At 39.8% G+C, this 1,153,433-nt stretch overlaps 10 protein-coding genes, 2 long non-coding RNA genes, 4 other non-coding genes and 5 pseudogenes across 50 annotated transcripts in view; 12 read left to right on the forward strand and 9 right to left on the reverse strand.

Annotated features, from left to right (window-relative positions):
* Positions 1-2,333: 2,333 nt before the first annotated feature.
* On the reverse strand, positions 2,334-19,004 carry LOC117084080. The gene is made up of 5 exons (XR_004437309.1): positions 18,782-19,004; positions 12,411-12,474; positions 8,710-8,933; positions 6,445-6,623; positions 2,334-3,468 (listed from the first exon to the last, which is right to left on the reverse strand). It is a non-coding gene; the product is annotated as an uncharacterized LOC117084080 (long non-coding RNA).
* A 39,092-nt stretch (positions 19,005-58,096) lies between these two features.
* On the forward strand, positions 58,097-132,117 carry PCOLCE2 (procollagen C-endopeptidase enhancer 2). Its single transcript, XM_033212410.1, has 9 exons — positions 58,097-58,494; positions 59,505-59,613; positions 99,713-99,968; positions 105,835-105,959; positions 110,299-110,435; positions 120,032-120,186; positions 126,247-126,330; positions 128,807-128,974; positions 131,519-132,117. Exons 1-9 carry the CDS (start codon positions 58,412-58,414, stop codon positions 131,647-131,649), a joined length of 1,248 nt encoding a protein of 415 aa, XP_033068301.1. The 5' UTR covers positions 58,097-58,411; the 3' UTR covers positions 131,650-132,117.
* On the forward strand, positions 122,468-123,092 carry LOC117084082 (annotated as a pseudogene).
* A 12,175-nt stretch (positions 132,118-144,292) lies between the features above and the next one.
* Positions 144,293-233,713, reverse strand: TRPC1 (transient receptor potential cation channel subfamily C member 1). Of its 3 annotated transcripts, XM_033212411.1 has the most exons (13): positions 233,491-233,713; positions 221,415-221,569; positions 214,371-214,472; positions 209,547-209,749; positions 175,325-175,456; positions 172,023-172,218; positions 167,873-168,209; positions 161,174-161,313; positions 159,390-159,533; positions 149,592-149,767; positions 147,945-148,146; positions 147,492-147,686; positions 144,293-146,123 (listed from the first exon to the last, which is right to left on the reverse strand). In XM_033212411.1, the coding sequence occupies exons 1-13, from the start codon at positions 233,660-233,662 to the stop codon at positions 145,896-145,898; spliced, it is 2,382 nt and encodes a 793-aa protein (XP_033068302.1). In that variant the 5' UTR covers positions 233,663-233,713; the 3' UTR covers positions 144,293-145,895. The 3 variants fall into 3 exon arrangements, with proteins under 3 accessions (XP_033068302.1, XP_033068303.1, XP_033068304.1); XM_033212412.1 differs by lacking the exon at positions 214,371-214,472; XM_033212413.1 differs by lacking the exons at positions 214,371-214,472; positions 221,415-221,569 and having other exon boundaries at positions 233,491-233,667.
* On the reverse strand, positions 150,666-150,727 carry LOC117084658. The gene has a single exon (XR_004437570.1). It is a non-coding gene; the product is annotated as a U7 small nuclear RNA (small nuclear RNA).
* A 16,771-nt stretch (positions 233,714-250,484) lies between the features above and the next one.
* Positions 250,485-383,863, reverse strand: PLS1 (plastin 1). Of its 3 annotated transcripts, none has more exons than XM_033212415.1 (17): positions 383,595-383,863; positions 301,892-302,005; positions 301,105-301,210; positions 294,541-294,704; positions 292,983-293,112; positions 287,438-287,570; positions 285,630-285,711; positions 281,100-281,265; positions 280,877-281,019; positions 278,950-279,042; positions 275,495-275,690; positions 270,387-270,465; positions 266,922-267,036; positions 260,364-260,497; positions 259,785-259,908; positions 252,524-252,648; positions 250,485-252,277 (listed from the first exon to the last, which is right to left on the reverse strand). In XM_033212415.1, the coding sequence occupies exons 3-17, from the start codon at positions 301,172-301,174 to the stop codon at positions 252,142-252,144; spliced, it is 1,890 nt and encodes a 629-aa protein (XP_033068306.1). In that variant the 5' UTR covers positions 301,175-301,210; positions 301,892-302,005; positions 383,595-383,863; the 3' UTR covers positions 250,485-252,141. The 3 variants fall into 3 exon arrangements, with proteins under 3 accessions (XP_033068306.1, XP_033068305.1, XP_033068307.1); XM_033212414.1 differs by lacking the exon at positions 383,595-383,863 and adding an exon at positions 365,684-365,784; XM_033212416.1 differs by lacking the exons at positions 301,892-302,005; positions 383,595-383,863 and adding an exon at positions 365,684-365,806.
* On the forward strand, positions 344,744-345,213 carry LOC117084086 (ATP synthase subunit f, mitochondrial-like). Its single transcript, XM_033212417.1, has one exon. It carries the CDS (start codon positions 344,790-344,792, stop codon positions 345,054-345,056), a length of 267 nt encoding a protein of 88 aa, XP_033068308.1. The 5' UTR covers positions 344,744-344,789; the 3' UTR covers positions 345,057-345,213.
* Positions 383,864-383,996: 133 nt separating the features above from the next.
* ATR (ATR serine/threonine kinase) lies at positions 383,997-505,655 on the forward strand. 3 transcript variants are annotated; one of them, XR_004437311.1, is made up of 48 exons: positions 383,997-384,194; positions 394,732-394,823; positions 396,408-396,548; positions 399,528-400,405; positions 401,221-401,399; positions 401,883-402,074; positions 402,940-403,130; positions 403,609-403,761; positions 405,851-406,043; positions 406,287-406,549; positions 408,399-408,589; positions 408,673-408,773; positions 409,016-409,187; positions 412,133-412,303; positions 413,912-414,106; positions 415,704-415,889; positions 421,067-421,159; positions 422,795-422,925; positions 425,459-425,602; positions 428,510-428,603; positions 429,489-429,614; positions 435,320-435,526; positions 436,691-436,804; positions 439,759-439,874; positions 443,986-444,106; positions 445,869-446,006; positions 447,033-447,243; positions 451,531-451,709; positions 454,348-454,512; positions 456,226-456,317; positions 459,954-460,045; positions 461,566-461,743; positions 463,159-463,338; positions 463,831-463,990; positions 466,982-467,161; positions 475,813-475,955; positions 485,038-485,135; positions 485,653-485,885; positions 487,441-487,575; positions 488,979-489,188; positions 490,269-490,412; positions 493,352-493,502; positions 496,081-496,237; positions 496,354-496,507; positions 497,704-497,855; positions 501,434-501,539; positions 503,645-503,973; positions 505,290-505,414. XR_004437311.1 is itself a non-coding variant. In XM_033212418.1 (47 exons), exons 1-47 carry the CDS (start codon positions 384,136-384,138, stop codon positions 505,461-505,463), a joined length of 7,935 nt encoding a protein of 2,644 aa, XP_033068309.1. In that variant the 5' UTR covers positions 383,998-384,135; the 3' UTR covers positions 505,464-505,653. The 3 variants fall into 3 exon arrangements, 2 of the variants coding, with proteins under 2 accessions (XP_033068309.1, XP_033068310.1); XM_033212418.1 differs by lacking the exon at positions 503,645-503,973 and having other exon boundaries at positions 383,998-384,194; positions 505,290-505,653; XM_033212419.1 differs by lacking the exons at positions 383,997-384,194; positions 503,645-503,973 and adding an exon at positions 395,731-395,827 and having other exon boundaries at positions 505,290-505,655.
* A 1,167-nt stretch (positions 505,656-506,822) lies between these two features.
* XRN1 (5'-3' exoribonuclease 1) lies at positions 506,823-665,561 on the forward strand. 8 transcript variants are annotated; one of them, XM_033212426.1, is made up of 44 exons: positions 506,823-507,018; positions 515,934-516,166; positions 520,264-520,361; positions 522,188-522,297; positions 522,389-522,499; positions 524,065-524,147; positions 524,786-524,873; positions 524,958-525,126; positions 526,153-526,220; positions 526,543-526,680; positions 528,796-528,862; positions 529,060-529,165; positions 530,434-530,523; positions 533,348-533,504; positions 534,963-535,082; positions 538,956-539,125; positions 540,671-540,791; positions 540,888-540,986; positions 545,023-545,126; positions 547,924-548,055; positions 562,449-562,611; positions 563,371-563,484; positions 566,614-566,712; positions 568,841-568,956; positions 569,494-569,640; positions 574,128-574,217; positions 575,192-575,327; positions 580,987-581,043; positions 581,177-581,309; positions 592,625-592,694; positions 595,391-595,598; positions 597,626-597,721; positions 606,153-606,261; positions 618,426-618,487; positions 621,840-621,962; positions 622,391-622,550; positions 625,289-625,470; positions 636,465-636,578; positions 636,674-636,776; positions 643,518-643,556; positions 643,941-644,101; positions 644,886-644,996; positions 664,157-664,467; positions 665,511-665,561. In XM_033212426.1, exons 1-43 carry the CDS (start codon positions 506,944-506,946, stop codon positions 664,175-664,177), a joined length of 4,953 nt encoding a protein of 1,650 aa, XP_033068317.1. In that variant the 5' UTR covers positions 506,823-506,943; the 3' UTR covers positions 664,178-664,467; positions 665,511-665,561. The 8 variants fall into 8 exon arrangements, with proteins under 8 accessions (XP_033068317.1, XP_033068312.1, XP_033068313.1 ...); XM_033212421.1 differs by lacking the exons at positions 664,157-664,467; positions 665,511-665,561 and having other exon boundaries at positions 644,886-646,552; XM_033212422.1 differs by lacking the exons at positions 664,157-664,467; positions 665,511-665,561 and having other exon boundaries at positions 622,394-622,550; positions 644,886-645,188.
* On the forward strand, positions 527,312-527,473 carry LOC117084758. Its single transcript, XR_004437655.1, has one exon. It is a non-coding gene; the product is annotated as a U1 spliceosomal RNA (small nuclear RNA).
* Positions 665,562-698,061: 32,500 nt separating the features above from the next.
* Positions 698,062-700,004, reverse strand: LOC117077542 (annotated as a pseudogene).
* A 37,713-nt stretch (positions 700,005-737,717) lies between these two features.
* GK5 (glycerol kinase 5) lies at positions 737,718-806,597 on the forward strand. 3 transcript variants are annotated; one of them, XM_033212431.1, is made up of 16 exons: positions 737,718-737,856; positions 748,967-749,060; positions 751,069-751,144; positions 759,408-759,501; positions 770,885-771,016; positions 782,645-782,720; positions 783,920-783,981; positions 784,161-784,234; positions 784,426-784,486; positions 787,043-787,169; positions 788,021-788,125; positions 792,334-792,428; positions 797,755-797,858; positions 799,050-799,109; positions 800,074-800,207; positions 804,735-806,536. In XM_033212431.1, exons 3-16 carry the CDS (start codon positions 751,083-751,085, stop codon positions 804,881-804,883), a joined length of 1,335 nt encoding a protein of 444 aa, XP_033068322.1. In that variant the 5' UTR covers positions 737,718-737,856; positions 748,967-749,060; positions 751,069-751,082; the 3' UTR covers positions 804,884-806,536. The 3 variants fall into 3 exon arrangements, with proteins under 3 accessions (XP_033068322.1, XP_033068320.1, XP_033068323.1); XM_033212429.1 differs by having other exon boundaries at positions 737,719-738,033; positions 804,735-806,597; XM_033212432.1 differs by lacking the exon at positions 737,718-737,856 and adding an exon at positions 738,043-738,349.
* Positions 788,078-821,100, reverse strand: LOC117084090. 2 transcript variants are annotated; one of them, XR_004437312.1, is made up of 3 exons: positions 821,007-821,100; positions 796,117-796,256; positions 788,078-788,161 (listed from the first exon to the last, which is right to left on the reverse strand). It is a non-coding gene; the product is annotated as an uncharacterized LOC117084090 (long non-coding RNA). The 2 variants fall into 2 exon arrangements; XR_004437313.1 differs by lacking the exon at positions 821,007-821,100 and adding an exon at positions 815,844-815,915.
* A 1,517-nt stretch (positions 821,101-822,617) lies between these two features.
* TFDP2 (transcription factor Dp-2) lies at positions 822,618-1,040,540 on the forward strand. Of its 18 annotated transcripts, XM_033212442.1 has the most exons (15): positions 822,618-822,997; positions 871,885-871,997; positions 880,317-880,383; positions 932,141-932,175; positions 979,069-979,172; positions 990,098-990,219; positions 991,650-991,697; positions 1,007,618-1,007,662; positions 1,009,990-1,010,152; positions 1,012,646-1,012,792; positions 1,016,707-1,016,775; positions 1,021,903-1,022,054; positions 1,026,340-1,026,506; positions 1,031,924-1,032,029; positions 1,032,246-1,033,414. In XM_033212442.1, the coding sequence occupies exons 5-15, from the start codon at positions 979,170-979,172 to the stop codon at positions 1,032,427-1,032,429; spliced, it is 1,206 nt and encodes a 401-aa protein (XP_033068333.1). In that variant the 5' UTR covers positions 822,618-822,997; positions 871,885-871,997; positions 880,317-880,383; positions 932,141-932,175; positions 979,069-979,169; the 3' UTR covers positions 1,032,430-1,033,414. The 18 variants fall into 18 exon arrangements, with proteins under 18 accessions (XP_033068333.1, XP_033068325.1, XP_033068324.1 ...); XM_033212434.1 differs by lacking the exon at positions 932,141-932,175 and having other exon boundaries at positions 1,012,649-1,012,792; positions 1,032,246-1,040,540; XM_033212433.1 differs by lacking the exon at positions 932,141-932,175.
* On the reverse strand, positions 826,636-826,737 carry LOC117084615. Its single transcript, XR_004437543.1, has one exon. It is a non-coding gene; the product is annotated as a U6 spliceosomal RNA (small nuclear RNA).
* On the forward strand, positions 905,660-906,307 carry LOC117084093 (annotated as a pseudogene).
* Positions 941,006-941,931, forward strand: LOC117084092 (annotated as a pseudogene).
* Positions 1,040,541-1,059,249: 18,709 nt separating the features above from the next.
* ATP1B3 (ATPase Na+/K+ transporting subunit beta 3) lies at positions 1,059,250-1,110,752 on the reverse strand. Of its 2 annotated transcripts, XM_033212454.1 has the most exons (8): positions 1,110,422-1,110,752; positions 1,083,695-1,083,786; positions 1,082,203-1,082,331; positions 1,079,574-1,079,681; positions 1,073,253-1,073,437; positions 1,071,071-1,071,121; positions 1,064,530-1,064,616; positions 1,059,486-1,059,919 (listed from the first exon to the last, which is right to left on the reverse strand). In XM_033212454.1, the coding sequence occupies exons 2-8, from the start codon at positions 1,083,759-1,083,761 to the stop codon at positions 1,059,749-1,059,751; spliced, it is 798 nt and encodes a 265-aa protein (XP_033068345.1). In that variant the 5' UTR covers positions 1,083,762-1,083,786; positions 1,110,422-1,110,752; the 3' UTR covers positions 1,059,486-1,059,748. The 2 variants fall into 2 exon arrangements, with proteins under 2 accessions (XP_033068344.1, XP_033068345.1); XM_033212453.1 differs by lacking the exon at positions 1,083,695-1,083,786 and having other exon boundaries at positions 1,059,250-1,059,919.
* On the forward strand, positions 1,082,918-1,083,024 carry LOC117084587. The gene has a single exon (XR_004437519.1). It is a non-coding gene; the product is annotated as a U6 spliceosomal RNA (small nuclear RNA).
* Positions 1,110,753-1,121,662: 10,910 nt separating the features above from the next.
* Positions 1,121,663-1,122,477, forward strand: LOC117077553 (annotated as a pseudogene).
* A 28,955-nt stretch (positions 1,122,478-1,151,432) lies between these two features.
* The window catches only part of LOC117084095 (nucleolar GTP-binding protein 1-like), a 2,263-nt gene continuing 262 nt past the window's right edge, over positions 1,151,433-1,153,433 (reverse strand). The window contains 3 exon segments of the mRNA XM_033212456.1: positions 1,151,433-1,151,868; positions 1,151,871-1,152,629; positions 1,152,632-1,153,433. The exon segment at positions 1,152,632-1,153,433 is cut by the window's right edge and continues 262 nt beyond it. Of these exon segments, the coding sequence (XP_033068347.1) occupies positions 1,151,771-1,151,868; positions 1,151,871-1,152,629; positions 1,152,632-1,153,433 (1,659 nt within the window). The 3' untranslated portion in view covers positions 1,151,433-1,151,770.

Raw genomic sequence — 1,153,433 nt, forward strand, 5'->3', positions numbered from 1 at the left:
TCATGCCCACATACACATACATTCACCTAGCTTCACCATGTTTTACTTTCTACACACCATATATCACCATGTGAAATTCCCTTGTTTATTGTTTCCCTCTCCTCATTAGAACCTAAGTTCTCAGGCTGCAGAGTTAGATCCTCAAAACCCAGCACAGTATGTGGCACATTATAGGCACTTACTTAATATTTGCATGAATTAATGAATGAGCAAATGAATAAATTATTAGATGTGGGAGTCCTTGTTGGAGGAAACAAGTTTGATATAATATTGTCCTGGTTTCTAAAAATGAAACCTCCAAACAATGGAAAAAGCAGCTTCATTTTCTATTTATGTCAATACTGCCCCAGTAACAGTTAAAATCAATGCGTCAGGAAGTATGCTTCACTTTCTGTTTGTACTTCTGAGTCAGGAAAATAAGTAGTTTTGCCTTCCGATAGGTGAACAAAATTAGAAGAATTGATATTTGCATGTTTTCTGGGATATGAAATTCTCAAGTCCTTATTTTAAAAAGGTAATTTGAAAAAGTTGGGACAGGTTTTTCTCAACCCTTAAAATGAAACTTTCGGTTGACACTAGAGCTTTATAGCTGGCAATGACAAGGCATTTGTTTACTAAAAGTAACCCTGTTTCATATTTATCTTGCCAAAAATAGATACTACCTACTCTATAGACAGAACTACTCAATTTTGACCAAGAAGATATCTCAGTATCATGGGAATAATATTAAATTTGAACAATACAAAGGTTGTAGAATACTCACGGGGATATGAAAAGAGTCTTCTATACATTTGATGATTAATCAGGCAATAACAAACGTCTCAACTGCTACCTTTATGTCTAGGTTTATAAGCTTGACTCTCCCAACTGTGGTAACATAAGTGTCAGATGTTCTTCAACAGTCATTTATTTGCTTTATAGATTGTCTGAATTATATGCCAACTCAAAAATTTAAGATTTTAAAAAATCACCAATAGTTTTTAAAATAAAATTTAATACATAAAAATATTAAACTGAGCCCAGATGGTGAAGAGCCAGCTTATATATGTGTTGACTCTTACTAAAAAGAAAGGGGATAGATGGCCTAGCATAAGGTATCTATATATTCTGTGTTGAGGTCATTGAACAATAGAGTATTCTTGATAAGTAAACATTTGGGCTATGGGTCAATAACAACAGTTAAAACCTGTTTCTGGGTAAGCAACACAATTAAGGCAATAAGTGTGTTGGGATACCAGTTCAAATGAATTTGTTTGATGTTACTGGTTGCCAAGCCTGGGTTCACAGTACAATTACCTAGGGAGCTTTACAAGACAGCTGATTGCCAGTTTCCATCCTCAGAGATTCTAATTCAGGCAGCCTGTTGGGGCTTTGGAACCTGTAGTTAGAAAAGCTCTCTTGGTGACTCCAATGATCAGCCAGTTCAGGGAACCCTTGCAGCAGAATTGTCCAAGTGTTACTAGAAGTAGATTCACCAGGATGCCAAAAAGGCTCAATTTTCAGGGCCTCTCATTTGCATGGGTCTTTTCTAAAGCACCGTATCTAATTTTATATTTGTAATTTTGTATTCCTTTTTTTTTTTTTTTTTTTTTTGAGATGGAAGTCTCGCTCTGTCACCCAGGCTGGAGTGCAGTGGCTGGATCTCAGCTCACTGCAAGCTCCGCCTCCCGGGTTTACGCCATTCTCCTGCCTCAGCCTCCCGAGTAGCTTGGACTACAAGCGCCCGCCACCTCACCTGGCTAGTTTTTGTATTTTTTAGTAGAGACGGGGTTTCACCGTGTTAGCCAGGATGGTCTCAATCTCCTGACCTCGTGATCCGCCCGTCTCGGCCTCCCAAAGTGCTGGGATTACAGGCTCGAGCCACCGCGCCCCTCCTTGTATTCCTTTTCTTAAAGAGGGCCCCCTAATTGTAAAGAGCTCAGTTCTCACAAAACCTGAATCTGCTCCTGGCCATAAACTATACTGTAGTCAGAAAACTATAACTCCCAGGTAAATCTGGCCCTCTGCCAGCTTTTGTACAGCCCACACACTAAGAATAATTTTTACATTTTTAAATGGTAAAAAAAAAGAGTAATACTTTATGACACATGAAAATTACTTGACATTCAAATTCCAGCATTCATAAATAAAGTTATATTGGCTCACAGCCATGCTCACTCATTTATGTATTGTCTATAGTTGCTTTAGTGCTACAATGGCAGAACTGAGTAGTTGCAACAGAGACTGGATGGCCTGAAAAGCTTAAAATATTTACTATCTAGGTCTTAACAGAAAAAGTTTGTAGACCCTTGACCCATGCCATGAAATAATAACATCATAGACATGACAGAAAATTGATTTGAAGGGGTTGCTTTATTTAAGTGAAAAGCATGATAGAGGAACTGTTTAAGATAAACAACTTACAAATACTCCCAATTGTAGAAGTGAAAGATTGATTCTATGAAAATCTACAAGTGATTGATTAAATTTAGACATGAATATCAAAGACTTTATAGAGTCATAGCATCTTATCAAAGATCATTTAGCCGAAGTTATGCTTAGTCTGTAGGTTAGAAGCAATGATTAGAGACAGATTGGTTTGTGGGATGACTCAGGATAGGATGATTATCAGTAAAAAACCTTCCCAGGTAGAAATTACAAGAAAAAGAATAGAGGATAGTTGCAAAAGATTTATGGAATTAGATTAACCACTAAGCATAAAATAGTACTGCTCTGGGTTGTGAAAAAATATAGTAAAATGTTGCTAAAGTTATATTTCAAAGTGTAGCTCCCAGAGATGGAACCAGTTAAAGCAATTCTACAAACAAAGCTAAAAAACATTTTAACAATAATGATTGGGTGTATTAGGCAAGAACTGTGACAGATCATCGAATTCTGGCAGCAAAGCACATTAAAAATATTGATTTAGCTGTCTCTCTTGACAGAAGTATGATGGAAACTTAGGCAGTGCTGTGAGGGTCACTCTGAAGGTCTGGGACCTCAGACAGGCAGCAAGGAGGAAAGTCCATCGAAAGACAGTCAGTGTAGCACTGGGGTTGGTGGGAATGCTAACTGGTCATGTTCTGTAGCAGATTTCTCAATCAGGCAAACAGTAGAGGAACATTATATCCAAAAGACAAATTGACTAGGAAGTTGGCCAGTGAACATATTATTAGGATTGGGAGGTCAATGATGAAGGCAGAAGCTCTTAGTTCACTTCACAGCTCTCATGATAGGATTGTACAAAAGAGAAGAAACGATCTTCCTTAACTGACTCAGGGCCAGGTACTTCGAAGATCCAAGTAGTCTGCTACCCCGGCTTCTGCTGGAATCTTGGCTGTTTGGAGGCAATTTGTTCTGTGTCTTTTGGAGAAATCCCCTGTGTTCCAAAGAACACCTGGGAATAATATCTCAACTGTAGTTCAACTTTTCCATTTTCACAAGAGAAGGGACTTGAGAGCTGGACGGTAAGAGAGTCATTGAGTCCATCTGAAGGATGGGTGATTTACCAGGCAAACATAAGGGAAAGACGAAGGAAAGCATCATTTTGAAGCATCTACTATGAACTAGACACTCTGCATATGTTACTTCATTATTTCACATCTCCTCAATGTAATTATTATTGATTCCACTTAACATCTTGGGAAGCAGGGAGCATAAGCTTCACGCTCACACTCATCCAGCCTCTAACTGAACTACTGAACTACTGAATTCATGAACGTGAATGCTGAAACGTGAATGTACACCCGTCTGGCTGCCTGGCCCCAAGTTCTTACTCCTTTCAACTTATCTAGCTGCTCCAGGCAGGCTCTCCAAGCAGATAAAGCAGCAAGTAGAAAAATATGGCATCGTAAATATGTTTTCTACTTTTAAGGACCACAAAGACATTTCTTAAATTTATTGGAGTTATAAAAACAAAACTAAATGAATACCCTTCATTAATGAATAATACTATCTCTAAGGTGGACGGTCACATTACCTATTGCAGTCTTCCTTAAAGTGTCAAATTTGGAATCTAGTAAATGTCCTGTATTAGGTCCCTTTGAGACTTTACACAATTTACCCCAATCTCACTGTAAAAAATGGTCTCTTTATATGTAAAGTTAAAGTTTTGCCAACTACAGATTGCTCAGGACAGGCAAGCAGCCCTCCTGGCCCCTAGTTTCAGCTATCACTAGTTTCTTTTTCACCACAGTCCAGTTAGAAATGAGGTTATAGTTGTAAGTCTTCCTTCCCTGAGTTTGTTTGTTTGTTTTTTTTTAATGCAGGCCGTTATAGTAACGAGTCACATGGTCTTCCCTTAGGTGATGGTCAGTGGTTAAAAACAGCCAGTAGATCTTCAGGGGAATTATTACAAGGTCAAAAAAAAAATCATTTAAAGAACATATGCCACCATTTTGAAGTTCCCTAGTAAATTATTTGATCAATTTACCTTCTATTTCCTCCAAAACTGTGTCCTCACATTTTTCAGAGCTTAAAATAGTCACTTTTTTATCCCTTAATCACAAACCACTCAGAAGAGGCTATAAGAAGAAAATACCATCAAGCAATGCTGCCTTCAGGAATTCTGTTTACTCTAAATTTAGTAGATTTCTTTTGTAAACCTAGGCCTAATCTCAGATTAAACAAAATAAATGGTAGCTAAATAGATGGCCTCTTCAAATCTGTTTGCTTTACCACAGACAAACAAGTCAAGGCCTTCCTAATTTGCAGTTCAGAAAGCTCTCTGCCCAATCTAGAAGAGGGAAAAAGAAGACCAAGCACCAATCTAAACAGACATTCCGTAATTATAGGATTTTAGGTTTGGAGGCACTTCACTTAATCTTTGCATGACCCAGAATTCAACTCAGAAGATTAAAAGAACAGCATTTTCAGTTCTATTCATGAAAATTAAGGACTTGGCTGGAGTTAATAAAGCTGAGGAAAAAGTATAAGCTGTTAGTCAAAGCAACGTAATCCTTATTGCAATGCAAAGTGGAAAAAAATGTAGTTGTATGTTATTTCCATTACAATAAGTAATACATTTGTTTACATATTTGGAAAAGAGGACATAATATTCCGAAGGTGAATTTTTCTATGTGGGAGAACCATATTAAGATTCCACTGTTGGAGCAACTCCAGAAGCTTATCAGATCTAAATAAAAGATTGATGATGATTCTGAGTTTAAAATTTAATGTCTAAGCTACCTGCTAAATTTTACATTACAAGAACGTTGACTGTAGTGTAAATCAATAAAATCAATTATGCTCTCTTATGGAATGGATGTTATAAGATAAAAATTATTTACATATTACTGTGCCTTTTCAGGGTGTGTTGTTTACTTCTTTCACTCACCATCATTTGTCAAAATTTTCATTTTGAAGGATTTAATGGATAATATTTAATACACAGTACATTAAAAATGCTTTTCTGCTAGAATACCTTTTTTCTATAAATTACACAAAGACATGATCATTTCTACCTATAAACATGGATTTACAAAAACAAAATCTAATAATCTGATATACCCAAATTTAAGGAAATAATTTCCAACTTTTAATTATATTGAAACTGATCCTTTTTCTGTTAAAAGGAACTTCAAGGCAGCTATTATGTGCTATGAATAAATGTTCATACAATAATCATAGTTATGAGATCTGTAAGTAAATGGTTAGCACCTGTTTATCCAACACCTTAGTTACTGTGTAAGTCTTTCCCCAAAGCCAGACTATCAATTCACATGGGCTTTATCTTTGTCTAAGCCCATCTCTCAAGTGAATTAAAGGCTTGTGAGAGAAGGCAAATGACCTTTTATGGGTTTGGAATATACTGTGAGGTTAAGACTGCGAAATGCCACTCCAAGGCAAGAGTTGGCAGTGTGTGTTTTCCCCTGCACTCTGTCACCAGTGTTCCCATTAATCTCATTCCCCAGCCTCCAGCAGGGGAAAAGCCCATCTTACTAAATAATGCAAATGTAAATATTGTACACCTATGTATCTAAATTATGTTTTCATAAAATTATGAGATAAAGATTTTTTTATCATTTAAGCAGTTCAGACACTTGGTTACATTCATAATCAAGAAACGAAAGATGTATCCAGGAAAAAAGTGTCCAACGTTGTAAAAAGTAATCATTTAAAACATATTGCAAAACAGATTGTGATAAGACCTTATAATTTGTTTTTTAACTCAGAATTAGAATTTGATAAAGACAAATTTCCAGGTCCATGAAATAACTTAATACTTTGCTTTCTTTCTTTTTTGGAGGGGGGGGGGACGGAGTTTTGCTCTTTGCCCAGGCTGGAGTGCAATGGCACAGTCTCGGCTGACTGCAACCTCTGCCTCCGGAGTTCAAGCGATTCTCCTGCCTAGGCCTCTCGAGTAGCTGGAATTACAGGCACCCAGCACCATGCTCGGCTGGTTTTGTATTTTTAGTAGAGATGGCGTTTCACCATATTGGACAGGCTGGTCTTGGTGATCCTGACCTCAGGTGATCCGCTGGCCTTGGCCTCCCAAAGTGCTGGGATTACAGGCGTGAGCCACCACGCCTGGCCAATACTTTGTTTTCTTAATATGAATGGGGATATACTTGAATCATTCAGGAAAGCCCCCTGTACCTTATTCCCAAGTCTATTGGATTAATGTCATATGTACATCAGGTTAGCTAGAAAAAAGGACATTTTAAAGGGCATTAATCATTTATATTCAAAGGTAAGATATTAAGAGCAATATAAATTATAGCTAATTTCTGAAATCAAGAATTTACTCAGAAAATCTTTTCTAGTTTTTCATCAGCTAACAATTATGATTACTTTGTTCAAAATTTTTTCTAGTTTCAAATTTAAGCTCCCCTCACTGTCCCCGGGTCACTTACATCATTCTCTTCTTTATAAAATCTTATATTTGGAAAAACACAAAGTATATGCAATAGTCATTTAAAATTTTGTAGGATTTAAACAATTACAAAAGATACAAGCACTTGCAGGTCAAACATTGCATAGGTGACAAAGGAAAAAAAAAATATATATATATGTATATATTTTTTTGAGATGAAGTTTTGCTGTTGTTGCCCAGGCTGGAGTGCAATGGTGCGATCTCAGCTCACTGCAACCTCCGCCTCCCAGGTTCAAGTGATTCTCCTGTCTCAGCCTCCCGAGCAGCTGGGATTATGGGCGCCTGCCACTGCATCCAGCTAATTTTTGTATGTTTTGGTAGAGACGGGGTTTCTCCATGTTGGTCAGGCTGGTCTCGAACTCCCGACCTCAGGTGATCCGCCCACCTCCACCTTCAAAATGCTGGGATTACAGGTGTGAGCCACTGCATCCTGCCAGAAAAATTTATTAATGTCTCCTTCATCCCTTCCAACTCATCCTCCGCAGAAGCCTGATGTTAACATTTCAGTGTACATCCTCCATCCAAAACAAATATTTACACATGCATTTATCCAAGCATAATGTATAATTGTAAAAGTTCTTTTTTATAAAGTCAGAATAAAAATCAGAATAAAAAATATTCACATTATTCTATGTATTAATCAGAACTATTTTGGTTGTAAGTAATGGAAACAGAAAATAGTTTAAGTAAAAAAAGTATTTAAGTATTATTGGTTTGTGTAACTGAGAAGGCTTCAAGAATAGCTGGATCTAGGGAATTAAATCAGCAGTTAGCCTTGGTTTGTCTTAGCTCTGTTTTTCTCTATGTTGGTTCATTCTTGGGCAAAACTTTTCTTGTAGTGGCAGGATGGGTGTTTTCGATATTGGATATATCACATACAAAATACAAAATACTATGTTTAACAATTTTAGAGAAATATCGAACAACCTTGAAAATATAGGCAGGGAATGAGAAATTATCTTAAAATGTCAAAGAGATTTAAAGAACCAATTAAATGAAGAATTAAATAAGAATGAAAAATAAGAATGATGAAATTTAAAAAACAATAGAAGATTGCCATTTCTGACAATATGGCAACCAAGATATTTTGGACCATTCTCCCACTGAAAATAACAAAAGATGTGGCTAAATCAGAAAAAACAACAACAACGGCTGGGCGCAGTGGCTCATACCTGTAATCCCAACACTTTGGGAGGCCGAAGCAGGCGGATCACCTGAGGTCAGGAGTTCGAGACCAGCCTGGCCAAGATGATGAAACCCTGTCTCTACTAAAAATACAAAAATTAGTCTGGCATGGTTGTGGGCACCTGTGATCCCAGCTACTTGGGAGGCTGAGGCAGGAGAATCACTTGAACCCGGGAGGCAGAGGTTGCAGTGAGCTGAGATTGTGACACTGCACTCCAGCCTGGGTGACAGAGCGAGACTCTGTCTCAAAAAAAAAAGAAAAAAAGAAAAGAAAACAACAATATCAAAAATAAACACAAAACTAGAGGCATCAAAAAGCTAACAAGACAGTAACAAATCAATAATAATTACATTGAGGAGATGTGAAATAATGAAGTAACATATGCAGAGTGCCTAGTTCATAGTAGATGCTTCAAAATGATGCTTTCCTTCGTCTTTCCCTTATGTTTGCCTGGTAAATCACCCATCCTTCAGATGGACTCAACGACTCTCTTACCGTCCAGCTCTCAAGTCCCTTCTCTTGTGAAAATGGAAAAGTTGAACTACAGTTGAGATATTATTCCCAGGTGTTCTTTGGAAGCCAAAATATGAGAGCAAGTAGAAACAGAGAAATAAGCATAGTGATAAAGCCAGTATTATTCATTCAAGAGAATTTCTAAATGTACTCTTACCTTGTGTGGTGATTCTGCCTCATATCCTCCTGTCTTGATGACCTTATGAACAAAGCCGCAACCCCAAATGATTGTCCCTGTGCCCTGGGGATACTCAGCAAGTAAATTAGTCTGGATAAGGGCCAGTTGGGAGCACACTTTCCTGAGCATCTCAGAATCAAATATGTTCCTTGACAGTCTAGACCACAGACAGCTGGACTTGCACAAGTGTGGGTTTGTGAAGCCTTAGGTGACAATATTGAAGTAGGATTGGGTCGGGTATGGAGAGCACACAACAGTTAGAAAGGGTAAGGCAATCTGTCATTCTTCCTACCTGCCTTATCCACAACAAAGAGGGAGATGGAGCCGGCATGATGCTCACCCTCAGCTCCTGGAGAAGCCAGGCTACTAAGTTCAGATCTGCCCTGCAGTCCTCTCTGTTACTGAAGCCACCACGTGCCTATTTCCTGCTACCATCTCCTTGCCAGTGGATGCACTGAGATCAATTCAACTGTGCACCCACCCTGCACAACAATCTTTAATCACTCAGTGCACTGAAAACACTTACTGCCCATACTCTTACCTCAGTTAGGGCAGTTGTCCCAACCTTTTTGGCACCAGGGACTGGTTTCATGGAAGACAATTTTTCCATGGACAGGATAAGGGTGGGGGATAGTTTGGGGATGATTCAAGCACATCATATTTACTGTGCACTTTATTCCTATTATTATTACATTGTAATATACAATGAAATAATTATACAACTCACCATAATGTAGAATCAGTGGGAGCCCTGAGCTTGTTTTCCTGCAACAAGACAGTCCCATCTGTGGGTGATGGGAGACAGTGACAGATCATCAGGCATTGATTCTCATGAGGAGCACACAACCTAGATCCTTCACATGCACAGTTCACAATAGGGTTCCCACTCCTATGAGAATGTAATGCCACTGCTGATCTGAAGGAAGCAGAGCTCAGGCGATGATGCAAGCGATGGGAAGTGACTATAAATACAGATGAAGCCTCCCCTGCTTGCCAGCCCACTGTTCACCTCCTGCTGTGTGGCCTGGGAGTTGAGGACCCCGAGTTAGGGAGCTTCTGTCTTCAAGTGACAGAAAGTTCAGCTCAAATGGACTTAGACAATAAAAGGGGACATTGTGGCTAGTAGTTCTACTGGGGGTTCTCAGTTTACACACTAAAAGTTGATTCTGACTGATTTAGGAAATGACAAATTTGTTGAAAGGATATTAGGTAGCCCAAAGGCTAGATCGGAAGAACCGCTTCCAAAATTAGGTCCTAGTACCAGTCTGGTAAAGGCAGTGCTGCTGGTGGTCTTACATTCTGTCTTTGGAGGCAGGATACCAACTGCTACTCCTGAAACTGTTGCCATAAGCGCTACTGTTGCCACTACAGCTGCGCCCACCAGTGAATTCTCCACTGTCTTGGTGACTTCATTTCTCCAGCTTGGGATTCACAGGTTGGTCTGATGGTCAAATAGAGAAGAAATGCCTGCGCTTTAGCTGTGAAGCTGCCTGGGGCTGTGACTATACGGTCCTGGCTGTTTCTACACTGGAAGGCATCTCTGCCCCTCAGTGGTATGCATGTGGTGGGATAATCCCAAACCTAGGAAGGTGTTCAGATAAGGTCCTTGCTCATGTGGCATTTACAGTCTTACAGTGAGGGAGACAGACAATAAGCAAGTAAACCAATAAAAAAAGATGATAATTCCAGGTAGTGATTAGCATTATGAAGACTATAAGGACCTCCACAAATTCCAACCCTGATGTTGCCCAAGAAGCAAGAGAGGGGTGTACCGATCTACAAGTCGATGTAAATCTAGGTAAAAACCATAAGAAACCCCTGGGCAGAGAGAAAGGGTGGCTGTGACCTGCTGTGGGTAAACCATAGGCTGAGCAGAGAAAGTCACTGTTAGGACATGGTGCAGGCAGAGTTGCAGGCTGTTTCCTCTCTCCAACCACTGTCCCTGGCAGATAATCGCCTGGCCTGGCACCACCTTGAGACAAAATATCTGCTACACGGAGGTGATGGAATAATATCAGGGCAGTGCTACAGCCTGGCCAGGGTGAGGAACAGATAACAATGGCAGCATCTGGACTCTGAGTAATTCTACCCCCTGTCAGAAGAAGGTTACTTACAGAGGAGTTGTTTATGGAATTTGGGAGCTGACTGTATCCAGAGCAGGGATGAATGCACACTGCAGGATACCAAGGATCAGTTAGAAGCAATGAACCAAGTGTGCATACATATATAACAGATACAGATGGGTCTTTAGAACACACTAGTGAATACAAAACATGATACCTACAACAAGGTCTATTGCACAATACTATTAGTGAAACATATAATATGCCAAATAATAACTTACATTTGACAATATTACATTTTTAGACAAGGATATACATGTAATGCCTCATAGTGAATGAATATATGAAAGGAGAGGTAATGGAAATGGAAACCAGGGATTTATGGGGAAAATATCCATGAAAGAAATGTAACAGGCCGGGCGCGGTGGCTCAAGCCTGTAATCCCAGCACTTTGGGAGGCCGAGACGGGCGGATCACGAGGTCAGGAGATCGAGACCATCCTGGCTAACACGGTGAAACCCCGTCTCTACTAAAAAATACAAAAAACTAGCCGGGCGAGGTGGCGGGCGCCTGTAGTCCCAGCTACTCGGAGGCTGAGGCAGGAGAATGGCGTAAACCCGACAGGCGGAGCTTGCAGTGAGCTGAGATCCAGCCACTGCACTCCAGCCTGGGCGACAGAGCGAGACTCCGTCTCAAAAAAAAAAAAAAAAAAGAAAAAAAAAAAAGAAATGTAACAATAGTATACCATGAACTGAAGTATGTGATTGACTTGATACTTTTCACATGAGGCATAAAAATTAAAGAAAGAATGGAGGAGTAGGAGGGAATTTATTAGCTGGCATCTGGGCTGCAGGCGGAGTGATCAATATTAAATAGGGTGGTCAGAGAAGGCTTCTATAAAGAGGTGACATCTAGGCTAAAGTCTGAGCAATGTGGCCAGTCGTGTGATGGTCTGGGGCTGCGCACTCCAGGCAGAAGGAATAGCATATGCTAAGACCCTGTAACAGAAACATGACATCGTTGAGGAACAAGAAAAAAGACAGGTGTGGTTGGAGCACAGCGAGTACATCAAAGTTGAGGTTTAATTTTAAAAGATGATCTGGCAAAGTCTTTCTTCGTTGATAAGTCTATACATACAGTTTGGAGTAATCAGTTTCACAGAATTGATAATTGCTAAGGAGAAGTGAAGTCCTCTCTGGTTTTATGACGACCCGGCTTGACAGGGAAGTGAGGCGTGAGCACCAGGCAATCAGATAGTGGCAGAACCAAATTTGCTCTTATAAGTGCGGAAGGAGCCGATTCTCACCACTGCGAAGACAGAAATTTTAGCAGGTGCAGGCCTGCCATGCTGAGACCCCCATGCTGAAGGCTGGACAGCCCATGTGAAGGACTGACTCGGCAGGGCTTCTGACACTAGCTGTCTCCACTGCAATCCTGCTTACAGCTTGTGCCCTCAACATTTCCGGGGCAATAGCTCCTAACTACGACCACTTTCCACATCTTTGCTCTCTGGTGCTTGGACTCTGGTCTCCTTCTGTCCTCTTTCCATATCTTGTCAGAAACTTGACATTTTTTGGTTTCCTTCAAAAGAGCACTTTGTGTATCAAAAATACAAACCTTAGGTTTTCACTCTGTCCTGGGGTGTTGACCTCTTGTCTCCCTGCCAAGTGCTCAACTGCTCCTTTTGCAAAAGAAAACAAACGAAGAACAATAATAAGCTGTTTCTCATGAACAGAAAATCCTTGAGGACAGGGACCTACTCTACCTTGACTTCCATCTAACTTTGTGCCTAGAAAAATTGTTGGGCCCAAGGTAGGTGCTCCATAAAATGGATTGAATGAGTTCACACGCACACACACACACACACACACCCCACATTCTTAAAATGATGAAAAAATCACATCCTGCTTTCTATTGCAAAAGTTCCAACTAGAATTCATCTTTCCCAAGATAACTTGCATTAATATAGCTTTGCTCAACACCAATTATTGCTCACAAAGAATTAGTTTTCCTCACTGGAACTATTATGGGTCATAATAATAATGTTTATTGAGCACTGTGGGCCACATACTAAATTATCTCACTTAAAACCTATAATAACCCTATGACTTATGTACTATCCCATCTTTATCTAAAAGAGGAGAAAAACTGAAGCTTAAAGAGACTTGGTAACTTCTACGTGATGGCTACAGCTGGGCTTTTCATCCCAGGTCAACCTGACTCCAGAACTCTTAGCCGACCTTCTGAAACTCAAGCCAATTTTATATAATGACATATATTAAAGTTATGTCTGAAACAACTACTACTTTTCTGAATATTACTTTTTCTTTTGTAGACTAATCATTGGCATCCATATATTTAAGCACTTCTTAAGGAGCTCAATTTTTTCAGAATATTGTACATCTAAAATATAATGTGTACACGACAGCTTGAAAATAAGCAACAGAGAAAGAATAGAAGTGAACTCTATTCTTTGCACTGAGCCTGTGTTTGCTTTAATTCTAGTTTCTGGTTTTGAAAATACTTTTTTGTCTACTTTTTCTTCTTTTACTTTGTACTGATGGTTTAATTACTTATTTTGTGATCATAAAACAATGATCATTGTGACAATTTTACTGCAGTAAACATTCTTTGTCTGAGTCTAGGTTTCCTAGAAATTATAGGCTGAGGCAAAATTTACATTCTAAAGCTTCACTAGAGGGGTGCAAACCCAAGGGAGCAGGAGTGAATGGGGGCAGGCCAGTGACACAGGAAGGCAGGAAAGCAAAGAGAAGATTATTGGGCTGACCTTGCTTCACTAGGAAGCACTATTGGTTGCTCTGTCACCTGGAAGTTTCCAGAGAGGCCCACAGGGAAACATTTCTCAGAAGAATCCTTTGGAAGAGAAGAAGAGGAAGAATTTGTTTATGGGTTATTGCCTATCATCTGCCTCTTAGTACTTAAAATTTGCTTCACTGGGGCTTTTTTAAGTACTTCACTTAGTACTTAAAATTTGCTTCGCGGTGGCTTACGCCTGTAAGCCCAGCACTTTGGGAGGCCAAGGTGGGCAGATCACTTGAGGCCAGGAGTTCGAGATCAGCCTGGCCAACATGGCAAAACCCCATCTCTACTAAAAATACAAAAATTAGCTGGGCGTGATGGTGGCGCCTGTAATTCCAGCTGCTTGGGATGCCGAGGCACAAGAATCTGAACCTGGGAGGCAGAGTTTGCAGTGAGCCGAGATCCTGCCTCCACACTCCAGACTGGGTGACAGAGTGAGATTCTGTCTCAAAAAAAAAAAAAATTTTTTTTGTTTCACTGGGCATCAGCTTCTAGCATTGTTACCTGGCCCCTTATATGAGTCTCAGAACACAAGTCAGCGAGCAGGCACAAGCCAGGGACACTTCCTTTCTGCCCGCAGCCTGGGGTCTCCAGGCCCTATCAAGCCAGTGCGCCCCCAGTGGTCCTGTTGTGTCTTGCACCTGGTGACAAGGAGGGCCCAGGGTAGGAGGGAGGAGGCTGGTGGTGTCAGGCAGGAGGTAGTGTGATCCTGAGCTGTGCCATGGAAGACCTGGGACACCTGGAGCAGCGGGCAGTAGGCCCAGCTGGCTAAGCAGGAGGAACACTACAACAGCATGGTTTCTGCAGTGAGAGAGTTACAAGAGCTTCTCCACAGTAATGACCAAAACCACCTCTCTGCACTCAAAAGAAGGTGGTCTTTTTGGAGGGTCATTAGTAGCATTGAGCAGAAAACCATAGCTGAGGATCAATAACCTCAAACTGTCAGAACATTTTCATAACATGTCTCCTGGTGCACACACAGGAGATTTTTCTTCAGTGAATATCTGTACATACAGTTTCTGTAAGTGAATACTTCTAAATAATAGCTTTAAATGGTTGCTTGTCACTAAGTTTGGTTCTTTTCTTTTCTTATACATATGTCCAAAACTCATCTATCGATCCATAAATTCATCCTGGGGGAAAGTACCATTGAGTATCCCTATCACAATTGCCTCCTTGTTGAACTGGTAATAGACATCTCAGCAAACTCACAGGGAAACTAACAGTAAGAACTAAATGCTTTGAGGTATTTTAAACTTGGAGAGGCTATTTAAATCCATGTTACTTTTAAACCCAAAATTTCCTATTGTTTCCAGGAGAGGGCACAAATTCATCTTATGCTTATTCTTAGTGCTTTTTACCACCTTTCTTGACTTTACCCCATGTGTACACATGCACACTCCCACACATAAACATGTGCACCCTAACTCTTATTTTATAAAATGACTGGTTATCTATTAACCAGCTTATGCAGCCATTTCAGAACCTATGCAAAGCAACTTTGAACAGACTCTTCACCCTGTTGCAAGATCCGGAGTGTCAACTGGGGCTTCATGAGGTTCCCATGTAGAGCTGGTTCCACTATAGCTAAATACATATGGCTTTAATTTACAGTCCAGTCCCTATATCATTGTTTCCAATTGCCGATGACATTGGTAGACCAACAGTGGTAATAGGAGTAGTCTCAGGCAATAAGGAGACACATTTTCTATAGAGAATTTTAAAACAATAATTAAATGGACTAAAAGCTGATTTGCTTTTACTATATTCACACATTGGCGATTCTACACAGTGGCCAAATGCTGTCCCCCTCCCCGCTAAATCTTTTGTTGGTCTGCAGTCTAAAAAGTTTCTGTGGTTATTATTCAATTTCATAATAAATAAAATCAGGAATGCTACTGCTTATCTCTTAGGAAACACATTTTCTCCTTTAGTAATAACTCCTACGTGGGAGTTAACTCAGAGAAGACTTGACATAAATGGACTTATCTACACGCTCTTGTTTGAGAGTTAAGTTCTGGATGGTTCAGAATCATTCACATTTGTGCTTGCTTTGGGTACACTTCATGCTCCAACCAATGTGGGACTATCTGCTTCTGCATTTAAACACTCGATTTGGAATAAACATTGGCAGTACGGCGATTGTGACGGAACTTGGGCTACCTCAATGCTCTCTCATCCAATTTAGTGCTCTCATGAAAACTCACTTGGAGTTTTTATATATAATTAAAATTTAAAATAATAAAGCAGTGTAAACCACAAGGTGTAATTCTTTTGGTAACTGCAAGTTTATTTCACATGTGCAGTATTTCACACTTTGAATAATATCTTTAAAAATTGAAGTTGATGTCTTTTTTATTGTTCTTTTTCTTATATAATTACTATTGTACAATAATGTTACTCATTTTTATGGCAGTCTAGTATGTAGGTGTATGTATTCTCTCTTTTGTTTGAAAAACATTAATGTAATCAAAAATATTACTCCACTACTTTCCCCTTTTTTGATACTATAAAATGTATTTTATTATTTTATTTTTCATTTTTATTGGAATGATTACATATACAAAGTTCAATAAAATAAAAATCTCACCATGTTTCTTTTCAGTCCATTTTTCTTTTTATTCATTTCATTATTATTATCAAAAATAATGCTGTAAGGAGTAGTGGGGTGTTAAAAAATGATCTGCTGGATAACACCAGTCACACAAGGCACACTCTGCTTCCTTGCAGAGCCTCTGGAGAGCTGCCCTGCCTGAGAACACTGTCCCCTGCTGCTCGGTGTGAATTCACCCTTGAGGCTTATAAACAGAGAATTAACCCTCACTCCACCTTAAACTTACTCTTTTATTCAGAGAGATATATCTAACTACAGTGTCAACTTTGTCTTGGTTCACACAGATCCCCAGGAACAGAGTGAGCAATCAACACATTTTTGTTGAGTGAAAGAAGGAATGTGATGTTACTTTGCACATATTGGAGAGTGCATGCGCATGTGTTAATATGCCTGAGTATTGTGCGCAAGTGTGGGTGTTCACAGCACAAAATCGGTTTGTCAAGAATGAACATCATATATTTTACTTTTCTTGCACCCACGCACCCCACCTCCCCCACCACTTCCCAGCCGTGCCAGAGACACTACAGTTGCAGACTAACAAATTGACTTAGAAGGTCAGGACCCAAAATGCTATTCCAAAAATATTAAGAATGGCTAAGAAGTTAAAATCCAATCAAATAAAATTCCGTTTTTTAATTATTTTATAAGCACACTAGTTTTTTGTATGGGGGAGGAGAGGTTACTCATTAGTAAATAAAATTCTCAATTTATCACAAGATACTACAACTGATACTAATCTTTGCCAACTGTTAATAATTTCTTTCTCATTCTTGTAACTGATACCCAGGGATGCATCTAATATATATTATAATTCCAACACATTTTAATTACCATTATATTTAAAGTAAGAAAGGGGGGGAAATGAAAAGTAGCTTTTAAAGACTCTGAGCAGCTCACCTAAGATGACCTTTCAAAGATAAGTGATATAAAACATTAAAGAACCTAAAACTTACATAGTCCAGCCTTGGTGTGTAAATAAACGAGGCAGAGAGTATAGACTTGTCCAGAGTGTCACAGTGTGAGGGCATAGCCAGGACCAGAAGCCTGCAATCCCTACTTCCACCCCAGTCTCTCATTCAACACAGCACAGCTTCCAATACAGAAGAAAATGACTCTATTTTTGTTTGTTGTATCAAATTGTTTAAAGTATTTAAGATACGAGCTTCAGATATCATTACACTGTCAGATAACAATATACAGAGTAATAAGAATTTGAAGATAACTTTGAGAATCACCTATTATAACACATACATTAACAAGAGAGAATGAATAAATATTTACTAAGTATCTACCATGTCCACGGCACGTGGCTCTTCCCTATAGAAACTACTGAATGAATAAATGATAGCATGAACCTACATAACACTTACCATAAGCCAGTCTGGTCTAAGTGCTTTACATTTATTAAGGCATTTAATCTTCACAACAACTCTGTGAATATCTGTTATTATCACCATCCCCAGTTTACAGATAAGGAAATTGAGGCACAGAGAACTTCACCAAAGATCAGGCAGCCAGCAAACAGAACTTTACTACTTTGGTCATCCGACTCCATGGGTCATGCAAACTATGATCTACCTCTCATCTTAAGGAACAGAAACATAGGAAAAGGTTAATGGTAAGGCAGATTTAAATAACAGTTAATGATGACTATAATGGACAAAAGGCAATATCCAAGAGGCAAGTGAATAGTATAAGTCAGAGCTCTCTGTGAGTGCAAGCAACAGAAACTAAATATGAAATCGCTTAAATTATCTCAAAAGCTATTTATTTGCCGGCAATAGTAGAAGGCATTATAGACTGAATTTTGTCTCCCCAAAATTCATGTGTTGAAGTCCTAACTCCCAGTACCTCCAAATATAACCATATTTGACATAGGATCTTTAAAGAGCTAATTAAAGTAAATTGAGGCCATTCGGATGGATCCCAATCTAATCTAACTGGTGTCCCTATAAGAAAGTGAGATTAGGACAAACACACGCAGAGGGAAGGCCATGTGAAGATGCAGAGAGGAGGGCTATGTGCAAGCAAGAAGAGAGTTCCCAGAGTGCAACCAACCCCCATAACACCTGGATCTCAGATTTCTAGTCTCCAAAGTCACAAGGAATTAAATTCCCATTTTCAGCCACCCAATCTGTGATACTTTGTTAATGCAGCCCAAGCAGAGAAAAATAGAAGAATACTGGGCATTTCATAGAATTAAAGAGTTACAGGAAACAGTTGCAGCCAGGAATCTCAAGGACTAGAACAAGGACCTGAACAACTGCAGGATACACACACTATCCTCCCCACACTTCCAGCTTCAGAATTTAAAAATGTCGCATTCCCAACCCTAAGCCAATCACTTAATTCTCCTATTTCAGTGAGACATCTCTACCATCCTTGGCTGGTCTGTGTCCCCAGATCCTCTTGTGGTTCGGTTTCCCAAGAGAGTAAACCTGGTTTCTGCCAGGACAGGAGAGAGGCTGCTAAGAGATGAGGAAGGAATCCAGAGGTCTGAGTACTTTCTCCAAAGACTTTCCATAAACCTCCCATTTTCGGCTCCACCTCTTACCTTCTCTTTCAGAAGAATCTGGTGCCTCCAATTCTGGGGACTTTCTGCTGTGCTTTACCATGAACTAACTTCCTTCTTAAGCTCCCCATCTGCTGATACTGCAGTTTCAGCCCCTGTCCATGTCCATCTCCAAAAATGAGATGACATGGACTTTTCACCTATTCTTTCTGTCTTGTGGACTTGGGCCTTTTTGGCTTCTTTGCTGTCATTTTAGTAGCATTTTGAAAGAGATCAAAGAAAAACACAGGTTTTTAAACTGCAATGTTTAACCAGAAGTCTATTTTGGGGACTTTCAAATAATCCCCTGTGAGGTGCCACAGTGGCTTCCTTCTGGCTTGGGAAGGTGGCAGTAGCACAGAGGACAGACAATAGCACAGAGAACAGACTAGGAAAAGAAGAGTAGGCAGGCTCTGGCCTCCACCCCTACATCAATCAGAAAATCTCTGCTTTTTATGTTTTATATATTGGCCTTCTAAGATTTCATTTGAAGAAAGAGACTTTAACTAAAAATAGAGACTCTTAAAACCACTGTGCAATATCAGGCTGCCTCCTACATATTTTAAAGAGTTTAAATCATGGTGTACATACATGTATTCTGGGTTTTTTTTTTTTTCATTAAATTGTGTTATAAACATGTATCCGTATTTCTGTGGCTTTTTTGTAATCAGTTTCTTAACCTAGTGCCTGGCACGTGATAGGCCCTTAGTAAATAGTGATTGATTGAGTGAATTAATTATATTTAACAGCTGCTTCTAATTTATTTGTAATTATAGAGAATAACGTGTTTCATTCATTCATTTATTCACCCAACACATATTTATTCAATACCTATTATATGCCAGGCATTGATGGATGATGCTGAGAATACAGGAATGAATAAGGTAGACCGTCCTTTCCACACAGAGCCAACAGTCTGAGGGGTGAATCTGACAGGTGAATTGACAATCACAATACGTAAGTATAAAAGCTATGGGAAACAAAAAGCATCTACAGGAGCACATCATAGGGGTCCCTAATGCAGACCTGAAAGTTGGGGAAGGCTCCCTGGAGGAAAAGACTTAAGGTGAATCCTAAAAGACTAACAAAACAGTTTCTGGTTCAGCATGTAAGAAATTTGGAAGTTGCCACTCTTTCCTAACAAGTAAAAACCTGAACAAACTGAAAAATCAAATTAGCCAGGCATGGTGGTGCACACCTGTGGTCCCAGCTACTTGGGAGGCTGAGGCATGAGAATCGCTTGAGCCTGGGAGGTGGAGGTTGTAGTGAGCCGAGATCGCACCATTGCACTCCAGCCTGGGTGACAGAGTGAGACTCTTGTTCTCAAAAAAAAAAAACAAAAACAAAAACAAAAAAACACATAGTGAAAAATCAACAACCCTTCTTAGTTCTATAAGAGAAGTGATGGCACAGGGCAAATTGCTTCCCCCAGAATTGGGGAGACCAACAGGCAAATACAGAGAATCACAACTTTCAGAGCAGAAACCTCCATGGGAACCAGTGGAGCCAGTTCTGAGACAAGTATGAACAAGTCTGAGAGATAAAAACTCCAGGGGAACTGACTCATAGGGAGGTCCCCACACTTTTGTGAGTTTTACCTCCAGGAGCATTAGCAGGTCTCACAGTGAGTATTAGGGAAAAAATCCCCTCCTGCTTCCAGCAGAGGGAGGGGAAGAGGAGCCATTCTGAAATATGCTAGAGCATTATGTTCTTAACAAGGTCTATCCTCAGGAGAAACCACGTAACCAGAGCCTGACCTGCTAGGGTTTCATCAGAGCATAACTGACATAAGGAAGGGAAAAATTCAACTCAAGTCCATTCCGGCCATCCTGTCCCACCTAAGGTGAGGTGGGGGAAGGGACGTAGAGGCACGTGAAGTTCACAATCCAGAGTAACGGGCTCACTGAAAGACTGAGGAGAACACTTCCCGTCCCAGCACATCTTACCACCACAGTACTAAAGGCCTATTGACAGCAGTTCCTTTTACCCAGGACACCTATGATATCCTGTTATCCAAAAAAAAAAAAACAGAAAAACAAAAAATACAAGACATACAAAAAAGCAAAAACCCCCACAGTTTGAAGAGACAGAACAAGTATCAGAACCAGACTCAGATATGACAGAGATGTTGAAATTATCAAACCAGAAACTTAAAACCAGTATGATTAATGTACTCAGGCTTTAATGCATAAAGAGGACAACACGCAAGAACAGATGGGCAAGGTAAGCACAGAAATGGAAATTCTAAGAAAGAACCAAAAAGAAATGCTACAGATCAAAAACATTGCAATAGAAATGAAAAATGTAGGCTGGGCATGGTGGCTCATGCCTGTAATCCCAGCACTTTGGGAGGCCAAAGCAGGCAGATCACATGAGTCCAGGAGTTCAAGACCAGTTTGGACAACATGGCAAAACCTCATCTCTACAAAAAATACAAAAATTAGCAGGGCATGGTGGCATGCCTGTAGTCTGAGCTAGTTGAGAGGCTAAGGCAGGAGGATCACTTGAAACTGGGAAGTCGAGGTTGCAGTGAGCCATGTTTGCCCCACTGCACTCTAGCCTGGTTGACAAAGCGAGACCCTGTCTCAAACAACAATAATAATAATAAAGAAAAGAAAAATGCCTTTGATGGGCTTATTAGTAGAATGAACCTGGCTGAGAAAAGAATCTCTGAGCATAAGGATATCTCAGTAAAAACCTCCCAAACTGATAAGCACAGAGAAAAAAAGACTTAAAAAAAAAAAAAAAAGGCCAGGCGCGGTGGCTCAAGCCTGTAATCCCAGCACCTTGGGAGGCCGAGACGGGCGGATCACGAGGTCAGGAGATCGAGACCATCCTGGCTAATGCGGTGAAACCCCGTTTCTACTAAAAATACGAAGAAAAACTAGCCGGGCGAGGTGGCGGACGCCTGTAGTCCCAGCTACACGGGAGGCTGAGGCAGGAGAATGGCGTAAACCCGGGAGGCGGAGCTTGCAGTGAGCTGAGATCCGGTCACTGCACTCCAGCCTGGGTGACAGAGCAAGACTCCGTCTCAAAAAAAAAAAAAAAAAAAAAGCCCAGAATCTCTAAAAACTCTGAAACAATTACAAATGGTGTAACATATGTGTAATGGGGCTATCAGAAGGAAAAGAAAGAGAGAAAGGAACAGAAGAAATATTTGATATGATAAGGACTAAGAATTTCCCAAAATTAATGTCAGACACCAAACCACAAATCCAGGCATCTTAGAGAACACTAAGCATGATAAATGCCAGAAAAACTACACCTAGGTATACCACTTTCAAAGTACAGAAAATCAATATAAGGAGAAAACTCTACAAGAAGCCAGAGCAAAAAACACCTTTCCTATAGAAAAGCAAAGATAAGAATTACATCTGACTTCTCCTCAGAAATCATGTAAGTAAGAAGAAAGTGGAATTAAATATATAAATTGTTGAGAGAAAAAAAATGCACCAACCTAGCGTTCTGTACTATGCAAAATTATCCTCCAAAAATAAGGAGAAACAAACACTTTCTCAGACAAACATTGAGGAAATTTGTTGCCAAAGAAGTTCTTGAGAGGGAAAGAAAATGATATAGTCAGAAACTCAAATCTACACAAAGAAAGGAAGAACATTAAAGGAGGAATTAGTAAAGGTAAAACTTTTATTTTCTGTATTTTTAATTGATCTAACAAATAATGGTTTACTCAAAATAATAATAGCCACACTGTATTCGATTATGTATGCTTACATATGCATATATTTTTATATATTTTTCTTATATATACTTATATATAACTGAAATGAATAACAACAATGATACAAGGCATATGAGGGAAGAATTGGGGTTATTTTGTTATAAGTTATCATACCATCTGTGCAGCAGTATAGTACTGTTTGTAAGTAGACTTGCATTATTTATAAATGGGTATTGCAAACTCTAGGACAACCACTAAAAGAGGTTTTTAAAAGTACAACTGATTTGCTAGGGAGAAAAAAATGAAATCATAAAATTCTCAATTAAGCCACAAGAGTCAGAATAAGAGTGGAAAACAAACATAGGAACAAAGAACAAGGGCAACAAATGAAAAAAAAACTAACATCATAGATATTAATCTAACTATATCAATAATCACTTTGAACATCAATGGCCTAATGGTACCATTTAAAAGACAGAGAGGAAGGGCATAGTGGCTCATGCCTAGAATCCAAGAACTTTGGGAGGCTGAGGCAGGAGGATTGCTTGAGGCCAAGAGTTTGAGATCAGCCTAGACAACATAGTGAGATCCCATCTGTACAATTTTTTTTTTTTTAATTAGCCAAGCATCATGGTACATGCCTGTAGTCCTAGTTATTCAGGAGACTGAAGCAGAAGGATCACTTGAGCTCAGGTGTTTGAGGATGCAGTGAGCTGTAATTGTGCCAATGCAACCCAAACTGGGCAACGGAATGAGGCCCTATCTCTTAAATAACTACATAAATTTAAAAATAAAAATAAAAACAGACATTGTCAGAATGAACCAAAAAAACAAGACCAAACTATATGTTATCTACAATAAACCCACTTTAAATAAAATACACATATAGATTAAAAGTAAATAGATGGAGAATAATGTATTATCTAATCAAAAGAAAGCAGAAGCAGCTATATTAATTTTAGACAAAGCAGACTTCTGAGCAAGGTAAGTTGTCAGGGATAAAGAGAGGCATTACAGACCAGGCACGGTGGCTCACACCTGTAATCCCAGCACTTTGGGAGGCTAAAGTGAGTGGATCACTTGAGCTCAGGAGTAAGAGACCAGCCTGGGCAACATGGTGAAACCCGATCTCTACTAAAAAATACAAAAAAATTAGCTGGGCATGGTGGTGTGCGCCTGTGGTCACAGCCATTCAGGAGGCTGAGGTGGGAGGATCACTTGAGCCTGAGGGGGCAGAGGTTGCAGTGAGCTGTGATCATGCCACTGTACTCCAGCCTGGATGACAGAGCAAGACCCTGTCTCAAAAAAAAAAAAAAAAAAAAAAAAAGGGAGAGAGAGAGAGAGACATTACATAATGATAAAGGGGTCAATTCTCCAAGAAGATACAATAATCTTTCATGTATATACACCTAACAACAGAGCATTAAAATCCATGAGGCAAAAACTGATAGAACTTCAAGGAGTAATAGGTGAATCCATTATTATAATTGGAGACTTTAACACCCTTTTATAGGAAATGGGCAGATCCAGGAGACAGCACATCAGTACAGACATAATTGAACTCAACAACACTATCAATGAACTAGATATAATGAGCATTTAGAGACTACTTCATCCAGCAATAGCAGAACACACAATCTTCTCAAGCTCCCATGGAACATTCAGATGAATAGGCCACATTCTGCGCCATAAAACACACCACAACAAATTTAAAAGAATAGAAATCATAAGGCTGGGCACGGTGGCTCAAGCCTGTAATTGCAACACTTTGGGAGGCCGAGGGGGGCAGATCACTTGAGGTCAGGAGTTCGAGACAAGCCTGGCCAACATGGTGAAACCCCGTCTCTACTGAAAATACAAAAGGAGCTGGGCGTGGTGGCAGGCACTTATGGTCCCAGTTATTCGGGAGACTGAGGCAGGAGAATCGCTTGAACCCAGGAGGTAGAGGTTGCAGTGAACCGAGATCGCGCCACTGCACTCCAGCCCCTGGGCAACCAAGTGAGACTCTGTCTCAAAAAAAAAAAAAAAAGAATAGAAATCATACAATGTCTGCTCTCAGATCACCACAGAATTAACCTGGAAATCAGAATTAACCTGGAAAACAGAATTAACCTGGAAATCAGAATTAACCTGGAAATCAGAATTAACCTGGAAATCAGAATTAACCTGGAAAACAGAAAGATAGCTGTAAAGTCCCAAAATACTTGGGAGATTAAACAACATATTTGTAAATAACACATGAATTAAAAAAAGAATTCTTGGGCTGGGCGCAGTGGCTCATGCCTGTAATACCGGCACTTTGGGAAACCAAAGCAGGTGGATCAACTGAAGTCAGGAATTTGAGACCAGCATGGCCAACGTGGCAAAACCTCATCTCTACTAAAAATACAAAAATTAGCCAGGCTTGGTAGCGCACGCCTGTAATCCCAGCTACTCGGGAGGTTGAGGCAGGAGAACCACTTGAACCCAGGAGGGCTTTGTGCCATTGCACCCCAGCCTGGATGACAAGAGTGAAAAAAAAAAGAAAAAGAAATCTCATGAGACATTTTAAAATATTTTGAAATAAATGAAAATGAAAATAGAATTTATCAAAATCAAAATTTGTGAGAAGTTGCAAAGGCAGTGCCTGAGAGAACTTTATTGCATTGGATACTTACATTAGAAAAGAAGAAAGACTTGAAAGCAATCATCTTAGCTTCTACCTTAGGGAATTATAAAGGGGGAATAAATAAAATCCAAAATAAGCAGAAGAAAAAGAATAATAAAAACTAGAGAAGAACAGGGCGCAGTGGCTCATGCCTATAATCCCAGGACTTTGGGAGGCTGAGGCGGGCAGATCACGAGGTCAGGAGATTGAGACCATCCTGGCTAACATGGTGAAACCCCATCTCTACTAAAAATACAAAAAAATTGCCGGGCGTGGTGGCAGGCGCCTGTAGTCCCAGCTACTCAGGAGGCTGAGGCAGGAGAATGCCGTGAACCCGGGAGGCAGAGCTTACAGTGAGCCGAGATCGTGCCACTGCGCCTCAGCCTTGGCTACAGAGCGAGACTCCGTCTCAAAAAAAAAAAAAAAAAAAAAAAAAAAAAAAATTAGAGAAGAAATCAGTGAAATTGAAAGTAGGAAATCAGTAGAGAAAATCAACGAAACTAAAGCCAGTTCTATGCAAAGATCAATAAAATTGTTAAGTCTCTAGCCAGGCTAAGAGAAAGAGAAAGAAGACACAAATTACTAATGTCAGAAATTAAAAGGGGGCATCACTACGGCTTCCATGGACATTAGAAGAATTTAAAAATATACTATGAACAACTCTATGTTTATAAATTTGATAACCTAGATGAGATGAACCAATTCCTTGAAAGACACAATATGCCAAAAGTCACACAAGAAGAAATACACAATCTGAATAGAACTATATCTATTAAGAAATTAAAGCAAAAATTAGTAAAATTCCAAAACCATCAGGAAAACTTCCAGAAACCATCAGGCCTAGATGGGTTTACTGGTGAATTCTATCAAACACTTAAGGAACAAATCACACTAATTCTTTTACATTTCTTTCAGGAGACAGAGCAGAGGGAATCTTCTGAACTTATTCTATGAGGCCAACATTATTCTAATACCAAAACCAGACAACGGTATCATAAGAAATGAAAACTATAGGACGGGCACGGTGGCTCATGCCTGTAATTCCAGCACTTTGGGAGGCCGAGGCAGGTGGATCACCTGAGGTCAGGAGTTCGAGACCAGCCTGGCCAACATGGAGAAACCCCATCTCCACTAAAAATACAAAAATTAGCTGGGCATGGTAGCGTGCACCTATAATCCCAGCTACTCGGGAGGCTGAGAGGAGAATCGCTTGAACCTGGGAGGCAGAGGTTGCAGTGAGCCGGGATCGTGCCAGTGCACTCCAGTCTGGGTGACAGAGGACAGAGCAAGACTCCATCTCAAAAAGAAAAAAAAAAAAGAAAACTGTAGACCAATATCTCTCATAAACATAGTTGCAAAAAATCCTCAACAAAATATTAGCAAATTGAATCCAACAACATATAAAAAGACTTATACACCACAACCAAGTGAAATTTATCCAGGTAGGCAAGGCTGGTTCAACATTTGAAAATCAATTAACCCATTTATACCTGAGGTTACAATTTTTTAAATTTTGCAATCAGACCTTGGAGATGACCTTGAGCAGTAAGATACAAATAACTCCCAAATGCTTAATGTTCCAATAATGGAACACTAAGGCATAAATGAGATTGTAATCCATCACATCAACAGGCCAAATTTAGAAATTACAAAATCATATACATTGATACATAAAAGCATTTAACAAAATCTAACACTCACTTATGGTAAAGGCTTTCAGCAAACTAGGACTAGAAAGGGAATTTCCTCAACTTAATAAAGATTGTCTACCAAAACCACACAGCTAACATCATACTTAATTGTGAGGAACTTGATACATTCCTACTAAGTTCAGGAAGTAGGCAAGAATATCCCCTCTCATGTCTGTGCTTAACATTAAACTGGAAAGTCCTAGCTAATGCAGTAAGATAAGAATATGATATAAAATGTATACAGATTAGGAAGGAGGAAATAAAACTGTGACAAATGACATGATTGCCTGTGTAGAAAGTTCAAAAGAACTGACAAAGAAAACCCTCCTAGAACTAGTAAGGGATTATAGAAAGGTTTTAGGGTACAAAGTTAATATACAAAAGTCAATCACTTTCCTATGTAAACAACGAACAAGTAAAATTTGAAATTGAAAACACAATGCCATTTACATTAGTGCCCCCAAATATGAAATACTTAGGTATAAATCTAACAAAATGAGAAACACTACAAAAGAAGTAAAACAACTAAATAAATGGAGAGATATTTCATGTTTATGAATGGAACGACTCAATATTGTCAAGATATCAGTTCTTCCCAATTTGATTTATAGACTTAACGCAATGACAATCAAAATTCCAGCAAAGTATTTTGTGGATATCAACAAACTGATTCTAAAGGCAAAAGACACAAAATAGCCAACCCAGTATTAAAGGAAAAGAATAAAATTGGAGGACTGACCCTATTCAACTTTAAGACTTACTATAAAGCTACAGTAATCAAGACAATGTGTGTTGGTGAAAGAACAGACAAATAGACCAGTGGAGTAGAATAGACAGCCCATAAATTGACTCACATAAGTATAGTCAACTGATCTTTGACAAAGGAGCAAAGGCAATACAATAGACAAAGATAGTCTTTTCAAGAAATGTTGCTGGAACAACTGGACATTAACATGCCAGAAAGTGAATCTAGACACAGAGCTTATACACTTCATGAAAATAAACTCAAAATGGATCACAGATCTAAATGTAAAACACAAAGCTTTAAAACTCCCAGAATAAAATGTAAGAGAAAATTTGGATGACCTTGGGTTTGGCACTGACTTTTTAGATGTGAAACAAAAGGCAACATCTATGAGAGAAACAACTGATAAGCTGGACTTCATTAAAATAAAATTTTCCTGCTCTCCAAAAGACAACGACAAGAGAATAAGACAAGTGACACACTGGAAGAAAATATTTCCAAAAGACATCTCTGATAAAGGACTGTTATCCAAAATGTACAAAAAGCTTTTAAAACTCAACAATAAGAAAATTAAAAGCCCAGTTAAAAAAATGAACCAAAGACCTTAACATATGCCTCACCAAAGAAGTCATGTGGATGCCACGTAAGAATACAAAAAGATACTCCACATCATATGTCATCAAGGAAATGAAAATCAAAACCATGGACACCACCACACACCTGTTAGAATAGCCAAAATCCAAACACTCACAACATCAAATGCTGGAAAGGATGTGAGGCAACAGGAACTCTCACTCATTGCTAGTGGGAATAAAATTGGAAGGCAATTTGTCAGTTTCTTACAAAGCTAACCATGCCCTTTGATCCAGCCATAAACACTCCTTGGTATTTACCCAAAGGAGTTGAAAACTTATGTCCCCATAAAACCTGTACGTGAAGATTTATGGGAGCTTTATTCATAATTGCCAAAACTTGGAAGCTCCAAGATGACCTTCAGTAAGTGAATGGATAGGTAAACTGTGGTACTTCCAGATAACAAAACATTATTTAGCACCAAAAAGAAATGAGCTATCAAACCATGAAAATACACGAAGGAAACTTAAATGAATATTACTAAGTGATAAAAGTCAATCTGGGCCGGGCGCGGTGGCTCAAGCCTGTAATCCCAGCACTTTGGGAGGCCGAGACGGGCGGATCACGAGGTCAGGAGATCGAGACCATCCTGGCTAACACGGTGAAACCCCATCTCTACTAAAAATACAAAAACTAGCTGGGCGAGGTGGCGGGCGCCTGTAGTCCCAGCTACTCGGGAGGCTGAGGCAGGAGAATGGCGTAAACCCGGGGGGCGGAGCTTGCAGTGAGCTGAGATCTGGCCACTGCACTCCAGTCCGGGCGACAGAGCGAGACTCTGCCTCAAAAAAAAAAAAAAAAAAAGTCAATCTGAAAAGGCTGCTCTGGCCGGACGTGGTGGCTCATGCCTGTAATCCTAGCACTTTGGAGGTTGAGGCAGGTGGATCATCTGAGGTCCGGAGTTTGAGACTAGCCTGGCCAACATGGTGGAACCCCATCTCTACTAAAACATACAAAAGTTAGCTAGGCGCGGTGGCAGGCGCCTGTAATCCCAGCTACTCGGGAGGCTGAGGCAGAAAAATCGCTTGAACCTGGGAGGCGGAGGTTGCAGTGAGCCAAGACTGGGCCATTGCACTCCAGCCTGGGAGACAGAGTAAGACGCCATCTCAAAATAATTAAATTAAATTAAATGTGTAAATAAACAGGACATATCAGTTGTGGAAGGGAAGACAAATGCCCCATACAGAGGGAGCAGAGGGAGTAGCATGTGCATGGCCTGTGGACAGAGGAGGCTGTGTGGCACATTTGAGGACCTGGAAGAGATTCAGGCTGACTAGAGGGCAGAGTGCACATGGGTGAGAATCCAGATGTGAACTGGATAAGCATTCCAGGCAGGAGCCAGGGAATGAAAGGTCTTGTGAGCCCCTATGTTTGGCCTCCATCCTGAGGGAATAGGAAACCGCTAAGCAATCTTAGGATAAAACTTGCTTGTCATTTCAGGGCTGGATCCTGTCGAGCCTGTAAGTCATGATGGGTCTGCAACTCACCCCTATGAGTAATGGGGACTACTGAAGGTTTTAAGTAAGGAGATGATACAACCATATTTGCATTTAAAAACAACAACAGTGGCTGGGTAACAGTGTAAGAATAGATGGAGAGGAAAAGGCAAGACTTCCTGTAAGGAAGACCACTTAGGGTTAGCAGAGAATATAAGACAGTGACAATGAGGATGAAGAAAGGTAGATGATTTCAAGAAACAGACACAGGCAATAAGCCTTGGTGGCTGGGAATGAGCGAGAATAGAAGCTTGAATGACATTTGATTTCTGGCTTAGACAATGGCTGGCAATTTATTAAGATAGAGACCACAGGATGGGGGCCCACAATGAGTTCAGTTGTACACATCAGGGTTCAGGTGCCTAGGGACATCCAAGCAGAGGTGGAAATATGGCTCAGAAGCCCAGGAGAGAGGACAGGGCCACAGATGAGGATCTGGGTGTCCTCAGCACAGAAGTGGTGATATAGAGCTGAAGAGGAGCCCCTAGATCCCTCAGGGAGAGATGAGGAGAAGGGAGGAGGAATGTGGTTAGATCCCCAAGGCATGTTGATAGTTAAGGATGGGCAGAGGAAGACAAGCCTGCCAAGGAGTGAGAAAGAGCAGCCAGAGATGTTGGATGAAATAAGGAGAGAGGGTCAATGTGTCAACATGGTACGGGCTACAAAGTGGCTGTAAGATCATTGGTGGGCTTGATGAGCCAGTTCCAAGTAGAATGATGGAACGGAAGCCAGGTTGCTGTGGATGTAGAAGCATCTGAATTTCAGAAAAAACATTTAGGTAAGATTTTCAACAAGTATAGCTGAAAGGAGAAGAGAAAGGTAGAAGCAGCTGGGGGGAGCAGGCAGCAGGCAAAAGAGACATGAGACCATTTGGATGCTACCAGTGACTCCATAGCACCACGTATATAAAAACAAAGCAGGCCAGGTGATATGGTTTGGCTGTGTCCCCACCCAAATCTCATCTTGAATTGTAATCCCCATAATCCCTTCGTGTCGTAGGAGGGACCTGGTGGGAGGTAATTGAATCATGGGGGCGGTTTCCCCCATGCTGGTCTTGTGATAGTGAGTGAGTTCTCATGAGAGCTGATGGTTTCATAAGCGTCTGGCATTTCCCCTGCTGGCGCTCATTTTCTCTCCTGCCGCCCTATGAAGAGGTGCCTTCCTCCAAGATTGTAAGTTTCCTGAGGCCTCCCCAACTATGCGTAACTGTGAGTCAATTAAACCTCTTTTCTTTATAAATTATCCAGTCTCGGGTATTTCTTCATAGCAGCATGAGAACGGACTAATACACAAGGCATGGTGACTCACACCTATAATATCAGTACTTTGGGAGGTCAAAGCAGGTGGATCATTTGAGCCCAGGAAGACCAGCCTGGGCAACATGATGAAACTGCATGTCTACAAAAAAATATGAAAAATTAGCCAGATGTAGTGGTGCCTGCCTGTAGTCCCAGTTAATTGGGAGGCAGAGGTGGGAGGATCACTTGAGACGAGGAGGTTGAGGCTGCAGTGAGCTGTGATTCCACCACTGCCCTTCAGCCTGGGCAACTGAGTGAGACCTTGTCTCAAAAATAAAAATTAAAAACAAACACAAACCCAAAAAAAGCAAAAGCAAAGCCAACAAAACTCTCCAGTCTATTGCTATTCAAGGCCCTCCAAAGTTTAAGTCTAACCAGCTTCATTTCCGCCTTTGTCTGAATGTTTGTGTTCCCCCCAAAATTCCCATGTTGAAATCCTAATCCCCAAAATGGTAATATTAGGACATAGGGTCTTTGGAAAGTAATTAGGTCATGAGGGTACAGCCCACATGAATGGGATTAGTGCCCTTATAAAGGAAGTCCCTTTTGCCCCTTCCACTCTGTGAGGACACAGTGAGAAAACATCTGTGAACCAGTATGTGGGTCCTCACCAGACACTGAGCCTTCCAGCACCTTGATGCTGAACTTCCCAGCCTCCAGAACTGGCAGAAATCAATTTCTGTTGTTTATGGTCTATCCAGTCTGTGGTATTTTGTTACAGCAGTCCAAATGAACTAAGACAATTTCCTTCTGTTCTCCACTCCCCTGGCCTCATGCTTCAGCCAAACAGGTTAATCACTGTTCCCCACATAAACTACAGACTTAACTATTTCCATTTCTGGGTTGATGCTATTTCCTTCACCTGAAATGGCCATTGCTAAGCCCTAGTATAACCCTCCCACCTGTACTGATCTTCTCTGGCTTTAGGAACCTCACAACTCTCCATACTAAGAACCTCTAGCACTCATTGTTTGTCTCACTCTAATGTCCCTCCTTATCTTCTGTATCTAAGATATTTGGATCTTCCTCACATGCCCTTATTTCACTTTAAATTTCTTGGGGATGTGGGTTGTAGCTTACCTAACATTTTGTAAGCTTTTCTTATGTAGTAAGGGATCAATAAATGTGAATAAATAAGTGAATGAACGAAAGTGTCAATTTAAAAAGTCAATATTTAGGGTATAATAAAACCTATTTTTTAAAAAATTCAAATACACAGAGATACAAGGGAGGGCTAAGGGTTGAGGGAGGAGGCAATTGGGGATTTCTATCCTTTGATCTAGGTCAAAGGATAGAAAGTAGCAGATATGTAGGCTGAACAAGTCTGGGGATGTAATATGCAAGTGAGGCCTATAGTTAATAATATTGTATTGTATTTAAAATTTTTGCTAAAAGAGCAAATGTAGTTGATCTTGCCACACACATAAAAATGGTTAATTACGTGAGATGATGGATGTGTTTATATTCTTGACTATAGTAACAATTTCATGATGTATATGCATAACAAAACATCACGTAGTACACCTTAAATAAATACAATAAAAATTTTAAAGTATCACTTATCATGGATCATGGGTGTGTTTCTTTATCATACACAGTAGATGCCTTAGCAAGAGATAACCCTCACTCCAATCCTGTTCTGGGCCCCTGCATTCTTATTAAATAGTAACTCCCCCATGGAATGACACACACATACTGTGTACCAAGTAGATAATTTGATTTACTCTTCAGTCCAATGAGGTGGCTACTTTCATTACCCCATTTTATAGATGAGGAAATTAAGGCTCAGAGAAGTTAAGTAATCTCCCCAAGGTCATGCAGCTAGTGAGTGGTTGAACCAAGTTTCCAAACACACATATGTGGGCCATTGAAGACTGTGATCTTATCCAGGACCCCACACTGCCATGGCTTCCATCGCTGACTTGAAGAATGAAAAAATAAATAATAATTTTAGGAAATACTCTAACAGTGCTCTTAGTAATAGTCATACAAAAGCTTGTAAAATATGCTACTTTAGGAAGCTGTCAGATGGGCAGAAAAATCAGTGGATTCTGTCATTTTTCTTTCTTTACATTCAGTAATGAGTAAACAGCATAAACAACAGGAACGTCCTAGAAATAGCCAGGTAGAATATAGTCGATGAAAACATGAAATGTTGGAATACTAGAGAGAAGCAGCTAGATAGGGGAAACATTTACCTTTCTTGACTTTTACTTGGCAACACTTAATATTTAATAAATTCTGAATGTTCAAGTCTCTGGCATTATTCTGAGAATCTATTTCTTACAAAAATTATATTTATAAGTGATTTTCCTAGGAACATTCTTTCTTGATAACACAAAATTAGTTCTTCAAATGTATAAAAATGACTTTTTTTTAACTTTATTTTGTTTTTCCCAGCAGAAAAATATCAAGCATTGCAACTTATCAAGCCTGGAATGAGAACTCTGCCCTCATTCCTAGGTAATGATCCAGGACTTGGACTGTATTTTCTGTTTTCATAAACAGAACGGCCTTTTTCCATTTGTCTAATAACATTACTCATTATTTCTAGACAATGATTATTTGACAACTCACTTGTTTTTCTTTGGGATACTATTTCTAATTAAGTTAAATTAAAATATAAATCAATTTCTGTTAATGGACTGTGGTGCTCTTCATATTAGAAAAAAATTATATCTCTATGGCTTTATAAAGACATTCGGTTCCAGGAATATTCCGAACAAAGTCAGAAACATCCAGTAATAGTTCCTGCTTTGGCCAGATTCCCAGTAATGTCATTGTGCCTTTCCCCAACTAGTCTGTTAGAATGCCGGCTTCTCGTCTTTAAAAGATGAGTAGTCCATCCTTGCTTGATATGAAAGATTTCTCTTCTGGCCTGACTCCCTTTCTTCTCTCTGACCACCTGTCTTCCATCAGAAAGTACTCCATGAAACTTCTTTTAAAATAAAAGTGAAGTCAAAATAGCAGTGTTTTGAGGGTTTTTCTTCTCTTCACAGAATTCTGGGTCAGGACTAGGGAATCTGTTTCTGTCAAGATAATTTTATAACCCTTAGTGAATTCTCTTCGATTCACTAGCATCTGAGAGTTTCATAACTGATTCATGATTAATTCCTTTTTACTTAATGAACATTTCAAAAGTTGGTTAGAATCATTTTCTTCAATAGAGGATCTTAGAGAGGAAGCTGTCTTCAGAGGCAGGGGCATTCAATGCCACATTTTCAACCATGCAGCAGCTGTGCTTCATCCGTAGTTCCAGGCCCAGGGTAGAGGGTGGAGAACATCCTCACCTATTCCACTGGGTGAGGCCAAAGAAGGAATGAAAAAGTGACAGTGTCCTGGAGCGAGAGCAACATGGCTTATCTCAGCTGTGTTCTACAGTATAAAAGGCCCCAGTTCTGGCATCAGATAGACCTCCATTCAAATCCTAAAGAGCTCCCTACCAACTCTGTGACCCTGGGGAATTCATTAACCAACATGAGCCTTTGTTTCCTCATTCATAAAATACAAAAACTATGCTATATTCATCAGAGTCCCATCAGGAGACAGAAGCCACACCAGTTGTTCACTAGGTAACTGAAAAGATAATAAGAGAAATAGCTACCATTCCTAAAGATGGGGGAAGCGGGAACAAGCTGAAAGAGCGACATAGGACATTTGGGGCACAACAGGTTAGAGCTGACATTTCTAGGGGTTGTGGTGGGGGCTGGGGGTGGTGTGCAATGAGACTGGTCCCGCAAGTGAGGGAAAAACTGCAAACTGGATCCAGATGCTGCTAATGTGATGCTCATGGGAATAGGAAGTAGCTACACGTCCACTGGGAAGAGCAAGTCCCCTTCCCTTCCTCCAGCCTCACAGCCTCCCTCTGGTTTCCCTATTAACAAAGCCCGACAGGGAACAGCTGGTAAAATAGAATGGGATCTGCAGAATCCCAGTTCACAAAGCTTAGAAGGGTGGGCTTGGAACTAAGAAACCAAAGTCTGGTAACTGGCACAAATGCCACTTATGGCACATTCACCCCATGCTGGGCACAATGCCAAGGGTGCATTTTTTGTCTGCATTCCCTTACTGAATTATCCTAACCAATTAACGAAGCATCCCCGCTTCATAGACGATGGAGAAAAGAAGCCAGGTTCATCAAGTTGATGAGAAGATGTTGTCTGAGACTTGTCTCTGTAAACACATGTGGTCTCTTCCTACACCTCTCCTCCTCCCTGGCTTCAACAAATTCAATACTATTTGCAGAGCTTGGTGGTTCTTAGAGAGAGTTAAGGGGAGTGGAGAGTCAGGAAAATTTATAAAGGAGCAGAGGGGAGGAAGTAGACCCATTCTGTGGTTCACAAGTATACAGAATGTGGCCCGACAACAGGCAGATGGGAAGAGAGAACAAGAGAGCTCTGAGGAAATTCACCTCGCAGGTAGGCAAAGACTGAACCAACGGCAAGGGTGCCATTACTTCACTGGGGGAACACCGGTACTGGTCACTGAAGCCTTGGCCACTGGCAAGGCCTGAGAGTGTTGCTGGCGGAGGGCATATAGAAGTGCCACAAAGCAGGGGTGGAGCTCCTGAGAAAGTTCCAAGGGAGAGAAGCATCATTCTGTGTGTCTTGACCTATCGCTGTGGCCTAGGCAGGGATCTGCACCGGGGCATGATGGCAAGAGCCATTCCCAGCTGCAGGGCTGAACAAGGAGTCCAGCTTTAGTGAAAACAGCAGGGATGAGATGGCATCTTCTTGAACTTCCTGGTCAGAGAGGACAGCATAGGTTCTCACAACAGTGTATTTGGGAGCAAGCAGCTGCCATGTTGCCTTAAACGGCTTCAGAGAAAGAGCCAGTCTATAGAGAGCATTGAGGTGGGAGCCACAAGGCTGTGTGAATAACACATTCCAACTGCCTTGGGTCAGTTTCCCTGGAAACAGACTCTGACATGGAGACTCATGGGCAAGTAGTTCATAGACGGGTGTAGTCAGTAATGACACCCATAAAGAAGTGACGGAAGCAGGGCCAGGCAGAGAGAGAGGCTGAACTGCCATGCAGATGCAACAGATGCCTCTACTGATGATTCCATCCTCAGCTGGAACTGGAGTGGCCTTTTCAGTCCTCCAAAATTGGGACGTGTCCTTTATCTCCAGCATAGATCAGTCATTGGGTGTTGTCCTTGAAAGGGTTGTAAACTTGTTCTGTAGGAAATTCCTGGACAGATGCCAGGTAAGAGCCTTTGGCAGCTGAGAAAATGAGTGCCTTGGTCCCGAATGCAAGATCAGGGAGGCCCACCACAGGACCCACTCAACCTTCCATCAATTCAATAAACATTTACTGAATAACTGCTATAAGTTAGGCACTGAGGTCAGGTGTGGTGGTTCATGCCTATAATCCCAGCACTCTGGGAGGCTGAGATGAAAGGATGGGTTGAGGCCAGGAGTTCAAGACCACCCTGGGCAACAGGGTGAGATTCTGTCTCTGTAAAATAAAATACAATAACATATAAAAAGTCAGGCACTAAAAATACATCAGTGTTGAGCACTGGAAATATATCAGTGATTGAGACAGACAAATATCTGACAAGGTATAGTGACATTCACTAAACCTTTCTTTGCTTCAGTGACCTCATCTCTAAACTATGGCTAATAATAGCTCCTAACTCACAGTAAAGAGAGAATGAGACAATACATGTATAATCCTTAAAATTCTGCCTGCCACATAGCAAGCTCTCAGTTGGTATTAGCATTTATAACGTCCATTCTTCAGTGTTTGAAAACTGCCTGAAGGATCAGCAGGGTGGTCAGCTTCACTGCTACCACCCTTCCCAGGCATGTATTTCCATGAAGAAGAAAGGAGCCCCCGGGAAATACCCACCTAGGGGAGAAAGAGTTGGGACACTGGGCCTGGTCCAAGGACAATAAAAGCTAGCACTGAAGGTCTATCACGTTCTCAGTAGTCTATCACGTTGACTCGTGGCTAGCTCAGCCTCTGGAACTCATAGTGTAAGAGGGCAGCAAGAAAAAGTAGGTAACAACTCACAGACCTGTTTTTAACTAAAATCTCTGTGGCCAAGTAAATAAGCATAGACCCTCTTGGAATACCAGCCTATACCAGGAGCTGTGGGAGAGAAGCTGTGTGATACTAATCAGGCAATCAACTCAAGCTCAAGTCCATCTCTCCAGCTTGGTGCTCCTCAAACATCTGCTCCCCTCATTCACTCCCTGTACTTGGGCTCTGAGCTGGGGTTTGAGTAGGGCACTACATCCAGGAATTGCCCTTGGCTCTACGGCTCCATATCCTTGATTTTACAATCACAAATAATGGTCTCCTAGCCCCATCTCTTGGCTTACCCGTTGGGTGGGCACACAACTCCTGGCCCCCATCTATCAAGTAGGAGGGAGTGGGTGACAGAAATGAGAGTGAGGGTACTGTCCTCAAGGCACTTGGAGAAGTGGGAAGAGACACCATTTTTTGAAGGGTTTGTTCCTTTCAACAGTATATACAGTGTCTCTGCTGCTTCTGGAACATTTAGACAGCAGCAGCAGCACCGGTACTGTGAGCATTTTGGTCTTGGCAGCCACAGAAACATCGCAGGAGACCACAGCAAAGGAAGAGAGAGGTTACAGGTGCTGAGTGTTATCCCAAAGAACTATTTTATAAGTGCACATGAAACTCCTCGTTAGGAGAGCCTCTGGGAACACCCAGGACAATTTGGGAGGAAGCTGAGGGGCTGGGGTTTCCACACGGCAGGTGGGGATAAAGCCAGAAGAATTCTAGTTTGTATGCTCTTGTAAACCTGTTTGTCCCTCCCATCTGCCTCCTGCCACTACCACCACCCCCTTGGGGCCTGAGGTATTAGGAGCTGCATCTGGGTAATGGGCATCTGTTGTCACTCAGCCTCCATTCGTCCACGTGGTAACTATAGCATGATTCTCCTCAGGAGGATCAGAAGCTCTACCTGTCTCAGTTCATACAATCATGGTGCGGTTGACTCCACCCTTGACTTGATGTATGACATGTGATACAAACCTAGCGAATTAGAAAGAGTATCTTTTTGTTTGGTCAAGGATGGGTACACGATCCATACAAAGCCAATAAAACTCAACGTGGTTTTGCTGGGAATTCTAGGGAAAGGATAATTACTTCCTTGATAATAGATTCAAATGAGGTCTGCTGCTGCTGCAGGCATCTTGTAATCTTGTGGGGCAGTAATGTTTGCAAATTGAGCCAGCATGGAGAACAGAGGTGAGAGAGAGAGTGGCTGGATTCCAGTGATACCATTTGAGTGTAGATCTGCCTTTAGATTTTTCAGTTATGAGAGCCAATGCATCTTGTATTATTTTTCTCTGTCACTCTCAACCAAGAATATCCTGACAGATGCAATCTATGAAACAAGCAGAAAAATTCTGGGAATGTGAAGGCATGCAAGCTGAGATGTAAGTAGGGGCGATGGTTTCATTGTCTCACTGAAGAGGTGCTAAAATTGTAACCTTGTTATGTTGAATGACTTGCCCAGTCCTCTAGCTAACAGATGATAGAGCTTGGAGTTGGTCACCTTCAAATTTGGGAAACAGGGAAAGCCAACAAGATCAGTGAGGCAGGAGAATAGGGTCTGGAGGCAGGGAACCTAAGGCTGATTCACCTTGACTTCCTAGAACTAAATCGAAAGGAAAACCCCAACTTTCCACATCTAAGTACCGAAAAGACCAGCGGCGACTCCCTTTGCAAAACCCCACCTTTCCTGGCAGCAGATGGAAAATTGAAAACGTTTGCATAGGAGTGTAATTTTTTTTTTTTTTTTTTTTTTTGAGACGGAGTCTCGCTCTGTTGCTCAGGCTGGAGTGCAATGGTGCGATCTCGGCTCACCACAACCTCCACCTCCTGGGTTCAAGCGATTCTCCTGCCTCAGCCTCCCCAGTAGCTGGGATTACAGGCATGCACCACCACGCCTGGCCAATTTTTTCATATTTTTAGTAGAGATGGGGTTTCTCCATGTCAGTCAGGCTAGTCTCGAACTCCCAACTTCAGGTGATCCGCCTGCCTCGGCCTCCCAAAGTGCTGGGATTACAGGCGTGAGCCACCATGCCTGGCCAGGAGTGTAACTTTGGAACTTCACTTCAGCCTCTAATTGGTTACTGTCCAATCAGACTGATTGCGGGTCAAGTCTTGGTTTGCACAGAAGTGCAACTTTGTAGCTTCACTTTAGCCTCTGATTGGTTGCTTTCCAGAATGATTGGGGGCTACGAATTCATTTACATGAGGTGAACACCAAGCGGCCAATGGAAAACCTCTAGAGGGTATTTGGACCCCAGAAGATTCTGTATCCGGGGCCCTTGAGCTGCTTCTCAGGCCCACTCCCACAGTGTGGAGTATACTTTCATTTGCAATAACTCTCTGCTTTCGTTGCCTCATTGTTTCCTTGCTTTGCTGTGCATTTTGTCCAATTCTTTCCTCAAAACACCAAAAACCTGGACAATTTGCAGTCAAGAGCTCTACGAGTAACATCAGTACACCAAAACATGACAGTTAAGAAGACCTATTTACAAGGATTGTCTTAAAGATAATTTTAGAAAATTATGTGATGCTTCAAACATTTTCTGTCTACATCTATTAATCTAATTTTATTCAGGCAGCAAATCTCTCTCTGTACAGGTCTACAGCAACCTCAATTCTTGCCTCCTTAGAAGAAAGAATTCGGCCGGGCGCGGTGGCTCAAGCCTGTAATCCCAGCACTTTGGGAGGCCGAGACGGGCGGATCACGAGGTCAGGAGATCGAGACCATCCTGGCTAACACGGTGAAACCCCGTCTCTACTAAAAATACAAAAACTAGCCGGGCGAGGTGGCGGGCGCCTGTAGTCCCAGCTACTCGGGAGGCTGAGGCAGGAGAATGGCGTAAACCCGGGAGGCGGAGCTTGCAGTGAGCTGAGATCTGGCCACTGCACTCCAGTCCGGGCGACAGAGCGAGACTCCGCCTCAAAAAAAAAAAAAAAAAGAAAGAATTCGACCGAGGGGCATAAGGTGGAAGGAGAGACAGAGGCAAGTTTTAGAGCAGGAGTGAAAGTTTATTAAAATGCTTTAGAGCAGGAATGAAAGGAAGAAAAAGTACACTTGGAAGAGGCCAAGCGGGCAACTTGAGAGATCAAGTGCACAGTTTGACTTTTCGATTTGGGGTTTCATATGTCGGCATACTTCTGGGGTCTTGCCTTACTTCTCCCGAGTCTTCCCTTGGGGTGGGCAGCCCGCATGCTTGGGAGGGGCCACACGCAGTGTGTTTACTGGAGTTATATGCATGCTTACTTGAGAAGCTCTCCCCTTAACAGTCTAGCATTCCTAGAAGAAGGTCATATGCCAGTTAAACTTTGCCATTTTGCCTCCTAATGCGCATGCCTGAGCCCCCTCGCTCCACTCCTGAGATCTCATCCGGAAGCTGCTAATCACCAGTTTCAGGTGTTTTCTCTTAGGAGCCTGCCTTCTCCTGGCACTGGCTGTGACCAATTATTATTTTAGAGAGACAGTTAACAAAACTGCCTGCCTATCACCTGGTGGTCACCTGACATTCCTGGTGTGTGTGTGGGGGGAACCCTCTCCTGCCCTGCTCACGCCTGACCAGCTGTCTGCTGTTAACACTATTGGTCATATTTACAACCCCACAAAGTTTCTCATATTAATGGAGAGAAAAAAATGCCTACAAGAAACAAATTCAAATGATCAAAAAGAATGTATTAAATGTTTAGAAACTGCTTCATCAGCTCCCATTTCATTTCCTCAGTTCTATGCCTCTGGTTCTCCAGAGCTGCCCACTGAACTCCCCACCTGGGAGCAGTTTGGCAATAGTTGCTACAAAAATCAGTGCTGGGTACAGGTAGCATTTAAACAGCTCTGAACTTTCTGCTCCTAAGCGTGAGTCATTCTCCTGGCCTGGAAGTCCCATTGTTAAGTGATGCCGAAGGACATTGAGACATACCAACTGACAAGTAGATTAGTTCCTTCCATTATCCATTCCAAGTTCTTCAAGGCCTCACTGTGTCTACCTGCTGAGATGTGAATATCTTTTATTTAAAAAAACTTAGAGGCAGGTTCTTGCCTCATTCATTCATCATTCATGCAACAAATGCTAGTCATAAACCTACCATGTGTCAGACACTGGGCTAGACTCTGAAGACACAAAAGCCCACAAATAGCCCCTACCTTCAACAGATTTACGACCTTATAGAGAGGGACCCATACCCTTAGAAACAAGGAGTTTCAAATAATTTAGGTGCTATGATAAAAGTGTGTACAGAGTACAATGGGGGAATATAAAGGAGGAATCAGTTCCACGAGAGGCAGCGGAAAGGAAAGGCATACAGGTGGTCAGTGCTTAACGTGAGTCTTGAAAGAGATGAAGGTCTTTGCCAGTAGATGGGGATGTGACCACATAGGGGAATTCCAGATAAAGGCAGTAACAGGAACTTGCCAACTTCAGCCTCATGTAACAGAAAACCGGACCCCACCCAGTGGGTTTAAGCAAGAAATAAAATTGTTGGGGAACTGAGTGAGGAAAAAAAAAAAAAAAACGCCCAAGAGTAGACCTGTCAGGCATGGCTGGATCAAGGGCTCATGCACTGTCTTCAATACTTGATTTCTCTCTGACTCTCATTCATTTCCTCTGAGGTGGCTCCAGTACTCTCAAGATGGTGACAGCAGATTTGACCCTATATTGTCTCAGGTCTTGACTTTAGAGGAAAGAATACTACCACATGCCACTGTTTCTGAAAATGTCTCACAGAATCCCAGTGGCTCTGGGGAGGTGGCAGTCATATGCCCCTGAGGAAATCCCTGTGGCTAGGCAAGGTGAAGCTCTGATTAACTGTGGCCTGAGTCATCGCTCCCACGTAGAGACGGGTGGAGCTGTCCTCATCAGGACAACTTGCTCTAAGAGTCCAAAAGGACAATCTGGGCACTGTTCTTACAAGAAGGAAGCGTTGACAACAAACCTGACCAGTCTTGCTGTCACCAGGAATCTGGAGCAGCTCAACACCATAGGGCTCCATGTGATCAGCACCAAGTCAGATGCTCCAGAAGGACCGATTTCTATCATCTCACTTGTAAGCAGCCATCTTCTCTGGAGTCCACACTTTGGGAACATTTTCACTTCCTTCCCACTGAAAAGCCTCGGCCTCTGAAGGAAGCCAGCAAGTGCTGCAGTCTTGAGAGGTTCCCTGACTCTCAGGGAGCCCTGGCTTACCCACAGACCCAGACATAGTCCCTGCCTCCTTTTCTCCTCTCCTGTTCTACCGCCAACTCACCGCTCTGTCCCAGTGTTTACCAAGGCCAGGCCACAGGTAGGGCCACCTCAGTTATATATGTGTGTGTGTGTGTGTATATATATGTTTGCTTGTTGTTGTTGTTGTTTTTAAGTTGGGGATCCTGCTCTGTTGCCCAGGCTTGAGTACAGTGGCATGATCTCAGCTCGCTGCAACATCTGCCTCCCGGGTTCAAGCAATTCTCCTGCCTCAGCTTCCCAAGCAGCTGGGATTACAGGTGCAGCCACCACGTCTGGCTAATTTTTGTATTTTCACTTGAGATGGGGTTTCACCATGTTGGCAAGGTTGGTCTCAAACTCCCAGCCTCAAGTGATCCACCAGCCTCGGACTCCCAAAGTGCTGGGATTACAGGCGTGAGCCACCTAGCCCAGCCAGCGTAATGTTTTCCATTGTATACATATACCACAGCTTGTTTATCTATTCTATTGATAAACACCTGGGCTATTTCAGCTTTTAGCTGTTATGAATAAAGCTACAATCAGTATTTGTGTACAAGTCTTTGTGTGGACATATGTTTTTATTTATCTTGGGCAAATACCTAGGAGTGGGATCTCCAAGTCAAAAGTATATGTTTAACTTTGTAAGAAAGTAGGCAGATGCATATTTACTAGAATAACAGAATATTCATGTATGTCGATACACTGGGCCATGGGTTCCTCATTAGTAAAATAGGAATACGGCAATATTTACCCTGTCTAATTCTTGCCACCTTTGTGATGATCAGAATGGATAATGTACATCAACACATCATAAGGTGCTAAATTGTGCAGTGTGAAGAAAGAGCTATAGAGATTCTGAGGGAAGAGAGATAAATGAGGGCTGAAGAAATCACAGAAGACTGACTGGAAAAGGAGCCCACCTTTGGATGCTCAATTAAATCTGCCCAACAGGTGGATGAACGGACAGATGGACGAATGGAATGGATAGATGACACATCCTCAAGGAATAAAAAATTTTTAAGAATAGAAAGAATACGGCCGGGCGTGGTGGCTCAGACCTGTAATCCCAGCGCTTTGGGAGGCCGAGGCAGGCAGATCACGAGGTCAGGAGATTGAGACCATCCTGGCTAACACGGTGAAACCCCGTCTCTACTAAAAAATACAAAAAATTAGCCGGGTGTGATGGTGGGTGCCTGTAGTCCCAGCTACTCGGGAGGCTGAGGCAGGAGAATGGCGTGAACCCGGGAGGTGGAACTTGCAGTGAGCGGAGATAGCGCCACTGCACTCCAGCCTGGGCGACAAAGTGAGATTCCGTCTCAAAAAAAAAAAAAAAAGATAATATAAAGAATACATTAGTTCATTCATTTGTGACACATGTTTCTAAAAATCACATTAACATAAAGGAGGTCCCAAGCAACTCTGTGATATGTGTTGTCTTTTTAGGTGCTCAATTGAGGCAAGAAAGACAATGCTCCCGTCAAAGAAAAAGGGTCCTTTTGTGTCTTTCTTCAAATTATGCTATTATCAAGCTCTATTTAGACTTTCCTACTACCCTTTTTATTTTCTACTAAAAACCAAAAATAAGCAAGGTGAGGAATGGAAAATAAAAGCTAAGAAATGCACAAGTTTATCAAAGAGTTTTTATTTTTGTATAATATAACTCTAAGATAATGTTGAATTTTTTTTTCCTAGAATTTCCTAGTTTCCCAGGTCCCTGTTTTATTGAGGCAGCCTCATGCTTTGCTCAGGGTCAGGGAGGAGGGGCAGCGTCCCTTTTGCTAGTGGTTGGAGACCTTGCAAGCCTTCAGAAGCCTTCAGAAACCTTTTACAAACCAAGCTCTTTCTCACGGTCGACTTGAGTCTTTTTGCTTGCTGTTCCCTTCACCTGAAGGGCTCTTTTCCCTTTCTAATTCTTTTATTGTTCAGTTCTCAGTCTAAATACTACCACAGTAAGGACTCCCTGCTCACCCAGGCCTCTTTATCACACCACATTGTTTTAATTCTCTACAGAGTTTTTATCACTGAAGATATTTTTCATGTATTTGTTTGCTTCCTTATTGTCCATCTTCCCATTGGAACATATGCTCCTCAAGAGTAAGAATTTTTCTTCTTCACTTCTATACCCCCCACTACTATAGTTCCTGGTGCGTAAGAGGAGCTCAATAAATATTTGATGAATGAATAAATGAGATTGCCCCTTGGAGAAGGGGAAGAGAAGGGAAGTGTACCAACCCAGGATATGACTGAATTGCCTGAGTTATTATCCAAAATAAACTGAGAAGAATCTGGAAATGATTCAGTTTAGAGTCAATTGGCAAGAATAAGTTTTCTGCTATCTGGGGCTTGAGAGATGGTTTAGTTTCAGTTATAGAGGAATAAAGAAAGTTCCCTTTCTGAGACATCTTGAACTATAATTGTTAAGATTCACACATGCTGCACAATCGATAAACTGAATGAATTTTTTTTTTTTTTTAAGACAGAGTCTTGCTCTGTCGCCCAGGCTGGAGTGCAGTGGGGCGATCTCTGCTCACTGCAACCTCTATCTCCTGGGTTCACACCATTCTCCTGCCTCAGCCTCCCAAGTAGCTGGGACTACAGGCTCCCGCCACCACATCCGGCTAATTTTTTGTATTTTTAGTAGAGACAGGGTTTCACCGTGTTAGCCAGGATGATCTCGATCTCCTGACCTCGTGATCTGCCCACCTCAGCCTCCCAAAGTGCTGGGATTACAGGTGTGAGCCACCACACCCGGCCATGAATGAGTGTTTTTACTCATGTGAAGATTACTTGATTAAAATTAGTATTTGGTGTGATGGGTAAAATTATATTACTATGCATCAGTGTCACTAGTATATATGACATTTGATCATACTAAATATAAAAATATTTCTGACATCTTTAAAATGATCTTTTTTTTACATATTGTAAAATTTTAGGAATACGTCTTTAGGAAAAAGTAATTTTTTTTTTTGTTATGTTTTGTTTTTGAGACGGTGTCTCGCTCTGTTGCCAGGCTGCAGTGCAATGGCATGATCTCGGCTCACTGCGATCTCTGCCTCCCAGATTCAAGTGATTCAAGTGCCTCAGCCTCCTGAGTAGCTGGAACTCCTCTGAAAATATAATTAAAGCTATTTTTCTTAACTTTCAAATATATTTTTCATGTTTTATAACTCTAAGGTCTTTTTTTTACTTGGATAAATAAAATATAGAATTAAGATAATATGATCTTGTTTAATTCTAAAGCATTAGATTTAACCCAAGTGAAAGCTCATTTCCAAGAGGAACAGTATGGATCCCCTGCTGATTACTATTTCTTTTTCTTTTGTCTTTTGTCTTTTGTCTTTTTTTTTTTTTTTTTTGAGACAAAGTCTAGCTCTGTCGCCCAGGCTGGAGTGCAGTGGCACATTCTCAGCTCACTGCAAGCTCCGACTCCCGGGCTCAAGTGATTCTTGTGTCTCAGCTTCCCAAGTAGCTGGGATTACAGGTGCCTGCCACCATGCCCAGATAATTTGTGTATTTTTATTAGAGACAAGGTTTCGCCATGTTGGCCAGGCTGGTCTCGAACTCCTGGCCTCAAACAATCCACCTGCCTCAGCCTCCCAAAGTGCTGGGACTACAGATATGAGCCACCATGCCCGGCCACCATCTTGAAATTCTAACTGATCTGTCTTTTCCTTTGGGCTTTAAAGCCCAAATGTGGGAGGGGAAGGCTAATCCTGTTGTGAATGTTTAGGAGTTTTGTTGTTTTCTCACCAGACAACAAAAGAATAAACCAAAAAAGGGAAGGAAGGACCAAGGGAAAAAGGAAAGGGGGAAAGAGTTCTCATAGCAAAGAGAGAAGTTAAAAGCATTTGCTAAGGTCAAACTCATTGTTTAACCATTTATAAGTGAGAAGCTGTTTGACTCTCCAGCATACCAGCTAATTTAGCTTAAAAATCCAATCCTTCATCTGGACCAGCATTGTCTAGGACCTGTGGCTCCTGGGACATTTGAAATGTGACTAGTACAACTGAGGAACTAATTTTTTAAAAACCTTATTTTAATTAATGTAAGTTTAAATCGAATAGCCACTTGCAGCTAAGAAACAGTAAATTCCAACACTTAGTATAACACAGCTAATTATCTAGATGCTGTAGCTACTGTATTGGACAGCATCTAGATAATTAGCTGTGTTATACTTAAGTGTTGGAATTTACTGTTTCTTAGAACAATATTAAAGTAATCATCATTATGTTTCAAAATGAACGTAATGGAGCTAGTATTTTGGATAAGTGGAGATTTGACTTCAAGAAAAAAAACAATTTAGGAAGATCTGATCATCTTCTTGGCTACTTATTGTGTCTAATGTTCTCATAGTTCCTTTTTGGAAGCCAAGAAAAAAGTTTATTTTGTTACTGTAGTGCTTTTTTGCAGAGATTAAAAAAAAAAAGTCCAACTACCAGATCTTTATCTGAAATACTGCCCACCTGAACATTTACTGATTCCTTTATTTTCCTTATGCCCTGCAAAGTTCAGTTAATTGTTGGTTTTGCTATTACAAAATTTGTTTGCTGCTAATAATTTGGAAGGTAGAGAGTTATTTACCTGGTATGTTTCTGGTTAAGATATTTTGAACTACTTAAGTTTTCAGATCTGCAAGAGCTATCTTTGATGAGATGACAACTTGGAGAAGGGTTCAGTCAAGTGCAGTTGGGTAATTACTCTGGAGATAATCACATGGTTTTGTAGTTTCTCTTTTTAAATTCGTTTTGCCTGCTTGGTGCTGAGGTCTGAATGTTTATGTCTACCCAAAATTCACATGTGAAAATCCTAATCCTCAGAGTAAGAGGAGGTGGGTCCTGTAGGTGATTAGGGAATGAGGGTGGAGCCCTCATGAATAGAATTAGTGTCCTTATAAAAGAAGCCCCAGGCCAGGCGCAATGACTCTTGCCTGTAATTCCAGAACTTTGGGAAGCCAAGACAGGGGATCACTTTAGCTCAGGAGTTTGAGACCAGCGTGGGCAACATGACAAAACCCTGTCTCTACAAAAAATACAAAAAAAAAAAAAAAATTGCCAGGAGTAGTGGTGTGTGCCTGTAGTTCTAGCTAACTACTTGTGGGGCTGTGGTGGGAGGATTGCTTGGGCCTGAGAGGTTAAGGCTGCAGTGAGCAGTGTTCACAACACTATACTCCAGGCTGGGTGACAAAGTGAGACCCTGTCTCAAAAACATAATAATAAATAGGGGCCCCAGAGAGCTGCCTTGCCTCCACTATGTGCAGACTCGGTGAGAAAGGGCGGTCTATGAGAAACAGGCCCTCACCAAACATAGAATTTGCCAGTACCTTGATCTGGAACTTCCCAGCTTCTATGAGAAAGAGATGTGTATTGTTTCTAAGACACTCAGTATATGGTATTTTTGTTATAGCAGCCCAAACAGACTAAGACAACTTGATCTTTATTTTCCTCTGCTACAAGTCTTTTGTTGTTAATCATATTGTAAGGGGTTTTGTTTTGCTTTAAGAGAAGGAGAAATGCAGTCCAAAGATATCCCTAGATTTGTGATACCAGGAAGGACCATGACATCCAACATATACTTTCAATATAGTATTGAAAAAACCAAACGTAGTGACCTCCCTCATAAAACCGAGAAGCACTCAAGTATAAACTTGTGTGAGTGTCACAAAGTTCAATTCTTGATAGCTGTAGTCTTTACATGGGGGCAGGACTCCCACTCTACTTCCATCTATACCGAGAACTTGAAAATAAAGTTGCCTCTGAGAATAAAACCTAAAATCCACCCATGTGACTGCCATGGGAGTGTACCACATATATCTCCTCCAAGACAGAATCTGCCAAAGGACTGTCATTAGCTGGCAGCTTCCACCTCCCACACTCTTGGGACATGCTGCATCACACATGCCAAGCCATACTGCAGCCAGGCTGCCCAGCCAACGACTGAACAAGGCAGGGGTACCAGAGCCAGGTGGCTCCTCCCCAACACAGGTCTCCTCTAGCAGGCCATCTTTGCTAGAGCTTCTCATTGCCCTGGCCAGTATTTTACTCAGGCCTGCACTATGATCTGAAGCACTTCCAGCTCAAACCCCCTTCTCTCCCTAACTCCTCTCACAGGTGTCAGACCTGCATTGCAGTTCGAGGCTCCCCACCTACTCATAGTCCTTCTTCCCTTTGTCCTCCATAGACCTTTCCCATGATACCTCTCTTGCACATTGATCTCTTGCAGAATCGAATTCTCTAATGGTGTCTGCTTCTCAGAAGACCCAAACAAACACAATACAAAATGAATGAGACTAATTGAAGAAATAACCTTAAAGAGCATTCTCAACAGTAAGGGTAAGAACCAGGTCTCTTCTATCCAACACTGTTATCTACAGTGCCTAGTGCAGCACTTGGCATAGAGTAGGCTCTTGATAACTTGTGGAAGGAAGGGAGGGAGGGAGTAACAGAGGGAGGGAGGGAAAAGGAATGATTTTTGGATTAGCTGGGACTTAAAAATCTAATGAAGCCTTAGTGAATGTTAAAAAAAAAAAAAAGCCATAGCATTAGAAAGAAAATATGTAGGGAGAAAAGGGTGGTCAGTCTGGAATTTAGAGATAGGAGCTTCAAAGAGTGAAAATTTGTGTGTGTCTCCAGCATTGTCTCACAGATGCACACACAGATGCATACACACATTTACACATGTTTCCATATCTAATATGCATAAGTGCTAATACATGGGAAGTAATGTGTATGTGTATATTATACATATATTTATATACCTGTTATTTTGCTCAGAATACCCAGTACATATAAATAATACCTAAATGTACCTCCAAGGTAAAAGGAAAATGAAACAAACAAAAAATTCTCTAGATACTGCCAATGGAAACATTACCAATTGAGAAAACAGAGACAACTGCCAGCTCCAGGCAGAGACAGTGCTTCTGTTGCTCCAACTTCCCATTTGTACAATTAGTCCTATACAGTGGGCCAGGATACTCCTGTCATTAGCATCTGGCAAATATATCCCTGTTAAGAAGCATCAATTCCAGTGTCCCTGAGAAAAAGCTCTAGTCTCAATGAAGAGCTATAATCCTATCAAATTCAATCAAATGGGTAAGTCTCTTGCTGTTTTTAAAAATTAAGAACCATTTAATACCCACAATAAATATAATTTGATATTCAAGCATTTTGACTTCACTTAGGATTTACTTAGAATGATCCTTTCCCATATAGATCTTTTGCAATTATCTTAGCAGGAAAAAAAATACATATTCAGGGTTCTACTTATTTCTTAGGAAAATAAAGCTTATGTTGGGATTATTTTTAAAGCATTTATAGGACTTAAAATGTTTTCAGAATTCTGAGGATAAGACTCAAGGCACATACATTAAACTAGTTTTATTAATATAATGGTTTTAGGACTGTGTTCATAGCCATGATTATGTGTATACATGTGCGTATATACACACACATGTAAATATACACACGTGTGTGTGTATGTGCACATATGTTAATTTTGCAGTTAGTTCTCTGTTACGCTCACAACTTTAAAGAATCTGTAAATTACACAATCTCATAGTTCTAAAGACTTTGTTTGTATGTAACATTTATTTGGATAATGCCTTTTAGGTAGTTAGCTTCCTTTTTCAGAAGTACAACCTTTAAGCAATCTTGTAACCCATAACCAACGTGGGAAATACAGACTCTTTGTGAGTAATGAATGTAAACCTTTTCCTTGAGGAACAAATAAACAGCAATTTGAATTGAGGTAGATTGTTATCTCTGCCTGTGATTAGAATGGTGTTCTCCAAATGGCAGTTTAGAAGACAGTGAGTAAACAGGAAGTTATTTGTGAATGGAGCTAAGATAGAAAAAGATCCACTATCATTCCTCTCATTCTAAGCCACTCTCTTATTAGGGTAATGCTGACACTAAAATCATTATCATTGATTTTTTTAATTGGTGGCTTTTCCAAAAGCAAAGACCCAGAAGAACTTGGAACTAAAACAAACTCTTCAAATCCCTGGATAATACTTTTATCATAGAAGAGACATTGGAAAGAAAGGGGACTGCAGTGGCACTAATATTGTCTTTGGGTAGCAAAGTTAAGGGTCATTTTCTAATTTCTCTTTTTTAAATAGTTTCCAGATTTTATATAAGGAGCAGGTATTTCCTTATACTTGAGGAAATTTTTACTTGAAAACAAAAAGAAGAAGAGATGTTTAATGACGATGGAAGACCATAGAGCAAAACTGGAGAGAGCTTCAGTTTCATTTCTTGGCGTGGGTTAGGGTTCAGGCATTGATGCCAAGTTCTTGCCCCAAGCTTTGAGAATCAGTGAGTGAGGAGAGCACAGGGACTCCAAGATAGTCTGGGAAAAAGGGGATCTGGGCTGATATCCTGTGGTGTTTTTGGTATTTCTTGCTCCAGAGTCCTGGCCCCTTGTTAGCAGCCAGTCTTGGTGACATTCTCCTCATTTGTAATGTCCCAGCACTTCCCTAATGGCCCTATAGCATTGCCTGCGTTGCAGACAACTACCATCTTAGCTTAACTCATGATTATGAGTAACACTGAGTCCTGGTGAGAAAGTCAGATGAATTAGCTACAAAAGCATCCAACTGGCTAAAGGGGTCAATCTGTTGGATGAGGTTCTTTAAATATGATGAGTACACCTAACAAAAAGATATCTATTACCTACAGTTGATACAAATCACTTTTATAGGCAAAGGTTCATCCCCAAAAGTCAACATAATAAAACATTCCAAGAAGTTTGGTTTGATTTGGTATTGTTGTTAGTAGTACTTTTTTTTTTTTTTTTTTTTGAGATGGAGTCTCACCTGTGGCCCAGGCTGGAGTGCAGTGGCGCTATCTCGGCTCACTACAAGCTCTGCCTCCCGGGTTCACGCCATTCTCCTGCCTCAGCCTCCCGAGTAACTGGGACTACAGACGCCTGCCACCACGCCCAGCTAATGTACTAAAAAATACAGACGGGGTTTCACTGTGTTAGCCAGTATGGTCTCAATCTCCTGACCTCGTGATCCACCTGCCTCGGCCTCCCAAAGTGCTGGGATTACAGGCATGAGCCACCGTGCCCCACCTGTTGTTAGTAGTAATTCTTACTCCATGGTCCTTATTACCATCAATGGCCACACGTTGAGTTTTCTTTTTTTTTTTTTTAGTGTCAAGGTTATAGATATATATTTTTCCTTTCCTTTTCTTTTTTTTTTTTTGAGAAGGAGTCTTGCTCTGTCGCCCAGGCTGGAGTGCAGTGGCCGGATCTCAGCTCACTGCAAGCTCCACCTCCCGGGTTTACGCCATTCTCCTGCCTCAGCCTCCCGAGTAGCTGGGACCACAGGCGCCCGCCACCTCGCCCGGCTAGTTTTTTGTATTTTTTAGTAGAGACAGGGTTTCACCGTGTTAGCCAGGATGGTCTCGATCTCCTGACCTTGTGATCCACCCGTCTCGGCCTCCCAAAGTGCTGGGATTACAGGCTTGAGCCACCGCGTCCGGCCTCCTTTTCTTTTCTTTCTTTCTTTTTTTTTTTTTTTGAGACGGAGTTTCGCTCTTGTTGCCCAGGCTGGAGTGCAATGGTGCGATCTCAGCTCATGGCAACCTCTGCCTCCTGGGTTGAAGCGATTCTCCTGCCTCAACCTCCTGAGTAGCTGGGATTACAGGCATGCACAGCCATGCCCGGCTAATTTTGTATTTTTAGTAGAGATGGGGTTTCTCCATGTTGGGTCAGGCTGGTCTCGAACCCCTGACCTCAGGAGACCTGCTGTCCTCGGCCTGCCAAAGTGCTGGGATTACAGGCCTGAGCCACCACGCCCAGCCAAGGTAATATTTTAAAGCACTTGTCCTTACAGTTCTTCTCACACTCAAGTTGTCTCCGTATGACATGGTAGAACCCTGGGTTCTCTCAACAGTCTTTTCCAAATTCTTGAAGGCTTATTGCCACGTGGAAGTGGGGTGACCTGTTGTTCTGAAGCAGTCACCTCAGGCTTGGTCCTGCTTTCCCAGGAAAATATTTGCTTACATGCTGCTTCCAGAAGAAAGAAAAGGTAAGAACCTCTTAGGCAGCATCTCCAGAGTAGTAGGAAGAGCTCTCTGATTGGACAACCCTTGGTCGCATGTCCCACTGGGGCTGGAGAAGCAGTGAATGGAATCAGTGCTCACAGAAGCACACGGCATAGGGAAGGGTGGCATCCCAAGGAAGGGATCCTGAGTAGATAAACAGCATAGGTCTGTTCATACTGTCTCCATGTGTACTGAGCATTCCTGAATTCCCAGAAAGGCTCTGATGGATTTGCATGCAGTACTGATGAAAACCTTGAGTTTTCCAGTTAGCCTGGGTTCAGATCCCAGCTTTTCTTTTTCTTTTTTTGAGATAGGATCTTGCTCTGTCACTCAGGCTGAGTTGCAGTGGCAGGATTGTAATTCACTGCAGCCTTGACCTCCTGGGCTCAGGTGATCTTCCCATCTCAGCCTCCCAAGTATCTGGGACTACAGGTGCACACCACCATGCCCTGCTAATTACAAATTTTTTTTTTTTTTAGTAGAGACAGGGTGTCACTGTGTTGCCCAGGCTGGCATTGAACTCCTAGGCTCAAGTGATCCTTCCACCTCTGCCTCCCAAAGTGATGGGATTGCAGGCGTAAGCCACTGTGCCCAACTCCCAGCTTTTTTCCCCCCAGCTTTTTATTTATATATTGTAGGTCTTAAGACCAGACATGTTGGCTCACACTTGTAATCCCAGCACTTTCAGAAGCCGAGTCAGGAGGATCAATTGAGCCCAGGAGTTCAAGACCAGCCTGGGCAACATAGTGAGACTCTGTCTCTACAAAAATCATCATAATAAAAAAAATTAGCCCAGGCTGGGCACTGTGGCTCATGCCCGTCATCCCAGCACTTTGGGAGGCCGAGGCAGGTGGATTACTTGCGGTTAGGAGTTTGAGACCAGCCTGGCCAACTTGGTGAAACCCCATCTCTACTGAAAATACAAAAATTAGCTGGTCATGGTGGCAGGTGCCTGTAATCTTAGCTACTCAGGAGGCTGAGGCAGGAGAATCATTTGAACCTGGGAGGTAGAGGTTGCAGTGAGCTGAGATTACGCCATTGCACTCCAGCCTGGGCGACAGAGACTCCCTGTCAAGAAAAGAAAAAAAAAAAAATTAGCCTGGTGTGGTGGCACATGCCTGTAGTCCCAGCTACTCAGGAGGCTGAGGTAGGAGGATTGCTTGAGCCCAGGAGGTCACAGCTGCAGTGAGCCATGATCACACCAGTGCACTCCAGCCTGGGCGATAGAGCAAGATCCTGTCTCAAAAGAAAAAAAAAAAGATTTTGGGTTATAAATCTCAGAATGTTCACCTGTAAAATGATGATGCTTGTTCCTACCCCGTAAGTTTGTTAAGAGAATTATACAAAATATTGTTTGCAAAGCACTTAGCACAGTTCCAGGTGTATAATAAATGCTCAGTAAAAGTCTGAGATAATGATGATAATGACAGTTCACTATGGAGGGACTCCACTAAACAAAGTTTCATTCCACACCAACAAGAAGCAGCTGATTCCCTTGTGTTCCGCTTGGCCGGCTTTCACGTGGTTGCCTTTGACTCAAACAAAATGCCTGACCCAGTCCCAGGTGGATAGGTGAGTGGAACTAGTTTCATTCAACACATCCTATTAACTCTGCAACTTCATATATCAAGACTTCCTTGGGGCTGCTTTCTTCAGCAGGGAGACAGGCTAATTGAACTTTGTAGATCCTATCATGGACATTAATCATACTTGTGCCTGCCCATTTTGTTTTAGTAGCCTTTTAATATTTGGAGGTATTTCTACATTATGTAACCTCACCTCCTAATAGTGTTGAATTTCCAGCCTCCTTTGTGGCTGAGACACTGCAAGTCATGTCACATGGACAGTACCAATCATATCGGCTTGCATGAGAGTTTGATCAAGAAATCACTGAGCAAAGAGGTTCTGTGATTCTCTTATTCTGTAGGAGGCAACAGGCTGTCTGGTCTTTGGGGCAGGAGTGTGGCAAGGTTGAATTTCCCAAGGCAGAAATGTATCTGAAGTGCTCACAACAGTGGCGACTGCATTCAGTTCAAGTACCTGCATTTAGTGCTTAGTCTTGGTGGCAATAATGGCAATAGAGTTCTCACTGGCCATTTCTGAGGCGAGGTTTTGGCTATTATTCCAGGAAAATGAGCTTTAAGACTGTTTCTATGATTCTCTTGATGGTAATGTGAACTTTCTGCTTTTACTGCTTGAACCAGAAGAGGGGACTCATTCTGAGTGGACTCAGTTGTTTGTAGCTAAGAAATCTGACCAGTACAATTCCTCTCTAATATCTTATTCTTGGCAGAGAGGTGTGTTGGGGTGGGCCAGGGGAAAGAGGAAGGTCTACATTTGTTCCTAATGTATGTTTACAGACATCAAAAAACACTGAACTTTTTTTTTTTAGACGGAATCCCGCTCTGTCGCCCAGGCTGGAGTACAGTGCTGTGATCTCGGCTCACTGCAACCTCTGCCTCCCGGGTTCAAGCGATTCTTGTGCCTCAGCCTCCCGAATAGCTGGGATTACAGATGCCCATCACCACACCCAATTAATGTTTGTATTTTTGGTAGAGACAGGGTTTCATCATGTTGGCCAGGTTGGTCTTGAACTCCTGGGCTCAAGTGACCCGTCCACCTCTGCCTCCCAAAGTGCTGGGATTACAGGCTTGAGCCACTGTAGCCAGTGTGAACTAACTTATGAAAATTCTGGAATTTTTACAAGATGAGTACCACACTATGGAATGAATGTGCACTGGATTTACACGACATTTTCAGATGTTTACAAGGTTGATGAGTGAATCAGAGATTAACTGACAATGATGTTGACATATTGGGCCCAGCTAGATGCTAGTATTATGTAGCAAGGAATGTTTGAGTGGGGCCTAATTTTATAAGTGGTCAGTTCATTGGTGAATATTTTCATTTTCCTATGATGTTGATGCTCTGTGCAACCTAGTAACTGCAGAGTCTGGATAATAAGGATCAGTTCACCCAGCACTCCACTTTTTGTTTAAAAGAATCTACCCACAGGGCTTTTGTTCTTTCTCTCTCTTCACTTTTCTACTGCCTGTGTGGGTAGCTCCCTGTCCATTATACTAATTGTTATCACAAATGTCCAGAAACTGGTCTTACAGAGATGGACCTCACAAATACCTTCAAAGTGCACTTGAGTCTTGATATGGTTTGGCTCTGTGTCCCCACCCAAATCTCACCTTGAATTGTAATAATCCCCAGGTGTCAAGGGTGGGACCAGGTGGAGATAACTGAATCATGGGAGTGATTTCCCCCATGCTGTTCTCCTGATCGTGAGTGCTCATGAGAGCTGATAGTTTTATAAGGGGCTTTCTGCCTTCTCCTATCACCCCATGAGGAGGTGCCTTCTGCCATGATTATAAGTTTCCTGAGGACTCCCCAGCCATGTGGAACTGTGAGTCAATTAAACTTCTTTTCTTTATAAATTACCCAGTCTTGGGTATTTCTTCATAGCGGCGTGAGAACAAACTAATACAAGTCTCTCTCAATTTTAACACATCAACTTCTCAGGACATTTAAGGTTTATAATTTTGGTCAGAACTGTAGTTCCAAGTCAAATATGTGTTTTTAAGAGCAAATAATATGGGTCTTAGTAAATTCTAAAATCACATGGTAAAATCAATGTCTTTCTTATGAGTGTCAACAACAACAAAATGATTGGTGTTAAAATCCTAACTCTTTAGTAAGCATATGAACACAGCCATTAATCTATAAATTAAGAAATGGTTGTGTATTTTAGTTCAAATAGTTTCCTATCTATTGAGGCACATTTAATACTTTGTTTTTTATTTTAAATTTTGAAAGCTTAGCTTAGTCCTGAATGAAGTGTTTTCTGGCTTACAAGGACTGCAAATCATTACCAGAAAGTGAATTGAGCAATATTTTCACTTTATAATGTAAAACTATGACTTTCAAATAAACAATCATGTAAAAACACTTATGCTATTAGATATCATATTCTTGAAATGCATGCAAAATAAACCATTTATTCTCCTCTTCGCTGTTTTAAAGACATTTTTATTGGGTTGAGGGTGTTTCAGGATATAAAGCAGTTTGCCAAATTCTGCAATTTTTTTTTTTTTATGTCATAAAGGGTGTGGTGCCTGTAGAGAATTTTTAAATTTGTACTTTATGATGTTTTTGCCTTCACTTTTTAAAAAAATGGTAAGACAATCTAAGTCCTGTCGGTATATTCTGGTTCCTAGTATAGGCTTCAGGGTTCCCTCACTATGAAAAGTCAGAATATGGCCGGGCGCGGTGGCTCAAGCCTGTAATCCCAGCACTTTGGGAGGCCCAGACGGGCGGATCACGAGGTCAGGAGATCGAGACCATCCTGGCTAACATGGTGAAACCCCGTCTCTACTAAAAATACAAAAAACTAGCCGGGCGAGGTGGCGGGCGCCTGTGGTCCCAGCTACTCGGGAGGCTGAGGCAGGAGAATGGCGTAAACCCGGGAGGCGGAGCTTGCAGTGAGCTGAGATCCGGCCACTGCACTCCAGACCGGGCGACAGAGCAAGACTCCGTCTCAAAAAAAAAAAAAAAAAAAAAAGAAAAGTCAGAATATTTCCTGTAGTCAGTTTTACTTACTTCCTTGCCAGGAGTGTTTTCTTTTTTTTTCTTTTGTGAGACGGAGTCTCACACTGTCGCCCGGGGTTGGAGTGCAATGGCATGATCTCGGCTCACTGCAACCTCCATCTCCTGGGTTCACGCGATTCTCCTGCCTCAGTCTCCCGAGTAGCTGAGATTATAGACGCACACCACAACACCCGGCTAATTTTTTGTATTTTTAGTCGAGGCGGGGTTTTACCATGTTGGCCAGACTGGTTTCGAACTCCTGACCTCGTGATCTGCCTGCCTGGGCCTCCAAAAGTGCTAGGATTATAGGCTTGAGCCATCGCGCCCACCCGTGTTTAGATTCTTAACAGCTCATTATTAGAAATAAAGTTTTGATAAGAACTACTTTAATACTTAATTGTCTTGCTTAGACAGGTGAAAACAATTTAAAAGTAACAACACGAGGCACCAAAGTTAAGTTGTATCTACCACGGCTGGTGATAATTGAAAATCTCAATGAATCTAGTCTGTTCTGTTATTCTTTTATTAATCCCTGGTTATTGGGAAGCTCTTAAAATGTTTAAAATTATATTTCTGTAATTAAGTAAAAGAGAGTATTGATTCCACAAGGCTAGAATTGTTCATCTAAGAAAAACAAATTCTCCATAAATTTTAACCCGTTAATACCACAGAAAGATGTTGGAAAGGTCTAAGAACAGAGATATGCCAGCAGAGAAACACCATTTTCAGAACATGACATGAGATGGTGAGATTTGCTGATTTGGTTCCGTCCTCATTATTTGACATTTAATGACAGTTCACACAGAAATCGCTCGTCTGAGAACCCGTTTAAATCCCCGCACAGAGACTATCTTCCTTGTCATTGTCACACCAGTAAAAGGAAAAGAACCTAGAGAGAGAGAGAATAAGCACAAAAGTTAAAATATGATAAAATCTCTCTCCTTTTCCCTTTCTTTCCTTGGATCTGGGTTTTGAAGGAGACAAAGAAGGACCCCCAGGCTTTCCAGCATCCAGCAAGCACTACTACTTTTTATTTAAAAGCAACAGGGAGAAACATTCCCCAAAGCAAAACCCGAAGCCCTCCCTGAGAATCGTCTGTGGGCGTCCGGGCCCGGGCCGCTGGGGTGCCACTCCGCAAGGGGTTCCTCTTCTCCCCGGGGTCCCTGAGGGCTGGACGCGAGAGGACCCGTCGATCCCGGGGTGCCGGGAGGAGACGCCCGCCCTCCCCACGAGAGGGGGCGGCTCTGGCCTTGGAGCCGCCCCTCCTGCCGCCAGAGAACAAACGGGATATTCAGCAGTGGCCTGTGGCTGCCAGAGCAGCTCCTCAGGGGAAATTAAGCGTCGAGTCAGACGGCACCGTAATCGCCTTTAAAAGCGCCTCCGCCCCGCCGGCCGCGCAACCCCCGGCTACCTGGGCCGCCCCACGGCGGTGCGCGAGTGAGAGGGAGCGCGCGGGCCGCCGAGCGCCGGTGTGAGCCAGCACTGCTGCCAGTGTGAGCGCGGTGGGTGCGGAGGGGCGTGTGTGCCGGCGCGCGCGCCGTGGGGTGCAGACCCCGAGCGTCTACGCTGCCATGAGGGGCGCGAACGCCTGGGCGCCACTCTGCCTGCTGCTGGCCGCCGCCACCCAGCTCTCGCGGCAGCAGTCCCCAGAGAGGTAACGCGACCCCCGCCCGGGCTCCCTCTCTCTCCCCTCCCTTCCTCCACCTCTGCAACCTCGCCGGCTGCTTTACTCAACCCGCTTCGGCGCGCCTGGGTGACCCAGCGCTCCCCGAGCGGTGCAGGCGTCCGCCACCCCCGCGTGCGCTGAGCCCCAGACCTGGGGACCCATCCCTGCTCGCGGGGCTCCCTCCTGGGTCTCCGGCCCGGCCTGCCTGATGGCCCTGCAGCTGGCTTGGCCACCACGTGGCGGGGCTTAATCTGACTTGTGTCTCCCCTCTCCTCGTGTCTATGGGGGCGGAGGGAAGCACTGGGGCCCAAATATGTGGATTTTGGTTTACCGCTGTTTTTTTTTTTCTTCCCGGAGAGGCTTTGCCCAGAGACGTAAACTAGGGAACAACCCTAGCGGCGCGGCGCCTAGGGAGCCGCTCTGGAAAGTTAACTCTTCGCCAACCTCGAGACGGCCCCAGGAGCTGGGCTGTGGGACCTGCCCGGTGGCCAACGTTGGCATCGCCTCTTCAGCCTCCGTCAATATCAGCCTCCCTTTCGATGGGAAGCTCTGCCAATGGCCAGTAATTTTCAGAAAGGGGGAGGAGAACTGGGCATCTCTCCAAATATGGGAACGGCAAACTTTTTTATATTAACCAACTGCTTGCCTTTCTTTAAAACCGTGTTCTTCATTCAGCCTGGCTCTTACCTTCTCCCAGTTAAATTGATGTATTTACCATTTTCCTACAAGACTTTGCCACAATGCCGAGGACTTGATTATATATATAAAATCTTGTGTTATTATGATGGAGACAGATGGCAGCTGGACAGAATGCTTTATCAGGCTGTAATTTAAATATTCTAAGAGCTAGCAAGCTTTCGGATCCCATTATGGTGCAAGAATTGATTAATCAACATTAACTTTTATTTATATTAATAGGCTACACCTTTCTGAAGGTAACATCAGATTGTTAGACCATGTTTCAGATTACATTATCTTTTCTTCTTTTATGTTCCCAGACCTGTTTTCACATGTGGTGGCATTCTTACTGGAGAGTCTGGATTTATTGGCAGTGAAGGTTTTCCTGGAGTGTACCCTCCAAATAGCAAATGTACTTGGAAAATCACAGTAAGCATTTTTTAAAAAGGTATTCTCCTGGAAGTGGGTGTTGGAAACAGTGGGAGGCTGCTGCCTTTTTCCTCTGGTGGTAGGATTTCAGTAAGAGGCAAATGCCTGAAATAGTGAAATGTTGGATTTACCCCAACTATTGGGAAGATTTGTATTCATATAATAGATCTAGTCGTGTCTTGCATTAGTGATTACAGAGGGCACAAGGTAATGCTTGAAGGAATAAATTCTCAAAGCAGATGTGTTTCTGAAAGCCCAGTGTAACTCAGTTGAGTTTTATAGATTCATAATTAAAGCTGTTTTCAGTCAAAGGCCTGTTGTAATGACCTTTAGAGGTTTTTTGTTGCTCGTGCCTTCATAAATTCCCAGTGGGAAATAGAAGATCAAAGATAGTGCTTTGACTACTCTATGCCCATTAGGAAAGGAAAAAGAAAAAAATTTTAAAAGCCCACTTAATGTTCCTGGGTTGAAACCACCTCTAAAGGCAGTGTAAGAATAGAGAATTAATGGGGGGGGGGGGGTGGGAATCTAAATAGCAGCCAAGGGCCAATAGAAAGTCCATGCTGATTAGTAATAACATAGATGATGCTGAGTCAAGATAAGCTGGATTTAGAGACAGCCATTTTTTTTTTAAAACTGATTTAGAGTCAACTAGAGTGAATCATCTTTGCAGTCAGCTTAGCATTGACTGTTATCTTCTTCACGTTTTGCGTTGTTGGGAAGTTGTTTAGTAATTGAATACATTGGTTCACTGAGAACTTCTTTCAGTCAGGTTGTGCCACTGGAGGACTTACGTGCGATTTTTTAAAAAGTAACTCCCGCTGACTGTGTAAACCAGCAGTTACTGTGTGCAGGCATTTACCGTGCCAAGTAGTTAACAAGTATAATCACCCAGAATCCTCAAAACAACTCTATGAGAAAGTATCTATTATCATCCCCATTTTAGAGATGGGGAAGCTGAGGCCTGAAACAATTACAGAAATTGACTTAATCAGACAGTTGGTAAGCCCAACTTTATGTAAAGTAAAACCTACTCCCACTGAGGTCATTTTGCAGGCAGATATGAGAGATCCCCTTCCATAATATAAAACTCAGCTCTTACATGCCTTGACAACCTCTTGTAAAATACCAACCATGTCACAAACTGGTACAGATTTCATTATGTTATAGCACATATGGCCAGGAGAGAAGTCATAGAAAATAAGTTTGAAATAACATAAATGTGAAATAAGGCTCTGAAACAAAAATAAAAGCAGCTTGATTTTCATATCGTAATTGTGTTTTAAATGTAATTAAATGGCTGTAAGTTTTAAACGACCCTAGAAAATCAATGGCTCAGAGGCATCATGTGCCCAAGAAGAAATTCATGGTTGGCCATGTGTTCTGAATATTGTGGACAGTGTTGATGTGACAGTAAACTTTGACTGAAGCTGGGGGACACGTCCAGTGAAAGCTTTCCTTGATAAAGGAACGGTTTACCTCAGGAGAGGCATGATTTCCTGTGTAGGAGTGAGGAAGTTAAATGGACGCTCCATCTTAATGTCTTGTGAAGGGAGAGCCTGTGAGCTCAGCAGTCACTTCCCTGGATTCAAATTCCAGTTTCACTGTCATAAACTCTGTGTCTGGGATTTACCTCCTTTAAACCTCAGGATTACTGTGAAGACAAAATGAGATAGTGCAAAACGCTTCAACTCAGCGCCTGAGTGGGGAAGAAGCTTGATTTGTCGGAAGAACAAATCAAGGAGGTCGGAGTGGCTGGAATGGAATGAGCAAGGGGACAGTGGGAAGAGAAGCGAAGGTGAACAGGACTCTGTAGGCCATGGTGGGGAGTTTGAACTTTGTTTTGAGTAGGAGTCACTGGAAGATCTTAAGCAGAGGAATGAGCTTATCTGGCGTCTGTGTGGAAGATGAACTGTAGGGAGTTAGGAGTAGAAGCAGACCAATTAGGAAGCTGTTGTGGTATCCGGGAGAGGGAAGATGGTGGAGTAGACAAGGTGGTAACAGAGAAGATGAAGAAATGCGGAGTCTTCTGCCTACAGTGTTTTGTCAGCAGCTCTGCCTGCAATTAGGGTATAGTGGCACCAGCTAGGAGGATACGCACCAGGCTCTGTCTCCCTGCTTAGCCATTCCAGACAGGACTGTGCTCTACTATGGCCTTGTCCAAGGCCATCTATTAAAGGTGTTTCCAAAGCTGGTTGGTCCAGCCCATTTTTCTGTTCCTGCAGTCAGTAAACCAAGAATAGTGATCCCTTTGGGTGATTCAGTATCACTTTTATTAAAATATCACAGAGACCAATGGACATGGGAAAGCCTCAGAGTGGTCTTTAAACTGTAGTTCCTGTAGCTGGGGGGAAATATCTTGCTTTCACTCGCCTCCCATTCTGTTCGTCCAGACTGGAGATGTGTCCCAGCATGGTGGCTTTCATCACTAAATGGTTTTCATTAAACTCTATCTTATCAATGGAAGAATGGGAAATGTCTGATTTTAACTTTTGCTTTAAGAAAGGTGAATCCTAGTTGTTACCACCAAACTTCCAGTCCTTTGTATTGGACTTTCTGATATGGAAGTACAGCCTGCAGATTGGATATTTAGATTTGTCCTTACATTATAGTACTTTAAAATTTTTATAGCAATTTCTTAGACAGCTGTACTATTCCAACACACTATATTGGCTATTAAATGTAAATTAAGTTAAAAATTTAGTTTCTTAGTCATACTAGCACATTCAAGTGCTCAATAACCATATGTGGATAGTGGCTGCCTTACTGGACGATACGTAATATGGGTATTTCTGTCATCACAATTTTTCTTGTGGACAGTGCTGTGCTATTAATAGAAAAATTTTATGCTTAATTTTTCACGTAAGGATATGTTGAAGACAGAGGTGCTCTGTGCTGCTTAGTTGTACTTCTGCTTTGCAACTAGGGAAGCTTTGCAAATAGGGAAGCTGCACTGGTTCTTTGTAGTTGTTGCAGCTGTAACTGGAACTCAAGACTCTTGACTCAGCTTTATCACCAAGAGTTGATGGCCTTAACTAGTCTTAGGTTTTTTACTTTTACTGTATGTCTTCTCAAAAAATCTATGCTTAGAGACTAAATTAGAGAATTTGAGTGTTAAGAAACAGTTGAATATTTTGTAATCCATGATGGAGTTGAGAGATTCTTAGTTTCCTGTAGGAGTTGATTCTGGGGACTATAACCTAAAAGGCATCTGCATAAAATCCCCTAATTCTCATATACGGGGATGTGGGCATGAGTGAAATGTGATTTGACAGCTAAGGTATATATAATCCTTTGGAAAGTAGTGACTGGTCCTCTAAGCAGGCTTGGAAGAACAATAGGATTGGGGTGAGGCATAAGTCACCCTAATTTATTTAAGAATAAGAATCAGTAACTCCACCTGTATTAAGCCCTGCAGCAAGAAATGAAACTCCAAAAGTTGACATCCCACCACGTGGACGCCTCTATTACGGTGATTTTTCTGCAGTTTGAGATTGTGTGCAGGAGACAACAGTAAGAAATCTCCGACATCCATAAAGGAAGTAGGGGAGAGTGGACCATTGTGGAAAAAAAACACAGCTGGTGTGATGTATTTCACTGCAACATAGGCAGGACACATTTAGAAGAGCCCACAAGGCATGGTGCTGGGTGCTAGAGACACACAGGTGAATTTGGAGGGGATAAGCACATGGGGAGCTACCTGCTAGGATGTGTTCCCAAGGCCCTAAGTGGGAAGTGAGAGAAAGCCTACCAGGCATCTTATATTCTGTGCTCCACAGGCACCCCTGGCATAAAGATCACCATTCCATTAATAGCTTCATTATAAATTTATTGCAAACTCAGCAAATCATCAATACTTCTGTTCCTTGATATTTTCATTCATAACTTGTTCATTTTATAATTCCCATAATAGAATTAGAGATACATATTGATGATTTGACACAAATATGCATTTTGTTGTTTTTTTTTTTTAAAGAAAAATAGACATACGTTGAGAGGCTGAGGCGGGTGGATCACCTGAGGTAAGGAGTTCAACACCAGCCTAGCCAATGTGGTGAAACGCCATCTCCTAAAAATACAAAAATGAGCTGGGTGCGGTGGCAGGCGCCTGTAATCCCAGCTACTCAGGAGGCTGAGGCAGGAGAATCACTTGAGCCTGGGAGGCAGAGGTTGCAGTGAGCTGAGATCCCGCCATTGCACTCCAGCCTAGGCAATAAGAGTGAGACTCCATCTCAAAAAAAAAAAAACAGAAAAAGATAGACATTAATAGCAAAAATTAGACCTTGTGAAAGCAACTCTATTTAGAGTTTGACTTTGGATGCATGTGGTATGGGTGGCTGAGTGAAACCAGCTGAAGCTTTGTTTATAGTAACTGTAAAGCAGAGGAAACTTAAAGCCTAGAACCTTCTGGGAATTCTCCTTAAACAGGTATATAGGAATTTTTGTTTAAAATTGGTTCCCAAACTTAAAACTAAAGATCACATCTGAATGTGTAATGCAATTGCTGTTACATTATCTAATTGAAACAGCAATTGTTATGCAGAGATCGCTGGAATTGATTCTGTTCTTAGATTTAAAACTGGGCATAATTTACAAATCTGTTTTAAAAGGTGATGATCTGGCCAGGTGCAGTGGCTTACACCTGTAATCCCAGCACTTTGGAAGGCAGAGGCTGAAGGATCGCTTGAGCCCAGGAGTTCAAGGCTCCTGGAGTTAGCTGTGATCACACCACTGTACTCCAGGCTGGGCGACAGAGTGAGACCCCTTCTCTAAAGTATAATAATAATGATAAACATAAAATAAGGCAATCCATGTATGTGGTCCTGTTGTTAAGCCCTCATTAGGTTTTTATTATTTATAATTTAAAAGTACTGAAATTGGCCAGTTATTTAAGGTTTCAGTCATTTCATTCTCAGCATAAATCTAACCTAAGAAAAATCAGCAAACATTGAGCAAAGATTTAGTCTTGGGGTCCACCTAGAATAGAACTTTTTATCCCTTTATGAAGAAAATATGGGAGAGGCCAGGCATGGTGGCTCACACCTGTAATCCCAACACTTTAGGAGGCCGAGGAGGATTGCTTGCAGCAAGGTGTTCAAGATCAGCCTTGAACGTAGTCTGCTTTGCAACTAGGGAAGCTGCACTGGTTCTTTGTAGTTGTTGCAGCTGTAACTGGAACTCAAGACTCTTGACTCAGCTTTATCACCAAGAGTTGATGGCCTTAACTAGTCTTAGGTTTTTTACTGTATGTGTTCTCAAAAAATCTATGCTTAGAGACTAAATTAGAGAATTTAAGTGTTAAGAAACAGTTGTTTGAGTGTTAAGAAACAGTTGACAACGTAAAGAGACCCTGTCTCTGCAAATTTTTTTATTTTTTTATTTTTTATTTTATTTTTTAATTTTATTTATTTTATTTTTTATTTTTTATTTTTTTTAGCCAGGAGTGGTGGTGTGCACCTGTAGTCCTCACTACTTAGGTGGCTGAGATTAGAGGCTTTCTTGAGCTCAGGAGTCAGAGGGTATAGTGAGCTATGATTGTGCCACTGCACTCCAGCCTGGGTGACAGAGCAAGATCCTGATGATGATGATGATGATGTGGGAGGGTCAGAGAGTCAAAGACCTTTGACGGAAATGGGAGGAGAATGTGGCAATGGGTAGAGGCAGTCCCATTAAAGCAAAAAATATGTGGCAAAATTTTCCTTACTTAGCTACTTCATGAAGAAAAAAGCGTTAAGTTGTCTTACATAGAAAAATCTTCAGATTCCCCAGGTAATTCAAGTATTATCATGTTTATAATTACATATATTTTTCTGTTCAGTTAGAGTGAAATACAGTCACACATCCCATAACAATGTTTCAGTCAATGACCACCACATACATGACAGTGGTGCCATAAGATAATATTGCCGTGTTTTTTTGTATCTTTTCTATGTTTAGATACGCATGTATTTACCATTGTTTTACACTTGCCTGCAGCGTTCAGTACAGGAACATGCTGTACAGTGTCGTAGCCTGAGAGCAATAGGCTATACTATATAGCTTAGGTGTGTGGTGGGTTATACCATCTAGATTTGTGTAAATGCACTCTGTGATATTTGGACAACAGAGTCACCTAGTGATGCGTTTCTCAGAATGTACCTCCATCATTAAACAACACCTGACTGTATACTTGTGATAGAAATCATGGAACTAAAAATAATAATAGTATTTATAGTTTTTAGCATACCTTCAAATGTATTGAATCATTTTATTTTATTTGCATCCGATTCTCTGGGATTGGGGTGACAGACCTTAGTATGACCATTTCATAAGTGGGGAAATTGAAGTCTAAAGAACTTGTATCTTAACTAATGTCATACTTGTAAATGGTATGAAAACGTCAGCACATAACGTTCTGACTCAGGATACCATTATACTCTCACGCACTTATTTATCAAATATTCACCAAGATTTTTTGAGCACCTCCTATGTAGTGGGCATTGCATTGGACCGTGGGCGTAGAAAGACAAGGCATAATTTCTTTCCTCAGGGAGTTTATAATCTTGTGGGGAGCAGTTAGATGAGAGAATCGGTAACGGTTATGTGTGTGAATTATTATAATGCCCACTGTAAGCAGTTTTAAGTGTTAATAATTTGTAATAAAGCTTATTTTCACTTTTAAAAATTATTGAAGATCTTAAGATTAGTTAAGGTGAAAATAATTATTGCTTCGTGCAAAGAGTATGACCTGTTTTACATGTGTGCTACTCTAAGACTGGATAAGTTGTTACTGTATCCTTTGTAAGGATCCGTTTGACTTCCCAGGATTATTTTACATGTGCCTTGATATTTCCAAAGATGCCTAATAAACAATTATGTGAAGGCATTCCTGTAACATTGCCTTGAGGGCAATTTTATAACTTACATATGTTAAAGTCATCATACTTAATCCATCCTCCAGATACCGGATTAATTTTAAATGGCATTCCTATTTAGTTGAAGGAACTAGTAGATTAAAAATGTGATTGGGGGCCGGGCGCGGTGGCTCACGCCTGTAATCCCAGCACTTTGGGAGGCCGAGACCGGCGGATCACGAGGTCAGGAGATCGAGACCATCCTGGCTAACACAGTGAAACCCCATCCCTACTAAAAATACAAAAAAAAATTAGCTGGGCGCGGTGGCGGGCACCTGTAGTCCCAGCTACTCGGGAGGCTGAGGCAGGAGAATGGCGTGAACCCGGGAGGCGGAGCTTGCAGTGAGCCGAGATCGCGCCACTGCGCTCCAGTCTGGGTGATAGAGCGAGACTCTGTCTCAAAAAATACAAATGTGACTGGGATTTATGTCTTCCCAATAACTTTTGTATGGCTTCATGAGAAGAAAGAGTCAGCAGTGGTGAGCAAAGGGTTTGCAAAAATTGAGACATAGTGATAGTCTAGTAAGATCAGTACTAGGTGTATAATTTGAGAAAACAAATAGTGAATTTAGGCAGGAACTCAACTTTTAAGTCACTTAATTATACCTAAGGGTTTAGCAAGGGGTTCTAAAATTGCTGTAACTGTTATTTGCCTGGTATAACCACAGCAGGACAGATAGGGGAATGGAATTTTGACTTTAAACACATATTTCCTGACTTTAAACTGCACATAGGATTTAGAATTACATAGAGACTTAAATTCCAATCTTAACTATGGGCTTTTTAAAGAAAATATATATGTATACATTGGTTGCACTAGGCTTATTATTTCAGTTGCCTGAATAGTAATTTAATCCAATGCTTGAGCTAGTATTCTTTATATTTACGAATAGTAAAAATGAGTATAACTAACAAAGTGTTTGCATATCCAGACTATATGAATGGGATAAGAGCACTATAGCTTGTTTTTTTTGGGGGGGGTGGGTGGGATGGGATTGTTTATTTTTATTTATTTATTTATTATTATTGTATGTTAAGTTCTAGGGTATATGTGCATAACGTGCAGGTTTGTTAGATATGTATACTTGTGCCATGTTGGTGTGCTGCATGGGGTTATTTTTTAATCCAGAAAGTATAATTTGGAAACTTTACAAATCTTTTTTTTTTTTTTTTTGAGACGAAGTCTCGCTTTATCGCCTAGGCTGGAGTGCAGTGGCGTGATCTTGGCTCACTGCAAGCTCCGCCTCCTGGGTTCACGCCATTCTCCTGCCTCAGCCTCCCCAGTAGCTGAGACTACAGGCGCCCGCCACCACGCCTGGCTTTTTTTTTTGTATTTTTTAGTAGAGACGGGGTTTCACCGTGTTAGCCAGGATGGCTCAATCTTCTGACCTCGTGATCCTCCCGCCTTGGCCTCCCAAAGTGCTGGGATTACAGGCGTGAGCTACCGCGCACGGACAAAACTTTACAATTCTTATGGCACATAAGCTGTTCAATTAGATTTCAGTTGAAAAGATAGCAGAAAAATTTAAAAGTTTTCATTATTGCCTTAAATTTTTCTGGGAAGCATGGCAATTATAAATCCTAAATAATTAAGCAAGCACTGTAGGTGACATTTTCCCACTGGGGCCTCAGTCCAATTTTTCTAACTTTGTTTAGCTTTCTGCCTGCTTTTGACGGCTTCTGTTGCTTTTGTTTTCTTTTTCTTTGCTCTTTCACATGGAAATCAAGTCTGTTTTTATTGATTGAAAACTTGATGTTTTATAAATAACTTGTTTGTACTGCTTGCATTTTTAGTGCTGTGTTCAATGCCTTAGAAGAGGTTTAATGAGTAGAAAAGAAAATGAGAAAACATGAAAATGAAGTCTTCATGTATATTTTTTTTTCTGAAAGAGATTCTCTTTGATAACATATTCATACCAAACAAAAATCATTCTTTCCTGAAACATCACTATAAAAATAGAACATAAAGATAACACATTTTTTAAAAGTAGTATAAATCAAGAAGGCATTTAGTATAATTAAAACACTCAGAAAGGATTTTTAAGAATATATTATTTAAAAGACAGATTAAATTATTTTTATATCCCTTGACCACCTCCGGAGTTAAATTTATGATGTGAAATTATGGGCAAATAAGAATTGTACCATAAATTTGAAAATGCATTAAAATCTCTCAGATTTTGACAGTAAAAAAGGGAAGGGTCTCATTTATTGGTTGCTTAATGCTGGAGACCAGAGAAACATTTAGAGAGCTCCTAATTCTAAGTTCTTTCGGGTTTTTTTTGAGACAAAGTCTCACTTTGTCACCCACTTTGGAGTGCAGTGGCGTGATCTTGGCTCACTGCAGCCTCCGCTTTCTGGGTTCAAGAGATTCTCCTGCCTTAGCCTCCCAGTAGCTGGGACTAGAGGCACCCACCACCACGCTCGGCTAATTTTTGTATTTTTTAGTAGAGACAGGGTTTTGCCATGTTGACTGGTCTCAAACTCCTGACCTCAAGTCAATCCGCCCACGTTGGTCTCCCAGAGTGGGATTTCTTTTCCCACATTGCTCTACTTAGAGTCAGGAGAGTGCTTTTGTGTGCTGTCACTTTTCCGTGTTTCTTGTACAGAGAAATGTTACATGTATGGATTGCTCCTGAATCCTATGAAAACTGTAATAACCACTGTCAACTTAGACAATTGCAACTTATGAGTTCACAGCTTTATCAAGGGTGGCAATAGCACTTTGGGGGACTTTTGAATTTCTTACTCTAGGAACTTGGGAGAAAATAAGTGTTTTCCTCAGATACATTATTTGGTTGATCATGAGAGTCAGTATGGCAAGTCTTTAGGAAACAAATATAAACATCCCCAAATAAATGGAACACCCACAGAGAAGTGGGGAGTTGGAATTATAACTGCCCAAAGCACAAGCCCTGCCACTAAATATCACCTCTCTCTTACCACCTCACCCCCAAGCCGCTCCTGAGTACTGCATATAATAAAATAGTGTTTTCAAAAATATGAAGGGAGGGAGAGACCATTTAATCAAAGATGGGCTGTTACATGGACCAGACTGACAAGAAGAAAAGCACAGGGAACCCAGGGGCAATTTTACTCCTGCTAAATGCTCCTAGAAATGAATAAGGGTTTGATTGCTAGACACGACCTTCTAAAATCCCTGGGCTACAGTTGAGCGCCTCCAAATAAATTGTAATTTGTTAATTCATTAAAATTCTAAAGTACCCACCAGAGATCAGGTGCTGGATTGGGCACAGAAACTGCAATAATTGAAAAATCACATTCCTGAATGGGGCTGGGTGAGGTAAGGAGGCTCTTACTAGTTGGAGTGATGTTCCAGAAACAATGAACAGTGGCACAGGGTGACAGGGATCATGGTACAGAGTTATACGTGTGATATTGCTCAGTTACTAGAAGAATGGGCATTGGAGAGTTATACTGACATGGGTTCAAATTCCTGTTCAGCCATTTAATTTACTAGGTATGTGATTAAGTTTCTGGAACTTTCTGAAGTTAGTATCCTGGATGTAATGGTCAAACCTGCCTTGTAAGGTTGATCTGAAGACTGAAGGAGGCAGTAGATGAAAGGCGCTTGGCACAAGCAGGCACTCAATAAATGGTAGTGTTGCTTTATTTATTTTTTAACCTCTCTTCCAGGTCTGTAATAAGGAATAGAAGTGTGCTGTTTGTGTAGAACTTGTCTACAAGCCAACTTGTTTCAAGCTGGATGGTAATCCCTTTGGGGCATGGCGAGTTCCCACTGGAAATACCCATTCCTACTCACTATGCCCTTTCTTCATTTAAAATATGAGCTTTCATAAGATCTGGACTTTGTCCACAGAAGCGCTTCCAAACCCTCCCTACTTCAACCAGCCACCGCTACCCCATCACCAACCAAGGGCATTCCTTAACTGTTAACTTTCCAAAGTAGAGAAAAGATTGTCAGTTAAAAATTGCAAATAATTTTCTCTGTTTACAGATGGAGATTTTATTTTACCTTTGGAGTCCCAAATCATCAGAATAGGCCTCACTAATTATATAAATTAAGTAAAGACTGTATTCACTTATTCCTAATAGAGACGCAACATGATATGGTGGTTACAAGTGTATTTTCTAACAGTGTAGTTTCTGGAGCCAGGCAACCTGGTTCAAATACCAGCTCCACTATTGAGCTGGTGAGTCTCCAAAGATGACCTCCCCAATCACCACACCTCCTGGTATTCATGCCTTTTTCTGGTATCCACCAGCATTGAATCTGGGCTTGCCCTTGGAACAAATCGGATGGAGCATAGGTGACATTGTATGACTTCTGGGGCAAGAACATGAGAAGCTGCCATATAAGGACCACCATGCTGTGAGAATGCCCAACATAGCCATGTAGAGAGGCTTTGTGGAGAGACAGAGAGGCCTAGAAGGTCCCTAATAGTTCCAGTCTTCTCAGCTGAGGTGCCAGACATGTGAATGAAGTCATTTTGAAGGCCTAGCCCAGTGAGCCTTCAGATGACTCAGGCCCAAGCTCCTAACTGATAGTAAATGCATGAGAGAATTCAAGCCAGAAGCATCCAGCTGAGACCAGTGACCCACAGAACCATAACAAATAATAATACATTATTGTTTTAAGCCACTGACTTTGGGGGTTGTTTGTTGTGCAGCAGGAGATTACTGTAATAGTTACGAGCTGTATGACTTTGGGCTTGCTACTTAACCTCCCCGTGCCTCAGTTTCCTCATCTATAAAATGTGGATGATAATACTCCCTACCTCATAGGATTGCTTTGGGACTGAAATTAGTTATTATGTGTACGGCTTTAAGAACAGTGCCCAGCACATGGTAAATACTCAAAAAATGTTATTTCTTCATGAAATATTAAATTTATTGAACACTATGTGCCATGGGCTGTTTCGTATCCTGGGCACACAGCAAGAAGGTCTCTGCACTAATGGTGCTTGCATTCTAGAAGCAGGAGAGAAACCATAAAATAGATAGGATGGTGATGTTAAGAGTGACACTGATGAGGTGACATTTGAGTGGAAACCTAGATGATGCAAAGAGTCTACCCACTGATGGTTCTTGGAGAAACTGTGAGGTCACCACTCCTTTGGGTGCAGTGATTTATTATGTGGCAGCAGACAGTATCTCTGAGGCTTCTTGCCCATCATAAGTAAAGCACAAAATGTCTCCTAGATGTTTATAAATGGAAAGGCCTTGCTCATGGATTAAGGTTAGCTCCTGTGGTGAGGGTGGTAGGTTTGGATTGCTTCTTTATGTTTGGTTTCTTTGGTTTTTGACTTTTGAGAGATGCTTTGGGGATGTGACACGGGGAGGAGGGAGCTGAAGGGTCTGTTTTTATGAGTAATGTTGCCTTGGGTTCTGGGTGCCAGAACTTTGCACTGTGGTGCAGAGTTGGGAGGAAGCTGTTTTCATCGTCTCCATTCACAACTCTCTGCAACCTTTGTTGGGGGGGGGAATCTTAAGAACATCAAGAAAGAGCGCCCTTGGAACAGATAGAGATTTCCTCTTCATGGGTCTGTTCAGGGTACTTCTATCAGCAGGGACATTTCATTTATACATTCATCTGTTGATTGACACTTGGGTGTGCTTCTCCCTTTTGGCTATTTTGAGTATTTTGAACCGTGCAGTGCTTTCACTTCCTTTGCATATGTAGTCAGGAGTGGAACTGCTGGATCATGTGATAATTTAGGTTTTGAGGAATAGCCAAACTGTTTTCTAGAAGTGAAAGAGAAAAAACCTGGTGAACACTGATACCAGGAAGCCAGACTGCTTTGTAGGCCAATGTAGATGTCCCCTGGAGTTGCTCCCAAACAACTGGCATTTTGAATAGAATGCTGGCACAGTCATCAGCTGCTACAAACTTGAACCATTGTGCTTTAGTGGTTACAACTTATGCATTGTTCAAAGATACATATATTTGTGGTTGAAAAAAATTTTTTTTTTTTTTTTCTGAGACGGAGTCTCGCTCTGTCACCCAGGCTGGAGTGCAGTGGCGCGATCTCCACTCACTGCAAGCTCCGCCTCCCAGGTTCAAGCCATTCTCCTGCCTCAGCCTCCCGTGTAGCTGGGACTACAGGCGCCTGCCACTGCGCCCGGCTAGTTTTTGTATTTTTTTAGTAGAGACGGGGTTTCACCGTGTTAGCCAGGATGGTCTCAATCTCCTGACCTTGTGATCCGCCCGTCTCGGCCTCCCAAAGTGCTGGGATTACAGGCTTGAGCCACCGCGGCCGGCCGAAAAAATTTTTTTAAGCAAGAGGACCATCAGGAGCCAGGCAGCTACTCCAGGATATGCCCAATATGCTTGTTTTCATTATAATACTATAATTTTAATGAACTTATTATTTCCCCATAAATCTTAGATATATGAAAATTTGTTCTTATAAATCTTAGCTATGCATATACTATTTTATTATTCCTTATCAATCTCAGCTGTATACATCTGCAAATAATAAAACTATATTTCTTAGAATAGAAATAACAGAATTATGAAGTCAGAAGGGAATTATCAGACAGTCTTCCTAACTACCTCTGTGTACCCTAGTACACACCGGATGTCCACTTCCTCTGTGTTCCCATAGCATTCAGGGACATCTTTATTATAGCACTGATCACCCTGTATTATAATCATGTTTATTAATCTGCCTTCCCTACTAAACTATAAAGCTCTTGAGGACAAGGCCCTTGTTTTAGTTGTCTATTTTCCTGGTAGCTAACATAGTGGTTGACACATACAGTAGTAGGTAAGTGAAAGAATGAATTGATTAATCAATCAATTCATAGCTCCATCCACCTGCTTCTGGGCAGAACAGCACAGAAATGATAAATCTCTGAAGAAAAGTATCAATTCGTTTCCAAAGATATCTGAAGAAAGGAGATGTATTAGTCCATTTTCACAGTGCTATAAAAAACTACCTGAGACTGGGTAATTTATAAAGAAAAGGTTTAATTGACTCACAGTTCTGCCTGGCTGCGAAGGCCTCAGGAAACTTAACAATCACCATGGAAAGTGAAGGGGAAGCAAGGCACGTCTTATATCATGGCAGAGAGTAAAGGGGGAGTGCCACATTTCAAACCATCAGCTCAGCAGGGCACAGTGGCTCATACCCTTAATCCCAACACTTTGGGAGGCCAAGGCAGGCGGATCACGAGGTCAGAAGATCAAGACCATCCTGGCCAACATGGTGAAACCCCATCTCTACTGAAAATACAAAAACTAGCTGGGTGTGGTGGTGCGCACCTGTAGTCCCAGCTGCTCGGGAGGCTGAGGCAGGAGAATTTCTTGAACCCTGAGGCGGAGGTTGCAGTGAGCCAAGATTGCACCACTGCACTCCAGCCTGGCAACACAGCAAGACTCTGTCTAAAATAAAATAAAATAAAATAAAATAAAATAACCATCAGCTCTCACGAGAATGGCATGGGGGAACTGCCCCCATGATCCAGTCACCTCCCACCAGGCTCCTCCTGTAACATGTGAGGATTACAATTTGAGATGAGATTTGGGTGGGTACCCAGAGCCAGACCATATCAGGAGACTTCTAAGTTTTTGTACTCTGTAGAATTCTACATTGAGAAAGATGTTCTCTTCCTGTGTCCTCCCCTGCTGTGTGTCTAGTTGCATTCCACCCCCCCAAGTGTGTCATTTTCTGTCACCATATGATTGTATTGAATGACCGTCAGTCAGTGTACCAACACTGGTGACATGAACAAAGCAGCCGGCCATTTGGACTTATTGTTGGTTTCTGAATACTCACTTTCTGGTATAGGTGAACATTCCAGATACATCATTAACTGAAGCTCCTATGTGCTTTCTCTATTTACATTCCACTAGTCAGTTAAAATATAAATATGTATTATGCTTCTTGTAGATGCAAGAGTATATTGCTACAATTTTAATGTTAACTTTGTTAATTATATGTGTAAACCATTTTGTGTTGAACTTTCCAATCATCAAATAAGGAAATAGGTTAACAGTTAATATGAATTAAGAAAGTATATTATATAGGTAGTTAACTTTAAAAAAAAAATTTTTTTTTTTTTTTTTGAGATGGAGTTTTGCTCTAGTTGCCCAGGCTGGAGTATGATGGTGTGATCTTGGCTCACTGCAACCTCCGCCTCCCGGGTTCAAGTGATTCTCCTGCCTCAGCCTCCTGAATAGCTGGGATTACAGGCGCCTGCCACCACACTTGGCTAATTTTTGTATTTTTAGTAGAGATGGGGTTTCACCGTGTTGGCCAGGCTGGTCTTGAACTCCCGACCTCAGGGTGATCCCCCTGCCTCAGCCTCCCAAAGTGCTGGGATAACAGGTGTGAGCCACCATGCCTGGCCAGTGTTTTCTTTGAGTCAACAAGTGCTTATGAAAATGTAAGTAATATAAGGTTGAATGATATAGATGAGGTTTTATCATAGTTCTAACATTTATAAAATTGAATATTGAACTAACGTTTATAACATTAAATAAAATCACCTTCAGTATGTATTTAAGTTTTCAGTATTTCTTTCCATTTGGACCATAAGTCTTTTGGGGGAAAATAAAAGCACTTTTTGGGGGGAATTCTTTATATCTTCTCAGGATGAATTAATAGTAAATCTTATCCTTTTGATGATGATACTTGGCTCTAGCTAAACTGTGATTTTCACACTTGCCCAAGAGATGTATTCAGTGATCCTGGAGTAAATATATGAGGGAAACGGGCATTGTGGCTTTGTGATGTGGAGCCATGTAACAGGAGAGAAGATTTTTTTCCCTTAGTGGTTTTTTGGTGAGCCATATGAAGACAGAAAGTTGAACACCTGCTATGGATGCAACAAGGAAGGATGTTGGAATGGGGATCAATGAAATTATTTTATTTGATTCATACAACAAATATTTACTTAGCTTGGACTGTTCTAGGCACATGGGATATATCAGTGAGCCAAACAGAGACTCTTGCCCTTGAGAAGCTTTACATGCCTGGGATGTTCTAGGAGCAGCAAAGAGGCCTATGGGGTGAACAGGCAGAAGGTTGTAGAAGCTGAGGTTGTTGAGAAGGGAGTGGGGTAGATCCTGAAGAGCCCAGTGGGCCATTGTGAGTGAAATGAAAAGCCTAGCAATAAGGGCTCCCGTAGAAAATAGCACAGTCAAAATACAGTGATTCAAGGGGGATTGTTTACAAAGGGACGATCCAGAAAGAGTAGGTAGGCTACAAAGGATAGTACAGTAACACAGAAAGTGGCAGACAGGCTGTCACCACTTCTAGTCCCCAAAGGAGGTATGGAGGGTGTTGGTACTAGAAGCCAGGAGGCAGCACAAAGTGACCTCACAGAGAAAGATACAGGAAAGTAAATGCCCTGACCTGACTCTCCTCCCTGTTTTCAGTATCCTGTTGGGGCTTTGGCCAAAAGCAACTGAAAGACAGTTGTTGATGCATTCATTTAGGTCAACCACCCAAGAAGAGCAGGGTGAAGATGGGAGGAGAGTGGATCTGGAGGGGCAAATGGACAATGTTTGGCACAGGGAGTCTGTATCAGGGTTCTCCAGAAGTAGAACCAATAGGAGATGTAGATATATAAATGTATATGTATATAAAAATGTGTATGTCTATATTAATGCAAGTACATATGTATATTGAATATACACACACACACACATATACACACATATAAAGAGCTTTATTTCAAGGAATTCGTTTATGTGATTGTGGGATTAGGGAATAGTCAGTCTGAAATTTGCAGTGCAAGTCAGCAGACTGAAAACTCCCAGTGAGAGGATACTGCTGCAGTCTTGAGACAATTTCTTCTTCCTTAGGGAAACCTCAGTTTTGTTCTTAAGGTCTTCCAACTGATTGGATGAGGGGCACCCATATTATCGAGGATAATCTCTTAAGGTGAACTGATTGTAGATGTTAACTGCATCTACAAAACACCTTCATGGCAATACCTAGATTATTGTTGATTGAATAACCACTTACTATGTATAGTCTAGCCAAGTTGACCTAGAAAACTAAACCATCTCAGAGCCACAGCCACTCAAACCCACTGCAGGGTTTTAAGCAGAGGAGTGCCATAATGTGGCTTGTGATTTAAAAGGATCACCCTGAATACTGTGCTGAGAACAGATCATGGGGTGCAGGAATGGAAGAAGGGAGAGCAGGTGGGAGCCTTTTGCTGTAATTCATATGAGATAATGAGGGCTTGGGCTAGCATGGGAACCATGGAGGTGGTGAGGGGATGGTCAGTTTTCTGGATATATTTTAAAATAGAGCCAATAAAAATTATTAATGGACAAGATGAAGAGTATAAGAGAAAAAAAGGAGTCAAGAATGACCTCAGAGCAAACTGGAAGGATGAAGATGCAATCAGCTGTACAGGGAAGACAGAGGTGGAGCAGCTTTGGCAGGGGAGGCCGGGGGTCTGTCTTCGACATGTTAAGCTCAGCTGTACATTAGACATCATGATGTCACAGCAGATAGCTGTTCCAAATATGATTTTATCATCAGGGAGAACAGGGAGCAGGTAACAGTTTGCTTCCTGTTCTTGGACCAGTACTTCAGGATGTAACAAAAATTGGAAACATGATAAATGGCAGCTGGTGAGTCTGTGTCTTTAAAGCATGCAGTTCAGGGAACTGGGTGGCTGTATCCAACTATGTGTAGGTGTGCTGGCTGCTGAAGATAAAGCTGCTCTTGACTTAGGTTTTGAGAAGAACAGTATATAGTAAAAAAAAAAAAAAAAAAAAAAAAAAAAGCCTCATTCACTGATAATGGCAATAAAGACACTTCTGTTTCAAATGGCTTGCTCTAGTGTATCACAGGAATAAATCCTATTTCTTGCCTAACCTGAGTCTGTTATTCTGAACCAAAATGTCACCATTTTACATTGAAAGTAAGACATCAGGATTTTTTGAGGTTGAACTGTGGTCAAAGGGCTTGGTTGTTGAGAGTTTGGAGTCTTCCTAATGCTCGATGTTTTTCTTCACTCTTCAGAGAAATCAGTAATTTATTATTGCACAAAACCCTACCCAGATGCTGCAGCAAAACATGAAAAATACTTTCTAGAGCTAAATGCTGTCAGAGATAGAATCAGGGACACGTTCACTGCTATTGTCCAAATTTAAACAGTCCGCTTTTTAGATCTTGAGTGTGATCTATCCATCAACCTAACACATTTTACATAATACTGAAGTTTGTAATGAAGAATCATTCTGTTACTTCTGGGTCCTAATTTGATTTGACTATCCAGAACCATCTGATGAAGCTAGCAAGCACTTTGCCACCGTTGACAGCCTGTTATTTTGAGTTAGGATCTTCTAACTTATAGAGACAGAGAACAAAAAAGTGACTGCTTTTGCGATAATTACCTAACAGACTGACATATGTTAAAATTATCCCTCTCATTCATGTGAAAGTAGTATTAATTTTAAGATAGGATGGTTAATTTTTATTTTTAAAAAACAGGCCTACTATTGATGGTGTTGACAAAAAGAGAAAATCTCTGTAAAATATTTGAAGAGATTTATTCTGAACCAAATAGGACCATGACCCATGCCACAGCCCCAGGAGGCCCTGAGAACATGTGCCCCGGGTGATTGGGCCACAGCTTGGTTTTATGCATTTAGGGAGACAGAAGGCATCAATCATTACATGTAAGGTGTACATTGGTTTGGTCTGGAAGGGCGGGACAACTTGAAGTGGGGGGGCTTCTAGGTCATCTGGATTCAAATATTTTTCTGATTGGCAGTTGGTTGAAAGAGTTAAATTACTATCTTTAGACCTGGAATCAATAGAAGTAAATGTCTGATTAAGATAAAGGGTTGTGGAGACCAAGGTTTTTATCATGCAGATGAAACCTCCAGATAAGAGGCTTCAGAGAGAATAGACTGTTAAGTGTTTCTTATCAGATTTCAAAAGGTGCCAGACTCTTAGTTGGTTCTCTCCTGGATTAGGGAGAAGATCTGGAAAGGGAAGGAAATTCTCTACATAATGTAGATTTTCCCCCAACAGACAGCTTTGCAAGGCCATTTCAAAATATGTGGAAGAAATATATTCTGGGGTAAAATACTTGGAATTCTTTCAGGGCCTGCTATCTCTCATGTTGATATCTTATTGCTACAAAGAGTATTTTGTCAGTCTTAAAGGCTCTCTGTTTTAATATTAATGCTGGTCACCTGTGCCTGGATTCCAAAGGGAGGAGTGTATAATGAGTCATGTCCGACCCTCCTGTTATAAAGTTTCGGTGCTGCAAAAGAAATAGCACTCGAATACAAAATTTTCTTTTAATTCTCAGCAAGGCAAGTTACTTCTGTAGAACAGTGTGCCCTTACAGATGGAGCAGTGGTGAGCACACACTTGGACAAGGGAGGGGAAGGGGTTCATATCCCTGAAGCGTGTGGCACCTGCTGCTGTGTCGTTCCCCTATTGGCTAGGGTTAGACTGCACAGGCTAAACTAATTCTGATCGGCTAATTTAAAGAGAGTGATGATGTGAGTGCTTTGGCAGGAGAAAAAATGGTTGTACAAGGTGGAGAATGAGTCAGGGTGGAACAGGTAGCAGGTAGTCTGAATAAGTTAGGGTGGAGCAGGTGATTGAAAAAGGTTGCTTTACCCGGAAGGTGAGTTTAAAAGTAGAAGGCAAGGAAGTGAACATACTGACATATTGATTCTTTGAAGAGAAATTTAGAACTTATATCTAACACCCTTTCCCATCATGGCTGAACTAGTTTTTCAGATTAGCTTTGGAATGCCCTTGGCCAAGAGGAGGGGTCCATTCAGTTGGTTGGGGGGCTTAGAATTTTATATTTGGTTTGCAATGAACTGTGTATATTACCAGTATCTATTAAGTGGTCCTTGGCGGCCAAAAGTTTGAGAAACACTATCCTAGACAGTGCTGTCCTTGAGAGCAGAAGCCACAATTACCTTTGTCCTTTCCTTAGAGTCCTGCACCTGACCTGACACATAGTAGGTATTTAATAAATATTTGATTAATTTATTTTAAACATTGTATGGCCTTTATGGGAGAAACAAAAGAATGTCATTGTTTCCTCCTGTTCCTTGCCTTCTCCTCAAGTAACTTATATTAATTTGGGAAGAGTTTATAACCATTTCTTTTCTGAGTTTTACATTGTGCTTCAGTTTTCTCAGACATCTCAGGTACTTTTCTGAGCTGAAACCAAAATGGAGTCACCACCCTCCACAATCGGGAAGCTACCAAACTAACCACTGATATTTATAATTTATTTGTACATGTAGGTATATGCTTTACTTCATGAGAAACTACCAGACCAGTTTCCAAAGGGGTTGACCATTTTGCACTCCTATTGGCAATGGTTAGAAGTTCTGTTTGCCCCACATTCTGATATTTGGTATCATCAGTCTTTCTAGTTTTAGCTATTCTACTGGGCAAAATTCTAGTCATATCACATTGTGATTTTCGTTGGCATTTCCCTGATGGCTAATAAGGTTGAACTCTTTTTTCATGTGCATATTGGTCTTTGTGAAGTGTACGCTAAGTCTTATGTCCGTGTTTTTTATTGGATTGTCTTTTATCAGGAAGTTGTAATTCTTCATTCTGAATACAAGTTTGTCAGATATATGTATTGCAAATTTTTTTCCCATCTGTAGTTTATCTACTCATTAACAGTTACTTTTGATGAGCAGAAATTAAAACACTGTTGAAATCCAATTTAGTAGTTTTTAACTCTTGCAGTTACTACCTTCTTTTTTTTTTTTTTTTTTTTTTGAGACGGAGTCTTGCCCTGCCACCCAGGCTGGAGTGCAGTGGCCGGATCTCAGCTCACTGCAAGCTCCGCCTCCCGGGTTTACGCCATTCTCCTGCCTCAGCCTCCCGAGTAGCTGGGACTACAGGCGCCCGCCTCGTCGCCCGGCTAGTTTTTTGTATTTTTAAGTAGAGACGGCGTTTCACCGTATTAGCCAGGATGGTCTCGATCTCCTGACCTCGTGATCCGCCCGTCTGGGCCTCCCAAAGTGCTGGGATTACAGGCTTGAGCCACCGCGCCCGGCCCACAGTTACTACTTTCTTGCTACCCAAGATTGCAAATATATTCTTCTGATATGGCTCTGTTGTCTGGGGAAACACCCAGGGTCCTTTATCTCGCACTGAGAAAATTAGCGACATGGACACACTTGTGGAGTGGATTAAGGAGCAGAAAGTTGAATGGGCAAGAAAGAAGAGAACAGCTCCCCCAACAGAGGGAGGACTTAACCCCGGTGTGTGGCAGAAAACAGTCAGTTATACTGGGAGGCTTGAGGAGGTGGTGTCTGATTTGCATAGGGCCCAGGGGATTGGTTTGATCAGGTGCATCATTCACACAGCCCTCGAAAAGAGTGGCCCTCCCACCCTAACCTTTTATTATGCAAATATGGCTTCTACTTGGCGGGTTGCCATGATGCCTGTACTTGTGGCTTCTACCTGGCTGGCCACCATGATACCTGCACACGTGGCAACAAGGAAAAGGGAGTGGGAACTGCCCTGTTGGGTGGACCTGGTTCTTAGCCACCTGCATTTACATATGCAGGCCTGTGGCTTGCATATCAATGCTTGCAGGTCTGGTTTTTCAGGCCATTTTCTGTTAGAAAAGAAATGTTTTCTAGAACATAAAGTATAATAAAAAAATAAAATTGTGGAAAAAAAAAAAAGAAAAGAAATGTTTTGGGGGCTGCTTTTTTTTTTTTTTTAAAGTAAAAGCCTTACCAAAGACTGTTTTACCCTTTCTAGCTGCCTAAAATAATTTCTTAATAACTCCTATAATATGTCTATGTTTTTTCTAGAAGCTTATAATTTTAGCTTTTACATTTATGTCTGTGATTAATCTCAAATTAATTTATGTGTGGTGTGAGATGGGGTTATGATTCATATTTTTCAACATTTTTTGTTGAAAAGACTGTTCTTTTACCCATTATATTAGTCAAGATTCTCCAGAGAAAGAGTCAAAAGATTTTATTTATTATTGATTGATTGATTATGGGAATTGGCTTGTGTAATTATAGAGGCTGAGAAGTCCCACCATCTGCTTTCTGCAAGCTGGTGAACCAGGAAAACTGGTGGTGTAATTCAGTCCAAGTTCAGAGACCTGAGAACCAGGAGGGCCTCTGGTGTAAATCCTGGAGTCTCAAGGCCTGAGAACCAGGAGCTCTGATAATCCGAGGGCAGGAGAAAAGGGATGTCCCAGCTCAAGGAAGAAGAGAGAGAGAATTTGCCCTTCCTCTACCTTTTTGTTCTACTTGGGTCCTCAACAGATTGGAGGACCTGCACCTACACTGTTGAGAATGGATCTGCTTTACTCAGTCTGCTGATTCAAAAGGTAGTCTCTTCCAGGCAAACCCTCATATACACTCCCAGAAATAATGTTTTATCAGCTACCTGGACATTCCTTAGCCCCGTAAGTTGACACTTACAAATCAACCATCACACTTACTGAAGAACATTGACACCTTTGGCAAAAATTGATTGACCATTATATGTGTGGGTCTATTTCTGAACTCTTTTCTATTCCATTGATCTGTTTGCCTATCCTGACTATTTTTCTCTTGCTAACAGGGAGTCTTTTTAGACATCGTTATTATGTTGATACTTAACAACATATTAAGCGAACTACTTTTTTTTAAAAAGAGAAAAATAAGCCTTAGATTGAAAGACTATATCTACATTTCCTTTCTTCCTATCCAGTCACACAAATTATTCCAAGTTCTCCATACATTGATTTTGTTGACATATTTATATAATGAGCATGTTGACTACATAATACCTGTATTTGTAGTTATTTCTAAAACTTCACCATGTGTTTTAATTTTTGCTCTTTCATATTATCCTCTAAAAAGCAGTAAGAGGCCCTCCATCCTTCACAGGATGTTGTTTATTTTTATATTCTGTAGAAATTATGGCTGATCCAGAAATTAAAGTGAGAAACCAGTGTTCCTAGCCAATGCATTCTTTAAGAGATGTTGTTGTCAACTCACTTATTTTGTATAGGGTAACTTCATTAAACAAGCTTGTAAGGGGTTCCTTGCCTCTCACTCTTGGCATAAAATGGATGTATGAAACCAGATTTTGCAGTGTGACTCAGATGTTCATCTTTATCACAAGTTAAATGTTGATGCTTTTCTATTTGTATTTTAAAAGTGCTTTAGGGTTGACAATTTTAAAAAAACAGGCAAAAGATTTGAATAGAAATTTCACCAGAGAAGATATATAAATGGCCAATAAGCACATGAAGAGATGCTCAACATCATTAGTCATTAGAGAAATGCAATTAAAACCACAATAAACTATTACTTCATACCCATTAGGATGACTTGAACAAAAAAAAAACCACAGAGAATAAGAAGTGTTGGTGAGGATGTTAAGAAGTTGGAACTCTCATACTCTGCTGGTAGGAATGTAAAATGGTACGACCATTTTGGAAAACAGTTTCTTTTAAAGTTAAACATATACCATATGACCCAGCAGTTGTACTTTTAGGTGCAGGAGAAATGAAAATACATCCACATAAAGACTTGTACAAAGATGTTTATGGAAGCATTATTAATAATAGCCAAAAGGAGATACATTTCAAATACCCATCAACAGGGTAAATGGATAAAAATATATGGCATATTCATACAATGGAATATTATTCAGCCATAAAATGTATGCAGTACTAATTCATGCTACCACATGGACCTCAGAGACACTATGCTAAGTGAAAGAAGCCAGATGCAATAGACCACATACTGTTTGATTCCATTCATATGAATGTCCAGAAAAGGCAAGTCTGTAGAGACAGGAAGTAGATTAGTGCTTGCTTGAGGCTGTGGGTGGGAATGAGCAGTGACTGCAGATGGGCATGAGAAATCTTTTTGGAGTGATGGAAATGTTCTGAAATTGGATTGTAGTGGTGGTTGCACAACTCCATACATTTTCTAAGAATCATTGAAATGTACACTTTAAAATGAATGGGTTAGTATGGTTTGTAAATCATACCTCTATAAAGTTGTGTGTGTGTGTGTGTGTTTTAAGGAAGAAAGTGTTTTATGATTAAAAAACTCTGACCTGAATTGGGTCTGAAATATCAAGGAAAAACACCAGGACCCTGCCTGAAACTTGTGGCCAAGTGGGGAAGGATAAAAGCAAAACTGCTCTATATGGCATTCTAGGACTCTCAGTTTTAAGAATCAGCTTCTCCTTGAATTGAAAAACCACAGCATCAGTGCTTCTCACCAACATCAGCCATCTCTTCAGACAGTTGAGGGCTTTGAGGAAAAGGTGCTTGATGAAACTTGGGTGTTCGCATTTTATGAATAACCCTAAGCTTTGCAATTGTACCAGGTCACCATGCAGGAAGTACCAGGCATGTTTGAACGTAATTACCCCCAGCCTGCCATAACTTTCAAGCCATCTGTGCCAGTTTCACGCATCCTGGACTAGTAAGTTCTTTCTGAGATGCTCCCCAGTCTTATTTTCCTGTCTACTAGTGTCTTCTTTTTATGATTTTTTTTTTCTTAAATGTGTTGTTGTCACAGAACATTTAATTTAAATGCCACACCATCTGAGCAAAATGATTCACTGTCTTTTCTTCTGCTGACTAAACTCTCCTCCGGGAATCATGAGGTTTTTCTTAAATAGCATGCTAGTTTATCCACTTTTGTTTTTAATTTCATTTACATTTTTTAAAAAGCTTTGTGTTTGGAGGAGTCTGAGTAGAAAATTATTTATTTAGCTAGCTTGAAAAGAATTTATAAGCAAAGTTAGCTAGGTTGTTGGGAGGCTTGGGCAGACGGGTGTGGAAATAATGAAGGTGCCTCCTCTGTTGATGCTCCTAACCACCATCCCAAGGATGTGCCCTCGGGTTGTTGCTTCTGGCACCTCTTAGCCCTTCCCACACCCTCTTCCTCTCTTACTCGCTATTTGAGGCTACACATTTGTGAGCCATCTGGCTAGAATAAGACAGTCGTCTGTGGCCTCAGACGTTGTTTTCTCTTGTAAAAGTTTTTCCATGTCCCATCTATCTGATCAAATGTCCTCTTTCCTGAGAGAACTGGACCTTTTGAAATGTTTTTCCCCATCATTCTAACTGCCTTATGATGTTGCAGCATTCAGCTCAAATATCTTAACCTGACATGTTCAAAAGCAAACTTTATGACACCCTCTGTCCCTCTGCCCTACTTCTCTCTAAAGCAAAACAACATAAAACCTTTCTCACCTTCTTACTGCCTTTGTATTGTGGATGGTACCTGCAGGGCTTGAAACCCTGAAGCTATCTTCAATGTTTTTTTTTTTAACCTGCCGTCAGACATCCGGCCTCTGCCACATTAAGTGAACCAAGCTTTCCCATTCAAATGCTCACTGTGAAATTAAAACAGCAATGCTGTCTTCTTTTTTTTTTGCCTGCTGGATTGATAAGTATTGATAGGCATCCAGTGTAGGAGAGGGTGTGAAAAATGGGAATTAATACAACTCTTCTTGGGGGATATTCTGTAATCATCTAAAATGCCCCACTCCTTGATTTAGCAAGTCCATTTCTAGGAATTTATCCTATAAAAATATTCCCTTAAGCACAAGAATATTTTTTTTTATTTTTTTAATTTTTTATTTTTTTGAGGCGGAGTCTCGCTCTGTCTCCCAGGCTGGAGTGCAGTGGCCGGATCTCAGCTCACTGCAAGCTCCGCCTCCCGGGTTCATGCCATTCTCCTGCCTCAGCCTCCGGAGTAGCTGGGACTACAGGCGCCCGCCACCTCGCCCGGCTAGTTTTTTGTATTTTTTAGTGGAGACGGGGTTTCACCGTGTTAGCCAGGATGGTCTCGATCTCCTGACCTCATGATCCGCCCGTCTCGGCCTCCCAAAGTGCTGGGATTACAGGCTTGAGCCACCGCGCCCGGCCGAATATTTTTATAATTATGTTTATAATAGCATTATTTATATTAATGAAAATTTGGAAACATGCTAAATTTAGAAAAACTTGAGATTTCTTGCATAAATTATGGTACAAGTGTACATTAGAATAGTATAAAGCCATTACAGATGGTAGTATAGCTGTCTTTCAGTCTTTTGGAGGAGTTATCTGGATATTTGATAGGTGCTTAACAGATCTGGCTTCCATTTTAAAAATATACTCATATATTATTTTATAATGTTATACATGACATTTTCTTCTAGATAACCTACAACTACAGCATCTATCATTCTTATTATATCCTAATAAAAATCACCTCAGTGACTTCTGGTCAAACATGATGAATTAAGCATTTATTTACATATTTAAGCATTTATTTAAGTATTTCTCTTCCCACCAAAATTGCAGTAAGGGAATTGAGAAGTTTAAACTCACAGGACAAATAGAATTGGAACAGAATTAATAGTACATGAGAGATACCAACAAGATTTTGGAAGGTAAGAAAGCAGATGGTCAGTGGTGACTGAATTAACAGAAGAGAGAGAACGAACACTCCCCTGCCAGAGGGGAAGGAAGGTGTCAGTAGGAAACAAGCCCATTTGTGCCACAGAATTCTAGAAAGGCTCTGGAGCTGGAGGCACCTGGTTTCTTGGAAGGCAGGAGGGCAGATGAGGTTAGAAATTTTAGTTCTGTTTGAAGGCCTCTATAAGAGCGGTCAACCCTACAGGTTCCCTCCTCTACCTTAAGCAGCAAGAGTGCTGTCTCTCTTCCACCTCCCCACCTTCTCCCTCCAGCCTGGCAGGGAGTATGCTCTGGGAACCACAGGGGTTCTGGGCTTCAGAACTGCAAGGCTAGCAGAAGAGGTCAGGCCCAGGTGTGGCACTGAAAACAGGGTAATTACAGTCTGCGTGCGTACTAGAATGATGAGACCCCAGGCCCCACCTCTCCTCCTGCTCCCACGAAAGCTGCAGCAAGGTCTTTACCCCTCAGGCGAGGCATTGAACAATCTTAGAGAAAATGAACAGCCCTTGAGAAAGGACCTCGGTTCAAATACTGACGTTGGGAGGCCCAAGGAAAAAGCCAGCTTGTCCCCATCACACTGGTGACAAGCCCTGCCACAGAGCTTCCAGTCAGCCTCACCTCAGTTCTGAATATGAACAGGCAGTTGAGGATTATTAGACATTTGAGGAAAGCCTCTTACATGAAAAGGCAGAGCCCAAACCGAGGGAAACAAAAACTCCAAGGAAACAGAGACAAGGCAGAGCAGAAGAAAATGTCAAAATAATGATCATTATCATCCTTAGGGAGATGCGAAAAGACACTGTGCACATAAAATCAAAGCAGGATACTAAAAGGAAACAAGGAAAACACTGTTGGAAATTAAAAGCTTGATAATAGAAATGTAAAAAATTATTGTTAGGGCTGAGAGATAAACTTGAAGACACTCAGCAGGTAGAACAAAATAAGAGGTAAAATATTGAAGAGAAAAGATAGGAATATTAGAGAATCCTGTTAGGGAAGTCCAAGTCTGACTAATGAGAGTTCTAGAAAGAAAGAACAGGGAATTTGGAGAGGAGGGAATTATCAAAGAAATAACACTCGGCACAAATGAGTGAAGGAAGATAAACACCAAGGTGCATCTTTGTTAAATTTACACACAAAAATCCTACAAGTCTCTGCAGGGGAGGACAATCACATAGAAGGGGGAAAAACAGCATCAGCCTATTGCTGGAAGCTAGAAGGCAGTGGAGCAAAGCCTTTAGAGTTCTGAGAAAACAATTTAAAGCTGCAATTCTGTACCTTGCCAAACTGGCAGACAAGTGCCGAGTAGAGAATAAAGACATTTTCGGAGGTGTACTATCTTACACTTTTAATCTCTGTACACCCTTTGTAAGAAACCTAAAGGAGGATGATCTCCAGAAAAATGAAGTCATAAAACAAGCAAGGAGAATGACATAGAATCCCTGGGAACGGGGGTTCCTGAATTGGTGAAGAAGCGAAGTCTCAGCCCACAGCTGTGCTGCAGGCCTTGAGAGTGGCCAGTCCAGACTGGATAGAGGGTGGGCAGGAGGAAGGAGAGCTCCAGAATGGGTGTTTCCAAGAAGAGAATGGAATTGATAGAATACTGGTGCCTGGCCAGTATTGAGACAGGTTTTAGTGATAGGCACATAGAAAACTAAGCTAACCCAAAGAACAAGGCATGGGCCGGGCATGGTGGCTCACGCCTATAATCCCAGCACTTTGGGAGGCCGAGACAGGCAGATCAGTTGAGGTCAGGAGTTTGAGACCAGCCTGACCAACATGGTGAAACCTTGTCTCTACTAAAAATACAAAATTAGCTGGGCGTGGTGGTGGGCACCTGTAATCCCAGCTACTTGGGGGGCTGAGGCAAGAGAATAGATTGAGCCTGGGAGGCGGAGGTTGCAGTGAGCCGAGATTGTGCCATTGCGCTCCAGCCTGGGCAACAAGGGCGAAACTCCATCTCAAACAAAACAACAACAACAACAAAAAGGCAATTATTAGCTTTAGGAAAAATGAAAAAAAAAATTAGCCGAGCAGTGAAAAATTTAATCTTCATGTAGGCGTAGTCATGAAAATCTTGAATATGGATTTAACCAGAACTTTTGACAGAGGAATGGGGGGAATAACAGAAAGTAAAGAGGTAAAGTTTAAAAGGGCTAAATCAAGAAGTAGCAGCATAAGCATATAATATATGAAGCAACAAGGAAATAAATTTCAGGCAAAATGTCTGAAAGAATTACACTGGTTGCTTCTGAGGAGTGGCTGTCAGGGGCAGGAAAAGGGCAAGGACTTATTTCCCATTGCTGTTATAAACTATGGACATACTTTTATATTGTAAGCTATGGACATACTTTTTAATATAAGAACTGGATGTGAAAACAATTTTAGTTCTCTCTTGTAGCAATTTAATGCTACCATTTAAAGCCTGTCTTTTACTCATTTAAGAGAACATTCGATACTCACATATACATCTGTTCTGTTTTAAATGTGCTTGCTTCTTTACTCTGATTTCTCTTATTCTAGAAGGGAAGGGCTTTTTGTTTCATTCCTAATAAAATATTAGTATAGCTGGGTGCAGTGGCTCATGCCTGTAATCCCAGCACTTTGGGAGGCCAAGACGGGTGGATCAGAGCACCCTGGCCAACATGGTGAAACCCTGTTTCCACTAAAAATACAAAAACTTAGCTGGGCGTGGTGGCGCGTGCGTGTAGTCCCAGCTACTTAAGAGGCTGAGGCAGGGGAATCGCTTGAATCCGGGAGGCAGAAGTTGCAGTGAGCTGATATCACGCCACTGCACTCCACTCCAGCCTGAATGACACAGAAAGACTCCGTCTCAAAAAAAAAAAAAGAAAGAAGAAAAAATTAGTATAATTTTGTGTTCCTGACCAATAAAAGATTTATCAGATGAAATTCCAGTTTATGGAGATATTTTCTTGAAAATATTTCAGATTTGTTTCTTAGATTATTGCATAGAAGTCAGTTCTGTCCTATAAACATTTTTGAAAAAATATATATATTCATGTGTCATTGAGAAGAAAACATGGGCCAAGTATGGTGGCTCATGCCTGTAATCCCAGCACTTTGTGAGACTGAGGCAAGGGGGTGGGAAATCACCTGCGGTCAGGAGTTCAAGACCAGCCTGACCAATATGGTGAAACCCCGTTTCCAATAAAAATACAAAAGTTAGCTGGTCGTGATAGTGGGTGCCTGTAGGTAGTCCCAGCTACTTGGGAGGCTGAGGCAGGAGAATCACTTGAACCTGGGAGGAGGAGGTTGCAGTGAGCTGAGATCATGCCACTGCGCTCCAGCCTGGGCAACAGAGCCAGACTGTCTCAAAAAAAAAAAAAAAAAATAGGTGTTGTATGACAAAAAGGCTCCTAGCTATAATGGCAAAAGTCTCCCCCAGCTTTTATGTCTGTTACCTTTAAGAATATCTGCCAGACAATATGTACTAGTGGTTTAGCCTACGGATGCTTTTTCTCCAGGAATCTCCACCTGTCATGTCTGTCTTCTGGATTAATTTATGTTGACAACTTCTGGAGAATTGAAAGAATGCCCTAAAATGGCTTAAGTACTTTGTTTCAGTTTTCAAAGGTATAAAGAAATTGGCTGGGTGATGGAGCAAGACCCTGTCTGTGTCTCTCACACATACACACACACACACACAATCCTTTATACATGGGTTGAGGGAATATAACAAAGCAGACTGCTTAGAACGGGCATATGAACAAACTGTTGGTGCCATCTCTCACATGTCTTAGTGGGACCCCCCACTTCCCCCAGGGAGACACTGCCAGGTTCTGGGTCACATGAACCCTTGGAGTTTATGTTTTATCCTAGTTTGATACACACACACACACATGCACGCACATATATATGTATGTGTGTGTGTATATGTTGCTGTGCCAGCAGCTGGTATTTGATGAATACTTGTTGATTTGCAAAACAAATAGCAAAGAAAATCCCAAAACTATTCACAGATCTGAGACCAAAATATATGAAGATAGGAAACTTTTCTCTATCTCCATCTTTACCTTCATTGTGCTTTTGGGATGCCAGCTGCCAGGGCGTATGGGTTCAATTACTCAGACACAGATGACTAGAACATTCCTGTCTGTGCAAGGTTCACAGTCCGCTGCAGGACCAGATGCACACCGCAGACACCTGCGAGACCTGTGAATGCTGAGGAGGTACTGAAGGGGGAGAGAGAACAGTGGACTCTGTCTCTGGGAGGTGAAAGAGAGAAGATAACATCCCCCCAGGTCTAGGAATTGGGTGGGAGAGGATGAGTTCCTGGAGAAGGTGTATTTGGCCCCAACTTTGAAATTGGAGCGGAAGTTAATAGTCTGAGAAGGGAAGAAAGAATATTCCATGCAGGGAATTTACATACGACCTCACAGAGGTGGGAAAGGAAAGGGGCCAGGTGTGTTTGAGGATGGACAGAATGATCCCAAGACAAAGGGCTGGGGGGTAGATGAGGCCAGAATGTCAGCCTGGGGTGGGCCTCGTACCCTATGATTCTAAGGAGTTTGGACTTCATTCTGCAGGTAATAGGAAGCCCCTCTGTTGTTCTTTCATTCTTTTATTCATTCAGCAGCTATTCATTCATTCAACCTGTGGTTGTTGGGAATTCAATGGGGCAGCTTCAAACATTAGAGGAGAGGCCTAGAGGTTCTAAGGCCAGGGTGGCCCTGTGTCCACATTTGTCCTGGACAGTTCTGAAGTGTACTTGTCATCCAGGGCATCTCATATGATTTACCATTTGTCACGGATTTTTCATTGTTTTAAAATAAGTATTACCTTTTTTCCCTTTTTTATAGTCATTTTAAGGACTTTAGAAATATTACTCTTAATAGTTGCTTTAAAATAATCTAGGATGGGTTTGGTAGAGCCTCACTTAGTACTTGCACCTTTTACCGTGGTCTTGTCTAGAAGTGTTTCACACACATATGCAGTGCCCAGAGTTCTCCTTCAACATGGCAAATGCGAAAGACAACCAGTGATAACCTGTCTCTCCTTTCCCAGCACAACTAACACCTTTCAAGGACAGCAGACGGGGCGCACACTAATCACATGAAACAGCTTGGGCTTTAGCCACTAGATACTGCTACTCCTTCCGGTCTCGGGTTGTGGAGGGCTGAGCATTTGCTGCTGCTGCTCCTTGCAGCCATGGGAGGTGCCAGTGCTGTGATTGATGCCAGGCCTGGTAAGGTGCCCGAAGCACCAGGCTCGCACCAGCTGATTCAGTGGGAAGCATGGGAAAGTACGGGTTCACTGCACATGTACGATAGATTGGGAAATGGGGACTCTTACTACAGAGTACATAGAATATCCTGGATGCTCTTGCCTAGAGTATTTTTGAAATTTATTGCTTGGTGTGTATCTACAGCTTTTTATCTTATCATTTGGTAATGCTTTTAAAAAGTTTTTTTGCTGTAAACCCTTTCAGGAGCAAATGGCTAAAAAAAAAAGCTCCTGTTTAGAGAAAAACTGAGTAGTGAATTTCCAGTTTTCTCAAGAACATGGGTGAGGAATGTATAACTTACTAGAAGATTTGCTGCCACTAATGTCCACAGTAGGATCTCAGGATATCATTGGCCAAAGGAAAACTGCAAGACAAATGTATGTGAAAAGGAATACTCTTCTTTTTCAACGTTGTCTCTTTCCCAACTAAAACCTAAGGCGGCAGCTCTTGGCACGATTGCCTGTCTCCTCATCCTGCTGCATCTGCCTTAGCCTTCCTGCTTCTCTGGGTTCTGCTTTGTTGTTCCTTCACGTTTTTCCCATTTGCCTTTCCACTTGGCAGACTTGAGTCTGAACACCCTCCCAGTGCCGAAGGGCAGGGCCTGGCCCAGCCACAATCTTTCTGACTTCTTCATGCTTAGGCAGCATTTGCATAAGAAGCATAACCTGAAGTCCTGTCTCTTGTTTGTTTTGTAGCCAAGTCTTCATTCAGCTCAAGAAGTACTAGTGGCTGCTGATTGCCTGTCACCCCAGCTGACCAGCCACAGATAAAGGACTCAGGGGTGATAACTCAAAGGTGATAACAGGGGCTAGTTACACTTTTGCAGCGGCCATGGAAATTATAGCATATGCCTCGATGATTCTGAATTTTCTCACCTTTGTGGTTGCTCCAGATCATCTGCGTCTACTCAAAAGTGAGGTGCTTTGACCTGAATTCAGCCCATGGTACTCCAAGCAGTCTACAGTTAGGCAAAGCTGGTACCTCTCTTACTATTCACACAGCCTGTGTGGGCTTCCTTGGTGGCCACGTCACCCTGTTGATTCCTAGGGAGCCTATAGGCACCCCAAACAACAAGGGTGTCTATACAGTTACCGGCCACAGAGGTGCTGGGTAAGGACACCTGGTGAATGTCACTATCCATTTGTTAATCAGGGTAATTAACACAAAGTGCAAAACGGCTCTAACAAACAACCTCCCAGTCTCAGTGGCCTAACCCAACAAATGGCTGTTTCTTGCTCCCTTCACAGTCCAGTGCAGTGGGAGAGCTGTTCTGGGCAGCTCTCTTTTAAGCACTGACTCCTTCTTGGGTGGCTCTGTTGCCTTCTAGCACCTCCATGTTTCTTCTACTGAATCCCCTCCTTAGAGCAAAAAGAGAAATCCAGAAGGATTGCACGGGGTGTATTATGGCTAGGGCTGGAGGGAATGGGTACATCACTTCCATCCACATTCCATTGACCAGGACCCAGACTCATGGCGCCAACTTAACTGCAAGGGAGGCTGGGAAATGTCGACTCCATGTGTGACCTGAGAAGAAACAAGGCTTGGGAGCATCTCCTCAGCCTCTGCCACAGTCAGGTCATGGAAAAACACAGCAAGGTGGAAGTCAGGTGACCTGAGTTCTGCCATTGACTTTCTGGGTGGCCTTAGGCAAGTCATCATAACCGCTCTCAGCCATTTCTTCTTCCCCATAAGGATCTTAATGATGCTTGCCCTGTGCTTGTTGAGTTTACATTGTTATATAAAGGTATGTGCTAGTAAGAGGAGTCATGGCCTGCACTGTTTTTTTTTTTATAAGATTATAAGGATCCCAGTCATTTATTCAGTGAATATTTTCTGAGCACCTATGGTAGCCAAGCATTGGACAAACTGTAGACCCACAGACGAACTGTTCTCTGTAGCTTACATTCTGATGATGAGACAGATGATAAATAATCTGTGAAGAAGTAAGAGGGCTGTGTGATCTAAGTGACTAGGGGTGCTCAGGATAGGCTTCTCTGAAACGGTGACTCTTGAGCTGACCTAGATGATGAGGTGGAGTCAGATCCGTGAATATCAGGAAGAAGGCTGTGCCAGGCAGAGGACCAGGCTGTGCAAAGGCCCTTAGGTAGAAACCAGCTCGGAGGGCTCCTTGAACAGAAAAGTGGCATGACAGCCAAGTTGTTGCTTGAAGGAGAAAGATGAGAGATAAGGGGATATATCATGCAGTGTTTTAAACTCTCTGTGCCTCAGTTTCCTCACCTGTAAACTGTAAAGTTGGGCTAATAATAATATCAACTTCATAGGGTTGCTGTAAGGGATTAAATGAAATGATACGTATATAGTGCATAGAAAAATACCTGGCACCTGATATTCACTAACAGTGTGAACTATAATCAAGGTGAAGATTTTTTTTTTTTTTTTTTTGAGACGGAGTCTCGCCCTGTCGCCCAGGCTGGAGTCCAGTGGCCGGATCTCAGCTCACTGCAAGCTCCGCCTCCCGGGTTCACGCCATTCTCCTGCCTCAGCTTCCCGAATAGCTGGGACTACAGGCGCCCGCCACCTCGCCCGGCTAGTTTTTTGTATTTTTTAGTAGAGACGGGGTTTCACCGTGTTAGCCAGGATGGTCTCGATCTCCTGACCTCGTGATCCGCCCGTCTAGGCCTCCCAAAGTGCTGGGATTACAGGCTTGAGCCACCGCGCCCGGCCCGAGGTGAAGATTTTATTCTAAAGTACAGCGGGAAAGTTTTGGGTGGTTTTCAGCGGATATCTCCACTGGTGTCTTCATGCTGGGCTCAAGGTGGATGGGAGTTTCCACGCTCCTTCTAGACATCTGGGGTAAAGTTTTTTTGGTGAAATCTCCAAAAACAAAAGAAAATGTTCAAAACATCACGTTATTTCTGCTAATCAAAATATGTTTTATTTTTTAAACGTGTATGAGATTTACCTTTAAAAAAGTAGTATTGAAATATACCTAGAATATAGATGAATAAGATCTTGTAAGCTTCTGATTTATCCCCCTCTAGAAAGACCGCCAAATATTTGTACATAACTTGTCTATAGATCTTTCTGGAATACCTTTGGAGGTACATGAGAGAGGTGACACTGAGTGGCTGTGCCTTGAGCTTTACGTAGATAAACTGTGGTTTGCATTTTAGAATGCACGTTCCCAAAGGTTTGTTTGTGGAAGAGGGAAATTGTAGAAGATTAGAATGATGGCTTAAAAAAAAATCACATGTGCTGCAAACACAGTTCTTTGTGATCCAAGTAGTAAATGATGTGTTTGGGGAGGAAAAGCTGCAGACACGAAGGAGCGTTCCCATTCCTGCAGAAACGCACTCCTCCACACAGAAGAAGCTGGCCTCCTGTTTTCATTTCGCTCGTAGTGTCCTAAAAATGCAAACCATCAGCTTAAAATGCAGTTCCTCTGTCCTCTGGCAGGAGCCCCGGCATCGAGACCCTTGGCATGTTTGCCTGTGACAGTGAGGACATCCCAGGAGCTGTGGGGTGAGTTGAGGTCACTGTGGAAGCTCTAGGTTTTGGCCCACACAGGACTTTGCTGTTGATAGGAAAAAACACAAACATCAAATTGTTTTTCTGCAGGCAGATAATGAATACCCAAGTCAATATAATCTCACAAAACAGTAGCTTCATCTAATTGCCACCAAAAAAGCACATTGAGTTTCTGCATTAAGTGTTAGCATTTACAGGAGATTTGAAATATAAAGTTTCCAAAAAGATATTCATCTTCTTTTTGCAAAGAATGGCTTAGAAAAGAGGGTGGCCTTTTGGAGCTCCGCTCCCAGGCAAGGTAGGATATATTAGAATGAAAGAGGTAGAGCCAGCAGTAGGTATATTGTCTGTGATTTGTGCAAGGAAGCCAGTGATTCATTGAGTACCTAATGGGTTATTCATTTAACAAATATTTTTAATGTTAAGCTTCAACTTGGGGCCATGTCAGATCCTGGTGATGCAACAGTGAACAAGGCAGGAAGGATCCTTGCCTTCTCGAGGTTGAGCTTTATAACATACAGTGAGTGAGTGGGCTGAGCCTTCCTGTGCTCACAGACCTGAGGGGTGCACTGCTAATTGGACAGAGCCCACCTTGGGGTTTGGGGGTGTCTAGGCATGTCTCCAGGAGGAAGTGACCTTGAAACTGAGACCCTAAGCATGAGTGAGAGAAAGGCAGAAGTGGGAACATGTTCCAGGTGGAAGGAATAGCTTGTGAAGGTCCTATGTATTTTTATTTTTCCTTCTTTTCTTCCTCAGCCAGAAAATTCAAGGATGCCCAGGTTGTGGAGTTATATGTACAACATTATTCCATTTTCTTTTTTTTTTTTTTTTTTTTAAACAGGGTCTCTCTGTCCTCTAGGCTAGAGTGCAGTGGTGTGATCATGGCTCACTGCAGCTTTGATGTCCCAGGCTCAAGTACTCCTCACACTTCAGCCTCCTAAGTAGCTGGGACTACAGGCATGCACCACCACATCCAGCTAAATTTTTAAATTTTTGGTAGAGACACGATGTCCCTACGTTGCCCACACTGGTCTTGAACTCTTGGACTCAAGCGATCCTCCTGCCTTGGCCTCCCAAAGTATTAAGATTACAAGCATGTATACATAATGTATGCATAAATATTTATGTGTATAGATACACATATTTATGTGTGTGTGTATATATATACTCATACATATATATATAAAAATACACACACACAAATATTTTGATCAGCATGGAAGGAAACCCACTAAATTTGTAACAGTGGTTGCTTCTGAGGAAGGAGGAGGAAATGGGGCCTGGGATGAAGACAAAGGAAATCTTACTTTTATCTGAAATGTTTTATTTACTTCATTAAAGGAGACTTTAAAAATATATTAACAAAATGTTAACAAAAGTCAATTTCGTGTTTGGTATCCAGGTGTTACATTATTCTGTGTATCTTTCTGGTTTTTTTTTTGTTTTTTTTTGTTTTTTTTTTTTGCTATTCTTAACAAAGAAAATTCAAGGATACGAACTGTAGATTCTCCAAGTGGAAAGGCCATCTTCAGAGAATATTCTTTCTAAAGTCCTTTAGAATGACAATCAGGAGCTCTTATCAAAGCTTGCTTCAGAGGGCATCAGACAATCTTGATCACTCATATAAAAATGAAGAACAGATGTTGTGTTATACTGAAAAGGCTCACAGCAGTATGCATCTCATTTGCAGTAGAATTTCTCTCTGGCCTTCAGTGCAAGATGACATTTGTCTCTGGTTATAGGAGACAGATTACCTCTGCATCCTTCTTTCAAAAGAAACTTTGCCGGGGTTGTTCGGGTCAGTGTGTGTTCAAAATTGCATTGATGTAATATCTGTGTCTCATTCTCAAATTTTCATTGCCATGGGAACAGGTACAAAACTTTTCGGAACAAATAATTTATTTTATTGAGAATGAGCATCCAAGTCCTGTAGTTAATTTCAACACCTGTCTACAGGAGAAAGTCGACAGAATTGTCTAAATAGTGTCAGAGGACTAAGAACCTACCAATGAAACATGATTATATCTCCCTGTTCCTCTCCTCGTTGAAATCGTCTAAAGCCTCCAGGACAGTCTTCCTCACTTCCTGCAAATTTTAACTCCTGGTTCACTGTCACTGTCTTCAGCACTCTTCCTTGTCCTAAGCCACTATAATTTCAGTATCTATATGGGTGATCTTCTCAGGTCTTTAACGTCCTCTCTGCCAAAGAACGTATCCTCCATAATTCCTCAGCCTCCCACCTCCTTATTTTGTCCTTACTCCACCACAGTCTTGGTTGTTACTGTCCTCACCCCACTGGGTCCTGATTTCCATCCTAACCCAGTTTGGATTGCATGACACGTCATTAGGGTCACTCTCTTGCCTATGTCTTCAACTCCCTTGTCCCTCTCTCCCGCCATATCCTCACTTGGCAAAGCTCACCACTCTCTCCTACTGCTTATATCGAACTCTCCACCTGCCCTGTACCTCCGCCCATGGAGCTGAATGTGGCTGGGGAAGAAGACCACGAACAAACAAAAACTAATACCTCCACCTTGCAGAGAGGTCTTAATTTTAATTCATTTACTTGAAGTGGGCCCCCAGCAGTCCTGGTACTCCTGCTGCATTTCCTTAATCCATTTCCTCACTTTCTCTTCTGTTATCAGATTCCCAGTAGCTCCTCTCTCTTCCACATTTGCTGCTGGTGACCTTATTTTCTATTTCACTAAGAAAGCAATCCAGAAAAAAAATTCTATATGCTTTCACCACCTCATTTACTGACCTACCTACATCTGCCTTCCCTCCTCTCACTGGGCAAAACTGTCCTATTAAGACCAACTCCACAGCTGTTCCTTCTATAGATCAGATCCCTCTTTGCCTGCTCAAGGACATCTCTTAAGCAATCCTCCCTCTCTTTTGCTTCATCAGTTTTGCCCTCTCTACAGAATCCTTCCCATCAGCATGCAAACATGCCTTAGGAAGCACCCATTGCAAAAACCCTGCCTAGACCCCATATCCCCTTCCAGCTATCCCCATATTACTCTGTTCATCTTTATAGCAAAACTCCTTCAAAAGCTTGTCTATATTTATTGTCACCATTTCCTCTCACCCCATTTTCTCATGATTCTTCTCTTACACAGTTGTCTCCCCATGGTGCCACCAAAACAGCTTTGTCAGCGTTACCAGTGACTTCTGGTTGATAAACTTCTGTGTTGCTCAATCTGCTGGTCTTTCTCAGCAGCAGTGCTTAACTCAGTTGCCCATTCATTCCTCCTTGACGTACTCTCTTCGCCTGGCTTCCAGACGCCACACACTTTGGTTGCCTTCTACTTGCTGACTCAGTCTCTATTGTGGTTTGACCTCTTCACAGAGTTGATGACATTGGAGTGTTCCAGGCCTCTATACTTAGACCTCTTCCTTTTTTTCTATCCACATTCACTCTGGGGGTGACTTCACCAAGTTTCATAGCTTTGAGTTACTTAACCCCCTATACATTTACACAAATAGTCACTGTGCATGCAAGAAAAAAACAAATTAGTTTGAGATTCTTTTCATGGCTAGGACTTTTTCAGTGATTCATAGAGAGCCTGCTTATATTTAAGATTACAGATGTGGCATCATATTTTGATAACTTTCTGATCATTGTACAAATAGAGGTTGTACACAAAACAATAAAGCAAAAGACAGGAAGTTCTACAAGAGATATCTTGGTGATAGTGTTTAAAATTTAAATTGTTCTTTATGCTATTAGCTTCTTAAGCTGTTGTACGTTCTTTGGAACTCTGATATTCACACCACTGAGATAAGCTTCTAGGAATTAGAATGCAACCATGGCAAAGCCAAACATATCCCTTTTGGGGACTACGCCATTACAGTGTCTACCATGAGGTGTGTAGATGTGTTTGACACAAAAATTAAATAGCACTGAAAACACTTAATCTTACCGTAGGAAAATAAAATGTATGGCACTGTACTTACCAACATGGGGAAGCCGCATTGATGTCAAAGCATCTATTGACCCTTGAGTCTGAAATAGTTAATTAAGATGAATATAAACCAACCACTTTTGATTGTGTGTGTTTGGATTTTTCAGTTTGGTTTTTTTAATCACTGAGTTTTGTTATATGTAAGTTTTTACAGAATGGAATTCTCCACTATTAAGTGGAGACCTCATCTGATTAAAGGAGTAAAACAATTATGATCAAGACTTTATGACTGAACAACTTGAATGAAAATATTAACAGGTGGTGTGAACCGGGAAAGAAATGGGGCTTTTGTAATCTGAGAATCCTACCAAATGCTTTTTTAGCCATTTTTTTCTACCTACTCAGGGAATAAGGAAGGAACCATCATTAAGAATTTTATGGGGAAATTATGATGAATAAAATATGAGAAAATGAAAGCTTATCTTTTTCTTCATTAGTGCCTTGTGTTTCAAGGCTTCCTGACATATAAAGTCTTCACCTGGAAAACAAGTGAACACAAAACTCAGTGACATTCAGAAGAGATGATTCAGCAATTACTCAGTTCGTTTATTCAGTATAGTTAGTTCATCTGGATGTTTCAGGACCCAAAGTGAATTACCTGTAAATTAACTACACAATTGCCAAATAAATTCTTTATTTTGAACTTCATAGAAACATTCTATACACAGACACTGAGTGTGTTCTACTGTATTATTTGTAAGAAATGATATTTTAAAATGTTTCTTTGCTAAGCAATATCTCTAAGTGCCATGGTGTTTTAGAATATGCAGATATATGCTAAGGTCCAGTCAGGACTGGTATTCTTTCTATGCAATGACTCATCCATTAATAAGACTGATCTAATATTTTGCAACTTTGTTGAGGTAAGTTCTTAAGGAATAAGATTGTGAATCCTGGAGAATTGTGGAATTTGTCAAAAGAAAATAAGTACTTAAATTTTTTAGGAATGCAATATGCTAGAAAACTTCCCTTGGGTTGGTTCAGATGTGAGAGAGGAAAAAGCGTTATCTTGGATATTATACTTTAATCTACACACTGAAGTAAGTGACTAGATGTCAAAGCCTCAGACATTGTTTTCATGACAGTTTTCTAATTGGCCCTTTTCTTGGCAGGTTCCCGAAGGAAAAGTAGTCGTTCTTAATTTCCGATTCATAGACCTTGAGAGTGACAACCTGTGCCGCTATGACTTTGTGGATGTGTACAATGGCCACGCCAATGGCCAGCGCATTGGCCGCTTCTGTGGCACTTTCCGGCCTGGAGCCCTTGTGTCCAGTAGCAACAAGATGATGGTGCAGATGATTTCTGACGCCAACACTGCTGGCAATGGCTTCATGGCCATGTTCTCCGCTGCTGAACCAAACGAAAGAGGTACTGTTTCCACATAATGGCAATAACAACAGTAATGTTGGTTCACTGTTCTTGGCACTTGATATTTATTTACTCCTTTAAAGCTTAAGAGTAGTTCTCAAAGAGCTAGTGAATGCCATCAAACCATGACAAGACCAATAAAAAAAGAAATCAGCCTTTTAAGTCCACATGCATTCTTGTAAAAAATCAAATATAGAAATTCATAGAGTAAAAATGTGGAGCTTGCATACATAAGCACACATGCAAATATACAAACACACCCCTACACCACTCCATAGTCCCTTCTCCAGAAACAGCCATGGCCAGTGGTTCCCATACCTTTCTATGTGTGCTTACTTTTATTTCAGTGCTTATACAATAGCTTTTAAAAAATAAAAGTGGAGGCCAGGTGTGGTGACTCACGTCTGTAATCCCAACACTGGGGGACCAAGGGCAGATGGGTCTCTTGGGCTCAGGAGTTCAAGACCAGCCTGGGCAAAATGGTGAAACCTCATCTCTACAAAAAATACAAAAATTATCTGGGTGTGGTAGCACACACCTGTTGTCCCAGCTACTCGGGAGGCTGAGGTAGGAGAATCACCTGAGCCCAGGGACGTCACAGCTGCAGTGAGCCGTGATCGTGCCACTGTGCTGCAGCCTGGTTGGCAGAGTGAGACCCTGTCTCAACAACAAATATGTATATATATATATATACACATACACATATGCTTATTTATATGGAGACATACATTCATATTATTTTACAGCCTTTTCTTTTTACTTAACGCTAGGTCTTAGGATATTTTCATGTTAGTACATGTCTCCTAAGGGTAGAAATCTCTACTTTTGAAAGATCACTGCAGTGGGCAATATTTGTATGTTTTCAGCCAGAGAGCAGTCCATAATCTGCTTTTGGATTGGACTGTAGTGCCGCATTTTTCTTGAAAGGTCAGAGGACAGAATCTGGGGCTGAAAGAGTAGCCAGAATGTTGGGGAAGAAATCCAGGCAGGGTGCTACAGAATTGAGGCGCAAAATATTCATATAAAATCGACTGAAATCTTTGACAGCTAAACTCTACATGTGTGGAGGAGAGCCCAGTTGGCCTGGCACAAAAGCATCAGCTGAAAAATGAAAGAACTGAAGAGAGATTACAGCTGCTGCCTGCTGCCAGGGAAACAGATTTTAAGTTTGAGTCTAGCCAAGTTAAATGCCTGCTAAAACAAAATCATTTTTATCAGAACACAACAGAATCTAGAGTATAATGTATCATGCATAATGTCCAGTCTATAGTTATGTAATGAAACAGGAAACGTGTGTCCCTATTCAAGGACAAACGCAGTCAATAAGAGCTGATCCCAGGGTAACTCAGATGTTGCAGTTAGCAAACAAGTACTTTAAAGCTGCGATTACAAGTTTGTTTCAGGATTTATAAAGGGAAATATGTGCATAATAAATAAATTGAGAACCTCAGAAGAGAAACAGGAACTATTAAAAAATGAAGTAATTCGGCCGGGCGCAGTGGCTCAAGCCTGTAATCCCAGCACTTTGGGAGGCCGAGACGGGCGGATCACGAGGTCAGGAGATCGAGACCATCCTGGCTAATACGGTGAAACCCCGTCTCTACTAAAAAATACAAAAAACTAGCCGGGCGACGAGGCAGGCGCCTGTAGTCCCAGCTACTCGGGAGGCTGAGACAGGAGAATGGCGTGAACCCGGGAGGCGGAGCTTGCAGTGAGCTGAGATCCGGCCACTGCACTCCAGCCTGGGTGGCAGAGCAAGACTCTGTCTCAAAAAAAAAAAAAAAAAAAAGAAGTAATTCTAGAGATAAAGGAAACAGGATCTGAAATTTTAAAATGTACCTGTTGTGCTCACAAGTAGATTGGAGATGGCAGAAAAAAAGAATCAGTGAACTTAAATACAAATCACTCAATCTAAAGAAAAAGGAAAAAGATTGAAGAAAAAGAGCTCGAGAAACCAGTGAGACAATATCAAGTGGTCTAACATCTGTAATTTTTGTCCCAGAAGAAGAAAGTGATAATAAAGTAAAAAAAAATTAAAGATATAATGACTTGACTCTGCTCAAATACAGTGGAGAACATCAACTTACAGAGTCACGAGGGGCTGGGCACGGTGGCTCATGTCTGTAATCCCAGCACTTTGGGAAGCCAAGGCAGGCAGAACACCTGAGATCAGGAGTTCAAGACCAGCCTGGCCAACATGGTGAAACCCCGTCTCTGCTAAAAAATACTAAAAAAATAGCCAGGCATGGTCGCGTGCTCCTGTAATCCCAGCTACTTGGGAGGCCGAGGCAGGAGAATCGCTTGAACCCGGGAGGCAGAGGTTGCAGGGAGCCAAGACTGCGCCACTGCACTCCAGCCCAGGCAACAGAGCAAGAATCCGTCTAAAAAATAAATAAATAAAATAAAAAAAACAGAGTCAAGAGCGTCAACACACTCCACAGGACAAATAAAAATAAAGCACCACCTATGCACCTATGCACATTATAATTAAATTACAGAAACTTAAAGACAAAAGAGAAAATCTTGAAATCAATCAGATGAAACTAAATTACATACAGAAGAACAGTGATAAGAATGATGGCTTCCATTTCATCAGAAACATTGGAAGCCAGAAGGCAGTGTCATAGTGTCTTTTGCTTTTTTTTTGAGACTGAGTTTCACTATTGTTGCCCAGGATAGAGTACAGTGGTGTGATCTCAGCTCACTGCAACCTCCACCTCCCAGGTTCAAGTGATTCTTGTGCTGCAGTCTCTCAAGCAGCTGGGATTACAGGCATGTGCCACCACGGCTGGCTAATTTTTCTATTTTTGTTAGAGACGGGGTTTCACCATGTTGGCCAGGCTGGTTTCGAACTCCTGACCTCAGGTGATCTGCCCACCTCGGCCTCCCAAAGTGTTAGGATTACAGGTGTGAGCCACTGCCCCTGGCCTGTCATAGTATTTTTAAAGTGCTGGAATAAAATTGTCAACCACTATTCTATAGCCAGCCTTCAAGAATGTAAGTAAAATAAAGACATTTTCAGATTAACACTACAAATCTCTGAAAGACATTTTTGTACTTGCACTGGTAGAAATATTGAAGAGAATTCCTTAGGTTGAGGGAAATGACCTTGTAGGGTAAAATGAAAGTAACAGAAGGAATGAAGGTCATTGGAAATAGTAAATATAAAAGGGCATATGTTTTTTCTTCTCTTAATTTCTTTACGTGTATCTGTTCAAGACAAAAAAACCTTAGCACTGTGGTGTGGAATATATAGTGTGTGATATGATATGTTTGACAACCAAAGAATGGACACATAAATGTAATTACACTGTTGCAACACATGGAGAAGTATAATATTAACTGAGTAAATTTTGATAAGTTAAACATTCATATTATAATCCCTACAGAACCCATTAAAAATGCAGGAGTTATCACTAAAAGCGAAAAGATTAAAATAGAATACTAAAATTATCCAACTAACCCAAAGAAGGCTGGAAGGAAAAATAGATGGAATAAAAGAAAGGTAAAACAAATAGAAAAAAATAGTAAATCGCACATTAAATCCAAGAAGATCAATAAATATATTAAATGTAAATTACTAAATACTCTGATTAGAAGACAGTTATTGTTAGAATGTGTTGAAAAGTCGGACCCAGCTTTGTGTTGTCTATAAGAAAGCACTTGAAATACAAAAACCAAGTTGGTTGAAAGTAAAAGGAAAAATATGAAACTTCATTAAAATTAAAACTAATGTTCATAAAAAGACATGGTTACAAATACGAATAGGCAACCTACGGAATGGGAGAAAATATTCACAGAAATATCTGGTGAAGAACTTGTGTTCAGAATATACAAAGAACTCATACAACTCTATGATAAAAAGATACAGATTCTAGTAAGTATAAAAATTGGCAAAACTTGGACACTTCACAAAGGAAGATATGAATGGCCAATAAGTGCATGCAAAACTACTCAGTATCTCTCATTAGTCATCAGGGAAATGCAAATTAAAATTACAGTGAGATGCCATTACTTACCCACCATGTTGGCTAAAAAAAACTGACAACATCAAGTGGTAGCAAGGATGTAAAGCAACCAAAGTGTTCCTACTCAGAGAGGTGTAAAATGATACAGCCACTTGGAGAAAAGTTACAGTAGTTTTTCATGAAATTAAATATTTACATCTACTCTTGGCCCAGCAGTTGCAGTCCTGGGTATTTATATAAGAGAAATGAAGATACACATACAAAAAATGTGTACAAAACTGTTCATAGCAGCTTCATTCACAATAGTCCAGACTAGAAACAACCCATGAGCAGGAGAATGGGTGAACACATTTACATGGAGCTGTAAAATTAAACTCATCTGATGCAGCGGGAAACCATCATTCTCAGCAAACTATTGCAAGAACAGAAAACCAAATACCGCATGTTCTCACTCATAGGTGGGAATTGAACAATGAGATCACTTGGACACAGGAAGGGGAACATCACACCCCGGGTCCTATTGTGGGGGGGAGGGGGGAAGGATAGCATTAGGAGATATACCTAATGTAAATGATGAGTTAATGGGTGCAGTACACCAACATGGCACATATATACATATGTAACCTGCACGTTGTGCACATGTACCCTAGAACTTAAAGTATAATAATTAAAAAAAAAATGAAACTCATCTACGGGGAAGTTTTTCAGAAAAGTAGTATAGAGAACTGGCAGGATGGGGAAGGATGCACAAATTTAGTGGGAAATGGATTCTGTATCATCATAGGAGTGTGGTTTACACAGGTATATCCATTTTTCAAATTTGTACAGCTAAGATTTGTGCATTTCAGAGTATGTGAATTTATCTCCCAAAAACCTATAAAATAATAATAAAAACAATGAAGCTGGTGGTGGGGAGTGGGTAACAATATAGATAGAATAATATAATGATAACAATTATTATAACTGGGTAATGGATATGTAGGAGGATGTTATATTATTCTACTTACTTTGTATATACTTGAAATTTTTCATTAAATGGAGATTTAGAAATTATTCCAACCTCCATTTTTATAATACATTTTCTTAAATTTAGAAGTTTAAGAATGATTATACTCTGTGTCAAAGAAATATTCCATTAAATTATAATTATTTTAGTTTCAGTTCAGTTTTTGTTATTTACATTCAAGTAAAATTAAATTTAGAACTTCATATTAAAATAATTCTTACATTATTTCTGCCAACCTATAGGTACATGTGCAACCTATGAGAACAGATGCCTGAAATGTTATTTGTCACCTATTAAATGTGATTAGTTTTTGGTGGCTGAAACTAGAGATTTGGGGGTAGATTTTTACTTTCTTCCTTATGCCTTCCTGTACTGCTGAAAATTTATAAATGTATTATTTTTACAAACCAAATTTATTCTTAAAACTTATTAAAAAAATTTATATTTATATATAATTTACATGTTATATAAAGTTTTCTAGTAATGAGAGCTGTCTATATCAACTAATTCAAATTTTGTCCCTGGGTATTTACTAAATACCAGTGCCTTGAGGAACCCTCACATCTCTATGATTATTTGAGCCTACAAGCTTTCTGAATGAGTGCAAATTCAAATGTTTTGTCTTCCTTGTCTAAGAAAAAAAAAAGAAAAGAAAAGAGGCCCTGAGTCCACTTCTCCCCTCTCTTGTGTTGATATGCTATGTCAGGTAACGGATTTGTGTGTTGGGGGGTTATATATGTAACCATATTTTTAAGAGAAAATGTAAGTGCTTCTGCCATTGCCTTTATTTACTGTACTCTCACTAAAGATCCCACATTCCTAATCTTCACATGATTGTATTGCTGTAACCTACATAAACTTGTGGGCTTTTTTCCTTGTTTAATACTTGAAGGGGATCAGTATTGTGGAGGACGCCTTGACAGACCTTCCGGCTCTTTTAAAACCCCCAACTGGCCAGACCGGGATTACCCTGCAGGAGTCACTTGTGTGTGGCACATTGTAGCCCCAAAGAATCAGGTGAGATTCCCTGGAAGTGTAAAGAAAGCATGCATGTGTGAATTGCCCAGACAGTGGGAGGGGCCCACAAACTCTCAAGAGCCTCCGGTTGTGGGGTCTATTCGAGAGCTAAGGGATACAAGAAGAGGAAGGCCCCTGGACACAGGTATTTCTTCATGCGAAAACCCCAGATTGATTGATTGATTGATTGATTGAGACAGAGTTTCGCTCTTGGTGCCCAGGCTGGAGTGCAATGGTGCGATCTCAGCTCACCGCAACCTCCGTCTCCTGGGTTCAAGCAATTCTCCCACTTCAGCCTCATGAGTAGCTGGGATTACGGGCATGTGCCACCACGCCCGGCTAATTTTGTATTTTTTTAGTAGAGACGGGGGTTTCTCCATGTTGGTCAGGCTGGTCTTGAACTCCCGACCTCAGGTGATCCGCCTGCCTTGGCGTCCCAAAGTGCTGGGATTACAGATGTGAGCCACCGCTCCTGGCCTAGCCTTTGCATTTTTTGACTTGCAAAGTCATGGATTTAATTTCCTGCTATATAATGACAATTTTCAAAACAGTTTTAAAAATACAAATGGTAAGCAAATGCCACATAGGATTGTTTAACCCTGCAGTGGATATTATAAGCAGCAGTAACTAACTGTGGGAGGATAAAAATCCCTGGGTCCATGGACATTTCAGGTTACCATTTGCTCACATCACAAACCCATCATGTCCTGGTAATAGTTATCCTAGTCACTAAATCAAAAAGTGTGGATGCTTTTCCTTAACAAAGCCAGCAAAAGCAAGCCACATTATCTCTTCAAAGAAACAAGCTGGTCTGCTTTAGGGTGTTTTTGGTTGTCATTTAAAATAAAATATGTGCAGATTCCCCACCAAAAGCTTTATTCATTGTTCTAAAATAATCCACAGAGAGGGTCAACTTTTCTAGTATTTATTAATTTGTGGTTACATACACAATTTTTACCCTTTCTGGGAACCACTTTCACATATTAATTGCAGGAAAGAGCTTAGCATAGAAACAGATGAAATCTACTTTGTGGACCATTAAAGATAACTTTATAAAAATTATTACTATTAGAAACACTATAGACTTTAATCCAAACACTATGAGGTAAACATTATGATAGTGTTTTTAAAAAACTTTTCTAAATTGACCTTTCATATGGCTTGCACAGATACCATTTGTCATATATTTCTTTTTTTATAGAAAATTATTTAAGCTAATATACCATGCAAGTTAGTGATTTGAACTTATACACAGACATAAACACTGATCATAATCCCAAAACTTGGTTTTATTTTTAAGAAGAAATATATGACCATTTATTTAATAATGGGAGATTTTATAAGTCTGTTGAATGTTTTATAGTTTAAAGTAACTTTAAAAATTGTGTTTCTGAAACATTTAAACCTTTATATATTTCTTGAAATTGTATTGATCATTTTCTCTGTCACATTTGTAAATATATTTGACCAAATAATTCCAACTTAATTATACTTGCAGATTATGGTTAAGCATCTCTTTCCCATTGTTCTTCCCTTTGATCGTTTATATTTTAAGTTTGATTTTTATTTTATTCATGTGATTTTTGGCTTCAGTCAATTGAGTTCTTAATCATTGTGTTTGAAATCACTGGCAGTTTCTCAAAGGAGAGAAATATAATGGGAAAATTAAGTCCTAAATAGTTTCTATGCAAGGGAATTATTCTACTGAAGGAATTTTATTGGAATTTTCTTCTATTAAAGAATTGCCTTACCTTCATTTGTTACCACAGTTCTTTTCTTTATCTTCTTTACTTTTTAAAATCTTCTCTGCAAAAACTTTTGTGACTTATTTATTTATTTATTTTGAGACAGAGTCTCGCTCTGTCGCCCAGGCTGGAGTACAGTGGCGCGATCTTGGCTCACTGCAAGCTCCGCTTCCCGGGTTCATGCCATTCTCCTGCCTCAGCCTCCTGAGTAGCGGGGACTACAGGCACCCACCACCACGCCCGGCTAATTTTTTGTATTTTTACTGGAGATGGGGTTTTACCGTGTTGGCCAGGATGGTCTTGATCTTCTCACCTCGTTATCCGCCCACCTCAGCCTCCCAAAGTGCTGGGATTACAGGCATGAGCCACCACGCCCAGCCTTTGTGACTAATTTCTAAGTAGAAAAAGTTCGCCAATTTTTTTAATAACCTGGAAAGCATTTTTTTAGTAAGTGGTGAGAAATCACTGGACTCAAAGAGGAAATATTTTAATACAATTTAAAGCCGCGTTAAGTATGAATAAGCATTATTCACCTATCACTGGCACTGACTTTTTAAAAGGTAGTTCAGTATGAAGATATGCGGCAATTATGTTCAAAGCCAAAATTACCTTTGTGTCCATCTGTGATGCTGTTGCTATTATCATCTTCAGCTGGAGTACTGTGTGTGAGTCTTCTTTAGCTAATAGGAATTAATGCCCTTTATCTTCCCTGAAGTAGCAAGGAGGGTTCTTGCTCATTTGCTGCCCAGCTGTCGTAGGTAATAATAAATCCAGTGAGATTTCCTTTCATTCACATGTTGGAAATGTTCTTTTAAACATCTGCTTGTATGGGGAATGATTGATTGCCTATTTAATCAGAATTTCCTATTCACTTGAATAATTTAGGACACTATTATTGGTACTAGTGCAAAAAATTGAGAAATACTAAAAACCTAACACTGACTTTGTAGATCAGTGCTCCTATGTAACTTCTTCAAAAATAACCACACTCTGATTAGGCTGTGCACGGTTATCACACATTTCAAACATACTTCATGAAGACACTGCTGTCAATTCCATTTCCCTTAATAATTGGTCCTGAAAATTTGACTCCTTTACATTGGATAGAAATGTCAGTCTCCTTCCCTCAAAAGAGCAATAACTCTATCCACTCAGCTCACCCTCCTACACATATATGCACACACACTACTACTCCCTGACATAGACTAATATAAGGAGCATCTTAGATAATACTTTTTATTTCTATTAGCTTCTATTAGGGTATATAGACTCTTTTCCCACTACAACACACATCCAATTATCCAATTACAGTCTTGTTTTTCTCTTTTTCTTTTTTTCTGCAACTTTATTGAGTATAGTTGACAAGTGAAATTATATATATTTACTGTGTGCAGCATTGTATTTTGATATATGTATACATTGTGAAATGATTACCACAATCAAAGTAATTAACACATCCACCTCAAATAGTTATTCTTTTGTTTGTGTGTGGAGGGTGGTGGTAACATTTAAGATTTACTCTTGGTTGGGCATGGTGGCTCATGCCTGTAATCCCAGCACTTTGGGAGGCTGAGGCAGGCAGATTACTTGAGGTCAGGAGTTCGAGACCAGACTGGCCAACATGGTGAAATCCTGTCTCTATTAAAAATATAAAAACTAGCCGAGTGTGGTGGCGGGCACCTGTAATCCCAGCTACTCAGGAGGCTGAGGCAGGATAATTGCTTGAAGCTGGAGACAGAGGTTGCAGTGAGCTGAGATCATACCACTGCACTCCAGCCTGGGCAATAAGAGTGAAACTCTGTCTCCAAAAAAAAAAAAAACAAACAAACAAAAAAACAACAAAAAAATGTACTCTCAGCAATTTTTAAGTTTATTATACATTATTATTGACTATAGTTACCATGCTGTACAATAGATCTCCAAAACCAATTATAGTCTTAAAGTAGGTTGCTAGCATTACATAATGTTCCCATACTTTTGTAGCTGTAAGTGAACAGAATTCTTTTTTTTTTTTTTTTTTTTTTTTTTTTTGAGACGGAGTCTGGCTCTGTCACCCAGGCTGGAGTGCAGTGGCCGGATCTCAGCTCACTGCAAGCTCCGCCTCCCAGGTTTACGCCATTCTCCTGCCTCCGCCTCCCAAGTAGCTGGGACTACAGGCGCCCGCCTTGTCGCCTGGCTAGTTTTTTGTATTCTTTTGTAGAGACGGGGTTTCACCGTATTAGCCAGGGTGGTCTCGATCTCCTGACCTTGTGATCCGCCCGTCTCGGCCTCCCAAAGTGCTGGGATTATAGGCTTGGGCCACCGAGCCCGGCCGTGAACAGAATTCTTAACTTTAATATCCTAACTAGAGTTGATCTGAGTTTGAGATGATCTTTTGGAAAGATTACAATTAAAAGCAAAAGAATACCACAGTTTTTTTTTTTTTTTTTTTTTAACTAAAGAAATATGCAACAAAAAGCACTTAAACATAATGCATACTTTTTTTACAAAGGAAAATTGTAGTATCCTCCAAATCTGGGGAGAGGAAGAATTCCATTTGAGGTTATTCAACAATGCTATTAATATTTGACACTTCTATTGTGCTTTCTCTAAAGCTTGTAGAATTAAAGTTTGAGAAGTTTGATGTGGAGCGAGATAACTACTGCCGATATGATTATGTGGCTGTGTTTAATGGCGGAGAAATCAATGATGCTGAAAGAATTGGAAAGTATTGTGGTGATAGTCCACCTGCGTAAGTAGCACCTGTTTATGTCATTAATAGTTTTATGGCTCTAAACTGGTTTCTTGTTGTTTCCCAATCACATTTATTTTCTGGAAAATTTTATGTTGTTGTTGTTTTGTTAAATTATTGGGTCCTCTATTAATCAGTTCTTGCACTGCTATAAAGAAATACCTGAGACTGGGTTATTTATGTATAAAAGAAGAGGTTTAATTGGCTCAGGGTTCTGTACGCTGTACAGGAAGCATGAGGCTTCTGCTTCTGGGGAGGCCTCAGGAAGCGCACAATCATGGTGGAAGGGAAAGAGGGAAAACACACATCACATGGCCTGAGTAGGAGCAAGGTCGGGGGGAGGTGCCACATGCTTTTAAATGACCAGAGAGCAGAGAGCTCACTATCGCAATGACAGCATCAAGGGGGATGGTGTTAAGCCAGAGAAACCGCCCTCATGATCCAGTCATCTCCCAGCACACACGCCCCTCCTCAACATTGGGGATTACATTACATTTGGGCAGGGACACAGATCCAAACCACTACAAGTCTCATAACCATGGAGTCAGCACCACCAACAAAGAATAGCCATCCCAGACCCTGAGACAACATTAACAGAAGTGTCAACAGCCAAACAGAAGCAAGTAGAGCTGGTGATACCCCAGGGTAAGATGCAGAGCCAGGTACCTGGATACATCACTGCCCTGTAAGAATGAGATCAAGCATCAGAGTGGAATGGGAAAATGCTGAAAACAAGATAAAACAAAAACAACCAGGGGGCTGAATACCGGGGATCCAGACAAGGAAACCCAGAAGTTTACAACAAACCCAAATGATTTTACCTTATCAGAGATCTGTCCTGGACTGTTTGAGGCCTTATGCCTCCCCCTCACATTGCTATCCAAATTTTTGCTAAGTGGACCTTGAAGGTACCATGTATTTATTCAACAAACATTTATGGAGCCAAGAGTTCTGCCACTTAATAACTGTGTGACACTGAGCAAGTTACTTAACTCTGCTGTATTCTGGTCCGATATATAACTGTATTTTGGTGCAAGATATTTCACAACTTCACTGACAATATTAGTAAAAGCAACAGCTGAAATTACTGCAGCTTGCCTTCAAGTCACCATTATGCCAATTTAAATACCCTTTTCTATCTGTTGCTTAAACATAATTAGATTATATGCATCACTTGATTTTATATGCATTACTATGATTTTTCATTGACATATTTGAGTTAAAGGAGGGTATTTTTCTATTGCAATTCATTTACATTTACATTGATAATATTAAGAATGTTTTAATACATACAAGATAGTAGTTATAATTTAAGCATAACCATACCCAAATTTGGTTTACAGATGAATATATTGGAGAAGGGCCTATTTCTAAGCTCCTAGATAATTATTTTCCCATTGCTGCTGTAACGAATTGCCACACATGCAGCGACTTAAAACAGCACAAATGTATTCTCTTACAGTTCTGGAAGCCAGAAGTCTGAAGTCAGTTTCACTGTGCTAAAGTCAAGGTGTCGGCAGGGCTGTTTCCTTCTGAAAGCTCTGAGAGAGAATCTGTTTCCTTGGCTTTTTCCGCTTCTAGAGTCTGCCTGCATGCCTTGGCTTGTAGCCCTCTTCCTTCATTGGCAAAGTGTGTCACTTCAGTCACTGCTTCTGTCTCCTCTTCTTAGTCAAATCGCCCTCTTATAAGGACACTAGTTACATTCAGGGCCTACCTAGGTAATAAAGGACACTCTCCCCTTCTGGAGAGTCTTACTCACATCTGCAAAGCCCCTTTGCCATATAAAGAAACATTTACAGAGTCCAGGGATTAGGATGTGGACATTTTTGGGGACCACCACACCCTATTGAAAGCCAACACATTCATCTATGTCTTCCTTTGGACCGCCTCCTTTTTTCCCTTGAAACTTTCCTCCGTTAATTAATCCTCCTCTTTTTCTTCATGTTTATCCTCTACCTCCCTTTTTATTCTTTCCCCATAGCCTATAAACCTGAGTTCTCCCAAATTAAAAAAAAAAAGTTATAAATTCTGTTGACTCTGTCCTGCTCTAGCTTTTCTTCCATGTCTCTCCTCTTCGTATCCAAATACCTTTAAAAAGTAATTTCAAGTTGCATTTTCTAGCAATATGTAAGATAAGATATCCTTAAAAACTTTTCATAAACACTAAGCAGTGTTCCTTAAAGTTTAAGAAAAAATTCTGAAAGCATTGCTGAGTTGGCAACAAGAGAATTCATCAGAGGTCAAAAGTCGAAGGAAGCCCAAAGCCAGAGAGAGAAGCACATGCTGAAGGTGGCAGCTCCCCCAGGGCATGTGCCAGTTCCTGGAGGCCTAGCACTTCATTCTAGCAGACCGTGCTTGCGGACAAGAGACAAAGCTCGGGATCCAGGCAAGGGGAGTTCGGAACAAAGACCACAGCATGTATAGAAAAGGGACCCAGAGAAGGTGACACCAATATAAGTAAGCTAACTTTCTCTCTTCCTTAAGGGAGATAAGGAAAACTGGCTGTTTTTGCTTTGGCTTTTGGTGAAGGAAAGGATAGTCTCCGATGAGAATTTCTAACCAAAAACCAGCCAACATTTGGGGTTAGATTTACACTACCTGACTGTCCCCCAAAAAACAGGTCAAGAATTGAGTTTAAAGCTTCCAAGTTGATAATGCCCACAGGAGCTGACAGATGAAAACACAAGTCTCTGGAAGAATGCATCTGAACTTAAGCTTCAGAATCCTTATAAAGTTTCAAGGAATGTAAACTCCCAATCAAAAAATCACAAAACTGAATGGAAAGCCAAGATAAACAGAGTCAGTAGAAACAAACAGTATAATCAGACCCACAGAGATTATATATCTTAAAATTATTAGATACAGAATGTAAAATCATTGTGCTTAAAGAAAATCAATAGCCTACAAAGTACAGGCCATTGAAAGTATGACTAAGAGACAAGAATCTTTAAGAAATGATCAAACAGATTTAACAAGGAACCAAATAGAATTCCCAGAACAGAGACGTAATAATTTAAAACAAGAAACTTAGTACTTGCGTCAAATAGCTGATAAGACAGTTGCAGAAAGAATTAGGGAACTGAGAAATATGTCTTGAATGAATTCAGTCTAGAGATTCTGAAGGAAATTTGATAAAATACCAGCAGGCCCTCACTGCATCCTCGTACTGGACGCAGAAAGATAATGATCACAGAATAAAGGACTGACATGCAAAAGGAAGCATTCCAAAGACAATTTGAGCATAGGGTGAAGATATTAACTTTATAATATGCCAAAGAAAATGTGGATGTGAAATTTGGAATGACCTCTGAGAAAAGTAGAAATACGGTCTTTAACTTGCAAAACAGTGGAGGGAAACATGAAGTGACAAAAAATTCAGTGCAAAAGAAAGTAAGAAAAGAAAAAATGAGAAATATTTTCAAAAGCATGACAAAACAGGCGTGGTGGCTCAAGCCTATAATCCCAGCACCTTGAGAGCCTGTGGTTGGAGGATCAGTTGAGCCCAGGAATTTGACACCAGCCTGGGCAACATGGTAAGATGCCATCTGTACAATTTTTTTTTTTAATTAACTGGGAATGGTGGCATGTACCTGTAGTCCCAGCTACTCAGGAGGCTGAGGTGGAGGATCACTTGAGCCCTAGAGATTGAGGCTGCACTGAGCTATAATCGTGCCACTACACTCCAGCCTGGGTGACAGAGCAAGACCCTATCTCAAAAGACAAAAAGCACAAAATAAGATGGTAGAAATGTATCTACCATCTAGATAGATATACAGGTATATCTATAAATATACCTGTAATCGATATAAATACAAATGGACCAAATAATTAATAGAAAACAGTGTTATACTAAATAACAAAACAAAGTCCAATTATATGTTGTTTACAAGACACATCCCCCAAAATAAAAACAGAGTTTGAAAATAAAAGGATATAAAAACGATTAGAAGCAAACACTAATTGAAGGAAAATTGGCATAGCTTCATTGATATCAGGAAAAAATCAATTTTAGGCAGAAAGCATTACCAGAAATAGTTGCTATATAAATGATAAAAGATCCAGTTTATCAGGCAGGTGTAATAATTGTAAAATTGTAAACTTGTAAACTTGTACATAAGATTATATGAAGCAAAAAAATTTAAAAAATTAAGAAAGGCAGACCTACAAAGTTTATTATTATAGTTGATATTTTTAACACATCTCTTTCAATAATTAACAGATTAACTGTTAATGAGAGAAAGATGGGAAATTAGGAGGTAGAAGATTTGAAAAACAATGAACAGGCTTGGTCTAATAGACAAATAGAGAACACTACATCCAGCAACTGGAGAAACTAGTTTTTTCAAGCAAAAATGGACACAGGAGAAAGAAAAAGCCGTATTTGCCAAATGATCACTAAAGAAATTTATTCAGTAGTTAAAGGTTTTTCTGTCAAGGAAGGAAAAGTTCTGACAGATATTTGAGATACAGACATTTCTAATACTGCACAGAATCTTCCAGAGAAAAATAGTGATTGTTCCACCTCTAATTTTATAAAGCTAGTATGAACCTGACACCAAAAACAAGGTAAGGACAGTACAAGAAAAGAATATTAGAGACCAGTTTCATTTATCAGTATGATATAAAAGAAATCTTGAAACAAAATCTTGGCAAGCCAAATTTAGCAATGTATGAAAAAATACTCTGTGACTAGGAATTCAAGGTTGGTTTGAATTTAGAAACTTGATTAATTTAACTTTGTACCTTACCAGATTAAAGTGTGACTTGTGGACTTATAATGGAAACATCATTTTATTCACAAATATTTTTTCTTAAATAGCTTGAACTTAAAAGTTTATATATTTTAAACATATATTATTTTAAAAGCACTAAAAATGTTGCTCAGGAATAAGTATAAAAATGTGCCTTAATAGGGAAAATTATGAAACCTTGCTAAAATATATTTTAAAAGACCGAAATAAATGGAGCTATATACAATGCTCATGAATAGGAAGACTCAATATCATTTAAAAATATTAAAAATGGTTTTCCATTAAGCCTAGCAATCTAATTCTAAAATGTGCATGGGATTGCAAGGGGATAGGAAGAAGGGGGCAAAAGTAAGACAGTTCTGAAGGAGAAGAACCTGGCAGGAAGACTTGCTTTACCATGTATGGAACCTTATCAGAAAGATGTTGTAGTTAAGACAGTGTGGTTTTAAAAGAGTGATGGGCAGACTGGCTAATTAAACAACAAGGAGATGCCAGAAACATATCCACATATATCTGTGGATTGGGCCTGTCACAGAGAACCATCAGTCAGCAGGAAAAGGATGGCCTCATTGAAAAATGGGGCCTAGACTATTTTTATTCATATGGAAAAATGAAATTATATTCATAGCTAATATCACACAAAAAAATCAATGACAGATGGATTAGAAACTTAAATGAGAAACTTAGATGAGAATTTCTGTTCATCAGAATATACCTGAAAGAGAGGGAGAAGAAAAGGCACAGATGGAAACATATTTATAACATACATTTGACAAAGGCCTAGGTTCCAGAATGTATTAAGAAATTCTAAAAATTAATAAGGAAAAGATGACCACCCAGTAGGAAAAAAAAAAAAGGGGGTAAAAGACATGAAAAGGCATTCCCAAAAGAAGAAAGCTGCGTAGTGAATAAACCTTTGAAAGGTGTGTAAATTGATATAACCACTTTTGCACCGCAAGACATATACACGAATGTTCTCAGCAATAAGGTTTGTAATGAGGGTGGGAGAGAGTAAATAGCCCAATGTTTATCAACAAGAGAATTTTTAAATTGTGTTATAGTGCACACTATATAGCAATGAAAACAGTGAATGAATCTCATAATGTTGAATTTTTTTTAATATGTTATAAAAAACAGTTATAATGTTGAATGAGCTTTTTTTTTTTAATTAAAAAAAGGCTGAGCATTGTGGCTCATGCCTGCAATCCCAGCACTTTGGGAGGCCGAGGTGGGTGGATCATTGAGCTCAGGAGTTCAAGACCAGCCTGGGCAACATGATAAAACCCTGTCTCTAAAAATACAAAGCAATTAATGTCACCTGGTAGTGCATGTCTGCCTGTAATCCCTGCTACTTGGGAGGCTGAGGTGGGAGGATCCATTGAACCTGGAAGACGGAAGTTGCAGTAAGCCAAGACCACGCCACTACACTCCAGCCTGGGCGACAGAGTGAGACCTTGTCTCAAAAACACAAAACAAAAACAAAAAGAAAAGAAAAATGCACCCCATACCCTTTCATTTATGACGTTTAAAAACGTGCAGACCTATACAACATATTGCATAGTGATGCATATGTGTGTGATAAATCTATAGCTAAAAACAAGAAAATGAGAAGCACAAAATTCAGGGTAGTGGCTGCCTCCACGAGGGCGGAGGAGGGGCGGCACCGGCAGCCACTGTTGAGCGTCACTCATTTACCAGGGGTTTGACTGGAAGAGCTTGGCTGCCAGCTCACCGACTAACACTTTTATCCAGAGGAATATTTTTCACAGTTAGAATACTTCTGGGTTAGAGCAGTGCAGAAAATGAGAAAACCTGTTTGGGGAGCTTTTCCCTGTTAAAATATGAACAGGAGGAGCACTGGGGATAGGTAGACGGCACCCCATCATACTTGGTTTGATTCAATGTAGATCAACGCCATTAAGAATTCTGTTCAGAAATATTGATTACTCCCCAGCTATGTGCTGGGCACCTGGAATACAAAGATAAATTAAAACTGCAAAGAGAAGTACTGGGAGGGAACAAAACAAAGCAGATAAGTGAATTGGCTAATGAATGTCCTGAGTGGGTTTCTCAGTTCTTTGGCCCAGTCTGGACAAGTGATTAGGGAAAGCTTTTGAAAGGAGACTGTGCCTCTCAAAGATGAGTCTTGAAGGAAGAGTTGGAGTTAGAGAGAGCAGGGAGGACAGGCTCATCTCAAGCAGAGGTAAATCCATTAATAAAGATACACAGGAGAGATGTATGTTATTTCTGCAGACAAAACCTTGAGTTGGGGCCTCTATAGAGATGAGGCAGGAGGGTTGAGTTGGCTTCTGTGTGCTGCAGAGATGGTAACGCTCAACTGAATTTAGGCCAGGCGTGACAGGACCAGAGACTCTAGAACCCCCGTCCTAGACAAGGTGAGCAGGGAGGCTAGTTTGGAGGCTGTTGCAATGGTTCAGGTAAAGTTGAGGAGGTGGAGAAGGGTGGTAGAGATGAAGAGGAGGATGTGGATCAAGAAATATTTGGGAGGCAAAATTGGCAGGACATGGTGTTTGGTGGGCTGTAATGACTGAAGGACAGGATGGCTATGGAATGATAACTGAGCCAGCTAACAGTAACTGTCTCTATACGACATGAAACAGCATCTTAGTCCGTTCTTGGAATTTCCCAATGTAGTGATCTAAGTGAAATTTCCTCTTGTCTGCCTAGTGATTTATAACAATTTGCAGATGTAACATGGCCCCCAGTACATTTGTGGCACTGTGGTTCTGTCACATTTATCCTAAAGCTCAGTTGCAACAGAACAAAAATATGTCTTTGTTTCTAAAATACTCTTCCTTGAGAAAATTCAGTTTCCAATATAGCACCCCCAAAGTTAATTCATAGAAAAGGCAGTGAATGATCATATAATTATAACATCATGTCTAGAAGGCTGACCTGATTGAGTCTCTCCTTTGCTGCTTATAAGTGCTTTTTTTGTAATTTTATTTAAACAAAATTAACATGTTTTATTTGTAATTGTAGGTGAGAATTGTGTTTAGTGCATTGTTTTTATTTATTTAATGGAAGTGTTTTTCAAAAGCATGATAGAATATTTTCATGAAAGGCTTGAATCTCAGAAGCATTATTTAAATAACCTGATCACTTTTGTGGCTGGAACTGTCTTTGTCCATTTTGTGTTGCCTATAACAGAATACCTGAAACTGAGTAATTTATAAAGAAAAATAATTTCTTTATTGTAGTTATGGAGGTTGAGAAGTCCAAGGTCAAGGGACCACATTTGGGGAGAGCCTTCTTGCTGGTGGGGACCCTCTGCAAAGTCCCCATGTGGCACAGGGCATCCCATGGCAAGGGGGGCAGAGAGTGCTCACTCAGGTCTCTCATCTTATAAAGCCATCAGCCCCACTCCCGTGATTACCCATTAATCCATTAACCCACTTACCCATTAATCTATGAATGGATGAATCCATTCTTGAGGGCAGAGCCCTCATGACCCAGTCACCTCTTAAAGGTTCCATTTCTCAATACTGCTCCACTGGGCATTACATTTCAACATGAGTTTTGGAGGGGAGAAATAGTCAATCCATAGTAAGCTATAAATGTAGATCACAAAGCTCACTTTTTGATTCATCCCATCCCCTGGATCAGAAGGTTATATTCAGGATGGACAAGATCATGCAGTGTTTCTAACTGGTTGGGTCAGGTAGATCTACCCCCTCTGCCACCCAACCCCACTCAGCATAGCTGACAGTAGGAAAAAAAAACAAAAGAGGTGCCTTATTATTTGCTGTCCACGATGCGTAAGAAGTGATTGGCTGAGAAGATGTCTCAAAAAGGTGTTCAGTCAAACCACTGGGTAATTCATTTAAATAACTTGTTAACTTTTTTCTACTTCTGAATTAGTTTTTAAACAGAATTCATCAGACAGCATTTTTTTTTTAACCATTGTGTAAATAACAATAGCAAACCTTCAATGAAAGTATCTTGTGTAATATAGTAATCCCCTAAGATTTAAGAGAGCTTTCGAGCCTCAGTTATCATTTCCACTTAATCTTTAGTGCCAGCTAACCGGGAAGCTCCTAAAATTAGAGCTCTTAATCAGTGATGCCGTTCATGAACACCAAAACAGATTCATCACTTTCTTTTTTTTCCTTTCCAGCATTTTGCTAATGGAGATTATAATAGAAATGTTTCCATTTCGGGCATACCTAAGAACTGCCATTGAAAATGAAATGGTAGTCCTTTGCATGGCTTTCTTAGCCCAGAGTGGATAGAAAAGATAATCAGCCCACTGAGTTAATCCCTCGGCTGTGTCCTTACAGGGTGTGGGAATTTGTTCACCAGATTTGTCTCTTTTATGCTCTGTAGCCAACATATGGCAAACCCAGGCCAGCTTGAACGCAAGAGTCTTAGTTCAAGGAGACTGCCTTTTCCCAATCAGGCAAATCATGAGGTGCTTTTTGAAAACCAGCCATGTCCCAGTGTCTGCCACAGTCTCTGTGGCAGGAGTTATCTCGTCCTGGGTTCAAGTTCTCACTCTCCCAACATACTAGCTGTAGGGCCTTGAATAAATCACTTGAACTCTCTGAACTTCAGTTGCCTATTCCATGAAAAAGAGATAAAAATAGGGTTGCTGTGAAGGTGGAATGTGACAATTCACATAAAGCACAGTGCCTAGCTGAGCAAACACTCAGTAAATGTTAGCTATTAGAATTGGTATTTTTAAGCGTTTTAACTTTTAAGTTGAAACAACTGGTAATTCTATTGTCAGAAGTGAATGGAAAACTAGAACATTTTACATTTTCAGAGCGGCACCACTTTTAAGTATTTATATATATGTTTAAAAACACATTTTTCTTTTTTTAGACCAATTGTATCTGAGAGAAATGAACTTCTTATTCAGTTTTTATCAGACTTAAGTTTAACTGCGGATGGGTTTATTGGTCACTACAAATTCAGGCCAAAAAAACTGCCGGCAACTACAGCACAGCCTGTCACCACCACATTCCCTGTAACCACGGGTAAGTTTTTCTGTTTGTAAGTTTGTGGCAAAAACTTTAGAAGTATAAGAATAATTCTTTTAAAGTAGAAAAAAAATAAGAGAAAGATACTTGAAATTAAAGTTAAATAGGATGAAAGCTTTGGTAAGAGAATAATATGACTTCATTAATGAAAGAAAGGTGTAGGGGGTAAGAATGCTTATAAGCTAATAGTTTTTAAATATCCGGTAAGAAAATTATGACCATTGAACAATGACTAGGAAGCCTATTATAAGCACAGATCATTCTGAGCCTAAGTTTCCGTTTCCGGAACTGACAAAATTGTCGTTTGCTTTTTATTACATAGAATTGTGATATTTTAGGTTGAAGTTTTAGGGCCTTGCTGTTTTTCATATTCTGCCAATGTTTGTTTTTGGTTTTTTGTTTTTTGTTTTTGTTTGCTTCTCAGCGAAATGTCATATAAAATGTTATTTATTATTTATTTATTTATTTTCAGATCGGAGTAAATTAAACAACAATATTCAGTGAAGTACAGAGGCTGGTTGGGAAACTGGCCTGGGTGCTGAGGCATGATGTAGGGAGGCAGGGTCTCTGTAGCTAGTACCTGGCCTATCAGTTCCACCCCCTGGGATTTCAGGCCTCAGATCTAAAAATCCAAATCTAGGGAGGAGGGGGAAAAGCAAGAAGGAAAGACTGAAGGTTAAGATATAAAATAGGCTGAAATTAGCCCAGCTTTATTGCCCCCATTTTCCATGTACACCCAGACTGAGGCTGAGTACAGGCAGGCACCTCTGGGTCCAACGTTTCCTCTCACTCCGCAAGTGCGCCACCGTGTGGTCTGGATGTGTACTGCCTCATTGTAACTGCTGTATTTCTCCAGCTCAGCTCAATAAGCCTTGGTGTCCATGTTCTTTCCAGTGAATTATCTGGTCACACCCATTGAGCTAGTGGTTCCCCTGCTTTTATCTCCATCCTGAACTTTCTCTGAAATCGCAAGCATGGATTTGTAATTCTCTCCTGGACACAATGTGACTGTAGCTGTTTAAATGAAAGCATATACAAACTTGTTTTTGTCACTATTTTATGCCTCAAACCTACTTCTCCACTTATTTTCCCAAGCATGTCCACAGCATCAGTAGCCTCACTCAGGGTCATCTTTGATACCCTCTGTCTTTTCTCCCGACCTCATGCCCCACCCCGCTCCCATCACACCAAGTAGACCATGTTGTTCTTCCATTAAATGTATAGTCTACAGCTATGCTATCCAATATGGCAGCCACTGTGAGCACTTAAAATGTGGCTATGATATTGGGGAACTGAATTTTTAATTTAATTTTCATGAATTTAAAATTGAAAAGCCTCATGTGACTAGTGACTACCAGATTGGACCACATGGGAGCCCAAACCCCTTCCCGTGGTATGTCAGACCCTTCACACTTTGTCCCCAGCCTCTCTTTCTAGTTTCATCTTCAGGCCTTGCCAACTCTCTCCTATGCTCTAAGTATTTTTGTTTTCATCCTATGTGTGGGGGAAGCTGTTGATGGGTTTAAGCAAAGTTCAGGATTAGTTTCACATTTTACAAAGATCACTATGGCCACTGCCAGGTGAATGAATCGTAGAAGTCCAGCGGGTCATCAGAATCTCATGCTGATCCAGGTGAACTGTGCTACGGCACAAATTCAAAGAGAATTCAAGAGATGAGAGGGAGACAGTGACAGGCCTTGGTGATTCATTGGACTAGGGAGGTCAGGGAGGTGTCAGGAATACCTCCCAGGTCCTGGGCTTGCACAGCTGGGGTGATACTGCCACTGTTCACTGAGGTAGAGAACTGGATTTGGAGGTGGATTTATAAATTAGGCAGTGGCTTTGTTGGGTTTGAGGTGTCTGTGAGATTTTCCAGTGGATATGCTATGCATAGGGATACATGGGTCTCCAGACCAAAAGAAAGATTTTTTTTTGTTTTGTTTTTGAGACGGAGTTTCACTCTTGTTGCCCAGGCTGGAGTGCAGTGGCACGATCTCGGCTCACCGCAACCTCCACCTCCCAGGTTCAAGTGATTCTCCTGCCTCAGCCTCCTGAGTAGCTGGGATTACAGGCATGTGCCACCAAGCCCGGCTAATTTTGTATTTTTAGTTGAGATGGGGTTTCTCCATGTTGGTCAGGCTGGTCTTGAACTCCTGACCTCAGCTGATGCACCCTCCTCGACCTCCCAAAGTGCTGGGATTACAGGCCTGAGCCACCACGCCCGGCCATCCAAAAGAAAGATTTAAGCCAGATTTAAATTTAAGAGTGACCCATCACCCACAACCCGGGCCACAACGCACGCCTCGCCAAGGTGGTCTTCCGGGATCCGTACCGGTTTAAGAAGTGGGTGGAGCTGTTCATTGCTGCCGAGGGCATTCACACGGACCAGTTTGTGTATTGCGGCAAGAAGGCCCAACTCAACATTGGCAGTGTGCTCCCTGTGGGCACCATGCCTGAGGGTATGATCGTGTGCTGCCCGGAGGAGAAGCCTGGAGGCCGTAGCAAGCTGTCCTGGGCATCTGGGAACTATGCCACCATTATCTCCCACAACGCTGAGACCAAGAAGACCCGTGTGAAGCTGCCCTCTGGCTCCAAGAAGGTTATCTTCTCAGCCAACAGAGCTGTGGTTGATGTGGTGGCTGGAGGTTGCTGAATTGACAAACCTATCTTGAAGGCTGGCTGAGCCTACCACAAATATAAAAAAGGGGAACTGCTGGCCACGAGTATGGGATGTGGCCGTGAACCCTATGGAGCATCCTTTTGGAGGCGGCAACCACCAGCTCATCGGCAAGCCCTCCACCGTCTGCAGAGATGACCCTGCTGGCTGCAAAGTGGGTCTCATTGCTGCCCGCCTGACTGGACGTCTCTGGGGAACCAAGACCGTGCAGGAGAAAGAGAACTAGTGCTGAGGGGCCCAATAAAGTTTGTCTTTATGCCAAAAAAAAAAAAATTAGGAGTCATCAATACATAGATAGTTGAAACAATGATCAAGAACGAGATGACCTAGAGAGTGATTGAGGGCAGGAGGAGGAGAGGAGCTGAGATTAACCCTCTAGAAACTTCCAGCTTTTAAAAGAGAAGGTTACACTGGCAAAGGAGATTGGAAAGGAGTTGCGAGGGAGAAGGGAGGAGAATTGGAAGATGTGTTGTGAAAGCTGAAAGCCGTGGAAGGGAATGTTTCAAAAGGGAGTGATCAGTGAGTCAAGCATTGGTGAGACTTCCAGTAAGGGAGGACTACAATGTTTCCATTTGGTTTCATGACATGGAGGCTACTGGAGACGCCAGCACAATCTATGTATGTGGCGTTGTGCTGGCAGAACCCAGACAGTGAGTGCTGAGGGGAGTGTGGAACACGGCAAATTGAAATAGGAAATTCAGTAGCTCATTCTGCAAGTTCGGCCTTAAAGAAGAAGGAGAGGCTTTGAGAGTCTTAAAGCCGCTTATGTTGATGGGAGTAACTAGCAAAGAAGAAGAAGGCAATGGCAGACAGTAGCAATAAACTGAGAAGGAAAGTTTTGACAAAGGTGTGAGGGGCTGGCTCCAGAGGACTCACAGAAGGCACGACTCCAGGTCGGAGGAGGTGTCCCCTCTCTCGGAGGAGGAAAAGAAGAGAGATGGTATAAAGATGACTTGGAGGTTTGGTGGGGATCTTGAGGACATTTTCTGCTATGCTTCTCTTCTTCCTGGAAAATAGGCAGGGTCACCTCTGAGAGGGAGAAGGGGGTGGCAGCACGGGAGGTTAGGAGAATGAGAAAGAATCTGAAAAACTGCTGTGGAAATCGGAGAGTAGGCTGATCTCCAGCCTGTCACTCTGCTGAAGGCCCATTTGTGTAATCAGTTGTCTGAGGGCAGGCACAGGAAAAACAGATTTCTCTGCAGATTCATACAGGGCTAAAGGACAGAGGGGAAGGACCTTAAGGCATTGTGTAGAAAATGATTGAAATAATAGACCATGGAGGTGAAATAGAATTGCTAAGGAAGTAAAGACAGGCCAGGGTTGATGGGTTGGAAAAAATGAGAGCAGCCAATGTGTTGAACCATCAAAGATGGAAGAAAACGTAGTCATAGAGTAATTAAATAAATAAGCTTGAAGGGGAGAACGCTGGATGCCAGCAGGTCTAAATTTGACAGACTGACAATGAACAGCCACAGCATGAAGACATCCGAGGCCAGAACTGAGTATCTAAGAAAGTCCCTGGCGTAGATGAGGCCACGGGACTGCGGGATCAGGCATGGGAGGGTGAACCCACAGAAACAATCTCGGGAACACAGCCAGGGAGGGCCGAGAACCAGGGACCAGCTTTGTGAGTGAAGGGCAAGGAGACAGGTGACAGTTAAAATGAGGAGGGAAGGAGAGAGCCAGTGACTCGCAGGCCAGACAGCAGGCCCCACCAAAGCGGGAGAAGGGCATGTGGGACGCCCACCCCACTTCCAGACTGACCTTCCGAGGCTGAGAAGCAGCGGGTTCCCAATGGGCGCGGGGAAGGGCTCGCCATCAGAGACACCACAACTTTTTGACTCGGTTAATTGAGGAAATTTAATTCTGTAAATTTACAGCTGAAGTGAGTTTCCCAACTTCTGGAACAGTGGTGTGACTCTTCCCTTCCAAACACCTTCTGAGCTCTTTCTGTGTCTCTCTCTTTTTAAAAATGCATATTTAAGCTATTATATGTATTTTAACATTAAATTACATATGTTTTAATATTGCTATGTGCTTCAGATTCTTTTTGGAGTTAAGTAGGGGGTACAGGCTGGGCGCTGTGGCTTACGCCTGTAATCCCAGCACTTTAGGAGGCCAAGGCAGGCAAATCACCTGAGGTCAGGAGTTCAAGACCAGCCTGGCCAACATGGCGAACCCGAGTCTCTACTAAAAATACAAAAGTTGACCACGTGTGGTGGTGCACACCTGTATTCCCAGCTACTCTGGAGGCTGAGGCAGGAGAATCGCTTGAACCCGGGAGGCAGAGCTTGCAGTGAGCTAAGATCACACCACTCCCAGAGCGAGACTCCGTCTCAAAACAAACAAATAAATAATAAATTAACAGAGGAGTTGGTGGGGTCTGTTGGAAGAGCAATATTACAATTGCGGATATTCACCCAACAAGGGCAATTCTGTTATCGCGGTTCTGTTTAGTTTTTCCTAGCATATTGTCACACAGAAAGAAACAATTAGCAACTATTTTTGAAATATTTTTAAGGTGATTATGAGGATGAACTATTTTCACGTTGTTAACCCAGGGTTTCTCAGCCTTGGCACTGTTTATATTTTGGGCCAGATCCTTCTGTGTTGCCAGGAGTGTCCTTTTCTCTGTGGGATGTCAGCAGCGTCTCTGGCACCCACTAGATGCTAGCAGCACCCTCTAGTTGTGATCACCAGAAATGTTTCTAGATATTGCCAGATGTCTACTGGGGGCAGCATCACCCGTACTTACTTGTACTTAAGAACTTCTGTGTTTTGTCTGTTTGGTTTACTTTTAAATTTGTCTGCTTCTTAGTTCTTAAGACCCTTATAGCCAGTGCCAGGCTCAAAATAAATATTTAGTGATTGGTTGCATCTAATTACAGATGTAACACACTTTACACATGAACAGTATTTCTAAAAACCTATACTACTCATGTTGAGGCAATTGCATATTTTAAGGACGTCCTCAGGGGAACACCCTGGGATTCCTTTAGTAAAGTGAGGGATTAAGCTACGTTCTGTGAGTTCCAATTTGTTGTTCTGGGTTTTTCTAAACAGGGCACACACTCAGAGTATGTCTATATTTTCTTATAGCATTAGTTTTATACAAAGGAAGAAGAGAACAGGGCTACATTTGTGCTATCTTTGATCTCAGGTTTAAAATTCAGTAGAGGGTATTGAGTTGCCCTGGTGAAATTAGAGCAGTAGTTGGTAGCATGGATAATTTATTTTGCATGGTTTTAAATTTTCTCTTCGCAGTGATAGATTGGTGGCTCAGGGAAATAAATGATAAGTTGAAATGGGTGGATTCAGAACTAAAGACCAGTTATGCTTGAATTCACTTTTCCTGAAGCTTATGTCTTCTTTGAATTAAGGTTTAAAGCCCACTGTGGTCCTGTGTCAACAAAAGTGTAGACGGACGGGGACTCTGGAGGGCAACTATTGTTCAAGTGACTTTGGTAAGAAAGAAAAGCCAGTCTTTTTCTCTTTAACCAGAAACTTGAGGCTGCATGCTTCATCTCAAAGGAATTCCTATGAATTTATGGCAAAGGGTCAGTAACACCACTCGTTTATCCAAGAAAATACTTGCCTGTACACGAGAATGGTCAAATTGTTAGATTTCACAACTGAGAAAAATATGGATTTAGAAAATATAATTTTTTTCATATAAGTTTAATAATTTGGGTCTTGTTACATGGTACTGCCACACTGTGTATTCTGGCTGACTATTCCCGCAAAAAACCTATATACTTTTTTCCTTACATATTTTTCATATGCAGAGTATTTTTTCACACATCTGTACTTCAACTTAAGTAAATTAGAAACATACCCAAACTTATATGCAGAAGCTGGCCTCTCTCAGAAGAAATTCAAGTATTTCCCCTGTACTGCCTTTCCAAAGTACTGAAGCAAAAGTTGGAAATCTGGAGTCCATTTGGAAACTCTTACAAACTGGAACCTGAGGAGGTATTCTTTAATGATTTAGAATTTTTAGAGTTTTTTCCAATGGAAAAATTGTACCATCTATGGAAGCTACTGAAGAGCGAAAGATACAAAATTTAATTATCTCAGTTATTTTTTAAGTGGCTTAAAAGGAACATTTAAGACAAATCTTGTCAGGAAGAGCAAGTTGCTATGGCCTAAATAGGTTTCCCCAAACCAAACTTGCCCAGAGAGGCTTTGCTTGCTTTTTCTGTGCCTTGGAGTGACGTCTGTAGTCCAGACGAGCTGTATCATAGTGAAGGTGTGAAGACACTGAAGACTCTGGGGCCCTAAACCTTACTAGAGTTCACATGCTGAAATTCAAATAACTGGCAGAAAAGTGAAAGCAACACCACCTGTAATTGCTACCACGTCCGGTGTACTCTTCTGTAGGAGGTGCTTCAAGGAGTCTCCCTCCCTGTGTCTTGGGAGCCACTGATTCCACCTGACTCTACACTGAATTTTGCAGTCAACACTCATCACACAGGATCAAAGTAAAGCATCATAGGAATTCTGATTTTATGAACATTGCACACTGCCTGAGCAGTGAGTGTTCACTTTATTCTGAAGGAGTGAGATTAACCCAGTCCAAAACTTGATTTATTCCATTAATGTGACCACTTACATGGCAAAATGACCAAATCTATCACCAGCCACTGGTTCTCAACCAGGGCTGGTAATGGTTCCCTGTGGAGTGGTAGACATGTTAGATTACTGCGTTTTTTTGGTTGTCACAATAACTAGGAACTGCTACTGATTTTTCTAGGAAGGACAAGGCTGGTAAAAAATGCATTCAGGCCAGGTGAGGTGGCTCACACCTGTAATCCCAGCACTTTGGGAGGCTGAGGCAGGCGGATCATTTGAGGTCGGGAGTTCAAGACCAGCCTGACCAACATGGAGAAACCCTGTCTCTACTAAAAATGCAAAATTAGCTGGGTGTGGTGGCACATGCCTGTAATCCCAGCTACTTGGGAGGCTGAGGCAGGAGAATTGCTTGAACCCGGGAGGCGGAGGTTGTGGTGAGCTGAGATCACACCATTGCACTCCAGCCCAGGCAACAAGAGTGAAACTCTGTCTCAGAACAAACAAACAAACAAACAAACAAAACCATATTCAGTGCAAGTCCTACACCACGAGGAACTGTCCTCACTCAAGCCCCCAGAATGCCAGAAGCACCTCCGTGAGAAAGACAGCATCTTTCCTACTGTGGCACTAAAGAGAGACTTTTCTCAGAGTGTCTGATGGAAAAAACAGGGGATTATGTAATGAAAATCAACTGAATTTTACTAGAGTTTTTTTAAGAAAAATGTTTAAGTTAATACCTCAGTTCTATACTTCAGCTTGTTAAATGAAATAAACAAGAGTGGATAAGAAAGAGAATAGACCACAGAAGACAGAGTTTTTTACTGATAATTAGACAGAGGTGAGGACCCAGGGAATGAACAAAAGTTCGGGAAGAAAGGACAGCTGCAGAGAAGGGTGAGGAGAACACAGAAAGGTGGCTACACACCCACACCGACTCAAAGACTCACACCTTAGTGGCCCAAACCCCCATTGCGCAATCTCTTAGCCATGGTGTTGGCTCTACAGATACAAGGTCTTTTTGAGTATTCACAGGTAGAGCCTCATAAGCCAGACTATCCCCTGTCTGACAATCAACCACATGTTGGATAAAACATTTTAAAGAGTTTCAGCCTTGGCAACGGACCGCAGTGTGGCAAGTATTTAGGCTTCTCTTCTAGTTATCAGTCCCCAACAAGCAGGGTAACATGACAGCTCCAACCTGCATTTTGGTGACAAATGTACAGAAGCAAATGTGAAACCTCTATGAGGGCCTTTTCTTTAACATTAAAATATTTCGTATCTGAAACTTAGAAGAATGTAAACTTGTTTTTCAGTTCTGCTTGCATTTGTCTTCACTGTCACATCATTTCAAAATGTTTTCTTCTGCAGTATTAGCCGGCACTGTCATCACAACCGTCACTCGTGGTGGGAGTTTGCACGCCACAGTCTCGATCATCAACATCTACAAAGAGGGAAATTTGGCGATTCAGCAGGCGGGCAAGAACATGAGTGCCAGGCTCACTGTGGTCTGCAAGCAGTGCCCTCTCCTCAGAAGAGGTGAGTAGGGAGAAAACTGGGTCTCTCTGAGCAAGCCATGGATTTTCCATGCCATGGTTGGTCTAGGGAAGTAAAATCAGAGCGAATATGTTGCCCACTTCTTTCAGAGCAGGAAGGCCTTTGGAGTCAGGAAGAAATGGGGTCTCATCCGGGTCCTTGTAACTTGTGGCAGAAGAAGGGGTAGTGGACATGATGAACAAGTGAAAGAAGTGTTTGAAGTTGAGTCAAGAAGCAACAGACACACAGAGCAGTGCAGGGTGGAGAGATTTTAGATGATTGCACTTAAGGTGCCAGTACTGTCTAGGTTTAAAGAAAATATCCAGCAGCCAACAGGAAATGCAGACCCGACGTTCAGAAGAGGGAGGTATATCTGGGCTAGACTCAAAGATCTGGGAATCATTTGCAGAGATAGGACTATTAAGTCCATGGATGGGAATGAGTTTATTGAAAGAAATTACGAAAAACAGACAGTTACTTTAGAGCTAGAGGCACATGACTTTTTAGGAATATATATTTAACAACTTATAAAAGTAACATGTTTCATGGTTTTTAAAAAGTTGAAATAAGTAGGTAAGAGTATTAAAAGTGAAACCCTTTTCCGTTCCCTAGAAGTACTCTGAAAAGTTCCTTCCAGCCAGACATGGTAGCTCATGCCTGTAATCCCAGCATTTTGGGAGGCCAAGGTGGGAGGATTCTTGAGCCCAGAAGTTCGAGACCAGACTGGGTGATGTAGTGAGACCCTATTTCAAAAAAAAAAAATTAAGTTCCTTCCAGAAAGTTTCTATCCGTATAAAGCATGGGCATATACACTTATGGAATCATACTACACACAAGTTCTGCAATTTTTCCCCTACATAAGCTCTAGACATCTTTCCATAACAACACACAGAGACAGATCTCTTTCTTTGGAATGGTGTCATGCCTGGTATTCCACCACGTGATATACCATGATTTCTCAGTTCAACCTCAGCTCTTTCCTTTCCTCAGTCTTGTTACGAACATCTCCGACAAGAAACCAAACCAAACCACACACACATACACACTCACACACAATGAGAGAGAGAGAGAGACAGAATATCCACTTCAAGAAAGCTTTACCGTCCCAGCAATTTAGGAGGCTGAGATGGGAGGATTAGTTCAGCCCAAGAATTAGAGACCAGCCTGGGCAACATAGTGACACCTCCTCTCTACTAAAAATCAAAAAATGTATCCGGATGTGGTGGTGTGCACCTGTGGTCCCAGCTACTTGTGAGGCTGAGGCAGGAGGATGCCTTGAACCTAGTAGGTCGAGGCTGCAGTGAGTCATGATCACACCACTGCACTCCAGCCTGGGTGACAGAGCAAGGCTGTCTAAAAAAAGAAAAAATTTAAAAATAAAGCAACCTTTACTGTGAATTCAGATTGTTCAGAAAAGTCAGGAGGCTAGTAGCTTCATGTTGACTCTCCAGAGAGAATCACAAAAGCTCTGTAAAAGAGAAACATTTCTTTCCAGAACTGCCAGAACAGCAGATATTGTATCTCAAGATCCTATAAGGTCTCATAATGCTGCTAGCACTTCAGCCTTGAGGCAGTATTGCTTGCCTAGACTCTCACAGGCCACTGTGATGACAAGGTCAACCCACACAGGAAAATACAAGAGAAAAAGAACACATTTTCTCTATGACACACCAGGGGAAAGGGAAATTAAAGGAGGAATAACACATACCTTTTTTTCTGATTTATTTCTGAGGTAATATAAATATTCAGAGTTACCCAACACCTCAGGCCCCAGTCTAGGCCTAACTTAGCCAGTCACACCAATATATAAAAACATAGTATAACCAATATAAGTACTCTTGACATTGATGTTTTGCAAGAAACTGTACAAATGCAAGTAGTATATGATCCATCTGTGCCCTCAAGAAGCTTACATAGCATACATGTTTGAGGTGTTGATTAAAGTTCAAGACAACAGCAACATAAGGGAGTGGATCATTGGTTGCCAAATGCCAGGGAAATCCAGACACATGATGGGATTGAGAAGCCACCTGAGGATGGCCCATCATGGAGCCCTGGAGGCCCCTCAAGGAAGGAGAGTCTTTCACATTAATGTGGTACAATCTTCATATCAGGCATTGGAACCACAACAGACCAACAGCACTGAAGAGCGGGACATGGCTGGATCTAACCACTCAGTCCAGTTTCCTGGCGTGAGCGTAGCCGAAATACCTTACTAGTTGAATTTGGCTTTTTCCTGATGAGAGTCTTAAACCAGATTTTATCATCCAGGCACAGTGGCGTGTGCCTGTAGTCCCAACTACTTTGGAGTCTGAGGCAGGAGAATTGCTTAAGCTCAGTAGTTGAAGACCAGCCTAGGGAATATGGCAAGACCCCCATCTCTAAAAAGCAAAAACAAGAAAACTCAGATTTTTATCCTAGATGGAATACATGTATAATCTTATCATTTGCAGAAGAGAACATTTATCTAGAGGTAACTTACAGTCTGAGTTGTTTCATACATCATACATAGAGAAAAAGATTAATTTCTTAATTTTCTTTCTTTAGGTCTAAATTACATTATTATGGGCCAAGTAGGTGAAGATGGGCGAGGCAAAATCATGCCAAACAGCTTTATCATGATGTTCAAGACCAAGAATCAGAAGCTTCTGAATGCCTTAAAAGACAAGCAGTGTTAACAGTGAACTGTGTCCGTTTAAGCTGTATTCTGCCATTGCCTTTGAAAGATCTATTTTCTCTCAGTAGAAAAAAAAAATACTTATAAAATTACATATTCTGAAAGAGCATTCCGAAAGATGGGACTGATTGACATCTTCACATGATGGAGGTATGAGGCCTCCGAGATAGCTGAGGGAAGTTCTTTGCCTGCTGTCAGAGGAGCAGCTATCTGATGGGAAACCTGCTGACTTAGTGTGGTGATAGGAAGTCAAAAGTGTCAAGCGTTGACAGCTTGGAAGCAGTTTATTATACATCTCTGTAAAACGATATTTTAGGATTGAGTTGTGTGAAGATGTCAAAAAGAGATTTTAGAAGTGCAATATTTATAGTGATATTTGTTTCACCTTCAAGCCTTTGCCCTGAGGTGTTACAATCTTGTCTTGCGTTTTCTAAATCAATGCTTAATAAAATATTTTTAAAGGATTACAGAACAGCCACTAAACTTCTTTTTATAGATAGTGGGACATTGTAGAAAGAATATTCCCTTTTAGCAATAAGAATAGTGTTATTTATGCATAAGATTCCCTTTGTATCAATTTATGCTTTGCTAAAAGAGCATTCCAAGAATTTCAGGGACTAAATGGATTCAGTAATGTCAGTAGACTATCATTGTTCTATCTGCAGAAACAGAGAATGTTAGTGGTAGAATAACATCTCTCAGGGATCTAGTCCACACTCTTTCATTTTGTAATTGAAACGGAAGCTCAGGTATGTTTAGTGACTTGCCAGAGCACATGTCTCCTAAGAGACAAAACGATCAAACTAAAGAGTCCTAATTCCAAACCCTTTGCCCTGTCACTAGAATAGCCTTCCCTACCCCCAGAAGAAAGCCCTCTTATCCTGATTTGAAGAGTGAAGTACTAAATACTAATACTTAGGCTAGTAAATACTAGCCTATATAATTGGTCATTTTACAGAACTTGAAATTAGAAGTAAGCTTGACACTCCTGGCCTGTTCATCCCCAGTTAACTGAATCAGGCTGTATCAGCTAAGAGCCTTTGAGAAATCTATTTTCACTCATTAGTGGAAGAACAGCAAAAGGACCATCATTCACACAGAGCTGCTTAAGGCACAACTGTATGAGTGCAGCAACCAGCCCTGTAGAAGGTTACCAGCCAGGGGCTGTGGGAGAGCGGAAAACCATCCCTATCCAAAGAAGGCTGAAAGAACATTAGGGATGAACAAAGATGTGGGTCACAAACTCTTCCACAGTAGAAGCAAAGTTGTGGTAATAAGGGAAAATACTCTTTTAGATGAAAACAATAATTTCCAGTCCTAGGATGACCAGACATTTAAAGGGTGGCAAAATAGAAGTTCAAAAGGAATATTCCCTCTGTTACAGCAGCTGGGTGAGCATAAGGAAGCTACAAAATTGGGCTGGCAGGCAGGTCAGAAACTGCTCCTGTACTTTCCCACTGAGGAGCCATCAGCACCAGGGAATTCTGCAGCTGAGGAAGTACATGAACTAGAAGACCCTGATGACTGGGTGACTGGCTTCCCTGGCCAGTGGCAGCTTTTAGAAAGTTCTCTTAGCCAGCTGAACTTCACAGACCAGCTGCGCCCAGCCAGGATGTGACTATGGACTCCTTATTGATTCCAGCCTTCTCAAAGCAAGTTGCTTCCCTTCAAGAATACATGTCCTGGGACTTAGGAGGGAATCCTAAAGATTTCAGTATTTCCTTCCTTCCGAATAGAATCTCCTATTGGTGAATTATAAGCAGCATGCTGGCGGGTATCAACCTTCTTCTGCATGACCAGCGGAAAGACTTCTTTAGGTGAGTGGGGGCTTGCATCATAGTGGGGTAAAAACTGAGAAGAGTAATCTAAACTACTCATACTATTGACATCTCTGACACAATATTTTACAACTGTTTAGGGGATTCACGGTTAACAGTGTGTGGCACTGGTTTGTCTTTTACTTCAATTATTCAAAACACAGATAATCAAGATGAATCGTGAAGCTGCTCTTTCTGGAATAACATCCACTTTGTAACTTCTTTCCTTTTTATAAAATCATTTTTCTATAGTTTGAATGTATCCTCCAAAGTTTATGTGTTGGAAAGTAAATCCTCAATGCAACAGTGTTGAGAGATGGGCTCTTTTATGAGGCAAAGCCCTCACGAATGGATTAATGACATTATCACGAGAGTGGGTTAGTTATGGTGAGAATGGGTCCTTGGTAAAAGGATGAATTTGGCCCCCTGCATTCCCCATTCCATCCGTCTCTTTCTCTTTTGGGTATGCACATGTGTTGATGTGTTCATGTGCTCTCTTGCCTTTCCGCCTTCTGCCATGGGATGACGCTGTGAGAAGGCTGTCAGCAGATGTGGGCCCTTGGCTCTGGACTTCCCAGCCTCCAGAACTGTAAGAAATAAATATCTGTTCTTTATAAATTACCCAGTCTCAGATATTCTGTTATAGCAGCACAGAATGGACTAAGACACCTTTATTTTGACTGAGGTTTAGTTTCCTTAGTTATAATTTGAGGGAGTTAGACTACATAACTTTTGGGATCCCATACTATTTTCTCTTTTAGGAATTGCTTATTTTTCAAGAAAGTTGATGAGGTTTTTGTTTTTGTTTGTTTGTTTGTTTGTTTGTTTTTTAGTAGAGACGGGGTTTCACCGTGTTAGCCAGGATGGTCTCCATCTCCTGACCTCATGATCCGCCCGTCTCGGCCTCCCAAAGTGCTGGGATTACAGGCTTGAGCGACCGCGCCCGGCCGAGGTTTTTGTTTTTAATAAGTATTTATACTTGAGGTTTTTGTTTTTAATAAGTATTTATACTTGGGGAATCAAATACACATGAAGAATGAATAGGTGACCGTACTAACATATCACAAAACATTTCAAAATTCTAAATAAATCTCACTGTTTCAGTGCATCTTGCTAGCTTGATTTTCATCCTTTGAATTCCCGTAAATGAACATTTAAGAATTTTGCCAAGTTCCAAAGTCTTAAATTCCGTTATTTATTTACTTGCAAGTTAACCTTAATTGGAAGACATTTACCTTCTTTTCTTTCATGTGTTAATAGACCACTGCTACCAGGCTCCCATTTACTTCTGGACTATTTAAATAGTATCAACTAATGACAAAAAAAATCTCCCTTAAAGAAAAGCCCTATAATTAAACAGCCACTAATCAGAAAGTTCTAACGTGAGTTAGGTAATGTTAATCAGAGACACCTTTTGCTTGAGTTCATGGATTTAAGCAAACAAATTTATATATTTTTATATAAATGGAAACAAAAAATCTGCAATTAAATTCAATTAGCAAGCAAACGTTTTTTAAAAAGGTTTGACCTAAGTATTTTAAAGACCTCATATTGAGAGAGAGAAAGATAAAAATATTAACTTAGGACTTTGATAACTTAAGTATTTCCATCAATTTATGTAGGGTAATATAATAATAATATAAATAGAGCATAAATAATATAAATAAAGCATCAACATTTAAAACCAGCAGAGGAAAAAAAAAGTTAAAGAAAGTGAAACCAGGAAAAATACAAAATAAGGTAAAAATACAAACATATCAATACTTTCAATAAATACCTAAACTAAATACTGAAACTTATATGTCAAAATGGTCAGACTGGCTTAGAAAAAGAAATACAACTATGTGCTGTTTGAAAGAGACATCTAAAACATGAGGACCCAGAAAAGTTGAAAGGGATAGAAAAAGATAAATATGGTATACCAGGCAAACATTAACCAAAACAAAATGGTATGGTTTTATTAATACTAGAAAAAAAATACTTAAAGGCATTACTCAAGATGAAGAGAGTTACCAGGAGATACAACAATTCTAAATTTGCACACAGCTAATAAAATCCTTCAAAATATATAACTAAATCTGATATAGTGTAAATAGAAATGGACAAGTTCACCATCATAACAGGAGGTTTTAACATGTTTCTCTCAGTAACTGACAGATTTAAAAGAGAAAACATTAAAAATATAGTGTTGAACCACACAATTAGCTACATTTACCTAACACACATATATAGAACAGAACCAAGGGTGCATTACTTTTGAGCTCATATGGAACAATTTCAGAACTTGCCATGTACCATGGAGCAAATTCCAACAAATTCCAAACAAGTAGTATCAGATAGCCTTCTCTAACAACAGTAAACAACTAGAAATTAATTTTAAAAAGTAAACAACAAAAAACATAAGAAAATAATTGGAAATTAAGAAATGTACTTTCAACTCACGATAAAAAGGAAACCATAATGGAAAACAGAATATTAAAAACTGAACAATAGAAAAACTGCATTTTAAAATGTATGAAATGCAGCTTAACACTTTAAAATTTATAATCTTATGTGTTTACATTATAAAAGAAAGGGTGGAAATTTGTGAATGATACAAATTGGGAACTTAGTAAAAGGAAAACAGCATAAACTTTTAAAAGGTAGGAGAAAATAGCATAGAGCAGAAATTGAATAAAATTGTCATCTTAAATAATAGAAAAAAGGAAAGCCAAATGTTCTTTAAAATGACTACTGTAATTGACAAAACTCGGACCAGATTAAGCAAGAAAAGAAGTAAAAACAGATAAATAAACCAATTTTGTATTGAAAGAGGACTTTACTGCAGATTTTTCAGAATCTTAAAAGGTAATAAGATACTATGAATCACTTTATGCTCATAGATTTGAAAACTTAGGTAAAGTGGACAAATTCCGAGGGGGAAGGTGAAGCTGGGTATTGAGAACTTAACACAGAGTCAAGTAGAAATAGAATACCTAAATAGTCCTATGATCATTAAAGAAATTTAAACTGTAGTTTAAAATATTTCCTCAAATAAAACTTGGGGCCTAGTTTTACCTGGAAGGCCTACCAAACATTTAAGTGATAAATACTATAAATCTAACATAAACTATTCCAGAGTATACATAAAGAAGGAACACTCAGCAATTCTTTTTATGAGATTAATATAATCTTACTACCAAAATTTAGAGACAGTAGGAACCAGGAAAATCTCCAATCCACTTGCTTCCACCTATGAACATAGGTGCGAATACTCTAAACAAAACATTGTCAAACAAAATTCAGCAAACAAAACAGATCATGATCAAGTTGGGTTTATCCCAGGTATGCATGGTTGATTTAACATTAGAAAATCAGTGAACGTAATGGGTGCAGCACAGCAACATGGCACATGTATACATATGTAACAAATCTGCACGTTGTGCATATGTATCCTAGAACTTAAAGTATAATAATAATAAAAAAAGAAAAGAAAATCAATGAACATACTTTACAGAATAAATAGATCTGCAATACTAACTAGGGGGACTGAGGTGCAACGAAACCTTCAGGCTCTTAAAAGCACCACAGATCTTTCTTGGTACCAATGTCTTCAGAAGAATATAGCACAGGGATGAGAGTTTAACAGAAGGACAGTGTCAGAATTTCTTTTTCTGTGAGAATCCTTGTAGCATTCTGGCAGAAGTTTACACAGCCAAACATTAGCTGTTTTCTTTTGCCTCCCTAGATGATGTCTCAGAATCAAGGAGAAAAAAAAGATTCAGTCAGGTGAACACAAGTGGGTGTAGACACACCAGCTGAAAGGTCACATCTCAATAGAAGCCAGTATCTCTTAAAACTCCATAGCACAGCTTCCTGACTTCTCATAGATGACGTGCCTAGTTGTAAGAGTTACACATTCAGGAAAGCGCAGCCAATGTCCCTCCATCAGATACTCGCAGTTCAAGGATTGTTCTTCCCAATCCAGATGCAGTTTACCTATCGGCTCATTTTTACCATAAGCAAGTATGCCTAGCAACATAGCTGACCTACTGTATTATCAGATTACTAGGTAACCTAAACTATAGTTAAACAAAGGTCAAATTCTTAATGGAATGGGGAAAGGGACTTTTAAGCCCTATTCACAATAGATGGAGAACATTCATTTGATTTTAATAATGCAGAAAAAGCATTTAATCTAATTCAACATTTATTCCTGACAAAAAATTAACCCTGGGAAAACTGTCAATAGAAAGAAATGTCCTTAAGTTGACAAGAAAATCTGTAGCAAAGTTCATACTTAATGGTGAAATATTGAAAGCATTTATGTTAAGATCAGTGGTAAGACATGAATGCCTGAAATCGTCATATCTATTAGAAATTGTACTGAGGGATCTAGATAGTTTGGTAAGGCAAGACAATGAAATATGTGATATAGGGATTGGAAAGGGAGAAACAAGACTATTATAGTAGAGAGATGTTATGCTTATTCAGATAGAAAAACCCAAGGTAACCTGCAGGTGATTCAAATAGAAAATTTCCCATGCTTATTATCTCTTAGGTGTGTAAATAAGCCCTAGCCTAAGGACAAAATATTGATTTTTTTTTTTTTTTTACCTTTTATAATTAAGAGCCTTGAATTCAGGAACCTTTGCACAAAAAGCCTCTTTTTCTCCCCCCCGCCTTGGAGACGAAATTTCCCTCTTTTGCCCAGGGTGGAGTGAAGTGGCACAATCTTGGCTCACTGCAACCTCTGCCCCCTGGGTTCAAGCAATTCTTCTGCCTCAGCCTCCCGAGTAGCTGGGATTACAGGTGCCCGCCACCACACCCAGCTAATTTTTGTATTTTTTTTAGTAGAGATGAGGTTTCACCATGTTGGCCAGGCTGGTCTTGAACTCCTGACCTCAGGTGATCCTCCGCCTTGGCCTCCCGAAGTGCTGGGATCATAGGCGTGAGCCACCGCACTGGGCCACGAATAGCCTCTTTTTGACAGAGGCTCTCTGGATATACAAGTGTGGGATTGCCCATGGATGCACGGAATCGGGTGTTCTGGGTGAGTAGCTCTGGAATATACATAAAAATTTGTTCTGAGGTACTCTAAAGTTATTATTAAAAATCTTGGTTTTGATTTTTTTGTCATTTGCTTCTCCCTGTTAAAAACTAAGTCAACAATTGAGTTTAAAAGGCTAAAATTTGATTAGATATAAATGAAACATCTTTGCCTGAAGGATGTTCTTGTAGCATTCTAATACTAAGATTGGGTTAGATTTCAACAATGAGATGAAGCTTTTAAGTATAGAAACCTATTAAAATTTACAAGCTGAAAGCAAGACTTCATACATCTGATTAATTCATCTCATAAAAAAACTGATATTAATAGTAACATAATGCAGGTAAGAGCCTCCTGAGTGAAAAGGGAAAAGACTTGGATTCTCATTCACAGTGTGGCAATGGAATAACTTTAGTTTCCTTATCTGTAACATGAAGTTGAATTGGATCCTTTCTGAGATCCCTTATGGTCTTAAATGGTTTCTGCATCTTTGAATATTCAAAATTTTTTTCTTTTTTTTTGAGATGGCGTTTCACTCTGCTGACCAGGCTGGAGTGCAATGGCGTGATCTCGGCTCACTGCATCCTCTGCCTCCCAGGTTCAAACTATTCTTCTCCTCAGCCTCCCTAGTAGCTGGGATTACAGCCGCACGCCACCACGCCCAGCTGATGTTTCACTATGTTGGCCAGGCTGATCTCGAACTCCTGACCTCAGGTGATCCACCCCCCCCCATCCTCCTAAAGTGCTGAGATTACAGGTGTGAGCCACCACGCCTGGCTGAATATTCAAATTGATAAGGAAAGAAAGTGGCACAGAAATGAAATTCACCAGTCTGTCTGCTCTAAACACTCTGGTCCCTTCTGGTCTGGTTGTTACTTTCTGAGGCTAACTCCCCCTTTCCTGCGATGTTCACTACCTACCTGTCTATCTTCTTCATCCAACTCTTGTTCATCTTGCTGTCTCTGCTTGACACTTGTCATAAAAGTTTTTAACAAATTTGTCATTTAGAAAAGTAGGGACTTAAGCTCTGTTTGTGGACCAAGATGAACCTACAATGAGAAGCTAATTCAAAAATGGAAAGCTTTTGGGTATGTATTGACTGACTGGAAAAATAAATTGAATTCAGTATCTCAAGTCAGTCAGTATATAAACTTGGACAAATTACTCAAAATATTAGTTTTCCTGTGTATTAAATTAGAAGGTTGAAGTAGGGAATCTGGGTTTTCTTTTAATCCAGTTTGAGAAAATAGGATCTGGAACACACAATTGTTAAGAGTATTTAATAAACTAGATGTCATTCCTATAATATTTACACTAATGGATAATGGCTAAATTTTCATTTAATAACTTTGTGCCATTCAACATTAATACCATACTTAAAGTGAGGATACAGAAGAGAATGAGAGAACTGTTCCTTCCTGTGCCTGGTCTTGTTTTACAGCTTTTCAAAAGAAAGAGGCTGGGTGTAGTAGCACACTCCTGTGGTCCCAGCTACTTGGGAGGCTGAGGTAGGAGGTTCTCTTTAGCCCAGAAGTTGGAGGCTGTAGTGCGCTCTGATGGCCCCTGTGAATAGCCATTGTACTTCCAGCCTGGCAAATATTGTGAGACTCTGTCACTGGGGTCAGAGGGGGTGGGTGGGAGAAGAAGACATCTGCATTCAAGCAAACACAGAAAATATTGTGATTGCTTTTTCTGTTGAAATAAAAATGGAGGAAATGAATTTTAAAATGAGAAGCTGAATTACCTCACAGAATTAATTCGATTTCTGAATGAGTTACTGAGGCAGCTTGTGTATTTACCTCCTTAAAATTCTTAAAACAGCACTCAATCGTTTTATCTTTCTTTCTTTTTTCTTTTTTTTTTTTTGAGACAGAGTTTCACTCTTGTTGCCCAGGCTGGAGTGCAATGGCGCAGTCTCGGCTCACTGCAACCTCTGCCTCCCGGGTTCAAATGATTCTCCTGCCTCAGCCTCCTGAGTAGCTGGGATTACAGGCATGCGCCACCACGCCCGGCTAATTTTGTATTTTTAGTAGAGACAGGGTTTCTCCATGTTGGTCATGCTGGTCTCAAACTTCGACCTCAGGTGATCCACCTGCTTTGGCCTCCCAAAGTGCTGGGATTACAGGCGTGAGCCACCACGCCCGGCCCATTTTATCTTTCAGTAAGAATAAATTTACCTAAAATTGAAGGATGGATTAAATAACCTTTCTAATGGGGAGAGAGGGAGAGATAATTTTCCAGATTGCTGGTAGCAGGATGAAAAAAAAGGAACTTACATATCACATATTGGACTGGCTGGGATAGTCATTTTTTTTTTTTAAATACATTTACCTCCTACACAAACCTGCTGTTTTGCCTCTTTTATTACTATAATTTAATTTATATCAGAAAGAATGTCTCTTAAAGATTTTTGTTTTTGTTTTTTAGAGATGGAGTCTTGCTCTGTTGCCCAGGCTGGAGTGCAGTGGCACGATCTCCGCTCACTGCAAGCTCTGCCTCCCAGGTTCATGCCATTCTCCTGCCTCAGCCTCCTGAGTAGCTGGGACTACAGGTGCCTGCCACCACACTCGGCTAATTTTTGTATCTTTAGTAGAGACAGGGTTTCACTGTGTTAGCCAGAATGGTCTTGATCTCCTGACCTTTTGATCCACTCGCCTCAGCCTCCCGAAGTGCTGGGATTACAGAAGATGGTTATTTTTAAAGCATCAAGTAGCATATAAAATTTTTCCTAATTTATGTGTTGCATATCTGAAGTATTTATTTCAGTCTGTGGGTAGGGAGAGCAGAATAGGAAAACAATATGAAATTGTCAAATGAAGAGAAGCACTGTAATGGGAAATTCTTCTAAGTATATCCTTCAGAAACACAGCTTGTTTATGAATGGGGCTGTGATGCCAGAAAACTAATAAATTAACTTACAAGTGAGAAATTCAGAGCAGTGATTATCCCTGATACTATTACTAGTTTCTTAGTGTAATCTGAATAACTAGACCCAGTTGGTTTACTCCCAGGACCTATACCCTCAATTTATTTTTTTATACATGTATTTTCTGAGGAAAACAAAAATTTTGAAGTCTAAGGAATCAAAGTTTTCTTTATCAGGTAGAAAAGAGATAATAAGTATTTATTAATAAGATTAAGAGCACTTCCATTTTTATCATTTTAAGAAAGACTGTCAATGATTAGCAGTTGGTTTGCATCCCTCAAACAATTAATAATAACAACCTCTAGTTACTTTAAGGAAAGATGTTAAGCTTTGAAATCTGAACACATAACTAAATGATAAGCAACCTCGTCTTCATTGGGATTTCATGTGAGTAGAATCTCATTCTATTTTTTTTAGTTATTAATATACAATGCTATTAGATTTCAATGCTAAAAACTATAAAACATTGCTAAGGGAAATTAAGGAAGACTTAAATAAATGAGAAGCTACATCATGTTGATAGTTTAGACAATACTGTTAAGATGTCAATTCTTCCCAAAGTGGTCTCTAGTTTCAAAGCAATTCCAATAAAAATCCCAAGTTTTTTTTTTTTTTAGAAATTGATAGTTTCCAAAATTTAAATGAACAATCATAGAACCCAAATAGCAAAAATAAATTTGAAAAAGTAATACAAAGTTATTCACCTTGGCATTTATTACTGTACCCCATTGTGCTGTGTGAGTGATGGGCTACCAACTTGCATATGCAAGCACCGCTTTCTTTGGCAGTGGTAACGAATTGGAAGATTCCACTGCTATTTTCTTATTTATTTTAGTATGTTGTAGCATTTTATTTTAGATTTTTTGTCTGGTTTGTTAAGGCATAATTTCTATACATTAAAATTTACTCTTTTTAAGCATACAGTTTGATGAGCTGTGCAGTCAGTCGTCTCCTAGACCACTAGACCCTGGTACTCAGTGATCTGATTTCAGTTCCTATAGTTTTGTCTTTTCTAGAATGTCATCTAAATGGAACCATGCAGTATCGTAGCCTTTTGTGACTGGCTTCTTTCACTTACTTTAAAAATTCATCCATGCTATTGCATATGTCAGCAGTTTGTTCCTGCGGTGGCTTTATAATATATCAACTTGGCTAGGCCTAATTATATTTCCCAAAATTCCCTTCCTTGTATTTTTCCAGTTACAGGAGACATTTTAGCGCGAGACTGGACAGCAGAAGTGAAGCAGCAGCCATTCTGTTCTTGATGCGGGCATTTCTGCAGCTCACACGTGCTGTAACTTATCTGCTGGTTCACTTTGCTAATATGGGGCAGCAGCAAGGCCTACAGCTGACCCACCTTTCCTTGGATCCTCCTTCAGCTTCTCTGATTCCTGGGCCAAGTGAGTATTTAGCAACATACTTGCAAAAGCCAGTGGCAAAGGGCAACACTCCTCCAACAGGGTACCACATCATAAAATTGGAGATGTGAGGAGTCACATGGGACTTGGTCTGTCTTCATGGGTTCCAGCTTGTCCCTGATCTCTCCCACTTGACATCCATCTTTTCTTCCCACCTGCCTACCCTGTGGACTTCCAGCTTTGCTCCAGCATTAGATAAAAAAACAGAGACTTACAGAGACTGCTTACCAACTCCAGCAATTGTGTAATGTCAGATCCCTGTAAACAAATCACTATACACACACATACATGTGTGTCTGCAAATATCCTAGTAGCTCTGTTTCTCTGATTGTGACTGATACAATTCCTTTTTACTGCTGCATAAATTGTCATTGTATGGATGTACAATTTGCTGATCCAGTCACTAGTTAATGGACATTTGGTTGTTTTCAGTTTGACAGCATGAATACAGCTTCTAGAAATGTTCACATACAGGTCTTTGTTTTGGCAGATTATTTCAAAACATGGCACAGTAGTCGCCCCTTATCCACAGGGGATATGTTCCAAGACCCCAGTGGATGCCTGAAACCACAGATACTTCTGAGCCCAACTGCTGTTAACTGGAACACGCTTCTGTTCATACCATCTACCCACAGATTTAATGCCTTTTCCATCTTAACTAATCACTTCCCACACTGTGGCTGTAACTTTTGCAGTTTCAGGTGTAACAGCAAAATAAACATAGATTTTTTTTCTTTTTCACAATTTCCCAGGCAAAAGATTCGTTCTTACTGTAGATGTTACCATATGTACATTTTTTCTCTTTCCTGAAGTTCCTTAAGTCAAGAGCTTTCACCTTTTCACTTAAAGGAAGCAGGCTACAGCTTCTCGTTGGCGTATTCAAATTGCCTGCATCACAACTCTTGCACTTTGGGGCCATTATAAAGTAAAATTAGGGTTACACATAAAGCAAGGGTTACACAAGCAGTGGGATGCCATGACAGTCGATCTGGTAACAGAGAATGATGCTAAGTGATAAAGTGGTGGATAGTATATACTGTGTGAATATGCTGAACAAAGGGATGATTCATGCACAGGCAGGATGGCATGAGATTTCATCATATGACTCAGAACAGTGAACAACTTAGAACTTACGAATTATCTGAGCATGGAGGCTCACACTTGTAATCCCAGCAATTTGGGAGGCTGAGGCAGGAGGATTGCTTGAGCCCAAGAGTTCGAGGCTGCAGTGAGCTATCATCATGCCACTGCACAGAGAGTATGGGCAAAGAGAGACCCTGTCTCTAAGAAATAAACAAAACCTCAAGACATTTCTGGAATTTTTCATTCAATATTTTTGGACTATGATTGACTGTGGGTAACTGAAACCATGGAAAGTGAAACTGCTGATAAAGGGGGACTACTGTATATCTCAACTTTTAAAAATTGGTAATACAATGGACAGACTCTATCCATTTATCATCTAATGTCAAATTTTATTCACCTTTTTTCTTATAAGATGCTGTCATTCAAAATGTACCTCATAGGCAACTCAACTCATGCATACAGTAGGCACTCTATAAATGTTTTAATAATTAGGTATTTTTTAGAATGACTAAAAATCCAGATGTAAACTCCCAATTGGGAAGTGCATAATCCCATTGTAGACAAAATATATAACTTTACAATAAACATTTTTATAAGAATTTGCCCCAAAGAGGGAACACTTAAAATTTAGAAATTAAACAATAAAAATGCAAAAGCAAGATGAAACACAATACTAACCTATTTAGACAATGATCCCTGGATCGGTGGTGCTTACAGACCAAGAGTTACCTGCACCCCGTGGCGTAAGACCATCTGACATTCAGTTAAGAAGAGAATTATATACCTAATACCCGCTTAACTGGAAATGCTGCGAGAACATATAATAGCCTATGAAAACATTTTAGCTACATTCCTTTATGTGAACACACAAAAAATTTAAATATATATTTTATTCTCTAATTTTAAAAAACCAATGATTTTCATCTTAAGCAGCAAGAATGATCCACAAATAAGTATGAAGTCACTTTTATAGAAGCTATGTTAAATTCTGGAAAGTACCTTGGGAGATAAGCTCAAGAACCTTAGTCCAAATATAAAACAAATCATTCCATTAAACAGACTTCCTATGTTTTACAAAAACAAAACAGGTTGTGACTACATGTGATAAAGTGTCTACTATCTTAAAACTATAAACATTCACTCCAACTTAAAAAAAAAAATAGGACTATTATGATACGAAAAAATTAAAACCAACCAAATGTCGACAAGTAGCTACGCAAACTTATAAACATAATTGAATGCTCTAGCTAAAAAATAAAACACCTACTGACTATATTTTTCAAAAACTATATAATTCTATAAAAATTTAAATATGTGGACTAACTACATCAATACATGGAAACGTATATATAAAATATTAAGTGAAAAAAACGTTAAAAATATAAAGTGATTATAACCATGTAAAGGTAAGTATATTACAATAACAAAAACTGAAGTGAATTTAAATTGAAAGACATAAATAGATTCAAATATTAGGGTTTTTTCTTTGTTGCTTAAGATTATAACAAAATACAAAAGAAAAAAAATAGACTATTATTTTAGATAAAATTATACTCCTAAACTTAATACTGAACCATACGTGAACTCCTAAAACAGATATTTAAAACGTAACTTCTATATTTCAAGTGTATCCTATGAAGGAGATCAGCCCACATTTGCCGATCATTTTATAACTGCCCCTCTAAAACATAAAAACATTTTAATGCACTAAGTGAGAAAACCAAGCAGCATGCTAACAAAATCTACTTAATCTGTTTTGCTTCTGCAAAAAGCCACTAACAGAAGGTTTTAAAAAACTAATTCAATATACATACTTTACATAACATATATTTATGCTATAAATATTTTAAAGAATGGCTTTTACATAATTCTTTATTTCAATATATATCTCATTAATTTCATTGCAAGTTATGCAATATAGTCTTTTCGATCTGTTATTGAAAATTATTCTCTTCATGATTTAGAAAATGGTTAATTTCTTGGATAAAACATAGCATATTTAGAAGTCCGAAAGCCAAGTAAATCTCTTATTTCATTTCGGAATTTTGACAGATCTTGACGCAGTTCATTTAGATTTTCCACAGTTGCTTGATCTGTACTTTGCATCTTCTGTCTCATGGAAGTCAAGTAACGATGCACTAGGCAGCACATCACTTTTTGATAGTTTTCATCTCTCTTCTGTTTTAAATTTCTCCATTCCTTCAAAACAACAATATGATACTAAGGATATGCAGAAATAATATTTAAATGAGGTGGAGTTCAAAAATACATTCACAGACACAAACACATCTTTAAATGCTTTATTAGACTACAGTTTTGCTACTACATGGTATAATATTCAACACTTGTTTAAAACAAATATAGCCTGCATATTAGTTTAATGCATTTAATTTTATGCTTATCTTGATTGAAAAAAAATTAGTCTTAGGAATCCTTAGTTTATAGCAGGGATTGGCAAACTACAACCCACAGGCCAAATATGGTCCATCTCCTGACTTTACAGCCTGTGAGCTAAGAATAGATTTTACAGATGAACATTTATCATCAACTGATAATAACATTAATTTTAAACTCTAGTTAAGTGAAAATTTATCCCCTCCCAAAAGGAATTCCATTCTTTTCACTAGTAGACCTGTATTTAAAAAATTATTACTGTTATTGTTATATTTTGAATTTTATCCATAAAAGTTTTGTGAAAATTTGTTTTCTCTCTTATTGTATCACTGCTTACACAATATCTCTGATTTTGTCTCAGCCTGAAAAGTGTAAACTATTTACTATCTGGACCTTTACAGAAAAAATGTCCCAACCCCTGGTTTATAGTAACATATATTGAATTATTGATGTATTGAATGGCTTTCAAGAAGAATCAGAAAAATATGAGCTGATTCTAGTAGTCATTCTTTAGCTACATTGACAGAATAGGTATTTCGAATATTTCCCATGTTTTAAAACTATGAGATGAAATTTTATATATTGGAGGAATCTGAAAAGTAAAAAAAAATCTCAGTACTGTCTCTCATTCTTAATAATTATATGTATGTGTATGTACACACACACACACACATACACACACACATATATTTGTTTTGAGGTGGAGTCTCGCTCTGTCACCCAGGCTGGAGTGCAGTAGCGTGATCCTGGCTCACTGCAACCTCCACCTCCTGGGTTCAAGCGATCCTACTGTCTCAGCCTCCTGAGTAGCTGGGACAACAGGCATGCACCACCACACCCAGCTAATTTTTGTGTTTTTAGTAGAGATGGGGTTTCATCATGTTGGCCAGGCTGGTCTCGAACTCCTGACCTCAAGTGATGTGCTTGCCTAAGCCTCCCAAAGTGCTGGGATTACAAGCGTGAGCTACCGTGCCCAGCCCTCTCACTCTCAATAGTATTTATTGAATCCTTACTTTATGTTGGATGCAATGCCATACATTAGGGAATATAGCAGTGAAAAAAGTCAGACAGTCACAGCCCTTAGGGAACTTGCATACTTATGTTTTAAGAAATTATCTGAGATTAGGAATTGTTAAAACTTTTATGTTGCCATTCAAGCTTCTAATTTCTTACCTTTAAACTGTTTTGCCGTTTGACCTTGCCTTTTGATGTATGAGAGCAAATCCACTTACTGAGGCTACTAATCATATAGCAGATAGTCTTTGGTGAAGGAATGATGTTGAAAGGTGGAGGTAATGTACATTTATCATCAAAGTAGCTAAGCCATAACTTCGCTCGAGCAAACTTCCATTCTTTGTCTTCATGATTCTATATAAAAGGCAAATTAAAAAGCAAAGTAGAATATGAATACACACACAAATATGGGGGATATTTCCACACCTTGTAGAAAAAGTTTTGTTCAACATTTGCAATTATTATACATTACTTACATTTTAAAAATCTACAGTTAATTTTAAAATACTATTTTTCAATTCTTATAATCTTACAATCTTTGGCTCTCTTATCTATTGTATGCACTTAGTATGGTCTGAGGAGAATATAAAGTTTTTAAAAGAATGAACTTACTGCTATCAACTGAAAACTTTTATGAAGCATTGCCACCAGCAGTTTGGTAAGCACAATCACAACCACCACATTGTATGTACCAACAATGACAGCTCCCACAAAGGACTGCAGTTCTTCTCCATAGCTAAATCTTGTGACAAAGATTGCCACATGCGCTAAGGAGAAAATATACCAGAACAAAGCAAAGCAGGTGCCAATGAACCTGTAAAGACAATTGCATTTCTGTTTAAAAGGCAATTAAAGAAATTAGCAAAAACGAATAATTTGTTTATATCAAAATTATTTAAATAAAATATTGATAATCCATGAACAATTCTTCATTTAAAAATGACGTTGATTTCCACAGTACAGATATGTCTTACTTTAAATAAAGAGGCCCTAAGAAGATAAATTATTCATAACTGTTTAACCCCTTGCTGCCTTTCTGTCCTCAACAAGGCAGCCTATATGATTTGTTAATATCTAATTAGATTTTGTCACACCTCTGCTCAAAACCTTCAAATAACTCTCAATTTCAATAACTCAAAATCCTTACAAGGGCAAAAAGGTCCTACATGATCCCCATTACCTTTCTGACTTCATTTCCTACAACTCCCCCTCCAGTTCAACACATTGCATCCACACTGCCTGCCTGGCATTTTCTTGAACATGCCAGTCATGCTCCTACCTCTGGACACTGGCCTTTGCTGTTCTCTCTCTCTGTAAATGCTCTTCCCCCAGAAATCTTCATGGCTTGCTCCTTTACCAGCTTTAGATCCTCACATGAATGTTATCTCTTCTGGGGCACTCCCTAGCTCTTTAGCTAAAACTGAACTCTGACACACAGATGCTCTTTAGCTCATGCTTTATTTGTCTTTGTAGCCCCGACCACTGTGTAACATAATAAGTATTCTACTCCTCTTTTTATTGCCTGTATCACCTCCCTAGAATGTTAAGCTTCATCAGGGTAGTTTTGTTTACTAATGCTTCATTTGCTCACCACTTAGAGCATTGTCTGGTATATAGTAAATGCTACACTGACACTCATTAATCTTACTCTTTACATAAGATGACACACAAAATAACTAAAGAATAGTTGACACATAATAGGAACATGACAAATGTGTCCTTCCACACCCTTTCTCTCCATTGTTTTATTTAAAAATGAGGGGAGGTATTTTGTTTACTCAAAACAGGGTGTTCAAATCCTTATGATACATTAGAGAAAAAAATGTTCATGAAGTTCTAATGATTCTCAATTCTAATGACCTCTTAAAAAGTGTTGAAGCTGTGAGTGTTTCTGGCTGTAACAATGACTGAGAGTTGCTACTGACGTTTAATACCTGAAGGACAGAGATGCTGAACATCTTGCAATATATGGGACTGACAAAGAATTGCTCAAAATGCTAAGAACACACAAGATGCCAATAATTCCTCTGTTAAGATAGACTGCAGTAGGGAAGACAAGGTAATAACTTGGACCCACTGTTTAAGATTCTGTATGTAAAGATGACTATAGTGACTCATGAAAAATAAGTATTAAAGTTTATGAACATTAATAAGGAATTTCTTAAAGAAAATTTGAAGTTCCATTTCTATAGATACTAATTCATATAGAAGATGGTTAAAAGACAAATATATTTACTAAAACATTTAAAAGACACTCACGAATGGAAGGTATCATTGCTTTGCTGTTCACAGAATATGCCTACACAGTCTTTCTGCTCCTTTGAAGTATATCCTTTATCATACAGTTGTGTCAGTCCAATTGTGAAAGAAAACAAAACAAGAAGAAACATCCCAAGAAATTTTCCAAAATCTTGTAACATCTGTCCCATTGAAATCTGTGGAATATATTACACAAGCCTTCATTATCAGAAAAACAAAATATTAAATATAAATGACCCAGCAACAAAAGGAAGACAAATACATAATCCACAGGCCACCCCTTCTATTGCATCTGGTTGAGACAGACCAGCATTTTAAAAACATTGAAAATCCAGCTGCCTAACAAAAAGTCATTTTAAGCATACCAACACTATCATTGTTAGATGGCACGTTCTTGAACCTGGATCAGGTTTTCAGAGGACATTGTTGCTATGGAGATAGAGGCAGAGATATGGAGATTTAAGAAAAGGCTGAATTTGCAAGGGATAAAAGGAAAATACCCTGATCAAACTTAAAGAGAAATAAATGCTTATATTTACATAGCTTCTTAAATTTTACAAATATAAAATCATTATGGGGCAAAGTATTTCACCTGATTTTTGAAACCAATTCTAAACCAATTCCTAAAATCAGCATTTCCTCCTACGGGACTGCCCTAATTTCTTTTGCTGAGGTGACAGACTTTCTTTCACTTTGGGTCCATTTTAAGAAAATACTATGTGTGCAAGCCAAATGAGGGTGTCCAGTATTAGTAGTGAGTATATTTTGTAGTTTAGACATGTATAGTGCACATGGAAGCTTTAATCCTATTTTTATTCTCCTTCAAAATTTAGATTAGGTACTTTTCATAAATTCTTAGTTTTTAAATTGGCATATAAATTTGGGGAATAATGTGATAGTACTTTTTTGACCCAGCAATTCTATCCCTAGAAATTTAACCAATCGATAGAAGTACACAAAGATGCATGTATATACAAGGATTTACACTGCAGCATTGTTAGAGGTAGCAAAAAAATTTTAGAAAATCCTCAATATTGTTTTTAGTTTTTATTTTTTAATATTTTTTTGGGGGGGGGGGACTTTCCCGCAAAAACTGGAAAGCCTGCCAGACAAATTCTAAAAGAGCTGTAACATTACTCAACATTGTTTTTAAAAAGAATGAAGAACATCTACATGTGCTAGCATACAAAGATGGCTATAAGACAGTAAGTCCAAAAAGCAGGGTATAAAACTGTATGTATAATGTGGAACGGCTCCCATTTCTATTTTGTTAAAGGATAGACAAGATACATATTTTAATATAAATATGATTTAATATGCATAGGAAATTTCTGGAAGTTTACACAAGAAATTGTTAACCATGTTTATGGAAGTATATATAGCTAAGGGTATAGAAGGCAGACTTTTTTTTTTTTTTTTTTTAAAACAGAGACTCTTGCCCAGGCTTGAATGCAGTGGCGCGATCTTGACTTATTACAAACCACCGCCTCCTGGGTTCAAGCGATTCTCCTGCCTCAGCCTCCCAAGTAGCTGGGATTACAGATGCCTACCACCATGGCCGGCTAAGTTTTTGTATTTTTAGTAGAGATGGGGTTTCACTATGTTGGCCAGAATGGTCTCGAATGCCTGGCCTTAAGTGGTCTGCCCACCTCAGCTTCCCAAAGTGTCGGGATTACAGGTGTGAGCCACCATGCCTGGCCTCATTATTTTTAATATACAAAAATTAGTGTTTTGAAACAACCCTTCCTCATATTTAACAGGTCAAATTTATATAATTAATTACATCAAACTTCAAATAAAATTCCTAATTGGCCCAAGTCTGCCAGCATAGCACATCCCGCTTTCAGTGATACAAAATGGTAGCCACAGGCAATTGGCCAGATGCTTCCAGCCCACTAAAGTGGAACAGCTACTTAAGTAGAAGAGGTGAGTTTAAATTCTTAGGCCCGCCACAAGCTAGTAACCCAGACTCTGCCATAGTGGAGAGATCCAATATGCCTGACTTGTGCTTATGACTAGACCATGCGGTACTTTTCAAGGGCTATGCTTCCCTTACTTGGCCCCCTTATAAAATTCTGACACAAGAAGCGGGGGACACTTAGAATCAGAAAACTCAAAATATGTAAGAAGGAGAAGAAATGCATTTTCCTCTTAATTAATGACAGCTTTATTGGATCACCTTGAGAAAGAAAAGCATCCATTCAGATTGTGGTTGCTTAGAATAAAGCTATACCATCTCAGTAGAGAACTCAATCCCTTAGGACAGTAAGAATACAGTAACTGCTTTTGATAACTACAGAAAAGATCACCTTGAGGAAAGTCTGGACACTGTAAGCTTACAGGTAAATCGGGTTTTCCAATAGTGGCCATGTATGATATAATTTTAATTTTAAAACATGTAGTCAAAGTAGCTTTAATTTAACGTTTTAAATAAATGTAATCGAGTTCAATATCAAGGTAAAATTCTGAATGAGAACACCACAAACTTCATGACTTGCTTAAATTTTAAATTTAAAAAGAAATTTTTAAGAGACAGAGTTTTACTCTGTTGCCCAGGCTGGATATGGTGGTGCAATCACGACTCACTATAGCCTTGACCTCCTAGGCTTGAGCAGTCCTCCCCACTCAAGCCTCATGAGAAACTAGGTGCATACCACCATGCCCAGCTAATTTTTAAAATTTTTTTGTAGACAAGGTCTTGCTATTTTGCCCAGGCTGGTCTTGAACTCCTGGCCTCAAGCTATCCTGCCTCAGCCTCCCAAAGTGCTGCAATTAGAAGTGTGTTCCACCATGCCCGGCCTGACTTGTTGTTTAATAGCATGATATTAGTTCTTATACAAGAAGAACTAAAAGTAGAACAGTGGATGTCACTTAGGTGAATACTGGCTTGAAGATACTAACCAAATATTCATGTGAAAGGCAAATATTAAAAACAGTAAATTTATTTTATACCAAGAGATTATAAGGTTTATGTATTTGTAAAAGTAATACTAATGCTTTCTCAAATATTTTTAAAAACTATTTGGCAGTTTAACTTGAGAAATATGAAAACTTGTGAAATGGAAAGAGAAAGGTAATTAAAATATTAATACAGAAATTAACATAGGAGTTAATACAAGTACACACAGAGGAAAAAACCCTTGCTAATCAGAAAAAGGGAAATTAAAGCAAACCACTAAATTAGCATAACTTAAAAAAAGCACCAAATGCTATTAATGTAGTGAAACTATTTTTATACTGCTTGTGTTGCAGAAAATTAACACTCTACTGTAAAAAAATAAAAATACTGAGGTGTCACGTGGATCATATCTTTTGATCTGTTAATACTATTTTTGGAGACTTATCCTTAGAAATAAGAGGCAAAAAGCCTCATACACACGAGTACTATGCAGAACAACAAAAACAACCTAAATCCCTGATAAGGGAAAGGTTGCTATCATTAGGCTCATTAAATTACAAAAGTTGCTAACAAAAATAAGCAATAATAATGACAACTTCTAGTCATTGTCTTTCCAAATCTCCCTCCAGAATAAAGCCGTAATTATCTGTCCAAAAGTTCTATCTAAGCAAGCCACCCAGGCTCAAAAACCTCCTTTGCACATGTGGTATTAAAATTCCTGGCAAAGAGACCTTCAGTCTCTTCAGTGTTCAGCCCAGCCTGTCTTTTTTAGCCTCATTTCCCCAACTCCAATCCACAGTCCAACTATAAAGGATAGGCTGTCTTCTCCAAGCACATTGTGCTTTATGACTCCACACTTCTGCATGTTATCTCCCTCTTTGTCCTTTGCCAGGCAGGCTTCTCATCCCTTCAAGGCTCAGATCAAATGCCACCTCCTCTAAGGAGCCTTCCTGACTCTCTCCAGCTACTTCCTCAGTCACGATTCCAAAGTAACTGCTATTGCTAAAACAGTCTTTTTGACTTCATACTAGTATTTATGTTATGTTTGTCTCCTCTAGCAGTCTTTAAGAGCAGGCACCATGTCTTAGTAAGTTCCAGAGCCCGGTGCATTAATTAAAATGTTGAATGATTCTTAACATTTTCCTAGTTTCTTAATTAACTTAGCTAATTATCACCAAGTCCTGGTTCTAACACTGTGTGAGCTGGGCCTTAGTTTCCTGATCTATACAAGGGATACAGTCAAATGCTGCATCTGCATGTAATTTTCCAGCTTTAACCCAATCAATTTAACCAGTATCTCTGAGGGTAGGACTTGAGAATCTAGGTTGAACATGCTCCCCAGGTGATTCTGCAGCCCCACCAGTTTGGGAACCTCTGGACTACATGACTCCTCAGTTTCTCTAACTATAATATACACCAAAAATGCAAAACACCTGAAATAGCTGTTTACTCATTAGAAGCAGCACCAACATGCCACTCATATTATACAGGCTACTAAATAAAACCTGATAATTATCCAGTAAAACCAAACAATTCACTAGAAATAAAATACACACTCATGTCTCAAGTACTAAGCTTTCCAAGTTTTCCTGTATTATTTTTCAGGTCTGCCATAGTTAACTAACTATAAAAGGAATGGACAAAATGGACCTAAACATTTATATAAAGCCCACCATGTGTCAAGTACTCTGGTATGCATCTTACATACACTGACCCATTTAATCCTCACAACAACGGATTAAGAAACTGAGGCTCACAGACACTATAAACAGTAAGTGATGGAGCAAGATTTTGAACCAACCTGTCAGAATCCAAAGGGATGTTCATTCATTTGTAATAGTAGTTCTAATAATCAGACCAAACAGAAAAGCAAGACATTTAGATACAAGCACTTTCAAGTACCATAAATGTTAAGGCCTAGGAATGCATGCATAGACCCTCAAGAGCTCCCTCCTTTGGTCTGATTTGCTCATCACCACCACTCCAGAACTAATCCTTGCCAGAGACTTCTGCTTTGGGGCTCCTCCTCAGGAGAAACCTAAACAATGTAAGTGCTGCCTTTAAACTGTCTAGAATCACATGATGTGGCAGATTTCCCTAGGAAACATTTCAACCTCTGGGAAAGAAATGCACCTCCTATCCTAAATGAAGTAGGAAGGGGAGGAACTTTAGGGAAGAAAAGGGATTAATATTTGAGAAAATTCCCAAATAACATATTCCCCTCCAAAAAAAACACCAGTATTTTTTCCACTTAGTTTCTCTAGATGTGAGGCCTGAAAGCATGAGGTCAAAAACAAGCCGAAGTGGGAGACTTGTTTCTTTTGTAAGGACTTGTTAGCATAGCACCAAAGAAAAGGTGGTGATGTTTTACAGTGGGAAGGGGAAGAAAGAAAGAGGAAGGGCAAACAGGTCCACTCGACTTTATGTCTGGGTCTTATCAAATATGACAATCATAATAAACCTTAGCTTTCTCTGGATTGATTTTGGATTTGACAGTCCCTTGGACAGCAGGAGTAAAACTCCTTGAAGGGTTGCTTTCTCTGAAGGCCTTGCCTCTTTCTCTTCTATCCTCCTCAACCCACTCCACCCTACACTTTAAATGTCAGATTCAGTTAGAACCCTCTCACTACTTAGTACCACTAACTGCCCTCAAAATATAAGCATACCTCATTTCATTACACTTCACTTTGTGGTGCTCCACAGATACTGTGTTGTTTGTGGCAACCCTGTTTTGAGTAAGTCTATGTGTGCCAACAGTATGTGCTACAGATGGGTAAGAATCAGGGACCCACGCAGCAGAGTCTTGGAGCAGGAGGAACTGTTAATAAACACATCTTTTGTACTAAGCTACAAGAATAAAGACAGGAAGCGTGTGGGATCTGAGAGAGGGCCCCACCCTGGGACCAGGTAAGGAAAAAAGGAAATAAGGAAATAAGGAAAAAAGGGTAGAGTGCTGTGTGGTCATGGGTTGTTCTGTCTATATTATCCAACTGTCAGTGTAAAAGGTTGTTTAATTCATTTGAAACATGTGACTTGAATAATTTTTTAAAAATCTGTAAATTATTAAAGCCTGTCCACAGAAGTTACTATACAATAAGAGTTAATGAGGGAATCATATTATTCTGTAATATTATACAACCTGCGGGGTGATTTAGTATAGTGATTAAGACCACTGGCTCTGGAGCCAAACCACCTAGGCTGGAATCCCAGTTCTGCTACTTACCAACCATGTGACCTTGCGCAAGTTACTTAATGTCTCTATGCCTCAGATTCTTCCTCTGTAAAATGGAAATAAAAGAGTCTGCCTCTTAGAATGGTTGTGAGGATTAAATGAGGTAATAAATGTGAATAAAGACTTTAGAACAGTATCTGGCACATAGTAAGGGCTCAATAAATGTCTGCTGTTATTACTACTGTTACCACAATTATGTACAGATTCTATCTTCATGTCTTTTTTTCTTTAAAATATAAAGCATTACTGATTCATGCCCAATCATGTTTCTTGTGTCTGCTGAAGTGGATTAGCTGGCATCCTTCATAAAAGCAAGAGAAGAAACAACAAAAAAATGCCTATTTATTTAGCTTTGTAGTTACCATTCCCTTTGGGTATATTTGTATTTTGTTCATTCTTCTGTTTAGATCCATATTCCCCTATGTTATTGTAGTCCTTCCACCTGAAGGACTTCTATTAATGTTCCTTGTAGTGCTGGTCTCCAGTGATGTATTCTTTTAGCTTTTGTGTGTCCGGAAAAGTCTACATTTTACCTTCATTTTTGAATGATACTTTGTGAGGTAGAGAATTCCAGGTTGACAGTTGTTTTTTTTTTCTTTCAGTGCTTTACAAATGTCACTCCACTGCCTCCTTGCTTGCATTGTTTCTGACAAGAAATCTATTGTCATCCTTACCTTTCTTTTTCTGTATATGATGACCTGTTATTCTCTGTTTGCTTTGAAGATTTTTTCTTTATCACTCATTTTCAGCAGTGATATACTGAATATGATGTCCCTTGGTGTGATTTTCCTCATGTTTCTTGTGTTTGGAGGTTTATTGAACTTCTTGGATCTGTGGGTTTGTAGTTTTCTTCAAATTTGGAAAATGTCTGCTATTATTTTTTCAAAAATTTTTTCGGTCTCTCATTTTTTCAGGAATTCCAGTTACATTAGTATTAATATTAGGCTGCCTGAAGTTGTCCCAGAGTTCACAGATACTCTTTTCATTTTTAAAAATTCTTTCTTCTCCATTTTATTTTGAATAGTTTCTATTGTTACCTATTCAAGTTTACTAATGTGTTTTTCTACAATGTCTAATCTGTCATTAATCACACCCAGTGCATGTTTCATGTCACAGTGAAATTTTCATCTCTGAATGTTTGTTTGTTTCTTTAACATCTTCCATGTCTCTACTAAACTTTAAACTTTTTGTATGTATGGAACACAATAATAACTGTTGAAGAATCCTTATCTGATAATTCTAACATCCGTGTTGCTTTTGGATAGGTTTTGATGAACACATTTAAGTTACTTGGAAAAAATTTAATCCTTTCACATCTTGCTTTTAATATTTGTTTGCTGAAACCAGAGCAGTGTGTAGGCTGGAGATAACTATTGAAGCAAGACCCTTCTGAGTACTCTACCCAATGATCAGTGTATTAAACAGGCACTCTCCTCTACGTGAGCTCTAAGTACTGTTTCCACTAATTCTGTCGGAGGAGATGGTTCTTTCCCTGCCCCAGGTAGTGAGTGTCCTCACATGCATATGCTAATCAGTACTCTGCTGAATACTCAAGGGAGACAACTGCAGATCTCCAGAATTTTCTTTCTGTGCTGCTGTGTCCTCTCCAGTACCTTTCCCACAAACTCTAGTCTTTTGGGTCTCACTGGCCTCTCATATCGGTCTCCTAAATCCAGAATTCTGCCAGGCTCTGACTGCACTGACCCACTCTGCACAATAGCCTAAAAATTCTCACAAAGCAGTAAGCTGGAGTAATCTTTGTTTCTTGTTTCTTAGAGATCACTGTTGTTTATTGCCTTCTTTTTTTTTTTTTTTTTTTTTTTGAGGCAGAGTCTCGCTCTGTCGCCCGGACTGGAGTGTAGTGGCCGGATCTCAGCTCACTGCAAGCTCCGCCTCCTGGGTTTACGCCATTCTCCTGCCTCAGCCTCCCGAGTAGCTGGGACTACAGGCGCCCGCCACCTCACCCGGCTAGTTTTTGTATTTTTAGTAGAGACGGAGTTTCGCCGTGTTAGCCAGGATGGTCTCGTTCTCCTGACCTCATGATCCGCCCGTCTCGGCCTCCCAAAGTGCTGGGATTACAGGCTTGAGCCACCGCGCCCGGCCTGTTTATTGCCTTCTGTCTAGTTTCTTATAAGCTGTTGTTTCATATATTTTGTTCTTTTTTCCTTTTTGATTGCTTTAGGTAGAAGGGTAAATCCAATCCTTATTACTCCGTGTCGGCTGGAAACAGAAGTCAGAAATTGACTCTTCATTCCTAAACAATATTATACTTTCTCCTTTTTAACCCTTTAGAGGGGTCCATAAAGAAATCTGTAGTATAGAAACCTAGTTCTGTCATCCATTTTCAGTTAAAAAAAAGAAAAAAAATCAATGTGCATGTAAAAACACTGTAGACTCTTGATTAAAGCATTCATAGATGATATTAGTGACAAAAATAAATCAAAAGAACAGATAGTTTAAGCCAGTGTTTCTATGGCTTACTATGTTTTGGAAAAATACAGAGACTTGCACATATTTCATGAAAAACAGGTATGAGGTTAAACGACTTTAGATAATGATGATTTGAATAAGGCTAAACAAATTTCTTTCTTTCTCAGAAGCTTTAATGTGATAACATGCACTGTCAATTCCCAAAAGAGGTATACAGTATGCAGTGTATCCCAAACTTACTTAATTCAGAGCATCTCACAGGACTTGGTTAAGAAAGAGCCACACTTCAGGAAACACTGTTGCTGGATGACAGCACAAGCCTAATCAAATCAGGTTTTTCCTATATATTTTATTTTCATATCCCTGTTTGGAGAAGGTAATTGCCTTTTATTTAAAATATCACCTTTAAAAATATGAGACAATCTAAATTGTTAGTAAATTTTGAATTAAGGAAAAATGAATATCGTTCAGATTTTCAGAACTAATTAAGCTATAGTATTACATAGAGCTAGCAGAGTTGACCCCACCTTCTGAAAACAACCAGTTACTGAACTCTGTGGGGGTAAATGCAACCAATTGTGAGTCTTTTCTTTGGTGCAAAGTGACTGAAAATTTAGTCTTGAATTCTCGTACATAATAATCATACTACTTTGGACAAATCAAATCCCATCTCAAAAGCTCAATTTCTTTAACTATAAAGTATTATAAAATATAAAGCTGAACTACATAGCCTCTATAAATTTTTTAGCTGTAAGTATGCTACTTTCCAACTTATTACATTTAATATTTATTAAACAAAAGTGAAGGTATTCTTTTAAATATAGCTTATTCAAAATCATCAAATATGATTATTTTTGTTTGCACAGGTCCTCCTTTATACTTATAACCTAAAATATTTAAAACTTTAAATGTGAGATGCATTTTAATAAAAAGCAGATTTTTATGTTACTCTACTGTCTGAAGTGTAATTATATTTTAAACATACCTATGTCTATGGAGTGGGGGGAGGAGGCTAATGGATCACAGCGTAATAAACTTGGAATACCTGAAAGCAAAGGATTATCACTGAGCCAGAAGCAAAGCAGATAAACATGCTGTGTCCTTCTAATTGCTACTTATTCTCAAAAGCGAAGTTTAGCTTTAATATCATGAGAGAACAGTATTCCAGTGGACAAGTAGAAAGATGTAACAATAATGACATCTAACAAATGTTCTTTAAGGAATTTTAATTATTTACCTGTAATGGACCCAAGATAGAGCTGGTTGTATACATAAAAAAGAGACGAAGATAACTTAGAACATTTGCAAATGCAAAAAGCCCTTCTGCCACCAGTGTCGGATGGAATGCATCCCAATCCTTCCGATCAGCAAAATCATGAAACTAAGGTTAGGAAGAAAAAGCCAAAGGTAAATAAGCTCTCTCAATTTAGGAAAATAAAAGCAAGTATTCTGACTGTTGAAAGAAAGCCATTTTAATTTTGTCTTCTTATAGGGGGATCTCCACTTATACTTTATAGGGTTCTTCTTTTTAAATATAAATAATATTTTAATAAAATAAAAGATTATTATGTATGTGAGGCATTATCACTCTACATGAAGAGGTTTTTCCATAAACTCTTAAATTTTAGAAAATTAAATAATTTTTAAATGATCATTAAACTTTTTATCAATGAAATGTTGGCTAGTTTTCTTAAATTCCACAACACAAACGTTAAGTACATGTGCTGTCAATTAATTCCCTATCATATTACATTAACCTACTCCTTTGACTTGGAATTAGAGTTTTTCCCCCCTTTTAAATACAAAATAAAAAAGAGGGCATTATTGTACCTAGACATAGTGGTCAAATGTCCCCATTGCCTGGGATAGTTTAAGATGCTGTACCAGTTGTCCTGGCATAATTATTAATAGTGCCCCCTTTCACTCTCAAAATGTCCTGATTTGGATAATAAATTATATGGGTACTCCACTTATAGAACTAAAGAGATCAATCTGAAAAAGCAATGTCTCTCAATCCCATTATCGAACAATTTATCTATATATGACCAATTTTTATTTTCTTAGTAATTTCACACTCTAGAAACTGAACATACCTAACATATTCCATAGTACTGATCGATTAAATAGAATTTTTAATAAAGTAAAATGATATAAAATAATGAGTTTGCCTTTTCAATAATCTATAAACTAATAAAAAAACAGAGAATATTGTATATTTTAGTTCCTTGAATGTGACACCCCAGAAAAATTCTAAACTCAGGGTTTAAACAAAGTTACTTAACATAAAATTTATTACCCTTTCTAGGCTTGGGGGAGCTTAAATTTTGATGAAAGTAAAATTATAAGTTATCTATAAGGGTAGATTTTTGTCAATTTCAAATAAAATATATAGTTATTAGAAAAATAACATTTACATCACTTTTAAAGCTGATAATAATGATTTGAAATGTGTAAAATATTACATAATGGAATGGAATGGAAACTCTTTTTCCGGCAGATATAAAGATATCTAAAACTAACCATTTTAAGTTACTTTGTTCTCATTTTAAGTATATACAGGTTAATAAGCTAAAAGAACCTAGGGTCAGATATAAGGAATTGGCATGTAGTAGAAAGAATATGCCTAGACAGAGCAGGATTTAAATCCAGTCTTGGTTTCTTACTGTGTGGTTTGGACAAGTTGTTTAATATTTTTAGGCTTCATTTTTCTTATTTGCAAAATGGGAATAAGGAAATAAGGACTTCAGTCTCAAAGAATCCCAGGGTAGATAAGAAGAGATAAAGTATACCAAATGTCAACTATGGTCCCTGTTATATAATACATAACCATCATGTAAAGGTAAGTAACACCCTGTAAACTACTGGTAAAATAGGAAAGTATGTGCACACAGATAGGCTTAGAATGAAAACACACCAGACACTGATCTGGCTCAATGTAACTCTGAGTTACATAGCTAAATATCTTAGTTATTTCCAAAATAAACTTAATTTGTGCCTTCAATTGACATAGTAAATAGTCACCTTGTTGTGAGCAACCACTTTGAGGGCAAAGGTTGCCAAATAAAGAGAATTCATGACAAAACTGAGTTGATTACGAGATTCTTCTAAAAAGTCTTCCAACCCTTCATACCAGAGTCTTTTAATGTCTGACCAAATCATCCCTAAGAAAAGGAAGAAAAAAATCAGATAACACTTTCTTAATTCAGTAATAAACTAAATAATACTTTAAGACTCAAAATATTAAATAAATAATCCTTGGGCCACCTATAGCCTTATTCAAAAGAAAAGTAACAAAAACAAAAACATTTTAGTGAAAAGTTCTTAAAATCTGAAAGAAAATAACCTTAACTTTCATATGACTTGAAGAAAATAACCTTAAGTTTCATCTTTGGATGTGGAACAAACATAAGAAAACAAATAAATTGATGCCAAACACACATGGACACACACACAGGGATACATACATACACGGAGACACACACGGATACACACACACGGACACATACGCACACATGGATGTGCATGCACAAACATACACACACCCCCGCCCAGTGGGGCTCAGTCCCTGATCCTTTTCTTTTCTCTACCTATACTTACTACTTTAATGATCTCACCCAATCTAATGGCTTTAAATATCATCTATATGGCAAAGGCTCTCAGGTTTATATATTTAAGTTCAAATCTTTTACTTCTACAAATTTAAGTAAACCTAGTACCAGGTTTCAGCCCATTTTGTTCTGTGAGTGCAAATGTCAAAAAAAAAAAACAAAACCACTGCTGCTGATTGTGCATAGCGGGCATTGCACCCTCCCTTAAATCCCATTTTACTCAGAATCAAAACCAGTCTTTACAATGGCCTGCAAGGCTCCATATTACCTATCCTCTCTGACCTCATCTCCTACTAATCTTTCCTTGTGCTATTCTAGTCACGCTGGCCTCCTTGCTTCCTTGCTGTTCTTTGAACATGTGACTCCTGCCTTTAGGGCCTTTATACTGGCTGCTCCTTCTGGCTGGACCCTCCTCACCCAGAGATCCATTTGCCTAACTACTTCACTTTTTCTTGTCTTTGCTCATCACCCTCCCTGACTACCCTATTTAAAATTGCAAACTCTTTGCAACTTTAAAATTGTCCCCCACTCCCAATTTTCCTAACTCTGCTTTTACCTTTCTTTTGTAGTACTTACCTCTTTTCTAACACTGAATATAATTTACTTATTAGGTATATTATTAATTGACTATCTTTCCCCCACTTTGGGTAAGCTCTTCAAGGGTAAGAATCTTTGTTTTATTTACCAATGTTTCCAAATGTCCTGAAAAGTACCTGATACAAACAAGGTGCTAAAAATATTGCTAAATGAATAAATATACAAAAATAAAAACCAAAGCAAACAAACAGAAAAACTTTCCCTTTTTTGGCCAGAAGCTCCTCTATAACTATATATTTTTAGGAGTACCAGACTTCAGTAACATAATTCAGGATCATTTTATGGTACATTCCTTCATTAAGTCATTTTCAGGAAGAATATAGAGTAACAAAAGAATAGAGTGCTGTAGCATCACACATGGGTGGAGATCAAATTAGTCCAATCAGAATCATTCTCTGGCTTATCAGTAGGCAAAATAATTCCCCTGGGAAACACAAGAAACATCCTTGAAAATCTCTGTTCAAAACATCATAATTATGCAGTACCCATATTTTATACAGAAAAAAAGTTTTTAAAACATTTGCAGATCTGACTGAAAAACATTTTTAACAATTCCACCTCAGTATGTTTTTACTCCAAATGAATAGATGAAAACTGTCTAAAAATGTTAAATGAAATAGTCTAGCAGGTAACATTTTATTAACTCAAATACTGTTTTATTTGGGGAAGGAGTAGGGATGAAAGCTTTCTGATATTTCTCATGTTCAATCTTCACCTACTACTCAGAGCTGTGGAGCAGAAACATATTAAACAAATCCTCTAGGACCATACTTTCTTGAAGACTCAAAATTATTGTCTAATCCTAGATCCTGATGTGTGCAAATCCTTATTTATGAAACATCTTCAAACAAAAACCCTTATATTTAAACTTTAAATACACTCCTGTTAATATTAAACATCAAACTAAGAAAGATGCTTACAGAAATGTATTTCTGTGAAATGCAATATTTCACCTAAAAGAAACTCTTAACAAAAACTTACAACATGAATTGGAGAAAACTTGATCAAAAAAGACAGACATGAAAGTACAGTGAAGATCAGTTGGTTAGTTTCCCAGCTCCTCTGCAATACCCCCACAAAAATGAAGCTAATACACTTGATGTATTCCATGTTTCCAAGCTGGATCAAAAAGAACAAAGTAAGTTTAAACTAATCCAAACAATGCAAACACTACATAACCAACATTCTATATTTTAGGGTCTTTTTTTTTTTTTTTTTTTAGAATTAATGTTAATAACAACATTAGAAAGCAGCAATCCCAGCCATCTTGGGATTTCTCAAGGGTTTGATCTTAGGTCCTCTCTTTTTCTCAATTTATTCTTTCTCCTTGTGTCTCACCTATGCCTATAGTTTCATATACCACCTATTTTCAGATATTCATACCTTTCTAACTCAAGCTCCAGACCAACTGCGTGCTTGCCATCCCTTTCAAATATCTCAAAGGCTTTTCAAACTCAACATATCCAAAACTGTATTCAGGATCTACCCCCCCAACACACAAATCCCCAAACCTACTACTTTTCCAAAAGACCAATATTGCTTAATAATCTCCCTGTCCTTCACCTCTCATATACTATGTATTTCCATGTCCTACTGGCCTTACATTATAAATATCTCTCAAGTCTGTTCCCCTCTCTCTTTATCACAATCACCCTAAGTCCAAGGTACCATCAGCTCTCAACTGGATTAGTGCAACAGCATCGATATTGGTCTCCATCTACTCCTGCCACAGCACTATCCTCCCAGCCCATCCTCCACACTGTAGACAGAATGATCTTTTCGAAAGGCAAAACTGATCATGTCAGTCGCCTACTTCAGGTAGGCAATAGTTTCCCCTTGTTCTTAGCATAAAGTCAAAATTACTTAACCTGACCCACAAGGCCATGCATGGTCTGGTACAATATGTTTCTACAGCGTCATCTTGAATCAAGCTCTTCTGATTCTCCCTGCTCCAGTAATGTTAGCCTTTACTCAGATCATTCTTTGTACCATTCTCTCTTGCCACTGGGCTTCTGAATGTGCTTTTATCTCATCCTAGAGTAGCTTCCTCTCCCAGTTCCCTCAGTTGACATCTATTTATGTTTTAGATCTTAGCTCAATTATTACTTCCTCAAAGTGTTTTTCCCAACCTCCCTGACTAGGGCAAATGCCCCTATAATATGCTTGCTCTCCTAACACTATGACCTTTAATCAATAGCACTTAATCTATTTTTGATTTTTCATTTATCTGTATGATTTTCAAGTCAAGTTTTTGATGGTTTTATTTGGCTTTTATTAGATCATAAGCTCCATGAGTGTAAGGGCCATATCTGCTTTTGCCTGTGCTTAGACAAAGTAGGTACATGACATTAAAAAAATACATTTTTCTAATAGCCATTCTATTATGTTTAATAGCAAAAATTAAGTAAAAGGATACCACTAATATTTTGTGCATTCCTCAACAAATTATTCTCTTTTTACGTACCTTCCTTTTTATAACCTAACCCTACTTTTTTTCTGAAAAGCTAATGAAAGCAAACAAAACAAATATACAAAAATTGGTCATGATGAATTAAAAAGTCACTGTGTTCATTGTTTGAAATAATAAGTTGAACTAAGCAATGACTTTAGGCAAGCAAGCAAAATACTCCTCCATGCTCACTTAGAGCAGGTTTGGATCTATATACTGAAAAAAAGCCCAGATAAAAGGCTTAAGAAGACTTCCTTGGCAAGGCTTATTGAGATCAAACTGTTTCAAAGCAGAAGCTGTGCTGAGGAAAGTAAAATAATTCTAGGAATTTTACTGGCTTAATGCACATGCATTCTTCTAGTGAGGCAGAATATGGTTAGAAAATTAATCATATTATGTGTGTAAGGAGGTACATGTTTATATACATGTAATATCATTGAAAACAGCATCATCTGGCCGGGAGCGGTGGCTCAAGCCTGTAATCCCAGCACTTTGGGAGGCCGAGACGGGCGGATCACGAGGTCAGGAGATCGAGATCATCCTGGCTAAGACGGTGAAACCCCGTCTGTACTAAAAAATACAAAAACTAGCCGGGCGAGGTGGCGGGCGCCTGTAGTCCCAGCTACTCGGGAGGCTGAGGCAGGAGAATGGCATAAACCCGGGAGGCAGAGCTTGCAGTGAGCTGAGATCCGGCCACTGCACTCCAGCCTGGGCGACAGAGCGAGACTCTGTCTCAAAAAAAAAAAAAAAGAAAAGAAAACAGCATCATCATTCTTAAAAGGGAAGAACCATAGTTTTACCATTATTATGAAAATCGGGGACAGTAGTAATATTTATGTTATTCAAAGAGTGGTATGACTTAGTTCGGTGAATTTTTACTCATTGCTAAGACATACAAACTTTAATTTGATTCTTATACAGACTTGGGTAAGCTGAATACAACAAAACACAGAAAATATTCTTTCTTACTACTACTTAAGCAATAGGTTATAGAGATAAATGTTATAAAATTTCATCTGTTTAAGACTAAGGAATATATAACAATCAAATAGTTTAAATGAATATAGGGAAAGTGCTTCTTAGCAATTCTCTTCAAACTAATGTGTAAAATACTTCCAGGAATTTTTTAACTACTCAAATAGCAATACAAACATATTTCACATTGAAAAGAGTCCCACAATCCAATATAAAACCATATATGATAAAGTTTAAATTATTTCCTAAATTAAAATATTACATTTTAGATAAGAGCAAAACTACAGAAAATAAAAATATTAACAAGAAGGAATTATTTAATTCTCTTTAACCTAGAGTTTAGATGTATATTATTTTTACTTTACCTAATTTTAAACATTAATGCATCATGGATTGAATACTGTTAAAAGCAAAACTCTAATTACAATCAAGTTACCTGAAAGTAACTGATTTTCAAATAAACATTCTAAAATATAAAAAGTATTTGTATAGCTAAAGAAGAACTAAGGGGTCCGGGTGCGGTGGCTCAAGCCTGTAGTCCCAGCACTTTGGGAGGCCGAAACGGGTGGATCACGAGGTCAGGAGATCGAGACCATCCTGGCTAACACGGTGAAACCCCGTCTCTACTAAAAAATACAAAAAACTAGCCGGGCGAGGTGGCAGGCGCCTGTAGTCCCAGCTACTCGGGAGGCTGAGGCAGGAGAATGGCATGAACCCGGGAGGCGGAGCTTGCAATGAGCTGAGATCCGGCCACTGCACTCCAGCCTGGGCCACAGAGCGAGACTCCATCTCAAAAAAAAAAAAAAAAAAAAAGAAGAAGAACTAAAATTGACCATTGTGAAATAACTTATCAAAGTACTAAATAATTCAATCAGGAATGTATTAATCAAAAGATAAATACGATCAATACTTTGTGCCACAGATAAGACTAAATTTTAATACCCTTTTACTCTATAGCAAATAGTAGATGGACAGATGGGAAGTGCTGAGGTTAAAAACAAGGTAGAAGATACAGATGGAAATAAAGAAAGTGTCTTTAAAATACCATAAACAGATAATGTGATTCTACCTCAACTCTCCACATGCACCCCGACACACAGAGGGCAAGATGAGTAAAAACTGTAGAAAGTGATTTAAGATATTTATTATATAGTGTAATACTTATAAAAATATTTTCAGAAATAAAATGTCTTATACTTTTTAAAAAACTATCATTTCTGAAGAGATCTGGCTATCACTACAAAGAAATGATTTATGGAATGAGTCACCAGGGACTCCTTTAAATCTAAATTAAATAATGTTTCCAAAATAGAGATAAAGCAAGATGTATCTGCAAAAGTTCATAGGTTCTAGGCTGGGCATGGTGGCTCATGCCTGTAATCTCAGCATTTTGGGAGGCTGAGGTGGGGGGAGCACAAGGTCAGGAGTTCGAGACCAGGCTGGCCAACGTAGTGACGCCCCATCTCTACTAAAAATACAAAAATTAGCCAGGTGTGGTGGCAAGCACCTGTAATCCCAGCTACTCAGGAGGCTAAGGCAGGAGAATTGTTTGAACCTGGGAGGCGGAGGTTGCAGTGAGCCAAGACCTTGACATTGCACTCCAGCCTGGGTGACAGAGTGAGACTATCTCAAACAAAACAAAACAAACACCAAAAAGATCATAGTTCTTAAAAGGAAAACTAATATTATAAATGAAATAGAATAGTTAACTTTTAAAACGCAGAACAGTATAAAATAGTTTCAAAATACCTAAGAAAACTTCATATTCTTACACCAAAAAAGCATTCACGTGTTAAAGCTGTTTTTCTGTTTTACAATCATAAATAACTGTAGGGTCTGAGAATAAATAATTTTAAAATTCCATGTATTTGAGAAATATTAAATAAGAGATATGCTTCCTTATCAAGTTCAGGAACATTTATCTTTAAAGACGTGTTAGTTAAGTCTTCAGTGATCATGGAAGTATTCAAATTCTTGTGGAGTGAACACTGTGAAACTGTAAATTGAACTCAATATTCACAATGCCATCAAGCAAGAAAGAATTAGTGGGCTAAATAAAGACAAAACTTTTCAAACTAACTTGATACTTACCAATAATCCACAGTATAAGAAGATAGTCTATTCTTTCAAGGGCTGGCCCCATTGTATTTTTCTTATCCTCATTGTAGACAAGAGAGTACAGATTAAGCAACAGCAGGAATGTGAAATATGATGCTCCATGAATGATAAATTTCATAAAAGGTGTGTGAATGATTCTGCCAAACTGAGATTTGGGAGCTATCAAATAACAAAGTGACAAAACTGGCCAAAAGATGCCTACTGTCAAAACAGTCATTATCTTCTTACAGGTGGGCTTGCGTCGGTAACCTGACATCTGTCCAAACCAAACAGTGTTCAGGAACTGTTGGCAGTTAGACTGGGAGACAAACTGAAAAGGACATACACACACATTAAAAAGAAAAAAAGTAAAAGGAAACCTTTAAATACTGATTGGTTGATACTCAAAGTTTACTGAATAAGAGTTTACAAATCAGTTCTATACATTGAACATAGTTTTGTTGTTTCCCTTTTTCTAACAAGTAATAAAAGCATGTAGAAGTTAGGAAGACAGACTATGGAGCCAGATTACCTAGATTCAAATCTGGGCTCTGCTACTTGGTAAATGACCTTTACCAAGTTTTTAAATTTCTTTAAGCCTCAACTTCCCCATCTGTAAAATGGGAATAATAATAGTATCTACTCATAAAGTTGTGAAGATTAAAGGTAAAGCCCTTAGAATAGTGCCTGGTTCATAGCATGCACTCTTTAAGTATTAACTATTATTATTAGCCTACTTAGCCATTTTGTCATGTTTAATATATAAAAACTCTTATAATAATATTTATGAAATTTCAAAGTTAGCACGCACAATCCATAGAAAAAGATACCACTAACTAATGTTGGACATCTTCAGTGTAAAGAAACTATTGAGTTTAGTTACAAGAAGCCAAGATGTCAAGATAGCAAAAACAATAAAAAGCTAAATATTAGACCTATTCTTGCTCCAAGAAAACACTGCGGATTTTTAAAAAGGTATTAAAGACACTCTTAAGCCTGCTTAAAACTGAATTTCATGTGAGAAGAAAAGGAAAAAATATTCCCAAATATGAGAAAAATCTTAGTTCAGGTATAGAAACTAATTTACCAAAGTTTAAAAATCCTCTTAGTTGACAAATTTCATAGGCAATATTCTTCCAATATAATGCTCATGTTGTGAAGTGTAACTTAAGGGTCCTGATAATTCTTTTTTTTTTTTTTGAGGCGGAGTCTTGCTCTGTCGCCCAGGCTGGAGTGCAGTGGCGGGATCTCAGCTCACTGCAAGCTCCGCCTCCCGGGTTCCCGCCATTCTCCTGCCTCAGCCTCCCAAGGGTCCTGATAATTCTATATATAATCATGTGATCAGGTTTGAAATTATTATAAAATGATATTATTCAGGTAATCCACAATAATATTTGGTCAACCTTCTGTTTTAAAATGATTTATCCCAAAATAGAATATAATTTGTAAAATTAACACTATAGTGAAAAAAAGAATTGGACAGAGTTTTGTTGTTTATTGTGCTTTCGAGAAAATTTCTAATATACTATACAGTTGGCCCTCTGAATCTGTGGGTCCTACATCTGTGGCTTAAACCAACCATGGATCAACAACATTTGGAAGAAAAAATCCATAAAGTTCCAAATAGGCAAAACTTGAATATTCTTCACAGCAAGTACTATGTTGAATCAAGTACATGAATGAAATGAGGTGTAGGCACTGTATTAGGTGTTATAAGTAATTGAAAGACACTTTAAAGTATATGGGAAGATTTGTGTATGTTATATGCAAATGATTTTGGCAATTAAGTCTTACTTCATTCTTTACTCTTCTGCTCAGATTCCAATGTTCTTGGGAAATCTTAATCTGTCCCTCAAGGTGAAATGCTGGGAGAGAAACAGATTTTCCTCTCACCAATGACCAGGTTTAGTAACATCTCAAATTTAGTAGTTTCACCTTTCCTCCAAATATCAAAGCAATCTCAGGACTGATTACTGTCCTTGCTATGCCTCTATACAATGATGATTTAATTCACAGTAATGTTAACTATGTATTTGGAATAAAAAGTTTAACTAGAAATGTTCTAAGTCTGCAGTAAAAGATGGACACACTTTCTTCCCATCATCAAGAGGTGGGGAAGGGGGAGGTCAAAATTTCCTACTCTTCAATTCAACAGGCCTGTGATTGATTTAACTAGTAGATTCTAACAGAGGTGATGCTATGTGACTTCTGAAGGTAGGTCCTAAAAAGCCATGCATCTTCCACCTTGCTCACTGGAACACCTGCTCTTGGAGCCATGAACTGCCATGTAAAAAGCCACTTTGAAGCCATTATGCTGTAAGGAAGCCCAGGCTACATATAGAGGTCACATGTATGCACCCCAGTCAGCCTGCAGAGGCTTCTCAGATCACATCCTCAAAGTCTGCCCACTGTGATGGCCATGCCTCTCCTTGGTTCCTGCTGTGAGTTCTGAGGAGCCCCACCTTCTGTGGACTCACCCATCTGAGCACCCAGACCACTCAGAGCTCCCTGTTCCTGAGGCCTCAGCTGCTGCTCAGGCACCAGACACGTGAGCGGAGAAGCCTCCAGCTGATGATAGCCCCGTCATTTATCTCCAGCTGAATTCTCAGACACGGAGAAACAGAGACAAATCATGATTGCCATGCCCTTTCCTAATTCCTGACCTAAGAATCCACAAGCAGAATAAAACGATTATGAAATTATTATAAAATAACTATGAAGTGTTTTATGCCACTAAGTTTCAGGGTAGTTTGCTATTCAAGATTGATAACCTAGACAAAGCTTACCAACTGTTTGAGAAAATATCTTCCCAATTGATCATATTTAGAAATCTAGTTTTAAAAATTACTTTACATTTTCATTCATCTTTAAAATAGCAAAATATCTTCCTTTCAACTCACAAATATTACTGTTACTTCCTGTCTTTTCTTTCATCTTCTTTAAAATGGTACATCTGGTTCTATTTTGACTCCACTCTGTGAGTCCTTTAGGGATATAGCTATCACTAGAAAACTGCCTCTTAGATTTTTTTCCCTAACCAGGATAATTTTAGTTCTTTACACCTTTCTATGAGATTCTTTTTTTAAAATCACTTTAATTGATTTTATACCTTGTAATCCCCTTATTCTAACATTTTCTAGTACTTCATGTCCCTTTTAGGTTGTGGAACACAGAAGCAAATATATTAACCAATAAACATCCTCCATCAATTTCCTAATAGCTTTGTGAGGCTCAAATTTTTAACCAAGATAAGAAAAAATTCTGCCCTTAGCACCAAAGGTCCTGTATCTGGCCTTCTATCATTATATATTTCAGGCCTCATTTTTGTAATAATATAAATTTGATAAGCAAGTTTTATTTAAACATCTATATTAATAATGAAAATAGTCTTAGAATACCTAATAAATACCATTTACCAACATCCCATACTATCAATTGTGTATTATTATCTACATATGAATCTCACTGTTTAGTTAATTATCTCAAAAATGAAATTTAAAATGCTTATCTTCCTGATTCAAGTTCCTGGATCATGTGTATATGTATGCATGGGGAGTAGAAATGGGCATTTCTCTTAACAGAAAGGGATGATGCCAGAAAAGTCAGATTTAACTTAGTTATCATATCATGTACCTCTCCACTTTTGAGTTTCACAATGAATTATAAATAAGAAGAATCAGGAAGTATAATATCTGATACTTTATTTTTAAATAGAAATCACTATTACTAAGAAGGGGCTGTTTATAACCAGATCAATGAAAACAAACCTATGACAGACAAAACACAAGATGGAAACTTCCCTATAAAGTTTGTACCTACTACAAAGGATCTTACCTGTGTAGCAATTATTTAGCAAAAACATTAAATCAACATCCATGTTATAATCAATATTACTAAAAATAATAAAAACTACCATTTATTGCATACTTGCTTAATGCTAATACTGTGCTAAACCCTTTTAGTATATATTCTTAATTAATTATTAAAACAAAAGCTCAGACAGATTCAATAACTATCCCAAGACACAATTTTTAGGAAGCAGAACTAGGATCTCAACCCAGATGAGTTGCTCCAAAGCCTTTGCTCTGAGCCACTAGACTACTGTAGAGAAAATAATTTAAATATGTTACAGAAAGCCTCATACCTCTTTTTGGTTATATTTGATAGCAAGTTTTAGACGACTTAAATTCATTCTTTCTTCTAATAATCCCCGTTTGTCAAGAGGCTCGTCACTAGACGTATGGTTTAGAATAACTTCCAATTCACGGGAATTCCGGGCTTGCGCAAGTAAATCCTTAGCAAACATTTTACATTGCCGGGCTAGTTCCTCATAATCATTCCTACAAAATGCAGCATTCTATTATCAGAAATGTCATTTCCATCTTTTAATTAAGCTACATTCACTAAAAACGTTTTTACTCAGCAACATTTTAATTCTGACAGTGTTATACACAATCTGAAGTCATTTTCTGTGGATAATCAAAAGGAAACTACTGGTGCACAAATTTTCCACAGCTTTGGGGAAAACCATAACACAATTATGTTCCTTGTGTTCATACTAATAGTCTTTGATGAGCACAGTTTTCATTTATATATACTGATGTTATTCCTAAAAATTCTAATAATGTTTGTCAACCAGTTCTTCAATTAACTGATTTTCCCTGATTCTCTGTAAGCTTGGCTAAAACTTCCTTTTATATTACTCACCTTAATGATAAACATAGCATCTTAATGCTATCCAATCACTATCATAAAATTTTTAACTAGAGCTTTTTCAATAATAGTCATCTACAATATGTTTATGTTACTTCTAATATTAAAGTAGCATTTTGATTCATAAAGTTCTCATTTGAGTGAAATTCAAATTAGAAAGAAAGATATTAAAATGCACCTAACAGAAAACTCTCTTTCAGAATCCCTATTCCTTGAATCTTGGGTTTGAACTGCTTATTAAAGGCAGGCCTGAACTAATTTGTGGGAAATGAAGAAGTTTTAGTATATAATTCTTTTAAAAAATATCAATTACAGCTGGGTGTGTTGGCTCATGCCTGTAATGCCAGCATTTTGGGAGGCCAAGGCGGGTGGGTCACCTGAGGTCAGGAGTTCAAGACCAGCCTAGTCAACATGGCAAAACCCTGTCTCTACTAAAAAATACAAAAATTAGGCATGGTGGCAGGCACCTGTAATCCCAGCTACTCAGGAGGCTGAGGCTGGGAGAATTGCTTGAACCCAGGAGGGGGAGGTTGCAGTGAGCCAAAATGGTGCCACTGCACTCCAGCCTGGGTCTCAAAAAAAGAAAGAAAAAAAATCAATTACATTAACTTTATGTCTAAGCTTAATAATAACTTAGGAATGAAGTCAGAAATAAATAATTATGAGTCATGGTCTTGAGGTTGGGCTTCAGAAAATAATGTTTTTATTCAGTTTTTTCCCAAACAGAAAGGAAGGGGAAACAGGAAGATTTCCCACTGATTAGTCTTTCTATATAATGGGGTTTTCCATGAACTGGCTATATAAAAATTGTAACTTAAGAATAAAAACTTCTTTGCCTTAACTTCTCTCATCATTCTTTATACTTTCTATGTAGTCAAAACTCCTGAGAATAAATAATTGGATTTATTTAACAAATGCGGCACTCCCTGCTTCTTGATTTAGGAATCTAACTGCAGATGGGAACGTTTATCAAAAGTATATATTATTACAAAAATATTCCATCTTTGGATAAACATTTGATGGACTATGAGATTCAAAAGTGAAACTTATACATCTTATTAATCTAATCCATTTCTAATAGATTACTGAAGACAAATAAGTGGCTGTATAGTTTAGATGGAAATACAGAAAACCAGAAGCAAGGATTCCTATATTCTAGTTATAACTTTGCTCCTACTTTCAGTTTTAACTCTATTCCTAATTAGATGCTGCTATTAGTAAAAATCTAGCCTTTATAAATCTCTTCCACTGTCTATAAAACACTGGATTGAAGTAAATGGGTTCTATGATCACTTCCAAATCTAACTTTATTATGTTATGATTACATAATCACAGCAGTTTCTTCAAATTCTGTTTGAAAGGAGTTGAATAAGTTTTATTTTATATAACTCAGACTCAAATTATGAGGTTATAATAGGAAGTTCTTCATATTTACACAGAATAATTTAACAGTCCTTCTTCATATTTAAACAGAAAAATTTAACAGCCTCGTGCTAATAAAGTTAAAAGTAGCAACAAGTTACATTTGAACCATGTTTTGTGTGTTCATCAAAGTAAAGTACATACTTTATGTCATATCAAGTTTAAACAAAATTTAAATTATCCAAGTTACAAGACAGTAGTTCCAAACTTGAAAACACAAGCAGGTCTTTTTTCAGTTTCTGGAACTCAGGTCTATGAAGAACACATTAAGTGCTGCTGTTAAAGCTAAAGAAAACTCCACGTTTCTTACTGTCCTTCCAGGAAGTAGAAGTTTGAACTTTCCCAATTTTGTCAAGTCACTGAAAGTGTCATACAACACATGGGGCTCTAATAGCAGCTGTATAGGAAAGAAAAGGTAGGAATAGCTATAGATCCCCAGTAGAAACCCTGCAACAGGGGCTGGTAAAAAACTGAATCAATTCCTCCTTCTTTAGAGGGCAACAGGGATACTTTTCCATAAAGAAAAATCTCAACGCTTTCTCTCAACTCCACTATTAATAAAAGTAGTTTTCTAAGGATTTTTTTAAAAAAATGTTTAAATTAGTCGTTTCATAGGCTGCTATTACAAAGTCTTTTTTTTTTTCTTCAACTTACCCCCCAAAAGGAAAATAATAGGAGTGCTTCCTTGGTATGCCAAGTGCCAAAATTACATTTAATCTTCATTTCAGAAGACAACTCAGACTGGGTGTTTATCCCTCTTAATTAGTTGTATTTTATTTTTATGTTTACATGTATTACATTACATATATATTTATCTTACCAGAAAATCTGAGCAAATAGTGAAAAGGGACTATGTCTGTGTGTGGAATGCCCTTGACATACAGAAAGCATTCCATGTGCTTTTGAAAGATCTGAAGGATCATTACTCAAAGATGATTATAGAATTGGAGAATGAGGAGATGTGTGAGAGAGAGAGCAACTACGAATAAATTTGCTCCTGCTTTAGGCTATAACTCCTACTGTATTTCACACTGCTCTACAATGCCTTCAGTTAGGTTGAAAAGTGGGGAAGAGAGTAAGGGTGGTTATAACGTGGCAGAGGGCAGATGGGGAAGGAATGACTTAAGTAGCACCAGGGTCTGTTCCTTTGAGGGAGAGCAGGGGTCTGTTACCAAGTAAGTGGCAACAAGGTGTAGTGTTCTTGGATCAAATGTAAATATATACAAATCATAATTTGGGTAATGAAGAAACTGAGGTTGAAGATTTGAAACAAAAGACATTATATAATTTACAATTTGCATTCATTCCCACCTGAATTCCACCTCCACAAGACTTAGTTCTTTTAAATCAGCACTAAGTTCAAATGCTCTCAGAATTGGATCCTCCTCTGTTAACATTATTAGAGCCGGACTGGCCAAACATCGATATATATCGAGACGAAACCTGTGATAAAATTGGATTCCATAATGTAAAATAAACTTATACACACATAATTAGTATCCTAATCTATAATTTTCATAAATGCATACTTAAAATATAAAATTAAAAGAAAAACTACAGATTTATTTATTACAAGATAACCTCCATAAAAAGACTTAAAACAAATATTTTGAGATATAAATATTGAAAAACCTTGCTATCTATTGTGTTTTAGAAAATTGTTTTACTGTCTCTTTTCATAGATTCAAAATGCCTTTGGTATAATATAAATATTTTTGTTTAATCCAATTTAATTAAATTCATATTTCTGGACCAACTTTTGTTTTATTTAAAAGACAGGGTCTCGCTCTGTCACCCAGGCCAGAGTGCAGTGGAGTGATCACAGCGTGCTGTAGCCTCGAACACCTGGGTCAAGGGATCCTTCCACTTCAGCCTTATGATTACAGGTGCATGCCACTACACCAGGCTAATGTTTAAAAATTTTATAGCGACAGGGTCATGCTATGTTGCCCAGGCTAGGCTCAAGCTCCTGGCCTCAAGTAATCCTCCCATCTTGGGCTACCAAAGTGCTGGGATTACAGGTGTGAGCCACTGTGCCTTGTTTGAACCCAATATAACTTTAAATAAAATATGCTAATAACAATTTTTTTAATACGATGTGGATTTGATGACTAATAAATTTTTTCTTTCTCAGTAATAAAAATACTTTTTTTTTTTTTTTGAGATGGAGTCTCACTCCAGTCATCAGACTGGAGTGCAATGGCACGATCTCGGCTCACTGCAACCTCAGACTCCCTGGTCCAAGCGATTCTCCTGCCTTAGCCTCCCAAGTAGCTGGGATTACAGGCATGCACCACCATACCCAGCTAGTTTTTGTAGTTTTAGTAGAGATGAGGTTTCACCATGTTGGCCAGGATGGTCTCGATCTCCTGACCTCGTGATCCACCCACCTCAGCCTCCCAAAGTGCTGGGATTACAGGTGTAAGCCGCCGCGCCCAGACCATAAAAATACTTTAATATGCTCAATCTATATAATACATTGTTCATTCATTCAGGTTATGAGTTTGAAAGATGTTTCAAATCTTAAGAGTGAAATCATTTCCTTATGCAGTCTCTAATGTAAAAAGCACTCCCTTTGCCATCTATAAATATTCATATTTCCATACCTAAATAGAAAACAAACCAGAAAAAATTTGCTATAGTTCATTTATAAATATAATTCTTAATTTACAAATTTGGTAGATATTATATAATGCATATTTTTCTTTTAATATAAATACATGCTTATTATAAAACATGAGGTAAGCAATGTGGAAACATGATACTCCCTAATCCTTGTCCTCCCATCACCTCCCAACTGCAATCCTCAAAACTAGTCATTTTACATAGAATTGTGCATGTCCTTCTTGATAGTTTCTATTTACACACGAACATAATCAGACACAATAAAGGAACAGGTTGCTTTTTAAAAAATGTAACATATAATGAACCTCTTTCTATGTCACCACATACAGATTCATCTCATACAACTGGACAGAGGTCTATAAGCTCTCCATTAATGAACATTTAGGTTGCTTCTACATTTTTTCTGCTATAAAAAATGCAGCAATGAATATGCTTCAGTTTGCATATCTTTTGTGAACTTTCAATTTCTGGGGAATATGGCATTTGTATTTTAAATTCTGATAGATGTTTCCAAAGCAGTAATAACAAGGAGAGCTCATTTTCTCCAACAGCTTCATTAATACTGCGTATTACTATTTCAATCTAACAGAAAATAGAATTTTTATAGGTGGTTTAAAATGAATTTATTTAGATGCCTGAGCATCTTTTCATGTTTAATATTCATTTCTACTTCTTCCTCTGTAACTTGCCTGTTCATATTCTTTGGCCCATTTTTTGTAATGATTATTTATCTTTCTTTTAGTCAATTTGTAAGGTCTCTTCATTATCAAAGAAATTAGCCCACTGTCCAATCAAAAGTGATTCAAATACTTTTCTTTCTTTCTTTCTTTCTTTTTTTTTTTTTTGAGACAGACTCTCACTCAGTTACCCAGGCTGGAGTGCAGCGGCGCAATCTTTGCTCACTGCAACCTCTGCTTCCTGGGTTCAAGCAATTCTCCTGCCTCAGCCTCCTGAGTAGCTGGGATTACAGGTGTGTACCACCATGCCTGGCTAAGTTTTGTGTTTTTAGTAGAGATGGAGTTTCGCCATATTGCCCAGGCTGATCTCGAACTCCTAGGCTCACGTGGCCTCCCAAAGTGCTGGGATTACAGGTGACTTAAATACTTTTAATCCAGTTTATTGTTTATCTTTCTACTTTGTTGTACTGAATTTTTCTATATGGAAATTCCAAATCTTCATTTAAACAAATTTATTGATATATTCCTTATTTAGCTTATAGGTTTAATGTCTTACTTAGATACAAAAGTAATCCCGTATAATACATTTTTAAGAAAACAATATTTATGAAATTCAGTTATGATCTACTTATTCAATTAATAAGTATATTAAGTAAGGATTTCTGAAGAGGTATTTGCCTATACTATACTGTCAAAAAACTGAGAAAAAAATACGTAATTATGCAACTTATCCTTCTGTTTCCAACAATATGTCTACATTAATTAATTTTATCACACTGTTTCAAAAACAGACTTTTGTATTAACCTACTTTATCATGTCTCAAGATATAGTAAGGATTAATCACAGCAAGAGTAACTTCCAATAATGGTGGAATGAAAAGATTGGTAATCATTTGTTTCACACTATAATGAAGCACCATTGTGTGGGAAGCATTTAGATATAATCTGACAAATAATGAAGCCACTTCTTTCATAAGATCTGTCAATTTTGGTACTCAAAACATCATTAAGATAATAACAGTATGAAGAGGTAATTACCCTCCACAAAAAAAAATACATAAAACTGAACAAAATTATCCAAAAAGATTAACCACTTCAGGCCACTGGAAGCTGTTTATTGAGAATTGTTGATTGTTGAAAAACTGCCAGTGCTTCAGGCAGGAATGGCCTTGCCTAGAACTGCCTCCATCACCCCTGCCCCCAGTTCAGTCAGTAAGGTTTGTAGTTTTGCCAGCTTTTAGCTGGTATACTTGTAGTTTTATGCCAGGGTGACAAAATCAATTCAATGAGAGGCAAAAGCCTACAAACCTACTGGCTGAAAGTAATGAACTTGGTGGACATGGACAGAGAAAACCTGCAGTTTTGCAAGACTGAGGCTGCAAACCAAGTTGAGGCAACCAGAAACTTAACAGGGAGAACCTGGAAATAAGAAAGCCATAAATGGATTCACATAAGGTCTCCACAAATTCCTGGCTGACTAGAAAATTACATATGTGTGGAGAACATCAGAGAGTTGGTAAAAAGAAAAGACCAAGGAAAAATTAATAAATGCCCACAACTTCAAATGATTCCCTAACTAACCCACAGATTGATCAGCAGACAGTAGAAACTTTATGGGCCCAAGGTGCATTATTAGCACAACCTCAGCTCAATTATTTGGCTGACATATGTAGACACTAAAAGAGTCCTTAGGAATCAAACCTAAAAAATGAAAATGAGAATAAAACACAAAGCACAGACATCAATAAATGTACACCACAAGGAGACAAATTCTGTAGGCTAGGCAAGTAATGTAAAAAATATAAAAAACAGGCCAGGCCAGGGGCAGTGGCTCACGCCTGTAATCCCAGCACTTTGGGAGGACGAGGCGGGCGGATCACGAGGTCAGGAGATCAAGACCACAGTGAAACCCCGTCTTTACTAAAAATACAAAAAAAAAAAAAAAATCAGCTGGGTGCAGTGGCAGGCGCCTGTAGTCCCAGCTACTCAGGAGGCTGAAGCAGGAGAATGGTGTGAACCCACGAGGCAGAGCATGCAGTGAGCTGAGATCGTGCCACTGCACTCCAGCCTGGGTGACAGAGAGAGACTCTGTCAAAAAAAAAAAAAAAAAAAAATATATATATATATATATATATAAACAACAAAACAGGAAAAAAGTATGCAGAGTTGCTGTCATACATATTCAACTGTCCAGTTTTCAAACAAAGAAATACTAGATGTTCAAGGAAAAGGTGCCTCCCTGAGGAGCAACATTAGAGGTTTACCACTATGGGGGAGATGGGGGCAGGGACAGACTTCATTAAAATAATCCAATCCATCACTAAAAAACTAAACAAGTAAATAATAATAACAAGCCCCAGGAAAGAGGGTGGGTGGGAACTAGCACACAGAGCTGCTGCCATATTATCTAGAATGCCCAGTTTCCAACAAAAAAATTAAGGGACATGCAAAGAAATGGGAAAAGTATGACCCATACCCCAGGAAGGAAAAAAAAAAAAAAAGCTGCCTGCAGAGTAACCAGATGTCAGGATGCTGGGATACAGGCATGAACCACTGCACCTGGCCTGTATTCCTTTTCATTATTTCTCCCTTTATGGATATTCTCTATTTGATGTGACATTGTCCTCTTACCCTGCTTTACTTCCACAATCATGCTGTCTTTTTAGTACTGTGAGCATATTTATAATGGCTAGTTTGAAATCTTTTTCTCTTAAATCTGACATCTGGTTACTCTGCAGGCAGATTTTTTTTTTTCCCCGGGGCAGAAGAATTGCTTGAACCTGGGAGGTGAAGGTTGCCGTGAGCTGAGATTGCGCCACCACACTCCAGCATGGGCGACAGAGCGAGACTCTATCTCAAAAAAAAAAAGAAAAAAAAAAAAAGAATATAATGGAAATTATGGAATTAAAAAGTACAATGACTGAAATTAGAAATTCACTAGAGAGGCTTGCTATGGGTTGAATTGTACCCCTCCAAATTTCATCTGCTGAAGTTCTATCTACTAGTACATCAAAATATAACTTTATTTGGAGATGGAGTCTTTAAAAAGGAAATTAAGATACAATGAGAACATCAAGGTGGGTCTAAATCTAATATGACTAGTGTCTTTATAAAAGAGGGAAATGTGGAGACAGGCACACAAACAGGAAGAATGTCATGTGAACATGAAGACAGCCAACTACAACAAAGGAGAGAGGCCTAGAACAGATCCTTCCTTCATAACCCTCATAAGATCAACCTTGCCAATATCTTCATTTCTGACTTCTAGGTTCCCAAACTGTAAAACAAAAGAAAACAAAATTTGTCTTTTTTTTTTTGAGATGGAGTCTCTGTCACCCAGGCTGGAGTACAGTGGCACGATCTCAGCTCACTGCAGCCTCCACCTCCTGGGTTCAAGCGATTCTCCTGCCTCAGCCTCTTGAGTAGCTGGGACTACAGGTATATGCCACCATGCCCGGCTAACTTTTTTGTACTTTTAGTTTCACCATATTGACCAGGCTGGTCTCGAACTCCTGAACTCAGATGATTCACCCGCCTTAGCCTCCAGAAGCGCTGGGATTACAAGAGTGAGCCACAGCACCCAGCCACAAAATTTGCTTTTTTTTTTTTTTTTTTTTTTTAGTAGAGACGGGGTTTCACCGTGTTAGCCAGGATGGTCTCGATCTCCTGACCTCGTGATCCGCCCGTCTCGGCCTCCTTGCTTTTTAAGCTACTTTGTGGTACCTCATTATGGGAGCCCCAGAAAACTAACACAGGGCTCAACAGTAGCTGTGAACTGGCAGAAGAAAGAATTAGCAAACTTGAAGATATATCAATACAGATTATGCAAGCTGAAGAACAAAGAGAAGAAATAATTAAGAAAAATGAACAGAGCCTAAGAGAGATGCGGAATACCATTAAGCATACCAACATACTCATAATGGAAGTACCATACGAAGAAAAGAAAAAGGAAAAGAAAAATATTCAAAGAAATAATAGCTAACAACTTCCCAAATATCTTGAAAAACAATCAACACATCCAGGAAGCTCAAAAAACTCCAAGTAGGATAAATGCAAAGAGACCCACAAACAGAAACATCATAGTAAAAATGCTGAAAGTCAAAGACAAAATCTTGGAAGCAACAAGAGAAAAATATCAGGTCACTTACAAGGGAACCCAAATAATATTAACAGCTGACTTCTCAGTAGAAACAGATGCCAGAAGGCAGTGAAATAACATATTCAAAGTACTCAAAGAAATTTAAAAATTGTTAATCATAAATCCTAAATCCAGCAAAGTGAATACTCAAAAATAAAGGAAAAATAAAAACTTTACTAGATAAACAAAAACTCACAAGATATATTGCTACCAGAACTGCCTTACAATAAATATAAAAGCAAGTTAATCAGGCTGAAAGCAAGTGATTTAAAAAGAAATTATATAGAATAATATTTATAGAACAGAAAGCAATGTTTGGCCTATAACATACAGAAATGTAATATATTTCTATTTACATTTGGTGTAAATATTTTCCAATAACAGCATATAGTAGGAAGGTGGGGCCAAAGTTGTAATGAGCTAAAAAAATGATGAGATGGTAAAGTAATCAATTATAACAATGTTTTCTTGGGTTAGTAATATTAATAGATATAGTATATACAACAAAAATATCATGAGAAAGGAAAGAAAATACAGATGTATAGGAGTAACATTTTTATATGTTATTGGTATTAAGCTAGTATAAAACTGAAGCTGCTGGGCACAGTGGCTCACACCTGTAATCCTAGCACTTTGGAAGGCTGGTGGGTGGACTGCTTGAGTCCAGGAGTTTGAGACCAGCCTGGACAGCATGGGAAAACCCCATCTCTACCAAAAAAAAAAAAAAAATCTCACACTGACTTTGACAAGTTACAATGTATATGACAAGCCCTAGAGAAACCAGTTTGAAAAAGAAAGCTCAAAAAATTCAGTGAAAAAATCATTAATAAAAATGCTGCATGATATAGTTTGGTTATCTGTTCCCTCCAAACCTCATGTTGAAATTTGATCCTCAATGTTGGAGGTGGGGCTTTGTTGGAGATATTTGGGTCATGGAGGTGGATCCCTCATGATCAGCTTGGTGCCATCCTTGCAGTAATAAGTAAGTTCTCGCTGTATTCATTCCCACAATATCTGATTTTTAAAAAGAGCCTGGCACCACCTTCTCTCTCTCTTGCTCTTTTTCTCTTGCTCTGTGACATGCATGCTCTCCCTTAGCCTTCTATCATGATTGGAGGCTTCCTAAGGTCCTTAATAGAAGCAGATGCTGGCACTATGCTTCTTGTACAACCTGCAGAACCATGAGCCAAATAAATCTCTTTTCTTTATAAACTACCTAGCCTCAGATATGCTTTTATAACAATGCAAACAGTCTAATAAATCACATTAGAAAATATACTCAATGCAAAAGACAGCACTAATGAAGAAACAGGAACAAAAAAAGACATGAAACACGTAACAAACAAAAAGTAGACACAGAAAACAACAAGTAAAATGGAAGGCATAAATCCAACTATCAATAACATTAAATGTGAACAGCTTAAACAATCCAATCAAAAGGCAACAGCTGTCAGACTAGATTTTTTAAAAATCCAATTATATGTTGTCTACAGAGACAGACTTTAGATTCAAGGACACAAATAGATTAAAACTAAAAGCTGGAAAAAGATGTATAATGCAAACAGCAACAACAGGAAAACTTTAGTGGCTATGGTAATATGAGACTTTATATAAAAAAAGTTACTACAGATAAAGAGGGACACCTTATAAGAATAACAGGGTCAATCAATCAGGAAGATATAACATCTATAGGTTGGGCACAGTGGCTCATGTCTGTAATCCCAGCAATTTGGGAGGCTGAGGCGGGCAGATCACTTGAGGTCAGGAGTTCAAGACCAGCCTGGCTAACATTGTGAAACTCCATCTCTACTAAAAAGACAAAAATTAGCCAGACATGGTGGTGCATGCCTGTAGTCCCAGTGACTCAGGAGGCTGAGGCAAAAGGAACCCAGTAGCCAAGACTGCACCACTGCATTCCAGCCTGGGTGACAGAGTGAGACTCTGTCACAAAAAAAAAAAAAAAAGAAAAGAAAAGAATATACAACATCTATAAATATATATATAACTAACAACAGAGCACCATAATACATTAAGGAAAAACAGACAGAAATGGACAAACAGATAACTGAACAACAACAGTTGGAGACTTTAATATCCCACCTTCAATGATGGAGAGAACAATGAGGCAAAAGATCAATAAGGAAATGGAAGACTTAGACAACATTATAAATGAACTAGATGTAACAGACATCTACAGAACACTCTATCAAACAAAGGCAGATTATATACTCTTCTCAAGTCTACATAAAACATTCTCCAGATTAGACCATATGCTACACCATAAGGGGAAAAAAAAAAACTTCAATAAATTTAAAAGGACAGAAACAACACAAAGTATGTTCTCCAACCACAATGGAATAAATTAGAAATCAGTAACAAGAAAATTATTTTAAAAACCCACAATATGTGGAAATTAACAACACACTCTTAAATAATTAATGGGTTTAATATAGAAGGAAAATAAAAAACTGAGATGAAATAAAATGAAGACACACCATATAACAAATTATGGGGTTCAGCTAAAGCAGTGCTTAGAGGAAAATACCTATATTGAGAAAGAGGAGGCCAGACACAGTGGCTCATGGCTATAATCCCAATACTTTCAGAGGCTAAGGTGGGAAGACTGCTTGAGGCCAGTAGTTCAAGACCAGCCTGCGCAACATTGAAAGACCCCATCTCAAAAATAAAAATGTTTTAAAAATAGAAAGAAGATCTCAAATCAGTAACATGACCTTCTACCTTAAAACAGTGACAAAAAAAGAGCAAAGGGTATGAGGGTTCTTTATAAGGTGTAAAAATGTTCTAAAATTGACTGTGGTGATAATTTTACATACCTATAGATATATGAAAAAACATTAAATTATATATTTTAAATGGGTGAATTGTATTAGGTATGTGCATTTTATCTCAATAAAGCTCAAAAAGTGAAGGTGAAATAAAAATTTTTCCACATAAATACTAACAGAATTTTCAGATAGTAGACTTGCCATACTGAGAATGCTAAAGCTGAAAGGAAATGGTAACTGGAATCCACAAGAAAAAATGAAGAGGAACAGAAATAGTAGTAATGTGGATAAATATAGAAGACTCTATACATGAATTTTTTTTCTTGCATTTCTAAGAGTGTAAGATTGTTTAAAGGAATAATTATAATACTGCATTATTGTGTTTATAACATATTTAGATGTAATATATGTGAAAATAATAGCACAAAGAAAATGGGCAGCAAAGTTGTCACATTTTAAGTCGATACCAAGTTGAAATAGATTGTAATACACTAAAGATATATACTATTATCTCTAAAAGAAAAAATTCTTAAATAGCTTAAAAAAAAGAGGAAATAAAAAGGTATACTTTTTTTTAACACAAAGAAAACACCAAAGGAGGAACAGAGGAACAACAAAAATACATGAGAAATATAGAAAGCAAATGGCAAAATAAAAAAAAAAAACAAATCTGTCATACCAAAAATTACATTACATGTGAGTGAACTAAACAATCAAAAGTCAAAAACTGTCAAAGTAGATAAAAAGCAATATCCAATAGTACACTCTCCAAAAAAGACTATTTAAATTAAGAAAAACAAACATACTGAAAATAAAGGGTTGGAAAAAGTGCCATGTAATCAGTAACCATGAGAGAGGTAGAATGGATAAATTAATAGCAGAAGGAATATATAGCAAGTATAAATGTGTAGATACCTAAAATCTGAAAATATACAAAGCAAAAACTGACACAGAAAAAGATACTGGAGCAATTGTAGTTAGAATTTTTAATACTCTTTTCCCAGAAATTGAGAGAAAACTGGTAGGGATATGTAATATTTAAACAACACTATGAAACAATATGACCAAACTGAAATTTATAGAACATTTCCCTAAAACAGCAGAATGTATATTATTTCAAGAGTACATAGAACATTTCCATTTTAGACTATATGCTGAGCCATGGACCTACTCTTAACACATTAAAAAGGCATAAAATCATACAAAGTACATTCTCCAAATTAAGCAATGGCTTCTTAGCTATGACACCAATATGCAAATGACCAAAAGAAGAAAAAAGAAGATCAACTGGACTCCATCAAAATTTAAAACTTGGGGCGGAGCAAGATGGCCGAATAGGAACAGCTCCAGTCTCCAACTCCCAGCGCGAGCGACACAGAAGACCGGTGATTTCTGCATTTTCAACTGAGATATTGGGGTCATCTCTCTAGGGAGTGCCGGACAATCGGTGCGGGTCAGCTGCTGCAGCCTGACCAGCGTGAGCTGAAGCAGGGCGAGGCATCGCCTCACCTGGAAGCGCAAGGGGGAAGGAAATCCCTTTTCCTAGCCAGGGGAACTGAGACACACAACACCTGGAAAATCGGGTAACTCCCACCCCAATACTGCGCTTTAAGGAAACAGGCACACCAGGAGAATATATCCCACACCTGGCCGGGAGGGTCCCACGCCCACGGAGCCTCCCTCACTGCTAACACAGCAGTCTGCAGCGATCTATCAGCAAGGCAGCAGCGAGGCTGGGGGAGGGGCGCCCACCATTGCTGAGGCTTAAGTAGGTAAACAAAGCCACTGGGAAGCTGGAACTGGGTGGAGCTCACAGCAGCTCAAGGAAGCCTGCCTGTCTCTGTAGACTCTACCTCTGCGGACAGCGCACAGCTGCAGTCCAATAGGGGAAGCAGCGGGGGCCGGTGCAGACGCGAACGACTCTGTCTGACAGCTTTGGGGAGAGCCGTGGATCTCCCAACGCGGAGGTTGAGATCTGAGAACGGACAGACTGCCTGCTCAGGTGGGTCCCTGACCCCTGAGTAGCCTAGCTGGGAGACATCCCCCACTAGGGGCAGTCTGACACCCCACACCTCACAGGGTGGAGTCACCCCTGAGAGAAAACTTCCAAAGGAAGAATCAGACAGGTACACTCGCTGTTCAGCAATATTCTAACTTCGACAACCTCTGCTGCTGATACCCAGGCAAACAGGGTCTGGAGTGGACCTCAAGCAATCTCCAACAGACCAACAGACAGTCCTTCTGACTGTCAGACAGAAAACTATCAAACAGGAAGGACACCTATACCAAAACCCCATCAGTACGTCACCATCATCAAAGACCAGAGACAGATAAAACCACAAAGATGGGGAAGAAGCAGGGCAGAAAAGCTGGAAATTCAAAAAATAAGAGCGCATCTCCCCCTGCAAAGGAGCGCAGCCCATCGCCAGCAACGGATCAAAGCTGGTCAGGGAATGACTTTGACGTGATGAGAGAAGAAGGCTTCAGTCCATCAAACTTCTCAGAGCTAAAGGAGGAATTACGTACCCAGCGCAAAGAAACTAAAAATCTTGAAAAAAGAGTGGAAGAATTGACTGCTAGACTAATTAATGCAGAGAAGATCATAAACGAAATGACAGAGATGAAAACCATGACACGAGAAATACGTGACAAATGCACAAGCTTCAGTAACCGACTCGATCAACTGGAAGAAAGAGTATCAGCGATTGAGGATCAAATGAATGAAATGAAGCGAGAAGAGAAACCAAAAGAAAAAAGAAGAAAAAGAAATGAACAAAGCCTGCAAGAAGTATGGGATTATGTAAAAAGACCAAATCTACGTCTGATTGGGGTGCCTGAAAGTGAGGGGGAAAATGGAACCAAGTTGGAAAACACTCTTCAGGATATCATCCAGGAGAACTTCCCCAACCTAGTAGGGCAGGCCAACATTCAAATTCAGGAAATACAGAGAACGCCACAAAGATACTCCTCCAGAAGAGCAACTCCAAGACACATAATTGCCAGATTCACCAAAGTTGAAATGAAGGAAAAAATCTTAAGGGCAGCCAGAGAGAAAGGTCGGGTTACCCACAAAGGGAAGCCCATCAGACTAACAGCAGATCTCTCGGCAGAAACTCTACAAGCCAGAAGAGAGTGGGGGCCAATATTCAACGTTCTTAAAGAAAAGAATTTTCAACCCAGAATTTCATATCCAGCCAAACTAAGTTTCATCAGTGAAGGAGAAATAAAATCCTTTACAGATAAGCAAATGCTTAGAGATTTTGTCACCACCAGGCCTGCCTTACAAGAGACCCTGAAGGAAGCCCTAAACATGGAAAGGAACAACCGGTACCAGCCATTGCAAAAACATGCCAAAATGTAAAGACCATCGAGGCTAGGAAGAAACTGCATCAACTAACGAGCAAAATAACCAGTTAATATCCTAATGACAGGATCAAGTTCACACATAACAATATTAACCTTAAATGTCAATGGACTAAATGCTCCAATTAAAAGACACAGACTGGCAAACTGGATAAAGAGTCAAGACCCATCAGTCTGCTGTATTCAGGAGACCCATCTCACATGCAGAGACATACATAGGCTCAAAATAAAGGGATGGAGGAAGATCTACCAAGCAAATGGAGAACAAAAAAAAGCAGGGGTTGCAATCCTAGTCTCTGATAAAACAGACTTTAAACCATCAAAGATCAAAAGAGACAAAGAAGGCCATTACATCATGGTAAAGGGATCAATTCAACAGGAAGAGCTAACTCTCCTAAATATATATGCACCCAATACAGGAGCACCCAGATTCATAAAGCAAGTCCTTAGAGACCTACAAAGAGACTTAGACTCCCATACAATAATAATGGGAGACTTCAACACTCCACTGTCAACATTAGACAGATCAACGAGACAGAAAGTTAACAAGGATATCCAGGAATTGAACTCATCTCTGCACCAAGCAGACCTAATAGACATCTATAGAACTCTCCACCCCAAATCAACAGAATATACATTCTTCTCAGCACCACATCGCACTTATTCCAAAATTGAGCACATAATTGGAAGTAAAGCACTCCTCAGCAAATGTCAAAGAACAGAAATTATAACAAACTGTCTCTCAGACCACAGTGCAATCAAACTAGAACTCAGGACTAAGAAACTCAAACAAAACCGCTCAACTACATGGAAACTGAACAACCTGCTCCTGAATGACTACTGGGTACATAACGAAATGAAAGCAGAAATAAAGATGTTCTTTGAAACCAATGAGAACAAAGATACAACATACCAGAATCTCTGGGACACATTTAAAGCAGTGTGTAGAGGGAAATTTATAGCACTAAATGCCCACAAGAGAAAGCAGGAGAGATCTAAAATTGACACTCTAACATCACAATTAAAAGAACTAGAGAGGCAAGAGCAAACACATTCAAAAGCTAGCAGAAGGCAAGAAATAACTAAGATCAGAGCAGAACTGAAGGAGATAGAGACACAAAAAACCCTCCAAAAAATCAATGAATCCAGGAGTTGGTTTTTTGAAAAGATCAACAAAATTGACAGACTGCTAGCAAGACTAATAAAGAAGAAAAGAGAGAGGAATCAAATAGATGCAATAAAAAATGATAAAGGGGATATCACCACTGACCCCACAGAAATACAAACAACCATTAGAGAATACTATAAACGCCTCTACGCAAATCAACTAGAAAATCTAGAAGAAACGGATAATTTCCTGGACACTTACATTCTCCCAAGACTAAACCAGGAAGAAGTTGAATCCCTGAATAGACCAATAGCAGGCTCTGAAATTGAGGCAACAATTAATAGCCTACCCACCAAAAAAAGTCCAGGACCAGATGGATTCACAGCTGAATTCTACCAGAGGTACAAGGAGGAGCTGGTACCATTCCTTCTGAAACTATTCCAATCAATAGAAAAAGAGGGAATCCTCCCTAACTCATTTTATGAGGCCAACATCATCCTGATACCAAAGCCTGGCAGAGACACAACAAAAAAGAGAATTTTAGACCAATATCCCTGATGAACATCGATGCAAAAATTCTCAATAAAATACTGGCAAACCGGATTCAGCAGCACATCAAAAAGCTTATCCACCATGATCAAGTGGGCTTCATCCCTGGGATGCAAGGCTGGTTCAACATTCGCAAATCAATAAACGTAATCCAGCATATACACAGAACCAAAGACAAGAACCACATGATTATCTCAATAGATGCAGAAAAGGCTTCTGACAAAATTCAACAGCCCTTCATGCTAAAAACGCTCAATAAATTCGGTATTGATGGAACGTACCTCAAAATAATAAGAGCTATTTATGACAAACCCACAGCTAATATCATACTGAATGAGCAAAAACTGGAAAAATTCCCTTTGAAAACTGGCACAAGACAGGGATGCCCTCTCTCACCACTCCTATTCAACATAGTGTTGGAAGTTCTGGCTAGGGCAATCAGGCAAGAGAAAGAAATCAAGGGTATCTAGTTAGGAAAAGAAGAAGTCAAATTGTCCCTGTTTGCAGAAGACATGATTGTATATTTAGAAAACCCCATCGTCTCAGCCCAAAATCTCCTTAAGCTGATAAGCAACTTCAGCAAAGTCTCAGGATACAAAATTAATGTGCAAAAATCACAAGCATTCTTATACACCAGTAACAGGCAAGCAGAGAGCCAAATCAGGAATGAACTTCCATTCACAATTGCTTCAAAAGAGAATAAAATACCTAGGAATCCAGCTTACAAGGGATGTAAAGGACCTCTTCAAGGAGAACTACAAACTACTGCTCAGTGAAATCAAAGAGGACACAAACAAATGGAAGAACATACCATGCTCATGGATAGGAAGAATCAATATCGTGAAAATGGCCATACTGCCCAAGGTTATTTATAGATTCAATGCCATTCCCATCAAGCTACCAATGAGTTTCTTCACAGAATTGGAAAAAACTGCTTTAAAGTTCATATGGAACGAAAAAAGAGCCCGAATTGCCAAGACAATCCTAAGTCAAAAGGACAAAGCTGGAGGCATCACGCTACCTGACTTCAAACTATACTACGAGGCTACAGTAACCAAAACAGCATGGTACTGGTACCAAAACAGAGATATAGACCAATGGAACAGAACAGAGTCCTCAGAAATAATACCACACATCTACAGCCATCTGATCTTTGACAAACCTGAGAGAAACAAGAAATGGGGAAAGGATTCCCTATTCAATAAATGGTGCTGGGAAAATTGGCTAGCCATAAGTAGAAAGCTGAAACTGGATCCTTTCCTTACCCCTTATACGAAGATTAATTCAAGATGGATTAGAGACTTAAATGTTAGACCTAATACCATAAAAACCCTAGAAGAAAATCTAGGTAGTACCATTCAGGACATAGGCATGGGCAAGGACTTCATGTCTAAAACACCAAAAGCAATGGCAGCAAAAGCCAAAATTGACAAATGGGATCTCATTAAACTAAAGAGCTTTTGCACAGCAAAAGAAACTACCATCAGAGTGAACAGGCAACCTACAGAATGGGAGAAAATTTTTGCAACCTACTCATCTGACAAAGGGCTAATATCCAGAATCTACAAAGAACTCAAACAAATATATAAGAAAAAAACAAACAACCCCATCGAAAAGTGGGGAAAGGATATGAACAGACATTTCTCAAAAGAAGACATTCATACAGCCAACAGACACATGAAAAAATGCTCATCATCACTCGCCATCAGAGAAATGCAAATCAAAACCACAATGAGATACCATCTCACACCAGTTAGAATGGCAATCATTAAGAAGTCAGGAAACAACAGGTGTTGGAGAGGATGTGGAGAAATAGGAACACTTTTACACTGTTGGTGGGATTGTAAACTAGTTCAACCATTATGGAAAACAGTATGGCAATTCCTCAAGGATCTAGAACTAGATGTACCAGCCATCCCACTACTGGGTATATACCCAAAGGATTATAAATTATTCTACTACAAAGACACATGCACACGTATGTTTATTGCGGCACTATTCACAATAGCAAAGACTTGGAATCAACCCAAATGTCCATCTGTGACAGACTGGATGAAGAAAATGTGGCACATATACACCATGGAATACTATGCAGCCATCAAAAAGGATGAGTTTGCGTCCTTTGTAGGGACATGGATGCAGCTGGAAACCATCATTCTTAGCAAACTATCACAAGAAGAGAAAACCAAACACCGCATGTTCTCACTCATAGGTGGGAACTGAACAATGAGATCACTTGGACTCGGGAAGGGGAACATCACACACTGGGGCCTATCATGGGGAGGGGGGAGGAGGGAGGGATTGCATTGGGGAGGTATACATGATATAAATGATGAATTGATGGGTGCTGACGAGTTGATGGGTGCAGCACACCAACATGGCATAAGTATACATATGTAACAAACCTGCACGTTATGCACATGTACCCTAGAACTTAAAGTATAATAAAAAATAAATAAATAAATAAAATAAATAAAATAAAATAAAATGGGAAAGATCTAAACAGATATTTTTAAGTTAGCTTTAAACTTTTAAAGTTAGCTATGAACAGTGAAAATAAAATTAAGAAAATAATTATTGTATAATAGTATCAAAAAGTATAAAATACTTAGGAATAAGTAGTAAAAATAAAGAAGCACAAGACCTGTACACTGGGAACTACAAAATATTGCTGAGAGAAATTAAATGAAACCTATTAAATGGAGAGATACACCATGTTCAATGCTTGGATAATTCAGTATTTTTAAGATGGCATTTCTGCCTAAATGATTCAACACAATCTCTCTCAAAAATCTAAGCAGATGTTTTTGTAAAAATTGACAATTGATTTCAAACCTTATTTGGAAATTTAAAGGACACAGAATGTATGAAATTTTCAAGAAAAAGATTTTAAAATGGAGTACCTACAGTGTGTATTAGGGTTCTCTAGAGGGACAGAACTAATGGAATAGATATATAAAGGAGAGTTTATTAAGTATTACCTCACAGGACCACAAGGTCCCACAATAGGCCGTCTGCAGGCTGAGGAGCAAGGAGAGCCAGTCTGAGTTCCGAAACTGAAGAACTTGGAGTCCAATGTTTGAGGGCATCCAGCATGGGGAAAAATGTAGGCTGGGGCCAGGTGTGGTGGCTCACACCTGTGATCCCAGCACTTTGGGAGGCCAAGGGGGGTGAATCACCTGAGATCAGGAGTTTGAGACCAGCCTGGCCATACTAAAAATACAAAAATTAGCCAGGTGTGGTGGTACATGCCTGTAGTCCTATCTACCCAGGAGGATGAGGCAGAAAGATGGCTTGAACCCAAGATGTGGAAGTTGCAGTGAGCTGAGATCGCAACACTGTACTCCAGTCTGGGTGACACAGTGAGACTCCATTTCAAAAAAAAAAAAAAAAGATGTAAGCTGGGATGCTAGGCCAGTCTCTCTTTTCAGATTTTTCTGCCTGCTTATATTCTAGCCATACTGGCAGCTGATTAGATTGTGCCCACCCAGATTAAGGGTGGGTCTGCCTTTCCTAGTCCACTGACTCAAATGTTAATCCCCTTTGGCAACACCCTCACAGACACACCCAGGATCAATACTTTGTATCCTTCAATCCAATTGAGTTGACATTCAGTATTAACCATCACACAGTAATTGATTTTCAAACTTATATAAAGCTATAGTAATCATTACAGGGTTATACTGATGTAAATATAGACATATAAGCGTTCCTTTTTCTCCATAACCTTGCCAGCATCTGTTATTTTTTTACTTTTTAATAGACATTCTGACTGGTATGAGATGGTATCTCATTGTAGATTTGATTTGCATTTCCCTAATGATCAGTGATATTGAGCCTTTTTTGCATATGCTCCTTGGCTACATGTATGTCTTCTTTTGAAAAGTGTTCATGTCCTTTGCCCACTTTTTTTTTTTTTTTTTTTTTTTTTTTTGAGACAGAGTCTCGCTCTGTCGCCCAGGCTGGAGTGCAGTGGCCAGATCTCAGCTCACTGCAAGCTCCGCCCCCCGGGTTTACTCCATTCTCCTGCCTCAGCCTCCCAAGTAGCTGGGACTACAGGCGCCTGCCACCTCGCCCGGCTAGTTTTTTGTATTTTTTAGTAGAGACGGGGTTTCACCGTGTTAGCCAGGATGGTCTCGATCTCCTGACCTCGTGATCCGCCCGTCTCGGCCTCCCAAAGTGCTGGGATTACAGGCTTGAGCCACCGCGCCCTGCCCCTTTGCCCACTTTTTAATGGGGTTATTTGTTTTAAGTTCTTTATAGGTTGTGGATATTAGGTCTTTGTCAGATACATACTTTGCAAATATTTTCTCTCATTCTATAGGTCATCTGTTTATTCCCTTGATAGTTTCTTTTGTTGTGCAGAAGCTCTTCAGTTTAATTAGGTTCCACTTGTCAATTTTTGTTTTTGTTGAAATTACGTTTGAGGACTTTAATCCACCTTAATTTTTTTATATGGTGATAGGTCGTTTCATTTTCTGCATATGGATAGCCAGTTATTCCAAGCACTATTTATTGAATAGGAAGCCTTTTGCCTCATTGCTTATTTTTGTTTACTTTGTCAAACATCACATGGTGGGGGTGCAGCTTTATTTCTGGATTCTCTATTCTGTTCCATTGGTCTATGTGTCTGTTTTTGTGCTGTACCATGTTGTTTTGGTTACAGTAGCCTTATGGTATAGTTTGAAGTCAGGTAATGTGATGACTCCGACTTTGTTGTTTTTGCTTAAGATTGCTTTAACTTTTCAGTTCTTTTTTGGTTCCATATAAACTTTAAAATAGTTTTTTCCTAAGTCTGTGAAAAATGATGTTGGTAGTTTGACAAGAATAGCATCGAATCTGTAAATTGCTTTGGGTAGCATGGCCATTTTAACACTATTAATTCTTCCTATCCATGAGCATGGAATGTTTTTCCATTTGTTTGTGTTGTCTCTGATTTTTTTCAGTAATGTTTTGTAGTTTTCATTGTAGAGACTTTTTTTAACCTTCTGAGTTAGCTGTATTCTTATATATTTTATTCTTTTTGCAGCTATTATAAATGGGACTGCATTCTTGATTTGGCCCTCAGCTTGAACAATGTTGATGTATAGAAATTCTGCTTGAAGATCAGTTGTTTGAAAATACACAGTCAGTGGAGAAAAAAGACAAAAGAACAAAAGGGAACAAAGACTGCCTATAAGATATAGAAGAGTACCTCAAAAGATCAAACGTAAGAATTCCTGTGTTTAAGAGGGAGCAGATCAAGAACAAGGGATAAATAACTTATTCAAAGAAATAACAACAGAAAACTTCCCAATACTTGAGAAAGATATAAATATCCATGTACAGGAAGGTCTTAGACCACCAAACAGATTCAATCCATATATGACATATAATAATCAAACTCACAAAGGTCAATGACAAAGAGAATACCCTAAAATCAGCTACAGAAAAGAAGCAAATAACATATAAAGAGGCCCCAATTCATCTGGAAACAGACTTCTCAATGAAACCATGCAGGCAGGAGGGAGTGGAATGGCATTTTCAAAGTGCCCAAAGGGAAAAAAAGCCCTGCCATCCAAGTATTTTGTATCCAGAAAAAAACTGTTGTTTAAATAAGAAGTAGAGATAAAGTCTTTCCCAGACAAATGAAAGCTGAGACAATTCACCACCACCAGACCCACCTTGCAAAAAATGCTAAAGGGAGTTCTTCAATCTGGAAGAAAATACAAAACACTGGTGTGCAAAAGAAAAAATGTTCAAGGTATAAAAACCATTGGTAAAATTAAGTATACAGACAAACACAGAATAATCTATTACTGTATTTATGGTATATAATCCATTCACATCTCTAGTATGAAGCCTCCAAGACAAGTTTATCAAAAACAATAATAGCTACAGCAACCTGTTAAGAAATAGGTAATATAAAAATATATCAGTTGACAACTAAAAGTGAAAATGTTGGGAGATGAAGTTAAAGTGTAGAACTATTTTTGCCTTTGTTTCCATTCTTTTGTCTGTGATCTAAGATAAGTGTCATCTCTTTAAATTAATCTGTTTTTTATATATATATATATATGAGACGGAGTCTCACTCTATTGCCCAGGCTGGAGTGCAATAATTTGTTATATTTATAAGATGTTTTTTGCAAGAATCATGGTAATGATAGTATGAAACCTATAATATATTCATTAAAAATAAACATCAATAAATTAAAATATACTACCAGAGATAATCACTTAACTACAAAGGAAGACAATAAGAAACAAAGAAAGGATAAGAGAAGTCTCAAAACAAGGAGAAAACAAGCAATAAAATGGTAGCATTAAGTCCATACTTATTTATAATCACACTGAATATAAATGGTCTCAATTGTCCAATTAAAAGGCATAGTGTGGCTTAATGGATAAAGAAATAAGACCCAACTATATGCTGCCTTCAAGGAATCCGTTTCACTTATAAAGATACACATAGACCGACACTGAAAGTGAAAGATATTCCATGTAACTGAAAACTAAAAAAGATCAGGAGTATCTATACTTATATCAGATAAAATAGACTACAAATCAAAGACTAAAAAAAGACCAAGAGGGTCACTATATAATGATAAAGGTGGCAATTCAGCAAGAAGATATAACAATTTTGAATACCTATGAACCCAACACTGGAGCCCCCAAGTATATAAAGTTAGCGCTTGCTTTATATACATGGGGGGGGGGTCCAGTGTTGGGTTCATAGATAAACTACAATACAATAATAGTAGGGGACTTTAACATGCCACTCTAGTAATAGACAAATCATCTAGACAGAAAATCAACAAAGAGTAAAATTAAACTACGTACTAGATCTAATAGGCCTAACTGACAGTTACAGAACATTTCACCCTATTGCTACAGAATATACATTACTTTCACCAGCACATGAAACATTTTCCAAAACAGACCATATCTTAGGCTACAAAACAAGTCTAAACAAATTCAGAAAAATACAAATCACATCAAGTATCTTTTCTGACCATATGGAATAAAACTAGAAATCAATAACAAAAGAAATTTGGAAAATACACAAATACATAGAAATTAAATAACATGCTCTTCAATCACCAATGGGTCAATGAAGAAATTAAGAAGAAAATTTAAAAATTTATTGAAACAAATGAACGTGGGAATACAACATACCAAAATCTATGAGACAGAGCAAAAGCAGTACTGAGAGGGAAGGTTACAGCAATAAATTCCCATTCTAGAAAAGTAGAAAGAGTTCAAATAATCTAATGATTCACCTTGAGGAACTAGAAAATCAAGAACAGTCTGGGCACGGTGGCTCACGCCTGTAATCCCAGCACTTTGGGAGGCCAGGATGGGTGGATCACTTGAGGTCAGGAGTTCAAGAGCAGTCTGGCCAACATGGTGAAACCCCATTTCTACTAAAAATACAAAAATTAGCCAGCGTGGTGGCACACACCTGTAGTCCCAGCTACTCGGGAGGCTGAGGTGGGAGAATTGCTTCAACCCAGGAGGTGGAGGTTGCAGTGAGCCAAAATCATGCCATTGCACTCCAGCCTGGGTGACAGAGTGAGACTCTGTCAAAAAAAAAAAAAAAAAAAAATCAAGAATAAACCAAACCCAAAATTAGCAGAAGAAGAGAAATAAAGATCAAAGCAGAAATAAATGAAATTGAAATTTTAAAAACTACAGAAGAGGCCAGGCATGGTGGCTCATACCTGTAATCCTAGCACTTTGGGAGGCCAAGGCAGGCAGATCACTTGAGTCCAGGAGTTCAAGACCACCCTGGCCAACATGGTGAAACCCCATCTGTACAAAAAATGCAATAATTAGACAGATGTGGTGGCACGTGCCTATAGTCCCAGCTACTTGAAGGGCTGACGTGGGAGTATCACTTGAGCATAGGAGGTCAAGGCTGCAGTGAGCTGTGATCACGCCACTGTACTCTAGACTGCGTGACAGAGCGAGACCCTGTCTCAAAAAAACGAAAACAAAAACCACAGAAGATCAATGAAGTGAAAAACTGATTTTTTGAAAAGATAAACAAAATCAACAAACCTTTAGCTAGACTAAGAGAGATCCAAATAAAAATTAGAAATGAAAAAGGAGATATAACAACTGAAACCTTAGAAATACAAAGAATCATTAAATAATATTATATACTACTATATACAAAACAAATACGAAAACCTAGAAAAAATGGTTAGATTCCTGGACACATACAACCTACCATGATTGAACCATGAAGAAATAGAAGACCTCAACAAACCAGTAAAGAATAACAAGATCAAAGCCATAGTAAAAAGTTTCCCATCAAAGAAGTGCCCAAGACCTGATGGATTCACTGCTGTATACTACCAAAAATTTAAAGAAAACTAATACCAATCCTACTCAAACTCTTTAAAAACATTGAAAAGGAGGGAATGCTTCTAAACTCATTCAAAGAGGCCAGCATTACCCTGATACCAAAACCATATAAGGAACCAACAAAAAAAGAAAACTACAGGCCAATATACTTTGATTTATTGATATAATAAATTCAGCAACACATTAAAAAGATCACCTGTCATGATCTAGTGGGATTCATCCCAGGGATGAAAAGATGTATCAATAAACATGATACATCACATTAACAGAATCAAGAACAAAAACCATATAATTATTTCAATAGATGCCAGAAAAGCATTGAATAAGATTCAACATCCTTTATAACAACAACAACAACAAAAAACCCTCATCAAAACAGGTATAGGAGGAACATACTGCAAAATAATAAAAGCCAACAGGGAAAAACTGAAGGCCTTTCCTCTAAAGACTGGAACAAGACGAGGATGCCCACTTTCCCACTATTATTCAACATAATACTGGAAGTCCTGGCCATAGCAATTAAGCAAGAGAAAGAAAGAGTATCCAAATTGGAAAGGAAGAAGTCATATTATTCTTGTTCTCAGATGACATGATCTTACATCAAAAAAAAACCCTAAATACACCACTAAAAAACTATTAGAAGTGATAAAAAAAATTCAGTAAAGTTGCAGGATACAAAAATCAACATACAATGTCAATAACATTTATATACGTCAAATAACAATCTGAAAAAGAAATCAAAAAAGCAATCCCATTTACATTGGTTACAAAAAAATAAAACCAAAAAAACTAGGAATCAATCTAACCAAAGAAGTGAAAGATCTAGGCAAGGAAGACCATAAAACTCTGATGAAAAAAAATAGAAGAGGTCACCAAAAAATGGCAAGGTATTCCATGCTCACGTACTGGAAGAATATTGTTAAAATGACAATACTACCCAAAGTAATTTTGAGATTCAATGCAATCCTTATCAAAATACCAATGACATTCACAGAGAAACAGAAAAAATAATACTAAACTTTATATGAAACTACAAAAGATTCCAAATAGCAAACTAATCCTAAGCAAAAAGAACAAAGCTGGAAGGATCACATTACCTGACTTCAAAATATACCACACAGCTATAGGAACCCAAACAGCATGGTACTGGCATCAATACAGATACACAGACCAATGGAACACACCCAGATATAAGTCCATGTATTACGACCAACTCATCTTTGACAAAGGTGCCAAGAACATATTTTGGGGAAAGGACAGTCTTTTTAATAAATGGTGCTGGGAAAGCTGGATATGTGGAAGAATGAAACTAGACCCCAATCTCTCACAATACACAAAAATCAAATCAAAACGGATTAAAAACTTAAGTATAGGCCGGGCGCGGTGGCTCAAGCCTGTAATCCCAGCACTTTGGGAGGCCGAGACGGGTGGATCACGAGGTCAGGAGATCGAGACCATCCTGGCTAACATGGTGAAACCCCGTCTCTACTAAAAATACAAAAAACTAGCCGGGCGAGGTGGCGGGCGCCTGTAGTCCCAGCTACTCGGGAGGCTGAGGCAGGAGAATGGCGTGAACCGGGAGGCGGAGCTTGCAGTGAGCCGAGATTGCGCCACTGCATTCCAGCCCGGGCCACAGAGCGAGACTCTGCCTCAAAAAAAAAAAAAAAAAAAAAAAAAAAAAACTTAAGTATAAGACCTCAAATTAAACATTGGGGAAACTCTTCAGGACACTGGTCTGGGAAAGATTTTTTGTGTGTAAGACCTCAAAAGCACGACAAGGCCAGGCATGGTGGCTCACGCCTGTAATCCCAACACTTTGGGAGGCCGAGGCGGGTGGATCATGAGGTCAGGAGATCAAGACTATCCTGGCTAACACAGTGAAACTCCGTCTCTACTAAAAACACAAAAAATTAGCCGGTGTGGTGGCAGGCGCCTGTAGTCCCAGCTACTTGGGAGGCTGGGGCAGGAGAATGGCATGAACCCAGAAGGTGGAGCTTCTGGAGTGCAGTGAGCCAAGATGGCGCCACTGCACTCCAGCCTGGGCGACAGAGCGAGACTCCCTTCCTTACACCTTATACAAAAATTAATTCAAGATGGATAAAAAACTTAAATGTTAGACCTAAAATCATAAAAACCCTAGAAGAAAACCTAGGCAATACCATTCAGGACATAGGCATGGACAAGGACTTCATGACTAAAATACCAAAAGCAATGGCAACAAAAGCCAAAATTGACAAATGGGATCTAATTAAACTAAAGAGCTTCTGCACAGCAAAAGAAACTACCCTGAGTGAATAGGCAACCTACAGAATGGGAGAAAATTTTTACAATCTACCCATCTGATAAAAGGCTAATATCTAGAATCTACAAAGAACTTAAATTTACAAGAAAAAATCAAACAATCCCATCAAAAAGTGGGCAAAGGATATGAACAGACACTTCTCAAAATAAGACATTTATGCAGCCAGCAGACACATGAAAAAATGCTCATCATCACTGGTCATCAGATAAATGCAAATCGAAACCACAGTGAGATAGCATCTCATATCAGTTAGAATGATGATCATTAAAAGGTTAGGAAACCACAGATGCTGGAGAGGATATTGAGAAACAGGAATGCTTTTACGCTGTTGGTGGGAGTGTAAACTAGTTCAACCATTGTGGAAGACAGTGTGGCAATTCCTCAGGGATCTAGAACTAGAAATACCGTTTGACCCAGTGATCCCATTACTGGATATATACCCAAAGGAATATAAATCATGCTACTATAAAGACACATGCACATATATGTTTATTGCAGCACTATTCAGAATAGCAAAGACTTGGAACCAACCCAAATGTCCATCAGTGATAGACTGGATGAAGAAAATGTGGCAAGAATACACCATGGAATACTATGCAGCCATAAAAAAGGATGAGTTCATGCCCTTTGCAGGGACACAGATGAAGCTGGAAACCATCATTCTGAGCAAATATCACAAGGACAGAAAACCAAACACCACATGTTCTCACTCATAGGTGGGAACTGAACAATGAGAACACTTGCACACAGGGTGGGGAACATCACACACCGGGGCCTGTCATGGGGTGGGGAGAGGGGCTGGGATAGCATTAGGAGATATACCTAATGTAAATGACGAGTTAATGGGTGCGGCACACCAACATGGCACATGTAACAAACCTGCATGTTGTGCACATGTACCCTAGAACTTAAAGTATAATTTTAAAAAAAGGAAAAAAAAAAAAGTACAGACAACCAAAGCAAAAATAGACAACTGAGATTACATTAAGCTAAAACACTTCCACAAAGCAAAGAAAACAAAAGTGAAGAGCTAACTCATAGAATGGGAGACTATATTTGCAAACTATCCATCTGACAAGAGATTAATAACCAGAATATGTCAGGAGCTCAAACAACTCAATAGCAAAAAACCAAAAATAAATAATCTGATTTTACAATGGGCAAGATCTGAATGGATATTTCTTAAAAGAAAACATATGAATGACCAACAAGTACATGAAAAAATGCTCAACATCACAAATCACCAGAGAAATGCAAATCAAAATCACAGTGCAGTATCATCTCACTCCAGTTAAAATAGTTGGTATCAGAATGGCATGCAATAACAAATGCAAGCAAAGATGTGGACAAAGGGGAACTCTCACACACTGCTGGTGGAAATGTAAATAATTATAGCCACTACGGAGAACAGTATGGAGGTTCTTAAAAAACTAAAAATAGAACTACCATATGAGGGTAGTGGGGGTGTTAAGAGAAGGTGGGTGGTTAATGGGTACAAAAAAATTTAGCAAGAAAAAGACCTAGTATTTGATAGCACAATAAGGTGACTATAGTCCATAATTTAATTCTACATTTACTACTGTACATGATAAAAGAGTATAATTGGATTGTTTGCAACACAAAGGATAAATGCTTGAGGGGGTGGATACCCCATTTTCCATGACATGATTATTACACATTGCATGCCAGTATCAAAAATCCCATGTACCCAATAAATACATATATGTACTATATACCCACAAAACTTTTAAAAAAATTATTATACTTTAAGTTCTGGGCTACATGTGCAGAATGTGCATGATTATTACATAGGTATACATGTGCTATGGTGGTTTGCTGCACCAATCAACCTGTCATCTAGGTTTTAAGCCCCACATGCATTAGGTATTTGCCCTAATGCTATCCCTCCCCTTGCCCCCATCCCCCAATAGACCCCAGTGTGTGATGTTCCTCTGTGTCCATGTGTTCTTATTGTTCAACTCCCACTTATGAGTGAGGACATGCAGTGTTTGGTTTTCTGTTCCTGTGTTAGTTTGCTGAGAATGCTGGTTTCCAGCTTCATTCATGTCCCTGCAAAGGACATGAACTCATTCTTTTTTATGACTGCATAGTATTTCATGGTGTATATGTGCCACATTTTCTTTATCCAGTCTATCACTGATGGGCATTTGGGTTGGGTCCTGGTCTTTGCTATTGTGAATAGTGCCGCAATAAGCATACGTGTGAATGTAAGGTCTTTATAGAAGAATGCTTTATAATCCTTTGGGATTATTTTAAACATTTTTTTTTTAAAAAAAAGAACTACCATATGATCCAGCAATTCCACTATTAGATATATATGTACAAAAGAAAGGAAATCAATATATCCAAGAAACATCTGCATTCCCATGTTTATTGCAACATTGTACCCAATAGTCAAGATATGGACTCAACCTAAGTACCCATCAATGGATGAATGGATTTTAAAAACATGGTTTATATACATAATGGAATATTATTCAGCCATGGAAAAGAATGAAATCCTGTAATTTGCAGCAACATGGATGGAACCTGAGGCCATTATGCTAAGTGAAATAAGCCAAGCACAGAAAGACAAATTTCACATGTTCTCACTTATATTTTGGAGCTAAAAACAGTAGATCTCATGAAGATAGAGAGTAGACTGGTGGTTACCAGAGGCCAGGAAGGAATGGGATGGATGAAGGGGAAAGAAAATAATATTCATGTATTTATTACCACTGAACTATACACTTAAAAATGGTAAAGATGGTAAATTATAGATATATATTTTACCTCAACAAGAAACAAATAAAAAATTTTTTAAAAACACAGTAAGAAACCACTACACTTCTGCTAAAATGACTAAGATAAAAAAGACTAACAATATCAAGTTTCAATGAGTATGTGGCGGAATTAGAACCATCATACTTTACCAGTAAAAATGTAAAACTGTTTCCAACCACTTTGGGGAACAGTTTGACAACTACTTAAAAAGTTAAACGCACCCAGAAATTCCATTCCTGGGGTCTACCCAACAAAAATAAAAACATGTCCACACAAAGACTTGTAAGTGAATGTTCACTGCCAAAAACTGGAAACAACTCAAATGTTGAGCAACTAGTGAACAGATAAATAAAAGGTGGTACTATATCCACACAATGGAATACTACTCAACAATTTTTAAAATGAATTACTGACATATGAAACAATATGGATGGACCTCAACAATATTATGAAAAGTAAAAGCCAGAGACATAAGTCAAGATATTTTATGATTCCATTTATATGAAATTTCTAGTAAAGAAAAGACTACAGAAATAGAAAAATCAGTGGTTGCATGGAGTTTGGGATGGAAGCAAGGATTGACCATGAATGAACAGGCAAGAGAGAACTTTTTCCAATAATAGAAATGTTAGAATATTAGATTATGGTAATAGTTACACACTTCAAACATACTGCAAATTATCCATTTCCACACCATTAAAAAAAAAGCCTTTTTTGAGGCCCTATGGAGTCAGGTGATTATGTTCTGTGTAACTTTCTGGGGTTTTGGTTTCATCGACACCAATATAAAAATACGGAAATATGTAATTCCCTATGTCTAAAGAGCTTTTAAAACATGAATTTCATATGGTTCAACCTAAATATTTGGCCAACTATAAAAAGAACTGTAGTAAATGAGGCAAGATTAGTAATAGGCAGGCAAACTTAATAAAAAAAGGAAAGGAAACATGAATGGAATTCTGTATAGGCAGAAACTGGGAGAGGGGATTTCTAACATGTAACTAAGCCACTGATGAGACTAGTTGCCAATCTAACACCGTAGCGAAGAGTCACATTTCTTTCTTTCTTTTTTAGATGGAGTTTCCCTCTTGTTGCCCAGGCTGGAGTGCCATGGTGCAATCTTGGCTCACTGCAACCTCTGCCTCCCAGGTTTAAGTTATTCTCCTGCCTCAGCCTCCCAAGTAGCTGGGATTACAGGTGCCCACCATCACACCCAGCTAATTTTTTTGTATTTATAGTACTGATGGGTTTTCACCATGTTGGCCAAGTTGGTCTTGAACTCCTGACCTCAGGTGATCCACCTGCCTCAGCCTCCTAAAGTGCTGGGATTACAGGCATGAGCTACTGCGCCCAGCAAGACTCAACATTTCTAACCAATGGCAATATTAACCATTAAGGAACATGTATAGAATACCAAACTAGTAACAGTGGTTAGCTCTAGAAATGAAAAGAAAAATTGAGATTGAACAATACTTCCCTTTAGAGATTCTGGCAATATGGAAGCATAATGTCATAATACCTGAATCTTACTGGCTATATTATTCATTCATTCTCATATCAAAATCACTCTTTTTGGAGATTCATTCCATTCAGTTATTCCAATACTCCTTCATCATCATCACTGTCATTTCCTACCTCCGTGTCACTCTTGTATATTCATTGAGGACTGTGGCACTAAGCAGTCTCTCTGCCAAGCCATTTTCTCCCACTATGCCAGAAGAATTCCATATTCCTAAGATGACCCCAGCCAACATCCTACTCTCTTGGTAGATACTAAGCCAAGTTTTACAAATTCATGTGCCTTCAGGAGTGATGTTGGTAATAATATGAATAAAGCTGAGTGTACATAGGGCTTACTGGCATTCAAATTCAAAATTATAAAAAACACTATGCAAGTTAAACAAAGCTCTTCTGCAAATTAAATTTAACTGGCAATTCATTTCTTTGCTATCTTTCCCAATTCCGGTGTTTCTCAAGTTGTTTAAAATTTTTGTCTTCCACTAATAGATAACAAATAAAGACTCCTTCTTTAAAGTTATTTGAAATTTCAAAATACATCAAATATTGAGACTAAAACCAAATCACAGCTATTATATCACTGAAAATGTTTTTCTAAACTACAATGGTTCACTACCCTTCCCTGGCCCATTAGGAAATACTACCCTGAAACTACACCATCTCTAAAATATAAAAACCAATTGCCTTTTTTTTTTTTTTTTGAGACGGAGTCTCGCTCTGTCACTTAGGCTAGGCTAGAGTGCAGTGGTGCAATCACAGCTTACTGCAGCTAGAATATGGTGGTGCAATCACAGCTTACTGCAGCCTCAACCTCCTGGGCACAGGCAATCCTCCCACCTCAGCCTCCTGCATAGCTGGGACCACAGGTGCAAGCCACCTCATCTGGCTATTTTTGTAAAGACAAGGTCTAGCCATGTGGCCCAGGATGGTCTGGAATTCCTGGACTCAGTGATTCACCCGCCTCGGCCTCCCAAAATGCTAGGATTATAGGCATGAGCCACCATGTCCAGCCATCTCACTTTCTTATTGCCAATATATTGGCTCTTCAAATTCTGAGAAACCTTGCTATTTCTCTTTTTACTATTTTTTTTTTTTTTGAGACAGAGTCTCACTCTGTCGCCCACGCTTTAGTGCAACGGCACAATCTCAGCTCACTGTGACCTCCACCTCCCAGGTTCAAGCGATTCTCCTGCCTCAGCCTCCCGAGTAGCTGGGACTACAGATGCATGCTACCACGCCCAGCTAATTTTTGTACTTTTAGTAGAGACGAGGTTTCTCCAAGTTGGCCAGGCTGGTCTCGAACTCTTGACCTCAGGTGATCGGCCTGCCTCAGCCTCCCAAAGTGCTGGGATTACAAGTGTGAACCACCATGCCCCCAAAGTGCTGGGATTACAGGTGTGAACCACCATGCCTGGTCTCTTTTTACTAATTTTGTTAACCTCCTTTTCTTCTGCAGTTCTACTTAGCAATTCCCAGAAATCACTTAAGTCAGGGGTCCTTGCCATTTCATACAAATGTTTTCTCAAAGATCATTAACAAACTCTCTCAAACTCTACTGTTAATGTTCCAGTCATTTGCAGTTTCTAAATAAACAAATCACATGCTTTACTTTCTGCCTAAAATATCTTTCAATTTTTAACTCTTACTCATACTAAAAGATCCATGTCAAGTCATAGCTCCCCTAAAAGCCTTCAAACAAGTTTGTCCCCCAACCTCAAACCAAGTCAGGTAAAGTGTTTTCTCTAGCTTCAACCTCTAAGCCCCCGCTGCTTCAACTACACACTTATTTAACAAGCATATAATTTGGAAAATATTTACACTTAATACTAATAAAGGATTTTAAAACTGGAAAAAGCCTTAAAGATAATTTCTGCTTGTCATTTTATAAACTAGTCATTTTAAAACTAAAAAGTTAAGTCATGTAGCCATAGCTATCAACCAGATCTTATCAAAGAGAAACATAAATCTCTTTGTAAAATAGACTCGAAAACAGAAAAAATTTCCAGGTAAACCTCTGCAAATAAACATCAAATTGATTCCCAGGAGACTTTCCCAAATTAGAGATTTGTCACTATCTCAAATCCATCAAAGGTTTGTTCTTCAACAATAGGGATATATTCTGAGAAATGTGTTGTTAGACAACTTCATCATTTTGCCAACATCATTAACTGAATTTACACAAACCTAGTTGACATAGCCTATTAAATACCTAGGCTATATGGTATAGCCTACTGCTCCTAGGTTACAAAACTGTATAGCATGTTACTGTACTAAATACTGTAGGTAACTGTAACACAATAGTAAGTATTTGTGTATCTAAATATAGAAAAGGTACAGGAAAAATACAGCATAAAATATTTAAAAATGGTACACCTGTACAGGGCATTTACCATCAATGAGCTTGCAGAATTGGAAGCAGTCCTGGGTGAGGTAGTGAGTGAGTGGTAGGTGAATGCGAAGGCCTAGAACATTACTGTACTACTACAGGCTTTATAAAAAGTATACACTTAGGCTACCCTAAATTTATATTTTTAAAGTTTCTTTCTTTAACACTAAATTAACCCTAGCTCACTGTTAACTTTTTTATTTTGTAAACCTTAAATTTTAACTTTTTTTACCATTTTGTAGTAACAGCTTAAAACACAAACACATACAGCTATACAAAATATTGTTTCTTCATATCTTTATTCTATAAGTTTTTTACTGTTGTTAATTTTTAAATATTATACTTTTAAGTTCTGGGATACATGTGCGGAATGTGCAGGTTTATTACATAGGAATGCATGTGCCATGGTGGTTTGCTGCACCCATCAATCTGTCATCTACATTAGGTATTTCTCCTAACGTTATCCCTCCCCTAGCCCCCGCCCCCAAACAGGCCCCAGTGTATAATGTTCCCCTCCCTGTGTCTGTGTTTTCACTGTTCAACTCCCACTTATGAGTGAGAACATAGTGTTTGGTTTTCCATTCCTGTGTTAGTTTGCTGAGAATGATCGTTTCCAGTTTCATCCATGTCCCTGCAAAGGACATGAACTCATCCTTTTTTTAATGGCTGCATAGTATTTCATGGTGCATATGTGCCACATTTTCTTTATCCAGTCTATCACTGGCGGGCATTTGGGTTGGTTCCTAGTCTTTGCTATTGTGAATAGTCCTGCAATAAACATACGTGTGCATGTGTCTTCATAGCAGAACAATTTATAATCCTTTGGTATATACCCATTAATTGGATTGCTGGGTCAAATGGTATTTCTGGTTCTAAATCCTTGAGGAATCACCACACTGTCTTCCACAATGGTTGAACTAATTTGCACTCCCACCAACAGTGTAAAAACATTTCTATTTCTCCACATCCTCTCCAGAATCTGCTGTTTCCTGACTTTTTAGTGATCACCATTCTAACTGGCATGAGATGGTATCTCACTGTGGTTTTGATTTGGATTTCTCTAATGACCAGTGATTATGAGCTTTTTTCATATGTTTGTTGGCCACATAAATGTCTTCTTTTGAGAAGTGTCTGTTCATATGCTTCACCCACTTTTTGATGGGGTTGTTTTTTCTTGTAAATTTGTTTAAGTTCCTTATAGATTCTGGATATTAGCCCTCTGTCAGATGGATCGCAAAAATTTTCTTGCATTCTGTAGGTTGCCTGTTCACTCTGATGATAGTTTCTTTTGCTGTGTGGAAGCTCTTTAGTTTAATTAGATTCCATTTGTCAATTTCTGCTTTTGTTGCCAATGCTTTTGGTGTTTTAGTCATGAAGTCTTTGCCCATGCCTATGTCCTGAATGGTATTGCCTAGGTTTTCTTCTAGGGTTTTCACGGTTTTAGGTCTTATGTTTAAGTCTTTAATCCATCTTGAGTTAATTTTTGTATAAGGTGTAAGAAAGGGGTCCAGTTTCAGTTTTCTGCATATGGCTAGCCAGTTTTCCCAACATATTTATTAAATAGGAATCCTTTCCCCATTGCTTGCTTTTGTCAGGTTTGTCAAAGATCAGATGGTTGTAGATGTGTGGCATTATTTCTGAGGCCTCTGTTCTGTTCCATTGGTCTATATATCTGTTTTGGTAACATTACCATGCTGTTTTGGTTACTGTAGCCTTGTAGTATAGTTTGAAGTCAGGTAGCGTGATGCCTCCAGCTTTGTCCTTTGTAAAATTTTTTATTAACTTTTTTCTTTTCAGACTATTAAAAATTAAGAGACAAACATACATATTAGTTTAGGCCTAGGATCATCAATATCGCTGTCTTCCACTTCCATATCCTCTCCCACTGGAACGTCTTCAGGGGTAATAACATGTATGGAGCTGTCATCTATGACAACAATGCCTTCTTTTGGAATACTTCCTGAAGGACCTGCCTGAGGCTGTTTTAGTTAACTATTTTTTATAAGTAGAAGGAATACACACTAAAGTAATAATAAAAATATATCATAGTAAATATATAAACCAGTAACATAGTCATTTATTATCATTATCAAGTATTATATACTGTACAAAATTGTATGTGCTCTACTTTTTTTAAATGACTGGCAGTGCAGTAGGGTTTGTTTACACCAGCATCACCACAAACATGTGAGTAATGTGTTGCACTCTGATGTGACCACAGCAATGACATCAGTAGGTGATAAGAATTTTTCAGCTCCATTTTAATCTTACAGGACCAATGTCATATATGTGAACTGTTTTTGAACCAAAATGTCATTATGTAGCACATGACTGTATGTATAAATGTTTCTGCTGAAAATCAGATTCTCAGTTCTAGCCCAGAACCATGTATCTTATACAGAATGCCCATGTGAAATCGTGCTCAACCTATGACAGGGTATTTTCTTGGTCAATCAATTCTCAGTTGTTCTTAACATTTTTAATTGGGGAAACAGGAAGAGATGATCAATAAGAAAGAGAAAAAGACTTGAACATTGTGTGAGAGGTGAAGATAGAGGCATAAAAAGTCAATATTTAGTTAGAAAATAGTTTTGATTTCTTTATAAATGAGATAGGAGGTGGTATCTCCACTTCTTCCATGTCTTGGAACATCTCTTGGATTAATAAACTCTGCCTCTAAAAAGCAAATAGTGCCCCTGCCAGCAGGTATGAGATAACTTCATTCATAATTTGAAGGATTTTTGCAATTATTCAGCATTTGGTGAACATTTCTTAAAAATGCAGAATGCATTATATAAAGCAAAGGAGCTACAAGTTTGGCTTTCATAAGTCACCCCAGCATAACATTTCTTAAAAGCTGCACAGAAAGAATACCAATTTTAAAAACCAGCATTGTTGATATATACTATATCACACATCTATTTATCAAAAGTTTAATGTTCTAACCTGGAATGTCGGAGGCTGTCCTTTTTGTTTTTTGCAGAACACAATGTGCATTCACAGCCAACTGCATGAGGCTTGGGTAGAGATACATCCTGTTTTAAGAGCATTGTAAGAATTTCATAGTTGTTACGATGAGCAGCTAAAATGACAGGCGCAACATCCATAGTCGTTGAATACTCAGGATTCTGAATTCGTTCCATTAGTTTCTGAAAAATATTTATATAAATGTCCAAAGTTATCATTTGTGACTTCAAAAAATATATTTATCTGAAGAATGAAATGAAAAAACAGGAAGGCACAAAGAACTTAAGAATTATTTAAGGAATATGTTAAACATCTTGCTTGGACTAAATTTTTCTTTGAAACCTCAAAACTTAACTCTAATTAATAAATGCAATGTAATCGTAACAGACAAAATCTTCAATAGGTAACATTCATATAACTAGAGATTTGTTTTTTTCCAACAAAGAAGTGAGAATATCTACAGAAATATCTTAGGGAAAAGTGTTTAATTTTCACAAGATTATAGAACCATGTCTGACAAAAATAAAGAACAAGAATGTTAGAAAACTATATTAGAAAAACAAAAATGCTAAAAAAAATAGGGAGAATATTAACGTGGTCGAAAAACTACAAGAATTTCACCTCTATGGCAAACCTTATCACACTGACAGCAATGCAGCTACTTGAAAAGGGTAATAGGAAGCACTCTTCATTTTGTATACTTTTCTATACATTTTCAATCATTACATATACTACTTCCTACTATAAATGCCAACAAATTTACAATAATGCTAATATTTAATGAGTTCTGGAACTGTTAGGCACTTTACATTTATCATCTCATTTAATTGCCACAGTAGCCTGCAAAACCTAGCATTATAATCCCCATGAAGAAACTGAGGCTCAGAGAAGTTAATGTGCCTGAGCCACAAACAGGGTGGCTGGGTACTGATCAGAATCCAGGTTTGTATTACTCTGGAGCTGGAGCTCCTTCTACTACAGGAGCCCATGGGTGTGGTAAGAGCATGAAATGAGGAATGTAACATTAGTAATTAAAGAACCAGGCTTAAATAAAAAGGTTGACTACTTTATAACTATCATATTTTCTTTCAAATACTTCTTTCTTTTTCGCAATATTGTAAAAGTAGTATATATACTTATTATAAAATATCTGAAAATACAGAAAATCAGAAAGAATTTTTAAAATACCCATATTCCTACTACCCAAAGAACATGTTCCAGTATAGTATTTCATTCTAATCCTTTTTCTACTATACCCCCCACCCTCTGACATTTAAGGACATCTTTGGCATAAACAGTAGGAATCCTAAGAACCAATGATTAAACAGTGGTCCTCAATGTCTCCAAGATCAGGGACCCTTTTAATAATCCATAAAGCAGGATCTTTACATAACCCAGAATCTTCAGAAAAAAATAATTCATGCACAGAATTTTGTATGCAATTTGAGGAAGTTCATAGATTCTGTGTTCAAGTATTTTATTTTGCTAATTTACCATAAACATCTTTATGAAAAGAGCGTTTTCCAAATTTAGGATTATCTCATCAACATAAAAGCCCAGAAGTGGAATTATGGGTCTAAAGGCCATGAACAGTTTTGAAGCTCTTGAAACATATTGTTAAAGTCCTTTTAATAGTTTATATTACCAATAATATACGAAGGTACCCATTTCCCACTAAAGTTTCACTTGCCAGCCTTAGGCATGATCACTCCCAATTTATAGTGAAAAATACTATCATGAAATTGTAATTTAATTTCCTGTCATCACTGGTAAGTTTTAATATTTTCTGATATACTTATCTGATTTTCCTCCTCTTTTATGACTAATTTGTTTATATGCTTCTTATTTATTGATTGAGGACTTCAAATTAATGGATTTATTTTAAAATTACAGAGAAACCTAAAACTAGTCCTTTTCCATCTTATCATTGCATTACAGGTTATAAAGAAGAAAAAAATATGTATTTAATCCCTTAAGAGAAAAGTGGTCCTCATGTTTCCTATGAAACATACATAACTGTATGAAAAACACCACTAGATATGCATAAGATTAAAGTTCATAATTCCATTGTTCATAATATAATCTGTATACTATTAAATAAAAAACCTAAATTTGAAAGTCAATTGCCAAAAAGACAATCTGGCAAGCCAAGAATAGAGAATGAATTCATTGAAATGCTAAAAGAATATTACCATTATTGAAATGCTAAAAGAAACAATATTTTTCTTCTGCTTATAGCCAGTTTATATTCCCAGTAGTTATTTAAAATATATAAAAATATTGAATATTGCCTCTCTAGAAGTAAAAGGGCTATCAAGATATGATGTTGGCTGGGCCTGTAATCCCAGCACTTTGGGAGGCCGAGAAGGGTATATCACCTAAGGTCAAGAGTTCCAGACCAGCCTGGCCAACATGGTGAAACCCCATCTCTACTAAAAATACAAAATTAGCTGGGCATGGTGGCACGCACCTGTAATCCCAGCTACTGGGGAGGCTGAAGCAGGAGAATCACTTGAACCTGGGAGGTGGAGGTTGCAGTGATCTGAGCTCACGCCATTGCACTACAGCCTGGGCAACAAAACAAGAGTGAAACTACGTCTCAAAAAAAAAAAAAAAAAAAAAAAGAAGATATGATCTTGCTGTCATTGGGTGTATTTAAATAAAAGCTGAATAGAGGAATAGAGTAAAGACAGAGTAGAAAGTGTTTTTTTTGTGTGTGTGTGTTTTTTTTTTGAGACAGAGTTTTGCTCTGTCACCCCGGCTGCAGTGCAGTGGCTCGATCTCAGCTCACTGCAACCTCCACCTCCTAGGCTCAAGCAATTTTCCTGCCTCAGCCTCCCAAGTAACTGGGATGACAGGTGCACAGCACCACGCCTGGCTAATTTTTCTATTTTTAGGAGAGGCGGGGTTTCTCCATATTGGTCAGGCTGGTCGCAAACTCCCGACCTCAGATGTTCCACCCGTCTCAGCCTCCCAAAGGTTCTTTTCCTAAGTAGGTGAGGGCTGCCAACACTAAGATTTAATCAGTAGTGATAATGGTGATTAATAAACCAGTTAATGGTTCCAGTACTCAAGCACACTACACCCTACCCTTCCCCCACAGGAAAGGAAATGGACTAAAAGGCTAGAAGATGGGACAGGTGTACCAAAATATAATAATAACTGCAAGATAAATGGCAGAAAATTGAATGGTATTTTAGATATTTCTGATCCTTTGGATAGGGACTATATTCTTAGCCCTTTGTTCCTTATTCCTGTTGGTTTCTTACCATCGCTTAAACTAGATGGTACTATCCTCCAGAGAAAGTCACATTTTTGTAACAGGCTGAATGAGAGTAAGATTTTTCAGTTAATATATAAAATAAAGTATGCAATTTAGCAGAGCCTCTCACAGTTCTCAAACATAGCAGAGAGTCAACAACCAATTTATAATTCTTTTTTAAAACAGTATTTTTCTTCTGCTTATAGCTAGCCTATATATCCAGCAGTTATTTAAACTGCTTGTTTCACTATATCGTCACCAATAATGTTATCATGTTTAAAATTTGATTAAAAAACAATAAAATTAGCATTTATGTAGTAGTGACTATCCTCCTAATTACAAAAGCAATAAAGAAAAATAAAAAGAGTACAAAAAAATTTGTAATTTGATTATTCAATGAGAGATGATGACTGTTAGGTAACATTTTGTTGCATTTCCACACAGTCTCTTTTCTATGCATATTTTTAAGCTTGGATCAAATTATATGTACAATCTATTTTATTTTTCTTATTCCACTTACTATATTTTCCATGTTCCTAACTATTCTTTTAAAAATACTGTTTTAATGACGGCATAATATTCCATCGTACATATATGTAATCATTTATATTTCCTATCTTCTATTTTGGAATATTTAGATTATGTCACATGGGCTTTTAAAAATTACTACAAATAAGATCACAACCAACATTTTTGTCCACATTTCTGCCCATTTCCTTGATAGGTTCCCAGAGGAGAAAGCACTAAGTTAAAGCATATGAACATCTTTCTTATGACAGATCCTGCCAAAACATTTTCCAAAATACCTGCCTCACTAGTTGCATATGAGACTGTAATACTCCCTTGCTAGCAATGATTTTTTTAAAATTTTCAACTTTAATAAGTAAACTTGGTAAGTTTAAAATTAGTATCTTAACTGTATTTAATTGTCATTAAGATTTAACATTTTGTATTTTCTGCGATTTTTACGTCCTTTTCTGTTTTTCACCAATTTGTCCAATATTAAGATTATTAATTTTTGATACATGCTGCAAATATCTTTTGCCAGTTATTCATCTGCTTTCTAAATTTTGTCTGATGTTTGGATTCCAAAAACTTAACTTTTTTAATAGCAAAAACTGTGCCACTGTGATTTCTGTCCATTGCTTTTATGCACATAAAGTCTTTCCATTCCCAATCAGTTAAATATTCACCTACATTTTCTTCCAGTTTATTGGTTTCATTGTTTACATTTAATTCCTATCTATCTACAAACTAATCTATATTTTCAACATTACCTGCAGAATATTTCAAACAATAAATACTGGTCCACAGTGACAAAATTATGGAAATATCAACTAAATTAAAAAAGCTTTCCTCAAAGAAATACTAATTATTCCTGCAAGTGTCTACTTACTTTAAAGTAATATTTTACAGAGTGAGAAAAAAGATCTATTTTTTGAAAAAAGAAAATAAATTTGAGGGAAGGAAAAAATGGCAATGGGGCAGGAGATCTATTCTGGTTTAAAAATCCAAATTAATAAATATTTAAGAGTACTAACTACTATAGTTGGTCTTGATGATCGTTTTGGTCGATGATTAAGTAGTATATCAACAGCTCCCACTACTTCAGAGTCGATTGCCACCAAAAGTGCATCTGCAGACTTTAAAAAAAAAAAAAGTTAAAAATGAAAATGGAAGATAAAAAGGTAAACTACTTCTTTTTACTAATCCATAAATAAAACTTTTTAAAAATTTTAAACTGTATTATATACAGTAATACTAACTTTTCAAAAATGTTGACTGTACAAATAGTAGTACATTTGCTTGCCTTAGGAGTACTTCTGTGTACCACAATACACACGTTTCTGTCCTGGTTTCAATGCATGAGTTGGTAAAATAATGCATGTTTCACTAAAGGGATTATTAGCGTAACAGTGCTGATTCATGCAGCAGTTAAAGTTGAAAAATTTTTTTCAAGATCTTTACTCTTGAACTGTGGACCAAAAGAATCTTAACAATCCAAATCTATAAAAGAAACTGTCAAGAACTTATTACTACACGTAAAGGATTGTTTTGAGTCTAATGAAACAATCATCATCAATGCAAACAGGAATATGGGGAGAATATCTAAAGGGAAGAGCCTTCTGTTCCCATTTTTAAAACACATGGCTGACTAAAATGCTACAAATTTGACATTTATGAGCAATTTTATCAAGTATAATCCACAAACAGGCTACCAAAGCTCATAAGAGACAGGAGGGAGAAGTGACTTTATCATTCTACTCCCAATCTATAACTCACTGTGAAGATCCGACTTTAACAAGAGGAAAAAGTAAGGAGACTCTGAGGAAATGGGGACTTTTCAACTCTGTAACAAAGCCTATAGTCCTATTGGTAACTATAACATCAGGTTTTTTGATTTTTAGGGAAAACTATAAAGGAAGAAGGAAAACATAGGGATAATGATTCAATTTAAGAAAATGCCCTGATTATTTTCAATCTGTACATTTTAACTGCTATAATATTTAATAACTATTTAAATCAATGTTCTTGCTCTTGGGAACAAAACTATATCAGATCTTTAATATTCTTTGTAGCTGAAAAGAGTAAAGTTTATATCCACTTTATCTGGATGTAAAAAATAGGACTAAAAGTAGCAGGCTTTACTTGAATATCTAAAAATAGGACTATGCATCTCAAAAAAAAAGGGCTGGAGTCCTCATAGGAATCATCTATGTTTTCCCACAGAAAAACACCCCACCCAGATGGGAAATTTAACCCATTGTACTATCCCTTAAAACTTTCAGGGTTCATTGAGCTGTGGCCTATGCTTTAAAGTCCTAGCATTATTATTCTGCTTTGCAAACATTTCTCTTCAGATTTTAGCATATTTAGTCAGTTGAAGGAAATGAACAAAAAGAATGCTATATCTATTACTACTAAATATTTCATTTATGATTTTTAATTTTTTTTTTTTTTTTTTTTTTTTTTGAGACGGAGTCTTGCTGTCGCCCAGGCTGGAGTGCAGTGGCGCAATCTTGGCTCACTGCAACCTCCGCCTTCCAGGTTCAAGGGATTCTCCTGCCTCAGCCTTCTGAGTACCTGGGACTACGGGTGCATGCCACCACACCCGGCTAATTTTTGTATTTTTAGTAGAGACAGGGTTTCACCATGTTGGCTGGGCTGGTCTCTAACTCCCAACCTCAAGAGATCCGCCCACCTCAGCCTCCCAAAGTGCTGGGATTACAGGCGTGAGCCACTGCGCCTGGCGTATGATTTTTAATATTAACCAATAAAGCTAACTACAGTAATGCCATCGCTTGCAAAGTCAAACACCAGGCAACTTCAACAATCTGAAAAATAGCCATGGATTTAAAAACAGCAACATATTGAGCTGTCACAAACAAACTCCATGGGTATTATTTCCCAAAAGAAACAGACCCAATCATTCTGATTTAAAATTGTTTATAAATGATGAATATCTGTCTTTCCCAAGTATCCTCTGGATCATTACTGAATAAAAGAATAGCTAGATTAAAACCAATAGCGTAGAGGGAAAGGAAGAAAGAATTACTAAAAGTTGACTACTGAAAAGATTAAATACCAGTACAGCAAAATCACTATCCATGCACAGCAGTCTAAAGCCACTTAATGTAAGGACAGACATGTTCAGACCATATGAAGCAAAGTAAAATAATTACATTCTCCATTATTCCAACTAAGGATGGTAAAGTTAAATTATATTCAGCTACATTAGTTAGTAAAGAATAAAGATTTACATTAAATCTTTCAATGCTTAAAAGGATAAGCTTCAGCTATAAAAATATTCATTTACATTAAAATGTCTTGTAAGTAAGGAGTTACCATTTACTTATTCTACACAAATAGTATGTTATTTGATAAATCAATGGCAGTTATGAGGGAAACAAATGTTTTACATTATTTTAAAAATACACAGTTATACAAAAAATCCTCACTAGTTTTGCTTTCCAATTTCTCAGATATTTGACAATTCTTTATTAAAAGCTCTTCAATACATATACTTATTACATATTTATGAGATCATTATCTTCCTTCCTACCTTAGAATTTGTCTTTTCAACAATTCCCATACTCTTTCCTTTAAGCTCAGAGTAAAAAAGTTACTTATTTTCTTTCCAAAGCTACATTTTCCACCTTAGTCTTCTATTTGATGCTCTCCAATCTTTAGAACCCTGGTCCTTCATTTGCAGAAATACCAGTCTCATCTCCCACCTCCCAGAACTTTAAATCCTTCCTCACTCTTTGCTAACTTGCTTACTAGCTCTTTGCTAACTTGACTTAACTCCATCTTTCTCTTAACCACTCAAGTTTTCTTCTTCCTTTCACTGTGTCAAACTTTGCAAATCAAAGTGTATCATTTCTCCAATTCTACTGATTCCATAGTTTCAAAATCCAATTACTTTTTCTACCTTCTAATTTTTCTTAATCTCTAAGCAATATGTTAAAAACTATTTTTTTGGCTTTCACAATGCTGTACTATCCTAACTGCCTCTGATATCTTCAACAATTCATTTGGTCTTTAATGAAACACTTTCCATGTAATGCTCTTTATAAAATGTAGATGTTTCCTTAAGAATGAATCTGCACCAGCCCTTTGCTCTTCTCCATGATTTCACCTACTCTCACAATGATGATGGGCATTCCCATGGCCATGACTGCTTACTGTATCTCTTTAGCCTGATCTCTCCCTAGAAATAAAATGTTCATCTGTGTTTGTCTGATGAGGACTGCCTGACATCCGCCAAATCAACAAGGATAAAACTGGAATTCACATTCCCTTGCCCCGAGCTTTACTTAGCTTCTGAACTTAATGTTTTCCTTTCTTCCTTCTCCTAGTCACCCATGTTTAAGATTTCCAAATCATCCTGGACTCCTTCTCTATTTCCCCCTCCAAATCAAAATATTCACTAAGATTTGTCAATTCCTCACAGCAGTCTCCAACCTTTTTGGCACCAGGGACTGGTTTCATAGAGCAGGTAGGGAGATGGTTTTGGATGAAACTGTTCCACCTCAGATCATCAGGCATTGGTTAGATTCTCATAAGGAGCATGCAACCTAGATCCCTTGCATGTGCAGTTCACAATAGGGTTCGTACTCCTATGAGGATCTAATACCATCGCTGACTTGATAGGAGGCAGAGCTCAGGCGGTAATGATCGCTCTACTGCTTACCTCCTGCTGTGTAGCCCAGTTCCTAACAGGCCACGGAACCATATAGGCCATGGACTCATATCTGCCTTTTTCCCCCTCTTCTTATAGCCACTGTTTTTCTTACAGCACTGTTCTGGTTCAAGCCTTAACCTCTTCATATCTAGATTACTACAAAAACTGTTCACGTAGGCTATAGCCTTTCCCACTTTCCATTTCCCAATCTATACTAAATTCAGCCACTAATCTTTCTAAAATACCACTGGACACATGACATCCTTTCTCGAAAATCACGTAATGATATCCCCTATCTACTATATAAAACCCAAATTCCTTATGGTATCCAAGGCCCTTTGTATCCGTTTTGTTTTAATTATTTTTCCTAATTCCCACTACTCCCCAACCCAACTGTTTTGTTCAAAAACGCTAAATCAATTCACTGTCTCAAAGATATACATTGCACATGCCTTTGTTTATATCCTTCTCTACATCCCCTGTTCCCTGTCTTTACATGTTTGAGAGTAGATTAGCATAATAGGTAAGAGCATGGATTCTGGAGCCAGAACCTAAGTTCAAATTCCAGGTCTGCCATTTACAGTGTGACTTTAGGCAAGTTACTTAATCTTTTTTACCTCAGTTTCTTCCTCTCTAAAATGGGGATAATAATAATATCTAGGTCGGGCGCGGTGGCTCACACCTGTAATCTCAGCACTTTGGGAAGCCGAGGCGGGTGGATCACCTGAGGTCAGGAGTTCCAGACCAGCCTGATCAACACGGAGAAACCCCATCTCTACTAAAAATACAAAATTAGCCGGGCGTGGTGGTGCATGTCTATAATCCCAGCTACTCAGGAGGCTGAGGCAGGAGAATTGCTTGAATCCAGGAGGCAGAGGTTGTAGTGAGCTGAGATCACGCCACTGCACTCCAGCCTGGGCAATGAGAGCAAAACTCCATCTCAAAAAATAATAATAATAAAATAATATCTAACTCATCCCTATGTTGTGAGGATTAAGTAAGTGAACATATTTAAGGTTCCTGGCAGAGAGAAGTATTATATAAATGTTAGCAATTATTAATATTTCAAGGCTGAGTCAACTGATAACTTTTCCAATGAAATCTTTCTTGATAGCCCCAACCTATTCTATATTTCTAAATAATGTATATTAAACCACAAAAGTTTAAACATAAAATAGGGTTTCTTAATAGCAGCACTACTGAAATTTTGGGCCAAATAATTTTTTGTTGTGGAGACTGTCTTGGTTATTGTAGGATGTTCAGCAATATTCCTAGCCTCTACCTACTAGATAACAGTAGTAACCTGCCCTCCAATTGTGAAACCAAAGTATCTTCAGACATTGCCAAACGTCCCCTTATGGTGACAAAATCATTTGGTTGAGAACCACCAATATAACACAAGATATGTGAAAGCTCTTGTAAATGCAAAGCAATATAAAATGGTCAAGTACTATTAGCATTCAACACTTACCAAATACACCTTTGTATTACTTGACTTGTAATTCATACATACTTTAACTGGCCAATTTGTCTTAAAGATCCTATCATGCAGAACCCATGTTTTACTTATTCATTTCCATTCATGCCCAACCAAAGGCCTTGGGCATTTGTGGATTGATAAGACACAGGTAACCTGGACAGAACACAGTGAACTAGAAAGAGCATGGGATTTGCAATTAGAAGATTAAATTCAAATCGTAGTCTTGTCCTTACTAATTTTAGAACTTTGGGAAATTCATTAAAGTCTATGAGCCTCAGTTTTCTAATCTATAAAATGTAACATCGATATAGCTTGATTGTGATGTCCAAATGTGATCAAGTATATGAAAGCACCAGGTATAATGCAAAACTATTACATGTATATAACCATGTGTAAAAAGACAAAATTATAATACCACAGTAATTCTTTTATCCAGAATCAGTGTGTGAATTTTTTTCCACCCTTATTTTCTAGGCAACTGAAGCTTATGCCTTTAAGTGTTTAATTTTAAAATTTGAACTATTTTGATGGAAGTCTTCTGCTTTCGTGTCTTGTAGACACACAAACACACATATATACAGTCTTTCTTCTAAAACAATAGGTACTGAATATAATTTAACTCTTCCTTATTGACTCTGAGCCATTGTTATAAGCCTTAATTATCATCCTAACCTACAGCTGCCTCAGAGAAGGTCAGATATGTAATGCTGTTGACCTCTGTTAAATAGTGTCAGAGGTACCACGCCTCATTTTGTTCCACTGCAGCTCTCATGCCCCTTCCATTGTCCCTCAGATTCTCTATGGATTAGAAATTAATCATGTTAAAATGGAACCTAAAATGAGAAAAAATAGACTCTGATGGCGGACTCCTATAACTAAAGTTCATAAATTTAATTTGTAAACTTCATGGCAGCAAACCACTGGCTGCTCAGAGGTTATTTTTTACTTACTTTCCGCTTCTCAACTGTGGTCTGGATAGCTGAAGTTGCTGGGTAAGCAATTCTTTTTTTTACTCCAAACATATACATGGAGACAGTACCACATGTTGCTTTATACATACATACATATATATATATATATATATATATATATAAAATAGCAATGTACATAGAATTACCCTACTTATATTCAGAAAATCTGCTGCAAATGTCTCCAGATGACACTGAAAAAAAAGTGCCTCATTAAAAAAAAAAACAGAGGTACAATTAATGTGCCAAGTCCCATCATAAGCAAACCAAAAAGGAAAGGAAAGTAATAATACCAAATTTCCTTCAGAATCTCTAGATGAATTTTCAAGACTTACACACATGCCTTTTTTCTACCCAAAACTGATATGAAGATAAGTAGGAAGGTCTGTATTTTATAGATGAATAAAAATCATTCATCTTTAGATAAAAACAAACATTAAGCTTCAAACAAAAAAATAAAATGTAATAAAACTTAGGAGAAAACCAAAGTCAAACTGAAAACTGTTTTGAGTCAGGAACATTTTGTCGATGTCTGTAACTAATAGGGGTCAGAAAAAAAACTATTCCTCTGACACTTGCAGAGTGTTTGTACTATTTTAGATATATAATATAAATATTGTTAACATAGGTAATGACAACCAAGTCATCTTTAATAAGCCATGGATAATTTACCTCTATCAGACAGATGTGGGGAAAATGACACTTGGGAGGAAAAAGATAAATCAATTCAAAATATTATACTTTTCAAAAAGGTTTTTTGGTTTGTTTTTAAAACTTTTAGTGGTTCAAAACCAAATAAAAGATGAAAGAAAGAAAGAAGGAGAGTAAGAGAGATAAAGAAAAAGAAAGGAAGAAAAGGAGGAAAAAGAAGAAAGAAAACAAGAAGGGAAGAAAGCATGGCATATCTAACAGCACTTAGAAGTTAACTGGATTAAATTATCTAGCCTTGTACCTGACAACCGTAGTCCAAAAGAAGCTGCAGTATATCCAAGTTTTCGTTTTCAATAGTTATGGTAACAGCATTTCTCCCAAGCACATCTACGCAATTTATGTTCAAGTCACCTGAACTGTTTTCCTCCAAAATCTTTTTAACCATATAATAGTCACCTAAATAACAACATACAAACATAATTTAATATCCATGACATATCAAGTAAGGATGACTGTAAAGAAAAACTTAGCTTGTTGAATTAAAAGATTAAAAGCCTAAACTCATTTTTGTATATGAAAATGTACACAGAAAATGTGAACATTTCCTTGATGAAAATTTATACCTTAATAAAATAATATGTATATCAGCAGCAGACATAAAAAGTAGAAAAATTTTAAATGTACAGAATGAAATAAAAATCATTAGTTTAAAATTAATAACTGAATGATCATAAAAGGAGAAACTTTTGGAAGATATTTAAAGCAATTTAATAAAGGATGCCCAAAGGCACAGACTGGAAGCTAGAAAAATGAGATGGAAAAAGCTTAAAGAATTAAGTTTTATATCTCAAATATACACAGACATTTACTTACACAACAGAGTTAAAAATGAGATCTAGTAATAATAAGTGGAGGATATTATAAAGAGGTTTTACAGGAATAAACATACTTTGGAAAAGCAATATACATACATATATATTTAAGGATATGTATAGTAAAGGGAAGGATGTCTGAAAATCCTCTTCCCTACTCCCCACTCTCCCAACACACACACCACACCACACACACACACACACACACACACACCCCATCTCATTAATTAAGTTGATTAGATTAAATGACCAGGGAATATTCAGTTCACAGAATTCTTAAGGCAGGACTAGGATTAGTGCCTGACCTGTTAGGAGCAGGCAAATTGCCTTCTTTGTGACTGTAGCCCACAACAAAACAGTTGTCCCATGAGAGGAAATGACAACAATTACAGCAGTAATTATTTTCAGCAAGGCCCCACCGTATTTGTCTGCTGACCAGATGGTACAGGAATATGGGGAATAAATCAAAAGAGAAATGCTAATTAAATAGAGACAAAAAAGCAAGGGGGGTTTTGCCTGTTTTGTTTGACTTGTTAAATATTAGACAAATTAGCTATTTTAAGTGATGTGCAAATATAGTTGCTCCTTAGAAGTCTATAAATAAACAGGGAAAGAACAATCAGCATAGAAAATAGAAAAAGAAATGATTTCATTATACAGAAAAAGAAAATACTGAAACTGGGCTAAATAAGTGAGTAAGAAAGACAGGTAACATTTTATTTGTTAAATTTTCAAATAAATTTGCTACTATTTTTAATCTATGGCTTTAAACTCCCTGCCTCACACATACAACTTCTTTTGAAGGAAGGTGGGTGATAGTTTTCTTGACAACGTATTTCCTAAGGTCCCTCAAGAAGCAAACTAGTCACAAAAAGAAATAGTTTCCCCATAGTACTAGTAGTTAATAGTTAGACACAAATGCTCCCTGGGAGAACCTTATCAGACAGACACTTCACAAAGTGATGTTCTAAGTCACAAGTTGAACCAATAGTGACCAAAGATAGACCAGTGAAAATTTATCGCTATTACTGGAAGGTGACATTTAAAACCCTATTTCAGGTGAACCTATTTCAACATCTTAGTAGTAGAATGCTACACATAAAAATTCTGCTATATTTTCTTTGTTACCATGATGCGTCTAGGTGAGGAGTAATTTTTTATTTATCCCGCTTAGGACTCATTAGGCTTTCTAAATTTGTTTTTATTCTTTTTTAATTTTTATAGAGATGAGGTCTCGCTATGTTGCCCAGGTTTGTCTCAAATTCCTGGCCTCAAGCAATCCTCTCGCCTCGGCCTCCAAAAGTGCTGGGATTATAGGCGTGAGTCACCACATCGGGCCTAAGCTTTCTAAATCTAAGGATTTCTACCCTTCATTAATTCTTCAGTATTTTCAGCCATTATCTCTTCAAATATTGCTTCATCTCCATATTACTTTTTCTCCTGTCAACTTCTATTAGGCAGTAAGTTAGACCTTCCCATTTCAACATCTGTGTCTCTCAAGATTTCCTGTTTTTCCTTTTTTTCCTCTCTCTTTCCTGCATTCTGGGTAATTTCTTCACACATTTCTTCCAGTCACTTATTTCTTCTTCAGCTTCCAGTCACATTCCTCCTTTAATCCATTCACTGACTTCTTAAAAATTTAATGACTGTATTTTTTTATTTGTATAAGTTTTACCGGATTTCTTTCCAACTCTTTTATTTTCTTATGTTTTCATTTCCTTATTTTAACTTTTTCATCATTTTAAACGTAATTATTTTATGGTCTCTGTATGATAGTTTAATTATCTGAAAGGAGTATTAATGTGAACCCCAAGACAACAAGAGGCAGGATCATGGTTATGTATTCTTAAAGGAGTCTTATTTTTACCCTTATTCAGAGGCCACAATAACACAAACAAGCTTCTCTGAAGTCTCCATGTGCTGGTAGATTGGTTTTTCTCCTCATCTATCTCTTTGCTGAAGGTACAGTCCTTTAAGGATCCTGGTTTTATGCTTAGATGCTGAATCCAACTCCTCACTTTGTACAGTCTCCAGGCCTTGTAACCTGTTCCCATATGGGCATTAAGACTCAAATCTATGCAATGTCCGGAACAGTAACTCTTATCCCCACCCATGGAGCAGCCATAGTGTCAGCTCACAAACTCCTGGTTTTCTTCACTTTTGTATCTTGGTTGTTTCCCTTACTTTCTTGAAAGCTCGGCTGTTTATTTAACTGGATGATCATTATATTTCAGCTATCATTTCTAAGTGATTTGAAGAAGAAAGGTTTTCAGATTATCTAATCAACCATATTGCTAGAGACAGAAAAGTAGGAAGAACTACATAAATAAAACCTTATGACATTTTATAAATTTCAGGTATAGCAAATAGACAAAAATAATTGCTACGTTTATAAGTTTAGATTGTTGTTAAAAAGGAAAGCGCATTACAAATATCACATATTCCAGCTTTAAAGGTTTTTTTGTTTTTAAGACAAGAGTCTTGCTCTGTCACCCAGGCTAGAGTACAGTGGCAAAATTCGGCTCACTGCAACCTCTCCCTCCTGGGTTCAAGCGATTCTCCTGCCTCAGCCTCCTAAGTAACTGGGATTACAGGCACCTGCCACCACGCCCGACTAATTTTTGTATTTTTAGTAGAGATGGGGTTTCACCATGTTGGTTAGCCTGGTCTCGAACTCCTGACCTCAAGTAATCTGCCAGCCTTGGCCTCCCAAAGTTCTGAGATTACAGACATGAGCCACTGTGCTCAGTCCTAAAGTTTTAAAGGGTATTTCTATTGTAGTCAAGGAGCTATACAAGAAAGAAAAAAAATCCCTAAAAATCAAAACCAAATACTTTTCATCCCTAAAAATAAAAAGTTCCACCCTGCTATAGCTAACACAGTCGTGCAAATGAAAAATCATGTTACAGTCACAGAACCTATAGGAAACCTAGAGTTGTTGCTAAGCATTTCAGAGAAGTTTGTATTTGCAATTCATTTAAAACAAGTACTATGTCAAAAAAAAAAAAAAAAGACCAGAACAGTCTTAATTTTTAGGATGAGCATATATGTAAAAAGAGGTTAGAAAACTTAAACAGCAAGAGGTTATAGAACAAGAATTACAATTCAAAATGCCTGTGTATGACAGACAAATATATAAATGCCATTCATTTTATACTGAAGTTGCTTTCAAGAGTTACATCTTTTGTCTTTTAAAATACAACACATAGAAGGAAGTGCAACATGATCTGTTTACTTTTTTGGCTAGATGGTAGACTTTTTCAGTGAAGGAAAAAGAAACGATTTTCAATCAATTCCACAGGGAGTATACCAATTCAACAGCACGTCTTCTTAGCTCCGTCTCCAAAATATCTCCCATAATCATCTACTTGTCTCCATGTATACTGCTACCCGCAGTCCAAACCCCCACCATCTTCCTCCTGGACTCTGCAATAGCCTCTTAACTAACACAGCTGCTGACCAAGATTCTCTCCTTGACCAAACTCTAGTCAGGCTTTTCTGAGCCCTTCACAAGGCCTCCACCTTGGCCCATATAAGCTTGAACAAACCACTAATGTTTCTAACAGCTGAAGGCCAGATCCCTAGGATGACCCTAGCCCCTCTTAAAATGCCTGCCCGAGAAAACTCAAAGCCAACATAAAAATTTACTTTTGTTCCAGCCAACACCTGAAGACAGGGCCCCTATCTCCCAGCCTCCAGAGAGGGTAGGAGCCTAACTCCTTAAGTGCCATTAACAAACTCAGATGGGTTTCACGTGGACCAACTCCCAAGCCCTGTATTTTGTAATTTTTCACTTCCCTGCACTGAGCCCACACTCCCTTCCTTGTTTACTCTTTTCCTTATTGCAACTTATATTACTTATTAATACTTTATACTGTAGCACAGGGTTCAATAAAGTTTTCTGAAAAACAGTTAGATAGTAAATAGTTTAGGCTTTGTGGGCCATGCACTCTTAGTCACAACTACTCAATCTCTGCCCTTTCAACACAAAAGCAGCCATAGACCATATGTAAACAAATGATAGTGGATGTATTCTAAGAAAATTCTGTTTATGGACACTGAAATCTGAATTTTATAGACTTTTCATGTGTTATGAAATATTATTTTTTAACCATTTGAAATATAAAATGTAAAAAACTAGTTTTAGCTCCAAGACCTCACAAAACAGGCAGATATGGTCTGTGGCCCATAGTTTGCTCACTCCTGCTCTAGCCCCACCCCTTCAATCCACTCTCCACTCTAGAGTTATTTAAAAATTCAAAACACAGGCCAGGCACAGTGGCTCATGCCTGTAATCCCACTTTGGGAGGCTGAGACGGGAAGATCACAAGGTCAGGAGATTGAGACCATATTGGCTAACACAGTGAAACCCCGTCTCTACTAAAAATACAAAAAATTAGCTGGGCGTGGTGGCGGGCACCTGTAGTCCCAGCTACTCGGGAGGCTGAGGCAGGAGAATAGCGTGAACCCAGGAGGTGGAGCTTGCAGTGAGCCAAGATTGCTCCACTGCACTCCAGCCTGGGCGACAGAGAGCTGGCCACTGCACTCCAGCCTGGGCGGCAGAGCAAGACTCCGTCTCAAAAAAAAAAAAAGAAAAAAAAATTAAAAACATATCAAGCTTACAACCTTCGTGATTTTCTAAATAAAGGCCAAATTTTTACTGTGGCCTACAAAGCCCTATAGGACCGGTGGTTAGACCTTGTTACCATTCCGAATTCATCTTATGCCTCTCTACGGCTCAGCCAATGATCATTCCAAACCAGTTTTCCAAACTGCAGGTTGCAAACCATTAACAATCATGAAATCAATTTAGTGAGTCCTAACCAACAATTAAAAAAACATGAACTAGTATACAAAATACCAGAGTGATCCCACAGATCCTCAGCAACAAATTTACTCTCGCCAACTGTAATAAATCCTTGAGAAATACAATGGAGAAATGTTATAATACTGATAGAACAGGTGATTCCACCTCTTCCTCATTAGCATTTTGTTTGATTTCATAGCAAAGAGAGCATTAATGTTGTTCAGTTTAATTTTTTTTTTTTTTTTTTTTTTTTTTTTTTTTTTTTTGAGACGGAGTCTCGCTCTGCCGCCCAGGCTGGAGTGCAGTGGCCGGGTCTCAGCTCACTGCAAGCTCCGCCTCCTGGGTTTACACCATTCTCCTGCCTCAGCCTCCCAAGCAGCTGGGACTACAGGCGCCCGCCATGTCGCCCGGCTAGTTTTTTTTGTATTTTTTAGTAGAGACGGGGTTTCACCATGTTAGCCAGGATGGTCTCGATCTCCTGACCTCGTGATCCGCCCGTCTCGGCCTCCCAAAGTGCTGGGATTACAGGCTTGAGCCACCGCGCCCGGCCTGTTCAGTTTAATTTTATATTAACCACATTTGAAGTTAGTTGTGAAGTGTGAGAGAATTTAATGCCAAAACATTTGTAAAGCTTTCCAAACCAAGTTTCTGTAACAAACTTGAGTGTGGCAATTGCAACATTCTAACTGAAATATTACAAATGATGCTAAAAACAGAAAATTTTATTAAGAGGGAAAAGAATGATGATGTAAAAAAATACAAAGACATGATCAACTTCAGTTGCTGGATCTGGAAATATAAATGACAATACTAATAAAAATGTTAACTTGACATCCAACTTCAAATTAGTTTGAATCAAATTCTAAAAAGGAAAAAAAAAAACCATGCAGACTTTTTACAGTGAAAATGATTTAAAATGTAGCTTTATCAAATGCGCAAAACTCTGTATTACAGACCCCCAATGTATTTATAACCATATTGTTGCAAATGAAACCTTCAAAATTAAAGATACTAAAAAACATGGTAGCTAAACTGTTTATAACACTTCAAATATTTTTGAAAAAAGACAATTATTACCACAATTTCTTAGTTGCTTATGAATCCTAGTGAGGACTATTAATAATAACGAATATCATTTAGCAAAAGAGCAAAGATTCACACTGCTGCCAGAAAAAATTATACTATAGCACAGAAGGTAATGCTGATTCTTTCATAGTAAATCAGTTGATAAAAATTATAAACAGCATATTTTTAACTCTATTAGAAGAATAGTCAAAAGCAATGTTTATTTTGTGGTTAAGAGTCTGACAAATGACTTGAGATCACATTCACAATGCTGCTGTGAGTTGTTTAAAACTTTTAGTTTATATCAGGTTTATATCAGGTTGTTGCAACACAGTCTCAGAAAGGATTTATTGTGTTGCTTAAATTTAATCTCATATACATTTGAATTATACATATTTATAAAACTAGAAAAATATATTACTGGCCAATATGTTAATCTAGAAAAACATTTTTAAAAATTAACAGACGCTATTAATAAAAGTGCCAGTCACCCCCACTTTATACATACAAAGTTTTGGCATCCAAATAAATCTACTGAGTCTCATGACTATATTGATACAGTGCTGGAATTCTTTTAGTCCTTATCATTCATCTAGGCTCCTAAAAGTCATTACTTAATCACCTCTTAGTGATAACTTTTGAAATCCTCATTACTTATTCAACTACTGATCTTAAATCTTAAATTTCTCAGTATCATTAAATTAGGAAGAGTTAGCAATAAAGAAGATATTTAGAGCACTGGCAGTAAGGTAGAAGAGGAATTATTAGGTTACAATAATACCTATATAACAAAATTCAATCTTTTCACACTCTTCCTCCAAGTCTGTATACAAGCTATAGCTAGGAGTCTGGCTTGGGTTACATTTTTTTTTTAACTGCCCAGATAAAAGATTGACTCTGTACAAGTAATATCCCATCCTCCAAATCACGTATAGGCCATTTAAGTTAATTTGAGCACTTGCTTCTTCCCTTCAGACAGATATATTTCATACAAACATACTTTTGTTTCCTTACTTCTCACTACAGCACAAGAGAGCATCTCCATTACGGAATATTCTCCTAAAAGATAGGGATGTTCTCACTACTTTCTTGATAAAGTACTTTTGCAGCACCTTAACACAATTAAGAGCCTGGTAAGTATAGGTTGATGGTGACTTACAGAAAAAGAGCAGGAAAGTTGTGTGATCACTATAAAGAATTACCAGTATCATAGAACTACCAGGCAGCTAGCTGCTGAATTACTGTCTGTTAGAGATAAATTATCCACTAAGATTTTCGCAATTTGAGTCTTTTGTTGCTGTTGTTAAAAAGTATCCCTGAACCATTCCCTATGGCAATATTTTTCAACTAGTACATTCTAAAACTTTGGTTATTTGAAAAGCTTTCCTATATAAAGTACATAAATGCTATGCCTATGATGATTCGTGAAGTGTTCATAGAATGTTGCCTACAATACCCTCTTTACCTCCTATTTCTGCAAAGTTTTTTTCCTCACAGCACATACCTCCTTACATTAGGTGCCCTGTTGTTAACATAACACTTCACACCAATACTCAGTACTCAGCACTTTTTGTTTCTTCCCACCACCATCCTCTAACACCAGATTTCAAAATCTCTTCTCAAATAGGTAAAAAATTTTTAAAGGCCCATTATATATAAATAAGGTGTTCAAAAAACAGCAGCTTAATATTACTTCTCTCAGAAATGTTGCACTTTTTTCTTCTGACTCTGGCTTCTCTCTAGAGTTGTTGCACATTTTTAAAGCACCCTTAGCCCAAAGGTACACAAAGCTTATGTAGAAAGTCAGTCATCAGGCCAGGCACGGTGGGTCATGCCTATAATCCCAGCACTTTGGGAAGCCAATGTGGGTGGATCACCTGAGGTCGGGAGTTCAAGACCAGTCTGGCCAACATGGTGAAACCCTGTCTCTACTAAAAATACAAAAAAATTAGCCAGGCGTGGTGGCGGGCACCTGTAATCCCAGCTAGTCAGGAGGCTGAGGCAGGAGAATCACTTGAACCCAGGAGGTGGAGGTTGCACTGCACTCCAGCATGTACAACAAGAGAATCTCCATCTCAAAAAAAAAAAAAAAAAAAGAAAGAAAGAAAAAGTTAAAGAAATACAGTCATCATTGAGACTAGGCTGAGCCCAGTGATAAAGGTGAAAATCTGCCCTCTCCATCCCTCTCCCTAACTCCATGCTGAAATTTCAAGAAGGGACTTCTGACTCATTAACTGCACATTAGATTTCCTGAAAATATTCTCCATGGAGAGTTGGCAGGGACTGAATCATTTCATACTTTCTTTCCTGCACATGAACTGATTACTGATCATCAGCAAATCGAACAGTTTATGCAGGTTTTTATTTCCAAATATATACTAAAAGCTATCAACTACTCAATAGGCTATTTTTTTAAGAGGAAAATTAACATGAACTACACTTAGTTTAGGTGTTTTCTAAATAAACTTATTTACCCCTCCTCCTGTCAACAGACCTGAGGGACACCATAGATGCCTACAAATAAAAGAGGCTTATGATGACACTAATTCTCAATGAGGGAGGACAAAGGCATGGCTGTAAGAATCACTATTTAAATTTTTCATAAAACAACATATTTTTAGTCAGCTCTTGTTTCAATTAAGTTTTACCTCTGAATTACAGCTTTCTATTTCTAGAAAGAACATGAGTGTACTTTCTGAGAATTTAATCTGGGGGGGCCTAGACTTCACTTTATATATCGCTGGCACAAGAACTTTCAGTTAAGGTTTTCCTTTACAAAGAAAGGATTCAATGTTACCTCTGAGATGATCCTCACCCTCTGTGAAGATCAGTAACTAAGGGGCCACTACCTGGATCAGCAGTTGCCTAAATCTATTGAACTTATTTACAGAAAAGCCAGTTATCACAAACTATAAATCTTTTCCTTTTCTCTTTCCTACATTTTTTTGTGTACTCTTTAATCTGTACACATCTTTCAAAGGGCCACTCATTCATTAACATACACATATCCATCTCATCTCCACAATTTTTGCTTTAGGAATTCCTCAATTTTCCCTAAGAGAATATGTTATGAACATTTTGCATATGTAGAACAAGAATGCTACATGAAAAGAATGAGACACTCTAGAACACCACAGAAACCCTAGAGTTGATTTACTCTGGTTCTACTAAAGTACCATGCTTGCTTTTTACCCTTCTTTATTGAACAAATGTAATACACAGAAATCAAGGTTTATAAAGCATCCATACAAAGAAAATTTAAACTAGTAAGTCTAAATATGGATGTGTCTTTTCTGACACTAATGATGTTCACTCATTCATCTACAACCAGATCTACATAACATAGCGGTTAAGAGTGCAGGCTCAAGATAAATGCCAGTTCTACTACTTTCTAACCAATGTAACCTTTGGCAAAGTAATTTTAAAATTTTGCTAAGCCTCATTTTCCTCATCTACAAATTGAGGACAACAACAGATCTGGCTCACGGGGTTGTGGGGTTTAAATGAAATCCTCTATGAAAAGCATGAACACTCCACCCCAATAGCTGCTTTAGTGAATGTTTAACATTTGGTCTGAGGAAGGCTCCAATGCAATGGTGAAAGCCATAGCTACTTCGGGAAATTGTTCACTTTTAGATTGGTTTAGGTAACATTTTAAAAAGTTTGACAATATTAGTGAATACAAACATATAATCAAAAGAATATTCCCATAACTCAGTTACTTTTTAAATGTAAATGTACCCCATAAGTATGTGTAAGAATTATGCTATTTTTCCAAATCGAACTCAAGAAGTTGTTTCAACATACCTGAAACAGAAAATTCCTATTTTAGCTCACTTGTTTTTAAAATTTCTAACTTATATATCGGGAAAATATGCATATTTAGTTTCCACCCTATCCCCCAAAGCCAACTCTCTCATCTCAATTATGCTATAAAATAAAAAAAAAAAGACAAAGAATATCAAGGTATTTCAGCTGGTACTACTAAATAAGCTATACAACTATCATAAATTAAAACTCTCTTTTGTTTGAGATATGTCATGCAATAATCCTAAATATACACAATGCACAAATACTTGCTCAACCATATTCCATTGATATTTCTCTGTCCTCAGTTTGACAGGAATATCAAATTTCCTTTCTTGACATACTTTCTGTTTGCTTTAAAATAACCATTGCACAGTGAGCTGGAATACATGGAGCCAGCACTTACTCATTTTAGTACAACACAATCTTTTCCCCTTCCTCTCTCAGAACTTTTGAGGGAAGAGAACTCAGGCAAGCCACTCCAGCAACACTAAATAATTTTACATAATCCGCAGACCCTATTTTTGTGACGTTGTAAATACATATTGTTTCTTTACATCTCAAAGACTGCTCAAAGTTGTGTCCATGGTGGACTTTAACAGTATTATTAACATTGCTTTCATAATATTATTTAATACTATTACATAAGAACATAAAAGTGGCTCAACCATAGGTGGACTTAGTTTATATGTCAATTGTTTTTTTAAAAAAATCGTGTAAATAAAATCCTATTTCAAAAGCAGTAGGAGAGGTTAGTAAGGCTATCATTTATTAATTACACATTCACACATACAAGCAAACAAAAATCCTCTGCAGTTAGTCTTTTCATAGTGTAAACTGCCCTTTGGGTTTGTTCCAGAAGTTTGCATGGGTCTAACAGAGTTTTCCTAAGTGTACAGCCATATAAATTTGGAAACAGAAAAATTTTAGTGTTTTCATGTAGGAAATAAAAGCAGTCTTAGGGCAATTTCCTATTCCTTTTGTTATATGCATCACTACAAAGGACGATTGCGTGACATGGCGTTAATATGGCCATAAAAATGATTAACTTCTAGACTAAAAAAAGGAAAACGCGCTAAATATATTCCACATATTTTTGCCCTGTAATTCCTGTAATTATTTTTCATTATCTTTATCTCCCAAAGATCGGGGAGCAATAAATCGTTCTCTCCAATAAAAAGCACGAACAATCAAAGGCGTTCCGTAAATCTGGAGAAAGTTTTGGCAACTAAGGCAGAATTTCTTCCGTCCCGTCCTTCATGTATTTCCACCTAGGATATTCCGATATTAATGCCAGTCAACAGTCACTGGCTAAAGCACTGGGCAGGTGAAGCTAAATAATAGAGGGTCTGGTTTTGTTTTTAAGAAAAACAAAAACCAGGTGATGAGAACCCTCCATACGAGGTATCCTAAGGTAAGGAACTTTCGGACTGGAGGGTCGGAAACTAGCCTCTCGACTCCCGGAAGGAATGAACCGCGAGCCAGAGAGATTAGACCAGGTCATTCATGCGTTCAGTAGCAAGGGCAGCGCTAAAACGCTGGGGTCTGGGCTCCCAAGGCGCTACCTAAACCCCGGACCCCAAGGCCACAGCCGTCCCGCACGGTGCCGCGCTCCGAGGGCGCAGCCCCAGCTCCACTCGCCCGCCAGCTCCACACTCACAGGGCAGAGGCGGTGAGGAAAAGCCCGCCTGAGGCAGCAGGCGAGACGGGAAGACACTCGGCGCCTAAGACAGAGGGAATGCCCCGAGTAAGTTGACGCGGGGAAGACAACGAAAGGTCTGGAGGGCAGCGGGGTCCAGAGGAGGAGAAAGGGGCCTAACTCTCACCCTTGTCGCACGCCAGCAAGAAAAGCTTCTCATTCAGCGTATTCTCCTCCTTCACCTCCCGCACATCCTTCAGCGCCATCACCTCATTCGGCGACGAAGAGGATGGAGAGGAAGGCAGGGAGGAGGAGGAGGCGCCCGAGAGGTCCGTGCTCGGGTACAGGGCCGCCATCATCGCGGCCCATGAAGGAGGCAGGCCAGGAGACGGGGGCGGGGCCCCCACCGGCCCCGACCCCGACCCCAGCCACGCCCCAGGGCTGGAAAAAGGGTGAGTCGTTCCCACTGCTGCCTCGGCTTGCGGCCCGTTGGCCCCGAAGGGCGTCGCCTCCCCTGCGAACCAGCACTCGCCCTCCACTGACAGCCCCAGGTTGGTGGCGGCGCATGCGCGACCCCTGGGCCAGCGACCCCTCCCCAGCCGTCGGCGCCCCGGCCGAGCCTGTCCGCGCCCGTCCGGGGACGACAGTGTGGCGCGCGCCAGGGCGGCAGCCGAGCACGGGGCCGTGCCAGGAGTCGCAGGGGCCGCGCCTGGGGCGGCCTAACCCAGGAAGAGGACGAGAGATCTGTGGGAGAGGAGCTCCGAGAGGCGCTTCTGCGCACGTTGGGCTCCAGGGCTGTGGGAACCGCTGGCCCAGCTGCGCTCCGAGATGTTCGCGACTCTGTCCTCACGTCATTCTCTGCTCCACTGAAGCGACGACACTAGGGCGGAGCCTGCGGCGAGGGCGGGCATGGGTGGGCGGGGCCTGCGGCAAGGGCGGGCTTGGGTGGGCGGGGCCTGCGGTGGGGACGCGCTGGGCTCCTGGAGCCCTCCGCAGCTTCCTTCGCTCAGCTGAGGTGAACCAGCTACAGTCTTCCCTTTCCACACCGAGCGTACTGGGTTTGAGGTAATTAAGCAAATATGGAGCAGTATGCTAATTGAGTCTCTGACGACTTAATGTTTAGTGGAAACCCTTTGTGGAATTGTCCAGCTATTTCATATTCTGGTGCACTATGCTTAAAGCACAATGGAGAGCCCCGCCACGCCGCCAGACTCGTGGGTTTGTATGTTGTACTCATTTTAGCCTGGAAATGAACTCTCATTTATAAAGGCTGTATATATAATTATATTATGTTTAAATAATTTATACAAATATATAAATTTTTATTTCCATATTATTTCCATAGGTTTTTGGGGAACAGGTGGTGTTTGTAAGTTCTTTAGTGATGATTTGTGAGATTTTGGTGTACCCATCACCGAGCAGTATACACTGAACCTAATTTGTACTCTTTTATCCCTTACTCCCTCCCCAACCTTTCCCCCTGAGTCCCGAAAGTCCATTGTGTCATTACTATGCCTTTGCATCCTCAAAGCTTGGCTCCCACTTATGAGTGAGAACATACGATGTTTGGTTTACCATTCTTGAGTTACTTCATTTAGAATAATAGTCTTCAATCCCATCCAGGTTGCTGCGAATGCCATTTATTCATTCCTTTTTATGGCTGAGTAGTATTCCATCGTATTTTATATCTATATATCTATATATATCTATATATCTCACAGTTTCTTTGTCACTCATTGATCAATGGGCATCTGGATTGGTTCCACATTTTTGCAATTGCAAATTGTGCTGCTATAAACATGAATGGGCAAGTATCTTTTTCGTGTAATGACTTCTTTTCCTCTGGGTAGATACCCAGTACTGGGATTACTGAATCAAATGGTAGTTCTACTTTCAGTTCTTTAAGGAATCTCCCCCCACTGTTTTCCATAGTGGTTGTACTAGTTTACAGTCCCACCAGCAGTGTGGAAATGTTCCCTTTTCACCGCATCAACACCAACATGTATTTTTTTTAATTTTTTGATTATAGCCATTCTTGTGGGAGTAGGGTGGTATGGCATTGTAGTTTTGACTTGCAATTTCCTTATCATTAGTATTGTTGAGCATTTTTTCATGTTTGTTGGCCATTTCTGTATCTTCTTTTGAGAATTATCTATTCATGTTTTTTTGTTTTTTTGTTTTTTCTTGAGACAGAGTTTCGCTTGTGTTGCCCAGGCTGGAGTGCAATGGCGCAATCTCGGCTCACTGCAACTTCCGCCTCCCGGGTTCAAGCGATTCTCCTGCCTCAGCCTTCCGAGTAGCTGATATTACAGGCATGCACCACCACACCAGGCTAATTTTGTGTTTTTAGTAGAGACGGGGTTTCTCCATGTTGGTCAGGCTGGTCTCAAACTCCCGACCTCAGGTGATCTCCCTGCTTCGGCCTCCCAAAGTGCTGGGACTACAAGCATGAGCCCCCGCCCCCAGCTCTTTTCATGTTTTTAGCCCAGTTTTTGTTAGGATTGTTTGGTTTTTTTCTTCATGATTTGTTTGAGTTCGTTGTAGATTCTGGAAGGTAGTCCTTTGTCGGATGTATAGATTATGAAGATTTTCTCCCACTCTGTGGGTTGTCTGTTTACTCTGCTAACTGTTCCCTTTGCTGTGCAAAAGCTCTTTCATTTGATTAAGTCGCAGCTATTTATCTTTCTTTTCATTGCATTTGCTTTTGGGTTCTTGGTCATGAAATCCTTGCCTAAGTCAATGTCTACAGAGGGGTTTTCCAATGTTATCTTCTAGAATTTTTATGGTTTCAGGTCTTAGATTTAAGTTCTAGATCCATCTTGAGTTTATTTTTGTATAAGGTGAGAGATGCAGATCCAGTTTTATTCTCCTACATGTGGGTTGCCAATTATCCCAGCACCATTTTTTGAATAGGGTGTCCTTTCCCCCACTGTATGTTTTTGTTTGCTTTGTCGAAAATCAGTTGGTTGTAAGTATTTGGATTTGTTTCTGGGTTCTCTATTCTGTTCCATTGGTCTATATGCCTATTTTTATGCCAGTACCATGCTGTTTTGTTGACAGTAGCCTTATAGTATAGCTTGAAGTCGGGTAATGTGATGTCTCTAGATTTGTTCTTTTTGATTCATCTTGCATTGGCTATGCAGGCTCTTTTTTGGTTCCATATGAATTTTAGGATTGTTTTTTCTAGTTCTCTGAAGAATGATGGTGGTATTTTGATGGGAATTGCATTGAATTTGTAGATTGCCTTTGGCAGTATGGTCATTTTCACAATATTGATTCTACCCATCCATGAGCATGGGATGTGTTTCCATTTGTTTGTGTCGTCTGTGATTTCTTTCAGCAGTGTTTTGTAGTTTTCCTTGTAGAGGTATTTCACCTTCTTTGTTAGGTATGTTCCTTTTTTTTTTTTTTTTTTTTTTTGCAGCTATTGTAAAAGGAATTGAGTTCTTTGTTTGATTCTCAGCTTGGTTGCTGTTGATGTATAGGCAGGCTACTGATGTGTGTACATTAATTTTGTATCCTGAAACTTTGCTGAATTCTTTTATCAGTTCTAGGAGCATTTTGGAGAAGTCTTTAGGGTTTTCTAGATATACAATCATATCATCAGCAAACAGCAACAGTTTGACTGCCTCTTTACTGACTTGGATGCCCTTTGTTTCTTTCTCTTGTCTGATTGCTCTGCCTGGGACTTCCAGTACTATGTTGAAGAGGAGTGGTGAGAGTGGGCATCCTTGTCTTGTTCCAGTTGTCAGAGGGAATGCTTTCAACTTTTCCCCCATTCAGTATTGTGTTGACTGTGAGTTTGTCATAGATGGCTTTTATTACGTTGTGATATGCCCCTTGTATGCCAGTTTTGCTGAGGGTTTTAATCATAAAAGGATGCTGGATTTTGTCAAATGCTTTTTCTGCATCTGTTAAGATGATCATGTGATTTTTGTTTTTAATTATCTTTATGTGATATATCACATTTATTGACATGCATGCGTTAAACCATCCCTGCAATACCTGGTATGAAACCCACTTGATCATGGTGGATTATCTTTTTGATATGTTGTTGGATTCAGTTAGCTAGTATTTTGGTTAAGGATTTTTACATCTGTGTTCATCTGGAATATTGGTCTGTAGTTTTCTCTTTTGGTTATGTTCTTTCCTGGTTTTGGTATTAGGGTGATACTGGCTTCATAGAATGATTTAGGGAGGATTCCCTCTTCTCTATCTTGTGGAATGGTGACATTCTTCTTTAAATGTCTGGTAGAATTCAGCTGTGAATCTGGTCCTGGACTTTTTTTGTTGGTAATTTTTTTTTTTTTTCATTGATTTTTTTTTTTTTTTTTTAATTATACTTTAAGTTCTAGGGTACATGTGCATGACGTTTATATCATGTATAACTCCCCCATGCAATCCCTCCCTCCTCCCCCCTCCCCATGATAGGCCCCAGTGTGTGATGTTCCCCTTCCCGAGTCCAAGTGATCTCATTGTTCAGTTCCCACCTATGAGTGAGAACATGCGGTGTTTGGTTTTCTCTTCTTGTGATAGTTTGCTAAGAATGATGGTTTCCAGCTGCATCCATGTCCCTACAAAGGATGCAAACTCATCCTTTTTTATGGCTGCATAGTATTCCATGGTGTATATGTGCCACATTTTCTTAATCCAGTCTGTCACAGATGGACATTTGGGTTGATTCCAAGTCTTTGCTATTGTGAATAGTGCCGCAATAAACATACGTGTGCATGTGTCTTTGTAGTAGAGTAATTATAATCCTTTGGGTATATACCCAGTAGTGGGATGGCTGGGTCATATGGTACATCTAGTTCTAGATCCTTGAGGAATCGCCATACTGTTTTCCATAATGGTTGAACTAGTTTACAATCCCACCAACAGTGTAAAAGTGTTCCTATTTCTCCACATCCTCTCCAACACCTGTTGTTTCCTGACTTCTTAATGATTGCCATTCTAACTGGTGTGAGATGGTATCTCATTGTAGTTTTGATTTGCATTTCTCTGATGGCGAGTGATGACGAGCATTTTTTCATGTGTCTGTTGGCTGTATGGATGTCTTCTTTTGAGAAATGTCTGTTCATATCCTTTCCCCACTTTTTGATGGGGTTGTTTGTTTTTTTCTTGTATATTTGTTTGAGTTCTTTGTAGATTCTGGATATTAGCCCTTTGTCAGATGAGTAGGTTGCAAAAATTTTTTCCCATTCTGTAGGTTGCCTGTTCACTCTGATGGTAGTTTCTTTTGCTGTGCAAAAGCTCTTTAGTTTAATTAGATCCCATGTGTCAATTTTTGCTTTTGCTGCCGTTGCTTTTGGTGTTTTAGACATGAAGTCCTTGCCCATGCCTATGTCCTGAATGGTACTACCTAGATTTTCTTCTAGGGTTTTTATGGTATTAGGTCTAACATTTAAGTCTCTAATCCATCTTGAATTAATTTTCGTATAAGGGGTAAGGAAAGGATCCAGTTTCAGCTTTCTACTTATGGCTAGCCAATTTTCCCAGCACCATTTATTAAATAGGGAATCCTTTCCCCATTTCTTGTTTCTCTCAGGTTTGTCAAAGATCAGATGGCTGTAGATGTGTGGTATTATTTCTGAGGACTCTGTTCTGTTCCATTGGTCTATATCTCTGTTGTGGTACCAGTACCATGCTGTTTTGGTTACTGTAGCCTTGTAGTATAGTTTGAAGTCAGGTAGCGTGACGCCTCCAGCTTTGTCCTTTTGACTTAGGATTGTCTTGGCAATGCGGGCCCTTTTTTGGTTCCATATGAACTTTAAAGCAGTTTTTTCCAATTCTGTGAAGAAAGTCATTGGTAGCTTGATGGGGATGGCATTAAATCTATAAATAACCTTGGGCAGTATGGCCATTTTCACGATATTGATTCTTCCTATCCATGAGCATGGTATGTTCTTCCATTTGTTTGTGTCCTCTTTGATTTCACTGAGCAGTGGTTTGTAGTTCTCCTTGAAGAGGTCCTTTACATCCCTTGTAAGCTGGATTCCTAGGTATTTTATTCTCTTTGAAGCAATTGTGAATGGAAGTTCATTCCTGATTTGGCTCTCTGCTTGTCTGTTACTGGTGTATAAGAATGCTTGTGATTTTTGCACATTAATTTTGTATCCTGAGACTTTGCTGAAGTTGCTTATCAGCTTAAGGAGATTTTGGGCTGAGACGATGGGGTTTTCTAAATATACAATCATGTCATCTGCAAACAGGGACAATTTGACTTCTTCTTTTCCTAACTGGATACCCTTGATTTCTTTCTCTTGCCTGATTGCCCTAGCCAGAACTTCCAACACTATGTTGAATAGGAGTGGTGAGAGAGGGCATCCCTGTCTTGTGCCAGTTTTCAAAGGGACTTTTTCCAGTTTTTGCCCATTCAGTATGATATTAGCTGTGGGTTTGTCATAAATAGCTCTTATTATTTTGAGGTACGTTCCATCAATACCAAATTTATTGAGCGTTTTTAGCATAAAGGGCTGTTGAATTTTGTCAAAAGCCTTTTCTGCATCTATTGAGATAATTATGTGGTTCTTGTCTTTGGTTCTGTTTATATGCTGGATTACGTTTATTGATTTGCGAATGTTGAACCAGCCTTGCATCCCAGGGATGAAGCCCACTTGATCATGGTGGATAAGCTTTTTGATGTGCTGCTGAATCCGGTTTGCCAGTATTTTATTGAGGATTTTTGCATCGATGTTCATCAGGGATATTGGTCTAAAATTCTCTTTTTTTGTTGTGTCTCTGCCAGGCTTTGGTATCAGGATGATATTGGCCTCATAAAAGAGTTAGGGAGGATTCCCTCTTTTTCTATTGATTGAAATAGTTTCAGAAGGAATGGTACCAGCTCCTCCTTGTACCTCTGGTAGAATTCAGCTGTGAATCCATCTGGTCCTGGACTTTTTTTGGTGGGTAGGCTATTAATTGTTGCCTCAATTTCAGAGCCTGCTATTGGTCTATTCAGGGATTCAACTTCTTCCTGGTTTAGTCTTGGAAGAGTGTAAGTGTCCAGGAAATTATCCATTTCTTCTAGATTTTCTAGTTGATTTGCGTAGAGGCATTATAGTATTCTCTGATGGTTGTTTGTATTCTGTGGGGTCGGTGGTGATATCCCCTTTATCATTTTTTATTGCGTCTATTTGATTCTTCTCTCTTTTCTTCTTTATTAGTCTAGCTAGCGGTCTGTCAATTTTGTTGATCTTTTCAAAAAACCAACTCCTGGATTCATTGATTTTTTGGAGGGTTTTTTGTGTCTCTATCTCCTTCAGTTCTGCTCTGATCTTAGTTATTTCTTGCCTTCTGCTAGCTTTTGAATGTGTTTGCTCTTGCCTCTCTAGTTCTTTTAATTGTGATGTTAGAGTGTCAATTTTAGATCTCTCCTGCTTTCTCTTGTGGGCATTTAGTGCTATAAATTTCCCTCTACACACTGCTTTAAATGTGTCCCAGAGATTCTGGTATGTTGTATCTTTGTTCTCATTGGTTTCAAAGAACATCTTTATTTCTGCTTTCATTTCGTTATGTACCCAGTAGTCATTCAGGAGCAGGTTGTTCAGTTTCCATGTAGTTGAGCGGTTTTGATTGAGTTTCTTAGTCCTGAGTTCTAGTTTGATTGCACTGTGGTCTGAGAGACAGTTTGTTATAATTTCAGTTCTTGTACATTTGCTGAGGAGTGCTTTACTTCCAATTATGTGGTCAATTTTGGAATAAGTGCGATGTGGTGCTGAGAAGAATGTATATTCTGTTGATTTGGGGTGGAGAGTTCTATAGATGTCTATTAGGTCCGCTTGGTGCAGAGATGAGTTCAATTCCTGGATATCCTTGTTAACTTTCTGTCTGGTTGATCTGTCTAATGTTGACAGTGGAGTGTTGAAGTCTCCCATTATTATTGTATGGGAGTTTAAGTCTCTTTGTAGGTCTCTAAGGACTTGCTTTATGAATCTGGGTGCTCCTGTATTGGGTGCATATATATTTAGGAGAGTTAGCTCTTCCTGTTGAATTGATCCCTTTACCATTATGTAATGGCCTTCTTTGTCTCTTTTGATCTTTGATGGTTTAAAGTCTGTTTTATCAGAGACTAGGATTGCAACCCCTGCTTTTTTTTGTTCTCCATTTGCTTGGTAGATCTTCCTCCATCCCTTTATTTTGAGCCTATGTGTGTCTCTGCATGTGAGATGGTCTCCTGAATACAGCAGACTGATGGGTCTTGACTCTTTATCCAGTTTGCCAGTCTGTGTCTTTTAATTGGAGCATTTAGTCCATTGACATTTAAGGTTAATATTGTTATGTGTGAACTTGATCCTGTCATTATGATATTAACTGGTTATTTTGCTCGTTAGTTGATGCAGTTTCTTCCTAGCCTCGATGGTCTTTACATTTTGGCATGTTTTTGCAATGGCTGGTACCGGTTGTTCCTTTCCATGTTTAGGGCTTCCTTCAGGGTCTCTTGTAAGGCAGGCCTGGTGGTGACAAAATCTCTAAGCATTTGCTTATCTGTAAAGGATTTTATTTCTCCTTCACTGATGAAGCTTAGTTTGGCTGGATATGAAATTCTGGGTTTAAAATTCTTTTCTTTAAGAACGTTGAATATTGGCCCCCACTCTCTTCTGGCTTGTAGAGTTTCTGCCAGAAACTTGTAGAGGTCTGCTGTTATTCTGATGGGCTTCCCTTTGTGGGTAACCCGACCTTTCTCTCTGGCTGCCCTTAAGATTTTTTCCTTCATTTCAACTTTGGTGAATCTGGCAATTATGTGTCTTGGAGTTGCTCTTCTGGAGGAGTATCTTTGTGGCGTTCTCTGTATTTCCTGAATTTGAATGTTGGCCTGCCCTACTAGGTTGGGGAAGTTCTCCTGGATGATATCCTGAAGAGTGTTTTCCAACTTGGTTCCATTTTCCCCCTCACTTTCAGGCACCCCAATCAGACGTAGATTTGGTCTTTTTACATAATCCCATACTTCTTGCAGGCTTTGTTCATTTCTTTTTCTTCTTTTTTCTTTTGGTTTCTCTTCTCGCTTCATTTCATTCATTTGATCCTCAATCGCTGATACTCTTTCCTCCAGTTGATCGAGTCGGTTACCGAAGCTTGTGCATTTGTCACGTATTTCTCGTGTCATGGTTTTCATCTCTGTCATTTCGTTTATGATCTTCTCTGCATTAATTAGTCTAGCTGTCAATTCTTCCACTTTTTTTTCAAGATTTTTAGTTTCTTTGCGCTGGGTACGTAATTCCTCCTTTAGCTCTGAGAGGTTTGATGGACTGAAGCCTTCTTCTCTCATCTCGTCAAAGTCATTCTCTGACCAGCTTTGATCCGTTGCTGGCGATGGGCTGCGCTCCTTTGCAGGGGGAGATGCGCTCTTATTTTTTGAATTTCCAGCTTTTCTGCCCTGCTTCTTCCCCATCTTTGTGGTTTTATCTGTCTCTGGACTTTGATGATGGTGACGTACTGATGGGGTTTTGGTATAGGTGTCCTTCCTGTTTGATAGTTTTCCGTCTGACAGTCAGAAGGACTGTCTGTTGGTCTGTTAGAGATTGCTTGAGGTCCACTCCAGACCCTGTTTGCCTGGGTATCAGCAGCAGAGGTTGCCGAAGATAGAATATTGCTGAACAGCGAGTGTACCTGTCTGATTCTTTCTTTGGAAGTTTCCTCTCAGGGGTGACTCCACCCTGTGAGGTGTGGGGTATCAGACTGCCCCTAGTGGGGGATGTCTCCCAGCTAGGCTACTCAGGGGTCAGGGACCCACCTGAGCAGGCAGTCTGTCCGTTCTCAGATCTCAACCTCCGCGTTAGGAGATCCACGGCTCTCCCCAAAGCTGTCAGACAGAGTCGTTCGGGTCTGCAGCGGCCCCGCTCTTTCCCCTAATGGACTGCAGCTGTGCGCTGTCCGCAGCGGTAGAGTCTACAGAGACAGGCAGGCTTCCTTGAGCTGCTGTGAGCTCCACCCAGTTCGAGCTTCCCAGCGGCTTTGTTTACCTACTTAAGCCTCGGCAATGGCGGGCGCCCCTCCCCCAGCCTCGCTGCTGCCTTGCTGATAGATCGCCGCAGACGGCTGTGTTAGCAGTGAGGGAGGCTCCGTGGGCGTGGGACCCTCCCGGCCAGGTGTGGGATATATTCTCCTGGTGTGCCTGTTTCCTTAAAGCGCAGTATTGGGGTGGGAGTTACCCGATTTTCCAGGTGTTGTGTGTCTCAGTTCCCCTGGCTAGGAAAAGGGATTTCCTTCCCCCTTGCGCTTCCAGGTGAGGCGATGCCTCGCCCTGCTTCAGCTCACGCTGGTCAGGCTGCAGCAGCTGACCCGCACCGATTGTCCGGCACTCCCTAGAGAGATGACCCCAGTACCTCAGTTGAAAATGCAGAAATCACCGGTCTTCTGTGTCGCTCGCGCTGGGAGTTGGAGACTGGAGCTGTTCCTATTCCAATTTTTTTTTTTTATTACTGTTTCAATCTTGCTGCTTGTTACTGGTCTGTTCAGAGTATCTCATTCTTCCTGATTCAAGCTAGGTGGGTTGTATCTTTCCAGGAATTTATCCATCTCCTCTAGGTTTTCTAGTTTATGTGTGTAAAGGTGTTCATAGTAGCCTTGAGTGATCTTTTGTGGTTCTGTGGTGTCAATTGTAATATCTCCCATTTCATTTCTAATTGCTTATTTGGATTTCTCTCTTCTAGATTAATATTTGTAATGGTCTATCAATTTTATTTATTTTTTCAAAGAACCAGCTTTTTGTTTCATTTGTCTTTTTTTTTCTTTTTTTTTGAGACGGAGTCTCACTCTGTTGCCTAAGATAGAGTGTAGTGGTGCACTCGGCTCACTGCAAGCTCCGCCTCCTGGGTTCACGCCATTCTCCTGCCTCAGCCTCCCGAGTAGCTGGGATTACAGGCGCCTGCCACCACACCCGGCTAATTTTTTGTATTTTTTTTAGTAGAGATGGGGTTTCACTGTGTTAGCCAGGATGGTCTTGATCTCCTGACCTCATGATCTGCCCACCTTGGCCTCCCAAAGTGCTAGGATTAAAGGCATGAGCCTCCGTGCCCGGCCTGTTTCATTTGTCTTTTGTATTTTTGTTTTTTCAGTTGCAATTCCATTTAGTTCTGCTCTGATCTTATTTCCTTTATTCTGCTGGGTTTGAGTTTGATTTGTTCTTGTTTCTCTAGTTTATTGAGGTATGACATTAGATTGTCTATTTGTGCTCTTTCAGACTTTTTGATGTAGGCATTTAGGGCTATGAGCTTTCCTCTTAGCATCACCTTTGCTGTATCCCAGAGGTTTTGATAGGTCATGTCACTATTGTTGTTCAGTTTGAATAATTTTTTAATTTCCATCTTGATTTTAAATTTGACCCAATCGTCATTCAGAAGCAGGTTATTTAATTTCCATGTATTTACATGGTTTTGAAGGTTCCTTTTGGAGTTGATTTTCAGTTTTATTCCACTGTGGTCTGAGAGACTGCTTGATATAATTTTAATTTTCTTAAATTTATTGAGGTTTGTTTTGTGGCCTATCATATGGTCTATCTTGGAGAAAGTTCCACGTGCTGATGAATAGAATGAATATTCTGCAGTTTTGGGGTAGAATGTTATGTAAACATCTGTTAAGTCCATTTGTTCCAGGGTATAGTTTAAATCCATTGTTTCTTTGTTGACTTTCTGTCTTGATGACCTGTCTAGTGCTGTAAGTGGAGTATTGAAATCCCCCACTATTAATTGTGCTGTTGTCTATCTCATTTCTTAGGTCTGGTAGTAATTGTCATATAAACTTGGGAGCTCCAGTGTTAAGTGCATATATATTTAGGATTGTGATATTTTCCTATTGGACAAGGCCTTTTGTCATTATGTAATATCCCTCTTTGTCTTTTTAAACTATAGTTAAAGTTTGTTTTGTCTGATATAAAAATAGCTATTCCTCCTTGCTTTTGGTGTCCATTTGCATGGAATGTCTTTTTCCACCCCTTTACCTTAAGTTTATGTGAATCCTTATGTGTTAGGTGGGTCTCTTGCAGGCAGCAAATAGTTTGTTGATGGATTCTTATCCATTCTGCAATTCTGCATCTTTTAAGTGGAGCATTTAGACTATTTACATTCAATGTTAGTATTGAGATATGAGGTACTGTTCCATTCATTGTGCTATTTGTTGCCTGTATACCTTGGGTTTTTTTTTTTAATTGTATTTTTATTGTATAGGTCCTGTGAGACTGATGCTTTAAAGAGGATCTGTTTTGATGTGCTTCCAGGATGTTTTCAAGATTTAGAGCTCCTTTTAGCAGTTCTTATAGTGCTGGCTTGGTAGTGGTGAATTCACTCAACATTTGTCTGAAAAAAACCATATCTTTCTTTCATTTGTGAAGCTTAGTTTCGCCAGATACAAAATTTTTGGGTGATAATTGTTTTGTTTAAGAAGACTGAAGATAAGGCCCCAGTCCCTTCTAACTTGTAGGGTTTCTTCTGAGAAATCTGCTGTTAATCTGATAGATTTTCCTTTGCAGGTTACCTGGTGCTTTTGCCTCATAGCTCTTAAGATTCTTTCCTTCATTTTAACTTTTGATAACCTGATGACAGTGTGCCTAGGCGATGATCTTTTTGCGATGAATTTCCCAGGTGTTCTTTGAGCTTCTTGTATTTGGATGTCTAGGTCTTTAGCAAGGCTGGGGAAGTTTTCCTCAATTATTCCCCCAAATATGTTTTCCAAACTCTTAGATTTCTCTTATTCCACAAGAATGCCAATTATTCTTAGGTTTGGTTGTTTAACATAGTCCCAGACTTCTTGGAGGCTTTGTTCATTTTTTCCTTATTCTTTTTTCTTTATGTTTGTTGGACTGGATGAATTTGAAAACCTTGTCTTCGAGCTCTAAAGTTCTTTCTTCTGCTTGTTCGATTCTATTGCTGAGACTTTCCAGAGCATTTTGTATTTCTCTAAGTGCATCCATTGTTTCCTGAAGTTTTGATTGTTTTTTATTTATGCTATCTATTTCACTGAAGGTTTCTCCCTTCATTTTTGTTGTTGTTGTTGTTTCTTTGTTTGTTTGGTTTTTCTTTTTTTTTAGTAGAGGTGGGGTTTCACCATGTTGCTCAGGCTGGCCTTGAACTCCTGGCCTCAAGTGATCCACCCACCTCAGCCTCCCAAAGTGCTAGGATTACAGGTATGAGCCACCATTCCTGGCCTCCCTTCATTTCCTCTATCATTTTTTTGATTTCTTTAAATTGGGCTTCACCTTTCTCTGGTGCCTCTTTGATTAGCTTAATAACTGACCTTCTGAATTCTTTTTCAGGTAAATCAGGGATTTCATCTTGGTTTGGATCCATTGCTGGTGAGCTAGTGTGATTTTTTGGTGGGGGCGATTAAAGAGCCTTGTTTTGTCATATTACCGGAATTGTTTTTCTGGTTCCTTCTCATTTGGGTAGGCTATGTCTGAGGGAAGATCTAGGGCTCAAGGCTGCTGTTCAGGTTCATTTGTCCCATGGGGTGTTCCCTTAATGTTGTACTCTCCCCCTTTTCCTAGGGATGTGGCTTCCTGCGAGCCAAGCTATAGTGACTGTTACCTCTCTTCTGGATCTAGCCACCCAGCAAGTCTATCAGGCTCTGGGCTGGTACTGGGGGTTGTCTGCACTGAGTCCTATGATGTGAACCATCTGCAGGTCTCTCAAGGCTGTGTGTGTGTGTGTGTGTGTAAAAAAGATATATATATATATTTTTTGTTTGTGTTTTGAGATGGAGTCTTCCTGTGTCGCCAGGCTGGAGTGCAGTGGTACGATCTTGGCTCACTGCAACATCTGCCTCCTGGGTTCAAGTGATTCTCCTGCCTCAGCCTCCTGAGTAGCTGGGATTACAGGCATGTACCACTACGCCCAGCTAATTTTTTTATTTTTAGTAGAGACGGGGTTTCACTGTGTTGTCCAGGATGGTCTCAATCTCTTGACCTCGCGATCTGCCCGTCTTGGCCTTCTAAAGTGCTGGGATTACAGGTGTGAGCCACTGCGCCCAGCCTCTTTTTCTTTTTTTTTTTTTTGAGATGGAGTCTCGCACCATTGTTCTGGCTGGAATGCAATGGCGCAATCTCGGCTCACTGCAAACTCTGCCTCCCGGGTTCAAGTGATTCTCCTGCCTCAGCCTCCTGAGTAGCTGGGATTATAGGCGCCCGCCACCATGCCCAGCTAATTTTCTGTATTTTTAGTAGAGACGGGGTTTCACCATGTTGATCAAGCTGGTCTTGAACTCCTGACCTCGTGATCTGCCTGCCTCAGCCTCCCAAAGTGCTGGGATTAGAGGCATGGGCCACCATACCCGGCCGAGGCTGTATATTTTTTTAACAACCGGTTTGTGATTTGAAATTGGCATAAGATTCCTGTTGTCACACATGCAATTAATTCAAAGGTACGGACATGTAACTATTGGATAAGTTTGTTGTCACGTTTATTAATCTGATTTTAAAAGATAGATCTGTTATTTGGGCAAGAATGGAATGAAGCTCAATAAGTGCTCCTTCCTTCCTGTCTTCTTCCCAGAGGGTCTTGCTGTGTGGCCCAGGCTAGAGTGCAGTGGCACGATCATAGCTCATTGCAGCCTCAACTTTCTGGGCTCCAGCAATCCTCCCACCTCAATTTTCTGAGTAGCTGGAACCAGAAGCGCAGGCCACCACACCTGGCTAACTTTTTAGTTTTTTTGTAGACAAGGGGTCGCACTGTGTTGCCCAGTTTGGCCTTGAACTCCCGGATTCAAGTGCCCCCCGACACCTTGACCTCCCAAAGTGCTAGAATTAGAGGCCTGAGTCATCGTACCCTGCCAAATAATTTATTTTTAACCAAACTTTTAAATTATTATTACCATTATAGAGTTGCTATTGTCTTCCACTTTTAAAAGGTAATGGAGGAGAAACTGGAAATTATGCCTCTTGATTAATTCCTATTGCTTCCCATAATCATATAGAAAAATCTAAATTGTGCCTTTAAAGTTTTAGGTTTTTAAGAGAATACATAAATTTGCTTCAGAGTACCTTATATTTGGGGGAAATACTCCCTATCCTGTTCAGGCTGGTATGTTCCATCCCTGTCTCAGCCAACACTTTAACTCCTGAAATTTCCTAAATAAAACTTTCTCATAATTCAAAGTCTTTGTTAGATCTTCTCTAAGAGGCCTTAGCAGACTGTCTTTTCAAACATTTTCATGTATTTACTTCAAAACAGTTGAAAATCTATTGCGTTTGTTTTCTGTCTTATCTCTAGTAGATGGTAAATCTTCCTCATTTTGTAATCTTTAATACAGTTCCAAGTTTGTTTATTTGGTGGAATGTCAAGATTGTTCATTGTAAATTTGTGGCCAGTGAACAGTGGCACATATTTGTATTTATGCGTGTGTACTTACACTATCTGTAGTGCAGCACAATTTTTAGTTAGTAGCAGAAAAACACTAACCCTGATGTACCCAAAATTTCGTGTTTGAGGGAAAAAGTTTAGATGGCTCAGAACTATGTCGCACATGTGATAGAGCAGGAAAGCAAGCGAGATAGAGCGCCATGGAGATACAGCTTCACTTTAATCCGAGACATTTGCGAGTTGCTGGACTTAGGTGATTCTTCATCCAGAGGACTCCCGTAGGGGCTGGATTCATTTCTAAGACTGGGAATCCCAACCTACTTTAGTAGATAATCCTAGGAGGCCTTTCAAAGTGCTGGGGGTTGGGGGACTGTTCCTACTTCAAACTAAGCCAATGTGGCAACTGCACCCTGTTCTTCAGAAGTCTTTTTGGATCATCTCAGATGCAGAAATCCTCTCTTACCTCTCTGATACACTTTTGGTTGTTTTTAAGAGACAGCATCTTGCTGTGTCACCCAGTCCTCCCACCTTAGCCTCCCAAGTAGCTAGGAGTACAGGTGCACACCACCACACCCATCTAATTAAAAAAAAAAATTGAGGGCTGGACCCAGTGGCTCATGCCTATAATCCCAGCACCTTGGGAGGCCAAGGTGGGCAGATTGTTTGAGGTCAGGAGTTTGAGACCAGCCTGGCCAACATGGTGAAACCCTGTCTCTACTAAAAACACACAAAAAAGCTAGCCAGGCGTGGTGACACAAACCTGTCATCCCAGCTACTCAGGAGGCTGAGGCATGAGAATCACTTGAACCCGGGAGGCAGAGGTTGCGGTGAGCCGAGATCGTGCAACTACACTCCAGCCTGGGAGACAGAGTGAGACTCCGTCTCAAAAGAAAATTAAAATTTTGTAGCAAGAGTCTATGTTGCCCAGGCTGATCTCAAACTCCTGGCCTCAAGCAGTCCTCCCACCTTGGCCTCCCAAGGTGCTGAGATTATAGGCATGAGCCACTGTGCCTGGCCTGGTACACTCTTTATCCAGCATAAATTGGGGTATTTTAACATCATCTATGCAGTCTATCAGTTTTTTTCTACACAGGCGATACAGAGACCAGTGGTAGAGTTATGATGAACAATAGCATCCAAGATTCAGAAGCAGCATATTACTTCAAGCAGCTTACCCAAACCACATATACAAAAGAGCAGTCATGACTTCAGTCAGAGAAGAAAAAAAAAATCCAGATTTAGATTTAGTCCTACAATAACCTAGACCCCATCTCCAGCTCTAGACTCTGCCTCTCCCTCAGTACTCTCAGGTCACATTTGCCTGTTTGTCTTCTAGGATGCCTACAGGACTGCCTGCCTCGAGTTCTTTACATTTGTTCTCTCTGCTGAACACTCATAGCACAAATATCCTTAGAGAGACCTTCCATGTCCACCCCAATACAAATAATCTCCACCCCATTTCCCAAGTCAGTCTATATCACGTTACCCTATGTTATTTCTTCTACTGCATTATCACTATCTAAAATTCCTATTTACAAATTGTCTCTCTACTAGGATATGATACATGAGGTCAGGGGACTTCATCTGTATTTTTCTCAGCTGAATCCCCGGTGTATAGCATAGTATCTGGATCAAAATAGATGATAAATTTGTGAATGGATTGATTCACCTGAATTATTTCAGCACAAACTAAATTGTAGTAATCACACAGTTGGTTTTTAATAATTATTCATATTTAAGAACACACCCTCATCTTCAAAGAAATTATCAAATACAAATTTTTTTGTTGTTTTACTAACTCATTTAGGAACTGTTTTCTGGAAAATAAGTTTATGCTAGATTAATTTTCAAGGCTGAATATTTTTCTTCAAATGAAATAAATACAAACACATTTCTATATACACAGCATTTTTATTAAATATACTCTGTGAGAAAAAGAACACCCTAAAAGTGCCAGATTTCATGTAAATCCAATAACTTAGTAAATACAATGGTGAAAAAAAAATTAGAGGGAAACATAATTTAAATAATCGTATAAAAGAGCAAGAACATATCTTAATCGTCATATAAGAAAACAATCATCAAAATATAAAAGGGAAAGAAATCTCTTTTGTAGAAGAATATATTTCAAAATTCCACCTGATCATTTCATTTAAAAAATTCTATTCTAAACACATGGGCAGTCTCACTCTTACCAACATATATGTTTAAATCAATGGTAGAAGGGGAATTTAGAATACTCATTCACACTGGAATAAAGTGACATTTTTGTTGCACAACAGAATTGCTCACTGCACTAAGAGTGGAAGATGGAGGAAGTAGATTTCTGGCTTCAATTGTTAGCGGCAGAAATGGATTAATGCTAAAAATTTAGGAAAAAAATAGGGCCAAGTTGTAGCGATTTCCAAGTAACACAAACATTAACCAAACATTGCCAATTTGTAATGGGCTACGAAAAAACAAATGAAAATACTCTACATTAATATAGCTTTCTGTTACTTTCTATTAAAGATATTCAGTGGGCATATTCTAAATTATATAGGGCTTCTATAGAGACCTAAACTAGCCAAGTATAATATGAAGCTAGCAGGATAGTGTCAACATATCTTGGGATGTTCTAGCCAATGTTTGGCTACAAGTATTTGGAAGGAGTCAAATAACTATATGCACATTCAAAATGAATACTTATAAAAAGAAATCTTAATGTATCCAATATCCACAAATTGAAAAGTGTTACACATGTTGTGGGGGAAAAACACTGATGGTTGGCTGAATGACCAATTATACATACCACTTATGAAAAGCTGGGTGATACAGGTGCAAAAAAAGATATATGCACACATGTATCTCTAATAACATCCTATCAACATATATATGTTGCATGACATAGTTAAAGCTGTATTACCAAACTAGGATATGTAAGGTATCAATGTAGTTAAAATTAAATTTTAATTAAAAAGCTGCTGCTACTTAAACAAGAGAGTGAACTTTGGGGCTTATTCAATAATTAGTTCTCATATATAAAAAGTTTGATATTAATAAACAATTCTTGTCACCAGAACATTTTAGACAGTATAGAAACTTACAGAAAAGTGTTTTTGGACCACTTTAAATAGTTGGAGGAAGCAAATAAAAAGATTAAACTGGATTATGAGTATGAATGCATTTATGATCAAAATTAACACACAAAAAAATCAAAACACATTTCACAGCAGAACCTGCAAAAACTTTTGTATTCATCTTTTCTGAACCATAAAAAAGAATTAGTCTTAATATGACTTTTAAGCAACAAAAATAATTTAATCATGAAGTATCAGCTTGATTATGAATATATTTTATTATCTTTAGCAGTTGGTAAATTAACTGTGTTATCCAAAAAGGCTGACCAGCTCTAACTAGTATGAACAGGATATTGAATTCATTAATGAATATATAACTATTTTGAACATACAAATAATCTCTGGTTTTACACACCCACTACATTTCAGTATCCTGTAAACTGTGAGGCATACAATATGTTTAATGTGGCAGAAAATCATATGAAATGATTATTTTATTCTGTTCAGTCCTTTTCCCATTAAGCATGCAAACACCGTCATAACCATCTTTGGTTTTACTTCTACAAGGTCATCAGGTAATGCATATATCCGGGCACCGATCTTCCGAGCAACTGAAATGGCATATCTTGAAGAGACAAGAAAAATATCTTGGTGTTATCCACTGTGTTTTCACTTAACATATTTTAACAAAAGAGTGAAATATTGTGACAAGATTAGTTTTACGAAAAGGTTAAGTTTGTGAGTCTTAAATCATATTCCCCATACAAGTTATATTTAAAAATATGAATTTTAAGGGCATAGTAACCTTTCCTATAAGGATTTTGGAGAATTAAAGGGCCACTGTGTTCTAATATAAACCATAAAGGCTTACTTAGCATTGTTCAGCTTGTCCTCATCAGATAAGTTTTCTCTCCTGATCATTTCTTGACGAACTGCATTTGGTGCAATGGCATCTATTAAATCTAGAACAGGTAAACTTGTGCTTATAGATTTATCCTAGAAAACAAAGCATAGATGAACATTCATAAATTTCTGACCTTTAATTTTCATTATTTTCAGACTCTTCTGATCATATAACTGAAGGCAATCTATAAATTCTTTGTACCTAACCTAACGTTCAGCTTTTCTGCAACCAGCACACATAAATAAACTATTTAAAATATACTTTTCCTTAAATCTTTACATAGAGTTGTCAGCATACCTGAATAAGGTTTGTGGACATGATAGCTCCTAAGTATGCTAACTATAGTTTCTATTCTGTAAAAAATACACATCTTTTGAAAGGGAGTAGATGAATTTTTAATTAACAATTTTTAAATTCTACTCATATATTTCTTAGACCATAAATCCCAAGGCCTTCCCTTAATATTTTTCAGAAAGAAAAATGAAATAGCGAAAGGGAACATTTACAAAGACATTGTTCTTGTTGTTTTACATGTTTTAGTTTATTTAATCCACCTTTTAAACCCTAGCATATTGATAGTAAAGGAATTCTTTTTTTAAAAAAAGATGAAGTTCCTAAGATAGCTCAAATGACTTGTTTACACAACCAGTAAATACAGAACTAGTATTTGAACCCATGACAGTCTGACTCTAAAATGCCCAACAGTCTCTCCATTTTGAAGTTACCAGCAAGGCAAGCTAAAAATGGACAACTAAATTGTAGTGAATAGTGCATTGCAGATGAAATCAGACATCCTGGTCTGAACTGATTTTTACCACTTATTAGTACTTGAACAAATTATTTGTTCTCTCTCTCAGCCTGAGTAGTGGCCACCACTGCTTGCCTACCCGGAATCGACCCACTCTTTACTTCTTCTATACAAATAGAACCCATATGTTTGCTCTATATCCATACCTCCTTCACATAGACATAAGCTTCAAGGAAAGCTGACATTCACAGTTCCAGGAGTGAATCTAAATTAACCTAGGTCAAGCATTCTCAATGCAGGCAGAGTGGTAACCTTTTTTATGTATAAAGCATACAGTGCATGAACAGGTATACAGTGTATCTCTGCATTAAAATTTCATGGGAGAGAGACAAAAAGGGAAAAAATGTCTAAAAATATTCCTTAGAGGATAATTTTCTTTTAAGGTTTCAAAACACTGGTCTAAGCCAAATAGAGGAATCCTATTCTATTACCACAGTGATTTAATTTGGGCCTATGTTATGGAAAGCCAGCAACCCCTCCTCCTGGATGTGAATGGCAGATGAAACCTCTGTCACAAGCAGCAACTATCCTATGATCAAAAGGAAAACCAGCTTTAGGGTGAAGCTGGCACATTAGATGGCAAAGCAGAGATGGGAAAAAAAAATCGAGTTCTGAATGACATTCTTCAATTATTGGTTCAACCAATCCAGAAGTCTACCCTACCTCTGGATTACTGTTATTGTGGTCAATACCTTTCCTTTCAGTTTAAACCACTTGAAATTGGGTTTCTGTTGCTTGAAGCCAGAGCACCCTTTCCTAATCTCTAAAGTAGAATGTCATAGGATTCTTAGGAATACTGAGGTGGTATAGGTGAAAGCATCTAGTATAGGCTCTAGCCAAATGCCAGTTCTTAATCAATATCTAATAAAACAATTTGAAGCCATGTGAAGAAGAGTAACCAGCTTCTTTGAACCACGATCAGCCACTTCATTTATTACTTTTTTTTTTTTTTTTTGACACGGAGTCTCACTCTGTTGCCCGGGCTGGAGTGCAGTGGCGTGATTTTGGCTCACTACAAGCTCTGCCTCCCGGGTTCTGGCCATTCTCCTGCCTCAGCCTCCTGAGTAGCTGGGACTACAGGCGCCCGCCACCATGCCTGGCTAATTTTTTTTGTATTTTTAGTAGAGACGGGGTTTCACCATGTTAGCCAGGATGGTCTCAATCTCCTGACCTCGTGATCCACCTACCTTGGTCTCCCAAAGTGCTGGGATTACAGACGTGAGGCACCGTGCCCGGCTTCATTTATTAATTTTACAAAAATGTATATTCTTACTAGGAATGTTCATTTTATGATACAGATCTTTGGGCAGGGGTAATATTCTTATTAGGAATATACATTTTATGATACCGATCTTTGGGCAGGGGTAGGGGTAAAAATAATTAGGTCCTTTAAGTCTATCTGATGCTGGTAATCTGGATCTGCTTTTCGTATCTTCTCTGTTTCTGAGAAATTATCATACCTGTTTGCTCAGTATTATAGTCTGCAGACCACCTACATGAAAATTATGTAGGGTACTTGTTAAAAGTGCAAATCTAGCTCCACTCAAACTAATGTCAGGTTATCTATGAATGAGGCTGGGAATCTACATTTTTAATAAGCTCTCTAGATGACTCTAAATGTGTACTGTATACTTTCTAAAAATAATATTTATTTCATTCTAGAATAAATTTTAATTTCTATGGGCTTATCTTTCATATACTTAATTTTTTAAAAGACAAGTGACTTAATTGTGCTATAATTTGATTCCTTATTTATATATTTGTGTTATTTTAAATATTTCATTTAGATTTAGGAAACAAGTATTTTTCCCACCCATTTTCTTATGAGTTACTTTGGGTAAAGCTTCCACTGAGTTGAATGAAAAATTTAAGTTTCTAAAGATTGTATCAGCTCTCTTATCTTCTTGTTTTTGATAAAATAGCCCTGTCTTCCAAATCCTCTAATTCATACATTATCAGCGAAAGATGTTTTACTTTTGCAAAGGGAAAGGGGTTACAGTGAAAACCCTTAGGTTAGTATATAAATACATTTCCATTATTTTTCCTTTTATTTCCTTAATCATAAAGAAGTGGCCTCAGCAAAAAGAATTTCATTATCTTAATCTATAATTTTCTAGAGCTTGATTTTCAAGATAATGATTTTTCCTTTTATTTGATACATATTAGAACATTTCATTCCACTGCTGTTTCTGTCATTTTATTTATTTATTTTTTTTGAGACGGAGTCTTGCTCTGTCGTCCAGGCTGGAGTGCAGTGGCCGGATCTCAGCTCACTGCAAGCTCCGCCTCCCGGGTTCACGCCATTCTCCGGCCTCAGCCTCCGGAGTAGCTGGGACTACAGGCGCCCGCCACCTCGCCCGGCTAGTTTTTTGTATTTTTTAGTAGAGACAGGGTTTCACCGTGTTAGCCAGGATGGTCTCGATCTCCTGACCTCGTGATCCACCCGTCTCGGCCTCCCAAAGTACTGGGATTACAGGCTTGAGCCACCGTGCCCGGCCCCTCTGTCATTTTAAAAAATAAAAGTGGAAAGGCCGGGCATGGTGGTTCACACCTGTAATCCCAACACTTTGGGGGAGGCCAAGGCAGGCAGATCATGAGGTAAGGAGATTGAGACCATTCTGGCTAACACAGTGAAACCCCATCTCTACTAAAAATACAAAAAATTAGTTGGGCGTGGTGGCAGGTGCCTGTAGTCCCAGCTACTCAGGAGGCTGACCCTGGGAGGCGGAGGTTGAAGTGAGCTGAGATTGCGCCACTGCACTCCAGCCTGGGCAACAGAGCAAGACTCCATCTCAAAAAAATTAAATAAATAAATAAATAAATGTAGAAGAACAGTGATGTGGCCACCAGACTCCCCTGCCCCGCCACATATGATGCCCTTTATATATTAGCAATGCCAACAGTGTGGTATTTATGTGCCCTTAAAATATGCTAGGTACTGTTAAGCTCTTTACATTTTGTTATGTAGTTTAACAACAATCTTAGTAGATAGGGATTATTAATTTCCCCATTTTAGATATGGGGAAACTGAAGAATAGAGAAATTAATAACTTGCCCATGGTCACACAGATACTAAATGCTGAGCCAGTAGTGTATTCATCAGTAGATGTAGCCCTGCTGTTAGTATAAACTGCTAAGGTTTCTGTAAAACAGATGCCCTTCTCATGTGGTCCCACACTCCCCACTAAGCTAATTTATATAGTATTGCTGACACCCCATACTGTGATTCTTGTTTTCTTATTTGCCACCTTCCCTGAATAGTGAGCTCTTTGAGGGCACTATGTAGCCACAGCTACTAGCAAGGCAGCTGACACAGGGCAAGCTTTGAATATTTACGTAATAAATGAGCAGTATGTTACACAGCTAATCAGTAGCTCAGCCAAGAGTCAACCCAGGACCATAAAACTCCAAAGCTTGGCTTTCCACTTGTGCGTAGACAGACCTGGATATGAAACCCAGCTGTTCTGCTTAAAAGTTGTATGACAGTAGACAGTTGCTTAACTTCTCTAATGCTCACTTTTTGCTCAGTGTTTAATTAAAAGAAACAATGTGTAAAGTGCTTAACACAGTGACATAAAGGACTCAATAAGTGGTAATTATGATTATTATTTGCTGATATATCACCTTCTCTATCTTCTTAGCAAGGAAAATTTATTTTGTGGCTAAAAAGGGTAAATTTGTCTTTTCTGAAATTCCTAGTTATAGTGCTACCTTGATTATAATTAAAATGTTTTTTCTGCTAGTAACCACTTAATATAGCCTTCAAACATAATGCCTTCTGTAGTTGGAAAAAAGCCTCCCTCACCTCAACTATGTTTTAGTATTCACTGCCTCATTTCTTCACTATTTGCACTCTCTTTAAAGATTTTATCATTAAGCATATGCAAAATGCCAAGCACTTTTGCGATGTTTCTGCCACCTCAGTTCTAAGTAGAGCCAAACTCTCAAGTCGGCTGTTCTCTATGGTTGCTCTCCCTTAAAAGGTTTATGCACTCCCATTTCTCAACTCTTTTATTCAACTGATCACCAAGTCTGTCTTTCCAGTTTTAATATCTCCTTTCACCACCCCCATTTTCCTAAAATTACCTCAAATTCAAGCCTAAAACTGAATTCATCACCTTTTCCAGGAAGCAGCTGTACCTCATGACATCCCCATTTCTATTAGTGTTATCTGTTTTCCAGTTACCCCGTACCCAAAACATCAAGAGTTTTGGCTCTTCCCTCCCCTCTTCTTCCCCAAATCAGGAAGCCAAATCCTAGTTCTTCTTTTGCAATAACTTATAGCTTTCTAATCTTACCATTTCCATTCCCAGCCCCAACCCCCTTATTACTTCACACCTTGAGTACTGCCTTGGATTCTTCTGCACTGTCCTTGCAGTTACACTATTCTCCCTCCCCTGTTCACCACATTCAGATTAGTATTCCTAAAATAATTGCCTTTCTTATTACCCCCTTTACTCAATATCCTTTATTTAGGCCAAAATCCTCCACAATCTTGACCCAATTTATGTCTTGCACAGCATCCCTTAGGAACCATCCTATTTCTCCTAACTTTCTGAGACATGCCTTTATTCAAGACGGACCCTTCTAAGTTTGTTATCCCCCTTTCTCTCCACCAATTCAAATCCTCCCGCCATCTATGATGTTCAAATCCAGCAGTCTTTATCGGCTCTTCACTGACCATTCAATTGGAAATGATCACACTTTTCATCCACAATATTAGTTGTATTACTTGAATTTTGTCATTTACTGTATAGTATTGTTACCCTCTCAGTTATACAATCTTTGTCTTTAAAATAAATGGTGAACACTCTGAGGGCCAAATTAATTTCCTATACTTTATACCCTTTTCTTTACTTAGAAAAGTTACTTAATAGGAGCTCAATAAATATTAATTTGCTCCTAAATATATTCTATTGTATTAGCTATATACATGCTTAATATTTTCTATAAATTAATGTGCAAATGCATATAATTTCAACATAACAATTTTAAAGAATAACTGCCAATTAGAGAATTTTATGATACAATGCCCATTGCTATTTTATATTTTTGTGTTCTATGTCTAAAACACAGAGAGACAAATCATGGATTCAAAATTACTTCAAAAAAAAAAAATAAGAAGTAACAAAAACTCAGTGTCATTAGTTTCTTCCAAGATAAAAAAGGAAAAAGAAAAAAAAAAAAAGCTATTGAACTAGGACTCAGGCAACATCTCTGCCAGTATCCAGCTGTCCTGTTAAAACTGCCTTGGGCCTCAGTTTTTGGGAAACATGAGAAGATTGAATTGATAAATTTCTGACATTTCTTTCACTTTGTAATGTTGTTAAGTTAAGCATATAGAGCAAAGGCAAAGAGAGAAATAAAAATGGGTAGATATCTCTTAGGATAGCTAAGTGTTTCATCTCTTTGTACTTTATTTCAGTAAAAAAACAAATTGATTGCAGTTTTTCATACATAATAAAATCACAAACACAAGGCTCACTGAATGAACATGTACAAGCAGACATGCTTGTTTGTAGCTAACATCAGCTTGCATGCAAAAGCAAAACACAATGGAAATGCATGAAAATTAGTAGGTACGTATGTACAGATTACATTTTGAGTGCTTTATGAATCATCCACAAATGCTCGGAAGTGAGTGTTAAGTGCCATTATGAAGCCAGATGACAAGATTTTTTTTCCTACCAGTTTTCTCAATTCCCACTTGAATCGGTTTGGCTGGCTCTGTTATGCCTTGGAAATGATGTCAATACAATTCTGAGACTGCTGCTAGGGAGCACAAAACATTATAGGTCCTATATAAACAATGGCTTCTTATCTTTTTCATTTGATAACTGGATTTTTTTTGGCTCTATTCTATTTTTTAAGATTAGATTACCAGAGTCAGATAATATTAACCTGCATTTATACTTAACTGGACAACCAATCAAAAATTTAGTAATTCAAACTGAATATTTCAAGTTTACACATGCCAAATAATTAGTATGCCTAAACTCATAAATCATGTTTCTGACATACAACATTAATATAATTCTAAGCCAAACCAATGTAATTTCCAATAAAAATTCGTTTCTGGCCAGGCGCGGTGGCTCACGCCTGTAATCCCAGCACTTTGGGAAGCCGAGGTGGGCAGATCAGAAGGTCAGGAGATCGAGACCATCCTGGCTAACACGGTGAAACCCTGTCTCTACTAAAAACACACACAAAAAAATTAACCGGGCGTGATGGCGGGCGCCTGTAGTCCCAGCTACTTGGGAGGCTGAGGCAGAATGATGTGACCCGGGAGGCAGAGCTTGCAGTGAGCTGAGATCGTGCCACTGCACTCCAGCCTGGGTGACAGAGCAAGACTCCGTCTCAAAACAGAAAAAAATTCCTTCCTATACCAATGAAAAAAAAAAATTTAAGACTCTTGCTTACCTTGAAGCTGGAAATAGAAGTCTTTTTGTTTGCACTTTTAAGAGTCTGATTGACCCATTTAATAATAATTTCATCATTTACTTTTTCACCCTCTCCAAGATCTGATAACACATTCAATGTGTACCTGCAACAGAAAAGATATATATTTGAGACTGAAAAGGGTAAAATTTGCTTTAATTTATATCAATGCTTAGATAAATACTTAAGGAATAGTTCAGTTCTAATAAATATTTCTAATTTTAGTCTGGCATTTGCACCCAGTTACATTCCAAAGTTACAAACCTCATTAATCAGAAACAAAAACTACTACATGGTAGTTTTAAAACTTAAAGCAATTCCTTATGAAGCCATTTTTAAGAGGCATTAATAAAAGTGATAGTGTTTCTGGATATTGACCCATTTTTAAATAAAATATAATTTAAAAAAAACCATAATCAACAGTAAATCCTTTAAAAATTAAAATATTTTACATTGTATATTTCTTCTGTGTTCATTATTGTTCAAACATAGCTAAAAGTTTAGTTCAGATTACTTGTTGGAGGAAACAGGCAGTGTTGGTACCAACATATCAGCCTTTACCTTCTCATCAGCTGCCATACCAATGCCAGGGTAAGTGTTGAATTCCCTTCATTTAGGTCCTGCCCAGCAATGCCAACCAAGGAGAATTTGGCCTTGTTCTTCCCAAGTTCCACTGCATAGTTACAGTTTTCAATCTATAAATAAGTAAAAGTTTGGGTATAAAACAGATTTTTAAAAACATATCTCCTAAATACGCCAGCCTAGTTCAGCCATCTGAAAAACAGTTATGATGACATCTTAAATTTATATGACCAATTTCATAATAATAACCCAGGGAAAGCAAGGACATAATTATTTCCATTTTATAGTTGAAGATATTAAAGCACTGAGTGGGTTAACCTAAATAAAGGAAAAACTGGCTGGAAAGTTTTAAGATCCCCTCCTATTCTAAAAGTCTCGACTATCCAGGCCGGGCATGGTCGCTCATGCCTGTAATCCTAGCACTTTGGGAGGCCGAGGCAAGTGGATCACCTGAGGTCACGAGTTCGAGACCAGCCTGGCCAACATGAAACCTCATCTCTTTTTTTTTTTTTTTTTTTTTTTTTGAGACGGAGTCTCGCTCTGTCGCCCAGGCTGGAGTGCAGTGGCCGGATCTCAGCTCACTGCAAGCTCCGCCTCCCGGGTTTAAGCCATTCTCCTGCCTCAGCCTCCCGAGTAGCTGGGGCTACAGGCACCCGCCACCTCACCCGGCTAGTTTTTTTTTGTATTTTTTAGTAGAGACGGGGTTTCACCGTGTTAGCCAGGAGGGTCTCGATCTCCTGACCTCGTGATCCGCCCGCCTCGGCCTCCCAAAGTGCTGGGATTACAGGCTTGAGCCACCGCGCCCGGCCAGAAACCTCATCTCTACTAAAAATACAAAAATTAGCCAGGCGTGGTGGTGGGTGCCTGTAATTCCAGCTACTCAGGAGGCTGAGGCAGGAGAATCACTTGAACCTGGGAGGTGGTGGTTGCAGTGAGCCAAGATCGCGCCATTGCCTTCCAGCCTGGGCAACAGAGCAAAAACTCTGTCTCAAAAAAAAAAAAAAAAAAAAAATTCTTGACTATCCAAGACGAAATAGCTTATTAGTGGTACATCTGTGACTAAAAACCAAGGTTTCCTGCTTTCCTTTAATAGAAGTAATAGATGATGTTTTGTTCAGATTTAAATTTTTAAAAAAGAGAAGAAAGTAACTGTTTTATTAAGAATCTAACTTCATCTTCAATATTCTTTACCCAGATCTTACTCATCCTCTGAAATTCAGCTTTTGGTCCCTTTCTTCAATAAAGGCTTAACCTTAACTGTACCAGCTAATAATGATCTATCCTTTGCTTGAACTCCTAAGAATGCTTATTTTGTAATGCTTATGCACCACCTTCTACTTATACTTAGCCTTTTATGTGTTTCCTTTCAACAACTATAGTATAAGCTTGTTCTAAAGGACAAAATTTTTTTCATGCACCAATCTATCCACTTCCAGCACAATGCCCTGCCTAAAGTAAGAATCTGTGACATAAACACCTAATAAATTGTTTACCCTCCCCAACCACACACACATACTTCTTTCCAGTGATATAAGTCCAGCTGGGTCCTTTCTCTAATACTTTTTTTGTCTATCCTGGAGTCAATAGGGTTTTTTATCTCCATCATCTAGTGCTGTGTTTCTTACATCAGAACTTATAAATTCTTATGTATCTGAGTCTTTTTGCTCCAGTGAAATTATAAGCTCTCATAATCTTATCACCAGTAGGAACAAAAGTGCTTACATTAAGTACTTTTTGGAATAAACATTTAAAAGGAGAACACTATTTTTCTTTTTTTTTCTCTCTTTTTTTTTTTTTTGAGACAGAGTCTCGCTCTGTCGCCCAGGCTGAAGTGCAGTGGCCGGATCTCAGCTCACTGCAAGCTCCGCCTCCCGGGTTTACGCCATTCTCCTGCCTCAGCCTCCCGAGTAGCTGGGACTACAGGCGCCCGCCACCTCGCCCGGCTAGTTTTTTTTTTTTTGTATTTTTTAGTAGCGCCCGCCACCTTGCCCGGCTAGTTTTTTTTTTTTTTTTTGTATTTTTTAGTAGAGACGGGGTTTCACCGTGTTAGCCAGGATGGTCTCGATCTCCTGACCTTGTGATCCGCCTGTCTCGGCCTCCCTAAGTGCTGGGATTACAGGCTTGAGCCGTAATTTTCTTCCAAAAGTTAGTTAAGGCACCATTACAAAACAGTCTAACCTGAGGTACATAGATACATTTTTCCCAATAGTAAGAAAATACTTCCAGGAAATGTGAGACAGCTAATGAAAGAATTTGTACAAATATATGGTTATTGTTCTTTAAAAAAGAGAATCCAAATTTCCAAAGTTCAATTTACTACAAATAAAAATGGAAGATCTTTGAGCCTGCTATAACATCTGCCTGGCTCACTTCACAAATTAAATAAAATGTTTGATATGTATTCATTTTTTTAAAATCCAAGGAGAAGCTGGGTGTGGTGGCATGCCAGTAGTCCCAGCTACTTAGGTTGAGGCAGGAGGATCACTTAAAGGCAGGAGTTCAAGGCTGCAGTGTGCTATAATCACGCCTGTGAATAGCATGCACTCTAGCCTGGGCACCATAGTGAAACCCTATTTCTAAAAAAATTTTTAAAGAGTTTTTTAATGCAGAGATAATATTCCAAAAAGTTGTTTGGAATCATATTAAATTATAGGCTTAGACTGCTCAAAAGAAATATATGCTATAAGAATGTCGATTTTAAAAAACGGAATAGATTCCTAATTTATGGAAAATAACATTAACACTGGAATTACTTAACACTGTGTACAGAAGAGTAAAAAGCCAGCATATTTACCATGGACACCCATTTCAGTGGGAGAATTTTATAGCAAACTGCAGTAATCACATGTGTTTCAATGAAGAGCCATCTGCTTTACAGTTATACCAAAGTTCCTAAGGGAAATGATGGCGAGAAAGGAGTTCAGGTTGCTAGTATAGAGGCCTAAGAACATATTGATATGGCCAGCATTGAAAGAGAAACTGGAAACAGGTGCTAACATAAGGGAAAGCATATATTCTATTTATTGGCAATAGTTGGTTCCAAATTTGGCAGAACACTTCTAAGAGATCTAGAGAGGTACCAAACTAGAGAAAGAATAAGAAATTAGGTTCTTAGAGGTAATCCATGTGTATGGTAGTACAGGTTGAGTATCCCTAATCTGAAAATCCAAAAATCCAAAATACTCCAAACTCTAATACTTTTTGAGCACCAACACAATACTCAAAAGAAAAGCTCATAGGAGCATTTCAGATTTTCAGCTTAAGGATGTTCAACCAGTATACTGCAAATATTCCAATATCTGAAATACATCTGGTCCCAGGTATTTTGGATAAGGGATGCTCAGCCTGTACTTAAAACCCTAAAAACAGATCTGCTCCCTGAGGATGTAAATATAGAAGTTAAGACCTTTGGGCCAAGAACCAGGCCTTGGAAATACTGAGTTGTCAGGCTAAAAGATGAAGAACCTATGAAAGGTAAGAATGAGCACAAAGAAAGCAAGAAAAACTTGGAGTGCAGTCTCACAGGGTTAACGGAAGAAATGATTACTATATTAGTTCTGTTTTCACGCTGCTGATAAAAGACATATCCAAGACTGGGAAGAAAAAGAGGTTTAATTGGACTTACAGTTCCACATGGCTGGGAAGGCCTCAGAATCATGGTGGGAAGCAAAAGGCTCTATTTACATGGTGGCAGCAAGAGAAAATGAGGAAGATGCAAAAGCAGAGACCCCTGATAAAACCATCAGATCTCCTAATTCGTATTCACTACCATGAGAACAGTATGGGGGAACTGCCCCCATGATTCAGATTGTCTCCCACTGGGTCCCTCCCACAACACATGGAAATATGGGAGTACAATTCAAGATGAGATTTGGGTGGGGACACAGCCAAACCATATCAACTACCAAGTACTTTAAATGCTTTGGACAAAAATGAAGCTTAGATCATTTGGACAATGAGAAGAGTTACATAATGGGACACAAGGGTTCAAGTGAAAATAAATACTTAAAAAAGAAGGCCGGGCGTGGTGGCTCATGCCTGTAATCCCAGCACTTTGGGAGGCTGAGGCAGGTAGATCACGAGGTCAGGAGATCAAGACCATCCTGGCTAACACGGTGAAACCTCGTCTCTACTAAAAATACAAAAAAATTAGCCGGCATGGTGTCGGGCGCCTGTAGTCCCAGCTACTGGAGGCTGAGGCAGGAGAATGGCATGAACCTGGGAGGTGGAGCTTGCAGTTAGCTGAGATCACGCCACTGCATTCCAGCCTGGGCAACAGAGCAAGACTCTGTCTCAAAAATAATAATAATAATGAAGAAAGCCTATTTTAATGGTGCAGCTTTAAGAACTTTGTAACCGAAGGAAAGTGACATCTATTGATTATTGTCCAAATTCCATAAAATAATTCCATAAAGTAATTCCCTGTGATACTGTGTCATGAAAGTACTGCTTCTTCATTTTTTAAACATCTTGAATTTACTTCAGGCTTTATGTTTCATTCTATACTTGTGGAAAAGTATTGTGCATATGATTCATTTGTGATATATGTATTTATTTGTAGTTCACATTAAAATTCCAGGTATAATGAATGGTTAATTTCTGTTTTCCTGTTACATTTTGCATTCAGAATTTTGGAGAAAAAAACTTACATGAAATTAGTCAATAAAATTTTCTGAATTCTACTCCCATTAAAAGAATTATATGCAAATCAAATGAAATTAAAAATGCAGGCAGTCCAATGACTAGAAATGCTGAAAAATATAACTCTTTATAATTATACCAACATTTAACTACTTTTAATATTATGATATATTTCCCTTTAAAGGTCTTTTTAAATTTTTTTCTTTAAAAATTACAGTGTCTATAAATACATTTTCATTCTATAGATGTGAAAAACCCAAAGTCCCTTTTGAATGCATCTCTGTGTGCGTTATGTATTTTAAACAAATTAGATTCATATTATGTATATATATAATTTTGTGTCCTGCTCATTTCCATACCACTATTACTAAAACACTATTTTTTCTTTGTTTGATTATACTTTAAGTATACCAGTATACACGTGCAGAACACGCAGGATTGTTACATAGGTATACATATGCCATGGTGGTTTGCTGCACCCATCAACCCGTCATCTAGGTTTTTTTTTTTTTCTCGAGATGGAGTTTCGCTCTGTTACCCAGGCTGGAGTGCAATGGCACATCTCGGTTCACTGCAGCCTCTGCCAGTTCAAGCCATTCTCCTGCCTCAGCCTCCCAAGTAGCTGGGATTCCAGGTGCCTGCCACTATGCCCAGCTAATTTTTTGTATTTTTAGTAGAGACGGGCTTTCACTATGTTGGCCAGGCTGGCCTCGAACTCCTGACCTCGTGATCCACCTGCCTCAGCCTCCCAAAATGATGGGATTACAGGTGTGAGCCACTGCGTCCGGCCCCCATCATCTAGGTTTTAAGCCCCGCATGCATTAGGTATTTGTCCTAATGCTCTCCCTCCCCTTTCCCCTCACCCCCGACAGGCCTGGGTGTGTGATGTTCCGCTACCTGTGTCCCTGTGTCCTGACTGTTCAACACCCATTTATGAGTGAGAACACGCAGTGTTTGGTTTTCTGTTCCTGTCAAACACTATTTTTAATGGCACATTTTACTTCATCTTATGGGTGTGTCAATTATATTAACCCTTTATTGAACAACTGGGTTGTTTTCTTTGTGCTGTATAAACACTGCTATGATTAGCATTTTGCCACACAACTTTGTGTCTTTCTGATTTTTTCATCAGGATAGGTGGAAAAAGGTGAAATTAGGTCAAATAATTTTTTGGAAGATTCATATGTATTGCCAAACTGGTTTTAGAAAGATTATACAAATGAATACTTCCTCTAACATTGGATGCAGTTCAATAGTTTCTTGTTTTAAATTGCATTTCTTTATTCTGGGTGAAAAGCTTTTCGTATGTTTACTATTCATCATTATTTTTCTATGAATTGTTCACTTATGTGTCGTTCCCATTTTGCTATTACTATTTCAGTAGCTCTTCAGCTTTCTTCCCTAGAAATCATAATATTCACTTTTGTTTACCATGTACCATATTGTAGTTGTTTGCACACATATTTCCCTAATTTATTTAGGCTTTCCTGAGGACCAACTCCATGCTTTATACTTTTTGTTATATCCTGCATAACACTGTACAGGTATTAGGTAATTGATAAATATCTGTTGAATAAATGAGTGGATAACCAATAAAAATTCAGCAAGTTATACCAATTGTAAAATAAGAATACATTTACAGTACATCTCAAAGAACACTAAGTACTACGACTTGATAAAGATGAAAACAGTTATATAAAGTGTCTGACTACATGGATTGCCTTCATCTTTGCATTTATTAAAGCAAACTTGTAAAAAGGCTATTAAGCTTAACACATTTTGGTCTGAATCAGAATTGTGGGGACAGAGCACACTTCATTCAACTTCATGAAACTCTAAATTCTTTGTTTTATATCAGAACCATAACAATATATACATGGCTATTATTTCATTCACCTTCTTCATGTTCCCTCCAAGGGCAGGATAAGGAGGTTTGTTGACATGGCTCCAGTTGACTGGCACTCGGATCATCTCATAGAGCTGAAAGATCACTAAAGCATCTGTGAGATCACTAAAACAGGAAGGAAAAGCAGATAAGGAGGAGGAAATGTTGGGTACTACCTAATTGTATTAAGTACATTGCAGACAGACTTGTATCTTTAAGAACATAAGTCATTTAATCCTTAAAGAATGACAGGACATATCATTTGACCCAGAACTTCCAGTCTAAGAATCTGTCTAAAATGTTTACATAAATATTTACAGAGGTATATATCCAAGGACATTCATTGCCACAGTTTTTATAAATTTGGAAACAACTTAACTGCCTGGCAATAGGGAGCTGTTGAGTAAACTATACTATAAACTCCTTGGCCACCATTAGACATGAGGTAGATCTCTATGTATTGATATGAAAAGCTTTGCAAGACATATCAAACTTTAAAAAACAAATGGCAGAACACTTCATACAATTTGACCTCATTTATTTAAAAAAATTTAGAGTCAAATGTGTTTATATACCTATACATGCTAAGGACAGTTAATAGCAATTACCTCTATTAGGTAAAGAAAGAGGTCAGGAAAAGGGGAGTACAAGAGAGTAAGGGTGGAATGTTTTATTTTATTCTATATACTTACATACATTCTGGAACTTGTCCAGTAAGAATAAGTTCATGTATTATTTATACATTATTTTTTAACTTAAAAATAATTATAGGAAAATCACAATAGCTACTCAGTAGGCAGCTGTTTGTGTTCAGGAATGAGGGTTAAGAAGAAGGAACTTATGAACAAGTAGGAATTCTCATAGTAAAAATATTAACTACTTTGGACTCAGAAAAATATGTTCTCCTGAGAGGGTTAATGTATGCCTGTTTAGTCTATTTTTAATGCAGTATGCTAAGGACATAAAGCAATAGCAACTGATTTTTTTAATTGCTACCTTTGTGATGTATTACATGACTTTTCTCCTCCAACAGCTTGTCCAATGAGTTATGTTTCGCTAAGGTTCATATTAAATTACTTTGCATTCTCTGAGCACACACCACATGGCAGTGAAGGCAGCTGGGCCCAGTACTAGGTGCTAGAGGGAGAAAGTCTGATATGAAGGTAATTAAGATCTGAGTAGATTACCTTTAGGCACATGAAACATTCTGTATTAAAAAAAGAATCACTAAAGTATTTCTACAGGTTCTGGAATCTTCTTATCTGTTTCATGTATTTTTCTTCTTTACTTTAAGTGAATTCATTCTCATTCCTGTCTAGTATGGTATTATTATTATTTTGCAAATAGAACTGAAGCCCAGAGAGTTTAAATGATTTCCAGAGACTTCAAGATGAGTTCTAGAACCAACTGGTCATAGAAAAACTCTAGGACTAATAGTTCTTGAAATATATTTATAACATTTTAGAGAAGAGAATTTTCAGGGAAAATCTAGCTGTTTTGGTTTGGGCTGGCTATACTATAGGCAGGAACCTAAAAATTCTTGGGGGTGGGTTTAGGAATATGATGCAGACACAATTCTATGGACACATGGTTCCAGTGTCAACTAGATGTCCACCTATTGTTCTTTTGCATCTGATGGTTCTCTAAGATTATGTTAAAGAATTTTCTGAAAGGAACAGTTCTTTTCCCAAGAAAAAATACTGTATGCTCAGAAGCCCTATGCTGGTATTTCTTGAATAAAGATATTCTTCAGATATCTTTAGCTAAAAGATTTGGTCAATTCTCTTCTCCACTGTCAATGATAGAATCTAGTGTTCCTGATATTTATGAAATAATTACATGAGTATCAACAAATCTTAATCTGCTATTTTTAAGCTTACTCTTTAATTATAGAAAAATACATGTTCATGGTTCAAAAAAAATACAATCATGTCTAAGTTACTAAGATTAAAAGTCTTGGGCGCGGTGGCCCACGCCTGTAATCCCAGCCCTTTGGGAGGCCAAGGCAGGCAGATCACCTGAGGTCAGGAGTTCGCCACCAGCCTGACCAACATGGAAAAACCCCATCTCTACTAAAAATACAAAATTAGCTGGGCGTGGTGGCACATCCCTGTAATCCCAGCTACTTGGGAGGCTGAGGCAGGAGAATCACTTGAACCCGGGAGGCGGAGGTTGTGGTGAGCCGAGATCATGCCATTGCACTCCAGCCTGGGCAACAAGAGCAAAACTCCATCTCAAATAAATAAATAAAATAATAATAATAATAATAAAAGTCTCCTTACTGTTCTCTACTCCTACTACCCAGGCTACATACAGTTTGCTGTGTACCTCTCTAGATTTTCTTTTAAAATTCGAATACAAATATCTACACACTCAAATTATAAACAAAATGGGATCATACTAGACCTTGTTATTCTTTTCTCTTGACTATGTATTAGAGACATTCTTTCAAATCAGTCCATAAAAAGTGAACCCCTCCTCGCCTTCAATATTTGTGTTTTAACTTCCCTGCTACTGTAACAGGAGCTCTGGTCTAATTGACGTATATCTCCTCTCATCTAGCTGAAATTTACACACTCTTCAAGAGCTTTACAAATATGGGTCTATCACAATCAAAGCCAGTTACCATAATAAGGTAACACTGGTTTTCAATTTTAAAGAACATTGTGAATAAACACCAAGCAGCAGAAATTACAGCATCATAAATCCTCAGTGAGCCAGTGAACTTGGCCTGTTGTGACATTAATCTTCTTTAAGGAGTTAATCTTAGTTAATCTTCTTTAAGGAGTTTCTTGGGTATGTAAATTATTAATACATTTAGTTAATTAGAACTTTTTTCTAAAAAAAAAAATACAACTAGCTGAAGTTGGCTTCTTTTGCGTTTTATTAAGGCAGGCTGGTAGACTGTATAATAAAGAGAGAAGAACAGTTTCCTCTCATCCACACTTAGAAAGACGCGTCGTTAGCCCAGGAATTGATTTAGTGAAATATTTTCTTAGCCCTACTAATGCCAATAATGTGTTATCATTTTTAAACAAGAAAGAATGAGATAAGCTACAACAATTATTCAAGGAAAACAAGTTACTTTTACAAATTAGAAAAAATATACACATAAATTATGGAATAATTGAGGTTTTGGCAAAAATAAATGAAAAATGACAATGAAAAACATAATTTATCAGTTATTACTGTTACTCTGTTAAAGTTGAAATTATTTTTATGATCAATAACTATAACAGGGTAAGGATTATCTTTACTGATTTATGTATATCATCAAAAACATAACTATTATTCCTTTTTTGAATAGTAACTTTCTTTTAAAATCCATTGTATTGCCAATTCCCAGCATCCTGAAACTCTAAAATTTGGCTAAAATTCTTGCGACTTGAGAAAATGTTCCATTTAAACATACCTACAGTTTGAAACTTGAAAAGTTTGACCCTGACAGTACAGCTGAAGCACAATAAAATATTTACCTGTACAAATGATTAATGTACGGGTTGACTCCCAAGGAATTCATCCAGTTCCGAAATGTTCTCTCTTCTTTGCTCTCTCCTAGAGTAGACACAAGCTCACACTGATGACTCAGGACAAAAGGAACCAGGAACTATATGTTAAACCATTCTAGCAGGTACAAACTGGTCATGGTTTGGTTCTTTAGATACTACAGTTTCTTTAAAGGGAGAAAAAAAGTCTCTTAATGCCAAAGTCTCTTCTTTCCTACTATCTAGGAAGCCTCCATTTGCTCTAAATCTCTTCTTCTAGATTCCCTTTGATGTCTGTGAACTAGTACTGAGACATGGGTTTCTCTGCCTAGAAATAACAGATACACTTCTGTGGTCTATAATTATGATTAGATGCAAAAGGGATTCACTAAACATTAATAAAAATAAAATTTTTTAGCAGTCAGGATAACATTAGCACATTAAACACAAACAGAAAAGTTATACCTTTCTCGATTCAGTGTTTCTAAATTTGTACAAATTATGGTTTTACACAGGAAAGTTTCCCAGCACACAAACTACACTTTACACCACACAATGAAGGGCAGAGGGGATTACAGGTAAATATAAAAACACACAATGAAGGGAATATAACTATTTTACAGGCTTCCTGAGTTAGTTTAGATTGTCATTACTGAAAATACATAAGGAACACAGACCCAATACAGATTGATAAGAGAAAGACATATTTCGTCATAGTAAGTTCCTGGACCTCAAAGATCCACTCAAGGAGATAACTCCTTCAGGTGCTGTTATTTAACCCTACCTCTCTGAGCATTCCCTTCATAACAGTGCTTACATAATCTATAAGGAAAATGTGGGTTATTCCTGCTCACCACAAAGTGAGCAGGAATGTGGGCTGGTTCTACCACTGTCTGCCTTCTAGTCATCTCCTGATGGCTAATAGTCCTAAGTAACTATCATGATTATTTGTTCTTCAGCAAAGGTAGTGGAGAGTGGAATGGCCTAATTTATATCTTATCACCAGACTCCTGAAAAACTGAAACATTTATACCTCTCATCAATTCTAAGTTATAGACAAGTTCAAGTCACTCTAGATTTTGGCCCATGTGACAATTTGGCACATAAATCTATAATCATCTGCGTCCCAGGGGCTTGTTCGTATAGAGCCATTGCAACAGTCATCTTCACATTGAGTGCCAAAGACAGTATAAACCTGCACACCCAGGACAGGAACTCAAGCCTTGTCAGAGCTAAAGAATTCTGTTATTTGTGCCAGCTGTTCAGGAAATAATCTACTCACTGTAGTTTCATGTGGTTTCAATGCCATTATCTAACAGCTTTCCCAGAATCTGCTTTAATTATTGCTCTATTATATAGCCCTATAATTTCTTGCTTAAATTTTGTTCCCTCTGGTCTGCATAAAAGGTAACTAATCAGTCTGTTGTATCTGCTACCACCACTTTATAATAAACAGTCTACATGAGAATCTTTTTTTTAAGAAGAACCAAGCTAAACTAAATATTTCCAGAATCCATGCCAGCTTTATTTGTAGGAATTATTAAACAGGTACAAATTAAATCTATGAACTATCCCCAAAGTGACATAAATATAAACCTACTATGATCAACAACTTGATGCCTTTGATTTGGATTTACCTCTCAGTTGTTTCTCTATTACTATCTATCATGAAGATATATATATATATATTTTCTAATAGTTACAGAAGTTTTACATTATTTCCATCTAGGAAAATCTAAATGTCTTAAAATTATGAAGATTAACAGTGCCTTATTGGTTTAATTTTTAATTAAAATATCCAAATTCTGTTGAACCTAATGATGCAGTAAGTAATATTTTAAAATAACTAAACTTGCATTTTGATAGAGTTCTGAAACTATCTTCAGGGGTTCATATTTCTTCCTATTGTTCTCAACTGATTATATAATTATTTTAATTTTTGATACCTGAAAAGTAAAATAGATTTTATAAATGAGCATTTATTTACCTAATAACATTTCAAAATGTCTTGGTACGTAAATGCTCAAAGCTAGAGGCACTATGCATTTGTGCAAGAGCCATGGTAAAGCATTACAAAAATATATGTATTCCAGATTGGAAAATGTCTGGATTACAGACAGCTAAAGCAATCTTCGAGGTAAAATCTTTTTTCCCCCTAGATCTGATATACAATTTCAAGAAGTAAAATCTTAATTGCTGATATACAAGACTGAAAGAACTATAAAACATTCTTTTCATTTGCAGGCTCAATTTGACATCTACAAATAAAAAAAATAGCAATAAAAGTAACAACTATCTTAGAAGTAGGCTACTAGGAGGGAAAAAAGGAATTAACATATATTTAACACTCAATAAATGTGCTGTGACACATGAAGTGCTTTCCTCCTCCCTCCCTGACCATTAATAAACACATACTGTATTCTTTCATTCATGATCACATTTAGCTTGCTCTGTAACTCTTCAAATTAAGTTTATTAGTCTTGTTTTATATATGAAAAAAACCAAGGCTAACAGAGGTTATTCAGATTAAATAGTGGAACTAAGATTTGAACGAAGTCTGATAGTTTGTGGCCTATGTACCCTCTGTAACCATAAATGAATTCTGAGATGGTCTTTCTATACAGAGCCCATATATCTGGCTCAATTTGATGTGAGGGTTTAATATTTAATTGTGTTTTCTTTAATTCTCTAGAGAGAAAATTCTCTGCCAATGGGGACATACTAACATATGAATTTGGGATGTGATAAGATCAAGCTTCAAATTTCATAAGGATATATTAAAACTCAAATTTACAGAGGAAAATAATCCAATGACAGTCAAAGTCAAATACATTTTTGACAGATGTATGAGGACATACATATGTTCCAAATAAAGATGACTGATAAATATTTCCCATGTTATCTTAATAGAGAGTAAATAATAATGGAAATATTTAGCAATCCTATTCACACTGAAAAATTCCAAAAGCATGCTGAACACTAGCAAAAGAATTCAAACATGAAAAATAAGAGAGCGAGCAAGTTGGAAAAGATATCTAGCAAGAATTCAGTGACTATAAAAAGCAGATCATTTTTAATATGCCACTCTAAACAATGCCTTCTACTGACAGAGGGATTTTGAAATTTTCCAGACTGATAAAACCTAGCAGTGTTCCTTTTGCTTATTTTTTTTCAAGTTCTAATCTCTTACGCTAAATTTCTCTTTGATGAAAAAATCTACATTTTTTGTCTACTTTCCCTCTCAGTTACATATCTACATAGAAAATATAATCTTTTCTTTGGGAGGCCGAGACGGGCGGATCATGAGGTCAGGAGATGGAGACCATCCTGGCTAACACAGTGAAACCCCGTCTCTACTAAAAAATACAAAAAAAAACTAGCCGGGCGAGGTGGCGGGCGCCTGTAGTCCCAGATACTCTGGAGGCTGAGGCAGGAGAATGGCATAAACCCGGGAGGCGGAGCCTGCAGTAAGCTGAGATCCGGCCACTGCATTCCAGCCGGGGCGACAGAGCGAGACTCCGTCTAAAAAAAAAAAAAGTATGTACATATATATATATATATATATATATATACACACACACACATACATATATATATATATATATATATACACACACACACACACACACACACACTATTTTATTTTATGGGACCTTCAAGAAGAATGAATTACTCATATTCTTCGATTAATGTATTTGTTAAATCTGAAGCATCTTTCATTAATCACAAAACTGTAATTATGAGGTGACAAGGACACTGGAACTTTGGTTATGGCAGTCAAGCAGAAAAAGACCATGAAATTGATTTCTCATTCTGTCTCACTGGGGAAGAAGGGAGTAAGTGTGAATTATGTGAGAGGATGAACACTAAGATCATGAATACTGCACATCAGATTCTCCCTACGAAGAAGAATCCCCGCTTTCTCCAAACCAGGGCAACTAGCAAGACAAATCTTAAGATTGGTGCCTTCCTCTGACAACTGCCTCTCCCTTCAACAACTGCCATTACCACTGCCACTGTTTTTACTTTAAGTTCTGATAGTAATGTGGGTGTTGGAATGTGTGAGAGTGGGAGAAAAAAGAAAGGCTGGGAAACAAAAAATGAGTAAGAACTGGGTATTAAGAATGTTTTGTCATTATGATTCCTATATTGTAAGCTTCAGTGAGGTTCAGTAAATATAACATAGCTAATTGATACAAAATAATATGTTATAGAACCTAAATTAATCCTTTCAAAGATTACTTGTGATAAAAGATACATTTTATCACAGGAGAGGGATAAAGGTTTTACATCAAATCATGAAGTCTACTTCTCAAAATTGAGTTCTAATGTGTTTACAACTACAATATCCCATCATTATAGAAGGCAAATTAGGTAGAAATTTTATAAAATCAAAGCTTTGTTCTGCTATTCTAATTAAGTTTTATTTGTGTTTCATTCTATGGGCATATTAAGAGAGAAATAACACAGCATGAACAATGCAAAAAATAAAATATCAACCCAGATGGAAAGAATAAATGGTACTAAAAGAACATTCAGAATGAATATATTTATAGAGTATAGAAAAGTACTAAATACAGTACCTACATTAGGAGGGGTCAAATCTGCATTTCATGAAGCAAAACAGGAAAGTATTATATATTATGAGACAGATAACGATAGACCACACAAAAGACAAATAACGAACACTAATTTTTTCATGTACACTAAAAACATTAAAAAGAGAACAATACTAGAGTCAAACTGGAGCTTTCAAAGGAGAAAAACACTTACAAATAATTATTTTATTCTAATAGATAATTCATTGTCCATATTGGTGGTAGAGCTGTTATGTGATCATTTATGAGAATATTTTAAATGTATGATAGTTTTCACTAACCTCTTATGGAGAAATGAAAGATAAGATTTACCCCAGCATTCTCTTTTAACCAAAACCAGCAACCACCTTCCATAATTTGAATTTTTCATTAGATACACACACCTACTACACACACTAAATTGCATTTCCCACCACAGCCCCGTCTCTGACAGTGAAGTAAGACAACACTATAAGAAGATAAATATAGTAAGTCAATTAAAGAAAGGCAGAAAGAACACACCTTCCAGTAAATTCATATCGATGTCATTATTATTCGGCTTGTGCAGGCATGGGTATGTGTTAAACAAATTAGCTACAAAAGCTAAATTAAGTTTAGGATTGCCTGAAACCACATCTGCAGGAGTAACAAACTGCTTGCAGCCCAGTTTATCTGCTTCTTGAAGCATGAGTCCAGCACGCTTCAGGTCATTTGTCTCCTAAACAATAAAACAAAAATGGTTACAACTGAAGTTTTAACTGGCATAATTTTTATTGGTATATGTATTTATAAGCAATTACTTTTCCACAAATATATCAAATAATAACTCAAAATAAGATCAAAATGTGTAGTAATTCCAAGTGAACTTACCCATTCCTTTATTTATTTATTTTATTAATTAATTAATTTATTTATTCAGAGACAGAGTCTTGCTCTGTTCCCCAGGCTGGAGTGCAGTGGCGTGATCTTGGCTCACTGCAACCTCTGCCTCTTGGGTTCAAGCGATTCTCCTCCCTCAGCCCCTGAGTAGCTGGGATTATAGATATATATACCACTATGCCCAGCTAATTTTTGTATTTTTAGTAGAGACAGGGTTTTGCCATGTTGGCCAGGCTGGTTTCGAACTCCTGATCCAACCACCTCGGCCTCCCAAAGTGCTGGGATTATAGCCATGAGCCACTACACCTGGCCTCCATGCCTTTTAAGTTAAAAGGAAAAAAGTCTCTGAGTTTCCTTGCTGGGATAACTGAGTTATATTTTACCCTTTTTGCTAAAATACTCAGCAAAATCCTCAAATATTGTATCAGTAAGCTCACAGTGGTCGCACTATACATAACTTATTCAAGGCCAGCTAGTAGAGTGCCCTCTGGATAACAGGCATAGTTATCATACCCACTGTACACTGAGTGAAATTTCCAGAAGGCTCTTCTTGATGAAAAACAAGTTGAAATACATGTTTTAAAAATTAAAATCATAGCAAAAAGCACCTTTCACAATTGCAAAACCCTGAAAACAAATGAAACAACCCAAATACCTATGAACAGGAGAGTAGATGAATGAATTTGTATATTCACACAATGACATCCAATATGGGTAACTCTTAGAGATACAAATTCAAAAAGAAGTACTAGAAATTTAAGTATAACATGATAAATTTTAAAGGAAGTTAAAAAGTAAAATGAATTTAATTTTGTAAGGGATACATTTGGATGAAGGGAAACTACATAAAAAGAAAAGCAAAACAACAGTGAACACAAAATTCAAGACTGTGGTTACCACACTGAGCTAAAACAGAGATGGAATAGGGAATAACTGGACAGAAAATGTAATGTCAAGGTCTTAGTTTTCCTGTTAGATTGAGAGTTCATGAGGCTTGTTACAATTTCAAAACAACCACACACAAAAATAAATTTTAAAATGGGTATGCACAGACCCATATGAGTATATCATGACCAAAGATAACCTACCTAATTCTGTGTACCACAGTTGCAAAATAATTAATCATGTAAATGAAATCTGAGAAAGCAACAGATTATTAAATTAAACAACGATGAAAAGTTACCAATGTAGACATCAAAAAATGACAATATGTGGCCAGACGTGGTGGCTCATGCCTGTAATCCCAGCACTTTGGGAGGCTGAGGTGGGCAGATCACTTGAGGTTAGGAGTTTGAAACCAGCCTAGCCAACATGGTGAAACTCCATCTCTACTAAAAATAAAAAAACTAACCAGGCGTGGTGGTGTGCACCTGTAATCCCAGCTACTCAGGAAGCAGAGGTAGGAGAATCACTTGAGCCCAGGAGGCGGAAGTTGCAGTGAGCCAAGATTGTGTCACTGCACTCCAGCCCTGGTGACAGAGCAAGACTCCATCTAAAAAAATATCCAACCAAACAAATAAAGACAATATGTGGACCTTATTTTAGGTCTTAATTCAAATAAACTATGAAAAAAATGGCATTTATGAGGCAAGTGGAAATGTCAACATTGACTAGATATTTTGATGATGTTACAGATTGTTGTAATTTTTTAAGGTATGATAAGGTATTGTGGTTTTACTTTAAAAGTGTCTTTATCTTTTAGAAATACATATTGAAATATTTATCCATGAAGTAATGTCTAAGATTTGCTTCAAAATAATACAGAAGAGGAGGGAAATAGGGAATAAATGAGATAAGATTGACCGTGAATTGGCAGATGTTGAAACTGAGGGATGAGTACCTGACAGTTTAGTATACTAAGTCTGTTCTCTTTTGAATATAGTCAAAATTTTCCATAAGTTTAAGTTCCTAATTTTTAAAATTAAAATGATTTGCAAATTTTACAGAGCGTTGCAGTACTGTTTCTGAAATATGTCATTATAATAATGTGAGATATAATTAATTAGTAATGACTCAAGTTGCCTTTAAAACCAAATGTTATGGGTACTGCACTTTAAGTACATGACATATTTTCATACAGTCTATTATCTGACCAAATTTTAATGTTTAGAATTCAAGCTTGTCCAACCCACGGGTGGTGGGTCACATGTAACCCAGGACAGCTTTGAATGTGGCCCAACACAAATTTGTAAACTTTCTTAAAACACTATTAGATTTTGTTGCAACTTCTTTTTTTTTAGCTCATCAACTATTATTAGTGTTAGTGTATTTTATGTGTGACCCAAGACGATTCTTCTTTGAATGTGGCCCAGGGAAGCCAAAAGACTGGACATCCTGATTTAGATAGAACCATCCCTGGTATTTATAACTTATGCTAAAAGAATGAGATTCCTAGGAAGTGTGTTTGGTAGGTCAGAATCTGTTATCAGTCCTTCCTAGGAACACCATAAATACTAGGAATATCTATTTTTATTTTGCATATTTCTAAATATAAGCTGCTAAAACTGATAATTGATTGCTTAAAAATCTAACAACAGGTTGTTGCTTCCTTTCCTGGCATATGTTGACAGTCACAAGAGCATCCTGGTGAGTTCCAATTGCCTTGCACCAGGGAAACGTGAATGTAGGACTGATTCCACAAATATTCAGGGTCACAATTATGCAGTTCCCTTTCTTCTGTCATGACTGCCAGTTGGCTTGACATGGAGGTTTGGAGTCTGGGGCATGGAAAAAACTTCCATAGAGCAAAGCACCAAACTTTAATGGAGAGCTGAGGGCTCTACCGGGGAATGCTGCCCGTAGAGAACTGTACTCTAAATTTGACTGTACCTCCTACTCAAATTCAAATTCATAGTCAGAAAGTAGAACAGTGGTTACCAGGGCCTGGGGGAAGGGGAAAATGAGGAGTTTTTGTTTAATGAGTACAGAATTTCCCTACAGGATGATGAAAAGTTTGCAGAGATGAATAATGGTGATAGCTGCACAACAATGCAAATGTACTGAATGCCACTGAACTGAACACTGAAAATGATAAAAATGGTAAATTTCCTATGTCTATTTTACCAAAATATATTTTAAAAGTTAAAAATTGCACTCACATTAATTCCTGAAAGGTCAATGGCAATGGCGGGTCCATCTTCCCCACCTTTAGGGGCAATCTGATTAAGCAGATGAAAATAGGCTCTCGAGTCCTTCAAGGAAAGATACGAAATAGCATTTTTAAAATGAATAAAATCATCATTGAATTTAGGGAAAACAAGTGCTCAAACTGAAGAAATTGCCTCTATCTCAAAGAATGGAATAACTTTAATAATACAGAATTACTTGTAGGTTCCTGAATGTACCATGCTGTTTCACACTTCAGAGCTTCAAAGCAATCCTGTTTCACACCTCAAAGTTTATAGCAATGCTGTTTCCTGCACCTGGATACCCTCCCTTACTTTTCCATCTGTTTACACACCCAAGCATCAACATCAGTTAAGATTCAGGTCAAGTATTATCTCCTGGAAGCTTCCCTGGATTCTCTAGGATGAACTAAGAACACTTCTCTGTAGTGCATAGCACCCCCTTCCTACCTCAATAAGTGAACGGTGATCACACTATTAAATCATCCAATGTCATTGTCTCCAAAGATGGATATCATAGTTCTTCCCCATACACACATTAACTCTTCCCATCAAAAGGCAGAAGCTATTTCCTGTCCTCTTTAATTTGAACGGGCCTTATGATTCACTTTGACTAGGAGAATGCTGTGAACGTGATGTTCTGGGGCTTCCAAGCCCAAATCTTAAGAGCTTCTGCTTCCTCTGTCTTAAAGTTAACCTCTACATAAGAAGTCCAACTATCTGAGACTATCATGCTATGAGGAAGCCTGAGCTCACCATGTAGAGAGGCCTTGTGGAGGAGCACTGAGGCACCAGACATGTGATTGAGGCCTTTGTGTACTTTCCAGATGAGCCCAACTGACAGCTGAATGTAACTAAGTTAGTAATCCCAGCCAAAACCGTGTGAAGCGGAAGAACCACCTAGCCAAGATGCATCAACCCGCAAAATGATGAGAAATAATCATTATAAGCAGATTTTGCATAGTTTGCTATATAGCAATAGATAACTGAAATATCCTTCTGGTACATGTTTGTCTCTGAGTAGAATTGGCAAGCTTCTCAAGAGCTGAGTCTTTGCATCCCCTGGGCATAATGCCCTTTAGGAAGAGCTGAATAAATGTTTGATTAGCTGAATTTTAAGAGATTTCATAATGAAAGCAGAGAAATAAAATGTCACTTCAAATTGAGAGACTGTCCTCTAGGCCATTATGGAAAAAGATAGCCTGACTGAAGGTTATCTAGCTAAAGAGGGAACATGAATTAGAGCCAGCACTGATTACTCTGGGGGCAGGGGGCAGGGCAGGGGAGCACATAAAGAAACAGAAGAAAGTCACAGCACCCTGGCTTGGCAGTGCCCATCCAGGCAGTAAGCAAGGGAAAGTTGTCGTTAGACAGAAATGCCTGTTACAGTCTCCTTGACAAGATTCTCCCAGTAGAGAGGGAAGTGTTTTAAGCTACCCTGGTTAAGGCACATACCTTAAGATCCCTTTGTTTACTGATTCCCTGTGCCCTCAGATAATCTGATTTCCTGTTAGCTGGTTATTGACAAAGTGGGAGTAAGAGTGTTAAACCAGTAAACAGATATAATTATTAGTCCAAATGAACAGACTGACATCCTCATTATAATCTAGCAGATCTATGGCATATAAAATGAGAAAGTGTGTTTTAATCTGTTGAGGTTAACATCTCTTTCCTCTCATAGCCAGTTGTAGTTCTTATTAAAAGCCAATGTATCTGGTTTTTAGAAAATATGTCTTTTGTGAATGTAATTGGGGGATCTACTTCACACAGTAATGCAAATTTTCATTTTCTATACCAAGTGTTCTTGTGAACTGAATTCAAATTTAAGTCTGAACCCCTTTTATTTTTACACTCCACATCCTTTATTTCATGTCACAAATTTGAACATTTAAGTATAAACCTTAATGTCTTGGCTGAAGTTGCTGATGGTATGCCATCCTGCGTTGGTCAGATGGTAGTTCACCCATCGCAGCAGTAATTCCTCAGGAGAAAGCTTCATCAGCTCCTCTAGTTCCTCACCTTCATTTAACAATGCAATCAGAGCTGAGGGCAAAACAGCGAAATGTAAATTCTTCCCATAGCGAGTATATGGAATGAACAGCAAATATTTCTAATGATCTTACCTTCATTCCTGGAAATCTCAATATCAGCAAAAAGGCCAACTTTGATTATCTGCCAGAGAAGTCCCAAGACCAAGTGAGGTTTTCCTTCTTTGAGATCTGATGCACCAATATTGACCACTGTACAACCAATGGCCGAGGCAGAATTCAGAGCTAGGTTTAAATTTTCCTGAATTGCCAAAAAAAAAAAAAAAAAAAGGTACACATGAGGAAGTACTTTCTAAGGTCTTATCTATAAAAATTATCTATAAGAAACAATGAACTGCCAAATTTCAGATTTATAAACAATATTTATACAATGAAAATACCACTACTCGAAAAAAATCACATGGTTTTAACTGTTACTTTATATGCCAATGACTTTCAAATCCCTATTTCCACCCAGACCTACTCTGAATCCCCACTCTAAGCTCTGTATCTATATATGTACTTGGTTATGTCTACCTGGATGTTCTGCCAATACCTCAAACTCAACATGATATTTCTGTAAAGTGCTCATTTGGAAGTATTTCTTTAAAAAATTATGTACAATTAGGTTTTAAGAGAATTTTAAAGTAACTCTTAAGATGGATTTTACAAATGAGGAAACCACAGCACTGACAGGTTCCACAGTGGAAAGGCTGGAGTCTGATCCCAGTGGTCTCCAGAGCCCATCCTCTTTTTTTTTTTTTTTTAGACAGAGTCTCGCTCTGTCACGCAGGCTGGAGTGCAGTGGCGCTATCATGGCTCACCGCAAGCTGCACCTCCCGGGTTCACGCCATTCTCCTGCCTCAGCCTCCCGAGTAGTTGGGACTACAGGTGACCACCACCACACCCAGCTAATTTTTTGTGTTTTTAGTAGAGACGGGGTTTCACCATGTTAGCCAGGATGATCTCCTGACCTCGTGATCTGCCTGCCTCGGCCTCCCAAAGTGTTGGGATTACAGGCGTGAGCCACCGCGCCCGGCCCAGAGCCCATCCTCTTAATCGCCATGCATTACTGCCATTCTCATATTGTAGCAGTAATAGCAACAATTTAATGTGCTGGTTACAACAGCAGCAAAGCACAGAGGTTCTCAAAGCATAGAGAATATTTCAGTGGCTTCCTCCTATAGTGTGCTGAAGTGATTTATTGAGCTCCAAGTAAATAAATGGCTGTATCTTTGGGGGATCATCTGGGGTGATTGAAATAAGCGTTTTGAATTATTTTTGTAGTAGTATTAAGCAATGTTCATTTAAATATAGTTCTCCCGAAAGAAGCAGAACCGGAGAAACCTTCAATATTTTTATAACCTCATAATTCATTACAAATAAACATAAACATGGAAACATTAACAGCAAATTGCAAATACTTTGTGGAAATCTAAGATTTTTAATAACTTCAGGTGTTTTTAATTAACATTCCTGCTTCAGATGTTTTTTAAGTTACCATAAATCAAATCTATGCAACTTTCAAGAGACAACTGCTGCTGACTTAGGCATGACCACTAATATTATTCTCTTTGCTTCCAAGAGCATAAATGATGTTTGCTCCAGTTGTGATTCCCCAGCATGCATCAGCAGGGGAAAGAACTGGACTGAAAATGTAGCCAATAATAGTGTTAATCTCGCAATAACCCATTTCATATGCAATTGACAGCATGTACTGTGGGCCAAAAGAAGTGTATAATTTCGCTAAATTGACTGCAATACTAGTAAGAACCAAAACCTACTACTACTCTCAGCCTGGACAATAACAAACAAAACCATGTGTTACTGCCTACATTAATATGACCTTGTGTGCTATCCTCTTGTCTTCACTGGCATGACTTTATTCTCTGTCTTCATTAGCATGATCTTATTCTTCCAGGAGTCTTGAACCTAGGCAAAAATTTTTCACTGCAGGCACTACCTAAAAGACCCATTAACTCTTCAATGAAAACATCAGTGACAGTTTATACTCTAAGAATCTTTGACCTCTTCACCTTAAAATCCTCCCCTTGCTATTTCCACCAATCTTGGGCTGGTGCATTGAGAACCTTGCCCAATCTGGATCAGAGCCCTCTCACCCTCTCTCATATTGAAAGACCTGCCCTAAACCACAATTCCAATTCTCAGATGCTACCCTCACTTTCCCAGCACCAAGACGATAACAAAGCTTTGCAAATATTTTATCTTACTTCATTAAACAGTTAACTCAGCTTTGTCTTATCAACAGGTTGTGTTGGTCATATAGGAGAAAAACTGCTTTTGATGTTAATTTTATTCAAAGATGTTTGCTTTATAAGCATATCAAATGTCTTACAAGTAATTTGGCTTTAAAAAATAGGTAGAAAATAAGGAGTTGCAACATGTTTCTTTCAAGTAAATGGTAGTTTCTACTTGATAAATACAACATTATTGCCCTACCAGTTAGTAGGGAATGGAGTGGCCACACTAAGCTACTTCTAAACATCTTAAGAACAAGAAGTAACAGGAGAACCCCATGGAGAAGTTGCTATACAATTCTTACCATGGACAACTGCTCTGAATGCCCAGCCTTCCTGAAGAATTGTGTTGACGCGGAAAGATAGAGACAGTAGGGAACCACAAACAATTGGGACACAAGAGAGGTGGCCCCACCTTCTATAGGGCAGTGGTACATGGTTAGGCTTGGACTGTCTAACAGGTTCCCTCATTTCCTGTTATCTTTGAGAAGTACAGAATTGGATGTTGACTACATGGCTTTCTTGTTCCCTGCTTGCTAACAGGTCAGTAATGTTGCATATCACTAATAGAAATTACCATTCTTGAAGAAGCCTATTTCCAGTTGCAATTGCCAGATTATTTTTCACATGTTGTACTGGAATCTTCATTTAATATCCATGACTATTGAAAATATTCACATGGCCAGGCGCGGTGGCTCAAGCCTGTAATCCCAGCACTTTGGGAGGCCGAGACGGGCGAATCACGAGGTCAGGAGATCAAAACCATCCTGGCTAACATGGTGAAACCCCGTCTCTACTAAAAATACAAAAAAATTAGCCGGGCGAGGTGGCGGGCGCCTGTAGTCCCAGCTACTCAGGAGGCTGAGGCAGGAGAATGGCGTGAACCCAGGAGGCGGAGCTTGCAGTGAGCTGAGATCCGGCCACTGCACTCCAGCCTGGGGGCAGAGCGAGACTCTGTCTCAAAAAAAAAAAAAGAAAATATTCACATCTATCTTATTTATAGGATATATACATGACCCTTTTTTTTTGCCACTGAATCTGAAATACGGCATTTCTTACTATTGTATACATTTATTGCTTGGTTTTACTTTTAATATTTATATTTAGTGCATTAAAGAAAATAAAGAAAAAATATTCTGTAAGTATTTTGTGGTAGCCACAGAGTGGATATGAGGGGCTATCATGCAGTTTTATTTTTAGAGATAGCATATTTCCAATATATACAGGGGGTAATAGTCTATAGAAGACTAGCTTTCTATAGAAGACTCAATAATTTTAGCGAAATCAAGGATTGCATTTGCCAGATGAAGGACACAGATTAGCAGTAGCCTAATTTTAATAGCTACTATTGTGACCACACCTTAAATAGTTGCTATTACTACCACCACATGAGAATGGCAGTATAACACAGTGATTAAGAAATGAGCTCTGGCACTAGACCACTGGCATCATATCCTGGCTCTGCCTCTGTATAACCTGTCAGTGCCTCAGTTTCCTCTACAAAATAATACAAAAATCTACAAAATAATAGTATATACCTTATTATAAAGTTGCTGGGAGGATAATTTACATAGTGTGTTTAGATCAGCGACTGATACCCAGTAAACACTCAGTAAATATTAATATCCACTCATTGTTCTAGAGATTTTGAGGGAGAAAGTGTGGGATGTATAAATCCCTGGACTTTTACAAGATCTGTATGGAGAAGCCAACTACAGAACAATTTAGTACAAAAAGAATAATTTAAAATTTTGTGAAATGATAAACCTGCAGTGTTATTTTTTAACCACCCAATAAGGGCACTGGCATCAAGCAAGTGCTCATTAATAAATAACTCAATAATTACAATAATATAAACTGAATACTACAGCTTAAGTGCATCCAAAGTACCCTGAATCTTCATTTCATTCATTACAAAATCCAACTGAATTTTTATTTAATAAAAATCCAGTTTTGGCCAGGCATGGTGGCTCATGCCTATAATTCCAGCACTTTGGGAGGCTGAAGTGGGAGGATCACTTGAGGCCACGAGTTCAACACCAGACTGAGCAACATAGCAAGACCCCACCTCCACAAAAACTTTAAAAAATTAGCATGGCATAGTGGTACATGCTTATAGCCCTAACAACTCAAGAAGCTGAGGTTGGAGGATCACTTGCTCCCAGGAGTTTGAGGTTACAGTTTGAGGTTACTGGGGGGTATAGCAAGACCCTCGTCTCTTAAAAACAAAACAAAACAAAAAACAGTTTTTATAGGAGAACAACATTACATTAAATCAAAGGTTTTATCTGGGTCCAAGCATTCATTAATAAAGGCCTTACATTTCTCAGCATAGTAACATGATTATAAGCAAAGGGCAAATACTTACAGAAACAGTGAATGGCGTGAGCTTTTTCTTATTGATGGCTCTTTCATCAATTGTATCTGGTTCAGATAAGTTGATCATTTTGCTAAAGAGAAAATGAGAATAATTTAATACTCAAAGAAATTTTTTAGTTTATTATTGCAAACGGCCAAAATAGATAAATTTTGAAAATAACAATTCATTACCTTAAAATATTAAACAGTAAAGCCAGGCATGGTGGCACGTGCATATAATCTCAGCTACTTGGGAGGCTGAGCCCAAGAGTTTGAGGCCAGCCTGTGCAAAACAGAGAGACCTCATCTCAAGAAATAATAATAATAATTAAACTGTAATTCATGCCAGAAACTTAATTCTTAAAATCCAAGAAATATTCCCATTCCTAAAATAAATCCATCACTCACTGCAAGAGTAATCTTAGCATTTCTCCTAATTTTTTAATCACCCTGAATTTTCTTTCTTTCTTTTTTATTTTTTGAGATGTAGTCTACCTCTGTCACCCAGGCTGGAGTGCAGTGGTGCGATCTCAGCTCACTGCAACCTCCACCTCCTGGGTTCAAGTGATACTCCTGCCTCAGCCTCCCAAGTAGCTGGGATTACAGGTGTGTGCCATCTCTCAGAGCTAATTTTTGTATTTTTAGTAGAGATGGGGTTTCACCATGTTAGCCAGGCTGGTCTCAAATTCCTGACCTCAAATGATCCTCCTGCCTCAGCCTCCCAAAGTGCTAAGATTACAGGCGTAAGCCACCATGCCCAGCCATCACCCTGAATTTTCTTTATGTTAGTTTTGTCTTTATTTCACTTAATGGTCATCAGCATTCAACAGCCTAAAACACAAAGAAATTCTCCAAGAAGCCAAGTTTCATAAAGTAGTATCAACACTGTTAAAATTACTGTTGTTGCAGAAAGATACGAAGCCAGAGATTTCATCTAAGACCAATAATTTAGACATTTTCAGAGAAATTAATATAAATTTTGTCTCTATATTTTAGAATTTTACCTTTTAAAACAATATTAGGAAAATACCCATTCAGTTCATAATAGGAATTTCTCTGAGAGTCAAAGAAACATAAGAACTGCAGGTGGAGGTCAAGGTATATTTTATACTTAATGTCCTAAAATCTAATATCCTGTACTTACGGGTAAGGTTTTGTTTTCCTTTTTAAGTAAAAACATCCAAAAAACAGACTGAAGGAAATGTGTTAGAACGTTAGTAAGTCATTTATGGATGGTAAGGATATTTGTGATGGTTATTTTCTACTTTGTAAATCTTCTGTACTTTTTATAAACTAAAGAAAAGATCTCTGCTTTGTCCAAAGGAGTATGCTGGGACTGTGGTACACACAACGACGACAAAGACATTCCCTCAGAGAGTTTACAATATAGGGAAAGAGCCAAGGATAACACACGGCTGAATCAAAACATTATTTTCATTTAGGTACGAATAAGGAATATCTTCCCTTTGCATCTCCTCATGTTCCTGTTCCAGTCAATAATCAATACTCTCTTACTGGAAAAAGAAAAGAGAAACCCTGTGAATATTTAAAACTGCATCAGACAAATAAAAGATTCCTGGCAATTATTATAGTGATATACGTAAAAGACAACATAAAAACAAGGGATTATATTTGAAAGAAAGTTTTGGAAATTTTCCCAAGATACACAGTAGTTCATTTTCTATGCAATATAAATTCTCCAGGACCTAAGTAGCTACTGATTCCAAAAGACAATGGACGGCTGAATCGTAGTTTTCATGGAATGCTTATCAATGTAATGAGAAGAACACAGCTTCCTTAACCAGAAGATGAACTCACCAAAGAAGGATGCCATCTGCAAGTGATTTGAAAAGACTATCATCATTGGGATTCATGGGTATGAGATGCTTACAGTCAGGGTCATTCTCCAGGGCTTTGTTTATCCAGTTAACAAAAGCCACTTTTTCTTCCTCTGAAAGGAGAAAATCTTCGTAGGCAAATCTCATTTCAAACTTTATTGCACTACAAAAACATACTTGTTAATTTCTGCTCAAAGATAATAATCGACCATTATTAAAAATCTACTAAAACACAAAAGGGTTTAAGAAAAGATGAAAGGGGGCTGGATGTGGTGGCTCAGGCCTGTAATCCCAGCACTTCCCAAAGTAATTCCGAGGTGGGCGGATCACTTGAGGTCAGGAACTGGAGACCAGCCTGAGCAACATGGAGAAATCCCGTCTCCATTGAAAATACAAAAATTAGCCAGGCATAATGGCACATGCCCGTAGTCCCAGCTACTCGGGAGGCTGAGGCTTCAGAATATCTTGAACCAGGAGGTGGAGGTTGCAGTGAGCGGAGATCATGCCACTGCACTCCAGCCTAAGCCACAAAGAGAGACCCTTCCAAAAGAAAAAAAAGGTGGGCGGGAGGGGCGCGATGGCTCATGCCTGTAATCCCAGCACTCTGGGAGGCCAAGACGGGCAGATCACAAGGTGAAGAGATCAAGACCATCCTGGCCAACATGGTGAAACCCCATCTCTACTAAATATACAAAAATAAATTAGCTGGGCATGGTGACGTGCACCTGTAATCCCAGCTACTTGGGAGGCTGAGGCAGCAGAATGACGTGAACCTGGGAGGCGGAGCTTGCAGTGAGCCAAGATCGTGCCACTGCACTCTCCAACCTGGCGACTGACCAAGGCTCTAAAAAAAAAAAAAAGAAATGACAGGACAGGGGAGGGGAATTCATTCCACATTTCCACCTGATATATTAGAAGAGATGAAGGTATATATCTTAAATGAGCACAATATATATTTGGTTTGATTCAAAAATATTTCCAAATATGTATTGCTTCTGAAAGCTAATGAATCAGAAGCAGACCATCAGAGGTCAAATATGTATAGGTAATTAAATAAGGAAAAAAATACAAGAAACAAAGACCATGGCAATAAAACCCATCCTCCCCAAAAAGATTTAGAGAGCTGTGATTTTTAGCTTACAACAGAAATATTGAATTCTGTCAAGAGTTATTCAAATGAATAAAACAGCTCAATTTCCATGGAACTTTTACTATTAAAAAATTGACACCGATTGGCTGGGTGCAGTGGCTCATGCCTGTAATCCCCACACTTTGGGAGGCTGAGGCGGGCGGATCACCTGAGGTCAGGAGTTTGAGACCAGCCTGGCCAACATGCCAAAACCCCATCTCTACTAAAAAATACAAAAATTAGCCAGGTGTGGTGGCAGGCACCTGCAATCCCAGCTACTCTGGAAGCAGAGGCAGGGAGAATTGCTTGAACCTGGGAGATGGAAGTTGTAGTGAGCCGAAATCACACCACTGCACTCCAGCTTAGGCAACAGAGCGAGACTCTCTCTCAAAAAAAACAAAACAAAACAAAAAACAAACAAAAAAATTGACACAAATCTAGACACCAGCACTATCCTTGGCCATCTTCATCCACCAACTTCTCAACACATGGCTTCTAGTATGGGTACATTGATCTTAAGTAGAAAATTTTGTTGGGTTATGCAGTAGGGAAAATAGGAAGGAACTTAAAGTAAAAACATTGTACAGCTTTATTATTATTCTGTAGATATAAAACTCATTTAAGAGTATAAATCCTTAAAGTAAATAATCCCCATTTCCATCAGAGGGTAGCACATAATGAGTTGGCCTTCTCCATTGTTGCCCCAGTTCCTAGAATTAGGTAATTTTCCCAAGGGAATATTTTGCAGGTACCCCCAAAATTTAATCCATACATACACACACAAGCCAACAAAAACACGAATATGTACTAATATTTCCTCTTTGTATATATAATAATCTGCCTTATCTTCTTGCCTCTTCATACATACCTCCTTAAAAGGATTTGGAGTCTAGGTATTCAGAGATCACTAAAATACTGTACCTGCCATTGAGGAATTTTTTAGTGTAATTATAAAACAAATATACAAAGAAATGTGATATAAGGGAAATACACACACCACCAGAAATATATATGCAATGTTTTCAGAATTAAAAAAAAAAAAAGCAATCACTTTTAGTTAGGGTGATCAAGAAAAGGCTTTATGGAGAAGGTACTATTTGAAATATAGGTTTTCAATAGGTGAATATAGGCAAGGAAAGAAAGGATGTTTCAGGTATAGGAACCAGGAATGAGATACTACATCACAACCACTAGGATGGCTGTAATTTTTTAAATGGGCAAAAACAAGTGTTGGTGAGAAAGTGAAGAAACTGGAGCCCTCATACATTGCTGGTGGGAATGTAAGATGGTACAGCCACTTTGGACCTTGAGAGCTTGTTTGGAGGTTCTAGCAGGGGAGTGCAACTACTCGTATACCTTTAACCAAAGACCAGTCAACCTCTATTGGGGATGGTCGTCCTCTTCGACTGAGCACACAGCTTCGGGAGGGACTTACATGGAGCAGTGAGGGAGGAAGGGGACCCTGCCTAGCCAGCCAGATCAGCCAAATCAACCCTGGCAATCAATGGGGTGACAAATGTCACAGCCAGATCGCCCTCACGAGTGTAGCCACTTTGGAAAACAATTTGACAGTTCTTTAAAAATGTTAAACATAGAATTAACAAAAATTTGAGCAATTCTACTCCTAAGTATATGCCTACGAGAATTCAAAATATATGTCCATATAGAAATGCATTCATGATGTTCATACAGCATTCTTTATAATAGCCAAAAACTGGAAACAACCCAAATGTCCATCACCTGATGAAAGGATAAACAAAATGTGGTATTGGCCATAGAATAGAATATTCAGCAATAAAAAGGGATGAAGGGGCCAGGTACCATGGCTCACACCTGTAATCCCAGTACTTTGGGAGGCCAAGACAGGCAGATCGCTCGAACCCAGGAGTTCAAGATGAACCTGGGTGACATAGCAAAACTCCATCTCTACAAAAGATAGAAAAATTAGCTGGGCATGGTGGTGCACATTTGGGAGGCATGGTTGTGCACTTGGGAGGCTGAGGTGGGAGGATCCCTTGAACTCTGGAGGTCGAGGCTGCAGTCAGAATAAAAGGAATGAAGTATGATATAAGTGACAACACGGATGAGCCTTGAAAATATTACGCCAGTGAAGAAGCCTATCAAATGAAAGGCTACTACAGTATGATTCCATTTCTATAAAATTTCCAGAAAAGGGAAGTTTATAGAAATAGAAAGTAGTTTAATGGTTGCCGAGCCTTTGGGAAGAAGGAAATGGGGAGTGACTGATAACGAGTATGGTGTTTTTTCTTTGGTGTAATGAAAGTGTTCTGAAATTAAATAGTGATGACAATTGCACAACTATGAATATGCTAAAAACTATTGAACTGTATACTTTAAAAATGAATTTTGTGGTATGTCATTTATATCTCAATAAAGCTGCTATTTTTTTTTTATAAAAGCCATTAGATGTTCCATATATTTTTCTAGAGAATAGTTATATAGGTGTACTCATAGGTTAAAGAAATCATCAAGCCATATACTTAAGAATAGCACACTTTGGCTGGGTGCAGTGGCTCACACCTGTAATCCCAGCACTTTGGGAGGCCGAGGTAGGCAGATCACGAGATCAGGAGATCAAGATCATCCTGGCTAACATGGTGAAACCCCAACTCTACTAAAAATACAAAAAAAAAAAAAAAAAAAAAAAAAAGCTGGGCGTGGTGGCAGACGCCTGTAGTCCCAGCTACTCAGGAAGCTGAGACAGAAGAATGATGTGAACCTGGAAGATGGAGCTTGCAGTGAGCCTAGATTGCACCACTGCACTCCAGCCTGGCAACAGAGCTTGTCTCAAAAAAAAAAACTTTTTTTTAATAAAAAAAAAAGAATAGTACACGTCACACACTTTACTACATGTATCTTATACCTCAATAAACAAATAAACAAAAATTTATGGTGACAAACATCAGAAAAGAGGTAACCTCTAGAGAAGAATAGTTACTACTAGGGGAATGGGGGAGTCTTCAGGTGATGAAACGATTCCATATCTTGTTCTGGTTGGCAGCTACATGAATATATACACATGGAAAAATTCATTGAGCCGTATACTTAAGATTACAGCACTTTGCTGAATGTGTATTATACCTCAATAATTTGGTTTTTTTGTCTTTAAAAAGAAGCCACTTCAGTAGAAATGACAGGCAGAAACTGGGTTAAGGGGTGAATACCTTTCAAAAAGTGAAGGTAACAGTTATGTACCTCTGCCTTCATGGCTGCTTCCCTAATGGGAAAAAGTTAGGAAAAACGTACAATAAATGAGAGAAATTTGAGTGTATCACTAGAGGAAAATCCCATTAGGAAGGGACAGAATCAAGAAGATAATTAACAGATTCAGGTCTGGCCGGGCGCGGTGGCTCAAGCCTGTAATCCCAGCACTTTGGGAGGCCGAGACGGGCGGATCACGAGGTCAGGAGATCGAGACCATCCTGGCTAACACGGTGAAACCCCGTCTCTACTAAAAATACAAAAAACTAGCTGGGCGAGGTGGCGGGCGCCTGTAGTCCCAGCTACTCGGGAGGCTGAGGCTGGAGAATGGCGTAAACCCGGGAGGCGGAGCTTGCAGTGAGCTGAGATCCGGCCACTGCACTCAGCCCGGGCAACAGAGCGAGACTCCGTCTCAAAAAAAAAAAAAAAAAAAAAAAAAAAAAAAAAAAAACAGATTCAGGTCTGAAATGAAGAAAGAGGGGAAAAGGTTACAGGTAATTTTGTCAAAAGGCCAAAAAGCATAGTTCTAATTATGTTCGTATGAATAAAAAGAACTTGGCCAAAGGTTCTTAGACATCTTAGATAGCTTAATATGGGGAAGATACCTCATCTTAAAAGTTAATATGCTTCTGCATTTCCCACGGGGCAATGGTCCAGTGGTTTAATGAGATCAAGCAAATCAGGTGCTATGCTCTCTAGTCACTTGGTTATTAGATAAAAGGTGAATCAGGTATCTCAGATCTCAGAAAATGGAAGAGAAAAATCCTTGCAATATAAGCCTCTCCACCATTCCTAGCTCAGGTCTAAAAGTAAAGCCATCTCATCAGTCAGGATGAAAAGTCATTCAAAATCCACTTTTAAATACATCTAATGCTGGAGTACAAACAACTTCCACTTTGTTGTTTATAATCTTTTTTCTGTAGACTGAGCCTGATCCATAGTAGCAACTCATTTATTTCAATGATTCTAGGATTTTGCATTTTGACATCTCTGAAACTGACATGTATTTCAAATTCAATGGCATGTTATACTGTGCTCTGCACTATTTTTTTCTCCTCAATGGCACATAAAATAATGGTATGAATCACAATGAGTGGCATCTTAGAACTGATTAAATATGTCACTTAATGAATGAATCAGTGACTAAAAGATCAGATTTGGAGGAGTCAGTTACCTGAATAAGAATGCTGTGTGCCCTCACTGGAAATAGATGAAGTTCCTCCAATAGCAGTAATCCCTTCCCTCTTGTTAATTATTTTTCGGAATGTTTTGCTGATATCTTTGCTTTTTAATTCTTGCATTAGCTGGAATGGAACATAAGTAAAATTGAGAATCAGATAACAAAAACCTGACAAGATGAAGGATATTTATTTATATTTCTTTATTTAATAAGAAATAATACCAAATTAAATACTAGTCAGTTGTACTTATTGCTTGTATTCAGAGATAACTTTCATCATTTTACCAATAACACAAAATAGACAAATACTTGAACCCCAAACAGTGAAATAAATTTTTTATAACTAAGCTTAAATTGAACACACTGAAATTATTCTTCTTGGGTTGCCATAATCTTTTGTACTGAAAACCTAAGAAATAACTAACTACATGCTAAAAATAAAAGAATGCCTTAATGAAGATATTTTCCTGGCTGAACATCTCAAATGTATTCATGTTAAAATAAGTCAGCTCTTAAAGGAAATAACATAGGCTTACAGAAACTCCCTTTCCCAATCACTTTCTCACTGGACTCACCAGAGATTGGCAAGACTGAATTCAATCAGTTTTGCATGCAGCAAAGTGATTGGGTTTTTTTAAAATGCAAATCTGATCTTGTCACTTCACATTCTATTCTTCTCACTTCATTGGCTTCCTATTGCTTTTAGGACAAAAACAAAAATTCGACATGGCCCTGTGTGACCTGATTCTGACTTACTTCCCCAGCTACATTCCTTACCCTTACCATCTCAGCTCCAGCCACACAAACATTCTTTCAGTTGCTTGAGGATATTCACCATCTCTAAAGCCACAGGGCCTCTACACATGCTGTCATGTCTACCTGTCTCCCACATTATTCATTTTCCCGCAACTCACTTTTAAAATCTTTCTTCAGAACACATCACAGTCTTCACGCTGTAGGGATACCTTCCCTGAGTCCCTGCATTATCCAGCCTCGCCTCCAAATTCAATTCCTTCTACCACAAACTCTCACAGGACCTGTGCCACTCTGTCATAACAATTCTCATAGTTATCTTCTATCAATTTGTGCAATGCAGTCTCCCCAACACATATAAACCCCATGAAGGCAGGAATCACGTTTCTTTTTACTCATCAAATTACTCACAGTGCCTAGCAAAGTTTCGAGGAAGAGAAGAGCTAAAATACCTGCTTAACCAATAAAGAATGCAAAGTCAGACAATTTATATTTCATAAATATTCAATTATATTAATGGACAGTAAGCACTGAACTCACCTAGTTATTCTAGGGAATGAACTACTGTTATCTAAACCTGATTTCCATTCCAACAATTTGAGAATAATTTTTTTCCTTTGTTTTATGAATTAGTTGTGGAAATTATTTCAATAATAATAGTTATTGTCATTATCATCATCATTTTAAAGCAGTCCTTTTTCTGGCCTCTGAAGCTGGATTTAACCAAAGCTAGTGATGACATTTTACAATTCTGCTTTAACCAAGATTATCAGTAGCCCAAAAGGATTAGATTACTTACTGACACAAACTCTTCAAAACTGATTTTGCCATCTTTGTTGCTGTCAGCAACTGATATAATTTTCTCCACAATCTCTCGCACCTTGTAGCCAGGCAGAGGAAGGCTTGCTTCCTTAAACAGGTCTTGAAGTTCATAGTCACTGACATACCCACTATTGTCAATATCTGTAAAGATATATCATCAAATATATTTTGTAATCTTTGTTGAAGACGTACACTAAGAAGGCTTTTTGGGAGGACTCACAGACATGCAGACAGAGCCTTCCACATTTGTTTCACAGGTGGCAGTAACCTTTTATCCTGTACCTGAACTGTACAGAATATGCTATATGCTTTATTTTAAAAACTCATATTTAAGTCAGGCTTGGTAGTTCCAGCTATTTGGGAGGCTAAGGTGAGGGGATCACCTGAGCCCAGGAGTTCAAGGCTGTTTTGAGCTATGATTACACCACTGCCCTTCAACTTAGGCAACAGAGTGAGACCCCATCTCTTAAACAAAAACAAAAACAAAACAAAACCCTTGTATATATTTAAATGGAGTTTATTCCTGTTGCGGGAAGTCGGGGACCCCGAACAGAGGGACCAGCTGAAGCCATGGCAGAAGAACATAAATTGTGAAGGTTTCATAGACATTTATTAGTTCCCCAAATTAATACTTTTATAATTTCTTACGCCTGTCTTTACTGCAGTCTCTGAACGTAAATTGCGAAGATTTCATGGACACTTATCACTTCCCGAGTCAATACTATTGTGATTTCCTATGCCTGTCTTTACTTTAATCTCTTAATCCCATCATCTTCGTAAGCTGAGGATGTATGTTGCCTCACGACCCTGTGATGATTGCATTAACTGCACAAAAATTGTAGAGCACGTGTGTTTGAACAATATGAAATCTGGGCACCTTAAGAACAGGATAACAGCGATTTTCAGGGAACAAGAGAGATAACCTTAAAGTCTTGGCTGCCTGAGAGCCAGGCAGAACAGAGCCATATTTCTCTTCTTTCAAAAGCAAATAGGAGAACTATCTCGGAATTCTTTTTCTCAGCAAGGAACTTCCCTAAGAAAGAGAATGTGATCCTAGGGGGCGGTCTCTAAAATGGCCGCTCTAGGGACGTCTGTCTTTTACGGTTGCAGATAGGGATGAAATAAGCCCCGGGCTTATTAAGCCCATAGCGCTCCCAGGCCTATTAGGATGAGGAAATTCCTACCTAATAAATTTTGGTCAGACCAGTTGTCTGCTCTCAAACCCTGTCTCCTGATAAGATGTTATCAATGACAATGCATGCCTGAAACTTCATTAACAATTTTAATTTCGCCCCGGTCCTGTGATATCACCCTGCCTCAATTTGCCTCGTAATATTTTATTACCTTGTGAAACATGTGATCTCTGTGACCCATACCCTATTCGTACACTCCCTCCCCTTTTGAAAATCACTAATAAAAACTTGCTGGTTTTGTGGCTTGGGGGGCATCACGGAACCTGCTGACATGTGATGTCTACCCCAGACATCCAGCTTTAAAATTTCTCTTTTGTACTCTTCCCTTTATTTCTCAGACTGGCCGACACTTAGGGAAGATAGAAAAGAACCCACAAAGAATTATCGGGGTGGGTTTCCCTGCTATATCCCCATAGATTTGGGGCCACCATATATATTTTAAGGGTACTGTTACTCTGATAGAAAACTCAGTTTTAGCACATGACTAAGCATCAAAGAAATAAGCATTGGGGGGCAGGGAGGCCAGACACAGTGGCTCAAGCCTATAATCCCAGCACTTTGGGAGGCCGAGGTGGACAGATCACCTGAGGTCAGGAGTTTGAGATCAGCCTGGCCAACATGGCAAAACCCTGTCTCTACTAAAAATACAAAAATTAGCTGGGTCTGGTGGTGGGCACCTGTAATCAAAGCTACTCAGGAGGCTGAGGTAGGAGAATCACTTGAACCTGGGAGGCAGAGGTTGCAGTGAGCCAAGATTGCACCACTGTACTCTACCCTGGGCAACAGAGTGAGACTCCATCTCAAAAAAAAAAAGAGGACTAAGCATGAGGAAGTCACAGGTAGCTAAAAAGGGAGCACCCACTCAGACTTTAACTTCTTGAGGGAATTTAGAAAATGTATCTGCTGACCCCACATTCCACATAAAATACGTGTGCTGTGTAAAATACACATAAGATATTTCTGTTCTACATTTCACTTGGTGGCAATTCTGTTTAATCTGTCAATAATTCATTGCTGCTTCATTATGTATTCATGATACCATTATGTATGCTGAATCATTTGATGTCATTTGAGATTAGGTGTTCCAGAAATTCACAACTGTATTTGGACTTTGGGAAACAGGTTTCCAGGTGTTTTCATGTCATCATTGAGAGAGGCCCTTCCCTAGGTTTTCCCTAGAGACTGGGTATCACTTCTTGACTCAGAACAAAGGTGACACAAAACACTTCTGCCCAGAGTTGACAGCAGAGCTCTGCATTGTTTTGTTGCCTGGATCTGCCTTGGATAGGCTCTCTTTGCTCATCTGGTAATAGCTGCTTTGTTTCCTGTATTTCTTGTTATTCTTAATAAAAGAGCTGCCATACTCACGGAGTTAATGGTTAGGAGAGAAACTTTTCTTTGAAATGCTCATATGAAAGTTTTAGAATTAATACTGTTCAGAATGATAGAATATTTCTAAACTAGAACCACTGATAACCAAAATATTGGTATAATTGCAAAAGTCAGCTAGGAAGCTAAGTTGCTTGATATTGCAATAATATTGCTTTCTTTGAATTTAGAGAAAAATCTCATTACATTACCAGTTCAGAACTGTTTCCCATAATTCTGAAATATGCACATAGATTAGGCTGGCTTATTTCTAAACCAGCATAATAGTAGGAAATATTTTAAAATAAACAAGACTGAGGAAGTTATTTGCCTAATAACTATCGTGTTAAGCTAAAAAGATTAGTTAAGAGCTAGGATTCTGAAGACAGATATGGGGACTTAAGCTCCCACCTCCATCCCTAGGCCCTCTGTGGTTTTGGTGTGACATGACAAGAACTAATAGAAACCACTTAATGAACATATATGCTTAGCCAAGTGACTTGTTAAGAACTTGACTTACCTCATGAAATTATTTTTTTCTTTTTTTCTTTGAGACAGACTCTCGCTCTGTTGCCAGGCTGGAGTGCAGTGGTGCAATCTCAGTTCACTGCAACCTCTGCCTCTGGGGTTCGAGTGATTCTCCTGCCTCAGCCTCCTGAGTAGCTGGGACTACAGGTGCACGCCACTACACCCAGCTAACTTTTGTATTTTTAGTAGAGATGGGGTTTCACCATGTTGGCCAGGATGGTCTTAATCTCTTGACCTCGTGATCTGCCCGCCCCAGCCTCCAAAATGCTGGGATTACAGGCATAAGCCACTGCGCCTGGCCATCTCACGAAATTCTTACAACAACTTTGAGGTGGTTACTAATGTCATCCCCATTTTAAAGGTGAGAAAATAAAGGCTTAGATTAAATAACTATAAAGGTCACAGTTTGAAAAGAAAACAAGACTTTCTTACAACTCGACAACAACAACAAAACAAAACAACTTGATTCAAAAATAGGAAAAGGGCTTGAAACGACATTTCTCCAGAGAAGATATACAATCAGCCAATAAGCACATACAGATGCTAAACATCACTAGTCATAAGGAAAATGCAAATAAAATAAGACACTACTTCACACCCAGGAGAATGCTTATTATCAAAAAAAAAAACAGAAAACAAATGTTGGAGAGGATGTGAAAAAAATGGAATCCTGGTACACCACTGGTAGGAATGTAAAATGGTGCTTCCACTATGGAAAACAGTATGGTAGTTCCCCCACAAAATTACATATGGAATCACCATATGATGTAGCAATTCCGCTATTATGTTTATACTCAAAATAATTGAAAGCAGGGACTTGAACAGGTATTTGTATACCCATGTTCATAGCATTGTTCACAATAGCCAAAAGGTGGAAGCAACCCACATGGCCATCACTGGATGAGTGGATAAGCAAAATGTGGCATATACATACAATAAAATATTATTCAACCTTAAAAAGGGAGGAAATTCTGACACATGCTACAACATGGATGAACCTTGAGGACATTGTACTAAGTGAAATAAGTCGGTCACAAGAAGACAAATATTATGTGATTCCACCTATATGAGGTACCTAGAGTAGTCACATTCATACAGAAAGTAGGATGATGGTTACCTGCGGCTGGGGGAGCAGGAAGTGGGAGTTATTGTTTAACGGATATGGAGTTTCAGTTTGGGAAAGGGATGGTGGTGATGAATGTAGAACAATGTGAATGTACTAAATGCTAATGAACTATACACTTAAAAATGGTTAAAATGGTAAATTCTGTTATGTATATTTAACCACAATTTCAAAAAGAAACACTACTGAGAAATATTTTAACTTCCCCCTTCTCTCCAGTGGCCCCAAAATACTCCCTCTAATAACATTGGATGGCCATGTCCCACTGTCCCTGAGAAAAGTGTGCCAGAAATTAGCAGAGGTTTCTGAGTTCACAGAGTAGCAGTTTGTCTTGTAAATAAAGTCAGCAAGTACATATTCTGCTAGTGTTACTGCTTTGCTCAAACAGAACAAATTATCTTGCTGTCAAAATTGTTCTATCAAGGACCTGCTTCTGGGTCGGGATTTTGTACATAGCAGAGCAGCTCCCTCACTACCATCTATTGAAAGGCAGCCCTCAATACAAGCTTTTGTTTAAAAAAAGAATTGTTCCATCAGTGAATTGTTTATTCAATATGTCATTAAATAAATATTGCAATATTATATTAATATGTTCATGAGTCATAAAGATTACAGTTGGTGTGCTAAACAAAGTAAATATATTACTCATTCATTTATTTTACCAAGACCTAGGTAGAACTTTTATTCAAGCTACCAAACTGCATCTATAAAATAACAGAAATATCAAACTATGAGATATATTTTTATTACTTCCTCTGTTTCAATGCTCAAAATGAGCAGAACATTTCAACAATTGCCCAGTTTTTGTCTTGAAAAGATTCTGGACACTACATATAATTCTCTATAAAATGTATGACTGTTTTCTGAAAATCGTACCATAGTCATACAATGCTCTAATGACAAATATGCCATTCCCAGGGAGACATGGAAAAGCCCAGAGATCGGTAGAATTTACTTTATTTCACAGTAATGATTTGTAAAACATGAGCTTCCTGAGTTTTACAGTTTTTTGGTTGTTTTTTTTTTTTTGGAGTGCTTTATTTTTTAAACTTATATCTTTTTTTCTTTGTATTGGTCAATAAAACTCATGCTGCATGATATTTTACTCACATTAAGTTTAGTCATTATTAGGTTTGTGAGAAATCTAAGCACAAGACCAGTGGTGATCATTTTCTCCTCCCTGATCTACCATATGACTGTTTCTCATGGAGGGCTCTATTACACTAGAGAAGGAGCTTGATGAGTAAGGGGCAAACATGGTGGTGTCACTGTCCCAATGTCTATTCACTGCGCTCACCTTTCACTGGGTTCACCTTTCACTTGCATGCATTTGCAAACTAAAGCAAAAAAAAAAAAAAAAACAAAGGTATTTGCATTCTCCTTGTTTACCATGGGTTTCCTAAGAGCAAACTGCAGAAGAATTGAGATCCAACAGAGTATGAGGAACATTTTTTGGAAGAAAAATACAAAACTGTCAAAATGATAATGTCATAAGACAAAACACTAAAAGGCTATAAAAAGTGAAAGAAGAGGCCGGGCGCGGTGGCTCAAGCCAGCACTTTGGGAGGCCGAGACGGGCGGATCACGAGGTCAGGAGATCGAGACCATGCTGGCTAACACGGTGAAACCCCGTCTCTACTAAAAAATACCAAAAACTAGCTGGGTGAGGTGGCGGGCGCCTGTAGTCCCAGCTACTTGGGAGGCTGAGGCAGGAGAATGGCGTGAACCCGGGAGGCAGAGCTTGTAGTGAGCTGAGATCCGGCCACTGCACTCCAGCCTGGGCGACAGAGCGAGACTCCGTCTCAAAAAAAAAAAAAAGTGAAAGAAGAAAAATAAGGCATACGGCCTTTAAAAACAATACTAAGACTTTCTAAATTATGCGTGTGGGAGAAGCAAAATAAGATATATGGCATTTAAAAACAATACTGAGATTTTAAAAATATTCTGCATGAAGTCAGAAAGTGTTATAGTTAGTGACAAAGATGTGAAGGCCAGAGTTCAGTTTATACACAAGGAAGTATTTTTATATTTTTTCTCTCTGTAATAAGGATACCGTGTTAAGTGTATTCAGTTACACTGTCATTCATTAACCTGGATTATCCTCTGCAAAGAAATGATCAAAGAATTCAAAGTCCAATTCACCTAGAAATTCAAGCCAGTCTTAGCTTATCTTTCAGAAAGAAAGAATCCAGTGAAACTTAGATAGAAAAAAAGGAATAAATCTGGAGGTAATTGGGTGGTGGTAGATGAAATAAAAGGTATTGTTCCATTCCTGGAGTCTGACATCAAGCAGACCAGTAATATTGTATTTACTTTTTCTCAAGCATACCTATTTTATTAAATGCTTCTTGTAGTTCTTCAAGCTCCTCCCGAGAAATGGTAGTAGTACTGTTTTCCATCTTTGGACAGAAAAGACTATCTTCAGGTCTTTATATCTAGAAAAAGCAATATTATAAAAAGAGCATGAAACCTTTGGAAACATTTATCTAAGCAATATAAGGTACAGAGGAAGTACATTCTCTAGGAGAAATTATCTATGAGATATGGCTGACAAAGAACAAATAGGAGTAGGTCCCCTGGTAACAATCTCTCAGCATAGGCCAGCCAAACTATAACTGAGACTCAATAAGGGGAAGAAACACCTGTTTTTCTTACCTCGTGCTTTTACATAGCTATTTCTCAACAGCCTAATGAATTAATATTAATTTCTATTTGCATTTTGCCCCACAATTTCAAGAAAATAAGCAATGCATTTCAAGTTTGAGAAAAGTAGAGCATTTATAAATGTACAGCATAAGGTCAGAAAGTAAAATTTTTTAAGACACGAATAATGTCCACAAAAAAGGTAAATTCAGAATCTGCTTATCTTATAACGGGATGTGTGGTTTTAACATTCAGCTTCACAATATTCAACCACTGCCACATTCTTTCTCCTTCCCCCGTGAAGTCTCTGAGGGTCTGTGGGTCTCTTCTTTTACATGGCATGATCGTGGCTCACTGCAGTCCCAAACTCCTAGGCTTAAGTGATCCTCCCACCTCAGCCTCCTGAATAGGCAGGACTATAGGCATGTGCCACTGCACCCAGCTAAAAGTTTTTTGTAGAGACAGGATCTCACTGTGTGGTCCAGGCTGGTCTTGAACTCCTAGCTTCAAGCAGTCCTCCTGTCTCAACTTTGAAAGTTGAGCGGTGAGGGGGTGGGGGGCTTCGTATTCTGAGCAGGTAAGACAAACTAAAAAGGAAAAAATTACGTAAAACTGGGCTATAGGAAAAGTCACAAGGTGGTATGTGTTCATTACAGAAAATAATTGATAACGAATGTCCCAAACAGAAAATTAACATTACTCATAATCCTACTATCCAGAAGTATCGACAAATATCATTTCGTTGTCTTTATCCTTCTGACCCACTTTCTTTTTTTATTTTATTTTTTATTTATTTATTTTTTTTATTATTTATTTATTTATTTATTTTTTTGAGACAGAGTCTTGCTCTGTCGCCCGGGCTGGAGTGCAGTGGCCGGATCTCAGCTCACTGCAAGCTCCGCCTCCCGGGTTTACGCCATTCTCCTGCCTCAGCCTCCGGAGTAGTTGGGACTACAGGCGCCCGCCACCTCGCCCGGCTAGTTTTCGGTATTTTTTAGTAGAGACGGGGTTTCACCATGTTAGCCAGGATGGTCTTGATCTCCTGACCTCGTGATCCGCCCGTCTCGGCCTCCCAAAGTGCTGGGATTACAGGCTTGAGCCACCGCGCCCGGCCCTTTTTTTATTTTTTTTGAGACAGAGTCTCGCTTCTTCACCCAGGCTGGAGTGCAATGGTGCAATATCAGCTCACTGCAACCTCCGCGTCCCAAGTTAAAGCGATTCTCCTGCCTCAGCCTCCCCAGTAGCTGGGATTACAGGCATGTGGCACTATGCCCAGCTAATTTTTGTATTTTTAGTAGAGATGTGGTTTCACCATGTTGGCCAGGCTGGTCTCGAACTCCTGACCTCAAGTGATCTACCCGCCTCAGCCTCCCAAAGTGCTGGGATAACAGATGTTAATCCACGGCGCCTGGCCCCCTTCTGACCTACTTTCAAAACACATGTGTACCTTTTGGGGGTGAGAACAATGTGACCATACTATATTACAACCTTTTTGTTGGTAATAACACATTGTCACTATGTTTTCATGCTGGTTCATCAACATAATATTTAATGACTACATATTACTATCTCATAATTTATTTGGTAAATCCCCTCTTTCAGAGTATTTGCACTGCTTTTAATTTTTCATTACAAATAATGCTTCAATGAACATCCCTGCAGATAAATCTTTATTCTTCTCCATGTTAATTCTGTGTGATAAATATCTAAAAGTAGAATTATTTACATTTTTAAGACTTCTAATATCTAGCAATGCAACTCTTATTTATTTTTATTATACTTTAAGTTCATGTGCAGAACATGCAGGTTTGTTACATAAGTATACATGTGCCATGGTGGTTTGCTGCACCCATCAACCCATCATCTACATTACGTATTTCTCCTAATGCTATCCCTCCCCTAGTCCCCACCCCTCAACAGGCCCCAGTGTGTGATGTTCCCCTCCCTGTGTCCATGTCTTCTCCTTGTTCAACTCCTACTTATGAGTGAGAACATACAGTGTTTGGTTTTCTGTTCTTGTGTTAGTTTGCTGAGAATGATGGTTTCCAGCTTCATCCATGTCCCCGCAAAGGATATGAACTCATCCTTCTTTATGGCTGCATAGTATTCCATAGTGTATATGTGCGACATTTTCTTTATCCAGTCTATCATTGATGGGCATTTGGACTGGTTCCAAGTCTTTGCTATTGTGAATAATGCTGCACTAAACATACGTGTGCATGTGTCTTTATAGCAGCATGATTTATAATCCTTTGGGTATATACCCAGTAACAGGATTGCTGGGTCAAATGGTATTTCTGGTTTTAGATCCTTGAGGAATCGCCACACTGTTTTCCACAACGGTTGAACTAATTTACGCTCCCACCAACAGTGTAAGAGCTGTCCTATTTTTTTTTTTAAGTGAAAGTAAGTTTATTAAGAAAGTAAAGGAATAAAAGAATGGCTACTCCACAGAGTAGCCACAACTCTTATTTTTAAAATGACTTAGTGGCTTGTCTATTCACTGTACAGCTAAAGATGAATACAAATTATATTGTATTCCTCATAAACACTTAGTTCTATCAGACAGTTAATATATGCCTCAGAAAATAAGTGACAAGTGCTTTATAAAACAATAGGAATTGAAGCTAAGTGGAAAATCCTCTTTTTATACACTTTTATAGACTTGTATTTATATAGAAGGTTCAATATCATCCCTAATTTTTCAGTGAAGCACATCAATTTTCAAAATAATTTATCCACTGAAATTTCATTCATCATTGAAAAATTATATTAAATTGTGTGAAGCCCTCTAAGAGTATGGCTCATTTGTGATCTGTACACAAATTTATTCAGAAATTGTGGTGTTCTTTAGAAATCACAAATTTCTATCTCTTACAATTTTTCTGGAGCCTGGTTCTAATTAAATGTGCAATTAAATCGTTTGGTCTTGTTTTAAATATACTACTGTCTGCTATTTAATTCTATACTGTTTTTAAAAAAATTCTAAAGAGCTCAAGTCAGTAGAAAAAGGAGTAAATAGAAGTCATCTTACTCCCCAGATGCAGGTTCTTACATGTTAGCATTAAATATTCATTTCATTGGATTCTCACCTTTAGAAAGCTTTCGTATATTTAAAACTATTTACAGGCATACTTATTTTGTGTTCAAATAGATTAAATCGTTTTTTTAAGGATTGTTAAGCATAATTCCCTGGGTCTGCAAAATGCTAGTTGTGTTGTGGCTGGCTTTGAATCTCTGTGGTTTCAGTCATCCTGTATATCCTTTCCTGTATTCAAAATGCTATCCCTTGCCTCAAGTTTTAAAAATAGTGGCCCAATTTTAGCATTTGCACTCCACAGAAAGACTGCAAATTAACAGTGTTTGTGTTGACCTTGCATTTGAAACGATAAAAATAAACCTGGGGTTATATTCTTTGCTCATGCCTATTCAAATTTATATAATTTGTTAATTACATAAAATATTTTTAGTCTCCTATAATCAGACAAAAGCAACATGTAAACTTCTCAAAAAAGCAAAACCCATACAACGCTGTTTCCTATTTTTAAAGCTTTGTTTTTATAGCTAATAAGTGTAAAGATGTTGCTTTGAATCCTTTGACATTAAAATGAAACAAATAGAAAAATATAAAAGGATCTTCTAGATACACAGACAGCTCCTAACTTACGATGATTTGACTTAGAATTTTTCAACTTCGGCCGGGCGCGGTGGCTCAAACCTGTAATCCCAGCACTTTGGGAGGCCCAGACGGGCGGATCACGAGGTCAGGAGATCGAGACCATCCTGGCTAATACGGTGAAACCCCGTCTCTACTAAAAAATACAAAAAACTAGGCGGGCGACGAGGCGGGTGCCTGTAGTCCCAGCTACTCGGGAGGCTAAGACAGGAGAATGGCGTGAACCCAGGAGGTGGAGCTTGCAGTGAGCTGAGAGCCGGCCACTGCACTCCAGCCTGGGCGGCAGAGCAAGACTCCGTCTCAAAAAAAAAAAAAAAAAAAGAATTTTTCAACTTCACAATGGTGCGGAAGTTATACACAGTCAGCAGAGAACGGTATGATACTCTCATCATGCTGGGCAGAGGTGGTGAGCCACGGTCAGCCACGCAATCGCAAGGGTGAACAACTAATACTCTACATTTACCACGTTGTCAGAAAGTTTTCCCAACTTTAGGCTACTGTAAGCATTCTAAGCACATTTAAGGTAGGCAAGGCTAAGCTATGAGGCTCAGTAGATTAGGTGTACAAAATGCACTTTTTACTTACGATGGGTTTATTGGAATGGGACTCCTCTGTAAGTTAAGGAGCATCTGTACTCTCAAAAAACAAAACAAGATGCAGAAAAGTAAGTGTGGCAGGGAAAGGAGAGTGATGGTATCAGCTGTATGTTTATAAAACATTTTCTGGAAGGGTACAAAAGAATGGTAACAGTTGTGATTTTTACATTGTCAGTCTCAAGGCAATTCAGGGTTGTTTCTACTGCCTTTTTTTCCTGAAACTGTTCTAAGAAGGGTTTTAGATTCTGCCAGTCATAAAGAACTGCTCTAACTTTGGTAAACTTAAAAGGCTCAAGGAAGAAATTTGAGGGAGGAGAAAAGATCAAATCCAATTTTATCTAAATTTTCAAAAGTCTCTTTTAGAATGTGCTTAACTTTCTAAATATATATTTGGTTGTGTCACGGTACACTTGAGGATTAGGCAAGGAAAAAAGAGGCTTTAATTGGTGAAAGAAGGTTCCATTTAAAATGATTTGTGCTTAAAGAAAAGTGGAAGTAAATTAGTAGGGCATGGTGGTGCACACCTGTAATCCCAGCTACTCAGGAGGCTGAGGCAGGAGAATCGCTTGAACCCAGGAGGCAGAGGTTGCAGTGAGCCGCAATCGCACCGTTGCATTCCAGTCTGGGCAACAAAAGCGAAACTCTATGTCTCAAAAAATAAAACAAAACAACAACAACAGCAACAAAAAAAAGAAAGAAACAAAGAAAAGAAGAAAAGAAAGTGGAAGAGGAACTGATCCTCTAGGAGGATTCCCATGCATTGGCAATTTGGGACTGGCCTTCAGTGGCTGTTAGACTTACCACCAAGAGTTTTCTACTATTTACTTAAAAGTCCCAACATGTGGCCCCTAGTAAGGGAGTTTAAATTCATTCATTCATGTATTCAACAAATACATCCTATTTGGCTTGGCTCAGTGAAGATAAAAAGATGAGTAAGAATCAGTTTCTCCTAAAACTGTACTCATACAACATAGCGCTTATCAGGTTCAACTGTAAATGCATGAAAAGTTTAATTTAAACGGATTTTTTGTAAATAGTACAATCTTACGATTATTGCTCTTTGATGAACAAATTAGAATCATCTTCTAATTCACTTTCTGTTTAAATCTGGATATAAAGGAGTCTCTTTTATACTATATACCACGTATTATAGGAGTTATTCAGCATATATCATATATGGCCTTAAGTTAGAAGTCTCTGAACTAAGGCCAGGCGTTGTGGCTTACATGTGTAATCCCAGCACTTTGGGACATGGAGGTGGGCAGATCGCTTGAGCTCAGGAGATGGAAACCAGCTTCGGCAACGTGGCAAAACCCCATCTCTACTAAAAAAAATATATAAAAATTAGCCAGCCATGGTGGCTTGAGCCTGTAGTCCCAGCCATTCTGGAGGCTGAGGTGGGAGGATCACTTGAGCACAGGAGGTGTGGGCTGCAGTGAGCCGAGATCACACCACTGCACTCCAGCCTGAGCAACACAGCCAGACCATCTCAAAAAAAAAAAAAAAAAAAAGTTTCTGAACTAATTGTAACCAAGGCAATTGTATTACATGGAATGGTGATGTGAGAAGAAGGCTAAAAGGGGTGGGTGAGACTATGCATGTGTACACACACACTCACATGCATGAGTTTAAGAGAAAACAAGAATAAGAGAAAGACAAAGACCAAAGACTTGAAGAAAACAGAAACAAGCTCTTGGAAAAGCATTTGATATGAGAAAGATTCACACTGCAGCAAAATTATCCCTTTCTTCATTAAAGCTAAGTGCAAGTCAGGGGCAGCAGTTACCAGAATAACAATGTAAAAACATGCAATGAGTCAGCAAGTATTTGGTGAAGAAAAATACGGATGCGGACCCAAAAACTGGCTGTACAGAAGGGCTTAGAGGAAATAACTTTCCCAAGGAAAGACAACATATTGAAATGAAAGCTGCTGGCACCTCAGCTCTGACTTTACTTTTTAATACATGGGATTTGATCACTTAAGCACAAAGGTTCAAATGTTATTTGACTTGTGAAACTGAATGAGTGTGCAGAGTTAGAGTTGCTTACTGAATGGCTAAATCAGCATGCCAAAAACAAACAAAAACCAACAACAACGTAGTCTCTTCTCACAAGGCCTTTATCTCAGAGTTCTACCATTATCCATGGCTAACACCAAACAGGCGCTATTCAGTTTTGAAACCCAAACACTTCAAGTGATCAGTGAGGAAGTACATATTGAAGGGTGGCCTAGGCAAAGAGGGACAATGTGAAACGTATGACTCAACTTGGTCCCCCGGCCTCCTACTCTGTGCCCTCAGCTCCACTCAGATAGATGCGCTAATGGATTTGCCACACCTCCGAGGACTCAGGCACTGCTCCCTCACTGCAGCCTGTTCAAGGGGCACAAAAATCTTTGCCTCTGCTGGCAGAGCCAAGGTTAGTAAGTTTTCTTAGCTGAAAAATAGGAAACTAGATTAAAAGTATATATAAATGGTGCAAAGTAGGATTTACTGGCGAACGCACAATAAAAAGTATCAATAGGAGACTGACTGGAACTATTTGTAGGGGAGAAAGAAAGGGAATGACTTAGTCCCCAGTACCTTCCTAAAGCCTTAAGTCCTCTCTAAATCCAACACTGGGTGATAGATAACTTGTAAGCTGAGGAAATTAGAATCCACACAGTGGGAATCAGTTCTTCTGAGGACCCGCTGAACAATGATGCCTCATGGCCACAAGCTCAGCAACACTTCCTATCTACAGCCATGAATATTCTTCCTAGTTCCTGAAATCCTGGATGAAGAAAGAGGCCCCTCCCCATTTGACTCCCAACCTTTACCCCTTCCTTAATGTGTCCATAATGCTTGTCTCCTGGAAATCCCATCCACATCTCTAAGCCTACAAGGGCCAGGCAGGGAAAGTCAGAAGTATGATTCAGACCTGGTAGGGGATGGGAAGGGCTCTGAAAAGGAGCAGCCACTGCTGAGCTCCAGTGGACAGTTGCCAAGAGGAATGAGGCCCAGGGTTGCTAGATCTTCTGATTTTTCAAGGGAAGTCACAGATCCATATTTTTAGGTGAAATTTGATTTTTAAGCTTTGGCAAACAATTTGAATTACTATAAAGCACTGTGTGTGCCAGATGAGTCCTTCAGTCTATTAAGTTTGGTTCCTCACCTTCTCAATTCTGTTCATTCATTGGCCTCCCAGGGGGCCTGGATGGAAATGCTGTGTGTTTCTTTAGAAACACTCCCATTGGCTGGGCATAGTAGCTTGTGCCTGTAGTCCCAGCTACTCAAAAGGCTGAGGTGGGAGGATTGCTTAAAGCTAGGAGTTTGAATCCAGCCTAAGCAAGACAGTGAGACCCCCTGTCTCCATCTCTTTTTGTTTTTTAGGGTTTTGTTTGTTTGTTTGAGGCAGAGTTCCATTCCTGTCATCCAGGGTGGAGTGCAATGGCACGATTTTGGCTCACTACAACCTCTGCCTCCTGGGTTCAAGTGATTCTCCTGCCTCAGTCTCCAAAGAAGCTGAGATTACAGGTGCCCATCACCATGCCCAGTTAATTTTTGTATATTTTTAGTAGAGACGGGGTTTCATCATGTTGGCCAGGCTGGTCTCGAACTCCTGACCTCAGGTGATCCAGCCGCCTTGGCCTCCCAAATGCTGGGATTACACACGTGAGCCACTGTGCCTGGCCCTGTCTCCATCTCTTAAAAGTAAAGAAAAGAGAAAAGAAAAAAGAAAAAGAAACACTCCCATCAAATAGCTCACTGAGGGCCAGAAGAAAATATTTTGTCTCTAAATTTGTCAAAACCCAACCTCACACCACTCATCACATCCCTGAACCCAATAAGAGGCATTTCCAATTGTCACCTCCTCTGAAAGATGAGGAGCCAGCAGGTCACAAGCCTATTAACCACAGAGACTTTCCCAGCTCAGGCAGCTGGGCCTACCCGGCATCCCAGGATCTTTTCCTTCTCATTTAGTATTTATATCCCATCTACTGTCCCCTACCCCTTCTCCCACTTTAGGCCTTCACTGGCTCTCTGGGAAAATTCAACACATGAGTATTACCCAAGTCCCCATCATTATAATGTCTATAACACTTTGAGTATAATTTCCTCAACATGTTTTGTTTTCTCCTTCAGCAACTATTTTCCTTCTTCTGGCAACAGTCCTAACTTTAGTTCTGATGTTCCACCTGTAATGATACATCCATGCCATTTTTGGCTAAGGTTCCAGGTCCAAGCCATGCAGCACATCATATTCCCTGGCCACAGTGATTTTGCTTTAGGAATAGGCATAAAATCCAGCTGGAGTCAACAAGACATAACAAGGCTTTTGTAAAACATTTTATAATGAGAGTCCCCACATGATCCCCTGAATCAAAGAGGAAGTAGAGGTCACAGCAGCTGTAGCCATCATGCCTCCAACAAAGAGAGAACACAAGGCTAAGACAAAGCTAAAACCAGACAAAAATTAGCTGGGCATGGGGGTGGGCACCTGTAGTCCCAACTACTCAGGAGGCTGAGGCACAAGAATCACTTGAACCCAAGAGGTAGAGGTTGCAGTAAGCTGAGATCACACCACTGCACTCCAGTTTGGGCGACAGAGCAAGACTCAGTCAAAGAAGAAGAAAGAAGAAGGAAGAAGAAAGAAGAAGAAGAAGAAAGAAGAAAGAAGAAGAGGAAGAAGAGGAAGAGGAAGAGGAGGAAGAGGAAGAAGAAGAGGAAGAGGAAGAAGAGGAGGAAAAAGAAGAAGAGGAAGAAGAAGAAAGAAGAGGAAGAGGAAGAGGAAGAAGACAGAAGAAGAAGAAAGAAGAAAAAGAAGAAAGAAGCAGAAGCAGCAGCAAGCAGCCACCGCCAAAACCAACACTGCAGATGACAAACAGTAAAGACAAGACACATTCTGGCAGAGTTGTCAGGAATTCAGAGTCCTGAATTCCACTGTGGTTTTTCTTTTTCTTTTTTTTTTTTTTTTTTGGTGGTTACTCGAAAAAATTTATTAAAAGCCATTTAAACTGGGTTTTTTTTTTTTTTTTTGAGACGGAGTCTTGCTCTGCCGCCCAGGCTGGAGTGCAGTGGCCGGGTCTCAGTTCACTGCAAGCTCCGCCTCCTGGGTTTACGCCATTCTCCTGCCTCAGCCTCCCAAGCAGCTGGGACTACAGGCGCCCGCCATGTCGCCCGGCTAGTTTTTTGTATTTTTTTTTAGTAGAGACGGGGGTTTCACCATGTTAGCCAGGATGGTCTCGATCTCCTGACCTCGTGATCCGCCCGTCTCGGCCTCCCAAAGTGCTGGGATTACAGGCTTGAGCCACCGCGCCCGGCCTTAAACTGGGTTTCTATTGCTTTCAGCAACAAGTGTCTAAACGAATACAGAGAGAGCAAAAACAATCTACATGAAGAAAATGGGAGGCAAGTCACTTCCTCAAAGGATGGAGAATATTTGGGCATTCTGAATTGGGGAAGAAAATTACCTATATTTTCCAAATAAGTTTACATCTAGATTATAAGCATTACGTTGGTCATAATTTGTATTTTACCATGACCTCACCTAATCCCAGAAACTCAGTGCATCAGTGAACCACAGAAGTCAGTTTATATTTGCTCCCACACTGATCAGTAGTATTGTATTAAAGATTATATTCATAACCTAAAGGTCTCTAGACCTATGACTGCTTTGTACCTTTTCTTCCCTTTCCCTTCATTCAGAAAAATTCTTCCTATTCTCTTTTTGTTTTTGTTTTTTTTTTTTTTTTGAGATAGAGTCTTGCTCTGTCGCCAAGGCTGGAGTTCAGTGGCGCGATCACAGCTCATTGCAAGCTCCATCTCCTGGATTCAAGCAATTCTCCTGCCACAGCCTCCCTAGTAGCTGGGATTTCAGGCATGAGCCACCATCCCTGGCTAATTTTTTGTATTTTTAGTAGAGATGGGGTTTCATCATATTGGTCATGGCTGGTCTCCAACTCCTGACCTCAGGTGATCCACCCACCTCAGCCTCCCAAAGTGCTGGGATTACAGGCGTGAGCCACCACGCCCGGCTTTTTTTTTTCTTTTTTTCTTTTTTTTTTTTAACATAGGGTCTCACTCTGTTACCCAAACTGGAGTGCGGTATCATGATCATGGTTCACTGCAGCCTGGAACTCTAGGGCTCAGGTGATCCACCTCAGCCTCCTGAGTGTCTGGGACTACAGGCGTGTACCACCAAGCCCGGCTCCTATTAACTTTTAATTCACCTTCAGCTAAAGATGACAAAGTGAGTAGTAATATATTATGAGAAATGGGCAGGTCTTTCTGGCATGAGGCAGGGCAGGGCAATCTAGCTGCAATGACATACAAAGTCAATAATCATTAAAATCAGGAAACTTCTAAAGTATTGCATGTAGAGAGAAAAAAGCAATTTACTTAGTATCTGAGAGTAAAAAATATTTATGCCCAAGATGTTTGCAGATTTATCCAACATCCTACCAAAAACAGGTACTCTGAGTGGCAAGTCCCTTTAAGTTAGTTAGATTTCCAAAGTGGTGCCTGACCCAGATCTCAGTAAGACCCACACTATAATTTGCTGTGTGGCATGATAATGTGCTTTCAAAGCACAAAGGGAACAAGAAGGACGCATGGCAGACAATTCAGGAGCTAATGAAGCTGAAAAAATTCAAAACTCTCCATTCATTTTTGTACAGGCATTTTTATATATGGTCAGATATAAAATTGGCCTGAAATAAACCTTATGTAGGAACATTAGAAATGAGAGCTTCTTTATCAAATCTATTTGTTGCTTTTATTATTGTTTTGAAGTTCCAGTTGACAATAATAATGTCACTACATTGCTACTCATAATCACACAAGCTGCCCAATTCTCTATTTTCAAATCCTGGAGGAGGAAAATGTTCCAAAAACTGATGCCTCCCACAACTGAATTTTCTCTTGTCTTTTTTAGTTTGTTCCATTAAACTATACTTCAAACAATTTCCTTCATGAGATCACAGCCTCAACAATTTTAGTTAAACCTTTACCTATAGACTCCAAACCTTTCCTTTTAACAATCTTGATTTCCCACTACATCCTGAAAAAGGCCTCCTCTTTCTCCTGAGGCCCCTTCCATATTGTTCTACAACTTTCCTTCATGCCATTTCCTGTCCCTAGAAACTCTGTTCTCCCACAGCCAAATCTTTACCCCCACTCAAAGCAAAGCTCAAATTCCACCATGATTTTTTTCCTTCATTGCCCTCATTTCATTTGAGCACAGATTTATTGAGAACACCTAAGGCGCTAGGTGTTGTGCCAAGTGTTGGAGGCAATCAAATGGTGACTCACACACAGACCTGACTCTCAAAGAGTTTACAATTTAGTAAGCAAGTCAATGAACCAAAGATGACAGCAATGGCAAACACATGACTCCCTTATCCACTGCAGACATCCCTCACCAATTGCAGTTCTTTCTCACTGAGCCTCACAGTCCTCCACACAGCCCCTACTAGAGAGTCAGCTCTCAAAATGAACTAGAACCCCTGTACAGGCTAGAATTAAGTAAGTTCCAGGAAAGAAAGAATCATCTGACTAGAAGATTCAAGGAAGGATTTCTAGAGTAGGTACCAATTGGCTGAAAAATGAATTGAAAAATGAACAAGCATGAGGTCAGGATTTCAAGACCAGTCTGGTCAACATAATGAAACCCTGTCTCTACTAAAAATACAAAAAATTAGCTGGGTATGGTGGTGTGCACCTGTAATCCCAGATAATCAGGAGCCTGAGGCAGAAGAATCGCGTGAACCCAAGAGGCAGACGTTGCAGTGAGCCAAGATTGTGCCATTGTACTCCAGCCCGGGCAACAGCGAGAGACTCTGTCTCAAAAAAAAAAAAAAGAAAGAAAGAAAAGAAAAAGAAAAAGAAAAATGAACAGGCAGACTGAAAAAAGATGCAAACCCCAGCTAAGGGAGAAAAACCTTACTGGTCTTCCCCACAGACCACTCATAATCTGACAAATGGAGTTCTTGACTATTTATATTGTATTATAGCATCTTATCACCTTGTAATTTTTAAGTATAGAAGAAATATAGATACACCATTATCCTTAAGAAACTCCTAAGGTGATAAGATGATGCAATACAATATAGATTTCAGTTAACAACATCACTTTTAATTTCTCAGTGGCAATGATGGTGATGATTCTATTCAAAAAATGTCACTTCTTTGAAAGCCTTTAATTTTCTGTTAGTCTTTTTGCCTATTGGTAATTTGTATCTCCGGCACATGAAAAATCACCACTCCCATCTCCAAACACACCTACATGCTGCACCTTGTATTTAGAGCAGCCCAATATTGGCCAACTTAAGGACTCTCCCTTTTTCTACCCAAATAGGTCAAAATTGCATTTCTTCTTATGTACCTCAGAAAAGAAGGGATATTCTCACTCCCTCCAAACCATGCTTTCTAAGAAGGAATTTTCTATGACTTCCAGGACTCTTAGCTTCAACTGTGTCCCCTTATCTACTGACAATGGAAATATTTAATCTTCCTACTTGCTATTTGTGCCAGTTAAGGTATTTTCACTATAAGCAACAAACAAACCTGATTCTGGCAACATTTGTCAAAAAAGGAATGCACTAGATTCAGGGCATTGACTCAAAGAATCAAGAGAGGGCTGAAGAAATGGACTCCCAAAGAACAGGTGACAGACAACTCCACGGAGCTCCACAGTAAGAACTATGATGTGCTGCTTTACAGCACTGTCTCCAGATGCTTCTGCTGCTATCTGAGGATGACAGTCTAGTTCCCAGGATGTTGTGTGATTGGCAGAGCTTCCGCGACATGCCCATGCCTGTAGTAAAGGGGTATCAGGAAGACAAGACCTAAAGCTATGGAGAAACTTTTTCCTATACTCATTTGCCTTCTGTAGTCTTTTTATTTGCATGAAGCAAAGATGAAGTTTTAAATCTGAATCCGAGACAAATGCAAGCACGCCATCTTAGAATCTTCTCCTGACCTGAACTCATTGCATCCAATCAAAAACACATGAAGGTTGTATAAACATGGTTCATAAAATCTCCCCTTAACTCCCTACCCAAAAAACACAAAACACAGAACTCATGCCTCATACACAGTGGCAGTCCAAACACAGCAAGTAAGACTTCCCTTACAGCCTTAATAATAGGCATTCATGGGCGTTCACTATAGGCCAAGCACTGTTCTAAGTACTACATGTATTGACTCATTGAATCCTCACAGCAACTCTATGAGGTTGATATTATTACAGTTCGCACTTTAGAATTAAAGAAATTGAGACCAAAAGCTTCACGTAAGTAGCAGAGCTGGGCTCTGAACCCAAGGAGTCTGCTAAGTCCAGACCCTTAATTATACAATGCCTTCATATTGGTGGTCTCCATCAAGCCCCTTCCATGCCTACATCTTCTGTTGTACCCCTTAGGACCTTCTCCTGTTGGAAGCTGCCCTAGAACCTGACTTGTTGGTACAGAACTGCCAGGGTGAAGTGTCAGCAGAATGTGACCTGTCTTATGATACTCAGGGAATGGATCAAAAGATTGAAATGAGCTTTGTGAAAATGACACCTTTTTTTTACATCACATTAGTTTTCCTCTATGACACAATTTTTTACATCACATTTCTTTCCTCTGAAAACGTACCTTGTTCCTATTTTCTACGTATTATTTAGTAACAGGAAATTATACATTAGAGATAATGCTCAGACTGTAACTCCCTATAATGCCAAATAGCTCATTCAGAATGAATGCCTCAAGACCAACACTGAAGAACTGTCAGAGAGCAGGAAGCTGTGAGTCATTTCCAAGTGCTCTGGAATAATCCAGGTATTACCGCCTGGTTTATAATCCTCTTTCCTCCAGCTGTAGCTGAGAATTTCAGTGTAAATGATTCACAGCAACACAAGAGAGATTCTGATCCAACTTGCATCTGAGTAAGCAGAAGAGTCCTACCCAGGGTGCTTCCAAGTCAGAGTTTAAACTTTAACCTCTAAAACACACATTGTTTAAAACTTGAAGTTTTTCATTCTTTGCAGAGACTTCAAGCAGTGCTTTTCAGAGTTGTAAGTCTGAGGTACTGCATTTTGCAACCTACATAATCCAACTCTGGCCTTCCCTATTAAAAGACAAAAGAAAGAATTGTCTTATACATGTATTCTTTTTCAAGGATTCATAGAAGTATTTCCTAAAATCCTAAGTTTTGATAGGTTATGGATTTGAAAAGGTACTGAAAAATATCAATCACAAAGAATGCCATAATAACAAAGAATTAACAACTATCAAATTATTAACACAATTTACTTAAAGAATACAACTAATTAACAAATCTGTGTTTTATAATTCTTTTAATAGTCTGAATGCCACCACTGAAGGATTCTATCAAACGGGTTAGAGTTTTTCCTATTCGCAAAACATGGATGCCCCTTAGGGAAACCAGATATTTGCCAGAGAACTATGAAGTAATTATACCTTTTGCTTTTGGAGGAGGAAGGTGGTGCCCACTACCAACTCTGGAAATTGTCTCTCACTAGAATCTTGGCATTAGAAAAATTGATAACTGCACTTGATCAAGCATTTTATACTTTTCAAAGCAGTTCCACATCCATTACCTCATTATTAGACAAAGTTACCCTCATAAATGAATCACGACACTCAAGTTTAATGATTTATAACAGTTATAAAGTCCTGTCCACACTCCTCACTCCACAATTAAGAAAAACAGCATATAGAGTGAGGGGTAAAATGATATGCTTCACGTTCCAGAACAAGTCATTGACAATGCTGAGTAAGAGTATGCACATCAAAAGAGGACTTTAAGTAAAAAACTACTAAAGAAGTCAGGTCACGCTGTGGCTCACGCCTATAATCCCAGCACTTTGGGAAGCCAAGGCAGGAGGATCACTTGAGCCCAGGAGTTTGAGACAAGCCTGGACAACATAGAGAGACCCCTTCTCTATGAAAAATAAAAATAAATTAGCCAGGCGTGGTGACACACACCTGTGGTCTTAGTTACTCAGGAGGCTGAGGTAGGAGAATCCCTTGAGCCTGGGAAGTCAAGGCTGGAATGAGCCATCATCATATCACTGCACTCCAGCTTGGGTGACAGAGTGAGACCCTGTCTCAAAAACAAAACAAAACAAACCAAAAACAAAAAAATAAATGACCAAAGAAAGCCACTGTCATTTTATATGCCTAAGAGGCTCAAGCCAAAATTAAAACACAATAGACATTAATGTTTAAATGCCATGGGTTGTATAGCTTTAGAAATAAAAGAAGAGGTCAGGCGTGGTGGCTCACACCTGTAATCCCAACACTTTGGGAGACTGAGGCAGGAGGATCACCTAAGGTCAGGAGTTCGAGACCAGCCTGGCCAACATGGTGAAATCCCGTCTCTACTAGAAATACAAAATTAGCTGGGCATGGTGGTGCATGCCTGTAATCCCAGCAACTTGGGAGCCTGAGGCAGGAGAATCACTTGAACCCGGGAGGTGGAGGTTGCAGTGAGCCAAGATCATGCCACTGCACTCCAGTCTGGGTGACAAGAGCAAAATACCATCTCAAAAAAAAAAGAAAAAAAAAAAGCAATGAAGAAATTAACAAGAGCAGAACTACTGTAGGAGATCTTAGCTGTTGGTAGTTTAATCAAGAACAAATGAAGATAAAGAGAATTTGACTAATATATTCTATAACTCTCAAATTATGTTCCTTATTTTCCTAAACTAAATCAAAGTTAGCTCTAAGCATACTCAGTATTAGAAGGCCAATGCTAGTTGTTATGTAGATCCCTCTCCATTCTTTGATATATACCAGGACCCCAGAACTTATATAAGAGGAAAAACTGGACTCCTTTTGTCATCAGTGAGCAGAGCCTTGCTTCAGTACTCTGATGTCTTAACCAGGGCTACTTCAGGAGGTTCATTGCTGCTTGACCTCTCTCCATCCAGTATTTGGCTCTTACCTTGTGCCCATCATAGGCCATAACCACAGCTTCAATGTATTCCTATCAAATACAGCCAACCTCACAATGCATTTAACGAGAAATATCTTACGACTTTGTGGACAAATCAAGAAGAAAAATTTACTTTACACACCACTGGGCAAAACTGCAAAATTTCCTTTAACTGTTCTTTCTCCAAAGCTCTTCTCTGCAAGAGAGCCACCTCCTCTCTGATCACTCTAAAACTCTCTACCCTGACACAACTCCTGGCCCTTCCTTTCTGGGCTCCAGTCTCCCCTTCACCAAGGCCTTTTCCCCTCAACCTCCATCTCAATAGCTTTTCTTATGTTGAGCAATTTAATTTTTTCCTCAGCTTCTACAATTTGCAAGCTCTCTCACCCATCATTGCCCTTAACAAATACAACTTCCACCTAAAGATCCAACTCTTTTGGGAGGCAATAGGAAGCCAGCAAATAACAAAAGAAGGCTGGGAACAGGCTCATGCCTATAATCCTGGGTGGGAAATGAACTGGGTGAAGGATGGTGGTGGGGTGGGCAGATCGCTTGAGTCCAGGAGTTCAAGACCAGCCTGGGCAACCTGGCAAAACCCTGTTTCTACAAAAAATAGAAAACTTAGCCCAGTATGGTGGTACATCTCTGTAGCTTCAGCTACTTGGAGGGGTGAGGTGGATTACTTGAGCTCCAGGAAGTTGAGGCTACAAAGCTGAAAATACCACAGATCTATTCAAATTATGTTTTTAAAAGGCCATTAAGCTAAATGAAAATTAAAATAACAATTAAATATTAATACCATTGTTTTGCTCAGAAAATTAACCATACTTTTAAAAGGATAATAATCGGATAATATGTTCTGGGAAACAGAGACCCCGCTATATGGGGCACAAACTGACAGACCACACTCATAAGGTGAAAACTGGAACAAACATTGTAGCACAATTTAGCAGCAATGGATTCAAAAGCCTCAAATTAACAAGGCTTTCTTCAAAAATGTTGATGAAACAATTCCATTTGTAGGATTTATTCTACAGAAGTATTCCAAAGTGAGTGGAAAGATTTTGGTATAGATCTTTACTTCATTTTTACTTAAAATAATGGAAAATAAAAACAACCTAAACTTCTAAAAAATAGAGAATTTATTTAATAATATATGGTAAATCTCCCAATAAAAGGAAAATCAGATAGTAATTAAAAATCATGTTCTCGAAGAACATGGAAAAAAATTCACCATATACTATTCAGGTTTCCAAAAAGGAGATTATCAGTATGTATAGTATATTCCCAACTTTGTTTAAAGTATACACCTGTGCAAAGAAAAAAAGACGAGTTAGACAGAGGTGATAGGGAAACATGTAGACATGTTTAATAAAATACACATCTTTAAATTTTTTCAATAGATACATGATCTAGAGAAAGCAAAAGAAATCTCCAGAGCCAGATATGAAGTGGGAAGCTGCATAAGAGCAGGGCAACATTCACAGCTCAAAGGAATGAGACCTCGGATCCTGAACACAGCAGAAAGTTAGAAGTGGAACAGAAAGCCCAAACCTGGGAAGAGGCAGTCCTGTCTGTAAAGAGGTATACTTAACACATACTACAGACAGAAAAGAAAAAGGCACCCAGGAGAAATCTGAACCCCAGAACTGCCCTAGGTGTGAGGGGGAGCCTGAATTCACACCATTTCCCCTAAAGAAACCCATTAACCCAAGAAACCAAGGAAACCATAAGGATCTCACAAAGGCGAAAGCAGAAGTGCTCGGGAGGAAGACTGGCACCACCCAGAGTACACGCTGGACTCCAGCTGAAGATAGTGCTCTGAAGACAAAACTCACACAGACAAAACTTACGCACCGTGAGAATCCATCAGCATGAAAGGAAGACACTTCCAAACTGGGAATCACAAAACAGACTTTGTAATAAATATGTCTAAATTTTTCAGAGATTAAAAAAAAAGGAATTCATTCTTAAGAACAGAAAATATTTAAAAAGAAAAAGTACATATCTTTTTAAAAGAATAGGATATATATATTCATATATATACAAAAATGATAATAGGAGCTATTTTGGGGGTGAGGGTGGTGAGATTATGAATGCCTTAAATTTTTTCTATATAGTTGTGTATTTCCAACAATGACCAAATATTACTTTAAAAAATATATATTATATATGTATATATATTATATATATAATATATACATATTATATATATACATATAACCACTCTGGGTCTCGCTCTGTCACCCAGGCTGGAGTACAGTGTGCAATCATAGCTCATTGCAACTTCAAACACCTGGGCCCAAGGCATTCTTCCACTCCAGCCTCTCAAAGCTAGGACTATAGGCATGCACTACCATACCTGGCTAAAAGTTTTTTTTGTTTTTGTTTTTTGTAGAGACCAGGTCTCACTCTTTTAACCAGGCTGGTCTCTGTAGGAATGGGCCACCACCAGGTCCGGCTCAAATATTACTTTTATAACAGACAAGAGAGGAAGAAAAAAGGTGAAGATTCACACTTAACTATTCCCATGTGATGGCTAAAAAGAATTTTTGAGAAATGACGGGCATAAACCTCGATAAACTACTACAATAAATCCAAACTGGCCTCTAATGAATGCCCCTACAACCTAGCCAAACCCGTATCAGACACCACCCAACCACACACTCCATACCACATGCTGCAATCAAACTGAGCACATCAGCAGATCCTGTACATGTTATTTTAAAATATTAACCCTCTATACATGCCCTTTTCCTGAAATTCTCTTCATCCTTTCTTCACCCTTTAAAGTGTTGCTAATCATTCCAGATCCAATGAAATACTGTTTTTCTTGTGTAGTCTTCCTCAAATCCTTCAGCCTGAATAAGCAATCATATCACTCAGTGATGTCAAAGGAACTCACTGAGCCTTCTGATTAATGCCATTTTGCACACAGTATTTTCTGTTCATCCTGCCTTCATCAAGGACTACGCATTCTTGGAAATAAGAGACATCTTTTTTCAGGTTATCTCTGAAAACTGTCGAAAGCATTATTTACCCATAGTTGGTGCTCGATAAAAATTTGTTGTATGAACCCAAGTACAGAAAGTCACTAAAACCCTACCAAAAGATAAACTCAAGAAAATCATCTTCTTAGTCCATTTTTTCTCCCGTACCTTCAGAGAAGTGAAGTAGATTCATCTGCCCACTGTTTGCTTATGTCCACTTAAACAATACACATTTCAAATAATATCAACAGGATTTTACATTTTTCTGGTCTTGTATTGTTTCCTGTCTCTGGCATGCCATATATGTAATCCACACTTATCTCCTCTATTGTATTCAATTCTCCCAGTCAATTTTAATCAATAGCTTAAAATATTTTCCAATGATCAGTCTGTAGCAGACATGGTTTTTCAAGGCTTCGTTAGACACTAGAAATACATGTAGAACTAGTAATATAAAATGGCCCTCAATTCAGTTGAATTAAGTAAATAGTTTATGACTGCTTAGTGTTTAACACTTCATCAAACATCATCGGGGATATAGAAAGAAATATTAGATTTATTCTCTATACTCAAAAAGTTTAAATTCATTCATTTATTCATCCAGCCAACACTTACTAAGAACTGCCTGTGCACTCAGTCCTATGCTAAGCACTGTGAAGGACATCAAGAAGTTTAATTTCTGGTCTAGGGATTCAAGGAGCTTTCAAACTAGTTGGGGGATGTAAGAAAAATTAGTAAGCTAAATAGCAATGTTAGTATAAGTGTAATCAATAAAATTCACCATCTGGTACAGTCTAGACACAGAGAATTAAGGAAGTGCGAGGAAGAAGAGGTGTCCATATGTTCAAATGATACAGAAAGTATTCAAGGGAGTAGTAGGAATTAGAGAAAAGCAATGTTATCTCAAGTGTAGCGGTGTAAAAGTGCTAAATAATAACTTACTCTTTGACAATCCCAACCCATTCCCTCTACCATTCCACTACTAAAACCAAGTGGACTGGATTCAGGGTCTTAACAAAGGGGCGCCACATGGTCCTCATTACTACAGACTAAGGGGAAATTCAGACACTTCAGATGTCAGCAGGGAGGGACAACCACACCCAGGGACTACACAAAGTCTCAGCAGAAGCTGGTTTAAGGGAAATGACAGGCCCTGAACCCCTCACCCTCCTATCCATGCTATGACATGACGAAGTTTCTGAAAACTTACTGCTATCACCCAGGGACGACACCTGAGCTCAGCCTTAAATGACTGAGTTTTACCCTGTATGTTTTACCCTAAGGAAGTCTTCTATTACATAAGTACTGATGATAGAAATTATGTTGTAATAAATATAAAGACAGGCCGGGCGCCGTGCTCACACCTGTAATCCCAGCACTTTGGGAAGCTGAGGAAGCTGAGGAGGTCGGGAGTTGGAGACCAGCCTGATCAACATGGAGAAACCCTGTCTCTACAAAAATACAAAATTAGCAGACCATGGTGGCAGATGCCTATAATCCCAGCTACTCGGGAGGCTAAGGCAGGAGAATTGCTTGAACCTGGGAGATGGGGGTTGCAGTGAGCTGAGATCACGCCATTGCACTCCAACCTGGGCAACAAGAGCGAAACTCCGTCTCAAAAAAATAATAAAATGTTTCTCACACACCTAAATTTTGAGGCCTGGGAATTCATCCTTGCTACAGAGTCGTTGTTTTTTTTTTAAATCAAATATAATACAAGCTAGTACATCATTACATTCCAAAATGAATATTGAGAAAATGTGCCTCAGAGAAGCAAATAGTATGGCTAGAAAGAGTTTAAAGACACATGCTAAACACCACTCCCAGGCATCCTTTTTAGAGCACTCAAAAGCAGGCATGTTTCTGCCCACCCTGAAGTGTCACTGTTGTCCCTGTGTTCAGAGACTGCTCACAGACCAACTAAGAGGGCCACAGTTATTACAGGTGTCAACCCTTCATGACAGCACTTCTGCCTTCTCGACACCCTATGCTTTCTTGCCTTCCACTGAGCTTTGAAACGTGGCAGATCCAGAAGGCCATGCTGGCTTTACCTTTTACCAGCTGTGCAATCTGGGGTATCTGACCTCTCTGGATCTCACTTTTTAGACTGGAAGAAATACCTATCTCATACCATTGTCAGAATCAAATAAGAAAGACATGTGAAAGTCCAGGTACTATTTTATTGCCTCTTTCAGGAGATAGTATGCTTAAAATGACTTTCTTAATTATAGAATAAAGAGCTTTATTCTCTAGAAATTTCAGAATCTCGGGTTAAGTGAGCAGACGGACAGGTATGTTGGGGAAAAGGGATCCCCTGGCGCCCTGTATTCACATCTCACACACGAATTGCAGCTATCACCTTTTGTGATGGCACTGGCTAGCTTCTTCGAGAGTAGTGACAGCAGGAGGGTGAGTAGAAGAATAAAGAATGGAGAAAGAGTTCTTGGCCATTAAAGAAGCTCCAAATCTTATATTTATATATATGTTTATATATATATACACACACATACAGACACACACACACATATATATACACACACATATATATATATGGAGAGAGAGAGAGAGGGAGGGGCCTGGCATGTTGTTTACCTACAGATAAAAAGTATTAATCAGGATGACAGGATCTGCGATAACTTTTAACTGTCTACTTTCTTTTCCATGTTTAATTACATATCCTGAATATACATACACATATACACAGGGGAAAACTACACTCAATTTTTTGGACTATTCCTTCATAGGCTTTTCACAGGCTTTTTCTTAAAACATAATTTATACAAAACTATTTATCCACCTTTGAATATTACATGGTATTTTCCCACGATGTTAAGCTTTTCATGAACATTTTTCTAAACTATAAATTGATTTTTATCAGCTTTAAGCTATAATTCGCATACACTAAGCTGCACATACTTAACATATGAAATGTGAAGTTTTTACATATGACAACATATTTGAAACTGTCACTATTATTAAGAAAGTGAACACGTCTATGATTCCTATAATATTCCTCATGCTCCTTGGTAATCCCTCCTTCCTATCCTCCTCTGTTTCCAGACAACCACTGATGTGTTTAATATCACTATAGTTTGCATTTTCTAGGGTTTTATATAAACAGAATCATGTGTACATACTCTTTTATTCTGGCTTCTTTCAGTCAGCATAAATATTTTGAGATTTATCTATGTTGTGTGTTTTAATAGTTCATTCCTTTATATTTCTGAGTAGTGTTCTTTTGAATGGATAAATCATGAAGACACCTAGGTTGTTCACAGATTTTGGTTATTACAAATAAGCTGCTATGAACTATTGTGTGCAAGTCTGTGTGTGGACAAACACATTCATTTTTCTTCAGTAAATGCCTATAGTAGAATGGCTGGAAATCGTGGTAGATGTATATTTGGCTTTTTAAGATGCTATCAAGTTGTTTTCCAAAATAATTATACCATTTTGTAGTCCCATCAACAGTGTATGAGATTTCTGGTTCCTCCACATATTCGCCAACACTTGGTATGATCAATCTTTCTAATTTTGGCCATTCAAATTGTGCTATCTCACTATGGTATGTTATTTACACTTCTCTGATGACTAATGATGATGAGCATCTTTTCATGAGCTTATCTACGCATCCATATATCTTCTTTGGTTAAGTGTCCAACTCTTTCACTCATTATTTTACTGTGTGTTTTGTTTTCTTAGTGAGTTGAGGGTTGTTGCATATTATGGATATAAGCGCTTTATTAGATATATACTTTGCACATGTTTTCTCCCAGTCTGAGAATTGTCATTTCATTCTCTTAATAGTTTCTTTGAAATGCTAGAACATTTTGATGAAGTCTGACTTATCAACCCTTTCTATAATAGACCATGCTTTTGGTGTTGTATCTTTGAAATTTTTATCAAACCCAAGGTCACAATGTTTTTTCTTTCAGAAGTTTTGTATTTTCTAGGACTGATATTCGGGTCTACAGTCTATTTTGGGTTTGTTTATAATACAAGGTATGAATCAATGTTCTTTTTTTTTGCATCGGGGTATCCAATTTTTCCAGCACCATTTGTGGGTGATTATTGTTTCTCCACCGAATTGCATTTGCATCTTTGTTGAAATTCAGTTGTCCATATGTGTGAGCCTATTTATGGACTTTTTATTCTGTTCCATTCATGTGTCTATCTTTATGCAAATACAACACTGTTAATTACTGTAACTTTATAAAATGTCTTGAGGGGCTGGGTGTGGTGGCTCACACCTACAATCGCAACACTTTGGGTAGCTGAAGTGGGAGGACAGCTTGAAGCCAGGAGTTTGGGACCAACTTTGGCAACATAGTAAGAACTCTGTCGCCACAGGGAAAAGAAAAAAAAATTAGCCAGGCATGATGGCATGCTTCTGTTATCCTAGCTACTTGAAAAGCTGAGGCAAAAGGATCTCTCGAGCCCAGGAGTTCAAGGCTGAGTGAGCTATGATGGTGCCACTGCACTTTAGCCTGGGCACCAGAACAAATCCCTGTCTCTTAAAAACAAACAAAAAACACACACACAAACAAATAAAAAACACACACAAACAAAAAGCTCTAGAAATCAGGTAGCACTCGTTCTCCAATTCTGTTATTTTTGTCTAAAATAGTTTGGGCCCTTCTAGGTCATTCACATTTCCATATGAATTTCAGAATCAGGATGTCCATTTCTACCAAAATAGTCTTCTGTGATTTAGCCTGGAATTCCACTAAATGTAAGGATTGATTTTGGGGAACTAACATCTGAACAATACCGAGAGTTCATCACTATGTTATATTTCTTTATTCAAACCTTTTTTCTTTTGAGACAAAGTCTCGCTCTGTCACCCAGGCTGGAGTGTAGTGGCATGAACTCAGCTCACTGCAACCTTTGCCTCCCAGTTTCAAGCAATTCTTCTGCCTCAGCCTCCTGAGTAGCTGGGACCGCAGACTCGTGTCACCACACCCAGATTTTATTTTTTTTTATTTTTTATTTTTTTTTGATTTTCAGTAGAGATAGGACTTCACCATGTTGGCCAGTGAATCTCTAACGTTTTAATTGTGATATGTAGACAATTAATCTTTAATGTGATTATTGATAAGGTTAAGTTTTTCCTCCTGCGATTTGTTTTCTATTTGTCCTATTTGTTCTTTGTTTTCTTTTTTCCTTTTTTCTTCTTTTGGATTACCCAAATATTATTTATAATTCCATTTTATCATCTTTCTTGTCTTATTAGTTATAATTCTTCGTCATTTTAGTGATTGCTTTAGGATTTATAGCATACACATTTTTAACTTACTACAGCTTATCTTCAAGCACTACTATACCGTTTCAAATCTAGCATAAGAATATTACAGGGTGGTGGTATGTGCCTGAAGTTCCAGCTACTTAGGAGGCTAAGGTTGGGAGGATTGCATGAGCCCAGGAGTTCGGAGGCTACAGTGAGCCATGACTGCACCATTGCACTCCAACCTAAGTGACAGAGTGAGACCCTGTCTCTAAAAGAAAAAAAAAAAAAAGCTCCAATGGTATGCTTCCATTTTTCCCCTCAAGCCCCATATATTTTATTATTTTTATTTAAAACAACTGTCTTTTAAAATGATTTAAACAATAAGAAATCTTATCTGTTTACTCATGTAGCACCATTTCTGATGCTCTTCTTTGTATAGACCCGTATTTCCTTCTGCCTTGAGGACTTCCTTTAACATTTGTCAGGCAAGGCTGCTGGTGATGAATTCTTTCAGTTTTCACATGTCTAAAAAGTCCTTATTTCATTTTTTTTTTTTTGAAGTATATTTTTGTTGGGTATAGAATTCTAGGTTGACTGTTTTTCTTTTATTACCTTAATGATGTTCCTCCACTATCTTATCTATACTACACCATCTTGGGCAAAACTTAAACAGCACTGCAGTGAGAAATAGATAAATCCACAAGCATAGTTGAAGACTTCAACTGAATACAAGCAAAAGACATCTACATCATCTTTACCTTTCTTCCTATGTAATGTGTCTTTTTTCTTTGGGTTCTTTTAGATTTTTATCCTTATCAGTGGATTTGAAACAAAACAATTATGCTTTGATGTAGTTTTCCTCATGTAGCTTTTGTTTGGGGTTCATTGAGCATTTTGGATCTTTGGGTTTAAAGGTTTCATCAAATTTGGAAAATTTTTTCAGCCATGATCTCTTCAAGTATTTCTTCTGTTCCTCCCTCCTCCTTCAGGGAACTTAAGTATACAAATATTAGACCACTTAAAGTTATCATGCAGATTACTGCTATTTTAAGTACTTTTGTAGTTCTTTCCTTTTTGTTGCATTTTAGACAGCTGCCATTGTTATGTCTCCAAGGTCTCTAATCTTTTCTGCAATGTCTAATCTGCCCTTAATCCTGTCCAGTGTATTTTCATCTCAGATGCTGTGTTTTTATCTCTAGACGTTTGATTTGGGTATCTTAAAATATTTTCTATGTCTCCACTTAACTCTCTTAAGCATAAGTAATATAGCACTAATTACATTTTAATTTCATTGTCTGACAAGTCTAATAACTGTATTAGTTCTGGGTCAGTTTTGATTCATAGATTTTCCCTTCTAGTTATGGGTAACATTTTCCTGCTTCATTGCATGTCTGGTAATTTTTTACTGGATAAAAGACACTGTAAAGTTTACTTTGTTGGGTAACAGTTTTGTATTCCCATAACTTTTTTTATTGTGGTAAAAAACACATAACATTAATTTTACCATCTTAACCTTGTTTTTGTTTTGTTTTGTTTGTTTGTTTTGAGACGGAGTTTCACTCTTGTCGCCCAGGCTGGAGTGCAATGGTGCAATCTCAGCTTACTGCAACCTCCGCCTCCCAGGTTTGAGTGATTCTCCTGCCATAGCCTCCCGAGTAGCTGGGATTACAGGTGTAGCCACTACGCCCAGCTAATTTTTGTATTTTTAGTAGAGAGAGTTGCACCATGTTGGCCAGGCTGGTATTGAACTCCTGACCTCAGGTGATCCATCCATCTCAGCCTCCCAAAGTGCTGAGATTACAGGTGTGAGCTACTGCTCCCAGCCTTCTTAGCCATTTTTAAGTATATATTTCATTAATGTTGATTATACTGCATTGTCATACAACAGTTCTCTATAACTTTGTCATCTTGCAAATCTGAAACTCTATACCCATTAAACACTAATTTCCCTTCTCTCCTCTCCCCAGCCCTTGGCAATCCCTTCTAATTTGTTTCTGTGTTTGACTACTCTACATGCTTCATATGAGTGGAATCATATAGTCTTTGTACTTTTGTGACTGGCTTATTTTGCTTAGCAAAATGAGGCCTTGAGGTTCATCCATGTTATAGGATATGACAAGATTTCTTTCTTTTTAAAGGCTGCATGATATTCCATTGTATCTCTATACCACATTTCCTTTATCTAGTCACCTGCAAGTGGGCATGTGGTTTGCTTCCACGTCTTAGATGTTGTGACTAATGATGCAGTGAACATGTGTCTGCAAATATCTCTTTAAGATCCTGCTCTAGGCTGGGCATAGTGGCTCATGCCTGTAATCCCAGCATTTTGGAAGGCCAAGGCAGGTGGATCATCTGAGGTCAGGAGTTGGAGACCAGCCTGGCCAACATGGTGAAACCTGTTTCTACTAAAAATATAAAAATTAGCCAGGCGTGGTGGCGTGTACCTGCAATCCCAGCTACTCAGGAGGCTGAGACAGGAGAATTGCTGGAACTCAGGAGGTGGAGGTTGCAGTGAGCTGAAATCATACCACGGCACTCCAGCCTGCGGAACAGAACAGGACTCCGTCTCAGAAAAAGAAAAAGAAAAAAAAAAAGATCCTGCTCTAAATTTTTTCAAATATATACCCAGAGGTGGAATTGCTGGATCATATGTTAATTCTATTTTTAATTTTTTGAGGGCCCTCCATACTGCTTTCTATAATGGCTACACTATTTTACATTCCCAAAAGGGGTTCAATTACTCTGCATCCCCTCAGCAACACTTTTTAAATTTTCTGTTTGTTTGCTATTGGTCATCCTAATGGGCATAAGGTGATACCTCATTACAATTTTGATGCACATTTGTTTTCTCTTATGAATACAGATATTCAACTTATAGTGATGTTATATCCTGATGATGAAAGTGCATAGAAAACTCACTTTTGACTTATATTTTCAACTTGTGATGGGGTTATTAGTACACTACCCCATTGTAAGTGGAGCAGTGTACTGAATGCCTATCATTTTTGCATTATCATACAGTTAAAAAATAGTAAGTCTAACCACTGTAAGTCAAGGACCATTTGTAGTGATATTGAACATCTTCTTATATGCTTATGGACCATTTGTATGTCATCTTTGGAATGTCATCTACTCCAATCCTTTGCCCACTTTTTAATTAGGTTGTTTTTAGTTAATGAATTATAGATCTCTTTATATATTCTGGATATTATCCCCTTATCAGTCATATGATTTACTAGTATCTTCTTCCACACCTAAGGTTGCCTTTTCACTCTACTGATTGCTTCCTTTGATGTGCAGAAGTTTTTTAGTTTGATGAAGTCCCATTTGTCTATTTGTGCTTTTGTTGCCTGCGTTTTTGATGCCACATCCAAGAAATCATTGCCAAATTCAGTGTCCTGAAGCTTTCACCCAATGTTTTCTTCTAAGAGTTTTAGGTTTTACATTTAGGTCTTTAATCCATTTTGAGTTAATTTTTGCATATGGTATAAGGTTCAACTTCGTCTTTTTTTTTTTTTTTTTTCTTGAGACAGGGTCTCACTCTGTTGTCCAGGCTGGACTGCAGTGGCATGATCTTGGTGCACTGCATCCTCGACCTCCCAGGCTCTAGCAATTCTCCCACCTCAGTCTCCTGAGTAGCTGGGACCACAGGCACACGCCACCATGCCAGTTTTGGAATTTTTTGATTGTTTTTGTTTTTTGAGATGGAGTCTCAATCTGTCACCCAGGCTGGAGTGCAGTGGCATGATCTTGGCTCACCGCAACCTCCACCTCCCAGTTTCGAACGATTCTCCTACCTCAGCCTCCCAAGTTGCTGGCTAATTTTTGTATTTTTAGCAGAAATGGGGTTTCACCATGTTGACCAGACTGGTCTCCAACTCCTGACCTCAAGTGATCCACCCACCGTGACCCCCCAAAGTGCTGGGATTACAGGCCTGAGCCACCATGCCAACCTTTTTTTTTTTTTTTGTATTTTTTATAGAGACAGGATTTTGCCATGTTGCCAAGGCTGGTCTCAAACTACTGAGCCCAGGTGATCCACCTGCCTTGGCTTCCCAAAGCGCTGCGATTACAGGCATGAGCCACCATGCCTGGCCTCAATTTCATTCTTTTGTATATGGATATCCAATTTTCCAACACCATCTGTTGAACAGACTGTCTCTGCCCCATCACAGGGCAGAGATCTGCCCCAAAGATCAGACAAAGATCTTTGGGACCTTTGTCAAAGATCATTTGATATTCTCTTCTCTCTCCATATATATATATATATGTGTCTGTGTGTGTGTGTGTGTGTGTGTGCGCGCGCGTTTATTACATGCTCTCTATTCTGTTCCATTGGTCTCTATATATGTCTTTATGCCAGTACTATACCATCTTGATATTAGACTGCTGCTTTGTAGTATATTTTGAAAGCAGGAAGTATACACTCTGCAACTTTATTTTTTTCAAGATTGCTTTGGACATTCGAGGTCCATTGGGATTTTTTTTTTTCTTTTTTGAGACCGAGTTTCACTGTTGTTGCCCAGGCTGGAGAGCAATGGTATGATCTCGGTTCACTGCAACCTCCGCCTTCTGGTTTCAAGCAATTCTCCTGCCTCAGCCTCCCGAGTAGCTGGGATTACAGGCACTCGCCACCATGCCTGGCTAATTTTTGTATTTTTAGTAGAGGTGGAGTTTCACCATGTTGGCCAGGCTGGTCTCAAACTCTTGACCTCGTGATCTGTCCACCTCAGTCTCCCAAAGTGCTAGGATTACAGGCATGAGCCACTGCACCCAGCCAAAATTTTATATTTTAGAGTTTTTTTTTTTTTTTTTTTTTGAGGCAGGGTCTCACTCTGTTGCCCAGGCTGGAGTACAGTGGTGCAATCTCAGCTTACTTACTTACTTACAACCTCTGCCTCCTGGGCTCAAGCAATCCTCCCGCCTCAGCCTCCTGAGCAGCTAGGATTACAGGCATCTGCCACCGTGACTGGATAGTTTTTGTCTTTTTATAGAGATGGGGTTTCACCATGAGACTGGGCTGGTCTCAAAATCCTGGCCTCAAGTGATCCACCTGCCTCGGCCTCCCAAAATGCTGGGATTACAGGTACAAGCCACCTTGCCAGGGCAAAATTTTAAATATTTTTTTCTGTTTTTGTAGGTGGGGGGAAGCCCTATAACCATTCTTGATCTTTATTCTTGGATGCAGTTAAATTACTTGGAAAGAGTTTGACCCTTAGGTCTTGCTTTTAAGCTTCATTAGGCAGGACCAGCGCAGAAGTGAGTTTAGGGCTCTGATTCTCAACAGGAGATGACTATGCTCCCCAGAGGACATCTGGCAATGTCTGGAGATATTTTTTACTTTCACAAGAGGAGGCATCACTTGCATCTAGTGTGTTGAGGCCAGGAATGTTACTAAACATCATATAATACACAGGAGATCCCCTTAAAACAAAGAATTATCAAGTCTAACATTCCTATAGTGCTGAGGTTGAGAAACCACACTGTCTGTGGGCTAATTATTCCCCATGATTGAGGCAAGAGGGCTGAGTACCCAATAACCTGTACATTACTACATGGTTTTTTACCGTGTGGCTGGTAAGAATTGGCACTATTCCTGGTCTGTGTGAGTGCTAAGCACTATTCCTTCTAATCCTTCCTGACAGTTCTTTCCCAGGTCTCCAGTGAGTTTCCTCATACACACGTGTGCTAATCAGAATTCTGATGAATACGTGCCAGGAACTTTATATAAATTATTTCTAATCCAGCCAGGCACAGTGGCTCACGCCTATAATCCCAGCACTTTGGGAGGCCAAAGCGGGCGGATCACAAGGTTAGGAGTTTGAGACCAGCCTGGCCAACATGGTGAAACTCCATCCTATTAAAAATACAAAAATTAGCCGGTCATGGTGATGCACACCTGTACTCCCAGCTACTCGGGAGGCTGAGGCACGAGAATTGCTTGAACCTGGGAGGCAGAGGTTGCAGTAAGCCAAGATTGTGCCATTGCACTCCAGCCTGGGTGACAGAGCGAGACTACATCTCAAAAAAAAAAAAAAAAAATTATTTCCAATCCTTAAAACAGCCCCCCAAAGTAGTAGTTGTTGTATCTATTTTTACTGATAAAAGCAAGCTCACAACGGTTAACTAACTTGCCCAATACCACTTAGTTAGTAGGCACACATTAATATCAAAACAACTAGAGTCATACTGAAACAAACTTGAAACAAGCGTGTGAAAGTCCACGTGATCACTATTTAATATAAAGATGGGTCCAGGGAGCTTCCCCTCTGGACCTGCCATAAGAGAATTTAGTCATTCTGCTTACAGAGTTAGTCTGACTCTATACAACTCTTGAAATCTTAGAACATTTTACTTTAGTTAACTTCATTCTTTAAAATAGCATTAATCGGCTGACCCAGTGTTTTTTGTCTGTTTCAAAGTGATGGGTTTTTAATTAAGTCATAAGGTAGTATGAATGTCTCAGTACAAATTCACTAGAGATTTTATTCTCAGCTAATAACAATGACAAATGTTGTGAAAAAAAGAAATAAGTTTGAAAGTGATTCTTCATGGTGGCCTAAAACCAAAGACTAAGGAAGACCACCATCATATTATAAGTAACAGGTGCCATTATCAAGGTAAATTACATTTCAGATTTAAATGTTTTCTAATTTATAAAGCACTTTCAGATGTATTATCACATCTGATTTTCACATCAGCCCAGTGAGCTAAGGAACAGGACTGAATATTACATATTACAGAATTATTAGCTATTTCCTCACATGTAAAATGGGAATAAAAATAATATTACACTACATAAATTTATACACATACACGTGTACATGCACACATGCACACTGCACACATGTGCGCGCACATACACACTATATTTTCAGTTCTGGGACCCATCTTTATTCCCATTTCTACACATAAGGAAACAGGTTCAGAGGGATCAAGCTAAACAGCCTAGGTCATCCACTAGTAAGTGTCAAAGCTGGTAGTATTTCCAGTGTGCCCAAGTCCCAGTTCCATGTTCCCTTCAATAAACCACAACGACTCTTGAATGGCCAAAAGCAATGATGTCATGAATCAGGTTCTCAAGGGAACCAAGGTATCATCTTTCTACATGATATTCAAGAAAGAGATCTGAGCTTCTTTTATGTAGACATTGAAATTAGATGACTCAATATAGAGGATTACAAAACAATTCTTTCTGTACATGGTTCTTTTTACTATCTCAATTCTAACTGAACTCCAAATCCTCATTTTTTTCTAAAAATTTAAAATATGATTAGCCCAGCATGGTGGCTCACATCTGTAATTGCAGCACTTTGGGAGGCCAAGGCGGGTGGATTGCTTGAGGCCAGGAATTCAAGACCAGCCTGGGCAACACAGGGAGGCTCTGTCTCTAAAAGAAAAAAAAAAAAAAAGTCTTAAAAAAATTAACTGGACATGGTGGTACATGCCTGTGGTCCCAGCTCTTCAGGAGGATCTCTTGAGCCTGGGAGGTCAAGGCTACAGTGAGCTCTGATAGCAACACTGCACTCTAGCCTGGGTGACAGAGTGAGACACTGTCTCAAAAACCAAACAAATAAACAGCTGTGCCTCACAGAAAGCAAACACATACACATACAACCATAATTCAAGTCTACTGATGAATGTACAAGCAGAATTCTATAGAAGAAAAAAAAACAGATAGCAGATACTTCAAACATGGGTCTGACAAAAATTTTCCTGAGAGGATAGGGTTTAAACTGGATGGGCCTTGAAGAGTAAGAAAGCTTTTCAAGTTCCATTTTGGGTGTAACAGATATTTCCAAAATCTTGACTTAAAAAGCAAACCTTAATATGTCACTCCTGTTTCTGAACATTATTCCTTACAGAAACTTCCAACCAGTGAGTGTTACTTAGAAGGATGAGTTAATAGGCATATGTCAGTACAAAAAAGTAGGTACAAAACTAAATGTGGTTAAAAAAAATCCCTTCCCCAAACACCTAAAAAGTCATCTAGTCCAACTCCCTGCTTAACAGATGAGAAAACTGAGGTCACAACCTTGTCTACTCAGAAAACAAGAGTCACCAAGAACAATGATCTCTACCAGAGTGTAGGAAGTAAATATAAGAAAAATGTATATTTTTAAAACTAAAAACAAGGAAACAAAATTAGCTTTACAAATATTTAACGTGTATATTTTCAGTAGAATCCTAACTTGGTCCTTATGACCAGATCCCATGATGCAAACAGTTCAAGGGCTATTCCAAGAGAGGAGTAGACATTCCACAAAGAAGAGCCTGGACAGTGACTGTCATTCCTTTTTCACTTCCAGCATTTGTGATGTTCTACCATTTGTGCATGCCTGGTTGAGTGGATTAACAGATTATATAACCCAGTTGATACCAAAGCTACACTCACTAAATAAGCTTTAAAAATATGTCTGCAAAGCAATTGGAGACTGTAAAAAATACAAATCATATAAGCATAAGAAAACAATAGAACACACACCTCTAATCTTAGTAGGAGTCTTCATCAGCTACATCAGAAAACAAAAGAGGAGCAGTGTGATCGCATGTTGGGCAACAAAGTCAAAATTATCGAGATTATATAAAATACAACTTTATACTCATTAATAAACAGTATCTTGTGTATATATTGTATTATGATATATTAATGATATGATAAAGTCTTTCCAATTAACAATAGATTTTAAAAATCATCTTATGTTTTTCTTTTTCTTTTTTTTTTTTGAGACGGAGTCTCGCTCTGTCGCCCGGGCTGGAGTGCAGTGGCCGGATCTCAGCTCACTGCAAGCTCCGCCTCCCGGGTTTACGCCATTCTCCTGCCTCAGCCTCCCAAGTAGCTGGGACTACAGGCACCCGCCCCCTCGCCCGGCTAGTTTTTTGTATTTTTTTTTAGTAGAGACGGGGTTTCACCATGTTAGCCAGGATGGTCTCGATCTCCTGACCTCGTGATCTGCCCGTCTCAGCCTCCCAAAGTGCTGGGATTACAGGCTTGAGCCACCGCGCCCGGCCTTATGTTTTTATTTTTCATTTAACCCCTGTCTGCCTTAGTTTCCTCATCTTAAACCCTACTTTATGATTGGCTGCCAGGATGAAATGATAATGTACAAAAAACACCCAGCACAATGTTAGTGATGTAGAGGGCACTCAAACAGCAGCAGCGAGGGCGTTTGCTCTAGACTCCTCCCCGCCATCCCCCCTAACAAAACAAATCCATGTCTCATTGCTTATTAACATGTTGTGTTTGCTAAGATGCCCTCTTCCTGATTTTCCATCATCCCCACTCTTCTTGTTGCTAAAACTATGTCCCATGCCTTATTTACTCCTGATCTGTCTGTGCTATACTTGGGAGGAAGTAGCAGTCCCCTAGCAAAAGAGGAGTCCGCCACAATCTCTATGAGCTCCCCTTCTTATCCTTCTAAGTTTAGTTTTAGTGGCTCATACCTGTAATCCCAACATAGCAAGACATAGCCTCCTGAGTAGCATGCATGCATGCATGCATTCATTTATTCATTCATTCATTCATTCATTTTGTGAGACAGGGTCTTGTTCTGTTGTCCAGGCTGGAGTGCAGTGGCACAGTCACAGCTGACTACAGCCTCGAACTCCTGGGCTCAATTAATCTTCCTGCCTCGGCCTCCAAAGTAGCTGGGACTACAGGCGCATGCCACCACACCCAGCTAATTTTTGTATTTTCAGTAGAGATGGGGTTTTGCCGTGTTGCCCAGGATGGTTTTGAACTCCTGGGCTCAAGCAATCCACCTGCGTCAGTTCCCAAAGTGTTGGGATTACAGGAATGAGCCACCACATCCAGCAGCATTTATCTTCATATATATACCCTAGTATATATAACCTACACATTAAGTAGAACATGTATAACATATACATTTAATATATAAAAATTAAAAATATAGACCTTGCAAGTAGTATATGCACAACATGTTGTTACTGATGAGCTAAAAATTCCAGAAGCCTGGGAACCACTGCTCCAACATGTGAAAAGGAGAAGCATCTCGACCTCCCATCTCAGCTGGAGTAGGTAGGTGTAGGGATAAGCATTTAGTAGCTTCTGACAACACTGTTTTTCCTGTAATGCCAATAACTGAGTTGGAAACATTTGGAAGGAAAGAGAAACAGGGAACCCTAGAAACCTCAGTTCTAATAGAAGAACATAGTCAGAAATGGTAGCTACACTTTTATAATTCTTAAAGCAATTGAGGCCCAGACCCGGGAAGCTTTACAGATTAAAATCAGCACTTAGAAGAAAAAGTAGGCAGTCAGGCACTCAGTGGCATATTCAGGAGTTTAAGAGGTTTGTTTCTGCAGTTTATCCCTAACTCCAAAGTGCTGCTCTATTCTCTTTGGGCTCATATTTCCAGGGTTCCAAGCAATAGTGCCTTTTACAGCACTGACTGTTAAGTCATCACAGAGGCAGACTTTTTTTTAAATGGCTAGAAAAGGCCACACCATTAGTAACATTTGTAGCTACGCAAAGAAACATAATAAGGGTAATCAAATATCATGCTTTGGGTGGTAAACTGATCTAAACTGGGGATCATAAAGGAATGTTATCCCCCTCCTCCACAAGAATACAATTGAGCAATTGGTTGATTCATTATAAAAGGACTGGCACAAAGGCATAGCCTTTGTTGGACTCCAGGTATAATATAGGAAAGGCAATTCCAGTTCCTAAGAAAGCCATGTGTTTTGTTTTAACTATGTAAAATTTTCCCATGGCACTCACTTTCCATGGTTAATTGGTCACAATGTGTTCACTTCTCTAACAAAAGCCACAGAATATTCTATGGTGCATACAAATAAGTTGACTGCCTCACAAAGCTGAGCAAGTCTTAACTCTCCACTTAGGTTTAAGAGCTCAGGTCACTGTGAAAAGAAAACATAACTTTTTAAAAGCTGGCCTCTTTTAAGAAAACTCCAGAGTCTTTAATTCTTTGGCACTGGGGCCTATATAAATTGCCAGCAGTATCAGTATCCAAGTTTCCTCGACATGCATCATTCAAGATCTTCTCAGCTTTACACAGGGTGGGAACTGCTCATTTTCTGCTTTACTAAGAAAAGAACTTAAGGTAAGGCTGCTACAGCTTCTAGGGCTGCGTAGGGTAAAGACAGAGAGTTTTTTGGCCAGCCTCAGAAACCATTAAAAATGTTCACGAAAGAGCAACTTGCTTATTTGTACACTATAAGAAAATCATCTTTCTGAAACCTTTCAGGCCCTTCCCAAATTCAATGAAACAGTGAAAAGGTTTTAAGCAAAGTTGTTATCCTCAAGTACATTTTGGTACTTGGAAATGCTGAAGAACAAATATAATGATAAAGAATTTATTTCCATTTAGATATTTTCTTCAGACTCCAGTTGCTTAGATAGAATCTTATTACATTCCCAGTACTGGAGATACCCTCTATTACTATGTCTTATAATCTGTGAAATTTCTCTGGAAAAAAGCGGAGTTTTGCTTATCCACAATTAAACTATAGACTGGAAGAGCTGTTTCCATCAGACTGAAAACATCAAGTTTCTAAGCAATAATACACACACATTCTAGGTGGCACAGAAAGAGTACATTCAGTCACTTCAGCATTCTCCTAACAACTTATATCCATTTCTGAAAGGAAAATCAAGGCCCAACCGAGAATTATGAGTCTAATTTTTTTTTTTTTTTTTTTGAGACGGAGTCTTGCTCTGTCGCTGGGGCTGGAGTGCAGTGGCCGGATCTCAGCTCACTGCAAGCTCCGCCTCCCGGGTTCACGCCATTCTCCTGCCTCAGCCTCCCGAGTAGCTGGGACTACAGACGCCCGCCACCTCGCCCGGCTAGTTTTTTTGTATTTTTTAGTAGAGACGGGGTTTCACAGTGTTCGCCAGGATGGTCTCGATCTCCTGACCTCGTGATCCGCCCGTCTCGGCCTCCCAAAGTGGAGTCTAATATTTTTATCCAACCCCGAATAAACCAAAACAGTCCTTTCTTCTCTAACCAGTGGTGCTTACAGAAGAAAGTTTTCAAACAGAAAAATGAAGAGAGAATTAAGAATTGTATCTTCACACCAAGGTTCCTATTTACATTGATTATACAAAGCCATCTAGAGTCCCAAAGCAAGAATGCATTTAAAAAAGAAATACTATGAGGGTGTTTTTCTCAATCTAACAATTACATGAAAAAGCAGCCTGGAATCCGAGGCTGTCTTATTGCTATTGACAGAGAGAAATTTTTGTATACCTGCTTCTGCTGGTCTTATCACTTGAGATTTGGAAGTCCAGAAAAACAATTCAGAAGACTTAAAATTCAGTCTTCCTAAGCTGTGTCTATCCTCTGCCAAAGCTGGTGTTTGACCAAAGAAAAGAAGCAATTCCACACAGAAGTGTTCTGCCTATTACTACAGATTTTAATCTCGACGGAACTTACTCTCAGTGGAAAGGCCAACCTGCAACATGGGTGTGGTTTAGAACCATAAAAAAAATCAAGAGACAAAAATGTGGAAGTCATAATCATTTCTATTTGATTATAGCTGGGGAGCTGAAAATATATTGTGGTATTCACCTTACCCCTTAGATTTTACCCACGCAGATTTTCTTCCTAGGGAATGGGACTACCTATGAGCTTCCATATTCTTTTTATAAATGTTCCTCTGTCACTTTAATTTAAAAATGGCAATGTTAAGCTGGGCACAGTGGTATATGCTTATAATCCCAGCTACTTGGGAGGCTGAGGCAGGAGAACCACCTGAGTCCAGGAGAACAAGGATGTAGTGTGCTATGATAACTCCTGTGAATAGCCACTGCACTCCAGTCTGGGCAATATAGCAAGACCCTATCTCTTAAAACAGAAAAGAAAATACCAATATTGTTTTCACCATGTAAAAAATCATGAAAAATTAACTCCCAGAAACAATTAGGAAACTGTAAAACCAAAAACAAACAAACCCTAACATCTTACTGAATTTCAATTAGAGTCACTGGACTAATTTCAAGCAAATATCCAAAATTATCTTTGAATAGTAACTGAAAACATGTTATAGTATTATACAGTGTTAAAACCAGAAGATGCCCCAAGGGTTACAGTCCAATACAACCATTTAAGTGAGGCAAGAACAGTTTCACTTACAAAATGTATAATGTATTTTCACTGTCTGGTTAATTATCATTATCTGAAGGGAAAGTCTAAAACATCTTTTATGATGGCTCCATAAAGGTAAAGAATGGATGTTATAAAACTGTTTCATAAAGTGAAAGGAAAAGTTAAGGACTTTTATAAGCCAGTTTTTTTTTTTTTAAAGTACATACAGTACTGCATGATCCCATTTACGGAAATTCTAGAAAATACAAACTAACCTATGGTGACAGCAGAACAAATGTTGCTTAGAACAGGGTGAAAGGAGGGATGGAAAGCAAAATACATGAGGCGGCTTTGGAGGAAAAGAAGTGTTCTATATCTTGACTGTGGTGGTGATTTGGTGGCTGTATATACCTGTCTAAACACAGCTGGTTGTCCACTTTAAATGGGCACAGTCTAGCATACCTAAATTATACCTCAATGAATGTTAAAAATACACACTTATATTTAAATATTTTAAAGGACATCTGTATTGAAGAAGGCTTCTTCTTGCTCTTTATGGCCACAAGCTGGTAGAATGAGAACCACTGGCAGAAATACCAGGAGACAAATTCTGCACCAGTGTAAGGAAATATTCTGTCCACGTGGTCCAGAGACAACCTGGACTGGAACAGTGAGGTTCTACACCCGGAACACTGGACCTGTGTGTCCAAAAGCTCAGAGTCAATTTTGGAGGTGCACAGGCTATTGTCTTTGGGAATCCCTACATAGAAAGTTGGATGAGGTGACATTAATGTTTTTTGCACTGAAAATTCCATTATTTCAAGGAGACCACCTATGGATGGCTGTAGTCCTGCTGCTGTTGCATGGAGTTCTGCTAACCTCTTGACTAATCACGTATTTGCTCTGTCTGATTTCCCCTAGGACTTCACTTCACGGGAAAAACCAATTATCTGCCCTATGTGTCCTTTTATAAAAATGGATCCTGTGTAGTTATTTTCTGATTGTTGAAAAGCAATATGCAGAATTAAAAGTATTTGGAAAATAATAAAACCTAAATTGTTCTCAAGCATACCATTCAGAAATAACTAAGGCCAAAATGTTATAAATTTTCAATCTTTCTTCTATGTACATGTGTTTGAATATACAATTTTCCAAACAAAATTGGTATTTGCTATATATAGTTTTACTTAATACTAAAGTTTTCAGTTTTTGAAAGTATGCCTTTCATGCTTCATAACAGTCCATGTTGTGACTATACCATGATTTATTTAAGCATTCAGGTTGCTAACTAAGGTGGTTTCCTATGTTTTACTTTTAGAAATAATGCTTCAGCAAACATCCTTGAACACAGAGGGTAGATGGGGAATGAGGGACATTACAGCTGTGAATCCAATTGCTCTAAGAGTTTACCCATTCCATTCTGTTACAAGCCATTTCAATTTCCCTTGTTGGTAAATGTCACAGTAGACAGTAAAAATGTACAGTATGGAGACTGCCACTTTTGCTGACAATATATTCTTCTTCAATATCCACTATGAGCCTAAACCAAACTTCCAGAAAAAAAATACGGAAGAATTTTCTAATTTGATCTCAATAACAACTATGTAGAAAATGATATGGTGCCAAGTCACTGATCAGGGCCAAGGATATGGCACAGTTCTTGTTTGTTCTTTTATCTTATTTTTTTGAGACAGAGTCTCACTCTGTTGCCCAGGCTAGAGTGCAGGGGCACAATCTTGGCTCACTGCAACCTCTGCCCCTCCCAGGTTTAAGCATTTTTCTGCCTCAGCCTCCCGAGTAGCTGTGATTACAGGAACCCACCACCGCATTGAGCTAATTTTTGTATTTTTAGTAGAGACAGAGTTTTACCATGTTGGCCAGGCTGGTCTCAAACTCCCGACCTCAAGTGACCTGCCCACCTTGTCCTCCCAAAGTGCTGCGATTACAGGTGTGAGCTACTGCATACGACCTGTATGATGCAGTTTTAACAGCCTATGAATATTTTGAACCATCACAAGTACTCAATAAATACTGGAGAATAATAAACTGAGTCAAAGTTGTATCTGTAATTCAAATTATTTGATAAAGCAAGAACATTTAGAATTTACTGTTCCATGTTTAAATGCACCTTCAAGGCAAGAGTCACATTTTAAAAAATCTCTATAAACCCATAAACATTTGCTTAGAGATTTGTTTCTAAGATTGTCATATCATCTGTGAGAATATCTTTTTGTATCTTAAAAATAGTCTACTTCTCAGGCTTGGCACGGTGGCTCACGCCTGTAATCCCAACACTTTGGGAGGCTGAGGTGGGTGGATCACCTGAGGTCAGGAGTTTGAGACCAGCCTGGCCAACATGGTGAAACTCCATCTCTACTACAAATACCAAAAAATTAGCCGGGCATGGTGGCAGCACCTGCAATCCCAGCTACTTGGGAGGCTGAGGCAGAAGAATGACTTGAATCTGGGAGGCAGAGATTGCAGTAAGCCGAGATCGTGCCACTGCACTTCAGCCTGGGCGACAGAGCAAGACTCTGCCTCAAAAAAAAAAAAAAAGAAAAAAGTCTACTTCTTAAACTTCTGAAGCATCAGGGTAGTGATGACCCCTGAGAATGACAGCAACTGGAAAGCAGTCAGAGAGTTTCTGGGGAGCCAGGAGTAAATCTGGTTTCTCGATAGGGTGCTGACTGTGGGAGTAGTCATTTGTGAAAATTCACCAATCTATACACATAATTTTTATGTCTTTCTGCATATATACTATACATCACATTTAAAAATAGAAGAAAAAAGTCCACTCCCTTGCCCATTATACCTCTGAGTAATCTGATAGAACATGAATTAACATATTTAGTAAAAGATGAATTGGAAACCTCACCTCTAACAATCCCAGTTTTACTTGCTTATATGAAACACTCTTAGCAATGTTCTTTTGTTTAGAATATTCTAAGGACACAATACATACATACATCTTGCAGACTTTTGGTATAAAGATAATATAATCAATTACTTAAATTTAGTACTTCAAATCAGTTAAATAGTTACTAAGTACTTACTATAGCCAAGATGCTGCAGGGGTTTCTTTAATGCCGAACACATTTATGGAGGAAAATATCATAGAGAAGAACTCAAAAACAGCCTTTGGAAATCTGGCAGATGACATGGATTATTTTTAGCATTTTACTTCAGTTTTTGGGGAAAATAAGTAGATGTCATACTTTTAGCATCTTGGAAAATGTTGCCTAGAATAAGTAGGTGTCAAAACTTGTCATAAATATGTATCATAGATAAATTGGTAGACACAGGGGACACCAAGCAGCTGAAAGTGCATGAACAAAGGTGTGGAAGCAAGGGAGCATATGGTAGGCAATGAGTCACAAAAAGCAAATATTCTGGCTGAATGGGTGTGCCTATTTCATATCAGAATTTTTTTCTGAATCCAAGCTACCAGAGAAGCAGGCTCAACGTGAATTACCTTCCTTTCCTACTCACAGAGACAAATGTTGTGGCAGCTCTGCTTGACTACACAAAAGCCCTGAAACATCCTTTTCAAAACTATTTGTTTTGCAATCTGGCCCTGAAATGTTTTCTATTTAGAAAGATATCCTGTTAAGTCACATTTTCTCATGTACATCAATATGAATGCTTGGAGCCCAGCTCCTGCTGGTAGTGATAACCACTGCTATCTTATTTGTCAACAAAGGCAGACAATGCATCTGTGGCAGGCAGGATAATACCCCGTCCCCCAAAGATGCCTGCATCCTAATCCCCAGAACCTATGAATATGGTACCTTACATGGGAAAACAGATTTTGCAGATGTTCATTAAGGGTATGGGCCTTGAGATGAGGCAGATTGTCTTAGATTATTTGGGCAGGCCCAATCTAATCACATGGGTCTTTAAAAGCAGAGAACCAAAGTGTAAGAGGGGCTTGACCCACTGTCACTGGCTATGAAGACAAAGGAAAGGAACCATGGGCCAAGGGATGCAGCTGGCCTCTACAAGCTGGGGATGGCCTTCCCTTTACATCCGGGAAGAAAACGGAGATCTCAGGCCTACCACCAAAAGAAACTAAATTCTGCCAGCAACCCAATGAGCCATGAAAATGATTCTCCCCTAGAACTTCCAGAAAGGAATGCAGTCCTGCTATGTTGACTTTAGCCTGGTGAGATCTGTGTCAAACTTCTGACCTACAGAACTGTAAGATAATAAATTTGTACTGTTTAAGTTGCTAAACTTGTGGAAGTTTGTTATGGGAGCACTAGAAAGCTAATACAGGCTCGGATAGTTTTATTCAGAATGGGATGTTCTTATGACCTTGGCCTTGGATTATCCACGAGAGAACAGCTATCATTTGGGAGATGCAGCAGGGCAGGGGGTAGGCAGAGTTTGTTTGAGGGGAGAGATCAACGTGGATTTTACAGTTCTCCTTAAATACATTTTCCCTCCAATAACATATACATATTAGATGTTAGTCAAATATTTAGTGTAGGAGCTTAAAAAGAAAAACACTACAAAAATAAAAATACTCAAGATTCTGCCAATGATGATGAGCAGGCATACCTCTGTCTTAACCCTTCCTGAGAGACTGGGCCCCACAGATTACTGAAATAGACATGAAATGATGCCTAGCAATTAGGTGCAGTGAATCGTCTTTTCTTTTTTGAGACAGAGTCTTGCTCTGTTGCCCAGGTTGGAGTGCAGTGGTACAATTTTGGCTCACTGCAATCTCTGCCTCCTGGGTTTAAGCAATTCTCCTGCCTCAGCTTCCTGAGTAGCTGGGATTACAGGCGCATGCCACCAAGCCCGGCTAATTTTTGTATTTTTAGTAGAGATGGGGTTTCACCATATTGAATATGCTTGTCTTGAACTCCTGACCTCAAGTGATCCACCTGCCTCAGCCTCCCAAAGTGCTAGGATTACAGGACTGAGCCACTGCACCCGGCCAGGTGTAGCAGGTTTTCATTAGTCATAAAATCAACATGTGGACTTTATTCTAAATGCAGATTCCTGGGTCTCAACCCAATGAGTCTCATTCAGAAGTTTTAGGATGGGGCCTAGGAATCTGAATGAGATCTAAAATAAGTATTTCTGAACTTTTTCCTCAAACAAATGGTTAATATTGCTGAAGCACTCCCCATTTTTCCCACCAACTACCTGAGACCTCTGCTATGCTGATCAAGGCCCCACGTGCAAATCTTGTCAGGAGTTAGCCCATCTAGCAGACTAGATGATTAAGGACATAGCTTTGATATGAGCAGACTTGGATTTGAGTCGGCTCCTGTTTCTCAAGCACAGATGGGGTGCTTTGGGCAAGTCAGTTCTCTGTGCCTCAGTTTCCTCATCTGTATAAAAGGAATGAAAGACCTACCTGCCCACAGAGTTATGACAGATTAAGCACAGTTCTTGGAACATGGTAACCATTCAGTTACTGTGATGATCACTACCACCATAATTCCATTTTCATAAGAAATCAGAGGCAGCTTCAATTCTTTAGCATTTTTCATTCCTGTAACAGTATCTGGAAAGACTAAACACTTAATGGAAACAAGCTTCCATTCTGGACTGCAAGGAATTGAGCGTGTTTACAAGAGATTGGCATCCATGTCTAGTTAAGGCTACATGTACCCAAGGGGGCATAATTTTATTCCAAACCTCTAAAAAGTTGGCTAAAGCAAAAAACAACAACAACAACAACAACTTCCTAATCACAACATTTTGGAAATGTTTCCATTTTTTAACCTTAAAATATGAAATGCCAACTATATGGATTATTGTGACAAGAGCCTGCCATCACAGGCTATTTTAGTGGCTAACTGGGCTAGGGTCCATTGTGATTTGAAGACTGTTGAAACTGCAATTAAAGGCACAGCGGACACCAGGACTCCAAGATGGCGTCAGTCGTACCAGTGAAGGACAAGAAACTTCTAGAGGTCAAACTGGGGGAGCTGCCAAGCTGGATCTTGATGCGGGACTTCAGCCCTAGTGGCATTCTCGGAGCATTTCAAAGAGGTTACTACCGGTACTACAACAAGTACATTAACGTGAGGAAAGGGAGCATCTCAGGGATTACCATGGTGCTGGCATGCTACGTGCTCTTCAACTACTGCATTTCCTACAAGCATCTCAAGCACGAGCGGCTCCGCAAATACCACTGAAGAGGACCGCTCTGCACCACCCCCCGACCCCATGACCTTGGCCTGAGCCCCTCCGTGAGGAACACAATCTCGATCGTTGCTGAATCCTTTCATGTCCTAATGGGAATTAACCTCCAAATAAAAGATGACTGGTACGTGAAAAAAAAAAAAAAAAAAAGAAACTGCAATTAAATGACCTACTCAAGGTTACAAAGCAATTTAAATAATCTCAACTCCAGGTGAATATGAAGGACATAAATAATTGTGTCACTGGCCAGGTGCGGTGGCTCATGCCTGTAATCCTAGCACTTTGGGAGGTCTGGGCTTACAATCACCTGAGGTCAAGGTTTCAAGAACAGCCTGACCAACATGGTGAAAACCCATCTCTACTAAAATACAAAAATTAGCCGGGCATGATGGTAGGTGCCTGTAATCCCAGCTACTTGGGAGGCTGAGACAGGAGAATCGCTTGAACCTGGGAGACGGTAGTTGCAGTGAGCTGAGATCACGCCACTGTACTCCAGTCTGGGTGGCTGAGCGAGACTCCATCAATAATAATAATAATAATACAACAATAATAATTGTGTCACTAAACAGTACACACAATTCAACATGAAAATGAATAGATACAAAAAGTAAATAGCACTGCAGCTCATGCTGACATGATCACAGTCAAATGGCCTGCTGTTGGGGTCTCCACTAGAAAAACAAATTAGAGGCCAGGCGCGGTGGCTCAAGCCTGTAATCCCAGCACTTTGGGAGGCAGAGATGGGCGGATCATGAGGTCAGGAGATCGAGACCATCCTGGCTAACACGGTGAAACCCCGTCTCTACTAAAAAATACAAAAAACTAGCCGGGTGAGGTGGCGGGCGCCTGTAGTCCCAGCTACTCGGGAGGCTGAGGCAGGAGAATGGCGTGAACCCGGGAGGCGGAGCTTGCAGTGAGCTGAGATCCGGCCACTGCACTCCAGCCTGGGCGACACAGCGAGACTCCGTCTCAAAAAAAAAAAAAAAAAGAAGAAAAACAAATCAGAGACTAAAATTTTGTTTTTTTTATTATACTTTAAGTTCTAGGGTACATGTGCACAACGTGCAGGTTTGTTACATATGTATACATGTGCCATGTTGGTGTTCTGCACCCATTAACTTGTCATTTATATTAGGTATATCTCCTAATGCTATCCCTCCCCCCTCCCTCACCCCACAACAGGCCCCGGTGTGTGATGTTCCCCTTCCTATGTCCAAGTGATCTCATTGTTCCATTCCCACCTATGAGTGAGAACATGCGGTGTTTGGTTTTCTGTTCCTGCGATAGAGACTAAAAATTTAATTAATGATATAGAAAAGTAAGTGATTAATTGTAAAGGAAGAAATATAATACCTATTATTTTCTATATCATTTAGTGTTCTTTCTCTTCCTGCTAGTGTGTCTTCCTCCATCATTGTTTTTTCTCTACCTTATCCTTTATAGAAAAGGTAGAAAACATTAATAAGAAAAGGGGCATCTGAAGAAAGTCTTCATGTTTGCTCTTGCTATTTTTTCTCAAACTATCATCTTCCAGACTACAGGGCAGGATTATCTGTTGGGGAAAACCCTTATCTTTATGTTTCCATGAGGACCTATTGTCAAAGCAGTACCTCTGGCCTCTTTGCACTTCTTTCTCTCTCCATAAAATGGGAACTGATTTACCTCACTGGAGAGACAGTAAATGTCTCGGGCCCACTGAACCTCATTCCTCTACTGCAATAGTTCTCAGACTTTAAATGCAATAGAATCACCAAAAGGGCTTGTTAAAACGTAGACTCCTGGGTCCATCCTCCAGAATCTTTGATTCAGTTTGTCTGGAATGGAGACCAAAAGTCTGCATGTCTAGTCAGCTTCACGGGAATGCTAATGCTGCTTGTCTGGGGGCCACACTTTTAAAACCACTGCTATACTAAATGGAGCTAAAGTGGTTTTTACCCGAGCGGTGTGGGGTAAAGTGCTAAACATCATTGTCCTTACATGGTTTGCCCCTTCCCTCTTTAGCACCTGCTTGTCCTCAGGTCACAAGCTCTCCTCTTCCTTCACATGGTAAAAGACCCAGAGGCAACTGTTACTAGGTTTCCTGGGGATGTGGTGAGTAGACGTTAAGCTTCTGGAAAGAACAATATTAGGAAGGACATTTGGCCACAGGCCCAGGCTGCAATCCTGGTCCCGCTCCACCAAGAATAAAGTTGACATTTCAAACTCTATTTGAGAGACCTATATCTATTTCTCAATTGGTTCAAAAAATAAAAGGAAGAAGAGTCTAAATTATCAGGCCCTCAAGAGTATCTATCATGATGATGATTGTGGGATGATCGGGAAGATAACTAGGAATTCCAAAGTCTGTGACCTCACTCTGGAAGCACAGTGACCCTGCCTTGTCTCAGCCATAATGCTGAAGCCAGATGATATCATCTGTATACAATGAATAATGTTCTTGCTCCTGTGGAACATGCTTTTACCACCAAAGTAGTATAAATGGAGAGAAGATATAGGGTCTTCAAGAAATTCAGCCTACATCACTTCTCTAGGTCAATCATCAACAACTAACTTGTCCAGACCACGTTGTCTGCCTCAACAGCTTCCTTCCCACCCACAACTAAACCTACCCTGGGGCTATTCTTCAATGCCTTGGGCACCTCTTAACTATTCCCACTCTACCCTCATTTTCCATCCTTGGGTCTGGAAGCTCTGTTTCTGTTCTGTGTTCTCTCACCCTACCCACATCCTGCAGATGGATGCTTCTCTGTCTGTTCAATTTTCAAATGACACCCTGCCTTGAAACCCGTAGTTTAGCCAGGCTTGCCTCACCACTGCCCAGCCTCACCCAGCTCTTGAAGTCCCCAACAGCATTCAACACTTCCAACCCCTCTTTCTCCAGGAAGGAAATCTAGAGAGCAAAAGAGTTTCCTTAAGCAGAATTAAAACACACCCTCCTCCACAAAACAGAAAAAGTAGCAGGTGGAGCCCGGCCAGGTCTCACACTCTATAGCCGCCATACTCCTGGGGCACCCATCACAGGCTCTTATGACTCCTCCTTCACCAAACTAAGAGCCTCTCCTGGCTGCCAAAGGGACAAAATGGCACCCATGGGCCAAACACTGCCTGGACACATGTCCTCTGTGGCTCATTGAGTGTTGGATTTCCTTTTTTTTTAATTTTGGAGCAAATATATAAAAATTAGGAGATTAGCATAAAGTTCAGATTTCTATTTTTTCATTTAAAACCAGAATGTCCGGCAATACTGCACCCACATTCCAATATGGTAACACTGGGCTAAGCCAGGGTTGCTGTGCCCTCTAGATAACATGTGAACCTTGAAGTCTGGCACAGGCCTTGTGATTCCCTGCCATCCTCATTCTTTCACTGCCTTCTTCCACAGAGCATACCTGAACGACCACCCCCTTCCACACACCCTTTCTACCCTTGGTAGTTAAGTGTAAGCTCTACTGCCTGCCGCTGCTAATTTCCTGAGCTATCCCTGAGTTGAAATTATATGATATGGTGCTGTTGAGAGAAAGAACATATGTATTCTTTTTACTCCTTAGATGGTGGTTGCTTCCATTCTCAGTCATGAAGCTGTAATTGTACAGATCATGAACAAAAGGCAAATCCCAAAGTGGCCTGACTCACAGAGGGTGAGAAGAGAGATGGTCAAGGGACTCAAAATAAAAAGGCAATCCTCTTTTTAACATTTCTAGTTCCTTAAAAGATCTGGACTAATGAAGCAAAAAGTAGCCATATCCTGTATTATTACAGGACAGAAATTCCATAATCAGAGAGTACCAAATATAGAATTTTATGGTGCACCTAATTTTTAATTATACATAAAGCAAATAAAAGTATGTTGTTTTTGAAAAGACCCTGTCACCTGCTAGTCCTCTTCATTTAGCAATAAGCTCTACTACAGAGTAGCTTAGAGAAGAATTTTTATGGAACAGGAAATAATCACAGTGCAATAAAAGTGTACAAAGATCTTTTCCTGTCTTGAATCATCTGTTATTTGCATGTACAATGAACTGGTTGAAGATACTACTATGCCATCCTATGACCTCAGTGTTACAGCAAGAGATACGCCCCAGGGTGGTACAAGTGTGGGTATCTTTTGAATTGGTCTTTGCTCACAAGAGTACATCAGTGAGTTAGCGTCAAGGTAAATAATATCTTCTTTTCAAAATCCTTCCTTCTCCTTCATACCTCTTTCCTTCTAAGACCAGAACTTATCTTTTTTCTTTTCTTTTTTTAAGTTGAAAACTTTGTTTTTCTTTTGAGACAGAGTCTTGCTCTATCACCCAGGCTGTAGTACAACGGCATGATCTCAGTTCACTGCAACCTCCGCCTCCCAGGTTCAAGTTTTCCTGCCTCAGCCTCCTGAGTAGCTGGGGTTACAGACTTGAGCCACCACATCTGGCTAATTTTTGTATTTTTTGGTAGAGACGGGGTTCCATCATGTTGGCCAGGCTGGTCTTGAACTTCTGGCCTCAAGTGATCTGCCCGCCTTGGCATCCCGAAGTGCTGGGATTACAGGCGTGAACCATGGTGCCCAGCCCTAAGACTAGAACTTAAATGGGAAAATAAACTGTATCTGATCCTACTTCTCTTTCTTCTCAGACTTCCCAGGATGAGAACAGATTCTTTAGTCCTTTTCTCCTGGTTCAACATAAAACAGACTCAAAATTGGCCGGGCATGGTGGCTCACGCCTATAATCCCAGCACTTTGGGAGGCTGCAGTGGGTGGATCACTTGAGGTTGGGAGTTCAAGACCAGACTGGCCAACACGGGTGAAATCCTGTCTCTACTAAAAATACAAAAATTAGTTGGGTGTGGTGGTGCATGCCTGTAATCCCAACTACTCAGGAGGCTGAGGCAGGAGAACTGCTTGAACCCAGGAGGCAGAAGTTGGAGTGAGCCAAGATCGTGCCACCACACTCCAGCCTGGGCGACAGACTGAGACTCTGTCTCAAAAAAAAAAAAAATTTTTTTTTTAAATAAAACAGGCTCAAAATTAAATAAGGGATTATTTTTTCTTTTCTTTTCTTTTTTTTTTTTGAGACAGGGTCTTGCTGTGTTGACCAGGCTGGACTCCAGCTCCTGGGCTCCAACTGATCCTCCCACCTCAGCCTCTGGAGTAGCTAGGATTATAGGTGCACAACACCACAACTGGCTGGTGACGGGAAATTTTAAATAGTCCACTAGGAATCTTTCAGTTATCTTTACTTGAGATCTAACCTTTTCTACTGATCCAGCTAAAGCAACAATGAAGGTAGGACTAAGGCTCTATCTACAGTGGAATGAGCCACCAGGATGATGAACAATGATCCCTTTGGAATATGATTTGCAGGTCACGAAGCACTTTCACATAACTTATCACATACAACAGAGCATTCTGTAAACCTTATATACAAATACAATGTATCTGTATTACGATTTTGGCACTGGACATGATATATCACTATGCTGTAAATCCAGCCCGGCCCTGATTATCAATGTTAATTCAGTTCCGAAAAGGGAAAGGTCCCAGCATGCTGTTTATCCTGAGTTGGAGTTGATTGTCCTTTCTCATGGACAGAAACTAGTTAAAATTAAACCAGTGAGAACTATTCAAGCACTTATTTGCTAAATTCCTCTTTCAATGACATACTTGTTTCTTAGGAAAAATAATTTTTTAATCTTTACTTGTGTTTTCTTACATTGTAATAAAAAATGGCCTAATGACTTTTGCACATATATTTCAGTACCTAGAGAGGCATAATATGTCATTGAGAGCACTGGCTTTAGAGTTAGAATTCTTGAGAATGTCTGCTTCTTACTAACTATATCACCTTAAAGAAGTCATTTAACCTTTCTGAGTCTTGGTTTCATAGCTAAAAAGTTAAGAGGATAATAATACCAACTTCATACAGTTTCAGGGAGGCTTAATTAAAACAAATAGCAAAAGGCTTTAAAAAAAGCCTAATATATGTAATAGTAAATGCCCAATAGATATTGGCTATTATTTTCAATATTGGTGATTCATGGTTATCATAAAATCAATGGTCCTCAAAAGCAATATGTGTATGCACTTATGTATATAGTATGTACATACTATATTATACTACATACATACTATATATAGTACTATATACATACTATTTTTAAAAAATTTTTGGGAGACAAGGTCTTGCTCTGTTGCCAAGGTTGCAGTACAGTGGTACAATCATAGCTAACTGCAGCCTCAAACTCCTGGGCTCAAGTGACCTTCCTGCCTCAGCCTCCCGAGTAGCTAAGACTACAGGCACATGCCACAATATCTGGCTAATTTTGTAGAGACAAGGTCTCACTACGTTGCCCAGGCTGGTCTTGAATTCTTGGCCTCAGACGATCCTCCCACCTCGGCCTCTCAAGGTGTTGAGATTACAGACATGAGTCACCATGCTCGACCAATTTAAGTAATTATTAAGGCAGTTCAGTATGTATTTGTGAGAATAAAACAACACAGAGCTCATTCTAGACCAGGGGGTTGACAAATTCAGCTTGAAGGCCAAATCTGGTCCACTGCCTGCTTGCATGTAACCTGTGAACTAAAAACAATTTTTACATTCTTAAACACCTAAGAGAGAAAAATCAAAAGAATAATAGTTTGTGACAAGGGAAGATTATAAGAAATTGACATTTCAGTGCGCACAAAGAAAGTTTATTGGAAGACAGCTATGCTTATTCATGAACATATTGTCTATGGTAGCCTTCATGCTACAAGGGCAGAGTTAGGTAGCAGAGACAGAGACCATATGAAACACAAAGCCTAAAATATTTATTACTTGGCCCCTTACAGAAAAAGTTTGCCAACTTCTGGTCTAGACTGTTAGCTCTATGATGGTAGAGACAGATGAGGCCTAGCTCAGTGCCTGGGCCCAAAATTGTGTTCAGCTTTTTGATGAATAAATGTGGAATCAACATGAAAAGCCTGAGATGGGGCTCCTCATATGTGGTAAAGATAGTTGTTTTCAAACAACCAAGAGCCTTTTTGAAAACTGAGTGAGAGAGGACTGCCCCAGTCTGCATGGCCCAGCGAGGATCTTTGTCATCCTATCATTCTAATGGTGGAATCTGAGGCCACACTGAAGAGAGTAGGGAAAGAGGACATCAAAAGGACAAACCAACAAGAGAATTCTGCGTTCATCAAATATATCCATTTTAAGACAATATGAGAATCACAAAAACACAGAATTCATTTGGGAAAAAATTATATTAAAAAAACATCCTATGGGCTTAGCTTACCTCAAGCTTATTTTCAGATATGGCTGCTTAAAAGGTTTACAAAGTCTTAAGCTGCTAAATTTAAGTATGATCCGAATCACAGTAAATGTTAGATCTCTGTGCTAGTTAGACAATATCCCGAGTGTCACATTCAACCTACGGAGCCTTATTTTTAAGGTAATTTAGTGACAACCTGGTTTCTAGAGGGGAGCTATCTGCACAGTGATGGGTCTAGCACCATTCAAACAAGGCAAGTTGATGGAACTGGAGAATATTTACCATAGAGATGAAATTGCAGTCCCCATCTAAATTAACATAATTCATATAAAACATTTAGAGTACCTGGCACATAGGAGATACTTAATAAATACAAGCTTTGTGGGAGGCCGAGGCAGATGGATCAACTGAGGTCAGGAGTTCGAGATCAGCTTGGCCAACATGGTGAAACCCCAATTCTACTAAAAATACAAAATTAGCTGGGTATGGAGGCCCGTGCCTGTAATCCCAGCTACTCGGGAAGCTGAGGCAGGAGAACTGCTTGAACCAGGGAGGTGAAGATTGCAGTGAGACAAGATGGCACCCCTGCACTCCAGCCTGGGTGAAAGAGCAAAACTCCATCTCAAAATAAATACATACATACAAGCTTTGATCATCAGCACCATCAGCTGAGTATTATAATGCAAAAGAAGCTAACTTTACTGTCATACCCTTAGAAGGTATAACCATATTCACAAATGGAAATCAGGTTGCTAAATCAGCCATATATAAATTATTGCAAATGTTAATAGTTTATGGCAAAATTCACTTACAATTTTTTATCAAGTAATTATCACTAAATATTCAGTCCATTTTTCTATCTCTACTGAAGAGACTTTGGCAAACGATTTAACTACTTCTATTGCTCTAAAATCAGGGATGCAAAAGACATTTATTGTTCACTGAATACCCATGTGCTCCCTCTCACTTCTAGGCCCTTGCTATTAAGCAGGGTGATGAGCTTAGTTCTAGCCAATCGGCTGTGAATCAAAGTGGTTTTTGTCACTCGAGGCCAAAGCATTTCAGAGCTGGTACGTGATTATCCAGTTCCCCTTCCTCCGGTGGGACCACTTGAAAGCTCCATGTTAAGAAAGCAAATTCACAAAAATGACAGCAGCCTGGATTTCTGAGTCATTGCATATAGGTGAGCTGCCCTGGAGAACAGCCAATAAACACAGACATTTACATGAGCAAGACAGCAATGGAGATTTCATGGTTAATTTGTTACTGCAGCACAAACTACTCTATCCTGACTAATACATAAAGTCTGATATTTTGGTAGCATAGAAAGAAACTTTGTATTAATCTGTGATCAGTCATCTTGGGCACTTTACAAAAATTAGCTGAATAAGCAGGGAAATTTTCCAAACCTTTCTCAGACAGCTATCTATGCAACTTTATTATTTCATTTCAAGTACATTCACACATTATTACCACATCTACTCCAATTTAAAGATAAATATTTAAAATCAAATCCTCTCTGACAGACACTTATTGAAAAAACTTGAGAGGTAACTAAGACATACATTGAGCAATGTAACCGCTGGCAAACATACTCAGCTAATGTTGTTCTCTCACATAGTTGGTTGCCTGCTTTATGACCCTTGGGCTTCATTTTCAGAAGACATGTGGCAGGAATTAGTGCCCCAGGCAAAGCTGGCTTAGTTTCTCTTTGTTAGCAGTCAACAGGTACGCTGTTAATCGGACCAACCAATTTCAGTGGGGCCTTAAACACAGAGAGATGCTATCTCCTTTGGCTGGCAGTAAAAATATCCAGTAAGATAAGGACTCAAGCCTGTGTCCTTTGATACATTCATGATTTAAAACCACTGGAAACTCTGGAGTCTGGCAGGCAGCAGGGTATAGGCTTCCACAGCCCTGAGTTCAAATCTCAGCTCTTCTACTGACAAGCTGTGTGAGTCTCAGGCCAAATGACACAGCCTCTTTGAGTCTCAGTTCCTACTCCCTTCACAAAGCATTTTGAGAATTACTGGGATTGATGTAGGTGGAAGTACTTAATATACATTGGATGCTGCCATAGTGCTATGGAATTCTAAAAGTCAATCTGAATTTCTATTAACTTTATGTTTTATTACAAGCAAAACAACATTCTCTGCTACATTTAAAGCAGTGAAAAATGTATCTTTGGCTTTACCCTTAGGTTAGATGCTGTCTCATAATAGTCATGAAGATAAATTCCACTACCTAATCTGATCATCTTCCAATGTGATCAGGCTCTTGTTAGGAAAACATATCTTGAGTTAAATTTCTGCTCATCTTCTAGAGGCAACCGACTTTTTAAAATTCCTAAGAATTTTCCAGCCAGGCATAGTGCCTATAATCCCAGCCCTCTGGGAGGCCAAAGCGGGAGAATTGCCTGAGCCCAGGAGTTTGAGACCAGCGTGGACAACATGGCAGATCCTGTCTCTAAAAATAAATAAAATAAGATAAATTTTAAAAATAAAAATAAAGTAAAATAATTTCCCACCAACCACATTCTGCTGATTTCCAATTCTGATCATGTATTTTTATAATCCAAGTAAGTTGCCCTCATACTAAAAATCAATGTCACCACAGGCTAATGATAAAAAAAAAAAAAAAAAAAAAATTTCAGACAAATTCCAACATGGAGGCATTCTACAATGTACTTGATTGCTATTCCTCAAAACTCTCAAGATCATCAAGAAACAAGGAAAGTCTGAGAAACTGTCACAGCCAAGAAGAGACTAAGGAGACACAGCAACTAAATGTCATGTAATATCCTGGATGGGATCCTGGAACAGAAAAGGGATTTTGGCTAAAAACAAAGGAAATATGAATAACCGACGGACTTCAGTTAATAATAATATAACAAGATCAGTTCATTAATTATAACAAACATGTCATACTAATTAATGTAAGATGTTAATAATACGGCCTGGAGTGGTGGCTCACGCCTGTAATTCCAGCGCTCTGAGAGGCCGAGGCGGGTGGATCATGAGGTCCAGAGATCAAGACCATCCTTGCTAACACGGTGAAACGTCGTTCCTACTAAAAATACAAAAATTAGCTGGGCATGGTGGCACACACCTGTAGTACCAGCCACTCAGGAGGCTGAGGCAGGAGAATCACTTGAACCCAGGAGGCAGAGGTTGCAGTGAGCCGAGATCATACCACTGCACTCCAACCTGGTGACAAAGCGAGACTCCCATCTCAAAAAAAAAAAAAAAAAGTTAATAATAGGGTAACAGTATATCATTGTGGGAGTATATGGGAGCACTGTTTCATCTGCTTTATTTCTTTGTAAATTTGAAACAGTTCTAAAAGATAAAGTCTATTCGGTTTTTTTTAAGTCACTACAATGTGATACTTACTTCACATGTATTAAAATGGCCATAATTTAAAAGACAGATAATTAAGTGCTGGTGAGGATGTGGAGAAACAGGAACTTCCATCCATTGCTGGTAGGAATGTAAAATGGTGCAGCTGCTCCAGAAAACAGTTTGGCAGTTCCTCAAAATGCTAGGTGACATGACCCAGCAATTTCACTTCTAGGTATATGCCCAAGAGAAATGAAAATAAATGTCCCTAATAAACCAGTTCACAAAGGTTCACAGTAACAATATTCATAATAGCTCAAAACAGGAAACAACTCCAATGTCTATGAACTGAAGGATGAATACATAAAATGTGGTATGTCCACAAAATGGTATATTATGCACACCCATGAAAAGAAGTCTCGATATGTGCTACAACATTAATGAACCTTGACAGCATTGTGCTAAGTGAAATAAGCCAGACGCAGAAGGCCACATATTACATGATTCCATTTATTTGAAATTTCAAGAATAGGCAAATCTATAGACAAAAAGTAGATTTGGCATTGCCTGGGATAGGGGCAGTTGGGGAGGAGGTAGTAGAAGATGAGGAAAATGCTAATGAATACAGGGTAATGAAAATACTGTAAAACTGACTATACACTTTAAATGGGCAAATTGTATGGTATTAGGGAAAGTCTGAGAAACTGTCACAGCCAAGAGTAATAAAACTGTTATTTCAAAAACAATGTCATATTTGCCAAGAATACTGATGAAACATCACTTAATCCTATTCAAAGTGAAGATTTTGACAATGTGTGGTTGATATGAAACCTTTAATTTCTCTGAGAAGTCCTGCTGCTTGCTTTAGTAATACCCTTAATGCCTTAGGGCATAACATAGTCAAAAAAACTGTGCATAAAGAAGTTCTAAATGAACCTTGGTATCCTTTCTAGATTAAATGAGCAACATGTACATCACAAGGTCTTCCTTAAGTGTGCCTGAGATGTGAAATAGCATGCAGAATATTCCCACTGATATTTAACGATACATTAACATGCAAAAATGGGTATCACTGTGTAGCCTTTTGTACAATGCTTCAGGATTCAGTCATTTCCTCTGAATTACTAGAAAATTACAATGTTTTGGGCTCTCCCATTATTTATTGTCCTAGTGCTATGAGAAATGCTTATAGTAACCTTGCAGAAATACTTCGATTAAGGCTTAGTCTCCCACAGAACAATATATATCACATAGGGAGAATATAACTTTGTAGAATATTTAGAAAGTTTAATCTTTTATCCTACACATGCCAGATGTACATTAGCAGGAAGTATAAGTTTTAAAACAAAACTACTTTGTTCAAGATGAAAGAGATGGATATTTTCCCATGTTAATCAACTCTTATTTCAATAACTCATTTTACTGTTAACATTAGAGAAACCGTAATGCTACACAGTTGAGGGTTAGTCATAAAATACATTTAGACTTTTATAAAAATTGCATATAAATTTCATAGAGAAATTATTTTATTTGGTAACAGAAGAAAATATGAATTGACTGGAAGAGCACTAGATTTGGAGCTAGAGTGACGTCCCATGACGTCAGGAGTTTAAGATCAGCCTGGTCAACATAGAGAAACCATGTCTCTACTAGAAATACAAAAACTAGCTGGGCGTGGTGGTGCACACCTGTAATCCCAGCTACCGGGGAGGATGAAGCAGAAGAATCACTTGAACTCGGGAAGCGAAAGGTTGCAGTAAGCCAAGATCGTGCCCCTGCACTCCAGGCTGAGCAACAGAGCAAGACTCTGTCTCAAAAAAATAAATAAACCCTGACATTTTTTCAAATGTTGAAATTATAAGACACAGTTATGAGTTTAATTTCTGCCACTTTCAAATCAGGCAACCTCCAGGAGGCAAGTCATTCCCTAAGTCTTAGTCACTTATCAGTGAAAGGAAGCAAAATCAGAAAGCTTTTTTAAACATCAATAAATGCCTTACCTCTTTATCTTGTAGTTGACTAGTTACTTTCACATTCACTATCTTGTTTAATCATCAAACCTACAGCTGAAGAGAAGGCCTTCCTTCTCATGGGGTCAGAAACACAATCACAGACTTTGACTTCTCATTCTTGGTTCTTATGGCCAACTGGTTTCAGGTATCTAAACTTTAAATTGTCCTAAGGCTCATTTTAATTGACCACTAAACATTCAGAGATTTTCAGATTACCTTTTTCCACTGATAATAATCTTGAATTATTTTATTTATTTATTTATTTATTTTGAGACGGAGTCTCCATCTGCCACCAAGGCTAGAGGTGCAGGGGAGTGATCTCGGCTCACTGCAAGCTCCGCCTCCCAGGTTCATGCCATTCTCCTGCCTCAGCCTCCTGAGTAGCTGGGACTACAGGCACCTGCCACTACGCCCAGCTAATTTTTAGTATTTTTTAGTAGAGACGGGTTTCACCATGTTAGCCAGGATGGTCTCGATTTCCTGACCTCGTGATCCGCCCTCCCCAGCCGCCCAAAGTGCTGGGATTACAGGCGTGAGCTACCGCACCCGACCAATAATCTTGAATTTAATTTGGCTGTTTGAGGATAAGAAAGGGATCAAGCAAATTGCTATTATTGTTTTTTCCAAAATTAACTCACTTCCATGACAACTTCTGATAAAAAAACATCATTGGGTTTTTGTGAGCTGTGTTTCACACCTGGCACCTCACTGACCTGATTAACACTTAAAATTGCAATAACTGGGTCATTCTTAGAAACATTTCCTTGCCCAAAAGGATGTCCAAATGATCTTAAACCTGGGGAGAGGGGAAGGAAAAGAGAGACCGCCAGGAAAGAATTCTGAGAGTTCTCCAGGAAAAGAGAGCAGGAGTCTTTGAGAGGTTTTGGTTTATTCACAAAGGTTACAAATACTAACTTGATATCAACCTAGAGATTCTACTTGTCTAAACCTTTCCCCCTCTTTTATTCATTACAAGCAGCCCTTGGTCCAAGGTGTAATTAACAAGACCGATCCTTTCACAGCCATTTGTCAGGGTCTTAAACTCAAATCCAAATTGCATTTTGGCTGTACTGCTAAAATCTCTTATTTCTTAGTTCTCAAAAAAATTGAAGGAGCTTTTGTCTTTTTTTTTTTTTTATAAAAACATCTTATTTCTTGAAACTGGATCTATAAACAATTTAATGTATTGTGTTCCTCAGTAATAGAGTAAATCTGATTCCTGCTAATATTTTGGGTCGACACCCCAAAACCTTTTGCTTTTTATCATGAAGAAGCCCCTCAGACACCTTGTACCTTACTAATGTCTCCATCCAATTTACTATCAAGAAAAAACAGCTTCTCTTCTTTTTTTTTTTTTTTTTGTGGTTAGCTTGGATCTTTTGAAGGAGGCATGTCTGTGTGCAGTGAGTTATTACCCAGATATTCTTGTAAGTGGTTTTTTTTTTTAATTGAGGCAGTGTCTCACTTTGTCACCCAGGCTAAAGTGCAGTGGCACAATCTCAGGTCACTGCAGCCTCAACCTCCTGGGCTCAAAATGATCCTCCCACCTCAGCCTAAGTAACTGGGACTAGAGGCACATGCCACCATGCCCAGATAATTTTTTTGTAGAGATGACGTTTTGCCATGTTGCCCAGGCTGGTGTCGAACTCTTGAGCTCAAGCGATCCATCTGCCTCAGCCTCTCAAAGTGCTGGGATTACAGGTGTGAGCCACCATGCCCAGTCTCATAGTTTTATAGCTGTGAATTGCTCACAAAAGTCAATCATAAAATTTAGTTTATCATAAAGTCTGAAGTCCCTTCACCACTGGACTTTATGACCAAAGCCACGTCTAACTCTGCTAGGAAATATTTTCTGATGAAACAAGTGTTTTAAGTAAGAAAAAAACTCTCCCAATCATCTAACTCCTCACCCTTTCTGTGCCTACAATATTACTATAATAAAAAGCAATATGCCTTTACAGAAGCCATGCTACATACGTCTCACCGAAAACGGCACGTAGGCCCTTTCAGATGAAGTGCTGAAAAGAAATTAGATGATCAAAGTTGAACAACCTCACATCTCATGTGACCTTACATGTCAGCAAAGTTTCCAACAATCAAAATTGTATAACCATTTTATAACCAATAAACCCATATGCAGCACAAATGCCTCTTTCTCTTTCTCCCTGATGTTCATCATCAGTCAGAGTAAAATGTTAATTCGAAACTGGATGAAGTGACAAGCTTTTGAATGTTGAGAGAAATAATGAGGGCCAGATGCGGTGGCCTCAGCCTCAACACTTTGGGAGGCCGAGGCGGGCGAGTCACTTGAGGTCAGGAGTTGGCGACCAGCCTGGCCAACATGGTGAAACTCCGACTCTACTAAAAATACAAAAACTAGCCCGGCGAAGCCAGAAGCTTCTGGCCCTGCCTTTCATATCCAGAGAAAAGGCACTGGGAATACAGAACCACTCAGGGGAAGGTAAAGCAAAACCAGGAAATGGAAAGAGAGCTCAGGCAGCAAGGGAGGGAAGCACGCTCTCAGCTGGGTTCCATTTTGAGACTCCCAGGAGTGAGTAAGTTCTCTATGTAATTAGGTTCATCAAGAGGAGGGAGAGGAGCACATTTTCTCACAGGTCTAAGCTGGGGCCTACAAGTGGGGTCTTTAAATTATTTGTCTTTGACCTGGGGCCTTTTCTGAGGTATCCACACCCACCTCCAATTAGTCCACAGGGACTTCACAACTCCCCAATCTTAAAAATTGGGGGAGAATGTGTTCACACCTGGATTCTTCCTGGGGGTTTACGGCCATAGTCCAAAGGCCTGAGATTAGAGTCATGACCCATAGATATTCCAGGAGCTTCCAGCAGTGGATCCTGACACCCCAGGGAAAAAAATCCTTACACCTGGTCACTCCAAAGTTCTTAGGCTTCTACACAAGGTGAGTTTCCCAGTTTCCCATTGCCAACTCCACAGACACCCCCTGGATGACCACCAACTCACTACCCCACCACAGCTCCCCCCCCCAAAAGAGGGTGGGAGCAGATTGAAGTGGCTTTAATGGTGTACCCAGAGAAAAAGCTGCTGTCTCTTTCTCCAGGACCGCTTCAAGAGAAAAGGAGATAAAGACTAAGTGGAATGAAAAAAACAAAAACAAAAACAAAAAGAACGATTTATCACTGTTGTTTTGGTGTTTTTAAATGTGGCTCAGAGAATGTTGGTGGTTCTACCAGCTGAAACCTGTGGCTATTCTAAGCATCTGTTAGAGTTACCTCAGAAAGAGCTTTGCATTTTTGTTAAGATATTTGATTAAGTTATTTGAGTGCTCAGTGTGTAAAGTCAGATAGACCTGGGGTCAAATCTCAGCTCAGCCACTTGTAAACTGTGTGATCTCAGATAAATGCTTTTATCTATCTCCCTAAGCCTCAATTTTCTCATCTAGAAAATGAAAGTAGGCCAGGTGCAGTGGCTCATGCCTATAATCTCAGGGCTTTGGGAGGCTGAGGTGAGAGGATTGCTTGAGGCTAAAAGTTTGTGATCAGCCTAGACAATATAGCAAGACCTCATTACTACAAAATAAATTTTTTTTAATAAGCCGGGCATGGTGGTGCACACCTGGGAGCCTGAGGCGGGAGGACTGCTTGAGCCCACGAGTTCAAGGTTACAGTGAGTTATGATCATTCCACTCCAGATTGAGTGACAGACTGAAACCTTGTTTTCAAAAAATAAAAATTAAAAATAAATGGGTAATTATTGCACCTCATAGGATGGTTTATAAAAATGAAATGATATATTACTTATAAAGTATTTAGTATAGTGCCTGGTTCATGGAAGATATTCTGTAATACTAGTTATTAATATTACTATTATTTTAAGAAAGATATTTGTCATTTTACAAAGGGCCATGGTAAATGCTACGATTTAATATTTGGACATTTCCGTGTATGAGACATTAACTTCAACATACTACCTGATTTTGCATTTGCCTCATCAATTTTCACTAATGTCATCATAAAAAACATAAATATATATAAAATATATAAAACCAGGCCAACCTTTCCGTTCCCCCCGCTAGCCATTTCTCAAGCTCATTTGTTCTGTCTCTCCTCTCAACTGCTCTCTCTCTCCTTGACATTTTTAATGGACCATCATTGCCTGTGGAAATACGAAGATGGTGGTCAACCACAGGGTGCAAGTCAATGGCAAGGATGTGGCATCCAACAGCTCCCTCATCGCTGAGTGCAGCTCAATGGAAAGGCTGTGTTTTGATTTGCAAAATGGTTATGATTTGCAAAATGCAATGTTTGTTCCAAGTAAACAAATATTCCAAACCACCTCTTGAACTGGAATTTTGGATTCAGCAACACTGCTTTCTGTCTTGTTTCTCCAGGTAGAATCTGATCACAATTGTCTATCAGCCTTACCTCAGCCCCATGTTCTTGGGCCATAAACACCAACCTTGGGTGCCACCCTCCTGGCCTACCCTCTCCAAAGCCACTGCTCACCACCTCCTGGTAGTGTAGAATGTCTTTAAGAAATAGACTCTCAGTCCCAAGGACTTTGGGCCAACCCATTTGTGTCCACCTCTGACAAGCTAAGCTACCATGACCTTTCCAGAATTCAACTCCCCAGTGTGAAGATTCCTAGGACCCCAGCCTCACTCTCTCCTTACTGTGTACACTCAACCTTGGACTGGCCAGCAGCCTTGTGTTTCACCTCTTCCAATGACACACGCATTCTCTCCTTTAGATTTCCCCTTTAGATTGGTTTCTGAGGGCTTTCAATCCACAAAACGTCTTGAACTGGAATGTCCTGCTACCAACTCAAATTAATCTTGGGAGGCTGAGCATGGTGGCCCAGGCCTGTAATCCTAGCACATTGGGAGGTTGAGGCAGGCCAACGGATTCAAGACCAGCCTGGGCAAAACAGTGAGACCCCATCTCTAAACATAAAAAATACAAAATTAGCCAGGCATGGTGGCACGTGCCTGTGGTCACAGCTACTCGGGAGGCTGAGGTGGGAAGGATCACTTGAGCCCGGGGAGGTCAAGGCTGCAGTGAGCAGTGATCATGCCACTGCACTCCAGCCTGGGTGACAGAGTGGGGCCCTGTCTCAAACATAAATAAATAAATAAAAATAATTGTGGGGCCAACCTCAAAAATAGATAAAGAGCTGGGGTCTAGTAATGAGGAAGTTTGAACAGAACTTCTGGTTACCCCGCTAACTAGCTCTAGCTTAGTTAAGAATATCTGAGTCCCTCCTCTATACAATTAGGGGATAGTCTGGATAAAGTGCTACCATATAGCTCTAAGATTCTAAATGCCCACCCTCCCCATGGCAAAATGCACTTATTTATTTATTTATTTGTTTTTTCATTCATGTAATAACTATTGAGTGTCTGATATTGCAAAGCAATGTGCCAGGTATTATGAGGGGTTAAAGATCATCCTTCAGAGAGGTTATCATCTAGAATGGGAAATAAGACAATCACATCACTAACTATAAGAAACAGAGACAATGTCACAATTCAAGGTACCTTTTTTTTTTTTGAGATGGAGTCTTGCACTGTTGCCCAGGCTGGAGTGCAGTGGCGTGATCTTGGCTCACTGCAAGCTCTGCCTCCCGGGTTCATGCCATTCTCCTGCCTCAGCCTCCCGAGTAGCTGTGACTACAGGCGCCCACCACCATGCCCGCCCGGCTAATTTTTTGTATTTTTAGTAGATATGGGATTTTGCCGTGTTAGCCAAGATGGTCTCGGTCTCCTGACCTCGTGATCCACCTGCCTCGGCCTCCCAAGTGCTGGGATTACAGGTATGAGCCACCGCACCCAGCCAATTGGAGGTACTTTTAAGATAAAAAGAATATTATAAACCCATTACTAACACCCCAACCCTGAAATTCATTTTCAACATGTCTTTCCTTCTCTGCACCTAGTCTTAAACCACATGCTTCTTCCTTTACATTTCTTAATTCTGTGCCCTCCTTTCTCCACTTTGAGTCACAGGCTTAATCCAGGGCCTGGACCAACCGCCCCCTGTTATGTTTTTACACCTGTCTCCCGTACTCACCCTAACTAATCTGTGATCTGTTAACAAAATATGAGGAATCAGAAATGAACTTGGCTGCTGTCTTGATACAGCTCTAAGACGGCCTTCCCCATATTATAGAACACACATGAAATCCCTTTACAAAACTATCCATACTGCACTTCCTTCCCCGACTCCCTCCCACAAACAGGAGCTAAGAATATACTTTGTGCTTAGTGCTGGGTGGGATGTTTAAGTCGTAGGCTTTAACCTCCAAGAGCGTACACAACCTGTCAACTTCCTGGTCGGGAAGTTGGGAGGTGCTAAAATACTCAGGATACTATATACAATGGGGATACTAACAGCACAAACAACAGTAGTAAGTGCTATAGAGTTCAGAAGAGAGAGAGCTACTTCATGCTAAGGCAATCAAGGAAGGCTTCCAAAAAGAGGTCACACCTGAGCTACACCTTGCAGCATGGGCAGGACTTCAATACGGAAAGAGGGAGGCAAACAGGCATTTTGGGCCAAGGGCCCAAGTGACTGAGGGAAGGAAGGAGGGTGGTTTCAGGACCAGCAAATTGTTAGGTGGGGCTTCAGTGAAAGGGCACTTTTTGAAAAGAGTTTGCAAGGCACCAGCAAGCTTAGTAAGAGAAACAACTAATTTTCTTTCTACTTAAGTCAGACTTCATGGTATGAGAAGATAGAAGAGAAAAAGGAAGTTTAATAATCGAGGCAAAGAAGAGTATCAGCAGGGAGTGGTAAAAAGACCCCAGAAAATGAGAAAACCTGGATCCCAGGCCTAGCTTTGCTAATGAGGGGCTTGGGTGGCCACAGCAAGTCATCTAACCTCGCTGGTCTCAGTTTTCTCATTTGTAAACTGAAGCAGCTGAACTGGCTGACCTCAAAGGTCTCTACAGCCCAAACTAGATCAACTGTATATTATTTCTGCCATTAAAACATTTATCATGGGAGGAATGAAGGGGGGCAGGATACCTGTATTCCCTTTCCATATAGGTTTCTCTTCCTGAACTTAAAATTTCCTCTTCCTAAACTTACTACCTCTCTCTCTCTCTCTCTATATATATATATATGCTTCCACATTACAAATTTAACAGTTTACTATAGAATTTCATTACATAATTCAATTTAAAGGAGAGCTGATTACAAAGGTGGGGGGGGGTGTAAAAGAACTTGCTTCAAGTTCTGTGTGTGTCCCCTGGCCTGAAATTTTGCTTCTGGCTCACAGGTTCTTCAAGAAATTTATGCAGCACAGCTTAAGCCTCATACCAGTATATCCAACACCGTAGCTGGAGGGAAAAATATCACGGTATAAGCCATAAAATGTGACACAATAAGGGGAAAAGGTGAGAACTCTGTTACTCATCTGAACGACGGCTTCCTTTTAATAATGCCAAATGAAGCCCGAAATACAGTAATAATTGAAAAGTTAGGGGGAAATCTTAAATTTTGTAAATTCTCCACTTGAAAACGCAGCTGAAACACGGAAAGTTTTTTGGCAGTGAAATTCGCTGAAAACTGACATTTTTATGCCGCATCCAGAGGTGCCTATGCTCCAGGAAAGGTACCAAAAACAGAAAGCACGGATGGGATTTCACTACAGCCCTATTGATCCTATGCACCGAAAGGCCAAAGGCAAATAAAACAGTCTCAGAATTAAAACAAAACAGACTGGATCAGAAAGCCTCACCGGCAGCCACCCAAAGTTGAAAACAGAAAACTTAATGAAATACCTTACTTCAATGCAGGGAATCACAATTCAGTTAACAGGCTTATTGTTTAGGCAGTATAAATACGCGATTTAACACCTGCGGGCATTGCCTGCCCGGACCGGGCAGAAGCGCGCCCGGAGGATGGCGGGCGCCGCACTGCACAGCCGGGAGACGAGAGGCGAGCGAGGGGACCCGGAGAGACTGCCCCCGAGCCGCCGCGCGCCCCCAAAGGAGTAACGCTTCGCTTTCCATCTGTCTCTCCGGCCTTCCTTTTGGGCCCTAGCCCCACCCCAGCGTACCTGCCGCCGCCGCCGTCCTGCCCTCTAGAGCACAGCTCCCACTGGAGATCCAAGTACCTGCAAGTCTACTCTGCGGCTACCTCTCCGCGCCCGCGCAGCCGCTGCGCTCGCGCCACTGCGCATGCTCGGCCGGCACCCGGGCCCGCAAACTCTGAATCCACTTGCCACGTTTCGCCTGCGGCTCCTAGGGGGAAGGAAAGGGAAGCCCAGAGCCTGGGTTCAGGCTAAGGGTAAAAGACGAGTTGCAGGCGCTGGGAGCGTGGATGGGGAGAGGTGGATTGGCGCTGCGGCAACGTTATCTCTACCCGCTACAGTTACCCAAGTCTAAAGATGACCACCTACACCCTGGGAATGAGTTTAGCACAGCGGTTCGCAAACTTGAGCGTGGATCAGAATCACCTGGAGAGCTTTTTAAACTCACAGATCCCAAACCCAGAGTTTCCGATTCAGTTAGGTCTGGAGCGTAGCGCGACAGTTCCCATTTCTAACATGTCCTCAGCGAAAACTGGTGCTACTAGTCTGGGTACCACACTTTGGGACCTGCAGGTCAAAAGGGAGGGTATACGTTACTAAAGGAAGACTTGCTTCTCTTCCCCTACTCACTCACTCTCTCTCTTTTTTTTCCGTTTGTTTCACGTATTGTTTGCTTGTCATTTAACAGCCACACCTGATTAAAATAAATATATAACGAAAGCCCACACAAACAAAGGTGGGATATTTTCTCTCGCATGTGAGTCAAGTAAGTAGAATGCTGCCTCAAGAGTTCTCACATACTTTGCCTGAAGCATAATCCGTAGTTGTGGTCTGTCCAACTCAGTCCAGAGAACAGAACAAGGTTTTCCTGCCCCTTTAACTCAAAGTCCCACGTGCCCCTTCTGCGCCTAGCACAATATTCAATACGGAATAGGCACCCAACCAACCCTGAGATGGTAACAATAGAAAAAAAAAAAAAAAGAGGGAAATTGAAATTATTTTAAGAACCCGGCCGGGCGCGGTGGCTCAAGCCTGTAATCCCAGCACTTTGGGAGGCCGAGACGGGCGGATCACGAGGTCAGGAGATCGAGACCATCCTGGCTAACACGGTGAAACCCCGTCTCTACTAAAAAATACAAAAAACTAGCCGGGCGACGTGGCGGGCTCCTGTAGTCCCAGCTACTTGGGAGGCTGAGGCAGGAGAATGGCGTAAACCCAGGAGGCGGAGCTTGCAGTGAGCCGAGATCGCGCCACTGCACTCCAGCCTGGGCGACAGAGCTAGACTCCGTCTCAAAAAAAAAAAAAAAAAAAAAAAGAACCCAAAGAATTTGGACGAGCAATGAACTATGCAAGTAGGTGGGCCATGGAGAGGGAAGATAAGGAATTTTTCCCACCTGCCACCTATAGAATCAGGTAAATTTAGTATTCTTATCTGATTTTTCCCACCTGCCACCTAGAGAATCTGGTAAATTTAGTATCCTTACCTCATACTTATCTAGATATGCAGGGGGAGTTAAGTAAGTTCTCACAAAATAAAGCAAAATAGTTATTTAAAAAGTAAACATGCATCTAACATACGACCCAGCCATTTCATTCCTAGACGTTATCCAAGAGAAAGTAAAACATATGCTTACACAAAAACTTGAACAGGAATGCTCATAGCAGCTATTTTTCACAAAAGCCCCAAACCAGAAGTAACCCAACTGTCCATCAACATGTAAATGAAAAAACAAATTGTGGTATATTTATACAATGCAATACTACTCAACAATAAAAAAGAAGAAATATTCTCTCACTCAGGACTCAATATGGATAACTCTCAAAATCGGTATGCTGAGTTGAAGAAACTAGAGACAAAATATACTGAATAATCCCACTTATATGAAGTACAAACTAACCTTTAATGACAAAAACCAGATTAGTAATTGCCTGGAGCCAGGAGTGGAGGGAAGGATAAACTGCAAATGAGCAGAAAAAATATTTTTGGAGGGGGACGATGGAAATGTTCTCTGTTTTGATGATAGTGACAATTTCACAGGTGTATACAACTATCATCGCTAAATTTTACACTTTAAACATGAAAAATGTGTGTAAATTATTCACCAATAAGTTTGATAAGAAAACACTTTTTCATTAAATACTCTTATGATCTGTTTATTTCATGGTAATATTGACCAGGGCAAGTTCATGAGGAAATGTAGATTCTAAATATGGTATAACCTGATTTGGGGGAGGTAAAATAAAAAGTCATCCTCTGTAAACGGAGCAAAAAATAATCCATATAAAATGTCTGTAACAACCCTCTGTAAAAGCAGCCAACCCTAAGATATGATTTATAAATATACCATTGATAAAACTGTTTCCCAAAAGTGTTTCTAAGTGTAAAATACTAATTAGAGTATATCGTTAGAAATGCACAACCAGGGCCTGGCACAGTGGCTCATGCCTGTAATCCCAACACTTTGGGAAGCCAAAGTGGGCAGATCACCTACGGTCAGGAGTTCGAGACCAGCCTGAGCAACATGATGAAACCTCGTCTCTTCTAAAGATACAAAAATTAGCCGGGTGTGGTGGTGGGCGCCCGTAATCCCAGCTACTCAGGAGGTTGAGACAGGAGAATCGCTTGAACCCAGGAGGCAGAGGTTGCAGTGAGCCGAGATCAAGCCACTACACTCTAGCCTGGGCAACAGAGCAAGACTCCGTCTCAAAAAAAAGAAAGAAAAAAGAAATGCACAACCAGTGTGTAATAATTATATAAAGAAAATTGTTATCTGCTTAACTGATTGTATCACTATCAATGAGAAATCAGGTATTCAAACTGTATTTCCAGGAACCCTGGGTTTCATGGAGAGAAAAATACACAGGGCTCTGGATCAAGGACCCTAACCCAGACTGCTTACATATTGTAGTATCTTGTGAAATCTTATTTGATAAAAGGGTTTCACTGATAATTTTTTTTTTTTTTTTTGAGACTAAGTCTTGCTCTGTTGCCCAGGCTGGAGTTCAGTGGCACGACCTCAGCTCACTGCAACCTCTGCCTCCCAGATTCAAGAGATGCTCCTGCCTCAGCCTCCCGAGTAGCTGGGATTACAGGTGCACACCACTATACCTAGTTAATTTTTTTGTTTTTAGTAGAGATGGAGTTTCTTTATGTTGGCCAGTCTGGTCTCAAACTCCTAACCTCAGGTGATCCACCTGCCTCGGCCTCTCACAGTGCTGAGATTACAGGTGTGAGCCACCGTACCTGGCTGTCATTGATAATTAAAAGAGCAATCGTTTGAAAACAATTGAAGTAATAGCATCAGGTAGTAAGAATTCACAAAGAGATGGTATACTTGGTGGACCTAAGTATTCTGGTAATCAAAAGTGTACACTGTTCTTTGGATTGCAGAGCAATGAGAAAAAATATATACAAAGATTTTTAAACTAGTTTAAAATGTACACTGTAGTTATAATAACCATATGTTCCAATTTTTCTAGAATAGTCTTAATTTAAATATTTATTTATCACATAAATTATATCTAATCATGTATTCCAACTGTCGGTTGAAAAAAGCATCTTTTAAACTGGGGGGTGTTTTTCAAAATAATAATATAAAAAATCACCAACTAAAAATAAAACAAGGATAAAGCAGGGCATGGTGGCACATGCCTGTAATGCCAGCATTTTGGGAGGCCAAGGTGGAAAGGGCACTTGAGCTCAGGAGTTCAAGACCAGCCTAGACAACATGGCAAAACCCCATCTCCATAAAAAAAACAAAAACAAAAAAATCTAAAATTAGCCAGGTGTGGTGGCATGTGCCTGTGGTCCCAGTTTCTCTGGAGGTTGAGATGGGAGGATCTCTTGAGCCCAGGAGTCTGAGGCTACGGTGAGCCGTGTTCACTACACTGTACTCCAGCCTGGGCAACAAAGCAAGACCCTATCTGAAAAAAAAAAAATTGAACTGCTACTGGGTAGTCACCATTTTAAACATTCACAGTATTTACTCATTGAATGTCCATGCCAACCCTATGAAATTATCCTCAATTTATAGGTGAGAAAACTGAAGTACAAAATGTTGTTTTTCCCATGATAACACAACTAAAGACTAAATAACTAATTACAACTACATTTTAAAAATATATTTTGTATAAAGACAATCTTTGCTAATTTCACAGTTTCCAAGGATCCATGTGAACTATTAATTTATTTTTCCAGGCTCATTGATACTGAGAGGGCTACCAAAAAAGTAGAGCTCTAGTGATTACTGCCATTATCATCTTCATTATCATTGCTAATATTTATTCCATGTCTTCTATGTACTAGCTACTGTGCCAAGAAGTTCACATTGTTTATTTCATTTAATATTCATGAAGACAAAAGTGCAGATTCAGTAATAATAGGTAACAAAGAAAGCGAATGGCGGAACCAGGATTCCAACTCAAGAGGGAATGGTGGGCCGGGCACGCTGGCTCATCCCAACACTTTGGGAGGCCGAGGCAGGTGGATCACTTGAGGTTAGGAGTTCAAGAACAGCCTGGCCAACATGGTGAAACCTCATCTCTACCAAAAAGTACAAAAATTAGCTGGGTGTGGTGGCATGTGCCTGTAGTCCCAGCTACTTGAGAGACTGAGGCAGGAGAATCTCTTGAAGCAGGGAGGCGGAGGTTGCAGTGAGCTGAGATCGCGCAACTGCACTTCAGCCTGGGTGACAGAGTAAGACCTTGTCTCAAAACAAACAAACAAACAAACAAACAAAAACAGCAAATGGAAGAACCAGGATTCAACTCCAGTTTTCTGCTATTTACAATACTGGTCCCTGTAAAGTTATAATATATCCTGTATTCTAAGGGAAAAATATTGGCATTCTGGATTATTCACAGAGACATTCAGTCTCTATGAATGTGGCTAATATTAGTTCATTCCCCAGAGCCTGATGGTTTCTAATATGCTTATAACCACAACACCCCACTGCCACCCAGCCCTGATCAGCATCCTGAAAGCAACTACTATATAGGCACCACTTTTACAATCAATTTTAGAAAAAGTAGGTGCATTCTGAATGATACCAGCAAGTGTGATGTGACCATATTTATTTTATTTGCCTGGTTTTATGTTTTCCAGAACAAAGAGAGTAGAGGAAAAAAACATATGTGAGAAAGACTAAGATTCAATATTCAGTCTGTGGCCATACCACCCTGAACACTCTTGATCTCGTGTGATCTCGGAAGCCAAGCAGGGTCAGACCTGGTTCGTACTTGGATGGGAGATTCAGTATTCATTTCGACTCTGAATTTATGATAAATCATTTAGAGAAGAAAACAATAATATGAGAAATAAGTCCAAAAAAACAGGGCAAAACTCTCTCTCTCTCATGCATACACACACACACAATTTAACACACACACACTGTTTTGATCTAACACAGATAAGATCAAAATAGCCAACAGAGCACACACACCTACACCCACCTACCACCTAAAATCTCATGAAATGATAAAGGGGATTATTTTATTTGTTTATTTTAATTATTATTTATTTTTGAGACACAGGATCTCACTTTGTTACCCAGGCTGGAGTGCAGTGGCAGGAACATGGTTCACTGCAGCCTCCACCTCCGGGGCTCAATTGATCTTCCTGCCTCAGCCTCCTGAGTAGCTGGAACTACAGGCATGCACCACTATGCTCCACTAATTTTTGTATTTTTTGTACAGAGTTTTACCATGTTGCCCCGTCTGGTCTGGAACTCCCGAGCTCAAGTGATCCGCCTGCCTCGGCCTCCCAAAGTGCTGGGATTACAGGCGTGAGCCACAGAGCCCAGCCAGGAGATACTTTTTTAAAAAGTAAAGGCTGGGTGTGGTGGCTCACACCTATAATCCCAGCACTTTGGGAGGCCGAGGCAGGCGGATCACCTGAGGTTGGGAGTTCGAGGCCAATCTGACCAACATGGAGAAACCCCGTCTCTACTAAAAATACAAAATTAGCCAGGCGTGGTGGCACATGCCTGTAATCCCAGCTCCTCAGGAGACTGAGGCAGGACAATGGCTTGAACCCAGGAGGCAGAGGTTGCGTTGAGCCAAGATCACGCCGTTGCACTCCAGCCTGGGCAACAAGAACAAATCTCCGTCTCAGAAAAAAAAAAAAAGAAAAAGTAAAAGAAGGCTGGGCGTGGTGGCTCACGCCTGTAATCCCAGCACTTTGGGAGGTCAAAGCGGGTGGATCAACCTAAGCTCAGGAGTTTGAGACCAGCCTGGTCAACATGGTGAAATCCTAGAAACAAAAAAAAAATTGCCATCAACAAACAGAAATGTTGAGAAAAGACGGAATACAGACAGATTAAATCTCAGAAAAACAAAATGGAAGGAAAATGCAGCTCAAATCATATGGAGGAATCTGCTAAAGGCAAAAGTAGGAGTAGTTGGAGAGAGGGTGTACAAACTCACAGTTAACAGATCAAGATTTAGGGAGGAAGGTACTGAGACAATGGTCAGGGAGCGTAATTAGAATAACAGATTTAGAGTAGCTAGGCTGGTCAACCACTTCCTCCTCTCCAGCTGGTTCTAAATTGTGGCCCAGAAAGCAATAGACCACCAAGAAGAACACCAGTCTTCCACACTTTGAAGATGAGCTACCACACACCCTTGTCTTTTAAGTGCTGTTCCCTACACAAAATTGGCAAAGAACAGCTACTGTAAATAAAAAGGCAAAAGGAAGAGAGATTCTAAAATACAAAATTGAACAGATAGCTAACACATTATCACACATTTGAAAAAAAGTCACCATGAGAGAGGCAACATTTTTACAATTATCATTAGAGAAAACAAAGCTAGAGAACAATCAGAAGAAGACATTTGAAATGTATAATTAATATCTTCAGAGAAACATGAGAAGATGCCCTATGTACAAAAACTTTGACTATATATTTGGAAATTTAAAATTTTGATAACTGAGGGTGGGTATGGTGGCTCACGCCTGTAATTCCAGCACTTTGGGAGGCCGAGGCAGGCAGATCACTTGAGTTTAGGAGCTTGAGGCCAGCCTGGGGCAACGTAGTTAAACCCTCATCACTACAAAAATACAAAAATTAGCTAGGAAGCCAGGCACGGAGGCTAACGCCTATAATCCCAGCACTTTGGGAGGCCGAGGCAGGTGGATCACTTGAGGTCAGGGGTTTGAGACCAGCCTGGCCAACATGGTGAAACACTGTGTCTACTAAAAATACAAAAATTAGCCAGTCATGGTGGTACATGCCTGTAATCCCAGCTATTCAGGAGGCTGAGGCAGGAGAATCACTTGAACCCGGGAGGTGGAGGTTGCAGTGAGCAGAGATCATGCCATTGCACTCCAGCCTGGGCGACAGAGCAAGACTCCATCTCAAAAATAAAAAAAAAAATTACCTAGGCATGGTGGCACACATCTGTAGTCCCAGCCAGCTACTTGGGAGGCTGAGGTGGGACGATCACTTGAGCCCAGGACATTGAGGTTACAGTGAGCCATAATTGCACCATTGCACTCCAGCCTGGGTGACAGAGACCCTGTTAGAAAAAAAAATATATATATATATGAGATATATGATACATATGATATATGAGATATATATGATATATATTATATGATAGCTGAAATTAAAAAATGAAATAAATGCTCTGGGTTTCAGAATAGACATAGATTAGTAACTGGAAACTCAAGCTGGCCAATTATCCCCAAATGATGTCACCCCAACAAGCAGTGGCAGAAAAAAATGGCTTTAGGGCCTATAAGGGTACCCTGAGGCAATTTTCTACATTCTCCACCCTCCCCCTACACCTTGCCCTTCCTCATTTGGAAAAAAATAAGATCTTATACCACATTAACTGAAACAGATGGTAAATTATAAAAGAGCTATGGGGTGTAGCAAAGGCTGCTGATTGTCCCCAAATATCTTTTCATTAAATATATCTATGATGTATTTACAAAAATAACGGCATTTCAAAATACAGGAAAATGATGGACTAGTCAGTGACACAGTAACAGATACCATGCATGAATTAACCAAGTCTCTTCTTGGATTTCTTCCTGGAAAGCCAAAACCAGTATTTCCCACATTCACTTGTAGCTAGGGTTCCAAGCTAAGTAAGACTGATTCAAGTTTGTATTACATGAAGAGAGGAAAGGCATGAACCCCTTTGGGCAGATTCCTAATTCTGCAGCATCCTGATCCTTTCAGAGTTAGCAGCTGCCTTGACGAGTAATTCGGGGAGTTCTTGAATACTCATGATGAAGTCTGTTTTTCTCAAAGATTCTGTATATCATCTAGATCCCTTAACAAATCCCTTTATTCTAAAAGTGGCAGAAGGGACTTCAATACCAACATATGAACTATCTGTCTGGGAAATGAGTTGTCTGATCTTGTTTCAAAAATGATCTGTAGATAAACGGGAAAATGAATACTAGGAAACTGAAGTATAAAAATATTAGGGAAAAGTATAAAGGAACATTTTAAATCTTGTGGTTAGCCTTCCTAAGCAAGATGAAAATCCAGAAGGCATAAAGGAAACGATGGGTAGATTTGATATAATAAAAATTAAAATTCCTACGTAAGAGCCAAGTGACAGACTAAGATATAATATTCTCAGATATAAATCAGAAAAGGTTTAATTCATAATATGTTAAAATGTTTGTATACATCAATAAAGACACAACCAAATTAAAACTGATAAAGTTATAAACAGGTAATTTACCAAAAAAAGGTAATCCAAATAATTAATAGACATGAGTAGATGCTTAAACTTGTTGGTAAGTAGAAAAATGCATATACATACATGTAAGTGCCTTAACTCAAACCAATCAAATCAGAATCTCTGGGAGTCCCCAGATACTTTAAAAAAATCTTCCCATCCACATAATTTCAATGTGTAGCCAAAGTTAAGAACCACTACCCCAAAACAGTGCTAACTCAAAGTTTGGGCAGTGGACCAGCAGCGATAGCACCTAGCAGCTTGTTAAAAATGCAAATTGTTGAATTTCCTCAATATTCTGATTGAGTCAGAATTTCTCCAGGTGATTCCGATGCATGTTCAATTTTGAGAACTCTGAAACTTCTCTGCATTTTACTTACAGAGCTACTTGGAGGATAATAGCAGGTGAAAGTATTTTCAGAAAAGTAATAATAGTAATAGCAAATACTAATAAACATACTATTCCAATATATTTTACATAGTCTTAGGGTCATACTCAGGACCTAGCAATGAAAATGACAATAATTCATTACTGAAATAGAAATCTCTTGGAAACATAAAGAAGTACTCCATGTCCTTATTTCTGAATTGTCTCCAAACACAGTGGAATGTTAGTTCTATAACACAGTCTTAGTAGATGTGAAACTGCCACAGGGATAGGAAACCAAATGGCTTACTTTTAAGTTTCTTAAAAGTAAAAAATAAAAATATTTTGTTACTTTATAACCGCTTTTTTTTTTTTTGTAATGGGTTTTTGCAGTGTTTCTACTCAATGGGACAGTGTGGCTGTACTGGATCATTTATTCTGCACTATTAGGTTTCAGAATATTGGCTTGTGGTTATGTTGTCTATTATTTGAGGCTTTACCCAAAGAAAACTAACAGACATGTGCCCCCTTTTACCCTCAATCTATGTCTGACAATATTCTATACATAGCCAAGCTATTAAAGAAGGGAAATGGCATGGTCTTTGGGTTTTAAAAAGGTTGCCGGGCGCGCTGGCTCACGCCTGTAATCCCAGCACTTTGGGAGGCCGAGGCGGGCGGATCACGAGGTCAGGAGATCCAGACCACGGTGAAACCCCATCTGTACTAAAAATACAAAAAATTAGCCAGGCGCGGTGGCGGACGCCTGTAGTCCCAGCTACTCGAGAGGCTGAGGCAGTAGAATGGCGTGAATCCGGTAGGCGGAGCTTGCAGTGAGCGGAGATCACGCCACCGCACTCCAGCCTGGGCGACAGAGCCAGACTCTGTCTCAAAAAAAAAGAAAAGGTTGCTCTGACTACTGTGCAGAACAACTCCAAACAACATCAGCATCATCTAGAAGCTTGTTAACAATGCGTATTATTGAATGTGTGTGTGCCAAGAGGTGTCCACTGAAGTTCATTCAGATGTAGAAAGGAACTTGTAAAACTGGTGCATTATGTTGGAACTTGCATAGCTAACCAACCAGGATGGACTAAGAACCAAGTCCATCTTAGTCTCAACTGGATTGTAGTACCACCTGGTGGTCATTTTCTACACTCGAGTTTAATCATGAATGGGGACAATTCTATACATATGGCTGACTGGAATTCCAGAACATTGACTGATGTCCCTTTGTCAACTTGATCTGGCACACTGGGCTTAGGAAATACCAGGGACACTGGGACCCATCCACACCAACCACTCTGCTTCCTGCCTCACCCTCTCCTCCACACTTCCTTTCCGCAAATGATAAAAAGAGGGCTGAGAGGAACGCAGGAATCAATTGACAGTTGTATTATGTTCAAATTTACATTATCATGAATTTCATGTACATTAGGATGTAGAACTAAATATATATGGTTAATAAAAATGTGCACATATTAGGATATACATTTTAAAATTTTCAACAGTACTACTGAATAATTTTTAAAAAGTTGGATAACAAATGCTGGCAAGGATGTGGAGAAAAGGGAATCCTTGTACACTGTTGGTGAGAATGTTAATTAGTACAACCACTATGGAGAACAGCATGGAGGTGCCTCAAAAAACTAAAACTAGAACTACCATATGATCCCGCAATCCCACTGCTAGGTATATACCCAAAAGAAAGGAAATTGGTTTATCGAAGAGATAACTGCACTCCCATGTTTATTGCAGCACTATTCACAATAACCAAGATTTGGAAGCAACCTAAGTGTTCATCAATAGATGAATGGATAAAGAAAATGTGGTACATGTACACAACGGAGTAGTATTCAGCCATAAAAAAAGAACGAGATCCTGTTATTTGCAACCACATGGATGAAACTGGAGGTCATTATGTTAAGTGAATTAAGCCAGGCACAGAAAGACAAACTTCACATGTTCTCACTTATTTGTGGGAGCCAAAAATAAAAACAATTTAACTCATGGAGATAGGGAGTGAAATGACGGCTACCAGAGGCTGGGAAGGGTAGTGGGGGTGACGGGTGTGAGGTAGCGATGGTTAATGGGTACAAAATATAGTTAGATAGAATAAGATCTAGTATTTGAGCCTGTAATCCTAGCACTTCAGGAGGCCAAAGCAGGCTGATCACTTGAGCCCAGGAGTTCAAGACCAGCCTAGGCAACATGGCAAAACCCCCGTCTCTACAAAAAGCACAAAAATTAGCCAGGTGTGGTGGTGTGCGCTTGTAGTCTCAGCTACTTAGGAGGCTGAGGTGGGAGAATCACTTGAGCCTGGAAGCCCAAGGCTGCAGTGTACCAAGATCATGCCACTGCAGTCCAGCCTGGACAACAGATGAGACTTTGAAAAAAGAAAAAACATCTAGTATTTGATTGCAGAACAGGGTGACTACAGTCAAGCATTTATTGTACATTTTTAAATGAGTATAATTGGATTGTTTGTAACACAAAGGATAAATGCTTGAGGTGATGGATATCCCATTTACCCTGATGTGACTATTACACATTGTGTGCCTGTATCAAAATAGCTTATGTACCCCATAAAATATATACACCTACTATATACCCACAAAAATTAAGAATTGGCTGGATATGGTGGCTCCTGCCTGTAATCCCAGCACTTTGGGAGGCCAAGGCAGCAGATCACATGAGGCCAGGAGCTGCCGACCAGCTTGGCCAACATGGCGAAACCTGTATCTACTGAAGATACAAAAATTAGCCAGGTGTGGTGGCACACACTGGGATTATAGTAGCTGTAATCCCAGCTAGTCAGAGGCTGAGGCACAAAAATGGCTTGAATCCCTGAGGTGGAGGTTGCAGTGAGCCGAGATTGTGCCACTGCACTCCAGCAAGTGAGACTCTATCTTTTAAAAAAAAAAAAAAAAAAAAAAGTTGGGAGATTGCCAGGCACAGTGGCTTACTCCTATAGTCCCAGCATTCCAGCACTTGGGAGGCCAAGGTGGGCGGGTCACTTGAGGTCAGGCATTCAAGACCAGCCTGGTCAATATGGTAAAACCCCATCTCTACAAAAAATGCAAAAATTAGCTGGGCATAGTGGCACGCACCTGTCATCCCAGCTACCTGAGAAGCTGAGGTGGGAGGATGGCTTGAATCCGGGAGGCAGAGGGTGCAGTGAACCGAGATCAAGTGATTGCAATCCAGCCTGGGTGACAGAGTGAGATTCATTTCAGGAAAAAGAAAAGGTCTGGGAGACTCCCTCCCCCTCAACTATGGAGAATGGGTTAGAGAAAAACAAGCCCAAAGGTAGATAGGCAAGCGAGAAGCCTGTTGAAGTAATTTAGGCAAGAGGTGATAATGGCCTAAAACTAGAACGGTGGTAAGAGAATTTGGGGGAAAGTAGATGGGTTTGATATTTAGGAGACAGAATCTAGTCCTTATCTTTTAAAGACATAAACTTAAGTATCCGCAGATGAATTGATATAATGTCTAGACTTTTCTTTAATCCAACTGAGGAGAGAGAAAATGAGAAAGGTGGTTATAGATGAAACAAAGACTAACCATATGCTGATAATCATTGATTGGGTGATGGGCATAAAGGAGTTCCTTATTGTATCTACTTTTATATCTATTTGAAAGTCCCCATAACAAAAAGTTAAACAAAATAAAGTGCCTGGGAAATGCAGAAGGGAAAATATTCAGTAGGGAAATAGACATAGGAAATACAAATCTTGAAAAGAGATAAGGGAAGAGCAATGAATTTTGAGTGAACAGCAGACGGAAAGTTAACTGAAGCCTTGAGTATGAATGAAATAATAAAAAAGAGAAAAGAACCTAAGTCAGAATTCTGAGGAATACCAACAGTAAAGGGAATGGCAAAGAAGTGTTGTTAACAAGAAAGAGTCATGGAGTCCAAAGAAAGCTTTCCGAGAAAGCAAGAGTGGTCTACATTAGGGGTCTCCAACCCCTGGGCCACAGTACTGGCTGTTAGGAACTGGACCACGCAGCAGGAGGTGAGTGGAGGGCAAGCAAGTGAAGCTTCATCTCTATTCACAGCAGCTCCCCATCACTGGCATTACCGCCTGAGCTCAGCCTCCTGTCAGATCAGCAGGGCATTACATTCTTTTAGAAGTGCAAACCCTATTGTGAACTGCACATGCGACAGATGTAGGTTGCACGCTCTTTATGATAATCTAATGCCTGATGATCTCTCATTGTCTCCCATTACCCCAGATGGGACCGTCTAGTTGCAGAAAAACAAACTCAGGGCTCCCACTGATTCTACATTATGGTGAGTTATTATATATTACAATGTAATAATAAAAAGTGCAAAATAAATGTAATGTGTTTGAATCATCCCGAAAACATCCCTCCACCTTCCTGTCCATGGAAAAACTATCTTCCACAAACCTGGTCCTTGGTGCCACAAAGGTTGGGGACTGCTGGTCTCTATTGTCAAATGCTGCTAAAATGTCAAATGCAAGAACTGGCCAACAGACATATGAAAGTCATGGGTGACTCTGGTGAGAGGCACTTAAGGGGTGGGAGGGCAAACAGGACAGAGAGTATAGTATATGTAGGTTTAGGGCTGAGTAGAAGGTGTAGAAATGGAACCAGCCTGGATAATAGATGAGTTACTAGAGGGAGGATGTCTACTTGGAATGCTGACTTCTTGAATCAACACTCATTTGTTAAAATACTGTTACAGATATTTGATTTCTCTAAATGACCTGCTACTCTCCTTTTATTCTGTCCTACACCCTCCTGCCAGATTCAAGTGTAGCTTTGACCATCACTCTTTATATAAAATATCCCAGAGCCTCTCCACCACTTACTGAAGTCTGTACAAATGTCTCAGACTACTCTAAATGTCCCCTCATACCAGCCGAAGGGGACCGTGTTCCTCCCTCATTATGCTTTTTGCTCATACTGCTGCCTCTGGTTAGAATATATGCCTTTTCCCCAATTTTTGTCTCTTGAATTCCTCCTCATCCTTCAAGTCCAATCTCAGATATGGTGACACCTTCTCCTTGAGCTCCTTCCTGATCCACCTCTTCTTTCCACTGGAGTAGATTGTGTCCTCTATTTTTCCAATACCTGCTGTTTATATCCCTCTCCTAGCATTCACTGGATTTCCCTTTGCTCTTGTCTATGTTCTCATTACATCCTTTCTGTATCCACAAATTGTACATTACCTGAAATTAACTTTTTTTTTCCTCTGAGACAGGATTTGGCTCTGTTGCTCAGGCTGGAATGTAGTGGCGAGATCGTGGCTTACTGCAACCCTGGCTTCCTTGGCTCAAGCCATTCTCCTACCTCAGCCTCCCAAGTAGCTGGGACTATAGGTGTGAGCCACCATGCCCGGCTGAAATTAACTTCATCTTCCTCATCTTTCTACATGCCACAGAAGTACCTAACCCAATATCTTGCACAAAATGACTTTTTGAATTAAATGGGATTTCCAAGGCTCTACTATTTATAAGGTTTGCAGGTTTATACTGCTTTTTAGAATTACCATGCTATTCAGCTATTGCCTTCCAGATAGCATTCTCATTTTTATAATCTTTCTTCATATGTTCTAAAAATAGCTAAAATTTGATATTATTAAACTATTTTTCAGATGTGCTATTTAAGTTTAAAAGTATACTTATTTTAGTTTTTAAATGCATCAGTTATTTAATTAGGTTCTTGGTAAGAAATTTAGAATACCAAATTGCTAGGATAAACTCCATTCATCAGGACAAACACAGATTGCAAATAGCCCTGGAGCTGAGGAATAGCTTTGATTTTTGGTAACATTTACAAGTCCACAGCTTTCTAATTTTTTTTTTTTTTTTTTTTTTGGGACGGAGTCTTGCTCTGTCACCCAGGCTGGAGTGCAGTGGTGCAATCTCCACTCACTGCAAACTCTGCTTCCCAGGATCAAGTGGTTCTCCTGCCTCAGCCTCCCCAGCAGCTGGGATTACAGGTGCCCGCCACCACGCCAGGCTAATTTTTGTATTTTTAGTAGAGATGGGTTTTCACCATGTTGGCAGGCTGGTCTTGAACTCCTGGCCTCAAGTGATCCACCCGCCTCAGCCTCCCGAAGTGCTGTGGTAACAGGTGTGAGCTAGCACGCCTGGCCACGAGTCCACAGCTTTCTGATCAACCTTCCATTGCTCCGTAATCTTCTATTACTCTCTTTCCATGTTGACAATGTCACTTTGTCTGTATTTGGGCTTCCATAGCACCATCTTCTTGAAGCAAGCATTGGTAAGATGTTTTGGAATTTTCACATTGCTGATTTCAATTTTGTGATGACCTCTGGTATATTCTCCACAGAACCTGAATAAGGACCAGAGGTCCAGTCACCATTAATAAGCCACTCCTCGGCTGCTCCAGTAAAACCAGCCTCTTGCCTCTGTGGTGCCCAGTAAGCATTAGCAGAATGATCCCAGGAGAGAAGCTAGTTTGCAGTTTTCTCTGTGTTGAGTTGTTTCTGTTTGTTTTTCCTGTGGTTCAACAGCAGCTTTCGAGGTACATCTTTGGAAGGATCTAGGCGTTTTCTGAAGTTTACTTCGCAAAAAGTATCACCATTCTTGTTGCCACCAACTGGGTTTGTAGCAATGGCAAGAAACTTTTCCTTTTTCAATCCTGGACTTTCTTCTTTTTCTTTTCAATTCTGGATTTAGTAGCTGAGTACTTCCTCTCATACCTGGACTTTTTGACATAGCAGACTGGGAATATCTGCCAATTCCTCTGATGAGAACAGGATTTCGGCTGCAGTGGGGCTTCCCTTTCTTTGGCTTTTTAGCCTTGAGGTTCCCTTTTTTTTTTTTTTTTTTTTTTGAGACGGAGTTTCACTCTTATTGCCCAAGCTGGAGTGCAATGGTGCAATCTCAGCTCACTGCAACCTCCGCCCCTGGGTTCAAGTGATTCTCCTGCCTCAGCCTTCCGAATAGCTGTGATTACAGGCGCCCACCATCACACCCAACTAATTTTTTATATTTTTGGTAGAAATGAGGTTTCACCATGTTAGCCAGGCTGGTCTCGAATTCCTGACCTCAGGTGATCTGCCTGCCTCAGCCTCCCAAAGTGCTGGGATTACAGGTGTGAGCCACCGCACCCAGTTGAGGTTACCCTTTTTAACCTTGCCACTACCATCAGCCTTCTTGGCTTCAGGTTTCTTCTCCTTGGTATCTAGCTTCTCAACTTTTCCCCCCACCATCTTGCAAGACAGGAAGGAGCTATTTTTTTTAATACATGTTGGAATATCCTAGCTATGCAGATACAAATAGTAATATAACATCCACCCAAATATAACATTAAATTTTGATTCAATAATAATTAATTAAAATTCTACCAAAAAAAACCCTTAGTGATATGTTGAAGCTTCATCATTTCATTCCCTTCTCTCCCTTCCACAGGTGCAACTATCCTGAAGTTGATATCTATCTTTGTCAACCATGTTTTCATACTTTTGTCATACATATTTGTATACATAACAAACACAAAGCATTGTATTGTGGTTTTAAGATTATATATATATAAATGATATGACACCGTTTTGTATACCTTTGAATTTGCTTTTTCAATCAACATAGTTGTCAGGATTCATCGTTGACAAATGTAGTATAATTTATTCATTTTAACTAAGAAATTATATACCACTTTATGACTTTACCACCTCTTATTTAATCTTTGCTGTAGTCTTGTGAGGTAGACATTATTAATCACATTTTACAGATGAAAAAATGGAAGTACTAAGAGATTAAGTAACTTTACTGAGGTCATACAGTTTCTAGCAGATGGAATGACAACTTGTGTAGGGACTGTAACTTCCAATCCCATGTCCTTTCTACTAAAACATTCAGTGATTCATTCAACAAATGTTTACTGAATACCACCTATGGGCCAAACACTGTTTTAGGTCCTGGGTATCTGATGGTTAACAAAATAGACAAGACCTTGCTCTCCAGGAGCTTACATTGTAACTGAAGAGAAACAATAACATAGTATGTCCGAGTGTGGTGGCTCTCACCTCTAATCCTAGTACTTCGGGAGGCCACGGTGGGAGGATCGCATGAGGCAAAAAGTTTGAGACCAGCCTGGGCAACATAGCAAAACCTTGTTTCTACAAAAAATAATTAGCCAGGCGTGGTGGCATGTTTGTAGTCCCAGCTACTCAGGAGGCTGAGGCAGGAGGATCAATTGAGCCCAGGCTGAAGTGAGAGAATCGCTTGAGCCTGGGAGGTTTAGGCTGCAGTGCGCTATGATTGCAACATTCATTGCACTAGAACCTGGACAACAGAGTAAGACAACGTCTCTAATTAAAAAAAGAGGGCGAGAGAGAGTGTGTATATGTGTTAGTCTATATGAAGCTCTTTGGTGTTATTTTGGCAAACACCTGAAGGAAAAGGGACAATGACAGAATGGCATTCAAGGCAGAGAGTACAGCAAATGGAAAATTCCTGAGGCAAGAGCATATTTGGCTGTCATTACATCACTTTTTTAAAAGATACTATATCAGTTAACTATCCTCATGTACCAAAGAACAAATGTAAACATACTGCATGACTTTGAGTGATTAACTACCTAAATTCGATATGTCAACAATCTCTTATAGTGATCATCTTTCCAATAAATTGAGTTGAGCTAGAAAATGTGTATTGCCAAAATCCATTGCTTTACTTTAAAAATTAAATCACAGGTTGTGGATGCCCGTAATGGTGGCATTTCCACACATAGTACTGCTGCTGATTTGATGAGACACAAATATAAACCAACCCCATTCTTAAATATTAAAGGTTGGTAGGGTCCTCAAAGAAACCTAAGAGTGACTGACTTCAAGTTGAAAAAAAATGCTTAAAAGGAAAAAAAACAGGGAGAGCCCACCTTTTGGCCTGTATCTCTCAGAAAGAGGGACAAGAGCGGTGGGAAAGTGAGGAACTTTTAAAATGTCAGAGCGTTACTCTGGGGAAACCTGGAGTCTACTCTTGACCTTTACTCGCTGTCATCGTTCTTACATTTGTGAAGCGAGAGTCTGCGCTGGCGGTCCTCAAGCCCTATCCTCCCCCGATCTGGAGGTGTTGCTTCGCTGTGCCTCCCAGGCTTGAGAACAGTAGAGTCTGGCCACTCAAAACGAAAGCTTCACGAACATTGCTCGACCGGTGCAGAGACCTAAAGCTGAAGCTACCCGGGAAATTCGACAGACGCGCGCCAGCCCGCTCGCCCCGCCCGCTAACGGCTTCCCGGCTTCCCCCGGGTCCTAGGCAGAAAATATTCAGGGCCTAGCAAACGGGGCCAGTAGCGGCTTCCGGGAGGAGTTTTGGCTTCCGCAAGGCTCCGTCGGGCGCTGCGCTCTTCCGACAGCGGTAGCTTTGGAGACAACGGGAACCCGAGTCGGCGTAGTTGACGAGTGCCGCGCAGCCCCAGCATGGGGGAACATGGTGTGGAGCTGGCTTCCATGATCCCCGCCTTGCGGGAGCTGGGCAGGTAGGGGTAGGCCCAGCCTGGGTCCTGCATCCTCCTCCGCCGGTCCCGGCTGGGGTTTCACATGCTCTCCCCTCCCCTGCCGCGCCATGGCTGGCATCCCCTAAGTCCCCGCTGTGGCCCTTGTGGAGATGCTCCGTGGCTGATTTGGGCGCTTCTCCCTCAGAGTGCCCGTTGATAGGACATGGGGCGGTCGCCACAAACCTGCGGGAAGCCGGTCCGTGGGGGAGAGAGGCGTCTGCTGGCCCTGGTTTACCACAGCAGCCCGCGGGTGTTAGCCCTGACCCGAGAATTAGCCCCGACCCGAGAGTTTGCTTCCTGCAGCTGGAGGGAAGAGTGCCTGATAATCGCTTTCTGGTCACTTTTCTACACTCATTTCCTTCTCGAAAATCTTTTTCCTTAGACGAGGAACTTGACCCATCAATTTCTGTTCTTCGTGATCACTCGTGGAGGAATTGGTTTTTAGCCTTACATTTTGTCCCCAAACTGCCCTTGGAAGAAAATCACCGCTTCTTATTTTCTGGAAATAAGGCATCACTTGCTGGAACAGGCAGTTTTTTTCTTTGAATTGAAGTCGTAGGACGTACTGAAGATGTGACCTCCTTCGTATTGATCGTCCAGTTCCCAATCCGTTATTTTAGTCAGAAATTGGAGAGATAGACCTCAGGGTCCACAAAATCTCAGCGTGCACAGAGTGTTGCCAAAATTTGGAGACAATTTAATATTTCGTTTGCAAATGCTTGTTGTCTGTAAACCTCGTGAAAACCAGTATCTTACCAAAAGAAGGAGGGAGAGGTGTTGATGGCTGCCACACCCCTTCAATACACAGGCAGGCTTCCCTGAACCAGGCCTAAAGACTCGGTAGGGCTTGTTTTGTTTTGTTTAATTCTAACCTGTGAACAAGAAATAAATGAGCTCGTAGTGCTACCGCAGTTAAATTATCAGTTGGAATAACTGCTTCCCAGTTTCTTAAACTGTTTGAAAACTTTCCACACAAAGTCAAAGCTGACATTAAGCCAATGGGATAGCTACTTCTCTTTCTTTTTGCAGCGCAGTTGTGTTCATTTCCACTGGTTGGCCATCCAAATAATCTAGTTTCAATATATGAATAAGAGGATAAATGAAGGGATCATTCTTGTCCTAACTGCATCACTATTTTGAGTGTATGAATTTTTTTCCACTTTTTATCTGCGGCAAATATACTTTGTGTTTAGTTTACAAAATAACTTCTACATCTCTAAAAGAAGATGAAGAAAAGTGATCATTGTAGGAAGGTGGTTTACAAATTTCATCTTCCAGGCTCACTGTGAAGCTCAGTATGTTTTTCTCACTTTGCTTTAAAGTAGAATTAGCTGGTTAATACTTCTCTTCCCTCTTGCGTCTTCCTCCGTGAGTCCTGTTAATAAAAATAATTGGTTCTTGGATTATATATAGTCTGTTGATCAGTAGAGCTTATGTTACCTTTCATTTATTTGTAGCTATTCCAAGAGAAAGAATAGAAAAACTGACCCATAGAGAGAGTTGTCTAATAGTTTTTAATTGTCATGGCTTTTTCATTAAAACTACTTGAATCAAAAAAGCTGATCCATTTTCATAGTATGTCCATGACATAGAATGGAACAAGTGTTACCACTGTTTAAGAAAAAGGGTCAGAGAAGTTGAAGAACTAAAGGCACAGCTAGCAGATACCAGAGCCAAGTTTCAGATTCAAGCTATCAAGGCCTTTTCTTCCAAAATGTTTCCCTTTAATTGACTATGGCAATTAGACTACTGAAAAAAAATGAGATACTAATGTTCTAATTTATGGGCTGCTCTTCTTCAGTCCCTCAGATAAATTTTGTCCTATTGTTTTTTTGCTGTTAGCACTCTGCTCTGCATAGTCTTGCCAAATGACCTTTCCACTCTCCTGCCTTCAACCATAATCTGCTATTTGATAACTCCTAATATGTTTTTCCAAATCATGTCTCCTATAGAATTATATATTTACTGTATACTGGCAGTTTCACTGAGTGTCCTATGTGTAGTTAAGATTCAGCATATCCAACACAAATTCTCCACATGTCCTAACCTTCATAAGCTTTCTTTTTTAAATTTAAAAAAAAATTTTTTTTCGTCTTATTCATTGAAGTAGAGCTATCTCAGTAAATGGCACCATATTCACTTATTTCTCCAAAACAGAAATCTAGAAGTCATTCTTGACTGTTCTCCCACGTACTTTCAGACTATGTCCTTGGCCCTCTTTTAATCTGTGCTCTCTTCCCAAGTAATCTTACCTAATCTCATGACTTTAAATGTCATCCATATGCTGATAACTCCCAAATTTATATTTCTAGATCAGAGATATATATCAGGTCGCTTACTCAACACCCACACTGGGAAGTGAAAATTAACATATCCAAAACAGAACGCCTGATTTACTGCCCTTGAATTTGTTCCTTCTCCCATGTTATTGTAAATATACCAACCAAAAGCCTAGGAGTCATCCTTGGTTTTTTTCCCTTGTCCCTTAATAATCCATGTTAGTTCTGACAACCATATGTTTAAGATACATCTAGAATCTAACACTTTTCACTGTCTCCACTGCTACCACCAGAATTTCTTACCTAAACTATTACAGTAAACTTAGTTGATCTCTCCATTTCTACTTTTACCTACTTACAATAGATTTTCCACTCAGTAAAGTGATTTTTCATCTATTAGTCATATTGTAAGTTTCTCCTGCACAAAACCGTCCTTTAACTTTCCAGCACATTTAAAATCAGTATCAAATCCAAACTCCTTTGGATCCAAGGCCTCTAAGGTCCTACATAATCTGTCTCAGCCTGCCTCTGACCTCATCACCTTCTATCCCTCTTTTGCTTACTTTAGTGATACTGACCTTGTTTCTCCAGGACACCAAGGCTGTTCCTGCCTTTAATCGTTTGCTGTTCCTTCTATCTGAACACTGGATGGTTTCATTTAGATGTCATTCAGAATCACCTTCTCTGATTTTCCTACTTTAGATTGCTTTGCAGTTGTAAGACATTTTCAAATGTGGTATTTGCTATTAAAATGTTAAATGGAACAGTGGGATATGGATGAGCTTCTGAGGAGCAGCAGCATTAGCCACTAGAGATTTGGATGGTGTAAAGAAGCTAGTCATGTGAATCTGAGATTAAATAGGAAGTACAAAGGCCCGTAAGTGGGAATGAGCCTGCTTTTTTTTTTTTTTTGAGACAGAGTCTTGTCTCTGCTCACTGCAACATCTGCCTCCCAGGTTCAAGCGATTTTCCTGTCTCAGCCTCCCTTTCCTGTAGCTGGGACTACAGGCTTGCACCACCCAGCTAATTTTTGTATTGTTGGTGAAGATGGGGTTTTACCATGTTGCTCAGGTTGTCTCCAACCCTGACCTCAAGTGATCCACCCGCCTCAGCCTCCCGGAAGTGCTGGGATTACTGGCGTAAGCCACCGTGCTGAGCCTGAATGAGCCTACTTTTAAAAGAATAGTAAGAAGGCTGGAGCACAGGGTGCAAAGAGGGGAGTGGTATGAGTTAAACAGGGAGGGGTAGGCAAGGGCCACATCCTTCAGCACCTTAGAGGCCAGAAAAAGGAGTGAGATTTTATTGTGTGATGGGAAACCATTGGAATCTTTTAAACAGGGAAATAACAATTGAGTTCATGTTTTTTAAAACTTGCTTAATTTTTACTCCCTTAAAGTCCTTCAGTGCTTACACATTGCCTTCAGTGTAAAATCCAAACTCCTTAGCCAGTCCTTTGAGATTTGACCTTATCTTCCCTCTTCAGCTGCATCTCTAAAGGCTTTAGCCATATAGAGCCTCTTATAGTTTCTAGTGCTTGGACTACCCCCTCTCTTACCCTTATTTTACCTGCCTTGTCCCTTAGGGATTCAGTTTTGTATCACCTCCTTAAGGAAGCCATGACTGATAGGGCCCTGCTCAGGACTGAGTGTCTCTCTTGTGTTCTTTCTTGGGCCTATCAGTTCTTAACCATAATTACCTCTTGTTTGTCCTTTAATCTGCAAATTATTTTAGGGTAGGTGCATTCTATCTTGGTTATCCTGGTATTTGATGCTTACCTCAGAGGAGGTGCTTAAGCTTTATATAATACTTACATTAATACTCAAATTTTATAGTATACTTTTGAAAAGTTACACCCTCTTAGCTCAGTTCCAAGGTAGAAGTCACAAAATAAGAAATGCTCACTCCTGTGAGTTTTCTTTCTTTTTTCTTTTTTTTTAAACTGGCTCACCTGTTGCTCAGACTAGAGTTGAACAGTGTGAACACACCTCACTGCAACTTCTGCCTCCCGGGGTCAAGCGATCCTCCCACCTCAGCCTCCCAAGTAGCTGGGACTACAGGTGTGCACCACCATGCCTGGCTAATTTTTGTATTTTTTGTAGATGGGGTTTCACCATGTTGCCCAGGCTGATCTCAAACTTTTGGGCTCAAGCGATCCACCCACCTCAGCCTCCCAGAGTGCTGGGATTACAGACATAAGCCACCACGCCCGGCCAAGTTTCTTTCTTCTGTTAGTATATCTAATGAATGGTAATCTATTTACTTTTTTTCTAAAACTCATTTTTAAAAATTACACAAATAATACGTGAGTACATAATCTTTACAAAATGAAATTTTGTAAGAAACTCTGACCACTACCCACAATCCTGGCTCCTCTTCCCACATTCCTCTTTGTTCACATTTTTAAATGATACTTGTGAAATTACCCTTGGCTTGTCACAGTGTCTCCTGACTTTGTCTAAAACAATTCATGTTACCTTGTAATTACAGATTTTGAATTTTTTGTTAAATTTGTGGTGTCCTATACTATGGTAGCCACTAGCCAAATGTGGCCATTGACCACCTCACATGTGGCTAGTCTAAATTGAGATGTGCTGTAAATATAAGATACACAGTGGGTTTCAAAGACTTAGTACCAGAAAAAAGAATGTAAAAGATCTTATGAATAATTTTTATATTGATTACACAGTCAATTAATATTTCAGATACATTGTTAGGATCAATTTTTTTTTTTTTTTTGGCCTATCTCTTTTCTTAATGTGGCTACCAGAAAATACAGAATTGTGGCTTACATTATATTTCTATTGGCCAGCGCTGATTTAAATAAGATATATAGCACTAAGTTGTTTTGCTTTCATATGCAAATGTAACTACTTGTTCTTTGATTCTTTTTTTTTTTAAGGATTTTATTTAGTAGCATATACAAACTTGCTTTTTTTTTTTTTTTTTTTTTTTTTTTGGGGATGAAGTCTCACTCTCATCCAGGCTGGAGTGCAGTGGTGCGATCTCGGCTCACTGCAACCTCTGCCTGCAGGTCCCAGCGATTCTCCTGCCTCAGCGCCACAGCCTCCCGTGTAACTAGGATTACAGGCGCCTGCCACCACGCCCAGCTAATTTTTGTATCTTTTAGTAGAGAAAGGGTTTCACCACCTTGGGCAGCCTGATCTGGAACTCCTGACCTCATGATCCGTCAGTCTCGGCCTCCCAAAATGCTGTGATTACAGGCATGAGCGGCGACGCCTGGCCCTTTGATTCTTTGTGTCTAGAGTTTATATTACTTAAAAACATTTGTTAATTTCAGTAAGTTTTTCTGTTAAGCAAGTTCTAGGTGATGTAGCGGAGGCAAAAAGAAATAAAATGCATTTTCTCTCCTATAAGAGCTTACGGTCTAATGGCACTTCAGAAGATACAGAGAAAAATAAAGCACAGTCTGCCACCTGTAGGAGCTTATAGTCTAGTGGCAGAGAATAGGTAAATACTCCACAGGTCCAGAAGGCTATACATTAGGAATGAAGAAACCACAAAATTCAAGAAGGTTCTTACGAACCATTCATTCATTGAACAGTTTTTGTTTTTTTTTAAATGTCTACTATATACCAGGACCAGGGACGAGTTCTTTTTTTTTTTCCTATTTTTTGGAGACAGGGGTCTGGCTCTGTCACCCAGGCTGGAGTGCAGTGACACAGTCTCGGCTTACTGTAGCCTCCACCTCCCAGGCTCAAGTGATCCTCCCACTTCAGCCTCCTGAGTAGCTGGGACTACAGGTGTGTGCCTCTGTACCTGCTCATTTTTCTATTTCTTTTGTAGAGACAGGGTTTCACCATGTTTCTCAGGCTGGTCTCAAACTCCTGAGCTCAAGCAGTCTGTGCACCTTGGACTCCCAAAGCACTGGGATTATAGGCATGAGCTACCATGCCCAATCAGGATCAGTTCTTTTATGGCATTTATTAGCTGTAAATGCCATTGGTCCTATACATAATCAATTAGGATTGGACTTTGTGGTTTGAATAATAAAAAAAAATCAGGATGGCTCATGCCTGTAATCCCAGCACTTTGGGAGGCCGAGGCGGACGGATCATGAGGTCAGTAGATTGAAACCATCCTTGCTAACACAGTGAAACCCCATCTCTACTAAAAATACAAAAAATTAGCCAGGCGTGGTGGCACGTGCTTGTAGACCCAGCTACTCGGGAGGCTGAGGCAGGAGAATCACTTGAACCTGTGAGGCGGAGGTTGCAGTGAGCCGAGATCGCGCCTCTGTGCTCCAGCCTGGGCGACCGAGTGAGACACCATCTCAAAAGAAAAAAAAAACGGCCAGGCGCGGTGGTTCATGCCTGTAATCCCAGCACTTTGGGAGGCTGAGGCGGGCAGATTACCTGAGGTCAGGAGTTTGAGCCAGCCTGGCCAACATGGTGAAACCCCGCCTCCACTAAAAATACAAAACTTAGCTGGGTGTGGTGGCACACGCCTGTAATCCCAGCTACTTGGGAGGCTGAGGCAGGAGAATTGCTTGAGCCTGGGAGTCGGAGGTTGCAGTGAGCCAAGATCATGCCACTAACTACTGCACTCCAGCCTGGCCGACAGAGTGAGACTCTGTCTCAGAAAAAGAAAAAAAAAAAAATCACTTTTTCTTTTACCACTATTTGAGATAATAAGTGGGGAAAATGTATGAACATTTTACAGTGCTATATAGAAATAAATTGTGACATATATGAAATATATACTATTATTTATAAGTAACCGTCTTAACTATACCCTAAGTTGTTTTGTCAGAAGTGATGGACTTTGCTAATCACTCACATACAACCTTCTGTGAATCCTCTAGGTAGAGTTAATCATTCCCTGCTTTGGGTGTATATGATACTTGCTTTTAATTATTTATTTATTTTTTTGAGACTGAGTCTCGCTCTGTCGCCCAGGCTGGAGTGCAGTGGGGCGATCTCGGCTCACTGCAACCTCCGCCTCCCAGATTCAAGCGATTCTCCTGCCTCAGTCCCTGAGCAGCTGGGACTACAGGCGCGTGCTACCACACCCAGCTAATTTTTGTGTTTTTAGTAAAGATAGGGTTTCAACCATGTTAGCTGGGATGGTTTAGATCTGCTGACCGCATGATCCGCTTGCCTCAGCCTCCGAAAGTGCTGGGATTACAGGCGTGAGCCACCATGCCCGGCCGCTTTTGATTATTTAAGTGCATTCCTCTCCTCTCCCCAGCAACTATTCTGAGTTCTTTGAAGCAGAGGATCTTGTTTTACTTGCCTTTTGAATTTATTAAATTATTTGCATCTGTACCCATCCTTTCTTTCTATGTTTATGAAAGAGTTACCCTCCTGTCCAAGAATTATCTTTTTACTTGTATCTGGTTCCAAGAAGAGGAGTCAAATCTCAAGAATCGGTTGCTCTAAGGGAGAAACAAAACAAAGCCCTCTTGATCTCATGCAGTTCTTTAGTTATCACCAACTCTGCTTCTCTTCATTTCATGATCAAGCTTTGGAAAGAACCGTCTATTCTCAGTAGTCACATTTCATTAGCTTTTCAGCTCCTTGCAATCTGGCTCCTGTCTTTACCTCTACAGGAAAACTTTAAAAGTCCAAAAGACATACAAAAGTGAACTCAAAATGGATCAAATACCTAAACATAAGAAATAAAACTGTGAAACGCTTAGAAGGGAACATAGAGGGGGCCAGGTGTGGTGGCTCACACCTGTAATCCCAGCACTTTGGGAGGCCGAGACGGGTGGATCCCCTGAGGTCAGGAGTTCCAGACCAGCCTGACCAACATGGAGAATCCCCATCTCTACTAAAAATATACAAAATTAGCCAGACGTGGTAGCACTTGCTGATAATCCTAGCTACTCAGGAGGATGAGGCAGGAGAATTGCTTGAACCTAGGAGGCAGAGGTTGCAGTGAGCCGAGATCATGCCATTGCACTCCAGCCTGGGCAACAAGAGCAAAATTCTGTCTCAAAAAAAAAAAAAAAAGAAGGAAACATAGAGGGAAAGCATTATGACATTGGATTTGGCAGTGATTTCTTTGATGACACAAAGCACAGGCAGCAAAATAAAAAAAGAGATAAATTGAAATTCATCAAAATTAAAAACTTTGTGCATCAAAGGGCAATATCAATAGAGTGAAAAGACAACCCATGGAATTGGAGAAAATATTTGCAAATCATATGTCTGATAAGGAGTTTAATATCTAGAATATATTAAGAACTCCTACAGCTCAACAACAAATATAACCTGATGAAAAATAGAAAAAGAACTTGAATAGACATTTCTGCAAAGATGATGTACAAATGGACAAATAAGCACATGAGAAGATGCTCACAATTACTAATCATTAGGGAGATGCAAATCAAAACCACAAGATACTGTTTCACACCGATTATGATAGCTATTAATAAAAAACAGTTGGGGCCGGGCTCGTTGGCTCACACCTGTAATCCCGGCACTTTGGGAGGCTGAGGCGGACAGATCACGAGGTCAGGAGATTGAGATGAGATCATCCTGGCCAACATGGTAAAACCCCATATCTACTAAAATACAAAAAATTAGCCAGGCATGGTGGTGCGTGCCTGTAGTACCAACTACTTGAGAGGCTGAGGCAGGAGAATTGCTTGAACCCAGGAGATGGAGGTTGCAGTGAGCTGAGATCACACCACCGCACTCCAGCTTGGTGACAGAGCAAGACTCCATCTCAAAACAAACAAACAAAAAAACAAACAAAACCCACAAGAAAACACAGTTGGGCATGGTGACTCATGCACTTTGGGAGGCATAGTGGCTCCCAGCACTTTGGGAGGTCAAGGCAGGCAGATCGCTTGAGCCAAGGAGATTGAGACCAGCCTGGGCAAAGTGGTGAAACCCCATCTGTACAAAAAATACAAAAAATTAGCTGGGTGTGGTGACATGCACCTGTGGTCCCAGCTAGTCAGGAGGCTGAGATGGGAGGATCTCTTGAGGCCGGGAGGTTGAGGCTGCAGTGAGTTATGGTTACACCACTGCACTGTAACCTGGGCAACAGAGTTAGACCCTGTCATCAAACGGGGGAAAAAAAGTTTAAAAACCACCCAGAAAATAACGTGTGTTGGTGAGGATGTGGAGAAATTGGAACCCTTGTGCAGTGCAGGTGGGAGTGTACAATGGTACAGCCACTGTGGAAAAGGGTATTAGAGTTCCACCAGAAATTTAGTTTTTATGTGCTTCAGAAGGGAGGAAGTGAATGCTGATTGGTCCATGGACAGTCATGGGTGGGCTTGGAAAAAGCACCGTAAGTTCTCACTGTGGTCCATGTGACCGGCAGCCAGGCCCCCAGGTTTCAAGCCGTTCCTGGCTTAAAGGTGGGTCTTCACTGGGGGCCCACCCCTTTCTGCCCAGGAGCCTGTCTACTTCTGCTGCCATCAACCTGCCGCCCACTACACCCAGGCCGTTCGTGCCGAGGGGCGCCTACAGGCCCATACTGAGCTGCCCTCAGCCCACCGCTTGGCCTACTCGTAGGCGCCCGAAGTCCTGAGGGTGCTGAGGCAGCAGGGGGCTGTTGTGTCAGTGGCGTCCTGAGCACTTGCACACCCGGCCTGGTCGTGATAACACCTGGGCTCCGCCACAACTTTGCTCCGAAATTAGTGTGGGCGCCGGGAGCGGGGAGAGGCCAGGCGGCGGGAGCAGGCACTTCCAAGTCTGTGAGGGCAGGGGGCCTTCCCGGCCCTGGAGAGAGCAGGGATGCCTGGGTTTGCAGCCATGGTTGGACGGCTGCAGCTGCGCCCAGGATGGCTGGGCTCCCGACCCTGCAACTCGGAAGGGGATTGGGGCTTCCACCTCTCTTGCAACTCAGAACGGAGCGGGGCTTCTGCTCACTGGCTCCATGGAGGGGGCAGCCCCAGCCCCACCTTCCTTATTGCAGCGGGCATCATGGCAGTGGCCGCTCCATCTGGGCTGCCACTGCCATTAATAGCATATTTCAATTTGTACTAATCACATTTCAAGTGCTTAGTAGTTACTTGTAGCTAGTAGCCACCATATTCAGGTCTAGGCTTTGCTGATTGGATCTCTTTACTATTACTTAGCATATTTTTTTTTCTTGTAAGTTGGTAACATTCAGATTTTCTTTTCAATTTTTAAACAGAAGAATACTGTGAATATCGACATTGATGCTAAACACATTTGATAAGTTGTACTTTAGAGAATTTTTTTTTGCAAATGAAACTGAGTCACTTTAAGAATAAAAGCTTTTAATTTGTATTTTAGTGCCACACCAGAGGAATATAATGCAGTTGTACAGAAGCCAAGACAAATTCTATGTCAATTCATTGACCGGATACTTACAGATGTAAATGTTGGTAAGAAACCAATTATTTCTTATATAAACTTTATAAATTGGACTGTTTTCTTTTCCATGTATACATTATAGTAGCATTTTCTCCATGTAGTTTTAGATATAGAGTATTTGTGATAGTTACTATTTTCAAGCAAGTTATTTGTTAATATTGCTTACTACTTGTTACAAAATTTGAATTAGGCTTTTAAAATAATTCTCTCTTCCTATTTGTTATCTAGATTTTCTACTGCTTGCTATGAGTTATTTGATACTGGATATTATACGTTAAAGTATTTGGCCAGTACCAATCACGTGGACCCTATTTTGGTTAGCTCTTATGCCAGTGGTAGACTAATAGCAAATGCCACCCAAGAAAACCTCTTTAATTAAGTTACTCTTTAAGTAAGTTCATGCCTGTGCCTGTAGGAGATTATAGGATTATGTGAGTTACTGAATCAGTTATTGCCTGTTCATGCCAATCTGATAGACAGAATATTACCTACCTGGCAAAATGGTGTCACATTTGTCATATCTGTTGAAACTGCATGGAAGGGATAATATAAAATGGCATTAGGCTCATGGTTTATAATTTGAATTCCAAATTTGGCACAGATTTGATGACTTAGACTAGCCATTAAGCCTTTCTTTTTCAACCAGTAAAAATGATGGGTTGCTGAAAAATAATAAAGGACTGCTGAATACTTGCAAGATGTGTTTTTGTATCGTATTGGTATTCCCTCTGTTTAGACTACTTGCCCTTCCCCTCTCTGACCAACTCCTCATCTAGGAATCATTTCCTTCACAGTGTCTTCCCAGATACCTGTTTCTCCTTATTCTGGATTAGTGCAGTTACCATATTGTATTGTAATTATTAGTTTATTTGTTTGACTCCCCATCAGATTGTGAGAACTTTTGTTTTTAATCCTTAGATTTTAGCACTGCCTGACATGTTATTCCTGAAGTACATGTTTGATAAATGGATGTATGGTGGAGGAATGCATGTGATTTTTAAACATTTAAAATTAGGTAAGACTAGCGTTGGCTGGGCATGGTGGCTCACGCCTGTAATCCCAGCACTATGGGAGACCGAAACGGGTGGATCACCTGAGGTCAGGAGTTTGAGACCAGCCTGGCCAACATGACGAAACCCTGTCTCTAATAAAAATACCAAAATTAGCTGCACTGGATATAATTCTGGTCACCAAAGTCTGGTCCCCCCACCCTTTTTTTTTTTTTAATTTGAAGAGACAGAGTCTTGCTTTGTTCCAGGCTGGAGTGCAATAGTGTGATCATAGCTCACTACCGCCTTGAACTTCTGGGCTAAAGGGAATCCTCCTGCCTCAGCCCCCCGAGTAGCTGGGACTATAGGTACACACTACCACTCCCAGCTAATTTTAAGAAAAATTTTTTTTGTAGAGATAGGATCTTGACATCTTATCCAGGCTGGTCTTGAGTTCCTGGGCTCAGGTGATCCTCCCACTTTAGCTTCCCAAAGTACAGGGATTGCAGGCGTGAGGCACCTTGCCCGGCCCACAGTTTGGTTTCTTAACAAAAGGACCATTGTTTAATTTGTCATGACTCTTTAAAATGAATCTTGTTGTTTTAGTTGCTGTAGAACTTGTAAAGAAAACTGACTCTCAGCCAACCTCCGTAATGTTGCTTGATTTCATCCAGCATATCATGAAATCCTCCCCACTTATGTTTGTAAATGTGAATGGAAGCCATGAGGCCAAAGGCAGTTGTATTGGTAAGTGCTGTTATTCGTGCATTCACTTGCCATCTGTTTTATGAAATCCTCCTTTTACTGCTCTTGTGAAATATTACAGGTACAGAATTATACTTTTTTGGGTCAGCTTCGCTATAAATTGAAGGAGCAAAATGGTAATGGTTAGTTTCCCTTCACATATCCTTATTGTTTTCTTTTTAGTATTGTATACTAGGTACTTAGAAATAATCAAATTTGTCATTTTGAACACTTTGGCATAGTTTTCTTTTGTCTGTTTTTGGTAATCTCTTCTAGATCAGAGATTGGCAAGCTTTAGTCCACAGTGTGGCTGCCTGTTTTTGTGACCTAAGTTTTTGTGTTTTGTTTTGTTTTCTTTTTTTCTTTTTTTTTTTTTTTGAAGAACAGGGTCTTGCTATATTGCCCAGGCTGGTGGTCTTGAACTGCTAGACTCAAGGGATCCTTCTGCCTCAGCTTCCTGCATACCTGGGATTATAGGCACATGCTACTGTACCTGGCTTCATTTTTTGTAAATGAAGTTTTATTAGAACACAGCCGTGCTCCTTCTTTTACTTATTGTCTGTGACTACTACAGAGGCACCTTGGGCACTCAAGCCAAAAATAATACTATCTGATCCTTTAAAAAAAGTTTGCTGACTGCTCTTCTGTATATTGAAGCTTTTCTCTAGGCTTATTCCTTATTGCACCTACCACTTTGGTCCCTTCATTGGTGTCTTCATAAAGAGATGCAAAATAAACATTTTTTTTGTATAATGGATAAAGTATTTAAAAATTTTTTGCTCGAACTTTAACTCAACTTTGATAGCATGTCCTCCAAGAAGTTTTTTTCTGAGCACTACTTCTAACTGCTTAGAACTGGCTTGGTTACTCCTTTATTCTCTCTTAGTACTAAGTGTTCTGCATTTCATCTATCGTAGAGGCTTTTAAACTGTACTCTAATCATTGGTTTGTCTATATTCTTTCCTACAGTAGTTTTTAAACTACAAGTCATAACCCACTAGTGGGTTATGACATTAGGCAATTACCAGCATTTAAAACAAGATGAAATAAACTAGAAAATATCATAGGCTGGGCGTGGTGGCTCATGCCTGTAATCACAACACTTTGGGAGTTCGAGACTAGCCTAGTCTACATGGCAAAACCCTGTCTCTACCAAAACCAAACCAAACCAAAACAAAACAAAAACATTAGCTGAACATGTTGGCACATGCCTATGGTACCAGCTACTTAGAAGGCTGAGGCACACAAATTGCTTTAGCCTGGGAGGCAGAGATTGCAGTGAGCTAAGACCGTGCCACTGCACTCCAGCCTGGGTGACAGAGTGAGAACCTGTCTCAAGAAAAAAAAAAAAGAAAATATTAGAGTACATTGTATGTAATAAGAATAAGTACTATTTCATGAACCTTTTATTTTAAATATTTAAATAAAATGCATGTATATATACTGGGTCATGATATAAAATGTTATTTCTTTGTTGCAGTCAAAAAGCTGAAACTGTACTGTGCGATTCATGAGGACAGGACTATGACTGATTTATTCTTGTGTACGTGAGACAGAGTCACCACTCAAATTTTAATTGAAGGAATGACAATAGCTACCCTTTATTGGACATTTATTTTACTTTGGAACTGTGCTGAGTATTTCATGTACATTGTCTTATTTAGTCCTCACAGTAACCCATAACATAGATAGCATTATTCTCCTTTCATGCATGAAATTACAAAGGTTCAGAGAAATGAAAAGTTTATACAATTAGTAAGTGGAAAGCTAGGACCTTGTCTGTCTGACTCCAAAGTTGGTACAGGCATACCTCAGAAATATTGTGGGTTCAGTTCCAGGCCACCACAATAAAGTGAATATTGCAATGAAATAAGTCACGTGAATTTTTTGGTTTTCCAGTACATATAAGTTATGTTTACATTGTACATTAAGTGTGGAATAGCGTTATGTCTAAAAAACAATTAAAAATACTTTATTGCTAAAAAATGCTAACGATTATATGATCCTTCAGCAAGTTGTAATATTTGTGCTGGTGGAGGGTCTTGCCTTGGTGTTGAGGGCCTTTCTCCGGATTAGGCTTTGACTTAAGGGAATGTTGTGGCTGATTTGATCTTCTTTTTTTCCTACTGGAAATTTCCTCATCTTTTAATGATTTGATCTTCTATTCAGACTACTAAAACTTTCTCCATACCAGCAATAAGACTGTTTCACTTTCTCATCAATGGTGTGTTTGGTGGAGTAGCACTTTTAATTTCTTCCAAAAACTTTTTCTTTGTTTTAACAAGTTGGTTGTTTGGTGGAAGAGGCCTAGCTTTCAACCTGTCTTGGCTTTCAACATGCCTTCCTCAGTAGGCTTAATCATTTCTAGCTTTTGATTTGAAGTGAGAGATGTGCAACTCTTTCTTTTATTTGAACACTTAGAGGCCATTATAAGGGTTATTAATTGACCTAATTTCAATACTGTGTCTCAGGGAATAGGGAGACACAAGGAGAGGGAGAGATATGGGGAACTGCTGGTCGGTGGGGCAGTCAGAACACATACATTTATCCATTAAGTTTGCCACATTATGTTGATGTGGTTCATGACAGCTCCAAACAATTACAATAGTAACATCAAACATCACTGATCACAGATCACCATAACAGATATGATAATAATGAAAATGTTTGAAATATTGTGAGAATTACCAAAATGGGATACAGAGACATGAAGTGACCACATGCTGTTGGAAAAATGGCACTGATACACTTGATGCAGTGTTACCACAACCTTCAATTTGTGACAAATGCAGCATCTGCAACATGCAATAAAACTGGGTATGCCTGCGTTCTAAACTATTATGTTTCCACTGTGAAAGGAATGTTTTACACTCTTTTGTTAGTGAAGTTTATTCTTTAAAAGTCAATCATCAAGGATTTAGCAAATGAATTAGCACTTCAGATATACTTGTTTATTTAATATATTTTTTGTTTATTTCAAAGAATTCAGTAATTGGATCATAACAAGACTTCTGCGGATTGCAGCAACTCCCTCCTGTCATTTGTTACATAAGAAAACCTGTGAAGTCATCTGTTCCTTATTATTTCTTTTTAAAAGCAAGAGTCCTGCTATTTTTGGGGTGCTCACGAAAGAATTATTACAACTTTTTGAAGACTTGGTTTACCTCCATAGAAGAAATGTGATGGGTCATGCTGTGGAATGGCCAGTGGTCATTAGCCGATTTTTAAGTCAGTTAGATGAACACATGGGATATTTACAATCAGCTCCTTTGCAGTTGATGAGTATGCAAAATTTAGAATTTATTGAAGTCACTTTATTAACGGTTCTTACTCGTATTATTGCACTTGTGTTTTTTAGAAGGCAAGAACTCATACTTTGGCAGATAGGTTGTGTACTGCTAGAGTATGGTAGTCCAAAAATTAAATCACTAGCAATTAGCTTTTTAACTGAACTTTTTCAGCTTGGAGGACTACCAGCACAACCAGCTAGCACTTTTTTCACCTCATTTTTGGAATTATTAAAACACCTTGTAGAAATGGATACTGACCAATTGAAACTCTATGAAGAGCCATTATCAAAGCTGATAAAGACACTATTTCCCTTTGAAGCAGAAGCTTATAGAAATATTGAACCTGTCTATTTAAATATGCTGCTGGAAAAACTCTGTGTCATGTTTGAAGATGGTGTGCTCATGCGGCTTAAGTCTGATTTGCTAAAAGCAGCTTTGTGCCATTTACTGCAGTATTTTCTTAAATTTGTGCCAGCTGGGTATGAATCTGCTTTACAAGTCAGGAAGGTCTATGTGAGAAATATTTGTAAAGCTCTTTTGGATGTGCTTGGAATTCAGGTAGATGCAGAGGTAAGTAATTTTTCAGATTACTTGTTAAGTATGTATTTTGTTCATCATTTAATTGTATACATATGTGCAAAATGTAATAATAAGAAAATGTAATATCTTTAATAGTAGTTTATATTTGGAGCATAATGATTTTCATAGTGTAGTCTGGCTCACTATTATGGACTTTTACTTTGATTTCAGAAGGATTTGTTGTTTAAGTTGGTAGTGAACTGCCAATGGAGTAGGATGTTTCTAAGTAGAATCTGTGATGTGTATATGTATTTGTTGCATTATTAATTAAAAGGGGGCAGTTATCAACTTTATTGCAGAAGCTTTGATCACTCAAATAGATTTTGTGTCTGACAAGTTATAATCAATCACTTAGAAAACCTATGAATGATTAATCATGCCAAATTATGTGCTTTTTTCTGTTTGGACTATGGGAGTCAGGTAATACAATAAAATCATCAGAGATGCCGTAACTTGATTAAATATTTTAATTTATTAATCCTGCTGGATTTGTTACATGAAAAAAGTTGGTAATTCCCTTACAACATTTTTTATAAGGGAATTAAAATTTATAGCATTTTGGTAAGAGGAAAAACAGGATGTAGAGAGAAAGATTTGTCTTAAACCTTCTGAGACTATAGAACCATAGTCTATATATAGACTTAAATAATATAGATCAATTTAGATGTTTGTTTTGCTTTATGAGACCCTAAAAGTAGTTTCACTAGAAAACATCTGACTAACATCTAATACATTCTTGCTACCTATGAATAATATAAATATATTTTCTAAGGAATATTTCTGGAAATTATTTTTTATTTTCTTAGTACTTGTTGGGCCCACTTTATGCGGCTTTGAAAATGGAAAGTATGGAAATCATTGAGGAGATTCAATGCCAAACTCAACAGGAAAACCTCAGCAGTAATAGTGATGGAATATCACCCAAAAGGCGTCGCCTCAGCTCGTCTCTAAACCCTTCTAAAAGAGCACCAAAACAGACTGAGGAGTATGATGACCTTCATTCAGTTTGTATTTAGCCATTAAATAAAACTTTGTTCACTTTTAAAAATCAACTTATTAGTTAAGTGCTTTGATTTAAATACACAAAGAACATCTTTCTAAATGTAGCCAAGGGAGTGCTTAAAATATTTTAATAATTCTTGTAGACTGTCAGTAGTATAAAACATTTCATGGTTAAATATAGTTTGTTTGCATGTTTTTACATGCTTATCTAATTTAACTTTTTAATAGGTGAAAAATCTTTGAGACTGTGCATCTATTAGCAATTTTTAACATGTTAACAAACTATTTTTTAATGAGTAGCTAAAGAATTGCCATATTTCAGTTAGTTCTGAACATTGTTTTGTTTCAAATCTTAATATGAATTTCAATAGTTGATATTACATAGTATGTTTTATTCTAAATGTTTCATGTTTTAACCAAATTCATATTGCATAAGGATATCTCTCTACTGTATTCATAATTATAGAATTAAACATGTGAACATGAACCAAAAGAGCATATTATGGAGTGCACTGAAACAGAAAGCTGAATCCCTTCAGATTTCCCTTGAATACAGTGGCCTAAAGAATCCTGTTACTGAGATGTTAGAAGGAATCGCTGTTGTCTTACAACTGACTGCTCTGTGTACTGTTCATTGTTCTCATCAAAACATGAACTGGTAAAACAAACTTCTTGTTTCTTGGGGTTGGGTTTCCTGCAATGAACTTGGATTTACTGTTTACTCATTATTTACTTGAATCATGTGACCTTAGAACACAAACTTTTCACTGAAGTAATTAAGAAATTAAGAAAAAGTAGTAATTAAGAAAAGAAGTAATTAAGAAAAAATTAAGAAATTTGTTTTCTATTGAGTCAAATGCTAGGCACAGTGCTAAGCACTGTATATATCTTAGTTAATATTTACAGTAGTCCTCTAAGGTAAATGCTGTTATGCCCATTTTAAAAATTAGAAATTGACACTCAGAGAAACTGAGGCTCTTTTTTGTCTGAAGCCAAAACTGACTTTCCTGGGGACACATGGTTAGAAAGTACCAGAACACATTTGTGTACAACTCAAAAACCCAGTGTTTGGCTTTTGGAGACAGGGTCTCGCTTTGTCTCCCAGGCTGGTGTACAGTGGCATGATCATGGCTCACTACAGCCTTGATCTCCGTACGGGGCTCAAGTGAGCCTCCGAAGTAGCTGGGACTATAGGCGTGTGCCACCATACCCTAATTTAAAAAAATTTTTTTGTAGAGATGGGTTTCCCTATATTGTCCTGGCTGTTCTCAAACTCCTGGGCTCAAGTGATCCTCCCACGTCAGCCTCCCAAAGTAATTTTAGTTCCCAAATCCTAAGGGTGATTTAAGCTGACATAAATAGATTAAATTTAAAATAATGATTACTTGATTTGCATATTTAAATTGTTATAAATTTTGTACTCACAATTTCTTTTGGCTTTAGTACAATTTGACTAAAAAACGTTTGACTATAAAAAAATTCGTCTTAATTCCAATGTCTTTAATAAAATGTACTTACTGCAGCCATACTTTCAAGGACTGTCAACACAAATCCAAGAAGAAACCTTCTGTAGTGATAACTTGGATGTCATTGGATTTTTACACAAAAGTGCTTAAGAGCTGTAGAAGTTTGTTAGAAACTGTTCAGAAACCAGACCTGGAGGCAACCATTGATAAGGTGGTGAAAATTTATGATGCTTTGATTTATATGCAAGGTGAGTACAAATAAGCAATAGATCAGAATAACCTTCAAAGATAATCAGTATAGAAATATGCTTTCTTTTTTGCCTGAAGCCTAAGTGCATGGAATACCCAGAAGTTTGTTCTTGATTTCAGTTCTATTAAATTTGTCAGTTTCTGAGTTGCCAGTTTATGTGCGTAATATTTTGATTCCTTAGTCAATAGAAATTATTTATAACTTTAAAGTTTTTTGAATTGGAGGTTTGAGGAATGCTGTGGTTCTTCTTTAAAAAAGGCATAAAAGGCATACATACATGTTTTTATAAAGTCACATTTAATTTCTTTGGGTTTACAGACCTCAGACCATCATTTATGGATCTCTGTGTTAAGAATTTTCTTCTTATCGAATGATCATTATAACAGCGTTTGGTATTTCAAATGTCTTTATTTTTATTTAAAAGAGATATGATTAAGGAAAAGTTAGAATTAATGACTTATTTTGTGCTTCTGTAGTAAACAGTTCATTTGAAGATCATATCCTGGAAGATTTATGTGGAATGCTGTCACTTCCATGGATTTATTCCCATTCTGATGATGGCTGTTTAAAGTTGACCACATTTGCCACTAATCTTCTAACATTAAGCCGTAGGATTTCAGATAGCTATTGTAAGTGCTCACAAGAATATGTTTGTGTGTGGTTTGTTTTATTTATTTATTTATTTATTTTTGAGACAGAGTCTTACTCTGTCGTCCATGCTGGAGTGCAGTGGCGCAATCTTGGCTTGCTGCAAATTTTCCTACCTCAACCTCCTGAGTAGCTGGGATCACAGGTGTGCGCCACTACACTCAGATAATTTTTGTATTTTTAGTAGAGATGGGGTTTCACCGTGTTGGCCAGGCTGGTCTCAAACTCCTGACCTCAAGTGATCCACTTGCCTCAGCCTTCTAAAGTGCTAGGATTACAGGCGTGAGCCACCATGCCCGGCTTTGTGTAGTTTGTTTTACTCACCTCTATATAGGACTTCTAAGACTTATTTAAATTGTTTTCAATAATTAAAAGAGCAGGTATATTTTTAATAGAAAGGGGTTAGATACATAAAAATAATCCTGCCCCACATATCCCATTTCCTTTCTTTTTGTAAAACATTTGTAATGTATCCTTACATGTCATTATCTTCATTTAATAAAATTAAGAAGTATTAGAGAAATATTTTAAAAAGAAGAACAATATACCAGAAATTCTTATACCAACTTCTCAGTTTAAGAAATTAAAAACGTTAGGCCAGGCACGGTGGCTCACGCCTGTAATCCCAGCACTTTGGGAGGCCAAGGCATGCGGATCACTTGAGGTCAGGAGCTTGAGACCAGCCTGGCCAACATGGCAAAACCTCATCTCTTCTAAAAATACAAAAATTAGCCAGGCATGGTGGCTCGTGCCTGTAGTCCCAGCTACTAGGGAGGCTGAGATACAAGAATCTCTTGAATCCAGGAGGCAGAGGTTTCAGTGAGCCAAGATTGCGCCATTGCACTCCAGCCTGGGCAACAGAGTGAGACTGTCTCAAAAAAAAGAAAAAAGAAATAAAAACACCATAGCCCTTTGAAGTCAGTTTCTCTTCACCCTTCCCTCTCTTCATGAAATTTTTTTTAAAAAGGAAATAAAAATATTAGAGATATGATGGAAGCCCTTTGTTCCTCTATGATTTCATTCCCCTAATTTTTTTCCCCCAGAGATTACTACTGTTTTGAATTTGGTGTTGATTGTTCTGTTGAATGTTCTATTACTTTTACTATATATGTATTTATTTGTAAATAATACAAGAAATTGTTTTGCTTCTTACAGCTTACATTTTGTTGGTCAACATTATCTTTATGAGACTTATCCTTGGTGATATGGGTAACTCTAGTTTTTATTTAAACTTCTAAATAGTAGCCAAATGTATGGATAGACACTATCAGACCTCCTATTGGTGGACAATCACGTTGTTTCCAACTTTTCACAATTACAAGCAACATTTAAATGAATATTTTTATAAATGATTCTTTAGTTTGTTTAAGGCCTTGCTGTTTGAAAAGTATGGTCCACAGACCAGTAGCATCTAGCATCGCCACCATTTAGGGACTTGTTAGAAATGGAGCATCTTTGATTCTGCTGAGAGAGCACATTTAAAATAAAAATAAAATAAAATAAAGAAATGGAGAATCTTATGCTCCACCCAGACCTACTGAATCAGAATCTGCATTTTAACAAGATAGTTGATTCATATCCATATTAAAGTTTGAGAAGCACTTTTTAACGTTTTTACCTATCTAAGAGTAGTATTGTTGGGTTATAGAGTTTGCACATCTTCACCTCTATTCTGCTGTATTGTTCTCCAAAGATATGCCAGTTTACACTCCTGTTAGCAGAGTATGAGTTCCACATCCTCACTGACACTTAGCTGACTTTTAAATTTTTGCTATCTAGAAAATAAAAAATGTCATGGAGTTAACTATCTTAACTTTTTTCTTTTTCCTATCTGGTAGGTATGATTTTCAATTTGCATTTCCTTGATTATTTAGTAAGGTTGTGTATAGACCTTTTTCAGTGCACTTTATTTTCTGAAAAGGAGCTTTTAATTAAATTAGGTATTAAATGTATTTTAAATGTTACTTGACTTTTTATATATATATACACAAAAGTTACTTATATATGTATATGTGTATACATAAAATTAACATTAGTAGAAATCGTGTTTAACAGACTTCATTTTTTCAGCACCACAGGCACAGTCACGATGTGTGTTTCTTCTGACTCTGTTTCCAAGAAGAATATTCCTTGAATGGAGAACAGCAGTTTACAACTGGGCCCTGCAGAGCTCCCATGAAGTAATCCGGGCTAGTTGTGTTAGTGGATTTTTTATCTTATTGCAGCAGCAGAATTCTTGTAACAGAGTTCCCAAGATTCTTATGTATGTATTAAGATTTTAATTTGAATATATCACTCTATTGGAAAGATCATAATTCTCTGGCTATATATGCAGGGTTATGTTTATTGTTGAATATGTAAAGCAAATGTTGCTTTTAGCTTTAGAATTTAACATTTTTTCCTTCTAGGCTTTGTTTTACCAGTACTTTTGTCCCAAATTAAGCAAGACTATTTCGACCACAAAATTAGGCAAGAAAGTTTAGTACTTTTCCTTTTTTTTCCCCAGAGATAAAGTCAAAGATGATTCTGACATTATCAAGAAAGAATTTGCTTCTATACTTGGACAACTTGTCTGTACTCTTCATGGCATGTTTTATCTGACAAGTTCTTTAACAGAACCTTTCTCTGAACATGGATATGTGGACCTCTTCTGTAGGAACTTGAAAGCCACTTCTCAACATGAATGTTCATCTTCTCAACTAAAAGCTTCTGTTTGCAAGCCATTCCTTTTCCTACTGAAAAAAAAAACACCTAGTGCAGTAAAACTTGGTGAGTGATTATGACTTATTTAATATTTTAAAACCTATTTAAACTCTGCTTTTCAAATCAGTAAAAGAATTAGGCTGAAGCCTTGAAAAATTGCAGGAAGTTGCTTGCTTTATAGAGTCAGTGCTCAGTATTGATTAGTTATAAATGGGATAAATGGTATTAGATCACATCACAGAACCGACAGGAGAGGTGAGTTTGGGATTTTTTCGAATACTCTTGTGATTTGACAGCCTAAATGGGGCATAGCTGATGGTTGTTTCAATATTGTAAGATTCAATATTCTATATCTTCTTTAGTGATACCAGAGACCTTCTTAATGTGTCCCCTGTTGGACACATTGGACCTTGAAAACTTCAAATAGTTAGATTACTTTGCCCAGCTGAGGACTATAGAGTGTATCTTCTTGGCCACTTTCAGTGATAATGGAGTATAAGTTTTTACGAAGCATGAGATTTATACAAATACTTAGAAGATCCGTTTGTTTAGGTAGTAAGTTGAAACTTGTTCTCAAGTTTTCAAAGCAATAGAAAGTACTCCCTAAATCTTGTAATGTAAGGTTAACAATCAAGCTAAGATCCCCCTTAGAAATGTGCTTTTCTTTTCTTTTCTTTTTCTAAGACAGAGTTTTACTCTTGTTGCCCAGGTTGGAGTACAATGGCGCGATCTTGGCTCACTGCAACCTCCACCTCCTGGGTTCAGGCGATTCTCCTGCCTCAGCCTCTGGAGTAGCTGGGATTACAGGCGCGTACCACCATGCCAGGCAAATTTTTGCATTTTTAGTAGAGATGGGGTTTCACCATGTTGGTCAGGCTGGTCTCCAACTCCTTACCTCAGGTGATCCACCTGCCCTGGCCTCCCAAAGTGCTGGGATTACAGGCATGAGCCACCATGCCTGGCCTTTCTTTCTTTCTTTCTTTTTTTTTTTTTAAGAGACAGGGTCTTGCTTTGTCACCCAGGCTGGAGTGCAGTGGCGTGATCACGGCTCACTGCAGCCTGCAGCCTTGACCTCCCAGGCTCAAGTGATCCTCCCACCTCAGCCTCTTGAGTAGCTGGGACCATAGTATGTGCCACTACACCCAGCTAATTTTTAAATTTTTTGTAGAGAGGGATCTCACTTTGTTGCCCAGGCTGGTCTTGAACTCCTAGCTTCAAGTGATCCTCCCACTTTGGCTTCCCAAAGTGTTTGGATTACAGGTATGAGCCATCACTCCTGGCCTGCAATGTGTTTTTAAGCCTATCTTGGTAACATATAATGGTCTACAAAATCTGAAAGAGACTTGTTATTTTGTAACAATTCTGGAAATTATTTTAGATTTAAATTATTTACAGGCTGAGTGCAGTGGTTCGCTCTTTTAACCCCAGCACTTCAGGAGGCCAAAACAGGTGGATTGCCTGAGCTCAGGTGTTCAAGACCAGTCTGGGCAACATGATGAAGCCCTATCTCTACAAAAAAATACAAAAATTAGCCAGGCGTGGTGGTGCATACCTGTGGTCCCAGCTACTTGGGAGGCTGAAGTGGGAGGATCCCTTGAACCTGGGAGGTCAGGGCTGCACACTGCAGTGAGCTGTGATCATGCCACTGCACTCCAGCCTGGGTGACAGAGCAAGACTCTGTCTCAAAAAAAAAAAAAATCGTATGTGACATTTATTAAATATAAAGTAAATTTTGATTTCTAAGTATCCATTTTAATTTCCTAAGATTCTGTGTGCTATACATACTTAAATATGAAACATTAACATTATAAGAGAACTTAGGATTCTTTGTGGCATATTATTCATTGGCAATATTTTTACAGTACAACCTTGACATTTAATGTTAAATTAGGTATTGTATACTCTTGTTTTTCAGCTTTCATAGATAATCTACATCATCTTTGTAAGCATCTTGATTTTAGAGAAGATGAAACAGATGTAAAAGCAGTTCTTGGAACTTTATTAAATTTAATGGAAGATCCAGACAAAGATGTTAGAGTGGCTTTTAGTGGAAATATCAAGCATATATTGGAATCTTTGGACTCTGAAGATGGATTTATAAAGGAGGTTGATAATTTTTGTTCTTAACATTTGGATTACATCAGCCTAGCTCTAACAATTTCTTTAACCAGTTAATTTTATTGTTCTAGCTTTTTGTCTTAAGAATGAAAGAAGCATATACACATGCCCAAATATCAAGAAATTATGAGCTGAAGGATACCTTGATTCTTACAACAGGGGATATTGGAAGGTATACTTGGCAGCATTTGTATTCTTCCTTATTTATTGTGGCCATTCTCGTTTTTTATTTGCTTGCTGTTAAAAATGGTGATATGATATTTGTGAAATTATAGACAAAATGTGAGTCAACATGAATTTTTTTCTTAGATTTCCATTTGTTTCTGGGATATTGGAGATATGTGTGTGTGTGTGTGTGTGTGTGTGTGTGTGTGTGTGTTTGTGTATTCATATGTATGTTGTTTTTAATTTTAGGGCCGCAAAAGGAGATTTGGTACCTTTTGCACTCTTGCACTTATTGCATTGTTTGTTATCCAAGTCAGCATCTGTCTCTGGAGCAGCATACACAGAAATTAGAGCTCTGGTTGCAGCTAAAAGTGTTAAACTGCAAAATTTTTTCAGCCAGTATAAGAAACCCATTTGTCAGGTAAGAGTGAGCATTTGTCTTGACTATAGGCAACAGCAGTACTTTTTAAGAGTTACAAAAAAGAAGAATATTTATACATGTTTTATTTTGCTTGCTTTTCTTTTTTCTTCACTTTTATTTTAAGTTCAGGGGTATATTACGTGTGTACAGATTTGCTACATAGGTAAACATGTGCCGTGGAGGTTTGCTGCACAGGTCATCTCATCACCTAGGTATAAGCCCAGCATCCATTAGCTATTATTTCTGGTACTCTCCCTTCCTCCACCCCGCCCCCCGACAGGCCCCAGTGTGTGTTGTTCCCTCAGTGTGTCCATGTGTTCTCATCATTCAGCTCCTACTTATAAGTGAGAATGTGTGGTGTTTGGTTTTCTGTTCCTGTGTTAGTTTGCTGAGGATAATGGCTTCCAATTCCGTTAATGTCCCTGCAAAGGACATGATCTTGTTCCTTTTTGTGGCTGTATAGTATTCCATGGTATATATGTACCACATTTTCTTTATCCAGTCTATCATTGATGGGCATTTAGGTTAACTCTATGATTTTCCTTTTTTTTTTTTTTTTTTTTTTTCTGAGATGGAATTTTGCTCTGTTGTCCAGGCTGGAGTGCAATGATGTGATCTCAGTTCAATGCAACCTTCACCTCCCAGGTTCAAGGGATTCTCTTGCCTCAGCCTCCCTAGTAACTGGTATTATAGGTGCCTGCCACCGTGCCTGGCTAATTTTTGTATTTTTAGTAGAGATGAGGTTTCACCATATTGGCCAGGTTGGTCTCGAGCTCCTAACCTCAAGCGATCCACCCGTCTCAGCCTCCCAAAGTGCTAGGATTACAGGCATGCGCCACTGCACCTGGCCAACTTTACTATTGTAAATGGTGCTGCAGTGAACCTACATATGCATGTATCTTTATTACAGAATGATTTATGTTCCTTTGGGTATATACCCAGCAACGGGATTCCTGGGTCAAATGGTATTTCTGCCTCTGGGTCTTTGAGGAATTGCCACACTGTCTTCCACAATGGTTTAACTAATTTACACTCCCGCCAACAGTATAAAAGCATTCCTTTTTCTCTGAAACCTTGCCAGTATCTGTTTTTTGACTTTTTAATAATAGCCATACTGACTGGCGTTAGATGTTATCTCATTGTGGTTTTGACCAGTGATGTTGAGCTGTTTTTCATGTTCGTTGGCTGGCTGCATGTATGTCTTCTTTGGAGAAGAGTCTGTTTATGTCCTTTGCCCACTTTTTAATGGGGTTTTTTTTTCTTGTACATTTGTTTAAGTTCTTTGTAGACTCTGGATATTAGACCTCTGTCAGATGAATAGATTGCAGAAATTTTCTCCCATTCTGTAAGTTATCTGTCCACTCTGATGATAGTTTATTTTACTGTGCAGAAGCTCTTGAGTTTAAATAGATCCTATTTGTCAATTTTTGCTTTTATTGAAATTGCTTTTGGCATTTTTGTGATGAAATCTTTGTCTGTACCTATATCCTGAGGTATTGCCTAGATTTTCTTCTAGGGTTTTTATAGTTTTGAGTTTCACATTTAAGTCTTTAATCCATCTTGAGTTAATTTTTGTATATGGTGTGAGGAAGCGGTCCAGTTTCAATTTTCTGCATATGGCTAGTCAGTTCTCCAAACCATTTATTAAATAGAGAATCCTTTCCCCGTTGCTTGTTTTCGTCAGGTTAGTCAAAGATTGGATGGTTGTAGATGTGTCATCGAATTTCTGAGTTATCTAATCTGTTCCATTTGCTTTTTAAAAGTTTTATTTTCTTTTTTATTTTCAATATTTCTTAGAGACCAAGTTTTACTCTGTTGTCCAGGCAACATACAGTGATCATGGAGTGGTGTGATCATAACTCATTGAAGCCTCTAACTCCTGGGCTTAGAGATCTTCCCACTTTAGCCTCTTAAGTAGCTGGGTCTACAGGTGTGCACCACCACACCTAGCTATTTATTTATTTATTTATTTATTTATTTATTTATTTTTAGAGATGGGGTTTTAGAGAGAGCAGTCCTATTTTGCCCAAGCTGCTCTTTAACTCCTGGCCTCAAATGATCCTCCCACCTCTGCCTCTGAAAGTGCTGGGATTACTGTCATGAGCCACTGTGCCTGGTTTTAAAAAGAAAGCATTGTGCTTGCTTTAAAAAATTGTTGTTAAGACTGGACGTGGTGACTCATTGCCTGAATTCTCAGCACTTTGGGAGGCCAAGGCGGGCAAATCACCTGAGGTCAGGAGTTTGAGACCAGCCTGGCTAACATGGTGAAACCCCATCTCTACTAAAAATACAAAAATTAACCAGGCATGGGGACGAGCACCTATAATCCCAGGTACTCAGGAGGCTGAGGCAGAAGAATCGCCTGAACCCAGGAGGTGGCGGTTACAGTGAGCCGAGATCACACCACTGCACTCCAGCCTGGGTGACAGAGCAAGACTCTGTCTAAAAACAAACAAAAAAAATTATTGTTAAAAAGGATGTATTTAGTTTATTTAATAGAACTGAAATCTTGCCATTTTTATATTTTAGGATATTGGTCTGAAGATATAGGTTATAAATGGGGGAGGAAGAAAATCATCTTATAATGATGTATAGCCTTTTTAGTGATAGTAAACTCTTTTACGCCTTGATACTATGTTATATGACACTTTGTTTTAAATATATTTAATTAATGGCTGAAAAGTTAGGTTATGCTAAAATACTGAATTTATTTGTGGTATAATCCTTAGCATGATACTCAAGTTTTTTAACTAAGCCTGATTATGTTGTCTGTAAAAGGCAGATTGTGACATACTCTGCCTCATTAAGGTTGTTATAAAAATTGAATGAACCAATTCAGATAATGTAGAATACTATTTGATACTGCCCTTTATGGTAGCTTAAAAAGTATTAGTTAAAATTTCTTCTTTGTGTGAAAACTGACAATAAAATGGTTTTTGCTCTAGTTTTTGGTAGAATCCCTTCACTCTAGTCAGATGACAGCACTTCCGAGTACTCCATACCAGAATGCTGACATGCGAAAACAAGATGTGGCTCACCAAAGAGAAATGGCTTTAAATACCTTGTCTGAAATTGCCAACGTTTTCGACTTTCCTGATCTTAATCGTTTTCTTACTGTAAGTTGCAACATACAGTTTACTTGAGGTTTGCAATTCAGTATTTTGTTCGTGCCTTTCTAGATTTTGACTTTGATATGAGATTATTGCTTACGCTGTAAAACTTAAGTTTAAGTGGATTTGAGTCATTGTTCTTTATGGTTAGCCGTCCTGAAAAGTTAATACTAATTGAATAATGCTAATCAATTCAGTTAGCTATTTGAGCCCTTATGTCTTTGGTGCTATGATTTTTTCCATTGGCAATTCAAAGTCTAATATGATCATTTCTACTCCTAAGGCATTGGAATAATAAAGTATAAAATTATAGTGGTATAAATGATCTACTATGACATATTTTATAGTATAGAATGTTTAGGAAGCCTTTGAAAAGTCATTGGGTTCAGAAAAAAAATGTTCTACCACTTGTGTTTAGAAAAAAAAAAAAGAAGAGAAAAGAAATTGGTGCTGAGGTTTAAAAATGATAAAATAGATTATCTTTTAACCTTTTCACAAAGGCAAAGTTTTACTCTTAATTAATAAATTATAATAGCAATTCATGCAGAATATTTCCCTACAGCATTACTATAATTTAGCAAACATAAATTGCTTATAAATTGGTCAAATACTGGAAGGAAATACATTAGTATGTGGGAAGGACTACAAAGACATTCGTACATTTTCATTCACTCATTCTACTCTGGAAATCAAAAAGCAAAGATATTTATTATAACATTATCCAAGTAGCAAAATAAAACAAAAGCAAAACTCTGAGTAGAAACTAAATGTCTTAATTTTAGGTAGGTAGATATTATGTAACCATTAACATCATAAATTATTATAACGTTGAGGAAACTACCTTATAATATTACAACAATCTTATAATGTTAATATTAAGTTGAAAGGTAAAATAGAAGTACCATATAAGTGTCTCTGAGGGCAGAACCTGGGTCTTGTTCACTATCACATCTCCAGTGCTTAGGATAGTAACTGATATGTGTGCTTAGGATAGTAACTGACATGTAATAAGTACGTGTAGAATGAATAAATGCAAGTCCATTCCTCTTATCTTTGGATTTTCTATATATATTATTAAAAACATCTTAAAGGAATAGACAAAAATGAATTGTTGCAGTATTGGGATGGTGTGTGTGTTAAAAGATTTTTTTATATATGTTACAACATCAACTCTTAAATTTAAAAAATGTCTTTGAAAATTGCATTTATGGTTACTCTTGCTTATTCTTTAAATACAAGTTCAAGTAATACATTAGACTTGTAATTTCTACCTCAGAGCATAAGTATATTTTAACACATACTCCTGAAAAATTATCTTTTTTACTTTTCCATTTGCTTATTTATTGTCTGTTTCTCTACCTTTTTACAATGTAAGATCTGTGCCATCAGGTACCTTGCCTATTTCGTTTACTGCTATGTGCAGTGCCTGAATCATAGTAAATTGCCCAGTAAATATCATTTGAGTGAATAAATGGTAAATCCGAATTCAAACACAAGTCCTACATGGACTCCAAATATGTGTGGAATTTAAAAATATTTTTGTAAATAGCTTATGTGAATATTTTTTTCAGCCAGACAAATGTACTTTTTGGTAATTGTTGCATTCTTTTTCAGAGGACATTACAAGTTCTGCTACCCGATCTTGCTGCGAAAGCAAGCCCTGCAGCTTCTGCTCTCATTCGAACTTTAGGAAAACAATTAAATGTCAATCGTAGAGAGATTTTAATAAACAACTTCAAATATATTTTTTCTCATTTGGTCTGTTCTTGTTCCAAAGATGAATTAGAACGTGCCCTTCATTATCTGAAGGTAATTGAATATTTCTATATATTTTACTTTTTTATATAAATTAGCATTATAGGAAAGATATAACATTCTTCTAGGAAGGAGGGTGAGTAAATTATAGCCTATCCTAGAAGAATGTAAGTTTAAGTGTTGTTAAATAATCTTTGTCCTGAGACTATATTAAATAGAATTCTCCTTTTGTTTTCTTTGATCATTTCACCATAATGGGATATTATAGACATCCTTTTATAGGAGAGGTTCTCAGCCTATTTCATTATAGTACTTTTCAGTTGATTGGAGTTATAAGTTGACTGATGATACACAATTATATACATAGGAAGAGGCAATCACCTTCAAATGCAGTATAATGTCTGTGTTTAGTTTAGTTACTTGGTGTTCTGATTACAATTTGGTCCAGTTTTTTGGTAGGTTTTACATTTAAAAATTATAACCTGTGCTGCTTTTTTTGGTGTCATATTAACAAAATATCTCTCAGGCATAGGAAACTACATGGGAACAGGAAAACTATGAGAAATATGCATATAACGTTACTGTTTTCTCTGATGTTAATTTACTTCATTTGTTTCATAATATATGCCAACAGCACATCTCTTTCCACATGAGAGTTAGTGAATATCAAATATATTTATTCATCTTGAGAAAGTATAATACAACTGTATATTGCAGAGATAGAATGATAATAATAAGTATTTATGGAGTATTTACTACATGTCAGAAATTGAGCTAAACAATTGATATGGATCATTTCATGTAATCCTCACAGTTACCCAATGAGATAAAGGTCCTATTCATATTTTATTCATTTATTTTGTGATGGAGTTTTGCTCTGTAGCCCAGGCTAGAGTACAGTGGCGCGATCTCAGCTCACTGCAACCTCCACCTCCTGGGTTCAAGCGATTCTCCTGCCTCAGCCTCTTGAGTAGCTGGGATTACAGTTGTCTGCCACGAGGCCTAGCTAATTTTTGTATTTTTAGTAGAGGTCTAGCTAATTTTTGTATTTTTAGTAGAGGTGGGGTTTTACCATGTTGGCCAGGCTGATCTCCAACTCCTGGCCACAGGTGATCCACCTGCCTTGGCCTTCCAAAGTGCTAGAATTACAGGTGTGAACCAACGCACCCAGCCAAAGGTATTTTTTTTTGGTTTTGTTTCATGGATAAGGAACTAAGGCAGAGAGAGGTTAGATTAGGTAACTTATCCAAGTCAGCATATCTGATAAATGACAGCTAGAATTTAAACTAAAACAATCTGAACAGAAAGACTGCTATAAGCCACTATACTACATTTCCCCCCAGGGTTATGTGTCCCCAGTAATGAATTGATGATACTATAAGACCTTAGAGAAAACTAGGACTTGCTTTTTAATATTTTATTTCTATATAAAGTTAGATCACTTCACTTCATTACATATAATCCATGGGAGACCTACCAGGATAGAATAAGATTAGAATCTTTTCCAATGCCTTTTCTTAATACCATTAGTAAATCCTGTCATCTGGTCTAGAGCTCCTGATGTACTAATAGCATGTTAAAATCAGTATACTTATTTCCAGGATGTTAGTATGAAGAAAAAACCTTTTTTTAAAACATGTCTTTGGGTTAGAATGAAACAGAAATTGAACTGGGGAGCCTGTTGAGACAAGATTTCCAGGGATTGCATAATGAATTATTGCTGCGTATTGGAGAACACTATCAACAGGTTTTCAATGGTTTGTCAATACTTGCCTCATTTGCATCCAGTGATGATCCGTATCAGGGCCCAAGAGATATCATATCACCTGAACTGATGGTAAGGAATATGTTCTATGAGGTTTTTTTGTTTGTTTTTCTTCCTTTTGCAGCTTAATTATGAAATTGAAGAAACCATATTTTTGGTCATTTTCTGGCTGCTAGCAATTTGTTTACATTTTAAGTTGGTATTTTTATTTTGAAAAGGTTGAAATTGCATGGTCACATGCACAAGATCATGAACACAAGATCATGTTTATTACAGCATTATCACAACTTTGTTTACATATTTACATGTTTAGGCTATTCACAACATATATTAGCGTTGAAAAATGTGGACTTTTAAGTGTTTTGAGTAGATTTTATTTTTTCACGGAATAAAAATGTTGAAGTTTATTTTTCTTTACTACTTTTAAATTACGTGTATGTTAGAATATGTTCGTAGCTCTCCTCTCACCCTGCCCCTCCAACTACTCTTTCCTTAGCTCAACAAATGAAACTTTTCAATTCTAACTGTAGTTTAATCCATTGTTGGATAGAAGGGAAGTTAGAAAATACGTTCTCGGCCGGGCGCGGTGGCTCAAGCCTGTAATCCCAGCACTTTGGGAGGCCGAGATGGGCGGATCACGAGGTCAGGAGATCGAGACCATCCTGGCTAACACGGTGAAACCCCCTCTCTACTAAAAAAATACAAAAAACTAGCCGGGCGAGGTGGCGGGCGCCTGTAGTCCCAGCTACTGGGGAGGCTGAGGCAGGAGAATGGCGTAAACCTCGGAGGCGGAGCTTGCAGTGAGCCAAGATCTGGCCACTGCACTCCAGCCTGGGCGACAGAGCAAGACTCCGTCTCAAAAAAAAAAAGGAAATACGTTCTCTATTTTAAATCTTTCTCTACCATAAATTTGTATTTGAAATCACTTTACTGTTTATCTTAACAAATATATAAATCCTCAGAATTGAATTATTATTTTTTCTTTCAACTGCCCTCATTCCTGTAAGAGACTTAAAGGACTTTTGGCAAAATATTTTAACCCATTTATGCCAGAGGTTGCAAATTTTTTGTGTGTGAAAAATCAGACCTTGAGCAGTAGGATATAAATAACTTCCACAAGCTTACCGTTCCAATAATGGAATGCTAGGCATCAGTTCATTAAGAGAGATTTTTATCTCTGGTTTCTTATTTCCCATTCTAGTCTAGCTCTTTTCTCACTATTCTATGAAATTCCTTTTTTCAGGATCACCAACAGTCTTCTTGGCTATTAAATCTCATAGTCCCTTCTCTGTCCTATCTTATTCAACCTTTCAGTATCATTCAATACAATTGGCCATCCTTTCCTACGTGGCATCTGTGATACCACATTGTCTTGATTTTTCTTTTTTGCTTCACTGTTCACTCATGTTTAGGCTTCTTTACTGCCTTTTTCCCTGTAAATTATCTACTTTATCCTCTAAATGTTAGAATAACTCAGGACTATGTAACTGGCTGTTTTTCCTCAGTCATCATTATCTCCTTTAATGATCTTCTTTGATCTTTTTCTTTAATATGAGTTATATTTTGAGAATTTTTAGTTGAAATTTCAGTCCAGACTGCCCCTGAGCTTGGTTTATATAGGTTAGGTTCTGGGAGGATACAGATGGCATACACACAAACGTTTACACAGAAATAGTTTAACAAAGGGGCTACTTTTAGTGACATGGCAAAGTTAAGGGAACCAGCAAGAAATGTTAAGGAACCCAGGTACTACAAACAGCAGAAAACTTAATCCCTCCGCTTAGTTCTGGGAAAGGGGAAGAAATAGTGTTACTAGAACCTGACTGAGAGCCAGAACCATGAGGGGAGTCCTCTCATTGTAGAGGAATGTAGCCACTGCCAGAATTACCTCAAACCACAGAGCAGGAAATATGAATACCATACTCTGTTCTATTTGAAAACTACCCTCTGTTCTAGTGGTATTTCCTGCTGACTGAATTCAGTGGAAAGCCAGAGGGCAAGGGATCCTAAGTAATGCAGTCTGGTCAGCGTCCCAGGTACGGAGAAGGGCAGAAGGTGGCAAAGAATAGACCTGAGGATGAGAGAGGATGGCAAACAGATATTCACCTTTTCGTCATCTCTACTGTCATGTCTTATAGGCATCTCAAACAGTTCCAAATATAATATGTTCATTAGAAATCTTTATTTTCCCTTTCTAACCTGTTTTTCTCCCAGTCTTTCCCATCTCAGTAATGGTACCATCTACCCAGTTGCATGAGTCAAAACCTGAGAAGCATTTGTGAGCCCTCCATTTCCTTTATCCTTTTATAATCAAACAATGGGCAAATCCTATCAAGTCTCTCCAAAATATATCTTTTTCATTTCTGTCGCCACCACCCTTACACAAATAACCATCATCTTTCTTGGGACAACTGTGAACGCCTCCTAATGATTCTGTCCTTTCATTCTTCCCTCTCTACAATTAATTATTTACACAACCTTTGGAGTGCTCTTTTTACAAACTCATATCATTCCCCTGATTAAATTCCTTCTATGATTTTCATTGCCTTTAACATAAAATAAAATCTGTAAGGCCATACATGATCTGCCTACCTTTCTACTCTCACATGGTACAACCCATTTCTTCCTTTCTCCCTGTATTTCAACATAATTTCCTTTGTGTTTCTTAAACGTGCCAAAGTTTTTCCTGCTTTGAGACCTAGGCCCTGGATGGTCTGTCTACTTGGAATAATATCCTGGATCTTTCTCATTCTTTAGATTTCAAGAGTTTCCCAAATACCTTGTCTCAACTCCCTTACCACATTTCTTGTCTATCACAGGATCATGTTTATTTTCTTATAGCATTATCACAACTTTGTTTACATACTTACTTATTTAGTGTCTTCCATTCATACTAGTCTACCATATAAGCTAATGAGAGAGAATGACTTTGCTTATCTTGTACACCTGTACCCAGCACAGGATTCTAGGCCATATGTAATAAGTATTTGGTGATAGATAATATATTGGTAGATAAAGTCAAATAATTGTTTGTCTGAGTGCAAGAACTTTAATATTGGAATGTTGACATAGATTGTGTGATCCTTATCTGCTTTTTATTTAAGCAATATAGGCTGGAACCATACAATTAGTGAATTGTGGCTTACCATGCCAAAGTTGACTCTCAATCTAAATCAGAAGTTTGCAGAACAAAATGCAATTTTAGGCATTAAACACCAGATGACTTCTGGTGCTAGGAAAGATAAAGATTTATCCTGACATCTAATCTGGAGAGACTTGTAGGATACCTCACTCCTCTCTATTATATGGTAGCACACACCCTCCTACCCTTTTCTTGGTAATGCATGGAACCTGAAGATACCTAAATCAGATGCCTCAACGTCAAGCAGTGCAACTTTCTTATAGAGTTCAACATGCTTTAGTTGCTACTCGTTCCCAGCTCTTTTTTTTTTTTTTCTCCTTTCTTCTGTCTGTACATAAAGACATGAAACAGAAGAATATTCTTTACAGAGCGGTCACATTCTCAGTTTGTAATAATATGAACAAATTGATTTAATACTTAGCCATATACTAAGTCCTTAGTGAATGGTATCGTTTTTTTTTTGGAAGCAGGGTTTTGCTTTGCCACCCAGGCTGGACTGTACTGGCACAATCTCAGCTCACTGCAACCTCTGCCTCTGGTACTTAAGCGATCTTCCCACCTCAGCCTCCTGAGTAGCTGGGACCACAGGTGTGTGCCACCATGCCTGGCTAATTTTTTTGTAGAAACAGGGTTTTGCCATGTTACCCAGGCTGATCTCAAACTCCTGAGCTCATGTAATCCACTTGCCTCAGCCTCCCAAATTGCTGGGATTATAGGGGTGAGCCACCGCACCTGGTCAATAAATGGTATCTTATTTAGCCTTTACAGCAGCTCTATGCAGTAGGTGGTTTTATTGTTCACATTTTACAGACTTGGAAGAATTAAGTAACTTATAGAAGATCACCCATTAGGAAGTGTCAAAATTAAGATTCAAACCTAGATTTGGCTGACTTAAAGCCCATGCCCTCTCCTCCAGGACCGTCTCTTAAGAAAGTATTAACTCAGTTGAGCACAGTGGCTTACACCTGTAATCCCAGCACTCTGGGAGGCCAAAGCAGGAAGATTGCTTGAGCCCAGGAGTTTGAGACCAGCCTGGGCAACATGGCGAAACCCCGTATCTACAAAAAATACAAAAAATTAGCTGGGCATGGTGGTGCATGCCTGTAGTCACAGGGACTCAGGAGGCTGAGCTGGGAGGATTGCTTGAGTCTAGGAGGTTGAGGCTGCAGTGAGTTGTGATTGTGCCACTGCGCTTCAGCCTGTCGAGAGAGAGGGAGATCGAGAGAGGAAGAAAAGAAGAGAAGAGAAACGAAAAAAAGAGAAAGGAGGAAAGAAAGAAATAGGAAGGAAGGAAGGAACTCTTAAGAAAAAAGAAAAAGGAGGAAAGAAAGAAAAAGAAAGAAGGAGGGAGGGAGGAAGGAAAGAACCCTGTTTAAGAAAAAGAGGAAGAAAGAAGAAAGAGGGAGGAAGGAAGCAAATGAAGGAGGAATGGAAGAGAAGGAGGGAGGGAGGAAGGAAAGGAGGGAGAAAGGAAGGGACGGACGGAGGGAGGGAGAGAGGGAAGGAGGGAAGGAAGGTAGGAAGGAAGGAACGAACTAAGGAAGGAACTCTGTTTACTTCAGGAAACCTAAAATGTCATGGATGATGATATCTAGCCTGCAACTTTTGATGCCCATGGTCTTGTGCCTCTTTTCCCCTATTACCTCTGGGGATATTATCCCCTATGTCAGATCATTTTTCTGGTGGGATACCCTTTCCTTAATCGTACTTTTCTACCTTAGCTCTAAATGTCATAGACTAAGGACAGTCCCTTTCCTTTCTCTATTATTTTCTTTCTTCTTTTCCTCTCCACTCCACATCCTGAAATGAATCAGATCCTGAGGATCCCACCCCAGCTCACTCCGTGATTAAAAAACTTATCATTTTCTCTTTGTACTGTACATTTAATCGTATTTTTTCATGGTGACTATAAATCATTTCATTAGTTTCTTTAAATACTATGTGTGAAGATATATGTTTTTGGAGAAACTTAATTCACCAAGTCTTTATTTCCAATATGCTAGTCTAGTTAGGTAAAATATAAATGACATTAATTAAATAATTAAAATGTCAACTTAAGAAATTCAATCTGTATAAAGCTTACATATTATCTATTTTTATTTCTTAGGCTGATTATTTACAGCCCAAATTGTTGGGCATTTTGGCTTTTTTTAACATGCAGTTACTGAGCTCTAGTGTTGGCATTGAAGATAAGAAAATGGTAAGTGGTGATAGTTGAGTTCCAAAGTGCTAAGATAAAATTCATATAGAATATAGATAAATTCTGCATCTAGCTACAAACATTCAAAGATGAGAAATAACCAAACATGACATTCTCTATTGCTGAAGAACTTATATAAGCTTTTTGGGAGTCTAAAAATTGGAATTATATTCGTTTCATTTCTTTAGTTTAGGAGGGATAGAACACTAACCTAAAGTGACTAAAAGGAATTTGTGGCTGTGTTACTAAAAGTGTAAGGATAATGTAGCTTTGGGCATAACTTGATTTTGGACTCAAAAAAGTTCTCAGAGTCAGTCTTTTGGCTCAGATTCACCTGGGTTGGCTCTGTACTTAAGAGCCAGGTAATGACCTCAATGGCTTCAAGCTCACGTCATCACAACATCTAGTCCAGCATTGAAGAGACTAGCAATCACTGAAAGTACAAACAAAAGTTGCATCATTGAGTCTCCTTGGTTTAGATTGGTCTGGTGTGGGTCATGGCCCATGGTGTTTTTGAACCCCAGAAATCTTAGGTTATTATAATGTAAAGCAACTTTATGTTTAAATACTTGTGCCACAATGAAGTTTCATTATGACTGCTGCAATAGTTGGCCACCATTGGAAATTTTTGTCCTATAGATTGGAGTAAAATTTTAGATATTGATAAAATTTCTCTTTCTGTTGCTTTCCACCTCTGCAGTTAACAATAAAAACAAACAAACAAAAAACACCTATGAATGGAAGCTTTTATTTCAGTGTATACTACTCCCCCCCTTTTTTACATAATCTTAAGGAGTCAAGAAAGACATATGATACCATATTTAACTCTGCAAATTTTAGCAACCAATGCCTCTTCTTTTGGTGTCAACTAGTAAATGTAATCCCCCAACCAGCTACTATTTCATCTACATGGCTTCTTTCTTATTGTTTCTCCAATTGCTATCCTAAGTGAGAGAATCACCTTGAATCTAAGAAAACTAGAGTTTGTCTTGTAAACCATAAAGAGCTTCCATGTTTTGGCATATAAAGTCAACCAGAGAGTTTCTTTACCCCTTCATTATAAACTGGAGCTGCTGATAACAGGTCTGGTTCTGTGTTTTTCATGTGTTTCATTTTCTGAGTATATCATTAATTATTTATTTTACTAAATTCAGGACATCTTGAATTTAATATCATTAGGACAAAAATTTCCTTAACTATTGATCACTATGAAGTATTCCATTTACTTCAAAAATTTTTATATGGTCTCAAATTCAAATGATTTTAATTGAGCTTGTTTTATGTATGCATATGGCAGTTTGGGATAGATATGAAAGAAATTAAACAATATGCATTATACCTTTAATACATTAGAAATTTTACCGTTCTAGATGAATATTGGGCCAAAATAACAAATCACTTTCAAGGGAAAAAACAAAACAAAAAAGAACTCAACTTGTATTTTTCACATTTATAATTCCCACATAAGACATAAGCAATTGGACGAAACAAACTGGCCAACATTGATTCGATCTTTTGTGTTATCTGAGAATAGATGACCCCTGATATTGGGTGGGAAGCACTTGTCCTTAGGGCTCATCTGCTTCTGGCAGCATGTTTGTAAGCTTTGCTCTGAAGCGCTACTTAACTCTATAGGCCTTGAACAGTTTGATGTCTTTGATGAAGTTAATGGGACCCAAACATGTCAGTTCTGTGAGGGTGAAGATGATGACCACACTGAGAACTGGCCTTCGATTCAAGGATGATTTTCCTGAATTGTGTTGCAGGTAAATGACTGCCTGAGTTTATTATTATTATTATTATTTTGCATTTTCCAGTAGCACTAACTTGAATTCTTATCTCTTTGAAGGAAATTGGGTTCAAGTAATAAATAAATAAGGGAGAAAGACTATTTGTATTGAAAACAGAACGTATTTACTTCTTTTAAAATATTTTACCATGAAAGTCTTTTAACATACTGGGAAATAGAAGAATTATCAGTGAACCTTCATACCTATTTCCCAGCCTTGGCAGTTATCAACATTGCTGGTTTTTTCTAATCCACTTCTACCTTTTTAATTGTTAGTTGGGGTATATTACAGAAGATCCCAGAATCATATCATTGTACTTGTAAATACTTTAGATGTATCTAATGGATGAGGGCATCTAAAAAATAACCTTCATGAATTATTATACTTAGCAGGATTAATAGAAATATCTAATCTAAAACTCAGTCCTTATTCACATTTCCTCCAGTTGTCTCAAAGGTATTTTTCCCAAAGATATTGTATATATCATGTTGTAGATGCCATTTCCCAGAGATGTTTGTATGTATCATTGTTTCTTGAGTTAGACATAAATGAAGTTAACATACATGTATTTGGTTGCCTGGCTCCTTAAGTGCCTCTTGTAAACAACCTCATCCCTTAAATTCCCTACCCACACATTTTACTTATTTTAGGCTGTTAAGATTTTAGGATGTGGGATTGGAGAATAGCTAATTTAACTTTTCCCTCTATCTTTTCTTTCATCCCTGTTTTTTCTATAAATGGGTACCTAGATATGGATGCTGGATTAGATTTAGGTTCAATTTATTATTATAACATGCCTCATAGGTGAGGCTTTGTGCTTCTCTTGTGGCACAGTATGAGCCACATAATAATATCTAGTTGTCCACTTTTAGTAATGGTAAGATTAGACAGTAGGTTTTATCAACCTGAATCCCTTTATTATAAAATTCCTCATTAATCTTTCATCTGATGATTTTAGCGTTAATTAATGATCATTGCCTAAGTCCATTATTTCATGACAGTTGATAAAATAGTGATTTTCTAATTTTATTATTCCTTCTGTATTTACTAGGTGGGATTATTCTTAAAATTCCTCATAAAATTTGCCTAGCCGGGCATGATTGTACATATCTGTAGTCCCAGCTGCTTAGGAAGGTGAGGCAGAAGGATCACTTGAGTTTGAGTCTAGCTTGGGCAACATAGCAGGACCTTGTCTTTAAAAACAAAACAACCATAGTTCATGTAGGAAAAGCAGTTCATAATTACTTGAATATTTCCTTTTAGTTAATCAATTTAGGAATATAGGTTTGTGCTGTAGCAACCTCCAGTGAAGTTTTTCTTCTTTTATAATATTTTGATTACATAGATTTTTATAAGTTTGATTAATTTTATCCATTAAAATCACTAGCCTTTTTTATTGCTGAAATTGTCCCATCTTAAGCAAGTAGAAATCCTTTCAAGTTGGCATCTATGAGTTTTGATATAACCTCCATTAATCTCTTATAGATTTTCTGCTTTCGGGCATGACAAGATGACTCGGGCTTATCTTGAACATTTCCTGCCCCTGACTCAAAATTAGCGATTTCTTCAAGGAACCCTGGCTCTGGTTGCTTTGAGCCCAGATTAATTCCCAGTATAGGCACTCATTGGGCCTACCGTCATTGCTTCTAAGTCTTAAGTGAATATAGCTACTAGAAAATTTTTATAAAGAGAAAAAGATTTTGAGTTTATATGTATATATATATGTATATTTCCAATACAATAAAGATCACATAGTTTTGACTTAACTCTTTGGTTTTACATTATATTTCTTTCCAGTTATTCTGTCTTTGTTCCTAATGACTTATATTATACATTTACGTAATTTTTCTTTCTGTATACATATATATGTCTTTAAAGTGACAATTTCAATATTACTACCAACAGTAAGACTGCTGAGTGCAGTTTAAGCTTCTTGGAGGCTCTTTTTGTCAATAAAATATATCCTGTTAGAGATACATAGTCAGAATATGTTTTAAAATCATGTGAAGTAATTATTTTCTGTGTGCATGTGCTACCAACTTAATATTTAGTTAGGTTCACTTGTTGCAGTTTGTTTAAAATTTTTAAGAGTTGCTTTTCCCCTATATTTTATTTAATTTAAAAATTATATAAAACATTTGCATAGTCCCAAATTCAAATCTGTGTAACAAATTATAGTCAGAAATCTAGATTCCAGTTTTGACCTCTACAGATACCTATTTTTTATTAATTTTTGTGTATCTACTCTTTGTAAAAGAATAAGCAAATGCACACACACACTTTTTTTTTTTATTAATTCTGCCCCAAACACTGTTTTTCCCCTTGCTTTTTTGACTTCATATAATTTGGACATCACTTTATTTGAATATATAGCACTGATCTTTGCTTTAAAGCTGCCTTTTAATCTATTGTTTTTATATATCATGTGTCTTCAACTAATAACTAATTGATAGAGCTTTACAAATAATAAAACTAATTGGATTTCATTTCTATTTGTTTTTTCACATAGAGCTTGGGACTGCTTTGTTCGTTGCCTGGATCATGCTTGTCTGGGCTCCCTTCTCAGTCATGTAATAGTAGCTTTGTTACCTCTTATACACATCCAGCCTAAAGAAACTGCAGCTATCTTTCACTACCTCATAATTGAAAACAGGTATTGTAACTGAAATTAAAGTAAAATAATAACTTTTTAAACTGTATTTTTATGTCTCAAGGTATTAAAATTACTGATGGTAATGTGGAACTTTCACTTTTTTGAATTTCAGGGTTCATCAGTAACAAAAGTAACTGGCATGTAATTACATATTGACATGATGCTATTTCAGTTGTGGCATTGCTTCTATTATAATTATTTCTAAAACTCACTAATCAATAGGTCAGCAGTTAAAAATTATTTTTCATTAATTCTGTAAATGTGAAACCTAATTTACCTTTGTTTTCACAGTCAAAAGGCAGATAGTTGAATAGCATGAGAAAGGTTAGGAGAAATATCTGCTTTCTGCAGCTTACCTTTCTTGAAACCTTTATTACTTCATTGCATTACGCTTTGAACTAGCCTCTGTTCTTTTAAGCTTTTATCACTTTTCTTGATATTGTTACTAGAACTGTGTTTTAAAAATATCTCTTTATTGGTGTCATTCCAGTATACAAAGGCATTCTGAGATTCTCCATTTCCTAATTGACAAATTCCAAGTTGCTTAGCCTGATATTGAAGGCTTTCTAAAAATCTGGCCACAGACTATTTCTTACTATCTTCCCCCATAATTTTTCAAAACAGGCATTAGGCTATAGCCAATGTGGACTATTATTGACAGAACATACATCATTCTTTCCCATTTGTATGTTTGATTCAGGCTGCTTTTTAGACTGGGATGTCTTTCTATATATTTAATTTTTTTTCTGTGATTTTACTTAACGTTATATATAATCATTCCTTTGCTTGTGAAAAGTTGGGGTTGAAGTACTCCTTATTTACCTACTCACCCATAGGCTATTGCTGGTCCCTTTAGTCAGTTGCAGTAACTAATTAGGGAGAAGTCATAGAAGAAGGAAAAGTTAATGTGTTTTTATTTAATTAAGATACTTTTGTTTTTGATATTTTGTGCATGATAAAACAACAAAATCACTAATTTAGATTTTGGGACTACTTTTCAAGTACCTTTAAAATTTGTTTTGTACATAGTCGTATCTTTGCTGTTTATTACAGAAGTATCATTTCTCTACCTTTTTCATAATCATAAGAAAAATCCCGACCAGGCATGGTGGCTCATGCCAACAATACCAACACTTTGGGAGGACAAGGCAGGAGGATTGCTTGAGGCCAGGAGCCTGGGCAACATAGTGAGAACCCCACGTCTACAAAAAATACAGAAACATTAAAAAAAAAAAAAAAAAACCCTTTGGGAGGCTGGGGCAGGCGGATCACGAGGTCAGGAGATCAAGACCATCCTGGCTAACATGGTGAAACCCTGTCTCTACTAAAAATACAAGAAGTTAGCCACGTGTGGTGGCGGGTGCCTGTAGTCCCACCTACTTTGGAGGCTGAGGTAGGAGAATGGTGTGAATTCGGGAGGTGGAGCTTGCAGTGACAGAGATTGCACTACTGTACTCCAGCCTGGGCGATGGAGCCAGACTCTGTCAAAAAAAAAAAAAAAAAAAAAAAGCATGTAATCCTAGCTACTGCAGGCTGAGGCAGGAAGATTTCTTGAGCCCAGAAGTTTGAGGCTGCCCTGAGTTATGATCATGACACTGCAAGATAGAAGACCTTAAGGTTGCTGAATGAAGGCACTACTTTGGCTTTGTTTATTGTTCCATCCCCAGTGACTAGCAGAGTGCTTAGCATGTAATAGCACATAGTAGTTATTTAATATATATTTATTACATGAGTTAACAAAGACTAGAATTTAGAAACACTTATATTTGGACCCAGAAAGATTAGAGCATTTATTATATTAGAAGGAAATTAAAAATTATAGCCCTGATAAGGATTACTTATATATATATTTTTATAATTCTTCATGATAATTTGTGTATTGGGGTAGTCTTTGGCTGTCTATTGCTACATTCCAAATCACTCCCAAACCTAGTGTCTTAAAACAATGAGCATTTTTATTTGCTCATAATTTTGCAATCTGGACTGTGCTAAGCTGGTCAGTTCTACTGGTCTTACAAGTGGTCCCTGGTGTGGCCACATTCAGCTGGCAGGTGGACTGGGCTGGGCCTCTCTCTCATTCTGTGTAGTCTCAGAGTCTGTCTCTCTGTACCGTGGTCTGTCCATGTTGGTGGCCACACTTCTTACATAGTGACTCAGGGCTCTCCAGAACACACAAATGGAAACTTGCGGGCATTTTTTTTTTTTTTATACTTTAAGTTCTAGGGTACATGTGCACAACATGCAGGTTTGTTACATATGTATACATGTGCCATGTTGGTGTGCTGCACCCATTAACTCGTCATTTACATTAGGTATGTCTCCTAATGCGATCCCTCCCCCTCCCCCCCACCCCACAACAGGCCCCGGTGTGTGATGTTCCTCACCCTGTGTCCACGTGTTCTCATTGTTCAGTTCCCACCTATGAGTGAGAACACTTGTGCGGTGTTTGGTTTTCTGTCCTTGCGATAGTTTGCTCAGGAAGATGGTTTCCAGCTTCATCCATGTCCCTACAAAGGACATGAACTCATCCTTTTTTATGGTGAAACTTGCAGGCATTTTTAATACCTAGGTCCCAAACTGGCACAACATATCTTCTGCCACCGTCTATTTGCTAAAGCAAGTTGCACACTCAGCCCAGCTTGAAGAGGAAGGGACTGTATATATGGGTTTGTATGCTGAGAAGCATGGTTGATTTTAGCACTATTATAGAGTGATTTTCATAGTTTTGGTCATTTTCCACTAATAATTTAGCTGAGCGTCTTAGACATAGTTAGAAAATACTTTGCAGCTCAGTAATCAACTAGCACTTTTAATTATGAATTAAATTGGCCTTAGTTTGATCTTTTGCTTTACATTTTTTTAGTATTCATATTCTTGGCAAATAATTCTTTTTATTCCGACTATTAGGGATGCTGTGCAAGATTTTCTTCATGAAATATATTTTTTACCTGATCATGCAGAATTAAAAAAGATAAAAGCCATTCTCCAGGAATACAGAAAGGTATTTAATTTTTAATTTGTGGTTTAGGAGATCATTAATACAGAATTGTTCCCAAATTCCAATACATTGAATAAAGATCCTTTAGGATCATATCTAGGGATAATATAGTCCTATTCTAATGGCTAATTCCTGGTGAGTAGATAATGCTACCATGAATCCATGACTTTTGGAAGGAAGTTTTAGCATTTAGATTAAAGATGTAACAGCGTTAGATAGAACAGAGAGCAAAAAATACAGTTCTTATGCCTTTACTGCCCAGACCAAAGTGTCCTTATTGTCCCAAAAAGAAGAGCTACCACAGCGGCATGCCCTAAGAGAAGAAAGGAAAGCTGTGGGACGATTCTAGTTTTGTTGTGCTACAAACCATGACATAGAAATGTCAGATGTGAATGATTCCTGAGATTTAGAAGGGGAGTAATGTAAAATTCCAGCATTTTAAATCTTAGTGAGCTCTCTAAAATTACGAAGATGTTAGTGGTGATTTCATAGCACTTCTGGGTAGAAAGTGGAATATCTGACCTTGGGTATCACCTTGGGTAGTGAAAGGAAGTGAATTACTTATATAATCCATAGACCTGGTTCAAAGCTATTATGTAACCCTCTGTAAATTAAGAGAAACTTATACTTCCTGTCAAGAAGTACTTATTTTAGATAAGTAAATTCTTACTTAGTTGGGATAAAATTTTTCTCCACGTCTAAAAATTTTACAATGAACTCCCTTTCCCTTAGAATTACTAAAAATGACTTATGCTATACAAAGGAAGGAATGGAAACTTTATTACTTTAAAAAATTGGTTTGGTAACTATATAGGGAATTTAGGCCTTTGGAAATGGTTGTTAAAATAGTCGATTAATAAGGTCTGTCTCTCTGTGCTTTGTGTGTAGGAGACCTCTGAGAGCACGGATCTTCAAACAACTCTTCAGCTCTCTATGAAGGCCATTCAACATGAAAATGTCGATGTTCGTATTCATGCTCTTACAAGCTTAAAGGAAACCTTGTATAAAAATCAGGTATACTAAGATGATATAATTAAAAATGTATAACAAAGAAAGATTGGAGGCTTAAAGAAAAGATGACAGAATGACATTTTTGTTTGTGATTTAGTGAAAGAAGAAATTTTTATTTTACCTGAATTATCAGATCTGACTGAGAATTAGGAATCCATGAGATGCCCTTTGAGGTTGAATCCCAGGGTTTTGCAGTTTTTTGTTGTTTTTGAAGGATCATGATTTGATGGTTATATTTTAGGTTACTGCATCTTCCTAAGTAAAGGTGTATATAATTATATAATACAGCAGCAGTTTATGTAAGTCTTCTCACATATTTCCTATGGATATATGTCATATGAAATGTCAGCAGCTTTACTATTGTACATTTTGACTGAATTAATGTTAGTTTTAATGAAGCTAAATCTTTAAGTTTACTTTTTCAAGGGACAAGTAAACTTTATTGTTTTCTTTGGCAACATAATGTAGATTATCCCTAAACTTGATGATAGTGAGAACTGGTGTTTAAAATACCAGATCACTGTATATGAATAAATTGGAAAAAATTTAACTGAATTACTCATTTTTGCCTATCTAGAACCCATATAGTAAGATGTGAGAACCTAAGACCCTCATGAATTTTGCAATTACCATTCTATAATGGAAGGGTTGTATTTCCTTCCATTAATAGAAGTAAACACTTACTTAGGACAAAAGATATACGTGATGGTAATGAGCACGTGTTTCTGGGGCAGTGAGTTTGTATAACCAGTGTGGGTAGCAGCCAGTGTGGAGATGATCCCAACAGAGGGGAGGAGCCTTGAATCTCCTCTAGGTTAAGTATTATGCCTTCCTGACTATAGAGGTTCATTATCAATGTTACAGCCTCTATTCCTGCTCTAAACTACAATGAAACTACCCTTTGCTTGCTCCTAGCCCCATACCTTTACCTGATTTTCAGGTAACTCAAAGGATGTTTAGCCTTTTAATTTAATACAGAGATTTATGAATCACAAAGGTTTTCTCCTCTTTGCATAGAAGTTTTCTAGTTTAGGTTATTTCCAAGCAGATGGCACAGTCATGGTCTAATGTAAGGAAACTTCACCTCGATCGTCACTTCCTAGATACAAATAACTAAATCTGAGAATTCAAGGAGATTTCTTACAGTCTTAAGGAAAGCTGCAGCTGCCCCACTTCGCCTCCTGGATCACAAGAGATAAATCATATCTGGCAACTCCCTTATAGGATTCCTTCAATGTAAAGCCTGGATGCTAATAGATTATCTAGACAGAGTAAGAAGAGAAGTGTACTTGCAGGAGTCTTGAGTAGTCTGATTAAGATATAATAGCCATATATTATTATGGGATTTTTTAAAAGTCAGGATTTAATGTAGTTTAACATCTATACCTGGATAAATTTGTGGCAGGCTGGTAAGAAAAAACTAAAGGCAAAGAAGATTGGAGGATCCATGGGGAGGTAAAAAAAGAATAAAGATCCAGAAGCACAGGTCTTCCTAACCATACTCCAGTGATACTGGCCCAAAACACCTGGGAATAAAGAGAGAAGGAAATGGGTTCTTTCCCAACTGTGGCAAGAAGATTAAATTTGAAGTTGAAGACAATTGAATTAAGATTTCGAATAGTACTGTCCAAAGGACCTTTCTGTGAGGATGAAAATATTCTATATCTGTACTCTTCAGCAGTAGCCACTAGCCACATGCGGCTCTCTCGAGCACTTGAAATATATGCTCAAACATTATGTTCTGAGGAACAGAATTTTTAATTCTGTTTAATTTTGCTAATTTAAATTTATTTATTTATTTATATTTAGAGGCACGGTCTCTCCAGTACAGGGGTGTGATGATAGCTCCCTGCAGCCTCAAACTCCTGTGCTCAAGCAATTCTTCCACTTCAGCCTCCTGAGTAGCTAAGATTACAGGTGTGTGCCACCATGCTCACCTAATTTTTTTTTTAAGAGATGGGGTCTTGCTATGTTGCCCAGGCTGGTCTTGAACTCCTGACCTCACACAATCCTCTTGCCAGGGCCTCCCAAAGTACTGGTATTACAGGTGTGAGCCACTCTACCTGGCCTAATCTAAATTTAAATAGCCACATGTGGATAGTAGCTATTGTGTTGGACAGTGCAACTCTACAAGTTGGTTGAACCTATAGAAATACCACCAGAGCATGAAACTGGCATAAGATAAGAGGATTAGAGGCCAGAGTCTTTGTAGTCAGTACTCTTAGAGTCCATGAGACAACAGATGCAAAAGATCCTGTTTTAGAATTTAAAATTGTAGCCACAGGGTGAGGAAAAGATACTTTAAGAGTGGATTGAGGCCGGGCGCGGTGGCTCAAGCCTGTAATCCCAGCACTTTGGGAGGCCCAGACGGGCGGATCACGAGGTCAGGAGATCGAGACCATCCTGGCTAATACGGTGAAACCCCGGCTCTACTAAAAAATACAAAAAACTAGCCGGGTGACGAGGCGGGCGCCTGTAGTCCCAGCTACTCAGGAGGCTGAGACAGGAGAATGGCGTGAACCCGGGAGGCGGAGTTTGCAGTGAGCTGAGAGCCGGCCACTGCACTCCAGCCTGGGCGGCAGAGCAAGACTCCGTCTCAAAAAAAAAAAAAAAAGGAGTGGATTGAAAGGAGGTTTTTATTTAAAAATACACTTAAAGTTGTGGTAGGAGTGGCTAAACAAATGATTGGATATAATGTAGCCACAAAGCAAACTGCAAGAGGTGGTGGTATGAAAGTTAGTAAGATGATGGCTGATGTAGCATTAGATACTTAACCATTTTTATGGAATGACCCTTCAAAAGCCCTGTACTGATGGGTAGTCCCAGACAGTCATTGACATTGAAGAGATGAAATCTTCTACTTATTTTTAAGTAGGAGTATATATTTTTGAAGGAATAGAAGATTTCTAAGCTCAGCGGATGGCAGAAAATGATCTCTATATAGAAAAGTCAGGCTAAAGATCAAATTAAGAAACCATATAATTCATTTCTGAAGACTTATACTAGTCAAGTTTAAGGAATCCATTTGATAAAATCCCAAAAAGATAACTTTGTAAGAAGCTAAAATAAACTTATGGCAATGCAGAATTCTAATAAAATGACATTTACTAACGATTACACATAAGAGAGGAGCCTATTGAAAATAAAGCTGCTAGAGACTTTCAGGTTGTCTAGGATAATGGTAGATGCCTAAATCTGAATTTCTGTATAGCCCCTGAAACATCATAAAGAGTGTCAAGGACAGCAATTGAAACCTGGAGGAAACATGAAGGAAAATTGAACACATAATTTACACCCTCAAGAGAACTGTGAGACAGAATATTATGAACTTCAAATTACTTGTAACTAGCAGAGATATCTGTGGAGCTCATATCTTAACCTTGTGTGGTGCTGAGAGCAGGTACATTCTGATAAGACTATATAAAAGAAGAAGAAAATGAAGAATAGGAACTAAGAATTGATGGAGCAAAAAGAAAATCACCAACAGGAAGAGATAGTCATACTCTTAAGTGCAACATTACTGAAAATAAGTCCAGGATGTGGTATATCAGACTGCTGGCTACCGGGAAGATACTTGAAAGTATGCCCAAGGTTTGTAGTCTCTGAAAATCAGTTTCTGGGGAGTAGTAAAAGAAGAGGAGGGGAAAGGCACTGTTCAGAGACTTAGTCATAAACAGAAAGAAGAAAGTAAGAGGGAGAATTTTAAGGGTCCTGCAGTAGTAAAAGAAATGTACAAAATCAGAGATGAACCAAATCCTCCCCCTGCTACCAGAAAAAGAAGAAAAAAAAGCTATTCATGAAGAAAACTGCACTTCACTATGCTGACATGGATATTCATGAAAGAGAAATCCTGAAGCCACTGCAGAATGCTTACTGTTACTGCATATAGCTGTTATGGAGGGGTTTCCAGTTTAGAAATTGCACAATATGTGTAGAAAAAATATATATATATGCAAGGTTCCTGTAGGACAAAAATAGAAAATGAAAATAAAGTCTGTGAGTTGATGACAGTTCCTCCTCAAAACCAACCACAACATGGAGGAAAATTGAACTTAGCACTGACTTGAATTGAATATTTTAAGCAATCATTTTCAGATATAAAAAAAGTTGAATGAAAAAATTAAAAAACAAGAGAAATAAAAACCAAGATGAAACAAGGGTGATTGAACTTAGGAAAGAAATTGAAATGAAGATTAAATTACAAGAACTACAGGGTAGAATGTATTTGACTAAACATTTAGCAAGGGGCATTGAATAAAGGTATAAAAAACAACAAAAATTAGAAAAAGGTTTAAAAAGGAATAAAAAAGATAAAGGAGTAAAAAGAAAAAGTAGTTGAAATGGAAGATATCTAAGCTTTATCAATCCCTTATTGGATAGGTTGACGTTATAACGATTTCAATTCTCCTTAGGTTAATTAATATAATGCAACCCCAATGAAAATGTTGCCAAAGTTGTTTTTTTTTTTTTAACTGTAGGAGGTTTATAATAATGTTCATATGGAAAAATAAAACATGTAAAAATAGCTAGTAAACTCCCCCTGTAAAAAAAAAGGTTATGAGAATATAGTAGCCCAACCAAACATTAATATACTTTGTAGCCACTACAGTTATAACAAAGAGGTAACTAGTATATGAATAACCAGACCAGTGGGAAAGAATAGGAGGTCTAGAAATAGACCCAAGTACATATGGACATTTAGTGTATATAAAAAGTGACACTTCTTATCTGAGTTTTACTTTTAACTGATTACCAGGGTGTGTGTGTGTGGCGGGTGTGGGGGTGGGGTGGGCAGTCTTTACAGCTGAATTAATCTGTAATGTTATTTAAGAAATCATCTATTGAAGATTCTGGATAAGATTAAATGTCTTTTTGTTTTTCTTTTGAAATGTATTACTCTAATTTGTATTACTCATTACAGTTCTAACATGGAGTTTGAGATGCTCCTATGCACTTTACTTTTGCTAGAAAGAATATAATATAAATGAAGTAATTTTAAAGTGATCACACAAGTACAATATCTAAATCTTCACTGTCTTCAGAATAGTTTCTTCTTACTTAACATTTTATTCATTACAGCATCCTGAAGAGATAGCTGAAAAAAGACTATTTGAATTAACATATTAATATCATTAGGCTACCTCTTTCTTCCTACCTCTTTTTCTCCATCCTCACAGAACCCTTTTTTTATATCGTTTTTTCCTTCTTTACTAGTTTTTATACACTTTTCAAACTTCTTGTTTTAACTAATAGTTGTTCCTCCTTCACTTACCTACTGAAATATCTGTCCACTGCTTTTAAAAGTTACTGTTTTTTTTCTTATTCATTGCTTCTTTGCTATATATTTGTTATTGTACATATCATATGATATTTTAGTTATTTGTTTGTTTTTCTTTTAGACTGTGAACTTGTTAAGACTTGTTTTACTGATTTTTTTGTATACTGATAGAATGCACAGTAACTGCTTGTTTAATGGATTAATGATTAAAGACTGTCAGACATTTAATGATTCTAATTGTATAGGACATATTGTGAGCTATATTAGATGCGAACTCATCAAAAACTAGTTGGAAAGATTGCAGATACAGAAATTTAATTTTGTCAATATTTATGTTAGATATTCCTTAATATTTTTAAGCTTCCTAGCTCAGGAAAACATACTAGTTTGTAGAAATTACAAATAAATTTTCTTTCTACTTTTATTTTAGGAAAAACTGATAAAGTATGCAACAGACAGTGAAACAGTAGAACCTATTATCTCACAGTTGGTGACAGTGCTTTTGAAAGGTTGCCAAGATGCAAACTCTCAAGCTCGGTTGCTCTGTGGGGAATGTTTAGGGGAACTGGGGGCGATAGATCCAGGTCGATTAGATTTCTCAACAACTGAAACTCAAGGAAAAGATTTTACGTTTGTGGTAAGTAGTGGAAATTTGGAATGACAAAAGAGTTCTCTGTCCTATTGAGGTTTATATATTCCATTTACAAAGAACTATTCAGGTTATCCTTATCACCTAGAACCAGACAATTAGTTAACCTCTGAGTTTGTTTCTTAATACTGTTGCAGAAACCTTTAGCCAAAAGCAATGAAGTTTGAACCCCATCCAGGGTGTTATATTCTTGTAAATAAAGCTTCCAAATATAATAATGACAGTACTTAAAAAGCCTAATCAATTATTTAAATATTACTTTTTAATCATTATTGCTAGTGTTTCCATGGAAAACTAGTTTCCAGGATATTACAATAATAATGTTTTATAGTCATATGAGTTTGGGAAATCCATATAGAACAAAATTAAATGTGACTTTTTTTTTTAAAGTGACTTTTTATGTATCTGTGTGCATTGTGAATCTCTAAGAATATAGCTCCAAGAGTTATAATATATGAGTATATTAAAATTATTTCTTAGAGTTTCTCAAATGACTCTTTGGCTCTACAGAATGCAATGTAGGAGATGCCATGTATACGTTTTGCTTTTTGTGTGTGTGTGTGTGTGTGTGTGTGTGTGACAAAGTCTTGCTCTGTCAGCCAGGCTGGAGTGCAGTGGCACGATCTCAGCTTATTTCAAACTCTGCCTCCTGGATTCAAGTGATTGTCCTGCCTCAGCCTCTCGAGTAGCTGGGATTACAGGTGCGCACCACCACGCCTGGCTAATTTTTGTATTTTTAGTAGAGATGGGGTTTCACCATATTGGCCAGTCTGATCTTGAACTCCTGACCTCATGATCCGTCCTCCTTGGGCTCCCAAAGTGCTGGGATTACAGGTGTGAGCCACTGTGCCTGGCCTACATTTTGCTTTTTAAGGGTTAAAAAACCAACACTGCAAATTGTCAGAGATATGCAAAAGTTGAATAATTTTTTGTACACCTTAGAAATAGCCTAAAAACCTTTACATTTTGGCTTTGTAGCTACAGATTATATTGTAGTCTTAATACCAAACTTAGTTTGAACCTCACTGTCTTTTCCTTTGTCTAAGTTAAATTCACTTAGGCAGTTAAGTTAAATTCACCATGGAAGAAGCAATACACCTAAGAAAATTTATAGCAGTTATCCTGGAATTTTCTTTTTTTTTTCTAATTGAGACTGGAGTAGAAGATTCAAGCTTTGCCTATGGATTATTGATGGAGCTAACAAGAGCTTACCTTGCGTATGCTGATAATAGCCGAGCTCAAGATTCAGCTGCCTATGCCATTCAGGTAAGAGTGGATATAGTCATTACTGGCTTTAAATTGTTTAATTCAAATATGTTGTAAATTCTATACTTGTGAAACTCCTATTTGTTTTAATTCTCACTTTTATCAAAGTTATACAAGTTCATGATAAACATTTTAGAGTACAGAAGCATACCTCTTAAGCAATTATTATAGGTATAGTTACTTTCAAAATGTTTGTATGTATATACAAATATATACTACTGCCTCAGCTTTGTGACCTAAGTGAGTTACTTAAATCATTCTAGGCATTGAAATAAATGTCCTAAGGACGTTCACAGCTCTAAAACTATAAAATTCTGTTTATTTTTCTATGTATAAGCATAACTCAGAGACAGTATGGGTTCAGTTCCAGACCACCACAATAAAGCAAGTATCTCTATAAAGCGAGTTACATGAATTCTTCGGTTTCCCAGTGCATATTAACGTTATGTTTACACTATACTATAGTCTATCAGGTATGCAATAGCATCATGTCTAAAAACCAGTGTACATGCCTTTATTTAAAAAATACTTTGTTGCTTAATAATGCTAACCATCATCTGAGCCTTCAGCAAGTCATAATGGTTTTGCTGGTGGAAGATTTTGCCTCAGTGTTGATGGTGCTAATTAATTACGGTGGTAGTTGCTGAAGGTTGGGATGGCTGTGGCAATTTCTTAAAAAAAATCAGACAATGAAGTTTGCCACATCAGTTGCCTTTCATGAAAGGTTTCTCTGTAGCCTGTGATGCTGTTTGATACCATTTTCCCCATAGTAGAACTTCTTTCAAAATTTGAATGAGTCCTCTCAAACCTTGCCACTGCTTAGTCAACTAAGTTTTTGTAATGTTCTAAATCCTTTGTTGTCACTTGAACAGTGTTCACAGCATTTTGAGTGGAACCACAGTAGATTCCCTCTCCAGAAACCACTTTCTTTGCTTATAAAAAAACTCCTCATCCAGTCAAATTTTATCATGAGAAGGCAGTAATTCAGTCCTATCTTCAGGCTCCACTTCTAACTCTAGTTTTCTCGCCGTTTTTATCACCTCTATACTTAGTTCCTCCAGTGAAGTTTTGAGCCTCTCAAAGTTATCCAGGAGGGGTTGGAATCAACTTCTTTCAAACTCCTGTTATTGTTGATAGATATTTTGACTTCTCATGAATCATGAATGTTTTTAATGATGTCTAGAATAGTGAATTCTTTCCAGGAGGATTTCAATTTACTGTGCCCAGATCCATCAGAGGAATTACTGTGTGTGGCCTCTATAGCCTTATAAAATATATTTCTTTAAGTAATAAAACTTGAAAGTCAAAATTACTCCTTGATCTATGGGCTGCAAAATGGATGTTGTGTTAGCAGGCACGAAAACAACATTAATATCCTTGCACAGCTCCATCAGAGCTCCCAGGTGACAGGTACCTTGTCAGTGAGCAGTAATATTTGGAAAGGAATCTTTTATTATGACCAGTAGGTCTCAACAGTGAGCTTAAAATATTCAGTAAACCATGCTGTAAACAGATGTGTTGTCATTCAGGCTTTGTCACTGCATTTATAGAGCACAGGCAAAGTAGATTTCACATAGTTTTTAATTTTTTAATTTTTTTTACTTTTATTGTTCTAATTTTCAATTTTTGAGTATATAGTAGATGCATATATTTAGATTTAGGCTAATTCCTAACAGCCCTAGGATGTATGGAATCATCAATGAGCATTGACTTCAATTTAAAGTCACCAGTTGCATTAGCCCCTAACCAGAGAGTTATTAACCTATCCTTTGAAGCTTTGAAGCCAGGCATTGACTTCTCTCTAGCTGTGAAAGTCCTGGATAGCATCTTCTTCCAACAGAATAGAATGATTTTAGCTAGATCTTCTGGATAACTTGCTGCAGCTTCTCTATCAATAGTTGCTTCTTCATCTTGCACTTTTATGTTATAGAGACAGCTTCTTTTCCTTAAATCTCATGAACCAACCTCTGTTTGCCTTAAACTTTTTGTTTTTTTTGTTTTTTAAGAAGTGCCCCTTGAGTCGTATCACTTCAAACTTTTTTTCTGTAGCTTATTCTCCTCTCTCAGATTTCATAGAATTGGAGAGAACTAGGGTTTTTCTTTGGATTAGACTTTGGCTTAAGGGAATGTTGTGACTAGTTTCATCTTTTATCCAGACCACTAAAACTTTATGTCAGCAATAAGACTGTTTCTCTTTCTTATATTTGATGTATTCATTGGAGTAACACTTTTAATTTCCTTCAAGAACTTTTTCTTTGCATTTATACTTGGCTGTTTGGTGCGAGACACCTAGCTTTTGGCTTGTCTAGGTTTTTGACATGCCTCCTTTAGTAAGCTTAGTCGTTTCTAGCTTTTGATTTAAAGAGAGAGATGTGTGATTCCTCCTTTCATATGAATACTTAGAGGCCACTGTAAGATTATTAATTGGCCTAATTTCAATATTGTTATGTCTTTGGGAATATGAAGTCCCAGGGAGAGGGAGAGGGACAGAACGGCTGGTCAGTGGACTGGTCAGAACACACAAGACATTTATCAATTAGGATCACTGTCTTATATGGGCACAGTTTGTGGAGCCCCAAAGCAATTATAACAGTAACATCAAAGATCACTGATCACATATCACTATAACAGATATAGTAATAATGAAAAAGTTTGAAATATTTTGAGAATTACCAACATGTGACACAGAGACATGAAGTGAGCATATGTTGTTGGAAAATTGGTATTGATAGATTTAGTCCATGCATAGTGGCCACAAACCTTCTATTTCTTAAAAAAAAAAACAAAACTCAGACCAAAAAAAAAAAAACAGCATCTGTGAAGCACAAATCAAGCGAAGTGCAATAAAATGAGTTATGGCTGTATTTTAATAACTAAAATATGTAGAACATTGATGAAGATAAAGCATTATCTGCTTCACTGTGGACTGACAAATGTAAAATATGTATTTGTAGGAGTTGCTTTCTATTTATGACTGTAGAGAGATGGAGACCAATGGCCCAGGTCACCAATTGTGGAGGAGATTTCCTGAGCATGTTCGGGAAATACTAGAACCTCATCTAAATACCAGGTATGCAGGCTTATTTAATGTATTTTCATAAAATTGTTTTTATATAAAAATTAATGTATGAATTTTTGGCCAGGCGCAGTGGCTCACGCCTGTAATCCCAGCACTTTGGGAGGCAGAGGCGGGCAGATCACAAGGTCAGGAGTTCAAAATCAGCCTGACCAACATGGTGAAACCCCATCTCTACCAAAAATACAAAAATTAGCCGGGCGTAGTGGCGCACACCTGTAATCCCAGCTACTTGGGAGGCTGGGGCAGGAGACTCGCTTGAACCCAGGAGGCAGAGGTTGCAGTGAGCCAAGATCGTGCCATTGCATTCCAGCCTGGGCGACAGAGTGAGACTTTGTCTCGGAAAAAAAAAAAAAAAAATTCGATTTTTGATGTAGTTTTTTAACATTAAAAGTGTTTTAATATCTCCTTATATGTATTTTTCACTATGATTTATGCTTATAATTTGTCTAGATGAGAAGTGCAGTCTGCTCATTGGGTTAAATTCTACAACTTTAAATATTCAGATAAATGTATTAAAGTTAAAAGGATTGATTTTAAAAAATTCAACGGTCGGTAGTAAATTGAAAGAATGTACTTTAAGCTGAATGTGAGTTGAATTCTTTGATAGGTATAATTAATACAGAAATTTAAAGTTTAAAGCTAGTCAGAAAGCCTTTAATAAGCCCAATTAAAGATTTTCATTACTCCCAGTTTCTCCTCATGAATATATTTTCACCCTCTACTTTTAAAAAAGTGTATTTAATCTCTTAAAAAATTTAAATGACTTTGTTAGGACTGATGAAATATGCAAGATTACATGCAAAATCATGAAGCATTTTATATTTTTTAAAAATCCATACAAGTATAAATTATTTCTATTTAGAAACTATACTTTTTGGTACCCTAGGTACCCATGCACATTAGATACTTGACTTTGGACAAATAACTTATTTGAACCTTAGACAGTGCCTAGACTTATCCTAAAATTCTTTATAAAAGCCCCGAGGTATGTATATTTATTTCCTAGATAATTTTTTATACTTAGAAATCTTTTAAACATCATTTTATGTTGTATGACTAGCATTATTAAAGAAGTGACTATTTAGCATTATTATTATTAGCCTTATTAAAGAAGAATTATTACTGTTATTATTATTTTTGAGACATAGTCTCACTCTGTTGCCCAGGCTGGAGTGCAGTGATGCGGTATCAGCTCACTGCAGCCTCTGCCTCCTGGGTTCAAGCGATTCTCCTGCCTCACCCTCCCAAGTAGCTGGGATTACAGGCATGCGCCACCATGCCTGGCTACTTTTTGTATTTTTAGTAGAGATGGAGTTTCATCATGTTGGCCAGGCTGGTCTCTTGGCCTCAAGTTACCTGCCTACCTGGGCTTCCCAAAGTGCTGGGATTACAGGCATGAGCCACTGCACCTGGCCGCTATTAGCATTATTTAAAAAGTAAAGTAAAAGACTAAAGTTAAAATTTGGATTTTCGTTTTTGAGGACTCCATACTTCCCCCATTTTCTTAGTCTGTATTTTGTATAGCACCTGTAGAGGTCAAAACATTTCTGTAATCTACTGGAAGGTTTATGGCCTTTAGAGTCATAAGTTACAAGCTTAGGTTTGAATAAGTTATAGGCTTAGGTTTGAATGTTGGCTTTGCATTTGCTAGCTCTGAAGTCTTGGGCAAGTTATTTAACATTTCCAGGTTTTAATTTTTTAATTTTGAAAACATGGATAATTTTACCCACTTTGATGGTTATTGTTAGGAATAAAGGAGATAATATTAAAAAGTACTTAGCAAGTTTTTGGGGGCAGAATTTGTGAGGCTGGCTATCATCTACTTCATAAGAAGTAGAAGCCAACGTTTCTGCCTACTTGTTTTCTTTTTTTCATAGGAAGCAACTTTTAAGTGGTCGCTTAAAAGTGTGATCTTAACAAAGCAATGAAAATTCTTTTGGTCTTTAGCTTTTATACCTGAGCAGTTAGAATAACCTCTTGAATGGTTCCTCAATGATGGAAGTTAGGAGATTCACCTAGTTGGGATCTGCTTGTTGAAACTGAAGCCACATAAAATTAAGAGGTTGATAGAGCGCATTTTCAATAGCGTTGATTCCCTTTTGTATGAAACACTAAAATACTAGGTTAGCCTGTAGCTCAATTTTATAGCTTGGACTGCTTGATATTTACTCCAGAGGACCTAGGGAAATACAGAATTTCTTAAAAGCATATTCATATTTTTGCTACCTTTATACTCCATACTTTATGTTTTTTTTTTTTCCTTTAATTCAGGCTCTTTATATGTAATCACTAAATGTGGATTAAAGGATGACTGTATTTGGGAGATTGAAATTTAGAACCAGACAGAACAACTGCAGTTCAAAATTGCCATAGAAATAACTTTAGGAGAAAACATCAGGATGTGACTAGGCAGAACCTGGCTTGTATCCCAGTATCAGTAGTTTTCTAGCTAAGTTTACTATAATTTTGAAAAAAATCATCTAGAGAACTATACTCGTGATAATTCAAAATAGGGATTTGAATTTTTTTTTCCTGGTTTAGTGTGATGGTTAACTGAGAGATTATTGGATTTTTCAACTGTTAGAAACTTGGAATACAGTGAAATTTTATATACATATAAAATTTGGGTATAAAACTTTGGGTATAGGCATTTATTTATTATTTCCGAAGCTTTTATTGGTGAGTTGAGAGAAACCCATGCCACTGAAAAAATCCTACACATGGGTAGCTGTAAGATGAGAGCTCTCTGAACGTGTTTAAATGTTAATGCTGAGGAGCAAATAGAAAGGGCCATGTTGAAGTAATGTGAGAGAGAAGTGATAGTTGGTATAGTAAGGACCCCAAGGAGCATCTAGAATGGGAGAGCCATGGCCCTTACAGGGAATTAGAAGGAGTAAGATCTCTCTCTTTTTTTTTTTTTTTTTTTTGCAATAGGGAAAGATAAAATAATGGATGGAACACAGCTAAGTTTACAGATTTCATTGCGGGAAGCAATGATTTTGTTTTTACTCTGAAGTAGGAGGTATAGGAGATGACCTCACTGGCTGAAAGTGGCAATGGATTTGGTGTAGGTAACTTTAGGAGGGTGGTGATGGTTTGAAATAGTCACTGGAAAACAGAAGAGAGCCATAATGAAAACTTAGAAGGAATTCTGTAACTTTAGCGGCCCACTGACATTGAAGACTAAGAATACATAGTAGTACTAATCTTATAAGTGGGTTAGTGATTTTCCTGTATCGGTGCAGTGGCCTGAGTATTATTTCAGTAAAGGCAAATATTTAGACTGATTCAAGGTTGAGAGGTTAGCAGATGAATACTGCTGGAAAAGACAGTGTGGTGATGGAGTGGGTAGATGATATTGATGTTACCAAGAGAATGCTAGAAGTGAAGGACCATACAGACTAAGATGGTTGTGGAAAGAGGCAAAGAGATGGGGGTGTCATAGATCAGGAGAGCTTAGCAGGGTCACAAAACAGAAGATCTCAACAAGAGAGAATGGATGTGCTGGAATTACTGGGTGAAAAAACTGGAAATTTAGGAAACTATGACCATACAATGAGGTGTCTAAATAATTGATTTTGAAGTGAAGAAATTCTTTGAATTAGCATGGGAGCCCTGATAATTCCTGAGCCTGATGAGTAGAGGAGAAAGTCATTGGAAAGTTTTGAGCTTAATTAAGTGTTCCAGCTAGACACTGAAGTCACCCAGGATGATAATAACACTGGGGAAGAAAGAAAACCCTGAGCAATGTTCTAAAGTTATCAGTGAGTTTGGTAATCAGTGACTTGAGTAGTTGCCCATAATGAGGATTAGAAAATAGTATACCTGGGTGGCTTGAACTTCAAAGGAACAGGTTTTTCTTATATAAGAATAAAGTTGGAAGGATCTGAGGAAGACGAGGGGGCAAACTCGAATCCTTAAAAGTACTTTAGATGTGCAAGAATGATCTACCTCACCCCTAAGAAGGATGCTGGAAAAAGGTAAGCAGATTGCGGTAAAGGCAAGGCAGTACTACAGTAGTCACTGAAGAAGTTGCTGTAATTTACTAAAATTCTAAACAGGTGGATTTATCTTTTTAATAAACAAATTTTCAAAATTACAGATACAAGAGTTCTCAGAAGTCAACCGATTGGTCTGGAGTAAAGAAGCCAATTTACTTAAGTAAATTGGGTAGTAACTTTGCAGAATGGTCAGCATCTTGGGCAGGTTATCTTATAACAAAGGTAAGAAACCCTGTTCAGTTTGTTCACTGAACAGAAATTTTAAAGGAAACCAGAACATCTATCTGAATGCATAGTACACACACAATAGTCATTGAAGTGTTTGTGCTGATAATCATAGAAATTTTTGAAGAAAATGTTTACTAATAGAGAATAATAGTTTCTGAGTGAAAAGTAATTGTTTCACCAAGAAAATTACTATAGTCTTAATGTGTGTGCAAAATTGCATTATGTTTGTTCCTTTTATATTGTAAAATAATACTGTGTAAAAGGATGTAAATGCTATGTCAGAGTTTTTTACATAATAAAAAGACATTCAATAAAGAGATATATTATACTCTAATGGCATTTCTAAAAGAAGTTATATTATCTGAACTTCCTCTAAAATAAAAATAAAGATTTTTAAAATGTATTTTCATGGAAAAACAGGTATATTTCTATTTCCTTAATGAGAAGTTTTTACATGCTGGATAGACAAAAGGTACTCTGTGTTCTGAGAAAATGTTTACAGTATATTTAAAATTTATAATTTTTGTTTTTAATTCACATTTCTTTTTTTTTTTTTTGAGACTTAGTTTTGCTCTTGCCCCCAGACTGGAGTGCAGTGGTACGATCTCGGCTCACTGCAGTCTCGGTCTCCCGGGTTCAAATGATTCTCCCGCCTCAGCCTCCTGAGTAGCTGGAATTACAGGCATGAGCCGCCACGCCCGGCTAATCTTTGTGTTTTTTGTTGTTGTTGTTGAGAGGGAGTCTCTGTCGCCTAGGCTGGAGTGCAGTGGAGTGATCTCCGCACACTGCAAGCTCCGCCTCCCGAGTTCATGCCGTTCTCCTGCCTCAGCCTCCCAGGTGGCTGGGATTACAGGCGCCCGCCACCACGCCTGGCTGATTTTTTGTATTTTTTTTAGTACAGACGGGGTTTCACCGTGTTAGCCAGGATGGTCTCGATATTCTAATATCAGGTAATCTGCCCGCCTCTGCTTCACAAAGTACTGGGATTACAGGCGTAAGCCACCGTGCCCCGCCTTTAATTAACATTTCTGTTAGTGTTTTAAAATATCATTATACTAATTTGTAGTTGGTAACTTCAAGACATTTTCTCTTTTTTTTTTGGTGGGCGGGGGACGGAATTTTGCTGTGTCACCAGACTCGAGTGCAGTGGCGCAATCTCAGCTCACTGCAACCTCTGCCTCCCTGGTTTAAGGGATTATCCTGCCTCAGCCTCCCGAGTAGCTGGAACTACAGGCAACCGCCACCACACCAGCTAATTTTTTTGTTTTTGTTTTTTGTATTTTTACTAGAGACGGGGTTTCACCATGTTGGCCAGGATAGTCTGGATTTCTCGACCTCGTGGTCCACCCGCCTTGGCCTCCCAAATTGCTGGGATTACAGACATGAGCCACCGTGCCCGGCTGACATTTCTTTTTTTTAATGAATATACTGAAAATATAATGTGTGAAATGTGGAATACTGTTAACTATTTTCAGCTGTGGAATATTGTGAGGTTTTTTTTGTTGTTTTTTGGCTTTGTATTTGAAGAAAAAAATCTCTTTAAAATTTTATGAGTTCCACAGTGTTAGCAAATCAAAAGTTAAGTCATAACAACATTTGACTTCGACCCCAAATAATTTAATTAAAAAATTAATTAAATTTTTTTAAAATTTGGAAATGAATACTTGCCCTTGATAAATTATCTCGCATGCTAGTTTTTGACATTTAATCAATAGATTAAAGTGTGTTACTGTCTCTACACATTTTGAGTTTACAGGTTCGGCATGATCTTGCCAGTAAAATTTTCACCTGCTGTAGCATTATGATGAAGCATGATTTCAAAGTGACCATCTATCTTCTTCCACATATTCTGGTGTATGTCTTACTGGGTTGTAATCAAGAAGATCAGCAGGAGGTAAGATAAATCATCTTACTTGGTTTTTGAACATGTGAAACTTATTTTGTCCAATGTAATTCATATTAGAAAGACTACCTATTAGTAGGAAATGTAGATCTATGTATGGCTATGTATGTTCATTTACATATCTTTGCCTATTTGATGTGTGTATCCTTTTAATTGATAGACGTTCTATGTATATTCTAGCTACCAATTTGTTGCCAATTGCGTTTTCAAAAATTATTCCAACTTAGTCATTTTCTTTTTAACCTTTTCACCTTTTGCCATGCAGAAATTTTAAATGTAAATGCAAAATTTATACATCTTTTATAGATTATTAATTTTAAGCCTTTTATGTGATGCCTTTTATGTCATGAACTTCTTTGCTATATTTTCTTTTAATTCTTCTGTTTTTATATTGTCTTCAATTACTCTGAAATTAATTTTGCATATAGTGTGAGATATTACTGAAAGATTTTTTACTATTAACAAAGTTTCATTATCATTTATTGAATAATCTAGAATATTTTCAATTTTTAAAAATTTTCTTTAGTCTTTAGCATATTTTCTTTTTAGACTAATATTTGGATTGATTTAATTATAGATAAGAACAATAATGTATTATTGATCAATTGTGCTTTCTTTTTCTTTTTTTGAGACAGAGTCTCCCTGTATTGCCCAAGTTGGGGTGCAGTGGTGCTCTCGGCTCTCTGCAACCTCCACCTCCCAGGTTCAAGTGATTCTCCTGTCTCAGACTTCTGAGTAGCTGTGATTACACACATGTGCCACCATGCCTGGCTAATTGTTTTGTATTTTTAGTATAGACAGGGTTTCACCATGTTGACCAGGCTGGTCTTGACCTCAGGTGATTGGTCTGTCTCATCCTCCCAAAGTGCTGGGATTACAGGTGTGAGCCAACATGCCTGGCCGATTGTGTTTTTTCTTTTGAAAATTTTTGCCTTAGAATGGTTAGCTTTATATGTCATATAATCATTAAATGGTATTATATAGATATTATTATTAACTATAAAATGGTTCTCATAGGTTTATGCAGAAATTATGGCAGTTCTAAAGCATGACGATCAGCATACCATAAATACCCAAGACATTGCATCTGATCTGTGTCAACTCAGTACACAGACTGTGTTCTCCATGCTTGACCATCTCACCCAGTGGGCAAGGCACAAATTTCAGGCACTGAAAGCTGAGAAATGTCCACACAGTAAATCAAACAGAAATAAGGTAGACTCATTGGGTGAGTTATCACTTCTGTTTATTTTCTTTTTTTTTTTTAAACTATTCACCAATTAGCTGTTCCCTTTATCAGTTCTATAATTTAAGCGCTAGCTTAAAATATACCTTGTTTTGTCTTTGTTGTTGTTGTTATTGTTGTTGTTGTTTTGGAGACGGAGTTTCCCTCTTGTTGCCCAGGCTGGAGTGCAGTGGTGTATGACCTCGGCTCACTGCAATCTCTGCCTCCTGGGTTCGAGCAATTCTGCTGCCTCAGCCTCCCAAGTAGCTGGGATTACAGGCGCCCACCACCATGCCCAGCTAGTTTTTTTGTGTATTTTTAGTAGAGACAGGGTTTCGCCATATTGGCCAGACTGGTCTCGAACTCCTGACCTCAGGTGATCCATCTGCCTTGGCCTCCCAAAGTGCTGGGATTATACAGGCGTGAGCCACCGCACCCAGCCGTTTTGTGTATTTTTAAAATGGGTAATAGTGTGGCCTTTTCACTGAGAAGAAACAGTGAATTTATAGTCATAAGACCTTTCTCTCTTCTTACTCTCAGTTGGACAAGACACATATTTATTTTTTCTTTGTATAAAATGGGGTTAATATTTTTATTTTTATTTATTAATTTTTTTTGAGATGCAGGCTTGCTCTGTTGCCCAGGCAGGAGTGCAGTGGCAGGATCTTGGCTCACTGCAACCTCCACCTCCTGGGTTCAAGCAATTCTCCTGTCTCAGCTTTGTGAGTAGCTGGGATTACAGGTATGTGCCACCATGCCCGGCTAATTTTTGTATTTTTAGTAGAGACAGTGTTTCACCATATTGGCCAGGCTGGTCTCCAACTCCTGGCCTCAAGTGATCCACCCACCTCAGCCTCCCAAAGTGCTGAGATTACAGGCGTGAACCACCACACCTGGCCAAAATGGGGTTAATATTATCTCCCTTAGGAGATTGCTTTGAGGAATAAATGAGATGATGAAATTATAAAGTGTGAAATAAATGAGATGATAATATTGTTATTAACCTAATCCTCCATGTTAACATATTACATGCTCCCTCAGTTTGTGTGTGTGTGTGTGTTTGTGTGTGTGCACGTGTGTTTGTGTGTGTGTGTGTTTGTGTGTGTGTGTGTGTGTGTTTGTGTGTGTGTGTGTACTCTGGTCTTTGTCATTCTTCACTTGGAAAATATTCTTGGTAATCTTTTTCACATTTAAGTTTTACATTTCAAGGGAGATTTTAATTTTATTTATTTCCTGGCCTAAAGAGAAGCTATTTTTCACATTTAAGTTTTACATTTCAAGGGAGATTTTAATTTTATTTATTTCCTGGCCTAAAGAGAAGCTATTTCTCTTTATTTATTTTTCTTGTCTGTAGTAGTGTTTGGTATCCAGCCAGCTGTCCAGATATGCTTATATGCATTACTACACTACACCCTGCTATATCTTACCTTGCACTACTTTTTTTTCCTGTGATATTACAACTTTCACTAAGAAGAATCTTGATTTAAAAATGACACCTGCTAATTTGTTCCTATGGTATGAGCATTGATGAGAATTATATTCATCATACACTAATAGATATTCTTACTTTCTCTGAACCTTTTTTTTTTCATTCTTGCAATAAGTGGATGGTTATAATCTGGCTTTATACCTCAGCTGTTCTCATGGACATCAGGTGTTTTTCCTGCAGGCTTTCAGGCTAATTGAAAAACTAACTATCTAACAATCCTTAAAGAGGCCTTCCCCTTCCGTAATTCTCAATTTCTGAGCATCTCCCTCTTGTTGTTCTGTTGAAGCAGATACATTCCTGTTGTTAAGCAAAATAGTTTATCATTTTTCGAAAATTTTCTGGACTTGCCAGTAATTACCTGCTTTGGGGAATGTTTTCGTCTGGAATCTGGCTATTAATATATTTTTATATTTAACAATTAAATGTTTATTTTTAATGTTTTTTTTTGAGACCAAGCCTCTCTCTGTTGCCCACACTGGAGTGCAGTGGCGTGATCTTGGCTCACTGCAGCTTCCACTTCTGGATTCAAGTGATTCTTATGCCTTATGCCCAGCTAATTTTTTGTACTTTTAGTAGAGACAGGGTTTCACCATGTTGGCCAGGCTGGTCTCTAACTCCTGGGCTCAAGCAGTCCATCTGCCTCGATCTCCCAAAGTGTTGGAATTACAGGCGTGAGCCAGCACAGCCGGCCTGTTTGGTTTTATTTCTGCATGTCAAAATGGTACTGTAAAAGCAAACACTCTGTTATCACCATTTTCAGTGACAGTAGCTTTTTTTTTTTTTTTTTTTTTTTTGTGAGACAGAGTCTTACTCTGTAGCCCAAGCTAGATGGAGTGCAGGGGCACGATCTTGGCTCACTGCAACCTCCACCTCCCAGTCTCAAGCGATTCTTGTGCCTCAGCCTCCCAAGTAGCTGGGACTACAGGCGCACGCCATCATACCCAACTAATTTTTTGTATTTTAGTGGAGACAGGGTTTCACCACATTGCCCAGAGTGATCTCAAACTCCTGAACTCAGGCAATGCTTCGGCCTCCCGAAGTGCTGGGATTACAGGCGTGAGCCACTGCGCCTGGCCAAAATTCTAGCTTTTAAGAATAACATTTGTAATGGTTCAAAAGTACAATACCTTTAACATTTCTTTAACATTTTTGTAAGACCCCCATCTCTACAAAAAATACAAAAATTAGTGGGTGTGGTTGGTATGTGCCTGTAGTCCCAGGTTACTCGCAAGGCTGAAGTGTGGGGATCACTTGAGCCTGTGAGGTTGAGGCTATGGTGAGACAAGATCACACCACTGCACTCCAGCCTGGGCAGCAGAGCAAGACCCTGTCTCCAGAAAAAAAAAAAAAAATCATAATTTGAAATCATCTGCAAATTTTGATGGAAATAAGGTTTAAAATAAGATTATTTTAAATATAATCTGTTTAGAATATACTGCCTTAGGCCAGGCACGGTAGCTCACATCTGTAATCCTAGCACTTTGGGAGGCCGAGGCGGGAGGATCACTTGAGCTCAGGAGTTCAGGATCAACCTGTGCAACATAATGAGACCTCATCTTTGCAAAAAATACAAAACTTAGCCAGGCGTGGTGGCACATGCCTGTGGTCCCAGGTACTCTGGAGGCTGAGGCAGGATCACTTAAGCCCAGGAGGTGAAGGCGGCAGTGAACTATGATCGTGCCACTGCACTGCAGCCTACGTGACAGAGTGAGATCAAAATAAATTTTTTAAAGTAAATAAATAAAAAATAAAATATACTACCTTAATTATTTAAATTTTGAAGAAATTTGTTTCTTGTTTTCTACATGCTGTTATGAATCATTAAAATTTAGAAGTTTTAAATAACAATTTATAAACTAGACTGTCCTCATTTAGAAGTTTTTAATTTTTGTCTTTTTGTACACTCTTGAAAAATTATCCTAAAGTACTTGTGGTTTTACTTTGAAGGCACTTTTACTTTCAATTTCTATTTTAATTGGTGATACTGTACATTTGGCAACCAAGAAAAAATAGGTGGAAAAAAAAAGAATTCTAAACTTTAAAAAAGGTTATTTCCATAGTTCTGTACTTTCCCTACAAAATAGCTACATTTAATCATTTTTTATAGTCATCAAAAAATAGCTAATCTTGTATCTTTTGTATCATTATATCTTTTCAAAATATAATAATAGATTGATATTTAATCCTCACCAACAACATTGTAAGGAAGGCAAGACAGATACTAACGTTTTCCTTTTATAGGTAAAGAAATAGAGGCTCGGCCGGGCGCGGTGGCTCAAGCCTGTAATCCCAGCACTTTGGGAGGCCGAGACGGGTGGATCACGAGGTCAGGAGATCGAGACCATCCTGGCTAACACGGTGAAACCCCGTCTCTACTAAAAAAATACAAAAAATTAGCCGGGCGAGATGGCGGGCGCCTGTAGTCCCAGCTACTCGGGAGGCTGAGGCAGGAGAATGGCGTAAACCCGGGAGGCGGAGCTTGCAGTGAGCCGAGATCGCGCCACTGCACTCCAGCCTGGGTGACAGAGTGAGACTCCGTCTCAAAAAAAAAAAAAAAAAAAAAGAAATAGAGGCTCAATAAATTAAAAATTAAATGATTATCCAAAGAAAGGTAAGTTACAATGGCAGAGTTGGAGCAAGACTCTCTGAATAATTGTTCTGTTGTTAGTTACATTCTAAATATATCCTAATACATTCAGATTAATTTGTTTAGTGAAATAAATTGAACTTACTTAAACTGACACTTTTAAAGTTTTATCTTAAAAGTCTTTAATTACTCAACTTCTTTTTTTATGATCTAGTATCTACTGTGGATTATGAAGACTATCAGAGTGTAACCCGTTTTCTAGACCTCATACCCCAGGATACTCTGGCAGTAGCTTCCTTTCGCTCCAAAGCATACACACGAGCTGTAATGCACTTTGAATCATTTATTACAGAAAAGAAGCAAAATATTCAGGAACATCTTGGATTTTTACAGGTCTGAAGTTAATGTAGTGAATTTAATAATGAAAATTAATGTAGCCAGTCTTTTATGTTTGTGTTGTTCATTTTATTGATGCTATGCTTCGAAGCTTATAGATTAATGGGGAGAGATGAACATCAATTTGGTATGATATTTTAAGTATAGTAACACACATGTACCCTGAGGAAGAACAGATAACTCATCCATGTGGAATAGGGTGGGAGATGGAAGCGGATGAGCCAAGAGGTCAGGAATGGCTTCTTGGAGATGGTGTCTTAAAAAATGAGCAGTATAGGGAGGTAAGACATTATAAGCAGAGGCATCTCTGTGGAGTGTTTGAAAAGAGCATGGTATATGCCAAAGAGTAAAGTGTCAGTTTGGAATGGCAGAGGAAAGATCACAAATAATAGAGGACTTTTTAAGTTGCACAGACTTCTTGGAGGGTGTGAACTAGGGAAGTGTTATGGTCACAATGGGATTTTAGCTCAATGCCTGTGGCAGTTATGGAGGAGGAGTTTGGAAGGGCCACGATTCAAGGAATTACTCTTCTCTTTGTGAGAGTTGTGGTCCTGAATTTGGGAGTGAGTGATGGGGGAAGTGTTGGTTATGTCAGGTATCAGGCATGAAAATGCTGGTGAAATAATGATTTAGGCAATGTTATGATTGTGTAGGGAAGAAAAGAAAGTAAGAGCAAGCAGGTGAGGCGAATACAGTGGAATTAAATAAGAGCTTAAGATTGGTGGGCTTTTCAAATCAAAAAGCAAAGTGTGATAAAAGAACTAGAAAATTAGTAACTTGCAGTCTTAAGATAAATATTAGCCCCGTCCTGTCTTTGTGTTCCTCTTTGTCCAGCTTTAAGTCTATGGTTCATGGTTAAAATCGTTCCCTTAGAGTGATGCTCAACTTCTTGTCTTTTTCCCACTGCGTTGTACTCCCTTTGTAAAACTCCAACCATGTAAGCAGCTGGAGAAAAATTACACAGTGGGTGTTATAACTGGTTTCAGTTTAAGTTCATGATCTCAAACATCTTTAAAACTGCAGTACTCTAACATTACCTTCCGGCCTGCTGTGTTTCTCTAGTAAGGCTACTTTCCCACTTGTCGAGATGACTATCTCTTACCTTCACTTTGTTTCCCTGCTTCCAGCTGACGATCTTGCTTCATCATTCATTCGGAAAAATCTGCAAATGCACAGCATCTGCACCATATTCTTTTTCTTCCCTTCTGTTATTTTGTTTATTTGTTTATTTTGAGATGGGGTCTTGCTCTGTCACCTAGGCTGGAGTACAGTGTCATGATCTCGGCTCACTGCAACCTCCACCTCCCAAGCTCAAAGGATCCTCCCACCTCAGCCTCCCGAGCAGCTGGGACCACAGGCCTGCCACCACACCTGGCTAATTTTTTGTATTTTTAGTAGAGGTGGGTTTTTCCATGTTGCCTGGGCTGACCTCCTGACCTCAAATGATCTGCCTGCCTTGGCGTCTCAAAGTGCTGGGATTACAGGCTTGAGCCACTGTACCTGGCTTCTTCTGTTATTTTTAAGGAAGGATTTCTTCCTCTCAAAATTCAATCTTTCTACTTGTGTTCTCAATTTCAAGATATAACTTCTTCATATATTCCTTCTTTCTCTAGTGTAATTAATTTCTCTTTGGGAACCAGAGTATATAGAGCATATAGACATGTTCTGGTAAAGCCGTAACTTTTTATAATTCCCTTGATCTTACCTTCTCCTTTAGATACATCCCATCTCTCTGTTTCCAGAACTTCATAACCAGTTTTTGAAAGAATTGTCTAGTTTCCTTATACTGCAATCACTTCTTTGTTTTTTATTCACTCTTCCCATTTCGACAAGACTTCTCTTTTTCTTTTCTCTTGACACTATTATTGCTAAGAAAATTGGTGCCCACATGTTACTAAATCCAGTAAATTGTTCCCAGCCCTCATTTTCTTAACCTCAGTATCATTGACCATGCCGTTCTCATTAAGACATTTGCTTTTCTCCCATGGCTTCTGGGATATTTTATTCTCCAGTTTTCTTCCAAGTTTTCTTGCTTCTCCTGTTTCATTTGCCAGCTCTTCCTTGTTGATAAATGTAGAAACTCTAGTCTCTATCCTCAGCCTTCTTTTCTTCTTTATCCATTTCCTAGATCATCCCATTCTTTCTCATGTTGCGAGAGAATGTCTTTGTGCTAATTGATTCCTAAATTTTTATCTTTAGCTTGAATATCTCCTTTGAGCCCAGATTGCTGTCTTGGTTTTCTTAAAGGCATCTCAATAACAATATATTAAAAAGGTTATTTAAATTTTTAAAAATTTAAAAATTCAATAAAACTCTTATAAACTGTACTCAATAGAATATGTTATCATTTGGATCTAGACAGTTTTAGGATCCTGAGGTTCTTTATAATCCTTATGATCAATAACAGCTATTGATAGATTTGTAGTTAAGAGCAATAAGAATGTTGAGGGAATAGAATGTCTGGAAATAAGTTTATAATTTTACTGTGACTCTGCCATGAAACAAGTGCTTACTATTACTTTGAGGAAAAATTTCTCAAAAAATTGCTCTTTCAATATAAACAGGTGGTTTTATAGTTTTATTTCCAGTTGTATTTTTTTCTTGTTTTTGATTGTTTTTTAATCATTGAACAAAGAAATTGTATGCTGCTATGCATGAACCTGATGGAGTGGCTGGAGTCAGCGCAATTAGAAAGGCAGAACCATCTCTAAAAGAACAGATCCTTGAACATGAAAGCCTTGGTTTGCTGAGGGATGCCACTGCTTGTTATGATAGGGCTATTCAACTAGAACCAGACCAGGTAAGATAATAATTAAAAGGCAGCTGTAATGAAAATAGCCCTGAATAGGAACTCTGGAAACCTTAGTTTTGTTTTGTTTTGTTTTGTTTTGTTTTGTTTTGTTTTGTTTTGAGACAGAGTCTCACTTTGTCGGCCAGGCTGGAGTGCAGTGGCACGATCTTGGCTCACTGCAGCCTCTGTCTCCTGGGCTCAAGCAATTCTGTCTCAGCCTCCCGAGTAGCTGGAATTACAGGCGTGTGCCACCATACCACGTCCAGCCGAAACCTTAGTTTTAATACTGTTTCTATCAGTGTCACAGAGTGTCTGGAAAACTCTCTAAGCTTGAGTTTCCTAACAGATAAAATTAGAGACTTTACTAGATGATTTTAAAAATCCCTTCCAGGCCGGGTGCGGTGGCTCACGCCTGTAATCCCAGCAGTTTGGGAGACCAAGATGGGTGGATTGCCTGAGATCAGGAGTTCGAGACTAGCCTGGCCAACATAGTGAAACTCCATCTCTACTAAAAATACAAAAAATTACCTGGGCTTGGGGGTGGGCACCTGTAATCCCAGCCACTTGGGAGGCTGAGGCAGGAGAAATGCTTGACCCCAGGAGTTGGAAGTTGCAGTGAGCCGAGATCATGCCATTGCACTCCAGCCTGGGCAACGAGAGTGAAACTCCATCTCAAAACAAAACAAAAAAAATCCCTTCTAATACTATATTTGTATGACTTTAGAAATTCCCTAAATGAATGAGATTTATTATGGAGTATATCTGTATTAAAATGTTCATTTAATAACTCTAAAATGTATATATTTTTAGTTTGCTATTAAAAGTGTAAGCCATGGATCAATTTGTAGAAGGAGGGATTCTCCATAGCCTGAGAAAGATTTTCATATTTTATACATCTACCCCCATCCTACTCACCCACCTGCACGTCTCTAAAATGGTCCTGTACAATCACTGAGTTACAGTTAGTAATGGGAATAAGTTGTGTGTCTATTAGGATGGGAAAGGGGTTTAGAATCATTAATTTATAATCTTGCCTTAGATTCTTTCTAATTTTGGGATGATGGCTTCTGTCATATTTGACATGTTTCTCAGAAGCACAATATATAAGTTCTTTATTTTTCACAATCTTATTTTCGTTTTAAAGGATAGTACCTAATCCTCTTTAACTTTTTGGTTGCTAAAGCCTGAAATCCAAATCCATATTGAAAACATCAGGACCTTTGAGCTTGAATGTTTATGTGAGAAATATGACAATCTCTAAACAGAATATCAAAGATATTAGATATTTTTAATATTGGATCTGAACCAAAAAGTAGTCCAAATCTGGAAAAATATAATAACTTCAATCTGAGATTTTCTAGGTTGTCTACATTTATTTATGTTACTTTAAATGTGTTAGGACTGTGATGGGGGTCCTGCATGTAAGTAAGAAAGTCAATTGTTAAATTAAGAAAGGTGTAGCTGGGCATGGTGGCTCATGCCTATAATCCTAGCACTTTGGGAGGCTGAGGCAGGAGGATCTCTTGAGCCCAGGAGTTTGAGACCAGCCTGGGCAACATGGCGAGACCCTGTCTCTACAAAAAATTTAAATAATAATAATAATAATAAAATAAGGGCAATAAAGTAAATAGTAATTTTTAAAGAATATCAGTTAAGCTATTTTTGGTCCCCAAACTATTATTGAAGTGATAATTGCTATTTTAAATATTTTTAAATTTCTAGATCATTCATTATCATGGTGTAGTAAAGTCCATGTTAGGTCTTGGTCAGCTGTCTACTGTTATCACTCAGGTGAATGGAGTGCATGCTAACAGGTAATATTTTATAAAATAATGATTTTCTTTTGTTATTTTATCTGAATGGGAAATTTTTAATTAGTGAATTGTGTAACTTAATGTTTAGTAGAGTAATAAATGTTTTATGTGTTTTCATGGTATTGGAGATAAGCACCAAAATTTTTTTTTCCTCAAATTTTTCATAGTCAATCTACCACTTAACAGCTTCTATCTAAAGAGCCATCCTTGAATTAGATTTTCTTTAACACAAGGAACTTCTAGAACCCACCGGCTATTGATGAGGCTCATATGGGACTTCCTGGGCCTCAAAGGGCATCTATGCTCTGCTTACAGTATCAGTACCAGTTGTTTTCCGTGCTAGAGGTGGGAGAGCGAACTTTGTGACTGATTGATGGAATACCACTGTGGACTGTGTGCACTGATTTTACCCTAAATGATTGATGAATGTGAAAGCAGCCTTCCTTTCCCAAAGATGGTGGGTTTATTATTGAAAATCAAATTATACAAAAAATAATACATATGTGTGGCAAAAAATTAAGGCTGAGTAGTTCTTCTAGTCTGGAGATTAAATGTGGAGATTAGCACACTGCTCTTGAAGCTGCTTTGCTGTGAGAGCTGAAAGCTGTATTCCTTGATTTATTCATCAGACTCTAAATAGCTATTCTGAGCAGTAAAATCTGGTCAAAAGGGAATGGGATCTCAGTTAGCCAAAGAATATACAGGCCACTGTTTTTGGACTACTCTGAAGCCACCTTTTTCTTTTTTTTCAACTTTTATTTTAGATTCTGGGGCTACATGTGCAAGTTAGTAACAAGGGCATATTACGTGATACTGAGGTTTAGGATACAATTGAACCCGTCACCCAGATAGTGAGCATAGTACCCAAAAGATAGTTTTTCAACTCTTGCCTCCCTCCCTCCCCCACCCCTTGTAGTCCCCAGTGTCTGTTGTTCCCATTTTTGTGTCCATGTGTACCCAATGTTTAGCTCCCATTTTATTCTTTTTTATAGCTGCATAGTATTCCATTATGTATATGTGCCACATTTTCTTTATCTAATCCACCATTGATGGGCACTTAGGTTGATTTCATGTCATTGCTATTGTGAATAGTGCTGCAATGAACATACGAGTATATGTATCTTTTTGGTAGAATGAATTATTTTCCTTTGGGAATATACCCAGTAATGGGATTGCTGTGTGTTCTATTTTCAGTTCTTTGAGAAATCTCTAAACTGCTTTCCACAGTGGCTGAACTAATTTATATTCCCACCAACAGTGTGTAAGCATTCCCTTTTCTCTGCAACCCCTTCTACATCTGTTATTTTTTAACTTTTTAATAATAGCCATTCTGTGCTGGATGCGGTGGCTCATGCCTTTAATCCCAGCACTTTGGGAGGCCAAGGTGGATGTATCATTTGAGGCCAGTAGTTCGAGACCAGCCTGGCCAACATGGTGAAACCCCATCTCTACTAAAATAATACAAAAATTAGCTGGGCGTGATGGTGCACATCTATAATCGCAGCTACTTGGGAGGCTGAGGCAGGAGAATTGCTTGAACCTGGGAGATGGAGGTTGCAGTGAGCCGAGATTGCACCACTGCACTCCAGCCTGGGCAACAGAGGGAGACTCTGTCTCAAAATAATAATAGTAGCCATTCTGATTAGTGTGAGATGGTATCTCATTGTGGCTTTGATTTGCATTTCTCAAATAATTGTGATGATGAGCATGTTTTCATATGCTTGTTGGCTGCTTGTATGTCTTCTTTTGAGAAGTGTTTGCTCATGTCCTTTGCCTACTTTTTAATGGGATTTTTTTTTTGCTTATTGATTTATTTAAGCTTCTTATAGATTCTGAAGCCAGCCTTTTCTAAGTACTGTTTGTATAGGTTCCAAAACTGTGATTCATAAAGACTATCATTCTACAATGTCTAAGGGCAGAGAAGTTCACTGTTGGTCAGATGGTATCACAGTAGTGGAATTTATGAAATCACAGGAGAAGTTTTGCAGAAGTAGAGAAGGAATGCTTATATGTTTAGATGTGTTTCTCCTGATTAGTTGAGAGACTTTATGAATAGATAGATTACACAGATTTGGGAAAGAGTCATGGCTCAAATTGGGGTGTCAAATTTCTTTTTGATGTAGACTACACATTCAGACTCCTCTTTTCTTCTCTTTGGGTCTGGGATACATAGAGCCTCCTGATTTGGGTTGGGAAAGAGGCACGCGTCAATATTCAATGAAGGGGTGCTGTGTCATGGTGAAGCAAATGATTATGGATGGGGCATGTTTTTCTTGGGGTAATTTCTATTTGCATTAAGCAAATACTTTTCCTAAAATATTGACTGTGCTTACCCTATTTATCGTTCTTTTTAATGTACCCATTTATGTGGATACATTGTCACAGCCTGATCCTGATTGCCATTGGTACTTTTTGGTATAAGGCTTCTTGTGACACATCCCCTCTGTTATGTGTTATCCCATAGGTAATCTGTTATCCCACATTTGGATAACAAATACTGCCTAATTCTACTGAGATTTTTATCCTGAAATTTTTATATTTTGATGTCTGATGGTAAGCTTGTAGAGTCGTTCGAAATTGGACTTTTGAAAATTGCATTTCAGTTGTATTTCTTTAGCCTTATTCTAAACTGTTCTTGGTGGTGGTCGTAAATTTAGAAATTGGAACATACTCTAGCTGCTATTTTTAAAATTTTTTAAATTGAAACTTGTTAGATCACTTGTTATCTTTTCTTTATGTGTTTTTACTGTAATAAAAAGAGCAAGGAAAACTTTCGAGGATATTGATTCCAGCCTCTCTGTTACTTTGTTTATAATATGGATATATAGGTGCTGTATGCAGTGTTATTAGATTATTAAATGGAAAATTGTGCCTAGCCTAGGATCTAAACATATGGCAGAAATTCAGACAGTATGATTAATAAAAAAGAAACATGAGGAAAGCCTAGCTGTTTCTGTGTAGTCATGATCTCAAATATCACTGGTCATCCTAATGTCACCTAAGTAGAATGCTTAGAACAAAATAATTAGCCTATATCATACTGGTTTTGCAAACTCAAATTTTAAACTAACTGAAAGTAGTTCAGAAATAGGTATATATTTTAGGTAGCTAGTTTTATATACTTTGTTATGCCGTTGACAAATCATTGTAACTTTCTTTTGCTCTTGGTATTGTTCTAGATGCCTCCCAACTGTCCCTGAGTTATACCACTGGCCCCCCTGTATTTTTGTCTTAAATTTAATTTGGAATTCTAAGTTATTAGAACTGCTTATCTCTGAATTTATGTGTGTTCAGTTGGCTCTTTTTCTTCTTTGCTCTTTGTTCAAATTAAGCATGCAGCTATTTTTACAATGGGCTTAGTTATTATTCAGGAATTAACTCTGCTCTAATATATGGCACACTTTAATTTGTTGAAGAATGGTGTATCAGAAGTAATTAGTGAAAAAATATTTTTGAAGGATGGAAAGATTAAAATTTTCTGGGTAGTTGCTGGATAGAGATAATTATTTTGTATCTAAGAACAAAATATAATGCAAATTCAATAAATGTAATAAATAGAGATGTAAACCAATGAAAAATCTCTGAATGTCACTTTAAATAAATTAAAGTTTAGTTGATACGGGTTTCTTTTAATAGGTCCGAGTGGACAGATGAATTAAACACGTACAGAGTGGAAGCAGCTTGGAAATTATCACAGTGGGATTTGGTGGAAAACTATTTGGCAGCAGGTAAAATTACTTCTTAAAATATAAGCAGTTTTAGGCTGGGTGCGGTGGCTCACACCTGTAATCCCAGCACTTTGGGCAGCTGAGGCGGGTGGATCACGAGGTCAGGAGATCAAGACCATCCTGGCTAACACGGTGAAACCCCATATCTACTAAAAATCCAAAAAATTAGGGGGACGTGTGGCACACGCCTGTAATCCCAGCAACTCAGGAGGCTGAGGCAGGAGAATCGCGTGAACCTGGGAGGTGGAGGTTGCAGTGAGCTGAGATCGCGCCACTGCACTCCAGCCTGGGTGACAGAGTGAGACTCTGTCTCAAAGGAAAAAAAAAAAGCTGTTTTAATATGACATAAATATTCAGACTTAATTAACTTAGCAACATTCATACTTAATCTCTTAGCCTGTTTTATTTTTTTATTTTTATTTTTTTTTGAGACGGAGTCTCGCTCTGTCGCCCAGGCTGGAGTGCAGTGGCCAGATCTTGGCTCACTGCAAGCTCCGCCTCCCGGGTTCACGCCATTCTCCTGCCTCAGCCTCCCCAGTAGCTGGGACTACAGGCACCCGCCACCTCGCCTGGCTGGTTTTTTTGTATTTTTTAGTAGAGACGGGGTTTCACCGGCTTAGCCAGGATAGGATGGTCTCGATCTCGTGACCTCGTGATCCGCCCATCTCAGCCTCCCAAAGTGCTGGGATTACAGGCTTGAGCCACCACGCCCGGCCCTAGCCTGTTTTATGATTGCCTTGTTTAGTTGTTTAAAGTAGAATGAAACCAGGCTGGGCATGGTGGCTCACACCTGTAATCTCAGTGTTTTGGAAGGCTAAGATGGGAGGATTGCTTGAAGCCAGGAGCTCAAGACCAGCCTGGGCAAAATAGTGAGACTGTCTCTGCAAAAGATTTTTTATTTTTTTTTTTATTTTTTTATTTTTATTTTATTTTTTTTTTTTTTGAGACGGAGTCTCGCTCTGTAGCCCAGGCTGGAGTGCAGTGGCGCGATCTTGGCTCACTGCAAGCTCCGCCTCCCGGGTTCCCGCCATTCTCCTGCCTCAGCCTCCCGAGTAGCTGGGACTACAGGCGCCCACCATCTCGCCCGGCTAGTTTTTTGTATTTTTTAGTAGAGACGGGGTTTCACCGTGTAGACCAGGATGGTCTCGATCTCCTGACCTCGTGATCCACCCGTCTCGGCCTCCCAAAGTGCTGGGATTACAGGCTTGAGCCACCGCGCCCGGCCGCAAAAGTTTTTTTAAAAACTTGGCTGGGCATGGTGGGTCATGCCTGTTCACCTACTCTGGAGACTGAGGTGGGAGGATCATTGGACCCCAGAAGTTCAAGGCTGCAGTGAGCTATAATCATGCCATAGCCCTCTAGCCTGGACCACAGAGCCAGACTCTGTCTAAAAAACAAACAAACAAAAAGGAATGAAGCCCCCTGTTTGATATTTCAGCTGACCATTTTATCTAATGAAATAAAGCTGAGTCTTGGACCCAGCTGCCATGACATTTCTTGACTCTTCATTTGTTTTTCAGATGGAAAATCTACAACATGGAGTGTCAGACTGGGACAGCTATTATTATCAGCCAAAAAAAGAGATATCACAGCTTTTTATGACACATTGAAACTAGTGAGAGCAGAACAAATTGTACCTCTTTCAGCTGCAAGCTTTGAAAGAGGCTCTTACCAACGAGGATATGAATATATTGTGAGGTATTTTGGGGTTTCCATTTTTATATTCCTGGCCTGTAAATGTCACCTGACAGGATTGGAATTTTTTGATGAGTAAAAAATTAATAGAGTGTTTGGTATCATGCAAAGCTACACCAGATAGCTCTTTCATTCTTCTTACCTCGCAATTACCCTACAGTTAAAAAAAATTCTAACATACATCCTTTTAAGGAAAGACAACTATGAGATTAATGGAACACACAATAAAAAGAACTTATGTTTGTCCTCTTGTAATGTCATAGTTTGCTTTCTATATAACCAATTATAACATAGACTTCTATAGCACCTGGCACATTGGTGCTTGGTATTTATTCATTGTTTCCCTTTCCTTTTCATTTAGAAATGTGTTTGATATTTCCCCAAAAAATATAGGTATCACATTACTAGAAAGAAGATTAACTTTTAGAGGTGAGGAAGAAAATGTTGGAAAACATTTTAGGTCTGTGAATTCTACCTGAGGAAAAATGATAAACTAAATACTGTAATTAAAGTATAAGAAATTTATCACATAGCACATTTTTTTAAATTAGAAGAATTCGCTATATTTAGTATCAACCCGTTTGGTGATATCTTAAGGAAACTAGAGATTGGACCACTGAGTTTAATTCTGTTCTGTAGCTACTCAGCTATATCCTTGTGCCTTGAACACTGAGTCATAGACACTGACTGTCATACAAGGGGGAAAAAGCTAGAGTGAATGTATCACAGTTTCCATCACTCTTAGAAAAAAACTACATTAATTTCACAATTTTTTACTATCATCTGCTATGCCAGGCCGTCTTATAGTAGCACCAGCAATATATGCAAATACCTCATGTTGGTTTATACTGGATCCATGTTTTCTTTTATCTTCATTTAGGTGGTAAGTTTTGGTTTTCATATATTTGAATTTAGTTTTATCCATCATTCTCCAATTTAATTAGGAATTTGGGATTCACTGCAAATCCCTAAATATTTATTTTAAAATTTTTAATGTAATTAATTTTATTTATTTATTTATTTATTTACTTATTATTTTAAGGGATGGGGTCTTGCTATGTTGCCTGAGCTGGAGTGCAGTGGCTATTCACAGGCATAATCATAGCTCACTGCAACCTTGAACTTCTGAGTTCAAGTGATCCACCTGCCTCAGTCTTCTGAGTAGCTGGGATTACAGGTACACACTACCATGTCTGGCTAAAGCACTAAATATATAAACCAGCATAAACTGCTGTTTACATTCAATTTGAAAAGATAAAACTATAATTGTTTACTTAGCAAGGATATATTAAAGTTCTACCAAAGACAACTGTGTATTTTAAATTCTTTATTTCTGATTCAAAGTACATGCTTTATATATGAGATTAATATAAGGCTGAATGTGATAACATTTTAACATAGGCTCTATCTATCTTCAGATTGCACATGTTGTGTGAGTTGGAGCATAGCATCAAACCACTTTTCCAGCATTCTCCAGGTGACAGTTCTCAAGAAGATTCTCTAAACTGGGTAGCTCGACTAGAAATGACCCAGAATTCCTACAGAGCCAAGGAGCCTATCCTGGCTCTCCGGAGGGCTTTACTAAGCCTCAACAAAAGGTTTCTCATATTACTTTTATTTTAAAAATGTCACTTATCTTGAATTTGGTATTTGGATATTATTTGGGGGTATTTGTATTTCTTAATTTTCTTTCTGAATCTATCTTTTTCTATTTTTAATTATCAGGGCTACACTATCTGGTTGAAAGGAACCTAGAACTTAAGAAGCACTTTTATACACCATTTCTTTCTCTTTTTTAAGATGTTAAATACATATCTGAGGGATATGTTTTTTACTGATAAAAATCAAGAATAAGGTTTATAATAGGTAAAACGGAGCACTATAAGAAAATTAAGTCAAGTCTTTTTGAACAAATTAATCATTAATTCCTTTGAAATAGTATATGAAGAAGTTTCTGTGTTGGGAAGAGGGGTTTTCAAAACATTGGAACTACTTGCAAAGTTTATGACCTAGATTTAAATTGTTTAAGTGAAGTTGTCACATACACTTATCAGTGGTCTCTCTCACCCATGTGTTGTTACTTCCTTTAGACCAGATTATGATGAAATGGTTGGAGAATGCTGGCTGCAGAGTGCCAGAGTAGCTAGAAAGGCTGGTCACCACCAGACAGCCTACAATGCTCTCCTTAATGCAGGGGAATCACGACTCGCTGAACTGTATGTGGAAAGGGCAAAGTGGCTCTGGTCCAAGGTAATGGCCAGGGAAATGTCATCAGATGTATATATATATATATTCTGTTGGGAATTATGTACTTCCTTAAAAGGCCAACTGAGAGAACATAACTAATCCAAATTAAGAACCTTCCTTTTCTATCACTTTTCTTCATTAGTTATCTACCATAGCCTGGAAGTAACTATTCTTTTTACTCTACAGTCCCCAGATACCTTCCCATTTCAAGGCTGAATGTGGAGTTCTTTCAGTTTTCATCTATCTTACATTTTCCTTGAGGAAAACGACCTTTTAATTTTTCACCTTATGTATGTATACATACAGTAAATGTTGGTTAAATGAATGTAACTATGTCACTTAGTCGCTGGCAGATAATTAGTTCTCTGTGGACTTGCCAGTGTTACTGTCAACAATATTCAGCTCTGATCTAGCCAGAAGGGCCTAGCATCTGAACAGAAGTTCACAGCAGTCTTCAGATTAAAGCAAAAGTAATGAGAAGGGGGTTTTTTAAACATTGGAACTGCTTGCAAGGTTTATGATCCAGATTTATTTTTTTTATTTATTTATTTATTTATTTATTTATTTATTTATTTATTTGAGGCAGAGTCTCACTCTGTCGCCCAGGTTGGAGTACAGTGGCATGATCTTGGCTCACTACAACCTCTGCCTCCCGGGTTCAAGTGATTCTTCTGCCTCAGCCTCCTGAGTAGCTGGGACTACAGGCGCCATGCCCGGCTAATTGTATTTTTAGTCTCTACGGGGTTTCACTGTGTTAGCCAGGATGGTCTCAATCTCCTGACCTCGTGATCCACCTGCCTCAGCCTCCCAAAGTGCTGGGATTACAGGCGTGAGCCACTGTGCCCAGCCTATAACCCAGATTTAAATGGCTATTACTTAAATTTCTCCTCAGGCTAGTCACCAGTTTAGAATTAGTAATAGGCATTACTAATAGTAATAGCGTGTTCTGGAATTGATACTTAGCAACTATTGTTGGTGCCATTTGTGGTTACACAAACTTGTGGTGGCTGAGAAAGGACAGGAGAGGAGATGTTTCCTGGATGAAAGGGGAAAGCAATTTATTCAGTGTGCATTAGTCAGTACCTGGTCATTTTATTGAGCTAGTGCTAGTCTATGTATTATAATACCTTAAACTCAATGTGTTCAAAATGCAATTTATTGTCTAATACTCAATACCTGTTTCTCCTCTCACGTTTCCTACTTCTCTGAACAAGACTTTATTCCATCCTCCCATCGAAAGCAGAAATCTGGACATCATCTTAAATTCCTTCTGCAACCTTACTTTTCACATCCAGCTGGAGACTAAATCTTTGTTCTTCAACCTTAGAAATATCTCTTGAATCCTCTCCCTCTTATTTATTTCCACTGCTTTAATTTATGACTTTATTATTTACATCCTCTAACAATGTTAACAACCTTTTTAGGATCTCACCATTTACTGCAGTTTCTGATCTTTCTAAAATCTGCATCGAATCATGTTGCTCCTTCAGAAAGATTAAATCCTACAAAGCATTCTTCATACCTTTAGGATTAAGCCTGAACTCTAGGAACTACACAAATCCCTTTCTGATCAAGTCCTGGCCTACTTCCTCAGTGTCATTCATCACCATCTCAAAAACCCTTTAAACTTCAGCTAAAATCAGACTATGTGCTTTTCTTCCAATTAAAATTATTATTCCATCTACCTAGAATGTCTTTCACTAAATTCTCTGCCAAGAAGATTTCTACTCATTCTTGAAAACCTAATTCAAATTTTCTTCGTTGATAACTTTTCCTGACTGCTGTTCTCCATTTTCCTATATTCTTCAGGTAGGTTTAAGGGACTCTCTTCTCTATCCTGTATAATGCCGATGTATATTCCTCTGTTGTAGCACTTAGCAAATATGCTGTTATTTCACATAGTTTCTTTCCTCATGTGACTATGAACTTTTTTATGCCAGGGATTTTAATTTGTTCATGATTGTCTTCAGTTCCCTGAACTTTGATTATAGTCCTTTCTTGATATCCATGGGGAGATTGGTCCCAGGATTCTCCATGGATAACAAAATCTCTGGATACTCAAGTCCTTTATATAAAGTGGCATATACAGTATTTGCATATAACCTGCAGACCTCCTCTTGTGTACTTCTCTAGGTTACTTATAATACCTAATACAGTGCAAATGCTTTGTAAACAGTTATTATACTTGTATTGCTTATTCATATTATTTTTAATTTTTTGTTCATAATATTTATTTTTTTTTTTTTAAGTTTTATGTTTTGAGAGAGACAGAGTCTTGCTCTGTTGCCCAGGCTGGAGTGCAGTGGCATGATCATAGCTCACTGATGCCTTGGACTCCTGGCCTCAAGCAATCGTCCCACCTCAGCCTGTGCTTTGTAGCAAAGGCTATAAGCATAAGCCATCATGCCTAGCTTTCTTTTTTTTTTTTTAAGAGATAGGATCTTGCTCTGTCAACCAGGCTGGAGTGCAGTGGTGCGTCATAGCTCACTGTAACTGCAAATTCCTGGGCTCAAGCGATCCTTCCCCCTCAGCCTCTCGAGTAACTATAACTATAGGCATGAGCCACCACACTTGGCTAATTTTTAAATTTTTTGTAGAGACAGGATCTTGCTATGTTGCCCGGGCTAGTGTCAAACTCCTGGCCCCAGGCAATCCCCCTGCCTTGGCATCCAAAAGCACTGGAATTGCATATGTGAGCCACTGTGCCCAGCCATTCCTAATATTTTCTATCCACTGTTGGTTGAATCCATTGATGTGGAACCTATGGATACAGACAGCCAACTGCAGTTATAAAATTAATTAGTAAATGAATGAATAAGATGAAATGAAGCATGTTTCAGTTTTAGAATTTTACTTCAGTAAGAGGCAAACAAAAGATAAACATGAAATTACACATGGATTTGTACAAAAACATACTTAATGAACTAATACTTTTGCAGAAAATAGAAATATGTTTTTAAATTAAAAGGCTTATTGTTGCCTTTTTTCTTTTAGGGTGATGTTCACCAGGCACTAATTGTTCTTCAAAAAGGTGTTGAATTATGTTTTCCTGAAAATGAAACCCCACCTGAGGGTAAGAACATGTTAATCCATGGTCGAGCTATGCTACTAGTGGGCCGATTTATGGAAGAAACAGCTAACTTTGAAAGCAATGCAATTATGAAAAAATATAAGGCAAGTATATGTATAATGTAATTTCAGTTAACTCTTTGTTGACTGGGTAAAATGACTTAAGTCTATATGGAAAAGGATATGTATAAAAATAACCAGGAAATTTTTTTGACTTTTCAGTGAGTATATAACGTAAGTAATTGGAATTATCACAAAATAAATATACTCATGAAACTGCCACCAAGTCAAGAAATAGAATATTATTTGAGCTCTATAACCCCACTCCCCTTCACCCAGTAATCACTATTCTCCCCATCTGTCTCAAAGTTAACTACATCCTAGCCTGAAAATTTTTGAGCAAAACCAATTTATAACTTCTTGAATAGGTAATAAACGTTATATAGATGGTGTTGTAAGAGATATACCTCTCAGTAATCCATGGGTCAATGAAAACTTTCAGTGGAAATTTAAAAGTACTTTGAACTGAATGATAATAAAAATGGCATATGAAATCCTGTGCAGCTAAAGCCATTCTTAAAAGGGATTTAAATTTTTATTTGCATATATTTGACGAAAATAAAGGTTCAGAATTAATGAGCTAAGTATCTATTCCAACGGGTTAGAAAAGGAAAAAAAAGTAGGGGGAGGAAAAAAAAGTAAAGAAAGGAAATAATAAAGCAAAGAGCATGTGGCTGGAATTTATGGGACAGATAACTGAGAGAAAAATGTTAAACAGAGTAGTTCCTATCTGCATAGGAATTGTGTTGGCTGAATACCAGCCTGTGCATGAATAATCCAGAATTCTATGAGGCCAAGCTAGGAATAACAGACTTGCTGGGGAAACAACAAACATGCAGAGGCTATAAGAACAATTTCCAGAGCTCACACGGGATTGAGATTCGTTCAGATGACAGGATTGAGAGTTATTCAGTCCGCCAGCCAGATTGAGAGGCCTCATTGCATAATATGGAGCATTTAGTAAAGACCTTAAAAGAGCCACAGTTTAGAAGTAGGACTAAATTAGTCCTAGGCTAAAAACTACTCTATATCCATACTAGAAAGGCAGTAAAACAAGCTTTAAGAGGATAACAATGATCTTCAAGTAACCTTACTGCCTGCCGGATCAAAGTCTAACGCTCTTTAAAGCAAGACCCAAAGGATTATAAATTACTCTACTACAAAGACACATGCACATGTATGTTTATTGCGGCACTATTCACAATAGCAAAGACTTGGAATCAACCCAAATGTCCATCTGTGACAGACTGGATTAAGAAAATGTGGCACATATACACCATGGAATATTATGAAGCCATAAAAAAGGATGAGTTTGCGTCCTTTGTAGGGACATGGATGCAGCTGGAATCCATCATTCTTAGCAAACTATCACAAGAAGAGAAAACCAAACATCGCATGTTCTCACTCATAGGTGGGAACTGAACAATGAGATCACTTGGACTCGGGAAGGGGAACATCACACACTGGGGCCTATCATGGGGAGGGGGGAGGAGGGAGGGATTGCATTGGGGAGTTATACATGATATAAACGTCATGCACATGTACCCTAGAACTTAAAGTATAATAAAAAAAAAAAAAGACAACAAAATCTAAAACTTGACAACAAAAATATATCCAGCATCCATTAAAAAATTACTATGTGAATGAAGAAACAAGAATATTTGAGCCATACATAGGAAGAAAATAAATCAATAGAAATAGTTCTAGAAATGACAGAGATGATGAAATTTATAGATAAATATGTAAAAACAGCTATTGTATATAGACTCCATAAATTTAAGAACATAAACAAAAATAAGAGGATGAAGAGAAGAGAGAGGAATCAGAAATACAAGAAAGACCTAAATGGGACCAAGAGCCAAAGCAAATGGCACAGACAGTGCTAATCTTTAGATCCAGAAAGTGTTGCGTTCTGATGAAGATAAATAGGAGTCCAGCTCCTGTTCCTTGGTTACAAGAAGATGTCATGCCACCTAAGAAACTAACCTTGATTTGCATTAAAAACTATATTATCCTAAAGGGCAGTGATAATGAGGCAGGTTCTGAAACCATACTTGTAAATTTCACCTTTCCAGTTGGAGAGATCTTCTGAATTTATTCTAGTATGTAAGGCACAACAACTTACATACTAAGCCTTTGTGAGAGGCACACAAAAACTCGCCAGTACTTAACAGCAGAATTTGATAGTGGATATTCCAGTTCTTCCATCTCTGTCTGGTACTAAAGTCAGGGTTAGGGAAGAGAGATGTCGTCAGACTACCAACTTTTCAGGTTCTGTTTCCTCTGCGTACACCCCTAATTTCCTGTCATAAAGACCTGAGTAGCCTCCTCTCTTGTTCTGGTTGCCTATACATGATGTAGACAGAAATGGGTAGAGAAAAGAATAGAGGCTGACTACTGTAGAATGGCATGAAGATCCAAGGGGCCACATATTGCATGATTCCACTTACATGAAATGGCTAGAATAAGCAAATACATAGAGACAGAAGGTAGATTAATGGGTACTAGAGACTGAGGTTGGGGCTGGGAAGTGATTGCTAATTGGTACGATTTTTTTTTTGGAGTGATGAAAATGTTCTGGAATTTGGTAGTGGTGATGGTTACACAACTCTGTAAATATACTAAAAACAACTTAAAAATTGTGAACTTTATATTATATCCCAATAGAGCTGTCATTTTAAAATATTACCCAAATGGCAATCTTTAAATAAAAAAAGAAGTAAAAGATACAAGGACAAGGAAAAAAAATAGGAAATTTAGTAATTGCAGATGATATGAATACATATGTAGAAAATTCTAAATATTATAAACTATTCAAAATATTGAGTGAGTTAAACAAGATTGCCTGATAATTTTACTTCTATATGACAACCAATAAAGAATTTAAAATATACCATTTACAAGCAAAAAGTGCTTGAACAGTTGGATATCTGTATGAGGAAAAAAATGTTTTTCAACCTCTACCTTATACCATAGACAAAATTGCTTCAAAAAGAGTGGATTAGAGATCTAAACTGAAAAGCTAAAATTATAAACTTCTAGATGAAAAAATAGAAGAAAATCTTTACAACCTTAGGGCAGGCAAAGGTTTTCTTAGATCACACAAAGCATTAAGCATTAAAAAAATCCTGATAAATTAATTTTCATCAAAGTTAAAACCTTTTCTAAGAAAGACAGTTAAGAAAATGAAAAGGTAAGCCATAGACTTGGAGAAAATACTTGGCAATACCTATATGACAGAGGATTTGTAGCTAAATTATAGAGAACCCTACAACTTAGTAAGACAATTTAAAGATCTGTGAGGCCAGGCACAGTGGCTCAGGCCTGTAATCCTGGTGCTTTGGGAGGCCGAGGCCTGAGGATTGCTTGAAGCTAGGAGTTCAAGACCATCCTGGGCAATATAGTGAGAACCTGTCTCTACAAAAATAAAAATTAGCTGGGTATTGTGACGGATGCCTATAGTCTTAGCTATTCAGGAGGCTAAAGCAGGAGGATCACTTGAGCCTAGGTATTTGAGGTTACAGTTAGCTATGATGACACCACTGCATTCCAGCCTGAGTTAGAGTAAAACTTTGTCTATTAAAAAAAGAAATAAAGATCTGCAAAAGTATTGGAAAGACACTTCATAAAGAATACATGCAAATGGCCAAAAACCAAATGAAAAGACGCTTAGCATCATTAGTCATTAGGAAGATGCAAATTAAAACCACAATGAAATAACACATTATACACTAAAATGGCTGAAGTCTAAAAGACTAGCAATACCTATTAATGCAAAAATGCACCTGGTGGGACTATAAAAAGTTAAATCTACCATATTCCATTCCATTCTTAGATGTTTATCCAACAGAAACAATTACATATGTCAATAAAAAGACTTGAACACAAATGTTTATAGTAGCTTTAGTCACAAAAACTGGAAATAGACCAGCTGGCCATCCAGAGAAGAATGGGTAAACAAACTGTGGCACAGTTATATAATGGAATACTACCCTACAACAAGAAGAAATGAACTACTGGTAACACGCAACAAGGTGGATTAATGTCATAGATATGCTGAATGAAAGAAGAGGGACATAACAGACTATGTGCTTATATGATTTCATTTATGTGACATTTTAGAACAGGTACAACTAATGTATATGAATAGAAATATCAGTAGTTGCCTGGGTAGTTGGCAGGAGAGTGATGGCAAGGATGGGCGCCCATAAGAACTTTCGAGAGAGTTAGGAATGTTCATTTTCTTGAATGATGGTTCCATGGGTGTATATATGTCAAAAGTTACCAATTTGTACTTAATGTGTAAATTTTATTGTATGAAAGTTCTGTTTTAAGAAAGTTGATTTAAAATTTTATTTTATTTTGAGACAGGGTCTTGGTCTGTCAACCCAGGCTGGAGTATAGTGGCATGGTTATGGCTCACTGCAGCTTCAACCTCCTGGGCTCAAGTGATCCTCCCACCTCAACCTCTCAAGTAGCTGGGATTACAGGCATATGCCACCACACCAAGCTAATTTTTTATTTTGTGGGGACAGGGTCTTGCTGTTCTGCCAAGGCTGGTCTCAAACTCCCTGCCTCAACTGATCCTCCCATCTCTGCCTCCCAAAGTGCTGGGATTATAGTTGTGAGCCACCATGCATGCCCAACCTAAAATTTTTAAAGATATCTTTTAGGATAGCAATAAAAATAATGAAATGCCTAAGATTAAATTGCACACAAGACCTCTCCACAAAATAAAAATTAAAACATTAAAATTGAGTGAAGTAAAAAAGACCTAAATAAATTGGTAGCTAGAATACATGTATGAATGGGAAGACTCAATAATATAATTATTTCTCTACAAATTGACCTAGAGGTTTAATGCAGTACTCATCAAATGCTAACAGGTAATTGAAAATTAGAATTTAAAATTTCTGTGGAAACATAAAGTCCAAGAATAACCAAGAAGCTTTTCTGTCACCTTTAATTTTTTCAGTTTTATTTTGAAATAATCTTTGACTTTTAAAAAGTTGGTAGTAGTATAGAGAATTTCTGTATCTACCCTTTACTATGTTTCCCCTAATTTTAATATTTTACACTACTATAGTATCAGAAGTGGGAAATTAACATTGATAAACAGTACTGTTAACTATCTGTAGACCACATTTCGCCAGTTTTCCCAATAGTGTCCTTTTTCTGTTTAGAATTGAGGATTCCATATAGCATTAGTTGTCATATCTCCTAGTGACCTCCAATCTATCTGAGATGCTCTTTACTATATCGTGTGAGGTCAGGTGCAGGGAGAAAATAGTTGGCCCAATCAAAAGAAGTTATTGGGGAGAGTTTAATGAAAAACTAAATTAAGGGAAATTAACAAAGGATGGTGAAAGTACCCTATGGCTAGCAACAACAGAGAGTTGTTGCTAACTCTAGACCTCAAGGAGTAAAAGGATAGAGCATTTACTGGAACCTGTAAAGGGAGCTAAATTTGTAGGAAAGGACCATTGGACCAGAACTTAACCTTAGGGAAAGAAACACAACCACTGTCAACTGTAGCCCAGCAGGAAGGAAACCAGCAGGTATAAAGACCTTAACCTCACTCTCCTCCTCACCCTCTAATTTGTTGCTACCTTCCATTGATTGAACTTCAAAGGAAGCCAGAGGACAAACAGGCCCATTAATATAAATCATCAATTTCAATTTCCTGGGGCATTGAGCAGAGTGGAAAAGGCTAAAGTTGGCAAGTGTATCTATCTGGAGGGGCAAACTGTGAATAACCAAAATAGTCTTTTCAATAAATGTTGTTGTATCACTTGGGTATTTTACAGGAAAACAAAAAATCAAACTTGATCCCTTCTTCCCACTATAAACAAAAGTAAACGAGGTAGGTTGTTAATCTAGGTCAGGACTTCTTAAACATAACAAAAACACCATAATATAAACAATAACTTCTCTTTATCAGAAGATACCATTGTGAGTTAGAGGCAAGCTGCAGATTAGAAGTTCTTTGCAATACATTAGAGGTTCATATCTGGAATATGACCCAGCATGTCCCCATAGGATATATACAAGAATGTTTATAACATTATTATTTGTCGATTTTATTTTGGAAGTAATCCAAATGGCAATCAATTATAGAGTGGATAAATATGTTGTAGCGTATTCTTATAATGGAATACTATATAGTAAACCAAATTTATATGCAATAACTTGGATTGATATCACAAATGTAATGTTGAATGAAATAAACCAGATAAAAAATAATACATGTAGGTCCGGGCGTGGTGGCTCATGCCTATAATCCCAGCACTTTGGGAGGCCGAGGCGGGCGGATTGCTTGAGCTGAGTTCAAGACCAGCCTAGGAAACACAGCAAAACTCCATCTCTACAAAAAATACAAAAAATTAGCTGGGTGTGGTGGTGTATGCCTGTAGTCCCAGCTGCTCTGTAGGCTGAGGAGGGAGAATGGCCTTGAGACTAGGAGTCGTGGCTGCAGGGAGTCATGAGCATGCCACTGCACTCCAGCCAGGACAACAGAGCAAAACCCTGTCTCTAATAATAATATATACATTTTTGGAGACAGAGTTCTCACTCTGTCACTCAGGCTGGGGTGCAGTGGCACGATCTCGGCACACTGCAAGCTCCACCTCCCAGGTTCATGCCATTCTCCTGCCTCCGCCTCCCAAGTAGCTGGGACGACAGGTGCCCACCACCACGCCCAGCTAATTTTTTTTTTTGTATTTTTAGTAGAGATGGAGTTTCACTGTGTTAGCCAGGATGGTCTCTATCTCCTGACCTCGTGATCCGCCCACCTCGCCTCCCAAAGTGCTGGGATTACAACCATAAGCCACCATGCCCAACCAATAATAATTATTATAGTATGATTCCATTTATATAAAAGTTCAAAAACAGGCAAAACAAAACTGGAGTTCTTGTATGAGGCTGTTCAATTTGTGATAATTGATCAAGTTGTGTACATAAGATTCGTGTATGTTTCTGTATATAAACTTTATTTTTCAAAATAAAACTTAAAAATCTTAACTAAAAAGAGAGAGAGAGGAGAGGGAGGGAGGAAGGAGCTTTTATATAAAGGTAATTACTTTGTGATAATTGATCAAACTAAATTTGAGATTTGTGTATTTTTCAGTATATGAATTTTACTTTTCAAAATAAATACTTAAAATCTAAGCTGAAATGAGAGAGGGAGGAGGAAGGAAGTTAGGGAAGGAGGAAGAAAGGAAAACAGGAAGACAGATAGGAAGGAAGAAAGGAAGGAAAGACTAGATTGACTAATATGTTTTTCTGGCAGCCCTTACCCTGTGTGGCTGGTTAGGTACATGAACCTAGCATGTACCACACATCTAATCATGTCATTCTGTCCTCTATTCCCAGGCAGGTTTGTGTCTGTAGAGTCTCAAGATTAGAGTCAGTAGAAACTCCAGATCTCACTTAAGATTTCTGGTCTAAACTGTGTTCTCAAACTTCTTTAGATGAAAAATGGAGCTTCAATTAAAAAAAAAAAAACCTGTTAGTGATCCTGTGTGTTTCCCATCACATATAATGTCATATTAAAAATTAATAAACCACACAAAAATTTAAGACAGGAACAGCAAGAAGAAATGACAAAGAAGACTAAGTGAGAGTGACCAGAAAGAGAGGAGAAAACCTGGAAGATGGTGGCCTCACAGAAGTCAAGGGATGAAAGCATTTGAAATATGTGACTTGGACACCAGAAACATATTGAAGAGAGTTCAAATGAGATCAGAATTGTAAAATATCTCTTGGATTTGAGGAGCTCCTTAATGGAGTGAAGCTGAAAAGACATAGTTTTAGGAATCAATGTGAGGTAGAGAATTCTTTTTAGAAGACTGCTTCTGAAGGAGTTGAGAGAAAGGGCAATAACTTGTGAGAGCTCTTGGAGAAAAATAAGATATGTGATTTTAATTTTGCCATAATTTTTATGCTTTTTAAAGTCCTACCCTCTTTAGAGACTTGATATTACTTCTGCTTTGAGGATTTTTAAAAATGCCTTTCATGATACATGTGTATATACACACACACACATATTTATGTATAAAAAAACTTTAACCCATCCAGACACTACTTTTATGTATCTTTTAAAGTGGTAACATAGGCCGGGCGCAGTGGCTCAAGCCTGTAATCCCAGCACTTTGGGAGGCCAAGACGAGCGGATCACGAGGTCAGGAGATCGAGACCATCCTGGCTAACACGGTGAAACCCCGTCTCTACTAAAAATACAAAAACTAGCCGGGCGAGGTGGCGGGTGCCTGTAGTCCCAGCTACTCGGGAGGCTGAGGCAGGAGAATGGCGTAAACCCGGAAGGCGGAGCTTGCAGTGAGCTGAGATCCGGCCACTGCACTCCAGTCCGGGCGACAGAGCGAGACTCCGCCTCAAAAAAAATAAATAAATAAATAAAGTGGTAACATAAGTGGAGTTTTCTTCTCCTAAGTTGCGAATTTTTCCAACACTATTTCATGTTGGGCAGTGGACAACCCATCAGAACCAATCAGCCCTCCTGAGAAAACCTTTATAAGAAGGTAGCTATTCCTTATCCACATCAAAGATTGAGTCTGCTTTTGACTTTGCTCCGCCTAGATAAAGGTCACATACTTTGATCCATAATCATCTATTCATATTTTACTTCCCAGCGTAGTGTGGGATTTCCTTAGGTGAGTATCCTATGTTCTTTTTTACAGGATGTGACCGCGTGCCTGCCAGAATGGGAGGATGGGCATTTTTACCTTGCCAAGTACTATGACAAATTGATGCCCATGGTCACAGACAACAAAATGGAAAAGCAAGGTGATCTCATCCGGTATATAGTTCTTCATTTTGGCAGGTGAGTATGAGAACTGCATGTTTGCAGATTAAATATGAAAGGATGACTATTAATGAAACTATTATCACATGTCTTAGCATATTCTAGGTATTTTCTGGCTTATGACTGATTCAGTGTATCACCTTAGATAAGATGTAAATTTTCCCTTTATGCAACTTTTTTCTTCACTTTAAAAACTAACTTTTAAATGAAAAAAGTGATATAGGCATGTGTTTTGGAAACTCTCTCTAACCATGTTATTCCTCTGCTCTCACACTGACACAGCAATCATCAACACAGTAGAAGACTTATGTGACCAAATATATGGAATTTTTTCCCCATACATCAAGCGGTGGACACCAGCTTGATGTCCTCCAATTCTGTTCTGACACTCTGTATCTGGAGACAGTGTCACACCTCAAAGGTTGAGGGCTTGGTGACACAAGACCATCTCCTCCTTCCCCTAGTTGCAACTCTGGGCCTCTGGAACCTCTGACCAACTGGCTTCAAGTTGGGGTTCTCACAACCTCCTCTTGGGTTCAATAAATTTGCTAGAGTGGCTCACAGAACTCAGGGAAACATGTTTACTGGTTTATTAAGAAAGATATTTTAAGGATGCAAGTAAACAGCCCAATGAAGAGATAGATAAGGTAACGTCTGGAGGGGTCCGGCACAGGAGCTTCTGTCTCCATGGAGATGGGGTGTGCCATCCTCCTGGCACGTGGAAGAGGTCTTCATCACCCTCCTGTTAGCCTCCATGTGTTCAACTCTCTGGAGGCTCTCCAAACTCTGTCCTGTGGGGTTTTTAGTGGAGTCTTTATTACATGGGCATGATTGACAGCCATGTAGAAATGTGAGCGGACAAACAGCTCAAAATGTAAACCCAGCAAGGTCTGTCTGTTCAGACTTTTCTTGGCCTTTTCTATGTAGCATTCCTTCCTCTAGGGTGTGGGGCAGGAGCCTCTCTGGGATGAGAATCTTTTGATGCACAGTCAGATTAGAATCCTGCTTTGGGCAGGTGAGTGAAGGAAAGGAGAAGCTCATAGAGAGAGATTCTGTTTCCTGAGGTCTAAAGTGCCCTGACATAACAAGGAATTAGGAGCCAGTAACTGTGAACTAAAACCAATATACATATTATAATACTACAGCATGGATTTTGAAAAAATTCAACAGCACCAAATTAAGTATCCTTCCCATTCCAGACCCTCATCCCCTGAGTCCCCGATCGTAGAATTCCAGAAGACCCTAAATGTCGTATTTCATGGTTATATATATATATATATTATTATTATTATTTTATTTTATTTTAAGACAGAGTCTTTCTCTGTCACCCAGGCTGGAGTGCAGTGGCACAATCTCAGCTCACTGCAACCTCTGCTTCCCAGGTTCAAGCGATTCTGGCTTACCCTCCTGAGTAGCTGGGATTACAGGCGCATGCCACCACACCCGGTTAATTTTTGTATTTTTAATAGAGACGGTGTTTCACCACGTTGGTCAGGCTGATCTCGAACTCCTGACCTCATGATCTGCCCGCCACAGCCTCCCAAAGTGCTGGGATTATGGGTGTGAGCCACCCCACTCAGCCTTCTTGATTATTTTTAATTGCAGTGGAATACTTCCTTCTAGCCCATTCCAATAAGAAGTAGTATAATATATATATATATGAAAATTACTTTGACATTAGACTTGTAGAAAGTACTTATTCTTAAACTAGTTAATAGATGAAATAAAACTTTTAATTTCATATATCAGTATATTATAGTCAAGTAGTATAATCTCAGGCCTACTGTTTATATTTTTATAAATTATTAATTACTAAGAAATAATATCATTCCATACATTCTCCTTATTATACTCATATACCATTGCTTTACATGGAAGGATATCTTCAGATCAATAAATCTGTTAAAATTGCCTATTATGAGGTACTATGACTTCTCAGTTAAATATTTTCAGGAATTAAAGCAATATCTGTAGCCAGGGGTGGTGGTGTGTGCCTGTAGTCCTAGCTACTTTGGAGGTTGAGGTGGGAGGATTACCTGAATCTGGGAAGTCAAGGCTGTAGTGAGCTGTGACTGCACCACTGCACAGCAGCCTGGATAACAGAGCAAGACCCTATCTCAAAAAGCATATGTTCTCGGGATCTCCTGAGGGCTGTGTCACAGGGAAAAAAAATGGAAAAAAAAAAGCAGTATTGGTTCATCATTGATGGTATTAGGGTAGCAAAATGAGTAAACGTACCCTGTTATTTTTTTAATTGACAGAGTATCACTCTGTCACTGAGGCAGGAGTGCAGTCACACAAAGGTAACTATGATCTTGAACTCTGGGCTCAAGTGATCCTCCTACCTCAGCCTCCTGAGTTGTTAGGACGATAGGCACATGCCACCATGCCCAACTATGTTTTTAAATAATTTTTTGTAGAGACAGGGTCTCACTGTGTTGCCCAGGTTGATCTTGAGCTCCTGGCCTCAATAATCTTCCCCACCTCAGCCTCCCAAAGCACTGAGATTACAGATGTGAGCCATCACTCTTGGCCCAGTTCTTTTGAACAATGAGTGATAGCTTCTTTTGTTTGCTCGTTAGTCTTAGTATATATCATGTGCCTTGGGATATAGAATTTACTTAACACATTTCTTTTAAAACAAGTAGTTATATAAAGTCCTCTATATGCATAAAACTGTTATGTATAATGAGTATTTTTAAAGTACCCTTCAGGAATGTAAGTACATTTCAAAACCTGTTTCTATCCATAGTAGTTAAAATAAAATATTTGTATGCTTAAGGGAGTAAACTTAGCTATTGAGACATATTTATCCCCTGACTGAATAATTGTGTTATTACTGATTAAAATATTAATATTTGCCCTTAAGAATCTACAATCCAATTAGGTATAGAAACCTTAAGTACATAAAACATTTAAATAATGGTACATAATAGAATGTGTGATTAGATCTCAAAATAGGCTGAGCTCAGTGGCTCATGTCTGTAATCTCAGAATTTTGGGAGGCCGAGGCAGGCAGATTGCTTGAGCGCAGGAGTTCAAAACTAGCCAGAGCAACATGGTAAGACCCCATCTTTACCAAAAAAATACAAAAATTAGCCAGGCAAGGTGGTGCACGCCTGTGGTCCCAACTACAAGGGAAGCTGAGCCAAGGGGGTTGCTTGAGCCCAGGAGGTAGAGATTGCAGTGAGCTATGATCATGCCACTGCACTCCAGCTGGGTGACAGAGAAAGACTCTGTCTCAAAAAAAAAAAAAAAAAAAATCAAAATAAATGTAGTAAATATCAGATATGGCTGGGCACGTTGATTAATGCCTGTAATCCCAGAATTTTGGGATGCTGAAATGGAAGGATTGCTTGAGCCCAGGAGTTCAAGAAAAGCCTGGGGAACATGGCAAGACCTCATCTCTACAAAAAAATAAATAAATTAGCCAGGCATAGGCTGTACAACCATGGTCCCAGCTATGTGAAAGGCTATGTTAGCCAGATACCAAAAGTGAACCAAAGAAGTCCAGAAGTCATGGAGGTCAAAAGTCAAGCCACAAGCCACTGGCTTTATGATTTCAAAAGTGTATTTCTTTGCATTGAATTGCTGCAAAAGTCTGGTAGGCCTCATGAAGAAGGTATACTAGTAATCCAAATTCAACAGCACATTAAAAGGATCATTCACCATGATCAAGTGGAATTTATTCCAGGATGCAAGGATGGTTCAACATATCCAAATATATATATTTGATATACAACGTTAATAGAATGAAGGACAAAAACCATATGATCATCATCTCAATAGATGCAGAGAAAGCACTTGACAAAATTCAACATGCTTTTATGACTAAAAAACTTCAAAAAATTATGTATAGGAGGAATGTACCTCAACACAGTAAAGACCATGTATGGTAACCCCAAAGATAACATCATACTCAAGTGGTGAAAAGTTCAAAACTTTTCCTCTAAAGTTAAGACAAAGATGCCCACGCTTGCCACTTATATTCAGTGTAGTACCAGGAATCCTAGCCATAGCAATTAGACAAGAGAGAGAAATAAAAGGCATCCAAAGTGGAAAAGAAGTCATCAACTTTTTTCTGTTTGCAGACAACATGACCTTATATACTGAAACCCTAAGACTCTGATAAAAAACTATTAGAACAAATAAGTGAATTCAATAAAGTTGCAGGATATAAAGGCAACATACAAAAGTAAGTAGCATTTCTATACACTGACAACAGACTACTTGCAGATAAATTAAGAAGACAATCTCATTTACAGTAACTACAAAAAATAAAATACTTAGAAATAAATATAAGGAGGCAAAAGACCTATACAATGAAAACTATAAAACATTGATGAAAAGAAATTGAAGAAGACATAAACAAATGGAAAGATATCCTGTGTTTATGGATTGGAAGAATTAATATTAAAATGTTCATACTGCCCAAAGTGATCTACAGATTCAATGTAGTTTCTATCAAAATTCCAATAGCTTTTTCTTTCTTTCCTTTTTTTTTGTTTTGTTTTTTGTTTAAAAATTCTGGCTGGGCACAGTGGCTTGCACCTGTAATCCCAGCACTTTGGGAAGCTGAAGCAGGTGGATCACTTGAGGTCAGGAGTTTGAGACCAGCCTGGCCAACATGGTGAAACCTGGTCTCTACTAAAAATACAAAAATTAACCAGATGTGGTGGTGTGCATCTGTAATCCCAGCTACTAGGGAGGCTGAGGCAGTAGAATTGCTTGAACCCAGGAGGCGGAGGTTACAGTGAACCGAGATCGTGCCTCTGCACTCCAGCCTGGGAGTCTCAAAAAAAAAAAAAAAAAAAAAAAAAATCCAATAACTTGTTTCACAGAAGTAGAAAAAAAATCCTAAAATTTGTGTGGACCTAGAAAAGACCTCAGATAACCAAAGAAATCTTGAGCAAAAAGAACAAAGCTGGCCAAGCGTGGTGGCTCACACCTGTAATCGTAGCACTTCGGGAGGCTGAGGTGGAGTTCAAGCTCAGGAGTTCAAGACCAGCCTGAGCTCAGGAGTTCAAGACCAGCCTGGGTAACACGGTGAAACCCCATCTCTACTAAAATACAGAAAATTAGCTGGGCGTGGTGGCATGCACCTGTAATCCTAGCTACTCAGGAGGCTGAGGCAGAAGAATTTCTCTAGAACCCGGGAGGTGGAGGTTACAGTGAGCCGAGATTGTGCCATTGCACTCCAGCCTGGGGGACAGAGTGAGACTACATCTCTAAAAAAAAAAAAAAAAAAAAGAACAAAGCTGCAAAGCTGAAGGCATCACACTACCTGACTTCAAAATATACCACAAAGCTGTAATAATCAAAACAGTATAATATTAGTATTAAAATGTCTACATAGACCAATGGAACAGAATAGAGAGCCCAGAAATGAATCCATGCATTTACAGTCAATTGATCTTTAACAAAGATGCCAAGAACCCACAATGGGGAAAGGATAGTCTCTTCAATAAATGGTATTGGGACAACTGGATGTCCACATGCAACAGAATGGAATTACACTCTTACCTTACACCATATACAAAAATCAACTCAAAATGGCTTAAAAACTTAAATGTAAGACCTGAAGCTGTAAAACTACTAGAAGAAAACATAGAGGAAAAGTTTCATGGCATTGGTTTGAGCAATAATATTTTTGGGTATGAGCCAAAAAGCACAGCCAACAAAGCAAACATAGACAAATGGTATTATACAAACCAAAAGACTTCTGCATAGCCAAGGAAACAATCAACAGAGTGAAAAGACAACTATAGAATGGGAGAATGTATTTGCAAACCACACATCTGATAGGGGGTTAATAGCCAAAATAGGTAAGGAACTCAAACAACTTAATAGTAAGAAAACAAATCACCTGGCCAGGCACGGTGGCTCATGCATGTAATCCCCGCACTTTGGGAGGCTGAGGCAGATGGATCACTTGAGCCCAGGAGTTCAAAACGAGCCTGGGCAACATGGTGAAACCCCCATTTCTACAAAAGAATACAAAAATTATTCGGGTGTGGTGGCATGTACCTGTAGTCCCAGCTGCTCAGAAGGCTGAAACGGGGATCACTTGCGCCTAGGAGGTGGAGGTTGCAGTGAGCCAGGATCATACCACTGCACTCCAGCCCAGGCAACAGAGCCAGATCCTGTCTCAAAAAATAAAAATAAAAATAGAAGAAAGAAAACAAATTACCCGGTTAAAAAAATGGGCAAAGAGTCTGAGCAGACATTGTTTAAAAGAAGACATAAAAGTGACCAACAGAGGTATATAAAAAAAGTTCAACATCATTAATCGTCAGATAAATTCAAATGAAAACCACAATGAGATATTACCTCACACTTGTTTGAATGGCTATCATATAAAAGACAAAAGATAACAAGCACTGGAGAGGATACGGGGAAAGGGAACCCTTATACACCATTGGTGGGAAGGTAAATTAGTAGAGCCATTATGGAAAACAATATGGAGATTCCTTAAAAATTAAAAATAGAAATATCATATGCTCTAGCAATCCCATTATGGGGTATATATCTAAAGGAAGTTAAATCTATATGTTGAAGAGATATCTGCACTCCCATGTTCATTGCAGCATCTTCACAACAGCCAACCTGTGGAATCAAACTAAGTGTCTATCAACATGGGAATGAATAAAGAAAATGTGGCATATATATGTATACTTACACACGCACACACACACACACACACAATAGAATACTATTCAGCCTTAAAAAAGAAGGAATCCTGTTATTTGTGAGAACATGGATGACCCTGGAGATCATTCTTTTTTTTTTTTTTTTTTTGAGACGGAGTCTCGCTCTGCCGCCCAGGCTGGAGTGCTGTGGCCAGATCTCAGCTCACTGCAAGCTCCGCCTCCCGGGTTCACGCCATTCTCCTGCCTCAGCCTCCCGAGTAGCTGGGACTACAGGCGTCCGCCACCTCGCCCGGCTAATTTTTTTGTATTTTTTAGTAGAGACGGGGTTTCACCGTGTTAGCCAGGATGGTCTCGATCTCCTGACCTCGTGATCCGCCCGTCTCGGCCTCCCAAAGTGCTGGGATTACAGGCTTGAGCCACCGCGCCCGGCCGACCCTGGAGATCATTCTAAGTGAAATAAGCACAGCACAGAAAGATTAATACTGAATTATCTTACTTATATGCAGAATCTAAAAATGTTAAACTCATAGAACTAGAGAGTAGAATGGTGATTACCAGGGGTTGGGGTAGTGAGGAGTTGGGGAGATATTGGTCAAAGAACGTAAAACTTCAGTTAAAGAGAAGGAATAAGTTAAAGAGATCTACTCTACAACATGGTCACTATAGTTAACAAACGTTTTATATTGAAAATTGCTGAGAGAATAGATTTTATTCCACAACAAAATAAGTATGTGAAATAATTAGCATGTGCGAATTAGCTTGGTTTAGCTCTTCCACAATGTATACTTCAAAACATGTGCACAATAAATATACACAATTTTTATTTGTCAATTTAAATAAATAAATAAATGTTTAAAAACAAAAACATCATGTTGTGCACCTTTAAAAAAAATCTGCGGCCAGGCGCAATGGTGGCTCACACCTGTAATCCCACCACTTTGGGAGGCTAAGGCAGGTGGATCACAAGGTCAGGAGTTCAAGACCAGCCTGGCCAATATGGTGAAACCCCATCTCTACTAAAAATAAAAAAATTAGCCAGGCGTGGTGGCGGGCGCCTGTAGTCCCAGCTACTTGGGAGGCTGAGGCAGGAGAATGGCCTGAACCTGGGAGGCAGAGGTTGCAATGAGCCAAGATCGTGCCTCTACACTCCAGTCTGGGCAAGAGAGCAAGACTGTGTCTCAAAAAAAAAAAAAAAAAAAAAAAAAACCTGCTAGCTCTCCTAATTTCTGATTAAATTAATCTTGACAAAATAAGAAGAGGAAAAGAAAGTCCCCACTTCTTCTATAGTTGTAGAATGGCAAATGTAATTCTGTATCATTAAACTGTCTCTACGGGTCTCAAAAAGATATCTGTACACTCATCTTCATAGCAACATTATTCACAATAGCTAAAACATGAAAGCAGTGCAAGAATTCATTGGGAGATTAATTGATCAGCAAAATGTAGTGTAGACACAATGGAATATTATTCTGCTTTAAAAAGGAAAGAAATTCTGACATATGCTACAACATGGATGAACCTTGAGGACATTATGCTAAGTGAAATAAGCCAGTCACAAAAAGGACAAATACTGTATGTTTCCACTTATATGAGGTACATCAAATGGTCAAATTCATGAAGGCAGAAAGCACAATGGTGGTTGCCAGAGACTGGGTAGGGAAGGAGATGGGAAGTTACTGCTTAACAGGTATGGGGTTCCAATTTGGGAAGATGAAAAAAGTTCTGGAGGGGGAATGGTGGTGATGATGGCACAACAATGTGAATGTACAACCATATTAATATACCACTGAACTGTACACTTAAAAATGGTTATGATGGTAAATTTTATGTATATTTAACCACAATAAAATTTATTTTGAAAATAAACTGATATCCAGGCCTCCAAATAATTCAAGAAGGAGAGAACTTTAACTTTTCACAAATTTCACGAGAAACAGGGTTGAGTGGTTAGTTTGTAGGATGGTGCGGAAACCAGACTTGATGGAAGATGCATACTGGTGAATGGCAAGATGCTAAGATTGGAAAATTGTGGAGATAAAAGATTCTGAATATTTGAATCCCAGGCAGAATCATTTATATAGTTTTCATATGTAGGTATTGATTCCTGTTTTTGAGTAAGGGGAGAGCATGATAAAACCAGAATTTCAGGAATGTTAGTCTGGAATTTATTGAAGGGCAGAAATATGGATTTAGTTAGGGTGACCAAATTATTATAACTTCCCAGAAATGGAAATGGAAGTGGAAGCATACAGTATGTACATGTTTTTGGTATAGGCAATATAGAGCTAAGTGAGCTAAAAAGGAGACAGGAGTCAAAAATAACTTCTAGGAAGAAATATTGATACCATAATTTTTGTGAAAAGGGTATGTGGTAGTTTAAATCTTTAATTTTTAATTCATATAATATAAAAAAGGTATGCTAATAGTGTTTCTTGTCTATATAATTGCAGATCTCTACAATATGGAAATCAGTTCATATATCAGTCAATGCCACGAATGTTAACTCTATGGCTCGATTATGGTACAAAGGCATATGAATGGGAAAAAGGTATAACTCTTCATGTAAAAATTTTAAAGGACTAGGAATTATAACTTTGGTATAAAGTCAGATTTGGCTGGGCAGTCTAATTTCCTAAAAGCTTGGAATGACTTTGATAATTAAGATGTTACGTAAGTATGAGTAAGATACTAAATGTTAAAAAGGAAAAATAAATCATAGACATTTAAAGTAGTTTTAATTCAGGGCCACAAATAAAAATCTGATTATTTCTTGATGAACCTAACACATATTAAAATGTGTTAGTTTTAGCCAAATAATTTACCCTACAAATTAAAATGGATAGTGAAAATTAATGTCCCTTGGGTTTTTGAATGGCTGTAAATACTTTTTTCTAGTTGGACAGAGACAACTGTCGTTTCACAGATTGACAAGTGATCTAGCCTTGGGCATGGGAATAACATACTTTAAAGCTATTTTTAAAACAAAATTTTTGTTCTGTGAAATGAACTGATATACTGATTTTTCTCTTTCCTTTACTGTTTTTTAAACTTATTTTTTCCCCCAGCTGGCCGTTCCGATCGTGTACAAATGAGGAATGATTTGGGTAAAATAAACAAGGTTATCACAGAGCATACAAACTATTTAGCTCCATATCAATTTTTGACTGCTTTTTCACAATTGATCTCTCGAATTTGTCATTCTCATGATGAAGTTTTTGTTGTCTTGATGGAAATAATAGCCAAAGTATTTCTAGCCTATCCTCAACAGGCAATGTGGATGATGACAGCTGTGTCAAAGGTAAAAGGGTCTTTTACCTTTTTATATGAAAAGGGTCTTTTACCATTTTATTTGAAACTGATTATGTGATACTAATATGTAGATACAAGTTCCAGGGCTTCTCTCCTATATTAGATTAGTAATTTTAAATTGTTTTAAAGAGAGAAATTATAGCATTATATCTTAATATTTGGATATATTTACCATATGAAATGAAGTAACTAGCATGTTTAAGATCAAATAATTCAGCATGTGTTTTCTTTATGAAGTCTAGTAAACAGTTAATGCTTGACGCAAAATGGTTACCTATGTTTTCACAAATATTTTAATCCAAAGTACCTGAATTTTTATTTTTATTTTCCTTAAGAAACAGATCTTTCTCTGTTGCCCAGGCTGAGAGCAATGGTGGGATCATAGCTCAGTGCAGCCTCCAAGTCCTGGGTTCAAGTGACTCTCTTGCCTCAGCTTCCCAGTAGCTAGGATGATAGGGATGTGTCACCATGTACAGCTAATTTTTAAATTCTTTTTGTAGAGATGGGATCTTGCTGTGTTGCTCGGGCTGGGCTTAAACTCTTGGACTCAAGTGATCCTTCTGCTTTGGCCTCCCAAAGTGCTGAAATTACAGGCATGAGCTATCGTGCCCTGCCAGCACCTGAATTTTTAATACTAAAAAACCGTTATTGCATCATTGAAGGGAATTCATATGTTGGTCGATATATGTAATAAGTAAATGTTTAGAGAATTTAGGCAATACAGAGACATAAAACAAAAATTAAAATTCACACCTTGGGCCATTCATTAATGTTTTTTTTTTTTTTTTGAGACAGAGTCTCGCTCTGCCGCCCAGGCTGGAGTGCAGTGACCAGATCTCAGCTCACTGCAAGCTCCGCCTCCCGGGTTTACGCCATTCTCCTGCCTCAGCCTCGGAGTAGCTGGGACTACAGGCGCCCGCCACCTCGCCCGGCTAGTTTTTTGTATTTTTGTTAGTAGAGAAGGGGTTTCACCGTGTTAGCCAGGATGGTCTCGATCTCGTGACCTCGTGATCCGCCCGTCTCGGCCTCCCAAAGTGCTGGGATTACAGGCTTGAGCCACCGCGCCCGGCCTCATTAATGTTTTGATGTAATTTTATTTGTATATTTTCTAGCATATTTTAACACTAAATTTAATTATGTTGCCATACATTTCACATTTTTCACTTTGTTTCCATGTTATTAAATATAAAGATATAATTTTAATATATAAAATTCTAAAAAATAGCCTTCAATAACTTATTTAACTGTTTAGTTAATCATTAAGGTTATTTCTATTTTTCTTGCTGTTGTAACACATCTAGCTATGTCTATGTTTATTCTCATTTCTAATTATTTCTTCAGGGCAGATCCCTATAACTTTATAATTCACAAAGTTATAGGATGGCAATATTTGTATGGCTCTTGATAACATTACCAAATAAATTTTCAGGAAATTTGTATCATGTAAACTCTCATCATGAATACTTTTTAAGTTTTTTGTCAATCAAAAAATTTATCTTTCAAGAATCTTATATAAAATAGTATTTAACTCTTTTTTATGACAGTCTTCTTATCCCATGCGTGTGAACAGATGCAAGGAAATCCTAAATAAAGCCATTCATATGAAGAAATCCTTAGAGAAGTTTGTTGGAGATGCAACTCGCCTAACAGATAAGCTTCTAGAATTGTGCAATAAACCGGTACTATCATAATCTTAGTGCTTATAAACTGATGTGGGGTAATTATATATATATTTATATAATTTGAGCTGATTTTTTCATTTGATTAATTAAATTAAAATTCTAACATATAGGTGTACACATATATAAAAATGTATTATGTATTTTAATTATGATTTATTTTAATAAAGCAGTTTTTAATATTTCTAATATATCTTCAAAATACCTTCTAATATTTATAAAATTTCTTAATGTAAATTAAGAATTTTCTGAGGGTAAATATCCATGTTTCTCAGAAATTTTTAGTAGAGAATATGAAATAAGCCATAAAAATATAAGTATGTAAAGTATTCAATTACTTATAGCAGTCTCTATGATTATATCATATCTTTAAACTTTCAAAATTCATATACATTATTAAACTACACTTATGATACGGAAGACGGTTGGGGTTTTACTTTTCATTCTTTTAGTATACATTTCAGTGCCGGTAAGGGGACAAGCACTATGCTAAAGGAAACGAGATGAATAAAATCTGTTCTCTGCGTGAGGTGCTTATAGTCTTATAGGGAACTAAGCAGATGGTTATCTAGAGTAATAAGTACTTTTTTCAGTAGATTTGTGACTAAAGTAGGAATATGGTTACCAGAGTAACCCCATAATTCTACCTAAAGTATTAGAGAAAAACCCCCAAGGATGTATAGGAAAGATAAAAGTGGGAGGTGGGGGTGGTTATAAGGAGGGAGAGAGAAGCTCTTTAATAAGGTACATAGCTAGACTTCACCTGACAAATATTCAGAGTCCATCATTGTTTATAGATGAAAAGATACAGACTATTTCTCACCTTTCCTTTATCAATAAACATCTCAAAAGTGTAATCTGCATTTATTATCTCCATTAATCCCATTTGACCTCTGATGCACTTGACATTATCAAAAACAGTGTTATGGTGGCCAACATTTATTAAAACACTAACACTGTTGTAAGTGCTTTACATGTACAGATTTCCAGTTCTTTATCTGAAACTTTTGTGGCAAGCTACACCTAGAAATTCAGGATTTTTAAGAGTTTTAAGGTAATATAGTGCATATTTAATATTTGATATTTCCACTGAGGGTAACCTGTTGGAGTATCCCATAATCAAACACATAACTGTTTCTTCAGTGAGAGTTTGATTTACAGAGCTCTTTGGATTTTCTAATATCTGATAATAGATTTTAGGCCTCTACTGTCTCCTTTAATCATTAAACAATCCTATGATGTAGGTACTATAATTAATGAGGTAAATGGCAGAGGCTAAAATGGGTTGATTAGGAAACCACAGACTGCTGAGCCTTTGTAATTACAATATTGTAAAAGTGAAATTTTTGTTCTAGTTGAATTTAAGGTAAACACAAACTAAAATGCACTATTTATTTTTTCAGGTTGATGGAAGTAGTTCCACATTAAGCATGAGCACTCATTTTAAAATGCTTAAAAAACTGGTAGAAGAAGCAACATTTAGTGAAATCCTCATTCCTCTGCAATCAGTCATGATACCTACACTTCCATCAATTCTGGGTACCCATGCTAACCATGCTAGCCATGAGCCATTTCCTGGACATTGGGCCTATATTGCAGGGTTTGATGATACGGTAAACTTCAGTTTTATATGACTATGATTTTAAAATTTAGTTGTTAACTTCAAATTAAGATAAAAAGTATATTTCACAGAATCTACATGAATCTTATTTGTGAAGAAAGAAAAATTGGAAATACAGAAGAGTAAAACTAAACTCATTTGTACTGATGGCAAAAAAATTCAGTGATTAAAAAAAATTCTGATTCATGATTCACATTCACCCTAATGTTTTGATTTTTCAAATACTCCTATAGTTTTAGTATGACTATAATTTTTACTTTTTCACAGTTTGATTTTTCTTCTACTTTTTTTTTTATTTTTTTTTTTTTTTGTGGAAACAGGGTCTCATTCTGTTGCCCGGGCTGGAGAACAGTGGTGTGATCTTAGCTCACTGCAACCTCTGCCTCTCAGGCTTAAGCAATTTGCTCACCTCAGCCTTTTGAGTAGCTGGGACTACAGGTGCATGTCACCATGCCCAGCTAATTTTTAAAATTTTTTGAAGATAACGGTGTTTCGTCATGTTGCCCAGGCTAGTCTCGAACTCCTAGGCTCAAGCCATCCTCCTGCTCAGCCTTCCATGTTAGTATAATAAACGTGAGCCACTGTACCCAGTCTATGCTTTGTTTTTAATTTAAGCAGTATTATTCACCTTATTTACTCACTCCATTAGGTACACTTAATTTTGGAGGAGTTTGTTTTTTCAGAAATCAAATTACATTTAATTGATAAAGCATTGAAAAACAGAGTCTCAGGCTTTGCAGAAAGATCCTGAAAAGATGTTTCAAAAATCTTTTAAACATTTTGACTGCTTTGAAGGGGGCTGTCTGGATTTGAATATGTAAGTACTTGTGTTGGCGATGAAGTAATCTTTTTATGTCGTAGCTATTTTTAATGGGTGAAAATGTTTCTGTTCATAGACAGTCATTCTTTTCATAGGTCATAGATAATTAAAATTTAAAAATTTTAAAATACAAATTCACTACATAATATAGCTTGTAATTTTTTTTTTTTAACGTAACTCAAGGTTTATAATATATAGACATTTACACAGAAATTTTTGGCCCTAATTCATATATAACTCATTATCTTTTAGGTGGAAATTCTTGCTTCTCTTCAGAAACCAAAGAAGATTTCTTTAAAAGGGTCAGATGGAAAGTTCTACATCATGATGTGTAAGCCAAAAGATGACCTGAGAAAGGATTGTAGACTAATGGAATTCAATTCCTTGATTAATAAGGTTTGGAAATAGTTTGCTTTTATTTTATTTATTTATTTTTTATTTTTAAAAAATTTGACTATTATAAAACCAGAATGCTTTTATTTCAGAGTTGCTATAATTACTATGAATCTGATATAGGCATTTTAGTATACAAACGGATCACTCTTAAAAAGCAGGAATGAAATATACTGTCTTTTTCATTTTCACTTTTTTTATTGAGATAAAATGTACATGCATAAAACTTAACATTTAACAGTTTTTGAAGTATATCATTCAGTGGCATTAAGTACATTCACATTGTTACACAATCATCACCACCATACCTCTCCAAAACTTTTTTCATCTTCCCAAATTGGAACTCTGTATCTATTAAACAATAACTTCCCATTTCCCTTCCCCTCAGCCTTCAGCAGCCACCATTTACTTTGTCTCCATGAACTTAACCATTTGAGGTACTTCATATAAGTGCAGTATTTCTCCTTTTATGACTGGCTTAAATCACTTGGCATTATTCAAAGTTCATTCATTTTATAGCAAGTGTCAGAATTTTCTCCCTCTAAAAGCCGAATAATAGTCTAATGTTTTCCATCCACATTTTATTTATCTGTTTATCCAATGATGGACATTTGGAAGCTTCTACCTTTTGCCTGTTAATATATTTATCAAAAGATAAATAGGCTGGGTGCAGTGGCTCAGACTTGTAATCCTAACACTTTCGGAGGCCCAGGAAAGAGGACCACTTGAGGCCAAGAGTTTGAGACCAGCCTGGCCTATATAGTGAAACCCTGTCTCTACAAAAAATAAAAAAAAATTAGCCAGGCATGTGTCTGTAGTCCTAGCTACTCAGGAGGCTGAAGCAGGAGTATCGTTTGAGCCCAGGAGTTTGAGGCTACAGTGAGCTATGATCATGCCACTGCACTCTAGCCCAGATGACAGAGCCAAGACCCTGGCTCTTAAAAATAAATAAATAGATAAATAAAAGGTAATCATTAGCATTTTTTCAGTTCTATTGGTATTTGATTTCTATCTCAAAGATGATATGAGGAATCTTATTAAAGGGTTATTATAAATGTATGGTTTTATGTATTTTGAATTATTCTGTAACCAGGTATTTGTAAATGCATAGCGTATGTTTTTTCTATTGGTAAAAATTGATCCATACTGTGGAAAGATGAAACTTCATTATTTTTCTAAAAGCTTTTTCTCCTTTCTTCTCATTGCCTTCCCACATTTTAAAGTCATAGATCTTTAGCATAGAAAAGATGTAGCACTAGATGAGTTTTTTAAAAAGAACAATTATCGTCTGCTTGGTTTAACCAAAAGTAATTTAAAAATTAATACCACATTAAAAACCTATTTCAAAAGCAATATGAAAAGGAGGATTATTTTTTATTTTAACATATTATTTGGGCTGAGTGTGGTGGCTCATGCTTGTAATCACAGCATTTTGGGAGGCTGAAAAGGGCAAATCACTTGAGGCCAGTAGTTTGAGACCATCCTGGCCAACATGGCGAAAACCTTTTTCTACTAAAAATACAAAAATTAGCCAGGCATGACGGTGTACGCCTGTATTCCCAGCTACTTGGGAGGCTGAGGCATGAGAATTGGTTGAGCCTGGGAGGCGGAGGTTGCAGTGAGCCCAGATCGTGCCACTGCACTCCAGCCTGGGTGACAGAGTGAGATTCTGTCTCAACAACAACAAAAAAGTATTGTTTGTTAAAATGGTATCTTAATTCACTAACTACTGAACCATCAGTATGTTCTCTCCAAAGCTCCCTGAGTGTTTTTCTGAGTATCAGATTTACTTATCAAGTGGCCTGGCTTTAGTTTACAAATTTACATTAATCAGCTTTGTTACTTTAATTATTTTGTTACATTTTCCTTCATGAACATGGTAAGATAAAATAGCCTGATTGTAAAAAACTATGTTAGTTTTGGAGGCCACACAGTGATCTTTATATGAGATTCTATGTCCATATTGTTTTCCTGGTAGTTATGGAACCTATTTCCTAAAGTGTAAAATGTGTTTTTGGTCAGGGATTGTGCTTTTGAATTGAGCAGTTTATAATTATAGATGTGTGCTTACTTCATGCAGGTCTAGAATTAAATGTAATACTGTTTATTTTTACCTGATATATCAGGATCAATCAGATGAAATATGTAAGCCTTTCTTCTGCTAAGGGATAGCTTTTGAAATAAGGTTGTGATAAACCACAAGAGAAGCAATACATTTTGAGGATGTCATAGAACTTATGCTCTATTGTTTATGTATTTTAGAAATAATTAAAATTGGCCGGGCGTGGTGGCTCACACCTGTAATCCCAGCACTTTGGGAGGCTGAGGCGGGCGGATCATGAGGTCAGGAGATTGAGACCATCCTGGCTAACACGGTGAAACCCCGTCTCTACTAAAAATACAAAAAATTAGCTGGGCGTGGTGGCAGGCACCTGTAGTCCCAACTACTCAGGAGGCTGAGGCAGGAGAATGGCGAGAACCCAGGAGGCGGAGCTTGCAATGAGCCAAGATCGTGCCACCCTGGGTGACAGAGCAAGACTCCCTCTCAAAAAAAAAAAAAAGAAATAATTAAAATTAAATAGCAGTCTCTGTGCCTAAAGACTTAATGTTTCAGTAATACCTCTAAAGCAATAGAAAATAAAACAGCAGTATTTTGTCATTGTTAAATATACAACTTAAATATTTTAAACACAATATTCTTATCACATTAATAGTGAATAATTAAAAAGAAGGACCTACCCAGGACATTTTTAATAATTTGTAAATACTGTCCCAGTAGTTTCCTTCCCTACCATTCAGAAGAATTATTGATGTATACCACATAGTAAGCCTTCATCGACATTCTTTTGTTATGAAATGAACAATCTTTAGATATATTTGATATAATGTTTAGAAATTTTGAGTTCTATCTTGTTTTTAAATTTATGTGTATTTTTTAACAGTGCTTAAGAAAAGATGCAGAGTCTCGTAGAAGAGAACTTCATATTCGAACATATGCAGTTATTCCACTGAATGATGAATGTGGGATTATTGAATGGGTGAACAACACTGCTGGTTTGAGACCTATTCTGACCAAACTATATAAGGAAAAGGGTACTAAAATTAATCTTATAAGTATACAGTGTGGGTATAATAGCTACTAAGTCATATAATATGGGTATATTGGTATTAATATATGTTAGCCTATGTTTTTTGATATAAGCCATAGTGAAATTTCTAGATTTTATATACGGAAACACTTAAGTGTTTCCCTCCCTCCCTCCCTTCCTTCCTTCCTTCCATTTTGATTCCTTCCCTGTCTTCATCCCAATAGGATTTGAGGTAGCTTACAAAACTATATATGAATATTTGTTTTTCACAGATATTGGTTAACAATTCTGAAACTACTTTATGTATATACAGTAGTAGTCTTTAGCAAATAAGTAAATACGTTGTATATAATGAGAGCCAGTTTTCTCATTGTTGGAGAAAGGAAAGAGAGAAGGCTAGAATGAAGTCTTATGTTTTAGATTGGAATAAGAGGCTCCAACTGTCCAAACCTGGGATAATTTGAGCAACAAAATAAATAATGATTGTAAACTATTATAACTCATGGAATAAACAAATAAACATGAGTCCATACTGATATAAATAAATATTTGAGTAAATAAATAGCGAAGTGAAAGAAATAAATAGGAAATAAGGAATTTCTTCCTTATATTCTAATAGAATTTCAATGAATAAATGTAGAAAGGATGATGGAAATAGGAAATCACCAATTAGCAAACACTATAGTAATACTTATTGTAGGCAGTGATTATTAATGAATGCTAAAATTAATAGGCAAAGATGAGAAACAGGTTATTTGAAGAATCTTGAAGTATCTCCCTATCAGATACTTATCAATTATAAAGGGAAAAGTATAGTAACTTTACAGTAGCGAAACAAAAATATAACTGGTCCAAACTCCTTACAAATGTCAAAGTAATGAAAGACAAAGAAAGAGATTTCCCAGATTTGATGACATTAAGAAGTTGACATTTGATGACAACTAAATGTAATGTGTAATCCTGGATTGGATCCTGACCCCCAAACAAAGTGTGTTAGTGGGACAGCTGGTGAAATTTGAATAAAGTCAGAAGTTTGGTTAATAATACTGTAACAATAAGAATTTCCTGATTAGAATAATTGTACTATTGTTATGCAAGAATGAACATTAAGGAAAGCTGGGTGAAGAATATGTGGGAACTCTGTATCGATGATGTAACTTTTTGTAACATCTAAACTTATTTTAAAATAAGATGTTTTTAAAGTGCATATGGTATAACACATTAAAAATGAATAGATCAAGTTATCAAAGTGAAGTAGAAAATAAGTGTATGTTTTCATACATAATTTGTATGGTATTCGCCGTAACAAATTACTGCAAACTAGGCGATTTTAAACAGTAGAAATTTATCTTCTCATGGTTCTGGAGGCTAAAGATACAATATCAAGATGTCATTAGAACCATGATCTCTCTGAAGGCTAATGTTCCTTGCCTTTCTTTTAACCTTCTGGTGTTCTGTGGCTTCTGGATGTATTGTACCACATTGCCTTTATTGTTACATAGCATTGTCTCTATGTCTCTGTGTCTCTATTTTCTCACAAGAACACCAGTCATTGGATTATTGAATTAAGGGCCCACCTTAATGACTTTGTCTTAACAACATTACATCTGCAAAGAGCCTGTTTCTGAATAAGCTCACATTCCTTGGTACCAAGAATTAGGATTTCAGCATATTTTTTGAGAGATAAAGTTCAATTTATAACATTAAGTAATACTGTTAAATTACTATATAATGGGTATTATGCCAAGTATGTTAGATACATTATTTTATTTATTATTAACACGCCTGATTATCCCTATTTTATGGACAGTGCCAGAGAACTTATGTAACTTGTCTGAGTTCACAGTTGCAAAACTGAAACTCAAAGACACTTGAGTCAGAGTTCAAAGAACTTGCTGTTGACTATTTTATGTATAAGTATGAAATATTGTATATGTCTGAGTTTGGATTTGAAAATATATTTTTTCTTTGATAATTTGTGTCAATGTAAAAATATATGTATATATACATATATATTGATATGTACATATATATGCAAAATAAGCTCATTCATATGGGACTTAATTCTGAGTCTTGTATTCTGCAACTATTTGATTTCATAACACTGGTTTTAACTGACATTAACTTGCATCAATAAGAGGCTTCACTTGGGTAACTACAGTGGTCCCCCCTTATCTGGGGGACTGCTTCCAGAATACCCTCAAAATCCACACATGAACTCAAGTCTTACAGTCAGCCCTGCAGAACCTGCATGTATGAAAAGTCAGCCCTCAGTATATAATGATTTTGCATCCCATGTTTTTGATCCATGTTTGGTTGAAAAATATCACATGTAAGTGGACCCACACAGTTCAAACTCACATTGTTCAAGGGTCATCTGTATCAAGGGAAGATAATGTGGTTTATTATTTTATTATATGATCAGTAACTTTATGTATGCTTAATTGAAAATTTTTCATTTATGCTTGTTTTTCAATAACAGTTTGAATAAAAGTAGGTGTTTCCTGTCCAATTTTAACAAAAAAATTTGCCCCTTTTTTCATTTGGCTGATGTGATTATCGTATATCACTCTTCCTGGCAGGAGTGTATATGACAGGAAAAGAACTTCGCCAGTGCATGCTACCAAAGTCAGCAGCTTTATCTGAAAAACTCAAAGTATTCCGAGAATTTCTCCTGCCCAGGCATCCTCCTATTTTTCATGAGTGGTTTCTGAGAACATTCCCTGATCCTACATCATGGTAAGTTACCAAGAATATGATATGTTGTTATGGTTGAATGTTTATTTTTAATATTTTAGATTTATATTCGCCTCATATGGTATATGGATATTTCATAGGCATTGTGTTTCTTTTAGGTACAGTAGTAGATCAGCATACTGCCGTTCCACTGCAGTAATGTCAATGGTTGGTTATATTCTGGGGCTTGGAGACCGTCATGGTGAAAATATTCTCTTTGATTCTTTGACTGGTGAATGCGTACACGTAGATTTCAACTGTCTTTTCAATAAGGTATGTGATGTGAGTTACTCTCACTAATTGTATGTTTTCCCCCAATTTCCTTTTCTCAATAACTGTTCTTCCTTGACATACCTGTTGGTAGCAGTTATACTCACAGTTGAGTTATATTGATAATTTGTTGACTAGTTTTCATCAGTGGATCATGTAGTAATGCATATTAGGATGGAGAGAACTTAGAAGAGTGATACTGTACAGCTAGTACTGAATTTGAAGTCCAAGAACATAGGTTTAGGTTCTGACTCAGTTATTAGTTATGTGAATATGGGCAGATCAGTTCATTTTACTGAGACTCAGTTTTAGAGAGACAGAGTAGTTTAATATGATAGTTTCCATTCTAGCAACATATCAGAATTATCCAATAATTTTAAAAAAATTTATAGATACCCAGGAGATTCAGATTCTGTAGATCCAAAGTGGGGCCTGGGAATAAATTGAGGCAATTGGACCCATCTTTAAGGCCCCCTACAATTTTCCAGTATTAGAATCCTGCAGGGCAGACTGGTAGGTTAGCGCACTATTTTCTTCACCTCCATCATCTACAGGTTGCGTTGTGCTGTCACAAGAAACCAAGAAAGATCATAGATCCAACTGAGAACAAATCAGAGATAAAACACTGGCATGGGTTAAACCATACAAGAGAGGAATTTAGGGTAACTGATTGGAGGGATGAAAGGTCCCTAGAAAAGGCAGATTAGAGGACAGCAGAAAATGAACAACTGGACTTCATTATATGACACATTTTATTTCCTTTATGAGGGGATGTGAGCATCTGACCCTTGGCTGCTTCTCATCTCTTGTTTTAAGATGAAAGTGTTAAAGAAAAATAGAAATATATGAGAATATTTGTATTTCATATTATTCAAGAAAGACAAAGAAAATATGAGACTAAATATTGAATGCATAAACTTTCTCTGTAATACTGTTGATTCACTGTACTAAACTCAGTGAAAGGTAAGTCCACTTATCTCCTAGATCTTATCCAAGATCAAGTATGGTTTCAGTTCTATAAAAGCAAAGGCAGAGAGCTACATGGCTCCTTCATGTTACAACCCTCTAATGTAATTACAACATAAATATTTTGAAAGTATTTTTGCTCTTTGTTGAAAGAATCTGGACATGAAGTTCTCTGAGTAAAGATTTTTAAATTCTAACATTGTTAGTTTGTAACAAAATGTATTGTTTCTAAGGGAGAAACCTTTGAAGTTCCAGAAATTGTACCATTTCGCCTGACTCATAATATGGTTAATGGAATGGGTCCTATGGGAACAGAGGGTCTTTTTCGAAGAGCATGTGAAGTTACAATGAGGCTTATGCGTGATCAGCGAGAGCCTTTAATGAGGTAATCATCTATACTTTGTAAATAATTTAACAGTAACCTTGAATATAATTATTGGCCCCTACATATGTTTGTTTTTATATGGGAACCACTTTGCACTGACTGAAATAGTTTTTTTAAATAATAGCTTTATGCAGATATAATTTACATACCATAAATTCACCCCTTTAAAGGTACATATTAAGTGGTTTTTAGTATAGTCACAATATTGTGCAACCATTACCACTATCTAATTTTAAAACATTTTCATCAGCCCAAAAAGAAATTCCACAGGCATTAGCAGTCACTCCTGATTCCTTCGCCCTCCCACCCCTGCTGTCTACTTGTAACCACTCATTTATAATATTTTCTATCTCTATGGATTTACCTGTTCAGGACATTTCATATAAATGGAATCATCTAATATGTGGCCTTTCATGTTTGTCTTCTTTCACTTAACGTAATATTTTCAGTGTTCATCATGTATCAGTATTTCATTGTTTTTTATTGCCAAATGGTATCCTGTTATATGGATATACTACATTTTCTTTTTCTGTTCATCAGTTAAGAGACATTTGGATTGTTTCCACCTTTTTTGTATTATAAATAGTTTGGCTGTGAACATTATGCACAAGTTTTATGTGGACATATGTTTTCGGTTCTTGTGTGTATACCTGGGAGTGGAATTGCTGGATCATATGTTAAATGCTATACTTAACGTTTTGAAGAACTCTCAAATCATTTTCCAAAGCAGCTGTAACAATTTATAATCCCACTAGTAATGTATGTGGGTTTCAATTTCTCTACATCTTTTTTAACACTGGTTATTGTCTGCCTTTTTTATTTTACCCATTCTAGGGATGTGAAGTATCTCATTGTGGTTTTAATTTGCATTTCCCTAATGACCAGTGATGGTGCGCATCTTTTCATGTGTTTGTTGGCCATTTGTAGATCATCTTTGGACAAATGTCTGTTGAAATCCTTGGCCCACTTTTAAATTGGGTTGTCTTTTTATTCTTTTTTTTTTTTTTTCCTTTGAGACAGGGTTTCGCTGTCACCCAGTCTGGAGTGCAGTGGCATGATCTCGGTTCACTGCAACATCTGCCTCCTGGGTTCAAACGATTCTCGTGCCTCGGCTTCCTAAGTAGCTGGGACAGCATGTGCGCATGAGCCACCATGTCTGGCTAATTCTTGCGTTTTTAGTAGAGTTTGGGTTTTACCATGTTGGCCAGGCTGGTCTTAAACTCCTGACCTCAAGTGATCCTCCTGCCTTGGCCTCCCAAAGTGCTGGGATTACAGGCATGAGCCACCATGCCTGGCCTATTCTTGAGTTGAAGAGTTTGTCTGTTTGAGACAGTCACCCAGGCTGGAGTGCAGTAACATGATCTCCACTCACCGCAACCTCCACTTCCTGGGTTCAAGCGATTTCCTTGCCTCAGCCTCCCCAGCAGAGAAGGGGTTTTGCCATGTTGCCCAAATGGGTCTCGAACTCGTAAGCTCAAGCCATCCACCCGCCTCAAGCCTCCCAAAGTGCTGGGATTACAGGCATGAGCCACCCTGCCCAGCCAAGTTGCAAGAGTACTTTACACATTTTGGATACAAGGCCTTTATAAGATACGATTTTCAAATATTTTCTTCCATCTGTGGGTTGTCTCTTCACTTTCTTTGATGATGGCCTTTGAAACATAACAGTTTTAAATTTTGATGCAGTCTAATTTGTTTTTTTTCTTCTGGTTATTTTTGGTGTTTCTGGTGTCGTATCTAAGAAACGATTCCCTAATCCAAAGTCATGAAGATTTATACCCATGTGTTCTTCTAAGTATTTTTGACTTTTAGCTCTGCTATTTAGAACTTTTATCTGTCTTCAGTTATTTTGTACATATGGTGTAAGGTAGGGGTCCATATTCATTTTTTTTTTTTTTTTGCATGTGCATATCCATTTGTCCTAGCACCATTTTTTGAAAAGAACATTTTCCCCCTCATTTAATTATCTTGGCTTTTTTGTTGAAATGGTCAATTGATTTTCAGCCATATTCTATTAATCTATATGCCTAACCTTACGCTAACACCACAGTATTTTGATTATTGTACCTTTGTCGTAAATTTTGAAATCAGAAAGTGTGAGTGCTCCAACTTTGCTTTTTTCCCCCCAAGATCATTTAGCTATTATGGGTCCCTTATATTTCCATATTAATTTTAAAATCAGTTTGGATTTTGATAGGAATGACATTGAATTTGTAAATCAATTAGGGAGTATTGCTGTCTTAACCATACTAAGTCTTCTGATCCGTGAACATGGAAGGTTTTTCCATTTATTTGAATGTTATTTTTTTCATCAATGTTTTGTGGTTTTTAGGGTCAAGTCTTATATTCAACTTTTTAAAATTGTATTCCTAAGTATTGTATTCCTTTTGGTTTTATTCTAAATGGAATCTTTCTTAATTTCATTTTTGGATTGTTCATTGCTAGTGTATAGATATACAATTGATATTTATATATTGATATTGTATCTTACAATCTGCTGAATTCAAGTATTAGTTCTAATAACTATTTTTGTGACTTCCTTAAGATTTTCTCTCCGCAACATGTCATCTGCAGATACCGTTTTCCTTCTTCCTTTCTAATATCAATGCCTTTTATTTCTTTTTCTTGCCTACTTGCCCTAGCTAAATCAATGTCGAATAGACATGCTAGAAGTGGACATCCTTGTCTTGTTCCTGATCTTAGGGGTAGAGCAGTCAGTCTTTGACCTTTAAGTATGAAGTTAGCTGTGGGAAACAGATTGTTTGAAAGGACTTTTAAAGCTTATTTATTCACCTTCATTATTTAAAAGCTGTCTATCAGACATTATGGTAGAACACTGGTTAGTTGGACATATGCAAAAGCAAATTCTCTGAAATAGGAAATATATCATAACTAGTTAGAGGTTTATTGCAGTAACCCAGGAAAGGATGATGGTGTACTGGATAGTGTCACAGCAGTAGAGACAGAGATAAGTGAAGAGATTCCAAAGAGATTTAGGAGGTGCAATTGCATGTTAGAGGAAGATGGGGCAAGGATGATTCCTAGATTTTTGTCTGGGTGGATGATGATTTGGGGAATACGGAGAAATAGTTGGGAAAAGGTAATGAATTTTATTTTGGAGATACTGAGTTTGAGGTGCTTGGAACATATCCAACTGGGTATTTCCCATAGGTAATTGGATATGATGTTTAGAGTGCAGAAAAAAAGGTCTGGGCTAGGTCTGTATGGTAGCTATAGATGTTTTATGGTTATTGAAGACATGGTAAGGGATAAAATTCCTTCATTCAACATATAGACATTTACCAGTTCACAGTATACACTTAGAGATGGTACATAGAATTCATCTTACTCTATTCTCCGAAACACCTCTGACTCTCCTCTATGTTGCCTTTTTTCCTGCCTTCCCTTCTCTTACCCTCCCCTCACACCAAAACAGAAATTTCACATAACTTAATGAAGAGGTAGTAGTATTATAAGAGTATTACCATTAGCTTCTTATCCTTCACTTAAATATTGATGTTAGCAAGATTTCTTCATGCAAAGGTAACATCGTACCACAATATTTGTTTCAATTTTAGTGTCTTAAAGACTTTTCTACATGATCCTCTTGTGGAGTGGAGTAAACCAGTGAAAGGGCATTCCAAAGCATCACTGAATGAAACTGGAGAAGTTGTCAATGAAAAGGTTAGTAGAAGGTATAGCTTGATATGGGCTGTAGTCCTCATCTCTACAAATGAACTTGATATGCAGCTATAATTCTCATCTCTATGCATGAGAACTGCTTGGAAATACTGTTAGTGACTATTAATTACTCTGAAATCTAGTTCTCTAGTATCACAATGCCGTAAGTTTTCTTTTTGTCACTAATGTTAACAGTATTCTCATTTGTATAATAAAACTGTTCATGGGACACTTGTTTAACCATAGACAATTCACAGTTATGAGATACAGTAGGAAAAACTTAAGTACAAATTGCCTGAACTTACAGAACAGGTCTGAGCTTTAATATCATACGAGTATGTCACAAGCTATGTTAACAAATGCAGCAATTCACTTCTTACTTAGTTGAAGCTGCAAAGTTTGCAGATAGTTTTGTTGTTGTTGTTGTTGAGACAAAGTCTTGCTCTGTCATCCAGGCTGGAGCACAGTGGCACGATCTTGGCTCACTGCAACCTCTGCCTCCCCTGTTCAAGCAGTTATCCTGCCTTAGCCTCCCAAATAGCTGGATTACAAGCATGCACCACCACAGCCAGCTAATTATTATATTTTTAGTAGAGATGGGTTTCACTATGTTGGCTAGGCTGGTCTTGAACCCCTGTTCTCAAGTGATCCACCCACCTCAGCATCCCAAAATGCAGGGATTATAGGCATAAGACGCTGCACCTAGCTCAGATAGCTGTTTTTAATAAGTTAGAATAGATTGAGGATTATTTTTGCAGGGGAGGCCACTCTTACATCTTTAATAAGTCTTGGCCGGGCGCGGTGGCTCAAGCTGGTAATCCCAGCACTTTGGGAGGCCGAGACGGGCGGATCATGAGGTCAGGAGACCGAGACCATCCTGGCTAACATGGTGAAACCCCATCTCTACTAAAAAAATACAAAAAGTAGCCGGGCGAGGTGGCGGGCGCCTGTAGTCCCAGCTACTCCGGAGGCTGAGGCAGGAGAATGGCGTAAACACGGGAGGTGGAGCTTGCAGTGAGCTGAGGTCCGGCCACTGCACTCCAGCTTGGGCGACAGACCGAGACTCCGTCTCAAAAAAAAAAAAAAGTCTTGTATAGGCTTACTAAATACAATGAATTATACCAACTATACTCTAATAAAGATTAAAAATTTACATTCCAGGTAACTACCTTAAGAGTTTAAATCCACTTTCATCCTACTGATATAGCTTGAGGAAGGCTAGACCCGTATGCCCCCATCCTTCATGTCATCCTTAACCCTTTGTCTTGAGAAAGGAGGTTTAGCTGCTTCTTTAGTTCTTCAATTTCTTTTTCTTGCTCTATTATCTTCATCTGTAGGGTGAGATTAGTATTTCCAGAATTTTGGAAAAGTTCACTCTGTAGCAGTTGAAGAGCAGATGGTCTCTGGGACATGTTCCTTTTCATTAAGTGCTAGATATACCTGGCTTGTACTGGATACCTTTTATTGAGGGATTCCAGTATCTGACCAGTTCTTGAACCTGTTAAAACTTCTGCTTGCTCCATTTCTGTTCTAAACAGCTGAAAGCGCTCTAGCAGAATCACACTCAAGCTGTATACATATCTAACTGGACAAAGCCAGCCCTGGTCTCTACAAATAGTTTTTTTTTAATTAGCCGGACACAGTGGCACACTGCTGTAGTCCCAGCTGCTTGGGAGGCTGAGGTGGGAGGATCACTTGACCCCAGGAGTTGGAGGCTGCTGTGAGCTATGATGACATCACTGCACTCCAGCCTGGGCAAGAGTGAGACCCTTGGCATCATACTCAGATCCTTCCGACTGTTGGGATGAAGCGTACAGAAAAGTGCCCACTCTGGATATATGTGTTGGTATTCTCTTTCCGTTTCTATTGGTCCAGTCTGTGTTCTTTTGTAAGATGTCTGGGCAAGCCAGACCAAAGTCTCCTATTTTTACTTGCTGATCAGAGCCATGAAGAAAAATATTTCTAGGCTTCAGATCTCTGTTTACAATTCCCATGTTATGTATGTAAAACACACCTTCCACTAATTCTTGAAAATTTTTTGTTGCAACACTAGCCATAAGGACAATCAAACTTATCCACACACTCTTGGCCCTGTTTGTTTCTCTCAGCTAGCCAGTCCCACAGGTGGAGCTTGCACACCTGCATCTGGATGTGCAGCATCAGGTGGTACTGCACCTCTATCCCCAACAAGTTGAAGTTTTCTTCGGAAGATTCCTCAGTGGATGTGAAATTCTCCTCTTGGAGGGAATTACAGCTGAGCAGCAGCAGCTGTTCCACAACTGACCTGGTGGACAAACCCGCCAAGCCATATTCCGGGAGCTCCAGGGATGATTCAAATTCACTAGTGTCTCTTAAGATGGAATTGATGGTGTTAGTTCACCAGCTTGTTATTCTGATTTTGAGTGTCAGATTCTCCAAAGGGTTTTTCTTTTCTGAGGTGAGCTTAGTGAAGATAATGGATGAGCTGCTACTTTCACCCTTTTTAACACCATATTGGTATCTGTCCTCTGCTTGGTCAGAGAACACTTCCAGAAATGGCAACTGAATGGAAGCTCTATCTGCTTGTGGTTGGATCGCTTGAACATGTTCTGTCCACGCAGTGTGATAACCGGTGATATTAGGGTGCTGGACTGCCAGCACCTTCATTCCTCGTAGTTCCTTCATGCAATCTTAGTTGCACCCTTAATCAGGATTTTTTAAATTGCATAATACTGACCATCTAATTTATTCCTGACCTTGTATACTCTTCCATATCCACCTTTTCCTAAGATGGCAAGTTTTTCAAATTCATTTAAGTAACATGAAGTTTGTGCTTCAAAGGCTACTTCCCTTGATCTGATTTTCTGGATATGAGAAATAGCCTCACAAGGATCCTGATGAACTCTCTCTTTAGTGGACTTCATTAAGTGAGTAATAGCTCTGTGGTGATGTAGTCTCAATGAGCTAAACTCGTCACAAGTGAAAGAAGACAGCAGCCCCATTATGATAAAGGTCTGGCAAAGTAACTTAAACACCTGTCTTAAATGAACTGGGTTTGGTTCATGCACATGGCTCAAGTGCTTCACCAAAGAAATAAGCAGGAGCTGGTTTGCAACTGCATAAAGGGAAAGTTGGCTGTTGTAGGGGTTCTGCTGGAACATAAGTCATATTTAGAGTCCAGGCTCTTGGCGGAAAAGTCGATGGCAGACAGCACAGCAACAGCCCCCATCCCGTGGCCCTCCTCTTTGCACTCACGGGCTGCAGCCCAGCCCACCGGCCCACCCAGCACCACCTCCAAGAATTATTCTTATAATAATGTTATTCTTCCTTTTGCATTCAGATATGCTTAAGAAATTGTACAGTTCCAAGTAGCTCACTTAGAACACCCATTTGTGTGTACTAACATCATGTAAATATTAGGCAGTAGATCATTGTTATTCAAATATTCATTCAAATGTTTAAGTACTAAACACTTCCAAAGCAGATTTAAAAAATTATTTTTCTAGAATTGTAATGTGTAAATAATTCCCTGATATTTCACGTAGTCCAGAAACATGTCCAAGCAGTTGATGTTGAATCAATCTTGCAGGCCTCAAAATCAGTATCACAAGTTAACTGTATTTGTTTAATTGCTTCTTTTCCTGTATTTGCTCTTACAAAAGGGGTATTGGTCAGTAAAATGGTATTAACATTTATTAAATGTCAAAATATAAAGAAAGGTAGTAATTCCGAATTATCAATATCTGTTTTTGGTTTTATATTTCTTCTTTTTAGGCCAAGACCCATGTTCTTGACATTGAGCAGCGACTACAAGGTGTAATCAAGACTCGAAATAGAGTGACAGGACTGCCATTATCTATTGAAGGACATGTGCATTACCTTATACAAGAAGCTACTGATGAAAACTTACTATGCCAGATGTATCTTGGTTGGACCCCATATATGTGAAATGAAATTATGTAAAAGAATATGTTAATAATCTAAAAGTAATGCATTTGGTATGAATCTGTGGTTGTATCTGTTCAATTCTAAAGTACAACATAAATTTATGTTCTCAGAGCAACTGTTATTTCTCTCTGATCATTAATTATATGTAAAATAACATTCAGTTATTAAGAAATAAACTGCTTTCTTAATACATACTGTGCATTATAATTGGAGAAATGGAATATCATGTGTTCTTATGGTCAAAAACTGTATTTGCAAGAAACAAGCAAGCCTAACCTAATTTCATTTTACAACTTCTATTATTTCCTTTTAAAAGTCCTAGCTATTGTAAGGATTCACTTGAACAAAATTATATGGAATAAATACCGTGGGCAAAGCGTTGTGCCAGACTTGTGCATAGAGTTACCCTCTCCTCTCCTGCCCTCCAAAAACTGACAGTCTAGTAAGAGAGATATATAAATATAAATATAAATAGCATATCATTAAGTTCACTTAATATAACTGTTTTAAAGTGTGATAAGGAAAAACTACAAGCCAAGAAGCGTGAATATGAAAACGAAATAAACACTCTGTAATTTGTATGATGCTGCCATACTGCAGTCCCACAATGCAGAATCCAATGGTCATGAAAGACAGCGATACTTAACATTTCCTGAGATCTTAAAATCCAAAAAGTATTAAATGTTTAAGGTTTTTCTGTAAGTTTTCGTTCAGAAGACTCAAATACAAAGTAACGAGGTTACTACATTCAAATAATTGGAAAACTCTTACATTTAAAACTGATAATTTCACTTAAATTGATAGAGCTCTCCTTTGCTGTCCGGTTGAAAGTATGATGGGGAAAAATATGATAAACGCAGACGCATGAATGTAAAAACTAAACATTAAATGATTTCGTATCCAAGGTCTTAGGTTAACAGTTGCGGGGTGCGAGTACTTGGGAAATTTTTTAACAATTTGGAAAAGAACGTTTTTTTAAAAACTTTACCGTGGGTTTAAATTCCTCAGAGAAAAAAATTCTTGGCAGAACAAACTAAGCCAAATAAATCATCTTTCCAAATCTGTTTGAAAATACTGAGATTAGCAACCCTAGGAGACAGAAGCGGAACAAAAATCAGTGTTCGATACCCTTCCCACACCTTCGTGCGGTTTTTATGCCAATTCCAAATCCACTTAGAAAGCACAGCTCTATCCTGGGGCATTTTCGTACCTACGTGTAAGCACAGGAGCAAACCTCCGCAGATCCCCCGACCGCCAGTGGCCAGTACCGCGGCCCCAGCCGCGCGAGGCCAGGCGGGCTAAGCCCCGCCCCTGGGACAGCCTCGGATCCTGCCGCTCTAGGCCCAGCGGGCGCTCTCTATGGTCGGCCGGGCGGTGTGTTGTCATCCGCGGAGCGACAGACGGAGGCGGCGGCGGCGGAGCCCCGGCGGGGCGTTTGGTTTCGGTTTGGTCCTGACTGGGATTAGTGTTGACGGTCGAAATGGGAGTCCCCAAGTTTTACCGATGGATCTCAGAGCGGTATCCCTGCCTCAGCGAAGTGGTGAAAGAGCATCAGGTGGGTGAGCGAGGGGCAACGGCTCAGAAGGCCGAGAACCCGGGGCTCCGCGGCCCTCTCCACCCTGGAGCTGCGGCTTTCGAGCCACCTCTTTCCCCTCGTCGTCTGGACGATAAGTGGCGTAGGGAGGGGGACGGAAGGTTTGAGGACGCCCGGATGAGCCGAAAGGAGCCAAGGACGCAGGTTGCCTGTGTGGACAGAGCCACTGGGTTCACGGCCGCTCTGACAGCTCCTGCTTCGGCTGGTCCTTCCGCGATTCCGAAATGAAGTCCTGGGAAAGAACGCTTTTACCGTTCTCCCGTTTCCTCCCGGAGATCTGCAAGTTGCCTTTTTCTTACAGAGGCTGCGAAGCTGGGGTGGGTGTCCTCGTAGGTTCCCTCATCCCACCCAGAGCGGCAGACACACGTACAAACAGTAACAGCCGCCTCCACACGCAGTCACCTTGTTTACTTTCCCTGATCTAGAGCGCTGCCCACCCGCCCACCGGCGCCTAGACTTTCCGACGTGGCTGACGGTTCATATTGATGATGCCTTTTGTTACTTTCTGTTATCTCAAAAGCAGCACCAATCCCCCGTTGCCAAAACAAAAAACTCTTGGGTGGGCTGGGGAGTGGGGCGTAGGACCTTTTATTTGGAGGCCTCACTGTGTGACAGGGGGGTGGGAAACGAATTGATAGAACATTAATACTACTGATAATATTTGGCATGTACTGACCCCAGGGCAACGTTAATGTTTAGATTCCAAAAACGTAGTTTATATATTGTAACTGTGGAAAGAGAGGAGAAAGCAGTCCTCTATTAGGTAAACTAGACTTTGGGTAATACTTTGGTGTTTGTCACATTTAATGAATTTGATAGATCTCTTGTCTGATGTTTTACAGAAAAAAAATAAGTTTGAAATTTGTGTAGCTGATTGAATCAGTCGTGATGGGTAGTATTGTAAATAGCCGATTAAATTGTGGTTTAATCGGTATTTACGAACATGAAGGTAGTTTACTTCTGGAAAGGGTTTTTTGTTGCTAGATTCCAATCAGATTTGGTAGATGAGAAATAGACTACAAAAACTTTCCAAGGTTAGTTTATCTTGAATTTATTTGAAACCTAGATTGAGTTAGATTTAGAGAGGTATTTTTTCCCCCGGGGAGGGCTAAAAAGGAAACCAGTACATTGCAAAAATGGAGACAACCAACTTTTGCTTTTCTTGCATCCTTCGATGAGTACCTGTTATACATCAGTCACTTTATCTCTAAAGTGCAAAAATAATGCGATTGTTATTCGGGATGATTTAATACATAATTTATTCAGTAATATTTTTATTCTGTAGTCTGTGGCACAGAATTTGGTTTGGTGAAAATCGATTGTCTCCATACTGAGGAATTTTGTTACTGAAGAATGAAAATCTCTTTAGTGCAGTTTTATGACATGGACACTAAAGATAGGTTTTGTGAAAGCTTTATATAGAAACTGGGAGGAGAATTATTTTTAAATTTCACTGTAAATAAATTTTAAAATTTGGTTCATCGTTGTGATGCCTTTCAAAAATGTTTGATTAAAAAGAGACCAAAGGGTTACCAGCTTCTCTGTTAAGTAGAACTTAAAGATGGTAATGCCTAATAAGTCACAGACATTGAAAAGCTAGTCCAGGGGGGAAAGGATAGGGAGAAGAAGTGAGTTACAGGAAGTCAGTGGTGTGGCCTCAGTAGCATAGGTTTTCAGTTTCCTTGAGTCATCTTGTAAAAACAGAAAGAGAAACTAGAAACCAAAGTTTAAAATCCGTAAAACAATTAAAACAAACCATGTGACTTGCTATCCCCGTGAAACCTAAAACATAACTAGATGAGGCAAACTATCAATAGTCTCTAGACACAGTTGATGTTGACATCTCTGCAAAAGCGAGAAGGCAGCAGTGGGACATCTGATGAACCTTAGAACAGGAGAATTCCAGAATAGCCAACAGTATCCACTAAAAGACTATGCTGGCCAATTAGATAGCAGTAGCTCAGAGGAGTTTTCTCCATTATTGATTGGGTGAAGGTCTACCATAAGAAAGACCAGTTAGGCAGGAGTCGTTTACCTCCTGTGAACACTCAAAACTGACTTGCCAAGGTGCCATTCTAGACCAGACCCCTAAGGAACAGGGAGTGGTATAAAATCTTATGAAAATTTTATGCTGGGAGTGGAATAAAATTTTATGAAAGGGACAAAATAGAGACAAGAAGAGAAGGAGATAGTCCATATAAAAGTGAAGCAAAGTCGTAGAATCAAGAAATCTTAGAAAACCACAGAGCAAACCCCTGTGTTTTTTAACACTGCCCAGAAACAGCTTTGTGAACTTATATTCCCTGAACCTACTCATTCTAAAAGTTCAAGAAAATTAAATTCACATAAAAATGAGTTACAGAAAGGTATTGAGATCAAATCACAAAGTTATTATACAAGAAAAAGGGACAGACTATCTCTCCAGACATAAAAACTTGCAGTGAAACAAATGCACACAAAATAGACCAAAATTATAACCACAACTATTATCTATTTCACAATGAGTTAAAAGGCATTAAGAAAATGACATAAGACATGAAAGAACAACATATATCAATTATGAAAATGTGGGAATGAGATGACAGAGAAAATTAGAAGTAAATGAAAAGAATTTCAGAGCTGAAGCCTCAAATAGAAGCAAGACAAGAGCAAAAGATGCCATTTAAGAAAACAATCAGTGGTGGAAAGATGACATTTTGAAAAATAAAGTAGATTTAAAAGATTCAAGAAAAAGTAACAATAAGAAAGATGGGCAAAGAAGACAAATAATAGAGGCGCCTGAAAAAGAAAAAAAACAAAGCAGCATAACAGAATGAGTTCTCAGTAAATATTTTTTGAGTGAATTAATTTATTAGCTATAGCATAGCATATAAAATACAGTATATAGAAATGCATATTAAAATAGACATGATAGTATGTTGTAAAACAGTATTTTTTTAAAAAATGAAATGACGCCTGGGATTTTTTATTTTGTTTATTTTTTATTTTTGTGATACATAGTAAGTGTATATATTTATGAGGTTCGTGAGATGTTTTCATACAGGCAGGCAGTGTGTAATAATCACATCATTTGTGTTACAATCTAATTATACTCTTTTAGTTGTTTTTAAATTATTGGCTATAGTCACCCTGTTGTGCTATCACATAGTAGGTCTTACTCATTCTTTTTTTTTTATTTTTTATTTTGGATACAAGGTCGTGCTCTGTCACCCCGGCTGGAGTACAGTGGTGCAATGTTGGCTTACGCAACCCCTACCTCCCCGGTTCAAGCGATTTTTGTGCCTCAGTAGCATAGGTTTTCAGTTCCTTTGAATCGTCTTGTAAAAACAGAAAGAGAAACTAGAAACCAAAGTTTTTGTATAGAAACTGGGAGAAGAATTAATTTTAAATTTCACTGTAAATAAATTTTAAAATTTGGTTCATTGTTGTGATGTCTTTCAAAAATATTTGATTAAAAAGAGACAAACGATGTGCGCCACCACGCCGCGCTAATTTTTGTGTTTTTAGTAGACATGGAGTTTCGCTGTGTTGGCCAGGTTCTTCTCCAACTCCTGGTGGCCTCAAGTGATCCACCCACCTTAGCCTCCCAAAGTGTTTGGATTACAGGCATGAGCCACCGTGTCTGGCCTGTGTTTTTTTGTTTGTTTTGTTTGTTTTAATTTAAATCTTTTTAAAAACAGAGATGGGGTTTTGCCACGTTGCCCACGCTGCGGCAGTCAAGAACTGCTGGGCTCAAGTGATCTGCCGGCCTTGGCCTCCCAAAGTGCTGGGATTATAGGTGTGAGCCACCACACCCAGCCTAGGTCTTATTCATTCTTTCAGTTTTTCTTTTATACCCATTAACCTTTCCCACCTCTCCCCTGACTCCCCCACTACCCTTCCCAGCCTCTAGGAACCATCTTTTTATTCTCTATGTCCATGAGTTCTACTGTTTTGATTTTTAGATCCCATTAATAAGTGAGAACATGCAATGTTTGTCTTTCTGTGCTGGGCTTATTTTACTTAATGATCGCCGTTTCCACCCATGTGGTTGCAGATGACAGGCTCTCATTCCTTCTTATGGCGGAATACTACTCTGTTGTATATATGTACCACATTTTCTTTATCCGTTCATTTGTTAATGGACACTTAGGTCGCTTCCAAATCTTGGCTATTGTGAACAGTATAGCAACAAACAAAAGAGTGCAGATATCTCTGTGATATACTGGTTTCCTCTCTTTGGGTTATATTAACACAACATTGGGGTTGCTGGGATCATATGGTAGCTCTATTGTTTAGTTTTCTGAGGAACCTTCAAACTGTTCTTCATAGTGGTTGTACTAAATACATTCCTGCCAACAATGTATGAGGGTCCGCTTTTCTCCACATCCTTGCTAGCATTTGTTGTTGCCTGTCTTTTGAATATAAGCCATTTTAACTGGGGTAAGATGATATCTCATTGTAGTTTTGATTTGCATTTCTCTGATGATCAGTGATGTTGATCACCTTGTCATGTGTCTGTCATTTGTATATCCTTTTTTGAGAAATGTCTGTTCAGATCTTTTGCCCATTTTTGATTGGATTATTAGATTTCGTCCTATAGAGTTATTGGAGCTCGTTCTGTATTCTGATTATTAACCCCTTGTCAGATGAGTAGTTTGCAAATACATTTCTCCCATTCCGTGGGTTGTCTCTTCACTTTGCTGATTGTTTTCTTTGCTGTGCAGAAGCTTTTTAACTTAATGTGATCCGATTTCTCCATTTTTGCTTTCGTTTCCTATGCTTGTGGGATATTACTTAAGACATTTTTGCCCAGACCAATATCCTAGAGATTTTCCTCAATGTTTTCTTGTAGTAGCTTATAAAGATACATAGAAAGAGGAAAGAATATACAATCGGTGGGGAAAACAGCAGCCAAATCATGCAGGACCTTTTATGCTGTTAAGGATTTGTAGTATCTTGTGGGTTTAAGTGAGGAAGCAATGTGATCAGATTATGTTTTAGAAAAATAGCTAAACTGTGGTGAGAGAGGAAACTGGAAGCAAGCAGTTCTGTTGGGAAACTGAGGGTCATGGACCAGTGTGGGAGATTTGGGGTTGGAGAACAGGATGAGATTACCTAAGACAGTGGAAATGGATAAGATGGTAAGATTCTAGAAACATTTTGGATGTTAAATTAAAAAGAAAAATACCTCAGTGACTAATTAGATACGGGATTGGAGAAGGTAGAGAGTATAAAATAACCTTGAAATTTGTCACTTGCAAATATAATAACTGAGAAGAGAAACTATGTTATCAGTAATCTCTTTGTATGGGAGCAAAATTCTACTACATGTTCTCACTTTATTCAGCACATTGGCCAGTGATTAATTATTCTTTGTCTTTTTTACTAATCTGAAACCTAAGAGAATTTTTCAAATATTTCTTTTCTAAAAGGAAAATTATAGTGGGGTATTTTTTAGATTATAAAGGTAATATATGCTGATTATTTTTTAAAAATCAGATAATACAGAAAGATATAAAAACTATTACATAGTCTAGAGGAAAGTAAAAGCTTTCATCATCCATGGTTGACCACTAGTAACATCTTGTTTTTATATACTTCCTAACTTTTCTATGCAGATATATACGTAAATAAATATTTCCTATAAATAGGATACTTTACCTGCTGTTTTATACCTTGCCTTTGTCACTTGATTATATATATTATGCACCTTATTCCATGCCAAATATAAATCTGTTTCATAATTTGTAATTGCTGTGTTGAATTCCATTGTATGGGTGTACCATTATCAGTTTTCTATTTTTATCTTTTCTGTACAATACTGCCATGAATATTTTATACTTACATCTTATCATATCTGATTTTTTTCAGAATAAATTTTCAGTAGTAGAAATCCTGGGTCAAAGATACACATGTTTCAAATTTTAATTCATACTTTGTGGTTAGTTATGCCAATTTACATTCTAGTCCCATACTATTGGGTATAAACCCCATTTCTGTTTTTCTAGCTCCACGACTTTTCTCTAAAATTAGAATGCTAAATGTTTATTTTTTAAGGTTGTTATAATTAAGTCAGAGAATGAATATACACATTAAGCCCAATGTTTAATATCTAATAATTGCATAATAAATGCCAGCCATTGCTTTTAATAACATATGAAATATGTGCTTCCCCAAAGCCTTATTAATACTGGGTAATATCAGTCTCTTTTAATGTTTACTAATGTGGGGGAAATTATGTGTCATTTCAATTAGAAATTTTGGATGGTGAACATCTTTTCATGTGCTTGTTAGACTTTTGTGTTTATTCTTTTCTGAATAGTTTTGCATTTTCTGTGATTACTTTAAAAATTTGCTCCTTTTTTTTTTTTTTTTTTTGAGACAGTCTCACTCTGTTGCCAAGGCTGGAGTGCAGTGGCGTGATCTCAGCTCACTGGAACCTCTGTCTCCCAGGTTCAAGCAATTCTCATGCCTCAGCCTTCTAAGTAGCTGGGATTACAGGCACGTGCCACCACCCAGGCTAATTTTTGTATTTTTAGTAGAGATGGTTTCACTTTTTGGCCAGGCTGGACTTGAACTCCTGACCTCAAGTGATCTGTCTGCCTTGGCCTCCCAAAGTGCTGGGATTACAGGTGTGAGCGACCATGCCCAGCCAAAAATTTGCCCTTTTTCTTGTATTTGAGAATTTTTTATGTGTTAGAGATGTTGACTTCTAATTTGCAAACATTTCCCTACGTTTTGTCATTTTTAATTGAATTATATATGGCACTTTTTAACCTTGTGTATTTAAAACAATACATTTTTAGATAGCTAACTCTACCATTTATTTGCTTTATGATTTCTGGCTTTTCCTACCCTAAGAGTTTCAAAATATTTGTATGTAATTTTTTTTTTGTTACATTTCTCACAGTAAAATTTCTGATCCTTCTGGAATTTCTTTTGTTTTAGGGTAAGATGGAGTTTTATTTTTTATATACTATATTTCCAATCAAACCATCTGTTTGATAATTTATCTATGGCAAATTTCCTTTGATTCTTCTTTTTGTTTGTTTGTTTTATAGAGACAGTGTCTTGCTCTGTCTCCCAGGCTGGAGTTTGGTGATGCAATCACCGCTCACTGCAGCCTTGAACCTATGGATTCAAAGATCCTCTCACCTCAGCCTCCCAAGTAGCTGGAACTACAGACACTTGCTGCCACACCCAGCTTACTCTTCTTTTTAATACTCTTCTTGGCCATTATTGCGTATTTATTCTAGGAAAACTTTGGAATCATTCTGTAAAATGTAAAAAATTCTGTAAAATGTAAAATGTAAAAAAAAAAAATTTTTTTTGATCAAGTCATTGGTGCTGAGGCCAGGCGCAGTGGCTCACACATGTAGTAATCCCATCACTTTGGGAGGCCTGGGCAGGCAAATCGCTTGAGCTCGGGAGTTCAAGACCAGCCTGGGCAACATGACTGGTATTTTTTCATACAAAATATATGAAAATTAATGTATGAAATTAGCATATGAAAAAGATATGAAATTAGCATGTGTGTTGGCATGTGTCAGTGGTCCCAGCTACACTGAAGCCTGAGGTGGGAGGATTGCTTGAGCCTGGGAGGTGGCGGCTGCAGTGAGCCAAGATCGCACCACTGCACTCCAGCCTGGGTGACAGATCGAGACCTTGTCTCAAAAAATAAAAATAAAAATAAATAAAATACCCTTGTTGAACAGTCACACTGAGATTTTGATTGAGGTTTTCAGATTTCTTGGAACAAATAGTTAATCTTGAGTGCCCTTTAAAAATCTTATGGTTACAGTTGTCGTTTCAGTTGAGCATGTTACTCAGTAAGAACATTCCAGATGGTGTTCATTGATTCAGAGACCAAAACTTTTCACTCCCAAAACTCAAAGGCATACTATTTTCTCAATAGCAGGAAAATACATTGTTACCTGTACATGTTGTAAAACTTGAATTACTGTTTCAGAAGTGATTTCTATTATGTTTATACAAGGAGAACTCCTTATATTTTTATGTTTGAAAATTCAAAGTAATTTACTTTAATGAATACGTAAGGCAGACTCTATTCTAAGATTCTTTCATTACACTACAAAATGTAACTCCTTAGTTGCACCCATTTCAGTTCCATCTTAATGTATATTTGTTTCAGTAATGTTCCCCTTCCTTACAAACATTTACCTTTTTTCTTTTTAAAAAAATTTTTGTTCCTGATGGGACCAAGAGTTCCAACACAAACGTTTAAATAGAGGAAAAACAAATGAGAGAGCCATTAAGATCTTCTTGTAAAAGCAGATGCTTGTTAGTCGGATTTTACAAATTATTAACCCACATATTACAAACAAGAAATCTGTTTTTCAGGTTTCAGTTTCATAAATTTCTTGGCATAATCTAACATTGTAAAAATTAATATAACCAATCAGTGACTGTTTCAGTGAAACTAAGTATACAATTAGGCTTTACATCATATGTTAAACCTTTTGATAACCATGTAGAAACAGCCTTTTGATGTAAATGGGGTTTTTATTACCCATTATAGAGGAAATTGAGGTCTTGAGTTAATGTCAAATGGTAGGAAGGAACTAAACTAATATTTTGAGTACCAAATGAACCAAGCACTTTATTTGGTGTTTTCTTGGAGCATATTATTTTGAATAAGTAGATTATTTCCTGACAGTAAATTTGATCAAGTCATTGGTGCATTGTATATAACCAAATTTGTCACCATATTACCAATTCTTTACTTTTTTTATTCATCTGTGATTGCTCAGTTTTTATATAATAGAATACACAAATCCTGCTTTTTATAATTGAATAATCACTTTCCCCTGCTGCTTAAGTTATCTATAGTTGATTAAAATAAATTATTTCAAGCATTTTTCTTTGTTTTTCAGATTCCTGAATTTGACAACTTGTACCTGGATATGAATGGAATTATACATCAGTGCTCCCATCCTAATGATGATGATGTTCACTTTAGAATTTCAGATGATAAAATATTTACTGATATTTTTCACTACCTGGAGGTGTTGTTTCGCATTATTAAACCCAGGAAAGTGTTCTTTATGGCTGTTGATGGTGTGGCTCCTCGAGCAAAAATGAACCAGCAGCGTGGGAGGCGTTTTAGGTAAAACATTTATGTTTTATTTTGGAATATTATTTAGCTTAGTAAAAATATATTATTTTAAAGATAATTGATTTAACACAATCTTCTGTTCATGTTTATTTTCTGCATAAACTCCCCCAGAAATGGAAATATCTCAGTTTCATATTTTACCAGTCAAGTAATGAGTTAGGAACTCAGTGAGATATCCTTTCTCAAAACATGTTGGAGGTTCTTTTATTTGTTTGTTTGTTTCTTTGTTGAGACAGAATCTCACTCTTATCACCCGGGCTGGAGTGCAGTGGTACAGTCTTAGCTCACTGTAACCTCTATCTCCCCAGTTCAAGTGATTATCGGTGCCTCAGCTTATGAGTAGCTAGGATTACAGGCAGGTGCCACCAGACCCAGCTAATTTTTTTTCTTTTTTTTTTTTTTTTAAGACAGAGTTTTGCTCTTGTTGCCCAGGCTGGAGTGCAATGGCGCGATCTCGGCTCATTGCAACCTCCACCTCCCGGGCTCAAGTGATTCTCCTGCCTCAACCTCCCAAGTAGCTGTGATTGCAGGCACCTGCCACCACGCCCAGCTAATTTTTGTATTTTTAGTAGAGGCAGAGTTTCACCATGTTGGCCAGGCTGGTGTCGAACTCCTCACCTCAGGTGATCCACCCACCTCAGCCTCCCAAAGTGCTGGGATTACAGGTGTGAGCCACCGTGCCCAGCCAATTTTTTAACATTTTTAATAGAGACAGGATTTCACTGTTGGCCAGGCTCATCTTGAACTCCTGACCCTTCAAGTGATCTGCCTACCTTGTTCTCCCAAAGTGCTAGGATTACAGGTGTGAGCCACCATGTCTGACCAGGTTTTGGTGTCACCTGGGGCTCTACGAATACATCACTATGGTTACAATTCAGCAATTAGGAAGCTACTGCTGCATCTGTTAGTTCCAGAGCTACAGTGCACCTGCTAGATCTGTACTGAAAAAAACTGATTCCCTGTTCCTTACTTATCAGCACCTCCAAAGATACTGAATACTGGGATCTTCTTTACCATTGCTGAAATATACGCAGACCCCAGAGCTCCAGTGCCTCAAGTGTGATGCAGGCGTCACCACATTTCCACCTTCCAAACCTTATATGAAGGCATCTAATTGGCAAAATCTGAGTCATATCAAGATACTTAGCTGCAGGGAAGCCTGAGAACTTTTTAACCTCCCTGGTATCAGAAGGTAAACTAGAAGGAGAATGGAATGGAAGTTGAGGGCCAATGCATTATAACCACAACAAGCATTTGTTAAATACTGTGCTGGTATTGAGCACTACATTTTTCCTAGAAATCCCCTAGTCAGTTTTCTGCCATTCTCTACAGTAATGATCTTCTCCATTCATAATTCCCTGTTTTACTTGTTTCTAAATCTGCCTTCTTTTATCCCCATGATGCCACTAAAATTTCCTGAGAAGATTACAGCTAAATCCAGGTCGGGCGCAGTGGCTCACACCTGTAATCCCAGCACTTTGGGAGACTGAGGCGGGTGAATCACGAGGTCAGGAGTTCAAGATCAGCCTGGCCAAGCGGTGAAACCCCGTCTCTACCAAAAATACAAAAACAATTAGCCAGGCGTGGTGGGCACCTGCAATCCCAGCTACTCAGGAGACTGAGGCAGAGAATTGCTTAAACCCGGAAGGCGGAGGATGCAGTGAGCCGAGATCACACCACTGCACTCCAGCTTGGGCAACAGAGCAAAACTACGCCTCAAAAAAAAAAAAAAATTATGGCTAAATCCAAAGAATAATTCTTTCTTCAACTTACTTCATTTATCCACAGCATTTAACAGTGTTGACCTTTCTTTCTTGAACTTCTCCCTTTCTTTGACCATCATGTAACCACATTCTCTCTTTGTACTTTCTTAGTTTCCTTGTCTTCTTTTGTTCCTCTGCTTTTCTTAAATATTAATGTTTCTTAAGTTTCTGTCCTAGGCTCTGAGTGATTTCATATAATGGCTTTGATTACTGTATCTCTGCTGTTGACTCCAAATTTATCTTTCTTGTGGATCGCTTTCTCCTGAGCTCCTGTATATCCAAATGCCTACTGAATGTCTCCTTTTGGAAACCCCAGATATACTTCAGAGTTAACATATTTAGAACTGAACTCATCTTCCCCTTAAAACAGCCTGCCTTCTGTGTTTCCTCTTTCAATGAATGGCAACACCTGCCACTAGCTACCTAATCCAAAAGTCCCAAGAGTTATTTGGACATCTCGCTCTTCTCATTCCTCACATCCAATCCTCTTTATCCAGTCTCAGATTTGTCACATCTATGTACTTCTTTTCATCTTTAATGCTACTATCTCAGCCTAGACTACCATTATCTTAATCTAGATTACTTCAATAGTCTTACCTTATTCCTGTCCCATTTTCTTTATTGCATCCAGATTAAACATTATGGCTGTTTAATTTTCTGCCTCCCCACTAGAATGTAATCTCTGAGAACAGAAATAATGTGTGTGTGTGTGTGTGTGTGTGTGTGTGTGTGTGTGTGGAGAGTGTTGCTCTGTCTTGCCCAGGCTAGAGTGCAGAGGTACGATCTTGGCTCACTACTGCCTTTGCCTCCCAAGTTCAAGCGATTCTCCTGTCTCAGCCTCCCAAGTAGCTGGGACCACAAGCACGCACCACCACACCCGGCTAATATTTTTTTGTATTTTTAATAGAGGTGGGGTTTTGCCATGTTGGCCAGGCTGGTCTCAAACTCCTGACCTTAGGTAAGCCACCTACCTCGGCCTCCCAAAGTGCTGGGATTACAGGCGTGAGCCACCACACATGGCCAAGAATAATTTCTCTTTTGTTATATCCCAAGACCTTGTGACATAACAACATTGAATAATCATTTGGTCAGCCAAAGAAGGAAGGGAAGAAAAGAGGAAAGAAGACATTGCAGATAATACAAATGAGTTGGTATCCTCAGAGTTTTTGTTATGTTAAAGAAGTTGGTAGAGAGAGGTTAAACATGAAGAAGAGTTTGTTCATCACAGAAATAGAATTCTGTGGGGCATAGTAGATGAAGCTGGTAGCAAGGCTGTAGAAACTACACTCAAAGTAGAGCTTCCTAACTTGTATGCCGTGTGGCATGCTGGTATGCTGCAAAAGGGTTACAGTAGAAGTCAGACAGGTACTAGGACACCCATATTCAAATCCAGGTTTGCCTGACTGTAAAACTCAGGTTCTTTCTAGTAAATTCTGTTGCCTCAAAAATGTGATGATTTGGCAGTTGATTTCATCAATGTCATTAGGCTTTCATTTTAAATGTTTTTAGGAAACACAGAGATAGATATTTCAGTTTTATAATTGTATTTTTATATAATCTTAGGGATAATTTTAATGATCTTAAAAGTATACATTAAATGATTAAGATCATTAAATGTCATTATCATTAGATGTAGTATATATAAAATGAACATTTAAAGCTATATTTTGATCTTAAATTTAGAATGAATTTGCTATATATTTGTGACAATAATTATTTTATGTTTTTAACATTCTGTTAAAATGGCCTACTTTTGTATTCCTAATCTGAAAAATTCAATTTTTTTTTTTTTAAGGCTTTTTCTTTTTATTTCAGCCAAGGAATGATGCATGCTACAAATGAGACAGGGACTCACTTTGTCACACAACCTGGAGTGCAGTGGGTACAATCATCACTCATTGCAATCTCGAGCTCCTGGGCTCAAGTGATCCTTTTGCCTCAGCCTCCCAATTAGCTGAGAGTATAGGCACATGCCCCTGTACCTGGCTAATTTTTTAAATTTTTGTAGAGATGGGATCTTGCTTTGTTGCCCAAGCTGGTCTTGAACTCCTGGACTCAATTATTCTTCCCACCTTGGCCTCCCAAAATATTGGGGTTACAGGCGTGAGCCACTGCACCTGGCCTGAAAAATTCAATTCTTTAAATAAACAAAACAAGCCTGAGGCTCATTTTTATCAATCATAATCATTTCAAAACTTCGGCGTTTTGAACCTTAAAACTGATGAATTGCTCTTTTAGTTATAAAGGCACCTACATAGCAGTTTATATAAAGATCTTCACTTTTTTTCAGAAAACTTAAGGTACTTTTTTCCCTTAACCTTTAAGGTCAGCAAAGGAGGCAGAAGACAAAATTAAAAAGGCAATAGAGAAGGGAGAAACTCTTCCTACAGAGGCCAGATTTGATTCCAACTGTATCACACCAGGTAAATTCACTGGGAGAAAAATTGTGACAGAATTGAAATATAAATTGAAAACTTGGTTTTTAAATGAATTTTATTTTCTGTGCTCTGTTTATTTTGGCCTTAGGGTACCATTTACTGTATTCTTCCACTTACGTTTGCTCATGAGATGGTTTGGTCACCTTGGTCATAAATACTCCTACAAAAACTGTAGAGATTTTCAGATGTAGATAAATTAGAGCAGATATGGACAGGAATCTCCCAAGTGTACAGAATTGCAGACCTTGAAGAAACTTATGTTTGTATATCTTTCTGTCCTAATCCTGCCATTTATTTATGTTAAAACAGACTCAGTGAGGTTGTAGCTTACCAAGTTGATGTAGCTATATTATGGTAGTGAGAGTAAGAAACTGATTCTCTGAATCCAGCACACTTACTACTGTGCTTCTCAAAAGTAGTTAAGATTTTTATGACTTTAAGGAAAATGAATTTATCAGTATTATGTTTAATTTTGTATGCAGCAGCATACTCTATACTTCTACAACCTTTGTCTAACATCATTATAATTCTTTACTTTGAATGAAAATCTTAAGGCCGGGCGCGGTGGCTCAAGCCTGTAATCCCAGCACTTTGGGAGGCCGAGACGGGTGGATCACGAGGTCAGCAGATCGAGACCATCCTGGCTAACACCGTGAAACCCCGTCTCTACTAAAACATACAAAAAACTAGCCGGGCGAGGTGGCGGGTGCCTGTAGTCCCAGCTACTCGGGAGGCTGAGGCAGGAGAATGGCGTGAACCCGGGAGGCGGAGCTTGCAGTGAGCTGAGATCCGGCCATTGCACTCCAGCCTGGGCGATAGAGCGAGACTCCGTCTCAAAAAAAGAAAATCTTAAAATCTAACTTTCATCAGTTCTTTACTAACAGTGGTAATTTGCTCTTTCTTTAAGTGCATTGGTCACACATTGCTTAGTTTAACAACAGTTTTATCCTGATTGTGGTTTTAGACTGTATTGCTTTTGACTGTTGACCATCTGAGCCTTTCCCAAAATGTAATCATTGTAGACTCAGGTTCCAAATTAGTAATAATTTTTCAGAGTAATAATTTCAGTAGTAATATTATTACTATTATTGACGATCTGATTTAAGCTGCAAGCCTTAAAAAAAAAAAAAAAAACACTTCAGAATTCAGCAGAAGAAATAGAAGGTTGAGGTTCTTTTTTTTTTTTTTTTTTTTTTTTGAGACGGAGTCTGACTCTGTCGCCCAGGCTGGAGTGCGGTGGCCGGATCTCAGCTCACTGCAAGCTCCGCCTCCCAGGTTTACGCCATTCTCCTGCCTCCGCCTCCCAAGTAGCTGGGACTACAGGCGTCCGCCTCGTCGCCCGGCTAGTTTTTTGTATTCTTTAGTAGAGACGGGGTTTCACCGTATTAGCCAGGATGGTCTCGATCTCCTGACCTTGTGATCCGCCCGTCTCGGCCTCCCAAAGTGCTGGGATTACAGGCTTGAGCCACTGCGCCCGGCCTGAGGTTCTTTAGAGAGTTCAAACTCTGCCCTTAATATGAAAATTCCTGAAGCACAGTACTGAGTCACTGGTAAAATTCCTTGACTTTCCCTGTGTGACACTGATTTTATTTAGGGGGACTAGTGACATTAGAAACAGTTGTGATGTTTGCAAGGAAAAGGAACATTACTTGTTTTTCAGGATAAGCAAGAGAGCTTTTGACCTTCTTTGGAGATCCTATACCTACCTAGCTATTCCCTGCATGCTCAGATTCAGTTATGTGTTGTCACTGAGAACTTAAATGTTTTTATGTCTTTCTTAGATTAACCTTTTTAAAACTTATTATTTTTAGGAACTGAGTTTATGGCCAGGTTACATGAGCATCTGAAGTATTTTGTAAATATGAAAATTTCCACAGACAAGTCATGGCAAGGAGTTACCATCTACTTCTCAGGCCATGAGGTTATTATCTTTTTATTTAAAGAGTTTTAAAAAATTATTTAATATTCTCAAGCATACCATATTACTGCATTTTTAAAAACATTTTATTTAGACTCCTGGAGAAGGAGAGCATAAAATCATGGAATTTATCAGATCCGAGAAAGCAAAGCCAGATCATGATCCAAACACCAGACACTGTCTTTATGGTTTAGATGCTGACTTGGTAGGTATAATTTTTATTATTATAAACTTATGCATTGATAATTAAATATCTAAGAGATTTCATTTTGTACAGGAAGCTTACTGGCTGTGGCAACAAATATTGGAGACATAATAATGATTGCTACTTCTATCATTACCGAAGTTCTAAAAATCATTGGAAAATGAGCTTTTTAGCCATAGTTTTTGACCAACAGGTCTCTATAGTCTGCAGATGTGACTAATCCTAGTGCTGTGAATACTTTGCCGTGAATACTTTGTCGAGGTCAGAGAAGTGGGGCTGCCTTTTTACAACCTCAGTCTTAATACATGGTTTTTAATACCTCCTGATCTGAAAACTCCATGTTCCAAGTACCTTTACTAGACTTTTATTTATTACGGAAATTTTCAAGCATAAACAAAAATAGAAAAGGTAATGTAATGAACATCCTATGCCCTTCATGTAACTTAAATAATTTTAAATTTCTACCCCAATCATCTGTCTCTTCTACCCGTTCCCCGCCCGATTATTAAAGCAAATCCTAAACATTTTATCATTTAATTTATATATGTTTCATAATGTTTCTTTAAAGGATTAGGGTGTTTTTTTTTTTTTTTTTAGAAAAAAATACATAACCACAATGCCATCATCCCACCTAAAACAGAAATTAACAACCCATTCTTAATATAGAAATAACCAGTTAGTATTATCATTTCCCTGATTGCCTCATAAATGTTTCATTTTGTTCTTGTTTGAATCAAGATTGAAATAAACAGTATGCAAGTACATGGCATTTGATTGATATGTCTCAACAGACTGTTGACTTACTTGGTAATAGAATATTGTGTGAGAGGCCGGGCATGGTGGCTCATGCCTGTAATCCCAGCTCTTTGGGAGGCCGAGGTGGCCAGATCATCTAAGGTCAGGAGTTCAAGACCACCCTGGCCAACATGGCTAAACCCCATCTCTACTAAAAAATACCAAAATTAGCCGGACATAGTGGCAGGTACCTGTAATCCCAGCTACTCTGGAGGCTGAGGCAGGGAGAATTGCTTGAACCTGGGAGGTGGAGGTTACAGTGAGCCAAGATCGCGCCACTGCTCCAGCCTGGACCCCGTCTCAAAAAAAAAAAATACTATGTGAGAAAATTAACTGAAAGTGCCCTTTTCAATTTTTTTTTTTTTCCTGAGTTTTCATATACTAGGGCTATCCTGGTCTCCAGAAGAGTCCTGCATTCTTTGGTCATAGAAAAGCTGCTACCTCTAATTTCTAACCAGTTCCCCCACGGCAAGTAGAAATATGTGAAACCAAGAGGAGACTTTTGGGATTTGGAGGAATAGAATGAGGAGAGGGGATAGGGGATAGGGTAATGGTTGTGAAAACTATGTGAGTTAAGGTGAACATATTTTTCTTAGAAAAGTACACTTTATCCCATTCATAACCTACAAATAGATAATGTTTTGTTATTTATTTAATGTGCTAATTGTTTCTTATTCTTCCTTGTGTAGAATTGTTTTTTAATTGCTTTTGTGAACCTAATATTATTAAAAATGGGAGAACAAAAACATTTCTTAATCATTTTTCAACAGATTATGCTTGGATTAACAAGTCATGAGGCACATTTTTCTCTCTTAAGAGAAGAAGTTCGATTTGGTGGCAAGAAAACACAACGGTAAATTATATAGCATGTATGTTGGAAGAAAGAGATTATGCCTGGATAGTAATTCTTTAACAGATATATGATTTGTAAATACTTTCTCTCATTCTGTAGGTTGCCTTTTCACTATGTTGATAGTGTCCTTTGATGCACAAAAGTTTTTTTGTTACGATCCAACTCATCTGTTTTTCTTTTTTTTTTTAAGAGTTTTCAAGTTTTAACTTTTATGGTTAGATCTTTGATTCATTTTGAGTTAATCTTAGGGTGTGGTGTAAGGTAAGAGCCCAACTTCATTCTTTTGCGTGTGGATATCCAATCTGCCTTGCGCTATTTATTGAAAAGACCAGCCTTAAATGGACCAGATCTCAGTGGTTTTTTACATCTACTATATGTTATTTAGGACTTCTTAATTCTGAGAATCCTTCCACAGAACACATAATGTAAACCAATTGTTTTGAACTTTAACATGTGTTATCTATTATCATTGCAGTTATATTTTTAGCTTTGTTAACCCTGCAACTTTCATATAAATTGTATGCCTTAATTACAAGACCTATCTTCTGATGATAATTTTGATTTAAGCTTTGTTACATTTTTAAGCTGGGACCTTAAAAATACAATTCACTATATCTTGATCATCTGACTAATTCCAGGGTATGTGCTCCAGAAGAAACTACATTTCACCTTCTACACTTGTCTTTAATGAGAGAGTATATTGATTATGAGTTTTCAGTATTAAAAGTAAGTATTAATAAAGCCATGGACCAAGGATTTCCATTGCAGCAATTTTCATTGCATTTGACTTTGTTCTCCATTTTACTGTAGGAAAAGATCACATTTAAATATGATATTGAAAGGATAATAGATGATTGGATTTTGATGGGATTTCTTGTTGGTAATGATTTTATCCCTCATCTACCTCATTTACATATTAATCATGATGCACTGCCTCTTCTTTATGGAACATATATTACCATCCTGCCAGAACTTGGGGGTAAGAAGAATTTAATAATCTCTCAAGGATACTTTAATTTAGTGTCATCTCACTCTAAAAATGTGACTTAGTTTAGTAGATTATTGTGATTATTGCATGCACAGCTAAAATAGAAAAACATTGAGGATTTATTTTGGTCTAAGGTGCTAACCTCTGAGGTTGTCATTTTCAGTGATTCACCGGGAAAGAAAGTGAACAGAGTTAATAGACCTCACTTATTGATAGCTAACTGATCTTTGTCTTTATTTTTTATTATTTATTTAATTTTGGGACGAGGTCTTGCTGTATTGCCCAGGCTGGAGTGGGTTCAAGCTATGCCTGTGCCTCAGCCTCCTGAGTAGCTGGGATTACAGGCATGTGTCACCACTTCCGGCTAAGTTCTGTATTTTTAGTGGAGATGGGGTTTTAACCATATTGACCAGGCTGCTCTCAAACTTCTGGCCTCAAGTGATCACCGGCCTTGGCTTCCCAAAGTGCTGGGATTACAGGCATGAGCCATCACACCTGGCCTAATCTTTGCCTTTAATTTCCTTAAGAAAGCCAGCATAATTTATTGGTTTTACCTTTTTCATATTTAAGCATAGAAATTCAATTTTTTTGAATGGATATGCATCAGAGTATTTAATATGAAGCAGTGATTTTTCAATGAAAACAAAATTGACAAACATAGTGATGCTGAATAAAACAGATCACAGGGTAGCAGGACATCAGTCCTTAAGTTAACATATCAAATTGAATGATCTAGATATATTATAGAACATGTTTAATTAATTGTTACCAAATGTTGGATTATTATTCTGTGGAACCTGGAATTTCTTATATTTGGCTTCGATACTTACATGTTGCATATTATAGTAGCATAAAATTCATAGAAACTAGGGCCAGTTTGTATATAGTCCAATACTGTTTTTTCTTGATTAGTACTGTAGAACATGAACATTCAACATTTTGTAGACAGAATTTTGTGGAATTGTTTAGAAAAAAATGTCAGCTTTTAGTACAGATTTAAATTTTTGTTTCTTTCAGGTTATATTAATGAAAGTGGGCATCTCAACTTACCTCGATTTGAGAAATACCTTGTGAAACTATCAGATGTAAGTAACTAGAAATTTTTGTTTTCCTTTCGCAGAGTAGCTATAAATGGTCAGTCACCAATTATGTAATACCATAAGAAAGGGGTTTTATAATTCTATTCCAGTTGCTCATTCAGTATAAACACTTTTACCTAAATTAATTTTACTTTTATTTGCTTTCTATTTGTATTTTTAGAGTCACACATGAGGTTTCCCGTATTTATAAAAGAGTAACATTCTCCAATTTCCTATACCCCAGTAGTAGTCACTGTTATAAGTTTGATTTGTATTTTTCCAGATATACTTAAATTATTTTAAAATAAATTTAAATATTTTTGTACAGTTTGATCGGGAGCACTTCAGTGAAGTTTTTGTGGACCTAAAATGGTTTGAAAGCAAAGTTGGTAACAAGTACCTCAACGAAGCAGCAGGTGTAGCAGCAGAAGAAGCCAGAAACTACAAGGAAAAGAAAAAATTAAAGGTGTCTATTTTTTTAGGTGTCCTTTCATTATTTTAACTGTAATGGCAAAAATTATATTCTTTGTTTCTCATTTTTCTTCTTATGATTTGGGATTGCCTTGTTTTATTTCTCTTTCTTCCTCCCTATAGGCATTTCAGAAATTGGTTTCTTTTTTTCTATTAGCTTCTATCACTTAAGCAGATCTTCAATAATCAGTTTCTTATTTTTACTGTTGAAGAGGTACATTGTGTTTTATGTTAATAAATGTGGAAAACATTTCTAAACATAAAAGCCCAGAAAATGATTTATCTTTTTAAAACATGTTATTAAAAAATAGTTATTTAAGGCCAGGTGCAATGGCTCACACTTGTAATTCCAGCACTTTGGGAGGCAGAGGTGAGTGAATTACCTGAAGTCAGGAGTTTGAGACCAGCCTGGCCAACATGGCGAAACCCCATCTCTACTAAAAAAACAAAAATTAGCTGGATGTGCTGGTGGGCACCTGTAGTCCCAGCTACTTGGGAGGCTGAGGCACAAGAATCGCTTGAACCTGGGAGACAGAGGTTGCAGTGAGCCAAGATTGGGCCACTGCACTCCAGCCTGGCTGATAGAGTGAGACTCTGTCTCAAAAAAAAAAGAAAAACAATTATTCAAAACCTGACAGGGAGGATACCATGATCATGAGGGTGGTTTTCCCAGGGCGAGATTTATCCATTGCACTCTGGCTGTGCTGATGCCCTGCTATTTCGCCAAATGTGGGAAACTCAGCTGCATGACTTATGGTAGTGGAGGACTGCATTCATGCTTTCCCCTGGCAATTTTTTAATTTAAAAAAAAATTGTTATTTTGAAACAATGGACTAGTTTTTAAAATGTGGATATTTATAGCATTTAATGATATGAGATATTAACTAGATCAGTGATTTTTCTCTAGAAATGATTCACATATAAAATACAATAGTCTAACAGTAATGGCAAAAACCACAGTTACTTTTGTGCAAACTTAATAGCACAATATCTAATAAATGTTATGTGCCTAATAAATGAATAATAGAATCAATTAGAATATGATAGTGCCCTGCAAAACATCTCTGATAATCTCCAAAGAGTGTCTTGTGTTAACTTGAAAAGTAAACCTCTTGTGAAAATTCCTCAGCCTCTCCATAATTATTGGATTCTGTTGTTCCTTTTTTTTTTTTTTTTTTGGAGACAGTGTATCACTCTGTCACCCAGGCTGGTGTGCAATGGCATAATCTTGGCTCACTGCAACCTCCACCTCCTGGGTTCAAGGATTCTCCTGCCTCAGCCTCGTGAGTAGTTGGGATTAGAGGCGCACACCACCACCCAGCTAATTTTTGTATTTTTTAGTTGAGACGGGTTTTCACTATGTTAGTAATGCTGGTCTCGAACTCCTGACCTTGTGATCTGCCCGCCTCAGCCTCTCTTAAGTGCTGGGATTACAAGTGTGAGCCACCGCGCCGGCCACGATTCTGTTGAGTTTCTTACTGTCCTTGCTGTACTGGTTCTATTTAGGTTCAAACCTAATGACTCTTGCTCCAGGAGGGGCAACTGACCTTGTTTTCTGTAGTGTAGTCCTTCTCGCTACTTAGCTCCTCCTCACTGGAACTTGGCAGCAGTCAGTCTGCATTCCACTGGTTTTTGTGTGTGGTGTTTTTGGTTTTTTTTTTCTTCTTTCTCCCCTAAGAAAACACGCACTGCAACTTTTTGGGAACCTGTACACACAAAACTTACCTGTCAGTAATTCCTGGTTTCCCCACCACAATTTGGTCCTTAAACTTCACCAGTCTTCCAGCCATATGCAGCTAACTTTAGAGACACTGTACAGGAATAGCCCAGACATAGGAAGTTTGTAGAGGCCATAAGTTGGATGAAAGAAAGGAAATGAGGATAAGGGAGTAGGAAGAACTAAAGAGAGTCATTGGCAGTAGACAGGAAATCAGAGAATAGAGGAGAGAAAGGATTGAGATCACAAGGGAGGAAAAACAGGTGGGCGGGATATGAAGGATGTTATAACATGAAAGAACTATAGAAAAGCAAATGGGTGCATGGAAGAGAAATGACATCTTATTTTGAAATGTATCTTACCATTCATTTTATGTTGATTTACAATTTATAGGGCCAGGAAAATTCTCTGTGTTGGGCTGCTTTAGACAAAAATGAAGGCGAAATGATAACTTCTAAGGGTAAGTACGAAGTATGTGTTTTGGTATGTTACTACTTTGACAGGATAGTTGTACCTTTTCTTTATTATTACGAATTTTGGGTGGAACAGATTTCTGTGATAGCTTATAAGTATCAACTTGGATATCCATTTATCAAATCATTAGGGGGAAAAACAGGCTATTCATAATTGTCAGTCACTATCTTTCTTTTTTCCCAGATAATTTAGAAGATGAGACTGAAGATGATGACCTATTTGAAACTGAGTTTAGACAATATAAAAGAACATATTACATGACGAAGATGGGGGTTGACATAGTATCTGAGTACGTTTTTGCCAATGCTTTTATTTTAAAATAGAAAAAATCAGATTTTGCAGTTATTCAGAAAACATAATTTTGATAAAGTAGTGGGAGAAAAAGGATTTTTTGGTTTCATTAATTATTGTGTATGTTTCAACTAATCTGGTTTTGAAGAAGATGGTATTAATTCTGACTTGTATTATATTACTGTGATAAAAATTGCTGAAGAGAAAATGATCCTTATATATAAGGATTTTTGTTACAAAGTTGTTTATAATAGTAAAAAATTAGAAATAATCTAAATGTCCAGTAAGAAGGTTCATCATAATTGGCCACTGCTTCTTCATTAGTCACCATCTCTGTCACCTCTTACATCTCCAGAATCTGCAGAACTGCTAAACTGGTACTTGCAGAAAGTTCATAACAATTTGGAAGGATGCTTATAGTACATTATTAAGTACAAATTGTAAAGGAAGGACATGAAATCATATATACAGTATGCTCTCATTAACACTTAAAAAAACCTAGATACAGAAAAAAGACCGAAACACTACAAAATGTAAAAGTGATGGTTATAAGATGATAAAAATGCTGTTCTTCATTATCCAGATTTTCACTCATGAGGAAATAGTTCTTTTGTAATAAAAAAGCAATTATTTTTCGTGATAAAAAACATACCTCCCAGAAATACGTAGTTATGGAATTTCTAAGTGAATACTTTTGCCTTTAGCCCAGGGCTCTGTTTTGTTTTGTTTTGATGATTTGAAGACTTATTTTACCCAAACTTAGAAGATGGCATTTGGTTTTTGACAAAGAAAGGATTAGAGGGAATATTGTTCACATACAGCACTTCTGAACGTGTTCTAGCTTCTGTAACCAAATTTTAAGATCTTCCTGATTTGCTCCTTTGCTTCTCTGAGATATCATCCCATATAAGGAAGATTCCCATCCCTTTCTCCCATCTCACCCCCACTATTTAAGAGAGTGGTAGTGTCACTATGGAAAGCTTCATTGGGTAAATCTTCAAACCAAAGGAGGGGTACATTAACTGAGTAAATATGAATAACAGGTTTATCTATTTTGATAGTTGGTTTAGGAAAACTATAATGTAACAGGATGGAATTTTTAAAAATATTTTGGAGTTTTTAGGATTATAATTTTTAGCTATAAATAGCTAATTCATTGATTACATAAATCATCTGAGGTAAAATGTTGTATCAGCAGATATCATGCTCTAAAGACACTGGCATATCTTTAAAAAATATATTATAATGAAAATATTCTATTTTCAGTGACTTTCTGGCTGATCAAGCTGCATGTTATATTCAGGCAATACAGTGGATTTTGCACTATTACTATCATGGAGTTCAGTCCTGGAGCTGGTGAGAGAATAAAAACAAAAATAAAGTTTTGTCTTTTTATAATGATTCATTCTACTAGAGTCTTATTTAGGGAGCACTTCCTTTTATTTCTACTTATGGTAATTTTTTTTTTTTTCTTTGAGACAGAGTCTCACTCTGTTGCCCAGGCTGGAATGCAATGGCATGATCTTAGCTCATTGCAGTCTCCGCCTCCTGGGTTCAAGCGATTCTCCTGCCTCAGTCCCCTGAGTAGCTTGGATTACAGGCATGCGCCACCACGACTGGCTAATTTTTATATTTTTATTAGAGATGGTGTTTCTCCTTGTTGGCCAAGCTAGTCTTGAACTCCTGACCTCAGGTGATCCACCTACCTCGGCCTCCCAAAGTGCTAGGATTACAGGCGTGAGTTACTGTGCCTGGCCTTTACTTATGGTAATTTTTTAAAACTTCCATACAACCAGGTTTAAGTGAAATATAGGTAATGTCTTCTCCAGCCCTAGCAGAAGGCTCATAATAAGAGGTCTTGGTTAATGTAAAGATTTAATGTTCTCTATCAAAGTTAGTCAAGTTTGACAAAGTCTTGATAATTATTGGATTGGAGTAATGGTTATGTGAGGGTGTTCATTATATTCTCTTTACATTTTTTGTGTTTCCTAAATAATTCTCTATCAAGAATAATTACTGAAGTGTTCAGGCGCAGTGGCTCACGCCTCTAATCCCAGCACTTTGGGAGGCCAAGGTGGACAGATCACTTGAGTTCGAGAATTTGAGACTAGCCTGGCCAACATGGTGAAACCCCATCTCTACTAAAAATATAAAAATTAGCTGGGCGTGGTGGTGTGCCTCCATAGTCCCAGCTACTTGGGAGGCTGAGGCAGGAGAATCGCTTGAACTTGGGAGGTGGAGGCTGCAGTGAGCTGAGCTGAGATCTCACCACTGCACTCCAGCCTGGGCAACAGAACGAGACTCTGTCTCTTAAAAAAAAAAAATAGAATAATCATTGAAGAATGGGCTTACTGGTATGACGGGCTAGAAAGGTGAAGAAGAAAAGAGAAAGGAGTTATTTTCTTTCTTTCTTGTTCTGTCACCGAGGCTATGGTGCAGTGGTTCAGTCTTGGCTCACTGCTGCAACCTCCCCTTCCCGGGTGCAAGCAATTATCATGCCTCAGCCTCCCAACTATTTGCTTTTACTGGAAATAGTAATAGTTTTGTTTCTCTCATGTTTCAATTTCTAGCAAATCTCATCTGCATTTTCAGACCATCCACCCAAGTAGAAAAATAAAAAACCAAACAATGATACAGTGAATACTAGAGACTTTTAGGTGATAACACAGCTCCGTTTGGTTTGGTTTTGTTCAAAGCACCTGTGTTAGGCTCTGTTTCAGAGCCATCTAGCAATACAAACCAATGCAAAATAACATGACATTAATTATGGTTTTACTTAATAAAGCCTTTGAAAAAAGTTTTATGATCACCTGATTCTTAGGGCCTCCCTGAGGAGCAATCTCATGAAGAAAATCCTTGATTTGCCATTTTTAAAATAGTGTGAATGTAAGTTATTCCTGTTGTAACTTACATTAAGACTAAGCACATAAAAAGCATGCTCTCACATCATCTTCACAACTGTTTAAAGTAAATATTGTTTTCTCCCTTTTACAGATGAAGAAATTGAGGTTCTGAAAGGTTAAGAAAGGTTAGGTAATCTTCCTAAAGATTATAAACCCAAGTCAAAGTCTGTCTGATTCCAAAGTCTATCCATTTTCTATTCCACATGGCATTTGGCCTCCTAAACTTCCCCATTTTTTTGAAATGTATGCCATAATCATGGAATACAAAAACATTTCACTTTTTTTGGTATCCTGAGTCAAACATGACGAGCATATTGAAATTTTTAAAAATTGTTTGTTCAAAGCTTTATAAAATATTTATACCTGTAATTAAGATAAGAAGGTAATAAAAACAATTAGTGTATGTGATCGATACACGGTTTCATCCTTATCACAAATACAATAATAAGCATGCTAATTCAAAGATAAAAGTTCTTAGATCTGACTGGTAATGGCCAGATAAGCTCAGACTCACTTTTCTTCCTCTCCTTGTGAGCTTTTACCAGAACATTCAACTGTTTCCAGCCTCTTGCTTAAATGATCCGGGCTCAAGTGACCAAACTGAAAGTCTTCTGACTACCTCATTATTTCTGGTTCAATCTATTGATTGGAAGATTCACAATCAACATTTTGAGAATTAAAAAAAGCAAAAAAGCCTTACATTATACGTGTTTTTCAACTATCTGATTTATCATTCATCCCAATTTCAGAAATGTGAAACCACACTTTAAAAATTCAGGGAATAGGCCTGTAATCCCAGCACTTGGGGAGGCCGAGGCGGGCGGATCACGAGGTCAGGAGATCGAGACCATCCTGGCTAACAAGGTGAAATCCTATCTCTACTAAAAATACAAAACATTAGCCCGGGGTGGTGGCAGGCGCCTGTAGCCCCAGCTACTTGGGAGGCTGAGGCAAGAGAATGGCGTGAACCTGGGAGGTGGAGCTTGCAGTGAGCCAGGATTGCGCCACTGTGCTCCAGCCTGGGTGACAGAGCAAGACTCCATCCAAAAAAAAAAAAAAAAAAAAAAAAATTGAGGAAATGTAACATTTGTTGCCATCAAATGACTTAAGTTTTCCAACAGTGCTAATTTCTTATATTCAAATGGTAGAATTATGGGCAGTACTAATTTTTCAAAATCATTTTTATATGGTGTTTAAAATATGGGGAAAAGTATATGCTTATTATTAACCTAATTCATAAAGATGCCAGTTGTTTAAAACTCAGTTTTGTTTTATAGGTATTATCCGTATCATTATGCACCTTTCCTATCTGATATACGCAACATCAGTACACTCAATATCCATTTTGAACTAGGAAAACCTTTTAAGCCGTTTGAACAGCTTCTTGCTGTACTTCCAGCAGCCAGCAAAAATTTACTTCCTACATGCTACCAGGTGGGCTTTAGAATTAAATGTTTTTATGTCCTTTTTGATATTTAGGACAAACCTGGAAACAATAATACTCAAATTTATTTGGTGGCTAAATAGTTATTTTCAGTTTTAAACCATAGTATTTGTTTAACAAGTCCCTTGAAAAGTAATTCCTTGATTTAAAGTTAGCTTTGTTTTGAAGATGCAAAGAAACTCTGTAAACCATTTTGAGCCTGGCTTCATTTTCAGCACCTTTTAACAGATTTTCAGTTTGTCTCTACACTGAAGAAAGTAGACTAAAACAGACAAAATCTGAAGCTATCTACTTTGTCTAACATTTATAGATTCATTTCTTTTATTCTCTACCTTTTGGTACAGGGATGGTTCTAATAAGTCGTTTATCCCAACAGCAGTACTACCTCAGTATATGTTTGTTTTTAAACATTTTATTTATCAAATTGTGAAATAAAAAGCTTTCTTTGGTTAACATATTTCTTGTAACAGGAGGAAAATATTTCAGGAGTGATAAGGTTACCAAAATTACGCTAAGCCTACTAAGGTGATTCTGAAGTTATACTTTGTATCATTCTTCGAGGGTAACAATCTGTTCTTTTAATTCCATGGTTTGGTCAGGAAATGGAGTAGACACACACACACCTTTTACTTCTTTAGCAGTGTCAGACTCCCTTCTGCATCTTTCTGAACCTTAACCCATTCTTGGTCCTGGCTTCCCTTTCTTCATAAGTTTCTTTGATTCTTTTTTTCCTGCCTTTGGATACAATATGCTTTAATACTCAACCACTCTGGACCAGCATGACCATGCAAGTGTTTTACAGTCTGTTTTATTGTACAGTGCCCATGCCATACTGGTTGTTTTAAATATTTTGAGTATTACCCTGAGAGTATACTGCTTTATTTCCTTATGCTTTCTTTGTCTAACTCCGTTAGAAAGTCATAGAAATGTGTTATTGAACTATTTCTCTTTGATATTAGTGGTGCAGTGGTTCTTGGATTTTAGGCTATTTTTCTTGTAAACAGATAAATCTTGGATGTTACATTACTTAATAGAATCAGTTCTTCAGGACATGAAAGTAAATTGTCAATTTGAGGCTAAAAATAGAGGACTACTAGATAGATGCCTTTTAGGTGAACTGAATGAAGTCTGAATAGAAAAACAATTTAGCTGTGTGTCTTGTAGAGTGAAGAAAACAAGAAAAACTAATTTAAAATGAATGTTGAGAGTAAGGATGACTTTGCTACATAATTAGGTTAGTAAAATATGTAAATGAGGAGTAGCGGTGAAATCAGAATTCTTATAGTTGAAAATCAAAATATAGCAAGTATATTGTGACATATCTAAGATACAAAAATTTAGTTTGCTTAGAAATTTTAAACTAACAGGAAATATTATAAATACATTAACGAAAAGCTATATTGATATTGGTTCTTATATTTCTATTATGCTATTTTATATTTTCACAGCATTTGATGACCAGTGAAGACTCACCAATTATAGAATATTACCCACCTGATTTTAAAACTGACCTAAATGGGAAACAACAGGAATGGGAAGCTGTGGTGTTAATCCCTTTTATTGATGAGGTCAGTGCATGAAATAATCATTACATACACATATATTCTTAATCAGAGACTATTTCACATAAGTTAATGAGCAATGGGTTTTAATCACCATTTATGTTTTGTTAATGAGATTTAACTACCCTCTTCATTATGTGCATAAAAACTTCTAGGTATGCTAATTATAATAAGGCTGAAGTGGCTTTACAATTATTAGACAAAGTAGTCTTCAGAACAAGGAGTAATATTACCAGAGATAAAGAGATGTTTTATACAGATAAAAGAGTTCAGTTCAAGAAGACATAAAAAATCCTAAATATATCGTAAAAATTATCAGAATTATAGCTAGAAATTTCAACACTTTTCTCCGAGGAATAACACAAGAGGACAAAAATTCAGTAAGGATAAAGAAGGTTTGAATAATGCTATAAATGCTATAAACCTACTCATAGAATTAAATTAGAAATAGTAACAAAGATCTGGGGAATCCCTATATGTTTTGAAACTGAATAGCACACTTCTAAATAACCTATGATGAAGAAATTAAAAGAAAAATTAGAAAATATTTTGATCTGAATGATAATTAAAATACAATACATCATAATCGAGGCTGAGCGTGGTGGCACACACCTGTTATCCCAACACTTTGGGAGGCCAAGACAGGAGGATTGCTTTTTTTCCCCTCAGGAAAGAAAGAAAAAGGATCCATGGTCGGTATGATATGACTAAAGCAGGGCTTAAAAGGAAATGTAAGGTTCTAGATATTTATGCTAAACAAGAAGAAGATTTAAAATAAACTACTTAAGCTTCTGCCTTAAGAAGATAGAAAAAGAAGAGCAAATTAAACTCAAGCAGAATGAGGGAAATAAAAAGAAGCAGAAATCTACAGAAAATGAACAAACAATGGAGAAAAATTAATGACATCAAAAGTTGGTTCTTTGAAAAGATTAATAAAGTCAGTAAATCCTACCTAAACTAATCAAGGAAGTTAAATAAAAGTGGGGAAGACAGACATAAATTACCAATATTGGGAATGAAAGAAGAGATATCTTACAGTTCCTACATATAGTAAAAGGATAGTTAAGGAATGTTATGATCAAACTTTATGTCAACAAATTCAGCAACCTAGATGAAGTGAACATATTTCATCACAACTTAGCAAAACTCACAGAAAAAAATATAAAAATCTGAATAGTCTTTTATATCTTCTAGGCCCTGATGTCTTCACTTGTGAATTCTAGCAAACATTTAAGAAATAATGCCAGTCTTTTTTTGTGTGTGTGTGAGATGGAGTCTTGCCCTGTTTCCCAGGCTGGAGTGCAGTGGCACTATCTCCGCTCACTGCAAGCTCTGCCTCCTGGGTTCACGCCATTCTCCTGCCTCAGCCTCCTGAGTAGCTGGGACTACAGGCATCTGCCACCAAGCCCAGCTAATTTTTTGTACTTTTAGTAGAGACGGGGTTTCACCGTGTTAGCCAGGATAGCCTCGATCTCCTGACCTCATGATCCGTCCGCCTCAACCTCCCAAAGTGCTGGGATTACAGGCGTTAGCCACTGCACCTGGCCGAAATAGTGCCAGTCTTACACAAACTTTCAGAAATAGAAGAAGGGAAATTGCTTCCCAACATTTTATTAGACTAGCATATTCCAGATACTCAAATTTGACATGGCGTTAAAAGAAATGAAAATTACTGACTGATACTTCTCCTAAAAGTAGATGCAAAAACTCCTAAGAAAGTAACTTGAGGCCAGGCACGGTGGCTCATGCCTGTAATCCCAGCACTTTGGGAGGCCGAGGCAGGCGGACCACGAGGTCAGGAGATCAAGACCATCCTGGCTTAACACGATGAAATCCCGTCTCCACTAAAAATACCAAAAATTAGCAGGACGTGGTGGAGGGCGCTTGTAGTCCCAGCATGCATTAAGTGTAAACTTGCTGTGATAGGCAAAAGCTTGCGTTCTCACTGTTTTCAAGGTGTTAATTTAATACCAATCCATTATTATGCTGATAAAAAGGCAAGGATCACCAGGGACATCTTTTCAGATTGGTTTCACAAACATTTTGTACCAGCAGCTTGTGCTCACTGCAGGAAGCTGACTGGATGATGACTGCAAGATTTTGTTATATCTTGACAACTGTTCTGCTCATCCTCCAGCTGAAATTCTCATCAAAAATAATGTTTGTGGCTCACACCTGTAATTTCAACACTTTGGGAGGATTACCTGAGCCCAGGAATTCAAGCCCACCCTGGGCAACATAGCAAGACCCAACCTCTACCCCTCCAAAAAAAATTAACTGGATATTGTGGTGTATGCCTGTATTCCCAACTGCCTGGGAGGCTGAAGTGAGAGGATCGCTTGAGCCCAGGAGGTTGAGGCTGCAGTAAGCCATGATTGCCTCACTGCACTCCAGCGTGGGTGTCAAGAGCAAATCCCTGTCTCAAAACATAAACAAAAATGTTTATGCCTTTTTGCCATATACTTCTCCCAACTATGACTTTATTAATTCAGCCATGTCACCAATCATATCCAAAAAATTATTGCCAAGACCAGTGTCAAGAGGTTTTTGTCCTATGTTTTTTTCTAGTAGTTTTATAGTTTAAGGTCTTAATGTTTAGGTTTTTAATCCATTTTGAGTTGATTTTGTTTATGGTAAGGTAAAAGTCCAATTTTATTCTTCTGCATATGGATATTCAGTTGTCCCAACACCATTTATTGAAGAGGCAATCCTTGCCCTATTGTGTGTTCTTGGCAACCTTGTCAAAAATCAGACGGCTATAAATTAAGGATTTATTTCTGGGCTATTTTGTTCCATTGGTCCGTATGTCTTATTGAAAATACTTTTATGTATGTTTACCTTTTGCATTTTCTCTTTTGTAATTTGCTTGTTTTATTCCTTCCCCGATTTTTCTTTTTTTCTTTTGATTTTTAGCTACTTTGTATATTAGAAATAGTTTTCCCCAGTATCACATCTGTCTCTTGATTTGTATATGGCATTTTCTGTCGTATACATTATCTTTTACTTAAAAAATGTCTTTCCCCTTAAGGCTGTTAGGTTTTTTTCTGTCTTCCTTAAATAAAAGTTTATCACACTAAATTATCAATACCACCTAGATTTTCTTCTGATACATTTATTATTTTGTTACTGTGATACTTGTTTTTATATATGGTAGGAAGTTCAGAAGTGTATGTGCTTTTTTTTCAGCTGGATAGCTAGTTAGGACATTATTATTTAAATACCTAAAGGACTGTGTTTTGGCATAGATTTGGGTCTATTATTGAACTCTATCTATTCTGTTCTTCTGGTCTGTGGGTCTCTTGTAGTGTCACTACTAGTGTTTTGATTACAGTAGCTTTATCAAAAGTGATAGGATCTGATAAGACAAGTCCCAGGTTACTTTTTACTGTTCATACATTCATTCTTCCATATTAACACTGGTATCTTACCCTTTTTTTAAAAAAAAAAAAAGATATTTTAAATCATTGATATCCTGATTGGAATTACTTTAAATGTATAAGTTAATTTGGAAAGATGGACAGTGCTATACTACTACAGATTTTGTAAAGAGATTAATGCTCTGTGAATTATGATATAATAATTATAATAGATTCACACTTAAAATTTTGTTTTCTGCTGCCTTGCTTATTTGCACTTTAGTGGCTACTGTTGGGGTAATAGCTTCAGAGGACTTTGCAGTGGCAGCGGTATTCTAGGGCCCTTTGAAACAACAAATAGCATATTTTTCATGCAATAAAATGGAAGAGTTTCATTAGTTAAGATTTTGTTTTTCAAGAGCACAAATGGTTATACTGTATATGGAGGAAAAAGACTTACTCTGTTTGTTGAGATTACAGAATTTTTATACTTTTAACCCTTCTCGTCAATCCTTATATTCAGAAGCGATTATTGGAAGCCATGGAGACATGTAACCACTCCCTCAAAAAAGAAGAGAGGAAAAGAAACCAACATAGTGAGTGCCTAATGTGCTGGTATGATAGAGACACAGAGTTTGTCTACCCTTCTCCATGGCCGGAAAAATTCCCTGCCATAGAACGGTGTTGTACAAGGTAATGTTACTTGGTAATTTTTCAACAACAAAAGAGTCCTCCTAACCCAAGGGTGCGAGAAGTGGGGGAGAGGGAACTTTGAATATCTGTTTGGAGAATTAGCAAATAGTTTATGACAGTTATAGTCAATTGATAATCAGTGAGTTACATCTAATTTGCCGAGGATCTAAGGATCTCTCACACTTGTGTCTATAATTCTCTACTTTGGTCAGATTCTGCATTTCTCTTTCCTCCTTCTATTAAAAGTGTTTGAATTTTTTCTCTCTAATGTATATCCCTGCATTTTGTCTCCCTCGAATGGATATGTGAATTTTTGTTTCCATTGTCAATGTCTCCGCTCCCAGCATTATTTGATAACGCTGTGACATTGATGATTATAACCCCCAGCCACCCAACTAGAAAGACGGAAATAAGAAATAAAGAGTGGCCGGGCGCGGTGGCTCAAGCCTGTGGTCCCAGCACTTTGGGAGGCCGAGACGGGCGGATCACGAGGTCAGGAGATCGAGACCATCCTGGCTAACACGGTGAAACCCCGTCTCTACTAAAAAAAATACAAAAATCTAGCCGGGCGAGGTGGCGGGCGCCTGTAGTCCCAGCTACTCCGGAGGCTGAGGCAGGAGAATGGCATAAACCCGGGAGGCGGAGCTTGCAGTGAGCTGAGATCCGGCCACTGCACTCCCGCCCGGGCGACAGAGCGAGACTCCATCTAAAAAAAAAAAAAAAAAAGAAATAGCTCCATTTTTTTCTCTTCATTACTTCCTTGTTTTTTCTCTTCTCTCATCTTCCCTGCAAATAATCTACCTAGATGGCAATTCAGTGGCAAATAAAGTAAACATCTCTCAGTTACAACTTTTCCTTTTGTTAAAGGAAAGAGAAAGATAAAATAGGCATTATAAAATGTTTATTTTCCATCCTGGGTTTTGGAACATGGAGGATATGGAGATTTGTGTTACGTGTCATATTTTCTCATAAAACTTATATATACAGTTTTGTTTTAGATTAATGGGGAAGATCTCAACTTAGTAATCTATAGGGATGATTGTGTCTAGACCAATAACAGTAGAGAGGCTGGTTATCTGCTTGTGGTTTTTTTTTTTTTTTTTTTTTTTTGAGACAGAGTCTCGCTCTGTCGCCCGGCTGGAGTGCAGTGGCCGGATCTCAGCTCACTGCAAGCTCTGCCTCCCGGGTTCACGCCATTCTCCTGCCTCAGCCTCCCGAGTAGCTGGGACTACAGGCGCCCGCCACCTGGCCCGGCTAGTTTTTTGTATTTTTTTTTAGGTAGAGACGGGGTTTCACCGTGTTAGCCAGGATGGTCTTGATCTCCTGACCTCGTGATCCGCCCGTCTCGGCCTCCCAAAGTGCTGGGATTACAGGCTTGAACCACCGCGCCCAGCCTCTGCTTGTGGTTTCTCCTTGTGGAACTTATTGTCATTCTCTTCTTTAAAAACAAGGATGAACCTTACGAAATATTCAAGGGAAAATTTAAAAACTGTAATTGTTTGTAATGTATTAATTTTAAATTAAATACCTTGATTTATTTTCTAGGTATAAAATAATATCATTAGATGCTTGGCGTGTAGACATAAACAAAAACAAAATAACCAGAGTTGACCAGAAGGCATTATATTTCTGTGGATTTCCTACTCTGAAACACATCAAACACAAAGTCAGTGGCTATTTAATTCAGAATTTTTTCACTTTATGAAGTGTGAAGTGATTATGGAGAAAGAATTAAAATTAAATTCTTTGAATTTTTTTAAAGTTTTTTTTGAAGAAAAGTGGCGTTCAAGTATTCCAGCAAAGCAGTCGTGGAGAAAACATGATGTTGGAAGTCTTAGTGGATGCAGAATCAGATGAACTTGTAAGTATTTTATTTATCATTCATTTATTAGATGCTTATAATGTATTAAACTGTTAACTGCTGAGATGTTTACCAAGGACGTATTATATGTTATAACTCTAGAAATTTGGAGCCTAAATAAGAATAAAGCAAAGAAACATTCATACAAATTAGATAATAGTTCAAGAACCTATATCATTGTGACACAATGAATATGCAAATTTTCTAGAAATTTTAAAAAGGAGACAAGCTATGTAAACCAAAAGTTAAGTATAGACTTGTAAATGAGAATAGGCTTGAGCTGAGTGCTGAGAAAACAGGTTAGGACAAAGAAAAGGAGGGGAAAGGCATTCTAGTCGAAAGAAATACCATGAGCCAGTCATTTCAGTCAAAAATGTGGTATATTATTGTTTTTAACCTTTTTGTGTGTCTGAACTATTTCTTAACACTTACTCTTTTCTTTAGAATAAATATGATATATTTGAGGAGAAGGAATAAATAAGCCTTATTGAAGCCGAGGATTTGTGTTTGGAAATAGTAGAAGATAAGGGTGAAAAATCAGATTGAGGCTAGATTATGGAGAACCTTGAGTACCAGGCTGAGGAGTTTGGACTTATTTTCCCATGACCATTATCTTGAAATTGGTATTTTCATAAAGGTTAATTTGGTGGCAGTATAATAAACCAAATTGCACAAAAGAGAAATTGAAGAAAGTGGGAAAGCTTACAGATGTAGCATCAGGTGATAGAGACATAAACTGTGGAAGTAGCCATAGATCTAAATGAACAATATGAAATAAAACTGATAGGTTTCATTATTTGATCAAATACAGGGGGTGAAAAGAGAAACTATTAATAGTAAATGTGACTGAGATATCCATGCTAATTAACTTAAAAAACAAAAAATTTTAGTTTACTGGACTCAAAAAGTTAAAACAGGGGAGTTGATGGTTTAGGGGGATGAAATGATAAATAATGATGGAATTTTAAGGTGATACTAGGATGTTTAACTGGAACTGCCTTGCCAGCCTTTCTTAACCGGTGTTCCACAAGATGTGTAAGCCCTAATGCCCTAAGTCATTCATTACAAGCAATACATTAACTTCTGTGCTTGTAGAACAGTAGGAGCTGTGTACCATCCTTGAGAGAATAGAGAAAGTAGACATATTTTGTGTTCTCTGGTTCAGGTGAAAAACCTGTTTAGAAAGGCTGTTTACGGCTGAACACCGTGGCTTAACGTCTGTAATCCCAGCACTTTGGGAGGCTGAGGCGGGCAGATCATCTGAGGTCAGGAATTGAAGACAAGCCTGGCCAACATGGTGAAACCCCGTCTCTACTGAAAATACAAAAATTAGCCAGGCATGGTGGTGGGCGCCTGTAATCCCACCTTCTCAGGAGGCTGAGGCAGGAGAATTGCTTGAACCCAGGAGGTGGAGGTTGCAGTGAGCCAAAATCGTGCCACTGCACTCCAGCCTGAGTGACAAGAGCAAAACTCCATCTCAAAAAAGAAAAAAGAAAGGCTGTTTATGTACAGTTAAATACCTGGAGCTAGAGCTTAGAGAGAGATAAGGATATTCAGGTTGTCAACAGAGAATTGATCACTTTGAGGTTCATTTCCCTGAAGACAAGGTACATTGAGTGTTCATGGTCTCAGCATAAAGAAATACCCACAGTTATAAATGGTGGTGAGGGAGCTGATAGAGACACAGGTAAGACAGAATGATTCCAAAGTTAAATAGTACCACAGAAACATGGAGCAGAGGATGTAAGCTGCATAAATCTGAAGAAGAATAAAAACTCAAATAAGATCTGTGAATTTGTCTATTAGAACATCAATGTTGATCTTTGAAAATTCCATTTCAGTAGATTGGTGGAAGCAGAATTTCAGTTCCTGAGAACTAGGCTAAGATTGGGTAGACGGGAAGTAAAGGTAGCAAGTATTAAGCCCTTGGTCAATAAGTTATTTATTTATTTGTTTGTTTGTTTGACGGAGTCTCACTCTGTTGCCCAGGCTGGAGTGCAGTGGCACAATCTTGGCTCACTGCAACCTCCACCTCCTGGATTCAAGCTATTCTCCTGCATCAGCCTCCCGAGTAGCTGGGATTACAGGCGCCCCACCCCCACGCCCGGCTAATTTTTGTATTTTTAGTAGAGTCAGGGTTTCACCATGTTGGCCGGGCTGGTCTCGAGCTCCCAACCTCAGGTGATCCACCTGCCTGGGCCTCCCAAAGTGCTGGGATGACAGGTGTGAGCCACCATGCAAGAAGTTTATCATTGAAAGGGATGCTAGAAGCATAACTATAAATAAGAGAAGATGCAGCCGATGAATCCGATGAATCAAAATCCCTACCAAAGAAATGACGGAGAGCTAATGGAGAAAGGAGGTTTTAAAGGCAGTGTAGAGGGAAAGAATGTTTATCATGACAGGACCCCATGTGACTTAATAAGGAATTTCACCTAGGGCTTAAATAAAAGGATTAATCTGGGAAAGGAAGACAACTGTTTCTTCAAAAACTAAAGGAAAGAGTGGGAGAATGAAATTAGAATTAGATCTATAGAAGGGAAAAGAATAACTGAGGGAGTCTAGTTTTAATGTTAAAACTGTTTTGTTTATCAGATTATGTGTTCTATTGTTTTGTATGTTCAAAGTTAGAAATGTCTAAATATCAAAATAAAAGTTACCCCAAAAAAGCCTAAAAATAGTTATCTGTAATTATTAAAATAGATTATTTGTAATGATTAAGGATAATAAACAGAAAAAAGATGAATGAACATTTGTATTTAAACTTCAGTTTCTATTAAAAAATTATTGTTGTCCAGCCAATATGGTTAAATTGAATTGGATAATATAGTTTCTTTTTTTCTTTTTTCTTTTTTTTTCTTTTTCTTTTTTTTTTTTTTGAGGCAGAGTCTCACTCTTTCGCCCAGGCTGGAGTGCAGTGGCGCGATCTTGGCTCACTGCAACCTCTGCTGCCCAGGAGCGATTCTCCTGCCTCAGCCTCCTGACTAGCTAGAATTATAAGCACCTGTCAGTTACCGTGCCTGGCTAATTGTGTGTGTGTGTGTGTGTTTTTAGTAGAGACCGGGTTTCACCATCTTGGCCAGGCTGGTCTTGAACTTCTGACTTTGTGATCCACCTGCCTTGGACTCCCAAAGTGCTGGGATTACAGGCGTGAGCTGCAACGCCCCCGGCCTACAGTTTCTTAAAACTAAAATTTTTTACTTAAGATATTATTTCCTACAGAATATTTGTAGAGTATTTTATGGTTTGTGAAAGCTTTCATGTATATGATTTTCTTTTATCCTCAACGTTGTAAGGTAGATGTTATTCCTATTCCTCATAAAAGAAAACTGAGACTCAGTGGGATTAAATGATATGCCAAAGATTCTATAGCTGAAAAAGTGGTAGAACCCAAATTTGGACCTGTGTCTCCTGATTTTAAGTCTAATATTCTTTTTTCATCACACCAGCCATGAACTGAAATGAGATTGTATTTCTTAGATCCTGTTTTAAATAATTGACTTTTTAATATGAAATAGTGAATAGTTCTTTTCTAGATATTTCTGCTGTTCTTTTTACTTTTCCCAGTTACCATAAAAAAATAAGCAAGATAATTAGAATGATAGAGTTTTACACCTGGATGAAAGATGGAATTTTGTAAAGCAACTCATCCAACTTGTTCATTTTATTTGTTTATTTTTGAGATGGAGTCTTGCTCTATTGCCTAGGCTGGAGTGCAGTGGCGCAATCTCACCTCACTGCAACCTCCACCTCCCAGATTCAAGCGATTCTGCTGTCTCAGCCTCCGGGTATCTGGGACTATGGTGTATGCCACCTCGCCTGGCTAATTTTTGTAATTTTAGTAGAGACAGGATTTCATCATGTTTGCCAAGCTGGTCTTGACCATCTGGGATTACAGGTGTGAGTCACTGCACCCAGCCCCAACTCATTTATTTTAGAATTTAAAAAACTTAAATGGAGATTGGAAAATTTTGCCTGTGTAAAGTTTTCTCTTAGACCCGAAATCATGAATGAACTTTTTTGCTTTTACTTTAAGACTGTAGAAAATGTAGCTTCATCAGTGCTTGGAAAATCTGTCTTTGTTAATTGGCCTCACCTTGAGGAAGCTAGAGTTGTGGCTGTATCAGATGGAGAAACTAAGTAAGTAAGATTTGATTTATAATTTTTCTAACATATATTTGCTTTGTTACTTTGATGGCTTTTATTGATTCATTTTTTTAACTGACAAAATTATATTAAGAACATTTACACTCTATACCCAAAATGAAAGTCTAATGACACCACTTGAAGTTGAAACACTATTGACAGTTTATTGTACCTCTCTCAGAGAGACATTTTAGATGCATATGTTATTTTTTTCCCTTTTAATTGCTTGGAAGTTTTGTATCCTAATTCTTTTCTGGAAGTGGTTATCATTATATTACTTAGCAAGTACATTTCTCTTTTAGTCATTCATATAAATTTTGTCTTGATTTCTTATATTTTATTTTTCATATGGCTAGAATTTTCTGAAATTTTTTTTTTCAGGGAAGATGGGTAGATATTATGGTTTTTTATTTTGAGTTATTACACATCAAAAATGTTTTTTTTTAATTCACACATAGGTTTAGAAGTTTGGAGGCCCAGTTTCTTTTCCTTTTCTCTTAGAGCTCTGCATACATCTCTCCATTGTGTTGTTTTATGTAGTGTTGATGAGAAGTCAGTGCCAGTATGGTTTTTTCTTTTATTGGCATCTGCTTTTGTATATGAAATCTTGAGGGTTTTTTAAATCAGAATTTAATTCCTCTACCTTTCTGATGAAGTCCAATTTATTAATTTTTTTATGCTTTTGATTTCATGTCTAAGAGCTCTTATTCTAACCCTAGATCCTGAAGATTTTCTTTGAAAAGTTTTATAGGTTTACCTCATTTTACATGAAATCAGTAATCCATTTTGAATTAATTTTTGTATAAGGTATAAGGGGTAGATCTACTTTCATATATTTGTGTATGAATATTCAGTTGCTCCAACATCATTTGTTGAGAAGACTGTGCTTCCTCCATGTCTGTTTTTATGCCAATAACACATTGGCTTGATTACCATGTTGTAAGTCTTAATTAACATCAGGTAGTGTGATTCCTTCAACTTTACTTTTTTTTTTTTTTTCCAGAATTGTTTTAGCTATTTTAGGTCCTTTGCCTTTTCATATAAATTTTATAATTTTCCTCTATCTCCAAAAAATCTTGGAGGGATTTTTGTAGGAATTGTATTAAACCTATAGATCAATTTGGGGAGATTTAACTAAGTTGAATATTCTGATCCATGAACACAATATATCTCTTCATTTGTTTAGATCTTTGATTTCTCTCATCAGTGTTTTGTTTGTTTTTTTTATCATACTGATCAGGTACATGTTTTGTTAGACTTACACCTGAGTATGTAGTTTTTCTTGGAGTATGAATGGTATTATGTTTTAAATTTGTTTCCCCTGCTAGTATATCAAAATACAGTTGATTTCTTATGTTGGTTTTATATCTTAGAATAATTTTTTCTTTTTTATTTTATTTTTAGAGTTCAGGACAGCCAGTTATTTTGTAGAATTCTAGATTTACCCTGTTGTTTCCTTTTAGTGTCATTTAACTTTGTCCTCTATCCCACATATTTCCTGTAAGTTGGAAGTTAGGGTTAGTAGCTTAATTAGATTCAGGTTAAACTTTTTTGGAGAAAATACTTTATAGGGGCCAGGTGTGATGGCTCACACCTGTAATCGCAGCACTTCGGGAGGCCAAGGTGGGAGGATCTCTTGAGGCCAGGAGTTCAAGACCAGCCTGGGCATCATAGTAAGACTCTGTCTCTACAAAAAAATAAAAACATTAGCTAGGCATAGTGGTGTGCACCTGTAGTCCTAGCTGCTCAAGAGACTGAGGCAAGAGGATTGTTAGAGCCCAAAAGTTTGAGGCTGCAGCAAGCTATTATCACCCCATTGTACTCCAGCTTGGATGACAGAATGAGACCCCATCTCTTTAAAGCAAAACAAAACAAAACAAAACTTTATAGATAATAATGCATACTTCTTATTGAATTTGTATTTTTTAATTCTTTAAAAATGTTTATTTTTATTATATGTTTAGTTTCTTAAAGAGAAAAAAATAATATGCTTTTAAATTTTATTGACTGACTGACTGATTGGGAGAGACAGGATCTTGCTCTGTTGCCCCGAGTGCAGTGGCAATCATAGCTCACTGCAACCTCAAACTTCTGGGCTCTAGTGATCCTCCCATCTTAGCTTCCCGAGTATCTGGGACTACAGATATGTGTTACCATACCTAGCATATTTTTTTATTTTTCTCTGTAGAGACACTGTCTCAATATGTTGCCAGGTTGGTCTTGAATTTCTGGCCTCAAGCAATCCTCACATCTCGGCCTCCCAAAATGCTATGATTACAGGCATGAGCCCCCGCACCCAACCTTAACTTTTGTTGATACATAATAATTGTACATATTTGTAGAATACATGTGATATTTTGATCATGTATATAACATGTAATTTTCAAATTATCCATTACCTCAAACACATCATTTCTTTGTGTGGGAACATTTTCAATCTCTTCTAGTTATTTTCAAATATATACTAAATTGTTAATTATAGTCAACCTATTGTTGCTACAGGACACTGGAACTTATTCCTTCTATCTAACTTTGTACTAACCAGCTTATCTTCTTCTTCCTCTATACTTCCCATGCTTTTAAAATTTGAATGAAATTAAGCCCTCGTTCTGCAATTTATATTATAGTTTATAAAAAGAATTATAATTATTATAGTTCTGTAATTTACATTTGTGGGATTTTTTGCTATTATACCATGTGAAAAAAAAATTCATTTGGAAGACTCACACTGCTAGAACTCTATATTAAACCAGAACATTTTGGTTATATAGTTTTTATTTTAACTTTTAAGGTTTTACTTGGAAGAACCTCCAGGAACACAGAAGCTTTATTCAGGAAGAACTGCCCCACCATCTAAAGTGGCTCATCTTGGAGATAAAGAACAATCTAACTGGGCAAAGGAAGTACAAGGAATTTCAGAACAGTGAGTATCATTAAAATTATTTAATATCATAGAACTAAAATCCACTTTAATGTACTTATTCTCTAACTTATTTTCCACTTAACATAGTAGTTACTCGGAATGCTAATTACACCTTCATCCTGTGTTTGAAAGAAAGTAATGAGTTCTAGTTTAAAATGATATCTGATTAGCCATAGTTACAGCCTTGCCCAGTTTGTCACTGACATACTTAATGAAGTATAGAAAAAAATGACAAATTCATATAATACTAGGAATAACACTTAATATATTGACTGATTTTGAGAGCTATTTTCACTAACTGTATAAGGCCATTGAATTGTTTGGCCACCTGTAAGTCATGAAAATTGGAAGAAAAACCCTCTTTTGTTCCTCATCTCCCGTTCCCCATTTCCTTTACTCTCTTCCACCCAAGCCCTGTATTCCCCGGGGCTTAGAATGCAGCCAAACTGAGATGCTAACCCATCTTGGAATGCTGGTTTTCAGTATCATCAGAATGTTTTGTGTCCCATGATCCCACACCAGCAGCATCTCTCTTTTGCCATCCAAACACAAGAATTCCCAAAACAAAAGCAGAATATGAGAGGCTGGCGTTGGCACATGAAATGTTGTTTTAAATGTTTGTCCATAGCCTTCCTATCCATGGATAAGCTTTTGGAGAATTCAAGGATACGCCATCTAATTTTGGGGCTAATACCAGGCCACAGTATCCTTATTCAAAGATGAATAAACCGGGAAAACATTCAAAGACCATGAAAAACCATCAACACCAAAGGAGATAAACAGCTCTTGAGAGGTAGAACATATTTTTGCCTACCAACAGTGTAAATTAGATACCCCATCATAGTTTACATCATTCTAAACTGTCTTTTGTAGCATATAAATAAAACCATAATAATAAACTTACTTGTATGATTAATTTAATAACTCTTTCTTTAGATACTATGCACCATAAGGGTAGAGAGCATATCTGTTTTTGTTACTTCTTTATTCTAATTTATTGGTTAGTGCCTATGTACTCAGTAATTGTTAATTTGAATGAATAGATAATATTTTAGTCAAGACTCCTTTAATTGGAAAAAAAAAATCATTCAAAGTACTTCAGATAAAGTGTTTAGTCAGGCCGGGCGCGGTGGCTCAAGCCTGTAATCCCAGCACTTTGGGAGGCCGAGACGGGCGGATCACGAGGTCAGGAGATCGAGACCATCCTGGCTAACACGGTGAAACCCCGTCTCTACGGCCGGGCGCCTGTAGTCCCAGCTACTCCGGAGGCTGAGGCAGGAGAATGGCATAAAACCCGGGAGGCGGAGCTTGCAGTGAGCTGAGATCCGGCCACTGCACTCCAGCCCGGGCGAAGGAGCAAGACTCTGTCTCAAAAAAAAAAAAAAAAAAAAGTGTTTAGTCATTTGTTTATGTATGTAATATTGATATATGAGTGTCAATGTATTGATACCTGCTATAATACAGTAGTATGCATTGTAATGAATAAAAACACATAATGAATAATAATGAATAAAAACACACAGTTCCTACACTTACGATATTTACAACTGCTGCATGGGAGACAACTATGATAATTGCTCTTGAAGGAGTAGTGCTCTGAGACCAATTTACTTAGCTAGGGAGGAATTTGTCTTAGTCAGGGACAGTTTCCCAAGGAAGTGTTGATTAAATTGATATCTGAATGCTTACTGGGAGTTAGGCAAGGAATGAAAAGGAAGTGTTTCATGATGAGGGAAGACTTACATGAAAAGCCCTGTGGCAGGAGGAAAAGCAGTGTGTATTGAGGAAGATTTGGCAACAAAGACAAAAGACAGTGACAACCTCAGAGGTAGGAGAACAGCTAGAAGAGGGTTATATCATGTAAACCAAAGGAAAAGATTATTTCAAGAATAAGGTAATAAACCACGCCATATATTTTGAAGAGATTTAGCAAGAGCTATATTGATTAAGCCATGGAGCTGAAAGCCAAACTGGATTGGGTAAAGGAATGATTGAGAGTTGCAGAAGTGGAGACACAGTAGAAATTGACAACTTCTTCAAAAAGTTTAGCTGTGAGAGAGAGACCAAGAGATCTTGACCTTTTATCTGTTGTTCCCCTTCTGAATGAGCTTGAAATTCTATGAGGGCAGCAAAGGACAGAGAGAACCATCAATGCAGAAGACTGCTGGAGATGATAACGATGTATACACGTTCTCGCAAGAGAATAGTTTCTACTACCTTCCAATTCAGCCTGTCTTGTTTAACCTTGTCAACCAAGTTGGGTAGACAAGGCTGTGTGGATTCCTGAGCACTTAGATTTATTTTTGTTTTATTCTGGTCACCATTTTCTTAGACTGCTTTTCTTTGCTACCATATTCCCCCCGATATCATCTCACTTTTTGTCCCTTCCTTTCATGCCTCCCTAGCTCTTCATCTTCCAAGGTGAAATTCACAAGATCACTGTTGCTCTGCCCCTGAGTGTTTACTTATTTGTGATCTTTGCACATTAGAATGTTAGTAGCATGAGATGAGGATTCCATGGCTCTAATATTAGGAGTGATCCTTACGCAGACCATTTAGCTCTATGACTTTTGCAGCAAGAATGTAGAACCTGTTATCTCATATCTCCATGTATCTTAACTAAGATACATTCTACCAAGTTGAGTATATTCTTTTCCTATAAACATACTCATGAAATATTTCCATAAGTACCAAATCATGTAGTTTTATTTTTAGAAACCCTCTAAGCACATATGATGTACCTAATAAATTTCTGTATACTTGTATAACAAATTTTTTTCTGATGAAAATCATCAGTAGGAAATAGCTAAAGAAGGATATATAATTGAGTAGAGCTGGGTTTTGGTTTATTCAGAGAGATTTAATCATGTGTAAAAACAATGAGAAGGAGGAGAGATAAAACAATAAATTCTAAGATGGAAGGAGATGGATTCTTAAACAGGACATGAGATAGCTCCTCTGTTTTAACAGTATGGGAAGCAAATATAAGTTGGTTTGTGTGTTTGGCATGGGGAAAGCTGAGCTCTCATTTGATTCTATTTTCCTTGTAAAGTAGATGCTGAGTTTAGCTATTGAGAATGGCTGGAGGAAAAGGAAGGTTGGTGATAAGTTGGAGTAGAGTGAAGGAGGTTTGAAAATAGTTATTCAGGGAAATAGAAGAGTATCAGTTGATCAGGAAAATGTGGTAGAATGGTAAGCAGTATTGAGGATCCTTTTTGAAGTTGGAGTCATGATTTATAACAAAACATTCTACCCTGTGTTTTGGGATAGAAGTGAGTTCATCAGTCACAGCCTTAGAAAAAACAGATGGCTGGATTTAGTCAGCACTGGATTTTGCCACATGAGCACAATGAAGAGACAAAGAGGCAAGGAAGTTTAGAATACTGGCAAGAATGTTGCTGAAGTGGTGGATGGTGGAATCTAAGTGGGATAGAGGGAGAAGTGAAGAAAGTAGAGGGTTTATAGTCTGGGAGGCCGGGCACGGTGGCTCATGCCTGTAATCTCAGCACTTTAGGAGGCCAAGATGGGCAGATCACTTGAGGTCAGGAGTTCAAGACCAGCCTGCCCAACATGGTGAAACACTATCTCTTCTAAAAATACAAAAATTAGCTGGGCATGGCAGCGCCCGCCTGTAGTCCCAACTACTTTGGAGACTGAGGCTGAAGAATCACTTGAACCTGGGAGGCAGACGTTGCAGTGAGCCAAGATCACACCACTGCACTCCAGCCTGGGCAACAGAGCAACACTCTGTCTCAGAAAAAAAAAGAAAGTCTGGGAGAAGATAAAAGTTCAGTGGTTTGGAAATCCCAGATAAAATTGAACAAAGTAGTTGAACATGCAAGTTGGATGAAGAGGAAGTTATCAGACAGTAAGATGTTTGTGTTAGTGATTTCAGAGGTTGAATAGTTATAGATAATGTCAAAAACCAAGTCATAGCCATTGGAAATTGCTGGCTTAGGTGAAATGAAGGAGGTTATTGGAGATAAAGAGGTTATGAAAATGAATTATTGTGGTGATGGGTAGATCATACATGTAGACATTGACATAAGAATAGAATGGGAAGTGGAGGGTGGTTTACTACTAGAGATTTTGAGGTCTCAGTGGGCTGTAAGGAGAACACCAAAACACTCTCCTACCCCTGAGGGTGCATGGTATGAAAACAAATAACTACCATTTGATAGGGAAGTGGTGGAACCTTCAGATAAGGAGGTAGAAATTGAGGATAAAATGGAGTGAAAAGGTTTAGGAATGGGAGAAGACCTGGAAAAGGGGGCAAGGAAGTACTTTATGGACATCATGGAGAAAGTGATGCACATAGAGGATAATTTGGAGGACAGCTCCAACACCCTACACCTCTATCAAGCAAGAGATTGATCAGCATTAAAAGTATGGTTATTGGCTGGACACGGTGGCTCACACTTGTAATCCCAGCACTTTAGGAGGCCAATTCAGGTGGTTCACCTGAGGTAAGGAGTTCAAGACCAGCCTGGCCAACACAACAAAACCCTGTCTCTACTAAAAATAAAAAGATTAGATGGGGCCGGGTGTGGTGGCTCATCCCAGTAATCCCAGCACTTTGGGAGGCCGATCACGAGGTCAGGAGTTCGAGACCAGCCTGGCCAACATGGTGAAACTCCATCTCTACTAAAAATACAAAAATTAGCCAAGCATGGTGGTGGGCTCCTGTAATCCCAGCTACTCAGTAGCTGAGACAGGAAGATTGGCTGAACTGGGGAGGGGGAGGTTGCAGTGAGCCAAGATCACGCCACTGCACTCCAGCCTGGGTGAAAGAGTGAGACTTCATCTCAAAAAATAATAATAATAATAATAATTAGTCGGGTATGGTAGTGTGCGCCTGTAGTCCTAGCTACTCAGGAGGCTGAGGCAGGAGGATTGGTGGAACCAGGAGGCCGAGGTTGCAGTGAGCTGAGATTGTAACAGTGCAATCCAGCCTGGGCAACAGCGAGACTCCATCTCCCCACGAACAACAACAAAAAAAATATGTGGTTATTAAATGACAGGTGATAAACACTGGAACTATTGAAATATAGAATTAAATGTTTTAGTGCTAACACTCTTTACATAGGAGAAAGTTCAGATAATTTCATTTATAATTTAGAAAATTAGAGAAGTATGAATTTTTTTTTTCTTCCCCCTGAGACAGGCTCTCACTCTATCACCTGGACTGGAGTGCAGTGGCGTCATCTTGGTTTACTGAAACCTCTGCCTCCTGAGTTCAAGCTGTTATCCCAATTCAGCCTTTCGAGTAGCTGGGACTACAGGCACAGGCCATTATGCCCGGCTAATTTTTGTATTTTTTTGTATTTTTAGTAGAGACAGGATTTCGCCCTGTTGGCCAAGCTGATCTTGAACTCCTGACTTCAAGTGATCCACCTGCCTCAGCTTCCCAAATTGCTGGGATTACAGGCATGAGCCACCACACCCAGCCAAAAAGTATGAATATTTTAAAATTTTAATTAAAAAATAACCATTGATAGAAATTGGAATACAAGATTTCTGACTTGCAAATGACTGATTAAAAAAAATCAAATGAAAGATGACTAGAATATAGAAAGGCAAAATAAAACATCATTTAGGAAGCTGAAAAAGAGAATTAAAATAAGATGACAGAAATGACCAAACTAAGAATTGTGTCAATAAATTTAAGAGGCTGTATAGTTCTTTTATTAAAATACAAAAGCACTTAGGTTACATCACCAAGATCATCATTCAACTGTTGACCAACTACAAGAAGTACACCTAAAGCCAAAGTTAGAAGTCTAAAGCACAGTAACCCCTCACCATCTACAGTTTTTAGAAAGTATAGTTTTATATTTATATTCCAAAAATTATTAAACATACATTTGGTTTGATTTCGTCTCTTTAAATTACGCATTATCAAATATATACCTGTGAAATACAGATAAAAAGAAAGTGAGAATTGCAGTATTAAAAATCAGACAAAGCTTAATTGAAGGCCAAAAGAATAAATAGGAGAAAAGATAATTATTTACGAAAAGTTTATTTCACACTGTAGATAAAACAAACATAAACCTGTATACACTAAAAAGGGAAAAGATTTAAAAAAAACAACCTGTATACACTGAAGAACGTAATTAACATACACTTGTATTTGGTGGATTCTAAAACACGTTTTATTACTTTTTGTCATTTATGAACTTATAATGTGTTTTGCAGTGTCAAAGTTTAATTGGAGGATTCTTTTCCTTGTTCAGTGGTACATCAAATAATGATATGTCTTACAATCAATTGTGTCTTGCAAACTACAGGAAAAACTGAAGCAAATTAAGGATCACTATAAGTTTGGGAGTCTGACCATTCTATCCCTGACAGATCTTTTTTTCTTTTTTTTTTTTAATAGAGACGATATCTCACTATATTGCCTAGGCTGGTCTCAAACTCCTGAGCTCAAGCAATCCTCCTGCCTCAGCCTCCTAAAGTGCTGGGATTACAGGCATGAGCCACCATGCCCGGCTCCTGACAGATCTAGTAATCAAAAAACAAATATACAAAAATAGAATCAAAATAATATAATTCATTGTTGTAAAAGTTATAGATCAGATTATGCACCATACATTAAAAACCCTTTCATGTAGGATAGTAAGAAAATACAATAAATTTTGTTTCATTCATATATAGATAGATAGATAGATATTTTTTTTTTTTTAGGGAGATGGGGGTCTTATTATGTCACTCAGGGTGGAGTAAATTGGCACATTCATATCATACCTCACCACAACCTGAAACTCCTGAACTCAAGCAGTCTTCCTGCCTCTGCCTCTGCAATAGCTGGGACTATAGTTGCACACCACCATGCCAGGCTACTATTTTAATTTTTTGTAGAGATGGGGTATCACTGTGTTGCTCAGGCTAATCTCGTTGAACACCTAGCCTCAAGTGATCCTCCTGCCGTAGCCTCTGGAGTACTTGGAATTACAATGGTGAGCCACCAAGTCTGGCTAAGAAATTTCAAAACAGACAACAACACTGACCCCAAAGCAATAAAAGTATATAGTAAAAGAAAAAGTAAATGGACGAAAATCTTCCAACTTCTTGGGAATTTAAAAGTTTTCAGCTAAATAACTATTTGGAGGATTTTATTTTAATGGAAACTGAAATACAGCCATACCTTGTTTTATTGTGCTTCTCTTTTTTGTGCTTCACAGATAGTTGCATTTTTTACAAATTAGAGGCTTGTGACAACCGTGTCACAACTCTTTCAGTGCCATTTTTTCCAACAGTATGTGCTCACTTCATGCCTGTGTGTCACATTTTGGTAATTGTCACAATATTTCAAACTTTATTATTATTATTTTTATATCTGTCATGGTCATCTATGATCAGTGATTTTTTAATGTTACTATTGTAATTGTTTTTGGGCACCATAAACCATGCCCATTTGAGATGGTGAATTAATAAATGTTGTGTGTGTGCTGACTGCTCCACCAACCAATGGTCCCCTAATCTCTTTCTCTTTCCCTATTCCATGAGACATAGCAGTAGTGAAATTAGGCCAGTTAATAGCCCTACAGTGGCCTCTTAAGTAGTCAAGTGAAAGGAAGAATCACATGTTTCTAGGTTTAAATCAAAAGCTGGAAATGATTAAGCTTAGTGAAGAAGGCATATCAAAAGCTGATATAGGCCAAAAACTTGGCTTCTTGCACCAAACAGTTGTGAATACAAAGTAAAAATTCTTAAAGGAAATTAAAAGTGCTACTCCAGTGAATACACCAATGATAAGCAAGTGAAACAGCCTTGTTGCTAATATGGAGAAAGTTTTAGTGGTCTGGATAGAAGGTGACACTAGTCACAGCATTCCCTTAAGCCAAAGGTTAATCCATAGCAAGGCCCTACCCTTCTTCAATTCTATAAAGGCTGAGAGAGGTGAGGAAGCTGCAGAAGAAAAGTTTGAAGTGAGCAGAGATTGCTTCATGAAGTTTAAGGAGGGAAGCCATCTCCATAATACAAAGAATGAGCTGAAGCAACAAATGCTAATATAGAAGCTGTGGTGAGTCATCCAGATCTAGCTAAGATTATTGATGAAGGTGGCTATACTAAACAACAAACATAGACAAAACAGCCTTCTATTGGAATAAGATGCCATCCTGGACTTTCATAGGTAAAGAGGAGAAGCCAATGCCTGGCTTCAAAGCTTCAAAAATCAGGCTAACTCTCTTGTTAGAGGCAAGTGCAACCGGTTAGTTTAAGTTGAACCCAGTGCTCACTGACCATTCTGAAAATCCTGGGGCGCTTAAGAATTCTGCTAAATCTATGCCTGTGCTCTATAAATGGAACGGCAAAGTCTGAGTGACAGCACATCTGTTAACAGTGTGGTTTACTGAATATGTTAAGTCTACTGTTGAGACCTACTGGTCATGGTAAAAGATCCTTTCCAAATATTACTGTTCATTGACAGTGCACCTGATCAACTGAGAGCTCTGATGGAGATGTACAAGGAGATAATGTTTTCATGTGTGCAAACACAACACCCATTCTGCAGCCCATGGATCAAGGAGTAATTTGAACTTTCAAGTTTTAGTAGTCAAGAAATACATTTTTGGCCAGGCACAGTAGCACACGCCTGTAATCCCAGCACTTTGGGAGGCTGAGGTGGGCGGATCACCTGGGGTCAGGAGTTCTTGGCCAGCCTGGCCAACATGATGAAACCCTCTCTCTACTAAAAATACAAAAATTAGCTGGGCGTAGTGGTGGGCACCTGTAATCCCAGCTACTTGGGAGGCTGAGGCAGTAGAATCGCTTGAACCTGGGAGGCGGAGGTTGCAGTGAGCCGAGATCACACCACTGCGCTCCAGCCTGGGCGACAGAGTGAGACTCTGAGTGATTGCTCTGATGGATCTGAGCAAGGTAAATTGAAAACCTTCTGGAAAGGATTCACCATTATAGATGCCATTAAGAACATTCATGATTCATGGGATTTCAAAGTATCTATCAACATTAGCAGGAATTTGAAAGAAGTTGATTCCAACCCTCCTGTATGACTTTGAGAGGTTCAGAACTTCAGTGGAGGAAGTAACTGCAGATGTGGTGGAAACAGCAAAAGAACTAGGATTAGAAGTGGAGCCTGAAGATGGAACTGAATTGCTGCTTTTTCGTGATAAAACTTGAATGAATGAGGAATTGCTTCTTTGTTTTGTTTTGTTTTATTTTGAGACAGAGTCTCGCTCTGTCACGCAGGCTGGAGTGCAGTGGTGCAGTCTTGGCTCACTGCAACCTCCACTTCTTGGGTTCAAGCGATCCTTGTGCCTCAGCCTCCTGAGTAGCTGGGATTACAGGCATGTGCCACCATGTGCAGCTAATTTTTTTTATTTTTAGTAGAGACAGAGTTTTGCCATTCTGGCCAGGTTGGTCACCATCTTGTGCCCTCAAGCATCCACCTTGCTTGGCATCCCAACATGCCAAAGCACTTAGATTATAGGCATGAGCCAATGCCCCAGCCAAGAATAGCTTCTTATAGATGAACCAAGAAAGTGGTTTCTTGAGATAGAACCTACTCATAGTGAAGATGCTATGAACATTGTTGAAATGACAGCAAAGGATTTAGGATGTTACATAAATTTAGTTGAAAAGCAATGGCAGACTTTGAGAACATTGACTCCAAGTTGGAAAGAACTTCTCTTGTGGGTAAAATGCTATAAAATAGCATTGCATTCTACAGAGAAATCTTTCATGAAGATGTCAGCTGATCCAACAAACTTTATTATTGTCTTATTTTCAAAAATTACCTCAGTCATCCCAACCTTCATCAGCCACCGCCCTGACTAATCAACAGCCATCAGATCAAGGTGAGACCCTCCACTAGCAAAAACTTAACTACTAGTAGCCTACTGTTAGCATTTTTGAGCAATAAAGTACAGTTGATCCTTGAACAGTGTGGGAGGTAGGGGTGCTGACCCCCAATACAGTGAAAAAAATTCACATACAACTTTTGACTCCCAAAAACTTAACTACTAAAAGCCTACTGTTCATCAGAAGCCTTGTCGATAACATAAGTAGTTGATAATGCAAATTTTGTATATGTATTATATAGTGTGTTCTTGCAATAAAGATAGAAGAAAATGTTATTAAGAAGATCATAAAGAAGAGAGAATATATTTACTATTCATTAAGTGGTAGTGGTTGATCATAACAGTTTTCATCCTTGTCTTCATGTTGAGTAGGCAGAGGGGGGATTCATCTGCTGTCTTGGAGGTATTAGAGGCGGAAGAAAATCTGCAAGCAAGTGGACCTGTGTTGTTCAAACCTGTGTTTTTCAAGTGTCAACTGTAGTTGAAAATGAGAGTATTGTCCTAGCCCAGTCTGAGACTGTGTAATTCATAAAGAAAAGAGGTATGTTTGACTCAAAGTTCTGCAGACTGCACAAGAAGTGTGGCATCATCATATGCTTCTGGTGAGGGCCTTAGGAAGCTTCCACTCATAGCAGAAGACAAAGAGGAACAGACGTGTACAGATCACATGGCAAGGAAAAGAAGCAAGAGACGGGTAGGGAGGGAGGTGCCAGGTTCTTTTTAACAATCAGTTCTCATGGGAACTAGTAGAGTGATAAACCCCCGTATCCTCCTCGTTACAAGGAAGACAGCAGCAAGCCATTTATGAGGGATCCACCCCATGACCCAGACATCTCCCACCAGGCTCCATCTCTAACACTGGGGATTGGATTTCAACTTGAGACTTGGTAGGACCAAACAAACTATATCCAAACCATAGTAGATATTTACAATTTTTAAAAGACATAATGCTGTTATACACTTAATAGATTCAGTGTGAACATAACTTTTGTATGTATTGGGAAACAAAAAAATTCATGTGACTCGCTTTATTGTGGTGGTCTGGAACTGAACCTGAAATGTCTCCCAAAGTATGGCTGTATACATATGGAACAAAAAATATATACGAATTATAAGTATATTAATCATAAGGGAAATCATAAGTATATTTGATGAATTTTCATATGTAGAACAAGAATACAAGTCAAGAAACAATAACAGGAAAATTGCCATAATCCAAGGAAGTCCCTTGTACACCCTTATTGTGGGATCTGGCCAGCAGCCCACAATGCAACGGGGTTCTCTCTTTATTCCCAGGCAGATCAGCAGGTCGAGAAATAATAGACACACACAAGATAGTGAAAGCTGTGTCCAGGAGGGTCACCGCCTTCTGGTCCCGTGGTGCCAACAATGCACTGGATATGCCAGCATTTATTATTAAGTTTAGTGATGGTGGGGGTAGGTTAGTGAGGGATTTAGGGTCATTTGATTATGAGGTGAGATGGTCACATGGGGATGAAGTAATTCTTTAACATAACATCTGTACGCAGAAGTACAGTATACAGAGATAAGAATTTGCAATACAGTGTGTGTGTCAGTAATTTCTAACAAGAGCCTTAAAACAGGAACACAGTCTTTCCATAACCTATGATTAGCAAGATATTAATCAGCAGTAACAGTTACAGCAAAAGCTTGTTACAAACAATTCATAGAAATAGGGCGTGAAGTTAGACAACCAGTTAGACCAGAATTTCTCAGAAGGGAGTATGCCTTAACCCTAAAGAGGCCTAGAAGAGCTGTGGCAAGATGAGGGCGTTTATCTTATCCATATGGACAGGCACCCCCCATGTGTCTGTTTATAGGCTCTCCACGAGGGTCGCATTCCATTCCCAGAGCTATGAACATCTGCTTTTCTGGGATAGGAATCTTGGTGATATGAAACCTCCCTGACTGCACATCCATTCATAGGCTCTCTGCAGGGGGAAGCACATGTTGGCTCATTCTGGCAGTCCAACCTGGCATTGTCTTTACACAATCCTGCATGCAATTTTCTGTTTACAGTAATCAGAAGCATTTCGTCTTTTACTCCGTAGCAATAGTTTCAGGGAGTCTCTCTACACACCCTTTTATCCATTACCATCTGCTGCTCCCTCCCCACCCCCCAGTGACGAGAATAACTATTTTGACTTATAACCACATACATTTGTATTTTCTGTTTTTGAACTTTATGCAGTATAAGTTCATTCACACAGAGTGTATTCTTCTTGAGCCCGATTTCTTTGGGTCAGTATTGTGATTCTCATATCCATATCGTTACATGTAATCATAGTTTGTTCATTTTCACTAATGATACTATTACATTGTATGAATACAGCACAATTTTTCCATTCTACAGTGGATGAACATTTGAGTTGTTTCTCATTTGGGACTTTTGGTGAACGTGTATGTATGCATTCTTTTTGGGTATATATCCAAGAGTAGAATTACTGCTTCACAGCATATGCCTATGTTCAACTTTAACAGATACTACCAAAAAGGTTTGCAAACTGTTTGTATCAGTTTACACTCTACCAGCAGTTTATAAGAACTTTTGTTGATTTCTGTTTTCATAAATACTTACTATTGCTTTTTCATTTTAGCCATTTCAGTATAGTAGTAGTATCTCATTTTGCTTTAATTTACATTTCCCTGATGACTAATAAAATTGAGCATCCTTTCCTGTTTGTTGGCCATTTGAATATGCATGCTCTTTTGTGAAATGCCTGTTCAAGTCTTTTGCCCTTTTTAAAGTTGGGTTGATTATCTTTTTCTCATTGCTTTATAGTTTTTTTTACTGGCCTATTGTGTCATTCTCAATTTCAGGGGAAAACTAAGTAATTTATCTTTAAATAGGGGAATTATCACTGTGGCTTGTTTCTAATTACTGTTCTTTATCAAATTAAGGAAATTTCCTTTTCTGATTAAGAGTTTTTGTCATTAATTGGTGCTGATTTGTGAAATGCTTTTTCCACAGGATTATTGCATCTACTTTCATGAGAAATACTGGCCCATAATTACAAGATAAAGATTTCTTGAAATGTCTTGGTCAGCTATTGATGTCAAGATTACTGCCTAAATGACTTTTAAGTGAAAGTGGTAGAAAAAATTCTAATACATTTTTAGAAAATGGTGTGTTTCAGAAATTTGTTGGAAAACTTGTTTCTGGCTAAAGTGACTTGACTTTTTTCAGACCAACTTTAGTATAGACAACATCATTAAAGTATAAGCTGATATGAAAAAATATATAATGTGTTGTATAATTATATACTATATTATATGCTATTTTATATAGTCTATATTATATACTATTTTTATGAAATATATTTGTATAAACATAAAACTTTTAAAGTGTGATTGGTAAAGTGAGCTTGGTGTATGGACTGAGTGGTAATATGGGCATACCAAAAATTGAATCAGTGAGCTAAATGATCAACCTTAGGAATTCCTTCAGTAAGCAGTACAAAAGCACAAAGAGATAAAAATAATATAGTCAGAATTTTAATATCTATCTAATAGGAGTTCTAGAAAGAGAAAATGAAAGGAGATAAGAAAATATTCCTTAAATTAAGAATGATTATATATTTAGATCAAGGGTCAGCAAACTTCTTCTGTAAAGGGCAGATAATAAATATTTTAGGCTTTGTAGGCTTTATAGTGTCTGTCACAACTACTCAACTTTACCATGTAGCGCAAAAGCAGCCATAGACAGGAAATGAATGGATGACTATGTTCCAGTAAACTTTTACCTAAAAAACCAAGAGGCTGTCTGAATTACTTTAGATTGGGAAAGCCATCGCATACTCCTGGCAACCCCAATCTATTTTCTGTCTTCATGGATATACCTATTCTAGATGTTTCATATAAATGGAATCATATGGTATATGGCCTTTTGTATCAGGCTTCTTTCATTTAGCGTGCTTTTAAAGTTCACACACATTGTAGCATGTGTCAGTGCTTATTTCTCTTTATGGCTGAATAAGATTCCATTGTATGGATATGCCACCATTTGTTTATTCATTTGTTCATTTATGAACATTTGGATTATTCTACTTTTTGGCTGTTTGAGTAGTAGTGCTATGAACATTTGTGTATCAATATTTGTTTGAGTACCTGTTTCCAATCTGGGGGGATTGGAATGCTTAGAATTGTTGGCTCATGTATTAATTGTATGTTGCTTTTTGAGGAACTGTCAAACTGTTTTCGACAGCAGCTGCACCATTTTACAGTCCCACCAGCAATGTACAGATGTTCCAGTTTCTCCACGTCATCACCGAAATTCATTTTTTCCCCGTTTTTTAATGATCCTAGTGGATGTGAGAACAGGAGTTTCTTATAGCTCTATGAGTTCTTATTTAATCGCATAGACAGTTGGAGAAATAAATAATGCAAAAAGTCTCAAGTTAGGTACTTAGAACTGCTAGCATATTTATTTAAAGTTTATTTACACATTTGATTATGAGTTGATAGTTTACGGTAGTTAATGATTATTGTCCTAGAATGTCTGCATACTCATTCATATGTATATTTCATTTTTACTCTTTCGTTTAGTTACCTGAGAAGAAAAGGAATAATAATAAATGAAACATCTGCAGTTGTGTATGCTCAGTTACTCACAGGTCGTAAATATCAAATAAATCAAAATGGTGAAGTTCGTCTAGAGAAACAGTGGTCAAAACAAGTTGTTCCTTTTGTTTATCAAACTATTGTCAAGGTAAGTCTATATCAAATTTCAATTCTATCTTAATGTACACTATTATACACTGTATAATGAAAAGATATAGACTAATTCAGCAATGTATAATAGAGATTATCATTTAATATAATTTGCAAAATAACTTATTTGTAAGAAGTATTACATGCTCAGACACTCACTGTGTGTAGTTAGGAAACTTGTCTTTTGTGCTTTTTTTAAGGACTTAGTCTCTAAAAGAAAAAATCCCAGCATTAACTTATACCCTTGAATTTTATATTTTTATCCTTCAAAAATATTTGCCTTAAGTAATCTCATAAATGTAAAAGGCATTTACTTTTGCATTTATAATCTTAGATATGATAAGAGGACAAAACATGTTTTAAGTATGTAGTTATCCTATAATTTGGGGCATTATAGTGCAGTGTAGGGACTAAGTGACTAAGAGCACTGGCTGCCTGAGTTGAGTTCTTAGCTGCATGACCTTGGACAAGATTTATCCCCTTTCTGTGCCCCAGTTTTCTCATCTATAAAGTGAGGCTAATAATAGTCTCTGCCACAGAGGTTTGTCATGAAGATTAAATGAACTCAATAAATGTGTAAAGCACATAGAAGAGTGCCTGCCATATAACCAGTCAGCAAATTTTAGCTGTTAGCACTATGTAGAAAAATCTTCACATTGACATTTGCAAACAGCATAGTCATAATCCCATAGGAAAAAAACTTGATATGCAATCTATAGAAATTGTGACTAAGATGATTTACTTTTATTTTGTGTAGGACATCCGAGCTTTCGACTCCCGTTTCTCCAATATCAAAACATTGGATGATTTGTTTCCTCTGAGAAGTATGGTCTTTATGCTGGGAACGCCCTATTATGGCTGCACTGGAGAAGTTAGTTTCCATTATTGTTACTGATACATTTTTCTCTAGTTTAAAGCAGTTATTTAACTTCTCTTCATTTAGGTTTAAATTAAAATATAATAATGAGGGGAAAAAATAATTTATCCATGTAACTTATGAACACAGTATTTGACTTACATATCTAAAGACTATATATCTAAAACTAAAGACTATATACTTTTAGTCTTGAGCAGATTAGGATCAAGAGGTGGTGTGTTCAAATCCTGGTCTCTTTTTTTTTTTTTTATCAGTTTTGTTTATTGTAGCGGTATGGATGAAGCAATTTTGAAACTATTTTAGACATGTAATAGGCTTGAGTGAATTTGTAAATGCATTCATATTTAAGGAACTTCGGTTCTTAAATGGAAAAAGGTACATGCAAATATGGAAGGGGAGAAAGCAAGAAAGAACCTATTGGGACAAATTTGGAAGTATTAGTGTGAACTTATGGTTTCTAAAATATGTATATATGTTTGTATATCTATGTATGTGGGCACATGTATATGTGTATGTATATATCCACGTATGCATATGTTTCTATACATACATGTATTTTCTAGCTCTATTTGCTGAAAGGGATAAGAAGCAAAGACAGCTTAGCACAATGACCACATGCACCACCCACATCTTGACCTCTAATTTCATACCTCACTAAAAGGAACAGGGCATCTCAGAGAAATTGCTGATTCTGGATCTGAGGCAGGGAAGATACAAGATGAACCTGGAACATCTTGTTATGCCAGAAAGTAAGGAGGTGCTCAGAAGAATGGTGGGAGTATGTCATGTAAACATAGGAACCAGGTTGAGGATACTACCACTGCCCAAATCTTGGATACTTTGAGAGATAAAATAATCAAATTCAGTAATGAATTATAAACCATTGGGGGGAAAACAGGAATTCATGATTCCATAGTGACAGTGAAAATATAAATGGGGAAAGGAAGGGCTCTTGTCTGTAGTAGCATGTAAGAAGTAAATTTGGAGAGAGTGCTGCAGCTGAAAAACTGTTGTGCAACCATTATGATAAAGATTCAATCATGTAAGAATCATCTTTGGGAACTAAATCTAGGGTGAATTTTTTTTTTTTTTTTTTTAATCAGGAGCAGGATATTTGCATGGTCTTAGAATTTCTCCTCCAGACTATTAGCTGCAAGGGAAACAAAAACTGTAATTATGAAGGAAAGAAATTGAGCAACATCTTGATGGTATAATCAAAGTTAACATTGCATTAAAGGACAGACAAACATTGTGTACCTCCAGATGTAATACCCTTCGGAGGACACATCACCTATGCGGTATTCTGGCTGTGAATGTATTACCATAACCTAATTATGTGGAAGCATCAAACAAACCCAAAATGAGGAACTGGTTTTTTGTTTTTGTTTTTTTTACAAAGGTAGGTTGGAAAGGGAGGGACAAATTATATTCTTCAAAATGTAAATATTGGCTGGGTATGGTGGCTCGCTCCTGTAATCCCAGCACTTTGGGAGGCCAAGATAGGCAATCACTTGAGGCCAGGAGTTCAAGACCAGGCTGACCAACACAGCGACACCTCATCTCCGCTAAAATTATAAAAATTAGCCGGGTATGGTGGCATATGCATGTAATCCCAGCTACTTGGGAGGCTGAAAATGAGAATTGCTTGAACCTGGGAGACAGGTTGTAGTGAGCTGAGATGATACCGCTGCACTCCAGCCTGGATGACACAGCAAGACTCTGTTAAAAAAAAAAAAAGCAATAACTTAAAAGATCAGTGTCGTAAAAGCAAAGAAAGGCAGTGGATACATTTTAGATTAAAGGATGCTAAAGAGATAGGACAATTAAATGCAGTATCTGATCCTAGTCTGGATCTTGTAATAAAGGAAGAAAATAGTTCTATAAAGAACATTATTAGGTCAACTGACAAAACTGGAATATGGATGGTAGCTTAGATAAAAGTATTATGTCAATGTAAATTTATATACTTAATAACTGTACTGTGATTCTATAGTAAAATATCTGTCTTAGGAAATATACACTGAAATATTTAAAGGTCAGGGACATGATATATGTAATATATACTCAAGGGGTTCAGAAAGATAACTGTGTATAGGTAAATACACAGTACACAAATGTTAAAGGCATTTGTTTTACAATGCTAATAACAAAAGGTGAATCTGGATAAATTTTCTTTCTTTTTTTTTTTTTTTTTGAGACAGAGTCTTGCTCTATTACCCAGGGTAGAATGCAGTGGCACAATCTGGGCTCACTGCAACCTCCACTATTTTTTTTTTTTTTTTTTTTGCAACTTTTTGGTACTTTGAAATTATTTGCAAGTAAAAACTTAATTTAAAAAAGAATGATTGGGCCAAGCACAGTGGTATGCACCTGTAATCCCAGCACATTGGGAGGCCAAGGCGAGGGGCAGGGATTGGTTGAGGCCAGGAGTTTGAGACCAGCCTGGGCAACATGGCAAAATTCCATCTCTGCAAATAATTGAGCTTAGTGGTACACACCTGTAGCTCCAGCTACTTGAGAGGCTGAGGTGGGAAGATTGTTTGAGCCCAGGAAGCCAAGGCTGCAGCAAGTCGGCAAGCCATGATAGTGCCACTGCACTCCAACCTAGATGACAGAGCAAGAGCCTGTTGCCAAAAAAAAAAAAAAAAAAATGGCCAGGTGCAGTGGCTTCCACCTATTATCTTACCACTTTGGGGAGACCAAGGCAGGAATATTACTTGAGCCCAAGAGTTCAAGGTTGCAGTGAGCTGTGATCTACCACTTTAGCCTGAATGACAGAGTGAGATCCTGTCTACGGCCATACCACCCTGAACACACCTGATCTCGTCTAACAGAGTTAGATCCTGTCGAAAAGAAAACAAAAGAAGAAAAAAGAAATTAACAACCATTAAAGCAATGATACAGTGACTCAAATTTACAGTATTGTAGATCCTGTCTAAAAAGAAGTTAACCAATGATACAGTGACTCACATTTACAGTATTTTCATACCCACTTAACAAATTTCAAGAGAATTTCTACTATCCAACTTGTCATACTGTATTTCAAAAATAATAGTGTTCAAATAAGTTAAAAAATAAAATGTACTGAAAGAGACTATACTGTGATTTTTTTTTTCTTCTAAGGTGCAGGATTCAGGTGACGTGATTACAGAAGGTAGGATTCGTGTGATTTTCAGCATTCCATGTGAACCCAATCTTGATGCTTTAATACAGAACCAGCATGTGAGTACAGTAGTTTGTATCGTTGCATTTAGAATTGATAATCTTAAAATATTAGGATATTTTAAGAATTTTGAATTTATTTTTTTATTTTGAATTTATTTCAGATATTTTATTTAATACTGATTAGATTCTCTCTCCCAGTTGCAGCTACTGTTTAAAAATAAGTGTGAAATCTGTGCTCAAAACTTCATGTAGATCTTTGTGGCGGGAAATCACTGATATCCAATTATTAATCCATAGTGATTGTTATGGATTATTGTGTTCAAGCTTAGAAGATGCACATTGATTAGCACACTCTCTGGGAATAGATTTAGGTGTTTTAAACCTTTCATAATAATTCAGAGCCTGCATTTTTAGTTGCAAGTGACAAATGGCCTTTCTGCAAAGGCTGTATGTATCCACTCAGCTAAGAAGGAACAGTCTCAATCCTAAAGAATATTGGAAAAATGCATTTAAGTTAACAGCATCTTTTTCAGGACTTTCTCACCAAAAAATTCCACTGGCTTTCTTTTCTCCTGTTAAAACAGAGGGAAGGTTCTGATATTTGTCATTTGTTCTTATTGATTGGTTGGATAATTAACTTAGCTAAAATTAATTCACAATCAACCAGCTATTGCTACTTAGGCTTTTTTTTCCCCCACTAATAGTAAAATGTAAAGCTTTATATCCTGTGAAATGAATTTAAGGCATTACATATCAGCACACCCATGAGGAAACTTTATGTATGGAAGACAGTCATCCCTAAAATCTTACCATCTGGTGCCATTTGAAGAACAAATTTAGACAGCATAGTCAGGAAACCAGGAGAGTGGCTCATTAAATAAAGTAGCTGGAGATTTGTACTGGGAATCAGTGAAGGTTAAAGAACTTGTGTTCCTTCATCCCTGGCTTTTTTAGATCTCAAAGAGCCTGTCCTCTTGTATAGTAGTATACAGTGTTGATGGGCATGCCTTCTCCAGTTTGGTTTCTTTCTCTTTACATACGTTTAATTTTCACTCCAGCTGCCTTCTTTTTCTACCACAACATTCTCAGCTACTTATTTTATATTTTCTAGGATGTTTGTGATGGTTTTAATGAATTTTAAATTATAACAAAACCCATTATTTCTCAAAAGGAGTACTATTGGCCATTTGGGCAGGACGGTTATGTATTAAATAAAACTGTTTGGTATATGGCAGGACAGTTGGCATCTTTGGCTCAAGGGCATTAAGTACTAGTAGCCCATGCCAGTTATGGTAATTAAATGTGCCTCTACACATTTCTAAATGCGTGTTAGAAAAGTGTTGCTACTTATGTTTGAGACCTACTACCTTAATTCTTTGAACTCTTCTGGAAAGCATACTTGATTTGTATTAGATTATTGCTCTATCTGATTATGTTCTTAAGTATGTTTTATTGTTATGTACATGATGTTAGGAGTATATGGCAGTTTATCCTAGTTAGTATTGGATTCATCAGTCATTTGCTTCCTGTTTAAATATTATATGATCTGTTACTTACTTTTTTTAATGTGACAATATATTTTCTTCCCTTAAGTATATAAATTAAGGTTACATTTCATTGACTGTATTAATTATGGATCTATACATGCTTGTATATTTTCATATGATAGTAAATATTAGGGGAAAAGAATATTACTTGTATCCATATATGAAGGACACTTTTAGTTTTTCTCAGTAGCAACTATTTTGATGGTGTACCTATTTTTTAATTCAGTCTAGTGATTATTGAGGCCTCATTTTGTCCCAAGTACTTTGCCAGGCCCTGCTTAGAATATGAAAATTAGTAGAAACAAAAACAAACAAAAAAGTTGCCTGTGGAGTTTGCCATTTAGTACTTACAGTAGAGTTTATTTCTTAAGACAGTTTCACAAACTGTATATTTCCTCCCCCCTTTTATCCATCCTTGGGAATTCTGTCCTTTAAGGAGAAAGAGAGAGGAGCAGAAAAATTCTGCCTACAGATCCTTTCAAAAAAAAAGGGGAAATGGATCTAAGTGAAAATCCTTATATTGCCACAATCCAATGGTTAGTGATGTCTTGATTATCTCCAGATTTTAAAGGTAAAGAAATAACGTTTAATGTAAACTTGTGTTTCCATAATTGACCTTTTTGTTTTTATATTTAAAGAAATATTCTATAAAGTACAACCCAGGATATGTGTTGGCCAGTCGCCTTGGAGTGAGTGGATACCTTGTTTCAAGGTTTACAGGAAGTATTTTTATTGGAAGAGGATCTAGGAGAAAGTAAGTTTATGTTAGAGAAATTTACTTAAAGTGGCAGAAAAATTAAATGATAAAGATTAAATGCTTAATATTTCAGTATTTATTTTCTTATTAATTGCTCTGAATTGTCTTAAAATTGTGCATAAATTTCTCTGATGGTAATCTTTCATCTGAATGGCACATGTTTTAGGTGGTTGGAAAAGACAGTTCTTATTTTTTAGCAGCTAATAAATTGAACCTTGAAAAAAGGTATCAGAGGGTGTGTGTGAACCTCAGTAGTATATTTCCTTGCATCTTGTTATTTCATTTTCCTCTATAGTTACATAATTTATTTACATGCTTTGTTAACTTGGGTTTTGAAGCTTTTCTTATAGTTTTTCAATTACTGCTACTTTGGGAAATAACCATAATAACTAAAATATAGAATAATAATCAAAACTGAGCTTTTCTAAGAATTGAAAGCAAAACTTTTTATTCCTTGAACAACATTTTAAAACGTGTGTGTGTGTGTGTGTGTGTGTGTGTGTGCACATGCGTGCATGTGTGGTTTAAATTCAGCCCTCATGGAGACCATAAAGCAAATGTGGGTTTAAATCTCAAATTCAACAAGAAAAATGAGGAGGTACCTGGATATACCAAGAAGGTTGGAAGTGAATGGATGTATTCATCTGCAGCAGAACAACTTCTGGCAGAGTACTTAGAGAGGTAAGTACCTAATAAGATCCTTGTAGTCATCCAGAATCTTAGGAAAATACTGTTTATTTTTTTGCTTACATTAGTTTTAGTGGACAAATATTTCCATTAGTAAAATCTGGCATATGTTACATGTAAACTTAATTTTGCATCATGGATTATCATTTATCACTAGCTAAAATTGAGTAGAAAAATACCATATTATTAAAAAGAAAATATGTAATGAGAATTGGCCTTCTTAGTTAAAATTTTTCTTAACTTACTATCATAAATTGTTCACTACTTTGCATACCTGTGTCAGCACTGAGAGGACTGATATGGATAAACAAAGCTCTTAGCATAGTGGATTTTTTCTGATTCTTAGAACTTTGTAGCTACACAGGTTACTATTTTAGAAGTGTTGAATTTTATTGCTGAAATTATCAAGGAAATCAGCAAGTCAACTCATACCAAAAGTGAGAAAGCCAAGTACCAAGATTCACTGAGTTACTACTGACAAAGACTTACAGGAAGTATGTTTTCATCTGATTCATAATTTAATGTTCTTTCCATTATTTCACTGGTTTCTAACCTTATATTTGAAGATCTCTTTATTAGTTTCCTAGGGCTCCTATAACAAAGTACCACAAACTGGGTGGCTTAAACAACAGAAATTTATTGTCTCAACCAGTTCTGGTGACCAAAAGTCCAAAATCAAGATATTGCAGGACAGTGATGGTCCCTCTGAAGGCACTAGGGAAGCACCTCTCTTCTACCTTCTCATAGCCTTATATATTCTTTGGCTTGTAGATGCATCTCTTCAGTCCTCCGTGTTCATGTGATGTTCTTGCTGGGTGTCTCACATCATCTTTCATCTCTGTATGTCTGCCTCTGTGTCTTAAATCCCCTTTTTATAAGAATACCAGTCGGATCAGAGCCCATGCTGATGACCACATTTTGTTTGACTGCCTCTACTAAAAACCCTATTTCCAAACAAAGTCACATTCCATAACTTCTGAGTGGGGCAGGACACAATTCAATCCCATATTACCATCTGGAAATTTAGATTGTTTCTTCTGTTCACTTTCTTATTTCTTTAAAAGGTCATGTTTAAACTACTTTTTCTTAATTTTTCAACTTGACATATTTATGGATTTCCTACTGTGCGTGGCTTTCCTACCCTGAGCTTCAGTTTTCTTTGACTTCTACCACTCTGGATTCCCTCACACACATATTTCCTCTCTCACTAAAGTTTTATCAAGATTTTTTATTAAATATGTATTAAAGGTTTACTTCCTTAAGATGAAGTAAATGTTCACAGCTGGACGTTATGGAGTATTAAGATTACAGGTTATTTCTTGTACACATTATTTTCTCTGCTGTTTTTTTCATTTGCTTCTTACCTACATTCGCATAACAGATTCTTTGCCATAACTGTTTACAGTGTGGTCAAACAGATCAGGTGATCGCTCAGTTCCATTTTCCTCTTGGAGACTTCTTTTAAAACCTCTGTCTTCCTGCTTCAGTTTGAACTGATTGCTCTCTACGGCTGTTGTGCAGCTCTCGTTCTGCAGTTTCCCGGTGCTGTTATCCTATGAATTCAGTTCTCTTCACCGGTCTGCCATATAGGATTCCTTCATTTTCTGACTCTCATGCCTCACTCTTTCTGATTTATATCTCCCTTTTGATAGAGCGCTTACTCCAATAGCTTCCTGAGAAAACTTGCATGTCTGGAGATGTCTTTATTCTTCTCCTACACTTGATTGATAGTTTGCCTGGGTGTAGAATCCTAGATTGGAGATTATTTTCCCTCAGAATTTTGTTTTTGTTTTTGTTTTTGTTTTGTTTTGTTTGAGACAGAGTCTCACTCTGTCACCCAGGCTGGAGTGCAGTGGCATAATCTCGGCTAACTGCAACCTCTGCCTCTCCAGTTCAAGTGATTCTCCTGCCTCAGCCTCCTGAGTAGCTGGGATTACAGGCATCTGCCACCATGCCTGGCTAAATTTTGTATTTTTTTCTAGTAGAGATGGGGTTTTACCATGTTAGTTTCAAACCCCTGACCTCAAGTGATCTGTCTGCCTTGGCCTCCCAAAGTGCTGGGATTACAGGTGTGAGCCGCCATACTTGGCCTTCCCTCAGAATTTTGAAACCACTGTTCAATTCTCTTCTTATTTCCATATTGCTGTTGATAAATCCTGTGCCATTCTGATTCTGAATTTCTGTATGTGATATGTTTTCATTTTCTGAAATGTTTTTAGCACCTTTCATTTATTGGTGCTTTTTAATAATGTGAGGATGTGTGTCTTGGTATGGATCTTTTTTCTTCCCTTCTGTTCAGCTCTTTCAGACTTGAAACTGATGCCCTTCCATTCTGAGAAACTTTCTTGTATTATTTCTTTGATAATTTTTTCCTCACTATATTTTTCCTGCTTTCTATTTCTGGGAATCCTTTTAGTTAAATCTTAGATCGTCTGGATTGATCCTCTTAGTTTTATCTCTCCTCATCCACTTCCTATATCGTTATACTTCTTTTCTACTCTGGGAAATTCATTCAACTTTATTGTTTATCATTTAAAATTTATATTTGATTTAATTGTTTTAGTTTTTAAAAGTGTGTCCTTATTCTCTGACTATATATAGCATCTTGTTCTTACAGTGAATGGAATATCTTCATTTATTTCTCTGAAGATAATTCTAGGATTTTTCCTTCTATTTTTTGTGTTTTCTGTTTTCTCTAATTGCTTTTTTTCTTCCTGTTTGATTTAGTCTCTCTTTCAGTGTTAAAGTTTTGTTGTTGTTGTTCTTGTCTGGTGATTCTTTGATATCCAATTATATTTAAGAATGAGGCACTAAATAGCTGATTGGAAATTTAGTGTACTTAGGTGGGGCTTATCAGGTGGATCAGGAGGGACTTTGCCTATTTCTACAGAGGATCTCCTAGTATCACTACCTCCATGTTTATCTTTTCTTTCTCTGAGAGTTGGCCTCCAGCCTTTTCCTTGGCAGTGGATATAAATGTAGTGGATTAAACTGATTGCCAGTATTCTGGAAGTTAACCAGGGAAAGAAGGTTTCATTACCAAGTGGATACTGTGATACACCTCCCAGATCACTTTTCAAGACTGAAAGACCTATCCCCTTGCAGCAGGAATGCTGCTTTCTGACAGCCCTGAGCTGTGAGCCCTCTTCAGTAATTGCCTGGATGAAGAGAACTGCCTCACCTAAAGTTACTTTCCCTTCCCACAACCGCCACAAATCAATGCCTGATCTATAAGGAGGTGTAGAAGCCCAGACATTCTGATTGCCCCAATTCATGGCAAGTCTGAAGGGCCATTCCCAGTTTGAGATCTTTGTGCAGCTGGCCAAGGAATTCATTGAGAATTAGTCACAACGCAACCTCTTCCCATGCCCAATTTTGCTTTCTTCCTCTCCCTTCCCTTCCACGGGTGTTGATCACACAAGCACTCCCTACTAAACTTTCTGCATGCTTATCTCCATCCCAGAGTCCATTCCTAGAGACCTTATGCTTCCTAGTAACACATGGTATAGTATTTATGCTTTCATTAATTCCCTGTTTTCAGTATAACACCTGTCCTCTCCTCCTTCTGCCTTCCTCCCCCCCCAAGTCCCTGTGACTGGTGTACACAAGGCTAGAATATCAATTTGACCTCTCTAAAATATACGCTACAGGTCATATGCTGGGGTGGTAGGCAGGCAACCACATGACAGTATAACTGCTTGTTACACAAACTTTAAATCTTACTAAACCTCACCCCACACTTTCAAATGTACCTGGAACCTGTAATTCCTGAACTTTTTCAGAGTGTTCTGTGTTTTAAATCAACTTGCTGCTTATTGACTTCCCCCACCGGTAGTTCAGGATTCAACTTACTCCTGTCTGTCAAATCAGATAACATTCATTCATCCAGTTTCCAATTTCTAAAATTTTAACAGGTTATATATACCACCAGATGCTGTGCTTTGTTTTTTGTCTGTCTCTCTAGGTCTATGCTCTTTTTTTTTTTTTAACTACATTGTCATTTTAATGGATTGGAGAGGGATGGAAGATAAGCACATATGTTCAATTTGCTATGTGTATCCAAAAGTCTTGCACTCTTCAGAAAGAAATGGAGTTTTGAGGATTATCAGAAAACGCTTTTAATCTGTTTTAATTTATTGTATTGTGGAGTGCTCTAGTTTTGTTGTGAAAATTAGAAAACCTATAGATACCATTTTTGTCTGTCAGCTGTCATTATAATGAAAGAGGGTAGAGACAGTAATTGAAGTTTATTGTAAGTTTATGACTTGAACTTTAGCCAGTGGCAGTTTTTTGAGGGCTTAGGAGTACTCTGACTTACCAGTCTTACACTTTCTATCGCTTTTAATAATATCCCTTATTAGTATTATAATAGTCCTCAATAAGTTTTATATGTCTCTTTAGGATCTGAAATTATTATGTAGGAAGTTTATCTGAAGTTAACCATATGTATTTTAAGACAATATTTTTGTTTGTTTGACCAGAGCTCCGGAACTATTTAGCTATATAGCCAAAAATAGCCAAGAGGATGTATTCTATGAAGATGACATTTGGCCTGGAGAAAATGAGAATGGGTAAGCAAGATTTATGGTATTTATTACCTCATAGTTCAGTTGAGTGTTTTCAGTGACAAGTACAGCCAGCTGGTTTGTCAAGAATTTCATATTACTTTTTTTTTTTTTAAGACAGATTCTTACTCTGTTGCCCAGGCTAGAATGCAGTGGCTCAAACACGGCTCACTTCAGCCTTGATTACTTGGACTCAAACAATCCTCCTACCTCAGCCTCCTAAGTAGCTGGGTCTGTAGGCGTATGTCTCCACATTTGACTCATTTTTTTTTTTAATTTTTTGTAGAGACGGGGTCTCATCATGTTGCCCAGGCTGGTCTCAAACTCCTGGGCTCAGGCCATGCTCCTTGGCCTCCCAAAGTGCTGGGATTACAGGCGTGTCTTATTACTTCTTTTTGGTTTTTGTTTTGTTTTGTTTTGTTTTTGCATTGTTTCATTTTTGCTTTAAGAGCTTAACAAATAGCCGGGCGCGGTGGCTCAAGCCTGTAATCCCAGCACTTTGGGAGGCCGAGACGGGCGGATCACGAGGTCAGGAGATCGAGACCATCCTGGCTAACACGATGAAACCCCGTCTCTACTAAAAAATACAAAAAACTAGTCGGGCGAGGTGGCGGGCGCCTGTAGTCCCAGCTACTGGGGAGGCTGAGGCAGGAGAATGGCGTAAACCTGGGAGGCGGAGCTTGCAGTGAGCAGAGATCCGGCCACTGCACTCCAGTCTGGGCGGCAGAGCGAGACTCCGTCTCAAAAAAAAAAGAGCTTAACAAATTTTCTTTCATTTCTATCAACAAATACTTTTAAACTAATCTTTTTGTGTGTCTTTTAATTACTAAGAGGTAATATGTCCTTATTTATATTAGATTTATAATTAGTCCCAATTAAGTTCAGTACTAATTATTAGTGATATAAGTTTGATGTCTTTTATAATTTATAGCCCTGAGAAAGTTTTAATCAAATTTTAAAAATTATTGTTTTTGCTTTAGTGCTGAGAAAGTTCAAGAAATTATTACTTGGCTAAAAGGACATCCTGTCAGTACTTTATCTCGTTCTTCTTGTGATTTACAAATTCTGGATGCAGCTATTGTTGAGAAAATTGAGGAAGAAGTCGAAAAGTGCAAGGTACTAACTTTCAGTAACCAAGATTATTGATGAGATTTGGAATTAAATGGACTATACTTTACAAATAATTCATTTGTGTTTCAACCAAATAAAACATATATTTAGTGATTCTAATTAGTATCAGATAATCCCATAATTTTAAAAAGTTCTAACCGTTTACAGTAGCTATTAGTAGCCAATAGTGTTATACCAAATTTATATTGTATAACACTAATATGTTAATGGCTCCATTAGCCATTATAACTAATGATAAACTTATAAAATTGTATTTTCAATGTACAAAAGCCATAGCATTTAAAGTTTATGCCCTTGTAGTGTTTCCAATATTGAGAATTAATATTTTGTGATTTTAGTTACAATAGAAAGTTTGAGAATAAGGTTAATAATCTCCTATGTCTTCCTGTTCTAACTGCAATCCTTTTTTTTTGTTTTTTTGTTTTTTTTTCTTTGAGACAGAGTCTCTCTCTGTTGCCCAGGCTGGAGTGCAGTGGCACAATCTCGGCTCACTGCAACCTCCGCCTCCCAGGTTCAAGCAAATTCTCCTGCCTCAGCCTCCCGAGTAGCTGGGATTACAGGTGCCTGCCACCATGCCCAGCTAATTTTTGTATTTTTTAGTAGAGATGGTGTTTCGCCATGTTGGCCGGGCTGGTCTTGAACTCCTGACCTCAGGTGATCCTCTCGCCTCGGCCTTACAAAGTGCTGGGATTACAGGCGTGAGTCGCCACGCCTGGCCTCTAACTACATTCTTTAAGGACACAGTTCATCTTTTTGTAGCACAAAAAAATTTAATTGACTTTTGACAATCAATTCTAAAATGTACTCTTGTTTTTGTTTTTGTTTTTGTTTTTTTTTTGAGACAGAGTCTCACTCTGTCACCCAGGCTGGAGTGAAGTGGCGCGATCTCGGCTCACTGCAACCTCCGCCTCCCATACTCAAGCGATTCTCCTGCCTCGGCCTCCCAAGTAGCTGGGATTACAGGTACCTGCTCCCACACCCAGCTAATTTTTGTGTTTTTTAGTAGGGATGGAGTTTTGCCATGTTGACCAGGCTGGTCTTGAACTCCTGACCTCAGGTGATCCACCCGCCTCAGCCTCCCAAAGTGCTGGGATTACAGCCGTGAGCCACTGTGCCCAGCCTAAAATGTACTTTTCTTACTCATACACTCATTGAGTTACTAAAAATTTTTGAAATCCCTTGATCTCTCCTATTTCTTACGTCTTGCTTTCTTTTACGGAGTAAACTTTTATAGTAGAGTTGTGTATTTTATCTATAGAAAATGAATTGATTATTTTGCCTTTTTCAACTTTTTATTTCATTTTTCACAAATTTGCCCTTTGTATTAAAATGCTGTTGCTTTGCCAATACGGCGTTCTCTTGTTTGAACTAATTGCAGAATAAGTTAAGAACTGGGCTCTGGAGCTGTCTTCCCTAACACCCTGAGTTTGAATTGGTTTTTCAATATTAATAGCCTTTGGCAAGATACTTAACCTTTCCTTCCATACCTCTGTTTCCTCATAGGTAAAATGAGAATAAAATAGTACCTGCCTTAGAGTGTCCTCAAAAAGATTAACCGAGTTAATACTGAGTAAACTACTTCTAATAATGCCTAGCTATTATTAATGCCTAATAATGCTTAGATGCTTTTATTATTTTTTAAATTATCCTATCACACACTGAAGAGCCGTGATTATAGTCTAGAAAATCACCACTAGATGACTCTTTTTCTCTTTAGGAAAAAATATAAGGCTCAGAGCCAAGAGTTTAATTTTTGAAAGGTCATTGATATTCAGCTGAGGATAGAAAGCCTGTATTTCTTTTTAATTGCCTTTCAGTGTAGAGTGAAATCAATTTGTTCAGCATCATTTTTGAGGTAAGTTTTCCAGTTAACAAATCTTTAAAACCTTAAGCCCTCCCACCCCCAGTTTTAACCCATTTGGATTCAGAGCTTTCTAAAATGTTTCACACATTTTCCCTTTACTTTACAAATGGAAGATACATATACAACATTTTAGTCTATTATTTTGATTACAGTTTTTTTTTTTAATTTTTTTTTTTTTTTTTTTTTGAGATGGAGTCTCGCTGTGTCTCCCAGACTGGAGTGCAGTGGCGCCATCTCGGCTCCCTGCAAGCCCCGCCTCCTGGGTTCATGCCATTCTCCTGCCTCAGCCTCCCGAGTAGCTGGGACTACAGGCGCCCACCACCACGCCTGGCTCATTTTTTGTATTTTTAGTAGAGACAGAGTTTCACTGTGTTAGCCAGGATGGTCTCGATCTCCTGACCTCGTGATCCACCTGCCTTGGCCTCCCAAAGTGCTGGAACTACAGGTTTGATTACATTTTTTAAAATATATGTGCATATAGGCCAGGTACAGTGGCTTATGCCTGTAATCCCAGCACTTTGGGAGGCCAAGGCGGGCAGATCACCTGAGTTTAGGAGTTCAAGACCAGCCTGGCCAACATGATGAAACCCTGTCTCTAATAAAAATACAAAAATTAGCCAGGCGTGGTGGCAGGTACCTGTAATCCCAGCTACTCGGGAGGCTGAGGCAGGAGAATCACTTGAGCCTGGGAGGTATAGGTTGCAGTGGCCTGAGACTGTGCCACTTCACTCCAGCCTGGGCAACAGAGCAAGACTCCATATCATTTTATATATATATATATATATGTGTGTGTGTGTGTGTTAAAATTTATATGTTTATGAATTAAATGTTTATATATTAAACATTTAATGTTTATATGTTAAACATTTAATATATTAACTTCATGTCCTTTAATATATATATATATATATATGTGTGTGTGTGTGTGTGTTAAAATTTATATGTTTATGAATTAAATGTTTATATATTAAACATTTAATGTTTATATGTTAAACATTTAATATATTAACTTCATGTCCTTTAATATATATAATATATATTCATATATATTATATATATAATCATATATGTGCATATAGATAAGACAGGAGTTTTCTTAAACCTGTTAATGTGTCAGGGAGGTGCAGTTATGAGTTATTTTTTTTCTTTCAGGATTATGTTACTAGGGCAATAAAAGAAGGAGAAAAAAACTAAAAAATAAACACAACAATTCTGAAGATAATTTAAACTTTTCTAAGTAATGTGGGATCGTCATTAAAAGTATCAGTAGTTGGCTGGGTACGGTGACTCACAGCTGTAATCCCAACACTTTGGGAGATGGGAGGATCACTTGAAGTCAGGAGTTTGAGACCAGTCTGAGCAACAGCTCCACAAAAAATTAAAAAATTAGCCAGGCATGGTGGCACACGCCTGTAGTCCCAGCTGCTCGGGAGGCCAAGGCAGGAGGATCACTTGAGCCAGGGAGTTTGTGGCTGCAGTGAACCATGATCACATCACTGCGCTCTGGCCTGGGCGACAGAGCAAGACTTTGTCTCACCAAAAAAAAAAAAAAAAAAGTCAGTTTTCGTGTTTGGTTTCCAAACTCAGCTAATTATCAAAATTGCTGGCAGAACTTTGCTTCTATGCCTCTATTTCCTCATTAGTAAAATTAGAATAAAATTCTGGGGTCCATCTCTAGAGCAATTCTGGGTTCCACCTCTAGAGCAGTGCTTCTCAAACTTTCAGATACAAACAAATCACCAGTGAATCTTGTTAAAATACAGTTCTCATTCGGTAAGTCTAGGGTGTGACTTGAGATTTTGCATTTCTTTTTCTTTTTTCTTTTTCTTTTTTTTTTTTTTTTGTTTTTTGGAGACCGAGTCTCGCTCTGTCACCCAGGCTGGAGTGCAGTGGCGCGATCTCGACTCACTGCCACGTTTGCCTCCGGGTTCAAGCAATTCTCCTGCCTCAGCCTCCTGAGTAGCTGGGACTACATGCATGCACCACCATGCTTGACTAATTTTGTATTTTTAGTAGAGACGGGGTTTCTCCATGTTGGTCAGGCTTGTCCTGAACTCCTGACCTCAGGTGATCCATCCGCCTCGGCCTCCCAAAGTGCTGGGATTACAGGCGTAAGCCTCTGCACCTGGCGAAGATTCTGCATTTCTAATAAGCTCTTAGGTGATCACATTTTGAGTAGCCAGTCCGCAAACTTCTCATACATTAGATATGGGTTGGGCCTATTATGAACATTACCCAGCTTACTCATTTTCCTGATGAATCAGTTTTGATCCATGTCCTCTAATCAATGCCATAGTATGATAATGCCTATGAATGTCTTAGAGCATATGGGTTGTTTTTTGATATGCAATACCCCACTGTGCCTGCTCTTTAAAGTTCCCTTAAATCTCTTCATAGTCTTTCCTTTGGCTGTTGTGGTCTTTTAGCGCATCTAGTCTGCTGTGGGCTGACAGCATAGATAGTTTGTCATTAAGGCCTTCACTGTTCACTCTGTTAAAATTGTAATGTCTCCCCCTACTGCTATCCTCCTTAACTGCTTCATTTTTCTCTAGGCTTTTTACCTTCTAGCATGCCATATATCTTCCTTATTTTGTTTCTTGTATATCTGCCTCAGCTAGAGTAAAAGAACAGTTCACTGCTTTATCTGCAGCACCTAGATTAATCAATACATAGCACACAAATACATCTCGGTAAATATTTATTGAAAGAATAAATGAAATGTCTCATAACAAAAGAAAATAGACACTGTTTAAAGGCTTGAGCGTTTTATAGTATGTAAATACATGAACCTTATAGTTTGTGGACTCTATAGCCTGGATCCGTTCTGTGTCCTTTTGTACTTATTCCCATAAGCTATGTTCTAAAGAGAGGTGGCTGCCATATAATTAAACCGCTGTAATTTTTAAAATTAGGTAAGAATTAACTTTAAATTTTTTTAGTATGAATAGTAGTTTATGAATTGTAAAGGATATAAATTTTTCTCATGTTTTTATTAGATAGAACAGGTAATATTTCATCTTACAGATGGAAGGAAGCTGATGCCTAAGGTAGTTACATGTGAGTTCACAGAACTAGCAAGTATCAAAGATAGGAGAAAAGTCTTCTTCCAGCATTTTTTAGATAATGAAAAGATTCTAATATCGAATTTTACAATAAATTCAAAGCAAAGAGTTTTGTCAAATGAATGCCACCATAATTTTTATAAGTGGCCGCAAAATTCATGGTATTGTCATAGGTCAGTACTTGATATTTTTTTAAAATATATAAATCTTTGTTGGCCATTGTATGTAATTCTTTTTATAGTTATAAAAAAGACATTTGAATAGGATAGCATTTATATAAAGTCCAAAACAGACAAATGTAATATTTTGTGTTAAAAGTAAGGTTACTTCCGGAAAGGGTAGTAACTGGGAGGAGATGGAAAGAATTTCTTTTGTTGTACTTAGCAATGTTGTTTCTTGAACCAGGTATAGTTATACATAGATACACTATAAAACTTCATTGGCCTATATACTTATAATTTTGCATTTTCCTCCCCGTGCTGTCTTATACTTCAACAAAAAATTTTACTTTAAAGTTTTAAAATGATAATTTAGGCTACAGGCATTTTATATGTGTTTATTTTATTTCTCCTTGATGCAGCTGCAGAAATTTAAATATTTTTAAAATTAATCACTTCATTTGGCTTTTTAAAATTCAGACATGTAGAAGTAGTGAGTAGTTTAGTGATTTTATAATTTTATATTTTAAAAATATTTAACAATTTTTCTTTTTCCTCAGCAAAGAAAGAATAATAAGAAGGTGCGAGTAACAGTGAAGCCCCATTTGCTATACAGAGTAAGTTTCCTATCAAAGAATTCAGAATTGTTGCTTTCACTTTGAATGCATGGAAGGAACAAAAATATTTTCAGTATATTAGCAGGAAAACTTTTTTTTTTTTAGTTAGAATTAATAGCTTTCTTCTCTTCAGCCTTTAGAACAGCAACATGGAGTCATTCCTGATCGGGATGCAGAATTTTGTCTTTTTGACCGTGTTGTAAATGTGAGAGAAAACTTCTCAGTTCCAGTTGGCCTTCGAGGCACCATCATAGGAATAAAAGGAGGTAATATCCTAATACTTGAAATGTCTTCAACTTAATTTATATTGTAAAGTAAGACACAGGCTTGTCTGTTTTTTATATCTAACCAGAAAGTGACTATAAATCAGGAACAAACTAGATCTTTTTATGTTTTAGTTAAAATTTTCTTAGGTTATACTTTTCAGAGAAAAAAACTCTTCTGTTTTTTATTGTGTAATCTGTAAAGAGATTAAAAGAAGGAGAAACTGAGAAGGGGCTGCTGAGAATTTAGTAGTTTTATATCACATTAAAATTATGCAAGATCTTGGTGAGCATACATATGTTTTCATGAAACTGATAAAGAATTTTCATTGCTTCTCCCGAGTTAAACATTTGTCTAATCTTGCTCAGAGCTTTATTTTAATCATAATCGCTAAGTTTCTGAGATTAAATATATATTACGTTAGTCACAGTTAAAAGATTTGAAAATTAAATGTGTATTTTAATTTGGACTTTATGAATACAACTAAATTACATATATAAAACAGACCTGTCAGTCTGTTGCACAACAGTGTGCATACAGTTCACATTACTGTACCGTACACTTAAAAGTGGCTAAGATGGCGAAAAAAAAAATCAGAGAAGGGGAAAAAAAAGGAAGCAGCAGCTAAATAGCTGAATGTGCCCCCAAAGATATTCCTGGAATAACCAGCTTTATAGCATAGATTCAAAAAAAAGTTAGTGCCAGCACGAAGCAGTATCATGCACCCAGGGGTCAGTGTTCTGGCAGCACTGTTCCTCTGTATATATCCCAGACATCAGACTTCTTGGTCTCACTATCCCAAAAGCAGGAAGAACAGGCAGGCCACTAGCTGAAGAGAACTGCTTAATTAGTGCCAGCAATGTGCCAGGCACTAACACATTTTGCTTTTAACCCTCACTATCACCCAAGGGATGGTCTCACCTGAGAAGTTAATTAACCTTCCTGTGTTTACATAGATAAGTGGCAGAACCGGGATTTGAGCTCCTTCCCCTAATTCCTACCTAAATTTGAACAGTAGTTCTGTACATTTTCCATTTGTAGATCCTCTTTGAATCTTCCTGCCCATATAATTGAAAGAATTTTCTTCCCTAATTTTGTTTTTTAGTTTTTTGGAAGACTCACTATTGTTAAGATGTCGGTGAAATCAGTTGCTTTGATTTGTAGTGTCAAAGAATCCTGATCAAGATCCCAGCAACCTGTTTTGTAGAAATTGATAAGCTGGTTGTAAAATTTATTTTAAAAGCAAAGGCTTTAGACTAACCAGAAAAAATTGAAAAAGAAGGACAAAGTTGGAGAATTTACCCACCTGATTTCAAAACTTTACAAAGCTAGAGTAATTAAAATAGTGTGAATTAATGTAAAGATGGCATATAGATCAGTGGAATCTAATTAGAGTCCTGAAATAGACTCAGACCTATATGGTCAATTGATTTTACAACAATGTGCCAGGATAATTTGATGAAAAAGGGATAATGTCTTTAACAAGTGCTGTTATCCTCATTAGTATAGTGGTGAGAAAAAAATATATAATGTAATTTAAAAATCGTGCTGTATATATTGAGGACTTGTTTAATGTAAAAGGAAAAAAATGGTGTTGGAACAATTAGACACCATATGCAAAAAAAAAAAAAAAATCCACAACTCCTTACCTTACATCTTCCATAGAAATTAGCTCAAAGTGAATCGAAGACCTAAATGTAAGAGCTAAAATTATAGAACTTTAAGGAGAAAATCTTAATAACCTAGAATTAGGTAAAGATGTCTTAAATAACACACAGAGAGTCTGAAAGAAAATTGCCAGCCAGGTGCCGTGGCTCACACTTGTAATCCCAACACTTTGGGAGGCCAAGGCAGGAGGATTGCTTGAGTCCAGGAGTTTGAGACAAGCCTGGCTAACAAAGTGAAACTCACTCTTTACTAAAAAATTTTTTTAAATTAGCCAATCATGGTGTTGTGTGCCTGTACTCCCAGCTAATCAGGAGGCTGAGGTGGGAGAATCACTTGAGCCCAGGAGATCGGAGATGTAGTGAGCCCTGATTGCACCACTGCACTGCTGCCTGGGTGACAGACCGAGACCCTGTCAAAAAAAGAAAGAGAGAGAGAAAAGGAAGAAAGGAAGGGAGGGAAGGAGGGGAAGAAGGGGAGAAATAAAGAAAAGAAGGGAGGGAGAGAAAAAGAAAAGAAGAAAAGAAAAGGCTGGAGCAGGAGGGAGGTAGGGAGGGAAAAAGAAAAGAAAAAGAAAAAGGCCAGGGGAGGGTCGGGGGCGGGAGGGGGGAAAAAAGAAGAAGAAAAGGCCAGGCGCTCACACCTGTAATCCCAATACTTTGGGAGGCCAAGGCGGGTGGATCACTTGAAGTCAGGAGTTCGAGACCAGCCTGGCCACCATGATGAAACCCTGTCTCTACTAAAAATACAAAAATTAGGGTCGGGCACAGTGGCTCAGCCTGTAATCCCAGCACTTTAGGAGGCCAAAGCGGATGGCTCACAAGGTCAGGAGTTCGAGCCTGGCCAATATGGTGAAACCCCATCTCTACTAAAAATATAAAAATTAGCCGGACATGGTGGTGCGTGCCTGTAGTCCCAGCTACTTGGGAGGCTGAGGCAGAAGAATCACTTGAACCTGGGAGACAGAGGTTGCAGTGAGCCGAGATCATGCCACTGCACTGAGCGATAGAGCGAGACTCTGTCTCAAAAAATAAAAAATAAAAATAAAAAAATTAGCCAGGAATGGTAGCAGGCACCTGTAATCCCAGCTACTTGGGAGACTGAGGCAGGAGAATCTCTTGAACACAGAGAGTAGAGCTTGCAGTGAGCTGAGATCACACCACTGCACTCCAGCCTGGGCAACAAAGCAAGACTGTGGCTCAAAAAAAAAAAAAAAAAAAAAAGACAAGACAGAAAGAAAAAGAAAATTGCTGCTTTAGACTTCATTAATTTAAAAAAAAAAACAAAAAAAAAACCTCTCACTCTTCAAAAGACAGTATTACAGAAATGAAAAGGCACATATTAGCAAAACATAAATCCAACAAATGCTTTTATTTAGACTATATAAAACTTTTTTACAACTTAATAAATCAAACAACCGAAGATGGCCGAATAGGAGCAGCTCCAGTCTCCAACTCCCAGCGCGAGCGACACAGAAGACCGGTGATTTCTGCGTTTTCAACTGAGGTACTGGGGTCATCTCGCTAGGGAGTGCCGGACAATCGGTGCTGGTCAGCTGCTGCAGCCTGACCAGCGTGAGCTGAAGCAGGGCAAGGCATCGCCTCACCTGGAAGCGCAAGGGGGAAAGGAATCCCTTTTTCCTAGCCAGGGGAACTGAGACACACAACACCTGGAAAATCGGGTAACTCCCACCCCAATACTGCGCTTTAAGGAAACAGGCACACCAGGAGAATATATCCCACACCTGGCCGGGAGGGTCCCACGCCCACGGAGCCTCCCTCACTGCTAACACAGCCGTCTGCGGCGATCTATCCGCAAGGCAGCAGCGAGGCTGGGGGAGGGGCGCCCGCCATTGCTGAGGCTTAAGTAGGTAAAGCCGCTGGGAAGCTCGAACTGGGTGGAGCTCACAGCAGCTCAAGGAAGCCTGCCTGTCTCTGTAGACTCTACCTCTGCGGACAGCGCACAGCTGCAGCCCATTAGGGGAAGAGCGGGGGCGGTGCAGACGCGAACGACTCTGTCTGACAGCTTTGGGGAGAGCCGTGGATCTCCTAACGCGGAGGTTGAGATCCGAGAACGGACAGACTGCCTGCTCAGGTGGGTCCCTGACCCCTGAGTAGCCTAGCTGGGAGACATCCCCCACTAGGGGCAGTCTGACACCCCACACCTCACAGGGTGGCGTCACCCCTGAGAGGAAACTTCCAAAGAAAGAATCAGACAGGTACACTCGCTGTTCAGCAGTATTCTATCTTCGGCAACCTCTGCTGCTGATACCCAGGCAAACAGGGTCTGGAGTGGACCTCAAGCAATCTCCAACAGACCAACAGACAGTCCTTCTGACTGTCAGACGGAAAACTATCAAACAGGAAGGACACCTATACCAAAACCCCATCCGTACGTCACCATCATCAAAGTCCAGAGACAGATAAAACCACAAAGATGGGGAAGAAGCAGGGCAGAAAAGCTGGAAATTCAAAAAATAAGAGCGCATCTCCCCCTGCAAAGGAGCGCAGCCCATCGCCAGCAACGGATCAAAGCTGGTCAGAGAATGACTTTGACGAGATGAGAGAAGAAGGCTTCACTCCATCAAACCTCTCAGAGCTAAAGGAGAAATTACGTACCCAGCGCAAAGAAACTAAAAATCTTGAAAAAAAAGTGGAAGAATTGACAGCTAGATTAATTAATGCAGAGAAGAGCATAAACGAAATGACAGAGATGAAAACCATGACACGAGAAATACGTGACAAATGCACAAGCTTCAGTAACCGACTCGATCAACTGGAAGAAAGAGTATCAGCGATTGAGGATCAAATGAATGAAATGAAGCGAGAAGAGAAACCAAAAGAAAAAAGAAGAAAAAGAAATGAACAAAGCCTGCAAGAAGTATGGGATTATGTAAAAAGACCAAATCTACGTCTGATTGGGGTGCCTGAAAGTGAGGGGGAAAATGGAACCAAGTTGGAAAACACTCTTCAGGATATCATCCAGGAGAACTTCCCCAACCTAGTAGGGCAGGCCAACATTCAAATTCAGGAAATACAGAGAACGCCACAAAGATACTCCTCCAGGAGAGCAACTCCAAGACACATAATTGCCAGATTCACCAAAGTTGAAATGAAGGAAAAAATCTTAAGGGCAGCCAGAGAAAGGTCGGGTTACCCACAAAGGGAAGCCCATCAGAATAACAGCAGACCTCTCGGCAGAAACTCTACAAGCCAGAAGAGAGTGGGGGCCAATATTCAACGTTCTTAAAGAAAAGAATTTTCAACCGAGAATTTCATATCCAGCCAAACTAAGCTTCATCAGTGAAGGAGAAATAAAATCCTTTACAGATAAGCAAATGCTTAGAGATTTTGTCACCACCAGGCCTGCCTTACAAGAGACCCTGAAGGAAGCCCTAAACATGGAAAGGAACAAGCGGTACCAGCCATTGCAAACACATGCCAAAATGTAAAGACCATCGAGGCTAGGAAGAAACTGCATCAACTAACGAGCAAAATAACCAGTTAATATCATAATGACAGGATCAAGTTCACACATAACAATATTAACCTTAAATGTCAATGGACTAAATGCTCCAATTAAAAGACACAGACTGGCAAACTGGATCAAGAGTCAAGACCCATCAGTCTGCTGTATTCAGGAGACCCATCTCACATGCAGAGACATACATAGGCTCAAAATAAAGGGATGGAGGAAGATCTACCAAGCAAATGGAGAACAAAAAAAAGCAGGGGTTGCAATCCTAGTCTCTGATAAAACAGACTTTAAACCATCAAAGATCAAAAGAGACAAAGAAGGCCATTACATCATGGTAAAGGGATCAATTCAACAGGAAGAGCTAACTCTCCTAAATATATATGCACCCAATACAGGAGCACCCAGATTCATAAAGCAAGTCCTTAGAGACCTACAAAGAGACTTAGACTCCCATACAATAATAATGGGAGACTTCAACACTCCACTGTCAACATTAGACAGATCAACGAGACAGAAAGTTAACAAGGATATCCAGGAATTGAACTCATCTCTGCACCAAGCGGACCTAATAGACATCAATAGAACTCTCCACCCCAAATCAACAGAATATACATTCTTCTCAGCACCACATCGCACTTATTCCAAAATTGACCACATAATTGGAAGTAAAGCACTCCTCAGCAAATGTACAAGAACAGAAATTATAACAAACTGTCTCTCAGACCACAGTGCAATCAAACTAGAACTCAGGACTAAGAAACTCAATCCAAACCGCTCAACTACATGGAAACTGAACAACCTGCTCCTGAATGACTACTGGGTACATAACAAATGAAAGCAGAAATAAAGATGTTCTTTGAAACCAATGAGAACAAAGATACAACATACCAGAATCTCTGGGACACATTTAAAGCAGTGTGTAGAGGGAAATTTATAGCACTAAATGCCCACAAGAGAAAGCAGGAGAGATCTAAAATTGACACTCTAACATCACAATTAAAAGAACTAGAGAGGCAAGAGCAAACACATTCAAAAGCTAGCAGAAGGCAAGAAATAACTAAGATCAGAGCAGAACTGAAGGAGATAGAGACACAAAAAACCCTCCAAAAAATCAATGAATCTAGAGTTGGTTTTTTGAAAAGATCAACAAAACTGACAGACCGCTAGCTAGACTAATAAAGAAAAAAGAGAGAGGAATCAAATAGACGCAATAAAAAATGATAAAGGGGATATCACCACCGACCCCACAGAAATACAAACTACCATCAGAGAATACTATAAACACCTCTACGCAAATCAACTAGAAAATCTAGAAGAAATGGATAATTTCCTGGACACTTACACTCTCCCAAGACTAAACCAGGAAGAAGTTGAATCCCTGAATAGACCAATAGCAGGCTCTGAAATTGAGGCAACAATTAATAGCCTACCCACCAAAAAAAGTCCAGGACCAGATGGATTCACAGCTGAATTCTACCAGAGGTACAAGGTGGAGCTGGTACCATTCCTTCTGAAACTATTTCAATCAATAGAAAAAGAGGGAATCCTCCCTAACTCTTTTTATGAGGCCAACATCATCCTGATACCAAAGCCTGGCAGAGACACAACAAAAAGAGAGAATTTTAGACCAATATCCCTGATGAACATCGATGCAAAAATCCTCAATAAAATACTGGCAAACCGGATTCAGCAGCACATCAAAAAGCTTATCCACCATGATCAAGTGGGCTTCATCCCTGGGATGCAAGGCTGGTTCAACATTCGCAAATCAATAAACATAATCCAGCATATAAACAGAACCAAAGACAAGAACCACATGATTATCTCAATAGATGCAGAAAAGGCTTTTGACAAAATTCAACAGCCCTTTATGCTAAAAACGCTCAATAAATTGGTATTGATGGAACGTACCTCAAAATAATAAGAGCTATTTATGACAAACCCACAGCTAATATCATACTGAATGGGCAAAAACTGGAAAAATTCCCTTTGAAAACTGGCACAAGACAGGGATGCCCTCTCTCACCACTCCTATTCAACATAGTGTTGGAAGTTCTGGCTAGGGCAATCAGGCAAGAGAAAGAAATCAAGGGTATCCAGTTAGGAAAAGAAGAAGTCAAATTGTCCCTGTTTGCAGATGACATGATTGTATATTTAGAAAACCCCATTGTCTCAGCCCAAAATCTGCTTAAGCTGATAAGCAACTTCAGCAAAGTCTCAGGATACAAAATTAATGTGCAAAAATCACAAGCATTCTTATACACCAGTAACAGACAAGCAGAGAGCCAAATCAGGAATGAACTTCCATTCACAATTGCTTCAAAGAGAATCAAATACCTAGGAATCCAGCTTACAAGGGATGTAAAGGACCTCTTCAAGGAGAACTACAAACCACTGCTCAGTGAAATCAAAGAGGACACAAACAAATGGAAGAACATACCATGCTCATGGATAGGAAGAATCAATATTGTGAAAATGGCCATACTGCCCAAGGTGATTTATAGATTCAATGCCATCCCCATCAAGCTACCAATGACTTTCTTCACAGAATTGGAAAAAACGGCTTTAAAGTTCATATGGAACCAAAAAAGAGCCCGCATTGCCAAGACAATCCTAAGTCAAAAGGACAAAGCTGGAGGCGTCACGCTACCTGACTTCAAACTATACTACAAGGCTACAGTAACCAAAACAGCATGGTACTGGTACCACAACAGAGATATAGACCAATGGAACAGAACAGAGTCCTCAGAAATAATACCACACATCTACAGCCATCTGATCTTTGACAAACCTGAGAGAAACAAGAAATGGGGAAAGGATTCCCTATTTAATAAATGGTGCTGGGAAAATTGGCTAGCCATAAGTAGAAAGCTGAAACTGGATCCTTTCCTTACCCCTTATACGAAAATTAATTCAAGATGGATTAGAGACTTAAATGTTAGACCTAATACCATAAAAACCCTAGAAGAAAATCTAGGTAGTACCATTCAGGACATAGGCATGGGCAAGGACTTCATGTCTAAAACACCAAAAGCAACGGCAGCAAAAGCAAAAATTGACACATGGGATCTAATTAAACTAAAGAGCTTTTGCACAGCCAAAGAAACTACCATCAGAGTGAACAGGCAACCTACAGAATGGGAAAAAATTTTTGCAACCTACTCATCTGACAAAGGGCTAATATCCAGAATCTACCAAGAACTCAACAGATATACAAGAAAAAAGCAAACAACCCCATCAAAAAGTGGGGAAAGGATATGAACAGACATTTCTCAAAAGAAGACATCCATACAGCCAACAGACACATGAAAAAATGCTCATCATCACTGGCCATCAGAGAAATGCAAATCAAAACCACAATGAGATACCATCTCACACCAGTTAGAATGGCAATCATTAAGAAGTCAGGAACAACAGGTGTTGGAGAGGATGTGGAGAAATAGGAACACTTTTACACTGTTGGTGGGATTGTAAACTAGTTCAACCATTATGGAAAACAGTATGGCGATTCCTCAAGGATCTAGAACTAGATGTACCATATGACCCAGCCATCCCACTACTGGGTATATACCCAAAGGATTATAAATTACTCTACTACAAAGACACATGCACACGTTTGTTTATTGCGGCACTATTCACAATAGCAAAGACTTGGAATCAACCCAAATGTCCATCTGTGACAGACTGGATAAGAAAATGTGGCACATATACACCATGGAATACTATGCAGCCATCAAAAAGGATGAGTTTGCGTCCTTTGTAGGGACATGGATGCAGCTGGAAACCATCATTCTTAGCAAACTATCACAAGAAGAGAAACCAAACACCGCATGTTCTCACTCATAGGTGGGAACTGAACAATGAGATCACTTGGACTCGGGAAGGGGAACATCACACACTGGGGCCTATCATGGGGAGGGGGGAGGAGGGAGGGATTGCATTGGGGAGTTATACATGATATAAACGTCATGCACATGTACCCTAGAACTTAAAGTATAATAAAAAAAATAAATAAATAAATCAAACAACCCAGTTTTTAAATTGATCAAAATAGCTGAACAGATATTTTACCACAGAAGATATATGGATAACAAATAAGCATATGAAAAGATGCTCAACATCATTCGTTGTTAGGGAAATACAAATTAAAACCAAATAAGATATTACCACGTACAGACTAGAAAGACTTAAGAGAGTGGTTATACCAAGTGTTGACAATGATATAGGGCAACTAGAACTCTCCTGTATTGCCAGTCGTAATGTAAAAGATAAACCCACTTTGGAAAGTAGTTTAGTGGGTTCTTTTTTTTTCTCCCCCCATTGGTGGGCTATCATGATGAAGGTAAGTCCTTAAAAAGTTAAACATACAGCCGGGCGCGGTGGCTCAAGCCTGTAATCCCAGCACTTTGGGAGCCCGAGGCGGGTGGATCACGAGGTCAGGAGGTCAAGACCATCCTGGCTAACATGGTGAAACCCCGTCTCTACTAAAAATACAAAAAACTAGCCGGGCGTGGTGGCGGGCACCTGTAGTCCCAGCTACTCGGAGTCTGAGGCAGGAGAATGGCGTGAACCTGGGAGGCGGAGCTTGCAGTGAGCTGAGATGGCGCCACTGCACTCCAGCCTGGGCGACACAGCGAGACTCCGTCTCAAAAAAAAAAAAAAAAAGTTAAACATACATCATAACATAGGGCCCAGCCATCCCATTCACAGGTGGGTATTTACCCAAGAGAAATGAGACTTAAATCCGCATTAAACCTTGTTCATGAATCTTCATAGCAGCTTTGTATGTAATAACCAAAGCCTAGAAATAATCTAAATTCCCATTAATAGGTGAATAGGTAAACAAATTCTTGGATACATGTGCAGTGGAATACTTCTCAGCTATAGAAAAGAAACTACTGATACACACAACATAGGTGACTCTCAAAATAATTATGCTCAAAGAAGCCAGACAAATGAGGAATATACATTGTATTATTTCATTTACATAAAATTCTACAAATGTAAAGTAACCTATGGTGACAGCAGAGTTTTAGTTGTTGCCTGGATTAGGAGGATTCAGATTACAAAAGGACATGGAAAGGTTTGGAAGTGATTATCCTATTTGTCGTGGCTTCATGGTTAATTATGTATGTTAAAACTCATTAACTTGTATATTTCAGATATGTGCAGTGTATCATATGTCAGTTATACCTCAGTAAGGCTGTGTTGTTGTTGTTTGTTTGTTTGTTTGTTTTGAGATGGAGTCTTGCTCTGTCGCCCAGGCTGGAGTGCAGTGACGCAATCTTGGCTCACTGCAAGCTCCACCTCGTGAGTTCATGCCATTCTCCTGCCTCAGCCTCCCAAGTAGCTGGGACAACAGGTGCCCGCCACCATGCCTGGCTAACTTTTTTTTTTGTATTTTTAGTAGAGACATGGTTTCACCGTGTTAGCCAGGATCTTCTTGGTCTCCTGACCTCGGGATCCTCCTGCCTCAGCCTCCCAAAGTACTGGGATTACAGGCGTGAGCCACCGTGCCCGGCCCAGTAAGGCTGTTTTTTTAAAAAAAAGTACATGCCTTAAGACCCAGCAGTTTTCACTTTTAACCTAGGGGACAATCACCTGCATAAAGGACACATTTGCATGTTCATTGTAGCATTGTTTGTAATAGCAAAAGTTAGAAATCACCTAAATGTTTATCAACAGGAGAATGAATAAATTATTGTATACCCATAGATGGGATACTATATATCCAGAAAACTGAATGTACACGTTTACCTGGGTGAATCTCACAAATATAATGTTGAAAGAAATAAAAATAAGTTGCAAAATAATATATTCCCTATGATATCATGTATATGTTTCAAAACTTGCAAAACAATACTGCATATTATTCACAGATACATATGTATGTAGTAGAAGTATAAAGAAACATAAGGAATCATAACTGCCAAATTGAAGATAATGGTTACCTAGTTGGGAATTGGGACAATAATGATCCTCTAAGGCACTGGTATTCTGTTTCTTAGCTTATATAACATTCCTTGTATTAATATTATGCCATTCTTCATATCCTGAACATTTTATATCATATCCAGAATTTTTATAATAAATACTTCCAAACACTCCAAAAACTTATATGTTGATTTTTCATCATATGATTTTTTATTGTCTCTTTCTCTCCCTGTTTTAACAGCTAATAGAGAAGCTGATGTACTGTTTGAAGTATTATTTGATGAAGAATTTCCTGGAGGGTTAACAATAAGGTTTGTATTTCCCAGTGATAATTGCCCTTTGTGAATATGTTCATGTGGCCAGTGACTTTACATTATTTTTTATTTGTTTACAATTTCAATTCATGGTATGTGTAAGACATACTTGCTACTAGAGATGTAACACTGAATAAGGCAGACATGCTTTCTACCCTCATAGAGCTTTCATTTTAGTGAGGGAAGTAATTAAGCAACTGATTACAATATTATTTAATTAAAACATGGCAAACACTAGGAAGAAGTGCAGGTTTTTATAAAGAGTATGACCCGTCCTGCGAGTAACGGAAAGGCCTCCTTGAGGAAGTGGTATTTAAGATAGAACTTGAAGAATGAATAATAGCTACCGAGGGAAAAAAGGGGGGAATAATGACATGTGCACAGGAAGATAGAATAGCATATGTAAACAATGGTATTAGGGTTAAATAACTTGAGGAATAGAAATGTCCTTTGAAACTAGTGACATGTATGTCTTTGTCACCAATTTTAGTGGAGTTGTAGGTACTCACGACAGATTGGCATGATTTGAGAAGTGAATGGCAAGTGTAGTAATGGAGACAGGAAATGGAGGCAACACTTGGTAAGTTTGACTATAAAGGAAAGGAGAAAGTTAACTGGAGGTTAGGAGGTTTAAAGGAAGAGAGTTAACACAGATAAGATGAGTATTTTGGGGGAAAGTGCCAATAGAAAGTTTAAAGTTATAGGAACAAGGATCATGATAAAATGAGAGGCACTGTGGTGTAAACTCTCACACTTAAACATTGTGTTACCTTGGGTAGGTTAATTAAGTGTCTGACCCTCAATTTCCTCATCTATAATGAAGATATATACATACTTCCCTAGGTTATTGTGAGAATGAAACGAAATCCTTTCCAGTTTCTACTTTCTAAAAATCAGCTGGAAAGCAACTGAATTTATCTAGTTTCTTTTTCTCTTCTATTTTGATGAATGAGTAATTAAAATAAAAAATTACCCTTTTTTAACCTCCTTGCATGAAATCACAGTCTTTGGCCGTTATACCAAGTGCTATTATTGTTGTTTTGCAACTTAAATATGCTTGTTACTCAAAGACTTCTCCTGTCTACACTCTTCACATGCAGTGGCAGAATCTGGATCTCCTATCTGATTTTATTGTTCATGAAAATGTTTGATTACCGATGCCTTTGATTCACTAACTTTTCAAAATATATTTTAAGTATATTTTTGTGGTTTTCTTTTCCTCAGTGTCTTTTTTTCCCCGTCTCCTAGTAAGGGACAGTGAATTCATTGACTGATAGAGAGCTGGGTAAAAGATTACCTGCTTGCAGTATATTCATTTCTGTAATGCAGAATCTTTAGTAAGTTTAGTTCTTATGAAAATAGATACTTCCTAGCAACCTTGAACTTACAAAGGTTTCTCATAGAACTCTACTTTTGCACTTTCTTTCAATATAAGAAAATTATACTCTCAAAGAGAAAAAAGTAGGTCATAGAGTTGAAAAGAGAAGGTTTCTTTAATATCTAACACGTTTATCAAGGCCGTGAAAGATGGAAATCACAAATACTTGTCTCTTAAGCCTTTCCAGATACAGACCCAGAACTTTAAGATGGGAAAATGAGGAAGAAAAGGGCCAGACTCCACATTTGACCAATAGACAAATGAAATCAAAGCTAACATTTACCCTGTTGCTTAGGAAGAGCCGTACTGAGAATGGTTCTATGCTCCTGAGCTTTCATAACGTAGACTGCCCAAACCACAGTTTTCATTTTTTGGTTTTTGTTTGTTTTGTTTTGTTTTTTGAGACAGATTCTTGTTCTGTTGCCCAGTCTGGAGTGCAGTGGCATGATCTTGGCTCACTGCAGCCTCCATCTCCCGGGTTCAAGCAATTCTGCCTCAGCCTTCCAGGTAGCTGGGATTACAAGTGTGCACTACCATGCTCGGCTAATTTTTTTGTATTTTTAATAGAGACAGAGTTTCAACATGTTTGCCAGGCTGGTCTTGAACTTCTGACCTCAACTGATCCGCCCGCCTCAGCCTCCCAAGTGCTGTGCTGGGATTACAGGCGTGAACCACCATGCCCGGCTCCACAGTTTTTAAGACGTTTGAGGCCAGGCATGGTGGCTCACATCTGTAATCCTAACACTTTGGGAGGCCAAGGATGGAGGATCACTTGAGCCCAGGAGTTCAAAAGCAGTCTAGGTGACATAGTGAGACCCTGTCTCTAAAAAAAATACAAAAGCATGCCAGGCATGGTGCCTTGCACCTGTGGTCTCACTTAGGAGGCTGAGGTAGGAAGACTGCTTGAGTCCAGGAGTTCGACACTGCAGTGAGCTAGGATATAGCACCATTGCACTTCATCCTGAGTAACAGCGAGATCTCATCTCTCAACAACAACAAAAAAAAATTCATAAATTTTCAGTTGTATTCAACAATTAAGATGCAAGCTTCTCAACAACAAATCGACACACACCCCTAAAACATAGTTGGGTTTTCTCTACTTAGTAAATACTAAATGTGCTCTTAGGAAACTTTGTAGAAATACATCATCTTATAAATTGAGCTATTTCTATGATTTGAGGTTCCTCTACTGAATTTAAAAAGTAGTGTTTACTAATGCTGATGATGGATTGTCCACCAAAAATTATTTGACTTTTCTCCCTAACACATTTAGTATTGTTTTCCTTCCGACACTGATGTAACTTTTTACTTTTAGATGCTCGCCTGGTAGAGGTTATCGACTGCCAACAAGTGCCTTGGTGAACCTTTCTCATGGGAGTCGCTCTGAAACTGGAAATCAGAAGTTGACAGCTATTGTAAAACCACAACCAGCTGTGCCTCACTATAGCTCAAATTCATCAGTTTCCTGTGGGCATTTGGGAGGCCTCAACCATTCCCCTCAATCACTTTTTGTTCCTACTCAAGTAAGACTCTCAGTCTTTAACTTCACCTTTACCCCTTTTACAAGTCAGAAATCACAGCAGACTTTGTAAATGTAAACCTAATTTAACTTAGTTTCCCTTTTTTATTTAAAAAGTTTTGGCCGGGCGCGGTGGCTCAAGCCTGTAATCCCAGCACTTTGGGAGGCCGAGACGGGCGGATCACGAGGTCAGGAGATCGAGACCATCCTGGCTAACATGGTGAAACCCCGTCTCTACTAAAAAAAGTACAAAAAACTAGCCGGGCGAGGTGGCGGGCGCCTGTAGTCCCAGCTACTCGGGAGGCTGAGGCAGGAGAATGGCGTAAACCCGGGAGGCGGAGCTTGTAGTGAGCTGAGATCCGGCCACTGCACTCCAGCCTGGGCGACAGAGCGAGACTCCGTCTCAAAAAAAAAAAAAAAAGTTTTGGTTCAGGTCAATTCCAAATTTAAAATACTAGGCTAGTAAAGAATGCTATTGTTAGCATTCTACCTCTGCTACAAAATAACAGTTGTATTAAAGGAAAAAAGTGTATTTAAATAAGGAACTTAAGAATGTTCATGGCCGGGCGCGGTGGCTCAAGCCTGTAATCCCAGCACTTTGGGAGGCCGAGACGGGCGGATCACGAGGTCAGGAGATCGAGACCATCCTGGCTAACACAGTGAAACCCCGTCTCTACTAAAAATACAAAAACTAGCCGGGCGAGGTGGCGGGCGCCTGTAGTCCCAGCTACTCGGGAGGCTGAGGCAGGAGAATGGCGTAAACCCGGAGGCGGAGCTTGCAGTGAGCTGAGATCCGGCCACTGCACTCCAGTCCGGGCGACAGAGCGAGACTCCGCTTCAAAAAAAAAAAAAAAAAAAAAAAAAGAATGTTCATGTTTTCTTTTTATATGTTTACTTTTCAAGTTAACATTTAATTTTTTTCTTACATAATCCAAATGTCCTGTGCTATCTGCTATAAATAACAAATTTGAAAGATAAAGGGTGAAGATTATATCACATTTATCAAAAGCAATTTTCAAGTTTCTACCATACAATTTATGGGCGATTTCCTTTATTTATTCTTTCTAGGGACAAAAATTGAGTTATCTTGTTTGAGACACTATTTAATTCCATGGCCCCAAATCTCATGCTTATTAAGTACATTTTTTAACCCAAATAGTACCTGTTTATTATAAACCAATTGGAAAACACAGAAGTAGATGATAACAAAGGAAACACAAGCAAACGGCCTCTCAAATCTCATAGGTAACCACTGTCAAAATTTGGTGCCTATTTTTCCAGAGTTTTAATCTTAATCGTTGATATTTAAATTTATTAGATTATTTTGTGTAAGGTGAAGATTTTTAAAATAAAATTTTGAGGTGTTAATTTGAGTGAGAGAATGTGTTTTACATTAGAAGACAAAAAACTATTGATGAGGATATTGATTCAGTGTAATCTTTTATAGTGTTTGTTATGCTTTCTTTTTCAACAAATAAAACCATTCAAGACCAGTTGCATATAAAGAACACCAGTTTCACTCTCACAGAATACTTTTGTGATTACTATACTGAGCTTTAGAAAAAAAAGGAACTAAGAGATTTCACATAATGAAAGTTAGTTTAGGGGTGGACGTGGTAGCTCACATCTGTAACCCCAACGCTCTGGGAGGCTAAGGCAGGAGGACTGCTTGAGGCAGGAGTTCAAGACCAGCCTGGGCAATACAGCAAAACACGGTAACCCATCCCTAGAAGAAAAAAAAAAATTAGTTGGGCATGGTGGTAACATGCTTGTAGTCCTAGCTCCACAGGAGGCTGAGGATTGAGCCCAGGAATTTGAGGTTACAGTCACCTGTGACCCCACCACAGCTTCCCAGCCTAGGCGACATGAGCAAGACCCCACGAGTAAGACCCCGAGTCAAAAAAAAAAACAAGTTAGTTTAATATCCCATCTACCACTGAATAACATTAATAAATAAATTGTTTGATTTTTAATATGCATTTTTATTTCTTCCTATTTCATTTTCTTAAGAAATTGTTTGTACTTTGCTAGGTATCTGCTAAAGATGATGATGAATTCTGCAACATTTGGCAGTCCTTACAGGGATCTGGAAAGATGCAACACTTTCAGCCAGCTGTACAAGAGAAGGTTAGTATTCCTTGTTTTGATGGACGATTAATTTAAAGAAAATTTTTTTTATATTTTTCTTTTAAGACTACAATGATTATTTTTCTGTGAAATCTCACAAAATAGAAAATGCCAATTTTGATCACGAATGTTCTTTTTTTTAAAAAAATAATTTCAATTTTATTTATTTTAGGTTCAGGAGATACATGTACAGGTTTGTTACATGAATATACTGTGTGACAGTGAAGTTTAGGGTACAAATGATCCTGTCACCCAGGCAGTGAGCATAGTACCCAATAGGTGGTTTTTCAGCCCTTCCCTCCTCCTCCCTATCTCCCCCATCTAGTAACCCCCAGTGTCTGTTATTCCCATATGACCATGTGTATCCAATGCTTAGCTCCCACTTATAAGTGAGAACCATGTAGTATTTGGTTTTCTGTTCCTGTGTTCATTCACTTAGCATAATGGCCTTCAGTTCCACCTATGTTGCTGCAAAAGACATTATTTCATTCTTTTTTTATGACTGCATAGTATTCCAAAGTGTATATTCCGTGGTGTATATATACCACATTTTTTTTTTTTTTTTTTTTTTGAGACGGAGTCTCGCTCTGTCACCCAGGCTGGAGTGCTTTGGCCGGATCTCAGCTCACTGCAAGCTCCGCCTCCCGGGTTCACGCCATTCTCCTGCCTCAGCCTCCCAGGTAGCTAGGACTACAGATGCCACCACCTCGCCCGGCTAGTTTTTTTGTAGTTTTTAGTAGAGACGGGGTTTCACCGTGTTAGCCAGGATGGTCTCGATCTCCTGACCTCACGATCCGCCCGTGTCAGCCTCCCAAAGTGCTAGGATTACAGGCTTGAGCCACCGCGCCCGGCCTATATACCACATTTTTAAAAATCTGGCTGGGCGCTGTGGCTCACGCCTGTAATCCCAGCACCTTGAGAGGCTGAGATGGGTGGATCACTGGAGGTCAGGAGTTTGAGACCAGCCTGGCCAATATGGTGAAACCCCATCTCTACTGAAAATACAAAAATTAGCCAGCTACTCTTGATGGTGGGGCAAAAGAGTTGCTTGAACTTGGGAGGCCAGAGGTTGCAGTGAGCCGAGATCACCCCATTTCACTCCAGCCTGAGCAACAGAGTAACTAACTTAGTCTCTAAATCAATCAATCAATGCATCAATCTTATCCACCATTGATGAGCACTTAGGTTGATTCCATGTCTTTGCTATTGTATGAATAGCAAATGCAATTAATATATGTGGGTATGTGTCTTTTTGGAAGAATGGTTTATTTTCCCTGGGGTATGTACCCAACAATGTGATTACTGGGTCGAATGGTAGTTCTGTTTTAAGTTCTTTGAGAAATCTCCAAACTACTTTCTGCAGTGGCTGAACTAATTTACATTCCCACCAAGAGTTTATAAGCATTCCCTTTTCTACAACCTCACCAGCATCTGTTATTTTTTGACAGCCATTCTGACTGGTGTGAGATGGTATCATCTTGCAGTTTTGATTTGCATTTCTCTGATGATTAGTGATGTTGAACATTTTTTTCATATTTTTCTTGGCCACTTATATGTCTTTTGCAAAGCGTCTATTCATGTCTTTTCCCCATTTTTTAAAAAATTAATTTTTTAATTAAAATATAAATTTTCTTAAGATTTTGCTAATCTTCTCTGTACCATTCCAATTTTAGTATATGTGCTGCTGAAGCAAGCATCTTGTGCCCATTTTTAAATGGCATTATTTGTTTTTTTGCTTGTTGAATTAAGTTCCTTATAGATTCTTGATATTAGACCTTTGTCAGATGCACAGTATGCGAATATTTTCTCCCATTCTGTAGTTGTGTGTTTACTCTGTTGATAATTTTTTTTTGTGAGCAGAAACTCTAGTTTAATTAGGTCCCATTGTAAATTTTTGTTTTTGTTGTGATTGCTTTTGAGGACTTAGTCATGCATTCTTTCTCAAGGCTTATACTCCAAGTGGTATTTCCTGGGTTTTCTTCTAGGATTCTTACAGTTTGAGGTCTTATGTTGTAAGTCTTTAATCTATCTTGAGTTGATTTTTGTATATGCTGAAAGGTAAGGGTCCAGTTTCATTCTTCTGCATATGGCTAGCCAGCTATCCCAGCATCATGTATAGGGAGTTATCACCCCATTACTTGTTTTCGTTGACTTTGTCAAAAATCAGGGGGTTGTAAGTGTGCCATTTTATTTCTGTGTTCTCTATTGTGTTCCATTGGTCTATGTGTCTGTTTTTGTATCAGTACCATGCTACTTTTGTTACATGGCAAATACATGGTAATATAAACTTACAGTATAACATGAAGTCAGGTAATGTGATGTCTCCAACATTGTTCTTTTTGCTTAAGATTGCCTTGGCTATTGGGCTCTTTTCTGGTTCCATGTGATTATGAATTTTCATAATTATTTTCAGACCTGTAAAAGTTTCTGGACCAATGAGTTGAGAGTATAGATAATTCTTGTTTTAAATCAGCTTTAGTTTTTTTTAGTTATTTACAAAGTCATAGTAACTATATTTTAAATTTAACAAAGGCCCTTATCGCTTTTAACAACTTATTTTTTTCCACTTGAACATGTCACTTTATGCTGGTAGTTGGTTATCTTAAATATGAATGAACAAATAAGCATTCCTTGGTAGAGATTAAGAAGAGGAAAAAAGTGCTGCTAACAGAGTAGAGACTCAGACAAAGAAAGGAAGAGGAAAGGAATAAATTCCTACTACATGTTTTGCTAGTTACCTATCTTCTCAGCTTAGATCAAAAATGAATGTTCGGTGAGGCGTAGTGGCTCACGCCTGTAATCCCAGCACTTTGGGAGGCCAAGGCCAGAGGATTACTTGAGGTCAGGAGTTCAAAACCAGCCTGACCAACATGGTGAAACGCCATCTCTACTAAAAATACAAAAAATCAGTCAGGTGTGGTGGCACACACATATAGTCCCAGCTACTCGGAAGGCTGAGGCAAGAGAATCACTTGAATCCAGGAGGTGGAAGTTGCAATGAGTCGAGATTTTGCCACTGCACTCCAGCCTGGATGACAGAGCAAGACTCCATCTCAGAAAAAAAAAAAAGGAATGTTGAAGTTTATAAACCAGTAGTCTGTACCTTCAGACCCTCATTTATTCTAGTATCCTGCAGTAATGGTGGCATTATCAGAGATGAAAGAGAAAATTACAAAGGAAATATAAATGGCAAAATAAATATAAATAGTAAAATAAACATAAAAAATTAGTGCATATGTCATAACTTAGTCTAAAGAGTAAAGAAAAATATTAGGGTGACAAGATACATAGGTCTCCTTAGCCAATATGCTATTATAAGCTTTCTTTAGGTTATCCATAAATTATTTTGTTTTAAACTATTTGAATCACAAAACCTAATTTCCTGATTCCGAGTCCGGTACTGTACTTACTGCACCACACTGCTTCAGGGTGTAAACTGGGTTCAAACCCAAGAGATATTTTGCCCAATTTTGCCTTGGGGTCAAAAAAGATGAAAGGGTCTTTAAGAAAGATTCATCAGTCAGCAGTATGTAAGAAGGACTATATGCGAAAAAGATAGGAAACGAGAATCGTAGTTAGAAAGTTAATTTAGGCCAAGAATGACAATCTAAAGTCCAGTTGCAGGAACTGAGGAGTAGAATGATAGAATGATTTATAATATCATTCTAAAAATCATGTTAGAAAGCAAAAATTTTTGACTCTTAAGCATTTTAGATTGTATGCCTGAGGAATGGTGGTGGTAGAAATAAGGGTAAGAGAAGTGACTTTAGGTGAGGCCAAATCTGGGACTTTTTCTTTTTTTCTTTTTTTTACTTAAAAAAAATTTTTCTTCTTCTTTCATGCTGCCTTGTCTAAGATGGGACACCTTGAGGTTGAGGTGATGGTGGAGTATCCAGCTATAATATGGTTCTAGAAATTTGCAGATACTGGATTAAATCTTGACTGAGGTTCAAATGAGAGATATAGATTACTAATACTTAGCAGAGAGGTAACAGTCAAAGTCATTAGTCAAGCAGTAAGGCAAAAAATGAAAAGAAAACTGTTGTTGAATTTGGAGGAACAGTCCTCAGTAAAAGATTGGAAGAGCAAGAGTTAATTAAAAAGTTGAACAAATAGATAAAGGCAAGAAGGTTCTTAGAGTAGTGCTTCCTTTTAGAACAAAACTCCTTGAAAAAATTGTCTATACTGGTGCCTCTCTCTCCCTTTCCCTCTTAAACCCATTCTAATCAGTCTTTCATTCCCATCACTTTACTAAAACTGCCCTTTCAAGGTTCCCAAAGACCTTCATGTGCAAAACCATGTGATCAAGTCTGAATTTCCATCTGAATTGGCCCATCAGCAGCATTTCATACAGTTGATCCCTCTGTTCTCCTTGTCATCCATTCTTCACTTGTCATTGGAATACCACCCTTACCTGTTTTTCTTCCTGTCTCATTGCCTGTTGTTTCTCAGTCTTCTTTGTCAGTTTTACCTAATCTCTCAGGCTCTTTCAAGATGGAATCCTCTAGGGCTAAATTATTGGACTTTTTCTCTATCTATACCCATTTCCTTAGATAGATAGATGGATGGATGGATGGATGGATAGATAGATAGATTGATAGATAATTATAGAGAGATAGATGATAGAGAAAAAAATAGATTTAGATAAGATAGAAAGAGATACACACATAAACATATATACCTACAAAAATGCATACATCATGACTCCCAAACTTCTCTCTCCAGCTTGGAAGTCCGTTATGATCTTTAGACTCAATGTTCAACCCTTCATCACCACTCATATGTCCAACTCTGTGTCTCCACTTGGATACTTAATATACATCTCAAACCTACCATATCCAAAATTGAACTCTCGTTCTTCCCTCACAAACATAGGTTACCTGATGTCATTCCCATCTCAGTTAATAGCCACTCCCTCCTTTCACTCAGACCTTAAGAGCCACATCCTTTATTCCTTCCTTTCTCTTTTACCCTCATATCCAATTCACTATCATCTGTAAGTCTCTTCCAAATATGTCTAGAATTGGACCATTTCTCACAGGCTCCTACTACCCTACTCCAAATTCATACCAACTCTCACCTTGATGGTTGTAGTAGTCTAGTAATCTGTTTCCATCCTGGCTCCTCTGCAGTCTGTTCTCAAGATAGCAGGCAGAGTGATGATATTAAAATATAAATCAGAGACCATGTCCTTCTGCAGCTCAAAACCCTCCACTGATTCCCCATTTCAGTGAGTAAAAGCCATTGTTTTTATATAATGGCCTGGAATGTCCCATACAATACTGATGTGTCACCTCTCTAATTCCATTTTCTATAACTCACCTTTTTGCTACAGCCATAATGGTCTTCTTCCTCTTCCTTGAGTATGCCAGGGATGATACCCACAACAGGGCCTTTGAATTTGTCTGGAATACTCTTATCTCCTCAGAGAGAGGCTTATTTCCCTAGGCTTCTGTGTCCTCATGTATACAATGAAGTTCACTTAGATGACCTCTAAGGTCTTTTCTAGCCACAAAATAGTATTGCTGTCGTACTCTAGAATATATACAGCTCCAGGGTTGGAATGCTGCCTCAACTCCTCAAACTAATGTCTAAGGCCTTCTATAATCTAACCCCACCTAATTATATGATGTATATCCAACCATTTGGACATAATAGTCTGTTCTTATCAGACTGGTCTCTTTACTTTCGCTTTCCCACAGATGATTCCCTTTTGGGGTTATGTGTTCTTTCTGTTCCTTCCACTTAGAATGCCCATTTTTTTCTCTCACTACAAATAACCCTCTAGGTCTCAGTCAAAATCGGTTATTTCCTTGAGAATCGTTTGATGTTATATTTTCTCATTATCTCCTGCATGCAACCCGTCTTACTGGGTGCTATTTCATTGTTTATTTCAGCTGAACACTCTCATGTTTTATCTCTTAAATGTCCTAAGAATTATGAGAGCCAAAATATAACACATATACATTAATAAGCAGCCTAACCTGATGAGCAAATTCAAGAGAACTCACTGTGATAAAAAATATTCAAGCTTTGATTGGCAAAACATGGCAATGTGTACAAATACCTTTATATAGATATCAAACAGAACACCCTAAAGAACTATACCCAAATATTTGCTTTCTGATTAAACATATGGCTTATCTTCTCTCTGAAGTAGTACTGTGAACATGGATTTTGGAGTTAGAGCTCAAATGTCAGCTCTCCCGTTACATAGATCTGTGATAAATTGCCTTATCAGTTTGAGCCTCATTTATACTTGTCTATAAAATAAAATCAAAATAATAACAGCATTATTATGATAGTAGCATTACTATAATGATATTAAAATAATGGGTACACAGTTCATTTACTATACCTGGCACATAATAGACACTCAGACAATACTTGTTCTAGCGTAATGTTCTAGCTCCTCTCCTTAGAGTCAAAATCACCCATAATGTACTGCTGTAGGCCAAAGCCCCACCAGCCATTGTGCCATGATGATAGAAATCTCGTGCCATTTTGACTCTTAATAACTGAAGAGCTGGCCAGTTGCAGTGGCTCACACCTGTAATCCCAGCACTTTGGAAGGCCAGCGTGGTTGGGTCCGTGGAGCCCAGGAGATCGAGACCAACCTGGGCAACATGGCAAAATCCCATCTCTACAAAACAATATGAAAATTAGCCAGGCATGGTGGCACATGCCCATAGCCCCAGCTACTCAGGAGACTGAGGCAAGAAGATTGCTTGAGCCCAGAAGTCGAAGGTTGCAGTGAGCCAAGACCACGCCACTGCACTGCAGCCTGAGTGACAGAGCAAATACCCTGTCTCAAAAACAAAAAACAAAACTGAAGAGCCTTGGGCTGGGCATGGTGGTTCATGCGTGTAATCCCAGCACTTTGGGAGGCCAAGGCAGTAGGAACACTTAAGCCCAGGAGTTTGACACCAGCCTGGACAACATAATAAGATCCCTGTCTCTACAAAAAAAATAAAAAATATATTTTTTAAAAACTGAAGAGCCTTGAGTGTTTCTGTGCATGTGACCTCATTAGATCTTCCGTGGTACTCCTATGCATATCACAACTATTTTGGAGCATGCCCACTACCAGCGAGAACATGTTGTGTCTCCGTACCCAGTGTCCATTTGTCTGTGCTGAGAAGAAAGTAAATAGGGCCTACCAAAAGCAAAACTGTGAAATAATTCATTTGTATTGACCTTCTCTAGCCTCCACTTTTGCTTCTTGCTGCTTCAACTGTGGGAAATTGTCTGTCTCTTTTTGCATTCAGGCTTTCTCTTCCTATGCAAAAATGAAAGGATCTGATAGAATCTTCATATGAAACTTATGCCATTTTGCTAATTCTCTCTGTTTATGAACTGTCTCAATTACTGTAACTTTATAATCAGTCTGGCTGTCTAGTAGTGAAGTCTTCCATCATTTAAAAACCTCGACAATATAAATATTAATAAAAATCAGGTATTGGGATTGTTATTAATCCCAATAAAACATGAGATTAATAAAAATTAACATGGAAGGAAATGTAAGTGGGCTAACATCCTCAATTTTCATAAGATAGAGCCAGAAATGATAACTTTTTAAAATTTTTAATGGAAAAGTTTAACCATAATGATGTCAAGTAAATAGAATGAATGAACCCACCAGTACTCATTCCCTACCTTGTTCTAGTCCAGTACTATTTCTTCTATAACCCCTACTCATTTCCCACCTCTACCTACCCATTGGATGGGATTATTTTGAAGCAAATTTAGGGGGATCTTTAGAGACTGATATTTCTGTTATGAAGAAACATTTACCTAAAGTTTAGTATTTTGTTTGGTTTCTGCATTTGTTAACATCAAGCAAAATTAGATTTAATTCTTTTATTGAAAGGAGCATTTTTGTCTGGGTGCGGTGCCTCATGCCAGTAGTCCCAGCACTTTGGGAGGCCAAGTTGGGAGAATTGCTTAAGGCCAGGAGTTTGAGACCACCCTGACCAACATGGTGAAACCCCATCTCTACTAAAACTACAAAAACTAGCCAGGCATGGTTGTACTCACCTGTAGTCCCAGGTACTCAGAAGGCTGAGCCATGAGAATCACATGAACTTGGGAGGCAGAGGTTGCAGTGAGCCAAGATTGTGCCACTGCACTCCAGCCTTGGTAACAGAGCAAGAATCTGTCTCAAATTTTAAAAGTAGCATTTTTATAAAATGATTGTTTTCTTTATATCTTGCAAACAAATGCATAGAAAAAATATCTAGAGTGATCATCATTATGTTAATGAGTCTGGTGGTAGAGTTCAAGTGGCTTTAAAAGTCTATACTTTTCTATATTAAGTTTTTTTCTAAGGAACTATATAATTTATAAAAATAATGTAATTATTAAAAGTTGAAGATAATAAGTAGTTATAATATTAGTATTTTGTTTAATTTATAAGAATTTTAATTTTCAGGGTGCAGTTCTACCTCAAGAAATAAGCCAAGTAAACCAACATCATAAATCTGGCTTTAATGACAACAGTGTTAAATATCAGCAAAGAAAACATGACCCTCACAGAAAATGTAAGTTTTAAATTAGAAAGGTGTACTTGTGTGTGCTATCTGCTTCTTTTTTAAAAAAATAAACAATTTTATTAAGATATAATTCACATACCATAAAGTAAATTCATTCTTTTAAAGTATTCAGTAAGTGGTTTTTTGTATTTTCACAAAATTGTATAACCAACACCACCATCTAAATTTAGAAAATGTTTGTCATCTGAAAAAGAAGCACCATACCTATTAGCAGTCACTCCTACAGGCCCTGGCAACCCATAGTTTACTTTCTGCCTCTATTGATTTGCCTGTTCTAGACACTTCATATAAATGGAATCAGAAAATATATGAACTTTTATGACTGACTTCTTTCACTTGTGTATTTTCAAGATTTATCTATGTTGTAGCATGTACAGTTGGCCCTCCATACCCATGGATTCCACATCCATGGATTCAACCAACTGAGGATCAGAAACATTCAGAAAAGACAGGGTACGGTGGCTCATGCTTGTAATCCCAGCGCTTTGGGAGGCCAAGGCAGGCAGATCACTTGAGCCCAGGAGTTCAAGACCAGCCTGGAAAACATGGCAAAACCCTATCTCTACCAGAAATACAAAAATTAGCCAGGTGTGGTGGCATGCACCTGTAGTCCCTGCTATTCAGGAGGCTGAGGTGGAAGGGCTGCTTGAGCCCGAGTGGGGGGCAGAGGTTGCAGTGAGCTAAGATCGGCCACTATACTCCAGCCTGGGTGACAGAGTGAGACCCCTTCTCACAAAAAAAAAAAAGGATGATTGTGTCTGCTCTGAACATGTGCACACTTTTTAATCTTATTATTCCCCTAAACAACACAGTATGACAACTATTTACACAGCATTTACCTTGTATCAAACATTATAAGTAATCTAGAGATTATTTAATATATAAAGAGTACATGTGTAGATTATATGCAAGTACTATACTATTTTCTATAAGGGACTTGAGCATATGTGGATTTTGATAGCCACAGGAGGTCCTGGAAGCAATCTTCCACAGATAAGGAGGGACAGCTGTATCAGTACTTCATCCTTTGTTATGGCTGAATAATATTCCATTGTATGAATGCTACGTTTTGTCTATCTGTTCATCCATTTGTAGACATGGAGGTTGTTTCCACATTGGGGCTATAGTGAATAATGCTGCTATGAATATCTGTGGAAAAGTTTTTGTGTAAACATATGTTTTCAGTTCTCTTGGGTATATGCATATGAGTGAAATTACTGAGTTGTATGGTGGTAACTCTTAAGTTCAGCTTTTTGCAGAACTACCAAATTGGATATTACCATTTTACCTTTGTACCAGCGATGTGTGAAGGTCCAATTTCTTCACATCCTTCACAACAGTTGTTATTGTCCCTCTCTTTGATGATAGTCATCCTACTAGGTGTGAGGTGGAATGTCCTTGTGATTTTCATTTGTAATTTATTAATAACTAATAATGTTGAGCATCTTTTCATGTGCTCAACATGCTCACTAACCGTATATCATCTTTGGAGAAATGTCAATTCAAATCCTTGGTTCATTTTTGAATTGGATTTTTTATCTTTTTTCTTGGTTTGTAAGAGTTCTTTATATGTGCTAGATATTACATGCTTCTTGGATATGTGATTTGCAAATTTCTCCCATTCTGTGGGTTTTCTGTTAACTTTCTTTATACTCTCTTGAAACACAAAAGTTTTAAATTTTGATGAAGTCCAATTTGTGTGTTTTTTCTGCTTTGTCTTTGGTTGCTTGTACCTTAGGTGTCACATCTGAGAAACCATTCCCTAATCCAAAGTCACAAAGAGTTACAGTGTGTTTTCTTGTAAGAATTTTGTTGTTTTAGCTCTTAGATGTGAGTCTCTTTCCATTTTGAGTAAAAGTTTATACATGATATGATACAGAAGTTCATATTCATTCTTCTGCGTACAGATATCCATTTATCCAAACATTGTTTGTTAAAAAGACTACTCTTTCCCCATTGAGTTTTCTTGACACCCCATTGAATAGTCTTGGCACCCTTGTCAGAAATTATTTGATTATAGAGCCAGGGATGCATCTGTAGTACCAGCTGCCCAGGAGTCTGAAGCAGGAGGATTGCTTGAACCCAGGAATTTGAGTCCAGCCTGGGAAACAGTAAGACACCATCTCATTTTTAAGAAGTAGTTGACTTTAGATGTGTGGGTCCATTTCTGGACTACTCTCAATTCCGTTCCACTAATGTATATGCCTGTCCTTATGTGAAATACACAGTCTTGATTACTGTAGCTTTGTTGTAAGTTTTGAAATCAGGAAGTTTGAGCCCTCTTTGTTTTTCTTTTTCAGGATCATTTTCTCTATTCTGGGTCTCTTGCATTTCCATATGAATTTATGATCATCTTGCTTATTTCTGCAAAAATGGCAGATGGAATTTTCATAGGGATTGCATTAAATCTGTAGGTTACTTTGGGTAGTATTGTCATCTTAACAGTATTAAGTCTTCCTGTCCATGAACACAAGATGTCTTTCCATTTATTTAGATCTTTAATTTCTTTCCGTGATGTCTTGTAGTTTTCAGTTATACAAGTCTTACACTTTTTTGTTACATTTATTCCTAAATATTTTACTCTTTTTCATACTTTTTTCAATGGAACTGGGTTGTTAATTTTATTTTTTGATTGTTCATTGCTGTTATAGACATAAAACTGATTTTTGTGTATTGATCTGGACACTTTCCTGAACTGTTCATTAGCCCTAATTTTTTGTGGCTTCTGCAAATAGGGATAGTTTTACTTTTTCCTATATAATCTCAATGCCTTTTATTTCTTTTCTTGCCTAATTGCTGTGTTTGCAACAACTAGTGCAGTGCTGAATAGAAGTGGTGAGAACATGCATCCTTGCCTTTTATTTGTTTTTTATCTTTTATTTTTAATTTTTGTGGATATATGGTAGGTGTATATATTTATGGGTTACATGAGATATTTTGATACAGGCATGCAATGCATAATGGTCACATCAGGGTAAATAGGGTATTCATCACAAGCATTTATCTTTTATGTTAGAAACAATATAATTATGTTTTCTTATTTAAAAAGATATAATTATTTTGATTATAGTCACCCCATTATGCTAGCAAATACTAGGTCTAATTCATCTATTTTTTTTTTTTTTTTTTTTTTTGAGACGGAGTCTCGCTCTGTCGCCCGGGCTGGAGTGCAGTGACCGGATCTCGGCTCACTGCAAGCCCCGCCTCCCGGATTTACGCCATTCTCCTGCCTCAGCCTCCTGAGTAGCTGGGACTACAGGCGCCCGCCACCTCGCCCGGCTATTTTCATCTATTTTTTGTACCTGCTAACTATCCTCATTCTCCCCACCCCACTACTCTTCCCAGCCTCTAGTAACCATCCTTCTACTCTCTATCTTCATGAGTTCAATCGTTTTTAACTTTTAGCTCCCACAAATAAATGAGAGCATGTGAAATTTGTCTTTCTGTGCCTGGCTTATTTCACCTAACATGTGATCTTCAGTTTGATCCACGTTGTTGCAAATGACAGGATCTCATTCTTTTTTATGGTCAAATAGTACTCCATTATGTATATGTACCACATGTTCTTTATTCACCTGTTGATGGACACTTAAGTTGTTTCCAAATCTTGGCTATTGTGAACAATGCTGCAACAAACATGAAAGTGGAGATAATCTCTGCAGTATACTGATTTCCTTGCTTTGGGGTATATACCCAACAGTGAGATTGCTGAATTATTTGGTAGCTCTATTTTTAGTTTTTTACAAAACCTCCAAATTGTTCGCCAGTGTTTGTACTAATTTACCTCCCCACCAACAGTGTACAGCGGCACCTTTTTCTCCACATCCTCGCCAGCATTTCTTACTTCCTGTCTTTTGGATAAAAGCCATTTTATCTTGCATGACATGATATCTCATTATAGTTTTGATTTGCATTTCTTTGATGATCAATGATGTTCAGAACCTTTTCTTTTTTTCTTTTTTTTTTTTTAAGACGGAGTTTTGCTCTCGTTGCCCAGGCTGGAGTGCAATGGTGCGATCTCAGCTCGCTGCAACCTTCGCCTCACTGTTTCAAGCAATTCTCCTGCCTCAGCCTCCCGAGTAGCTGGGATTACAGGCGTGTGCCACCACCCTTGGCTAATTTTTGTATTTTTAGTAGAGACAGGGTTTCATCATCTTGGCCAGCTGGTCTCGAACTCTTGACCTCGTGATCCATGTGCCTCGGCCTCCCAAAGTGCTGGGATTACAGGCGTGAGCCACCGTACCCAGCTGAGCACCTTTTCATATACCTGTTTGCCATTTATGCCTCTTGTTTTGAGAAAAGTCTGTTTGAAGCTTTTGCTCATTTTTTAATTAGATTATTAGATTTTTTTCCTAGAGAGTTGTTTGAGCTCCTTATATATTCTGGTTATTATTCATCTGAGATAGATAGTTTGCAGATATTTTTTCCCATTCTGTGTATTGTCTCTTCATGTTGTTGATTATTTCCTTTGCTGTGTAGAAGTTTTTTAACTTGATGTGATCCTATTTGTTTATTTTTGCTTTGGTTATCTGTGCTTGTGGGGGACTAGTACTCAAGAAATCTTTGCCCAGTCCAGTGTCGGAGCTTCCCCAATGTTTTCTGTTAGTAGTGTCATACTTTAGACTTAGACTTAAGTCTTTAATCCAGTTTGATTTTTGTATATAGCAAGAGATGGAGGCCTAGTTTCATTTTTCTGCACATGGATATACAGTTTTCCCAGCACCATTTATTGAGGAGACTATTCTTTCCCCAATGTATGTTCTTGGTGCGTTTGTCAAAAATGAGATGTGTGGATTTATTTCTGGGTTCACTGTTCTGTTCCACTGGTCTGTGTGTTTGTTTTTATGTCAGTGCCATGTCATTTTCATTACCATAGTTCTGTAGTATGATTTGAAGTCAGGTAATGTGATTCTTCCATTTTTGTTCTTTTTGCTCAGAATACCTTTGGCTATTCTGGGGTTTTTGTGGTTCCATGTAAATTTTAGGATTGTTTTTTCTATTTATGTAAAGAATGTCATTGGTATTTTGACCGGTATTGCATTGAATCTATAGAACCCTTTGAGTAATAGGACATTTTAACAATATTGATTCTTCCAGTCTGTGAACCTTGGAATGTCTTTCTCTTCTTTTGTGTCGTCTTCAATTTCTTGCATCAATGTTTTATAGTTTTCATTGTAGAGAACTTGTACTTCTTTGGTTAATTCCTACGTAATTAGTTTTATCTGTAGCTATTGTAAATGGAATTACTTTCTTGATATCGTTTTCAGATTGTTTCCCGTTGACATATAAAAATGCTACTGATTTTTGTATGTTGATTTTGCATCCTGAAACTTTACTGAATTTATCAGTTCTGATAGTTTTTTAGTGGAGTCTTCAGGTTTTTCCAAATATTGTTTATTTCCCATCTGGAAGATCTGTACAATGCTGAAAGTGGAATGTTGATGTCTCCAGCTATTACTATATTTGGATTAATCTCTTTCTTTAGTGCCAATAATATTTGCTCTATATACCTAGGTGCTCCAGTGTTGGATATATATTTTTTTACAATTGTTTTTATACAGATGTTGTATCCTCTTGCTGAATTGACCACTTTATCATTATATAATGATCTTCCTTGTGTCTTACTGTTTCTGTCTTGAAATGCATTTTGTCTGATATATAAGTATAGCTAACCCCTGCTCCATTTTGGTTTCCATTGACATTGGATAACTTTTTCCATCCCTTTATTTGTCTACATGTGTCTTTATAGGTCACGTGTGTTTCTGTTAGGCAACAGATCATTGGGTCTTCTTTTTTTTTTATCCATTCAGCCACTGTGTGTCTTTTGATTAGAGAGTTTAGTTCATTGACATTCAGTGTTATTATTGACAAGTGAGGACTTCCTCCTGCCACTTTGTTATTTGTTTTCTGGTTGTTTTTTGGTCTTCTCTTCCTCCTTTCCTGACTTCATTTTAATGAAGGTGATTTTTGCTGGTCATATAATTTCTTGCTTTTTGTTTTTTGTGTATCTGTTTATGTTTTTTGATTTGAAGTTATGAGTCTTGCAAATACTCTTATAACCCATTATTTTTTTTTATAACCCATTATTTTTAACAAGTTCACAACACTGCTTGCATAAACAAAAAGAAAACTAATAAAAAATCTGTAATTTAACTTCATCCTGCCACTTAATATTTTGCTGTTTCTATTTATATCTTATTATATTGTCTATGCCTTGAAAAGTTGTCAGTTATTATTTTTCATTGGTTCATCAGTTATAATAATATAACACACCATACAGTGTTATATGTTTTTCTGTGTACTTACTGTTACCAGTGAGTTTTGTGCCTTCAAATAATGTCTTACTGCTCATTAACGTTTTTTGTTTTCTGATTAATGTACTCCCTTTAGCATTTCTTGTAGGACAGATCTGATGTTGATGAAATTCCTCAGCTTTTGTTTGAGAAAGTCTTTATTTCTCCTTCATGTTTGAAGGATTTTTTTTTTTTTTTTGGTCAGGTATACTATTATAGGATAAAAATTTTTTTCTTTCAGCGCTTTAAATACGTCAAGCCACTGTCTTCTCACCTGTAAGATTTCCACTGAAAAGTCTGCTTCCAGATGTATTGTAGTTCCATTGTATGTTATTTGTTTCTTTTCTCTTGCTGCTTTATGATCTTCTCTTTATCTTTGACCTTTAGGAGTTTGATTATTAAATGCCTTGAGGTAGTCTTCTTTGGGTTAAATCTGCTTAGTATTCTATAACCTTCTTGTCCCTGGATTTTGATACCTTTCTCTAGGTTTGAGAAGTTGTGTGAAATTATCTCTTTGAATAAACTTTCTACCCCTCTTTCTCTTCCTTCTTTAAGGCTTAATAACTCTTAGATTTTCCCTTTTGAGGCTGTTTTCTAGATCTCATAGACGTGCTTCATTCTTTCTTATTCTATTTTCTTTTGTCTTCTGTGTGTGTGTGGTTGGTTGGTTGGTTGGTTGTTTATTTTTGAGATGGAGTTTCGCTTTTGTTGTCCAGGCTGGAGTGCAGTGGTGCAATCTCAGCTCACCGCTACCTCTGCCTCCCAGGTTCAGGCAGTTATCTTGCCTCAGCCTCCCGAGTAGCTGGGGTTACAGACATACGCCACCACGTCCGACTAATTTTGTATTTTTAGTAGAGACGGGGTTTCTCCATGTTGGTCAGGCTGGTCTCAAACGCCCAACCTCAGGTGATCCACCTACATCGGCCTCCCAAAGTGCTGGGATTACAGGCATGAGCCACCGTGCCTGGCCTATGTATTTTCAAGTAACCCGTTCAAGCTCACTAATTCTTTATTCTGCTTAATCAGTTCTGCTATTATGAGACTCTGATACATTCTTCAGTATATCAGTTGCTTTTTTCAACTCCAGAATTTCTGCTTGATTCTTTTTAATTATTTCAATATCTTTGTGAAATTTATCTGATAGAATTCTGATTCTTTCTCTATGTTATCTAGAATTTCTCTGAGTTTCCTCAGAACAGCTATTTGGGGATTTTGTTTGTTTGTTTTTATTTTTTGTTTTTGTTTTTGAGGCAGGGTCTTGCCCTGTTGCTGGAGTGCAGTGATACTATTACGTCGCACTGCAGGCTCAACCTCTTGGGCTCAATCAGTCCTCCCACCTCAGCTTCCCAAAGTGCTGGGATTACAGGCATGAGCCAACGCACGTGACCAAAACAGTTATTTTGAATTCTCTGTCTGAAAGGTCACATATCTCTGTTTCTCCAGGATTGGTCCCCTGGTGCCTTACTTAATTTGTTGAAGTTATGTTTTTTGCTGGACGGTCTTGATGCTTGTTGATGTTCGTTGGTGTCTGGGGATTAAAGAGTTAGATACTTCTCATAGTCTTCAAAGTCTGGGCTTGTTTGTAGCAGTCCTTCTTGGGAACACTTTCTAAGTATTTGAAATGACTTGGATTTTGTGATCTAAGCCGTATCTACATTAAGGAGCACCCCTAGCCCAATAATTCTGTGGTTCTTACAGAATCAGAGGTACCATCTTGGTGGTCCTGGAGAAGATTCAAAAGAATTCTCCAGATTCCCAGGCAGACTCTTGTTCTCTTCCTTTACTGTCTCCCAAACAAGTGGGGTCTCTCTCTCTCTCTCTGAGCCACCTGGGGCTTGGGGATGGGGTGACACAGGTACCCCTGTGGCCACCACCACTGGGACTGCACTAGGTCAGACCTGAAGCCACCACAGTACTGGATCTTGCCCACAACCCACCATACCTGGCTGTCACCTGTATTTACTCAAGATCCTAGTGCTCTATAATCAGTAGATGGTGAAACCAGCCAGGCTTTTGTCCTTCCCTTTAGGGAAATGTGTTCCCTTAGGTCCCAGGTAGATCCTGAGGTGCCATCCAGGAGATAGGGACTGGATTTAAAAACCTTAGAAATCTACCTTGCGTTGTACTGCAGCTAAGCTAGCCCTGAAACCTTGAGACACTACCCTTCCCACTCTTCCCTTCACTTTCTGCAGGCAGAGGAGTATTTCCCTGTGGCCATCACCAACCACACGCCCATGGGGAGTACTGCTAGGCTGTTGCTAATGTTCTCTTAAGGCCCAAGGGCTCTTCAGTCAGCTTGTGATAAATGCTGCCTGGCCTGGGACTCACCCTTCAGGGCAGTGGAGTTCCCTCTGGCCCAAGACAGGTCTAGAAATGCCATCTAAACCACATCCTGGAATTGGGGACCCTGAGAGCCCACTTAGTGCTCTGTCCCACTTGGCAGAGCTGGTACCTAAGATGCAAGACAAAATCTCCTCTACTTTTCCCTCTGTTTTTCTCAAGCAAGACTCTCTCAGCATAGCCACCACAGCTGGGCATGTGCTGGGTCTCTTACGAAGCCAGCATGTCTCAGAGTCCCATCCAAGGCACATGGGTACTACCTGGTATCGCTGCTGGTTGTTTCGGTCCCAAGGGTTCTTTAGTTAACAGGTGGCAAATCCTGCCAAGACTGGGTTCTTCCCTTGAGGACTGTAGGTTCCCTTCTGGCCCAGGGCATGTCTAGAGATGTCATCCAGGAGTGCTACGGCCTGGAATGGGGTCTCATGACTCTGACACAAGCCTTACTGAGTTGGTATCCAAGATACAAAAGTCCTCTTTACTCTTCCGTTTTCTTTCCTCAGAGAGGAATGTCTTTTGGAGCCTCAAGCTGTTTTGCCTGGGGTTGGGGGAGTTGGGGGAGTGGTGGCAAAAGCACTCCCTTAGCTGCCCCAGCAAGAGTCTCAGTAAGTCGCATGCCTAGCAAATCCAAGGCTGCAAGCCCAACTCAGCACTAGGATGTATAGTCCTTGTGGCCTTGACAGCCTTTCAGGTTTATTTAGAGCTCCAAAGCACTTCAGTCCATGGGGGCAAGGCTTGCAGGTACTCAAGTTCCCACTGCCTTTTTTCTTGAATAAACACTCCCTAGATTGCTGCAAGCCTTTGGTTAACTTCTGTGGTTCTGAAAATATGAATTCTGCTAATTTATGCCCATTCTCTTGTTGCTTTTATGGAGGAGAGAATTTCTGGAGGTCCTTACTCTGACATTTTTGCTGATGTCCCTTCCCTAACTACTTGAGATAAATCTTAGAGTGATCCAGTTACTTTTCTGCTTATAAACACTTACCTATTATATACTCCAAATTATATTACAGGCTTTTCTTTAAAATAGGTGCAAATATTTTGTTAATATTCTCTTTTACATAATTTATATATTTATACTCTTTAAATTTATTCAGTAGTGTCTATTGTGTTCAGGCACAGTCAGGAATGAGAATCTTCATCCTGTAGTAATTATTTCTCTTCCTTTGACCAAAGTATTTCCAAATACCAGAAAATTATTCTTTATGTTCAAAATATGACTCATCTGTTATTCATTTATTTATTCAACTACTATTTATTGAATACAAGGCACTGTTCTAGATGCTGAGGATATATAACTGAAAAGGAAGACAGATTTTCTGACCTCTTAGAGTATAATGGCGTTTACACTCTAAGATGGAGACCGATAATAAGCAAGTAAACAGTAAATCTCATAATCTGAAGTAATGATAAGTGCTATGATGAAACGTAAAACAGATTAAGAGGATAGAGTGACAGCGGTGCTCTTTTAAATTGGGTTTACAAGAACGGTCTTTCTGAGGAGATGAGATTCCAGCAGAGACCCTAATAAAGGGTTCAAGAAGGCATGAACTGTGCAAAGCTGGCTGAAGAACTTTCCAATAGAGGAAATATCAAGTGCAGAGCCCTGAGTCTAACTTATTATATTTTATATATGCATGATACTTTATTTATCTGTATATTATAGGTAGTAAAATCTTTTAAACATTTTTCTAAAAAGCTGTTTTCAAAAAAATTTTGTGGTTTTTAACTTTGGTTTAGTTGGTAACTGCTATACCTTTTTTTTTTTTTTTTTTTTTGAGACGGAGTCTTGCTCTGCCGCCCAGGCTGGAGTGCAGTGGCCGGCTCTCAGCTCACTGCAAGCTCCGCCTCCCGGTTTCACGCCATTCTCCTGTCTCAGCCTCCCGAGTAGCTGGGACTACAGGCGCCCGCCTCGTCGCCCGGCTAGTTTTTTGTACTTTTTAGTAGAGCCGGGGTTTCACCGTATTAGCCAGGATGGTCTCGATCTCCTGACCTCGTGATCCGCCCGTCTCGGCCTCCCAAAGTGCTGGGATTACAGGCTTGAGCCACCGCGCCCGGCCCACCTTTTTTAATATATCTAATATAACATATAGATAACACAGTATCTATATGTTATTTTGGTTTATTTTACTCTTTAAGTTAAATACAGATTAATGTCCCTTTAATCTGATAATGATAAATATAGCATAAAGGTGTTATATTCAAATGGATTTTAATTTTTCTTCGAATTAATATTTACATAAATGTATGTAAACGATTTGAGTTACGCGGAGTTTCAGTTAGTTTTCTTTTGTGTGTGTCTCAACAAATGTTCAGTGTCCAGGCATGTCAGCTCACATTTTCTTTTCCTGTGTTTTGTAAGATTACTTTCTTCCTTTCCTCTCTTCCTTACCTCCATTACCTTCCTTTCCTCCCCTTCCTCCCCTTCTCTATTCCTCTCTCACCCTTCCTTCTCCCCTTTGTGCTTCCTTCCCCTGTCTCTCATCTCATTCCCTCCCTCCCATGCCCTCCTCACTATTCCCCTTCCCCTGCTTCTTTCCTCAGTCTTTCTTTTTTAATATTCCCTCCCTCCCTCCCTCCCTCCCTCCCTCCCTCCCTCCCTCCTTCCTTCCTTCCTTCCTTCCTTCTTCTTTTCTCTTTCCACCCAACTTTTTATTTTTCCAGGCTGGCTTAATGAACAGTCTAGTGATAGAAAGTGGTAAAAATAAGTTATATTAGATCTATATAATCCAGTATATCCAGTATAATAGAATATTATGCAATAATTACAAAGTATGCTTTTTGTGCTTCTTCGAATCTACCTCATGCCCCTCATATTCTTCATATTCTATCATTTACCAAATCCTATGAAAATAATCTCTCAAATTCATCCTTTCCTATCTCCTTCATCTTCACATCCTGTCATTAGCTGAATCCTAGAATTTTTCAAATTCATTATTTTCGTTTATCCTACCATCCCCCAATTTCCCTTTAACAGGGCTATTCAAATAGCTGCCTGAGTTGGTCTTGTATGATTCTTCTATCTAGCCAATAGGCTATTGCCATATTTTAATCATCCTAAAGCACAGTTCTCATCAGATTACTACTTGCTCAAAAACTTTCTGTTATTGGCTGCCCATTGCCTACCAACTTAATATAATACCATAGTCTTCAGTAACTTGCAGATTAAGGCTCTAACCTGCTTTTTTAGTTCTCTTAAGCTCTACTTTACTCCTTAACTTTCTGCTTCCATGTCCTTTTTCCCACTATTTCCTTTGCCTAGAGTACTTAACTTCTTAGTCTGCCCTTTAGAAACCTACCATCCTTCGAGGCCCAATTCAGATGCCACCTTTCCATTTTCACTACTCTTATCTAAGTGTCTCTTCTCCCCCTTATCTCTATTATAAATTCTTTAAGTTCAGAGACTGTGTCTTGAAATTCTCTGAGTTTTTAACATAGTGCCTTGCTATTATAAATATTTGGTAGTTTTAATTGTGCAGTAAATACTTCCATTTATGAAAATTTCTGTTTTCTTGTCTCTAGTTAAAGAAGAGGGTAAGAGTCCTAAAGCTGAGTGTTGGTCCCAAAAAATGTCCAATAAGCAGGTAAGCTTCCTTAAAATCAAATTTCTGGTTACCAGTTTTTTAATGCAATTTGTGGCTCTGTAGCATTGTACTGAATTTCTAAACCTTTTCAACCAAATTTATAAGATGTGTAGCCAGAGGGTCAATGAAGTTAAACTGACAGTCACTTGGAAGGGAGTTTGTACACCTAAAGTCCCAGATTTGGAACTAGAAGCACCTGAAATCCTGATTGTCTCATTTAATAGTTAGGTGGCCTTGAGCAATTCACTTTACCTCTCACAGCCTCAATTTTCTCATCTTTAAGTGGAGATAAAAATATCAATCTCTTGGCCGGGTGTGGTGGTTCACGCCTGTAATCCCAGCACTTTGGGAGGTGGGCAGATCACCTGAGGTCAGGAGTTCAAGACCAGCCTGGCCAACATGGTGAAACCTTGTCTCTACTAAAAATACAAAAAAATCAGCCAGTCGTGGTGGCATGGGCCTGTAATCCCAGTTACTTGGGAGGCTGAGGCAGGAGAATCACTTGAACCCGTGAGGCGAAGGTTGCAGTAAACCCGTGAGGTGAAGGTTGCAGTGAGCCGAGATTGCGCCACTGCACTCCAGCCTGAGCAACAGTGAGAATCTGTCTCAAAGAAAAAAATCACTTGTAGTTGCTCCCAGTGTATATGGTCTTTGATATGTGTGTGTGTGTGTATACACATATATATACACACATAGACATTATATATGGTCTTATATATATACATAGACATATATATATGGTCTTACATATATACACACACACATAGACATGTGTATGGTCTTATATATATGTTCTTATATATACACACACATATATACCAATATATAAGACATATGGCCTTTTATATGTATATATACACACACCTATATATATAATATGGAAATATATATTTACATATACAGTTGAAGTACATGGAACAAAATGGCAAACTTAGGCTAAATTCTGTGGAATTAGATTGGTGTGGGGGAAGCCGAGATCATTTATGTTTTACTTTATATAGTCTCTGCTGTTTACAAGGATTATGTATACATTTTATAATGAAAGAATAACAAAGTTTTGATCTAAAAAAATTTGACATGTGTATTTATTAGATGTGTACTTTTCTGTATGCCTATCATATTTTAATATATATTTTTTAAAATTGATCTCTTATAGTAATATATTTATAAACGGTGTCCTAGCTAAATATTTGGCACATAACAGGTAGTAAATGTTTAGATACCAGTAAACGGTTTAATTACTTGACTTTTAAGGCCCTCTCCTTTTGAAACTCTTATACTGTAATTTCCTTTCTTCTGGAAAAGGGATTGATAAACTTTTTGTGCAATAGACATCTTTGGTGAAGCCCATGGACTTTTGGCGAAGCCATTATTATTCTCAGAATAGTATTTTTAGTGCTAAAATAAAATACATACGGTTTTTTTTTTTTTTTTTTTTTTTTTTTTTTTGAGGCGGAGTCTCGCTCTGTCGCCCGGGCTGGAGTGCAGTGACCGGATCTCAGCTCACTGCAAGCTCCGCCTCCCGCGTTAACGCCATTCTCCTGCCTCAGCCTCCCAAGTAGCTGGGACTACAGGCGCCCGCCATCTCGCCCGGCTAGTTTTTTGTATTTTTAGTAGAGACGGGGTTTCACTGTGTTAGCCAGGATGGTCTCGATCTCCTGACCTCGTGATCCGCCCGTCTCGGCCTCCCAAAGTGCTGGGATTACAGGCTTGAGCCACCGCGCCCGGCCTTTTTTTTTTTTTTTTTTTTTTTTTTGAGACGGAGTCTCGCTCTGTCGCCCAGGCTGGAGTGCTGTGGCCGGATCTCGGCTCACTGCAAGCTCCGCCTCCCGGGTGCACGCCATTCTCCTGCCTCAGCCTCCCGAGCAGCTGGGACTACAGGCGCCCACCACCTCGCCGGCTAGTTTTTTGTATTTTTAGTAGCGACGGGGTTTCACCGTGTTCGCCAGGATGGTCTCGATCTCCTGACCTCGTGATCCACCCGACTCGGCCTCCCAAAGTGCTGGGATTACAGGCTTGAGCCACCGCGCCCGGCCGATACATACGGTTTTAAAGAAAACCAGTTATACTGATATACAGTTAGAATCACCAGTGTTGTGGGTTTTGTAGTTGATTTGGGCTGCTGTAATAACAATACCATAGACTAGGTACATTTGAACAATAAACATTTATTTCTCACAGCTCTGGAGTCTGAGAAGTCCAAGATCAAGGCACTAGCAGAATAATGTCTTTAATGCTAAAAAGATTTAAAAGAAAACCAGTTATATTGAAATACAGTTAGAATCTGGTAAAGTGCCATTGTCTGGTGGGGTCTCCCTTTCTGGCTTGCAGATAATGCGTCTTCTCATATTCTAACATGATGGAGAGAAAGAGCTCTATTCTCTTTCTCTCATATAAGGACACTAATACCATCATGGGTGTTGCACCCTGAAGACCTCATCTAAACTTAATTACCTACCAAAGGCCCCACCTCCTAATATGATCCCATTAGGAGTTAGGATTTTAACAGAAGAATTTTGGGGGAATACAAACATGCAGACCATGTAAGTGGTTTGTTGCCTATATTCATAGTTGTAGGAAATACTAAATCTCATTTAGAGGTTAATGAAGATAAAGGTGTAATTTTCCCCATCCAAGTTTATAGGCACCCTTTTCTTACGATATAAAAGGGAAAATAGCACATAAAATTTTTTGCAACAATTCATTTAGAACATTACATGTTAACTACAAATATATTTGCACAAAAAGTTTATTCTTACTTTTTTTGTAGACTTTGGAAGGGCCTGCCAAATATGATATTAAGCTATCAAAGAGAAATGAAAGTCCAGAAGTCTGAGAAACCCAAAAGGTTGTGACTGGTTATCCAAATGCTATTGTTACAGTAAAAAACTATTTATTTGGCCGGGCACGGTGGCTCAAGCCTGTAATCCCAGCACTTTGGGAGGCCGAGACGGGCGGATCACGAGATCAGGAGATCGAGACCATCCTGGCTAACATGGTGAAAGCCCGTCTCTACTAAAAAATACAAAAAACTAGCCGGGCGAGGTGGCGGGCACCTGTAGTCCCAGCTACTCGGGAGGCTGAGGCAGGAGAATGGCGTGAACCTGGGAGGCGGAGCTTGCAGTGAGCTGAGATCCGGCCACTGCACTCCAGCCTGGGCGACAGAGCGAGACTCCGTCTCAAAAAAAAAAAAAAAAAAAAAAAACTATTTATTCAAATTCTCTTCCCAAACTTTAACACCTGGGAAGATGATTGAGTGAAATGAATGACCATTTTTGTATATAAAACTCAGCTTTTTGTGTGTTCTTGTGTTATACTTTCATCTTCATGCCCAAAATATTTATTCTTTTAGCCTAACTCTGGAATTGAGAACTTTCTAGCATCTTTGAATATCTCCAAGGAAAATGAAGTACAGTCATCTCATCATGGGGAGCCTCCAAGTGAAGAGCATTTATCACCACAATCATTTGCCATGGTTCGTATTTTCTAGGAACTTTCTTACTATGGTAATTTCTCGACTGTTGACCATGCAGACATATCCCATGCGAGTGTTCAAACACTTCCCTCGTGGAGGCTGGTATGTTACGTCATTATTGTCATCTTGTGAGGAAGCCAGGCTGCCCTGGGCAATTTAGCCATACTTTTTCTCTTTAGACCACAATTCCCCTGCTTTCCAAACATTGCTGCTAGGTAACTGGGGTAAAAGTTAAGCAGGAGGATAAGTATCATTTCTATATCAGAAATGTGGGTGGTGGGTTTTTTTCAGTTTCTATCTGAATGTAGTTAGTGTCTTAATTTTTAACAATGGAATTCTTTCCAAGAAAGATCAGTAAGTTCTATAGCTCTAATGTTGGCTTTCTTCTCTTCACCCTCACCATCTCCATGTGAATCATTTTCAAAAAGAAGGGAACACGGATGCTTAAAGAAATTCTAAAAATTGATGGCTCTAACACTGTGGACCATAAGAATGAAATGAAACAGATTGGTAATGAAATCCCTGTTTCCTCTATTAGAAGAGATGAATATGGATTACCCTCTCAGCCTAAACAAAATAAGAAATTAGGTAAGTAAACTAAATACTATTACCAATAATCTCATTTTAAAAATTCAATTCATTTGGTTCTTTTTATTGTGTACTTTTAAAGATAAAACTACTTTTATTTAATTAATTTATTTATTTTAGAGATGGTGTGTCCCCATATTGGCCAGGCTGGTCTCAAACTTCTGACCTCAGGCAATCCTCTCATTTCAGCCTCCCAAAGTGCTGGGATTACAGGTATATGCCACCACATCTGGCCCAAAACTACTTTTATTCTTAAAACTATAATTTTTATACTTGTTTCAGTTATATAATAATGTAACTGGCCAGGTGTGGCTCATGCCTGTAATCCCAGAATTTTGGGAAGCTGAGGCAGGCAGATCACTTGAGCTCAGGAGTTCAAGACCAGTCTGGGCAACATGGCGGAAACTCCATCTCTGTAAAAAATACAAAAGTTAGCGGGTGTGGTGGCTTGTGCTACTGGGGAGGCTGACGTGGTAGGATTGCTTGAGCCCAGGAGGTGGAGGTTGCAGTGAGCCAAGGTCATGCCGCTGCACTCCAACCTGGGCAACAGAGACAGACCCTGTCTCAAAAAAAAAAAAAAGAAAAGAAAAAAAGGACAGTAATAATATAACCATGTAACCAGTAGATCTACAGTCACTAAATGTCTTCTTGTGATTACTTAATTGTAGTGTTATAGATATTCATTCTGTAGACATCCAAACCTTTAAAAGTTTGCACATTCTAGCTTTTGTCCTCAGTAATTTAAAAATGATCATGTAACTTAAATACATTATTTAACTTTTCTGAAATCTTGTTTCTTATTTATAAAATAATACATTGCAAATTACTTGTGACAGTTATATAACATGTATAAATATAAAGCAGTTAGCACTGTGTCCAACACATTGTAGGTGCTAATAATTGAAACTAATATTATGTTAAAATAACCTAACCATTGTAAAAATAGAAAAATCTACAAAATCAATTACAAATAATTAATAGAGTTAGATATAGGAAAGTGGGTCATAATCTTAAGTCTGTAAAGCCTATAGCATAACATGTGGCACATAACTGGATTTCAGTAAATATCCGCCATATTTGTTCCTACCCTTATACTTCAGCATTTTATCTGTGTAATGATCTGCTAAAGGCAGCCAGGAAGAATGACTGATACAAAAGTGGATGTGGGCAGAAGTTTCTCAGAGAAGTGAAAAACATTTTTGAATAAGCAGATCTAAGTGTATTAAAGATCAAAACCTGGAATTGGCGGGGCGTGGTGGCCCACGTCTGTAATCCCAGCACTTTGGGAGGCTGAAGCGGGTGGATCATCTAAGGTCAGGAGTTTGAGACCGGCCTGGCCAACATGGTGAAACTCCCTCTCTACTAAAAATACAAAAAATTAGCCGGGCGTAGTGGCAGGTGCCACCAAGTGGCTGTAATCCCAGCTACTTCAGAGGCTGAATCAGGAGAATCGCTTGAACCCGGGTGGTGGAGGTTGCAGTGAGCCGAGATCACGCCATCACACTCCAGCCTGGGCAACAAGAGCAAAACTGTGTCAAAACAAAAACAAAAAAAAAACCTGGAATAAAAGCAGAACCTTGTCCCATTTATATTTCAATGATAATTAATTAAAAATTCCAAAAAGTATTAGGAAACTGATTATTAGTGACAGACGTTCTCCTAAAATAGAACCAAATAAATTTTAAGACAAAATTAGATAAAGATGGTCCCATTGTCAAAAACAAGTTTTACTTTGTTTCAGTATGGGGAAAAAAAAAAAACTCATAGGCTTTAGAGTCTTAGGGTCACTAGCTCAGAATCCAGCCCCTGTTATAGAACTAACTGGCTCTGTGACTTTGAGCAAGCCACTTAACTGCTTTTTTAATCTATATTAGCAAGAATATATTAATTAATTCTTCAATGAGGTATGCTCTTGTTCTGTTAGTGAGTTTGTTAATCATAAAGAATGTGAACACTCAGATTTTAAAATCATCTTCCATATAAAAACACTTAGAAGACAATTTCAAAAAAACTTTCAGTATTTCAGAGCAACAAAAATATTCATCCATGTGTCTCCGAATGTAAGGCGGAATTGCAAGAATTGAGATGGAAGCCAAAACTTCAGAACTTAAGGATTAATTATATTTCAGCTCAAGAAAGCCATTTGTTTATTCATTCTTTTGTTGTTTTATTTTTCTCTTCTTACTTCTGCAAAACAAGAAAGCCATTTGTTTGTTCAACTTTTACCTGTAACAGTACCATGTAGTCATTAGCTGCTCAAGATTTTAATTTTTGGCAGTTAGGTACTTATCATATTTTAAAATCTTTATCTTAATTTATCATTAATCAGTTATACTCATCGAAAAACCTTTACTGAAGTTGCAATAATTTTAGGAAGTACTAAATAGTTCTTTATATCTGCTTCGTGGAAGACTCATCTTTTTAATGCAGTTGGTGGCTCTATAGCATCTAACTGAATTTCTCAGGCTTTTCAACCAAATTTATAAGGTGTGTGACCAGAGGGCCACTGAAGGTAAGCTGACAGTCACTTGGATGGGAGGTTGTACTGCTAGAGTCCAGGATTTGGAAAAAGAGGCACCTGAAATCCTGATTCTGTTATTTAATAATGAGTGGCCTTGAGCAATTCACTTCACTTTTTAGCAGTTTCCTGCTTGCTCTTCTATAAAACCCTACAATAAGTTCATAATTTGAGATAGTATTTTATTAATACAGATAGACTCTTTTCTCTTTTTTGGTAGCATCTTATGTGAACAAGCCTCACAGTGCTCATGAGTACCATAATGTTCAGTCTATGGACAATGTGTGTTGGCCTGCCCCCAGCCAGATCCCTCCTGTATCCACACCAGTAACTGAACTTTCTCGAATTTGTTCCCTTGTTGGAATGCCACAACCTGATTTCTCCTTTCTTAGGACGCCGCAGGTATAGTATACTACTGTGCCATTTATATAAATTATTTAACATTAAGCTTAAATAAATAGGTTGAAAATGTTTAGCTAGAAAAAATATAATGGGGCCTATTTTTCTTAACTTTATGAGCAGCATAGCTTTGTGCTTCTTACCCTAGCTCTAATATTTATACATAACCAAAACCCTAAGAGAGACTGACAGGAAGGAACTGGGCTGCAGGTACCCTGGCAAGATTCCTCAGACTAATAGAGCCAGGGTTCTTGGCCTGCAGTAGCAGTTTTCACACTTTTTGGTCTCAGAAACTCCACACTTTTTTTGGAGGACCCCAAAGAGATTTTGTTTACTTATATCCATATTTACTGTGTTCGAAATTAAAACAAAAAAATTGGCCAGATGTAGTGGGTTATGCCTGTAATTTCAGCACTTTGGGAGGCCAAGGCATGAGGGCAGCTTGAGGCTGAGAGTTCAAGACCAGCCTGGGCAACATAACAAGACCTCTTCTCTACAAAAAAATATAAAATTAGCCACGTGTGTTGTGAGCCTGTAGTCCCAGCTGCTCACAAGGCTGAGGCAGGAGGACAGAAGCCCAGGAAGTCAGGACTTCAGTGAGCCATGATGCCATGATTATACCATTGCACTCCAGCCTGGGCAACAGAGCAAGACCTTGTCTCTGAAATATCTATTTATATATGTATATATATATAAAAAATGTTATATATATAAAATATTATAAGTAAACCTATATGTTTATTAATCCATTGTTTATTAAAAATGACTTTCACCTGATAGGCATCTGTAGAAGATTTCATCCAGCAACTGTAGAATACACATTCTTTCCTCAACAAATGCAACATTCTCAAGGATAGACCAAATATCCTTGGATATTGGTCCAAGGATAGGCCACAAAACAAGTCTCACAAAATTCAAAAAATTAAAATTCAATCAAGTATCTTTTCTAACCATAATGGAATAAAACCAGAAATCAATAACAAGAGGAACTTTGGAAACTATATGAATAAATGGAAATTAAACATTATGTTTCTGAATGGCCATTGGGTCAATGAAAAAAGGGAAAATTTTAAATTTTCCTGAAACAAATGAAAATGGAAATACAACATACCAAAACCTATAGGATACAGCAAGAGTAGTACTAGGAGGGAAGATTATAGCAATAAATCCCTACATCCAAAAAGTACAGAAACTTCAAATAAACAACCTAACAGTGTGTCTTGAAGAATTAGTTCCAGCAGTCACACTACTGGGTATCTATCTAAAGGAAAAGAAATTGTATAAAAAACATACCTGACTTGTGTGTATATTGCAGCACTAGTCACAATACTCAGGATGTAGAATTAACCTACGTGTCCATCAACAGATGATCAGATAAAGAAAATGTGGTGTATGCATACACAATGGAATATTATTCAGACATTTAAAAAAGAATGAAACCATGTCTTTTGCAGCAACATGGATGGAACTGAGGCCATTATCTTAAGCAAACAACTCAGAAACAGATACCACATGTTCTCATTTATAAGTGGGAGCTAAATGTGTACATGTGGATATAGAGTGTGAAATAATAGACATTAGAGACTTGGAAGGGTGGGGGATGGGCAGGGAGTAGATGGTGAGAAATTACTTAATGTCTGCAGTGTACATAATTCAGGTGATGAATATAAGAAAAGCCCAGACTTCACTACTCTGCAATAAATCCATGTAACAAAATTGCACTTGCACCCCTTACATTTATACAAATTTTTAAAATAAATAATAACTAGAAAAGCAAGAGGAAACCAAATCCAAAATTATTAGAAGAAAAGAAATGATAAAGAGTGGGGCAGAAATTAATGAATTGATACTAAAAATAGTACAAAAGATTGATGAAAGAAAAAGTTGGTTTTTTGAAAAGATAAGCAAAATCAACAAACCTTTAGCCGGACTGTAAAAGAGAGAATATCCATATAAATAAAATCAGGGATTAAAAAGGAGTCATTACATTGGATATCACAGAAATTCAAAATATTTCTAGAGACTATTATGAGCAACTATATACAGTAAATTGGAAAACTTAGAAGAAATGGATGAATTCCGAGACACATAAAACATACCAAGATTGAACCAGGAAGAAATCCAAAACTTGAGTAGAACAACAACATTAACAAGATGGAAGCAGTAGTAAAAAGTCTCCTATCAAAGTAGACCAGGACCTGGTGTTTTCACTGCTGAATTCTGCCAAACACTGAAAGAAGAGCTAGTAGCAGTTCTACTCAGACTGTTCCAAAAGCTTGAGGAAAAAAATACTTCCAAACTTGCCAGTATTACCCTGATACCAAAACCAAAGAAAGACACAACAAAAAATGAGAACTATAGGCCAATATATCTGATGAACTAGATATAAAATCTTCAGCACAGTACTAGTGAATTGAATTCAACAGCACATTTAAATGATAATTCATCATGATCGAGTGGGATTCATCCTAGGTATGCAAGGATGTTTCAATATATGCAGTCAATAACTGACACTTTAACAAAATGAAGGACAAAAACCATATGATCATTTCAATACTTACTGAAAAAGTGTTTGATAAAATTCAACATCTCTTTTTGATAACTCTCATCAAACTGGGTATAGAAGGAACATACCTCAACATAATAAACAGCAACAAACCCACAGCTTGTATCATACTGAATGGGGAAAAAATGAAATCCTTTCCTTTAAATTCTGGAAACAAGGATGTCTACTTTCACCACTGTTATGCAATATAGTACTGGAAATGCTTGCCAGAGCAATTAGACAACAGAAAGAAATAAAAGGCATCCAAAAGGGAAAGGAAGGAGTCAAACTGTTCTTGTTTGTAGACAATATAATCTTATATTTAGAAAAAAAACTGTTAAAATTGATAAATTTGGTGGAGTTGTAGGATACAAAATCAACAGTCAGTCACATTTCTATATGCTGACAGCAAACAATCTGAAAAAGAAATCAAGAAATTAATCCCCTGCACAATAGCTGCAAATAAAATACCTAGACATTAATCAAATTAACCAAAGCAGTGAAAGATCTCTATAATGAAAACTATAAAATAATGATGCAAGAAATTGAAGAAGATACAAAGAAATGGAAAGATTATCCATGTTCATGTATTGGAAGAATCAATATTGTTAAAATGTCTAAACCACCTCCAAGCAATCTGCAGATTCAGTGCAACCCCTCTCAAAATACCAATGACATTCTTCACAGAAATAGAAGAAAAAAAAAAATCCTAAAATTTATCTTGAACCACACGTGACCCTGAATAGCTAGAGCTATCCAGAGCAAAAAGAACAAAGCTGGAAACATTATACTGCAAAGTTATAGTAACCAAAACAACATGATACTGGCTTAAAAACAGACACAGAGACCAACGGAACATAATAGAGAATCCAGAAATAAATCCACATAGTTACAGTCAACTTATTTTTTATAAAGATGCCAAGAACATATATTAGGGAAAGAGCAGCCCCTTCAGTAAATGGTCCTGGGACAACTAGATATCCATATTTAAGGGTATGAAACTAAATGCTGTCTCACCATTTTCAAAAATCAAATCAAAATGGATTAAAGACTTAAATGTTAGATCTGTAACTATTAAACTACTGGAAGTAAACAGTGGGGAAACATTCCAGTACATTGATTTGGGCAAAGATAAGTAAGACATCAAAAGCACAGGCAACTAAAGCAAAAATGTATAAATGGTATCACATCAAGCTTAAAAAGCTTCTGCACAGCAAAGGAAACAATCAACAAAGTGAAAAGACAATCCACGGAAGAGGAGAAAATATTTGCAAACTACCCATCTGACAAGATATTAATAGCCAGAGTATATAAGAAGCTCAAACAACTCAGAAAAAAAAAAATAATAATCCCATTTGATAGTGGGCAAATGCAGTGTACCTATGTAACAAACCTGCACATATACCCCCGTATCTAAACAAAAGTTGAATTTAAAAAAAAATAAAATATAACTATAACAATGTTTAATGGGCAAATGATCTCAACAAACTTTTCTAAAAAGAAAACATACAAATGGCCAACAGGTATATGAAAAAATGCTCAACATCACTACATTAGAGCAATGTAAATCAAAACTACAATGAGATATTATCTCCAATTAAAATGGCTTTTACCAAAAAAAAAAAAAAAAAAACAGGCAATAATGGATGCTGGTAAGGATGCAGAGAAAGGGAAACTCTCATACATTGTTGGTGGAAACGTAAATTAGTACAGCCACTATGAAGGACATACAGTATGGAAATTGCTCAAAAAGATAAAAATAGAGATACCATGTGATCCAGCAGTTCCACTGCTGGGTATAGGTCCAAAAGAAAAGATATCAGTATATATAAGAGATATTTGCCCTCTCATATTTATTGCAGTGCTATTCAGAAAAGCCAAGATACAGAATCAACCTAAGTGTCCGTCAATGGATAAATGGATGAAGAAAATGTGTGTATATATATAAATATATATAGATATAGATATATAATGGAATATTATACAGCCCTAAAAAGAATGAAATCCTGTTATTTGCAACAACATGGATAGAACTGGAGGGCACTGTATTAAAGGTAATAAGCCAGGCACAAAAAAACACAGTGTCACATTTTGTCACTCATGGGAGCTAAAAAATTTGACCTCTTGGAGATAGAGAGTGGAATGATGGTTATTAGAGGGAAAGAAGGGGAATGGGGACGGTATTAATAGGAGAGGAAGAGTGCATGATAATGGATACAAAAATACTGTTGGAATAAGGTCTAGTCTTCAGTAGCACAATAGGGCAACTATTGTTAACACGAATGTATATTTTAAAATAACCAAAAGAGTGGAATTGAAATGTTCCTACCACAGCACAAATCATAAATACTTGAGGTGATGGATATCTCAGTTACTCTGATTTGATCATTATACATTGTATCCTTGTATCAAAATGTCACATGTACCCCATAAATGTGTATTATAACTATTATGTATTCATAAAATTAGAAACAAAAAAATTAATAAAAACAAAGTAAAAAATATTAACTACTTAAAAAATTTAGTTAGAAGAGTGACATTACTCTAATTTTTTTTTTAAGAGATGGGGTGTCATTTTGTTGCCCAGACTGGCCACAAGCAATCCTCCCACCTTGGCCTCCCAAAGTGCTAGTATTACAGGCACATGCCACCATGCCCGTCCTGCTCTACATTTTACTAATCTTTCTCACCACAATAGTAATAGGAGAAACTAGATTCTCCTGTCTGCTTAATACTGTCAATCACTGGTTATATGTGTCTTTTTTGGTGGAAATATATGACCTCATACAGATACAAAATTAGAAAAATGAAGAGAATCTTAGTAACCTTTTCAGATAGTTTTGGCTATACTTTAATATTACATTAAAACTTTAAAGTGGGCCAGGTGTGGTATCTCACGTCTGTAATCCCAGCACTTTGGGAGGCCAAGGCGGGAAGATCATTTGAGATAAGGAGTTTGAGACCAGTCTGGCCAGCATGGTGAAACCCCATCTCTACTAAAAATGCAAAAATTAGCCAGGTGTGGTCGTGCTTGGCTGTACTCCCAGCTACTCAGGAGGCTGAGGCGTGAGAATCACTTGAACCCGGGAGGCAGAGGTTGCACTGAGCTGAGACCGTGCCATTACACTCCAGCCTCGGTGACAGAGCAAAACTCCATTAAGAAAAAAAAACACCTTAAAAGTGGTATTTTGTTTAAGGTTAGTTGTAGTGTAGAATCTTGCAGTGTGGAATCTGAAATCTTACAATAAACATTTTGTCCTCCATATACTGTGAGAAAGCAGGAAATAAGAAAAAGTAATGGGAAAAAGGGCATAGCACCTCAGTATTATCATAAGCTAGGTGCAGTGGCTCACACCTGTAAGCCCAACAACTCATGAGGCTGAGGCAGAAGGATCACTGGAGCTCAGTAGTTTGAGATCAGCCTGGGAAAGACCTCATCTCTTTTTTTTTTTTTTTTTTGTGAGACAGAGCCTTGCTTTGTCGCCCAGGCTGGAGTGCGGTGGCGCATACTCAGTGCAGCCTTCACCTCCCAGGTTCAAGCGAATCTTCTTTTTTTTTTTTTTTTTTTTTTTTTTGAGGCGGAGTCTCGCTCTGTCGCCCGGACTGGAGTGCAGTGGCCAGATCTCAGCTCACTGCAAGCTCCGCCTCCCGGGTTTACGCCATTCTCCTGCCTCAGCCTCCCGAGTAGCTGGGACTACAGGCGCCCGCCACCTCGCCCGGCTAGTTTTTGTATTTTTAGTAGAGACGGGGTTTCACCGTGTTAGCCAGGATGGTCTTGATCTCCTGACCTCGTGATCCGCCCATCTCGGCCTCCCAAAGTGCTGGGATTACAGGCTTGAGCCACCGCGCCCGGCCTCAAGCGAATCTTCTGCCTCAACCTCCAGAGTAGCTGGGATTACAGGCACGCGCCACCACACCCAACTAATTTTTGTATTTTTAGTAGAGACAGGATTTCACCGTGTTGGTCAGACTGGTCTTGAACTCCTTACCTTGTGGTCCACCTGCCTCAGCCTCCCAAAGTGATTAGATTACAAGTGTGAGCCACCATGCCTGGCCTAGACCTCATCTCTTAAAAAAAAAAAAAAAAAAAAATTTGGAGACAGAGCCTTGCTTTGTCACCCAGGCTGGAGTGTGGTGGCACGTGCTCACTGCAACCTTCACCTCCCAGGTTCAAGCGATTCTCCTGCCTCAGCCTCCTGAGTAGCTGGGACTACAGGTGCGCGCAACCCCACCCGGCTAATTTTTGTATTTTTAGGAGAGACAGGGTTTCACCATGTTGGCCAGGCTGGTCTCAAACTCCTGACCTCAGGTGATCTGCCCATCTCAGCCTCCCAGAGTGCTAGGATTACAGGCGTGAGCCACTGCGCCCAGCCATCATCTCTAAAAAAACTTTAAAAACAGCCAAGCCTGGTAGTACCCACCTATATTTTCAGCTATTCAGGAGGCTGATGTGGGAGGATTGCTTAAACCTGGTAGTTGGTGGCTATAGTGAGCCTTGATCACACCACCGTACTCCAGCCTGGGCAACAGAATGAAGACCCCAACTCTAAAAAGTATATGCATATATTATTATGAAAATAGTTTTGATCTCAGTGGCTCCCGAAAGGGTCTCACAGACCCTCAGCCATCCCCAGAATGCACTTTGAGATCTACTGGCCACAAGAAAGTTTTTATTCTCTTTATATCCAGTTCTTGATACCCTCTAATCTAAAACAGAAAGCAGTTTTTTTTGCTGGGCGCGGTGGCTCAAGCCTGTAATCCCAGCACTTTGGGAGGCCGAGACGGGCGGATCACGAGGTCAGGAGATCGAGACCATCCTGGCTAACACGGTGAAACCCCGTCTCTAGTAAAAAAAAAAAAAAAAATACAAAAAACTAGTCGGGCGTGGTGGCGGGCGCCTGTAGTCCCAGCTACTCGGGAGGCTGAGGCAGGAGAATGGCGTAAACCCGGGAGGCGGAGCTTGCAGTGAGCTGAGATCCGGCCACTGCACTCCAGCCTGGGCGACAGAGCGAGACTCCGTCTCAAAAAAAAAAAAAAAAAAAGCAGTTTTTTCTAAAATCAGGGCCACGGCAAAGATGCCTACTTTCACCACTTCTATTCAGCACAGTAACGGAAGTTCTGTTCAGAGCAATTAAGCAAGAAAAATAAATAAAAGACATCTAAATTAGAAGGGAAGAAGTAAAGCAGTATTTGTTTGCAGATATGATCTTATAGTAGAAAACCCTAAAGATTCCACAAAAAAATCCCAATTAATAAATGCAGCACAGTTGCAGAATACAAAATCAACTCACAAAAATCAGTTGTATTTTTATACACTAACAGTGAAAAATCTGAAAAGGAAATTAAGAAAACTATGATAGTATCAAAAGTATTTATAATAATATCAAAAATAATAAAATGCTTTGGAATAAATGTAACAAAGGAAATGATGTGCTTATACACTAAAAACTACAAAATGTTGCTGAAAGACATGTAAAAAGACATAAATAGACACTCTGTTCATGGATTGGAAGACTTATTATTGTTATGATCTCAATACTGCCCACAGCAGTCTACAAATTCAATGCAATCCCTATCAAAATCCCAGTGGATTAGAATAGAGAGCCCAAAAATAAACCCTTGCATACATGTTCAAAGTATTTTTTGACAAGATATCAAGACCATTCAATTGTAAGTGGATAGCCATGCGCAATGGCTCATGCCTGTAATCCCAGCATTTTCAGAGGCCGAGGCAGGCGGATCACTTGAGGTCAGGAGTTCAAGACTAGCCTGGCCAACATGGTGAAACCCTTTCTCTACTAAAAATACAAAAGATTAGCTGGACATGATGGCATGTACCTGTCATCACAGCTACTTGAGAGCCTGAGGCAAGAGAATTGCTTGAACCTGGGAGGCAGAAGTTACAGTGAGCCAGGATCACTCCACTGCACTCTAGCCTGGGCAACAGAGTGAGACACCATCTCAAAAAAAAAAAAAAAAAGTGAATGATCTTTCAGCAAATGGTGCTGGATAGCTGGATATTCATATTTTAAAGAACTTACCTAACTAACATAATATATGAAAATTAACTCAAAATGGATCAAACACCTAAATGTAAGATAAGGCCTAAAACTATAAAAGTCTTAGAAGGAAACTTAGGGCAGAAGCTTCACAACACTGGATTTGGCAGTGATTTCTGGGATGTGACACCAGAAGCACAGGCCATGAAAGAAAACATGGACAAATTGCACTTCATGGAAATGTTAATATTGTGTGCATCAAAAGACAATAACAAGAGTGAAAAAGGTAACTCATAGAATAAGAGAAAATACTTCCTAATGATATATCTGATAAAGAATAGCCAGAATATATAGAGAACTCAGGAAATGAGTCTTAAATGTAAGACCTGAAGCAATAAAAATCCTAGAAGAAGCCGGGCGCGGTGGCTCAAGCCTGTAATCCCAGCACTTTGGGAGGCCGAGACGGGCGGATCACGAGGTCAGGAGATCGAGACCATCCTGGCTAACACGGTGAAACCCCGTCTCTACTAAAAAACAAAAAACTAGCCGGGCCAGGTGGCGGGCACCTGTAGTCCCAGCTACTCGGGAGGCTGAGGCAGGAGAATGGCGTAAACCCGGGAGGCGGAGCTTGTAGTGAGCTGAGATCCGGCCACTGCACTCCAGCCTGGGTCACAGAGCGAGACTCCGTCTCAAAAAAAAAAAAAAAAAAAAATCCTAGAAGAAAACGTGGGAAAAACTCTTCTAGAGTTTTTGGCCTAGACAAAGATTTATGACTAGTATCTCAAAAGCAAATGCAACAAAAACAAAAATAGACAAATGGGACTTAACTAAAAAGCTCCTGCACAGCAAAAGAAATAATCAACAGAGTAAACAAACAATTTGCAGTATTTTTAAGCTATGTATCTGACAAAGGACTAAATATCCAGAATCTACAAGGAACTCAAAGAACTCAACAAGTAAAAAACAAATAACCCCATTAAAAACAGGCAAAGGTCGTGAGTGAACATTTCTCAAAAGAAGACATCTCAAGGGGTTGCCAACAAACATGAAAAAAATGTTCAACATTACTAATTACCAGAGAAGTGCAGTTTTGGGCCACAATGAGATACCATCTCACACCAGGCGGAATGGCTATTATTAAAAAGTCAAAAAACAACAGATTTTGGCAAGGATGTGGCAAAAAGGGAGTGTTTATACACTGTTGGTTGGAATGTAAATTAGTATAACCTGTATGAAAACAGTATAGTGATTTCTCAAAGAGCTAAAAATAGAACTATGATTTAATTCAGCAGTCTCACTTCTGGGTATCTGCCCCAGGAAAAGAAATCATTATCTAAAAAGTATGCCTGCATTTGTATATTTATCACAGCACTATTCACAGTAGCAAAGATATGGAATCAACCTAAGTGTCCATCAGTGGATGATTGGATAAAGAAAATGTGGTGTATGTGTGCGTGCATGTGTGTGTGTGTATACACACACACCATGTGATATTATCCAGCCATAAAAAGAATGAAATCATGTGTCTTGCAGCAACATGAATGGAACTGGGGGCCATTATCGTAAGTGAAATAATTCAGAAATAGAAAGTCAGATACCACATGTTCTCATTTATAAATGGGAGTTAAACATGGACATACAGAGTGGAATAATAGACATAAGAGATTTCAAAAGATGGGATGGTAAGAGGGATGTGAGGGATGAGAAATGACATACTGGGTACAATGTATACTATTCGGGCGATGGGTACACTAAAGTCCACACTTCACCACTATGTAGTATATCCATGTAACTACCATTTGTACCCCCAAGTCTATTTTTTTTAAAAAAACTTAAGGTACACTGAAACAAAACAAGCTTTTTTATAAAACAGAAAATTAAAGTATAATGTAGTTATAATTTAAATATGAGTAGAAAACACATCAGAATATCTGAGTCTTTTATATTTTGGCAATGAACTCATATTACCAAAATACCTCCTAAGTAAAGGATGGTATAAACATGAGTCAGCAAATTTTTTCTGTAAAGAGTCAGATAGTAAATATTTTTAGGCCTTGTGGGACAGATGGTCTCTATCACAACTTCCTAACTCTACAGTTACAGTGTGAAAGTAGCCATTAGAATGGATGTGGCTATGTTCCAGTAAAAGTTTATTTACAAAAAGAGGTAGAACTCCGTAGTTTGTCAACCCCTGTATAAAGGAAACAGTTTTGCTGGCTTTCATTTGCATTCAGTTGCTTGACCCTTCAGCCAGCTTAGAAAGCTTTTTATTTTGTAAACACTGAAAAATATAAGGCAACAACTCTAAAATTTTTGCCTGGCAATTGAAAACTTGAACTGAAAGCCCTTTTTTAAATTCTTGATAAAATTATTTTACTTGTTTGGACTAAACTTTGGGGGAGATCACTTCCTAGACAGAGAATTTCATAGACAAATATATTCTCTTTATTTAGACAATGACTGTTTGCCAAGTAAAATTATCTAATGGCTTACTGATACATGGGCCACAGTGCCACTCTGAAAATGAAGCCAAGGAGAAAGCTGCACTTTTTGCTTTACAACAATTGGTAAGAACTGTCCATGACTTCTCTATTAAATGTTTTATTAGTCTCTGTAGAAAGCTTGTATTGCACTGTCTTGTAACTTTTAAATACTTCCACAGGGCTCCTTAGGCGTGAATTTCCCTTTGCCTTCACCAGTATTTGCAAATTATCCTTCAGCTGTACCACCCGGAACCATTCCTCCAGTCTTTCCCCCACCTACTGGTAAGATATTTTTCACTTATAAGTATTTGTCATTGTTATTTTTACTAAACTCTTTTAAGAAGCGTCTCTTTTAAGAAATAAAAAATGTACTCAAATATCTAGGAATGTTAAGAAATTGTGAGAAAGCCCAAAGCCACAGCCTGCAGATTCATCTAGAAATGCCATTCTTTTCCTATAGCCTCTAGTATGGCTAGAGTAGTAAGAAAAGGTTGAGTGGGTAGGCTCTTATTCTCCAATAGCTCCTAACAGATGAATTTGGGTTTAAGTTAGATATCAAAAGGTAAAAAAAAAAATCATGTAATTTCTTTTTTTTTTTTTTTTTTTTGAGACGGAGTCTCGCTCTGTCGCCCAGGCTGGAGTGCAGTGGCCGGATCTCAGCTCACTGCAAGCTCCGCCTCCCGGGTTCATGCCATTCTCCCGCCTCAGCCTCCCGAGTAGCTGGAACTACAGGTGCCTGCCACCTCGCCCGGCTAGTTTTTTGTATTTTTTAGTAGAGACGGGGTTTCACCATGTTAGCCAGGATGGTCTTGATCTCCTGATCTCGTGATCCGCCCGTCTCGGCCTCCCAAAGTGCTGGGATTACCAGCACTTGAGCCACCGCGCCCGGCCAAAATCATGTAATTTCTTCAGGACTGTATTTTCTTGTTTGTAGTAGACTATGTCCAACATTTTGTTGAGACTAACATTTTATAATTCTAAATCTTAAGTTCTGAGATTTTCTAAATCACTCAGCTTTTTTTCCTAATAGCAGTTGGCTTCCCTGTATCTTAATTATTATTGTTTTAAAGCCAATAATTTATTTAAGTTTAGAAAATCACTTTTCTGCATCTACTGCCAGGTAATATTCCAGGAATTCTAAATATCTAATGCTTACAATAAGCATTAGAAAGGTGAATAATACTGATTAAATTTATGACATGCAGTTATCTCTTCTCCTCGTTAAACTGAATAATAAAGGATTTCAAAAGTGTAAATCTACGAGGACAAAGAGATAGGAGAAGAAATATCAGCAGATTAGAGATTTGAAAAGAGGTTGTGTTGAGAAAAACAACTGAAGAAGTAACCATTTTAGCAGAGCAAGGTTAAAAGCTACAAGCTAAAGTGCCCGTAGAAGAGATTACAAATGAGCATGATAAGTAGATCGTCCCTCACCGTTCCCAAGAGGTTCAGAACTTGGAAGCATCAGAAACTGTTAGAGAAGATAAAGAGGAGGCATGTGCTAAAAAGAGAGGGATTAGTTGAAAGTCTATGTGTGGAGTGGTGAGACTACCCCCCTCAGCCCTCCGCAACGCAGCCAGACCTCTGCAAGCAAAAAACTGGAAGTGTGTTTTCTAGAGGAGCTCTCTAGATATGGGAATACCAGGCAGAGAAGAGAATGGAATGTGAGACTGAAAACACAGAGATTAAGGAAAAGTTCCCTTTTCCTCATCCTATTCTCAGATTGTAGCCAGTCATATCCTTCTCCCCAGATATGAATTTGGAAGATGAAAAAAGAATAATTAGAGAACAAGTAAAATTGTTAAGTAAAATTTTAAAATTTAATAGATAAAGTCCTAGCAAAGCTAAGGAAGATAAAAGTTGTAAAATAAGAAAGAACAGAGATTTAGTGCACAGATCCAGCTCCCACGTTATTGGAGTTCCAGAAAAAGAAATCAGAGATAAAGGAAGGGGGGTAAGTGTCAAACAAATAAACTTTTCTAAAACAAAATGATATGCATCTCTAAAAGAGCCCCCAAATGTTGAGCACAATGAATAAAGACACAGATTATCTTCAGATTCTGAATACTAGTGATAAAAATGGTCCTAAGAGATTCAGAGAAGAGAAGAAATACAGTACATATAAAAGAACAAGAATTAGAATGGTACTGCACCATTGAACAGTGCCTAGATGCCAGAAAGCATTGAATACCTCAAAACCCTGAGGCAGGATGAGTTTCATCCTGATTTCTCTGTATAGCCAAACTGTGAATCCAGTATAAAGGAGACAAAAAGATATTTTCAGATATGCAAATGTATTTTCTTATGTACTTTTTTTTTTTTTTTTTGAAGTGGCACGGTCTCACTATATTGCCCAGGCCGATCTCAAAGTCCTGGGCTCAAGCAATCCTCCCACTTCAGCCTTCGAAAATGCCGAGATTGGCCAGGCGCGGTACCTCAAGCCTGTAATCCCAGCACTTTGGGAGGCTGAGACGGGCGGATCACGAGGTCAGGAGATCGAGACCATCCTGGCTAATACGGTGAAACCCCGTCTCTACTAAAAAATACAAAAAAAAAACTAGCCAGGCAAGGTGGCGGGCGCCTGTAGTCCCAGCTACTCGGGAGGCTGAGGCGGGAGAATGGCATAAACCCGGGAGGCGGAGCTTACAGTGAGCTGAGATCCGGCCACTGCACTCCAGCCTGGGCGACAGAGCGAGACTCCGTCTCAAAAAAAAAAAAAAAGAAAAAAGAAAATGCCGAGATTACAAGCATGAGCCATCATGCCTTGCCTACCCTTTTTTAAGAAGCTACTGAATTATATGCTCCAACAAAACAAAGCAGTAGTTTAAAAAAGAAAAGAAAATTAGGAAACCAAAATGACAAATTGCAGATCTAGTATAGTTATACAATGAATGAAAATCCCAGGATGCCAGCTGCTCAGTGGGTCTAGAAAGTGACTAGTCCCAACTGGAGAGGCAGAGAGAGGTCTTGGCAGTAAGGTTATTAATAGATGAGCAATGGGAAAACATTAAGGATGGATATAGAGAAGACTGAGCAGCTTTTATTATATTTTTCCTAAAGAATTGATATAAGCAAGACTAAGCTTTTAAAAAATAATTATTAGCCTGGGCAACATGGCGAAACAGCCTGGCAACATGATAAAACCCCATCTCTAATCTACAAAAAATACAAAAGTAGCCAGACATGGTGGCATGCACCTATAGTCGCAGCTACTTGGGAGGATCACTTGAGCCTGGGAGGTCAAGGCTGCAGTGAGCTGTGATCATGCCACTGCCCCCCCAGCCTGGGTGACAGAATGAGACCTGTCTCAAAAAAAAAAAAAAGAAAAAAGAAAATGCCGAGATTACAAGCATGAGCCATCATGCCTTGCCTACCCTTTTTTAAGAAGCTACTGAATTATATGCTCCAACAAAACAAAGCAGTAGTTTAAAAAAGAAAAGAAAATTAGGAAACCAAAATGACAAATTGCAGATCTAGTATAGTTATACAATGAATGAAAATCCCAGGATGCCAGCTGCTCAGTGGGTCTAGAAAGTGACTAGTCCCAACTGGAGAGGCAGAGAGAGGTCTTGGCAGTAAGGTTATTAATAGATGAGCAATGGGAAAACATTAAGGATGGATATAGAGAAGACTGAGCAGCTTTTATTATATTTTTCCTAAAGAATTGATATAAGCAAGAATAAGCTTTTAAAAAATAATTATTAGCCTGGGCAACATGGCGAAACAGCCTGGCAACATGATAAAACCCCATCTCTAATCTACAAAAAATACAAAAGTAGCCAGACATGGTGGCATGCACCTATAGTCGCAGCTACTTGGGAGGATCACTTGAGCCTGGGAGGTCAAGGCTGCAGTGAGCTGTGATCATGCCACTGCCCCCCCAGCCTGGGTGACAGAATGAGACCTGTCTCAAAAAAAAAAAAGATAATGACTAACTCAAGTAAAAACAAAAGGTTTTACAAGAAAGTACATAATGGATCTCTTCTTACAAGAAAAGAAACATAATCAGAGTACCCAGCTTGGCTCTGCAGTGATAATATTTACATAGCCACATACCACAAATAGATAACACTGCTTGTATATTTAAACAAATGATGTAATGTACTTACATTGGGAGTACAGGGTAAGTAGTGAGGGGTAATGCAAAAAAACTGAATTTTGTTCTATCTAAATAGGAAATCAGTAGACCTAAAAATGCCTAAAATTAATAAATTATTAACAAGTAGCATAAGCAAGTTATTCAACAGTGTGGAAATAAATATCTAAAACAGTTAAACCTGGAGTAGAACAGATGTCTGCTGTTTTCTTTTGAAAATCTTTTTTAGGCCAGGTGCAGTGGCTCACGCCTGTAATTCCAGCACTTTGGGAGGCCGAGGTAGGTGGATTACTTGAGGTCAAGAGTTCGAGACCAGCCTGACCAACATGGTGAAACCGTCTCTACTAAAAATATAAAAATTTGAAAATTAGTTGGGTATGGTGGCACACACCTGTAGTCCCAGCTACTCAGGAGGCTGAGGCAGGAGAATCGCTTGAACCCAGGAGGCAGAGGTTGCAGTGAACTGAGATTGTGCCACTACACCCCAGCCTGGGCTACAGAGCTAGATCCCATCTCAAAAAAAAAAAAAAAGAAGAAAATCTTTTTTAGTACAATGTATATGTAGTATTTTGATTTTTTTTTTAATGTAATTTGTCTAAGGTCATAAGTTACTATCTAGCAGAACTGGCATTCAAAATCCAAGTCTGAGCCAGGCGTGGTGGCTCATGCCTGTATTTCTAGCACTTTGGAAGGCCTGTCTCAAGAAAACCCCCAAAGGCCCAAACCAAAACAAAAGAAAACATTTTTTATACAGTCAAAGGAATGCCAATTCAGTACAGTAACAAAAGCATGGGCTTTGAAAACAGATAGCTGGTGTGGTAGCTCAAACCTGTAATCCCAGCACTTTGAGAGGCTGAGGTGGGAGGATCACTAGAGCCATGAGTTCAAGACCAGCCTGGGCAACATAGGGAGACCTTGTCACTACAGAAAATAGAAAACATTAGCTGAGTGTGGTGCCATGTGCCTGTAGTTCCCAGCTATTCAGGAGGCTGAGGCAGGAGGATTGGTTGAGCCTGTGAGGTGGAGGCTGCAGTGAGCCAAGATTATGCCACTGCAGGTCTAAAAAAAATTATGCCTAGGTCTAAAAAAAAAAAACAAAAAACAGATGACGACAGACTTGAATTTTTTTTTTGAGACAGAATGCCACTCCTGTCACCCAGGCTGGAGTGCAGTGGCATGATCAGGGCTTACAGAAGCCTCGACCTCCTTGGGCTCAGTTGATCCTCCTGCCTCTGCCTCCCAAGTGGCTGGGACTATGGCACGCACCACCACATCTGGCTAATTTTCATGTCTTTTTGTAGAGACAGGGTTTCACCATGTTGTTTAGGCTGGTCTCAAACTCTGGGCTCAAGAGATCCGCCAGCCTCGGCCTCCCAAAATGCCAGATTACAGGCATGAGCCACTGTGCCCGGCCAACAATGTTTTAGTCATAAAGTTTTCGTGACATAATGGATCTGATATTTTTGTATAGCTCAATATAATAGTATCCCCATAACTTATAAAATCTAATTTGACTGCTGCTTCTTCACACTCAAAAATGAATAAGTAGCTATATATAGATTAATTTTAAGTAATTAGTATGTGTAGGGTACCTAAAAGTTTGCACACAAACTTCTCTAAAACAGAATTGTCTTATGATCATATATTTTTTAAGAGGAATGATTATTTTCCCCATTTATTATTGATATTTTAACCTTTTTCATGTTGATTAGTTTGTTCATACCTACTAATAATTTTAAGGTTATAATTGGAATGCTTTTGGTCCTATAAAGGTGTTCTCCAAATATTCCAGTTAAAATATGTAAATACATAAATGCCAAGATATTTGAAGGTTAATCAGCAGAGAACAACTTAAGCATTAGATTAACATTTTAAAGTTATTTTGTAAATTTCTATTTTATGTTATAAAAAAATTTATATAAAATGTCCCAGTTGAGGAATATGTATTTCATATTTATAACAGTGATCTATTGGGGAAATTACGGAGTTGACCATTGTATAAGATTAGCATAGCATCTTTTAAATAGACCTTCTTAGCATTATGACTCCCACCAAAGTTGCTCGTAGATAGTTTCAAGACCTAATTTTCTACTTTTGTTTTCTTTTTTGAGACAAGTTCTCACTCTGTCAGCCAAGTTAAAGTGCAATGACCTGATGTTGGTTCACTGTAACCTCCGCCTCCCAGGCTCAAGCGATCCTCACACATTAGCCTCCCGAGTACCTGGGACCATAGCCACATGCCATGCCTGGCATCCCAAAGTGCTGGGATTACAGGCATGTGCCACTGCTCATGTTTTAAAAAAAAAATGAAAAAAAAAAAATTTTTTTTAAATTATTTTTTAACATTTATTTTTACATAATTTTCTGACTCTTATGTTTTTCATATTAAAAGTTTTCTTCCTCTTAGAATTTGTGTATATGTATTTCATAACACTGAAGTATGTTATGATTCTTCTCTCCTCATGCAAAAATGTCTTAAATAGCTGAACTTTAAGCTATACTATTTTAGGGGTCTGGCTGCTTTTTATCTCTATGAAAAGAATATTTGAACATAGTGCATATCTTCTTCAGTGGCAGTGTGCTGGTACCTTGTCACTGTTTAATGTAGTTTTGAAATGCTCCACTGGTACAGGCTGTCTCCGTAAGAATCGCCTATGGAGCTTAATACAAACTCCAGGGCACCTCAGAGTCTGGCTTACTAGATCTGAGGCCCTGCCCAGGAATCTGTATTTCACAAGCTCCTCAGGTGATTCAGATATACAAATTAGATTTGGAACCCATTGGTTCAATACATTTTTAATAAGAAACAAACCATAAGTGAAAAAAGGCCTTGACTTCCAATTATTAAAATAGAAAAAGGAAAGATTCTACCTGTCATATGAAGGTGATGAGATTTCAGGACTTGAGCTTTTTTGGTTTTTTTGTAGGCTGGGATCACTATGGAAGCAACTGTGCACTGGGGGCAGGTGAGATCCTTAAGATTTCTCTCTTTGTGCCCAAGCTTTCCTCTCACAAGGGACAATTTCATGACCCTTTTATTATTTTTATAAATATAATTGCAAATATTCTTAAAACTTGTATCAGCATATGATATTAGTAGTAGTATTCTCCTTTTCAGGCCAGTATAATGATAAATTCATTTCTGTAGATAGTCCACACAGTCCTAGGAAGGGATCCTGAGGTTGAATGTTGTAAGGAAGAGTAATTATAGGTCAAGTAAGTGTAGGCCTTTTGTCAAAGGCCAAAAAAAAAAAAAAAAGCCCAAACAGGCTAGCAGAAGGAGGTCTCAAATTTCAGAGCTTTGATGATACCATTTTACTAAAAGAAAAATTTTCCTTGGTTTTTAACAGCTAATATAATGCCTTCATCATCTCATCTCTTTGGCTCAATGCCATGGGGACCATCAGTGTCAGTTCCTGGGAAGCCTTTCCATCATACTTTATATTCTGGGACCATGCCCATGGCTGGGGGAATGCCAGGGGGTGTGCACAATCAGTTTATACCTCTGCAGGTGAGAAAAATAATATTTTTAAGATAATTATTTGTTTAATGCTGAAAGACTATTGATAAAGATTTTTTTATTCAGTTTACTTATTCAGTGCCAACTAGAAGTTCAGTACTAGTGTGGGTAGTAAGAAGGCAGTGATTGACAAGTCTGACCTGTCCCTGCTCTCTGAGTTTGTGTTCTAATAAATAATAATTGTACCAAGTAATATGCTATTCTAATACAGATTGATTAAAATCTGAAATGTAAATAAAATCACAAACATTTTTAAAATATTTAACCTGTGGAGAATTGTATTTATTTGTTTTTTTATTATTATTATTCATTTTTTTGGAGAAGGATCTCACTCTAGCCCAGGCTGGAACGCAGCCCACACACAATCTCGGCTCCCTGCAGCCTTGACTTCCTGGGCTCAAGTGATCCTCCCACCTTAGACTCCTGAGTACCTGAGGCTACAGGCATGTGCCAGCATGCCTGTCTCGTTTTTGTAATTTTTTTGTAGAGATGGAGTTTTGCCATGGTCTCAAACCCCAGATCTCAAGCGATCCACCTGCCTCAGCCTCCCAAAGTGCTGATATTACAGTTGTGAGCCACTGCACCCAGCCCAAGAATTTTAAATATTTTGTTTGTTAACTAAGTTCTTTGAATTACTAAAGTCTTACTTGGAAATTATAAGTGGAAGTCACAGATCAGCTGTGATGGACAAATATTAGCAGCATGCGTGGTTTATGCTAATTTCCAACTTTTTTTTGCCTACATTATTAATTAGTAGTGTTTTTATTCCTAACAGGTTACTAAAAAAAGGGTTGCAAACAAAAAGAACTTTGAGAATAAGGAAGCCCAGAGTTCTCAAGCCACTCCAGTTCAGACTAGCCAGCCAGATTCTTCCAACATTGTCAAAGTAAGTCCACAGGAGAGCTCATCAGCTTCTTTGAAGTCCTCTCAGATTGCTCAACCTGCATCTTCTTTTCAAGTTGAAACGGCCTCTCAAGGCCGTAGTATGTCTCACCATAAGTCAACACCAAGCTCTTCTTCAAGAAGAAAATCAAGAAAACTGGCTGTCAATTTTGGTGTTTCTAAACCTTCTGAGTAAATTTGGCTGTTGGAATTAATTTCTTCTCTTTCCATCTACCTTTTTATAAATCCATATCTATATCTCATAAAAATTAGAATTTACTATTTTAAAAAAAGATGTGTAAATTGAAATTTTTTCATTTTTAATTTATCAGGCACTTTTCATGCTGTTTAAAAGACTGTGTATCAAATTGTGCACTTTAAGTATGTGCAGTTTGTTGTATGTCAATTATACCTCAATAAATCTGTAATAAAAAACTAAATTAAACCTTACATTAAAATAACATCACAGTATCAGTGGACTAAACATTAAAATGTACCACTCTAATCATTGGCCTCATCATTGAAGCATCCAGAACTATGAATTAGACATCAGTTAGCAATAATAAGCATTTTTTACACTATCATTGAGGAATAATGACATGGAGCATGAAATTTGGCCCCCAGTATAACTTACTGAATGTGGATTTTATTTCCCTTGTCCATGATGTGAGAAAATTGTCAGGAGAATGGCTCTTATTTATATGTATTTTAACTTACGCTTTGTTGTCTCTGAGGGACCCTTAGACCTGCTGCGAAAGGATCATATTTGTTGTGGTGCTGCCAGTTTTGCTTTATTCTAAATTTTGTACCAAAGCAACTTTAGAATAATCAGAATATTTCATCTAACTGCTTAGAACTATAAATAGCATTCTAAATTTGAGTAAATACAATTTTTTAGATTACTCAAGAACCAGCATTAGGAATTTCTAATAAAATTGTTTCAAAATCTACAGGGTACAATGATTACAAATTAATCTTCTAACAAAATATGAAATATTAGTCATGTTAATAAATTGTATTATTTTATATGGCTTTTTATTTGCTTACCTGACATTTTATGAGAGCTTCATGGTTGGTCAGTATGTAGTGCTTCCTGGGACTGAAGAAATTCTAATTGTTAAGTTCAAAGGTGTGCTACAATATAGGAGGCACAGTCATCAGTTTGTGACATACATTATTTACCACCTATTTCATTCTAATTCTGTATTTTTAGCTTTATGCTGAACTGTTCAGTGATGCTGGGATTCTCTCTTTGCATGTCATATGTGAATGTGTGGTTCAACCTATAACTGTTAAAATTATTTTCGAATTTATGAAGATTTCTCAGCAGGGCCTATGTTTATATATATATTTATTATTTAGTTTTTGTGATATGCTTATATTTTTAAGGAAGTAAGTTATAGCATACTTTTTTAAAAGTAGGAATCACAATCTTTATACGGAGCAGCTTGTTATATCTGATTTTCATTTAGCTCGTTGGAAACTCTGCCATGACTCTTAAAGTAGTCTTATTTGTTTTTTAAAATGCTGGTATTAAACTAAATGGACTCCTTTCACTAACTGCTGATTTCAGAGTTTAAATGTTGGCAGGATATTTGTGTATTAGCAGTGCCTTCAGTATAAAAGAGAAATATTCATTATCTGTCATTTATCATAGTCATATAAGTTTCCGTGATTTTATTTTCTGTTATTTTCATAAGTTCAGATGTTTATCAGTTCCCAACATTGTTTCTTTCTTTTTTTTTTTTTCTTTTGAGACGGAGTCTCGCCCTGTCGCCCAGGCTGGAGTGCAGTGGCCGGATCTCAGCTCACTGCAAGCTCCGCCTCCCGGGTTCATGCCATTCTCCTACCTCAGCCTCCCGAGTAACTGGGACTACAGGCGCCCGCCACCTCGCCCGGCTAGTTTTTTTTGTATTTTTTAGTAGAGACGGGGTTTCACCGTGTTAGCCAGGATGGTCTCGATCTCCTGACCTCATGATCCGCCCATCTCGGCCTCCCAAAGTGCTGGGATTACAGGCTTGAGCCACCGCGCCCGGCCCCCAACATTGTTTCTTTATCTGTAGTGGGATCTTGAGTAATGAGGCTCAAGTAAATCCTCAATGTTTATCGTTATTGCCTTATAAACTCTATTTGTGTTTAAAGGAAACATCTATTATGGTAATACAAAGAAAAGTTAAATTGTAACAGTAATCTTATATTAACCTCTTCCTACTTTAAAGTGTGTAATGTTTCACCTCAGCTGTACAAACTCCAGCATTTAGAAATTGCCTCACTCTACTCCTGTGTGACAGTTATATAAATAGCATGCAGCTCACATCTGTTTTAGAGCATAGAAGCAGCAGCACCTGCCATCTTCTGAAAACTCCAAAGGGAAATTTTAGTAAACATAGTGCACTAAACTCATGTTCTATGCAGATAGGCAGTGAGTTTTATTTTCCAGCCAGGCGCAGTGGCTCACACCTGTAATCCCAGCACTTTGGGAGGCTGAGGCAGGTGGATCACTTGAGGTCCAGAGTTCCAGACAAGCCTGGCCAACATGGCAAAGCCCCATCTCTACTAAAACTACAAAAATTAGCCGGGCATGGTGGCACAGGCCTGTAGTCCCAGCTACTCGGGAGGCTGAGGCATGAGAATCACTTGAACCCAGGAGGCAGCGTCTGCAGTGAATCGAGATTGCACCACTGCACTCCAGCCTGGGCAGCAGAGCAAGACTGTGTCTCAAAAAAACAAACAAAAAAAAAGTTATATTATCCTTACTTTTTTTTTTTTTTAACATTATTATTCTAAAGGCCAAAACTGAGAAGAGATTAAGATAGGAGAGAGCTCCATAATGACTGGGTAGTGGTCAGGTATTCTCTTTTCTTTTTCCCCTGTAGACCCATTCCAAATGTGGGCCTGAGGTCAATGGGAGATGTGCCCTCCCTATGGAGGATGTAAGAGGCAGAGGCCGTTTCTGCCCTGTGATGAGGAAACAATCTGTTGATAGGCCTGGAATCTAGAGTATATCTGAAAAGCATTGGACTTCAATAAATTTAAAACCTTTTCTTTGAGATGGCGTGGACTAAGACCACCCCCAAAGTTTAAAAATATGCTCACTCAACTTGAATCTTGTGAGGACTTTTTGTGAAAATGGTGGACTGTTTAGGGCACACAGGACAGATTCCCCAAATTGCTTTATGTTTCCACATAACTAGAGCACTTCAGTCTATTTAAGGCTTTGTCTCCTAACTGAAACATTATTTCTAAATATTTATATTCGATAAGTTTTTTCTTTTTTGAGCAACTTACGTGAATTTTGAAGATTGCTCCTTCCAGTCTCGTTCCTTTTCACATTTTCCTCCATTATCTAATAATTACCTCAGTGTTAGAATTTGACTGAATGTATTAATTGATTTAAACATTATGTAGACTAAAGTCTTAAACATCTAAGACTCAGTTGCACAAAAAAATTAAAGTCACCTCTACTGAACCTTGGTTTCAATTTAAGATTTTTACTGCGTTTCAAAGGAGTAACTAATAAAGATTGAAGGATTTTTTTTCCCAATTGGTCGGAGGAATGAAGAACTATTGATGCAAGCTTTTCATTGTTTCTTTTCTATGATCAGGTATCTGCTTTCATTTTAGACTGCTACTTCCAAACTAAGCTAGAATCTTGGTTTTAATGAGAGGAGGCAGAGAGAGGGAGGCAGATGGAAGAAGAGAAAGTTAAATAAAGACATACCCAGTCACTGCATTTTTGGACTATACTATATCTTTCTAGCTCAAGGAAATAGATAAACTGTAGGGTCTTTTTTACTCACTTTTTATGTATCAGTTTTTGTGTTAGTCATAACTGGTCATAGTGGTTGTCTAATTTTTACTTTATTATATGAGAACTGTGCAGATCTTCACTGAAGTTAGTTCTGTCACACTTCTTCCCATTATTTAGAGCAAGGTTTTTTAAAGCAACCATACAATTTCTCAGCCTTATGAGCTTGCTGTATTTCTTAGTATCATATTGCTTCCAAATTTTGTTTTTACTGTAAAAGACAATTTATTGTAGAGAAGTGGCTGTGAAAGTCGTTCTCTATCTTTAAAAATCAATTGCAGAGTTCATTTGTCATTTTCTAGAGATAAATTGTAGTATTCAAACTGGCAGTGCTCATTATGTGCATTTTGTAAGCTCTGTCAGTGAAACCATCAGTTTTGCAGGAGCTTCCTTTCCTGGTCAAGATAAAGCTTAAAATTCCAGAAATTAATATCGTTTGGACTGACTTTATTCATATTTCCATCAAACTTCTCCATTACAGTAAGAGATAGTGTTGACCAGCATCAGGTCTCCAGAAACATGGCAGAGCAGACAGGCCGTTAAGTTTCACAAACATCATAGATCATTTTCTTAGAGAAGAAAAACATGTCTAAAATAGTTTTAGTAGTCCAAAATGTCAACTATCTGTAGCTGCTTTTGTGTGTGTGTCAGTGAACAAATAATGCCTTGATCAATCAATGCATTCAGCCATCTCAAGTGCAATTTGTGAAGGAGACTATGGTTTCCAAAAGATACATTTTTTTACAAAGTTAAAGCTGTAAAAAGTGTTTTTTTTCCTCCAGCTGTACACCAACTGCGCTTGGTTATTTCAGCAGTTGGTATACTATTAAACTGTCCAGGCCAAATAAGTTTCTGTAGCTGTTTTAGTAATCTGAAGCCAAATTCTCATGCTGTTTCTCATTAAATAATAAGAATGAGAATTTGGTCCACAGTTGGCTTTAAGTTCTCTCTTCCTTTCTCTCCCTTACAGTTAAGGGTTTGGTGGGGGATGGGGAGATTGTTTTTGTTTTCTGGATTTTTTTTTTCTTTTGGCCTCAAGTATCATACTTTCTTTTGCCTGTATCCAACTGCTTCTTTGAGTATTTTCATCTATTTTAATATGAGTAATAGATGGTGTGCTGTGTCGTCAAAGTGTTCAACATTTTGTTCATTTAAATAGTGTAATTCATACATATATAGATCATATATAGATACATATCTTAATTGATTTCTCACATAACTTTTATAAGTAACTGGAATTTTTCATTAGATCTTATACAGAGAAGTATTTTATTAAAAATTCAAAAGGGAAGACTTTTATGTGCTCATTTTGTAATTTTTGTTTTTAAATATCTTTACATTGTCTGCCAATTAAAGTGTTTTAAACTTGCATTGGAATGGACTCCGAATGTATTTTTGTGGTGTTACATTATCTGTAGATTTCTAGCATGAAGTTAGCCTCACGATGCGGTGCAAAGGATTTTAAAATACAAGAGTCACTGAAAGAGTTTAAACATCTGTTCGTGTTAAATGCTCTATGGATTTTAATTAAAGACTTGAGAATGATTTTATAAGCTGTTTGTCCTTTTATTACTATGCTGATATCAAAAGTAGAAACATTAGTCTTTTGATTGGTTTTTGAGACAGAGTCTTGCTCTGTCGCCCAGGCTGGAGATCTCAGCTCCCTGCAGCCTCCACCTCCCAGGTTCAAGCTATTCTCGTGCCTCAGCCTCCTGAATACCTGGGACTACAGGCACATGCCACCATGCCTGGGGTTATTGGGGAACAGGTGGTGTTTAGTTACATGAATAAGTTATTTAGTGGTGATTTGTGAGATTTTGGTTCACCCATCACCTGAGCAGTATACACTGCACCATATTTGTCGTCTTTTATACCTTGCCCCCTTCCCACACTTTCCCTCTGACCCCAAAAGTAGATTGTGCATTGTGTCATTCTTATGCGTTTGCATCCTCATAGCTTAGCTCCCACTTATGAGTGAGAACATACAATGTCTGGTTTTTCATTCCTGAGTTACTTCACTTAGAATAATGGTCTTCATTATTATCCAGGTCACTGCAAATGCCATTAATTCATTCCTTTTTATAGCTGAGTAGTATTCCACCATATATACATATATACACACACACCACAGTTTATCTACTCATTGATTGATGGGCATTCGGGTTGCTTCCACTTTGGTTTTTTGTTTGTTTTTTGAGATGGCGTTTTCACTCATCACCCAGGCTGGAGTACAATGGCGCGATCTCACCTGACTGCAACCTCCTCCTTCCATGCGTTCAAGCAATTCTCCTGTGTCAGCTTCCCCTGTAGCTGGGATTACAGGCACATGCCACCACGCCTGGCTAATTTTTGTATTTTTAGTAGAGACGGGGTTTCACAATGTTGGCCAGGCTGGTCTTGAACTCCTGACCTCAGGTGATCCACCTGCCTCAGCCTCCCAAAGTGCTAGGATTACAGGTGTGAGCTACCACACCTGGCCCGGTTCCACATTTTTGCAGTTGCGAATTGTGATGCTATAATCGTGTGCAAGTATCTTTTTCATGTAATGACTTCCTTTCTTCTGGGTAGATACCCAATAGTGGGATTGCTGGATCAAATAGTAGTTCAACTTTTAGTTCTTTAAGGAATCTCCACAGTTTTCCATAGTGGCTGTAGTAGTTTACATTCCCACCAGCAGTGTAGAAGTATTTCCTATTCACCACATCCATGCCAACGTATTTTTTTATCTTTTTATTTTATTTTATTTTATTTTATTTTATTTTATTTTTTTAATAGGGCCATTCTGTGGGAGTAAGGTGGTATCTCGCATTGTGGTTTTAAGTTACATTTCCCTGATTGTTAGTGATGTTGAGTATTTTTTCATATCTTCGTTGGCCATTTGTGTATCTTCTTTTTAGAATTTTCTATTCATGTCCTTAGCCCACTTTTTGATGGGATTGTTTGTTTTTTTCTTGCTGATTGTTTGAGTTTGTTGTAGATTCTGGATATTAGTCCTTTGTCAGTTGTATAGATTGTGAAGATTTTCTCCCACTCTTTGGGTTGCCTGTTTACTCTGCTGACTTCCTTTTGCTGTGCAAAAGCTCTTTCGTTTAATTATGTCCCAGCTATTTATCTTTGTTTTTATTGCATTTTCTTTTGGGTTCTTGGTCATGAAATCCTTGCCTAAGCCAATGTCCAGAAGGTTTTTCCAATGTTATCTTCTAGAATTTTTATAGTTTCATGTCTTAGATTTAAATTCTTGATCCATCTTCAGTTGATTTTTGCATAAGGTGAGAGACGAGGATTCAGTTTCGTTCTCCTACATGTGGCTTGCCAATTATCCCACCACTATTTGTTGAATACGGTGTCCTGTCAACCACTTTATGTTTTATGTTTTTGTTTGCTTTATATAAGATCACTTGCAAGTATTTAGGTTTATTTGTGGGTCTTTTTTGGTTCCATGTGAATTTTAGGATTTTTTTTTTTTTTTTTTTAGTTCTATGAAGAGCAGTGGTGGTATTTTGATGGGGATTGCACTGAATTTGTAGATTGCTTTTGGCAGTATGGTCATTTTCACAATAATGCTTCTACCCATCCATGAACATAGGATGTGTTTCCATTTGTTTGTGTCATCTATGATTTCTTTCAGCGGTGTTTTGTAGTTTTCCTTGTAGAGGTCTTTGAACTCCTTGGTTAGGTATACTCCTAAGTATTTTATTTATTTATTTATTTTTGCAGCTATTGTAAAAGGGATTGAGTTCTTCATTTGATTCGCAGCTTGGTAGCTGTTGTTGTATAGAAGAGCTACTGATTTGTGTGCATTAAATTCGTGTCTGGATGCTGAATTCTTTTATCAGTTCTGGAAGCTTTCTAGAGGAGTCTTTGTGATGTTTTGTTTTGTTTTGTTTTGTTTTTTAAGTTAAACCAAAAATAGATTTACTTGGAAAGCTTTGGGATGGCTCACAGTTTTGTTGGGGAAGGGGGAGAACCAACCTCAGAGAAAGGGCAGGCACCCAGCGAGGCAGGGAAGTATGTTACAGAACCAAGGGACAGTCAGGCTCATACACTACTTCTAGTACTGCTTCTCCTCACCTGACCTCTGCCAATGGACCCTGACATTGGGAATCATTTCTGAAATGCCTCTTTCCATGAGGAGTATTCGGCTGGCTGTCAGGGGGCTTGAGGAGGGAGCTCTTTGAGCTTCTGGCCTTCTCCCCTCCCTCTCTGAACTCTCTCCAGCTACTGTAACCTATGCTGATACTGTTTTCTAACTGACCAAGCTCTTTGGCTTCTCCAAATGACCCAGCCAGCCCTGGGCTTTCTGAACTCACTATGTCTCCGAATAACTTCTTTTTCCCCTCCGCGTTATGTCCTTTAGGGACACAACTAAAGGGGTCAACACAGACATCTCCCTCACTGGGCCTGATCATTTTGTGCCTGGCCCCAGCCTAATTTAAAGCCCTGTAAACTAATACATGTCGTGAACTCAGGGTAAAGGTGAAACCCCCTGCCATCTGCTGAGGGGGGCACCTGCTGGAGGAATGGTACAGTCCACACCCATGATTGCCCCAGGAGAATCAGCCAGAGGTGAGCCAGTCTGCTCAAAGCCCTGGAGGCTGAGAGGTCTGGTGGCAGCCTGTCAAGGAGCCAGCCGTGCAGGGGGCTGGCCAGGCTGGATGTGGGAACCACAGTGGAGACTTATTGGTGCGGATCCCTCTCACAGCTATGCTACAAGCCCTCTTATCAGATGCAAAGGGGATCTTCTGTTCTCCATAAGGGCAATGTCCTACCAAGGTCGGGGTAAAACTGACCTTGGGACATTAGAGATATTACATGGCTTGCTGAAGGTTATATAGATGATAATGAGCAGGGATGGAACTCCCCAGTCCTCAGTCAGCAACCAAGCACTCTAGAAAAGACCACAATGTACCAACTCCCCCAAATAGCTTTCAGGAGCCCCAGCTCCCCTGCCAGCCTCCTGCCTTAGGCCCTAACTACTTCATTAGAACCACAGTGTGTCCAAGTTCGAAGAGACCTCAGAGGTGAGTAGCCTAGCCCTCACGCATACATATACACACACACACACAAGTACACAGAGTACAGCTGGAAAATTGAGGCTTGGGAAGGGAAAGGAGAATGCCAAAGATCGGCAAGTGAGTTGATGGGTCTAGAAGCCAGATACGTGGGCTCCTCTGGCAGCCATGGTTCTGTGTACAAGCCTGGCTACATTCTTGTCCTTATCTTTTTTTTTTTCCACTATACTTTTAAGTTTTAGGGTACATGTGCACAACGTGCAGGTTTGTCACATATGTATACACGTGCCATGTTGGTGTGCTGAACCCATTCACTCGTCATTTACATTAGATATATCTCCTAATGCTATCTGTCCCCACTCCCCCCATCCCACAACAGGTCCTGGTGTGTGATGTTCCCCTTCCTGTGTCCAAGTGTTCTCATTGTTCAATTCCCACCTATGAGTGAAACATGCAGTGTTTGGTTTTCTGTCTTTGCAATAGTTTGCTGAGAATGATGGTTTCCAGCTTCATCCATGTCCAAACAAAGGACATGAACTCATCCTTTTTTATAGCTGCATAGTATTCCATGGTGTATATGTGCCACATTTTCTTAATCCAGTCTATCATTGATGGGCATTTGGGTTGGTTCCAAGTCTTTGCTATTGTGAATAGTGCCACAATAAACATACGTGTGCATGTGTCTTTATAGCAGCATGATTTATAATCCTTTGGGTATGTACCCAGTAATGGGATGGCTGGATCAAATGGTATTTCTAGTTCTAGATCCTTGAGGAATCGCCACACCGTCTTCCACAATGGTTGAACAAGTCTACAGTTCCACAAACAGTGTAAAAGTGTTCCTGTTTCTCCACATCCTCTCCAGCACCTGTTGTTTCCTGACTTTTTAATGTCGCCATTCTAACTGGTGTGAGATGGTATCTCATTGTGGCTTTGATTTGCATTTCTCTGACAGCCAGTGATGATGAACATTTTTTCATGTGTCTGTTGGCTGCATAAATGTCTTCTTTTGAGAAGTGTCTGTTCATATCCTTTGCCTACTTTTTGATGGGGTTGTTTGATTTTTTCTTGTGAATTTATTTGAGTTCTTTGTAGATTCTGGATATTAGCCCTTGGTCAGATGGGTAGATTGCAAAAATTTTCTCCCATTCTGTAGGTTGCCTGTTCACTCTGATGGTAGTTTATTTGCTGTGCAGAAGCTCTTTAGTTTAATTAGATCCCATTTGTCAGTTTTGGCTTTTGTTGCCATTGCTTTTGTTGCCATTGCTTTTGGTGTTTTAGACATGAAGTCCTTGCCCATGCCTATGTCCTGAATGCTATTGCCTAGGTTTTCTTCTAGGGTTTTTATGGTTTTAGGTCCAACATTTAATTATTTAATCCCTCTTGAATTAATTTTTGTGTTAGGTGCAAGGAAGGGATCCAGTTTCTGCTTTCTACATATGGCTAGCCAGTTTTCCCAGCACCATTTATTAAATAGGGAATCCTTTCCCCATCTCTTGTTTTTGTCAGGTTTGTCAAAGATCAGATGGTTGTAGATGTGTGGTATTATTTCTGAGGGCTCTGTTCTGTTCCATTGGTCTATATCTCTGTTTTGGTACCAGTACCATGCTGTTTTGGTTACTGTAGCCTTGTAGTATAGTTTGAAGTCAGGTAGCGTGATGCTTCCAGCTTTGTTCTTTTGGCTTAGGGTTGTCTTGGCAATGTGGCCTATTTGTTGGTCCCATATGAACTTTAAAGTAGTTTTTTCCAATTCTGTGAAGAAAGTCATTGGTAGCTTAATAGGGATGGCATTGAATCTATAAATTACCTTGGGTAGTATGGCCATTTTCACGATACTGATTCTTCCCGTACATGAGCATGGAATGATCTTCCATTTGTTTGTGTTCTCTTTTATTTCACTGAACAGTGGTTTGTAGTTCTCCTTGAAGAGGTCCTTTACATCCCTTGTAAGTTGGATTCCGAGGTATTTTATTCTCTTTGAAGCAATTGTGAATGAAAGTTCATTCATGATTTGGCTCTCTGTTCATCTATTATTGGGATATAGGAATGCTTGTGATTTTTGCACATTGATTTTGTATCCTGAGACTTTGCTGAAGTTGCTTATCAGCTTAAGGAGGTTTTGGGCTGAGACAATGGGGTTTTCTAAATATACAATCATGTCATCTGTAAACAGGGACAATTTGACTTCCTCTTTTCCTAACTGAATACCCTTTATTTCTTTCTCTTGCCTGATTGCCCTAGCCAGAACTTCCAACACTATGTTGAATAGGAGCGGTAAGAGAGGGCCTCCCTGTCTTGTGCCAGTTTTCAAAGGGAATGCTTCCCAGTTTTTGCCCATTCAGTATGATATTGGCTGTGGGTTTGTCATAAATAGCTCTTATTATTTTGAGATATGTTCCATCAATACCAAATTTATTGAGAGTTTTTAGCATGAAGGCCTGTTGAATTTTGTCAAAGGCCTTTTCTGCATCTGTTGAGATAATCATGTGGTTTTTGTCTTTGGTTCTGTTTTTATGCTGGATTACGTTTATTGATTTGCATATGTTGAACCAGCCTTGCATTCCAGGGATGAAGCCCACTTGATCATGGTGGATAAGCTTTTTGATGTGCTGCTGGATTCAGTTTGCCAGTATTTTATTGAGGATTTTTGCATCGACGTTCATCAGGGATATTGGTCTAAAATTCTCTTTTTTTGTTGTATCTCTGTCAGGCTTTGGTATCAGGATGATGTTGGCCTGGTAAAATGAGTTAGGGAGGATTCCCTCTTTTTCTATTGATTGGAATAGTTTCAGAAGGAATGGTAACAACTCCTCCTTGTACCTCTGGTAGAATTCGGCTGTGAATCCGTCTGGTCCTGGACTTTTTTTGGTGAGTAGGCTATCAATTATTGCCTCAATTTCAGAGCCTGCTCTTGGTCTATTCAGGGATTCAACTTCTTCCTGGTTTAGTCTTGGGAGAGTGTAAGTGTCCAGGAAATTATCCTTTTCTTCTAGGTTTTCTAGTTTATTTGCATGGAGGTGTTTATAGTATTCTCTGATGGTAGTTTGTATTTCTGTGGGGTCGGTGGTGATATCCCTTTATCATTTTTTATTGCGTCTATTTGATTCTTCTCTCTTTTCTTCTTTATTAGTCTTGCTAGTGGTCTATCAATTTTGTTGATCTTTTCAAAAAACCAGCTCCTGGATTCACTGATTTTTTGGAGGATTTTTTGTGTCTCTATCTCCTTCAATTCTGCTCTGATCTTAGTTATTTCTTGCCTTCTGCTAGCTTTTGAATATGTTTGCTCTTGCTTCTCTAGTTCTTTTAACTGTGATGTTAGGGTGTCAATTTTAGATCTTTTCTGCTTTCTCTTGTGGGCATTTAGTGCTATAAATTTCCCTCTACACACTGCTTTAAATGTGTCCCAGTGATTCCGGTATGTTGTATCTTTGTTCTCATTGGTTTCAAAGAACATCTTTATTTCTGCCTTCATTTTGTTATGTGCCCAGTAGTCATTCAGGAGCAGGTTGTTCAGTTTCCATGTAGTTGAGCGGTTTTGATTGAGTTTCTTAGTCCTGAGTTGCAAATTGGATAAAGAATCAAGACCCATCAGTTTGCTGTATTCAGGAGACCCATCTCACATGCAGAGACCCACATAGGCTCTAAATAAAGGGATGGAGGAAGATCTACCAAGCAAATGGAAAACTAAAAAAACAGGGGTTGCAATCCTAGTCTCTGATAAAACAGACTCTAAACCAACAAAGATCAAAAGAGACAAAGAAGGCCATTACATAATGGTAAAGGGATCAATTCAACAAGAAGAGCTAACTATCCTAAATATATATGTACCCAATACAGGAGCACCCAGATTCATAAAGCAAGTCCTTAGAGACTTACAAAGAGACTTAGACTCCCATACAATAATAATGGGAGACTTCACTCACCTCACTATCAACATTAGATGGATCAATGAGACAGAACGTTAACAAGGATATCCAGGAATTGAACTTAACTCTGCACCAAGCGGACCTAATAGACATCTACAGAACCCTCCACCCCAAATCAACAGAATATACATTTTTCTCAGCACCACATCACACTTATTCCAAAATTGACCACGTAGTTGGAAGTAAAGCACTCCTCAGCAAATGTAGGAGAACAGAAATTATAACAAACTGTTTCTCAGACCACAGTGCAATCAAACTAGAACTCAGGACTAAGATTAGCATTTTAAGACAACTTTTATTTCAATGCTTAATTTATGAGACAACCATATAATTCCCTTTTGGATTTAGTTAATGTTTACACATGGGATTTTTGCAAGATTAATTTTTACAATCTCTATAACTTGCTTAAACCTTCAGCTTTCTTATCTAACTTAAGACAATCTTTTATGACTAGGAAAAATGTACATTTCCATGCCTTCTTGTAATTTTTTCCTAGAAAATACATTCTACCGTTTTTTTCTTTTGTTTTGTTTTGTTTTGTTTAGACGGAGTCTCACTCCGTCACCCAGGCTGGAGTGCAGTGGCACGATCTCGACTCATGCTAGCTCTGCCTCCTGGGTTCATGCCATTCTCCTGCCTCAACCTCCTGAGTAGCTGGGACTACAGGCGCCCACCACCATGCCTAGCTAATTTTTTCTATTTTTTAGTAGAGACAGGGTTTCACCATGTTAGCCAGGATGGTCTCGATCTCCTGACCTCGTGATCCACCCACCTCGGCCTCCCAAAGTGCTGGGATTACAGGCATGAGCCACTGCGCCTGGTCAATTCTACTGTTTTTACACACCTTGCATATAAATTTATTTTTAGTAGTTTAAATTACATGTTATTGAAGTGTCTATGTTGTCTGGGGTAAATGCCCAGGGTTCATCATCTCACACTAGGAAAATTTAAGACAGACACACACGAGGAGTTTAGGACTGGAGGTTTCATAAGCAGAAGAAAGAGAAAGGAAAACAACTCTACTTCGAGTGACAGAGAGGGGACTTCTGAGAGAAAAAAAAAACTGGTCAGCAGTGAATGTGCTGGATTTTATAGTCAGGCTTGAGAAGGCAGTGTCTGATTTACATAGGGCTCACAGATTGGTTCAATCAGGTCAGGTGTGACGTTAACATAGCTCTCAGGGAAGGCTCTCACCCCACCCTAATCTTATTATGCAAATGAACTCTCCCCTGGGCCAGCACCATCTTGTCTGCTCCTTACTGTACGGGTGGCTGACAGATAAGGAAAGATGGAGCTACCATTTTGAATATGTCTAGTCCCAGCTAGTTCTTTCCTGCCAGCGTTCAGTCATGCAAGCTCCCAGTTTGCTTGTCTATGTCTGAGGCTCAACTTTACAGGCTGCTCTTTGTTAGAAAATTATTTGGGCTGCTTTTCATTAAAAGGAAAACCTTACCAAGCATTTCCATACCCTCACTATCTGCCTAAGTAATTTCTTCTTAACTCCTGTATCATGATGGTGGTACCTTTTGGTAATCTTTAACTTTAATGTGAAATCTGGTAGGTTGTTTTGATTATGTATTAGGCACAGATAAAGTCTGACTTTTTCCAGCATACTTAGGGGTATGGTTAATTTTGTATGTCCCCAGGCCTTATCAAGTTGTAAAGCAGGTAGTTTACAACCTTGGAATATTTAGCAAACCTAGTATCTGACTTACATGATTTAGACCACCTATTTCCATGTTTATGACCCTCTTATTTTACCAATAATTCTTAAGACTATTTTTATTTCTTAAAGATTAAATTCATATGAACTAAAAAGCATTACAGCTTTTTATTTTTCCTTTAAAAATACTTGATTTAAGCACTCATTTTGGCCGGGCGCGGTGGCTGAAGCCTGTAATCCCAGCACTTTGGGAGGCCGAGACGGGCGGATCACGAGGTCAGGAGATCGAGACCATCCTGGCTAACACGGTGAAACCCCGTCTCTACTAAAAAATACAAAAAAATCTAGCCGGGCGAGGTGGTGGGCGCCTGTAGTCCCAGCTACTCGGGAAGCTGAGGCAGGAGAATGGCGTAAACCCGGGAGGCGGAGCTTGCAGTGAGCTGAGATCCGGCCACTGCACTCCAGCCCAGCAGGCAGAGTGAGACTCCGTCTCAAAAAAAAAAAAAAAAAGCACTCATTTTTCTTTAAGCCAATTGATTAGAGCTCCTTTTATAGACATTACACACAACACATATATACACAGACAGAAGATTCAGCGCTTGTAAGATTTTGCATTTGCCAATTTATTAATTGGATTACTGGCTTCAGGGTAGAGCCCTTGGAGGAACAGGAAAGAATGTATTTTTAGGGCCTAATAAGCAGGCACAGCTGAAGGCAAAGACAGATCCCCAAAATTAAGGGTGCCATTTTATACTGGATCTTGGATCCCCTAAAGGAGGGAGATACTACAGGAGGAGACAGAGCAGTGCTTCTACCATGCATATCATTGCAAGGCAACCCAAAGCCAATTGGCTTGTTTTGTAATTAGCCCATTCTCCATGGAGTCTCATCTCTTAATGGGGAGTAGGGATGTTTCCATATCTTCCAGGTGGACAAGAGCATGCTTCTCTGATTCAAATATGCAAAGAGTTGAGTATCCCTCTGTGAACACTATTAGTCATCCCTTAAATTATATTTCCTACCTAGTTATTACACACCAAACCTCTCTCATACTATGAGGTAACTTTTGATACCCCTCAAAACCATCAGACAACACAATGCAAAACAGAACAGAGCCTTTGATTTTGAGAGGGATCTATCTGCTTTTACTTCCTAGGATTACATGAGGAAAACAGGGTTTGGTTTTGTTTGTTTGTTTGTTTTCCCAAAATGGGATCTATGGTGCCTCCTCTGTTTTTCCCAAGGAGTCCCAGGCTACCAGAAGTTATCTTAGGGCCTCTCATGTGTGCATTAAGAGTGGAAAGACAAAAAAAAATGGAGAAAAATATTTCAGTTGACTGAGAAGAAAAGAACCTTTTCCAGAAAAATAAGATCCAAGAAGAGAAAAACATGAATGCTTTTTAAATATACCTATTAATTACTTGGCTATCCATTTTTAATTAAGCTGAGCGCTTTTTAAGAAAATCCTTTTAAATCTTTTGTTACTCAACTTTAGCCATGTGAAGCAGTTAAGATTTTTAGCTTTTGAACTTTACAAACAGTAACCCCACAGGTGAAACCAACAAGCCTTAATTAGGTTATAACTTAACCTCGAGTGTATGAGGTATTTTCAAAGGGGTGGTAAGCAGCTTTTGAAACCATCATTGCAAAATTGTGACTGAGACAGTGAAAGAGATCCAACCCAAGTAACACCATCTTGCTTCAGCCTGCAAGCTGTCCTCACCCATCCCTGGGCATGGGCTGAGCCAACTTTGGGAGGATCCTGGTTTGCAGTTTATAGTTTAAAACAAAGATGATAACATCCCCTTCCTAAGGTATACTTCCCTCTTGCCTAGGGACCAGAGCAAGAAACTAGCCACAAGATTAGAAACCATGGCCTAGGAGTCACGAAGCTGGAGGTTACGAGATTTTTGACTCTCCCTAAGCTGCTCTCAAGATCAGTGCTTAAGATATTTTGTAAACCCTGGCCTTGACGGATTATCTGGCACCACCAAGACTGATAAACTGGCTTATCTGATTTCATGGCCCCCACCCAGGAACTGACTTATCACAAGAAGACAGCCACCATTGGAAAACGGCGGAGACTAAAACAAAGTATTGCCACGTGGTTATAGGTCTGGTTTCCAAGGACATGAGACAAGATGGAGGCCTGTAGCCAAGTTTGTTACTGACGATTTTGTGGGGCTGGCTTGAATAGCAGTCTTAAGGGGTCCTGCCCTGGTACCCTTCTTTTGACAAAACCATGCAGGAAGACACACAAAGCACAATAGATGGCTACAACTTACGACCAACCGCACAAATCCTTTTTCATTAATTAAAACTTTATAAAGAATATCAACAATAATCCTTATTTCCACGTTTACCAGTTTGTTCAGGGAAAGAGAAGCCAAAAGCTCAACTAGTAAAAAAAAAAAAAAAAGAAATACACACACACACACCTTTTACCCTTTTTGTCAGCATGTCAGGCTTCTGGGTTCCCTTACCCCTAGCTCAACTCAAAGCCAAGCATTTTAAGGTTTGGGGAAATTAGCTCTTCCCGGGTTGGAAGAACATTATAAAAGAAGAGATAGAAGCCATTTTAAACCATGAAAGAGGTAAAATTACCACAGAAAAATCTGGGAGTTCCAGTTAGGATTGTCAAGAGGTACTGCCTCTCTCCTTTTGGGAATGGAGTTTCCCCTTTTTCTTCATATTCCCTATTTTCTCCTTTCCCTTTTGGCCTGCTGTAGGAGACATATTGCTCATCTCTGAAATGCTCTTCTGCCTGCAGAGTTGCCTGTTTTTCAGTTACGGTTAGGGTTTGGTTTAGGAGTAGCATAACATCACTTTATGAGAGGTTAAACACCTGAGTTAAATTTTGGAAAGCTTCTACATAACTATCAGGGTTGTCAGAAAATCAGCCTACATCTCCCTTTAGGTAAACTAAGGTCCTGTAATGATAAGGGAACTTTAGGGGGCCCCAAGTTAGGGGGATCCTCAGATGGTTCCCCCAGAAGTTACATCTCCAATTTTGGGGAAACATTCTCTATCGGCCTGCCTGATATGACTGCTACAAGAACTGGGTTGACTGCAGTACTTGCAAAGGTCTAGTAAGAAGGCTATGTCCGGCCGGGCGGGGTGGCTCAAGCCTGTAATCCCAGCACTTTGGGAGGCCAAGGCGGGCGGATCACGAGGTCAGGAGATCGAGACCATCCTGGCTAACACGGTGAAACCCCGTCTCTACTAAAAACTACAAAAAAAACTAGCCGGGTGTGGTGGCGGGTGCCTGTAGTCCCAACTACTCAGGAGGCTGAGGCAGGAGAATGGCGTGAACTCGGGAGGCGGAGCTTGCAGTGAGCGGAGATCGCGCCACTGCACTCCAGCCTGGGCAACAGAGCGAGACTCTGTCTCAAAAAAAAAAAAAAAAAAAAAGGCTATGCCCTTGTGCAAAAGAAAATGAGCCGCTTTTTCTTCAAAGTTGCAGGGTTAAAGGGGTCCCTGTGCTTCAGGCAAGCTGAAGATGGTTTGTTACCCATTTAGAAAGAGAAGCAAAAGGCATCCCTTTTGTCTCCTTCCTTTTGGTGTGACCAAAGGTGGAGGAAAAGACAATGGAGGCGTCCCCTCTGCTGTTTTCCCTCTTGGTTCCTAGGTCCTGGCACCTTGTTGAACATGCCACCCATGGTGGTAAGTGTGACCACCCCCAGCCACGGAACCAGAGGAACTAAGCGATTGAGATTAGTCATGCTTACCCATGTGACTCTAGTCCTCTGCCTGTGATTTCCCTTTGACTTCCTACACTTGTGTGATCTGTGTGACTCCCTGAAAAATAGATCTTAGGAAGGACTATGTAATAGTTGCCTTTGGAGCTGGGCGCAGTGGCTCACACCTGTAATCCTAGCAATTTGGGAGACCGAGTCAGGTGGGTTACCTGAGGTCAGGAGTTCGAGACCAACCTGGCCAACATGGCAAAACCCCATCTCTATTAAAAATACAAAAATTAGCCAGTCTTGGTGGCAGGCACCTATAATCCCAGCTACTCAGGAGGTTGAGGGGGGAGAATCACTTGAACCCAGGGGATGGAGGTTGCAGTGAGCCAAGATTGGGCCACTTCACTCCAGCCTGGGTGAAAGAGCAAAAACTCCATCTCAAAAAAAAAAAAAATGTTGCCTTTGGGCAAGTCTCCTTTAATAGGGAGAGGGTAGTAGATTGAACTCCATATTTTACTATTATGGCCCATGCTAAAGTGTTTCCCCTAGAGAATGGTTCTCGTTAACTTCTGGACTTAAAATCCCTTTACTAATTAAGTACTGTTTTAACTGGAGACATAATAGGTGCCTTAAAGGAACTTATGGACCTAATGGTGATTTTCCTGCTGATGGGACAGTATTGGAACTAAAATTTGGTTCTGGACGACATTTTACTCCTAATTGTTGAACGCAGTTTTCCCATCCACAGAAGCAGTACAAAGCTCGGTTTCTAGTAGAGAGGTGCAAAATGGGAGAAGAATTGAGAAGCTACAGTGTTATGTCAAAGGACCGACAATGCCTCACGGAGATTATTTTTATTTCACTAGGTGGCGCTATTGATCTTAAAAATGCCGTGTGCTCGCCAGACCAAGGGCAGAGCGTGACCTGGAGATGCCATGTGCTCTCCAGACCAAGGGCAGAGAGTGAAATGCTCACTGTAGGACAAGACCCTCTGTTCCTAGGAAATCACAATGGCACTCCCCTGAGCTATATTCCAGTTACTACAGCATTTCCTGATCTTTCCTAACAGGATTACTTCCCTGAACTGTAAAAATTCCTGCACATTGCATACAGAGAAAATAGGAGACACGGTGACCATGGATAGAAAAGGAGGAAAATTTTGTGACAGGATAGCTGGAGATCCTTTTTGCCAGCACTCAGTTGGGTGACCAAAGGCTGAGTTCAACCCAGAAGCCCTTGGATAACACCAGGATGTGCCCCCGCCAGAAATCCTCAGTTGCTCCAGGACCTCTCCCAGCCCCACACAATGGCTGGGTCCTCTGTGAAAGGAAACTGGTTTGAAGCATTTTTAAATGGAGGCTGAGAGCCTTGAAATTAAAGGTAAGATGTGAGGTTTGTTCCATACTTACCGCTCTGATGTTTATACTTTCCATTTTAGTTCTGATCCTGCATGAGCCCCCAAGTGAAGTGGCATTGTTGTCTGGGGTAAATACCCAGGGTTCATTGATTGTCTCATGCCAAGAAAATTAAGGACACAAACACATGTGGGTGGGTTAAGGAGCAGAAAGTTTAATAGGCAGAAGAAAGGAGAGAGAAGAACAGTTCCTTGCGAGAAAGAGGTGTCCGTAAAAGGGAAAAGTGGCGGACCATAGCAGATTTTATAGGCAGGCTTGGTAAGGCCCACTGATGGGTTCAAGCAGGTTTGACATTTACATAGCCCACAGGGAAGGCTGGTTGCCCCACCCTAATCTTATTATGCAAATTGACCTTCCACTTGGCCAGCGCCACCTTGTCTGCTCCTTACTGTACACATGACTGACAAAGAGGAGGGAAGATGGAGCCACCATTTTGAACTTGCCTAGTCCCACATAGTATTTTTCTATTGGCACAACTGCTGGCATTCACCTGTGCAAGCTTCCAGCTTGCTTGTCCATGTCTGTAGCTCAATTTTACAGGCTGTTCTTTGTTAGAAAAGGAAATGATTTTGGGGCTGCTTTTTATTAAAAGGAAAACCTTAACAAGGACTCCTGTACCCCCAATATCTGCCTAAGTAATTTCTTCTTAACTCTTAGTGCTAAAGATCTTAGCTGATAATAGCCACTGACAGCAACGGGCACTGTTAAGGGCTTTTTTCTTTTTTCCAATGTTTTATTATGAAAATTTTCTAATAGATAAATAAGTTTAAAATATTATCAGGTGAACATCCATGTACCCATGACCTAGAGTCTACCACTTACATTTTACTGTACTTGCTTTATTATATATCCATTCATCTATCCATCTACAGAAATATTTTAATCTTGGAAGAGCTCCTGGGAGCACCGCGTTGAGTCATCCGCTCCACTTAGAATGTCAAAGAATGACTATTATGCCTCCTTGCAAGAGTGGGGAGAAGTAGTAAAACTATGTGCTTTTCTGACTAGGTGCAGTGGCTCACTTGAGGGCAGGAGTCTGAGACCAGCCTGGCCAACATGGTGAAACCTTGTCTCCACTAAAAACACAAAAATTAGCTGGGCATGGTGGCACACCAGTGTAATCCCAGATACTCTGGAGGCTGAGGCATGAAAATCGCTTCAGCCCAGGAGGTGGAGATTTTGGTGAGCTGAGATCACACCACTGCACTCCATCCTGGGCAACAGAATGAGACTCTATCTCCAAAAATAAAAATGTAATTTAAAAATAAACCATTCACTTTTCCAAAAGAAGGCACCAGGAGAGCTTCGTCAAGAATCCAGGTTAACATCAAGGAAGAAGACTTCAAGGATGACTTCCCAAAATGGATCAATGTCTTTTCCTATCCAACTCAAACCTCTGGTGCAACAGCCCTGAACCAACTATTTGCAGCACCAGAATGGCAAGAACTGTCATTTATGACAATAAGTCTATCTTTATTTCACTTGAGATGAGGGAATTTGTGATCACGTGTGGCTAAACCTACAGATGGACAGGCTAAGATAGTACAGACCTCTTAGGTACCAACTTGCCAGGTTTCGTCTCCCTCCACACCTATTATTTTTAAAGAATGTGACTAAGAGTGAATTAATCAATGTTTCAAAACATAAAGCAGAATCTCAAAACTGGCTTTGACTAGTTGTAGCAAGACTTAAGGGGCATACAGCATTCTAGCTGCAGTGTTGTCTGTAGGGGCTCTTCTCGTAGGCTTCTTCCAGGAGTATGTTCCCACATCAGTGGCTCAGGTTACTGGGCCTGTGACATGTAAAAGCAGGAAGGCCAATGTGGCATCCCCATTCAAAGGTGTTCCTTGAAGCATGTAATAGATGATGCAGTGCCGAAAAGGTAAGCCTTCTGCCAGAGGGCAGGACATTATTGGAGGAAATGTCAACAAGGACCAGGGGCAGAATCAGTGGGGCTGGCCATGCAGAAGGGAGAACTTATGACATGGCTTGAAGGAGATCATTCAATGCAGTTTCATAAGTGTTAGCTGGGGGCTGTCTTAGTCCCTTCTGCTGCTATAACAAAAGACCTTAGACTGAGTAATTTATACGTAATAGAAATTTATTTATCATAGTCCTGCAGTCTGGGAAGTTCAAGATCAAGGCACCAGCAGATTCAGCGTCTGGTGAAGCTTTGCTCTCTGCTTCATAGATGATGTCTTTTGTTGCATCCTCACGTGGTGAAAGGCAAAGGGCCAAAAGTTCAGGTAGTCTCTGAAGCCTCTTTAATAAGGGGATTAATCCCATTCATGAGGGCGGAGCCTCCATAACAATCACTTCCCCAAAGACCCCACTTCTTGGTACTATCACCTTGGGATTTCAGTTCCAATGGAGAGGCACACACCACAGGGACATGCAAACCATAGCAGTGGCCTGCTGTGTTCCAGGAGTTACCAGGAAAACTGGTCTTCCGGAGAAGAACTCCACAGGAGTGGGGAGAGAACCCTGGGCTCAACCAGCATACAGACTTCAATTCCTTCACAGAAAGGGGACTGTGTGCTTGCTACACAATGCTCTTGCCTCACTCAGAACCTTAAGGAGCGATTTTTCTTCTCTCTTCTTTAATCAGAACATTAAAAAAAGTAAGCTGGCATAATTTCAAGGCAAAGCAATTCTTTTGACAGAAAATATTACTCTCTTCATTTGTTGCTACATACTGTATTTTCTGGAGAATGAGCACAGAGGCCCTTGCTAGAGAACAGCAGACATTAGTCACAGCTTGTTGATTTCATCTATTCCTCCCTGGAAGGAAAAATCACTACAGGGTGATATAAGAAAGTAACTCAGAGTAGGATGCCAATCTCAAATTCGCAGCTCTGAGACAAATGCTGGTGTTTATAAGCAAAGGTCTCAGGAGTTTAAACCCCAGAATCTGCACACATTGCAGCATAAACTGAAACAAATTAGTAAGGCAGTTTTTGTGGCCTTTGTGATTATTTATTTATTCATTTATTTTTGAGATGGAGTCTCACTCTGTCGCTAGGCTGGAGTGCAGTGGCACAATCTCAGCTCACTGCAACCCCTGCCTCCCAGAATCAAGTGACTTTCCTGACTCAGCCTCCAAGTAGCTGGGACTACAGGTATGCGCCACCACACCCAGCTCATTTTTGTATTTTTAGTAGAGACAGGGTTTCACCCTGTTGGCCAGGATGGTCTTGATCTCTTGACCTTGTGATCCACCTGCCTTGGCCTCCCAAAGTGCTGGGATTACAGGCAGGCACCACCACACCCAGCCTGTGATTTTTTAAATCTGTAATCCACCATTGCCAGATAAATCTTTCCTGAATTCAAAACATGCACACACACATACACACACAAGCACAGACACATACACACACTTCTCCCAAATTAAGAACTTAGTCAAATACTAGCAGTCTGTCTGTCTGTCTCTCTCTCTCTCTCTCTCTCTCTCTTTCTCACCACAAAGCAGGGAGAGGAACCTGCAGTCTTAACCGGTATTTATGGGGTTATCAGATAATGATTTCTCAATTACATTTCCTCTAGGCCACTAAGTGAAGTAAGTCATCATTTTTTGCCAGAAATGTCATCATCTGGTATGTCTACACTTATGAACAACCAGTAATACAAGTTACAATTATATGAATCATCTTTGATTCTGCCTTTCCTTCACCCTTCCTTGCCTCCCAAATTCAGTTGGTTCCCAAGTCCTGGTGTGCTATGATCTCCTGTATCTGCCCTCTGCTCTCCATCCGTATGGTTAATGCTTCATGCAGGTCCTCTTCCTCTCATATTTGGACTGTTTCAATAGTCCACTATTTTCCCTCCTTTCAGTCTTGAACCACTTCAGTCCACTTCAGTCCATAAAAGTAACAGTAAGAAATACTGTTCATAGATCAAGTACTTCATAAGCATTCGGTCATTTAACCCTTACCACACTGTCATAAGACAGCCATTCTTATTCCTGTTTTCTGTTTAAAGCTCAGGGAAGTGAAGTGACTTACACGGGAATGCACAGATGGTGAGTGGTAAAGGCAGAATTCAAATCTAAATCTGCATGATCCTAAAGCCAGAGACCGAGTCACCGTGCAACACTGCCTCCCTCCCCACTCTGCTATCAGAGGCTTCTCCTAAAATGAACCTGACCTGCTTCCTGGCTCAGAATTCTTCAATGGCACCCCATTGCCAATTGCAGGGAATCTTTTTTAAAGCCATAGATTGTTTCAATCAACAAGATTGAAAGCATTATTCCTCTATCTAAAGCAGATAGAAATGTAGCTGACATGCTCGGAACAGGTGTGGAGATCTAGCTGACTTGCAATGGTAGTGCCAAGAGATGTGTGGACCCCCACAGTTTAACGGAAAACATTCATAAGATTCTTCCCATTTTTTGATGTGAAAGTAGTGTTAGGTAAAGCATTACGTAAAATAAAGATTCAAGTTTTCTCTTCCAGCCAGATAGATGTCTCTCAGTGACTTTACTGCAGTTCTCCCACGCTCACTGCCACTTATCTTTTCCCTCTGCTCCCATCCCAGTTCTAGACCTGAGGCTCTGGCCCTTGCTCTCCAGACTGGGCAACAGGAGTGAAACTCCATCTCAAAAAAAAAAAAAAAAAGGAATCTAAATAGTACAGAGGACTTTAAACTGTCACTGTTTGCTGACAATATTATCATTTACCTTGAAAACCCTAAAGACTCCTCCAGAAAGCTCCTAGAACTTATAAAAGAATTCAGCAAAGTTTCCAGATCCAAGATTAATGTACACAATTCAGTAGCTGTTCTATACACCAACAGCAGACCAAGCGGATAATCAAATCAAGAACTCAACCCCTTTTACAATAGCTGCAAAAAAAAAAAGTTAGAAATATACCTAACCAAGGAGGTGAAAGACCTCTACAAGGAAAACTACAAAACACTGCTGAAAAAAATCATAGACAACACAAACAAATGGAAACACATCCCATGCTTATGGATGAATAGAAGCAATATTGTGAAAATGACCATATTACCAAAAGTAATCTACAAATTCAATGCAATTCCCATAAAAATGCCACCATCATTCTTCACAGAATTAGAAGAAACAATTCTAAAGTTCATATGGAACCAAAAAATACCCCACATAGTCAAAGAAAAGCTAAGCAAAAAGAACAAATCTGGAGGTGTCACACTACCTGATTTCAAACTACACTATAAGGCCATAGTCACCAAAACAGCATGGTACTGGTATAAAAATAGGCACATAGACCAATGGAGCAAAATAGGGACTCAGAAATAAACCCAAATACTTACAGCCAATTGATCTTGGTCAAAGCAAACAAAAACATAAAATGGGGAAAGGACCCACTTTTCAACAAATGGTGCTGTGATAATTGACAAGCCACGTGTGGAAGAATGAAACTGGATCCTCGTCTCTCACCTTATGCAAAAACCAACTCAAATCTAAAACCTGAAACTGTAAAAATGCTAGAAGATCCAGCACTATGGGAGGCTGAGGCGGGCAGATCACGAGATCAGGAGCTCAAGACCATCCTGGCTAACACAGTGAAACCCCATCTCTACTAAAAATACAAAAACAAAATTAGCAGGGCTTTGCAGTGGGCACCTGTAGTCCCAGGTACTCAGGAGGCTGAGGCAGGAGAATGGCGTGAACTCGAGAGGCAGAGCTTGCAGTGAGCCGAGATCACACCACTGCACTCCAGCCTGGGCGACAAAGTGAGACTCTATCTTTAAAAAAAAAAAAAAAAAAGCCAAGAGAAGATAGTGGTAATAGTACTAAGAAGATGGGATTTGTACGATCAGCAAGGCCAGATACCGCAAGGTTGTGGAGTATAAGCACACAGTGAGTAAACACCTGCTTCATGGTTTATGTTCTTCCTTACGAAAGATAAAAATAACGGTGGTTTCCTTTGAAAACTGGCACAAGGCAGGGGTGCCCTCTCTCACCACACCTATTCAACATAGTGTTGGAAGTTCTGGCCAAGGCAATCAGGCAAAGAAAGAAATAAAGGGTATTCAGTTAGGAAAAGAGGAAGTCAAATTGTCCCTGTTTGCAGATGACATGATTGTATATTTAGAAAACCCCATTTTCTCAACCCAAAATCTCCTTAAGCTGATAAGCAACTTCAGCAAAGTCTCAGGATACAAAATCAATGTGCAAAAATCACAAGCATTCCTATACACCAATAACAAACAAACAGAGAGCCAAATCATGAGTGAGCTACCATTCACAATTGCTACAAAGACAATAAAATACCTAGGAATCCAACTTACAAGGGATGTGAAGGATCTCTTCAAGGAGAACTACAAACCACTGCTCAGCGAAATAAAGGAGGACACAAACAAATGGAAGAACACTCCATGCTCGTGGATATGAAGACTCAATATTGTGAAAATGGCCATACTGTCCAAGGTAATTTATAGATTCAATGCCATTCCCATCAAGCTACCAATGACTTTCTTCACAGAATTGGAACAAACTACCTTAAAGTTCATATGGAACCAAAAAAGAACCCGCGTTGCTAAGACAATCCTAAGCCAAAAGAACAAAGATGGAGGCATCACGCTACCTGACTTCAAACTATACTACAAGGCTACAGTAACCAAAACAGCATGGTACTAGTACCAAAACAGAGATATAGACCAATGGAACAAAACAGAGCCCTCAAAAATAATACCACAGATCTACAACCATCTGATCTTTGACAAACCTGACAAAAACAAGAGATGGGGAAAGGATTCTCTATTTAATAAACAGTGCTGGGAAAACTGGCTAGCCATATGTAGAAAGCAGAAACTGGATCCCTTCCTTGCACCTAATACAAAAATTAATTCAAGATGGATTAAATAATTAAATGTTGGACCTAAAACCATAAAAACTCTAGATGAAAACCTAGGCAATACCATTCAGGACAGGCATGGGCAAGGACTTCATGACTAAAACACCAAAAGTAAAGGCAACAAAAGCCAAAATAGACAAATGGGATCTAATTAAACTAAAAAACTTCTGCACAGCAAAAGAAATTACCATCAGAGTGAACAGGCAACCTACAGAATGGGAGAAAATTTTTGCAATCTACTCATCTGACAAAGGGCTAATATCCAGAATCTACAAAGAACTTAAACAAATTCACAAGAAAAAAACAAACAACTCCATCAAAAAGTGGGCAAAGGATATGAACAGACACTTCTCAAAAGAAGACATTTATGCAGCCAACAGACACATGAAAAAATGCTCATCATCACTGGCCATCAGAGAAATTCAAATCAAAACCACAATGAGATAATATCTCACACCAGTTAGAATGGCGATCATTAAAAAGTCAGGAAACAACAGATGCTGGAGAGGATGTGGAGAAATAGGAATGCTTTTACACTATTGGTGGGAGTAAACTAGTTCAACCATTGTGGAAGACAGTGTGGTGATTCCTCAAGGATCTAGAACTAAAACTACCATTTGACCCAGCCATCCCATTACTGGGTATATATCCAAAGGATTATAAATCATGCTGCTATAAAGACACATGCACATGTATGTTTATTGTGGCACTATTCACAATAGCAAAGAATTGGAACCAACCCAAATGTCCATCAATCACAGACTGGATTAAGAAAACGTGGCACGGCCGGGCGCAGTGGCTCAAGCCTGTAATCCCAGCACTTTGGGAGGCCGAGACGGGTGGATCATGAGGTCAGGAGATCGAGACCATCCTGGCTAACACGGTGAAACCCCGTCTCTACCAAAAAATACAAAAAAATCTAGCCTGGCGAGGTGGTGGGCGCCTGTAGTCCCAGTTACTCGGGAGGCTGAGGCAGGAGAATGGCGTAAACCCGGGAGGCGGAGCTTGCAGTGAGCTGAGATCCGGCCACTGCACTCCAGCCTGGGCAAGAGAGTGAGACTCCGTCTCAAAAAAAAAAAAAATAATGTGGCACATATACACCATGGAATACTATGCAGCCATAAAAAAGGATGAGTTCATGTCCTTTGTAGGGACATGGATGAAACTGGAAACCATCACTCTGAGCAAACTACTGCAAGGACAGAAAACCAAACACTGTATGTTGTCACTCATAGATGGGAATTGAACAATGAAAACACTTGCACACAGGAAGGGGAACATCACACACTGGGGCCTGTCGTGGGGTGGGGAGCTGGGGGAGGGATAGCATTAGGAGAAATACCTAAAGTAAATGACTAAAATGTCTAGTTAAAGGGTGCAGCAAACCAATCTGGCACATGTATTTCTATGTAACAAACCTGCATGTTGTACATATGTGCCTTAGAACTTAAAGTATAATTTAAAAAAAGAAGAAGAAGAAGAAGTAGAAAAAAAACATGGAGATTAAAAGATCACCATCAGATATTGGCTGGGAAGGGAAGTTGAGAGTGACATTGCAGAGTGGTTACTCCCAGGCAACAAATAATTCATACTAATTCATTCAAATGAGAGAGTGTCATCTGCTCACACTGTAATTGGCTATTAAAGCTTAGTAATTGATACCAAGAGGCTTTGGCTCCCAGCATTTGGCCCAGCTGTCATGAAGTCAGTACAGTCAAGACTGACAAAGAAGCTTTGTTGTTGCTCATGGTGATCACTGAGATTTTTAGGCAAAGAAAAATCATTCTTAGAATGTGGGGTCCTTGGCTTGCTGAAAAAAATGTCTGTCTAATTTCCTCGCCAAGTTTTAAGACACCAAACAATAAGAAGGATGAGTTTGATGACGTATATTTTGTTATTTCTTTACTTATTATTGCTTTCCCACTACAGTTCATTATACATATTTCCAAATGTACATAAAAGGTGAATATGTCAGTGAACATCCACATACACATTCCTTACATTCTACCATTAACATTTTTCTCTTCTTACTTCAGTGTATACCACTCCTTCTATCCATCTCTCTTTCCATCTAACAATCCATCTTATTTTGTATACATTTCCAAGTAAGTTGTAGACATCAGTATACTTTCTCCTCCAAAATTTCAACGTGCATATCATTAACTAGAGTGCAATATTTGTATTGTTTGTTTTTGTTTCTTTTGAGGTAAAATTTACAAAAAATGAAATGCACAAATCTTAAGTGTACTAATTCATGAGGTCTGGCATGTATATACACGTGCAACCTAAACCATGATCAAGATAGTGAACATTACCATCACCCACAGAAAATTCCTTCATAGCTGATCCAATGACTCTCCACCCCCAACCCCCAGAAACAACCACTGTTCTGAAATTTTTCCACCATAGATTAGTTTTCCCAGTTGTAGAACTTCATATCAATGGAATAATACAGTATGTATTGTTTGCATACGGTTTCTTTTTCTCAATATAATATTTTGGGATTCATTCATGCTATTACGTGCATCAGTAATTTGATTCTCTTTATTTCTGAATAGTAGTCCATTGTGTGGAGAATACAGCTAGTTATTTATTCTTTAACTGATGGCCAGCTGGGCTATTTCCAGTTTGCGACTCTTAGGAATAAAGCAGCTATGAACATCCTTGTACAAGTCTTTTTGGGGACATTTGTTTTCCTTTATTTTGGGTAAAAACTTAGGAATTGAACTTCTGGGTCATAAGATAAGCATTTGTTTATTTTCAGAAGAAACTGTCAGGCTTTTTCTAAAGTGGGTGTGCCATTTTACGCTCCCACTAATGACAGATGAGAATCCAGGCTAATTCATGTCCCCACCAACATTTGTCTTGTCAGTCTTCAATTTTTGCCACTCTGATATATAGGTGCTCTATTTATTTATTTACCAAAACAGGGTCTCACTGTGCTGCCCAGGCTGGAGTGCAGTGGTGTGATCATGATTCACTGTAGCCTCCACCTTCTGGACTCAAGCAGTCCTTTCATCTCAGCCTCCCAAGTATCTGGCACTATAGGCATGTGCCAGACTAATTTGGCCTTGCTAATTTTTAAAGTTTTTGTAGAGACAAGGTCTCACTATGTTGTTTAGTCTGGTCTGAAACTCCTGAGCTTGAGCAATGTTCCCACCTCAGCCTCCCAAAATGTTGGGATTACTGGCATGAGCCACCATTCCAACTTATTTTTTGATAAATACATTAACACAACCAGATCTATTTATAAATACATTAACACAACCAGATCTATTTACTTTTTCTACTTTAGACAACAAAGTCAGATTTATTTTTAGAAAAATCAGCCATGCACACTTAGAGAAATTGATAAAACTTTGTTTTCTTGTACTCAGGGAATTAGAACATTTTATTTTTTATATATACATATATGCACACATATATATATATTATTTTTCCCCCTTTGGTAGACAATTTCACTGGAAAATTAGGATTTTTTTTTTTTTTTTGAGACAGAGTCTCGCTCTGTCGCCCAGGCTGGAGTGCAGTGGTAAGATCTCGGCTCATCGCAAGCTCTGCCGTCCAGGTTCACCCCATTCTCCTGCCTCAGCCTCCCAAGTAGCTGGGACTACAGGCACCCGCCACCACGCCCGGCTAGTTTTTTATATTTTTAGTAGAGATGGGGTTTCACCGTGTTAGCCAGGATGGTCTTGATCTCCTGACCTCGTGATCCGCCCGACTCAGCCTCCCAAAGTGCTGGGATTACAGGCGTGAGCCACCGTGCCCGGCCAAAAATTAGGATATTTTACAATGTACTTGTATTCTCTTTTCTTAGACCCTGTCTTATTTTATTTTTGGACTTGTAGTATTTTATTGTGGTAAAATACACATAATAATATGTGCCATTTTTGGTATTAAAAACATTCATGGTGTTGTGCAGCCATCACCACTACCTAATTTCAGAACATTTTTATCATCCCAATGGAAACTCTGTACCCATTAAGAAGTCATTCTCTACCCTGTTTCCTCACAGCCCAGGCAAGCACAAATCCACTGTCTACTGTGTTTTTGTTTGTTTGTTTGTTTTTGAGACAGGGTCCTGCTCTGTTGCCCAGGCTGGAGTGCAGTGGCACAATCTCAGCTCACTGCAACCTCCACCTCCCGGGCTTAGGTGATCCTCCTACCTCAGCCTCCCTAGTAGCTGGGACCACAAGCACAGGCCACCATGCCTGGCTAAATTTTTTTGTATTTTTTTTTATAGAGATGGGGTTTTGTTATGTAGCCCAGGATGGTCTCGAACTCCTGGGCTCTAGTGATCCACAAGCTTAGGCAAGTGCTGGGATGACAGCCATGAGCCATCATGCCCGGCCAACTGCTTCCTATTGTATGGATTTTCCTACTATAGATATTTCATACAAATGGGAATTATACAGTATGTGGCTGTTTTATGATTATATGATATAAGGTATAATTATAGTTCCTTTGCGTGGCCAGACATTCAAATGAAAGACAGAAACTTTTGTTACTTGTAGCTCCAAAAAAAACACAAAAAACAAAGAAAAGAAAAGGGCTACCATGCGGGAGCACACTTGGGGAAGCACTTGGGGACAGGGTAACAGCAAGCTGGAACTGTAGAAGCAGCTTATGTATGACCAACAGGGTGGGGTTAGCTGGGTGGTGCTGGCTTCCCAAAGATTGGCTGTTCTGAATAATTCCATGGGCCCCAGGAAGAAGAGCCAGTCCCTGGCTGTGGGTATCTTGGGGTCTCTTGCCGTTGAGTGTGTATGAATAGAAATCCAGAGTGCTACAGCCCAAGAAAGGAAGTGGCTAGGGTGGAGCCTTAGCAAACTGCCCATGAAGGGGAATTGAGAGATGTAGCCATGACCTCAAAACTGAGCCAAGTCAGCACTTGTGAAATATGATTTTACTGCCATGACCTCAAAACAGGATCAAGACAGCATTTGTGAAATAACACATTATAGCACCCATGAACAACGAGAACCTGAGGTGGGAAGTCACCTAGATAGAGAATTAGCAAACTGTCCACCAAGGGGCAGCAAGACTTTTAGCCAAGTTTTAGCTTGACTCAAAACTGGGTCAAGACAGAACTTGTGAAATATTCTATTACTGCCTGTAATCCCAGCACTTTGGGAGGCCGAGACGGCGGATCACGAGGTCAGGAGATCGAGACCATCCTGGCTAACACGGTGAAACCCCGTCTCTACTAAAAAATACAAAAAACTAGCCGGGCGAGGTGGCGGGCGCCTGTAGTCCCAGCTACTCGGGAGACTGAGGCAGGAGAATGGCGTAAACCCAGGAGGCGGAGCTTGCAGTGAGCTGAGATCTGGCCACTGCACTCCAGTCCCGGCGACAGAGCAAGACTCTGCCTCAAAAAAAAAAAAAAAAAAAAAGAAAGAAATATTCTATTACAGTGGCCTTTTGCGTTAGGCTTCTCTCACCTAACAGTGCATCCAGGGGTCATCCATGTTGCAGCGTGTATCAGTCCTTTCTTTTTAAGGCTGAATAATATTCCATTGTATCCCATATTTTATTTATTCATTCAGCTGCTTCATGGACATGTGGGTTGCGTCCACCTTTTTGTATGGTGACTTGTGCTGCTGTAATTATTAATGTGCAAGTTTTTATTTGTGCACCTGTTTTCAGTTCTCAACGGCATATACCTAGGATGGAATTGCTGGGGGTTATGATTTAACTTATTGAGATGCTGTGAAAGGAAAGCATTTTCCACAGCAGCTGCATCATTTTTCACTTCCACCAGCAATGTGCTGTGTTTCTTTACATCCTTACCAACACTTGTTTTCTATTTTTTAAAATTATGACCATCCTAGCGGGTGTGAAGTGATATGTAAGCGTGGTTTTAGCTCGCATTTCCTTAATGACTAGTGACAATGAGAATCTTTTCACTGGTTTGCGAACCATTTGTATCACTTCTTTTAAGAAATGTCAGGTCTGTTTCCCATGTTCAAATTGAGTTGTTTGCCTTTTTACAGGAAGTCTCTTTTAACTCCAAAAAACAACCTTCTTTCTCCAAATAATTTTATCATATATTTAGTATTTGCAGTGTTAATAGGGGATTAAGGTTTGTTTATTCCAACATGTGATATTTTTAAGGCATGGTAAAACAAAGAGTGTGCATTGTTTACCTAAAAGGATCAACTTTTCGGATGATGCTATTCTAGTTTTATGAAAAGAGCTGAATATCCTGATTAGAAGGTATTACATTACACTGAAATTCAAATCTTTAAATCCTATTATCAGAACCGGTGGGGAAAACACTGCTTTTGTAATTGAAGAAGTTAAACACAATGAAGAAATAGTGAGTCTCCTCAATTAAACCTCATTAATCCTCCAAAATAGTTTTTAATGTAGACAAAATACTGTTGGAAATTCATAGAAAATGAGGCCTTAATGACCTTAATTCTATGCTATTTTTAATGCCTACATTGGGCAAATGGTATCATAACCAAGAAAATCATAGCCAACATAATCAAATTGAGGGGTTTACGTTTCATATACACCACATTGTAAACACCCAAGGGTCAGGGAACCCACAAAATCTAAGTCAGTTAATATTGCTTGAATCAACCTGGTTAGGAACCACAGTTTCTCTAAGTGGAAAGGAGGCCAAAGTACTCCAGAAAACATCTTTAAAGTGCCAAATAAGTGGACACAATACATATAAACAAAGATTAAATGTATTTTGTCTACAAAAATTAGTGTGACATTAAAAAAATGTTTTTAAAGAGATTCCTTGGTCTTAAGGAAAATTTATCTGTAGAACTGCCTTCGAGATAAGAAATAGGGCAAGTATAAACGAACTCCTCTCAAACAGAAAATTGTCATCTCAGGAATCAGAATGCACACTTATTTCATTTAACATTTTGATTATCATTCTACAAGAGGAAGTTCACAGTGACATATTTAGGTTGTCTGATGAATTCAAACTGTTGAGTTATAAAACATCAATCCCAGCAGCAGCTCATGGTGGGAGTTCAACTCTGAAAGCTTACTGTCTAGATCTAAAAATGGGAATGGTTCCCAAAATTGTTTAGCTGAACTCAAAGATTTGTTGCATCTTTCCTTGATGTGTTCAACAAACATTTATTCCACCCCTGCTGTGTGGTTGGTGATGATAATACAAAGATGAAATAAACAAAGTCCCTGTGCTCAGGCGGGTCTCTATGCAGGGAAAACAATTGGGGCGTGAAGTTAATGGATATATGCTGACATGGAAGTGTCTACGGGGCCCTGTGGAGCACGGCAAAGACAGCATTCCAGTCGGTCAGGACATGCTTCATAAAGAAGGCACAAATGTGTTAAGCCTTTTCCCCCTTCCCAACTCCTCATTAAAAAAAAAAAGTCAAACCTACAGAAAAGCTGCAAGGAGAATATGATAAACATCTCTCTCTCTAAATGTAGATGAATGGATGGGATCATATGTATTTCTAAATATAAATATAGCCATCTTCCAGGTTCACTAATTGTTGACATTTTTGCCACATTAACGCTTTCTCTTTTTCTCTCCATAGACTTCTCTTTTTTTCTGATCTTTTACTTCTAAATACTTAGACATATATTTTCTAGAAAAAAGGGCATTCTCCTACTAAAACATAGAATATTACAATAAGGAATTTTAACGTGGATGTAATTCTATAGTTAATATGCAGAACGTATTCAAATTTCCCAATAATATAACTGCTTTTTTTGTTGTTATTGTTGTTCAATCTAGAATCCAAATAAGGATTGGGGCCAAGCCCTGTGGCTCACACCTATAATCCCAGCACCTTGGGAAGCCGAGGGAGGTGGATCACTTGAGGTCAGGAGTTCAAGACCAGACTGGCCAACATGGTGAAACTCTGTCTCTACTAAAAATACAAAAATTAGCCGGGCATGGTGGCTCACGCCTGTAATCCCAGCTACTTGTGTGGCTGAGGCATGAGAATCACTTGAACTTGGAAGGTGAAGGCTGCAGTGAACCAGGATCACGCCACTGCACTCCATCTAGCCTGGGCGACAGAGCGAGACTCTGTCTTAAAAATAAAAAAAATTTTTTTAAAAGAATCAGATTAGCACTGAATTTAGTTGTCATGTCTCTTTAACCTCCCTTAATCTAAATTAAGTCCTCAGGCATATTTCCCTAATAACACTGGTATTTTTAAAGGTTCCAAGCCAGTTGTTGTGAAGAGAGGTCCTCAGTTTGGATTTGTCCAGTTGTTTTCTCATTACTAGATTCAGGTTAGACATCTGGGGCAAGAGTCCAACCTTGGTGATAGTAAGGAGGCATTGGCAACTAGTGATAGGTATGATTGAGATTTATACTCAGAACAGTTTAAACAAGGAAGTAGACAAGTAATAACTGACATTCAGTAGATAGTGAGGGCTGACCAGATGCGGAAGCTTTGCCCCCAACCATGCCCACTCCCAGTCAAATAAATTAAAATGCTGGTTAACGCCTAACAACAGCAACCAAAAATTATTTTATTTATTACTATACTTGAAACCAAGACAGATGAATCCTGAAGTACTTAGAGTGGTGAGGAGGTGCTATGGGTGGAAAAAGTCCCTTATGAGAAACTAGAACCTTTGTGTTTGGAGATAATTCTTGATGTGGTTAGGCTTTGTGTCTTGACATAAATCTCATCTTGAATTGTAATCCCCATAATCCCCACCTGTCAAGGGAGAGACCAGGTAGATGTAACTGAATCATGGGTGTGGTCCCCCCAGGCTGTTCTTGTGATAGTGAGTGAGTTCTCACGAGATCTGATGGTTTTATAAGGTGCTCTTCTCCTCCTCCCTGGCACTTCTTTCTGCCGCCTTGTGAAAAAAGTGTCTTGCTTTGCCTTCTGCCATGATTGTAAGCTTCCTGAGGCCTCCCCAGCCGTGCTGAACTGTGAGTGAATTAAACCTCTTTTTTTTTATCTTTATTATTTTTGAGACAGAGTCTTGCTCTGTCACCCAGGCTGGAGTGCAGTGGCACAATCTCAGCTCATTGTAATCTCTACCTTCTGAGTTCAATCAATTCTTCCACCTCAGCCTCCCAAGTAGCTGGGATTACAGATGTGTGCCACCATGCCCGGCTAATTTTCGTTTTTTGGGTTTTTTTTTTTTGGTAGAGACAGGGTTTCATCATGTTGGCCAGGCTGGTCTTGAACTCCTGGCCTCATGTGATCCACGTGCTTCTACCTCCCAAAGTGCTAGGATTACAGATGTGAGCCATCACATCTGGCCACCTCTTTCCTTTAAAAAAATAACCCAGTCTCAGGCAGTTCTTTATAGTAGTATGAAAATGGACTAATACAATTCTCCATGGGTTTTCTTTTTTTTTTTAGACAAAGTCTCTTTCTGTCACCCAGGCTGGAGTGCAGTGGCATAATCTCAGCTCACTGCAACCTCTGCCTCCCAGGTTCAAGCAATTCTCCTGCCTCAGCCTCCCTAGTAGCTGGGACCACAGATGTGCACCACCACACCCAACTAATTTGTATATTTTTAGTATTGATGGGGTTTCACCATGTTGGCCAGGCTGATCTCAAACTCCTGACCTCAGGTGATCTGCCCACCTCGGCCTCCCAAAGTGCTGGGATTACAGGCATGAGCCACCACACCTGGCCCTCCATGGCATTTCTACTAGTCTTATGACAAGTTCTGTCCCAAACTCCCTATTCAAGCATGTACAAGAGATGGGCTTGGAAACTAGAGATAGTGCCTCCCTCCGGATAAGAGAGCAGATTGTTCCTTGATAAAGATAATAAAGATAATATTTTCCTCAGGGGCAAAGATTGGTATATTTGCCAGCAGTCCCTTCAAAAAGATTGGAGGTTTCCTAAACTCAGTGCTTCAGTCACTGTGTCACTGTCACATAGCCGAGAAGCACTAAGCTACTCCTCAGCACTCTTAGTACCTCAGGACTTGTCTCAATGCACAGAGTGCCCCAAAGTGAGCATGAGGCTTGCACTGCCTGCTATGCCTAAGCCATCAGGATTTGTCTCCTTAGTGGCTGAATATATGGAAGTGTGGTGAGCTGACCCAGCAGCAACTGTAGTCACTGGTACTTAAGGACTGCCTGACACTATGTCACCCGTCAATGCAGGGTCTGAATTCACAATACTTCATATGGTAGGAACCCTAAACTGAGAAATTAATATGGAAACTCATTTGAAACCCATGAAACCTTCAAGGTCCTGGCAGACGCAAACATGAAACTGCTCATAGGGATGCTCACATAATCCACAATGCACAGAATTTCCATGAAAAAAAAAACTCCACCAGAGATAATTTTACAATTTACAAGACGAAAAACCACAGAAGAAAATTAGCACTGTGAGGGTGAGGGAACATACACAGCAACTGGAAGCATTTACACTTCAAGAGATAGAGATAATAGAGCAATCTGAAGAAGAATTTGAAATAAGTATGTGTATTAGCCTGTTTTCACGCTGCTGATAAAAACATACCCGAGACAGGACAATTTACAAAAGAGAGAGGTTTATTGGAGTTACAGTTCCATATGGCTGGGGAGGCCTCACAATCATAGCAGAAGGCAAGGAGGATCAAGTCACATCTTACGTTGGTGGCAGGAGGCAAAAAGAGAGCTTGTGCAGGCAAACTCCCGTTTTTAAAACCATCGGATTTTGTTGAGACTCATTAACTATCACAGGAACAGTGAAGGAAAGACCCGCCCCTATAATTCAATCACCTCCCACTGGGTTTCCCCCACAACAGGTGCGAACTGTGGGAGTTACAATTCAAGATGAGATTTGGGTGGGGACACAGACAAGCAGATCAGTATGTTAAAAATAATCAAATAGGTAAAGCAAAGAAAAAACCCTCTCTGGCAAGAATAATGTAAAATAGTATTAATAAAGAACAGGTAATTTTAAGTAGAAAGTCTGGAAAATTAAAAAAAATATAGTCAGTTTTAAAACTAAGTGGTTAGATCAGACACATAGCCCAAGAGAGGATGATTAGATTGGAAAATGGAGCTGAGGACATCACCCATAATATAGCACAAAGTGATAAATAAACAGAACATGTGAAAGAGCTATTAAGATATATGGCCAAGCATGGTTCCTCATCATGCCTGTAATCCCAGCAGTTTGGAACACCTGATGTCAGGAGTTCGAGACCAGCCTGGGAAACAGAATGAAACCCTATCTCTACTCAAAATACAAAAACTAGTCAGGCATTATGGTGGGCACCTGTAATCCCAGCTACTCAGGAGGCTGAGGCAGGAGAATCACTTGAACCTGGGAAGAAGAGGTTGCAGTGAGCGAAGATCGTGCCACTGAACTCCAGCCTGGGTGACAGAGCGAGACTCCATCTCAAAAAAAAAAAAAAAAAAGATAAATGAAGAACGGAATGAAAAAATAAAATATATCTAGGCTGGGCATGGTGACTTATGCCTGTAATCCCAGCACTTTGGGAGGCCAAGGCAGGCGGATCACAAGGTTGGAAGTTCGAGACCAGCCTGGCCAACACAGAGAAACCACATCTCTACTAAATATACAAAAATTAGCTGGTGTAGTGGCATGCACCTGTAGTCCCAGGTTCTCAGGAGGCTGAGGCAGGAGAATCGCTTGAATCCAGGAAGTGGGGGCTGCAGTGAGCTGAGATCATGCCACTGCACCCCAGCATGGGCAACAGAGCAAGACTCTGTCTCAAAAAAAAAAAAACCAAAAAAAAAAAAAAACCAAAAAAAAAAAACTACCTGAGAAACAGGACAGATACCCTCAAAAGAATGAGAATTAGATTGACAGCTAATTTATCATTAGCAATAATAGTGCTAGAAGCCAATGAAACAGTATTTCCAAAATAGAGAAAGAAAGTAACTGTCTGGCTGGGCATGTAGCTCAAGCCTGTAATCCCAGCACTTTGGGAGGCCGAGGTGGGTGGATCACTTGAAGTCAGGAGTTTGAGACCAGCCTGGCCAACATGGAGAATCCCTATCTCTACTAAAAAATACAAAATTACCTGGGCGTGGTGGTGCACACCTGTAAATCCCAGCTACTCAGGAGGTTGAGGCAGGAGAATTGCCTGAACCCAGGAGGCAGAGGCTGCAGCGAGCAAAGATTTCACCACTGCACTCCAGTCTGGGTGAAAGAGTGAAACTTTGTCTCCAAAAAAAAAGGAAAAGAACGTCAAAGTAGCATTATTAACCAAGGTCAACTATGGTTTAAAAGTGAAGCTATATAAAGATATTTTCAAGTATTCAAAAACTAAGAAAGTCAACTACTCAAAGACCCTCACTGAAGGCTGCAGTGAGCTCTGATTGCACAACTGCACTTTAGCCTGAGCGACAGGGTGAGTCCCTGTCTCAAAAGAAAAACAAAAGAGAGAGAGAGAAAGAAAATGAGAGAGACGTGGGGTGTCACTATGTTTCTCCCAGGCTGGACTCAGACTCCTGGGCTCAAGCAATCCTCCCATCTCAACCTCTTAAATACCTGGGGCTGGGGTGATAGGCGTGTGCCACTGTGCCCAGTTTATTACCTGATCTTTTTATTCTAACCATTGTAGTGGATGTAAAGTGGTATCTCATTGTGATTTTGCTTTGTATTTCTCCGATGACTAATGATGTCAGGCATCTTTTCATTGTGATTATTGGCCTTCCTTGGAGAAATATCTATTCAGATCTTTTGTCCTTTTTTTTTTTTTTTTTTTTTTTTTTTGAGACGGAGTCTCGCTCTGTCGCCCAGGCTGGAGTGCAGTGACCGGATCTTGGCTCACCGCAAGCTCCGCCTCCCGAGTTTACGCCATTCTCCTGCCTCAGCCTCCCGAGTAGCTGGGACTACAGGCGCCCGCCACCTCGCCTGGCTAGTTTTTTTGTATTTTTTAGTAGAGACGGGGTTTCACCGGGTTAGGCAGGATGGTCTCGATCTCCTGACCTCGTGATCCGCCCGTCTCGGCCTCCCAAAGTGCTGGGATTACAGGCTTGAGCCACCGCGCCCGGCCTTTTTTTTTTTTTTGACAGTGTCTTGCTTTCTCACCCAGGCTGGAGGGCAGTGGCATAATCATGGCTTACCTTTGTCTATTTTTAAATTAGTTTTTTTATAGATGCCTTTTATCAGGTTGAGAAATTTTCCTTCTATTCCTAGTATGTTGAATGTTTCTATCATGAAAGGGTGTTGAATTTTGTCCAGTGGTTTTTCTGTGTCTAATGAGATGATTGTTTGATACTGGTATGATATATTACATTAATTCTATTGATATAACATATTCCATTAATTGACATTTGGATGTTAAAACAAACTTGCACTCTGGGATAAATTCCACTTGGTCGTGGAATATAATTTGTTTTATTTATTTCTGGATTCTGCTTGCTAGTATTTTGTTGAGGACTTTTGCATTCATACTCATAAGATATATTGGTCTGTATATTTCTTTTTTTTTTTTTTTCCTGAAAGTCTTGCTCTGCTGCCCAGGCTGGAGTGCAGTGATGTGATCTCGGCTCACTGTGACCTCAGCCTCCCGGGTTCAAGCAGTTCTTCTGCCTTAGCCTCCTAAGTGGCTGGGACTACAGGCATGCCCCACCACACCCAGCTAATTTTGTATTTTTAGTAGAGAAGAGGTTTCACCATGTTGGCCAGGCTGGTCTCAAACTCCTGACCTCAAGTATCAACCTGCCTCAGCCTCCCAAAGCATTGGGATTACAGCGGGTGACCCACATGGGCCTGGCCAGTCTGTAGATTTCTTGTGGTGCCTTTGTACAGTTTTAATATTAGGGTAATAGTGGCCTCATGGAATGAATTGGGAAGTGTTTCTTCCTCTTCTAGTTTTTGAAAGAGTTTATAAAGAGTTGGTATTAGCTTTCTGCAAATGTTTGAATGTTCAGTAGAACTGAGCATTGAAGCTACCTGGGACTTTTTTGTGGGCAATTTTTACATTTTTAAATACTAATTCAGTTTCTTCATTTGTTATAGGTCTATTCAAATTTTCTATTTCTTCTTGAGTCAGTTTTAATAGTTTTTGTCTTTGAGGAATTTATTTTATCTAGGTTATTTTATTTATTTTTGTATTTATTTATTTATTTTTTATTTATTTATTTTTTTTGAGGCGGAGTCTCGCTCTGTCGCCCAGGCTGGAGTGCAGTGGCCGGATCTCAGCTCACTGCAAGCTCCGCCTTCTGGGTTTACGCCATTCTCCTGCCTCAGCCTCCTGAGTAGCTGGGACTACAGGCACCCGCCACCTCGCCCGGCTAGTTTTTTTTGTATTTTTAGTAGAGACGGGGTTTCACCGTGTTAGCCAGGATGGTCTCGATCTCCTGACCTCGTGATCCGCCCGTCTCGGCCTCCCAAAGTGCTGGGATTACAGGCTTGAGCCACCGCGCCTGGCCTATTTATTTATTTTTGAGACAGGGTCTCACTCTGTCACCCAGACTGCAGTGCAGTAGCGCAGTCTTGGCTCACTACAACCTCTGCCACCCAGGTTCAAGTGATTCTAGTGCCTCAGCCTCCCAAGTAGCAGGGATTATAGGCACCTGCCACCACACCTGGCTAATCTTTTGTATTTTCAGTAGAGATAGGGTTTTGCCATGTTGGCCAGCCTGGTCTCAAACTCCTGGCCTCTAGTGATCCACCCACCTCAGCCTCCCAAAGTGCTGGAATTACAGGCATGAGCCACCGTGCGCAACCCATAGATTATCTAATTTATTGGCATGCAGTTATTCATAATATTCCTATATAATATTTTCATGTCTGTAAGGTCAGTAGTAACACTGCCTGATTCCAGTAATCTTGAGAGAGAGGAATAGCACTGGGTGGTGGCTGGAGGATGGAAAACCCCAAACAGCTAAAACAGGAACTGTGCAAAGAAACTACAGGATAATAGAAAACCCAAAATAAGGGAGAGAAAATTGCCAAAATTCGGGTTTGGGTGACCTGTCCATGACTCTTCCAGGGAAACCCAAAGGAGAGGGGTTTTCCCTGAAATCCCCTACCTTTCCTAAATACGTAATAATTATTCCATCTTCTTTTTTCTTAATTTTTTTTCCTTTATAGAGATGGGGTCTCGCTATGTTGACTAGGCTGGTCTCAAACTCCTAGCCTTAAGCAATCCTCCCACCTCAGCCTCCTAAACTGCTGGGATTACAGGTCTGAGCCACTGGGCCCAGCCATTATTCCTTCTTCTAATTAAGAAACACCCGGCAATTTCAGGTATCAGCCAGAAAGGAGCTGTTAAAATTAGCTACAAGGGTAAGAACAAGCTTGGGATGATAAGACCCTAACAAACAGGATGGTGCTAACCTGACTGAGACCAGCTGGGTTCACCATGGTGCTGGATTTGATCCATGCCTTATGCCAGACCTCATTATATGTTCGTTACCATACTAAAGCACATGATCACCGATGCCATGACAGATCTGGGCATGCCAAAATGTGTGGCAACCCAATTCTAGTAAATCACCACCTTTTTCCTAGAAGACCTCATGATTATTCTACTCCCTTATTAGAAGAGCCCATAAAATTAGAAACCCAAACTCTGTTGCATGTGAGTCAGTCTCCTGAGCACACCCCCAGCCACTCTCACTCTCGAGTGTGTACTTTTGCTTTGCAATAAAAGCTTCTTGGTCGGGCACAGTGGCTCACACCTGTAATCCCAGCATTTTGGGAGGCCTGGGTGGGCAGATCACTTGAGGTCAGGAGTTTGAGACCAGCCTGGCCAACATGGCAAAACCCCATCTCTACTAAAAATACACAAATTAGCTGGGTGTGGTGGTGCATGCCTGTATTTCCAGCTACTTCGGAGGCTGACATGAGAGAATCACTTGAACCCAGGAGGCAGAGGTTGCAGTGAGCCAAAATTATGCCATTGCACTCCAGTCTGGGTGACAGAGCGAGACTCCATCTCAAAAACAAAACAAAACAAAAGCTTCTCGTCTTTTGTTTCATTCTGTCTCATCCCTGAATTCTTTCTCACAATGGTTTCAAGAACCTGAAACACCTGCCTGGGGCTGGGGTCTCACCAGCACCTGGAGACCAACCTAAGCTCTCTGGCAACAATTTGAGTCTTACCTTTTTTCATAATAAATTTCCTCTTATTTCTACTAACATTTTTGTTTTACACTTTATTTTGTTTGCTATTAGGACAGCCATTTCAATTCTTGTGGTGGTGATTTGCCTATCTTCTTCCATCCTTTTACTTTCAATCTATCTGTATCTTTGAATCTAAATTATATTCTCCATAGATATTATATAGTTAGATCTTGTTTTTTTAAATTCAGTTTTACAAGGTCTGCCCTTAGATTGTTTAATGAATTCATATTGAATGCTGTTGTTGGTACAGTTGGATTTATGTCTACCGTTTCACTTATTTTCTATGTATTTCATCTCTTTTTTTGTCCTCTATTATTCCTTTACTGCTATCTTTTGCATTAAGTGAATTTTTTTAATGAAGCATTTAAATTTCTATAATTTTTTTTTTCCTACTTTTTGAGGTTTTTTTTTTTTTTCAGTGTGAGGCAGAAGAATAGGGCCTGGAGGCAGGGAACCTAAGGACTTCCTAGAACTAAATCAAATGGAAACACTTCAGCTATGACAGGAAATACCCTCTTCATTTACAGGGTGCACACCAAGTAAACAAATCTGCAACTTCACTTTACCCTCTTCATTTACAGGGTGCACACCAAGTAAACAAGTCTGCAACTTCACTTTAGCCTCTTCATTTACAGGGTGCACACCAAGTAAACAAATCTGCAACTTCACTTTAGCCTCTTCATTTACAGGGTGCACACCAAGTAAACAAATTTGCAACTTCACTTTAGCCTCTTCATTTACATAGGGCGTACACCAAGTAACCAATGGAAATCTCTCGAGGGTATTTAAACCCCAGAAAAGTCTGTAACTCGGCTCTCGAGCCCCGTGCTCCTGCCCGCTCCCCCTGTGGAGTGGACTTTTGTTTTCAGTAAATCTCTGCTTTTGTTGCTTCATTCTTTCCTTGCTTTGTTTGTGCGTTTTGTCGAAGTCTTTGTTTGAGAGCCAGGAACCTGGACACGCTCCACGGGTAACAAGGGCTTCTTAACAAATTAAAATCAACTTCAGATTTATACTAACTTAATTCAAGTGAGATATAGAAGCACTATTTTTATGTAAGTCTATTCTTCCCTCTTCCTTTTTTGGTTTTGTTGTGCATATTAACTCTAGTAATGTTGCATACCAAGTAATATGTTGTTATAATTATTATTTTACCATCTGTACTCACTTAGCTCAATACAGCTTTGCTCCCAATCACCTCCTTTGGGTTGTTATTGGCAAATATATTAAAAATATATTCTACTTCTATATGTTTTAGGCTCAGTAATATATACATATTTTGCACAATTGCTTTTTAAATAAGAGAAGAAAAAACAAAATATGCATTTATACTATCTTTCATAATTATGTTTTCCTAGAGTTATCTTGTAAGTGATGAACTGTTTTTTTCTTGTGGTTTTGAAGATTATCCCTTTGTCTTTGACCTTCAGTATTTCTACTATGATGGTCTGTTTTTGGACTTCTTTGTGTTTATCCTACTTGAAGTCCCTTGAGCTTCCCAGATACGTAGGTTGGTGTTTTTCAGTATGGGATATTTCTAGCCATTATCTCTTTGAATATTTTTTCTGCTCCTTTCTCTCTGCTCCTTCTGGTATTCTCATTATATATATGTTGGTGTGCTAAATAGTTCAACGTTTCTTTGAGGCTTTATTGTTTTTCATTTATTTTTCTCCCTGTTCTTTGGATTATGTAATTTCTATCGACTTATCTTCAAGTTCACTAATTGTTTCATCTGCTAGTTCAAATCTTTTTTTTTTTAATTTCAGTGATTTTTTTCCATTTACAAATTTCAACTGCAGAATTTCCATTTGGTGCTTTTTATAATTTTTATCCCTTTATTGATATTTTGTATTTAGTGTGACATTGTCCTCACAACTTCCTTTACTTCTTTGTGGTTTCTCTAATGTCTTTGAACATATTTATTTATTTGTTTATTCTTTGAGACAGGGTCTCACTCCCAAAACCCAGGCTGGAGTGCAGTGGTGTGATTGTTACCAGAAAGGGGTCCTCATCTAGACCCCAAGACAAGGTTTTTGGACCTCAAGCAAGAAAGAATTCAGGGCGAGTCTGTAGAGTAAAGTGAAAGCAAGTTTATTAAGAAAGTAAAAGAATAAAAGAATGGCTACTCCACAAGCAGGACAGCCTATTTATTATTTATTTTTAAGACAGGGTCTCACTGTCATCCAGGCTGGAGTGCAATGGCACACTCATGGCTCACTGCAGCCTTGACTTCCTGGGCTCAAGCAATTCTCCCGCCTCAGCCACCTGAGTAGCTGGGACTACAGCGGCACATCACCACATCTGGCTAATTTTTTGTATCTTTGTAGAGATGGGGTCTCACCACATTGCCCAGGCTGGTCTCAAACTCTTCAGTTTAAGGGATCCTCGGTCCTCAGCCTCCCAAGGAGATTACAGGTGTGATACATTGTAGATAACATATGGTAGCCACTCTGGGTCTGTCCCCACCCCTTCCAGAGGTTGTTCCTGTTATTTGCTGTTTATCTGTTTAGTGACTGGCTGGACTATTTTAGTGAAGTCTAGTTTCTCCCCCACCCCCAGTCTCTCTGTGCTACTAAGCCTCTGATGTTGCTCCTCAAGGAGGCCCAGGTGGGGATGAACACAGTCACCCTGGCAGGGCAGTGGACTTGGCTGTGTTCATCTCATCTCTTTCCCTGACTACACCCATCTGTTAAACTCCATGAATTGCTAGCTAGTTGTTCTATTGTTTTCAAAGAAGTCTTAGAGGGTGAAACCACCTTTGCAAAATTATGACTGAGATAGTGAAAGAGATCTAACTTAACTGACTCCATCTTTCTTCTAACCTCCAAGCTGCCCTTGTTCACTCCTGGGCACAGGCTGAACTAACTTTGGGAGAAACTTATAGTTTAAACAAAGACGGTAACAGCCCCTTCGCAAAGCAGACCTCCTTCTTGCCTGGGAACTAGATTGCCTTTGTAGGACTAACATTAGCCACAAGATTAGAAATTATGGTTTAGGAGTCATGCAGTTGGAGGCTGAAAGATTCTGACCCTCCCTAAACTGCTCCTAAGATCAGTATTGGAGATATTTTGCAGACCCTACACTTGCTAGATCAGTTGACGCCACCCAGATCAATAAAGTGGCTCATCTGCTCTTGTGGCCTCCGCCACCCAGGAACTGACTCAGTGCAGGAAGACAGCTTCGGTTCCCTATGATTTCATCTCTGACCAATCAGCACACCTGGCTCGCTGGTTTCACCCCTACCCATCAAGTCATCCTTAAAACCTTTGCTCCTTGAATTCTTGGGGAGACTGATTCGAGTAATAATAAACCTCTGGTCTCCTGCACAGCCAGTTCTGTGTGAATTGTTCTTTCTCTATTGCAATTCCCCTATCTTGATGAATCGGCTCTGCCTACCCATCGGGCAAGGTGAACCCCTTGGGCGGTTACAAGGGCATAAGTTAATCTAGAAACTAATGCAATAAAATTCAGGCTCCTTCGAAGAGATACGTCTGGGTGTCAGTATTGGATATTTGTTCTGACACCAGGGTGCTCCTCCCAGCTGTGTCTTTCTCTGGTTCTCTCCTGCAGACAAGCTGGCCCATGGTTAGCCTGTGTCTTGAATCTCCTCCCAATTGCCTTTCACCACAACCTCCTCTGTTTTTGAGAGCATCCTTATGACACAGGGGAACCCGAAAAATTGGTGTTCATCCTGGGAAACCAACCCTTTCTTGGCTTAATGGAGGAAAGAATTCAAGAATGAGCTGACAGAATAAAGTGAAAGCAAGTTTATTAAGGAAACAAACGAAAGAAAGCCTACAGCATAGGCAGAGTGTGCTGTGAGGGTTGCTGCTACCTGGCTATTTGATGGCTATTTCTTGATGACATGCTAAACAAGAGGAGGATTGTTCCATGAGTTTTCTGGAAAAGGGGCAAGGAGCTCCCAGAACCAGGAGTTTCTCCCCTTTACAGACAATATAGGGTAACTTCCAGGTGTTGCCATGGCATTTGTAAATATCAGGGCACTGGTGGGTGTGTCTTTTGGCATGTGAATGCATTACAATTAGCCTATAATGAACAGTGAGGGTAATCAGAGGTCACTTTCATTGCCATCTTACTTCTAGTTGGTTTGAGCTGGCTTCTTTTTGTTTTGTTTTGTTTTGTTTTGTTTTTTGTTTTTTGAGACAGAGTCTTGCTCTGTTGCCCAGGCTGGAGTGCAGTGGTGCAATCTCAGCTCGCTGCAACCTTAGCCTCCCAGGTTCAAGAGAGTCTCCTGCCTCAGCCTCCTGAGTAGCTGAGATTACAGGCGTGTGCCACCACACCCAGCTAATTTTTGTATTTTTAGTAGAGATGGAGTTTCACCATGGTGGTCAAGCTGGTCTCAAACTCCTAACCTGGTGATCTGCACAACTCAGCCTCCCCAAGTGCTGGGATTACAGGCGTGAGCCACCTTGCCTGGCCAGGGTTGGCTTCTTTATTATATCTTGTCTTATCAGCAGGGTCTTGTGACCTATGTCTTGGGAAACCAACATTGCCATTTGTTTTGGGATACTAGTCCTGCTGATCTCCTACCTCACTTAAACTAAGACTTCCCAAATTTCTGTTGCAAATGAAGTCAGTTCACATTAGAAAGAGATCAGGAGGCCAGGCACGGTGGCTCACGCCTGTAATCCCAGCACTTTGTGAGGCTGAGGCGGGCGGATCGCTTAAGGTCAGGAGTTTGAGACCAGCCTGGCCAACATGGCAAAACCCTATCTCTACTAAAAATACCCAAATTAGCCTGGCGTGGTGGTGGGCACCTGTAATTCCAGCTACTCGGGAGGCTGAGGCAGGGAGAATTGCTTGAACCCAGAAGGCGGAGTTTGTAGTGAGCCGAGATCAAGTCACTGCACTCCAGCCTGGGCGACAGAGCGACTCCGTATCAAAAAAAAAAAAAAAAAAAATAGAGATCAGGAGCTATCTGTTTCATAGCCTACTCCTCACTCCTCCATCTAGGCAAATTTCTGAGTCAGGGCTCTGAATCTGGGGATGGAGTCTATGGTGTGAACTTAAAATAAAAATAAAGAGAGGGAAAGATAGAGGGGGAGAGAGAGAAAGAGACTATCCAAAGACAGTTTGAATAACTGCGTCTCAGGAATAGCAGAGAATTGCAATCAGGAATAGGCATACTATTTTGAACCATAGATACATCCAAAGAGGCTGGGGATAGGGGAAGCTATTAAAGATAAGAAAAGGAGAAGTCCATGTAAGTTGTTTTGAAACAAATACCATTGCTTACAAGGACTTGTTGCAGGAGGTGGTGGTATAAACTCCTTGGTGGAGGCAGCTGTCGTTGTGCTAGTGTCCCTGTGCAAGTGGCTTATCTGGAATACTGCATTTCTGAGGAATTTCTTGTATGGCTTCCATTGTAGACATGCATTTGGGGATTCCATATGGTTAAGTCTTGTTAGAGCCATACATGCATAAGGGCTCCTTCATTATGGCCTCCTGGCACCATTTTGTGAGGGTTTGACCTAAGTGATTCCATTTTGTTTTTGTTGTTGTTGTTGTTTGCCCCCATCATGAGGTCAAGATGACTGTATTTTGATACTGATAATTTTCACATATCCCCTTTTGATCAAGATCTTTCTCCAGAAGCATCACTGATCAATCATTGAAATTAGGTTTGATTGTCCCAATTGGTCTGGTCCCATGTGGAGCGGAAGTGGCTCAGACCAACAATTAGAAGTTGATGTTAAAACCAAGATACACATTTGAACATTTCCCTCCCTCTCTGAGAGAGGAGAAGCTCTCAGGCTACGTGTGTCTGGATTTTATTGACACATTTAATTTCATCTGTTCCATAGGTATTGGTTATTATCTAAAGCACTGGGAAAGCATTATTCTGTTAGAAGCTGTACTTCTGTAGAAATTTGACAGGTAGCAGGTTCAAAGTTTAAAAAGGAATAATATAGAATAAAGATAACGGCAATATAAGAACCCCTGTTTGCATAATGGTTTTGAGCCATAAAGCTAGGCATGGAGGCAGTCAACTAAACAAATGACCATGGGAGACTGAATAAGATGTGTTGGAGCCAAGTGGTTTGTTCTCTAATTTTATGCAATTGGGTCTCAATTTCCACAGAGAAATTTATCCAGGTACAGCATGTACTATTAGTGCTGACACAGACACCTTCTGATTCAACCAACAGATAATCAAAAGCTATTTTTTATCTATGATTACTCTGGAAAGACAGTCTAATGAGTGCAGCTGAATAGAAATGTCCTTTGCAGTCTCCTCTGCAGAGGAGACTGCAAAGGTACCCAAGGTGATGGATAAATTTTTAATCACGTGTTCACTGGTGTTTTTACCAAGCCAAGGCAAAAGGAGTTTACCAATTGTGAAAATCAGACAAAAGCATCATCCTGCCAAATGCAAAAGCTCAACATACATAAGGGAAAATTAAGAAAGGTGAGAGTCGGCCGGGCGCGGTGGCTCAAGCCTGTAATCCCAGCACTTTGGGAGGCCGAGGTGGGCGGATCACGAGGTCAGGAGATCGAAACCATCCTGGCTAACACAGTGAAAACCCGTCTCTACTAAAAAATACAAAAAACTAGCCGGGCGAGGTGGCGGGCGCCTGTAGTCCCAGCTACTCTGGAGGCTGAGGCAGGAGAATGGCGTAAACCCGGGAGGCGGAGCTTGCAGTGAGCTGAGATCCGGCCACTGCACTCCAGCCCGGGCGACAGAGCGAGACTCCGTCTCAAAAAAAAAAAAAAAAAAAAAAGAAAGGTGAGAGTCTCCTTATGATACAAAGTCTTGTTCTGGCGTCTTGGGGAAAGCTGTCCATAGCATGAAGTTGTCAACTTCTTGTCCTGATTTGCAGTTTGCATGTCTCTGATGATGACATCAGGCATTCTAGTGAACTGTCTGTGAGGCTAAACATTAGAAATGAGACTTGTTCCTTGAAATTTACATCAAAGTTGTCCAGCCTCAGGTTTATGGTAGGCATTCTGGGGCAGAGCAGTTCTTGTTTTCTTTTCTTTTTGAGCAGCAGTGGCATGATCATAGCTCACTGCAGCCTAGAACTCCTGGGCTCAAGCAATTCTCCCTCCTCAACTTCCCTAGTAGCTGGGAATACAGGTGTGAGTCACCATGAACAACTAATTAAAAAAAATTTTTTTTATAGAGGGAGGTCTTGCTATATTGCCCCGGACACTTCAAACTCCAGGCCTCAAGCAATCCTCCTGCCTCAGATTCCAGAGTCACTGGGATTACAGGTGTGAGTCACTGTGCCTGGCAGCAGTTCTTGTTCTTAGTTGAAGAGTAGTAGTCAGATACTGGAGGAAACTAGAAGAATTAAGGATCCAGTCTGCTCTACAGGTAGATAACAAAATCTCAAATCAATGAACAGGGTTATAATCTAATAACTGATGTATTATACTTTTCTTCAGAAACAATTTTTCTCTTTACAGTTACCCCCATTTTGACCAAAGATAATCAGGGTAAGATTAATTTGCTTGCAGAATAAGCTTAGCCTCATTAAACTTGGCCTGATTATATACATAAGTGCAGCAAGAATAGTGACTGACCACATTGGCTCTTTTTAAGTTTGTTTTTTTATTTTTATTTTATTTTTATTTTTTTTATTTTTTTTTATTTTTTATTTTTATTTTTTTTTTGAGACGGAGTCTGACTCTGTCGCCCAGGCTGGAGTGCAGTGGCCGGATCTCAGTTCACTGCAAGCTCCGCCTCCCAGGTTCCCGCCATTCTCCTGCCTCAGCCTCCCGAGTAGCTGGGACTACAGGCGCCTGCCACCTCGCCCGGCTAGTTTTTTTTGTATTTTTTAGTAGAGACGGGGTTTCACCGTGTTAGCCAGGATGGTCTCGATCTCCTGACCTCGTGATCCGCCCGTCTCGGCCTCCCAAAGTGCTGGGATTACAGGCTTGAGCCACCGCGCCCGGCCTTAAGTTTGTTTTGCTGGAACTTTTGATAAGGAATCACGGATCAGGTTTTTAAATCCCTCTTGAGGCTAAGAAGCCAAACTATTCTTTATAATTGTATTTTGTTATAAAGAAAGCAGATTCTTGGCTGGGCATGGAGGCTCACGCCTGTAATATCAGCACTTTGGGAGGCCGAGGTAGGTGTATCATGAGGTCAGGAGTTCGAGACCAGCCTGGCCAATATGGTGAAACCCCATCTCTACTAAAAATACAAAAATTATCCAGGCGCAGTTGCGCATACCTGTAATCCCAGCTACTTGAGAGGCTGTGGCAGGAGAATTGTTTGAACCCGGTCGGTGGAGGTTGCAGTGAGCCAAGATCACACCACTGTACTCCAGCCTGGGAGACAGAGTAAGACACAGTCTCAAAAAAAAAAAAAAAAAAAAAAAGAAGAAGAAGAAATTATTTTAAACTCTAGCCGCCTGTTAATGTCCTTAAAGAAGAATTAAAGTGAAACAGTAACTCTCCATGGATGACAAAGATTTTAAATGGCCACGCTTAAAAATCTGATGACAGTTAATTATAATGAGACATTAACAAGGAAATTTGATTATTTCTGTGGCATATTACATTTTAACATAATAACTAAAATTATAGTTGATAACGTATTAGACTTTTAGGAATGTCATGCCGTTTTTGGAGGACTCATATTAATAACATTTATAGATATAACTTTTTTTTTTTTTTTTTTTGAGGCGGAGTCTCGCTCTGTCGCCCGGACTGGAGTGCAGTGGCCGGATCTCAGCTCACTGCAAGCTCCGCCTCCCGGGTTTACGCCATTCTCCTGCCTCAGCCTCCCGAGTAGCTGGGACTACAGGCGCCCGCCGCCTCGCCCGGCTAGTTTTTTTTTGTATTTTTAGTAGAGACGGGGTTTCACCGTGTTCGCCAGGATGGTCTCGATCTCCTGACCTCGTGATCCGCCCGTCTCAGCCTCCCAAAGTGCTGGGATTACAGGCTTGAGCCACCGCGCCCGGCGATATAACTTAAAGAAGCTTTAGCATTACTTATAATTTGACAATGCTTTCTATATAACTTATCAAATAAACCTAATTAATTTAATACTGCTCTTTTTTTTTTTTTTTTGAGACAGAGTCTCATTCTGTTGCCCAGGCTGGAGTGCAGTGGTGCAGTCTCAGCTCACTGCAAGCTCCACCTCCCGGGTTCACACCATTCTCCTGCCTCAGCCTCCCAAGTAGCTGGGACCGCAGGCGCCCACCACCACGCCCCGCTAATTTTTTGTATTTTTAGTAGAGACAGGGTTTCACCGTGTCAGCCAGGATGGTCTTGATCTCCTGACCTCGTGATCTGCCCACCACGGCCTCCCAAAGTGCTGGGATTACAGGCGTGAGCCACCGCACCCAGCCAGTATTGCTCTTTTTAAAGGTAAGAAACATGTCCTTTGAGCTTTCCAGGGGCCCTACTGGAAAATCCCAAAGTTATTTCAAGGTCAAAAAATGACTTAATTTGGAATTTCATTTTGGAAAGTTTGTCAAAAATGTCAAAAAACTTAAAGCTTTACATCAAATATGATCTTGGTCATCTAATTAGTATAAATGACAATAAAATATTATGAAGGCAAATACAAAATGTTACACAGTTGTGAACAAAAAAGGTAGCTCTTTGATATTGAGAAGACTTAGTTTTTAAAAGTAATCAAAGACCTAGTAAAGAAAGCATAAAGCATAGAGAATTATTTTGATAATACACCAAATCTTCATTTCACAGGCCAATTACCTAAAAGATAAAAAAAAAAAACCTTCACTATTTTCTATTAAGAGCAGATCAATCCTCTAAGAACATCTTGTAGTTTTCACATAGGAGACAAAATTCTAGTTTTATATCAGCATACCTTTGATATGAATGCTCAGTTTTTAGAAAAACTTACAAATAATGTATGTTTAATATTACTTAGCTTAATCACACAAAATCTCCTTTTACAAGATGGATATTTCACAAAATTTTCTTTTTTTTTTTTTTTTTTTTTTTTTTTTTTTTTTTGAGACGGAGTCTTGCTCTGTCGCCCGGGCTGGAGTGCAGTGGCCGGATCTCAGCTCACTGCAAGCTCCGCCTCCCAGGTTTACGCCATTCTCCTGCCTCAGCCTCCGGAGTAGCTGGGACTACAGGCGCCCGCCACCTCGCCCGGCTAGTTTTTTCTATTTTTTGGAGAGACGGGGTTTCACCGTGTTAGCCAGGATGGTCTCGATCTCCTGACCTCGTGATCCGCCCGTCTCGGCCTCCCAAAGTGCTGGGATTACAGGCTTGAGCCACCGCGCCCGGCCTTCACAAAATTTTCACAAAATATTTTACAACTCTTTAATCCAGTTATATATATGTATGCATATTATGTATGTATATGTTTATAGATATGTGTTTATGTGTATATGGGATATACATGTTTATGTGTATGCATATGTATGTATATGTATATGTTTATATATATGTGTGTGTATGTGTATACACGGGATATATACATATATATGGGTTTTTTTCCAATTTTGGAACAATAACAATCCAGTCATTTTACTTTAGGACGAAAAATACTATTTTTTTTATCTCTCTAACAACACAAGATTCTCTCTAATTTTTTCTCCCAACTTTTCATATTGTAGTTTTAGCTGTGTCACTCTTTTCTTTATTTATTTTGGTTTTTCTATTTGAAATTTTAAGGTCAGTTTATTAAGTTCAGTGATGAAAGCTATCAGAAAAACATTCTACTGAAACTTATTTCTTCTTAGAAAAAAAAGAAAAGGAAAATCAAAACCCTCTAAGCATAGCCACAGGTGCTGTTTTCAGTCGAGCCTCTCTGCAGGTGGAGATGCTCCATTAGTCAGTGAAGTCACTCTCTGGGTCTGCAGGACTGGAGTCTGGGTCATCCTCGTCATCCTCCAGCTCCAAGTCATCCATTTCCTGGAACAAAGAGTCATCTGGCGTGGGGTGGAAGCTCACACGTGTAATCCCAGCACTTTGGGAGGCTGAGGCTGGTGAATCATCTGAGGTCAGGTGTTTGAGACTAGCCTGGCCAACATGGCAAAACAAATTAGCTAGGCATGGTGGCCTGCGCCTGTAATCCCAGCCACTTGGGAGGCTGAGGCAGAAGAATCGCTTGAACCTAGGAGGCAGAGGTTGCAGTGAGCCAAGACCGTGCCACTGCACTCCAGCCTGGGTAACAGAGCAAGACTCTGTCTCAAAAAAACAAAACAAAACAAACAAACAAACAAAAAGCCAGGTGCGGTGGCTCAGGCCTGTAATCCCAGCACTTTGGGAGGCTGAAGCGGGCAGATCATCTGAGGTCAGGAGTTCGAGACCAGCCTGATCAACATGGTGAAATCCCATTTCTATTAAAACTACAAAATTAGCCAGGCGTGGTGGCACATGCCTGTAATCCCAGCTACTCAGGAGGCTGAGGCAGGAGAATTGCTTGAACCTAGGAGGCAGAGGTTGCAGTGAGCCGAGATTGCACCATTGCACTCCAGCCCGGGCTACAGAGCGAAACTTCATCTCAAAAAAAAAAACAACTCATCTATAATACCTCCGCGTTGCTTCCAGCATCCTCCAAGAACTGGATATCAGATATATCAAGATTATGATCTGTTTCAAAAACTTGTTTCCCACTTAATTTATTTTTCTTGCTGGTTCTTCTTTCATTCATTTCTTTTTAATTTCCAAGAGTTTCTCATCAAGCTTGCTCTTCCAATTTAAGAAATTCTTGGCCTAGCATGGTGGCTCACGCCTGTAATCCCAGCACTTTGGGAGGCCGAGGCGAGTGAATCACCTGAGGTCAGGAGTTTGAGACCAGCCTGGCCAACATGGCAAAACCCCGTTTCTACTAAGATGGAAAAAATTAGTTGGGCATGGTGGTACATGCCTGTAGTCCCAGGCTGAGGACTGGAGGCTGAGGCGGGAAAATGGCTTGAACCCTGGAGGCAGAGGTTGCAGTGAGCTGAAATCATGCCACTGCACTCCAGCCTGGGTGACAGAGCAAGACTCCATCTCAAAAAAAAAAAGAAAATGTAACAGGAGTACCGTGGAATAATTGCTTTTCAGTTTCTTCTACTTCTTTTTCTTTTTGTTTCTTTTCTTCCTCTCTTCTGGTTTTTATCCGATCTACTATTTCATTTAATTTTTCTTGCACAGCTGTCACTAGATAAAGATCACCACCATACCAAGATTTCCTTCAGCTGTAATGCTAGTAATTTAAATGTCTGAGACATCATTATCTTCTAGATTTTCCTGGGAGAATATTTCATAAAGGGAAGCTCTGTCTGGCTATTTTCCATGGTATGTAAACTTGAGGGTTTCATCATTTTCTCCAGCCTCAGATGTCACAGTATGGTGAAGCTGGGTGGATTTTCTGACACTACTTAGCAGGACTCTGTCAAGTGAAGCACTGCTGAAGCAGAATGTGGTATGAGGAAAGTCCATTTATATTTTGGAAGACTAGTTGTTAGGAGGGTTGGATCAATGTGCAATCAAGCCAGTTAATGAAACCCTCAAACCTTTCTTCACTCATCCCCTTATATCCTGTTACACCCTCACAGCACAGATGTACTGCTAAGTGAGAGAGAACATGAACAGGACTGGAGCTATACAGGGATAACTGAGAGACATCTGCCTGTGAAGGAGTCAGGGTAGATGGACTCCAGAACCTCCAGCTCATTGAGCTGCTCCTCGCCATCATCTGTCATCATGGCCCTTGCTACTGCCTGTGATCACCCAGATACCTAGGGCAGTGCGCAGCAGCTGGGACCGGCTGGTGCAGAGTCCCTGGCTGGAAGGCCCAGGGCCTCTTGTTTATTTTGAAATAACCCCCAAACCAGACAAAATTATTCTTTTTTAAACAAAAAACACATTATTTTTTAAACAAAAAACACATTACTTTTTAAACAAAAAGCATGTCTTTTTTAAACAAAAAACACATCCTCATATCTTTCTTAAAATTTTTCTCATCAAAACCCATCTTAATTTTTTGGTACACTTTGTATATTGAATTACATCTATTAATTCCAATTTTAAAATCTTAGTAACCTTAATTTCTAGGCCGGGCGCGGTGGCTCAAGCCTGTAATCCCAGCACTTTGGGAGGCCGAGACGGGCGGATCACGAGGTCAGGAGATCGAGACCATCCTGGCTAATACGGTGAAACCCCGTCTCTACTAAAAATACAAACAGTTAGCCAGGCATGGTGGAAAAGCTGGTAGCAATAGGCCTCATCCAGCTCCCACGCAGTTGTTGAGGTCAGTCTTGCTCTGATTATGTCCCATTAACAGCACTGAACTTATCTCCAAGCAGCCCACACATGGGACCAAGACCTAATCCCAGGCTATAAGTTTCCCTGCTGAGAAAGCAAGCACAACTTTCAGGCCATGGCCCTCCCTGACTGCCATACTGTCAGCTGCAACTCCTGCTCTCCTTTCTGCAGCAGTTCCCATTTGCCTCCAGATTCTGCTCAACAGTTTGTACCCAGTTAATTTATTAGAAAGTTCAATTGGAAACTTCTTTCACCTTGTGACCCCTCCAAAATTCCACTGGCTGCCTTCCCCAAAGGCCCTTGTGAGATATGGTCAGGGTTGGCTTCCCTGGCCTCGAGCTGGAGAATGGCAGTCCCTACACGGCTCTTCCTGCTGGTGCTTCTACTTTTATGTTTCACACTAAATCTGTTTTAGCTCTAGATAAGGTTAAATCTTTCTTCAGTAATGTATATTTTGGGGTTTCCAGTGGGGACGTGTGTTTGGAGGCAGGTTCTCCCGCTCTCCACACTTTGGCAATTCACAGTTTGTTACCTGCCTCAGATAATTTGCAGTGGCCTGTCTCTTCTTTCAAATGATCTGTAAATTCTTTTGGTTTTCTGGGTGCAGTCCTGAAGAGGTTCCTTGAGCAAAAGTCAATGGCGTGAGTCTCCACATGCTGTTCTGTTCGTCCAAGTGGGAGCTGCACATCAGCCCTGTCTCCTATCTGCCATCTTCTCCCCACAATCCTCCAGTATCCTCCTTTTCTATGGCTGAATAATATTTCATTGTGTATATATACCACATTTTCTTTATCCATTCATCTATTGTTGGAGAGTTAGGTTGTTTCTATATCTTGGCTATTGTAAAAAGTACTACAGCTGGGCGTGGTGGCTCACACCTGTAATCCCAGCACTTTGGGAGGCTGAGGCGGGTAGCTCACGAGGTCAGGAGTTCGAGACTAGCCTGACCAACATGGTGAAATCCGATCTCTACTAAAAATAAAAAATTAGCCGAGCATGGTAGCACGTGCCTGTAATCCCAGCTACTTAGGAGGCTGAGGCAGGAGAATTGTTTGAACCTGGGAGGCAGAGGTTGCAGTGAGCGGAGATAGCACCACTGCATTCCAGCCTGGGTGACAGAGTGAGACTCTGTCTCAAAAATAAGAATAGAAAAAAAGTACTACAATAAACATGAGAGAGCAGATATCTCTTCAACCTACGGATTTCATTTCCTTTGGACATTTACCTAGTAGTAATGGGATTGCTGGATCATATAGTAGTTTTATTTTTAATTTTTTGAAGAAACTCCCTACTGTTTTCCACAGTGGATGTACTAATTTAAAATTCTATTAAAATGGGTACATGTTCGCGTTCTCCACATTCCACCCAATACTTGTTTTCTTCTTCTTTTTTTTTTTTTTTTTTGATAGAGTCTTGCTCTGTTGCCCATGCTGGAGTGCAGTGGCATGATCTCGGCTCACTGCAACCTCTGCCTCCTGGGTTCAAGTGATTCTCCTGCCTCAGCCCCCGTAGTAACTGGGATTACAGGCATGTGCCACCATGCCAGGGTAATTTTTGTATTTTTAGTAGAGATGAGATTTGGCCATGTTGACCAGGCTGGTCTCGAACTCCTGATCTCAGGTGATCCACCTGCCTCAACCTCCCAAAGTGCTGGGATTACAGATATGAGCCACCATGCCCGGCCCTCTTCTGTCTGTTTTATAATAACCATTCTAATTGGCGTGAGGCAATATGTCCTCATAATTTTGATTTGCATTTCCCTGATGATTAATGAAATGTAACATTTTTCATATACCTGTTAGCCACTTGTATGTCTTCTTTTGAGAAACATGGTAAGATCCTTTGCCTGATTTAAAATCAGGTTTTTGTTTTTGTGTTGTTAAGTTCTTTATATAGTCTAGATATTAACCCTTGTCAGATATATGGTTTGCAAATATTTTCTCCTATTTTGTAGGGTCGTCCCTTTGCTACACAAAAACTTTTTAATTTAATGTAATCCTATTTGTGTACTTGTTATCTTGTTGGCTGTGAATTTGAAGTCTTATTTTTAAAATCCTTGCCTAGCCCAATATCATGAAGTGTTTCCCCTATGTTTCCTTATTGTACTTGCACAGCTTTGGGTTGGGTGGATTGTTTTTTCTTTTTCTATTCTTTTTCTTTCTTTTTTTTTTTCCGGCAAGGTCTTGCTCTGTCACCCAGGCTGGAGTGCAGTGATGCAAACATGGCTCACTGCAACTTTGATCTCATGGGCTACAGGAATGCACCACCACACCTGGCTAATATTTTCTTTTGTAAAAACTAGAGACAAGGGCCAGGCACGGTGGCTCAGGACTTTAATCCCAGCACCTTAGGGGACTGAGGTGGTAGGATCACCTGAGGTCAGAAGTTCAAGACTAGCCTGGCCAACATGGTGAAACCTCATCTCTACAAAAAATACAAAATTTAGCTAGGTGTGGTGGTATATGCCTGTAGTCCCAGCTACCTGGGAGGCTGAGGCAGGATAATTGCTTGAACCCAGGAGGCGGAGGCTGCAGTGAGCTGAGATCATGCCATTGTATTCCAGCCTGGGCAACAGAACGAGACTCTGTCTCAAAAAAACAAAATAAAACAAAACAAAGAAACAACAAAAAGAAAACTAGAGACAAGGTCTTGGTATGTTGCTCAGGCTGGTCTCAAATTTCTGGTTTCAAGTGATTCTCCAGCCTTGGCCTCTAGAAGTGCTGTGATTAAAGGCATGAATCACCATGTCTGGCCAGTTTTGGGTGTTACACTTAGATCTTTAATCCATCTTGAATTGATTTTTTTTTGTATGAGATGACAGGTAGGGATCTGGTCTCATTCTCCTGTATGTTAATATCCAGTTTTTTCTGTACCATTTATTAAAGAGATTATCTTTACCCCAGTGTGTGTTCTTGGCACCTTTGTTGAAAATCACTTGGCTGTAGATGTGTGAATATTTCTGGGTTCTTCATAATATTCCATTGGTCTGTGTGTCTGTTTTTATGCCAGTACCATGCTGTTTTGCTTACTCTGGCTTTGTAGTATATTTGGAAATCAGGTAGTATAATGTGTTCAGCCTTGCTTTGCATTTGCTCAAGAATGCTTTGGCTATTTGGAGTCATTTGTGATACTATATAAATTTTAGTATTGTCTGTCTTTCTTTCTCTCTCTCTCTCTTTTTCTTTCCCTCCCTCTCTGCCTGCTCTCTCTCTTTCTTGCAAGTGTTTTGCTATGTTGCCCAGGCTAGAGTTCAGTGGCTATTCACAGGGTGACTATAGCATAGTGCAGTCTCAAACTCCTGGGCCTAAATGATTGTCCTACCTCAGCCTCCTCCCAGTAGCTGGGACTACAGGGATGTACTACTATGCCTGGCTGTTTTTTCTATTTCTGCAAAAGATGTCATTGGTATTTTTATAGGGATTGCATTAAATATATAGATTGCTTTGGGTACTATGTCTATTTTAACAACATTATATTCTTCCAGTCAATGGACATGGAATATCTTTACATTTTTGGGTGTCCTCTTCAATTTATTTCATCAATGTTTTATAGTTTCCATTGTAGAGATCTTTCATTTCTTTAAGTTAATTCCTAGTTATTTAATTTTATTTATAGCTATTATGCATGGGATTAATTTCTTGGGTTCTTTTTTTTCAGACTGTTTGCTGTTAGCATGTAGAAATGCCACTGATTTTTGTATGTTGATTTTGTATCCTGCAACTTTGCTGAATTTATCAGTTTTAGTAGTTTTTTGGTGGAGTCTTTAGTTTTTTCCAAATAAAAGATTGTATCATCTCCTAACAAGGATAATTTGACTTATTTCTTTCCAGTTTGGATGCTCTTTATTTCTTTCTCTTGTTTGATTGTTCTAGCTAGGACCTCCAATACTATGTTGAATAACAGTGATGAAAGTGGGCATCTTTGTCTTATTCTAGATCTTAGAGAAAAGGCTTTCAGTTTTTACCTGTTAAATATGGTACTAGCTGTAGGTCTGTCATATATGGCTTTTATTATGTTCAGGTGTGTTTCTTCTATACCCAGGTTTTTAAGAGCTTTTGGTCATGAGGGGATGTTTAATTTTATCAAATACTTTTTCAGCATCAGTTGAAATGACCATATTGTTTTTGTCCTTCATTCTGTTGATACGATATATCACACTGATTGATTTGCACATGTTGAACCATTCTTGCATCCCAGGGCTAAATCCCATTTGGTCATGATGAAAACTTTTAATGTGTTGTTGAATTAGGTTTGCTAGTATTTCGTTGAGGCTGTTTGCATCAATGCTCATCAGGGATATTGGACTGTAGTTGTCTTTTTTTTTAATGTGTCTTTGTCAGGTTTTGGTATTAGATTAATACTGACCTAGTAGGATGAGTTTGGAAAATTTCCTCCTTTATTTTTCAAAATAGTTTGAGTAGGATTGGTATTGTTTCTTCTTCTTTTTTTTTTTTTTGTTTGAGACAGGGTCTCACTCTGTAGCCCAGGCTGGAGTACAGTGGTACGATGTTGGCTAACTGCAGTCTCCACTTCCCAGGGTCAAGCAATTCTCTAGGCTCAGATTCCTGAGTAGCTGGACTACAGGTATGAGCCACCAATGCCTGGCTAACTTCTGTATATTTTTGTAGAGATAGGGTTTTGCCATGTTGTTCAGGCTCTTCTCGAACTCCTGAGCTCAAAGTGATCCACCCACCTTGTCATCCCAAAGTGCTGCGATTATAGGCATGAGCCACTGCACCCAGCCTGTTGTTTCCTCTTTGATGTTTGGTAAAATTCAGCAGTGAAGATACCAGGTCCTGGGCTTGTCTTTGCTGAGAGACTTTATTACAGTTTTGATCTTGTTACTTGTTATTGGTACATTCAGGTTTTGGATTTCTTCATGGTTGCTTGGTAGGTTGTAGATGTAGAAATTTTTCCATTTCTTCTAGGTTTTCCAATTTATTGGCATATAGTTGCTCATAGTATTATCTAATGACCCTTTGAATTTTTGTAGTATCGGTTGTAATGTCTCCTTTTTCATCTCTGGATTTTATTTATTTGGATCTTTCTTCTTTGTTTTTATTGTTGTTGTTTGAGACAGAGTCTTACTCCGTCACCCAGGTTGGAATGTAGTGGCATGATCTCTGTTCACTATAACCTCCAGCTTGGGTTCAAGCGATTCTCATGCCTCAGCCTCCTGAGTAGCTGGAATTACAGGTGGGCGCCACCACATGTGGCTAATTTTTATATTTTTGGTAGAAACAGGGGTTTTGCCATGTTGGTCAGACTGTTCTTGAACTCCTGACCTCAAGTGATCCACCCTCCTTGGCCTCCCAAAGTGCCGGAATTACATGAGCAACCATGCCCAGCCCCTCTTTGTTTTCTCAGTCTGGCTAAAGTTTTGTCACTTTTGTTTATCTTTTCAAAAAACCAATTTTTGTTTTGTTGATTTTTTAAAAATTCCAATATAATTGATTTCTGCTCTGGTCTGTATTATTTGTCTTACTAATTTTGGTTTTGGTTTGCTTTTTCTTTCCTAGGTTTTTAAGAAGTATCATTAGGTTGTTTATTTGAAGTTTTTCTACTCTTATGATTTAGGCACTTACTGCTATAAACTTTCCTCTTAGTACTGTTTTTGCTGTATCCCATAGGTTTTTGGCATGTTGTGTTTCCATTTTCATTTGTTTCAAGCCAGTTAAATTTTCTTCTTAATTTCTTCACTGTCCCTCTGGTCATTCAGGAACATATTGTTTAATTTCAATGTGTTTGTATAGTTTTCAAAGTTTTTATTGCTTACCAGTTTAATTCCATTGTGGTCAGAGAAGGTATTTGATATTATTTCAATTTTTTGAATTTTTTAAGATTTGTTTTTTGACTTAATCTATGGTCTGTCTTTGAGAATGATTCATGTGCTGAGGAGAAGATGTGTATTCTGCAGCATGATCTTTGGGAGTCTGACTATGAAGTGTCTTGAGGTAGTCTTTTTTGCGTTTAATCTGCTTGGCAGGCTGGGTGTGATGGCTCACACCTAGAGTTCTAGCACTTGGAAAGGCTGAGGCAGGAGGATATCTTAAGTCCAGGAGTTTGAGACTAGCCTGGGCAATGCAGTGAGACCCTGTCTCTACAAAAATTTTTAGAAAATTAACCAAGTATGGTGGGATGCACCTATGGTCTTAGCTACTGGGAAGCTGAGGTGGGAGGATTGCTTGAGCCTGGAAGGCTGAGGCTATGGTGAGCCATGATTGTGCCAGTGCATTCCAGCCTGGGCATGACCCTGTCTGAAAAAAAAAAATCTGCTTGGTATTCTATAACATTCTTGTGCTTGAATATCGGTATCTTTCTCAAGGTTAGGGAAATTCTCTGTTATTATCTCTTTGAATAAACTTTCTACCCTGATCTTTCTCTATATATATCTTCTTTTTTTTTTTTTTTTTTTTTTTTTTTTTTTTGAGACGGAGTCTTGCTCTGCCGCCCAGGCTGGAGTGCAGTGGCCGGCTCTCAGCTCACTGCAAGCTCCGCCTCCCGGGTTCACGCCATTCTCCTGTCTCAGCCTCCCGAGTAGCTGGGACTACAGGCGCCCGCCTCGTCGCCCGGCTAGTTTTTTGTATTTTTTAGTAGAAACGGGGTTTCACCGTATTAGCCAGGATGGTCTCGATCTCCTGACCTCGTGATCCGCCCGTCTCGGCCTCCCAAAGTGCTGGGATTACAGGCTTGAGCCACCGCGCCCGGCCTATATATATCTTCTATTTAAGGCCAATAACTCTTAGATTTGCCCTTTTGAAGCTATTTTCTAGATCTTGTAGGCATGCTTCATTCTCTTTTATTCTTCTTTCTTTTGTCCCCTCTAATTGTATTTTCAAGTAGCCTGTCTTCCAGCTCACTAATTCTTTCTTCTGCTTGACCAATTCTACTGTTAAGAGACTCTGATGCATTCTTCATTATGTCAATTGAATTTTGCAACTTCAGAATTTCTGCTTGATTTTTAAAAAATTGTTTCAATCTCTTTGACAGTTTATCTGATAGAATTCTGAATTCCTTCTCTGTGTTACCTTGAATTTTGTTGCGCTTCATCAAAACAGCTATTTTGAATTCTGGGTGTGAATGATCACATAGCTCTATCACTCTGGTATTGGTCACTGGTGACTTATTTAGTTTGTTTGGTGAGGTCATGTTTTCCTGAATGGTATTGATGCTTGTGGATGTTCATCAGTGTCTGGGCATTGAAGAGTCAGGTACTTATTGTGGTCTTTGCAGTTTTGGCTTGTTTGTGCCATCAAATTCAATTGACTGGTTTTTTTTTTTTTTTTATCATTTTTGCATTTATGTTCATCAGAGATATTGGCCAGTAGTTTTTTTTTTTTTTAATTGTGGAGTCCTTGTCTGGTTTTTGAATCATGATATTGATGACCTCATAAAATGAGTTTGGAAGTATTCTCTTCTACTCAATTTTCTGGAATAAGTGAAAATAATTGGTATTAGTTCTTTAAATGTTTGGTATAAATCAGCAATGAAGTGATCAAGTTCTGAGCTTTTTCTTTGATGGAAGTCCTCTTATTACTGATTCAATTTCCTTATTCATTTTTTGTATCTTTTGGGTCTTTTCATATTTTGTATTTCTTCACATTTAAAAATAAAGAAATGGATAAATTATGTTTGTTCATAAAAGTTTCACGAGACATTAAACAAAGTTAGTCATTATCTTGTTATTTTTCTTCTTAGTAGCAATTATCAAAAATCATCACAAACAAAGAACCTAAAAGAAAAGTTATGGCTATTTTTAATTCTCTCCTTTTAAAAAATGTCATGTTTGACACACATCAAACAATTTATTTTTATTGTGCATTTGTTCATAGGTTAAATTTATTTATAATTTTACGATGTGTCTTAGTTCACTAAATTTACTATTGTACCTGAGACTGGGTAGTTTATAAAGAAAATATGTTTATTAGCTTCATTATTCTGGTGGCTGGAAAGTTCAAGATTGGGCATCTACAACTGATGAGGGCCTCAGGCTTCTTCAACTCATAGTGGAAAGCAGAAGAGGAGCTTGCATGTGCAAAGAGATCACATGGCAAGAAAGGAAGCAAGAGAGAAACTGAGGGATCCACTCTTTTTAACAACCTACTCTTAGGAAGTAATCTATTCCCATGAGCGTGGAAACTCACTCACCCCTGAGGGAGAGCGTTAATCTGCTTATGAGGGATCTGTCCATATGACACAAACATCTCCTACAAAGCCGTATATCCCCAAACTGGCACACTGGGGATCAAATTTCAACATTTTGGCAGGGATATACCAAACCGTAGCACCATCTTAAACCACAGAAGCTTTCTGATTAGTAAATCCAGGTACAAGCAGTTGTGTGTCTGCATTATAGTTAATGTTTTTTTTGTTTTTTTTTTTTTTGAGGCGGAGTCTTGCTCTGTCGCCCAGGCTGGAGTGCAGTGGCCTGATCTCAGCTCACTGCAAGCTCCTCCTCCCGGGTTTACGCTTTTCTCCTGCCTCAGCCTCCCGAGTAGCTGGGACTACAGGCGCCCGCCACCTCGCACGGCTAGTTTTTTGTATTTTTAAGTAGAGACGGGGTTTCACTGGGTTAGCCAGGATGGTCTTGATCTCCTGACCTTGTGATCCGCCCGTCTCGGCCTCCCAAAGTGCTGGGATTACAGGCTTGAGCCACCACGCCCGGCCCTTATAGTTAATGTTAACAACTCTGAACACGTGCCTGTTTTAATTAAACCAACAGAGTTAAACTAGCTTTTTATTTACTAATGTTCATCCCAGGTCATGTAAACTTGAAAAATAATTGGGTTATTTCCTATTTTCCTGAGAGAATGCTTAATTTACAAAACCATTTATTTTCTTCCTTCAAGCCATAGGTACAAATAGGACAGTTGTTTAGGATGAGAGCTCTTTTAAAAATATACTTTTAGATACAAAAATCCAAATCTCCAAATATATACCTAGTCCAATTGCCACTTAAGCCAATAAGCTTTTTGTGGTTTAACCATGGATGTGAGAAGTACCCCTAAAGAGGGTGCGAAAGATGCAGTCTTGGCTGGGCACAGTGGCTCACGCCTGTAATCCCAGCATTTTGGGAGGCCAAGATGAGTGGATCACCTGAGGTCAGGAGTTCGAGACCAGCCTGGCCAACATGGTGAAATCCCACCTCTACTAAAAATACAAAAATCAGCCAGGTGTGGTGGCATGCGTCTGTAATCCCAGCTACCCGAGAGGCTGAGGCAGGAGAATCGCATGAACCTGGGAAGTGGAGGTTGCAGTAAGCAGAGATCGCGCCACTGCACTCCAACCTGGGTGACAGAGTGAGACTCTAAAAAAAAAAAGTTGCAGTCTCCCTGAAGATCCAGATTTTCTCCCCAAGACAGCCTAAGAAAGCAAAGACCCTCATTATTCACAAGGCAACAAAGCTTGAGACAATTAAGACAAATTCCCCTAAGAGCTGGCTGAGTTAGACAAAGTGGCATTTTGTGTTTTGTTCTCTTAACCAGCTGGCTCACAACCTGACCCAAGCCCAACAACTTGTACCCCCAACCCTGGCTGGTGGAGACCAGAGGGAATATCCTATCCTCACTGGCCACAAAGCCAAGCTCTCAAGACATAAAAGAGAATGAAAGGAAAATGTATTATAATATTTCTCTTTTCAACAAATTACACAAAAGAGAGAGGAAAAACAAGGTCTGTTTTTGGGAGGCTTTGGATTAATAATCAATGGGCACCTAGAACCAAATTCACAAGAGCCACAATTCAAATAATCAATTCATATTGATGTTTTTATCCTGGTAATCCAAATCTAGAAAAGAGGGGAGAAGCAAAAATCTTTATCTTCTTCTCTCAGACAAGCACTACAGAAAGAGACATGGAGGAGCTGACTTTGGTAAGAATTTCAGGTCTCCCAGGATCCCTTCTGTAGGCTTCATTACAAGCAGGATGTCCCAGGCTTTAGGGTCTCTTTCTCATCACCAGAAAGTGTAGGGAAAGACAATTACATTTTCATCCTTTTAGGTTCTGGGCTGGTTCCAAAAATTAAATCAATATAAGATAGATTAACAGGAGAAAAGCACGATACAAGTTTTATGTAAACTTATAAATGGGGGCCCTTAGAAGGAAATGAAGACCCCAAGGAAGAAGTTAGAGTCAGTTACCAGTATAATGGATTGGACAAAGAATAGTAAACTGTGAAAATATTACTAAATTATGTGGGGAGAGTTAAAAATAAGAGTTATTTCAACAAGGTCTGTGCAGTATTCTTTCAGTCTCAACTTCTCATTCTTGAAAATAAGGTTGCCTTTCCTTCTAGTATAGGGAGAATGTCTTTCCTATGGGAATTTCATTTTCTGTGCTAAGAAACAGCGTGAAGGTCAAAGTGATCCTTTTTGCTCCTCTTCTTTAGGTGTTTTTAATTTAAAAAATCAGTATACCAGAAGAGCATATTTTAACGACTTCACTTCCCCTGACTGGAACTTCCCTAGAAGTTTCATACATTAAAAGCTAAGTTAGTGACTGTGGAGAGAAGAAGAGCGTAGGAGAAAAGGGATGTATTAGTCAATTCAGGGAGTTCATCTAGAGAAGGATAAAGAAGAGGAGAAGCCGTAGGAAAGGAAGCAGAAGTCTCTAGAGAGGAAGGAGTCTCAGCTAGCTTTGAGACAGTATTTTGCAGGAAGGCAACTTTTGAGTCCTGAACACATTTTCTAATCTTGAGATGCCAATTACAATGTGCATCCCCTTTGAACTCTTTGACCCTCTAGCCATGGTCTTCTAGTTTAATTCTAAGGAAAACAAGCTTGGGAGTTGGAACGATCCTAAAAAATGGCCATTGGAGCTCTAAATTATCTTTGGTATAATCGTCACGTCAGTTTAAAAACCTACATGGATGCGCCATAATGTTCAAACATGCAGCTGGCTGGGGTCCCTGAAAGAGGGTTGTCCTGGCATGCCTTCGAATTTCAGGACCCCATCCTGTTTCTTATCAGCCTCTCAAGAGCAAAGATAAAATCCTATAAGTCCTATGAGGAGGTTAGGGACTGTGACAAAGTGTTTTGCTTTTTTTTTTTTTTTTTTTCTTTGAGACGGAGTCTTACTCCATCGCCCAGGCTGGAGTGCAGTGGCGCGATCTTGGCTCACTGCAAAATCCACCTCCCGGGTTCAAGTGATTCTCCTGCCTCAGTCTCGCAAGTAGCTGGGACTACAGGCACCCGCCACCACCCCTATCTTTTTGTATTGGCTAATTTTTTGTATTTTTAGTAGAGATGTGTAGAGGACTATATGCTCTTGCAAACAAAGCAGGCCATTCCCCCATTAATATTATAAATCCTGCTCTTGCAAACGAAGCAGACTATTCCCCCATTAATATTATAAGTCCCACTCTTGCAAAGGAAGCTGGGCATTCCTCCTCTGCAAACAGGGAGGACAAAGGAGCCTACAAGACTGGCCTCAGTTGCAAATAGCAGACCCTGGGGTCTTGTTTATATGTAAACATCTTGGAAATTCAGAAAGTCAGGGAAAGGTCAGAAAAACAACAATGTGTCTTGTGACTTGGTAACACTCCACAAACGACGGTATAAAATAAAGCGGAGCGTGTCGTTCGGGGCGGCCGCCATGTTTGTCTTGTCTTGTGTTGTCTTGTGTGTTCATTCCTTTGTTCAGGAAACACGCGGACCCCAACAAGATGGGGTTTCAACATGTCGGCCAGAATGGTCTCCATCTCTTGACCTTGTGATCCACCCCCCTTGGCCTCCCAAAGTGCTGGGATTACAGGCGTGAGCCACCGTGCCTGGCAGGAACTCTGTGTTCTTGACTTCTGTCTGTACTGGAGTTCCTGTCTGGCTTAGTGAGGAGGAGGGGACCGAGGAAGCTGTCTCCCTTCAAATATCTCAGACTGTCACTCTTTTTAACTGAATTTGCATAGATTTTCTTGTGTAGATGTTTCTTCATTTGCTGTTTGACCTTAGAACAATTTTCAGAGGCTTTAAATTGTTGTGTTTTGTTTTTATAATTTCACTGGTATTACTAGGGTGGGTCCATGAGCTTTCTCATGCTGTCATGCCAGAAGGCAGTCTCTTCTGTCAAAGGACTGTAGAGTTGTATTTACAAATTATTAGAAACTTGGCTGGGCACGGTGGCTCACGCCTGTAATTCCAGCACTTTGGGAGGCCAATGCAGGCAGATCCCCTGAGGTCATGAGTTCAAGACCAGTCTGGCCAACATGGCAAAATCCTGTCTCCACTAAAATTACAAAAAATTATCTGGGTGTGATGGCATGCACCTGTAGTCCCAGCTACTCCAGAGGTTGAGGCAGGAGAATAACTTGAACCTGGGAGGCAGAGGCTGCACTGAGCCAAGATCATGCCACTGAACTTCAGCCTGGGCAACAGAGTGAGATCTGTCTCAAAAAACAAACAAACAAAAACAAATTATTACAAATTTCATCCCTTAAAGCAATGCCCATTTACTGTCTCACATTTCTGGAACCCAGAAGTCTGAAATGGGTCTTATGGGGTAAAATCAAGGTGCTGGCAGGTGTATGTTTCTTCTGGAGGCTTTAGGGTAGACTTCATTCCTTGCTTTCTGCTACATTCCTTAGTTCATGGCCCCCTTCCAACAATTCCATCACTCCAACCCCTGCTTCTGTCACCACAGCTGCTTCTCTGAAGCTCTGCTTCTCTCTTACCCTTATAAAGACCCTTGTGATTACATTGAGCCCATCCACATAATCCAGGATAATCCTCCCATCTCAAGATCTTAATGTAATCACATCTGCAAAATCCTTTCTTCCATGTAAGGCAACACATTCACAGGTTCTGGGGATTAGGACTTGGACATCTTTGGCAGGGGAGGGCATTGCTGCCTACTTCAGAGCCATAAACTAGACTGTTCCTGAGCGCTCTGATTATTGTTTTTTTTCTCAGGATTGATAAAAGAAGTTGAGCCATAAAAAGATCATTAGCACTCAAGAGTGTTATTTAGATTAACAAGAAGCTCATGAAAATACTTTTTTCCTTCACTAAAATAAAATACATAACTAAAAACAAACTGATTTTATAATTACTTATAATTCAATCATCTGAAACCCAGCTTGTGAATTACTTTGTCATAGTCCCTAATATCCTATTAAGTTTTAATCATACTAAATCATGTCAGGCCGTCTGTGTTGAAGATTCTCTCTGACCACTGGTAATGTTCTTCTCTATTTATCATGCCTGACTTGTGAAGACATAATAAAGAAATAGGTGCATATAAATGGAATAAGATATTTTTGTCTTTTTGTTTTTTTTTGAGATGGAGTTTTGCTCTTGTTGACCAGGTTGGAGTGCAATGGCATGATCTTGACTCCGTGCAACCTCCACTTCCTGGGTTCAAGTGATTCTCCTGCCTCAGCCTCCCAAGTAGCTGGGGTTACAGGCATGCACCACCATGCCCGGATAATTTTGTATTTTTAGTACCAACAGGGTTTCTCCATGTTGGTCAGGCTGGTCTTGAACTCCTGACCTTGTGATCCGCCTTCCTCAGCCTCCCAAAGTGCTGGGATTATAGGCGTGAGCCACCATATCCAGCCTTGGAATAATATCTTTTTACCTTCAACCAAAAATGTTTTTTCTTATTATCTTTATTTTAATAAGCATGATTTTTCTTAATTCTACATTAATATATCTAAAAGAGGGAGAGTTTTAGGTGATGATTACAGAACTCTCAAATGTTAAAAATGAAATTATAGCCAGGCGTGTTGGCTCACGCCTGTAATCCCAGCATTTTGGGAGGCTGAGGTGGGCAGATCACCTGAGGTCAGGAATTCAAGACCAGCCTGACCAACATGGCAAAACTCCGTCTCTACTAAAAAATACAAATATAGCCAGGTGTGGTAGCCGGCGCCTCTAATCCTAACTACTCGGGAGGCTAAGGCAGAGAATCACTTAGGAGGCAGAGGTTGCAGTGAGCCAAGATCTCACCATTGCACTCCAGCCTGGGTGACAGAACAAGACTCCATCTAAAAAAAAAAAAGAAAGAAAGAAAGAAATTATCAGTTAGTTTATCCTCATTATTCTTTGATTCTCCATTTGCAAATTAGTCTGCTCACTAACATTTATTTGTAACCCCCAAATGTACAGCGTAACATTTCTCATTAAAAAAATAAATACTTGTAGTGCTTTCAGGGTAATTTGTGGATATGTATAGAGTTGTGAAAAATCTGAGTCACTCGACATGCATGTTCCCAGCTGAGCTCAAATAAGATGGTCTTTGCCTTCTTGTTTCAGTTCTCCTAATGTAAACAGGTGTCCTTTTCAGTGTCTGTTTAGAGTCACATTTTTCACATTTTTATGCTTTTTGTTGGTGATTTCACTGTTTAAAATAGTTCCAAGTGTAGTACTAAAACATTCACCAGTGTTCCTAAGCATATGAAGGCAATGTCATTGTAGGAGAGAATATGTGTTAGATAAGCTTTGTTCAGAGGAGATACTAGGTTCAATGTTAATCAACCAACTATATATTAAATAAGACGTCTTTTTTTTTTTTTTTTTTTTTGAGACGGAGTCTCGCTCTAGCCCGGGCTGGAGTGCAGTGGCCGGATCTCAGCTCACTGCAAGCTCCGCCTCCCAGGTTCCCGCTATTCTCCTGCCTCAGCCTCCCGAGTAGCTGGGACTACAGGCGCCCACCACCTCGCCCGGCTAGTTTTTTGTATTTTTTAGTAGAGACGGGGTTTCACCGTGTTAGCCAGGATGGTCTCGATCTCCTGACCTCGTGATCCGCCCGTCTCGGCCTCCCAAAGTGCTGGGATTACAGGCTTGAGCCACCGCGCCTGGCCAATAAGATGTCTTTAAACAGGAACGCATATAATACAAGGTTGTGTATTGATCAATTCAAGAAAATGTGACCAGGGACCTGCAGGAAGCTAACCCTGTATTTCCTCTAGGAAAAATGGTTCAATATTTGCTAATTCAGGGTTGCCAGTGATGTTACAGAACATAACTACTGTGAGTAATGAGAATCGAGTATAATTTTTTTTTTTTTTTTTTTTTGAGCTGGGGTTTTCTTTTAGTGCCCAGGTACAATCTCTGCTCACTGCAACCTCTGCCTCCTGGGTTCAAGTGATTCTTCTACCTCAGCCTCCCAAGTAGTGGGGATTACAGGCTCATGCCACCACGCCTGGCTAATTTTTGTATTTTTAGTAGAGATGGGGTTTTGCCATGTTGGCCAGGCTGGTCTCAAACTCCTGACCTCAGGTGATCTGCCCACCTCAGCCTCCCAAAGTGTTGGGATTACAGGCGTGAGCCACCATGCCCAGCCGAGTGTGATTCTTTTTTGGTTAAAATTCAGTGTATACTGCTTGTAGTCTTTATTTCTACTTTTGTTTGCATTTGAATCAATTAGGTTTTATTCATTCTAAGTTCTATTCTCCTTTATAGCAATAAAGCATGATGGAGACCCAGAGCTACAATTTGTGAAATACAGTCTGTACTAAGTTAAAGTAGAGCTTTTTTTCCTTGACAGGATAAAATCTGAACATGCCTACTAAATGTCCTCATTGCTGGTTGGGCATGATGGCTCATGCCTGTAATTCTAGCACTTTGGGAAGCCAAGTCAGGAGGATTGCTTGAGCCCAGGAATTTGAGAGCAGCCTGGGCAACATAGTGAGACTTGTCTCTACAAACTTAATTTTTAAAAGTTACTCAGGTGTGGTGGTGTGCACCTATAGTCCTAGCTACTTGAGAGGCTGTTGCGGGCAGTCAGAGACCCTGAATGGAGGGACCGGCTGAAGCTATGGCAGAAGAACATAAGTTGTGAAGATTTCATGGACATTTATTAGTTTCCTAAATTAATACTTTTATAATTTCTTTTTTTTTTTTTTTGAGACGGAGTCTCGCTCTGCCGCCCAGGCTGGAGTGCAGTGGCCGGGTCTCAGCTCACTGCAAGCTCCGCCTCCTGAGTTTACGCCATTCTCCTGCCTCAGCCTCCCAAGCAGCTGGGACTACAGGTGCCCGCCATGTCGCCCGGCTAGTTTTTTGTATTTTTTAGTAGAGACGGGGTTTCACCATGTTAGCCAGGATGGTCTCGATCTCCTGACCTCGTGATCCGCCCGTCTCGGCCTCCCAAAGTGCTGGGATTACAGGCTTGAGCCACCGCGCCCGGCCTACTTTTATAATTTCTTACGCCTGTTTTTACTGCAGTCTCTAAACATAAATTGTGAAGATTTCATGGACACTTGTCACTTTCCCAATCAACACCTTGTGATTTCCTATGCCTGTCTTTACTTCAATCTCTTTTTTTTTTTTTTTTTTTTTTTTTGAGACGGAGTCTTGCTCTGCCACCCAGGCTGGAGTGCAGTGGCTGGATCTCAGCTCACTGCAAGCTCTGCCTCCCGGGTTTACGCCATTCTCCTGTCTCAGCCTCCGGAGTAGCTGGGACTACAGGCGCCCGCCACCTCGCCCGGCTAGTTTTTTTGTATTTTTAGTAGAGACGGGGTTTCACCGTGTTAGCCAGGATGGTCTCGATCTCCTGACCTCGTGATCCGCCCGTCTCGGCCTCCCAAAGTGCTGGGATTACAGGCTTGAGCCACCGCGCCCGGCCTACTTCAATCTCTTAATCCTGTCATCTTTGTAAGCTGAGGAGGATGTATGCCGCCTTAGGACCCTGTGATGATTGCATTAACTGCACAAATTGTTTGTGGAGCATGTGTGGTTGAACAATATGAAATCTGGGCACCTTGAAAAAAGAACAGGAAAGGCCGGGCGCGGTGGCTCAAGCCTGTAATCCCAGCACTTTGGGAGGCCGAGACGGGCGGATCACGAGGTCAGGAGATCGAGACCATCCTGGCTAACACGGTGAAACCCCGTCTCTACTAAAAATACAAAAAAAAAACTAGCCGGGCGAGGTGGCTGGCGCCTGTAGTCCCAGCTACTCAGGAGGCTGAGGCAGGAGAATGGCGTAAACCTGGGAGACGGAGCTTGCAGTGAGCTGAGATCCGGCCACTGCACTCCAGTCCGGGCGACAGAGCGAGACTCCGCCTCAAAAAAAAAAAAAAAAAAAGAAAAAAGAACAGGATAACAGCAATGCTCAGGGAACAAGGGAGATAACTTTAAACTCTGACTGCTGGTGAGCCAGGTGGAACAGAGCCATATTTCTCTTCTTTCAAAAGCAAATTGGAGAAATATCGCTGAATTCTTTTTCTCAGCAAGGAACATCCCTGAGAAAGAGAATGTGCCCCTGAGGGTAGGCCGCTAAATTGGCCATTTTGGGGGTGGCTCTCTTTTACGATTGTAGACAAAGGGATGAAATAAGCCCTGGTCTCCCGTAGTGCTCCCAGGCTTATTAGGATAAGGAAATTCCTGCCTAATAAATTTTGGTCAGACCGGTTGTCTGCTCTCAAACTCTGTCTCCTGATAAGATGCTGTCAATGACAATGAGTGCCCAAAACTTCATTAGCAATTTTAATTTTGCCCTGTCCTGTGGTCCTGTGATCTCACCCTGCCTCCATTTGCTTTGTGATATTTTATTACCTTGTGAAGTATGTGATCTCTGTGACCCACACCCTATTCATACACTCCCTCCGCTTTTGAAAATAATAAATAATTAATAAAAACTTACTGGTTTTATGGCTCAGGGAGCATCACAGAACCTGTCGACATGTATTGTCTCCCCGGACACCCAGCTTTAAAATACCTCTCTTTTGTACTCTTTTCCTTTATTTCTCAGACCAGCCGACACTTAGGGAAATAGAAAAGAACCCACGTTGAATATCGGGGTGGGGTTTTCCTGACAGGAGGCTGAGGCAGGAGGATTGCTTGAGCCCATGACTTGGAGGTTGCAGTGAGCTATGATCGTGGCTCTTGCCACTGCACTCCAGCTTGAGCAACAGACCAAGACCCTGTCTCTAAAATAAATAATAAATAAATAAATGTGGCTGGGTGTGGTGGCTCACACCTGTAAATCTAGCACTTTGGGAGGCCAAGGAGGGGAGATGGCTTGAGCCCAGGAGTTTGAGACCAGCTTGGGCAACATGGCAAAACCCCACTCTACAAGAAAAAAATACAAAAATTAGCTGGGCATGGTGGCACATGCCTGTAGTCCCAGCTACTCTGGAGGCTGAGGTGGGAGCATCACCTGAGCCGAGGAGGCAGAGGTCACAGTGAGCTGAGATTGTGACAGTGCACTCCATCCTGGGTGACAGAGTGAGAACTTCTCTCAAAAAAAAAAAAAAAGAATAAATGCCTGGGTTGCTAACAATTGTATCAAGTAGTTTATTATGCTTAGCTTTACATAAACACATCATTAGGGTCAAAGTCCCTAGGTCCACACATTCTGCCTGAAAGTCATCAGAACTAAGAGCTCATTTAACGTCAGCCTGGAAACTGCAACTTTTTCAGGTGGGCTGTATTAAAATTATGGCTCGATCTTTCATTTATTTATTTATTTATTTATTTTTAAGACAGGATCTTGCTCTGTCACCCAGGCTGGAGTGCAGTAGCACGATCTCGGCTCACTACAAACTCTGCCTCCCAGGTTTAAGTGATTCTCATGTCTCAGCCTCCTGAGTAGCTGGGATTACAGGCGTTTGCCACCATGCCCTGCTAATTTTTGTATTTTTAGTAGAGATGGGGTTTCACCATGGCCAGGCTGGTCTCAAACTCCTGACCTCGGCCTCAGCCTCCCAAAGTGCTGGGATTACAGGCATGAGTCACCATGCCTGGCGCAGATCAATCTTTTCAACTCCAGAATTCTGAGTTTTATATATGCAGATGACATCACTTTATGCTCACTATAAAGGGTTCAGAGTTCTATGTGCATAGAGGGCTTCTTGGAGTGATGGAAATATTATTTATCTTGGTGGGGATGGGATGGTTACACGGCTGTATACATTTGTCAAAACTCATAACTGTACATTTCAATAAATCTGACCTTAAAATGAAAACAATCCCATTTGAGAAGAAACTTCATGTCAATAGAGGTTAAGCAATGTCTGGGGAAGAGTTTTCTTAGGCAAAAGGTTAAGATAGGGTTCTTTACTATTAAAAATACACCTTGGGCCGGGCACAGTGGCTCATGCCTGTAATCCCAGCACTTTGGGAGGCTGAGGTGGGTGGATCATTTGAGGTCAGGAGATCAAGACCATCCTGGCTAACATGGTGAAAACCCGTCTCTATAAAAAAAAATACAAAAAATTAGACAGGCGTGGTGGCACGCACCTGTAGTCCCAGCTACTTGAGAAGCTGAGGCAGGAGAATCACTTAAACCCGGGAGGCGGAGGTCGCAGTGAGCCAAGATCGTGCCACTGCACTGCATGCCAGCCTGGGTGACAGAGTGAGACTCTGTCTCAAAAAAAAGAATATATATATATATATATATACACGTATATTTTTATATATACATAAGATATATATATGTGTGTATATATTTATATACACACACACCGTGAGCCTGGACAATATAAGGACACACTGTCTGTACAAAAAAGAAAAATATTAGCTGGACACAGTAGTGCACATGTGTAGTACCAGCTATTTGGGGGGCTGAGGTGGGAGAATTACTTAAGCTCACGAGGTCGAGGTTGCAGTGAGCTATGACTGCACCACTGAATTCCAGTCTGGGTGACAGAGCAAGACCCTGTCTCAAAAAGAAAAAAAAAAAAAGATGTTCAAAAATATCTTGAATCTAGTAACTTCCCTTATTTTTTGCATTTTCTTCTGTATAATCTTTCTTTTTTTTTTTTTTAAATGAAAGCAAGTTTATTAAGAAAGTAAAGGGATAAAGGATTAATCTTTCTTTTTTTTTCCTTTCTTTCTTTTTTTTTTCTTTCTTTTTTTGAGAGAGTTTTGCTCTCATTGCCCAGGCTGGAGTGCAATGGTGTGATCTCGACTCACCACAACTTCTGCCTCCTGGGTTCAAGAGATTCTCCTGCCTCAGCCTCCCGAATAGCTGGGATTACAGGCATGCGCCATCGCGCCCAGCTCATCTTGTATTTTTAGTAGAGATGAGGTTTCTCCATGTTGGTCAGGCTGGTCTGAAACTCCTGACCTCAGGTGATCCACCTGCCTTGGCCTCCCAAAGTGCTGCGATTACAGGTGAGCCACTGCGCCTGGCCTTGTATAATCTTTCTTTACCTTGGATTTTAATTGCCTTATACAAACATTTTCCTCAAAAAATAAAGTTTTGTCTGTATTCACAAATGTTTTCAGCCAAACTCTAATGTGGTTTAACTCTTAATCCACAGAACTCACTCACTTGAGATTTTACAGTGTCCCTAGTTGAGGAAAAGGTATCTGACCCTAAGTAAAACATAGTGACTGAGATGAGACGATGGATGCTCTTCTTAGGCAATGGCCTCTCTTTAGAACTTTCCAGGCCTTGGCTGTTCATAAACATAAAAAGTGAGTCCACAAAACCTGTGCCTCACGTAGCTCCTTCCCGCCCACGACCTGTACAGATCAGTAAGTGAATGAATGAAAAGATTTCTTGTCACTCAATACACTTCAGGAGGGGAGAATTTAAGAGAGGGAGGAAGAAGCCTGCTCATGTTTCTGACACTGGATGCCTTTTAAGAGCATGGAGATGGGCAGATAATTAGCCAGGTGTGGCTTTGTAACTCTAGTTTCCCTGGATTGAACAGTAACCCTTTCCAAGGTTCCCTGCAGCTTAGCCATGGGGATACCATCGCTTCCCCCAGACCCCCTTAAGATTTAGGTAGGCAAGTCGCTACTCAGCTCTCTCTGGGAAGGCTGGAAAAAGCCAGCCTCGGACATGGTGGCATCTATGCTGTCAAGTTTGCACAAACATATCTGGGTGGCAGAGTAAGTCCTGATTCTTTACCTCTGGAAACACTGGATGTTTCAGCCCCTCTGAAGAACTACTGTATAGGGGAAACGACCCTGCTTTCATTATATACTGTCTGTGCAGCCTTGAGGGATTATTCCCTGCTGTAACCCAGTGACCCTCATTGGGTTCTGGAGATAAGTTTTTTTTTTTTTTTTTTTTTTTGAGACGGAGTCTTGCTCTGTCGCCCAGGCTGGAGTGCAGTGGCTGGATCTCAGCTCACTGCAAGCTCCGCCTCCCGGGTTCACGCCATTCTCCCGCCTCAGCCTCCGGAGTAGCTGGGACTACAGGCGCCCGCCAGGTCGCCCGGCTAGTTTTTTGTATTTTTAGTAGAGACGGGGTTTCACCGTGTTAGCCAGGATGGTCTCGATCTCCTGATCTCGTGATCCACCCGTCTCGGCCTCCCAAAGTGCTGAGATTACAGGCTTGAGCCACCGCGCCCGGCCTGGTTCTGGAGATAAGTAAGAGAACATACAGGATTGTATGTGTAAGGATAAACGCAGTGTTCGGCACAGCAGTCACTCACATGACTTCTTTCTCGCTGATAGAAAATTCATACTTCCTTTCATGCTTTGGTTTCTAGGAAGCATGAGGAACTCAGTTTATTTGTTTGATATGAAGAAATTTCCTTTAGTCCAGGTTTTCTGGTATCATTATTCTACTTTTTAATTTCCAGTTCTCCCCTCGATTTTGGTCTGACTCAAAGTCTTCTTTTATCTTCAGATCTTGATGGATATGGGTCCTGAGAATTTGAAGTTTCTGGGTCTCATTCCTTCTGGTTTGACTGCTTCAGGAAGTGAATAGGCTTAACAGCAAGGCAGGCTAGGACTTCAGTGAAGAAGGGTGTTCAAGGCCAGCCTTCAAGGCTAGGACTCTTCAGTGGTGAGGAATGGGCCTGGGTTGAGTCTTTAGGGAATTAGGCTGCTGAAAAAGGTGGTGCCAAGGAAGGAAACCAGTGTTTTTGTTGCTGTTGCTGTTTTTTGTTGTTGTTTCTTTTTTTTTTGAGACAGAGTCTTGCTGTGTCACTGTGTCACCTAGGCTGTAATGCAGTGGCACAATCTTGGCTCACTGCAACCTCTGCCTCCTGGGTTCAAGCGATTCTCCTGCCTCAGCCTCCCAAGTAGCTGGGACTACAGGCACACGCCACCACGCCTGGCCAATTTTTGTATTTTTAGTAGAGACGGGGTTTCACTATGTTGGCCAGGCTGGTCTTGAACTCCTGACCTCATGATCCACCTGCCTCGGCCTCCCAAAGTGCTGGGATTACAGACGTGAGCCACCTCACCCAGCCCAGAAGCCAGTGTTTAAAACTGTAACACTCAGGCCGGGCGCGGTGGCTCAAGCCTGTAATCCCAGCACTTTGGGAGGCCGAGACGGGCAGATCACGAGGTCAGGAGATCGAGACCATCCTGGCTAACACAGTGAAACCCCGTCTCTACTAAAAAATACAAAAAATTAGCCGGGCGAGGTGGCGGGTGCCTGTAGTCCCAGCTTCTCGGGAGGCTGAGGCAGGAGAATGGCGTAAACCCGGGAGGCGGAGCTTGCAGTGAGCTGAGATCTGGCCACTGCACTCCAGCCCGGGCAATAGAGCAAGACTCCGTCTCAAAAAAAAAAAAAAAAACAAAAAACTGTAACACTCAAGAGTTATTGTGGAAAGTAAAAAGTTCCTCCTCAAAGTTTCCCTTTTTGTTAGAAGATAATAATAATAATAACAAATATTAGAAATAATAGTTTCTCTTAAAGACTAACTTTCTTCAAAGCCTTCTTGCTTTTTCTTAATAACTTTTTGTGAAGCCCTATCCTATGTAGCTGTTAATAAGGGAAGAAGTACATTCTATGTCCTTGTACTTTAACCAAGATACTTGTGTTAGATGTGCTCATAGGCATGTAGCACATTCTATGTCCTTGTACTTTAACCAAGATATTTGTGCTGGACGTGCTCACAAGCATGTCCCAACTCACAGCCTATGCCCTTTCCTTATTTGGGAATATTATTACTTTTCTAAGTCCTTTTTAAGCAACTTCCTCTTTGCCTCTGTTCTCCATTGCTTTTACCTATTTACAAAAGCTTTTAAGCTGTTAGCCAATTGGGTTCAGTTTAGATTGTGAGGTCTGGCTCCAACCAACGGAGATCAGACACAGCAGTAAGGACCCAGTGCATAAGGAATAAATATGCCTGCCTTTCCTTTGTTCATTGTGCTCTCATGGCAGGATTACTAATGGGCAGCACCCTTTCTGCAGAAAGTAAAATTACTTAGCTGAGGAAACTTATTGTCTAAATGTTGATTTTTCCTTGCAGTACCGAGAAACAAACATTTTACATATAACAGTTGTCAAGGGAAGATAGACAGTCTCAGCAGGTATCATACTCCAGGGGCTTCAGAATGGTGAGTGGGGAGTTCTGGTACTCAGAGTGGGTACATGGCAGCCTTCCAGACCACAGCATGGGGATCCAGGAGAGAGAGTCCAGGCCTTAGAAAAGAATGAATTTCTGAGGAGTATGTAAGTGGGGGGAAAAATTAAGGTTTTGCAGGACCTGAAGATTGTAAAACTTGGGGAAACCCCTTTAAGGAAAAAAATATATATACATATATATATATTTCACTTTTCAAATGCTTTAAAACATAGACTGTGAACAGTTTGCTAGAGCTCTTCTCAGGGCCTTGGCAGGGGCCCATGCCAGGGAGGGGCCTGAAGCTTAAGCTTCATTAACTCCACAGCTCATCTACCTCTGTCCTGCAGAGGGGTCTGGGTTCCAGATAGTCAAATCAGGAAACTGAGACAGAGGTCCACTCCAAAAGAGGCAGGGCTCATAAAACAAGGGTTAAGAAAAAGGAGGTGGCTTAATGTTCATGTGGTTATTCAGGGCAGCTGGCTCAACCCCAGGCCTTCTGTTCAGGTTGGATGATCTGCATTGGTGGTCACATTACAATGTGCCCAGCATAGTACAGAGATTAGGAAGGGCCCAGTGCCCTCTGTGTTTTGTGGCCAAGTCAGGCAGAAGATGAGGTCTGCTAGGGACTTGTATATATTTGTTTGTTTATTCAGTCATTGAATACTTCTTCCTTCCTTCCTTCCGTTCATTTCCTTTTCTTTCATTTCCTTTTCTTTCCTTATTTTCTTTCTCCTTCTTCTCTCCTTCCTTCCTTCCTTCCTTCCTTCCTTCCTTCCTTCCTCCCTCTCTCTTTCTTTCTTTCTGACAGTCTCGCTCTATCACCCAGGCTGGAGTGCAGTGGTGCAATCTCGGCTCACTGCAACCTCTGCCTCCTGGGTTCAAGTGATTCTCATGCCTCAGCCTCCCACGTAGCTGGGATTATAGGCATGGGCTACCATGCCCAGCTAATTTTTGTATTTTTAGTAGAGATGAGGTCTTGCCATGTTGGGCAGGCTGGTCTTGAACTCCTGGCCTCAAGTGATCTGCCCACCTTGGCCTCTCAAAGTGCTGGTATTACAGGGGTGAGCCACCGTGTTCGGCCAAGTCATTGAATACTTTCTGTGCCTTGAGGAAAAAAGACTAAGGCCCCATCCCTGCTCTCAAGGAGTTCACTGTCTAAAACCAGCAACTGACACCAAAACATGATGTAGCCAGAGTCCCCAACGGAAGTTACTTGCAGAATCTGAGAGCCTCTAGGAAGACTAGTGAGAAGGAGGTTGGGATGATGATTAGGCCCAAACACGTTGGTAGGAGCACTTGCAGCTCCTGAAAGGAGTAGGGTGACAAACTGTTCCAGCTTGCCCTACCAACTCCTGATTTTAACAGTGAAAGTCCTGTGTTCCAAGAGATTCCTCAGTCAAGGGAAAACTGGGATTGTTGGTCACCCTAGGAGAAAGGGACACTGATTATTTCTTTGGAGGAAGGAGGGCATTGAGGTCACTGGGTTCAGTCCTGAGGCACCATTCATTTCCCTTTGGGGTATGACATTATTCCCCAGAGAATGGTAACCTTCATGTGATTTCTGATCCAGCCCTGAGGAGCTGCAATCAAATTTCTTGAGAGTGTGGGAGGCTGGTATAAGGACTTGTAATCCTGGGCCTGCTGTAAGAGGATAATGTGTAAGAAGTGCCAGTGGTGGAGAAAGAGCCTGGGAGAGCTGTTCCAGCCCAGAATCTAAGATGTAGCAGCTGGGTCAGATGAAGGATAAGGCCATCAGGTAATGCAGTACACAGCAGCAGTGGCCTCTGAATCAATAACAATGGACTACCCCAAGGAACGGAAATAAGTACATGGAAGCGCTATCTGCACTCCCATGTGTACTGCAGCACTATTCACAATAACCAACATTTGGAAGCAACCTAAGTGTCCATCAACAGATGAAATGGATAAAGAAAATATGGTACTGACACATAATGGAGTACTATTCAGCCATAAAAAAAATGAGATCCCGTATGTCAGGCCTCTGAGCCCAAGCCAAGCCATCGCATCCCCTGTGACTTGCATGTATACGCCCACATGGCCTGAAGTAACTGAAGGATCACAAAAGAAGTGAAAATACCCTGCCCCGCCTTAACTGATGACATTCCACCACAAAAGAAGTGAAAATGGCCAGTCCTTGCCTTAAGTGATGACATTACCTTGTGAAAGTCCTTTTCCTGGCTCATCCTGGCTCAAAAAGCTCCCTCACTGAGCACCTTGTGACCCCCACTCCTGCCCGCCAGAGAACAACCCCCTTTGACTGTAATTTTCCTTTACCTACCCAAATCCTATAAAACAACTCCACCTTTATCTCCCTTCACTGACTCTCTTTTCGGACTCAGCCCGCCTGCACCCAGGTGAAATAAACAGCCATGTTGCTCACACAAAGCCTGTTTGGTGGTCTCTTCACACGGAAGCGCGTGACATTTTGGTGCCGTGACTCGGATCAGGGGACCTCCCTTGGGAGATCAATCCCCTGTCCTCCTGCTCTTTGCTCCGGGAGAAAGATCCACCTATGGCCTCTAGTCCTCAGACCAACCAGCCCAAGGAACATCTCACCAATATTAAATCGGGTAAGCGGCCTCTTTTTACTCTCTTCTCCAACCTCTCTCGCTATCCCTCAACCTCTTTCTCCTCTCAATCATGGCACCACCCTTCAATCTCTCCCTTCTCTTAATTTCAATTCCTTTCATTTTCTGGTAGAAACAAAGGAGACATGTTTTATCTGTGGACCCAAAACGCTGGCGCCGGTCACAGACTGGGGAAAGCAGCCTTCCCTTGGTGTTTAATCATTGCAGGGATGCCTCTCTCATTACTCACCCACGTTTCAGAGGTGTCTGACAACGCCGCAGGGACGCCTGCCTTGGTCCTTCACCCTTAGCGGCAAGTCCCGCTTTTCTGGGGGAGGGGCAAGCACCACGACCCCCTTCTCTCCCGTCTCTACCCCTTCTCTGCTTTTCTGTGGGAGGGGCAAGCACCCCAACCTCTTCTCTCCCTGTCTCTGCCCCTTCTCTGCTTTTCTGGGGGAGGGGCAAGCACCCTGACCCCTTCTCTCCCTGTCTCTGCCCCTTCTCTGCTTTTCTGGGGGAGGGGCAAGAACCCGGACCCCTTCTCTCCCTGTTTCTACCCCTTCTCTGCTTTTCTGGGGGAGGGGCAAGAACCCCAACCTCTTATTTATGTGCCCCATTCCTGCCTTATTATATTAATAAGAAAAATAAAACAAAATAGTGTTGAAGTCTTGGGGCGGTAAAAATATTTTGGGGGGTGGTATGGAGAGAGAATGGGCGATGTTTCTCAGGGCTGCTTCAAGCGGGAGTAGGGACAGCATTGGAACCTAGAGTGGGAGAGATTAAGCTGAAGGGAGATCTTGTGTTAAGGGGTGATATTGTGGGGTTGTTAGAAGAAGCATTTGTCGCATAGAATGATTGGTGATGGCCTGGATGCAGTTTTGTATGAATTGAAAAACTAAATGGACTAAGAATTGGGAGGACCTAGGACATCTAACTAGAGAGTGCTTAAGGATGCTCAGCATAGCCTTGCTAGCAAAGATTATTTATTTACTTTAAGAGGGAATTTAGAGTGGTGGTTTGGGATAGCACTAGGAGATATCAGCTGTGATGACTTGGAGAAATAGTGTAAACTAGCAGTGTAAACACGAGCAGGGCATTTATGAGTAGTTGAGAACGGTGAATAAGAGTATGACTAGACAGAAGATAGCAGGGATGACAAGTTTTTTGGGTTGCAGTCCAAGTTGGTCTGGTGTCTGGAATGAGACTGGGACTTAATAAAAAGGAGTGTCCACACAGGAGCTCGAATGGGCTGGAACCTGTAGCATTCCAAGGACAGGCCTGAATTCTGAGAAGGGAAAGTGGTAAAAGTATTGTCTAGTCCTTTTTAAGTTGGTGACTGAGCCTAGTGAGGTGTGTTTTTAAAAGACTATTAGTCCGTTCTACCTTCCCTGAAGATTGAGGATGGTAAAGGATATAAAGGTTTCACTGAATACTAAGAGCCTGAGAAACTGCTTGGGTGATTTGACTATTAAAGGCTGGTCCGTTATCAGACTGTATAGAGGTAGGAAGGCCAAACCGAGGAATTATGTCTGAAATGACCACGGTGGCCTTCTCAGACCCTGTGGGCAAGGCCTCTACCCATCCAGTGAAACTGTCTACCCAGACTAAGAGATATTTTCATTTTCTGACTCAGGGCATGTGAGTAAAATCAGTAAAATTTGCCAGTCCTGGGCAGGGGCAAATCCTCGAGCTTGACGTGTAGGAAAGGGACAGGGCCTGAATAATCCCTGAGGGGTAGTAGAATAGCAGATGGAACACTGAGAAGTGATCTCCTTGAGGATAGATTTCCATGATAGAAAGGAAATTAGAGGTTCTAAGAGGTGGGCTAGCGGCTTGTAACCTACATGGAAGAGGTTATGAAATGATGACAGAATAGAATGGGCCTTGTGAAGCTGGAAGGAGATATTTTCCTTGGTCTAAGAACTATTTGCCTTGTGTGGGAAGAGATTGATAGGTGGAAGTTTCAGCGGGGGAGTAGGTGGGAGTGGCCGATGTGAAGGAGGAAAACTGCCGTGAGGGATAGAAGTTGGAATGCTAGCTGCTTTTTTAGCTGCCTTATCAGCATAAGCATTGTCCTGAGTGATGGTTGGGGGAAGAAAATAGATTTTGGAAGTTATAAGAACTGTAGAGAGTTGAGCATAGTTTGTGATTTTTTTAGGGCCACTAACAGTATTAAAGTAGTGGCAGCCGCTGCGTGCAGACATGAGGACTAGGCTAAAACAGTAAGGTCATTTGGACAGAAAGGCTATAGGACGCGGTCCCGGCTCTTGTGTAAGAATTCTGACCGCACCAACCATGCCTAGGAAGGAAAGGAGTTGTTTTGTAGAAGGGATTGAGGTTTGGGAGATTAGCTGGACACAATCAGCAGGGAGAGTAAGTGTGTATTTATGAGAATTATGCCGAGATAGATAATGAAAGAAATCAGGCACATTCCTCAGTCCTGGGCCCAGTACAAACACCATATAGCTCTCAATTTCCTGGGCCCAGTACAAACACCATATATCTCTCATATCTCTCAACTTCCTGAGCCCAGTACAAACACGTCCCACCATATATCTCAACGTTAGAAAAACACCACCTGGAAAAATCCCTGATAACGACACAGCCGTTTGTAGTTTTACTGAAAGCACGGGAACCAATAGATCACCGCTAAATGTATAACTTAATATGTTAACCAATTGTAATGCTGTAACCTAAAGAATTCCCTTGTTCCTCTGTAACCTTACAAGTCCTATTTACATCGGGCTATAAAAAGCGAGCGCACGCATTGTTCGGGGCCCTCTTGTATGTTGTGGAACAGAGGGACCAAGTTCGAACTTGCAGTAAAGATCCTCGCCGCTTGGCTTTGACTCTGGACTCTGGTGGTCTTCTTCGGGGAATAAACGGTCTGGGCATAACAGTAACAGATGAGGAAGAAATTTGGGCTTGACTAAAGTAATAGGGGCTGTCCGTGAGGCCTTGCAGCAGTACAGCCCAGGTAATTTGCTGAGCCTGATGGGTGTCAGGGTCAGTCTAAGTGAAAGCAAAGAGAGGCTGGGAGGAAGGGTGCAGGGGAATAGTGAAAAAGCATCTTTAAGATCAAGAATGGAATAGTGAGTTGTAGAGGAAGATATTGAGGACAAAAGAGTGTATGGGTTGGGCACCACAGGGTGGATAGGCAAAACAATTTGGTTGATAAGGCTAAAATCTTGAACTAATCTGTAAGACTTGTCTGGTTTTTGGACAGGTAAAATGGGGAAACTGTAAGGAGAGTTTATAGGTTTTCATGCTGTGGGATGGGATATTGGCATTGAGTGGGGTAAGGGTTATTGAGTTTTAATGGGATAGTAATGGGCATGTGATCAGTTGCCAGGGAAGGAGTAGAGATGTCCCATACTTGTAGGTTAAGGTGGGAGGATACGAGGGGAGGATGTGAAGGAGGCTTTGAACTGGGGGGAAAGGCGGCAGTGAGATGTGGCTATAGCCTAGGAATAGTCAGGGAAGCAGATAATTTAGTTAAAATGTCTTGACCTAATAAGGGAGCTGGGCAGGTGGGGATAACTAAAAAGGAGTGCATAAAAGAATGTTGTCCAAGTTGGCACCAGAGTTGGGGAGTTTTAAGAGGTTTAGAAGCCTGGCCATCAATACCCACAACAGTTATGGAGGCAAGGGAAACAGGCCCTTGAAAGGAAGGTAATGTGGAATGAGTAGCCTCCATATTAATTAAGAAGGGGACGGACTTACCTTCCACTTTAAATGTTACCCAAAGCATCTGTGATGGTCCAGGAGGCTTCCAGGTGATGGGGCAGCATCAGTCTTCAGCCGCTAAGCCGAGAAGCTCTGGGAAGGAGTCAGTCAGACAGCCTTGGGCCAGAGCTCCACGGGCTCTGGCAGTGGCTGCCAGACGAGATGAACAGTCCAATTTCCAGTGGGGTCCCGCACAGATGGGACACGGCTTAGGAGGAATCCCGCGCTGCGGGTATTCCTTGGCCCAGTGGCCAGATTTCCGGCACTTGTAGCAAGCTCCTGGGGGAGGAGGTTCTGGAGGAACCCCTGGCAGCTGCGGTTCAGGTGTTCGGAGTTGTGTGCTGGAGATGTGGCTGGGGTTTCTCTCACAGTGGAGGCAAGGAATTGCAACTCAGAAATAAATTGCTACTTGGCTGCCTTTATTATTGTACACCTTGAAGGCGACGTTCATTAAGTCCTGTTGTGGGGTTTGAGGGCCAGAATTTAATTTTGGAGGTTTATTTAATGTCAGGAGCAGATTAGGTAATAAAATAAAATGCATATTAAGAATAAGATGGCCTTCTGACCTTTCAGGGTCTAGGGTTGAAAAGCTTCTCAGGGTTGCTGCTAAATGGGCCATGAACTGGGCTGGGTTTTTCACATTTGATGAAAAAGAGTCCTAAACACTAATTGATTTGGGAGAGGTCAGATAAAGAAAAAGGAGCATTAACCTTGACTATGCCTTTAGCTTTAGCCACTTTTTTAAGAGGAAATAGCTGGGCAGGTGGGGAAGGGCTAGTCGAGGAACGAAACCGTAAGCCAGACCGGGTGTGAGGAGGGGAGGTGATAAAAGAATTATAGAGTGAGGGAGCAGAGGCTGAGGAAAAATTGGGACCTAGCTCGGCCTGGCGAGGAGGGGAGAGGTCAGATGGGTCTGTAAAAAAGGAAGATTAGAAAGACTCAGCAACGCTTGGGGTTGGGACTGAGGGGACAGGAGGCAGGGAAAGAAGGAAGATTTGGGATGAGTTGCGTTGGGAACAGAGACTAGGAGGGACTGATGTGTAAAAGAATGCCTGGACATTGGGCACCTCAGACCGTTTGCCTATTTTATGACAAGAATTATTTAGATCTTGTAGGATGGAAAAATCGAAAGTGCCGTTTTCTGGCTATTTGGAACTACTGTCGAGTTTGTATTGGGGTCAACCGGCATTGTAGAAGAAAATAAGGCATTTAGGTTTTAAGTCAGGTGTGAGTTGAAGAGGTTTTAAGTTCTTGAGAATACAGGCTAAGGGAGAAGAAGGAGGAATGGAGGGTGAAAGGGTGCCCAAAGCGAAGAGAGTAGAGACACAGAGAGAAGGAGTTTGGGGGTTCTTGCCCTCCAGAAAAGTGGGAAAGGGGTCGGGGCACGGAAATAAGGGATTGGGGTGCAAAAATAAGAGGTCGGGGCACAAAAATAGGAGGTCGAGTTTCTTGCCCCTCCCTCAGAAAAGCAGAGAAGGGGTAGAAACACGGAGAGAAGGGGTTGGGGTGCTTGCCCCTCCCATAGAAAAGCAGAGAAGGGGTAGAGACAGGGAGAAAAGGGGGTTGGAGTGCTTGCCCCCCCCAGAAAAGCGGGACTTGCCGCTAAGGGTGAAGGACCAAGGCAGACATCCCTGCAGTGTGGTCAGACACCTCTGAAACATGGGTGAGTAATCAGAGAGGTGTCCCTGCAATGATTAAACACCAAGGGAAGGCTGCCTTCCCCAGTCTGTGACCGGCGCCAGCGTTTTGGGTCCATGGATAAAACATGTCTCCTTTGTTTCTACCAGAAAATGAAAGGAATTGAAATTAAGAGAAGGGAGAGATTGAAGGGTGGTGCCACGATTGAGAGGAGAAAGGTTGAGGGATAGTGAGAGAGGTTGGAGAAGAGAGTAAAAAGAGGCCGCTTGCCCAATTTAATATTGGTGAGATGTTCCTTGGGCTGGTTGGTCTGAGGACTAGAGGTCATAGGTGGATCTTTCTCCCGGAGCAAAGAGCAGGAGGACAGGGGATTGATCTCCCAAGGGAGGTCCCCTGATCCGAGTCACGGCACCAAAATGTCACGCGCTTCCGTGTGAAGAGACCACCAAACAGGCTTTGTGTGAGCAACATGGCTGTTTATTTCACCTGGGTGCAGGCGGGCTGAGTCCGAAAAGAGAGTCAGTGAAGGAGATAAAGGTGGAGTTGTTTTATAGGATTTGGGTAGGTAAAGGAAAATTACAGTCAAAGGGGGTTGTTCTCTGGCGGGCAGGAGTGGGGGTCACAAGGTGCTCAGTGAGGGAGCTTTTTGAGCCAGGATGAGCCAGGAAAAGGACTTTCACAAGGTAATGTCATCACTTAAGGCAAGGACTGGCCATTTTCACTTCTTTTGTGGTGGAATGTCATCAGTTAAGGCGGGGCAGGGTATTTTCACTTCTTTTGTGATCCTTCAGTTACTTCAGGCCATGTGGGCGTATACATGCAAGTCTCAGGGGATGCGATGGCTTGGCTTGGGCTCAGAGGCCTGACACTGTCATTTACAACATGTATGGAAATGGAGGTCATTATGTTAGGTGAAATAAGCCAGGCACAGAAAGACAAACTTCACATGTTCTCAGTTATTTGTGGGAGCTACAAATTAAAATAATTGAACTCATGGAGATAGAGAGTAGAAGGATGGTTACCAGGGTCTGGTAAGGGTAGTGGACAGGGGTGAGGAGTAGGGCCGGGGGAAGTGGGGATAGCTAATAGGTACCAAAAAAAAAAAAAAAAAAAAAAAAAGAAAGAATAATAAGATCCAGTATTTGATAGCACGACAGGGTGTCTATAGTTAAAAATCACATTAATTTTTTTATTTCAATAGCTTTTGGGGTACAAGTGGTTTTGAATTACACGGATGAATTATATAGTGGTGAATTCTGACATTTTAGTGCACCAGTCACTTGAGTAGTGTACATTGTACCCAATAGGTAGCTTCTTATCACACACCCCCGTCCCACCCTCCTCTTTCTGGGTCTCCAAAGTCTGTTATATGACTTTGTGTACCTTTGTGTACTTAGCTCCTACTTCTTTGGTTTTCCATTCCTAGGTTAATTCACTCAGAATAATGGCCTCCAGCTCCATCCAAGTTGCTGTAAGACATTATTTCATTCCTTTTTATGGCTGAGTAGTATTCCATAGTATATATATATATACACACACATACCACATTTTCTTTGTTCACCCATTAGTTGATGGGCGCTTAGTTTGGTTCCATATCTGTGCAATTGTGAATTGTCCTGCAATAAATATATTTGTGTAGGCGTATTTTTCATATAATGACATTTTCTTTTGGGTAGATACCCAGTAGTGGGATTGCGGGATCAAATGGTAGATCTACTTTTAGTTCTTTTAAGGAATCTCCACACTGTTTTTCATAGAGGCTGTACTAATTTACATTCTCAACAGCAGTCTAAGTGTTCCCCTTTCACCACATTCACACCAACATCGAGTATTTTTTGACAGTCAATTTAGTTGTACATTTAAAAATAAAAGAGTATAATTGGGTTGTTTGCAACACAAAGGATAAATGCTTGACGTAAAGGATATCCTATTTACCCTGATGTGATTATCATACCTGTATCCAAATATCTCACGTAACCCAAAAATATATACACCTACTATGTACCCATAAAACTTTTTAAAAATTAAAAAAAAAGAGAATGACTGACCAGTTATCAAAGGGCCTTAGAAGCCTCTGAGCCCTGTGCCCTGTTGCCCATATACTCCTTTCCCTTAGGCAAGAACAGGGTAGGAGGTGATGACAGAGAACAAAGAAAGTGGGAGAAATATGTATCTCTTTGTTCCCCCAGGCCTCTCCTACTCAACTGTGAAATAAGATCTTGATTTTTATCTGAGATCTTTATGTTTGCTTTACCCAACACCCAGCACCTGAAGTTATGTGCAAAATTTTGTGTGTATAAGTATCTTCTTGGGAAGATAGTGTTCATTAGGGCCTCAAAGTTGTTCAAGATCTGAAAACAATTTGAGAAACACTAGATTAAGTGGTTTCTAAGGCGCCTGTTTTCAAATTCTATGATTTTGATAATATCCAATGTAATTTATTTGAATTTATAAAAAGGATCATTAAGGAAGTGTCAGGTTTCAAGAAACCAAGAAATATCACTTTGGGAAATATACTAAATATTAACATCAGGTAATACAAAGCCGTTTTCTCTGTTGTGAATGGGGAACTGATATGGATACTATTACGTGTGAACTTGGCTAGGCTAGTTAGACACACTGTATGCCCAGCTGTTTGGTCAAACATCAATCTAGGTGTTGTGAAGGTATTTCTTAGAAGTAATTAACATTTAAATTAGTAGACTTTGAGTAAAGCAGATCACCCTCTAAAACCTGAGTGAGTCTCACACAAGGTTGATTTTAAGCTTTAAGAACAAAGACAGGTTTCCCAAAGAAGGAAATCTCCTCAAAACTGCAACATGGAAACTCTTCTTGAGTTTCCAGCCTGCTAGCCTGCCCCAGAAATATCCAGGACTTGCCAGCCCTCACAATCATATGAAGAAACTCCTTAAAATAATAAACCTCGGCCGGGCGCGGTGGCTCAAGCCTGTAATCCCAGCACTTTGGGAGGCCCAGACGGGCGGATCACAAGGTCAGGAGATCGAGACCACCCTGGCTAATACGGTGAAACCCCGTCTCTACTAAAGAATACAAAAAACTAGCCGGGCGACGAGGCGTGCGCCTGTAGTCCCAGCTACTTGGGAGGCGGAGGCAGGAGAATGGCGTAAACCCGGGAGGCGGAGCTTGTAGTGAGCTGAGATCCGGCCTCCACACTCCAGCCTGGGCGATAGAGCCAGACTCCGTCTCAAAAAAAAAAAAAAATAATAATAATAATAAACCTCTCTTTCTCTCTATCCTGTTGGTTCTATTTCTCTGGAGAACCCTGACCAGTACTGGACCCATTAGTCATGTATTTCAAATTACAATAATTCACACACACACACACACACACACACACACACACACGACCAAAATGGTCAGCACTGGTGAAGGCAGTCCTCAGGCCACTTGGAACAAATCACTATTGTTGAACAGGGTACAAACAAAAAAAACATACTCATCCAGGTGTATGTTCCAGGCTTCACGTTGTATGGCCAAAGAGCCAATTTTGTCAAATTGCCTGAAAGCAAGTTGATAAACAGGACAATTTGGCCAAAAGAATGACTTGGCCCTGCGCAGTGGCTCACGCCTGTAATCCCAGCACTTTGGGAGGCCGTGGCGGGCAGGTCACGAGGTCAAGAGATCCAGACCATCCTGGCCAACATGGTGAAACCCCAACTCTACTAAAAACACAAAAATTAGCTGGGCATTGTGGCCAGCGCCTGTAGTCCCAGCTACTTGGGAGGCTGAGGCAAGAGAATCACTCGGACCCAGGAGGTGGAGGTTGCAGTGAGCCCAGATAGCAGCACTGCACTCCAGCCTGGGCAAACAAGGGCAAGACTCCATCTCAAAAAAGAAAAAAAAAAAAAAGAATGATTTGGTTGGGCGCAATGGCTCACACCTGTAATCCCAGCACTTTGGGAGACCAAGGTGGGAGGATCACTTGAGGCCAGGAGTTCCAGACCAGCCTGGCCAACATGGCGAAACAGTCTCTCTACAAAAAATGCAAATATTAGGCGGGTGTGGTGGTTGTAGTCCCAGCTACTTGGGAGGCTGAGGCAGTTGGATCACCTGAGCCCAGAAGGTTGAGGCTGCAGTGAGCTGAGGTGGCCCCACAGCACTCTAGCCTGGGTGGCAGTGCAAGACCCTGTCTAAAAAAAGTTTTGATTCAAAATGAGTATGTATGTATGTATGCATGTAGGTATTTATTTATTTCGAGGCAGAGTCTTGCTGTGTCGCCCAGGCTGGAGTGCAGTGGCATGATCTTGGCTCACTGCAACCTCCACCTCCCGGGTTCAAGTGATTCTCCTGCCTCAGCCTCCCCAGTAGCTGGGATTACAGGAGCCGGCTACCACGCCCAGCTAATTTTTGTATTTTTGTAGAGATGGGGTTTCACCATGTTTTTCAGGTTGCTCTCAAACTCCTGACCTCAAGTTATCCACCCGCCTGGGCCTCCCAAAGTGCTGGGATTACAGTCGTGAGCCCCCACGCCCAGCCAAAATGATTATCTTTTACTTTTTAATTGATATACCAGTTGGCACTGTTAAACCTTTTCACACAAAACATATATTCATATGTTTGCTAATTTTACAAAAAGAAGATAAGGAATATTTTCAGGCCCTGACTTCACAGATTGCTGGTGGCAGTGGAGAGGTGGGTGGCGCAGGCAGAACCACCTCCCCACTCCCTGCAGATCAGGACCTTCCCCAGGAGAGTTCCAGGCCCAGGAACCTGAGCCGCGAGAATCTGGAAATTTCCACAGGACGCCTTGTTCCCTTTGGTCAAGTGTCTGGATGAGCCCATCCCCTTGGGCAGCAACAAAAGGTAAAGGGCCTCTGTGAGATTTTCAGATTCCAAAAAAAGCAACCGCCGGAGTGGAGCGTGATGGTCAAAGCAGCCACCTTAATTAAGCTTTCTCCTTTCTTTCCCACTAGAGGGCTGGGAAAAGTCTTCTTCCTTGCGTCCTATTTCATTTAGCAAATGTTTACCGCTTTGCATTGTGTGCAAACTTTACCACGTTTTCTGGGAAGAGAAGTCGTGGAGAACTCTCAGTTTGTTAATAAACATTAATACTTTTGGCCAAATTTTGAATTTTTTATGGCACTTGTTTTATTTCATTTTTGAAAAACAGCACTTTATTCAACTCTAGCATATTCAATGGCTGTGCATTTAATAATATTGAAATAAAGTCGCACCCAAAATGTTAGCAAAAAAATGGAAACCATATTTGGTAGTGACCTCTACAAATGGTTTAAGCTTGAAAAATTCTGCACGAATGCAGAGACCCAGGTTAGTCTGCCAAAGTTACTCAGAGATAAAAATTTCTCCAGCACTCTAGTCATAATCATGGGTGAGAAATGAATAAATGTGCCTTATGGCACCTCGAAACTTTCTGAGATTTTAATATGAACTAGCCTATATTTTCCTCCTCACGATTAGCATATGGGGTAGCTATTTTTCTTTAATAGAGATTCCTCAAGTGTAGCTAGGGTTAAGAGAAACGCAGGCGCTGCCTCTCAGGAAGCTGGAGACGCAAGAGAAAAAATAAGAGTTAAGGGCTGCCGGGCATGGTGGCTCATGCCTGCAATCGCAGCAATTTGGGAAGTTGAGGCGAGCGGATCACGAGATCAGGAGATTGAGACCAGCTTGATCAACATGGTGAAACCCCTTCTCTACTAAAATTACAAAAGTTAGCCGGGCGTGGTGGAGCGCGCCTGTAATCCTATTTACTTGGGAGGCTGAGGCAAGAGAATCGCCTGAACCCGGGAGGCGAGGGTTGCAGTGAGTCGAGATCGTGCCACCGCACTCCAGCCGGGGCGACAAAGTGAGACTCCGTCTCAAAATAAATAAATAAATAAAAGAGTTAAGGGCCAAGTCAATCCAACAGCGGCAGGCAACTGGAGGCTGAGCATGGCTGGCGATCTCGGGCTCCGGAGCACGACACAAACCAGCTCACCTCCACCCCTCCTTCGCGGCCGCCGGCGCGCGCCCGTGACGTCACGGCGCCGGGGTGGAGCCCGCGGCAGGGGCCGGCCTCTCTAAACTCTCCCGCGGAGCTGGGTTGTGGACTGGGTTGGGGGCGGCAGCCCGGCGCAGCACCCTGGGATTCTGGAGCATCGGGATTTATAGCGCGCCCTCTGGGGAGACGTCTGTAGCAGAGAGGCGTGTGGGATCGGGATGTCCGGGCTGCCGACCGACCCGGAGCAGAGAGCGCAGGAGCCGCGGCACGCTGGCTTCGTGCTGGGGCTGGACGTGGGCAGTTCTGTGATCCGCTGCCACGTCTATGACCGGGCGGCGCGGGTCTGCGGCTCCAGCGCGCTGAAGGTGACTTGGAGGCGGCCTTGGGGCGCGGGTCTGACTGGGTTTCGCTGAGTCCAGGGGTCTGGCCTCGGGAGGCGAGCGGGCGGGCCCCACCTACCGCCCTGGACGCGGCCACCTGCAGCACCCGCGGGCCCTGGGGCCAGAGCGGAGCGCCCAGACCGGCTGAGTCTTCGCGTTCCCTCCCTGGGCTAGGCTGAACCCCGCGCCCCCTTCCTGTCCAGACTGAGGGCACCAGGGGCCCGGTGTATGACCTGGGCCGCTCGCTCGCCTCCTGCCACCTGGAAAACCACCTGTCCAGCCTTACCTGGATGGGACTGAGGTGATTTGCCGATCGGGACTGGGCAGGCTGTGCGCATCCAGCCAGAGGGTGGTTTGTGAGTTGCTCGGTTCTTCCTGCACTTCTCTGATAGATCTCCTACCACATCTTTATTTACATTTTAATTTTTGACAACTTTTTTTTCTTTTTTATTTATTATAGCCTTTGGACTTGTGCCTCAATAACTTTTCATATCTTTGTAGAATTTAAGTTTATTCTCTATTCTTCACTTGTCATCATTATTAACTACTACTCCACAAAATGCTGATTCCTTACGTGAGCAACTGATTGCTGTGGATATTAGAGGTATTGGGCAAGTTTCGAAGGCTGTGTGGTTATCACTTTTCTATTTTCGATCTTTGAGAATTCATAAAATTCTTTATTTCCCCTCATTTGAGAGACCTGCCAAGTCATTGGTTGGATGTTAGTAAAGCCTTGAACTGTTGATATTGGTCAGCAACCAACAAATTGATATCCTTCTGTTCTCATATTAATGAAGTGTTGATTTCTACACAATTGTCAGTGCACCAAAAATAATGTTTATTTGTTATGGTGTTCTTATTGTTGTTCCTTTTTTTCTTTTGAGACAGGGTCTCACTTTGTCACCCAGGCTGGAGTGCAGTGGTGTGATCTCGGCTCACTGCAACTTCGATCTCCTGGGCTCAAGTGATCCTTCCACCTCAGCCCCCCAAGTAGCTGTGACTACAGGCAAAGGGCCACCATGCCTGGCTAAATTTGTATTTTTTTTATAGTGATGGGATTTTGCCATGTTGCCCAGGCTGGTCTAGAATTCCTGGGCTCAAGTAATTCACCCGCCTTGGCCTCCCAAAGTGCCAAGCAAGATTACAGGCGTGAGCCACTGCGGCCAGCCTGTTATGGTGTTCTTATTTTCTCTTCCCAGTACTAACATCTTTTTATGTTAGGAATTTGAGGGAGGGCAGGAGCCATCAGTTACCTAACCGTGCCCAGCAGCCCTGTATTCCCCCTTTTACTCAGTGTCCCATTCTTCTTCCAACCACTTTAGAGGTGTTTTTCTTTGTAGCACTTGCCCAGGAGTGGGTCCAGCTAGTGTGCCAGTGAGTAGTGACTGCTTTGAGCATTTGTTTTGAGGAAACATCAGACTTCTTTCCATTCAGTTTTTTTTTTTTTTTTTTTTTTTGAGATAGAGGCTTGCTCTGTCACCCAGGCTGGAGTGCAGTGGCATGATCTCGGCTCACTGCAACCTCCACCTCCTGGGTTCAAGCAATTCTCTTGCCTCAGCCTCCTGAGTAGCTGGGATTACAGGCACCCGCCATCATGCATTGCTAATTTTTGTATTTTCTTAGAGACAGGGTTTTGCTATGTTGGCCAGGCTGGTTTGAACTCTTGACCTCAGGTGATCCACCCAACTTGGCCTCCCAAAGCGCTGGGATTACAGGCGTGAGCCACCACACCCGGCCTCCATTTAGGTTTCAGGACCAAGACAGTGGAACTGGGACTGTAGCAGCTCCCTGGTCCCTTCTCTGGCTAGCTGTGTGGGAACACTGGCCACCCACCCACACACTATTCCTATCCCAGCCTGAAAGGACAAATGAAAGGCAGACACCACCCTTCAGTGACTGGGTACTCCTTATCTTTCTAAGAGTATTTATCACAAACACAATGATACTTTTTAAAGTCTCCCTTATAAGTCTAGACACAAAGTACTTTTAAGCATTGGTTGTTTTGTTTGTTTGTTTTATTTTTCTTTTAAGGAATTGAAATTTTTGGAACTGAAGGGAGAAATAAATGACTAGAAAATGCAAAGTTTCACAGTTAATATATAATTTGGGGCAGATCATTAGTTTTTTTAGGAATGAAGAATCCCAAAGATGGATCAAGATTGCTGTGAGTGGCAGGAGGCCAGGATGATTTGCACAGACTCTAAACTGTGGAAAATGTGCCTGGATAAAGGAAAGATATGAGTAAATAAAAATACAAAAAAAAAAAAAAAAAATGCCTGCTTTTCCCGGGTAAAGCACAGTCGTAGATTTAGAAATGTGCAACAATGCCTCTCCGTGTGGTAGGAGTTTATAGCAGTACTGCTCAAAGTGTAGTTACAGGGCTGCTAGGATTGAGATAAAAAAAGAAAACTGAGTATTTAGGAACCTGTATAGCAACTTAGCAGAGTAATTTTGTGTCTATTGATTCCAGTAATGAAAGATTTGGGATTGTATTTTGTGTGCCTTTTTTTTTTTCTGGAAACTTTATAAAAATTATTATTATTTTTAGAGACAGATTCTAACTCTGTTCCCCAGGTGGCCTGATCATAGTTCACTGCAACCTTGTACTCGTGGGCTCAAGCAGTCCTCCTGCCTCAGCCTCCTAAAGTGCTGGGATTACAGGCACGAGTTACTACACCTGGACTAGAAACTTAATTGTATCTTAAAAATTGTTGGTCCACATTGAAAAAAACTTTTTTGTTGTTTGTTTGAGACGGAGTCTCGCTCTGTTGCCCAGGCTGGAGTGCAGTGACACGATCTCGGTTCACTGCAAGCTCCACCCTCCAGGTTCACGCTATTCTCCTGCCTCAGCCTCCCGAGTAAGCTGGGACTACAGGTGCCCAGCACTACGCCTGGCTAATTTTTTGTATTTTTAGTAGAGACAGGGTTTCACTGTGTTAGCCAGGATGGTCTTGATCTCCTGACCTCATGATCCACCTTTCTCGGCCTCCCAGAAGTGCTGGGATTACAGGCGTGAGCCACTGCGCCCAGCCAATGAATATAAATTTTTTTAAAAAAACAAGCAGCAACTGGTCCTTTACTGAAGATAATTTTAGTTTTTTAGGAACAAGGATCTTGTTGGTCTACATTGCTGCTTAGTACCTGGTGTATTACCTCATCGTTACAGAATAATTGAATTGCAGTTAAAATGTTAGGAATTCATGGGACTCTATGACTTAGACACAGAACTTGATTGTGTTTATTCTGTCAAGTGGAAATTACACGTCTTGTAATATTCCAATGGAAAGAATATATAATAGAAACCTAAAACCTCTTAGTGTATGATTTGATTGATACTGGGAAATAAATTTTTAAAAAAGAAAAAAAAAGAGGTTCCCCTTTGTAGATAAGAGCAAAATAGGCTGTGAGAAGACATCAGTCTTATTTCTGATGGCCTTTATTTTTTAAATGTTCAACAGTAGAGGTACATTTTTAGCTTTTTTCTGTAATTTGTATTTTTAAAAAGTCTGTCTTAGGGACTCTTAAATATATGTATTGTCTGCTAGAAGAATATTTTGTGTTGGAAACTCTACATATGAATATTTGATATTTTGGTTTTTTTTTTTTTTTTTTTTTTTTTTTTTTTTTTTTGAGGCGGAGTCTCGCTCTGTGCCCGGACTGGAGTGCAGTGGCCGGATCTCAGCTCACTGCAAGCTCCGCCTCCCGGGTTTACGCCATTCTCTGCCTCAGGCTCCCGAGTAGCTGGGACTACAGGCGCCTGCCATCTCGCCCAGCTAGTTTTTGTATTTTTAGTAGAGACGGGGTTTCACCGTGTTAGCCAGGATGGTCTCGATCTCCTGACCTCGTGATCCGCCCGTCTCGGCCTCCCAAAGTGCTGGGATTACAGGCTTGAGCCACCGCGCCCGGCCTGATATTTTGGTTTTAAAAATGGAGAATATTTATCATGTTCCCCAGTGGAACATCATGCCATTATGAGAAACTATAAAAAAATGATAATGTCTTGGTTGGAAGAACAGGACAGAAAGGTCACTCCAAACAGTAATACTGTGTACTCTCTGTACATGCTTGAAAAATGGACTAAGTGGTTGTTGTCTTTTGTTTTTACTCAAAAAAATTTTCTTTTTAACTTTTATTATATTCTTGATCTAATTTTGGTTTGGCTGTCCTGTAAAATAGTAGATTTCACTACTGCAACTTGTTTGGGGATGGTATGTGACATCCTGATTGGTAAAGTTGGGGGGGGAAGTGACCCTGGGTCAAATTTGAAGGTTTATAGCCTTGAAGCAATGATATCCACATTGAGTTTTCTGGGGTAAGAAAGTGTTTCTTGTAGTTAAACGATTACAGTCTATAGTCATAAAAGCCTTACATAGAAAGGGCAGAAGTATTAATTGACAGGAGAATAGATTGTGTTAAATCTGTTCTTGATGAGCTCACTGGGGAATAAGAGATTCTTTTTCTACATCACCTTGTGTAACACTTTACACTCCCCATATTGTCACTGTTTCCTTAGAGTTCGTTTTTTCTTTATTTTGGACTTTTCATACTACATGTTAGAAATTTTCCTTAACTAGTGATCTTGATTGGTTATCTGCATTTTTTTTGGTACCATGCCTTGCCCTAGCACTTAGGTATATCTGTCATTTGCAAGTACAGAACACTAGTTCAGCCCCTCCAGAAGTAAATCTCTTACTTTCTGCCAGGTTAGGGAGGGACAGTGATCTTGCTGGAGGAAAGGAATTGGGGCTCCTTGTAAAGACTTTGCATCAGTCCTATGTACAACCCCATCTGGCATCCCAGCGTTCAGAGGAACCTCTCATTTCCAGAGTTCCACCCTAGAATCTCTGCTCTCTGCTTACCGGCATCACTCTCATAGTTCACTCATATGTTCATTCATACATTTATGGAATATCTAAGAAACCCTAGGCACTTGTAGATGCTGGGGATAAAATGAACTAAGGAGACACATTCCCTGCCCTCTAGGAGCTCACATTCTCAGGAGAAGGGTAGAGGTGACCTGACTCTGGTCTTATAGGCCATTATAATGAATAATGGTTTTACTCTGAGTGAAATGGGAGCCAGGGTGAGTAGAGATGCAGTGTAATCTGAGCAGGCAGTGAGGTATTGGCATTTTCTCCTCTGTCCTAAGCCATATACCACCTGCCCACTCACTGTTCGTATTAAAAACATTTGTTACCAGGCGCAGTGGCTCACGCCTGTAATCCCAGCACTTTGGGAGGCTGAGGGGGGCGGATCACGAGGTCAGGAGATCGAGACCATCCTGGCTAACATGGTGAAACCCCGTGTCTACTAAAAAATATAAAAAATTAGCCAGGCGTGGTGGCAGGCCCCAGTAGTCCCAGCTACTCGGGAGGCTGAGGCAGGAGAATGGTGTGAACCTGGGAGGTGGAGCTTGCAGTGAGCCGAGATGGTGCCACTGTACTTCAGCCTGGGCGACAGAGCGAGACTCTGTCTCAAAAAAAAAAAAAAAAAAAAATTTGTTAAAATCTAGTCTGATCCTATTTGCTCTTCTCTTTGTCCTCATGCATTTAAACCTTGTTGATGTTTTCCTTTTAATAGACTGGGAGGAATTAGAGATGCATGCATATGTTTAAGCCATCATTTTAACTTGAAGCCATAGATTTTTACGAAATTTGTTTGTTTATTTATTTATTTATTGAGACAGTCTCCCTCTGTCTCCCAGGTTGGGGTGTAGTGGTGTGGCCACAGTTCACTGTATCCTCTACCTCCTGGACTCAAGTGATCCTCCCACTTCAGACTCCGGAGTAGCTAGAAATACAGGTGTGGGCCACTGCACTCTTTTTGTATTTTTGTAGAGGTGGGGTTTTGCCACGTTGCTTAGGCTGATCTTGAATGCCTGGGCTCAAGTGATTTTCCTGCCTCGGCCTCCCAAAGTACTGGATTACAGGCCACTGCATCCAGCCTACAAAATTTATTTTATTTTTTACATTAAAGTAAAATAGACATTTGGTGTATACTTATGTGAACTTTAGCACATGTGTAGAAGTAATCCCCAAGCTCCCTTGTGTTACCTTATTTTAGTCACATCTCCCCGCCCACCTAACCTCTGGTAACCACTGATCTGTTTTCCATGACACAGTCTTGTCTTTTTAAGAATGTCATATAAATGGAATCATACAGTAAGTAGCCTTTTGAGACTGGATTTTTTTCAGCATAATGCCTTTGAGACTTGTCCATGTTGTTATGTATCTCACTTGTTTATTCTTTTTTATTTCTGAGTAGTGTCTATTATATGGATGTACTACATTCATTTACCTGTTGAAGTACATTTAGGTGGTTTCTGGTTTCTGGTGATCATGAATAGAGTTGCTATAAACATTAGTGTACAGATTTTAAAGGGAACATTAAAAAACTTTGAACCAGTCCTATGTACAACCTTATAGGGTAAATTTCTCTAGGGTAAATACCTAGGAGTGGGATTGCTAGGTTATATGGTAAGTGAACGTTTAGCTTAACAAGAGATTCAGAGTGTTCCAAGTGACCATACCATTTTGCATTCTCACCAACAATGTATCAGAGTTCCAGTTGTTCCACATCCTCATCAATACTTGGTATCATTAGTTTTTAAAACTTCACTTATGGCCGGGCGTGGTGGCTCAAGCCTGTAATCCCAGCACTTTGGGAGGCCAAGATGGGCGGATCACGAGGTCAGGAGTTCGAGACCATCCTGGCTAACACGGTGAAACCCCGTCTCTACTAAAAAAAAATACAAAAAACTAGCCCGGCGAGGTGGCGGCGCCTGTAGTCCCAGCTACCCCGGAGGCTGAGGCAGGAGAATGGCGTGAACTCGGGAGGCGGAGCTTGCAGTGAGCTGAGATCCGGCCACTGCACTCCAGCCTGGGTGACCGAGCGAGACTCCGTCTCAAAAAAAAAAATTAAAAAAAAAAAAAAAAAAACAACTTATTTGATTTGACTTGCATTTCTCTAATGGCTAATGATGCTGAATATCTGTCTTCATGTACATATTTGTAATCCATATGTTTTCTTTGTTGGAGTGCTTGAAGTCTTTTGCCCATTTTTAAATTGAGTTCTTTGTTTTCTTACTGTTGAGTTTTGAAATTTTTTTTTCTATATTCTGGATATATTTATATATATTCTGGATATATCCTGTGTTGGATATGTGATTTGCACATATTTTCTACCAGTCTGTACTTTTGTCTTTTTATTTTCTTAACAGTATCTTTTGCAGAACAAGTGTTTTTAACTTTGATGAAGTCCAATTTATCAATTTTTTGTTATATGAATTATACTTTTGGTGAACTCTTTGCCTAACACCAAGTCACAAGGATTTTCTCTTGCGTTTTCTTCTAAACATTTTTTTTTTTTGAGACGGAGTCTCGCTCTGTCGCCCGGGCTGGAGTGCAGTGGCCGGATCTCAGCTCACTGAAAGCTCCGCCTCCCGGGTTTACGCCATTCTCCTGCCTCAGCCTCCCAAGTAGCTGGGACTACAGGCGCCCGCCACCTCGCCCGGCTAGCTTTTTTTGTATTTTTTAGTAGAGACAGGGTTTCACCGTGTTAGCCAGGATAGTCTCGAACTCTTGACCTCGTGATCCGCCCGTCTCGGCCTCCCAAAGTGCTGAGATTACAGGCTTGAGCCACCGCGCCCGGCCTCTTCTAAACATTTTATAGTTTTACATTTTACATTTAGATCTTGATCCATTTTGAGTTAATTTTTGTAAGTTGTAAAGTTTGGGTTGAGGTTGAATTTTTTTTTTTTTTTTTTTTTTTGAGATGGAGCCTTGCTCTGTTGCCCAGGCTGGAGTGCAGTGGTTGGATCTTGGCTCATTGCAACCTGCGCCTTCCGGGGTCAAGCAGTTCTCCTGCCTCAGCCTCATGAGTAGCTGGGACTACAGGTGCTGCTGCCACGCCGGCTATTTTTTTTTTTTTTTTAGTAGAGATGGGGTTTCACTGTGTTGCCCAAGCTGGTTGCGAACACCTGAGCTCAGGCAGTCTGCCCGCCTTGGCCTCCCAAAGTGCTGGGATTACAGGCGTGAGCCACCATGCCTGGCCTGATTTTTTTTTTTTTTTTTTTATGTGGATGTCCACTTGTTACGCCATTTGTTGAAAAAACTATCTTTTCTCCATGGAATTGCCTCTGTACTTTTGTTGAAAATCAACTAGTCATATTTGTGAGTCTATCTCTGGACTCTCTATTCTGTTCCATTGATCTATGTGTCAGTTTTTATGCCAATAGCATACTATTTTGATTACTGTAGCTTTATAGTAAGTCTTGAAATTGGGTAGTGTGCCTCTAACTTTATTCTTTTTTTTCCTCTCTGACTTTATTCTGTTTCAACATTGTTTTGGCTATTTTAGTGTTTTTGCCTAATATAAATTTTAGAATGTACAAAAAATCCTGTTGGGATTTTGTTATAGAAATATGGGATGGCAGTTCTTTTAGCGTACTGTAAATGTTGAGCCACTTATTTCTGGCTTTCATGGTACTGATGAGAAATCCACAGTCATTTAAATTTTTGTTCTGTATATGTGAAGTTTCTGGTTTCAAACTTTTTTTTTTGCTTTTAGTTTTCCGCATTTTAATTATGATATCTGGGTGTGTAATGCTTTGGGTTCATTTAGTAAAGGTTTTCTGAGCCTCTTGAATATATAGGTTTCCCTGAGCTTGGGCAGCTTTTAGCACTGTTACTTCCCTCAAGTAATTTTTTTTTTTCTGCTCTGAACTCTTTCTTTTCATCTTTGGAGACCTCTGATTAAATAAATATTAGACCTTTGGTATGTCCCTGGGGCTTTGTTCTTTTTTTTTCTCCAATCTTTTTTCTTTCTGTTGTGCAGATAATTTCTGTTGATCTGTCTTAAAGTTTATTCATTTTCTTCTGTCTCCCTTCTGCTATTGAGCCCATCTAGTAAGTTTTAAATTTTGATCAGTACATTTTTCAATTCTAAAATTTTCTTTTTTACGTCTTTCATGAATTTCTTTTCTTTCTTTTTAAAATGGGATATATTTAAGGCATTCTTCATGATGTCTTGATATACTGACCTTGATATACACATATGTAGTTAAATGATTACTGCAGTTACCTTTGCTGAGACTTTGTCTTTCCATTTGTTGCAAGTGTATTCACTCCTCTTGGAGTATTTTCCTAATAGCTGCTTTAGACTGTTTGTCAGATATCTGTGTCATCTTGGCATTGGCATTTCTTGATTATCTTTTCCAGTATGAGTTAGATTTTTCAGGTTCTTCATATACTTTGTAGTTTTGGATTGTATTCAGAAATTTTGAATATTATGTTAAAAGACCCTGGGGGTTTTATAAATCCTATGAGGAATTTTGTTGTTTTTCTTCTGGCAGGTATTTATTGCAGTTGGGTTCAGGCTACAAATTAAGTCTTCTGTGGACTGCAGTTTCAGTGTCAGATTTGTTTTCAAAATCTTGGCAGTACTATTTGGATCTGCCCTGTGTGTGTGCAACCTAGTAGTTAGTCTGGGACCTGGGCAGTGGTCTGTCCTTTAGTTGTGTTCTTAATATCTTTGGTATAATGTTTAGGATTACATCCATACGAGTGCAGCTTTGGGGTGAGCCTAAGAGTTCATACACAACTTTCTGTGGTATCTTTTCCAAGCTCCTCCGTTTCTGAGACGGCCCTGGTACTTTTTGATTCTCTGAACCTCCCCTTGTGGTTCCTGGCCAAAAAGCTGGGGCTTTTCTTACCCCATTCGGCTGGGTGCGTCTGGGGTTAGGCTGCGGAAACACACAGAGAAAAATGCCATAGGGTTGACCACACCCTCTTGGATCACCGCTCGTCTGATTGGAGAGGAAGTTTCACCTTCCTCAGGATTTTAGGTACCTGTTGAGACGCACTGATACCACTTATTAACTGCTGCTGCCACTGCTGCAGGATTGTGTGGGTACAAAAGTATGGAGACAAGGGAAAAAAGAAAAATGGGAGATCTCCCATTTCCTCTGAGTGTTAGGAGTTCGCGTTCTCATTCTTTGAGCCAAAACAGTAGAGCTGCTTCTGGCGCTTCCTCTGTGCCCTAGTTCCCAGTTCTGGTTTTCAGGATGTCTTGAGTCTAAGCCAGGGGATTTCAGAAGAAAAATGGGAAACTCACCACCAGTTCCATGGTACCTGAATTCTTATCTACTTCCTGCAGTCCACCTGCTGCAATATACTTTTTAAAAGTCCACAATAGCTGCTCCATGGATTCTGTCCACGTGTTATATTTGTATTTAGTGGAAGAGACAGGGTGCAGTGTGCTTACTCTATCATGGTCTGAACTGGAATTCACTTTTCTTTTTTTTTTTTTTTGAGACGGAGTCTCGCTCTGTCGCCCAGGCTGGAGTGCAGTGGCCGGATCTCAGCTCACTACAAGCTCCGCCTCCCGGGTTCACGCCATTCTCCCGCCTCAGCCTCCGAGTAGCTGGGACTACAGGCGCCCGCCACCGCGCCCGGCTAGTTTTTTTTTTTTGTATTTTTAGTAGAGACGGGGTTTCACCGTGTTAGCCAGGAGGGTCTCGATCTCCTGCCCTCGTGATCCGCCCACCTCGGCCTCCCAAAGTGCTGGGATTACAGGCTTGAGCCACCGCGCCCGGCCTGGAATTCACTTTTCTAAAAATTTATTTTTAGTTTTTAAAAGCATTTTTTCTTATTTTAGAAACATACCTTGTAGAAAACTTAGAAAATAAAAGTAGAGATAAACAAAGCTAAAATCTTCTGTGAACTCATGAGTCACTGCTATTTTGATGTTGGCATATAGTCCTTTGTTATTTCATATATGTGTTTTTTACAATTTTAATAAAAATTAATTAGATAATAAAATCATATTAATTATTTTCACCAGTAGTTTTGAGACTCAAATACCCATACTATTGACTTGATCTAATGCTGTTTTTACTAAATCTTCTTTTCCTCAATAGGTAGAAAATCTTTATCCTCAAATTGGCTGGGTAGAAATTGATCCTGATGTTCTTTGGATTCAATTTGTTGCCGTAATAAAAGAAGCAGTCAAAGGTAATTGAATTTATAAAAATAACAATAATCTTTATTTTTTTTGTAATAAGAGTTTTCCTCAGGCTTCTGTAGTTGTGGTGTTCCTAATTTATATATGTATGTGTGTGTGTATATATATGTAGTATTTTATGGGGATTTGTTTCCCAGTATTTTTCAAGGGAAATTTGTAATTCACAGTGAGCTCCTTTGTCAGGGAAAAGTAACATCTGCTGTGTCCTCTGGTTTGTCTCTTTTCAGCTGTAATGTAAATGCTCACCATTTCCTCATTCCAGGTTATAGCTAGTGCTGTTCTGATTTCCTGTTAGGCACAAAATACTAGAGGATTATAAACAAAAGTTACAGTGTATAGTTTCTACTCTCATGAGTTTACAACTGAGTTATTTTTATTGTAAAATAAGTTTTTGTATTTTTCTGGTCACTTGACATAAAGTGCTCTCCTGGCCAAAGCTATCGTCTAAGTCTTAGTTCTTTAAGAATGTTAGAAACATTCTTAAACATTGAAAACATCTCAAAACATTGAAATGGCAACCTTGCTTGAGAACATGGCAAAGATTACTTGCAAATGTAAATTCTAAAAGATCTTTTACTTCATTTTTCTGGTTGAATTGCTTCTTCTCATCTTTTTGGTTTGAAATATTTCAAAGTCTATACAAAAGTTGCAAGAATAGTACCGTAAACTCTTGTATACCTTTCTTGTAGATTCAAACATTATTTGATAATGTTTACCATTTTCTGCAAACTTTTTTCTTTCTGAACCATAGGAAAGGAGTATTTTCTCCTATAACCACAATGCAATTATCACACTCAGGAAGTATAACATTAACACAGTATTGTTTTCTAATACTCTGTCTTCAATATTCTCTCTTGTCTTAGTGAAAACAAAAAACAAAAAACCTTATTTTTTCAATCTAGAACCCAGCCAAAGAGGAGGCGCTGCATTTAGCTGTCAGTCGGCTTAGGCTCCTTTCATCTAGAGCACATTCTTATGACAGTTTTCAAAAGTACAAGCCAGTTTAGTAGAGTGTCTCTCGTTTTGAGGTTGTCTGATTGTTTCCTCCCAGTTAGATTCAGGTTGAATAACTTTAGAATACTATATGGGGGTTGATGTGTTTTCCTCAGTGCTCAAATTGAAGTTGTCCCAGATTTTCCCAGTGGGATAAATAGATTTTTAAAGAATATCACAAAAAATACTCGAGTTGCTATATTTTAAGATATTTGGACCAAAAAGTCAATATTTTTATTTGCATCCTGGCATCAGTTTTGTTGAAAATAAGGTCTCAGCTTCAGTAATTATACTATTTTCCTTGAGAATTTTCCTTTATTGTCATTAACCAGCTTCTATTGTGATTGACCATTGCTTACATTAAGATCCAATCTTATTATTACCAAGAAAAAATAAATCTGACGTACTTTGCATAGTATTTGTTTTTTTCCCAACACCTAAAACAAAAAAAGCTAGTTTATTATTAAGAAACAACCTTTAAGGCCAGGCACAGTGGCTCACACCTGTAATCCCAGCACTTTGAGAGGCCAAGGTAGGTGGATCACCCAGGGTCAGGAATTTGAGACCAGGCTGGCCAACATGGTGAAACCCCATCTCTACTAAAAATACAAAAAATTAGCCAGGCATGGTGGTGCACGCCTGTAATCCCAGCTACTTGGGAGGCTGAGGCATGAGAATTGCTTGAACCCAGGAGGCAGAGGTTGCAGTGAGCCAAGATTGTGCCACTGCACTCCAGTCTGGGCAACAGAGTGACACTTTGTCTCAAAACAAAAAACAGTAAAACCAAAAACAAGAAACAACCTTTGTTTTCTTCAAGTAAAAAAAAAAAATTCTGCAGAATCATCTTAGTAATGCTTTATTTATTAATTCCAGTTGTTCTGTTAGAATGCTAAACCCAGGTATTTTTCTTAAAGATTACATTGGATTTTTTTTTCCATATTATAATATTGTAAAGAAAAATATCACTGGCTTTAAAACATGTATTTTATCCATCTTTACTTTTAGCTGCAGGAATACAGATGAATCAAATTGTTGGTCTTGGCATTTCAACACAGAGAGGAACTTTTATTACGTGGAACAAGTAAGTACATTTCGTGATAAGCACCCCACTGCTGGGTTCATGCCACAGTGAGTACACTGTTATGAAATCTCTGGGGAGTTTTAACTTTGTGAATTGAGAATAGTTTTGTTTGGTTAAGAGGGATGAAATAGGCCTGCTTTCTGGCTTATATGCTCGCTGCATGTCATTTGAGCTTGATTTATGTAAAATAATAACCACAAAAAGATTTACTGTCATTAAAATTATCCATTTCTTTCTTTCGGGTAAGTTAGCTTTCAAACAAGCCTAGATTGAAGATCTAAAACATTAACTTATACCTAAAGAGTCAGAGGAAGCTCACAAATTTCAGAAATACAGTACTGTGCTTATGGTTTATATTTTCAGTCTACTCTAAATTTAATATTTGTCTATGGCATATGAGACATATATACACTAAACACTGTTATAATATCATAATAGCTACTATATAGTAAACACCTGTGACAGTCCCAAGTTCCGTTATCCTTACAACAAACTTACAGTTTAGGCATCATACCTGTTTTTACAGAGAAATAAGTTGTTCAAGGTTGCTCAGTGAGCAAATAGAGCCAAGATTCTAAATTGTCTTTTTGACTCAGAAGCATGTGTTCTTTACACTATCCCCATATTGCCTTCGACATGTTTCTTTCTTTTTATTTTTTCCTAAGACAGGGTCTTATTCTGTCCCCCAGGCTGGAGTGTAGTGGCATGATTACAGCTCACTATAGCCTCAACTTCCCAGGCTCAGGTGATCCTCTTGCCTTAGCCTCCCGAGTAGCTGGGACTACAAGTGTACTCCACTATGCCTGGCTAATTTTTTTGTTTTTTTGTAGAGACGGGGTTTCACCATATTACCAAGCTGGTCTCCAATTCCTGGGGTCAAGCAATTCTCCCACCTCAGCCACCTCCCCCAGCTAGCATGTATTTCTCTGTTTCTTGGTTTAAACACACACCCACATTCCCTCCTCCTAAACACCCCCACCACGTACCCACACACACCACTGTAAAATGTGTCTTTGTTAAAGCATCAGGCTCTAAAGGACATCTTGAGTTTGGGCAGTGGGAAAGAAAAGTGAGCAGAGGGAGAAAAGATGAATCTGAAAAATATAATCAGGGTGAATTCACAAGGACTTGGCTTCTAATTCAGTATTAGGCAAGAAGAAGAAATTTGAATTTACCAATACTGCTGGCCCTGATGTTTGGGCCGTTTGATAGAAATCATAGAGAATATAAGGAGGAATGGGTTGGGTAGTAGAGTAGGTAGAAGGAGAAATGATAAAATGTTTGGTTTTGGACATGTAAATGTGGAGATATCTCAGAGGTGACTAGAACATTGGTTTAATTTGGACTGAGGCATAGCATATCTCCATCAGATAGTTTCTTTTTATTTTCATTTTTGGGGGACGAGGTCTTCACTTTGCTACCCAGGCTGGAGTACAGTGGCATGATCATAGCTCACTGCAGCTTCAAACTCCTGGGATCAAGGGATCCTCCCACGTCAGCCTCCCAAGTAGCTAGGACTATAGGTGTGTACCACACTATGGCTGGCTAATTTTTAAAATTTTTATAGAAATGGAGGCTCACCACGTTGCCTAGGCTGCTCTTGAACTCTGAGCCTCAAGTGATCTGCCTGCCTTGGTGTCCCAAAGCGCTGGGATTACAGGCGTGACCCACCATGCTCGGCCCAGTACTCTTTTTTTTCACGGCATAATGCATCTCAGATTGATGCCTACATCTACAGTTCTTCTGTGCCTACTCCACCTCCCAGCACTGTCCTTGGTTATGGCAAATCTTAAATAAATCTTAAATAGTAGTATATTGTCAGATGAAGGGATGAATGAATTCAATTTACCTGTACACATAAGGTATCTAATCTTAGTGACACTGTTGACATTTTGAGCTAAATCATTCATGTGGTGGGGACTGTCCTGTGGTGTTGCAGATGTTTAGCAGCATCCCTGGCCTCTACCCACTAGATGTCAGTAGCACCCCAGCCCACCTCACCACCATTTGTACCAACCACAAATGTCTCAAAACATTGCTAAATGTCCCCTGGGGACACCCCCAGTTTGGAACCATTGGTGTAGATGAAGTCTCAAAAAATAATGTGTTCTCTGGTAGAGATTATGTGAAGAAAAGAAAAGCAAGCTAAGGATTTGGACTGTGGGTTCCCCCCACCAAATTTAAAGTGAGTCAGGGAAGAAAAAGCCAGCAAAGCAGGACCAACGCTAATCTGGGAAGTGGATGGATGAAAGTGGAGGGAAGAGTGTTCTCAGGGAAAGAACTGATTGGATGTGTCACATTTACTTGGCCATTGGCCCCCGTGATTGCTTTCATCAGGACCTGGCTACCATATCACTCATAACAGGAAGGTCAGAATATTAGGAAGCAAATTTTTGGCTGATGCTAGGACTATACATCACTGTTAGAAGGTATAGAAAAGTTAGATTTCAAGACAGTTCACTTTCCTTACTGGTGTTGTTGTTGTTGTAGAAGGATACGTCTTCTGCGGAAAACAATTCACTGTGAGTTTTTTTATCTTGGCTGTCCTTTTTCCTTTTTTGAAATGTTTGTATTCTTTCATGAGTTTTGGTAACATTCTTTGCTTGTGGAAACTGCAATAGTGGATATTTTTTGAAAAATAACTGAAAGACTTTGTGCTTCTTTTACATTAAAATAATGGAGCCTATTCTGCTCATTGGGCCCCAGGGAGCCAATGTGGTGTATGATGCTGACAGATTCCACAAGAGCCCTAGCAAACAGCGGGGACACAACACAGATGGGCACAACGCAGGGCCAGCCAGAAGCACTTCTTGTTCATTTGTGAGAGAAAAGGGGAGACAGACTAGACGCTGTGGAAAAACCTATTGTTCGTTCCAATCCTGGCCAGCAGCTCCTCCTCCCAGCTTGTTGTTTTTTCCCTCCTGCATCTATGGTGCATTTCTGTCCTCATGGCCGTAGAAACATTATTTTCCTCACAGTTGCTGTCAGGAGGTCTAAAACTTTGAACTTTGTTTCTGTTTTTCTCCTTGTCTCTCCCCCATCCCCCCTTTAGGGACCAGGAAACTTACTAACTTTTTTCAGTCTTTGAACTTTCTTCATGTTCTTCAGGTTAAGCTTTTTTCCCAATATATTCCAAAAGTGGTGTGTTTAGCCTGCTTTCTAAAATAACTCTAACTGATATCGCTTCCATTTTGGTTCTTTTAAATTCCTTTTGTTCTAAAAAAAAAAAAATCGTGAGCTGTTTTGTTTCTTTAGTCACTGTGTCTGTTGAGGGAGATTTCTGCCAGCTAACTTCAGATCAGGGTGTGTGCCAATTAGCAACAAAAACTGTGAGTCACAGGAACCGGGATTCACTCTTAACTGTTTGAGGGCTCACAGGGAGTAATGCACCGTGCTGGGGGCTGCACTGCGTATACAGATGAATAAGAGTACCAGCCCTAATTTACAATCTCATTATGTAGGTACACAAATTACTCTATATTCCCATTGTACAAAACAGATTTTTTTTTTTTAATTCTTTTTTTTTTTTATTATACTTTAAGTTCTAGGGTACATGTGCATGACGTTTATATCATGTATAACTCCCCAATGCAATCCCTCCCTCCTCCCCCCTCCCCATGATAGGCCCCAGTGTGTGATGTTCCCCTTCCCGAGTCCAAGTGATCTCATTGTTCAGTTCCCACCTATGAGTGAGAACATGCGGTGTTTGGTTTTCTCTTCTTGTGATAGTTTGCTAAGAATGATGGTTTCCAGCTGCATCCATGTCCCTACAAAGGACGCAAACTCATCCTTTTTTATGGCTGCATAGTATTCCATGGTGTATATGTGCCACATTTTCTTAATCCAGTCTGTCACAGATGGACACTTGGGTTGATTCCAAGTCTTTGCTATTGTGAATAGTGCCACAATAAACATACGTGTGCATGTGTCTTTGTAGTAGAGTAATTTATAATCCTTTGGGTATATACCCAGTAGTGGGATGGCTGGGTCATATGGTACATCTAGTTCTAGATCCTTGAGGAATCGCCATACTGTTTTCCATAATGGTTGAACTAGTTTACAATCCCACCAACAGTGTAAAAGTGTTCCTATTTCTCCACATCCTCTCCAACACCTCAAAACAGATTTTTATTGTAGTATTTGATACTTACATTAGTGAGTTATACCAACTACTTATGACATAAAATATATTAAGAGCCACAGAATGGTGTAAAGTGTTAGAAGGGTTTAAGACAATTAATTTACAATATTGCCATTTACACTTTTCCTTCATTTTTCCTTGTATTGTTGATAGAGATAAACCCAAGTCAATGCTGAGTGAATATTAGAATATATGCTATTACTTGAAAATCAGTATTCTAGATTGTCTGGTTCCATGTTATAAATTAATGAGGTCACTTTCATCTTGTGATTTTCTCTCTCCCCCTCATTGTTCTTCAGTCACACTAGCCTTTCAGTTCTTCTAAGACATGCTTCATCTTGCTCTAGGACCTTTGAACATATAGCACATTTTGTTGGGAATGTTCATTCTTCTGATTCCTTCTCATCCTTCAGAGCTAAGATCCATTGTCATTTCTCAAGCCTTCCCTGACCACCACACAGGGGCCATCTGTTGAATACTCTCATGGCACCTCTATTTATCCTTTATAGGACATATTCCGGCTGTAAGTGAGCAACTGATATTTGATTATTTGTTTAAATTCCCTGCTAGAAAATACAGTCGTAAGAGCAAAAGTGCTATCTATGTGTGTCTGTTCATAGCTGTGTACCCAACTCCTGGTACAAATAGCCTTATAAATATTTGCTGAAACCAGTGATTGAACATTAGATTTAAGTGTGTAAGTATGTGTTATTGTAGAATGGGTCTGAAGAATTATATATCAGTAGATTTTATCTTTATCAAACACAATCTGATCTTTGACAAAGGTGCTAAAACCAGCCAGTGGAAAAAGAATAGTTTTTTCAACAAATGGTGCTGGGAAAACTGAACATTCACATGCATAAGAATTAAATTGGACCCTTACCTAATACTATTTACAAAAATGAACCCCAAAATGCATCAAAGACCTAAATGTAAAAGCTTTAACTCTAAACTAAAAACTCCTAGAAGAAAACAGGAGAAAATCATCATCATGACTTTGGATTTGGCAGTGATTCCTTAAATGACATCGAAAGCACAGTTAACGAAACAAAAAATAGATAAATTGGACTTTATATATCAAAGGACATTTGTTTTTTCATCTGTTTGTTTATTTATTTATTTATTTTTTGAGACGGAGTTTCGCTCTGTCGCCCAGGCTGGAGTGCAGTGGCCGGATCTCAGCTCACTGCAAGCTCCGCCTCCCGGGTTCCCGCCATTCTCCTGCCTCAGCCTCCCGAGTAGCTGGGACTACAGGCGCCGCCACCTCGCCCGGCTAGTTTTTTGTATTTTTTAGTAGAGACGGGGTTTCACCATGTTAGCCAGGATGGTCTCAATCTCCTGACCTTGTGATCCGCCCGTCTCGGCCTCCCAAAGTGCTGGGATTACAGGCTTGAGCCACCGCGCCCGGCCTTTTTCATCTGTTTATGATGATTAATTTTTCAGTTTTCTTAACTATTAGAACTCTCCAAAGGAGAAAAATTACCCTAAATTTAATTATAAATAATAAGTAAGCTATGTTAAAATTAATTTGATGTAATTTGCAAATTATATTTTAAAAATATGTCTGAAAAACTTTAGTCATTGATATCTAATGTGCAGTTAGACTTCAGAAAACCACCTGCAGCATGTAACATGGAAGGTGTGTGTCTTGGTAGGTTTGGTTTGTAATTTCATCCAAGATGGAGGACTAAAACAATAGGAAATCACTCCTCTGATTTGTACTCTTGATAATGGTGACCATTTGGATTTCTAAAGGGAAGAGAAGTAACATGCTCATGATCTAGGTAAATGTTGCAATTTCCATTAATAAAGGTAAAAAACAGGACCCTATCAACAGAGTGAAAAGACAACTCATGGAATGGGAGAAAAATATTTGCAAACTGTAACCTCGAAGCATGTAACATATTAATCCCTAATCCCTAGTAAGGGATTAATATCTAGAATATGTAAATAATTCCTACAATTCAACAACAAGAAAACAACAACTCAGTTAATAAATGGACAAAGGACTTGAGTAATATACAGATGGTCGGTAAGCACACACAAAGATGCTCAATGTCATTAGTAATTAGGGAATTGCAAATTAAAACCATAATGAGATACCACTTCACACCCACTAGAATGGTGATAATTTCTAAAAAAGGAAGATAAGTGCTGGTGAGGATTTGGAAAAATTGGAACCTTCATACATTGTTGGTAGAAATGTAAAATTGTGCAATGACTGTGGAAAACAGTTTGCCAGTTCCTCAAAAAGTTAAACATAGAATTACTATATGACCCAGCAGTTCCACTCCTAGGTATATACCTAAAAAAAATTGAAAACAAAGACTCAAACAGATACTTCACACCAATATTAAAGCAGCAGTAATCACAATAACCAAAGGGTAGAAACAACCCAAGTGTGTACCAACAGATGAAGTGATAAACAATATGTAGTATATAAATACAGTGAAATATTGTTCAGCCATAAAATGGAATAAAGTTCTGATACATGCTACAACATGGACCAATCTAGAAAACATTGCACTAAGTGAAGTAAGCCAAATAGAAAAGAACAAATACTGTATAATTCTACTTATATATGATCTACCTGGAATAGGCAAATGTAGAGAGACTGATAATAGAATAGGGGCTATAAGGGATGGGGTGAGGAAGGAATGGGGAATGATTTCCTAATTGTTACAGAGCTTCTCTTTGGGGTGATGAGAGTTTTAGAAACAGTGGTGATGGTTGCACAACGTTGTGAATGGACTTACTGCCACTGAATTGTACACATAAAATAGGTAAAATGGTAAATCTCATATTATGTATATTTTGCCACAATTTTTTTTTTTAAGTTAAGTATTAGAGAGTGCAATGGCAAGCTGTTAGTTAAAGTAATAGACCATGGGATCTGGGAAAGTAACCAAAGTTAGAAGTGGTTGGTCGGAAGAAAAGGGAATGTTTGAGGGATTAAAGGTTGCAGTGAGTTGGAAGGCCAGATGTTTAAGGAGTAAGATTGAGAAAACTGAAAACTTTTATTCCTATGTGCTGACTAATATTGGAACATTAGACTTTCAGTGGTAGAACATGTAAAGGTGAGGATATAACCATGGGTGTGGAATGCTTAAGTAGAGTAGAGAATGAGTCTTAGTAATTGAGCATGGTTCAAGTCACACAGGGGGAGGCCTGGAGTTGGGGTAGAAAGCAAGCTTGACTTGGATGTTGATTAGTAGATGCCAGTGGTTGATTTGCAGGAGCCTCAAAGGAAAAAAATGATTTTTTTTTTTTTTTACTTCTGTATTTCTTAGCTCTGTACTTTTATTGTAGTATTGACCCAAGTTTTGTTGAATTTCTATTTATTGGAGAGATTTTGGTAAGCATATTAGGTTGCCAATGGCTAAGCCAATCCTAAAGTTAACCGGTGTAGAACTAGGCTCAGGCAATATTTCAGCTCTTCCACAGGTCAGAGGTTTTTATTGGATTATGTATATCAGGATAAGTGCAATAAAGGGAAATAGCATTGGCTTTTTAAAAATTTGCCTTTAAAGTGTCTTATTATTATTTTTTTTTTTTTTTTTTTTTTTTTTTTTTTGAGACGGAGTCTCGCTCTGCACCCAGGCTGGAGTGCAATGGCCGGATCTCAGCTCACTGCAAGCTCTGCCTCCCGGGTTTACGCTATTCTCCTGCCTCAGCCTCCCGAGTAGCTGGGACTACAGGCGCCCGCTACCTCGCCGGCTAGTTTTTTGTATTCTTTTAGTAGAGACGAGGTTTCACCGTGTTAGCCAGGATGGTCTCGATCTCCTGACCTCGTGATCCGCCCGTCTCGGCCTCCCAAAGTGCTGGGATTACAGGCTTGAGCCACCGCGCCCGGCCAAGTGTCTTTAAAGAGCAGGTCTTCAAAGGCCTTTTCCTTAGTTTTGGTTTTGGAAGTATATACATTTCATACTATATGTCACATAATTGTTGTGCAGTGTTGGTTCAACTTATAAAATCCAGAAGAAATCATTCAGAAAGGCACATCTAACTAAATTATACTTTGCAATTACAGTATGGCCTCTAATTTTGTTTTCTCTTATGGCACATCTTTAACATAGTCTCTGATTTATGCTGGGTCTCAAAATACTGTTTTATTCTTTCTAGGAAAACAGGAAATCATTTTCACAACTTTATAAGTTGGCAAGACTTAAGAGCTGTTGAACTTGTAAAATCTTGGAATAATTCTCTTCTAATGAAGGTAATCTATTTCTTCTGTGATTTGGATATTATTTTGTTTTTCTGTAAATGTCCCTTAATTGTAGACTTAATTGTATTATTTCCTACCTATTTTGTTTTAGGACATTAAGAAGACATATGCACACACTCCCCATTCCAGTGAAGTTTAATAATAGTCAATCAAAGGTGTATGTAGTAGACTTGTACCTCAGGAAGTTCTAAGGAGGTTTGTGGTGGACCAGAGTTTCACATGTTAGTGAGAATTTGTATTTCTCTTCTTGAGAAATGGAAAAGATACAGACTAGATGAATGAAGTGCCCAAATTTCATCTTTTATAAAAGCTCAGGATGGATATTGAGATATTATAGATAAGTAGCAGACTATTACAAGCTCTTATCATTACAGGTGTGATGGCTCACGCCTGTAATCTCAACACTTTGGAAGGCTGAGGCAGGGGGATTGCTTGAGGCCAGAAGTTCAAGACCAGCTTGGGCAATATGCTAAGACCTCATCTCTACAAATAATGCAAAATTAGCTGAACATGGTGGTATGGACCTGTAGTCCCTGCTACTTGGTAGGCTGCAGTGAGAGGATTGTTTGAGCCCAGGAGTTCGAGGCTGCAGTGATTGCCACTGCACTCCAGGGCACTCTGTCTGGGTGACACAGTGAGATCCTGGCTCAAAGTCAATAACACCAAATTATGCCTGATACATAGTAGGCATTAGTAAATGACAATGATGATGGTGACAGTGACAATAGCAACATCATGAAATCATCTGTTCTTCTGTTATTTGTCTCAAATTTGCCCTCACTCCTGAATGTGAGATTACCGAATCAAAGGGTAAACACAGTTTTCCAGCTCCTTAAATGGTGTCAGACCTACAGTATTTTATGTCATAATCAATATTCCACATTAATTATTTTATTTTATTTTTATTTTTATTTTTAGATGGAGTCTTGCTCTGTCGCCCAGGCTGGAGTGCAGTGGCGTGATCTCGGCTCACTACAACCTCTGCCTCCTGGGTTCACGTGATTCTCCTGCCTCAGCCTCCCAAGTAGCTGGGACTACAGGCATGTGCCACCATGCCCAGCTACTTTTTGTATTTTTAATAGAGACGGGGTTTCACTGTATTAGTCAGGATGGTCTCGATCTTCTGACCTGATGATCCACCCCCCCTTGGACTCCCAAAGTGCTGGGATTACAGGCGTGAGCCACCACGCTTGGCCCATATTAATTATTTTAGTACTTCTAATGCCTCACAGTTAAATACCTTCTCTGCCAGTGTACTGGTACCAGATGGAGCCCCAGAGGAGTGTCTAGAGCATCAGTTTTACTTGATAAGTATTTGATAATATTAATTTAATGTGAAAACAAATATGAATATATTATAGAATGTAACAGCAATGCATGAGTGAAACAATTTTGCCAGAATCTCACCTGAATTGATTATCCTTTTTGATAGTTTAATAAAGAAAAATGTACCTTGCTGCAGTAACTTGTGAGAGAGATGCTGTTAACAAGAAGGACACAGTAATTAAGGGAGGTAAAAGTGGTTATAAGGAAATGTCATGAACCCTCAATTGTATAATTTTAAATTATGCAATTTATAATCTATAATTTTATATCTTAATATATAATTTTAGTTTTAATAGTTCATCAGACATTCTTTAAGTTAGTCATTGAGTTGTTTAACACTTATTACTTTGAAAAAATATTGCGATTTGAAAAGAAAAATTGTGATTTTAAAACATTTACTTCCATAATATGTCTCATATTTCAGATCTTTTTTGTTTGTTTGTTTTGAGACAGAGTCTCCCTCTGTCACACAGGCTGGAGTGCAGTGGTGCAATCTCAGCCCACTGCAACCTCCACCTCCCAAGTTTAAGCAATTCTCCTTCCTCAACCTCCCGGGTAGCTGAGATTAGAGGCACACGCCACCATGCCTGGCTAATTTTTGTGTTTTTAGTAGAGACAGGGTTTCATCATATTGGTCAGGCTGGTCTTGAACTCCTGGCCTCACATGATCCGCCTGCCTCAGCCCCCTAAAGTGCTGTAATTACAGGTCTGAACCACCATGCCTAGCCTCAGATTTAAAATCATAATGCAGAACTGTGACCTCAAGCACAAAACTGAGCATTTAAAGCACTTGTGTCTACTTGATATTGAACATGCGCAGATGAAAGTTTTGGTTCTCTTAGCAAAAAAATTTACACAAACACAGGCTTTCACAGTTTAGCACACATAATTCTAGAGCCTGTCCTGGCAGTGAAGGAGCCCCACTTTGCACTCATCCCTTTCCAGTTGCTAATGGTTTGACTGTGGCCCTTGGAAATGTTTAGTGTTTTTGCCAGAACGGGCAGCAATGTCATTAGTTTGGCCAAGGCTAGTCCGAAGCAAAATGGTGAAGTAATTGAGGTGTGTTTGCAATCTCTTGCCACTGTTGCTTTCCTCCAGTCTCCCCAGATGCCCGGTCTTCCTCTTACTGTTTTTCTTATTCTTGCCTAATGATTGCTAAGGCTTTCTTCTCTTTGCTGTTAGCATAAAAGCCCAACTCCTTACCAAGGTTTGGCTCTTTCTGCAGTTCTGACCACTTCCTAGACCTCTTTCTTCCTGAAGTTGCTAAAGATTAGCAACTCCATCTTTGCCAGCCTGTTTCGTTCTTATAGCACTCAAGCCCTTTCTTACCTTAAGGCCATTGTACATACACGGGGTCTCTCTGCCATCATGGCTGGATCTTTCTCATCCTTCAGGGTCCAGCTCATGTGGCACATCTGGGAGCCCTTCCCTGCCACCCTACTTAAAGGAACCCCCTTGCCCTCAATCTCTTATGTTGCCCTTTGTTTCCTTCATTGTACTTACTAAATTTCAAAGATTCTGAGATATACATTTTTTAAACTGAAAATTAATTGGAAATAATTATAGATTCACATGCAGTGGTAAGAAACAGTACAAAGATCCCTTAGACTCTTTGCGCTTTCTCCCAATGGTAACATTTTGAAAAACTATTGCATAACACCACAACCAGGACACTGACATTAATACAATTCATATATTTTATTAGGATTTCCCCAGTTTTACTGTATATTCCTCTGTATGTGTGTGTGTGTGTGTATGTGGGTAAATTCTATACAATTTTTTCCTATCTGTAGGTTCATCTGTTCCTATCTGAACAGTTCATCACTACAATGATCTCTTGTGTTGTTCTTTTATAACTATATCCACCACTCTCCTATACACCTCCCTACCCTCTCTCATTCCTAGCTCCTGGCAACCACTAATCTGTCCTCCATTTTTAAAAAGTTCTAATTTGAAAAATGTTATAGACATAGGATTATACTTTTAAATATGTAACCTTTTGCGATTTGCTTTTTTCACTTAGTATAATTCCCTGGAGATTCATTCAAGTTGTTGCCTGTATCAGTAGTTTGTTCCTTGCTATTGCTGAGTTGTATTCAATAGTACAGCTGTATCACAGTTTATTTAACCATTCACTTGTTGAAGGACTTCTGTGCTGATTCTAGTTTTTGGCTATTACAAATAAAGCTTTTATGAATGTTCTTTGTATAGAATTTTCTGTGAATGTAATTTTTCATTTCTCTGGGATAAAAATCTCAAGGTCATATGTTAATGCAGGTTTTCTTTCGTAAGAAACTGCCAAACTATTTTGAAGAGTGACTATAACATTTACTTTCCCATCAGCAATGTATAAGTTATATTTTAACATCTCTGAAATCAGGATGCATTTCTTAGTAGCATGTTAAATAATGATTCGTTTTACAGTCTGTCTTCTTAAATCATCTTATTTATTAACTTGATTGCTTATTTGTCTTCTCACTAGAATGTAAATTTTTAAAAAACAAGAATTCTGCCCATATTGTTCAATTTGTTTTTATAAGGCCTGGCAACAGTCCTTGGTATGCTAGAAGTTACTCAGTAAATATTCATTAGATATATGAATGAAGATGCTAATTGTTTATATGTTGTCTGCAAGTGCAGGTATTGGAGCTTGTAATATTTTTGTGTGACCTCCCCACACATTCCGAGGTTATCTACATTTTAACAGAAGATCTCAGAAGTGTCCTAAATCTAATTTTTTATGAGAATAGTGTAGTGTGTATAAAGAGGAATAGCCCATTTCAGTTTAAATTATTTCTTATAACAAATGAGAAGAAGGCTTATGGGTGGTCACTTTAAATACTTTTAAAAAGTCTTATGTTTTAATAAATAATGTGGGTTGGGTGGTTCCAAGATGGCCGAATAGGAACAGCTCCAGGCTACAGGTCCCAGAGTGAGTGATGCAGAAGATGGCTGATTTCTGCATTTCCAGCTGAGGTACCAGGTTCATCTCACTGGGGTGTGTCGGACAGTGGGTGGAGGACAGTGGGTGCAGCCCACCGAGCAAGAGCTGAAGCAGGGCAAGGCATAGCCTCACCCAGGAAGCACAAGGGGTAAGGGAATTCCCTTTCCTAGCCAAGGGAAACCGTGACACACAGCACCTGGAAAATCAGGTCATTCCCTCCCTAATACTGCGCTTTTCCAAGGGTCTTAGCAAACGGCACACCAGGAGACTATATCCGGTGCCTGGCTCTGAGGGTCCCACGCCCACGGAGCCTCCCTCATTGCTAGCACAGCAGTCTGAGATGTAACTGCAAGGTGGCAGCAAGGCTGGGAGAGGGGTACCCGCCATTGTTGAGGCTTGAGTAGGTAAGCAAAGAGGCCTGGAAGCTCGAACTGGGTAGAGCCCACCACAGCTCAAAGAGGCCTGCCTGCCTCTGTAGACTCCACCTCTGGGGACAGGGCATAGCCAAACAAAAGGCAGCAGAAACCCCTGCAGATTTAAATGTCCCTGTCTGACAGCTTTGAAGAGAGTAGTGGTTCTCCCAGCACGGAGTTTGAGATCTGAGAATGGACAGACTGCCTCCTCAAGTGGGTCCCTGACCCCTGAGTAGCCTAGCTGGGAGGCATCCCCCAGTAGGGGCAGACTGACACCTACATGGCCGGGTACCCCTCTGTGACGAAGCTTCCAGAGGAATGATCAGGCAGCAGCATTTACTGTTCAGCAATATTCACTCTTCTGCAGCTTCTGCTGCTGATACCCAGGCAAACGGGGTCTGGAGTGGACCTCCAGCAAACTCCAACAGACCTGCAGCTGAGGTCCTGACTGTTAGAAGGGAAAGTAACAAACAGAAAGGACATCCACACTAAAACCCTATCTGTACGTCACCATCATCAAAGACCAAAGGTAGATAGCACCACAAAGATGGAGAAAAAACAGAGCAGAAAAGCTGAAAATTCTAAAAATCAGAGCACCTCCCCTCCTCCAAAGGAATGCAGCTCCTTGCCAGCGATGGAACAAAGCTGGATGGAGAATGACTTTGACGAGTTGAGAGAAGAAGGCTTCAGACAATCACACTTCTCTGAGCTAAAGGAGGAAGTTCGAATCCATCACAAAGAAGCTAAAAACCTTGAAAAAAGATTAGACGAATAGCTAACTAGAGAAGTCCTTAAATGACCTGATGGAGCTGAAAACCATGGCACAAGAACTATGTGATGAATGCACAAGCTTCAGTAACCGATTTGATCAACTGGAAGAAAGGGCATCAGTGATTGAAGAACAAATGAATGAAATGAAGCGAGAAGGTTAGAGAAAAAAGAGTAAAAAGAAATGAACAAAACCTCCAAGAAATATGGGGCTATGCGAAAAGACCAAATCTACATCTGATTGGTGTACCTGAAAGTGACAGGGAGAATGGAACCAAGTTGGAACATACTTTTCAGGATATTATCCAGGAGAACTTCCCCAACCTAGCAAGGCAGGCCAACATTCAAATTCAGGAAATACAGAGAACGCCACAAAGATACTCCTCAAGAAGAGCAACTCCAAGACACATAATTGTCAGATTCACCAAAGCTGAAATGAAGGAAAAAATGTTAAGGGCAGCCAGACAGAAAGATCAGGTTACCCACCAAGGGAAGCCCATCAGACTAACAGTGGATCTCTTGGCAGAAACTTTACAAGCCAGAAGAGAGTGGGGGCCACTATTCAACACTCTTAAAGCCAAGAATTTTCAACCCAGAATTTCATATCCAGCCAAACTAAGTTTCATAAGTGAAGGAGAAATAAAATTCTTTACAGACAAGCAAATGCTGAGAGATTTTGTCACCACCAGGCCTGCCCTACAAGAGCTCCTGAAGGAAGCACTAAACATGGAAAGGAACAACTGGTACCAGCCACAGCAAAAACATGCCAAAATGTAAAGACCAGGAGGAAGAAACTGCATGCTAGGAAGAAACTGCATCAACTAATGAGCAAAATAACCAGCTAACATCATAATGACAGGATCAAATTCACACATAACAATATTAACCTTAAATGTAAATGGGCTAAATGCTCCAATTAAAAGACACAGATTGGCAAATTGGCAAATTGGATAAAGAGTCAAGATTCATCAGTGTGCTGTATTCAGGAGACCCATCTCATGTGTAGAGACACACATAGGCTCAAAATAAACCAATGGAGGAAGATCTACCAAGCAAATGGAAGACAAAAAAAGGCAGGGGTTGCAATCCTAGTCTGTGATAAAACATACTTTAAACCATCAAAGATCAAAAGAACCAAATAGACGCAATAAAAAAATGATAAAGGAGATATCACCACCGACCCCACAGAAATACAAACTACCATCAGAGAATACTATAAACACCTCCATGCAAATAAACTAGAAAATCTAGAAGAAATGGATAAATTTCTGGACACATACACTCTCCCAAGACTGAACCAGGAAGAAGTTGAATCCCTGAATAGACCAATAACAGGCTCTGAAATTGAGGCAATAATTAATAGCCTACCAACAAAAAAAGTACAGGACCAGGCGGATTCACAGCCATATTCTACCAGAGGTACAGAGGGGAGCTGGTACCATTTCCTTCTGAAACTATTCCAATCAATTGAAAAAGAGGGAATCCTCCCTAACTCATTTTATGAGGCCAGCATCATCCTGATACCAAAGCCTGGCAGAGACACAACAAAAAAAAAGAGAATTTTAGACCAATATTCCTGATGAACATTGATGCAAAAATCTTCAATAAAATACTGGCAAACCGAATCCAGCAGCACATCAAAAAGCTTATCCGCTATGATCAAGTGGGCTTCATCCCTGGGATGCAAGGCTGGTTCAGCATACACAAATCAGTAAATGTAATCCATCATATCAACAGAACCAAAGACAAAAACCACATGATTATCTCAATAGATGCAGAAAAGGCCTTTGACAAAATTCAACAGCCCTTCATGTGAAAAGCTCTCAATAAATTCGGTGTTGATAGACCATATCTCAAAATAATAAGAGCTATTTATGACAAGCCCACAGCCAATATCATACTGAATGGGCAAAAACTGGAAGCATTCTCTTTGAAAACTGGCACAAGACAGGGATGCTCTCTCTCACTACTCCTATTCAGCATGCATAGTGTTGGAAGTTCTGGTGAGGGCATTCAGGCAGGAGAAAGAAATAAAGGATATTCAGTTAGGAAAAGAGGAAGTCAAATTGTCCCTGTTTGCAAATGACATGATTATATATTTAGAAAACCCCATTGTCTCAGCCCAAAGTCTCCTTGAGCTGATAAGCAACTTCAGCAAAGTCTCAGGATACAAAATCAATGCACAAAAATCACAAGCATTCCTATACATCAATAATAGACAAACAGAGAGCCAAATCATGAGTGAACTCCCATTCATAATTACTTCAAATAGAATAAAATACCTTGGAATCCAACTTACAAGGGATGTGAAGGACCTCTTCAAGGAGAACTACAAACCACTGTTCAGTGAAATAAAAGAGGACACAAACAAATGGAAGATCATTCCATGCTCATGTATGGGAAGAATCAGTATCGTGAAAATGGCCATATTGCCCAAGGTAATTTATAGGTTCAATGCCATCACCATTAAGCTACCAATGACTTTCTTCACAGAATTGGAAATAACCACTTTAAAGTTCATATGGAACCAAAAAAGAACCCGCATTGCCAAGACAATCCTAAGCCAAAAGAACAAAGCTGGAGGCATCACGCTACCTGACTTCAAACTATCCTACAAGGCTACAGTAACCAAAACAGCATGGTACTGGTACCAAAACAGAGATATAGACCAATGGAACAGAACAGAGCCTTCAGAAATAATACCACAAATCTACAACTATCTGATCTTTGACAAACCTGACAAAAACAGGAGATGGGGAAAGGATTCCCTATTTAATAAATGGTGCTGGGAAAATTGGCTAGCTATAAGTAGAAAACTGAAACTGGATCCCTTCCTTACACCTTATACGAAAATTAATTCAAGATGGATTAGAGATTTAAATGTTAGACCTAAAACCGTAAAAACCCTAGAAGAAAACCTAGGCAATACCATTCAGGACATAGGCATGGGCAAGGGCTTCATGTCTAAAATACCAAAAGCAGTGGCCACAGAAGCCAAACTTGACAAATGGGATCTAATTAAACTAAAGAGCTTCTGCACAGCAAAAGAAACTACCATCAGAGTGAATAGGCAGCCCACAGAATGGGAGAACATTTTTGTAATCTACTCATCTGACAAAGGGCTAATATCCAGAACCTACAAAGAACTCAAACATATTTGCAAGAAAAAAACAACCCCATCAAAAAGTGGGCAAAGGATATGAACAGACACTTCTCAAAAGAAGACATTTATACAGCCAACAGACACATGAAAAAATGCTCATCATCACTCACCATCAGAGAAATGCAAATCAAAACCACAATGAGATACCATCTCATACCAGTTAGAATGGCGATCATTAAAAAATCAGGAAACAGCAGGTGCTGGAGAGGATGTGGAGAAACAGGAACAGTTTTACACTGTTGGTGGGACTGTAAACTAGTTCAACCATTGTGGAAGACAGTGTGGCGATTCCTCAAGGATCTAGAACTAGAAATACTATTTGACCCAGCCATCCCATTACTGGGTATATACCCAAAGGATTATAAGTCATGCTGCTATCAAGACACATGCACAGATGTGTTTATTGTGGCAGTATTCATAATAGCAAAGACTTGGAACCAACCCAAAGGTCCGTCAGTGACAGACTGGATTAACAAAATGTGGCACATATACACCATGGAATACTATACAGTCGTAAAAAAGGATGAGTTCATGTCCTTTGTAGGGACATGGATGCAGCTGGAAACCATCATTCTCAGCAAACTATGGCAAGGACAGAAAACCAAACACCGCATGTTCTCACTCATAGGTGGGAATTGAACAGTGAGATCACTTGGACACAGGAAGGGGAACATCACATACCAGGGCCTGTCGTGCGGTGGGGGAAGGGGGAGGGATACCATTAGGAGATACACCTAATGTAAATGAAGCGTTAATGGGTGCAGCACACCAACATGGCACATGTATACATATGTAACAAACCTGCACGTTGTGCACATGTACCCTAGAACTTAAAGTATAATTTAAAAAACAAAAGAAAACAAAACAGAAAAATAAATAATGTGAAAAATTTATATGCCATGTAAAATATAAAGAAATGACTGGGCGCAGTGGTTCACGCCTGTAATCCCGGCACTTTGGGAGGCCGAGGTGGGCGGATCACCTGAATTCAGGAGTTCGGGACCAGCCTGGCCAACATGGTGAAACCTTATCTCTACTAAAAATACAAAAATTAGCCAGGCGTGGTGGTCCACGTCTGTTATCCCAGCTACTTGGGAGGCTAAGGGAGGAGAATTGATTGAACCTCAGAGGCGGAGGTTGCATTGCGCTGAGATTGCACCATTGCACTCCAGCACTCTAAGCAAAAACATGTAAGCCTGGGGAACAGAGTGAGACTCTGTCTCAAAAAACCAAAAAACCAAAAACCATATGTATGTGTGTGTGTGTGTGTTTATATATATATATAAATAAAAATGAAGAAGGTGTGAGCACTGAATAAGATGAGAAGGAAGTTAAAAGGACAAGACTGAAAAAGAGAACCGAGTGTACAAATTTTCTTAATTGATGTGTTATCAATTAAAAGTGAAAGAAAAAAATTTTTATTACTATTTTTCACAAATAAACCAAAATCTTTAAATTTATTTTGGGAAGTGAGGTAGGATTAACAAAAGTGGGTAAGTTCAACAAGAAATGGGCAATACTTCATAAGTGTTTTGTAAAACATTAGTTTCATAAGTTGAAGTGTCCGTCTACATCCCTGTAGTGTGTGGCAGGATAGGGTTTTTTTTTTTTTTCCCCCAGTATGTCTTTTTTTTTTTTTTTTTTTTTGAGGCGGAGTCTCGCTCTGTCACCCGGACTGGAGTGCAGTGGCCGAATCTCAGCTCACTGCAAGCTCCGCCTCCCAGGTTTACGCCATTCTCCTGGCTCAGCCTCCCGAGTAGCTGGGACTACAGGCGCCCGCCACCTCGCCCGGCTAGTTTTTTGTATTTTTTAGTAGAGATGGGGTTTCACAGTGTTAGCCAGGATGGTCTCGATCTCCTGACCTCGTGATCCGCCCGTCTCGGCCTCCCAAAGTGCTGGGATTACAGGCTTGAGCCACCGCGCCTGGCCCCCAGTATGTCTTAAAGACCTTAAAACTCAAAGCTTGTTTTTTGTATACCTAAGGCTTTTTGTAAACTAAAGATTTTGCTTATGTTTGATCTTTGATCATTAGAAAAGTATAGGTAGTATTAAATAAAATCATACAACCAGAGTTTAAGTACTTAATGTATAGGGAAATTTCTGTCTGTGTTAGTGCTAACTTAATTTCTAATAGGAAAGAAAAAAAGCCAGTAAAAGCTCATCCTTCATTGTCTAGTATTAAGAGTTCTCAGGTCTTTGATTCATAGAGACAGCTTGAAGCTAAGATATAAGATTATGATTAATGTGAAAATATTTGTACTATGAGCCTTCAAAATCAAAGATTAGCTGATAACTTCGTATAGATGTTATTACTATTGGAATAGTAGTGAATTAATGCTATTCTACTAAATAGTATAGATTTATCTGGGAGGCCTGCAATAAACTTAAAGTGTACATATCCCACTGAAATAAGACTACTACAAATATAGCCTCCTTCCTAGATTCTCTCCCTTCACTATCATAGTTAAAAATAGGTAGAGAGGTGAAAATATAGTTGTTTTTTTTTAAAAAGGTTTATAATAAGTACCTGAGCATCTGGTGTTTGCTAAAATAATTCAAAGTAGATATGTTGCATTTCATATGTTAGAATATAAACTGCCTATTTAGAATAATATTGCTGTTTTTTATTAAGTGCAGAAAACACTATTATAAGTAGTTAAATGACTTGTTACTGGGTTTGTTTGCATATATATAGAATTGATGTGAAAATTTTAAACACTATTAAATGCATTTTCCTAAAATATGTTTTTTAAAATACAGATATTTCACAGTTCTTGCCGAGTGCTTCACTTTTTCACTAGAAGTAAACGACTTTATGCAGCCAGTTTGTTCACTTTCACAGCCCAGCAGACTTCTTTGAGATTGGTCTGGATTTTACAGAACCTGATTGAGGTAAGAAAATACTGTGTGTGTGTGTAAACCATATGAAGACTCCGGGGAAGAAAAAATTAAAGGAATAAAGACAGTAATTTGATTATTTGAGGAAAAATTGTCTACCACATATTGGAATGGAAGACAATGTGGCATCTTGTTTTTGTTTGTTTGTTTGTTTTGCTTTTTTTTTTTTTTTGAGACAGAGTTTTGCTCTTATTGCTCAGGGTGAAGTGCAATGGCACGATCTCAGCTCACTGCAATCTCTGGCTCACAGGTTCAAGTGATTCTCCTGCCACAGCCTCCCAAGTACCTGGGATTACAGGTGCCCACCACCACGCCCAGCTAATTTTTTGTATTTTTTTGTAGAGACGAGGTTTCACCATGTTGGCCAGGCTGGTCACAAACTCCTGACCTCAGGTGATCCATCTGCCTCAGCCTCCCAAAGTGCTGGGATTACAGGCGTGAGCCACCATATGGATTATAGGCGTTGGCCATATCTTTGATTTGTATCAGTGGAATTCTTTTGTGTCAGACTCCTTTTGCTCAACATCATGTTTTTGACATATAGCAGTGTTGTGTGTAAATTACTTTGCTTATATTTTCATTGCTATTTGCTGTTCAATGTATGATTTTACCCTAGTTTATTCTATTCATGTACATTTGGGTTATTTCCTGTTTTTAGCTGTTATGATTAATGCATCTCTTGGTGTACATGTAATTGCTATGTCTATACATAGGAATGGAATTTTTAGGGCATGAATGTTTATATATGTCTTCACTTTTTTTTTTTTTTGGAGATGGAGTCTCACTCTGTCACCCAGGCTGGAGTGCAATGTGCGATCTCGGCTCACTGTAACTTCTGCCTCCCAGGTTCAAGCAATTCTCCTGCCTCAGCCTCCTGAATAGCTGGGATTACAGGCGCACGCCATCATGCCCAGCTAGTTTTTGTATTTTTAGTAGAGATGGGGTTTCACCATGTTGGCCAGGCTGGTCTTGAACTCCTGACCTCGTGATCCGCCCGCCTCGGCCTCCCAAAGTGCTGGGATTACAAGCATCAGTCACCACGCCCAGCCATATATCTTTATCTTTAATGGATAATGTCAAAAACACTTTTGCAAAGTGGTAATGACAATTTACACACTCTCTATCAGTATGTGATCAGAGGACTTTTTATTTCATTTACGACTGTAATTGACATTATTAGTTTTTTATATTTTAGCCATCCTAGTTGGTAAGTAATAATATCTGAGTGTGATTTTAGACTGGATAAAAAAACAAGATCTAATTATATGTTGTCTATAAGGGGCACACTTTAGATTTAAAAAATATAAAGAGGTTAAAAGTAAGTGAGTGGAAAAGATATCATGTAAACAGTCACTATATCATGTAAACAGTTACATATATCATGTAAACAGTCACTATAAGAAACTGGAGTGGTTATATTAACATCAGACAGTATAGATTTTAAAACAAAAATATGTTACTAGAGATAAAAAGGGAATTTTACGGTGATAAGATGGTCAATTCATCATAAATATATAACAGTTATAAACACCTAATAACAGAGGTCCACACTACATGAAGCAAAAATGGACAGAATTGAAGGGAAAAATAGACAGTCAAGCAGGATAGTTGGAGACTTCAGTGCCCCACTTTCCTTTTTTTTTTTTTCCTTTTTTTTTTTTTTGAGACAGAATCTCGCTCTGTCACCCAGGCTGGAGTGCAGTGGCATGATCTCGGCTCACTGCGAGCTCCAGCGCCTGGGTTCACGTCATTTTTCTGCCTCAGCCTCCCAGGTAGCTGGGACTACAGGAACCCGCCACCACGCCCGGCTAATTTATATTTAGTAGAGATGGGTTTCACCTTGTTAGCCAGGAGGGTCTTGATCTCCTAACCTCATGATCTACCTGCCTTGTCCTCCCAAAGTGCTGGGATTACAGGCGAGAGCCACCGTGCTTGGCCCTCACTTTCTTTTTTTTTTTTTGAGACGGAGTCTTGCTCTGCCGCCCAGGCTGGAGTGCAGTGGCCGGCTCTCAGCTCACTGCAAGCTCCGCCTCCCGGGTTCACGCCATTCTCCTGTCTCAGCCTCCCGAGTAGCTGGGACTACAGGCGCCCGCCTCGTCGCCCGGCTAGTTTTTTGTATTTTTTTAGTAGAGACGGGGTTTCACCGTATTAGCCAGGATGGTCTCGATCTCCTGACCTCGTGATCCGCCCGTCTCGGCCTCCCAAAGTGCTGGGATTACAGGCTTGAGCCACCGCGCCCGGCCAACCACTTTCAATAATGAATAGAATAACTAGACAGAAGATTAACAAGGAAATAGAAAGTTGATTAACAGTAACAACTAACTAGACCTAACAGACATTTATAGAAAACTCTACCCGAGAACAGAATATACATTCTCCTGAAGTGTACATGGAACTTTCTCCAGGATAGATCATAGGCTAGACCATACTACAAGCCTCAGTAAATTTAAAGGGATTGAAATCATACGAAGTCTGTTGTCTGACCACAAAGGCTTCAAATTAAAAGTAACAGAAAAATCTTGGGAAGTTCTAAAATATGAAGATTAAACAACACACTTAAAAATAACCAATGAGTCCAAGAAGAAATCGTAAGAGAAAATTAAGAAATACTTTGAGGTGAATGAAAATAAGATACAACATACCAAAACGTATTAGATGCAGATAAAGTACTTAGAAGGAAATTTATAGTAAGACTATATTACATGTAGAAGAGTATATTTAAAAAGAAGAAAAATATCAAGTCAATAACCTACCATTCTACCTTACGACGTGGAAAATGATGAGCAAACTAAATCCAAAACAAGCAGAAGGAAAGAAATAATTGAATTAGAGCAAAATTAATGCAATAGAGAATAGAAAAACAGTGAAGAAAATCAATAAAACCAAAAGTTGCTTCTTTGAAAAGATTAGCTAAACTGACAAAGACAAGAGAGAAAACCCAAATAACTAAAATTATGAATTATTATGAAATTATGGATATTAATACCTCACAGAAATAAAAAGCATTAATAGGCAATACCATGAACAAGTGCATGCCAACAAATTAGATAACCAAGATAAAATGAAAAATTTCCTAGAAATAACACAAACTACTGGAAATAACTCAAGGAGAAATAAATAATCTGAGTAAATCTATAACAAGTAAAGAGATTGAAGTAACAAATAATAAATTCTCACCTAGAAAAGCCCAGAGCCAGATGGCTTTACTAGTGAATTCTACCAAAAGTTTAAAGAATTAACACAGTCCTTTCACAACTTCTTCCAAAAAATAGAAAGGGAAAATAGACAATTGAATAGTAATAGTTGGAGACTTTAATACCCCATCAATAGTGGATTATACTTCCATTATTGGAGTGAGAGATACTTCCCAGCTCTTTCTTTTAGGCCATTATTCTCTGATAACGAAATCAAAGACATCAAGAGAAAATAAACTGACAGACCAATATTCCTTATGAATACGAATGCAGAAATCCTCAACAAGGCTGGGTGTGGTGGCTCATGCCTGTAATCCCAGCACTTTGGGAGTCTAAGGCAAGAGGATTGCTTGAACCCAGAAGTTCAAGACCTGCCTGGGCAATATAGCAAGACACCATCTCTCCAAAAAAATTAAAAATTAAAAAATTAGCTGGGTATAGTAGTACACACCTATAGTCCCAGCTACTTGGGAGACTGGCATGGGAGGATTGCTTACCCTGGAGTTTGAGACAGCAATGATCTAGGATCACACCACCACTGCACTACAGCTTGGATGATAGAGCAAGACCCTGTCTCTGGAAAAAAACCGCACACACACACAAAACTTCAGCAAAATATTAGCAAGTCAAATCCAGCAACATATAAAAAGGATTATATATCATGACTAAGTGGGATTTATCCCAAGAATACAGGATTGGTTTAGCATTCAAAAATCGATTAATGTGGATCTTTTATTAGAACTGGTAAATGAAAAAAATAGAAAATTAATATACACCATATTAATAGGATAAAGGACAAAAAAAAGATCATGTCAGTAGATGTAGAAAAAAGTGTTTGACAATATCTAGTGCCTGCTAAAATGCTCAACATACTAGGAATAGAAGGAAAGTGCTTCAACCTGATCTGTGAAAAACTCACAGCCGACACCATAATTAATAGTCAAAGACTGAATGTTTTTCTCCTAAGTTTGGAAATAAGACAAAATGTCCACTCTCACCACTTCTAATTAACATTGTATGAGAGGTTCTAAGCTGGGGCAGTTGAGCAAGACAACGTAATAAAAGGCAACTAGATTGGAAAGGAAGGAGTAAAACTATCTCTATGATGCAGATGACATGATCTTGTATATTGAAAATCCTAAGGAATTTCCTAAAAAAAATTAGCACTAATATTATAAATGAGTGTAGTAAGGTCAGAGGGTATAAGATCAATATACAAAAAAAAAAAAAAATTCTTTTTTGAGACAGTCTGTCACCCAGGCTTGAGTACAGTGGCACAATAGCAGTCACTGTAGCCTCAACCTCCAGGCTGAAGAGATCCTCTTACTTCAGCCTCCTGAGTAGCTGGGACTACAGGCGCACACCACTATGCCCAGTTAAGTTTTTTTTTTTTTTTCTGAGATGGAGTCTTACTCTGTCATCCAGCCGGGAGTGCGGTGGCATGATCTTGGCTTACTGCAACCTCTGCCGCCCAGTCTCAAGCGATTCTCCTGCCTCAGCCTCCCAAGTAGCTGGGACTACAGGCATGCACCACAACGCCCAGATAACTTTTGTATTTTTAGTAGAGACGGAGTTTCACCATGTTGGCCAGGCTGGTCTCGAACTCCTGACGTTAAGTGATCCGCCCACCTCGACCTCCCAAAGTGCTGGGATTACAGGTGTGAGTCACCGTGCCTGGCCCCAGTTAATTTTTAAAATTTTTGTAGAAGCAAAGTCTCCCTATTTTGTCCTAGCTGCTCTTGAACTCCTGAGCTCAAGTAATCTTTCCACCCCAGCCTTCCAAACTGCTGGGAATACAGGTGTGACCCACCGCATACAGCTAAAAATTAATCGTGTTTCTATATACTAGCAATGAACAACTAGAACATGAAATTAAGAAAACAATTTCGGCTGGACACAGTGGCTCACGCCTGTAATCCCAGCACTTTGGGAGGCTGAGGCAGGTGGATCACCTGAGATCAGGATTTCGAGACCAGCCTGGCCAACATGGTGAAACCCCGTCTCTACTAAAAATACAAAAATTAGCCAGGCATGGCAGTGGACTCCTGTAATCCCACCTATGTGGGAGGCTGAGGCAGGAGAATCGCTTGAACTAGGGAGACAGAGGTTGCAGTGAGCCGAAATCACACCATTGCACTCCAGCCTGGGCAACAGAGCAAGATGCTGTCTCCTCCTGCCAAAAAAAGGAAAAAAAGAAAACAATTTCATTTACAAAAACATCAAAAAGAATAAAATACGTATGGATAAGCTTAATTACAAAATATATACTTTGAAAAGTACAAAACATTGTTGAATACAGTTAATGAAGGCCTAAATAAATGGAAAGACATATACATGGATTGGAATATTTAATACTGTTAAGATTATAGTATTCTTCAGATTTATCTATAGGTACAACACAATTTCTACCAAAATTCCTCTTTTTTTTTTTGTAGCAGACAAGCTGATCCTAAAATTCACCTAGAAATTTGAGGAACCCAGATTAGCAAAAGAATCTTGAAAAAGGAACAGTATGGGAAAACTCACATTTCTCAATTTCATTGTGGCTTTAATTTGCATTACTCTATTTCCTAACAAAGTTGATATCTTTTCACATATTTACCATTTGTATATCCTTTTGTGAAGTACCTCAGTCCTTTGTTTTCTAATAAATTAATACACTTTAATTTTAGAGTTGTTTTAGGTTTACAGAAACATTTAGCAGTAAATATAGTTTCCATATCCAACAGTTTCTGCTGTTATTAGCATCTTGTATTATGGTAGTACATTTGTTACAATTAATGAACCAATATGGAAACATTATTATTAATGTAATGTATCTACCATTGCAGTACTATTATATACCATAGTTTCACTGCCCTGAAAAATCCCCTATCCTTCACCTACTCACATCTCTTTCTGAACCCTGGGTAACATTGATATATTTTTATTGTCTCTACAGCTTTGTATTTTCCAGAATATCATATAGTTGGAATCATACAGTATATAGACTTTACACACTGGCTTCTTTCACTTAGCAATATGCATTTAAGGTTTCTCCATGTATTTTTGTGCCTTGATAGCTCATATCTTTTATCACCTAATAATATTCCATTGTCTGAATGTGGCACAGTTTATCCAATCACTTTTTTTTTTTTTTTTTTTGAGATGGAGTGCAGTGGCATGATCTCGGCTCACTGCAACTTCCACCTCCCAGGTTCAAGCGATTCTCCTGCTTTAGCCTCCCAAGTAGCTGAGATTACAGGTGCCCGCCACCATGCCCAGTTGATTTTTGTGTTTTTAGTAGAGACGGGGTTTCATCATGTTGGCCAGGCTGCTCTCGAACTCCCAACCTTAAGTGATCCACCTGCTTCGGCCTCCCAAACTGCTGGAATTACAAGCATGAGCCACCGTGCCCGGCCTATCCAGTTACCTATTGAAAAACATCTTGGTTGCTTCCAGCTTTTGGCAATTATGAATAAAACTGCTATACACTTTTGTGTGCAGGTTTTTATTTGGACATAAATCTTCAACTCATTTGAGTAAATGGCTGTATGATTGTTGGATCATATGGTATGACTGCATTTAGTTTTATAAGAAACTATCAAGCTATCCTCCAAAGTAGCTGTGTCATTTTGCATTCCTGCCAACAGTTGGAGAGTTCCTCTTGCTTCATATCCTTGCCAACAGTTGATGTTGTCAGTGCTTTGGATTTTAGCTATTTTAATAGGTGTGTAGTAGTATCTTATTGTTCCAATAGGTGTGTAGTAATATTCATTGTTTACAATTCCCTAATGACATGTGATACAGAGCATATTTTCATGTGCTTATTTAGCATCGGTATATCTTGGGTGAGGTGTCTGTTCAGATCTTTTCCCATTAAAAAAAATTTTTGTTTGTTTAGAGACAGATTCTTGCTCTGTCACCCAGGCTGGGGTGCAGTGGCATGATCGTGTCTCATAGCCTCAAAATTCATGGGCTCAAGTGAGCTTCCTGCCCCAGCCTCCTGAGTAACTGGGACTACAGGCGTGTGCCACTATGCCTGGCTAATGTTTTCACTATTTGTTTATTTATTTATTTGTTTAGAGACAGAGACTCACTCTGTCACTCAGGTTGAATGCCTTGGCATCATCTCGGCTCACTGCAACTTCTGCTTCCTGAGTTCAAGTGATTCTCCTGCCTCAGCCTTCCAAGTAGCTGGGATTATAATAGGTGGCTAATTTTTGTATTTTTAGTAGAGATGGGGTTTCACCATATTGGCCAGGCTGGTCTTGAACTTCTGACTTCAAGTGATCCACCTGCCTCGGCCTCCAAAATACTGGGATTACAGGTGTGAGACACAGAGCCCAGCCAAATTTTTTCACTTATAATAGAGACAGAGTGTCGCTATGTTTCCCAGGCTGGCCTCAAACTCTTGAGCTCAGGTGATCCTACTACCTTGACCTCCCAAAGTGCTGGGCTATAGGTGCGAGCCATCGCACATAGCCCCACTTAAATTTTTTGTTAATGTGTAGACTTATTGTTAGGCAATTGATATCTTTTGTAGCTATTTTAACTAGTCCTTTAAATTATTATACTTCTTGCTGGGCGCAGTGGCTCATGCCTGTAATCCCAGCACTTTGGGAGGCCGAGGTGGGCAGATCACGAGATCAGGAGTTCAAGACCAGTCTGGCCAATATGGTGAAACCCTGTCTCTACTAAAAATACAAAAATCAGCCGAGCCTGGTGGTGCACACCTGTAGTCCCAGCTACTCGGGAGGCTGAGGCAGAAGAATCATTTGAACCCAGGAGGTGGAGGTTGCAGTGAGCTGAGACTGTGCCACTGCACTCCAGCCTGGGCGAGAGTGCCAGACTCTGTCTCAAAAAATAAAAAATTTATTTATACTTCTTTTGGACTGGTCTTTAGAAATATAGTTATTTTTTATGAATTGACCTTTAATCCAGTAATACTGCTGAATTCACTCAGTTATTCTAGTAACTTATCTAATAGCTTTTTTTGCAAGGGATGTTTCTGTGTGTACAGTTATGTCTTTTGCAAATGACTAGATTTTTTTTCTACTGGTTTAACACTATTTTTCTTTTTCATTGGCAAGGGCCTCCAGGATATGTTGATTAGAAGGAGTGATCATTAATTCTGTTTCTTGTTTCTGATCTTGGACCAAAGGCTTTCAACGTTTCTTTACTTAGTATGAATTAGGTTTTGGGGTGCTATCCTTTGTACTTTATCAAATTAAGGAAGTTCTCTTTCTTTCCTAAGCTTGCTGACACTTTTTATTATGAGTGGGTACTGAATTTATCAAACACATTTTCTGCGCTTATTATCTAAGTTTAGTGTGTTTTATGCAAGCTACTTGGGGTTTGTAGGGCTTTTTGAATTTGTTGCTTGAGGTCTTTGTTGATTTTGAAAAATTCTCAGCTGTTATCTCTTCAGATGTAATTTCTGCTCCATTCTCCTTATCTTCTTTTTTTCTCAAAGCCCAAATATGGGCCATTGCCCTAAGACCTCAACTCTCTATGGATCTAAGGAGAGTTGTTGATTTTCAGTTTACTTTTTTTTGTGTGTGTGTGAGGATATAAGTAATGACTTCCAAGCTCTTTACCTATCAAACAGAAAATTGGAGTCCCCTCTTGTACATTTTTAAGTTTAGACCTTCTCACTAAATCCCCTATATATCTAACCCTGTCTTACATATTTTCCATCCTTTTGTCTTTCCTTGCTTCATTCTACCCAGCCTATTCCAACCTATCTTCCAATTCTATTATTCACTCTTCAGTTGTTTCTAATGTGCTGTTAAAACCCATTAAGTTCCTAATTTTTTAGTTCTATAATTTATATTTTTTCCCATATAATTAGCATGTTTATTTTAAAGTCCATGACTGTGAATTCCAACATCTGTAGCTCCCATAGACTGTCTTTTTTTCCTGTTTTTGTTTTTCTTCCATGTTATTTTATTTATTTTTTTTTTTGAGGCGGAGTCTCGCTCTGTCGCCCAGACTGGAGTGCAGTGGCGCAATCTCGGCTCACTGCAAGCTCCGCCTCCCGGGTTCACGCCATTCTCCTGCCTCAGCCTCCTGAGTAGCTGGGACTACAGGCGCCCGCCACCTCGCCCGGCTAGTTTTTTTTGTATTTTTAGTAGAGACGGGGTTTCACCATGTTAGCCAGGATGGTCTCAATCTCCCGACCTGTGATCCGCCGGTCTCGGCCTCCCAAAGTGCTGGGATTACAGGCGTGAGCCACCGCGCCCGGCCTCTTCCATGTTGTTTCTTCATATGCCTGGTTACTTATTTGTGTGTATATATGTGATCTTGACATTATATTTGTAAAATTGTATGTAGAATTTGAGAGCCTTAACATAATGCTATCTTGCTCTAGATAACGATTTATGTTTGTTTCTTCCATTCTTCCAGTTAACAGGATTATCTCAATCCAACTTACTAATTGAGATGATTCAAATCTGACTTGTAGTTCCTATGAGAGCCTGTCCTTCTAGTTTACTCCTGCTCTTAGGGTAGAGCCATTTGCAGTCATTAGCCAATGTGAGGGAGGTTGACCTTGGTCCTCCTACCTTAGGAAGCCCCAGTGTCTACTCTGTGTTACTCTAGCCTCCTAGGGGCCTAGCACCTATCAGAGACCCTGGCTCATAAATATTTTTTTAATAGATGGAACACCTGTCAGGCATTGTGCTACTCACTGAAATACAGGTTAACTTTTGGCTATTAAAAAAATTATATCTGGAACAAATTTTAGAATAAAAATTCTAAATTTAACAAGAGTTTGAAATATAATATTACTTTAAAGCACTCCATATTTAAGTGACATAACTCTTGAATGGAATCTTAAAGTACTTGTATTATAAATAACCCATAAATGACTTCGTTTTTGGAACTCATGTCATTTGTTTTCATTTTACTGATCCTTTCTACTATTAAAGTATAATTTATCTTTAAATGTTTCCATTTGCTTTTCCTTTTATTTCAGTTATTTACTTACTTAAGTATTTTTTGGAACATCTGCTATTTGCTGGGAACCCTCCTATGTGTTGGGGTTATGAATATAAATGCAATCTTGTCCCTGCCCTTAAAGAGCTAAAGGTCTAGTAGAGAGGCAGTAATGGTGTGAGATAATGGCTAAACGGAAGCTATCCATAGGATGCTACAGACTGAGTTAGAAGGAGTGTGGGAGTGGGCCAGGCTTGGACAAAGCCAGGAAATGCTGGTCTTGAAGGACACATAAGAGTTATAGAGGTGATAAACTTTTTTTCAAGAAATTGTTTTTCAGTTTGTTAATAACACCCTAATAGGCATTTCAGTTTCTCTACTAGCTATTATAGTTTAAAGAGGTGTTGACACTTCTGTTTCCCTTGGCATGCTTTATGCCAAGAATTGTCCTGTTAGTAATATTTTAGGCTTTGAGGGGCATAAGGTTTTTGTCACAACCACTCTGCCATGAAAGCAGCCGTAGGTAACAATTGAGCATAGCTGTGTTCCAATAAGACTTTATTTATGGACACTGAAATTTGAGTTTCATATAATTTTCATGTGTCACAAAATATTCTCCTTTTGTCTTTTTAACCATTAAAAATTATGAAAACCATTTTTAATTTGCTGTACAAAAACAGAGAATAGGCTGGATTTGGCCTGTGGGCCGTAGTATACCATTCCAGCTTTGGGCTTTTTTTTTTTTTTTGAGACGGAGTCTCGCTCTGTCACCCAGGCTGGAGTGCAGTCATGTGATCTCATCTCACTGCAGGCTCCACCTCCTGGGTTCACGCCATTCTCCTGCCTCAGCCTCCCAAGTAGCTGGGACTACAGGCGCCCACCACCATGCCCAGCTAATTTTTTTTTTTTTTTTTTTGTATTTTTTAGTAGAGATGGGGTTTCACCGTGTTAGCCAGAATGGTCTTGATCTCCTGACCTCATGATCTGCCCACCTTGGCCTCCCAAAGTGCTGGGATTACAGGTGTAAGCCACCGTGCCCAGCCAGTTTTTGCATTTTTAGTAGAGATGGGGTTTCACCATGTTGGCCAGGCTGGTCTCGAACTCCTGACCTTAGGTGATCCACCTGCCTCAGCCTCCCAAAGTACTGGAATTACAGGTGTGAGCCACTGCACCCAGCCGACTAGTGTATGTTTAAACTAAAAATGTATATGCTTTTTTTTAAAAAAAACAAAAACAAAAACATAAAAGTAACTAACACATGCTTGGTATAAAACTAAAACCTTTCAGAAATATTATATAGAAAATGAAAATCTTCCCTCTCTCTCCCGGCCAGATCTCATTCCCTGTATAATAATCACTTAGAACCATTTGGAATATGTTCTAGAAATTTTTTCTGTGTACATATTAATTTTTATTAAAATGGGTTTATATTGTATCACTGATCTGCATTTAATCATGCACTTAGTAATTTGGCCTTTTTGAATCGATTTTGTGCTGTTGTGTTTTCAAGGTGCAAAAGGCAGTTGAAGAAGAAAATTGCTGCTTTGGAACTGTTGATACCTGGTTGTTGTATAAGCTCACAAAAGGTAAAGATGACCTGGAAGATCTATTTTAAGTAACTGAAATTTGATCAAGAGAAATGATTTGCCTGAAAAAAGTAGAAGTTACTTTTTTTTTTTTTTTTTAGCTAGGGCCTCGCTCTGTCAACCAGGCTGGAGTGCAATGGTGTAATTATGGCTCATTGCAACCCCAGCTTCCTGGGCTCAGGCGATCCTCCTGCTTCAGCCCCCTGAGTGGCTGGTACTATTGGTATGTGCCACCATGCCTGGCTAATTTTTTGCGTTTTTAGTAGAGACAGGGTTTTGCCATGTCGCCCAGGCTGGAGTGCAGTGGCGCGATCTCAGTTCACTGCAAGCTCCGCCTCCTGGGTTTACGTCATTCTCCTCCCTCAGCCTCCGGAGTATCTGGGACTACGGGCGCCCGCCACCTCGCCCGGCTAGTTTTTGTATTTTTTTAGTAGAGACGGGATTTCACCGGGTTAGCCGGGATGGTCTCGATCTCCTGACCTCGTGATCCGCCCGCCTCGACCTCCCAAAGTGCTGGGATTACAGGCTTGAGCCACCGCGCCCGGCCGGGAACAGTCTTAATTTCAAGAATGATAAGACAAGTTCAGTCACAAATCTGCCATTTTGCTAGTGGGTATAACTATGGGTGACATTAACATCTTTGAGCCTCTTTGTTATCTTTAAACTGGGGGATCATAAAGTGACAACATATATGTAAGTACTTTTGCACAACTATAAAAGTTCATAATATTAAGTGGGAAATTGCTTTTGGAGACTTCACATTGAAAATACACATTTTGGGCCGGGTGCGGTGGCTCACGCCTGTAATCCCAGTACTTTGGGAGACCAAGGCGGGCGGATCACTTGAGGCTGAGTTCGAGACCAGCCTGACCAACATGGAGAAACCCCATCTCTACTAAAAAATATAAAATTAGCCGGGCGTGGTGGCACATGCCTCTAATCCCAGCTACTTGGGAGGCTAAGGCAGGAGAATCACTTGAACCTGGGAGGCAGAGATTGCGGTGAGCTGAGATCACACCATTGTATTCCAGCCGGGGCAACAAGTGAAACCCTATCTCAAAAAAAAAAAAAGAAAGAAAGAAAGAAAACACACATTTTGGAATGAATTTGAGGGTAGACAACGGTCTATATTATACACTATGGATAGGTGTTGATTTATACTATCTGATAATAAATGTATTTTTCCTATTTAAATTTAGGTTCTGTATATGCCACAGATTTTTCAAATGCTAGTACAACTGGACTTTTCGACCCATATAAGGTAAATTTTTTTTTTCTTATTTTTGAATCATACATTTTTGTGTAATATAGATTTAAATGTTTAAAATTAGTTTATTTTTAATTGATAAATATATCATGTACAACATGATTTTTTGGTATATGTTTAGAGGTTTGATATATGTAAATATGCATATTCTGATGGTATGTTTTTATGCTCAGATGTGTTGGAGTGGGATAATTACCTCTCTAATTTCGATACCACTTTCTCTCCTACCTCCCGTGAGGGACACAAGGTAATAATAAACATCAGACATGGTAACTAGCACAATGGTTCTTGAATTCATTTTGTTTTGTGGGGAAAAGCATTTTATTACGTTTGAAGGACTTGTGTGTTTGTTATGTAACTTTTTGGCTTATGCAAAAAAACAATTTGCTGAGTTTTAAAAGTAATATAAACTAACTTTTTAATGAATTTTATTTGAAGCCACAATTTTGGATCAGTGGATGAAGAGATATTTGGTGTGCCTATACCAATAGTTGCCTTGGTAAGTAGGAAACTTGAGGGATTCCCTTTGTATAGTATAAACTAGAGTAATATGTATGAATAATTGGGACTGGCTTTAAGGGAAACAGAATGTCTTTGGCAGAGTAAAGATTAAAGTTTTTTTTTTTCTTTTTAAGTTAAAGGTGCCTGGATATGACTAGAGTATCTGCTATATTTTTGGGAAGGGGACCATTGAGCCAGTATTCTATCATGGAAGTACTTTATAACCTTTTCTGACTTGCCTGTATATTGTTTATCAGAAAATTTAAATTTTTAAAAAGATTTTTAAAATTATGAGTAGTATTTAGTTTACATTTGGTACAAAACACAGTGATGGAGTGAGTATTTATGTTCTGTTTGATAAAGTGTAACCACAAACAGTATTAGGGCAACTTAAACTAATAGAGAAAGTTGTATGTACATTTAATAAAGTCCTTAGCCAGCATCTACCAGTAAATAAGTTTGTAGAAGAATGAAATATTTGCCATTTTTGATTTTTTTTTTTTTTTTTTTGAGACAGGGTCTCACTCTGTCACTCAGGCTGGAGTGCAGTGGTATAATCACGGCTCACTGCAGCCTTGGCTTCCTGGGCTCAGGTGATTCTTCCACCCCAGCCTCCAAGTAGCCGGGACCACAGGTGTGTGCCACAACGCCTAGCTAATTTTTTGTATTTTTGGTAGACATAGGATTTTGCTGTGTTCCTCCAGCTGGTCTCGAACTCCTAGACTGGGGCCTTCTGTCGCCTTTGCCTCCCCAAGTGCTCGGACTACAGGTATGAGCCACTGTGCCAAGCCTGTTTTTGATTTTTAAGAGTCCTTTCACATTGCCTTTGATTTCCTGTGGCAGCTTAAGCAGGAGGTATAGACCACCTGTTGCAAGATGGGCAGTCTCCATAGTAGCTGGGGGAGCAACTGAGGGAAAGTGAATTTAATTTCCAAGTTACAAATTCATTATCATTTAGAGAGGATCGGTCTTATTCAATCTAGGCATAGGTGCAGGGTTAGATTAAGGTATGGCTGGAAGAATTACCAATTAGTGACAGAGGGTTCTTTAAATGAACTGTTGTTGTTGTGTTGTTGTTGTTGAGATGGAGTTTCACTCTTGTCTCCTAGACTGGAGTGCAGTGGCATGATCTTACCAATGGCTCACTGCGACCTCCGCCTCTCGGGTTCAAGCAACTCTTCTGCCTCAGCCTCCTGAGTAGCTAGGACTATAGGTGTGCACCACCATGCTCAGCTAATTTTTGTATTTTTCCTAGAGATGGGGTTTCACCATGTTGGCCAGGCCGGTCTCGAACTTCTGACCTCAGGTCTCCCAAAGTGTTGGAATTATAGGCATGAGCCACCAGGCCCAGCCTTTAGTTGAGTTTTGATCCTTAAAATGTTGCTGTTTGTATATCTACATTTAACTATATTAACAAAATGTTACAATTTTTATTTTAACAAAAATGCAGGGTTGGGAAATAGATGGTTTTTACTTACATCTATTTATATCAAAACATTTACCTATGTTTTATATTGTTTAATAAAATAGATTTGTGAGGGTTAGTTATTTTGACTAATGAATGAAACAAATGTAAGTTGAAAATGAAAAAATCTTAGTTTTTTTTTGGGTATCATTTTTATTCTTACCTTCATTTCTAAGATTATTCATAGGTACTTAAAAGTCTTGAAGTAGGTTACCCATTACAAATTCCTAAGGCAGGCTGGGCACGGTGGCTCACGATTGTAATCCCAACGTTCTGGGAGACCAATCTGAGAGGATCGCTTTAGGCCAGGAGTTTGAGACTAGCCTGGGTAATATAGTGAAACCCCATCTCTACAAAAAAAAATTTAAAAGAATTGGCTAGGCATGGTGGCTCATGCCTGCAGTCCCAGCACTTTGGGAGGCTGGGGCAGGTGGATCACGAGATCAAGATATCGAGACCATCTGGCCAACATGGTGAAACCGTCTCTCTACGAAAAATACAAAAATTAGCTTGGTGTGGTGGCATGCACCTGTAGTCCCAGTTACTTGGGAGGCTGAGGCAGGAGAATTGCTTGAACCCAGGAGCTGGAGGTTGCAGTGAGCCGAGATCGTGCCACTGCACACCAGCCTGGCGACAGAGCGATACTCCATCTCAATGAAAAAGAATTAGCTGGGTGTGGTGGTGTGCACCTGTAGTCCTAGCTGCCTTGCAGTTCTAGCTACTTGGGAGGCTGAGGTAGGAGGATCACGTGAGTCCAGAAGTTTGAGGCTGCAGTGAGCTATGATCTCACTGCACTCTAGCCTGGGTGACAGAGCAAGACCCTGTCTCTGAAAAACAAAACAACAAAAACAAAATAAAAACAATTCCTGAGGCATGTTAGTTATCTGCAGAGTATTAGTCCTAGGGAGACTCCCATCCTATGGTTGTTGCCCCCTATTCTCTTTGGGATTTTTTTTTTTTTTTATTTTAAGGAAAAGGAAAAAGAAAAGAAGATGTTTAATCATGAGAGTGCAATAAGTGAGACAATGGGCTATAATAAAATTGGCCACTGTTAAGGGCAATGGATTTACATTTGAACATTTTTGGTAGGTTGCTGACCAGCAATCAGCCATGTTTGGAGAGTGCTGCTTCCAGACAGGTGATGTGAAATTAACCATGGGAACTGGGACATTTTTGGATGTTAACACTGGAAATAGCCTTCAACAGACTATTGGAGGTAAGTAGTTACAATTTATCCTATTTATTAAATATCAATAAATAAAGATGGAAGTTAGAAAATGTTGATAATTCTATTAGATTGTTTCTATTTAGGAGCCTTGTTTGAAAACCACAGATAAATACAATAGCATAGTTCTCTAGCAAACCAATCTCATAGTACCCTTTTATTTCTCAATTAAAATATTTATTGCCATGTTTCTCGAGACGTAAACGTGCCTATAGCTAATACATACTAGTATTTATTGTTCATATTATGTGCCAGGCACTGTGCTAAGTTCTTTTTATGTGTTAATTCAGTTTATTCATTTCGTAGCTCTCTGAGGTAGGCCATTCTATAGTTAAGGAAACTACAGGCCGGGCGCGGTGGCTCAAGCCTGTAATCCCAGCACTTTGGGAGGCCGAGACGGGCGGATCACGAGGTCAGGAGATCGAGACCATCCTGGCTAACATGGTGAAACCCCGTCTCTACTAAAAAAATACAAAAAACTAGCCGGGCGACATGGCGGGCGCCTGTAGTCCCAGCTGCTTGGGAGGCTGAGGCAGGAGAATGGCGTAAACCCAGGAGGCGGAGCTTGCAGTGAGCTGAGACCCGGCCACTGCACTCCAGCCTGGGCGGCAGAGCGAGACTCCGTCTCAAAAAAAAAAAAAAAAAAAAGGAAACTACAGCTAAAAGATTAGAAACTTGCAAGACTACAGCTAGTAAATGTAAGAGGGCTGGAGTTTGAACGTACACAGTCTAACTTCAGAGGCACTTTGCAGTTTTTTGAGATAACCAAATCATTACATTGTAGAAGTCTCTATAATGAATTATGCATATCTTTGACTTACATTCATTGTTTGCTTTGCAAGGCTTTTATCCATTAATTGGGTGGAAGATTGGACAAGAAGTCGTATGCTTAGCTGAAAGCAATGCAGGAGACACTGGTACTGCCATAAAATGGGCTCAACAGTTAGGTAAGCTGTCTTTTAAATGGATTTCACAGGCCAGACCTAAAGAATTAAAAAATGCCACAGGATTGCAGATTAGTAGGGAGCAAATGGATTGTTCAAATGAAACACTAAAATGATGTCTATTAAAAGCAAATATAAAGTATTTTTATGATATCAAAATGGTAAAAGGTTAGGTCTTAAAGACAGGAACCATAAAGAAAAAGAATAATAGATTTAACTATATAAAATATTAGTGGGTAAAGAGAGATATGCCATACGCAAAATTAAAAGACAAATTGGTAATAACAATTTGTAGCATATGTCAGAAAAATTAATAACATGACAAAAACGGGCAAAGGACAGAAGTATAGGTATTTTACGATCAAATGACTATAATGAAGTGCTGTTCATATATGGTAATTAAAGAAATGCACATTTTGGGCTGTGGTTCCAGCATCAGTTCAGTTTTCAGTGCTTTTGCAGTGCTATTTGGATCAGCCCCTCATTTGTGCCACCCAGTGGTCAGTCTGGGTGGTGGTTTGCCTGGAGATTAGTTTTCAAAGCCTTAGGCTTGTTGTTTAGGGTCAGATCTTTACATGTGCAGCTCAAGAGTGAGATGAGGAGTTCATAAAAACCTTTATAAGGTAATTTTTCCTTAGCTCCTTTCTCTCAGTAATCTTCCTGGTACCTTTTGACTCTCAGGGGATCCCCATATTGGTGTTCTAGCTAGAAAGCTGGTACTTTAGTTTCTCTACTGAACACCTGCTACTACTTCTACCTCCCTAGCCTAGTGGCAAGAAGGATGAGAGACGGAGAAAAAGGGGGTCAGAGAGAGAGAGAAGGAAAGAAGGGAAAGAAAGGAAACAAAGTAAGAGAAAGAAGGCTGGGCGTGGGGGCTCACGCCTGTACTCCCAGCACTTTGGGAGGCTGAGGCGGGCAGATCATCTGAGGTTGGGAGTTGGAGACTAGCCTAAGCAACATGGAGAAACCCTGCCTTTACTAAAAATACAAAATTAGCCGGGCATGGTAGTGCATGCCTGTAATCCCAGCTACTCGGGAGGCTGAGGCTGAGGCAGGAGAATCACTTGAACCCAGGAGGCAGAGGTGGTAGTGAGCTGAGATCACGCCATTGCACCCCAGCCTGGGCAACAAGAGCGAAACTGTCTCAAAAAAAAAAAAAAGAAAGAAAGAAAGAAAAAAAGAAAAAAAAGAGGGAAAGCAAAAGGGATTTTGTTAACCTCTCGTCTTCGAGTTTTGGTTGCTTCTGCTGCTCTGTCTGCTGTCACTGCAGCCACAGGATTGCCAGGGGCAGGCAAGACCAAGGGGAGCGGTGGCGCGGGAAGAAGCAAGCAACAGGGATTCCCCCCATACTCTTAGCTTGCAGTTTTATGTGCCTGTGCTACTGGGCTGCCATGGCTGCTACCACAGGATTGCCTGAGAGAATGAAAAAAATCTAAAGAAAACAAAAAATGAGAATCCCTCCACTCTGTCCTGTAGAGACGCTTGTCTCCTACTGCTCAGACCAGAAAGGAGCTTCTATTGAAGCTCTTCATATTTGCACTCAGTGTACAGATCTGAGTCCTTGGGTTTCAGGCTATCTCTGAGTCTAGGCCAGGAATATCAGAGAAAATACAAAAACAGGGAGTCCCCAGATGGCTTTTCCATTTATTCCTCCAAGATTCTTAGTTGCATTCAATGGGAGAGAGAGAATGGAGTGCGCTTACTCTGAAAGACTTTTTATCAATTAGCTTATTTGACAACAGTTTAAGTGGAAGATTATTTAGAGAAATTCTTCAAGCAAGGGATGAAACAAACAGTGAAGAATGTGAATAAGATAATCTCTCTTTGTTTTCTGTTTCTTTATCAGTTACCAAAAACTTTCCTCAAACCAACTGTCTAGTATGTTTTCCTACATCTTGTCTTGTAAAAATTGAACATTTGGACATGATTCGTTAAAAAAGTATAGATTTTAAAACCAATTTTTTTTAAAGAGATAGGAGTCTCGCTGTGTTGCCCAGGCTAAATTCAAACTCCTGGGCTCAAGTGATCCTCCTGCCTTTGCCGCCTGAGTAGCTGGGATTACAGGTACGCCACCATACTCGGCTTAAAACCAGTGTTTTTAACGTTAGTTTTTGAAGTGCTAGAGATATTCTGATGCATTATCTGGACATTTTGAACAAATGGATGAAACTTACGGATTTGATAACTGTCATTTTGAGTAAAATTTGTAGTTATTATTGAGTGATCCTCATTAACTTGAGTTTTAATATAAGTGCTCCTTAAATGTCTTTAGTGAATTTAAGTATATTAATTTAGTTGTATAACAAATCATAAAATGATATAGAACCAACTTAAGCCTCTCTAAAGCCAGCAATATTTATTATGACTGAGTCTTTTCTTCTGATCTATGCTGTTCAGTACTACATACTCACTCAGAAGTCATTTTACAAACAAGGATATCCAAATGGCCAGTGAAAAGGCATTTATTAGTCAGCAGGGAAATCCAAAATCAAACCACCATGTAATACTACCAAAATAGCTAAATTGAAAAACAGGCCGGGCGCGGTGGCTCAAGCCTGTAATCCCAGCACTTTGGGAGGCCGAGACGGGCGGATCACGAGGTCAGGAGATCAAGACCATCCTGGCTAACACGGTGAAACCCCGCCTCTACTAAAAAAAAATACAAAAACTAGCCGTGCGAGGTGGCGGCGCCTGTAGTCCCAGCTACTCGGGAGGCTGAGGCAGGAGAATGGCGTAAACCTGGAGATGGAGCTTGCAGTGAGCTGAGATCCGGCCACTGCACTCCAGTCCAGGCGACAGAGCGAGACTCCGCCTCAAAAAAAAAAAAAAAAAAAAAAAAAAGAAAAACATAGACAATACCAATTATTGGCAGGAAGATAGGAGACTGGAACTCTCGTGCCACAGGCAGGAGCCTTAAATTGGTAGAGCCACTTTGAAAAACTATTTGCCGGTATCTGTTAAAGCTGGTTCTAAATGTAAAGACCTTAGAACTGGCCATTCCATTCCTTCGTGTCAATAAACAGAAATATGTACATATGTCCACCAAAAAGAATGTGCATGAATGTTCATTGGGATCTATTTCTATTAGCCAAACACTAGGAACTATCCAGATGTATATCACCAATAGAACAGATTGATAAATTGTCTATAGTCACATAGTGGAATACTATATAGAGGTGAGAATGAATGGAGTACAACTACATGTAACTGTGTAAATGAATCTCACGAGTATGATGTTTAACAAAAGAAGTTTGTGTCTTGACCTGGGTCTGAGTTACTTGGGTGTATTCACACTGTGAAAACTCATCTAGCTATATACACTTAGGATTTGTGCATTTTTTTGGTCTGTATATAATATACTTCAGTTAAAGTTTACTAAATTAATTAAGTCTTGTTTTTTTTGTTTGCTTGTTTTTAAAAAATTGACTTTTAATATATCTGTTACTGGCCCCTTATTTAACTTATTAGATGGAGTATTTCAGTTAATTCTCTTGGGTATTATATTACAGGTAGATGATACTTTCATCAGAAACCTAGGATGGCTTTTATCTTTCAGAGAATAATTTTTTAATGCCAAAAATCCTACATAGAATTGATTTTTTAAACAGCCCAAATATCTTTAAAGAAAAAAGTGGCCGGGTGTGCTGGATCATGCCTGTAATCCCAGCACTTTGGGAGGCCAAGGTAGGTGGATCACCTGAGGTCTAGAGTTCGAGACCAGCCTCAGCAACATGGGGAAACCCCATCTCTACTAAAAATACAAAATTAGCTGGGCGTGGTGGCGCATGCTTGTAATCCTAGCTACTCGGGAGGCTGAGGCAGGAGAATCACTTGAACCCGGGAGGTGGAGGTTGTGGTGAGCCGAGATTGTGCCACTGCACTCTAGCCTGGGCAACAAGAGCAAAACTCCAACTCTAAAAAAAGAAAAAAAGTAAGGCCTGCTGCATACAGAGCCTATCTAAGAGGGCCTTCTTCCTCCTGTTTCCCTTCTATGGGCGTGTAAACCTATGCAGTATGAGAATTCAGATAGTACCAGAACAGAATTTCTGTTCAGAACAGTCTTTGTGCTGACCTTTTTAAGTGAGCAGTCTTTTACATTATATTCATAATAAATGTTGATGCAGGTAAATACTATCATGTAACGTAATTCTGTTTGTGCCTCTCCAACCTCTTCATTTTGTTTTAGGGTTCTTTGTTGTTTGTTTTTGCAGACCTTTTCACAGATGCTGCTGAGACTGAAAAAATGGCCAAAAGTTTGGAGGATTCTGAAGGAGTTTGTTTTGTTCCATCTTTTAATGGATTACAGGTATATATTTTTTAAAGTTAATGGCAATTACAAATATTTTTCTCCTCCTGCCACACCGAAACTTATATATCTATGACTCTGTTACCTTAAAATTTGAGCACTGAACAGAACGAAGATGAAAGGTAGATTTTAGGGCTAAGAAGTTATGCTCTGACCAAGCATGAATTCCACGAGGGAGCAGAGAGCATCCTGAGTATAGCCCTGCTGGCTTGGCTTGTGCTGATGGAATTCAGCTGACTTCTGCTTAGAACTGTGTGGAACCTGAGTTGGCAGGTTTATCATAGAACTTTTACATAAGACTTAGCATTACTTTATCATGAGCAAAAATAGCCATTTCCCAGTGGGGGGGAGTATATCAGCAAATTTGCATTCTTTACTTAGAGGAAATAAGCTATTGAGAATTAAGAGAAATAATGTCAAGGTACATACATCACACACATATGCACACATATATATGTGTATATTTTGCACTTGTACATTTGTAAGTTTTACTAACTTTTTTAAAAATCAAAATCTTGGCTGGGCGCGGTGGCTCACGCCTGTAATCTCAGCACTTTGGGACGCTGAGGCAGGCGGATCACAAGGTCAGGAGATCAAGACCATCTTGGCCAACACGGTGAAACCCCATCTTTACTAAAAATGCAAAAAATTAGCCGTGCATGGTGGCACATGCCTGTAGTCCCTGCTACTCAGGAGGCTGAGGCAGGAGAATTGCTTGAACCTGGGAGGCGGAGGTTGCAGTGAGCCGAGATCACTCCACTGCACTCCAGCCTGGGCAACAGAGCGAGAGTCCATCTCAAAAAAAAAATCAAAATCTCTTTTCATTAATTGTTGTGGTGGAGTATTGGCTACTTTTCTTAACCAAAAAATGAACCTAGTAAAAGTCTTGATTTTGTAACATTTAACTTTGTATTTAATTGAAAGATCTCGAATACTGCCTTTAATTTTAGAATATTATTACAAATATTTTTAAAACAACTTTTCAAGTATATTATTATCAAAGTTACTTTTTTGGGAAAGCTCATACTTCTCTTTTTAATCCTCCTGTAAATATTTTTTCCTGTTAAAAAAATACAACTTTCGGCCGGGCGCGGTGGCTCAAGCCTGTAATCCCAGCACTTTGGGAGGCCGAGACGGGCGGATCGCGAGGTCAGGAGATCAAGACCATCCTGGCTAACACAGTGAAACCCTGTCTCTACTAAAAAAATACAGAAAACTAGCCGGGCGTGGCGGCGGGTGCCTGTAGTCCCAGCTACTCGGGAGGCTGAGCCAGGAGAATGGCGGGAACCCGGGAGGCGGAGCTTGCAGTGAGCCGAGATCCCGCCACTGCACTCCAGCCTGGGCGGCAGAGCTAGACTCCGTCTCAAAAAAAAAAAAAAAAAAAATACAACTTTCTCTTTTTTCTTGCTTATCTCATATTCAGGCAATTAATTACAAAAGTCCAAAATTTGAGTTTGGGTATACAATATAGAAGCTGGTAGAGAAAAAAATTAGGTCAGGGTATTTAAAATCTTTAAAAATACATACTTCCAAAACTAGATTTTAAAATGAGCATGATTTCAATACCTGTAATATTTTTATTTTGTGTACTTTATCCTAAAGGACTGAAAGCTTGTGAATTGATTCCATTGCATCCTCTTCAGGATGATGTGAGGGAACCTCTAAATAGCACCTATCATAGTCCAGAAAGTGAAAATTTTTTATCTAATTGAGATTTCAGGAAAAAGGTTAGATGAATAATTGTCCTCAGCACAGTAAAGTTTGATTAGGTTACTACTGGTTCTTTTCTTCTCTCTGAAAAATGTGCTACAGGACTTAGTAGTCATCTTGTCTTAGCAAGTCTGTCTCTGTCTTTGACTTCTCTATCACCTCACATACCTGTAATATAATAATTATATATATTATATGATAGTAATATAAAGTATATATTTTTAAGTATTAAACCCAAAAGATTTAGACAAAACTATCACAGGAGAATTGCTTGAACCTGGGAGGCGGAGGTTTGATTTTTAATTTCATCTTGATAGCAAAATGTCCCTGTCCTGCCTATGATTGTAACCTGCCCATATACTGGCAGTAGAGGGTAGTTGGGAGAGGTGGTAGGTTGACTGTAGGTCATATATTTCCCTGTGTAAAATGAAACTTTAACTGGAAATTGAAAGTTAGATCAAACAGCAATAATGTATTAATACTAAACTGTTTGGAAAATAGAAGGGAAGATCACCTATAATCTGCCTATCTCAACAACTAGAGAAAATGAAGGATGGGGAATGAAAGGAAAGAAGGTTTATGTATCTGTGAAACTGCTTTTAGTTTTAGAATATTGGTACAGCCTTAGATAATCAGGATTTGGTACAGCCTTAGATAATCAGGATCAGGATGTTGAAGTCCCCTAATGGTCTCATTTTCTTAAAGGAATCTGCTGAGAAAGGGGTACTGGATGAGCTTTGAGGGAAACGGGAAAGTCTAGGACAGCCACTTCAGGGAAAGGCAGAAAGGGTGGGAGCCATACACTGGGGGTGGCATCAGTTAGTGCAGCCATTGTGGCTTTCCTCTAGCAGGGCTTGTGGTTTGGGGAGTAGGATACCGAAGTAGGTATTAGAAGCAAGAATCAGTGGTCATTTACCTGGATGTTAGAGTTACTGTGATGATGGCAGTAATAGGATAGACAGAGAAGCTGTTTGTCCACATACTCCTGAGGACTGGGATTGGAAAGCAGTCAGCAACTGACAGCAGTTCTTAGTGTTCTTTGGGTTTCTGCTTCTCTCTGTTCTGCTTTGCTCTTTTCATTACCGACTTTGCTGTGTATCCTTTCTTCCTCCATAGCTTCTGCTTAATTGTCATTATTTTTCTCATACTTTTTGCTTCTTCACAACTTAGAAATATCACATACAACGTTCCTCTACCTTATGCATCCTTTTTGCTTCACTTCCCCCATTGATGGGGTCTTTTTCTTAGTGTTTCCTGGTTTTGGTTTCCAGGGGAGGGAATCTGATTGGACCACCTTGTCCTTTTGCATTTCAGTCAGACATTGAGTCAGCTGTACTCACCCTCTACAGTTGTGGTGATAGCATTGGGACTAGAGCATGAAACATGGCAGCTTTAGATAACAGGGCCTGTGGATTCAAGCAGTTTCCTTAGGAGGAGATAAAACCAGCAAGTCCTGTGATTGCCATCTCTAGTTTTGTGAGTGGCCAGGATGTCTGAATGGTGCAGTCTGTGTTCTGGGGCAGGAGACTACTAGTTTTGCCTATGGCACCAAACAGATTTCAGGTCAATTAAACCAGTATTTTCTGTGATATTCTGGAAGAAGTCATATTTACGCAGAAAAAAACATAGCATATTGCTAGGGACTAATTGAACTGGTCAAATCTGACTAATCTTAGTTTTATGATATTATACCATCTGATATAAACCAGACTTATTGTATATGTTTTTACTAATTAAGATCACCAGAAGCTATTAATAGATTTGAAAAATTATCAAAATAAAATCTCAGTAGGAGGGAAATCATAGCTATAGCAAAGATAAGATGTAATATAGAATTTCTTAAGTAATTAAGAAAAATACTGTTTGTTCATTTATTCACCAAATGTGTATTCCTACCCCATGGGGAGCCAGATATAGTGTTAGGCACAAGAGACACACTGGGAGTACATCGGACAAGGTTCCACCCTGTGGTACTTACAGTGTATTGAGGATGGTGGGGTTTCAACAAACCATCAAGTGGAATATGTGATTATAAACCGTGGGACATGGTATGAAGGGAAGTTACAGGGTTCCATAAAAACAGAGACCTCATCTAGTCTCTGGGGTCCAGAGTTTTCCCTGAGGAAGCCAAACCAAGATTTGAAAGGAGTAAGAATTAATTAGGAGAAAGGGTGGTGGGAGGTGTTTCAGGTAAAGGGATGATATGTCAAAACCCTGAAGCTAGAAGGTGCTTTTCTGAGAACCATAATTTCCTGACAGCACTAGATATCCTTGTAATGACCATTTTGGTGTGTTAGTGCTCTTGTGAGACTCTTGTCTATTTCCTTGTGAGACTGCAAGCTCCAGCAGGGATCTTTGTTTTTCATCATCTTTTTTTTTTTTTGTGACAGAGTCTTACTCTGTCACCCAGGCTGGAGTACAGTGGCACGATCTCAGTTCACTGCAACCTCTGCCTTCCAAGTTTAAGCGATTCTCCTGCCTCAGCCTCCCAAGTAGCTGGATTACAGGTGCCCACCACCACACCCGGCAAATTTTTTGTATTTTTAGTAGAGATGGGGTTTCACCATGTTGGCCAGGCTGGTTTCAAACTCCTGACCTCAAGTGATCCACCCTCTTCGGTCTCCCAAAGTGCTAGGATTGCAGGTGTGAGCCACCATGCCTGGCCTGTTTTTCATCTTTGCGTCCCAGAATTGCCTTACATTTTTGGAGATACAAAGATGAATAGAAACCTCATCTGATTAATATATACTTCCAGCTCAAGATTTTGGCTCTTTTGAGAACATGTTGGGCTGGATTATTTCTGATATTAGGCAGTAAGACTATTAAGCTAAGAGAGAAGAGTGTAGTGGTGTTTTTTGTTTTTAAGACCCTGTCTCACTCTGTCACCTAGGCTGGAGTGCAGTAAAGCAATCACGGCTCATTGCAGCCTCAAACCCCTGGGCACAAGCAATCCTCTCACCTCAGCCTCCCAAGTAGCTGTAACTACAGGCATGTATCACACCCAGCTAATATTTTCAGTTTTTTGTAGAGGTGGTATCTTGCTTTGTTGCCCAGGATGGTGTTGAATTCCTGGGCTGAAGCAGTCCTCCCTCCTTGGCCTCCCAGAGTGCTAGGATTACAGGTGTGAGCCACTGAACCTGGCCAGAGTATAGTTTTAATGTCTGACAACATATTTGACGTAAGTTATGACACTAAAAAGTGCATTTTTGTAGAAAGCTGTTCTACATAGTACAAAGTAGAAAGCTATTCTACATAGTAAACAATTTTAGTGTAAAAACTTTACAGCTGGTGAAGGGATTTCTGTGATTGCTCTTCATTTTCCACATTTATAAAGCTAAGCATTTAATAATTTGTAATTATATGCTTCAGTTCCTCTTTTTGACGTAAATGCAAACAGAAGCTAAGTACAGTAACTGTGACTCAGTATCGTTTAAATGCTGTTAAAAAGTTATCCCAATATTTACCATAATTTTTGGACTATCTTTTACTTTTAAATTATTTAACCATAGCATTATTTTCTTCTAATGTGGCTGTGTTTTTATTGTATAGTATTTCCTCAAGTCTGTAGATGTAATTTAGAATAATAATAATATATTCTTATTATCTCTTACTGTAGGCTCCATTAAATGACCCCTGGGCATGTGCCTCTTTTATGGGTTTGAAGCCTTCCACCAGTAAATACCATCTTGTACGAGCAATATTGGAGTCAATAGCTTTCAGGTATGAAAACCTGTCCTGAACTTCCCCTTCCCCATATAATATTGCCATGTCTTCCATTAATTTGCTACAAAATGGAAAATTTCTTAATTTTAATTAAATTCTTTAATTTGTATTTTTGGCTTATGTGATACTATATATTATGTAATATGTTCTTCTTGCTAATTTCTATGGTATCTTTCTTATTTTTTCTTATATTTAATGTACCAATACCACTCAGACTTGATATCTGAAAACTGAAGGATTTTTTTTTTAAATTCAATTTCTTAAGCATGCAAGATTCAAAATTTGGATTTTCAAAGGTTTAGTATCCTTATTCATGAAAGAGAATTCCAAGTAATAATGCTTCTGTTGTGCCCCAAAATTGAGTCATCAGAATTATTCTTCATGCATATTTCCCTGTAATCTTTTTGTTATGGGACAGGTATAAATTATTATTATTATTTTTTTTTTTTTTCTTTTTTTTGAGACGGAGTCTTGCTCTGTCGCCCAGGCTGGAGTGCAGTGGCCGGATCTCAGCTCACTGCAAGCTCCGCCTCCCGGGTTCACGCCATTCTCCTGCCTCAGCCTCCGGGGTAGCTGGGACTACAGGCGCCCGCCACCTCGCCCGGCTAGTTTTTTTTGTATTTTTTAGTAGAGACGGGGTTTCACCGTGTTAGCCAGGATGGTCTCGATCTCCTGACCTCATGATCCACCCGTCTCGGCCTCCCAAAGTGCTGGGATTACAGGCTTGAGCCACCGCGCCCGGCCTAAATTATTAAAATTAAGAATGATGCTGTCATGAATATGGGATTGTACCATTTAAAATGAAACTTTCTGTGATTACAAAGAAATTGTTTTTATATTTGATTAATTCTATTAGATTTTACTTATGGTTTGCCATCTTAATAGCTATCTATTAAATAGATGCTTGTGTTAAATTTTTCTTTGTAGAATGGTAATAGATAAAATTTAGTTGTAAAATATAAATTATGCCTTCTTACATGAAGGCAAAAAAACCCACAAGACCTGCGCTTCTTGCTTATTTGAGTAGCTGTTCTACAGTTTTCATTTAGCACAATTTATTTCTTTAATATTTTGTTTTGTACATTTTATAAATATCAAATTATAGTTTGTATTTTTCAAGATCAGAATAAAGTAGTGAATTATTATGATATAAATTTCTTATAAATAGTTATCTTGTTTTTTAACTAGAAACAAACAGTTATATGAGATGATGAAGAAAGAGATTCATATTCCTGTAACAAAAATCCGGTATGTAAAATTTATTTCTAATAGACTTAATTAGAAATTAGAAGAAAGTGGTAGCTGCTATGAGCTACCACGCATTTCTTTTTGAGATCCCGAATAATTCATCTTTATGATTATTGAGGATTTCAAAAATAACTTCTGCCTAGCTCCTTCACAACAAAATTCTTTTCTTTTATTTGTATTTTTGTTGAGACGGAATCTTGCTGTGTCATTCAGGCTGGAGGGCAGTGGCATGATCTCAGCTCACTGCAACCTCTGCTGCCTGGGTTCAAGTGATTCTCATGCCTTACCATCCCGAGTAGCTGGGACTACAGACATGCGCCACCATGTCCAGCTAATTTTTTTGTATTTTTAGTAATGATGGAGTTTCACCATGTTGGCCAGGCTGGTACTGAACTCCTGATCTCAGGTGATCTGCCCTCCTCAGCCTCCCACAGTGCTGGGATTACAGGTGTGAGCCAACGTGCCCAGCTACAACAAAATTCTTGGTCATAGGAATTCAGAGAGGAGAGGAGAGCTAATTATGTATTTATGGAGAATACAATATCAAATTTGGGTACATCTTGGCACCCATATATGCCACATATGTGTAGTATATCAATCTTTAAAATCTCTTTTTGGGTGTGTAACTATCCTTTGGACATGTAAGCATCAAACTTCTTGACTTCCTTTTCTGTAATGTCTAAGTGAATTTTTATGTTGCCTTAGTTTATTATACCTGGCCTGTTTTGAACCAGTCCTAAGACAAACAAAGGCAGGTGAGAAAATTGATGGCAGAAATAAGGAAAATGTTTAAAGATGACCCAGTAAGGTTCTCTGCCGTTAGGTTAATGCTAAGTGATTTAATTTTAGAAATAAAAAGTTAAATTTATAAAATAAAATTAAGGATTTCAGAGAAAAACGTGGCCACTGAAAAAGAATGATGCTTTTTTGTAGTAATTCATCTTACATATTTTGTTCCCCACAGGGCAGATGGAGGAGTTTGTAAGAATGGTTTTGTCATGCAGATGACTTCAGACCTGATTAATGAGAATATAGACAGACCTGTGGACGTTGACATGTCATGCCTGGGTGCAGCTTCTCTAGCTGGCCTTGCTGTTGGTATGTGTAAAATTTATAAGAATGAGAGCTTTCTTGCAAACTGTTTCTTACAGATAGCATTTCTCCTCTCACATCAAAAAATTCTAGAGAGTCTGGAAAGCCTTGGTGTCCATTAAACTCCATATACATATGCATATTGCTCACAAAATACCCTGTGACCTCCTCTATTGGTGAGTCTGGTTGCACCTCTTCTATCCTCACCTCACTCCTTCAGTCAGAAATATGAGACAAGGACAGTTAATTCTCAGCTGTGTCAGTCTCTAGCAAGAGAGAGTCTCTGGGTAAACTTTCTGGATAGATAGTGTTAAAGAAAAAAATTATTCAGTGACACTTATTAAAGAACAATAAGGTGAACCAGGTGCAGTGGCTCACACCTGTAATCCCAGCACTGTGGGAGACTGAGGCAGGTGGATCACCTGAGGGTCAAGAGTTCGAGATAAGCTTGGCTAACATGGTGAAACCCTGTCTCAACTAATAGTACAAAAATTAGCTAGGCATGGTGGCACATGCCTGTAATCCCAACTACTCGGGAGGCTGAGACAGGAGAATTGCTTGAACCTGGGAAGGAGGAGGTTGCAGTGAGCTGAGGTGGTGCCACTGCACTCCATCCTGGGTGACAGAGCAAGACTCTGTCTCAAAAGAAAAAAAAAAAAGAACAGTAAGCTGGGCTTTATTCTGGAGGACTATCAAGATAGGTATAGGGACTACTTCAGTGGGATCTTATGGTGGGAGAGAGATTAGGCTCAACTTTGAATACAATAAGGAAAAGTGAGAAATTATAGCCAAAGAGCAGAGTGAGAGTCAGTGGATGGAAAATTACTAAGAGGAAATGTTGAGGTAAGGGGAAATTCTTGCTAACCAACCTAATAATATTTTCAAGAAGGCAGGCCAGGGTGATCAGATATCATCTGGAGGATGAGATATCGAGGTTGATCAGAATTGAGGATGGGAGATTCTGGCTATACCAATTTAGCAGAATTCTTGCTCAAAGTAGATAATGCAGAGATGACCATGGAAGTCCAAAAGTTGAGGCCTATCTGGAAAAGAGCTTGGAGGAGCCTGATTGGAGTTTGGTCAAGGAAGAAACCTTGTCAGTAGGTTTGCCTGTGGCATTAGAAACCACTCCATTCTTTTATTTATTGAACAACATTTGTGGAGTACCTGCTACGTGACGATCACTGCTGGCAATAAAGAGATTAAAAGCCATAGTCTCTGATCCCTGGTGGGAGGAGACAGGTAAGTCAAGTGATCATTAAGTTTGTTTGATAAAGCCAGTGAACAGTGGCAGTGTTGATAAGCAAGTGGTCTAGGCTTTCCAGAGGAGAGCACATATAGCTCAATTTTGAAGGGGCTAGCAGAGAGTCAGGTGAGGAGAGGGTGAGAGATGGGTGGCTCAACATCCCTATTGCAACTTGTGCGAAGGCATTGGTCAATGATGGGAAGTACTGTTATGGTGAGAGCAGGAAGGGAGTGGGAGAGGTACATAGAAGTCCAGTTGTGGTGACTCCTCATAAAGAGGAGTTTGGACCTGACCCTGAAGGCCCTGGAGAGCCACTAAAGAATTTTAAGCAGGGGGGAACGTACAAAGATCTGTATTTGAACAGATCACTTTGACAATTAGTGAAAAGATCAGTGAGGAGGAGTAAGAATAGAAGTAGGCATGTCGATTTAAAGGGCCCCCTAGGAAGCAGGACGATGCCTTAGGACACTCAGAGTATTTTAATGTGTTTCTTTCTGGGGAGTGTTTGGTATAAAATAAGATATTTTACATTTAAAAGTTTTAGGCTAATAGTATATTAAAGTTACAAAAAGGCTAAAATCTTGGTAAATTTGGCTTAAACTTGATTCTACTAAAAATCTGGTAATTTTGAATAAAATTGAAACGGTTGCTTTCATTTGTTCATTGATTAATGTTTGATTAATTAAAGTTGAAGAAAATAAACTATCCCTTAAATAATCAATCTCATTTGCAAATTTGAACTCCTTTGTATTCCATCTCCTATAAATTTAGTATGTTTGATTTTTCTCTTATTACTTTCACATGGCTGATTGAGCAAACTTAGAACTGTAACAAGGTAAATCACAAATACTTAAACAACAAACAAATTGAATCAATTAAGCTATAATTATAGTAAATCATAAGCATTTTTATACTTATGTTAATCAAATTTTTCTACACTTTTCACCTGATAAGACTAAATAAGTCAGATTCTCTTGAACATTTAAAATGCTTTAAGTAACAAATACACCCAGGGTTATTTTGTTGTGTTTTGTTTTGTTTTATTTTTGAGATAAAGTTTCCCTCTGTTGCCTAGGCTGGAGTGCAGTGGCGCAATCTCAGCTCACTGAAACCTCTTCCTCCTAGGTTCAAGCGTTTCTCCTGCCTTAGCCTCCCAAGTAGCTGGGATTGCAGGCACCCGCCACCATGCCTGACTAATTTTTGTGTTTTTAGTAGAGATGGGGTTTCGCCATGTTGGCCAGGCTAGCTTCAAACTCCTGACCTCTGGTGATCCACCCACCTCAACATCCCGGAGTGCTGGGATCACAGGCGTGAGCCTCTGCACCCGGCCCCACATGCAGGTTATTTTTATACATAACACAGTGACTTGAGTTTTATCTACATCATTATTAATTTCAAACATTTGCTTCTGTCTCAGAAATGTGAGACTATGTATATCCTATTTTATGAATTTACCTGGAAATTGGATTTGCTCAATACATACTTAATAAAATGACTTAAAATATATGTCTTAAAATGTAAACAATAAATTCTGGAAATGAGGATTTTAAGAAACACATTTATTTTCCTGACTAGATTTATCTAACTATAGTATACTGATGAAAACTATTTTTTTCTTTTAAAAACTTGCCTACATTAATACCTTTATTTATTTATTTTTAATTTAAGTTTTTTTTTTTTTTTGAGATGGAGTCTCACTCTATAGCCCAAGCTGGAGTGCAGTGGTATGATATTGGGTCACTGCAACCTCCGCCTCCTGGGCTCAAGTGATTCTCGTGCCTCAGCCTCCTAAGAAGCTGAGACTATAGGCACAAGCAACCATGCCCGGCTAATTTTTTATATTTTAGTTGAGACAGGGTTTCACCATGTTGCCCAAGGTGGTCTTGAACTCCTGAACTCAGAAGATCTGCCTGCCTCGGCTTCCCAAAGTGCTGAGATTACAGGCATGAGCCACCGCACCCAGCCTACATTAATACCTTTAAACATAGATAGTCTAAAATGTTGACTGTAAAGAAAAAGAATGTGACCTGACAAAATTTTACAAAGGAGAATTTATCTGTCAGTTTTATTGGTAAGAGAAAATGTACTTCGTGAAGATTTGTAGACTGTTAGTACTTCAAAAGAGGTGCAATAGACCGCTCAGTGGGTGAAATGTGCCAAGCTTACTAATAACATACCTGTATCATTTCAGACGACTTATGATCTTAGTTATAAATGTTCTCGCTGGGCGCTGTGGCTCACGCCTGTAATCCCAACACTTTGGAAGGCTGAGGAGGGTGGATCACTTGAAGCCAGGAGTTTGAGACCAGCCTGGCCAACATGGCGAAACCCTGTCTCTACTAAAAGTACAAAAAATTAGCTGGGCATGGTGGCACGTGCCTATGGGCCGAGCTACTCTAGAGGCCCAGGCAGGAGAATTGCTTCAACCCGTGAGGTGGAGGTTGCAGGGAGCTGAGATCGCACCACTGTACTCCAGCCTGGGCAACAGAACGAGGCTGTCTCCAAAAAAAAAATTCTCTTGCTTTTTATTATATATCATATGATCCTTCCTGCCAAGAGCAGTCTATGCTAGAACTACAAAATTATCTTAAATTGGAATTTAAATATATTATATAAAAGACTATAGTTTGAAAGAGAAACTATTATATTAATCCCCAACTTTGAATTTTATGCATATTCCAGAAAGTTGACATTTACCTTAAACTGTAAGACAAAAATCTTAATGCATCTTCATTTATTTTAATTGCATTAAAAAAAATACCCTATTTCTTTTTTTTTCTTTTTCTTCTTCTGTTTTTCTTTTTTTAGAGAGAGGGTCTTTCTCTGTTACCCAGGCTGGAGTGCAGTGATGTGATCATAGCTCACTGCACCCTTGAACTCCTAAGCAAGTGGTCTTCCCTCCTCAGTCTCCCAAAGCATTGGGATTGCAGGTGTGAACCACTGTGCCTGGCCAGAGAATATACTGTTTTTTTGTCACTTGGGATTGTTTTAATAATAGCAAGTTATGAAATTAAATGATGGCATAGGGTAGCTACTTTAGAAGTGTTGTGGTATCCCACCACACAGAAACTGAGCTGAAAGTTAGAAACCAAAAGACTTGAAAATCCTGGTATAATTATTTTCAGGAATGATCAATCTAACAAAATTCAAAAGTAACAAAGTATTTTGGATTGTTTTAAAAATAGTTTTTGTTTACCTTTCTACCAGCAACTCACATAGGATTTTGGATAAACTTTATTGGACTCATGATTTGCCTTAAAATTTGAGAATAATTTTTCCATCTATAGGGTTTTGGACTGACAAGGAGGAACTAAAGAAACTGAGACAAAGTGAAGTGGTTTTCAAGCCACAGAAGAAATGTCAAGAATATGAAATGAGTCTGGAAAACTGGACCAAAGCAGTGAAACGCTCTATGAATTGGTATAACAAGACATAACACTAAATGAAATGATCAAAACCATAGATGGCTGGTTTATGTGACATGCAGATGAGATGAAGCTCAGGGATAACCAATATGACAATGACTAAGAGGAGAAAATGTTAAATAAGCTTCATAACTTAAGAAGCATTGCTTTAAAAAATCTCTTATTTTTTTCCCTAAATCACGGTAAGGCAGCAATACCTCAAAACTTTATATCTTCTATTTTGTAACAAATTCCAAAGGACATTAGTCATTTCCAACCGTATTTTGACAGTTATGGATCCTCTTCCTTTTTATACTGGGTCAGTGGTACACAGGAACATAATCATTTACCATCCAAGCTAATAGTTCTGGGTCAATCACCATGCACATATTGTTCCAAAATTATGTGAAATGTGTTTATTTAATTCTTTAAATTTAAGTGGGCTATTTGAAGTACATATAGCTAAAAAGAAAGAATAACTGAGAAAATGTGGAATTTTGAAACATTAATATTTTATGTTTAAAGCCATAATTTTCTAATATTATATCCAAATATGAGCTTAATATGTCCCTCTCAGATAAGCTTCTGAGTTAGTTAATGCTTTCCTTTACTGGTCTTAAAGACACTGCCTTAATTTTTCCTTGTTCAACCAAAATCTGAGCATTCTTTCTATGTTGAAAACACTGAAAAACTAATTTTAGTTAATGAACTAAAAAGAATATTGATTTTTAAGAAACAAAAATACTACTTATTTTCCTTCTCAAATAATGTTTCTTTCAAAAACTTCTGGCTGAAGTATAACATGCTGGTAGTTAACATAAATCTTGCCTTTCTCTTGTTCTTTATCTTTCTTCGTTGTTTAGATGCTTGTATTAATGTCTTTTGTTTTTATTAAGTGCCTAATTGACAGAGCTTAATTTGAAGAAAGTGCCCTAATTTATTGACCACTTAAGAATTGCCTTTATTGTGGTATTTTATTTGTTCCTGCGTCTTTTTGATGTTTGTTCAGTCTACTCATCCCTCTGAGTATGTGCGGCGGATAGCGGATCGAGGGGAGGAGAGTGTTTCTATGCTCAGGATTGCCCTTCAGTCACTCGGCTAGAGATCCACAGGGAGCAAGCAGCAAGGACAGTCTCGCATTCTCAGACTTTCTTGCAAGAAACAGTGAAGGAGGAGTAAGTTGTGAGTAGTGTCAAGTTGGATGTAGAATTGTCCTAAGGCAGTTGACCCCACCTTCCAACATATTTTCACTTTATTTGCCCCTCCCTATATTTGGGGTAGGTTCCATTTGGATTTGCAGCAATAATGACTTTATTTCTCTCTTGGTCAGGATTTATCACATAAAATCCTTTTATTATAGAACTAGCTATTTTAGTTACATAGTAATGTAACTAATGAAGAGACTTATAGAGAATTTTGTTTTTGCTGTCATATATGTCCATTTTGGAGACAGATATGATAGAACTAGAAGTTAAGTTGCATTTCTGCAAGTGCCATTTGAATGAACTTCAAGTATCTTCTTAATTATTAAATTTTCTGATGAAGGCATTGTAGCAAATATATAGTATCATTAAATCTACTAATTAATATTTATAAATATTTTTGTTATTAATAAATAGAGGTATTTTATTTACTGTGAAAAGTCAAACTTCATTATGTAGATAAACCTTATTCTTTTCATTCTTTCCCCTGTTTACATCCTTTTCCAAAGCTTAGTCCCCAATTAAAGCTTTCCTATCAAAATCACATGGAAGGTGCTCTGTTGTTTTACTGTTACACGTTCTGTTCCTCAGTGGGTGTAATTTTTTTTTCTTTTTCTTTTTTTGTAGAGACAGGGTCTTGCTATGTTGCCCAGGATAGTCTTTAATTCCTGGCCTTAAGTGATCCTTCCACCTTGGCCTCCCAAAGTGCTGGGATTGCAGCTGTGAGCCACTGCACCCAGCCAATGGGTGTAATTTTATAGAAAATGATTCTTTTTGTCAGAATATACTGAATTGTAATATTAATACCTGAAAATTTGTTAGTTCACTTCTTTTCCACATTCTTCTTTCCCAACATATAACCACAAGATAAAGGATAAATACTTTGGGCTGGGTGCATTGGCTCACGCCTGTAATCACAATACTTTGTGAGGCTGAGGTGGGCGGATCATTTGAGGTCAGGAGTCCAACCTGGTCAAACACGGCGAAACCCTGTCTCCACTAAAAGTACAAAAATTAGCTGGGCATGGTGGCGCGAGCATGTAATCCCAGCTACTCAGGAGGCTGAGGCAGGAGAATTGCTTAAATCTGGGAGGTGGAGGGTTGCAGTGAGCCAAGATCATGCCACTGCACTGTAGCCTGGGCAACAGAGCAACACTGCATCTCAAAAAAAAAAAAAAATCAATACTTTTGAGATAATGTTGGAAAGTAACTTTGAATGTCTCTCATTGTAATTGAGCATCTCCTCAAATGTCAGTGGCGATTTTTTTCTTCTGTGAATCTAAAAACTAATATTTTATTTTTAATATTTGTGGCCATTTTTAGTGATAAGAGTTTAGTAAATATTTTCAAACTTAACCAAAATCAGAAACATGACCACATTTGCTTTTGTGGTTGCAGAAACAGTTGATAAGATCAATTGAGCAACAAAGTTGTCCTTTCTTTTCTTTTTCTTTTTTTTTTTTTTGAGACAGAGTCTTGCTTTGTTGCCGAGGCTAGAGTGCAGTGGCATGATCTCGGCTCACTGCAACCTCCACCTCCCAGGCTCAAGCAATCCTCCTGCCTCAGCCTCCCAAGTAGCTGGGATTACAGGTACGCGTCACCACGCCCAGCTGGTTTTTGTATTTTTAGTAGACAAAGGGTTTTACCATGTTGGCCAGGCTGGTCTCAAACTCCTGACTTTGTGATCTGCCCACCTCGGCCTCCCAAAGTGCTAGGATTACAGGTGTAAGCCACCACACCTGGTTTGTCCTTTCTATCTTCCAAGTTTATTTTTCATTTGTATGCTAGTATTTGAAGTTTAGAAAAATTTGTGCTATTTCTCAGCAAGTTTTATTTTCCCATTATGGATCTATCAGATATTTTTAGAAGGTCTGCAACTGTCTCATCAAGGAAGAGAATGTTCCTGTTTAATCTATCTTAAAGTGCTACTAATTGCTTTTATACTGCAGACGTACTGATTTTTTCATCTTTTTTATCCAACCATGGCCTGGTTTCCTAATCTCAGCATTGACATTTTGGACTGGATAAATCTTTATTTTGGGATGCTATGCTGTACTTTATAGGATGTTTAGCAGTATCCCTGACCTCTGCCCTCTAGCTACAAGTACCATCCCCCTAGTTATGGCCAAAAATGTCTTCAAACATTGCCATTCTGAGAGGCAAAATTGCCCCCAGTTGAAAGCCACTGATACAGGCTGTTAGAAGAAAATTGAAGACTCAGTGAATATAGTATCATACTCCTTTTCTTTCTGCCTCATTTTACCTTAGGAAATGGTTGTTAGCAAAAAAAAAATAGTATCTTGAAATAAATAAATAGGGTTTCTGTTTTGCTGATTAATGAAGAAAAAAGAAATCTCAGCTGGGCACAGTGACTCACACGTCTAATCCTAGCACTTTGGGAGGCCAAGACAGGCGGATCACTTCAGCTCAGGAGTTTGAGACCAGCCTAGGCAACCTGGCGAATCCCTATCTCTACAAAAAATACACAAATTAGCTGGGTGTGGTGGCACACGCATATAGTCTCAGCTAATTAGGGGGGTGAGGTGGGAAGATCACTTGAGCTCCAGGAGGTGGAGGCTGCAGTGAGCCAAGATCATGTCACTGTACTCTAGCCTGGGTGACAAAGTGAGACCTGTCTCAATCAATCAATCAATAACTCATGCTGTAATTGTCTTCTGATGTTTTCATCCACCCAGCCCCACCTCTGCAGCCTTAATTACTGGAGTAGGTCCATGATTTCAGTGTAGGGTTAATGTATTCTGCAGATCATCTTTGATTTGACCTGCTTTTTTGCTTCCTTTTTATCTCTGAACAAAGGAGATAATCAGTCTCTTTAATCTGCCTTCTGTGTAAATCTCTACCAGACTGGAAGCTCCCTGAAAGCAGAAACTGTCTGCTTCCCCAGAACTTAGCACTGCTTTCCTGTGTGTGGGATACATTTTTACTTTGTTAGTGCAACTTTGTTTGTACACATGTTATCCTTGATATTACATACATTTGTTGATGGGGGCAATTTATATTCGTTGTGAGTAAAATATTTTTCTGTTGGATTAAGAAGAACTATACTCTTTCCAGCACTTAGGGAGGCCAAGGAGGGCGGATCACCTGAGGTTGGGAGTTTGAGACCAGCCTGACCAACATGGAGAAACCCCATCTCTTCTAAAACTACAAAAATTTAGCTGAGTGTGGTGGCACATGCCTGTAATCCCAGCTAGTCAGGAGGCTGAGGCAGGAGAACCGCTTGAACCTCTGAGGCAGAGGTTGCAGTGAGCCAAGATCGCGCCATTGCACTCTAGCCTGGGCAACAAGAGTTAAACTCCATCTCAAAAAAAGAAGAAGAAGAGGAGGAGGGGGAGGAGGAGGTGGAGGAGGAGGAGGAGGAGGAACTACTCTGTAGTGAAAGCTAGAATCCTCATATTGTTTATTTAAAATTTTTGGCCAAGCATAGTGGCTCATGCCTGTAATCCCAGCACTTTGGGAGGCTGAGGCCAGAGGATCACTTGAAGCCAGGAGTTCAACTACAGCTTGGGCAGCAAAGCGAGACCTTGTCTCTACAAAATAATTTTTTTAATTAGCCAGGTGTGGTGGTATGCCCCTGTAGTCCCAGCTACTCAGGAAACCAAAGCAGGAGCATCGCTTGAACCCAGGAGTTCGAGGCTGCTGTGAGCTATGATTGTGCCACTGAACTCCAGCCTGGGCAACAGGGCAAGGCCCTGTCTTAATAAAATAAAATAAAATTCTTAATATGTTTATATATTTGAAAAACTATTTGTGTAGAGATACACGTCCGTAAATACACATAGATATATTAACTTTTTAAGCTTTAATTGAAGCCTCTCTCTTCACAGGTTTTATATATTTGACTGCAGATGACTAACAGATTGAATTTTGAGAGTGCCAAACACTCTGGTGCTATAGGGAAGGAACTTCATAAATAGCCCCTCCTGCCGGGCGCGGTGGCTCAAGCCTGTAATCCCAGCACTTTGGGAGGCCGAGACGGGCGGATCACGAGGTCAGGAGATCGAGACTATCCTGGCTAATACGGTGAAACCCCATCTCTACTAAAAAATACAAAAAACTAGCCGGGCGACGAGGCGGGCGCCTGTAGTCCCAGCTACTCGGGAGGCTGAGACAGGAGAATGGCGTGAACCCAGGAGGCGGAGCTTGCAGTGAGCTGAGAGCCGGCCACTGCACTCCAGCCTGGGCGGCAGAGCAAGACTCCGTCTCAAAAAAAAAATAAAATAAAATAAAATAAAAAATAGCCCCTCCTGTAAGGGACCAGTCTTTAATCTAAAATAGTCCAGCCCAGGAATCTGGCAAGAATTTTGTAATTATTTGAGGAGACATGTAGATGTACCCCCTGGAGTTCTTTGACTTTAAGTTATTCTAGAGTCATCCCAGAGATGGCCTAGAAGGCTTGAATCTACCCCAAAGGATTCTGAATCCCTTTGGGAAATTTAGACTATGGTTTTCAGTAAGAATAAAAAGCCCCAGGATAAGCATGGTGGCTCACACCTGTAATCCCAGCAATGTATGAGGCCAAGGCGGGAGGATGAGCCCAGGAGTTCGAGACCAGCCTGGGCAACATAGTGAGACCCCCATCTCAATTTAAAAAAAGAGAGAAAAAGGCCAGGTACAGTTGCTCACGCCTGTAATCCCAGCGCTTTGGGAGACCAAGGGGGTGGATCACCTGAGGTCAGAAGTTCAAGACCAGCCTGATCAATATGGTGAAACCCCGTCTCTACTAAAAATACAAAAATTAGCCAGGCATGGTGGCATGTGCCTGTAGTCCCAGCGACTTGGGAAGCTGAGACAGGAGAATTGCTTGAACCTGGGACGTGGAGGTTGCAGTGAGCCGAGATTGGGCCAGTGCATTCCAGCCTGGGTGACAGAGTGAGACTCTGTCTCAAAAAAAAAAAGAGAGAGAGAGAGAGAGAGAGGGGGAAAAAAGCCCCAAACACACCTTGGGCCTTTACAACCTCCTTGGTCCCAGAATTGTCTTAGTGTAAACCCAAACCCAGGTCTTCTGGTTTGAACCCGTCAAAAAGAGTAATCTAAAAAAGTTAAATAGATGATTCAAAATCATGTTGGTTGTTTTTCTTTTTAAATCTCCTTTCCAATAAAAAGGAATCATTTTTCTTTTTTTAAGTTTTGAAACCTCATAGCCATAAATATTTTGGCACCAGCATCTATTGGCACCTAAGTCATTGGCTGCATTGTCATCATATTCCCATGGGACCCTTGTTCCTAGAGGAATGCAGGAATGATCTTGAAGTGGGAAGGACAGAGACAGGTGCTTGCAAAATCAGATATTTCTGAAATTCTTTGTTATTCTTTTTCTACTGTCTTTCCCCACTTTACTATACATTTGGTCTATTATAAAATGGCTGTGTTTTAATAGATACCTGTGATGTTTAGGAAACAAATGATATAGAGACTCCCATTTAAATGAATCTTATCTTTACTCATAAAATAAAGGTCAAACTGTTTTCCAGACTGGCTGTGCCACTTACATTCCCACCAGCAGTGTATGAGTGATCCAGTTTCTCCGCATGCTCGCCAGCATTCGGTGGTGTCGCTATTTCTTATTTCAGCCCATTCTGTTTATCCTTTGCAGTGAAATTTCTGTTCATATCTTTTGCCCATTTGCCATCTGAGGCAGGAGGATCACTTGAGCCCAGGAGTTTGAGGCTGCAGTGAGATATGATCACTAAATGTTTGCTTAATGAGCCATATCTTTTTTTTATTATTATTATACTTTAAGTTCTAGGGTACATGTGCACAACGTGCAGGTTTGTTAATTATGTATACATGTGCCATGTTGGTGTGCTGCACCCATCAACTCGTCAGCACCCATCAACTCATCATTTATGAGCCATATCTTTAAATATCTTTTTTTAAAGTTTTTAAAAATCAGTCCAGTGGTTTATGTGATTATGTGGGATTTTTAAAAATCTTTTCAGGCAGCCGGGCGCGGTGGCTCAAGCCTGTAATCCCAGCACTTTGGGAGGCCGAGACGGGCGGATCACGAGGTCAGGAGATCGAGACCATCCTGGCTAATACGGTGAAACCCCGTCTCTACTAAAGAATACAAAAAACTAGCCGGGCGACAAGGCGGGCGCCTGTAGTCCCAGCTACTTGGGAGGCGGAGGCAGGAGAATGGCGTGAACCTGGGAGGCGGAGCTTGCAGTGAGCTGAGATCGGCCACCGCACTCCAGCCTGGGCGACAGAGCCAGACTCCGTCTCAAAAAAAAAAAAAAAAAAAAAAAAAAAAAAAAAAAATCTTTTCAGGCAAAATGTATATAGCATTTTCAACATATTTACAATGTACTGAGCCCAAGAGTTCTCATATTCTTTCTTTGCTCATTATAGAGTATGGTACTAATACTGTGTAATAGTAAATTTTCAAAGATATCTTTACTTAGAATGTTAAGTATACAGATATATACTTTGTACATAGTTATCATAATGTTTCTAACCTTTTTATTTAAAATAGGCTGATTTGTGTAAAGATTTCAGAATGATTTTGTTAATAAGTTATTAGAAACTTAACCTATTTGTGCAAGATGGTAAATGTAGATTCCAATTTGTATGCCTCAGTAAATTCATAATCTTACTTCTCTGATATTCTTTTTTTTTTTTTCTGAGATGGAGTCTCGCTCTGTTGCCCAGGCTGGAGTATGCAGTGGCGCGATCTCAGCTCACTGCAAGCTCCGCCTCCCAGGTTCACACCATTCTCCTGCCTCAGCCTCCTGAGTAGCTGGGACTACAACAGGCTCCTGCCACCACGCCCGGCTAATTTTTGTATTTTTAGTGGAGACGAGGTTTCACTGTGTTAGCCAGGATGGTCTCGATCTGACCTCGTGATCCGCCTGCCTCGGCCTCTCAAAATACCGGGATTGCAGGCGTGAGCCACTGCACCTGGCCTTCTCTGATGTTCTTAATGAATTTTGCAGTTTTATTAAATTGTCATTGAGAACCTCATAAATCATTGTTAAGATCTATACAAAAAATCAGGGATCCACAGTAATAGAAATATTTTTCATCTGCATATGAATTTTTCCCTTCCCTTTTTGTCTACTTTAACTTTTGGATTTAAAACAAAATTACCTAGACATTCTTATTAAATACTATTACCTGTTTTGGTTTCTGCACATTAAGAAAGTCACAGAGGCCGGGCGCGGTGTCTCAAGCCTGTAATCCCAGCACTTTGGGAGGCCGAGACGGGCGGATCACGAGGTCAGGAGATCGAGACCATCCTGGCTAACACGGTGAAACCCCGCCTCTACTAAAAAAAAAAAAAAACTAGCCGGGCGTGGTGGCGGCCGCCTGTAGTCCCAGCTACTCGGAGGCTGAGGCAGGAGAATGGCGTAAACGCGGAAGGCGGAGCTTGCAGTGAGCTGAGATCTGGCCACTGCACTCCAGCCTGGGCGATAAAGCGAGACTCTGCCTCAAAAAAAAAAAAAAAAAAAAAAAAAGTCACAGAGGAGCCAGACATGGTGGCATGCTCCTCTGTTCCCAGCTACTCAGGAGGCTGAGGCCAGAGAATTGCTTGAGCCCAGGAGTTCGAGGGTAGCCTGGGCAACATGGTGAAACTTTGCAAAAACAAAAACAAAACAAAAAACCACCAGAGAAATAGCACTTGTTAACTACAGTTGTGACTCTAGGTAAACTTGGGCCTTAATATGGTTAGACAGGAAGGGTTTTATGTAACCTTGCCTTTTTAGATCCTATTTAGGCTGATTAGTCTATATTCTACATTCTTGCACAAAGGAAATTACTAGAGAAGTGGGATAATTCTTTGTGGTGGGGAAAATAAAATTTGTTGTGAAAATATACTGTACTTTAAAATATTTAGAAAAATTATAAATAACTGGAGAAAAGATAATTTCATGGAATTAGCCTAGCAGATGTTAAAAATCCTTTCTGAAAATTATAATTTAAAATTATTGGGAAATTACAATGAAACTGAATAATCTGTACATATTGGTATATTAAAGCCATTTTTATTTTGCGTTTCTGTGTTATTTGCTTCGAGTTCACAGACATATTTAGTGACATCTATATGGGTGGAAGATTCAGTCAGATAATCTGGATTCCATTCCTTGACCATAGTGGAGTCTCTCATGAGCCCACGGTATTATTTCATAGTAGAAGATGTATGAACATTCATAGCAGAAGAATGATGAACATTGAGTTGTTTGAAGAAAGGAAGAGGTTTTGGTTTTGTCATGCATTTTTGTTGTTGTTGTTGTTGTTCAAAGCAATTAGTCTATTGAAAAGGACACGGGGCCGGGCGCGGTGGCTCAAGCCTGTAATCCCAGCACTTTGGGAGGCCGAGACGGGCGGATCACGAGGTCAGGAGATCGAGACCATCCTGGCTAACACGGCGAAACCCCGTCTCTACTAAAAAATACAAAAAACTCCCGGGCGAGGTGGCGGGCGCCTGTAGTCCCAGCTACTTGGGAGGCTGAGGCAGGAGAATGGCGGGAACCCGGGAGGCGGAGCTTGCAGTGAGCTGAGATCCGGCCACTGCACTCCAGCCTGGGCGACAGAGCCAGACTCCGCCTCAAAAAAAAAAAAAAAAAAAAAAGAAAAAAGAAAAGGACACGGAACAGGGGACATGATGGAGATATATGGAGCTGATGTTGCTGAAGTTTCTTTGGTTATTTTGTATCAATAATTTTGAAGAATGGGTTTTATTTAAAAGAAATTGTAGAAAAAAAGAAATGATGATGATATTGAGTATTAGTGTATTTTTTGCTCTTTTTTTTTTTTTTGAGACGGAGTCTCGCTCTGTTGCCCAGGCTGGAGTGCAGTGGCCGGATCTCAGCTCACTGCAAGCTCCACCTCCCGGGTTTACGCCATTCTCCTGCCTCAGCCTCCCGAGTAGCTGGGACTACAGGCGCCCGCCACCATGCCCGGCTAGTTTTTTGTATTTTTTTAGTAGAGACGGGGTTTCACTGTGTTAGCCAGGATGGTCTCGATCTCCTTACCTCGTGATCCGCCCATCTCGGCCTCCCAAAGTGCTGGGATTACAGGCTTGAGCCACCGCGCCCGGCCCATTTTTTGCTCTTTAGAAAGAAACAGAACCCATTAAGAGGTGGAGATTAGACTGGAAGCAGTGACTCACGCCTGTAATCCTAGCACTTTAGGAGGCTGAGGTGGGAGGATCACTTGAGGTCAGGAATTTGAGACCAGCCTGGCCAACATGGTGAAACTCCATCACCACTAAAAATAGAAAAATTATTCAGGTATGGTGGCACGTGCCTGTAATCCCAGCTACTCCGGAGGCTGAGGCAGGAGAATCACTTGAACCTGGGAGGCGGAGGTTGCAGTGAGCCAAGGTCGTGCCATTGCACTCCATCCTGGGGCATGAGAGGGAAACTGTGTCTCAAAAAAAAAAAGGGGGGGGGTGGGGAAGATTATAAGGCAAATACATTAGATTTGCCAAATTTTCCTTCCCCCTTGCCCACCATTTGAGCAAGAACATTTGCTACCAGATCCCAGGGAGTTCTCATATCCTTTCACCCAGCCCATGGGAGCCCTTGTCTTCTCTCTTCCAGAAAGCCATTATTTCTATTAGCATCCCAAACTTCATCACCAAACACCGTCGAAAACTGAGAAGAGTCTGAAATTTTACTCGACTTTGGAAGCTAACAAGTTAGTCTCCCACAGTTTTATAGATACAGGTTGAGTATCCCTTATCTGAAATGCTGGGGATCGGAAGTATTTCGGGTTTAAGATTTTTTCTTTTTTTTTTTGGAATATTTTTATTATGGATACTTACCAATTGAGCATCCAAAATCTGAAAACTTGAAATCCGATACCCAAATCCGAGCATTTCCTTCGCACATCATGTCAGTGCTCAAAAAGCCTCAGATTTCACCAGCTTGGGCAACACAGGGAGATCTTGTTACTAAAAATACATAAATAAATAAATAAGGAAATCAGCCAGGCATGATGGTCATGCCTGTAGTTCCAGCTACTTGGAAGACTGAGGCCCAAGGATCACTTGAACCCAGGAGGTCACTGTAAGATATGATCATGTCACCATACTCCAGTCTGGGCAAGCAACATGCTGTCTCTAGTAATAATAAGTTTTTAATTTAAAATGTCAGGTTTGGGAGCATTTAGGATTTCAGAGTTTTGGATTCGGGATGCCCAACCTGTACTGATGACAAAAGATATGAGACTCCTGCCTCAGAGATTAAAGACTTTATTACTCATGGCACAGCAAGCATTAATTATCTTCATATTTACGTTGGTTCTCCTTGCCTCCTAAGTCCTGTGAGGAGCATTTCAGGTTGATACTGTGAATGCAGTGGTTTGTGGTAAAGCTGAAGAACCTCAGGCTCAGGAAACCTGAGTCTTTTGTAATAGATTGGAAGTAAACCTGTCTGATGCTTGTCCCAGAGGAAAACTATTTTCATGATGTTTGATTGTTGGACAAAACTGCCCTCTGCTGTGGAGGGAGACACCATCTCTGTCTTACAACAAAAGCCACAGTGTCTCTGCTTGCAACACAAACAGAAATGAGAAACCTATTTAGAATCATCTCCCAATAATAAATTCATTATTTTGTTTGTGGCAATGGTTTCATGGGTGTATGCATACATCAAAACTGATCACATTGTTCACTTTATGTACAGTTTATTCTATGTCAGTTATACCTCAGTACAACTGGGGGAAAAAAGTCTTGCTACTCAAATATGTCATTGGGACCAGCAGTCTCAGCATCACCTAGATGCTTTTTAGAAAAGCAGAATTTCAGGCCTTATCACAGACCTACTGAATGAGAATCTGTATTTTAATAAGATCCCCTGGTATTTAATTGTTAACTTTTTGTTTTGAAACAATTTTAGAGTTACAGAAAAGTTGTAAAAATAGTACACAGAGTTCCCTTTTCATTAGCTTCTCCTAATTAACATCATGTGTAACCATAATACAATTAAACCAGGAAATTCACATTGATACAGTAGTCTTAACTAATCTACAGATCTTATTTGAATTTTGCCTGTTTTCTGAGTGATGTCCTTTTTCTGGTTCAGAATTCAGTCCAGGATCCCACATTGTATTTAATTTTCATGTCTCCTTAGTCTCTTCCAATCTGAGACAGTTCCTCAGTCTATTTTTTTCATGGCCTTGACATTTTTGAAGTGTACTGGCAGTTATTTTATAGAATGTTCCTCACTTTGGCTTGGCCTCATTTTCTCTTGTGTGTAGACTGAGGTTTTGCACTTTTGTTAAAATACTGCAGAAGTGATATTGTGGACTTCTCAGTGCATCTTATCGTGAAGCTATATCCCTGTGTCTTATTACTGATGATGTTAACCTTGATCACTTGATTAAGATAAAGATAGTGTCTCCCAGATTTTTCCACTGCAAGGTTACTATTTTTCTTTAGTAGTTAATAAGAATTTTCTGAGAAGATACTTTAAGACCACATAAATATCCTGTTTGCCATCACAGTTTTCACTCACTAGTTTACTGTCCATGGATAGTTCTCTCCTGCAACAATCATTCTGGTGTTGAGTGCCTAGTAATGGTGATTTTCTATTTCCATTATGCCTTTTTATTTATTAATTGAATTCTACTGTATGGAGGAGCTGTCTCTTATTCTCCATTAATTTATCATTCAATTATTTATATCAGTTTTGGTCACCTCTTGCCCCACTTCCTGTCATCTTGGCTCACCTTTTTATTTCACTTGTTGGAGCAATCAGCTGCCCCGGTGTATGCTGACAACACCGTGCCTCATTTTGCCTTATCATATCTCCTATTCTGGACTGGGATTTCCCTGACTGTCAGCTTGGAATACTTGTCTGAACTTCTCTGTTATTTTCACCCATGTCCAAACCTTGAAGTACTAGCGAGTTGACACCCAACAGAGCAACTTTTTCACAGTGAGGATGGGAGCCAGTGTGTAAATATGCCCCTCTTCTGTCCTTCAAGTGGACAGTTTTGAAGTGTGCTCTTCAAAACTTCTTGGAGAGTCCTGTCCAGGATCAAGTAGCCTCCAGCAGTGATCATCGCAGTAACACATCTCAGTAACCCACAATACATGGGGTTGGCTTTTCCTCCTTCATGTTTCATGCTTGCTATCTCCCACTCCAGTTCACTGGAGTCATCTCCCAAAATCAACCAACTGCACATAAGAAATTGTGTCAGGGTATTTGTGGGGAAGGAGAACCAGCTAAGATCTGTGCATTACCAGTTTTTAAATATTTTGACTGTCACCCCTGTTCATAATCTAAGACCCTATGGAAAATTTCACATTTACAAAGGAGACAGGAATATTCACAGCATCAGAATAGGAAAAAAGGTAAAAATCCCAAATGCCTTTCAATAAGAGAATGGATTATGTACTGGGCACGGTGGCTCACGTCTGTAATCCCAGCACTATGGGAGGCCAAGGCAGGCAGATCACTTGAGGTCAGGAGTTTGAGACCAGCCTGGCCAACAAAGTGAAACCCCATCTCTACTAAAAATACAAAAATTAGCCGGGACTGGTGGCGTGCACCTGTAATCCCAGCTACTTGGGAGGCTGAGGAAGGAGAATCACTTGAACCTGGGAGGCAGAGGTTGCAGTGAGCTGAGATTGCACCACTGCACTCCTGCCTGGGCAACAGAGCAAGAGTCTGTCTCAAAATAAAATTTTAAAAAATAATAAAATAGAATGGAGTATGTAAATGTTATTTTTGTATTAGTGAAAATGAATGACCACCCATCAAGATAGATGACCCTCTTAAACAAAAGAGCAAAAAAAATTTTGCAGATGAATAATAAATTTTATTCCAAATTTATGAAGTTCAAAAACATGAAAAGCTAAGCAATATATTATTTGGATATACATACACGTGTGTTAAGATTATAAAGAAGAACATGGAAATTATACACAGAATTTAAGATGTTATTTTGGAAAGGGAAAGTTGTGGGGACACACTGGTAGGGGGCACATGAGGCTTCAATGGTGTTAATAATATGTTGCTTAAGCAGGTACATGAGGGCTTATCATGATTCCTTATACCTCACATTTACTTTATATTTTTTACGGTGAATAAAATATTTTATCCTAAAAAATATTTTATGTTTGATATTAAGGGGTTACTTTTATTAAGGGTGACTTTGAAACGTTTCTACTGCTCTAATGCAGTCATTCCAGAAACCTGGGGAGAGGTTGAATCCCCCCCTGAGGAAATTCCGAGGCTTCGATTCTACTCTGTCCTATTAAGGTGATTAAACTGTACATAACAGGATTGTCTCTAGAAGCAAGACCCAGATTTAACACTTATAAGTGTTATTTCTTTTGTCAGTCACTAGATGGATTTGGTGTGAAAAGAAGATGCTTTTAAAAAAATCTGAAACTGTTCTGACAACTGCAGATCTTTTCGTGTGATAAAAGGTGTCACTAAAGACCTTCTTACTCAAAGTGTGATTTTTGGCTGGTGAGGCAGCACCAGCATCACTTGGAAGCCTGTTGGAGATACAGGATCGAAGCCACACCTTACAGCCTGAATTGTGAGATTCCCTAAGTGATTACTGTGCATCTCAAAGTTTGAGAGGCAGTGGTCCAGGAGTCTGGTACTTCCACCTGCAAAAGCAGTATCCAGTGCCAGGAGAGCAGGCAGCACATGGAAATGCCTCGGGTTTAACTGGAATGGACCCGTCTTTTTCACAGCCTCTTTGTGTTGGCTCTTCTGTGGCCCACATATTTCTAAGCAGAGGACTTTATTATACCTCTCTCCTCTTTCCAAATTTGCTGGGCTGTGGACTCTCATCTGTTCAATAAAAACATTGAACTTCTGTTAAGCACTGAGGAGATGACAGTGATTAGAATGATATTTGATTCTAGAAGCTTACAGTCTAATGGGAGGCAGGTAGCTAGTGAGTAATTACAAGTTTAATGAATGTTAGAAAGTCAAAGAAAATATGGGAAAAGAGTTGGAGATGGGGACTCAGGGGAAGCTTTTCTGGAGAAAGTGTTGTTTAAGTTTAGATGAGAAGGCATGTGCAGGTGAGTTGTGGGTGAACTGGAGGATTATTCCAAGCATAAGGAATGCCAATGAATGGAGCTCTTTGGACATTTGTGTTTGTATTGCCAATACCTTGCATAGTTCTTGGCATACAATAAGTGCTTAATAAGTGTTTGCAGAATCAATAAATGTTCTGTCACATTTCAGATGTCTACTCTCTGGCATTGGAGATGGTGGAAACTTTATTTTCCTTTTCAGAGGAAATAAGATCCCTTAATGGGGAAATAAGAAAGAAGACAGAAAGCTGACTGTTGTGCAAATTGCTAAATTGGAACTATGAGTGGGAATGAAAAATTGATTTACATGAATTTTCTTCCCTGTAGCAACTTGACAATTTATTCTGTTCTGGAGAATTCTCAGTTTTTGGCTTAAAAACCAAGCTGTTCCTCCTTATTCTGAATTTCTTGGCCTGCTGTGAAACTAACATTTACTGTCTTTTACAACATACCCTGATTAGGTCATGGAAATTCACAACTAAATCAAACTAGTATATGGAAAATTTGAAACTTTCACTGCCCATTTTATGTAACGGTGTTGGAAGGTGTTATAAAACATTGACTTTTAAATCTTTTTTTTAAAAGCTATATTATACAATAAATATAATAATTGCCATCATTTATTGAACACTTACTACATGCATTACATGGCAAAATCCTCATACTACCCCTGCAAGACAGTAAGTTGAACCATATGAAATTTCCCACTATCAGCAATTTCATATGGTTCAACCTAGTATCTTCAGACTCTAACCTATAAAGAGGTTAGGGAATCCCTGATAGCTTCACTCCAAATTTAGTACTGAGTTTCTTTTATAGATAAAGAGATCCTAAGATAGTTACAGCTCCTCTATGACAGCGACCCCTTTACCTACATTAGCCCAAGCACTTTGTGTGTGTACTTTCATCATGGTTACTTACACATTGAATTGAGGTGGTTTACAATCCATTTCCTCTGCTACACGGAGTTCCTTGAGGATAGATGTTTTCTATCTTGCTGATTTTTGTATATGTAGTACCTAGAGTGAAAAGTATTTGTTGGATATAACCTTAACAAAATTTCTTGTGGAAACTAAATAAATTTTTATTGATTTGTTACTGGAGAATGTGAAGTAATCACTCCATTGGGGTTTTTGCATTTTAGAATCAGTCAGTGGAGTACTGCATTTGACATTCTTGGACTCTCAGGACTAGTTACATGCAATTATGTCCTGCCCCAGAGAAAGATCTGAAAGTGCTCTCTTACCTACCTCACCTCCTTTAGGCATTCGCTTAAATACCACCTTCTCCGTGCCACCTTCCCTGATCACTCTATTTAGGACTGAAGCCATTCCTCCAACACCTCTGCTTATTTTTTTTTTCCATAACATAAATAGCAGCATGTAATGTAGTTTTTGTTTTGCTTATTCTTTTGCATATTATCTTTCCTATCCTGCTAGAATGTAACTCCATGAAGGAAGGAGTTTTTTTCTCTATTTTGTCCACTGATGTCTCCCCATGTCAAGAATAGTGTTTGGGGCCGGGCGCGGTGGCTCATGCCTGTAATCCCACCACTTTCGGAGGCCCAGGCCGGAGGATCTCTTGAGTCCAGGAGTTCCAGACCAGCCTGGGAAACATGGCGAAACCCCGTCTCTAATTAGCCAGGTGTGGTGGCGCGGGGCTGTAGTCCCAGCTACTCGGGAGGCTGTGGTGGTAGGATCACCTGAGACTGGGAGGTCAGGGCTCCACTGAGCCGTGATCCTGCCACCGCACTCCAGCCTGGGTGAGAGCGAGACCCCGTCTCAAAAACAAACATAAAATTTGGTTGGAGTAAAATGAGAAAGATCTAATCGTTCTAACGTGCTGCTTGCACAGGGTTTTTCACATCGGCACGAATGAATGAACAATATCTTTTCATATGGAACCAAGTGTACGGGCTTGTGGGGTGTGTGCAGTTTCCGCGGGACATGATGACCTCTCCTGGTTTGGATGTTAACTTGCCTGGATACTGAAGAACCTCCACATTCCCAGTGGTCTCTAACCCATTGTCTGAATAATTTCAAGGTGTCCCACAGTTGGCTCCACGCATAGCCTCACTCACGATCACTCGCCCCTCTGTCCCTTATTGATGCTTCCCCAGGGCGACCCGGCAAAGGCCTGGGGACCGAGATGGAACTGCCCAGTCCTCCTCTTTCCAAGAGAGCTAGGGTTTTCCGGCTTCGGGGTGAGTTGGAAAAGAGATTCCCACCCAAGTCGCAGGGTGGGAGTAGGGGGGATGAGACAGGAGGGATGAAGGAAGTGTGTCTAAAATTCTAGGCCTCAGGCCCGCAGCTGTCCCTGGAGGCGGCGGGGAAGCGGGGTGGTCGGGTCCTGCGGGAGGGCTCCCAGGGAGGCCACAGGGGGAACCAAGGGGCGGTGGCTGAGTGCATGAGGCCCGCCCCTCCATCTGGTGGCCCCCTACCCTCCAAGGGAAGCCTGGGGGCGGGGTTTGTTTACTCCTTGCACGCACTGCCGGCCCGGCCAATCCGTGGGGAGCGGCGCCTGGCGTCGCACATCCCGAGGGCCAATCGGCGCGCACCGTGCTGCTCCGCCGCCAAAGCTCGCGCGGGGGAAGAGGGGCTGTAGCTGGGCAGGGAGAGGGCGGACGAAATCGGCAGCGATCTCGGCTGCGGCGCTACAGCCACTGCACGGCCCGCGGGGCGCGCCCTGACCCTTCCTCTTTGGGCAGGCTCGAGGGCGCGCGCACAGTCGGCGTTCCGGGGCCTCAAACTCCTGGGCCTTGACCGGGCAGGCCGCGTCTCCCCGCGTGTGAGTCCACCGGGACCCGGCCGCCGCCAAGCGCGGGCGCCACAGAAGCGGCGGCGCCCGAAGACGCGCTCCCTGCTCGGCCCGACAGCCTCGCTTGACCGCCAGTTCTTCTGCAACCGAAGGCGGTAAGGTCTGGGGCGAGGGCGCGGGCCCGCGCGCGGAGGGCCTTTGGACCCAGCCGGGCGCGTTCCTGGGCAGGTTTCCCTCCCTGCGCCCAAGGGCCCCCTTGTCCCCCACACGAGTCCCATCTGTTTAGACCCGGGTTCTCCAGGCCTGGCCGGGTAACCCGTGAGTGTCTGGGCCAGAGTCGAAAGCCGGAGAGGGTCACCCTCTTAGTGCATAGAGCAAATCGGGGGAGGTAACGTCCCTGAGTCACGCCTCGTAGAAGAGGGGAAGGGCTGCTTTCTACTTTCTCGTTCTCTTCAAAGAAGGATGGCTTCTAAATCTGGTTTTCCGATTTTTCCCTCCTCCTTTCATGACTCACACGCCTCTGTCTCCACCAGGTGTTTGTTTGTTTTTAAAAAGAGTTTCTAACCTTTGTGTGCTTGAAGAACCTCATATGCCCCATAAAGGAACTTTTCTCTGAAGTAGAGGATCGCTTTTTGGGCCCAGACTCCTTTGAGAAAATCTGGAAACCAAGGTCTCTCTTCACAAAGAAGTGTAAGGGTTTTCCCAGGATCTCGCTGAGAGACAGTACCACGAAGTGGATGAGCTCCCCAGTCTCTCTTACCAGCCTGTGCTATATTCTATTGTGTGATCTCGGTTTCTCCATCTGTAAATTAGATGCATCCACCTATTCGGTGTGTTTCGGGGAGTGAATGGACTAATGTATGGAATGCAATCGTAAGAAAATTCTCCACGTATTAAATGTCTTGTATTAGTTAGGCATTTGCCATGGATGCTGGTTTAGAAAAAGACCCTATATTATTTCCCTTTTAGTGTTGAGACAGTGAACAGGTTCATTCCTTTTCCATATTCACTGCTGAAGCTACTTTTGAACCCATGAATACTTTTATCTTTTTCTCATTCCATCTCAGAGGGCATAGACTCCCTGTCTCACTTATTTGCTGTCTTTCAGTAAGGCTGTCTTTTAACAGTCTTCTCCTTCCCCTCTCTCCCCGAGATCTGAGTTTTGTGTCTTTTCATTTGACTTTCACAACCTATTTTTTTTTTTTTTTTTCTGGGCCATGTGTTTTCTCTTAATGACTTGAATTTATCTTCGCCTAATAAATGGTTATTTACCTGTTTTTGGTTTTTTTTTCCAGCTCGTGAGTATATATTCATCTAGTTTATATATGGCATAATCATTACCCTGTCTCTCCTTAAAAGTAAATATAAAAATAGTTTAATTGATCTATATTGCAGCTTCCTTTTCCATTTCATTGGTTAGCCTGTTATTTAGTTAAACCTTTATCACTATCAGATTCCTATAATTAATCTTTAATGGCAGTGTCCATTCTCAGCACCAGGAGAAAAATCAAATGCCTAGATCCCAGATTCTGTCACACTTATGTACTGGCTCTGGATGTGTTTGCTGTTAATTAGAACATCTTGTGCCTGTAACTAGTCTAGTCTAAGAGTAGACATGGTGTCTGTAGCATTGTTCTGACTGGGCAGTTGCAGTTTCAGCACTGTGGAACTTACATTTGTTAATAAAGGTCCAAGATTTACTGAACTCTTACTTTTCAGTTCTCTTCATTTCTAGGTGTTTAAAAAAGAAAGCTGAATTTTTCTAGTGTGTAATACTTCATATTCTCATTTTGTGATCATGTAATTCCTCCCACCCCGACTTTTGTGAATAAGTAGTCCAAGTGGCACATGGAAGTTTTTCTCTTGCAGCCAAAATTCTTAACTGTCTGAGCTGTGTGCCCTCAATATAACTGATGAACTGGGATGTAATTCCTTGTCATCATCTTTTAAACTCTTATTGCAATATGTGTTATAATGGATCTCAGAAGAAACTAGAAAGCATAGATTGAGAGTTCTTTTAGATCATAGAATTTTAAATTGTAGTGAATTTTAAAGAGAATCAAATACACTCACCTCTTCATACATAAATCCTTTCCATTTTAATCTGGGATACATGACTAGGTGTGCGGCATGAATAGATATGAAAATAGACTTGTGAACTCCTGGAAATACTATGCAAAATTATGCACATTTGTATATTTTTTGGAGAGACTATGGTGTCATAGTTTCTGAGATAAAGATATTTGGTCAATTCCATTTATTTATTTATTTATTTATTTTTGAGACAGGGTTTCTCTATGTTGCTCAAGCTTGTCTGGAACTCCTGGGCTCAAGTGATCCTCCCAACTCACCCTCCCAAGTAGCTGGGGTTGTAGGCACACACCTTGCCATGTTTGGACAACTCTAATTTTTATAAAATTATTTCTTTCACTGAACTGGAAATTGTGTCCTCACTGTCTCTTCTGTATTGTGGGTTTTCAACTATTTGAAGATACTTATATTCCACTGAGTGTTTTCTTCTCTAGAAAATATTATCAGTCTTTAACCTCTGTAAGTGACTTTTGTGTCATTGTTTTCGTTTGCATCTCCTCACAGAACTCACAGCCCACTTGTGAATTTGTTTAGTTCATCCATATTCTTCCGACAAGAATGGTACCCCAAATTAGGTATTAACTAGTGTAGAAGACTGTAAGTTACCTCTCTGATTTTAAAGCATGTACTTTAAGAGTAGACTTGCTTCTTTGGCAACCACATTACACTGTTAATTTATAATAATTTACTAGTTAAGAAGATTAACTTTGGGGCTAGCCTTCCTGTGTTTAGATCCTAACTCTGCAGTTTATCAGCTGGGTAACCCTGAGTAAATTATGTAAACACTCTGGGCCTAAGTCTCCTCATCTCTAAAATGGGGTTAATAATAGTGACTATCTTATACAATTCTGAAGATAATTAAATTAATGTATATATGTAAGTCACTTAGAATGGGTTGGGGCATCCAAGTATTATGTATATATGATACCTGTTTTACTACTGGTTTCCTTGTCAACTAAAATTGTTGAATTGTTTTGTTCATGCTGTCTCCGTTCTTAAAGTCATACTCTCTAAATTCTTTAATAGAATATTTTTTGGTAGGACTTTACATGTGTCTGTATTAAGTTTTATTTTGTAAGATTGCTTCTAGTCTGTTGACATTAAAAATATCCTGATTTGTTCATCCAATAAATATCAAATCTATGCATTTGATAAACATACAAGTTTGATAATTTTGGCATTGCCTTCATGCAAATTTTTCACTAAAATGCTGTCTAGGCAGGGCTGAGGGCAGAGTTCTTTACCTGCTAAAGACCTCTCTTAAAGGTGATAAAAAAATTTTATTATTAATTCTTTGGTTCAGGTTGGTCAGCCAATTAGAAATTCAGCTAATTTATCATCATCTACCTCATATGTTTCCAAGTTCTCACAAGGAATATGTGAGGAACTTTGACAATTGCCTTACTAAAACCTAGATTTTATATGTCTCCTTTTTTTTACCCTATCATTACTTGTCCTTAGTGAAACTATACTATATTCCAGTAGCATATGTTGATTACTACTTTTTTGTCTTTTTTTTCAGAAAAGGATTTTTATTTATTTATTTATTTTGAGACAGAGTCTCTGTCACCCACGCTGGAGTGCGGTGGCCTCTTGGATTTAAGCAATTCTCCTTCCCCGGCCTCCCGAGTTGCTGGGTCTGCAGGAGCTTGCCACCACACCCGGCTGATTTTTGTATCAGAAAAGGATTTTTAATTCAAGTAAAAATGTGGAATGCTTTGTGAATTTGTGTGTCATCATTGCACAGGGGCCATGCTTATCTCTGATTTGTTCCCGTTTAGTATATGTGCTGCTAAAGGAGCACTGATTACTACTTTTTCTAAGTGTTCACAAACTTCTCTTAGTAATGATTCTAGAGTCATGTCTAAAATTACGTTTAACTTCAATGATCAATAGTTGACAGGATCCCATTTCTCTTTTTTTGAACACAAGTACTACATTTTCTATCTTCAGTCTGCTGGTAACCTCTCCTGCTCACCATAGTTCCTAAATGATTGCCAACAGCTGTATGGAATTTTATTTGGAGCAATATACCTTGTTGAACAGTTAGGGATTGTCTTTTATCTTCATGTTCATATTGAGCTTTCATTTCCGCCAATTCATTGATAAATTTATTAGATGCCCATTTTGCACAAGATATCAATGCTTGTTTTACCTGATCATCCAAAGATAATTTTTCTTAATAAAAATGCCTGAAGCAAAAAGGTAATGTACATCTATTTCTCTCCATTGCTACTATTATTAATATTACCGTAATCGGGGCCACCATTCCTTCTTTAGTGGACTGCAGTAATAGCTTCCTGTAAACCTTCCTTCTTCCACTCCGTTTCTGTCTCTGGTCCTTATGTATGGCAGCCAAAGTTATCTTTGTTTTAAAAATACTTGTATGTTTTAAAAGTCGTTTCTGGGAGGTGCAGTGACTCATGCCTGTAATCCCAGTGCTTTGGGAGGCCGAGGTGGGCGGATTGCTGAGCCCAGGAGCTCAAGACCAGCCTGGGCAACATGGCGAAACCTGTCTCTACTAAAAACGCAAAAAGTAGCCAGGCTCAGGAGGTTAAGGTGGGAAGATCTCTTGAGCCTAGGAAGTCAAGGCTGCAGTGAGCTGTGATTGTGCCACTGCACTCCAGTCTGGGCAACAGAGTGAGACCCTATCTCAAAATAAATACATAAGAATAAATAAATAAATAAGTCTTTTCTTTCCTAGTGGCATAAGCTGTAATCTAATTAGAATTTTATTTATAAGCATAGTACTTTCCAACTCCCTTTTTCTGTTTTCTCTTTACTGTCCTTTTAAATTCAAGCCCCCCTACCCCCGCTGTCCCACTTTTTTTTGGAGACAGAGTCTTCCTTTATTGCCCAGGCTGGCAGTGGTGCAGTCTCGGCTTACTGCAACCTCCGCCTCCTGGGTTCAAGTGATTCTTGTTCCTCAACCTTCCAAGTAACTGAGATTATAGGCATGTGCCACCACACCTGGCTAATTTTTGTATTTTTAGTAGAAACAGGGTTTTGCCATGTTGGCCAGGCTGATCTTGAACTCCTAAACTCAAGCAACGCACCTCCCTTGGCCTCCCAAAGTGCTGGGATTACAGATGTGAGCCACCGCACCCAACTTCAAACCCCTTTTTACCTTTGGTTTTCTTGGGGATGATATGAACCAGCAGCCAGATAGTAGGCATAGAGAGATGGTGACTCCCCACCAGTTGATCTTTGTGTGTATTACTCAAAAGACACATGTGAAGTGCTTATTATGTTACAGGCACTGTGTGAGGCACTAAGTTGACAAAGGGACATAATGTAATCTCATCCCTCAAAGAATCCTAAGTGCAAGAAAAGATGAAATAGGGGAAAATAGCTTGGAGAACCCAAAAATATATCTTCTTTTTGGTTGGGTCTTTTCCAGCGTAGCTTTTTTTTTCCCCCTAAAGTGTTGAGAACTCATTCAAATATAAGTGAGTGGTTTGAAAATTAGCCAATGTTGATTAATCATTCTTTCACTAGTGCCACTGTTTACTATAATTGAAAAAATAGGCTGGGCGTGGTAGCTCACACCTATAATAATCCTAGCACTTTGGGAGGCCGAGGTGGGTGGATCGCTTGAGGTCAAGAGTTCAAGACCAGCGTGGCCAACATGATGAAACACCATCTCTTCTAAAAATACAAAAATTAGCTGGATGTGGTTGCATTTGCCTGTAATCCTACCTACTTGGGAGGCTGAGACAGGGGAATCGCTTGAACCTGGGAGGCAGAGGTTGCAGTGAGCTGAGGTCTTGCCACTACACTCCATCCTGGGCGACAGAGTGAGACTCGGTTTCAAAATAAATAAATAAACAAAGAGGCTGGGCATAGTGCCTCATGCTGTAATCCCAGCTCTTTGGGAAGAATTACTTTGAGGCCAAAAGTTTAAGACCATCCTGGGCAACTTTGCAAGGCCCCATCTCTACAAATGAAAAAAAATTAGCCAGGTGTGGTGGCACATATCCCAGCTACTAAGGAGGCTGAGGTGGGAAGATCGCTTGAGCTCAAGAGTTTGAGGCTACGCTGAACTATGATCACGCCACTGTACTCCAGTTTGGGCGACAGAGTGAGACTGTTTCAAAAAAAAAATTAATTTTTTAAAAATAAGAAAATAAATATAAAAGACCATTTCTGTGTTATCTTAAGTTTGGTTGTATTTCAGCTAATTGATTAAATCATGATTATGAGCTTTATTACTCTATTTTACTGACTAGTATACTGTGAACAGAAGAAAGTACATACTTAGATAAGATGTATAATACTAAATTCAATCATCTGAACTTTTAATTTTTTTAGTTTTAATTTTTGTGGATACATAGTAGGTGTATATATTTATGGGGTACATGAGATGTTTTGAAATCGGCATGTAATGTAAAATAAGTACATTATGGAGAATGGGGTATTCATCCCCTCAAGCATTTATCCTTTAAGTGACAAACAATCCAAATACACTCTTTAAGTTATTTTAAAATACAAAATTAAGTTATTAATGACTATAGTCACCCTTTTGTGCTACCAAATAGTAGGTCTTATTTATTCTTTGTATTTTTTTGTACCCATTAACCATCCCCCACATCCCCATACTACCCTTCGCAGCTTCCAGTAACCATCCTTCTACTCTCTCTGTCCATGAGTTCAGTTATTTTGATTTTTAGATCCCGCAATTAAGTGAGAGCATGTAATGTTTGTCTTTTTGTGCCTGGCTTATTTCACTTAACATAATGATCTCCAGTTCCATCCATGTTGTTGCAAATGACTGGATCTTATTCTTTTTTTTTTTTTACAAGACGGAGTCCTGCTCTTGTGCCCAGGCTGGAGTGCAGTGACAATCTCAGCTTACTGCAACCTCTGCCTCCCAGGTTTAAGCGATTCTCCTGCCTCAGCTTCCTGAGTGGCTGGGATTACAGGCGCGTACCACCACACCCAGCTAATTTTTGTATTTTTAGTAGTGACGGGGTTTCACCATATTGGCCAGGCTGGTCTCAAATTCTTAGCCTCAAGTGATCTGCCTGCCTCGGCCTCCCAAAGTGCTGGGATTACAGACATGAGCCATCGTGCCCAGCCATGGATCTCATTCTTTTTTATGGCCAAATAGTACTTCATTGTATATATGTACCACATTTTCTTTATTCATTCATCTGTTAATGAACACTTCGATTGCTTCCAAATCTTAGCTATTGTAAACAGTGCTGCAACAAACAGGAATGCAGATACCTCTTCAATATACTGATTTCCTTTCTTTTGGCAGTGGGATTGCTGGATCATGTGGTAGCTCAATTTTTAGTATTTTGAGGAACGTCCAAGTTGTTCTCTATAGTGGTTGTACTAATTTACATTCCCATCAACAGTTTAGGAAGGTTCCTTTCTCTGCACATCCCCACCAGTATTTGTTTCTGCCTGTCTTTTGGATATAAGCCATTTTAACTGGGGTGAAATGATAGCTCATTGTGGTTTTGATTTGCATTTCTTCGATGATCAGCAATGTTGAGCACCTTTTCAAATGCCTATTTGCCATTCGTATGTCTTTTGAGAAATGTCTATTCAGATCTTTTGCCCATTTTTTAATGGGATTATTATTATTATTATTTTCTAGAATTGCTTGAGCTCCTTATATATTCTGGTTATAATCTCTTGTCAGATAGATGGTTTGCAAATGTTTTCTCCCATTCTGTGGGTTATCTCTTTACTTTGTTGATTGTATCCTTTGCTGTGCAGAAACTTTTTACTTGATGTGATCCCATTTGTTTATTTTTGCTTTGGTTGCCTGTGCTTGTGGGGTACTGCTCAAGAAATTCTTGCCCAGACCGATGTCCTGGAGATTTTCCCCAATATTTTCTTCTAGCAGTGTCACATTTTGAGGTCTTAGGTTTAAGTCTTTAATCCATTTTGATTTGATTTTTTTTTTTAAGACAGGGTCTTGCTTGGTTGCCCAGGCTGGAGTGCAGTGGCTTGATAACAGCTCACTGCAACTTCCGCCTCCCAGGTTCAAGCAGTTCTTGTGCCTCAGCCACCCAACTAGCTGGGACTACAGGCATGTGCCACCATGCCCAGCTAATTTTTGTATTTTTAGTAGAGATGGGGTTTCACCATGTTGACCAGACTGGTCTTGAACTCCTGACCTCAAGTGATCTGCTTGCCTTGGCCTCCCAAAGTGTTGGGATTACAGGCGTGAGCCACTGCGCCCAGCCTTATTTGATTTTTGTGTATGGCCAGTGATATGGGTCTAGTTTTTTTCTTCTGCATATGCATATCCAGTTTTCCCAGCACCATTTATTGAAGAGACTGTCTTTTCCCCAGTGTATGTTCTTGGCACCTTTGTGGAAAATGAGTTAACTGTAGGTGGGTGGATTTGTTTCTAGATTCTCTGTTCTATCCCATTGTTCTGTGTGTCTGTTTTTATTCCAGTCCCATGCTGTTTTGGTTACTATAACTCTGTAGTATAGTTGAAGTCAGGTAATGTGATTCCTCCAGTTTTGTTCGTTTTACTCAAGATAGCTTTGACTATTCTGGGTCTTTTGTGGTTCCATATAAATCTTAGGATTGTTTTTTCTACTTCTGTGAAGCATGTCATTGTCATTTTGATAGGGATTGCCTTGAATTTGTAGATTGCTTTGATAGTAGTATTGACATTTTAACAATATTGATTCTTTCAATCCGTGAACATGGAATATTTTTCTGTTTTTTTGGTGTCCTCTTCAATTTCTTTCATCAGTGTTTTATAGTTTTCATTACAGAGATATTTCACTTCTTTGGTTAATACCTAGTTATTCAGTTTTATATGTGGCTGTTATAAATGGAGTTAACTTTTAAAATTTCTTTTTCTCATTGTTCACTGTTGGCATATGGAAATGCTACTAATTTTTGTATGTTGATTTTATATCATGTAACTTTATTTAATTTGTTTATCACTTCTATTAATAATACTTTTTTTGTGGAGTCTTTATATTTGTCCAAATACAAAATTGCATCATCTGCAAACAGGGATAATTTGACTTCTTCCTTTCCAATTTGGATGCCCTTTATAGCTTTCTATTGTCTGATTGCTCTAGCTGGGACTTCCAGTACTTTGTTGAATAACAATAGTGACAGTGGGCATGCTTGTCATGTTTCAGATCTTTGAGGAAAGGCTTTCTAGTTTTTCCCCATTCAGTATGATACTAGCTGTGGGTCTGTCATATATGGCTTTTATTATGTTGGGGTGTGTTCCTTCTATCCCCAGTTTTTTGAGTATCTTAACTTCTTTGTAACATAAATATTTTATTTAAGATCTGTATGTCCTTTTGCAACATATTTCATGCTCTTTTGACTTTTTTTTTGTTTTCTTGAGACAGAGTCTTGCTCTGTCACCCAGGCTGGAGTGCAGTGGCATGATATCAACTCACTGCAACCTCCGACTCCCGGGTTCAAGTGATTCTTGTGCCTCAACCTCCCAAGTAGCTGGGATAACAGGTATGTACCCCCACGCCTGACTAATAGCTGTATTTTTAATAGAGACAGGGTTTTACCATGTTGGCCAGGCTAGTCTTGAACTCCTGGCCCTCAGTGATCTGCTGCCTCAGCCTCCAAAAGTTCTGGATTACAAACTTAAGCCACCACACCCGGCCTATGTTCTTTTGACTTTAAAAGAAATTAAACAGGGAGGGAGGAGGGGGGAGAGATTGCATTGGGAGTTATACCTGATATAAATGATGAATTGATGGGTGCTGACGAGTTGATGGGTGCAGCACACCAACATGGCACAAGTATACATATGTAACAAACCTGCACGTTATGCACATGTACCCTAGAACTTAAAGTATAATTAAAAAAAAAAAATTAAACAAACAAACAAAAAAGAAATTAAACAGATCTTTGTTCAAGATGGCCGAATAGGAACAGCTCTGGTCTGCAGCTCCCAGTGTGACCGATGCAGAAGATGGGTGATTTCTGCATTTCCAACTGAAGTACCTGGTTCATCTCATTGGTACTGGTTGGACAGTGAGTACAGCCCACAGACGGCTAGCTGAAGCAGGACAGGGCGTTGCCTCACCCAGGAAGCAGAAGGGATTGGAGGATTTCCCTTTCCTAGCCAAGGGAAGCTGTGACAGACTGTACCTGGAAAAATGGGACACTCTTGCCCAAATACTGCACTTTTCCCATGGTCTTAGCAACTGGCAGAACAGGAGATTCTCTCCTGTACCTGGTTTGGCGGGTCCCACACCCACAGAGCCTTGCTCACTGTTAGCACAGCTGTCTGAGATGGACCTGCGAGGCTGCAGCTGGGTGGGGGAAGGGTTGTCCGCCATTGCTGAGGGTTGAGTAGGTAAACAAAGCGGCCAGGAAGCTCAAACTGGGCGGAGTCCACCCCAGCTCAGCAAGGCCTACTGCCTCTATAGACTCCACCTCTGAGGGCAGGGCATAGTGGAACAAAAGGCAGCAGAAACTTCTGCAAACTTAAACGTTTCTGTCTGACAGCAGTGGTTCTCCCAGCACAGCATTTGAACTCTGAGAACGGACAGTCTGCCTCCTCAAGTGGGTCCCTGACCCCCATGTAGCCTAACTGGGAGACACCTCCCAGTAGGGGGCAACAGACACCTCATACAGGTGGGTGCTCCTCTTGGACGAAGCTTCCAGAGGAAGGATCAGGCAGCAATATTTGCTATTCTGCAATATCTGCTATTCTGCAGCCTCCACTGATGATACCCAGGCAAACAGGGTCTGGAGTGGACCTCCAGCAAACTCCAGTAGACCTGCAGCTGAGGGACCTGACTGTTAGAAGGAAAACTAACAAACAGAAAGGAATAGCATCAGCATCAACAAAAAGGACATCTACACCAAAACCCCATCTGTAGGTCACCAACATCAAAGACCAAAGGTAGGTAAAACCACAAAGATGGGGAGAAACCAGAGCAGAAAAGCTGAAAATTCTAAAAACCAGAGCACCTCTTCTCCAAAGGATCACAGCTCCTCATCAGCAACAGAACAAAGCTGGACAGAGAATGACTTTGATGAGTTGACAGAAGTAGTCTTCAGAAGGTAGGTAATAACAATCTTCTTTGAGCTAAAGAAGCATGTTCTAACCCATTGCAAGGCAGCTAAAAACCTTGATAAAAGGTTATGGCTGACTAGAATAAACAGTGTAGAGAAGACCTTAAGTGACCTGATGGAGCTGAAAACCATGGCATGAGAACTTGGTGATGCATGCACAAGCTTCAATAGCCGAATCAATCAAGTGGAAGAAAGGATATCAGGGATTAAAGATCAAATTAATGAAATAAAGCAAGAAGACAAGTTTAGCGAAAAAAGAGTAAAAAGAAACGAATAAAGCCTCCAGGAAATATGGGACTATGTGAAAAGACCAAATCTATGTTTGATTGGTGTACCTGAAAGTGACGAGGAGAATGGAACCAAGTTGGAAAACACTCTTCAGGATATCCAAGAGGACTTCCCCAACTAGCAAGGCAGGCCAACATTCAAATTCAGGAAATACAGAGAACGCCATAAAGATACTCCTTGAGAAGAGCAACCCTAAGACACATAATTGTCAGATTCACCAAAGTTGAAATGAAGGAAAAAGTGTTAAGGGCAGCCAGAGAGAAACGTCGGGTTACCCACAAAGGGAAGCCCATCAGACTAACAGTGGATCTCTCGACAGAAACTCTACAAGCCAGAAGAGAGTGGGGGCCAGTATTCAACATCCTTAAAGAAAAGAATTTTCAACTCAGAATCTCATATCCAGCCAAACTAAGCTTTATAAGTGAAGGAGAAATAAAATTCTTTATAGACAAGCAAATGCTGAGAGATTTTGTCACCACAAGGCCTGCCTTACCAGAGCTCCTGAAGGAAGCACTAAACGTGGAAAGGAACAAGTGGTACTAGCCACTGCAAAAACCTGCCAAATTTTAAAGACCATGAATGCTGTTAAGAAACTGCATCAATTAATGGGCAAAATAACCAGCTAACATCATAATGACAGGATCAGATCCACACATAACAATACTAACCTTAAATGTAAATGGGCTAAATGCCCCCAATTAAAAGACACAGACTGGAAAATTGGACAACGAGTCAAGACCCATCAGTGTGCTGCATTCAGGAGACCCATCTCACATGCAGTGACACACTTAAGCTCAAAATAAAGGGATGGAGGAAGATCTCCCAAGCAGATGGAAAGCCAAAAAAAGCAGGGGTTGCAGTCCTAGTTTCTGATAAAACAGACTTCAAACCAGCAAAGATCAGAAGAGATAAAGAAGGCCATTACGCAATGGCAAAGGGATCAATTCAACAAGAAGAGCTAACTATCCTAAATATATATACACCGAATATAGGAGCATCCAGATTCATAAAGCAATTCCTTAGAGACCTACAAAGAGACTTAGACTCCTCATAATAATAATGAGAGACTTTAACATCCCACTGTCAATATTAGATCAACGAGACAGAAGGTTAACAAAGATATCCAGGACTTGAACTCAGTTCTGCACCAAGCGGAGCTAATAGACATCTACAGAACTCTCCACCCCAAATCAACAGAATATACATTCTTCCAGCACCACATCGCACTTATTCCAAAATTGATCACGTAGTTGGAAGTAAAGCACTCCTCAGCAAATGTAAAACTACAGAAATCACAACAAACTGTCTCTCAGACCACAGTGCAATCAAACTAGAACTCAGGATTAAGAAACTCACTCAAAACCGCTCAACTACATGGAAACTGAACAACCTGCTCCTGAATGACTATTGGATACATAACGAAATGAAGGCAGAAATAAAGATGTTCTTTGAAACCAATGAGAACAAAGACACAGTGTACCAGAATCTCTGGGACATATTTAAAGCAGTGTGTAGCAGGAAATGTATAGCACTAAATGCCCACAAGAGAAAGCAGGAAAGATCTGAAATTGACACCCTAACATCACAATTAAAAGAACTAGAGAAGTAAGAGCAAACACATTCAAAAGCTAGCAGAAGGCAAGACATAACTAAGAGCAGAAGTGAAAGAGATAAGAGACACAAAAAACCCTTCAAAAAATCAATCCAGGAGCTGGTTTTTTGAAAAGATCAACAAAATTGATAGACTGCTAGCAAGACTAATAAAGAAGAAAAGAGAGAAGAATCAAATAGATGCAATAAAAAATGATAATGGGGATATCGCTACCGATCCCACAGAAATACAAGCTACCATCAGAGAATACTGTAAACACCTCTACACAAATAAACTAGAAAGTCTAGAAGAAATGGATAAATTCCTGGACACATACAGCCTCCCAAAACTAAACCAGGAAGAAGTTTAATCTCTGAATAGACCAATAACAGGCTCTGAAATTGAGGCAATAATTAATAGCCTACCAACCAAAAAAATTCCAGGACCAGACAGATTCACAGCCATATTCTACCAGAGATACAGAGGGGAGCTGGTACCATTTCCTTCTGAAACTATTCCAATCAATAGAAAAAGAGGGAATCCTCCCTAACTCATTTTATGAGGCCAGCATCATCCTGGTAACAAAGCCTGGCACAGACAAAACAAAAAAAAGAGAATTTTAGACCAATATCCCTGATGAACATCGATGCAAAAATCCTCAATAAAATACTGGCAAACTGAATCCAGCAGCACATCAAAAAGCTTATCCACCACGATCAAGTTGGGTTCATCCCTAGGATGCAAGGCTGGTTCAACCTATGCAAATCAATAAACGTAATCCATCACGTAAACAGATCCAACGACAAAAACCACCTTATTATTGCAATACATGCAGAAAAGGTCTTGACAAAATTCAGCAGCCCTTCCTACTACAAACTCTCAGTAAACTAGGTATTGATGGACCATATCTCAAAATAATAAGAGCTATTTATGACAAACCCACAGCCAATGTCATACTGAATGGGCTAAAACTGGAAGCATTCCCTTTGAAAACCAGCACAAGACAAGGATGCCCTCTCTTACCTCTTCTATTCTACATAGTTTTGGAAGTTCTGACCAGGGCATTCAGGCAAGAGAAAGAAATAAAGGGTATTCAGTTAGGAAAAGAGGAAGCCAAATTGTCCCTGTTTGCAGATGACATGATTGTATATTTAGAAAATCCCATTGTCTCAGCCCAAAACCTCCTTAAGCTGATAAGCAACTTCAGCAGAGTCTCAGGATACAAAATCAATGTGCAAAAATCACAAGCATTCTTATACACCAGTAACAGACAAACACAGAGCCAAATCACGAGTGAACTCCCTATCACAATTAGTTCAAAGAGATACCTAGGAATCCACCTTACAAGGGATGTGAAGGACTTCTTCAAGGAGGGCTACAAACCACCACTCAAGGAAATGAAAGAGGAAACAAACAAATGGAAGAACATTCTATGCTCATGGATAGGAAGAATCAATATTGTGAAAAGGGTCATACTGCCCAAGGTAATTAATTTACAGATTCAATGCTATCCCCATCAAGCTACCAATGACTTTCTTCACAGAATTGGAAAAAACTACTTTAAAGTTCATATGGAACCACAAAAGAGCCCACATTGCCAAGACAATCCTAAGCCAAAAGAACAAAGCTGGAGGCATCATGCTACCTGACTTCAAACTATACAACAAGGCTACAGTAACCACGACAGTTTTGGTACTGGTACCAAAACAGAGATATAGACCAATGGAACAGAACATCTACAACCATCTGATATTTGACAAACCTGACAAAAACAAGAAATGGGGAAAGGATTCCCTATTTAATAAATGATGCTGGGAAAACTGGCTAGCCATATGTAGAAAGCTGAAACTGGATCCCTTCCTTACACCTTATACAAAAATTAATTCAAGATGGATTAAAGACTTAAGTGTTAGACCTAAAAACCATAAAAATCCTAGAAGAAAACCTAGGCAATGCCATTCAGGACATAGGCATGGGCAAAGAGTGCATGACTAAAACACCAAAAGCAATGGCAACAAAAGCCAAAACTGACAAATGGGATCTAATTCAACTAAAGAGCTTCTGCTCAGCAAAAGTAACTGCCGTCAGAGTGAACAGGCAGCTTACATAATGGGAGAAAATTTTTGCAATGTACCCATCTGTCAAAGGGCTAATATCCAGAATCTACAGGAACTTAAGTTTACAAGAAAAAACAACCCCATGAAAAAGTGGGCAAAGGATATGAACGGACACTTCTCAAAAGAAGACATTTATGCAGCCAGCAGACACATGAAAAAATGCTCATCATCACTGATCATCAGAGAAATGCAAATCAAAACCACAGTGAGATACCATCTCATGCCAGTTAGAATGGCGATCATTAAAAAAGTTGGGAAACAACAGATGCTGGAGAGGATGTGGAGAAATAGGAAAGCTTTTACACTGTTGGTGGGAGTGTCAACTATTTCAACCATTGTGGAAGACAGTGTGGCAATTCCTCAAGGATCTAGAACTAGAAATACCATTTGACCTAGCAATCCCATTACTGGTTATATACCAAAAGGAGTATAAACCATGCTACTATAAAGACACATACACATGTATGTTTATTGTGGCACTATTCACAATAGCAAAGACTTGGAACCAACCCAAATGTCCATCAATGATAGACTGCATTAAGACATTTTGGCACATACACACCATGGAATACTATGCAGCCATAAAAAAGGATGAGTTCATGTCCTTTGCAGGGACATGGATGAAGTTGGAAACCATCATTCTGAGCAAACTGTCACAAGGACAGAAAACCAAACCCCGAATGTTCTCACTCATAGGTGGGAACTGAACAATGAGAACTCTTGGATACAGGGTGGGAAGCATCACACACTGGGGCCTGTCGTGGGGTGGAGGACTGGGGGAGAGATAGCATTAGGAGAAATACCTAATGTAAATGACGAGTTGATGGGTGCAGCAAACCAACATGGCACATGTATGCCTGTGTAACAAACCTGCATGTTGTGCACGTGTACCCTTGAACTTAAAGTCTATTAATAATAAAAAAAGAAACAAAAAGAAATTAAACATATGTAGGCTAAAAGGAAATATGGATGTCAAGAAATGACATACAATTTTAAGGTTTCAATGACAGAAGAGAAAAAAGCTAAAAGTGTTCCCAAAGGCAGGAAAAATAAAAACCTAACAGTTCTGGGCACAGTGGCACAGCCTATAGTCCCAGCTACTTGTGAGGCTGAAGTGGGAGGATTGCTTGAGCTCAGGGATTCAAAAGCTGTAGTATGCAATGGTCCTGCCTGTGAATAGCTACTGCTTTCTAGCCTGGGCAATGTAGTAAGACCCCATATCTTTGAAACAAAACAAAAACTATAATAGCAATAATAGTGACAATGTTCTGTTGTTAGACACAAAGCAGAAGTACCATGTCTGGAAAAACGATTGTATTTCATGGATATGCTGTGGCTAATGATGCTGTTATGAACAGGGATATTGGTATGTCTGGTAAATTGAATATGGAGCCAGAAAAGTTACTGTGTTTGAGAATAAAAGTGATAGTACATGTCTCTGTCATTAAACTAGGAAATGAGCACAGATTTTTTTTTTTTTTTTTGCTTAACTGTAGGTATATAATAAAGCATTCTGACTAACTGTTAAATAGAGCCTTGATAGACCTTATATCTAGGTTCGTCTGTTATCTGTCTGTCTATCTACCTATCTGTGTGTTAATATTAGGAGCTTCTGACTTATTTAATACTTCTTCCTGTTTGTAAAAATTAACTGCAGTAATTGACTCAGATTGGCTGTGAGCAAAAACAGAACTATTAATTTGACTTACTAATTTATGTAAAACATTTTCTGACTTTTAAAAATCATCTTAAGTAACGCAAGGGTAGAGTAATTATCAGCCCACCAACTATTTATTTATTAGGATTCCTATTGCCGTAGGCAGAATAAAGCAATTTTTCATATTGTGACTAATGGCAATTTTGGTTAATTTTGCACAGTTAGTTTAAATCTATCTTAAGTAACCAGTCTGCTTTTGGTAAAATTTTCCTGTCTGAAATAGGAAACTCTCAGTTTATATTTTCTTTGTTCTATTTTTTTTTTTTTTGAGACGGAGTCTTCCTCTGTTGCCCAGGCTGGAATGCAGTGGCACGATCTCGGCTCACTGCAAACTCTGCCTCTCAGGTTCAAGCGATTCCTGTCTTAGCCTCCTGAATAGCTGGGACTACAGGCCTGTGCCACCATGCCCAGATAATTTTTGTATTTTTAGTAGAGACAGGGTTTCACCATGTTAGCCAGGGTGGTCAATCTCCTGACCTTATGATCTGTGCACCTCGGACTCCCAAAGTGCTGGGGTTATAGGCATGAGCCACTGCGCCCAGCCAAGATCAGTTTATATTTTCTAGTTCTCATTGTGTATGAATTTTATTGTCAGATAGCTCTCCATGAAAGCACTCCTGATTGTGTCTACCCTTATTCTTAGCTCTTGGTTTTCTTGCACAGATTCCAGTATTTCCTCAAGAAGATAGGAAATCAGGTGCTAAGAATGAGGAATGTAGGCCATTTGTGCTTTCTAGACTATTCTGGGCCTAGAATCTCAGGTTTGCCTTTCTGGTTTGTTATTATTAACATTTGGATGCTTTCTTTTTTTTTTTTTTTTTTTTTTTTTTGAGACGGAGTCTCGCTCTGTGGCCCGGGCTGGAGTGCAGTGGCCGGATCTCAGCTCACGGCAAGCTCCGCCTCCCGGGTTCACGCCATTCTCCTGCCTCAGCCTCCCGAGTAGCTGGGACTACAGGCGCCCGCCACCTCGCCCGGCTAGTTTTTTGTATTTTTTAGTAGAGACGGGGTTTCACCGTGTTAGCCAGGATGGTCTTGATCTCCTGACCTCGTGATCCGCCCGCCTCGGCCTCCCAAAGTGCTGGGATTACAGGCTTGAGCCACCGCGCCCGGCCCTTGGATGCTTTCAATTTTAAAATATTCTTCTTCTTCTTCTTCTTTTTTTTTTTTTTAAGACAGAGTCTCGTTCTGTCAGCTAGGCTGAAGTGCAGTGGCACGTTCTTGGCTCACTGCAACCTCCATCTCCCGGGCTCAAGCAATTCTCCTGCCTCAGGCTCCTGAGTAGCTGGGATTACAGGCATGTGCCACCATGCCCTGCTAATTTTGCCCACCTCAGCCTTCAGTGTAGCTGAGACTATGCGGAACTCTTTCTTCTATATTTTTTTCAGCCCTACTTTCAGTTTGTTTCCACTGTACTTAGAGGGAGTTGCTGTTGCCTTCAGTAATGCTTCCTCCTTTTCTTTTCCTCTTCTTTTTTCCTTTCTGGAGGAGTCTTGCTCTGTCACCCAGGCTGGAGTGCAGTGGTGCGATCTCGGTGCCACCTCCACCTCCAGGGTTCTTCTGCCTTACAGGTGTGAGCCACCGTGCCCTACCCTCAATTTTAAAATATTTTTAAAAAGAAAAGTCTTCCTCCTGTTTTTAGTCCCACTAACCAGAGGTAAAACCATGGTTTACAAAACAAAACAAAACCAGAACACTTTTGAGGCTGGGCGTAGTGACTCACACCTGTAATCCCAGCACTTTGGGAGGCTGAGATGGGCAGATCACTTGAGGTTAGGAGTTTGAGACCAGCCTGGCCAACATAGCAAAGACCATCTCTACTGAAAATACAAGCAAATTAGTCAAGTGTGATGGCAGGTGCCTGTAGTCCAGATACTCAAGAGGCTGAGGCACAAGAATCACTTGAACCTGGGAGGCAGAGGCTGTAGTGAGCCGAGATTGAGCCACTGTACTCCAGCCTGGGCAACAAAAAACCAAACAAGCCACTTTTGGGCCTGGTGCAGTGGCTTACACCTATAATCCAGCACTTTGCAGGGCTGAGGCGGGCAGGAGGTTTGTGCCCAGGAGTATGAGACTGGTGAAACCCCATCTCTACTAAAAATACAAAAAATATTAGTGGGGGGTGATGGCACACACCTGTAGTCCCAGCTACCTGGGAGGCTGAGGCAGGAGGATTGCTTGAGGCTAGGAGATCAAGTCTGCAGTGAGCTGTGATTGTGCCGCTGGACTCCAGCCTGGGCAGCAGAGTAAGACTCTTTGTCTCCAAAAAATCCTCAAAAAATACTTTTATTTGAAATTTGATAGATTCAAAAAGTTATACATATAGTATTTTAATTACACAGCTTGATGAATTTGTCTATTCATGCACCTGTGCCGCAGTGTTTTGGTTATAGAAGCTTTATAGTATGTGTATATATATATATTTTTTTTTTTTTTGAGACGGAGTCTCGCTTTGTCACCCAGGCTGGAGTGCAGTGGCATGATCTCGGCTCACTGCAAGCTCCGCCTTCCGGGTTCACGTCATTCTCCTGCCTCAGCCTCCAAGTAGCTGGGACTACAGGCGCGCACCACCACACCCGGCTAATTTTTTGTATTTTTAGTAGAGACGGGGTTTCACCGTGTTAGCCAGGATGGTCTCGATCTCCTGACCTCGTGATCCGCCCGCCTTGGCCTCCCAAAGTGCTGGGATTACAGGCGTGAGCCACCGCGCCCGGCCTGCTTTATAGTATATTTTAATGTCTGGTAAGTCTAGTCTCGTTTTGTAGTTTTTTTGTTTTAGTACTTTTCTGTTATTCTTACATGTTTGTTTTTTCATATGAATTTTAATAACTTATTCAGCTCCATAAAATGGTTTGTTAGTATTTTTATTATCATTGTATTGAATTTATAAATTAACTTGGGAGAATTTATATCTTTATAATGTTGAATTGTCTTATCCAAGAATATCATATGTCTTTCTAGTGTTCATCTTCTTTTAGTTTCTTTTGGGAGTATTTTAACATTTTCCTCATACAGGTTTTTTTTTAAAAAAGCTTTATTGAGATACAATTCACATGTCATAATATCCTTTTTTTTTTTTTTTTTTTTTTTTTTTTGAGAGAGAGTCTCAATCTGTCCCCAGGCTGAAGTGCAGTGGTGCAATCTTGGCTCACTACAACTTCCGCCTCCTGAGTTCAAGCGATTCTCCTGCCTCAGCCTCCTGAGTAGCTGGGACTACAGGTGCTTACCACCATGCCCAGCTAAATTTTTTGTATTTTTTGTAGAGACGGGGTTTCACCGTGTTAGCCAGATGGTCTTGATCTCCTGACCTTGTGATCTGCCCGCTTTGGCCTCCCAAAGTGCTGGGATTACAGGTGTAAGCCACCGCACCCAGCCCTATAACATTGTTTTTTTAAAGATGTATAAAGATGTGGTTTTTAGTATATTTACAAATATGTGCAGCCATCATCACTACCTAGTTCCAGAACATTTTAATCACTCTTTAAAAAACCCCATACTCATTAGCAGTTACTTCCCATCCCCTTCTCTTCCCAGTCTTGGAAACTACTAATCTATGTTGTGAGTCTATGGATTTGCCTATTCTGAATATTTCATATAAGTGGAATCATATAGTATGTGGCTTGGCATAACATTTTCAAGGTTTATGCATGCTGCAGATTATGTCAATAATCAACCCTTTATCTTGCAAAATAATATTTCATTATATATGCCATATTTCCTTATCAGTTGGTGGACGTTTGCATTATTTATCCTTTTTTACTATTTCAATAATATTGCTATGAACATTTTTATACAAGGTTTTGTTTAGACTTTTTTTTTTCTTTTGAGATGGAGTCTTGCTCCATTGCCCAGGCTGGAGTGCAGTGGTGTGATCTTGGCTCACTGCAACCTCCACCTCCCAGGTTCAAGTGATTCTCCCGCCTCAGCCTCCCAAGTAGCTGGGATTACAGGCATGTGCCACCACGTCCAGCTAATTTTTGTATTTTTAGTAGAGTTGAGGTTTTGCCATGTTGGCCAGGCTGGTCTAGAACTCCTGACCTCAGGTGATCCGCCTGCCTCAGCCTCTCGGAGTGCTGGGATTACAGGCGTGAGCCACTGTGCCCGGCCAGACATGTGTTTTTAATTCTTTCTGATAGGTGTTATGCATTTCTTACTACATTTATTACTAAGTATTTATTCTTTGTTGGCATTGGGTTTTCTTTACCATTATATACTCCAAGTGTTTATTAATTTTTGTATTGATCTGTATTAATTTTGTTGCTAATCATAAATTTACTTACAGTTTAACATATGGGTCCTTGTTGACATTGTTTGGGAGATAATTCTTTGGTAAACAAGGCACACTCTCGCATTTTGGGAGCAGGTATCTGCCTACATCTCTTAGATCAAACTTACAGAGTTACTCACATTTTGTGTGCCCTTACTGATTTCAGTTTTTGTCTCTTTATTACTGAGAGGTGTGTATTAAAATTGTCTTGTATGATTGTGAATTTCTTAGTTTCTCCTTGTAAAATAGTCAGTTTTTGCTTTATATGTTTGATAAATTTGTAAATTATGTTATGAAATGTATTAATTTGGATTATCTTTGTCTATTTGTCTTCCTTCTAAATACCTTTCTTTAATCACTGCCTTCTTTATCCTCAATAATATTCTTACTCTAAAGACTATTTGTCTATGTTTATAGAGACACATCACCTTTTTTTGTTTTGTTACTTTCTATGGGTATACTTTAGGCATGTTTCTTGTAAATAGCAGTCGTATTTTGTTTTCCTTTTTTTTTTTGAGATGGAGTTTTGCTCTTGTTGCCCAGGCTGGAGTGCAATAACGTGATCTCAGCTCACTGAAACCTCTGCCTCCTGGGTTCAAGCAATTCTCCTGCCTCAGCCTCCTGAGTACCTGAGATTACAGGCACCCACCACCACATTTGGCTAATTTTTTGTATTTTTAGTAGAGATGGGGTTTCACCATGTTGGCCAGGCTGGTCTTGAACTTCTGACCTCAGATGAGCCACCCGCTTCAGCCTCCCAAAGTGCTGGGATTACAGGCATGAGCCACCACGCCCAGCCCATCTTAACCATTTTTAAGTACACAGTTCGGTGTTAGGAAGTACATTCATATTGTTATATAACCATCACCACCATCTATCTCCAGAACTTGCATCTTGCAAAACTGAAACGCTATATGAATTAAACAATAATTCCCCATTCCTCCTTCCTCCCAGCCCCTGATAACCACCATTCTACTTTCTGTCTCTGTGAATTAGATTACTCTGGGTACCTCATATGTGGGGAATCATACAGTATTTGTCTTTTGTGACTGGCCTGTTTCACTTTGTGTCATGTCCTCACAGTTCATCAATGTAGCATATGTCAGAATATCATGCCTTGTTAAGGCTGAATAATACTCTATGTGTTTGTTACATTTTGATGATCCATTTATCTGTCAGTGGACACTTGTGTTGCTTCTACATTTTAACCGTTGTGAATAATGCTGCTGTGAATATGGTTATACAAAAAGCTCTTTGAGACCTTGCTTTCAATTTTTTTGGAGTATATACCCAAAAGTATATGGGTATATGCTGCATCATAAGGTAATTTTATTTTTACGTTTTTGAGAAACTGCCATATTATTTTCCACAGTGACTGTACCATTTTACATTCCTACCAGCAGGGCACAAGTATTCTAATTTCACTACACCCTTGCTAACACTTGTTATTTTCTGTTTGTTTGATAGTAGCCATCCTAATTGGTGTGAGGTGGTATCTCATTGTGGTTTTGATTTGAATTTCCCTAATCATTAGGGATGTTGAGCATCTTTTCACATGCTTCTTGGCCACTTTTATATCTTCTTTGGGGAAATATAAATTTAAATCCTTTGCCTAGTTTTAATTTAATTTTTTTTGTAAAAGATGGGATCTTGCTATGTTGTCCAGGCTGGTCTTGAACTCCCGGGCTCAAGTTTTTCTCCTGCTTTGGCCTGCTGAGTAGCTGGGACCACAGGCACAAGCCACCATGTCCTGTAGTCCCAACTACTGAGGAGGCTGAGGCAGGAGGATCACTTGAGCCTAGTTCTTAATCTGGTTGCTTGGGTTCTTTTTTTTTAAATTGTTACATTATAGGAGTTCTTTATATATTCTAGATATTAACTCCTTATCAAATAGATGATTTGCATATATTTTCCCCTGTTCAGTGGGAACATTTTTACTCTGTTAGTACTGTCTTTTTGTGTGTGGAATTTTAAATTTTTCAGTGTCTAGTATGTCTATTTTTTTGTTGCCTGTGCCTTTGGTATCATTCTCTACCTTTTTAAACATCTCTTTATTTTTAATGTTTTGCTGTGTCTAGGAGAGTTATTTTTGTTTTTTCTTTAATTGGGAGTCATTGTCATTTCTGAATCTGAGGATTTTTAGGTGTTACTTCCCCCAGCAACCCGCAGTTTCTAGAGTCTGTAGCTAGGCAGAGACATTTTCTTGTTATTCCTTTGCTGTTGGTTGATTTTTTTTTTTTTTTAATCAGCCTCCTCTGTCCATTCTTGCACTGAGAATGTGTAAAAAATGGTGGAACCCTCAATACCAGCTCTGCACTTCATGTGGTTTCTGAGTCCTTGTCTACTTTAAAGGCATTAAAGGCCAAAAGTCTTGGCTACTCATATTGACAGGTTCCTCCAGGTTTGCTGAAAGCTTTACTTTTTTGTGAGCTCAGCATTTGACGGACTAATTTATCTAACATTTCTAGATGTTTTATTAAGATGAGATTTTCATATTAGTTACTGTGTTGCCAAAAAAAAAAAAAAGAAAGTTGCATTTCTTCTTTATAATTAATTTCTTTCCCTTTTTTCCTCTTTTTCCTTTTGAAATTCCTTGTAGTTGGACCTCCTGGATGGAAGAACTCTTCTCAAGCTTTTCTACTTTAGAAAAAAAATTCTTTGTTTTACTTTGTGGGAAAATTCCTACCCTTCCTTTGCTTCTTTCTCCTCCCCAAATCCCCTGCTTCTATTCTTTCCCTCCCTCCCTCCCTCCCTCTCTTTCTTTTTTTCTTCCTTCTCTTTTTTCTTTCTTTCTTTCTATTTTGTCTGTTAATTTGGTGTCTCCTGTTTTGTTATCTTGGCCTCTTTATTTCACGTTAGAGATTTTCCTCAGTTGTTTAGTAAACTTTGGCCATCTGTTCAGATTAAAGACCGCATCAATAAAAAGCTGAGTAAAAACTCTTTGTCCATGGGAGCTGTTAAGTGTAAGCCTTACACAGGGTGATTGAGTGCTTGCAGGTCTTTTCTCTTGGGTCACTTTCCCTCTCAGAGGAATCTCCTAGTCCCAGGCCGATTGGTCTGCGATCTGGAAGCTGGTTTGGGGAAGAGACCTGAGGTCCGCTGTGTAGCATGTAAATCTTCATTTAATCTTTCTGTGAGATGATATAATACACAACCCTTTTGTGTACCTACATCTAATCTGATTTTATGTCCTTAAAAGGTAAACCACTTGTTTCTTGCTGGGATGCAGAAGGGGCAGTTTCTGTCTTTCTTTCTTTTTTGAGACAGGGTGTTGCTCTGTTGCCCGGACTGGAGTGCAGTGGTGTGATTATAGCTTGTTGTAATCTCAAGTTCCGAGTCTTAAGCAATCCTCCCACCTCAGCCTCCTGAGTAGCTAGGACTATGGACAGACATGTGCCACTACACTCTGCTTTTTTAAAAAAATCTTTTTGTTGAGATGGTGTTTCGCTGTGTTGCCCAGGCTGATCCTGAACTGGCCTCGGGCATTCCTTCCACTTTGGCCTCCCAAAGCACTGGAATTATAAGTGTGAGCCACTGGGCTCAGCCAGAAGGGGCAGTTTCTTAGCTACATGGGTTAAGACTTTATTCAAACTTTCAATCAAGTCTTTCTGTTAACAGCCCCAACTGAGATTGTTACTTTCATATGGCTTCAGTTCTTAAGCCTGTGTGATAAGATATTTGTAAGATATATTTTAATTATGTATATATGACTGATAAATGGTTTGGGAGGCTGAAGTGGGAGAATTGTTTGAGGCCAATTCAGGACCAGCCTGGGCAACACAGTGAGACCCCATCTCAACAAAAATATTTTTTTAAAAAAGCAGAGTATTGGCTGGGTGCAGTGGCTCACTCCTGTAATCCCAGCACTTTGGGAGGCCGAGGTGGGCAGATCACCAGGTCAAGAGACGGAGACCATCCTGGCCAACATGGTGAAACCCCATCCCCACTAAAAATACAAAAATTAGCTGGGCGTAGTGGCGCACGCTTGTAATCCCAGCTACTGGGGAGGCTGAGGTAGGAGAATTGCTTGAACCCAGGAGGCGGAGTTTGTAGTAAGCCGAGATCTTGCCACTGCACTGCAGGCTGGCAACACAGCGAGACTATCTCAAAAAAAAAAAAAAAAAAAGCAGAGTGTAGTGAAACATGTCTGTCTGTAGTCCTAGCGACTCAGAAGGTTGAGGTGGGAGATATAGATATCTATCTGTAATATCTATGTTAATATATAATATTAAGATACATCTTGTAGATAAGATATATGTAATTAAGATATATCTTATAGATACATATATCTGTATGTCTCTAGGGATATAGATATATATACTTATATATAAGTATATAGGTAGATTAATTATATATATTATATCTCATAGATATCTATAAGATATCTATATATAACATATGTTTTTGATGGGTTTATCCTTTTTTATCTTTTTAACGTCATTTTACTATAATATCTTTTTTTTTTTTTTTTTTTTTTTTTGAGACAAGGGATCACTCTGTCACCCAGACTGGAGTACAATGGCAAGACCTTGGCTCACCGCAACCTCCGCCTCCTGGGTTCAAGCGATTCTCCTGCCTCAGCCTCCTCAGTAGCTGGGATTACAATAGGCACGCCACCACTGCCCAGCTAATTTTTGTATTTTCGGTAGAGACAGGGTTTCACCATGTTGGCCAGGCTGGTCTTGAACACCTGACCTCAAATGATCTACCCGCCTTGGCCTCCCAAAGTGCTGGGATTACAGGCATGAGCCACCGTGCCCAGCCAATTTTACTGTAATTTCAAGAAGGAATGGATAGAGACCTGTGCGTTCATATTTAACCAAAGAACCTTATAATACATTTTAATTATGTTATTTTCATGTAAAATTAGTATTATTATAAACTCAGGAGTTTTTTCTATATTCCTTTCTGCTAATGATTATTACAGTTTCAGATCTATAGAAAGGAATCCAAAAGGTCAATAAGAGACATAAAGAAGAGGAAAAACAGGTTGATAACAGAATAGGAGGCTCAGATACACGTATCAGAGGGACTTTGATGAAGTAACGTCGCCACCTTCTGGCTTTTAAAAAAACTGTTGGCTGGGCGCGGTGGCTCAAGCCTGTAATCCCAGCACTTGGGAGGCCGAGACGGGCGGATCACGAGGTCAGGAGATCAAGACCATCCTGGCTAACATGGTGAAACCCCGTCTCTACTAAAAAATACAAAAAAAACTAGCCGGGCGAGATGGCGGGCGCCTGTAGTCCCAGCTACTCGGGAGGCTGAGGCAGGAGAATGGCGTAAACCCGGGAGGCGGAGCTTGCAATGAGCTGAGATCTGGCCACTGCACTCCAGCCTGGGTGACAGAGCGAGACTCCGTCTCAAAAAAAAAAAAAACTGTGTTTTTTCTGTAATAAAATCTGGGAACCTGTAGTGCCAGTTACTTGGGAGGCTGAGGCAGGAGAATCGCTTGAACCCAGGAGGCGGAGGTTGCAGTGAGCCAAGATCGTGCCACTTCACTCCAGCCTGGTGACAGAGAGAGACTCCGTCTCGAAAAAGAAAAAATCTGGGAACCTTATAACGAGTAAGTAGCTAACTTGCATCCTGTGTCAGATTTAGTGGATTTGATCTTGTTTAGTTATTCTCTATACTATTGAAGAAACACACTTTTTTTGACATAGGATTTGATTACAATATAACAAAGGCTTTTCAAGCCCCCCAAGAAAGGATTCTATCTAAAATATCTTAAAATATGTCTGTTATTTTAGGTTATTTCTGCTTGCATTAAGAAAACAGAAATACTGTTTCTGTGTTAAGGAAAATAGACAATTTAAAAAATTAAATTAATTTGTTGCATAGGTAGTTTGTGTTCATGGTACAAATTACAAATGATATGAGAGGCTATGAGTCATCCTACTATTTTGTAAGAAATAATAAAAAAAGAAAATTAAAATGAGTTTCAGCTAGCCAGTTCCTTTGCCTTGAGAGAATCTTTTTATACAGATGGTAATGTACTACACGTACTTCTTTATAACTTTCTTTTTTTCACAGAACAGTTTATACTGGAGGTCACTCTATATCAATACACAATGAGCTGCCTCATTTTTTTTAGGCCATGATGTGTTTAGCTAGTCTACTGTTGATAAGCAGTTACGGGTTTTCTAATCTTTTGCTATATAAATGACACTGTAGTGAGTATCCATATAGATATATGTGTGTGTGTGTGCATGTGTCTGTATGTGTATGGTTTCATATGACTCTAGAAAAAGCTCATAGAAGGATGTATACATTTGTATTTGTGTTGGATATGGTGACATTGCCCTCCGTAAAAGATTATGCCTATTTATTCTGCCACCACTAATGTAAGACAAACTCTGTTTTCCCTCATGTTTCTCAGGACAATGTACTGGTATCAGTCTTTTCATCTTGTCTTGAAACCTTATTTTACATTTCTCTTAAGAGTGGGCTGAACATATTTTCCTATGTGTAGAAGCAATTTGCGGGGTTGTTTCTGTTTGTTTGAGATAGGGCTTCACTTTGTCACCCAGGCTGGGATGTAGTTGCATGATAATAGCTCACTGCAGCCTTGAACTGCTGGGCTCAAATGATCCTCCTGCCTCAGCCTCCCAAATAGTTGGGACAGCAGGTACATGCCACCACGACTAGCTAATTGAAATTTTTTTTTTTTTTCGGTAAAGATGGAATCACCTTATGTTGTCCACACTGGTCTCAAACTCCTGGCTTTGAGCAATACTCCCACCTTGGCCTCCCGAAGCACTGGAGTTACAGGTGTAATCTACAATGCCCAGCTCATTTGTGTTTTCTGTTATATATTCTTTGCCCGTTTTTCTTTAGGCTTTCACTCTACTGCTTATTTTTAGGAGCTCATAGTTCACACGGTAGAAATTAACTTTCTGTGGTATGAGTTGCAGATACTATTTTTCCAGTTTATTTTCTTATGATTTACATGGTGATGTTTTCTTTAAATGTAAAAAAAAATTATATATATGCATATTTTGTAGTCATATCAGTCTTTACTTTGAAGACTTCTGGGCTTGACTTCATATTTAGAAAGATCTTCCACACTCAGAAAATTAAAAAATTTAATTTCCGTGTTTTCTCGTCTTACCAAAAAAATTACATTGAATTCTGTGGGCTATCTGAAATTTATTTTGAGTGAGGTATAAATTGTGGCTCTAACTAATTTTTTTCTATATGATTACTCAGTTGTCACTTTATTGAAATAATTCACCCAATGCATTCATACCTCACTGATTTGAAGTGTCAGCTAAATTTCTTTGTGGATTTGGGTCTTTTCCTATACTTTTCTGTTCCCTCCATCTGTATGCTTTTTCATTTATCAGTGTACAATATTTCAATTATTGTGACTTTACAACTTGTTTTAATAATTGCACTGAATTTATCGTTGTGTGGGACCCAAGTGAGTAGGTAAACTTTTGATGCACTGTTATTTAAACTGAGATCTATAGACCTGGTTATAAAGTTCTGGATTTTCTTGAGCTTAAGATACTCTGGTCTATATTATTCTATCATGCCTTTTATTTATTTCATTTAAATAAGTGAGTTTTTAGTTCTTTGGGAGCAAGGATCCCTTATGCTGACTTCCTCCCAAAGTAGGATTTAAGAGAATCCTCAGAGTGTGCAAAGATCTCCAGTATTTTTTCGTTAACCAAAGGGAAAGTTGGCATGGTTGAACTTGTTCTCTGAGGTCTTATAGACAGGTGGCTGTAATTGATAGGTCTTTTATTTCCCCTTCTTTAGATTGCCTATGTCAGACTAGAACCCCAGAAATGTCTACAATGCAGTTTTGTTTTGTTTTAACTTTGTATTTTTAGTAGAGACAGGGTTTCTCCATGTTGGTCAGGCTGATTTCGAACTCCTGACCTCAGGTGATCCGTCTGCCTCGGCCTCCCAAAAGTGCTGGGATTACAGGCGTGAGCCTTTTGTTAACTTCATATCCTAATCATATGCTACTCCTTGAAAGAGTCTTCCAGACTACGTAGTCAATCTGTATAGCCTATGGAAGCGCAAGGGAGGACCTCTTCTTTGCTCACCTGCTGCTTACAAAAGAATTAGAAGCCACTTTTAGCTGGTTTAATACAACAGTCAGATTGACCATAAAGTGCTTAGGTTTCTGTGTTAACTCTTCTAGTTTGATGGCATTTTCATCTCATAGTTCTTAATTCTATCATTTTAACTAATTACCTCTGTTACTAATTTAACTCGAGTTAGAACCTGATTACCACCGTTTAGTTGAATTAGCTCTTCCTTTGTGCTTCCATTGTGCCCTGTAAATCTGTCTAGTGTTGTAGTATTATGCATTTGTCTTATATACTATATGCATTTGTCTTGTTCATTTGTTTATGAACTTCTTGAAGGGTGGGACTCTGTTATGTCTCTTGGGTAGAACACAGTGCTGGGCACATCATGGGCATTGACTAAATATTTGTTGAATAAATAAATAGCCTGATTCGCATTACGCCCCACCACGCCTCAATTGCTCATTAAAACTTCTGACTTTTTAAAAATTCATCCAGTATGAGTCTTTCCCAAATCTCCCTGGTGAATATCCGTACCTTAAAGCTGGCACACACACACATCTAGTTCTCTTCTCTGTCATCATAAACTATTGCTGTCTCCTGCTTGCAGCTGCCTCTTTCATTGAGTTCCCAATATCTGCAGATGGCTCTGTCTGATGATCTCATGGGAGAATTTGATTTTCCATTCTACAATCCAAATAAATTAGTCTGCTATAACCCCAGAGCTGCTGGTAAAGCAGTCGTTGCAGCTTTAGAATTCTGATGCCAAAAAGGGGTTATATGCACAGTGAATGAATAGTGCCATGGGAGTATGAACAGTGGTTGTTCCCATCACTGCAGCTGCTTGGGTGAGGCATCAGAAAACCCCTTCAAGTGTACTACTGCTACAGTTAGTTCTACAGCTTTTCCCAGCACCTTCAGCTGCCATGGTCTCCACCTTAGTTCTCTTTACATCTTATTAGTAAAATATCTTAGGAAAAAGCTGTAAGCAAAGATACTGTATAATAGCTATATGGAGAGTTTCACAAACATGCTGGATAGTTGCTTACAACATTTTAGTCACTGGATTCTATTAGTAATAAAATATTTTTTACTGATTACTTGGCTGGTAAATGGCATGTTTATCTAATTTATGGTTTCGTGCATATTACTAATGAATGCATCCCTTGATGTGAATCTTTCAGTTTTTCTTGTTCCTGTTAGAATAATTGCATTTATCTGTTAAGAAAACATAACACTTTATCATTCATATGTTTTCTTTCTTTTCTTTTCTTTTTTTTTTCTTTTCGACGGAGTCTTGCTCTGTCGCCCAGGGTGGAGTGCAATGGCGCAATCTTGGCTCACTGCAGCCTCCGCCTGCCAGGTTCAAGCAATTTTCCTGCCTCAGCCTCCTGAGTAGCTGGGACTACAGGCATGCACCACCATGCCTGGCTAACTTTTTGTATTTTTAGTAGAGACAGGGTTTCACCATGCTGGCCAGGTTCGTCTTGAACTCCTGACCTCATGATCTGCCCACCTCGGCCTCCCAGAATGCTGGGATTATAGGCGTGAGCCACTGCACCCGGCCTCTTTTTCTTGTTTTAGAGACAGGGTGTTGCTATATTGCCCAGGTTGGAGTGCAGTGGCTGTTCACAGGCAAAATCATTGTGTAGTATAGCCTCAAACTCCTGGACTGAAGTGATCCTCCCATCTCAGCCTCCCAAGTAGCTGGGACTACAGATATGTGCCACCACACCCAGCTAGTTTAATATATTTTCTATGTTGATCAAATGGTAATTCTATATTTAATTTTTTTAGGAATTGCCATTCTGTTTTCCACAGCAATCAAAACTGTTGTGATGGCCTTGAAACTCTAAGGACATCTTGGCAGGATATAATATCTTTGGTTTATGTTTTTTTCCCTTATGTTTCTTGAAAGTGCTGTTCTACTGTGGTCTTGCTTTATATGTTATTTTTGAGAAATACAGTGTTAATCTAATTCCCTTGCTTTTGTAAATAATTTATCTTTTTGCCCAGATATGCTGAGAGTTTTTTCTTTAAGTAATTTTATGAGGATATGTGTCAGAGTTGATCATTCCGAGTCAGTTTTCTCAAATATCTGGTAGGATCTTTCATTGTATAGATTCAAGTATTTTATTTCTGGAATGGTTTCTTGGAATGTACTTTATTTTTTTGAAACGGTCTCTTGCTCTTTTGCCCAGTCTGGAGTACAGTGGCGCAATCTTGGCTCACTGCAACCTCCACCTTCCGAGGTCAAGATGTTCTCATGCCTCAGCCACCCAGGTAGCTGGGATTACAGGCCCTTGCCACCACGCCCAGTTAGTTTTTTTGTATTTTTAGTAGAGATAGGTTTCACCATGTTGGCCAGGCTGGTCTCGAACTCCTGGCCTCAAGTGATCCACCCGCCTCGACCTCCCAAAATGTTGGGATTACAGGCATGAGCCACTGCACCCAGCCAGAATATAATTTAATATTAGTTCTGTTCCATTGTTTAGATTTTTTTTATTAGGGACACCAGTAATTACAGGCCCTTGCCACCACGCCCAGTTAGTTTTTTTGTATTTTTAGTAGAGATAGGTTTCACCATGTTGGCCAGGCTGGTCTCGAACTCCTGGCCTCAAGTGATCCACCCGCCTCGACCTCCAAAATGTTGGGATTACAGGCATGAGCCACTGCACCCAGCCAGAATATAATTTATATTAGTTCTGTTCCATTGTTTAGATTTTTTTTATTAGGGACACCAGTAATTACAGGCCCTTGCCACCACGCCCAGTTAGTTTTTTTTTTGTATTTTTAGTAGAGATAGGTTTCACCATGTTGGCCAGGCTGGTCTCGAACTCCTGGCCTCAAGTGATCCACCCGCCTCGACCTCCAAAATGTTGGGATTACAGCATGAGCCACTGCACCCAGCCAGAATATAATTTAATATTAGTTCTGTTCCATTGTTTAGATTTTTTTTATTAGGGACACCAGTAATACTAATGTTCAACCTCCTTTGCCTATCATTCATTTCAATCAATTTCTCTCTTTTTTTAAAAAATTTTATTTTCTTCATTATTTTCTTGCTCTTTGTTCAATGTCCTTTATTAAGTTTTCGTTCAAATCTGTTCTTTCTACATACCTTATAATTTAGTTTTTATTTTTGGTTCAATGCCAAAGTAAAGCAAAAGAAAAAATAATTTAACAATTTTAACTTTGATTTTTTATATGATGTTCATTTTGTTTGTTTCTTTCTATTTCTTTAACCAGTTCTTATTCATTTATTTCTGTTTTTGTCCATTTTGGTACTTAGTTTTTGTACTTCAGAATCAAGGTCTTTTTCATATCCTCAAATTCTTGTTTAAAATATTTAATCCAGTTCAGAGGATTGTGTTATAGTTGTTTTTCAAGCTCATGGTTTGTTTTTGTGGAGAAAATAATCAGCAGATAAGCTTTTGTTTGTATTTTCTGACTTTTTGCTGTATATTTGTGTGCATATGGGCTGCTTGTTTGTTTGTTTTTAATCATTTTGTGGTCAGAGTTCCTAGTTTGAGAGTGCTGCTTCTGCCACTGTGCTCTGTTTTGTGAAGTTTCTTTTCTGAATTTGTAGTGATGATGGTGAGAAAAAGGGGAGAGGAAGAGTTGTTCCTTCTATTAATATTTTGTTTCTGCTGGCTCTTTAATCCTCCCCCCAGCCCCCTACCTTTTCTTCTTTTGAGACAAGGTCCCTCTCTGTCACCCAGGCTGGTGTGCAGTGGTGTGATCTCACCTCACTGCAACCTCTGCCTCCTGGGTTCAAGGGATTCTCTTGCCTCAGCCTCCCGAGTAGCTGGGATTACAGGTGCATGCCACCACGCCTGGCTAATTTTTGTATTTTTTTTTGTAGAGGCGGGGTTTCACCATGTTGGCCAGGCTGGTCTCGAACTCCTGACCTCAAGTGATCCACCCGCCTCGGCCTCCCAAAGTGCTGGGATTACAGTCGTGAGCCACTGCGCCTGGCCTGCTTTCCTCCTCTTATCACCTTTTGTTTTTCATTCATTACCTTGTTTACAAGAGAAAGCACTCTTTATGTGTGTATATCTAGTTCTCCCCTAGAAGCAGTGTTTCTAGGAGGCTGCTGCTTCTGGTCCAGAGGTTTCTAGACACAAGACACACTTACTTCACCAGGTCTATTAGCTATCAAGTCCTAACCTCCTAATCTCTGTTTAGCATTTTTGTATTTATTGTTTAACTCTCTTTCTGGGGCTGATTTTGTCTGTGCTTTCTGCAAATCCCCTGTGCCCCTCTGCTCTTTCTCATGGAGTCTTTTTCACCTCCCTTCACTCACCCTATATACATCCACAGGCTTGCAGAGGTAAGAAAGTTTTTTTCACTTCCCTTCACTCACCCTATACATCCACAGGCTTGCAGAGGTAGCGACTTACAGAAGTAAGGAAGTGTTTCTTTTGGTATTTGCTTTTTTTTTTTTTTTTTCTGCTTGACTTATAGGTAATTTGAAGCTTGCTGTGTTTTCTGTCTCCTAGAGTGCTAATGTTGATGGCCTAGATCCTTGGTGGGTTTTAAAAATTCTTGTGGTTTATTTTATGTTTGTTCTGGGAAGGTGAGGAGGAGAATTGGAGTCAGATTACCTCCATCGTTCTACAAACTTGGAAAGGTTCAAAAATCTTTTTCAGGCCGGGTGCAGTGGCTCATGCCTGTAATCCCAGCAATTTGGGAGGCAAAGGCGGGCAGATCACTTGAGGTCAGGATTTCGAGACCAGCTTGGCCAATATGGTGAAACCTCGTCTCTACTAAAAATACCAAAATTAGCCAGGGGTGGTGGTGCACACCTGTAATCCCAGCTACTTGGGAGGCTGAGGCAGGAGAATCACTTGAACTTGAGAGGCTGAGGTTGCAGTGAGCCAAGATCACACCATTGCACTCCAGCCTGGGTGACAACGAGATTCCATCTCAAAACAAAAAAGAAAAAGTCCTTTTCAGATGACCTAATTTTACGCTTGAAAAATGCAAGAGTTAACTGAGTTTATAGTAAAATTACTTTAAGCAGTAAAAGAATTAAGTTGTATAATGGAATATAAAATAGTAAATAGAAAAACATAACTTTCTTATATGCATACAGCTAGGAAAATATAATGAAGAACCCCATATATTATAAGAACAATAACAAAAAGGAAACAGAAAAAACTCAAAACTAAAAAATAAAATGCCTCGGTATAACTGTAATAGTGTGCAAAACCCATTGTATTACTTTCCTAGGGCCACCATAACAAAATACCACAAACTGGGTGGCTTAAAACAACAGAAACTTTGGGAGGCCGAGGCGGGCGGATCATGAGGTCAGGAGATCGAGACCATCTGGCTAACATAGTAAAACCCTGTATCTACTAAAAAATACGAAAAATTAGCCAGGCGTGGTGGCGGGCACCTGTAGTCCCAGCTACTCAGGAGGCTGAGGCAGGAGAATGGCGTGAACCCGGGAGGCGGAGCTTGCAGTAAGCCAAGATCACGCCATTGCACTCCAGCCTTAGCGACAGAGCGAGACTCCGTCTCAAAATAAAAACAAAAACAAGAACACAACAAACTTATTTCCTACAGTTCTGTATGCTGCAAGTCTGAAATGAATTTGTCAGCAGGGCCGTGCTCCCTGTAAAGCCTTTAGGAGGGGATCCTCTATTGCTTCTTCCAGTTTCTGTTAGCCCCAGGCATTCCTTGGCTGTGGCCCCATAATTCCAATCTCTGCCTCTGTCTCCGCACTGCCTTATTCCCTCTGTCTGCACCTCTGTTTCTTTTTCTTTTAGGAGAATACCAGTGGCTGGACTCTGGCTCACACCTGTAATCCCGGCACTTTGGAAGGCTGAGTTGGGAGAATCACTTGAGGACAGGAGTTCAAGACCAGCCTGGGCTACATAGGGAGACTCTATCTCTACCAAAAATTTAAAAAATTAGCCCAGTGTTATGGTGTATGCCCGTATACCCAGCTACTTGGGAGGTAAGGCAGGAGGATTGCCTGAGCCCAGGAGTTTGAAGTTGCAATGAGCGGTGATTGCACCACTGCATTCCAGCTTGGGTGACAGAGCAAGACCCTGTCTCAAGAGAAAAAAAAAAAAAGTTGCCAAATGAATACAGAGAAATACCATTTACCCGTAGCCCAAGTTCCCCCAAGTGGTAACATCTTATGAAATTATAGTACATTGGCCAAATCAGGAAATTGACATTGGTACAATATAATTAGCTAGACTACAGATCTTACTTGGATTTCACTAGTTTTTGTATGTGCCCATTTTTTGATGTGTCTTTGTATATAGTTCTATGACGTTATCAGATGTATAGATTCATATAGCTACCACCACAATCAAGATACAAACTGTTCTGTTACTACAAGAAGGTAGCACTATTGTAACATTTAACAGCAATAGTAAATCTATCATTGTTCAATGAAAAAAATAAACATCACAGTACGATACTATTGAACAAGACTAAAATTTAAAAAGACTAAATACAACAAAAGTGTATTTCTCTATATGCAGGTACATACATGAAAATGCATGGAATGAGCTCTGTGCAAGGATATTTACCAAATTGATAACAATGAAGTTTACAAATGATAATTGAGGTGTTCAGATGGGGAGATTTTCTTTATTTGTATTGACTGTTTAATAACCAGAATGTTTTCATGTATCATCTGTAATTTAAATGTTTTTAAAAGAATGTATATAAGAACACAAATATAAATGTCAATGAATTCTATTAATGGTATTCATCTGCTAGTAAGAATTGTAGTGGAAGTGGAGGGGGCAGTAATTAAGGAAGACTTGCTTTGTATTGTATTTTCTTCTGCACTGTTGAGTTTTTCTTTCTTACGAGCATGTATAATTTTTTTATTGAAAGAATTTTTTTTATGGAAGGCTTTATAGGACATCTTGAAAATTGGCTGTAACAGAAGAATGTATGTGACTTGCTTATGTGCATTTTCATATATATATATACCTTTACATTTAAATAGACATCTGTGCATACACATGTACCTGAAAGTGTATGTACAAATATCATTAGGTTCTTATCTTTCAATGGTAAGATTTAGAGTAATTTTTGTTTTCTTCTTTGTGCTTTTCTATATCTTTGGATTATTTTATAGTGAGCGTATATATCATTCTACTTTCCTTGCCCTTTTCAAAGGAGTTTTTAAGAAGGTAGGGAAAAAAGAAAAAAAAAATCCTGTATCCTGCTTGAAATTTGAGAAAATTGATGACAGCTTTTACTGTTAACCTTTGGTTAGTCTAAAATTTCACAATCTCCATCATATTCTGTGGAGTCTGATAGGGGGTTGTGATTGTTAGGGAATTTCAATGTATGGTAGATGAAAAAAAATTAAGTGGATGAGGAATGTATGCAAACAAGACAATTGTTCTTATACTCTGCCATTTTTCTGTAAGGCGCTTTTTTTTGTCATTTAAAACTATTTAATACTTAATTTCTATTCTTAAACATTTATAAATACAGATAACACAAATATCCAATAATATATTTTTTCAAACCTTAAATTACTTTAAAATGAAAACTGCTTAGGACATGTCTTTTTATGATATCATGGAACATGTATATAGTAACATTTATTTAAACTTCATTATAAATTTTGCTTCTCTATGAGCTGACTCAATTTTCCCTTCTATAAAATGGAGATAACTATTCTATAGAGTTATTTTGAGAAATTATTTATTAAATACCATGATGATGCTGATTATAAAATTATAAAATGTTGGCCAGGCGCGGTGGCTCAAGCCTGTAATCCCAGCACTTTGGGAGGCCGAGACGGGCGGATCACGAGGTCAGGAGATCGAGACCATCCTGGCTAACATGGTGAAATCCCGTCTCTACTAAAAATACAAAAAACTAGCCGGGCGAGGTGGCAGGCACCTGTAGTCCCAGCTACTTGGGAGGCTGAGGCAGGAGAATGGCGTAAACCCGGGAGGCGGAGCTTGCAGTGAGCTGAGATCCGGTCACTGCGCTCCAGCCTGGGCGACAGAGCGAGACTCCGTCTCAAAAAAAAAAAAAAAAATTATAAAATGTTTCATTTTCATTTGAATATAGATTAGGTGTTTGTATAAGTATAGTGGTATTCTAAATAAGCATTAAAAATGGTACTATTTTATTCTCCAATTGCTTCCTTTTGAATGCCCCATCTTTGTCTTTTTGGAAGCTTTTGTTGGTCACAGTGACCACATTTTAATGACTCAAATTGAACATTTCATGCTTGCGTAGTTCATTATACAATACTTTGTCTGTAAGCTTATATTAATACCAAATGATATTTTAAAACATCGGCCGGGTGTGGTAGCTCACTCCTGTAATCCCAGCACTTTGGGAGGCTGAGAGGCAGGGAGGATCATGAGGTCAAGAAATCAAGACCATCCTGGCCAACATGGTGAAACCCCATCTCTACTAAGAATACAAAAAAAATTGGCTGGGTGTGATGGTACATGCTTGTAGTCCCAGATACTTGGGAGGCTGAGGCAGGAGAATCGCTTGAACCCGGGAGGCAGAGGTGGCAGTGAGCCAAGATCACGTCACTACACTCGAGTCTGGTGACAACGAGACTCCATCTTGGAAAAAAAAAAAAGTCATCTGGCTTGTTTTGATGGTTGAAGTAAAGATAAGTCTTAACGTTTGTGATGCTAATCTAAAGCTTTGTTAATCTGGAAATGAGACTTTGCTAAGCAGCATATGTGTAACAGGTGATCTGATCCATGTAGTCATTGTGCATGAGTGAATTAATGGTTTACAATTTGGCTTGATAAAATAATATATTAGGTTCTTGGCAGCATCTCACAATGTGGTTTTATTCTTAAATTGTGTGCTCTCATCTAATATTTCCTCTTTGGGTCGGGACAATAGTAAGTTTTCCCCCTCAGTCTTTTGTTTTCAGCAATTAAGAACAAATAATACATATTGATAATCTGTTAATATTGCATAATATATTTGAAATGAAAGTAGCATTTAGGTTTTCTTGTAGAACAACCAGTTTTGGTTGGATGTGGTGGCACGTGCCTGTAGCCCCAGCTACTCAGGAGGCTGAGACAAGAGGATGTCTTGAGGCCAGAAATTTTAGGCCAGCTTAGGCAATATAGCGAGACCTCTGTCTCAATTAAAAAAAAAATCAGTTTGCCAGGGAGTGACAGAAGAATTCTACCTCAATGAATTTATTTGGTGAGATAGTACTCTGTATCTAATCTTCTTTTAGTATTAAGCTGCTTGTTGTCAATCACTTTGTCAATGTGTTCACCTGTAACAGTGTTAGTCCGTTTGCTCCCTATTACCGTATCTTTCTGCTAAGTATAATTGGCTCCTAGCCTGAAAATCAAAGCACATACACTAAGAACTTTATGCTAAATAAAATGTATAAGACAAGGGAAGGCCTAAGGACTTGAGTTACTAACTAGTACATGGTTTTGTGAAAGCTACTTTTGAGCTCTGGGGAATTTTTTTTTCTTATTTCTGAGCTGAGAGTCTTGTTACAGAGGTTTAAGGTGGTTTGAGTGCTAGATAAATAGTGAATAGAAACCTATTTGGTGTAGTCAAGAAATGAGTGAGCATTTCAGTTACCAAAGAATTACAGGATATAGCTAATATTACTGGTTTTTGAAGAATTAGAATGCAAATAATTTTTACTTAATCTTTGGTGAATTTGGTTCCACCTTTGGTTCAGATGCTGTAACTCTCTACTTAAAATTGTTCCGAGGTTTCTCACTAATCTGATTTAATTTTTTTTTTTTTTTTTTTGAGACAGGGTCTTGCTCTGTTGCCCAGGCTGGAGTGCAATGGCACTATCTTGGCTCACTACAGCCTCCGTCTCCTGGGTTCAGGTGATTCTCCTGTCTCAGCCTCCCAAGTAACTGGGATTACAGGCACGCTTCACCACATGTGGCTAATTTTTGTATTTTTAGTAGAGATGGGGTTTCACTACGTTGTCCAGGCTGATCTCAAACTCCTGAGCACAAGTGATCTTCCTGCCTCAGCCCCCAAAGTGCTGGGATTACAGGCGTGAGCCACCACACCCGGCCAAATCTGATTAAAATTTTGAAAAATCAGTATCCTGCATGATCTGGCTTCCTATCTCATCTCTTAGCAGCCCATTGCCTTGCCCTTTGTTTTTTAGCACATATTATTAGAGCCTTCCTTAGACCCTGGAACCTCCCACATACTTTTCTTCCTTTGGTCTTTCCTGTGATGTTTCCTTTGAGTAGAATATATCCTTCTCTCTCTGCCAATGATTTATTCAGTTTGTGGTTTGTTTTTTTTCTTTTTTTGGTGAGCTCAGCTCAAACTTGACTTCCTCAGAGAAGTCTTCTGTAAAACCACCAGAGTTCAAGTCCTCTATTTTACATGTTACTATGAATCTTGTTTTTTTTTTTTTTTTTTTTTGAAACAGAGTCTCTGTCGCCCAGGCTGGAGTGCAGTGGCACGACCTCAGCTCACTGCAACCTCCGCCTCCCAGGCTCAAGTGATTCTTCTGCCTCAGCCTCCCGAGTAGCTGGGATTACAGGCATGTGCCACCATGCCCGGCTAATTTTTGTATTTTTGGTAGAGACAGGGTTTCACCATGTTGACCAGGCTAGTCTCGAACTCCTGACCTCAGGTAATCCACGTGCCACCGCCTCCCAAAGTGCTGGGATTACAGGCGTGAGCCACCGTGCCCGGCTTGTTTCTGTGAATCTTTTATATCTCCATCATAGCACTTGTAGTGACTGTCATTAAGTAGTTAATTGTGAAATTTGTCATTTAATGCATGCCTTCATAGCTAAAATATAGGCTCCATGAAGGCAGGGACTGTCATTGACAGTCCATAGTATCTTGAAGAATGAGCATTTAATGCTCAGTATCTTTTTTTTTTTTTCCAAGGCAGAGTTTCACTCTGTTGCTCAGGCTGGAGTGCAGTGGTGTGATCATGGCTCACTGCAGCCTCTACCTCCTGGGCTCAAGGGATCCTCCTGCCTCAGCCTCCAGAGTAGCTTGGACCACAGGTATGTATGACCATGCCTGGTGAATTTTTTTGTATGTTTTGAGAGATAGGATACACTGTTTTGCCCAGGCTAGACTCAAACTCATAGGCTCAAGCAGTCTGCCTACCAGGGCTTCCCAAAGTGCTGGGATTACAGGTGTGAGCCCCTGCACCTGGCCAGTGCTCAGTATTTTTAATACTCAGTGTTTGACGGGTAGCTAGCTATCAATAAGTATTTATTCAATAAGTAAATGAATGAGTAGTGCTCAGATAACATTATTCATGTATCTCGTTATCTCATTATACATTTTCTCATTATTCATTATTTCACTACACATATATACTGTTAATGATTGCTTATAGTATTAATCAGTTTTTATCATTGTAGAGAGTCTGGATAAAAGCTTATGTAAGTCTGGGCTTTTTTTTTTTTTTTTTTTTCAATTTTAAAAAATGAGCAATGGACTGGGCGTGGTGGCTCATGCCTGCAATCCCAGCACTTTGGGAGGCTGAAATGGGCAGATCTCTTGAGTTTAGGGTTTCAAAACCAGCCTGGGCAACATGGCGAAACTCCATCTCTACAAAAATATCAAAAATTAGCCAGATGTGGTGGCACATGCATACACCTGTAGTCCCAGCTACCGAGGAGGCTGAGGTGGGAGGATCACTTGAACCCAGGAAGCGGAGGTTACAGTGAGTTGAGATCATGCCACTGCACTCTAGCCTGGGTGACAGAGCGAGACTCCATCTCAAAAAAAAAAAAAAAAAAAAAATGTAGCTTACTGACATTTCAGATGTGTATGTGTTAAATGTTTGCATGGTTTTCATTTTCTGCCAAGTCATATTGAATGGGGTTGTCATACATTTTTAAAGGATGAAAATAAATAAAATACTGAGTCTGTAATTCGTTTAACAAATATTTCTTAAGCTTTAACCATGTGCCAGGCGTTTGATATGTAAGAGTGAACAAAATAGACAGGGTTCCTGCCCTCATGGAATTTATACTTTAGTTGGCAGAGACAGACCACAATCTGATTATCACAGAAATAAATATACAATGGCAACCCAGTATATACTATTAAAGGAGAAAGTAGGAGAGCGATAGGTTGATACCCCTGGCCTAGACTGGGTAGTAGAAAACGGATGATTTTCCCTGAGGAAGTGACATTTGAGAAGGGATCTAAAGGAAGATGAGTTTGTCAGGTAAAGATTCCAGACGGAAGGAACAGCATGTACAGAGGCCCTTGAGGCAGGAGGAACACGTTTTTGAAGAACTTACAGAAGCTGGTGGAAATGGATCAGAAAAGAGGTGTGGGAAAGGGGTTTAATAGAACTGGAGAGGTAGGCATATACCACATCAGCATGCCAGACAACATTAAAGATTTGAGTCATTAAAATGTCATTACTGTCACCAGTTTAGATTATGAAATCTAAATGTCTGTCAGTAGAGGCTAGTGAAATGATGTAAAGGAATACTGTGTAGCTGTGAAAAAATTGAATGAGGAAATTTACAACTGTCAAGTCGAAATATAGCAACAAATCTCTGAGATTAAAATATTTTATTTGAGAAGAAAATTGCAGGCCAGGCACACTTTGGGAGGCTGAGGTGGGGAGAATCACTTGAGGTCAGGAGTTTGAAACCAGCCTGGTCAACATGGTGAAACCCCATCTCTACTAAAAATAAAAAAATTAGCCATGCGTGGTGGCGGGCTCCTGTAATCCTAGCTACTTAGGAGGCTAAGGCAGGAGAATTGCTTGAACCCGGGAGGGAGAGGTTGCAGTGAGCCAAGATCACGCCACTGCAGTCCAGCCTGGGTGACAGAGCCACACTCTGTCTCAAAAAAAAAAAAAAAGAATTGCAATTTGGGGAGTACACACAGACCATGTAGTCTTGGCTGTGTGTGAAGAACAAAGAGGTTAGAGGTTTTATAAAAAGGAGAAATGTTGCATATCACTTCAAGAAAGCTCATTGGCACTAGTAAGGTTTTGGGGAGCTGGCAAGCTCTGACTGGCATGTAATCAGCTTTCACACAACCTACTCAAAAAATAAAGAAAAATTCAATTTAATATTGAAATTTTAAAAAACAATTGAAAAGGAGAAAAATTATATGTCATATGTATATGTCCTATATGAGATTTTAAAGGATTCTTTCAGTAGGTTATCATTTTCTCTGAATTTATTGTAATAATAATTATATATCATTTTGTTACAATATCTTGAGTCTATATTATATCTCAAGTCAGATATATTTTGTAAAGTATTATAGTAGTTAAGAACACTTTTGCTAGTGTGAGATCCTGGGTTCATATTCTGGCACTGTAATTTGTACAGTTGGTTAACTGGGAAAATTGCTTGAACTCTCTAAAACTGTTTTGTCTTCTGTAAAATGAAAATAATAACATTTATCTGATAGAGTTGTGGTGTGAATGATATGATATACATGTGAAGCACTTGAGAGAATGCCTAGATAAGCTGTTCACCTAAGAAAAGATTACATAATATCCCTTTCTATGAAAATATCTTCTAGGGCTGGGCGTGGTGGCTCACGCCTGTAATCCCAGCACTTTGGGAGGCTGAGGCGGGTGGATCACGAGGTCAGGAGTTCAAGACCGGCGTGGCCAACATGGTGAAACCCCATCTCTACTAAAAATACAAAAATTAGCCAGACATGGTGGTGTGTGCCTGTAATCCCAGCTACTTGGGAGGCTGAGACAGGAGAATTGCTTGAACCCAGGAGGTAGAGGTTGCAGTGAACCGAGATCACGCCACTACACTCCAGCCCAGGTGATGGAGCAAGACTCCGTCTCGAAAAAAAAAAAAGACAAAAAAGAAAATGTCTTCTATTTAATACCACATCTCAAAAGTTTGAATGCACAGAGAGAATACTGAAGGGATTTATACCAATAAGTTTATTGTAGTTGCTTCTGACAAGTAGGATTATGGCTGATATTTGTTTCTTGCGTTTTGTGTATTTTCTAAATTTTGAGTCATGAGCATGTATTTAAAATTAGTTATGTTTGCCATTTAAATATACTACCTTTCCTATTAAATTTTAGTAGCAGCTTTTTTGGCAGTGTTAGAAAGTCTGCAAATCCTGATTCAAATTATGTTACTGCATGATTCTACAAATTTATCCATAGCTGCTTTTGCTTTCTTCCTTGTATTTTGATTAATTTTAAGAGGCTTTGTGGCTGGAGCTGCTAAATTGTGATTGGAATGGGAAGGGGCTTACATTTTGAGACCATCTGTGGGAGTTGCATTGTCTGAAACTGACAAGAGATCATGGCAGATGGTGAGGTCAAAAGATTGACTTTTTGAGCTTGACATAATGTGTTCATGAAGCTGGAAGAAGAAATCCAACTTATTTTTTTAACTAACAGAAGAGCTTGGTGACAGGAAGAAGTGTGCAATTGTTGAGTCTGGATAAAACATAATGCATCAGTGCACATGGCTGGTTTATCTCTGAGAATCATCCATACTGCCAAAGATGGCAACTTCTTGAACCTTTCTGTGCCAAATTTATTTAATATCTGGACACTTTGGAAGATTCAAGTCATACAATGCAAATAATTTATAGATTAAAGACTGTCAAAAAAGACAAAAACTTTAAAACTATTTAGAAATGTGTATTTTTAAATTAAAATGCTATAAAGTATCACTCAAAGCCAATACAGCATACTTAAATTTTTAATTGAATGAAGAAGGTCTCTATCACAATCCCATTTATTTTTACAGTGTCTGTCTTAATGTAACTTTATTTCTTTAAAATTACATTTGAACGTTTGGTGATTACAGTCTTTCTCATCTACTAGGCCGTCTTCATTGCCTGAGATAGTGCCATGCACATAGTGACTATTCAGTATTTGCTGGATGAGTAATGAATGAATGAAGTTGTTGCCTACTCTTGTTAATTTTAGAAGAGTTTTTTTTAACCACAATTAAACAGATTTTTTTTTCCTATTTTGAAATTGAGTGTATGTTATGGTATTTTTCACTTCTACAATGTGGGAATTATGTATTATTTATTTTAGAGAAGGAAGCCTTAATTTGTCATGAGAAATCAATGAAGATTTTTCTCCCTCTAGCATTGAATGCTTACCTTGTGCTAAGCAGTGTCTTAGTAATTTTACATGTATTGACTCATTTAATTAAGTGGCTGACTCTTACTATTTTGGAGATGAAGAAATTGAGACACAGAGATGTTAAGGTAAATTTGCTTAAGAAATCCATGCACTTTGGCTCTATTTCAAACATTTATTATTTAGGTAATACTTAGAGATTCCAGTTTGTGCTGTACTCTAGTGTGGAGATTCAAAGGAATACCAAACAAAATTGTACTTTGTTCTGTGAAGCTAATTAATGTGGCTATTTTTATTGATACCCTCTTACTATATTGTGCTGAAATAATAATACTCTGTTAATTTCATTTTTTTTGCATGAATAACACAGTGACCCTCAATATCCCAGCCCTTAGGAAATATAACATTGTTGAGTACTGAATTCAGAAATGAAGCAGATGTTCAGAGACAAGCAGCTCTAGCCATCATAACTATGCTCTGGGCACAAAAAAACATAAGGGGTGGGGAAAAAAGGACACCTACTAGCTGAATCTGGTAGCCCACACCAACAATGTCTGCTTATATTTCATTGGCCAGAATTACGTCATCTGTGATATGGTTAGCCCATCTGAGAGGAAGGTTGACGATGTAGTATTTGTAGCTGGGCACATTGCCATGTCAGCTTGTAAGGAAGAAGAGGAAAATGATATTGGGTAGGCAATAGTGTTTGCTTTGGAAATATAGAGGGTTTCTAAAATTTAACATGTTCAGACCATACTTTTGATGGAAAATATTTTGTAGTTTTTTTGTTATAACTATTTCAGCAGGTCATGAGATAGTCTTAAATTGGTTAAAATTGAACTTCTTTGTTGTTAGGAGTGTTCAGAATATTTATGTATCAACTGGAGGGCATATAAACTCCTAACATAACTCTGAAACATTCAGTATATCAATTTTTCAGATGAAGACATGGAGACTCTAAGAGATTAGGTTACTTGTTCAGGATCACACAACTAATAAGGATCAGAGCTGAGACGGAGCCAAAGTCCATACTCTTTCCACTCTACTGCGCTGCTGCTTTATTTATTAGATGCTCACTTTAAGTGGGACACTTAGAACCAGATTGTTAATTTGTTGATTTTTTTTCTATTTCATTAATTTATGCTCTTTGTTTCTTTTCATATTTCTTTGAGTTCTCACTGTTCTTTTATGTATTTAAATTGATTGATGACTTAATGAATAAAAGGAAATATAAATATACCCTAAGTACTAGTTCTGCTGGATTTTATACGTTTTTAAAATTTTCATTGTCATTTATTTCTGAATATTTTATTTTTTATTACTTTTTAAATGTCATTCTAGTTCTAAATATTTCAGATTCATGGAATGTTTAATAATATAGCTAAATATATAACTTTTAACTTTTTAAAAAATAATTGATTCCTAATTTAATTGCATTGTAGTCAGAGACCATAATCTGTGTGATATTTCCTCTCGGAAATTTTTGCTTCCTCTTTGGTGATAGCATATATGGACAAATTTTATAAATTTGTGCCTAAAGAGATGTTTCAGATCTATCAGATACAGAATTCTATATAGATCTGTTAGATCAAGCTTGGTTGAAATATTAATCTTCAAAATGCAATACTTTAACTTTAAATTCTTAGTTTGAATATGCCAAGTAGTCTGTTGAGTGGGATATCAGGGATTTGTGCTTTATTTATGTCATATTTAAATTTATATCACTATAGAGGAGGTAAGAAATAATTGATAAATGTAGAACAGATATAGCATGGGAAGTTTATTTTTAGGTTAGGTCATAATAGACATTGTACAATTACTGTGAGAAAGCAAAACTTGTAGTTCCGGTTTTTAAATTTATGCTTTATCACTGAAAAATTACAAATTCAGTGTTTTATTGAAAAGCAAAAAAAAAAAAAATGGGAGGAGGAGCATCAGGACAAATAGCTAATGCATGTGAGACTTAAAACTTAGGTGATGGGTTGATAGGTGCAGCAGACCACCAGGGCACACATACACCTATGTATACCTATGTAACAAACCTGCACATTCTGCACATGAAAAAACAGAAAACAACAACAACAAAAAACCTTGCTATTCTTCCACAAAATTTTACTTGTAGATTCAAATTCTAGTATATAAAGCAGCCATTTGAAGCCCCCATTTCTTTGAACCCCCATTATTTATGATCTTTTCAAAGTTAAGTTTTATTTTATTCTTCCCCTTGAATGTCTTATTAAAGTTTAATTTTGAGATAATTTTAAAATAAGAGAAAAGTTACAAAAATAGGTCAAAGAACTCCCAGATGCCCTTCACCCAGATTCACCAGTTGTAACCATTTTGTCGTATATTCTTTTTTTTTTTTTTGAGACAGAGTCTCGCTCTGTCGCCCAGGCTGGAGTGCAGTGGCCGGCTCTCAGCTCACTGCAAGCTCCGCCTCCCGGGTTCACGCCATTCTCCTGTCTCAGCCTCCCGAGTAGCTGGGACTACAGGCGCCCACCTCGTCGCCCGGCTAGTTTTTTGTATTTTTTAGTAGAGACGGGGTTTCACCGTGTTAGCCAGGATGGTCTCGATCTCCTGACCTCGTGATCCACCCGTCTCGGCCTCCCAAAGTGCTGGGATTACAGGCTTGAGCCACCGCGCCCGGCTGTCATATATTCTTTATTATTCTCACTTTCTCTGTAAAGTTTTAGAGATCATATTTTTTTCATCATTTGAGAGTAAGTTGCCACCATTATACCCCTCCACTCCTAAATATTTTAGTGTATGTTTTGTAAGAAAAAGGACCCTCAATTATAGAAAACTCCATAGTTTTTGGAATCCAAAAAGATGTGAAGAAAAGAAAACTCCACAGTTCATTGATCAAAATCAGGAAATGTAACATTGAAACAATACTGAGGCCGGGCGTGGTGGCTCAAGCCTGTAATCCCAGCACTTTGGGAGGCCGAGACGGGCGGATCATGAGGTCAGGAGATCGAGACCATCCTGGCTAACATGGTGAAACCCCGTCTTTACTAAAAACTACAAAAAACTAGCCGGGCGAGGTGGCGGCGCCTGTAGTCCCAGCTACCCGGGAGGCTGAGGCAGGAGAATGGCGTGAATTCGGGAGGCGGAGCTTGCAGTGAGCTGAGATCCGGCCACTGCACTCCAGCCTGGGTGACAGAGCGAAACAATACTGTTACCCAGTCTATAGACCTAATCTCCAATTACCCAAATAATGGTCTTCACAGCAGTTTTTTTTCTGTCTCGCAGGCTGGAGTGCAGTGGCGCAATCTCGGCTTACTGCAACCTCCGCCTCCTGAGTTCAAGCAAGTCTCCTGCCTCAGCCTCCCAAGTAGCCGGGACTACAGGCATGCACCACCACACCCAGGTGTTTTTTTGTATTTTTAGTAGAGAAGGGGTTTCACCATGTTGGCCAGGCTGGTCTTGAACTCCTGACCTCAGGTGATCCGCTCACCTCAGCCTCCCAAAGTGCTGGGATTATAGGCGTGAGCCACCACGCCCAGCAGTTTTTAGTCTTTTTAAATCTGGAAAGTTTCTCAGCCTTTCTTTGCCATTCATGACACTAACATTTTTTGAAGAATGCAGGCCATTATTTTGTAGAATGCCTCTCAAATTTGTATTTCTCTGATATTTCCTCATGGTTAGATTTAGATTTTGCATATTGGGCAAACGTACCTCAGAATTCATGTGATATCCATCTCAGTGCGCTTGAAGAGACACATGTTGGCTTGCCCCATTATTGGTAATCATTGGTAACTTTGATCACTTGGCTAAAGTGGTTTATGCCATATTTCTTTCACTAGAAAATTTGAATTTGTAGGGAGATACTTCAGCGCTATTGAAATATCCTATTTTTCTTTTTTTTTTTTTTTTTTTGAGACGAAGTCTTGCTGTGTCACCCAGGCTGGAGTGCAGTGGCCAGATCTCAGCTCACTGCAAGCTCCACCTCCTGGGTTCACACCATTCTCCTGCCTCAGCCTCCCGAGTAGCTGGGACTACAGGCGCCGCCACCTCGCCCGGCTAGTTTTTTGTATTTTTAGTAGAGACGGGGTTTCACCGTGTTAGCCAGGATGGTCTCGATCTCCTGACCTCGTGATCCGCCCGTCTCGGCCTCCTAAAGTGCTGGGATTACAGGCTTGAGCCACCGCGCCCGGCTGAAATATCCTATTTTTCACCACATTTTCACTGACTAGTTTTACTGTGTATTAATGATTCTTTTCTTATTAGTTACAATGGTTCCAAAATGGAAGTTTTACTAACTGTATCACTCATTTATATTTATTAGTTGGCATTCTACTGCAAAGAATTTCTCTTCTCCCCCATTAGCCCCAGTAATCCTGGATTATTATTTTATTCAATGGGTTTATAATCTGTTACTATTATTATGTACTTTGGTGCTCAGTTGTTGCAAATTGTCCAGTTACAGGCTCTTTAAGCTTGTTTCTGTGTGCTTTTGACATGTCTCCATCATTTTTTGAGCCCTTCCTTACTTTAGGCACAATAAGATGTTCTAGGTTTACCTTGTACTAGAATCAGCCATTTCTCCAAGAAGCCCTGGTGTTTCTTTCAGTGGGTTTTCTAAAGCAGCATAGCCTAATACCATTTCAAAGCCCAGGCTCCATTGCTTGTGAACTGAGTTGACTTGGTCAAATTACTTAACCTTTCTAAGCCCTGGTTTTTATCTGGAAAATGGGGATTAAGATGGTACAAACCTCATAGTGTTGTTGTGAAGATTAGACAGTTCACTTAGATAACAATGCATGTCACATAGTAAATATGACATAAATGTTGCCTATTATTATTACATTATTATTCCCTCTGTTTTCCTTTAACAGGTTGTTCTTTTAAAGAATTATTGAAGACAAGATTTTTTTCTTTTTTCTTTTTCTTTTTTTAATGGCTTTACAGAATCTTAAATAGAATACAGTTTGACATGACGGCAAAAAATGTAAGTATTTGTAAACTTTTTAATGTAAGTATTTTTTAAAGTGAGCTGTGCTTTTTCCTACATATTTTCTCACCATTCTGGTTAATCAGATTTAGTTTACGTGCATGGATTTGTAATTGTATTTGTTTATGTTTATGCAGAATATGAGATAAACTTTAATTCGATTGAATACAGTGCCCTAATGGAGATGGTATCATTCTTGCAAATTGGCACCAAGTTACTTTTCAACAGCTGCAAATTGCTATCTCCAGAAAGTTTCCCACCCTCATCTTTTGGATATTGTAATAAATTTGTTTTGGTACTTGCTGGAGGGTTCCTGGGCCTTTTTGAGCAAATTACTATTTTCTTTGGCTTAATTTTTTTATTTTTATTTTTTGGTTACTCAGGGAAATATGTATGCTCAGATATTGTTTGAAAGTAGCTTGCTACCTTCCATGAGATGGTTCCTGAAGAAACATTAGACTTTAGATGTTTTGGAGAAGTTATTCAAGTTTTTCCCTCTACTTGAGGTGATCATTTCTGAATATACCTCCTTTCAAGTTATATGTCACTCTTTATTTATTTATTTGTCACTCTTTATTAATGAGTTTATTTCCAGTTATGGTAAAGAATTGTGCCTTAAAGAGTACAACATATAGAGGAATTATTTATAAATTGCTTTACTGTTCCTACGTTATATGTATTAAAGTATAATTGCTTTGCTGTTCCTATATTATTATGTAGGAATCTTTGGGAATTAAACGAAAAGGGAATTCATTATAAAAATACAGGGATGTCTCAAGGAATTTAAGAGTGTGAATTTTGTGGACTCTCAGAAAGATCCAGGCCCAGAAACTAGAAATCCAGCAGGAATTGAAGCAGTCGTTGGTTTTCCTTTCTCATCTCTCCCAACTTGTTACTGTGTACCTGCTTCATTTCTCCCTTCGTCTGTCTGTCCAAATCATCTTTCTCAGTTTCCCAGCCAGGATGGTAGAACATGGCCCCACTCAGCGTCTCCATCTACATGTTAGGTTACCAGCCTGTTCAGAGAGAGGTGTGAAGAAAGGGAAGAAGGCAGGCTGGATGCGGTGGCTCACGCCTGTAATCCCAGCACTTCGGGAGGCCGAGGCAGGCGGATCACCTGAGGTCAGGAGTTCGAGACCAGCCTGGCCAACGTGGTGAAACCCTGTCTCTACTAAAAATACAAAAATTAGCTGGGCACGGTGGCAGCCACCTGTAGTCCCAGCTACTCGAGAGGCTGAGGCAGGATAATGGCGTAAACCCAGGAGGTGGAGCTTGCAGTGAGTTGAACTTCGGCCACTGCACTCCAGCCTGGGCGACAGAGTGAGACTCCGTCTCAAAAAAAAAAAAAAAAAAAAAGAAAAGAAAAGAAAAGAAAATGAAGGAGGCAGCCTGATACATTCTGCCTGCCTGTATAAGCTCCAATTTCAGACTCCTTAGGAGGGGCCTCTGGCACGGTTTAAGTCTGATGCCGACTGGTGATTTAGTTGTGACTAGGAGAAGCAAGTGTTGTTGCATAAAATGACTGCTGTGGGCCCAGCACAGTGTGTGAGGAAAGATGATAAAGGGCCTCTTGTGAGTCAGACCGATAGTTCTAAATATTGCCCATTATGCAGCCAAACAATAGCATTAACAAACAAACCAACCCTTATTACTTTATGTCTGTTTGCTTATTTTGGGGTATAATTCAGAACATTGCTTTTAACATGCATTAGTAACTAGAAGCAGATACAGATTTTGCTTCATCATTTAGGGACAGTCACAGGATTTATTGAGTTATTAGGATATGAGGGCAGCAAAGAAGTTAGAGACTTCTCAGTATTTGACTTGTGTAACTGGGTAAATGACTGTGCTGTTTAATTAGAAGAGGAATTCTTAGGGAGATATAGGATATTGTGATAAACTTAAACATTCTGTTTTGAACATACTAAAGCTGAGAAACCTAAAAACTTCCAAGTGGAGATATTGGGTAGGCAATTTGATAAGTAACTCTGGCGCTCAGGGGAAAGCTTAGGAATGGTTGTAGAAATTTTGGGGTCATTTCATATTAAAATTATTGTAAAGCAGTGGGACTACATGTGATCATATAGTGAGTGCATGGATACAAATATATAAGGACCAAGGTCTGAGCACAGAGATTCTCCAACAAAAAGATGGAAAGCAAGAGAAGCCATAAAGGAGACTCAAAGAATGGGCAAAGACAGGAAGAAAAGAGTTATCCTGATGATCTGGAGGCCCAGGTGAAGAAAGTGTTTCAAGGAGGAGAAGTGATCAGTTGTGTCACATGTTACTGAGAAGTGATTCACAAACACAGAAGAGATTATAGATAGGGAAGAGATTGCCCTCTTACAGAGGCATTACTAAACATGTATTCAAATACTTAACATTTTAAATTTGTTTCTCATTTTACATTTCTCTTATGACAACAATTTTTTTTTTTGTGAAGAGTGACTTTTGTCTTACCCATGCTTTATTAGGTCTCTTATAGTTGCAAATGATCGAAACCCTATCAAAACAACTGAACACAAAAAGTGGAATGTATTGAGTTCTATAATTGAAAAGCCTAGAGACTGCTTTAAACACATCTGGATTCAGGAGATCAAACGATGATGTCAGGGGTCTGTCTCCTTCTGTCTTTAGGCCCTCTATATGGTGGCATAATGGCTTGCACTGGCCCCATAATACTTGTCTCAGAAGGAGAGAGGGAACTTTGGTTTTTTAAAGAGTTGGAGTCTGGCTGTGTTGCCGAGGCTGGTCTCAAACCCCTGGCTTCAAGGGATCTTGAAGTGCTGGGATTACAGGTGTAAGCCACTGCACCTGTCCCCTTTTTAGTCTTTGTGTTTCAAAATCTATGGAGGAGCTTGAGTTGACCTTGCTTAAACACTGTGGAGAAGGAAGTGGGATACAGTAAGTGGCCAGGCTTTGAGTCATGAGCCCACTTGTGCTGCCTGGCACGGTTGAGCCTCTAAGATTAACTGTCCTACTGGAACTACATGAGATGTAGGATGGATCATTTTGCAAAAGGAAGAGGTGAGGAGCTGGCAACATATTTATTGTATCTGGGGTAAAATTGCTATCAAATAGTATCTAGTGTCCAATGATATTCTTCTAGACCAAAAATGCAGGTGTGTTCTAATTTAAGCAATAATGCAGTAAAGACTTTGAAATATAATTTTTGAGGGTTTTTTTTTTTTGCCTTGTCAATGAATCTTTAAGAAAAATATGTAGGCTGTAATACTCATTATGGAAAAATTAGAAAATACAGATAAAGAAAAGAAAAAATAGCCTAAAGACTATCAGCAAAATTTTGCTTAGGAAGATATCTGATATGTACACAAATTTGTATATATAGCAATCAAAATGTATAGACATTGGCCCAGCGCGATGGCTCACGCCTCTAATCCCAGCACTTTGGGAGTCAAGGCAGGGAGATACTTGAGGTCAGGAGTTCTAGACCAGCCTGGCCAACATGGTAAAACCCCCATCTCTACTAAAAATACAAAAATTAGCTGGGTGTGGTGGCAGTGTGCCTGTAATCCCAACTACTTGGGCCAGAGGGGCTGAGGCAAGATAATCACTTGAACCTAGGAGGCGGAGGTTGCCACTGCCCTCCAACCTGGGCAATGGGGACTACAAAGTACTGGGTTTGCGGGCAAGAGCACCCTGCCTGGCTACTGTTTAATTTCTGTGATGAATGCCTTATCTTGATATCTCTGGAACATCATTTTAAGTGTCTTTATTTTATTTTAATTGTATTGTATTGTATTGTATTTTTTATTTTATTTTATTTTGGTATAGGGTCTTGCTCTGTTGCCCAGGCTGGAGTGCAATGACGTGATTATGGCTCACTGCAGCCTCAACCTCCTGGGCTCAAGTGATGCTCCCACCTCAGCCTCTCCAGTAGCAGGACTACAGGCACCTTGCCTACATAATTTCTTCTATTTTTTGTACAGACAGGGTCTCACCATGTTAACAGTAGTCTCAAACTCTTGGGCTCAAGCAGTCTTCCTGCCTTAGCCTCACTAGGTGCTGCTATTACAGGCATGAGCCATGGTACCTGGCCTAAGTGGCTATTTTATGTTATTTATTGTACGGATATTACACCAGTTTCCTAATATTGACCATTAAGTTACTTCTGCTTTTTTCTTTTTTGGAACATTTTGTCTATTTTTGCTCACTCATCATATTATTTCCAGAAGACAAAATTCTACGAAATTACTGAGCCAAAGTGTGTATAATTTTTTAGAGCTTTTGATTCATATTGCTAAGATTGCACAGATTTATATATATACTTGTGGTATTTGAAAGTGCCATTTCTTTTTATATGTTTATAAATCTTTCCCAATTTAATCAGCAAAAAATGGTGTGCAATTTATTACATTTCTCTGATTACTAGTTAGGTAAACTAACGTTCTATATGTTTATTGGTCATTTACATTTCTCTTTTGCATATGGTCTGTGTCAGGGTTGAAGTGTTGGAAGCCATTGCCATTTGGATGACAACCCACACTTACCACACTTAAATGTTGTTTTGCCATTAATAGATATATTTACATAATCATTTAAGTTGATCCTATGAGCTCTTTAGTTTGTCGTGCGCATATGTTCTATCATTCCCATTTTGTAGTGACTGTTCAACGATCACCTTGCCTGTGAAAGGTAGAGCTTAACTGAGCACAGATGATCTTACTCTGAACTTTTCCTTTCAGTAATGTTATGTCAGTTAGAAATGTTGAATATCAATGAAATTACAATATTATTAGTGAATATGCTCTGATTCTTAAAAATTGAACTTAGATATTTTGAATTCAGTAGATGTGTAGTGATGACTGCTTATATAGTACACAACACAGCACTGGAATACCCAGATATTATTCCACTATAGTAACCATTTTATATATATGTATCTTATAACATCATGTTTTATACCTTAAATACAGACAATACAATTTATTTTTAAAAATTAAGAAAAAAGAGAGGAATACTCAGAATTTCCTCAGGACATGATTAGGCAAAGAATTTAACGTGAAATATGAGTTCACTTTTTTCTCTTGTTCATTGAAAGATAGGTCTTTTTTAAATTGGTAGAATAAGGAAAGAATAGCTATTATTTTAGTATGCTTTCACTAGCCGACTTTTTCTACTCTCAAATAATACAGTTTTTTTGAATCTTTACGAAGTGTTTATGATAGTAGAAATTAATACATATTTTGAAGTTTTAATTAAGTCTATTTTGGGTTTATATATAAGCTTTAAATACAAACACCTGCCCTCCATCCGTGAGACTAAGATTAGCATGCATTATTGACCCACAGCTGACTTTTATGTTTTTGGAGTACAATTTGTTGGTTATTAAGATGCAGGTGAACAGCTGCTTAAAAAGTTTCCACATTCGTTGGCTGTTTTACTCTGCAAAAGTTGGATATTGAGAGCAGGTGTTTAAGCATAACGGTAACCCAGTAACTGAACTCTCTATTATGAATATGTGGTTTTAGTTGAGGTTTTTGCCATTATTGTTGTATAACAGAAAGGTGTAAACTGATCCTTTTGAAGTTATTATAATGCATGTCTTAAAATGGTTATATTGTATCAAGCATGGAATATATTAAAGGCTGTCTTTGCCTTCTTTGCTTTCTTTTTAAAGTAGAACACTAACAAGTTTTGCCTCTGTCATCTTTCTATAGCAGAAGAGTTTAAAAGGGAGGGGGGAGTTACTGGTAATGGCACAGTAAACTCTTCAACAAATTGGATATTTAACATTATTTGTGAGCGACTTTGAAGAGCCATAACGTATAGTTATTTGTTGCAAATTTTGTTGCAAAGTGTTATCTTTATTTCTAACTGAAAACTGATAAGAAGCTAGACAAAGTTAAGTATCTGCACTATTAACTACATAGAATTAAGGGACCATTTTCTAGATGACTTAGTCTCAGCTACTGTCATAAAAATTTGATGATGATAGATTCTAGAGATAGATTTGCATCAAAATCACTTGTTAGGATGTGAAAAATATGTGGAAATATTCCTGTTAACATACTTCTTGACACAAAGAAACAGCTATTAGTAGAGCACTTGAATTATCAATTAATGAAATAATTAGCTCTTACATTGTGATATTATAAATGATCAAATAATCGCTTATGAAAAATATAAATACGGCCAGGCGCAGTGGCTCACGCCTGTAATCCCAGCACTTTGGGAGGCCGAGATGGGTGGATCACTTGAAGACAGGAGTTTGAGACCAGCCTGACCAACATGGTGAAACCCTATCTCTACTAAAAATACATAATTAGCTAGACATGGTGGTGCACGCCAGTGATTCCAGCTACTTGGGAGGTTGAGGTAGGAGAATTGCTTGAGCCCGGGATGCAGAGGTTACAGTGAGCCGAGATTGTGCCACTGCACTCCAGCCTGAGAAACAAAAACAAAACTCCGTCTGAAAAAAAAAAAAGAAGAAAAATATAAGCAGTCAGTGTTTAAAACAGTAAGTAGATAGTTAATAAAGTTATAAAGCTTTGTGTGTTTTAGAATCTTTTCAGATTGCTGGAGATCTGATGTACTGTACAATGATGATAATTAATAGTTCTGTATTGTGTACTTGTAATTTGCTAAAAGGATAGATTTTAAATCGAATCTTCTCAACACACATATACACAATAATAGCTCTATAGAGGTAACGGATATGTCAGCTTGACTGTGGCGATCATTTTATAATGTATACATATATCAAAACATCAAGTCGTACACCTTAAATATATGCCATTTTTATATATCAGTAATATCTCAGTAAAGGGGTTAAAAAAATCCTTTCCATGTGGTAGTACCTTGAAAGTATAGTTTGAAGGCCGGGTGCGGTGACTCATGCCTGTAATCCCAGCACTTTGGGAAGCCAAGGCAGGCGGATTACTTGAGGTCAGGAGTTCGAGACCAGCCTGGCCAACGTGGTGAAACCCCATCTCTACTAAAAATACAAAAATCAGCTGGGCATGGTGGCAGGTACCTGTAATCCTCGCTACCTGGGAGGCTGAGGCAGGAGAATCACTTGAACCCGGGAGGCGGAGGTTGCATTGAGCCAAGATGGTGCCATTGCACTCTAGCCTGGGCCACAAGAGTGGAACTCCGTCTCAAAAAAAAAAAAGTATAGTTTGAGGTATCATACCACAAACTTGTGATGTTACAAGTTAGTGTAATGTAACAAAATTGTAATGTTTCAAGATTACAAATCTTCAGTGCTTACAAAAATTATTTAATAGTAATAATGGGGCCAATTATTGGATGTTTGCATTCTGCCAAGTTTTCAAAAATTGAGGGTTTTTTTTTCTCCAGGCTGTGTAATATATTTCTAATATTCTGTTTGATGATACTACTGTATTCAGCTCTGTGATGCCAAAGTAGTGTAGTGGATATTACCTTAAACGAAATGAATTATCTAAAAGTGAATTCATAAATACTTGCTGTGGGTAGTCCCTCAAGTATAATACTGACAGTAACGTATGCTGACATGGATTGAGCAGTATGTGCCAAATACTGTGCTATATGCTTTACATGAATTATCTCATTTAGTCTTTATAACCACCTGAATTGGTAAGTACTGGTATCATCCTCCAATTTACAGATGAGGAAATTGCATGACTGGACCAAGGCCAAACCCTTAGTAGGCCTGATGGTCCAGAATATGAATCCAAGAAGTTGGACTTGAGTCCAATGTATTTTACTTCTTCATTGTGGTATTAATGGTCTTTATTTGATTCCTCACATGACATAGTATTGAAAGCATTTTAGATAGTGATTAAGAATAGTACAAATTAAGGGCAACAGTGAGGATGGAATTTTGAAATATCTATTGGCAACTTCACGGCTGCCATGTTACTTACTTGCTTTCAAAGAACTGTTAGTAAGCTCTATAAAATATCAGTTCTGCTCATAAATAACAGTATTTCATTAATTTTTATCTTAAGCTGGACAATTCATATTCCCCTCACCATTTTTCTTCTTTGAGACAGGGTCTCACTCTGTCGTCCAGGCTGGAGTGCAGTGGCATGATCTCAGCTCACTGCAACGCCTCTGTTTCCCAGGCTCAAGCGATCCTCCCACTTCAGCCTCCCAAATAGTTGGGACTACAGACAATATTTTTCCCTTTTTAAATAATATGTCAACATTTCATTTTAAAATAATACTCCTATGGTTAATATAATTAATTCATTTTACGTGGCTATATATATTTGATGTGGACGTCTGGTGGAAGATACAAAATAGCTTGTTAAGTGAACACATACTACTTAATAGTCTATTTTTAACTTTTTAAACTATTTTGTTCAGGTTGGTTTGACTTCCACAAATGCAGAAGTAAGAGGATTTATAGATCAGAATCTCAGTCCAACAAAAGGTAAGGATTATTGAATAAAAATTTTCTGCATTTAGTTTTATTGCATTTGTTTTAAAAATATGCATTTGCATGAATTACTTTATGTATAATAATTTTATGATATTAGCATGTTGTTCCATGCCAAATAACTTGTGTTGTATGAAAGTCATTTACCTCTGACAGTCAGAGGGTTTTTGTATGTGATTTTTCTCTTTCCTAAGAGATCTCTAAGGTCCTTTATCAATGATCTTATTACAATTGAAGCTATTCAGACTACTTTTTTCTTGATTTTCTTGTTTGAGAGCCCTACTTTAAAGTGGTTTAAGTTGTAAGGAAGTACAGTAGAGAAAATACATATATATATGTTTTTTATATTTTATATATGTGTGTATGTGTATTTCTTTGACTAATATATGTCTTACTGGAAGAATGCTTATATCAGAAGTCTGGCCCACTGGCTTGGTGCAGTGGCTCACGCCTATAATCCCAGCACTTTGGGAGGCTGAGGCAGAAGGATCACTTGAGCCCAGGAGTTTGAGACCAGCCTGGGTAATATAGTGAGACCCTGTCTTTACAAAAACTTAGCCGGGCATGGTGGTGTGTACCTGTGGTCCTAGCTACTCAGGAGGCCAGTATAGGAGGATTGCTTAAGCCTGGAAGGTTGAGGCTGCAGTGAGCCATGATCATGCCACTGTACTCCAGCCTGGGTGACAGAATGAGACCCTGTCTCAAAAAAAATAAAATAAAATTCTGGCCCACCAGTACAAGAACTTGTACAGGAACCAGCAGTATCTTTCAGTATGTCTCCTTGAACGATGTCTTGTGGTATATAGAGATACATGCTGAAATGTTTACAGATGAAATGATATGATGTCTGGAATTGGCTTCAAAATAATCCACTAGGGGAAGGAGGGTAAAGTGGGTGGTATTATGATAAAACAAAATTGTCTTAAGTTGATTCTTTGTTTAAGCTAGGTAATATCTCTGTGGGGTTTTATTATTCCTTTCCCCTTTCTCTTTTCTTTTGTGTGTATTTGAAATTTTTCATTATAAACTGTAGGAAAAAGATCTATTACAATACAAATAGCTATGAGGGAAACATCAGCTTCCTTAAAGGGTTTATGTCTAAGGTGGGAGATGTACTCTAGAGCAGGGGTCCCCAATTCCCGGGCTGTGGGTTCACAACCTGATAGGAACCAGGCTGCATAGCAGGAGGTGAGTGGCCAGCAAGTGAGCAAGGAAGTACAGTAGAGAAAATACATATATATATATGTTTTTTATATTTTATATATGTGTGTATGTGTATTTCTTTGACTAATATATGTCTTACTGGAAGAATGCTTATATCAGAAGTCTGGCCCACTGGCTTGGTGCAGTGGCTCACATCTATAATCCCAGCACTTTGGGAGATTCTCATAGGAGGGCAAACCCTATTGTGAACTGCATGTGGGAGGGATCTAGATTGTGCAGTCCTTGAGAGAATTTAATGCCTGATTATCTGAGGTGGAACAGTTTCATCCTGGAACTATCTATCTCTCCCCACCCCCATCCGTGGAAAAATTGTCTTCCACAAAACTGGTCCCTGGTACCAAAAAAGGTTGGAGACCACTGTTCTAGAGAGCAGGCTAGAGAAATCTATATTCCAATATAAAAATGTCTAGCTTAATTTTTTTTTTTTTTTTTGGTGGCAGAGTCTCACTGTATTGCCCAGGCTGGAGTGCAGTGGCACGATCTTGGCTCACTGCAACCTCCACCTCCCAGGTTCAAGGGATTCTCCTCCCTCAGCCTCCCGAGTAGATGGGATTACAGGCACGTGCCACCACGACTGGCTACCTTTTGTATTTCTGGTAGAGACAGGTTTCCAGGGTTTCACCTATACCCATAGCTTATTCACAACACATAATTGGGAATCTCTGCTCTAATAAAATGTAATCAGGTCAGGGGAAGGAAGTGGGAATCACAAGCTTGGTAGACATGGAAGACTATGATATTGAGTACTGCGATAATGAGGATAATGGAATGATGCAGCAACCTTGAAAATAAGAGAGAGGATAGCAAGTCATAAAGGGGAAAAGTGACATAGAAAAATGCTTTCGGCTGGGCATGCTGGCTCACATCTGTAATCCCAGCACTTTGGGAGGCCAAGGTGGGCGGATCACCTGAGGTAAGGAGTTTGAGACCAGCCTGAGCAACATGGTGAAACCCCATCTCTACTACATGTACAAATATTAGCCAGGTGTGGTGGCAGATGCCTGTAATCCCAGCTACTGGGGAGGCTGAGGCAAGAGAATCACTTGAACCTGGGAGGCGGAGGCTGCAGTGAGCTGAGATCACGCCATTGCACTCCAGCCTGAGCGACAGAACGAGAGTTCGTCTCAAAAAAAAAAAAAAGAAAGAAAGAAAGAAAAATGCTTTCAAAAGACAGAAGACAAAGAAAGAGAATGGGAGTTTAGGTGAGAAAGGTTGTCTTTGATGGTAGAATAGGCATGTGAAGGATAAGTACTAGTTATAAATGTTAGCCCTGGACAGATGTTAATACCAGTGAAGTTTAATTACAGAGTAAAACCTTCTCAGTTTGTTTAACTTTATAGAACAAATGGAGGGGAAGACAGAGAATCATTTAAGAGTGGACTACAGAGGTCAGGTTTTGAAATAGCTACATGCGTGTGTTTGTTTTTGAGACAGGGTTTTGCTATGCCCAGGGTGGTCTTGAACTCCTGGAGTTCAAGCCTCTGGAGTAGCTGAGACTACAGGCATGTGTCACTGCACCTGGCTGAAATAATTATATGTTTTAAAAGAAAACTGTTGCTCTTCTTTGAGCTGTTAGCTAGTAACAGCAGAAAGAACTTCACATAAAGTGAACCAACAAGATTTGGAAGAGATTTCTTTTAAATATTTTTTAATTGGTAAAATTCAGTTAATATTCATTACAGGCCCAAGATGAGAGTTGTATTGGAAGTGAGATGTAGAAAAGTATTCTTCTTAATTGAAATGGTGATGTAGCAATGGTATTATATAAACTTTTGAAAAATAGAAAAAAAATCCTGCCTTTCTAATACAACCTTTTCTTTTTTGTAATTTTTCATAATTATTTCTATAATTATGTTTTACAGTTATAAAACTGGTATATATTATAGTAGTCTATTTTCCTTTTTTGACTGAATCTTAAAAACACTTTCTATGTTTTGACATTTATAAATACCTTTCTTAGAGCTTCATACTGTTTCTGTGCTTATGAGTAATGATTTATTAAGCATTTGTTTCCTTATTGTTGGATATTTGTCTTTTTTGTTGGTTAAACATGATGCTTATATATTTCTACATATGATATAAACCTATGATGTTGGACATCATAATGAATCTTTAATCAGCTAAATTTTTGTTTCTTTTTATTTATTAAGGTAAGTACTCAGAAGTGCAGTTACTGGGCCACTCCCCTGCCTAATTAAACCCTTTTAGGCAACTTCTTATTTCAATTAAAATAAAATCCCAGATGCCTTACCTGCAACATCCTGAAGTTAGGTTCATTTTTTTTTTCCTGCCATTTTTCCTCTGTGTTCTTCACATATGACAATTTTCATTAATCTATCAAGTTAGCTTATTTTTTCTTCAGTTATCACTATTCTATTAATCCTAGCCAATGATTTTTTTTTCAGACATTGCATTTTTCAGTTCTAGAATTTTCATTGGGTTCTTTATGGTTTTTATTTATTATTTATTTATTTATTTATTGAGACAGAGTCTTGCTCTGTTCCCCTGGCTGGAGTGCAGTGGCGCGATCTCGGCTCACTGCAAGCTCCGCCTCCCGGGATCACGCCATTCTCCTGCCTCAGCCTCCTGAGTAGGTTTTTATTTTTCTACTGAGGAGAGGGAGCGAAAGCACAAATGCAAGAGCATTGACAAACTAATTGTAGAATGTTAGAGCAGCACTGAACTCAGTTGAGGTTAAAGATCTTAAATCCCGCTGGGCGCAGTGACTCAAGCCTGTAATCCCAGCATTTTGGGAGGCTTAGGGGGGTGGATCATCTGAGGTCAGGAGTTTGAGACCAGCCTGACCAACATGGTGAAACCCTGTCTCTACTAAAAAATACAAAAATTTGCCAGGCATGGTGGTGAGCACCTGTAATCCCAGCTGCTTGGGAGGCTGAGGCAGGAGAATCGCTTGAACCGGGGAGGCAGAGGTTGCAGTGAGCCAAGATTGTGTCATTGCATTCCAGCCTGGGTGACAGAGCAAGACTCCGTGAAAAAAAAAAAAAAAAGATATTAAATCCAGGAAGTTGACTACTTTTGTCCATCAGCATTAATAAGAGAGATAGCTGGTCTGGGCACAGTAGCTCTTGCCTGTGATCCTAGCACCCTGGGAAGCTGAGGTGGAAGGATTTCCTGAGTCCAGGAATTTGAGGCTGTAGTGAGCTATGATTGCACAACTGTGTTACAGCCTGGGTGACAGAGCATGACTCTGTCTCAAAAAAGAAAAAAGAAAGACCTGGTGCGGTGGCTCATACCTATAATTCCAGCACTTTGGGAAGCGAAGACATGCTGATCTCTTGAGCCCAGGAGTTTGAGCCCCCAGCCTAGCCAACATGGTGAAACCCTGTCTCTACTAAAAATACAGAAGTTAGCCAGGTGTGGTGGTGCACGCCTGTAATCGCAGCTTCTCGGGTGGCAGAGACACAAGAATCTCCTGAACCCGGGAGGTAGAGGTTGCAGTGAGTCAAGATCACGCCACTGCACTCCAGCCTGGGGGATAGAGTGAAACTCTGTCTCAGGAAACAGAAAAAAGAAGAAACAGAAACATAGCTGGACTGCTCCAGGGTTGGGATATATCCATCCAGTACTACAGAAGGGAAAACACTGTAGATGTGAGACACATATAAAGAAAGATGGTTTTGTGGCAAGAAATGAGACCTGAGAGGGAGGCCACGTTCTTTCATTGATTCAGTAAATATTTATTGAATAGTACTTACTTACTATGCGCCAGGCATTTTTCTGGGTGCTAAGAATAAACAAGGAATAGAACAAAGTCCCTTCCCTCATGGAGCTTACATTCTGATGAGGAAGATAGATTACAAACATATACACATAAAAGACTGGTTATGTGAAAAAAATCTATATATCAGGGTATAGGACTGAGGATAAAATAGCAAGGAGATTCAGCTTTAGATGGGGTGGGTCAGAGAAGAATGCACTGAGGAAGTAACAGTGTAGCAGAGGAGGTAACTACACAGTAGAGACCTAGATAATAAAGTTATTACGCATGATCTGTAATGCTAATTAGACTGCGACTTAATAAATCAGTAAAGAAGTATGCGAAATAGGCTGGGTGCTGTGGCTCATGCCTATAATCCCGACACTTTGGGAGGCCAAGGTGAGTGGATTGCTTAAGCTCAGCAGTTCAAGACCAGCCTGGGCAACACGGCAAAATCCCACCTTTACAAAAATTACAAAAAAATTAGCTGGTGTGGTGGCGTGTACCTGTAGTCCCAGCTTCTCTGGAGGCTGAGGCAGGAGGATCACTTGACCCTGGAAGGTGGAGGTTGCAGTGAATTGAGATCGTGCCACTGAACTCCAGCCTAGGTGACAGAGTGAGGCCCTGTCTCAAAAAAAAAAAAAAAAAAAGTATGTGAAATAGTAAGAAATGCAGTCATGCGCTGCATAATGATGTTTCAGTCAATAATGGATGGCTATCCAGTGGTGGTCCCGTAAGATAGTAGTGTGTTTTTACTGTACCTTTTCTATGTTTAGCTATGTTTAGGTACACAGATACTTACCATGTGTTACAATTGCCTACAGTATTCAGTACAGTAGCATGCTACACATTTAGGTTTGTGTAAGTATACTCCATGATTTTTGTACAACAGTGAAATGACCTAACAAAGCATTTCTCAGAACTTATCCCCATTGCCATTTGACACATGACTACATATATTAGGCTCTGCCCCCACTCTCTGGCACAGAACTCTTAAAACCCTTGTAATTTCCTGAATGATAGGGGTGCTAAGAGAATCATTTGTCGTATCATTTGATCACTGCCCTGATTCCTGAGACAGAGTTCCTAATACCCTTGTAGATAGGAGTACTAGGAGAATCTTTTTTTTTTTTTTTTTTTGAGACGGAGTCTCGCTCTGTCACCCAGGCTGGAGTGCTGTGGCCGGATCTCAGCTCACTGCAACCTCCGCCTCCCGGGTTCACGCCATTCTCCTGCCTCAGCCTCCCGGGTAGCTGGGACTACAGGCGCCGACACCTCGCCCGGCTAGTTTTTTTTGTAGTTTTTAGTAGAGACGGGGTTTCACCGTGTTAGCCAGGATGGTCTCGATCTCCTGACCTCGTGATCTGCCTGTCTCAGCCTCCCAAAGTGCTGGGATTACAGGCTTGAGCCACCGCGCCCAGCCAGTACTAGGATAATCTTTTGTTGTAATATCTGGTCTTTGACCCCAGTTCCTAACACAGAACTCCTAAGACCTTTGTAATTTCTTGAGTGATAGGAGCATCTGATACAGAGCTCCTAAATCCCTCAGGATTTCCTGGGTAATTAGGAGTGACTTTTGTACAAATGAGGTGACCCTTGGCAGGTTCCTAGATGGGGGCTAGTCACCAGAAAGATAAAGCCATGATTGTAAGCTTGAAGCTTTCAGCTCTACCCCCTATTCATTGGAGATAGGAGAGGGGCTGGAAATTGAGTTAATAATTAATCATACCTCTGCGATGAAGTCTCCATAAAAAAAATCCCTGAACTGTAAGGTTTAGAGAGTTTCCAGGTTGGTGCAGACACCCATGTGTCAGTAGGGTGGCACAACCCAACTCTGGGGACACAAGCTTCTGAGCTTGGAGCCCTTCCACACCTTGCCCTATGTATTTCTTCATCTGGCTGTTCATCTTGTTCATCTATGTCCTTTGTTATATCCTTTAAAAATTAACTGATAAACATAAGTAAAGTGTTTCCCTTTTGCTAGAGTTCTGTGAGTCACTCTAGCAAATTAATCAAACCTGAGAAGGGAGTTGGGGGAACCCCAATTTATAGCTGGTGGGTCAGAAGCAGAGGTTACAACCTGGTGCTTGCAACTGGTATGTGAAGTGGGGGACAATATTATGGTCCTGAGCCCTTAACCAGTGGGATCTGATACAATCTCCTGGTAGTGTCAGAATTTATTTCTTGCTAGTAGGGAGAAATCCCACACATTTTGGTGACCAGAGGCAAAGTGTTTTGTGTTAAATGGTGTACAAGAGTTGGAAAACCACTTTGGTTTTTTCCCTGTCTTTAATAAAGTGACACCGTCAGAAAGAGAACCCTAGAAGCAGAATGTAGACAAAACTAGAAGTGGAAGTGATCCTGAAGACAGAGAGGCAGTAAGTTCTCAAAAGTTACCACCAAATCCAGGTGAAAAAGAACTAGGGCAGAAGATAGTGGCAGAAGAGAAGGGAAAGAAATGATAAGCATGAATAATATTTTAAAAGATTTGGTGACTGAGGTTTGGTCATCTCAGTCAGAGGCAAGGTACTAATCAAGGTAGATTGCTGGGATCACAGTTCGATTGACTGAGTAGATAATGGGTAGAGATTTCCCATCCTTTCTCTGTTTGTTTTACCAGCAGAATCCTTTTCCCAAGTAAAATCTTACATAGAATCCAATATATCAGTTAGACAAAATGAGGCTAATGTGGGTGGAGGACCTGGAGCTCCCTGAGGTTATTAGCAATACTTCTAATGGGAAGTAGGACAAGAGGCGTTATTATATGCACATACCCTGAAGAGCTCTTTTTAAAGATTTAACTGTTTCCAGCTTCCCCTGTCCTTGCCCTCAGATATATAATTGGCAGGGGAAATTTTTGTTACTTTTCCTCCTTAATAAAAGAGTAATAAATGCTCATTAAAAAATACAAAGAAAAATGAGAAAAATACAAAATCTAGTTCAAATACGCAAGACTAAAACAATATATTTTATTATTTGTATGTGCAGCTTAAAAATAAGGTTATATTCATATTTATTTCTAATATTTCAAAGTTTTGATAAAAATTTGTTAAATTGTTTGTGGATATGTAACAGATGTGTATACATATATATTTATGGAGTACTTGAGTTATTTTGATATAGCCATACTTTATCAAACGTGTAATAATCACATCATGGTAAATGGAGTATCCATCCCCTCAAGCATTTGTCCTTTGTGATTACAAACAATCCAGTTATACTCTTTTAGTTATTTATAAATGTATAATTAAATTATTGACCGGCTGGGTGCAATAGCATATGCCTGTCATCCCAGCACTTTGGAAGGCAGGCGGATCACTTGAGGTCAGGAGTCTGAGACCAGCCTGGCCAACATGGTGAAACCCTGTCTCTACTAAAAATATAAAAATTAGCCGGGTGTGGTGGCACATGCGTGTAATCCCAGCTACTTGGGAGGCTGAGGTGGGAGACTTGCTTGAACCTGAGAGGTAGAGGTTGCATTGAGCTGAGATCACACCACTGTACTCCGGCCCGGGTGACAGAGTGAGACTCTGTCTCAAAAAGAAAAAAAAAAAACAACAAATATCAAATATTATTTATTCTTTTTTTTTTTTTTTGTACTCATTAATCACCCTCACTCCCCCTGCCACCCCTGCCACACCACGTTTTCCAGCCTCCGATAACCATAGTTTATTTTCTGTCTCCACGTGTTCAATTGTTTTAGTTTTTAGCACCCACAAATAAGAACATACGAAGTTTATCTTTCCATGCCTCACTTATTTCACTTAATGTAATGACCTCCAGTTCCTTCCATGTTGTGAATGACAGGATCTCTTTTTTTTTAATGGCCGAATAGTACTCCATTGTTTACATGTACCACATTTTCTTTATCTATTTGTCTGTTGATGGACACTTAGGTTGTGTCTAAATTTTGGCTGTTGTGAATAGTGCTGCAACAAACATGGAAATACAGACGTCTCTTCAATATACTAATTTCATTTCTTTTGGGTATATACCTAGCAGTGGGATTGCTGGATCATGTGGTAGTTCAATTTTTAGTTTTTTGAGGAACTCCCAAACTGTTCTCCATGGTGTACTAACTTATATTCCCGCCGACAGTATATAAGGGTTCCCTTCTCTCCACATCCTCACGAACATTTGTTATTCCCTGTCTCTTGGTTAAAAGCCATTTTAGCTGGGGTGAGATGATATCTCATTGTAGTTTTAATTTGCATTTCTCTGATAATCAGTGATTTTGAGCACTTTTTGTATACCTGTTTGCCATTTATATGTCTTCTTTTGAGAAATGTCTATTCAGATCTTTTGCCCATTTTTTAATTGAATTGTTAACTCTTTTATATTCTGGTTATAAAACTCTTGTCAGATAGGTAGTTTGCAGATGTTTTCTCCCATTCTGTGGGTTGTCTCTCACTTTGTTGATTGTTTCCTTTGCTGTGCAGGAAGTTTTTACTTGATATTTTTGCTTTGGTTGCCTGTGCTTGTGGGGTCCTGCTCAAGAAATTCTTGCGCAGACCAATGCCCTGGAGATTTTCCCCAAGGTTTTCTTGTAGTAGTTTCGTAGATTGAGGTCTTAGATTTAAATATTTAATCCACTTTGATTTGATTTTTGTATGTGGTGAGAGATAGAGGTCTAGTTTCATTCTTTTGCATACGAATATCCAGTTTTCTCAGCACTGTTTATTGAAGAAACTGTCTGTTCTCCAATGTATGTTGTTGGCACCTTTGTGGAAAATGAGTTCACTCTAGGTGTATGGATTTGTTTCTAGGTTCTCTATTCTGTTCCATTGGCCTGTGTGTCTGGTTTTTTTTGCCAGTACCATGCCATTTTGTTTACTATAGCTCTGTAGTGTAATTTGAAGTCAGGTAATGTAATTCCTACAGTTTTGTTCATTTTGCTCAGGATACCTTTGGCTATTCTGGGTCTGTTGTGGCTCTATATAAATTTTAGGATTGTTTTTCTATTTCTGTGAAGAATGTCATTGGTATTTTGATAGGATTGCATTGAATCTATAGATTGCCTTGGGTACTGTGGACATTTTAACACTATTGATTCTTCTAATCCATGAATATGAAGTATCTTTCCATTTTTTGTGTCCTCTTTGATTTCTTTCATCAGTATTTTATAGTTTTTATTGTAGAGATCTTTCATTTCTTGGACTAATTCCTAGGTATTTAATTTTATTTGTAGCTACTATAAATGGGATTACTTTAAATTACTGTTGCCATATAGAAAGCTACTGACTTTTGTATGTTGATTTGTGTCCTGCAACTTTACTGAATTTGCTTAGCAGTTCTAATAGTTTTTTGGTGGAGTCTAGATTTTTCCAAATATAATATATTATCTGCAAACAGAGATAATTTGACTTCTTCCTTTCCAATTTGAATGGCCCTTTATTTTTATGTCTTGTCTGAATGCATAGCTAGAACTTACAGTACTATATTGAATAACAGTGTTGAAAGTAGGCTTCCTTATTGTGTTCCATATCTTATAGGAAAGGCTGTGGGTCTGTCATATATGCCTTTTGTTATGTTCAGGTATGTTCCTTCTGTACCCAGTTTTTTGAGGGATTGTATCATGAAGGGATGTTGAATTTTGTCAAGTGCTTTTTCAGCATCAGTTGAAATGATTATATTGTTTTTGTCCTTCATTTCATTGATATGATATATTACATTGATTGATTTGCATTCAGTGAGCCATCTTGCATCTCTGGGATACATCCCACTTGGTCATGATCAATGATCTTTTTAATGTGTTGTTGAATATGGTTTGGTAGTATTTTGTTGAGGATTTTTGCATCACTGTACGTCAGGGACATTTGCCTGTAATTTTCTTTTTTTTGATGTTTCTTTGTCTGGTTTTGGTATCTGGGTGATTTACAAGCCTTGTAGAATGAATTTGGAAGTATTCCTCTTTCCTCTATTTCAGTGGTCCCCAACCTTTTTGGCTCCAGGGACTGGTTTTATGGAATACAGTTTTTCCATGAACTGGGGTGGAGGGTGAGGTATGGTTTCAGAATGATTCAAGTGTATTGCATTTGTTGTGCACCTTATTTTTAATATTATTATATTGTGATATATAATGAAATAATTATACAGCTCACCATAATGTAGAATCAGTGGGAGCCCTGAGCTTGTTTTCCTGCAATTAGACAGTCCCATCTTGTGGTCAATGACAGATCATCAGGCATTAGACTCTCACAAGGAGCACACAACCAGGATCCCTCACATGCACAGTTCACAACAGGGTTTGCACTCCTGTGAGACTCTAATGTTGCGGCTAATCTGACAGAGATGGAGACCAGGTAGTAATGCAAGCTATGGGGAGCAGCTGTAAATACAAATGAAGCTTCTTTCACTTGCCTGCCACTCACCTCCTGTGGTGCAGCCTGGTTTCTAACAGGCCATGGACCAGTACCAGTCTGGGGCCCAGGGGTTTGGGACCCCTGCTGTATTTTTTGGAATAGTTTGAGTAAGATTGATATCAGTTCTTCTTTAAATATTTGGTAAGATTTAGCAGTGAAGCTATCAGGTGCTGGGCTTTTCTTTACTGAAAGCCTTTTTATTACTGCTTCAATCTTGTTACTTGTTATTGGTCTGTTCAGGTTTTGGATTACTTTATGGTTCAGTGTTGGTAGGTTGTATGTGTCTGGGAATTTATCCATTTCTTCTAGATTTTCCAATTTATTGGCATATCATAGCCATGTTGCTCCTAGTAGCCACTAATGAATGTCTGTGGTATAAGTTTTAATGTCTCCTTTTTCATCTCCAATTTTATTTATTTGGGTCTTCTCTCTTTTTTTCTTAGTCTGACTAAAGGTTTGTCAATATTATCTTTCAGAAAACCAACTTTTTGTTTCACTGATCTTTTGCATTGTTTCCTGTGTTTCAATTTGGTGTATTTCTGCTCTGATTCTTATTCTTTCTTTTCTTCTACAAATTTTAGGTTTGATTTGCTCTTGCTTTTCTAGCTCTTTAAGATGCAGCATTAGGTTATCTATTTGAAGTTTTTTCACTCTTTTGATGTAAGCACTTATACCACAAACTTCCCTCTTAGTGCTGCTTTCACTATATCCCATAGGTTTTGGTGTGTTATGTTTCTTTTATCATTTGTTTCAAGTAAATTTTACATTTCTTTCTAATTTCTTTTTTGACCCTCTGGTCAATTGGTAGCATATTGTTCAGTTTCCATATGGTTGTACAGTTGCTAGAATTCCTCTTGTTATTGATGTCTAGTTTTATTCCATTGTGGTCAGAGAAGATGTTTCATAATATTTCAAATTTTTTGAATGTTTTAAGACTTGTTTTATTACCTAACATGGTTTACTCTTGAGAATGATCCATGTGCTGAAGAAAAGAATGTGTATTGTACAGCCATTGGATGAAATGTTTTGTAAATATCTTATTAGGTCCAACTGGTCTATAGCGAAAATAAAGTGTAGTGTTTCCTTGTGGATTTTCTGTTTGGAAAATCTGTTCATTGCTGAAAGTGGGGTGTTGAAGTCTCCAGCTATTATTATATTGGGGGTTTGTCTGTTTAATACTAATATTTGCTTTATATATCTGGGTGCTCCAGTGTTGGTGCATATATGTTTACAATTGTTATATCCTCTTGCTGAATTGACCCCTTATCATTATGTAATGACTTTATTTGTTTCTTTATAGTTTTTGTCTTGAAATCTGTTTTATCTGATACAAATACAGCTACATCTGCTCTTTCTTTGGTTTCCATTGTCATGGAATATCTTTTTGCATCTCTTTATATATCTGCGTGTGTCTTTATTGTGTTTCTTGTATGCAACAAGTTGTTGGATCTTGTTTTTTATCCATTCAGCCACTCTGTGTCTTTTGATTGAAGAGTTTAGTCCATTTTCATTCAATGTTATTGTTGATAAGTATGGGCTTACCCTGCCATTTTGTTGTATTCTGGTTGTTTTGTGATGTTCCCTCCCTCCCTCCCTCCCTCCCTTCCTTCCTCCCTTCCTTCCTTCCTTCTTCCTTCCTTCCTTCCTGTTAAGGTGATTTTTCTTTGGTGGTATGATTTAATTTCTTGCTTTTTATTTTTTGTGTATCCATTGTATGTTGTTTGAGGTTACTGTGAGGCTTGCAAATAATATAACCCATTTTTTTTTTATTATACTTTAAGTTCTAGGGTACATGTGCATAATGTGCAGGTTTGTTACATATGTATACTTGTGCCATGTTGGTGTGCTGCACCCATCAACTCGTCAGCACCCATCAATTCGTCATTTATATCAGGTATAACTCCCAATGCAATCCCTCCCCCCTCCCCCCTCCCCATGATAGGCCCCGATGTGTGATGTTCCCCTTCCCGAGTCCAAGTGATGTCATTGTTCAGTTCCCACCTATGAGTGAGAACATGCGGTGTTTGGTTTTCTGTTCTTGTGATAGTTTGCTAAGAATGGTGGTTTCCAGCTGCATCCATGTCCCTACAAAGGACGCAAACTCATCCTTTTTTATGGCTGCATAATATTCCATGGTGTATATGTGCCACATTTTCTTAATCCAGTCTGTCACAGATGGACATTTGAGTTGATTCCAAGTCTTTGCTATTGTGAATAGTGCCGCAATAAACATACGTGTGCATGTGTCTTTATAGCAGCATGATTTATAATCCTTTGGGTATATACCCAGTAGTGGGATGGCTGGATCATATGGTACATCTAGTTCTAGATCCTTGAGGAATTGCCATACTGTTTTCCATAATGGTTGAACTAGTTTACAATCCCACCAACAGTGTAAAAGTGTTCCTGTTTCTCCACATCCTCTCCAGCACCTGTTGTTTCCTGACTTTTTAATGATTGTCATTCTAACTGGTGTGAGATGGTATCTCATTGTGGTTTTGATTTGCATTTCTCTGATGGCGAGTGATGATGAGCATTTTTTCATGTGTCTGTTGGCTGTATGAATGTCTTCTTTTGAGAAATGTCTGTTCATATCCTTTGCCCACTTTTTGATGGGGTTGTTTGTTTTTTTCTTGTAAATTTGTTTGAGTTATTTGTAGGTTCTGGATATCAGCCCTTTGTCAGATGAGTAGATTGCAAAAATTTTCTCCCATTCTGTAGGTTGCCTGTTCACTCTGATGGTAGTTTCTTTTGCTGTGCAGAAGCTCTTTAGTTTAATGAGATCCCATTTGTCAATTTTGGCTTTTGCTGCCGTTGCTTTTGGTGTTTTAGACATGAAGTCCTTGCCCATGCCTATGTCCTGAATGGTACTACCTAGGTTTTCTTCTAGGGTTTTTATGGTATTAGGTCTAACATTTAAGTCTCTAATCCATCTTGAATTAATTTTCATATAAGGAGTAAGGAAAGGATCCAGTTTCAGCTTTCTACTTACGGCTAGCCAATTTTCCCAGCACGATTTATTAAATAGGGAATCCTTTCCCCATTTCTTGTTTCTCTCAGGTTTGTCAAAGATCAGATGGCTGTAGATGTGTGGTATTATTTCTGAGGACTCTGTTCTGTTCCATTGGTCTATATCTCTGTTTTGGTACCAGTACCATGCTGTTTTGGTTACTGTAGCCTTGTAGTATAGTTTGAAGTCAGGTAGCGTGATGCCTCCAGCTTTGTTCTTTTGACTTAGGATTGTCTTGGCAATGTGGGCTCTTTTTTGGTTCCATATGAACTTTAAAGCAGTTTTTTCCAATTCTGTGAAGAAAGTCATTGGTAGCTTGATGAGGATGGCATTGAATCTATAAATAACCTTGGACAGTATGGCCATTTTCACGATATTGATTCTTCCTATCCATGAGCATGGTATGTTCTTCCATTTGTTTGTGTCCTCTTTTATTTCACTGAGCAGTGGTTTGTAGTTCTCCTTGAAGAGGTCCTTTACATCCCTTGTAAGTTGGATTCCTAGGTATTTTATTCTCTTTGAAGCAATTGTGAATAGAAGTTCATTCATGATTTGGCTCTCTGTTTGTCTGTTACTGGTGTATAAGAATGCTTGTGATTTTTGCACATTAATTTTGTATCCTGATAACCCATTATTTTTTAAACAGATGACAAATGGCCGGGTGCGGTGGCTCATGCCTGTGATCCCAGCACTTTGGGAGGCTGAGGCGGGCAGATCACTTGAGGTCAGGAGTTCGAGACCTGCCTGGCCAACATGGCGAAACTCCATCTCTACTAAAAATACAAGAATTAGCCAGGCATGGTGGTGTGCATCTGTAATCCCAGCTACTTGGGAGGTTGAGGCATGAGAATCACTTGAACCTGGGAGACGGAGGTTGCAGTGAGCTGAGATCATGCCACTGCACTCCAGCCTGGGTGAGAGAGCAAGACTCTATCTCAAAAAAAAAAAAAAAAAGTAAATGAGTTTTGTACCTTCATATGATTTCTTATGGCTCATTAACATCCTCCTCTTTTAGATTGAAGGACTTTCTTTAGAATTTCTTGTAGAACATGTCTGGTGTTGATGAAATCTCTTCACTTTTTGTTGTCTGGGAAAGTTTTTATTTCTCCTTCATGTGTGAAGGATATTTTTGCTCAATATGCTATTCTGGGGCAAAAGGTTTTTTCCTTCAGCACTTTATATATATCACCCACTCTCTCCCTGGACTGTAAAGTTTCCACTGAAAAGTCTGCTGCCAGGTGCTTTGGAGCTCCATTGTATGTTATTTGTTTCTTTTCTCTGGGGCTTTTAGGATTCTTTCTTTATCTTTGACTTTCAGGCATTTTATTAAATGCCTTGAGGTAGTCTTTGGGTTAAGTCAGCTTGGTGTTCTGTAACCTTCTTGTACTTGAATGTTAGTATCTCTCTCTAGGTTTGGGAATTTTGCTGATATTATCTCTTTGAATAAACTTTTTACTCTGTTTCTCTGCCTCCACCTTAAGTTATTAAGGCCAGTAACTTTTAGATTTGCTTTTTTGGAGGCTGTTTTCTAGATCTTGTAGGTGTGCTTCATACGTTTTTATTCTTTTTTCTTTTGTCTCCTCTGATTGTATGTTTTTTGTTTTTGAGATGGAGTCTCGCCCTGTCTCATAGGCTGGAGTGCAGTGAAGAAATCTCGGCTCACTGAAACCTCTGCCTCCTAGGTTCAAGCCATTATCCTGCCTCAGCCTCCCGAGTAGCTGGGATTACAGGTGCCCACCACCATGCCCAGCTAATTTTTGTATTTTTAGTAGAGACAGGGCTTCACCATGTTAGCCAGGCTGGGACTGTGTATTTTCAAATAGCCTGTCTTCAAGCTCACTAATTCTTTCTTCTGCTTGATCAGTTCTGCTATTAGAAGACTCATGCATTTTTCAGTATGTCAGTTGCATTTTTCTACTCTAGAATTTTTGTTTGATTCTTTTTAGTTATTTCAATCTCTTTGTTAAATTTATCTGATAGAATTCTGAATTCCTTCTCTGTGTTATCTTGAATTGCTTTGAGTTGCCTCAAAACAGCAATTTTGAATTCTCTGTCTGAAAGGTCACATACCTCTTTCTTCTGGGATTGGTTACTGGTGTCTTACTTAGTTCATTTGTTGAGGTCTTGTTTTCCTGGATGGTCTTGATGCTTGTGGATGTTCATCGATGTATGAACATTGACGAGTTATATATTTATTGTAGTCTTTGGTGTCTGGGCTTGTTTGTACCTGTGCTTCTTGGGAAGGCTTTCTAGGTATTCTAAGGGACTTGGGTGTTGTGATTCAAGTTTTTAGTCATAGCAGCTGTATCTGCATTAGGGGGTACCTTAAACCCAGTAATGCTGTGATTCTTGCAGACTTGTAGAGGTGCCATCTTTGTAGTCTTGGATAAGAACTAGGAGAATTTTCTGGTTTGCCAGGCAGAAACTCTGATTATCTTTCCTTACTTTTTCCCAAACAGAGTGTCTGTGTCTGTGTTGAGCTGCCTGGAGGTGGGGGAGGGGTTACATAAGTATCCCTGTGGCCACCACCACTGGGACTGCACTGGTTCAGACCTGAAGCCAGCACAATACTGGGTCTTGCTCAAGGCCCTGGGGCTCTACAATCAGCAGGTGATGAAGCCAGCTAGGTTTGTGTTCTTCCCTTCAGGGCAGCGAGTTCTCCTGGGCCCCGTGCGGGTTGAGAGATGCCATCTGGGAGGCAGGGCCCAGAGTCGGAAACCTTAGAAATCTACCTGGATCTCTATTCTGCTATGGCTGAGCTGGCACCCAGACCACAAGACAAAGTCCTTCCCACTCTTCTCTCCCCTTTCCACAGGCAGAGGAGTCTTTCTCCTGGCCACCACCACAGGTCCATGGAAAGTACTGAGAGGCTACTGCCAGGGTGTACGTAAGGCCCAAGGGCTTTTCAGCCAGCTTGTGGTGAATGCTGCCAGGCCTGGGACTCACCCTCTCTCAGCCAGAGCAGGTCCAGAAATGCTGTTGAAGAGCCCAGGCTTGGAATCAGGGACCCTAAGAACCTACTTGGTGCTCTACCTCAGCTGGTGGCTTAGCTGGTACCTAAGCTGTGAGTCCTAAGCTTTGTTTCTCCCTCTGCTTTTCTCAAACAGAAGGAGTGTCTCATATGACCCAGCTTGGAGTGTTCTGGGTCATACGTGAAGCCAGCATGTCTCAGAGTCTCACTCAAGGCCCATGAAGTATACTGCCTAGCTACTACTACTGATTATTCAGGGCCCAAGAGCTCTTCGGTCACCAGGTTATGAATCCTGCCAGGAATGGGTTCTTCCCTTCAAGGCAGTAGGTTCCCTTCTGGCCCATGGTGTGTCTAGAAGTGTCTTCTGGGAGCTAGGGCTTAGAATGGGCTCGTGATTCTGCCAGGTGCCCTATTCTACTGTGGCTGAGCTGGTATCCTAATTGCAATTCAAAGTCCTCTTTACTCTTCCTTCTCCACTCCTCAAGCAAAAGGAAGCAGTGTCTTTGGAGGTTGGAACTGTGCAGACTGATGTTGGGATAGGGGTGGCACAAGCACTCCCTTAGCCACCCCTGTTGATGTCTCACTAGGTTGTGTGCCCCCGATGTCCACTGGCTCTGAGCCCAGCACAGCACTAGGACTTGCTGAGGAGTTGCAGTCCTTTTGGCCTAGACTGCCTTTTACATTTGTTTAGGACCCCAGAGCTCTGCCTGTGGTGGAGAGCTCTGCCTGTGGTGGCAAAGCTTGCCAGAACTCAAGTTCTGACTACTGGGATGGACGATTCCTTCTGTCTAGAGCTGTTCTATATGTTTCCTCTGTGGCTATCAGCTGAGTTCTGCCCTGTGTTAACAGCACTGAGTTCCAATGCAGAGTCCCACAGTCACTGAACTCTCCCTCGCCCAGGGGCATAGATTCTGTCTTTTTGCCATATGGCTGCTGCCAGGGAATGGGGGAGGGGTGGAGTTGGTAGTTCAAGACTCTCTTTCCCACCCTCTTTGGTGCCTCTATCAGCAATATGAAGTTAAAACCAGGTATTATGATCGCTCCCTATGTTTGGTTCTTACAAAGGTGCTTTTTTGTGTAGATAGTGGTTAAATTTGGTGTTCCTGTACATGGAGGGACCATGGGTAGAGGCTTCTATTTGGCCATCTTGCTCCATTCCCTAGCTAATATTTTCAAGTTTGAGAAACATTTTGTAACAACTGAAAAAACTGCACACAGAACTACTTGTTAAGTCATAATCTTAGAATGTTGATTGAGGAACATATTGTTAAGCTAATATTACTTCATTAACACTTCAAAATGAATTTGTGTTTTACTAGTCACAACCTCATCTATGTATATAGGCAAGATCCTTTGCAATAAATCTAAGATTCAAGATTGAAACCACTATCACATTATTTCCATGTTTCATTTTTTTATCTTGCCTTAAACTTGAAACATTTCTTCCATTTTATTTATAGCTGTATCAAAATATTTTAATAGTCATATGCTATTCCATTAAGTGAATATATTACAATTTACATATCCATTCCCCCACTGTCAGACACTTAGATCGTCTCCATCTTATTTCTGATAAATGGTACCATAACAAATATCTTTCTGAATTACTTTCTGGTTCTGCTTCTGGTATGGGTATTTAGCTTCTATTGGACCAAACCTATTGCAGATAACAACTAGAAATTCTAGATAAAACTTTATTTATTTATTTATTTATTTATTTTGTGACAGAGTCTCACTCTGTTGCCCAGGATGGAGTACAGTGGCATGATCTCAGCTCAGTGCAACTTCTGTCTCCTGGGTTCAAGTGATTCTCCTGCCTCAGCCTCCCAGGTGGCTGGGATTACAGGTATGCACCACCATGCCCAACTAATTTTTGTATTTTTAGTAGAGACAGTGTTTCACCATGTTGACCAGGCTGGTCTCAAACTCCTGACCTCAGGTGATCCGCCCACCTTGGCCTCCCGAAATGCTGGGATTACAGGCGTGAGCCACCACGCCCAGGTAAACCTTTTTTCTTTTTCTTTTTTTTTTTTTTTTTGGAGGCAGGTTCTGGCTCTGTTGCCCAGGCTGGAGTGCAGTGACATGATCACGTCTCACTGCAACTTTGACCTCCTGAGCTCAAGCAATCCTTTCATTTCAGCCTCCTGAGTAGCTGGGACTACAGACTACAGATATGAACCACCACATCGGCTAATTTTTTTTTTTTTTTTTTTTTGTAGAGACAGGGTTTTGCCACATTGCCCAGGCTTGTCTCGAACTCCTGGGCTCAAGAGATCCTCCTGCCTTGGCATCCCAAAGTTTTGGGATTACAGTCATGAGACACCATGCCTGGCCTGGATACAATGTATTTTTTAAAACTATCTCAAAGCAGTAGAGAGGGACTAACGGAGTTGTACTTGTTTAGCCAGGTGAGTTTACCATTTTTTATGGGTTTTAGTCAGAGGACAGGCACTAGTGTATGCAGGATACTAAACTTTCGCAGAAGAAACAAAATCTTATTGGCTGGAAGAATTTGATGGCAGAGATGGAGGTAAATGTGATTGCTCAAAAAAGAGGGGAGAAATTAGTTTGTTTTGTTTTTTTGTTGTTGAGTTTGAGGAGTTCTTTATATATTCTGGATATTAACCTCTTTTCAGATATATCATTTGCAAATATTTTCTTCTATTCAGTAGGTTGTATTATCACTTCTTTATAGTATCCTTTGATGCACAAAAGTCCTTAAGTTTGATGAATTACAATTAATTCATTTTTTCTTTTGTTGCCTGTGCTTTTGGTATCTGTCGTATTCATAAAATCATTGCCAAATCTGATGTCATGAAGATCCTTCTAAGAGTTTTATAGTTTTAGCTCTTCAGTTTAGGTCTTTGGTCCATTATGAGTTGATTTTTTTAATGGTGTAATGTGAGAGTCCAACATTATTTTGCATGTATATATCTAGTTTTTCCAGTAGTGTTAGTTGAAAAGACTGTCCTTTCCTTATTAAACGGTCTTGGCACCCTTGTTGAAAATCAGTGGATTGTATTTGTGATGGTTTATTTTTGACTTTTTAACTTCATTAATTAATTCATTGTTATTTTATTTTATTTTTTTGAGACCAAGTCTCACTCTTGCCCACGCTGGAATGCAGTAGTGCAATCTCGGCTCACTGCAACCTCAGCCTTCCAGGTTCAAGCGATTCTCATGCCTCAGCCTGCCGAGTAGCGGGGATTACAGGCACCCGCTACCATGCCTGGCTAATTTTTGTATTTTTAATAGAGTCTGGGTTTCACCATGTTGCTCAGGCTGGTCTCAAACTTCTGGCCTCAGGTGATCCACCTGCCTCGGCCTCCCAAAGTACTGGGATTACAGGCGTGAGCCACCGTACCTGGCCTACTTTTTAAATTTATGTGTTTAGAGATGGGGTCCTGCTCTGATGCGCAGGTTGATATCGCACTTCCAGCCTCAAGTAATCCTCCCGCCTTGACCTCCCAAAGTGTTGGGATTGCAGGTGTGAGCCACTGCACCCAGCATATTTCTGAGTTCTTTTTTTTTTTTTTTTTTTTTGTGAGATAGAATCTCACTCTGTTGCCCAGGCTGGAGTGCACTGGTGTAATCTCAACTCACTTCACCCTCCACCTCCTAGGTTCAAGTGATTCTCCTGCCTCAGCCTCTTGAGTAGATGGGATTACAGGCATGTGCCACCATGCTTGGCTAGTTTTTGTATTTTTAGTAGAGACAGGGTTTTACCACATTGGCCAGTCTGGTCTTGAACTCCTGACCTCAGTTGATCCACCCACCCTCAGACTCCCAAAGTGCTGGGATTACAGGCGTGAACCACTGCACCTGGCCTATTTCTGATTTCTTAATTTTATTCCATCAGCCTATGTCTGGCCATATGTCTGTACCATAATGTTTTTATTACTGTAGTTTTGGTAAGTTTCAAAATTGGGAAGTGTGAGTTTTCCAACTTTATTCTTTTTCAAGATTGTTTTGCTATTTAGGGCTCCTGGCAATTCCATATGAGTTTGAGGATCAGCTTTTCTATTTCTCTGAAAAAAGACACAGCATTTTAATGGAGATTGCTAGATGCTTTGGTTTTATTGATCTTAATGTTGTTTTCCTATTCACATTCAAATGGAACATTTATCTAGTCTTTAATTCACCATTTCATTTGTGGTGATGATAATGTTCTGGAATTAAATGGAGGTGATGGTTTTATGATTTTGTAAATATACTAAAACCTACTTTCAAAGGTAAATTGTTTGAAAGTGAATTATACCTTGATTTAACAAGGCAAAAGCAAAAACACTTTCTTCAACTTGATGTCTACTTCCAGCTGTGATTTGTTCTCCCTCTTATAATCAGACTTTTTGGAAGAAGGCATACGCTTTCAGTGCCATTGTTACCTCTCATTCACTCCTGTTCAATATAATCTGGATTTTGTTTCCATTCATTCTATGAAACTGCCCTTAGTCTTTGTGGGTTTTTTTGGGGGGGAGGGGGTTATTTGTTTGTTTGTTTATTTTTAAGCATTTAACACAGTTGATGTCTTTCTTTTGTTTTTCTTAATAACCTTTTCATTTTAGAACAGCTATAGGCTTACAGAATAATTTCAAAGATAGTACAGAGTTACTTTATACCCTTCACTCAGTTTCCCCTACTATCGGTAGCGTACAAAACTCAGACTGGGCAATATGGTGAGACCCTGCCTCTACAAAAACATTTTTAAAAATTAACTGGGCGTGGTGGCACATACTTGTACTCCTGGGCTACTCAGGAGGCTGAGGCAGGAGGCTCACTTGAGCCCAGGAGTTTGAGGCTACAGAAGCTATGATTTTGCCACTGCACTCCAGCCTGGGTGACATTTTCATCACAGCATATTAAGGCACATACTGTCAACATGACTTATCACTGTTGATGTGAACCTTGATCAGCTGACTGATGTCACTTTTGTCGGGTTTCTCCACAGTAAAATTAGTCTTTACCCCTCTCCTTTTCTGCATCATAGGCTTTGGAAGGAAGTCATTGTGTGGAGCACACACTTGAGGAGCAGGGAGTTACGCTCTCTCTCCTTGAGGGAAGTTTCTACATAAGTTAAATTAGCATTTACACCAGTTAGGACTCTTTGGTTCTCTAGATTTGTCCCTTCTCTATTTATTCAATTATTTATTTAGATTAGTATGGACTCATGGATATTTAGTTTATACTGTGGGTTATAATCCAATATTACTTTTATTTTCTTGCTCACATTTCCAGATATGGCCATTGGTAACTCTTTCTGTTGGTTTCCGTGTCCCTTGGACATGTCCTAATCATTGTGTTTGTTTTTGATACTTCCTTATTTGTTGGCACTGCAAGATGCCCTAGACTCATCTTGTGTATTTCCTGCCCAGTCCTCAGATCAGCCATTTTTCCAGAGTATGGATTCCTTGTCCTGGAGAATGTTATTAGAAACCAATATCTCAGGCCGGGCGCAGTGGCTCAAGCCTGTAATCCCAGCATTTTGGGAGGCTGAGACGGGCGGATCACGAGGTCAGGAGATCGAGACCATCCTGGCTAACACGGTGAAACCCCGTCTCTACTAAAAAATACAAAAAGCTAGCCAGGCGAGGTGGCGGGCGTCTGTAGTCCCAGCTACTCAGGAGGCTGAGGCAGGAGAATGGCGTAAACCTGGGAGGCGGAGCTTGCAGTGAGCTGAGATCCGGCCACTGCACTCCAGCCCGGGCGACAGAGCGAGACTCCGTCTCAAAAAAAAAAAAAAAAAAAAACAATATCTCAGTGCTAAATGAGCTCATTGCTACTGGAGTGGTGCCTTTCTTTTTGAATCACTGTTTTATCCTTTTTGTCTGTGATACTACATTTTTTTAGTCTTTCATAGAAGGTGGTACAGTGTAGTAGTTAAGAACAAGAGCACTAGAGGACTAAAATGTAATCTTGATTCCATTTCTTACACCCAACCAAATGTGTGATCTTGAGCAAGGTGATGTTTCTAAACTACAATGTCCACATCTGTGATGATACATATTATAATAGTAGGTTGCTCATAGAATGTGTAAGGATTCAATGAGCAACTGCACATAAAGTTCTTAGTTCAGTGCCTAGCACATAGTAAGCATTCATTCTGTGCTTACTTCTTTTTCTCCTGTTTATAATATTTTCACCTTCCTTTTTGGCTGTTCCCTGACAGTCTACTCTATTAGATTTCCTTTGTCTTCTAAATGCTTAGTATTCCATGATCTTAGGTTTTCTTCTCACCTTGTGTATTCTCCCCAGGCGATTTCACCTATTCTTATAGCTTTAGTTGTCATCTGTTTTGTATATGTATGATTCCCTATACCTGTGGCCCAAATATTTGTCTTAAGATTTTGTATATCTGACAGCCTTTTGGACACTTTCATTTGAATAACTTTAATGCACCTCAGACTCAATCTGTCCAGAATTAAAGTAATTTTTTTACCCTCCCAAAATCTGCTATCCCCCTTTTCCTGATCTGATTGATTGATAGTACCACCCGCCCTTTGTCCCAGCCAGAAACAGAGGTATCATCTTTAATTCCTTTCTCTTTCTCTCTACTCGTGGTCAAATCCCTTACAAGGCTTGTTGATTCCACCTAACTCTCTCAGCCTTCCTCACCCATTTTCTCTGCCTTCTCTGCTGCTGTAGTAGGTCACACCTAGTATAAACCATTTCCTGGATTACTGCAGCTGATTTTCTGTTTCATTCTCTGTAATGTAGCTGTATACTTTTTCTCAAACACAGATCTGCACACATCTTTTCATGTTATAAAACATTTTAATAGTTCCTTATTGCCCTCAAGATAAAGTCCAAACTCCAATTTAAATGATCCTTTATGGCCGGGTGCAGTGGCTCACGCCTGTATTCTCTGCACTTTGGGAGACCAATGCAGGTGGCTCAGTTGAGGTCAGGAGTTTGAGACCAGCCTGGCCATCATGGTGAAACCCCATCTCTACTAAAAATATAAATAATTAGCCGGGCGTGGTGGTTTGCGCCTGTAATCTTAGGTACTAGGGGGGCTGAGGCAGGAGAATTGCTTGAACCCAGGAGGCAGAGCTTGCAGTAAGCCAAGATCCAGCCACTACACTCCAGCCTGGGTGACAGAGCAATACTCCATCGACACCCCCCCAAAAAAAGAAAAAATTACTTTAAGCTAATGGTTCTTGTTTTCATTTTTACTCGTATCCCAACCACCTATCCTTCTGCCACACTGAACTGCTTTTAGTTCCCTGTTCTGTCTTCTCTGTCCCATTTAGCCTTTCTATATGCTCCTCTCTGGGCCTGGAATTTTATGCTTCCTTGACACCATCTTTCTTTTTTCTTTTTTTTTTTTTTTTTTGAGACGGAGTCTCGCTCTGTCGCCCAGGCTGGAGTGCAGTGGCCGGATCTCAGCTCACTGCAAGCTCCGCCCCCCGGGTTTATGCCATTCTCCGGCCTCAGCCTCCGGAGTAGCTGGGACTACAGGCGCCCGCCACCTCGCCCGGCTCGTTTTTTGTATTTTTTAGTAGAGAGTTTCACTGTGTTAGCCAGGATGGTCTCGATCTCCTGACCTCGTGATCCGCCCGTCTCGGCCTCCCAAGACACCATCTTTCATGCCACTCCTGCTATGTTTATATATATCACCTAGCTAATTCCTGTTCGTCCCTTACATCTAAGCTTAGGTCTTATTTCCACTGGCCCATAAGCCTCTCAAATAAAAATATTTAAAACTCCTAAGTGGAAAGAAGATTAAAAATAATGGAAATGGCCAATGATGTATCAGGAGCAAGAACATAATATTAATATTAAATTAAATAAAAAAAAATACTTCAAACCTCAAGGTATTAAAGGAATGAAGAGGAATATTATATAATGATGAAAGAAATAATCAAGGGCTAACTAGGTCGATGACACCAAACGCAAGACGCCGGGCCTATCGCAGGAGCCTGAGGGAAGCCATGCATTCCGTTCCAAGGCATCTGTGAGCCCGCAGACTACGCCGTGAGCAAAGCTCACCCCCGCGAGTTAAAAAATTTATGGACAAGAAGTTATCATTGAAATTAAATGGTGGCAGACATGTCCAAGGAATATTATGGGGATTTGATCCCTTTATGAACCTTGTGATAGATGAATGTGTGGAGATGGCGACTAGTGGGCAACAGAACAATATTGGAATGGTGGTAATATGAGGAAATAATATCATCATGTTAGAAGCCTTGAAACGAGTATAAATAATGGCTGTTCAGCAGAGAAACCCATGTCCTCTCTCCATAGGGCCTGTTTTACTATGATGTAAAAATTAGGTTGGCCAGGCGCGGTGGCTCAAGCCTGTAATCCTAGCACTTTGGGAGGCCGAGACGGGCGGATCACGAGGTCAGGAGATCAAGACCATCCTGGCTAACCCGGTGAAACTCCGTCTCTACTAAAAAATACAAAAAACTAGCCAGGCAGGTGGCGGGTGCCTGTAGTCCCAGCTACTTGGGAGGCTGAGGCAGAAGAATGGTGTGAACCCAGGAGGCGGAGCTTGCAGTGAGCTGAGATCTGGCCACTGCACTCCAGCCTGGGCGACAGAGCGAGACTCTGTCTCAAAAAAAAAAAAAAAAATTAGGTCATATACATTTTCATATTAGACTTTTTGTTAAATAAACTTTTGTAATCGTCAAAAATGCTTTCTCAGATGTTCTGAATATAGAATATTAACTCTCATTCCAATTTTTTCTAACATGAATTTTCCTGGTTGACACTGATTTCAAAGGGTTTTATGCATTAAAATGGAAGAATCTTATTAAATGCGGGAAAAAAAAGAAATAAAACAACCGTCCGATTTTCAAAAAATGGACAAAACTTGTGAACAGAAGGTTCACAGAAATGAAAATATTAACAGTTCTTAGACATATATAAAGGTACTTAACCTCATTCATAAGGCATATGTAATTTAAAATTACACTGAGGGCTGGGCACAGTGGCTCATGCCTGTAGTCCTAGCACTTAATGAGGCCAAGGCCAGAGAACTATTTGAGCCCAAAGTTCAAGACCAGCCTGGGCAGCATAGGGAGGCATTGCCTCTACAAAAAATAAAAATTAAATTAGCCAGGCTTGGTGGCATGCACCTGTAGTCCCAGCTGTTTGGGAGGCTGAGGCAGGAGGATTGCTTGAGGCTGGGAGGTGTAGGCTACAGTGAGCCAGCTGTGTTCGTGCCATTGTACTTGTACTCCAGCCTGGGTGACCCTGTCTCAAAAAAATAAATAAAAACATTGATGTATCGTATTTCACACTATAAGATTGGTGAGTATTAAGCAGTTTGTGCAAGATTGAAAAAAAGAAGTTTGGGCCAGGTGCGGTGGCTCACGCCTATAATCCCAGCACTTTGGGAGGCTGAGGTGGGCAGATTACTTGAGGCCAGGAGTTTGAGACCAGCCTGACCAACATGGCGAAACCCCATCTCTACTAAAAATACAAAAATTAGCTGGGCATGGTGGCACATGCCTGTAGTCCCAGCTGAGGCAGGAGAATCGCTTGAACCCAGGGGGCAGAGGTTGCAGTGAGTTGAGATAGCACCATTGCACTTCCAGCATGGGTAATGAGCGAAACTCCATCTAAAAAAAAAGAAAAAGAAAAAATGTTTGACAAAAACACTTTTGTCAAGGGCGTAAGGTAACATGCTTTCCTATACTACTGGTGGGAACATAAATTAGTAAAACCTTTATGAGAGGGAATTTACAATATTTATTAATTTAACATTAACATATCTTATGATTTAGTAGTCTCAATTCTAGGAATTTATTTTATTGCTAGGCTCACAAATTCAGGAAATAAAAGTTAATCTTTACAGTATAATATGTAATAGTAAAGTATTGGAAACAATGTAAATCCATCAGTAGGAGCTAGTTAAATAAATTGTGTTCAGTACATATAATGGAATGCTATGCAGATGTAAAATTGGGAATGAGAAAGCCTACGTACAAATATAGAATGATCTAGAAGACACATTGAATTAACAAAAGAAGCCGGGCGTGGTGGCTCATGCCTGTAATCCCAGCACTTTCAGAGGCCAAGGCGGGTGGATCAGAAGGTCAGGAGTTTGAGACCAGCCCGGCCGACATGGTGAAACCTCGTCTCTACTAAAAATACAAAAGTTAGCCAGGCTTGGTGGTTTGCGCCTGTAATCCCAGCTAGTCAGGAGACTGAGGTAGGAGAATCGCTTGAACCCAGGAGGCGGAGGTTGCAGTGAGCCAACACTGTGCCACTGCACTTTAGCCTGGGCGACAGAGCAAGACTCTATCTCAAACAAAAAAAGAAAAAGAAAAGAAAAGTCAAAACAGTGATCTGGGTATATAATTATTTGTTTAAAGAAGTGAGGAACAGGCCTGGCGTGGTGGCTCACACCGATAATCCTAGGGCTTTGGTAGGCTGAGGTGGGCAGATCCCTTGAGTCCAGGAATTTGAGACCAGCCTGGGCAACATGGTGAAACCCTGTCTCTACGAAAAATTAGCTGGGGGTGGTAGTGTGTACCTGTAGTCCCAGCTACTCAGGAGGCTGAGGTGGGAGGATTGCTTGAGCCCAGGAGGTAGGGGTTGCAATGAGCTGAGATTGTGCCACTGCACTCCAGCCAGCCTGGGTGACACAGTGAGACCCTTTCTATAAAAAAAAAAAAAGAGAAATAATGACACAGCATACAAACTTGAAAACATATAATGTCTCTTGTAATACACAGAAACTGTTGACATTGCTTATCTGGTAGTGGAGAAACAGTGCCTTTCACAGAGGAGAAATTTTTAATTTTAATGAAGTCCAACATGAATTTTTCTTTCATGGATCATGCTTTTGCTATTGTATCTAAAATGTAATTGCCAAAACGAAGCTCGTATAGATTTTCTTTTTTATTGTCTTCTAGGAGTTTTATAATTTTGTATTTTATGTTTTAAGTCTAGAATCCATTTTGGATTTTTATGACAGATATGAAGAATCTGTGTCTAGATTCATTTCTTTACATGTAGATACCAGTTCATTCGGCCTCATTTATTGAAAAGACTCTCTTTTCTCCATTAAATTGCCTTTGCCCATTTTGTCAGAGATTAGTTGAACATATTTTTATGGTTCTGTTTCAGGGCTGTTTATCGTGTTCTGTTGATCTATTTTTTTTTTTTTTTTTTTTGAGACGGAGTCTTGCTCTGTCACCCAGGCTGGAGTGCAGTGGCCGGATCTCAGCTCACTGCAAGCTCCGCCTCCCGGGTTCACGCCATTCTCCTGTCTCAGCCTCCTGAGTAGCTGGGACTACAGGCGCCCGCCACCACGCCCGGCTACTTTTTTGTATTTTTTAGTAGAGACGGGGTTTCACCGTATTAGCCAGAGATGGTCTCGATCTCCTGACCTCATGATCCGCCCGTCTCGGCCTCCCAAAGTGCTGGGATTACAGGCTTGAGCCACCACGCCCGGCCTGTTGATCTATTTTGCTGTTCTTTTGCCAGTGCCACACTGTCTTGATTACTGTGGCTTTATAGTTATAGTCTTCTTTTTTCTTTTTTTTTTTTTTTTTTTTTTTTTTTTTTTTTTTGAGCTAGAGTCTTATTCTGTCTCTCAAGATGGAGTGCAGTGGCACAATTACAGCTTGCTGCTACCTTGACCTCCTGGGCTCAGGTAATCTCCCCACCTCAGCTTCCCAAGTACCTGGGACTACAGGCATGTGCCACTATGCCCAGTTAATTTTTTAATTTTTTGATAGAGACAGGGTCTCACGTTGCCTAGGCTGGTCTTGAACTTCTAGGCTCAAGCTGTCTTCCTGCCTTGGTCTCCCAAAGTGCTGAGATTACAGGCATGAGCCACCATACCTGACCTATAGTCAGTCTTAAAGTTGGATAATGTTAGTCTTCCAGCTTTTCTTTACTATTGTGTTGACTGTTCTGAGTCTTTTACCTTGTCATTTAAATTTTAGAGTCAGTTTTTTGATAACTACAAAGTAACTTGCAGGATTTTTATTGAGATTGCAATGAATCTGTATATCAAGTTGAGAATAACTGAAATCTTGATAATATTGATTCTTCCTACTCATGAGCATGGGATAGCTCTACATTAATTAGATCTTCTTTGATTTCTTTCATCAGAGTTTTATAGTTTTCCCCCAGAGATCTTATATTTATGTGTATATATATGTGTCTATATGTGTGTGTGTATATATATATGTGTGTGTGTATATGTGTGTATATGTATACATATATATGTGTATATATATACATATGTGTATATATATTTGTGTATATATATTTATTGGATTTATACCTAAGTATTTCATTTTTGGTGCTAATGTAAATGGTCTTGTTTTTTAATTTCAAATATTATTTGTTCATTGCTGGTGTATAAGAAGCCAATTAATTGTATATTAAACTTTATATTCTGTAACCTTGCTATAATTGCTTATCAGTTGCAGGAGAGTTTTTGATTATAAGTGGTATTTTAATTTTCAGTTTCCAGTTCTTCTTTGCTAACATATAGAGATATAATTGCTTTCTAATTTCACTGGTTAGGACTTTCAGCACAAGGTTTGATAGAAATGGTGGCAGCAGAAATCCTTGCCTTGTTCCCCGTATTAGGAGGAAAGTGTTAAGTCTTTTATTTTTAGGTATTATTTTAGCTGTAGATTTTTTTTATAGCTACCCTTTATCAGGTTGAGTAAGTTTTCCTTCTGTTCTTGGTTTTCTGGGAGTTTTATACATGAGTGGTTTTTGGATCTTATTAAATGCTTTTTCTGCCCCTGTTGCAATGATTACATGGTGGAGTATTTTTAGCTTGTTAATATGGTATATTATTACATTGATTGATTTTTATATGTCAAATCAGCCTTGGATTTCCTGGATAAACCTCAGTTATGAGAGAAGTACACAAATTCTCCATTTGGAGAGTATTGGTGATTAGATCCTGTTTTGTATTATTTTTAATCCTTTATAATTTTAGAGATGATTCTGGGGATCCCTGGGTCACAGTAAGGAACCAGCTGAAGATGATCCCAGCAGATAGATGATCCCCAACTTAACGATGATTTGACAAAATTTTTTGACTTTATGATGGTGCAAAAGTTGATACACATTCAGTGGAAACCATACTTTCAAGTACCCATACCACTATTCTGTTTTTCACTTTCAATTCAGTATTCAATAAATTACATGAGCTATTCAACACTTTATTATAAAATAGGCTTTGTGGTAGATGACTTTGCCTAATTGTAGGCTAATGTAAGTATTCTGAGCACCTTAAGGTAGGCTGAGCTGAGCTATAATGTTAGATAGGTTAGGTGTGTTAAATGAATTTTCAACTTACAATATTTTAATCTTACAGTGGGTTTATCAGGATGTAACCGCATCATACATACCTTCATAGCATCTATACATACATTTATAGTGGCACCAATTGTTTCAGGTTTTATAACATTTTTAAACAAATCTTCACAACCTGGGAACAGGAATAAAAGAAGCATATTGTGGGGAAATCATTAGGTAGCAGAAGGAATTCAGAGTTCTACTGAAAGAGTTGCTGGAATGGCTCTCTGTAGGGACCATAATAATGCATTTCTTCTGAGATGCAAATGTGAGAACTGTGCTTTTCTTGATGAGAGTAAGATAAAAGGGAGTTGGAAAGGTAAAAGAGTAGAGAATTGGTATTAGAAATTACTTCAGTGTTCAAATCCTTAAAAATTCAGTAGCTTATATGTTTTAAGAGTTTCATGTTTACTTAAGCTGCTTTTACCCACATTACTTTTTTGGATTTTACTTCACAAATTTAAGCCCCAAAATATCTAGTAAACCTCTGTTTTATTTTGTATTACTTTGAGTAATAGGTATAAGCAACATTTGGTTGCTATTTCAATAAAAATTCTTTGGCAGGTGTCTGAATCCCAGCGCTTTGGGAGGCTGAGACAGGCAGATCACTGAGGTCAGAAGTTCAAGACCAGCCTGGCCATCGTGACGAAACCCCATCTTTACTAAAAAATACAAAACTTAGCCAGGTATGGAGGTGTGCACCTATAGTCCCAGCTACTCAGGAGGCTGAGGTGGGAGCATCGCTTGAACCTGGGAGGCAGAGGTTGCAGTGAGCCAAAATTGTGCCACTCTACTCCATCCTAGGTAACAGAGTAAGACTCTGTCTCAAACACACACACACACACACACACACACACACACACACACAATGAATGGTTCTAACTTTCCTCTTTGAGTCTGGGTTTGGTTTCAAGATAACTAAAATTACATGCCTGTAATTCCAGCACTTTGGGAGGCTGAGGCGGGTAGATCACTGGAGTTCAGGACTTTGAGACCAGCCTGGGCAACATAAAACCTGATTTCTACAAAAAGTACAAAAATTAACCAGGCATGGTAGCCTGTGCTTGTGCAGTGCCAGCTCCTTGTTCCTTGGGTGCCTGAACTGGGACGATTGCTTGAGCCTGGGAGGCAGAGGTTGCAGTGAGCTGAGAACACACTGTTGTGCCCGAAGTCGCGAGACCCCAGTAAGTGACCACCAGAGTCCAGAGTCAAAGCCAAATAGCCGGGGTCGCTTTATTACGAGTTCGAACCCGAACCTTTCTGCTTTATACAATGGCAGGTAAAGAGAGAGGCCCCGGCTGCTGTTTTAGGGTTTCTTTTATAGCGAGGTACAAACAAGTCACAGAGAAACAGTAGTTACAAGCTTATTATTGGTTAGCATTTAAAGTTGAACATTCGGCAGTTTCTGGTTGGTTCCCGCCTTTTTCGCAACCTCAAACGGCTGGGGGTTTTCCAGATAAGTTGTTTGTGTAAGCCCGGGGGGTGGTCACATGCATGTATGTTTAGAATTTTTCCCTTAGGGGCTTTCTATCTCATTCCCCCCTTTTAGTTGTGTCTTCAAAAGCCAATCTTGGGTCTTATATGTTTGTTTCAATTGTTTTATTGATGATGGGTTGATATTGTGTTCTAAGGACCATTAACTGGACAGTGTTGATTCTGTCTTTCACAAAGTTTATTATTCTGTTTAGTATGCATGGCCCTATGGTGAGGAGGAGGAGTAGGCTTAGCAATGGTCCTGCTAGGGGCATTAAGAGGGAGTACATGGAGGAGCTCCACCAACTATCAGCTGCGGAATTGAATTTTTGTTTTTGTAGTTCTAGGATGAGTTTGTGTAGCTGTTGGACCCGCGTCTCTACTAACCCAGATTCATTTATGTAAAAACAGCAGTATTCTTTGAGAAAAAGGCAAGTTCCCCCTTTTTCGGCAGTAAGCAGGTCTAGGGCGCGCCGATTTTGCAAAGTAACTTGGGCGAGGGAGGTCAGTTGCCTTTGTAATGAGGCTAGGGATTCGGCTGAAGCTTCCATTGCTATGGAGAATTGTTGGGAGAGCTTAGCGGTAGTAACGAGAGCGTGGCCTAGGGCTCCTCCTGCTAACCCTGCCGCTATTACGGATGTGGTGAGTGAGACACCGGCTACTAAGGGAAGAAATACAGCCCTTTTTGTCCTGAAGGAAGGCACGTAGTCTCCTTCTAGATATTCAGCAGGGGTTCGCAGGGTTAGCTGGGGAACTATTGTAACAGGGAGACATAGGAGGCTCTTAGTGGCCTGAACAGTGAGATTTTTATATAGAGTTCCATTACACCAGAAGAATGAGCCATGAGGGGCGTACAGAGTGGAGTTGGGAGGAGAGGTTATGTTGCAAAGGGAGGTGCTAGCGTTTGAATAGCAAAATAAAACCTGTGTTTGTTCGGGGTTTAAGAACAAAGGAACATCTGAGATGGGGAGGATCCTTGGCTGGAAGTTGTTAGGGAATTATTGAAGGGGGCTGGGAGCGGGACGGCCGTCAGGGGTGGCTGTCCTAGGGTAGCGCAAAAGAAACATGCAGAGAGGTTTCCCGACCGGTGGCGTTCGCGAGAAGTAACCCCTCCCTCAGCAGAGATAAGCAGGAGAAAGGGCGGGAGGAGGTTAAAGTGGAGAGTTGTTTGTTTAGTTCTGTTTCCTGTTTCTGAATGTTAGCGTGGAGGGTGGTTTGGATCTGAACAAGTGAGCGCCATAGATAGAGGCGGCTGCTAGGCCACTTTGTCCCAGATGTCATGTACATGGCCCCCTTCTGTTGGGAGGTCCAACAGGAGTCCCAGGGATCCCAGATAACCCATGTGTAGCCTGTGGCAGTTTTTAAAAAATTATGGGAATTCCACACTTAGCTCGAGAGGGTTTCTGAGGCCGTGAGAGTCTTGACAGTGTGGATTTTACATGAGCTATAGGGGCAACCGACGCTTTGTTCAACCCATGTGTTTTTACAATAGGGGATTTGTTGGTCAAAGAGAAAGCAAATAGCTGGGGTGACTTTTCCCGGTTGTGCCTGGAAATCAGTAAAATTAACATAGATAGGAGAGCTACAACCTTGAGGGGGGCAATCAGCTGTGGCCAGAAGATGGCCTTGTACCTGTGTCTGAGCGTAGTTGGTCCAATTCTCTGTCAGGAAAAAACGCCAGGCAAACGGGGATGAAGCCTGCTGTGCTTGGATTTTCCAGCTGAAGGCCCGCAAAAGCAAGAGCGTCACAAAGGAGATGGACACCATAATTACGGTTGTTGACGGCGCAGGGTGAGTTTTAAAGGATTGTCTTTAGTCCAGTCAATTGTCCAGGCTGCGGTTTTCTCTGTGGAGGGCCCGACGAAGTCTGAGAGGGGGGTCCACTGGCTTGGCGTAGGTGTAGTGGATCCAGGCAGCGATTCCTTCTACCTTGAGTGCTGTTGGTGTGGTTAGGATCACCTGGAACGGCCCCTTCCACCTTGGTTCTAAGGTTTCTTGTCGGTGTCGCTTGACGAGAACCCAGTCTCCTGGCCGGATCTGGTGTGGAACGGGTGGAGGTCCTGTTTTGTATAGTTCTCTTAGTCTAGGCCAGATTTCTTCATGAATTTTCTGTAAGGCTTGTAGGGAAAATAAGAGTTCCAACACCATCATCAACATCAGATTTGATGAGATTGTCTTATAGGTTAGGGACAATAGGGGGAGGTCTGCCATACATTATTTCATAAGGGGTGAGACCTAATCTGTAAGGGGAGTTTCTTGCCCTGAACAGGGAGTAGGGGAGAAGGACTACCCAGTTAGCGCCAGTCTCCATGGTCAATTTAGTTAGGGTCTCCTTTAATGTTCTGTTCATTCTTTCTACCTGTCCTGAGCTTTGGGGGCGATATGCACAATGTAATTTCCAATTTGCCCCGAGAATGGAAGCCAGACCCTGACTTACCTTGGCGATGAAGGCCGGCCCGTTGTCCGACCCTATCATAGCTGGGAAGCCATACCTGGGCAAGATTTCTTCTAGGATTTTCTTGGCTACGACTTGGGCAGTTTCCTTTTTGGTTGGGAAGGCTTCTGTCCATCCTGAAAAAGTATCTACAAAAACTAGTAGGTATTTGTATCCATATTTTCCTGGTTTTATTTCAGTGAAGTCAATTTCTAATAAGCCCCAGGTCTATTTCCTCTTTGTCTTTTTCCAGTGGTTTGGGGTTGGTTTCCTGCATTATTGAGTTGGCATACTACACAATTTTTAGTCACTTGTTCAACTTTTTTAGAAGCATCTCTGATTTTTAGTTTTGAGTGTCTTATTAAGTCCAATATTCACCTTGAGCCTAAATGGGTACTATGATGGATTCGTTCTAGTACCCGTTGTCCTAATTTGTCTAGGAGAATAATGTTGTTTTTACAGTCTTTCCACCACTTGTCGTGGATCTGAGCCATAGGGAGCTCGTTTATCCACTGGAGGTCGCTCTCTGAGTACTCCGGGTTAGAGGGTAGCTCTGGGGGCCCCGGGTCAGGCAGCTGAAGGGCTAGGAGCTGTGAAGGGGTTTGAGCCACATTTTTAGCAGTCTGATCAGCCAGGTTATTTCCCCGGAGACCATGTCAGTTATTCTTTGGTGTCCTGGACAGTGGACAATCGCCAATTTTCTGGGTTCCCAGAGGGCAGCTAATAAGGCCAGGATTTCTTTTTTGTTTTTAATGTCTCTTCCTTCTGCCGTGAGGAGCCCTCTTTCCCTATATATTGCTCCATGTATGTGAGCGGTGGCAAAGGCATATCGGCTGTCAGTATATACCGTTAGTTTTTGGTCTTTCCCCAATTTTAAGGCCTGAGTCAATGCCACCAGTTCAGCCTTTTGGGCCGACATTCCCGGGGGCAAGGGTTCTGCCCAAATGACTTTGGTTTCTGAGGTTACCGCCGTCCCCGCGTACCTTTGTCCTTGGTGGACGAAACTGCTTCCATCGGTGAACCAGACGAGGTCAGCGTCTGGCAGTGGCTGGTCCTGTAGGTCTTCTCTGACTCCGTGTACCTGGGCCAATATCTCGGAGCAGTCGTGGAGTGGGCTCTCCAAGTCCGGATTTGGCAGTAGGGACGCGGGGTTTAGGGCCGTTGGGGGCATGAAAGTTATTCTGAGGCGGTTTAGTAGCAGTCCCTGGTAGTGGGTGAGCAGGGCATTGCTAAGCCTCCGATCAGGTGGCTGTCTGAGTACGCCTTCAATGGCATGTGGGGTAGTGACCTGCAATTCTTGGCCCATGGTCAGTTTATCAGCGTCTTTGACCATTAAGGCAGTGGCCGCGATTACCCGGAGGCAAGGAGGCCACCCAGTAGCCACTGAGTCCAGTTTCTTCGACAAATATGCAACCGGTCTCCGCCAAGGACCTAAATACTGAGTCAATACTGCGTTGGCTACACCCCGGCTTTCGTCCACGTATAGGTGGAATGGCTTGGAGACATCAGGGAGTCCCAACGCAGGGGCTGATAGCAGAGCAGTTTTGATTTGTTGGAAAGCCAGCTCAGCCTCTTCTGTCCAATTAAAGGGCTGCTGCTCTTTTGTTGCCTGGTATAGTGGTTTAGCCAATTCAGCAAAGCCCGGTATCCAGAGTCTACAGAACCCGGCCGACCCCAAGAACTCTCTTCCTTGTCGTGCTGATTGGGGTCTAGGGATACATAGAACAGTCTCTTTTCAGGCATCCGTCAACCAGCGTTGTCCCCCTTTTAACAGGTATCCTAGGTAGGTTACCTCTGATTTGCAGATCTGAGCCTTCTTTGCCGAGGCTTGGTAGCCTAGATCTCCCAAAGCCTTTAGGAGGCTTTCGGTTCCTTGTAGGCAGGCCTCTGGGGATTTAGCTGCTATTAAAAGATCATCAACATACTGTAAAAGAGTGATCTCAGGGTGCTGTCGCCGGTACTCACCCAGATCTTCGTGGAGGGCCTCGTCGAACAGAGTTGGGGAGTTTTTGAATCCCTGTGGTAGCCTGGTCCACGTTAGCTGGCCATTTATGCCCCTCTCGGGATCTGTCCATTCGAATGCAAAAAGTTCCTGATTCTTAGGGGCTAAAGGCAGGCTGAAAAAGGCATCTTTTAAATCCAGGACGGTGTACCACTGTTTTTCAGGGCTTAAGGTGCTTAAGAGGGTGTACGGGTTTGGCACAGTGGGGTGAATGTCCATGACTCTTTTGTTGACTTATCTTAGGTCTTGTACTGGCCTATAATCTCTACTGTTAGGTTTGTGTACTGGCAGCAACGGGGTGTTCCATGCTGAGTGGCAGGCGCGTAGAACTCCCTGATCTAGGAGCCGGCAGATGTGTGGTGTAATACCTTCTCTGGCTTCTAGGGGCATCGGGTACTGCCGTACCCAAACAGGATCCGTCCCAGGTTTAGCTTCAACAAATATGGCAGGACGGTGTTTTGCCAGTCCCAAACCTCCTGTTTCTGCCCAGGCCTCTGGGAAGTGCTGTAGCCAGGGGCCAATATTCTGGTCAGGAGGTGCCGGTTCCTGATGGAGTCTATACTCATTTTCTAGGGCAATTGTGAGGACAGATATTGGCTTGTCTTGAGAATCGGTTACTTTGGGGCCCCCCGGTTGGAAATGGGTTTGGGCTCCCATTTTTGTCAGCAGATCTCTCCCTAATAGAGGACAAGGGCTCTCGGGAATAACCAGGAAGGAGTGGGTTACCTCTCCCGTTCCCAGATTTACAGTTCTTTGAGTTGTCCAAGGGTATCTTTTAACTCCTGTGGCCCCTTGTACCCAGGATAAGTTATTAGATAATTTCCCGTAAGGCTTGACCAAGACTGAATGCTGTGCCCCGGTATCGACCAGAAACTGAACCGGGTACCCCTCCACTTGTAGAGTTACCCTAGGTTCGGGGAGGGGGTCCGAACCCCATCTTCCCTAGTCATCTTGGGTTACTAATATTGATGAGGCCTTGGGCTGCCATTGTTCTTGCCCCAGTTGGCGCTGTTTTTTCTTGGGGCAATCTTTTACCCCGTGACCCGTTTCCTTGCAGTATGCACATTGATCTTTCTTTAAGTTGTGTCTAGGAGTACGCTTGGGTTGGGCGCCCTCTGACTGTAACTGTTCTTTCTGAACTATTGCGGCTAAGACTTTGGTCATTTTTTCAGTGGCCCTAATCTGTCTCTCTTCTGGGAGATCTCTATTATTGTATACTTTTTGGGCGATTCGGAGGAGGTCCTGGACTTGTTTTCCTTCTAGATCTTCTAATTTTTGGAGTTTCTTTTTAATGTCCGGAGCTGCCTGATTTACAAAAGACATGACAACAGCTGCCTGGTTTTCGGGTGCCTCTGGGTCCATGGGGGTAAACTGTCTAAAGGCTTCGATCAATCTTTCTAGATAGGTAGCTGGGCTTTCTGTTTTTCCCTGTAACACGGAATATACCTTGGCCAAATTGGTGGGCTTGCGAGCGGCAGCCCGGAGACCCGCCATTAGAGTCTGGCGATAAACGAGTAAGTAGCCTTCCCCTACCTTCTGCCGTGTTGTAGTCCCATGCAGGTCTGGTCAAGGGAAAGGCAGCATTAATGAGGTCAGAGTTGGCGGTAGGTTGGCCGTCATCTCCCGGAACCAGTTTTCTGGCCTCTACCTGTATTCTTTCTCGTTCCTCTGTTGTGAACAAAATTCTGAGGAGTTGTTGACAATCATCCCAGGTTGGTTGATGGGTAAACATAACACTGTCTAAAAGAGCTGTTACATCTTTAGGGTTATCAGAAAACCGAGCATTCTGGGTTTTCCAATGGTACAGGTCACTAGTGGAGAATGGCCAGTACTGGAGTCTAGGATTGCCCGTGTCATCAGGGGGGGTCCTATTTCCCTCAGGGGGAGAGCCACAGTGGAATCGGGGGTGCGAGCTTATTTCCTGTTGAGCGCGTCCGCACGTCCACCCCACTGGCCCCTCAGAGTTACTTTCACTTTCGACGGCCCCGGCTGCAGCAGCAGCTGCTGCTTCCCGCTCTTCGAGGTCCCCTGGGGGGGCTGGGGGCTAAGGGCCAGGAGGGGGATGATAAGGCAGGGGTTCTAAAAGCAGGGGATCCTGACTGTCTTCTAACATGGGGGTGGGGGAGCGGACGGTGTTTTTGGCCTACGGGGGTGTTCTGTCGACTGTACGACCAGAGCCCTACATGGCTCTGGCGTCAGCACAAAAGGAGTTAGCCAAGGGGGTGGGTTTTCCACAAGGTCTTGCCACACCAGGATGTAAGGGATCTGATCAGGATGTCCTGACCGCCCCGGCAGGAAAATTTTTGATTTTACCTTAATGATAATGGGGAGACAGAAGGTCCCCTCAGCTGGCCACCCTACACCGAAGGTGGGCCATTCCGAGCGGCAGAAAGTTACCAATTTCCCTTTTCTGAGTTCTATGCTAAGGTCATGGCCCCTTGCCTTAACATCTTTAAAGTTATTTATAAGAATGGAGAGTGGAGTACTCTGGCTATTACCCATGGTAGTAGAATCCTAGAGATAGAGAAAAGAGAGATATAGAAAAGAGAGATAGAGAAAAGAGTAAAACCAGAAGTATTGTACTCCTTTTTTTTTTTTCCTTACCAAGTAGATCCTGAAAAATGAAAGTAAGTTAAGTAATTAACATAACAATAGTCGCCAGCGTGTCTCGGGTTTAGCTCCCGATCAGAACCAGATGGGCTAATAAATACAGAGCCCCAGACGGGTGCCGGGGGACGTCTCCCACCGGCCCCTGGTGGCTGTCTTATAGCGCGTCCGCCAAGACTATGCCGACCACCGATACAGACCCCGCGGGATTTTTCCAGACGACACAGAGACTACAGACAACACAGAGACTCAAACCGGCCGACTTACCGAATCTGCTCACAGCAACGACCCGTTGACCTGGGGTCTGGTGGGCTTAGGGGAATCCTGGGCGAGCCCCCAAATGTTGTGCCCAAAGTCGCGAGACCCCAGTAAGTGACCACCAGAGTCCAGAGTCAAAGCCAAATAGCCGGGGTCACTTTATTACGAGTTTGAACCCGGACCTTTCCGCTTTATACAATGGCAGGTAAAGAGAGAGGTCCCAGCTGCTGTTTTAGGGTTTCTTTTATAGCGAGGTACAAACAAGTCACAGAGAAACAGTAGTTACAAGCTTATTATTGGTTAACATTTAAAGTTGAACATTCGGCAGTTTCTGGTTGGTTCCCGCCTTTTTTGCAACCTCAAACGGCTGGGAGTTTTCCAGATAAGTTGTTTGTGTAAGCCCGGGGGGTGGTCACATGCGTGTATGTTGCAACCTCAAACGGCTAGGGGTTTTCTGGATAAGTTGTTTGTGTAAGCCCGGGGGGTGGTCACATGCATGTATGTTTAGAATTTTTCCCTTAGGGGCTTTCTATCTCAACACCATTGCACTCTAGCTTGGGTGACAGAGTGAGACTCTTGTCTCAAAAAAAAAAAAAAAAACTTAATGATCTGAAAATAGAATTCCATTCTGCAAATAATTTTATTTATTGACCAGTTCATCCCAGTGGGTTGCTTTACCTGAAAAACCTTTGCCATCTGATCCTTTTTCTTGTTTGTATTTTTCCTGTTTATCTTCAGATACATTTTATTTAAATTAATAGTGGTTAGTTTGTTACCATATTAAATAATTAGATACTAGAATTCAATAAGAACTACCTTTTAAAAATGAAAATCAGTGGAGTTCCTGATTTAAAACAAAAAAATAAAATATTAAAGTTTTTTAAAGAAACTAAGGTTACCACATCTTTTATCTTCCTGTTAACTACTTTTGCAACATATATTGTTGTGATTAGGTAGAATTATATAACTTTGCTCTGTTTCTTTGATTACGTTTTGGAGACTCTTACTATCCTATTTTTCAGTGACATTGTTTTACGTTGGATAACATCCAGTGACATCCTGTGTATTCTTTACATCCTCTAGTGAGTCCATTTGGGACCCATTTACATATGAAAAGCAGCATGACTGACATTGCAGACATGTAAATCACAAATCTAAAGGAAGTAGAGGAGAAGATGAAAACATCATTTATCAATAAGGTCCTCAGTCTCCCAAATGAACAAAGTAGGCACTTGAGTAATAATTTGAAAAAAGTGATTCATCTTTTTTCTATTCCCTGATTAATAAAGGTGATATTTTCCTAGTATGCTTGGAGGTTGGGAATACTGTAAGTGAGTAGTTCTCATATTTTATCAAGCATGAGAGTCACCTAGAGGGCATGTTATAAAGATTACCAGGCATCTCCTCCAGAGTTCTGATACAGTAGGTCTGGGGTGGGACCTGAAAATTGGTATTGCTAACAAGTTATTGGGAGAAGCTGATGTTTACTAGCACTGGACCATACTTTAAACACTACTGATAGCCGGGCGTGGTCATCTCAGCATTTGGGAGGCCGAGGTGGATAGATCACTTGAGCCCAGGAGTTCGAGACCAGCCTGGTCAACATGGTGAAACCCATGTCTATAAAAATAGAAAAATTATCCAAATGTGGTGGCACGTGCCTGTAGTCCCAGCTACTTGGGTAGCTGAGGCACAAGAATCATTTGAACTCAGGAGGCAAAGGTTGCAGTGACCCGAGATTGCACCACTGCACTCCAACGTGGGTGACAGAGTAAGACTGTTTCAAAACAAGAAAAACAACAACAACAACAAACAAACAAAAAAATCTGCTGGTACATGGTAGGGTATATGAAAGTGGGGATTGAGCAACAAGTAGGATCAGCCTGATTTTCCTGCCTAAGGTTTTCATTCAATTCAGAAATTTTCATTCAATTCAGAATTTTTTTTTTGTTAGTACCTGCTGTGTGTCTAATACTACGATGTCATCAAGCTTTACATGTCTTAGACTTTTTGACAATGGATCTTTTGGTTTATTGAGAGGCTTCACCAACTAAGGAGCACTGTCTAAAATAAAAGACTAGTAAAGAAAGAAATAAAAGTTATCCATTTGGTTGCTTTTTCAATCCTCTGTTTTTATGCTAGGCAGTATTTTAGCCTTTACCAATTTTAATGTGCAAACACTATTTCTGGCAGTTCCACCTCTAGGTAGCTGTCCTAAGGAAATAACTTTCAACATGTGATTAATGTAGACAGACAGAGATGTTTATTATAAAGAGCAGAAAAGTAGCTCCTACATTGAAGTCTGTGGTTTTGCAATTACTAAATAAATTGTGTATGTATGTATATGATAGCTAATTTGGTAGCTGTAAAGTTTTGCTTATGAAGAGAAGCATTTTAAAGTTAAAAATGCTTGATATACAAGAATTATTTTATGTAAGCATATTTTAATAAAATTTAACAGCTCAGATTTAAGTAAAATTGTATTTTAGGTTCTTAACTATGTGAGATTTATTTATAGAGAAAAATGAGGAAATATAACAAATTACTTTTTACAAAGTGTCTTTAGAATGTGAGATTATGATTGACTGTTACTATACATTCTCTTCTGTATTTGTAACATCTATAACTGAATATTACTTTTATAATTAAAATATTCATGTTTTATATTTACCTATATTATTTCAAGTTTTATTTACACACATTTATTAGTGTACAGCTCAGTGAATTTTTACAAGCCAGCATTCAAATCTAGAAGTAGAATATAACCAGCACCCTAGAAGCATGCTTTGTGCTCTATTTCAAGGATAACTGCTATCATGACTTCTAAAAGCACAGATTATTTTCTCCTGTTTTTGTACTTTATATAAATGTAATCATACAGTATTTATTCTTTTGTGACTGGCTTCTCTTGCTTAAGAAAATGTTGTGAGATCATGCTTAGTAATTGTAGTTCATCCTTTCTCATTGCTATGTAATATTCTATTGTGTGAATAAACCGCTATTCATTCACTTTAATGTTATTGGGCATTTGGGTAGGTAATTTTAACTTTGGAAATATTATGATTAGTTATGTCATAAATATTTTAGTCCATGCCCTTTGGTGAACACATGTGCATATTTCTACAGGGCATACACCTAGGATTGGAATTGTTTGGTTGGAGTTCAGTTTTAGTAGGTACTCCCAGATGATTTTTCTCAAAGTAGTTATACCAGTTCATACTCCCACTGGCAACAGGTGAGGATTTCTGTTGCTCCACATCCTTGCCAATACCTAACGTGTATTATTAGTCAGGGTTCTCCAAAGAATCAGAACTGCTGTGTCTCCTATTGGTTTTATATTTTTATATATGACTATATGTACCCACACACATACACACACATATACACATATATGTAGCTGACCCTTGAACAACGCAGTGGTTTGGGGCACTCACCTCCCTGTGCAGTCAAAAATCTGTGTATAATTTTTTACTCTCCCCAAAATTAACTACTAATAGCTCACTGTTGGCCGAAAGCCTTACCGATAACATAAACAGTTAAGTAACCCATATTTTGTATGTTATAGATTGTGTACTGTATTCTTAAAGTAAGCCAGAAAAAGTAAAATGTTATTAAGAAAATCTTAAGGAAGAGAAAATATGTGTACCATTCATTAAGTGTAAGTGGTTTGTCATAAAGGTCTTTATCCTTGTCATGTTATGAAGAGTAGGCTGAAAAGGGGTAGGAAGAAGAGGGATGGATTTTGCTGTCTCGGGGTGGCAGAGGCAGAAGAAAATCTGTGTATAAGTGGACCTGCACAGTTTGAACCTGTTATTCAAGAATCAGCTGTGTGTGTGTGTGTCTGTGTGTGTGTGTATGTGTGTGTGTGTGTGTGTGTGTGTGGAGAGAGAGAGAGAGAGAGAACGAGAAATTGATTGATTATAGGGATTGGCTCATACAGTTATGTAGGTCAAGAAGTCCTGTGACCTGCTGTCTGCAACCTGGAGAACCAGGAAAGCTGGTGATGTCATTCAGTCTGAGTCTGAAAGCTGAGAATCACAGGAGCCAGTGGCACAAGTCCCAGCTCAAGTTTGAAGGTCCGAGAACTAGAGGGGCTGATGGTACAAGTCCCAATTCTAGGCCAGAGGCCTCAGAACCAGTGTGCCAATGTTCACAGGCAGGAAAAGATGAATGCCCAGCTCAAACAGAAGCAGATTCTCCCTTATGTTGCCTTTTTGTTCTATTTGGGCCCTCAGCAGGTTGAATGATGCCCCCCTTCACTGGAGAGGGTGGTTTTCTTTATTCACTCTACCGATTCAAATGCTAGTCTCTTCTAGAAACATCTCAGACCACCCAGAGACAATGTTTTATCAGCTATCTGGGCATCCTTTAGCTCAGTCAAGTTGACACAAAAATTAACCATCATAGTATTTTTCATCTGTTTTCTTATACTCAGTGTGGTGAGTATGCAGTGGTAATATATGGTAGCTTTAATTTGTATTTCCCGGATGATTAATGAATTGAGAGCCTCTCCTATATTAATGAATTGAGAGCCAATTTTTGGTTGTAAATTATGCTAAAACGTTGTTGTAGCATGCACCTCAGTATCAGATATATTTTAGCTTTATTTCAAGGAACTTAATTATAAGAAGTATTTTACAAAATATATCAAAAGATATTATAACTGGATCCAAGGTTATGAGTATGAAACTTAAAAATAGCATACATTTAATTTTTAAAGTAAGTCTCAAGTGTTAATGTCCTGTGATATGATACCTAATGAGATTTAGTTTGAGTTGAATTATGTTTTTATAATTGAATGTTATTTTCCTGTTGGCTTCAGCTATAAACATTAAAGATGTTCTCGGCCGGGCGCGGTGGCTCAAGCCTGTAATCCCAGCACTTTGGGAGGCCGAGACGGGCGGATCACGAGGTCAGGAGATCGAGACCATCCTGGCTAATACGGTGAAACCCCGTCTCTACTAAAAAATACAAAAAACTAGCCGGGCGAGGTGTCGGCGCCTGTAGTCCCAGCTACTCAGGAGGCTGAGGCAGGAGAATGGCGTGAACCTGGGAGGCGGAGCTTGCAGTGAGCTGAGAGCGGCCACTGCACTCCAGCCCGGGCGGCAGAGCAAGACTCCGTCTCAAAAAAAAAAAAAAAAAGATGTTCTCATATGAAAATCTTTCAGTGGGATACTATGCAGCCATAAAAAAAGGGTGAGTTCATGTCCTTTGTAGGGACATGGATGCAGCTGGAAACCATCATTCTCAGCAAACTATTGCAAGAACAGAAAACCAAACACCGCATGTTCTCACTTATAGGTGGGAATTGAACAATGAGATCACTTGGACACAGGAAGGGGAACATCACACACTGTTGCCTATTGTGGGGACGGGGGAGGGGAGAGGGATAGCGTTAGGAGATATACCTAATGTAAATGACAAGTTAATGGTTGCAGCACACCAACATGGCACATGTATACATATGTAACAAACCTGCATGTTGTGCACATGTACTCTAGAACTTAAAGTATAATAAAAATAAATAAATAAAAGGAAAGTACACAACAACAAAAAATAAATTAAAAAAAAAAAGAAAATCCTTCAGTAGACTGAGTTGAAATTTTTTGCCAAAGACAAATAAGTAAGTTGATTACCAATCTCTGTTGGCTGTTGTCATCAGGAACACTGCTAGACTCAAGTAAGATAATAGTTTTAGAGCACTACCCAGTTGTTTGTGTTACTTTTAGAGCCTTAAAATCTTTGAAATGTTCTTAACATCTTGGTTTTCTTTCTGTTTTATCCACTGATAACTTACTCCTAACCCTCCATGTGTAGTTCTCAGAATTTATTCCATTCTTGCTATTGTCTGAGTTTTTAGAACAAGGTGGAAGGTACAGAACAACCCGAAAACTGTCCCCCGCCACAAACACATTTTTATATATTTAAGCATAATTTAAATTAAAAAAAATAGAATGCTGTAACCTCATTGGTGTTTTAAGATCATATTGTAATGGTAGGCTATTGAGACAACGTGGGACTTGTACCTAGCATAGTGCCTGTCTCACAGGAGCTCACTGTGTGTTTGCTGAGTGGATAAGACAATGAAAAAATTCTACTATTGGTTTTTTCTCTTTTTAGGTTTTGTTGGGAGCTTCCGTTTGTTGTCACCTGCCTGCCAGTTTTGGATCTTTAATTTTAAAAAGGGTATTTAAGATGGATATGAGAAAGTTACTATTATGCTGGGCGCAGTGGCTCACACCTATAATCCTAATGCTTTGGGACGCCGAAGTGGAAGGATCACTTGAGGCAAAGAGTTCAGGAAAGTTGCTATTAGTAAAATTTTCAAAGTGGAACTTTCTCTCGAGGTAACCTCATACAGAAGTCAAAAAGGAGAATGGTAAAATTGTAAAATGACTGGAAAATAAATATACATTTTAGTGATTTTTTTATGTTGTACTTATTTTGGGAGAATCTAATTATTCAAGTACCCATTAAAATGAAAAGCAAAGTTAATGTTATCTTTATATTATTTAACATACATCCCTGAGATTTAAAAAATTCTATAATATATATTGGATTACTTATGAACAAAGAGAACTAGAAAAAACATGTTTTAAGAAGAGATAAATAAAAGAAGTTTCAAATAGGAGGAAAGAAAGCTATAGAGGGGCCGGGCACAGTGGCTCAAGCCTGTAATCCCAGCACTTTGGGAGGCTGAGGCAGTCAGATCACCTGAGATCAGGAGTTTGAGACCAGTCTGGCCAACATGGCAAAACCCTGTCTCTACTAAAAATACAAAAAAAAATTAACTGGGCGTGGTGGCCAACGCTGGTAGTCCCAGCTACTTGGGAGGCTGAGGCAGGAGAATTGCTGGAACCTGGGAGGCAGAGATTGCAGTGAGCTGAGATTGCACCACTCCACTCCACCCTAGGCAACAGAGCAAGACTATGTCAAAGAAAGAAAGGAGAGGGAGAGAGGGAGAGAGGGAGGCAGGGAGGGAGGAAGGAAGGAAGGAAGGAAGGAAGGAAGGAAGCAAGCAAGCAAGCAAGCTGGAGAGAACAGTGACACTGTATTTCAGTAGCATCTGTTATCCTAGATGATGTCGAAGAATTTTGTTGAATGCTTTTTTTTCCACAACTCTCTTCTATTCTGAATTATAAAATGTAATAGTGTGGTATTAGAAAAGACAGCTAATCCTTTAGAAGTTGGTCATATATTATTTTGACCATTGGTCATTGATTATTTTACTGGCCAGTTTGTGAAGCTTTTCTTGATTTTTTTTTTTTTATTATTATTCCAGATCTTTAGACTTCATTGTGAAACAACCCACTTGTTAAGAAACATTGATACAGTCATTGGAAATCTTAACCATATGTAGTAGAATGGCCACAAGCAAATGCATGAGGCTTAGGTCTGAAACTTCAGGGTTTTGTTTGATACATATATCAATTTATATAGAATTGATCAAAGCATATATATGACTGCTACTGATTACCATAGCTGAGTAACTGTTGCTTTATTCTGTAACATCAGTGTGTATAATAAAAAATAAATTTTGTTCATTGTTTCCAGTTCTGGCACACAGTTCCTAAAACCCTTGGAATCTCCAAAGTGATGAGTGTCTTTTGTACTCTAATGAGAAGATTGTTGGCTGGAGTCCCCTAGATAGCTTTAGGTTGGGGGCTGGTGCCAGAAAGACCAAGAATTGGAACTTTCAGCCCCACCTCTGACTTCCAGCAGGGAGAGAGGGCCTGGAGATTTAGATGATTACAAATGGCCATGATTTAATCAATCATGCTTACATAAAGAAACCTCTATAAAACCCCATAAATGACAGTTCGGAGAGCTTCTGGGTTGGTGGACACAGTGAGGTACTGGGAGGGTGGCATGCTTGGAGATGGCATGGAAGCTCTGTGCACCCACCCTACCCCTGCCCCATTGCCCTGTCCTGTGTTTCTCTTCGATTTGGCTGTTGTCTTCCTGAGTTGTAGTAGCCTTTTAAACAAACCAGTAATAGTAAGTAAAGTGCTTTACTGAGTTCTGTGTCATTCCAGCAAATTATTAAATCTGAGGCGGGGTCATGGGAACCCTCAGATTTGTAGTCTGTAGGCAGAAATGGGAATAGCCTGGGCATGTCGTCTGTGGCTAGCATCTGATGCGGGGGGCGGGGGGCCAGTCTTATGGGACTGAGCTCTTAGTCTGTGAGGTCTGGGCTAGCTCCAGGTAGTTACTATCAGAATTGTATTGAATTGTTGGACACCTAATTGGTGTCTGAAGAAATGGAGAATTGGTTGGTGTGATTAAAAAAAAAAAACCCAAACATTCGGTGTCAGAAGTGTTGTCAGTAAAAATAGTTCATTATCAAGTACTTAAATTCAAAGATGGTCTAGATTTTGATCACTGGGTTCTCTCTTTTAATATCGAGGGTTCGTTATCAAGGTAGTTTTTAAATGACTTGGACATTTTGAAAATAGAATAAAAATACTAATTTACAAAATTTCTAGAAAACAAGGGTTAAATCAGGCTGTATAATCAGTGGAGATATAAGCCCTTTAAGGCAATATCCTTATCTCCGTTTCTGTTAAATTTGAGTTTGGGATCTTCTAAGATAATTGTGACTATTTTGTAGGCCATGAGGAGAAAAGTGACATCTGGTATATCTGAACAATAGACCTTAAAGGATTCTAACCCAAATGCATACCAAGCTTGATTGGTATTGAACTGGCCTGGGGAAAAATATGTCATAATAGCAGAAACTCTGATGGTATGGATAGAGAACTTTATAAAGCCAAGGAACTGAATCCAGGCACTGTAGTCAAAGAGGAAAACTTCTAGCATCTCCCTGTAGCCATACATAATTCTGTAGGTATTACCATTCTCCCTCAACTTATTCTGTATTATTAGGGAAATAAAGTCTTTCTCTAACATTTTTCTGTTCTCATAATATGGTTTGAAATGCAGTCACTTTTACTTAAACTTACCTTTTGGAATAAAATAATTTATGGAATTCATAGCACTCAAATTGTTTCACCAGAGTACTTGTAGAAATTCTGGATTAGTTGATTAACCATAGTTCATAGCTTCCCAGTTGCACATTATTCTTAGGTTACAAAAATTCCTTTCTGAATAAGAGATACAAAACAACTCACCCAGAAACAAATTATTTTCTTGGTTGGCAGAGCAGTATCATTCTTAACACACATGAAATTGAGCTAAGAACCAGAGCTAATCCAAGATTTTAGAGTTGTCTTAGCTCTGCTAATTTTCTTTATTATTTTGCTTGTATTTTCACACAATTCTCTCAAGTGATTAAGCTGTAGTTAAGTGTTTTTTAAAATTTTGTCTTTAAAAAGGTTCTTACTGTTTTGTTTCAGAAAGGACATGCTATAGCTAATACACTTTTTGTAATCTAATGGTGGCCATGGAAATGTGCCATTCAGACCTCCTGCTGGTGGGAGGCACAAATGACTGACAGTCCCAGCTGTGGCCCCTCTGGATCCACCACCTCATCCTTGCTGAGGTCACACTGATGGTGACTCCACATGGCCAGTGAATGAATGAGTGTAGGTCTGTTCATAAAGAACACAGTTCTCTAATCGGCAGGGCATTACTTCCTATTACTGCATAATAATTACCCTAAAATTTAATAACTTAAACATTCCATCTCACATGGTTTCTGAGGATCAGGAATCTGGGAGTGGCTTACGTAGGTATTTCTGCCTCAGGGTCCCTCATGAGGTTGTAGTCAAACAGTTGGCCAGGGCTGTAGTCATCTGTAGGCTGGACTAGGGCTGGAAGATGTTCTTCCAGGATGGCTCTCATATTCATACATGGATATTGGCAAGAGCCTACAGTTCCTTGCTGGCTGCTGTTGGCCTCAGATCCTTGTCACATGGTTGTCTCCACAGGGCAACAACTAACATACTTTTTCAGGGTCCAGATTTGTTGGGGACAAGTAAGAGTAGTTTGGTTTTTTGTCTTAGGTATCATTTATTCTGAGATGCTTTTTCTAAACATCACCCCCACCAAGGGTTGCCAGATATAGCAAGTAGAGGACAATATTTGGAACGTACTTTTACTAAAAGATAATTCATTGTTCATCTAAAATTCATATTTAACTGGGTGTCTTATATTTTATCTGATAGCCTTTCTGGGTTTAGTTTTTCTTCTCTGTGCACCTATGATACCCTGTGCTATCCCGTTTGTGTATTTACTGCACTATATTTTAATTGTCTATTTAGTTGCCAGTATCTTCCCACTAGGGTGAAACTTCTCTATTTCTCTATGGGAATAAACTGTGTTTTGTTTTGTTTTGTTTTTATATTCACTGTTACATCCCCAGTGCCAAGCACTGTGCTTGACCTATAATAGGTACTCAGTAGCCAGGCACAGTGGCTCACGCCTGTAATCCCAGCACTTTGGGAGGCCGAGGTAGGCGGATCACGAGGTTAGGAGTTCGAGGCCAGCCTGAACAACATGGTGAAACCCCATCTCTACTAAAAATACAAAAATTAGCCAGGCGTGGTGGTGCGTACCTGTAATCCCACCTACTCAGGAGGCTGAGGCAGGAGAATCACTTGAACCCTGGAGGCGGAGGTTGCAGTGAGCTGAGATTGTGCCACTGCACTCCAGCCTGGGTGACAGAGCAAGACTCTGTCTCAATAAGAAGGGGGTACTCAATAAATTCATGTGGGCTTTCCAAGAATGAAAACACTTGGTCTTATAATGGCATGCACTTTTCTCCTCCACCTTTTTTTCCTCCTCAACATTGATTGTCATGATGAATCTCAGTGGAATGCTAATGCAGCGAAAGGGCTAGTAATTCCAAGATTCAGGAACTTGTGTTATCACTTTATATATAAGCTTTAGGTTCCCTTCTGGTAGCTGGAGATAATATCTGTTTCCTCTTGGAAACAGGAAAAAAAAGATAAAGCCTACTATTTTCTAGGATTGTGCTGGCTTCAATAATTAGAAGCTGGGCTTTATGTAATGATAATAGGTTTTAAGTAGCAGTAATAAGGACATGGAATCAAATAGGTCTGAGTTTCAGTGTTAGCCTTGTCACATACTAAAGGTGACTTCTTGGGCAAATTTGTCATGTTTCAAAATGTCAATTTTCTTATCTCTAAAATGGGAGTGATCATGCAATTGTATAAGGGCTATTGTGAGGATTAAATTATAAAACAAGTGACCTTGCCTAGCAGAGTGCCTGTTTCTGGTACACTGCAAATCCCTAATGAAGCTTCTTGGGGCTACCATATGTTCCTTGAGTGAGTCTGTCTTTTGATTGATAGACATTTATAATTCCACCAATTGTAGATTCTCATCCAAGTACGTATACCAAATATCTGAACCTATGTTTTATGTCTTACCGAGATGGATTACTATGGCCACAACACACCAGAAGAATAAAATTAACCTGTTTTATGATCATCTAAATAGCTCATTTCTCTTAATATATAGATGAACCATTCAGTGCTTCCTCTCCCAGTGAGAGGAAGAGACTGACTGCATTGTAGGATCAAAAGGGGATGTTTTTATGATTGTCTGCCACAAACTAGTTATCTCTATGGTGATTTTTCCAATATTTCCTGCTTTAAATCCAGATCAGAAAGCTCATGAGGTTCTACTTTCTCAGTCTTTGGCTCTTCTGAAAATCAAGTTCAAGTATTTAACTTTTGGCCCTTCACATCTCCGGAGGTTTCCGTCCTTAATAGTCTTACATGCATTAGAATTGTTGATTGTACCATCTCTTATGTCCCTAACACTGTCTTTTCCCATTTGATCCATGCTTTTTAGTTTCATGAATAAGAAAAGTGAATCTCATAAAGGTAAAATGACTTACTGCAGACCACACACATAGTCAGCTGGGATTTGAACCTAGGTATGCTGACTTCATTGCAATATGCATACCACATGCCAGTTGTTTTAGTGGATGAGAATTATGAAACCTGTGCATTGATATGCAAACACGAGGTGTTAATATTATGAAGTGCCACCCCGAGATACAAGATACCCCCTATAGCAGAGAGTTTATAATTGATTTAAGGAGAACTGATACATAAATAAATAACGAAAGATAGTGTCAGTGATTCATATAGGCAAAACAAGGTACTAAAATCATAATTGTTTTTAGCCATATAGAATATTTGTTTTTAGCCATATAGAATATTTGTTGATATTAATCTCACTTTGTATCTGGATTCTTGTACTTAGCATAATGTTTTCAAGATTCATTCATGTTGTGTGAATCAGTAGTTCTTTTCTATTACTAAACGGTATTCTATTCTATGATATACCACCATTCATCTATCCAGTCATGGGTTGATGAACATTTTTGTTTCACTTGTGGACCATTATTAATAAAACTGCTATGAACATTCAAATACAAGCTTATGTGCTGACATAAGTTTTCATCTCTCTAAGGTAAATACCTAGAAGTGGAATTGCTGGGTCATACGGTAAGTGTATATTTAACTTTATAAGCAGTTACCAAACATGTTTCCCAAAGTGTTTTTACAAGTTGGTATTCCCATCAGCAATGTGCATAAGAGTTCTAGTGCCCTGTGTCCTTGCCAACACTTGGTATGGTCAGTTTTTTTTTCCATTTTAGTGATTCAAGTGAGTTTGGTGCTCAGTGTGGTTTTAATTTGTATTTCCCTAATGACTAATGATTTTTTTTTTTTTTTTTTTTTTTTTTTTGAGACGGAGTCTCGCGCTGTCACCCAGGCTGGAGTGCTGTGGCCGGATCTCAGCTCACTGCAAGCTCCGCCTCCCGGGTTCACGCCATTCTCCTGCCTCAGCCTCCCGAGTAGCTGGGACTACAGGCGCCGCCACCTCGCCCGGCTAGTTTTTTGTAGTTTTTAGTAGAGACGGGGTTTCACCGTGTTAGTCAGGATGGTCTCGATCTCCTGACCTCGTGATCCGCCCGTCTCGGCCTCCCAAAGTGCTAGGATTACAGGCTTGAGCCACCGCGCCCGGCCTGACTAATGATATTATGAATCTTTTCATATGATTATTTGCCATTAGCATATCTTCTTTGGTTACGTAAGTGTTTAAATTTTTTTGCAGATTTTTTATTGAGTTGTCTTGTTATTGTCTTATTCGTGTTACAAGTCCTTTATCACATGTATATTTTGCAAACATTCTCCCAGGCTATCATGTATCTTTTTCTTCTCTTAACTTTTTAAAGACTTCTCCAGTATCTCCTGCTTAAAATCCAGATCAGAAAGCTCATGAGGTTCTATTTTCTCAGTCTTAACTTTTTAAAGTTAAGAGATTTCGAAGAGCAGACATGTTTTATATCTTGATACATCAGTCTGTTTATGTTGCTATAAAGGACTCATGAGGCAGGATAATTTATAAAGAAGTTTATTTTGGCTCATGGTTCTGCAGGCTGTACAGGAAGCATGGTGCCAGCATCTACTTCTGGTGAGGGCTTTGGGAAGCCTACAGTCATGGCAGAAGGCAAAGGAGAGTCAGCAAGTCACATGGCAAGAGAGGGAGCAAGAGAGATGGGGAGAGGTACCATACTGTTTTAAACAACCAGATCTCATGTGAATTACTCATTACCATAGAGATGACACCAAGCCATTCATGAGGGATCCTCCCCCATGACCCAAACACCCCCATCAGGTCCCACCTCCAACACTGAGGATTACATTTCAGCATGAGATTTGGAGCAGACAAACATCTAACCTGTATCACTTAATGTGCAATTTTTCAATTAAAAAAGATAGTTTGTGATTCTTGTTATCCTATTTAAGAAATCTAAACCAGGCAGGGTGACTTGAGCCTAGTAGTTCCAGCTCCTTGGGAGGCCGAAGTGGGAGAATCCCTTGAGCCCAGGAGTTAGAGACCAGCCTTGGCAACATAGTGAAACCCTATCTCAGAAAAAAAAGAGGAAAGAAAAGAAATTTTTGCCTCAGCCAATAATACTAAGATTTTCTTGCACATTTTCCTATAAGTTTTTACGTTGCCATATTCCTTTATTCTCCTAGAATTTTCCTAGACGTTTTCTAATTTTAGCTCTTAAATTTAAGTCTATGATAAGTTTGGTTTTTTGTGCTTTTCCAAGACAGTCTTGCTCTGTCACCCAGGCTGGAGTGCAGTAGCACAGTCACAGCTCACTGCAGCCTTGACCTCCTGGGCTCAAGCTATCCTCCCACCTCAGCCTCCCAGGTAGCTGGGACTACAGACATGTGCCACCACACCCAGCTAATTTTTAAATTTTTTGTAGAGATGGGGTCTCCTTATGTTGGCTAGGCTGGTCTCGAACTCTTGGGCTCAAGCAGTCCTCCCGCTTCTGCCTCCCAAAGTGCTGGGATTACAAGCGTGAGTCACTAAGTCCAGCCTTGTGATAAATTTTGAGTTAATTTTTGTATATGGAATAAGAGGAAAGGTTTATTTTTGTTTCATATGAATATCCAATCATTCCAGCAACAACTAGTGAAAAGATTATAATTTCCCATAGAATTGCTTTGTACCTTTGTCAAATATCAATTGACTATATAATTGAGGATCTGTTTGTAGATTCTTTTCTGTTTCATTGAAGTATGTGTCTATCTTCATGCCAATACCATACTGTCTTGGTAGCTCAGTGGTTCTCAGTGAAGGACAATTTTGCCCCTAGGGGACATTTGGCAATATCTGGAGACCTTTTTCCTTTTTTTTTTTTTTTTTGAGATGGAATCTTACTCTGTCTCCCAGGCTGAAGTACAGTGGTGCAACCTCTGCCTCCGAGGCTTAAGCATTTCTCCCCCATCAGCCTCCCGAGTATGCTGGGATTACAGGTGCATGCCACCACGCCCAGCCAATTTTTGTATTTTTAGTAGAGATGGGATTTCACCACATTGGCCGGGCTAGTCTCAAACTCCTGATCTCAAGTAGTCCACCCACCTTGGCCTCCCAAAGTGCTAGATTACAGGCCTGAGCCACTGCGTCAGGCCTGGAAACATTTTTGATTGTCACAACTTGGTGGGTAGGCAGGAAGGTTGCCCCTGGGTAGAGGTAGAGGCCAGGGATGGTGCTAAAGATTCTGCAGTGCACATGAGAGTCTTACAGAACAAAGAAATAGCTGGTCCAAAATGTCAGTAGTGCCAAGGTTGAGAAACGCTGCTATAGCTGTATACTAAGCCTTAAAACCAGATAGTGTAATCTTTCAATTTTGTTATTTTACAAAGTTGTTTGAGCTATACTAGGTCCTTTGCATTTTATATAAATTTTAGAATCAACCTTATACACTTCTACAAAAAATGTCTGCTGAGCTTTGATTAGGATTACATTGATCTGTAGATACATTTGGGAGGAACTGACATACTAACAATTTTGAATCTTCTGATTGATTGATTGATTGATTTTTGAGATGGAGTCTCGCTCTGTCGTCCATGCTGGAGTGCAGTGGCATGATCTTGGCTCATTGCAACCTCTGCCTCCCAGATTCAAGCAAGTCTCCTGCCTCAACCTCCCAAGTAACTGGGAGCATATACTTATTTTATTTTTATTTTTTTGAGACAGAGTCTCACTCTGTCGCCCAGGCTGAAGTGCAGTGGCGTGATCTCGGCTCACTGCAAGCTCCACCTCCCAGGTTCACACCATTCTCCTTCCTCAGCCTCCTGAGTAGCTGGGACTACAGGCATGTGCTATCACACCCAGCTAATTTTTTGTGTTTTTAGTAGAGACAGGGTTTCACCATGTTATCCCAGATGGTCTCTATCTCCTGACCTCGTGATGCGCCTGCCTCGGCCTCCCAAAGTGCTGGGATTACAGGCGTGAGCCACTGTGTCTGGCCACTGGGAGCATATAGAAAGGCTAAAAGAGACAGAGAAGAGAAAACAGGGAACTAAAAGCAGTTCAGTGTCACAGAAGGATAGGTGTCTGGGATAAGAGTAAAGATGAGAACAAGAACCATTATCATAAAGGACCTTTTTTTTTTGAGATGGAGTCTTGCTCTGCCACCCAGGCTGGAGTGCAGTGGCTGGATCTTAGCTCTCTGTAAGCTCTGCCTCCTGGGTTCAAGCGATTCTTCTGCCTCAACCTCCCAAGTAGCTGGAATTACAGACGCTTGCCACCACGCCCAGCTAATTTCTATATACATATATATATATATATATTTTTTTTTTTTTTTTTGAGACGGAGTCTCGCTCTGTTGCCCGGGCTGGAGTGCAGTGGCCGGATCTCAGCTCACTGCAAGCTCCGCCTCCCGGGTTTACGCCATTCTCCTGCCTCAGCCTCCCAAGTAGGTGGGACTACAGGTGCCAGCCACCTTGCCTGGCTAGCTTTTTTTGTATTTTTTAGTAGAGACGGGTTTCACCGTGTTAGCCAGGATGGTCTCGAACTCCTGACCTCGTGATCCGCCCGTCTCGGCCTCCCAAAGTGCTGGAATTACAGGCTTGAGCCACCGCGCCCGGCCTAATTTCTATATTTTTAGTAGAGATGGGGTTTTACCATGTTGACCAGGCTTGAACTCCTGACCTCGGCCTGTGATCTGCCTGCCTCGGCCTTCCACAGTGCTAGGATTACAGGCGTGAACCACCACACCCAGCCTGAATCTTCTGATTTATAAACATGTTTTTTCTCTCCATTAATTTGTCTTCTATAGTTTCAGCAATATATTGCAGTTTTCATTGTATAGCTCTTGTACATATTTTATTAGATTTATCCCTAAATATTTAATATTTTTATGCTATTGTAAATAATGTTTAAAATTTTTAATATCTGATTTTGTTTTGTTGGTAGAAGATAGAAATACAGTTAGTTTTTGTATATTGACCTTGTTGCCTGTGACCTTGCCAAACTTACTTCTAGTCCATTTTTGTAGATTCTGTAGGATTTTCCATATAGGCCAATATTTTGTTTGTATACAAAAAAGTTTTACATATTCCTTTCTTATTTTAAACCTTTCATTTCCTTTCTTGACTTATTACACTGGCTGAGCCCTCTAGTTCATTGTCAAAGTAGTAAAGGTATACATCATTGTCCTGTTCCTGATTTTAGGGGAAAAGCATTCAATTTTTTTTACCATAAGTATGATTTTTAGCTATGGGTTTTCTATAGTTTGATTTTTAGCATTTTGAGTAAGCTCCCATCTATTCCTTGTCTGCTGAGAGTTTTTGTCATAAATGATTGTTGAATTTTGTTAAATGCCTTACCTGCATCTATTGAAGATGATAGTGTAGTTTTTCTTTTTTATTCTGATGATATGGGGAATTACATTGATCGATTTCCCAATGTTACACCAACCTTCTATCATTCATGGGTTAAACTCCACTTAGGCATATGTTGTCCTTTTTATATATTCTAGAATTCAGTTAGCTAAAATTTCATTTAGAATTTTCGTGAGTGTTCATGAGGGATATTGGGCTGTAGTTTACTTATAATGGTTTTGTTTTGTTATTTTCTTTGTATGCCTTTTCTAAAGTACCTTTTAACCTTAGTCACCATCTTACTTTTGCTCACTATTTTCAGAGGATGAACACTTTTTATAAGAAGTCTGTGTTTTGAGTGCTATATGCCAGGAACTACAAGAAGCCCTTCATATTCATTATTTCATATAATCCTCAGAACCTTCTTGCAAGATAGGTGCTATTATCATACCCATTTTAGAGGTGGAAAAAATGGAGACTCGGAGCAGTTAATTAATTTCCCAAGTGATAGAGGCAATTCAAATTAAGTCTTTCAGGCTGGGCACAGTGGCTCATACCTGTAATCCCACCACTCTGGGAGGCTGAGGCAAGAGGATCACGTGAGCCCAGGAGTTTGAGACCAGCCTGAGCAACATAGTACGACCTTGTCTCTACAAAAAAATTTAAAAGTTAGCCGGGCATGGTGCCATACTCCTGTAGTCCCAGCTACTGGGGAGGCTGAGGTGGGAGGGTTGCTTGAGCCTGGGAAGTCAAGGTTGTAGTGAGCTGTGATTGTGCCACTGGACTCCAGCCTGGGCAAAAGAGCGAGACCCTATAAAATAAAAAATCAAGTCTTTCAGATCGGAGGTCAAAAACTGCTCTGCATTTATATCTTTCTCTAGAAATCTTTTATTAATCTGAAATATTATTGACAAAACTAGGAGGAATTTAGAAAACTATACCTCTACTAATCTTTTTTTTAACTTTTTTTCTCTTTTTTTGATTTTTTTTTCCTTAAGACAGGGTCTCGCTCTGTCATCCAGGCTCTAGTATAGTGGTACGACCTCGGCTCACTGCAATGTCAGTCTCCCAGACTCAAGCAATTCTCCTCCTCAGCCTCCTGAGCAGCTGGGATTACGGGTACATGCCACCACGCCCAGCTAATTTTTGTATTTTTAGTAGAGACGAGGTTTCACCACATTGTCCAGGCTGGTCTTGAACTCCTGGGCTCAAGAAATCAGCTCACCTCATTCTCCCAAGGTGCTAGGGTTACAGGTGTGAGCCACCACACCCAGCTAATCTCAGAGCACCTCTTTATGCTAATTGGTTTTAATATTCTCTGTGTGCTTATTTTTCAGTTTGAAAGTATCTAATAATTAGCATATTAGGGCCAGGAGCGGTGGCTCACGCCTGTAATCCCAACACTTTGGGAGGCTTAAGGCAGGTAGATCATCTGAGGTCAGGAGCTCCATTTCAGCCTGGCCAACGTGGTGAAACCCCGTCCCTACTAAAATGCAAAAATTAGCTGGGCATGGTGACAGGCGCTTTTAATCCCAGCTACTCGGCAGGCTGAGGCTGGAGAATCACTTGAACCCGGGAGGTGGAGGTTGCAATGAGCCAGCTTGCGCCACTGCACTGCAGCCTGGGCAAGAAGAACGAAACTCCGTCTCAAAAAAAAAAAAAAAAGCATATTAGTTCACTAATTTGTAAGTTTTATCAAGCACACATTATTGTGGATTAACTTGAATATTTCTAATTGGATATATCAAACTAAAATGAAGAAATAGAGGCAAAACTAACATAAATGGATAGTTTATTTGGGCCAAGCTTGAGGATTACAACCTGGGAACATAGATTCAAGTGGCCCTGAGTATACACTCCTATTAGCAGCAGTTACAGATGGAGTTTGAAAGGCAAAATAGGGGGGCAGGGAGTGGACTATACAAAGTTGTTAGGAATTCTCACTGGTTTACAGAAATAACATTAATTAGTGATTGACTATACATTGTTAACCTATAAGGTGTGGATTATAGTGTTGTTATAATTCACACCTGCTGTGGATTATTAAGCTAATTTATGGCTACTTGTGGCAATAGTAAGCAGTTTCAACAGATGAATACATAGCTCAAAGGAGGGGAGTAGGCATGATTGTAATTTCATTTTAATGTCTATCTAGGCCTGATATTTAAAAGGACTTGCATTCCTCAGATAAAAGTTATTTTCTCAGTTGCTACAGTGCTTCAGTTTAAACTTCACATCTATTGGAAGTCTTTCAGCTTTGTTAATCTGGATTAGAGGTTCCTTGAGAGAAAATGCCACTTTCTTTTTTAATATCCTGTATTTAATGTGCTCAATAGTATCAGTAGGCATATTTCTGTTTATGTAAGATTGTAGTGTGGCTTAAGGCAGAAGAGGGGCAAGAGCACACAAGAAGCTATCTCTTCCACTTACCTGCCTTTCCCAAGTTAAATGTGTGCTAGATTATTTTCAGACCTTTCGGGCTCAAAAAATCAACTGGGAAGCCAGTGTTTAGATGACAGCTAGCTGGTGGGACCCAACTTAATTTTCTTTATTATGCTTCGGTCAAATTTGGGAAAATACACAAAAAAGCAAAGCTACAAATAGAAACTGGCAATACAGATTAAAATGTGACAGGCAACAGGAGGAATTTCGATGAGTAGAAATGAAGATAGATCTTTGAGACAAAATAGTGGGACAGGCAGGAAAAAGGTAGATTTCTACCCTTCTCTACTTCATACCTACAAATTTAAGGAAGTGGGATCTTTACCAACCAGAAACTTGGCAGCTTCCCACCAATCCCATGTTGCAACTGCTATCGCAACAACCAAGGCTCTTTTTCTCCCTCCCATCTCTCTTATCATTACCTCTGTACTTCCCTTGGTGACCAGAGCTCTGTAAAGGCAGTGGCAGAAGTGGATTTGTTGGGGTACGTTTTCAGATATGATGAAGTAGTGATGAGAAGGGGCAAAGAGAAAATCCATGGGAGCAGGATGCCTTTTCTCAAGCCCTACTTTAGACAGACATACAGATTAAGCTTTTTATTATGGAAAATTTCAAATATTTACAAGAGTAAAGAGAACAGTTTAATAAACCAATCACCAGCTTAAACAACTCTTGATTAGGTCCTGTTTTTGACTAGGGAAGAACTATATTCTGTTTCAAAGTATGTAGGATTAGATTGCCAATCACATGCACAGGAACAAGACAACAGGGTCAGAAGATCTTCCTTAGTTTATCAGCGCCATAGTAAATCTGGGATCCATACATTAGATACACAAATTGACTTCAAGTCATGACAAACTGAATTGGTGAGCAAAATTCTGTTATCTAGAGAGTATATAATTTTAATTTGATCATCAAAGGGATCTTTAATCCCCCAAATAGATGAGAGCCATAGTATTATGTGACTGCTCAATACTAGACCTGGCATGTGTGGATAAAGTTTAAAGTCAGGCCAGGCATGGTGGCTCACACCTGTAATCCCAGCACTTTGGGAGAACCCAAGGTGGGTGGATCACTTGAGATCAGGATTTTGAGACCAGCCTAGCCAACATGGTGAAATCCCATCCCTACTAAAAAAAAAAAAAAAAAAAATACAAAAAATTAGCCAGGTATGGTGGCATTTGCCTGTAGTCCCAGCCACTTGGGAGGCTGAGGCAGAAGAATCCTTTGAACCCAGGAGGTGGAGGTTGCAGTGATCTGAGATACTGCCACTGCACTCCAGCCTGGGGGACAAAGTGATACTTAGTCTAAAAAAAAAAAAAAAAAAGAAAAAAAAAGAGTCAAATAATACTGAGGTGGACAGATACCACCTAGAATTTACTTTTTTCTTAGCAAACACCAAACCTGGGTAGATTTCTCAACTTTCAGATAATTGGCAGAAATTTTTTAAGGCATCATGGGGTTTATTAAGAAATTCTTCAAAACACGACCAGGCGTGATGGCTTACACCTGTAATCCCAGCACTTTGGGAGGCTGAGGCAGGCAGATCATGAGGTCAAGAGATCGAGACCAGCCTGGCTAACATGGTGAAACCCTATCTCTACTAAAATTACAAAAATTAGCTGGGCGTGGTGGTGCGCACCTGTAGTCCCAGCTACTTGGGAGGCTGAGGCAGGAGAATCACTTGAACCTGGGAGGCAGAGGTTGCAGTGAGCCGAGATTGCGCAACTACATTACAGACTGGCGACAGAGCATGACTCTGTCTCAAAAAAAAACCCTTTTGCTGCTGCAGCCGCAGCCATGAGTATGCTCAGGCTTCAGAAGAGGCTCACCTCTTCTGTCCTCCGCTGTGGCAGGGAGAAGGTCTGGTTGGACCCCAGTGAGACTAATGAAATCGCCAATGCCAACTCCCCTCAGCAGATCTAGAAGCTGATCAAAGATGGGCTGATCATCGCAAGCCTGTTGACAGTCCATTCCCGGGCTTGATGCCGGAAGAACACCTTGGCCCGCCGGAAGGCAGGCACATGGGCATAGTAAGCGGAAGGGTACAGCCAATGTACATTCAACATACAAGCTCAGAATGCCAGAGAAGGTCGCATGGATTCTGCGCCGGCTGCTTAGAAGATACTGTGAGTCTAAGAAGATTGATCGCCGTATGTATCACAGCCTGTACCTGAAGGTGAAGGGAAATGTGTTCAAAAACAAGCGGATTCTCATGGAGCATATCCACAAGCTGAAAACGGGCAAGACCGCAAGAACCTCCTGGCTGACCAGGCTGAGGCCCGCAGGTTTAAGGCCAAGGAAGCAGGCAAGTGCCGTGAAGAGCGCTTGCAGGCCAAAAAGGAGGAGATTAAGACTTTGTCCAAGGAGGAAGAGACCAAGAAATAAAAGCTCCCCCTTTGTCTGTACATACTGGCCTCCGTGATTACATAGACCAGCCATTTAAATAAAACAAGTCTTTATCTGCTTGCAAAAATAAATTAGCTGAGCGTCGTGGAGCGTGCTTGTAATCCCCGATACTTGGGAGGCTGAGGCAGGAGGATTGCTTCAACCCAGGAGGGGGAGGTTGCACTGAGCCAAGATCGCACCACTGCACTCCAGCCTGGGCGATAGAGTGAGACTCAGTCTCAATAAATAAATAAATAAATAAGCATCGCCGGGCGTGGTAGCTCACGCCTGTAATCCCAGCACTTTGGGACGCCAGGCGGTTGGATCACCCGAGGTCGGGAGTTTGAGACCAGCCTTATCAACAAGGAGAAACCCCGTCTGTACTAAAAATACAAAAAAAATTATCCAGGCCTGTTGGCCCATGCTTGTAATCCCAGCTACCCGGGAGGCTGAGGCAGGAGAATTGTTTGAACCTGGGAGGTAGAGGTTGCGGTGAGCCTAGATCGAACCATTGCACTCCAGCCTAGGCAACTTTGTTGAGCGAAACTCAGTCTAAAAAAAAAATAAGCATCTAGGCAAGAAGTAAAAGAGACTGCTACAAAAAGCTATACATAAAATTCGCCACAGATTTTCTGCTGCACTAATAAATGGTAAAAAAAAAAAAAAAAAAAAAAAAACAAACACACACACACAAAAACCGAAAAACACTGGTGAGGCGCAGTGGCTCACGCCTGTAATCCCAGCACTTTGGGAGGCCGAGGCAGGCAGATCTCGAGGTCAAGAGATTGAGACCATCCTGACCAACATGGTGAAACCCTGTCTCTACTAAAAGTACAGAAATTACCTGGGCGTGGTGGCAAGTGCCAGAGAAGCTGGCAGTCCCAGCTTCTCAGGAGGCTGTGGCAGGAGAATCGCTTGAACCCAGGAGGTGGAGGTTGCGGTGAGCCAAGATCATGCCACTGTACTCCAGCCTGGCGACAGCAAGACTTCGTCTCAAAAAAAAAAAAAAGAAAAGAAACACTATTTACAGTGTTATTAGGAAAAAGAAAATGTCTTACTAGCAAAAGACAAATAATAAGAGATAGTGTTGAGCAGTGAACATAATAGAGTAACAAATATAAGACCACTTTTTAGTAATTAGAATAAAAATGAATATGTTAACATGTAAGTTTAAAGGATAAACTCACAAATTGCCAAAAACCGTATCTAAGACTCACATTACCTGATTTTTGAGGCCTACGATAAAGCTGCAGTAATCAAGATAATGTGTTATTGACAAAAGAATGGACACATATATCAGTAGAACAGAATAAACAGCCCAAAAAATAGACTCACCCAAATATAGTCACCTGATCTCTGAAAAAGGAGCAAAGACAGTTTAATGGAGGAAAGGGTTTTTTTCAACATATCATGCTGGAACAATCGAAGTCCATATGCAAAAAAATGAACCTAGGCATAGACCTTACACCTTTCACAAAAAAATAGCTCAAAATGGATCATAGACCTAAATGTAAAACATAAAACTATTAAACTTCTGGAAGAAAAATAGAAGAAAATCTATGTAACCTTGGGTTTGGCAATGACTTTTTAGATACAACACCAAAAGCATGATTCATGAAAGAGAAAACTGATGTTGGTGTTCATTAAAATTAAAACTTCTTGTATTAGTCGATTTTCATACTGCTATGAAGAAATACCTGACACTGGATAATTTATAAAGGAAAGAGGTTTAATGTACTTACAGTTCCACATGGCTGGGGAGGCCTCACAATCATGGCAGAAGGCAAAGGAAGAGCAAAGGCACATCTTACATGATGGCAGGCAAGAGAGTGTGTGCAGAGGAACTGCCCTTTATAAAACCATCAGATCTTGTAAGACTGTCATGAGAACAGCATGGGAAAAACCTGCCCTCATAACTCATTATCTCCCACCGGCTCCTTCCCATGATACATGGGGATTAAGGGAACCACAGTTCAAGATGAGATTTTGGTGGGGCCACAGCCAAAGGATATAACTTCTACTCTGAGAAAGAAAGATACTGTTAAGAGAATGAAAAGACAGACCATGGACTGGAAGAAAATACTTTCAAGATACATTTCTGTTAAAGGACTTTGTGATGTTAGTCAGTTGCAAAGTGTTGAAGCAGTGCACAAGTCAGCCCTCACTTATGACATCAGTTGCAAGTTCAGAGGTTTCCAGAACTACATTTAGGATTGATAATTCACTAGGAGAACTGACAGAACTCATTGCAAGCTGTTATACTCACAGTTACGGTTTATTACAGCTGAAGGAGACAGATTAAAATTTGTCAAAAGAAAAGGCACATAGGACAGAGTCCAGGAAAGTACCAAATACAGTTAGAAACCCCACAATACATTTTTAGTGGTTGCTTTAGAGTCTTGATTATCTTTTCTTTTTTTGTTTAAAGGTCTTGCTCTGTCATCCAGCCTGCAGTGTAGTGTTATGATCATGGCTTACTGTAGCCTCAAACTCCTGGGCTCAAGTGATTTTCCTCTCTTAGCCTCCCAAGTAGCTGAGGCTACAAGTGTGAGCTAACATACCCAGCTAATTTATTTTTTATTTAAAAAATTTTTAGCCGGGCGCGGTGGCTCACACCTGTAATCCCAACATTTTGAGAGGCCAAGTTGGGCAGATCACCTGAGGTCAGGAGTTCAAGACCAGCCTGACCAACATGGAGAAACCCTGTCTCTACTAAAAATGCAAAATTAGCCAGGCGTGATGGTGGTGTCTGCCTGTAATTCCAGCTACTCAGGAGGTTGAGGCAGAAGAATCACTTGAACCTGGTAGGCGGAGGTTGCGGTGAGTTGCGATTGTGCCATTGCACTCCAGCCTGGGCAACAAGAGCAAGACTCTGTCTCAAAAAAAAATTTTTTTTTTTGTAGAGATAGGGTTTTGCTGTGTTATTCAGGGTGGTCTCAAACTCCTGGCCTCAGGCAGTTCTTCTGCCTAAGCTTCCCAAAGTGCTGGGATTACAGGCATAAGCCACTGAGCCTACCATAGAATATTAGTATCTTTTGAAGTGATTAAAAAGAGAAAAGATTTTCTTCCAGTCTAATGATGAGAAAAATGAAAGAACAGTTATTTTAAAGCCCCTAACTGATATTTCCAACATCTAGGTCATAAATGAGTCTGGTTCTGTTTGATAGCTTTATCTCTTGGTAAAGTGCATGCCTGTGTGTGTGTATGTGTGTTTTATTTTGTGTATGTCTTGTAATTTTTAGTTTAATGGCAAACATCATGTATACAAAAACAGTAGAGACTGAGGTAGATGGTATTTATGTCTGAATATAGGCACACCTCTCCCATCAGGCCAATTGCCTATGACATTGAGTCAACCTAGTTTGGAGTTGAGGTGGATTTGGATTTTGATGTTGGTATCATTATGTTCAGTGTACTTGGGCTGCTGTTACCTTGTACTAGGAGCCTGGGGTACCAGATAGTTTTTCTTCAGTGTTCCTGTTCCACTGTTGGCTTTCCTCAGTCCCATCATGCCTCTATCACAGAGAGGGAGTCTCTGTTCATATCCTTGCCCCTTCACTAGTGGTTGACTGATGCTGCTTGTTACGCAGTGCTAGGCTTACGGTGGTGTCATAGGTGGTTTTCTATTGTCCTGGGTCAGCCTTAGCTTTAGGCAGTCCCTGTTCATTTGAACCTCAGGGGTGGTACTTTAATCTGCCCTTTCCTGAGCAGTAGAAAACCTCTGCTTGGCATCAGAATCCTGGGCCAATGAGGATTCTCTGCTTCTTGCCCAGAAACAAGATGTTTGCTTCTACCTCTTCCCCAGCAGCAGTAGGGTATGTGAGAGGTGGGAGGATTACTTGAACTCAGGAGGTCGAAGCTGCAGTGAGCCATGATAGTGCCACCACACTCCAGCCTGGGTGACAGAGCAAGACCCTGTCTCAAAACAACCACAACCCAAAAAACTGTCAGGGTCATCAGGAACAAAGCATAGCCAATAGACAAGAAACTGTCACATAACAGAGAAGACTAAGGAAACCTGATGACTAAATGTAATACAAATAAAAAAAGAAATATTGACACTATAAGAAAAAATAGAGGCCGGGCGCGGTGGCTCACACCTGTAATCCCAGCACTTTGGGAGGCCGAGGCGAGCGGATCACGAGGTCAGGAGATCGAGACCATCCCGGCTAACCCAGTGAAACCCCGTCTCTACTAAAAAAATACAAAAAACTAGCCGGGCGAGGTGGCAGCGCCTGTAGTCCCAGCTACTCCGGAGGCTGAGGCAGGAGAATGGCGTGAACCCGGGAGGCGGAGCTTGTAGTGAGCTGAGATCCGGCCACTGCACTCCAGCCTGGGCAACAGAGCGAGACTCCATCTCAAAAAAAAAAAAAGAAAAAAGAAAAAATAGGACAGCAGAATGGGTAATTCACAGGAGAAGAAATGCAAATGGCTAATAAAAATATGAGTACGAATTAAACTTCACTAGTAATTAAACTGCAAATGTAAATGACAAAAGCTGATTTTTGCCAGTCACATTAGCAAAGGGTTGTTTTTGTTAATACTGGCATTTGGCAAGGTTGTAGAGAATATGGGAACTCAGAATGATACAACCTCTCTGGAGGATAATTTGCACTGTACCATATCAAAAGGCTTAAAATTGTACAAATTATTTGACTTAGCCATATCTCTGCTGTTGATTTATCCTAATAAAGTAAAGGAAGATCTGTGGGAAGATTTAGTCAAAGGGTGCCTATCATAGCATTGTTAATAATAATGAAAAATTGGAAGCAGCATGATAATTAACAGTATATTGTGATATTCTTGTATGGTGGTATTCTGTAGATATTAAAAGTTAAACAATTTGTTAAGTTCAAAAAATTTAACATGTATGGTGTGATCCTCTTTTTCATAAAAAAAATGTAGTATAGAAAGACTCAATATGTGTACACAGAACATTAATTATAATTTTTGGATGATTGAATTCTAGATTATTTTTGTTTCTTCCTGTGTGCTTTTCTATATTTTGCAGTTTTTTCTGACATGAGCATGTGCAGTATTTTGGACATCATATAAAAAGCTATTTAAAAACGAAATCTTTTTCCTCTATCAGTTAGCAAAGATTCTTAAAATTATTACCTTTGTTGGCAAAGGTATGAGAAATTGGTATCTTTATTTTATATCCACTTCTTACTCTATGTCTATTTATTGTTTTCTTATCTACAGTATTTCTACTTATTCTTTTTTTTTTTTTTTTTGAGACGGAGTCTCGCTCTGTCGCCCAAACTGGAGTGCAGTGGTGCAAGCTCGGCTCACTGCAAGCTCTGCCTCCCAGGTTCACTCCATTCTCCTGCCTCAGCCTCCCAAGTAGCTGGGACTACAGGCGCCTGCCACTGCACCCGGTTAATTTTTTGTATTTTTAGTAGAGACGGGGTTTCACCGTGTTAACCAGGATAGTCTCAGTCTCCTGACCTCATGATCTGCCTGCCTCAGCCTCCCAAAGTGCTGGGATTACAGGTGTGAGCCACTGCACCTGGCCCTTTTACTTGTTCTGTGTGTCTGCTTCTGTTGGGGATGAAAATCAGCAAAAGCACTCTTGGGAAGCAAATTGGTAATAAATATCAAACCCCTTAAGATAATTTATATTCTTTCACTCAGTAGAAAGGCTTCTGGGGGATTTGTCATTAGAAAAGAATCAGAGATGTGGGTGGAGACATGTTTATGACATGATGATGTATAACTGCAAAATATGAAGACTGTAAATATCCATTTAAAAGGGAAATAAAGCATGACACAACTGTATAGTGGAATATTATGCATTCATGATAGTATCTACAGAATATTTATTGATGTCTGATAATCTTGCTCCTTAATCTTCTGCTCAGAATGGCATCCATGATTCTGTTTCTTTCCCCCATGTTTTTTACTGTAGTCCCAGATAAGAAAATAAGAACTGAATTCCCTCTTTTATTTTGTATAAACAACCACAACTAGTAAATTACTTTTCCCCCCCAAAACCATTTCCTTATGTGTATTTGTCTTCCTCAGTTTCAGTTTATTTGCTTTACTTTAATTATGGGTATTATGGGAACCTTTGCACAGTTCTGTTTTTCTGCCTGATCTTCTCCCTGCTTTTACCATGGCTGAGACCTCTTCACCTTCTAAGTTGCAACTTAAATAGTACTCAGAGAGGTCTTCTTGGACCACCTTATCTATTATAAAAGAGCATAAAATGTATTAATAATATCCCTTTCCATCTCTCTAATGCCCACTAGTTTTTTTCATTGCCGTTAGCACAGTTGTTTTTGTATTTATTTGCTTGTTTATAATGTGTCCTCCATTAGACTGTAACTTCCTGACGCTAGGAAATATATCTTCACAAGTATATTTTTAGGTCCTCTCCTAATGTCTGGCACATGTAAACAGTCAGCAAATATGTGTAGATTGAATGAACAAACTAAATTTTGCAGTTTTGATGGTAGCTTATTGAGAATTTATCATGTAACTTAGTTAAAAGTTTTTATACCAAAGTTATTCTTATAACACATATTTATTTTAGCTATATTGGTTTTGATATTTAATGTATTTTGTGTAGGAATATAGAGGAAGAAGTTAGGTTACACTTGATCGAGGCCATAGAGAGTCTTATAATGAGTTGAAACTACCATTTAATGCTGAGGAGTGTGTAGAATTTGAAGAGACAAAAAAGAAGGGAAAAGACATTTTGAACAAGACTGCCCCATAAGTTTTTTAAGACAGGACAGCAGGAATATCTTTAGCATGTTTAGGAAAACATTATAGAGAATCGTAGGTGACTAATGGAGGTAGTTGCTGGTAATTATAAACGGAATGTTACTAGTTACAAAATTTCATCTAGGTCTAATCATAAAGAGCCTGGAAAGAAAGCCAAGGTAGTTGGAATATCTTTTGTATTCAGGGGAGTTCTTTTAACAGATGGGAAGCTACTGAAGGTATTTGATCAAGTGAATGTCGCTTTTCATTTATTTATCTGTTTAACAGATATTTATTGAGTGCATGCTGTCTACTATGTAGTCTTCTAGATGAGGAGGGTACAGAGATGGAATAGGAGGGCTGGAGAGCCAAAAACTGGCTGTGGAGGAACTCACAGACTACAGGAAGTGACAGACATGCAAATTACAAAGGGCTGTGATAAATGTTATAATAAATGTACATCATCAATACTGTGGGAACTCAAAATAGGACCAGGTCTATTCAGGTAATTGTGACTATCTTAACCAAGGAGGTGACATTTTCTATGGGTTTTGGAGGATAAGCACTAATTTACCAGGTGAAGAAAATTCTGACCTTAGCAGTAAGGTCATAGACCATTCAGGGAATGGTAAATAAGTCATGCAGCTGGAATCGTGGGAGATGAGCCTAGAGAAACAGTTATCCTAAAACAGTTATCCATTAAGGATCTTGTATTATCTATTTAATGAGGAACCATCAAAAGTTTTTTTTTTTTTAATTCTTTTTTTGTTTTTATTTTTGTGTGGTTTTTTTTTTTTTTTTTTTTTTTTGAGACGGAGTCTCGCTCTGTCGCCCAGGCTGGAGTGCAGTGGCGCGATCTCGGCTCACTGCAAGCTCCGCCTCCCGGGTTCACGCCATTCTCCTGCCTCAGCCTCCTGAGTAGCTGGGACTCTACAGGCGCCCGCCACCGCGCCCGGCTAATTTTTTGTATTTTTAGTAGAGATGGGGTTTCACCATGGTCTCGATCTCCTGACCTTGTGATCCGCCCGTCTTGGCCTCCCAAAGTGCTGGGATTACAGGTGTGAGCCACCGCGCCCGGCCTAAAAGTTTTTATATAGAGGACTGAAGTGATCTTTATTTTTTTCCCATCCAGAATAGTTTATTTGGCACAAATGGGCTAGTATATGCCATGGAGAACAATATTAGGCTTTAGTAAGCTTTTTGATTAAAATCTCATTGAATTCATATCTGTAATTAATACCAATAGTAACCAAGTATGTGGACTTTGAGAAGTCAAGAACTTGATTAGTATATTAGTCCATTTTCACACTGCTGATAAATACATTCCCTAGACCTGGCAATTTACAAAAGAAAGAGGTTTAATTGGACTTACAGTTCCATGTGGCTGAAGCCTCACAATTATGTGGGAAGGCAAGGAATAACAAGTCATGTCTTATGTGTGTGGCAGCAGGCAAAGAGAGGAGTGCTTGTGCAGGAAAACTCCCCCTTATAGTAACCAGCAGATCTCGTGAGACTTACTATCACAAGAACAGCACTGGAAAGACCTGCCCCCATAATTCAGTTACCTCCCAGCAGGTCCCTCCCACAAGACATGGGAATTCAAGATGAGATTTGAGTGGGGACACACCCAAACCATATCAATTAGAATCTCAGTGTTACCACTTGCTAGCATTTATGCAAGTTATTTGATATTAGTAAGCCTCCATTTTCTCATCTCTCTCAGTGAGGCTTATGAGTGGTTTGTGGGCTCTTTTGACCAAGGAGATGTAATGAGGTTGCTGTTAGATGGGGGAGAGAGACAAATAAGACTCTTCATTAGACATACTATTGTCTCAGTGTACTCTGAGTACTGAGTGAAGATAGACCTTGAGACAGCCATAAAAAGATAGAAATTTAATCCATAAAGGCAATTAGTTCAAAGTAGGTTTTTGTATGGCATGCTTAAAGATTTGGAGACAGGAACTATTGAAAGTTTTTAAACAGCAATCCATATGTTCCACTTTTCCCAAACAGCTTCTAATTATTTATAGTGTGCCCCTTTCACTCCTAATGGTAGTTCAGTCAGTCACCTTCTGAAACACCAGTACAGCAAAAGAGATGGCTGTGGTTGAGTCATTTAGAATACAAGTAATAAGAAAAAAATAAAGGAACCACTTCACAAGTGTCGGGGTGGAAACAGAGAAGGAATATAGTCTTTATAAAAGCCAAGAGAAGGCTGGGCATGGTTGCTCATGCCTGTAATCCCAGCACTTTGGGAGGCCGAGGTGGGCTGATCACAAGGTCAGGGGATCGAGACCATCATGGTTAACACGGCGAAACCCTGTCACTACTAAAGGTACAAAAATTAGCCAGGCATGGTCGTGGGTGCCTGTAGTCCCAGCAGCTGCTTGGGAGGCTGATACAGGAGAATGGTGTGAACCTGGGAGGCGGAGCTTGCAGTGAGCCGAGATCACACCACTGCACTCCAGCCTGGGTGGCAGAGCGAGACTCCGTCTCAAAAAAAAAAAAAAAAAAAAGCCAAGAGAAGACAGTTGTAATAGTATTAAGAAGATGGGATTTGCAAGATCAGCAAGGCCAGAATACAGCAAGCCTGTGGAGCATAAGCACACATTATTAGATTTTTCAAGGCAGAGCTCATTGTCTACTTTAGATAACACAGTTCATTTGAGCAGTTGGATGGAAGCGAAATTGGATTTTTGGTTTTTTGTTTTGTTTTGTTTTTTGAGGATAAGGACTATGCCTTGTTTGTTTTTGTATCTCTAGTGCCTAACACAGTGGTTACATCAGAGGTACTTCGTGCATTTTTGAAGATTTAATAATTAATAGTTGGTACAAAAGCTGAGATAGTGGCTATAGATACCACACTAAAAAATTTTGGTGGTTAAAGAGAGATGAGAAGTAGGATGTTTTTAGTTTGGTTAGCAGTTAGAAGGGAACAATCTCTGCATTTGAAATGTTAAGATGAACTCAGTAGAAAGAGAAATATTAAAGTTTCTGAAGAAGGAAGTAAGTTTGAAAGCTAAAGCCCTTGCTGCCTACAAAAGACCCTTTTGCAAAGTGGACCCTCCTGGTTCAGTTATCTCACCCTTTGGGATTCTGTGAGCCGGTTGAGCCAACTAATTCCTTTCACCTTAAACTAGTTTGAGTTCGATTCCGTCCCTTATAACTAAACAAAAACCTGAATTTGAATGAAGTATTCTGACTCTAATGCTCGTGCTTTCTCCATTATACTGTATTTCTTCTCTAAGGCTAAAGGTATTACCTCCAAAATTTTGTTCCTTCCTAACTTGTGAGGTCTTTAGTGAACTATTTCTGTCCTCTCTAGAATCTTTGCTTTCTTTCCCTCCTATAGGTCCCTCTCCACATAGCTTGTGTAGGCCTCTCTTATCTTTGTGAACCCTTCAACTTAATTCTGTGGGCCCCACTAAGCTGTGATAAAGCATGCATAGGGGTTTGGTAGAAGGTAAGGTTAACACAGGTAAATTGGGGCTGGGGCTATATGGAGAAAAATTTGGATTACTAATTTAAGTGGTTTGCCATTGATTTCTAGATCAGAGATGTTTAATAGAACTTTCTTCAGTGATGGAAATGTTCTGTATCTACCGTGTTCAATATGGTAGCTGTTAGCCACATGCAGCTCCATAGAGCACTTAACATGTGGCTAGCATGACTGAGAAATCAAATGTTAAATTTAATTTTATTTATCTATTTTTATAAGACAGAGTCTCGCTCAGTCACCCAGGCTGGAGTGCAGCGGTGTAATCTTGACTCACTGCAACCTCCGCCTCCTGGGTTCAAGTGATTCTTCTGCCTCAGCCTCTCAAGTAGCTGGGAATACAAGGGCCATGCCCAGCTAATTTTTGTATTTTTAGTAGAGATGGGGTTTCACCATGTTGGCCAGGCCAGTCTTGAACTCCTGACCTCAGGTGATCTACCCGCCTCAGCCTCCCAAAGTGCTGGTGGGATTACAAGCATGAGCCACCGTGCCTGGCTGATTTTATTTAATTTTAATCACTTTAAATTTAAATGGCCACATGTGGCTAAGGCTACCATTTTGGATGGTATAGCTGTAGACATCAGAAGTTATATTTCTCATTTTTTTTTTTTTTGTTGAGACGGAGTCTCGCTCTGTCGCCCAGGCTGGAGTGCAGTGGCCAGATCTCAGCTCACTGCAAGCTCCGCCTCCCGGGTTTACGCCATTCTCCTGCCTCAGCCTCCCGAGTAGCTGGGACTACAGGCGCCCGCCACCTCGCCCGGCTAGTTTTTTTTTTAGTAGAGACGGGGTTTCACCGTGTTAGCCAGGATGGTCTCGATCTCCTGACCTCGTGATCTGCCCGTCTCGGCCTCCCAAAGTGCTGGGATTACAGGCTTGAGCCACCACGCCCGGCCTCTCATTTTGTTTTTAAACTAGGAGAATGATATATGTTAGAAAAAAAAATTGGAAACAATGTGGGCATTTGGGTTGTGAGGATGAGGGAAGAAGAAAATCACTTTCTGTTCTTGATATTAATGCCTTTGACAAGGGTGAGGAACCTAGGAGGATGAGTGGGTTTGGGAAGGTAGACAGGAAGTTCAATACTGCAGAGGCTGAGTTGAGATTATGGGATATATAAACAGAGATGTCCAATAGGCATCTAAATAAGAATTTACAGCAGAACAGAAAAAGCCAGGGCTAGAAGTATAAATTTCTGTGGTCATCTATGTAGAGGTGATAAAGCTGTGGAAAATAGGTAACATCCTCTAGAATGGGAGTGTAGATCTTGAAGAAAAGAGCATCGAGCACAGAACTCAGAAAAATGTGCATATTGAAAAAGTAGAGCTAAGCATGGTAGCTCACACCTGTAATCCCAGCACTTTGGAGGGAGGCAGGAGGATCATTTGAGCCCAGGAGTTCAGCCTGGGCAACACAGCGAAACCCTGTCTCTACAAAAAATACAAAAATTAGCTGGGCATGGTGGTGCACACCTGTGGTCCCAGCTACTTGGGAGGCTGAAGTGGGAGGGATCACCTGAGCCCAGGAGATTGAGGCTACAGTGAACTGTGATCACACCACTGCATATCAACTCCAGCCTGGGTGACAGAACAAAACGCTCTCTCTCTGAAGAAAAAAAAAAAAGAAAGAAAAGAAAAAGTGGAAAGAGGAAGAGCAGCAGGCAAACATGAAATATGAAATATTTACTATGCAATGTTTTTAAGAAATTGACACCTAACCATGCAAGTGACAGCAGAAAGTTTTTACTTTAGTTGTAGTGCTTGTCAGGAAGATTTGATATTTTACTTGAAAATATGAATATAGATGTAACATAGCTAATTTCTACTACTTCATTATATAGATCTGATAGATAGTTTTTATTTGGCCAATGCCTGCTAGATATACCTATCATTACACTATCACAGTGTCATTTCTGCCTATAGAATCATATATGTGTCTGTTAAATGGGCTTAATATTTGGGCAGATTGCCAATAAATGTCGCAAACTCCAGTCCAAATAAATCAGTTTATAAACCTAGGAGAATGTCTAGCTACCTTTGGTGTCTTCCAGATAATCAATAGTTGTAATTAATGATGCTTAAATGGATTTTCTATATAAGTTTAAGGAGAAATTGTTTGACACGACCTGTATAATCTGCATTTTTATCATCTGAGTGGGAAGTCTTATTACTTTCCCCACACTGTGTCATACACTTGCAGAAGAACATAAAAGGTAGTGATTATGCTACCTGCCAAGAAAGGCATCAGAGCAGACTGAAGGGTGTAGTATGAGTAAATAATTTGAGACCAGAGAAAAGGCTTTAGAAAGGAAGGCAAGCATGGAGAGGGAAACTTGGAGAAATAGGCTGAAATTCAGATCTGTGGAGTAGACAGTAGGTAATAGGTTGCCTAGCTCAGTGCCTGATACATAATAGGTGCTCAGTATTTATTGAAGGAAGGAATGGGAAAAGGAGAATTCATCCTGCAAGAATAGTAGAATCCTACTTTGGTCCCACCTTATTTTATTTGTCACTTGACCTCAGTTATCACATCTTTCTGACCTTGGATTGCTGTTAGGTTTATTGTTAAAACATACACTAGATAGTTTATATTTTAACTTGTAATATTTTAACATCGTCTAGCTCTGGACAATGGGAGGGCAGGGGGATGCTCTTCTATTTGGAGATATGGGAAATATACTTGAGTACTTGAATGTTTAATTTCCTTTTGTTTTAAGACTATAACAGAGTAAATGTGACCATATCTAGCCCCTGAGTATTCTGGTCTTGGGTGACGTAGGTGAGCACTTCCAGCTGATCTGACAAGTTAGAGGTGTACACTTATTTTCTCTGTAAGAAGCGTCATCTGGTAAGATGATCAAGAATGGTGTGAAGCAGGATGAGGAGTTTAAAATTGTTTCCAAATGTGGAAATATAAATGAATATAAACATGTAAGATTTTAATACACCAAACTGATCAAATTCTGTGTAATTTCCAAGTTTCTTTTTTCTTTCAAAACTCCTCTGAAATCTGACTGTCCACAAAAACTTAGTTTATAGAATTTTATCTAATTTATTTACTCAGATACTGCACTGACCTCACATCCTATAGTCAAAACAGATTTTACTGTAAAATCTGGAAAGATAGAGGGCCATATAGGTTGTATTTTCAGTTTTGTTTATACTAACATGTGTTTACAACCCAATTTAATTTACACCCTGTATTGTATTATTGTTGTCATATCTCTGTCTGTGTGTAAGTATAATATGTGTTGGCAAAGGAAAATTTTGAATCAGAAAAACTGTCTGATCTATTTGATTCAATATATATTTGAGTGTCTAACAGACGCTGTTTTAGACACTGGTGATACAACACTGAACAGAGCACCAAATACTTTGCAGCGTCTCCTGGAGCTGTTGTCAAGACATACTTTCCAAGGGGAATATTTCAGAATAGGTGATAACTAATCAATGAAGGAAAAGTACCTTAGTCATCTAGGAGAGTTATACTTAGAGTGAACTGAAATAAACTAAGCTCACTAAAGACAGGGATTTTTTGTTTGGCTTTTGTCTGTTGCATTCACTACTGTATCTCCAGGGCCCAAAATAGTGCTCGGCTCATAATAAGTATTCAGCAAATATATGTTGTTGATTGAAGTGTTTGTTTTGAATTTGTGTAATCAAAGACATGTACCTTGGTAAATCATCTTTACCTCTTGCTAGTTGAAAATTTTATCTCAGTTGCTTTGTTTTTGATGTTACCTTGCTTTTTGTTTCTACTTGTGCCATACATCAGGATGCTGGAAAAGCTTATTAATACTGACAGTCATATGGTTATCTGATATAGAAAAGAATAGATTTGGAAAGGAACTTAAGAGGTCATCTTTTGTTCAGCTTCCTGCCTAGGAAAACTAAGTAAGATGATTAGGTATGTATATTTAATTAGTCATTTAAAAAAAACCAGGACAACATAATTGGGTTCCCTCTTGAGAAAATGGAGAAAGGTACTTAACCCTAGCTATAAAGGGACTAACCTGGAAATTTTAGAACTTCTGTGTGGGAAAGTGAAAAAAAAAAAAAAAAGCACAACTAAGCTGTTCTTTGTTGATATCAGAAATGGGCCTGTCATTCATTTTGGCATTGAAGCATAGCCTCCTATCTCGGGGCAGGACTGGGACATTTTTTTTCCTCCCACAAGAGCTGGACAGTTATTACAGGTTCAGAAAGCCCCAACCAGTGTTTCAAGAGTTTCTCCTCCTTTTTCCCCCCTGAAACTTGTGCTGCTTTTGCTCTGCTTTCAAGATGCATTAAGTCTCCTGCTTTGTGACTGCTCTGGAGCCAGCAGATACTCTGATATGTATAATTCAAATTATGCAGGTTTCACGAGTAAGTTTAATCTTATTTTTTAAGTTAGTTAAAATGCAAGTGATATTTAGAAAAATGTTAACTTGTAGTTATTTCATACTTTAAGCATTTTTATCACTTCTCAGCCTTTTGGCTAAAATCAAGTGTGTACTTTAAGCATTTTTTAAAAATAAAAATATCCTTTTAATTTAATAACAAAGCAAGGTTCTACATAGAAAAGCCACTTCATCTAAGACCTGCACTTTCAATTTCTTTTGAGATATCTTTGTTGTAGACAGTATTCATATGTCTTTTGAAAGCCAGTTAACTAAACAGTTTTCTTGAGCATCTTTTTAGTTTTACTGAGAAGTATTTTAAATTGAGCTTTTCTGAGCTCGATTGCTTACGTCTGACACAGTCTCAAGTTTCCACTGAATGGTAACAAAGACTGTAGAGTGTTGTTGGTACTGCAGTGAGAGGCATGCTTCCTTAGACCAGGTAAGAGAGATCAGTTTGTTTCTTACTGCTGGGTGAGTTTTTACAGCGCTTATTTTATATTCTTTAAACAGCAGCAATATTAAATTGGTAAATAGCCAGGAGCACGCTGATTTCAAGACGTCCTTGGTTGTTGCAGACAGAAAAACTACAGGGTTATGTATGGGGGTTGGGGCAGGCGGGGGCGGGGGGGAGGGGAAGAGTTAATTTATTACTCAGTTACTTATATAAATTAATTAAAATGTGAAAATAATTCTGGAGCTCAGTTTTCTTAATTCAGGAACTAAAGCATCAGTTGAGGAAATCAGTAATTTTAAAGGTACTTCATGACTATTACTTGTGAAAGCAATTCAAAGGATAGTTTTGACTTTCATTTTTTTTCCCCAGTAGTTAATAAAATAAGCTTTGCCTTTAACTAAACATTTTTTCCACTTATGAAAACTTTTAAATTGCCAACAGCAAAATATACTTCCCAAGGATCCTTGGAAATCAACCTGACACTTGAAAAATATTTCAGCTTTTATAGCTGTTTCATTCCTTTTTTTCCCTAGTACATTTTTCTTAAAAGTATTTGTGCTTTGAAAATGTCAGCTGTATTCTAATGAAGCTTAGGCATTGTTTGCTCATAAAGGGGCCGGTGCATTCCACTGCTTTATGGTTTATTATGAGGCACAGTGTGAGAGTGTGGGTGGCACCATTTGGTGTCTGCCTCTTGGGGTAGTGACTGCCATTATGTTAGCCTTGGACTGGCAAAGAAAATACAGCATACAAGATGCTATATGAATCTAGATACTGAAGAAAATCTTAACCCTAAACAATTCTTAATGAGCCTGGAATATGTGACAACTTGATTGAATTGATCAGTTCAATTATACCCTTGAAGTTTGCATTTTAGTTACAACATATATTCTGTTAGACACATGTCTTTTTTTTTATGTATAATAGCATTTAGTCATTCTTTGAAGTTCAGTAAGGAAGTGAATGTTTCTAAACTATGATGTTTTTAATAGATACAGTAAAATTTTAAATAATGCATTTACTTAAAGTTTTAAGGAACTTAGTGTGGGTGGGGAGCAGGAGTGGGAGAGGGAGAGAGGAGGTCAGGCAGAGAGCCTTTCTTCTTTCAGTTAGGAAAGCCCTGGTGAAGAAAAAAAGCAACAGATGTTTCTTCTGTTACAATTGAGGTTGTTTCATTCAAAACTCAGAGTAGTTGGAATGGGGAGAAGAGGACATAAATCTGACTTAATCAGTGAATAAATAAAATTTAGTCATTTAAAATTTAATATTTTATATTCAGGAATTGAAAGTCATAGAGTAACAAAATGAATAACATACCCTTTAAAGAGGCATTTTTAAAAAAACTTTAAATATTGCCTGTATAATTAATGAAAATGTGAGAAAATTAATTTTAGTGAATTTCACTTAAGGAAAAATTTATAATTAAATCATTAGACTTTTTTTTTTAAAGCCTAAGCCATCTAAAATATAGAGGAAACACTTAGTTGCAAAAGTTTATCACTAGACAATAGGGACAAAATCTCAAAATAAAAATAAAATGTGAAACATCAGTTACATATGTTGATAGATCGTTTTATCTTCTGTGAGAAGCATGAAGCTTATTCCTAAGACCTTTGAATAAGAAATATGGGAGTGATATTTTGGGTTTAATTGAAATGATATGTTGCAGTTTGCCTCAAAAAAGAAAGATAATAAGCTTGGATTGGTTGCTAATCGAAAGAGAAGAATGTTTATCTGCTGGAAACAGTAGGAATGAAGAGTGTGGAAGCATTATGCGTATAATGAAAGCAGTCAAAATTTTGAAAAACAGTTTTTGAATTTTTGGAATTCATAATGAGGAAAGTGAAAACCTTTCTTTTTACAAGTAACACAAAGAAGTCCCATGCTGTTGTATAATGTGCATGTATACACATTACAACTTTATTCATTTCTTAAGTTTGCGCTTGAAAAATCAGTGCTGAACACCAGCTCTTTCACATATGAGGCACTTATTGAATATTTGTCATACCCTACACTGAGAAATTAATAGTAATTTACAGTAGCCAATAAATTTTTTGAGCTATAGTTTAAAATTTGCATACGGATTAATTATTGTACAGTTTTCTAAATAATTGGCCTAAGGAGAGAGAAGACTGGAAAAGATATCAACATTCAAAGAGATTATTAAAAATTCCTCTTGCTCTTAGCTATGATCTGTGGACTTACCTGAAGGTTTTTTTTTTTTTTTTTTTTTTTTGAGATGGAGTCTCGCTCTGTCGCCCGGGCTGGAGTGCAGTGACTGGATCTCAGCTCACTGCAAGCTCCGCCTCCCGGGTTCACGCCATTTTCCTGCCTCAGCCTCCCGAGTAGCAGGGACTAAGGGACTACAGGCGTCCGCCATCTCGCCCGGCTAATTTTTTGTTTTTTCAGTAGAGACGGGGTTTCATCATGTTAGCCAGGATGGTCTCCATCTCCTGACCTCGTGATCCGCCCACCTGGGCCTCCCAAAATGCTGGGATTACAGGCGTGAGCCACCGCGCCCGGCCAGAAGATTTTTTTTTTTCAAATAATGATAACCAAATTTACAGATTCTGAAGTTTGTTCTTTTCTTTTTTCTTTTTTCTTTTTTTGAAATGGAGTTTCGCTCTTGTTGCCCAGGCTGGAGTGCAATGGTGCGATCTCGGCTCACTGCAACCTCTGCCTCCCGGGTTCAAGCGATTCTCCTTCCTCGGCCTCCCGAGTAGCTGGGATTACATGCATGCACCACCACGCCCAGCCTTTGAAGTTTATTGAATCATTATTTCAATTAAGATTCAGATTCTAAAATTTCTCTGTATACATTTTGCTTATCTTAAGGAATAGCAACATGTAGTGGTTGAGTTTTTTCTCTCTAAAATAAGTGAAACAATTTACATGGACTTTAAAATGGATTTACAAACTATAGATTTGCCTAAATAACTTTTTTTTTACAATTCTGATCAAAGAATAGAAATTTCGATGAAATAGACAGCCTTAAAAAAAAGTTGGTCACTCCACATGTAATTCGTAACTGTGATAGCATCATAGATTGTGATTATAAAAAATGTGTGTCACTTACAATTATAAATGTAGACATGACAATAAGTTACTTAACAAGGAAAACAGTATCAACAACAGCAACAAGGAAGTAGTTTGGACTCCTAGCCCTTCAAATTGAGAAATGAAGAACAAAATCAATTGAATGATTTTAAGATGAATTCCCACTGCCTCTGTATGTGTAAATTATCTTGGAATTATTGAATGTGTGTTCAAATTATGGTTGAGAAGAGCGCATTAGTTTTAGCATATATAGAGTATAGAACATAGAGAGTATAATTTTCTATTGTATTGTAGATTTATACTCTATATATGAGAAACCAAACCATTCAAGTTTGTTACCTAGAAATTGGTGGGGAGTGTCTGAAGGGAAAAACAAACAAACAAAAAAAACTTTTCTAATTCATCTGCCATCTAGAGGTAATTCCTTATTTGTCTTTACCACTCATAATCAATTTAAAGTTAAGTCTTTTTTTTTTTTTTTTTTAAAGACAGAGTCTCGCTGTTGTCGCCCGGGCTGGAGTGCAGTGGTGCAATCTCAGCTCGCTGCAACCTCTGCTTCCCGGGTTCGAGCAATTCTCCTGCCTCAGCCTCCGCGTAACTGAGATTACAGGGCCCGCCACCACGCCTGGCTAATTTTTGTATTTTCAGTAGAGACTTGGTTTCACCATGTTGGCCAGGCTGGTCTCGAACTGACGTCAGGTGATCCGCCTGCATATGCCTCCCAAAGTGCTGGGATTAGAGGCATGAGCAATCGCACCCGGCCTTAAATTAAATCTTTAAAATATATACTGAAAGGAGACTTCAAGAGTGAAGTACCTGTGGTTCTTGCTTTTTGTATGAACTCTTTAGCACAAAACTGAGGTCTTAGAGGAACCTGAGCCTTACCTGTTTGTTGTAACCCCATTCAGAATACCCAGAGAATCAATGATTTAGCCTTTTTTTCCTGCCTTACACATACATATCCAACTAGGAGTAACAGCCACTTTGAAATTTTCTCATCTCTGGAGTGCAGTAAGAGGGGAGATGTGCCTGATGCCTATATTTCTCTGAAGAGAAAACGTTTTACATTGTTTAGGAGCAGGTAGACCAGTATGAGTACGGTGCTTTGAGTATATTATGAATTAACTATGTTTTGTGAACTGATCCAGGAACCTGTCGTGTAATTATGTTGTTTCTTTCTACCAAGTTTCAAGAAACCAATTTTCAAATGAATGTTTGTTTACATGATAACTCTAAAGCTGGAGGCTATTAACCAGGGACTTTGGTTTTCCACTTTGCTCACTGGTGGTGAAAATTTGGCAACTCTTGGCAATTTCTCTGACATAAAAATGAACAGACCACTAAGTGAGCATTTTCTATGTGCCAGGTAGACACAGTAGAACTTATTTATAAAAGTTTTGAAAAATCTTTTAATGGGCTGGGCATGGTGGCACATGCCTGTAATCCCAGCACTTGGAGAGGCCGAGGTAGGTAGATCACTTTAACGCAGGAGTTCAAGACCAGCCTGGGCACATGACAAAATCCTGTCTCTTCAAAAAATACAAAAATTAACTGGGCATGGTGGCACACACCTGTGGTCCCAGCTACTCGGGAGGATGAGGTGGGAGGAAACCTTGAGCCCAGGTCAAGGCTGCAGTGAGTGGAGATCATGCCACTGCGCTCCAGCCTAGGCAACAGAGCGAGACCCTGTCTCCAAAAAAAATTTAAAAATCTTTAATGGATAAATTTTTAATACAAAGAGATTTTGTTGACATTGATGTCTAACTTTAAGATTTCTTGCATTTCATAATGTGATTTAAATGTAGCTTCAGTAATAGCCCTCAAGTAGAATATATTGTTGAAATTATAATATCAGTAAGTTACTGCAGTATTGAATGAGCTACTTAGTGCATGGTATTATAAAGCAACGATCCCCTTTTTTATTTGCTAAGGAGAAGAACTGCTTTGGAACTCTTAATTCATGGGTGGTGCTTGGGCCCTTTGAATTTGTATCCTAAAGTTTTACATTTATTTTAAGAAACCCCCAGCCGGGCGTGGTTGTTCACCCCTGTAATCCCAGCACTTTGGGAGGCTGAGGCAGGTGGATCACTTGAGGTCAGGAGTTCGAGACCAGCCTGAACAACATGGCGAAACCCCATCTCTACCAAAAATACAAAAAAAAAAAAAAAAAAAAAAAAAAAGCCAAGTGTGGTGGCACACACCTGTAATCCCAGCTACTCAGGAGGCTGAGGCAGGCGAATCGCTTGAACCCGGGAGGCGGAGGTTGCAGTGAGCTGAGATCACACCACTGCACTTCAGCCTAGGTGACAGAGCAGGACTCCATCTATAATAAATTTTAAAAAACTTATTTTAAAAACCCAACCTTTTTTCTGTCTTTTTTTTGGGGGGGGGGAGGGGGGCGGGGATGGAATCTCACTTTGTCGCCAGACTGGAGTGCAGTGGCGCGATCTTGGCTCACTGCAACCTTCGCCTCCCAGGTTCAAGCGATTCTCCTGCCTCAGCCTCCCAAGTAGCTGGGACTACAGGTGCATGTTACCATGCCTGGCTGATTTTTGTATTTTTACTAGAGACAGGGTTTCACCATGTTTGCCAGGCTAATCTCAAACTCCTGACCTCATAATCCGCCTGCCTTGGCCTCCCAAAGTGCTGGGATTACAGACGTGAGCCACCCGTGCCCGGCCCAGGAACCCAGCTTTTTAATTCAAAGTCTGTCTGCAGTCATGGTCGCCTCTTATAAATAAGAAAAATTCTCACTTAACTGTAAATTTAAAAGGATTTCTCTGTTACCCCTGTCTGGCTACCCTCTCAGAGGGACTGTGAGCTTCTTCATGAGAATTATTTCCAATTAAGTACTCTTGGATATTTCAGTACTCATAAATTTTGATCTTTGTGGTTGCACTCAGCTGCCTTGATCAACTCTAGCCATTCAGTGGCTGTTGGTATGAGATAAGATGTGCTGTTTTCTGCTGTTTCTCTTTTACTAGGCCTGTAAACAATGTCTGTGCCATCTGGTGGGTGTATTGGCTGTCGTGATGGCGCTAACAGTAGTGATTGAAAATGGGCTAAACAGTGAAAAAAATATAACACTTAAGAACAAGAAACGGAAGAAATAAGGGTCACTCAGACTCCTCTCTTTTTAAAATGAGAATAGAGATAAGTTCAGTGTACTAGAATCCACTTGCATTTCATTATTTCCTTAATTTGAACAAAGAGTCTTACCAGACCATAAGAATCATCTGAGGCACTTGTTAAAAATACAAATTCTCCACCTAGTTTTTGAATCTTTAGGTGTCCAGTGGAGCTCAGGAGTGAATCTTGTGATCACTTATATTTGGGAAGAACTACCAGGAAGGGTTGGGAAGATCAAGTTGTTTGAGGACATATGGTAAAATTCCTCAATTATTAATCAGAAGATACATTTCAAAACTAGGAAATTTTAGTTGAGCAGGTGGAAGAAAAATGAGAAATTGAACAATTAAAAAGTTTCCTTGACTGAAAATGCTAACAGAAAAAAGATTTCAAAAGTATATGTTTTAACTAAAGATAAAGAAACCAATGAAAAACCAGCAGTATCAACCCTATAGATGAGACAAATGTTTTTGGGTAAACACTTAAAAAATTGTTGAAGGAGAAGGGCCCTGCAAGTGACCCTAGTGATTTCTAAGATCTTTTAGGTTTGATGAACTAAATGAAACCAATTACAATATACCAGAGCTTGAATTGAGGAGTTTGCTTAAGCAATGAAGAGATAGTGTTTAAATTTTGACATGTGGTAAGATGGAGAAAAATTTAAGAATTTAGGGCATTTATGGTTCTATATACAAGAAAAGGAAGGAGCTAGCTAATTGTTTTAAAAAGCGCCCCCTAAGTGAAAATGTTCAACAAAGCCAAGAGAACAGGTTTGAGGGAAAGTATGTAGGAAACACTGATATAAAAGATTTATTGGGGCCGGGTGCGGTGGCTCACGCCTATAATCCCAGCACTTTGGGAGGCCAAGGCAGGCGGATCATGAGGTCAGGAGATCGAGACCATCCTGGCTAACACGATGAAACCCCATCTTTACTAAAAATACAAAAAATTGGCCAGGCGTGGTGGTGGGTGCCTGTAGTCCCAGCTACTCAGGGGGCCGAGGCAGGAGAATGGCATGAACCCGGGAGTCAGAGCTTGCAGTGAGCTGAGATAACGCCACAGCACTCCAGCCTGGGTGACAGAGCGAGACTCTGTCTCAAAAAAAAAAAAAAAAAAAAATTATTCATTTAGAAATATGACCATAGAGCTATAAATACACTTCTTATGATGGTCATTTCAAGGATCCTTTGGAAAGATTCTGGTTAGGTGATCCATTTGGGTGAATCCCGAAAGTTTTCTGTGTTCTGACAGCTGCAGAAACTTTCAGGCTTTTCCTTCCGTGTATGTGATATGTAGGAATGTGTGTGTCAGATCTTGTGTCCTTATCTTTGCACAATGGGATACCTGATCTCCTTTTAGAACCAAATAGAGAGAGGAAGGTTCCAGAGGACACTTTAACTATTATACTTTGGAGATATTATGAACTTTTTTGTCTTCTCTTTGTCACCCATCCCAATTATAGTGATATTGAGGTCATTCAGTTAAAAAGTTTTGTAATGGTAATTACCTTTGGATTTAATCTTAGTAACTTTGGCGAACATGGTTCAGTACAAATGCATCAAAATAAAACATAACAGTGGTGTAATATGCATGTGCAGATAGGTAATACTAGTTAGTAAATAAAGTGAAAACTTTTTTTTTTTGTTTTTTTGGAGACAGGGTCTTGCTTTGTCACCTAGATAGGAGTACAGTGGCATGAACATAGCTCACTGCAGCCTCGACTTCCTGGGCTCAGGAGATCCTCTTTCCTCAGCCTCCCATGTAGCTGGGACCATAAGTGTGTGCCACTATACCTGGGTAATTTTATTTTTTTGTAGAGACGAGGCCTTACTATGTTGCCCAGGCTGGTCTTGAATTCCTGGACTCAAGCAATCCTCCTGCCTCAGCCTCCCAAAGTGCTGGGACTATAGGCATGAGCCATCACACCTGGCCTGAAAACTATTTCTTGTTTTTTGTTTTTTCTTTTTAAAAGAAAAAGGCATATGAGTATATTTAAACATAAAAATGAAGGAAGTCAGAGTAACTGCAAAATTTGTCTTTGTTTTTATTTCATTTACATAGATGTTGACCTACAGATCCTGAGTTATTTTCTTCTTCTTTCTTTCTTCCCCCCCACCCCACGCCCGCCCCCCCGAGATGGAGTCTTGCTCTGTCGCCCAGGCTGGAGTGCAGTGGCACTGTCTTGGCTCACTGCAACCTCCACCTCCCCCTCCCGAGTTCAAGCAATTCTCCTACCTCAGCCACCTGAGCAGCTGGAATTACAGGCGCACACCACCGCTGCTGGCTAATTTTTTGTATTTTTAGTAGAGACGGGGTTTCACCATGTTGGCCAGGCTGGTCTCGAACTCCTGACCTTGTGATCCTCCCACCTTGGCCTCCCAAAGTGCTGGGATTACAGACATGAGCCACTGTCCCTGGCCCAAGAGTTATTTTTGAAATACAGGTGATAGATATCCCCTGAGTCATCCATATCCTTTCTCCCTAGTCTACTTTGTTTTCAGTTACATATATTGCTTTCTAGATGGCTGGCTAAAATTAGAAATACAGTCTTAAGGTTGTGAAATCATTTCTCTTTGCAAAACAAATTGCCCGTTCTAGAATTGACCTGTGACTTGACCTCTTCAGTACTGTATTTGAAGCTAATTGATAGTCTTTTACAGTAGTTATTAACAAATAGTTAAAAGGTAGTACAGGAAGGAAGGAAATGCTCTGACACTACTTTCTTTTTCGAACTCAGCTTATTCTTTTGTGAAACTGTTAATCATGAATGAAACAAAACCATGGGGAACTGGCATATGAAGAGGCAGATCAGTGGAGCAGAATAGAAAATCAATAAATTGACCCAAATAAGTAAACTCAAGGTTGCATTTCATATCAGCATGGAGGAAAGTGAGTGAATTATTCATTAAAAGTGGTGAACCCGGGAGGCGGAGCTTGCAGTGAGCTGAGATCCGGCCACTGCACTCCAGCCTGGGCGACAGAGCGAGACTCCGTCTCAAAAAAAAAAAAAAAAAAGTGGCTAACTGGGAGGGAAAACTTTGGATCTGTCACTTATATCGGATAAATTCCAGGTGGATCAAGGATTTATAATTTAAAATGAAGGCTTTAAAATTGTATCAGAAAACGGGGGGGGTGTTTAATATAATCTTAGTATACATTCTAACTGCTGATAATTAATTTGTAAGAACAGCATATCCAACTGGAGACATAAAACTTGTACGATAAGTAAAACACAGCATGTTTAAAGTGCATGTATAAAGTGCACTTCCAGGGAGCAAAGGTGAATTTAGGAAAACCCTGGCAATTAGCCTCACTTCCTTCATTTTTATATTTAAACACACACAGGCCTTTTAAAGTTTGACACAAAAGTCATTTAAAAATTACAAAATTGACTACATTCTTAAAAATGTGCAAAGAATAATATATGAAAGCAAACACTGTTCCATTGGGGGAAATATTTGCAGCAAGTATAATAGAATAAACGTATTCCTTCAATATTTAAAGACATTCTAGCAAAAAAAGGAACATTTACATAACTTTTAAACAAAAGATGCTCATCTGTACTCATAACAATATATTAAAACCAAAATAAGACCAAAATGAGTTACTATACTTAATTTTAAATGTAAAAGTTGTCAAAGAAAATAAAATTTAAAAACACATTGCCTGGGCGTGGTGGCTCACACCTATAGTCCCACTTTGGGAGGCTGAGGTTGGAGGATTGCTTGAGCCCAGGAGTTCAAGAATAGCCTGGGCAACATGGGAGACCCTATCTCTACAAAAAAGTTTAAAAATTAGCTAGACGTGGTGGCATACTCAGGAGACTGAGCAGGGAGGATGGCCTGAACCGTGGAGTTTGAGGCTGTGGTGAGCTTTGATTGTTCCACTACACTCTAGTCTGGGTGACAGAAGGAAACCCCATCTCTTAAAAATAATAAAATAAAAAACTGGATTAATGAGGATATATGTAAATGGACACTTCTTGCATTTCTAAAGGGAGAAATACACAATTAATACAAGTAATGTGGGTAAAGAAATATGTATAGTCATTCCAGTAGTATATGTAATACTAAAAGCTTTTCCATTACTTAGGAGCTCAATAAATAGACTGTTAGAGCCATAAAAGAGAATACTATGTAGCTAATAAAATAAACATTGAGGCTGGGCATGGTGGCTTATGCCTGTAATCCTAGCACTTTGGGAGGCCAAGGTGGGTGGATCACCTGACGTCATGAGTTCGAGACCAGCCTGGCCAGCATGGTGAGATCCCCGTCTCTACTAAAAGTACAAAAATTAGCCAAGCGTGGTGATGGGTGACTGTAATCCCAGCTCTTCAGGAGGCTGAGGCGGGAGAATCACTTGAACCCAGGAGGTGGAGGTTGCAGTGAGCCGAGATCGCGCCACTGCACTCCAGCCTGGATGACAAGAGTGGGACTCCATCTCATAAATAAATAAATAAATAAATATTGAGGCAACACTACATCTACAGATACGGAAAGACATCTGAGATAGATGTAAAAGCAACACTCAGACTGATAGAAAAAAAGGATTTTTTTTTGACTGGGCGTGGTGACTCACGCCCGTCATGCCAGCACTTTGGGAGGCCAAAGTGGGTGGATCACGAGGTCAGGAGTTCAAAACCAGCCTGACGAACGTGGTGAAACCCCCGTCTCTACTAAAAATACAAAAATTAACCAGGCATGGTGGCATGTGCCTGTGATCCCAGCTACTCAGGAGGCTGAGTTGAGACAGGAGAATCGCTTGAACCTGGCAGGCAGAGGTTGCAGTGAGCCAAGATCATGCCATTGCACTCCAGCCTAGGTGACAGAGCGAGACTCCGTCTCAAAAAAAAAAAGGATATTTTTGCATATGTGTTTGTATATGCCTAGGATATTTTTGGAAGCTTATCAACAAACTGGCACTACAGCTGTCACTAAGGAAGGGAATATTTTGGTGGTGATTCGAGATGGCAGGAGACTCAGTTTTCACTGTATACTGTAGTTTTATGAATTTGTATATATGCTTGCATGTAGACATTCATGTACTTATCAATTTATTCATCCAACAAATATTTATCAAGCTCTGCTTATGCTAGGTGCTGGAGACACCTAGCTGAGCAACGAATGAGATGGCAAAGCCCCTATTGTTGTAGAACTTAACATTCTGAGAGTGACAAGACACTGAGTAATTACATAAGTAAATATAAATATGTAATGTGTCATATAGAGGTAAGTACTATGGTGGAAAAATAAAGTGTAGTAAATTAGGAAGTGCTGATACAGGGTGGTAGATATCTCTGCCGCCGTGTCGACGGAGCAGACTTGAAGGAAACGGGAAGACACGTAGGATATCTGGGGGAGGATTCCAGGCAGAGGAGACTTGAAGGACAAAGGCCATGAAGTAGCAATTTGGTTGGCATGGGTATCAGTGTGAATGTAGAGAAATGAAGTAGGGAGAGACTGACAGGTGACAAGGTCAGAAAGAGGACTGCAGATGATACAGGGCTTTGTAAACCCTCATTAAGGACTCAAGCTAACTGAGATGTGATGCCAGTTGGAGAGTTTTGAAGAGGACTCCTCCATGTAGTGGGATCACTCTGAGTGCTGTGTGAAGGATAAACCAGTTGGGTTTACTAGTATAATGTAATTCACTTATGTAATTGCAAATTTTCTAGTAGCAACATTTTAATAGTATGAATAGACAGGTGAAATGTATTTTAATGATGGATTTTATTGAACCCAAACATTATTAAAACATTATACAAACATTTACTAAAACTTACCATCCGGCCAGGTGTGGTGGCTCATGCCTATAATCCCAGCACTTAGGGACGCCAAGGCAGGTGGATCACTTGAGGTCAGGAGTTCGAGACCAGCCTGGCCAACATTGCAAAACCCCATCTCTACTAAAAATACAAAACAGTGCCGAGTGTGGTGGCTCATGCCTGTAATCCCAGCACTTTGGGAGACTGAGGCGGGCGGATCAGGAGGTCAGGAGATTGAGATCATCCTGGCTAACACAGTGAAACCCCTCTCTATTAAAAATACAAAAAATTAGCCGGGCATGGTGGCGGGCACCTGTAGTCCCAGCTACTCGGGAGGCTGAGAGAGGAGAATGGCGTGAACCCGGGAGGTGGAGCTTGCAGTGAGCCCAGATCGCGCCACTGCACTCCAGCCTGGGTGACAGAGCAAGACTCCGTCTCAAAAAAAAAAAAAAAAAAAAAATTAGCCAGGCGTGATGGTGGGCGCCTGTAGTCCCAGCTACTCAGGAGGCTGAGGCAGGAGAATTGCTTGAACCCAGGAAGTGGAAGTTGTAGTGAGCTGAGATCGCACCACTGCACTTTAGCTTGGGTGACAGAGTGAGACTGTCTTAAAAAAAAAAAAAAAAAAAATGTTGCCGGGCTTGGTGGCTCACGCCTGTAATCCCAGCACTTTAGGAGGCCAAGGTGGGTGGATCACGAGGTCAGGAGTTCGAGACCAGCCTGGCCAACATAGCAAAAACCCTGTTTCTATAAAAATTAGCTGGGCGTGGTGGCGGGCCCCTGTAATCCCAGCTACTCGGGAGACTGAGGCAGGAGAATTGCTCAAACCCAGGAGATGGAGGTTGCAATGAGCTGAGATCGCACCACTACACTCCAGCCTGGGTGACAGAGCAAGACTCCATCTCTCCTTAGAGAGAAAATAAAATTAAAAAGTTAAAAACATTATCAGCCAACATATCAATATAAACATTAGTCAGATGTTTTATAGTTTTTCGTGCTAAGTCTTCAAAATCTGATGTGCATTTTATAACTAGAGCACATCTCAGTTTAAATGCTAAATTTTCAACAATTGAAGTGAAATATAGCCCTATCAAAATGATAAAGTTGTGTTTAATGGGAAAATACTTCATTTGCTTTAGTTTTTAAATATGTTAATTAAAATTAAATAAACTTAAAATCCAGGTCTGACCACATTTCAAGTGCTCAAGTAGCCACCTGTGTCTAGTGACTACTGTATTAGAGAGCATGGAAATAGAGTTGTGGGGTAGGGTGGGCAGCAGCATGGAGCTGCATCTGGAAGCTATTGCAGTAATTCAAGCCGAGATGTTGTCCTGGACCAGAGTGATAGCAGAGGAGAAGGTGAGAAGTGGTTGTATTCAAGCTGTATTTTAAAGATCCAGCTTGCAGGATTTATGAATGAATTGAGCGTGGGATATCAGAGAAATCAAGGTCTCAACGGTAATCTTTTCAGTCTGAGCAGTTGAAGAGTTTTCATTTACTGAGATGAAGAAGGAGGTTTCTGGGTGGGGTGGGGGCAGTCCAGAGTTAGATTTTGGATATGTTAAGTTTGGATATGATGTGTCATATGAGATACATATGACACATCAAATGGAGATAATGAGAAGATAAGTGGATATGTAAGTCCAAAGTTGGAGGGATAAATTTAATCCGGAGAAATATACACCAGAGTCATCAGCATATTTAAAGCCAGGAGACTAAGATGGGATCATCTCATGAGGAAGGGCTCACAGCCGAGAGGTTGGAGGACCGAGCTAAGGGGCTCCCAAATGTTTAGAGAGAAAGGAGCCAGCAACTAAGGCTGAGAAGGAGCGGCCAGTAGATTGGGAGGAGAACCAGGAGAAAATGGTGACTTGGATGTCAAGTGGAGAAAGTGTTTCTAAAGAAAGTGTTTCTAAAGTGTGATTGTAAAAAGTGTCAGAGTACATGGAAGGTTAAAATAAATTGAAGGCCAAGAATTTCAGTGGAATTGTGGGGGGAAATTGGGAAGAGAGGGTTCAAAAGAAACAGATACGGAAGAAGTGGAAACAGCAAATGCTGGCAGATTTTGTGAGTAGTTTTGCTGTAGAGGGCAACAAATTAGTTGGTAACTGGAGGACTGTGGATGGTCAAGAAAAGTTGGTTTGTTTTTTGTTTTTGAGGTGGAAGAAATTATGCATGTTTATGTACTGATGTGAATGATCTGGCAGAGAGGGAAAGATTGTGATGATGCAGGAGACTGACTTAAAAGGAACAGTAGCTGAAGGGATGTTTTTTAGACAAGAAGAGGAACTACCTGTATTTTTTTTTTAAGAGCCAGTTGAGGTGACAGAAGAGGAAAAGCAGAGGATGGTATAATCTATAATTAGCATCTTACTAATTAATATGAACTCGCCCATGTTACAGTTTTCCATCATTTTATTAAGGTATAATTGGGACTTCAGCAAACACATACACCACCACAATCTAGGTCATTTTAACTTACTTATGCTGGGTGTGGTGGCTTATGCCTGTAATCCCAGTGCTTTGGCAAGGTGGGAGGATGGCTTCAGCTCAAGAGTTTTCGAGACCAGCCCGGGCAATATAGTGAGACCCCCTACCTACAAAAAAATAAAAATTAAAAAAAAATAGCTGGGCATGGTGGTGCACACCAGTTGTTCCAGCTCATTGGAAAGCTGAGGCAGGAGGATAACTTGAGCCAGGAGTTTGAGGCCGCAGTGAACTCTGATAGTGCCACTGCTCTCCAGGCTGAATGATAGAGCAAGAATCCTGTCTCAAAACAAACCAAAAACTTTTATTTTAGGTTATAGGTTAGCTTGTCCTGTGAAGTTGGACCCTGTATATATGGTCTATACCATTGCTTCTACTTTAAGACATTTCTAAACCCACAAAAAAGATGTATTCTTTCCTATAGTAAGTGACCAATTTGGTTCTTGTAGGAGGATGTGATGTAGGCTTGGGTGAAGACGGTTTTTCCTAAAGCTAATTCAAGCAAAGAAAGTTTTTTTCAGAAAGTCTATGCCATGGAAAAAAATTTATATAAGCATCATATAAACTAACCACAATTATGTAACTGGATTTTTTTTTCATTTTAATTGGACATATTGAAGGTGATTAATTGTAACTGGAACCCCCTAAAGAATTATGAGTGGAAAAAAAATCTATGGTGTCTAGACAATTCTAGTGGAAAACAAAAATATTACTCAATAAATTGAAATAATATTTGAGCCAAAATCTTGTGCCTGAGCCAACATCTGGCATAAGTTTTTAGTTCTGTTTCTTAGCCACTTCCCTAGGTGATTGATCTCATTTAGTTAATTGAGGGAATTGCCAGAACCAAAATCCAGGCAACTTTAAAAATTGTTGTTTTTAATACACTGAGTCCCAGGAATCAGCTTCTGGACAGTGTCAAGCTCCTATTGCCAAGGAGCTATGAACTTAGGCCACGCACTTAGGAAAAACTGTTTAGACTTTATTTACTTCTCTCAGCCTGGCTGAAATTTTGGTTGACTGAATCTTTATAATCTATTTAAAGGTGTCTTTTTGAGTCAAAATATATATATATATTTCTGCTGCTGAACTTAGTTGATTTGATGAAAGTAAGTTTTGTCTAAACATGTGGCTTTTATTTCTGGGTATTGCAGCTATTGGAATTCTAATGGAGTCCTTTTAACTACTTTTAAAGCAAATTTCATTTTTACTACTTATGAGACAATCATTTCTAGATCTTCAACTTGTTTTAGTAGCTATGGCTGATTCATTCTCTCTGTCTTTCAGAATGATAGTAACTTACTTACTTACTTACTTACTTACTTATTTATTTATTTATTTATTTATTTATAAGACGGAGTCTCGCTTTGTCACCCAGCCTGGAGTGCAGTGGTGCGATCTTGGCTCACTGCAACCTCCACCTCCCAGGTTCAAGCGATTCTCCTGCCTCAGCCTCCTAAGTAGTTGGGATTACAGACACACACCACCACACCTGGCTAATTTTTGTATTTTTAGTAGAGACGGGGTTTTACCATGTTGATCAGGCTGGTCTCAAACTCCTGGCCTCGTGATCCTCCTGCCTTGGCCTCCCAAAGAGCTGGGATTACAAGCGTGAGCCACCACACCTGGCGACAGTAGCTTTTAAAATTATAAAACACGTGCATGCATGTTCATAAAATGTTTTTTTCAAATAATAAAAAGTATAAAACAATGCTTTCTCCGTGCTACTCATCAGAGCTAACCACTATTAAATTTGTGGTTTCTCTTGGCAGACTTTTTATGAATATATAAAAAAAAATGTGAAAAATATACGTATATGTAGTTTTTCAGGTAAATGTAATCGTGTTCTTTTATAATAGGACATTTTTCCATGGCAATACATGCTTGTATTTTTAGGGACTATATAATATTCCATCATGCACATGTACTAGAAGATGTTTAAACACTTAAATTGTTTGTAGGCCTTAGCTTTTCTCCACCGTGCTCCAATCCCAGGACACGTACAATTATTCTTATCTGCCTAGTTTATTATATTTCCACCAGAGGAACTGCTAGTCAGAGGGTATGCCCATTGTCAATCATGATGTCACAGAAGCCAGACATTAGCTTACCACTTAGGCAACAGAGGGTATTTGTTGAGATGGAAAAAAGCTTTAAAATGTGTAGAATTATAGGCCGGGCATGGTGGCTTACGCCTGTAATCCAGCACTTTGGGAGGCCGAGGCAGGCGGATCATGAGGTCAGGAGATCGAGAAACCCCGTCTCTACTAAAAATCCAAAACAATAGCTGGGCGTGGTGGTGGGCACCTGTAGTCCCAGCTACTGGGGAGGCTGAGGGAGAAGAATGGTGTGAACCCAGGAGGCAGAGCTTGCAGTGAGCCGAGGTCGCACTACTGCACTCCAGCCTGAGGGACAGACTGAGACTCCGTCTCAAAAAAAAAAAGTGTAGAATTATTTTTAAAGTATTTATGTAGAATTTTGTATTCTAACACACGGTCAGTTTATTCCTTTCTAATTAAAATCAACACATCAACACATCATCAGAACCTCCAGAAAGGCTCTACAGTATTCCCTTCACTAACAGAGTATGTTAGTCCCTTGAGTGCAGGGAACAATGTTGCTTGTTCACTGAATATCCTAATGCTTAGCCTTAGTTCTTGACATAGAGTAGTAGGTGCCAAGTCAGTATTTTTAAAATGTGCCTGTTTTGCCACATCCTTACCAACTCAGTGCATTATCAGACTTGTTAATTTTTTATCAGTCTAGTATGCAAAAAAAAAATTTTTTTTTTTTTTTGAGACTGAGTCTTACTCTGTCACCCAGGCTGGAGTACAATGGCATGATTTTGGCTCACTGCAACCTCCGCCTCCTGGGTTCAAGCAGTTCTCTTGCCTCAGCCCCCCAAGTAGCTGGGATTACAGGCACACGCCACCATGCCCAGCTAATTTTTGTATTTTTAGTAGAGATGGGGTTTCACCATGTTGGCCAGGCTGGTCTTGAACTCTTGACCTTGTGATCCGCCCACCTTGGCCTCCCAGAGTGCTGGGATTACAGGTGTGAGCCACCGCGCCTGGCCCAAAAGTTAGTTTTTTAATTATTAAAATCAAGCATCTTTTCATGTGATCAATGGCACCTGTATTTCTTCATATACCGGATCTATTTTTATATTGGGGTATTACCTTTTTCTTATTAATTCATAACAGTAGGTTAAATAAACAAAATTTTTTTAAGAATGGTAATCAAATGACCTGTGCGTTGCACATTTGTTTACCAGCCTGACATTTGTCTTCTAAATATATTAAGTCTTGCTATAGAGAAAGTTTTGATTTTTAAGTAGTCAGATCCATCAGTCTTTTCACTTAAGATATCTGAATTCTGTAACACGGTGAGGAGGGCCTTCCTCATTCCAGGATTATAAAAATATTATTGTATTTTTTCTTAAGTTTTAATTTTTATGTTTAAATATTTGATTTTCTGAAATTTGTTTTTGTTCAATGTGATAAGTTGAAATCTAAAATTTCTTTTATCCAAATGGATAGTCTCTTGTCTCAACATCATTGGTTTGAAATACTACCTTTATCATGTACAAAACTTTCGTATATAGGTGAAATTATTTCTGGACTGTAATTTTTGTTTTGTCAATTTATTGTTCTTTTTTCTTTTTTTGAGACAGTCTTGCTCTTTTGCCCAGGCTGGAGTGCAGTGGCACTATCTCGGCTCTCTGCAACCTCCACCTCCTCGGTTCAAGTGATTTTCATGCCTCAGCCTCCCAAGTAGCTGGGATTATGGGTGTGCACCACCACGCCTGGCTAACTTTTGTATTTTTAGTAGAGACAGCGTTTCACCATGTTGGCCAGGCTGGTTTCGAACTCCTGACCTCAAGTGATCTGCCCTGCTTGGCTTCCCAAAGTGCTGGGATTACAGGCGTGAGCCACTGCCCGGCCACATTTTGTTTTAAGAAAATCAGTTGCACAATTGCAAGGTAGGGAAACTTTATTTGATAATACCAGTTCAGTCATGTTAAAAGCGAAATAAACAAAGGACCTGCTGTTTAAATTGATTTCAAACTCAGTATGAGTTATGATCTTGGTTGGAAAAATAACAAGGGTTGTAATTTAAGCTGTATTGCAGGAAGTTTGGCATCCAGATTAGGAAAGGTAATACTTTCAATCTTGGCTGATCAAACAGTTTTTATCATTTGTGCACCTGTTTTGTTCCAAGGACTAAACTAGGTGCTAGGATACAAAGCTGAGAGACGTAGCCCATTTATAATAGAATTACAAGTAAGTGATAACAGGTTTTATGAGAAGCCAGAAGAGGAATATCCAGAATTTAGACCACAGGGGATGGGACAGCTTTTAAGAAGGAGGAGATGCATAGAGCAGAGGCTTTGGAGGTGGAGATATCGGCTTCACTACCATGGGACCTTGTATTTAATTTCAATCTCAATTTCTTAATATATAAAATAGGGTCACTAATAATCTATTTCACACTGTTATCCTAAGCATCGATGAGGAAAAAAGTATACACACATACATATATACATACACATAAAATGTATGTGTGTGTGTGTGTATATATATATATACTTTTTTCCTCATCGATGCTTAGGACAAGAGTGTGTATGTGTGTGTGTGTGTGTGTGTGTGTGCGCATATATATGTGTATATATACACTTTATATGTGTGTGTATATTTATATGTACATACATATATGTGGTATATTTATATGTACATACATATATGTGTGTATATTTATATGTACATACATATATGTATGTATATATAGGAAACCTCTGGAACAGACTCTGGGGACATAATAATTGCTCAGAAAATGGTGTGGAAGCCATCCATTTTGAAGTGCTAGTAGGTAGGAGTTGGCTCAGTAGAGAAGGGCCTTCTCAACAGATGGAAAGGTGTATGCCAAAGCCAGTTGGTTGAATTGGAGCCTCTCTGGAAATGTAAAGTATTTAATCTGTTGGATTGCGGGGTACATGTGGAGGGAGCAACTGAAGATGAAGCTGTGAAAGGAGGCAGGGGTGAGATGTCCACTGCGAGCTTTTGTGCCATGTTGAGGAGTCTGAGAGGCTTTTAGGAAGTGTTGTGGAGTCCTTAAAAACCATAATTAGGGGAGTATTCAAAGCAATTTTGCCAGTTGAAAGACTGGTTTGTTATAGATGCGTGGAGTGGCTGGGAAAGCTGTTAGAGGTAGGATATCTAGTAAGAGCGATGGTGCTCAGCCCTAGCCGCACATTGGAACTGTCTGGAGAATGTTTAATGGCCCAATGCCCAGGTTCACCCCAGATCAATTATATCGGCAGCTCTAGGATCCTAGGCATTGGTATTGTTCATTGTTCCCCAGGCGATTCCATTGGACAGCCAGTATTGTCAATCAACTGAGTTAGAGGGTAACTGTATTCAAACCAGATATGAAGTTGCAAATTAAATGAGTGCCAGCAGCATAGTGCAGGGATCCCCAGTCGGGCCACCAGGTACCAGTCCGTGACCTGTTAGGAACTGGGCCACACAGCAGGAAGTGAGTGGCAGGCAGGCAAGCCAGTGAGTGAGCAAAGCTTCATCTGTATTTACAACCACTCCTCATCGCTCACATCACCGCCTGAGCTCTGCCTCCTGTCAGATCAGCAGCGGCATTAGATTATCATAGGAGCACAAACCCTATTGTGAACTGTGCATGTGAGGGATCTAGGTTGCACACTTCTTATGGGAATCTAATGCCTGATGATCTGTCACTGTCTCCATCCCTCCCCGATGGAACTCTCTAGTAGCAGGAAAACAAGCCCAAGGCTCCCACTGATTATGCATTGTGATGATTTGTATAACTAATTCATTATATACTACAATGTAATAATAATAGAAATAAAGTGCACGATAAATGTAATGTTCCTGAATCATTGCAAAACCATACCTCCCTTCACCCCCGTCTGTGGAGAAACTGTCTTCCACGAAACCAGTCCCTGGTGCTAAAAAGGTTGGGGACTGCTGGCATAAAGGAACTAGAATAAGGAAATAACAAATACGGTGGTCAGTTGAATGAGAAGGAGATGGAGTGAAGATCTGAAGATTATTTCTAGATTGGATCATTGGGTGGATTCAATGATCATATACGAGGGCTCAGTCATATATCAAGAGTGAGAACAGGAAGTAGAAGCAGATTTGGGTACTTGGACTTGCTGAGTGGGTACAATAAATATAATTTGATTTTATTTGTGGAATTAGGGGGAAAATGAACTCTACAAAAACTGAAGGGAAAGGGCCAATGGAATAGTTGAAAGTTCAGGAGACAGAGTAGATAACTGATGGGTGAGATCCCTGAAGAGGCAGAAAGTGCAGAGCAGAGATGAAAGAAGCCATTTTGGGCCAGGCACGGTGGGTCACGCCTGTAATCCCAGAACTTTGAGAGGCTGAGGCAGGCGGATTACCCAAGGTCAGGAGTTCGAGACCAGCCTGGCCAATATGGTGAAACCCCGTCTTTACTAAAACTCAAAAATTAGCTGGGCATGATGGCGGGTGCCTGGAATCCCGGCTACCCAGGAGGCTGAGATGGGAGAACCACTTGAACCTGGGAGGCAGAGGTTGCAGTGAGCCAAGATCGCGCCACTGAACTCCAGCCTGGGCAACAGAGCGAGACTCTCAAAAAAAGAAAAAGAAAAAGAAAAAAGAAGTCATTTGGGCTGGGTGCCATGGCTCAAGCCTTTAATCCCAGCACTTTGGGAGACTAAGGGGGAGAACTGCTTGAAGCGCAGGAGTTTGAGACCAGGCTGGGCAACATGGCAAGACCCCATCTCTACAAAATAAAAAAAATTAGCCAGGTGTGGTGACGCATGCCTGTGGTGTCAGCCACTTTGGAGGCTGAGGTGGGAGGATCACTTGAGCCCTGGAGTTTGAGGCTATAGTTACCTGTCATTGCATCACTGCCCTCTAGCCTGGGTGTCAGAGAGAGACCCCCATCTCAAAAAAAAAAAAAAATAGTAAGGGGATTAAAGAGTGTGGTCAAGTTTTGGAAGATGGGGGTCATCTGAGGAAGGCAACTAAGAAGGAAATGTCTTTGTTGTCCTAACCTTAAATGTTGTTTGTCCCCGGGTTTTAGTGTTGGCCTTTCACATACTTCCTGGATGATCTCCTTTGATCTATTTTGTTACACTGTTATCTTCTAAGAGAAACATTGATAAGCTGAAGTTTGTTGGGGGAATTAAGTAGTTGATGTTATAGTTCAGAAAATAATAGGTTGGCTTTTCCTTCAGGGGGGAATTTTCTTGGTAGAAGTTTGCTATGTTAATTTGAAATTTAAAGTACTGAGATCACTTGAAAACACGGTACAGATCCCACTGTTTCTAGTATTAATAACTAGTTAGCACCATGTTTTTTCTCTAGTATTATAAAACCCTAAAGCATTATCAATTTGACAGTTTGAAAATATGTTAGCTTTTAGTCTCGATGTTTTGTACTATAAAGAAATTTAAATAGTTATTTTACTTTTCATGTTATGTTTCATCATCAGATATATTATTTGTTCCGTCTTGTCTATTAAAGATCTCTTTCTCAATTCTGATATAAACTGTGATTTGCATTATATATTCTCTAAATATTTTTTCCTCTAAAAGACCAACTGAAAGTTTCGTAGTTAATTGTCAAATAATTGGAACTATTTATTTTATAGACTTTCAGTAAAATATAAGTAAGATTAGTTATGCAGCAAAGTTAATTGTATTCCTTACAACAAAGCAGTCATTAGTATGGCTTTTCAGTAAGGTGTGTTTTGTTCATAATGTGCTTCCTAAGATATTTATAAATTACCTCAACAAAATGAATTAGGACCATGGGTGTATATAGCTAGAAAATGGCCTTGGTATTGCAGAATACTAACTTAATGTTTTGATATCATTTCAGGCAACATTTCATTTGTTGCATTTCCAGTTTCCAATACCAACTCACCTACAAAGATTTTACCAAAAACCTTAGGACCAATAAATGTGAATGTTGGACCCCAAATGGTAAGAAAATTATCAAATCTTAGAATTGAAACTTTGTTTAGTGAAGACTAATGTAAAGGATAATTGCATTAAATATGTTTGATCAGATATTCCAGTTAAACCAGGAGTGGTAGGTGTCTCACACCTGTAATCCCAACACTTTGGGAAGCCAAGGCAGGTGGATCGCTTGAACCCAGGAGTTCAAGACCAGTCTGGGCAACATGGTGAAACCCTGTCTCAACAAAAAACAGCTGGTCACTGTGGCACATGCCTGAAGTCCCAGCTACTTGGAGGACTGAGGCGGGAGGATTGCTTGAGCCCAAGAGGTCAAGGTCACAGTGAACTGTGTTTGCACCACTGCACTCCAACCTGGGTGATAAAGCAAGACCCTGTCTCAAAAAGAAAAAAATATATATAATTAATTTCAGTTATCTGAGTCACTTTTAAAAAACATTCTGTTTTTATCTGAGTGTATCTGGTCAAGTCTTGAGCTTGAGAAAAAGAAAGTCATTGTGCTCTTTAATATTTAATTTTCACATATTTGAATCTGTGGATTCTGGATATGTAGTTTTAAGTCTTTTGCTCTCTGTATGAGGTTTCTCTTGTATTTAGTTGTTTAAATTGATTTGAAATGTATTATGCTTTATGTCCTCCTCCTCTTTTCTTTTTCTTATAAAATAACCTTTACTGCTCTAAACTATGTAGTCTCACATAAATGGAATCTGAGACCCAACAGTTAATTTACATCTGGAGCTATTAATTTAAAACTCCTTTCATTAAAGGCTTCTGGAGAAAAAACAATATACCAATTTATTTTAATCTTTAGTGGTAGAAATAATGAATGAAAAATGGAAAACAACTGTTTCTCTAAAGTCATTCATTAATTATGCTAGAGCGTGAAGTGTGTAGCACTTTCAGCAGACTTATTTATAAACAAGGTTGCATTCCACTACTCTGAAACTAAGTCTAATTTAAATGGCCTTACCCACCATTAGTAAAAGTACTCAAACATTTAAGCAATAACTCTTTGTTACCAGTGTTTCCATCTTTTCATCTGTAGAGCAATAAGAATAAATTTCGCCCACAGTGTACTGTGGACTATGTTAAATGCAAAATTATTTAGATAAAAATATCTTTTAACATACCTAATGGTTTCAGAAAGTCTCTAAGACTTTAGGACACATTCTTGACATGACATTTTCCTTGGTTAGTTGAGGACTGTTTATCATCTGTAGAAATCAAGCTAAAGATCCAACACAATTTACTGTAAGTATGTGAAGAATGTAGTCTACCTCCAAACCTCATGGAGATTTAAGCTCAAATAAGAGCCCTCATTTCAAGGTAGCTCAGGTTCTATTTTCAGACATTTGCTAAGCATTTGCCCCTCCTCAGCCACTACTATAGGTGCAAATGAGATAAAACACTCAACTTTAAAATTTGCATTTTGAAATGTGATTATATTAGCACCAAAATTAAACATACTCAAATTTTTATGAGTCTTGCCCTTACAATACTCTTCTGTTTTGAGAGATTATTTTCTATTATTTTTTGTTTGTTTAATGCTGCTATACCCCAAGGTGAATTTATCCTTTGGAAGCATATATAATTTTTCTCCCATTGTCAGTTTGAACTAACATGCATGTTTGTCCTTACATGGTCCAGTTCTGTTAATAATAAGTAGTGATGTGTGGTACTAACTCAGTTACTGTAAATCTCAGGATCAGCAGAACAAAGGTCACAAGAAGGAGAGGAGATTTGGAACTCTACCTTCAACTGGGCCATCCCAAGTACTTAATTTGTCCACCTACTTCTGAGGTCCTTTTTTCAGTTCTGAGTTCTTAGACAGGAATCAGAATTTCGTTTTTGGTTTCCTAATTGTTGTAAGACCCCATTGCTATCTCTTGAATGTGTCCCTCCAAAATTCATGTTGAAGCTTAATCCCTATTGTCATGGTATTAAGGGGTGGGACCTTTGGGGAAGTGATTAAGCTATGAGGGCTTCATTCTCATGGAAGGGATTAGTGACTTTATAAAAGAAGTTGAGGCTGGGTGCGGTGGCTCAGGCCAGTAATCCCAGCACTTTGGGAGGCCGAGGTGGGCAGGTCATGAGATCAAGAGACCGAGGCCATCCTGGTCAACATGGTGAAACCCATCTCTACTAAAAATACAAAAATTGCTGAGTGTGGTGGCTCACGCCTGTAATCCCAGCACTTGGGGAGGCCGAGCAGGTGGATCACGAGGCAGGAGATCGAGACCATCCTGGCTAACACAGTGAAACCCCATCTCTACTAAAATACAAAAAATTAGCCGAGCATGGTGACACATATGTAGTCCTAGCTACTCGGGAGGCTAAGGCAGGAGAATCACTTGAACCTGGGAGGCAGAGGTTGCAGTGAGCAGAGATCGTGCCACTGTACTCCAGTCTGGGCAATAGAGCAAGACTCCGTCTAAAAAAATAATAATAATAATAAAATAAAAAACAAACAGTTGAAGGGAGCTCTTTGCCCCACTTCCTGTAGTGAAGACACTACAAGAAGGTACCATCTATGAAGCAGAGAGTGAGCCTTCACTAGACACCGAATTTGCTAGCTTGATCCTGGACTTCCCAGCCACCAGAACTTCAAGAAATACATTTCTATCATTTATAAATTACCTATGCTAAGGTATTTTGTTATAGCAGACTAAGACAAAAATTAGTACCAAGAACTGGGGTGCTGCCATAACAAACACCTAAAACTGGAAATGGCTTTAGAACTGGGTAATGGGCAGAGGCTGGAAGAGTTCAGAGGAACAGCCTGGAAAAAGCCTCTTGAGATGAATGGACCATTAAGGGTGATTATGATGAGGAATCAGAAGAGGAGGAGAGCTGTAGAGAAAGCCTCACTCTTCTTAGAGAGTACCTCCGTGGTCATAAACAGAATGTTGGCACAAATATGGATGGTAAAGGCCATTATAATGAGGTCCCAGACAGGAGTGAAAGACATGTTATTGGAAACTGGAGGAAAAGCCATCCTTGTTACAGAGTAGCACAAGGCTGGGCGCAGTGGCTCATTCCTGTAATCCCATCATTTTGTGAGGCCAAGGCAGAAGGATGTCTTGAGCCCAGGAGTTCAAGACCAGCCTGGGCAACATAGTGAGACCTCATCTCTACTAAAAAAAAACTAAAAAATTAGCTAGGCCGGGTGCAGTGGTTCATACCTGTAATCCCAGCACTTTGGGAGGCCGAGGCTGGTGGATCACTTGAGGTCAGGAGTTCAAGACCAGCCTGGCCCACGTGGTGAAACCCTGTCTCTACTAAAAATACAAAAATTAGCCAGACATGGTGGTGGGTGCCTATAATCCCAACTACTTGGGAGGCTGAGGCAGGAAGATCACTTGAACCTGGGAGCCTGAGGTTGCAGTGAGCAAAGATTGCACCATTGCACTCCAGCCTGGGCAACAGAGCGAGACTGTCTCAGAAAACAAACAAACAAAAACCCAGGCATGGTGGCACCTATAGTCCTTGCCACTCAGGAGACTAAGGAGAGAGGATCACTTGGGCCCAAGAGTCCAAGGCTGTAGTGACCCTGACAGAGGGGTCACTATAAGACAACCAAACAACAACCACCAAAAAAGTGGCAAGGGACTTCACTGAATTGTTTTCCTGTTTTAATGTTTTGTGGAAGGAGGAACTTAGGATCAGTGAAATTGGATAGTTGGCCAAAGAAATTTCTAAGCAAAGTGTTTAAGGATCAATGTGACTTCTCTTGGCTGTTTATAGTAAAATGTGAGAAGAGAGAAGTGAATTAAAGATATAATTTATAATCAGAAGTGAAGATTTGGGAAATTCTCAGCTTGGCCATGTAAAGAATAAAAAGCATGTTCTGGAGAGAACACCAAAAGAGTGGCCTAGTCACCTTTTGATAAAGAAGACTAGTGTGCATGGGTGGAAGCTTGGTGCTGTTCATCAAAACAATGGAAGAATAAACCCACAGCATTTCAGTGATTATCGGTGCTGCTCCTCCCATCACAGGCCCAGAGTGCCAAGACATGGGGGACAGAACTATCAAAAGAGGGGCTTCAGGCGCTAATGAAACCCTGGCAATCCCTTCCTGGCACTGTGTCAAGTCTGCTCCCCAAATTTTGGCGCAGTACTCCTTAGCCTTTCCAGGTGTGGCTCCGGTAGGCCCAAATATAGTGCAAGTATGTATGTGGCTGCTCCTCTAGAGGGCACAGGTGGTGAACCTTGGCAGTGTCTGAGTGATGCATGCCATCTCCAATGGGTACAGAGTGCACAAGCTGCGGGATATGATAACTTCCACCTAGATTTCAAAAGATGCCCTGGAGAGCCTTAACAGATCCTGGCAGAGAATTGTTACAGAGGTGAGGCCACCACTGGGAACCCTCACCAGGGCAAAGCTTAGTGGAGCTGAGATGGGCGGGGTCGCTCCCTGAGGCCCTAGTCTAGTAGACCTTCCAGCATGCAACTGCAGCCTGAGAGAGCCACATGCAGAAGACTCAAGCTCTAACCTGGGAGAACTGAGCATGGGCTGCCCCCAGTAAAGTCATGGGGATGGGGGCCCCTGGTACCCTGGGGGCCCAACTCCTGCTCCAGTGTGTCCAGAAGGCAGGATATCAAGTCAAAGATTATTCTGAAGCCTTAAAAGTTAATGTCGGCCGGGCGCGGTGGCTCAAGCCTGTAATCCCAGCACTTTGGGAGGCCGAGACGGGCGGATCACGAGGTCAGGAGATCGAGACCATCCTGGCTAATACGGTGAAACCCCGTCTCTACTAAAAAATACAAAAAACTAGCCGGGCGACGAGGCGGGCGCCTGTAGTCCCAGCTACTCGGGAGGCTGAGACAGGAGAATGGCGTGAACCCGGGAGGCGGAGCTTGCAGTGAGCTGAGAGCCGGCCACTGCACTCCAGCCTGGGCGGCAGAGCAAGACTCCGTCTCAAAAAAAAAAAAAAAAAAAAAAAAGTTAATGTTTGCCCTGTTGGGTTTTGGATTGGTTGGGACCTATTATCCCTTTCTTCTTTTCCATTTTCTCCCTTTTGGAATGGGAATGCATGTTCTGTGCCTGTCCCATCATTGTATTTTGGAAACAGGTTGGATTTCACAGACTCACAGCTGGAGGGGAATTTGCCTCAGGATGAATTGCACCTTTGAGTCTTACCCATATCTGATTTGGGGAAGGAGTTAGGACTTGTGAGACTATGGAATGAAATGAATGTATTTTGCCTGTGAAATAGGAATGTTAGAGGGCCAGGAACTGAATGCTCTGGTCTGAATGGGTTCCTCCAAAATTCATGTTGAAACCTAATCCCTACTGTGGTGGTATTAAGAGGCGGAGCCTTTGGGGAAGTGATGAAGTCATGAGGGCTTCACCCTCATGAATGGAATTAGTGCCCTTATAAAAGAGGTTGAAGGGAGCACCCTGGACCCTTTCTGCTATTAGGATGCAACCAGAAGGCATCATCTCTGAAGCAGAGAATAAACCCTCACCAGGCACTGAATCTGCCAGCACTTTAATTTTGGACCTCTCAGCAACCTCCAGAACAGTGAGCAATAAATTTCTATGGTTTGTAAATTACCCAGTTTTGTACTCCTTGCAGAAGACTTTAAAGAAAATTAATTAGTTAATTACCCAGTCTAAGGTGGTTTGTTATAGTAGCCTGAATGGACTAAGACACCCAGTTAGCGCCATTATTGGTTCTCCTCTAACTCCCTCATCCATGATTTTTTAAAAAGTTTTTGTTTAGTTAAAGAATTCTTGGATAAAAACTCACCGATTTGCTTCTTAGCCTTCTGTTTCTGCTTGCCCTTTGAACTTCACGTGTCTTTTGGAAGCCAAATCTTAATGGTAGATAGAAATTTCAAAAGGCCCCATGAAAAGTTTTCATTTGTTTTCTGTAGTTATGAAAACTAGTTTAGCAGTACCTATTTCAGTTGAAGATACTTGCCCTTTTCTTACAGGCTCTCTTATGGTTATATGTTATAGATCTTATGATAATACAGTTGACCTTTGAACAATGGCAAGGGATAAGGGCACAGCCCCTGTGCAGTCACGAATCCATGGATAGCTTTTGACTCCCCCAAAATTTAACTGTTAATACCTTATTATTGACTAGAAGCCTTACTATAACATAAATAGTCAAATAACACATTTTATGTTATATTAATGTTATTTTGTATGTTAGTATGTATTGTATACTATATTCTTACAATAAAGTAAGCTAGGGAAAAAATATTACTAAGAAAATCATTAGAAAAATACATTTATAATTCATTAAGTGGAAGTGGATTATCATAAAAGTCTTCATCCTCGATGCCTTCACGTTGAGTAGGCTGCGGAGAAGAAAGAGGAGGAGTTGATCTGGCTGTCTCAGGGGTGGCAGAAGTGAAAGAAAATCCATGTATAAGTGGACCTGCCCAGTTCAAGCCCATGTTATTCAAGAGTCAACTGTATAAGATAATCTCATGACTGTCTTATTTTAGAAGAGTGAAAACTACATGTTTCTTACAGTGAAAACCAAAATTCCATCAAATAGTGAAATCTCTTAATATATCACTTTATAATTTTGTAATTTTTTTCCCTTTGGAATACATATGCTCTCTTGGCTTTTTAAACTGTAGATGGCAGTAGCACATAAAATATGTTGATTGAAGGCAGGAAAATGTTCAGAATAATGTTCAATTGCTATCTGATTTTCCCAATGTAACTAATTCTATTGTCAGAGAAACTACATAACAGTTAAATTAAGGATGTCTGGATTTTTGGTAAGAGGACTCTGAAATTTAAAACTCCATTTTCCTTAGCATATCAAGTGAATATTAAAAGTATATTTTTACCTCCAACTTTAATACTTCAGTTTGGGATTTCAATTTTTTTTTTTTTTTTTTTTAACAGAGTCTCGCTCTGTCGCCTAGGCTGGAGTGCAGTGGCACAATCTCAGCTCACTACAGCCTCCGCTTCCCAGGTTCAAGCGATTCTTCTGCTTCAGCCTCCTGAGTAGCTGGGATTACTGGCGTGTGCCACAACACCCAGCTGATTTTGTTTGTATTTTTGGTAGAGATGGGGTTTCACCATTTTGGCCAGGCAGGTCTCGAACTCCTGACCTCAAATGATCCACCCGCCTCAGCCTCCCAAAGGGTGGGGATTTTAGGAGTGAACCACCGTGCCTAGCCTGGGATTTCAAAATTAAGGTTCAGGGTTAGAAAGCATGACTGACTCATCACCCTGTAAACCAATTTTCTTATATTCTGTGGCTGGTCAAGTCTCACTGACTTTCCTTTTGTTTTATTTCTTACGTTTCACTCTCATTATCCTAGTTTAGTAACTTATTGTATCTCACATACTCTTAGACCTTATCTGTCCTGTTCAAGTGTGTCATCTCTCTAATTTGTTCATGCAGGAAATGTTTATTAAGGAATTGCTGTGTACCAGGCCCTGTGCTAAGAGAAAGGAGCAGAGTGTTGCTAATCACTCTCCAATCAGCAAAGAATATCAGCTAACAATCTGACAATGAGGGAGGGAAAAAAAGAAAATGTAAACTAGAATTCACTTTCAAAGTCATTTTCATAAAGATAGCTGGTTTTTCTCTATGTCCTCTTTCCCTTCCTCCTTCCTTTCTTTTTTCTTTTCTTTCTTTCTTTTTTTTTTGAGATAGAGTCTCACTCTGTCACCCAGGATGGAGTACAGTGGCATGATCCCTGGTTACTGTAACCTCCTTCTCCTGCCTCAGCCTTCCAAGTAGCTGGGATTATAGGTGCACAGCCCCACGCCCAGCTAATTTTTGTATTTTTAATAGAGTAGGGATTTCGCCGTGTTGGCCAGGCTGATCATGAACTCCTGATCTCAAATGATCGGCCTGCCTTTGCCTCTCAGAAAGTGCTAGGATTACAGGCATGAGCCACCATGCCCAGCTTTTTTTTTTTTTCTACAAAGCCGTGTAAATCAGCAAAACCAAGCATGTAGGCTGCTAATACCATATAAAAAAAGATCTCCTTAGTAATAATACTGCAGTAGTAATGCAATGCATTTCAAGGGTAAATTGGAATGCTTAGAATAGCTTTGTAGGCCGGGCGCGGTGGCTCAAGCCTGTAATCCCAGCACTTTGGGAGGCCGAGACGGGCGGATCATGAGGTCAGGAGATCGAGACCATCCTGGCTAACATGGTGAAACCCCGTCTCTACTAAAAAATACAAAAACTAGCTGGGCGTGGTGGCGGGCGCCTGTAGTCCCAGCTACTCGGGAGGCTGAGGCAGGAGAATGGCGTGAACCCGGGAGGCGGAGCTTGTAGTGAGCTGAGATCCGGCCACTGTACTCCAGCCTGGGTGACAGCGAGACTCCGTCTCAAAAAAAAAAAAAAAAAAAAGAATAGCTTTGTAGACATTGCTGTTCAAGGAGTAGAGTCGACCAGAGGGTAATCAAATAACTCACATTTTTCTTCATAAGCTGTCCATACCCAAGGTCAGCATGATAGAGAACGTGATGTAGTGATTGGTGGAAACTATGCTGTATTTTTTTAGTGGATTTTATATAATCCTTTTAGCATATCAATAAATGAAGTTACTTTTTTTCCCTGTTATTTTAAAAGTTGAGTATTTTATCCCAGTTAGTAAATATTTATTGTGCCTTTCCTATGAGCATCCCCTACCACTGTGTTAAACCCTGCAAAGGACATAGTTTAGCAGGTTACTCTCCACCCCTAAAGATCCTGCACTGAAATGAAAGTGGGGATGTGGGACCAGACGTGTGGAGTGGGAAGTGCAAGCATACTTGGAATGCAAGGCAGAATTCATTGAGAGGTACAGACACATTTTCTGTTTTTATGTTTTCGCACGAGGCACACTTCTGAGTGCCTTATTTAATACCCTTGGTGTATTGTACATAATCAGAACTCTCCAGACATCTGTCACTATTATTAACTTTTGTTTTTATTTTTTTTTTAACTATAGAATGAACTTACTAAAACTATTTCGTAAACAATTGTAGGTACTAACATTTTCCTAGCCCCAAACTAACATAGTCAAACATAAACAGAAGCTAGCTAAGATTCTTAAATACTTGGTAAATGAATACATGTTGACTAGACTTTAATAACTAGCTCTGAACTATTTTTATCAGAGGTTATTGTTTGACTCTTTCCTTCAAATGCAAATGAAGAGCTTGAAATGCTTATTAATCCTTCCCTTTAGTTATGTATGGAGCAAGTTAACAATGAATTTAATGATTCACCCTGGCTGCAGAAACATCTTTCATTTGGTCAGGGAGATAAAAATTAATTAGCATTTTGTCTTGCATAAGGCAGTAGAATAGAACTATTTCTCGTGTTTGAGGACTTATTAACAATTACATGTAGTCCCTGTAAATATTTTTCTCTCTGAATTGGGACTTAAAACTTACTATCATGAACACTTTCAAAACTTTACAAAAATAGAACTATATACCCAATAGTTGCTTCAATAATTATCCAATAGGGTCCAATCATGTTTCATTAATATCCCCATTCACTGGAGCGTGCCTCTTCCCCTTTTTTTACATGAAAATATTTCTTTTTTTTTTGAGACGGAGTCTTGCTCTGTCGCCCGGGCTGGAGTGCAGTGGCCGGATCTCAGCTCACTGCAAGCTCCGCCTCCCGGGTTCACGCCATTCTCCTGCCTCAGCCTCCCGAGTAGCTGGGACTACAGGCACCAGCCACCTCACCCGGCTAGCTTTTTGTATTTTTTAGTAGAGACGGGGTTTCACCGTGTTAGCCAGGATGGTCTCGATCTCCTGACCTCGTGATCCGCCCGTCTCGGCCTCCCAAAGTGCTGGGATTACAGGCTTGAGCCACCGCGCCTGGCCTACATGAAAATATTTCTAAAGCTATTACTAGGCTGCTAGGTTTTTTGTATTAATTATTATAAATGTGTTTGGGAAGAACATGTTTTGTTTTTTAACCAGTGAAAATTTTAAGACCTGGAAAGGAATTTGGTAACACATATAAGGTACCTTTCTAAAAAAGTCTTTAGGGGTTCCATTAATCCCCTTTCTGGAGAAATAGAAATTAAGGGCAAGGTCTTTGTACAAAATGTTTATCACAGCATTCTTTATAATAGTGAACAATTAAAAATCCATATATATCTAATAGAGAATAATAAATCCATATGGTAGAATGTTTTATGGTCTTTAAAATGTCTTCAAAGAGTATTTAATAACATGAAATACTCTTTTTTTTTTGAGATGGAGTTTTGCTTTTTTGCCCAGGCTCGAGTGCAATGGTGCCATCTCCGCTCATTGCAACTTCCGCCTTCTGGGTTCAAGCGATTCTCCTGTGATTCTCCTGCCTCAGCCTCTTGTGTAGCTGGGATTACAGGCACACACCACCATACCTGGCTAATTTTGTACTTTTAGTAGAGATGGGTTTTCACAATGTTGGCCAGGCTGGTCTTGAACTCCTGTCCTCAGGTGATCCTCCCACCTCGGCCTCCCAAAGTGCTGGGTTTACAGCACGAGCCACCGCTCCCTGTCCAATACTTTTTTAAAAAAGGATAAAATTGTATCTATATAATTATCCAAGCTGGATAGTATCTTTGTGTATACTGTATGATGGACTGTGGAAGTCTGATTTGCTCTTACCCTGGTTCTAGTAAATCAAGCTGTACTGCAATTCATTTCCTCAGTTTCAAAGAAAGCTTTTCATTTTTCTGATTTTTGAAGCATTGTCAGTTCTCTACTTAATCCTTCCAAATTGCCATTCATTTGCTGAAACCTGAATTGTGACCTCGTGTCAGTATTCAGGATACTTGTGCGTTAAGATCCTAGGATATAAGTAAATCAAAGGCATTGCTTATATTCTTAGATGACTGACATTAAGTACCTTTTATTTCCTCATATGTAGGTTAGCAATCAACATTATTTTCTGCCTGTAGGCTTTTCTTAATAATTAAGAATATCATATTCTTTGTTCCTGACTTTACAGATTATAAGCACACCACAGAGACTAACCAGTTCAGGAAGTGTTCTGATTGGGAGTCCATATACCCCTGCACCAGCAATGGTTACTCAAACACACATATCAGAAGCTACTGGCTGGGTCCCTGGGTAAGAGTGTTGCAAGTTACTCTTTTTAAAACCTTAAAAAAGAAGTTTAGACATTTTTTTCTCATTATCTTGTCTTCTGTTCTTGTTTTATTTTAGTTTAGTTCTTAAAAACAAATGTTTTTCCTTTAAAATCACCTATTTTATTTCACTTTATATCTTAGATATAAATCATCTCTGGAACAACTATTTTTAAACAGGAAAAAACAGTACAATAACTCATAACTGAACGCCGTGACTTTTTAAAGTCTGGAATAGGACTACTTTCATTATAACATTTAACTGTTTTGGAAATATAAAAACTATATTTTTATATATTTTTAACTCACATAAAAAAGGAGTTAAATATTAAGTGTTGGCTATACTCAGAATTTCCCCAATGAATTATTTCCTTAAAAACCAGAAAAGGGTAGGAAAAGAGGCCAAATAAATTTTTTTATTAAATTTCCTCTTCTTTTTAAACACTGAACAATTGAATCAATATCTCTTCTATGTTACTAATTTGTCACTTTTAGTACAAACTTCTATATGTTTCATCTTTGCCTGTAAAATACTTATACCTTTCTCCACTCTTTATCATTTTAGTACCTCATACTTCCATAAAAGACAAATAAATAAGATAAATTACTGAAAACCTCGTTTTGTTACTGGAGATGTTTTGTTACTTTAGAAGTTATTTACATGGTGGAATTACTGCATGGGTGATTCTGTCATATGTGAGTTTGAGCAAGCAGATGGTAAATCTTAGTGCAGTAAGAATCTCCTTGCTTCAAGGATATTAAATGAATTAATAATCCTGGCAAAGTGCTTTAAGATGTATACATATTAATATACATAAATACATGCCTACACACACGTACAAATACATTAAAGACAGAAGAGTTTTGTATATGCATACTTTTCCATTATCAAATGAGCTGAAATGACAGAATTACCTGTAATCCTGTGGGCATTACTCAGTCCTCATGAACATTCTTGTGTAGATCTAAGGTTACCCTGGATTTCTATATAGCCTTGAAAGATTATAACGTGAAAGCCAAGCCTGTGCCAGCAGTGTTGGCCCACTTTGGAAATGACCAGGGTCTGGATATTTTCAGCCCCATTTGTGCTTTATATTGGAGGTGGCAGGATTGTCTGGTGTTTTTATAGTCAGTATTTCACAGAGTGAAGAAGATTTTTCTCTGTCTTGTTTGCAGGTCTGCAGTGTTTTCCTCCCTAACTATTCATTGAACTCTTTTCAACCTATGATTATTATGTTGTGATATCTTGTTCACATGATACAATTAAGATTTATTTTATGTACCTGTCTTTCGTATTTATTTTAGTCTTCGAATATATTCAGTGTATAATTAGACAAGTTATAATAAAGTATTAATGAAATTAAATTGTATTTAAGTATGTATTGTTTTTATGCTATCTTTTTTCCTTTTTAGTGATAGAAAACGGGCTAGAAAATTTATAGACTCTGATTTTTCAGAAAGGTGAGTATAAGTCTAACTATTTTGTTTGGAAGATTCTGCTATATAGAGAGGTTGTTGGCGTTGCGACTACTCTGGTTTAATGCGATGTTTCTCTTCATGTAACTTTAACTTCTTTCAGTTTTTGCCATTATTTCATTCTGCATCGAATGCCCCAGTTCACTCATAGTATCTGTATGGTTTCAGCAGAAATTACCCTGTGAGCAGATTGACTATTGGTGGTATGTCCTTTAGTATTACCTCCCCTCTTTCCATCTGGGAAATGAAGACTTCTATCAAAGTGAATGCTCCACATTATCCTAACATGCCCAAACTTTGACAAGTTTTTCTTTTTTCTTTTTTTTTGAGATGGAGTCTTGCTCCGTCACCCAGGCTGGAGTGCAGTAGCGCGATCTTGGCTCACTGCAACCTCTGCCTCCCAGGTTCAAGCGATTCTCCTGCCTCAGCCTCCTGAATAGCTGGGATTACAGGCGCACACCACCATGCCTGGCTAATTTTTGTATTTTTAGTAGAGATGGGGTTTCACCATGTTGGCCAAGCTGGTCTCGAACTCCTGACCTCATGATCCGCCTGCCTCAGCCTCCCAAAGTGCTAGGATTACAGGCGTGAGCCACCGCACCCGGCTAAGTTTTTCTTAAAACATTTATAAATCATAATAAACTCTCACTTGATCTTAAGCAATATGTTGGGCATAAGGAAAGTTCACGTTATCTTAGAATATTAGGACAGTGGCTTCTCCATTCTGACTGTGCATCAGAATGACTTGTAGTCAGTTAAGTAAAAAATAAATGCCTGCCACGTCAGAAACTCCTACATTTTCTAATTTGCTGTCTCTGATTTGCTGTACCCTGAGAAACTAGATGGCTAAATGTGTTAGAATTCAATCTAAAATGAAAATGACTAGGCTCTGAGTGAGAACTGTGGGAATATGTATAAAGGATGTGTGTTTTCTTGCCCTGACACTAGTGCTGTTTCAGTTCCTTGGTGGCTTTTGTTGCTTGCTTCTTGGTCCTAATTGTTTTCAACAGATACAATCACATCTGAGGAGCTGCTGAATCATAGAAATGAAATGTTCTTTACTCTCTAATGGAAAGTCCTCTTTCCAACTCAAACTGGTCTTTACTGGTGTTTATCCTTGGAAAGGGCAACAGAACAAGTTCTTGCAGATGTATTTAGCAATGTTTAGGGCATTAAAATGGAACTATTTGTCAGTTATGATGGGTGACACCTCTGCACTGCAAACAGTACAAAAACCAAGATTCTCTTTATTGTCCTTTGTAAGTGAGAATTCTAAAGATCTATAAGTGAGAATATATAAAAGTGTTAGATTAAATGTATTAGTATAGCCATTGGTTCAACTTTCTCTTTCTACATTTGGTTCAGTGGCTTTTTTCCCTAGCATTTTTTTTTTTTTTATCATTCTTTAAAAAGTTTTGAATGTAACTTTTCTGTAATGTATCCCCACCACCCATCTGTCAAACCGCAAAGATTTGATATGTGTTTTTCTTTATTCCTTGTTCTAAATTAGTAAGATTCAGCACAGTGGTGTTGCATTTTTTTCTTTATGCTTTTTTTTTTTTTTTTTTTTTTTTGAGATGGAGTCTTCCTCTCTCTCTCCCAGGCTGGAGTGCAATGGCTTGATCTCAGCTCACTGCAACCTCTACCTTCTGGGTTCAAGCGATTCTCCTGTCTCAGCCTCCCGAGTAGCTGGGATTACAGACATGCACCACCACGCCCAGCAAGTTTTTGTATTTTTGTAGAAGCAGGCTTTCACCATGTTGGCCAGGCTAGTCTCAAACTCTTGACCTCAAGTGATCTGCCTGCCTTGGCCTCCCAAATTGCTGGGATTACAGGCGTGATCCACTATGCCTAGCCGCTTTTGTTTTTAAGACACAGTGTCACTCTGTTGCCCAGGCTGGAGTGCAGTAGTGCGATCTTGGCTCACTGCAACCTCTGCCTCCCAAGTAGCTGGGACTATAGGCGTGTGCCACCACACCCAGCTAATTTTTGTATTTTTAGTACAGATGGGGTTTCACCATGTTGGCCAGGCTAGTCTCAAACTCTTGACCTCAAGTGATCTGCCTGCCTTGGCCTCCCAAATTGCTGGGATTACAGGCGTGATCCACTATGCCTAGCCGCTTTTGTTTTTAAGACACAGTGTCACTCTGTTGCCCAGGCTGGAGTGCAGTAGTGCGATCTTGGCTCACTGCAACCTCTGCCTCCCAAGTAGCTGGGACTATAGGCGTGTGCCACCACACCCAGCTAATTTTTGTATTTTTAGTACAGATGGGGTTTCACCATGTTGGCCAGGCTGGTCTTGAACTCCTCACCTCAAGTGATCCACCTGCCTTGGCCTCCCAAAGTGCTGAGATTATAGGCATGAGCCACCACACCTGGCCTTTTTTTTATTTTTTACTTTTTTGCTAATTAAGTCAAGGTTTAATTTTATAAACATGACTGAAATATTTTGTTGATTTAAATATTCTGGTTGACTCTTTTTTTAACAAGAACTGAAACTTTTACTATGTATTTTATATAGCTCCTTATTTAAATGAAATACATTTATTGCAATTTATACTTGAGATACAATACTATAAATTTAAATTGTATATTACTTTTGTAAACCATAAAAAATTTATTGGGAAAATGTCAAGAGATGGTTTGTAGATTCTAGTTACGTGCCTGGAAAGAAAGAAAAATACTTTTTTATTCTTTGGGTGTAATTCTTTTGAATACTTAAAAGGAAATAATTAATAAACTGTAACATGCTTTTCAAACCACAGTATATTAGTGGAGTTTATTTGTTTGTTTGTTTGTTTTTTGAGATAGAGTCTCGCCCTGTTGCCCAAAATGGAGTGCAGTGGCGCGATCTCTGCTCACTACAGCCTCTGCCTCCTGGGTTCAAGCAGTTCTCTTGCCTCAGCCTCCTGAGTAGCTGGGATTACAGGCACCCACCACTATGCCCAGCAAATTTTTGAATTTTTAGTAGAGACAAGTTTCACCATATTGGCCAGCTAGTCTCGAACGCCTGACCTACCTCAGCCTCTCAAAGTACTGAGATTACAGGGGTGAGCCACCATGCCCAGTCTGTGGTTTTATTTTCTTATTTAGGTTTTAGTTTCTTAATTTAGTTCCTTTGATAAAGAATGCTTCCTCCTGGTTTCTTGTTTGGTTTATGAATTAATAGAGTGTTTATATCCTGTGGCCAAATATTGATGTTATTTGGAAAGAGAGGGTCTTGGTGTTTGAAAGAGCTCAGGCTCTTAAAAAAATGTGTAAACCCTATATATTTAAGATTTAAAAGATTTAAATAGAGAGCTTCCAATTTCAGATGATGGACTGGGTTGGGCGCGGTGGCTCATGCATGTAATCCTGATACTTTGGGAGGCCGAGGTGGGCAGATTACAAGGTCAGGAGATCGAGACCATCCTGGGTAACACGGTGAAACCTCGTCTGTACTAAAAATACAGAAAACTAGCCAGGCATGGTGGCACACGCCTGTAATCCCAGCTAGTTGGGAGGCTGAAGCAGGAGAAGCACTTGAGCCCAGGAAGCGGAAGTTGCAGTGAGCCGAGATCATGCCACTGCACTCCAGCTTGGGCAATAGAGAGAGACTCCATCGCAAAAAAAAAAAAGATGGACTGATTACTCATGTTTACTTCCTACCTTCCTCATGCTCACTGCTAAGATATTATTGAAATTTTAGTATAAAAAATAATTAAAGGGATTGGGCACAGTGGTTCACGCCTGTAATCCCAGCACTTTGGGAGGCCAAGGTGGCTATATCACTTGAGGTCAGGAGTTCAAGACCAGCCTAGCCAACCTCATGAAACCCCATCTCTACTGAAAATACAAAAATTAGTCAGGCATGGTGGCACATGCCTTTAATCCCAGCTGCTTAGGAGGCTGAGGTGCAAGAATCGCTTGAACCCAGGAGGCAGAGGTTGCAGTGAGCTGAGTTCGTGCCACTGCACTCCAGCCCTGGTAACCGAGTTAGACTCTGTCTCAAAAAAAAAAAAATAATAATAATAATAATAATTAAAGTAAATCTGCAAAAGTGCTGTAAAAAATGATAGGGGTATAGATTTCCCAACTAGAAAATGAAGGCTAGTGTTATGATGAAAAGTGAAAGTAGAGAAATCTACATCGCACAATATGCGTGGAAGAAGTCAGCATCAGAAATGGTAGCCATTGTACCCTACATTGTCACAGAGAGGCTCCAGGCTTAAAGTTGACTTCTGTAGAAAGCAAGAATGAATTGTTGAAGGAAGTAAGGAGAGTGATTAAATAAAGACTTTGAGCAGCTGGGCCGGCTAAACCATCCCAACCCTTCAAATCCCCTTGTACCTCTTATCCCACCTCCATACACAGAGCAGTTGCACCAAACACATTTCTCCCCCAGGGCTGAAACTTGGAGAATTGATCCTAGGGAAACAACTGCCTGCCTCAGTTGGGTTTAAGAATTTTAGTATGCCGCCGGGTGTGGTGGCTCACGCCTGTAATCCCAGCACTTTGGGAGGCCAAGGCGGGCGGATCACGAAGTCAGGAGATCGAGCCCATCCTGGCTAACACGGTGAAACCCCATCTCTACTAAAAATACAAAAAATTAGCCGGGCATGGTGGCGGGCGCCTGTAGTCCCAGCTACCTGGGAGGTTGAGGCAGGAGAATCACTTGAACACAGGAGGCCAGAGGTTGCAGTGAGACAAGACTGCGCCACTTCACTCCAGCCTGGGCGAAGGAGCAAGACTCCGTCTCAAAAAAAAAAAAAAAAAAGAATTTTAGTATGCCCCAGAACAGGTTTTCCTCATACTGGCATTTGTATTTGTGGGGAAGAGAGAGAGACCAGACTGGCTGCCTGCTTGCCTGCTTAGCAGCAAACACAACCTGAAGTTAAGCTTGTTGCCAGCATGGCCCACTCACATCCACAGAAGTTGTAGTTAGCCCTCCACAAGTGAGGAGAACCGTCTTAGGAAAACAAGCCTGCATACAAGAAGCTCATGTAGACTCTATATGTTGAAAACTTGAATTCAACATTTGTGAATATGAAAGAACAGGACATTTTGGGAAAACTATCATGAAAGAAAGGGGCCGGGCGCGGTGGCTCAAGCCTGTAATCCCAGCACTTTGGGAGGCCGAGACGGGCGGATCACGAGGTCAGGAGATCGAGACCATCCTGGCTAACACAGTGAAACCCCGTCTCTACTAAAAATACAAAAAACTAGCCGGGCGAGATGGCGGGCGCCTGTAGTCCCAGCTACTTGGGAGGCTGAGGCAGGAGAATGGCGTGAACCCGGAGGCGGAGCTTGCAGTGAGCTGAGATCCGGTCACTGCACTCCAGCCCGGGCGACAGAGCGAGACTCCGCCTCAAAAAAAAAAAAAAAAGAAAGAAAAGGAACAAGATGAATAAACAAAAGTTACGACCCAAGAGGATGTAGAACAGTAAGATAAAAAAGAACAATAAAATAAAGTTGTAATTATCACCCTTTGAGAGGTCTGAAGGTTCCTAAGAAGCGATAATGCCCATGAAAGAAAAAGAAGATCCTATGGAAAAGAAGCAAAGAAGAAAAACATTCTGTGAAGTTTAAAACATGATTGCCAGCCGGGCATGGTGGCTCACGCCTGTAATCCCAGCACTTTGGGAGACTGAGGCAGGTGGATCATCTGAGGTCAGGAGTTCAAGACCATCCTGGCCTACCTGGTGAAACCCTGTCTCTACTAAGAATACAAAACTTAGCTGGGCGTGGTGGCACGTGCCTGTAACTACTCGGGAGGCTGAGGCAGGAGAATCGCTTGAACCCAGGAGGCAGACATTGCAGTGAGCCGAGATTGCACCATTGCACTCCAGCCTGGCGACAGAGTGAGACTCTGTATCAAAAAAAGAAAAGGTTGCTAAAAACAGTTCTTCCAGATATTAAAACATGAAAACAGAATTTTTGTTTTAATGAAATAACTTGGCAGCAGTCTAGTGTGGCTGCAAAGAATAGCTGGGATCATCTTATTTGAAGATATCAGAAATCTACTGAGGCAGTGAGAACTGGAGGGGCTAAAAGTAGAGCAGGAAGAACCTCAGAAAGATGAGGGACTTCCACAGTAGCTTTTAGATATGGAGTTGTTTGCCGTTTGTGGGCAGGAGCCTGAGAATCTAGGGTTTTGTACAAAATAAAGGAGAAAAATTTTATGATCAATTGATACAGAAAACACTTGACTTGATTAAACTTTACTCATTATGGTAAGTGTCAAACTAGTAATAGAAGGGAACTTTTTTTTTTTTTTTTTTTTTTTTGAGACGGAGTCTCGCTCTGTCGCCCAGGCTAGAGTGCTGTGGCCAGATCTCAGCTCACTGCAAGCTCCGCCTCCCGGGTTCACGCCATTCTCCTGCCTCAGCCTCCCGAGTAGCTGGGACTACAGGCGCCCGCCACCTCGCCCAGCTAATTTTTTATATTTTTTAGTAGAGACGGGGTTTCACCGTGTTAGCCAGGATGGTCTCGATCTCCTGACCTCGTGATCCGCCCGTCTCGGCCTCCCAAAGTGCTGGTATTACAGGCTTGAGCCACCGCGCCCGGCCAATAGAAGGGAACTTAGTATGTTAAAGACAATTGGCAAAAACTAACAGCAGGCCAGGCACGGCGGCTCACGCCTAGCATCCCAGCACTTCGGGAGGCCAACACAGGCAATTCTCTTGCACTCAGTAATTCAAGACCAGCCTGAGCAACATGGGAAAACCCCATCTCTAGAAAAAATACAAATACCGTGCCCAGCCGAGAAGAATGTCTTAAAAACATAATAATAAATAAAAAAAAACACAGGCCAGGTGCAGTGGCTCATGCCTGTAATCCCAACACTTTGGGAGGCTGAGGTGGGTGGATCACCTGAGCTCAGGAGTTCGACACCAGCCTGGGCAACACGGTGAAACCCCGTCTCTACTAAAAATACAAAAAATTAGCCGGGTGTGGCAGGATGCTCCTGTAGTCCCAGCTCTCGGGAGACTGAGGCAGGAGAATCGCCGGAACCTGGAGGCAAAGGCTGCAGTGAGCCGAGATCGCACCACTGTACTCCAACCTGGGTGACAGAGCGAGACTCTGGCTAAACACACACACACACGCGAGACTCTGGCTAGACACACACACACACCTGACAGCAAGCATTACATTTAGTAGTGAATAAAAAGTTTTCAACTTGGCGTAAGAAACAAGGAGGATCCCTAGTTAATCACCACTTCTATTCAGTATTGTAGTGGAAATTCTTGCTAGTGCCGTAAGCCAAGAAACAAAATGGAAAGCCTTAATAAAAGAATTGTAAATGAAGAAATAAAATGGCACCATTTGCAGATGATGTGATTGTATCCCAAGAAAAACCAAAAGAATCTACAGACAAATTATGAGAAAAATGAATTTAGCAAGGTTGCTGGATATAAGGGCATATAAAAATGAACAGAATTTTTTTATTCTAGCAAAAAATACAAACAGGCCAGTAAACATTGAAAAGTGTTTATCAGCATTAATCATTAGAAAAATGCAAATGAAAACCACAATGCAATACCACTTTATATCCATCAGAATGGCTACAATGAAAAGGATAGACAGTGCTAAGTTTGGCAAGGATATGAAGCATCTAGAATGCTCATACACTGCTGATGGCAGGTTAAATTGGTACAGTCATTTTGGGAGTTAGCAGTATCTTCTGAAGTTGAATATAAACATACCCTGTAACTCATCAATTCTGTTCTTTGCATGTACTCAACAGAAATTTGTGCACACATTCACCAAAAACGTGTACAAGAGAGTTTATAGAAGCACTGTTAGCCTCCAACTAGAAACAAACCAAATGCCCATCTGCAGAATGGATGAATGAATTGCAATGTATTCATACAATGAAATGAATGAAATACAGTCACAGGAAAAGTGTGATGAATCTCTTAGTGTCAGATACAAAAGGATACATACTATATGATTTTTATTTAAAGTTCAAAACAGGTAAAACTATAATAGAAGTCATGGTAACAGATATTCTTGAGGTGTTGGGTTTGGATGGAACTAAAACTACAAAGAGACACTTAACACAGATGGTTTGTGTACTTTATGTGTTATATATGTCAATGAAAATTTACATTTAAAAACTCAGGGAGAAGTTAAACACTATAGCCAGGTAACTCTCAACATCTAGACTGTAAGCCATTAGATGATGGGACAGGACTACATAAGAAGAAAAGGAAAGTTTTCTTCCTTATGTTGTGGGCTCCTGCAGTGTTTTCCTACCCATCTTTTATAGACTAAGCTCAATCACAATAATCAGTTTTACAGCATTGATTTCAACCCTGTCAAACCCAGGACCCCCCCCTTTTTTTTCTTTGAGACAGAGTCTTGCTGTGTTGCCCAAGCTGGAATGCAGTGGTGCCATCTTGGCTCACTGCAGCCTCTGCTGCCTGGGCTCAAGCGATTCTTGTGCCTCAGCCTCCCTAGTAGCTGGGATTACAAGCACATGCCACCACACCTGGCTAAGTTTTTTTTGTGTGTGTGTGTGTGTATATATATTTGTTATATATATTTATATGTATGTGTATATATATATTTTGAGATGGAGTTTCGCTCTTGTTGCCCAAGCTGGAGTGCAATGGTGCAATCTCGGCTCACTGCAACCTCTGCCTCCCGGATTCAAGCAATTCTCCTGCCTCAGCCTCCCAAGTAGCTGGGATTACAGGTGTATGCCACCACACCCAGCTAATTTTTTGTATTTTTAGTAGAAACGGGGTTTCACACCATGTTAGCCAGGCTGGTCTCAAACTCCTGACCTCAGGTGATCCGCCCGCCTCAGCCTCCCAAAGTGCTGGGCTTATAGGCGTGAGTCACTGCACCCGGCTTTTGTATTTTTAGTAGAGACGGGGTTTCACCATGTTGCCCAAGCTGGTTTTGAACTCCTAACTTACGCTCACCTCAGCCTCCCAAAGTGCTGGTGTTACAGGTGTGAGCCACCATGCCCAGCCCAGGATTCCTTTCTATATAAAATACTTTATAATGTTTCTTTTATTACCTAAATGAAATTATAGGTAAAAATATAATTTACCTATATGCTTAAATTTTTTTTTTTTTTTTTTTTTTTTTTTTTTTTTTTTTTGAGACGGAGTCTCGCTTTGTCGCCCGGGCTGGAGTGCAGTGGCCAGATCTCAGCTCACTGCAAGCTCCGCCTCCCGGGTTTACCGCCATTCTCCTGCCTCAGCCTCCGAGTAGCTGGGACTGCAGGCGCCCGCCACCTCGCCCGGCTAGTTTTTGTATTTTTTACTAGAGACGGGGTTTCACAGTGTTAGCCAGGATGGTCTCGATCTCCTGACCTCGTGATCCGCCCGCCTCGGCCTCCCAAAGTGCTGGGATTACAGGCTTGAGCCACCGCGCCCGGCCTTAAATTTTTTTTAAGTCTAATGTCTTAAGTATATAGAAAGGAAAAACAAAAGGAGAGTAGTCCTAAGCAGAAATACATAGATGTGGTTGGTATACTGTTAGTGGTCCAGAACTCTTTGTTCCTAGTCCACGTTACAGAAATTGAAGTCCAGACACCTTTATAGCAATTTGATGTTGATTTAAGCATGATGGATAGAAATTTTGATGAAATTTTTGTTAAAATTTAAATTTTATCTATTTAAAAGTTCTGAGTTTTAAAATTTAGCTAGAATTTTAGCTCTGTCGGCTGGGCATGGTGGCTTACACCTGTAACCCCAGCACTTTGAGAGGTCGAGGCGGGCGGATCACTGGAGATCAGAAGTTCAAGACCAGCCTGGCCAACATGGTGAAACCCCATCTCTACAAAAATTAGCCTGGCATGATGGTGTTGGCAGGTGCTTGTAATTCTAGCTACTCGGGAGACTGAGCCAGGAGAATTGCTTGAACCTGGGAGGCAGACGTTGCAGTGAGCGGAGATTGCGCCACTGCACTCCAGCCTGGGCGACAGAGCCAGTCTCTGTCTCAAAAAAAAAAAAAGAATGTTAGCACAGTCAAACTAACATGGTAAGCTCTCTGTGGTACAAACAGTTCACTAGTGATGCACAGGAGGACCATATTACAGCATGTGACTATTTTTCTGCAGCTTTGTCGATATATAATTCATATACTATACAATTCATTCATTCAAAATGTACAACTCATTGGCTAGGCATATTAACAGAATTGTGCAACCATCACAACAATCAATTTTAGAACATTTTCATCACCCCTGAGAAAAAACCCTGGCACCTTTTAGCTATAACCTCCCAAACCCCTCATCCCTCCCACTCTTAGACAACAACTACTCTACTTTCTGTCTGTAGATTTGCCTATTCTGAATATTTCATATAAATGGAAACATACAATATGTGGTCCTTTATGACTGGCTTCTTTTAGTAAGCATGTTTTTAAGGTTTATCTGTGTTGTGACATAGACATTCCTTTTTATTCCTAAATAATATTCTATTCTATGAATGTGCCACATTTTACTTATTTGTGCACTAATTGATGGACAATTGGGTTGTTTTCATTTTTTGCCTATTATGAATGATGCTGCTGTGAACATTTGTTAGGGTTTTGTATGGATGTAAGTTTTCATTTCCCTTGGGTGTATACCTAGGAGTGGAATTGCTGGGTCATACAATTACTCTTTGTTTATCCCTTTTGAGTATGGCTAGACTGTTTTCCAAAGTGGCTGTACCGTTTTACATTCCCATAAGCAATGTATGAGTATTCCAGTTTCTCTACGTTTTTGCTAACACTTCTTGTGAAATGGTACCTTATTAATAAAATTAACTGAAAGCATTTTGATTTGCATTCTTTGTATATTCTAGATAGAAATCCCTTATTAAATACGTGATTTGCAGAGTTTTTCTCCTATCTGTGAATTGACCTTTCACATTCTTAATGGTGTCTTTTGAGGCACAAATGTTTTTGATTTTGATGTTTAATTTATTTATTTTTTTCTTGTGTTACTTATGCTTTTGGTGTCATATATCTAAAATATCTTTGCCTAATCCAAGGTCACAAAGACTTAACATCTATGTTTTCTTCTAAGTGTTTGATAGGTTTAGCTCCTACATTTAGGTCTTTGCTTTGAGTTAATTTTTATTAAGGTTAATTTATCAAATGTAACCCAGAAGCATACAGAAAATCTATGAAGAAAAAATAGGTGTTTTTTTGTTTTTTTGGGGTTTTGTTGTTTGTTTGTTTGTTTGTTTGTTTTTGAGACAGCATCTTGCTCTGTCACCCAAGCTGAAGTGCAGTGGCTCAACTATGGCTCACTACAGCCTCAACCACCTAGGCACAAGCAATCCTTCCGCCTCAGCCTCCTGAGTAGCTGGCATACACCACCACACCTGGCTAATTTTTACATTTTTGGTAGAGATGAGGTCTCACTGTTGCCCAGGCTGGTCTTGAACTGCTGGGCTCAGGCGATCTGCCTGTCTCGGCTTCCAAAGTGCTTAGATCATAGGCATGAGCCACTGTGCTTGGCCAGAATAGGGATTTTTGACATTTATTTTTATAACATTTTTACACATTTTAATTTTTCAAACAAGCCTGGGTTTATTATTTAAAATTATTAGCTAAATTAAAAAAGTAAACTTTTATTTTAATCCTCATTTTCTAATGGTGAAATAAGCATCCTGAACTATTTTTTTCAAGAAAAAGCATACCTTTTCTGAAGGTGGCAGCAGTAGTAGTTAACCAGATGTGACAATGGAAGTAATTTAAAGAATGAAGGGGCCGGGCGCAGTGGCTCAAGCCTGTAATCCCAGCACTTTGGGAGGCCGAGACGGGCGGATCACGAGGTCAGGAGATCGAGACCATCCTGGCTAACATGGTGAAACCCCGTCTCTACTAAAAAAATACAAAAAACTAGCCGGGCGAGGTGGCGGGCGCGTGTAGTCCCAGCTACTCGGGAGGCTGAGGCAGGAGAATGGCGTAAACCTGGGAGGCGGAGCTTGCAGTGAGCTGAGATCCGGCCACTGCACTTCCGCCCGGGCGACAGAGCGAGACTCCGTCTCAAAAAAAAAAAAAAAAAGAAGAACAGGCTACTCTGGGCACATTACCTATGGGGTAGTCCTGCTCCACAAGGAGCAATGTTAAAAAAAAAAAAAAAAGAACAGTTAAATGAATGCAATAGAGTTTGTATTAGTTTTGCTCAGAAACATGACCCCCTCTCATATTGAATTTGGTTTTGTAGCCATAATTGATGATGAAATACGTAACATAATGCATAAACTACAGCATCTTATTTGCAGAAATATACTGGCTAATGAAGCCATGAAATCAAAACTTAAGCATAAAAGACAGCTAAACAAGTCAGTTCAAAAGCAAAAGAACTATGGAGAAATAATAAATTATTGGACAACTGTCACCACTATCCATCTCCAGAACTTTTTCATCATCCTGTATTGAAACTCTGTCCCCATGAAGCAACAACACTACATTTCCCACTCTCCCATAGTCCCTCTGTTCTTCTTTCTGACTATGATTTTGACTATAATTTGATTTCATGTAAGTGGAATCATACAATATATATATATATATTTTTGAGACGGAGTCTGGCTCTGTCACCAGGCCTGTACAGTGGCATGATCTTGGCTCACTACAACCTCCACCTCCCAGGTTCAAGTGATTCTCCTGCCTCAGCCTCCCAAGTAGCTGAGACTACAGGCACGCACGACGATGCCAGCTAATTTTTGTATTTTTGGTAAACGGGGTTTCACCACATTGGCCAGGATGGTCTTGATCTCTTGACCTTGTGATCCGCCTGCCTCGGCCTCCCAAAGTGCTGAGATTACAGGTGTGAGCCACCATGCCCAGGCAATATTTATCTTCTTCTTTTTTTTTTTTTTTTTTTTTTTTTTGAGACGGAGTCTCGCTCTGTCACCCAGGCTGGAGTGCAGTGGCCGGATCTCAGCTCACTGCAAGCTCCGCCTCCCAGGTTTACGCCATTCTCCTGCCTCAGCCTCCCGAGTAGCTGGGACTACACGCGCCCGCCACCTCGCCCGGCTAGTTTTTTGTATTTTTTTAGTAGAGACGGGGTTTCACCATGTTAGCCAGGATGGTCTCGATCTCCTTACCTCGTGATCCGCCCGTCTCGGCCTCCCAAAGTGCTGGGATTACAGGCTTGAGCCACCGCGCCCGGCCATATTTATCTTCTTATGTCTGGCTTATGTCACTTATGTCTTCTCGGTTCATCTGTAGTGTAGCATATATTAGAATTTTATTCCTTTTTAAGGCTGAATGTATTTCATTATATGTAAATACCACATTTAATCTGTTTATCCATTGATGGGCAGTTGGGTTGCTTCCACATTTTAAGTCTTGTGAATAATGGTGCTATGAACATGGGTGTACAAATATCTGTTGAGTTCCTGCTTTCAGATTCATCTGGGTATATACCCAGAAGTGGAATTACTGGATCATATGGTAATTCTATGTTTCCTTTTTTGAGAAATTGCTGTATTGTTTTCCACAGTGGCTGTATCATTTCGTATTTCCACCAGCAGTGCATAATGGATGCAATTTCTCTACATCCTCTCCAACACTTTCTCATTTTCAGTTTTTGGTTTTTTAATAGCCATTCTAATGGGTACGAAGTGGCATCTCATTTTTGTTTTGATTTACATTTCTCTAATGATGAGTGATGTTGAGCATCTTTTCATCTACTTTTTGGTCATTTGTATATCTTCTTTGGATAAATGACTATTAAGTCTTTTGGCCTTTTTTTTTTTCTTCTTGAGACAGAGTCTCACTCCCAGGCTGGAGTGCAGTGGCATGGACTTCAACCTCCGCCTCCCAGGTGCAAGTGATTCTCATGCCGCAGCCTCCTGTGTAGCTGGGATTACAGATGTGTACCACCACGCCCAGCTAATTTTTTTTTTTTTTTTTTTTGTGGAGATGGGGTTTCACCATGTTGGCCAGGCTGGTCACAAACTCCTGACCTCAAGTGATCCACTTGCCTTGGCCTCCCAAAGTGCTGGGATTACAGGCATGAGCCACTGCACCTGGCCCTTTGCCCATTTTCAAATTGAGTTGTTTGGTTTTTTGTTGTTGTAGTTCTTTATATAGCCTTTTGCCTTTTAGTGTTCTTTAACTAGAGACATCTTTTGCTTAACTTTCAAAGTGGCTTACTGGATTGGTTGCAGGACCAAATCTCTCATCTGTGTATGACAGGTGTTGACTCTTCTAACCTCCTTTGTTGAAGTTTAATGTTGATGTTCATTGAGTTTTGGCATGATATTCTATTAACCTTCCAAATAATAAGCTTAATTTATTGATTCAGCCATTGTTGAATAGTGCCCTTTGGTTGTATATTGCTTATGAAAATTCTGGCAGCTCATGAAATCACTTGTAGTGTACCATATGTTATATGCATTTCATCCTCACAACTTATGAGATGGGTATTCTGCATTTTTCAGATGAAGGACTGTGGATCAGAGTTAAATGGAGTAAACTGCTCAAAATATGTATCTGATAGTTTACTAATGTTGATATTTAACTAAGTTTTCTTCAAGTTTATTATTAATTTATGCACTGAACTGATTTTATAAAACTCTCACATGTAGGCTTGTATCTACTTTTCAAGAGTATAGCCATCACCATTTCATAATAGTTTTTAAAATTGTAGTTGTTCCTACTTAAGGACTATGTTTAGTTTCTTCCTTTAAATATTGTCCAGATATGACTACAAATATTATCCAGGTTATGACTATAGAGAGCCAATTAGCCAAGTGATTGCCTGAAATCACCTTATCTTATTGCTGCCTTTAACATAGCTATATAATCCCATACACAATATTATTGCTGCCCAATAGAAATTCTCAAAGAAAATAAATATTTGAAGTTAATTTTAATATTTTTAATTTAATCCAGTATATCCAAAATATTGTATTTCAGTGTGTAATTAAATATAAAAATCACTAGTGAGGTATTTTACATTCATTCCTTATATTAAGTATTTAAAATCCAGTGTGTTAAACTTACGACACATCTCAATTCACCCTTCCCACATTTCAAGTACTCAGTAGCCACATGTGAGTTGTGCCTAGGGGTATTAGACAGTGCTGATTAGGAGGTTTAAAATGCAACTCATAAATTTAATTCATCTCTTTGATCTCAGTAAATTACCCTTCTTTCTAGAGGTCATTGTACTATTCCTCTCTTCCTTACCCTCCACTTCAGACAATTTTATTGATTTTTGTCTTTTAAATTTTGTAAATCCATCTTTTTGTCTCCTGCCCTACCACTACCTCAGTTTGGGGATTCATATTCTCTTACCTGGACTATTGCAGTACCCTCTCAATTGGTCTTGCTATCTCTGCTTGTGCCTCATAAATTTCACTTCTACTGTTATTAATTCTGATCCCAAAATCTTCTGCTTTGCAGTGAGGATGTCTGCCTAACTGAAAATCTCACCATTCTACTCCCCTACTTAAAACCTTTCAGTATATTTTAGTGATTTCACATTATTTCAAATAAGTAGTCTGTGAGGTAAGATACCTATACCATCCTATACTATCACAAGGGATGCATACACAATTCTTTGGGAATGTAGGAAAAAGAAAGTAGATACCTTTTTCTCATATTCCTTTTAAAACTGTATATTTAGTATCTGTTTCAATGTACGTAACATAGAACATGTAAATTATTAATAAATATATTCGCATTCCCACATCACTCAGTGAGGCGATATGTTCTGAGAAATGCTTCATTAGGCGATTTCATTGCTGTGTGAACATCATCAAGTGTACTTACCCAAACCCAGGGTGGTATAGCCTATTGCCCCTAGGCTGCAAACCTGCACAGCATGTTGCTGGTTTGAATACTATAGGTAATTGTAACACAGTGATAAGTATTTGTGTATTTAAACATACCTAAACATAGAAAAGGTAGAGTAAAAATACCTTGTAAAAGATTTTTTTAATGATACACCTTTATAGGGCACTTTTCATGAATGGAGCTTGCTGGACTGGAAGTTGCTGTGGGTGAGTCAGTGAGTGATGAGTGAATGTGAAGGCCTAGGACTTTACTGCACACTACTTTAGACTTTATAATCACTGTATACTTATGCTACACTAATTTATTTTAAAAAGATTTTTTCTTCTTCAATAATAAGTTAACCTTAGCTTACTATAACTTTTTTACTTCATAAATGTTTTAATGTTCTCAAACTGTTTTAATCTTGTAATAACACTTGACTTAAAATGCAAACAATATTGTCCGAGAGCAGTGGCTCACACTTGTAATCCCAGCACTTTGGGAGGCCAAGGCGGATGGATCACTTGAGGTCAGGAGTTTGAGACCAGCCTGACCAACATGGTGAAACCCCATCTCTACTAAAACTACAAAAATTAGCCAGTCATGGGGGTAGGCACTTGTAATGCCAGCTACTCGGGAGGCTGAGGCAGGAGAATCGCTTGAAGCCGGAATTCTCAGTGAGCTGAGGTCGCACCACTGCACTCTAGCCTAGGGGATAGAGTGAGACTCTTTCTCAAAAAAAAAAAAAAAAAAAAAAAAAATTAATGGGCCCAAAAATACACTTAGATAGAATGAATAATATCTAGTATTTGGTAGTACAATAGGATGCTGTAGTTAACAACAATTGATTGTATATTTTAAGTAACTAGAGAAAAGGAATTGGAATGTTCCTAATACAAAGAAACAATAAAGGCTCGAGATGATGGATACCCCAGTTACCCTGATTAATCATTACACATTGTACAGCTGTACAAAAATATTTTCTTTATATCCTTAATTTTTTTTTTTTTTTTTTTTGTTTACTTTTGAAACTTTTTTGTTGAACACTGAGACGTGGCTGGGCAGGGTGGCTCACACTTATAACCCAACACTTTGGGAGGCTGAGATGGGAGGGATCACTTGAGGTCAGGAGTTCAAGAGCAGCCTGGGCAACATAACGAGACCCTGTCTCTACAAAAAAGAAAAGAAATTAGCCAGGCATGGTGACATGCACCTATAATTCTAACTACTTGGAAGGTTGAGATGGAAGGATCACCTGAGTACAGGAGGTTTAGGCTGCAGTGAGCCACGATGGCACTACTGCACTCTAACCCAGGCAAGAGTGAGACCCTGAATCCAAAGAAACCCCCCAAAACAGAAAACTGAGACAGGAGCCTGGCACAGTGGCTCACGCCTGTAATCCCAGCACTTTGGGGGGCCAAGGCGGGTGGATCACCTGAGGTCAGGAGTTCTAGAACAGCTTGGTCAACATGATGAAACCCTGTCTATACTAGAAATACAAAAATTAGCCAGGTGTGGTGGCGCACACCTGTAATCCCAGCTACTTGGGAGGCTGAGGCAGGAGAATCTCTTGAACTTGGGATGCAGAGGTTGCAGTGAGCAGAGATCACGCCACTGCACTCCAGCCTAGGGGATAGGGCGAGACTCTGTCTCCAAAAAAGAAAAGAAAACTGAGACATACTATCCTAGGCCTACAGGGGGGTCAAGATAATCAATATCACTGTCCCCTACCTCCACATCTTGTCCCACTGGAAGGTCTTTAGGGGCAGTAACACACATGGAGCTGTCATCTCCGGTGATAACAATGAATTCTTCTGGATACCTCCTGAAGGATTGCCTGAGGCTTTTTACAGTTAACTTTAATTTATAATTTGAAGAAGTGTGCTCTAAAATGATGAAAAGTATAGTTTAGTAAATACAGAAACCAGTAACATAGTCATTTATTATCACTATCAAGTATTATGTACTGTCCATAATTGCATGTGCTAGACTTTTATAGGACTGGCAGAGCAGTAGGTTTGTTTGCCAGCATCACCACAAACATGTGAGTAATGCATTATGCTATGGCATTATGATAGTTACTATATCACTAGGCAATGAGAATTTTTCAGTTCCATTGTAATCTTATTGGACTACTGTTGTATATGCGGCCCGTCATTGACTGAAATGTCCTTCTGTGGCAAATGACTGTAGTTTTAATTTCAGTAAAAAACCTATAATCTACATAGAATACGAAAAGATAAGTATGTTAGCTGTGCAAGGGCAAAGTTTTTGTGTTTTTTCACTGACTTATTCTCAGTGTCAATAACAGTATCTGGCATAGAATAGTAACTGGTCAATAAATATTTGTTGAATAAATAAATGATGTTCATAGAAAAACACTCTAACTTCATACTTTATTAGTCCTTTAAGGCAAAAAGTAAGTTTAAATAAACATTTTCTCATCTCTATTCAATTTAAATTTTTGACACCTGAAGTAAAACTTAATTGCAGAGATTTGTACAGGAAGTCTCTAATATGTACAATGGAGTAAAAAAACTTTTTTCCCTTCTAGTAAACGAAGCAAAAAAGGAGATAAAAATGGGAAAGGCTTGAGACACTTTTCAATGAAAGTGTGTGAGAAAGTTCAGCGAAAAGGTACAACATCATACAATGAAGTCGCTGATGAGCTGGTGTCAGAGTTCACCAATTCAAATAACCATTTGGCTGCTGATTCGGTAGGTGGATCATGAACCTGACATTGATTTTGATGGATGATGGTACCTCTTTGTGTTATCTTTGTTATAGATTTGAGGAATCAGGTAAGCTAGATGAACGATTATACTTAAGGGTTTCATCCTTTATTTTGGGGGATTTTTTGTTGTTGTTGAGTTTTAGTTTGGAGGGAATTCTTTTTTTTTTAGATGGAGCCTCGCTCTGTCGCCCAGGCTGGAGTTCAGTGGTGCCATCTTGGCTCACTGCAACCTCTGCCTCCCAGGTTCAAGCTCTTGTGCCTCGGCCTCCCGCGTAGCTGGGATTACAGGCGCACACCACCATTCGCAGCTAATTTTTGTATTTTTAGTAGAGACAGGGTTTCACCATGTTGACTAGGCTGGTCTCAAACTCCTGACCTCAGGTGATCCACCTGCCTCGGCCTTCCAAAGTGCTGGGATTACAGGCGTGAGCCACTGTGCCCGGCCTTAGTTGCGTTTTTTTGTTTTAACATTTAAAAAATATTTGGCATGGTGGCTCATGCCTGTAATCCCAGCACTTTGGGAGGCTGAGGTGGGCAGATCACGAGGTCAGGAGATCAACACTATCCTGGCTAACACTGTGAAACCCTGTTTCTACTAAAAATACAAAAAAATAGCCAGGCATGGTGGCACGTTCCTGTAATCCCAGCTACTCAGAAGGCTGAGGCAGGAGAATTGCTTGAACCTGGGAGGTGGAGGTTGCAGTGAGCCAAGATCTCACCACTGCACTACAGCCTGGGCAAGAGAGCAAGACTCTGTCTCGGAAAAATAATAATAATAACATTACTATTATTATAGTTATTTTTGTTACTTTAAATAAATATTGTGCTGAACCCTTTGTTCTTATTTAATCTGCTTTGAATAACATCCATATCCCTTCCAATATCAAAAAGAGGAAATTGGCATACCTACCACATTGCCTCCTCCCAGGACTTGTTGTTACAGTATCATTGTTTCTGCAGGGTCAACATTTCTTTTTTTTTTGAGACAAGAGTCTAGCTTTGTCACCCAGACTGGAGTGCAGTGGCACAATCTTGACTCACTGCAACCTCCGTCTCCCGGATTCAAGAGATTTTCCTGCCTCAGCCTCTGAGGTAGCTGGGATCACAAGCATGTGCCACCACGCCCAGCTTAGTTTTGTATTTTTTAGTAGAGATGGGGTTTTGCCATGTTGGCCAGACTGGTCTTGAACTCCTGACCTTAGGTGATCCGCCCGCCTCGGCCTCTCAAAGTGGTGGGATTACAAGCATGAGCCACCACTCCTGGCCTATTGTCGAGATTTCTAATATTTACATTCAGTTCTATAACTTAAATCCCCCACTTATTTAGATCTAGTTTTATATTTAGGTGGATTCACTGTTCTCCACCATCCTTTATTATCATTGCATTTCCTGAGGACCTTGTTCCATAATGTAAACCAACATGGTTTCCTTCATTGAGTAAGTCTTTCTATCAAAAAAATAGAAGAAGTCCAGGTGCGGTGACTCATGCCTGTAATCCCAGCACTTTGGGAGGTCGAGGCGGGCAGATCACGAGGTCAGGAATTTGAGATCAGCCTGGCCAATATGGTGAAACCCCGTCTCTACTAAAAATACAAAAATTAGCTGGGTGTGGCGGCACACGCCTGTAGTCTCAGCTACTTGGGAGGCTGAGACAGAAGAGTCACTTGAACCTGGGAGGTGGAGGTTGCAGTGAGCTGAGATCGCGCCACTGTACTCCAGCCCAGGCGACAGAGCGTGACGCTGTCTCAAAAAAAAAAAAGAAGAAGAAGAAGAAAAATGGTCAACTGAACTGAACAGTGTCCATTGTCATATAGAGGATTATATTTTGGTGCAAGTTCCTAATCTCATTGTAGATTGGAGACAGTTTGCAGATCAACAGTGGTCAAGGAACACATTTTGAGAAGCACAGTTTTACCCAGAACTTGAATAAATGTCCTTGATTTTTTTAAGTCTAAAATCCTCCCAGATAATGCAAGGGCTTAGAACATTTTACCTCCAATACGTTTTTCTGTTAATATATATACTATTTATTGTCATGTATATTAATTAATTTCTGTATTTATTCTAGCCTCCATAAGACATTATTGTTTTATACAGTGAAAATTGAGATTTACCCACATATTTACCTTTTGGGTTGGTCTTCATTCTATCCTACATCTCTAAGCTCCCATCTTAGATGATATTTCTTCTACCTGAAGAAATCCCTTTGGTATATTTCAGTGTAGATCTGCAGGTAACATGATCTTTATTTTTAAGATTATTTTGTTTTATATTGTTTGAAAGTATTTTTATTTCATCTTTAATTTTGAAGGATATTTTCACGGAATATAGTGTTCTTTTGGATGTCTTTGTCAGTTTGCTAAATAAAAAAATAGAATCCTTCCAGCACTTTGAAGACGTAATATTAATTTGATATATTAATATCATGTGACTGTATCTTAACCCTTAATTATCACTCAATGAAAATGTTTTTTAGCAGGCTTATGATCAGAAAAACATTAGGCGAAGAGTTTATGATGCTTTAAATGTGCTAATGGCAATGAACATAATTTCAAAGGAAAAAAAAGAAATTAAGTGGATTGGCCTGCCTACCAATTCTGCTCAGGAATGTCAGAATCTGGAGGTAAGTGAGAAAATCTGTTTATGAATAGCTTTTTGTATTATTTTACATCAGAGACATTTTAATTTAAAAATGTAATTGTAATATCAAATATTTCTAATTTTTCATGTATACTATGTCATTTTTTAACAGACTGTAGAATTTTAGAATTGGAAGGTGCCTTGTAGGTATAGTCTACAGTTTAATTTGTAAATGATGAAACTGAGGGATAAAAGTTAAATAACAGTTTGATTTTACTGTTTCTTAGGGAAGATTTTTATTTCATTCTAAGTTAATTCTGAGCACTCTACTAATAAACTTTTGGTGAAATGGTATGTTATTTGATAAGATGCTTGCTGTATGTATCCAAAAAAAAAGGATCAAACTGGGTGTTTATTTCCTTTATTGGTTACACAATATTCTGAATATAGCTGTGAAAGTCAGACTTTTACATTTGACTTTAGAAATAGTAGCAACAGAATGAATAGTGTTTCATTTGTGTCTTTACCAAAATGAATAGAATTTTGGAATTATGTATGCAGAAGCGTTTTAAGTTCTGTTAACTTTAAGCATTATAGAAAATTCTTTCTACATGAGCATGTTCCCTGACATACTGTTTCTAAATTGACGTGACATAATTTTACTACCATGGCCATAAATGGAATAAACTGAGGTTAAATATGGTTTTTGGGCCAGGCACAGTGGCTCACGCCTATAATCCCAGCACTTTGGGAGGCTAAGGTGGGTGGATCACCTGAGGTCAGGAGTTCCAGACCAGCCTGGCCAAAATGGTGAAATCCCATCTCTATTAAAAATACAAAAATTAGCCAGTGGCGGACGCCTGTGATCCCAACTACTGGGAAGGCTGAGGCAGGAGAATCGTTTGAACTCAGGAGGCAGAGGTTACAGTGAACCGAGACGACGCCATTATGGCACTCCAGTCTAGGCAACAAGAGCAAGACTCCATCTTTAAAAATATATATATATGTGTGTGTATATATATATAGCTTTGGGAGATGATTAAGATTGGTTTCCTGTTTTTCTCAGTCTTTTTTCTCCCCAGCAATTCAGTTATTTGGTATTATTATACTTATGGATGGAGAGAGAAACCAGATATTCATCAGAAGCTATACAATATTTTTCATATGCTACAATGGAAATATCCTCCTTTTCTCATTTTTCTTCCTTCTGATAGAGTGGAATTTGAGCATCATTTTCATGAGTAATATTGAGCTTATACCAAAGACTTATTAAGCAAAAAAAACCTATTCACATCTACCTTGTGCTTAATCACAGGTTATACAAGGCAAATCTCTGAACCCAAGGAACTGTCATTCTAACTGGGGAGAAGAGAAATGTAAAAGAGTTAACCAAAAATGTGATTACTCCTATGAGAGAAATGTGCAGATTCTCTGCAAAGAGAGGTGGGGGAGGGCTTTACCAAGGAGATAATCACAGAGCTCAGGCATGAGGTGGGAGTAGTTTGCCAAGTGGATACGGGTGGGGAGGGCCTTCCAGGCAGAGGCGCTGCATGGGCTGAGACAGGCATGAGAAAGCTTGCCTGGAGCTGGGTGTGGCTAGGGAACAGGCATTCAGAAAGTTGGATAGATATCTAAGTGTTAAGCAGTGGGGACCTGATCCTGTAAACAAAGGGAAGCAGTTGATAAATTACAAAGAGAAGGGTTGATAGGATGTTTTTTGAAGGATCACTCTGCCAGTGGGTTGGAAGTAAAATTAACAGGTAAGGAAGGAAATGGAATGGAGGAGGGGGATTAGAGATGGTCTGAGTTACAGCAGTGGCCATGAGATTGGAGAGGTGTTACAGAGGTAGAATCAGTGTGGCTTGACCTAGTTGGATGAGGGACAGGTAAGGGGCCTTGCTTGTCAGACCTTCTGACAAAGGGATGCTCCTACAACATCTTTTCCAATGTAGAACGCCACACAGATTTTACAGTGAATCTTAAGTAATTTAAAAGTAAAACGTGGTGCATTAGAGGAACCATGAATGGAAACTCCCTAGTGTAAACTAGACTGGATGCGGAGCAAGTAAGAGATAATCTGCTGAAGCAGACAAGAGAAATGTCTTATTTGATGATCGAAAGACAAAACTGTAACAAATTTAAAGATCTTAATTGTCTTTTATTTGTGATTCTAGAATCTGGCAACACCTCACTAGTAAGTAGAATGAGTGTTCCTATAAGCTGAGCAGAAGAGGTTGAACATTATTCAGTGTTTTAAAGACAGAGAAGCAGCAAAGGCAGATAGAGGCAGAAACAGAACAAAAAGCAGATTGTAAGCACTTTCCTTATAAGGGTAAAACAGAGAAGACTCTCTTATGCCAGCTGCAACTGGCCTGTTTGGGTAGTTTACTATTCTCTTTCTCTCCTGATTTCCTAGGTCAGATAAACAACTGAGTTTTGGCCTGGTGGCATGGAACTTCAGCATGAGTGACTCCATTTTAGTTTGGTCTGTTGGGCCTAGTGCAGGAACTCAGTCCAAACCAATGGGCTCTTGTGAATTTTCTGTCTTTTGTTTGTTTGTTTGTTTTGAGTTGGAATTTTGCTCTGTCACCCAGGCTGGAGTTCAACGGCGCGATCTTTGTCAGCTCCTGCAACCTCCACCTCCCGGGTTCAAGCAATTCTCCTGCCTCAGCCTCCCAAGTAGCTGGGATTACTGGTGCCTGCCACTGTGCGTGGCTAATTTTTTTTTTTTTTAGTAGATACAAAGTTTCACTTTATGGGCCAGGCTGGTCTCTTGGCCAGGCTGCTCTCGAACTCCTGACCTCCTGATCCGCCCACCTTGGCCTCCCAAAGTACTGGGAGTACAGGCGTGAGCCACCACTCCCGGCCATAAATTTTCTTAATAGATGTCATTGGCTTTTGCCCAAGGAGACAGTGAGGAACTCAGCTGCAAGGAAGTTCAGACCCTAATGTCTGTTTTCTCTAAGTAGTTACCAGATTGAGAAAAAAAGCAGCGATTTGAAGCTTGAAAATTTGTCCAATAAGTGAGTTTCTTTTTTTTTTTTTTTTTTGAGACAGGGTCTTGCTTTGTTGCCCAGGCTGGAGTACAGTGGCGTGATCTCGGCTCACTGCAACCTCCACCTCCCGAGTTCAAGCAATTCTTGTGTCTCAGCCTCCCAATTAGCTGGGACTACAGGCACGCGCCGCTACATACGGCTTTTGTATTTTTTGTAGAGATAGAGTTTCGCCATGTTGGCCAGGCTGGTCTCAAACTCCTGATCTCAAGTGATTCTCCCACCTTGGCCTCCCAAAGTGCTGGGATTACAGGTGTGAGCCACTACACCCAGCCTACCATGATGTGTGAGATATCTGTATGATCAGCTGTCCTCCTTGGAGAGTCAGCTAAACTGAAATTGTAAATAAGATCTTGCCTTATTCTCAGAGGAGTAATATAACAAAGTAATTAATAACAGAGTCCCTGTAGCCAGAGGGTTTAGGTTGAAATCTTGACTCTTGCCATTCACTAGCTGCGTGACATTGGGTAGTTACTCAAGCCCTCTATGCCTCCATTTCCTTCGATGCAAAGTGGATAACAACAGGACTTAACTCATAAGGTTTTTGTGAAGATGAATGAAGATAACGTGTGTAAAATGCTTACTTTTGTGTTGGCAGATAGAGTATAAACTAAGTGGTACTATTACTTTGATTAGAACTTGAATAATAATTGCAACAAGTACTGCTAACAAGTATTCATTAAGTATATGATTTCATTTTTGATGACAGTTGCCACAGATCTGATGTTGTGCCTACTTGTTCACTCCAACCCCTGCCCCTACAAAGATATGATTTGTCTTTATTCATATTGTTAAAATGGGTTGAGTTTCTCTAGGGAAAATGGTTGTCTCAGAATAGGGACTTGGAAAGTGAATGATACTTTATACTCTGTGTTCATATTATTTTGTAACCAATGTTTTAAAGATAGAGAAGCAGAGGCGGATAGAACGGATAAAGCAGAAGCGGGCCCAGTTGCAAGAACTTCTTCTACAGGTAAAGATGCCAAGATGTTTTCATTACCTTCCGTTTCTCCACTTCCTGCCTTTTGGAGTCAGTGTGTTTTCTAATTGTGGTGCCTCTGAGTAGTGTGTGGTGAGCCCACGCCAGAGCAGCCTCTCTTACCTCCTAGCTTGTTGCCATCCACGTGCTTTGCCTTAAGATGGTCCCATCTGTTGCCATCATCTCAGCTCCACAGCAGCTTCCCTGCCCTGTGTATGACTTACACCAGGCAGCAGTTCACCATTGACACTCAGGCCTCTCCAAACATAAACTGTCAAGTGTCTTTTTGTGTTTGTTAATTTTAACCCGAATTTGGAATATCCACTAGTGAAGTTAGTTAAATTTTAGGTGCTTCAAGTACAGTAATCAAATCTGCCTGTAATACTTATCAGTAAATGACAGAATGGCATGACATAATTCAGTAAGATTTTTGTTGTTGTTTTTTGAGACTGAGTCTCGCTCTTTCACCAGGCTGGAATGCAGTGGTGCGATCTTGGCTCACTGTAACCTCTGCCTCCTGGGTTCAAGCCATTCTCTGCCTCAGCCTCACAAGTAGCTGGGATTTCAGGTGCCCACCACCACGCCTGGCAAATTTTTTCGTATTTTTAGTAGAGACGGGGTTTCACCATCTTGGCCAGGCTGGTCTTGAATTCTTGACCTTGTGATCTACCCGCCTCAGCCTCCCAAAGTGATGAGATTACAGACATGAGCCACTGCACCGGGTCTAATTCAGTAAGATTTATAGAAATACCAAAACTTAGGCTGGTGATATATATATACACACACACATATAAAATATTATATATATATAATATTATATATGATGTATATATAATATATATTTTTATATACATAATATATATTATATATAATTAATAATAACGTTATGTTTGAAGAGAATATTGTGCAGCTTTAAAAAAAAATAAGCTGAAATGGACAGTTTATTCCTATGCTTCTGCCTGTAGAATTCTACCAAACCCTCCTCCTTGAACTCCCATGCTGCCATCTTCTTCCCCCTGGCTGCCTCTCTGTTGTCCCTATCCCTGCATAGTTATCTGCAGTATCCCCTAGCAGCTCGTACCCCAAACCCTGTGCTGGGGCCTTCCTGGAATCTCCTCAAAACCGTGGAACATTTTGGAGCTTAATTTTTTTGGCATGTTATTTTTAAAAACCTGTTTATCAGCATGCCTACAGTTACCTGCCTATCAGAAAGAATTGGTGCTGGGCAAGATCACCCTCATGTGTGTAGGGCTTTCCCATCTCTAGATGCCTGATGCAAAGAATGAAACTGAATATTTTTTCCCTGTTTACTTCTGTACCATGAACATTGTTCTTTTATTTTTTAAAGTCCTGAACTTCTTTTCCTCTACTGTCTCTCAAACCAAATATTTATAGAAGACTTCCACCCAGGGACAACCTGGCTGTCAACATTTATAGAAACAGGTCTCTCTAAACATTAAAGTGAAACCCAAAGTATAACTTAAATCAACTTGTGGTCTTCTGGTAAACAAAACTTATTTCCGAAGGCCGGGCATGGTGGCTCACGCATGTAATCCCAGCACTTTGGAAGGTGGAGGCGGGCAGATCACCTGAGTTCAGGAGTTCAAGACCAGCCTGACCAACATGGAGAAACCCTATCTCTACTAAAAATACAAAAAATTAGCCAGGCATGGTGGCACATTCCTGTAATCCCAGCTACTTGGGAGAGGCTGAGGCAAGATGATCTCTTGAACCCGGGAGGCAGAGGTCGCAGTGAGCCGAGATCGCCCCACTGCACTCCAGCCTGGCCAACAAGAGCAAAACTTCATCTCAAAAAAAAAAAAGTATTTCCTCCTGGCATTTCAGTTTTTTTCCTTTAATCAAATAAATTAAGTTGTCATAGAAAGTAAATTAAGCAGCCGGGCGCGGTGGTTTACGCCTGTCATCCCAGTACTTTGGGAGGCCGAGGCAGGCAGATCACGAGGTCAGGAGTCCGAGAGCAGCCTGACCAACATGGTGAAACCCCGTCTCTACTAAAAATACAAAAAGCCAGGTGTGGCGATGCACACCTGTAATCTCAGGTACTCAGGAGGCTGAGGCAAGAGAATCACTTGAACCTGGGAGGTGGAGGTTGCAGTTAGCCGAGATTGCACCACTGCACCCCAGCCTGGGCAACAGAGCAAGACTGTCTTCAAAAAAAAAAAAAAAGTAAATTAATCCATTTGCTATGGCTAAGCTCACTTGATTTTTTTTTATAAGCTAATGTCACAACTCACTCATGTCACGTGACACAGGTATTACCTACTTGCTACCACCTCTCTTTTATTTTTGGTAATGCAGTAGAAGAATGGTGTGAGTAAAGCAAACCTGTAGATAAACCCAATATCCTACTTTTATCTCTATAATTGCCCCTTCCAGCCCTTAAACCTTTTCCATAACAAACACACAGGAAATGAATGAACATACTTAAAGCTGTTCAGCCTCTGAAATAGATGTTAATGAGTTTGAAAAAGAAAAAAAGGCCAAAGGAAATCATTCAAAGGGCAACAAATAAGTCAGTTCAGAATAAGTGGGAAATTATTTTTCCTTTTTCTATCCAAAATAACGTTATGTGGTATAGGAAATTTGTGACAATGTTAAAAAAAACAACATTATGACCAGGTGCAGTGGCTCACGCCTGTAATCCTAGCACTTTGGGAGGCCGAGGCAGGCGGATCACAAGGTCAGGAGTTCAAGACCAGCCTGGCCAATATGGTAAAACCCCACCTCTACTAAAAATACGAAAATTATCTGGGCATGGTGGCGGGTACTTGTAGTCCCAGCTACTCAGGAGCCTGAAGCAGGAGAATCATTTGAACCTGGGAGGCGGAGGTTGCAGTGAGCCAAGATCGCACCACTGTACTCTAGCCTGGGTGACAGAGCAAAACTCCATCTCAAAAAATAATAATAGTAATAATAAACATTATGTTTTTACTGCTCTCTTCACTTGAAAAACCACTGATACTATTAAATATGCACAGCATTAAACAGTGAATCACAGATATATAAGGATCATTAGTTATCACTGCTTATATTCCCCCATATACCGAGGTCCTCTTGTGGCCCTAGGGACACCAGGCTAGGCAAAGTGTAGGAACACCTCTTGAGATGTGTATTCTAGTAAAAGGGAAGAGAAGCTATGCAGGAGTATGTAAGCATTTAATTCTTTTTCTCAGTTCCACAGTTTAATCATAACTTTTCCTCATTATTAAATGAATTAAGCAATAAATTAGTTCTTTAGCAACAGAAAATAACGAAGCATAACCTCAATAATGTTTGGTAATGATACTGACAGTGCTAGTTATTGATAGTGATTTTTGGACATACTTAGGTCTACATAAATTGGTGTTCATTATTTTTGGTGCATTTCAAAGAGTAGATGCTCCCTTTTTGGGGAGATAGCACTCAGCCATTTTAAGATAATAGTAGTCTTTTTCTTTTCTTTTCTTTTCCTTTTCTTTTCTCTTTTCTTTCCTTTTCCCTTCCCCTTCCCCTTCCCTTTCCCCTTTGGCCCTTCCCCTTCCCTTCTTTCCTTTTTTTCTTTTTTCTTTTCTTTTTCTTCTTGAGAAAGGGCCTCTGTTGCCCAGGCTGGAGTGCAGTGGCACAGTCATAGCTTACTGCATCCTCGAACTCCTAGGCTCAAGAGAACTTCCCACTTTGGCTTCCCAGAGTGCTGAGATTACAGGTGTGAGCTACCATGCCTGGCCAATAATAGTAATCTTACTGAAACTTTAGTTAAGGCCCAGAACCTGAAATAAACAATACTGATCACAAGATTGCTAAAATGTAAAAAATACATTTATCACTACAGGGTGACAAGATATAACAAGCTAATGAAGGGGAATGAATGGCTCTGACTTGAGGAACTTTTAAAATGTTATCTGTTTCTTGACCAGATGAAAAACTTGAACCGCATACAGTCTAGCTATGAAATTCTGTCATACATGTGCCTTATTTTAAAAAGTTATAATGATAACTTATTTGTTTGTGTGTTTGTTTGTTGGTTGGTTTTTCTGAGACAGAGTTTTGCTCTTGTTGCCCAGGCTGGAGTACAATGGTGCGATCTCGGCTCACTGCAGCTTCCATCTAAAAGGGAGATCACTTTCTTTGGCTTTTGAGTAATGGTTATAACTAAAAGTAGCAGCAAGATCCAGTAAAAAGATTTAGGCCTTGATGTATCTTATAATTAGTGCTGAGCCTCAGTTACCTCATCTAGAAATGTCAGGTTGGGGAAAGCTGGGGCTGGATTCCAGACTGTGCCCAGAGGATGCTGAGAAGTTCTAGGGAGGTGCCTTAGAAACCATGTGGCTGTGCTTGAGGGCAGAGTTGGCAGAGTTTAGGACCTGGCCTCACTGCAGCCAGCCTGAACAGTGCCACTTCCATCTGTTTTACATGAGTTTTTTTGTTTTGCTTTGTTTTTTTGAGACAGGGTCCCATTCTGTCAGCCAGGCTGGAATGCAGTGCTATGATCTCTGCTCACAGCAAATTCTGCCTCCTGGGTTCAAACAATCCTCCCACCTCAGCCTCCTGAGTAGCTGGGACTATAGGCACATACCACCATGCCCAGCTAGTGTTTGTAGTTTTTGTAGAGATAGGGTTTTGCCATGTTGCCCAGGTTGGCCTTAAACTCCTGGACTCAAGCAATCCACCTGCTTTGGCCTCCCAAAGTGTTGGAATTACAGGCGTGAGCCACCGTGCCCGACCTCCAGTGATATTTTATTTGGAGAAAGGATTTTGTGGCTTTAAAATGTTTGCATATCCCTGGGCTAGACATCCTAAAGGGCATATTTGACCCCAAACTCTCAGGAGTCTGTGTTAGATAAATGGTATCACCCTTGCTGTGTCGCTTGCTGAAGAGTTCCAGGTGCCTACTGGTTCTCTACCAGATTGTGAGGTTCTGTTTCTATGGATGATGGGAAAATGTATTTATTGAGTTAGATCATTCTTTCTGAAATGTTTAATTTTTTAAATTAATTCATTAGTGCAGGTGGGCTTTCTCTTTAAACTCTCTAAAACTCTCTAATTTTAAACTATATCTTAATTCTTTTAAATTCCAACTCACTTATGCACATTTGACCACATTCTTTTTATTGATCATTACAGCAAATCGCTTTCAAAAACCTGGTACAGAGAAATCGACAAAATGAGCAGCAAAACCAGGGCCCGCCGGCTCTGAACTCTACCATTCAGCTGCCATTCATAATCATCAATACAAGCAGAAAAACAGTCATAGATTGCAGCATCTCCAGTGACAAGTGAGTGGAGAACTAGGGATGGGTGCAGGACTGGCCTTCTGTTAACATTTTCATATCATTTGCAAACTCAAGAAGGATGCACTTTATTATCTGCACCCCTCCAAGGCTGGCTTCCTTGGGGCATATGAAACACGTCCTGAACCTTGGGTGCAATCTTGCACTAGTGTGTGCTCCAACCCTCACCCTCTACGGTCCCGTGTCTTGTGCCAGGCACTGTGCTGTCTGTATTATATGTGTATGGCGGTGTCTGGGCCCAACCTATGACATGCTGCATGTATGTGGTAAGTCTGAGCAAATAACTGTGATAAGTTAGCCCAGGACTGTGGGTCTGGGACAAGGTAGATTCATTGGTGATTCACTGTCACAGTTTATTATGGGAATATTGTAGGTCAACATGTGGCATTAAACCAATTATTTCTTTGTTTTGCTATATCATAGTTATGCATGCTTCTGTTTATTAATGAATGTATGAATAGACATGAAAATGCTGGCACATTCTTTGCTTTCTTTAAATTGTGTTTTTACATTTTAACTAAGATCAATGATAATATTCATCATGGCAAATAAGAAGTAGCACTTTTTAAAATATAGAATTAATTTGTGATGTATTTTACCATTCATGAAAAAGTTTCTCTCAGTGGTCTTCAGGCTGTCGACCAGTACCATAAAAGAGTTAAGAGTATATATAGGGTGCAGAGTGAGACGGATGCATGTACCAGTTGTGGCTCCCCCACTTCGCTGCTGCAAAGCTCTGTTTTCTCAAGAACATATAGGAATGATACTGGGGCCCCTATCACTTCCCAGCCTTGTTTTGAGGATTAAATAAGTTAATGTCTATGATGACTTGAGGTAAGCATTTTTTAAATGTTAGCTGCTGTTACCAAAGGTCAGCCTATAATTTATTGTTCAAATTGGGATTTATTAATGCAAAAGAAGACTCTAATAATTGCATCGGTACCACAGGCATACCCGAGAACTGTCCCAGGGAGACCAGAACCTCCGGTCTCCTAGAGCCGTGACATTGCCTTTGGGCTTCACTGCCACTTGTTTTCCCACTCTTCTTCCTGGTGCTCTTCCGCCCCCTGCCGGTCTCTGTTGTGTCCAGCGATTCCGGGCCACTTCAGTAAGAAGGCACACACACAAAAGAAGAGTCGGCAGGGCGCGGTGGTTCCCGCCTGTAATCCCAGCACTCTGGGAGACCGAGGCCGGTGGATCACCTGAGGTCAGGAGTTCGACACCAGCCTGGCCAACATAGTGAAACCGTGTCTCTACTAAAAATAGAAAAATTACCCAGGCTTGGTGGCGCATGCCTGTAGTCCCAGCTACTAGGGAGGCCAAGGCAGGAGAAACGCTTGAACCTGGGAGGCAGGGGTTGCAGTGAGCCAAGACTGTGCCACTACACTCCAACCTGGATGACAGAGCAAGACTCTGTCTCAAAAAGAAAAAAAGAAAAAGAAAAGCAGCAGGAATTTCAAAACTATTTGATAATTGAGACTATAGACACAAAAAGAAATAGTAGAGACTGTGTAGCTTATGAAGTAAACCAGACCAATATATTTTTTTAAGAGTGGATTCTTGGCTGGGTGCGGCAGCTCATGCCTGTAATCCCAGCACTTTGGGAGGCCAAGGCGGGTGGATCACCTGAGGTCAAGAGTTCGAGACCAGCCTGGCCAACATGGTGAAACCCTGTCTCTACTAAAAGTACAAAAATTAGCGTGGTGGCTCACACCTGTAATCCCAGCTATTCGGGAGGCTGCAGTGGGAGAATCGCTTGAACCCAGGAGGCAGAGGTTGCAGTGAGCCAAGATTGTGCCACTACACTCCAGCCTGGGCAACAAGAGCAAAACTCCGTCTCAAAGAGAAAAAAAAAAAAGAGTGAATTCTCACTGTTCTCACTATTGCCCAGGCTGGAGTGCAGTGGCTGTGTACAGGCATGATCATAGCTCACTGCAGCCTCAAACTCCTGGGCTCAAGCGGTCCCCTGCCTCAACCTTCCTTGTAGCTGGGACTGCAGGTGCACACCTCCATGGCCATCTAAAGCTGATCCATTTTTTAATCTTCTTAAGTTTCTTACTTTCTTTTTTTTTTTTTTGAGATGGAGTCTTGCTCTGTCTTCCAGGCTGGAGTGCAGTGGTGCAGTCTCGGCTCATTGCAGGCTCCACCCTCTGGGTTTACGCCATTCTTCTGCCTCAGCCTCCCGAGTAGCCAGGACTGCAGGGCCTCGCCACCATGCCTGGCTAATTTTTTGTATTTTTAGTAGAGACGGGGTTTCACCGTGTTAGCCAGGATGGTCTCGATATCCTGACCTCGTGATCTGCCCGCCTCAGTCTCCCAAAGTGCTGGGATTACAGGCGTGAACCACCACGCCCAGCCTCTTCTTAAGTTTCTTAACCTCTCTGAGATTGTGTTCCTTTCTCCACAAAAATAAGAATTACAGAATTTACCTTGCCAGTTTCAAAAGTTATGGATAAATTAATATAGAACCCAGCCCAGTGGTCAGTAAGTGGTAGATATCTAAATTATTTTCCACACACTTGCAAGTTCTTTATAAATATATGTCAAAGAGGACCATTAACAGTCTCAGAAAACTGAGAATTCAGGCTGGGCGTGGTGGCTCACACCTGTAATCCCAGCACTTTGGGAGGCCAAAGTGGGTGGATCACAAGGTCAGGAGTTCGAGACCAGCCTGATCAACATGGTGAAACCCCATTTCTACTGAAAATACAAAAATGAGCCAGGCGTGGTGGCACGCACCTGTAATCCCAGCTACTCAGGAGGCTGAGGTAGGAGAATCGCTTGAACCCAGGAGGCAAAGGTTGCACTGAGCCGAAATCGTGCCACTGTACTCTAGCCTGGGCGACAGAACAAGACTCCGTCTCAAAAAAAAAAAAGAAAAAAAGAAAACCGAGAATTCTAGAAAATGGTTAGCATCTTTTCAGATAAAAAACACAAAACTTAGCATTCTAGTTACTCTCTCTAGTTAGTCTCTTGTTTTGTATGGAGAATTATAAAACTATCTTCTTAGGTTAGTCTCTTAAGTCTAAAAAGAATGACAGGAAAATCTGGGAATCATTGGCCTAGGGGAATTATGGACACTGTTCCCCCAGGCTGGAATCTGGTGAAGCTTCCATCTCTTGAGTGGTCCCTGACTCATGCCCTTTCCTTGGCCTTCCTTTGAGTGGAGGGAAGGAGGCTCTGAGTAGCTTGTACAAGCTTGTTATCCAACATAGGTCCAAAAACCCTATCTTTCAGTTACTTTGGTGATGCAACCTTTCCCCATAATTAGCCGGGAGGCTTTCCACAATGAGGATTACATTTACAAAGCGATCTGCTTTTAACAGATGCCTGAAATCATCCCTGTGGCAGGTACCCACTTCAGATTTTTTTAAAAAGTTGTTATTGTACTTTAATCAAATTCATATAGATTACTTAAATTGGGATTTTGCTTCAAATTATAATTTTTGCTCCTAAGATAATCTATTGTTCAAATTATCTTAAATAGGGTATAAAGTTTTACCCTTATATGATTTTAATAGAATTTCATGACCAGGTGAAACCTACCATTGTCCCTAAACGCTGTCCCTGCAGCCCATGACGAAGGTGTTCCAGACCTAGCCTAGGAGTCGGAAGGACTGTGTCTTCCTTCTTTTGCCTCTTGATTGAAGTGTGTTGGGCTGCTGGGAAGCTGGGCATCCAGTTTGGGTGCCTTTCAAGCATATTTGGAAATGTGCTTGTATTACATGTGACACTTTTTCTTGAAACATTTTACTCCTTAGCGTCTCAGGACAGGATTTGGGGTTGTTTTCATTTATTGAAAGTCTTCTATTTATTGCTTATCTAAAGTAGGCTGTAGCTAACAGTTGACTCATGAAAATGAAGTAAGCATTCAAAATGTTTTTTTCCTCAAAGCTAACAGGTCAACTCAGAATAGGGATATTGTAATATTAAAGTAGAGAGGCTTTTCTTTTGTGGCAAAGCTATAGTCAACTTTGAAAAGTACTGGATTTAGAACAAAATTTCTATCCTCTGTTTGCAACAGCGTTAGGGCTAAAGTTTGTGGATTTCTATCATCTGTCAGAGGAATGTTGTTTTAATTGGGAAAGTGTTTTATTTGAGATGTCATTCCCCTGACAGAGCAGAATGACTCGTGGCTCTCTAAATGGTAGCCATTTCTAGCACTATAGCTGGATTTAGGCCCCCATTCTGTTACTTAAAGTACAGAATATAAAACTATTCAGACCTCTCCAGCACCACCAAAAACCCTTTACTTTGTTTCCTGATGCAGGTTTGAGTATCTTTTCAATTTTGACAACACCTTTGAGATCCATGATGACATAGAAGTACTAAAGCGGATGGGAATGTCATTTGGCCTGGAGTCAGGCAAATGCTCTCTGGAGGATCTGAAACTTGCGAAATCCCTGGTGCCAAAGGCTTTAGAAGGTTATATCACAGGTATGTTAACTGATGCTTTCATGTGTTGTCCCTGATTAAATGTTGAATCCAAACTTGTTAAAACCTTTCTTATAGAAAATTGCAGAATTTTAGAACATCTGTGCTTGTGTCAACAGACTGAAACCTTTAACACTTTAGGACCATTTTTTCAAAAATTAGATTATGTAATAGTATATAATGTTATGAAACAATCTATGTAAACTAGGTACTGGGAATTACTAGATCTCTCTGAAGAGTCAAATGTAGTGCTGAGTGAGCCAATTTAGATGTAATAGTATATAATGTAGATGTAGTTCATACATTCTTATTCCTGTGTAAAGTTTAATTATATGAATACATCACAGCTTTTCTGTTTATTTTACTGAAAATAAACCTTGAGTTTGTTTCCGATTCCTTGATGGTCAAATACAGTGCTGCTTTGAACATTCCTATACATTATCCTAGTGACCACATGCAAACGTACAGATTGAACTTGTTAGGTCAGAGTTGGGTACATTTTCAGCTTTACTAGATGATACCAAAAATTTTCAATTTGATTTTACCAAATTACACTTTCCCCAGCAGAGTAGAAGTGTTCTGTTTTCCCAATCAGGTGGGTCTGAAATTATATCATTGTAGCTTTTCTAAATTGAGATTGAATTCGCATGCCATAAAATACACCATTTAAAAATGTCAGTTCAGTGGTGTTTTGGTATACCCACAAGGTTGCTAATCATTACCACTATCTAATTCCAGAATATTTTAATTTTAAAACCCAAAAAGAAACCCAAACCATTAACAGTCTTTCTCTATTCCCCCATTCTCCCTCGGCCCCTGGCAACCACTAATCTACTTTGTGTCACTATGAATTGACCTATTCTAGACAGATGCTTTGTGTGAACAGAACCCTAGAGCATGGGGTATTTTGTGGATGGCTTCTTTCACGTAGGGTAATGTTTCAAGGTTCATTCATGTTGTAGCACCATCAGTGCTTCATTCCTCTTTATTGCCAAATACTATTCCATTGTATGGATGGACCACGTTTTGTTTATCCATTCATCAGTTGGTAGACATTTGGACTGTTTCCACTTTTTGGCTATTTTGAATGATGCTGCTGTTAACTTTTTTATAAAAGTTTATGTGTAAACGTATGTTTTTAGCTCTAAAAACATACACCTAAGAGTGAAATTGCTGGGTTATATGGTAACTCTGTGTTTAACATTTTAAGGAAATACCAAACTGTTTTCCAAAGCTCCTGTACCACCGTTTACAGTCCAACCAGCAATGGATGAGGGTTCCAATTTCTCCACATCCTTATTTACTTGTTTAGAGATGGAGTCTCACTCTGTCGCCCAAGCTGGAGTGCAGTGGCGCAGTTTGGCTCACTGCAACCTCCACCTCCCAGATTCAGGTGATTCTCCTGCCTCAGCCTCCTGAGTACCTGGGATTATAGGCACCTTGCCACCACGCCTGGTTAGTTTTGGTATTTTTAGCAGAGACAGGGTTTCACCATGTTGGCCAGGCTAATCTGGAACTCCTGGCCTGAATTCACCTGACTCAGCCTCCCAAAGTGTTGGGATTATACATGTGAGCCACCGTGCCTGGCCTCCACATCCTTTTCTACACTTGTCATTATACATCTTTTGAATTATAGCCATCCTCACAGAAGTGAAGTGGTATCACTGTGATTTTTGTGGGGGGCAGGGAAGGACAGTGGTAGAGGGGAGAGAGTCTTGCTCTCCAGGCTGGAGTGCCGTGGCGCAATCTCCGCTCACTGCAGCCTGGAACTCCAAGACTCAAACAATCCACCCACCTCAGCCTCCTGAGTAGCTGGGACCACAGATGTGTGCCACCATGCCTGGTTAAGTATATATATATATATTTTTTTTTTTTTTTTTTTGGTGTGTTTGGTAGAGATGGGGCTTTGCCATGTTGTCCAGGCTGGTCTCAAACTTCTGAGCTCAAGAGATCCACCTGCCTTGGCTCCCACTGTAATTTTGATTTGCATTTCCCTAATGACTTCTGATGTTGAGCGTCTTTTCATGTGTTTATTGACTATTTGTATATCTTCCTCAGAAATATGTTTGTTCACATCCTTTGCCCATTTTGGGTTTTTTTTTTTTTTTTTTTTGAGACAGAGTCTTGCTCTATTACCTAGGCTGGAGTGCAGTGGCACAGTCTCGGCTTACTGCAACCTCCGCCTCCTGGGTTCAGGCGATTCTCCTGTCTCAGCCTCCCAAGTAGCTGGAATTACAGGCGCCCGCCACCACGCCCGGCTAATTTTTGTATTTTTAGTAGAGATGGGATTTCATCGTATTGGCCAGGCTGGTCTCAAACTCCTGACCTCAGGTGATCCACCCACCTCGGCCTCCCACAGTGCATCCTTTACCCATTTTTAAATAAAGTTACTTGTCTTTTTATTGAGTTGTAAAATTATACTGAGTATACTTGAAAACAGAAGCACTATGTTTTACGTGTCTTATAATTAAGATTTTTTTTACTAATTTAGAAATCTTCCTGATTTTCCTAATTCCTGAAACTATTACACATTTTGCAGATATAATTTGACTATATAGGTTAGGTGCGGTGGCTCACGCCTGTAATCCCAGCTCTTTGGGAGGCTGAGGCAGGCATATCACTTGAGGTCAGGAGTACGAGACCATACTGGCCAACATGGCAAAACCCTGTCTCTACTAAAAATGCAAAAATTAGCCAGGCATAGTGACACATGCCTGTAATTCCAGCTCTTTGAGAGGCTGGGGCAGGAAAATCACTTGAACCTGGGAGGCGGAGGTTGCGGTGAACAGAGATCGCACCACTGCATTCCAGCCTGGGCAACAGAGTGAGACTCTGTCTTTTTTAAAAAAAAAAAAAAATGACTATGTAAGCAGTGATTTTGCCTTTGCTTTCTTTTGTTTCTTTCATTTGTAAGTATAACCATCTAGAATTTCACATCGCTTTTTAAAGGCATTTTAATGCTAGTTCTAAGATACATTAAATCCCATGTAAGCAGAAAGGTAGCTTTAATTTTGTTTTACTCTATGATTTGGCCCTTTGCTCACAACAGAAGAGTTTCTTGGCTGAGATCTGGTTTCTGTTTTAGTTCTTCGGTTGGCACCATTCATCCCCTGCAAGGGCCCCCGGCTTCTCCTTGCCCCTCGGCCCACCTGTTCTGTCTCCCCACCCAGCTCTCTCCCCACGCTCTCCAGCCTGGGTCCTGCTGTGTCATTGGAAGGCCAGCAGAATCTGAATAAAGGGCTTACTCAATAAATCACCAGAACTTTATTTTAGCTTACTCCCAGTGAAAAGGCTCAGGGCGATTAGGCAGGCTCTGTGGTTTTGATCTCTTCGTGACCTCATTTGCAGACTGGGATACAGACTTTCTGGTTAGTTCAAAGGAAGAAACATGTGCCTCTCATGTGTAAAGGGGCAGAATGGCCTGGGTGGGAGTGTGAGAACCATTGTGTGGATCCTGTGATAATAGGAAAGAAATGTAGGCTTTTCCAATCCATTGTAAAAAGAGAATGCAATGTGTTATGCTCACAAACAAGTAAATAGCTGTGTTCTGACAGAAGGTTTCTATAGTTCTATATACTAATTAATATTCAGCACAGGATTCTGGCATTAATGTTATTTTCTTGTACAGACTTGTTATTTAATGTATTTAAAGTCTGCTATTCTTCTTAGACTTGAAGTCTTTTTTTTCCACAGCTGTCTCAAAGAAAAAGGTTCATAAGACGGTTTTAAAATTAGCATAGTCATTTAGTTTACTTTTTTCCTACATGGGAATGGCCTCTTGTTTAGATACCAGAGTTTCCAATCTAAATCATATAGTTTCATTTTTTTGTACAGTAATTGCAAAAAGATTTCGATTAAATTAAATCATAGCTCATTTTGGCAGATTACATTTTCTGAGTATGTGTTTGGGCTTATAGAATTTCTTTTTAGGAATTACTTTTAATGTATCTACCACTTATTTTGTAAAGTGGCAGCTGACAGAAACTATACTCATTCAGTAACTTTTTTGGGGTTTTTTTTTGTTTTTCTTTTGAGACAGAGTCTTGCTCTGTCACCCAGGCTGGAGTGCAGTGGCACGATCTAGGCTCACTGCAACCTCCACCTCCTGGGTTCAAGTGATTCTCCTGCCACAGCCCCTCTAGTAGCTGGGATTACAGGCGTATATCACCATGCCTGGCTAATTTTTGTATTTTTAATAGAGATGGGGCTTTGCTATGTTTGCCAGGTTGGTCTTGAACTCCTGAGCTCAAGCAGTCTGCCCACCTTGGCCTCCCAAAGTGCTGGGATTACAGGCATGAGCCACCGCACCTGGCCACATTTAGATCTTACATGTTCCAGTTACTGCCTTCTTTGAGCTAACACTGTAGATGGGAAGATTAGAAGTATTAAACCAGTAAAATTACAATAAAAATTGATCAGTGTTGTCATAGGAGAAATGTGGTATATGTATAGAAAAGAAGATGGCAAGGAGATATAAAAAAAATTTTTTTTTTTTTTTTTGAGATGGAGTTTCACTCTGGTTGCCCAGGCTGGAGTGCAATGGTGCGATCTCAGCTCACTCAGTCAACCTCCGCCTCCTGGGTTCAAGCGAATCTCCTGCCTCAGCCTCCCGAGTAGCTAGAATTACAGGCATGCGCCACAACGCCCAGCTCATTCTGTATTTTTAGTGGAGATGGGTTCTCCACGTTGGACAGGCTGGTCTTGAACTCCCGACGTCAGATGATCCGCCCACCTTGGCCTCCCAAAATGCTCCCAAAAAACAGTAATGTCTGCCTCCACCTCATTAAAAACATGACTGCATGTGAGTTTTTAAAAATAATAGTTTGAATTAGAAAGCAAAGGATACCAGGAAAAATCCTGTCAGGAAAAAGAATAGGTATTTGATGAGTAGCAGCATTGAGTTCACCAGCAGCAGGCACCTGAAAAGACATTGCGGCAGGGGTTTTGGCCAAAACAGATCTGTCTGCCCTCTAAGCAGAGTGGCCTTCTTACCTCATGTATTTCTGATTTGATTTTCTCTTTTCCCACTTCTGGCTTTCGCTGTCAACACCACAGTCCAGGTCTTTTGTGGTGAGGGCAGCCCAGGCATTGAGGATGGTACACTGGGCTGTATCCCATGGGCTGTGCTCTGGAGGGCTTATCTAAGAAAAAAGAGTAAGAAAGCGCCTGTGAGTGTTTTCATTTGAATACCTTCTCTCCATAAGCTGCCTTCCCGTATTTTTTTTTCCTGCTCTTGTTCTAGAGTTTCTTTTTCTTCCAAGAAGGTGAAGAAACCTGGGTTCTTCTTACAGCAAGAGAATTGTCTAGCTGTCATGAAGAATAAGCTTAGCTCTTGCTTTTCTGTGCTTTCTTCAGACTGTAACAACAGCAGCCACAGAACTTGCAGGACCGACATTTTTTGTTCTCATTTTTTCCTTTAGATATCTCCACAGGACCTTCTTGGTTAAATCAGGGACTACTTCTGAACTCTACCCAATCAGTTTCAAATTTAGACCTGACCACTGGTGCCACCTTACCCCAGTCAAGGTACGTATTTTTTTCAGGGTTAGAAAGGCAAACCCCAGAGCCCTGACTGTCTGTGTAGGGGTGAGCCGGGGTCATGTTACTGCCAGCACAGGTCCTGCTGAGCAGGTTTGTGGCAGATCTCACCAATGGCACCTCCTTCCTATGTTTTTATTCCTATGTTTTACAAAACTGTTTATACCACATTAATGAGCCTGTGTGTTTTTAATTGTTTGCTAGTGTAAACCAAGGGTTATGCTTGGATGCAGAAGTGGCCTTAGCAACTGGGCAGTTCCTGGCCCCAAACAGTCACCAGTCCAGCAGTGCAGCCTCTCACTGCTCCGAGTCCCGAGGCGAGACCCCCTGTTCGTTCAATGATGAAGATGAGGAAGATGATGAGGAGGATTCCTCCTCCCCAGAATAAAGACAAGAGAAAGCCTACGTTTCAATATGTGATGCTCATGTGTGTTTGTAGTGTGAGCTCTTGTTTTTGAAATGATTGCTTCAGTCTTTGCCTTTGTTTGCACTGTGTGTTCAGTGAAAACTAGAGAAACACAATAAGCAAATCACATGAAGGCTGAGATTATTGAGATGAAAGTTAACATAGTGTGAATGAAAGTCTGGCCAGCAGAGCAGTAGATGATATAACAAACAAAGGATGCTTTCTGAGGAGATAGTGGGGATAATCCCTGAAGAGTTGGCAGTGTGAGTGTGCTCATTTATCTTCTGTGAGGTGGGATTTTTGTGTTCCTCACACCCATGTAATTATTCTTAGAATTGAGATTGCTACACAGAGCAGTCCTTGACGATCATGTTTCTGACGTTTCTCTTCCCTGCCTGGACTGCCTTTGACAAGGCGGAAATGAACATGAAAAGTCCCCAGGAGAGGGGAGCTGTGTAGTGAGGGATACTGAGGGCAGTCCTGTGGCCGAGGGGCACAGATTGAACTGCTGAACTAGTTGGAGGTCTAGTTAAGGTGCTTTATGCATCTGCTGCCTTAGACAGCTTCTAGAAAGGAGCAAGCGCTACTTCTTAAGTACTTAAGTGACATTTAGATAATTTATAGTAAAACTGAAATTATTATTAGCCAATGCATTGATGCATAGAATTTACTAGGGCTACTTCTGGAAGCCAAAATAGAATAGCATTTCCATGTGCATTAAATACTTTGCCAGCACTGCCTTTTGCCAGCATCCTAAATCTGGAGTTTTACAGATGGAAACTATCTTTAGGTTAATCAAAGCTATGCATTTCATATAGCTTTTTCATTGAAAACAAGACAAATTCCTATGACCAAATTGCTTACCTACAGTTCCCTGCAGCAATTGTATGATCTCACCCAGTGTGCAATTTGTGAAGATGAACCAAATGTCATTACTTTTGTCTTAAAGAAAAGTCTATTTCAAGAATATGACCAGCAATGTTTCCTTCTACATGTCACCTTTTTTCACATTTTCATTAGTCAGAATGACCTTATTAAGCTTACTTCTGGGGTCAGTTGCATTTCAAACTAATCCAATATTTAGTGTTTTACAGAAACACTGGAAAATATTGAACACTCTTACTGCCTGGATATACGGTAGTGCAGTTATGTTGTTTATGGCTCAAGATGTCATTAGAAATACTGCAGTGGTGTATTCACAACTGCTTCTTCTCTGAATGAAAGAGTGTAGGGACATCTGCCACCATGGCCAGACCCTGAATTTCACATTAAGGCCTTGGAAAGGAGCAAATAATAATGGGAAAATTAACTCCAAAACTTTGACCTGAATCGTGGATTTATCCCAAGATGATGCTAGATGCACCAAGCATGGCCCAAATTGGTTCTTTTTTAAATCCCTGGGGGGAAGTGCAGGCTTCTTCCTGTGGTGCCTCTTTCTAGCCCCACCACCATGTTGACAGTGAGCATGGTGAGGAGGAGAAAGTTTTGGCTAGCTAAACATGTTTAATAAGGCCATAAAAACTGAGAAAGAAAAACACTCAACTTTAGCTGGAGCTCCTTTGATACAAAAGTCTCATTCTGTCAGAAATAAGCCATAGTACAGACTCAGAGATAGAGGCAGTTTCTAGAGAACTTGGTCTTATCACGGGTTCTGGAGCATACCTCTCAGACCAGTCAGGAACACCGGGGAGGTGACAGCAGGTCCCCAGGGACCTGCAGGGGACATTTCAACTGCACGATCGGGATTTCCCTCCAAACCAACTGTCCTTTAAGGGGCAGCCTCCTCTTTTACTAACTTCACTCTTTCTCATCTCTGGGACCCAGGAGGGACCTGGAGAGGCCAATGGCCACAGCTACCTTTGTAGTCTTCAAAATATTGAACTGCAGGTCCCAAGATGCATTTCAGAATTTAAGACAGGTGCACTAATGATAACCATTCCTTCACCAAATAGCAACATTCTTGCCAGAGTTCTTGGGAACCTGTCTTCTTCTCTACTCTCCATCTCTGCTACTCTCATGCTTTACATTGATAAAATATGGGCTTAAAAAAAGAAAGCCGCCAAAGACTCTTATCCTTATTGGTGCCCCACCATTGGCCACCCCAGCCATAGGTGTGTGCTGTTGGTGGGAAACAGTCTCTTCCTCAGCGTTGTGTTTGGGTTACTGTTGAGGCTGGCTCACAGAGTGACATCGTAGTCACCAGTATATGTCACTGGAGTAAAATCTTGCCTTTAGAAACTGGGTTGAGCTGTTTAGAAAGGCCAATTCTCTTCTGTATTCCCCCTCAACATTTATCTGGGTCTAAAGCTCAGCACTGAGTCACAATTTCACACGAAATTAAAGTGAAGCAGCGTTAGGAAACTGGGGGCTAGGTGCAGCGCCTCTCGCCTGCCATCATAGCACTTTGGGAGGCCGAGGCAGGCACATTGCTTGAGCTCAGGAGTTCAAGACCAGCCTGGGCAACATGACAAAACCCTGCCTCTACAAAAATGCAAAAATTGGCCTTGTGTGGTGGGGCATGCCTGTTGTCCCAGCTACTCAAGAGGTTGAGATGGGAGGATTGCTTGAGCCCAGGAGGCAGAGGTTGTAGAGAGCCAAGATCACACCACTGCACTCCAGCCTGGGTGACAGAGCAAGACCCTGTCTCAAAAAAAAAAAAAAAAAAAAAAAGGTGGGGGCGGGATGCGCTGCGGGGAGAGAAGTTGTTACAATGCCCAGGCTGCTTTGTTCTAGTGGCACGCCGGGTTACTTGCCATACACAGATCACTCCTCCCAGGGGTGCTGGCACACACTGATTGTGGGGAGTTCAAGAGGCCTTTTCCCCTTGAGGGTAAGTGTGGCTGTCCCCCTTTTAAGCGTGTGGCATCACTCACTGAGAAAGTGCTGCCTCTATTTAGCACATGCACAGTGGCACTAGGACCTGTTGTCTGGCCCTCACTGGGAAGGGCGGTGCCGCCTAAGCACACAGCAGCGCTTATGGGCCCCAGGTGCCTACCACGCTGCCTTCCTCTTCCCCGCTGTCAGTCTGTCTCCTCCACGTGCTCGTTTCCTGTGGTGAGAGCAGTTGTGGTGTTTGTATACCTTGTGCCTTGTGATCAAGGTGGGCCCTGGAGGAAGGCTGGAAAGCAGGGGCCAACATGGCGGTCCTCCACCCCTCAGCGACACCCACTGCCCGAGAAACTACAGACGATGGCCACATGTTTGGCGTCCTTCAATTTATTTCTTTAAAGAAGTGATGGGAAGAAAAAGCTATGTGGTTTCTGCCATTTTAGCAGGATAAAGAGGATAACTCCTTCCATTAGCAAATTTTACAGTTGTAACAGTACTCTGCATATTTGAAAAATAATGCCAGGGTCAGTCCTTGAAAACAAGGTAGCTCCTATCAGATAATTCAAATGGAAATATTTCTTTCTTTTTTTTTTTTTTTTTTTGAGACAGAGTCTTGCTCTGTCGCCCAGGCTGGAGTGCAGTGGCGATCTCGGCTCATTGCGAGCTCCGCCTCCCAGGTTCACGCCATTCTTCTGCCTCAGCCTCCCGAGTAGCTGGGACTAAGGGTGCCCTCCACCACGCTTGGCTAAATTTTTTTGTATTTTTAGTAGAGACGGGATTTCACCGTGTTAGCCAGGATGGCCTCGATCATCTGACCTTGTGATCCGCCCACTTCAGCCTCCCAAAGTGCTGAGATTACAGGTGTGAGCCACCGTGCTCGGCCTCAAATGGAAATATTTCACAGAGGAGTGGCTCAGTTTAGCCCTGCAAGACATCTGTAACTGCTAAACCACAACTCTTCATGGCTATTTGGGTCATAGAGACAGCAGAGTTGCTCCAAGTATAGGTATGACTTAGGCTCCCTCTAGCACAGTGTGTGTGTTGGAGGGAGTGTGGATTAGCAGAGCATGAGAACTACCTCAGCGATTCCTGCCATAACCACACTGAGAGGGGGGCACTGGGGGGAAAGCCTATTTAGCCTTTTTTTTTTTTTTTTTTTTGCGGAGGGTGGGGGACGGAGTCTCCCTCTGTCGCCAGGCTGGAGTGCAGTGGCGCAATCTCGGCTCACTGCAATCTCTGCCTCCCAGGTTCAAGCGATTCTCCTGCCTCAGCCTCCGGACTAGCTGGGATTATAGGCGCATGTCGCTATGCCCGGCTAATTTTTTGTATTTTTAGTAGAGTCGGGGTTTCACCGTGTTGCCCAGGTTGGTGTCAAACTCCTGACCTCAGGTGATCCGCCCGCCTCAGCCTGCCGAAGTGCTGGGATTAGAGGTGTGAGCCACCGCACCTGGCTCTATTTAGCTTTTAAAAAATTATTTCATTTCAAGGGCGCTTTAATACTGTCAAGCTCCCTCCCCTAACAAAATGGGCTGTCCCTGCCCAACAAGTCTGTGAAGTAGACCTTAAAACTGTGCTGCCTTAGTGGTAAGTAAGGGGTGAGGGTTGGACAGTGAATCTTAATATTTCATCCTTCATTCAGTAAGCATTTGAGTAGCTACTGTGCGCAGGCATTGAGGCGGAACAGCAAGAGCCCTGCAGTTGTTGGGTTCTCCTCCTACTGGGGAAACATGATCACAGATGGAACACGTGCAGATTGAGGAGTGCTGTGGAAAAAACAGCAGCGTAGTGGGACCGTTTGGGAAAGGCTACTTTGGCTGGGGGTGGCCGGGGAGGCCCCTCTGGAAAAGAGACAGTTTTACTGAGTCAGATAGTGGAAAGACAGATGTCTCTATACTTTCTTAACAAGCCACTCTGTCCCATAACATGCACTTGGAATCTCTCCTAAGTTCCAGAGGCCCCACTGTTCCAGTGTCAAGCCTTCATTTTGGAGTCTGTTCAGGAACTTTTAAGACTTCAAAGCAAAGTTAGCTACCAGCAGTTTCCGTAAACCAAGAGAAGATTCTAACAAAGGTTCACTACTTTCCAACTGAATCTATGCAGTAGAAAAATCATTAGAAAATACAAAAATTAGGCTGGCGTGGTGGCACACGCCTGTAGTCCCAGCTACTAGGGAGGCTGAGGCAGGAGAATCACTTGAACCCAGGAGGCGGAGGTTGCAGTGAGCCAAGATCTGCCACTGCACTCCAGCCTGGGTGACAGAGCAGGACTCTGTCTCAAAAAAGAAAAAAAGAAAAATGATTAGAAATTGAGAACTGTTTTCCATGTTTCTAAGTTGTTGGCTATATCAAAGAGATCATCTCTAATCTGCATATGGGCTGGCTTTGGTGAAGCTGATGACTGGATTTCTAAGAACCGTTTTCCCAAATGGGTTCCCATATTCATGCACCCAAAGCAATGGTCCCCAAGCACTGATGAAAATTAATATGCATTTCCCAAAGACCCACACTATTTATCAGGAGCCTGCACCATGCCATTCAAATGACCCTCAGCAATGTGCCTCCCTGCCCTCAAATTCCCAGTTGATAACAGTGTTTGGTTAAACTTCCACTCAAGCCAAACATGGTTACTAAGAAGAGAAAAGCCTGATGTTTGCATATTTTTTCCCCTCGAGATGGAGTCTTGCTCTGTTGCCCTGGCTGGAGTGCAGTGGCATGATCTCAGCCACTGCAACCTCTGCCTCGGGGATTCAAGCTATTCTCCTGCCTCAGCCTTCCAAGTAGTTGGGATTACAGACATGTGCCACCACGCCCGGCTAATTTTTGTATTTTCAGTAGAGATGGGGTTTTACCATGTTGGCCACGCTGGTCTTGAACTTCTGACCGTGTGATCCGCCCACCTAGGCCTCCCAAAGCACTGGGATTACAGGCTTAAGCCACCGCGCCCAGACTAAGATTTTACCATAAAAAAAATTCAAGCTCATTACCCACATAAATTATAACATTTCTCAGGAAATAGTCCCTTTACCAAAATGTCTCTGAGAAGTTATGCTTAGATAATCGCTGGGATCCGATTTTTCCACATGTCTCACTCCACAGTATGCTAAAGAAGAAAAAGTGAGTGGGCACAACACTTTGACCTTCTGACTAAGCCCTGGGAGTCCCCGACAGGTCCAGAAACTTCTCTGACACCCATTCACAAGGGTGCTGAGATAGGAGAATACTAATTTATAACATGTGTTCTGTGCAGCTGTTCTCAGACAAGGCTGGATCTTGTCATCTTACCTTTTGCTTTACAAAAAAGGCCTGTTGAAGCCAATGCTGTCTTGCCCCTTGCTGTTTCAGCAGATTAGACTTTGGTCTTCCCTGCTTCTAGCTGCATCGGAGGCCCTCGTAGCTGATGCTCAGGGTCAGGCCTCGCCCCTTCGCCGCAGGTCTCAGGATGGGGGAGAGCATTGCTCCCACCCTGCTCATTTAGAGATGGGAAGCAAGCAGGAGCTTGACTTGCTTCCCATCCCTCAGCCTGTCTGCGGCAGAGCCTGCACCAAAACCCAGAGCTGCTTCCCTCCGTGAGGGCCACGCTGTCACCACAATCCTGCCAGACGGGTTTTGGATTAGCATCAGTCCTGTGCCACCAAGTGCCAAACAGCTGAGGGGCAGAAGCGGGACTCCTCTCCTGAGCCCCAGCATGAGGCCATGGTGTCAGGTTTAGGCCTCTCTCAAGTCAGAAAACCGCGGGCTGAGACCTCCACAGACAAGGGCTCCCCACGCTGGCCATTGGCAGGGACCCAAGGAGTTCAGTGACCAACTGGTCCTTCCACACACCAGCTGCTGCCGCCCATGTCTTGTCGAATCGTAACAGGGAAGCTTCCCCAGATCACGTTTGGATTTAAAAACTCATCCCTTGTCATGCCTCACTGCATGCCATTTGTCACCATACTTCATCATGGCCGAGCTTCATGTCACACGGCCTGGTGACTGTGCTTGTTCACACTGGGGCCAGGGTTTTCATACTAAAATGTCACTGACGACGGGGCTACTTTTCTCCTGAATAGCTCCTCTGGGCTTGTTGCAGTTCTCTTTTTGCCAGCAGTACCATGACAGGTTCAACCTCTCTGGCCTGAAAAATGGAACCCCCCTACTAAGCATACGCACTGGCTGCCCAGGCGGCCGCACTCCAGGGATCACGTTTCAATACTGAGTTCCTTCATGCACTTGGTTCACCACCATCATCCTTGAGTTTTGGACAAAAGAGGTGGGTATGTCGGGCGTGGTGGCTCACGCCTGTAATCCCAGCACTTTGGGAGGCCAAGGCGGGCGGATCACCTGAGGTTGGGAGTTCAAGATCAGCCTGACCAACATGGAGAAACCCTGTCTCTACTAAAAATATAAAATTAGCCAGGTGCGGTGGTGCATGCCTGAAATCCCAGCTACTGGGGAGGCTGAGGCAGGAGAATCGCTTGAACCCCGGAAGCAGAGGTTGCAGTGAGCCGAGATCGTGCCATTGCACTCTAGCCTGGGAAACAAGAGCGAAACTCCATCTCAAAAGAAAAAGAAAAAAACGGTGGGTAAAGGGCCATGAGAGCCCGAATCACTAGGTTGTTCACCTTTTCATCTGAAGATGCTTTACTCTGACTATGTGCTATTGGGTTTTATTTCCAGAAAATATAGTTCTCCTTTTTTCTGCATGAAGGATACATCATGGTGCCACATGCTTTAAGCAATTTAAACAAGAGATAAGAGGAAAATGCAACCACCACATCTGACTTGCCCACCGTAGACTTTTCTCTATTAGATGGAAGTACACAACCTAATATGATATATTATTTTGTAGTATCTCAGACTTTGTAAATAAATACCATTATTTTTATATGGAAATTTTATAGAAGAGCTATTTCTGTATACGTAATTATTCCTGGATTTTCTGAAATTGCTTCTGGTAGATAGCAGACAAGTCCTAAGCAGTGTTCCACTAAGGGTGGTTCCAGGCCTGCCTGCCGTGGAGTTGACTGGGGGACTTTTACAGTTTTGTGATCCTAGGATGTGTCCCACACGCTCAGTCAGAAGCACTGGAGGTGGGGCCTGGGAAGCTGTATTTGTAATGAACTCTGGTGTTTTTTGTCCATTAAAGTGTATCTTTGTCCATCCTATAAGATTAAAAGAAAGAAAAAGCATCTCAAATGAGTGTAAGTTGTTCTTGAGAAAAAAATGTATCAGACGTTTATGAGTTGAATGAAATGTATTATAGAGAAAAATAAACACTTAAAATAATGTTAGTCTCATTACTAGTGGGTCAGAAAGTTTTTAGTTTAAAAAGGAGGTGTTAGGCCAGGGGCAGTGGCTCACGCTTAAAACCCCAGCACTTTGGGAGGCCAAAGTGGGCGTATCATTTGAGGTCAGGAGTTCGAGACCAGCCTGGCCAACATGGTGAGACCCCCATCTCTACCAAAAATACAAAAATCACCTGGGTGTGGTGGCATAGCCTGTAATCCCATCTGCTCAGGGCAGGAGAATCACTTGAACCCGGGAGGCGGAAGTTGCAGTGAGACAAGATGACACCACTGCACTCCAGCCTAGGCAACAGAGTGAGACTCCATCTCAAAAAAAAAAAAAAAAGGCTTTTTTTTGTTTTTTGTTTTTGAGATGGAGTCTCTGTGGCCCAGGCTAGAGGCTAGAGTGCAGTGGTGCAATCTCGGCTCACTGCAACCCCCACTTCCTGGATTCAAGGGATTCCCCTGCCTCAGCGTCTTGAGTACCTGGGATTATAGGCACGTGCCACCACACCCAGCTAATTTTTGTATTTTTAATAGAGATGGTGTTTCACCATGTTGACCAGGATGGTCTCCAACTCCTCGCCTCAAGTGATCCTCCCACCTCAGCCTCCCAAAGTGCTGGGATTAAAATAAAAAAGAACAATAGGCTGGGTGCGATGACTCACGCCTGTAATCCCAGCACTTTGGGAGGCCGAGGTGGGCGGATCACTTGAGGCCAGGAGTTTGAGACCAGCTTGGCCAACATGGTAAAACCCTGTCTCTACTAAAAATACAAAAAATTAGCAAGGTGTGGTGGTGCATGCCTGTAATCCCAGCTACTCAGGAGGCTGAGGCAGGAGAATTGCTTGAACTCAGGAAGCAGAGGCTGCAGTGAGCGGAGATTGCGCCATTGCACTGCAGCCTGGGCAACAAAAGCGAAACTCTTTCTCAAAAATAAAAAAAAAAGAAAAATGAACAATAAAATACCGGTGGGCTGATCGGGTGAGGGTAGTGGGTACTCTGGGGCTCTGCCAGAGAGTGAGGACTGAGACCCTCTTTCTTTTTTTTTTTTTTTTTTTTGAGGCAGAGTCTCGCTCTGTCGCCCGGACTGGAGTGCAGTGGCCGGATCTCAGCTCACTGCAAGCTCCGCCTCCCGGGTTTACGCCATTCTCCTGCCTCAGCTCCCGAGGAGCTGGGACTACAGGCGCCCGCCACCTCGCCCCGCTAGTTTTTGTATTTTTTTAGTAGAGACGGGGTTTCACCGTGTTAGCCAGGATGGTCTCGATCTCCTGACCTCGTGATCCGCCCGTCTCGGCCTCCCAAAGTGCTGGGATTACAGGCTTGAGCCACCGCACCCGGCTGAGACCCTCTTTCAACATCTGAGTTCCTCTTCATGAATTGCCCTCAGAAGGGTGGCCAGGGCCGGGCGCTGTGGCTCACACCTGTAATTCCAACACTTTGGGAGACCGAGGCAGGCAGATCACAAGGTCAGGAGATGGAGACCATCCTGGCTAACATGGTGAAACCCCGTCTCTACTAAAAATACAAAAAAGTTAGCCAGGCGTGGTGGCGGGCGCCTGTAGTCCCAGCTACTCGGGAGGCTGAGGCAAGAGAATGGCGTGAACCCGGGAGGCGGAAATTGCACCACTGCACTCCAGCCTGGGTGACAGAGCGAGACTCCATCTCAAAAAGAAAAAAAAAATACAAAAATTAGCCGGGCATGGTGGTGGGCACCTGTGGTCCCAGCTACTCGGGAGGCTGAGGCAGGAGAATGGCGTGAACCCAGGAGGCGGAGCTTGCAGTCAGCCAAGATCATGCCACTGCACTCCAGCCTGGGCGATAGAGCAAGATTCCATCTAAAAAAAAAAAAAAAGGTGGCCAGGTGCCATGGCTCACCCCTGTAATCGTAGCACTTTTGGGAGACTAGGCCCAGAAATGCTTCCCTACAATTCATGGGGAAGATGCTTTCTTATCGTCTCTTACACCAAACCAGCATCAGAGAGAACAGCGACAGCAGTCAGTACAGAATGCCATGTCCCCAGGCCTCAGGTGGAAAGTCACCTGGCCTCTGGAATGTAGTACTCCCTCAGCACCTGATCACACAGTCTCTACCTGTCTCAGGGAGAGACCGGAACTCTAGATAGCCTATCTCCTATGTTCCAACAAGTTGAGCATGTGAACAGTCAGAAGGCACAGAGGGGCATGGAGCAATTCAGGGACCAGCAGAAAGACCCAGGTCTTGAAAAGGAGATGGCTAGGTAAGCACTCGATGACATGTTGGAAGGAATGCATCTTCCCATAAAGACTCGCCCTGGAGTTTCACAGACCAAGTAAGGGTGGTGTAGGGGGGAGGGAAGTGGTGAGCCTGTGCTCATGCCCTTACCCTGGGGGGTCTCCTGGAGTGGTGAGCTGAGCTGGTATTGTGCCTTCTCCGTTCCTCCCAGCCTAGAGGAGCCACTTGCAAGTGCCGTTTGGTGAAGGTGTCCAAGGACACCTTGGTTACAGTGGAGTAACCACTGGATCACTTGGGCTTAAGAGGGTGCTTTTGTTCTTGTGGCCACGTGGGGGATGGCACAGCGACTGAATACACCGCTTACCGGGGCGGTATCTGCAAGCCCACAGAGTTGGCTATGAAGAGACAAACTGTTTTCAAAAATATTTGGAGAGATTTATTCCGAGCCAAATATGCAAATATGAGTGACGATGGCCCCTGATGCAACCCTCAGGAGGCCCAAGAACATGTATCCAAGGTGGTCAGGGTGCAGCTTGGTTTTATACATTTTAGGGAGACATGAGACTTCACTCAAGTATGTTTAAAAAATACATTGGTTCGGTCCAGAAAGGTGGGACAACTCAAAGGTGGGGGGCGCTTCCATCTTATAGGTAGATTTAAAATTTTTCTGGTTGACAATTGGTTGAGTTTATCTGAAAACCTGGAATCAACAGAAAGGAAATGTCTGTGTTAAGATAAGGGATTATGGAGACCAAATGTCGCAGGCTTCAGAGAATGTCGCAGGTAAATGATTCTTATCAGTAAGATCTGTGTTGATGTTAATACCAGCGGGTATAATGAGACACTTCCCCTTCATGGCCGGAACCAGTCTCTGAGGTTACATTTTAAGAGCGCCCTGGCCAAGGAGAGAGTCCATTCAGATGGTTATGGGGTAGGACTTAGAATTGTATTTTTGGTTGACAGAGTTGTTTAATTCCATGCTCAGCTTCTTGAGCCTCAGAGAGAAGACAGCTTCAACACAGAGCCTTCTCCAGAAGAAAGAACCCGACTGACAGTCAGCTTGCTTTCTTCTGTTCCTACTCCCAGAGCTATAGCTATGTTTTCTCCATTCCTTTTTTTTTTTTTTAGACAGAGTCTTGCTCTATCGCACAGGCAGGAGTGCAATGGCGCAATCTTGGCTCACTGCAACCTCCACCATGCCCGGATAATATTTGCTATTTTTAGTAGAGACGGGTTTTCACCATGTTGGCCAGGCTGGTCTCAAACTCCTGACCTCAAGTGATCCACCCCTCTCAGCCTCTCAAAGTGCTGGGATTACAGGCGTGAGCCACCGCGCACAACCTCCATTCCTTCTCCTAGGGGAGCTGCTTCTGTAGTTCTGTGCGTCTTCTCAGAGCACAGGCTCTTCTCACTGAAGCTTGCACCTGAAGACACCGCCAGCTTCCCCAGTTTCTTGCCAGATGAAGGCTCCATCTGTAGGTCTTACTGTGGACGGCTGCCAAATGCCCAGGGGCTACCTGATCACTGCCAGCTCAGCCTCCTCTGAGAGGCCTTTCCAGCCTCTTGCTGAAACTTGCTTTCAGGAGAGCATCTCAGTAGAAAATGCACAGTGTTGAAGGAAGTCCTGCAGTCGGGGAGGGTTGGGGGCACAGCCAATCCGGTTAATGCAGAGCAGCATTTGTCTACCCACTTTCTCACTTTCATGCAAATTGCTTCAGGACATTTTTGCCATTTCCTTCTTGTGTTATCTCCTGCCTTGGCTAAGGGGCCTAAAGTAAACTGTGACACATTTTACTAAGGTCATGAGATTTGTTTTCCTCTTTCATGCCCTACCTACCACTTGGTCACAGCTCTCAAAAGCCGAAACTCAATCATGAGACGTTTGTGCACTGAAGTCCAAAAATGACAATCCCGAAAAGGTCCCATCTCCACATGAAGGACTTTCTGGTTCTGCTAATACATAGATTTGCTTTCAAACCTCTAGCAAAGGTTCTCCTCAATCTGAATACAACAAAAAGTACTTTTACAGGATGATTTTTTTCCTTGCAGAGACAAGGTCTTGCTTTGTCACTCAGGCTGGAATGCAGTGACACCATTGCAGCTCACTGTAACCTCGAATTCCTGCATTCAAGTGGTCCTCCCACCTCAGTCTCCACAGTGGCTGTGGACTACAGGTGTGCACCACCACACCTGGCTTGTTTTTTTATTTTTTGTAGAGACAGGGTGTTACTATGTTGCCCGTGCTGGCCTCAAGAGATCCTCCCGCTTCAGCCTCCCAGAGTGCTGGAATTATAGGCATAGTGTATTTTTAAAACTTTAAAACATCTACAGGATTTATTTTTAAAACTTTAAAACATCTAGGTTTTGTTTGCTTTTTTTTTTTTTTTTGAGACGGAGTCTGGCTCTGTCGCCAGGCTGGAGTGCGGTGGCAAAATCCCGGCTCGCTGCAACCCCCTGCCTCCCAGGTTCAAGAGATTCTCCTGCCTCAGCCTCCTGAGAAGCTGAGACTACCGGCACCTGCCACCACACCCAGCTAATTTTTATATTTTTAGTAGAGACGGTTCCACTATGTTGGCCTGGATGGTCTCAATCTCTTGACCTTGTGATCCACCCGCCTTAGCCTCCCAAAGTGCTGGGATTACAGGCATGAGCCACCGTGCCCGGCTTACTGCAGCCTCCGCCTCCCGGGTTCAAACCGTTCTCCTGCCTCAGCCTCCCAAGTAGCTAGGACTACCGGCATGTGCCACCACACCTGGCTAATTTTTGTATTTTTAGTAGAGACAGGGTTTTGCCGTGTTAGTCAGGCTGGTCTTGAGCTCCTGACCTCAAGTGATCCGCCCGCCTCGGCCTCCCAAAGTGCTGAGATTACAGGAGTGAGCCACCGCGCCTGGTCATGTCTGCTTTTTGTGACAGGTCACTAGAGTAGCGACAAAGCCATTTTGACAATAGAACAGTGGTGGGCTTTTCTGCATGAAAGACTCTGGCCAATCTTACAATCAGCTAAAAAACACTTTCCTCAAGTATTACCAAAATTCAGTTTATAAGTCATGACTAAGAGTGGAAGAAGGGGCTGGGCATGATGGCACGTGCCTGTAATCCCAGCTACTCGGGAGGCTGAGGCAAGAGAACAGTTTGAACCTGGGAGGTGGAGACTGCAGTGAGCGCCGATGTTGTCCCACTGCACTCCCACATGGGCAAAAGAGGGAGACTTCATCTCAAAAAAAAAAAAAAAAAAGGAAAAGAATAAAAAGAAGTGGAAGAAGGACACAAGAATGACATACTTTTATTTCAACAAATGCTTTTGGAAATGATTTTTAAGAACAAAAACTAAAGACCTCCTGAAAGTCGGATTACAGGTTGTGCAGGCTGGGTGCAGTGGCTCACGCCTGTAATCCCAGCACTTCGGGATGCCGACGGGGGCGGATCACCTGAGGTCAGGAGTTCGAGACTTGCCTGACCAATATCATTAAACCCCCATCTCTACTAAAAATACAAAAATTAGCTGGGCGTGCTGGCGGGCACCTGTAATTCCAGCTACTCGGGAGGCTGAGGCAGGAGAATCCCTTGAACCCCGGAGGCAGAGGTTGCAGTGAGCTGAGATCCTGCCCTTGCACTCCAGCCTGGGCAACAAGAGTGAAACTCCGCCTTAAAAAAAAAAAAAAAAAAAAAAAAAAAAGATGTGCAAAGATGCATATGATGAACTGCATTTTCCTTGAAGCAGTTGGTATTCCCCATTCCTCTCACCCTCCTTGAACAGACGGCCATTGGGGAATGCGGGGAGGGGCACAGCACGGCAGGGGGTTCCTTGCTGCCTTCGCCACAGCGGGTGACTCAGACCCTGCTGCAGGCCGGAGAAGGCAGCCACTTGGAAAGCCCGGGGTTCAATCCTCAGCCGGGTCTCGATGTAGACCCCCGGAGTCTGTCTTCTGAAACCGACAAGGCTTCTCAATGGACAACATAGGCTCCGGGGCTTCCGGAAACAGTTTCTCAAGAAACATTTCTGAAACTGCTTGGTTAAGGATGACTCCCGCAAGGGCGGCTGTCACCTGCCTGCTGGGCCCGTGCTGGGAGACTTGTCTATACATAAACTGTGCAGGTTAAAGACAGGCCAGGCCAAAGAAATAAGCTTGCAGAGGAGAGAAGGTTTTCCCCTATTTCCTTCCCCACCCCAATCTCTGAAAGGTTTCTCAGAGCCTGGAGGGCACAGTATGAGCAATTTGCTGGGCTGGGGCTTGGCCAGGGAGGCAGGTGCCTGCCAGGGCAGGCTGGGACCACTCCCAGTCATCGTAACAAAAGATGACACAGAAGCAGATGAGAGAAAAGTCTGGGGAGAAACAACATGGGCAGAAAACCACAGAAATGTAAGTTTTTTTGTTTGTTTGTTTTGTTTTTTGAGACGGAGTCTTGCTCTGCCACCCAGACTGGAGTGCAGTGGCCGGATCTCAGCTCACTGCAAGCTCCGCCTCCCGGGTTTACGCCATTCTCCTGCCTCAGCCTCCCGAGTAGCTGGGACTACAGGCGCCCGCCTCGTCGCCCGGCTAGTTTTTTGTATTTTTAAGTAGAGACGGGGGTTTCACCGTATTAGCCAGGATGGTCTCGATCTCCTGACCTCGTGATTCGCCCATCTCGGCCTCCCAAAGTGCTGGGATTACAGGCTTGAGCCACCGCGCCCGGCCAGAAATGTAAGTTTACAACACCCCTATGTTATCAGCCAGGGAACCATGGAGGCGCTGCAGGGCAGTAGCCCACCAGCAAGAGGCCAGATTTCTCCTTCCAAGTGCTGAGGGAGGGGCTGGTGGTTCTGCTGAGGGGATGAGAAACCCAGCAGCAGCTGCAGCAGTTGGTAAAACAGGGGCACACCGGGCGCGGTGGCTCACGCCTGTCGTCCCAGCACTTTGGGAGGCCAAGGCAGGTGGATCGCAAGGTCAGGAGACTATTATCCTGGCCAACGTGGCAAAACCCTGTCTCTACAAAAAATACAAAAATTAGCTGGGTGTGGTGACATGTGCCTATAATCCCAGCTACTTGGGAGGCTGAGGCAGAAGAATCACTTGAACCAGGGAGTCGGAGGTTGCAGTGAGCCGGGCACGGTGGCTGACATCTAATCCCGGCATTTTGGGAGGCCGAGGCGGGTGGATCACCTGCGGTCAGTAACTTGAGACCAGCCTGACCAACATGGTAAAACCCCTGTCTCTACTAAAAATACAAAATTAGCTGGGCATGGTGGCACGAGCCTGTAATGCCAGCTACTCAGGAGGCTGAGGCAGGAGAATCCCTTGAACTGGGAAGTGGAGGTTGCAGTGAGCCCAGATCACACCATTGCACTCTCACCTGGCCTACAAGAGTGAAACTCTGTCTCAAAAAAAAAAGAAAGAAAATAAAGAAAGAAAGTACTACTGGGTATCAACCAAAAGACTGACAAACAAGTCTCCTCATCTGAACTTAGATGAGCTGTCATTTGAGTAACTTTAATTGACATCTCTTTACATATGATATATGTCATATATTCCAGATCCCATAAAGTACTTCCCATGCATAATCCCATAGTATAGCAAAATTCTAATTTTTCTATAGGACTTTGTCATGTTTAATAAACAGTATTAGAACACACTCTGCAGTTGACAGTCTGTTAACCACAGATTTTCTTTTCTTTTTTTTTTTTTTTTTTTTAGACAGAGTCTCGCTCTGTCGCCCAGGCTGCAGTGCGATGGCATTATCTCGGCTCACTGCAAGCTCCACCTCCCAGGTTCAAGAAATTCTCTGCCTCAGCTTCCCGAGTAGCTGGGGTCACAGGCGCCTGCCACCATGCACCCGCTAATTTTTGTATTTTTAGTAGAGATGGGGTTTCACCATCTTGGCCAGGCTGGTCTTGAACTCCTGACTTTGTGATCCACCCAGCTTGGCCTCCCAAAGTGCTGGGATTACAGACATGAGCCACCTTGCCTGGCCTAATTTGTTGTTGTTGCTGCTGTTTTTTGTTTGGTCTGTCACCCAGGCTGAAGTGCAGTGGTACGATCTTGGCTCACTACAACCTCCGCCTCCCGGGTTCAAGCGATTCTCCTGCCTCAGCCTCCTGAGTAGCTGGGATTACAGGCACGTGCCACCACGCCCAGCTAATTTTTGTATTTTTAGTAGAGACGGGGTTTCACCATGTTGGTCAGGCTGGTTTCAAACTCCTGACCTCGTGATCTGCCTGCCTCGGCCTCCTGGGCTGCCTGTTGGGATTACCGGCATAAGCCATGGCACCCGGCCTTAATTTTATCTTTTGTTTCAAGAATTATTATTTTTTGTTGTGCTTTTTGTTTTTTTGTGTTTGTTGTTGTTTGAGACAGAGTCTTGCTCTGTGGCCCAGGCTGGAGTGCAGTGGTGTGATCTCAGCTCACTGCAACCTCCACCGTCTTGAGCTCAAGTGATCCTCCTGCCTCAGCTTCCCAAGTATCTGGGACCACAGACGTGCGCCACCACACCTAATTTTTTTGTATTTTTGGTATAGACGGGGTTTTGCCATGTTGCCCAGGCAACTCTTGGGCTCAAGTGATCAGTCTGCCTTAGCCTCCCAATGTATAGGGATTATAGGCATGAGCCACCGCACCTAGTTACACAAATATTTAAATGAAGCGAGACAACACTGTCAGTAGGGGAAAGGAAAGGGTGTACTTGGCACACCTGTCTTGCTCCCTCCTACGAGGCTGTGTGTGTGTGTATGTGTGTATCTCCCCCCATACCTCATGTATTGGGTTTTGTGAATGGCTCTAGACCTTTATGGCCAGAACACTCGCTTGGAAGAGGAGGGAGAAAAGGTCATCACTGCTTGCAGGCTGCAGGCATAATAAGCCACCATCCATCCCCTTCAGGAATTCTCCAGCTTAACTTTCAGTGTGAGAGAAAAAAATGAAAAATCTCTGAGATGAGAAATTCTGTGAAAACAGGGAACACTCATTCTGTGGCACAGAAGGAGGTGTTGTCTAACTTTAAAAAATAAGGAAATTCGGCTGGGTACAGTGGCCCATGCCTATAATCCAGCACTTTGGGAGGCCAAGGTGGGTGGATCACCTGAGGTCAGGAGATTGAGACCAGCCTGGCCAACATGGTAAAACCCTGTCTCTACTGAAAATAACAACAACAACAACAAAAAAGCCGGACGTGGTGGTGGCACCTGTCATCCCAGCTAATCCGGAGGCTGAAGCAGGAGAATCGCTTGAACCCGGGAGGGGGGGTTGCAGTTAGCCGAGATCGCGCCAGTGCACTCCAGCCTGGGTGACAAGAGAGAAACTCCATCTCAAAAAAACAAAATAAAAATTATCTGGAAAATAACATGATCAGGATCTTGTTAAGGACTTTCATCTGCGTAAAATTCAGGGCCTGGCACCTGATATGTAAGTTGTCAGTGTTGAATGAGTGAATGAGTGAACAACACATTTTTTCAAAGTATATTGACCTTTTGGTTAGTTTCAAATAACCAAACAGTGCTCACACTTTTAATGCAGATGACCCAGGCAAGTTTGAAAAATTGGCCTCTTACGAGTCTCTGTCAAGAGGGAACAAGATGGAGAAAAGAATTCAAAATCACAAAGTGTGGCCTTGCCTTACCTCAGAAGTCATGGGACGGTAGGAACAATAAAATAAGCTAATCCAAGGGGAAAATGGACTCTTGGAAAGAAGGTGGGGCCCCAGGGTCTCAGCCAGCTCCTCCCGTGGATCCTGGGGACCGAATTCCTCATCCTTTGTGGCACGCAGACAATAATCCGACTGCTTTTCCCACCAGCCCAGGCCCCCACACACTGCACCGTTTCTCTCCCCACCAGCAAGGCGAACTGTTTTCTATAAGCCAGAAAAAGACCATAGAGCTACTTATCTTCCTTAAGTCCCAAGCTGTGGTTCAAAGACCAAAACAGCTGCTTCCTCTGCCACCCCTCCCGGGCGGGCACCAGCCAGCTGGCTGCCTGCTGCCATTAACAAGCGCATTCTAACCAGCAGCCGCTGGATTTTTCCGTAGAGTATGGGCAGCTATTAAGAGAACACTTGCCCAGAGAAGCCACTGGGCATGGCAGGGAATGAGTTTCAACCTCTTTGGTCCCAGAAATCTGGAATATACAGTAAAAAACAGATGACTCAGAACTAGATCCAGAAGTGCTTAATGGTTCCAGCCGCTTTCTGTGTGAATGTGTCTGTAACGTCTTCCCTGAAGCTTGTGCAGTAGAGAAGGGGAACATCCCAAGGTCACACAGAGCAGGTACCTCAACTCTAAAGTTCCAGCCCAAGGGCTTTCCCCGCCAGCCAGTATCTCCAGGGCAAAGAAAGCCCTCAAATGCCAGAAGGGCCCACACTAGGTTTCAGGTCATCCCTCAGGTAATGGGTCCTGAGGGGCTGAGCAGCATCCCCCCATCCCTAGTCTTGTGTTCAATAACAGTGTTTGAGAGCCCTGGTGTTTTCTTTTTCTTTCTTTCTTTTTTTTTTTTTTTTTTTGTTGTTGAAACTGGTCTTGCTCTGTCACCCAGTCTGGAGTGCAGTGGCACAATTTCAGTTCACTGCAACCCCGGCTTCCTGGGTTCAAGTGATTCTCCTGTCTTAGCCTCCCGAGTAGCTGGGACTACAGGCGCCCGCCACCATACCTGGCTAATTTTTTGTATTTTTAGTAGAGACGGGGTTTCATCGTGTTAACCACGATGGTCTCAATCTCCTGACCTTGTGATCCGCCTGCTTTGGCCTCCCAAAGTGGCTGGCATACGTGAGCCACTGCGCCCGGCCGAGAGCCCTGGTTTAAAAGGTAAGTGGAGGCCAGGTACGGTGGTTCATGCCTGTAATCCCAGCACTTTGGGAGGCCGAGGCTGGTAGATTACCTGAGGTCAGGAGTTTGAGACCAGCCTGGCCAACATGGTGAAACCCCCGTCTCTACTAAAAATACAAAATTACCTGGGTATGGTGATGCATGTCTGTAATCCCAGCTACTCAGGAGGCTGAGGCAGGAGAATCTCTTGGACCCAGGAGGCAGAGGTTGCAGTGAGCCAAGATCACGCCATCATACTCCAGCCTGGGTGACAAGAGGGAAATTCCGTTTCAAAAAACAAAAAAGTATAGGCCGGGCGCGGTGGCTCAAGCCTGTAATCCCAGCACTTTGGGAGGCCGAGACTGGCGGATCACGAGGGCAGGAGATCGAGACCATCCTGGCTAACCTGGTGAAACCCCGTCTCTACTGAAAATACAAAAATAGCCGGGTGAGGTGGCAGGCACTTGTAGTCCCAGCTACTCAGGAGGCTGAGGCAGGAGAATGGCCTGAACCCGGGAGGCGGAGCTTGCAGTGAGCTGAGATCCGGCCACTGCACTCCAGCCCAGGCGATAGAGCAAGACTCAGTCTCAAAAAAAAAAACAAAAACAAAAAAACAAAAACCAAAAAAGTGAGCAGTGCACAGGGATGGACACCTGCTTAGAAGCCGAGTTAAAAAGTCCTCCTGGCCGGGCGTGGTGGCCCACGCCTGTAATCCCAGCACTTTGGGAGGCCGAGGCGGGTGGATCACGAGGTCAGGAGTTCAAGACCAGCCTGGCCAAGATGGTGAAACCCTGTCTCTACTAAAAATACAAAAATTAGCCAGGTGCGGTGGCGGGTGCCTATAATCCCAGTTACTCAGGAGGCTGAGGCAGGAGAATCGCTTGAACCCAGGAGGTGGAGGTTGCAGTGAGCTGAGATCACTGCACTCTAGCCTGGGCGACAGAGCAAGACTCCATCTCAAAAAGAAAAAAGAAAAAAAAAGCCTCCTGCACCATGCACAGAGCGTTTCCCTCCTATTCTCTGCACCCACAGGTGTATTCATAGGCCAGCAGTGCACCTCTTTTGGGATGAAAGGACGAGGAATTCAGTCTCTAGAATCCATGGGCTGGAGCTGTTAAGGTTCTGTACTCCTCCCTGTCCCCAAGAGTCCTTTTTTTTCCCCCTTGGATTGGCTTATTTTCTTGCTACTTCTTTGGGGATAACACTTTTTTGACTGTTAGCCTGTGAGTTGAATTAACAACTCATCTTTGAGCAAAATGTGTTTCTATTCCCCCCAGGGAAGTGAGGTAGCCCTGAGGAAGTCTCCAAGCTGGCTGGGGCTCCTGATGAAGGTGCTGGTAGGAGCTCAGGGGATGTGTCTGGGCTAATGAGGGCTCTGTGGCTGGCCGCAGCGCAAAACACGGGTTCCCCCAAATTCATTCATTCATTCATTCAGAGACAGGGTCTTCCTCTGTTGCCCAGGCTGGAGTGCAGTGGTGCAATCATAGCTCACCACAACTTTGACCTCCTGGGCTCAAGGGATCCCCCTGCCTCAGCCTCTCGAGTAGCTAGAACTGCAGGTGTGCACCACCATGCCCAGCTAATTTGTAAAATTTTTTGTAGAGATGTGGGCTCACTATGTTGCCCAGGCTGGTCTCAAACTCTTGGCCTCAAGTGATGCTCCCTCCTCGGCCTCCAAAAGTGTTAGGACTACAGGAATGAGCCACCACACCTGGCCCATATAACTTTTATTTTTTTGAGATGGAGTCTTGCTCTGTCGCCCAGGCTGGAGTGCAGTGGCACGATCTCGGCTCACTGCAACCTCCATCTCCTGGGTTCAAGTGATTCTCCTGCCTCAGCCTCCTGAGTAGCTGGGATTACAGGCGTGTGTCACCATGCCTAGCTCATTTTGTATTTTTAATAGAGACAGGGTTTCACTATTTTGACCAGGCTGGTCTCGAACTTCTGACCTCAGGCAATTCACCCATCTTGGCCTCCCAAAGTGCTGGGATTATAGGTGTGAGCCACCCCGCTTGGCCGTATCTTTGTTTCTTGCAACACACTTATACACATCACAATATTCTTTTTTTTTTTTCTTTTGAGATGGAGTCTCACTCTGTCACCCAGGCTGTAGTGCAGTGGTGCCATCTCGGCTCACTGCAAGCTCCACCTCCCAGGTTCACGCCATTCTCCTGCCTCAGCCTCCAGAGTAGCTGGGACTACAGGCGCCCGCCACCATGCCCAGCTAATTTTTTTGTACTTTTACTAGAGACAGAGTTTCACCATGTTAGCCAGGATGGTCTCGACCTGACCTCATAATCCATCCGCCTCAGCCTCCCAAAGTGCTGGGATTACAGGCGTGAGCCACTGCGCCCGGCCCACATCACAATATTCTTTTACAGTTAATATGGATTTTAAAATTCTGCTTGCCACACAAGGTAGCCTGGTCTATTGGAGTTATCTGTTGTTATGGATCTAAAAGAATCTTCTGCAACCCTTCACTGTCTTTGGGTATTTTCATTTTTATTTATTTTATTTATTTATTTTTGAGATGGAGTCTCACTCTGTCACCTAGGCTAGAGTGTAGTGGTGCCATCTCGGCTCACTGCAATCTCTGCCTCCCAGGTTCAAATGATTCTCCTGCCTCAACCTCCCAAGTAGCTGGGATTACAGGCACCCACCACCACGCCCAGGTAATTTTTGTATTTTTAGTAGAGATGGGGTTTTACCATGTTGGCCATTGAACTCCTGACCTTGTGATCCATCTGCCTCGGCCTCCCAAAGTGCTGGGATTACAGGCGTGAACCACTGCAGCTGAGCCTTTGGGTATTTTTAAAGAGTAAAGTGCCCTGAGGACTGTGTGTATAGGCAAGGGTCTCGCCCTTCCGCTGGATGGCTCTGGATGTAAAGTCATGGAAACACTGTTCCTGCATGTCTTCTAAGAGGCTTCTCAGTGTGGAGAGTGGAGAGTGCCGGCTGAGGGCCGGCCTGGCCCAGCTGGAGACAGAAGCCTCCCAAACTGACTCCATCCCTTAGGAACCAAGAAGACAGCCACCACCCAGAGTACCAGGCAGAAGCAGCCTGGGCCTCACAGTAGTTGCTAATCTGTAAGTTACATGAGGGCAGGAATTATGTTTTGATCCCCAGTGTATCCCAGGCTCCTCACACAGTGCCTAGCACATAGTGGTGCCCAATACACGTTTTTTTTTTTCTTAAACGGAGTCTTGCTCTGTCACCCAGGCTGGAGTGCAATGGCGTGATCTCCACTCACTGCAACCTCCGCCTCCTGGGTTCAAGTGATTCTCCTGCCTCAGCCTCCCAAGTAGCTGGGACTACAGGTGCCTACCACCACGCCCAGATTAACTTTTTTGTATTTTTGGTAGAGATGGGGTTTCATTATGTTGACCAGGCTGGTCTTGAACTCCTAACCTCAGGCCATCCACCTGCCTTGGACTCCCAAAGTGCTGGGATTACAGGCATGAGACACTGCAGCCGGCCTCAATACACATTTTAGAGTGAATTTTGGTAGGAATTTTTTTTTTTTTTTTGAGACAGTCTCACTCTGTTGTCCAGGCTGGAGTGCAGTGGTGTGATCTTGGCTCACCGCAACCTCCACCTGTAGGGTTCAAGCGGTCCTCCTTCCTCAGCCTCCCGAGTAGCTGGGACGACAGGTGTGCACCCCCACGCTAGGCAAGGTTTTTTTTTTTTTGTATTTTCAGTAGAGATGAGGTTTTGCCATGTTGGCCAGGCTGGTCTTGAACTCCTGACCTCAAGTGGTCCACTCACCTTGGCCTTTCAAAGTGTTGGGATTACAGGTGTGAGCCACTGCACCCGGCCTGAATATTTCTTTAAAGAGATGGGGGTCTCACTGTTTCCCAGGCTGGTCTTGAACTCCTGGGATCAAGTGATTCTCCTGCTTCAGCCTCCCAAGTAGCTGGGACTATAGGTGTGCCCTACAACACCCAGCCCTAAATTAATTTTTTAAATGAAATCTCACTAAATGACATGACAGCAACTTTGCACAGATGAGTTGAGTTCACTTCATCTCCAAGCCAGTGGTCCCCAGAACCTCACCCATTCAGTTAGGAGCAAGAGGGTGCTGACAAGGACCCCATTAATAGGCCCGAACCATGCCATCCTCAGGAAGCTGAACTCATGGTTGCAGGCCCCTGTCCTCCCACGGGGCCACAAAAAATAGCAAAGGAAGTGAAAATGTCCCATCCATACCCAAGCTCTGAGACCACACCGGCAAAGCTGAGTGTCTGAAAGCCAGGGGCCCAACACAGGGCACCTCTCTGCAGCCTCCGTGTGATTTCGTAGCTGAACAAGTTCTATCCCAGGCCTGCCTTCTCTCAGATCCCTCTTCCTCCCTCCTTACCTGGGTTCTGAATTCCAGGCATTACACCAACCACAGTCGTACACAAAAGGGCCTTGTGCTCAGATGTAGCCCTGGAAGCAACAGCAGTACCTGGAAGCCTGTTAGGAAGCAGAATCTCGGGCCCCACCCTGGGCACTGTCCAATCAGAATCTGCATTTTAAACAGGAGCCTGTGATAGACTGGTTTGAGAAGCACTGGGTTGGAGTAGTAATCGTCACTGAGATGACCATATCAGCATTCTATTTGCCTCCATAACAAATTATCATGAAACTGGTGGCTTAAAACAATACTCATCATCTCCCATTTCTGTAGGTCAGCGGTCTGGGCACAATGTAGCCCGGCTGGGTCCTTTATGCAGGGCCTCAGGGCTGGGCTCTGAAGGCTCTGGGGAGGATCTGGCTTCCAAGCTCGCTGGCTGTTGGCAGAATGCACTTCCTTCCGCTTCCCACACGGCCCCATTGAAAACAGCAAAGACGTGTCCAAACCTAGAGGCTTCAGGTCTCACTTCTGCTTATGGCTCCCGTGATCACATTAGGCTGTTGGATAATCCAGGATAATCTCCCAATTTTAAGGTCAACCCACCAGTTACCTTAATTTCATCTGCAAAGCCCCTCTTGCCACGTGATAGAGCATAACCACGGGCACGGCCCGAGAAGGTGAAGGTCATGGGGGCCGAAATTCTGCCTACCACAGTGACTTCATCAGCAACAGGTCCAGTTCGGGATGAATCGCCTCTGAAGGGTGGTCTCAAGCGCCCCAGCTGAAGTTTCGGCCATCTCCGCCGGCCACACCCCACTGGGCTCCTCCTCCCCGGCTCTGGCTGTTTGATCCCATCTAGCCATGGCCCACCGTCCATGCTGCCATACGGCCTCTCAGCACATCCCAGTTCCCTCCTGCCCCTGAAGAGCTCTTACCTGAGGACACGCATCATTCCGCAGGAAACTCCATCTTTCCACACAATCCCCAGCTGTTCTCAGCTACCCAGAAAAAAGGATCAAAAACGCGCATGTGGAAAAACGTGGGGACATATCTCATTCCACCCCACACTCTCTCAGCACAACCTGGGAATGTGACCTGCCAGGCAGCAACCCCAGAAGCAACACCACTCGGGTTCTCCCATGGGCCAATGGCGCAGTCTTTGGGTATTCTCAGGATTCCCTCGCCCAGACAGGTGGCCAGCTAGCAGGAGTGCACAATTCCACATATCAGCTCAAGTCAAATGATGGCTCAATCTTCTCCATCTACTAAATCAAATTGGTGCTAGGCTCCACGGCCAAGGATGCAAAGCTGGTTGTGTTTGGTCCCTTCCAAACTGGTCTGTGAATGGGCAGTGGTAGGTATTACCCTGGAGTTGCTACCTCTATAGAATCCCTTCTAGCGAACTTGAATCTGCATTTTAATGAGACACCCAGGTGATCTGTAAGCACATCCTGAAATCCTGAGGAAAACCCGAAATCAGCAGCAGAAAGGCGGATTCCAGCTGTGTCCAGGCAGCCTTCGTTCCTAGTCCAGTCCTTACCCGGCCCATACAGACCCAGCTCCCGGCCACTCTTCCTCCTCCATCAAGTACCACCTGTCTCTAGAGACCTTTCACAAAAATAAAACTTTAGGGAAGGGCGGGGCCTTTGGAATAATCCTGTCTTCCCCCACCTCATGGCCCCTCGCATATAAGTGCCATCACCATCATCAAGCCACGTGCTGTGTCTCAGAGGCTGTTCTCTCTTAGTTTAAGATCTTTTGAGAAACCTCAGTCTGGCTGATCCAGTCCTGGTATATAGCAGGTCTGCTAAATTGTTGTTAAACTGCCTTAATTTCGATAGATGAAGCAAGCAGAGCCAGGAAAAGTTGGGGAGATCAGCTAAGATCACTGGGCAGTCAGGCTGATCCATGTCCAAGCTTCTGAACCAGGGAGGCATACAAGATGCTTTGGTGACTTACGTGTGTGTGCCATTTTTGTTTCTCTCCAAAACCCACCTTATGTTGGATGCCATCTCAATTCTTCTTTTATATTCTGAGAATGAGTCTTTTATCTAAGCTCATTAAAACAGAAATTCCATCCATATTTACTTCAAAAGACTCAAAAATACAAATTTAATAGAATACTATGAATTTCACAGGCACCAAAGTTTACAGCTGTTGAGGATGAGGTCACACTGGCTCAACTAAAGTCATGTCACCTCTCTCACCTCGTAGCCTTCTTTTATCCTTGTTTTACACTCTTAAGCGATAGCATAAAGAAAATCAAAACCCAGAAAAGGTTTGCTGTAATTACTCCAAGAATAATTTCCTTCAGTGAAAATCTCTTTATCACTATTTTAGTGATATAGGGACAAACAGAGCTCTCACGCGGGGCTGAGTGCTCACTAGCAAAGGGCAGAGGCTGCCACCAGGCCACCAAGGCCCATCTGGCCAGGCAAGGCCACCCACAGCCCTCACATTTACTCCAAATGGTCATTCTTGAGCCAGCTGGGTTGGGTCCCATCCCTTCTGGCTTGTACCACCACAAACAAAACCTCAAGAATATCTGCTTTGCGTTTTTTTTTTTTGAGACACAGTGTCTCCCTCTGTCACCAGGCTAGAGTGCAATGGCGTGATCTCAGCTAACTGCAACCTCCACCTGCCAGGTTCAAGCAATTCTCCTGCCTCAGCCTCCCGAGTAGCTGGCACTACAGGCACGCACCACTACGCCCAGCTAACTTTTGTATTTTTAGTAGAGATGGGATTCCACCATGCTGGCCAGGATGGTCTCGATCTCTTGACCTCATGATCCATCCACCTTGGTCTCCCCAAGTGTTGGGATTACAGGCATGAGCCACTGCACACGACCGCCTTTTTTTTTTTTTTTTTAAAAAGGAGAAAAGTAACCATAAACAATAGCCTTAAGAAAAACCAAGAAACAACACAGATCATATGGGAAGCACAACTTTCTCACCACAGTAACCCAAATTATGACGAATAATCCTACCAAGAACACACCTAATACTGAAGGGAAAGAATGCTTACACACAACTGCTGTTTGCTTTGAAGATATGAATAAGTTCCAAGTTTTTATATTTCACAATTTATATACTTTATTATAGTCCACAGTCTGCTAAATAAAAGCAGTAACAAGATATTTCACAAACTATTGTACAAATTAAGTCTTATGAATTTAATCTCATAAAAAATTAGGTGCATAGTCATACTGGCTAACCTAAAAATGCTATTTTATCTACAGCCTAAAATATTTTATGAGACAGTTCCAGCACTAAAAATTAATCCCAGTTTTTGTTTTTTTACAGGTTTTACAACAAAAAGTTTGTGCTCTTAATCAAAAAGATCCAGACTAATTCAGCATGTAAAAAATAAATTTTACAAAGAACCCAAGATAATATTTTTCAAATACACTTTTATTTTCTTTTTTTCCTTCCTCACATACAGAACTTCTCCACATACCACATTTCTTGCAGCTATAAAGTCACTTGATGTTGGCCGGGTACCATTTTATCCCTAAAACTCTGTTGACATCAAAATATGACAGTGTTATATCCATAAAATATTTACATAGCACAGCATATTAAGCTTTAGACACTTGGCAATTAAACCACATAAAAAGAGGACAAGACCCCCATCCTACATGTTTGGAATCAGGTGTTCACAGGTCCCTATCTGGCGACTGTACACTGGTTCAAAGGGCAGCAGAGGCAACAGGCAGTTACTTCAGAGGACACTGAACACTATGATCTGGAAGCACGTTATGATGTAACGCAGTGTCATGTACCACACACCTTTCTCCAAGGTGGTCTCATAATTCTAGAATGGAAGGTCCAGCTGATATAAAATGAAGACAGACAACACAACATTTACTGGGGAGATATCCTACTCATCCTATGCACGTGCTGTGATTTTGAACATAACTCGTCCCAAAAACTTGTCACGATCATCCTGACTTTTTAGGTTGGCTGATCCATCAATCTTGCACTCAACTGTTACTTCTTTCCCAGTGTTGTTAGGAGCAAAGCTGACCTGAACAGCAACCAATGGCTGTAGATACCCCACCTGGCAATAAAAGGAAAAGACATTAATTCAAACTCTATGGAAACTTTATACTTTTCTCTACCAGGAATCGGCTTCTTCTGTAAATTTTCTTTTTGAGACTGTCGCCCAGGCTGCAGTGCAGTGGTGCAATCATGGCTCACTGAAGCCTCAAGCCATCCTCCCACCTCAGTTTCCTAAGCAGCTGGGACTACAGGTGCACGCAGCCACAGTCCACTCATTTTTACACTTTTTTGTAGACACAGGGTCTCCCTGCCCAGGCTAGTCTCAAACTCCTGGCTTCAAATGGCCCTTCCACCATGCCCTCCCAAAGTGCCGGGATGACAGGTGTGAGCCACCGCATGTGGCTTGTAAATTAAAATAATAATAATAAAATAATTTAGATCTATTATTTTCTGTTCTCTGCATTCTTTTTAATTTCTTGGAGCCGTAAGTCCATACCTGTAACTACTGATAAAAATGTTGGCTATGTGTGACAGCTCATGCCCCTGAGCTCAAGTGATCCTCTTGCCTTGTCCTCCCAAAGTGCTAGGATTACAGGCATGATCCTAGCCATCACACCCGGCCTATTATCATTACTTTTTTTTTTTTTTGTGAGACGGAGTCTTGCTCTGTCACCCAGGCTGGAGTGCAGTGGCACAATCTCGGCTTCCTGCAACCCCCGACTCCTGGGTTCAAGTGATTCTCCTGCCTCAGCCTCCCAAGTAGGTGGGATTACAGGCACCTGCCGCCACGCCCAGCTAACTTTTGTATTTTTAATAGAGACGGGGTTTCACCATGTTGGCCAGGATGGTCTCAATCTCCTGACCTTGTGATTCATCTACCTCGGCCTCCCAAAGGGCTTGGGATTACAGGCGTGAGCCACCACACCCTACCCTTATCATTATTTTTTAATATTCTTTTTTGAAATGGAGTCTGTTGCCCAGGTTGCAGTGCAGTGGCACTATCTCAGCTCATTGCAACCTCCACCTCCCAGGTTCAAGCGATTCTCCTGCCTCAGTCTCTCATGTAGCTGGAATCACAGGTGCCCACCACCATACCCAGCTAATTGTTGTATTTTTAGTAGAGACAGGGCTTTGCCATTGTTACTAAAGTTGGCCAGGCTGGTTGCGAACTCCTGACCTCAGGTGATCCACCCATCTCGGCCTCCCAAAGTGCTGTGATTATAGGTGTGAGCCACCGCACCAGCCTTTTTTTTTTTTTGAGACATTGCACTCTGTTGCCAGGCTGGAGTGCAATGATACAATCTCGGCTCACTGCAACCTCTGCCTCCCGGGTTCAAGCGATTCTCCTGCCTCAGCCTCCTGAGTAACTGGGATTACAGGAGGGTGCCACCATGCCCAGTTAATTTTTGTATTTTTAGTAGCGACAGGGTTTCGCCATGTTGGTCAGGCTGGTCTCGCACTCCTGACCTCGTGATCCGCCCACCTCGGCCTCCCAAAGCGCTGGGATTACAGGCATGAGTCACTGTGCCTGGCCTTAATTTTTAATATTCTATAATCTTGATTTTAATTTACCTTTTCATCTGTAAGTTGTTTAAGCGACAGCTTCCACTTGTCCCTCCCCCCATATAGAAGGGTCTTTTTAATAATTTTTAGTTTTATTGCATTGTAATCACAATGTATTGATTGTAATTGTAATATATTTCTACTTTTATAGAACTTAAAAGATTTTATTATTTATTGTTATTTATTAATTGATTTTGAGACAGATTTGTTCTTATTCTCCAAGCTGGAGTACAATGGCACGATGTCGGCTCACTGCAAACTCTGCCTCCTAGGTATAAGGGATTCTCCTGCCTCAGCCTCCCAAGTAGCTGGGATTACAGGTATGTGCCCCCATGCCCGGCTAATTCTGTATTTTCAGTAGAGACAGGGTTTCTCCATGTTGGTCAGGCTGGTCTCGAACTCTTGACCTCAGGTGATCCGCCCGCCTCAGCCTCCCAAAGTGCTGGGGTTACAGGCGTGAGCCACCGTGCCAGGCAGTAACGAGCTTTTTTATTTTCCCCTCACATGATACTTATTGATGACAGAGGAAAAAAAGTAACTTTGTATTGTAGAAACCTGGCTGACACCACCTTAACCAAGCAATCAAGGTAATATCACCATTAATGGAATGAAATGATACCATGTCCCTCCTGACACTCGAGAACTCAACATTTCTTCTGAGGCACTCATGCCAAAATGCACAACCTACATTTAATCATGAAAAACCACCAAACTCGGCCGGGCGCGGTGGCTCAAGCCTGTAATCCCAGCACTTTGGGAGGCCGAGACGGGCGGATCACGAGGTCAGGAGATCGAGACCATCCTGGCTAACACGGTGAAACTCCGTCTCTACTAAAAATACAAAAAAAAAAAATTAGCCGGGTGAGGTGGCGGGCGCCTGTAGTCCCAGCTACTCGGGAGGCTGAGGCAGGAGAATGGCGTAAACCCGGGAGGCGGAGCTTGCAGTGAGCTGAGATCCGGCCACTGCACTCCAGTCCGGGCAACAGAACGAGACTCCGCCTCAAAAAAAAAAAAAAGAAAAAGAAAAACCACCAAACTCAAACTAATGAACATAAAATAAGCCATAAAAGGCCTGTACTTATTCTTGAAGAGTACAAAGGCATGAAGAGACTGAGGAAATATTCCAGACTATAGGTTGCTAAACATATTAACAGTGTGACATCTCGGATCAGGAAAACACTCTTGTCTTTCACTATAAAGAATATTACTGGCCGGGCACGGTGGCTCAAGCCTGTAATCCCAGCACTTTGGGAGGCTGAGATGGGTGGATCATGAGGTCAGGAGATCGAGACCATCCTGGCTAACACCGTGAAACCCCGTCTCTACTAAAAAATACAAAAAGCTAGCCGGGCGAGGTGGCGGGCTACTCGGGAGGCTGAAGCAGGAAAATGGTGTAAACCCGGGAGGCGGAGCTTGCAGTGAGCTGAGATCCGGCCACTGCACTCCAGCCCGGGTGACAGAGTGAGACTCCGTCTCAAAAAAAAAAAAAAAAAAAAAATTACTGCAACAACTGATAGATTTTCAACAAAGTCTACAGATTCATAAGAGTACTATATGTTACCTTCCTTTGTTAACTGTACTATGGTTATTGTCTTTGTTTTCTGTTGCTTATAACACAATACTTGAAACTGGGTAATTTATAAAGAAAGGAATTTATTTCTTACAGTTAATGGAGGCTGAGAAGGCCAAGATCAAGCAGCTGCATCTGGTGAGAGCCTTCTTTGCTGCTGGGGACTCTCAACAGAGTTCTGAGGTGGTGCAAGGCATCACATGGCCGGGGGCTGAGCATGCTAACCTGCTAGCTCAGGTCTCTCCTCCTCTTCTTATAAAGCTGCTAGTCCCACTCCTATGATAACTCATTAGTCCACTAACCTTTTTTTTTTTTTTTGAGACAGAGTCTCGCTTTCTCGCCCAGGCTGGAGTGCAATGGTGCAGTCTTGGCTCACTGCAATCTCTGCCTCCTAGGTTGAAGTGATTCTCCTGCCTCAGCCTCCCGAGTAGCTGGGATTACACGCACCCACCACTATGCCTGGCTAATTTTTGTATTTTCAGTAGAGATGGTGTTTCACCATGCTAGTCAGGCTGGTCTAGAACTCCTGACCTCAGGTGATCTGCCCACCTCGGCCTCCCAAAATGCTGCAATTATAGGCGTGAGCTACCACACCCAGCCGCAATGAGCTTTTGGTTTTCTTTTTTGAGATGGAGTCTCTCTGTTGCCTAGGCTGGAGTACAGTGGCACTATCTCAGCTCACTGCAACCTCCAACGTCCAGGTTCATGCCATTCTCCTGCCTCAGCCTCCTGAGTAGCTGGGACTACAGGCGCCCGACACCATGCCCGGCTAATTTTTTGTAATTTTTAGTAGAGACAGGGTTTCACCGTGTTAGCCAGGATGGTCTTCATCTCCTGACCTCGTGATCTGCCCGACTCGGCCTCCCAAAGTGCTGGGATTACAGGCATGAGCCATGGCGCCTGGCCTTGATTTTATTTTTTTGGGGGGGGTGGGGGGTAGGCGGTGGGGACAGAATCCCATTCTGTCGCCCAGTCTGGACTGTGGTGGTACAATCTTGGCTCACTGCAACCTCCACCTCCTGGGTTCAAGCGATTCTCCTGCCTCAGCCTCCTGAGTACCTGGCACTATAGGCACACGCCACCACGCCCAGCTAATTTTGGTATTTTCAGTAGAGAGAGGGTTTCACAAAGTTGGCTGGGCTGGTCTCGAACTCCTGACCTCAGGTGATCCACTCGCCTTGGCCTCTCAAAGTGCTGTGATTACAGGAGTAAGCCACCGCACCCAGCCTTGATTTTCTTTTTAAGTACTTTTCTACTTTCTCTACATAAGCATATACTACTACCTCTATGATGAAAAAGAAAATGACATTTTAGAAATAATCATCTAACTTTAATTTATCTGCTTGGGTTCTGTGTTCTGAATTGTAGATGTGGGAATTCCATTTACCATCACCATTAAAATAAAACAAAACCTGAACAGATGACGCACAAATTAAACAGGGCTTGGGTCTACCTACCCCAGACAAGGGGTACGCACACAGATGCTCCAGCTTCCCAAAAGAGTAATTACCACATACGAACTTCTAAATACTTACATGCAGTTTTTTCCCATAATATGGGAAATATTTTAAGTCTATCATTCCATTATGAGGATAAACTGCTACATTTGGTATATCTTCATTCTAAAGTTGAAAACAAAAGAAATCCTCTTTAGGCTCACAAAAAGAATTTCTAACAACTATGTTTATAATTAAAGCAGTATCAATCATGAACAGTTTGGAGAAACTGCTCCAACTATATTATCATTACAAGTGTATTTCTGAGAAGAAACTTGCTCATCTTGATTGCAAATATTATCTAACTAAACCCTTCCACATGAACTATCCTGGTTCTTATACTTCCAGATACACTCTATACTCTTTTTCATGAGAGTCCCTTCTTAATTATAGCCAGTTCCACTCATGTACTCCTGTAAAATCTTACCTGTCCTCCAAATACCAAATGCCAGCCTTTCTACCTACTAACAGCAGGAATGCACCAGCAGGTTTGGGAGCAGTGTTTTCCTGAAATGAAGAAAATACTGTGCTTCCAGACTGGAAAGCAATGGCCACCACAAGGTGCCAACCTACAATGCAGCACTCAGGCCTGGGAGACAGCAGGTGTCAGTTTCATGTGATTAATAACCAGAACTGCAACCAGAGGGGAAGCACGAGGGAAAACTTAAGGTACTCCAAGCAAAACTCTCCTCGACAAATTTAAATACTGTATTTCTCAGGGATAAATTTATGAGTATATACAAATCATTAAGTATTACTTGTCTACTGGAATTCCATGTTTACCGACATATATAGACATATTCCATGCTTATCAACATATAAATCAAGCATCACCTATGGTCCAATTCATTCATGCTATTAGTTATTTCTAGTATCATTCATGATAAATTAGCAATTTATGAAAATTCGCATGTAACACTTTCCAAATGGGCCTAATTCTAATGAGTGTAACTTCAACACAGACTGAGTAGTAGCAAATGGACCACAATGATTAAAATCAGTGCTGGGTTTACGGAGCACTAGTTACAATAAAACATTATTAAATACTTGCATTTTATATCTATATAATAAAAAAATTTTTTTGAGACAGGGTTGAAAGCACACAAGAAACAGCATAAAGCAGAACTAAGAATCCACTCTAAGGAGTTGTAGATTCTGCTCATTTCGTTTCATTATGAAGCAGCATATGGCTGTGGGGTGGGATAAGAAACAGATGAAAGGCACCGGCCAGACAGCACAAAGCACAGAGTGGTGATGCGCCCCACCCACCAGACAAGCTCTAATGATCCAGATGAAGAATATGTGGAAAGGGCAGGAAGTAACAATGCTAGGAGAAATCGCAAAAGCAATTTTCAATCACTACTCAAACTCCACCCTTCATTTGTACTCTTTAACTTAAAAAATAAGCTTAAAATCAAAGATAACATTTTATATTAGAGAAAAATTAGTCACTTTGATATCAGTGCTTTTCTGCATTAATTGCTTTAGTTGAACCTATTTTACCTTAATATATGACCTTCATTTACAGAACGCATTTCCCCAAAATGAAAAAAAGGTTTTTCTTTGAGAAACAGTTTAGAGTACCTTGAAATGTGTTTTCTTTCTTTCTTTTTTTTTTTTTGAGACAGAGTTCTCATTCTGTTGCCTAGGCTGGAGTGCAATGGCCCGATCTCGGCTCACTGCAGCCTCCTCCTCCCGGGTTCAAGTGATCAAGTGATTTTCCTGCCTCAGCCTCCTGAAGAGCTGGGATTGCAAGTGTTTGCCACCACGCATGGGTAATTTTTGTATTTTTAGTAGAGACGGGGTTTTGTCATGTTGGCCAGGCTGGTCTTGAACTCCTTACCTCAAGTGATCCACCTGCCTCAGCCTCCCAAAGTGCTGGGATTACAGGCATGAGCCACTACGCCCAGCCCAGCGTTTCCCACCAGATACCACACTTAGCTTACACTTCCCTCCTTTAGGCCTAACAAGTCTTAGTGGGCAGCATCAATGACAGAGCAGGGCACTGGGGCTCAGAGTTAAGGCCAGGTGCTCAAGACCACCAGGTGTGGCAGACGCTCAACTGTTCTCTCAGTGTGGGCCTAAACCATGATCTTGGCAGGATTTTTCTTAATCTTTTAATTTATACCTTCTGTGAAAATAAACATTTAGAAATTGTGAAATATTAAAATGAGTATCTGAATAATGAGATACTCAGGGCGAAGCATATATGTCATAATTTTCTAAGTATATGAATAACATCATTTTTTTTTTCTTTTTGAGACAGAGTCTCGCTCTGTTGCATAGGATGGAGCGGAATGGCGCAATCATGGCTCACTGCAACCTCTGCCTCCTGGGTACAAGTGATTCTCTTGCCTAAGACTCCCGAATAGCTGGGATTACAGGCATGTGCCACCACGTCAGGCCATTTTTTAATTTTTAGTAGAGACAGCGTTTGGCCATGTTGGCCAGGCTGGTCTCAAATTCCTGACCTCCGGTGATCCGCCTACCTTGGCCTCGCAAAGTGCTGGGATTACAGGTGTGAGCCACCGTGCCAGGCAATAGTATCATATTGTAAACTATGAACAACTAACTCTAAGAACCTACTGATGGTCACTAAGTTCCACCAAAACAAAATGAAGTTTAAAAAATAATGCATTTTGTTTCTTCCCACTTTTGATTTTCTTAATATGATTCATTTTCATAATAAAATAAAATACTGGGAAAAAATGTCATAAATATGAACATTACACCTTTTGCAGGAATCATCTTTTAAGTTGATATATATTAAAAGGCCACCTTGGCCACCTGTGGTGGTTCACGCCTGTAATCCCAGCACTTTCAAAGGCAGAGGTGGGTGGATTGCTTGAGGCTAGGAGTTCAAGACGAGCCTGGCAACATGGCGACACCCTGTCTCTACGGAGAGAGAGAGAAAAAAAAAAAGGCACCTCCAAGTATGGTCAATATTTGTATTTTCAGGACTCTAATTTGTATAAAAGCAATTAAGGCAGAACAAAATCAATACAAGACAAATAAAAGACATACATATTACAAAAAGAACTAAAGAATTTAAAGAACACTTGATATAGACAAATCTAATAGCAAATTGCAATTATGATACGTCGTAAATGCTTCCATCTGTTCTGGAGAGCCACCTCTCTAAAATTTATGGGTTCTAACTGGTTTACTACTTGTAACTGGCCCAGGGATAAAATGCCAAATTTTACAAACATTTCTTCCACTTTTGTGTTTTTCTAAAAGCAAAAAAAAAAAAAAAATTCCACAACTAAATAAACAAAATTAAAAACCCACCTGCTCTGATTATTTTATGTACTTCACACATATCTCTATAAGCAAAAGGGAAAGCTAACCGAAATCGGAATCATTAAATCTGGATTTTTCATTAACATTTCCCCCAACTATTCTAGAAGCGAAGGATACATAATAGATAAACAACAAGAAAAATGCATTTAAAACCTTAAGGGGGCTGGGCGCAGTGGCTCACGCATGTAATCCCAGTACTTTGGGAGGCCGAGGCAGGCGGATCACAAGGTCAGGGGATCAAGACCATCCTGGCCAACATGGTAAAACCCCGTCTCTACTACAATACAAAAAATTAGCCAGGCGTGGTAGTTCGTGCCTGTAGTCCCAGCTACTCGGGAGGCTGAGGCAGGAGAATTGCCTGAAGCCGGGAGGCGAAGGTTGCAGTGAGCCGAGATCGCATCACTGCACTCCAGCCTGGGCAACAGAGAAAGACTCCGTCTCAAAAACAAAAAACAAAACAAAACAAAAAAACAAAAAAAAACACACCTTAAGGGAAGAGGTATATGGAATTGTGTATACTGGCCAAAGGCTTACACAATTTAAAGCTTAGGAAAATAATTTAAAGCTTTTGCGCTTATGGCTTGAATGTTTTTTCCTTTCAGGTGATAATGGCTTTGTAGACCCAGGATTCCATACAAGCTTATCCATGCAGCCTGCTCATAGGCTCCTGTATACAGGCGCACTATCATGAAATTAGCACTTCTACCCAGCTGAAGCCTAGCACCCAAGCCCCAAGAACTTCCTACCAGAAAGCTTTGTGAGCAAGCCCTGAGGCTCATAAAGGGTTACCCAACATTTTTTCTAAATGTATCTTGTAGGTATAATGTTCTGACTTGAGAGCTGACAGTATATGCTGCCCACTAGATTTTTGTAAGAATTCATCAAGAAAAACTCAGCCGGGCGCGGTGGCTTCTGCCTGTAATCCCAGCACTTTGGGAGGCCGAGGCGGGCGGATCATGAGGTCAGGAGATCGAGACCATCCTGGCTAACACGGTGAAACCCCGTCTCTACTAAAAAATACAAAAAATGAGCAGGGTGAGGTGGCTCATGCCTGTAATCCCAGTTACTCGGGAGCCTGCGGACGGGGAATGGTGTGAACCTGCAGGTGGAGCTTGCAGTGAGCCAAGATCGCGCCAGTGCACTCCAGCCTGGGCGATAAAGCGAGACTCTGTTCCCATAAAAAAAAAAAAAAAAAAGAAAGAAAGTAAAGAAAGGCTCAGCTTGGATATGGTATCTGGTTTTAAGTGAGATTCTGGCTTGCTTTTTGTGTGTGTGTGTGTGTGTGTGTGTGACAGAGTCTTGCTCTGTCGCCAGGCTGGAGGAGTGCAGAAGCGTGACCTCGGCTCACTGCAACCTCCGCCTCCTCGGTTCAAGCGATTCCCTTGCCTCAGTCTCCTGAGTAGCTGGGTCTACAGGCGCCCGCCACCATGCCATGATAATTTTTTGTATTTTGGTAGAGACCATGTTGGCCAGGATGGTCTCCATCTCCTGACCTCGTGATCCGCCCGCCTCGGCCTCCCAAAGTGCTGGGATTACAGGCGTGAGCACCGCACCTGGCCGACTCTGGCCTTTTGTACAAGTTTCCCACTGAGCTGTCTGTGGCATAAAGAGGTAAAGTGAATTGCCAGTGGTCACACACACATATTTTCAACCCAGATGAGAAACCATAAACTTCCTGGCTTTTTATGCTACTTAAATAGTGAATACTCTTTTTTTTTTTTTTTTTTTTTTTTTTTGAGGCGGAGTCTCGCTCTGTCGCCCGGACTGGAGTGCAGTGGCTGGATCTCAGCTCACTGCAAGCTCCGCCTCCCGGGTTTACGCCATTCTCCTGCCTCAGCCTCCCGAGTAGCTGGGACTACAGGCGCCCGCCGCCTCGCCCGGCTAGTTTTTTTTTGTATTTTTAGTAGAGACGGGGTTTCACTGTGTTAGCCAGGATGGTCTCGATCTCCTGACCTCATGATCCGCCCGTCTCAGCCTCCCAAAATGCTGGGATTACAGGCTTGAGCCACCGCGCCCGGCCGTGAATACTCTTAAAAAATTAGTAAGGACACTCCAAATCGGGAGTTCCCAAAATGTGAGCCTCAGACCAGCAGCATCAGCATCACCTGGAAACTTCAGTTAGAAATGCAAATTTTGGGCCTGCATGGTGGCTCACGCCTGTAAGTGGGCAGATCACGAGGTCAGGAGATCGAGACCATCCTGGCTAACACGGTGAAACCCCGTCTCTACTAAAAAAAAAAGCACACAAAAAATTAGCCTGGCGTGGTGTTGGGCGCCTGTAGTCCCAGCTACTTAAGAGGCAGGAGAACGGTGTGAACCCGGGAGGCGGAGCTTGCAGTGAGCCAAGATCACGCCAGTGCACTCCAGCCTGGGTGACAGAGCGAGACTCTGTCTCAAAAACAAAAACAAAAAAAGAAAAAAAGAAAATGCAAATTTTGGGCCCTATCTCAGACCTACTGAGTCAGAAACTATGGGAATGGAGCCCAACAAGCCAACGTGATTCTGATGAATGATCAAGTTTGACAGCCACTGAGCAAGAAGTTTCTGCCCAAATAAGAAGTCCATTAACAGTAAAAAGAATTTTTCACAACTTTAAAAGTGATTTTAATGTAACATTTTAAGTAAAATATTTCTGTCCTACTGTCGGAATTGAAATGTTAATATTTAGCACAATGATAAATTTAGAACTTAATGTCTCCTCAGAACTCTTACCCATCTTTTACATTATTTGTCTTAGTGGCATTTGCAGCATGGAGAGAAAACAAAAGAAAGTTACGAGATGAAAACTGCACAGTATTCTGGAAAAAAAATTAAGTAGGGACAGGGGAGATAAATAATGCTTCTACTTTAAGGAAAATGTACCATATTTCATTAAATCTCAGATAGCATTGATAGCTAGCATGCCAACTAACAAACTATTAAGAAAGAGAAAAATGTCATGATACAGTATTAAGACACCATCAATTATAAGGGTAATCCCAATTTCAGTGTTACTGAGCTGGCAGAAAAAAAGTGAATCTTAGAATTGATGAAATATGGTATATGTGAAAATAAAGGCAATGTGTGCAAAATCAAATACACATGGACAATGTCTTTCTGAATTATCATTAAGGAAGAGAAAGACTACTCTCAAAAAGGTTGGTGGAATTTTATTCTAAGGCACTACAAAGGACTTTAAAATGTGACAGGGAAGAAAAAAGACAACTAAATCCTTAGACTTTTAAAGTATTTTAAGAAACATCAAAGATTTAACAGGAGTTATTTTTTGAATACTAACCTTGGAAACACAATCTATCCTTGGCACTCCTTCAGGCTTTAATCCAATTATCTAAGGTTAAGAAATAGTGATAAATTTAAACATCACATAAGTATGCAATGGAACTTCCTCCCTCTGTTGCTGGGGACAAGGGATGAAGACTTTGAGATTAACAGCAACTGTATATTAATCCAGTGAGTTACACCTGCCTTTTACTTTAATCTTATTTGAGGGGATTAAAATGAACTTTTAAATAAAATAACTTCAGCAATCAGGTATCTTATTACTGTCCTGGGCAATTTAGAAAATAAATCAATTACCAAAGATGTAACTGAAACAAAAGTACCCTTTGCTACCCTTAAAATAAGAAACAAACAGAAACCCTTAAATCTAATTATTAATATTTATATGAACAAATAATTTAATGTAAATAATAAGAACTGCAGAGGCACAATAATTAACTGTTCTTCACAAAACTATATTAGGTCACACTCTCCGTATTTCCATGAGGGCCCCACTGAGCCTCACTGTATCTCACAACCCATCTGCTCCCCAAAAGGCACGCACTGGGAGAGCCCTATTTTAAGACTCCTTTCATGTACGCAGCTGACAGAATTGAATCCTAACATATTTATACATTTTGTGAGATAATTTTTTGGCATTCTGAATTTATACGCAGTTTCCATGTGAATGCATGTAAAATCTAAATATTCCTCTCAAAAGACAAGTATTGTTGTGACCTAATAATGTCAATAGTGCTAACTGGGAACTGTACTGGTATGAAATCCCCTGTTACACTACATAAGCTCATCTCATCACTGATTCCTGTGTATCTGATGCTGTCCTCCTGCCAAAGTCAGGCCCTGAGTCATCAGCAAGTATGGTCTCAGACCATTATCATTCAAGGAGGCCATCTTGAGAAAGAAAACAAACCCTGGAGGTTGATCCTCTCCTGGCTTTCTACTGGGAACAAATCTTCACCAATCTAGATGTTGTGAGGATACTTCTAGTAGACTGGGATTACAAAAGGCATCTCTGTTAAAACAAATTTAATTCATTTTATAAACTAGATCTAGTTTCACATTACCTTCAGCTTACTTTGTTAACGTCAATTCTTACTTCTGAATAAAGTCTACTTGAAACATCCCACTAGTCATTTACTGAGCATCTAGAATGCTATGGGACAATCTGGAAGCTGTCAGTTGTCCAAGGCCTCCCAAAGGGATGAAGGAGAGGCTGGAGGGGTGTCAGTCTGGGCACCTCAGGGCCTAGCTGGTTCTCCCTATAGGGAAGCTCCTTATTTAGCAGTGCCAACTTCAAAAGACTCAAGTTTTACTTTTATTAAGGCTAGTGGCAATTTGCTCACCAATGGTGACTTATAAACTCATGATTCTGAGAAGTCTACACCTGTTTAAATGACCAGGCATGACTTCACTCTTCAAGGGAGACCTTGCAGTCCTCAAAACAGTAAGTGCATCAGAACACAACTCTGAAGTACATTTACAGAGCAGCAAGGCAGGGGGGCTAGGGATCACTTTGTGACTCAAGAAAAGCTGTTACCAGGTTATTTTGCACAATGACCCTAATTCATTAGCTTCTTACTTTGCTCATTACTACACAATTCAGGGAGCCCTTCTGTAAAACAGCAAAATGCTGCTACTCTGGATACAAGTGCAACATCCCACCGAACTCGTTAGAATGGGATTTATTTGTATTTCTGTTACTTAATTACATATACATATACATATACTATAAAACTATGCTTTGCTACTGAGTATTTCGGAAAAGTTAAATAAGCTTAAACTTTATGGAGTCTGCAGAATTTTAAATTATTTCACAACACAGGATTCAAGGATGAGCACTGCACCCTAACAAGACTCTGCTTTGGTTATGACAAGGAGAACACTTGCCCCTTGGAGCATTAATCTGGTGAAATGCACGTAGGCGTTTCCAAAGAAGAAAAGTTTAAGTTACTTTAACTCCTTACTCCATGATTAATCCATGAACCTCTCTTTTTTTTGCCGTATAAACTTTCTTCCAGTGATTAATAAACATTACTGCTAGCCTTTAAAGCAAGCTACCCCCCAAATGATAACTTTTAATAAGGAAGGCATTAACCCAACCCAAACAATCTAAAAATAGTTGCCTCCTTAAAAGAGAATACTAGAAAAAAGGCAGCAGCAGAGGTAAAATATGTACGTACTCTGTTCATTTTCACAAGAATACAAGGGTTTCCTTGGGAATAGCCAAAATCAGGATCATTCATACCACTGCATGCTTGAAGTAATGAAATAGGAAACTGACATGCAACATAAACTGGACCCTTCTGTTCAAAAAGTGCTCCATCAGGACAGACTGTGAGGTTCTTCTGTTCTTCTAAAGTATATGCTAAAAAGGAAACATACATGTGCACTAGATCAGCCAAAAAAGGTATTAAAAACAACCAGGAATATATAAACCTTTGGAAAATGTTCTTCAAAGACAAAAACAGCAATGTCAATTACCAGATAACTTTAGGGAAAGAATGTTAAGTTTGCCCCTTTACCTTTTAACAGCTAACTAGTGCTCTAAAGTTACTGCATTTCAATAACCATACAAACTGGATTATAGATCCATCTCTTCTGTCACCATTAGGTGGCAGTACCAGCCATGGCTAAAGCATTATCTGAATGCCTTCTGCATGCTTGGTGATACAACGGAGAGGATGTAAAAAGGCACTGCTGCTGCCCTCATGGAGCTTACAGTTTTATGGGGAAGACAGACACTAAGTGAGTATAAAATCAGAATTGCAGAGGTATGAAGACACAGTGTTATGACAACCTACACTTAAAAAAAAAAAAAAAAAAAAAAGGAACTGAGCTGAATGCAGAAGGGAATGAGGTAGTTAATGAAGCTTAGGAGAAGCACTTCCAATGAAGAAAGGTAGAAGCCAGACCACACAGTCTTGTAAACTATGTTAAAGAATTTTGAGGGGGGTGGGTGAGTGTTCTGCCAAACAGCAATTAACAATCCACTAAAATATTTTAAACCAGGGCAAGTGGATAGTATGAACATACTTTTGAAATTAACTCTGACTTTTCTGTGGGGTCAGTCCAGAAGGGAAAAAGAAAGGACCCAGAAAACGTGTTAGGAAACTATTAAAACAGCCCAGGTGAGACAACTAGCTCATAGAAGGGGATTTTTAGCAGAGATGGAGTCTAAAGTGATAAAGGAGTAAAATGGTTAGAACTTGGCAGTGGGAGGGAAGAGGGAGGAGAAAGATGCAACAGACAATACAATTCTGCTCTGTACTTGGCAGTGTTTAGTCCAAGAGGCACACAGTGAGCAAGCCTGATGTGACCCCTGCCCTCAATGAGCTTAATCTAGTGAACAACACTTACTAATAAATATTAAGATACAACAGTGCCTCAGTAAGAACTATTGGTGTGTGGGTGCAATTGGTACCAGAAAAAGGTATTGAATTCAACCAAAATAAGAACCAAATTTCAAAAAGTATGCCTCAAAAAGGAAGTGTAAAGTCTTTACCTTGGGGGCAAAAAAAAATCACTGTCAAAATGTTTGGTTTCATCTTATGCTTATCCGAAACTAGGTTATTGTGGGAACTATGTACTCATTTAAAAGCAAAGAATGATTCAGGTATTTTGTGGGGGTAGAGATAAACTTTATAACAAAACAGCATCATGACACTCAACACTTTGCAAAAAAAAGTAAGTCCTCCCAAGGGCTTCTACTGCATAGACTCTGCTGGTATAGGTCAGTTCATCAGTGACCTTTCATTTTTTTTTCATTATGCTGACTTCCACTTCCATACTATTAAGTGTAAGGAACTGTATGATGACCAGTTTAGATTATGCAGAAGGCATGATGGGAACATAGAAAGGTCACTGACCAAAGAGCCCTATGCATCTGAAGAAAGCCTAAAATAAGAAAGACCAAAGGCTAAGCGCAACGGCTCATGCCTGAAATCCCAGCACTTTGGGAGGCTGAGATGGGCAGATTACTTGAGGCCAGGAGTTCCAGGCCAGCCTGGTCAACATGGTGAAACCCTGTCTCTACTAAAAATACCAAAATCAGCCAGGTGTGGTGGCACAAGCCTGTAATCCTAGCTGCTTGGAAGGCTGAGGCATGAGGGTCACCCAGGAGGTGAGGTTGCAGTGAGCTGAGATCAAGCCATTGCACTCCAGCCTGGGCAACAGATTAAGACTGTCTCAATGAAGAAAAAAAAAAAAAAAAAAGACCAAGATAACAGGAGGAATGAATGACCCTAAAGGAAAGAGATAATTGGAACAAAATAAAACTTTAAGTCCAATTAGTATCTGCAGGAAAAAAAACAGAGAAGATATTATTTTTTAACCAGATATAGTATCTTTCAAACATGAAAAAGGAGCACATAAGGATCAACAGCAGTTTAAAGTTTTAAGAAACAAACAAAAGAGTTGAAAATTAAAGTAAATTCCCCAGAAAGTCTAATTAAGTAAAAACAAAATAAGAGAAAAACAAGAGGTCTAAAACACAACGAACAGAATAGTTCTAGAAAGAGAAAACCAGAAAATTGAGTTGAAGAAATTATCAAAGTGGTAACAGAGGATAATTTCCCTGAACTGAAGAACTTAAGTCTTCATCCTGAGAGACCTGCAATCAAGTCTCAGCAAAATATTTTAGAGACAGAGATCCAGACAGAAATTTTAGAACCCAAAAGAGATAAAGAAAATTGAAAAAGAAAATGAAAAACTTTCAGAGAAGAAAAAAGGCAAATACAAAGAACTGAGTTCTACATGGAGGTACACTAGCAAATATAAAGGCAGAAACAAGCCATTTTCAGAAATAAAAGGGTTCAAATTTACATTTCAGGTGTCTTTTCTTATAAAATTACCTGAGAATGTACTCCATCAAAACTAAGGAGTAAATTAAGAGAAAAAATAAAAATAAAAATAAAAAGGGCAGGGCAAGAGCCAAGAAACAGTAGATCCAACAAAAGAAAGTGGTAGAAGGAAGTTCCCCAAAGGACAGTTGGGAGTAAAAGGCTGATGTAGAAATAGTACAGACTGCAGCAGGAGGGAAAGGGCTCCAGGAAGTCGTTTTCCAGAAAAAAGAGACTCAAGAAAATACCTCAAATGATAGTTTACAAATAAGGAAGTCAGAAGAGAGTATCTACAGATGATAGAAGAAGATATAAAGACCAGGTATAAAAAGGCAACCAATAATGAAACTGAAAATAGTAATCAATTAAGAAAGGGGGGAAGGTCTGAGACATGTGAACTAAGAAAATGTATAAAAGTGGTAATTAATAAAGAAAAGTGATAATGTATAGAAGTAAAAAATCAAGATCCAGCAGGAAAAGTGTAATATTTATAGATACAGAAGGAAAACACCATAAGAAAAAGTTCAGAAGCATGAAATTATTCCCTACCAAAAATATACCTAGAGGCCAGGTGCAGTAGCTCATGCCTGTAATCCCAGCACTTTGGGAGGCCAAGGTGGGTGGATCACTTGAGGCCAAGAGTTCAAGACCAGCCTGGGCAACATAGCGAGACCCCCATCTCTACAAAAAATTAAAAAATTAGCCAGGCGTGATGATGTGAGCCTGTAGTCCTAACTACTCAAGAGGCTGAGACAGGAGGATCACTTGAGCCCAGGAGACTGAGGCTACAGTGAGCTGTGATTGTGCCATTGGGTGATAGAGACCCCATCTCAGACAAATAGACAAAGGAAAGAAAGAGAAAAGAAATGTGTCCAGAATCAGACTATTTTTCACAAACTTCATTGCTCTCTCCCTTGCCAAGCCACCGTCTCCACTTACCTGGATTACTGTAAGAGCCTAACTAGCTTCCCCAATTCCCCCTTCTACTCTAGTTTCAAAGAACTGCTTGTAGGATCCTTTAAAAATCCAAATTAGATCATGTTATTATTCACTACTTAAAATTCCCCATCACGGTCACTGTAAAAGCCAAAGAACTTAACAATGGGTTCTAAGGACCTACAGTCTGGACCTCCTTTAACTCCCTAACCTCAATCTCCTACTACTCTCCCCTGGTTCACTCCATTCACCCCCTCTTGCTTCCTTGATGAATGTTCAACACATCAGCACCATAAGCCTCAGGGCCTTTGCACCTACTGTTTCCTCTGCTGGACATTTCCATGCCTAGTTCTTTCACCTCCTTCAGCTCTTCCCTCAAGGTTCCCTTTCAATAAGGCTTTCCTAGACCACTCTGCATGTAAAACCACAATCCTTCCCAACTTACCCTATCTCCTTTTTCTGCTTTATTTTCCCCCTCAGGACGTATTATCTTCTAATTCACCACGAGACTAAGCTCCAGAAAGACATGAATTTTTCTTCTATTCATTGTTGGAACCCACATGAGTACCTGCCACAAAGCAGGCCCTCAAAAAATATGTGAATAAATTAATAGGACTTCTGCTAGAAGGGAGGAGGGCAGGGAACACTTCATTGCAGACCTTTTTAGCTATTAAACCACAGATAATACTTCCACAAAAGTCTTTTTTAAATAATACATATTTAACTGTCAAGGAAAAGAGATCAGGAAGACAGTTAGTAGATAATGTGGGATCAAAAGCAGCTTTTGGTTTAAGATAGGAGAGAGTTGAAGATTTTTTCAAGTTGATAGGAAGGATCCAATAGACAGAAAGGCTAAATATACACAAGAAGAGAGAGTACATAGTATGTTTCTTAGACATTGAGAGAGGATGAGATCCAAAGCAGGAGTGACACAGGTGGCCTCAAGTGAGAGGAAGGGCAGCCCCTGATCAGAGCAGGAGGAATGTGACATAAAATGGCTGCCACTGTAGATTTGTTTTACTGGTAATGGGGAAACTGGAGGAGCTCCCATCTGAGTTCTTCTATTATCTCTTGAAGCAAGAAATCAGGTTATATGAAGAGAATGAGTTTATAAGGAAAAAGGTACGGGGTTAGAGGCTTGAGTGAAAGTTGGAAATAATCCTTTCAGAGAATTATCCAGAGAAATTCCATAGGATTACCAAGCAGTTAAGCAAGTCCATTTGAGGGAAGTGCTCAAATACTCATAGTGCTAATTAGTCCTGCTCAGTATCTGCTCAGGGGCAGGGGCACAGAAGGATGAGCTACATCCAGTAATTATATGGCTTTATCCAGGAGTGGGGTTCTGCCACAGGGTGTCACATGAAGACTGACAGGTCTGGGATTTTAGAGCACCAGTAAAAGTAAAAATGAAATAAAAACCATGGAATTAAGCTACATAAAAGGGAAGATGGGGTGGGAGATGAGACAAGGTAATGTTCTAGGGAGCAGTTGCAGCTGTGTGTGGCTGAGGAAGAGATGAGCTGATCATGAATCAGCAGGCCAGGGTATTCGATGATTACTCACATGACTGTTAACACCATTCACATAAATGGTTGGGCCAAACAAAACAGGAGGAAAAGTTGGGCTAGGATGGCTATCAAAGAACGTTACAAACTGGTAACTTTGAAAAACTGATGTACTAAAAATCAGACACAGACATAACTTTAAAATAATAAACCATTTCCCATCCCCGACACAAACACTATATTGGATGCAAAAGATCCAAGTCCTCAGAGGAACTACTTCATACAATATAGATTTGCTCTATTAATTAAAATATTTAGTTTTAATGCAGAATAAATGTTACATCTCAAGAAACTTAGTGTACTTATTAAAGGCAGAAAAATCAAATCTACTGCCCATTAGTAAGCCCCTGTGTCTTTCTATAGTTAGAATAGTCTCACAAGTTATTATAAAATGCACTTGCTCAGTTGTCTGTTTAACAGAAGGAAATAAAAGGTAATACACATTCTTTCACATGCTTTTTTTTTTGAGACGGAGTCTCGCTCTGTCACCCAGGCTGGAGTACAGTGGTGCAATCTCAGCTCACTGCATGGTCCGCCTCCTGGGTTCATGCTGTTCTCTTCCCTCAGCCTCCCAAGTAGCTGGGACTACAGGCGCCTGCCACCACGCCAGCTAATTTTTTGTATTTTTAGTAGAGACGGGGTTTCACCGTGTTAGCCAGGATGGTCTCGATCTTCTGACCTCATGATCCACCTGCCTCGGCCTCCCAAAGTGCTGGGATTAGAGGTGTGAGCCACCGCACCCGGCCCAAGAGGTAATACACATTCTAAGAATGGTATCTCTAAATGTAATCACAAACTTGGTACTTTTTTTGTTTTTGAGACAGAGTTTTGCTCTTGTAGCCCAGGCTGGAGTGCAGTGGCGCGAACTTGGCTCACTGGAACCTCTGCTTCCCAGGTTCAAGCGATTATTCTGCCTCAGCCTCCTGAGTAGCTGGAATTATAGGCACATGCCACCACGCCCGGCGAATTTTGTATATTTAGTAGAGACAGGGTTTCACCATGTTGGCTAGGCTGGTCTCAGACTCCTGACCTCAGGTGATCTGCCTGCCTCGGCTTCCCAAAGTGCTGGGATTACAGGCGTGAGTCACCGCGTCTGGCCCACAATTTGGTACTAATTTCTATAACTAAAATCTCTGACCTTACTCTAAGAAAACATACTCACGTTTCAGAAACTCCTTAAGGTCTTCAATGTACCCTGCATACGAAGTTGGATCAGACCTACTGAATGTATATTCCAATGCAGTCACTGGTTTTGGAAAAACCATAAGTCCTATAAAGAGATAAAAGGGAGAGATTATCAAATTTCCTTCTCTTCTTTTCCTTACTCTTATCTCTAAAAAGCAGATCTCAGCAAATTACATGGAAAATTGTGTTGACAGTATGCTGAAACTATCAAGAACTTCCCAATTCTAATTATGAAGGCATAGACATCTAAAATTAAAAAGAATTCAAACCTTCAAAACCATCTCAGACATTACCGATTAGAAACTGTCCCTAAATTTGATTATCTACAGTTAATTATAATCTTCCTTTTTAAAAGATGCAATTTTACTTTGAACTTTCTATATTCATTTTTAAAAAATCAAGTAACATTTTTAGGTTTTGTCAATGTGCCATTAATACAAAGAAAAAGTTTTAGCAAATCAAAACCTAAGTACTTTTGTCATTTAAATTACAACTGTATGGCAACATTCATAAGACAGCTAACTCCTTTTCAGTGAAAAATGTCTATGCATTTTAAATTTTATGGCAAATATTCTTCCTTCAATAGCAGATATTGCTCTGTAATCAAAATGTGGTCTTCACATACTGAATTTGGAGTATAACCACAACAATTTCCTATCAGAAGTCGACACCCATGTAATACAGACCACGTTGCTTAAGCTTACTAATGAAGAAAAGGCAAGCAGATTTATCTGTAAGAAACAATCAGGCTTCCAACTTTAATATAAGCTTTCCTCGTTTAAAAAGCATTAGACCAGCTGGGTGCAGTAGATCACGCCTATAATCCCAGCACTTTGGGAGGCCAAGGCGGGCAGATCACTTGAGGTCAGGAGGTCAAGACCAGCCTGGACAACACAGTGAAACCCTGTCTCTACTAAAAATACAAAAATTAGGCGGGTGTAGTGGCGCATGCCTGTAGTCCCAGTTACTTGGGAGGCTGAGGCAGAAGAATGGCTTGAACCCGGGAGGCAGAGGTTGCTTGCAGTGAGCCGAGATCGTGCCATTGCACTCCAGCCTGGGCGACAGAGCCAGAGTCCGTCTCAAAAAACAAACAAACAAACAAACAAACAAACAGCATTAGATCTAGATTATTAATTCAACCTTGCACATAGGCTTTAAAACAATCCTAAAATTTTCTCTAGCCTTCAAACATTCCCATATTTAATATATCACACATGTACATACAATACATGTGTGTGTAATATACGACACATACATATTATATATGTATTACATGTACACGTGATATATTAAACATGGAAATGTTTAGTATATCCCATATGTAATATATACATATGTACATGTGTATGTGTGTATATATATTTAAACTAATGATACTTTAAGTACTAAAATAACCGACAAATAATTTTAAGAAACTCAGTTTACAACTGTGTACTTAAAAATATTTAACACATACACTTATATATTTCATGCAATTATAAACAGAGTTCAGTGGTTTTGAAATAGATCAGACTATGTTCAATGGTAAGTCACATCACTTAAACAGCAAGTAAAGAAAAATCTTAGAATTAGTCTAAGGTAGAAAAAAAACAGGACTACAATGAGACATGAGGGAAAAGTAGCACTGGAGCTAATCTCTGCCCCTGGCTCCAATACACGAAGAGTTTTAAAAGAGTTATTCAGGATATTTAGACTAAAATTAGGTGTAAACAAAAGAAGTCATTAGAAAAAATTGTTCTTCTAGGGAAAAAAATGGTTGAGGAAATTAGTTCAGTTTGGCTGGTGATAGAGCTCAGAAGCCTATACAGTGAGCAAGGATCTAGATAAGGGTGCTTCCATCTCGGCATTATTGGCATTTTGAGCTGACTAATTCTTTGTTGTGGGGGTTGTCCTATGCACTGTAGGATGTTTAGCAACATCCCTGGCCTCTACTCACATACCCTCTCCAGCTGTAACAACCAAAAATATTTCCAGATGCTGCCATATGACCCAGTGGTTGAAAACCACTGCTCTAGAGAGAAACCTGCTAGACTCCCACCTTCCTGGCCCGATTCCCCACTCTCCTGACCTCTAAATCCCACTCCTCTAGGACTGAACCTTCTTCTCTAGGTAGAACCTTCCTTTCTCTGTCATCTCTAGCAGTTAGTTTACAGTTTTTGGAATTAAACACACTGAAGTTCTGCACATTACTATTTCTTACTTTTCTAAGAATTACCAGCATCTGAGGACAAGGGTCATGTCCAATCACCAAGGGAGAGCTGGCATTCAAAGACTGTTGAGGCCGGGTGTGGTGGCTCACCCCTGTAATCCCAGCACTTTGGGAGGCCGAGGTGGGTGGATCACCTGAGGTCAGGAGTTCGAGACCAGCCTGGCCAATGTGGTGAAACCCCTTCTCTACTAAAAATACAAAATTAGGCGGGCGTGGTGGCGCATGCCTGTAATCCCAGCTACCTGGGAGGCTGAGGCAGGACAATTGCTTGAACCCAGGAGGCGGAGGTTGCACTGAGCTGAGATCATACCATTGCACTCCAGCCTGGACAACAAGAGCAAAACTCTGTCTCAAAAAAAAAAAAAAAAAAAAAAAGTCATAACTGCAAGATAATTACCTGGGCTAGGAATCTGGTCACGGTATTTCGGAACCTCATCGTTGAGAGTCTGAAGCATAACCCACATCGTGAATGAGAAGAGTGCAGCCAGGAACCCATAAAAAACTAGGTAGAAGAGTAAGATCAAACCTGTAAAAGAAAATAAAATGTATGAAATGTGCACGCATGTGTGTGTGTATACATATTTGGCCAGGTTAAAGAACAAACCAACTATTCTTGCAAGGGTATGATCCCAAGCTTTGCCATGCACATAGCCAAATATCCTCATATTCAGGACACATAAATTTGCCCAAGCAAGGGGTATTTCAGCAGGCAGCACCCACCCATCCCATGATCCCTCCTTTCCTCTGGTATTTCCAAGTTAAAGCAGCTTCCACCATTCATACTCCGGTTCAAAATCAAAGCTTTAAAATTCCAGCACATAGGGAAATGTTTCCCAAAATGAACTTGATGCCCTCTAAAAAGATAAAAGATGGTTTTAGGTAAACAAAACCCCCAATATTTACATGTTCCTTTAAGTGACAAATATAAAAGAATTAGTACATGAAACCCATATTTCACAGACAGTAATTATTTGCTTAAATTTAAGTTTTAAAAAGTGAGTTGACGGCTCACACCTGTAATCCCAGCACTTCGAGAGGCTGAGATGGGAGGATCGCCTGAGCCCAGGAGTTGGGACCAGGCCGGGCAACACTTTGTCTTGACAAAAAATTAAGTGCTCACTTCAGCAGCACATATACTAACAGTGGAACGATACAGAGAAGATGAGCACGGCCCTCGTGCAAGGATGACATGCAAATTTGTGAGTCGTTCCATATTTAAAAATTTTAAATATATATATTTTAAAAACTGAGTTCATTGAAAGAGGATCAGGAAATATGCAGAGAAGGCAAACTCATGAAGATAGCATTCAATGAATAAAGTTTAGGACACACTGGTCAAATGGAAGGGCTCGTGCAGAAGTGAAAAAAGAACAAGGCCAGAAACAAGCCCTCTGATCAACGGAATTTCATAGCTCTACTGCCAAGCACAATCCAAGATTTGGGAAACACAAGTTTCAACATTAAGGGCTTAATCTTTTTCCTTTCACAATTTGGGAACACTAAGATAGATCTATCCTGAACCAGTGACTTATTTTGGGAACACTTAAAATCAATTATTTTTCTCAAATGTCTATATTCAAAGTTCTAACATCAGAAGTGGCTGCCAACAAGTATATTAGAATACATTGGTAAAGTCACTTGTATTTCAATGTTTAAAAACTGATCAAAGATTTCTGTAATAATACATTTCTGAATATATTCTTTCCCACCCCCAGGGGAGTGGTTCCACAACTTTCTTCTGATTCTCAAAAGACCCCATGACCCCAAACCAGATTGTACTGAAAGCTAGGTAACTTTTATTTCTCAACTGCATGGCAGGAATCTCCCCCAACCCCAAGCAATTTCATTTTATAATTTAGACTAGCATTCTACCCCTCCCCCACAATTACCAGGTGGCCAAAATAAGGATCGAGAGGACAGAAGAGAGGAGAACAGGATGTCACCTTCAGACAGCATCACTTCCCTACCACATACTGCGATCCTGTTGCAGAAAAAGAAAAGGAAGACCAATCTCAAAGAAGTCATCAGTTTGCTATAGAGGGAAATGAAACACACAGAAAGCCCACAGGCCAGTTTAATAAGATACAGAAGAGAAATTCTTTGAGATCCAGGTATTTGCAGGAATGAAGGGATAAAATCCTCTACACCAGGGATGACAGAAACATAAATGTGAAGAGTGTGGCTGTATTCCAATAAAGTTTTGCTTACAAAAATAGTCAGATTGGGGCCACAGTAGTTTGTTGCCCTATGCAGTTGACACTAAAGTGGAAATGTCTGAAACAAAAGTGCTAAGAGTTTATTTAGCAGTGTTTGTAAGTCACCTTAAAATATTCTTATCACAATACTGTTTTGAACATTTTGATTTTAAATTTCTAGGAAAATAATGTAAATTATATTTACAAAATAGTTACAAAGCAAATAAACATATAGCAGATATGAACAAACTGTCTCTCCAAATCTGCTTTCTAAAGAACTACTACACAATGAAAATAATGAGTATAAAGAATTACGTTCATACCATATGTACACAAATTAACAGCTATGTCCCAAATCTAATGCCATATACTAGTGGCCATTAGAAACAAGTAAAAAAGTTATTTCCAGCACTGAAGTGAATTTTCCTTACTTGAACAAGATCCTTCTGCCAAGAACCAAACCTAATTTTTAAAAACTTAAACTAGTTAGTCTCACATATAAATATGATACTTTATCAACTACCTCTTCCCCCACTAAGAGAAAAAATACCAGAAAATAAAAACAGAAGTTGTAAATTGCTACTCTTACCCAGGTGTAAAATGGCAGTTAAGTTAAGTTATTCAGATGTAGTTTGCTGATGGGGATCTAAAGGGTGGCGTCCTGACTTAGTCATGGATAGTGTTCATGGAACGTGTTCAATGTGCCATGCCCGCCTCAGTGCCACTTGATGTAAGCAGAAAACAGCAAACACAGCCTAAATAGTGCCTATCATATTACTAACGTTCCCTAGTTAGTTTAAAATCTTTCAAGGAATTTCCTTAAGTCATTATCCAACTAAAGAAACTAACATGGGCCAGGTGCAGTGGCTCATGCCTATAATCCCAGCACTTTGGGAGGCCAAGGTGGGCAGATCAGTTGAGGTCAGGAGTTCAAGACCAGCCTGGCCAACATGGCGAAACCCCGTCTCTACTAAAAATACAAAAAAATTAGCTGGACATGGTGGCGCATGCCTATAGTCCCAGCTACTTGGGAGGCTGAGGCGGGATGATCACTTGAGCCTGGAAGGCAGAGGCTGCAGTGCACTAAAAATTATGCCACTGCACTCTAGCCTGGGCGACAGAATGAGACTCCATCTCAAAAACCAAACCAAAAAAAAAAAAAAAAAACTAACATGGACTTAAATGATGAAGAAACATCAGTATTTTATTTATTTATTTGAGACAGAGTTTCACTCTTGTTGCCCAGGATGGAGTGCAGTGGTGCAATCTTGACTCACTGTGACCTCTGCCTCTCGGGTTCAAGTGATTCTCCTACTTCAGCCTCTCAAGTAGCTGGGATTTACAGGCGCCTGCCACCGCTCCTGGCTAATTTTTGTATTTTTAGAAGAGACAGGGTTTCACCATGTTGGCCATGGCCAGGCTGGTCTCAAACTCCTGACCTCAAGTGGTCCACCCAGCTTGTCCTCCCAAAGTGCTGGGATTACAGGTGTGGGCCACTGTACCCAGCACCCCTCTTCATTTCTGTTCCTTCTTTCTCTCCTCATAGTTTTGATAAGGGGGAAAGTGGGTGTGAGACAGAGATCCACCTGGAGGCAGTGCAGCAGAATGGTCATATACATGGGCTGTGCTAGAGAATCCAACAGGGCTCAAATCCTGGCCTGACCTCTTTCCTGTGACTTTGGGTAAGTGTCCTAATTTCTAGCCCCATCTGAAAAAAAGTAGTAAAGGTAGTATCTATTTAATTATTCACATTATAGAAAGGAAAATAAAAGTCAAGAGATTTGACGAAATAAAAACAAGACTCCTAATGGGGGAAAAAAGCAACAAACTAAAAACATTTTGGAATGATAATGCAACTAGACTTCATGGAAGCGTATCACTCCAGTTACCCTCAGGTGCCCAGATATTAGGTACCCAGTGAATTGCATTTTACTCTCAAAAAATGTTTTGACAAATGAAGTTTGATTCCTGTGGACTCTACAAAAGAAAAAACCAAGCCTGGGCGCAGTGGCTTGCACTTGTAATCCCAACACTTTGGGAGGCCGAGGCGGGGAGATCACCTGAGGTCAGAAGTTTGAGACCAGCCTGGCCAACATGATGAAACCGTCTCTACTAAAAATGCAAAAAATAGCTGGGTGTGGTGGTGCACTCCTGTAATCCCAGCTACTTGAGAGGCTGAGATGGGAGAATTGCTTGAACCCAGGAGGCGGAGGCTGCAGTGAGCCGAGAATGCGCCACTGTGCTCCGACCTGGGTGACATAGAGAGACTCCTTTTCAAAAAACAAAAACAAACAAACAAACAAAAAGAAACCTGGCAAGGCTTACCACCATGTCATCCAGGGGAAGGAGAAACGGGCCCTGTCCAGCTCTTTTGCCTCAACCACACTGGGCATACAATTCAATTCTGGCACCAACTACCCCACACTACGGGCTCAGTCCTCCATAGAAATGCCACTGTAGAGGTCCTCGCACTACCCACACTTCTGACCAACTAGTAACTAATACAGGAGGTTTCCACTGCACCCTCAAGTTTGTTCACTAGAATGACTCACAGAGCTCAGGAAAGTAAGTGCTCAACTTAGGACTCCAGTTTTATTATAAAGGATACACATAGAAAGGGGTCTGGGAGGCAATGCAGCTTCTGTGTCCTCTCCTTGAGGAATCGGGCAATCTCCCTCCCAGCACATGTGTTTCCCAACCTGGCAGCTCCACTGAGCTTCAGTGTCCAGCGTTTTTACTGGGGTTTCATTATGTAGGTACGATTGACTAAACCATAGGCCACACAATAGAGCTCAATTTCCAGCCCTCTCTCCTGCCGTCCTTGGAGGTCTGGCTAGCTTAAAGTCCCAACCATGCTGGGACTTGGTTTGGACTTTCTGGGGGACGAGCCTCCATCTTGAAGCTATCTGGACCCACTGCCAATCACTTCATTAGCATAATGAAGACACTCCTACTACTCAAATTCCAGGGTCTTTAGAAGCTCTATGTCAGGAATCTGGAAAACACACCAAACAAAAAAAAAATTTTTTTTTTGAGACAGGGTCTTTCTCTGTCACCCAGGCTGGAGTGGAGTACAGTGGTACAATCAAAGCTCACTGCATCCTTAGAATCCTTGGCTCAAGTGATTCTCCAGTCTCAGCCTCCTGAGAAGTTGGGAATACCAAGAAGCTGTGTGTCACCACACTCAAATGATCCTTTTCTTTTTTTTTTTTTTTGAGATGGAGTTTCTCTCTTGTTGCCTAGGCTGGAGAGCAATGACACGATCGATCTCAGCTCACCGCAACCTGGGCCTCCTGGTTTCTCCTGCCTCAGCCTCCTGGGTAGCTGGGATTACAGGCATGCGCCACCACACCTGGCTAATTTTGTATTTTTAGTAGAGACGAGGCTTCTCCATGTTTGTCAGGCTGGTCTCGAACTCCTGACCTCAGGTGATCTGCCCGCCTCAGCCTCCCAAAGTGGTGGGATTACAGGTGTGAACCAATGCGTCCGGCTGCAACACCAGCACACATAATCTGGACATAGGGAAAAGTCACTGGACTTCATGAGGGCCTGGAAACATGCCCCCTCAACACATGACTAGACCCTGTGATCTTACTCCCAACCTCTGTATACTTTCTAGTTATCTTCAGGGACCTAGACACTAGAAAGATTGGGCCTCTCAGAAAATTCTGATGACTAGCAACCATTTCCATTTGGTAAATAAACCAGTATTCCATTTATAGTTTAAAACATTTTAAAGCAGAGACATGTGTAATTTCTAAAAAATCCATTATATGAACAGGTGCAAGTTTATAATCTTTTGTATATTTGAATTTTTAAAAATAATGCTGATTTTTAAAAATGTTATTATTTGCATACCATTCACATATATAAAGTGTGAAGTTTACATTTTATATTCAGTGTTGTACAACCATCACCACAATAAATTTTAAAATATTTTCAATACCTCCTTCCAAAACTCCATACCCATTCCCATTCCTCTCCTTTCCTGCACCCAGCTCCTGGCAATCACTAGTCTACTTTGTCTCTATAGATCTATTTTCTAGACATTTCCTAGAAATGGAATCATGTAATACATGGCCTTTGTCACTAGCTTCTTCCACATAAGGTGTTTTCAAGGTTCATTTTTGCTATAGCATATATCAGTACTCCATTCCTTTTTATGGCTAATATCCCACTGTGTATGGATATATAATATTTGATTAATTCATTAATCAGATGATGTGCATGTGAGTTGTTGATACCTTTTGGCCATTGTGAATAATGTTATAAACATTCATGCACAAGTTTTTGTGTAAAGAAATGCTTTCATTTCTCTTGGGTATATACCTAGGAGTGAAACTGCCAGGTCATATGGTAACTCTAGCCTTTTGAGTAACCGGCAGACTGTCTTCCAAAGCAGTTTCACCATTTTACACTCCTACAGCAGGGATCCAATTCCTCCTCATCCTCATTAACGCTTCTCTTACTGTGTTTTCACACAGCTATCCTAGTGGATACAATGTAATATCTCTTTGTGGGTTTAATTTGCATTTTCCCTAATGGCTAATGATGCTGGGCATTTTTTCATAAACTTATTGGTTATTTGTATATTTTCTATGGAGAACCGTCTATTCAGATCATTTCCTCATTTTTAAATTTGGTTATGTGCCTTTTTTATTAAGTTCTAAAAGTTCTTTATATATAGATGTAAGCCCCTTATCAAATATATAATGTGCAATTATTTTCTCCCATTCCACGAGTTATCCTTTTACTTTCATAATAATGTTATTTAAGCAAAAAAGTTATTAATTTTGATGAAGCACCACTTATCTATTTTTTCTTTGGTTGCTTGTGCTTTTGGTGGCATATCTAAAATAACACTGACTAATCCAAGGTCATAAAGACTTGCGTCTATGTTTACTTCTAAGAATTTCATAAATTAGCTCTCAAGTTTGGGTCTTTTATCCACTTTGAGTTAATTTTTGTATACGGTTTAAGGTAGGGGTCCACCTTCATTGTTCCGCATGGAAATATCCAGTTGTCCCAGTACTGTTTAAAAAACCATTTGTTGGCCAGGCACAGTGGCTCATGCCTATAATCTCAGCACTTTGGGAGGCCAAAGCAAGCAGATCACCTGAGGTCAGGAGTTCGAGACCAGCCTGGCCAACATGGTGAAAACTGGTCTCTACTAAAAATACAAAAATTAGCTGGGCATGGTGGCATGCACCTGTAATCCTAGCTACTCGGGAAGCTGAGGTGGGAGAATCGCTTGAGTCTGGGAAGGCAGAGGTTGCAGTGAGCCAAGATTGTGCCATTGCACTCCAGTCTGGGTGACAGAGTGAGACTCTGTCTCCAAACAAAAAACAAAAACCGAAACCCAATAAACATGTACTGTTTTAATAAAATGTATGCAGATATATGTATGTATTCACACATTCTCGCATTTTATATAATTAAAATTATTGTAATATAAAAAGATTAAACAAGATTAAATAACCTGCCTAAGATTAACCTACCAGTAAAAGAAACAGACCAGTATCTCTCCATGTGGTACCTTACCTGGCCTGCTCCGCCATATGGTACCCTACCTGGCCTGCTCTCCATGTGGTACCTTACCTGGCCTACTCCTCCATGTGGTACCTTACCTGGCCTGCTCCTCCATGTGGTACCTTACCTGGCCTGCTCTCCATGTGGTACCTTACCTGGCCTGCTCCGCCATATGGTACCTTACCTGGCCTGCTCTCCATGTGGTACCTTACCTGGCCTACTCCTCCATGTGGTACCTTACCTGGCCTGCTCCTCCATGTGGTACCTTACCTGGCCTGCTCTCCCAGGGAGTCTCAAGCTCTATTGTCTTTTCTAATTAAAACTCCCATTCTCTAAATAAAAATGTCTCATTCAAATATTCTGTTTACTCAGGGTGATAGAAACTCACATGTGAATAATATCTGCTGCTTCTCTACAAGAGTTCAGTTATTACAAATGATAGACATGTAAACAATGAATTATAAATACTGGATGCTAGGAAAAAAACAGAAAAAGAATCCTCTCTAGCAGGGAGAGGAAGAAAAGGGACATCAGAGAAGGCCACCCAGAAATAAAGTAGTTGGCTCACCAAAGATGGAGAGAAGGAGGGAGCTCTGGGTCAAAGACTAGGTTATGAGATGGAGTAGCACAGCAGGAGCAGTCAGGTGAGCACAGCTTTGCTTCTCTCAGTATGCATGAGCCCCTGGTGCCAAGCAACTAGCAACAGTAGCAGCAGCATCTGCTTGAAGTGGGAACAGGGAGCTCGGGTGCTTGGGCTGAAAAAGTGGGCAATGTTCTGAAAGGGTTGGTGAAAGGTTAAAGGAGCAGACAACCTCCACACCCAGGCTGCTCTTGGCTCTACAGGCTACCTCCATCCTTGAATGTTGTAATAGGAAAGTCTAAACACACAGAAGAGGAGCACAAAACCAGTTATTATCACACATTCAAGATAAAACTAATCCATAAAGAAAAGTACGAAACTCAACAAAGACAGCAATACCTGAAAACACTAGGCCATATCAGCAAATAGAACAAAGAAAAATAAGCATAATTAAAACAGTAGAAGGTGAAGGATAATTTTTAAAAATCAGGTATCATATTCTGATTATTGAAATAAAAAACTTAATAGAAAAGCTTAACTGAAGAATAATCAAACTGCAGAAGAACCCAGTTACTAAAATGAAAAAGCAAACCAAAGACTGGGAAAAAATATTTGCAAAACATAAAATAAATGCCTCACTCATATCTAGAATATACAAAGAACTTTTACAACGAAACATATTATTTTATTTTAGAGACAGGGTCTCGTTCTGCTGCCCAAGCTGGAGTGCAGTGGCACAATCACAGCTCACTGCAGCCTCAAACTCCTGGGCTCAAGTAACCCTCCTGCCCCAGCCTCCCCAGTAGCTAGGACTACAGGCACATACCACCATGCCCAGCTAATTAAAAACAAATTCTTCTTCTGTAGAGATGGGGGGGTCTTTTTTTTTTTGTAATTTTACTAGAGATGGGGTTTCACCATATTGGCCAGGCTGTTCTTGAACTCCTGACTTCAAGTGATCCTCCTGCCTCGGCCTCCCAAACTGCTGGGATTACAGGTGTGAACCATCATGCCCAGGCGAGAAGGGGGATCTTGCTCTGTTGTCCAGGCTGCTCTCAAACTCCTGGGCTCAAATGATCCTCCCACCCTGGCCTCCCAAAGTGCTGGGGTTACAGGTGTGAGCCAACACGCCCAGTCCAAGACACATTTTTTGAAACAGGCAAAAGATCTGAAAAGAAACGTCACCAAGATATAAGCATTGCAAAAATAAGCCCATAAAAAGGGTGTTCCAAATCATTAGTCACCAGGAAAGGGCAAATCAAAGCTATAATGAGCTACCACTACGTACCCACCAGAATGCTAGAAATTTTAAAGACTGACCATACCACGTAATGACCCAGAAGTGGAGCAACTGAAACTCACATCCTGCTGGTGGGAATTTCTTTTTATTTTTTTACTTTTAAAAGAAAAGAAAAAGTTTGACAATCTTTTGAAAAGTTAGCAACATGCACACCTACCAAAAGATCCAGCCAATCTACTCCTAGATACTTACCCAAGACAAATAAAAGCAGATGTTCACACAGAAGGGAAACGCGAATGTTCACTTTATTTGTAATCACTGAAAACTGCAAACAACCCAAATATCCACCAACAGATGAATTAATAAATTTGGCCATATCCATACAATGCCATACTATTCAGCAATAAGAACTACGGATACACATGGAAACACAGATGGATCTCAAAATAATTATGCTAAAGAGAAAAGAGGCAGGGCACAGTGGCTCATGCCTCTAATCCCAGTACTTTGAGAGGCCGAGGCAGGTGGATCACCTGAGATCAGGAGTTCAAGACCAGCCTGGCCAACATGGTGAAACCCGGTCTCTACTAAAAATACAAAAAATTAGCCAGGCGTGGTAGCAGGCACCTGTAATCCTAGCTACTTGGGAGGCTGAGGCAGGAGAATTGCTTGAACACAGGAGGCGGAGGTTGCAGCGAGCTGAGATCGCGCCACTGCACTCCAGCCCGGGCAACGGTGTGAGACTGTCTTAAAAAAAAAAAGAAAGAAAAGAAAACGAAAGAAAAAAGAGACAATAACATGCACATGACCTGTCATCTTCTATGACAGTCAGATCCTCCCCCTCAAAAAAACATACTGCATGATTCCACACACAGACATACACCATGAAACATTTCAGTCAGTGACAGACTGCATACACAACAATAGTCCCATTAAGCTCATAATAAAGCTGAAAAATTCCTATGGCCTAGTGATGTCGCAACACAATGCATTACTCACGTGTTTGTAGCAACGCTGGTATAAACAAACTTACCAGTCACATAAAAGTGTAGTATGTAACAACAATGTACAATGCATAATACTTAATAATGATGATAAACTGCTATGGGTTTATGTATTTACTATGCTATACTTTTTATTGTTATTTTACAGTGTACTCCTTCTACTTACAAAGTTAGCTGTAAAAAGCCTCAGGCAATCTTTCAGGAGGCATCCAGAAGAAGGCACTGTCATCACAGAGGACAGCTCCATATGTGTTGCCGCCCCTGAAAACCTTCCAGTGGGGCAAGATATGAAGGTGGAAGACGGTGATACTGATGATCCTGACTCTGTGTAGGCCTAGGCTAATGTGCATGTTTGTGTCTTAGTTTTTAACAAAAAATTTTAAATAGATAAAAGGTTATAGAATAACGATATAAAGAAAATATTTTTGTGCAGCTGTACAGTATGTTTGTGCTTTAAAAGCTAAGTGTTATTAAAAGTATACAAAGTCACTGGGTATGGAGGCTCACACCTGCAATCCCATAGCTTTGGGAGGCTGAGGTGGGAAGATCGCTTAAAGCCAGGAGTTCGAGACCAGCCTGGGCAAGATAGCAAGACCCCATCTCAATTAAAAAAAAAAAGTTGTAAAACATTACAGTAAGATAAGGTTATTACTGAAGTAAAAAAAATTTAATAAATTTAGTGTAGCCTAAGTGTACAGTGTTTATAAAGTCTACAGTAGTGTAGAGTAATGTTCTAGGCCTTCACATTCACTCACCACTCACTGCAACTGCAGTCCTGCCAAGCTCCATTCAAGGTCAGTGTCCTATATAGGTATACCATTTTTTATGTTTACATGGCATTTTTACTGTACCTTTTCTATGCTGAGATATGTTTATAGACAAATACTTACCATTGTGTTACAACTGTCGACAGTATTCATCCAGTAAAATGTTGTACAAGTTTGTAGCTAGGAGCAACAGTCTATACCATATGGCCTATACGTGTAGTGCACTATGCCATCTAGATTTGTGCAAGTCCACTTTATAATACAATGAAATCAATGAAAACAGCTAAGCACATTTCTCAGAAGGCATGACTGCATTTAACACAGAGTGTCAAAAAGCAGATTTACTTTTGCTTGGAGCCTGGAGAGTTAAGAACAGAGATGGGTTACAAGAGGAAATATTTGGGGTGATAAATGTTCATTATCTTGACTACAGTGATAGTTTAATGCATGTAGCATATGCACACACATATACATGAGTATATGCCAAAACTAACTATGTACACTTCAAACACGTGCAGTTTATTGTATGTTAATTATACCTCAATAAAGCTGTTAAAGACAAAAATTTAACCTTAGGAGAACTGGTCAAGTTGAAGAAAAATTCAGTGAGCTAAAGATCAAGTCAGGTATTCTATAACACTGGGCTAACAGAGAGGGAGTATATGAAAAATTGTTGAGACACTGGGGAGAGAACCAGAAATACAAACAAATCTAATAGGAACTCCACAGGAAAAGAGGGTGGGGCAAGAACTCTCAAAGAAATAACAAACTTGTGTCTAGATTGGAAATGTTAAAAAATACTGGAAAACATCCTATACCTAGACACTAAAAGGTAAAATTTTAGAACGTCAAGAATAAAGAGAGCTGGGTGTAGTGGCTCACGCCTGTAACCTCAGCACTTTGGGAGGCTGAGGTGGGCAGATAGCTTGAGATCAGGAGCTCGAGACCAGCTTGGCCAACATGGTGAAACCCCATCTCTACTAAAAACACAAAAATTAGTCGGGTGTGGTGGTGCATGCCTGTAATCTCAGCTACTTGGGAGGCTGAGGCAGGAGAATCGCTTTAACCCGAGAGGTGGAAGCTTGTGGAGGCTGCAATGAACCAACAGCACCACTACACTCCAGCCTGGGTGAAAAAATAATAATAATAATAATAATAATACGGCAAAGAGGAAAACTACGTAAGGCAATGGTGAGCAGAGATCTGCTACGACTTACTGGTAACAGCTAAATAAGATGTTTTGATTGCTTTTCCTTATCAATTCTGAGGAATAATTTGCATATAGTAAGTTTCCTCTATTTCAGGTATACAATTCCACTGAGTTTTGACTGTTGTAAAATCTGTGAGGCTACCACTCCATTGAAGATATAGAACATTACCATCACGTCTAAAATGCTCCTTTTCACCCTTCACCAGGCAGCCAATGATTTTGTCACTGTATTTGTATTTTACATAAGGCTAAAGTTTTAAATTTGTTTACATTCGATAACTTTTTTTTTTGAGATAGCCTCATTGTCACCTAGGCTGCAGTGCAGTGGCTCGATCTCCACTTGCTGCAACCTCTGCCTCCCAGTTCAAGCGATACTTGTGCCTCAGCCTCCCGAGTAGCTGGCATTACAGGTGTGCATCACTGCACCTGGCCTATATTCAATAACAATTTGTAATTAAAATGTCAATAATATGGCAGGAATGATTTAAAAGTGGTGAAACAATAAAGGACATTATCAGAGTCAGTTAAAAAATCCACTTAAAGCTGTTATAGAAGACAACCTAAAATTAAAACACCAATGGTTGAAATAAACAGGAAAATAAAATAGGTATTGGCTAACAAAAGGAAATGCAGATATGGCATTATTACTGTATGCAAACTAGAATTCAAGTAAAAAAGCATTTGCAAGGGTGAAGATATTGTGTGTTTAATAAAAGTAAATAAAAACATATCAAGAAGATACAGCGTAACAGCCATGAACCTCTGTGATGCTAAGTGGCTTCAAATGATTAAAGCAAAAGCAGAGTTACAAAATTCACCACAATCATGACCAGAGATGTCAACATACCTCTCCAGAAACCCACAGACTGAGTAAAGAATAACAAAAAGGGCAATGTGTATTTTTAAAACACAACAGATACCTAGTATATGTAGAATTTCGTAGTCACCAAGAAATGTACGCTCTACAAACTTGGAACACTGCCCCCAAACTGACCATGACTTACATTACAAAAACAAAACACAATTCAAAACTAAAAAACATAAAAAAAAAAAAAAGAGGCCACATTCTCTAACATCTCAAAATACATTAGAAATTAACAATACAAATTTAGAAAATTATGTCTTAATCCTTGAATTAAAAAGACAATAAAAATAAATATCCAAAAATTCAAAACAATAATGTAATCAGAGTAGAACTCAAAGTAAAACCCATAGCCTTAGATGCATTCATTAAAACATCATTAAAATACACGACTAACAAAAAAGCCGGATTTTTAGCTCAAGACTAAAATAAATCCAAAGAAAGTAGGAGAGATTTAAGATAAAAACACAAGTTAACGGACACAAAATGTAATGAAAAACCACACCAAAACCATTCAATAAATTTAAATAATAAATCAATTTGATCAAAAGTGTTTTCAATTAGTAAATGTGAAAACAGATGAAATACAAAATATTTTAGGAAAATTAAAACATTCAAACCATAAATTTTTACAAAACAGAGCTTTACCCCAGTAAGAGACACCAAGTCCAAATGGCTTTAGTTGGTTCTCTCAAAATGGAAAGAAGACTATTTTCCATACATAAAACTATTCTTTTTGTATGCTCTGTAAGTGGATACTAAAACTGAACAGATAGTATTGACACAAAATTTACGCATGTATTTTACTTTACAATCACGAATATAGAGTCTAAATACTATATAGTGTGACGATACACAAGAATCAAGATACAGATAAACAAAACAATATCCTAAAAAGAATCCATATAAAATAGAATTTTCATGTAACAGAGTTGCCAACTCCCATCAGTGGGGAAATGATGGATTATATAATATATAGGGATAAGTGATTAAGAAAAGCCCACAGAAGACTGTTATATCTGTGATAATGTTCGTTTAAAACCATTACAATTTAAAAAATAAACCAAAATAAGAGTTAAGAGACAACAGAGCAAAAAGAGTCCATAAAGAATATTTACAAGTATAATAAAGGCTTTATTATTCAAAGTGTACCAAAATTTCCTTTAACCAGTAAGAACACAACACAGGTTAGAGGACTGTGACCCACCCCTGTGATCCCAGCACTTTGGGAGGCTGAGGCAGGCAGATCGTTTCAGCTCAGGAGTTTGAGACCAGACTGGGCAACATGGCGAAACGCAGTCTCTACTAAAAATACAAAAATTAGGTGGGTATGGTGGCTCACGTTTGTAATTTCAGCACTTTGGAAGGCTGAGGCGGGCAGATCACTTGAGGTCAAGAGTTTGAGACCAGCCTGGCCAACATGGTGAAACCCCATCTCTACTAAAAATATAAAAATTAACCAGGCGTAGTGGCAGGCACCTGTAATCCCAGCTACTTGGGAGGCTGAGGCAGGAGAATCACTTGTACCCAGGAGGCGGAGGTTGCAGTGAGCCAAAATCATGCCACTGCAGTCCCGCCTGGGTGATACAGCAAGACTCCATCTCAAAAAAAACAAAACAAAACAAAACAAAAAACCCCACAAAAAACAAACAAAAATCCAAAAATTAGCCAGGCATAGTGGCATACACAGGTAGTCCCAGCTACTCAGGAGGCTGAGGCGGGAGGATCACTTGAGCCCAGGAGGCAGAGTGAGCCGAGGTCATGCCACTGCACTCCAGCTAGGGTCACCAGGCCACACCCTGTCTTAAAACAAAAAACCCCACAAAAGAAAAAAATTAGACTACAGGCATTTTTAAAAAATTAAAATTGTGCAAATATAAAAATATTGAAGAAATTACAAATTAAACCAACCAGATAGATACCAGCATCCTATCAAAATGGAAAAAACTGTACAATATTTTTGTATGACTGTACAATATTGTTATAATATCCAGTGCTTGAGGAGAAAAGGTACTTCAATCCACTGCTGGTGGCAGTATAAACTGGTACAGCTTTTTTGGAGAACAATAGATACATATATGTATATGCACACACATATATGTATATACACGTGTGTGTGTGTGTGTATATATTTTTTGAGACAGAGTCTCACTCTTGTTGCCCAAGCTGGAGTGCAGTGGTGTAGTCTTGGCTCACTGCAACCTCTGCCTCTCAGGTTCAAGCGATTCTCTTGCCTCAGCCTCCCAAGTAGCTAGGATTACAGGCACCCGCCACCACGCCCAGTTAATTTTTTATTTTTAGTAGAGATGGGTTTTCATCATGTTGGCCAGGCAGTCTTGAACTCCTGACCTCAGGTGATCTGCCTGCCTCGGCCTCCCAAAGTGCTGGGATCATAGGCATGAGCTATTGCGCCCACTCAGAACAATATATTAATAAAAATAAATATATATTATAAACTGGCAATTCCATTTCTCAGTTTATTCCAGATAAAAAGTCGCACTGCAGCAATTTTTAAGATAAAAATTGAAAACAATTTAAACATTTATCAGAAAGAAATATATATATATTCTACAGCATAATCTCCACACTATGGAATATTATGTGATATGATTTGTCTCTGTGCCCCACCCAAATCTCATCTCAAATTGTAATCCCCACATGTTGGGGCCTGGTGGGAGGTGACTGAATCATGGGAAGCCGACTTCTACCTTGCGGTTCTCAAGATGAGTTCTCATGAGTTTGGTTGTTTGAAAGTGTGTGGCACTTTCCCCTTGGCTCTCTCCCTCTCTCTCTCTCCTGCCACCATGTAAGAATAAGAAATGCCTTGCTTCCCCTTCACCTTCTGCCATGACTGTGAGTTTCCTGACGCCTCCCCAGCCATGTGGAACTGTGAGTGTATTTATTAGTCTCTTCTCATGCTGCTAGTCAAGACCTATCAGAGACTGGACAACTTATAAAGGAAAGAGGTTTAACTGACTCACAGTTCCACATGACTGGAGAGGCCTCACAATCATGGTGGAAAGTGAATGAGAAGCAAAGTCACATCTTACATAGAGGCAGGCAAGAGAGCATGTGCAGGGGAACTCCCATTTATAAAACCCACCAGATCTCGTGAGACTTACTATCTCAAGAACAGCACAGGAAAGACCTGCCCCCATGATTCAATTACCGCCCACTGAGTTCCTCCCATGGCATGTGTGGATTATGGGAGCTACAATTCAAGATGAGATTTGGGTGGGGACAGTCAAGCCATATCATGTGAGTCAATTAAACCTCTTTTCTTTATAAATTACCCAGTCTCAGGTAGTTCTTTGTAGCAATGTGAAAATGGACTAATACATTATGCTATGAAAAGGAATGACACAAACCTATATATACAGCCAAAACATATTAAGTGGAAAAAAAAATCAAGTTCCAGAACATATGAGTTTCCTATTACTCATGTAAAGGTAGATAAGAACCTACTTATTTCTATATACTCCACATATATACAGAAACATGTTTATATACATATATAAAAATGGTGCTGAAAAAAGGACTGACAGGAAACCTGATAGTCATCTGTAGGAAACACTCTGAGACTGGTGAAGGAGGTAGAGAGAAACACACGAAGTGTATTCCTATTCTCCAACACTCAATTAGGAATGTTTACCCATGCACAGAAAAGTTGAGTGAAACCTAAAAGTGAACACCCATAAACCATCAAGATTCTACATTTAACATTTTGCTGTATTTATCTCATTTCTTTTTTTATTATACTTTAAGTTCTAGGGTATATGTGCACAATGTGCAGGTTTGTTACACATGTATACATGTGCCATGTTGGTGTGCTGCACCCATTAACTCGTCATTTACATTAGGTATGTCTCCTAATGCTATCCCTCCCCCCTGTACCTCCCCACAATAGGACGCTGTGTGTGATGCTCCCCTTCCTGTGTCCAAGTGATCTCATTGTTCAATTCCCACCTATTTATCTCATTTTTAAGATTCAAGTTGCAAACATCAGAGAACACTTCAGCATGTGTTGTTGAGAAAAACTAAAATTGAGAAAAAATGCATATTCAGTGAAATACACAAATCTCCAATATACCACTTAATGAGTTTTGACAAATGCATTCACTTGTGATCCAAAGCCCTATTCAAGATACAGAACACTTATCATCACCCTGAAAGTTCCCTCACGTCCCTTCCTAGTCATTCTCCCTGTCCACTGCCCTAAAGGCAACCACCGTTCTGGGTTTTTTTTTCCAGCATAGGTAAGAATTGCTTATTTTAGAATTTCACATAAATAAAACCATATAGTATGTCCTCTCTTTGGTAAGGCTTTCGTTCCCAGTCAACCTGTGAGATTCATCACATTTTGTACATCAGTAGTTCATTCCTTTTTACCATTGAGTAGTATACCATGGGGTAGACATGCAAGTTTATCTATCGCCTAGCTGATAAAAACCTGAACTGTTCCAAGTCTGGAACTATTATGAATAGAGCTACTATGAATATTTTTGTACAAGAGTATTTTGTGAACGTATATTTTCATTTCTCTTGGATAAAGCCCACCCAAGAGCAGAACTCCTGGCTCAGGGGGTGGGCATATATTTACCTTTTAAAGACACTGCCAGACCTTTATGGACATGCCACATATTACCTTTCAAAAACGATTTATACACTTAACAGGGGCTACCCAGGGAAGAAGCTGAGGATGATGGTGGACTTACTGATATTCACATCTGTACTATAAAAACAATGGTGTTACTTTTGTTATATGAAAAGAACAAAGCCAAGAGTCCACATCCCATTTAAAACCAGTTCAGCTTTCTTGAGTCAGACTACAGTGACGACTCACCAACTCTAACTTCTAAAGCAAACCATGGCTGCTGCTATTTTTGTAAATAAAATGCTAGCCATGCCCGTTAGTTCTATGGTCAATTTCAAGCTACAGTAGTGGAGCTAGGTAGTTGCAACAAACACCATGTGGTCAGCAAAGCCTACAATAACATGGTCCTTTGAAGCTTGCTGCCTCCCATTCTAAAGCATTTATATAAGTAGGCTTTGTTGTAATTTCAAAGTTACATTTGAAACTATCTCATACAACTGTTTTTTCTTTTTTGGGGGGATATGGTCTCAGTCATCCAGGCTGGAGTGCAGTGGCACAATCATGGCTCACTGCAGTCTCAACTTCCCAGGCTCAAGTGATTGTCCAGTCTCAACCTCCTGGTTTAAAAAATTAGCTGGCTGTGGTAGCACACATCTGGAACCAAAGATGTGCGCTACCACAGCCAGCTAATTTTTTAGATTATTTTTTGTAGAGATGGGGCCTTCCTACATCATCCGGGCTGGTATTGAATTCCAGGACTGAAGTGCTCCTCCCATCTTGGCCTCCCAAAGTGCTGGGCTAAAAGGCATGAGTCACCATGTCTGTCTGAACTTTTTTCTTTTATAAAGGAAACAAGGCTAAGAGATCTTGAGTTATCTAAGCTTTGAAAGAGATGTGGAACTAGAATTTAGGTCTTTGAGTCCTATCTGGTCATCTTCTCAGTATATTGGTGTACTTTTAAGATGCATCGAGTAAAAATATATAAGCCTACCAGTTCACTTTGTATTATGATGCCCTCTCTGGAAACTTCAAAACTTAATTAGAAATGTAGTAGAGCAGAGCCACTGTGAACTGGGTGACAGAACTATGCCTTTATGTACAGATAAAACATTTTCGACATTCTAGGAAATAAATGGTACTATTTCCACCTGAGCATATCAGGGAAGGCTTATGGCAGAGTCAGCACTGAAGCTAGGTCTGTGAAATGAGGAAGAATTCACGTGCACAGAGTGGAGAGATGTGGGAAGGAACAGACAGGGGTTCCAGACTAAGGGTCTCAGATACATCTATGTGGCTACAACATAGGGTGCATTTATAGGCGAGGTGGGAAATGATGGGTTATTTAGGGTTGGAAACAGCTCCATGCCCACATACAATAAATCTGGAATGCCAGGTTGTCTGGGACTTACCTAAACTTTCTGGAAGCAGCAGGGACCCAAACACAGTTTTGGGGTACAGAGTGTAATATGATCAAAGCTGCAGCTTTAGAAATAACCTGACAGCAATGGGCTACATTGCTTAAGTCTCAATGTTCTCACTGATTCTTTGGATCTTACTGGAGATGCACCAATAGGTAAGACCCACTTTCCCCAGGGTCAACAACACTACAGGTGTGTGTGTGTGTGTGTGTGTATGTGTGTTTAAAGCAGCAGATAAAAGTTGGAAAGCCAATCATCTATTAGAAGCTGGAACAACTGTGAAAAAATTACAAAGATCTTCATCTGGTGCTTCAAGTGTTTTAATCAGAGAGTTTATAAGAAAAGGCACGCCCTAGCCGGGCACGGTAGCTCATGCCTGTAATCTCAGAACTTTGGGAGGCTGAGGCAGGCGAATCACCTGAGGTCAGGAGTTCCAGACCAGCCTGACCAATACGATGAAATCCCGTCTCTACTTAAAACACAAAAATTAGCCAGGTGTGGTGACATGTGCCTGTAATCCCAGCAACTCGGGAGACTGAGACAGGAGAATCACTTAAACCCGGGAGGCGGAGGTTGCAGTGAGCCAAGATTGTGCCATTGCACTCCAGCCTGGGCAACAAGAACAAAACTCCATCTGAAAAAAAAAAAAAAAAAAAAAAAGAAAGAAAAGAAAAGGCACTACAGGATCCCGATAAAATGAAGACAAGTTTGGTGGGAGTGTTAATGAAATCTGGAATGGGTGGCTAGGATTATGAAGTTAGGAAAAATGAGCATCTCAGGTGTCCTCTGAATGTGTGTTTTGATGGGAGTAAAGAGAAAATGTTGACTAAGTCAAAGAAAATTAATTCCTAAAATAAGTGTAGTGCGAGTAATGGGGGTATGGGCCACAAAGATTCAAGAGATTCAAGCAATGTTATTGAATAGGACCGGCAAAATTTGGCTAAGTCTGGAGCCTAGATGACAGGATAGTGAAGCTGTTTTTCAAAACTGCCAAAATAGGAGCAATACAGAACTTCAGTGGAGGAAGGGAAACGAGCTATGTACCAGATGATGTTATCTGGTATAAGAGTTAGTTAAGACATCTAAGCCTCACACTCAGATTTGTGGGATATGCAGAAAGCAGCTGAGAATAAACAGGGGCCTGGAACCTGAGAGAGATGTCGACCAAGAAGTAAAATCTGTGAATGATCTTTGCAGTTATTATATGACATTGCCAGGAAAGAAGAGAAAACAAGGCCAAAGACAGCACCTGAGATATATACATTGTATTAGTCAGGGCCTAGAGGGACAGAACTAAATAGGAGATATGTATATATCTCCTTGAGGAGCAAGGAGAGCCAGTCTGAATCTCAAAACCAAAGAACGTGGAGTCTGATGTTGAGGGCAGGAAGCATCCAGCACGGAAGATATAGGCTAGGAGGCTTGGCCAGTTTTTCTGCCAGCTTTATATTCGCTAGCAGTTGATTAGATGGTGCCCACCCAATTAAGGGTGGGTCTGCCTTCCACAGCCCACTGACTCAAATGTTCATCCCCTTTGGCAACACCCTCACAGACACACCCAGGACCAATACTTTCTTTCCTTCAACCCAATCAAGTTGACACTCAATAATATTAACCATCACAAACATTTAGAAGACAGGAAGAGCAAACAGGGAGGAATTAAGAAAGGAATGGTTAGAAAGCTAGGGAGTGGGAGCAGGAGTATGTAAAGGGCCACTTTTTTATGAGCCAGATACTGCCAACATGCTAAAACCAAAAGAAAAGTACCCCATGCCTTGCAGGAAGGTCACCTCCGAAGTCGTATCTTACCCACGGCACCAGCAAAATCCTGAGAAGTCACAAATAAGAGCAAGCTCCCCAAATGAGTCAGTAACAAAGTTTAAACAGGTATGTGGGAGGTTATTGCGTTAAAAAAAATTTTTCAGAAATATTATCAGTAATAGCACCCCATAAGGGAAGAAGGGCACTACTGAATAAACACCCATTAAATTTGAGAGCAGGTAAGTTAAAAGACAAAAAGACTTTATGAGGGTCTCATAAAAGCAGTATAAGAAGCTGAAAAGAGCAATAAAGCAGGAAGCAAACCTAAATAAAATTTTGCCCTGGTTCTGTCACTATTATCAGGTGCACAATACAGGCATGTCACAAACTCAGCTGAGTCTCCAATAAGAAAGTTAAGTGGAAAAATCACTAAGCTTCTTTTGAACACTGAACTTCCATGAAAACCCATCAGTACTCTAGCAAAAGAAAAAGGAAAATGCCCCAAAATCGAGGGGACGATTATACTACGGTACGCCAGACGCTGTGAAGATGTTAAAAACAATACTGCAGAAGACTAACTTCATGGAAACATTCACACTACTGCTCATTCATTCAACCAGTTTGTATTACATTCCTAGTAAGTGCTAGGACAGGCCAGGGGTTAGAGAATCCAAGAGGAATAAGACACGAATAAGATTATAGTCTAGTAAACAGGCAATGACAACAATATATAAAGTTACAAATGCTATGATAGGAAAAGCTTTCATTTATTTTATTTTATTGAATCTTAACCTTTCTTTTAGATAGGCTAACTCTGTCACCCAGGCTGGAATGCAGTGGCACAATTACAGCTCACTGTAGCCTCGACCTCCTGGACTCAGGTGATCCTCCCACCTCAGCCTCCCGTGTAGCTCGACTACAGGTCATCATCAAAGTCTGATTGCAAAGATTCACTACATGACCACACCTGGCTAATTTTTTGTATTTTTAGTAGTGACAGGGTTTCACCATGTTGCCCAGGCCAATTTCTAACTCCTGCCCACAAGTGATCCGCCCACCTCAGCTTCCCAAAGTGCTGGGATTACAGGCAAGAGCCACTGCACCCTGCCATAATGCAGAGGAGTTCAAAGACGTTTTCCGGAGATTAGACTATCAAAGCTGACATCTGAGTAGCCAGACCAACATGGAATAAGGGGATGAGAGGCCCAGAAGCTAGGAAATGGCCCAGAAGGGGTAGGAAATAACGATGTGGAACGGTAGAGAGAGATGACAGGAGAGAAGTAAGCCACTAAGATTTTAAAGAGTTTGTATGTCATGCTAAGGAACCCTTGAGAACAACACAGATTTACATGAAGACATACCTATGAAACATCCAACTGGAGATTTCTGATAGGCAGGTAGTTACAACAACATTAAAAAGTCATATGAGGCCGAGAGCGGTGGCTCACGCCTGTAATCCCAGCACGTTGGGAGGCCAAGGCCTGCGGATCACCTGAGGTTGGGAGTTTGAGACCAGCCTGACCAACATGGAGAAACCCCATCTCTACTAAAAACACAAAAATTAGCTGGGCGTGGTGGCATATGCCTGTAATCCCAGCTACTTGGGAGGCTGAGACAGGAGAATCGCTTGAATCTGGGAGGCAGAGGTTGCAGTGAGCTGAGATCACACCATTGCACTCCAGCCTGGGCAATAAGAGTGAAACTCCGTCTCAAAAAAAAAAAAAAAATCATGATTAGATATGCAGCTTTGGGAGTCCCAACAGAGATAGTAACTAAGCCACCAGACCAGAGAAATTTAGATAAATTCAACAGGAAGTGTATATGGTCACCACAAAGGTGACAGAGCTAAGGACACCTCCAGCACATCAACATTTAGGAAAAAGGCAGAGGAATAAAGACCACTCTTCTTAAATGTTAAATGACAAGATCCGGTATGTAATTATGCATTTTAAAACTTTATTCAGGTATGTTTCAAAAACTTTATACATAGAAAAAAGACATAAAATGTTAACAGTAGTTATATTAAGTGGTTAAAGATTACAGGTGACTTTTCTTCAAAACCAATAGAATGAATGCAAAACTAGAAAATAATAAATTTATCTTTCAAGATTAAATGGGTGTTTCCTCCTATTTCACAATCAGTGTTAAATGACTGGTCCTTAATTAAATGATGATAAATTCATGGAAAAGTTGTGACTACAGATAGGAGGGCTTTTAAGACTTCTTTTAATACAACTAGTTTAATTCTATAGATATAAATCCAAAAGTCAATTTCAAAGAAATCAAATTACATCGGGGTGGGGAGAGGCTCTTTAATAATCTTAAAGCACTCGTACTACCATAATTACAATGGTATTATAACACAACACATAAACTTACCCTTTCTCTCCCTCCCACCACAGGACTACTTCCTGGACAATCCAGGAGGTACTTTCTCCTGCTAGATGATGGCTCAGTACATGCCCTGCTCTTCTGCTGCCATCACATGTACCATTGGCCTGCATTTATAGCTGGCACACAGGGTAAGGTAAGTCCTGTTACTTTCCCAGTGATGCACATTTTTGTAAAGTTTGTACAGCTTCTATTTATGCCTGTGTTCCATTATTGGAACGCTAAGCATGTGGGAGTTATATCCTATTGCTCAATGTCATTGCCAAGATCTGATTGCAAAAATTCAAAAAATTGCAATCTCCAGCATAAATGGGTTAATGGCACACTCCACAGGACAAAGAACACCATCTTACAACAATTATGTGACACTGAAAAACAAACATCTGCCTTCTCCCCTACTGTCAGACGCCCCAGGTGGGATGAAGTCTGATCTCCAAAGCAGAACAATTACTGAGCCATGACCTAGAAGTGACTGAGAAAATGGCACTTCATGGACCTATAGTAAAAGAAAAGGCACACAAACAAAATATAGGTGCTAATAGTTTTGGTTCAGAATTCTGACTAGGCTTGGAAATCAGTGACTTGAATTTTAAGTTAATGGTAATACAAAGCATTTACTGATAGACCACCTTAATAAAGATAATGAATCCTGAAGAAGCTCACAAGTAGATGTTATAAAATGACAACACATCATGGCATAGTTGGTTTTTCTTTCTTTTTTTTTTTTTTTTTGGAGACGGAGTCTCGCTCTTGTCGCTCAGGCTGCAGTGCAGTGGCGCAATCTCGGCTCACTGCAACCTCCGCCTCCTGGGTTCGAGCAATTCTCCTGCCTCAGCCTTCAGAGTAGTTGGGATTACAGGCGCCCAACAGCATGCCGGGCTAATTTTTGTATTTTTAGTAGAGACGGATTTCGCCATATTGGCCAGGCTGGTCTCAAACTCTGACCTCAGGTGATCTGCCTGCCTCGGCTTCCCAAGTGCTGGGATTACAGGCATGAGCCACCAAGTCCAGCCTTGTTTTGCTTTTTAAAAAATCTCTGGCCCTGGAGTCTGAAGCCCCAAGGATTTCATCCCTAACTTCCTGAGTGAATTTTGGCAAATCACATGACCCATAGGTTTAATTTTGCCACCTATGAAACGAAGGCACTGGGCTAGATTAGTGGCTTTCAAGAGTTTTTGGACTATGAGCCAAAGTAACAAATACAGTTTACATTGGGGTATCTATATATGCAAAATACACAAAAGTTTCATGAAATAACACTTTTTTTTTTAAGCTAGAATAAACATATTAGGTAAAATAAACATATTTTTACTATTCTATTTCATCATTTAAAAAAATGTTAATAGCAACATATGGCCCACTACTAGTAGTTTCAGTAACACTAGACAATCTCTAAGCTTCATTAATTTGACTCTAATTGTATTCAATGAACTTAAGTTATTTAATATTTTGCAGCATCAGCCACTAGGTGCTCAATTTTCTTTGTCCTGTGTATTCATAAATGGCAACTATTTATTGCTGATGTATACTTACTTTTCAGCTTGAAAAGCAGTGCTAAGTACACTTGGATCACCCAACTAGTTGGCTGTATGTTACTGTGAAAATCACATGAGGTAACTTATGTATAAGCATTTTGAAACTGCTGTAACCACCTGTAAGATATTAGCCAAATACACAATAAAGCGGCCACTCAAAATCTTTATGTAGCTGTTTTAAATAAGGCAATGCAATGTAACATGCAACACTTTCACTTTACCCAAAATGTAAATAGCACAATTACCTTTTAAAGATGTGTGCTTTTTAATGTATCCAATGCACTTGGAGAGGAACCTCAGATCAAGATGAGACAAACATACTAAAGGCTTAAATGTCTAAAAATAAAACCGGGAAACATCTTAAATGAATGATAAAATCCTGGGAGTAGACACACCAGGAGTCCTAGGAACTTTACAAGGTCAAAAGAGATTTAATTTTTTTTTCTTCTACCCTCTACAATAAACACATAATCTTTTACTACCACCACCTACATAAAATTTGATTAAAAAAAAAAAAGTCAAAAAGACAACTAGAAAAAAAATTTACAAAATAAAAGGCTGTTTTTCTTTAAAAAAAAAAAAAAAAAGCTGTTACCAAAAAATGTTAAGGTTTTTTTTTTTTGAGATTGAGTCTTGCTTTGTCACCCAGGCTGGAGTGCAGTGCTGTGGATCTCAGCTCACTGCAATCTCCACCTCCTGGGTTCATGCAATTCTCCTGCCTCAGCCTCCCAAGTAGCTGGGATTACAGGCAGGCGCCACCACAGCTGGCTAATATTATTATTATTATTATTATTTTCATTTTTAGTAGAGACAGGGTATCACCATGTTGGCCAGGCTGGTCTCGAACTCCTGACCTCAAGTGATCCACCCACCTCGGCCTCCCAAAGTGCTGGGATTACAGGTGTGAGCCACCGCACCTGGCCCAAAAAATATAAGGTTTTAAAAGAGATAACACGGGTAAAAATAGCCTCAGTGCTGATGAAGGTATGAGACACCGCTGCACACAGTTGAAAGTATAAATTGTTAGAAACTTCTTGGAAGGCACACGAAAACAAATTTTCAAAATGTAAAAAGTACGTATGAATGGCCTAGATATCCCATCGGTATAAATATATACCAAAGAAATAAATTTGCAAAAATGTATGTGAAAAGGGTGAATGTAGGGAAACCTGTCTCTAAAAATAAATCTTTAGTAACATGGAAAGATGACCACAATATACTCAGAATATGAAACAACACTTTATGATCCTTTTGTTAAAAGAAAAAAAAAAAGCAAATGTTATACACAATTTAGTAAGATATATACCAGAATGTTAATAGTATCTCTGAGGTATGATGAGATCCGGCAGGAAGCCCATACAGTCCCTTTGAGAGAATTAGAAAAGGAACCCCTCCTGGCAGACATATCCCCAGAGGCACAGACCTCTCCAAACTGATCGTCTTTGCAAGAATTAGAACAAGGTGCCCCTTCTCTAGGCAGACCCAACCATGGTCTAGGGTACACAGCCTGGCAAGCTGAATATGGATTTCGGCCTCCTCTCAAGACTCCCTCACATATCCTTAGAGGGATATCCGTATACTGGGACAGGATTATGGTAAATTTTCACCTATATATGCCATTCTTCATTGGTTTACTATTATTACAATAAACAAAAAGTTTACTGATAAGAGTAATACTTATCGATTTTGAAGAGATTGGCTTAATTCTTCCAAAATGAATCCCAACTTCATTTGTACTAGTTTTATAGTCCTTACCCACTGCCCTATACTTATTTGTGCACGTTATCTATTTAAATGCACTGATCCAATAAAATAAAATCTCTACCCTAGGTCATATAATACAAAGGTTGAAGAGCACTGTCTGCAGTAAGAAACGTCATTCTAACACAAAGTGGAGTTACTCTGTTCTGGAAATGAGGAAGCACTGGGGAAGGAGAAAGGGAGGAAAGTAGCCTATCAAAATTAATCCCTCTCCACCACTCAAAAATTTCTTCAGCAAAAAGTTAGTACACTCTAGAAACAAGCAATTAAGCTTTATAAATGTTCTTTGTTCTTTTGTTCCCATGTAAGTCTGGATGCAAGATTTATTTCTTCATCACACTAGTGGGTTCCCAAAAGAAGACAGCAATTTAAATAAAAATCTTGAGTGATTACCATGCAGTTAGGCAAGGCATCTGTAAAATAATACAACCGCTGGACTAGGATTAAAGGAGAACTGGGTTCTTTTCTTGGCTTTGTGGCATATGTAATTTTACACAAGGCAAAAATCACAACCTCTCTGGGTCTCATTTTTCTCATCTCTCTTACGTGGGGGTTGGGCTAAAAATCCTCCAAGGCCCCATTCGGTTTGTGATAAGACCGAAGTCGCCTTTTCAGCCTGAAGGAGTCCACTTCAGTCTGCAGCAACAGTTTATTTTCTGAGTCATAGCGTATTTCTCCATGCTTATCCTAAAAATGTTGTGTCCAAATAGTTCTAAGCTCTCGAGATTTATTCTCACTCAGAAAGAAATGGTCTTTCAAGACCCACTAAGAAAATGTTTCAAAAAGATTTTTAAAAGGTAAAGTTAGTTTACTTAAGTATAAAGGCAAAAAAAAAAAAGCTCTAGCCTGCATTCAGATATTGATACAATTTTAGAAAAAAAAAAAAAAAGGCATCCTAAAGCAACTCTACATGGTAGATGGTTTAAATATTTTAAAACAAAGAGCTCACGCATAGAAAAAAGCTGCTAACATACAACCATCACTCTCCTGTTTTGAAGACACAGGAAAAACAAAAACAAAAACCTGTGTTGTTCAGACAGGATTTACTTTCCCCAAAGGAGCAAATTTGTAAGGAAGAAAATCTCTGTAATTAAAAAGGAATCCGGGAGGAAACAACCTTTTCAGGGGCTTTTTCACTGTCCAAATTCAAGTGCATTTTCTCGTACAATGTACTTCTGTGATTAACTCACCGCTACACGTTTAAGGAACCCACACCCACACTTAACACTCAGTCGCACTCTTCCGACCGGTCGGGGTGGCAGCGTGGACGAGTCACAAGATAGCGGCGGGAGTGGAAATTTCCTCTCCCCTGGAGTGGGGCAGGGTCTGGCTTCACCGAACCGCTCAGCGGGCCGGGCGCCTCCGCCAGGGCCTCTCCAGCCGGAGCGCTCCGTACAAAGGAGGCCCGGGGGCTCGGCTCCCGCACGCTAGGGGCCCGGCTCCGGGCAGGGGTCCCCGGCTTCCGGCGCCGCGCCGGGCGGGAGGCCCGGGCAGCACGTGCACCCTGCTCCCGGCAGGGAGGGAGGAACCGGCGCGGCCAGGCCGGGCTGCCCGAGGGCCCCGCTGCTTCGGGAGCGAGAGACGGCCAGTCCGGCTGGCCCGGAGAGCAATGAATGGGGCCGCACTGCGCCGCCGCCGCCCGGGTTAGGGTCTGGCGGTCTGGGGCCCCGGCGCGGGGAGCCGCCTCCCGCCTTTCCGTTCCCACCCGACCGCGCCTGGCGCCCCCGGGACCGAGGCCGGCCCCGGACGCCCAGCTGCCGCCCGCTCACCCCAGCTCTTGGCGGTGCGCCCCAGGAGCTCTCCGGTAGTCGGGTTGTAGATGAAGAGCTTCCACTCCGCCAGGCTCTGGTTGAGGGACTTCTTCTCGTTCTTCGTCATGGTGTGCGCGCTGACTGCGAGGGGAGCTGCGGCCGCGGGGATGGAGGCGGCGAGGGCAGCGGAGGCGCGTCCCGGCTCCGGCGGCGCAACCCGGAGACAGCAGGGGAGGGTGGGACGGCCGAGAACACCTCCTCGTTACTGGGAGTACTGGAGCCGACTGCGCCGCGCCGCGCCGGGCGGCCGCTTGGGCCGCGGGAGCCTGACGTCTCCGCCTGCCGCAGCCAATCCCCGCGCCGCTCGGCCCGCGCCGCTGCCGCCTCCCGCCCGCGGCCGGGGCGCTGCCTGAGGCGACTATGACGCCCCACCCCGCCCCGGCCCCGGCCCCGCCCCGCAGTAGCCTCGGGGGCTCCCTCACCCCGGGTCAGAGGAAGCGAGAAGTACGTCTAAAAATCTGAAGATTTAGTCGCACGCACTTTTATAATAATAGCAAAAGGCGGGCGTCCCCGCGCTGCAGGTTGCTTAGGAGGAGGACTGGGTTTCCTGGGCGTTCCTGGGCGCCGGGGCGCTGAGAAGATGCTACCCGCGGCAGGCGGGCGCGGGGAGCACGAAAAAGACTCCAGTCGGCCCGCGGCGTCCTCTTCGAGGGAACTTAACCGTCCCCTCCCCGAACTGCCTCTCCGACCGTCCCCAGGCGTTCTCTGGGCTCTGTGACGTTCCTACAGGACGCTCTCTGGGCTCTGTGACGTTCCTACAGGACGCTCTCTGGGCTCTGTGACGTTCCTACAGGACGCTCTGCGGGCGATCGCGCGGGGCTCCCGCAGTGTACATGGTGCACTGCTGTTTCGAGAACGTCCTCGCTTGGCTCCTTTAAAGGATTCAACCGGGAGCCTCGGGTCAATGGGAATTCCGTTCTAAATATGCCAGTGAATGGAGTATAATTTTTCTCCGGATTCAGTTGAATTTATCAATGAAATCTAAATACGTGCTTTCCCAAGTGCCCTGGCAACTGAAAGCTCCCAGCTTTTGCCCAGACGCTCCTACTCTTAACCCAGAGGAAATGGACACTCGTGGAGGGTCCACGCCTGTGTAGCGTCGCCGGCTTTTCATCTCCCCTGTAGAGATCGCGGCCCTTGGGCGGAGCTGAGGGTGCCGATAGCGTTTTCCTCCGCGAGATGGAGCTGAAGAGTACGGGGCCCTCAGACTCACTGACAGGATAAAGGACTTAATAGGAATTTGCACAGAAGGTACGGGGTGGGGGGGTCTGTTGTTGTTTTTATTTATTTTATTTTATTTTATTTTTAGAAAAAAGCGCTGCCTCCGTTTTATTAGCAAATAAAAATTATGGAGAAATGTAACAGCCATCTTATTGTTTGGAATGATGAATTATAATCTGTCTGGAAGTTTAAACAGCCTACAAATGGATAAATTTTCCTTTTTCCTCACTTTTCTTACCAAAGCAAGAAATAATGAATTATATCTCCCACAAATGGAAAAGTGGTAAAATACATTCCTATAAAGTGCTTTTTTTCACACTTGAGAAGCTAAATTTATAATTATGACATTGAAAATAACCAAAATCCATTTACATTTTGAGCCAATGACACCAAAAGATTTGTAGAAGCATTTTGGAGAGTTTGGCATGAAATCAGTATTAGAAATTAGCAAAGCACCATGCAAGCAGACTGGAATGCACTTCTTTAAATCATAGGCAAGATTGAAAGAATTAAAGAATGGAAGTAGTTGCCGGGCGAGGTGGCTCACGCCTATAATCCCAGCACTTTGGCAGGCCGAGGCAGGCGGATCACGAGGTCAGGAGATCGAGACCATCCTGGCTAACACGGCGAAACCCCGTCTCTACTAAAAATACAAAAAAACTAGCCGGGCGAGGTGGCGGGCGCCTGTAGTCCTTGCTGCTGGGGAGGCTGAGGCAGGAGAATGGCGTGAACCCGGGAGGCAGAGCTTGCAGTGAGCCGAGATCTGGCCACTGTGCTCCAGCGTGGGCGATAGAGCGAAACTGCGTCTCAAAAAAAAAAAAAAAAAAATGGAAGTAGTTAACTATTTTCAACTCATTACAAATATAACTACAGGTTAGAGGAGACCTAAAATACTGGTAGAGTTCATAACAGGCTTTTACATTCAGGTAAAATGGAAGATATTTAGAATGAAACAAAACCTGTCCACTTCATTTACATTATGTGTGTGCTGATAATAAGCATGCTTTGATAACTGCCTGGCACACAAAGAAAACGTGGTAAACAAGAATATTATGAAATAGTGTTTCAAACAGATTGACTGCTGTCAAGGATTTGTAGTTTGTATGTGTTTATTTATTTATTTTTTGAGACGGAGTCTTGCTCTTGTCGCCCAGGTTGGAGTGCAGTGGCTTGGATCTCCGCCTCCCGGGTTCAAGCAATTCTCCTGCTTCACCCTCCCAAGTAGTTGGGATTACAGACACAAGCCACCATGTCCAGCTAATTTTTGTATTTTTCAGTAGAGATGGGGTTTCACCATGTTGGCCAGGCTGGTTTCGAACTCCTGACCTCAGGTGATCCGCCCGCCTCGGCCTTCCAAAGTGCTGGGATTAAGGCATGAGCCAGCCTGTAGTTTGTATATGTTTAATGGTCATTAATATGACTTTCATATTTAGTGCTTTGTGGTTTTCCAAATAAGGATTTAAATAGAAATATATAATTCAGTAAGCAGTTTTGAAACACATGACTAGTTCAGTATAGTACCTAGATCCAACAGATTTCAGTTTGGTGACATTTTTACATTCTACTCCAAAACATGGAAACTATTTATTTCTCTGATATATGGTAAGTTGAGCATTACCTGGAAGAGAAAATCCTGTGTGTACTGAGAACCACTGGCCTACCAAGTATGAGCAGATGAAACATAAAATTTAATTACAGTTACATTCTCTGTCAGTTTATTTTACTCTAAGTTTCTCCTTTGAAGGAGAAGTTACTTTGCTAGATAAAATACAGAGTGCCCACCTAAATTTAAGTCCAGATAGATGATGGATTTTTTTTGGTATACATTCCATGCAATATCTGGGACATAGCTACTCCCCCAGAATTATTCTTGTCTGTTTGAAATTCAAATTTAACTAGAAATCTTGTTTTTGTTTTTGTTTTTTTGGAGACGGAGTTTCAATCTTGTCGCCCAGGCTGGAGTGCAATGGCACGATCTCAGCTCACTGCAACCTCTGCCTCCTGGGTTCAAGCGATTCTCCTGTCTCAGCCTCTGGAGTAGCTGGGATCACAAGTGTGTGCCATCACACCTGGCTAATTTTTGTATTATTAGTAGAGACAGGGTTTCACCATGTTGTCCGGGCTGGTCTCGAACTCCTGTCCTCAGGTGATCCACCTGCCTTAGCCTCCCAAAGTCCTGGGATTATAGGCATGAGCCACTGCGCCCGGCCTATCTTGTATTTTTATTTACCAAATTTGACAGCCCTACCTGTAGAGGATACTTAGGAGTTCCACAGTAATAATAAAGATCTCTTATAAATAATTAACTAAGTCCTGGGCTCCATACTACTTGCGTAGTGTGATTTATTTCTCAATCTTTACAAATACCCTAATTAGGAGGTTCTGTTTCCCTAATTTTGTAAATGAGGGAACTACATTTACAAAATGGTAATTTTGTAATTAATTCTCTAATTACAATTACTGAAATTAGAGAAATTAACTCATCCATGGTTAAGAAGCTAGCAAATGACAGCACCTGGATTCAAATACCCACCTCTCCTCCACCACCCAATACTATTAATACCTCCACAGTAGGCCAGGCGAGGTGGCTCACGCCTGTAATCCCAGGACTTTGGGAGGCTGAGGAGGGCAGATCACGAGGTCAGGAGTTCAAGACCAGCATGGCCAACATGATGAAACCCCATCTCTACTAAAACTACAAAAATTAGCCAGGCACAGTGGCGGGCGCCTGTAATCCCAGCTACTCGGGAGGTTGAGGCAGGAGAATTGCTTGAACCAGGAGGCGGAGGTTGCCGTAAGCCTAGATCATAGATCATGCCACTGCACTCCAGCCTGGGTGACAGAGCAAGTCTCCATCTCAAAAAAGAAAAGAAAAGCAGAATGTTGAGTTATTGAAGCTGGGTATGTGGAAAAAAAAGGAAGAAACTTTTTTTTGAGACAGGGTCTTGCCTTGTTTCCCAGGCTGGAGTGCAGTGGTGCAATCATAGCTCACTGTAGCCTCTACCTCCTATACTCAAGTGATTCTCCTGCTTCAGCCTCCTGAGTAGCTAGGACTACAGGCATGCCACCACATCTGGCTAATTATTATTATTATTACTTTTGAGATGGAGTCTCCCTTTGTTGTCCAGGCTGGAGAGCAGGGGTTCAATCTTGGCTCACCACAACCTCCATCTCCCAGGTTTAATTGATCAATTGATTCTCCTGCTGCAGCCTCCTGAGTAGCTGGGACTACAAGTGCATGGCACCATGCCCAGCTATTTTTTGTATTTTTAGTAGAGACGGGGTTTCACTCTGCTGGCCAGGCTCGTCTCGAATTCCTACGACCTCCTGACCTCATGATTCGCCCACCTTGGCCTCCCAAAGTGCTGGGATTATAGGCGTGAGCTACCAGGCCCAACCACATTTGGCTGGGAATCTCACTACGTTGTCCAGGCTGGTCTTGAACTTCTGGCTTCACTTCAAGCTATCCTCTTGAGTTGACCTCCCTAAATATGGAATTACAGGTGTGAGCTACTGTGCCTGGCCAAAAAGAAGCTTTTTATCTGAGGAAGACTAGCCCCTTTAAATTATCAGGCCCAGAGAGGCATTGAAATTAAATCCATGGAATGAAACTCCTCCTTGAACTAAATCATTATCTCTTGAAGCCACTTCATTTCTGTAAACCAGTGAATTCCTGATGAACAACTTTTGCAATTGTCCTTTTCTCCTGATTCATCCTTTTTTCTTTAAAAACTTAAGCCTCTCCTTTGTTCCTTGGAGCACTCGCCTAGACAACCTGGAAATGTGTCCTGGGCTGCACTTCTCAACCTTGGCCTAAATAAACTCTCTATATTAATTTTGCCTAAGCTTCTTCCTTTTAGATCAACAGGTGATGGGTACATGAGGTTCATTATACTGTATTTGCTTTGTATATGCTTGAAATTTTTCATAATAGAATGCTTTTAAAAATTGGAGCAGATGTGAAAAAGAAATTGGGGACAAAGGATGGCCAATTTTCCTGATACACATTTTCGTGGTTCTTTTATTTGAAAAATAACCAAAAGAAGGTATAAATTTGGCTGGGCATAGTGGTGCATGCTTGTAATCCCAGCTACTTGAGAGACTGAAACACAAGAATCACTTGAACCCAGGAGGTAGAGGTTGCAGTGAGCTGAGAGTGAGACTCAGTCTCAAAAATAAAAAGAAGGTATAAATTTAACACTTTTAAAAGGAGATATTTTAAAAAGCTGACTTCATAGGAAACAGATAATTCTGGGGACATAAGAGAATTTTTCTTGTATTCTAAATAGTGACCGCAGGAAAATTTAAGAAGTTACTTTATCCGTAAGATAAGTTGATTATATATATGTAATCAACATAAAGATATGTATGTATATATCTATATACACACTCATATATATACATATATATTAGGCACAATCAGTGACATGAAGAAAATTATTGGAAATTAAAAATATAGTTGCTAAAATTAAAAAATCAATATAAGGACTGAACAGAGAGGTCAATGGAATCTCCTAAAGCCTAAAGCAGAAAGATAAAAGGAATTGAAAATATTTTTAGAAGTCCAAACACATACAGGGTTAATCCAGGAAGGATGCTGTTCAACTAATAGTTCCTGGATTGACACTTTATATGTTTTCAGAAGAAAGACAAGAAAATTCAGGGGAGAATATAATGAGAGAAATAATAGAAGAAAGTTCCCTAGAGATAAGGACAGGAGTCTTCAGCCTGAAAATGTATGCTGGTGCCAGGCATAAGAAATAAAAATAGGCCGGGCGCGGTGGCTCAAGCCTGTAATCCCAGCACTTTGGGAGGCCGAGACGGGCGGATCACGAGGTCAGGAGATCGAGACCATCCTGGCCAACACGGTGAAACCCCGGCTCTACTAAAAAATACAAAAAACCAGCCGGGCGAGATGGCGGGCACCTGTAGTCCCAGCCACTCGGGAGGCTGAGGCAGAAGAATGGCGTAAACCTGGGAGGCGGAGCTTGTAGTGAGCTGAGATCTGGCCACTGCACTCCAGCCTGGGCGACAGAGCGAGACTCCGTCTCAAAAAAAAAAAAGAAATAAAAATAGACCCATACTTAACCATAACTTTTTGATTTTACAGTACAGAACATACTAATAGAAGATCCTGAAAGCTTCCAGAGAACAAACAACAGGCCAACTACAACAGAATAAATGTCTGAACAGCACCAGTCTTCCCATTACACTCAGGGCCAGAAGACAGTGGAGTGCCGCCTTTAGAGGAATACGTCTCAGAATACCATACCCAGTCAAGCTGCCACACATATTCAGACATGTCAGAACGCAGGAAACTCATGTCTCATAAAGTTTTTCTGGAAAAAAAAAAAATCAATTAAGAGTGGGCCACTAAAAAGGCAAAGGAATCCAAGAATGAGAAAAACTTGGGATCCAAGAAAAACTAGTCCTAACCCAGGAGTGCAATGTCAGGCAGGCCTAGAATGACAGCTGTCTGGCAGGCCAAGCGAGCAACTGGTTTCCAACAGAGAAGAATGCCTGCAAGCAGAAAGTGGAGTCCGTGCCACGGAGCGTGGGATTAAGATCCTGGATAAATTTAGTCCTATGATGAAGGCATGTGCTTCTTTTGTTAAGAAGCAAAAGGAAAAGCAATGAAAAACAGCAGAAAACTATGTTCCAGATATAAAGCACACTAATTCAGTGTTTGAAGATGTAATCGTTCAGCCCTGATGTTTGGTGCATCCTCTTTCTAGTGGCATAGATTAGCGATAGAGGTTTACCTTTTCTAACTGATGCAGTTTGTTCTGCAGTGAATCCTATTTACATAATCAAAACAATATAATTACAGTTTATTGACTTTAAATACTTAGGATCAGCAGAATGACCAGTCATAGGGCAAAATGTCCATGTTGTAAACTCTGACAATACAAAAGTAGTGGTGGAGCTGACAGAGGCAGGAGGTCTATAGAGAAGTGAGAGTTGAAGGAAGATGTGGAAATGTTCATTTCTTTTTCATACATAATAAGGAGTTTAGAGATCCTATTTAAAGACAGCGGGCCAGGCGTGGTGGCTCACGCCTATAATTCCAACACTTTGGGAGGCCAAGGCAGGTGGATCACTTGAGGCCGGGAGTTGGAGACCAGCCTGGCCAATGTGATGAAATCCTGTCTCTACTAAAAATGCAAAAATTAGCCCTGTGTGGTGGCGCACACCTGTGATCCCACCTACTTGGAAGCTGAGGCAGGAGAATCGCTTGAACCTGGGAAGCGGAGGCTGCAGTGAGCTGAGATGGCACCACCACACTCCAGCCAGGGCGACAGAGAGAGACTCTGTCTCAAATAAATGAGATGGTGGAACTGGAAGTAAAAGTTTTAAAATTGTAAATATCACCAACAGAATAACAAAATAGTACTATGATTAACAAAATATAAATGGAGGATAAAGTGGAACAATACACAAATAGATCACTTATCATATCAGAGACTTAATAGTGTTTGGAATTGACTAATAGAAAAATAGGTAAGCATGTTGCTTAGAGCCAAAGAGAGAGCAGATGAAATAAAACTTGAAAGGATTGAAAGATCTTGGATATTTTTCTGTGGGATATAGGCAGGATATAAGTACTTTTCATTCTTAGTCCTTTTGTACTTTGATTTTCTTTAAATTGTGTATATGTTGTATTACTTTGATGGTTTAAGTTAAGTGGTTGGGAAAAATGGACTTAAGCTGGCTTCTCCTATTATAAACTCTGAGCCCCACCATTCCTAACTGCATACTTTTTTCCTCCTTAAAGATTTAAGTTCACGCCTGTAATCCCAGCACTTTGGGAGGCTGAGGTGGGAGGATCACCTGAGGTCAGCAGTTCAAGACCAGCCTGGCCAACAGGCTGATGGTGAAACCCCGTCTCTACTAAAAGTACAAAAATCAGTCTGGTGTGGTGGCAGGTGCCTGTTATCCCAGCTACTCAGGAGGTTGAGGCAGGATAATCACTTGAACCCAGGAGGTGGAGGTTACAGTGAGTGGAGGTCATGCCACTGCACTCCAGCCTGGGCAACAGAGCAAAACTCTGTCTCAAAACAAAAACAAACAAAAAATTAGCCAGGCGTGGTGGTGGGCGCCTGTAACCCCAGCTACTTAGGAGGCTGAGGCAGCAGAATTGCTCAAACCTGGGAGGCGGAGGTTGAGGTAAGCTGATATCACACCGTCGCACTCCAGCAAAAAAAAAAAAAAAAGAAAGAAAAATTAAGTTATTTAGTAACAGGATAAGAACATTTAAACAAACTGAGTTACTAGCTACTAGGTGAAACCAAATGAAATTTTGAACTCAGAAGATAGCAATTTCATATCATTCAACTTATTGTATGCTCTTCTCATTAAAAAGTATAAATGAGGCCAGGCACGGTGGTTCATGTCTATAATTCTAGCACTTTGAGAGGCTGAGGCAGGAGGACTGCTTGAGCGCAGGAGTTCAAGACCAGCCTCAGCAACATAGTGAGACCTCGTCACTGAAAAAAAAGTATGAATGAAGCCAACACCACAGTAGCTATGGACTCTTGTATACTATATACTTGGTATTTTGTATTGATTTTTCCACCTAACTAAAAATATAATTTTTAAACCCCACAGAGTTGTGTCAAAAACACAAAATTATTTTTAATTATAGAAGGGACTAAGATATCAATCTCCAATGAGTTTTGATTTACTTTTGATTAATATGTCAGTTACAGAACAATCTGCAAATCTAACTCAAATTTGAAATATTATTATTATTATTTATTATTATCGAGTAGCTTCCTGAGCCAGAGTAGGCTTGCACAGGCTCCCTCAAATGTGAATTTGTTTATTTATTTATTATTTTTTTGAGGTAGAGTCTTGCTCTGTCTCCAGGCTGGAGTGCAGTGGTGTGATCTCAGCTCACTGCAACCTCTGCCTCCTGTGTTCAAGCGATTCTCCTGCCTCAGCCTCCCGAGTAGCTGGGACTACAGGCATGCACCACCATGCCCAGTTTTGTTTTTGGCTTCATTTATACTTTTTTTTTTTTTCAGTGATGAGGTCTCACTATGTTGCCCAAGATGGTCTTGAACTCCTAATTTTTGTATTTTTAGTAGAGATGGGGTTTCACCATGTTGGCTAGGATGGTCTCAATCTCTTGACGTTGTGATCCGCCCACCTCAGCCTCCTAAAGTGCTAGGATTAAAGGTGTGAACCACTGCGCCCAGCCTCAAACGTGAAATTTAAAATGAAGGTATCCATTAAATTATCAGGCCCCTTGGACCTGTAATATTCTGAAATAATACATACTACAGTTTTTCTATTTACTTCTTTTGTGAAGAGCACTGACTCAAGATGGGCCAGAAAGAATATCCTTCTGGAAGGGCAAAGCAGACCAAAGAATGATATCTGATGCTTCATCATTGTTTGTTTTTGATTTTGTTTTTCCTTATTTAAGTTGCCTCTTGAGATTTATCAATGTTTTACAGCACCTTGAAGGTATTTGAGTCTCAAAATAGCCCTAGGGCCCGGGCGCAGTGGTTCACACCTTTAATCCTAGCACTTTGGGAAACTACAGGGGTGGATCACCTGAGGTTGGGAGTTCAAGACCAGCCTGGCCAACATGGTGAAACCTTGCCTCTAATAAAAATATAAAATTAGCTGAGTGTGGTGGCGTGCACCTGTTATCCCAGCTAGTCGGGAGCCTGAGCAGGAGAATCACTTGAATCTGGGAGGCAAGGTTGCAGTGAGCTGAGATAGTGCCACTGCACTCCAGCCTGGGTGACAGAGTGAGACTGTGTCTCAAAAAAAGAAACAAAAAGTTTCTTTTTTTTTTGATAAAACTCAAATGCTCCTGCCAAATATGAGGCATTTGATTCCCTACTCAAGAATCCTTCATAAGTCTTATCATCCTAAACTTGACAATTTATTTCTGATTGTCATCATGAAGAACAATTGATTTCTCATGAAGAAAAGCTACCAAGGATGTGTAGCTTTTCGTTCACATTATGATTCTTAACATGGTAGTAGGTTAAGCATGTCTTATCCACTCCTAGATCTTCAGGGAAGGGTCCCTCCAGATGAGTTGGCTTAAGCCTCTGTTCATGGATGAGGAAACTGAGGCCCAGAGGGACTGAGAAACTGAGTCTACACAGAAATTCAATGAGATACATAAAATGAGACCAGAGCTCAGCTCCTAGTGAGGCTTTCTTTCTGTTATTCTGTGCTGTTTTTTTTTTTCTTTTTCTATTTTTAACCTCACCATCATGCAATATGCCCATGCACTGCTTCATTTCTTTAACTCAGAAACTCACTATCAAATTTGATCAAAACTTTCAAACTCTCCATACATTAAATATCAGTATTTTAAAAAATTATCTGGACGCAGTGGCTCATGCCTGTAATCCCAGCACTTTGGGAGGCTGACGTGGGCTGATCATCTGAAGTCAGGAGTTCCAGACCAAATTGGCCAACATGGCAAAACTCCATTTCTACTAAAAATACAAAAATTAGCTGGGTGTGGTGGTGGGTCCCTGTAATCCCAGCTGCTGGGGATGCTGAGGCAGGAGAATCACTTGAACCTGGGAGGCAGAGTTTCAAGATGGGCCAGAAAGAATTTCCTTCTGGAAGGGCAAAGCAGATCAAAGAATGATGTCTTATGCTTCATCATTGTTTGTTTTTGATTTTGTTTTTTGAGCCAAGATTGCACCAGCCTGGGTGACAGAATGAAACTCCATCTGGAAAAAAAAAAAGTCTAAAATATACTTTTGTAAACCTGAAAAATCATGATTTCTTTTTTTTTTTTTTTTTTGAGACAGGGTCTCACACTATTGTCCAGACTGGAGTGCAGTGGCACGATCACAGCATATTGCAGCCTCAACTTCCCAGACTCCAGTGATCTTCCCACCTCAGCCTCCCAAGTAGCTGGGACTACAGGTGTGCACCACCAGACCTGGCTAATTTTTTTGTTTTTTTGTTTTTTGTTTTTGTAGAGATGGGGATCTTGCCTTGTTGCCCAGGGTGGTCTTGAACTCCTAAGCTCAAGTGATCCACCTGCCTTGGCCTCCCAAAGTGCCCGGTCGATCATGATTCTTTAATAGTCTGTGATTTTAAAAGCCTCTCATTGGTCTGGGATAATGAAGGTAAAGAAAATACTTCCCATATCCTGAAGTCTAGGGCATCCTTCTATGAATAAGGAAATGTAGCCTAAAAGAAAAGTAGGACCTGTCTTTCGCATTCCATCTTTATGTGAACAAAGATGTCTCACACATAGTGATCAGAACTCATTCCTTCTATTCCAACAAGTCATGGGCTTCTGGTGTGTCTGCTAGACAATGCTTAGCGGAAAGTTGGAGCAATTCAAAATTTGAATTCAATTTCCTAGTTGCTAGGATTGTGTTATCTGATTTTATTAAGAAATAACTGATGGAGCAGTGTGAAGAGGGGAGAATGACCCCCAGACCAACCAGAGCCCATGACCCGCTGCATCCCGCGCCCTGTGCCTGTCCTGCCAATGCTGCCACCATACCCAAGAGAAAGGCTGAAGGGGATGCTAAAGGAGATAAAGCCGAGGTGAAGGATGAACCACAAAGAAGATCCGTGAGGTTGTCTGCTAAACCTGCTCCTCCAAAGCCAGAGCCCAAACCTAAAAAGCCCCTGCAAAGAAGGGAGAGAAGGTACCCAAAGGGAAAAAGGGAAAAGCTGACGCTGGCAAGGGGAATAACCCTGCAAAAAATGGAGATGCCCAAACAGACCAGGCACAGAAAGCTGAAAGTGCTGGAGATACCAAGTGAAGTGTCTGCATTTTTGATAACTGTGTACTTCTGGTGACCATACAGCTTGAAATACTATTTTTTTAATCAAGTTTTATAAAAATGCATAATTCTGTTTTACCTTTTTTTTTTTTTTTTTTTTTAAAGCTTTGTTGTGAGCGCTCAGAACACTTCATTGTTGTTTTAGGGGGAAGGGGCATATGTCCCTAACAGAATGTCTCTGAAGCTGGATTGATGTGGGGAAAACACCTTTTCCTCTTAGTTTTGAGAGACTTCCTCTTGGTTCCCAGGAGGAGGGATTCCCTGACTTTGACACACATGGCCCCTTGGCACAAAAGCCTTGTGGTATAGAAAAACAAATTCGTTTTTATATCCTCTTCTCCCTTGCCACCTTTCAGCACAGGCTTAACTTCCTTAAACCCAGACATCTGTTGGGACCTGACCCCCAGTCATTGGTTACCAGTGTGTCAGGCAATCTGGACTTTCCGATGATGCCACTGAGATGGCACCCCTCAAAAGAGCAGTGGTTCCATTTCTAGATTGTGGATCTTCAGATAAATTCTGCCATTTGCATTTCACTTTCTGAAAGTCAGGATTGGCTCGTGAAAAGTTGTTAAACAACATGCTAAATGTGAAATGTCAACCCTCACTCTATACTCTTCCTGTTCAGAGCATCGGATGAAGACTTCATTGGGTTTTATAGTGGCTTCCTGATTTTTGGTAATCCATTAAAGAAGGGAGTTTGAAAGTTGTTATAGGCCGGGCGTGGTGGCTCCCACCTGTAATCCCAGCACTTTGGAAGGCTGAGGTGGGCGGATCACAAGGTCAGGAGATCGAGACCATCCTGGCTAATATGGTGAAACTTCGTCTCTACTAAAAGTAAAAAAAATTAGCTGGGTGTGGTGGCAGGTGCCTGTAATCTCAGCTACTCTGGAGGCGGAGGCAGGGGAAACACTTGAACCCAGGAAGTGGAGGGTTGCAGTGAGCCAAGATCGCGCCACTGTGCCACTGTACTCCAGCCTGGGTGACAGAGCGAGACTCCGTCTCAAAAAAAAAAAGAAAAAAAAACCAAGAAAGTTGTATACTGGTAATGATTGTCTGCCTAGGTCCTGCCTGAAATACCATGATTGTTTATGGAAAGTATCTTTAATAAAGCTGGATACAGTTTGGCTTGGGGTAAAAAAAAAGAGAAATAACTGACTTAACATTATTTAAATAATTCCTTTTCCTTTCAGCTTGACTTTTTGTTTTTAGCGGAAAATAATTGTGTCAGAGAAGTGACTACGTTCTTTTAAACAGGAACTACCTTTCACAATCTTATTATGAGGAACATGAGGGAAATTTTAAATGTCTAGGCAATATCACAACAATATTTCCTAAGAGACTTGATAATGTCTCCAGGGGCATGGGAATTCAGGTTCCTTGATTCTAGTTATTATGTTGCAACTGACTCACTCTAAGATCATAGCTTAATTACTTTTACACAAATCACTATCTCTAATGCATTGTATGCAAGTACATAACTCTACCTTACTGGGAATATTATGAGGAAAATTATCTTTTGTTTAAATGTTGGTTTGGGAGTTAGGAAATATCCATGAATACATATTATGTTTCAACTACCTGCAAATCACATAAGCTTGTATTAGTCAATTATTTTTCCACAGCAGAAAACAGAAAGCAAAATTAAATTGACTTATACAATAAGGGAATCAGCTGGGCATGGTGGCTCATGCATGTAATCCCAGGACTTTGGGAGACTGAGGCAGGCGGATCACTTGAGGTCAGGAGTTAGGGACCAGCCTGGCCAACATGGTGAAACTCTGTCTCTACTAAAAATACAAAAAAAAAAAAAAATTAGTTGGGCATGGTGGCAGGTGCCTCTAATCCCAGCTGCTTGGGAGGCTGAGGCAGGAGAATTGCTTGAGCCTGGGAGGTGGAGGTTGCAGTGAGCCAAGATCATACCAACTGCACTCCAGCCTGGGTGAGAGAGTGAGACTCCATCTCAGAAAAGAAAAAAGGAAATTTACAGGGATGAATATTGCTGAAAACTCTAGAGGTTACTGGCTTCAGGAAAGTTTTGATCCAACGCCCCAATGATATGAACAAATCCTGAACTCCTGCTTTCCATTTATTGGTCTTTATCACCTCAGGGTTAATTTCCAGAAGCTTCAGAGCCTACATGCTTTCAGGTTCAAATCCAAAAGAAAAGAGAGATTTAGCATTATCAATAGCTTAAAACAATTTTTTTTGAGGCAGAGTCTTGTTGTGTCACCCAAGATAGAGTGCAGTGGTGTGATCATGGCTCACTGCAGCCTCAACCTCCTGGGCTTAAGGGGTCTCTTGACTCAAGAGTCTTTCTTGAGTCTCTTGAGTCCAGGTACATACCCCCATACCTGGTTAATTTTTAATTTTAATTTTATTTTGTAGAGATGGGGTCTTGCTATGTCACCTAGGCTGGTCTCAGACTCCTGGCCTCAAGTGATCATCTTGCATCAGCATCCCAAAGTGCTGGGATTACAGGTGTGAGCACTGCCCTGACTTGGTTACTGTGTTCATCCTAAACTAATCATTAAAGACCAGACAGATGGAATGTGTTGATTGAGTCAAGCCCAACAGGATCTAATCTTGACCTTGGGGGTGGAGTCAGTGCCCCTTGAATACATCATGCAGAAATTTGGAATAGTGTCAAAAAGAGGGAAGGCAAGATAAATCCTAAAATTTTCTATTTATAATATTTATTTATTTATTTATTACTTTTTAAAATTTTTTGAGACGGATTCTTGCTCTGTTGTCCAGGCTGGAGTGCAATGGCGCAATCTCGGCTCGCTGCAACCTCTGACTCCCTGGTTCAAGCAATTCTCCTGCCTCAGCCTCCCGAATAGCTGAGATTACAGGCACCTGTCATCACGCCCAGCTAATTTTTTGTATTTTTAGTACAGACGTGGTTTCACCATGTTGGCCAGGCTGGTCTTGAACTCCTGGTCTTGATCCACTCACCTCAGCCTTCCAAAGTGCTGGGGTTACAGGTGTGAGCCACTGCACCTAGCCACAACCGTCTATTTAAATGCCTTTAATAACTAGCATTTCAACCTAGAGTCATTCATGCACTTGTTAACGCATTCAACAAACATTTTTTCAGGGTTCACTATGTGCAAGGTCTTGACTCCATTTCCAGGCTTCTCTTTTAAGAGCAAGCGCCAAGAACTTGTCCTCAGACTGAAATCAGAATTATGAGAGCGATTAGGAAAACAGGCTTCCCAAAAACTTCCATATTTTTAAGCTGGTTTCTTACATTTTCAGGTATCTAGGAAAGGAAGAGAAACAACCATCCACCTTCCCACAAGCCCTACCCAAGCACATCCTCCGAACCTATTCACAGCCCCACTTTAAGCCTTGTGGTCTATATATTCACTAAGATCCTTTCTGGATACAAGATATACAATGATATTGTGATTTGACACTGACATTTAAAAACAGACTCTTGTTTTGCTTTGTCTTATTTTGAATGTCCAAGGAAAGATAAGCACATTGTAGTCTTGAAAGAGATCACTCTTTACCTAGGTTAAGAAGAGGGGTAATTAGAGCATTTAGTGGTTGGACTTAGGTTCCCACGTGCCACCTAAGTCCTATGTGGAGCTAGATCAGACAACTCAATCTCTCTAGCATGTGGGTTATACAAAATGAGAAAGAACAGGAAATGCTCATATATATTTTGGATGTTGCCACTGGCTGAGCAGGAAGCTGCAAGAGAGATAACAGATGATTAAGGCCTCTCCCCAGGCTCCCTTTGGGAAAGCAGCCTTTGGGAAAACATGTGTAGAAAATGAGAGACAAGTCCAACTGAAATGCTTCAGCCGTGCTTTGTCCGTGTCTGCGCTGTTGACAAAGCATTCTGAAATAACCAAATGAAGTTGCTGCACACCCAGAAAGGTTCTGGTGATTGTACAGTGGCCTGGTGTTAAGCGCAGCTTTTTTTTTTTTTTTTTTTGGTGCTAAATCTGTAGACCCTGAGAATAAATCCATTTGTATTTCCTTTTCTTGGGGAAAGAAATGTTCTGGCACTCAGTAGGATGTCCTGATTCTCTTCGTAAGGCTTTGGTGCTTGTTCCAGTGTTCCGGGTTGAGGACAGGCACACCTAAAGTAAAGGTAGAAAGTGAGAGAAGAACTGAAAAAGGGAGGCCAAGTTGGAAAGACAATAGCAGGCCTGGGAACTCAATTTGGAATATGATAGGAAGCAAAATGTCCTTTGATTCTCCCCAGGATTCAATTCAAAACCACAGCAAACATTTTAACAGGAGTCTTACACATAGTGCTGAGGGAGGAAATGGCAGTCCAGTACAAAGGTGGGATGTTATTTCTATGACAAATGAAAGTTGGCCCCCAAGAAACTCAAATCCTAGCTTCAGTGTGCATCTTGGCCTTGTGTTGTGTTCTGTGGGACATTCCCCAAGAGTATGGCTTCTGAACTGACACAGCCACTTGCTGCCTGTGGCCTTTGGGGATGGATTCTCTCCAACAAGCTAGTACTAGCAGAGATTAACTTCCTTTTGTGGTTCCCAGATTTACATATAGAACTGATCCTCAAACTGTTACTTTGGAAGTTAGAAAAAAGTGTTGACTTGCCAAGTCTTTGTAAAGGGGGCTTAGTTACATGATGCCCCTCAGGCACTTCGGGCTTCTAAGATGTGCCAGTCTTTTAAAGTGAATGTGTTTCGATTTCTGGGGTTAACTTCGGGGTTGGAAGGCGGGTGCACACACCAAACAAAAGGCTTGTTGTCTTCATCATTTTTTTTCCAGGGACCCAGGAAATAAAGGGGTCTTCTTTTCACAGCAGTGGTCTGTCAGTCTTTTCTGGCAGCAATTGAGATTCTAAGGAAGCAGTTAATATGTCTGGTGCAATAAATGTGACTCGGAACTTTTGCCTGTCTCTTAACTATCCCCACCTCCTCTCCAGGCTCAGCACTTCCTTCAACACTGGGGTCAATGCTTAGGATAGGGTTGGTTTGACTCTATCCTGCCACTGCCTTGACCTTAGTTTCCAGGTTTATAGTAACTGGTGTCTGCCTTACCTTCCTGTTCCTGGCTGACCCCTGCTCTGTTCCTAAGTCCCTGGTAATTACAGTCCCCTCCCAGTTTCTCAATGAGGTGGTTGTTCTCTGTCCCCTTCAGTAACTAGATTCGCCTGACCTGGAGTCCTAAACTCCTATGCCTGAGTCATTCCCATATACCTCAGATGTCCTTGGCATAGAATGACTTGTCCACTCACCTAACAAAGTGTAAGAGTGTTCATATTTTCACTTGGGGCATAGATTTTAACTTTGCCTTAATTTTTTAAAGTTTTTAATAAGCAGAAAAATTCACACCTGAATTATTAATTTGTTGAATGCCCTGAATCTCACTGAAAATAATTTAATTGTTAACATTGAATTGCATCAGCTGACAGGAACACAAAAAAGACAGGCTAAATAAACAGTACTATCACCTAACACCTCATAACATAAGCAAAAGGAAACTTATTGTCAATGCGTTATGAACAACAAGTGCAAACATTCAATAATATGTGAACCTGCTGTAACAACCATTCTGGTCAAGGCTCCTGTTTTAGTTTTCATGAGATCAAAAGCTTAAGAATTCAGAATCGTAGTCATCCCCATTGAGTCAATTTTCGTAATTTATATTGACCAGACCTTGGTTATGCAGCATCTGTAGCTGAAAAGTGATAGTCTGCTCTTGGTAAACTCTCCATCTTTCACATTATGTGGAGTTTATCTCCTCCTTGAACTCTTGGTAGAACCTTACATTACGGACCATATGGACTTGTTTTCTTTCTTGAAGGTAGATGTTTGACTATTTCTTATGTTACTATTGATAAGTTCAGGCTTTCTGTTCCTTGAGTCAATTTTGGTAATTTATATTTCTTTAGAAAGCCACTCTCATGGTCTGAATTTTCAAATTCATTGGAATAAAGTTGTACATAGCACTTAAAAAATCTGAAATCTCTGCATCTTGTTTTCCTCTTTGATGTTATTGTGTCTTTTTTCTTTCTTTCTTTCTTTCTTTTTTTTTCCTGGTTCATACTTGCCAAAGGCTTTCTATGTTTTGAGCTTGTTAAAACATCAAATTATCGTTTTTGGTTTTCTATTTCATATTATCTGTTTTATCTTTATTAATTCCTTCCTTCTACCCTCTCTGGTTTGTTATTTTCTAGTTTCTAGAGTTGAAAGCTAAGTTCACTTATTTTCAACCTTTCTTGCTTTTCAACATCTGGATTTAACGTTATAATTTTCTTCCTGATAAACAATTTTGTTATTTCTCAGAGTTTGAGATGCTTTATCCTCCTTGTCACTGATTTCTAAATAATCCTACTGCCCAATCCTGTGGGAAAATTACCCCCACTGATAGAAGACTTTACCATGTGACTTACTTTAGCCAATAAAACATGACTGGAAGTGCAGCCCACAATCTGAATCACAGTGTGATTCCATCGTCTTTCTTTTCTTTCTACCACAAGACCAGCAGTGTCCCACACAGGGCTGTTTCTTCAGCCTGCACATCAGACTGCAGATGACGAGGAGCATGACAGCTGACCTGGGATGGTGATGGAGCGAGGGAGAAATAAATCTCTTGTAATCTTCTGATACAGTCTTAAATTCTCCAGTATGCATTTCTAAAGAATTAAACGTCTTCCTATATAGTCAAAATAACATTTTCACATCTAACAAAATTAACATTGATTTTTTTTTTTTTTTTTGAGATGGAGTCTGACTCTGTTGTTCAGGCTGGAGTGCAGTAGCACGATCTCAGCCTACTGCAAACTCTGCCTCCAGGGTTCAAGTGATTCTCTTGTCTCAGCCTCCCAAGTAGCTGGGACTACAGGCTTGTGCCACCATGCCCGGCTAATTTTTTGTATTTTTAGTAGAGATGGGGTTTCACCGTGTTAGCCAGGATGGTCTCAATCTCCTGACCTTGTGATCCCCCCGCCTTGGCCTACCAAAGTGCTGGGATTACAGGCGTGAGCCACCATGCCCAGCCCGATTTCTTAATATTATCTAATACTTAATACATACTCAAATTTCTTCATTTGGCTTACAAATGTTGTTTATAGCTATTATTATTAATTATTTAACTGTTTTAAAACTAGAACAGCCTCTTTTCTTATTACACTGATTTTTTGAAGAGACCAGGCCTCCATCATATAATTATGTTTTTTATCTCCTATGACCAGAGAGTAACCCAAGTGCTATAACTTTGGTACAGCATGAGTAACCAGTTTCCCATTCTTAGAGCTTTAAGATCAACTGATAATCCTTGCCTGAATTGATAATTTCCTTAGGTACTGCAAATGATTCCTTCAGTGTAAAATAACGGTATAAATGTAAATGTAACCTATAAATGTATAAATGTATATATGTAGAGCTTTCCCTTGTCATCTGGGGTCATTTTGGTTTCTGCAGTAGAGTTGCTACTGGAAAGGCAGGATAAATGCCTACTTCTTCCTCGTTATCCACTTTCAAAGTAAACAGTTGTTTCAAATGGTGACACACAAGCTTTTTCCCTGGCTTTCTCTTACTGTTATAGACTTCTGGATTTTTGGAGATTTGATGTGTTTCAATCAACCATAATAATTTTTTCTTTTTTGATGTTCAAAGTATTTCTTATATCCCTAACGATTTTTTTTTTTTCTTTTTTAGCTGGAGTGCAGTGGCGTGATCTCGGCTCACTGCAACCTCTGACTCCCTGGTTCAAGCGATTCTCCTGCCTCAGCCTCCTGAGTAGCTGGGATTATAGGCACGTGCCAACATGTCCAGCTAATTTTTGTATTTTTAGTAGAAACAGGGTTTCACCAGGTTGACCAGGATGGTCTCGATTTCCTGACCTTGTGATCTGCCTGCCTTGGTCTCCCAAAGTGCTGGATTACAGGCATGAGCCACTGTGCCCGTCCCCCAGTGAAATTATTAAACCTAGTAGAATTCTTCACATGGGGAAACAAAAGCACAGAAACCAGTCATTGGACTCAGTAAGTCCCTCGAAATGATAAAAAGGGGAGAAAACACAAGACAGATAGGCAGGACCATAGCCACAGTCTGCCTGAGAGGGGCACAGTGCATCACTGTGTACAACAGAAATCTGATTTGTCCCTTCTTGTAGCACTCCAAAAAACAGAAGGCCACAGGCAATGTTAGCTCTTAGAAAGAACTACCCCAAAATCATCATTGTTCACCTAAACAGCCAAACTGCTTCACCAGCTCATGCCCCTTCAAGCTAACACACTGTGTAGGTGAGCTAAAGAACTAGTTGCACACCTTCAGTGATTAACAATCTATTTGGTGCCAGGCTGTGGTGGCACACAGCTGTAGTTCCAGCTATTCAGGAGGCTGAGGCAGGAGGATTACTTAAGCTCAGAGGAGTTCGAGACCAGTCTGGGCAACACAAGGAGGCAATGTCTCTAAAAAATAAAAATAATCTATTTGGGAATAGTCACTGAGTTAACAAGTATTTGCTGTTAAGATGATGGGACAATAGGGCTAGGCACGGTGGCTCACGCCTGTCATCCCAGCACTTTAGGAGGCTGAGGCAGGTGGATCACCTGAGGTCCGGAGTTTGAGACCAGCCTGGCCAACACGGTGAAACCCCATCTCTACTAAAAATACAAAAATTAGCCAAGCGTGGTGGCACGTGCCTATAGTCCCAGCTACTCTGGAGGCTGAGGCAGGAGGATCGCTTGAACTCTGGAGGCAGAGGTTGCAGTGAGCCGAGATTGCGCCGTTGCACCCTGGTCTGGGCAACAGAACGGATTCCGTCTCAAAAAAAAAAGGCTGGGTGCAGTGGCTCATACCTGTAATCGCAGCACTTTGGGAGGCTGAGGCAGGTGGATAACCTGAGGTCCGGAGTTTGAGACCAGCCTGGCCAACATGGTGAAACCCTGTCTCTACTAAAAATTCAAACATTGGCTGGGCGTGGTGACGCATGCCTGTAATCCCACCTACTTGGGACGCCGAGGCAGGAGAATTGCTTGAACCCGGGAGGCGCCGGTTATGGTGAGCTGAGATCACACCATTGCACTCCAGCCTGGGCAACAAGAGTGAAACTCCATCTCAAAAAAAAAAAAAAAGAAAAGAAAAGAAAAGAAGAAAAGAAATTCGAGACCAGTCTGGCCAACATGGTGAAACCCCATCTCTACAAAAAGTTCAAAAATTAGCTGGGTGTGGTGGCGTGTGCCTGTGGTCCCAGCTACTTGGTACCCTGAGGTGGGAGCATCACTTGCATCCAGGAGGTGGAGGTTGCAGGGTCCGAGATTGGGCCACTGCACTCCAGCCTGGGTGACAGAGTGAGATCTTATCTAAAAAGAAAAAAAAAGATGATGGGACAATAAATATTAGCTATCGAGCCGTCAGCACTACTGAGACTCTAAAGAGGAAGGAAGCCCTTCTAGCTGTAGAGGTCTTGGGCATTACATTGAAAGAGATGGGGTTGGAGTGAGGCCTTGAAGACTGGGTGGTAGTTTATTGTATGAAGATGGGGTTGGGAGGGTAGTACCCAGCCCATGGGACAGGGAGTACCAGCAGGAGAGGACAGAGAGTTTTATATAGGATTATTGGCATATAAACTTCAGTGTTTTATGGCCAGATTATATATGCCTTTGAATTCCTGGCTAAACATTTGGATGGGATATTGTAAGTAATAGAGAACTACTGTGGGTGTTTTCAGTATAAGGGGGAGGGAATGATGGCCAGGCTTTTGAATTTAAGTTGTAAGGATCAGGCTCAGAAATCCACTCCCCTCTTCTAATTTATTGATGACTAATATGGAAGAATCACTGAGAAAATATAAATTGAAAAAAAGCTACCTACAGGGCAGTTTCCTTGCATTTGTGTTAGATATGCACATCTAAGATTTTACACACAGATTATCTCTGGAAGAATGCAGGAGCCACTGGGGGCCATGGCTGCCTCCCAGTAGAGAAACTGGGTGCCATTTACTCCAAATCACTGGTTACAGTGATTCCATGACAAAATCAGCTAGATAAGGAAGCAGTATTTAATTTCATTTTGATTTGGTTTAGTTTTTAATCACAAGAGAGGATGGGTGTTGTACAAGAGCACAGGACGTGATGTCAGAGGGTCCTTATGACCCAGCCTCTGCTGCCTTTCTATGGCTATGTGTGACTATGTGATCTTAGGAGAGACACCATCCTCCAAGACTCAACTCCCTCATCTGTAAAACAAGGACAAGAAAACATCCCTTATAGGGGTTTGATGAGAACCTACATGAAGATGATATAAAGCACCATGTGGATCAGGCGCAGTGGCTCACACCTGTAATCCCAACACTGTGGAAGGCTGAGGTGGGCAGACTACTTGAGGTCAAGAGTTTGAGACCAGCCTGGCCAACATGGTGAAACCACGTCTCTACTAAAAATACAAAAATTAGCTGGGTGTAGTGATGGGTGCCTGTAATCCCAGCTACTGAGGCAGGAGAATTGGTTGAACCTGGGAGGTGGAGGTTGCAGTGAGCCGAGATCATGCCATTGCACTCTAGTCTGGGCAACAAGAATGAAACTCCATTTAAAAAAAAAAAAAAAGCACCATGTAAGTGAAACCTTGAAAACAATTTTTTATTTTTATCTTTAAAGAGATAGTGTCTCACTCTGTTGCCCAGGCTGGTCTCAAACTCCTGGGCTCAAGTGATCCTCCTCCTCAGTCTCTCAAAGTGCTGGGATTATCGGTGCAAGTCACTGTGCCCTGCAGAAACTTTTAAAAAATGATTACGTCAAAAATGTTTCATGCTCTGAAAATGCCTTGAATTCTGTAGATTCAGTTCCAATTTTTAAACGGGGACATGAAGCGCCGGTGAGGTTAACAGGCAGACCTGGCAGATGCAGCCACTGCTCAGCAGAGTTCCTCGGCAGGCCAGGCGTGGATGGAAACTACAAATTTCCATCACAAGGCATCAGATTTCCCCTCTCTAAGAACAAGTAACTAAGCAATTTTTACAAATTATGCACAGGATGAAGCTTTCTGAGAGGCTGGGGTGTGCTGGTTTTATCCAGCCATGGGGAACAGAAGAATCGCCTGCCTCCCTCCCCAGCCCGACCCTTTGCCCAGTATCAGGCCCCTGACACAGTCATATTTCAGAGGAAGGTGTGGTGAGCTCTTGAGTTTCTGGTGTGAGGTTTGGAGAGGGATTTGTGGAGTGTCACCTCTGGAAAGCAAGCCATGATACAGAGCACTAACTTAATTGTTGTTCCTAGGAGGTTCTGTGTAGATCTTACCATAGACAGCATTAACAGAAGCAGTTGATTCTCAGGGTACTGCTCTAGAAATGGTGTAAAAGAATGGATCATTCCTCATTTGCCATTCATAGACAAGTCTCTATTAGGCAAAAGGAAAAGTCTGTGCAATTGTATTAACTGTAATCTGGAAAGTAGCCACACCCTCCTTCCAGAACTTCCTTCTTCACACACAAAGCTTTTTCCTTTTGAAAATGAAATTTGTATTCTATTTATAGGAAGAAATGTGTGCTTCTTTCTCAAACTATTGTCTGAGATTACATCAGCTTCACATTACATCCAAGCTAACCACTTTCTTCTGCAACATAAATTTACATGGACCCAGTGAATTTTGCCAGTGCATCATGTCCTAGAACAAGGGCAAAGTTAATAAATTGCCTTCATTTATCTGAGAGCAAGGCCAGATTGAAGGCACAAAGGAATTAACACAAAGGAAAGTTAATATGCGAAGGAAGAAGAGAGAAACAAAGGAGAAGCCAGGCGCAGTGACTCACGCCTGTAATCCAAGCACTTTGGGAGGCTGAGGTGGGTCGATCATTTGAGGTCAGGAATTCAAGACCAACCTGGCCAACATGGTGAAACCCCCTCTCTACTAAAAATACAACAATTAGGGCCGGGCGCGGTGGCTCACGCCTGTAATCTCAGCACTTTGGGAGGCCGAGGCAGGTGGATCAGGAGATCAGGAGATGGAGAATATCCTGGCCAACATGGTGAAACCCCATCTCTATTAAAAATACAAAAAATTATCTGGGCGTGATGGCAGCCACCTGTAGTCCCAGCTACTTCGGAGGCTGAGGCAGGAGAATGGCGTGAACCCGGGAGGCGGAGCTTACGGTGAGCCGAGATCGCGCCACTGCACTCCAGCCTGGGAGACAGAGCGAGACTCCGTCTCAAAAAAAAAAAAAAAAAAAAAAAATTAGGCAGGCGTGGTGGTAGGCAACTGTAATCTCAGCTACTTGGGAGGCTGAGGCAGGAGAATTGCTCGAACCTGGGAGGTGGAGGTTGCAGTGAGCTGAGATCGCGCCACCGCACTCCAGCCTGGATGACAGAGTGAGACTCTGTCTCAAAACGAAAAACAAAAAACTAACAAAAAAAAGAGAAACCAGCGTGCTTTTAGTACAATGTTAGAAAATTATTTAACATAGCCATTTCGACATGCTAAATATTTTGCGGGTAGAGACAGTCCCTGACAATGGTCCACCTTTAAGATGGCGTGAAAGTGCTATACGTTCAGTAGAAAGCAGTATAATACTCTTTTGACATGCTGGGCCAGTCGCTGTCAGCCACACCATGAACTGTGTTGCTCAGCTGCATGTAATGTAAGAACGTTGATTGTGTTTAAGGTAGGCTAGGCTAAGCTACAACATTAGGTAGTTAGGTGTATTAAGTGCATTTTTGATTTATGATATTTTCAACTTAACCATGAGTGTATTGGGATGCAACCCCATCATAAGTTGAGGAGCATCTGTATTTCAGTATTTAATACAACAACCTTGTGAGATAAGTATTATTCTTATCCCTATTTTAAACCAAGGAAACCTCAAACAGAATGGTTAAATAACTTGGTTAAGGTCATGTACTCAAACCTATTCTCCATAAGGACACTTCTTTCCCAGACACCCTTTCAAATGGGGCCTTTTTTTCTCTCCCCTACTCATCTTGGACCACTGGCCTGGAGGCGAAGGAGGTATCCTCATTTCTCCCAACTGCTGCTTCAAGAGCACCATTCCTCTCTCCTTAAAAGCTTTCAGTTTTGAAGCTGTCATCTAAATATTTACTATATATTCTGGGGTCACTGCTCTGAATTCCTTGAAGAGTTCTATTCCCTGTCACTTCAGATTCTTGGTGACTTCACAAACAGTCTTTCCAAATGCCCCGCCTGCCAGTGTCTTCACCACCTCACCTCCAACAGTGTTGTCATTCTTCCCTGGACCTGTGCCAGAGGCCAGCTCATTTCTCACCAAATCTGTTTCCTCTCCTTTCTGGACAGACTACATATGCACTTCTGCTTTGTAGGAATGGCTTCATGACTGAGTTCTGGACAAAGGGATTTGCAATCCTCTGCTTGCTCTCTCATTATTTGCTAGCCAGATGGAGAGGATGCAATGGAGTGTTCCAAGGCCCTGGAACAGCGCTGTCCAATAGAAATGGAAGGCAAGCCACATTATGTGATTTTAAATTTTCAAGTAGCCATATTAAAAAATGCAAAAAAGAAACAGGTGTGGCTGGGCGTGGTGGCTCATGCCAGTAATCCCAGCACTTTGGGAGGCAGAGGCGGGCAGATCACTTGAGGTCAGGAGTTCGAGACCAGCCCGACCAACATGGCGAAACCCCGTCTCTACTAAAAATACAAAAATTAGCTGGGTGTGGTGGTGCATGCCTGCAATCCCAGCTACTCAGAAAGCAGAGACATGAGAAAAGCTTGAACCTGGGAGGCAGAGGCTGCAGTGAGCTGAGATTGCACCACTGCACTCCAGGGTGGGCAACAGAAGGAGATTCTGTCTAAAAAAAAAAAAAAAGTAAAATTAATTTTAATAGTACATTTTATTTCATTCAGTATATTAAAAATATCATTTCAACATGTTATCAATATAAAAATTATAAGTGAGGTATTTTATATCTGTTTTCATATTAAGTCTTTGAAATCTAGTGTGTAATTTACACTTACAGCACCTATCAATTCAAATATTAAGTTTACATCAAAAATACTTGACCTGGGCTGGTTATGGTGGCTCACACCTGTAATCTCAGCTCTTTGGCAGGCCAAGGAGGATTGCTTAAGGCCAAGAGTTCAGGACCAGCCTGAGCAACATAGTGAGACCCCCATCTCCACAAAAATAAATTTTAAAAATTAGCTGGGGATGGTGATGTGAGCCTGTACTCCTAACTACTCGGGAGGCTGAGGTGGGAGAATCTCGTGAGCCCAGGAGTTGGAGGCTGCAGTGAGCTGTAACTGTGTCACGGTACTCCAGCCCAGGTCACAGAGTGAGACCCCATCTCTTTAAAAAAATCACAAAAAAAAGTTGACCTGTATTTAATTTTTTTTATAGTAAAGTGAAAGCAAGTTTATTAAGAAAGTAAAGAAATGAAAGAGTAGCTACTCCATAGGCAGAACAGCCAATCTGTATTTAACTTTATAAAGTAGTCGCACATATCCAAATTGTTCCAAACAGACTTTAAACATTTTAAATTAAAATTAATTTTTTTTTTTTTTTTGGAGATGGAGTCTCGCTCTGCCCCCCAGGCTGGAGTGCAATGGCATGATTTCAGCTCACTGCAACCTCTGCCTCCCAGGTTCAAGTGATTCTCCTGCCTCAGCCTCCTGAATAGCTGGGATTACAGGTGCATGCCACCATGCCTGGTTAATTTTTTTGTATTTTTAGTAGAGACGATGTTTCACCATGTTGGCCAGGCTGGTCTCAAACTCCTGACCTCGTGACCCACCCGCCTCAGCCTCCCAAAGTGCTGGGATTACAGGTGTGAGCCACCATGCCTGGCCAAAATTTAAATTTTTTAAATGAAAAATTCAGTTTCTTAGTTGCACAAGTCACATTTCCAATGTTTAGTAACCACATGTAGCTGGTGGCTACCGTATTAAACAATGCAGTTCAAGCCTCCATGGAAAGAGCCCAGGACCCTGAATGACGGTAGGGAGCAGACCCCCACCCCACCAACAAGCATTGGGTTGTGATTTGAATAAGAAATAAACCTTTACAGGCTGAGCCGCTAAGAATGAGGAATTGTTTGTTACAACAATTAGCTTGTACCAGTAAACAACCTTGACTACCACCCTCCATGGTCAGATATTGTTATTACCAATAGCTCTGCCTCCTCCATAACCTCTATTCAATCCTCCTTCTCTCCTCACCTGCCATATTTTCAGCTCCTTTCTTCTAATACTGCAATTGTAGTAATGTGTTGGCCCCACTCTCCTCCTTGCCCATCGGCCCTCATCATCGCTTTCTACTCCCTTCATACATCCTCAATTCCTTGGCCCTGCCTCCTTTAACTGTGTCTCCTAGCAAAACCACAGCTGCGGTGGAGATTTTCTACCTGTACTCAGCTGAATGTGGACACCCAGAACCACGCTACTTGCCTCACTTTAACAAGCAAACATGTTGAATTCCTTTTATATAGGAATTCATGGCTAATTCAAATCAAATTAGCAAGGAAAAGATTCAAAGCACCTTAGTCAAGAAAGGTTAACTGGATGGAAAAGAAATCACCATCTGGCCTTCCTTTAGTACTGCTGGGAATCCTCCTCCATTTGCATTCTAGAATGCTGTTTCCCAGTTTCTCTTCTCTTCAACCCTTCCCTCCTCCTCCCCCTCCCGCTTCTACTTATCAGCTTCTACCTGAGCTCCCTGTTTCCAACAAGATATCAGCAATCAAAAGAGCCACTCAAGGCTGGGCGTGGTGGCTCACATCTGTAATCCCAGCACTTTGGGAGGCTGAGGCGGGCAGATCACTTGAGGTCAGAAGTTCAAGGCCAGCTTGGCCAACATGGTAAAACCCTGTCTCTATTAAAAATACAAAAATTAGCAGGTCATTTTGGCACATGACTGTAATCCCCGCTACTCTGGAGGCTAAGGCAGGAGAATCACTTGAGCCCAGGAGGCAGAGGTAGAAGTGAGCCGAGATTGGAACCACTGCACTCCAGCCTGGGTGACAGAGTAAGACTCTGTCTGGAAAAAAAAAAAAAAAAAGACACTCCATGTGCTCCTGCAGCCACCCAAGCAACCTCTGCACTGTAGCCCGTCCCCTCTCACCCCTCACACATGCCAGCAACTGTGCCTCTTTTTCCTGAATCACTTTTATTTTGTTTTAGACTTTTAAAATATGTATTTTCTGTAAATTCAGTGCAGAACCCCAATCTAAAATATGTTGTTTGGTGAACTTTTGCATATGTAAATCCCTGTGTTACTGCCACCCAGATCAATATATAGAGCATTTCCAGTACCCCTGAAGGCTTCCCCATGTCCCATTCAAGCAAGTACCTAGACTATCTACTCAAGGCAACATGTTGGATGGAGTCCAACACCAGTATCCTTGCCCTAATACACAGGCCAGTTGTAGACTGCTGTGTTTGTGTGTGAGTGTGTGTGTGTGTAATTTCTTCAACCTCTAGTTCACCAGACTCATTTTCTTTTTTTTTTTTTGAGACAGAGTCTCACTCTGTTGTCCAGGCTGGAGTATAGTGGCACAATCTCAGGTTACTGAAACCTCCACCTCCCAGGTTCAAGCGATTCTCCTGCCTTCGCCTCCCAAGCAGCTGGGACTATAGGCATGTGCCACCACGCCCAGCTAATTTTTGTATTTTTAGTAGAGATGGGGTTTCACCATATTGGCCAGGTTGGTCTTGAACTCCTGACCACATGATCCACCTGCCTCGGCCTCCCAAAGTGCTGGGATTACAGGCGTGAGTGAGCAACCACACCCGGCTCTTTTTTTTTTTTTTTTTTTTTTTTTTTAGATGGAGTCTCACTCTGTCTCCCAGGCTGGAGTGCAGTGGCAGGATCTTGGCTCACTGTAGCCTCTGCCTCCTGGATTCAAGTGATTCTCCTGCCTAAGCCTCCCTAGCAGCTGGAAATACAGGCGCACGCCACCATGCCCGGCTAATTTTTGTATTTTTGATAGAGACGGGTTTTCACCATGTTGGCCAGGCTGGTTCCTCCTGACCTTGTGATCCGCCTTGGCCTCCTAAAGTGCTGGGATTACAGGCATGAGCCGCCATGCCTGGTCCACATGATTTGTTTGCTGTTTGAGGCCTGGAAGCTGGTTTTCAACCCTGATCCTTTTTTTAAAAAACCTGATCCTTGATCCAACCTCTCGCCTAACTCCTTTTTCCTTCATCGTGATGGCACATACCCTGCTGGGTTTGCCAGGATCCACCCATAGGACTTGGACACAGAAGAGAAACTGGGGCGAGCGAATTCAAGTTGTAGATGGGCAGATTTCAGCTCCGTGAACTGAAGCAAGTACCCTGTCGCTGGGCATGTGCAAGAAGCAGCTGCAGGGCCACCTCTGGGCATGGAGCAAAGGGAACTCTTGCACCGTGAGGGAGTTGAAAATCATCATCTTGACAATTTCTTCCACATCTAATCTCCCGTGGGACCGAGAACTGACCTCAGAAAGTGATCTAGGGCGTCAGTCAAGGACACAACCCTTTATGCTGATGATCCATTTTGCATTCCAGAAAATAGTGATAGTGTTTCAGATTTAACCATTTTGAGCCTGTTTCTTCAGCTGTAAGAGTCAGGAAAATAGCTGGATGCGTTGGCTCATGCCTGTAATCCCAGCATTTTGGGAGGCCAAGGCGGGCGGATCACGAGGTCAAGAGTTTGAGACCAGCCTGAACAATATGGCAAAACCTTGTCTCTACTAAAAATACAAAAATTAGCTGGGCTTTGTGGTGTGCACCTGTAGTTCTAGCTACTTGGGAGGCTGAGGCATTAGAATCACTTGAACCTGGGAGGTGGAGATTGCAGTGAGCTGAGATCGTGCCACTGTACTCCAGGCTGGGTGAAAGAGCGAGACGCTGTCTCAAAAAAAAAAAAAAAAAGAAAAAGAGTCAGGAAAAGAAAAATACTAAGCCATAGGTGTTATTGTGAAAATTAAGTGATGTTTGTTTTATAAATTGTAAAGCACTTGCAAATGTAAACAAGCCTGGAAGGAAATACACCAAAGTTAGTGATGGATAGTGGTTATGTCCATGGAGAAGTCATTGATCAAGACAGAGTGGTGCTTTCACCTCAAATGTTTTCAGTGAGCATGTAACACTCTTGCAATAAAAAATAAAGTTTTATCACACCTGCAATCCCAGCACTTTGGAAGACAGGCAGGTGGATCACCTGAGGTCGGGAGTGTGAGACCAGCCTGACCAACATGGAGAAACTCGGTCTCTACTAAAAACACAAAATTAGCCTGGTGTGGTGGTGCATGCCTGTAATATCAGCTACTCGGAAGGCTGAGGCAGGAGAATCGCTTGAACCTGGTAGGCAGAGGTGGTGGTGAGTCAAGATCACGCCATTGCACCTCAGCCTGGGTGACAGACTGAGACTCCGTCTCAAAACATAAAATAAAATATAATAAAATAAAGAGAGTTTTTAAAATATCATATATAGATAGGCTGAGTGCAGTGGCTCACGCCTGTAATCCCAGCACTTTGGGAGCCTGAGGCGGGTGGATCACTTGAGGTCAGGAGTTCAAGACCAGCCTGGCCAACATGGTGAAACCCTGTCTCTACTAAAAACACAAAATTAGCCAGGCGTGGTGGCATGCGCCTGTAGTCTCAGCCACTCGGGAGGCTGAGGCATTAGAATCGCTGGAACCTGGAAGGCGGAAGTTGCAGTGAGTTGAGATCACACCACTGCACTCCAGCCTGGTGAAAGAGCAAGACTCTGCCTCAAAAAAAAAAAAAAAAAATTACATATAGTATATACCAGTCCTATAACTACATATTAATCTGTAGAGATATTTCCATGAAGACATATATTCTTTCAGGCTCTTTGCTTCTTTGGAATCATGTCATTAAATATCATTTTGTAATTTTTTTAAATTGTAAACATCATTCCATGCTATTGAACATTCTTTAATAACATTCCTATAAGGAAGTACAGAGATTTACTTAACTGGTTCCTTATTGTGGCTGTCTGGGTTGCTTCCAGGTTTTCCATATTATAAACAATACTGTGGTGCATATTCTTGTGTCTATTGTCTGATTATTTCCTTAGGATGGCTTCTTAGAAGTGGAATTGCTGGGTTAAAGGGAAAGGACATTTTCCAGCCCTCTGATTCTTATTACCAAAGTGCCCTCCTGAAACACGGTACCAGTTGTGTTCCTGCAACAGTCTATTTTTGAAAAAATTTAAGTCCAGCACATTGAAACAATGGAAATTCAAGATAAACTGTAGCAGCTGGTTTCTGGGATGGTTTCTGTGTCAGATGAGCTGGGAAGCCCTGGGTTGAGGGGGAGCCTCATGAGCTGGCTTGGACCCTGTAGGGAAGTCTTAATCTACTCACACCCTCTATGTTTAGCTCCCTAGTGAGAAGCCCATTAGGTCAGATACACCTTCTCCACTGGGGCAAAGTTCACTTAGGCACCTTTTGGCATAAGCAGGAAAGGAGCCCCTACCTTCAGCTCACCCAGCTCCACTTTCTCTGAGCCAGGTCAATGAAGCAAGCTGATAACCTGGCCAGCTCAGCCAGCTTGAGGGCCTGTGGTTAGATTAAGCCACTTTGCTGCAGGCCTCACCATTCTTCTCTTCAAATTATCTGAAAACTGGCTCGAGATCAAGTCCTGCATAGGAGCAGAAGCGCAGACAGCAGGGGGTGCTGCCAGCCACTTCTCTAGTCACCTCCCCTGGGCAGAAGTGGGACCCCTTTCCCTGCTTGAGGCTTTTAAGAGCCTGGGCCCAGCCTTACCGGCAATATCAGTAAGTTCAGCACCTTCTCCCCCATTTCCCACCCACCAGACCTAGAGTAAATGAATAAGAAATCTCATTACGCTTTTAAGTATTCTTTTTGTTGTTGTTGTTATTGCTATTGTTATCAGAAGTCAAATCTGAGGCAGAAAGGAAGGAAGGTCTCTGGAAAGTCTTTGACCTCCAATTTCTTCAACAGCTTGTGGTTCCCAGCTTGTACTATAATGTTTGAACATTTCCAGGCTGGACGGCAGACAAGGTGGTAGGGTTGGAGTAGTGTGTGTGTGTAGGGGAAGCATTGCTTCTGGACAGTAGAGTGTTAGAAAACACCTCTAGAATAGTGAGAAAGACCACTAGATTCATTATACTAGAGGTCTTCAGAACACTGTTATTCATAACAACCCCAAATTAGAACAATCTCTATACCTAGCAATAGTAGAACAGATAAATTGTGGTGTATTTGTCCAACGGAATACTATACAGCAATGAAAAAACCAAGCTACCGTCACACAGAATATAAGTGGCTCTCACAAACCTAATGTTGGGTGAAAAAGCCTGACACAGAAGAGCACATGTTGTATGACTCTATCGATATAAAAGTTCAATACTGCCAAGAGTTTAGGGATGCCTATTAAGTGATAAACTATAAAGAAAAGTAAAGTTGTGATTTCCGTAAAATTCAAGGTAGTGGTTACCCTTGGTAAAAGAGAGGATAGAGGCTGTGATTGGGAAGGGGCGTGAGGTGGCTTCTGGGTGCTGGTGATGAGTTATTTCTTGACCCAAGAGGTAGTTACACAGATGGATTTCCGCTTTACAGTAATTCTTTAAGCTGCATCCTTGTATTTTGTGCATTTTTCAGATGTGTGTAGTTGTGTACTCTTGTGTCTGTATGTGTTTAAAACGATAAAGGGCCAGCATTTAACCGGGTAAGTCACACATTGACTCAAGTATCGCATATCTGCAGTGCACATCTGTGATGCATATCAAGGACTCCTCTGAGTCTGTGCTTTGTTAGGCCACTCTAGTGGATGACAATCAATAAGACTGTGTGATGGGGCAGAGAAAGAAGGAGATCGACCCAACTACTGAGCCACAAAGCTGTTCACACACTTACCTCATGTAAGCCTCTCAGGGCATTTAAACTCAGGGTGGCAGGGATTACAAAAGAATCATTCCAGTTTAGGCAGAGGATAATCTACTAGAAAGAAATTCCCATCTGTTAGAGTCAGATAGCCTGAGGTCAAAACTTGTCTATGCCTGAGAAATCTATAAAACCGAGCATAATACCTCTTTCTAGGGCTCTGGAGAGGAATAAATGAGGTAATTTGTAAAGTGCCTGACACATTTTGATGCTCAATAAATGTTAGAAATATCCTCATTTTACTCAAGAAAGCACAGCGCCTGGGTGGTGTTGGAACTTGCCTAAGGTCATCTGTTAGTAAAGGGAGGACTAGACATTCAAACCTGGGTGTTTCTCTTTTAAAGTCCAGGACACTCTTGACTAGCTGTGTTATAGTAGGAGTCTAGACTGTGGGAGGTCTATGCAGCGAGACTAGTTCACAGTCTGAAGTGGGAAGGCATTTCACAGAGAATGTGACATTTGAGCTGACCCCTGAAGAAGAGGAGAGGCATGATAGGCAGAAGAGTGACTACAGGCCCAGCCTCAGAGTGTGAAAATTCGTAGCATCATTGGTGAACAGTGGGTGAATGATTAAGTCACTTAATTTATCTCAGTGTTGGGTTCCATATACACGGAATTAAGGTAAGAATACCTGCTCTGCTTATTTTATTTATCTATATTTTGAGACAGAATCTCGCTCTGTCGCCCAGGCTGGAGTGCGGTGGCGCGATCTCCACTCATTACAGCTTCTGCCTCCCAGTTCAAGTGATTCTCATGCCCCAGCCTCCTGAGTAGCTGGGATTATAGACGCCTGCCACGACGCCCAGATATTTTTTGTATTTTTAGTAGAGATGGGGTTTCACCGTATGTTGGCCAGGCTAGTCTTGAACTCCTGACCTCAAGTGATCCACCTGCCTCGGCTTCCGAAAGTGCTGGGATTACAGGCATAAGCCACTGCACCTGGTCCCTCCTCTTCTTATTTTAAAGTGTTATTCCAAGGATTGAAGGAGAGTATATTTGAAAATGTTCTATGAATTGGCCAGTATTATACAAATTTAAGACTCTGTGTGTGTATGCACGTGTATGTGTATGTGTTTCAGTACCCAGCGAAAATCTTAAACTTGGCATATGTCTGTGGGTAAAAGTGGAAATCATGATTTTACTTTTTGACCAACATAGACCATTCCCAAGCCTGGGGCACAGGAGAACAAAGGGAAATTCCTGGAAATACTGACCTGGAAGAGTCTTAGCACATCCAATGAAACCTAGAGTGTAGATATAATTTTATAAACTAGATATAATGTTAGGCTAAAATTTGAAAATTAAAGTTTGTTGTGAATAAGAATAGAATTTTTAACACAAACTCTAAATGTCCAGGATTTGTTGACACCAAATATAAACATATAAGGCAGTAAGGATGAACTCACCTTCTGGCAAAAGCTCATGAACAAAACTGACTTTTTTTAGCCAAACCATTCATATCCTCCTGGCATCTTAGAATCCTCTGGAAATACAAAGAGCCAACACTTCCTGTGGGCTTACTATGTGCCAGACACTTTTATATGATGTTTTGATTTCTTACTATTAAATTAATTATAAAAATATTGTTAATCATCACAACAATCCTGTGAGGTGGGCTACCTTGCTCACTTCCATTTTGCAGATGGAGGGACCTTAGGTAATTTGGCCACAGACCTTTAGCTAGTAAAAGAAGTGAGATTTGAACCCAGGCAGGTCTGATTCTGGAGTTCACATGATTTCCTTTTCCCTCTACTGCCTTTCAGCCTGGTACATTTATCAATGACAGTGACCATTTACAAGAAGATGATTTACTTATCTTTTTGAAATTCAGCCTAGAATTGCTATACTCCTTAAAGTCAAACTTTTGTCACCTACTTAGAATTCAGTGCTGTGGACAGAATGTTTGTGAGAGTCACCTGTATCTCTGAGAGGTGTTTCAAATGCTTTTTTCCTTGCTCAGAGTTTTCAGAGTTTCAGAAAATATAAAAATGGCTGACCCATGTTCAAGAACATTGAGAAATTTTAGTGAAACCACTGAGGAGAGAGTAATGGTCAGGGACTGACATGAAGCAATGGTGATAATGGCGAAGACGGAGAGAAAAGAATGAAGAGGAGAACCTGGGAATGATTCTGAGCCTGAGAGCCACAGCCCTCACCTAACAAAAGAATTAGCAAGCCATAATCCACAGGCACAATGCTCTTTCATGCGGGATGCTAAAGACTAGCATTGCACATAGTGATAGAAATAATAATGTTTAATGAATAACTATTAAGATCTGTCTGAACAGCCCACTAGAACATAGAAATAGGTTTCAAAAATTTAGCTGGTTTGTCTAGGGTCATCTCTCCCCCGTAATCTTCATTATTATTATTATTATTATTATTTTGAGACAGAGTTTTTTTTTTTTTTTTTTTTTTTTTTGAGACGGAGTCTTGCTCTGTCGCCCGGGCTGGAGTGCAGTGGCCGGATCTCAGCTCACTGCAAGCTCCGCCTCCCGGGTTCACGCCATTCTCCTGCCTCAGCCTCCAGAGTAGCTGGGACTAAAGGCGCCCGCCACCTCGCCCGGCTAGTTTTTTGTATTTTTAGTAGAGACGGGGTTTCACCGTGTTAGCCAGGATGGTCTCGATCTCCTGACCTCGTGATCCACCCGTCTCGGCCTCCCAAAGTGCTGGGATTACAGGCTTGAGCCACCGCGCCCGGCTTGAGACAGAGTCTTGCTCAGCCGCCCAGGCTGGGGTGCAGTGGCGTGATCTTGGCTCACTGCAACCTCTGTCTCCTGGGTTTAAGCGATTCTTCTGCCTCAGCCTCTTCTGCCTCAGCCTTCTGAGTAGCTGGGGCTACAGGCACATGCCATCATGCTCAGCTTTTTATTTTATTTTTTTTTGGTATTTTTAGTAGAGATGAGGTTTCTCCATGTTGGCCAGGCTGGTCTCGAACTCCTGGCCTCAGGTGATCCACCTGCCTCGGCCTTCCAAAGTGCTGGGATTACAGGCGTGAGCCACTGCACCCGGCCCTCTCCCCTTTTATCTTAACATCCCTTCCTTAATTGCCTTCTCAGCTTCAACTAGAAATAAGTGAATTGGCAGACTACCCCATGGCAAAGGAGCTGTGTGACTGCCCACTCATGCTGGGGCGAAGGTCAAGGGTGTCCAGGTGCTCTGTCCCCAGGTTATAGTCCCAGATGTCATGGGACATGTTAACCACCACTCCTTTGCAATACTCATGATGAAGACACACCCTACCTCTTGTGGGTTGTATTGCTGGCGGGTTTTGGCATCAGAGACAGGGGATTAACTCAAAGCAAGGTTTTTCTTCAAGCAGAAAAAAAAAATTGGTGATTGACAGAACCAAGGAAACGAGCTGAGAAAAAGCGAAACAAAGAATAGTGGTTGGATGATTCATGAGGCGGGGTGCTCCTTTCTGGCAAAAAAAAAAAATATTATTATAAGATTGAAATCTGCCTATAGCTGTCTTGTTCTTTAATGAGCATGTTCTCTTTCAGAATTCTAAGTGTAGGTTATGCCTGAGAACGGGAAAGATTTGAAATGAAGGACTCTTTATCATAAGTGGGTCCACTTCCTCTGCTGTTCCTTGCGGTGAGGACTATGGACATGGCCATTTCAATGCCAGCCCTGCAACTAAGTCATGGTGATTAATTATGTTTTGTTACCTTTGAGGACAGAAGAAGGAAAGTGATTTTAAAATCTGCCTTGGTTTGCTCCAAAGAGACCTGGGGATTATTTGCAGATTACATTCTTTCCGGGCTCAGTAACTTTTTCCTCATTGTTATTGTGAGCACTTTCATTGTTTTAACCAATAATAGCCCAAGTGCAGCCAGGACTCTTTTCTTGGGACAGGAAGACCCCAGGAAAAGCCATCAATTAGTAACCATTCACAATATACAATTGATGAGTGTCTGTCATTTCCAGTGCTGCAGAAGAGTGAAAAGTCTGGGCAGCCAACTTTGACCAGATGAAGGAGAGGGACACTGCAAACATCGTCTTCCATGGGCTAACTCTGAGAAGTTCTGAGGTTCTGTTTCAAGAATAGTAGTGGGTTTTTTTTTGTTGTTTTGTTTTGTTTTTTGAGATGGAGTTTCACTCTTGTTGCCCAGGCTGGAGTGCAATGCTGCGATCTTGGCTCACCGCAACTTCCGCCTCCCGGGTTCAAGCGATTCTCCTGCCTCAGCCTCCCAAGTAGCTTGGATTACAGGCATGCGCCACCACACTGGGCTAATTTTGTATTGTAGTAGAGACAGGGTTCCTCCATGTTGGTCAGGCTGGTCTCAAACTCCCGATCTCAGGTGATCTGTCTGCCTCGGCCTCCCAAAGTGCTGGGATTACAAGGGTGAGCCACTGCACCTGACAATAGTAGTGGTTTTTCTGTTTGTTCATTTTTGAGAAAGAGTCTGTCTATGTCACCCAGGCAGGAACACAGTGATGTGATCTTGGCTCACTGCAACCTCCACCTCCCAGATTCAAGCAATTCTCCTGTCTCAGCCTCCTGCTTACAGGCATGCGCCATGATGCCCGGCTAATTTTTGTATTTTTAGTAGAGACTGGATTTCGCCATGTTGGCCAGGATGGTGGCATAGTGTTTTTTGTTTTTTTTTTTTTTCTTTCTAATCATTGTTCAGATGAATTTAAGAAAAACACATGAAGTTAGATTTAAAAAATCCTTCTCTTACGGAGAGGTGAGCAGTGACAGGGTGAGGCTGGGTGGTGGCATAAAATAGCAGGGACAAGATTCCAGTCACACTTGTGTTCCTGTAAAATTGGGTGGGGACCAGTCTGGCCTGAAAGCGACTTAGGGATAAAATTTCCCTTCCTCAGTTAAGAATCTGTGCCGATAATCTAATGGTTAAATCTAGGCTTTAGAAATTGTTTGCTTGGAATGCACCTGGGATCCTGAAAGTCTTTGTGTTCTTAGGCTGGTTACTTCACCTCTTAGCACCCCTTCACTTAAAAGTACAATGGAGATAGGCTGGGTGCAGTGGCTCACGCCTATAATCCCAGCACTTTGGGAGGCTGAGGCAGGCAGATCACCAGGTCAGGAGATCAAGACCATCCTGGCTAATACGGTGAAATCCTGTCTCTACTAAAAATATAAAAAATTAGCCAGGCGTGATGGCGGGCGCCTGTAGTCCCAGCTACTTGGGAGGCTGAGGCAGGAGAATGACATGAACCTGGGAGGTGGAGGTTGCAGTGAGTCGAGATTGCACCACTGCACTCCAGCCTGGGCAACAGAGTGAGACCCCGTCTCAAAAAAAAAAAAAAAATACAGTGGGGATAGAATAGTACAAACACCATGGGGTTGGGGCAGGATCAGATGATTGATTCATGGAGTAAGTACTCAACAGATGTTGACTATTAACTATCATTAAGGCTGTGACATCACAATAGCTCTTCTGCAGCACAAATTAGCCAGAAGTTTCAATTTTTAATTAGCTGTATGATCTTGGGGCTGAATTTTCTCATCTGCAAAATGAGGAAGCTGTCTCAGATCAAGTCTAAATTGACCTGGAAAATCTGGGATTATACTTTTATTTTCTTTTTTTGTTTTTGAGATGGAGTCTTGCCCTGTCATCTAGGCTGGGGTGCAGTAGTGTGATCTCGGCTCACTGCAACCTCTACCTCCAGGGTTCAAGCAATTCTCCTGCCTCAGCCTCTAGAGTAGCTGGGATTACAGGTGCATACCACCATGCCCAGCTAATTTTTGTATTTTTAATAGAGATGGGAGTTCTGCCATATTGACCAGGGTGGTCTCGAACTCCTGGCCTTATGTGATCCACCCACCTTGGCCTCCCAAAGTGCTGGGATTACAGGTGTGAGCCACTGTGCTGGGTATACTCTTTTCATTTTCTTAGTGGAAATACTAAGTAAAATAAGCAGTATCTGTTCTCAACACATGGCAACCCAGCAACATTCAGGCCAAAGAGGTAGCTTGTCACCAGTCTTTCACTGCAGTTAGTCTGTTATCTTATCAGAAGATCACAAGCCGGCCTGGTATAGTGGCTCATGCCTGTAATCCCAGCACTTTGGGAGGCCGAGACAGGAAGATCACCAGAGGTCGGGACTTCGAGACCAGCTTGGCCAACATGGTGAAACCCTATTTCTACTAAAAATACAAATATTTGCCAGGCATGGTGGTGCACACCTGTAATCCCAGCTATTCCAGCGGCTGAGGCATGAGAATCGCTTGAACCTGGGAGGCAGAGGTTGCAGTGAGCTGAGATCATGCCACTGCCCTCCAGCCTGGGCGACAGAGCGAGATTCTGTATCAAAAAAAAAAAAAAAGAAGTGCATGTGGGAAGTAGTTGGCTCTTGTGATCCCCCAAAGGAAGACAGGCAGAGGTAGAGGTAAAGAAGGATGCTGGCATGCAAAGGGTTCCCCAGGTCCTTGGGCCCACTCCTCTCAGGCCTCTAACCTGAATCCTGGGCATGTCAGCTCATAGTCTCATGACACAGAAAGGGCATCTCACTGCTGCCAGTCATAAAACCTGGAGTGGCCTCTGTCTGGTGGGCTATGGGGTCAAGTCAGTTCCTTGTTGCCAGGTGGCAGAGATCCAGGATCACAATTGAAGGGGTGGCCTGCCCCTACACACCTGTGGGTATATCTCGTCAGGTGGGAGGAGAGACTGAGAAAAGAAATAAGGCACAGAGACGAAGTATAGAGAAGCAACAGTGGGCCCAGGAGACCGGCACTCAGCATACCAAGAACCGGCACTGGCACCGGTCTCTGAGTTCCCTCCGTTTTTATTGATTATTATTTTTATTATCTTAGCAAGAGGAATGTGGTAGGAGAGCAGGGTGATAATAGGGAGAAAGTGAGCAAGAAAACATGTGAGCAAAAGAATCCATGTTATAATTAAGTTCAAGGGGAGGTACTATGCCTGGATGTGCACATAGGCCAGATTTATGTTTCTCTCCACCAAAAAATCTTAGCGGAGTAAAGAATTACAGAGCAGCATTGCTGCCAACATGTCTCACCTCCCGCCATAGGGTAGTTTTTCTCCTATCTCATAATTGAGCAAATGTACAATCGGGTGTTATACCGAGACATTCAATTCCCGGAGCAGGCAGGAGACAGTGGCCTTCCTCTATCTCAACTGTAAGAGGCTTTCCTCTTTTACTAATTCGCCTCAGCACAGACCCTTCACTGGTGTCGGGCTGGGGGACAGTCAGGTCTTTCTCATCCCACGAGGCCATATTTCAGACTATCACATGGGGATAAACCTTAGACAATACTCGGCTTTCCAAGGCAGAGGTCCCTGCGGCTTTTCGCAGTGCATTTTGCTCCTGGTTTATTGAGACTAGAGAACGGCGATGACTTTTACCAAGCATACTGCTTGTAAACATTTTGTTAACAAGGCACGTCCTGCACAGCCCTAGATCCCTTAAAACTTGAATCCATACAAGACATGTTTCTGTGAGCACAAGGTTGGGGCAAAGTGGCTGGGGCAAAGTTACAAATGAACAGCATTTAAGCAAAGCAATTTTTTAAGGTACAGGTCAAAGTGGAATTCTTTTTTTTTTTTTTTTTTTTTTTTTTTTTTTTTTTTTTACTTTCTTCTGGAAGTTTATTTTGGATAAAATAATTGAAGACACATTACAATGAGACGCTGTACAGTAAGAGTAGAAAATAATTTAGGAGGGTATTTTTTTTTTTTTTGAGACGGAGTCTTGCTCTGCCACCCAGGCTGGAGTGCAGTGGCGGGATCTCAGCTCACTGCAAGCTCCGCCTCCCGGGTTTACGCCATTCTCCTGCCTCAGCCTCCCGAGTAGCTGGGACTACAGGCGCCCGCCTCGTCGCCCGGCTAGTTTTTTGTACTTTTTTTTTTTTTTTTTTTTTTTTTTGAGACGGAGTCTCGCTCTGTCGCCCAGGCTGGAGTGCAGTGGCCGGATCTCAGCTCACTGCAAGCTCCGCCTCCCGGGTTTACGCCATTCTCCTGCCTCAGCTCCCGAGTAGCTGGGACTACAGGCGCCCACCACCACGCCCGGCTAGTTTTTTGTATTTTTTAGTAGAGACAGGGTTTCACTGTGTTAGCCAGGATGGTCTCGATCTCCTGACCTCGTGATCCACCCGTCTCAGCCTCCCAAGGTGCTGGGATTACAGGCTTGAGCCACCGCGCCCGGCCCTTAGGAGGGTATTTTAAGCACAGGATTCCGACACATTCATAAACGTGTTTGCCCCCAAACTCTTACAAAAGAAAATAAGGTTTTTCTCCATCAATCTGAAAATCTGAAGTGACTGATACTCCATTAAATGTAGAAACATTGTCTACTCAAAATATTTGTAATATTACGCAGTGACAAAAATTCCCACATCTATATAGGGTTAACCATAGTTTTCAGCAAAGCAACAAGTGCTTTACTTATTTTGTCTTTTTCAGTTTACACAGAACTCCAATTTCATGAAACCACACTGTGCCAAGCCAGGAAGTAAACAGCAACAGTCTAGCCAAGGCACAGTCAAACGGATACTATCTCCTGTCCTTTTTGCCAGCTTTCCTCTTCCCAGAGAGCAAGTGCTTAGGCTTCATATCAAACACATGTCTGTCTGCCTCCCCTTTCTTCCCAACCGATTCATCTTCTTCTGGGCATTCTTCATCATAGTCTTGGCTTTCTTCACCATCTTGACATCCCTAAGACCAGAAACGTCACGTGGAGTTCGAGAGCAGCTCCGACTCCGGGCCACAGAGGACGGGGGAGCAGAGTCTTCCCGCTTTCTTTTCCTAGTGACGCTCCGGGATCTTCTTGCCTGGACTGCGTAGTGGGCGTCGTCTTTATTGTCCATGTCAACACCAATACTGCGCATCTCCTTCTCCAAAACTGTCCTCTGAACCTTCTTAGCAGTTCGCGGCATCCTGGGTCCCTGTGTATTCTTTTCTTTGGACTCCAGAATTTTCAACTTCTTCTTCTCTCTAATCTGATTTGCCAGCTGTCGGATTTCCAGCATCTCCTCATCTTCACTCTCAGATTCACTGTCATACTCTCCTGCGGCTGTTCTCAGCTCTTCTTCTTTTTCTAGTTCTTCCAGTTTCTTCATGATGGCTGGATCAATATAATCAGCTATATTATGGCCTTCCCAGATTTCTGGTATCTTATCATGTTTTTCAGACAAATTCATTAAATCCCAGTACTTCTGAAGATCCAAAATATAATCATCTCCCATTTCCAGCTCAAGATCTCGTTCCCTCTTCTTCTTGGGCTCCTCAATTTCCATCCTCTTCCTGCGAGCCACCACTCCGTCAGGGATGAAAGGGGGCCTCTCCTTATCGTCCCTCCTGGTTGGGACAGCCAGGTGCAGTCTATTCAGCACCTCATTCACTTTATTTCCCTCATTTTGGTTTCTACTCGATGAGCCAAAAGCCTATCGCAAGCCTCTGTTTTAACTTTAATAACACCTTCTTCAGTCAGGGTGCTGGTCTCTATTACAGGGAATCCTTCAGTCTGCAAATCTGTAAATATTTTCTGATCATCTTCAGAAAGTTCGGCTATTCTCTTCACATCACATTTGTTGGCTACAACTATGAGAGGCTTGTTGACGAAGAGAGGTCTGATGTTCTGGAAGAGCTCCAGCTGCTCCCTCAGCCCATGCCCACACTGCTCAGACAAATCCATCACGTACAGGACCGCAGCACGGAGGTGGGCCAGGGCAGTGATGGCCTGCATCTCGATGGTGTTCCTATCTTCCAGGGGGTGGTCCAGGATCCCAGGAGTGTCTACAACCTGCCAACGTAGATACTTATAATCCATGTGCCCAACAAACAGAGACTTGGTAGTGAACGCGTAGGGTTGAACATCCACGTCTGCTCTCGTCACCTTATTGATGAAACTGGACTTCCCAACATTTGGGTACCCACACAAAAGCACAGTTCTGGTATTTGGATCAATGGTTGGCAAACGGGATAAATGCTGACGCACTTGCTCCAAATACTCCAAACTCTGTTTCTGCCTCTTGATCACCGTGCACATCCGTCCCAGGGCCGCGCGCTTCAGCTGTTTGCAGCGGTAGAGAGAGTCACCGTACTTCATCAGTCGCACGTAATCTTTAGCAACATTGTCCACTAAATTTTTGGCAATATTTATTTGCCCCAGAGCCAACTTGTAATGATCCTTGTCGTAGAGAATATTCATCAAATC

The sequence above is a fragment of the Trachypithecus francoisi genome, unplaced genomic scaffold (assembly GCF_009764315.1).
Source record: "Trachypithecus francoisi isolate TF-2019V2 unplaced genomic scaffold, Tfra_2.0 Lachesis_group0, whole genome shotgun sequence".
Lineage (NCBI taxonomy): Eukaryota > Metazoa > Chordata > Mammalia > Primates > Cercopithecidae > Trachypithecus > Trachypithecus francoisi.

Bases quoted from the DNA above. Each gene is read 5' to 3' on its own strand.
- ATP1B3 (XM_033212453.1), bottom strand. From the start codon at position 1,110,530: ATGACGAAGAACGAGAAGAAGTCCCTCAACCAGAGCCTGGCGGAGTGG. The intron at 1,064,617-1,071,070 runs GTTAGTATTCAA...TTTCAACTTTAG, and splicing joins GGATAGATTGTGTTTCCAAG to AATGAAGATATACCAAATGT. The intron at 1,059,920-1,064,529 runs GTAAGTATTTAG...TTTTATTGCCAG, and splicing joins ATTATGGGAAAAAACTGCAT to GTGGGGTATCTACAGCCATT.
- PLS1 (XM_033212415.1), bottom strand. From the start codon at position 301,174: ATGGAAAACAGTACTACTACCATTTCTCGGGAGGAGCTTGAAGAACTA. The intron at 293,113-294,540 runs GTAAGTAATCTA...GTTCCATTCCAG, and splicing joins GTTTTGAAGAGTTTGTGTCA to CTAATGCAAGAATTAAAAAG. The intron at 252,278-252,523 runs GTAAGCCTTTAT...TGTCTCTTCAAG, and splicing joins GACAAGCTGAACAATGCTAA to ATATGCCATTTCAGTTGCTC.
- TFDP2 (XM_033212433.1), top strand. The intron at 1,016,776-1,021,902 runs GTAAAGATGCCA...TGATCATTACAG, and splicing joins TGCAAGAACTTCTTCTACAG to CAAATCGCTTTCAAAAACCT. The intron at 1,026,507-1,031,923 runs GTATGTTAACTG...TTTTTCCTTTAG, and splicing joins TTTAGAAGGTTATATCACAG to ATATCTCCACAGGACCTTCT.
- LOC117084086 (XM_033212417.1), top strand. From the start codon at position 344,790: ATGGCGTCAGTCGTACCAGTGAAGGACAAGAAACTTCTAGAGGTCAAA.
- PCOLCE2 (XM_033212410.1), top strand. From the start codon at position 58,412: ATGAGGGGCGCGAACGCCTGGGCGCCACTCTGCCTGCTGCTGGCCGCC. The intron at 99,969-105,834 runs GTACTGTTTCCA...TAATACTTGAAG, and splicing joins TGCTGAACCAAACGAAAGAG to GGGATCAGTATTGTGGAGGA. The intron at 126,331-128,806 runs GTAAGAAAGAAA...TTTCTTCTGCAG, and splicing joins CTATTGTTCAAGTGACTTTG to TATTAGCCGGCACTGTCATC.
- TRPC1 (XM_033212411.1), bottom strand. From the start codon at position 233,662: ATGATGGCGGCCCTGTACCCGAGCACGGACCTCTCGGGCGCCTCCTCC. The intron at 159,534-161,173 runs GTGACTATTTAC...TCCTAACCTTAG, and splicing joins AAGTGGTTGCTCACAACAAG to TTTCATGATTTTGCTGATCG. The intron at 149,768-159,389 runs GTAAATAATTAA...TATATTCCACAG, and splicing joins CTATCTTGGGTCCATTACAG to ATTTCAATGGGACAGATGTT.
- XRN1 (XM_033212421.1), top strand. From the start codon at position 506,944: ATGGGAGTCCCCAAGTTTTACCGATGGATCTCAGAGCGGTATCCCTGC. The intron at 524,874-524,957 runs GTAAGTATTAAT...ATTTTACTGTAG, and splicing joins ATGAGTTTTCAGTATTAAAA to GAAAAGATCACATTTAAATA. The intron at 636,777-643,517 runs GTAAGATATTTT...GTTTTTTTGTAG, and splicing joins AGTCTTTCCCCCACCTACTG to GCTGGGATCACTATGGAAGC.
- ATR (XM_033212418.1), top strand. From the start codon at position 384,136: ATGGGGGAACATGGTGTGGAGCTGGCTTCCATGATCCCCGCCTTGCGG. The intron at 447,244-451,530 runs GTGAGTTATCAC...TTTATGATCTAG, and splicing joins AAATAAGGTAGACTCATTGG to TATCTACTGTGGATTATGAA. The intron at 454,513-456,225 runs GTAAGATAATAA...TTAAATTTCTAG, and splicing joins TTCAACTAGAACCAGACCAG to ATCATTCATTATCATGGTGT.
- GK5 (XM_033212429.1), top strand. From the start codon at position 737,887: ATGTCCGGGCTGCCGACCGACCCGGAGCAGAGAGCGCAGGAGCCGCGG. The intron at 771,017-782,644 runs GTAAGAAAATAC...TGTGTTTTCAAG, and splicing joins TTTTACAGAACCTGATTGAG to GTGCAAAAGGCAGTTGAAGA. The intron at 783,982-784,160 runs GTAAATTTTTTT...TTTTATGCTCAG, and splicing joins GACTTTTCGACCCATATAAG to ATGTGTTGGAGTGGGATAAT.